General features: G+C 50.2%; 347 protein-coding genes and 12 non-coding genes across 359 annotated transcripts; 169 read left to right on the forward strand and 190 right to left on the reverse strand.

The window, feature by feature from the left end:
• Positions 1 to 170: 170 nt before the first annotated feature.
• AFUA_5G07970 (ATP-binding cassette glutathione S-conjugate transporter YCF1) lies at positions 171 to 6,217 on the forward strand (the record flags this gene model as incomplete). Its single annotated transcript, XM_748746.2, has 9 exons — positions 171 to 464; positions 544 to 3,366; positions 3,419 to 3,522; positions 3,575 to 3,620; positions 3,674 to 4,458; positions 4,513 to 4,667; positions 4,730 to 4,798; positions 4,884 to 4,975; positions 5,043 to 6,217. 9 exons carry the CDS (start codon positions 171 to 173, stop codon positions 5,295 to 5,297), a joined length of 4,623 nt encoding a protein of 1,540 aa, XP_753839.1. The 3' UTR covers positions 5,298 to 6,217.
• Positions 6,218 to 18,606: 12,389 nt separating this feature from the next.
• Positions 18,607 to 20,379, forward strand: AFUA_5G07980 (uncharacterized protein; the record flags this gene model as incomplete). Its single annotated transcript, XM_748745.1, has 3 exons — positions 18,607 to 18,812; positions 18,895 to 19,550; positions 19,607 to 20,379. 3 exons carry the CDS (start codon positions 18,607 to 18,609, stop codon positions 20,377 to 20,379), a joined length of 1,635 nt encoding a protein of 544 aa, XP_753838.1.
• An 825-nt stretch (positions 20,380 to 21,204) lies between these two features.
• On the reverse strand, positions 21,205 to 21,453 carry AFUA_5G07990 (uncharacterized protein; the record flags this gene model as incomplete). Its single annotated transcript, XM_748744.1, has 1 exon — positions 21,205 to 21,453. One exon carries the CDS (start codon positions 21,451 to 21,453, stop codon positions 21,205 to 21,207), a length of 249 nt encoding a protein of 82 aa, XP_753837.1.
• Positions 21,454 to 21,566: 113 nt separating this feature from the next.
• On the forward strand, positions 21,567 to 25,995 carry AFUA_5G08000 (uncharacterized protein). The gene is made up of 6 exons (XM_077804792.1): positions 21,567 to 22,221; positions 22,286 to 22,465; positions 22,518 to 23,478; positions 23,618 to 24,622; positions 24,683 to 25,036; positions 25,109 to 25,995. Exons 1-6 carry the CDS (start codon positions 21,712 to 21,714, stop codon positions 25,753 to 25,755), a joined length of 3,657 nt encoding a protein of 1,218 aa, XP_077660930.1. The 5' UTR covers positions 21,567 to 21,711; the 3' UTR covers positions 25,756 to 25,995.
• A 151-nt stretch (positions 25,996 to 26,146) lies between these two features.
• Positions 26,147 to 29,062, forward strand: AFUA_5G08010 (putative protein N-terminal asparagine amidohydrolase). The gene is made up of 3 exons (XM_748742.2): positions 26,147 to 26,560; positions 26,668 to 28,895; positions 29,017 to 29,062. The coding sequence occupies exons 1-2, from the start codon at positions 26,410 to 26,412 to the stop codon at positions 27,567 to 27,569; spliced, it is 1,053 nt and encodes a 350-aa protein (XP_753835.1). The 5' UTR covers positions 26,147 to 26,409; the 3' UTR covers positions 27,570 to 28,895; positions 29,017 to 29,062.
• A 381-nt stretch (positions 29,063 to 29,443) lies between these two features.
• AFUA_5G08020 (basic helix-loop-helix domain-containing protein) lies at positions 29,444 to 31,119 on the forward strand (the record flags this gene model as incomplete). The annotated part of the gene is made up of 3 exons (XM_748741.2): positions 29,444 to 30,093; positions 30,154 to 30,715; positions 30,767 to 31,119. The coding sequence occupies exons 2-3, from the start codon at positions 30,178 to 30,180 to the stop codon at positions 31,117 to 31,119; spliced, it is 891 nt and encodes a 296-aa protein (XP_753834.2). The 5' UTR covers positions 29,444 to 30,093; positions 30,154 to 30,177.
• Positions 31,120 to 31,534: 415 nt separating this feature from the next.
• On the reverse strand, positions 31,535 to 33,509 carry AFUA_5G08030 (putative extracellular cellulase CelA/allergen Asp F7-like). The gene is made up of 2 exons (XM_748740.2): positions 32,397 to 33,509; positions 31,535 to 32,334 (listed from the first exon to the last, which is right to left on the reverse strand). Exons 1-2 carry the CDS (start codon positions 33,018 to 33,020, stop codon positions 31,924 to 31,926), a joined length of 1,035 nt encoding a protein of 344 aa, XP_753833.1. The 5' UTR covers positions 33,021 to 33,509; the 3' UTR covers positions 31,535 to 31,923.
• Positions 33,510 to 34,559: 1,050 nt separating this feature from the next.
• On the reverse strand, positions 34,560 to 39,148 carry AFUA_5G08040 (exocyst subunit SEC8). The gene is made up of 9 exons (XM_748739.2): positions 38,447 to 39,148; positions 38,177 to 38,350; positions 37,136 to 38,124; positions 36,955 to 37,071; positions 36,459 to 36,899; positions 36,265 to 36,400; positions 36,063 to 36,208; positions 35,909 to 36,016; positions 34,560 to 35,846 (listed from the first exon to the last, which is right to left on the reverse strand). Exons 1-9 carry the CDS (start codon positions 38,853 to 38,855, stop codon positions 34,869 to 34,871), a joined length of 3,498 nt encoding a protein of 1,165 aa, XP_753832.1. The 5' UTR covers positions 38,856 to 39,148; the 3' UTR covers positions 34,560 to 34,868.
• Positions 39,149 to 39,205: 57 nt separating this feature from the next.
• ampp (aminopeptidase P) lies at positions 39,206 to 42,208 on the reverse strand. Its single transcript, XM_748738.2, has 10 exons — positions 41,725 to 42,208; positions 41,593 to 41,652; positions 41,338 to 41,503; positions 41,216 to 41,277; positions 40,934 to 41,155; positions 40,824 to 40,869; positions 39,940 to 40,774; positions 39,796 to 39,880; positions 39,704 to 39,748; positions 39,206 to 39,650 (listed from the first exon to the last, which is right to left on the reverse strand). Exons 1-10 carry the CDS (start codon positions 41,918 to 41,920, stop codon positions 39,403 to 39,405), a joined length of 1,965 nt encoding a protein of 654 aa, XP_753831.1. The 5' UTR covers positions 41,921 to 42,208; the 3' UTR covers positions 39,206 to 39,402.
• A 616-nt stretch (positions 42,209 to 42,824) lies between these two features.
• Positions 42,825 to 46,070, forward strand: AFUA_5G08060 (putative importin 13; the record flags this gene model as incomplete). The annotated part of the gene is made up of 4 exons (XM_748737.1): positions 42,825 to 42,887; positions 42,936 to 43,126; positions 43,180 to 43,663; positions 43,731 to 46,070. The coding sequence occupies 4 exons, from the start codon at positions 42,825 to 42,827 to the stop codon at positions 46,068 to 46,070; spliced, it is 3,078 nt and encodes a 1,025-aa protein (XP_753830.1).
• Positions 46,071 to 46,755: 685 nt separating this feature from the next.
• AFUA_5G08070 (uncharacterized protein) lies at positions 46,756 to 48,021 on the forward strand (the record flags this gene model as incomplete). Its single annotated transcript, XM_748736.1, has 1 exon — positions 46,756 to 48,021. The coding sequence occupies one exon, from the start codon at positions 46,756 to 46,758 to the stop codon at positions 48,019 to 48,021; it is 1,266 nt and encodes a 421-aa protein (XP_753829.1).
• Positions 48,022 to 48,186: 165 nt separating this feature from the next.
• AFUA_5G08080 (seipin co-factor family protein) lies at positions 48,187 to 48,840 on the reverse strand (the record flags this gene model as incomplete). Its single annotated transcript, XM_748735.1, has 1 exon — positions 48,187 to 48,840. One exon carries the CDS (start codon positions 48,838 to 48,840, stop codon positions 48,187 to 48,189), a length of 654 nt encoding a protein of 217 aa, XP_753828.1.
• Positions 48,841 to 49,538: 698 nt separating this feature from the next.
• Positions 49,539 to 50,586, reverse strand: pyroA (pyridoxal 5'-phosphate synthase subunit PdxS; the record flags this gene model as incomplete). The annotated part of the gene is made up of 3 exons (XM_748734.1): positions 49,539 to 50,168; positions 50,228 to 50,410; positions 50,473 to 50,586. 3 exons carry the CDS (start codon positions 50,584 to 50,586, stop codon positions 49,539 to 49,541), a joined length of 927 nt encoding a protein of 308 aa, XP_753827.1.
• A 576-nt stretch (positions 50,587 to 51,162) lies between these two features.
• AFUA_5G08100 (uncharacterized protein) lies at positions 51,163 to 52,225 on the forward strand (the record flags this gene model as incomplete). Its single annotated transcript, XM_748733.2, has 2 exons — positions 51,163 to 52,005; positions 52,073 to 52,225. The coding sequence occupies exons 1-2, from the start codon at positions 51,496 to 51,498 to the stop codon at positions 52,223 to 52,225; spliced, it is 663 nt and encodes a 220-aa protein (XP_753826.2). The 5' UTR covers positions 51,163 to 51,495.
• A 210-nt stretch (positions 52,226 to 52,435) lies between these two features.
• On the reverse strand, positions 52,436 to 54,115 carry AFUA_5G08110 (origin recognition complex subunit 2; the record flags this gene model as incomplete). The annotated part of the gene is made up of 1 exon (XM_748732.1): positions 52,436 to 54,115. The coding sequence occupies one exon, from the start codon at positions 54,113 to 54,115 to the stop codon at positions 52,436 to 52,438; it is 1,680 nt and encodes a 559-aa protein (XP_753825.1).
• Positions 54,116 to 54,670: 555 nt separating this feature from the next.
• argJ (bifunctional ornithine acetyltransferase/N-acetylglutamate synthase) lies at positions 54,671 to 56,170 on the forward strand (the record flags this gene model as incomplete). The annotated part of the gene is made up of 2 exons (XM_748731.1): positions 54,671 to 55,152; positions 55,252 to 56,170. 2 exons carry the CDS (start codon positions 54,671 to 54,673, stop codon positions 56,168 to 56,170), a joined length of 1,401 nt encoding a protein of 466 aa, XP_753824.1.
• A 390-nt stretch (positions 56,171 to 56,560) lies between these two features.
• Positions 56,561 to 58,562, reverse strand: AFUA_5G08130 (translocon subunit SEC61; the record flags this gene model as incomplete). Its single annotated transcript, XM_748730.2, has 5 exons — positions 58,275 to 58,562; positions 58,082 to 58,182; positions 57,851 to 58,018; positions 56,703 to 57,778; positions 56,561 to 56,642 (listed from the first exon to the last, which is right to left on the reverse strand). Exons 1-5 carry the CDS (start codon positions 58,282 to 58,284, stop codon positions 56,561 to 56,563), a joined length of 1,437 nt encoding a protein of 478 aa, XP_753823.1. The 5' UTR covers positions 58,285 to 58,562.
• A 405-nt stretch (positions 58,563 to 58,967) lies between these two features.
• On the reverse strand, positions 58,968 to 60,479 carry AFUA_5G08140 (uncharacterized protein; the record flags this gene model as incomplete). Its single annotated transcript, XM_748729.1, has 1 exon — positions 58,968 to 60,479. One exon carries the CDS (start codon positions 60,477 to 60,479, stop codon positions 58,968 to 58,970), a length of 1,512 nt encoding a protein of 503 aa, XP_753822.1.
• An 808-nt stretch (positions 60,480 to 61,287) lies between these two features.
• Positions 61,288 to 67,619, forward strand: AFUA_5G08150 (putative ABC bile acid transporter). The gene is made up of 4 exons (XM_748728.2): positions 61,288 to 61,521; positions 61,591 to 63,062; positions 63,120 to 65,642; positions 65,716 to 67,619. Exons 2-4 carry the CDS (start codon positions 62,745 to 62,747, stop codon positions 67,456 to 67,458), a joined length of 4,584 nt encoding a protein of 1,527 aa, XP_753821.1. The 5' UTR covers positions 61,288 to 61,521; positions 61,591 to 62,744; the 3' UTR covers positions 67,459 to 67,619.
• Positions 67,620 to 67,706: 87 nt separating this feature from the next.
• On the forward strand, positions 67,707 to 68,667 carry AFUA_5G08160 (putative cyclin; the record flags this gene model as incomplete). The annotated part of the gene is made up of 2 exons (XM_748727.1): positions 67,707 to 67,967; positions 68,026 to 68,667. 2 exons carry the CDS (start codon positions 67,707 to 67,709, stop codon positions 68,665 to 68,667), a joined length of 903 nt encoding a protein of 300 aa, XP_753820.1.
• Positions 68,668 to 69,081: 414 nt separating this feature from the next.
• On the forward strand, positions 69,082 to 70,458 carry atg3 (ATG3/ATG10 family protein; the record flags this gene model as incomplete). The annotated part of the gene is made up of 2 exons (XM_748726.2): positions 69,082 to 69,866; positions 69,921 to 70,458. The coding sequence occupies exons 1-2, from the start codon at positions 69,343 to 69,345 to the stop codon at positions 70,456 to 70,458; spliced, it is 1,062 nt and encodes a 353-aa protein (XP_753819.1). The 5' UTR covers positions 69,082 to 69,342.
• A 403-nt stretch (positions 70,459 to 70,861) lies between these two features.
• AFUA_5G08180 (putative cell wall protein) lies at positions 70,862 to 71,822 on the reverse strand (the record flags this gene model as incomplete). The annotated part of the gene is made up of 2 exons (XM_748725.1): positions 70,862 to 71,677; positions 71,736 to 71,822. 2 exons carry the CDS (start codon positions 71,820 to 71,822, stop codon positions 70,862 to 70,864), a joined length of 903 nt encoding a protein of 300 aa, XP_753818.1.
• An 804-nt stretch (positions 71,823 to 72,626) lies between these two features.
• On the reverse strand, positions 72,627 to 73,940 carry AFUA_5G08190 (uncharacterized protein; the record flags this gene model as incomplete). Its single annotated transcript, XM_748724.1, has 1 exon — positions 72,627 to 73,940. The coding sequence occupies one exon, from the start codon at positions 73,938 to 73,940 to the stop codon at positions 72,627 to 72,629; it is 1,314 nt and encodes a 437-aa protein (XP_753817.1).
• Positions 73,941 to 75,045: 1,105 nt separating this feature from the next.
• AFUA_5G08200 (uncharacterized protein) lies at positions 75,046 to 76,796 on the reverse strand. Its single transcript, XM_748723.2, has one exon. It carries the CDS (start codon positions 76,299 to 76,301, stop codon positions 75,513 to 75,515), a length of 789 nt encoding a protein of 262 aa, XP_753816.1. The 5' UTR covers positions 76,302 to 76,796; the 3' UTR covers positions 75,046 to 75,512.
• A 152-nt stretch (positions 76,797 to 76,948) lies between these two features.
• On the reverse strand, positions 76,949 to 78,837 carry AFUA_5G08210 (dolichyl-phosphate beta-glucosyltransferase). The gene is made up of 3 exons (XM_748722.2): positions 78,383 to 78,837; positions 77,501 to 78,304; positions 76,949 to 77,438 (listed from the first exon to the last, which is right to left on the reverse strand). The coding sequence occupies exons 1-3, from the start codon at positions 78,497 to 78,499 to the stop codon at positions 77,094 to 77,096; spliced, it is 1,266 nt and encodes a 421-aa protein (XP_753815.1). The 5' UTR covers positions 78,500 to 78,837; the 3' UTR covers positions 76,949 to 77,093.
• Positions 78,838 to 78,903: 66 nt separating this feature from the next.
• AFUA_5G08220 (uncharacterized protein) lies at positions 78,904 to 83,156 on the reverse strand. Its single transcript, XM_077804793.1, has 4 exons — positions 82,656 to 83,156; positions 82,122 to 82,410; positions 79,926 to 82,035; positions 78,904 to 79,871 (listed from the first exon to the last, which is right to left on the reverse strand). Exons 2-4 carry the CDS (start codon positions 82,268 to 82,270, stop codon positions 79,719 to 79,721), a joined length of 2,412 nt encoding a protein of 803 aa, XP_077660931.1. The 5' UTR covers positions 82,271 to 82,410; positions 82,656 to 83,156; the 3' UTR covers positions 78,904 to 79,718.
• A 2,480-nt stretch (positions 83,157 to 85,636) lies between these two features.
• On the reverse strand, positions 85,637 to 87,112 carry AFUA_5G08230 (C3HC4 finger protein; the record flags this gene model as incomplete). The annotated part of the gene is made up of 2 exons (XM_748720.1): positions 85,637 to 86,883; positions 86,938 to 87,112. The coding sequence occupies 2 exons, from the start codon at positions 87,110 to 87,112 to the stop codon at positions 85,637 to 85,639; spliced, it is 1,422 nt and encodes a 473-aa protein (XP_753813.1).
• A 2,025-nt stretch (positions 87,113 to 89,137) lies between these two features.
• Positions 89,138 to 90,239, forward strand: AFUA_5G08235 (putative NUDIX family hydrolase; the record flags this gene model as incomplete). The annotated part of the gene is made up of 3 exons (XM_001481455.2): positions 89,138 to 89,187; positions 89,246 to 89,654; positions 89,727 to 90,239. The coding sequence occupies 3 exons, from the start codon at positions 89,138 to 89,140 to the stop codon at positions 90,237 to 90,239; spliced, it is 972 nt and encodes a 323-aa protein (XP_001481505.2).
• Positions 90,240 to 90,400: 161 nt separating this feature from the next.
• Positions 90,401 to 91,443, reverse strand: AFUA_5G08240 (MutT/nudix family protein; the record flags this gene model as incomplete). Its single annotated transcript, XM_748719.1, has 4 exons — positions 90,401 to 90,639; positions 90,737 to 90,977; positions 91,172 to 91,264; positions 91,387 to 91,443. 4 exons carry the CDS (start codon positions 91,441 to 91,443, stop codon positions 90,401 to 90,403), a joined length of 630 nt encoding a protein of 209 aa, XP_753812.1.
• A 210-nt stretch (positions 91,444 to 91,653) lies between these two features.
• Positions 91,654 to 94,510, forward strand: AFUA_5G08250 (uncharacterized protein). The gene has a single exon (XM_748718.2). It carries the CDS (start codon positions 92,322 to 92,324, stop codon positions 94,053 to 94,055), a length of 1,734 nt encoding a protein of 577 aa, XP_753811.1. The 5' UTR covers positions 91,654 to 92,321; the 3' UTR covers positions 94,056 to 94,510.
• A 2-nt stretch (positions 94,511 to 94,512) lies between these two features.
• AFUA_5G08260 (uncharacterized protein) lies at positions 94,513 to 96,810 on the reverse strand (the record flags this gene model as incomplete). The annotated part of the gene is made up of 2 exons (XM_748717.1): positions 94,513 to 95,027; positions 96,678 to 96,810. 2 exons carry the CDS (start codon positions 96,808 to 96,810, stop codon positions 94,513 to 94,515), a joined length of 648 nt encoding a protein of 215 aa, XP_753810.1.
• A 1,195-nt stretch (positions 96,811 to 98,005) lies between these two features.
• Positions 98,006 to 98,121, reverse strand: AFUA_5G08265. Its single transcript, XR_013344517.1, has one exon. It is a non-coding gene; the product is annotated as a ribosomal RNA (ribosomal RNA).
• AFUA_5G08270 (HAD family hydrolase) lies at positions 98,066 to 100,928 on the reverse strand. Its single transcript, XM_748716.2, has 2 exons — positions 100,364 to 100,928; positions 98,066 to 100,287 (listed from the first exon to the last, which is right to left on the reverse strand). Exons 1-2 carry the CDS (start codon positions 100,370 to 100,372, stop codon positions 99,562 to 99,564), a joined length of 735 nt encoding a protein of 244 aa, XP_753809.1. The 5' UTR covers positions 100,373 to 100,928; the 3' UTR covers positions 98,066 to 99,561.
• A 1,212-nt stretch (positions 100,929 to 102,140) lies between these two features.
• Positions 102,141 to 103,820, forward strand: AFUA_5G08280 (initiator tRNA phosphoribosyl transferase family protein; the record flags this gene model as incomplete). The annotated part of the gene is made up of 5 exons (XM_748715.1): positions 102,141 to 102,496; positions 102,578 to 102,612; positions 102,669 to 102,841; positions 102,911 to 103,577; positions 103,666 to 103,820. 5 exons carry the CDS (start codon positions 102,141 to 102,143, stop codon positions 103,818 to 103,820), a joined length of 1,386 nt encoding a protein of 461 aa, XP_753808.1.
• Positions 103,821 to 103,889: 69 nt separating this feature from the next.
• On the reverse strand, positions 103,890 to 104,830 carry AFUA_5G08290 (aldo/keto reductase family protein; the record flags this gene model as incomplete). Its single annotated transcript, XM_748714.1, has 2 exons — positions 103,890 to 104,225; positions 104,315 to 104,830. 2 exons carry the CDS (start codon positions 104,828 to 104,830, stop codon positions 103,890 to 103,892), a joined length of 852 nt encoding a protein of 283 aa, XP_753807.1.
• Positions 104,831 to 106,363: 1,533 nt separating this feature from the next.
• On the forward strand, positions 106,364 to 109,012 carry AFUA_5G08300 (alpha-actinin, sarcomeric (f-actin cross linking protein); the record flags this gene model as incomplete). The annotated part of the gene is made up of 5 exons (XM_748713.2): positions 106,364 to 106,628; positions 106,690 to 106,821; positions 106,990 to 107,056; positions 107,128 to 108,735; positions 108,806 to 109,012. The coding sequence occupies exons 2-5, from the start codon at positions 106,766 to 106,768 to the stop codon at positions 109,010 to 109,012; spliced, it is 1,938 nt and encodes a 645-aa protein (XP_753806.1). The 5' UTR covers positions 106,364 to 106,628; positions 106,690 to 106,765.
• Positions 109,013 to 109,623: 611 nt separating this feature from the next.
• On the forward strand, positions 109,624 to 111,369 carry AFUA_5G08310 (putative RNA binding protein; the record flags this gene model as incomplete). Its single annotated transcript, XM_748712.2, has 4 exons — positions 109,624 to 109,791; positions 109,874 to 109,936; positions 110,019 to 110,617; positions 110,662 to 111,369. Exons 3-4 carry the CDS (start codon positions 110,321 to 110,323, stop codon positions 111,367 to 111,369), a joined length of 1,005 nt encoding a protein of 334 aa, XP_753805.1. The 5' UTR covers positions 109,624 to 109,791; positions 109,874 to 109,936; positions 110,019 to 110,320.
• Positions 111,370 to 111,764: 395 nt separating this feature from the next.
• On the reverse strand, positions 111,765 to 113,573 carry AFUA_5G08320 (WD40 repeat domain-containing protein; the record flags this gene model as incomplete). Its single annotated transcript, XM_748711.2, has 4 exons — positions 113,064 to 113,573; positions 112,897 to 113,010; positions 111,962 to 112,843; positions 111,765 to 111,901 (listed from the first exon to the last, which is right to left on the reverse strand). The coding sequence occupies exons 1-4, from the start codon at positions 113,071 to 113,073 to the stop codon at positions 111,765 to 111,767; spliced, it is 1,143 nt and encodes a 380-aa protein (XP_753804.1). The 5' UTR covers positions 113,074 to 113,573.
• A 286-nt stretch (positions 113,574 to 113,859) lies between these two features.
• tV(UAC)1 lies at positions 113,860 to 113,932 on the forward strand. Its single transcript has one exon. It is a non-coding gene (tRNA).
• Positions 113,933 to 113,995: 63 nt separating this feature from the next.
• AFUA_5G08330 (RNA-binding protein) lies at positions 113,996 to 118,184 on the reverse strand. Its single transcript, XM_748710.2, has one exon. The coding sequence runs from the start codon at positions 117,146 to 117,148 to the stop codon at positions 115,298 to 115,300; it is 1,851 nt and encodes a 616-aa protein (XP_753803.1). The 5' UTR covers positions 117,149 to 118,184; the 3' UTR covers positions 113,996 to 115,297.
• Positions 118,185 to 118,737: 553 nt separating this feature from the next.
• AFUA_5G08340 (uncharacterized protein) lies at positions 118,738 to 120,255 on the reverse strand (the record flags this gene model as incomplete). The annotated part of the gene is made up of 1 exon (XM_077804794.1): positions 118,738 to 120,255. One exon carries the CDS (start codon positions 120,253 to 120,255, stop codon positions 118,738 to 118,740), a length of 1,518 nt encoding a protein of 505 aa, XP_077660932.1.
• Positions 120,256 to 122,022: 1,767 nt separating this feature from the next.
• Positions 122,023 to 123,142, reverse strand: AFUA_5G08350 (mitochondrial 37S ribosomal protein bS16m). Its single transcript, XM_748708.2, has 3 exons — positions 122,992 to 123,142; positions 122,650 to 122,845; positions 122,023 to 122,588 (listed from the first exon to the last, which is right to left on the reverse strand). Exons 1-3 carry the CDS (start codon positions 123,066 to 123,068, stop codon positions 122,547 to 122,549), a joined length of 315 nt encoding a protein of 104 aa, XP_753801.1. The 5' UTR covers positions 123,069 to 123,142; the 3' UTR covers positions 122,023 to 122,546.
• A 468-nt stretch (positions 123,143 to 123,610) lies between these two features.
• On the forward strand, positions 123,611 to 124,462 carry AFUA_5G08360 (NADHX epimerase; the record flags this gene model as incomplete). The annotated part of the gene is made up of 4 exons (XM_748707.1): positions 123,611 to 123,689; positions 123,749 to 123,814; positions 123,876 to 123,970; positions 124,031 to 124,462. The coding sequence occupies 4 exons, from the start codon at positions 123,611 to 123,613 to the stop codon at positions 124,460 to 124,462; spliced, it is 672 nt and encodes a 223-aa protein (XP_753800.1).
• Positions 124,463 to 124,755: 293 nt separating this feature from the next.
• AFUA_5G08370 (WD repeat PLAP family protein) lies at positions 124,756 to 127,284 on the reverse strand (the record flags this gene model as incomplete). The annotated part of the gene is made up of 3 exons (XM_748706.1): positions 124,756 to 126,626; positions 126,678 to 127,131; positions 127,237 to 127,284. The coding sequence occupies 3 exons, from the start codon at positions 127,282 to 127,284 to the stop codon at positions 124,756 to 124,758; spliced, it is 2,373 nt and encodes a 790-aa protein (XP_753799.1).
• Positions 127,285 to 127,525: 241 nt separating this feature from the next.
• On the forward strand, positions 127,526 to 129,703 carry AFUA_5G08380 (mitochondrial 37S ribosomal protein mS45). The gene is made up of 2 exons (XM_748705.2): positions 127,526 to 128,546; positions 128,789 to 129,703. The coding sequence occupies exons 1-2, from the start codon at positions 128,088 to 128,090 to the stop codon at positions 129,470 to 129,472; spliced, it is 1,143 nt and encodes a 380-aa protein (XP_753798.1). The 5' UTR covers positions 127,526 to 128,087; the 3' UTR covers positions 129,473 to 129,703.
• Positions 129,704 to 129,761: 58 nt separating this feature from the next.
• On the reverse strand, positions 129,762 to 133,676 carry ssk1 (response regulator). The gene is made up of 3 exons (XM_077804795.1): positions 131,488 to 133,676; positions 130,762 to 131,420; positions 129,762 to 130,695 (listed from the first exon to the last, which is right to left on the reverse strand). The coding sequence occupies exons 1-3, from the start codon at positions 133,058 to 133,060 to the stop codon at positions 130,255 to 130,257; spliced, it is 2,673 nt and encodes an 890-aa protein (XP_077660933.1). The 5' UTR covers positions 133,061 to 133,676; the 3' UTR covers positions 129,762 to 130,254.
• A 403-nt stretch (positions 133,677 to 134,079) lies between these two features.
• Positions 134,080 to 135,318, reverse strand: AFUA_5G08410 (PQ-loop repeat-containing protein; the record flags this gene model as incomplete). The annotated part of the gene is made up of 8 exons (XM_748703.1): positions 134,080 to 134,317; positions 134,381 to 134,429; positions 134,479 to 134,535; positions 134,632 to 134,701; positions 134,781 to 134,871; positions 134,926 to 135,034; positions 135,067 to 135,101; positions 135,137 to 135,318. The coding sequence occupies 8 exons, from the start codon at positions 135,316 to 135,318 to the stop codon at positions 134,080 to 134,082; spliced, it is 831 nt and encodes a 276-aa protein (XP_753796.1).
• Positions 135,319 to 136,047: 729 nt separating this feature from the next.
• sho1 (osmosensor SHO1) lies at positions 136,048 to 139,722 on the reverse strand. Its single transcript, XM_748702.2, has 5 exons — positions 138,344 to 139,722; positions 137,802 to 138,168; positions 137,575 to 137,730; positions 137,402 to 137,524; positions 136,048 to 137,334 (listed from the first exon to the last, which is right to left on the reverse strand). Exons 2-5 carry the CDS (start codon positions 137,937 to 137,939, stop codon positions 136,816 to 136,818), a joined length of 936 nt encoding a protein of 311 aa, XP_753795.1. The 5' UTR covers positions 137,940 to 138,168; positions 138,344 to 139,722; the 3' UTR covers positions 136,048 to 136,815.
• Positions 139,723 to 142,518: 2,796 nt separating this feature from the next.
• On the reverse strand, positions 142,519 to 143,279 carry AFUA_5G08430 (putative nuclear distribution protein RO10; the record flags this gene model as incomplete). Its single annotated transcript, XM_748701.1, has 2 exons — positions 142,519 to 142,925; positions 142,979 to 143,279. 2 exons carry the CDS (start codon positions 143,277 to 143,279, stop codon positions 142,519 to 142,521), a joined length of 708 nt encoding a protein of 235 aa, XP_753794.1.
• Positions 143,280 to 143,523: 244 nt separating this feature from the next.
• AFUA_5G08440 (uncharacterized protein) lies at positions 143,524 to 144,445 on the reverse strand (the record flags this gene model as incomplete). Its single annotated transcript, XM_748700.1, has 2 exons — positions 143,524 to 144,252; positions 144,314 to 144,445. The coding sequence occupies 2 exons, from the start codon at positions 144,443 to 144,445 to the stop codon at positions 143,524 to 143,526; spliced, it is 861 nt and encodes a 286-aa protein (XP_753793.1).
• A 1,076-nt stretch (positions 144,446 to 145,521) lies between these two features.
• Positions 145,522 to 149,356, reverse strand: AFUA_5G08450 (ubiquitin-associated-like domain-containing protein). Its single transcript, XM_077804796.1, has 7 exons — positions 149,014 to 149,356; positions 148,884 to 148,952; positions 148,786 to 148,819; positions 148,574 to 148,720; positions 147,281 to 148,516; positions 146,781 to 147,229; positions 145,522 to 146,728 (listed from the first exon to the last, which is right to left on the reverse strand). Exons 1-7 carry the CDS (start codon positions 149,098 to 149,100, stop codon positions 146,408 to 146,410), a joined length of 2,343 nt encoding a protein of 780 aa, XP_077660934.1. The 5' UTR covers positions 149,101 to 149,356; the 3' UTR covers positions 145,522 to 146,407.
• Positions 149,357 to 149,788: 432 nt separating this feature from the next.
• On the forward strand, positions 149,789 to 151,111 carry AFUA_5G08460 (SET domain protein; the record flags this gene model as incomplete). The annotated part of the gene is made up of 1 exon (XM_748698.1): positions 149,789 to 151,111. The coding sequence occupies one exon, from the start codon at positions 149,789 to 149,791 to the stop codon at positions 151,109 to 151,111; it is 1,323 nt and encodes a 440-aa protein (XP_753791.1).
• A 546-nt stretch (positions 151,112 to 151,657) lies between these two features.
• AFUA_5G08470 (uncharacterized protein) lies at positions 151,658 to 154,103 on the forward strand. Its single transcript, XM_077804797.1, has 7 exons — positions 151,658 to 151,849; positions 151,915 to 151,985; positions 152,057 to 152,204; positions 152,280 to 152,315; positions 152,377 to 153,423; positions 153,501 to 153,780; positions 153,863 to 154,103. The coding sequence occupies exons 1-7, from the start codon at positions 151,709 to 151,711 to the stop codon at positions 153,988 to 153,990; spliced, it is 1,851 nt and encodes a 616-aa protein (XP_077660935.1). The 5' UTR covers positions 151,658 to 151,708; the 3' UTR covers positions 153,991 to 154,103.
• A 268-nt stretch (positions 154,104 to 154,371) lies between these two features.
• Positions 154,372 to 156,310, reverse strand: AFUA_5G08480 (putative serine/threonine protein kinase; the record flags this gene model as incomplete). The annotated part of the gene is made up of 2 exons (XM_748696.1): positions 154,372 to 155,726; positions 155,809 to 156,310. 2 exons carry the CDS (start codon positions 156,308 to 156,310, stop codon positions 154,372 to 154,374), a joined length of 1,857 nt encoding a protein of 618 aa, XP_753789.1.
• Positions 156,311 to 157,243: 933 nt separating this feature from the next.
• AFUA_5G08490 (uncharacterized protein) lies at positions 157,244 to 158,120 on the reverse strand (the record flags this gene model as incomplete). The annotated part of the gene is made up of 3 exons (XM_748695.1): positions 157,244 to 157,650; positions 157,786 to 157,956; positions 158,048 to 158,120. The coding sequence occupies 3 exons, from the start codon at positions 158,118 to 158,120 to the stop codon at positions 157,244 to 157,246; spliced, it is 651 nt and encodes a 216-aa protein (XP_753788.1).
• A 328-nt stretch (positions 158,121 to 158,448) lies between these two features.
• Positions 158,449 to 160,219, forward strand: AFUA_5G08500 (spermidine synthase; the record flags this gene model as incomplete). Its single annotated transcript, XM_748694.1, has 3 exons — positions 158,449 to 159,395; positions 159,459 to 159,765; positions 159,824 to 160,219. 3 exons carry the CDS (start codon positions 158,449 to 158,451, stop codon positions 160,217 to 160,219), a joined length of 1,650 nt encoding a protein of 549 aa, XP_753787.1.
• A 501-nt stretch (positions 160,220 to 160,720) lies between these two features.
• On the reverse strand, positions 160,721 to 162,906 carry AFUA_5G08510 (dynein family protein; the record flags this gene model as incomplete). Its single annotated transcript, XM_748693.2, has 6 exons — positions 162,473 to 162,906; positions 162,221 to 162,382; positions 161,755 to 162,128; positions 161,604 to 161,697; positions 160,926 to 161,548; positions 160,721 to 160,864 (listed from the first exon to the last, which is right to left on the reverse strand). Exons 1-6 carry the CDS (start codon positions 162,591 to 162,593, stop codon positions 160,721 to 160,723), a joined length of 1,518 nt encoding a protein of 505 aa, XP_753786.2. The 5' UTR covers positions 162,594 to 162,906.
• Positions 162,907 to 162,973: 67 nt separating this feature from the next.
• AFUA_5G08520 (IST3 family RNA-binding protein) lies at positions 162,974 to 164,033 on the forward strand (the record flags this gene model as incomplete). The annotated part of the gene is made up of 2 exons (XM_077804798.1): positions 162,974 to 163,132; positions 163,196 to 164,033. Exons 1-2 carry the CDS (start codon positions 163,077 to 163,079, stop codon positions 164,031 to 164,033), a joined length of 894 nt encoding a protein of 297 aa, XP_077660936.1. The 5' UTR covers positions 162,974 to 163,076.
• A 296-nt stretch (positions 164,034 to 164,329) lies between these two features.
• On the reverse strand, positions 164,330 to 165,450 carry AFUA_5G08530 (phosphatidylinositol-3,5-bisphosphate binding protein HSV2; the record flags this gene model as incomplete). The annotated part of the gene is made up of 4 exons (XM_748691.1): positions 164,330 to 164,401; positions 164,620 to 164,898; positions 164,958 to 165,314; positions 165,382 to 165,450. 4 exons carry the CDS (start codon positions 165,448 to 165,450, stop codon positions 164,330 to 164,332), a joined length of 777 nt encoding a protein of 258 aa, XP_753784.1.
• Positions 165,451 to 167,152: 1,702 nt separating this feature from the next.
• aspA (uncharacterized protein) lies at positions 167,153 to 168,937 on the forward strand (the record flags this gene model as incomplete). Its single annotated transcript, XM_077804799.1, has 6 exons — positions 167,153 to 167,396; positions 167,563 to 167,632; positions 167,699 to 167,815; positions 167,876 to 167,963; positions 168,015 to 168,617; positions 168,688 to 168,937. Exons 1-6 carry the CDS (start codon positions 167,376 to 167,378, stop codon positions 168,935 to 168,937), a joined length of 1,149 nt encoding a protein of 382 aa, XP_077660937.1. The 5' UTR covers positions 167,153 to 167,375.
• Positions 168,938 to 170,189: 1,252 nt separating this feature from the next.
• On the reverse strand, positions 170,190 to 174,775 carry rom2 (putative Rho guanyl nucleotide exchange factor (Rom2); the record flags this gene model as incomplete). The annotated part of the gene is made up of 4 exons (XM_748689.2): positions 171,329 to 174,775; positions 170,827 to 171,257; positions 170,332 to 170,763; positions 170,190 to 170,273 (listed from the first exon to the last, which is right to left on the reverse strand). The coding sequence occupies exons 1-4, from the start codon at positions 173,979 to 173,981 to the stop codon at positions 170,190 to 170,192; spliced, it is 3,600 nt and encodes a 1,199-aa protein (XP_753782.1). The 5' UTR covers positions 173,982 to 174,775.
• An 8-nt stretch (positions 174,776 to 174,783) lies between these two features.
• On the forward strand, positions 174,784 to 176,352 carry AFUA_5G08560 (V-type proton ATPase proteolipid subunit). The gene is made up of 9 exons (XM_077804800.1): positions 174,784 to 175,018; positions 175,076 to 175,132; positions 175,206 to 175,223; positions 175,281 to 175,293; positions 175,359 to 175,441; positions 175,511 to 175,623; positions 175,682 to 175,766; positions 175,823 to 175,908; positions 175,963 to 176,352. Exons 2-9 carry the CDS (start codon positions 175,085 to 175,087, stop codon positions 176,000 to 176,002), a joined length of 486 nt encoding a protein of 161 aa, XP_077660938.1. The 5' UTR covers positions 174,784 to 175,018; positions 175,076 to 175,084; the 3' UTR covers positions 176,003 to 176,352.
• An 87-nt stretch (positions 176,353 to 176,439) lies between these two features.
• On the forward strand, positions 176,440 to 178,166 carry pkaC2 (cAMP-dependent protein kinase; the record flags this gene model as incomplete). Its single annotated transcript, XM_748687.2, has 4 exons — positions 176,440 to 176,978; positions 177,044 to 177,136; positions 177,207 to 177,331; positions 177,447 to 178,166. Exons 1-4 carry the CDS (start codon positions 176,726 to 176,728, stop codon positions 178,164 to 178,166), a joined length of 1,191 nt encoding a protein of 396 aa, XP_753780.1. The 5' UTR covers positions 176,440 to 176,725.
• Positions 178,167 to 179,196: 1,030 nt separating this feature from the next.
• Positions 179,197 to 181,322, reverse strand: och1 (glycosyltransferase family 32 protein). The gene is made up of 2 exons (XM_077804801.1): positions 179,493 to 181,322; positions 179,197 to 179,419 (listed from the first exon to the last, which is right to left on the reverse strand). Exons 1-2 carry the CDS (start codon positions 180,541 to 180,543, stop codon positions 179,391 to 179,393), a joined length of 1,080 nt encoding a protein of 359 aa, XP_077660939.1. The 5' UTR covers positions 180,544 to 181,322; the 3' UTR covers positions 179,197 to 179,390.
• Positions 181,323 to 184,016: 2,694 nt separating this feature from the next.
• AFUA_5G08590 (glycoside hydrolase family 43 protein) lies at positions 184,017 to 185,978 on the forward strand. The gene has a single exon (XM_077804802.1). The coding sequence runs from the start codon at positions 185,361 to 185,363 to the stop codon at positions 185,925 to 185,927; it is 567 nt and encodes a 188-aa protein (XP_077659918.1). The 5' UTR covers positions 184,017 to 185,360; the 3' UTR covers positions 185,928 to 185,978.
• Positions 185,979 to 186,365: 387 nt separating this feature from the next.
• On the forward strand, positions 186,366 to 187,964 carry AFUA_5G08600 (homoserine O-acetyltransferase family protein; the record flags this gene model as incomplete). Its single annotated transcript, XM_748684.1, has 1 exon — positions 186,366 to 187,964. One exon carries the CDS (start codon positions 186,366 to 186,368, stop codon positions 187,962 to 187,964), a length of 1,599 nt encoding a protein of 532 aa, XP_753777.1.
• A 1,561-nt stretch (positions 187,965 to 189,525) lies between these two features.
• On the forward strand, positions 189,526 to 191,469 carry AFUA_5G08610 (tRNA threonylcarbamoyladenosine dehydratase). Its single transcript, XM_748683.2, has 3 exons — positions 189,526 to 189,910; positions 189,973 to 190,075; positions 190,139 to 191,469. The coding sequence occupies exons 1-3, from the start codon at positions 189,728 to 189,730 to the stop codon at positions 191,392 to 191,394; spliced, it is 1,542 nt and encodes a 513-aa protein (XP_753776.1). The 5' UTR covers positions 189,526 to 189,727; the 3' UTR covers positions 191,395 to 191,469.
• Positions 191,470 to 191,647: 178 nt separating this feature from the next.
• On the forward strand, positions 191,648 to 193,253 carry AFUA_5G08620 (putative serine/threonine-protein phosphatase; the record flags this gene model as incomplete). The annotated part of the gene is made up of 3 exons (XM_748682.2): positions 191,648 to 192,406; positions 192,463 to 192,953; positions 193,011 to 193,253. Exons 1-3 carry the CDS (start codon positions 191,848 to 191,850, stop codon positions 193,251 to 193,253), a joined length of 1,293 nt encoding a protein of 430 aa, XP_753775.1. The 5' UTR covers positions 191,648 to 191,847.
• Positions 193,254 to 193,421: 168 nt separating this feature from the next.
• Positions 193,422 to 195,446, reverse strand: AFUA_5G08630 (LCCL domain-containing protein; the record flags this gene model as incomplete). The annotated part of the gene is made up of 2 exons (XM_748681.1): positions 193,422 to 194,871; positions 194,923 to 195,446. 2 exons carry the CDS (start codon positions 195,444 to 195,446, stop codon positions 193,422 to 193,424), a joined length of 1,974 nt encoding a protein of 657 aa, XP_753774.1.
• A 147-nt stretch (positions 195,447 to 195,593) lies between these two features.
• Positions 195,594 to 197,214, reverse strand: AFUA_5G08640 (MARVEL domain-containing protein). The gene is made up of 5 exons (XM_748680.3): positions 196,701 to 197,214; positions 196,482 to 196,641; positions 196,224 to 196,414; positions 196,120 to 196,169; positions 195,594 to 196,065 (listed from the first exon to the last, which is right to left on the reverse strand). The coding sequence occupies exons 1-5, from the start codon at positions 196,761 to 196,763 to the stop codon at positions 196,032 to 196,034; spliced, it is 498 nt and encodes a 165-aa protein (XP_753773.2). The 5' UTR covers positions 196,764 to 197,214; the 3' UTR covers positions 195,594 to 196,031.
• Positions 197,215 to 197,888: 674 nt separating this feature from the next.
• AFUA_5G08650 (uncharacterized protein) lies at positions 197,889 to 198,772 on the reverse strand (the record flags this gene model as incomplete). Its single annotated transcript, XM_748679.1, has 2 exons — positions 197,889 to 198,583; positions 198,643 to 198,772. 2 exons carry the CDS (start codon positions 198,770 to 198,772, stop codon positions 197,889 to 197,891), a joined length of 825 nt encoding a protein of 274 aa, XP_753772.1.
• A 610-nt stretch (positions 198,773 to 199,382) lies between these two features.
• Positions 199,383 to 200,859, reverse strand: AFUA_5G08660 (non-structural maintenance of chromosomes element 4 family protein; the record flags this gene model as incomplete). The annotated part of the gene is made up of 3 exons (XM_748678.1): positions 199,383 to 199,567; positions 199,628 to 200,473; positions 200,547 to 200,859. 3 exons carry the CDS (start codon positions 200,857 to 200,859, stop codon positions 199,383 to 199,385), a joined length of 1,344 nt encoding a protein of 447 aa, XP_753771.1.
• Positions 200,860 to 201,266: 407 nt separating this feature from the next.
• Positions 201,267 to 204,454, forward strand: AFUA_5G08670 (phosphatidylinositol 3-kinase VPS34). Its single transcript, XM_748677.2, has 2 exons — positions 201,267 to 201,456; positions 201,521 to 204,454. The coding sequence occupies exons 1-2, from the start codon at positions 201,398 to 201,400 to the stop codon at positions 204,156 to 204,158; spliced, it is 2,697 nt and encodes an 898-aa protein (XP_753770.1). The 5' UTR covers positions 201,267 to 201,397; the 3' UTR covers positions 204,159 to 204,454.
• A 312-nt stretch (positions 204,455 to 204,766) lies between these two features.
• Positions 204,767 to 206,022, forward strand: AFUA_5G08680 (putative GTPase MTG1; the record flags this gene model as incomplete). The annotated part of the gene is made up of 2 exons (XM_748676.2): positions 204,767 to 205,208; positions 205,273 to 206,022. The coding sequence occupies exons 1-2, from the start codon at positions 204,942 to 204,944 to the stop codon at positions 206,020 to 206,022; spliced, it is 1,017 nt and encodes a 338-aa protein (XP_753769.1). The 5' UTR covers positions 204,767 to 204,941.
• A 226-nt stretch (positions 206,023 to 206,248) lies between these two features.
• On the reverse strand, positions 206,249 to 206,980 carry isy1 (pre-mRNA-splicing factor ISY1; the record flags this gene model as incomplete). The annotated part of the gene is made up of 1 exon (XM_748675.1): positions 206,249 to 206,980. One exon carries the CDS (start codon positions 206,978 to 206,980, stop codon positions 206,249 to 206,251), a length of 732 nt encoding a protein of 243 aa, XP_753768.1.
• A 263-nt stretch (positions 206,981 to 207,243) lies between these two features.
• Positions 207,244 to 215,351, reverse strand: AFUA_5G08700 (type II myosin). Its single transcript, XM_748674.2, has 5 exons — positions 214,624 to 215,351; positions 214,421 to 214,564; positions 214,177 to 214,361; positions 208,126 to 214,120; positions 207,244 to 208,066 (listed from the first exon to the last, which is right to left on the reverse strand). Exons 1-5 carry the CDS (start codon positions 215,074 to 215,076, stop codon positions 207,626 to 207,628), a joined length of 7,218 nt encoding a protein of 2,405 aa, XP_753767.1. The 5' UTR covers positions 215,077 to 215,351; the 3' UTR covers positions 207,244 to 207,625.
• A 147-nt stretch (positions 215,352 to 215,498) lies between these two features.
• On the forward strand, positions 215,499 to 221,101 carry AFUA_5G08712 (uncharacterized protein). The gene is made up of 7 exons (XM_001481456.2): positions 215,499 to 215,680; positions 215,743 to 216,560; positions 216,611 to 218,593; positions 218,704 to 219,437; positions 219,487 to 219,724; positions 219,978 to 220,228; positions 220,302 to 221,101. The coding sequence occupies exons 2-6, from the start codon at positions 215,798 to 215,800 to the stop codon at positions 220,175 to 220,177; spliced, it is 3,918 nt and encodes a 1,305-aa protein (XP_001481506.1). The 5' UTR covers positions 215,499 to 215,680; positions 215,743 to 215,797; the 3' UTR covers positions 220,178 to 220,228; positions 220,302 to 221,101.
• Positions 221,102 to 223,146: 2,045 nt separating this feature from the next.
• On the reverse strand, positions 223,147 to 224,531 carry AFUA_5G08730 (uncharacterized protein). Its single transcript, XM_077804803.1, has 2 exons — positions 223,366 to 224,531; positions 223,147 to 223,303 (listed from the first exon to the last, which is right to left on the reverse strand). Exon 1 carries the CDS (start codon positions 223,746 to 223,748, stop codon positions 223,392 to 223,394), a length of 357 nt encoding a protein of 118 aa, XP_077659917.1. The 5' UTR covers positions 223,749 to 224,531; the 3' UTR covers positions 223,147 to 223,303; positions 223,366 to 223,391.
• A 1,325-nt stretch (positions 224,532 to 225,856) lies between these two features.
• pfa5 (DHHC family palmitoyltransferase) lies at positions 225,857 to 227,793 on the forward strand. Its single transcript, XM_748670.3, has 5 exons — positions 225,857 to 226,266; positions 226,330 to 226,834; positions 226,892 to 227,015; positions 227,075 to 227,115; positions 227,167 to 227,793. Exons 1-5 carry the CDS (start codon positions 226,152 to 226,154, stop codon positions 227,711 to 227,713), a joined length of 1,332 nt encoding a protein of 443 aa, XP_753763.2. The 5' UTR covers positions 225,857 to 226,151; the 3' UTR covers positions 227,714 to 227,793.
• Positions 227,794 to 231,072: 3,279 nt separating this feature from the next.
• Positions 231,073 to 233,952, forward strand: AFUA_5G08750 (uncharacterized protein; the record flags this gene model as incomplete). Its single annotated transcript, XM_077804804.1, has 2 exons — positions 231,073 to 233,694; positions 233,753 to 233,952. Exons 1-2 carry the CDS (start codon positions 231,870 to 231,872, stop codon positions 233,950 to 233,952), a joined length of 2,025 nt encoding a protein of 674 aa, XP_077660940.1. The 5' UTR covers positions 231,073 to 231,869.
• Positions 233,953 to 234,326: 374 nt separating this feature from the next.
• Positions 234,327 to 235,438, reverse strand: AFUA_5G08760 (uncharacterized protein; the record flags this gene model as incomplete). The annotated part of the gene is made up of 2 exons (XM_748668.1): positions 234,327 to 234,488; positions 235,133 to 235,438. The coding sequence occupies 2 exons, from the start codon at positions 235,436 to 235,438 to the stop codon at positions 234,327 to 234,329; spliced, it is 468 nt and encodes a 155-aa protein (XP_753761.1).
• Positions 235,439 to 243,365: 7,927 nt separating this feature from the next.
• AFUA_5G08770 (uncharacterized protein) lies at positions 243,366 to 248,340 on the forward strand (the record flags this gene model as incomplete). Its single annotated transcript, XM_748667.2, has 6 exons — positions 243,366 to 243,420; positions 243,480 to 243,680; positions 243,753 to 243,937; positions 244,064 to 246,034; positions 246,084 to 247,142; positions 247,556 to 248,340. Exons 5-6 carry the CDS (start codon positions 246,098 to 246,100, stop codon positions 248,338 to 248,340), a joined length of 1,830 nt encoding a protein of 609 aa, XP_753760.1. The 5' UTR covers positions 243,366 to 243,420; positions 243,480 to 243,680; positions 243,753 to 243,937; positions 244,064 to 246,034; positions 246,084 to 246,097.
• Positions 248,341 to 249,815: 1,475 nt separating this feature from the next.
• On the forward strand, positions 249,816 to 253,452 carry bgt3 (uncharacterized protein). Its single transcript, XM_077804805.1, has 4 exons — positions 249,816 to 250,197; positions 250,517 to 251,082; positions 251,176 to 252,706; positions 252,774 to 253,452. The coding sequence occupies exons 2-4, from the start codon at positions 250,785 to 250,787 to the stop codon at positions 252,916 to 252,918; spliced, it is 1,974 nt and encodes a 657-aa protein (XP_077660941.1). The 5' UTR covers positions 249,816 to 250,197; positions 250,517 to 250,784; the 3' UTR covers positions 252,919 to 253,452.
• A 66-nt stretch (positions 253,453 to 253,518) lies between these two features.
• Positions 253,519 to 254,473, reverse strand: AFUA_5G08790 (SRR1 family protein; the record flags this gene model as incomplete). Its single annotated transcript, XM_748665.1, has 2 exons — positions 253,519 to 253,862; positions 253,948 to 254,473. 2 exons carry the CDS (start codon positions 254,471 to 254,473, stop codon positions 253,519 to 253,521), a joined length of 870 nt encoding a protein of 289 aa, XP_753758.1.
• A 250-nt stretch (positions 254,474 to 254,723) lies between these two features.
• On the forward strand, positions 254,724 to 256,466 carry AFUA_5G08800 (copper acquisition factor BIM1-like domain-containing protein; the record flags this gene model as incomplete). The annotated part of the gene is made up of 2 exons (XM_077804806.1): positions 254,724 to 255,820; positions 255,910 to 256,466. The coding sequence occupies exons 1-2, from the start codon at positions 255,610 to 255,612 to the stop codon at positions 256,464 to 256,466; spliced, it is 768 nt and encodes a 255-aa protein (XP_077660942.1). The 5' UTR covers positions 254,724 to 255,609.
• Positions 256,467 to 256,740: 274 nt separating this feature from the next.
• On the reverse strand, positions 256,741 to 258,156 carry AFUA_5G08810 (alpha/beta fold hydrolase; the record flags this gene model as incomplete). The annotated part of the gene is made up of 2 exons (XM_748663.2): positions 258,058 to 258,156; positions 256,741 to 257,987 (listed from the first exon to the last, which is right to left on the reverse strand). The coding sequence occupies exon 2, from the start codon at positions 257,929 to 257,931 to the stop codon at positions 256,741 to 256,743; it is 1,191 nt and encodes a 396-aa protein (XP_753756.1). The 5' UTR covers positions 257,932 to 257,987; positions 258,058 to 258,156.
• Positions 258,157 to 258,306: 150 nt separating this feature from the next.
• AFUA_5G08820 (uncharacterized protein) lies at positions 258,307 to 264,098 on the forward strand. Its single transcript, XM_077804807.1, has 2 exons — positions 258,307 to 258,985; positions 259,058 to 264,098. The coding sequence occupies exons 1-2, from the start codon at positions 258,950 to 258,952 to the stop codon at positions 263,066 to 263,068; spliced, it is 4,047 nt and encodes a 1,348-aa protein (XP_077660943.1). The 5' UTR covers positions 258,307 to 258,949; the 3' UTR covers positions 263,069 to 264,098.
• Positions 264,099 to 265,324: 1,226 nt separating this feature from the next.
• hexA (putative Woronin body protein HexA) lies at positions 265,325 to 267,993 on the forward strand (the record flags this gene model as incomplete). The annotated part of the gene is made up of 4 exons (XM_748661.3): positions 265,325 to 265,345; positions 265,637 to 265,998; positions 266,216 to 266,380; positions 266,648 to 267,993. The coding sequence occupies 4 exons, from the start codon at positions 265,325 to 265,327 to the stop codon at positions 267,711 to 267,713; spliced, it is 1,614 nt and encodes a 537-aa protein (XP_753754.2). The 3' UTR covers positions 267,714 to 267,993.
• Positions 267,994 to 268,041: 48 nt separating this feature from the next.
• On the reverse strand, positions 268,042 to 271,548 carry AFUA_5G08840 (uncharacterized protein). Its single transcript, XM_077804808.1, has 4 exons — positions 270,540 to 271,548; positions 270,035 to 270,319; positions 269,710 to 269,966; positions 268,042 to 269,658 (listed from the first exon to the last, which is right to left on the reverse strand). Exons 1-4 carry the CDS (start codon positions 271,148 to 271,150, stop codon positions 268,976 to 268,978), a joined length of 1,836 nt encoding a protein of 611 aa, XP_077660944.1. The 5' UTR covers positions 271,151 to 271,548; the 3' UTR covers positions 268,042 to 268,975.
• A 1,968-nt stretch (positions 271,549 to 273,516) lies between these two features.
• On the forward strand, positions 273,517 to 275,278 carry AFUA_5G08850 (uncharacterized protein; the record flags this gene model as incomplete). The annotated part of the gene is made up of 2 exons (XM_748659.1): positions 273,517 to 274,318; positions 274,386 to 275,278. 2 exons carry the CDS (start codon positions 273,517 to 273,519, stop codon positions 275,276 to 275,278), a joined length of 1,695 nt encoding a protein of 564 aa, XP_753752.1.
• Positions 275,279 to 275,561: 283 nt separating this feature from the next.
• On the reverse strand, positions 275,562 to 276,276 carry AFUA_5G08860 (uncharacterized protein; the record flags this gene model as incomplete). The annotated part of the gene is made up of 2 exons (XM_748658.1): positions 275,562 to 275,814; positions 276,161 to 276,276. The coding sequence occupies 2 exons, from the start codon at positions 276,274 to 276,276 to the stop codon at positions 275,562 to 275,564; spliced, it is 369 nt and encodes a 122-aa protein (XP_753751.1).
• A 575-nt stretch (positions 276,277 to 276,851) lies between these two features.
• Positions 276,852 to 277,724, forward strand: AFUA_5G08870 (MARVEL domain-containing protein; the record flags this gene model as incomplete). Its single annotated transcript, XM_748657.2, has 1 exon — positions 276,852 to 277,724. The coding sequence occupies one exon, from the start codon at positions 276,852 to 276,854 to the stop codon at positions 277,509 to 277,511; it is 660 nt and encodes a 219-aa protein (XP_753750.1). The 3' UTR covers positions 277,512 to 277,724.
• A 119-nt stretch (positions 277,725 to 277,843) lies between these two features.
• On the reverse strand, positions 277,844 to 279,530 carry AFUA_5G08880 (GATA-like domain-containing protein; the record flags this gene model as incomplete). The annotated part of the gene is made up of 4 exons (XM_077804809.1): positions 277,844 to 278,544; positions 278,634 to 279,126; positions 279,187 to 279,353; positions 279,416 to 279,530. 4 exons carry the CDS (start codon positions 279,528 to 279,530, stop codon positions 277,844 to 277,846), a joined length of 1,476 nt encoding a protein of 491 aa, XP_077660945.1.
• A 1,409-nt stretch (positions 279,531 to 280,939) lies between these two features.
• lysF (homoaconitase LysF) lies at positions 280,940 to 283,621 on the forward strand (the record flags this gene model as incomplete). Its single annotated transcript, XM_748655.2, has 5 exons — positions 280,940 to 281,059; positions 281,122 to 282,658; positions 282,716 to 283,018; positions 283,070 to 283,168; positions 283,233 to 283,621. The coding sequence occupies exons 1-5, from the start codon at positions 281,054 to 281,056 to the stop codon at positions 283,619 to 283,621; spliced, it is 2,334 nt and encodes a 777-aa protein (XP_753748.1). The 5' UTR covers positions 280,940 to 281,053.
• A 641-nt stretch (positions 283,622 to 284,262) lies between these two features.
• AFUA_5G08900 (uncharacterized protein) lies at positions 284,263 to 286,423 on the reverse strand (the record flags this gene model as incomplete). The annotated part of the gene is made up of 4 exons (XM_077804810.1): positions 285,138 to 286,423; positions 285,006 to 285,075; positions 284,504 to 284,929; positions 284,263 to 284,443 (listed from the first exon to the last, which is right to left on the reverse strand). The coding sequence occupies exons 1-4, from the start codon at positions 285,547 to 285,549 to the stop codon at positions 284,263 to 284,265; spliced, it is 1,089 nt and encodes a 362-aa protein (XP_077660946.1). The 5' UTR covers positions 285,550 to 286,423.
• A 1,115-nt stretch (positions 286,424 to 287,538) lies between these two features.
• mccA (acetyl/propionyl/methylcrotonyl-CoA carboxylase subunit alpha) lies at positions 287,539 to 289,970 on the reverse strand (the record flags this gene model as incomplete). Its single annotated transcript, XM_748653.1, has 4 exons — positions 287,539 to 289,360; positions 289,411 to 289,508; positions 289,565 to 289,763; positions 289,819 to 289,970. 4 exons carry the CDS (start codon positions 289,968 to 289,970, stop codon positions 287,539 to 287,541), a joined length of 2,271 nt encoding a protein of 756 aa, XP_753746.1.
• A 568-nt stretch (positions 289,971 to 290,538) lies between these two features.
• On the forward strand, positions 290,539 to 291,679 carry AFUA_5G08920 (uncharacterized protein; the record flags this gene model as incomplete). The annotated part of the gene is made up of 2 exons (XM_748652.1): positions 290,539 to 290,616; positions 290,699 to 291,679. The coding sequence occupies 2 exons, from the start codon at positions 290,539 to 290,541 to the stop codon at positions 291,677 to 291,679; spliced, it is 1,059 nt and encodes a 352-aa protein (XP_753745.1).
• A 113-nt stretch (positions 291,680 to 291,792) lies between these two features.
• On the reverse strand, positions 291,793 to 293,509 carry AFUA_5G08930 (isovaleryl-CoA dehydrogenase; the record flags this gene model as incomplete). The annotated part of the gene is made up of 6 exons (XM_748651.1): positions 291,793 to 292,204; positions 292,271 to 292,548; positions 292,614 to 292,849; positions 292,916 to 293,010; positions 293,065 to 293,152; positions 293,230 to 293,509. The coding sequence occupies 6 exons, from the start codon at positions 293,507 to 293,509 to the stop codon at positions 291,793 to 291,795; spliced, it is 1,389 nt and encodes a 462-aa protein (XP_753744.1).
• A 15-nt stretch (positions 293,510 to 293,524) lies between these two features.
• AFUA_5G08940 (putative 3-methylcrotonyl-CoA carboxylase, beta subunit (MccB)) lies at positions 293,525 to 295,627 on the forward strand (the record flags this gene model as incomplete). The annotated part of the gene is made up of 2 exons (XM_748650.2): positions 293,525 to 295,260; positions 295,333 to 295,627. Exons 1-2 carry the CDS (start codon positions 293,819 to 293,821, stop codon positions 295,625 to 295,627), a joined length of 1,737 nt encoding a protein of 578 aa, XP_753743.1. The 5' UTR covers positions 293,525 to 293,818.
• A 177-nt stretch (positions 295,628 to 295,804) lies between these two features.
• Positions 295,805 to 299,281, reverse strand: AFUA_5G08950 (uncharacterized protein). The gene is made up of 9 exons (XM_077804811.1): positions 297,675 to 299,281; positions 297,552 to 297,605; positions 297,441 to 297,472; positions 297,333 to 297,359; positions 297,139 to 297,218; positions 297,066 to 297,088; positions 296,954 to 296,982; positions 296,890 to 296,899; positions 295,805 to 296,762 (listed from the first exon to the last, which is right to left on the reverse strand). Exons 2-9 carry the CDS (start codon positions 297,560 to 297,562, stop codon positions 296,342 to 296,344), a joined length of 633 nt encoding a protein of 210 aa, XP_077660947.1. The 5' UTR covers positions 297,563 to 297,605; positions 297,675 to 299,281; the 3' UTR covers positions 295,805 to 296,341.
• A 269-nt stretch (positions 299,282 to 299,550) lies between these two features.
• AFUA_5G08960 (sterol esterase) lies at positions 299,551 to 301,908 on the reverse strand. Its single transcript, XM_748648.2, has 2 exons — positions 301,587 to 301,908; positions 299,551 to 301,491 (listed from the first exon to the last, which is right to left on the reverse strand). The coding sequence occupies exons 1-2, from the start codon at positions 301,696 to 301,698 to the stop codon at positions 300,200 to 300,202; spliced, it is 1,404 nt and encodes a 467-aa protein (XP_753741.1). The 5' UTR covers positions 301,699 to 301,908; the 3' UTR covers positions 299,551 to 300,199.
• A 53-nt stretch (positions 301,909 to 301,961) lies between these two features.
• AFUA_5G08965 (PET191 family protein) lies at positions 301,962 to 302,581 on the forward strand (the record flags this gene model as incomplete). Its single annotated transcript, XM_001481457.2, has 3 exons — positions 301,962 to 302,061; positions 302,189 to 302,330; positions 302,395 to 302,581. The coding sequence occupies exons 1-3, from the start codon at positions 302,037 to 302,039 to the stop codon at positions 302,579 to 302,581; spliced, it is 354 nt and encodes a 117-aa protein (XP_001481507.1). The 5' UTR covers positions 301,962 to 302,036.
• Positions 302,582 to 302,830: 249 nt separating this feature from the next.
• Positions 302,831 to 304,524, reverse strand: AFUA_5G08970 (dolichyl-diphosphooligosaccharide-protein glycotransferase; the record flags this gene model as incomplete). The annotated part of the gene is made up of 4 exons (XM_077804812.1): positions 304,253 to 304,524; positions 304,091 to 304,195; positions 303,315 to 304,024; positions 302,831 to 303,256 (listed from the first exon to the last, which is right to left on the reverse strand). The coding sequence occupies exons 1-4, from the start codon at positions 304,392 to 304,394 to the stop codon at positions 302,831 to 302,833; spliced, it is 1,383 nt and encodes a 460-aa protein (XP_077660948.1). The 5' UTR covers positions 304,395 to 304,524.
• Positions 304,525 to 304,535: 11 nt separating this feature from the next.
• AFUA_5G08980 (NADH:ubiquinone oxidoreductase subunit NDUFA3) lies at positions 304,536 to 305,631 on the forward strand. The gene is made up of 2 exons (XM_748646.2): positions 304,536 to 305,031; positions 305,134 to 305,631. The coding sequence occupies exons 1-2, from the start codon at positions 304,848 to 304,850 to the stop codon at positions 305,178 to 305,180; spliced, it is 231 nt and encodes a 76-aa protein (XP_753739.1). The 5' UTR covers positions 304,536 to 304,847; the 3' UTR covers positions 305,181 to 305,631.
• A 1,103-nt stretch (positions 305,632 to 306,734) lies between these two features.
• On the reverse strand, positions 306,735 to 307,747 carry AFUA_5G08990 (putative transcription factor RfeG; the record flags this gene model as incomplete). Its single annotated transcript, XM_748645.1, has 3 exons — positions 306,735 to 307,361; positions 307,456 to 307,500; positions 307,601 to 307,747. 3 exons carry the CDS (start codon positions 307,745 to 307,747, stop codon positions 306,735 to 306,737), a joined length of 819 nt encoding a protein of 272 aa, XP_753738.1.
• A 2,106-nt stretch (positions 307,748 to 309,853) lies between these two features.
• On the forward strand, positions 309,854 to 313,551 carry AFUA_5G09000 (DNA-directed DNA polymerase eta). Its single transcript, XM_748644.2, has one exon. The coding sequence runs from the start codon at positions 311,224 to 311,226 to the stop codon at positions 313,240 to 313,242; it is 2,019 nt and encodes a 672-aa protein (XP_753737.1). The 5' UTR covers positions 309,854 to 311,223; the 3' UTR covers positions 313,243 to 313,551.
• Positions 313,552 to 313,805: 254 nt separating this feature from the next.
• Positions 313,806 to 317,342, forward strand: AFUA_5G09010 (uncharacterized protein). The gene is made up of 4 exons (XM_748643.2): positions 313,806 to 315,272; positions 315,327 to 315,411; positions 315,466 to 316,057; positions 316,149 to 317,342. The coding sequence occupies exons 1-4, from the start codon at positions 314,381 to 314,383 to the stop codon at positions 316,407 to 316,409; spliced, it is 1,830 nt and encodes a 609-aa protein (XP_753736.1). The 5' UTR covers positions 313,806 to 314,380; the 3' UTR covers positions 316,410 to 317,342.
• Positions 317,343 to 321,134: 3,792 nt separating this feature from the next.
• wsc3 (WSC domain-containing protein) lies at positions 321,135 to 324,050 on the forward strand. Its single transcript, XM_748642.2, has 5 exons — positions 321,135 to 321,644; positions 321,743 to 322,191; positions 322,251 to 322,528; positions 322,626 to 323,174; positions 323,235 to 324,050. Exons 2-5 carry the CDS (start codon positions 322,086 to 322,088, stop codon positions 323,250 to 323,252), a joined length of 951 nt encoding a protein of 316 aa, XP_753735.2. The 5' UTR covers positions 321,135 to 321,644; positions 321,743 to 322,085; the 3' UTR covers positions 323,253 to 324,050.
• A 128-nt stretch (positions 324,051 to 324,178) lies between these two features.
• On the reverse strand, positions 324,179 to 325,768 carry AFUA_5G09030 (F-box domain and ankyrin repeat protein; the record flags this gene model as incomplete). Its single annotated transcript, XM_748641.1, has 1 exon — positions 324,179 to 325,768. One exon carries the CDS (start codon positions 325,766 to 325,768, stop codon positions 324,179 to 324,181), a length of 1,590 nt encoding a protein of 529 aa, XP_753734.1.
• A 605-nt stretch (positions 325,769 to 326,373) lies between these two features.
• AFUA_5G09040 (uncharacterized protein) lies at positions 326,374 to 326,679 on the reverse strand (the record flags this gene model as incomplete). The annotated part of the gene is made up of 1 exon (XM_748640.1): positions 326,374 to 326,679. One exon carries the CDS (start codon positions 326,677 to 326,679, stop codon positions 326,374 to 326,376), a length of 306 nt encoding a protein of 101 aa, XP_753733.1.
• Positions 326,680 to 327,003: 324 nt separating this feature from the next.
• AFUA_5G09050 (heme-dependent oxidative N-demethylase family protein) lies at positions 327,004 to 328,969 on the forward strand (the record flags this gene model as incomplete). The annotated part of the gene is made up of 3 exons (XM_748639.2): positions 327,004 to 327,866; positions 327,962 to 328,427; positions 328,489 to 328,969. Exons 1-3 carry the CDS (start codon positions 327,332 to 327,334, stop codon positions 328,967 to 328,969), a joined length of 1,482 nt encoding a protein of 493 aa, XP_753732.2. The 5' UTR covers positions 327,004 to 327,331.
• Positions 328,970 to 329,499: 530 nt separating this feature from the next.
• AFUA_5G09060 (PRP38 family protein) lies at positions 329,500 to 330,282 on the reverse strand (the record flags this gene model as incomplete). Its single annotated transcript, XM_748638.1, has 1 exon — positions 329,500 to 330,282. The coding sequence occupies one exon, from the start codon at positions 330,280 to 330,282 to the stop codon at positions 329,500 to 329,502; it is 783 nt and encodes a 260-aa protein (XP_753731.1).
• A 161-nt stretch (positions 330,283 to 330,443) lies between these two features.
• AFUA_5G09070 (uncharacterized protein) lies at positions 330,444 to 331,874 on the forward strand. Its single transcript, XM_748637.2, has one exon. The coding sequence runs from the start codon at positions 330,641 to 330,643 to the stop codon at positions 331,703 to 331,705; it is 1,065 nt and encodes a 354-aa protein (XP_753730.1). The 5' UTR covers positions 330,444 to 330,640; the 3' UTR covers positions 331,706 to 331,874.
• Positions 331,875 to 331,879: 5 nt separating this feature from the next.
• AFUA_5G09080 (WD40 repeat domain-containing protein) lies at positions 331,880 to 334,535 on the reverse strand. The gene is made up of 3 exons (XM_748636.2): positions 334,176 to 334,535; positions 332,469 to 334,113; positions 331,880 to 332,378 (listed from the first exon to the last, which is right to left on the reverse strand). Exons 1-3 carry the CDS (start codon positions 334,213 to 334,215, stop codon positions 332,156 to 332,158), a joined length of 1,908 nt encoding a protein of 635 aa, XP_753729.2. The 5' UTR covers positions 334,216 to 334,535; the 3' UTR covers positions 331,880 to 332,155.
• Positions 334,536 to 335,446: 911 nt separating this feature from the next.
• Positions 335,447 to 339,267, forward strand: AFUA_5G09090 (uncharacterized protein). The gene is made up of 5 exons (XM_077804813.1): positions 335,447 to 335,892; positions 335,964 to 336,322; positions 336,375 to 338,389; positions 338,452 to 338,545; positions 338,604 to 339,267. The coding sequence occupies exons 1-5, from the start codon at positions 335,509 to 335,511 to the stop codon at positions 339,055 to 339,057; spliced, it is 3,306 nt and encodes a 1,101-aa protein (XP_077660949.1). The 5' UTR covers positions 335,447 to 335,508; the 3' UTR covers positions 339,058 to 339,267.
• Positions 339,268 to 339,489: 222 nt separating this feature from the next.
• mpkC (mitogen-activated protein kinase mpkC) lies at positions 339,490 to 342,914 on the forward strand. The gene is made up of 9 exons (XM_748634.3): positions 339,490 to 340,387; positions 340,475 to 340,522; positions 340,614 to 340,743; positions 340,795 to 340,838; positions 340,916 to 341,015; positions 341,070 to 341,426; positions 341,484 to 341,565; positions 341,631 to 341,814; positions 341,873 to 342,914. Exons 1-9 carry the CDS (start codon positions 340,332 to 340,334, stop codon positions 342,006 to 342,008), a joined length of 1,137 nt encoding a protein of 378 aa, XP_753727.2. The 5' UTR covers positions 339,490 to 340,331; the 3' UTR covers positions 342,009 to 342,914.
• Positions 342,915 to 343,067: 153 nt separating this feature from the next.
• Positions 343,068 to 345,013, reverse strand: AFUA_5G09120 (putative neutral amino acid permease; the record flags this gene model as incomplete). The annotated part of the gene is made up of 3 exons (XM_748633.2): positions 344,448 to 345,013; positions 343,958 to 344,396; positions 343,068 to 343,866 (listed from the first exon to the last, which is right to left on the reverse strand). The coding sequence occupies exons 1-3, from the start codon at positions 344,638 to 344,640 to the stop codon at positions 343,068 to 343,070; spliced, it is 1,431 nt and encodes a 476-aa protein (XP_753726.1). The 5' UTR covers positions 344,641 to 345,013.
• Positions 345,014 to 345,173: 160 nt separating this feature from the next.
• Positions 345,174 to 346,585, reverse strand: AFUA_5G09130 (polysaccharide deacetylase family protein). Its single transcript, XM_748632.2, has 3 exons — positions 346,161 to 346,585; positions 345,824 to 346,100; positions 345,174 to 345,770 (listed from the first exon to the last, which is right to left on the reverse strand). The coding sequence occupies exons 1-3, from the start codon at positions 346,264 to 346,266 to the stop codon at positions 345,227 to 345,229; spliced, it is 927 nt and encodes a 308-aa protein (XP_753725.1). The 5' UTR covers positions 346,267 to 346,585; the 3' UTR covers positions 345,174 to 345,226.
• Positions 346,586 to 346,676: 91 nt separating this feature from the next.
• On the forward strand, positions 346,677 to 348,570 carry AFUA_5G09140 (putative amidase; the record flags this gene model as incomplete). Its single annotated transcript, XM_748631.2, has 3 exons — positions 346,677 to 346,886; positions 346,944 to 347,566; positions 347,621 to 348,570. Exons 1-3 carry the CDS (start codon positions 346,858 to 346,860, stop codon positions 348,568 to 348,570), a joined length of 1,602 nt encoding a protein of 533 aa, XP_753724.1. The 5' UTR covers positions 346,677 to 346,857.
• An 88-nt stretch (positions 348,571 to 348,658) lies between these two features.
• On the reverse strand, positions 348,659 to 349,746 carry AFUA_5G09150 (SDR family NAD(P)-dependent oxidoreductase; the record flags this gene model as incomplete). The annotated part of the gene is made up of 3 exons (XM_748630.2): positions 349,553 to 349,746; positions 349,023 to 349,478; positions 348,659 to 348,954 (listed from the first exon to the last, which is right to left on the reverse strand). The coding sequence occupies exons 1-3, from the start codon at positions 349,608 to 349,610 to the stop codon at positions 348,659 to 348,661; spliced, it is 810 nt and encodes a 269-aa protein (XP_753723.2). The 5' UTR covers positions 349,611 to 349,746.
• Positions 349,747 to 349,911: 165 nt separating this feature from the next.
• On the forward strand, positions 349,912 to 352,914 carry AFUA_5G09170 (C2H2-type zinc finger protein; the record flags this gene model as incomplete). Its single annotated transcript, XM_077804814.1, has 6 exons — positions 349,912 to 350,185; positions 350,279 to 350,713; positions 350,767 to 351,054; positions 351,105 to 352,149; positions 352,212 to 352,627; positions 352,688 to 352,914. The coding sequence occupies exons 1-6, from the start codon at positions 350,056 to 350,058 to the stop codon at positions 352,912 to 352,914; spliced, it is 2,541 nt and encodes an 846-aa protein (XP_077660950.1). The 5' UTR covers positions 349,912 to 350,055.
• Positions 352,915 to 353,536: 622 nt separating this feature from the next.
• Positions 353,537 to 354,513, reverse strand: AFUA_5G09180 (ferritin-like domain-containing protein; the record flags this gene model as incomplete). Its single annotated transcript, XM_748628.1, has 2 exons — positions 353,537 to 354,332; positions 354,383 to 354,513. The coding sequence occupies 2 exons, from the start codon at positions 354,511 to 354,513 to the stop codon at positions 353,537 to 353,539; spliced, it is 927 nt and encodes a 308-aa protein (XP_753721.1).
• An 854-nt stretch (positions 354,514 to 355,367) lies between these two features.
• Positions 355,368 to 360,466, reverse strand: AFUA_5G09190 (uncharacterized protein; the record flags this gene model as incomplete). Its single annotated transcript, XM_077804815.1, has 2 exons — positions 355,368 to 360,324; positions 360,402 to 360,466. The coding sequence occupies 2 exons, from the start codon at positions 360,464 to 360,466 to the stop codon at positions 355,368 to 355,370; spliced, it is 5,022 nt and encodes a 1,673-aa protein (XP_077660951.1).
• A 1,923-nt stretch (positions 360,467 to 362,389) lies between these two features.
• AFUA_5G09200 (uncharacterized protein) lies at positions 362,390 to 363,677 on the forward strand (the record flags this gene model as incomplete). Its single annotated transcript, XM_077804816.1, has 3 exons — positions 362,390 to 362,455; positions 362,608 to 362,734; positions 362,808 to 363,677. The coding sequence occupies 3 exons, from the start codon at positions 362,390 to 362,392 to the stop codon at positions 363,284 to 363,286; spliced, it is 672 nt and encodes a 223-aa protein (XP_077660952.1). The 3' UTR covers positions 363,287 to 363,677.
• Positions 363,678 to 364,619: 942 nt separating this feature from the next.
• Positions 364,620 to 367,181, reverse strand: alp2 (S8 family peptidase). Its single transcript, XM_748625.2, has 3 exons — positions 365,968 to 367,181; positions 364,962 to 365,900; positions 364,620 to 364,893 (listed from the first exon to the last, which is right to left on the reverse strand). The coding sequence occupies exons 1-3, from the start codon at positions 366,334 to 366,336 to the stop codon at positions 364,714 to 364,716; spliced, it is 1,488 nt and encodes a 495-aa protein (XP_753718.1). The 5' UTR covers positions 366,337 to 367,181; the 3' UTR covers positions 364,620 to 364,713.
• Positions 367,182 to 367,800: 619 nt separating this feature from the next.
• AFUA_5G09220 (Beige/BEACH domain protein) lies at positions 367,801 to 375,745 on the forward strand (the record flags this gene model as incomplete). Its single annotated transcript, XM_748624.1, has 7 exons — positions 367,801 to 370,300; positions 370,362 to 370,723; positions 370,786 to 374,569; positions 374,624 to 374,778; positions 374,836 to 375,420; positions 375,496 to 375,660; positions 375,716 to 375,745. The coding sequence occupies 7 exons, from the start codon at positions 367,801 to 367,803 to the stop codon at positions 375,743 to 375,745; spliced, it is 7,581 nt and encodes a 2,526-aa protein (XP_753717.1).
• Positions 375,746 to 376,598: 853 nt separating this feature from the next.
• On the forward strand, positions 376,599 to 377,938 carry AFUA_5G09230 (sedoheptulose-7-phosphate:D-glyceraldehyde-3-phosphate transaldolase TAL1; the record flags this gene model as incomplete). Its single annotated transcript, XM_748623.1, has 7 exons — positions 376,599 to 376,637; positions 376,717 to 376,735; positions 376,798 to 376,809; positions 376,872 to 376,990; positions 377,047 to 377,211; positions 377,266 to 377,649; positions 377,702 to 377,938. The coding sequence occupies 7 exons, from the start codon at positions 376,599 to 376,601 to the stop codon at positions 377,936 to 377,938; spliced, it is 975 nt and encodes a 324-aa protein (XP_753716.1).
• An 888-nt stretch (positions 377,939 to 378,826) lies between these two features.
• On the forward strand, positions 378,827 to 380,388 carry sod1 (superoxide dismutase SOD1). The gene is made up of 5 exons (XM_077804817.1): positions 378,827 to 379,042; positions 379,494 to 379,673; positions 379,727 to 379,878; positions 379,944 to 380,040; positions 380,107 to 380,388. The coding sequence occupies exons 1-5, from the start codon at positions 379,030 to 379,032 to the stop codon at positions 380,127 to 380,129; spliced, it is 465 nt and encodes a 154-aa protein (XP_077660953.1). The 5' UTR covers positions 378,827 to 379,029; the 3' UTR covers positions 380,130 to 380,388.
• A 30-nt stretch (positions 380,389 to 380,418) lies between these two features.
• AFUA_5G09250 (putative transcription factor (Snd1/p100)) lies at positions 380,419 to 383,887 on the forward strand (the record flags this gene model as incomplete). The annotated part of the gene is made up of 2 exons (XM_748621.2): positions 380,419 to 380,844; positions 381,060 to 383,887. 2 exons carry the CDS (start codon positions 380,419 to 380,421, stop codon positions 383,574 to 383,576), a joined length of 2,943 nt encoding a protein of 980 aa, XP_753714.1. The 3' UTR covers positions 383,577 to 383,887.
• Positions 383,888 to 384,340: 453 nt separating this feature from the next.
• AFUA_5G09260 (SEC14 family lipid-binding protein) lies at positions 384,341 to 385,890 on the forward strand (the record flags this gene model as incomplete). The annotated part of the gene is made up of 4 exons (XM_748620.1): positions 384,341 to 384,609; positions 384,659 to 384,800; positions 384,888 to 385,268; positions 385,330 to 385,890. The coding sequence occupies 4 exons, from the start codon at positions 384,341 to 384,343 to the stop codon at positions 385,888 to 385,890; spliced, it is 1,353 nt and encodes a 450-aa protein (XP_753713.1).
• Positions 385,891 to 386,286: 396 nt separating this feature from the next.
• AFUA_5G09270 (uncharacterized protein) lies at positions 386,287 to 389,285 on the reverse strand (the record flags this gene model as incomplete). The annotated part of the gene is made up of 3 exons (XM_748619.1): positions 386,287 to 386,328; positions 386,409 to 388,665; positions 388,726 to 389,285. 3 exons carry the CDS (start codon positions 389,283 to 389,285, stop codon positions 386,287 to 386,289), a joined length of 2,859 nt encoding a protein of 952 aa, XP_753712.1.
• A 172-nt stretch (positions 389,286 to 389,457) lies between these two features.
• Positions 389,458 to 391,154, reverse strand: AFUA_5G09280 (DUF1479 domain-containing protein). Its single transcript, XM_077804818.1, has 2 exons — positions 390,771 to 391,154; positions 389,458 to 390,713 (listed from the first exon to the last, which is right to left on the reverse strand). The coding sequence occupies exons 1-2, from the start codon at positions 391,038 to 391,040 to the stop codon at positions 389,544 to 389,546; spliced, it is 1,440 nt and encodes a 479-aa protein (XP_077660954.1). The 5' UTR covers positions 391,041 to 391,154; the 3' UTR covers positions 389,458 to 389,543.
• Positions 391,155 to 391,297: 143 nt separating this feature from the next.
• AFUA_5G09290 (uncharacterized protein) lies at positions 391,298 to 392,848 on the forward strand. The gene is made up of 3 exons (XM_077804819.1): positions 391,298 to 391,654; positions 391,711 to 391,961; positions 392,027 to 392,848. The coding sequence occupies exons 1-3, from the start codon at positions 391,519 to 391,521 to the stop codon at positions 392,690 to 392,692; spliced, it is 1,053 nt and encodes a 350-aa protein (XP_077660955.1). The 5' UTR covers positions 391,298 to 391,518; the 3' UTR covers positions 392,693 to 392,848.
• Positions 392,849 to 392,903: 55 nt separating this feature from the next.
• AFUA_5G09300 (uncharacterized protein) lies at positions 392,904 to 395,458 on the forward strand. Its single transcript, XM_077804820.1, has 5 exons — positions 392,904 to 393,204; positions 393,276 to 393,358; positions 393,428 to 393,782; positions 393,840 to 394,068; positions 394,122 to 395,458. The coding sequence occupies exons 1-5, from the start codon at positions 393,140 to 393,142 to the stop codon at positions 394,911 to 394,913; spliced, it is 1,524 nt and encodes a 507-aa protein (XP_077660956.1). The 5' UTR covers positions 392,904 to 393,139; the 3' UTR covers positions 394,914 to 395,458.
• Positions 395,459 to 395,784: 326 nt separating this feature from the next.
• On the reverse strand, positions 395,785 to 396,824 carry AFUA_5G09310 (Bax inhibitor-1 family protein; the record flags this gene model as incomplete). The annotated part of the gene is made up of 3 exons (XM_748615.3): positions 396,571 to 396,824; positions 396,447 to 396,517; positions 395,785 to 396,379 (listed from the first exon to the last, which is right to left on the reverse strand). The coding sequence occupies exons 1-3, from the start codon at positions 396,715 to 396,717 to the stop codon at positions 395,785 to 395,787; spliced, it is 813 nt and encodes a 270-aa protein (XP_753708.2). The 5' UTR covers positions 396,718 to 396,824.
• A 120-nt stretch (positions 396,825 to 396,944) lies between these two features.
• AFUA_5G09320 (SPX and EXS domain-containing protein) lies at positions 396,945 to 400,870 on the reverse strand. Its single transcript, XM_748614.3, has 7 exons — positions 400,452 to 400,870; positions 400,329 to 400,383; positions 398,717 to 400,249; positions 398,507 to 398,650; positions 398,285 to 398,458; positions 398,147 to 398,236; positions 396,945 to 398,096 (listed from the first exon to the last, which is right to left on the reverse strand). The coding sequence occupies exons 1-7, from the start codon at positions 400,463 to 400,465 to the stop codon at positions 397,116 to 397,118; spliced, it is 2,991 nt and encodes a 996-aa protein (XP_753707.2). The 5' UTR covers positions 400,466 to 400,870; the 3' UTR covers positions 396,945 to 397,115.
• A 942-nt stretch (positions 400,871 to 401,812) lies between these two features.
• cipC (DUF3759 domain-containing protein) lies at positions 401,813 to 402,405 on the reverse strand (the record flags this gene model as incomplete). Its single annotated transcript, XM_748613.1, has 3 exons — positions 401,813 to 402,057; positions 402,119 to 402,250; positions 402,390 to 402,405. 3 exons carry the CDS (start codon positions 402,403 to 402,405, stop codon positions 401,813 to 401,815), a joined length of 393 nt encoding a protein of 130 aa, XP_753706.1.
• Positions 402,406 to 404,548: 2,143 nt separating this feature from the next.
• AFUA_5G09340 (alpha/beta hydrolase) lies at positions 404,549 to 405,349 on the forward strand (the record flags this gene model as incomplete). The annotated part of the gene is made up of 1 exon (XM_748612.1): positions 404,549 to 405,349. The coding sequence occupies one exon, from the start codon at positions 404,549 to 404,551 to the stop codon at positions 405,347 to 405,349; it is 801 nt and encodes a 266-aa protein (XP_753705.1).
• A 69-nt stretch (positions 405,350 to 405,418) lies between these two features.
• On the reverse strand, positions 405,419 to 407,445 carry AFUA_5G09350 (uncharacterized protein; the record flags this gene model as incomplete). Its single annotated transcript, XM_748611.1, has 3 exons — positions 405,419 to 406,814; positions 406,865 to 407,000; positions 407,073 to 407,445. The coding sequence occupies 3 exons, from the start codon at positions 407,443 to 407,445 to the stop codon at positions 405,419 to 405,421; spliced, it is 1,905 nt and encodes a 634-aa protein (XP_753704.1).
• A 662-nt stretch (positions 407,446 to 408,107) lies between these two features.
• Positions 408,108 to 410,020, reverse strand: AFUA_5G09360 (serine/threonine-protein phosphatase 2B catalytic subunit; the record flags this gene model as incomplete). The annotated part of the gene is made up of 5 exons (XM_748610.1): positions 408,108 to 408,171; positions 408,223 to 409,127; positions 409,186 to 409,443; positions 409,498 to 409,829; positions 409,903 to 410,020. 5 exons carry the CDS (start codon positions 410,018 to 410,020, stop codon positions 408,108 to 408,110), a joined length of 1,677 nt encoding a protein of 558 aa, XP_753703.1.
• Positions 410,021 to 410,969: 949 nt separating this feature from the next.
• Positions 410,970 to 411,587, forward strand: AFUA_5G09370 (uncharacterized protein; the record flags this gene model as incomplete). The annotated part of the gene is made up of 2 exons (XM_748609.1): positions 410,970 to 410,985; positions 411,061 to 411,587. The coding sequence occupies 2 exons, from the start codon at positions 410,970 to 410,972 to the stop codon at positions 411,585 to 411,587; spliced, it is 543 nt and encodes a 180-aa protein (XP_753702.1).
• Positions 411,588 to 412,360: 773 nt separating this feature from the next.
• Positions 412,361 to 413,395, forward strand: AFUA_5G09380 (Voldacs domain-containing protein; the record flags this gene model as incomplete). The annotated part of the gene is made up of 2 exons (XM_748608.1): positions 412,361 to 412,680; positions 412,750 to 413,395. 2 exons carry the CDS (start codon positions 412,361 to 412,363, stop codon positions 413,393 to 413,395), a joined length of 966 nt encoding a protein of 321 aa, XP_753701.1.
• Positions 413,396 to 413,675: 280 nt separating this feature from the next.
• Positions 413,676 to 417,098, reverse strand: AFUA_5G09390 (uncharacterized protein). The gene has a single exon (XM_748607.2). It carries the CDS (start codon positions 416,322 to 416,324, stop codon positions 413,766 to 413,768), a length of 2,559 nt encoding a protein of 852 aa, XP_753700.1. The 5' UTR covers positions 416,325 to 417,098; the 3' UTR covers positions 413,676 to 413,765.
• Positions 417,099 to 417,257: 159 nt separating this feature from the next.
• Positions 417,258 to 419,038, forward strand: AFUA_5G09400 (putative carbonyl reductase). Its single transcript, XM_748606.2, has 4 exons — positions 417,258 to 417,650; positions 417,715 to 418,181; positions 418,255 to 418,638; positions 418,693 to 419,038. Exons 2-4 carry the CDS (start codon positions 417,929 to 417,931, stop codon positions 418,938 to 418,940), a joined length of 885 nt encoding a protein of 294 aa, XP_753699.1. The 5' UTR covers positions 417,258 to 417,650; positions 417,715 to 417,928; the 3' UTR covers positions 418,941 to 419,038.
• A 260-nt stretch (positions 419,039 to 419,298) lies between these two features.
• Positions 419,299 to 421,497, reverse strand: AFUA_5G09410 (uncharacterized protein; the record flags this gene model as incomplete). The annotated part of the gene is made up of 2 exons (XM_748605.1): positions 419,299 to 419,507; positions 420,729 to 421,497. 2 exons carry the CDS (start codon positions 421,495 to 421,497, stop codon positions 419,299 to 419,301), a joined length of 978 nt encoding a protein of 325 aa, XP_753698.1.
• Positions 421,498 to 422,051: 554 nt separating this feature from the next.
• AFUA_5G09420 (putative clock controled protein (Ccg-8)) lies at positions 422,052 to 423,584 on the reverse strand (the record flags this gene model as incomplete). The annotated part of the gene is made up of 1 exon (XM_748604.1): positions 422,052 to 423,584. The coding sequence occupies one exon, from the start codon at positions 423,582 to 423,584 to the stop codon at positions 422,052 to 422,054; it is 1,533 nt and encodes a 510-aa protein (XP_753697.1).
• A 1,050-nt stretch (positions 423,585 to 424,634) lies between these two features.
• On the reverse strand, positions 424,635 to 428,591 carry AFUA_5G09430 (RNA dependent RNA polymerase; the record flags this gene model as incomplete). Its single annotated transcript, XM_748603.1, has 1 exon — positions 424,635 to 428,591. The coding sequence occupies one exon, from the start codon at positions 428,589 to 428,591 to the stop codon at positions 424,635 to 424,637; it is 3,957 nt and encodes a 1,318-aa protein (XP_753696.1).
• A 940-nt stretch (positions 428,592 to 429,531) lies between these two features.
• On the reverse strand, positions 429,532 to 431,738 carry AFUA_5G09440 (putative amino acid permease; the record flags this gene model as incomplete). The annotated part of the gene is made up of 2 exons (XM_748602.2): positions 431,184 to 431,738; positions 429,532 to 430,837 (listed from the first exon to the last, which is right to left on the reverse strand). The coding sequence occupies exons 1-2, from the start codon at positions 431,429 to 431,431 to the stop codon at positions 429,532 to 429,534; spliced, it is 1,554 nt and encodes a 517-aa protein (XP_753695.2). The 5' UTR covers positions 431,432 to 431,738.
• On the reverse strand, positions 431,739 to 433,414 carry AFUA_5G09450 (aromatic alcohol reductase; the record flags this gene model as incomplete). The annotated part of the gene is made up of 4 exons (XM_748601.2): positions 431,739 to 432,514; positions 432,572 to 432,937; positions 432,971 to 433,255; positions 433,328 to 433,414. The coding sequence occupies 4 exons, from the start codon at positions 433,412 to 433,414 to the stop codon at positions 432,134 to 432,136; spliced, it is 1,119 nt and encodes a 372-aa protein (XP_753694.1). The 3' UTR covers positions 431,739 to 432,133.
• Positions 433,415 to 435,690: 2,276 nt separating this feature from the next.
• On the forward strand, positions 435,691 to 442,303 carry AFUA_5G09460 (putative ABC transporter; the record flags this gene model as incomplete). Its single annotated transcript, XM_748600.2, has 3 exons — positions 435,691 to 438,135; positions 438,195 to 442,213; positions 442,274 to 442,303. Exons 1-3 carry the CDS (start codon positions 437,757 to 437,759, stop codon positions 442,301 to 442,303), a joined length of 4,428 nt encoding a protein of 1,475 aa, XP_753693.2. The 5' UTR covers positions 435,691 to 437,756.
• Positions 442,304 to 442,541: 238 nt separating this feature from the next.
• On the reverse strand, positions 442,542 to 444,687 carry AFUA_5G09470 (putative MFS allantoate transporter; the record flags this gene model as incomplete). Its single annotated transcript, XM_748599.2, has 9 exons — positions 444,339 to 444,687; positions 444,130 to 444,277; positions 444,041 to 444,071; positions 443,703 to 443,969; positions 443,430 to 443,647; positions 443,291 to 443,379; positions 442,988 to 443,228; positions 442,831 to 442,924; positions 442,542 to 442,758 (listed from the first exon to the last, which is right to left on the reverse strand). The coding sequence occupies exons 1-9, from the start codon at positions 444,606 to 444,608 to the stop codon at positions 442,542 to 442,544; spliced, it is 1,575 nt and encodes a 524-aa protein (XP_753692.1). The 5' UTR covers positions 444,609 to 444,687.
• A 114-nt stretch (positions 444,688 to 444,801) lies between these two features.
• On the reverse strand, positions 444,802 to 450,904 carry AFUA_5G09480 (putative ABC transporter). The gene is made up of 3 exons (XM_748598.2): positions 450,478 to 450,904; positions 449,935 to 450,421; positions 444,802 to 449,882 (listed from the first exon to the last, which is right to left on the reverse strand). Exons 1-3 carry the CDS (start codon positions 450,603 to 450,605, stop codon positions 445,683 to 445,685), a joined length of 4,815 nt encoding a protein of 1,604 aa, XP_753691.1. The 5' UTR covers positions 450,606 to 450,904; the 3' UTR covers positions 444,802 to 445,682.
• Positions 450,905 to 450,948: 44 nt separating this feature from the next.
• AFUA_5G09490 (mitochondrial 54S ribosomal protein bL19m) lies at positions 450,949 to 452,424 on the reverse strand. The gene is made up of 3 exons (XM_077804821.1): positions 452,111 to 452,424; positions 451,670 to 452,051; positions 450,949 to 451,580 (listed from the first exon to the last, which is right to left on the reverse strand). Exons 1-3 carry the CDS (start codon positions 452,304 to 452,306, stop codon positions 451,469 to 451,471), a joined length of 690 nt encoding a protein of 229 aa, XP_077660957.1. The 5' UTR covers positions 452,307 to 452,424; the 3' UTR covers positions 450,949 to 451,468.
• A 15-nt stretch (positions 452,425 to 452,439) lies between these two features.
• AFUA_5G09500 (uncharacterized protein) lies at positions 452,440 to 453,754 on the forward strand (the record flags this gene model as incomplete). The annotated part of the gene is made up of 2 exons (XM_748596.2): positions 452,440 to 452,695; positions 452,766 to 453,754. Exons 1-2 carry the CDS (start codon positions 452,593 to 452,595, stop codon positions 453,752 to 453,754), a joined length of 1,092 nt encoding a protein of 363 aa, XP_753689.1. The 5' UTR covers positions 452,440 to 452,592.
• Positions 453,755 to 454,010: 256 nt separating this feature from the next.
• AFUA_5G09510 (uncharacterized protein) lies at positions 454,011 to 455,923 on the reverse strand (the record flags this gene model as incomplete). The annotated part of the gene is made up of 4 exons (XM_748595.1): positions 454,011 to 454,100; positions 454,216 to 454,881; positions 454,936 to 455,324; positions 455,383 to 455,923. The coding sequence occupies 4 exons, from the start codon at positions 455,921 to 455,923 to the stop codon at positions 454,011 to 454,013; spliced, it is 1,686 nt and encodes a 561-aa protein (XP_753688.1).
• A 1,688-nt stretch (positions 455,924 to 457,611) lies between these two features.
• On the forward strand, positions 457,612 to 460,871 carry AFUA_5G09520 (Hid1 family protein; the record flags this gene model as incomplete). Its single annotated transcript, XM_748594.2, has 6 exons — positions 457,612 to 457,886; positions 457,958 to 458,590; positions 459,077 to 459,430; positions 459,482 to 459,725; positions 459,785 to 460,293; positions 460,359 to 460,871. Exons 1-6 carry the CDS (start codon positions 457,791 to 457,793, stop codon positions 460,869 to 460,871), a joined length of 2,349 nt encoding a protein of 782 aa, XP_753687.1. The 5' UTR covers positions 457,612 to 457,790.
• A 1,221-nt stretch (positions 460,872 to 462,092) lies between these two features.
• AFUA_5G09530 (uncharacterized protein) lies at positions 462,093 to 462,653 on the forward strand (the record flags this gene model as incomplete). The annotated part of the gene is made up of 1 exon (XM_748593.1): positions 462,093 to 462,653. One exon carries the CDS (start codon positions 462,093 to 462,095, stop codon positions 462,651 to 462,653), a length of 561 nt encoding a protein of 186 aa, XP_753686.1.
• Positions 462,654 to 463,004: 351 nt separating this feature from the next.
• On the forward strand, positions 463,005 to 464,636 carry AFUA_5G09540 (H3 histone acetyltransferase RTT109; the record flags this gene model as incomplete). The annotated part of the gene is made up of 1 exon (XM_748592.1): positions 463,005 to 464,636. One exon carries the CDS (start codon positions 463,005 to 463,007, stop codon positions 464,634 to 464,636), a length of 1,632 nt encoding a protein of 543 aa, XP_753685.1.
• Positions 464,637 to 465,334: 698 nt separating this feature from the next.
• On the forward strand, positions 465,335 to 467,091 carry AFUA_5G09550 (putative ceramide glucosyltransferase; the record flags this gene model as incomplete). Its single annotated transcript, XM_748591.1, has 2 exons — positions 465,335 to 465,424; positions 465,517 to 467,091. 2 exons carry the CDS (start codon positions 465,335 to 465,337, stop codon positions 467,089 to 467,091), a joined length of 1,665 nt encoding a protein of 554 aa, XP_753684.1.
• Positions 467,092 to 467,262: 171 nt separating this feature from the next.
• AFUA_5G09560 (ankyrin repeat domain-containing protein) lies at positions 467,263 to 468,393 on the reverse strand (the record flags this gene model as incomplete). Its single annotated transcript, XM_748590.2, has 3 exons — positions 468,210 to 468,393; positions 467,788 to 468,130; positions 467,263 to 467,708 (listed from the first exon to the last, which is right to left on the reverse strand). The coding sequence occupies exons 2-3, from the start codon at positions 468,014 to 468,016 to the stop codon at positions 467,263 to 467,265; spliced, it is 675 nt and encodes a 224-aa protein (XP_753683.1). The 5' UTR covers positions 468,017 to 468,130; positions 468,210 to 468,393.
• Positions 468,394 to 468,597: 204 nt separating this feature from the next.
• AFUA_5G09570 (WW domain-containing protein) lies at positions 468,598 to 469,781 on the reverse strand. Its single transcript, XM_748589.2, has one exon. The coding sequence runs from the start codon at positions 469,673 to 469,675 to the stop codon at positions 468,797 to 468,799; it is 879 nt and encodes a 292-aa protein (XP_753682.1). The 5' UTR covers positions 469,676 to 469,781; the 3' UTR covers positions 468,598 to 468,796.
• Positions 469,782 to 470,987: 1,206 nt separating this feature from the next.
• Positions 470,988 to 474,030, forward strand: rodA (hydrophobin family protein). The gene is made up of 3 exons (XM_748588.2): positions 470,988 to 473,395; positions 473,451 to 473,539; positions 473,587 to 474,030. Exons 1-3 carry the CDS (start codon positions 473,062 to 473,064, stop codon positions 473,641 to 473,643), a joined length of 480 nt encoding a protein of 159 aa, XP_753681.1. The 5' UTR covers positions 470,988 to 473,061; the 3' UTR covers positions 473,644 to 474,030.
• Positions 474,031 to 474,317: 287 nt separating this feature from the next.
• On the reverse strand, positions 474,318 to 475,716 carry AFUA_5G09590 (uncharacterized protein). The gene has a single exon (XM_748587.2). It carries the CDS (start codon positions 475,509 to 475,511, stop codon positions 474,588 to 474,590), a length of 924 nt encoding a protein of 307 aa, XP_753680.1. The 5' UTR covers positions 475,512 to 475,716; the 3' UTR covers positions 474,318 to 474,587.
• A 667-nt stretch (positions 475,717 to 476,383) lies between these two features.
• Positions 476,384 to 477,533, reverse strand: AFUA_5G09600 (NAD(P)H-dependent flavin oxidoreductase; the record flags this gene model as incomplete). The annotated part of the gene is made up of 3 exons (XM_748586.1): positions 476,384 to 476,530; positions 476,608 to 477,336; positions 477,402 to 477,533. The coding sequence occupies 3 exons, from the start codon at positions 477,531 to 477,533 to the stop codon at positions 476,384 to 476,386; spliced, it is 1,008 nt and encodes a 335-aa protein (XP_753679.1).
• Positions 477,534 to 478,281: 748 nt separating this feature from the next.
• Positions 478,282 to 480,772, reverse strand: AFUA_5G09610 (cysteine--tRNA ligase; the record flags this gene model as incomplete). The annotated part of the gene is made up of 2 exons (XM_748585.1): positions 478,282 to 480,408; positions 480,473 to 480,772. 2 exons carry the CDS (start codon positions 480,770 to 480,772, stop codon positions 478,282 to 478,284), a joined length of 2,427 nt encoding a protein of 808 aa, XP_753678.1.
• A 538-nt stretch (positions 480,773 to 481,310) lies between these two features.
• Positions 481,311 to 482,819, forward strand: trm61 (tRNA 1-methyladenosine methyltransferase subunit GCD14; the record flags this gene model as incomplete). The annotated part of the gene is made up of 1 exon (XM_748584.1): positions 481,311 to 482,819. One exon carries the CDS (start codon positions 481,311 to 481,313, stop codon positions 482,817 to 482,819), a length of 1,509 nt encoding a protein of 502 aa, XP_753677.1.
• Positions 482,820 to 483,153: 334 nt separating this feature from the next.
• Positions 483,154 to 486,707, reverse strand: AFUA_5G09630 (UBA/TS-N domain protein; the record flags this gene model as incomplete). Its single annotated transcript, XM_748583.2, has 3 exons — positions 486,096 to 486,707; positions 483,309 to 486,003; positions 483,154 to 483,255 (listed from the first exon to the last, which is right to left on the reverse strand). Exons 2-3 carry the CDS (start codon positions 485,913 to 485,915, stop codon positions 483,154 to 483,156), a joined length of 2,709 nt encoding a protein of 902 aa, XP_753676.1. The 5' UTR covers positions 485,916 to 486,003; positions 486,096 to 486,707.
• Positions 486,708 to 489,598: 2,891 nt separating this feature from the next.
• AFUA_5G09640 (URC4/urg3 family protein) lies at positions 489,599 to 491,837 on the forward strand (the record flags this gene model as incomplete). The annotated part of the gene is made up of 4 exons (XM_748582.2): positions 489,599 to 490,479; positions 490,550 to 491,039; positions 491,101 to 491,693; positions 491,754 to 491,837. Exons 1-4 carry the CDS (start codon positions 490,141 to 490,143, stop codon positions 491,835 to 491,837), a joined length of 1,506 nt encoding a protein of 501 aa, XP_753675.1. The 5' UTR covers positions 489,599 to 490,140.
• A 938-nt stretch (positions 491,838 to 492,775) lies between these two features.
• Positions 492,776 to 493,855, forward strand: AFUA_5G09650 (Rag GTPase GTR1; the record flags this gene model as incomplete). The annotated part of the gene is made up of 2 exons (XM_748581.1): positions 492,776 to 492,969; positions 493,039 to 493,855. 2 exons carry the CDS (start codon positions 492,776 to 492,778, stop codon positions 493,853 to 493,855), a joined length of 1,011 nt encoding a protein of 336 aa, XP_753674.1.
• Positions 493,856 to 494,393: 538 nt separating this feature from the next.
• Positions 494,394 to 496,431, reverse strand: AFUA_5G09660 (AP-1 complex subunit mu; the record flags this gene model as incomplete). The annotated part of the gene is made up of 6 exons (XM_748580.2): positions 496,156 to 496,431; positions 495,956 to 496,084; positions 495,535 to 495,764; positions 494,974 to 495,463; positions 494,541 to 494,912; positions 494,394 to 494,474 (listed from the first exon to the last, which is right to left on the reverse strand). The coding sequence occupies exons 1-6, from the start codon at positions 496,192 to 496,194 to the stop codon at positions 494,394 to 494,396; spliced, it is 1,341 nt and encodes a 446-aa protein (XP_753673.1). The 5' UTR covers positions 496,195 to 496,431.
• Positions 496,432 to 496,607: 176 nt separating this feature from the next.
• On the reverse strand, positions 496,608 to 498,084 carry AFUA_5G09670 (mitochondrial 54S ribosomal protein mL57). The gene is made up of 3 exons (XM_748579.2): positions 497,608 to 498,084; positions 497,303 to 497,535; positions 496,608 to 497,213 (listed from the first exon to the last, which is right to left on the reverse strand). Exons 1-3 carry the CDS (start codon positions 497,996 to 497,998, stop codon positions 497,058 to 497,060), a joined length of 780 nt encoding a protein of 259 aa, XP_753672.1. The 5' UTR covers positions 497,999 to 498,084; the 3' UTR covers positions 496,608 to 497,057.
• A 3,264-nt stretch (positions 498,085 to 501,348) lies between these two features.
• AFUA_5G09680 (uncharacterized protein) lies at positions 501,349 to 502,407 on the reverse strand. The gene is made up of 3 exons (XM_077804822.1): positions 502,251 to 502,407; positions 502,100 to 502,190; positions 501,349 to 501,922 (listed from the first exon to the last, which is right to left on the reverse strand). The coding sequence occupies exons 1-3, from the start codon at positions 502,288 to 502,290 to the stop codon at positions 501,487 to 501,489; spliced, it is 567 nt and encodes a 188-aa protein (XP_077660958.1). The 5' UTR covers positions 502,291 to 502,407; the 3' UTR covers positions 501,349 to 501,486.
• A 21-nt stretch (positions 502,408 to 502,428) lies between these two features.
• AFUA_5G09690 (uncharacterized protein) lies at positions 502,429 to 505,358 on the reverse strand (the record flags this gene model as incomplete). Its single annotated transcript, XM_748577.1, has 2 exons — positions 502,429 to 502,587; positions 505,266 to 505,358. The coding sequence occupies 2 exons, from the start codon at positions 505,356 to 505,358 to the stop codon at positions 502,429 to 502,431; spliced, it is 252 nt and encodes an 83-aa protein (XP_753670.1).
• Positions 505,359 to 505,942: 584 nt separating this feature from the next.
• AFUA_5G09700 (DUF5321 domain-containing protein) lies at positions 505,943 to 506,651 on the reverse strand (the record flags this gene model as incomplete). The annotated part of the gene is made up of 2 exons (XM_748576.1): positions 505,943 to 506,148; positions 506,213 to 506,651. 2 exons carry the CDS (start codon positions 506,649 to 506,651, stop codon positions 505,943 to 505,945), a joined length of 645 nt encoding a protein of 214 aa, XP_753669.1.
• Positions 506,652 to 506,848: 197 nt separating this feature from the next.
• AFUA_5G09710 (C50 family peptidase) lies at positions 506,849 to 513,351 on the forward strand (the record flags this gene model as incomplete). Its single annotated transcript, XM_748575.2, has 2 exons — positions 506,849 to 511,645; positions 511,700 to 513,351. The coding sequence occupies exons 1-2, from the start codon at positions 506,935 to 506,937 to the stop codon at positions 513,349 to 513,351; spliced, it is 6,363 nt and encodes a 2,120-aa protein (XP_753668.1). The 5' UTR covers positions 506,849 to 506,934.
• A 433-nt stretch (positions 513,352 to 513,784) lies between these two features.
• Positions 513,785 to 515,933, reverse strand: AFUA_5G09720 (uncharacterized protein). The gene is made up of 5 exons (XM_077804823.1): positions 515,591 to 515,933; positions 515,509 to 515,539; positions 515,321 to 515,458; positions 514,963 to 515,266; positions 513,785 to 514,917 (listed from the first exon to the last, which is right to left on the reverse strand). Exons 1-5 carry the CDS (start codon positions 515,710 to 515,712, stop codon positions 513,905 to 513,907), a joined length of 1,608 nt encoding a protein of 535 aa, XP_077660959.1. The 5' UTR covers positions 515,713 to 515,933; the 3' UTR covers positions 513,785 to 513,904.
• Positions 515,934 to 518,054: 2,121 nt separating this feature from the next.
• AFUA_5G09730 (uncharacterized protein) lies at positions 518,055 to 518,962 on the forward strand. Its single transcript, XM_748573.2, has 2 exons — positions 518,055 to 518,458; positions 518,509 to 518,962. Exons 1-2 carry the CDS (start codon positions 518,245 to 518,247, stop codon positions 518,832 to 518,834), a joined length of 540 nt encoding a protein of 179 aa, XP_753666.1. The 5' UTR covers positions 518,055 to 518,244; the 3' UTR covers positions 518,835 to 518,962.
• A 3-nt stretch (positions 518,963 to 518,965) lies between these two features.
• AFUA_5G09740 (uncharacterized protein) lies at positions 518,966 to 522,555 on the reverse strand. The gene is made up of 7 exons (XM_077804824.1): positions 522,145 to 522,555; positions 521,497 to 522,078; positions 521,301 to 521,431; positions 521,082 to 521,252; positions 520,671 to 521,009; positions 519,749 to 520,612; positions 518,966 to 519,633 (listed from the first exon to the last, which is right to left on the reverse strand). Exons 1-6 carry the CDS (start codon positions 522,259 to 522,261, stop codon positions 520,111 to 520,113), a joined length of 1,842 nt encoding a protein of 613 aa, XP_077660960.1. The 5' UTR covers positions 522,262 to 522,555; the 3' UTR covers positions 518,966 to 519,633; positions 519,749 to 520,110.
• A 262-nt stretch (positions 522,556 to 522,817) lies between these two features.
• azgA (NCS2 family permease) lies at positions 522,818 to 525,521 on the reverse strand. Its single transcript, XM_077804825.1, has 4 exons — positions 524,807 to 525,521; positions 523,814 to 524,734; positions 523,658 to 523,762; positions 522,818 to 523,602 (listed from the first exon to the last, which is right to left on the reverse strand). The coding sequence occupies exons 1-4, from the start codon at positions 524,894 to 524,896 to the stop codon at positions 522,979 to 522,981; spliced, it is 1,740 nt and encodes a 579-aa protein (XP_077660961.1). The 5' UTR covers positions 524,897 to 525,521; the 3' UTR covers positions 522,818 to 522,978.
• A 537-nt stretch (positions 525,522 to 526,058) lies between these two features.
• On the forward strand, positions 526,059 to 526,391 carry AFUA_5G09770 (uncharacterized protein; the record flags this gene model as incomplete). The annotated part of the gene is made up of 1 exon (XM_748570.1): positions 526,059 to 526,391. One exon carries the CDS (start codon positions 526,059 to 526,061, stop codon positions 526,389 to 526,391), a length of 333 nt encoding a protein of 110 aa, XP_753663.1.
• Positions 526,392 to 526,704: 313 nt separating this feature from the next.
• On the reverse strand, positions 526,705 to 528,925 carry AFUA_5G09780 (MFS transporter; the record flags this gene model as incomplete). Its single annotated transcript, XM_748569.1, has 4 exons — positions 526,705 to 526,832; positions 527,144 to 527,376; positions 527,430 to 528,548; positions 528,606 to 528,925. 4 exons carry the CDS (start codon positions 528,923 to 528,925, stop codon positions 526,705 to 526,707), a joined length of 1,800 nt encoding a protein of 599 aa, XP_753662.1.
• A 752-nt stretch (positions 528,926 to 529,677) lies between these two features.
• Positions 529,678 to 530,829, forward strand: AFUA_5G09790 (serine hydrolase domain-containing protein; the record flags this gene model as incomplete). The annotated part of the gene is made up of 1 exon (XM_748568.1): positions 529,678 to 530,829. One exon carries the CDS (start codon positions 529,678 to 529,680, stop codon positions 530,827 to 530,829), a length of 1,152 nt encoding a protein of 383 aa, XP_753661.1.
• A 214-nt stretch (positions 530,830 to 531,043) lies between these two features.
• On the reverse strand, positions 531,044 to 533,052 carry AFUA_5G09800 (alpha/beta hydrolase). Its single transcript, XM_748567.2, has 2 exons — positions 531,166 to 533,052; positions 531,044 to 531,112 (listed from the first exon to the last, which is right to left on the reverse strand). The coding sequence occupies exon 1, from the start codon at positions 532,565 to 532,567 to the stop codon at positions 531,533 to 531,535; it is 1,035 nt and encodes a 344-aa protein (XP_753660.1). The 5' UTR covers positions 532,568 to 533,052; the 3' UTR covers positions 531,044 to 531,112; positions 531,166 to 531,532.
• Positions 533,053 to 533,611: 559 nt separating this feature from the next.
• AFUA_5G09810 (uncharacterized protein) lies at positions 533,612 to 535,461 on the forward strand (the record flags this gene model as incomplete). Its single annotated transcript, XM_748566.2, has 2 exons — positions 533,612 to 534,078; positions 534,130 to 535,461. The coding sequence occupies 2 exons, from the start codon at positions 533,612 to 533,614 to the stop codon at positions 534,950 to 534,952; spliced, it is 1,290 nt and encodes a 429-aa protein (XP_753659.1). The 3' UTR covers positions 534,953 to 535,461.
• On the forward strand, positions 535,445 to 535,516 carry tM(CAU)4. Its single transcript has one exon. It is a non-coding gene (tRNA).
• Positions 535,517 to 537,558: 2,042 nt separating this feature from the next.
• On the reverse strand, positions 537,559 to 537,630 carry tM(CAU)6. Its single transcript has one exon. It is a non-coding gene (tRNA).
• A 372-nt stretch (positions 537,631 to 538,002) lies between these two features.
• Positions 538,003 to 538,074, reverse strand: tM(CAU)5. Its single transcript has one exon. It is a non-coding gene (tRNA).
• Positions 538,075 to 538,292: 218 nt separating this feature from the next.
• AFUA_5G09820 (transposase) lies at positions 538,293 to 540,169 on the forward strand (the record flags this gene model as incomplete). Its single annotated transcript, XM_077804826.1, has 4 exons — positions 538,293 to 538,884; positions 539,011 to 539,952; positions 540,072 to 540,091; positions 540,125 to 540,169. 4 exons carry the CDS (start codon positions 538,293 to 538,295, stop codon positions 540,167 to 540,169), a joined length of 1,599 nt encoding a protein of 532 aa, XP_077660962.1.
• Positions 540,170 to 541,162: 993 nt separating this feature from the next.
• AFUA_5G09830 (cation diffusion facilitator family transporter) lies at positions 541,163 to 543,399 on the forward strand. The gene is made up of 2 exons (XM_748564.2): positions 541,163 to 542,278; positions 542,368 to 543,399. The coding sequence occupies exons 1-2, from the start codon at positions 541,441 to 541,443 to the stop codon at positions 543,006 to 543,008; spliced, it is 1,479 nt and encodes a 492-aa protein (XP_753657.2). The 5' UTR covers positions 541,163 to 541,440; the 3' UTR covers positions 543,009 to 543,399.
• Positions 543,400 to 543,632: 233 nt separating this feature from the next.
• On the forward strand, positions 543,633 to 545,966 carry xkiA (xylulokinase). The gene is made up of 2 exons (XM_748563.2): positions 543,633 to 544,604; positions 544,670 to 545,966. Exons 1-2 carry the CDS (start codon positions 544,104 to 544,106, stop codon positions 545,888 to 545,890), a joined length of 1,722 nt encoding a protein of 573 aa, XP_753656.1. The 5' UTR covers positions 543,633 to 544,103; the 3' UTR covers positions 545,891 to 545,966.
• Positions 545,967 to 546,105: 139 nt separating this feature from the next.
• On the forward strand, positions 546,106 to 550,117 carry AFUA_5G09850 (Ran GTPase-binding protein LOS1; the record flags this gene model as incomplete). Its single annotated transcript, XM_077804827.1, has 5 exons — positions 546,106 to 546,654; positions 546,869 to 548,441; positions 548,491 to 549,513; positions 549,571 to 550,025; positions 550,091 to 550,117. Exons 1-5 carry the CDS (start codon positions 546,643 to 546,645, stop codon positions 550,115 to 550,117), a joined length of 3,090 nt encoding a protein of 1,029 aa, XP_077660963.1. The 5' UTR covers positions 546,106 to 546,642.
• Positions 550,118 to 551,062: 945 nt separating this feature from the next.
• AFUA_5G09860 (S-formylglutathione hydrolase) lies at positions 551,063 to 552,390 on the reverse strand (the record flags this gene model as incomplete). The annotated part of the gene is made up of 4 exons (XM_748561.2): positions 551,887 to 552,390; positions 551,583 to 551,803; positions 551,325 to 551,516; positions 551,063 to 551,248 (listed from the first exon to the last, which is right to left on the reverse strand). Exons 1-4 carry the CDS (start codon positions 552,149 to 552,151, stop codon positions 551,063 to 551,065), a joined length of 864 nt encoding a protein of 287 aa, XP_753654.1. The 5' UTR covers positions 552,152 to 552,390.
• Positions 552,391 to 553,843: 1,453 nt separating this feature from the next.
• On the reverse strand, positions 553,844 to 554,589 carry AFUA_5G09870 (uncharacterized protein; the record flags this gene model as incomplete). The annotated part of the gene is made up of 2 exons (XM_748560.1): positions 553,844 to 554,057; positions 554,243 to 554,589. 2 exons carry the CDS (start codon positions 554,587 to 554,589, stop codon positions 553,844 to 553,846), a joined length of 561 nt encoding a protein of 186 aa, XP_753653.1.
• Positions 554,590 to 556,845: 2,256 nt separating this feature from the next.
• On the forward strand, positions 556,846 to 556,916 carry tH(GUG)2. Its single transcript has one exon. It is a non-coding gene (tRNA).
• A 2,221-nt stretch (positions 556,917 to 559,137) lies between these two features.
• AFUA_5G09880 (uncharacterized protein) lies at positions 559,138 to 559,293 on the forward strand (the record flags this gene model as incomplete). The annotated part of the gene is made up of 1 exon (XM_748559.1): positions 559,138 to 559,293. One exon carries the CDS (start codon positions 559,138 to 559,140, stop codon positions 559,291 to 559,293), a length of 156 nt encoding a protein of 51 aa, XP_753652.1.
• A 163-nt stretch (positions 559,294 to 559,456) lies between these two features.
• On the reverse strand, positions 559,457 to 561,195 carry AFUA_5G09890 (Zn(II)2Cys6 transcription factor). The gene is made up of 2 exons (XM_748558.2): positions 560,884 to 561,195; positions 559,457 to 560,792 (listed from the first exon to the last, which is right to left on the reverse strand). Exons 1-2 carry the CDS (start codon positions 560,974 to 560,976, stop codon positions 559,638 to 559,640), a joined length of 1,248 nt encoding a protein of 415 aa, XP_753651.1. The 5' UTR covers positions 560,977 to 561,195; the 3' UTR covers positions 559,457 to 559,637.
• Positions 561,196 to 561,235: 40 nt separating this feature from the next.
• Positions 561,236 to 561,307, reverse strand: tG(UCC)2. Its single transcript has one exon. It is a non-coding gene (tRNA).
• Positions 561,308 to 561,827: 520 nt separating this feature from the next.
• On the forward strand, positions 561,828 to 562,786 carry AFUA_5G09900 (RTA1 domain-containing protein; the record flags this gene model as incomplete). Its single annotated transcript, XM_748557.1, has 2 exons — positions 561,828 to 562,014; positions 562,074 to 562,786. The coding sequence occupies 2 exons, from the start codon at positions 561,828 to 561,830 to the stop codon at positions 562,784 to 562,786; spliced, it is 900 nt and encodes a 299-aa protein (XP_753650.1).
• Positions 562,787 to 562,929: 143 nt separating this feature from the next.
• On the reverse strand, positions 562,930 to 564,023 carry AFUA_5G09910 (nitroreductase family protein; the record flags this gene model as incomplete). The annotated part of the gene is made up of 3 exons (XM_748556.2): positions 563,347 to 564,023; positions 563,185 to 563,299; positions 562,930 to 563,132 (listed from the first exon to the last, which is right to left on the reverse strand). Exons 1-3 carry the CDS (start codon positions 563,680 to 563,682, stop codon positions 562,930 to 562,932), a joined length of 654 nt encoding a protein of 217 aa, XP_753649.1. The 5' UTR covers positions 563,683 to 564,023.
• A 452-nt stretch (positions 564,024 to 564,475) lies between these two features.
• Positions 564,476 to 564,546, reverse strand: tH(GUG)3. Its single transcript has one exon. It is a non-coding gene (tRNA).
• On the reverse strand, positions 564,525 to 566,269 carry AFUA_5G09920 (M20 family metallopeptidase). Its single transcript, XM_748555.2, has 3 exons — positions 565,482 to 566,269; positions 565,127 to 565,437; positions 564,525 to 565,082 (listed from the first exon to the last, which is right to left on the reverse strand). Exons 1-3 carry the CDS (start codon positions 566,015 to 566,017, stop codon positions 564,895 to 564,897), a joined length of 1,035 nt encoding a protein of 344 aa, XP_753648.1. The 5' UTR covers positions 566,018 to 566,269; the 3' UTR covers positions 564,525 to 564,894.
• A 103-nt stretch (positions 566,270 to 566,372) lies between these two features.
• Positions 566,373 to 567,275, forward strand: AFUA_5G09930 (DUF3632 domain-containing protein; the record flags this gene model as incomplete). Its single annotated transcript, XM_748554.1, has 3 exons — positions 566,373 to 566,690; positions 566,735 to 566,798; positions 566,848 to 567,275. 3 exons carry the CDS (start codon positions 566,373 to 566,375, stop codon positions 567,273 to 567,275), a joined length of 810 nt encoding a protein of 269 aa, XP_753647.1.
• Positions 567,276 to 567,673: 398 nt separating this feature from the next.
• AFUA_5G09940 (MFS transporter) lies at positions 567,674 to 569,218 on the forward strand (the record flags this gene model as incomplete). The annotated part of the gene is made up of 1 exon (XM_748553.1): positions 567,674 to 569,218. One exon carries the CDS (start codon positions 567,674 to 567,676, stop codon positions 569,216 to 569,218), a length of 1,545 nt encoding a protein of 514 aa, XP_753646.1.
• Positions 569,219 to 569,449: 231 nt separating this feature from the next.
• tL(AAG)5 lies at positions 569,450 to 569,562 on the reverse strand. The gene is made up of 2 exons: positions 569,524 to 569,562; positions 569,450 to 569,495 (listed from the first exon to the last, which is right to left on the reverse strand). It is a non-coding gene (tRNA).
• Positions 569,533 to 571,951, forward strand: AFUA_5G09950 (uncharacterized protein; the record flags this gene model as incomplete). Its single annotated transcript, XM_077804828.1, has 3 exons — positions 569,533 to 570,827; positions 570,887 to 571,482; positions 571,552 to 571,951. Exons 1-3 carry the CDS (start codon positions 570,531 to 570,533, stop codon positions 571,949 to 571,951), a joined length of 1,293 nt encoding a protein of 430 aa, XP_077660964.1. The 5' UTR covers positions 569,533 to 570,530.
• Positions 571,952 to 572,000: 49 nt separating this feature from the next.
• On the reverse strand, positions 572,001 to 573,398 carry AFUA_5G09960 (putative GPI anchored protein; the record flags this gene model as incomplete). The annotated part of the gene is made up of 2 exons (XM_748551.2): positions 572,504 to 573,398; positions 572,001 to 572,424 (listed from the first exon to the last, which is right to left on the reverse strand). The coding sequence occupies exons 1-2, from the start codon at positions 572,983 to 572,985 to the stop codon at positions 572,001 to 572,003; spliced, it is 906 nt and encodes a 301-aa protein (XP_753644.1). The 5' UTR covers positions 572,986 to 573,398.
• A 191-nt stretch (positions 573,399 to 573,589) lies between these two features.
• On the forward strand, positions 573,590 to 575,467 carry AFUA_5G09970 (oleate hydratase; the record flags this gene model as incomplete). The annotated part of the gene is made up of 2 exons (XM_748550.2): positions 573,590 to 574,344; positions 574,402 to 575,467. 2 exons carry the CDS (start codon positions 573,590 to 573,592, stop codon positions 575,465 to 575,467), a joined length of 1,821 nt encoding a protein of 606 aa, XP_753643.2.
• A 266-nt stretch (positions 575,468 to 575,733) lies between these two features.
• AFUA_5G09980 (putative acyl-CoA dehydrogenase) lies at positions 575,734 to 577,776 on the forward strand (the record flags this gene model as incomplete). Its single annotated transcript, XM_748549.2, has 3 exons — positions 575,734 to 575,851; positions 575,905 to 576,121; positions 576,168 to 577,776. 3 exons carry the CDS (start codon positions 575,734 to 575,736, stop codon positions 577,774 to 577,776), a joined length of 1,944 nt encoding a protein of 647 aa, XP_753642.2.
• Positions 577,777 to 577,843: 67 nt separating this feature from the next.
• On the reverse strand, positions 577,844 to 580,106 carry AFUA_5G09990 (transcription factor domain-containing protein; the record flags this gene model as incomplete). The annotated part of the gene is made up of 4 exons (XM_077804829.1): positions 579,625 to 580,106; positions 579,514 to 579,578; positions 578,807 to 579,470; positions 577,844 to 578,749 (listed from the first exon to the last, which is right to left on the reverse strand). Exons 1-4 carry the CDS (start codon positions 579,667 to 579,669, stop codon positions 577,844 to 577,846), a joined length of 1,680 nt encoding a protein of 559 aa, XP_077660965.1. The 5' UTR covers positions 579,670 to 580,106.
• A 2,734-nt stretch (positions 580,107 to 582,840) lies between these two features.
• On the forward strand, positions 582,841 to 583,641 carry AFUA_5G10010 (GPI anchored serine-threonine rich family protein; the record flags this gene model as incomplete). The annotated part of the gene is made up of 1 exon (XM_748547.1): positions 582,841 to 583,641. One exon carries the CDS (start codon positions 582,841 to 582,843, stop codon positions 583,639 to 583,641), a length of 801 nt encoding a protein of 266 aa, XP_753640.1.
• A 349-nt stretch (positions 583,642 to 583,990) lies between these two features.
• Positions 583,991 to 584,569, forward strand: AFUA_5G10020 (putative sensor histidine kinase/response regulator; the record flags this gene model as incomplete). Its single annotated transcript, XM_748546.1, has 2 exons — positions 583,991 to 584,210; positions 584,256 to 584,569. 2 exons carry the CDS (start codon positions 583,991 to 583,993, stop codon positions 584,567 to 584,569), a joined length of 534 nt encoding a protein of 177 aa, XP_753639.1.
• A 1,710-nt stretch (positions 584,570 to 586,279) lies between these two features.
• On the forward strand, positions 586,280 to 588,758 carry AFUA_5G10040 (Zn(II)2Cys6 transcription factor; the record flags this gene model as incomplete). The annotated part of the gene is made up of 7 exons (XM_077804830.1): positions 586,280 to 586,611; positions 586,681 to 586,991; positions 587,043 to 587,350; positions 587,397 to 587,477; positions 587,526 to 588,130; positions 588,178 to 588,360; positions 588,407 to 588,758. The coding sequence occupies exons 1-7, from the start codon at positions 586,466 to 586,468 to the stop codon at positions 588,756 to 588,758; spliced, it is 1,986 nt and encodes a 661-aa protein (XP_077660966.1). The 5' UTR covers positions 586,280 to 586,465.
• Positions 588,759 to 588,838: 80 nt separating this feature from the next.
• On the reverse strand, positions 588,839 to 590,701 carry AFUA_5G10050 (cytochrome P450; the record flags this gene model as incomplete). The annotated part of the gene is made up of 3 exons (XM_748544.2): positions 590,487 to 590,701; positions 589,597 to 590,433; positions 588,839 to 589,527 (listed from the first exon to the last, which is right to left on the reverse strand). The coding sequence occupies exons 1-3, from the start codon at positions 590,617 to 590,619 to the stop codon at positions 588,839 to 588,841; spliced, it is 1,659 nt and encodes a 552-aa protein (XP_753637.1). The 5' UTR covers positions 590,620 to 590,701.
• Positions 590,702 to 590,964: 263 nt separating this feature from the next.
• On the forward strand, positions 590,965 to 592,667 carry AFUA_5G10060 (putative cytochrome b5 reductase). The gene is made up of 2 exons (XM_748543.2): positions 590,965 to 591,181; positions 591,229 to 592,667. Exons 1-2 carry the CDS (start codon positions 591,103 to 591,105, stop codon positions 592,563 to 592,565), a joined length of 1,416 nt encoding a protein of 471 aa, XP_753636.1. The 5' UTR covers positions 590,965 to 591,102; the 3' UTR covers positions 592,566 to 592,667.
• Positions 592,668 to 592,987: 320 nt separating this feature from the next.
• Positions 592,988 to 595,373, forward strand: AFUA_5G10070 (uncharacterized protein). The gene is made up of 3 exons (XM_077804831.1): positions 592,988 to 593,492; positions 593,543 to 594,178; positions 594,229 to 595,373. Exons 1-3 carry the CDS (start codon positions 593,408 to 593,410, stop codon positions 595,326 to 595,328), a joined length of 1,821 nt encoding a protein of 606 aa, XP_077660967.1. The 5' UTR covers positions 592,988 to 593,407; the 3' UTR covers positions 595,329 to 595,373.
• An 858-nt stretch (positions 595,374 to 596,231) lies between these two features.
• AFUA_5G10080 (uncharacterized protein) lies at positions 596,232 to 597,064 on the forward strand (the record flags this gene model as incomplete). The annotated part of the gene is made up of 2 exons (XM_748541.1): positions 596,232 to 596,238; positions 596,298 to 597,064. 2 exons carry the CDS (start codon positions 596,232 to 596,234, stop codon positions 597,062 to 597,064), a joined length of 774 nt encoding a protein of 257 aa, XP_753634.1.
• Positions 597,065 to 598,090: 1,026 nt separating this feature from the next.
• Positions 598,091 to 598,643, forward strand: AFUA_5G10090 (VOC family protein; the record flags this gene model as incomplete). The annotated part of the gene is made up of 1 exon (XM_748540.2): positions 598,091 to 598,643. One exon carries the CDS (start codon positions 598,091 to 598,093, stop codon positions 598,589 to 598,591), a length of 501 nt encoding a protein of 166 aa, XP_753633.1. The 3' UTR covers positions 598,592 to 598,643.
• A 1,473-nt stretch (positions 598,644 to 600,116) lies between these two features.
• AFUA_5G10100 (uncharacterized protein) lies at positions 600,117 to 600,472 on the forward strand (the record flags this gene model as incomplete). The annotated part of the gene is made up of 2 exons (XM_748539.1): positions 600,117 to 600,229; positions 600,310 to 600,472. 2 exons carry the CDS (start codon positions 600,117 to 600,119, stop codon positions 600,470 to 600,472), a joined length of 276 nt encoding a protein of 91 aa, XP_753632.1.
• A 176-nt stretch (positions 600,473 to 600,648) lies between these two features.
• On the forward strand, positions 600,649 to 601,200 carry AFUA_5G10110 (uncharacterized protein; the record flags this gene model as incomplete). The annotated part of the gene is made up of 2 exons (XM_748538.1): positions 600,649 to 600,922; positions 600,986 to 601,200. 2 exons carry the CDS (start codon positions 600,649 to 600,651, stop codon positions 601,198 to 601,200), a joined length of 489 nt encoding a protein of 162 aa, XP_753631.1.
• Positions 601,201 to 602,047: 847 nt separating this feature from the next.
• On the forward strand, positions 602,048 to 606,510 carry AFUA_5G10120 (non-ribosomal peptide synthetase). The gene is made up of 2 exons (XM_748537.2): positions 602,048 to 602,367; positions 602,444 to 606,510. The coding sequence occupies exon 2, from the start codon at positions 602,624 to 602,626 to the stop codon at positions 606,446 to 606,448; it is 3,825 nt and encodes a 1,274-aa protein (XP_753630.1). The 5' UTR covers positions 602,048 to 602,367; positions 602,444 to 602,623; the 3' UTR covers positions 606,449 to 606,510.
• Positions 606,511 to 607,097: 587 nt separating this feature from the next.
• AFUA_5G10130 (putative bZIP transcription factor) lies at positions 607,098 to 607,907 on the forward strand (the record flags this gene model as incomplete). The annotated part of the gene is made up of 2 exons (XM_748536.2): positions 607,098 to 607,373; positions 607,410 to 607,907. 2 exons carry the CDS (start codon positions 607,098 to 607,100, stop codon positions 607,905 to 607,907), a joined length of 774 nt encoding a protein of 257 aa, XP_753629.2.
• A 1,983-nt stretch (positions 607,908 to 609,890) lies between these two features.
• Positions 609,891 to 610,650, reverse strand: AFUA_5G10140 (putative MFS multidrug transporter; the record flags this gene model as incomplete). Its single annotated transcript, XM_748534.1, has 2 exons — positions 609,891 to 610,490; positions 610,546 to 610,650. 2 exons carry the CDS (start codon positions 610,648 to 610,650, stop codon positions 609,891 to 609,893), a joined length of 705 nt encoding a protein of 234 aa, XP_753627.1.
• A 1,015-nt stretch (positions 610,651 to 611,665) lies between these two features.
• Positions 611,666 to 612,698, forward strand: AFUA_5G10150 (uncharacterized protein). The gene is made up of 2 exons (XM_748533.2): positions 611,666 to 611,929; positions 611,979 to 612,698. The coding sequence occupies exons 1-2, from the start codon at positions 611,924 to 611,926 to the stop codon at positions 612,576 to 612,578; spliced, it is 606 nt and encodes a 201-aa protein (XP_753626.2). The 5' UTR covers positions 611,666 to 611,923; the 3' UTR covers positions 612,579 to 612,698.
• Positions 612,699 to 613,198: 500 nt separating this feature from the next.
• On the reverse strand, positions 613,199 to 614,190 carry AFUA_5G10160 (NmrA-like family protein; the record flags this gene model as incomplete). Its single annotated transcript, XM_748532.1, has 2 exons — positions 613,199 to 613,864; positions 613,939 to 614,190. 2 exons carry the CDS (start codon positions 614,188 to 614,190, stop codon positions 613,199 to 613,201), a joined length of 918 nt encoding a protein of 305 aa, XP_753625.1.
• A 217-nt stretch (positions 614,191 to 614,407) lies between these two features.
• Positions 614,408 to 615,731, reverse strand: AFUA_5G10170 (polysaccharide lyase family 1 protein; the record flags this gene model as incomplete). The annotated part of the gene is made up of 4 exons (XM_748531.1): positions 614,408 to 615,013; positions 615,070 to 615,150; positions 615,205 to 615,544; positions 615,598 to 615,731. 4 exons carry the CDS (start codon positions 615,729 to 615,731, stop codon positions 614,408 to 614,410), a joined length of 1,161 nt encoding a protein of 386 aa, XP_753624.1.
• Positions 615,732 to 616,366: 635 nt separating this feature from the next.
• On the forward strand, positions 616,367 to 617,968 carry AFUA_5G10180 (putative salicylate hydroxylase; the record flags this gene model as incomplete). Its single annotated transcript, XM_748529.2, has 6 exons — positions 616,367 to 616,573; positions 616,632 to 616,819; positions 616,863 to 617,026; positions 617,077 to 617,392; positions 617,443 to 617,524; positions 617,570 to 617,968. The coding sequence occupies 6 exons, from the start codon at positions 616,367 to 616,369 to the stop codon at positions 617,966 to 617,968; spliced, it is 1,356 nt and encodes a 451-aa protein (XP_753622.2).
• A 24-nt stretch (positions 617,969 to 617,992) lies between these two features.
• AFUA_5G10190 (uncharacterized protein) lies at positions 617,993 to 619,500 on the reverse strand (the record flags this gene model as incomplete). Its single annotated transcript, XM_748528.2, has 2 exons — positions 618,372 to 619,500; positions 617,993 to 618,314 (listed from the first exon to the last, which is right to left on the reverse strand). The coding sequence occupies exons 1-2, from the start codon at positions 619,010 to 619,012 to the stop codon at positions 617,993 to 617,995; spliced, it is 963 nt and encodes a 320-aa protein (XP_753621.2). The 5' UTR covers positions 619,013 to 619,500.
• Positions 619,501 to 619,865: 365 nt separating this feature from the next.
• On the reverse strand, positions 619,866 to 621,017 carry AFUA_5G10200 (uncharacterized protein; the record flags this gene model as incomplete). The annotated part of the gene is made up of 1 exon (XM_748527.1): positions 619,866 to 621,017. One exon carries the CDS (start codon positions 621,015 to 621,017, stop codon positions 619,866 to 619,868), a length of 1,152 nt encoding a protein of 383 aa, XP_753620.1.
• A 152-nt stretch (positions 621,018 to 621,169) lies between these two features.
• AFUA_5G10210 (uncharacterized protein) lies at positions 621,170 to 622,024 on the reverse strand (the record flags this gene model as incomplete). Its single annotated transcript, XM_748526.1, has 1 exon — positions 621,170 to 622,024. One exon carries the CDS (start codon positions 622,022 to 622,024, stop codon positions 621,170 to 621,172), a length of 855 nt encoding a protein of 284 aa, XP_753619.1.
• Positions 622,025 to 622,093: 69 nt separating this feature from the next.
• AFUA_5G10220 (zinc-binding alcohol dehydrogenase family protein) lies at positions 622,094 to 623,533 on the forward strand (the record flags this gene model as incomplete). Its single annotated transcript, XM_748525.2, has 3 exons — positions 622,094 to 622,271; positions 622,337 to 622,545; positions 622,596 to 623,533. Exons 2-3 carry the CDS (start codon positions 622,431 to 622,433, stop codon positions 623,531 to 623,533), a joined length of 1,053 nt encoding a protein of 350 aa, XP_753618.1. The 5' UTR covers positions 622,094 to 622,271; positions 622,337 to 622,430.
• A 2,078-nt stretch (positions 623,534 to 625,611) lies between these two features.
• AFUA_5G10240 (EGFR-like transmembrane domain-containing protein) lies at positions 625,612 to 626,529 on the forward strand (the record flags this gene model as incomplete). The annotated part of the gene is made up of 1 exon (XM_748524.1): positions 625,612 to 626,529. The coding sequence occupies one exon, from the start codon at positions 625,612 to 625,614 to the stop codon at positions 626,527 to 626,529; it is 918 nt and encodes a 305-aa protein (XP_753617.1).
• A 199-nt stretch (positions 626,530 to 626,728) lies between these two features.
• On the reverse strand, positions 626,729 to 627,623 carry AFUA_5G10250 (LITAF-like zinc ribbon domain-containing protein; the record flags this gene model as incomplete). Its single annotated transcript, XM_748522.1, has 4 exons — positions 626,729 to 626,891; positions 626,959 to 627,274; positions 627,349 to 627,384; positions 627,506 to 627,623. The coding sequence occupies 4 exons, from the start codon at positions 627,621 to 627,623 to the stop codon at positions 626,729 to 626,731; spliced, it is 633 nt and encodes a 210-aa protein (XP_753615.1).
• A 2,933-nt stretch (positions 627,624 to 630,556) lies between these two features.
• AFUA_5G10270 (Hsp20/alpha crystallin family protein) lies at positions 630,557 to 631,162 on the forward strand (the record flags this gene model as incomplete). Its single annotated transcript, XM_748521.1, has 1 exon — positions 630,557 to 631,162. One exon carries the CDS (start codon positions 630,557 to 630,559, stop codon positions 631,160 to 631,162), a length of 606 nt encoding a protein of 201 aa, XP_753614.1.
• Positions 631,163 to 636,049: 4,887 nt separating this feature from the next.
• AFUA_5G10280 (NAD(P)-dependent oxidoreductase) lies at positions 636,050 to 637,469 on the forward strand (the record flags this gene model as incomplete). The annotated part of the gene is made up of 3 exons (XM_748520.1): positions 636,050 to 636,305; positions 636,368 to 636,861; positions 636,912 to 637,469. The coding sequence occupies 3 exons, from the start codon at positions 636,050 to 636,052 to the stop codon at positions 637,467 to 637,469; spliced, it is 1,308 nt and encodes a 435-aa protein (XP_753613.1).
• A 261-nt stretch (positions 637,470 to 637,730) lies between these two features.
• Positions 637,731 to 638,712, forward strand: AFUA_5G10290 (class II fructose-bisphosphate aldolase; the record flags this gene model as incomplete). Its single annotated transcript, XM_748519.2, has 1 exon — positions 637,731 to 638,712. The coding sequence occupies one exon, from the start codon at positions 637,731 to 637,733 to the stop codon at positions 638,583 to 638,585; it is 855 nt and encodes a 284-aa protein (XP_753612.1). The 3' UTR covers positions 638,586 to 638,712.
• Positions 638,713 to 639,645: 933 nt separating this feature from the next.
• On the forward strand, positions 639,646 to 640,403 carry AFUA_5G10300 (uncharacterized protein; the record flags this gene model as incomplete). Its single annotated transcript, XM_748518.2, has 1 exon — positions 639,646 to 640,403. The coding sequence occupies exon 1, from the start codon at positions 639,735 to 639,737 to the stop codon at positions 640,401 to 640,403; it is 669 nt and encodes a 222-aa protein (XP_753611.1). The 5' UTR covers positions 639,646 to 639,734.
• Positions 640,404 to 640,669: 266 nt separating this feature from the next.
• Positions 640,670 to 642,097, reverse strand: AFUA_5G10310 (Zn(II)2Cys6 transcription factor domain-containing protein; the record flags this gene model as incomplete). The annotated part of the gene is made up of 1 exon (XM_748517.1): positions 640,670 to 642,097. One exon carries the CDS (start codon positions 642,095 to 642,097, stop codon positions 640,670 to 640,672), a length of 1,428 nt encoding a protein of 475 aa, XP_753610.1.
• Positions 642,098 to 642,318: 221 nt separating this feature from the next.
• AFUA_5G10320 (putative toxin biosynthesis protein (GliH)) lies at positions 642,319 to 643,621 on the reverse strand (the record flags this gene model as incomplete). The annotated part of the gene is made up of 4 exons (XM_748516.1): positions 642,319 to 642,416; positions 642,504 to 642,765; positions 642,800 to 643,104; positions 643,246 to 643,621. 4 exons carry the CDS (start codon positions 643,619 to 643,621, stop codon positions 642,319 to 642,321), a joined length of 1,041 nt encoding a protein of 346 aa, XP_753609.1.
• A 676-nt stretch (positions 643,622 to 644,297) lies between these two features.
• On the forward strand, positions 644,298 to 646,024 carry AFUA_5G10340 (putative MFS transporter; the record flags this gene model as incomplete). The annotated part of the gene is made up of 2 exons (XM_748515.1): positions 644,298 to 645,729; positions 645,786 to 646,024. The coding sequence occupies 2 exons, from the start codon at positions 644,298 to 644,300 to the stop codon at positions 646,022 to 646,024; spliced, it is 1,671 nt and encodes a 556-aa protein (XP_753608.1).
• A 299-nt stretch (positions 646,025 to 646,323) lies between these two features.
• On the reverse strand, positions 646,324 to 646,687 carry AFUA_5G10350 (uncharacterized protein; the record flags this gene model as incomplete). The annotated part of the gene is made up of 2 exons (XM_748514.1): positions 646,324 to 646,421; positions 646,564 to 646,687. 2 exons carry the CDS (start codon positions 646,685 to 646,687, stop codon positions 646,324 to 646,326), a joined length of 222 nt encoding a protein of 73 aa, XP_753607.1.
• Positions 646,688 to 651,945: 5,258 nt separating this feature from the next.
• On the reverse strand, positions 651,946 to 653,908 carry AFUA_5G10360 (gelsolin family protein). The gene is made up of 2 exons (XM_748513.2): positions 653,492 to 653,908; positions 651,946 to 653,415 (listed from the first exon to the last, which is right to left on the reverse strand). The coding sequence occupies exon 2, from the start codon at positions 653,266 to 653,268 to the stop codon at positions 652,069 to 652,071; it is 1,200 nt and encodes a 399-aa protein (XP_753606.1). The 5' UTR covers positions 653,269 to 653,415; positions 653,492 to 653,908; the 3' UTR covers positions 651,946 to 652,068.
• tA(CGC)1 lies at positions 653,896 to 653,967 on the reverse strand. The gene has a single exon. It is a non-coding gene (tRNA).
• Positions 653,968 to 654,145: 178 nt separating this feature from the next.
• sdh2 (succinate dehydrogenase iron-sulfur protein subunit SDH2) lies at positions 654,146 to 655,597 on the reverse strand. Its single transcript, XM_748512.2, has 3 exons — positions 654,951 to 655,597; positions 654,737 to 654,888; positions 654,146 to 654,682 (listed from the first exon to the last, which is right to left on the reverse strand). The coding sequence occupies exons 1-3, from the start codon at positions 655,372 to 655,374 to the stop codon at positions 654,359 to 654,361; spliced, it is 900 nt and encodes a 299-aa protein (XP_753605.1). The 5' UTR covers positions 655,375 to 655,597; the 3' UTR covers positions 654,146 to 654,358.
• A 2,061-nt stretch (positions 655,598 to 657,658) lies between these two features.
• AFUA_5G10380 (polysaccharide lyase family 1 protein) lies at positions 657,659 to 659,506 on the forward strand (the record flags this gene model as incomplete). The annotated part of the gene is made up of 4 exons (XM_748511.2): positions 657,659 to 658,396; positions 658,460 to 658,826; positions 658,882 to 659,115; positions 659,168 to 659,506. The coding sequence occupies exons 1-4, from the start codon at positions 658,194 to 658,196 to the stop codon at positions 659,504 to 659,506; spliced, it is 1,143 nt and encodes a 380-aa protein (XP_753604.1). The 5' UTR covers positions 657,659 to 658,193.
• AFUA_5G10390 (uncharacterized protein) lies at positions 659,147 to 659,962 on the reverse strand (the record flags this gene model as incomplete). Its single annotated transcript, XM_077804832.1, has 4 exons — positions 659,147 to 659,451; positions 659,544 to 659,574; positions 659,656 to 659,715; positions 659,804 to 659,962. 4 exons carry the CDS (start codon positions 659,960 to 659,962, stop codon positions 659,147 to 659,149), a joined length of 555 nt encoding a protein of 184 aa, XP_077660968.1.
• A 1,131-nt stretch (positions 659,963 to 661,093) lies between these two features.
• Positions 661,094 to 662,232, reverse strand: AFUA_5G10400 (putative sexual development protein (LsdA); the record flags this gene model as incomplete). Its single annotated transcript, XM_748509.1, has 2 exons — positions 661,094 to 661,801; positions 661,858 to 662,232. 2 exons carry the CDS (start codon positions 662,230 to 662,232, stop codon positions 661,094 to 661,096), a joined length of 1,083 nt encoding a protein of 360 aa, XP_753602.1.
• A 1,462-nt stretch (positions 662,233 to 663,694) lies between these two features.
• AFUA_5G10420 (putative nitrate reductase) lies at positions 663,695 to 667,432 on the reverse strand. Its single transcript, XM_748508.2, has 6 exons — positions 667,149 to 667,432; positions 665,691 to 667,082; positions 665,464 to 665,627; positions 665,020 to 665,408; positions 664,847 to 664,970; positions 663,695 to 664,792 (listed from the first exon to the last, which is right to left on the reverse strand). The coding sequence occupies exons 1-6, from the start codon at positions 667,386 to 667,388 to the stop codon at positions 664,021 to 664,023; spliced, it is 3,081 nt and encodes a 1,026-aa protein (XP_753601.1). The 5' UTR covers positions 667,389 to 667,432; the 3' UTR covers positions 663,695 to 664,020.
• A 338-nt stretch (positions 667,433 to 667,770) lies between these two features.
• AFUA_5G10430 (MFS transporter) lies at positions 667,771 to 669,573 on the reverse strand (the record flags this gene model as incomplete). The annotated part of the gene is made up of 3 exons (XM_748507.2): positions 667,771 to 668,466; positions 668,519 to 669,268; positions 669,319 to 669,573. The coding sequence occupies 3 exons, from the start codon at positions 669,571 to 669,573 to the stop codon at positions 667,813 to 667,815; spliced, it is 1,659 nt and encodes a 552-aa protein (XP_753600.1). The 3' UTR covers positions 667,771 to 667,812.
• Positions 669,574 to 669,725: 152 nt separating this feature from the next.
• On the reverse strand, positions 669,726 to 670,018 carry AFUA_5G10440 (uncharacterized protein; the record flags this gene model as incomplete). Its single annotated transcript, XM_748506.1, has 2 exons — positions 669,726 to 669,776; positions 669,836 to 670,018. The coding sequence occupies 2 exons, from the start codon at positions 670,016 to 670,018 to the stop codon at positions 669,726 to 669,728; spliced, it is 234 nt and encodes a 77-aa protein (XP_753599.1).
• A 265-nt stretch (positions 670,019 to 670,283) lies between these two features.
• On the reverse strand, positions 670,284 to 674,211 carry AFUA_5G10455 (uncharacterized protein). The gene is made up of 6 exons (XM_077804833.1): positions 673,700 to 674,211; positions 673,617 to 673,649; positions 672,191 to 673,568; positions 671,010 to 672,139; positions 670,597 to 670,956; positions 670,284 to 670,546 (listed from the first exon to the last, which is right to left on the reverse strand). Exons 1-6 carry the CDS (start codon positions 673,864 to 673,866, stop codon positions 670,420 to 670,422), a joined length of 3,195 nt encoding a protein of 1,064 aa, XP_077660969.1. The 5' UTR covers positions 673,867 to 674,211; the 3' UTR covers positions 670,284 to 670,419.
• Positions 674,212 to 674,868: 657 nt separating this feature from the next.
• Positions 674,869 to 675,765, forward strand: AFUA_5G10470 (RlpA-like double-psi beta-barrel domain-containing protein; the record flags this gene model as incomplete). Its single annotated transcript, XM_748503.1, has 3 exons — positions 674,869 to 675,233; positions 675,309 to 675,553; positions 675,632 to 675,765. The coding sequence occupies 3 exons, from the start codon at positions 674,869 to 674,871 to the stop codon at positions 675,763 to 675,765; spliced, it is 744 nt and encodes a 247-aa protein (XP_753596.1).
• A 110-nt stretch (positions 675,766 to 675,875) lies between these two features.
• On the reverse strand, positions 675,876 to 677,512 carry uba4 (HesA/MoeB/ThiF family protein; the record flags this gene model as incomplete). Its single annotated transcript, XM_748502.1, has 3 exons — positions 675,876 to 676,896; positions 676,962 to 677,175; positions 677,266 to 677,512. 3 exons carry the CDS (start codon positions 677,510 to 677,512, stop codon positions 675,876 to 675,878), a joined length of 1,482 nt encoding a protein of 493 aa, XP_753595.1.
• Positions 677,513 to 677,815: 303 nt separating this feature from the next.
• AFUA_5G10490 (putative amidase) lies at positions 677,816 to 679,876 on the reverse strand (the record flags this gene model as incomplete). Its single annotated transcript, XM_748501.1, has 5 exons — positions 677,816 to 678,820; positions 678,883 to 679,148; positions 679,200 to 679,267; positions 679,325 to 679,446; positions 679,502 to 679,876. 5 exons carry the CDS (start codon positions 679,874 to 679,876, stop codon positions 677,816 to 677,818), a joined length of 1,836 nt encoding a protein of 611 aa, XP_753594.1.
• A 1,645-nt stretch (positions 679,877 to 681,521) lies between these two features.
• Positions 681,522 to 686,988, forward strand: AFUA_5G10510 (putative ABC transporter). The gene is made up of 3 exons (XM_748500.2): positions 681,522 to 682,448; positions 682,504 to 685,680; positions 685,730 to 686,988. Exons 1-3 carry the CDS (start codon positions 682,164 to 682,166, stop codon positions 686,747 to 686,749), a joined length of 4,482 nt encoding a protein of 1,493 aa, XP_753593.1. The 5' UTR covers positions 681,522 to 682,163; the 3' UTR covers positions 686,750 to 686,988.
• tK(CUU)5 lies at positions 686,974 to 687,046 on the reverse strand. Its single transcript has one exon. It is a non-coding gene (tRNA).
• A 319-nt stretch (positions 687,047 to 687,365) lies between these two features.
• AFUA_5G10520 (alpha-1,2-mannosidase family protein) lies at positions 687,366 to 690,534 on the forward strand (the record flags this gene model as incomplete). The annotated part of the gene is given in 6 exon segments (XM_748499.2): positions 687,366 to 688,057; positions 688,139 to 688,750; positions 688,779 to 689,184; positions 689,234 to 690,000; positions 690,021 to 690,062; positions 690,078 to 690,534. 6 exon segments carry the CDS (start codon positions 687,888 to 687,890, stop codon positions 690,532 to 690,534), a joined length of 2,454 nt encoding a protein of 817 aa, XP_753592.1. The 5' UTR covers positions 687,366 to 687,887.
• Positions 690,535 to 690,633: 99 nt separating this feature from the next.
• On the reverse strand, positions 690,634 to 690,764 carry tL(UAA)1. The gene is made up of 2 exons: positions 690,728 to 690,764; positions 690,634 to 690,677 (listed from the first exon to the last, which is right to left on the reverse strand). It is a non-coding gene (tRNA).
• Positions 690,765 to 693,638: 2,874 nt separating this feature from the next.
• On the forward strand, positions 693,639 to 695,396 carry rhgB (putative extracellular rhamnogalacturonase; the record flags this gene model as incomplete). Its single annotated transcript, XM_748498.1, has 4 exons — positions 693,639 to 694,274; positions 694,343 to 694,381; positions 694,435 to 694,636; positions 694,708 to 695,396. 4 exons carry the CDS (start codon positions 693,639 to 693,641, stop codon positions 695,394 to 695,396), a joined length of 1,566 nt encoding a protein of 521 aa, XP_753591.1.
• Positions 695,397 to 696,383: 987 nt separating this feature from the next.
• AFUA_5G10540 (1,4-alpha-glucan branching enzyme GLC3) lies at positions 696,384 to 699,011 on the forward strand (the record flags this gene model as incomplete). Its single annotated transcript, XM_748497.1, has 7 exons — positions 696,384 to 696,438; positions 696,494 to 696,618; positions 696,733 to 696,832; positions 696,887 to 696,999; positions 697,056 to 697,747; positions 697,800 to 698,135; positions 698,189 to 699,011. The coding sequence occupies 7 exons, from the start codon at positions 696,384 to 696,386 to the stop codon at positions 699,009 to 699,011; spliced, it is 2,244 nt and encodes a 747-aa protein (XP_753590.1).
• A 353-nt stretch (positions 699,012 to 699,364) lies between these two features.
• On the reverse strand, positions 699,365 to 702,386 carry AFUA_5G10550 (F1F0 ATP synthase subunit beta). Its single transcript, XM_748496.2, has 7 exons — positions 701,736 to 702,386; positions 701,483 to 701,652; positions 701,259 to 701,344; positions 701,148 to 701,190; positions 700,724 to 701,040; positions 699,811 to 700,660; positions 699,365 to 699,749 (listed from the first exon to the last, which is right to left on the reverse strand). Exons 1-7 carry the CDS (start codon positions 701,744 to 701,746, stop codon positions 699,667 to 699,669), a joined length of 1,560 nt encoding a protein of 519 aa, XP_753589.1. The 5' UTR covers positions 701,747 to 702,386; the 3' UTR covers positions 699,365 to 699,666.
• A 331-nt stretch (positions 702,387 to 702,717) lies between these two features.
• AFUA_5G10560 (cytochrome c oxidase subunit IV family protein) lies at positions 702,718 to 703,906 on the reverse strand. Its single transcript, XM_748495.2, has 3 exons — positions 703,432 to 703,906; positions 703,165 to 703,358; positions 702,718 to 703,072 (listed from the first exon to the last, which is right to left on the reverse strand). Exons 1-3 carry the CDS (start codon positions 703,739 to 703,741, stop codon positions 702,986 to 702,988), a joined length of 591 nt encoding a protein of 196 aa, XP_753588.1. The 5' UTR covers positions 703,742 to 703,906; the 3' UTR covers positions 702,718 to 702,985.
• A 121-nt stretch (positions 703,907 to 704,027) lies between these two features.
• Positions 704,028 to 705,867, reverse strand: AFUA_5G10570 (actin-binding ADF family protein). Its single transcript, XM_748494.2, has 6 exons — positions 705,448 to 705,867; positions 705,285 to 705,385; positions 705,203 to 705,213; positions 704,848 to 705,105; positions 704,739 to 704,787; positions 704,028 to 704,675 (listed from the first exon to the last, which is right to left on the reverse strand). The coding sequence occupies exons 2-6, from the start codon at positions 705,288 to 705,290 to the stop codon at positions 704,535 to 704,537; spliced, it is 465 nt and encodes a 154-aa protein (XP_753587.1). The 5' UTR covers positions 705,291 to 705,385; positions 705,448 to 705,867; the 3' UTR covers positions 704,028 to 704,534.
• A 300-nt stretch (positions 705,868 to 706,167) lies between these two features.
• Positions 706,168 to 708,945, reverse strand: AFUA_5G10580 (SH3 domain protein). Its single transcript, XM_748493.2, has 4 exons — positions 708,918 to 708,945; positions 708,356 to 708,857; positions 708,219 to 708,302; positions 706,168 to 708,155 (listed from the first exon to the last, which is right to left on the reverse strand). The coding sequence occupies exons 2-4, from the start codon at positions 708,448 to 708,450 to the stop codon at positions 706,757 to 706,759; spliced, it is 1,578 nt and encodes a 525-aa protein (XP_753586.2). The 5' UTR covers positions 708,451 to 708,857; positions 708,918 to 708,945; the 3' UTR covers positions 706,168 to 706,756.
• A 1,721-nt stretch (positions 708,946 to 710,666) lies between these two features.
• AFUA_5G10590 (putative stress response RCI peptide) lies at positions 710,667 to 711,221 on the forward strand (the record flags this gene model as incomplete). Its single annotated transcript, XM_748492.1, has 2 exons — positions 710,667 to 710,724; positions 710,788 to 711,221. The coding sequence occupies 2 exons, from the start codon at positions 710,667 to 710,669 to the stop codon at positions 711,219 to 711,221; spliced, it is 492 nt and encodes a 163-aa protein (XP_753585.1).
• A 336-nt stretch (positions 711,222 to 711,557) lies between these two features.
• she9 (putative mitochondrion biogenesis protein (She9)) lies at positions 711,558 to 713,335 on the forward strand (the record flags this gene model as incomplete). The annotated part of the gene is made up of 2 exons (XM_748491.2): positions 711,558 to 712,320; positions 712,389 to 713,335. Exons 1-2 carry the CDS (start codon positions 711,759 to 711,761, stop codon positions 713,333 to 713,335), a joined length of 1,509 nt encoding a protein of 502 aa, XP_753584.1. The 5' UTR covers positions 711,558 to 711,758.
• A 232-nt stretch (positions 713,336 to 713,567) lies between these two features.
• Positions 713,568 to 715,182, reverse strand: rip1 (ubiquinol--cytochrome-c reductase catalytic subunit RIP1; the record flags this gene model as incomplete). The annotated part of the gene is made up of 4 exons (XM_748490.2): positions 713,568 to 714,167; positions 714,242 to 714,392; positions 714,471 to 714,559; positions 714,708 to 715,182. 4 exons carry the CDS (start codon positions 715,180 to 715,182, stop codon positions 713,986 to 713,988), a joined length of 897 nt encoding a protein of 298 aa, XP_753583.1. The 3' UTR covers positions 713,568 to 713,985.
• Positions 715,183 to 715,225: 43 nt separating this feature from the next.
• nctC (histone-fold domain-containing protein) lies at positions 715,226 to 716,450 on the reverse strand. Its single transcript, XM_748489.2, has 4 exons — positions 716,207 to 716,450; positions 716,067 to 716,152; positions 715,895 to 715,985; positions 715,226 to 715,843 (listed from the first exon to the last, which is right to left on the reverse strand). The coding sequence occupies exons 1-4, from the start codon at positions 716,289 to 716,291 to the stop codon at positions 715,533 to 715,535; spliced, it is 573 nt and encodes a 190-aa protein (XP_753582.1). The 5' UTR covers positions 716,292 to 716,450; the 3' UTR covers positions 715,226 to 715,532.
• A 98-nt stretch (positions 716,451 to 716,548) lies between these two features.
• AFUA_5G10630 (chloride channel protein) lies at positions 716,549 to 720,147 on the forward strand. Its single transcript, XM_748488.2, has 7 exons — positions 716,549 to 717,295; positions 717,353 to 717,420; positions 717,473 to 717,832; positions 717,889 to 717,966; positions 718,023 to 718,348; positions 718,398 to 718,752; positions 718,803 to 720,147. Exons 1-7 carry the CDS (start codon positions 716,818 to 716,820, stop codon positions 719,694 to 719,696), a joined length of 2,559 nt encoding a protein of 852 aa, XP_753581.1. The 5' UTR covers positions 716,549 to 716,817; the 3' UTR covers positions 719,697 to 720,147.
• Positions 720,148 to 720,900: 753 nt separating this feature from the next.
• Positions 720,901 to 722,809, forward strand: AFUA_5G10640 (tyrosine--tRNA ligase TYS1; the record flags this gene model as incomplete). The annotated part of the gene is made up of 7 exons (XM_748487.2): positions 720,901 to 721,420; positions 721,491 to 721,529; positions 721,584 to 721,976; positions 722,025 to 722,089; positions 722,140 to 722,206; positions 722,257 to 722,498; positions 722,561 to 722,809. Exons 1-7 carry the CDS (start codon positions 721,300 to 721,302, stop codon positions 722,807 to 722,809), a joined length of 1,176 nt encoding a protein of 391 aa, XP_753580.1. The 5' UTR covers positions 720,901 to 721,299.
• A 475-nt stretch (positions 722,810 to 723,284) lies between these two features.
• AFUA_5G10650 (pyridoxamine-phosphate oxidase PDX3) lies at positions 723,285 to 724,655 on the reverse strand (the record flags this gene model as incomplete). The annotated part of the gene is made up of 3 exons (XM_748486.1): positions 723,285 to 724,330; positions 724,404 to 724,498; positions 724,558 to 724,655. 3 exons carry the CDS (start codon positions 724,653 to 724,655, stop codon positions 723,285 to 723,287), a joined length of 1,239 nt encoding a protein of 412 aa, XP_753579.1.
• A 714-nt stretch (positions 724,656 to 725,369) lies between these two features.
• AFUA_5G10660 (pentatricopeptide repeat protein) lies at positions 725,370 to 729,188 on the reverse strand (the record flags this gene model as incomplete). Its single annotated transcript, XM_748485.1, has 1 exon — positions 725,370 to 729,188. One exon carries the CDS (start codon positions 729,186 to 729,188, stop codon positions 725,370 to 725,372), a length of 3,819 nt encoding a protein of 1,272 aa, XP_753578.1.
• A 3,612-nt stretch (positions 729,189 to 732,800) lies between these two features.
• AFUA_5G10670 (sterol desaturase family protein) lies at positions 732,801 to 734,298 on the forward strand. Its single transcript, XM_748484.2, has one exon. The coding sequence runs from the start codon at positions 733,029 to 733,031 to the stop codon at positions 734,073 to 734,075; it is 1,047 nt and encodes a 348-aa protein (XP_753577.1). The 5' UTR covers positions 732,801 to 733,028; the 3' UTR covers positions 734,076 to 734,298.
• Positions 734,299 to 734,368: 70 nt separating this feature from the next.
• erg8 (phosphomevalonate kinase) lies at positions 734,369 to 736,825 on the forward strand. Its single transcript, XM_748483.2, has 3 exons — positions 734,369 to 734,670; positions 734,754 to 735,200; positions 735,255 to 736,825. Exons 2-3 carry the CDS (start codon positions 734,851 to 734,853, stop codon positions 736,357 to 736,359), a joined length of 1,455 nt encoding a protein of 484 aa, XP_753576.1. The 5' UTR covers positions 734,369 to 734,670; positions 734,754 to 734,850; the 3' UTR covers positions 736,360 to 736,825.
• Positions 736,826 to 736,880: 55 nt separating this feature from the next.
• Positions 736,881 to 738,926, reverse strand: AFUA_5G10690 (putative MFS monosaccharide transporter). Its single transcript, XM_748482.2, has 5 exons — positions 738,620 to 738,926; positions 738,461 to 738,568; positions 737,861 to 738,401; positions 737,422 to 737,808; positions 736,881 to 737,351 (listed from the first exon to the last, which is right to left on the reverse strand). Exons 1-5 carry the CDS (start codon positions 738,714 to 738,716, stop codon positions 736,886 to 736,888), a joined length of 1,599 nt encoding a protein of 532 aa, XP_753575.1. The 5' UTR covers positions 738,717 to 738,926; the 3' UTR covers positions 736,881 to 736,885.
• Positions 738,927 to 739,491: 565 nt separating this feature from the next.
• Positions 739,492 to 741,436, reverse strand: AFUA_5G10710 (uncharacterized protein; the record flags this gene model as incomplete). Its single annotated transcript, XM_748481.2, has 3 exons — positions 739,492 to 740,056; positions 740,203 to 741,179; positions 741,277 to 741,436. 3 exons carry the CDS (start codon positions 741,434 to 741,436, stop codon positions 739,865 to 739,867), a joined length of 1,329 nt encoding a protein of 442 aa, XP_753574.1. The 3' UTR covers positions 739,492 to 739,864.
• Positions 741,437 to 744,830: 3,394 nt separating this feature from the next.
• Positions 744,831 to 745,779, forward strand: AFUA_5G10730 (uncharacterized protein; the record flags this gene model as incomplete). The annotated part of the gene is made up of 3 exons (XM_748480.2): positions 744,831 to 745,392; positions 745,477 to 745,560; positions 745,622 to 745,779. The coding sequence occupies 3 exons, from the start codon at positions 744,831 to 744,833 to the stop codon at positions 745,777 to 745,779; spliced, it is 804 nt and encodes a 267-aa protein (XP_753573.2).
• Positions 745,780 to 746,662: 883 nt separating this feature from the next.
• On the reverse strand, positions 746,663 to 747,481 carry AFUA_5G10740 (proteasome maturation protein; the record flags this gene model as incomplete). The annotated part of the gene is made up of 3 exons (XM_077804834.1): positions 747,310 to 747,481; positions 746,790 to 747,222; positions 746,663 to 746,730 (listed from the first exon to the last, which is right to left on the reverse strand). Exons 1-3 carry the CDS (start codon positions 747,310 to 747,312, stop codon positions 746,663 to 746,665), a joined length of 504 nt encoding a protein of 167 aa, XP_077660970.1. The 5' UTR covers positions 747,313 to 747,481.
• Positions 747,482 to 747,691: 210 nt separating this feature from the next.
• On the forward strand, positions 747,692 to 748,411 carry AFUA_5G10750 (mitochondrial 37S ribosomal protein uS12m; the record flags this gene model as incomplete). The annotated part of the gene is made up of 3 exons (XM_748478.1): positions 747,692 to 748,106; positions 748,176 to 748,276; positions 748,346 to 748,411. 3 exons carry the CDS (start codon positions 747,692 to 747,694, stop codon positions 748,409 to 748,411), a joined length of 582 nt encoding a protein of 193 aa, XP_753571.1.
• Positions 748,412 to 749,002: 591 nt separating this feature from the next.
• Positions 749,003 to 751,214, reverse strand: mnt1 (glycosyltransferase family 15 protein; the record flags this gene model as incomplete). Its single annotated transcript, XM_748477.2, has 4 exons — positions 750,328 to 751,214; positions 749,465 to 750,265; positions 749,120 to 749,408; positions 749,003 to 749,067 (listed from the first exon to the last, which is right to left on the reverse strand). The coding sequence occupies exons 1-4, from the start codon at positions 750,373 to 750,375 to the stop codon at positions 749,003 to 749,005; spliced, it is 1,203 nt and encodes a 400-aa protein (XP_753570.1). The 5' UTR covers positions 750,376 to 751,214.
• Positions 751,215 to 751,361: 147 nt separating this feature from the next.
• AFUA_5G10770 (deadenylation-dependent mRNA-decapping factor PAT1) lies at positions 751,362 to 755,446 on the forward strand. Its single transcript, XM_077804835.1, has 3 exons — positions 751,362 to 751,598; positions 751,690 to 753,888; positions 753,967 to 755,446. The coding sequence occupies exons 1-3, from the start codon at positions 751,459 to 751,461 to the stop codon at positions 754,088 to 754,090; spliced, it is 2,463 nt and encodes an 820-aa protein (XP_077660971.1). The 5' UTR covers positions 751,362 to 751,458; the 3' UTR covers positions 754,091 to 755,446.
• Positions 755,447 to 755,656: 210 nt separating this feature from the next.
• On the forward strand, positions 755,657 to 757,352 carry uge5 (NAD-dependent epimerase/dehydratase family protein). The gene is made up of 4 exons (XM_748475.2): positions 755,657 to 755,844; positions 755,932 to 756,166; positions 756,234 to 756,690; positions 756,759 to 757,352. The coding sequence occupies exons 1-4, from the start codon at positions 755,816 to 755,818 to the stop codon at positions 757,151 to 757,153; spliced, it is 1,116 nt and encodes a 371-aa protein (XP_753568.1). The 5' UTR covers positions 755,657 to 755,815; the 3' UTR covers positions 757,154 to 757,352.
• Positions 757,353 to 757,451: 99 nt separating this feature from the next.
• AFUA_5G10790 (putative oxidoreductase) lies at positions 757,452 to 758,818 on the reverse strand (the record flags this gene model as incomplete). Its single annotated transcript, XM_748474.1, has 2 exons — positions 757,452 to 758,582; positions 758,642 to 758,818. The coding sequence occupies 2 exons, from the start codon at positions 758,816 to 758,818 to the stop codon at positions 757,452 to 757,454; spliced, it is 1,308 nt and encodes a 435-aa protein (XP_753567.1).
• A 243-nt stretch (positions 758,819 to 759,061) lies between these two features.
• AFUA_5G10800 (putative G-patch domain protein) lies at positions 759,062 to 759,835 on the forward strand (the record flags this gene model as incomplete). The annotated part of the gene is made up of 1 exon (XM_748473.1): positions 759,062 to 759,835. One exon carries the CDS (start codon positions 759,062 to 759,064, stop codon positions 759,833 to 759,835), a length of 774 nt encoding a protein of 257 aa, XP_753566.1.
• Positions 759,836 to 760,129: 294 nt separating this feature from the next.
• AFUA_5G10810 (Sec1 family protein) lies at positions 760,130 to 762,460 on the reverse strand (the record flags this gene model as incomplete). The annotated part of the gene is made up of 5 exons (XM_748472.1): positions 760,130 to 761,252; positions 761,357 to 761,743; positions 761,851 to 762,076; positions 762,132 to 762,278; positions 762,340 to 762,460. The coding sequence occupies 5 exons, from the start codon at positions 762,458 to 762,460 to the stop codon at positions 760,130 to 760,132; spliced, it is 2,004 nt and encodes a 667-aa protein (XP_753565.1).
• Positions 762,461 to 762,885: 425 nt separating this feature from the next.
• Positions 762,886 to 766,027, forward strand: AFUA_5G10820 (ATP-dependent RNA helicase SUV3). The gene is made up of 3 exons (XM_077804836.1): positions 762,886 to 763,412; positions 763,492 to 764,600; positions 764,653 to 766,027. The coding sequence occupies exons 1-3, from the start codon at positions 763,242 to 763,244 to the stop codon at positions 765,701 to 765,703; spliced, it is 2,331 nt and encodes a 776-aa protein (XP_077660972.1). The 5' UTR covers positions 762,886 to 763,241; the 3' UTR covers positions 765,704 to 766,027.
• Positions 766,028 to 766,103: 76 nt separating this feature from the next.
• Positions 766,104 to 770,230, forward strand: AFUA_5G10830 (uncharacterized protein). Its single transcript, XM_077804837.1, has 2 exons — positions 766,104 to 766,375; positions 766,438 to 770,230. Exon 2 carries the CDS (start codon positions 766,486 to 766,488, stop codon positions 770,014 to 770,016), a length of 3,531 nt encoding a protein of 1,176 aa, XP_077660973.1. The 5' UTR covers positions 766,104 to 766,375; positions 766,438 to 766,485; the 3' UTR covers positions 770,017 to 770,230.
• Positions 770,231 to 770,393: 163 nt separating this feature from the next.
• On the forward strand, positions 770,394 to 774,551 carry AFUA_5G10840 (NPA1/URB1 family protein). The gene is made up of 5 exons (XM_748469.3): positions 770,394 to 770,747; positions 770,813 to 772,594; positions 772,646 to 773,445; positions 773,494 to 773,820; positions 773,869 to 774,551. Exons 1-5 carry the CDS (start codon positions 770,600 to 770,602, stop codon positions 774,184 to 774,186), a joined length of 3,375 nt encoding a protein of 1,124 aa, XP_753562.2. The 5' UTR covers positions 770,394 to 770,599; the 3' UTR covers positions 774,187 to 774,551.
• An 81-nt stretch (positions 774,552 to 774,632) lies between these two features.
• On the forward strand, positions 774,633 to 778,176 carry AFUA_5G10850 (uncharacterized protein). The gene is made up of 3 exons (XM_748467.3): positions 774,633 to 775,188; positions 775,274 to 775,401; positions 775,466 to 778,176. Exons 1-3 carry the CDS (start codon positions 775,091 to 775,093, stop codon positions 777,550 to 777,552), a joined length of 2,313 nt encoding a protein of 770 aa, XP_753560.2. The 5' UTR covers positions 774,633 to 775,090; the 3' UTR covers positions 777,553 to 778,176.
• A 609-nt stretch (positions 778,177 to 778,785) lies between these two features.
• Positions 778,786 to 779,596, forward strand: AFUA_5G10870 (uncharacterized protein; the record flags this gene model as incomplete). The annotated part of the gene is made up of 2 exons (XM_748466.2): positions 778,786 to 778,833; positions 778,892 to 779,596. The coding sequence occupies 2 exons, from the start codon at positions 778,786 to 778,788 to the stop codon at positions 779,594 to 779,596; spliced, it is 753 nt and encodes a 250-aa protein (XP_753559.2).
• A 104-nt stretch (positions 779,597 to 779,700) lies between these two features.
• AFUA_5G10880 (putative SNF2 family helicase) lies at positions 779,701 to 784,099 on the reverse strand (the record flags this gene model as incomplete). The annotated part of the gene is made up of 13 exons (XM_748465.3): positions 779,701 to 780,211; positions 780,269 to 780,445; positions 780,507 to 781,426; positions 781,486 to 781,681; positions 781,738 to 781,825; positions 781,882 to 781,981; positions 782,037 to 782,170; positions 782,248 to 782,367; positions 782,424 to 782,508; positions 782,564 to 782,648; positions 782,696 to 782,716; positions 782,767 to 783,496; positions 783,546 to 784,099. The coding sequence occupies 13 exons, from the start codon at positions 784,097 to 784,099 to the stop codon at positions 779,918 to 779,920; spliced, it is 3,504 nt and encodes a 1,167-aa protein (XP_753558.2). The 3' UTR covers positions 779,701 to 779,917.
• Positions 784,100 to 784,896: 797 nt separating this feature from the next.
• On the reverse strand, positions 784,897 to 788,380 carry AFUA_5G10890 (MCM DNA helicase complex subunit MCM6). The gene is made up of 4 exons (XM_077804838.1): positions 786,568 to 788,380; positions 786,364 to 786,499; positions 785,325 to 786,302; positions 784,897 to 785,256 (listed from the first exon to the last, which is right to left on the reverse strand). The coding sequence occupies exons 1-4, from the start codon at positions 788,205 to 788,207 to the stop codon at positions 785,137 to 785,139; spliced, it is 2,874 nt and encodes a 957-aa protein (XP_077660974.1). The 5' UTR covers positions 788,208 to 788,380; the 3' UTR covers positions 784,897 to 785,136.
• Positions 788,381 to 788,521: 141 nt separating this feature from the next.
• AFUA_5G10910 (uncharacterized protein) lies at positions 788,522 to 791,240 on the forward strand. The gene is made up of 3 exons (XM_748463.2): positions 788,522 to 789,144; positions 789,219 to 789,553; positions 789,688 to 791,240. Exons 1-3 carry the CDS (start codon positions 789,057 to 789,059, stop codon positions 790,852 to 790,854), a joined length of 1,590 nt encoding a protein of 529 aa, XP_753556.2. The 5' UTR covers positions 788,522 to 789,056; the 3' UTR covers positions 790,855 to 791,240.
• Positions 791,241 to 792,470: 1,230 nt separating this feature from the next.
• On the forward strand, positions 792,471 to 797,221 carry AFUA_5G10920 (uncharacterized protein). Its single transcript, XM_077804839.1, has 6 exons — positions 792,471 to 793,342; positions 793,421 to 793,883; positions 793,950 to 794,567; positions 794,641 to 794,967; positions 795,025 to 795,423; positions 795,494 to 797,221. Exons 1-6 carry the CDS (start codon positions 793,292 to 793,294, stop codon positions 796,330 to 796,332), a joined length of 2,697 nt encoding a protein of 898 aa, XP_077660975.1. The 5' UTR covers positions 792,471 to 793,291; the 3' UTR covers positions 796,333 to 797,221.
• A 571-nt stretch (positions 797,222 to 797,792) lies between these two features.
• AFUA_5G10930 (polysaccharide lyase family 20 protein) lies at positions 797,793 to 798,891 on the forward strand (the record flags this gene model as incomplete). Its single annotated transcript, XM_748461.1, has 2 exons — positions 797,793 to 797,840; positions 798,061 to 798,891. 2 exons carry the CDS (start codon positions 797,793 to 797,795, stop codon positions 798,889 to 798,891), a joined length of 879 nt encoding a protein of 292 aa, XP_753554.1.
• Positions 798,892 to 800,670: 1,779 nt separating this feature from the next.
• Positions 800,671 to 803,935, forward strand: AFUA_5G10940 (DUF3405 domain-containing protein; the record flags this gene model as incomplete). Its single annotated transcript, XM_748460.3, has 6 exons — positions 800,671 to 800,790; positions 800,851 to 800,903; positions 801,002 to 801,228; positions 801,290 to 801,836; positions 801,889 to 802,726; positions 802,783 to 803,935. The coding sequence occupies 6 exons, from the start codon at positions 800,671 to 800,673 to the stop codon at positions 802,909 to 802,911; spliced, it is 1,914 nt and encodes a 637-aa protein (XP_753553.2). The 3' UTR covers positions 802,912 to 803,935.
• Positions 803,936 to 804,393: 458 nt separating this feature from the next.
• On the reverse strand, positions 804,394 to 806,063 carry AFUA_5G10950 (uncharacterized protein). Its single transcript, XM_748459.2, has one exon. It carries the CDS (start codon positions 806,013 to 806,015, stop codon positions 805,005 to 805,007), a length of 1,011 nt encoding a protein of 336 aa, XP_753552.1. The 5' UTR covers positions 806,016 to 806,063; the 3' UTR covers positions 804,394 to 805,004.
• Positions 806,064 to 809,211: 3,148 nt separating this feature from the next.
• AFUA_5G10960 (DUF3405 domain-containing protein) lies at positions 809,212 to 811,576 on the reverse strand (the record flags this gene model as incomplete). Its single annotated transcript, XM_748458.2, has 6 exons — positions 811,126 to 811,576; positions 810,797 to 811,053; positions 810,448 to 810,737; positions 810,188 to 810,390; positions 809,547 to 810,088; positions 809,212 to 809,478 (listed from the first exon to the last, which is right to left on the reverse strand). The coding sequence occupies exons 1-6, from the start codon at positions 811,229 to 811,231 to the stop codon at positions 809,212 to 809,214; spliced, it is 1,665 nt and encodes a 554-aa protein (XP_753551.1). The 5' UTR covers positions 811,232 to 811,576.
• Positions 811,577 to 812,362: 786 nt separating this feature from the next.
• Positions 812,363 to 814,105, reverse strand: AFUA_5G10980 (uncharacterized protein; the record flags this gene model as incomplete). Its single annotated transcript, XM_748457.2, has 3 exons — positions 812,363 to 813,681; positions 813,737 to 813,857; positions 813,917 to 814,105. 3 exons carry the CDS (start codon positions 814,103 to 814,105, stop codon positions 812,984 to 812,986), a joined length of 1,008 nt encoding a protein of 335 aa, XP_753550.1. The 3' UTR covers positions 812,363 to 812,983.
• A 445-nt stretch (positions 814,106 to 814,550) lies between these two features.
• Positions 814,551 to 816,144, reverse strand: AFUA_5G10990 (uncharacterized protein). The gene is made up of 2 exons (XM_748456.2): positions 815,304 to 816,144; positions 814,551 to 815,246 (listed from the first exon to the last, which is right to left on the reverse strand). Exons 1-2 carry the CDS (start codon positions 815,821 to 815,823, stop codon positions 814,993 to 814,995), a joined length of 774 nt encoding a protein of 257 aa, XP_753549.1. The 5' UTR covers positions 815,824 to 816,144; the 3' UTR covers positions 814,551 to 814,992.
• Positions 816,145 to 816,189: 45 nt separating this feature from the next.
• On the reverse strand, positions 816,190 to 817,653 carry lea1 (U2 snRNP complex subunit LEA1). The gene is made up of 4 exons (XM_748455.2): positions 817,420 to 817,653; positions 817,293 to 817,333; positions 816,955 to 817,215; positions 816,190 to 816,862 (listed from the first exon to the last, which is right to left on the reverse strand). The coding sequence occupies exons 1-4, from the start codon at positions 817,496 to 817,498 to the stop codon at positions 816,482 to 816,484; spliced, it is 762 nt and encodes a 253-aa protein (XP_753548.1). The 5' UTR covers positions 817,499 to 817,653; the 3' UTR covers positions 816,190 to 816,481.
• A 100-nt stretch (positions 817,654 to 817,753) lies between these two features.
• Positions 817,754 to 821,155, reverse strand: AFUA_5G11010 (putative nucleoside diphosphatase (Ynd1)). The gene is made up of 4 exons (XM_748454.2): positions 820,425 to 821,155; positions 820,315 to 820,349; positions 820,135 to 820,261; positions 817,754 to 820,061 (listed from the first exon to the last, which is right to left on the reverse strand). Exons 1-4 carry the CDS (start codon positions 820,432 to 820,434, stop codon positions 818,092 to 818,094), a joined length of 2,142 nt encoding a protein of 713 aa, XP_753547.2. The 5' UTR covers positions 820,435 to 821,155; the 3' UTR covers positions 817,754 to 818,091.
• Positions 821,156 to 821,766: 611 nt separating this feature from the next.
• AFUA_5G11020 (ammonium transporter) lies at positions 821,767 to 823,740 on the reverse strand (the record flags this gene model as incomplete). The annotated part of the gene is made up of 5 exons (XM_748453.2): positions 823,419 to 823,740; positions 823,125 to 823,339; positions 822,896 to 823,028; positions 822,521 to 822,841; positions 821,767 to 822,468 (listed from the first exon to the last, which is right to left on the reverse strand). Exons 1-5 carry the CDS (start codon positions 823,425 to 823,427, stop codon positions 821,767 to 821,769), a joined length of 1,380 nt encoding a protein of 459 aa, XP_753546.1. The 5' UTR covers positions 823,428 to 823,740.
• Positions 823,741 to 824,440: 700 nt separating this feature from the next.
• On the reverse strand, positions 824,441 to 827,825 carry AFUA_5G11030 (lysophospholipid acyltransferase family protein). Its single transcript, XM_748452.2, has 7 exons — positions 827,026 to 827,825; positions 826,743 to 826,961; positions 826,437 to 826,692; positions 825,702 to 826,380; positions 825,341 to 825,652; positions 825,029 to 825,285; positions 824,441 to 824,963 (listed from the first exon to the last, which is right to left on the reverse strand). The coding sequence occupies exons 1-7, from the start codon at positions 827,561 to 827,563 to the stop codon at positions 824,798 to 824,800; spliced, it is 2,427 nt and encodes an 808-aa protein (XP_753545.2). The 5' UTR covers positions 827,564 to 827,825; the 3' UTR covers positions 824,441 to 824,797.
• A 163-nt stretch (positions 827,826 to 827,988) lies between these two features.
• Positions 827,989 to 829,666, forward strand: AFUA_5G11040 (pantoate--beta-alanine ligase PAN6). Its single transcript, XM_748451.2, has 2 exons — positions 827,989 to 828,240; positions 828,310 to 829,666. The coding sequence occupies exons 1-2, from the start codon at positions 828,213 to 828,215 to the stop codon at positions 829,362 to 829,364; spliced, it is 1,083 nt and encodes a 360-aa protein (XP_753544.2). The 5' UTR covers positions 827,989 to 828,212; the 3' UTR covers positions 829,365 to 829,666.
• Positions 829,667 to 829,890: 224 nt separating this feature from the next.
• dbp7 (putative ATP-dependent RNA helicase) lies at positions 829,891 to 832,167 on the forward strand (the record flags this gene model as incomplete). The annotated part of the gene is made up of 1 exon (XM_748450.1): positions 829,891 to 832,167. The coding sequence occupies one exon, from the start codon at positions 829,891 to 829,893 to the stop codon at positions 832,165 to 832,167; it is 2,277 nt and encodes a 758-aa protein (XP_753543.1).
• Positions 832,168 to 832,206: 39 nt separating this feature from the next.
• On the reverse strand, positions 832,207 to 833,735 carry AFUA_5G11060 (WD40 repeat domain-containing protein; the record flags this gene model as incomplete). Its single annotated transcript, XM_077804840.1, has 2 exons — positions 833,367 to 833,735; positions 832,207 to 833,314 (listed from the first exon to the last, which is right to left on the reverse strand). The coding sequence occupies exons 1-2, from the start codon at positions 833,630 to 833,632 to the stop codon at positions 832,207 to 832,209; spliced, it is 1,374 nt and encodes a 457-aa protein (XP_077660976.1). The 5' UTR covers positions 833,633 to 833,735.
• A 189-nt stretch (positions 833,736 to 833,924) lies between these two features.
• On the reverse strand, positions 833,925 to 836,764 carry AFUA_5G11070 (Zn(II)2Cys6 transcription factor). The gene is made up of 5 exons (XM_748448.2): positions 836,744 to 836,764; positions 835,634 to 836,665; positions 834,893 to 835,584; positions 834,671 to 834,835; positions 833,925 to 834,618 (listed from the first exon to the last, which is right to left on the reverse strand). The coding sequence occupies exons 2-5, from the start codon at positions 836,492 to 836,494 to the stop codon at positions 834,228 to 834,230; spliced, it is 2,109 nt and encodes a 702-aa protein (XP_753541.1). The 5' UTR covers positions 836,495 to 836,665; positions 836,744 to 836,764; the 3' UTR covers positions 833,925 to 834,227.
• A 221-nt stretch (positions 836,765 to 836,985) lies between these two features.
• AFUA_5G11080 (putative MFS multidrug transporter) lies at positions 836,986 to 839,652 on the reverse strand. The gene is made up of 3 exons (XM_748447.2): positions 839,470 to 839,652; positions 837,369 to 839,402; positions 836,986 to 837,317 (listed from the first exon to the last, which is right to left on the reverse strand). The coding sequence occupies exons 2-3, from the start codon at positions 839,128 to 839,130 to the stop codon at positions 837,193 to 837,195; spliced, it is 1,887 nt and encodes a 628-aa protein (XP_753540.1). The 5' UTR covers positions 839,131 to 839,402; positions 839,470 to 839,652; the 3' UTR covers positions 836,986 to 837,192.
• A 650-nt stretch (positions 839,653 to 840,302) lies between these two features.
• Positions 840,303 to 841,268, forward strand: AFUA_5G11090 (type 1 glutamine amidotransferase; the record flags this gene model as incomplete). Its single annotated transcript, XM_748446.1, has 4 exons — positions 840,303 to 840,543; positions 840,679 to 840,755; positions 840,788 to 840,904; positions 840,972 to 841,268. 4 exons carry the CDS (start codon positions 840,303 to 840,305, stop codon positions 841,266 to 841,268), a joined length of 732 nt encoding a protein of 243 aa, XP_753539.1.
• Positions 841,269 to 841,309: 41 nt separating this feature from the next.
• On the reverse strand, positions 841,310 to 842,460 carry AFUA_5G11100 (OPI10 family protein). The gene has a single exon (XM_748445.2). The coding sequence runs from the start codon at positions 842,205 to 842,207 to the stop codon at positions 841,482 to 841,484; it is 726 nt and encodes a 241-aa protein (XP_753538.1). The 5' UTR covers positions 842,208 to 842,460; the 3' UTR covers positions 841,310 to 841,481.
• A 183-nt stretch (positions 842,461 to 842,643) lies between these two features.
• Positions 842,644 to 843,661, forward strand: AFUA_5G11110 (thiamine pyrophosphokinase-related protein; the record flags this gene model as incomplete). The annotated part of the gene is made up of 2 exons (XM_748444.1): positions 842,644 to 842,684; positions 842,734 to 843,661. 2 exons carry the CDS (start codon positions 842,644 to 842,646, stop codon positions 843,659 to 843,661), a joined length of 969 nt encoding a protein of 322 aa, XP_753537.1.
• A 223-nt stretch (positions 843,662 to 843,884) lies between these two features.
• On the reverse strand, positions 843,885 to 844,413 carry AFUA_5G11120 (DNA-directed RNA polymerase core subunit RPB8; the record flags this gene model as incomplete). Its single annotated transcript, XM_748443.1, has 2 exons — positions 843,885 to 843,990; positions 844,082 to 844,413. The coding sequence occupies 2 exons, from the start codon at positions 844,411 to 844,413 to the stop codon at positions 843,885 to 843,887; spliced, it is 438 nt and encodes a 145-aa protein (XP_753536.1).
• A 303-nt stretch (positions 844,414 to 844,716) lies between these two features.
• On the forward strand, positions 844,717 to 846,428 carry AFUA_5G11130 (elongator complex protein 4; the record flags this gene model as incomplete). The annotated part of the gene is made up of 2 exons (XM_748442.2): positions 844,717 to 845,188; positions 845,259 to 846,428. 2 exons carry the CDS (start codon positions 844,717 to 844,719, stop codon positions 845,966 to 845,968), a joined length of 1,182 nt encoding a protein of 393 aa, XP_753535.1. The 3' UTR covers positions 845,969 to 846,428.
• A 125-nt stretch (positions 846,429 to 846,553) lies between these two features.
• Positions 846,554 to 847,853, forward strand: AFUA_5G11140 (tRNA splicing endonuclease subunit SEN34; the record flags this gene model as incomplete). The annotated part of the gene is made up of 2 exons (XM_748441.2): positions 846,554 to 846,663; positions 846,882 to 847,853. The coding sequence occupies exon 2, from the start codon at positions 846,921 to 846,923 to the stop codon at positions 847,851 to 847,853; it is 933 nt and encodes a 310-aa protein (XP_753534.1). The 5' UTR covers positions 846,554 to 846,663; positions 846,882 to 846,920.
• An 858-nt stretch (positions 847,854 to 848,711) lies between these two features.
• AFUA_5G11150 (RNase P/RNase MRP complex subunit) lies at positions 848,712 to 849,555 on the reverse strand (the record flags this gene model as incomplete). Its single annotated transcript, XM_077804841.1, has 2 exons — positions 848,976 to 849,555; positions 848,712 to 848,905 (listed from the first exon to the last, which is right to left on the reverse strand). The coding sequence occupies exons 1-2, from the start codon at positions 849,490 to 849,492 to the stop codon at positions 848,712 to 848,714; spliced, it is 711 nt and encodes a 236-aa protein (XP_077660977.1). The 5' UTR covers positions 849,493 to 849,555.
• A 506-nt stretch (positions 849,556 to 850,061) lies between these two features.
• AFUA_5G11160 (putative oxidoreductase, 2OG-Fe(II) oxygenase family) lies at positions 850,062 to 851,545 on the forward strand. The gene is made up of 2 exons (XM_748439.2): positions 850,062 to 850,624; positions 850,679 to 851,545. The coding sequence occupies exons 1-2, from the start codon at positions 850,259 to 850,261 to the stop codon at positions 851,381 to 851,383; spliced, it is 1,071 nt and encodes a 356-aa protein (XP_753532.1). The 5' UTR covers positions 850,062 to 850,258; the 3' UTR covers positions 851,384 to 851,545.
• A 437-nt stretch (positions 851,546 to 851,982) lies between these two features.
• AFUA_5G11170 (putative nucleosome remodeling complex ATPase subunit (Snf2h)) lies at positions 851,983 to 855,146 on the forward strand (the record flags this gene model as incomplete). Its single annotated transcript, XM_748438.1, has 5 exons — positions 851,983 to 852,473; positions 852,527 to 853,057; positions 853,112 to 853,592; positions 853,642 to 854,694; positions 854,742 to 855,146. The coding sequence occupies 5 exons, from the start codon at positions 851,983 to 851,985 to the stop codon at positions 855,144 to 855,146; spliced, it is 2,961 nt and encodes a 986-aa protein (XP_753531.1).
• Positions 855,147 to 856,742: 1,596 nt separating this feature from the next.
• On the reverse strand, positions 856,743 to 856,934 carry AFUA_5G11180 (uncharacterized protein; the record flags this gene model as incomplete). Its single annotated transcript, XM_748437.1, has 1 exon — positions 856,743 to 856,934. One exon carries the CDS (start codon positions 856,932 to 856,934, stop codon positions 856,743 to 856,745), a length of 192 nt encoding a protein of 63 aa, XP_753530.1.
• Positions 856,935 to 858,893: 1,959 nt separating this feature from the next.
• On the reverse strand, positions 858,894 to 860,814 carry AFUA_5G11190 (uncharacterized protein; the record flags this gene model as incomplete). The annotated part of the gene is made up of 4 exons (XM_748436.2): positions 860,612 to 860,814; positions 859,968 to 860,552; positions 859,030 to 859,836; positions 858,894 to 858,978 (listed from the first exon to the last, which is right to left on the reverse strand). Exons 2-4 carry the CDS (start codon positions 860,132 to 860,134, stop codon positions 858,894 to 858,896), a joined length of 1,059 nt encoding a protein of 352 aa, XP_753529.1. The 5' UTR covers positions 860,135 to 860,552; positions 860,612 to 860,814.
• Positions 860,815 to 863,843: 3,029 nt separating this feature from the next.
• AFUA_5G11200 (GMF family protein) lies at positions 863,844 to 864,206 on the reverse strand (the record flags this gene model as incomplete). Its single annotated transcript, XM_748435.1, has 1 exon — positions 863,844 to 864,206. The coding sequence occupies one exon, from the start codon at positions 864,204 to 864,206 to the stop codon at positions 863,844 to 863,846; it is 363 nt and encodes a 120-aa protein (XP_753528.1).
• A 629-nt stretch (positions 864,207 to 864,835) lies between these two features.
• On the forward strand, positions 864,836 to 866,058 carry AFUA_5G11210 (flavin adenine dinucleotide pyrophosphatase; the record flags this gene model as incomplete). Its single annotated transcript, XM_748434.1, has 3 exons — positions 864,836 to 865,045; positions 865,177 to 865,343; positions 865,440 to 866,058. 3 exons carry the CDS (start codon positions 864,836 to 864,838, stop codon positions 866,056 to 866,058), a joined length of 996 nt encoding a protein of 331 aa, XP_753527.1.
• Positions 866,059 to 869,478: 3,420 nt separating this feature from the next.
• Positions 869,479 to 872,046, reverse strand: rasA (Ras family protein). The gene is made up of 6 exons (XM_748433.2): positions 871,884 to 872,046; positions 871,518 to 871,728; positions 871,116 to 871,194; positions 870,845 to 870,959; positions 870,497 to 870,772; positions 869,479 to 870,424 (listed from the first exon to the last, which is right to left on the reverse strand). Exons 3-6 carry the CDS (start codon positions 871,125 to 871,127, stop codon positions 870,186 to 870,188), a joined length of 642 nt encoding a protein of 213 aa, XP_753526.1. The 5' UTR covers positions 871,128 to 871,194; positions 871,518 to 871,728; positions 871,884 to 872,046; the 3' UTR covers positions 869,479 to 870,185.
• Positions 872,047 to 875,164: 3,118 nt separating this feature from the next.
• AFUA_5G11240 (SDR family oxidoreductase) lies at positions 875,165 to 876,781 on the reverse strand. Its single transcript, XM_077804842.1, has 5 exons — positions 876,122 to 876,781; positions 875,751 to 876,060; positions 875,640 to 875,695; positions 875,481 to 875,589; positions 875,165 to 875,413 (listed from the first exon to the last, which is right to left on the reverse strand). Exons 1-5 carry the CDS (start codon positions 876,547 to 876,549, stop codon positions 875,381 to 875,383), a joined length of 936 nt encoding a protein of 311 aa, XP_077660978.1. The 5' UTR covers positions 876,550 to 876,781; the 3' UTR covers positions 875,165 to 875,380.
• A 3,214-nt stretch (positions 876,782 to 879,995) lies between these two features.
• Positions 879,996 to 880,851, forward strand: AFUA_5G11245 (PTH11-like integral membrane protein; the record flags this gene model as incomplete). Its single annotated transcript, XM_001481458.1, has 3 exons — positions 879,996 to 880,333; positions 880,383 to 880,450; positions 880,502 to 880,851. 3 exons carry the CDS (start codon positions 879,996 to 879,998, stop codon positions 880,849 to 880,851), a joined length of 756 nt encoding a protein of 251 aa, XP_001481508.1.
• A 759-nt stretch (positions 880,852 to 881,610) lies between these two features.
• AFUA_5G11250 (CapA family protein) lies at positions 881,611 to 882,837 on the forward strand (the record flags this gene model as incomplete). Its single annotated transcript, XM_001481459.1, has 1 exon — positions 881,611 to 882,837. One exon carries the CDS (start codon positions 881,611 to 881,613, stop codon positions 882,835 to 882,837), a length of 1,227 nt encoding a protein of 408 aa, XP_001481509.1.
• A 456-nt stretch (positions 882,838 to 883,293) lies between these two features.
• On the reverse strand, positions 883,294 to 886,521 carry sreA (siderophore transcription factor SreA; the record flags this gene model as incomplete). The annotated part of the gene is made up of 4 exons (XM_748430.2): positions 885,951 to 886,521; positions 884,758 to 885,616; positions 884,165 to 884,685; positions 883,294 to 884,102 (listed from the first exon to the last, which is right to left on the reverse strand). Exons 2-4 carry the CDS (start codon positions 885,066 to 885,068, stop codon positions 883,294 to 883,296), a joined length of 1,641 nt encoding a protein of 546 aa, XP_753523.1. The 5' UTR covers positions 885,069 to 885,616; positions 885,951 to 886,521.
• A 162-nt stretch (positions 886,522 to 886,683) lies between these two features.
• Positions 886,684 to 888,614, reverse strand: AFUA_5G11270 (TVP15 family protein). The gene is made up of 4 exons (XM_748429.2): positions 888,187 to 888,614; positions 887,990 to 888,105; positions 887,831 to 887,920; positions 886,684 to 887,766 (listed from the first exon to the last, which is right to left on the reverse strand). The coding sequence occupies exons 1-4, from the start codon at positions 888,204 to 888,206 to the stop codon at positions 887,594 to 887,596; spliced, it is 399 nt and encodes a 132-aa protein (XP_753522.1). The 5' UTR covers positions 888,207 to 888,614; the 3' UTR covers positions 886,684 to 887,593.
• A 675-nt stretch (positions 888,615 to 889,289) lies between these two features.
• AFUA_5G11280 (uncharacterized protein) lies at positions 889,290 to 890,337 on the reverse strand (the record flags this gene model as incomplete). The annotated part of the gene is made up of 2 exons (XM_748428.1): positions 889,290 to 889,603; positions 889,662 to 890,337. 2 exons carry the CDS (start codon positions 890,335 to 890,337, stop codon positions 889,290 to 889,292), a joined length of 990 nt encoding a protein of 329 aa, XP_753521.1.
• Positions 890,338 to 890,653: 316 nt separating this feature from the next.
• AFUA_5G11290 (FAD-dependent oxidoreductase) lies at positions 890,654 to 891,990 on the reverse strand (the record flags this gene model as incomplete). The annotated part of the gene is made up of 5 exons (XM_748427.1): positions 890,654 to 891,373; positions 891,437 to 891,540; positions 891,592 to 891,695; positions 891,754 to 891,891; positions 891,962 to 891,990. 5 exons carry the CDS (start codon positions 891,988 to 891,990, stop codon positions 890,654 to 890,656), a joined length of 1,095 nt encoding a protein of 364 aa, XP_753520.1.
• A 677-nt stretch (positions 891,991 to 892,667) lies between these two features.
• Positions 892,668 to 895,376, forward strand: AFUA_5G11300 (OTU domain-containing protein). Its single transcript, XM_748426.2, has 3 exons — positions 892,668 to 893,288; positions 893,381 to 893,829; positions 893,900 to 895,376. Exons 1-3 carry the CDS (start codon positions 892,766 to 892,768, stop codon positions 894,512 to 894,514), a joined length of 1,587 nt encoding a protein of 528 aa, XP_753519.1. The 5' UTR covers positions 892,668 to 892,765; the 3' UTR covers positions 894,515 to 895,376.
• Positions 895,377 to 895,411: 35 nt separating this feature from the next.
• Positions 895,412 to 899,896, reverse strand: AFUA_5G11310 (MHYT domain-containing protein). Its single transcript, XM_748425.3, has 4 exons — positions 898,312 to 899,896; positions 897,693 to 898,257; positions 897,450 to 897,635; positions 895,412 to 897,366 (listed from the first exon to the last, which is right to left on the reverse strand). Exons 1-4 carry the CDS (start codon positions 898,464 to 898,466, stop codon positions 895,924 to 895,926), a joined length of 2,349 nt encoding a protein of 782 aa, XP_753518.2. The 5' UTR covers positions 898,467 to 899,896; the 3' UTR covers positions 895,412 to 895,923.
• A 1,147-nt stretch (positions 899,897 to 901,043) lies between these two features.
• Positions 901,044 to 903,660, reverse strand: aspf29 (thioredoxin family protein). Its single transcript, XM_748424.2, has 2 exons — positions 902,532 to 903,660; positions 901,044 to 902,452 (listed from the first exon to the last, which is right to left on the reverse strand). The coding sequence occupies exons 1-2, from the start codon at positions 902,558 to 902,560 to the stop codon at positions 902,149 to 902,151; spliced, it is 333 nt and encodes a 110-aa protein (XP_753517.1). The 5' UTR covers positions 902,561 to 903,660; the 3' UTR covers positions 901,044 to 902,148.
• A 363-nt stretch (positions 903,661 to 904,023) lies between these two features.
• On the reverse strand, positions 904,024 to 907,676 carry AFUA_5G11330 (uncharacterized protein). The gene has a single exon (XM_748423.2). It carries the CDS (start codon positions 906,975 to 906,977, stop codon positions 904,605 to 904,607), a length of 2,373 nt encoding a protein of 790 aa, XP_753516.1. The 5' UTR covers positions 906,978 to 907,676; the 3' UTR covers positions 904,024 to 904,604.
• Positions 907,677 to 913,288: 5,612 nt separating this feature from the next.
• On the reverse strand, positions 913,289 to 915,698 carry AFUA_5G11340 (translation initiation factor eIF2B subunit alpha; the record flags this gene model as incomplete). The annotated part of the gene is made up of 2 exons (XM_748422.3): positions 913,289 to 915,482; positions 915,538 to 915,698. The coding sequence occupies 2 exons, from the start codon at positions 915,696 to 915,698 to the stop codon at positions 914,447 to 914,449; spliced, it is 1,197 nt and encodes a 398-aa protein (XP_753515.3). The 3' UTR covers positions 913,289 to 914,446.
• Positions 915,699 to 915,707: 9 nt separating this feature from the next.
• On the forward strand, positions 915,708 to 917,475 carry nuf2 (kinetochore-associated Ndc80 complex subunit NUF2; the record flags this gene model as incomplete). The annotated part of the gene is made up of 4 exons (XM_748421.3): positions 915,708 to 916,012; positions 916,066 to 916,326; positions 916,394 to 917,308; positions 917,362 to 917,475. Exons 1-4 carry the CDS (start codon positions 915,911 to 915,913, stop codon positions 917,473 to 917,475), a joined length of 1,392 nt encoding a protein of 463 aa, XP_753514.2. The 5' UTR covers positions 915,708 to 915,910.
• A 154-nt stretch (positions 917,476 to 917,629) lies between these two features.
• AFUA_5G11355 (uncharacterized protein) lies at positions 917,630 to 918,301 on the reverse strand (the record flags this gene model as incomplete). Its single annotated transcript, XM_001481460.1, has 1 exon — positions 917,630 to 918,301. The coding sequence occupies one exon, from the start codon at positions 918,299 to 918,301 to the stop codon at positions 917,630 to 917,632; it is 672 nt and encodes a 223-aa protein (XP_001481510.1).
• A 218-nt stretch (positions 918,302 to 918,519) lies between these two features.
• On the forward strand, positions 918,520 to 921,581 carry AFUA_5G11360 (AP-3 complex subunit beta). Its single transcript, XM_748420.2, has 3 exons — positions 918,520 to 918,680; positions 918,739 to 918,896; positions 918,965 to 921,581. Exons 1-3 carry the CDS (start codon positions 918,641 to 918,643, stop codon positions 921,296 to 921,298), a joined length of 2,532 nt encoding a protein of 843 aa, XP_753513.1. The 5' UTR covers positions 918,520 to 918,640; the 3' UTR covers positions 921,299 to 921,581.
• Positions 921,582 to 922,048: 467 nt separating this feature from the next.
• Positions 922,049 to 923,132, forward strand: AFUA_5G11370 (serine/threonine-protein phosphatase; the record flags this gene model as incomplete). The annotated part of the gene is made up of 2 exons (XM_748419.1): positions 922,049 to 922,358; positions 922,420 to 923,132. 2 exons carry the CDS (start codon positions 922,049 to 922,051, stop codon positions 923,130 to 923,132), a joined length of 1,023 nt encoding a protein of 340 aa, XP_753512.1.
• A 348-nt stretch (positions 923,133 to 923,480) lies between these two features.
• AFUA_5G11380 (rho GDP-dissociation inhibitor) lies at positions 923,481 to 924,324 on the reverse strand (the record flags this gene model as incomplete). Its single annotated transcript, XM_748418.1, has 4 exons — positions 923,481 to 923,611; positions 923,666 to 923,714; positions 923,777 to 924,099; positions 924,234 to 924,324. The coding sequence occupies 4 exons, from the start codon at positions 924,322 to 924,324 to the stop codon at positions 923,481 to 923,483; spliced, it is 594 nt and encodes a 197-aa protein (XP_753511.1).
• A 1,446-nt stretch (positions 924,325 to 925,770) lies between these two features.
• AFUA_5G11390 (KilA-N domain-containing protein) lies at positions 925,771 to 928,553 on the forward strand. Its single transcript, XM_748417.2, has 5 exons — positions 925,771 to 926,269; positions 926,401 to 926,609; positions 926,679 to 926,841; positions 926,900 to 927,746; positions 927,800 to 928,553. Exons 1-5 carry the CDS (start codon positions 926,209 to 926,211, stop codon positions 927,822 to 927,824), a joined length of 1,305 nt encoding a protein of 434 aa, XP_753510.2. The 5' UTR covers positions 925,771 to 926,208; the 3' UTR covers positions 927,825 to 928,553.
• Positions 928,554 to 928,667: 114 nt separating this feature from the next.
• On the forward strand, positions 928,668 to 930,790 carry AFUA_5G11400 (cleavage polyadenylation factor subunit CLP1). The gene is made up of 3 exons (XM_077804843.1): positions 928,668 to 928,956; positions 929,050 to 929,812; positions 929,868 to 930,790. Exons 1-3 carry the CDS (start codon positions 928,819 to 928,821, stop codon positions 930,644 to 930,646), a joined length of 1,680 nt encoding a protein of 559 aa, XP_077660979.1. The 5' UTR covers positions 928,668 to 928,818; the 3' UTR covers positions 930,647 to 930,790.
• Positions 930,791 to 931,082: 292 nt separating this feature from the next.
• On the forward strand, positions 931,083 to 931,916 carry AFUA_5G11410 (chitin deacetylase CDA4; the record flags this gene model as incomplete). Its single annotated transcript, XM_748415.2, has 1 exon — positions 931,083 to 931,916. The coding sequence occupies one exon, from the start codon at positions 931,083 to 931,085 to the stop codon at positions 931,863 to 931,865; it is 783 nt and encodes a 260-aa protein (XP_753508.1). The 3' UTR covers positions 931,866 to 931,916.
• A 151-nt stretch (positions 931,917 to 932,067) lies between these two features.
• Positions 932,068 to 936,003, reverse strand: AFUA_5G11420 (uncharacterized protein; the record flags this gene model as incomplete). The annotated part of the gene is made up of 2 exons (XM_748414.2): positions 935,177 to 936,003; positions 932,068 to 935,081 (listed from the first exon to the last, which is right to left on the reverse strand). The coding sequence occupies exon 2, from the start codon at positions 934,360 to 934,362 to the stop codon at positions 932,068 to 932,070; it is 2,295 nt and encodes a 764-aa protein (XP_753507.1). The 5' UTR covers positions 934,363 to 935,081; positions 935,177 to 936,003.
• Positions 936,004 to 936,092: 89 nt separating this feature from the next.
• AFUA_5G11430 (quinone oxidoreductase family protein) lies at positions 936,093 to 937,522 on the forward strand (the record flags this gene model as incomplete). Its single annotated transcript, XM_748413.2, has 2 exons — positions 936,093 to 937,244; positions 937,300 to 937,522. The coding sequence occupies exons 1-2, from the start codon at positions 936,319 to 936,321 to the stop codon at positions 937,520 to 937,522; spliced, it is 1,149 nt and encodes a 382-aa protein (XP_753506.1). The 5' UTR covers positions 936,093 to 936,318.
• Positions 937,523 to 937,646: 124 nt separating this feature from the next.
• Positions 937,647 to 939,393, reverse strand: AFUA_5G11440 (uncharacterized protein; the record flags this gene model as incomplete). The annotated part of the gene is made up of 4 exons (XM_077804844.1): positions 937,647 to 938,547; positions 938,605 to 938,853; positions 938,982 to 939,067; positions 939,130 to 939,393. The coding sequence occupies 4 exons, from the start codon at positions 939,391 to 939,393 to the stop codon at positions 937,647 to 937,649; spliced, it is 1,500 nt and encodes a 499-aa protein (XP_077660980.1).
• A 1,361-nt stretch (positions 939,394 to 940,754) lies between these two features.
• On the forward strand, positions 940,755 to 942,746 carry AFUA_5G11450 (inositol polyphosphate multikinase). The gene is made up of 2 exons (XM_077804845.1): positions 940,755 to 941,142; positions 941,308 to 942,746. The coding sequence occupies exons 1-2, from the start codon at positions 941,054 to 941,056 to the stop codon at positions 942,533 to 942,535; spliced, it is 1,317 nt and encodes a 438-aa protein (XP_077660981.1). The 5' UTR covers positions 940,755 to 941,053; the 3' UTR covers positions 942,536 to 942,746.
• Positions 942,747 to 944,129: 1,383 nt separating this feature from the next.
• Positions 944,130 to 945,249, reverse strand: AFUA_5G11460 (putative TFIID and and SAGA complex TAF10 subunit; the record flags this gene model as incomplete). The annotated part of the gene is made up of 2 exons (XM_748410.2): positions 944,692 to 945,249; positions 944,130 to 944,585 (listed from the first exon to the last, which is right to left on the reverse strand). The coding sequence occupies exons 1-2, from the start codon at positions 945,088 to 945,090 to the stop codon at positions 944,130 to 944,132; spliced, it is 855 nt and encodes a 284-aa protein (XP_753503.1). The 5' UTR covers positions 945,091 to 945,249.
• A 5-nt stretch (positions 945,250 to 945,254) lies between these two features.
• On the reverse strand, positions 945,255 to 948,478 carry AFUA_5G11470 (uncharacterized protein). Its single transcript, XM_077804846.1, has 4 exons — positions 948,296 to 948,478; positions 947,668 to 948,149; positions 946,946 to 947,599; positions 945,255 to 946,889 (listed from the first exon to the last, which is right to left on the reverse strand). Exons 1-4 carry the CDS (start codon positions 948,384 to 948,386, stop codon positions 945,618 to 945,620), a joined length of 2,499 nt encoding a protein of 832 aa, XP_077660982.1. The 5' UTR covers positions 948,387 to 948,478; the 3' UTR covers positions 945,255 to 945,617.
• Positions 948,479 to 948,972: 494 nt separating this feature from the next.
• AFUA_5G11480 (uncharacterized protein) lies at positions 948,973 to 949,214 on the forward strand (the record flags this gene model as incomplete). Its single annotated transcript, XM_748408.1, has 2 exons — positions 948,973 to 949,073; positions 949,169 to 949,214. The coding sequence occupies 2 exons, from the start codon at positions 948,973 to 948,975 to the stop codon at positions 949,212 to 949,214; spliced, it is 147 nt and encodes a 48-aa protein (XP_753501.1).
• Positions 949,215 to 949,593: 379 nt separating this feature from the next.
• Positions 949,594 to 951,441, forward strand: AFUA_5G11500 (uncharacterized protein; the record flags this gene model as incomplete). The annotated part of the gene is made up of 1 exon (XM_748407.2): positions 949,594 to 951,441. One exon carries the CDS (start codon positions 949,594 to 949,596, stop codon positions 951,331 to 951,333), a length of 1,740 nt encoding a protein of 579 aa, XP_753500.1. The 3' UTR covers positions 951,334 to 951,441.
• A 701-nt stretch (positions 951,442 to 952,142) lies between these two features.
• On the forward strand, positions 952,143 to 954,478 carry AFUA_5G11510 (uncharacterized protein; the record flags this gene model as incomplete). Its single annotated transcript, XM_748406.1, has 2 exons — positions 952,143 to 953,872; positions 954,067 to 954,478. The coding sequence occupies 2 exons, from the start codon at positions 952,143 to 952,145 to the stop codon at positions 954,476 to 954,478; spliced, it is 2,142 nt and encodes a 713-aa protein (XP_753499.1).
• Positions 954,479 to 955,597: 1,119 nt separating this feature from the next.
• AFUA_5G11520 (putative serine/threonine protein kinase (Nrc-2)) lies at positions 955,598 to 958,387 on the forward strand (the record flags this gene model as incomplete). The annotated part of the gene is made up of 5 exons (XM_748405.1): positions 955,598 to 955,821; positions 955,944 to 957,094; positions 957,188 to 957,361; positions 957,415 to 957,540; positions 957,609 to 958,387. 5 exons carry the CDS (start codon positions 955,598 to 955,600, stop codon positions 958,385 to 958,387), a joined length of 2,454 nt encoding a protein of 817 aa, XP_753498.1.
• Positions 958,388 to 959,270: 883 nt separating this feature from the next.
• Positions 959,271 to 959,911, reverse strand: AFUA_5G11530 (uncharacterized protein; the record flags this gene model as incomplete). Its single annotated transcript, XM_748404.1, has 2 exons — positions 959,271 to 959,500; positions 959,647 to 959,911. The coding sequence occupies 2 exons, from the start codon at positions 959,909 to 959,911 to the stop codon at positions 959,271 to 959,273; spliced, it is 495 nt and encodes a 164-aa protein (XP_753497.1).
• A 401-nt stretch (positions 959,912 to 960,312) lies between these two features.
• Positions 960,313 to 961,609, reverse strand: AFUA_5G11540 (mitochondrial 37S ribosomal protein uS5m; the record flags this gene model as incomplete). The annotated part of the gene is made up of 2 exons (XM_748403.1): positions 960,313 to 960,530; positions 960,589 to 961,609. 2 exons carry the CDS (start codon positions 961,607 to 961,609, stop codon positions 960,313 to 960,315), a joined length of 1,239 nt encoding a protein of 412 aa, XP_753496.1.
• A 155-nt stretch (positions 961,610 to 961,764) lies between these two features.
• AFUA_5G11550 (tRNA (uracil(54)-C(5))-methyltransferase) lies at positions 961,765 to 963,673 on the forward strand. The gene has a single exon (XM_748402.2). The coding sequence runs from the start codon at positions 961,883 to 961,885 to the stop codon at positions 963,617 to 963,619; it is 1,737 nt and encodes a 578-aa protein (XP_753495.1). The 5' UTR covers positions 961,765 to 961,882; the 3' UTR covers positions 963,620 to 963,673.
• A 48-nt stretch (positions 963,674 to 963,721) lies between these two features.
• AFUA_5G11560 (actin-related protein 3) lies at positions 963,722 to 965,715 on the reverse strand. The gene is made up of 4 exons (XM_748401.2): positions 965,465 to 965,715; positions 965,376 to 965,398; positions 964,950 to 965,311; positions 963,722 to 964,870 (listed from the first exon to the last, which is right to left on the reverse strand). Exons 1-4 carry the CDS (start codon positions 965,497 to 965,499, stop codon positions 963,971 to 963,973), a joined length of 1,320 nt encoding a protein of 439 aa, XP_753494.1. The 5' UTR covers positions 965,500 to 965,715; the 3' UTR covers positions 963,722 to 963,970.
• A 137-nt stretch (positions 965,716 to 965,852) lies between these two features.
• AFUA_5G11570 (threonine aspartase 1) lies at positions 965,853 to 968,681 on the forward strand. Its single transcript, XM_077804847.1, has 5 exons — positions 965,853 to 966,718; positions 966,793 to 966,992; positions 967,087 to 968,085; positions 968,153 to 968,262; positions 968,328 to 968,681. The coding sequence occupies exons 1-5, from the start codon at positions 966,612 to 966,614 to the stop codon at positions 968,436 to 968,438; spliced, it is 1,527 nt and encodes a 508-aa protein (XP_077660983.1). The 5' UTR covers positions 965,853 to 966,611; the 3' UTR covers positions 968,439 to 968,681.
• A 394-nt stretch (positions 968,682 to 969,075) lies between these two features.
• Positions 969,076 to 970,301, reverse strand: AFUA_5G11580 (TFIIH/NER complex subunit TFB4; the record flags this gene model as incomplete). The annotated part of the gene is made up of 2 exons (XM_748399.1): positions 969,076 to 970,193; positions 970,256 to 970,301. The coding sequence occupies 2 exons, from the start codon at positions 970,299 to 970,301 to the stop codon at positions 969,076 to 969,078; spliced, it is 1,164 nt and encodes a 387-aa protein (XP_753492.1).
• Positions 970,302 to 971,093: 792 nt separating this feature from the next.
• On the reverse strand, positions 971,094 to 974,877 carry AFUA_5G11590 (glycerophosphocholine phosphodiesterase; the record flags this gene model as incomplete). The annotated part of the gene is made up of 4 exons (XM_748398.1): positions 971,094 to 971,333; positions 971,392 to 971,792; positions 971,851 to 974,673; positions 974,742 to 974,877. 4 exons carry the CDS (start codon positions 974,875 to 974,877, stop codon positions 971,094 to 971,096), a joined length of 3,600 nt encoding a protein of 1,199 aa, XP_753491.1.
• Positions 974,878 to 975,175: the final 298 nt, after the last annotated feature.

The following is a 975,175-nucleotide window of genomic DNA, read 5'->3' on the forward strand; positions in this document are numbered from 1 at the left end:
AGTTCTTATCGCTTCGAATTATTCTCCTTGCGCCTCAGAGAAAACCCGCCAGTCTCGTATTTGGAATCACTGGCATTTCTGGGTTCTTAATCTCAGTTAATTCCCTCTCCTTCCCCGTTGCCAGACGGTTAAGGGATCTTTGGAGTTGGGTCGTTTGCCCGGACACCAAGATGCTTGATGGCAACCCCCAGGTAATCCTAGGGAATTCCCATTCCGCACCACTGTCATCGTCTTTGGGCTCTCCTTTCAGTTCCTCAAAAAAACTTCAGCCTTTTTGTGGTGATGTCGAGGGCTGGGGTCCTATAAGCAAATACAGATTCGATCTAACACCATGTTTTCTGGATTTTGGAGTAGCCCTGGTTGCAGCATGGGGCTTGCTTATGGGAGCAGGTGCCATTTGGTTCCTATTGAAGAAGCGTGCGCCTCAGCCTGTGTCGAAGAATTGGCATTTCTATGCTAAACTAGTAAGCTCTTCTGTTCAGATTAGGTGTTTCGACCGTCCCAGCCCGATCATTATCTAACATACGCATTCCTCGCTCATAGATTGTGCTTGGCGCCCTGATCTTCACGACTGCTCTACAAGCCGCAATCCAAGCCGAGTCCGCTCCTCGTCTCTTTTTGGCTGATTTTCGCTTCTGGAGTTCCATTCTGGTGATCGCTTCTCTCGGTGTTATATTTGCGGTTCAATATTATGAACACTGGCGCAGCAGACAGCCGAATGGAGTTGTCCTGTTCTACTGGCTCTTCTTTACCATCGCTTATGGTGTCAAATTGCGATCGCTGGTCTCGCAAAAGGCGTATCAGGATCAACTTCCGTACTTTGTTTGCATCAACGTCAGCCTTGGTCTGGCGCTGTTGGAATTCGGACTCGAATACCTGGTGCCGAAAAAACAGAGTGCGTACGATGCCTTGGGTGACGAGGATGAATGTCCATACGAGTATGCGGATATCTTTGCCGTCCTCACCTTCAGCTGGATGACACCGTTGATGAAGTTTGGTTACAAGAACTATCTTACTCAGGATGATCTGTGGAATCTGCGGCAGCGCGACACCACGCGCGTCACAGGAGCCATTCTGGAGGAAAAGTGGGCGGAAGAGCTGAGAAAGTCGAAGCCTTCTCTGTGGCTGGCGTTGATGAAATCGTTCGGTAGCCCTTACCTGCGCGGCGCAATCATCAAGTGTGGAAGCGATGTACTTGCCTTTGTTCAGCCGCAACTCCTGCGTCTTCTAATAAGATTCATAAAGTCATATGGGACTGATGAACCTCAACCCGTGATCAGTGGTGTGGCCATCGCGCTGGCGATGTTTTTGGTCTCGGTAACACAGACCATTTGTCTGCACCAATACTTCCAAAGGGCGTTCGATACTGGTATGCGCGTCAAGTCAGCCTTGACTGCCATGATCTACACCAAGTCTCTCAGACTTTCGAGCGAAGGGCGTGCATCCAAGACCACAGGTGATATTGTCAACCATATGGCTGTCGACCAGCAACGCTTGTCTGACCTGACCCAGTTCGGCATGCAACTTTGGTCCGCTCCTTTTCAAATCGTTCTTTGCATGCTGTCCCTCTACCAATTGGTCGGTTTAAGCATGTTTGCAGGTATCGGGGTGATGATCCTCATGATCCCGTTGAACGGTGTAATTGCCCGAATGATGAAAAAGCTTCAGATCGTACAGATGAAGAACAAGGATTCCAGATCACGACTGATGACTGAGATCCTGAACAATATCAAGAGCATAAAGCTTTATGCTTGGAATACAGCATTCATGAACAAACTCAGCCACATTAGAAACGACTTGGAGCTGAACACTCTTCGCAAGATCGGGGCAACTCAGTCGATTGCTAACTTTACCTGGCAGTCCACCCCGTTCCTAGTCTCGTGCTCTACATTCACTGTTTATGTCTTGATAAGTGATCATCCTTTGACTACAGATGTGGTGTTCCCAGCCTTGACTCTGTTCAACCTGCTCACGTTCCCGCTCTCAATCCTGCCTATGGTTATCACGTCCATCATCGAAGCGTCCGTGGCTGTGAGGCGTCTGACAGACTACTTTACCGCGGAAGAACTACAAACTGATGCGGTCACCTTCGAGGAGCCAGTGACCCATGCTGGTGACGAGTCCGTCCGTATTCGCGATGCGGCGTTTACCTGGAACAGATACCAAGGCGAAAATGTTATTGAGAACATTGACTTTAGCGCTCGTAAAGGGGAACTCAGTTGCATTGTTGGTAGAGTTGGTGCTGGTAAATCTTCTTTCCTTCTGTCGATGCTGGGTGACCTCTGGAAGACCGAAGGCGAGGTTGTTGTTCGAGGCCGTATCGCTTATGTAGCGCAACAACCATGGGTGATGAATGCCAGCGTCCGTGAAAATATTGTTTTCGGGCATCGGTGGGATCCTCAGTTCTATGAACTCACAGTCGAGGCTTGCGCTCTGGTTGATGACTTCCGCAATTTGCCCGATGGAGATCAAACTGAGGTCGGTGAGAGGGGTATCTCCCTCTCGGGTGGTCAAAAGGCTCGCTTGACACTTGCGCGGGCGGTATACGCTCGTGCAGATATCTACTTGCTCGATGATGTGCTTTCAGCGGTCGATCAGCACGTCGGTCGTCACCTCATCAACAAGGTACTTGGTCGGAATGGTCTTCTCAGCGGCAAGACCAGGATCCTGGCCACCAACGCCATTCCTGTATTAAAAGAGGCCGACTTTATTGCCCTCCTAAGAAATAAGACCTTGATCGAGAAGGGAACCTACGAACAGTTGATGGCTATGAAGGGCGAGGTGTCCAATCTCGTACGCGCAACCATGAACGAATCGGAGGACGAAGCTTCCAGCAGTGACGACCATGATCTGGCTAGTCCTGAAGGCTCGGAAACCACCACTGTCCTTGAGAATGCGGAGTCAGAGCCATCAGATACGGAAGCTGAGCAGCAAATAGGATCACTTCTCCCCCTGAGATCCGGCGCTGACACTACGCGGCGGAGATCCAGCACTGTCACGCTACGGCGTGCCAGTACGGCGAGCTGGCACGGTGTTCGGCGTAAGCTTGGGGACGAAGAGAACGTCCTGAAGAGTAAGCAGACGCAGGAAACTTCGCAGCAGGGTAAAGTTAAGTGGAGCGTTTACGGAGAATATGCCAAGAACAGCAATATTATCGCCGTCTGCTTCTACCTGCTCACGCTTCTGGGAGCGCAGACGGCGCAGGTTGCCGGTAATTTTTGGCTAAAGAAGTGGTCTGACGCCAGCGAAGTGCAGGCTCAACCGAAGGTCGCCAAGTTCATTGGTATTTACCTTGCTTGGGGTCTCGGGTCTTCCATCTTAGTTATCCTTCAAAATCTGATTCTCTGGATTTTTTGCTCGATTGAGGTATGGCCTGAATCGTATCACAAGGTTAAGAACTACATTAATACGACAGCAGGCTTCTCGCAAACTGCATGAACGCATGGCATTCTCTATTTTCCGCTCTCCTATGAGCTTTTTCGAGACTACTCCATCTGGCCGGATTCTGAATCGATTCTCCAGGTAGGCTGCAGTTTTATGATTTGATGATCTGAAGGCTTACGATGTCGGTTAGTGATGTGTATCGGATTGACGAGGTCCTTGCTCGTACTTTCAACATGGTATGTGAAAAACTGGCCCTCTAGCAATTGGTTGCTGCTGACGTCAAAGCTAGCTGTTCAATAACTCGGCAAAGGCGATCTTTACGATGATTGTGATTGCTACGTCGACTCCTGCCTTCATTTTGATGATTTTCCCTCTAGGCTATGTTTACCTGCGGTACCAGAAGTACTACCTGCGAACCTCTCGTGAATTGAAGCGGCTGGACAGCGTTACTAGGAGCCCGATCTATGCTCACTTCCAGGAGTCGCTCGGCGGTATCTCCACCATTCGCGGCTACCGACAGGAGAACCGGTTTGCTCTTGAAAATGAATGGCGCATGGATGCGAATCTTCGCGCTTACTTTCCATCCATCAGTGCCAACAGATGGTTGGCTGTTCGCTTGGAATTTATCGGTTCTGTTATTATCCTGGCTTCCGCGGTGCTTGCCATCATCTCAGTCGCCAGTGGCAGTGGCTTATCTGCGGGCATGGTCGGTTTGGCCATGTCCTATGCTTTACAAATCACTCAGTCCTTGAACTGGATCGTTCGACAAACTGTCGAAGTCGAAACCAACATTGTGTCTGTTGAGCGGGTTCTTGAGTACGCGAACCTGCCCAGCGAGGCCCCGGATGTTATCTTCAAGAACCGCCCAGCTATCGGATGGCCCGCTCAGGGGGCGGTGACATTCAAGGACTATAGCACGCGGTACCGTCCTGGACTTGATCTAGTGCTCAAGGATATCAACCTGGACATTAAACCTCATGAAAAAATAGGCGTTGTTGGCCGTACAGGTGCAGGAAAGAGTTCGTTGACTCTGGCGCTCTTCCGGATCATCGAAGCCGCTGGTGGCAGCATCAGGTGAGAATAACTGCCCGATCTAGTTGTCTTTGCAATTTCTAACGTCTTTTTTAGTATCGATGGCCTTGATATTTCTACTATTGGGCTATCTGACTTGCGGGGACGTCTCGCCATTATTCCCCAGGATCCTGCCATGTTTGAGGGCACTCTTCGTGACAATCTGGACCCCCGGCATGTGCATGATGACACGGAGCTATGGAGTGTCCTTGGTACGTTGGGCCTGACTCGCTGCATGCCCAAGCATTGATTGACTGACACCGTAACTGCGTAGAACATGCCAGACTCAAGGAGCACGTCGCTCAAATGGACGGTCAACTGGACGCCATGATTCAGGAAGGAGGTAAAGTTCACTTTTGCCACCACCATGCCTCCCCTTATGACCTTGTTATAATCAAAAGCCCGAGCTCTAACGTGATTTTTGACAGGATCTAATCTTAGCCAGGGCCAGCGCCAGCTGGTATCTGTGGCGCGGGCGTTGCTGACACCGAGCAATATCCTTGTACTTGACGAAGCAACGGTAAGTGGCCGTTGACTACACCGTTTCTTCCTGTATTTGAAGAAAGTTTACTGACGACTTAAAACAGGCCGCAGTCGACGTGGAGACGGATGCACTGCTCCAACGTACCCTGCGCAGCAGCGTCTTCCAGGAACGCACAATCATCACGATTGCGCACCGTATCAATACGATTATTGACTCTGATCGAATCGTGGTCTTGGACAAGGGGCGAGTCGCAGAGTTTGACACGCCCGCAAACCTGATCAAGCGTGGCGGCAAATTTTATGAGCTGGTCAAGGAAGCTGGTTTGCTTGAAAGCGATGGAGCAGCGCTTGTGCAGTAATCTAATTTCCACCTAAAGAGGAAGCTGATATTGTGACTGGCTGGGGGAACCGGATCGATGCTCCCAGCCCGGGCCGATCCCTTTTTTGTCCAAGACTCCTGTAAGGAAGACGAAAAATCTGTTTCCCTAAGTCTCTTACCTGGTGCGTGGAAAGCGCCCTGTTTCAGCGAGTGTACATACCGGTACTCTGCAGGTGCATGGCGAACTCGAGGACACAGCTCTCGGTCGTTACAGCCAGCCGTCGTTGCAGCTTTGATCTGTAACAAAGTCCGTGCGCATTGACTGAGGGGTCTTCTTGGAGACCTTAAGGTGATCGATCACCGATCTGGAGGCGCTACGATAAAATCCTGATTACAGTTGGTCTTAGTGCCAATTTTGGCTCCGGAGGTGGCAGTGGTCTGGCCTGGAGGCGACCAGGATAGAGTCGATGAGGTGAGGGGTTATGATTCCGTGTTTTGCAACGTTCTTACAGAATATAGTCAAACTGTGTACAGAGTATCTATAGGTGTGAGTAGAGAGATTGCCTTCGGTCTGCATATAGTCACATAAAAGTTGTTTGTTCCGGGGTGCACGTACTCGGAGTAGCGGTGTAGGGAAGCAGCTGGGAGGGACCATGCAGGAAATGCAACTAAACTGGCACGTAATGGTGTCGTCTGGGACGAGAGTGAGGAATAAGTGTTGCGTTCGACGCTCACAGCAACAAATCACTCGTTTCTTGAAGCTGTATTACAGGTTCACAACCCACAGTCATCCAAGGAGCGAACCACACCACCAACTTGAGTACCCCGCCAAAGCAGGCGAGATCCACCCAATAGTAGCGCACACCAGGGTTTCCTTGAAAACATACAGAGACCCATGAGACCGGATTAGCCCCATATTGAATTCTGAAATATTCATTTCGAAACGACATAGCTCGATCTGTATTGAGGAAAAAAAAAAGTGTGGAGAAACAAAACTTAACCAACTGGCGTAGAAGGGTCAATGGAACTCGCGAGGCTCAAGGCCATGCTTGGGCCGTTCACGGTTGCTTAGTCCATACGAAGGTATCTTCAAGGCGTGCGGTCTGAGTGGACGGAAGCATGGATAGACTTCAACGATTTGTCATCCCCTTGCGTCGTTAGACTGCTGTTCTTTGCCCAGCATGTTCCGACGTCGACATCGACGTCTATCAAAATTAACTAAGGAGGACCGAGCACTAGTTATCTCATTTCTCGCGTGGCGGACAGCCGGATCATTGCTCGACATATCCCGTAGACTAACTAGTCCGTATCTACCATCTGTATGACTATGAATGATACCACAGCGGGACTCCCAACACCGACGCTAAGTGGCAGAGCCCGGATCCATCTACGAAAAACTTGCTTGGATAGTACTTGAAATTACAGCTATCTTTGTTTAGTAGTGTAGAAGTAGGAAGATTGAGCGAAGGGCCCCGCTTAGATAGAATTCAGATTCAGATCTTGCAGGGAAGCCCGGCCGTCCCGTCCGTCCGTCTCAGAACCTGGTTTTCGGGTTGAGATTGTTCGCTGATCGACCTGTTGGCGGTATACTACTCTCAGTGACTTACAGTGGATGGTGGTAAACCTTCCTCTGGGTATGACTGACGGGTTATTACACATTTGGTGAGATAGTGACAGACATCGTATACTCTCTTCTTCCCGGAGAATAGCATTGAATTGACATCGGCAACATCTGACATCCTGTCCTCCACCCCATAAGCAACTCTGTACTTTCTAAATCCCCGAATGGCATGGCACAAATGGGACCAGCCGCAACGCTCAGGCCGTTTCGGTTCCCATGCGATTTAGACAGTCCTGAGGTCGCCAATGAGACGTATCCCAAATCGTAAACTTCCCTGGCGGCCGTGGTCGAAGATCGCCAAGCATCATCCTTGCGTTGATGCTCGCATAGTCGAGTCGATCCATCACCGATTCCATAACTGCAGGGCTTATACAACAGAAGAGTTAAATGATTGTGCAATGGCTGAGAGCTGTACGACACTGGCATTGATAAAAGGTGGATCTCCCCATGATTCTACCAGTGACATGCATATATAGTTGATGGGTCCATGACAGCTGGCAATGAGCGATTTGTCCGGTGCGGGTTCCAGCTACCGGAATCAGTTTGGGTGTTGCCAGCTGCTCTTGCAAGACGTTACCTGTCTCGGCGGACATGAAACTTAAGCGATTCGCGGCTCAGGAGAAATGAAGATAGAGATAAAGTTGTCTCAATCTTCAGAAACTTCAGGAACCTCAAAGCATAATTTGGTGGGGGATTTCATCGTGGTGTTGATCTGAGCATCGCATTGAAGGTTCTTGTTCAGCAGACTTTCCTACTCTGCACGTCGATCATTCCAATGAGGAGAGAAACAGAATCGCATTGATACTCTCAAACAGGTTATATCTCCGTGCCAGCAGTGCCGGAACTCGTTCCCCAGGATGCTGTTCCTGGAATCCCTCAGCCATTTTCCTGTACAGGACTTTTGTCTCTGATCCACTTGCTTAGCCTTCTAATCCGAGTACAGGAATTTAGTACAGTAATAGATATGAGGGTTAGTTGAGGAAACTGAAATGTACTTATCTGAAATTAGATCCTCTGCTAAAAGTAGTTCTTTCACTTCATCTAATAATGTGTTAAGTCTAGGTAATATTGGTTGATAGCTTAACTCAAATCGGATTTGTGTCTTAACTTGATCATCGCCACTGAAGAGCGCACCTTTCCTATGAGTTTGTTATTCAGTGTGTTGTCGAGCTTATGGAGAAAGAGCCCGCCTTCTCTACAAGAGCTCCAGTGCCAGCCACATTATCCGACTGCTTGGTTAGCTACATTGTTGCGCAGGATGGATGTGTATTTATGACTTGGCTCTCACGTACAATGTAACTGAGAGCATCAATCAAGAGAGTCGAGCCATTTGTCGAACATGTCCGTCTAAACGGTTACCTTCTTTGCATATGCGACCCAACAGTGAATATGGCTTCGCTTGGGACTCTCCTGCCTCCACAAAACCTATCAACTTTTACAACTCTTCTTCTCCTCGCAGATGGAGTTTACGTTAGTCAGGCCTTGCATCTTTATCATTCCTTGGTAAACTTCCCACAAGGTGCCTAAGGAACCCCCTCAGCAACTACAAGGTTATGATTTCTCTTTGAAAACCCATGCCTATCAACTCAACTATGAGTTCATCCAGAGGCCTGCCTAGGCTGCCGTTCTCGTCACGTAGTGTAAGACCACTTTAGCACCACAGGATTCTGTGTTCTTTTTCTCAGAATACAGAACGTCGGGACCAATCTATGTTGAAAGAAGAAACGAATGGATACGCAGATGCTTTGTCAGAATAGATCAAACCCATATGGGGCCGAGTGTTCGCTATGTAGTCTCACCAGAACGTTGAACGGTTCTGAACCAGACGCTCTGCAGAAAATATCTACCCATGGAAGTCGGCTATGCATAGTATTTGTGTCGTAGGGGTGCTCGAGTTAGCCATGGGGCTGCTCCGCAGACACTGCTGGGAAAATTGTAATTGACAAGGCCGAATGCGCCAAAACAATGCATGCCTGGCAACGTCAAACTGGCTATGCATTTTGGCCACAGTAATCGACATAAGATGGGGGATGCCAGTCAAGCGGTGGTGCAACGCCTGAGGAGCGCCTATACATCGATCCCTAGTGAGGCAAAGGCTGTAGAGACCCTTGAGAAAATGCGCAAGCGGCTAGATCGTGCAGGTGAAATGTCGTCGTAGATAGCATCAGTAGCAGTCATCTGTAGTGTCTATCTTCAAAAGTCCTCATATTCTAGCGTCAGTTTGGTATCTACTATTGTTAACAAGTGATTGATAGATTTATGTGGACCCGTGGTACCTACTCTGCACTCCATTTGAACAGGGTGACCCTTACTCTATATAGCTTTCCGGATTCCCCCTAACGCTCCATCTAGACTTCTCTGCAATCGGCACATTCCATGGAAAAATTGTGGCAAACCATCCTGATATGAATGCATGCATGTCCCACATCCCCGAGTATCAGCTTGCTGCTTCTTGGCCAGTTGACGAGCAGAAACACGGATGCATTAAGTAAGTTAGCCCGAGCCTACTGCAGGATGCTGATTCTGTGCGGTTAGGTCTATACTTAAGTCGTGATTCGGCGGGGGACAGGCGACAGGCGTTAATTGGTAGTTTCGGATGCTGTGTACAAGTTTCGCAGTATTGGATACTAGGCGCTGCCAAGGTCTGGTGCGCGTAGACGAACTATTTACTATGGTTAATGTGGTGTAACGGAAGGCTCATTCCTGTCATGCGTATGTATATGTAATCCACCTGATAATGTTGTGCTGCTTAATGGGTTCATCCGAAGGAATCGATATTAGGGAATACTACTGGTGCATCTAATGTTGATCATCTCAGATTCCCATCTCCACAGGTTTGAAGGGTGGGGAGTTGACAACTGGCGGTTGCCATTAATATGTACAGAGTAGTATAGTTCGCCAGACTATACTAGTGGTTCCACGGTTCAGCTGGCCTTCCGGCCATACCCGCAACTTCGATCGCCGGCGTACCATGGTCCATACATGCCAGAGGTGTACAGCAGAACTGATACGTAAAATCATAGTGAAATAGCTTACCTATGCGAGTCTTGTGTTCCACTTTATACTCTACTTCCTCTAGTACTGCGATCTTGGGTACTCCCGGATCGTTGACGATGATCCTCCACAGAATATATTAGAGACCATATATATTATGATGGAATGGACGTTGGATGTTGAACTTTGCAGCATTCCACCGAAACTCTAGAATAACTAATGTACGGAGTAGATCATGGACCAGTTGAGTCATGACCACGCTTATTTCATCTCATACTTGAATCCAGTCGGAAAACATGTCATATGTATGCTATTTATTATTGTTCATAATCTGCAGTAAGGTACAATACCCCATATCGGCGGTTACTCTGACTACGCACCGGAATCATGTCGCACAACAGACGCCCTAAACCCCATCGGTGGCTCGCATGCTCAATTCTGCAGAGGCTCGGCCCGGTCGTATGGGTGATGATGGGTCCCTTTTGGGATATATCTACCACCACCAGGATGATGGCAGTTGGCTGCACACCCGCAAACCAGGTTTCTCGTGCGATCAAATGTTGGAAACAATGGTCATTGATATTTAGAAACAGGTTTTCCTGTGTCAAGATAATATCGGTTTAGCAAAGTATTTCAATATGGAGTGCCGTCATGAAAACTGTAGACGAACAAGCCATTGTGAGACAGGTTGGACTTGAGCCCTCTATCCGATGTGGTGATGGCGCACTGCACATGCTCCATCTGGCTGTCCTAGGCTTGCAGCGGCTTTATTTGAATCGGACCTGCTGCGAGTACGTATGTCTCGCTTCCAGTTCTCGCAGCGTCTTCAGGTCCATGAAGCCAGCCACTATGCCAGAGCCGGGCTGCCAGTATTTGTCAACCCTCTGCAAGCCTCGAACCTACGGAGATGCACCACAAAACATGGTTTTGGCCATTTATTTCCCGCTGTTAGAGAACTAGTGAGAAGATGAGGTAGCGTGCGGCTGAAATGGCTGGGGTCTCGTCGCTTTGCAAGGGAGGTCATCCCATCTACCTGGCACTTGGATCCCTGTTCCTGACACCAGGAATGAAACTGATGCAGGGGAAAGGAGTGAGGTAAGTAATTACGAAGTACAGAGATAGAATTACATTGCACAGGCAGTACTTTTGCGCCGAATTCAAGGGAATATACGGGGACAGTTTGCGAAATAAGTGCTGCTAGCGTAACCCAAGGAAAAGGAAAGAGGACCGGTTCCCCAGGCTGTGGACAAGAAATCGCGGCTGGTACTCCAATGATTGCGCATGTCCGTCATACTAGTGTCAGTGTGTGAGTATCAGGTGGACGTTGCGGAGTCTGGACTCCTGGAGGATTGACATCGCCTATCGTATTTGGTGTTGATGACAAGCGTTGGCGACGTTCGGACCGCCCTCCCCGGGCCGTGCCCTGCTGATATCCACTTTACCCGCTATTCCATTGGATTGTGGGTTTTTTGACTATCTGTTTTCCGGTACTTACGCCTGATCGACGGTGCAATCAAGTTTTTGATGCTATGAAACCTCTGTAACCAAATTCCTTGGCATTCTGCAATGAACTCAAGAATCGACCCAAAAGGATAAACCGCTAGTGACAGAACAGACAATGATTGACGACCTCAGCTTCCAAGGCAGACAGGCAACTCTTTTGAGATTCCCTTTTATGGAAAATGGACAATGTCGCTACTGTCGTTAATGTCTACGATTGCCCAATACGGAGCATCTTAAGAATGTTACATTGGCCAGTTGACACTGACAGTAAACCGTCCTTGACACTATTGCACAAAGTACTATTGATGACGAAACCCCCAGCCCAAAGGTCTTCCAGGTCTTCCACCATCTTTGATTAGCTGAGTATCCATCCCCCTTTAGACCAACTGCCCAGGCAGTCCAACGTGACCCATTTCCGGGCCCCTCTCTCAAACTCCACTTAATCACTCCATCCTGTTCCTAGAAGTCGCGGAGACTTTTAATCCATACACCACCATCTGGCTTTTTGCGATGACGCAATAGGGCTTTGCTGCATCATTGATATCTGCATGGGAACTTCTTGATTTACACCAAGCATCCGATAATAGAACAATAGTGTAGAGCTACTATTTCCACCGTAAATTGCGCCTGTATTCTTGGCTTGCTCCTTTTTTTCGTTTTTTTTTTCGTTTTTTTTTTGGGCACTCTTCAGCACCTTGCAAAGATTCCCAACAGTAGTAAGCTTGAACCAAGTGAACCACTCCCCCAGTCACTTAGCTTGACCCAATAACCCGTTTACTCCGTAGCCTGAGGGCTCACCAGGAGCCACCCTCGAAATAATTCGGTTAGGGCGGAACGTCATTGGCTCTTTTAATTATCTCCTCCGTAAATAGGTACGATCCACGGCCGGCGCGGGATCTGCCCGTCGGCCTTATCACAGGTACTGGGCCGGTGGATCGGGAAATTTCACTCATCCTTCTCGTGTAAATCCACCAAGGACGGTAGAGGCTGTTAACGTGGTCGCAATCCCGTGGAGTTCTTGGACATTGAAGTTGAATTAGTCTCCCCCTGTGCCCATTGTTTGGGAAGCCACTCGCGCCTTCTGATTGCAGACGGGGTGCTGGAGGCAACAGGATCCGAAGGCTTGCGTACGTTACCCTTTATGGTAACGGCAGCTCCCGACGGTGGGAGCCACGCCCACATCGTTCAGGAACTAGAGATAATAGCGCCTTGCTGATGATAATAAGGAGGCCCAGACAAGGGTTAAGTGGCCGTTAATCAATCGAATGAGGCCCCCAGTCTCGCGTTTTGATGCACGTTGATCTCCTAGATCAAGGCTCATGGTGAAAGTACCCCACCATTCCTGATATACGAAGGTCTAATGTCCAAAACTGGATCGTTTCTTCAGTTTCATCCTGTGTATAGGTTACCAGCTAATTATGATCCATATGTTGGACTCGAGTGAGCATTCTTGGTACTCTGCGTTCTTCCAGCTCCGCGGCAAGCGCGCGTTCCCTGCCAGATACCATGGCCTATAGACTCTGTACTGTACTACTGATGTCACTGTGACCGATGTGGAGTTTCCCAGAGAAATAACGTTGGTTGGACTATCTTGGGAATAAAGAAAAAGTCTAACGTCCGCCTGACAACTGCCACTGTCATATCAGCTTACCATGGATGGAGGGTTGACTCTGCTCCATTGTACATGCACCCGGTCATGCGTGATCACAATTTTTCACCAACATTCCCCATGAGTCGTGGTAATGAACGTGGCGGTGAGCCTTTTCCACAATGCCTTACATCATGTATATCATACAGTTATATTGCACACCGTTCTCGTGTTCAACGTCTGTCGCTTGGCCACGTTGACAGTTGACACCGCCAGATGCATGGAGATAATGCCATCGGTCGGTCATGCCAACTGGCGAGCAGTTCGAACCTGAAGAGATCGTGCATTGTTTGTCATCAATTGTTCCTGAATCTCAGTTCATCAATATGCGATATTTGTCTCATAATCTAGTTCCGGATCCACTGGTCTAGACTCCGAACCCTGTCCATTAACCAAACTCAGGAGTCTGGCAGGTAGGTCAGTCAGGGGCTTGGTCAGCTGCTTGCTTGGCTGACAAGTTACTCATGAGATGTACTGCGTACTATTTGTGGAATACGTAGTACTTTATGATGGCCCTCGTATATAGAATCCCACGGCTGAAAGAAAAAGAAAGAAAAACGAGTAGGGGAATTGGTAGTCATCAATCTATTCGAAGCAGCCGAGTTATGTTCTTTGATTAGGGATAGAGTCCTTATGCACGATTCTGTTTGAGACTTATTATTATTCCCAGATCGAAATATATCTCTGTGTCATAAACTTGATCGATAAGATCTCATCAGCGAGTTCTGCGGTTTGAGATGATAGTGGAGAGTCGCTAAATGCTCCTTGATGGTCCTGTTGAATATTAGGTAGCTTACTAAATATATTTCCGAGGGATAGTAAGGTAGCATTCGCCCTTTTGCTCTTGACCAGGGGGGTAATCCCTGAGGTTCTACTGGACCTAATCCATGTTCTAGCTGAACATCACTGTCTTACTTCTGATGCCCAAATACCAAATACAAAGCTTTCGAGCTGCAACCATTTTCGTTTGTGCCTTTGAAGATCATTTTGAGTGTTTGAGAGTCATACTGGGCTGTCATACCGGGGACGGCCACTAGCAATATAGCCAAGGATAGACTATAAGAGTTACCATGTCAGCGGGTGCCTGAAAAGCCTGGGCTACCCAAATTACTGACACGCCATGACTACTATTGTCTACCATGACTACGCTTCTAGCGGCCTAGTGCTTTGTTACTAAGTACTGTCCTCGAACTACTTACTAGTGTGAGCATCATGACAAATTGTCCCCAATTAGGAAGCCGTATCTGGGCTTGGCTAAGGATCGGAATTTATTGCTCCCTGGGGTTTACTTTACCTTCCTTCTGGATCCCGGGTTGAATGAAAGCTGACTGAGTGACAGGCAGTGACGTTGACAATTCGCTCTCGACCAGGATTGGTGCTAAAATCGAGCCCATTGTCTCCCAGATCGTCGCGAATAGATGGCGGATGAAATTGCATTGGCTGTGGTGAGGTCAGTGGCAGATAACCTGACACAGCAGACGAACGTCAACGCTGCCGCCATCAGACATCAAAAGTCCGAGGCCTTGGTCTTCTTGCTATTGGTTTTCCATTGTCTCTGCTACCATAGTACCGAGTACGGAGCAGGCTTTTCAACTGTCAAGTAATCGTGACCAATTGACCGGGCTCTATTAAACTATTGCATAATTTGGTGGAGATGGAGGATGCCACACCCTGTCAAAGAAAAGGAAAATGTGCCAGTGTTAAAATCCAGCTTTCAAACTGCTCCTCCGCTCTGATTTGTCGACTCCAATCTCATATTGAATCTAGTGTTTTCTTTTCTTTCTTTGCATTAGTCAGTAGTTTGTGGAAGGCGCATAACTGGCGTAAATGGAATCACCCCTTTTCATGATTCAGATTTCAAAAGCCATTGACCCTTGTAGTCCGTGGCTTAAAACAGTAACATCCTTCATCTGAACCTCCAATAATAACTTTTCGAACCTTCACGGTCAGAATACCATACAAAGTCGAAACTCTAAGCGCTAAAAGCCTTCAACCGAATTGGATTCTGGATTTTCCCCTTCCCAGGATGTCGGGTTATGCACAAGCCTCTTTCTCCGCCATCTCCCCTCCGACCTCTGGAGAAACCGCCCAAAAAGCTTCTCAAGCTCCCTGATTGGCTCTAAGCCCCTCGACTAGCGTTCGGGGCACAATTCGATAAGATCCGTCCATGATCAGGGCGGCCCGGGGCCTCCCCCTTGGTCAGTCGTAATCTCTCCCCAAAACCAAATCCAAATCCATCATAGTCTGTTCCTTAGCTTAGGTACTTTGATTCGTTTGCCGACTCGCAATCGTGTCTCCTTTTGGGAGCAATGGAATCTACCTATAGGATAAAGTCCGTCGAATTAGCAGAAGTCTTTTTACCCTTGTCGGTACCACAGCAATCCTGTTCAAGATGATGCTATTATGCTTAATGTGTGTGCAGAAGTACGATGAGAGAACCGGGAGTGTCAATCGCGGAAACAACTAGAAGCTTGAACCCGAGTTTACATCCTCGATGAGGAACACACTAGTCGACAAGGGGATCTCGCTGGTGGTGCTGGCGGTGAATACAGAATACGGAGTATTTACCGAGACTGTGCGTACGTCGCCCCATAGGTAGTCTTCAGGATGAGAGACGCAAAATGTGGCTAGTCATCAATGGAACTGTGGCGGTGACTCGGAGTCTCCGAGATCTTCAAGGCTGAGAACAACGGATTTTGTGTATCAGGTACGCTCAGGTGCAGTCGATGTAGCCAGAGAGTACGGTACGAGGTACTTGATCGTCGCTGGTACGCTGCAATTGTACTTATGCACGCAGAGGGGCAGTACATAGTGTGCGGAAGATACATGGATAGATACAGAGGCTTTGGATGCTAATACTTACTGCTTGGGGCTAGATTGCAAAGCACCTGGTCCAAGCGTGTGCGATGTGGGACGGGGATGAAAGGAAAGCCGCCCTGAAGTTTGATTCTGAAGACAAATTGGAAACGCCAGTGGCCTGTGCACGGTATCTTCCTTCTTCAGGGTAAAAGTCTGTTTACAAATCCCGGCTGCGGTTCTGGTAGGTAGATACTTTTCTGGTTGATCTATGGAGTCATGTCGTACAATATGCAAATCAACCGGGGAAACTAATGGAGAATAGTGGAAGCATTGGCTGAGGTTCCTGTTAGTTTGAGGACTCCACGTACTGTAATCTGTAGTAGAGGGGACTGGACGGAGGAAAATGGATAGGTATGGTAAGAAATGCGCTGAAGAAGACTAGGTAGACATAAGTACTGAGCAAGAGACTAGGCGGGACCGGGATTCGATATCCATACCACGGCGCTCAGTACCGGGAAATTGTCAACTAATTTGATCCACAGGCAACACCCATGAAAGCACGACAAAGCATAGATTAGTATGAGTTACCACTGCATGGAAAGCAGCAATCCCCGGTATTTGGGAATAACAAACGATGTCTGCTGGGAAACAACTGGTTGCAAAGACCGTCTCTACCTGAACGACGAGGAGGGGGGCCACTGCGAATGGCGTCCTAGGGAATCCATTCCCGGGCCTAAGTGGCTGTAGGAGTCCTGAGACTAACCACAAACTAGTCGATCTGTAGTAAAGCAACACCCAATTCTGCTTATTCCGGCTTTGGTACTCTTGACATTATTGTAATAAAAGCGTAGAGGACTCATAGGGACGACTAATTATACTGACAGACTGACCAATATGGGGTTTTTTTGGTCGATTCCTCCCACTCTGTAGGAATCATTCTGTTGTGTATGTTGTGCATTTGATGGCCATCGGGCAAGCACTTTACATATCAGATTTGACCTTAGGTGTCTAATCTAGAAACCAGCGTTCCAGGGCTCTGGCTGTGGAGCAAGTATCGGTAAGCCACGGTGCTTTTGGCAGGCATCCTCCGAAGAAAGCCTACCTACTAATGGAGCAGATGGCTTGGGAAGTGGTTGAAACGATCTACAACGATGGGTAAAGATGAGGAAAATGTCCACGCTAATAATGGCTGCAGAAAAAAGGAATAATGTCGATGAATATGTAGGAAATAAATCCATATGACAACTATAGTAATTTACATGAAATAATCAAAAGAAGTACGGATACCGCCCTACTGCTGCATGTCCTTGCCTGAGAGATGCAGCCCACAGCTCTGGACCGGTGCTTTTTAGCAGCCGTAGAGACTATCTTGCGTTTCGAGTTTGATGCGCTTCAAGGATCATCCATGTTGGCGGGTCATTCCACTAAGTCGGAGACTCAGATAGCCAAATCGGGTTGGCCCTTCGATTCGACGGCAGCTTGACTATGAGAGGGGCCCAACAAAATAAGATAATATATTATTATTATCATCATTATTATTTTAAAAAGAAAAAAAAATAAGAAAATAATAAATTGAAAAAAAAAGTCCCAGATGGCGCTTCTAGTTCTATATTCGATCGCTATCATCATCCATACCCAGAGGCACAGGCAATTCCGATCTCTCATCGCCAGCACTGAAAAACTGCCATTTCCCCCATCTTAAAGCTCCAATTCTTCTTCTTCTCATCTACTTCCTCTCTCCTTCAGGATCTCGAATGTTCCCTTGAGCTATTGGGTAACTTCTCATCTGTCAGTCACTGATTGTCTCTTCTATTACTTGACTTTGTGTCACCATCCTCGTTTACCGTACATATCCCCGGAGCAGAAAACAAAGGAAAGGACCAAGTAGTTTTGATCTAATTCCAACACTGTTGCAGCTTGTCACACATACCCATCTGTGTGCGAAATCGGTTGCCAGCATCCATCTTGCAGCATCTCCCACCTTCTCGGGCCGATCTTGATTGTTTGCTTTCAAACCCCGTTGGGTGTTTGATCTCCGTTCTCGTCTGGGTGCATCCTGTGAGTAGCATGCCGTCACTTGTCACGCATACTACCCCCTCTCGACTCTGTTTGATGGGCGTTGATCTGCCTCGAATGGATCATCTGCCTTCAGAAGCAAACTACAGTAGATGGCGGGGCTATGGACTCGAACCGTCGTGTTGGCTTTCGCTTCCGGCTTTGAGGTTCTTGTCTCAATTTTGGGCCCTTCTCATTGCTGTATCTTGTTGTCCTTTGAGCATTTTGACGTGCTGCACCTTTCCAAATGTCAAACCAAAGCTAATCAGCGGCCTTTGCCTGCCGTGGCTTTACCAGACCTGGATCTCTGCAGCCTCATCACCATCTCGGATCACCTGGTTCTGATCCCGTTGGAAGAAAGAACAAAGACCTTCGAGATAATATATATTGCCGCCATCGCAGGTGTATACTCGATCCAAACTCCACGGCATTTTCATGTGTTAAGCACCATCCTACCTCTCAGCGATTCGGTAACCGTACTGCCTGAAAAATATTCAGCTCGAGAGTGTCCAAACGATACACCTGCTCAACAAAACCTGCCGTACCTTTGTCAACATCAACCTCTCAAATTTAAACAATGGTGTTCAGCGCACCTGCTCCAGGGGTGGGCCCCAGTAAAAGGCCAGCGTCATGCATGCAGGACGATGTCAACGGCTGGGATAATGTCCCGGTAAGTGGTACCGGCATTGGAAAGTCATATATGGAGCTGACCCATCTCCTATGTAGCCCATGGGTCTATCCGTGCGTTCATCGATCAACATCCCTTACGCCCACTACGCCATGATCTATCTCGACAACATGGGCAGACTGAAGGTGACGGAATCTCCGTCTATCCAGGAGCAGAATGGAACTGTCTTCACACCAGAAGTCCGTGAAAGATTTTTGGAAATCCTTGGTGCCAAGATCGGGTACCAGCGCCCCATGGTTCGAAGTATGTAAACCCTCCGCGCACAAGTACAATATTCTTGCTGATCTCATCTGAACAGGGCTGTCAGGTGCCAGTGCTACACCATACAGTTATGATCCTCAACAGCCGCTTGGTCACTTGCCCTACCGTCAAACCAAGCGGCGCAGAAATTCCCCAGCCGACTCTATGTACGGTGTACCGCCATCTGTCCAGTTCCCAGGCCCCGTTGAGGAAACACCCTCTTGTGGATCAGTGGACATGGTCGGGCTCGAGATCGGTGATACTCCTAAAGTCCTCGACTACTATGAGAGATCCTTGAAACACTTCCAGCAGCTTAACTGCCGTCAGATTGCAAAGGCATTCATTAAGTTCATTGAGCCAAGAAAGCAAGTCAAGCACCCCTATAATGGAGGTAAACCCCCCGCAGGAGCCCCTCCTGGTAAGAAGGGCGACCCAGAGAAGACAAAGCCAGAATGGTGGCCCGCCGATGTGGTTCACAAGGAGCCTGACCATCTTCGAAAGGATCGTACGTGTACCCCTCCAGAAGGTTTCCTGTGTCACGTAACTTTGCTGACAGATGTAGAACGCCTGTCTCTGTTGATTCATATCATCCGCAAGCTTGGAAGATTCGGTATCACTACAGATCAATTGCAGGAGATCGCCCACGACTGCAAGCGGCAGCTCAGAGGACCTCACAGACTCCAAATCCTGGACGAGGTCTTCAGAGTGAGAAGGATGGAAGAACGCTATGAAAGAGGAGAAGTTGGTAGGCAGCATCTTCTTTTCATGAAATTCATTTTAACAGCTGTTGACGAGCCTCAGATGCCAACACGATTGTATATGTTGTCAACCGAGAGTCGAACCCGAAAGAGAAGGATGCTGACTCCAACGTGGATCTGGACCAGAAGCATGAGCAAGAAGACGATAATGCGGATGAGGCACTTCCCATTCACCACTCTGAGGTGAACTCAACCAGCCTGATGTCGAGCTCAGTCGAACACATGGGCATGGCGGCACCAAGTCGCCCAATGAATATTGGGGATGAGAGGAACCAGTTGTTTCCTTTACCGGAGTCGTTGAGCTTCGGTGAGGCACCGCGAGATGATCGGACCTTCTTTCCCACAACCTCTGAGTATACCGAAGATTATGCATCACAGCAGATGCTTAGAACCCCTGCAACAACGGCGCTTGTCAGCCCCAATGAGCCACCTGCCGCTTTCGATTATATGACACAGGCACCCATCACCTCCTCTGCTCCGGAGCAGATTTCCCACCACCGCCAAGCTACCCTGCCCATGCAGCACTCGGCCAGCTTCGACCCCTGGACGCCTTCGTTCCGACACAATCTCTTCAACCCAGTGGAGTATGGTACTGCACCCAGTCATGCCATGTCTCAGACTACTATGTCATATCAACTTCCCATGACGCCGACGTCTCACCCCCAGGAAATGCCTCATATGACTCATAACCTGCCGAACCTGCCTCAAGACAGACCTTTAAGCATGGATAGCATGAGCATGAGAGGCCCTTCTTTCCGCACAGGGTCTTTGAGTCATCCTCGCGAACCATTACAGCAAACTCCTCATTCTAGCTGACGTGGCAATCCTGACATATGGACTCACAATAGACCACATGCATGATCTTCAATGATTGATCTTCGACCACTGTTTTGACCCTCCTGCAGCCTTGGAGTTTCGGTTCACTGATTATTTTCCGACTTTGTTGTTGATAATGCGGACTTAGCCATGCGGCTTGTCCCACGTCAAGTAATTGTCAGGACACTCCGTGTTTGTTCTGGCAGGTACTATCGACGACTATCCCAATTCTTCTTCGTTCAGTATATATATTCGTTGGTTGTTGCATGTCTGACCATGTCTTTTTCCTTATACATACGTTCAAAAATTCTGTTGGAGATGGCATGAGATGCAAATATGGGTAACGTTCTTGTGTTTGTTTATTTCACTTCTTTTTCCTTTCCTTTTCTTTTTTTTATAATCATGATTTGGATATTGGCAGCGAGGCGCTTGTGGCGAATCTCGTTCTCTTTGGATGCCGATCGGCTGATGGGAGGTAACGAGGCATGAGGGTGTCCCAATATAACAGCGATTGCTTTCTGTATTAATTTCTCATTCAGAATACAATGATCACTATATTTGACTTTCAACCTTTGAAAGTGGGAGTATTCAGAGAAAGGAGTAGTTTGGATAATGAACCTAAACGCGCGGCAAAGTGGCGCTAGCCCTATTCAGTTGGCGTGAGTGGACGCCCGCCGCGGCTGTGAGCCTCCAGGGAGCTGCATGAGCGACGGCAACAAAGAACCAATATCGCCTATTAGCACCGGTCCACGACGCCAAACAAGCAACAATGAACTGAGGAGTTGACAGAAGGTATTTCACTGGGCATCAAGTTTCCGTACCTGTTCATCCAGCGGGTTCCGCCGCGGTTCGATGGCCGTTGGCACGGAAGTCATATCTGCTCACGCCGCAAAGTCGAAGTGTTCGGCCATCGGCGACCTCTGCGACAACTCCAGCTTTCAACAACGGCTGCTCAGCGACCTCATTTCCTTTTCTTGAACGCGCCGAGGCCGTAAAATTGAGATACAAAGGTATTGCGCCATGGCTTTTCCTGGCTTGGAGTCCGATATGCGTGAGCACTTTGAGTTCTGGCATTATCTTCCATCTCTGTTGTCTTGCTTCGCAGTTGACATTTTATTTCCATTAGCTTCTCAAACTAACTGCGTGGTTACGCCCTCCAACCTATTACTGGAGGTCAGCCATTTTAGGATCCTCGATTCACCAGCTTCCTTTCCTTAGCCCATCAATCAACCTCCACCTCCGAATAAGACCACAAACGAACAGACTTCAACTTGGCGTTCTTGGTGAAAAGGCGCTGAGATTGCCATCGTCTTTCATCATACTTTACCCGGGATGGCAGGCCCAGCGAACCCATTCGCTGTCCTCGCCCAGAAAGATGGAACAACGGCCCCGCCGGGTCGAGGGCGCGGTGGATCATACAGTCGGGCTACTCCCTACCAGTCCAAATCATCCAACGCGCGTGGCCGAGGCCGAGGAGCCTCGTCGGCAATGAGATCTCTCCGTGGTCACGGGCGAGGCGCCGGCTTCGCGACCAACACCTGGCGTAAACCGGACTCAAACGCAACTCCCGCAGGAGCCGCCGCATCGCCTTTCTCCCAGTTAAAGCAGAGCCAACCCTCTTCTCCATTTGGTGGACAGCAAAAGAAAGCGGTATTTTCTGGTGTCGCAAATAGCTCGCCTGGTACATTTGGGGTGCCTTCTGGATTTGCTGGGAACACGGTCGATCCAAGCAGAGACCCTCGAGTACAATTTCCTTCAAAGGGAACGGATGGCGAGGATAGCTCTGCTGTGCCAGTGGAGGACATGGCTGTTTTGAACAGTTACAATGAACGATACGAAAAAGTAAGATATCTCTCCGCACTGGATTGTCAGCGATGGCCAGAAATTCCAGACTGACAGCTTGCAGCTCAAGCTTGATAGGGCGAAGCAAAGGGAACAGGCAATCAGGAAAGGGCAGATGGCGGATCCCAATCAACCTACCTCACTGAATCAAGCCATTACACCCGTCGGTACCTGTACGAGTATGTGTCCCGAGTTTGAGCGGGTTGAGCGCATTGTCCAGAAGATGGTGGACAAAAGCGAAAAGGTATAGACAGATGACTGCGTATGGTGCTTATCCGAGAACTGACTGTCCATAGTTTCTTCATCCTGCGACAAACACATTGCAGAATATGGAAACGAAAATGCTCAAACGCTTTAGAAGATCAGCCGCTGGCTATGACGAACAGCTTCCTTCCGATATTCGCACACCAAAGGCACTCCTTCAGTCAACCAACTATCTGATCCGACATATCCTTGGCGGTCCTGAGCCTCTTGGCTTGATTCACAAGTTTGTCTGGGATCGGACACGATCGATTCGTAACGATTTCTCCGTCCAGCAGCTCACCCAGGAGGAGGACGTGAAGATAGCAGTCACATGCCTGGAGAGAATTGCCCGGTTCCACATTGTGTCTCTTCACCTACTCTCTAGTCCTGCGAACGAAGAGCCCTTTGACCGCCACCAGGAACGAGAACAACTCAACAATACCATGTTGTCGCTGATGTACTATTACGACGACAATCGAGGCCGCATCACGTTTCCCAACGAGGACGAGTTCCGGGCCTATTACATTATCTTCTCCATTCACGACCAGCGGCCGGATTTAGAAGCCCGTGTGCAAAAATGGCCTGCAGAGCTACGCAGTTCGCCTCGGGTTCAAGTCGCCCTTGAATTGTTCGCCGCTGCTGGCAACACTTGGGAGTATCAAGGCACCCTGGATGCCAAACGACCCAACGCCATTGCACAGGGATTCTACGAACGCTTCTTCAACTTGGTTGATTCTCCAGCTGTCTCGTATCTGATGGCCTGTGTTGCCGAAACCTATTTCAACCACATGCGCCAAACGGCTATCCGTTCGATATGGAAAGGATATTGTCGTTATCCCGCTTCTCAACAGCACAAGAATGAGGAGTGGACCGTTGACGAACTGACCAATGTCTTACACTTTGATGATGAGAGCCAAACAATTGAATTCTGTGAAGAGCAAGATCTACAATTTGCTGAAAATGCTCATGGTAATCTTTATCTCAACTGGGGCAACCGTCCGGTTGACTCGATTGGTACGTGTGCTCTCGACAACACTATCGCATTCTTTCCTTCGTTCACTGCTCTGTTTCGCCCCATCGGATTACGGCAATCATACTATAGGCTTCTCAATATCGGCCATATCTGACTTCGACTGACACATTGAATCCGTAGCCTTCCAGCCTTCTTCCGAACACTCATTCTCAGAAAAGTATGTCGAGTCGAAGCGAGCAGGCAGAAGCATGGTTGCGATCATACTCGGCTTGAATATAAAAGAAGCGGCAACTCTAGGAATGATCGACAGCTCTTATCTGCCCCAGCGCTCACTGGCACTACCAGCCCCCAAGCCAGAAGCACCCACAGACGATGATGCCCTCTTTGTGAGTGACGACGACAATGAATTGCGACCTCCAGCCATCCAAACGAACGGTAATGTCTCGCAGGGTGGTGTCTTTACGGAGTCTCCCGCATCGGCTTCAAGCCTGCACAACGCATTCACAGAACTTTCGCAGAGTACAACAAACGCAGAAGCGGCACCTACGCAAAGCAGCCCGACTTCTTCGATTGCACAAATGACCAATATAACCCAAACTTCCGGGCCGGCCAAGACCTTTTCTTCCTTGTTCTCTGGCACTAGTTCAGCCGGTGACGCAACGGCGCACACAGTTGCGCCTCATAACCCATTTGCCAGCATATCATCGCCGTTTATGCCATTCAAGACGCCGGTGACCGAGCAGACGGCTCCGACTTTGCCTGCTGTATCCAGTAGCCATCAACCAACCTCAATCTTTTCGACAGGAACATACAGTCTTACGCCAGGGAAGCCCGACACAGCCCCTGCATCCGCTACGTCTCAGCTTAAAGCCCCAAACGTCTTCCAACCCTATACAACACCTTCAGCGTCACCGTTCGGCCTTCCCCAGACACCATCAATATCCAGACCTGATCAGGTTCCTGGCCCGACTGCTGCTCAGCCGTCGATAAACATATTCAATACTGGCAAGCCATCCTCTGCTCCGCAGATTTCCAGCTCTGTCTTCAGTCTCACTGGTCAGAATGCTCTCCTCGGAAAATCGGAAGCTGAAAATCGTCAACCAAGTCTCTTCAATTCTGCGAAGACAACATCCGCACCATCTCCGTTTGCGCAAGCAAGTAATTTGTTCGCTCCAGCGAAAGACGGTACGTTTTTCTGTCCTACAGCATCGTTGTCAGTATAGAATCATTTAACAAGCCCGACAGATTCACCGGCGACTAACCATCGTGTTCAATCTACCGACGTTTTCTCCTTTGCAAAGCCTGTGGAGATAAAGGCACCTGAGCAGAAACCAGTCGATGTGATTGGTGGTTTGTCAAGTCCACAGAAAGAGGCAGTTCTGGAACAGAATTCACCAGCAGACGAGGTTTTGGTTCCTCGTGTGGAGGATATCGCTGAGCGACAGCAGACTCGGTCAATATGGACAAAGACTAGCTCACCTGCACCCATTAGCGCCACATCGTCCCCTCCTGCAGAACCTAACATAGTGGGTACTGTTCAAGAAGATGGTTGCGCTCGCGTCTCTCCTGAGCTGACTGAAAAGGAAGACCTAAACTCAGGTGAGTTGCACTTTTGGCCACAACCATTTGATGTTCTTTTTATCTGAGAGTCTATCTGACATATACTTACAGAAGATGAACGTCGCCTTGCATGGCTAGATACCCTGAAAGAAGCGGCCGATAAAAGGCGGCAAACTCTCTCGACAAGTCGCAAGCGCATTCTTCACGAAGAAGATGAACAAGAACTAAAACAGAGCGAGCCAAAGGCACCAAAAATAACCCAACCCGAAGCTCCTACTCCACGCAAAGTGTCTATGGCACTGTCTTCAATTAAACCTCTTCCCAAACTTCCCATACTGGAACAGATTGAGGCCATGACAGCTCGAAAGTCTGCAAAGAAGGAGGAACCAGAAGTCCCAAAGCCTCGCCAAGTTGACGAAGATGAACTCCTCCTTTCCGCTGCCCGAATTGCCGCAGAGTCACTTAGGAGCGGGCCGAGGCTTCTCGACCATTGGTCGACATACCCTGAGCCTCGAAGCTCCGTTTTCAGCCCGCGTAGCAGCTTCTCATCTTCTCACTCTTTCTCCCGAAGTCAGTCGCCGAGTTCATACCAGGTCAACGGATACGATGTTGCTCTTGCCCCAGATAGAGACTTGGGACTTGGACGTACCCTGTCTCGAACGGAACAGAGAATTCGTCTTACCGGGGGTAAGGGCCTAGCATATAAGCCGCTGAATTTTACACCGGAAAAGGGAAGTAAAGGAGTCAGCAAGAAATAGATGTTGTTCTCAGAGCTCACCACTCCGGCGTGAAAACGTCCGCTCCACCGTACGGCGGTCTTCTGTTTTGTTGTATTCTTTTTGTCAGCTATCATCTCGATTGCATTATGCGACGGCGTTTCTGCGGATTCTGGTCTTTTGTTAAGGGATGTATGTGCTACATTTGGAGTTTAGCAATCGGGCGCTGGAAGTGTGTGTCATACATAATTTCATTATAAGAATACCCTACATTTCGCAACCAAAATCTTGTTCATGCACCGAGAAACATAGACCTGAATGGACTAGATAGAGTGACGATCCCTAGGGGACTCTGCTGATGCCTCAGGTATCTTTGAGTCACATGATCTCAGATTTGCTTTCCAATGGGAAGATGTATTGTCTTTCGAATCCTGTAATTGAGAACTTCCCAAATGAAATATATCTAGGTTATCTTGCTGACTTGACTGCCCAGAAATACACCAGTCAAGGCGACAACTCTGCACAATTCTTTCAATCATCAAGGTCCACAGAATTTTTCATGTTGGACTACTCCAACGGCGTTTCGCCTCTTCCTCCTTGACCAGGCATCTTACTACCACCTCGGCTGTGGAAAGAGCCAGGAAAGCAATCACTCTCTCATGCTTAGCACAGGTATCTAGACTCCAACATAGAGGAATGCGAATTGCCACATTACAATTCGCCCCTAAGGTGGGCGACGTGGAGGGCAACATCAAACGGACCAACGAATTGCTGAACAGCGGCTATGCGACTGGGATCGAGAGCCTGAAGCCTGACCTCCTGGTATTGCCGGAACTGGCTCTGACGGGTGAGTACCAGTACCTTGGAAGAGGGAGTAGTGGATCTCTACCTCAGGTTTTGTGGTGTGGTGCCCCTATCCCGATCGGTAGATGGTGACATGTTCTTGTTGGCTAGGGTACAATTTCCCCTCGCTAGAAGCCATTCGGCCGTACCTTGAGCCGGCTGGGAAGGGCGTATCAGCTGCGTGGGCACGCGAGACGGCTACGCGTCTCAGGTGTAAGGTCTGCGTGGGGTATCCCGAGATTGAAGTAACTGCAGACGAGGAGAGTAGCGCACAACCGCAGGAGAAGTACTATAATTCTTTGCTTGTTGTGAGTGAAGAGGGGGAGGTGTTGGTAAATTACCGCAAGACGTTTCTCTTCTTCACGGATGAGACGTGGGCGTCCGAAGGCTCGGCAGACCGAGGCTTCCATGAGCTTGTCTTTAACAATTGTTCCGCTGAGCAAGGATATGTGCTGTCGTCTAGGGTGGCTACTTCGTTTGGAATATGTATGGATATCAACCCGTACAAGTTTGAGGCGCCGTTCACGGCTTGGGAGTTTGCGAATCGGGTCCTCGACTCCAAGTCGCAGCTAGTGATTCTGTCGATGGCCTGGACGACGTTTATGAGTCGGGAGGAGCTGGATGCGCTGGCTGATAAGCCGGATTTGGATACGTTTAATTACTGGATACAGAGATTTTGGCCTTTAGTCAGGCAGAAGATGCGGCACGATGTTGATTTGGGAGCTGATGGCCATGACGCCGAAGGCGCAAAAGAAAAGAAGATTGTCATTGTGTTTGGCAATAGGTGTGGAGAAGAGGGATCGGTGCGCTATGCGGGGACGAGCGCGATTATTGCTATTACGCAGCGCCCGGGGTTGGTGCAGGAGGGCGATACTTCTGGAGAGGAGTTACCGTTCGATGTGAAGATCCTTTGTTGGGATATACTGGGTGCGACGACAGAGGGTATCTGCTTTGCTGATACTACAGCTGATCCGAAGACGGTGTTTGGATTGGTTAAGAGGTCGCAGGCGTGAGAGTGGCAGCCTCTTTTACTATACAATCTGGGGCATTTGCCAGTGTACCTGATGAGACATCTACTGTTGAACATTGGCGAGAAAGACTTTCACATTGGTAAAACGCTTTCGACTCTGATGTGCTCGATTTGTTGGAATACTTCATACGATATCAAAACTGTCGAATTCTACACACTAATCTCTGCATATCTGAATCTCTTCGATGTGAAGCTGTTCGAGGAGTCGATAGGGTTAACCATGCCACAACCGGCAGCAATCATGTGAACAGTTGATAATCATTCTGCTGACTCCATGTGACTTTGGAAGGCACCATTCCTAGACCACGAATATGAGAATCTACTGCTCTCGCAGACCCATCCAGGCAAGTATGCGCGAGAGATTCATCTATGCCGATCCCTTGAGTGAACAGATTAATGCTACCTACCGATGCAAGACTGGCATCCATACCCTACTTGGACGGACCCGGATGGCGGCGATGACGGCCTATCTCATGACCAATTGATCCCCAATCTATCAGACGGTCTGTCATCAAGCCAAGCAAGGGAGGCGTATTAGATCAATGCAACCTTCAGAGGGAAACTAAAGCAATATGGTCTTGGAAAGTAAGCTTGAAGGCTTTTTGATCGACACTGCGGAAGGCACCATCCTCTTCAAGTGGGAAAGTTTGGTTGTAATCTGGATGTGCATGTGACACGAAAGGTCAGATGGAGTCGTATTTGAGGCAAACCGAAAACTGATTAGTATTTGCAGAAGGGCATAACTGAACTAGCATGGGCCACAGATATCAGTGTGAAGCAAGTTCAGATTGTGTGTATCTGAGGATCTGCAACTACGCAGCGTCAGTCGAGGCCCGAGAGACAGAGACTACCAGAGATATGGCATGGCATGCATCAGCGTACATCCCGCTACTGGACGACGCCATCTCCAGATGGACCGTGCTCCCTACCAGGACCCTAAAGGAGGGTCGGCCCGACCGGGATGAGCACTGAAGGAGTGAAGGTACTAAGGGTATGAATTGTATCTGTCTTTCAGACCAGTAGCGGCCGTTGAAAGTAGCCGCGAGTCAGTGCATTCACTAAATCTGGTGGATGAGACATGGTATCCACCATGTGCCCGTCATGTTGCTCAAATAACCAGGAAACTTCTGTACAATACGGGGTAGTAGCAATAACTTTTTAAGTATCTTGTTGGAATAAACCAATTAAAGAACTGAATGTGACTGTTATGTTGATTTGGTCAAAAGCAGCCAAAGACTCAAGGGTCACACGTGACCTCGGGTCAACCCTCCTCCGGCAACCGCCCAGGGTAATCCATGCAACCAATCAGGTATGAGAATACGGAGTTTGGCAGAAGAGGGGGCACGGGATTGGAGCACATGACATCCAAGAAGGAAGAGGGAGGGTTGTAAAAGAGATAACTAATGGGAGAGATATTGATTGCCAGATAGGAATTGACTCCCTTTGCTGATAATGAAAGGAATTTCCGGTGGCGACAACGAAAGACCATCCTGATGGTTGTTGGACGACCAAAGTCAGGTGACTCTTCTACGCTTCTGGTCGTTACGCCATACCGGACCAACGCCGCAGTCCTGCTCCCATTACTTGTCCCTCGCCACGTGAGCGCTTCTCTCTACTACTCGACTCTACTCCTCCAATATCCCTTCTTTCTATTGTAAAAGCCGCCACTTCTTTCTGTTTGTTTTGTATTCCGGTCCGTCCGTTGTCTTTACATTGGACGTTTTCATATTGAGTCTTTCCTCGCGATCAAATTCGATTATTGGTCTTCGCGATCGAACTACGATATACCTACCTTCTGTTGTTCCCCGTGGCAGGTGACTTGCTGTCAGGTGATAGACAGACCATCCCAAGGTACAGTGAGTTCACTCCTTCTATTTGCGACTATCCATCATTGCATCGTCCTTCTGCCATACTCCACTGTTTCAGAAGTTTCAATAAGGCCTTAGACGCATCTTAACATGCCCCTCTCTGGACCTCAGCCTCGTCCGCCGGGAGCCGGATGAGGTTGATTTTGTGATGCTATCCTCTCTTCCCCTGTTACCTCGGTCGCAGAGCCATCATGACGCGTTTCTGATGTCGATGTCGACTGTGCGACCATGAGGGTTGTTTTGTGATTGATGGTTTGCGCATCAACTATCTTCGGCTTATATTGATGGAATTAATACAATTGTGTATTACATGTTCCTGGATTTGATAGTCATCCAATGTCTGTTTTGATGCTATGGTGCGGAGACCAGCGCGTGCAACCTCACGCGTCTTAGTATATTCACCTGTTGTCAGCTCATCAATGTCGTTCCCTTTGGTGGATGTTCACTCACGAGAAAATCTCTCCTTTATTCTTTCTCATAGCACTGCATTATTGTTTTCCCCTGACTATTGCACCCATTGCTTTTACTGGCTTGCCGACTCACAAACCTAAACCGCAGGGAAGTTCCTTATGCTACACCTTCTTTGGTAGCTGTTTGAGGAGACTTATCTTGAATCAATACGTCTGCTCTGTCTAAAGAGTGGGTTTTGGTCACCTGATGCACACTATCATGGCGGATGCTGACTGGGCCAAACTGCAGGGTGACCACACCACGTTCTACATCATGTCTGACCAATCGTTGGGTGCCTCGGATAGCAATATCACAAACAAGCGCAAGCGCGAGGGTGATGACAGCGCGGGCCCGGATCCCCAGCGCCTGAACCGCTCTTCCAATGGAAGTAGTGGCAGCATACCTGGCGCGGATGCTCAGAACAATTTCGCACACAGCTCTCTTACTTCCTATGATGCGCACGGTCTCCCTACCTCTACTTCGGAGCTCAATATTGACCAGCAAATCCTCCAACATGTCGGACCACAGAACGGTATTTCTGATGAGAACGCTTTGACTGCCAAAGCCGCTTTGGCTGCACACAATCCTCAAAACAAATATCCGCCTCCCCCCGAACCTTCTTTCGACGCCAATAATCTTGCCCACGGGTTGACGTTCGGCGACGATATGGGTCAGGCTATGGGCCCTACTCATGGACACAATTCGACCGCCGCAGCTGTCTACGCTGCACGCGAAGCCCAGAGTATGAATCAAAAACCGTCCGTTGGTTCTCCTGAGTGGCACCAAATTCGCAAGAACAATCACAAAGAGGGTAAGCTGCGGCAACTGTTTTGTGGGGCGATTCAAGCTAACTCGATTTCAGTGGAACGTCGGCGTCGTGAAGCTATCAACGAGGGTATTAATCAGCTAGCGCGTCTGGTCCCCAACTGTGACAAGAACAAAGGCGCTATCCTACAGCGTACAATCGAGTACATCTGCCAGCTGCATGATGAGAAGAAAACGATGAGTGAACGATGGGAGCAAAATAACATGACTACAAGTCATGCTATCAACGAGATCAGCGCCCAGAATTCCAAGTTGAAATTAGAAGTTAACCGCCGTGGAGATATCGCCCAGAAGTGGCTTCAGCGCTGTCGCGACGCAGGTCTCGAGTTCGACGACTACAACGATGCTGAAGAGCTCGAGCCCCTTGAGGTCGACCAGGGTCAGGTCTGACAGCCGAGTTGCACTTCTGGATAGATGACTTTCCCTTTACTTCTCTATCTCATTGTCATAAATGTGCTACGATCTGTTCTTGTTCGGAGGCTGAGATTCCAACATACCCGCTCTTTGTCCCTGTTAGCTCGTCTTCACATTCATTCCATTCTAAGAGGCCCTGCGAGAAGCCGTGATTTGGGCGTGGTTGCAGGTGCTGCTGTGTTGATCTTTTTCTGATGTCTTGCATCAAGTCACCACCTCTGGAAGAAGACAGGCGTCCAATGATCTACAACCTTAATTTGTCCAGCCTGGAGTCGTTTTCCCGGCGCTTCCTGATTTTTCGATTCAGTCGTCTGCCTTCTTCCGCGTGTCTTTTACTTCTATGTGTTACTTGTTGAATCTTAAGGGTCGGCGAAACCAGGTTGGGAATGGAGCGTACGATATTGCGTTATGGGAATTGCAATTCGATCTCTCAGATTTACACAAGGCCATTTCGTAGTTCGATCTTGTTCTCCGAAAGTGAACAAGAACGTTGTCCATGGAAGATTCGGCTTCCTCGTCATCGACAAGCTTAGCATATGAGGCAATCTTAAGGCAATCTTAAGGCAATCTTACCAGACACAGCCATGAGGAAGTTGGTCTCCTGAAGGGAATCAAAACGTCAATATGTCTGAACTGGCCAAAAATCTACGGAGAAGAAAAGCTAAATGCACATAATGAGATGCAGACAGGGTACTTTCCCAAAACAAACTGCTCTCCGCGACAACTGAGGGTACAACAAGCCTACTCGCACCATCCCAACGCCATTATCTACTCTGTGCTCTACAGATTCGACTTAGCGGTAACAGAGGACCCAGAGCTGGTCCCGACATTTGTCACCGTCAGGGTAGCGCCGGACTGGCCGGTAACCCTCACGTCCACGGTATCCTTTCCAAACCCACTGCTCTTCTCGAAGAAGTTGTAGGAGGTTCTCGTGGTCCCCTGCCAGGTCTTCCCGCCGTCGGTGCTAACCTCGAGCTTCGCGACGGGCTCGTTGGCGTTCATGACCTGCATGGAGAACCAGTAGGGCGAGGTTCCCTCCTTGTTCTTGAGGACGAGGGGCGTGGTAATCCCGCAGGGGACGAAGGACCAGGTGATGGGGATGATGCCCTTGGAGACGTCTGCTAGCTGGGTGAAGGCGTTCTGGAAGAGGTCGAGGTGGTCTTGTTCGCATTCGGGGCATTGGTCGACGATCTGGATGGGTGGCGTTAGCTGGGGTATATATGATATGATCCGCACGAAAAGAGGAGACGTACCATTGCTTTGATGGTTTTACCGTTGGGTCCTGTCACGGAGACGCAGGCACCGCATTCCGCGGCGTTGTTCCATGCGGCGCCTGAGTAGGCAGTTCCGAAGAGTCCAGAGGGAAGCGTGTACCCGGTGAACGAGCAGGTTCCGCCGGAGACGTTGCCGCCGTAGAAGGTGGCTTTGCCGGAGTGGGTGGTGCTGCTGGAGGAAGATGCAGTCGTGGCCGCCTTGTTAACGGTCTCGGGAGCGGCTGTTGTAGGCTCAGCAGGAGCTGCCGAAACGGTGTCTTGTTCCTGGGTAGCGGGAGAAGAGGGCAGTGCAGATGTCGTTGACAACGAAGAGGAAGAAGAGGAGGAGGAAGAGGAAGCATTGGGATCCTCATCAGCCTGGGGCTTCTTGACAGGGACTATCTCATCTACAGTGGGCCAAGGGGACTGAGATTGAGTCTCTGGGAGCTCCACCGGGAGATTTATGGTCGGAGTTGCTTCATGGGTTGTTGGGACGTGGGAGACGGCCTTGTTGTACTTAGCACGACAGCGACCTTTAACGCCCCTGGCCATAGGGCTTGCAGAGACCGATGAGGCCGCGACCAGAGCGGCAACGCCTAGAGCGGTGAGACGCTGATATAGCATTGTTCGATGTTGTTATGCCTTGAAAGCGCTGAAGCTAGAAAGGAAGAAAAGAGTGCAATGTCTGTGCTGGACTGCGATTTAGGTGCAAAGGATTGACTGGAGACTCTGCTCCTGTTGCAAGCAATGAATGGAGACCTGGGCTCAGATCGAAAAAACGAATGTAGTTGCTGTTCCAGACAGAAAACTGAAAGATCGATTTGAAGAGCAGTGCGAAGAAAGAGAGCAAGGAAAAGAGAGGAGTTAAAAGGGTATATCGATCGAAAAGGAAAATGAGGGACAGGAGTGTCCTCCCCCGTGGGCTGAATGGCTGGCCATTGCCTGACCGCGAAAGGGACCCGATTGTGAAACAATAATTTAAAGCAATATAATAAGATGAACAATTCTAGATGAATGTAGGCATTAGCGCAAAACGTGTAATGAAACAAAAGCCCTAGGACGTCCAGGCGTTTGTCGGCTTAAAAGCCACCGCGTGCTAACGGAATGGATCGTAAAGTCTGAAACGTCCGGTGTGGATTGCACGCAACTACGGAGTAAACTTCCCGGGCTTGCTACGGGTCTGCGATCTGGAACCTAGCCGATGGACTCAAAGCAGGGGAATGGTCTGTTCGTTTGCCTGAGTGCATCGAACGAAGGGCTCCACAGGCTTTGACTCTTAGCTCTGGCCCTGGAGATTAAACGGCGGGCCAAGCCTATCGCAGACAACTAACACAAATTGGTGGACGGTAGAAATACGGTAGCAGCAGGACAATTCAATGGCTCGAGACCTCCATGTGATACAGTTCATCTGGCGAATCCTCGGGGGCAAACAACCAATACTGGTGTTCCATCGATTTGAATCTCCTATCCCGTTTTAGAGAAGAGACCAGATTGTGTCCGAAACATCATCCATGTGCACGAAACTTCACTGGTTTGCAACAGATTGAATGGGTTGTCTGTACCAGGACTCCTCAAGAGACCAAGCGGCCTACCCTGCGACAAGTATCTCATCGGATACATTCTGCGTTGCGAAGGCACCCTTTGTCTACGGAAACAGACGTACTCCGTAAACTGATCTCGCAAATCCGGCGTATTGATTGAACATGAGCCTCGACCATAGACAGCAGTGCTCAAAGAGCATGAGCTTCTCCAACCATCATTCGTAGCATCTACAAAACGATAAGAGTCTCAGGATATCACAGTATACTAGCGGTTGACTTGGAGAAGGCCCATTCTAGGAGCCGCAGTGTAGCTGGATCAAATTTGGTTTGGCCTGCCCGCAATGTTCTTCAAGTCAAAGTGACAAAGTACTGACAGAGACTACATGCATTTTTGTATACAGAGTACAATTGGATTCCTTCTTGATTCTGATGTTGCCATTCTCTCTAAATCGATCCCTTGTGTCTTGCGCTAGTGGCTGCAATATGCTCATTGAGGACATACTACGGAGTATACATACCACTACTAGCTAATCTAGGCTGGATTATACTTCAGCCTAGTGATGGATATTAAATCTCTAGTCTCAATCCTCATTCTCATGCTAGCTGTTGCAACCTGTGTGACGTTCCTCATCCACAGTTCCAGACTACTAGACAGATCAGGACCAACCCTCGCGCACATAGTGAGCTGATTGCATGTGCAGATCTTCTTACAATCAAAAAATGTTTATTCCAGCAATGAAGAGATAGTCCTCAGCTGGCCTAACTGGTGCATAATACCTGTGTCCATAAAATATGTATGACGCGACAGTTTCCGTAAGATGTTTTCCGCTGCGTCTGTGGGCGTCGCTACCAGGAGGAATGATACAGAAAAGGGTATAGATCAGTAAGAGGACAATAGTTGGCAAATAAGTCTGATCAGAATATCCAACAATCATTTGGAATCCCACATGATTTCGTTCAATTTCAGCAGCGCATCGGCGCTGGCTTTCTTCGCAGCCATGAAATCTTCCCGATTTTCGGCTCCGCGAGGTCCTCTGAGAATTTCCGAGAAGCAAAGGTCAATAAGGACCTTGAGCTCATCGTATGTGAGCGGTTCGCCATTGCCTGCCGCTAATGCCTTGTCGCCCTGCGCAGCGAACAGCTCCTTTTCATCTTTGGCGTACTCCAATGTCTTTTCCGCACCATCCAAGAACCAGTCAAGGAATTTGGCACTTCGCGGAAGTGCAACGACCTTGTCGGGATTCCCTGGTTCCTCTGGTGTGGAATCCTGGGCTTTATCTGCTGTCGGGTCAATAATAATATTCTTGAGGTTCTGCTGTAAAACGAGGACGTCAAGTTGCAGCCGCAAGGCTCCGTTCTCATTCATGGCTCCAATATGACGAGTAGATGAGACAAATGCTTGATCAATAAATCGAGCAAGACCCGAGGTGATGAACCAGTGTTCAGCGGGACCGAGATATGACGAAATGTTCGTATCGAAGGCGATCAGGTCATTGTTCAGCTCGAGAATCGTGGGAGATGCGGCTGTCGGCTGATTTACAAGGATATGCCACCAATTCAAGTTCGAGTTCGGTGATGGTGTTGTGGGTTCCGAATCGCGGTTGCTCGGGGGATTGGGGCCAGTCATTGTACGGGTCAACATGTGAATGACGCCGCATCGGATGTCAATGTGAAGAGCAAAGAGCGCGGTCGAGGCCAGATTACGCAGCGATTGAAGAGTGGTGTCAAACGCGTTGGCCATTTCATGATTCAGGGGCAGATACACTGGCTGACTGATGCTGTCACGCCTCGATTTCATGGCCCCAATCAGGGTCCACCGACGAGGAGTTGCTCTAGCCTCAGGTTGTGGCTGCTTTGACTCCGAGGCTGTGATTCGGCGCAGCTTGGCAAGGTGGCTTGCAAGCCATTGCTAAAAGAGTCAGCCAAGCTTCGAAAGGCAATGGTCCGTACTGAGTTTGTGATAAATATTACCATGCTATTGTAGAGAAGCGACAGTGCGACGACTGTCTTGGGATCGGATATAATGTCGTACGGCTCTAACGATACCTCGTCTGTACGTTTGAGCAGAAGCTCAATTTCCTAGAATAATCAGTTGAAGACCGACAGAAGAGGGGAGAGTATCCACCTTAACGATGAGTTCCTTCTTAGCGTCTTCTGGCCTCTCCCAGAGATCACGAACTGTATCATGAATATCACCAGATTCGGCAAATTCTGCTGCGGCCTTGAGGCGGACTTGACCGTGATTGCGAGGCGAGACCTTCGTGACAATAGCTGGACAGATATATGAGCCATTGGACTATAACTTGGAACGTAGTGGGCCTTCTAACCTTTGTACCACCCACAACACTTGTCATAGTAGGTCACAATCTGGCTAATTAGAAGTTGTGTGAAGGCCTGATCATGCGGAATGCTGGACAGCATTTTACTAAACTCCCATATGATTGACATGAATTTGACAGTGCCCTGTTTATTTGAGATTAGGAAAGGTCAACATGGACGATATGATGACGCAGGTACTTGCCTTGAAGACTGGCCGAGGGGAGGATTTTGACCATTGAGGATCTTCCGTGAACGCGTCTGGGGCGATGAAACTAAGACTACAGAGATCTGTGACTGTCTCATCCAGTTGGGGAAGAAATACGTTGACGAGAAAGTCATCCAAAAAGGACGTCAAAGTGCTCAGGGCAATGTCCGCATCCACAGGCACTATGTCCTTCAATCGTTGTATGAAGGATAAGGATGGCGGAAGAAGAAGACTCATGTTGAACACGCTGGGTTCAATGAGTATCTTATGACCGGTTCCAGAATTTCCTTGCCCATTTCGTGAGCTGTCTGTCGTCGTGAATTTCTGCCTGGTTTTCGATACTAAACCAGGAACCGACGTCTTGAGGATCTCATCCAGCTCGTCTTGTTCCGCTTGCATTTCCGTGTTTTGCTCAGTTTCGGAAAGTTTGAACAGTTTCTGTGAAGTGTCAAAAATCGTCGGCCATGGCTAGACATGTGGCAAGCAGACGCACCTTGTTCCTATCCCTATGACCAGCATGAATTTGACGTTTAGCATCGGCTTCTTCTTCTCTAAATCTAAAGGAGGACTCTCCATCGGTGGCCAGGTAATCGTGCAACAGGGAACGAATCTATAGAAACTGTGAGATAGACTGCATTGAGAAGGCGTAAGCCGAACCTAGGGGGGCCACTGACCTCACTCTGATAGAGCTTCCACAACTCTTTGAAACCACCTGTAAGTGAACTGTTTTTGGGAATGCCCTCGCGCTCCACAATTCCAGCAATGGCATCGTGGAGGACACGATGACCTTCAGCAATAGCTTCAAATTTGGCATATAGAGTCCATAAGAACTCCGTCAAAACATGTCCGCGTTTTTCAATGGCCTCTGTTGGCAGACTAGTCTTGCCATCCCGGGATGAGAGGCCCCGGCCCAAATTCGGATGACGCGCGTCGACTTCTGCATTTGTTTTATCGACTACTGCAAATAGCTCAACTGGAAGCCGCTGCTCAATGCGGTCGACCGCTATGTCCAAATGGCCCATCTTGTTCAGCGCCTCAATTAAAAGTCGGATATAATAAAACGTGTCAGCCTCCGGGTTTCGGGACGCGTCCTCTACCAGTGGTGTGGTGGCGTCCAGCTTCCCAAGAAAGGCGTAGACAGGTTTTTCCCAGGTTGCTACTCCAGTCCAGCTAGAGGCGTTTGCGGTGCCAACTTCTCCCTCTTGCGCTGGTGGTTTCCACCGATTCGAGCAATAGGGGGATTTGAGGTACAGGTGATCATGCAACTCTTCTATCAGGATATCAGTCAGAGATATCTCTTGGTTCGCAAAGTAGGCGCGTATGTCTGCCAGTGCTCCGATATTCTCTAGCTCGGAGCGCCGTAACAATCGGAAGGCATCGTGAAGCACCTCAACAGCACCAAGGAATCGCTTGTCGGATATTCGGGACTCTAGCTTTTCAGGCAGAGATTGTATTTCTTGGATTTGACTTAAAAGCTGGATTAAGTCGTCGTATTTCTGGGAAGACGTCGCTAGTCCCTTCAACTCGGGCTTCGTATAGAGTAATCCAGCCTTGGCGTCCTCCAGCGCATGTTTTAGATTTCGGACTCGATTCTGCGAGCTTTGTATATTGGATTGGATCTTGTGGTATGTACCAATGGAACTGTTAAATCCCTGGTGATGCTCTGACCACTATGTTCAGTATTGGTTTGACAATAATCTGATGGGATGACCCACCGTTGACGACAGACTTTAAAGTTTTCTGAATCTGCTGGTTCATATTGAGGAAATCAGGCTCGCGATCTGCCTTGCCCAATGTACTCGTGTCCATCAACTGCAATGCCACCTGCACCGGTACACAATCGTCGGAAGCTACGAAGCCCCAGTCGCGTTGGATCGCCTGAAGGATATCTGGAATAAAGAAACGTCAACCATCCAGATCCACCATGCAGACAAGTCCCGTCCATTTGAGTAGGTAAAAGGAAAAGGATGAATGGACCAGCAAACCTTCCATAGCTTGAGATCCCGCGCCACTGCTCATGGGTTTGGCACCCTCAGCACCACTCCTCTCGACGCTGCTGCTGGCCACCCAGCTGGTCTCCCCCCGTCCTCGGCCATCCCGCGAGCCCGGCGGCCTCCTTTCGGAGTCTGTGTCCCGTGTGCGCGATCGCGACGAAGAGTTCTGGCGGTCATCCTCCCATCTCTCTCGGCGCCGCTCCGGTGAGGCTGAAGGTGAAGGTTCTTGCGAGGATTCGTTATAGAAACCACCATATCCACCCGGACGACGATCTCTCCCCCCTGAATAACCATTGACAGCTAAGTTGCTGTTGCTGCTCCCGTATCCGCCATCACTCCGATCGTATCGATTACTTTCGGGATATCCGTATCCGTCGGCGTAACCGTTTCTGCCGTTCATAACAGGGGATTTATCGGGAGAGAGGTAGGAGTGCTAGTTTCCGAGAGATGGTGGATCAAAAAGGCGACGACGGGAATAGATTCGCGGAGCCGTCAATTGGTCTCTCGATTCTTGGTACTGTCGCAGGATATCAAACGGTGGGGAAAGCAGTCATGATCGTTCTTAAAACTGCTAATCCGAAATCTATAAGAAGGGCATGAGATTGAAGTATTCAGCAATGGAAGTTAACAGGTTATTGTCCAGACAATCGCAACAAAAGCGCAAAATACGGAATGTGATTGTTTGAAGAGGCCCAAGGTCTGGGTCCGCAGCTCACAAGTTGCATCCACCTGATTTCCCCACACAAGCTTCCCAGCATCAAAAAGCCACATCTGGGAATGGCTACAAACATCCACTTGAAAAAGGTAGCTACCTACGTTCATCATTCTTTCATCATGCTAATAAAAAACAGGCATTATGATGTAGCTCTATGTGATGAATAGAATGAATTCTAAAAACGAGCTGCTATTAAAAGCCACGTGGGCTATATTTTGAGATCAGCTCGGATCTATTTAGTGATAGGTGCAGTCTCTCTCTGAAGCCAGCTTCGAGTGAACTCATCATTCTCAAAGAAATGATGCGTTTTATCCCAGACCTCTGCGTGATAGTCGTTCACCCATTTGAGCTCGAGATCGCTGAGCAGGGATGGTTCAATCAAGTTGCGGCCAATGGGAGCCATTGTGACATGTTCGAAGCCCAACCATGGCTTGTCACCGAATTTATGCGTTGTTTGTACCTCCCGCGCCATAATGACATCTGAAGATATGCTGTTAGCTTCCTTACAATCTGCCTGAGAGATAGAGACTCACTCTCAATTCGAATGCCGAACTTGCCGTCCTCGTAGAATCCGGGTTCTATGACAATTAGTTCCGAGCCACAATGACGAGTATGAATGACCTACCGTCTGAGATGACGTTTCCGGGGGCGATGGGGACTTCAGTGTACTGTACGCGCGTGCCAATCCCGATAGGGCCTTCGTGCACATTCTGCCAAGATATCAGAGGTGTTTGATAAGCAGCGAACGCGGAGTTTTTTTTGCACTAACCAGGTATGAGCCAACACCATGGCCTGTGCCATGAAGATAATCCAGTCCTTCTTTCCACAAATACTGTCTGGCAAGAGCATCGAGTGCAAAGCCACTAGTGCCCTTGGGGAATACAGCAGTATCGATGGCAATCAGACCCTTGAGGACCAGGGTAAAAGCCTTCTTCTCAAGCTCGGTGGGTTTTCCAAAATGAAAAGTTCTCGTGACGTCCGTGGTTCCATCTAGATACTGAGCCCCAGAGTCACAAAGATAGATAGCATCCGGGTCAATGATGGAGCAAGTGCCTTTCTCTGGCTTGTAGTGGATAACAGCGCCATTAGGTCCAGTTGAAGAAATAGTGTCGAAGGAAAGGCCAGCGAAGAGATCGTGCTTGGTTCTGATTTGCTCCAACTTATCTGCGGCATCAACTTCGTCAAGAACAGTCTTTTTGTTAACCAGCTCGTTTTCAAGCCACGCAAAGTATTCGATCAACGCGGCACCGTCTCGGATATGGCAGGCCCTCATACCCGCAAGCTCTACTTCATTCTTGATAGCTTTAGCGTCGGCAATAGGACTCCGGGTCTCCTCCACATGCTCCTCGCCTCCCAAGCTGAGGCTAAGTGCCCATGATGCTTTGTTGGACAGAAGAAACTTTGAGGCTGTTTCCCCAGCTTCTTTCCTTCTTGCTTCACTGAGTGCCTTAGCGTCTGCAAAGATAGAGTTATATGGCTTGATCACGACGTCCTGACCGAGATGAGCTACAACTTCTGGGGTGATCTTGTCATCGTCGATGTAAAGCTCGGCCTTTGTAGGGGTAATAATGGCGTATGCGAAGAACACTGGATTGTAAGGAATGCTATCATCTCTTAGTTGAACGTAGTCAAATTTGAGTGGGTGATGCTTACTCGCTTCCTCTCAGGTTAAAGAGCCAGGCAATTTCATCCAGCATAGCTAGGCTCCTTGTTAGCCATCAATACTGCAGTTGGTTTCAGGCTGGAGGGTCGGGTGGCGGTACATATAACGAATCCAGCTGTCTTCTTCTTCTCCAACTCCTTGCGCAAATCCGCAATCTTCTCCTGGAATGTCTTTCCCGAGAACTTATCCGGATGAACCCTGACCTTCTCTCGTGGGGGTGCCGGTCTGTCTTTGCCCCAAACCAGGTCGACCAGGTTCTGCGAAATACCGACCAGCGATGAGCCGTTCCTCTTTAAAGTTTCTTCAAGACTCCGTGCACCCGCTATATCGTTTCAGTAATGATAAATTTCATATATGATATATGGCATCGCTTGTCACTCACAAGCCGTGATCAGAGCTGGATCTACTCCAACGACTTTGCCCCCTTGGGCCTGTTCGGTGGTCCTAAACCAAAGGGTCAATTTCCATTCCAGGGTTCAATGAATCATTCTTCAAGATACTTACCATTCTTGCCAAGTGGGAACATTCTCAACTCCTCTCTTTAGCAGCTCCCAGTTGCTATCGAGTTGCTTGGAAGCCTGATTGAAGTATCGTCCGTCCGTCGACAGTGCAGCCTTGGTCATGGACACGATGGCCGTTCCTGCAGATCCGGAGAAGCCAGAGATGAACTCTATGAATATGGTTGTAAGTTCAGGGTTGTCCCGCAGTCATCATATGAACAAGCAGCTACATAAAGGAAGGTTCACGGGTAGATCTAACCTCGGCGGCCGTCACAGGGAGCGATGTATTCCGACTGGTGGCTGTCTTCCGATGGAACGACTTAAGCAGCAAAGGATGAGTGAGGTTCTTATTCGTACCATGGACGACAAGAGGGGCTATGTGATATCATACTATATACATCGATCTTGTGTTCCTGCATCAACTGCCTCAACCTCGCTAGGCGCTTGGTGGTATTCACGGTCTCCATATCGGCGGCGTAGCGTGCGACAGCGGTGGAGAAAAGCTTTGGTCGAGAGATTGGTAGTAGACGGGTTGATCCAAGAGCTGATAGCTTGCAAAGACGAATTGGAGAGCGGAAACCGAGCATCGACAGGCAAAGGTCAGGAATGTCAAATGCAGTTGCCCGAGATTCTCAGAAGCGATCTGGATGACGCACGACAGCAAATGTTGTACGAAAATGCGGGGGTTCAGGAAGGAGGAAAGGTTGGGAGACGAGACGGAAGTTTTGGAGTTCGCGTGTACACTGCACAAGGGCCGAGACTACCGGACTGACATGAAAATGAAATATGTGACCAGCAAGATAAGCTAGTCTACACAGTAGTGGAGTTTTGAGATAGGCTGGAGATTGTGAGATTGTTCTCCGTACTCCATACCTAGTTAGTAATAATGTGGTATTCCACTTTCAACTACGGATGTGGGACTCCGTACAGAGTACAGAGCCCCGATGTTGTTTGCAAATTTTGATACGTTTGTAATTTACAGCATTTCCGGGAGCAACCTACCTACCTATAAGTGCCGGGTACCACGCAGTAAGGCTCAGCAGGTCTGTAGAGTTACCTTGATAATCCATTTATCCAAAGCCGTCTATTCCGTCATCTGGAATAAGTACCTTCGGCCCCATCAGGCAAGAAGACTAGACACGGAGCATGGTTGTGTATAAGTAGTACCAACGTGGTGCTGTCTGATATCCCCTCACGGCTGGATAGAAACATTAGCGGTTAAGACTTGGAATAGGCACCTTGAAATAATCATCCAGGTCACATGCTCGGAACATTCACTGTTTTCTTTACGTAGATTTGTATCTTCCTACCCCTCTTGAAAACCCACAAACACAGCTATTTTCCCTCTAATTCTTTCCCCTCCATCCATCCCACTTTCTCACCGCCTAACATTTTTGTGATAGTAGTATCAACACGTGACTCTCCTTTATCATTTCGTCAAACAATCTATACCAGGACTGCTTTCTTAAGAGGGCCATCAGAGTTCTGGTCATGTCTGCGGGCATTCAAGGCCTTGCTCCAGATGTGCAGCACATCTTGAATGAGGCAAGAGAGGTGAGTTCAATTCTTGATTCTTGTCACATTAAATACTAACCCGTCAAGCTTGTCTCTCAACTGTACAGTCCAGAAAATGCGGGCAATCCAGCTGAGATCAAGTTTATCCAGGAGCGTTTGCAGTCGCTTCAGAAAGGTCCTGAGGCATGGTTGATTGCTAATGATCTGCTCAGTGCTAATAGCACTGATATGAGATTTTTTGGCGCCTTGACTTTCACCGTCAAAATCAACCTTGACTGGTATGTGACTCATTGGAATGTCTATGGAGTCCAGCTTTCTGACATTGTTGCAGGCAGAAACTCAACCAGCATGATGTTGAAGAGCTTCTTGGTCGGTTGGTTGGCCACTATGCTGTACTTGTCAACTCAGGCGAGCGCCCTCTCGTCATTCGAAAGCTGGCCACAACCTTGGGAACCATCTTCCTGAAGCCGGGTGCTCCTTGGACTCGGGCTATCTGGAACGTAGCTGCTTCCTTAGCAGGCAGCAAGTATGTCCCTGAGAACCAAGCTCGGTCTGTTGATTTGCTTGATTCTATCTTACCGGCAATGTCTCAAGCTCAGATCGTTGCATTGCTCTATTTTTGCAACGTATTGGGAGAGGACCTCAATAAATGGAGTCCTGAGTTCCGCGACGGGGTCGATATTCGTCGCGCGGCTGAAAATATTCAGGATGCATTCGCTGTTGTGGAATTTGTTCTGCATCATTTTCTCATGCAGGACGCTTCCCAGGACTCCTATGACCCTGCTCCGGGAATTGAAGCTCTCAACGCGTACAGCGTAAGTTCGCCTTGGGCTTGCATTTCTCATCATCTATCTTCGTGGTTATCTAACACTTATGTTCTAGTCATGGATGTCCGTGCAAGGTGGAAACTTGTTTCGAGACACGATTTCGGCCCCCCAGCTAACATCAGCCACAAACCATGTCGTCCAATGTCTAAAAGTTCCTGGGTTGTCGAAAACTGCAGCTCAGGTTATTGTCGAAATGATGGATTGGAGGGATAATATATTTGATCAAGATCACCTCAATGCTATCCTCTCGTTCATCATAAGTGATATTGGCACCGCCCATATCAAGTCGCTTCTGGATGGCGATTTCGAAGCTGAGAATATGACATTCTTGGAGCTCCTACTGGCATTCTCGACTCTGAAACAGAGAGAGATTTTGACTCAGCCATTGAACCCTCAATACAGTCAGGTTCTTACCTTAATTCACGCCCTGTTGAAAGCCCCCGGTTATGCTGCAGTGGATGACTTGGCATCGCCGCTTGCCATCGAGTGGTGGACTGAAGTCGCCGATGATTTCCAGGAGATTATCGCTGATTCAGATAATCATTCTAACTTTGAGCCTGCGAAGCAAAATCTCGCCCGTGCTGCTCTGGACTGCTTCGAGAAGCTCAAGTATCCGACTCCAGAGGAGCTGCAAGAGTGGAGAGATGATGATCGCAGTGAATTCAGTTCGTTTCGTCGTGACGCTTGCGACTTTATTCTAGCCGTATATCCCATTCTGGGTGTGGATCTAGTTCGAGTGTTTCAAGAACGCACAAGGACTTCTCTCGCAGAACAGAATTGGAGAACGTTTGAGGCCGCAGTCTTCTGTATTGCTCAGCTTTCAGAGGCCGTGGATGACAACCAGCATGCGGATGATTGTTTGAACGCAATCTTCTTTTGCGACGAGTTTGCTCATCTCTGCAGGGGTGAAGGAATATCGATCTCAGACAAAGCTCGCCAAACGCTGGTGGATATGCTAGGACGATACCAGTCTTACTTCGAGCGTACCCATGCTTTACTCCCACTGGTGCTTACTTTTCTGTTTGCATCTCTTGACGTCGCATCCTGTGCGCCAACTGCTTCCAAGTCTATCTCTCATCTCTGCAGATCGTGCCGTAATGCTTTGACTTCTCAGCTCCCAGCATTCCTGGATCAATTCGATCAATTTCGTCACAAAGCGACCGCCACAGTCATGACGATGGAGAAAGTCCTGGAGGGTATCGCTGCCATCATTCAAGCGTTGCCTACAGATGAGGGTAAAGCACAGGTTCTTGAGAGGATCTTAGATTATCTCCGTCAACAGGCCATAGTGGCAAGGGATGAGGCCGCGCGTGACTTGTCTGATGCCGCGTATAGCCGCTCTCTGTTAGTGTTACGCTGCATCGCAAGTATTGGTAAAGGTCTCAGGACAGAAACCGAAATCGTTTTGGAGTCTAGCGACAGCAGCAATGGCGACTCCCACTCACTTACCTTTTGGAATTCCGGTCGAGGAGCTAATGCTCAGAGTTTGATTATTCAATCCATGCAGCTCCTAATGACCGAAGTTCCCAGGGATGCGAGCACGATTGAGGCTGCCTGTGATATACTGAAGGCTGGCTTCACTGAGAAAGCAGGTCCATATGTCTTCCCGCCGATGGTGACTGTCAGTTTCGTCAAAAGCATTCCTTTGGGCAGCGCGGGTACAGATATGGTCATGGGTACTGCCTCTGCGTTTCTAGCGTCTCACAGTGCACACCCAGAGCATATCCGAGAGGAGACCGTCGCTTTGATTGTCCACGTGTACGAAAGCATATGCCGGATGCAGGAGATGCCAGGATTTTTCGACCCCGAAGTTGCAAACAGTGGCATTGATTTCCTCACTCGCCTAGTCCCGAAGTACTATTCCGTCCTCTTCGCGCTTACTTCTGCGCCGCCACCCTCCGGCGAAAGTGGCACATCGCGGCGTTCTGTGCTGCAGACGATTCTAGACTTTACTCTACAGTCTTTGCAAGGTCCAGAACCACTTCCTCTCCGCTCTGCCTCGCAGTTCTGGGTGAGCGTGTTGAGCTTGACGACCGATCCCAGTGAGGCAGACCCCGTCCAGGTTGTCATCAACGAGTATCTGCCGTCGCTTTGTCGCGTTCTGATCCTCCAGCTTGCGGGCCGCTGCGCTCGCTCGGATATCGAGCACCTCTGCGATGTTCTCAGAAAAGTTATCTTCAGACACCAAGGCCAAGCTCGCCTCCATCTTTCAGCGGCTCTTTCCTCAGTGGATATCGACGTCTCCCACGAAGGGCAAGGCCATGTTTCTCCCCAGGAGAAAGAGCGGTTGGTTTCGTCACTCATAGCCGCTAGAGGTCTCAGAGCGCACACGAACCAGCTTGCACGTGGCTTTTGGATCAAATGTCGTGGAGCAGGCTTTGACTACATTGGATAATGACAATAGGGGTGCACATCTGGTCGAGATCATTTCGGAAAGAATACCGACTGAATAATTCTACGGAGTACTCGCAACTGTCTGTCGAGCATTCGAATACAAAGCGAGGCTTGTTTGGTCTTTTGTCGTTGGTGAGCGGGTTTCTAATTATGGTAACAGTAGGTCAGTGAGTACGCCGCAAGGAATCCATCGACAAGTGGCTCGTTAGTCTCGCTGTGGCTATGGGATTCGTGGATCTTTGATCAGGGGATAAACAGACACATCTGCAGTGGAACAGCTAACACCTACAAAGTCCACTCAGTCTGCTGGTATTGGTGAATGCATCTGCTGTTCCTCCTCATGTGGGTCGAGATGGACAGCACAGCGCAGACTCCAGCCACTGGGGCGGTGCAAATACATGTCCTAGCTTGTTGGGCTGTTAGCAGTTTACTAGTAGATAATTAGGCCGACAAAATTGATTCGTCCGCGTTTCATACTTTCCAGGGACAGTAAACTATCCCAGACTTCATCGGCCTGATCGTTTCAACCAAATGGCACTCCCCGGCTGATAGAGCGGGAATAAGACACTCGGAAGAATAACTGCCACTGGCGCTTAGTTGTTGCTTATCAACAAACATTTCATTTCTCGAGGCATCGCTGTGTCTACGGAATTCGAGGAACAAGAGAACAGCGATAATAATACAATATGCCTCATATCGCAAACACACCCGAGTCTATGCTGTCCCGCTCGGATTCACTAGATCCAGCCACGACATGTAGAGGCGTGACCTCAAATGGCCGACCATGTCGCCGTGCCCTAGCTGCCTCTACAGGGCCGCAAAAAGGCACAGCCTCGGCTTCCATGTACTGCTGGCAGCACAAAGATCAAGCAGCAGTGTCGAATGACCCAGGATCGACACGCCCCTCACGACACCCACGGCCGAAGCCGCGAACAAGCATTGACACTCTGATAGACCGGCTGGGCGTTCTGGAGATCAACGACCCACAAGCGAAACCAGCGCCGCACCGACGCCGCAAGCCAAAAAAGCGGACTGTATGTTGCTGCTTTGAGATCGCGGAAGACATCGAGAACGAGCAGCCTCCGAGGCCTGTGACAGTAAGCTCGACCGCAGATACCCGTCCGTCGCGGCCGATGCAGCAGGTCCCGTCCACCTCTAATCCAGGACGACCCAAACCGCCGGGCCAGAAACCATCATCACAATCGACTTTACTCTCGCCTCGGCCGACTTCCCACAGACCATCGCTGCAAAGTAGCCCCGCGTCTTCCTCGTCACATACGACGGCGCTCCTCGCATGGATTCCTCCAACACTAACCCCGCAAACAACATCTGCCCTGCTCACGGAGTTGGCGAAGCCCATCTCCGAAGCAGATGAACCGGGCTACATATACATGTTTTGGGTGACGCCGTCGAGCTCCACGTCATCGCCGCCTCCCGCGGAAGTCGCCAGATCGCTTGTTCCGGATGCCCATAGACCAGGGCACGGTCGCCGCGTCAGCGACGCACTCAAGACAGCGCGCGATATGAATGCGCTAGCCTCTAAACCGACCAGCCAGGCATCTGGTACTATCCGCCTGAAGATTGGCCGGACGAGTAACGTGCAGCGCCGTCTGAATGAATGGTCGAGACAGTGTTCGCATCATTTGACTCTGATCCGTTACTACCCGTATACACCCTCGACGCCGTCGCCGGCTGGATTGCAGTCTGGAGGAAATCAGGAAAATGGCTCCGCCGCTCTAAAGCCAGGGAGAAAAGTCCCTCATGTCCATCGCGTGGAACGACTGATCCACCTCGAGCTGGGAGATGTCAGGGTTCGGGACATGGGACGATGCCAGGAGTGTGGGAAAGAGCATCGGGAGTGGTTCGAGGTTCCAGCCGATAAACAAGCGCTGAAACGGGTGGATGAGTGTATCAGGAGATGGGTGGAATGGGCGGAGAGGCAGGGGCTGTGATGGCGTTTGCTGTGACTGCTGGATTCAATGACATGGTGGTAATATTCCAATTTTCTATCAAGCATTAGCCCAATCAAATGATATCCAGCATGGCACAAACATACGAGAACTAAGCAACAATTTAGCCGTAAGACAAACAGCCCTGCACTCCCATAGAATAGATCTTCAAGCTGATTCCTCCTTGACCTTCGCCGCTTCGTATTGATTGAATCCATTCACACTTTCCCGTGCACGATCCTTCTCTCCATCCCCATCTTCGCTCAAGTACTGCCTCAGCAACCACCTGCCAACCACAAACGTCACCCACCCCCACCCCCACAGAAACAGACCCGTGATGGTCGTCGCAACCAGGACAGGCCCCAGCACCAACAGTGCAAAACAGCTAAACACCACCACCGCTATACCACCCGCAATTGTAGCCCCGATTAAAAAGATTATGACCGGAATACACGAGCACACAAACTGGCAGAGGAAGAAGGTCGTGAGCAACGGATGCGTGAGCGCAGTCTCAAGGATCATTACGCGGAGATGTGAAGGGAGGATGTAGGTGTCGAGGAAGGAGAGGATGGAGAAAAGGACGACGAGAACGGACGAAATGATCGGATTCATATTGTTGGCCTCATATTCCCCGCTTATCGTGAAAGTATTCGGTAAAAGATTGTGTGGGTTTGGCGTTGGAGCTGAGGCTGTATGCTGTTGTTTTCCATTCTCCAGCTGTTCTTGCTTGGGCTGTTTTTCCTGAGTGTGTGGTTTGAGGTGCTCCTCGTCATCAAATTGGGAATCTGGTCGAGATGCAAGATCCACAATTGGGTCCGCCATGATGAAATTCTGTCTGCCGAAGGCTCTTGTTCTTCATTTCACGGTTTCGATGTCGTTCGCGTCGAATGATGACGGAGAGCTGAGAGTCCTAGGATTGCCTATTTAGGTTAGATTGTCTTATGGCGCTGTCAGGGTGTGTATTCAAGTTCGGCGTTTGAAATAAACGTGTGTATCTTACCGGTGTGACATTCTTTTGAAGTCGCCGATCGTAACTCCGTAGGATGTGTACCTTGACGTCTATCTAAGGCACCCAGCATGAGTGCCGTCAACTGGGTAGTGGTCTCAGAATTTGTAATTGAAATATCAGATATAAATTATCTTCGCAATATAAGTATATTACTTGGTGATACTACTCGCCGCGTCTTCAAGCAGATTAGCACCACCAGTAGCAGCATCCACATGATCGACAGCCAAAACAAGTGTTAGTGGGGAAGGGTAAAATGTCGTGTGCACTGGACGTTGACATGACCAATTTTTAGTTTTTGGTCTTCATGGAAGAGATCGTCATTGAATAGAGTAGTTCTTCTTCAATCCTGCGAGTGTCTACATAATGAAGGACAAATGCACAGAACACCCTAACAAGAATGAACCTGAAAGTCTTGAATGCAAAATGCATCAAAGAACGCTATATCAACTTTTCCAACGCCCATATCATGACAAGAACATAAGAAGAATCACAAGTAGAGATAGTAGTGCAATTACCATCCTCTCTTGGCCAATCGGTCGGCCTCGGGCATCTGAGAGACATTGATACCAACCATGGCCTCACCCAGACCCTCGCTGACTTCAGCGAGGACCTTGGGGTCCTTGTAGTGAGTCACGGCCTGGACAATAGCCTTGGCGCGCTTCTTCGCATCACCAGACTTGAAAATACCAGAGCCGACGAACACTCCGTCGCAGCCCAGCTGCATCATGAGTGCGGCATCAGCGGGAGTGGCAACACCGCCGGCGGCGAAGTTGACAACGGGAAGACGGCCCTTCTCGGCGGTCTCGCGCAGAAGCTCATAAGGGACCTCAAGCTCACGAGCGTAGGCACGCAGCTCAATCTCGGGGTCGGTGGAATTCTGGAGGATGGAGCGGGCGCGGGCGATCTGGGAGTTGACCGTGCGCATGTGCTTGACGGCTTCAACAACATCTCCGGTACCGGCCTCACCCTTGGTACGGATCATAGCGGCACCCTCGGCGATCCGACGAAGGGCCTCGCCCAGGTTGCGGCAACCACAGACGAAAGGAACCTTGTAGTCGTGCTTCTTCACGTGGTAGACATCATCGGCAGGGGTAAGGACTTCGGACTCGTCGATGTAGTCAACGCCAATGGCTTCGAGGATCTAACAATTACACATGTTAGCTGCAATGCAGGCTTTCCACGGGAGAAAGGCAGCCTTACCTGGCACTCAACGAAGTGTCCGATACGAGCTTTGGCCATGACAGGAATGGTAACAGCAGCCATGATCTCCTTGATCATGCTGGGGTCAGACATGCGGGCAACGCCACCCTGGGCTCTGATGTCGGCGGGGACTCTCTCCAGGGCCATCACGGCAGCGGCACCGGCCTCCTCCGCAATGCGGGCCTGTTGTAGAAGTCATGTTAGCGTCAAAGGGCTGGAAGTATCCTGATGACAATCGCTCATACCTGCTCCGCGTTGACGACGTCCATAATCACACCACCCTTCAGCATCTGAGCCAAGCCGGCCTTCACAGTGAAGCTGTTGGAGGCGGAGGCGCCATTGGTACCGTTGGAAGCCATTCTGTGTATTTAGAAGGGAATGGTGGTACTAAGAGAAGTGAAAGAATGAGTATAGAAATAGATACGAGACACAGTAGAAAAGAGAGGTGGGGGGGAAGTCCCAGCAAAACCCAGTTCTTAAGAAGACCGAAGACGGGCCCTGTAAGTGTGAGTCAAGATAACTACTAACCTCGACCGTTGCGCCCTTTGTCGCCTCCGAAGAACCAAAAATTCCGTATCGATCACCCACATTTTCATGTCCCCGCCGAATTATGTCTTCGTTCCATCCGGCCGCGGCTTTGAAAACCAATCACAGCGCTTGTGCCCCTCCATCTCCCCAGTAAGTTTCCAGCATAAATCTGCCAATCTGCAAAAACGCCGCTTTGTGGGCGGTTTCCCGCGGACTTGGGCCTACAACCGTCAGGAACAGCTGGAAACGCCAAGGATTGGCTTTTACGAAAAACTCTCTCGCCATTGTATTTGTGGTAATATCAGATGGTCTCGAACTGACCTTACATTACCTTAGTAATCCAGCATCTGATGTCCCTATCAGGTGCAATGTTGAGTAGGAGTGATGAGACCCAACAACCATGATACCAGGGGACTAAAGCTTAGTCCTTCGGGCTTCATAGTGGTCCTGAATGACGAGAAATGACTGCTACGGAAGATATGGGCATTATATTCGTTGCATGATAGCTACCTTCCCCTTGGGATGCGAATGTCATTCATCGATCAACAGCTCACGCCGTCCTTCTCTCATTAGTAAACATGGCATCTCACAGTAACATCCTCTTCTGAGATCGTGAAATTGATGCAATACTGCTGGTCAGACAGACAAGTAATAAGCATCAACCCCTGAAGATCTAAGTAGAGTCGCCTCATCTCCGAATACCGTTAGCTAGAAGCTGACCGCCCATTGACGTCACAACAATGTCTCTCCCTCTCCGCATGCCAACGCGAACACTCATTTTATTCAACAAGGATCCTGACTCCCAACCCATCTGTACGGTATACACATCTAGACCATCAATCCGTCATAACTGTACAACTTCACCTCACAGAGACGAAAACATGGCATCCGGTCTTCTAAGCGGTTTCGCTCGAACCTCCACCGTCCTCGGTGTCGGTCTCGGCCTGTCCCTCACCCTACACCCCTTGTCCCCGTTCCGTGCTTCCCCAATGCAATGTCAATACTCCGCGCCCTACTACAGAGTCGACTCGCAAACCAGCTCGGAATCCGGCTGGACACTCGACCGCAATGACCCGGCCATTGCCAAACAGGGGCGGACCGGCCCCCGCACGGCGTCCGGTATCCTGACCGCTTCCAATATGCGCCAGGTGAGCTTGGGCAGTGTGCTTGGGCTTGTAGTGGGGGTGGGATTGAGGGCGTTTTCGAGAGCATTGGTCGTGCTGCTCGGAATGGGGATTGTTCTAGTTGAGGTATGCGGATCCTGCAGACATTGTGTTACTGGTGTTGTAGATGGTGCTAACAGGAGGCGGGATGTAGTGGGCAGCTTCGAAAGGGTACAATATCCTCCCTGTTCGGACGATACAGAAGTATGTCAAGTCGGTGGATGTGCAGAAGGCTGTGACGCAGCATATGCCGTTCAAGATGAGTTTCGGGGCCACGATGGCACTGGCTGCGTTTGCGCAGTTCTAAATGCAAGGACAAACATATCGGACAACCGAAGTTTTCTTGACCGGACACGCGTTGTGTAAAATACTCAGGAACAGAAAATTAGACCGCTTGGTGTTTGAGCAGAGCCTTCGAAATGGGCTTCATCAGTTATGTCCCTCAATTGTGATATACAGTGCTATACAGGGTATCATGAGTTATGCAAGGACACCACATTATATCTTATCTCATCCATCACCCTAATACCAGGTCTTCCAGGAGCCCCTCCATTTCTTCTCGCGACAAGGGTACTCCTAGTATTTCCATTCCGCCCGAGTCCATCCGCGATGTGATCATCTGATGGTCATGGAATTCCTTTAACAGTGTTCGGAACATCATCTCGGACGATGCAATGAACTCCTCGGCAGCCTTCTGGTAGAGCATGCGGAATTCAATGCCCATCTCATCGTTGACCCCGTTTTCTCTTCCTGCATGGCCGTTCATCTCATCATCCGAATTGTGATCTTCGTCCATCATACACAGCAGTTCAGTGAGAAGCAATCGATAGAGATTCCGCGCGTTCTCCGGAAGACTCTTCAACACGAAGCCAACACCATCTTTACCGCCAATTCGACGGCCCTTGCGCCCAAGCAGGTTGTGAACCTCTTCCACAACATCAAACTCGGTATCGAAAGCGGCAAATGTTGTGCAGTCGTGGAAAACGAAATTGAAATGATCTCGAAGGCTGATATCCCACATCAGCAAAAAATTCGGAGTGTCTGCGGTGGCAAGCAAATGGATCTTTGGGGTCGCAGCCAACCGCGCAAGGAGGGCTTGGTTCGTTGCCCGGCGGAGGAGAGGGGCGTCGATCGCATTGATCAGCACGGTGATTGGTTTCTGAGATGGTCGAGACTTGAGGCTAGACTGCAACAATTCTAATACCTCTAGTGGCTGGGACCCCATTTTCGATGGAATGTCTGCACCCAGAACAGCGGTCACAATGGTGGCGAAGATAGACCTAATTGACAGGTTCGCAGTATGACCGTTCACGACGACTACAGAGGGAGGCGAGGCGCCGTGTCTCTGGTAGAGCCAGTCTGCAAAATTATTAAGAAGCTGACGCTTCGAGCCGTAACCGTAGAGGCAGATGTTGAAGCCTTGATTGAACTCAAAATCCCACTGCGGAAAGGACCGACAATGCAGGTCCAGCAGAAAGTTCTTCTCCTTCTGGCAAGGGTCCGTATATCCGGCCAACTTCTCGAAATACTCCTCGTGCGTCAGGAGATTCATTTTATTGAGCGTGTTATTTGACGTTCGCGGAGGGCCGGCTCTATTCTGGAAGAAATACCGCTCATGTGCCGGCAATTCTCCCTCGGGAGTAGGTGAGCGCTTGTTTTTTGCACCTTTCGGCCTCCCTGCACGACGTTTCGGCGTCGCCGCTGTCTTGCCATCGGCTGCCTCTTTCGTGGTGCCTTCGACTGTTGCGATGACACCGTCGCTATCCTCTATAGCAGTCTCAGGCGCGTCGCCCTCATCTTCCAGAATCTCCTCTGCTAAACGGTCAGCCCCGTCCCAGATCTCATCTTCATCCTGCTCCAACAACAAGCGAGCGCTTTTCTTCTTCGCAGATCGGTCGGCATTTCGTGCTCGGTTTGGCGTAGAAAAAGCCGTCGCTTTTGTGGGTGTTGAGAAGAGAGCTTTTGCCTTTGATCTATGCGTAGGAGTTTTCAGGCCCGATTCCTTGAGTGCTGCGGGAGTTGGTGAGCTTGGTTTCTGCGGTGTTGACTTGATCCGTTTCGAGGGCGTCATGTCGGGGGATCGGTTCGCGTCCGCATTTTCATTTGTAGAGCTATTGATGACTGCGGTTGTTCTCTGCCTCTTCGGCGCCGAGGCACGACGCTCGCCATCGTCCGAATCTGGTTGCTTTCGTTTCATTTAGTAAGAAGTGTACGCATCCCCTGCAAAAGACAAACGGAGATCAAGTACCATTCAAGCGCAGCAAAGGCTTCGATTGATCCGAGAAAGGGAGAACCAAAGGCCAGGAAGCAAGGGATAGATCGCAGATGTAGAGGTATGTTGAGCTTGAATAATGAGTTTTGTGTCTTTGGGCGCGTCTGGAACGCGACAAAACGAAGCCAGCAGCGGGGACTGTTTCTCCGACTCCCGCGATATCGGATCTCCCTCGTCAACAGTAAATCTAAGAGGAGATTACCTCACAATCTTGCTGGGACTAGGGTTTCTGACCTGTTCAGAGCTTAACAGGGGCTGCTTCTGTTATCTATCTCGGCATTGGAGTCGATACTAGCTGGACACGCAAAACTTTGACGTTCCAATTACCTGAGTCACTTGTGAGTCATTTTTGGCCTCCGATACTACGGAGTATATCTTCCCGCATCTCCATTCATCATACTCCCATTAAACAGCAATTGAGTGGAGTTGCGCTTTCCGGAACTGTTGCTGATACGTTTAAGGCGGTTTTTGAAGATATTCATGGTTTCTCCGGCTCAGCCCGCGGCCGCAATGGCTGCTTTCGCCAGAATGGCGAAGGGCCAAGTGCGCAACTACTCTGCCCCTCTGGACATGGCCATTCCCGCCTCCAAGCAGAAGTACATCCCGTCCTCTGGATCCTATCCAAAGGGATTCCTCGTCTCCGGTACCCATGTTGGTGTCAAGGCCTCCAACACCAAGTTCCCGGACCTGGCATTGATCTCCTCCGAAACCCCATGCTCTGCTGCTGCTGTTTTCACCACCAACAAGTTCCAAGCGGCACCTGTTCAAGTCAGCAAGAAGACCCTTGAGAGCCGCCAGGGACAAGGCATCCGATCGGTGGTCATCAACTCTGGCTGCGCCAATGCAGTCACCGGTAAGGGAGGTCTGGAGGATGCAGTGAACATGGGCAAGAAGGTGGACGAGTGCAACGGACTCAGCGAGCCCAGCACAATCGTCATGAGCACTGGCGTTATTGGACAACGGTACATTCCTCTTCCTCTTCCACAGCCCCCCCCCGGCGCCCGCACACACACACACACACACACAAAGCTATGAAAGCCTGACTAGTCATGACTTGCCAGACTTCCTATCTCCAAGATCCTCAACAAAATCCCCACGGCACACGAGAACCTCGCATCCACGCACGACGCCTGGCTCACCACCGCCCGCGCCATCTGTACAACAGACACCTTTCCCAAGCTGCTCTCGCGAACCTTCGCCCTCCCCTCGTCCCCCGGCCGCACCTACAGCCTCGCCGGCATGACCAAAGGCGCCGGCATGATCCACCCGAACATGGCCACCCTCCTCGGCGTCCTCTGCACCGACGCCCCCATCGACCCCTCGGCCCTGCAGTCCCTCCTCACGCATGCTGTCTCGCGCTCCTTCAACTCCATCTCCGTCGACGGCGACACAAGCACAAACGACACGGTCGCCATCCTTGCCAACGGCGCCGCCGGCGGTGCCCCCATCAGTTCCCCCGCCTCGGACGACTACACCGCCATGCAGGAAATCCTCACCTCGTTCGCGCAGTCGCTCTCGCAGCTCGTCGTCCGCGACGGCGAAGGCGCCACCAAGTTCGTCACCGTCCGCGTCCAGAACTCCCCGGACTACGAGTCCGCCCGTCTCATCGCGTCCACCATCGCTCGGTCCCCGCTCGTCAAGACCGCCCTCTACGGCCGCGACGCAAACTGGGGCCGTATCCTCTGCGCAATCGGGTACACGCAGGGCGTGGCCCCGGGAACAGTCGTCCCTGAGCGTACGAGCGTCAGCTTCAAGCCTGTGGATGGGAGTCCTGTGCTCAAGCTGCTAGTTAACGGTGAGCCGGAACAAGTCGATGAGGAACGCGCCAGTGTCATTCTTCAGGAGGAGGATCTGGAGATTGTCGTTGACTTGGGTGGTGGTGAGAAGGGTGAGCAGGGTCTAGGTGGTGAAGAGGCTGTCTACTGGTTCTGCGATTTCAGCCACGAGTACGTGACTATCAATGGGGATTATAGGACTTGATTGAGCCAAAGGACATGTACCGCGGCACGAGTTATTGTGATACATTCGTATATATACCCCACTATTCAACAACCCAGACCGTTCTCTGCTAATTTCCCATGCCTCTTATATGTAAATGTCTAAGTAGCCAGATCTCTTTTATTTTCTAAATATGGTTACAAACTGAATGGAACGCTATGTACAGTTGTGGCTCTCTTACTTGACGGAAAAAAGTCCCAGGATGCAAGAACTCCCAACTCTGACAGCAATACAATCATCCATGCAATTTCCTGATATTTCCGTCGTAGATTCCAGCCACAACAGCGCATCCATCCAGAAATCAACAATGAATCAATGGAAAATCGATAAAAATTCAGATTCCTTTCTCATGCTTAGCAAGGCAGCCCCTGCTTAGTTACCGGGAACAAGGCCCTTGAGGCCCGACCCGATATCGCCTTCACGAGCAGCAATTTCAAAGTAGCCGTAGATGATACTAGATAGCGATTGCGTTAGTGACAGAATTACAACAATGATTGGCAATGGATCTACTCACGTCACGGCAAGGAGGATACCAGTACCGCTGCCAAGGGCGCCGAGCAGGTCGGAGGTGACGGAGAGGGCACCAATGCAGGCACCACCAAAGGCGGCAGCAGTAGGAATGATTCTCTTAAGCTCCTTATACATGCTCTGTTCGCGGTGGCCGGCCATTACAAGACCCTGGTCCTTCAGCTGCTTGGCGACATCGCGAGGGGCAGAGCCAGAGACCTCAATCCAGGTCTTGGAGAAGAGGGCGCAGGCAACCAGCATGAAAGTGATGTATACAGCCGTGTGAATGGGGTCAAGGAGAGCCTCCTTGAAGTTGAGGGGAGGGGACATGTAGTAAGCGATACCCGAAGCAGCGTGAAGCTGGGCAGAGCCATCGCGGGGTTCCCAAACACCAAGGAGTCTGACGAGGAGGTTGTCGGAGAAACGCGAGTACAGCATCTGGCTAACGAGGAAGATGTTGGAGCACAGAGCAGACTGCAGCATGATGGGCATGTTGGAGGTGTAGAACAGGCGGACGGGGTAGGAGCCACGCATGCCACGCTGGCGGGAGGACTTGACGGGGATCTCAACACGGAAGCCCTGGAGGTAGATGACAGCAGCGAAGACGAGAAGAGTAGCCAGCAGGTTCATGATATTAGGCAAATTCTGACGGTAGAAAGCTTCGCGCAGAGCACGCTGTTTGTCGGGCCAGGTCAAGAGCAGGTGGAAGAGAGCAATGATGGCACCCTCAAACTCGGGGCCACGGCCAGTGTTGATGGTAGTGGGGGAGAAGGCCTTCCAGACGATCGATTCGCAGATGTTGGTGGCAATGAACAGCGAGATGCCGCTTCCAAGACCGTATCCCTTCTGGAGCAGCTCATCCAGGAGGATGACAACCAGACCCGCGACAACAAGCTGAACGATCAACAGAACACAAATGCCAGCACCAAGGTCACTGGGCTGGCCGTAGAGTCCAGTCAACACGTAGACACAAGCCTGGCCGAAGGACAGGATGATGGCGAAAAGCTTCTGGGCGGTCTGGTAAAGTTCGCGATCGGTCTTGAGGTCAAGGTTGACATCGATGAGGTGCGTTCCAGCGAGGAGCTATGACAGTGACCAATTGGTCAGCTGCTGGACTGTTTCCGAGCATCAGAAGCAAAGGCAACTGGAACATACCTGGAAAACCATGCCAGAGGAGATGATAGGGGTGATACCCAGCTCCATCAGGGTACCACGGTTACTGGCCAGCATCATACGCAGCCAGTACAGGGGATCCGAGGTGTCGGATGAGACAATGCCGTAAAGAGGCATCTGACTCATGACCAAGAAGATCAACAATGTTAACTGCCACAGACAGTCAGCGATTCAGTTCCCCGTTCGCGGCTCCATCCCAAAGAGCAAACATACCCCCGTCCACATCAACTTCTGGTTGAAGGGCACCTTGGTCTCGGGAGCTGCCACCTCCGGCAGGAGGGGCGTGAAGGGCTTGATTAGATCAAGAAATCGAACTACATGTCAAACACCAGTCAATATGGATCAATTGGCCTGAAAACGAGAGCTATCGCGATAGGCAATGCGATCGTGTGCAGAGACAACTCACGTCCGCTCATGGTGGCTATCGACCTCTCCTGTCACCAAAACAATAATGAGGTGGAGAAAAGAAAAGTGAAAATGAAGCTGGAGCTATGAAGCCAGCTGAAGGAGCGAAAGGTATTTGAAAAAGAATTACCTACGAAGAAGGAGAAGAGAAAAGAAGAAGGGAGGGGGAAACACTGGAATTATTACACACAAGGAGGGAAGAGGTCAGGTCGAGGAGGTTTGGTTTGGGGCAGAGAGCACTAAGACCAAGACAGTAGACGCCTCGCTGGCCACTTTACTGTCTCCAGCCACGCTAACCCCGTTGAGGCCACCTGGTCTTCCCCGTCAATACCACTCCACATATCTAATTCATGGCGAGGAAATGTCGATGTTACTACGTACTATGCTGATACGCAGATGAATCATTGTAGATGCATTAACCTGCAGTTCATGGATTCAACTTGACGTTGAGGGATATGCCACACCGTTCACTTGGAATCCCTCATAAGCCCAACTCAAGCCACATACATTTCGTCACTTAAGGTCCTTTGACTGGTATCTTTCTAGTGCGCTCGCTAACTTTTGATGTGCTGTTTCCCTCATCAAGGGGTTCGATTGAAGTAGTATATGTGTATCAACCAGATTAGTGGCATAGAAGGGGTGGGATATCCAGATATCCTAGCTCGCAAACTCCATGACACAGTCTGGCGCTAAATCAAGATCCAACAAGACTCAGACAATCATCAACAACCAGTTCGAGCTCGCTCAGCCGTAGCTTTAAGCCCCTATTCTCCTCCTTAATGACGCCGAGGACGCCCCACGCCTCGGAGGCGGGAATCCCATGGCAGATATTACATTTAGACGTGGACGTGTGACCCATCCACGAACTAGTGATACCCGTAGAGGCAAGTCCCTTCAGCACGCGATCGTACGTAGACTGACGCACCGGTGGCGCCTGAGCCGGTTTCAACTCTTTTGCGCTCGGCTGTATAGGGGTCGACGTAGGGACAGATAGAGCAATTTGAGATATGTTCGGCGACGGTGGGATCGTTGACGTCGGGGATTCGAGGCCATCCCGGCGAGAGAAGATACTTTCTGCGAGACTTTCGTCGCCAGAGTCGAAGCCTGAATCGCTCGTATAAGTGCCATTGCTGGCTCGCTTCAAACTGCGTTTTGGTGTCTGCAATTCAGCCCCGACGTCGGAAAGGCTCTCTTCATCGCTCGACCGAACCAGCATCACGCTGCGACGACGCGCGTCGTCTTCTCGCCGGCGCAGTTGTCTTTCCTGCTCGAGCTCCTCAGCCATTGCCTTCATGGCCTTCTCCTGCTGGAGGACTTTCTCCGCCATACCATCGAGCTGGACCTTCAGGTGTCCAACCCGTGTTCGAGTCTCCTCCAGTTCTTCCTGCTTTTCGTTCTTGTCCGCCAGGGCTTCGTGCAGGGCAAAAGTCCTTTCCTTGTAGGCTGCCTGCAGCCGTCTAAGGAGGTTATCGGCGTTGGTTCGTAAGGCACTGAACGCTTCTTGTCCGTCGAGGTCCAGTGACTCTGGTGGGAACAAGGCAGCAGTTATGTCCATATTAAGAATCTCATCATCTGCGGGTTCGGGGAGCTGCGGTCGGCCCTCTCCCTGGCGCTTGAATGCAAAGAAGTTGAACGGATTCGTCGATGTAACTTGTTTGAGTGGCGAAGAGGCCCGCTTTGATGCACGATTCAAAAATGCTCCAGAGGGTGCCAATCCCAGGGCATCCTGGTGCGCCGACTGGGGCACCATGGTCAAATTCACCGGCTCCGACTTGCCCTGAAACCAACCCGACAAGAGTCTCGCGCCTACTTCGAGTGTCTTTCTAGTAGAATTCTCCAACGCCGAACTCGAGGACCTGTCTCCGTCGACTAAGTCTTCGTATGTTTTGGGCTGGTCTGCAAAGAGCTGCTTGACCGAGAGGTGGGGTTGCCGGCGAATAATCTCAGTGTTTGCCCGACGGTGAGAAGGCGTATGTGCAGAGGTAAGACGGTTTCTCTCCGGCAGTGGGGTTAATGTATCGGTGATCTGTGATGACAGGTTTGGCAGAGTGTCCACCGCGTTGTCGTGGGAGGGCGGTATATCTTTGTCGGGCTGGCGGCGGTTATCCTGAGCAACAGAAGAAGTTGGAATTGAGGTAGGTTCGAGGTTGTCAGTGGCGACAGCAGTCGAGCCTGGCATCGATGAGTGATCACAGTTCTGGAGCATTGTGGAGGTCAAGTTTTGACTGGCCACTGGTCACTGGGTGATAGGGAATATGACCAGGAATGGTACAGGTATGCAAGCGTTTGCACCACTTGGACAACGGCTGGAATGCCACGTCGATAATTGCTTGTTCAGTCCAATGATACACGGTTACCCACGTCAACCATTGAAGCAGAAAAGAGAAATAACGACGGACAGATTCGACTACGGAGTACTCTGTACTCAAGCCCGTCACATATGGCCGAGAACTCTGCGTAAAGGCGGGGAGATGTCGGTAAAACGGTACAGCAAAGATAATATGAGCCACCTAGAGAACCTGAACGCTCAGATTCAAGGGAAACGAGTCAATGCAGCCTTAAGGAAACTCAGAAAAAGAAGGTAGCCAGAGTAATTAGTCTAGGCTGGAGGATAGGCGATGATCACAACGCCAAGCGATAGGAATCAGGAGAACACACGTGCTCCCTGTGAGGTCCAAGAGGAGACTAGACAATCAGAGGAAGAGCTAGTATCGATAAACGATAGTTTAGATAACTGTAGCCTTTCGAAGTACGGAGTAGTCTTTTTGACGTCGAATCTGTTAGATTACTGAAACATCCAGTAGTCGTTTTGTCTCTTGTTGAGCATGCAAGTGTGCGGCTATTTTGATGCCACTTCCCCCCTAAATTTTGACAGCGACCGCGGATTTCGCGAGGCTGGGGGATTTAGCGCCGATGGAGAATAACAATTAAGAGATGAAAATAAACCTCAGACTTGCCCAGAATTGCCCTCCGCAGATCACCGAAAATGCGGTGGCTGGGGAAGGGAACAGCTTCCCTCCTGCTCCACAAGATAACCTATTGACTCCCAGATTTATTTGACCCTTTATCTCAAGCCGCGTGGACTGAGCCACTTTTTTTGCCTCTTCCAGGACATATCGTTTTACGTTGAGCGTATGACGACCACCTTTTTTGTCGTTGATGGGACGATGTGGCGACGTAATGAATATTACCATATAGTCAATGTCGTAAATGAGACGATGGCTGGTACTCTTCTTCATGGCTCAGATGTGCGCCTTATCCACGCTGGGAGCCGAGATTGTCCAAAAAACGTACTGACGATGTCACATACTCTGCAGTTTCGCTCATTTTGATAGAGGCTGGGCATTTCTATGATAACCATGGATAATGGATGTCATCTTTGGAGATCCATGGGTGCCACTTAGTGGTTCCCCTGGCACTAAATTACTGCCGCTCTCAGCAGATGCGAAGCTTGGTCGTTGATCCATCTTTCCGCATTTCTCGGATAGGCCATGGTTCAGTCGCGAAATTTAACTGATTTCCCCAGTATCGCGCTTCTGTGGATGCTCAATGCTTGATGATCACGCGCCATAATCATTCCCAGGACGCCCTGTAAGGTTTCCACAAAATCCCCATTTTAAAGCGGTCACCAACACCAGGATTACATTGCTCCTTCTTTGCTTCTCTGCTACTTGTGGGCTGGGACTTGAGCAGTCTGTCTTGCCGATAGAAGCATCTTCCTGTCGGAAATTTGAGGGAGCTCTTAGGTGCATTACAAGCAGAGGTCTTCTACATGACAGCTCGTTGCTTTCCATCTTTACTTACATGTATAAAGCAACTTAATCTCTCGTCCCATTCTTGTCGCGGATTGAAGACTCTGCGTTACTTCGAGTACGATCAATTTCCTAGTGATACCCCGAAGTCCAGAGGTTCCTGTCCGAGCCCTCTCCGAGAGGCCGCCAGTTCTGAAACGATATACCCTCGTGTCAGTAACCGGAAAATGAAAGGCAGCTGACCATGCAAAGGGAGAGGCTTAATATAGTGCTGTATGTGCAATAACTGATGAGTACACACGAGGCCGCATTCCTGTGAGTGGCGCTGTAAGTTTCCACGCGCAACCGGGTCAAACTGGTGTGATGACCTTGTTGACCAGGCGGCGCGCTATCGCGACTGCGAGTTGCGACAGCTATTCGATGGGGATAGCTGTGGCATACTCAGGAGGCCAAATTAGAGTCAAGGTTCCTCGGGTTGCGTCCTTGTTTGCTTCCCTGGGTCGTGTCAATCATGACGATATACGATGCATATGCAGCCCAGATGGGCGATCTGCATTCTTAACATGTCATACCCTCATTTAACGGTTAATTCTCAGTTCAATTCCCCATTCAACATGTTTGATAAAGGTTGTCTGTATGTAGGCAACGGTGGCGTTTGTTCCTGACGAGAATCGAAGCTGCACTTCGCATCAATGAATGGCTAGGCAAAGAGTACCGTCATGCAAACACTGGCAGCATTCTGTCTGATAGCTGACATCAGCAGCACCGCTCTGGTTATTCTCCTGACGGTTCCTGCTATTCGAACCTTACTCGAGTCTGCAGTGAGGCGCTTTCATGGATTGAACCGGTATCTTTGCGAATTCTACGTCGACCAGGATGGAGAAGCGAACAGAGCGTCGATTGCCGCGACCAAGAAGAAGTTTGAGAGGATGTTCATTACTGTCGCTGTCATCGGCGGGGGTATAACAGCTTCAACGCGGGCAGTTGTGCTTGGAGCAATGTTTTCCTTCAACATTTGGGCACAGATCGTTCACTGGGTGAGTAACTTCTGTCTATGTCCACGTATGCTCGTTTCTAATGACCATCGTCGCTAGATCCTTCAACTCGTTCAATCAACTGCCCTTGTCATGGAAAATTCGCCCACAACTCGGTACTCTTTAGGATGGAAGCAAGCACTCAGTGCTTCAGTCACCATCACTAGCCTTGCATGGGAGCTGTTCGCAAGACACAAGACTGGCCTTTTGGATGATTTCCACTCTTATATAATAGGTGTTGAAATTGGTGCAGCGACACTGATCGTGATCATAAGCCTCTCGCTGCCTCGACGTCCGGATGTATACCGACATGGAACCCTGGTTGATAGAGAGCTTACTACGTCCTTTCTTGGACGCATGACGTTCAGTTGGGCTAGTCACCTTATTCAACAGATTTCTCGCAAAAGCGGCGAAGACATTGGCAATCTGCCGGAGTTGGATTTCGACACTCGAGCAGAAAACCTTCAAGGATCTTTCGTACAATCACACGCTAAGGCTGCATGCCATGGAAAGAGCAGGACACCCTTATGGAAAGTTCTTGTGTTTTCGAATCGCCGACATCTCCTGTTCCAACTTGCTCTTTCAGTCCCGGCGAGCTTCCTTGCGTTCGGGCCCCATCTTTCCCTTCTTCGAATTCTTCAGATTCTCGAGAAACGCTCTGGGGCGAACGAAGATGCTACTGCAGATCTTTGGTTCTGGGCGTTGGCATTGGGGATATGTACAAGTCTATCTGCGTGGCTTGAGGCTTGGATTGGTTGGATTGCTTCTAATAAGATTGCTATTAGAGTGTACGAACAGCTCTCTGCTGTCATGTTCCACAAGGCCTTGCACTCGATAGCACCGAGTCAGGACGATGTGAAGGGCAGCGGGGAAGAAGACTGTGCTCAAGGTACACAAGTTGCTGTGAATCTTGTCGCTGTGGATGTGCCACGAATCGCTGGAATTGCAACTTTCCTCTACAGCTTTGTTCTAGCGCCGATGAAACTTGGAGCCGCCTGTGGGCTCCTGCAGCACGTCCTTGGCTGGAAGAGCCTCTTGGCGGGAATAACTACTTTAGCCCTCCTCATGCTTCTGAATCATGCCTGTATGGCTAGATATACTCTGGCAGGGAAAAATCTGATGGCCTGTCGTGACCGCAAAATCATCGCTTTGACGGAGGCCCTTCGTGGTATACGACAGATTAAGTTCTCTGCGGCCGAGGATAGGTGGGAAGAACAGCTGAACCAACTCAGGGATGCAGAATTGCTTGCCCAGGCGACCAGCTTTCGGTGGAATGTGACATGTTTCTCCCTTTGGGTTCTGGCCCCGATCCTTCTATCGGTAGCATCTCTCTCCGTCTACACTATCAGCCATGGAGAGCTTACGGCATCTGTTGCCTTTACCGCGATTTCTGCTCTTACTTCGATCGAGAATGCTTTGTCTACTCTTCCAGAGCTGATTACAAACGCAACGGATGCCTTGATCAGCATGAAGCGCATTGCTAACTTTCTGGACGCCCCTGAAAGAAACTCCTCTACAGTACTACTATCGCCCAGCATCCGCTTCGACAATGCCACAGTCGCCTGGCCAGATAGTACTCAAACCAGCGATGTTTCGCCAGGAACACGCTTTGTGCTGCGGAACTTGACTGTCCACTTTCCTGAACATGGATTGAGCCTTGTGTGTGGCCGAACGGGCTCTGGCAAAAGCTTGTTGCTTTCTGCGATACTTGGCGAATGCGAAATTCTGGAAGGTATAGTCAAAAGGCCATCAATTAGAAGCATGTACAAGCGTCCTGGACCCGGAGAAGATTGGATAATAGACTCTGCCACAGCTTATGTTGCTCAGACTCCGTGGGTAGAAGCAGCTACGATCCGCCAGAACATCTTGTTCGGAATGCCGTTCAATGGGGAACGGTATAAAAAAGTTCTCTTCGCATGTGCTTTAGTCCGAGATCTGCAAATGCTGGAAGGTGGTGACCTCACTGAAGTCGGACCCAATGGAGTGAATCTGAGTGGCGGCCAGAAAGCACGCATCTCTCTAGCTCGTGCTCTTTACAGCCGCGCGGGCATCATAATCATGGACGACATCTTCAGTGCAGTTGATGTTCACACCGCGCAACATCTGTATGAGCATGCTCTAACCGGCGAACTTGCAACTCGCCGCACTAGGATCCTCGTCACGCATCATGTGCGACTCTGTCTACCGCGGGTGGACTACGTGGCCTATTTAGACAGCGGGAATCTCATATTCGCTGCATCTTTGACTCAGATGCGACACAGCAGCGTACTCGAGGAGCTTCTCCGCAGTCAGTTCGACGTGGATAATACAGCAGCTGTGTATGAGATTCCCGAAGCATCGGCGTCCCAGGACCGTTTGGCATGCTTCAACGAAAGATGTCAAAGCTGCCCGGCAGATCTTCGGTTAGCACAGCATCCAATTGTTTCTAAACGTCCGAGAAATTTCATCGAGGAGGAATCCCTTGAAAAGGGGGCCATTCCCTTGAGCGTCTTTCGTCGATACATCCAGAAATGCGGCGGACTGCGGGCATGGGTCGTGCTGGCTCTCTGCTTTGCCACATATACTGGCCTGGCGCTCGGAAAAGTAAGCTTCCCCTGATGATATATTGATCTGGATTTAAATACTTTTTTGAAACGTTGATTTGACCTTTCAATAGGGCCGGTGGCTGGGCTTATGGAGTGGGCAAAGAAGTTCACTGTTGGCCTCGTCTGGGGTATCACCTGAGCTACAGCTCTACCTAGGAGTATACATCGCTCTGTCGGTCATTGTTTGGATAGTAGGCTCATTGAGGTCCTACCTTGCACTCACCGCATCGCTTCAAGCTTCGCGATGCCTTTTCAGCCAAGTATTGCACGTTGTCTTCCGAGCACCACTTCGTTGGCTGGACACTGTGCCGTTAGGCCGTATTTTGAACCGATTTACGGCGGACTTCAACATGATTGACTCACGTCTGGGGTTCGATATAACGCTTCTGTTAGGTGAGGGCATGCAAGCGCTAGGCGCCGTCATTGCTGGAATACTAGTCAGTCCTGTCATCATCGTTTCCTCTGGAATTGTAGCGTGGGTGTGCGGCTGGTACGCGAGCCAGTATCTGACCGCGGCACGACAATTGAAACGTCTTGAAAGTATAAGCCGAAGCCCCATCTATGAGCTGCTTTCTTCCTCACTTAGCGGGCTCTGGACGATCCGTTCCTATCAAAGGGTTGATTCATTCATCAATAGAATGCATGGACTGATCGATCGACATGCTCGTGTCTATTGGAATCTTTGCCTCTTGAATCATTGGCTGAATCTCCGTGTCAGCATGAGCGGTGCTCTGTTTACGACTGCAGCGGCTATGACGTTCACTCTCCTGCAAGATCTGAAAGCGTCATCAACCGGTTTCGCGATCAGTTTTATCATTCAGCTGAGCGCAGCGCTTGCCATGGCGATCAGAATGTATGTCATGTTCGACTTGGACATGAATTGCGTGGAAAGAGTGTTGGAGTACTCTGAGATCAAGACAGAACGATACGATGGCCAAGATGCCCCGGCTGCATGGCCGTCCAAAGGCCGTTTGCAAGTCGAAAATCTATCGGTGGCCTACGCGCCTAACCACCCATTGGTTCTCCGCGGTGTAAGCTTTGCAGCCGAGCCTAATGAACGAATCGGGATAGTAGGTCGCACCGGAGCGGGCAAGTCGTCGCTGGCGTTGGCTCTATTTCGGTTTCTCGAAGCTCAGGAAGGGCGCATTCTCATCGATGACGTCGACATCAGCCAGATCAAGCTCCATCATCTGCGTCCTCGAATGGGTATTATCCCGCAAGATCCGACACTGTTTGCCGGCACGATCCGGTCCAACCTCGATCCTTTCCACGAGCATGATGACAGCGATTTGCTTGCTGTTTTGGATCGCGTTCAATGGTTAGCACAATATGGTAGCACGTCCTCGACGGAGAGAGAAACAGCGGCTAAAGCGCCCAGCTGGCAGTCATCATCTCCGGAATCTTTGCAAGAAAAGACACACATGTCTCCCCTCGACACTCGTGTCGCCGAGGGAGGATCGAACCTTTCGCAGGGCCAGCGGCAACTGCTCTGCCTAGCTCGTGCCATGCTTACTGCACCCAAGATCCTTGTGCTGGATGAAGCCACATCGGCCGTAGATACTGCTACTGACAAGGTGATCCAGAAGTCTATCCGCTCCGGCTTTGGGCAAGGGTCAACAACGATGCTTGTGATTGCGCATCGTATCAGTACCGTCGCTGACTTTGATCGGATTCTGGTGCTCGACGCAGGTAAAGTGGTAGAATTCGCTTCTCCACGGGCTCTCATGCAGCTAAAGAACGGGGTATTCCGGCGAATGGTGGAAGAGGATGGAGAGAGCGAGCATCTAAAACGGGTGATATTTCGCAATGTCTGAACGTAATGCACACTTACATAGTTATCTACATTGTAGCAGTCTCCTAGTTGATATAGAACCATTTGATCTCTGGAAAAATAAAAGTTTAAGGTGATGCGACCATTAAGTGTTTTGGGAGGACAGGCTGTAAACTGCGCGAGCGAGCTCCATTGTCATTGAATCTTCTCCGCAGTGAGTCCGCAGTCCGCACCTGTTTTCGCTTTACAATCATCTCACAAAGAACCACCACCACAAAGACCAAGCACAGCATGGCACCCCCAGCTGTAACCGCATTGCAGCATCTCTCCAATGCCCTCGCAACTCCCGAGCAATTATCTAGCTCCTCGTCGTCCATTGATGGCGTCACTCCCGACCTAGAGGCATCTCTCCGATTTGCGGGCGCGCAGCTTACCCACGCAGCTGGCATCCTGCTACGTCTGTCGCAGGACATCATTGCGCAGGCCATCGTGACTTATACTCGCTTTTGGATCGGCCCTGAAGGGGGAAGCATGCGTATTTATTCAGTGAAGGTTTGTCCGCTAAGGTTCAATTGCTGTATCCTCGTAGCTAACTAGATTCACTCTCCAGGACGTCTCCGCCGCAGCTCTGTATCTGACCGCGAAGCTTTCATTCCAGCCAACCTCACCTCGATCGGTCCTCAACGTCTACAACTTCCTCTTGTCCAAAGACGCGTCTCCACTATGGTTCGTCAATCCTAGAGGGGTAACAGATAAGCCCGCCCCGGAAACGTACGTTCTCTCCGAAGGAGGCTACCAGAGGCAGCGCGCCGTCCTCCTCCGAATCGAATCGGTCATTCTTCGCACACTGGGCTTCAACACACATGTCGCCCTACCGCATACAGTCGCCCTGACGTACCTGCAGACCCTCGGCGTTTCTTCATCAGATGTAGCCCGGAGGGTATTCGAGCACTTGAATGGGTCTCTGTTGTCGCCGCAATTACTCTACGTCACACACCAACCGAATGCGCTTGCTGTCGCGGCCATATACCTCGCTGCTCGGGAAAAGGGCGTAAAGCTGGTGGATGGGGAGTGGTGGGAGGTCTTTGACGTCGATCGGGAGGAGCTGGGGTTCTTGGTTGTGGCTATGGGGAGCTTGGAAGGATTTGCAAGGGCGGAGCTCGACAAATGGAAGACGCGGACGGTGCCGATGAATGTGGAGGAATTAGAAGCTGAGATTGAACGACGCAGGATGATGGAGGAGGGCGAGTGAGGTCCTGAAACGACAGCTCTGACATCGTGTCAGGGTTTATCCAACTCGATCAATAGAGGATCAGCTGCCGTGAGGGTCACAGTACGCACGAACTTCTGAAAGCCCCAGGCAGACAAGCTGATTGCTGTATCATCCGGACCTTGCGTGGGTTTGCCGTCGCTGGATTCTAGGATATCTCAAGGACAACCTCTTGACAGTATCGGAGCTCAAATCTACGGCGTCGCTCTTGGTGATGTGTACCTTGAGAGGCCTCTTATTGAGTGCGCGGGCAACTTTGGCTCGTTGTTGTACCCTGGTGGGATACGGGGACTGAATCCATACAAGCATTATTTGGCTAAATATCTAAAGACATGATTGCGTCACTATCAGTGTCATGTCAGTCAGGTGATCATTCGACCGGCCACCTTGAGTATAGCTAGCTATAGGCCTTCAGATTACTATTGAGACAAACTCTTATCATTCTCGTGATTTCTGTTTGGTGGTGGTTGTGACGCTGCCTAAGCCACATGATGTAGCCCCGCGTGAGGAACAGTAATAGCTCCTCTCCGCCACTTCTGTTGATCATCCAATCTTCAACCAAACACTACTTGAATTCAACACACGCTATCCATACAAACTCCAAGAACATCAGCTCCAAAGCTTCAAACAAATATCAGCACACAGTCAAGGTCAACGATGAACATCCTCCACTCCACCTTATCAACCTGGCGGGATCGCCTGGCCCCTGTCTCCCGCACCTCCACCTTCCGCACCACCGGCCAAATCACCCCAGAGGAGTTCGTGTTGGCAGGCGACTACCTCGTCTACAAGTTCCCGACATGGTCCTGGGCCGATGCCTCCTCCCCCGCCAAGCGAGTCTCGTACCTACCCCCTGGAAAGCAGTTCCTAGTCACCCGCGGGGTCCCCTGCCACCGACGGCTGAACGAGAACTTCGCCGGCGACGCAGGCCACGAGGACGAGATCGTCCGGGATATGTTGTCCGGTGCGGACGCGGACGACGACGACGGGTGGCTGCGTACAGGCGGGGGCCGCGATCTGGCCGAGAAGCAGGCGGAGCGGATAAAGGATGTGAGGACGGTGGATGAATCGGGGAATATGGGCGAGCAAGAGGACGACGAAGAGGATATCCCGGATATGGAGGACGATGATGATGACGAGGAGGCGATTATCCGGGAGCCGGCGGGGAAGTCGACGACGCAGTACGTCTCATTCCGTTTATGTAAAACCGTGTTTCACTGACATGTCGAGAAAAGGCCAACACGCACTTATAATCTCTACATCACATACTCGAACTTCTACCGCACCCCGCGCCTCTACCTGTCCGGCTACCTTTCTCCCTCCGAACCCCTGCCCCCGCACCTCATGATGGAGGACATCGTCGGCGACTACAAGGACAAGACCGTGACGCTGGAAGACTTCCCCTGGTTCGACGGCGGCGTCAAAATGGCCTCCGTGCACCCCTGCCGCCACGCATCCGTCATGAAGACCCTCCTCGACCGCGCCGACGCTGCCCTCAAGATACGCCGCGATAAGCTCAAGCAGGCTCATTCGGCGGATCAGGCGAACAGGATCAACTCCGAGCGTGGGCTGGAGGGCTTGGTGGACGAGACGCGGGGCTTATCGCTGAATGAGCAGCAGGGGCATGCCGCCGGTGGAGATGAATGGGAGGTGCTGCAGCATGATGAGGAAGACCAGGTTGCTATCCGGGTTGATCAGTACCTGGTTGTGTTTTTGAAATTTATCGCTAGTGTAACGCCCGGGATTGAGCATGACTTTACCATGGGTGTATAAATACATGTTCTGCTTTTTCTGGGGGTTGTTTGGCGTTAGCGAGGTTTTTTTTTTTTTTTTTTGGCTTCGATTCTATGAAGATATGACGCAAATCCTAATAATTCTTTATTTCTCACTTTGGGATCACCCACTGCAGAATACACGCAAAGACAATACTGAATCTGAGAGATACTTGGATTATACTATACTCTACTCCTTGACGGCAACGTGTAGAAATAAAGATCATAACACAACCGATGTACCCCTGACAATGCCGACAGAGATAAAATGGCCGATAGGAAGAATTTTGAACAGGAACAGAAGCAAAAAGAAAAGGTCGGAGCAGAGTATAAGAGACACGCTGTGTCCCTGTGGAAGCCATTATACATTAGGACGCCTCCATGCACTTGTTCATCATGGCCGTTCAACTGCAGGTACAGGAATGATCAGCGGGGGGAGCTGGCGCTGGTGGAGGGGGGGCAGCGACAGGAGCTTCAGGGACAGAAGCAGGAGGCGCCGGAGGAGGAGCTGAGGCAGGAACTTCAGAAGTCTGCGCAGGAGGTGCCGAAGGAGGAGCCGGGGCAGAGGGAGTAGAAGCAGGAGGAGCAGGGGCAGGAGGAGCAGGGGCAGGAGGAGTAGGAGTAGGAGGGGCAGAAGGAGGAGCAGAAGAAGGAGGAGCAGAAGAAGGAGGAGCCGGAGGAGCGCAAGTAGGGGTATGAGCCGGAGGGGTCGAGGTAGGCGTCTCTACAGTAGGCGTAGGCGGACTAGGCTCAGGAACAGGTGTAGTCTCGGGGTGCTTGGAGTGAGCCTCCTCATAATCATGGTGAAAGGCTTTTCCAAAGGTAGCGCTGGGGCCGTCGGGGATACCAAACGTGGCGAAGTTGCCTGCGTCAGTACTGGTGCTGAAACCCGACTGCGAGCCATCGTCACCATCGCCCACATCGCGGTCCTCATCGTTGCTCGTAGAGAAGAAATCGTTTTGGTTGAAGCTGGGTCCGTCGGGGATGCCCGCGTTCATGAAAGATGCGGCGCCGGTGTTGCTGCTTGAGCTCGCGCTCGGGCTAGAGGATGAGCCATCGTTATCCTCATCCTCGTCGCAGTCCTCATCGCGCTGTTCATCGCTGCTTGTGGAGAAGAAGTCGCCTTGGTTGAAGCTGGGTCCATCGGGGATGCCGGCGCCCACGACGGAGGCAGCATCGGTGTTGCTGTGAGTGACCTGCCTTTTGTCCAGGCTTGCGACCTAACCCTTTCTTAGTAGGGTAGGAAGCTGGAAGAGAGTCAAAAAGGGGTCATCTTACATCAGCAATGGGAGCAGAGAGAACAGCAGTAGGGCCAACCGCGAGCAGAAGGCACAGCAGCGCTGGGAGCGTTTTGACGTTATGCATCTTTGTCTTGTCAATGGAAAGAATGTAATGAGAGAAAGTACCGAAGAAGCAAAAGAATGTGGTTCTGATGGATAAATGAGTGGCTGCTCTCAATGAGCGAAAAGGTCAAAGAATGGATGATAGATAGACGATATCATAGCATGGGACAGGAGGTCTTATATATTTTCTTTCATTCTCTGTGCAAGTGAGTTCGATGCCTTCACCAAGCGGTTTCACATCCTTCATAGCCAGCCACCGAGATCCGAGCACTTGACATGTAAGGCATTAAGGTGAAGACTATTCTTAGTCCGATGATAGCTAGGAGAATAAGATGAGGGGTGTTCGGGGTATCCTCCAGGTTTGCACTGCATAGGCAGATGTAACGAAGATACATGGAAGGGCAAAGGGATGAGACAACGGGGAATCGTGGCTTGATACGCCCATTCGGGGGTGATGCCATGCAAGGGTGGCCGACTTATTTAGATACGCCCATAACAAGTCAAACGCCAGTGCCCGGAACTTCTTTGAACAGTGCTGCCTGGTAGATAAGGTTTGTTACACATCGCGAAGTCAGATTGCCGACGCAAACTTGAGGAGATGAGGATAAGACATTATCTCAATATCATCGTTCTGGTTTGCCAAAACGGGGAAGAGAAGTACAGGCCCCCGACATGACTCGGGTTTATATATCACATTGCATATGACCTCCTCAACAATCACTGATAATGTGCGTCGAACAACAGGTGTATCATCGTAAAGTAAATGAAAAAGGGCTCAAATTGAACAACGCGAGAGAAAAGATATGCAAATGGAGTTGTGCACGCCTCAAACTTTTCTAAAGTCCGACACTCCGAACGCAGTGCCGAAATTGGTCGTGTTCTTGAATTTCAACTCAGGAACGGACTCGGTAGGGTCTGCATCTGCTATCTTCTCGTCGTCCGGATCGGCATCAGAGGAGCGACCAATGGCTCGCCTGGCCTGATCGAGGAGTTTCAAATCCAGCTCCTGTAGGAACTCGCTGTCATGCTCCTCTTCATTCAGCAGGGATAACGGCCCCTTGAGGGCCGGATCATCAGGTAAGTCCGGAAAGTAGGAGTCGGAGTTTTCCGCAGGCTGTCCAACCATCGCCGCCCTAGGAGCAAAGGGCTCGTCTTCCTTGCCCTGGACTTGGGGGATCGCGTCACCGTTAACTGAGGCCTGCTCTGTGTCCGCATCGGCATCGATGAGCACCATGGGAGTGTGCCCAGCATCCCTAACCAAATTTACGTCGGGTGGCCCAAGCTCGGACAGTTTCAGCTTCAAGCTGTTCTTACGTTCCGAAGACAATTTCGAGCGGTCGGGAGACTCTGGAGATACATCCATTGGCGAAGGGGATGGTGGTGTCATCACGCGGGCGACGACATCGGGCGGTAGCGCTGAAGATTTGAGAGTAATGCCATCTAGCTTGCTGTCAAGCTTCTCGATTGGGACGGGTATACTCATACACGAGGAGAGTTCGGCTGCACGAGCCTTGGGGGATAAGGCCGCATCTAAGGACGACGCAGTGAGTGGCATATGCGCTCCTTGCTCGGTGATCGACGCGAGGTGGTCCTGACCATCGGTCTTCTCCACACTGTGAAAAACCCTTGTCGGCCGAGCCGTAGGGCTAGGCCCCTCCCACACCTGAGCACTTATATAATCGTGATTGCGGTGGCGCTCATTAGATAGATTAGGGGACAATGGACCACCGAAGGGATGCAAAGAGAACTTGACAAGGGTGTCAGGAGTCGAATGGTTATTGTTCAGGGTATCTTTGCTCTTCAACAAGGCCTCTAATTCTGATATTCTTAGTTTTAGTAGCTCCCTCTCCTTCTCCCACAATTGCCGTTCCTCTGCGAAAAGTGCCCGCTCATTCTCAAAGCTCGCCCTTTGGCGATGGAGAAGCGTTCGGGCCTGCTCCAGATAATCGGTACTTAAAGCCGAGTAAGAGAACCGATCGCTTTCAGCTTTGCCAAGCACCCGCCTGTGATCGAATGTCGAGGCGGGGTTACTGGTCGAGACCGACTGTGCACGGCGGATGGGGGTTGCCGTTGGCGAAAATCGAACCTCCTTGTAGAGGCTCCCATGCCCATTGGGAATCTTTGCAGTTGTTGATCGCATGGCGGCGGTAGCCAGACCGCTTCACATGAAACAATTGCAGGTTCGTCTTCCAGTTAGGAAAAGGCTTTCTTGTCCGAAGGGATGAAGAGGTGGAGAAAAGGAGAAAGAAGCAAGGGAACTTCAAAGACAATAAAACTAGCACAGGAGAGACTGAGCACTCAATCTCCACGAAAATATGCTAATAATCAGCGGGTTCTCAATGATACGTGAGGATTATTGACCTGGCGTCCTCTCAAAATGGAAAACAGCATCGCCAGGGCAGATCTCCTACGCATGAAAACTAAAGGAAAAACACATGCAGGGATCCACCAACGAGGTACAGACGAGAAGGGGCAAGGGGGTCGCCAGGCGACAGAGTCGTCCTGTACGGCGTTGAGTTGTTAATTTTCGACCGACAACTAGCGTATGAAGCGGTGCCTGAAAGCGCGGACAAATATGTAGGGTCTCCTGAGGCACAGCGTGGCCCCATAGAAACAGCACCGATAGCGTTGTCAACTGCCTCGGAGTGTGGAGGTCGGATGTTGGGTTGCTTGGAACCAGCCAAACGTCGGAGAACAAGTGGACGAGGATAATCTTTCACCACAGCGATAGTAGTTCAGCGCATCCTGTTGCCGGAAAAGGAGCTGTTGATAAACGATCGCAGACTGGAGCATTTATCAGTTTTCAGAAAGCGGGTCGTCGATGGATGTCCCACATTTGTGCGGGGGAATAGTGTGAGATGTACCAGACTAGCACCTCAGTCTCCTACTGTCCGTTATGAGAGTGTGATCTCAGTGCTCTCTCTGTCGAGCTCAGTGCCAGCACGGAGATGTATATCGACAAAGGATGGAGAAAGCAAGACACAACGATAGTTATATCTCCAAGTGGATGCCAATCACAATGGTATGTATCAGGATCTTGGGGAATCTACAAAATGTGAGGTGGTAGGGGAAAGTGGGCGATCACGGGAGACACGATGACGTTATGCCATACACAACCCGTCCAACAGATGGTCGATTTTCCTTGTTCTTGTGTCTGTGTAAAGATTCTAAATGATCATTTTTCTTGAATGATCATCCGAACCCTCCCGTAGTCAGGGTCCGAGTGGTACTTGGAGGTGAGGTTGGGTCGGCCGATCATGCCATAAGCTCAAGCAGTTTGTGCGGCATGCGGATTTCTGTAATATAAGTATTAGTATAGCATTATTATAAGTACAGGGAGCGGATATCTATCCAATCGGTCTATAGTCTATGTGAGGTGAGTATGCCCAGCCACAAAAAACTCCTCCGTGCCAAATCCGTCAAAATGAAAGCAACCCGTCCACATGAGAAACAAGAAACATTCCACAAAAGCAAACCAGCGCCATGCATTTCCTAATGCGCCAGAAAAATCCCGCTAGCTCCAACTGATTGACCCCACGCCAGCCGGAGATCGGACAAGATTCAATGTCGGCTTTTGCAGCGCATAACATCGGGACGTCATCCTGCAACAGTCCCTGGTAGTTCGTAGACTGTAAAATGAACGGTGGCATATGCTGCAAAATCTCAGGGCTCTCCCGGTGAGGAAGAACAAAGAAACGATTTCCAAGATCCGTCAGAGAGAAGGCCGACTCTGCGACGACCGACTCCCCCTCCTCAACAATCTCTGCGCCTCATCCATAACATGCCGATGACTTGATGGCAACGGAAAGAAATGCAGATCCTTCCTCAGCGCCCCAAACACCGTCGCCAGATAGAGGACCCCACGAGCCGATAGCTCGCGCCCACCCACCGAAGCTGACGGATAGTAGAACCTCGGATCCAGATAAAAGAAGACACTGGACCACTGCGGCAGCTTCTCCATGAGCAGGCGTCCAGCGCGCTCGTAGTCCTTCAGCATGCGCTTCGGTACCCCCGTCTGCGAATGCACAAAGAAGCAGATTTCGAAGCCGACGCTACGGATGCGGCTGCGCGCCGTCGCGCTGAGGGTATCCAGGAACGCGCCGAGACGGTCCAGATCAAATGAGTTCAGGAAAAACAGGGTGTAGCGCGAGTAGAGAAAATCCTCTGCTTCGTCGTGGATCTGGCGGTTGACAGATAGTAGATTGCGTGCTGTGCCATCCTGCCCTACCCAGCTGGGACACATGGAGAGGGCGCGGAACTGTCCGCGTGAGGTAAAGGTGTTGCCGCGATCGTTGACGACGATCAGCGGACGGTCTGTGTATTCATTGGGGACTGCGAGGGCATATTCGTAGATCTTCAGACGCAGCTCCGGAGGTAGTCGCAGGAAAGTCGACTGCGACTGTTTCGGAGTTGTATTCCGTGTCCTAGTTTGTGCAGGTTTCGATGTAGAAGCTATAATTTCGAGCATATCGAAGTGATCGAGATTGTAGCTAGATATCATGGAACGAGACGAGTGTGTAAGGAGTCTAGGGAACTAGCTCTTTATCTTTAGAAACACCCCAATGTTGAAGAGCTTCCAGTACCATCAGACAATTCACAAATAGATAAAAACAAAATGACTTCAAAATTCAACACCTCATCCAATGTCTCTCCAAGGGTATAAGATAAAATTTTGCAGGAGAAAATCGCAGACAAATTCTGCGCGGATCCAATCACATGGAATATATGAATCAGAGCATGCCAAGCTGACATGCACCGATGGACTGACAATCGAGTCAGTATTCGGCAAAATATATATCTAAAAAAAGGAGAAAAGAGAAAAACATCATGCCACTATCCAGCATCCAATCAGTCCAACCTTTGCCGTCATTGTATCTCCATCAAAACGTGGACTATCAAGGATCTGCCTCACTTTCTACAGCTTTGCTCGGACCGACCGACGTCAGGGTGGGAAAATCCTGCCGAAAATTTTGACTCTCCCTGCCATTTCGAGGCCCTATCCCGAGGGTCTAGAAGGGAAAAGAGAAAACTCAATTGGTTATGGGTCTTTTGGTTCATCGGGATCTTCCACTGCTCGGCTCTCCGAAATTGGGTGGCAAGACGGGGACACTCGGGATCAGTCGCCGCCGTTTGAGAGTGATCTAGACTTATAAATATAAAACCCCTTGGGGCTTGCTTTTTTCTCACTGTGGAATATACCTCTCTGGGCTGGCCTTGACGAAGTAATTAGATGCTAAGATGCAGCAATCAATGTATAGACCCAAGTACAACAAATAGAATCCCCTCGTCTCTATCATGTCCGTTTGTAGACCCCCAATGTCCATGCAGCCCGGAGGACAGCCAGACCCCAAGCCATACCGATGCTATCGCGGACGACATTCAGCTTGCTCCCCTTGACCTCTCTCCATCCCACGGGCACCTCTGCAACCGGGATATTCGAGAATTCAGCCAGCATTAGCATCTCGACGTCGAAAATCCATCCTTCCGAGTGCATATAGGGGATGATATAAGGCAGCGAGGCCCTGGAGAATAACTTGAATCCACACTGGGTGTCTTTGATGGTCGCTGTTTTGGGAGGCGTCATAAGCCACAGGATCAGATGGAACGAATGCATCAGGAAATTACGTAGTTTCGAACGCTGTGATTAGTGACCGACGTCAGCCTTGCCCAGTTCAAACTGACAGGAACTACAAATCGTACCTTGACAACAGCCTCACTGCCAACCATGTGCGCTCGCGAACCCACTGCTACTCCACGCCCGTCCGAGTCCTCAATGTCCCGACAAGCAGTAACCAGCTTCCCCAGGTCTTCAAAATTGCTCGCCCCATCGGCATCCGCGAACACCACGTACTGACCGCGGACATGCCGCATGCCATGTGTAACCGCCCCGCCCTTTCCCCGATTCTCGGCCAGAGTGACTACCCGGATCGTGCCGGGTGGAATATGGACCCCCTCGTGGGGCGTCGGCGTCCAAGGACCAGCATACCCCTTAGGATGCAACGAAAGCTGGTGGTCGCGGGCAAAAGCAAACGCGACCTCCTCCGTCTTATCCTTGGACCCATCGGAGACAATGATAATCTCCCAGCCCTTCTCAGGTGGAACCTTGCCGCTAGGCGTGACCATTGTCGTGGCATGCCCGTTCGCATAGCCGTTGGTCGGTTTCCGCTGTCGGACCGCGTCTCCGGCCTTCTCGTTCGAGGCAGATGATGCCGCAAGTGTCCCGTACATCCTCTCCAGGTAGTTGACCGCCTCCTCCAGCATGCCGGCCAGACGGTCCTCCTCGTTGTATGCAGGGACCACCAAGGACATGAATAGCTCCGCCTTCTCCATATGTGAATGGTCAAAGATCCGACCGGGACGTTTCTGCCGGTCGAGGGCGTCCTGCCAGCAGGGCAATTGTTCGGGTTGGGTGACTGCTCCATCCTCGGAAAGGGTGCGGTATCGCTTCTCCTCAGGTAATGGTTTTCGCGGTTCGGGTGCGACGAGGTAAAGGACAACGTAGAACTTGCACGGGAATATGTCAGTAATCCTCAACAACAAACATTAGGATAGGACGAACGAAAGTCGAGAGTGAGAGCATACAAGAACGAATGACCCCAGAAGGGTCGCGGATATGGCAGCCAGGAGGACGGAAAGAGGCACGCTGGCTAGCAGCTTTGTGCAATGGACGCACGTCCCAATCCACGATTCCCCAGCCATAATGGATATGTTAGACGCGTTTGTAAGTGAATAAATATGTTGCAATGATAATCACAGTAGCAGAAGACGAGCTCAGAAGCTGGAGATTCAGATCAAGACGATCCCTGGTTGGTCGGCCATGCGACACGGAGCCTGTCTGGTCAGTAATGCTTGCATTGATCGTTGAAGTCGCTACAGACAATGGCCATCATGCGTGGAATGCCATAAAATTGGGGGCGGAGGACCGGATAGCCAACTTGTCCTTTTGGTTTTGGGTTTAGTGAGTAGTAGATAGGTGGTTGCTTAATCCGATCCTCTGGATCCTTTTTACATAGGTGGTCCTTGACAAGCCGCGATGCTTCAACCCCACAACAGCCGACGGGCACTTACGTATACGGCCACGCACCATCTACTACCACGTACACGGAGATAGGTAACTAATGGGGATTTTACATGTCTGGTTTGGGCATCATATCATTGGTGGACAATCATTCATGCGAACCATGCTCAATTGCAAAAGGTTATTTCTCATTTTCAGGCATCTTAACGGTATGTATTTCATAGGCTCCAATGAGCAGGTACGGCTCGATAATGATAATCATCATATCATGGAGATACGGACAAGAGTGAAGGCGTCTTGGGGGAGAGGAACATCATTTCAACAGTGACAACTCAACAAAGCTGTCAAGTCCAACAGAAGTTCATACAAGAGGCGATCGTAGGATCCAAGAGGAACCCAATTGAGCACAGAATAGATGGAAGCAGAAATAGCCATCTGGAAATACCACGTGATCGGTAAGAATGCTCCTTCGGCAAGGAGACACCTCTGGAAGTATCATTCTGGGGCAGAGTAGGAATATGGAAGAGTCCAAGATGGAGTCTCAGCGAAGATGCCATCTTAGAAAATTGAATGTTCATGAATTGCATTTGAGACGACAAGAGGGGTATTGGCAGTGGTTGCTTCCCACAAGCGCGATCTGGCAGATCAGCCCAGTGATCACATTTTCTAAGCGCTCCTGGCAAGTTCGTCTTGCGCGGGCTGTCGTCGGGAAATTGCGTGACAAGTTGTGTTACCATTCTCCATTCAATTGCTTGGTCTCAATGTACAGCCAGTGATGACACGCCTTATTCCTTGGGTGGTATTGTCGCATTCCTGGCTCGGACAACTCTAAAATTGACGGTCCTGAATTTCGATGGAAGAAATTGTATTACGACTTAGGGCAAGAGAGAAGCTGAACCCTCAAGTGTCAGGCATTTCCAAATCATGGGGCCCCGGCTGCGGCGCTGCGGCTTTGAAGGGATTGTGCTGCTCCGCAAGTTTCTCAAGTCGAAGCGCAAAGGGTGTCACCGAAAACTTTCGGGAGACCTGGTCGTATATCATCCAACGCTGGAACTGTACCTTGTTAGCATTTCTAACCGCTCATTCGCCGTGATTCTTCAGACATACCGTCGCCAGCTTCATTCCCAGCCAAAGGCACCTGTACATCCTGGAAACATTCAGAGACGGTAGCTCAATGAAACGCCCCTCATCTTCAATGAGAGAATCCTCAAAAAAACGAGGTGGGAAATAATGCTGACTCCAGATTTGACCACGTATGAAAAAGTCCTCCGGCAATTGCTTTCTCTCTTCCACCGTAGGGAAATGGGGACCTTCGAAAATTTGAATGTCTACGTCATCGCGAATCATGGTATTGAGAAAGATGGCGATTTTTCTCCACGGAACGAAAGCTTCGATATACTCCATGCTGCTTCTGCCGTTAAGTGCTAGGCACCAAAGGAAGGCCATCGAGATATGCACTGTGGGATAAACGTTCTTGTTTCCGATCTGGTCAAGAAGGACAGACAATGTTTGAAACGTCAGGCACGACGCGTAAAGACTTAGTGGCGAATACCTTCGACCATCTGGGGATGCCATTGACCCATCCGCTGTCAGAGGGACGTCACAAGCGGAAGTCGAGGTTTTTGCAGGCGTCGGTTGGGTCTCCAAAGCAGGCCTCCCATGATGGGTTTCCCGCGGGTGGAACTTGGCGGGTAAGGCGGCGTCAGGGTGATTGTATTCGAATATGGCTGCGAAATTGCACGACGACATATAGACACCTTGCATCTTAAAGGCGGCCCCCATTCGGCCGACATGAGTTTCCAAGTGTGTCAAGAATTCCTCCGCTGATCTGGAGAACTGAGGTGATGGGTTGCGATAGAAGAGATAGCCATGAGCCAAAACAAAAGCCGCAATGAGCGGATAGTGGTGATGAGCTTTTGGCGCATTCAGAAGAGGATTAAACAATGATGGTATGCTTTCCCTTGTGCTTGGAAAAGAATGCACACTGACTAAAGACTTCGTATAGTAGAACAGCTGCTGGACTACATCCGGACGAGCGAGGACGGCGAGGTGATGCTGTATCCTGCCAACATCAGGATTCTTATCCGCCGCCTTGTTGTACCAATATCTGGCGACGCCAGCCCAGATCTCGCGGTCTCGCACGTCCACCTCTTCTACTGCCATTCTGTATCGCGCCAAGTCTCCCAGGCATTCGATCCACGTGTCTTCAAATGCGCGGACACTTTCGAATAGCAGAGTCATCATCGAGTAAGCCATGTAAATGAAAGTCAGCATATGCTCCAAGGAGTCAGGAAGCCGGTGGCGTAGTAGTTCGAGGAAGGAATGGATCCCATAACGCCACATACGAGCCGGCATGGCATATTTCTCTGCTAGCCTTTTGAGTACAGGACTCGCGGACGGATGTTGTGATGCTAGAAAGAAGTCGTGATGCTCGTTCAGCAGCGTTCGATGCAAGGCAATCAGGGCCTGCCATTGGACTGGGGACAGCGGAGTCTTCGACTCGGACTGTTGCTTGTCGATTTCAATGCATTTCTTCTCCACCATGACTAGCCCGGCGTAGATTCCGCGCACTTCATTGATCAATTGCTCTTCTGTTATAGGATGAGTTTCTGGCTGTAGGAAGATCCCATGTGATGCTGTACCTCCGGCTACCGCAGAGTCACCTCCAGCGGATTTCTGATCAAAGCTCAATCCTTCCACGGGTTCTGCTGGTTGCCCCTTGGGCCGCGCAGCGAGTTTCTCTTGCCTGACACTTGGCTGAAGTGTCGATACACTTCCATGCTGAACATCGCTTCCACGCATCTGTTGCGCATTGGGTTGCGACACCATTTGTCGCCACCTCCCGGCAAGGTCGTCAGCGGAGCTTGCTGAAAATCTAGGCAGTCGCGTATCGCTCTCAGGCGGACTACTTTTGTGATTTCCGATTTCGCCTGCTATCCGACTGCCGGAGGGGCCTAGCATGTGGGCCGAACGTCGTTGTCGGGTCTTTAATTTCTGCTGGTGACATTTTACGAAGTGAGGTGACGCAGCCTCCATACTCCCTCCTGCAGCGAAGCCTAGATTGCTCAGATCCTCCGAGTCTGAGTTTTCTGGAACAGCCCCCGCTGAATAAGGTCTCTTTACGGAGACCGAGGGGCTGACGGAGTGACGAGCCATATGGGTGATCGGATATACCACAGGGGACCCATCATCGTCAGGCAGTCGACCGATTGATTTTCTAATTAACGCGGTCAGTAGATGAAACTCAAACGGACAAATATATCGTGGAAGAGGAATAATGGAGTGACCGACGGAAATACTTACTTGGGAAAGTCGCCGGTCTGATTTGCGATCTTCGGGGAATCAGTCGCTTGGGCACCCAATTGGTCCGCCGCGTGGTCCTTTGTACTGCAATGGATGTCAGGATGCTCTGGAACAATGCCCGATTGCTGGTAAATAAATCCGTTGCTCATTATTCTCAAAGGATTTTAGAGTCAATATGGAGCATGTCATCTGATTGAATTCTCCCCATCTGCATCAGCTGATATGATCCACATCCCAGCTTAGAAGAGGGTTCCCGGATGAGACGGAGGTTGGTGAGAGGGGCACAAATCTATGGTGTTCAATCAATGAGTGAGTACAAGGCAGCAAGGTGCACAGACACGCCAAGGGAACAAACACAAGAGATGACGGAAGACAGGCAGAGCATGAAAATTCACTCTCAAAAGACAACAAAGATGAAATACAAAATGGAATATGAAACCAAAACAAAATTATATTGGTCAAAAGGATCAGGTGCATTCACGATGCCAGGCGGGAAACAATACAGGGAAAGATGACAGTGATGACGACACTTACTTGAGGAAGCTATTGAAGCAAACGCCAGCTTATTTATAGCTCTTGATCCAGACAAGGTTGAGCGCAACGGACAATAATGATGATTCTAGATAGATGCCAGGTAGGCAGGCAAAGGCAACATAAACTAACAGGCTCCAGTGAGCCAGACAACTAGATAGGTAGGTAGGTACCTATTGTGCCTTGCTTCTTGCTCCTGCTGACCTTGACTCCGGAGCTTGAGTTAGGAACACCGGGGCTACCCTGGTAGCTAGGCAGGTTTGCTGCCAAAGCTGGTTTGTGAATGAAGCCAAGGCAAGTCAAGGATGTAAGTTGTCGGATGACCGAGGAAAGGTGACTGTGAAGGATGGGGATGCTGTTAATAATAATTATGGAACTAACCACAGGAAATAAGCAGAATTGAATTCCGTCTCAATGAAAGGTCGCTTTGGCCTTGATAGAGAATGTCTATCTAGTTCATCATAAGAATACAGACGAGACAAATATTTAATGAATTAAGCCTTGATATTGGCGGATAACTCGCCGAGTTATTGCTACTTTGCCATGAATTTTTAGAGATCGACCTGGTTGCCTGACCGTCATGAACCTTATAAAACGGTCTACAATATTACTGCGGCCAAGCGTCTCTTGCCATTTTATTCTAGGACATAAATGATCTACTTGGATAATTAATCAGTCAATACTATGAAAAGTTGGAATGAAAATGCTTATATTCTTCTCTTTCCCCAATGTTGAAGGGCAAAACAATGGGCATACCTGTTACGGAGTAGGGTAGCCTAAAATGCTGACGATCCACCAAGGAATTTTCTCGAATATCAAAACATGAGCTAGACGAAAGACAACATTACAAATGCAGTTCACCATTTATCTCCGCCATATGGAAGGCAACGATCCACTTTACTCTGATCATCCACTTCCTTTGGCCTTGCACGTTATCTCCCCTAACATACCATCAAAGATGGCACTGGAGACCAGGCTTGGAGTAACTCGACTTCCATCAAGGCCCAGTTTCTGCCTTTCACCGATGGTACTGGTGAGGATCACACCCTTGGAGAGTGGTTTGATTTCCAACAGCACAAGAACGATGCGGTTATGCGCAACTTGAAGCAGCATTTCATGGTCCAGTGATTAGTACTCGCCACATCGCCTTAACAGAAATACAAGACTGATTCAAATCCACCTGTAGCTTGGTCATTTTGCCTTGTTTTACCCACATTCTAGACCTTATTCATAGACCTTTGTGCAATGCTATCCGTATTTATTTCCGATTAGTTGACGGTCATCCTGAAGGACCGCAACAAAGATAGGTAGGTATACAGCGCCTTCTTTAATAAGGCAATATCAGGCAGCTGGGGCATACAGATGGAAGGTCCTTGTCTGTCGAGAATGAAGAAGCCTGACCCACGATCAACACACCACGTGCAACGCGCTCAGGCCCAGTGTCCGGAAACAGAAAACAGGCAGATTGAGGCTTTTCTGTCCATTCCCTTGGGACGCTAACAGCTGGAACCCAGAGACAGTGACGGATATATATATGTACGGGTTTGCAATGTTGACACCCGATTTAGGAAGCGTCTGTATACCAGGTAGTACGGACAACAACAACAACAACAACAAGAGGCAAACAGGAAACCGAAGGTACCTAGGATATGTCCTCCGACAAATCATAGTTATACAGGAGCACTGTGCACCTAGGGATGAATGTTTGTTCGCCAGGAATGGTTAGGTGCGGTGAACAAGCTACTTACTTTATTCAATGGTTGCCTTGCCTGTGCGACAGCAAGATTGCGGCCCATTGCCCCCTTTCATTGTAGCTATTTGTACCTGGCAATAGTGGCGACAGCCGATCGAGTTAAACCAATGGCATTGCATTTCAACCTCACGAACCCCCTTCAAATGAACGGTCTGAATTCACCGTATTAGAGTACGAGATACCTTAATGCAATCGAGCAGCTTCGACCCATGTCAAGACGGTTGTTGCCCGGGTAAAACCGCCATGCAACCAACCATGCTTCCTGTGCACTTTCCAGTGACCTGAGCGGGTGAAGTGCTCGGATGCCTTTAAGGCACATAGCATTAGCTTACCAGTTGACAGTTTCGATCAGTTCAAATAGGAAAATGCGACACTATCCAGTGTCATGGCGCAACCATGTCTGAGCTTGAAGATTACATCAGAGGTTTAGGGATTGTGGTCATATAAATGGCCAGTCTTCACGCGCATGTTTGTCTGTTACTTTGCGTCATCTGATGAGGCAATGGCCCTGCGAGGTTCTAGTAGTCTTTCTATCTCCGTGTAGTGGCTGCCTCTGCTATGATCATGAGATGCCTATTATTAGGCTACCACCATCATCCCGTCATCGTTTAGTCGCCTATCTACGGAATATGGTATGATTGATCGAAGTGACCGCGGAACGGGTATAGTCATCATCAGCATAGCCGAGAATGTTCGTCTCAGGTTTATTTCTCTTCATTACACAGTTCAGTGTCATCACTGATGACGGTGACTCATGCACAGAACAAAATGATGCATTATTAACCGAATTCGTCTACCATGGGTAGAAGTAGATTATTATGACTCCGCTCAAGCAACAAGAAAATATCGAAGGGTTGAGCATGCCTCCCGACGAAACTCCTGGATCGGTAAATGCACTGATATCATCATATACGGTGTTAGAGGGACCATGCAACGAAGTCTGAGAGTGAAGAACTGTCGCGAAGTTATTGCAAACCACTCGCTGAATATCTTGGTGCTCTAGAGGATGTTCCATGAACTCTGATAGCTTGTGGGGGCATAAAGTCGAATCGAAGATGCCACCTTTTAGCGACGCTTCTGTTCTGCTATTCTAATGCGTGGCTTTTCGGGGGAGTGCACTTTAATGTTCTCGCTAACGGCAGAGTAAAGCGATCTGAGGATAGCCAAGGCAGCAGCCGGACGAAGACGTAAGTAGGAAGTAAGACCAGGCATATTGGAGTCGCGTGGGGTGTCAGGACAAGTAGATTCGCATCTGGACAACAATAACGTTAGCGCTATCCCCTCTCCGAATCCGAGGCCGTACCTTGGATTTGACGACTCCACGACACATAGGGCAAAGGGGTCGCCCCTTGACCCGAGCTTGATCGAGTTGACTGGACGGTATGTGCTGCTCAGCGCACCAGCGGCAGAGTATCGCGTGACCACATGGAATTGTCACGGTGTCCACGAGTTGACTCATACAGATCTTGCATTCGAGATTGACGGTCAAATCTTTGTCTTCTTTGGGTTCGGGACGACCGTCCGTCGTGTCATCGAGGCCTTTGGGAGTTGATGACCCACGATCACCGATGCCATCGTCATCCAGTGAGTGCTGTCGGTGACTTCCATGGACGACACTACCAGTGCGCATACTGCTTGTGTATGCTTGCAGCTCTGCCAATCGTTGGATCCGGACATGATCTTCTGGCGTGAGATACGTGAGGTAATGTGGTGCTCCGATTGCCATCCCAGGACTAGAGCTTGTGGCAGTCGCCACGGCCGGCACTCTGGGCACTTGAGATGTCGAGAGGCGACGTGGGAGTTGCGGATTCGTCTCACCAGCAGGGCGCGTGCGTCGGCGTGCTGTGTGGCCGACAGATGTTGCCTGCTGCTGCCCCTGCACTGCGCTTGCGGTGGAAGAGGAGTTCTGCGTCCGATGGTGCCGTCTGGGCTGGTTGGTCACTGGTGAAATGGTCCATTGCGGGAATGGCATGTAGGGATTGGGACGGGCGTACGATGGTGGAGAATAAGCAGGCCTATATCGCACACCTCCGTAATGCTGATTCTCTAAAGGCGCGGGAGTATTAGCCGTATCTGGCGGTATCATTTGGTAGGCTGATGCTGTCACATTGTGTGGACCAGGGGGCTGCACGTTGGATCTTTGCTGCACTGCGACCTGGTGACTATTCTGGAACAACGATCCCGGTGGTTGAACAGGAGCCGTCCGTATATGAGAATAATTGTGTCTGTTGAAATCGGCGACGTATTGCGGATCCCAGTAACGCAGGCTGGCTTCTTGGTGGCTTCGATTGTGGTCGGTCAAATCTCCCCACAGGGCATTCTGGCCTGCTATAACTTCCCCGTGGGTATGTTGGATCCCTGTATCCAGCCCAGTTCTTGTGTCCTGGGAACTGGGTGGCGGTAAGGCGAGGTCTCCATCGTGTATCAAAGCAAGGTATTCATCAGCAAGTGAAGTTGCAAACGGATTGGTACTCGAATCTTCAAATTATTTAGCCTAATACATTGGCCCCAACAGAGGCAACGAGTACTCACTTTGACCGTCGAAATGAGGATTCGTGGAAGCGTCAACGGCGCCTGATGCGTTATTTTGTGTGATGACTTGCGGGTCGAGAGTTCCATGGCTGCTGGGATCCCGCATGTTTGAGAACGCTGAAGGCGCCATATTGCTAGAGTCCCCGAAAGCGAAACGAGGTGAATGCACATCCATGCTTGAAGAAATCAATTGATAGCCTGAGTCGCGGGTGTACTGCGTTGCGGGTTGATAGGTCAGTAGCGTTTCGCTCAGGAGCTGCAAATGGTTTAGAATCCTCGTGATCCCCTGATGGATGGTGTGCAGTTCCTCTCGAAGATTATCGATGTTATCGTGGCGAGATTTTCTGCGATAGGAAGATCTTGTCGGCTCTAGGGAGACGGAAGGAGGAAGGGTGGAAGAGATATCGAAAGACAGACTGCGTGCGTTGGCACTTCCAAGATAAGCCTCAGCAGGGTATTCTGGTTGACTGTGAATGAAAGCCTGCCAGCCGGGCCGGCTAGGTGAAGAGTGAAAACTCCAGTATTCTAAATCACAAGAGCTCAAGCCAGTGAGTAATTGCTCTAGTGAATGAAGTAAATCAGGCAATAAATACACTAAACAAATATGGTCAAGCGACTATAAGCGAAGCTGCACGTATAACCAAACGCAAAGAACTCAAGGAATTAGTGCATGAACGGGCTGACGAGCTTGGGTATGGGGGGAAAGAGAAGACGGACCCTGGCACTTCCAACAGTACCTTGTAGAAGCAGTTGTGGTATGCCTCGGTGTGTTGCTGGCATTTGCAGATGACAAGATCCTCCCATAAGAAGCACTCGGATGTACGTCCAGACACGAGCAGCAGACAGGTGAGCTCAGGTGGAGACAGCCGATGGCATGCTTATGGATACAACTGGGATTGTTTGATAGAGGAACCCAGGCTAACATGATTCAAAGTAGTTATAGATGATGTGCAGATGGGGACAGATAGCCTTATTCAACCAGATTCTGGCGTCCTACTGTGACAATGTCAATATTAGTCACAATACAGAAGGCGGACACGTCCCCAGTGTCTTGTTAAATAAAGTGAGAAACATTCGATCATTCGCCTAAGCCCAAGGATATCAATTGGCTGGAAATCATCTTGTGGAGCAGTCTTAAACGGAGCTCGGAATCAGGACCCTTCAAGGCCGGCAAGGCCCTAGGAAGGGGGAAAGAAGAAAGCAATAAGGAGGACGGGGGTGAGGGAATAGAAAGAAGAGTGAAAAAAGAGCCAAGGAGTCCCAAGAGGTAACAGAAGTTTTGCCCTAATACTGCAGCCAGCCAAGTGAGGACTAATAATGGTTGAACAACATGCAATAGCAGGGCAGGGTCTCCCGGAGTTATTCGATACAGGCCCGTGGATGTTGCCTGAGCAGAATCCTTGATAGTAATAGTAGCCAGGCAGGCGCCAAACGGAGCTAAAGTACAACCGCAACCCACAAAGGATCTTTGACGTTTGGGCAACGTTGACGAAATCGAGACCGTACCGACCGTCCAGCGAAGTCGGGAAGATGCGCCAAAAGTTGGGTCTGCACTGCGCCGCATCCAGAGAGGGACTGGGGAGGGGAGAGAGGGAAAGAGAACCTTCAGTATTAATAACGGATGATGAGGGGGAAGGCGAGCAAGGAATGGACAGAATCATAAACAGGACATGTTCAAAGCCGTCCAATGATCAAACCCGCCAACTGTGGCGGGTGGCAGGGAATTGGAAGCGAGAGGAGCTCCATAAAGCAACGAAGCTCCTTTGGCGGATGTCACCATCTATCTGACCCCGCAGGATGATTGATCAGAGAGAGTTGTATGGCTGATCTTACTCCATAGACACGTAAACTAGATATCCGGAATCTGGTATGTATGTAGGTGGATTATTAGCCGAGAAAGCGACGAGTAATGATCAATTGATTGACCCATCCGAGTTATCCGTGAGCTTAGTGCTACATATTGGAGTCAGAATCACTTCAAGGGGGATCTAAAAAATGAAATGATGATGATAAGACTAGACGGAAAAAAGAACTTGTAAGGAAGCTGCTACGGAGCAAGAGGAAGCGAATACAGGGAGTAAATTCCCGCAGCAATCCATCGACGTCATTCTCGCTCCCTCCCATTTCTCCACTGAACTCTATCATCTCATCCTGCTCGGATGTTTTTCCCACGGTTTCCAGGCGCGAGACAGTTCATGTGATGATCTGTTATCTTTTTGAGATTCCTTGGATCACACTGTTCATATTTTGGTAAGCAGACTCGCTTCTCACGAGTCCTTGATAAGCACACGCAATTCATGAGGAACAGGCTGTGGCTGTCCGTGCGGCATCTGCATCCAACCGGCTTCTCCAATCCCATCGTACCCTCGGTCACAATTAAGCCAATGTCCAGCTTCACCATACCATTTGATGTGGGTAATGGATCTGGGTCTGTGCCAGTCACCTCTCTTAATGATTTGAGCAAGGACGATCTCCTATGTTTTCCAGCCTTTCAGATCTGGCTTTCCACCCTTCAGCGATCGTTACAGCGACAACACAACCCGTCCCATGAGTTCAGCCACAACCCCTACGTTTTACGGAAAATCAATGTTCAATCTGTTGATTACTTCAAGGGCGGCAGATTGGGGTTCGTTAAGCTCAAAGCAGACGTTTCCAATGGACATGGGGAAACACTCCCGGGAACGGTCTTTCTGAGAGGTGGTAGTGTGGGAATGTTGGTAGGAATGATAACATGTCATATCTATACGATACGAATCAGATTACTGACCATCGTGCTACTTGTGCGATAGATGATTCTCCAGCCCGACGATGTGCCTTCATCGAACGAGGATGAGAAGCGGGCGATTCTGACCATTCAACCTCGAATCCCAGCTGGCTCTCTAGCTTTCCCCGAGATCCCAGCCGGTATGATTGATGATAGTGGAACATTCGCCGGAGCAGCTGCAAAAGAGATAGAAGAGGAAACAGGATTGACAATACCCCAAGGCGAACTTGTCGATATGACCTCTTTGGCGCTGCAATCGATTTCGGAGCCAAAGGACGGAGAGTATCTCCAAAGGGCAGTTTATCCGTCACCGGGAGGGAGCGATGAGTTCATCCCCTTGTTTTTGTGCCAAAAGAGAATGCCGCGCAAAGAGATCGAGAGTCTACAGGGACGGCTGACGGGTTTACGCCAGCATGGGGAGAAGATCACATTGAAGGTTGTGCCGTTGAAAGACCTTTGGAAAGAGGCATTGCGAGACGGCAAGACACTTGCTGCATGGGCACTATATAACGGCCTGAAGCAGGATGGGAAGATTTAAGAACGGCCCAACATTGTAGCCAAAAGCCGATAGCAAGATGGGCACCAGCAGTGTCTGCTTCGTAGATTATTGAGATGTATCTATCGACACGAGTCGATTCTCGATCTTGTCTATATACAGGACGCAGCGACATACGTCAAAGCGGTGAATGAAGCGCACAATCAAAGCTTCAGCTTCTTCGCCAGTTCGATGCCCTCTGCTAATGTTCCCACGCGGGCATCAATGGCATATCCCTCAGCTTCGAGTCTCTTCAACTCGGAAAACAATGTACTCAAGGGCAGTGTGAAGCATTCGATAAACTCATTGTCCTCGAGTTGCGGTTTCGGATCCTGATTTTCAGGAAGTGACAGATCCACACGCACATGAACCATGTTCAGATTAGTGTTACACATCCCCGGATCTGTGATGCCCTCAATCAGTGTCTTGCACCACGCCTCAGAGGGTTGGACCGGGGCTTGATCACGGAAAATTGCGTGTAGTATCAATGCATCACTCACCATTAAACATGAGAGTGCTTGTCTGCTCTGCTACTCCCACATAACCAGTCTCTTCCTTGAGCTCGCGCACCGCACATTCCTCAACGGTCTCACCGGCGTCAATAAGACCCGCTGGGACTTCAATGACCACTTTGTCAATAGGCGGCCTGTACTGCTTTTGCAGAAGCAATTCCGGGCCAGTTGGCTTGTCAATGATGGTCACGATTCCCACGCCATCGACCTCGCAGCCCGGTGGCCGAGTCTAATCCAGTCAGTGCTTCCACGTAACACTACGCAAATTTTCTCGGCCATGGAGTAAGTCTTGCTGCGGAAATAAGGATAGGAACGTTAGAAGCCTTCTGCTGAGTCGCAATGCAGACTAGCAGTGGCATGATAGTGTCATAGCACCCTGGATGTACAGGAGCTGCCCCGAGCAAGTAAAAGAGATAAACTCACCTGTCTCTCTGCCGACTCCCAAGTCCTTTCCACACCATTTGGATCAGTGTACGTGGTCAGGACCAGCCTGGTCCATTTGGCGTTACTGTTTTCCTATCAAGCGGATCAGCCATACTTCGTGTTTACACCACCAAGTAATTCCGGTAGAATAGAAGAGGGTGGCGCGAACATTGCGCCATAACTTGTACGCCGCTCCAGAAACATCAATTGCATACCAATGGAGCTCGTGATAAGAGCTTTGACTTGGCGTACTTGAGATCGGATCCGGACATATTTTGGTCTTGGGGAACGTAAGGTAGTGATGCCAGTTGCTGCAGTTATAGTATATCAGGCTAAGAAGAGAAGAGGCAATTCCTCGTCCTTTCAGATGTGATGTATAACGAGTGATTTGAGCGGTCAGGCTTTCCACTGATGCCTGAAGCTGTTTATGTTCAATTTCGATGGAGCATGAAAGTATGAAGTATGGGGAAGCTGCTGCGAATGCCTTGGCCAAAAAGGAGGGGCCCAGACTAAGCCACTTTCAGATCAAGATAGGGCCAACCCTGGGATCTTATCTCATTCAAAGCATGAAGACGAACTGCCTCAAATACTGTGCTTCCGACAACCGCAGATTGATATCTTTGATCTAGACCTGAAATCCATTTCGGCTCCCTGGGATTCTTTAATCCACTTCTGCCGTACTAGTATATTGCTACCAGCGTGGTAGCAGACAGGCCTACCTAGGCTAGACTGCTTCAAGAGACCAACAACCAGCCCCATCAACACCTGTGAAGACGACAAAGCGCGACGAAGCGTAGAATAGAGTGGAGGATAAACGTCCGAGACATCAATAGGCCAACAGCTGGTTCCCTTCTTGGTTGTTCCATCGTTTGACCAACTCTACACCGTCTTTCCACTGGTTTGTGTCAATTTCCCTCGCAAGGCTGACTCGACCCAGATTGGCCCCCAACTTGGGCTATGGATCAGCGCGCATGGTGGGGATGTCAGCACAATGCGGCTGGATATCAAGATACTAGTATGCACTGGCCCTGATGCTAGCATGTACTCCGTAGGGGCTCACAACCCCTGCAAACATATAATAGGATTGTTCTTTGGGAAGAGCTACCCAGCAAACTCACGAGCATTTTAGTCGATCCATGTGACGTTCGACATGCACCGACCGAAACCATGTTCCAGACTCAGAGAAGAGGATGTTTTAGAAGAGCAAAAGCAGCCATTCGTTGAGAAATCACTACACCAGGATGAGAAAGATGGACCAGATTTTGACGCGGCGAGCGCTACAAGATCTGGATGCATTGCCACCGTATCGACGGGCGTCATCCTCTCCCTAGTTTGCTTGATATCTGGTATTTACCTCCTCAGAACCAACCAGGCAACACTGGGCGCTTCGGCGTCTATCTCTACTTTTGGAAGAGAAGCCATGGCCCTAGCGATCAACGTAATACTAACACTCTGCACTGATGGTATGATGTTCGTGCATTCCGTCTCGTTACGATGGGCCTTGTATCGCGAGGGACGCCTGGAGTTCAACACCAATATCCGTCTCTTCACCAGCTCCAAAAGATTCGGCCCGAACAAAAGGTACATCAACCTAGTGGCCCTAACTTGCCTTGTGCTATCATACGCTTCTTCATCCGTTCTGCTACTATCTGACCAAGCCATGATACTATCTAAGAATGAAGACCAATCTCCATTATTAATTAACGACACAGCTCTAGTATCCTTGGGCCTAGGTCTCGCCGGCCAGGCCATCGTCGCCGTATGGTGCCTAGTGCCCAGCTACAAGTCGATACCGACCTGGAGCTCCAACCCGCTCAACACCGCGTCGGCCGTGGTGCAGGGTGGTGGTCTCGCTCACCGTCCTGAGAGATGTATGCTATCAGTCCACCAGAGACAAATGTCGAGCCAAGAGACATACCCTATGAATCGACAAGGAAATATATTCCAATTACAGGCCATGGTACGATATATTCTCGTTCTACTGTGGTCACTCGCTCTTTTGGCCGTCGCGTGGCCCATCGCCATCGCCATTGTCTCCATGTTCATTGGCAACGCCAGTGCTGCTGGCCAGGCGTCTGAACCGTTATGCTGGAGAGTTGGATTTAAATGGGATAAAGACGCTCTTGCATGCTCTCGGAACTATGTGACGCTGTCTATATCGCCATATGCGAATGACCACAATCCTGGTTCCGCAGCCTTCTCGTACGGTGCCGAGGCTGTACTTTGTGTTCTCTTCGTCTGTCTTATCCAGGCTAGTCAGACCATCGCATTGCACTGTTTAGAGCTGCTCGTCAACCTGTCCAGAGATGAAGGCATTTGGCGACAAGCGTATAGTGAAACAGGGGAGGCCCCAGGGACACAGTTGACCGTGAATCCGTTCCGTGCAGCTGTATCGAGTTGGGAGAACGCTGTTCTATTCATTGCCAAAACAGTGCTGCATTGGATAATTGGTCAGAGCCTGATCCCTTCCGTTGCCATGGAAGACTCCAAAGACACCGACTTCGCCAAAGACATCGAATCATGGGCCTCCATCCCTGTCCAAGACCTGTCCGCTCATGTCCAGAAGCTGCCGTTCAAACGCGGATTCCAGTTTGATATGGTATACTCGCGGTTGATTATATACGCCATACTAGCCGTCCTCGTGGCTACGTTCGCAACATACCTGGCTCTAAGGCGACGGAAAGGCTGTCAGCCTGCCGCGCTGGGACATCTGCCGACTCTCGTAGATCTCATCGATGATTGGAAGACAGACCAGGAAGGCCGGATGTGGTGGGGGGATAAGGCTCCCGAACTAGAGGCCGGTCAGGTGCGGCACGCCGGAACATGCTGGGATAAGATGCTTCTTGGCCCGATATGTACTACTGCTAGATATGCCGGTGGTTAACCTGAAGCAGTCATTTCGGCGTCGATTCAACAGGTCAGGTCCGAGGAAGATGTATGGCTAAGGTAGCTATAACCTAGAGAGGGCAGAAGCAATTTCCCATTTAGCCATCAGGACTGACACGTACATGATTGAAAGCCATGCTACACCATAGTAGGAAGGTCACCATTGTGCTTTATTTGCTAACGGAGTAGATTGCCCGATTCTCCTACACGAATCATATCTAGCTCCTATATATGCCTCCGATAGAGGTCAGGTTTGAGGGTATTCAAATGATTGAAGGTTATTGAATATTCGGCCAAGAGCGGCATCAAAGGGGCTATAGAAGTAGCAGGGCGACGAGTATTCGAGCAAACTGCTCCATCTCTATTGCTTCCTCGATTTTCCAGGGGCCATACCTGTGCATGTAGGCAAACCCAGCATGCGCGATACTCCCGTGACCTCCATTGAGATACCGCAGTCAACCCTGGTCGTACCGAAAGACCGAGATATAAATATCAGTCGCGTCCTGAGACACAAGGACTCTCGTATCATTTCCTGGTGTATCATTTCCTGGTGTGCCGATGTCCTGCTTCACCCATGCCACCATCTGCGCGACCTCCTGCATATCAACTGCTGGGGAATGATTCTCCCGCTGCGATTGTTTACACTCGATGAGTGCCAAAATCCGACGACTGAAGATATCCTCCATCTGGTCATCAGTATATGCGACGAATTGCCTTTGCCGTCTCCGTGTGCTGAAGTCTGCCGTCAGCTTGGACCTATCAGCCGTCCACTGGCGTCCAGACTGAGGAACCAGATCTGCAATGGCTTGCAAAAAGGAAACGATAGAGGTGTTGACACTGGCTTCGGTAGATCTGTTCTCAGCTTCATTTCGAATCACCTGCTGTTGTTGAATAGCGGGAACCCTGAACAGTTCTTCGTTTCTTCCCCAAGGTAGATTCAGAACCGGCTGCGTCTTCCTTGCGGTGACATCTAAGATATAGTCACTTGTCGAAATATAATACCACTAGACCAAAAAGGTGTCCAGACATTAGTCCTATCAGTCTAGGGTCTTATATTTTTTTAACAGAAGTCATTAATCATTTTGGAAGATACCTTGAAGGTAAAGACGGGATGGTTGATAGCTGATGCCTGCTAGGAAGAGAATCAAAGAACAAAAGAGGAGGGGGAGTTGATATCAAAAGAACCAGCCCCCGCCCTCATCTCCCATCCTAAGCAGATATATTTTATGTCTCTCCTTGGTAGATACACAGAGTAGTACTTCTACAACATTCACTCTCGAGCTTTGTTATTGAGGCCGGGTGGGTATACTTTGAACGGGAGGAACCCACTTGTGGTTGGCCGTTGAACTCGAAAGATCAAAAACATCCTTATTTCTACTTCTGCTCAGGCCAGTGGAAGAACTCCTATCTACAACTTCACGAGCACAGTGAAGGGATCAAAGAGATTCACCTGGATCACCAGAGAACATAGAGCTGATATGCTAGGCAAAGAAGAACGAGAATTTGGAAAGGCGCGAAATTCCATCTAGGCTCAGAAAATAAGACTGGGGAGGCGATGATCAGTGAAGAAAGCAGTAGTAGATACTTGCAACCATAATAGGTACCTGAATTACAGCCCTTTTTAAAGATGACCCTGTCGTTTCATTGCTGGTAAAGCTTGATTTGGTCAAGATTCAAGATTGTGGTTGGCGGGATACATCTGAGAGATGGCTTTACAATTCACCCCAGTGTCTATATATAAAATCTTCCCCTCTGATCTCGAAATTGGTACCATAGGATAGCTCTCTTCCCAGTTATTATGTTAATACTAATATTTTTCTGGATATATCATGTTTTAGGCATTAAGTCAAGCTAAACATAGTGCTTTGCTTTACCTTTGTAACTTTGTTCTATTGTGCATCCTTGGAGATTTTATATACAAGTGGGTCCTGGATGCTTAGCATCCGTTAGTTATCAGGGAACCACAAGACTAACAAGGTTTCTGTGACTGTGAGGTGACTTTAAGTGGGTCTGATACTATGATAATAGTCCGAGAGATAATCCTTACCTTGCTGATACTTCACCATCTTTAGGTATCTCAGTAATGGGGTCCCTGCAAGAGGAGGATCTTTAATGAGTAAATACTCACTCACTATACTCCATTTCCCATCTTAACATAGCTAGAGAGGTTGGGAGATTTGTCGTCATTATTATCCACATCACCTAATTTTAGCCCTGCGTTCTGTTTCTTTCCTTTGTCTTCACCCACATTTCACCCATCTACTATTCACCACCCACAACTGGCAGTCAACCACAAGTCTTTAAGTATTAACTTCTTCAATCCCCAATCATACCTTCTTACTAAGCTTCTTTTCATAATGGCAGGAGATGTGACACGCGAGCAAGTAACATGGCTATACGAGGTCGTTACTGGAGGAAAGGACAAGCCCTTCGTCTCAAATGAGCCCGGTTCAGAAGGAGATGTTTTGGCATCATATCTTTCAGGACATGGGATTACTCTCATTCCTTGGGAAATTGAAACAAGCTCTGTGGATTCTCCTTCAGTAACATCGGTCCCGTTTATCCCATTGTCTCGTTCAATATTGCACAAGTACCAGCCTCAAGCAGATATCCCATTCACTGACTACATTTCGCCAGCAGATAGGAGCGACACCGAGGACAGCCGGTGGTGGTCTGCTCGAATCTGTTCTCGTGAAGCGGTCCGGCTCTTCTACAAGTGGGCTCTCGCCTGGCGAGGTCTCCCGCGCCGGCATACAGGTTTAATGGGTCTCTGCGGAGTACACACCATAACGTAAGTACGATGCATTTTGATTTACTCCCTGATGGTCGGTTTCTAAGGGTTCAACAATTGATGCATTGTAACTTCTAGGGTCTCTAATCCTTTCTTGCGTTGCTGCCCAACAAAGGGATGACATCCACGCCAGTGGTGGTTACTGGAACATCTGCTTTTCCGTTGAACCTGAGAAGCAAAATACCTCACAACTTCCCCATATTACTGTGGCGGCTTCCCAGCCAGTGAGTGCTAGAGACAACTCCATTTTGTACGGGGAGCTCGCCATAATCCTTTCTGTTATGAACGGTCGTGCTAAACAGCCAAAAACAGAGAATGAGGAGGAGATGAAGAATATATTTGATATGAACATGAAAGAGCTTGAGGAAACTTCCAGGAAAAGTCCAGCATTTCCAAACGAGCAGAAATTTCCGCTTCTTCTCTCTTCATTCGTGGGCCCACAGCATGCAAGAGTACTCTGTGCTTCCATGAACCAGAGGCAGCTGATACTTCGGATGTCGAAGCTTTATAGCTTCGAAAGGAAGGCAGAAGCTCCACTCGAACTGTTCACGTCCTGGCTTTTTTCGCGCCCCGCGGTGGAAACTTAACTGTGTTGAGCGCCTCCAGCTCCAGCGTCAGGGCCGACACAAATCCAGACGAGCGAGGAGGATGTCCCTCAGGAGCTGTCGGATTAGCAGAGCATTCTCTCCCCATCGATAGTTTCTGCCGATTCTTCAGACTCTGGACTAGTGGGAACTGAGCAAGAATCTCAATGTAGGCATGGTTTCCAGACTCTTTGCTAATACACGGCAGAGTCGCCGACGGCGAGAACTCTGGTCATGCCTGATCAATGACACTACACTGACATTGAAATTGCGATTTATTGGATTAATTCCAGAATTTTTCAACTATGGTCAATATTGCTGCGCAGGAAGGAGGATTCTGGCTCAATAAAGTACTTGCTATGAATTTGCAACCCGCTTCGAAGAACCAACAGCACAAATAAAGTTTTTGATGCTTTCGATCCAGAGACCTCCCAAGACTACATAGTACATACGGTATGACCGCATGACAGAGACACTGTACTGGACCCTAGTATATTGCTTTCGACTAGTAGTAAGTGAGTATGCTGAAGATAACGCAGCAAGGATACTTGCAACAAGTTAAAAAAGCAAAAATACATACAACAGCCGGGATTCGCTGGTGGTCACCCACCCAACTACTAACCGGCCGGCGTGTGGCTTAAGTACGGCTGAGCGGACGGGAAGCCCTGTTTTCCACACCCTATGGTCGTATGTACTTGGTCTGCTTCTGCAATCGATTATGAGCAACTCATCTCACGCATAAAACTCTTATAGCGGCACAATCTCATCTCAACGGTTTATTTATCCTCCTGTCAATTTGTGTTTCTCACAAACTTTGCCTCTGGGAAGGGCTAGCAATGGAGGCAAGGATGGAAGCCACTGACATCAGGATAGCCTTGTGAAGTAGAGGAGGCAAAGAACCACGGCCTCCAATGCAATGCGGGGTAAGATAATAATCAACATGTCCACACATGAAAAACTCCTCTGTCTTGCCTTGGATTCAAGCGGCATCTGTCTAGACTTATCCCCCTTGCGTGTAAGATGCATATCCTCTGGGAATAGACAACTAGGCGAGGCTTTGTGGATGCTGTCCAGTGTAAAAGTACATTTACAAGTCTCTGTTATTTATCCATGCTAGCCTGTAGATAACTTGCAGGACTTGGGGCGCAGTATGCACCTGTTGTCCTTCGTTGTGCTTCTGAGAGACAGCAGTGCTCACTCTGTGAGGTCGCTTCCGCCGATCTTTCAGTTTTAACCGTGAACCAGTTAAGGCCCTCATAATAGGAATCAAGGTCCATGCAAGACCTCATGCAAGCGCTGTGCGCAATAGCTCGAATGGCGCACAGTCACAGTCATGTGTTCTACCACCCATCGAAATTGACTGCGATGCCTGGATACATGTCGAAGCTCAGCTGACTACTCCTGGATAGGTCAAAGAATGCACATCTTCTTGGGTCACATATGGGTTTCCTTGCATAGCATATGATTCTGATTTCAAAATGCCAACCATGTATCTACAGGCATCTGAACATGGTGCGCCATAGTACACGTGCTCAAATGGGTCTTTTGCAAAAATGACTCTAATTTGAAATAATTAGCGGCTGGTCCTCGCTGCTAAATGCCATCTACAGCGGGTTCGCCCCTCGAACGGAAGCGTAGACGAGGGCTCGTCGGTGTAGCAGGACTACAATCTACAACATGAGCCATCAGCAGAGCCCATACTCGACTCCAAAAGATCAGAGAGTTTGAAAGACTCAGATAATCGACTTTAGGCCTCTATTGTGCAAATACAGACATCATAAACCGAAAGGCATCTTCTCTGTGTCCCTGAAAACCCGTCTATGCTTAAATGTCGAGTCCGATGCACGAGTGCCGGCCGAGTCAGAAATTTGGGGTATTCGAATAAAGTGTAAACATCAGACCCATGGCGGAAGAGCTATGCCCATGCGCCCGAGTCCAATCGAAAGGAGAGATGCAGTCTTGCAAGAGGGGTCCTGACCGCCGGTTCGAGCAAGAAAGCTTCTCTTAAAATGAAAAGGCGAAAGAAAGGAACCCAATCCAGTGGCTCCCTAACGACCAGGCGTTTGCTGTCATAACTTCGTGTGGGAAAAAAAAGAAATTGAGTTGGATGAAGAAGATCTAAAATGGTTTTAGAGTTTTTCGATCTCCTCAAGGCAATTTTTGAACTCGCTCCAGTCCTTCATGATCACCTTGGCACCGAGTTCCTCCAGACGCTGGGACATCTCAAGCTTCTTTTCATCACCAGGGTAGCTGCCGACGTAGCCAATGACAGGAATACCGGCGCGGATGGCACTCAAAGCACCAGACTTGCTGTCCTCAATGGCAACCACTTCTTCAGGCTTCTTCTTGCACACCTCAAGGGCATGTAGGTAGATAGCAGGATCAGGCTTGGAAGTGGGCTTGGGAAGGGAGCTAGCAGCGCTGAAGATGAGGTTGTCATCGAAGTATTTGTCCTGTCCAACCTTCTTGATGGAGGCTTTGACACGGCGGAGGGCGGAGGAGGAGACGACAGCAAGGTCATACTTCTTGGACTCGAAGATCTCCTTCAGCTGCTCGTTGGCACCAGCGCAAGGCTGTGCCTTTTCGTTGAGCTTGCCGATGACCTCATCCTCTTCTTTTATGACGTACTCCTCAAGCTCTTCCTTGGACATCTCGAACTTGTACTTGGCTTGAAGAGAAATCATCATCCCGCGGAAGTTCTGACCAACGAAGTCCTGAATCAGCTGCGCGCCGGTGTAGCGATCAGGGATGTTGCGCTTCTCAAGAATCTCGTTAGCAAGATCCGCGCATGCTTCGAAGGCCAGCTCTTCTGACAGGACAAGTGTGTTGTCACAGTCAAAGAAAATTCCCGTAATCTGCAGCAATGGTATCGTGGTCAGCAACTCTGTCGATCCATGATTTCATGCAAGGTAGGGAAAACAGATGACTAACCTTAGGCATGGTGATAGCTGAGCTTAGAGTCTCTGTGTTCTAGAAGTTGTGAGGAATTGTGTCAAGATGTGGTGAGTTGAGGTTTTGCAAGAAGTCTGCTAGAGGAGAGATGAAGGGAGAGGAAGTGGGTAAAAGTAGCCGTAAAGAAAGGCAAATATGGGAGCTGTTTGGGTTAAGCGGAAAGGGAACGAATCGTTGGAGTGGATTGGACCGGGATAAAGTAGGACGCAAGTGGCAAACATCAACGGGCTGCGCGCATTCCTTAAGTACCTAGTTTTGGGAAGAACGTTTGAAGGACAGTGAATACTAAGCTGGGAAGGGAGTGAACCCCCCATTCAATACACCGGCAGATTCCAAAGGGCTTGAAATCAACAGAAACCTATGCCCGTGTTCAAAGTATTCACCTATCAGAGCTCGATTTTCCACATATGATTCTCTCCGGGCTGGAGCGGGACTGGTGGGGTTCCTGAGACCTGAGGTCATTCCATGACGTTACTTTGGCTGCTGCGAATAATAATATGGCGGCCAGTCCTGATAGCGCCGAGGGACGGGGGACTATCGTGGGCTTTGGTCACTGGGCCAGGACGCTAGAGGCGGTCTGCTAAGCCTATCGAAGCAAGCACCCGCTGCCATTCTCGTTTCAGTAACGCTCAGTTTCTTCGTTTCCCCTCTACCTAACTTGATTTAATCCAATGATGCCTGTGGATGGAAAGGCACGGAAAGCCACTGAGCCGAATCGAATATGTAGATCGAGTCCGCGTTGCCTCAGATACATCGCCTAAGGCTATTCAGACTTTCGTGGCTTGCCAAAGTGGGGCTTTCCAAACCCGTTGTTCCCCTCTTTTTTTTATGTCCTTTTCGATGGCTTTCGAACAGTTCCGCGATGAGGTCTGATATTCAATATTGTACCATTTCATGTCACCAAAAGGATTTCTAGTATGAATACAATTGGGAAAATGATGAAAAGACCAAGTTTGGAATTTCACTATTAAGAGTGCTTCTATCTGCAGGCGTGTAACTGGGGGTGCCTCACAAACATACATGATTCATGCGAGGGGCTCAAATCGGTCAAGATATCCCAGGGTCAAAGATCCAAGCACTGCACTCTACTGGGAGATGAAGGTTAAGAGAGTGTGGCCGGTTATACCTAAGGAAAGTTCATCTACAAAAGCTGCTGATATTGGTCTTCTGTTATGCTTTACTTCGTTTGGTCTGGCCGTGCTGAAATAACTCTGGCCTTCCCATGCCTGTTATTATTGTAACTTGCATGCCCCGCAGTCCTGAGAATTTAATCATTCAACAGATTGAATTGGTAGCACACGGTCCTGCTTATTACATAGGTACTTGGGCCCCTAAGCTACAAAATAGTAGGTAAGCCCAAGGTACCCAAGATACGTTAATACTTAAGGTAGGTAGGTACCTAGGTAGGTATTATCATTGTTCTGGTGTGGTATATACACGACAAGTCATTCGAGCAGTCGGGCAAAAGAAAGAATTAGCCTCTTGACTTGGCGAAAATTCCTTCGATGCTGATTGGCTCATACCTGCCCAGCTAACTTACATCCAATCAGTCTGGTTAGGCTCGTCCTCTTCTAACGCACCAGGGAATTGATGTGGGACGTACCTCTCATGCAGTACAAATCCAGCTTTTCTTGTTATGCTCTGAAATATTATCCTGGGACCTCATTATTGGTGCTCCTTGCCATTTATCAAAGCCCTACGCTTTGTTTCATCCTGCAAGTTTCTGTCTGCATTTCGCTTCCCGGAAATAGAGTCAATGTCAGAGAACACGGGAGGTCGTTCCGACCAATTTCCTGTGTCCGTCTCATCGCTTCACTTCCCTTCTGCAGCACAATCAATTTCTCAGACTTTGTCGTCACTGCGTCGATCAGCGCTGTCTATTTCCAACCGGCTTCGTTCGATTGAATCCGATGCTGCCTTCGTTGCAGAGGTTGCCGAGCACTACAGATTGCCTCTAGTTGCTAACGAAAGATGTGGGAGTTGGTACATTTCGCCGGACATCAAAGCTGGTAGTGCCTATTTCAAGAGCACGGACGGCCATACCGGTCAGTGGGATTTTAGTTTCCGTAGACTGAATCTACAAATATTGCCACTTGCTCGGCAACATGGGGGGTGAGTGAGCATTAGCTATCATTATTATCGCCCCGCTGATGCTTGGACTGATGTTGACTAAACTGCCAATAATCACTGCAGATGTATTATTGTGGATTCAACACGTCGGGGTAAATGTAAGTTTGCTTCTGAATTTCCTGTTCGGTGCGCAGCCTGGTCTTACCGGGCGCAGTGATGCCTGATGCCTTGTCTAAGACTGTACCAATATGGTGCGCCGTCATGAATCGTGCGCTTTTCCCATCCGATGCTGCATATCATGCAGTACAGCTTCCGCCGAATTATCTCGGCGCCTCGGAGGAGTCGCAGATTGAACGCCGAATTGATGGTTTCGTGAAATCGCTCAAGGTACTCTTTTCCGTCTACCATCACTGTACTCTTTTAAGCCCAGCAACTTTAGATTGACTGAAGGTCCAGGATCTCAAACTGGATCTGGATGATCTCAGGCAGCAACTTGGAAAGCCTATTCGGGTGGCATGGGCCAATCGGTCCTATTTTTATCCTACCGATCTGCACAAAAAACCCGACTACAACCTTTTCGTTCTCTGCTCTGCGTCCAAACGTGTTCACGGAGCAGAAGTTTCGGAAGGTGGCTACATTCAAGGCGCAGGGGATGACAGCGAGGGCTGGGCCCAGGGGTTGACTCCGCCAGTCTTCTGGGCCCACAAAGCGATTCTTCTGAAGACGCCCGAGGAGGATTTGCCCGAACTGGTCGAAGAACTGGTGAAAGAGCATCGAGATCAGGATACTGCTGAACAAGCCACATTGGTTGCGCCTACTCGGAACCTTTATATCAGTCAGACGAACGCCAGTATTAACGACTGTGGTCTCTATGACCTCGTAATCGATTGCAATGGCAGACCTGAGGCCTCAGAAGGAGACCCAAAGCGCCTCAACCTTGGATGTAGGTTGTCAAAACTGGGAAGCCGCGACTTGAGACAAGAGCTCGATAAGGTTCGAGCTTTTGTCAGTTCTCAGCTCGCCACCGATCCTTCCCGATCACTCCTAGTTACCTGTGAAACTGGTAAAGATCTCTCCGCTGGTGCTCTGCTTGCTATCATGTGTCTATTCTACAATGATGATGGTATGCCACCCTTCCGCACATTTTCTTGTCTTCCCTATTGCTTTCATCACCTCGTTTCTCATTCTTTCCTTTTTCTAACGGTTCTTAGGATCGTTCACAACATGCCCGGCGAGGCGATCAATAGACAAGCAATTCATACGACAACGTCTTGCCTGGATACTGTCATCAAAACATGATGTGAACCCGTCGCGTCCTACGCTTCAATCGGTCAATGCATTTCTAATGGAACGGCCGGACTATTAAGACTAACAGATTGCATCTTATCATTAAACCCGGGTGTGGAACGCTACATATCATACAGGATCATTCTATTTACTCATTTTCGACGGCCTCAACAATAGCACCAGCGCTTCCTTGATCAAGGCCATTCAATACCGCCAGATCCTCCTCACCAATCTCAAAATCGAATACATTGGCATTAGCCACAATCCGCTCAGGCGTGTCGCTCTTGGGCAACGGAACCCATCCTTTTTGCAGCGCGTAGCGTATCAAAATCTGTGCCGTCGTCCTTTCGTACTTCTTGGCCACGTCGACCAGCGTTGGGTCGTTGGCTTTATAGTTTCGCACGAGCGGGGAATATGCTTCAACGACAATGCCATTTCTCTTGCAATATGCTTCAATGACTCGCTGTTGGCACCAGGGATGAAGCTAAAGGGCGCATAAGGTCAGTGTACCTCAGGTTCTGGCCATAACGAATCTGAATCTACTTGAAAGGGCTTCTCGACCATAGAGCTTACCTCAATCTGGTTTACGTGCGGCGGCCAGACCTTGGCATATGCCTTCATCTCCTCGATGTGCTTCACCCCAAAGTTGCTCACACCGATGCTCCTCGTCTTGCCTTCCTCCAGAAGCCTCTCCAAGGCCTGCCAGAGCTCTTTCCGACCGGCCGAACCAGAGCTTGAGCTGTGGATGAGGAACAAATCCACATATCCATCCCGACCGCCAATCTTCTCGACGCTTTCTAGTAGCTTCTGATACGTAGCTTCGGGGGACCCGGCTGGGCTCAGGATTTTCGTAGTAACGAAGACGTCACTGCGAGGGATGCCGCACTTGCGGAGAGCTTCCCCGACCTCCTTCTCGTTGCCATAAAACTGGGCTGTATCAATGTGACGGTATCCTGCTTCAAGGGCTCTCAGTGATGACTGAACACATTGGCCGGTGGGAGAGCGGTAGACACCGAACCCAAGGCGGGGGATTTTGACGTCGGAATTGGGAAGAGGCAGTAAGTCCGTGATGGTGAGTTTTGAAGACATTGTGTTTGTGTCTCGACAGGAGTCAATTGATGATAGAGACGGAGAAACTTTGCTCGAATATATTCAGTTTCTGAAGCTTATAAGTTGGCCAGAAGAGTGACTCAATGGCATGGACATGGAGCGGGGAGAGGAAGATTTGGTAGGCGCTGATGGTCGGTGTCCAGCCCCTCCAACTTGCCCCGCCCCGTCGGTCTTGGTGCAAATGATATCATTTCCTAGGCTTCTCAGGTGATTACCCATTATTTATTACTGCCAGTTGAACTAGGCATTTCTGCTTGCAGGCTTAAATTATTTTCCCTAGAGTGACTGTATCCTCATCTTTCTAAGGTACACATCACCTCGAGATATGAAACTTTGTCCTTCAGAAGGCACCCTAAGCCCTAATACATTTTGAGCTAGAAAGGTACGGTGTCCAGACTCCACCCTGTCATATACATGTATCTATGCGAATCTTTGTAACTGCATCAATCAAGACGGCCACATAATTGAAGAATGTGGCATCAATGCTTTGGGTCTTTCCCTGTAAAGAGTAAAGTCACGCTGCAATTCTCCAGATGTCCTGTCTCCATTCTATCCAGATAGTACTTCGATGAGGTCTCGTTACGGCTCATTAGGACCAAGTGGATTTTGAGAACAAGCATACTGCCATATCCTGGGTCGTGTTTGCTTGGATCGCGGATGAGAGGTATTAAGGTCTCCCGTGTAAAGGGCACACCTTTTAAGTTTCGTAACATGTTAGCAAACATTGACATCAGGGTTTTCTATATATCATACAGCTCACCTATGAAAGAGGTGAAATTTAAACTGATCTGCTCAATATCAATCAATGATGTAACGAGAGAAACAAAGTAAGGAACCTCGAGAGACTATAGGGATACTCAGGAGATAATAATATAGGAGGGGGATGGCAATGGGTGAGTAAGAATGATAACAAGGAAAAGAAGACACAAAGACGCTATATAAATGCCTTGTGGACTAGTTAATTCACGGATATTCAATACTCACTTCTATCAACACAGCTTGTGTAAAGATCCATAGTATACTCACAGGAAACTCTGTACAAACAGGTTACTATGATGATTTTAGAAGTAAGATTTGAATGGGACTACCTCCAGAGGATACAGTATTATGTGGTCAATCACAATGATATAGAATGAATCACTATACTGCTTGATATGAAATATGATTGAGATAATAGTAATAAACACTGTTCACCATTTGGCACCTAGTTTGAATCTTCACACATGCTAATCATTTATTGGAGGTAACAAATAGGGATCTCAGAGGTAACTGACTTGGCCTGAGGAGCCTGTCAACCAATTACTAACCACCTAAAAATTCAAATTCTACTGCAAGGATATCCATGATTAACTAAGCCCTCCAGAATGCTCAGGTCAAGATTTTTGAGTAGCCTGGATGCGTGGTGCAGTAGTTCAGAACCCATAAACGGTAAGGAACCTTGGAATTTTCTACCATGGTGGTTGCTGTGGGGCCCGAGGGGATGGGTTTGTTGACAGTCAAGTATATGGATACATAATCCTCCGGGTTGCAGTCAGGAGGTTGCAGACACGAGCCTCTGGAGAACCGAGGGCGGTCTTTAGTCTTCTATTATACTGACTATCCGATTGTTTCTCAAAGGTTCTCATCTCAGTCAAAGCTTCTATCTAGGCTGCTCTGATCTCCATCGATGCCGAATCCAGCCACCTTCAAATTGGTCTGTGGTGAAGATCTTGCCCTTTCCATCCCAGGCTAGTTTATCGGGGAGCGGGTATCCCTCCTACAGGTTAGGTACCTTTAGGTACTTCCCCAATCTATTTTTCAATTCATGAACGTTCGTTCTTAACACTGACAAGCTCAAGGACGGACAAAGAAAAATAAGAATCTCTCATTAGAACCGACAGCCCTGGATGTACTTGATTCTTTCTATCACTCATCATGTTGACGGTTGAAAAGTCCTGGGTTAATGTACAGCAGAAAACTTTTACTAAATGGTTGGTATATTCCTCCGATTACCCCCTCACTGGTCAATTGTTATTGTTTGAAAGTTTGTGGTGCCCCTCGTTTGCCATATAATTTCTTCGTGATCGCAATCTGTCGACTTTCCTATGCTCTATTTCGGCGTCAAACTTGCCCTGGCTGACACTCTCCTGTCCCTGTAGGCTTAATGATAAGATCAAGGTTCGAGGCATCTTGATTGATGACCTTGTGACCGACCTCTCCGATGGTGTGAGTGTTCTCCTACCTCCGGATAGTCGATTAGCCTGAGAATCCAGATATTGATCGGTCAACTCACCTAGGTCATCCTCATCCATCTCCTCGAAATCCTCGGCGGAGAATCCCTCGGCCGTTATGCTTCCAAGCCCAAGCTTCGCGTGCAAAAATTCGAGAATGTCAACAAGAGTCTCGACTTCATCAGAGGGAGGCGGATCCAGATGACGAATATCGGAGCGGAGGATATTGTTGATGGCAATCGGAAGATTATCCTGGGTTTGATATGGACGCTCATCCTGAGATTCACTATCAGCGACATCAACGCGGAGGGCATGACTGCTAAGGAGGGTCTTCTGCTTTGGTGTCAGAGAAAGACCGCTTGCTACGAGGGTGTAGAAGTCCGCGACTTCTCGACCAGTTGGAATGACGGTCTTGCTTTCTGTGCTCTCCTCGATATCCACCGACCAGATCTGATCGATTTCGACGCCCTGGACAAGAAGGATCACCGGGGGAACATGAAGCTAGCGTTCGATATTGCGACAAATGAAATCGGTATCCCTGATTTGCTCGATGTGGATGACGTCTGTGACGTTGCAAAACCCGACGAACGGTCGCTGATGACTTATATCGCCTACTGGTTCCATGCCTTCTCCCAGCTGGAAAGGGTGGAAAATGCGGGTCGGCGAGTTGAGAAATTCATCAACAATATGCACGGTGCCTGGGAGATGCAGAACTCATACGAACGGAGGATGAAAGAACTCTTGCGTCTAATTAGAGCCCAGCGAGAGGCTTGGAAGAATGCATCGTTCGAGGGAACTTACAAAGATGCTAAGGAACAAGCTCGCCAGTTCTCCTTATACAAAAGAAATGAGAAACGACGATGGGTCGCCGAGAAATCAGACCTTGCTGCTCTACTGGGCAATATCAAGACCAAACTCAGCACCTATCGGCTTCGTCCGTACGATCCGCCCGAAGAGCTACGCCTCGAAGTCTGTGACAACGAATGGGAGCTATTGACTCGTGATGAGCATGAGCGAAGCCAGCTCATCAACGAGACCATTCGGGACATCAAGAACGCTCTACGTCGATCCTTCGCGGACAAGGCCAATGACTTTGCACTCACACTGAAAACCTTGTCCCTTGCTATTTCTGGTCTTGACGGCGATGTAGAGGACCAATTAGAGCATGTCAAGAGACTCAATGACAATCTTCCTCCACTCGACGCTTTCTTAGAGACCATTGCGGAACTTGACGAACAGTGCGTCGAAGCGAACATTGAGGAAAACGACTTCACAACATATACGCTAGATGAACTTTCTTACGAGCTGAGCTTAGTCAAATCAAGTATCTCCAAGAAGCTGGCGTTCCTCGAGAACCAGCTAGTTGCCCGCAATATGACCAACCTGACTCCCATCCAATTGGAAGAGTTCGAATCTGTTTTTAGACATTTTGACCGTGATTCATCGAATACACTCCATGAGCTCGAGTTCTCTGCGGCACTCGCCAGTCTTGGACTTGTATACGACGAGGAAGAAATGCACCAGGTCTACGTCGAAACTTGCGGGCCGGCCAGGCTAGCGCAGAATGCCGGCGTCAGCTTCGAACAGTTCATCCACTTCATGGTCAGCGTGACGGAAGACCAGCATACTGCGGAGCAGGTCTTTCAGAGCTTCCGCGAAGTTGCGGACGGCAAGGTATGTTCCCCACAACCTGAGCGGTTTCGCAGCCGTTACTAAGAATCGTTGCTAACTGATCAATTTGCAGCCTTATGTCACAGAACTCGACCTCCGCCACTCGCTCATTCCGGATGAAGTCATTGAGCACCTTGTTCAAACAATGCCGCTACATCAAGGTCCAGATCTTCTAGAAGATCGAGACCTTCCCAAGTATGACTATATTAGCTTCATGGAAAAGATGATGGAGCATAACAACAAGAGCAAAGATACCTCCTCTGTCAACGGCGACAACTAAATTGGATGCATAGCGATTTCCGTTTCAGATTGCCTTTACATTTTGCCTTCAATCCCTTTACTTGATTTTTCCTCGTGGGTTGCTACTGGAGTTTGGCGGAGCGAAAAGGGGTCTTGGTCTTCCGATGAGCGACAGTCTCAACCATGCATAACAGGACTTGAAGCATTGAATTTTCGTTTGTGTCTAACTTGCTTTGCATGATCGTTATTATCCGCCGTCGTGCATTCTGCGTTTTCGCGTTCTTGTCTGAGCTGGTGCACGATTCTTGCCATGTATACCACCATTCAAGTCTCTCTTCCGATGCTTAACCGGCTTGGATCAAGTCTAAGTTTCGTAAAATAGCATCTGGTGTCCGTCGACTGAAACATTCGAAAGCAGCGCTCCCACAGAAGTAGGATCAGCGTAATAAATTTGCTCCAATCCTCAAATATTATGATCGTATTGTTTTTCCGTTTCTGCTCTTCACTCTTTGAGGCTGAAAACACTCGATTCACCCTTGACTTGGGTTATTGGTTGATCTCATCCATGCTGTGGAGATCTCAACTTTGTGCATTGTAGTCCTCAGAATCACATGACCTAGGCTTATTTCTGGTCTCAGTCGCCAGCTCAACCTTCTGATGCAACAACCAACAATCTCTCCTCAGAATCAATTCACAAACATCTGTCACCTATTGCTTCCAGCATATTATCCAACCTCTATTGTCCAGCTTTTCATAGCCTGATCTTCCTCCGTGTCCAAGATGGACCGTAGTCTTGATGAGATCATTGCCGAGCGCCCTGTAAGGCCTCCAGCACTCTTTTTCAGCTTGCACTCACTGAAGAAGCTTCACTTGTTTACTAACATGTAAAATCATATAGCAGAAACAAAACAGAGGTCGCCGTCCTCCCCAAGGTCAAGGTCGTCGCCGAGATGGCGTGAAAAAGGTCCGTCCATATATCGTCTGACAAACAAACTCTCGCTCTCACCAGATCAGCTGTGCTAACCTCCTACTTTTCGAGCTTCTAGGTCCTCCCTCCTCTTCTCCTTTCGAACCTCCCTATCGCAACATGATCAGTACAGATATCGTTGGTCTTGTCGTCCTGTCTTACACGGCCTCAAGGCACGCGAAAGAAGCCGCAGATTAATGGAGCCGTTTCCAGACTGCATATTATGATTTCCAGCTGACCTTGTCTCTCTTTTTGCGTCACAACAGTCCTACAGAGAAGAACGAGTTGACTTGGATCTGTAATTCACCCCGCACAAATCACAATTTTCAGTTCGCGTTTGCTGATAGGGTCGCACTTACAGTGATTGGGTCCACGACAGATATGACGACGACAGAGACAGTGCGTTTTGAACCTGGCTTCGTGGCGATTGTCACGGGGGATTTTCTTTTCATTCCGCTCGTTTGTTTTAACACAGGTTTCTTTCAGCACGCCCTGCTCGTGGTTCCCGACGTCCACGCGGTGACCGTTACTCCCCATCGCCCGATCGGTATGTCTGGCTTGGATTTACTGCTGAAGCCCTTTGTGGTCATGGCGGCTAACTCCTGCAGCAGCGCACCCGCCGGAGCAAAGATTCGTGTTGAGAACCTTCACTACGACATTACAGAGAGCGATCTGGAGGTAAATGCCGATCAAAGAGCATATGACACCTCGTGTTTGATCAGTTAGCTGATGAGTTTTCGTTTCAGGATCTGTTTAATCGGATCGGACCTGTCTCAAATCTATCTCTCGTCTATGACCGGGCTGGACGCTCCGAAGGCGTTGCCTATGTTACCTACAACCGTGCGAACGATGCGAGAACGGCGATAGCAGAATTCGATGGCGCAAATGCCAAAGGACAGCCTATCCGTTTGACACTAGTCGCCTCTGGCCCCGGAAGACGGGGCCGCAACCCATTTGATAATGTCGAACGGCCCAAGGGAAGTCTTTTCGATCGCATCGAGCGGCCTCGCGATGCCCGAAGCTTAAGCCCTGGAAGTGAGAATGGTGATGTGGAAGGCGGAGCACGTCGTCGCCGGGGCCGTCGCTCTGGAGGAGGCGCAGGCCATCGCCGTAGCGATGTCTCGAAACCTGCCCCCGAGCACATTGACCGGTACGTGCCTGGACAGCGATCACCAGTCAGACGAAGCACCAATGGCAGACGGCAGGGGGAGCGGCGAGATGATAGAAATCGAGGCGAGGGCCGCCGGAACCCTAACGCCAGACCTAAGAAGACGCAGGAAGAGCTTGATCAAGAGATGGATGATTACTGGGGAGGCGCAAATGCGGGTGCTGGTGCTGCCGACAAAGAGGTCGTGCAGGATGAGCCTCAGCAGATCGCCCCAGCTACATCCGCTGCGGCTGGTGATGATGACGTTGACATGATTGAATAGGACATTACCTACATTACAGTGGAATATGGAGGGTGTTTTTGGCACTGTATTCCATTTTCTTGCTCTTATGTATTTCTCAGCTCAAACCAGATTGGAACATCTTGTGCGCAGTTGTTCTTTGACACTGGGCGTGTAATATGAGACAATTGATTTCGCATATATCATGCGGTACTGTTACATTATCTCGATAGGCGACTCAGCACTGCATTGCAAAAGGTAGATGTTCGGGCGGTCCCGGTTATATGCTGGTTATAAACTGGACATGTGGCGAGCATAGGAGTCGCGAGACCCAGGTGAGTCGATCGATAGTCAGTATTGAACACTGACCTCGTCTCGTGGGAGTAAGGTTCACTGTAGGCAGGGAAACTATTCCATAGTTGCAGTAACCTGTGGGCCTACCGCCACAGCCCATAAGGCTCCCTGCATGCCTTCCAGAGCTTAATTGTTCCATCTTCACTTCCTGTGCCGTACAGCTTGCCGTCGGGAGAAAAACTGACTGACCAGATTGGGCCGTGATGACCCTTTTGGACCTCTAAGGTAGCAGGTTAGCGTGGCCATACGTCTTAGAAATAGAAGTTTCTTATACACGTACCGAGCTCTTCTTCGGTGCGTAGATCGTACACTCGAGCCCAGGTATCGTCAGCACTGCCGGTGACCAATCGGCCAGTATCATTGTTCACAGCGGCGCTGGCGACCTCGTATCGAAAGTCCATCTTCTTCAAAAGCCGCCCGGGGGTGACACCATCGAAGAGGTAGACACTCTTTCCGGCCGCGACAGTTAGGATGCCGGGGTCATTGGGTCGAGTGGCGAGGGTGTTGAGTTCGCAGCTACCTATCGTGCCTTCGACAGCGTACTCGATGACAGGATGGCGAGAACGAAGATCCCACCAGCGGACCTTCCGATCCTCTGCGGCTGTTGTGAGGATGTTGTAGTCTTGATTCCAGACGATAGATTTGATTGTGCCTCCGTGTGCGCCAGGCCCAATCTCATAGCTTGTGATTGGACTAGCCCCATTGCCGTTCTCCCCGGGCGACGGGGACGTTGGTGAGGAACTGTTACTACCACCGCTGCGTGTCAGATCAAAAATACGTAGCTTTTTCTCGAAGCCTCCAGTGGCTAGAATTTGAGGGGACGATTGAATCGGGAATGCCACCGCCCGACAGATGTGTGAATGCTGGAGCGTGTGCAAGCATTCACCAGTATGAGTATCCCACACCTTCCTGGGTTTAGTGTCAGCAGCCCCGTCAATGTTACCGCGGTACGAGAAATCATAAAACATACGCGGAGAAATCTGCAGCCGCAGTTGCTGCAATGTTCGCGTCCGTCGAAAGACGAGCTTGCCATACAGCTCCCTTGTGGCCAAGGAAAGTGCCAATCCTGAGTTATACGTCTTAGCCAGGCAATTGGTAACGATGGAAACGATAACCACTAACCAATCACCAGTAATGCCATCGCGGAGCATCGGGTTGTTGTCTGAGAGAAATTTAGCCCAGTCGGGAGGCAGACATTGAAGAGGAAACGGTTACCTTTGCAAGCAGAAATTAGATAGTACTGATCGTCCTCTACAAGGGAGGAGAAGTTCAGATGAGGCACTGGACGAGAGTGTCCATGGCAGGTCAAGGGCACAACTTTAGGGATATCTATTATTCGTCAACACATAGGTGAAGAAAACTCTCTGAAATAAGCGGTTTACCTGACGCCATAGTAAAAGTCTGAATGGGCCAACATATAACAAATCCGTGTCTGTTCACCTAGTGGTTGATTGGTTGTTTGCTTTCAAACTCAGTCGGCCGTGAAGATTGTGGTTGATCAGTGCTTGGACATAGGCTTAAAACTGCCTATCAACGATCAAAACATGAATTGATAGGTGATAGAAGGCTTTGGAGAGACGTCAGGGATCGGTATAGGTAATGATACAGGAAAGATTCGTCAATTTCATCAAATCATCAATATAGATAGGCGGGGTAATCGTGACGAGGCAATCGGGAGAGAATGAAAAGTTATAAAAAGGTTGTTTGGCAGCGTTCCCAACCGTAAACAGAAGTAGATTAAGTACTTGATCAGATCCGTCAACGGGAAGCAAACAAAGGAAAGACTCCGACTCCAAAGAGACGCACGACAGGAGTCTTGAGGATACTGAGTTAAGCAAGTAAGTCTTCCCTGTCCTGATAGCTCTGTTCGTTGATACTCCAAATTATCGGAGTTTCGTTCAAAATCTCCGATTACTCACGCTAGACTGAAAGCAGTGAAGATGACTGACACGTGACGTGTATAGTTCTACTTGTGAGCTTGGATAAATATTACTGCTGTCCTCTCAATCCCCATCTAGCACCCGAAAGAATTTATGAGCATGCCGGTAACTCTAGTCTGTTACAGGAAGCAATAGGTTAAGTTCTCCACGGTTTTGTCCTAGCCATTGAATGGTCCTTCTTAGACTCGTTCGTTACACTGTTCTACAAGTATATTAAGTGACGGTTATTTCAACAATGGGCCGGTTGGCGTAGTGGTTATCGCGTTTCGTTTACACCGAAAAGGTCGCCGGTTCGAACCCGGCACTGGTCATTTTTTGCATGTTTCTGATAGACACTGGAGTTTGGGAATGTGGCAAAGGACATAGTGCACAAGTTCTCGTCTACAATTTTTTTTCATTCAGTATAGCAAGTAAGTAAGAAAGTAATCCACCAGAAAGCAAGATCGGAACTGCCAGACACAGTACACTGTTCCTCGGCATGCCTTTCATGCCTTTGGTGTAGCAACATCACTTGAGAAGCAAAAAAAAAAAAATTAAAAGTGGTGACCCCATGGGAATAAAGGAACATGCAATTGATCATAGCCACAATAGAGCAATCCGCTAGAAACCAGGGGCAACGACAATGATAAGTACCGATCACGCCTCCCCAAAGAGCTTGAGGAACAGATAAAAGAACCCAGAAGTGTATCTTGATGGATGTATAACCGTGTAGAGCCAACGCCTCACGAATGGTTCATCTTTTGGCCATATATCCTTGCGGGAGCCAGCCATAATGGTCTTGCAAATCATACGACTCTTTTGCCGCAGACTGGCGAGCAACGTAGTCGGAAATTCCTCGTGCGAAACCCACCTTTCCGTTCTGATTCTTTCTTTCTTTCTTTCTTTCTTTTTTTTTTTTTTTTTTTTTCCTTTTTCCATTTCCCAGGCTGTCCTTCATCCATTTCTGAAAATCGACGCAAGTTGCAAGTCAACCGTATATCCGAGCAAAGAAGGGTAGCATGACCACCAGGGCAAGAAGAGAAGAGTCAAAAATAAGAGGCTCCACCCACGCGAGACGAGGAAGTGGCAATCCTCACGAAGGTAAAAGAATGGCCGTAAGAAGAACCGATGCAAGAGGGAATCATGAACGCAGGACAAGACCACTTGACTAAGACCACTTGAGTAGAACACTGTTTGTCTCCCATGGTGAGGCGGAGAAATGAAGTGTCCCGAAATTGGAGCACAATTAAAAGTAAGGGCAGAAAGAAAGTCCAAGGAGAAGAGAGTGCGATGAAGACGAGAAACAGAAAAAAAAAGGCTGGGTATGTGAAATGACTCGACTAACAAAATCAGATGACCTGAGCAAATGCGAATCCCCAACAGTTTTGCCGGGATCTTGATACACAAACAGCATAGAGCCGAAGAGGAGTACAGCCTCACCAAGGGAAAGACATTAGAAAAGCGCCCACAATACCATGCTATGAAAAACAAAGAACAAAAAACCGGACGGGAGATGTTAAAAGCAAGCAGTCAAGGCCAGAATACCGTAGTCCTTACTCCCAGGAGGTAAAGCGGGAGCCCTCCGAATGCTGATCTAGCTCATGAAAATCCAGGACTCCCAATGCGCCAGACTTGAAAACCCTCAATTGTCATCAAACATGTCGGACATTAATTCCAGAGAAGAAAACGGGATCCGTCTACCGACCCAGCATGTAGTCAGGATAGAAAGAATTGAAGCCTCCCACGTTTGATCCGGTAGAAGTGCCGCCTACACCCCCCGTGAGGGGCGGAGTCGGGGACATCAACGAATTCATGTTGTTTCCTCTGATCCCCAAACCAGAGTTTGAGTTAAACGACCCGTTGGTGGGCATAGGTGCGTGGGGATTCCCTGGCAGGTGCATGGCCCCATTGTTTCTCAAAGCCATGGGCATCGCCAGTCCCGGCGGCGCAGCAAGCCCAGGCGGTGGACCGCTTACCGTCGAGAACATATGACTGTGGATGCCGCCGAGACTGCTACCACCAGGAATCGAGCCTTGCGCGGAAAGGTGATTGGACGCGTTCATGCTACCCGGCTGACCGGAGCGGACACCCAATGGGTTCTTGGAGAAACTCAGGCGAATCCCGGTCTTGGTACTGTTGGAAAGCTTATATCCATAAAGCTCATTGAGCGCTTTACTAGCCATGGCCACTTCGTCGAATTCAACGAAACACATGGGGCCGTTTTGCTTGTTCCGGAAGCACAGGCGCTTGTATCCGCGTTGTTTGGAGAAGAGAGCCTTCAGCTCCTCTTCGGAGGTGTCTGGAGGAAGGTTACCCACATAGAGGGTATTGCAGGGTGGGTTCAAGTCGTTCGGATTCGCCGCGGGAAGACTATGACGAGGAGTATGCTGACTACCATAAGGGTATCCATGACCTCCCATCATAGTGTTACCGTTGATTGCCTGAGGAAAGGCGGAGGAAGGCGTCGGGACCCCCATGCGCCCTGAGCCGCCAGGCGCATAGTTGTGCAGAGGCGGCGAGGTCATGTTGGTGGACAGAGAGAGGTTGCCGAATCGGTTGGTGGGATACTGAGGATTCGTCGAACGTCGAGGCAGGGTGGCCGAAGAAGAATGACCGTTCTCGGCGTAGCCAACGGGATCCTTGAGTAGCTCACCCGTATCTTCGTCCGGATCCTGGTCGATCATCGACTTACCACTAACGCGCGGAAGGTCATGAACGCCATTGCCGATCGGGGACTGGGGAGAAAATATGCTTTGAAGGCGAGACCCTGACTCTGAGTTCGAGGTCAGTGCGTCGCCGTTCGACTGCAGGGACGAATTTGGCGCTGCTAGCTTTTCAAGGCTTTGAAATGTGCCGTTAAAACGAGAAGACCGCGCGAGGTGGCCATTACCCAACATATTTCGAGTCGCGGTGTGATCAATCGTATTGCGCCTCTGGGGGTTCAACGCTGACGGAACCGGTCCATGGTAGAGCTCAACGATCATGTTGGCATCATTCTGCGAGTTTGGCTTGCCATCCAGTAGAGCGCAGGCTTCTTCGGCTGCAGCTGTCGTATTGAAGCGCGCGATGGCGGTCAGGTATCCGTGATCCTCTGGGAGCTCAACAGGAAAGAAATCCGCGTCCACGAAATCTTTCGCAAAAAGCAACATACTACGCAGCGCTTCGCGACTCGTGTTCCGAGGCAACTTTCGCATCACAATTGCGCCGCCAGTATTACCATTTGCCGGTCGGGCGAAGCCGTTCAGGGTCTGAGTTGACCGATCGGAATCAGTCAAACGCATGTTGCCAGGAGCGACACTATCGAAAGGCAAGGAGGGACCGAGCGGAGAGAATGGATAAGAAAACGAGCCGCCTAGAGGGTTCGATGTTTGCGAGGCAGTGGGAGAATACACGTCGGTCGACATCGCATTCTGGGCCGTCGAGGGCGGCTGGGAGGAAGAAAGCGACTGCTGTGGAGGCGACGCGCCCGACGAGACGGAAGGCGTGCGCTGAGCGGTGCTGTAAGAACCTGGACTCGTACGAGTAGACTGACTCGAACCGGCACTCATGCCTCGAGGACCAGTAAAGTCACAATACAGGTGTGCGATGATAACAATGTATTCGCAGAGTTGATGATGGAAACAGTCGCGGGGTGTCTAGAAAAGGAGGGAAGATATGTCTGCCGGAGCGAGCAAGAATATTGCGATACAATGCAAGAGTGTCAAAATGGTTCAGTTCGATGAGGATGGCGCGCCAAAATATGAAGAATAAACGGATGCACGAGATGTGGTTTCTTTATGCCCTCATCAAGAAACGCGACCGACTCTTCAAAAGGAGCGCGATTAGGTCTGTGGCAGCTTGGCGGCGAAGGAGGCAATTATGAAAACGGGGGACCGAGGGAAGTTGTATGAGGATGAGTCGCACAATAGATTGATACGTGATAAAATTGACAAGGATCGATTAACTAAGAGAGGAATGAGTAATCGAGAAAAAGTAACAGGAATAATGAGGTGGTGTTTGGTGGCGATGAGGTGAAGGAAGAGGAAAGGAGGGAAGATGGATGGGCGAGGTAGATCGGACGAGAAGACGAGAACGGAAGAGTACAGGTGGAATAGTAGTGTAGTGGAGTGCAGTACTGAGAGAGCAGATAGATGAAAGAGGTTTTTTTGGGGGGGGGGGGGTCGAGGGGGAAAGGCGGTGGTTTGATACAGTAATTGTATGGGCAGTACCAAGCACAGAGAGAGTGGAACTGGCTTTGGGGAGATACGACGGTAGGTAAGGGAGGTGTGGAAGGGAAAGTTTGGAATTCCACTTTTGAGGGGGGTTGTGTAAAAGGAGGACGGAGGCGGAGGAGGATTATTGTCTATGGCAGTAGTCTAGTCTAGCCGGCTGGTACTGACCCAGATAAGACGACTGCCGACCGAAGAATGATCCAAGGGACACGCGAATGACAGCAGAAGAAGAAGATGGTGGTTGTGGTGATATTCATTAATCTAAATGTACGAAAAACAGAGTAAAGGGAAAAAAGAAAAGAAAAAGAGCGCCTTGAAGGATGAATAATCATGAAACTATCACATTGATTGGGATGAACGATTACGAGTGCCTAGAGTGTCTAAGGTAGTTAAAGTCCAGAACTGGTGCTGAGAGACAACTACACCGAACCGCCAATAGACGCATGAATCCCTCTAGAATTCCCTCTAGAATTCTGGTACCTACAGTAGCACCGATAGACTTCGTTGCGAGATTCGTTGAAAAGATACCTACCTAAAATACAAGGTAGACCGTCGCTCAGTCGCAGTAGGCGGTGCATCGTGTGGCCCACGGATCGAGTCTGGTTCTGTTCCAGGAGTCGAAAAGACTAAGAGAGTCGAAGCTCGAAAACTAACTAACGTAATCGGTAAGCGAGCGGATCACGCAACCGAGCGGATCACCATACCATAGAATTTGGCCGCGGCCGAAATTGGAGGCTATTTTGAACCCCTAAAACATGATTTTATTACTAAATCTAGTTATTCTTGCGCTGCGGACATTGCAATCGCCTATGGCCTAGAATATGGCAGTCACTGCAGCGTGGGGGTGCCCGTTGAGGGCGTTGTTCTGTATCTACTACCTGCTCTGGAGGGATAGTTGGGATAGCTTCAGCAGCCTGATCCCTGCGTTAAATGATCTCCTGCCCTTCCTGGATAGATAATCCCACTGCAGTTTCTATCTGCCGCCTAGATCGCTTCTGCTTTTGAAGGTGCTTTTCATGTGCAGCACGTAGATCATGATTTTCCTTTGCAAGAAGGGCAGCGTTATTCATTGCCATCTCACACCCCTTAATAATCTGACCTAGCACAGCCTTTGTAGGGGTAGGAGGGCTGTATGTACGCTCCCTAAGTAGCTTCTTAAGTGTAGTTTCCTGCTTCTTCAGCTGCTTGAGATTGTAAGGTGTTTTTAGGACAGAATTAGTTGATCGGCTGCCTGGTGGTGTAGGTGTTCTAAGCTGGATATTAAGCTGACTGAGCACCCGATCTGGATTCAGTGGTATTAATCCAGTTGCTGAAAAGCCACTTTTAATATTATCTGCTGAAAAGATTGCCGTACGAGCTTGTGGATAGGCCTCAAGGAAATCAAACTTGTCAATATGGTTGAAACCAAGCCGCATCTTATCCTCAATCAAGCGGCCATACGCACGCTTAAGAGGAGAGAAACAGCCAACATCTAGAGGCTGGAGGAGATGTGATGAATGTGCAGGCATGCAGATTGGAATGATATCATTCTCAGTGCAGATTTGATCAAACTGTGGTGTTAGATGGCTCCCATGGCCATCAAGAATTAATAGTCGATATCTACCAGTTGTACGACTGGTAGTAGCAGGAATAAAGACTTTTTGAAGCCATCGTAATCCAATCTGATCAGTCGTCCATCCATTCTCACTGACCTCGATCCGCCAGTCTGCTGGTAAGGCTGTATCTTGATACCAGCCCTCAATAAGGACCTTTCCCTTGAAGATAATGCATGGTGGAAGCACCCAGCCAGTAGAGTTAATACACTCTATAGAGGTAACCCATTCGCGGTTCCCTGGCTGGATAAGGAAGGGCCGACTAAGCATCTCAGCTCTTGTAACTACCTTAGCAGTAGCTACTAAGCCCATTGCAAAGCCAGTTTCATTAAAGTTGTAGATATCTTCCAGTGTAATCCCATGCTGCATTATTGTGATCTGGACACGATTGAACCATTCCAGGATAATCTTTGGGTCTTCACATTTAGCACGCTGGTGGTTATAGCGCCTAGAGAATCGGGTTTTGATCTCATCATGCCGATTAATGAAGTTATATACCCATTTCTCTCCAACAGTCTGGGTAGGAGTTAAACCACGCTGCGCAAGCAGGATATTCGCCATTTCTCGTACATGGGACGGTCGGGGAGCCGCTCCACGTTGATCCATAGATAGAATCCATCTAATAAGTGAATCCTCTTCATTCTGAGTCATTTTATGGCCATTTGCGCGTAATTCAGCTCGAAAAGTATGCCCCTTTAGGCGCCGCTGGAGGGTAGTATAAGGCACATTATAGACACGCGCAGCTTCACGAATATTGAGAATTTCCTTATTTTTCAAAGCTGATACTGCAAGTAGGACCCTTCCCTCCTGCTCAACTGAATTTTTTGAGTTTATACGCGCTTTTGGTGGCATAGTGGCTGGCTGAGCACTGCAGCTTTTGAAATAGAAGTCAAAACACGTTTGGTGATCCGCTCGGTTGCGTGATCCGCTCGCTTACCGATTACGTTACCCTACTTCACAGTCTGAGTCAGTACTCGGTATTAAGTCTAAGGTACTCCGTACCTAGGATTGAGGGTGGATCGGGTCTGATGTTGAAAGGAACGAATGACATTGAGGGGTCCTCTGATTGCCTCCATAATTCGCCCAGAGTACGTGAGCCAGTCAGGAACTGTGGATGGTGGAAGTGACTCAGCTAGACCCAACTCAGTCAAAGCGCGACCCAGCAAGTTAAATTTGACACGACGCGCTGCGCATGGCCCATGAGCGTCGGTCATCTTTTTGAGCCTGAGGGTCTGGACTGACCTGACGAGCACGGGAGTACAAAAGCAGATATTCAAACCACAACTAAGTTTTGATAAACTCCGTGGAATATCAGAGTGATGAGGGACATACCGAGAACAGCGAGAATGGTTGGGTGTCTTAGCTAATCCACCGCGAATGGTCCGGATGCGTACAACTAGATACTAGTAGTATCTACCCCGTAAGATAGGCTTACTTAGGGTCCGTCCTAGTCCAGGGGAGGCCGCAGGGGCAGTGCGTGTTCCGTTAGTTGCAGAGGTCGTGCATAAAGGTGGAGCCTTTTGAATTATCAATTTATCATCTCCTCTGCCTGTTGCTTTAACTATCTTGTTAACATGAAGTAACTACTTCGTACTGCCCCTCTCCCTCCTTGTTCAAAATCAATGACGAAGTGCCTTGCACGTGTCATTTGAAGGACAAGAGCACTGCACGGTGGTTATATCCAAGTCATCTCTTTAGGAACACACCACAGTATTTATCAGAGTTTGCTATTACTCGCATGAACTATGACGGACGGTGATGGAATGATTTCATAACCTGATCGCTTTACACATGATCACCTTACCAAGGTAGGAAAGCTGTTGTCGTCTTTTGATAACTCTGGATGTCCTCGGTCAGGCATCCATGGATTGGTCTCATACCTATCGTCTCCCGCCTCCCAAATAGGTTCGGAGCTCAAAAATTCCACATCATGTGCATTATAGTGAACCAGCAGATATGGAAGCAACTGACAACATAAACTCATCATGAACTCTGATCAACTATGACTCCGCAGAATTATGTAGATGTCCACTCCAAGCATGACCCCCGGACCCCGCTGGCTCTTGATGGTTTTGTCTACAAAGGCATTCATGGCGAATGTGGCTTGTCCTGGACTTATGAAAAGCCCAAACTCTGATGTTGATCATCCAGTCTAGTCCTTCACAACCACCAATCATCATCTTAGCCCTTTGTCGCTACTTACACGGCGTGTCCTTGTCTCTCTAGGAGGGCGACTATCTATCTCATAGGGATTGGCTGTAAGGAGAAGGTGAATTCCTGGGGTAATTTGTTAGTGTTCCCTGGCTTGCATGCAATTTGGAGGCTTGAACTCATTCGCTCAAGACTTTCCATTATTTAACAATACTTCGATGCTCAATCGAAAGCTTCACTGACAAGGATATACCTGTCATCGATGACAACAATAACGAACAACCGGCTATGCCTGCCGAAAGACCGTTTGTCCCCTCAATTCAAAGCGTGACACATTCTTGTCAGCCTCTTGAATGTTCAGGACACCAGTCAGTTGACGTACGACTTCCTTGGCGTCCAGCGAGGAAACGACACCATAGCGCTTGGTCTTTCCTAGTCGCGTCAGAAATGAGGGCAATGTTGACATCTCATTCTCAACTGCCTTCTAGGCTTCTACGGACCATTCATCGGCGTCAATGAAGAATGAGGCATAAAATAGGGGAATCTCTTTTAAAAAAGAGGATCGTGTCTGAGAGAAGGGTAGCTCTAGGGGCGGAAGCGTAGTAGGCTTGGAAAGGACCGTTTGGGCATTTTGACATTCTGACGGCCAGATCACTCGCAGACTACCTAGGCCTCGTAGTTGAGATCATCGTCTAGCGGGAGTAATTCAAACCTCAGGCACCATTGAAGGTACCCTAACCCCAACCATTGCATCAACCGATCGATTTATTCGTCGCATATTAACCGAAGCCACATCTCAATCCGCATAAAGTACAAAGAATGGGTTCAACCCAAGTATATTCCAAAAAAAGACAATTCTCGTAAACGCCGTTTTGAATGCCAGAAAGAGAGTAAATCGCTATCCCAACCAGACGAATCGAAGTATTCTCGATCTAAACAGAGCCGTCTCAACGGATTGAGCTCTCAAGCCTAATAAAACACGAAGAGCATACTCATTCTTTTTGGGCATTAGACTTGGGTTGAACAAGACCAGCCTAACATCGATGTCCCAGTCAGCAAAGAGCTTCGATTTTCTGAAGCTTGCCCACCACGTACCAAATTCAATAAACGCCATACACTTTCGCTGGGCTGTGCGCCAACACCAAGCCAGTACTTTGCCCGTGAGCGATCAAGAGAGACCTCTTTGAATGGCTTTGCGCGCCGAGCTTCCTCTTCGGATAGATTCGTAGGCCGCTGCGGGATAGGATTGTAGGTGCCAATGACTTCAAGGGGTTTCGAGTCTCGAGCCGACCTTCAGTTAAAACAGATAATTAGCACTTTTCTAAACAGTCACTGGGTTGGCGATTGTCCGTCAATCTCAATCTAGATGCTGATGGCAGGCAGTAGAACAATTCAAGAGAAAAGAAAAATTGAAGCACCAAAAGGAAAGAGGCATACCGAGCATGTGCAACAACAATGTTGTAAAATGGCTGGTGCCTATTGCCGAAGCGAGAAAGACGTATTCTGACAACCATTTTTACTATTCTGAATCGATGACCTTCGTAACCAGCAAGCAACGCTGAATCAAAGCACTGCACTTTATTTGATGCACTACTAACAGAAGTTCAGATTGATTTACGGAGGATGTATTATTCCGGAACTTACTGAAAAGGACTAGTGTGGGTAGTGGAGAACAAACATCGCAATGATGCAATGCAGCTGACAGACATGTAGTTATCTCTCTACTAAGTATACGAACGTGTAGTTCTTTAGTGGTGGTGTGTCTATCTTACTATACCACACCATAGACAAATATACAGTTCCATCTTGTGCCTCATCTCTTCTACTCTGAGCTTCTAGCTACCATAACCTATTACAAATTTACTTAATCTCTCGCGTTGTATGTTCCGCTCTGTTTTTACAAAACGATATCTCCCCATAGCAGTTCGAAAGTACAGTAGGACCGCCAGGATGTCGTTGAAGGTAGGTAGCATTTCCCTCCAAGCTATGCTACCCAACTCATTTTATATACCAGGCTATCTCAGCCAAAGATGCTGCTTCCCTCGATAAGGACTTGATGGAGATGGGTGGATGGTCCTTGGACCAATTGATGGAACTCGCGGGGCTGTCCGTTTCGCAGGCAGGCATGTGGTCAAGTCATGGAGCATTACAAGCACAAAATAAGAATAACCAGAGGCTAACACACTTGCGATAGTCTACCGTCTTCATCCTCCCAGCGCCGGCAAGAATGTCCTCGTCGTCTGTGGGCCAGGAAACAACGGTACGCTTCCATCCCGTCCACAACCAAGACCTCTACGGCTGATGCTGACGCACTTCAAAAGGTGGCGACGGCCTAGTAGCCGCGCGCCATCTGGCACAGTACGGTTATACACCCTCAGTCTACTATCCCAAAGAAGGGAAGAATGAGCTCTACCAGGCAAACCCACCCCGGAACCCCCTCCCAGAAAACCAAGACTAATTATCTGGCAACCAACAGCGCCTCAAAACCCAGCTACACAACCTATCCGTCCCTTTCGTTCCAGACTTCACTGAGGCTCTCAAATCCGCTGACTTCCTCGTCGACGCCATCTTCGGGTTCTCCTTCGGGGGTCCCCTCCGGGAACCGTTCCCATCCATCATCTCTCAGATCGAGTCGTCGTCCGTCCCGGTGCTGAGCGTCGATGCACCCAGTTCTTGGGACATTCAGAGTGGTCCACCCAAGGAGGGTCCGGGATCCAAATTTATGCCCAAGGCGCTGATCAGTCTCACGGCCCCAAAGCCATGCGTGAAATATTACCGCGGCAGGCACTTTGTCGGTGGCCGTTTCTTGACCAAGAGTATCGTTGAGAAGTACGGATTGAATTGTCCTGATTATCCCGGCATCGACCAGATTGTGGAAGTTGGCGTTGATGCTGAAGGGCGGCTATAATGGCTGCGCTGCGCTTATGAATTGAAATGATACGGGTTTTCCCTAGTCATCAATCCTACGTCGGTGTCTTCATTGAGCGCCACCTTATTTACAATGTGTATGGAGATTTGCATGATATAAATGCGCGCTCTTAATTGAATGTCATTCAACAAGTCTATAAGTCGATTCGAGCTGGCGTGGCATTTGCGTAGCCTCAAATAATCAGTCTTCTGCCTTGAAGTCGCAAAACAAAATGCTTCCAATCGCCATGTCGCTCCGCAGAGCCTTCAAACCGTGTTGTGGTTTGTCGTAATCTACGACATTGCCTCTCTAATCTCCCTAATGACACCCTTGACCCGAGGCTCTTTTCCGCTGCCCGAGCCTGACACCTTCTCCAGGATGTCCTTCACATCATAAATCTCCCTTGCAGCACTCTTGACTTCCTCTCCTAGTGCCTTGATAAGAGTTCCTAGGGCGACAAGGGCACGATACACTGCTTCTGAATCTTTCTCGCTCGCAATTAGCTTCACCAGTTCCCCAACGAGCACCAGACCCCGCTCAGACGATTCTGGAGCCAATTCTCTCCCTCCAGATGTAAAGTAAACCGAGAAGTTGATGTAAAGCGTGGCCACCGCTATGGTGAGATTACGGTTCGGTGCTGCTCCGCAGTTGCTCAACGCAGAATTGACGACCGCCACAATCTGGTCGAATCTATTCACAGCCAATTGACGACCGGCGTCGGTCTCGAAAAGATTCGCCAGCATTCGGATAGACAACATCGCATTGTTTACATTCAACGGGGGATCAAATATACCACCTGCCTGAATCCCAGAAACAAGATCTTTTCCACCGTAGTCTGCAGTGGCAACCAGGGGTGTTGCAGCAGCGAGCAAGCGGAGCAGGTCCAAGCCAGGCAGTCTGCTGGTGGCAGGCCACGTGGTTGCAACTCTAAACAATGATCTCAGCCCAGCGTCCACTATGGGCGATGATTTTAGGGCAACGGAAGACTCCAGCTGACCGCACAGCGAAACGACAGTGTCCAACTCAGGAGGACTGAGGGATAAGTCTTTTGACCCCGAGGATGCGAGCTGGTTATTTAATTCCTGGAGTTTTTTGGCAATGATTTTGAGATTAGCTGTCTTGATGGAGAGATATGTCTTCTGCGGAAGGACTTTAGGGCGTGATTCAGGTAAAGCAGGCGTAGGGTCTACCGCTGTCGCTATGGCATCTCCAGGGCGATAACGCCTCTCCTGGCCCCAGGGATCGGCGCCGGTGGGCGCAGGTTCTTGAACAGGTTGTCCAAGGGTTGTGCCCTGTGTGTTCTGGACGATGAACTGCGCGACTTGGTCTAGGTAACTCATAGGCAGCTCGTTATCTTGGATAAATTTCGTGGCCGCTTCGTACGGGTTCTGCGAAATATTGTATGGAAGCTTGAGGGGAGGCTTCCCATCCTCGACATCCACGTCGAAGACATAGTCGTAATCTTGTCCCATATATGCGATCTTCCTCCCACTGCTGGCAGCAGAATCAACAACCGTACCGACAGCAATCCATTCTTGCGAAGCAGCGGACCACGTGTGGGCTGTAACGCTACCATCTGCTTCGCGAACCATCTGTACCTGACCTTCCTTCGTGCCGGACTTCTGTTTAAGAAATTCAGGGCCTGGAAGCTTCTCTTTGTTGATCTTTCCGACTTGCTGTTCAGGTATTGCGGATTCCTTGACGGCTTTATCAAACTGCTGAACCACCTCCGGGCTTGCCACTCGCTCTTCGTTTCGGCTGAAGATCCGTGTGACACGGTCACTGGCACCCGTAACAATATCGCCATTCTCTCTACAGGCAGCAACGCCCCACACTGAGATTGCGGGGTGGGTAATTGTCTGCACACACTGTGTGCCATTCCATATCCTTACTGTTCGATCTTCTCCGGAACTGACCAGCTCGCCTGTCGGCAAGACATCCAAAGAATATATGAAGCTCTCGTGACCAAGAAGCTCGGAAATCAGCTCCCCTTGTAAGGTAAACAATCGAATGATTCCGTCATTGCTTGCGGAAGCGAAGTGTGCGCCTGAGGGATGTGAAGCAGGAAGCTTACACAGAGCTCTAACGACATCACGAGAATCTTTAATGCTCCTGACAAGATCCCCTGATGTATTGAAGATTCGTATAATCTTGTCGGCACAGCCTGGTCAAAGTATGAGCAAACTATATCTTTATCTGGAAGCGATAGACGCACCGGTAATGACCGTGTCTTTATCATAGGCCAGAACAGCCCAGACACTGCCTTGGTGACCCTCCATGACCACATCACATTCCCATTTACCGACTCTCCACAGCCTCGCGGTCGAGTCCCAACTGCCGCTTATTACCCAGCCTCCCTCTGGGCACACGTCCAATGCACAGACGTTGTGACCATGGCCCAGGAGCATTGCGTCAGCATTGTCGTCTGGAGTTTTCCCGGGTTGTCTTGCTTCTATTATCGTATCCTGGCCGCCAGAGAGTACGAGACCTTCAGGAAATTCGGATGTTGGTGGGTAGTATGCCACAGCGTTGACGAAGGCCGAGCCGTGGGAGGATACGGTGGAATCATAAACAGGCGGCGGGGTAGATACCAGCTTCCACAACCGAACGGTCGCATCTCGAGAAGCCGAAATTACTACATTTGGATTCGGATAGGCCACGGCGCGAACCTGAAAATGAGAGTCAAGGAAAGAGTTAGCAGTCGAAGAACATGGGGATTAATCGCCCTTTGTGGTGACCGGAGTGGCAGGAGTCATTGTTGGGGATGTTCTTACATCATCGCCGTGGCCCTCCAAACAAGCGGAGATCTTGAAGTCAGGCATACATAAAAGCTGCTACCGCAGGGCTCTGTAGAAAGAAGACAACAATCGAGATAGGAAAAAAATTGATGAGAAAGTTCTCTTCCGAGGTAAGGAGACCGTAAAATCAATAGTCCTCCTGTTAGTAGATACTCAGCCCATGGTAACCAACAACAGCAGCGGTGCGGAGAACAGCATGCATCATATCATGTGGGCGGTGAAAGGGTACATGTGACAAGAACATACTAGAATTATTGTCGATTCAGGGGTAGGACTTCAACATCACAGCTTTAGTTCACTATAATACATCGTCGTTAGATACACTACAGTAGCCATTTAAAGCTTGTCTAGGTAGTTACAACTATGAAAAGAACACTTGTCGTTGGTCAATGAATCTACTTGCCGTAGTAGGCGCGGAACATCTGCACATAGACTGAGTAGCTCCTGTGACTGAACAGAACTTATGGAGAAGGTCAAATACATGTGCATTTACTTACAGCTCTATATAAGAATTAAGCCTGACTACGGAGTAGGGAGTACTCTGTACATCATGAGATATATCAGAGGACGGGCGCGATGTTAGGTATATCACGTGACTGGACACGGACCACATCGTGAGAGCGGAAAAGTTTCTTTCGAAATGCCCGGCTGTCCTTCTCCCACTATCACAAACACCAGTGCTGTACTTCACCACCACTCGCGGCTGGCATTTTTAATACTATAGACGCTCAATTGGCCGTGTGCAAGCTGTATAAGCTCATACCAGCGTGATCCCTGGCTTTGTCCTAGAGAAACAATACTTCCCTCTACCTGAGGCCTGAGTGAAAATGCCTCCCCGAATACAAAACCAGCTGGTCTCGGGCTCTCTCCTCCCTTACCTCTCCTCTACTTCCTCGACCTCTTCAACCTCTTCCACATGTATCTCCAAGCTCTCACAAACATGCTCCTCTCGTCCCTTCTGCTCCTCGCCCGCTGCTCAGACCAGGCTGCGGAATGAGATGTTCGCGTGGATCAACGGCGAAGGTGCTCAATTGAAACAACACACGCCAGGGCGAACGAATTACATTACTCGCCTCAAGGGCAATGCCGGTAATCGGCCCTTTCCTCTGAACCCTAATTTCGTCAGTGAGCCCATACTCAGCGAGGAGCTGCGCAATGAGATCCACCGGCGCGTTGTGGACAAAAAGCAGAGTGTGCGTGCAGTCAGTGTCGACCTCGGTGTGGATATGCGACGAGTAGCAGCCGTGGTTCGATTAGTAGAATTAGAGAAGCGATGGAAACAACAGGTATGCATGTTTTCATTTCTTTCTGCTCTGTTTCAGATCTGCCGGCTATTTCCTGTGTTACGATGGCATTGTACAATGATGAGAACAACAAAAAATTCGATTAGTCTTTATGAGCCCGAGCTTAACCTGCTTGGGAATGCTTACAACTCCCACATCTGATTTGTGCCATTGCCTCGTTTTCTGTCGAGAATTTCGCGTCTCTGCAGCCTTGGATTGCTCTAACACGATGCTTGAAAATTCAGGGAAAATCGCTAGCATTGCCATACGCTCGTGCAGTCCACGAGATGGTCCCAACCACCCCCCTCCGCAATGACCTGAACATTCGACCCCACGAGTCCATTAACGATCTCCCCGTCCACCGCCTCACCGATCCCCAGATCTTCTACCCCGTCTCCGAGTCCCGGCAATTCACCCGTGTTGACGCCGGTCGCGTGTTCTCCGCCGCTCCCGCCCTGCCACACAAAGAAGCCGAGCGCGCCGTGGCCCACCCCGACGAGGCTATAAGCAAGATCACGCAGGACCCAGCCCGCATTGAGCGCGTCGGTAAGGGCGACGACGAGCAGCAGGTCCTCCAGCCCGCGGACGTGCGCATCCCGCACCCGCACCTGGTTTCCCACGAGCGCCAGGTGAAGTCGAACCCCAACGAGTTCCGCGAGAACATGAAGCTCTACCGCGAGCGGCTCCAGCAGGAGGAGGCGATCGAGCAGGAACGCAAGAGACTCGCCAAGGAGCGCGCCGAGCAGCGGCTTGTCCGCGTGCAGCCTGAGGGCTCGCGGTTCGAGTTCCGCATCAAGGATGTCGTTGTCAGTCGCGAGACGACGGGCACGGATGGTCGTGGTGCCCAGGCGCCCGGTCGGAGATACGGTGTGCCTACATACGACCGCAAGAAGGGACAGATCAAGATCCCTACTCGCGTGGAGGTCTAAGCCCACTCTTTCTGACCCTGTTGATTTATATTCTGACGAGGAAAATCTCGTTCTGCTTCTGCGTTCATGAGCTGCTCTTGGTCAAGGAAATGATGTACTGTATAAATATCTCGTGAAGGGTTTGTGGAGCATTAGCATTGTACTTATATTCTGCCATGTTTTGACAATATCAATACCAACCATGAGCTCCGAGTCCAAATCACAAGGGTACCTATGTGTACTTTCGCGTCAATCGACATTGCAAATGTCGACATCAACTACTTTAGTTACAGCTGAATGATGCAGTGCACATACTGGTAGAAACGTATGCAACTAGTCTCATTAGACAATAGCATTGGAACGATTGCCAGTACCAGGATGTCAATCCAGTAGGGGCCCTAGGCTAACAAATACCAAAGAATGCGGGAGACAATGCCGGGATGCATGGATTCACAAAACAACAAACACAGGACAAGACATCTCCTTTCGTATGTGAGAGCATGTCGCTAAAGTAGTGATAGTATATACAATTGATTGATGCCGCTCAACAAAGGAGAGGTTTGTGGTAAACACTGGAAATGGACGAATCAATAATGTGCGGGCATCACGTATGATAGAAGGACTCGAAGAGTAATGGCTATGCTGGGTATCCAACGTAAGATGCAGAAAAGCGGGACGTGTAAGAGACAGGAGGGAGGGAACAATGAGTAATGTCAAACAAAGGAACTCTCCTCATACAAATCATGTGAGTATAATGACATCAAAGGGAGATATTGGGCCTGATTTGCAGAAAGTGCAACTGGCTACGTAGCATCCAGAGCTTGCTGCTCCTCGTCACCAGGAGGCTCAGTTGGGTCACCCACATGCACGGAGGTAAGAGGGCTGGCTGGTGAATCTAGAGTCTCGTTGCCCTCACCACTACCACTTCCGGGAGGTTCCTCAGGAAGGATATCCACGGGCTTGGTCAATTCGGGAACGGTTGATTTGCGTTTACCCGCACCAGGGCCTGTGGCAAACGCCCGGGCCGTCGCGTTGACTGCTGCAGATGACGGGGAGGTCGAGGTTCTACTGGACACACCATTAGCGCCCGCCTGCAGAGGGCTGGTGAAACCTCCATCGGTGGGAGAAGATGACTGGGGTTCGTCGGCAAATCCTCGCCATTTCCGCCAGCCTTCGAAGTCAATCAGAGCTTGCATGCAGCCCCATTCTGTCACCTTTTGTTCCAACCAAGGAAATCCAACAGGCTAACAAAAGGGAGAAAGTCAGCCATCCACCCGGACCAGGATGCATGTAGCGTCGGAATGACATACCTTGGTCAGAAAGTCATTGCAGCCGGCAGCCAGAGCCTCATGCCGATCGCTCTGCAAACTACTGGCGGTCAGAGCGACAATGATAACGGGACTCTTGAACAGAGACAAGTCATGAAGAGTATCCTCCTCAGACAGCGAAACCTCCGATGATGCTTGGTTAACCTCCGGCGATAAAGAACTGGCACTCGATCGTCCCGAGGCCGTCTTGGTGAAGACACCGATCCCGTTTAGGCGCTCAAGTCTCCGGATCTCCTTGGTCGCATCTAACCCGTTCATGACGGGGAGTTGGATGTCCATCAGGACCAAGTGAAACCCACCCTCGCGCCATTTCCTCACCGCCTCTTCACCGTTCGCAGCGCACTTCCAACGGACGCTGAGGCGTTTCATGAAGGCTTCCAGGAGCTTCTGGTTGATGATATTGTCTTCGACGATGAGGACATTGATGGGAGGTACCGTGCCTTCAATAAGGCCACCAAAGGCAGCGTTTGGCGATTGGCCGTTGCCGGCCTTCTTCGGTTTCGTGGGACGAGGGCGCGGCGAGGCAACACGCGCTGGCGGCGTGTGCGTCTTGGTCTGGGGCGACTCGGGAGGAGGACCAGGTGGCGTAGGGACCTGGGGCGCTGCTACGGGAGGCTGAGGACACGAGGCCATATTCGAGTCTACATCTAGTCAGTAAGGAATGGGCTCTTAACGGCACGAAGAATAACAGTGAGAGTCCGCGCATACCTTTTGGATTTGGCGCTGTGCCAAGCATTGTGGGTGAGTTAGTAGTATGTCGAGTGAGTGGTGGCCGGCGGGAATGTCGGTTCGCTCTATTGCCTGGTGAGGGTAGCGGAGGCGCCATACCCGTGGTGAGAATAGAGATTGAGGGGCCCGTATGGTGGGCGTTCACACTCGTAGATGAGGCCGACGGATGAGTGGGGGGGGTCGGGGCATTTGGATTCGCAGGCATGAGCGGAAAGTACTCGCCATGCTCTCCCGGTTCCGAATGGTGATAATATACCGGGTGACGGGGGGACGGCTTCGGCGTCCGCCGTTGAGGGATATCTATGACCAACGCTTCGTCCACCGTCTGACCACCAGGAAAATAAGTGTCAAGGACCACGCCTAACGGTTCCTCGGGACTCAATATCCGCTCGGGCGTAGACTGTCGGTTGGAACCTTCTCGAGGAGAAATGCGGATCATGATATCAGGTGAATCAAATGTTCTCCCTAAAGAGTTGGCGTACTTCATGATAACTTGATCGCGCAGCTCGTCAACAAGCGAATCTTCCATGGTCGGTACCAGGGTGGCCGAGCCCCCTGGCCGTTTGACCCAGACTTTTCGAGGAATCATATCAGCGTTGACTGTGGAAGGGTGACCGCTGCCCTGGCCGAGGTTCTGAGAAGGCCCGAAACCCAGAAGACCACTGATCAAGTGTTGATGTGAGGCTGGAAGAAGCGACTGACGGCGGAACCCCAAGGGGGGCCGCTTCGGAAACGGGGACGACGACGAAGGGCCCACGAAATGAAATGCAGATTCTCCAGAAGAGTCCTCGGCGACAGCACCCAAGGACGGAGTCAATTGAGATTCGACTAGTGGCACGCTGGAATTTTCTCGGACTGGTCGATATGCTGCTTGAAGCGAGCTTGCGCCAGTGGGTCCTGGCAGAGAAGGCGAAAGGGGAAGAGGGGTCGCCGACGGTGAATGTAGCGAGTCGTCGCCAGCGGGAGTCTGTGGTGTAGAGGGCTTATTGGCAAGTTCTGTGGTCAAGCTGTACTGAGGATCGGAGTCGTTGGAGTCATTCCGGATACGTTGGTATCCGTATTCGCCTCTTTGATCCCCCTCCCGCGATTGTAACTTCCCCTTGTCTTTTTCCTCGGTCAGTTGCTTGTGCCGAAGGGTCCTCGTGAATGTCGGAGACTGCTGAATTGAACCGTTCTGCGATCCTTCTTGACGTGAGTTTGCGCCCGATCGGTCGAAGTGGGTGAAGTACTGTTCGCAGCCTGCTGAGGAACCAGTAGCAGGACCAGGAATCTCGTCGGGGGAACTGGGATGGTCGAGGGGTATGGAGGAAATTATGCTGTAGGCACGGGATTTGGCATCACCCTCTCCTTCGTTAGAGGTCAAAAGATGAGGAGGCAGAGAACAGGAAAGGTCGGAGGTTGAGTTGGGGTCGACAAGCGGATCCGCCCCGACGGCCGCCTTTTTCTGAGCGTTAACGGGTTTCTGGTTCTGTTTCGGAGAGGTCGTAGCCGTGGTCGATGATCGGCGCAGAAGCTTCGATTTGAGCAGTTGCGACAGGCGGCGGTCAGGCATGATGAGGATCCACCACAGTGCTTGACTGATAGCACAGCTATCAGATAATATTGCCTTTGAAAAAGATATGAAAGTAATAATGAGAGACAGGTAGAAAGAAAAGAAACGAGGCGGCAACCGAGAGAGACTAGAGAACACAGACGACAACAAGGAAAAGGAAAAACAAAAGAGAAAAAATGAAAAGAGCACTGCACTGTCACCTCATTCTCTGCAGTCGTACAATATATTGCGTTCTATCGAAGCAGCAGCAGTACCAGCAGCTCAGCGGTCTGGAAGGCAGTTGAAGGAAGGAGAACTGAAGAGCGACCGGATTCTCTTTCCTCTTCTCTTTTCTTTTTCTTCTTTTTCAGTTCTTCATATTCGATCGGTGGAACCGACCACCCCAGGAGCTGAGATGCTTGGGGAATTGTGAGTCCGGATGAGGGGAAAGGAGATGGTTGGAGAGGCAGAAAAAGTAAGTGAATTAAAAGGGAGCTTGTATGGAGTACTACTACTAGAACATATAGATGCAGGCAAGAAACAAGTGAATCAATTCTTGCTAAGGATGATCTTCCGGAAGAGGCGGGAAAGTTGGAGAATCAAAAAGACAGAAACAAGTAGATACGATTTATCTAGACTACCTAATGTCCCTTGTATGACTCTCTACGAACAGGGATCTGGTGATATGACCACTGAAAAAAAACATGACGGACAGGAGAGAGAACGCTTGGACCATACCTACCCTATTGTTATCCAACGGTTTACAGACTAAGAAGTGAAAAGATGTACAAAATCACGGTACTAATTCAGTTGATTTGATGAGCTCAATGAAAATTGGCTGAATCGCTTGCTTTTTGACGAACGCCGATCTTCCTTGACCTTTGAGGTAGGCATTGACCTGAACCTCGGTCTACATATTTATCTGATTTCTTGATGCATGGAGTAGTAATGGGCAATTTCCAATGTCTTTGTATGTTCTCTATTTCTATAGCTCACTAGATGGCGCTCTCTGAAAAAACATTTCCACCCAGTCAAACCTTCTAATTCAATTCAGGCTGCTCTACAACCTCGGCTGAAACTTGCCGTTGGTCCACAGCAATCTGACTCTCATTATCGCCAGGCCTCTTCTCAGCATCATTCACCCAGTCAGTCTCATTCCCGCGCATATTCAGCATCTCATCAATGCTGACGCCAGCAGCTTTGGCTTCTTTTCGCAGTTTCCGGTAGCGAAAGCGCCAGACGATATGGCTCGCGTAGATGCCGACTTCCAGGACGACCCTATCGCCTCACTGTCACTACTGATGCATACCGGTCACTGCTCCTACACGGTTGAAAACTCACACTATGATGTACATGACCCCTCCGAGGATATCAAATGTGCCCTGCGCAGCTTCGAGCAGTCAGTATCCATCCTCTGTTTTGACGAATAAGCAGCATACCTAATGCAAAAAGAGAAAAGAGTCCTCCCAAAGTATCAATGGCCAAAAAGAACCAATCTGGGACGGGTTAGTCGAAGCGTGCACATACCCAAAACTTTTGGACCCTTACTAAAACCAATCACTCGCCCGTCTCGCTTCCATAGCTCGAAATACGGCGGTAGAAGCCCCGAAGCCAGCAGAACAGCCGCAACGACGCCAACGACGACATCTGGCCAGGTGACACCTTTATTGTAGGGTATCTACACAATGGTAAGGATCTGTTCCAGTGAAGCAGCCTTAACAGGTGCATCAAGCAGACATACTCGCAATGTGAGAATCAGCAACGCCTCAAGACCACCGAACAGTGCTGCTGTGCCAATTACCAAGGAGATTGCCTTGGCTTGGCTATAGTTGCTAAGGGAGAAGGTCAGCCCAGGTCCATATCAGGAGGTGAAAGGCGGTACCTACTGATTATAATATAAGACCTGGCCCCAGCTGACTAGCGAAAAGAAGCCGAATATCTGCGGCTGTATTTGCAGCGGTATATTCACTTTCTGCAGTACAAAAGTCAGCATTTCTAGTCCCTACCAATCAGGAGATCACTTGTACCTGGAGAATCAAGTATGCTCCCATGGGCACTGCGCCTATACTCCGAGGATCAGCCATCGAGCTCCGGAACGACGCAGAATTCAAGTGCAGCGTACAAGAAGCCCATAGAAACATCATAGACGGTGGCAGGCCGTCTGTCTTCTTCTGTCGCCAATTATACCATATTTGCGGGATCAGCTGAATGCACCAGAGAACCGTTCCGATAGTTCCTAGAATGTTGGACGCCACAGTGACATGCTCCGTGTCAGCCATACTTGTATAGAGTCGGGTTTCAGTGACTATAAATCCGGCCACTCCAACAACTTGTCCACCAGGTACTGAGAGGGTTTTTTAATCCTTTTGAAAACAAAAAAGCAGTAGACCCAAGGATAAGATATTTGAAACAATGATCGTTCTTCTACCCAAAAAACAAAATCAGAAACTGATTGAGTCCGTGCAGCCTTGTAGTAGAAGAACAAATCCAGTGACGGCGTCAATGCAGATCAATGCACAACAAAGCAAGCACCACTATGCCCTGTGCTAGATTGCTCTTGACTATTGTTCGGTTCTGCACCGGAAGCTTGGTGGAAGACAAGAAAATAGATAAGCAGACAAGCCCAGGACACCAAGGATGGTCGACTCAAGCATTTTCATGAGTTTCCCAACTCTTCTTGAGAACCGTCAAGCATCGAGATCTCCCCAATGCCGTCTTCCATGACTGCACACCAGACATAGTTTAATGCCCGTTTGCCTGGCAGCAAGTGTGATTCTGGCTTGCGGGCAAGCCATCTCATTGGGGGATCCAGCAATGGAGAACTGGAGATTGGTCTTCGGGACTAAGACTAGACAGGTAAACCACTGGAGAAGACGACACCCAAACCCACCGCCTAGGGGCTAGACAGTGCGCCTTGGCCTTGCAAGTCTGACTACTGACTCTGAGCTGTGAGCGCGTCCAGTGGACGAAGAAGAGAGGCCGAGTCAGCTCGTTCCTGAGTGGAAGGACTTCTCTGGTTGCCAGATGGTGGGGCCTCGATCTAGATGCGCCCAAACGGTACCTGTCTTTACAAGAGAAGAATAGATAGAGACGTCCCACGACCTCATCCTGAGAAACATTTTGGCCAACATCGTTTCCTGCTTGCTCTTGTTGTTTGAAGCAGTGGAAGTCTCGAGCTCCTATTTCACACTGAACGAAAATTATGGGAAATTCTCCGATACTGGACGCAACCGTCCCGCGCACGTGGCACCTACTGAGCACGATCTCGAAATAGACGACATTGGGACTAGGATCCACAGCATTGCGATCTTGAACTTATCGGACATAACCGCACTCACTAGAGATGATCCAGCTCGAATGGCTATATATTGCTTCTTCACTACAAATGAATACTTTCGATATCTCTCTAACAGCAGGTGGAGGGCCGAAAGAAATAAACGAGGAACTACACATCGAACCATTGGGAACACATCCGAGGCATGACAAATGGAAGACAGAACCATAAATGATAAGCGCGCAAATGCCCGCTGAATGGTGATAGAGATGGAGATAAAACAGCAGACTGAAAGAACGCATCACTTAGAATGGGATGCCACATTTAAAGCAGAATCCAAAAGAAACCATCAGACATAACATGATCTTTTCGCGGAACCAGATCTCAGGCCGAGTGATCCTACTCGAAGGGTATCAAATACGAAAGCTTTTGCGACAGAATGGCGACAAAAGTAGGAATGACCAGAAGAACAAGAAAGGGGGAAAAGTGCACTCCAACCGAATCACAGCAGAATAAGGTAATTCGATGGAGCAATACCGGTCTCTCCGTTGGATTTTCTGGCCTGCCACCATCTGCCGCTGACATCCGACACTTCCAAGATTTCATGTTTGCTGAAACTAATTTCGTTGGCATCTTCAGGATTGGCATCGTAGGAATATATCGCTTTTGCCTTGTACGGGTATTCTGTTGGCGGCGGGACTTCGTCCTGACCGCTGTTGTTCCCAGCAACGTTGCTGGCAGACGGGTTGCCAAACCGAGCCTGGGACGAGCTGCGGTTTTCTGAGCCGGGACCACCACCAGGATAACCTGACACTGGAGACGACGTTTCGAAGCCGTTGAGTTGGGCAGAAGTGTACATCTGGGGTGCGCTTGTCGACATCGTGTCTGGGCGAGGACCATAAGCCGTAGACATGGGTCGGTTACCGTATGCGCCGCTGCTTTCCTTGTTGAGGGCGAACGAATCGATAAAGCCGCGATGCGTAGCCTGAGGCGACGATCCAAAGTAGAATATCCACACGACCTGTTTAAGGTTAGCTTAGTATGAGAGAATGCTGCGTCCGCTAGAAGGTCAACCATGATTGACTTACAATGACCATGGACATGAGGATGAACCCGGCAGCTGCAGCTTGCGACGAGGATTCATCTGCGTAGACCAGAGAATTGACCGCCAAAGTGGTCAGCACTAAGCCTGTTGAAAGATAGCCCACAACCTGTTACCCATCAGCGCCGAGAATCCCACAACGAAGGGAGTGAAACATACTGCTACCCCATAGACGAGACCGGTGTCCGAACCAAAAACGATGGTGACACCCATAATACAACAAAACATGTAGGCGACCGCCCACCACGAGTAATTAGGATAATCTGTCTTGATATCTGAGATGATTGATGCGATACATGCGATCAACCACGCGAGCTAAAAGATTGAGAATGCGATTAGTCACGAGCTACCTATGTCCACAATAACCCGCATTAGGGACGACATACAATTGAGATGGAGACGGTCGCGAGCGCAAATGGGTCGCCTAAAATATTGCTTGCCCGAAACTTCGCCATTCTTCTCCGGGGCTCCGTATATGGACTCGGTTTATGAAAGGACGGAGAATGCTCAGAATAAGCCACCATGAACGATATTCGCTATATACACAGTCGTCGAAGCGGTTGGAGAATTCGATTCTTGTTCGATTCGACCCAATCGTAATGTAACGAGATATCACGCGCGGCAAGGCAAACGTAGGCCTATGTTCTGATCCTTTATTACTCTCGTGAAATTGAGATGGTATATGTCACTATCAACTGAAATTGATGGTTGATTTAGGTGCAGAGAGGTATTTGAATGCAGAAAAGAATGAGTCTGGGCACACAGTCAGTCACAACTCGCAACACAAATGGAAATGTAAATGCGCAAAAGAAAAAGAACATATAGATACAATTGCTAGTAAGTAACAGAACATTGTAATAAAGGCAGTAGGAATCGGAGCAACGACAAGGGAGTGAGGAAATGAAGATGAGGTGACGTGTAATCGTACCTTGCGACACGATCAGGTCAAAGCGAGTGTATGTCTTACGATGACGAAAACTGATGCAGATATCGGCTTGGGAAAATTGATTGAGTCAAATCGATAGTTAAAGATCAATCGAATCTAGCATAAGGCTGGTGGTATGAAACTGAAAGCAAGCGAGAACCCCTTGCAGAGACGCGGAGGAACAATAACAGCACCTGGCTGTAGGGAACGAAGGTGGTGATTGAAACGTTAGTGGGAGGAAAGGAAGAAAAATCGAAGACAATAGAAGTATCAAGGTGAGGAACGAGTGTAAATCGACGGGTGTAGACCAATCGATGGGGAGGTGAAAGAAGAAAGAGGTAAAAAGAAGAAACAAAGAATCGAGGACAGTATGAAGTTTGAGAAAAGATTGGTTAACACTAGTACCTCTCTAAGAATGATAGAATAAGAAGATGATGATGAAGATGGAGAAGAGAGAGCCTTGACCCAGTGTCCGGTCGGGAAAAGGAGAGTTGGATCAGTGAGTGGACTAGTCTATCTATGGTAGCACATTCTCCGTAGTGGGAACCAAGTGGGTGAGAGACATGTAGTGAACTCAGGCCAACACGAAAGAAGTAGGTAGAAATAACTGACCAACTGCTTGTCTTTATGGGATCTAGATAGACCATACAAGCCCTGGGAGCCTTGCAAGATAGCCACGGACCTCGTCGGGTCAGATTAAAACCTAGGATTACCAGCTACCTTGCTTTGGGATCATAGTTCCTATGGAGTCACAGTACATGAGGTAGGTACAAAAGGACAGCCCTGTACGGACGGTAGGTAGTATCATCCCCAGGACCCATGCTGCTTGTGGGCCATGCTAATGTCTTCCACAAGGCAAACAGACGGACTCGTACTCTTGAAAATTGATATTTGACTTTGATCTCAGTGGTCTGGTCCTTTTTTTCTTTCATTTACGGAGTACATAGGGATTATTAGTATCATTTCCCCCTGGCAGGTCCGACAACTGAACAGGATGAGAAAACATGATTGGAAGATGGGCGAATTTAACGGAGCACTAAGAGGGGCAGCTGGGGTAGGTGGAATAAGTGGATGTAACAAGACTGACCAATGCTCATTGTTTCTGTGGTTATTATTAGCGCACGTTCGGCAATGATCCTTTGTGATTTCCTTGTGTCATGGCGATGTTGTGCTTATCCTTGTCTGCTGGGTTTTGTCGTCAAGAGTTCTCCAGGCAAACAATGAATGCATGTATGGAGTACTCCATACCCCTGCGACATTTGAACTCACAGTCAACAGGCTCACAGACCTAAATTGAAACCAACGATGTTGAGTCGGAGCCATAGGCCCAGTAATGAATCAATGAGATCTTGGAATTTGAAATTTAGGAATGCACCAAAAATCGCACCATGCACATAATAATGGGTCCTTGTACTTAGCGACCCAGCTACGCAAAAAGTTTCAAAAGCCGAAAAGAAGAGTAAAAGAACCATTCCAGTTTCGGCCTCAACAGTTGCATTTTTTTCAACTGATTTGAGCATACTTTGAAGGTTCTAGACCTTTTTCTTTAATGGTGAGGCTGACGCATGTGGCACAGTGGTATGCATTCAGTGGCTTGACATAGCAGCGAAATGAGGATTAGCATCTGTTAATCTACGAAACATGCGCATCGCGAATTGAATTAATCTTCCCTAGACCCATATTAATTTCCAGGAAATTTGGGTTTGACATTAGATAGCATCATCTTGGTGGAGCAGACCACCTGAGATTTCAGCATGATCGTCGTCTTCCTACTGCATGTTCTAGATCCTTCAAGGGAAGTCTGTGCATGGTTTGGGGTGCCGGGCAGTCCGGGCAGTCCGGGCAGCACGGCTCATTGGTACTATTAATCCAACTTCAAGAATCGCTGTGAAGGTGTGCTTGTTGATGCTCGCAGACAAGATGATTACGCAACCCAGCAATAAACCGCCTGGAGTCGTCAGCGGAACCCGTAAGCAACCTTGTTCATTGGTTATCGAAACGCGATCACTGGTATCTCACTCACTTTGGACGATTCGTCTCTAGTCATTGTTCTTCGATCTTTTGCCTGGAAAGCATAAACTCCTCGAGTTCTTTCCCGACCTTGCAAAGGCAAGCTATCGAATGCTGATATTTGACATTCGAGCGAGCGCGACCAACGGTCGTGGACTCGGAGCACCAGCAGAAAAGGATGAAAAGCGGCGATCCCCGCGAACCATTTGGTTTGAACTTTTCGTGAAACATCTGTCTTCCGTGGAAAAGCATTTGTTTGAATGTACGCTTGTATATCGCTCTCGTGATCTTTTCGATCGGAGGCGACAGTCGGGTTATGTCAAGCAGTGTTTCCAGAGGTTCAAATCCAAGGTTGAGGCATGTCACTTTCAATTAGTGCAAGAGCGCCATCGCAGCAACGACTAACAGATCCGTGATCTCTCTGGGCGCTCTAGGAGCTGCAATGGAAGGGCCAATGTGGTATTCTTGGTCGGCACCGAGATGTCGCATGGTCGTGAAGCCGTTGGCTACATCATCTGGGCCTCTGGTGTAGATGTACATCATCATTTGCCGGCATTTGAAAGGGGTCATACACCGTGATTAAAGCCTTTGCGCCGGCAACACGATTTCGCTTCTCACGCCAGGAGTCATAAACCTGTCCAGTTCTCTCTACATATCCAGGTCCTCACCCTGCGCTGGTACCTATAACCCCAAAGAGACATTGCCTTTGTTCAGATTGAGCAGTTTTTGCTTTGTACGATGATTCGTTTCCCCGCTCTCTCGTTCAATACATCATTGGTTATAAGATTAAGCACGCGCTCGGTGCCGAATTGCGTGGTCGTGTATTCCCTAGCGTTTTGGTAGAACACATTGCTGGCACCGATGAAAGCGATAATCCATCCTGATCTCTTTTGGTACTCCTTGAATTCTGCGAGGACATTGGAGAACCGTCCGGCTCGCACGGGAGTCGCTCAGGACCAGAGCAACCCTGCTATGCACTTTGAACGATAGAGCAGCAGAGCGTGCTCTATTCACAAAGAATATGTACTTAGGGTCAAGAATGCTCATATGGGAGACCCGCCCGTACCTAATATAGTCGCACACACTGCACTATCCCTAGTATAAAGGTTCAATGTATATAGGTGTGATCCTGTTGGTCAGATCCATGAGGACCTGGTCATGATGGCCTTTTTGGCTACCTGGGGGTAGGTGGCTGGACGCCCCCCTTTACACCTAGTATAGTATAATTTAAACTTCTTATAGAGGTAAGCAGATATACAACTAAAGCTATAATTCTTAAACTACATACTAGGTGACTCAGCCAGGTAAGCCTAACTAGTAGATATCGAGGTATATTATAGATGATTAAATAGTTCCAACGCCTTACCATAAGGTACAATGGGGATTCCCCATGGAACCATGGAATCACCTGGCCCAGAACATGCTTATACATATACTGTTATCTCTCTGGGCTGCGAGTCTCATGACAGAATTATCCTTAAACATGCTGCATGCATAATTGCATATATATTACTGCTACTTTTATACTGATATTAGAGATTATTTTCCTCTGATGACTTAACCATAGAATATTAAATTACTGTAGTATGCCAACTAGTAGGGAAAGTAATATCATCTGGTGCCGCCAAAGCAACTATCGTTTACTCTATACTTCGTACTATACTTAGGTAGAAGATTCGTGGAGGTAGTGGCGAAAGGTAATACATGCAGTGAACAAGGAAAAAATCCACAAGATCCGAGACTTCAAAACCGCAGGATGCGACAAGCACGGCTCTATCACTGACTACAGCACAAGACGTAGCAAAGCAAAACTGAAAGCAGAGACCAGTTAGCTCAAACTTTCAGACTACCGGTTGAACAGTGGCATTTGGCCTCGTTCCCTTTACCAAAGCATCAGCAACATTTCATCTCATGTCTCTAGGAGATCGGGCTCCATATTCTCAGCGAACATGTCAGTGTGTTTGATCACAGTATGAGTAACTAAAATGGACCAGCAGAAGAATGCAGATTGTTCGACGGGTGGCCTTAATCTATCCACCTGAGCTCCGGATGCTGAATTATACAAGCCAACGAGCATGAGACATACAGAATCCAACCAACAAACAACAGAATGGTATCATAGAAGGCAAAACACAAGCCGCAAGAAGGCACGGCACACACAATCAGCTTCAAATCTCTCTCGCTCTTCTCTCCCTCACCACCTCCTCCCTTTTCACCTCCCGCTCCACATCCTCCAGCCGTCCCTCCCATTCAGCCCAGCACTCGCCGCTCCCCACCAGCCCAACCTCATACCAGCGCTGCAACACCCGCGCTGTCCGGACGCGGAGCTCAGATATCTCCCTCGCCTGTTCCTCCTGGGTACGAGCCAATTGATCCAGACGCGGCTGCAGCTGGACGAGAGACGCCGACGCTTGGGCGTCCGGGACAGGCAGGTCATTTAACGAAGTGAGTCTGGACGCGGTCTCCGGGAATGCGGAAGCGTACGAGAGGACAATCGAGGCGAGGTTCTGCATTGTCAGGTTCTCCGGGACGGATTGCGAAGGTGTAGGACGGAAGAGGTCGGGGAAGCGATCATCTGAATTCTGTCAGTTTTGGTTCGTCTGCAAGGTACAGGAAAGGAATGCTTACGGAGCTGTAGAACATCTCGTACAGCGGGGATAGTCCTGCTGAGATTCTCAAGATCTTTTTCTAGACGGAGGAGGCGCCGCGAGACCGTGTCGTCGAGGGAGGCGGGTTTGGCGGGCGCGGTGGGAGTGCCCGTCCAGCTTGTGTCGCCTGTGAGGAGGTAGGTGAGTCGTTGGAGGCGAGCTTCCAGAAGCTCAATTGTGGTCCCGGCTATCGAGTCATTTTCGAGAGCCATTCTACAAAAAGCAGGTGACAATTTTGATGTTTGGGATATGTGTTTTCGTCCCTGGAGCTCATGCGCCATGATGGAGTAACGGGTCTGGGGATGCAAACAAATCATACAAGCAAGGCGGGGATTAGGTTATGCCAGCTGGGTTTACCTATTGTTATCTGCCTTGGCTGTTGTACACTATCTATCAAACTCAATAAATGTTTACGCACTTTTGGGCCATTGTGGTTTAATGTACTGTTAATATCGACAGGGAATAATCAAGACAAAGCCAAACAACGCAACACCGAACTAGACAGTGAAACGATTGCAGAGTCCTTCATGGACCGTAGATTGTAGCAGGCATCGCGCGCAGTCCCTTCGCGTCAAGTCGACTGACTATGGAGTTAACGAACTTGATATAGCCCTCCTGAGTCGTCCCACACTCTCTGAATGAGTCATGAGCCACCTTGAGAGGGAAAGCAGTGGAAGCCGGTCCGAAAAGTTTCAGTTCATCCTGCAGCAGGTACTCCATACTGTGGCAGATCCGCTTCGAGAGAGTGAGAACTTGGGTTTGCTGGTATTCCACACTGCAGAACTTTGCGGGTATACAAGGCTCCACATTACTGCTGAAAGTCGCCCTGAGCTTGTCAATCTCCTTGAGACAAACGATATGAATAGCCCAGAGGTGGGTCAACACATTCGCTATGGTAACGCTTGGAAACCAGAGAGTGTGGCCTGTGATGCCCGGATCAATCAGCTGTGCTGCTTGTTCTCCTTCGGACGATTTCTCGTATGTGCCCCCTTCTTCGCGCTCCACCATTTGCTCCCATTGCTCGAGTCGATTGACCCACTCCACAAAAGCGAAGCAGACTTCGGTGGCATTCTCAGCTGAGCCGTCGCCTGGGTTGACCATGAGTTGGTCAACCGCGTGCAAGTAATTCGGGATTATTGCAACTTCGCTCAAAAAGTCCTGCATGAGCGATGTGTTAGAAAATGCAAAGGGTATAGATGTCCATTGCTTCTCAGCAAGAAAGGTTGGCTCGCGAAAGCGGAATGCGTCGATGACCTTAACGTGCGTCAGACATCTGTTAATTTCAATCGAGACACTGGTCATCAATCATACTAACCAGGAGAGGTCGGAACCCTACGAAGAGCTTGTGCAGCAACCCGGCCTGATAATGATTAGGTCCATGAGCTTTCATCAATTGACCCACGCCTTTGATGTGGGTTGAAATCCCCGGTCCCATTCCTGGAAACATGGCCTATATATGAATAACTTCCTGATTAGTACCGATCCGGTAGCCTTCTGGAATAAAGTATTTCACCTCAGCTAAGCTCAAACACATGATTGAGGCGGCTAGTTCTGCATTGAATGGCTGGCTTTCCGCCGCCAACTGCCTTCTCAATGCACAAATCGCCGCAGAATAAGCCGTTGTAGCGTCCAGACTAGAGACTTTCTGAGGATATCTATGAAAAGTAATGGTAAAAGCCAGCGCCTTCAGTGAGAGGAAGAATATGCTTTTTTGATTCGAGGTATTGGCAAGTCGCGGGAGAACCTCAACCCAGGAGCCGCAGACCCGTGAGCAGCTACTGTTCTTCGAATCGTAGGACAGAAAAGGAAGCTCATCTTTTGGAACGTAGTTTTCGACCACAATAGAGGTCAACTCTTCAGGTGAAGCTGAAATGATATCCGGAATCTCTGTAGTAGCGAAACTATCCTGAGCAGTGACATCGTGCGAGATCCGCCGCGGAGGGGTGCTCCTGACTAGCTCTTGGAGAGAACGCGACCAGCCAGTAACTCCGTTCCGCGAGATCTGGTTTTGATGCGATGCCTCAGTTGAAGATATGCTCTGCTGGACGAACGTCCACTCCTGCGGGTAACCTGGACACTTGCGCCCAGTAAGTGTGCATTGGCTGCATTCCGGGTGCTTCCCATCACACTAAGAGATGAGAGTTATAGCATTTGTCTGAATCTATCAAGAGATCATGCGATATCTTACCCCTAATTTCCTCTGTCTACAGTTTCCGCATACCGACTTCTTCTTGACTTTCATGACGTTATCCACCGACCGAGGACATCACTAGGACAGATAGGGTTCTGTCGATCAGTAACCAACACCTTTAGTCATAATTGTATTAATGAAACGAGATGAACCTTGAGACATTTGTTACTCTGCATAGAGTGTGGTCGGACTCCCACATGGCACTCCGCATGCGCCATGGGGGATGCATGACCCCATGGATGCCCAGTTAGCCACCCACTAACCGTATTTAGTTAAGAGAGTTTATCAATTGAGTTGGCAGTCCAAACCGTTTCTGAATTCGAATATTGTCACAACAGTCCTTCTTGGTTACCGGAAGAAAGACGCACAGTCTCCGAGCGTCTTGTCATGTAAAGCTTACATGGATTTAAGAGGGGCCGGCGCTTGTGCGGGGCTCACTCCGGGAAATGACTACTATAATCTGTATAAACACAAGTGCTACAGCATGCTCATGACTTATGAACACCTAGAGCATCATTCCATTCACGAACTTTCGAGCGTGCTTCCGTCTGCTACCAGACCAGGCGAGAAAAGAGCCCTGAAAGCTTCACAAGTTCTCCGGATATCAACTTGGTCGGAACCGTAATGGCCATCATCGACATCGATGGCGTAACCTTCCTCACAGACCCCATGCTATTCCCAGCAGGGCGGAATAGGACATAGGATTCGCCGCACTCAAGAACACTGCGTCATTGGCTCTAGGCTTAGAGAAGCTCACGCTGATCGACGCCATGTAGCTCAGCCACGAGCACAACCCAGATAATCTCGATGAGTTGGGCCATCGCGTTCTTGACTCATAACTACTACCAGGCTGCTGCAGGCGCTGAAATCTGATGTCCTCGTACCAGTGCACCGAGAGTCTTGAGGGCACTTTAGTCAGCTTCGAAAGGACCTCACGCAGGCCTTTGAAGCTGCGGGTGTACAGCATATGTCGTGCTGGTTCACTCCGGGCCAAAAAAAGGTTTCGTAGGACTGTTATTTCCATGTACATACCAATTTGGACTAAACACAAGGCAACAGTGTGCTCTAGTAACAATACCGTAGACTGACTCCTTGATTTATCGAACAAATAGATCTGTTTCATCAGTCATGATTCGCCACAGTTGGAAATAAGTCTATCCCATGGAGAGTGGTACTCTTCTTTTAGGCGTGTTCATTGATCAGCTCATCTTCTTGCTCTCATCTATGTTGAGTCATAGTTCGAGATGGTTGCGCAGCCCCTGCTGTGCTCAGTAAACCCGGTCTACCTCTTTCCTGCATCTCCTGGCTAGATTCCATCTCATCATCGAAGGACGGAATCTCATAGTCGAATACGTTCACTTTTCTACTGACAGACGGATCAGAAGTCGCCAGTTGGTGGTCTTGTCCCTCGAGATGAGACGGAGACTCGAGTTCACCAGAGGCAGCGTTTGCATTTGAAATTTGCCCCTCCATAGAATCTCCAACGGCTGCTTCATCAAACTCCGCTTCGAATGCTTGATTATCCACATCCACAAAGGTCTACACTCTGGTCAGCCAAAGATTCCACACACCATCATTAGGGTTGCATTACTTGAAGTTCGGCTGGCAGCGGCTGAGCCTGAACGCTTATCGCGTTAGAATTTGCATAGACGAGAAGGACATTTTTGGACTCTTCACGAGCAGCGTGAAGCACTTCGATCTCTCGAACTTTGCGCGCAGTATACCCCACGACATCGGCCGCGCTTGCTGCAGCCTTCCCATCTCGATTGGTCTCTGCTCGTCGGGCCTTTGCATCGTCAGTAGAGAAGCTTATTCGCCACCATTGCCACCGATCTCCTGCGCTCGGCTGTAGATCTGTCGCTTGCTCAGAGTTGTGGGATGTGACGGGTCTGAGGACATAAGTAATATGTGGCTCCGTACACACGCCGCGCAACGTGTACCGATGTTGTGGTGGCTCTGTAGGTGATTCCGAAGGTTCAGTGAGGAACTTGGAGTAGTTTCGAAGCGTTTTAACAGCTTTCTGTCTCCTGTTCTGCAAATCTGCAATGTACATTGTCAGCTTATACAATGAAACCAAACTTGTACACTTACCTTTCAGCTTGTCTTCGATCTTGCTTGAGAGATCTCTCAACTCTGCGGCCAATCTTTGCGCCTCGGCGTTTGCTGCTTCCGGTGTCAAAGCCAAGTCACCTCTTCCATTGGCAAGACTCTTGGGCAAAGTGAAAGATGCAGCAACAGCGGCTTTTTCTAGTATCTCCCTAGATCCAAGCCCTCTATGAAAGACCGATTTCGAGACAGAGAAGCGATTCATCAACGCCTCTAACTTGTTAATCTCTTCGTAAACTTGAAGCCGTCGCGCACGGAAATCACGCGCTAGGTCCTTGCAAGTGGCGAGGTACCGATCCGGGTAGAAGACCGCTGGTATCTTCACATCCACAGATTTCGCTGAGTCAGAGCTATCCAATTTGATCATCAAAACTTCAGCCACATGTTCCAGCCATACGTCATCTAGCTCTTCCCCTGGTCTGTCGGACCAGATGGTCCGATCTAGCACATCGTAGAGAGTTTGACCGTGATCGGGCTCCACGAACGGGTCAAGGATAAAGAACTCTTTTTGGATTGGCGTGTCATACACTGAAAGGGGACATTTGAATGCGTTTGACGAGAACACTGTTGCCAATTGGTTTCCAGGGTCCGCTCTGACGGCGGCTTCCTGCCATTTCTCCAAGAATTGACTGATGCCGCTTTCGGAGTCGTAAGATACCATACTTTTCAGGCTTGAAAGAGCATCGACACTACCGAATGCGCGATTTGTCGCATCTAGAAAAGCAACAAGTCTTTGAGTTTCGTAAAGGATGTCGTCCCAGGCCGTGTCACCGTCTTGCGCATCTTGCATTGTGACTATTTTAGGTAAATTGATCGGCTGGCCGTTCCACCACTGCGGGTCATGACCGTACTTCGGGAGGACCTTATTTCGTAGAAGAAGAGCCTCCCGCGCCAAAGGGATTGAATGCAAAATAGTCAACAGCCCACCCAGGTACAGATTATCCTGGGATGGGCGAAGGAACGCCGGTTCATCTGCTACTCTTCTGCGGTCCGCTGGGTCTGGGCTGATGATTATCTCTTGCGCACTCGAATTGAAAAGAGTCATTGCCCATGCGCCTTCATCATAGTGATCCCGCGTGGCTTTGCCGAAATTCGATTGATTTGAGCTGGTGATCCCCATCTCTTGATGGCCCAGGTTCTGGTTCAATGACATAGCCACTGCTTCCTGAAGTTCACGCTCCTCCTGTTCAGCAAGTGTCATACCTGTTGCCTCCGCTACATCTGAGAATCCACCGTGTCAGCAAAGAGGCGCAGAGCGTCCATAGTGAAGCACCCTACCTGCAGCGCCGTGAGCAGGACCCGTTTTATGCCCTTGATACTGTGTGGTCTGTGCTTGTTCACACAAATTCGACATCGACGGGGGGCGCGAAGGAGGTACGCCAGAGGATATTCCGACAACAGGGTCTGACTGTTCAATCTGGAAGGCTGTGAGCCAGGACTGTTAACATGGTCGCTATGCTAGTATCCGGTGGTCGCTGGTATGGACATACAGGGTACTCTCTCGTCATGTTGAAAACTACCTGCCTATAGCGTAGCAAGTCCGAGGTCAGTCTCAGTCTCATAAAGCCTAATCATCTCCAAAAGTCACCTCTAATTGGGGCGGAGTCGGATCTTCAAAATATGCGTTGATAGCTTTATTCGAGTTGAGGTCATTGGCCTGCAGAGCGCCTGATGTCAGCATACAACCTATATAAAGATGGCCTATGATATCTGCTCACCTTCAGAAATCGTATTGCATGCTCCCGCGATGTGCTTGTGAAGTTCACAAAGTTCGTGATAGCTTCCTCTGACGGTTCGGAGGCCATGCCGTACCTCGCACACAGAAATTGAAGATGATTGCAGACGAAATATCAGCGACGAGAGCAACCAGATTATAGTCAACAGCAATCAAGATCAGAAAAGAAACGAGGGCTCAATCAAGGAGCTGGTAAGTGAGGAGTTGTCTGTTTGGAACCTCTGGATGCCTCCAGTTAAGCTTCCCCACCACATGACATCCGTCAGCCAAGCCCACTGCCATTGTCATCTTGAGGAGGCCTGAATTTACATGAAAGAACAATTCACACAGCGAACTCTCTTTTGTATCAAGAAACAAGGGAAATCCCAGTATAATAGAAGAAACGATCAAAGAATCGTTCAATTTTAGGAAATTCCATAAAAGAAACTTGGACTGGACCGCAATGATAAGAATTTGCACAAAGGAGGTTCATTTAACAGTCTGTGGACGTAAAGGGTACTCAAAGAACACTTTGAATGAAAGATGTTTCAAATGTCACAATTCCAAGGTTCATACTCAAAGCTTTATTTTGCTTGTAATACTATACGACATGGGAACTGACATTTAATCCCTTGTGCTTTCCTCCTCAACGCTCGCTAAACATCTTCATTGTTGATACTGAAACCGACAACTTGCAGTCAACAACATCAGATCTCGTTTTCTTTCTGCAATTTGCTACCAATTTCAATTTCAAGGCTTCAGGTAAGCAACAAGGCACAATGACAGCGAAGAGACGAGCGCCCGACGACTCTGTGGAGGATCTGACAGAACGACCTGAGCCCGAAACGTCCAAGAAAGTACGATTCCAGCTTCCTCAGAATGAGGAAAGCCTTCCTGAGAAAGACGTTCCAGCTACAAATACAGACAACGAGCTGATGGCAAGAAGGCGTTTAATGCGTGTGAACGAGCTGGTTCACGATATTCTGGCTGCTATGTACTACGACATCCATCTGCTCTGCTGGCTCCGCAATCACCTCATGCAGAACCGTATCAAACGCTATCCGGACCTACATTTCTACAAAAACCAGCATCAAGAAGCAACCTGGCTATTAGACAGAGCTATTCGCCAGGAAATGCTTGCGAAGGTAGGCCTTCACGATTGGACTTACACATCGAAGCAGGAAGCAGACCGTGTTGGCCAATTCATTCGAAGATTTAATTGGAGGTTGTTGGCCATTTGTGCACTCTCAGAAGCCTTCCGGTTGGCATTTCATAACGAAAATCAACAGGTCTGGGCAGCTTTGATGCTCAAGATCAGAGAAAACTGGACCAGCATTGACGTGTTTGCGCAGTCGCGAGGCTTGGACTGGCAAGGCCAGCTATTGAAACATGCGGACAAACAGATACCGGGGCTCCAGTACGCCCTGATCCCAAGGATCGATGTAGCTTATGACCACTTTCATCATATGGTTATTGCAAATGGCTCTATTCGAAAGCCTGTGTACGAAGGGCACAACCAGATCAACATCAGCCACGGGAATAAATTCAATCCCAGCTACTTCAAAGACAAGAAAGACCCCACAATTCGCATTCATGATCGCGACGGACCTTGCGACCTTTGTTATGCAGAGCGCGGATGCAACTGCAAAATACCTCGCCCCACTCTTGCAATGTGTTTTGTTGAACTTGTTGACTACCCTCAAAGGGGGATTGGGGTAAGGGCTCTGGCCAGATTCAAGAAGGGAGACATACTCGACGAGTATGTCGGAGAGCTTCGGCCTTTAGACTACACGGATGACCGTGTATACGGTCTTCTGCACGAATCCAAGATGACTGAAGGTCATCCCCTCGCTCTGATATCGGCGAAACAGCATGGGAATTGGACTCGGTACCTCAATCACTCTTGCAAACCGTCGACGACGTTTCTCAAGATGACTGTCGGCAAGAGAACCATTATGGCTGTCCAGGCAGTTAGGGATATCGACATTTTCGAGGAGATTACTGTTGATTATGGCACAGGCTACTGGAAGAATAGAAAGTGTCTTTGTGGGGAACCTGGTTGTTGCTCGCAGGCGGCCACCGAAGAGGAGACTGACGCTTGAGTTCTCATCAAATTTTCTCGTTAGCGCATTGATGTTGTACTTTACAGCACTTGTCATGTTTGGATGATTGCGATTAATATCCAAGTATGCATAAGAGGTTTTGTACCCAATGGTCAAGATGGTGGGATGGTATTAATTTACTGCCTCGGCTAGCCTCGGACCCCTTAAGAGATCTCGATGCTTTCAGTAACGTAGTAGTGTAAGCCTAGTGACCCTAGCTTACTCCACTAGGACGAAGCCATTATGCTACCCATAGTAAACTAGTCCACTAGAAACAAAGTACTCTCTAGTCGATCACTAGTTGTCAACAAGAGGTCATGCTTTCCTCGGGAATAGTGACGACCTCTCCTCATCAACCCCGCATTTGCTTGCAGCCGACAAGTGCGGGGGAAGCATTAACGGAGCTTCGCCCACTATATGACACCAAACAGCCAGGCACACCCTCTCAAGTCTCAATCATTGAAGCACAGTATCTCGCTAGCTCTCAGAACATACCTGAAGGAAGGGGTTGTATACAGGATAGCTGAGGGCGCGATTGACAGTTACCTCGGATCCTATACTCGTCTCAGCTCTCAGGAGTTATGAGCTATCGATAGCATGTGCATGTTTACCGTGTGTCGCGCGGGGATTATCCCTCGTCAGAATTGGTGTATCGGCGTCTCCTTGAGGGCTCTCCAGAAAGTGCCTTCAGCACGACGAGGGCTGCTCACTCAAAGCTATGCTTGTGGACCAAGAGAGGTGAGTACCCGTTATGGTATTAGTAACGGCTATCTGAAGCAGGCTGACATTACGCCGATATTAAGCCGCCTTTGATTGACTCTACTGTTGGTGACCACTTCGCGAGTATTGTCAGCCAATATGGCGATAGGGAAGCGTACGTGACTAAATCTTGCGCATCGATCCTGCTAGACTTGAGCAACATGGCTGACTCTCATGCACTTAAAGCGTCATATCAAAACATCAGAATTACAGATTGACCTACGCCTCACTCGATGCCAAAAGTAATGCCCTTGCGCGAGGACTGGAATCAGTGGGTGTGCGGAAAGGGGACCGTGTCGGCGTCATGCTTGGAAATTCTTCCGAGTATGCCATTGTATGTCGTCTGTCTTCTAGGCCTTCCCATGAGCTGCGTTTGTTGCTGGAAATTAATCACACCTGAGTCTCGCAGGCAACCTATGCATTGTTCAAACTCGGAGCCATTTTGGTATGTTTCATCATGAACGGCCGATTCCGATAAAGAGTTGTCCGCTGAACCACACCTTCAGGTACCCCTTAATCCGTCGTTTAATGCAACTCAAGTCATCTCGGCGTTGAGCCACCTTGGAGCCGCCCATTTGATCATCAGTGCCGAGTCCAATTTACCGCGGAAAGAACCCCGGAGCAATGTCCCACTACTCAAGCACCTTGTCCAGGATCTCCACACAGGAAAAGTAGAGTCCGCAGTGGTGCCTTCAGTGAAGAATGTCATTTTTGTTGATAACTCTTCTGGCAGAGTCAAATGGTCGGACTACAAGAGCCTGACGCCTTTCACGTCGGTCATATCAGACAACGTCGCTGATGCGAATCCACTGCCTCCTCAGGATCTCTCGCCTAGTGATGTAGTGAACATCCAATTCACGTCTGGCACCACCGCCATGCCTAAAGCGGCATGCCTGAGCCACCGCTCAATCTTGAACAATGGTTCCCAGATTGGCGATCGAATGCGGTTGACCGCAAAGGACATTGTATGCTGTCCTCCACCATTGTTCCACTGTTTCGGATGCATTTTAGGCTACATGGCAACCGCTACTCATGGCTCAGCCATTGTATTCCCTACGGAATCATTCAACGCCCGTGCCACCTTGAAAGCCGTGCAGGAGGAAAAATGTACAGCACTTTACGGCGTGCCTACCATGTTCCTCGAAGAGCTCGGCCTGCTTCAGGAAGGCGAAGTAGAACACAAAGGGTTTGAGTTTCTTCGGACAGGCATCGCCGCTGGTAGCAGCATTCCAGAAGCGCTCATGAAGAAGCTGCATAAGGTCCTCAATCTCACAGAATTGACCATCTGCTACGGCATGACTGAAACTAGTCCCGTTTCGGCCATGACAGCGACCGATGACCCATTAGACAAGCGGATCAGTACCGTTGGTAGATTAATGCCTCATGTTGAAGCCAAGGTCGTCGATCCAGCGGATCGAAGCAAGATACTCCCCATCAACACCCGAGGCGAGCTTGCTGTGTCTGGGTACTTGCTAATGAAGGAGTACTGGGGTGATCCACACAGGACCGCTGAAGTGATGATCGCAGACCAAGAAGGGAAGATCTGGATGCATGTAAGCCAACCCTATCTAACTGCGTTCTCAGTCTCTAGGCACCATAAGGTTGCAGGGGATCTGACCGAGGACCATAGACTGGCGACGAAGCCTCCATGTCACCGGATGGCTACATCACGATCACGGGCCGTATCAAAGATCTCATCATCCGAGGAGGCGAGAACATTCACCCTCTAGAGATCGAGAACTGTCTCCTTACCTGCCCCGGCGTGGCCGATGTGTCTGTTGTTGGTGTTCCAGACGAGAGGTATGGCGAAGTGGTGGCTGCTTTCATTATTTGCAAAGAGCAGGATCGCAGGACAGTGGCCGAGGACAAGATCAGAGACTGGGTTCGCGAGCGACTGAGTAACCACCTCGGTAAGAATCTTCTATCTTTTCTTTTTAGCGGCAAGACATCCTTCATACCTCAATATGCTAACCAAAACCAACTTGCTAATAGTTCCGAAATATGTTTTTTTCCTTTCACCTTCCGATTCTTTCCCCAAGACTGCGAGCGGCAAAGTTCAGAAGTTCAAGCTGAAGGAGACTGCCATCAAGATTCTGAAAGAGCAGAGCAATGCTAATTAGACGATAGTGAGACACTGAGCTTTTCCTAGAACCTTTTGGGCGATCATTATTTTCCACTAGAGGACTTACAGGAGCATATCTTTCGCATTGAATGTCTTTGTTACCATTTCTCACTCATCTTGACTATCGAAGCGGCTGTCCTGAGCTGAGTAGAACTCGAATAATCTGGATATCATTACAGGTATAGTGACATAATGCTTGAAATCCAACCGTAGCAATCTCTCCGTACTGAGATAAAGCAAGCAGCCATTCTCGAAATATTTCAGCAATTATATGCAGGCGAAGCAAAGTCAGTCCCAAGGCAATATTTAAGTTACATTCAAACAGGGGTGATGAAAAGTCCGCAGAAAGAGGCTTGAATAACACACGCAAGCATCCGCGCTAGATACAGCGCTGGAGGAAACCTTTTTTTGCCGGGGGTAAATGATTGTGAACCTTCCGATAAATTATGCCATCAAATTCCTCAAAGCAATTAGATGGCTTGCCTGGTTCCGGGCAACAACATTCAATCCTCTTGATCCAGCGATCATTCATCACGTCGCAAATGGTAGTCCGTTTCTCTGGGATAGGATGGAGCATCCGTAATATAAGACGCAGAAGAGTTTTTGTGCGAAGATCCGAGAAGAATTTCCCGATTCTAGGATATACATCCCCTGTGACAATTCGGTCCGGCTCGCTTCTCAGGAACTCTTCCCACCATTTGAGAAAACGAGAATACCCGGCATCCTTTTCTTCTGCGGCGCCCCACGGCGTACCGCAGTGAATCACGGCAAGGCAAACGATGGCGCAGGACCATATGTCGGCGAAGCGCGGGTCGTAACTTCCTGGGGATTGAACGACGGTTAGGAGACCATAACATACGGTAGCATAGGGGTTGCAGGGGCACTTACGATCTTCTGCTAGAACTTCCGGTGCAATATATGGCAGGCTACCACAAACACCAGGGCCACATTTGCGAATTTTACCAAATACTTCCCCGCATTCCGCGTCATTTGACCGCAGATCTCGGCGGAGCTCACTGAAGACTTTGGCGCATCCGAAGTCGGTGATTTTTAAGTGACTGTCTTGCGTCAAGAGCAAATTTTCCAGTTTGATATCGCGGTGCGCAATTCCAATGCTATGTAAATATGCAACGCCTTGGAAGAGTTGTTTGAACAGGCACAGCTGACTTTCAAAAGAAAGATATCGTTGTTGCACGATTGTAAACAAGTCCCCTTGACTGCAGTATTCCATAACATGAGACCAACGGCCTGCGTGGGAGCAAAGACGAATAGTCTCCACGACATTAGGATGATGTAAGTTCTTGGCGATGCTGAACTCAAGTTTCACCTTTCTGTCATAAGCTTGCAGGTTCTCCTTGCGACTTCTGCGAAATTCCTTCACCGCATAATATTGCTGCTTTCCGGTCCCTTTCCTGTGCATTAATTTGACAGTAGCCGTGACACCTTTACCAATGACCTTGCTCCGCAAGCCAGGAATGATGCTGGTGTCGACAAATTCGTCACCAAGTTTGCAGCTATCAACTGTGAAAGTCTCGGGAAGAACTGCATCTGCAAGCGCAGACTTGCCTTTTCCATCCACTGGAATTGAAACGTCCGGTATCTCGAGGTGATCAGGGAGTGTGCCCCATGTGCGACATTTAGCGAGTACCAGAGAACTGTCTGAGCGAGAAGCAAGGCAACGGCCTGTCTCCTTAGCTACGCCCGAAGATGATGACTTGAATGATTCGTTTACCCCTTTATTGAAGATGAGTTAGACACTCGCAAGACATAATCTCAAAGTGGCTGCGCAAATTCGCGAGATGAAGATTCTACATACTATTGGTGTCGTTTCTGGTGGACGTGTTGACGGCGGACCGCATATCCGGCTTATGTACGTCATCAACTTTATTGTGTAAACGAGGAAAGAGACATTTGAGTGACATAGAGGCGAGGTAAAGCGGCGCTTGCTTGGGAGCCGGATTGCTAAATGACGAAGATAATGAATGGGCCCGTGGACAGCTGAAGATCGACCGAGGTGGCGTCGAGGATGTGGTCCCTGTCTTCGCAGTCTTCAACGTATCGACGGCCAAAGAGCTTCTTTCCATCCCCGAAGGCCCAGCTTCATTCGAGTTGCATGGCACGTCGTCAGACTGCTTAAAGGCCCGAACTCTGCAATCCAAGCTGTTTGTTTCGGTGCTACGTTCAAAGCGTCCAGTATGGATACCCCCTGCTATGACCTGTTGACTTGGCTCTTCAGAACAAGAGGGGTAATAGCAGCCTGGCTCGTGCCCTTGTTCCACTTCTCTGCCAGAAGGTGAGAAATCCTCAGGCTGAGTCATGCTCTGTACTGTAGTTGCTCAAGAGAAGGAACAAGGAGTAGTAGACTGATGGGGGTATGAAATGAATAAATATATTAAAGTATAATGTAATGAAGATCTGTTTGAATGATCAGGAAAGCGCGAAGGTAACTGCGAGAGAGAGAAAAAGAGGTAGAAGGAGAGGAAGGGAGTAAGATGGATGAGGTGAGGGTGGGCGAAGTCGTGCCGCCGACTCTGAAATGTTATCTCATCATTGCAGCGATACTTGGGGGTCATATTGCTTGCCTAAGGCAGGACATCACGACATCACGACATTATGCTCGCATCTCCTCATCAGAGGTACATGACTAACTATTCGGCATATATTGACCCAATGTGTGAACATAGCGCAATATCGGTCGCTGTCAAGGAAGCGCTCAAGTCGGATATTTTACTACCTGACTCGATGAAGCATGGAGTAGATAGGTTGAGTCAGCGAGGGTAAGGCGCCGTGTATCTTTGTCGAGACGAATTCTTGTCCACTGGTCTGAGCACGATCAACATCCAATAAATCGAGACATTCATAATATGCAAGCAATCAACTGGCTTACCAATTGAGCCTATGGGCAGGTCAGAAAGTCTCAGCATTCTTCCGACTGGCCGACTCCAGGTAACGACAATCAACAGCAATCCCTTAGATGCAATCATAGCATTCCGTGGGAATAGAATATCCATACTATGCATTCATTGAGGCGGCTTTCCTGGCCATCATCGCTGTTCCGGCGGCACCGATACAAGAAGCTGTAAAGTGCTAGAAACGCATTCCATTGCTTGCAGCTTGAATGGCTGCCAGCCTTGCGCCACGCGCACGGATGTGGGAATCACTAAGCCTGGCGATTTCGCTCTTTGGTTGATGGAAACCCCGCCAGAAGGCTCGGACTTCATCGTTCAGAGACGGCAAACACGGTCATTCGTTCAAAAATCCTGTATGCCTGTCTCTCCCTGCAAGCGGGACTTGATATCCCCATCATCAGCCCCCTCAACCATCCACTCAGGCTCTTCGTCGTCAAAGTAACGTTCCTGCTCCTCAGTCTGATCATCATATTCGTCATTCTCGTCAACTTGCGTATAGTCAAAGTCGCAATCTTCCCCTTTCAGAAAGCGCATCGTCATTTCCCAGCGCCAAAGCTTTTCGGCTTCCTCTTTATTTGTGGGTATCTCGTCCGCGTCCTCCGCAATGATTTCACCACTTGGACCACGACTATAGCTGGACATCGCGTTGGGGTTGGGATTATGGAGAGCATCAAGCCTGGCCTCCGAGCGCTGCAAGTCCGCTTGAAGAATACCGGAGAACCCTTTTGCTCTCCCTTCGGCTTCTCTTTCTGCAGGGGTTTGGAACCGGCGTATTAGTCGATCGTATAGCAACGGGTCTACAGGAACTGAATATTAGCATATGAGGCCCCTTGTTCAAAGAAGCCACCAGTCTCTTAAGCAAAACGAGGACAGAGCAAGCGGACCGGCAACCTCGAGATCAGCGGAGAAGTACTCCGGATGCATGTCCAGATAGCGCTTGCGACGGTTTTTCACTCTCATGGCAGGGGATGGTTGCACTGAGCTGGACTTGATGTTCCGCTCTGCGCCGTCTGAATCCATCTCGAATCCAGTACCCTTAGGAAAGTGAGGCATGTCTGGATGCAAATCAACGATCAGTGACTACCATATGTAAGATAGAGAAATCAAGATGACGAAAGAGCCACCAGTAGCTGTTTTGAGACTAACCAGTTCGAGTAATCCCCAAGAAAGCACTGCGGAACGCTGCGGGCGGGCAAATTTCCTGTGTCTCCGCCGTCATCAGTCCAGCAGCGAATAACAGCCCACAGACGGCCAGGCGATGGATATTCGGCATTCTATCTGAAAACAGGTCATGTAAGAGCTATCTACTCCTTTTTGTTTCATATTTGCCATTCTGGTCCTTACACTGGGTCTCTCCCTTTCCTTTTGGGCTACCATCTCCTATCGGTGGTATCTTTGTTCACATCTTTTACTGTTCGAGGTCGAGCGCAATGCTATCATATTTGAAATAGCCAGGGCCTTACTTTGAACCCTTGCAGATAAGCCGCAGCTGATTACATCGATAGTTGGATATAGAGCCGAAACAGACACGTTGAAAGCTCGACATCATGTCTTCTCCCGGAATGTTCCAGCAAGTCAAGCTTGAAAAGCTTCTGCCAGGTGTAGCATTGCTGTTCCTCACTGCTTTCTATTCCCCTGTCTTTCTCTTGACACTGTCTCCGGTTTTTGGCTCTGCGCCTTCCCATATCTTTCACGGGTACGGAGTAGCTGTCAGTGCCGCTGCAGGCTGGTTCTTGAAGGACGTGATCCATCGGCTGTCTGGCCGCAGAGCAGTATATTTGGTCCCCGTTCTCGCATTCTGGGTATCGACCATCCAGTACTTCATGTTTCACCAGAGCTCATCTTTCGGGAATCCAACTGGCCCGCTAATTATTGACATATTTACCTTCTACCCTCTGGTACTCCTTTCTGTGGCTTGCGCCGGGAAACTATTGCAGGCGGGCCTGAACATGAGCCAGCATGGAGACCTTATGACAGAGCATATTCCCCTTCTCGGGTCCTATGTTATCTACTCCGCAGGGGAATATTTTTCAAAAGCGTTTATCTCGAAGTTCATTGGCTTGACCTTCTTCCTGAGCCGTGGCGGCCTTCAATTACTGATTGCGAGCTTGTATTCGGCTACCATCCCATCTAAATGGCTTGTATTAGCGGTTCCATCTATTCTCTTCTCTCTCACGTTTAATGTGCACATGCCCTTCGGCCGCACAACTGCTGCTCTGAACTCTGCTATTCAAGTGGAAGGATATGAACTTCTCGCTAGACAGGATTCTTCAACCGGGTACATATCCGTTTTGGAGAACTTGGAAGATGGCTTCCGAGTGATGCGATGTGATCATAGTCTCCTTGGCGGTCAATGGACAAAGATGCCGCGCAATTACCATCCCGAGGTCAAGGACCCCATTTACGCTGTGTTTGCTATGCTCGAAGCCATCCGTTTGATCGAAACCGACCACGGCGAGGCGCGTCCGGACGCCAACAGCAGGGCTCTTGTCATGTAAGGAGCCCTATCGACGCCAATTTGTGGAGGTAAGGTAGTCAGCTAACTGGACTTTCTTAGTGGACTTGGGGTTGGGACCACCCCCGCTGCGTTGATTACGCACGGCATCGAGACCACAATCGTGGAGATAGATCCGGTTGTGCATAAATTTGCCATGGAATACTTCCACCTACCTTCCAGTCACATTGCAGCTATTGAAGACGCTTCAGTGTTTGTGAAGCGTGCCCAGGAATCCCCAAACCCTGCTCAATACGACTACATTGTCCATGACGTCTTCACCGGCGGGGCGGAGCCAGTCGAGCTCTTCACAATCGAATTCATCAAGGGTCTATATGACCTATTGAAAGAGGATGGTGTTATTGCCATTGTAAGACCCTCCCCTCCGTTACTAACTCCGTCACCTCATGACTGAACGATATCTATAGAACTACGCCGGTGATATCTCACTTTACCCAGCCGCACTCACGGTGCGCACAATTAAGGCAGTCTTCCCGTCGTGCAGGATCTTCCGCGAAGACGCAGCCGCGGATGCCAAGTTCGATTTCACCAACATGGTAATCTTCTGCAAGAAGAGCAACACACCCCTTCGCTTCAGAGATCCAGTCAAAGCCGATTTCCTGGGAAGCAAGTCTCGTCAACACTACCTTGTGCCCAAGCACGAGGTGGACCCAGCCAAATTCGAAAAGGTTGAGAAGGGTGGAAGGCGTGTTCTGGTTGCAAAGGAAACGGGCCGGCTTCATAAGTACCAGGATCGTGGTGCAATTGCCCATTGGGAGATCATGAGAACAGTCATGCCGGATGCGGTATGGGAGAATTGGTAAAATGATTTTTCTCTTCTTTACATAAGTGTATGTGTTACTATTGATCTTCTGAAAAGTCAGTTGCTTGCACAGCTTTGTTGTGAAGAAAAGATTGTCCGACGTATTTCGAAAGCTCCGCTCAGCCTCATTTTCATGAAGTATGCGTCGTAACATAAAGCTGAAAAAAAGTGGGAAAGGCATTGCCAATTTCTTTGCAGCTAGGCGTCACCAAAAAATGTACCTTGCAGATATTCCTCAGACAACCCAACAGTATCACTATTGGTGGTCATATTATGTTGTCATTCGGCCGGATAGAATATAGTTCCACAGATAAAGGGAATACGTGCTAGTCAGATATGTCGCCCAACTTCTTAAGACTCCTAAAATCCATCGTAACGGGCTATTCTGGTATCGAAAACAAAGAGCGTCGCCAAGCCGATATGCTCGATCCTTGGAGTATGTACTGAACGGGAACGATAAAAGTACAATTAAAAAGGACGCTCAACTCAACTCGCCGGTATTTCAAGCCGACGGACTTCCGCGCGGACTCGTTCCAGGTTTCTTGACCAAGCCTGCAAAGAAATTCGCCAGCGCTTGATTGTGTGCCTTTTCATCCCCTGGTGACGAAGCAATTTCTTTTCTCTGGACTCGGTTGGCCTCTCTCTCCTATGAATGATTAGCAAAAAGTTCGAAGCACATCTCCGTTGAGGTTGATTCGGCAGCTTACTTTGAGTTTCCGCAGCATGTCGTCAGCGTCGACCTGAATACCTCCCATGTTGAATTGCACCGGCCCGATGTGCTCATTTACCCGACCGTTATCTTCTAAAGGTGACATTTCAAGATGAGGTACTTGTTTTGTCGCACGATCCTTCTCATCTTCCAGCTTCAACTGCTCAAGGACCTCTAGTTGCTTGGCAAGGAAGCTCTGCATGTCCAGCGTCTCCACTTCAATCTTGTTCGCGCTATTTTGGCTTCCGGGATGCGCTATCGCGGTATTGCGCTTTGGATCTGTGATCGTTTGTTCGAATATTGCCACAGCGCTGGTCCCGTCCTCGGCACCCGTTGCGCTGTCCTCCTGAGGTTGATCGACGGCTCCAGTGAGTGGCTCGGGAGGGTCCTGGATCTCGATGGACCAAGCAGTTGATACACCTTCCATATCAAAACCCTCTCTGATGATTCGAATCTTCCCCCATGAATCCCAATTCGGAGGCACCAAAATCTTGTCCCGATCAATCACATTGTGCTTGAGCGATTGTCGCTTCAGTAACGAATGTATTCCAAGGGACGAATGTATCAAACTCTGCAAGGAGTTTGCGAGGAACGCGGTGGTATATATCAACGATGCGCCATCTGCTAGCCGTTAGCGTAATTTCTCGAAAGAATTTAGGAGAATGGACACTCTCACGTTTCAGAAGAATGGTCCTCATAAACTGAAGAATGAAGTCAAACTCCTCTTCACGCCATCCGTGGTCCTTTTCCAGTTTCTCGATCTTATCCGCCTATTGAAGAGCTATCAGCCCAATCTAGTCCGCTCACCATGGTATAGTACCACATACCCCTTGACAGACCACACACATAGGGATTCCAAGCCCCTCATCCCATTCACCAGGGCCGAGAGGTATCGTCACCGGTCCTCCAGAGCTGGCCAACCCTTGCGCTCCGGAATCCATGCCCCTTTTTCGATCCTTCCATTCCGTCATGATCTCTTCCATTACAATCTTTGTCTCGTCGTCAAGGGAAATGAGAACATGTCGGAGCAAACGAACCCATTCCCGCAATCTGCGAACCCACGTCCAGGGGTCCGACCAGTCGAGCAGGATTACGACTAAAGTTTCTGGGACTGATTGAGGAGTTAAGAGTGGCTTGAGGAGCGGTGCAAAGGATAAGGACGGTTCGGAAAGTAGGTATGCAGAGACCCGAGCCAAGGTATCTGAGGTGGAAACGACTGGTTAGCCATCATCATCACAAAAGCCCAATCGGTGGTAGCAGTGTGGGGTAAAGACTTGAGAAAGGCCGAATCACCTTCCTGGTCGGCGTCCAGGACGTCATGATATGTGTAACCTAACGCGAATTGATTTGCGACTGGCGGTGACCTTCCCCTGCGCTTCTCGCTGATCAAAGTAGGATCCGAAGTGTCCACGGATAGTGTCTCTATAAACTCCCTCTGTGATTCTGGTGTTCCTCCTGAAGTAGATTTGATATATCAGCAAGCAGGTTTATAAACTTCAACTACAACCAAGATGGCAATAGAGAACAAATGAGAAGACTGCGCACCTAATATCAAAAGATTCTTCTCAGGCAAGCGCTTTCCATTTGCGACACTGTCCAGCATGGACGACCAGATGTTTTTCTTTGGGCCATCTTTACTTGACGGTCGACTATTGTTTCCAGACATTATGTCCAAGATCGACCCTGCTCAACCTGTGCTGACCATTCCAAAGCTAATTAAAGTCTTTATCAGAGCTCTGACCTGCTTAACGCGTCGATCTTGAGGCCTTGCGCACAGGGAAGGGAAAGAGGCGGACAGTGTCAGGGGACGCTCAAGGTTGATGCTGTAGCTAGTATTCGTGCCCGCAAATCGACAGATGAATCGAACTTGAGATTAAGTGATATAGTCGACAGGTTAAGTCCAGAAATGACGAGTTCTAATATTAAATGGAAGTTCTCCTTTAAAGCAAAGAAAGTCAAGCCGCTCAGTTGTAAACAATGTTTCGTAATATTATGAGTTTCCCGCTCCGTCTTTGCGGGTGGGACCTTGCGCGGAGCCCACCCGTGATACCATGACCTAGGAGCTTTTTGCGACTATCAAGCTACCTCATTATCTTCATATTTGCCAAAGACTAGAATACAACAGCCTCTCAACTACGAAGTGTCGACTATGAACGCTATTCGTCAAACTCAAGCGCTGAACAAGCGCGAACTTGAAAATGCAGTGTACGTTCGTTATCTTCTGAATCTTACAGGCTTCACATTACTGACGTGATTGAAATTTCGTAGCCCACCTGAAGCTTCCTGGCATGCAGATTATCGGGATACAGCATACATTTACATCGGGGGCCTCCCATTCGATCTCTCAGAAGGCGACATTATAACAATCTTTTCACAGTACGGAGAGCCAGTACATGTGGATCTGATACGGGACAAAGAAACCGGAAAGAGTCGAGGGTTCGCGTTCCTAAAATATGAGGACCAGCGCAGTACAGATTTGGCTGTAGATAATTTGACCGGGGCGACAGTCTTGGGCAGGGTTCTGCGAGTGGACCATGCGAGATACAAGAAACGTGACAACGAAGAAGAGGAGGATAACGTCGCGAAACTGATGGGCGAGACTACTGATCGGAACGCAAGGGTGGAGGATACTGATGACGAAAGAAGACACAAGAAGCGAAGGTCCAGTGATTCCAGAGAGGATGAGGCGCGGAGTCGACCCCTACTCAAGGAAGAGAGAGAGCTTCAGGAGTTGATGATGAACCACGACGACGAGGACCCTATGAAGGAATATCTCATTGAAGAGAAGAAGGAAGAAATCGCACGGGCTCTTGAACGGTTGGATAAGGAGAAGAAGCATTCTCGTAGACGAGATGCAAGTCGGGAGCGATCAAGCCGCCATCACCGCCATCACCGCCATCGTCATCACCATCACCGAGATGGGGATCGATCTCGCTCTCGAGAACGCAGGCATCGCCGTGATCGGTCATTATCCAGGGAAGAGCGTTCCCACAGAGACAGATCATCGTCAAGCAGAGAAAAATCTCACAAGGAGAGATCGCCTGTGCGCTCCCGATCCCCAGTACCGCGAAAGGATCTTGAAAGAGACGATCGTCGACGATCATAGGGATCAAATAATCAATGGCTGCTGCCCCAGTTCGTCCTCTAGTGATTAAAAGAGGAACATGCGAAGCAGGCGTCAGCTTGCAGTAGAACAAACTTCAACCCGCCTTCTCGGACCTCCATATTGGGGACTCAGCACTGCGCAGCTTGCTCAATGCAGAGACGAAATCGGCGTGCTCAACTCTATTATACTGCCCATATTATTCGAATCAAATCGCTGAAACAGGAACACGATCCTGAGGAACGATTAGTTTCAACTATTACATTACCAGGTGCATATCTTCTATATGTGCATCAGTTTCAACCCATGATGTCAATGCAAGGAGAAAGGAGCGGCCTCAGCCGGCCCCAAGATATCGTTTCCAACCCTCTCTCACGCAATGCCGCTTCCCATCATCCCCTTCACGGATCACAAACTTCTCCCATCGCCCATCTCTGCCAGATCCTACCACAAGTATGGTACGATCGTCGGGCCAGCCCAAGACACCCTTTGACGGTCGTGCAAAAGATGTTCCTAAAGGGGGAACGTAAAGTGACCCTGGCGGCGATTCTTCGCCAATCTCGAAAGGGGCACTCGCGAAAGAATATACGTCAGAGAATACTCGCGGGAGCAAGGGAATTTTGCCTAAGATTCCCCATTTGTGGTTTGTCACTTCCTCCGACAGCGAGGAAGGTGACTGGCTTCGGCGGGACTGACCTCGTGGATGGGGGATATCGAACAAATGGAGAGTAGACTTATCCGACGTGACAGCTAATATATTGTTCGAAGGTGAAATCGCAAGTGAGAAGATCACCGCATGGTCAACTCCTCGTCGCAGTTCAGCCATCTTTGTGCAATTGCTCGTAGAAAACACTCGTATCAATGTGCCCTAAACAGTAACAGGTCAATCATGTATAGTTATCGTCACAGAAGGGGCGATTATAGTACCGCTTCACTCGCTGTTGCCAGCACTTCACCGTCGGGACTTAATGCCATGGCACGCAGCGGAGTACTATGAGCAGGTATGATGCTGACATTTCCCGTTTCCAGCTCGACGATCTGCACCTGCCCTGGAGATCTTCCTGGAAAAGCGAGTAACTTCTGCCCTAGGCATGCCAGACCAATGGGATTGTCGGTGGTTTCGAAGACTGAGAGCTTCTGTGGAGGATTGGAAAACGCGAAAATGTGTATACTATTCAATAAAGCGACAACGATTCGCGATTTCGACAAACGGACACCTAGGACGGACGTACGGAACTCGAGTGTTATGACTGCTTTTTGTTTCGCATCGTCCCAAATCACCAACTGCAAAGAGTCTCACGAGTCAGCTTCACCGAAGTATGCAAGCCGTCCAAAATTGAAAGCTGCGCACCTTGTTTTGAGGAAATTTGGGATTTCTTCCTCCACCAACAATAGCCAGGTAGTTTGACTGGCCCAGCATTACCACTACGCCTATTCCAGCATTGAAATCTGCATTGTCGTGAAGAAAAGGAGAGTTAGAAATGGTGCATCTTCAGATGAGGATGGCACGCACCCCGTGATACTTTTAGCTCACATGGATTCGCATTGAAGACTGTGGTTGATCGATCAAAATTTAGCTGTGCTGGTTTTGGGACGCATTCTCTCCAAGGCTATAGATCGCTGGGAGCCAACTCTTACCACAAAAGCCGGTATCCAAGCCAACAGAGAAGCAGCTATTGTCACTATTAAAGCAAGCAGAAAGCGAATATGGCCCCACGGACTCGTCGATAACCTGTCGAGTATCCATAGTGATAGGCAATGATAGGAGCCATGAAGGAGAACCTCTAGGTACTAGGTAATATTCGGGAGGATAGGGATCACTGCCGATGGAACAATATTTGCTACCGCAAGCTGAATGAAAAAAGACAAGAGCAACACCAGGAGAATACTGTCAATTCAAGAATGCCTGGATGTTGAATGAAGCATCTTGGATCGGACCTTGTGATAAGGCCGCGGGGCTCAGACCTCGGAGCAATGACGAAACGTTTCGAGCTCCCCAGACAAATACTGAAGGACCAACAATAGGTAGATACGGTGTACTCTGTAGTGCCTGAGGTATCCGCAGTTGGTGGCTATCATCACATGATTAACTATTGCTAATATTTAAGCAATGTTCTCGCTTGAAATTGGACCATGTACTTAAGCAACTGCCAGTAAGAACAGGGTCTTTGTGCTAGCGTTTGATGTCACATACAATGTCGAGCTCGTCTCATCGCCATTTCTGATAATGAAGCTCTCAACAAGCACCACATGTGTCTTCGCCTCTCCTACATGGCCCGTCGACATCAGTTTTTCTAATCGGGAACTCGACACAAGTGTAACGCTAGGCTACCTCTAAAAATCAGTGCTATTCTGCCATACCGGCCAGGGGTAGAGAAGATGATGTTTGGCTATGGATCCTTCGAAAAGCGTTCCATAACCTGCTTTGACCGGTTGTTCTTAAAATAGACAGATTGTTCATACAGTCGACCCATATCAGCCAGCTTCTGTTGGCAGAAACCCTGTAATGGATTCACAGCTTGCGTCTGTATATAGCTGCTCTCTATAATTAGTCTCAACGAGGTATCCATTGCCTCATCTTAACGTGGTGCCGTGCCCGTATTTGCCTTAGGCAAGAATATCAGGATTCAGACAGTACAGGACAAGGAATTGAAGGTAAGCTGGAACATTTGATACAATAAATTACTACACTGCATAGAGCCAGATAGACCCACCACCACATTAAGTATCAACCCCTGAATTGGCGAATCTTTGAGCGCTTTTGCATCACCCAAGCAGCTAGCTCTTTTTTTACATCACTAGTTGAATAATAAAATGACGTTTTGGAGACAATAAGTTACTATGTGAATGGCTACTGTAGAGAAAGGCACTCTCTAATCATCCACGTCGTTCTCTTCAGCTGGGGTAGTTCTGCGCTTTTAACCTGGAGAAGCAAAAACCCAGATAGGCCTAGTAAATTACCAGTCGAGGTAAGAATAAAACAATCAGGTACCGCACGGGGAGTGTTGCTTAGATTGTTCAGCTGGGGTTGAATTGGTAGGTGTGTACCATACTGTAAGATGCCCTGTATTTGCGTTCCGTGGAAACATCGATACGGTACCTGGACCTTCCCCCCTAAACTAGCTACAGTCAAGTCTCCAACTGGTCTGTTGCTCACTCCATTCGATCTCAGGAGAGACACAACAAGCATCCATCCAACTTTACCTCACTAACTTCCCCGGTTGCTCACTTTGGCTTCATAACCTGAGTTCCTGGAGCTGCCATTCGCTTTCCCCCTCTTTTTCTACAATCTCACCTGGACTCTGTCTTTTTACTCGAGTTCCCTCCCTTATCCCTTAGCCCACCATGTCGTCGGCTCTTAACGCGGTATGTTGTTTGCTTCCCCTTTCTGGCCTCTTTACTGAGGAGAACAATCCCGCCACTTCTCATCCATTTCGCACAATTGTTCCGATTGGGGTCCAGTTCCTACGACTCATAGACCTGTGTCTCTGTTGCCTTACTATGAAGATCATAATCTGACATTCCACATAAGATCCGTCGCAAGAAAAATGTCAAAAAGGGTATCCAGTTCTGCTTGATGGTCTGTGGTGCTAGCGGAACCGGTATGTTTCAAAGTTCGACTACCTGGCCACTGTTCCCCATACTGACCTGGTATCTCCTTTGCACAGGACGTACAACTTTTGTCAACACCCTTTGCGGAAAGAAAGTCCTTGAGAGCAAGGATGCCGACGATGCTGCCAGCGCTCACATTGAGGAGGGTGTTCGTATCAAGCCTGTCACAGTCGGTAAGTTACCATCAGTGCTTAGGTACCCAGAAGAAACAGCACTGATTTCATAATTCAAAGAACTCGAATTAGACGACGAAGGCACCCGGATTTCCCTCACCATCGTTGATACCCCCGGTTTTGGTGACCAGATTGACAATGAAGCCAGGCATGTAGAAACTAGTTCCGCATGTGCGCCTTAAGACTGACTGTTCTTCAGCTTTGGTGAAATCGTCGGATACCTCGAACGCCAATATGACGATATTCTTGCTGAAGAATCGCGAATCAAGCGTAACCCTCGCTTCAGGGACAACCGTGTCCATGTCCTCCTCTACTTTATCACACCCACAGGTCACGGCTTGCGCGAGTTGGATATCGAACTGATGAAACGTCTTTCTCCTCGTGTCAATGTCATCCCCGTTATCGGAAAAGCCGATTCCCTCACCCCTGCCGAACTCGCCGAGTCCAAGAAGCTCATCATGGAGGATATTGAGCACTACCGCATCCCTGTGTACAATTTCCCCTACGATATTGAGGAGGATGATGAAGACACAGTCGAAGAGAACGCTGAGCTGCGTGGGCTTATGCCATTCGCGATTGTCGGCTCTGAAGATTTCGTTGAGATTGATGGACGGAAAGTGCGGGCCCGGCAGTATCCCTGGGGTGTTGTGGAGGTTGAGAATCCCAGACACTCCGACTTCTTGGCTATTAGAAGCGCTCTGCTTCACAGCCATCTCGCAGATTTGAAGGAGATCACCCACGATTTCCTCTACGAGAACTATCGTACCGAGAAGCTGAGCAAGAGCGTGGACGGTGCTGCTGCGTATGTTGCTCCTCGAATCTATTTTGGTTCTGTTCTTATTTTTCTACAAGATACTAATTTTTAATTGCAGTGGTCACGATTCCTCTATGAACCCCGAAGATCTTGCATCTCAATCAGTCCGCCTCAAGGAGGAGCAACTCCGTCGTGAGGAAGAGAAACTTCGCGAGATTGAGCTCAAGGTGCAGCGTGAGATCGCCGAGAAACGCCAGGAACTATTGGCCCGCGAAAGCCAACTCAGGGAGATCGAAGCCCGCATGGCACGTGAGGCCAGCCAGAACCAAATGGCCCTTCAGCCCGAGGCTGCCAACGGAGATGCGTAAATTCCTTATTTCCATTTTTGAAGGCTGTTCTGTCAGAGCGGGATACAGTTTTGCGAGCTCGAACAGTCTGTGCTAACCTAATGGAACTTGTGGCACAGCGGGTTGTAACTGTTCATGGGGTTGACATTGACCGTCTATTCACGTTAATAGCTTCGTCTTGCTGAGGGAGGATACCAAGAAAAATGCAGCGCTTCATTTCTCGATGACCATCACCATTCCCCTATATGATAGAGCGGTATGTAAGACCGAGGGATGGTATCTGGCTGTTGCTTGCTCCCGACATTTGTTTTTGTCTTATTTACTGGCCTTATATTTCTTCTCGTTCCACTGGAGATTTCGGCGATCTTCAGAATCCATGTTGCAATGCCCGGTGTCCGGAATAGCTTTTCTAATCTTTTACAGTTGCTGCTTGTAACGCTGACTCCAATACCTGTCTTTTCTCAGTTCTCCCTTTTCCTTTTTCTTTTGTCAACCGACACCTGTCCCATCTCAGCAGCGTCGCAAGATTCCCTCTGTTGTCATTTCATCCTTTGTGTGCTCTCATAGCTTACGTCTTGTCTCTACTATCATTCTATGTCCAAGTTGAATAGTAGTATATGAGGAAGAAAAAGTACATTCTCTGCGATGTTTTGCGTAGTGGGGTTGCAACCCTTGCACACGTCTTTTTCTAGCGGTCAAATTTCCAGGACGAGCCATCGCCGCCAATCAAGGAAAAGCCAAGAGAAGAAAGGCTGGAGATGGACTGAAATGATTGCTATTCAATGAACCGGAGGTACCAGCGCCAGCTTCCCCGTGATTAACTGAGCTTAAGATCCTCGAGACATCACATCAAGATGTAGAAAGACAACCGGAATCGAACAAAAAGCGTGAGAATTTATATGTAGCAAAGAGAAGATGAAAAGGATATAAGAGCAATGGAAAGGGAACCGAACACAGATGAAGTAAAGAAGCGGTAGAATAAAAAGAAGTAATATTGAAGGGGCAAAAAGCAAGTGGTATTTGCGCTTCATTGTACACAGGGGAAGTAAGCAGATGCTGCCCTGACACACATTAAATGATCAAATCAGCAACACAAAACATTAAGATCTGAGAGCTGGGCGGAATCCCTTGAAGAATTCTAGGGAGTCAACAGCTGCTGAAAAGGAAGAGTCAAATGCCTCGTGTATGATAAGACGACTTTCTACGGGAAACAAAAACATGTAATGGCATCGGACAAGGTTCTCCTTTTGATTGTACCAGCCATTCAAGCGCCTCATTGTTGTTGTTGGGGCTTGTTCCAGAAATCCAGACTGGCAACTACATCCTCGCCTCCTTCGTCTTCGTAGGCGTACAAAATCTGACATGGCATTAGCTATCTATTCAATTGGATGATAGTGTTTGGGATATCAACACACCTCTCTTGTGGAAGAATGCAACATCCGAATGTTCTTTCCAGTCATGATATGTATCAGCTCGCTCGTCTCAATGTGCCGAATTTCGATAAAATTTGGCTCAAAGGCAAGGATATAAGGGTATGATAGAGCAAATGCATTGGGGTTGCCCTCCCATGAGATCTTCCAATCCGGGCGAGCTCGCCACCCGTTTCGGTTGACGAAGAACGAGAAGTCGCTGTAGTTGAGCAAGAATTCTCCGTTCATTCGCTCAATGTGAATCGGCTTCACATTCTCCTTGCGTGCGACAAAATCAAGCGAAGTATCCGCCTGATCCAGAAGGGACTGCGTCTCAGTAGTCTCAAGACTTACTACCTCAAACCCACGAGCGCATCCTACACAAAGAGTCGAGCGGAGGAAATGGATGGACGATGACTCTGCCGGTATGTAGTATTCCTAAAGCGAAGTAATGAGTTAATAGCCCAAATGCAACGCAATAGTGTAGCAGAATATACAAACCTTGAAGGGTTTCAGAGTGTCCTGACCGCTCTGGAACATCTTGCTCACGGCAGACTTCTTCTTGCCCTTTGCCAGGTTGTCCATGGGCTCGTAAACCTTGATAGTCGATGACAGAGCCGATGTCTTGACAGAGCATACTAAATGGCGTCCAAGCCCAATTCCCGCTTTGAAGAAGTTCGCATGACCTTGAATCTTCTTCGGCCGCTTTGCTACTGAATTTTGACCCTCCGCAAGCTCGAGCGCCTCCATCGGATAGGACGAGAGTGTTTTGTTCGCTAGCACTAGAAGTAGTTGGTACTCCTCCAAGGTGTCGATTTGAGTGACTTGGCTAGCATCCAGCACCCGTCTCGGCTTGGCAGACTTATCCTTGGGCCAACGCTCCGAGATAAAAATGCCACTATCAGTGCCATACACCAACTTTCTGCCGCCATCTGCCAAGAACCGTTAGCAAGTCTGCACAAAGTCTACTGCGCAAGAGGATAGTATTGGGAGTGAAACGTACCAACAGGGACAAGGCAGTTCACGCGATTTGCGGAAGTGAAAAAATTTGAACACAAAACTGTCTTGTTGTAGAAGTTACTGTTCCGTTCTCTGAGCTTTCTTTGTTGCTCTTCAACCATCTCGATGAATTTTCTCCTTTGGGTTGGCGACGTGGCATAGAGGGTCTGCTCGTAACCACCCTTGCCTAAATGCCGAAAGGTTATGGGTAGCCCCTCTTTAGTGCTGGGAGGATTGGCGGCAGGCTTGTTGGAGAGCAAGCTGGACGACGGTCTTTTGGGGACTCCAACCTTGGGAATCACTTCGTCCATCTGTGCGATAACCAACAGTTCGAGAGGGATTGGCTTCCGATAGACACGATACTCTTCGCGCTTGTTGACAACTTTGATTCTCACAAGCAATACTGCGTGGTCGAAGAGATACGCAGTTACTTCGGAACTATCTGTTGGAGCTTTCCTGAACGCCATCTTAGTGAGCATTTGACGATTTTCCTCAGTCAACTTCAGGTCAACATAATCGCCGGGGTTAAACTTCAGGGCCGAATTCAGCTGCACGAGGTTGAAATGGTTCTCAGCCCTTCCGCTCTCAGTGTTGACCCGTGACAGAAAATCTTTGATGAGTTTGATGGCTTTGGGAATATCTTCCTTGTCTGGATTATCATCCTTCGTGTTCTTCACAACCTGTTCGAGAAGCAACGGATATCTTGCCAGACGAGTGGTGGGCTTGGTCAAGTAGCCGTTTAATTCCAGCTTCCGTGACTCCTTGAGCCGTTCAGTCTCTTCGACGAATCTTGCAAAAGCAGGATTTGATGCCTTCTCCTTCTCAAACTCATATTTACCGTAGAGCTGGTTGGCACCATACTTGATGAAAGGGTCAAAGTTGGGTACATGCTGAAGGAATATGTCACCAACAGTTTTCACCACAGGACTTTCCTTTTGTCTGGAGTTGAGGGCTTCACACAAAGCACCATTAACTTTCAGAACTTCCAAGCAATTTCCGAACACTGTTCGAATGAATTTCTCACGCCGATGCTCCGGGATGGGGGATTGGTTTGCGTTGCCGGCCGCACGCAATGGTCTCATCCAGAAATCTCTCAGGTACTCCAGATCCTTGACAAAATCACGTTCTGTGTACATGATCTCGAAGATGATTTCCTGGCGCTTCTTTTCGCGATCGTCGATACTGTCAGAAACTTCCTTGGGGACCATATTGATCCAGAGTTTCTGATTATCATTGTCATCATCGCCGTGAAGGCTGGCCTTCGAGGCGGACGTGCGCAGACCTGGTTGCGGCTTGAGATTCAATCTTGCCTGTTGTTCTAGCCTTCTTGGACACGCGATAGAATAGCACAGACTATCGCGCGTGCAGGTGGGAGAGTAACATTCCGTCAAAAGCGTAAAAACTCCATTGACCTCGGAACTCGGCGCCTCTTCTCCCATGGTTTCCTTGAATTGATAGATTTCCCCCTGAGCGTCTCGAAGTCGATGATCGTACGTCACATCGTGGAAAAACTTCTGCGCATCGAGCGCTCGCCCCAGAAGAAGAGCAAGATTACGATCGTTTGTCTTGATGATGTGAGCAATAAGATCCACAGCCTCCGCACCAGAAAACGCATTTTGATAAGACAAGCCGTTCTTCTGCCGTTCTCCAAGCGGGATTCTCTCGCGAAAGACGTCAGCGACCCGTGAGAGCAGGGCGGGGTACACCAGTGGAACTTTGCTCCGGCGGGAATTGTTGGAAACTAAAGTTGTTTGATTACTGGGCCTGTGTGTCATCTGGCTTTGCATGCTCATGGTCCGATCTGGTACGATGGTCGACGCCATAGACATAGCGCGGGAATTTGTTGACCCATCACTTGGCGGTCGCGGTCTTCCGTTCACATGGTGAACGATTGCAGGCTCTTCTTCGAAGTGGCGCGTCGGGGGTTGACTTGGGCCAGATGGCTGCCTCCTTGTAGGAATCACCCGACCTGTCTGCGTGGTGTGAGAATGGTCGCGATCCATGGAGTAGGATGTCAGCGACATTGCGCGTTCATTCGCATGCCTCACTGGCACAACCCGTCCTTGATCGGTTACCGGAGTTGTCGAACTATACGGTTGTTGACGGAAAGCGCTTGCGGAAGTGTGATTGAAACTGCTTAGTGGCGGTTGTTGATACCCCGGCGGGCCACCCATTCGCGCCATTGACCTTGATCTGTATGCATCCGAATTCAGGGCTGGGGGAGGCATAGGCCGACCGTATCCCTTGACATCTGGATACTGTGGGCCAGGAGCGGGTCTCGAATCTAGCCGTTGGGGTTGAGGATAAACATAACGTCCGGGATATGGTCGCGGAGGATTGTGCGAAGATTGTTGAGCCATAGCTGCGGGCCCCGGGTATGCTTGATAGTGTCCGTTCGGAGCTGCCGGCGTGTAACCATTCGGTCCCTGACGAGCGGGCTGCGGGGGTGGCCTTTGCATTTGAGGATGTGGCACATGCGATGACATTGTGTGGGCGCGATCTTGGGAAAACTGGGGCGTCTGCGAGTTCATTGTCTGGGAGCGTCCAGGTGGCGGTGCCCCGCCGAATATCTCTGAGAATGCAGCATCGCGCTGGAAAGAGGACGCATGTCCATAAGGCCTGTAGTTCCGGCCCTGTTGGCCACCGAGATCGGCCATCCTATCCCTTTACGTTATTTTCCGCTTCTACCTCTGACAGTGTCCGGCTGGTGGAAATGAGCCAGACGCGGAGATGTTTCGATACGGTGACGCGAAAGTGGTCGTGTAAAAGGTTCAAGGCGTCAGAAGGTGATCGTCTTAAGTCGTGGAGGAGCAGAGAGTCGGTGTCGTTGGATTAGTCCAAAAGCGACAGTTCGCCGGCCAAGCGAAAAAGAGAGTGAAAATAAACGCAAGCAAGAGAGGGAGAAAAAGATTTGACACCAGGATTCCCTCGGACTCTCATTCCTCAATCCGAGTTTGCCCTGTCACAGATTCGAGCCTAGAAAAGGTCTTGAGTGATGCGTTAACGATCGAAATGCGCTAGGAGCCTTGAGCGCAACCGCAAGCTAGAGGCCCCGCTAATCATAACCTCAGCATTCTCTCTCGGACTAGCCGATCTATCGATGTGAGCCGACTCCTTGGTGGGGGGCAGGATCCAAAAGCACCACACCCTAAACCTGTAGGGATCTCAAGATAGCGAGCGGGAGTGCGTGAGAAAGGAGGGGCGAAGGTGTTAGGGAGGAGCGGTAGTAACAGAAGGGAAGGAAGAGGAGGAGGTAAGAGGTGGTCGTAGTGCGTGCCGTCGTTGATCGATGTTGCAACGATGATAATAGCCAAGAGATATAACAGGGCAATGTATCGACGACGGGGGGAGGTTGATGAAGAACGGGACCGTCTCGAGATGGAAAAGCACGGGGTGTTCAATGTTAGTTGGGTTGAGGAACAGGCACATGTCGCCCTTTACCCAGAGTGGCTAAGCCCTGGGCGGTGGTGGCTCTGCGGCGATACGAATAAGATACATTACACCTTGAACTACGGTGGCCCGCAGCGAACAACTTGGTCAAACCTCAGTGTTGATAGGCACTACAGTTGTTACTTAACCTACTGTCGGCCGTCACGCGCCTAAGGAAGTACATATCGGTCTCTGTCTACTTCTGTTTGCTCTTATTTATCTGGTCGCATTCTTCTTTACACTGGTCTTGAGCTCAAAGCTCTACGTTAGTCCTGTTTTCTTATCCCTTTCGACTCTTCTCTGACAGTTCGTCATCGCAAAGATACCCAATATGGCGGAAAGCGAGCTGGCTCCCAAATTTGCGCCATTTTTCTCCTTTGTAAGTCTTCCACTATACATTTTGTGTTGGAATTGCTTCAATCATAGAAACATCTGCTGACTGGAGATCTCAGGCGGGAATCGCATCTGCAGTGAGTTCACCATAGCTACGAATCCTTCCTCTGCGCTGTACTAACAACCTCTCGAAGATGATTTTCGGGTGTACGTCTTACCTCCATCATGGATGACATGGTATAAGATGGGATTGAGCACTTACAACGTAACAGCAATGGGAGCGGCGTATGGAACGGCAAAGTCTGGGATTGGTATCTCTGGTGTAGGAACGTTTCGGCCAGATTTGATCATGAAGGTTTGCAGTTTTCACCCCGCAAGTTGCGGGGAAATCATTCCAAGTAGATGTTCTAATTCCTTGACATAGTCCTTGATCCCAGTCGTCATGTCGGGTATTATCGCGGTCTACGGTTTGGTCATTGCAGTTCTCATCGCAGGAGACATGGCCCCGCCTCCAACACAGAACATGAGCTTGTACACGTCAGTCACACCATATCAAGCCCACATTGATGATTATGTTATTGATGTCTGAGAGCAGAGGATTCATGCACCTTGCATCCGGATTATCGGTTGGCCTCGCGGGCGTGGCTGCCGGATATACCATCGGGATCGTTGGTGATGCGGTGAGCAACTTAACGACAGTGCTTGTTTCTGGGTTTGATGCTAACATTTTCTTGAGGGTGTTCGTGCTTACATGCAGCAATCCCGAGTCTATGTCGGGATGATTCTTATCCTGATTTTTGGCGAAGTTCTCGGCCTTTATGGGTTTGTCTTCCCGCCTATCGACAACAAAGACATATTTGTGCTAACTGCTGTCAGACTAATTGTCGGTCTCATCCTCAACTCAAAGAGCAAATAGATCCTTCCCCTCCGCGCTTCGAACCGAATCAATGATGTGCTTGCAACTCGAAGTACGTCTAAAGCGACGTGCATAACTGCGCAGGTACCTCATGGTGTTACATAACTGCGTAGCCAAATTCATAAGTTTCTTGGTATGGTAAAGGCGCACCGGGGCTTCCTTGCGGCAAGGGACTATTTCTGCGCGTGTGACCTTTTAGAGGCTTGTCCGTATGACTCCTGAGGGCCTTCTTGTACTAGTGCCTACTTCACATTCCTGGACATGAAGATGTATCCAACAGCTCTGTGTTTGATCTCCAAAAATACCATGGCTATTCGGAGATAGCGTCAGTTGTAGTCATAAAAACCATGCAACAACCGGGATCTGTCCGATCACGCTAGTGGTGCATGCCGAGTCGTTGACAGGCTGCCCCGCCAGTCGGTAACGTCAGAGCCTTAGGTGCTCCGTGGACGCCGCCATGGACCATTGCTGCTTGGTTCCGCGGCCAGAAAAGACGAACTTCAGCAAAAGCTCTTACCTCCCATGAAGGATTGATCAAGGCTTGGCTGGCATAATTGAGCATTTTCACAGGCAGTTTAATGACCGATCTTCCAATTTCTGCCTGCTTTGGCCAGTAGCCTTCGAAATCGCAGTTGTCGTCACAACAACAGCTCCTGTGGCGTTCTTTTTTTACCCCCACATCCATTCCCCGCTGTGCTCGAGACATGATCTCTTGCCATCCCAATGGCTACAGGAAAGGCCGAGCCTTCGACACATAGTGAGATTCCGAGCTCCTCTCCGCCATCGAGAGGGGTGGACACTCCTTTGGAAGACGTTCAGAAGAGAGAAAAGCAGATGGTTGCGTCCTTCCGACCCCCTCACCAGAGATCGGTGAATCCTTTCGTCATTAAAGATCGGCTGGAGGAAAGGCAGCTGGGGATATCAACTCGGACCCTTTGCGTTAATGATTTTACGCTAATCAAAACACTTGGTACTGGTAAGTCTCGACGCAAGTGGCGAGGTCTGCAGTGCGCCATGTTGACACCGCTGGGGTGCATCCAGGTACCTTTGCTCGGGTGTGGCTGGCGAAATTCAAAGACGAAACGATCCGGCGGGACAATGTGTACGCGCTAAAGGTTTTACGCAAAGCAGATGGTGAGGATGCATGTGCAAGCTTCTATCCGCATCTTTGGCCGGGCTGACGGGCGAGATTCTGGGATTATAGTGATCAAGTTGAAGCAAGTGGAGCATGTGCGCAATGAGCGAAAAGCACTTGCTGCGGTTGCCGGTCACCCTTTTATCACGACTCTGATCGCGTCATTTTCCGATGAACAGAGCCTATATATGCTGGTATGCAAGCCACCGCGTCTTGTGAAGAAACGACCTTCCCATGCCCTTTCTTCTGCTGGACCACGTCGCCGTCGTATTTTCATTGGTACCCTCGTCTGACCTTGTTCCTACATAGCTGGACTACTGTCCCGGAGGTGAGATCTTCAGCTATCTTCGGCGTGCGCGGCGATTTAACGAGACTACCTCGAGATTCTATGCCGCCGAGATCACGCTAACGATCGAGTACCTTCATGACGTTGAGGGCATCGTTTACCGTGATCTGAAGCCGGAAAACATCCTCTTGGACGCTGACGGGCATATTAAGCTGGTCGACTTTGGATTCGCAAAGCAGATCAACGATCGCGAGACGTACACGTTATGCGGCACTCCGGAGTACCTAGCTCCTGAGGTCATCCACAACAGCGGTCATGGCCTCGCTGTGGACTGGTGGGCTCTCGGGATCCTCATCTACGAGTTTTTGGTTGGGCAGCCCCCGTTCTGGGATCAGAACCCGATGCGCATCTACGAACAGATTGTCGAGGGTCGCTTGCGTTTTCCTCCAAACATGTCGCCGGCAGCCCAGAACATCATATCATGTCTCTGCAAGACCAATCCGAGTGAGCGGCTTGGCCACATCTCAGGTGGCTCTGCGAGAGTCAAAGCGCACCCCTTCTTTGAGGACATAGATTGGGATGACTTGTTCCACCGGCGCATGAAAGGCCCCATCATCCCGCGAGTTGACCATCCCGCAGATACCGGAAACTTCGAGGACTATCCCGACGTAGACGTGAAGGGTCAGGCCATTTACACCGACGACATGAAAAAGAAATACGAAGCTTTGTTCAGCGATTTCTAAGGCAGTGATTCCAACGGGACACCAGTCCCTTCCCCCTGATACACATTCAACATGAGAATCATTGTAAAACGTCAGGATGTCCGCCACGACCTATCTACGCTTATACGGAACGCTCCTGCCACGACGTTACGAATTCTTGTACTATCGTTTTGCAACAGTTCATAAGGCCTGCAACCGCCCACCAGTCCATACCCACCAATCCATACATCTATATATAAGGAGACAGCGCAGTGCTGCCTTCATTTCTCGACTTATTGATGACACATAATCCGTCCCTTTCTTCTCCGCATGTGTCACGATGTACAACGCAATCTGTCCTCATTGCCTATATAATATACATCTGATGTCTCTCATTGGGACTTTGTGAACTTGCTTTGCGTGTCCATCTGTCGCATCGTCTGGGCTATATTCCTGATTTTTGGAATGTAATACCCACAGGCTCATGGAGGCGGGATGAGTGAAGATCTCAGCAGAAACTGGGCTGGTTGAATATATGGCTACAGCTACTTGCGGCATCCTGTACATGCAAACATTCCTCCAATGGTCTCTGCCATTGAATGCACCGGGGAATACAAGGACAATTCGCCCCTTCCTCTGATCACATAGTCTATTTGATATTCTGTATATGCAACGTATGATCTGTTCATGAATAGTAGAGGAACGACCAGGCAATAAGGTCGCTGACCGGAATGGATCACGGGTGGTCAATGCCATGCTATCACCCAGTCGATTTTCAAAATGGTAAGGAGAGTGCCACCGAATACATCCGCTCTTCTCCTTGTTCTAGATAGAACACATAGGCGGCCCGTAAAAGCGACAGGCAGCGCTGTTGTTTGGACCTGGTTGGAAAAACCCAAGCCACGCTTCTAGGACGAATCCGTACTTTCCAAGGCCGACATGCACGCATCCGAAATGGAATCCATATTAGATCCCACAACGGCGTCGGATTGGGCGCTTTTGAGTGACATCTCATTATTGAGAGTAGGCTCACTAAGGTGCTTTTGATGGAAAGCACTGTGTCCAGATATGATTAGTGGACTTGGTCTTTAGTAGGTATCGAAGTGACACCAGGCCCCGCGCAGGGTAAGTAGGGATCCTGACGCTTCGGTGCGAGATTCGCTCGGGCCAAGGTGCCGGGGTCTAGGTCCGCTTGTCCACAAGCCTGACAAGTCTCAGGTAAGGGTGGTTGCAACCAATGACATGATGATGCCATACAGTCGACGTTTAGAGAGCCGGATCTGTCTTCCATGATCCTGATATATAGAGTCAGCTAAGCTTGTCACTAGTGCAGCAGCATGTTATAAAAAAAAAAAAAACCAAACGTACCACTAAAGTCGTGTTTCACAAACGCCATGGGGTCATCCAGATCGCCCGCTCCCATCTGACCAACACCAGGACTGAAACTGGTAATTGGCAGGACCACGACGTCACCGACCTTTTTATAACCCTGTTGGTTGGTGAAATCCTCGTATGTGACGTTGTGAGTCGACCCCGGTTCGATGCTGAAGTATTCCGGGTTGTTGAAATATCGAAACACCGCGTCCGTCCAGGCAGCGGGTCCAGTGAACTCCACGATAGTCTTATCCATCTTTCCTTCCTTCAGGATTCCCTTTTTCTTCATTCGCAGCGCCTCCTCGGTAATGTATGCGACAATATCGCGGAGGATCGGGTGCCCAGGCTTTGCCTGGATGGTCCACTGACAAAATTGGATCCGGCGCGAATACCAGTCGTGCCAATCAGGCCGGTCGGGGTCGGCCTCTATTCCGATCACGAAACCGACCGTGGCGAGATCCAGCTCCCCAGGCAACCAGTCGACGGCGGGCTTGAGCGCGTAGGTATCGATGTCACTGTAGATGCCTCCACGCGCCAGCAGAATCAAGTACCGAAAGAAATCAGCTTTCAGGACGGGCAGTGGCATCGAATCGTATGCCTCGAACACCTCCGGGACCGAGCCGTAGAGGTACTTGACAAGATGTCGCTGAGTGTCGTCCGGAATCACTTCATGGACAAACCCCGGATGTAGTTCTGTCCAACTTGCTTCAGCGGGCCGAAGGTCTTCAGAAAACCACATGGATGCTGGCGTGTACTTCCAGGTCTGCCAGATGTACGCGGGGAATCTGTTTTCGAGATCGTAGGGGAATTGGTAACGGAGCCGTTCGCGCAAGGGCGCAGTGGGTGGTGGCTTCAACGGCTGCTGTTGTATATCATGTTTCTGATCCGTAAGATGTTCATCTGCTGCTTGACTGGTGTCGTGCGCAGTGGTTTCCGTGTTAAGAACGGCGGGTTCGGCGGAGGGTGAGGAGTGTGCGGATCGAAGGAGGACGACGAATGTAATCAAGACGACGGCCGCTATTAGCGACTTCCTGAAGGTGAGCATTGTTGCGCGCAAAGAAGAATCACAGTAGCGCGGCGGGAGTCGATTGGACAGATGAGTTGTGAAGATAGATCTCGATCTCCTCCACGAAATTCTCCACAGGCTCCGCAAACGATCAATGCAGGAGCTGAGTATTCGGTTAGAGAGGAGAGAACAGATCAACTCAATTCAGTGTCGGCCAGGCATATCTGCGCCTATTATAGGACAGTATGAAATCTTGTGCGAGGGGGCTTGCGCAATGAGAATCGGTACACTCGGAGTCAACGGGAGTGGAAGAGAGTCCCGAAGGGTTTGCCACTCCCAGGGATGAATGAGGTCAGTGACACAAAGAGTTGGATACAATGTACAACTAGGCAGAAGAATATGTGCAGGTCAAGGAAGAAAAAGAAATAAGGGGAAAAGGGAGATGGACTAGAAGAAAGAAAAAAAAGCTTGTGGAGCTGTGTAAGTAGGACAGCCGTTTAAAGATTGGCGGCGTCTGAGTTTTGGCGTGCAATAGGACCGATAAGGATCAGAGGATGACGACGATATGCTCGGGGGTACGCGTATTAGTGTAGCTTATTTGGATTAAGTCTTCCCTTGCACCCCTCCAATTTGTACTTTTATAGCACACAAAACACAGGAATTGAGGAAATACGGACTACACGGCCTTATATGCTCTCTTTTCTGGTCAGACATATAGAGCATTACCGCAATGGGAAGTGGATCGGCTCCCCCGCCAAAATTGCTCCCCTGCCATGACACGATGATGTCGGTCTCCTGGATCGGCAGGAGATAACGTCCTGAAGGAACTTCATGATAAGAAATTGTATAGAAAGGATGAAATTCTGATGAAGGGGTTGTATTTTTGCTTGGGGTCGACGTGAATTTGGTAAGGCGTTGGCCGTTTCCGGCGATGATCAGCTTCCGTAGTTGCTTCGCACAGAGTAGACTCTGTGTCCTCTTCTCTTCAAGATTGCAGGCTCCACCGTCGACGGAGCGTTCTGGATCTTGAGATCGGACTGGACATTTTATGACTCAGATAGTTAGGTTACCTTTCGACCTTTCAGTCAGATTCTGTTCGTTTCTTAACCATCAGGTGGCGCACTGAACTATGCCTCTATGCGATGGTAATGGTGCTGATGGGTACTTCTTGGTTCTCCCAAGCCGCGTCATTACGATCCGATTGACAGGGGAGTAGCTCTGCGCTAAGCTGCAGAAAGACTTGGCTTGTTAGCATGCGTCTAGTTAAGTCCATTTGTTTGCAGGCGATTGGACAAAATACATAGTACTTTATAGAACACGAAAATGTCCTTCAAGTTCTTGAAGTCTGTGGTTGAAATACGACGATCCCCTGTTTCAAGTAGACAATGAATTCTGGTATAGGTTTCAGGCAGGTTTCGAAAGAACAACCTAATCATAACTGCCAGAATCGATTGTACATTCAATTATTCACATGGATGAGCTGCTCTGACTGGAATGCGGGGCCAGCAAACACATATTTAGAAACCCATATGCTGATACGTCATACGAGCAAATGATTATGCGATTCGTACAGCTCCCACTCACCAGGATTCATCAATGAAACGGTGGACACGTACAGCTGGACCGGAATGTGTCATAGGAGGCCAGTGTAACTGTTACCACTAACAACCATGGATTGACCTCTTGACTTAGGAACAATCCAGTCCGGATACTACATCTTAATCAGTAGGAGGTATGTTGGCTACATCATACTGCGGAGTGAGAAGTGCTTTTGCTTTCTAAGAAATCCCTACGTTGATGAATGTGTTCCGCCATCATTCTTCTCGACCAAAGATAATCATCTCCATTACTCCGTCTTATCTTAGATTTGGCGTGGATTGAAAGACTGTGAGATGTACAAGGTAGGTAAGGAAGACAAATAATGATTAATATCAACAACTTCTAGATGTGAACCACAATTGTGAAATGCAAATGTAGGACGGCTTTCTAGGGGATGGAGGAGTGTTAGATGCTTTCTATTTTACCCATAGATGTCTTCCTCCTCAAACAAGTCTGCCGAAGTCTAAAGTATCTTTATACGTAGATGGATGGAAGCCTGTTGCATTTGCATCCATCCAATTTTTCTGTAGCCTTAAAAGCATACTTACCTTTCATCCTCAATACATGATGCTTAGCAACAGCATCCAGACGAATATCAAAACGGCCAGTATACATCTTACCTGGTGACTCTAGAGCAAGTCATTAGGTGTTCAACAGAGAAAAGCTGGCACAGCAGAAGATGGCGACAGCTGCAAGAATGAAAGCTGCGATGGTGCAGGATTCCATCAGCCACCATTAGAGTGGAGAAGCGCAAACTATGGAAGGCGACGCAGGATCGCCGTATTAGTACAGAATTAGCATAGTGAGGTTTCGGCTTCCGTCGGAACATCCGAAAGGCCACCATAAAACGTGGGAATGGCCCAGGGAATTTGTCTTTCATAAAGCTCGGGCTTTCAGGCATTGCAGGACGATATTTGCATATCTCGAACTAAAAAGAATTATAGGAACGTGGACCATTAGACTTATTTGTCTAAAGGTTAGCAAAGCAAGGGGGGAATGTGCTAACCAAGGACACCTTGCTGCCAGGAAATTTGAGTCAGAGCAAAAAGGAGAAAAGACCAACCATAGACCTCTGTGCGATGAATGACTGGAATTGAGCTTACTAGAGGGCATGGAGCATGCTGGACACAGGAATATAACACAGGACTTATGTAAGGTCTTGATTATTATGACAGACTACTACTGGTACTGGAACTACACTAGTTTATGGATTCCCAGGATCATACCTTTGGAGTCTATCCACAAAAGCATCGCGATAAGGCTGATCAGAATCGCCAAGGTCGGCTGCTGTTTACGAGGTCGCTATAGTGGTATTTGTCATTTGGGTCAGCTAGGAATACAGAGTACTAGATGTCGAATTTGAAGGACTCGAGGACATCAAGAAGCAACGATCAAAGGATCCAATTGCAACTATTGGCCATCAATTTCGAAGTATTTTAAGACAGCGTGAAAGTTTGATTGGCTGAAAGTTGCTCATCTGAATTAAAGGCCCACTATCTGATAATCTTTGGCCAATTATACTGCTTGTCCCAATAAATGTAAAGTTGCGCGGAGCAATCTGTGATTGGCTCAAATTGAGCTCCAGTAAGGGGTACCTACCTTAGGTATCTGAGGAGGTTGAGGTACACTAAGCAGGTAGGTACCTCGTTGATTTTTATAACTCCATGTCTCTGCATGTGTTGCGGATTTCTTCATACTTGCAGGCCTCAAAATCTCTTACGTATTAACGATGGGTAGAGGGAATGGTTTCTCGTTAGGTATTTGGATACGAGAATCGGCGTCGACAACTTGAAGTCCGCCTGCAACTTGAGGGAACTTTCGACTTGGAATAGCCAATGCGTCTAGATTTCAACATTTACATGATATATCTGAGCTTGTAGGATATATCGTAAATCCAATTTGATGTTCCTTAGCTTCATGGCAGGAGAAGTCCTGGGACCTGAGAGTTTCGCACTTCGGAAAAAGGTTGAACGACCTACCTTAGTGGATAAGGTAGTGTAGGGTGTACAGGACCCTCTCAGGTATCTTGTGAAAACCACGTGCAAGTTTGAACCACTAGTAATCCATGATTTATATCGCGATTGTGATGAATTTGACTGGGCATTTGTTCTGCGTCTTGATTGGTGGATTGGCCACCTTCTGTTCCGTAGGGGCCTAAATCTAGAACTGAGTATGGAGTAGTCAGTACCTGTAGGTTGGTACCTTGATCGTCCGGTCGGTCCCTGACCAGTTGGCCTTCTTGCATCCTGATTTCTGTGGTGTAGGAAAAACAAAAACTGAATTGAGTTCTGGGTGCTCTGTACCTAGAGGCCTTGTCACAGCCTCAGGAGGCAGCACATGTTCCCCCCCCCCCCCCCACCCCCCGCAAAAAAAGCACCATGGTCTGCCGTTCGGCTTTAGCGCCATAAAATCTCAAGTGGTTCAAATGATCTTCTCTTCCCATGCTTCCCTGACCATCAGATAGAGGAGTATATTTCGTTCAAGCCATGCATCGTTGATATTGTTGCCCGTTGATACTTTTACCGCTCTCTAGAACACATGTATATTCAAGGCTCGTGGGCAGGTCGATCACTGGGAAAGGATGACACGACGCCTCCTTTCCACACTTTCTACCAAGAAGGGTCAGCTCACGTCTTCAGTCTATTCTCTGCAGCCAGAGGATGAGTCACCATCGAAGCCCTGGTCGGCTCTATTTAACCCGAGACCATTAACACGAAAGAAAATCATCATCCTCGGAATAACAGGATTTCTGATAATAGCGATCCTTGTCGTGGTGATAACTGTTCCGATCATCCTCCTGCGTCACCGACAGCATTCTGACCACCCGAGTTATCATGACGAGTCAAACCGACCGATTTACGCCATATACAATTTTCCCGATCCTGGGATTATCCATTTCAACGGCACGTGGTATTCCTATGCAACCAATGCGGCCATAAACAATTCCGAGGTTGCGCACATTCCGGTGGCTACGTCGCAGGACCTTAAGACTTGGACGCGGTTAGATGGTTACGATGCCATGCCTACGTTGGCAGGTTGGGAAATGGGCGTGAATCACTGGGCTCCAGATGTTATTCAACGAGTATGCCACAGGGCCCTAACAATTCTTTGAGGAAGACCGTATCCTGACAGCTTAATTTCAGAATGACGGTAAATTCGTGCTGTATTACTCCGGGGAACTGAAGAACTGGAAGCGCCATCATTGCATAGGGGCCGCAGTCTCAGAGAAAGAAGACCCCCTAGGACCTTACCAGCCCATGTCGGAACCTCTGGCTTGCCCCCGGGAACATGGCGGTGCCATTGACCCGTCGCCGTTTCGAGACACAGACGGAAAACTGTATGTCACGTACAAAAGCGATGGGAATAGCATTGGCCACGGTGGCGACTGTAACAATGGCAAGAAACCCATTGTCAAAGTCCCCATCATGCTTCAGGAGCTCCAAGATGACGGTATCACCCCAGTTGGGGACCCTATTGAAATTCTCAAGAACGAACAGGAAGATGGGCCTCTGGTCGAGGCGCCCAACATCATCCGGACAGACCAGGGCTATTACTACCTTTTCTTCTCTTCCCATTGCTTCACTTCCCCGAAGTACGATGTCAAGTACGCCTACTCGACGTCTTTGAAGGGGCCGTATAAGAGGGCCGCTCGCGCCTTAGTCAGAACGGGGGACTTTGACCTGACGTCTCCGGGAGGGGCTACTGTAGCTCCTGACGGGACATTTATGATATTCCATGCCAATTGTGCACCAAAGAGATGCATGTATGTCACGGGGATAGATATAGGTGCAGACAACTTGATCACACTTAGTGGACTCGCGTGATGCTATGCTGGCCATAGCATTGAAGTAGGTACTGGAGATGATACTTATTTTTTTTATTTATTCATTTATATTACTTTTTCGGCCCATACAAAGAGGTGGATCATAATGTGTGTGTAGTGATGGAATCCATCTTGACCAGAGAATACCTTCCGGCTGGACTTTGAAACTCAGCAAGCGGGAGCAGCGGACCTGCCAAACTGCCGACAGCCAATCAGATATTCAGCAAATGACGCCATTCGTCTCAGCGGTCTGTGGGGATCTGAGGCAGCTCTCCGCCTGCGCAATACGGAAAGTAAATGAAAGCCGCGGGCTCATGAACATTTGAACTCCGGAGGTCAGAACAATGACTTCTCCACACCCGTTCATTTGGATTCAATTTCGCCTCGAGCATTCAGCTATTGCTCGATAGTTGTCTTGCTTTGAGTTAGTCAAAAGAAAATGAGCTCTCTCCGAGGCGTGGCACGCTCAGCTCCTCGTGGTATCCAGGCTATCGGACTGTGGAGACAGAGTGAAAGTGTTGCGGCCAATTTTACTACAGCGAAAAGCCGATTTCAAATCAGCATATCGAATCGTCGCCTATTACGCTCGGCTCCTGCCCGGAAGATACAGACCGTCGCCGCCGAAAACTCTTCATCGCGAGATTCATCGAACCCGGCACTCTCATTTCCTTGTCTCGACGCTCTGGATGCGAAATCGGCGCTGCTATCGGCCCGGTCGATCGAGTCAGGTCCAGAGCCTTCATACACAACCGGACAACATGAGAACTTCCACTGTGAGGAGCCATTGCTACTAGACTGGGGTGGTGTCTTGCCAGAGTTTGACATCGCATACGAAACATGGGGTCAGTTGAACGCGGACAAGAGCAACGCTATTCTATTACATACTGGTCTGTCAGCGTCGAGTCATGCGCACAGTACCGAAGCCAACCCAAAACCGGGATGGTGGGAGAAATTCATCGGTTCTGGCAAGCCGTTGAATACGGATAAGTACTTCGTCATCTGTACAAATGTTATTGGAGGTTGTTATGGGAGCACGGGCCCGTCTTCAATCGATCCGTCCGACGGGAAGAGATACGCGACGCGGTTTCCTATCCTTACCCTGGACGACATGGTCCGAGCGCAGTTCCGTCTATTGGACTCATTGGGTATCCAGAAACTGTACGCCTCTGTTGGCTCTAGCATGGGTGGGATGCAGAGTCTTGCGGCAGGAGTGTTGTTCCCCGAGCGCATCGGAAAGATCGTGAGTATCAGTGGGTGCGCCCGGAGCCACCCGTACAGTATTGCCATGAGACACACTCAGCGCCAGGTGCTGATGATGGACCCGAAATGGAACCGTGGTTTCTACTACGACTCAATCCCACCTCATTCGGGCATGAAACTTGCCAGAGAAATCGCAACAGTCACGTACAGAAGTGGACCTGAATGGGAAAAGCGGTTCGGACGCAAGCGCGCCGACCCCAGCAAACAGCCGGCCTTGTGCCCTGACTTCCTTATTGAGACCTATCTCGATCATGCTGGCGAGAAATTCTGCCTCGAGTACGACCCAAATAGTCTGCTCTACGTCTCCAAAGCCATGGACCTGTTCGACCTCAGCCGGTCGCAGCGGGCAGAGACTGAAAAGCGCAGACGGGAGTTTGAGGCTCGTATCGCCCAAGGCGGCAAGACACTCCGCTACAACGATGCCTCGTGCAGCTTGACATTGCCCGAAAAGCCTTACGAGGAGCAACCATCTACAACCGACTCCGGCTCCTCGGCGGACGAGGCAGTCGCCACTGGCAAACAACCAGATACACCACCCGCCGATCTCGTCGCAGGTCTCGCGCCGTTGAAAAACCACCCCGTCTTGGTCATGGGTGTTGCCAGTGATATCCTCTTCCCCGCGTGGCAGCAACGTGAGATCGCCGAGACTCTTCGCGCGGCTGGAAATAAGAACGTCGAACATATCGAGCTGGGCGAGGATATCTCCTTATTCGGGCATGATACGTTCCTGCTTGACTTAAAAAATATTGGCGGTGCCGTTGAGAGGTTTTTGCGCTAATTAGCGCTTGTACAGTTTATATTTTGTTCAGCGTTGTGCGATTGTTGGCACAGTTCATGGTGAATGACACGATGCATCTGAGCGTACGTTTATTTGGTACTTTATCGGACATGCAATTTATTATTCATGTCCATCACCCTTAAAAAGTCTAGCTATGCAACCTACGATTATCGGTATCACAAATCATAGATAACAGAGAGACAATAACAAAATAATAGCACAGCCCTCAGATTAGCTCTCAGGTTCTCATTGGTTTCCAGGCTTAAGTAGAAGTGTGCGTACACATAAAGTGCCGGATACCATACAACTTTGGCTTTTGGTTCATCCTCGTCATCGGGCTGATATCAGAAAAAGAAAAAAGAAAGACAAATGAATGTGTATTACGGTATAGAAGGGGTTGTCAAAGAACATGAAGCTGTAGGTGTTAGTCTAGATAGTAGTCTTCTAGAGTGCTTGTCACCAAGCCAATTACGGACTCGATGGTAATGATGTTGCGGTATCTATCTGTCCCCCGGCATTTCGAGGAAGACTCCGAAACCAAGTTAATGGACGTAGCTCTGGGTTTGGTAACATAGAATCATTCACTTCTCTTGTTGGCAGTTAGCAGGGCCAAAGCATCAGTAATCTCGGCTGAGACTGCGGATGGAGAAGATATCGATTGAAATTTCTGAGCAGTTATAAAGAAAAAAGTGAGCATGTTTAATGAAAAAACCCCACTGCCGGCCATATCAGATTGAAAACTACCTCAGTAATTTTCTGCCCCTCATCGGTAGGTCCGCTCAACATCGTTTCGTTATCTGCGAAACAGATGGGCAATGACACCTCGGAGTTATGCAAGGTCTGTCGTCATCGGCTCTGGAGTTGGGTCTCGGTAAATCTAGAGTCAAAGAGAGAGGGGAAAAAGAAAGAGAATAGCGAAACAGAGCGGAAGATATACTATGAAGAAGAGAAGGAGAGAAAAAGGGATAAGTGTAGAAACTGTGCGAGTCACAGGAACCCTGGCAGCAAAGACCCTACCTTCTCAAGTATTCTGCAGTAAAAAACAATGCCCAATCCACAACATAAGAGGAAGGCATCATCATCAGAAGGAACGGGTGGGTAGTATGATCGCACTGGCAGAGTCTGCTCTCGAAGTCAATACCACAAGGATGAGACGACGCCAAACTTTCGCTAATCTCTTAGATCTCTGTTCAACTCAGTCACCCACATCTAAAGACCACGTCTTCTTCCATTCGTAGCGCAGGCGTCACGAAGGATGAAGTCCGTGGCCTGGAACATGTTCGGTTCAGTTGTGTCATGAGCGCTCTTGTGATGGTTTTATCGTCATCGAGATAGGAAAGCTGTCCTTCTCAGATCTGTGAAAATACTGTTATACAGCAAGTAATTTTAAATGGCAACCGGAGCGCAACTTACCCATGTGGCTGGATGTGATGGGCATCTTGTGTTGTTGACTGTCGGGAAGACTCTCGAATCCTGATGCATTTTGGAGCCACTAGGATGAGAGCACGTGATCCTACATCATAGTCCCACTTTAAGCTTCGAGAAAGCCCACCGAATGAGCCGACTACATCAATTACCGAGGACATGATTGTATAGTAAATTTCTTCCTTGAGGGATTTGGTGTGTACATCCTAGGTCACTTGCTCATTCTGTCTGTCGAGTGAAGCATTTGTGTTTATTGGAGCGAATTTATCCCGATTGTCGCACTTCTACGTCAATCTGGAAAAACTAAACAGTCAAGCCGGATCTGATATTTGCGTCAAATGTCCTCGTGGCTCCAGCGCCAGGTTGGCCAGCAGCAGGCTCAGCTTGCAGTCACTGCTGTGGTCTCTGGGGCTGCCGTTGCCGGCGCAATCTTAGGCTACCAAGCTTTGAGAAGGAAAGAAGCTGTGCAGCAACTCAAAGCTTCAATCCCTCCAATTGACGAAAGGCATCATGCAGAAAAGGTAATCTTAATGTGTCAAATCAATCCACTGATGGCTTACGCTGATTTCTGTTCGTCCTGAAGCTCACAGAGTACGGTACAGCGGCATCATCAACGCACTTGAATAAAGAGGACGAGCGCAGCGCGGCTCTTGCGCGAAGAGCGCAAGAGGGTGACTATGATGACGGTTTGTTCAGCGTCTAGCGGCCTTCCTGGTAATCACAGGGCTGACTTCACGGCCTTTGGCTAGATCTTATACTCGAACAACTCGCCCGCAACCGCGTATTTCTTACCGACGAAGGCCTAGCGAAACTCCGCTCATCATTCATCATTGTTGTTGGGTGTGGTGGTGTGGGCTCTCATGCTGTCGCATCGCTTGCCCGTTCGGGTGTCGCAAAGATTCGCCTGATTGACTTCGACCAAGTAACACTGTCCTCTTTGAATAGACATGCTCTCGCTACTCTCGCCGATGTGGGCACACCCAAGGTACATTGCATCAGGAAGAGACTGGGACAGATTGTCCCTTGGGTCAAGTTTGACTGTAGGAACGAACTCTTTGGTGGATCCGCTGCTGCAGATCTACTTGCTCCGTGGTCCTGGGATGACAGTGATAAGGGACGGAAGCCAGACTACGTGCTTGACTGCATCGACAATATTACATCAAAAGTTGAACTGCTGCACTATTGTCATTCCAACTCTATCCCCGTGATATCGTCAATGGGAGCAGGATGCAAATCCGATCCCACACGCATTATGGTCGGCGATATCTCACTGAGTACCGATGACCCTCTGTCGCGCAGCACTCGACGACGCCTTAAGCTCCTGGGGGTCAACTCGGGCATTCCTGTCGTGTTCTCGACAGAGAAGCCCGGTCCTGGAAAGGCTAGTCTTTTACCACTTGCTGAAGAAGAATTCGCCAAAGGGCAGGTTGGTGAGCTCGGCGTGCTGCCCGACTTTCGAGTTCGCATTCTCCCCGTGTTGGGGACCATGCCTGCTGTTTTCGGATACACGGTTGCCAATCATGTCATCTGTGATATCTCAGGCTATCCTAATGATTACAATGTCGGCGGAAAAGGCCGGGAAAAGCTCTATGATAGCATAATCGCGTCCCTACAGGGATTGCATGAAAGATTGGCTCGGGCTGAAGCAGGGCAGGATCTTATTGGGCTTCGTATTCCTATCAGCAAAGATGATGTTGGATACCTCGTGGAGGAGATCTGGAGGGGTAGGAGTGCTATTAGCAACCTGACTAACCGGTTGATACTGGTGCCTTGGCAACGACCGGCTCGGGGCTTCTTGCCCGACCCAGAGTGGGAAAAGGAGGGCCAAAAGTTCATTCCGATTGATTTGAAGAATCTCGTTTGCATGACCAAGGAGGAGGGAGCTCGCCATGAGCGGGAGGTCCTCCGAGGAGGAAAGGATGTGACAGAGGTATATGACCCGAAGGTCTTGGAAAAGGTTAAGTGGCATATGGCAGAAGTAGAAGTTCAGGAGAAATTCCGTTAAGGTACCATAAGCTAGCTGGTATAGAAATTGGACTCACGAATCTGACAGTCTATTACTGACTATTTTATGTGTCTGACTGGCCAAAGTCCTTGGACGTTACAACCTGCACCAAGATAAAGATGGATTACATAACCACATAGATCAGGCCCATCTTGCACTAGTGCGTAAAAAGAATAGTCTTTAAGCCATTCACTGGTTACATTTGTTGATTTAGCCTCAGGCTCCATTGCGGGCTCTGTCCCATGCGTGCTAAGAATAAGACAGCCGATGAAGTAGTACGCCAGTTGTCACCAGTGAAACCTTGCTTTCTTCCATCTCCACCATTGATCATACCAGGAGTTCCATGCAGGTCCATGGTTTATTTTTTGGCTTGGTAAACTCGTCTTAGGACATACGAAATCTCCGACCTTGCCTGCAACTGAACCATTTGCGGATTTCATCGCTAAATCGCCGATGCCTGGCGACTCTCCGCCTATGGCGGCTTACGCAGATAGGGAGAGCCTAGAGATCTCCGAAGCCTACTCAGATGATGAATTCCCACCGTCGCCGCCAAGCTACTCTTACAGATTGAACAGGTACACTCGCCCGCTCATTACTTACGTGCGCAACGGATGGCAAACGAGCGCCAAATACACCTCCCTTTCCCTTTCCCCCGACGGGACCGACTCCCCGCGATGGGTGCAGATGATCATGTCTATTGTGACGGCGCCGCGTTTTCGCCGATACGCAATTATATACCTGGTGCTCCTGGTGTCTTGTCTGTCGGGGTGGATGTTTGTACTCTCGCCGCGGCTGGAGGAACACGAGGCGCTTCTACACTCGTTGGACCCGGCGACCAAGGACGACGTGGGGGGTTGGTTTGGTACGAATTCACTGCCGAGATTCGATAGTATTACGCAATTGAGGGATCTGAATGCTTCGTTGTTGCCTGCGGTAAAGGCGCAGACGGACGGACAACCTAGCTCGCGGAGGCTGATTTTCGTCGGGGATGTGCATGGCTGCAAGGATGAGCGTGCGTTCCCTTGACCTCCGTTGTCCTCGTTATGTTGTACTGATTGATGCGGACAGTGGAACTCCTTCTTGACGAAGTCTCCTTTGACCACGAGCGCGACCACCTCATCTTCGCTGGCGACATGATCAACAAGGGTCCTGACAGCCTCGGGGTCGTCGACCTGGTCCGCAAGTACAACGCCTCCTGTGTCCGGGGAAATCACGAAGACCGGGTGCTGCTGCTCCGCCACGACATGGAGGCATCAAATACTCTCTCGCCGGACTCGGACGACGGCATCAGCCCAGACCTTTTCTTCGGGCTGAAAAAGGAGGAGCGCGCGCTCGCGCGGCAGTTGTCCAACGAGCAGGTGCAGTGGCTTGACGCTTGCCCCGTCATTCTGAACGTGGGCCAGATCCCGGAAATGGGACAGGTGGTCGTTGTGCATGGGGGCTTGGTGCCGGGCGTGGAGCTGGACAAGCAGGATCCCTCGAGCGTGATGAACATGCTGACCATCGATCTGGATACGCATGTACCTAGTTCGACACGACACGGGACGCAGTGGACCAAGGTACGCGCTACGCTCCGTTTATTTTTCCCCCGCAGATTGCTAAGCTGACAATGGCAGCTGTTCAATAAACATCAGTCCTTGCTGTACTCTAGTCTGAAGAGTTCCATGCCGGACCCAGAGTCGCAGGTTATGACTGTGATTTATGGCCATGATTCGAAAAACTCCCTGTCCCTCAAGACGTATACCAAGGGCCTGGACTCTGGGTGCGTCAAGGGTGGAAAGTTGACGGCTATGGTTGTCGAAGACGGGGGAAAGCAGAGCATCGTCCAGGTGAGATGTCGCGATCGTCGGAAGGAGTAATTTGGGATACTCATGCATTGTTTGGTGTTTGGGCGTCTACAATTAATCTCGTCAAGCGGTCATGGATATAATACGGATAGATTTTTTCGGCTGGTGCTTATCTTACATTGTCCTCGGACTTGAGCAAGTACAAATATAGACTGAGATCCGCTGGCCATCATGAAAACACTAAGTCGGAGCCGAGCGATTCCAACTCCCATCAACGTCCCAAACGACTGGCTTTGTAAAATCTTCATACCACAGTCCACCCAACGCATTCAATTTTATATACCCGAAGCGGAAATATTCAGGTTCTTCTGCCCGCCGTCTCGTCCAATTGAAGGATTCTACTGACCCATCCCCTGACCGGAAAGCACGGAACCTCTCCACGTCATTGACAAGCACACTGATGCCATCCGCCGCGGAAGTCAAATTCTTCAGGAAAGTGAAGACGATCTCCTGCGCAGATACAACCAGAGGCGTGGAGATCTGCGGAAGCGCACTTCCCAGCTGCGCGCCGTCGAGCAACGCGGCAGGCGTCTGGAGAATACTATCGAACCCCCAGCGGGCGATTCCGTTGATGAACAATCCCACCAGGAGTCCCGAATACAACAGACTTGGCCGCGTCTGCAAGGTCGTCCCGGGGAGAAAGAGCAAGCTGAGGATGTAGTGGTGGATGCGGAGGTTCATGTGTGGCACAACTAGGAGCGCGAGAACGATGGCGGTCAGGACGCCGTAGATGGCAAGCATTTTTGGCAGACGGCCTTCGTTGCGAAAGGCGATGGCCTGGGTGATGACGATACCGCATAGGATGGCGACGATGATGATTAGGGCTGGTACGGCGCCGGGCTGCTGTTGGATATCGTGGGGTGTGAGGCGGGATATGGGGATCTTGTCGAAGGTGTCGGTGTTGAGGGCGCCAACCCAGCAAGGCCCCAGCCAGAGCATGGTCTTATCCCAGTGGGCATCTAGATCTTTTAGGGTGTGCCTGACGCAGAAATAGTACAAGGCGAAGCCGACAAAAGCGCAAGGGAGGAATCTGCCTAGGGCGATGGAGATGAGCTCGTAGTAGTTCGGAGAATAGGGTGGATCGGACGAAAGCGCAACTTGGAAGTAGACGATGAAGAACATCGAAGCGTAGAATGCAGCTGGCGACGTGATGGAAAGTGAGAGCAATGCTGAGACTACCACGGAGAAGGCGAACAGCGACCAACGGATGTCCTGGCAGTCAAGACCCCCGTCGTCTGTGGACTTTTTCCCATCAAAAGTGAAGGACAAAGGAAAATTGGAAGGAAATGCAATGCTTGAGATACCGTTCCTCTCTGAAGATAGAAAGTTGGACTGTTCGCCCGTCCGACGGAGGACCCCGCAGCCGCCTTTGGCATCACTAATGAGTCCCGCATGTAGCGCAGCAGGACAAATGGCAGAGTCCCCGCGATACACACCGTAGTCGCTGCCATTTCCACCGCCGAGCTCCCCACCGATGACCAGAGTCCGGTAATTGATCTCCTGCGGGCCAATGAAGTATGGTTCGAGAAGCATTGCAGCCGAACAAGTCGCAGGGCAGCGGAACGCAAAGGCGCCGTCATCAAACGGACGGCATGCGTCACCGTCTAGACCACAGTTGGTCGCATTTGACCTATATCATCAGCGTGCGTTGTTTTGAGGGTGGAGAATGGCCTTCGTTTACCATAGTCGACTGTGACAGGATAACTTAACGGGCTGCCCGTAACCCGTTACATCCGAGCCGGCAATTGCAGGTTGTAGCGATGCTATGAAAACCACTCCCCAGAAAGCCAGGCAAGACAAAAGCAGCAAGACCTTGCTGATAGTCCTGGGAAAGAATCTCTCTACTAAACGGCCCGGCGCCGTCTGCCAGCGGGGCAGCAAAGGTCTGATCTGATATATGTGAGGGGGCGAAGGCCCCAGTACCCATGACCAGATGGCAGATACGGAACACGAAAATCGCCTTGGAGGTGTGCGATTTTGTTGTTGATGCTCGTAGACTGGCAAGAGTGGCTCCCTCGTGCAGTGTTCCTGACCGGCTCGTGCCGAATCGGCGCTCCCGCGAGCTACCGGCACAAAGTGGCTGGCCTCGAAACTTTCATGGTGGAGAATCTCTAGTGGGTACTCCTGGGTTTCACGAGGGAGTTTCTCGTAGGGAGATGAATTTCCAGAGCTCGAGATCGAGGAGGACTCCTCGCCTGATAGCATCTTTGACTCTGCGATTTCTGCCCATGATAAATTGGGTATTGCGGACGGAGATCAAGTAAGACGGCAAATATGGTGAAGCCGGGCCCACCTTAGTCAGACATACTCGCCCATAGTTAACTACTACGGAGCAACTGCGGGTAGTACTTTGGCCCTAGAAACCGTGCCGTCTTGATTCTTACATTATTCTTTGTGCAATGAAAACAATCAACATGAATGGCCAAGTTATATTAAGCGGTTATATTAAGCGCATATGTCACAGAGAGGATATGACCTTGAAGGAGCAAACACAGTATGTCATCAACATGCCACATGGAATCGTTAACACACAAGAGGGTATCAAATCGGCAGATAACCAAATAAAGATCGTAACTCGTTGCCCACCAGGGTATTTCCCTACATGAGCCTTGATAAAGGGGTACAGCAACTATGTTCAGGGGCCTTAAAAGATTGTAGTCGTCGTAAGTTGGCACTGTAAGGAACGCTGGAGAAAAGGTGTTGAATGTTTGATAGATTGAACCGTCCACGACAGGTCAACGCCCGAGGCAAGGACAAACACTGTCATTGTGATCAGACACCGAGAAACGACTAGACGGCGGAGCGTCCAAAACGACGACGGCCACTGCAGAACATGTTAGAATGCCATAATCTAGATTTGTCGACGCAGTCAACTCACTAATAACCATCAGCGTTGGCGCCCCTGACGCGGAAGGTGAACCAGATGCCCTAGCAGGTGCTGTCAGAATCATAATCAGTAGTTGCAGACTTTATAATACGAACCACAAGAGCGGAGGCGAGCCACACGATGGCGGAGAGGAAGCTGAATGCTTCGGCGGCTTTCCAACGACCACAGGAGTTGGTGCTGTAGGTGTTAAAATGCCAGTGCCAGATACTGCCGCAGTTCAACTTGTGGATGGCATCGACGAGAATGCCGAAAGCGGCGAACCAAGCGAAAGAAATGACAACATCAACTGTAGGTTTTCCTTGTTAGCTGAGAATATATCATAGTGCGCTACAGAGCAAAGAAAGCAGACATACATGGCCAAGAGAAGAAGCCAGACGAGAAAGGTATCAGCCATATTAGACCGAGTAGTATGGATAGGCCGGCAACGACTTCAGTATAGATCCACCGTGCTTGTGGCCATGCATCAATATCCGAGAACTGATGCAGATAGTAGCCGATAACGCCCGCGACGACCTTGAATCCCCGTTGAGTCAGTTGCGCTCCAACTATTTGATCGGTTAGGGGGTGCATACCGCAGCAAAGGCAATTTCTGCGACACGGAGGACAATGGAAACTAGACGCGAAATGACAGGCATTGTGATATGGGAGATTATTGAATTAGATGGTTGTTGAGAAGTTGTGGTTCCCTTTTTGACTACGAATGACCTCGCGGGCTTGTTATTATGAACGATGGTTTGGGGGTAGACAGAGTGAGGACAAATTGTACAGGGTGTTTTGTTTAATAGAAGAGGAAAGGGGAAAAGTAAATAAAAAGGGAGGCAGTGCAGTTTAAAAGCTTCGCCGGCCGGCGCAGTCGTCACACCTGGTGATGATCATCGCAAATACTAGACTTTGTTTGCCCGCCTTTTCCAAGTCCTTCGGCGTCGGCCCTGCCCTCTTTGCCATCATCGCAGGAGCACGACATCATGGTCTCAGAACGATTGGCTGCCTGGGAAATCCTCCGGTCTGCCCAACTTTTCTGGGCACAGACAATCATTGAATCAATCTTGAGCAACTCTAACATCGACTTCAGTAGTGATCGGGGCAGGTTGACCGCTCATCTGGGTGATGATCGGCGTGCCCACTCCAAAGCATCATGCGTTGTCCTCAAACTCAAGTCTGTAACGATCCAACAAGGATAACTGCAAAAATTGCCTGCGTTGAAAGTATGCTTGGACCGTTGTCTATAATTGATAGTGCCACTACTAAGGCTGAGCCCTTCTCCACCAGATCCACGACTAGGCCATATCAGGAAATTCCTTCTCAAAGCATACCAGAGATCTTCTCAGTTTCATTTTTGGGTTTGGGTTAGATGTTGTTCCCATTTATTTCGAGCTCTACTTAAGTCGTCATAAGAGCAATGTCTGTAAAACACCGAGTCCCCTATGCCTCAGGGGTATAACCTGAACCATCCTGGGTGGAAGTTTGTTATTGTCTGGATGACGGAATGAATCCAAGACTCCTTGCTGGCTGACGTCATCCAGAAAACAAAATACAGCAGCCTGGAATTGTCTGACCTTCACCTGACCTTCGCTCTCCCCTCAGCCCTAACGCCGTCGACGTAGCTCTGCCACTACGGAGTCTACCTTGGCATGGGTGATAATAGCGCTAATTCAGTACACGCTGCGCAGCGCCACTCAGATGGTCTATTGATAGATCGACTCAGCTTTCAACAAATCGTTGTAGATTAAAGACAGAAACCAAGAAGCCTACTAATACACTCATGTAGAACCTCGTCGATTATTCTCCAAGAACCATTCCATGACCGTACGAAAACTCCCTTTAGCACCGCTCTCAATAGTATCCCCATGGCACGGAATCAACCGATTGAAATCCCACTGATCGATCCTCCTCATTGACTCCGTAAAAGCCTTCCGATCCGCACTCGACAAGATATACCACGCAAACCGCTTCTGCCACGTCGCTGGTGGCTCAGCCGACATCACGGTGTTGATAATCTTCGCAAAGATCCCCGATGTCGCGCCCTCCTTCGTCCGCGAGTACTGTTCCCGAGCAGGGAGATTAAACATGAGATCCGCCTCGATGAGTGTGCGCGACCGCTTATGTAGGAAGACTAGCTCCCGCGACGGATGTCCGTACACGTACTCGGACTCAAACTCCGCGTCAAATTCCTCCGAGATCTTGCGGGATTCCTTATGCTGGTCCTCTTTTCGGAAGATGTGCGAAAAGGGCGTGTTCTTACACTCTGGATTCGACTGTCGTTTCTCCCAGAGGCCTTCCGGGGCGATGATCTCAGCATCTGGGTATGCTTCTTTCCACGGCGTGAGGTGGATGTGATGCTCGAGATCTAGTGCGGCGATGTATTTCACCTGGCCCATCTGGGAGATCATCTCGCGAACTTGGGGCGTGAGGCTGACCGGAGAGAAGACAGCGAGGGAGCCCGAGGGCAGTTTGACTGTTCAAGCTTGGTCAGCTGCTTGGAGATTGATGATACTGTCTTTTGACAGGCCTCACCTAGTGTTCCCCGCGCGCCAAACTTGAGACGGCCAAACCGTGCGAATGGCAGACTCAGGGTGATGACGTCGGAGGTGACATTTCGGATCACCATCACCTCTTCTGGGTTGGATGGAAATAGTCGAGGCATGGTAGGCGCGTTTTCTTTTGTTTGAGCAGCCGAAAATATATGGCAATTCGGGCCAGACCTCAATTGCACTTTCTATCCCCTGCACACAAGGTCAAGGTAGTAGCTCAACTTCGAAGCAAGATATCACCATCATCTAGAACGGCAAGCTTCTTCTTCAGAAGCTCGTCAGTTGAATCTGGTGAAGTACGAGAATTCTAGCAAATGGTGCATGACATGAGCTGTTTGGAGCTGACAGTTTTTGGTGGGGTAGCAATGACGTCGGTACATCTTCCATCGGAGAATTGATCAGAGCTTGAATCCAGTATTTAGAATAAGCTCAAATAAACCAAGGCTTTTCAGGAATATCAGCCACTGACACACGGTCTTCATTTATATTTGCTCCGTGTTGATGCCACGGGGACTCAGTTACACCTCAGGGTGCAGATCTGGGTTGCCCCACTCCTAGCAGCAATGCCACGAGGTCTAGTCGGGCTATCGTTGGGTCTACATCACAATATTGAATGTGTAGTTGATTTCAGGCAGGTTCAAGATAAGTATAACATCCAAAAGAACAAGGGTATCGCTTCTATACAATAACCACACATTTGGCACGAAAAAGGACAGGTGCCTTTCAACTGTACCAACCACCACCCGTCGACTCTGACGGCTCTTCGGGGCGGTGCTTGATTATAGACTCCTTGATATCATATACATCAATGAGCTGGCGCCACGTTTCAAAATCGAGACTAAAGATAGCCTGGTGTTTCTGGACTCCCTTTCTCTGGGCCTCACTCGGGGCATACGGTTTCGCGGGGTCTAGGGGTCGAGCAGGTTAGCTTCACAAGCCACACAGGAGTAGACCCGCAAGGAACTTACGTAGAGTGGGTAACTGCCGACTGTCGGCTGATATTCCGACAGTCCCATCTCGTACCAAGAAGCTGACATAGAACAAATTCTCCACACTTTGCCCAAACGACCTTGGGTTTATGCAAAAGTGAAAAAGAGGCACTCCTCCGTCATCGGCAACATGATATTTGGCCATGACTTCCTGGATAAGCTCCTCCGTAGGCTCCTCCTCCATCTGTGAGAGTATTCTATCCACAGTATTCTGGCCATGAGTTACCGTTTCCGCAAGCAATTTGTTTATATTGGCGCACATGGTCGTGAGGTTCGACGTCTCCTGCCTGTCGAGGTCCTTCTCCTGGAGATCCTGTGGTCGAACCGCCTCCGATGGGTCAATGCGTTCCCTCGCTCGTCGTTGTGTCACTAGACGACTACGCTTCTGTACCGACAACGGCCCGAGAAGAAAACCAGAAACTGAAGGCCGGGAGTTATGGCGCAGGCAAGCAGCCCGCCCCAGCCAATCCCAGTTCATTGCGTCTCCGGTCTCATCATCGCTCTCATCCAGGTCTGCTTGACTGCGGCCGGAAGGCCGGGGCCGTCGGCGTTGCGTGTTAGATATCGCGACGTCTTTATCACTTGGGCCGCGGCGCATAAACGAAATACACTTGGAGACGAACTCGTCGACATCGATACCCGCGGTCGCGTCTCCCAAGGTGAATTGTGCTGTTTTCTTATACCCCAGATCTGCAGCAGTGACTAGGAGGCGAGAGTCGATGGTCGCATCCGAGGTTTGCTTGACGTTTTGGAAGATCTCATTGGCCTTTTCGATGGTCTCTCGAATTCCGATATTCCCCGCTTGCATGTACTCGTTCCTGCAGTCTGCACCAGTGTCAGAGCATGCGGTTTACTTCATGCTTGTAGTTATATGAGTGCCTAGAAAGAGTAGAATTACCATTTAATTCTCGATGCAACTCTCGAAGTTGCCTGCGAATACGCCTTCTCTCAGTCTCATCCTGATCTGGATCGTAGTACCTCTTATTCTTGTCCGGTCGCTGAGACTGGGATACCTGAGATTGGCTTCCCTGGATGTTGGATGCTCGCTGAGCCAGTCGGCGGCGTTTCGTGCTGGCGCCTGACGATGCCATGGTCTGAGTCTGGTCCCTCTTGCGAGGTCTTGAAGAGTTCTGGCGGTTCTCCTTATCTGACGAGGAATCGGGTGACGAAGATCGACTTTCAGCCTCACGAGCACGCGCAATCCCTGCCATAGTCTTGGGCTAAGATTTGATGACAAACGGCAGACAAAAGAAACGCGGTAGCGATTTGATAGAGCCTAGAGCGGTGAGCGCGACGAGGCTGAAGAGCTGAAATCCACCGTGATGAGACAAAAATTCAATTATACCCAGAGAAAAGTATTTGGCGACAATATTAGCGTGGTATTATCACCGTGGAGCCAACCTGTCTCACCCCGAATCGAGCAGAAATGATGTGGCAGAATACCTTGCCGAGCATCATCATGAATGATATCTGCCCGCGCGACGCGTGCCTGTCCAAAGCGGATAAGAACCATCTACTACATCGATAACAGTCACGTGGTAAGGAAGACTGCTCCCAGTCATTATGCAACAAGCAGCCAATCAGATGTGCTCGCATGATCTTCCCCAGTTAAGCTCCATAGCTAGTTAAGTCACCGACCTTATCTAACCTACATACCTTACTTGAAGACTTTCCGAGCTCCTTGTTACACGGAACTGGCAGGAAAGAGATCAAATTCTGGTGATGAGGGACTTATAGGTCTCTGGACTAATGGAGGCATTCACATTTGCCGTCTCCACGCAGGTGGACTTTCCAATCCATGTCAAGATGTACGTCTAGATTAACGCCTGACGTGCGCCGAACCTAGGAAATACGAAGCTAACCGGTTCAAAGTGGCTCTTTGGAAGGAAAGCAGAAGCAGATTCCACTTTCAGTCCTATACAAGCGACCGGACCTGCGACATATCGGCTCCATCCAGAACCCAACCTCTGATCTATTTGTGACGGTTCAACTATGGTCAGATTCCAAGCAACTGGGTGTACCCATGCAGACTTCGTACAAGTCTTTCAAGTCCGTTCGAGCCTGGAATGAATGGCTGCAGATGCCCATATCCATCAAGGATGCTCCTCTGAGGTGCCAACTGGCTATCACTATCTGGGATCTCTCACCATTTGGCGGCCAAGGTGCAGACGGCCACTATATACCATTCGGCGGAACAACCGTACCCTTGTTCGATGAAGACGGTAAGCTGAAGACGGGGCGGCAAAAGTGCAAAGTGTATCGACACAAAGCAGCAGATGGCTTCTCGTCGACGACTACCCCATCCACTCCACCGCCCAAGCGACGCAAGAACAATGCCTCGGACGCTCTTGGCCCTTCGGTGGATGAAATGGAACTGGAAAGAGTAGAGGTGTTGATCAAGAAACATGAGATGGGGGAGTTACCCCGAATCGACTGGATGGATCAGATGGTCTTCCGCCAACTGGAGAAGTTGAAGCTGAACGCTGAAGAAGCTGCGAGGAAGAGGACGATCCGTCTCAAAGCGGCCAAGAACAAAGCGCCAGAGACACCAGGCGCTGACGGAGTAAATTCTGATGAGGAGGAGATAGATGACGAGAATTTTGTCCTGTATATCGAGTTCCCGCGCTTCGATCATCCGATCGTCTGGACTGACCATCAGTACCCGCCCCCTCCGGTGTCGTCGTATTCTCAAAATGCGTCGGCGAACCCTAATGCCACCCTAAAACCAGTTCCTGAAGTCCGCTTTGGACCAGGAATTGAAGGCGCCGATGGTGACGGTGTGATTCGAATCTACGACCCGGAAGTCGGCCAGACGGGTAACCCCTGTGAGGACAAACACAGAAGGTTGATTCGAAGCCATCGGACCGGCATCATGGACCGTGACCTGAAACCCAACCCTAAGATTCGCGACGAGCTTAACGTCATTGTGTCATATGAGCCCACTCAGGACCTCACAGCAGAAGAAAAAGACCTAGTCTGGCGTTTCCGATATTATCTTACTCGTGAGAAAAGGGCACTCACCAAATTTGTCAAATCGGTCAACTGGCGTGACGCCGGTGAAGCTCAGCAAGCGGTAGAGATCCTTCCTAAGTGGACGGAGATTGATGTTGATGATGCACTGGAGCTCCTCGGACCGACTTTCGATAATACTACTGTTCGTTCCTATGCTGTAGATAGGCTCCGAAAGGCAGACGACGAAGAGCTGCTCTTATACCTTCTGCAGCTGGTACAAGCGCTGAAGTATGAGGAAAATTCTCGGGGCGCCGCGCATGACTCGTCTTTGGCAAACTTCCTCATCACCCGAGCTGCCAACAATTTCAAGCTTGGAAGCTATCTGCATTGGTATCTCATGGTCGAATGTGACGACACTAGCCCCGGCACCCTGTCCACTCAACGCAGACTTTTTGCCCGAGTGGAATACTACTTCATGGCCAAGCTCGAGCAAGTCTCCCCAGAACACAGGAAGACACTACTGCGGCAGGGTGAGCTTGTCGCCGTACTCACGAAGATTGCCAAGGATATCCGCTTCGCTCGGGAGACGCGACCTCTGAAGATCGAAAAGTTGAAGAAGTACTTGAAAGATCCCAAGAATGAGCTCGTCCATATCGATCCTCCACTACCTCTTCCATTGGATCCAGAAGTGTCGGTAACAGGTTGCTTTCCAGAAGAATCTAATGTGTTCAAGTCCTCGTTGTCACCATTGCACATTACCTTCAAGACTTCTGAGGGACGCAAGTATCCCATTCTGTTCAAAGTCGGTGATGACCTCCGGCAAGATCAACTTGTAATCCAGATTATCATCTTGATGGACCGTCTACTGCAGAAGGAGAATCTAGACCTTAAGCTCACCCCTTACCGTATCCTCGCGACAAATGCTACGGCTGGCGCTGTGCAGTTCATACCGTCAACCTCTCTCTCCGCCGTCTCTGCCAAGTACAAGTCAGTCCTTGCTTATCTCCAGGCAAACAACCCCGACGAGAACGAACCTCTTGGTGTCCGCAAAGAGACCATGGATACCTATGTGAAGTCCTGTGCTGGATATTGTGTCATCACCTACCTTCTCGGCGTTGGAGACAGACACTTGGAGAATCTTCTACTTGCACCAGACGGTCACTTTTTCCACGCAGATTTCGGATTCATTTTGGGTCGAGATCCCAAACCCTTCGCTCCCATGATGAAATTGTGCAAGGAAATGGTGGAAGGCATGGGTGGTACAACCTCGCCTCAATACCTCCAGTTCAAGCAGTACTGCTTCACTGCGTACACCACCCTGCGCAAATCGGCGAACCTAATACTCAATTTGTTCAGTCTGATGGTCGACGCCAACATCCCTGACATTCGTGTCGAACCGGACAAGGCTGTATTTAAAGTCAAGGAAAGGTTCCACCTCGAGATGACAGAGGAGGAGGCAATCCGGCATTTCGAGCAACTCATCGGCGACAGCGTCAATGCCATATTTGGTGTGGTCATCGATCGGCTACATGAATTTGTGCAGGGTTGGAGAGCGTAGAGGTACGTTTAGATTGACTTGGACTAGTATCAAATTGTGGTTCCCATTTCTCATGTTAGCATGACATGATCAATGTACTCAGGAGTTACGGACGGATGGCATGAGAATTTTCTGAATGATACCCTGTATAGAAGTTCCGTTCTATACTGATCTTCCTCCACCTTTATATAGATCATTAAGATGGTGAATCCTAAGAATGGCAGTATATTGTTCCCTACGCAGCGTTTTCGTCAACGTTAATCGGAAATACAAGCTCAACATAATCATCGTCCTTTAAATTGACTTTTTGAAAGCCATTCGTGTTGATATCCTCCAATACTATAATGCAAAGCTTCTACAGAATAAATATTGGTCTGGCCAGGTGAACAAGCAAATTTGAAAATCTACCGCTCGCCGCTTTGCCTCTGCGCCGCCAGTCTCTCCGAACATTTCATGTCACAATGTCTCATGGCTAGTATTCCACAAGACACTGAGTTAGTGAATTCATGGAATTTTCGGATTGGTTCAGATATTCTTGGTGTTGGTGTTGGTTGGAAGTCTTATCATTCTTATCATGTTTGAGATAACATACCACCGCCTCTTTCACCGCTTTCACCACCTCTGTCAAGCTGAAAAAAAGCCACCAAGAGGTGCAGATCATCTCAGCATGTCAACAGGGAGAGCAGTGCATTCCTTCTCACACTTTAGTCACCTTTCGCCTCAATAATGTTCAAGACATTATTGCATCAATATCTCTACGGATCACTTCTGCAGATCTACAGTTAAGTGGTCTACTTACTTGTGATGGCAGCCAAATTCATTCCAAGGCAGGCATTTCCCAGCTATGCCTCCATTCCAAGATCGTATTATCTTGGCCATCACAAAGCCGGTTTGAAGAAGATGCAGAACATGCTATCTTCTATTGACTATGTTATTGAATGCCGTGACTACAGAGTACCCATAACGTCTATCAACCCTATGTTTGAAGAGGCTTTGGGAAAGACAAGGCGGTTAGTAGTTTACACCAAGAGGGACCTGGGTGCGGAACCTCGATCATCTGCGCAGCGAACGGTAAGTCCAAGATCGAAGTTTGGCCCATACTTGTCATAATGCTGACGGGTGGTTCTGTATGCAGGCCGAAAAAATTATTAAGAAGTTTGATTCGAGTAGTGCTGTGTTTTTTGTCAGCTCCTCTTCCCGAGCGGATGTCAGCTCGATTCTGGCGCATTTGCGAAATGATGCTGAAGGACCTGATAAGCTCGTCGGCTGTCGCGTGATGGTTGTTGGAATGCCAAATGTCGGCAAGTCCACCCTGATCAACAATCTGCGCAACCAAGGCGTAAAAAGAGCCAAGGCCGTGCAGACAGGTGGCCAGCCTGGTATTACACGGAAGATTGGGACACCAGTTAAAATCATTGAGCGAGACAATGGAGCTCATGTTTATGTTTTGGACACTCCAGGGGTTTTCATGCCCTATGTGCCGGATGCGGAGAAAATGCTGAAGTTAGCTCTCTGTGGTTGCGTGAAAGATTCAGTTATTTCACCAGTCACATTGGCGGACTATCTTTTATATCATATTAATCTGCATAACCCGGGGCAGTACGAGCGCTGGTCCCAGCCCACAAACGAGATATCGCCTCTCCTGGACAGTTTTGCTCGGCAAACTGGTCTCCTCGCTAAAGGGGGTATTCCTAACATCGATCTTGCCGCACTCCATCTCATTCAAAAGTGGCGATCTGGAGAATTAGGACGTTTCATGCTTGATGACCTACAAGCAGAGCAGCGCCGTATCGACGAAGGAATCGAGAACGACGTGGGTATCAGCATATCCCAGGCCTTGAAGGCCGAGCGAATGTCGAGAAAACAGCCTGCCTCTAATTCTTAAACCAACGAATGATATACTCGATTGTACAATAGAACGTATACTGTTGGTATCATTGATTGAGCTTCTTTTGCGCGCCCCTCGAAATGCATAATGTTTTGACCCCGGCATAAATAAGGACCTGATATAAGATGAAAAGGGGACAGACACCAAATAGGAAGACTTAACGCCTGTGGGGAGGAGAAAAACATGAAAATGTCGAGTACAGGACCCGAAAACACCAATCGGCCTAAGAAATTTTGTCCAGCAGTCGGCGTCGCCTCCGGTCCACAAGCTCCTCTTGTACCTCTTCCAGCGTCGGCAACCTCCATTCAACCCCATCGCCAGCGTCGCCGGGAAGCGGCTCCCACCCATCCTCCGCATCACTATCCTTCTGCCCTCGTAGGTACTCGACAGCCTCCTTCTCCTTCTGCCTCTCATACGCAAGTAACGATCCATCCTCTTCATCCAGCCCATACCCAAAGTAATTCGCATCAACCTTCTTCGTAGCAATATCCCCACCTCGCCCTTTTCCTTCCTCCTCCTCCTCTTCTTCGGGCGGCCTCCGCCCCCGCCGCGCCGCAGCCTCAAACATCTCTTTGACACCAGGTAACTCCCTGGCGCGCCCAAAGTACCGATACCCTTTCCCACCACCGGGGATCTCCCGGCCCTCGTCATCATATACCCGTCCCGAACCACGCATATAGTTCGGCCCACCCAGGTTCCGAATCTGCATTTCCCACGCCCATTTTTCGCGCATCAGCTTGTTGATTTCATCGTTCAGGTCGCGGATCTGGTAGTCGGATAGACTGGGCTCTTGAATCCGGGACACCTTGCGGGAGATTTCTTTGAGGACCTGGCCGCGCCATTTCTCGCAGCTGGGGATCGAATCCACAGAGGTGATGGCTTTGGGCCGACGCGTCCGTCCAATGTCGATGATTCCGAGATCCGCGGCTTGTTGTGCCCGGAAGCGGAAGAGCATCGACTGTGCTTTCTCGCTGTTACGTGCCTATTAGGGAAGACATGCGGTTAGCGTGTGGGCTGTATGGTTTAAGACAGGTCGGTCTGTCGCTTTTTCGACCCATAGAATTTATGACGGACTCACCATGACAATGCACTGGACGGGACGAGTTCAACTGAGATGTGGTGTCGAAAGGGAGATGGGGGATGAGAGCCCAACAAAAGTACTCTAATTAGACTTGACAAGCTTGAGCGGAGATGCCGCTCACCTAAGCGAGCGTTAATTATAGGCGCGCGGCTATTCAGGACATTCAGAAAAGAGCGTCTAAGACAATCTATCTTTGTACTATTTGTACTATTGAGGCTGAACTAGTTTCAAGACACGCCATTAAGAAAGGTGAAATTCTCCATAAGTCCCCAATAAATCAAGGTCGATGGTTCCAAAGTGGACGTAACAGACTAATGCAGACAGCCGCCCTTTATCCAAGAGGTAATCAGCAAACGCAGCATGTTAATCATTAGACGCATGAGGTAAGAAAACATATACAAAGAGAGAAATCTCTCGGTAGGTCATCTCCGGGTCCGATCGACACACCGGACTCATTCATAAGTGTCATTTCATGGTCACCTCCCAACAAGCTGTAGCAGGTGCTACATCATAATCCTCTCAGAGGAAACCTTTCGTGTTGCTCGGCATCCTCTGCGGCAAGTCACTCGCCCCGTAGACGCTGCTACCTCTTCTGCTTCCAACATCACTGAATGTCACATGCGGTCTCCCGATCGCACTCCCTCGTTCGGTACGCAGGGGTTTCAACCCGTCCAATTCACGCTCTAACCTCAATGCCTTTTCACGCTCTTCGCGTAGCTCTCTTTCAACTCGACGGATCTGTAGTTGCGCCTCCGAGTCACTTTGCTGAAGCTCCTCAATGTTGCGGAGTAGACGATCAATCTTCTCACGACCCTTGTTGACATCTTCCTCTAGTTGCGCGTTCAGCTTATCACGCCGCTCCAACTGTGACTGAAGATCTTTGACTGTACGGTCGACATTACGCAGTGACCGTTGTTCCGAGCTGTGCTTGTTCTCTTGCTCTTCAAGATGCGTCTCCAACTGTTTGATTTGAGGCGTCAGTATCTTGGGTGACGCATTTCAGTGGGATGAAAACTTACCTCTTTGATCCTCTTGTGGAGGAATCGAACATCCTGACTGCCAGTCGAGTAGCTCTTGGTCTCTAAATCGACACATCGCAACTGCGCCTCCTTGAGTTGTTTCTCTAGCGCAGCCTTATCCTTGAAGAGTTGAGCATTCGCCTCCCTTTCAGCAGTGACTTCTTTCTGCATCTCAGTCACTAGTGCTTCAGCTCGCCTCATCTTGCCAACAGCGGCAGCTGAGACGTCTTCTTGTTGGGCGAGTTTCGACTTCAGCTCTAGGAGCTCGCGGTCCATGCTGGCGGCGCTGCGCATAGACGGACTTTCGCCCTTGGCAAGTTCCTCCAGTCTCTCCGCAGCCTCAGCCAGCCGGGCTTCAAGCATCTTCTTCTCCTTGAACAATGTGTCACGCTCTGCCGTGATGTCATCAAACGAGGTTCGCAGACTTCGGACCTGAGAAAGGAGGGACACAACTCTGCCTTGGGCTTCGTTATGGGCGTTGACAGCCTCATCGCGGGACGTAGTGACATCCTGTAATGTGATTTCCATCCGTGCTTTCTCTTTAGCCCAAGTTGAGCTGTTCAGAACTTCATTATCCCACTTGCTACGGAGATCCTCCAGTTCCTCCCGAAGACGAGCGTTCTCGCTACGAACATTGAGCACCTTCTCTCGTTCCATCTCGAGCTCATTGTTGAGCGTAGAAAATTCCCTTTGGTATTTCAGCCTCGTCTGCTCCATCGAAGTTTCTTTGTCTTCGATATCGATTGCACGCTGATTCCTGTAATCTTCAAGTTCATTTTGCAAGCGCTGTTTCGCTTGAAGCGCTCCTTGTAGCTCGGCTGCTTGATCCTCCATCCTAGCTTCTAGCATCTGAGTCTGTCTTTGCAGATCTTCAACAAGAGCATCCATCTGTTTGCGCTCAGCCATAATCTGCGCACAAGTCTCCTCTGCCTCTTGGGCTTGGGACTTGGCAAACTGTTCCGCGCGAGTGGCTTTAAGGACGGCGATCTCTGCTTGTTCGAGCTTGTTGAAGTAGTCGTCCGCCCGACTCTTATACAGACTCAAGCTGGAGGCGAGATCAGCGGACTTGGATGTTTCCGCATCCAACCGTATCTGCAAGTCGGAGAATTCCTCGAGAAGCTGATTTCGGCTGACGGCATCCTGCTCTCTGGCAACTTTTAACTCTTGCGCTTCGGAGAGTGCGTCTCGAAGTTCCACCTCAAGAGTAGCTTTTGCTCGCTTGAGCTTCTCAAATTGCGCTTTCGCCTCCGTAAAATCAGCCATGGCCTCATTATGGACTTTGAGCAAGGATCTTCGAGACTGTTCCTGAGAATTGATCAGATCGTAGAGCTCCTCGTGCGATTTCGCCTGGACATCACGCAGCGATAGCTCTCCGGAACGGATACTCCTCTCTAGGGCAGAAACCTTCTTTGCGGAATCATCTAGTTGGTCATGGAGGCGGCCATTCTCGCGCTCCAAAAGCTGCATGCGTCTGAGAGACGGGCTCTCATCCTGCCATAGGTCTCGGACGGGTTTGAGTTGTTCAAGTTGATTCTGGAGATGACGGTTCTGCATCTCGCTCATCTGGAGTTTATTCTGAAGCTCTTCAATCTCAGTAGCGAGATCCATGCGTTTCTGGTAGCCGATGGTGTCGACTGTCCGATCTGACCGACCAGAATCCATTGTAGCTTCGTTGAGATTTAATCTCCGGTTAGGTGTTGTTGGCGTAGCGAACTTCTTGACAAGACCGTTTTCTGAATTCTTTCTCAGATGCGTCGGGGTACGATTACCGGCTACCTGATTCTGGTCAATCTCTTCAAGCAATGCACGCTTGGATGAAGAGTAACGGGCGTCCAGCTCCTTCATCTCGTCCTCGTGACGACGCCGCATTTCTGCAAGTTGGCTCTCTGCTCGATTATACTTCTCCTCCATCACTTGAAGTTTGCTTTGAGCTGTATCCAGAAGTTGGGCTAGATTTACTTTCTCAACTAAGTCTGGCTGAACGGACTCCCATGATTCTGGCGGCTTGTCTGACAGAGGCTCCACGAACTTGTGTAGGAGCATCAACTGGCGGTGCAAAGCCTCAATTTCTTTGTGAGCAGTGTCAAGCGATCCCTGAAGCTTTCGTGTGTTTGCCTGAGCCTGAGTTCGCAGCTGTCTCTCTGTCTCCAAGTTCCTGTTTGCTTCGGCAAGTTGTATACCGGCAGTTGAGGCGGCCTTCTCAGCGTTGCGACTGGCCTTATGTTCCCTGTTGACCTCATGATTCAGATCCTCCAGACTCAATGACAGCTTTTCTTTCTGCTTTTCCAACGACGTAATAGAAAGTTGAAGGTCTCCGAGTTGTCGAGTCAGTTTTCTGTTATCTTCTTCCAACTTGGCCTTTTCCCTCTGCAGATTCGTTATGCGGAGACGCTGGCTCTCGCTGGCTTTTGAATTAGATCTGGCAATATCCAGATTTTTCTGTTGGATCTTGGTCAAAAGAGCGCGATTGTCGTTCTCGGAGGCTGTGAGCCTGCCTTTAAGCGTAACCAGCTCTCGTTCGAGGCGTTCCTTGTGCTGGTCATGGCGAATGCGGAAGTTTTCAGACTCAGCAATTGCATTAGTAAGTTCTTGCACTCTCAATGAAAGCCGAGATCGCTCTTCCTCGACATCCTCCAGCTGACGCGCCTTTTCCTCTAGATCCTTTCGGACGCTATCCAGGCGCTCGTTGGCCTGCTTCTTCACATTTCGCTCGATCTCGGCCTCTGCATTCAAGCGGGCACTCTCCACTTTGGTGAACCTATCGCGAAGTTTAATCAGCTCAGTCTGGAGCTCCTTGCGAGACTTCTCCGCAGCTGCTCGCGCTTCAGTCGCACGGCGAAGTGTGTCCTGCTGAATGTACATCTCTTTCTCTATGATGATCTTCGATTCATTCAAAGAGGCGTACTTGTCCCTGAGCTCCGCAAGATTGTGTTCCGCAAGCATTTGGACGTCGTCTCTCGACTGTCGCTCCCGGCTGAGATCAGCCTGTGCCTGAAATAGTTGATTCTTCAGGTCTTGAATCTGCTGCTCAAGCAGTTTCCTACTCTCACCAGCCTCTGCATCTTCGGAAATTTTCTCTTCGAGAAGCTTTTTGACGTCGGCGACCTCACGTTCAAGCTGACTTCTCTCAGACCTCATTGCGTCCGCCTCTGCCTGCAGCTCCCGAAGTCGCTTCTGCATATTATCATGGCGTGCTGACAGGGATGCTTTTTCCGTCTCTAAGTGTTCCTTCTCTTCTTGATGCTTTTTGGTGTCATTTCGCAGAACAGCAATTTCACTTTCTTTTCGCCTGAGCATTTCCTCATATCCAGTAGACGTGGAGGAGAGATCAGAAATCTGTTGTCGGATAGAACGGTTTTCCTCAACCAAGTCCTTGATCTGCTTTTTCGACAGCTCCAGATCTTTAGATGTTCTTGCGAGCTTGATGTCAAGATCCTGGTCTGTTTTGAGTAATTTCGCTTCCAGGTCTTGTATTTTGCGGTCTTTGAGACTCAGGTGACTCTGGAGCATTTTTATTTCCTGGCCTAGCTCCTTAACGCGGGCTTCCTGCTCGGCGACAGAGCTCCGGGCCTCCTCCAATTGACGGTCAAGGACGTCGAGGCGGGACTGTAGATCCCGTTTCTCGGCTTCCAGACGTTCAATGATCTCGCCGGCCTGTTCAAGCTGCGTGATGCGCTGGCTAAGCTGCTCATCAGCCTTTTTCTTTGCGGCTATCAGAGTGTCTAATTGGTCCTCAAGACTCTCCTGGTCCGCAATGGCCCCAGCCAACTTTTCGGTTAACTCGATCTCACGAAGCTGCAGTCTCTTGAAGATCTCCTCTTTGTCAAGAGCCAGAGCTCGTTCGCTTTCAAGTGTGTGTTGGATTTTCTGAATCTCAATCTCAGTACGGCGTCTCTCTTCATCAAGTTTCTGGCGTTCAGCAATGCCCTGCTTTATTTTGGCTTCCAGCTCTTTAATCTTTTCATCCCGTTTCTTGACTTCATTAGCAGTACGTGTCTCTCCTAAGAGAGGCTTCATCCTCGAGAATAGCCGCCACCAGGGATTTCGCTTCATGTCTAGATAGACTTGGAAGTTGTGCTGGATGATTCTCGTAGCCTCCGCCCGGTATAGGCGTTTGTTTGATATCCGCCGCTGGATGAACCCTCTAGCTGCAGATTGGAATTGAGTCATGATAGTCCGGATGAGCTGATCCCGTTGTTCTTCGAGCTCGGCCAAGACACCTGCTCGAAAAAAGACCTTTGTCCGCCCTACACGGTACCAGGCAGGATCTAGACCTAGCTTTTGGAGCATATTATGGGCAACACTCTGTCCATCCATATACCCTTTGGGCATGTTAGGACAGAGAACTTCATATCGCTGTCTGAATTCAATAAACGAGAGGCGATTCGGGAATCCTGTACGAGCAATTCTGATACCTTCGAGGACACCATTGCAGCGAAGCTGGTCTAGGACGAGGGGGGCATTTAGCATCTTGGGACGCTTCTTGTGATTGGGTATTATACAACGAACAAAATGAGGATGAGTCTGGTGGAGTTGGTTCATGAGGCTTGACAGCTGCTCCTTGTGCCGCTGTGCGACGGTGCGGAAAAGACCTTTCTTGACTCTGCTTTTGGGAAGCTCATTATCCTCATCCGGGTCGCCACAGTCGGAAAAGAGGCAGGCGACATGTTTATCTGTCGATCGTGCAAGGAGGCGTGTTACGTTGTCGTTCAGAGGGTCCTTATTTTTCTCAAGCCACCCCTCGGTGTCGTATTCCACCTCTGCAGCATAATGAGTCAGAACAAACCCTTGACTCAAGCGGGAGGCGCGATATTTTGGGGACTTTCGGTCCCAGAGTGAATGCAATTTGTCTGTGAATGAGCGATCTGTGGCCTTCGGCATAACGCTGTCCTCGTCCAAGCATGAGAAGATGCCAATAGGGTTCGTCAACTCGATCAGATCAATGGTAGGCTGCAAGTCTTTGCCAAAGTCGATGAATTGCCATTCGATTTGCTCTCGTGCATACTCTTCCTGCTCAAGGACAAACATGTGATGATTGAAGAACTGCTGCAGCTTCTCGTTAGTGTAGTTGATACACAGCTGCTCGAAGCTGTTGTTCTTGAAAATTTCGAAACCGGCAATATCCAAGACGCCGATGAAGAAGCTATCGTCGCCAGCCATGGTACTGCGATCTAACCGATTGTTGATGCGGTTGACAAGATCCCCGAAACCTCGCTCATAAATACCTTTGGCGAGAGCGTCTAGCGCTAGTCGAACCTGCTCTGGTGTTTGGGCCTTTTCCACCCACTCCCGGCCTGCCTTTACCCTCGGATGGAGCAGCCCTTTTACAAAGGGCTCTGGCTCTATCCCTAGCAACTGGCAAGCCCTCTCGACGCTATTTAATGAGTCGGGGCCCAGGGCAGCTTGGTCTGCACGCAAACTTTCTTTGACAATAGTGATGTTTCCTAGATGGAGGACCGCTGCAACTGTCCGAAGAATACACATCTGGTCCTCTTCAGAGAACTTCATGACGTGAAATGCCTCAATCAGTGAATTCCACTCATCCACGTCTGAGACACCGGCGATGCTATCATTGCCGTCTCTGGTGTACGCAAAATCTTCGATGTGCAAATCTGTCAAGAGCAAGCTTTCCCGCAGTTTCGGGTCGGCGCCTTGCAACAGTTGGTAAAATATGTGATAATTTCTCTCGTGACTATTCGGTTTGACCACTCGAGATTTCTCCAGGAGATACCAATCAATCGAGGCACCTGAAATCTGACCAGAGCGGGTGAATTCAATGCGTATGAATTTTCCAAATCGAGACGAGTTATTGTTTCTGACAGTTTGGGCATTACCAAATGCTTCCAGTATTGGGTTCGCCCTCAATATCTGCTGCGAGAGAGTAGACAATTGCTTAGATCCTGAACGAGCATATGGAGTGTCGGTAGTTGCCACTGCTGCAAGGTACTGAATAACCTTCTTGGTATTCTCGGTTTTACCAGCTCCGGATTCACCTCTACGTTCCAATGTCAGATATTGCAGTGCTCCACAGCTTCATGAGGAGGAATATACGTCACTAGAATGCTTTGGTTCTCGCCCTCTTCAACCAAATTCCGAAAGGCTTCATCAGCCATAGCGAAGATGTGGGGCCGAGTTTCCTCTCTGCTACGGCCCTTGTACATTTTCACGTACTCGTTTGTGTAAATCGGCAATGGACAGTACGGATTGATCGTGACCAAAAACAAACCGGAGTAAGTCTACAGATGACTGGATCAGACCACGGAGCCTTTTTTAGGGATCATTCAGGGCAACTCACATATATCAAATCTGCCTGATATCGTGAGTGCAGGTTATGCACCACAGATGCCTCATTTAAATGCGTGAGTTCTGCCATATCATCGGCTTTGTCAAACTTCGCCGGATTGACCTTATCGACTTGGTCCGCTTCAACCTCTCGTTGCTGTTATGGCGATAAGCTTCATTCTCTTCATGAACCCGATGGACTTCCAGTTGCCATACCTCTCCATCATCACTCTGGACTAACAATTTTCCATCTGCTCTTTCTTCTAACACCAGGCCACGAATAAATGCTTTCTCAGGGTGACGTAACCAGACGTACTTGTTCCCTGAGAAGTCATTATCTCCTTCCAGACCTCGGATCTCATCTGCACCTCGTTGTAGCTCTTCTGATTTGATGAACTCGGGCGCAAAGGTTCCGGATGTCGCATCGTTTCTTAGAGAAGTCGATCTCTGCCGGGTCACGGTTCGTTTGAGACTGGACGGGGACAATTGCGAAATAGACGCCGAGTTTCGGAAATGGCTCCTCGCCTCTTCGAACTTCGAAGGTGACGTTACAATAGCCGACTTTGGCCGCGGACTTCTGGTCTGTGGAGCAGAAGGCAAAGGAGATGGAGTTGACCGACCACAAGGGTTGGCACGCTTCGGTGAGACATTCAACTGAGAAGGTAGCATCTTGTCGTTGATTCAATGGAGCATCATTTGTAAACAGATTGGGACAAGGGCAATGCAATCAAGGTCATAAAAAGGCTTCGGGCATTAGGAGTTGTTTCAAACAAGGTCATTAATCTTCAATGAAAAGGAAAAACCAAAGCATAATATAAAGACAAGACAAAAGAGATCCAGTGTGCTTTGGGAACGAAGAGGTGCAGATGAAGACTCGGTAATGCATGAGTGAACACAGCTTGAACCCAAAGTACCCTGCGCATCTGCATTGTGATGGGGCCCGCTGTTTGTTTACATCCGTCATCCTATGGTTCCTCAGGCTGCGGAGCAGATCGTGCGCTAGTCCCGATATGTCTGTACAATAGTCACGTGGATTTCGCAACACGAAACTCGATCCTCAGTTCTTGCAAAGGCGCTTCTCCCGTCCATGTTGGCCTTCGTTTTTCCCTCATCTCTTACACCACGACCGTCTGCAAATAGACATAGTTATATCTTCATGTGCCATTCATGGCTTGAAACTTTAAAAAGAGTAGTCTTCAGCTCTTAGAATTGGAGTCTTCGATCCACAACTGCTGACATTGATGCAAAGCAAGCTGCATACTATTTATATGATGTGCGATGCCTCAACCCGTGCAGCTAACACAGCCCACGTCTTACTTACTCAGTACACTACAGAATCTTACCAGAATTCGCTTGTGTTGAATAGCCTCAGTTGATTCCTTACCCAAGCATGTCGCAGCATCCCCCAGCGTCCGCAATAGGCGGTCCGCCTCGCACCCAACAATGGCCTCGCTCACATATTTTCCCGTCAACCTCCATGCCATCGTCACTTGCAACCCATCTACCCTTCAGTCAGGATATCTCGTCAGCTCACCAGCCGCAAGACAACGGCAACCAACCCTACAACTATAACGACTTGACCAATATCAATATGACGTCGAGTCTTCCTGGGTTAGGAGGTCCTGTAGCGGGATTCCCTCTACCACCACCACCCTTCCCCTTCATGGGCCAGTTTACACCGTCACAGTTTAACACTCCTTCGTTCCCGCCCATCCAGATGCCTCCGTTGAGATACCCGCCATTGTCGATTCCCGCAGCCAACATCCAAGCGCCGAGTCGCCCCTCGTCGGGTGATCTTCGTTCGCAAGCCAATTCGGTATCCATCAATGATGCTGACTCTCGAGCCGCCAGAACACCGATCACGCGGAAGGATTATGATCGAGAAGAAGGTGAACTTACCGATATGGAGATGACCATGCCCACAAGTTCAGAGAATGCAGGCTTGGCCGAAACCCGAGACGATGCAATACCGTCGACCTTGACGCAGCAAAACGGGTACACGACAGGCACTTGCAACACTACTACTTTGGCTAGGGACAAGGAATCCAGAAGGAGCCCCGCGGCGAAAAGCTGCGACCCGTCCACCCTAGACCTCGAGGAAGGCGAGGCGTCCTCAACTGGATCGCACATATCGGCGAGGGAATCTGAGTCACGTATGCGCTTGGGCTTACTTGTGTTAGATAAATTTACTAATTTTGCACAGCGTATGATCCTCCAGGTTCTGGCAACCCTGACCCATTCATGTCGAACGGTGCTTCCGGCGCTTCATCCCACGAAGATACTTCTTTTTCAGCCACAAAAGATGTTTCTGGGCCGCACGGAAGCGGGAAATTAGTGGCGCAGCTTCGAATTCAAGCGCAGGGCGCGCTTCTGCGCTTAGCACCCCACAACATTCGTTACAGTGAGTTGGTAAGAGAGGGGATCAATCCGGCTGTACTTAGGCAGCTCTACGAGGAAGTTGGAATCAGAGTCCCTACACCACAACTAGAGGGTGTATCTCCAGCTATCAATCCGCCTACCAAACCTGTTGATGTCCCAGGAAAACCGGCTGGTGCCGGTCTTGACTCGGCTTCGAGCAGCAGTGTTGATAATGGACCTGCTCCTGTGGCGTTGGATCGCTCTAAAGGAGAAACAGAAACCCCAGTGGCAGCAGCAGCGGCAAACGCACCTGCCCCTGCTCCTACCTCTACCATCCAGCACAGCACCACTGCGAAACCATTGGAAAGGAAAGAAGTCATTGCGCGTATGCTTGCTGCGAAAGCTGCCAAGACTTCTGGAATGCCCTCAACCCCTCAAACTGACTCTGCAAAAGAAGCGCTATCGTCCGAAAGCTCGGTCTCTGCCCTCGTTGGCAAAGACACGCCTGCGAGTTCTGGGCGTGAAACCCCTCCTAAGGAGAAGGACATACGCACAAGAGAGAAGAATAAGGCGAAAACAGAACTAGCCCGACAGCGAATCGAGCAGCTCAAGAAGCAGGGTTTGGTGAGAAGTCAGCAAAAAGCGCAGATAGATCCCATGCGTCGTGATGAAATACCCCAAAGCAACGGAAACAGCCCGGCCCCGGTGTCTCAAGTATCCAACACCCCAATGATTCAACATCCACTACCTGACAGACCTCCTGACCCAGAATCCACTGTTCCGTCCCGTATCCCTGGACTATTTATGACAGAGTTATCAGAGCCGTCTGGTACACGGGTCCGTGGTTTGGTTATTGATTCGACGCCACAACCCCATGTCAATCAACGCAAGCGTCCAAGAGCGTCTGACTTTGACGAGCCTTCACTTACGCTGAAGGGGTCCCACAACGGAGTGAATCACAGTGCGACAGAGGATAGACTGATCATTGAAGTCAGTGATGATGAATTTTATGGTGATGACGAGAATGAGAAAATGGAGATCGATCCCGCCGGAAAGACGACACTGGAAGGCGGCTCAATAGGCCCTGAAGGTTTGTCCGGAACGGTTCCTTCGTCGGCCGACTTTCTTCCTCAACGCCCTGTTGCGTCAAGTCAAGGAATATCCGCATCTGCTACACCACAAAGTCACAAGAATCTTGATCAAGAGGACCTTCGAAAGAAGGATCTTGAAATTCAGGCAATGCGTCGGCGAATCGCAGAACTTGAGCAACGGAAGAAAGCCAAGTTAGCAGCAAGTCGCACACAATCCCCTCGTCCTTCAGAAGTAGCGGTTTCATCTTCTGCAATCAGCCCAACTTCAGTTGATCAAGAACGCCCAACAAGCAATGTCATCTCAGAGCCTGTGGATCATAAATTGCCTCCTCAATTGGCTCTCTTGAAAGCTGATACCGAAGCCATTCCTTCAGTTCCAGTAAATAATCCGGTTAACTCCGAAAAACTTTCGTCGGAATCGATCGCGCGGATCTCGGCCCTCAAGGATATCGACCACCTCAATGAGATGCGCTCGAAATTGTTGCGTAAGAAGGAAATTGAATCTGGTGTTCCCGCTCTGGAGGTCGAGATTCAAAAGTCTGAAGCTCGGCTTGCTGAAGTCAAGCTAGAAGAGCAAAACCTCCTGCATGACATTGCCAAGGGGAAGGAAGGGAGACAACAACTTCTAGATGAACTGCATAGTCTCGACCTGGAGTTGAAGGGCCTCACTCTAGAAGAGCTGGAAATAGCTCAACGTGCGTTGGATGCGAAGGAACAAGTCCAAGCATCAGATAAAGGTACATCAAATCTGCTGTCCCCGACTCCGTCCTACATCTCTGTCATTGCGGACTTTCCACCGATAATGCTGCGAAAATTGGAGCTTACATGACACATAATCTCATTACAGGTTCAACGCATCTTCAAAGCTGTGAGGCAAGGTATGGTTCCTCGTTGCCAGACATCCCTGCTACCGAGTCGCGAAGTCAAGGCGCGGCATGTCCTGTCGAAGGATCTCCGGGTTCTCGTCTGGCATCTGGGGCGGAACCCTCTGCTACCTCAGATCTGTCTTTGGATGCAGAGAGGTCTGACCACGCTGTGGACCCTGCAAACGATGCAGCCTCTTCTTCACCTTCAGAATCTCTAGGCTCCGCGATGGATGAGTCTGCCGATTCCAGTGAAGATTCTGTGCCAGCTGATCACGAAGAGCCCATGGAATGCGAAACACCCACGCCGGAGCCTAGTCTGCATGCAGCTTTGAGTGGCATCCCAGCGACTGATCGGAAGCCTGTAGAGGATGAGATGACTCCTGACCACGCTCTTTCGGAACAGCAGCGCACTCTCCATGCCCCTGATGCAGGAGATGCAGGGGATGTATTTAACCCCAATGCGGATGAAGTTCAAAAACTCGAAAAGCAATCTTCTCGCGAATCTTCCATCTCCGACGCATACGAGCCACCAGAGCCCGAAGCGGAAAGCAGCCCTTCCGATTCTGTCTATACCCCCCCTTTCAGTCCTGTTTCTCTTGCTTCCGTAAAGTCTGCAGAGGTTTCTCGGTTCGAGAGAGCTGATATGCCGCTAATGGGAAAGGTTCAGGAAGTGGAAGTTCAGCCAGGAACCAGCTCCCCGCATGGGCTCTCGAATGTGCGGACTATCTCTAATTCGGAGAGGAGCACTGCTGACGGCATTGTAGGATGAAACCCAGGAGGAGAAAACTCCCAGATATACTCCCTACGTTAGCCCACTGAGATGGTTCAAGGCTTACCGCTACCACCCTAGATTCACTGAGAATGTCTCGGGCGGCTTTCGATCCCTAACATACAGCCACAACATCGATTCTGAAAAATATCTCTGTCCCTACGAGGCTACTGGCGGTGTCTGCAATGACCGGTCATGCGACCTCCAGCACTTTCGTGACATAACTCTTAGCGGTGCGTCGACATATTTAGACAGAAACATTGCAACATTCCTGATGTCTTAATCCGATTCATAACTTGGGCCCACCTATTTTCCCCATCGTCCCCCCTTTCTTCATTTTCTGATTGTGCTTCGCTTCCCATTCTGATGTCGTCCCTCCTTCCGCTCTCTCATTACTTTCTGCAATTCCCGAACACAGCAAAATATTGTCAGTTTGATTCGAACACGGCGAGGAGATGCTGACACACAGTGTTGTTGATTTGACAGATGACAAGATCCTCGTCCAGATGGGTTCACTTCGAGAGGGCAAAACGCCTGAAGAAAAGGACCAATATATTGCCGGGCTGAAACAAATCATTAATGATATGCGGCGCGACAAGGTGAAAGATTTCAATACCGTGGCCACGGAAATTGCTGCATACCGTAGACGCTTCCTCCAAGATCCATCACGTGTCTTGCCCTTGTAGCAGGATTATGGCACTTGTTCGTCTGATGGAAGAAGTTTTTCTTCTACCAAGGTGAGCTGTGACACTTGTGAATGCAAGTGAAAACCTTCCTGAAAAATCTCCTTCGCCTCACACCTTAAACAAGATATCCTTGTACGACTTTCTGATACCCGTCATTCGCTCGCTCTGTTGCCATCAGAGATTTTTCTTCGTCCACTTATCTATGCATACGCACCACTTGACCTTCTATAACTCCGCTTACGGTGGATGGGATCATTGGTGTTGCCCTCTCATCCATAACAAGGTGTTCTCATTCTTATGCTGTTGATCTGTGCGCATTGGTAGACGCAAAAACAGCATGGAGTTTTGGTAGGATCTCAACCCTATTTTCTCTAGCAGCGGGGCGTAGGCAGTTCGCCCTCCACTTCGACGGTCACTTAAGGCCTCGCGGATTCAGAGTCTGTGGGCCATGAGGATAGTATGCATATCAGCTACTGAGGCTGCAATGGTGCGGACTGATCAACGAGATCCAGATTACTTTCCTTACTCGATGGAGTGCGAAAACGTACAGCTGCCAGTATCGGGTGGTAAGAGATACATAGCGATAGTGAATAATCAAATCATTCAATTTCCATTCCAATCAGAGTATGAGTTCATCTTGGCATCCAATCCATTTTTCCGAAGTGTCCACCACCCGTATCCCGATCTCCGACCAGACTAAAGGGCGGCATATTATAGCGCCTGTCGGGCACAACAAGGCGCAAACGGGCGTTTGCATGGACAACTGAGAGGGACGAGGTTGTCTAATAGATGATGAAATATGAATCCTCAGTGTCGTTAGTAGTGACTGAATGTCATCATAGGGAACCATTTTGACTTGTGTACGGCCCACCAGCACCTGACACCCAAATTGTATTTCCGATCATTTGATTCTAGTATCCTCCATACTCCGGGCTGTGCAGTTCAGCTACTTTTGTAGACTAAACCGAATAGGAACCCCTGTACCTTGTAGTCAACATAACAAATCCTGGAATCCTGAGTCATAATTGAGAGTGTCAGGATCTTTCACGCATTAATGTTTTATGTAGTGGATTCTGAGTCATCTTGTTGTGTCGATTTCCTTCTACATTGGGACCCCGACAGTCTTCTTTGTCCGGGCATGAAGGTAGATTGGCACCTAGGTCAGAACCCTGGTCAGAAAGTGAACAGCGAAGATCAATTCATGAAATAATAACATTGTTATGCGACATTTCCTTAATCTAGTAGGTACTTTGTAACAGTCGGTGCCCTATATGTTGTGTCCAGTTTGATGATCTGGGACTCGGGTTTACGCTGCCACGTGGTGCAGGAGAATATATTAACAGTCAGCAGTAGGACTAGAAGAGTATGGCTCTCACTTCTTCAGCGCGTTATAACGCTCAATGACTGATGATTAATTTAACCATCTCACGTAATAAAGAATCAAATATAGGAGATAGTTGAAGGATCACTTAGTTTATCCAACGGCGCCAAACGTCATATTTAGGGTTGGGGGCTGTCATCTTCAGCGCGCTTTTTTGGACCCCATTTCGGGGAATAGGGGCAAGCAAGGATAAGGTACTCCTGTAATGGCGCGAAGCGGGTATCTATTTACAATATTGAAAATTCGATTAGAACAGCGGTCATGCAATCGAATTGGGGGCAGAGTCTCGAGCCTTGATTGTCCAAAGGTTCGGTGCGGATAGATCCTGGCTTGGGGTCGGAGATACCTTGTGGCTACCAACAGGGAGATGTGTCCGGGTGTTGGTAATTACTAACGCGCGAGCTGACACTGGGGAGATGTATGGAAAATAGTTCTAGAATGTCGTGACATATGGATCATGGGAATTGGCGGGATAAACTACATAGGTGTAAGGCAGTGTATGTTGATCGTCGTTCGTTCAGGGCTGAAACAATTTCTCTTATAATCTGGAGGGAAAACTGTGAATCTAAATCCACTTCAAGACTTGGAGCCATAAACGACAACGGTTAGATCAAGGCAGACTCGGTAAACCCTCACCGTGATTCTGGCAATTGTTTTCGAACAAGTCCGGGGGCAACACAAACACAGCCTGGCCTCGTATCTCTCGCCGAGTCGGAGTAACTCAAGCATGAATCATCGTTGCTGGGCTGACTTTGAAATTTCAAGCCAAAGGATCAAGTTGTAAGATGGAGACCGCTGTTTTACGCAGGGAATAGGGTTGACTGCATATGGATTCCGACACAAAGGGCGGTGGAATCATCGGAGAGCATGATGCATGTCATCCTTGCTGCGATCGACTGCGGCTCAAAATAGTGATTAATAATTATAAGAGTAAGACTGTTAGTCCATAGTACTAATTAACTACGGAGTACTGTCACCAGTGATGTGCCACCGTACTCTTCTTGCCCAGTATTATTCAGCTCGCGACTAATAATGAAATGGCTGGTCTCGATGTGTATACTCCGGAGTACATCACGGCTAGCGTAATTTGGGAGGAGTAGACAACAGATATCAAAAGAAAATCAGTAAAAAAAAGGGAAAAAAAAGGAAAAATTCCGTTTCTGATCTTAAGAGTGAGAACAAATATTCCTATGAATTCCAATGATGGGTTCTGGTTGGACAGAGTATACTTTCAGACTATGGCACGCGATCTTCAGCTAGGCGGCCCCAGGCTACAAGGCTCCCTGGTCCATGCGAATAGCATTCAACTAAACACGAACTATAGATCTTGGAGTCACTGAAGATGGCAGGGAACAATTGATTAGCACAGACTCTAAACTCAGTCAATTTAAAACATCAAAATCAAAAGAACAAATCTAAAGACAATTCCACTGCCGTCAGGCTTCCACCAGGGCTACTATGGACTGCGACCAGCTCAGCTCATTGTAGCCCGCCGATCTAGCATCAACAGTGGTACGATCATCCAAAAAAAAGCGCTGTATCCAAAAGACATTCCAGGTCTATCCAGTCCAAGTATGCAAACCTTCCCAAAAAAAAAAAAAATAACCGTAAACTCCCATGCTCATGTTCGTTTCATGTTTCATATTTCATGATGTTCCGTAACAATGCTTCGCTCACGGTGACAACCAAACCAAAAAGCAATCCAGATACAGTATACAGCAGGCAGGCGCAGCCATCCTGAATCTCTGTAAGCACAACGCATCAGCTTCGGCTTCTCAGTATCGGTACGGCAGCAGAAGTTCTTTACCGAGGTGTTGTGCTGGAGAAGAGTCACTACTTGACAGGCTTGCAACTGCCGCACACAATGTGGTTGCACTCTGTGCATCTCGGCTGGACATTGTATACTTTCGGCCCGTCGCCGCAATTGCAGCAGATGTACATGTAGGTCTGGCTGTAGACTTTGTTCATGTTTGTCGCCCGACCTGAGTGGCCGGCAAAGTAGGTCTCCGGAAGATCCTCGTAAAGCATCGAGGGGCTCTGTAGACTGGCTTGACGACTGATGTGTAGATGCTGTCTGCTGGAGACAGTGACGGCGTGGTAGGAAGACATGTCGTGGCAGCCGGATAGAGAGTCGTTGATGTTAATGTTCAGGGTTTTGTCCATGCCTTCAGTAAACCAGGAGCCAGGCATGATTGGGATGGAAGACACGTTTGAGCGAATGATCCTGACGATGGAGGAGAAGGAATGACAGTTCTGAGAGCCTTGAAGACAGGTCTATATAGTTGAATGCTTGTTGCGTTGAATGATGAAGAATGAAAGAGTGTCCATCATGAGGGATTGGAGCATGTTTAAATAAAAGACAAAGAATGAGATGATGAGAAAGACATGAATCACATCCAACAATGGGCAAGGCAGCTCACAAGGGCACAGTGTGGCTTCTCCCAGGCAAAAGCCCGGGACATTCAAATGCGCCCCAGGTCTGCAGCGAATCAACCTTCATCCTCAAGCATATCATCAGGCAAGCAAGCCAGAGAATAGCTTAGTTGATCCCGCTTGCTAAGAGAAGTTAGAGGCGGGGGCCATTAGGATCCTGGATGGCAGTATATCGGATTGTGGCTTGGCGGCGTGAATAATGGGTCCATCAGTGCCTAGATGCCATCTCAAGAATGACATTGAAGTCATCTCTGAATCAGTTTGAGAATATCTGAGTAGAATGACCGCTAGAATAAGCACTCGCGTTGACTCAGGCCCTCCTTGAGGGTCCACCGTCTATGATGGAAAAGGCGGAATCAGCACGTGGCTTGGACATGTCGCTTTGCCCGAATGCCCTCTGATTTCCGCCCTTTTCACCCTAAGCATTGAACGGTCTTGGGATTTCGTCTGCATTCTTCTTAGCTCATTCTGTATTTTGATTTCTTTTTCTTGACTTGTAGGATAGTCATCCGTCTGTACGGAGTACTCCACGCGTGTGTTGCCTGCTGAAAGGACGTACTAACTGGTAGCGGCTCTCGAGAACGGCTCCACTTTTAGCAAACGTTAGTACCAGCGGATTCAGGCAACGATCCCCCCTGCCTGGTTAGCTTCAGCACGAGGCTCCATCGTGAATTCGTCCTTGCATGATTCGCTGCGAAAATCGTCATTGCAAAAAGGAAAAAAAAGGAATCAAAGAACAGTCATCGTTCCTAAGGCGCTTTCACATTTGGCGCTGACCGTTACTTTTGCTCACTAAATGTACTCGAAAGGTCGTTTCCCCGTAGCATTTGTCGGTCAAATGCTTTTCGGCCCTCTCAAAAGTAAGCACGAACAAGGCTGCATTCCACGTGCTCCTGCTGCCTAAGCCATCATTTGACCATTCAGTCATTAATTGTTGGCGTCTTACAAGGTCCTTCTCTGATGACGTTGAGTAATCTGTATTCTATCTGTCCAACGTGGAAGATGACGGGGAGCAGAGAGTGAGAGGATGATTCATTGCCGACAATCATTAAAAATAGATGGTGATAGTTATGCGTCTCCTCTCTCGCATCATCTCTCCCGTTCCATTCTTTGTTTTTGCGATGATTATTATTAGCAGCAAGGTTTCGTACTGGCTACACTGCGTCTGCTTGGCCCAGGTCAACCGCATTTGATTCAGACATTTGGCCCCATTTCCGGTTCCTGAAGGTATTCCGACTACATCCAGACGAATTCCTTGTCTGCCACCACTCGAGTGACTATCTCCCAGTGAAAGTTCTTTACGATTGTCCCCTTAGTGCAACAGCCATTTGTCTTGACTGGAAACTCATGAAAGTCGATGTCTGCCTATCATGAGAGGTGACGATGCTCGTATCCAGAGATGGCCTGCGAGGTACAGGCAGAATAATTCATGCCTGGAACTGTAATGCTTCCTTTGACAACGATCTGTTCGGCTCAAGGTGCCGCGACAGTGGTCATCAGATAATTTGGAACGTGGGCTGATATGGTCGGTCATGGTAGACCCGGGACTCTGTATACTCAAGCCACAATATAACAGTAAAGTTATTGAATTAACTGTTGCATAATAAAGGTACTGTGGCAGAGGAAGGTGCAGGAGGGGTAGGATATGATGACTCAGCATGACTTCGTCACTTTACGACTTATGATTCCCTTTCCTGTTTATGTTTTCTATCTGTATCTAAGGATCATCACAATCAATCATCAAAATCCATTCGTTAAATCATCAATTTCCTTACCGAACGTTTCAGTACTTAAGACTGGAATCTTTAGACTAGCTGGTTCAGCCATTGTTGACATGGAAGCACATGACTACGTCATGTCTCCTGTTTGTAATGTTTGCACGTGGTGAGCATCAACTATCAGTTCCTGAGGCTGCTTCAACATCATCATAATCCAAATCTAAATCTTTCTTGCATCCAATCCAGTGCATTCATTACAAGATAATATCAATCAGGACTTATGCAACGTATTTGAGACGACTAGTTCCCTGTGTTCATGAGAGTCGATCCGGTTTATGATTGATGCCGGTGCTTCTAGCAGAAATCTCTAACAAGTCTTCCTATCTTATCACCATTCCTCAATGCTCAGGCGATCGCAAAACATTTGTGGAAATAGTTTCAAATGGCTCGTCGCGCCGCGGATAAGCGCGTCAATCTCGCCGTTTCCAGAATCATACCTCCCATCTTGATCGGTGTGTTTGGTTATGCCAGTTATGCTATCACAAAGCCATTATGCGGTTAGCGTCCTCTACCCCAATCATATTAGCCTCAATCCAGCCTAATATGAACCTGAAAAACAGTCGACTATCTCATACATCCTGCCCACCATTATGACCGAAGGTCTCGGAGTGGCGCTGGTGCCGCTATTCTTGCCATTTATTACGTCCTGCTGATTCCTGTGTTGGCCACCTATCTCCGGCTTCTGTATAACGTTGTCTTGAGCCCTGGTTACCTGCCGCGGGGTACAGCATGTACCCAGAACCAGACCGGCAGTGATGGGTCAAAGCACCGTCATCGAAGACATCGCAGGAGGAAAAGCGGACATCATCTGTCCAAAACGACGGAGAAAACGGATAGATCTGACGGAGGCGATGTCGAACGAGGACTTGAGTACAGTGCGAGAGCAAAGGCATACCCTCTAGATGCGGAAGGATTGGAGAGCTTCTACACGAAAGATGTCTTTGTATGTCAACCGGACGGGAGACCAGTGTATTGCTCCACATGCTGTCAGTTCAAGACAGACAGAGCGCACCACTGTCGAGAGGTTGACCGATGTGTCCGCAAGATGGATCACTTTTGCCCGTGGTATGTCGGAATCATACACGGGCTTTTGCAATGGCAAGGAGACTAACATGCCCGAAGGGTTGGCGGTGTAGTCTCGGAGACCTCGTTCAAGTTCTTTATCCAGTTCATCGTTTATACGATGATCTACTGCATATTTGTCCTAATCGTCTTTGCGATATACACTGCCGAGCTCAGACGGGAGGTAAGTGCATGATCTGGCTGACCTAACACGATTCTCAATTAATTCATCATCATTGACAGGCTGGAAGAACCAATGTTCATTGGATTGTCTGTCTCGCGTTGTGAGTACATTCCCTCACAACGACATGTATGTCTTTCTTACCAGCGACTAGGAGTTCTCTTTTTGGGTTCTTTACCTTTGGAGTGGCCATAAGCTCTGTGCAACTTGCCGCGAATAATCTGACAACAATTGAGAACCTCAACCGCCGCTCGGCCGTGTGGACCTTGGCAATACGCGTGCCAAGGCACATCCTCAGCAAACGCTGGGCACCAACCTTCCGTACAATCACATACCCTCTCCCGCCTGTTCCTCCGGCTGAGTCGGAAGTCGCGCGGGAATCCCCAGGCGGAGAACAGCATGTGTTCGCAATTCTACAGACTCTACCAGGGGAAAATCCATTTGACCTTGGAAGTCCGCTCAAGAATATACAGCAGGTAATGGGTTTCTCTCTGCTCGAGTGGCTTCTCCCTATCAAGCAAAGTCCTTGTGCGGACCACAGTAGTAACGAGAGCGCGTTTGCCCTCGGGCCCGTTGTGACGAGGTTGAAGAAAGAGGCTGGGTTAGAAGTTTCCACGGAGTCGGAGTCGGCGGACCCTGTGGGTGCCGCAGAGACACCACAGCATGAACAAAGACGAGGAAAACATAGACGGCGTAACTGAGTAGTTTAATTAATTATCACTTTTTGTCCTCCATGCGAATATGGGTGCCTGACCTTCTTTTGGCTCCTATATCAATATACCTTTTGGCTCAAATTCCTGGATATACTGCCGTAAGAGTGGATCGTGGCACACTATTGAGTATCAATCTTTTTATAAATCATAACATTGGCCAAATGGCAAACTAAACAAGGGGATATATCCCTGACGTCAAAGAGGAGAAAATGTAAACAAGGCGCAAAGGGCGACAACGCCGCTGAACATAGATCTAGAAGTAGTCTACCATCAAAGATAATCACTGCATGAAGGAGCAAAAGCAAACAACGCAGCTAGTGATACAGTCGAGCAGGCGCAAAACAGCTAGACAGAAATCATCTCAATACACTCGCAGAGACAAAACTCTGATCATAAGTCAACATGCCAATAAGCCAAGTGGGCTCAATAGAACCGGCAGCTGGAGCACAGAATATGGCCGCAGAGGGTGCACCGGCCCGAGCTGAGGTCGGGATTATTGTCTCCACCACATGCGCAGCAGATCCACCAGCCTGTCATAGGAGGTCGGGCAAACTGGTGCGGTGTGAGTAATCTCAGCTTATGTGCATACTGCAATCTGGGCTGGATTTGTGGTATCAGGCTAGCGGCGTGATTGTAGCTGCGTCGATGTGGGATTCGCGACGACGGCCCTGGGGTTCGCTGGGCAGGATGTAGAGGAGTTGTGTAGGCTGTATATTCTGGGCGCTGGGTGGGGGAGGGGAGAGTAGCAGTAAGGAGGGAAGAACGAAGTGGAGCAGACATTTTCAACTAGCTTGACCTTGGAGTGATGTATGTACACGAGCTAGATTGTTGATAAGGTTGCAGTGAGGTTGGGTCTTGCAAAGGAGGATGCGCTACTTTCGACAGATTCGACCGCGCTCACGATGAAGAACAGAAACGAACAGTAAAAGGGATGAGCTCTACCTACTATGACTCAATTATATATCCTCCCCGCGCAGCGCCGAAGGCTCGTCCATGAAGCCCATCTTCATTGCCTTGAGGGACAACACCCGGGCCGAAAGCAATGCGCCACAAGTCCTTCCATCGGTGAAGCGATCCGCAAAGCAGGGCACGGAAGAGAATGAAGCAGCTTCTAATGTGTCACCAGCTCCAGCTTGAGCCTGGGGCTAGGCAATTCACGCCCGATGAGTGTGAAAGCGACTACGGTCTGACAATTCCGATATTTCTGTTCTGTCGCAACTTGTTCGTCGAGGAGCTGGGACGCAGTAGCCATTGCACTAGTCACATTGAATACGCTCCAAGGAGGGTGGTGGCTTGAGTAAGGTCACAGCTTGGATAAGGGCAAATCAGGCACCAAGGGGCGGTGCACTCGACGTATAATATCGATTGCATCTTGAAGAAGCTCATACAGAGCTGCACGATTGTGCCCTGTTACCGGCTGCCTTGAGAGGGCATTGTGGCTAAGCAAGGGCTCACGTTGGAGATCATGATCGATTATATGGATCTCCAAACTGTTCGACGAAGGCAGGAGAAGCTGCTTCGAGTTGTCCTACCGTCCTGTACGGTAATGGCTGGAATCTTCGAACATACCCTCAGGGTTCTGACGTACCAGGTCAAGCGTGACTCTTGAAGCGCGCAAGGGGCATGAATAGTCACTTACCAGTGACAGTCCTCGGTAAGATGTGGGAGAAAGACACCCGAGGTAACAGAAAGGGGGGACCGGTGGTTTCGCGGCACGCGGAAGAACATCCGGAGCTGTAGGATCTTTTTGCCAGTGCCTTTATATTGTGGTCACAGCTTCTCCAAGATGTTTTCACTCTCCTAGTCTCATATGGTCCAGTACAATGCCAGTAAATCTCATGATTGAGGAGGATCACAGCCGCAACAAAACACCGACTCGTTTGACCATTCCTGGCGAAACCTTCAGAAAACCGTGAAACCGGGTCGGTCCGCAGTCCTTGAGACGGTCATTATAGTGATAGTGAAGAGCAGAAAAATGCCTCATCCTTGCACCTCTTACTGGCCAATGAGGAGTTGGAAAGACTGGCCAAGTCGATAAAGCGGACAATGGGGATTTTCACCTGGATTAGGGACATCCACGATTAGGTGAGTTACGGCCGTAGTCCATGATTGATCATCTGTTTCAAGGGGTCTGGTGATCCGAATAGTATCCATCTACCCGTCGATGGGAAATATGGCAGTGACGGGGAAAATGAAGCTGCTAGCTCTGAAGCGTTCTGATTGATTGATGAAGGGCACCGGTAATGGGGCAAAGCCGCAGAAGCGCCCAGTTACCCCGGGCCTTGGCTCTGGATCCATCCGGTGGACCGTAGAAGTCTCGTCGAAACCAAAAACTATAGTAGCTTGACTGCCTTGGTTGTGTTTTGCAAGGAATGTTCTCCACTTTTTGGTGGCCTCTGTTGCGATTGTAGCCAATGTAGTGTGAAGTCGTTGGGTTTATGGTTTTCTGGAAGGAAGGACGGACGGGAGAAAGTGTGAAACCGTCGGTTCCGATGAGGTCATCATCGTGCGCCCATTCGAAGGATCGCAGGTGGATACAGTAACTAGTGCTTTAGAACACACTTACTGGGTGATTCGCCAGGGCAATTGGGCGGGAACTTGCCTTCTCTTGACAGCGTGAACTCCAGAAGGTTGCATTCAGAAACTCTCACCGGGACACATTTCCAACCTCAGAAAGGTAACCCTCGAACCTACCCCTCGTAGAGGTAGTGGTTTGAAATAGTCCATGGAGCACTCCATAGAATCAAGCAGTAATGAAGCTTGCGCGTATCACGAGTGGAGGACAGTGGAGCATCAGAGACTCCTTCACAGGTTGAATGAAATTACAGTGACAAAGAGGAAGAATCCTATGACGAAAGTTTTCAAGTAGTATCATCGATGATTTGAGTGGTCGAGAGGAAGAAATTGTGTTGCGAAATGCCTAAGGTAGTTGTAGATAGATAGTAGACGATTGAACTAGGTACCTGAAGTATCCATGTATCTGCATGCCACATGATCCATGGAAGATCTCTAGCGGGAGAACATCCATGGTTGCATAACAGCACTATTTTCTATCATAATATATGAAAACAGTTGGGCATAAGGCTACTTAATTACTCGACATCGGAATAGATACCTAACATCATCCACATCCACAACTGCTTCCTCTTATTGGATCAAGCTGAGGAGCAGCACCTCAGGCAGTGAAGATATCCCCACCTTTTCCGCCACATCCTTGCAAAGAAGAATTAATAATTCATCCTTCATAACAGTAGATACTATTTGATAGATACTACGGATTACCTGGATGGACAACACCAGATGAATTGTTACGGGGATAGACTACGGACTACGGAGTACGGAATAGTGCTAAAGGCACTGCTGACTATGACATAATGGAGATACTGAGTGTTGAAACAGTAATTGTTTACGCTGCTCCATACAGACGATATTGTATCAGGTTATTGCTATCGACTCTCTTCATCTTCATACATGGAGGGGTACTTTCGATGCTATCCACAGTTCTCGGGTTTCCCCTCCATTCGCTTCACCTTTACAGCCTTTCAATCTGCACATACAAATAGACAGCTACATTCCTCCTTCAGGCGAGAATCTCCCTTGCATATACTTTCCACAGTGCATAGTACCTATTGCATGCGTGCTAAGTGCTTGCTCAACGATTCCCCGAATCCCCACACGGCCTGTTTAGCCTCGAGTCTAACAGTCTAGCTACCTTTCTTTGACCTTTTTACGTGACCCATTCCTATTTTTTGCTTTTTGCCCCTCCGCCGCCGCCTCCATCATCATCATCATCATCGTTGTCGTCGTCGTCCGTTGTCGCCATCATCGTCACCAGCTCCATTCTATCGTCTTCAGGTCCCGGCCTTTGGTGCCCGAGACATTTTTCATTTCGATTAGAACATTGTCGAACCAGCTTCGCTGGCCTTCTTCCTGTCTTATTCTCTACCTTTTCTGTATCCACTTGCCTACACAATCGAGCTCCTCAGCCTTTTTTCCCCCCTCACTACTCCCGGTCGCAACCATTACCAACGAATATTTGCTGTATGCTCTTCTTTCATTTCATTACCAATCATCAGCGGCAAATCAGCGGCTTCTTTGATTTGTGACAACCGAATCGAAAAGATAAACACCCCTTTTTAGTGTCATGAACTCTTCAGTGCACTACCGGCCCTTGTCTCCGAGCGGCCAACGCATGGCTGATCCCATGCGTGCCTCGACCGGAACAGTGCCTCTCAGCTCCTCATACGGTCACTTCGACTCCTTCATCGGTCGTCCAGGATACCCAACCTACCCTTCCGATCTCCCATTAGTGACCCCCTTCAGCACTCCATACAACACCCGTGTATCGCACGAACCGAGACTTGAAGTTCAACCGATCTCCTCCACAACATACCGGGACCCTGGTCACTCCACCAAGCTGAGGACTGAGTATGCCATCCGGTCGAGACCGCGGAGCAGTACCACTTCCGCTGCCGAGATGCACCATGCTCCTGTCCGGCTCGATGTTCCATCATCCGGGAAAAGACATTCCCCTGTGATCACATCAAGCTATCGCCGATCTCCGAGTCCTCTGCCAAACCATGAACGGTATATTGTTCCTGCAGTCTCGTCACATCACACTCGGCGTCACAGCCGGCAGTATTCTACAGATTACGCGAGTGATACTGGCCGACTCGAGCCGCATGCCCGAACAACAAGATCTCGGATGGGTCATGGAGCTTACCGTGTTCACGACCACGGTTACCGATCGCGCTATCCAGCTTCTAGAGGCCTCCGCAAGGGAGAAGACATTGATGATTACGATGCTTACTCTTACACCAACCCTCGAGAGCAGTTCGAAAAGGATTCCGTCGCCAGGCTGAAGTACGATTGGGGTGCGTACCGCAGGGAAAGGCCTTTGAGCATGACAGGGATCGAGAACTATCAGCTGCTCCCAAAGAAAGAGGCGCGAGCCTTGGGGCCGCCTCCCTCGCAGAGAGGCTTCGACAAGCTGGATCGCGATACGAGGTCCCGATCGTCAGTTCATGGGTCTGTCGGGAGCGACGTCGACCCGGCGGAATCCCGGAGGATGTCATGGCAGCGAAGACCAGTATCCTTGCACCAGGACTATGACGATGGTTACTCTTCCTACAGGAGTGATCATGAAGGCCGTCGCCATCACCGCAGCCGGCGCCATGATGACGATTCGGCTAGCCGGCAGTCTTACGATGACAGACCCCCTAGGAGGTTGACCAATGCTACAGACCCTACGGCACCATTAACAGGAACGGGGCTGGGAACCGCGGTTCTGGCGACCGGTTATTCTGATGACTTTGATCACGCTCTTACCCCTCAAACTGACCGACATCACTCTCGTGATTATGATGATCATGAACAGGGACACCACAGGCGCCGCCGTCGGTCGCGTAGATCATCAAGACGGAGAACTGAGAGTGATTCTGATGGATACACATCAGACGAAGATCTTAAGAACTACCACCGCGAACCTTCAGCTCGGCGGCAACCCGGTGGTTCCGACTCATCTTCTGGTGGACGCAAAGACCCGGGATCGCAGTATTTGACGGTCGAGAAGGCACATAGGCGCAGGAGCTCACGCTCGCGGCGTCATGGGGAGAATGGCTCCCTAAGAAATGAGACGAGTGGACGCGAATCGGCCAGCAGCCAGGAGGATTTGAAGAAAAGCAAAGATCCGGACGCTCCTCCAAAGGGGATTCTGAAGCCACCTCGAGACAAATTTCCCGAGGAGCCTAACCCTGTCAGGGAGGGAGTGGCACCACTGAAAGATGCCCATAAAAAGGGAATCCCTCCTGGAGCGCGATGGACCAAGATCGATCGGCGATTGGTAAATCCAGCCGCTCTTGAAGCTGGAAACGAGCGTTACGAAGAAAGACCTGATTATGTCATTGTCCTGCGTGTGTTGACCAAGGAGGAGATCCAGAGGTACGCCGCCAGGACGCAGGAGATCCGAGGTATGTGCTGCTCATCGACATGGTATTGAGGCAAATCGAACTAATTGCGAGTCAATAGATGCCCGTTACCAAGAATACCTGAAGGAACGGCGTAGACGCAGAGAAGAGGATCGTCGCCAGGGCCGCAGGACCGACAGCTTATCCAGTGACGATGAGGATGATGACGATGAGCCACGACGTGCTATTGAGGGATCAACCGAGTCAAAGTCTGACCCTAAATCGTCGAGTCAACCAGTGGTAGATGCCGGTAAAGCATAGGCTCTGTTCTTATGGCTTTCTGATCCTGCTGAAAATCCCGGTGTGCTGTTGTCAAGATATGAAGGTTTGTTTCCATGGAGCGACGCCATTTGTGAGACTCTTGCGTTGTGGAGGAATTATTTGTTCTTGACATTTGTCTGAATGCATGAAGCCCACGCAAGAACAGAATGTATCTTGTGAGAAATAGATTTTTCAATGTGTCTCTCTGCCCTGCCTTAAACCTGACCAATACTAGCCCACCAAAAGCAAACATTACCTCGCGCCTGACCGAGCTACGCTTGCCTGAAGGATATCTAGGTCCTCATGACTCCTTCCGCAAACCGGCCATTTCGGAATCAATACAGAATAGCTCACGAGAACCAGCTCAAGGATGGTTACATCATGCAACTGGACAGCTTTACTGACTGGTCTATCCGAGGGCAGTGAGCCTGAGCCCAGTACTCGGTCAATTCGTTTTCGGCCTTGTGGAACATTGGCCGGGCAATTCTGTCTGTGGAGTAGTACAAAGAAGACTCCGTGCTCTCCCTCTTGATAGTCTTTAATGACGGAATTCGACGAGCGTAGACATAATAAATAGATAATTCCTAAAACGTCAAAGAAACCGGGCATGTCACATGGTATTTCTCTTATGGTCCTTCACTACTGCGCATGCAGGAGCGAGATTGCTTGTTTACCTAGTTTGGCGAGGGAGGGGGGATGATTAGGGGGAAGCAGAAGTCCAGTCTCACTCTAAGTCGTGGAAAACAAACAGTGAGGCAATTCTTTTCCCTCCATTTGCCTGAAAAGGGTAGCCGAGGACAGAATGGCGAGTCTGCATATGTCAGTACTCCGTAGTTAGCCCATAGCAGGTATTCGTCCTTCCTACGGAGTAGTAATGGAATATGAATGGTGGAGGAGAGGGGGTGTTCTGGGACGGGAGTCTGGACTGCGCCACATAGAAAGGAAAATACTACATTGGTGTAGGGAGTATCGCCTACAAGAGAGGATCGAGAGTGACTGGTCTAGATAAGGTGCGCGTGCGGACGGTTTCTTGAGACTTGCTTTGAATCTTGACAGGTGAGACAATGCATGATCGAGGACCTATTGATTACTTTCTTGTCTTCGATGATCATTTGGAGTGGCTGCATCCGCAGTTGGAAATATTGGTGCGGGACGTGCCGTTCTTACTGCATTGACTTACTACGGCAGAGTTGCTCTTTGGGGCAGGGGCAACCATCAATCCGATTATGAAGTGCTGACCGAATGAAACGAAGGTACCGACGGCCGACAGAGTAACCTGACCAGTTGCCGCAACTGTCAAGATGAGAGGGAGCTTGTGGGGAGGATCACCGGGGCCAAATAGAGTCAAGACCGATCCTTGTATAATACCTGCGTCAATGCAGTTGTTAGGCGTGATGTGCGATCTATCAAGCCAGGTTTGGATCACGGACTCCGGAGATGGCCATGGTCTGATGGGTGCCAATGTACAAAGATCGTTTTCATCCATGTATGTAACAATTGATAAGCAAGGCTGATTCGTTTGTCGTTGCTGCCATCGTGGTGGCGTCGACCTTCCCTGACAGGGAGTGGTACGTGTCACTTTGGGGTAGCATCCTGGTCTGTGGCTGCTAGTTTACTCTGTAGATACCAGCACAAATTGAGGACGGGAGTGGAGGTCGATCACCGAGATAGACAGGCTAAGAGCTAGTGAGCGATTTTCGGTTCTGTACGGAGTATGGCTGTTTTGATCGCGAAGACTCACGTCCTCAATACCTATGATCATGGGTGCTTTGCTCGGGAGTCTAAAGTACGGGAGCACCATGTACCCACCTAGGTACAAATTGATACCAAGCCGCTAAATATTCAGATGACGACAGGCCTCAAAGAAGATCCCCCAATGAAATGTCAGGAGCCAAACTCGAGTGGAGCGAAGGGTGTTGAGTGCGACTATTACTGATGGATTTACTGCCCAATCTCGACCTTCACTAGACTGAGGCCAGCTGTCATGATAATTGCATTGTGTGTGTGCGCATCCAGTAGACTTGAAAGAAGTTGTCCGTTGGTAGCGACAATAGAGTCGACTCTATGGCGATATGTCTCAGAAAAGTCGTTCCTGAAAGTCAATGGAACAGGGATCATCCCCTTCAACACGCTACGTGGTCAACTTTAATGGACCATGACACAACACCCATTCAGCATGATCCATTCACCGGGCAAATGGGCACTCAAACTGGTAAAGCAGCCGCGAAGCTTTTGGACTACTCACATTCTGGTCTTGACGTTTCAACTGTCGGTGAATATTAAAGTTTATCACTCGATGGAAGCTTTTTTTTCCCCTCTTTCCTTTTTTTTTTTGGCCGTCTTACAGGATATTTTGGTTACTTGCATGATTCTTCGAATTCAGGGACGAAAAGAACCCTGTTTGTGAGGTAGCTCCCTTTTCCCTCCCCACAGGTTGCCCAAATGCGCCTCTATCCGAGGTGATCAATTATGGCCCCTGGTCTAGGCTATCTACGCGAAGGATGCGTAGATTGGAAAAGCAACCCAGCTAACCTATATTCGACATAGTACTCCGTAGTCAACTCTGAGTGGCCTCGGAAGTCCACTGACTAGGGCCGATTATCTGTCGATGGCCCGAAGCTACCTGGTCTAGCGCATTAGGCACTCTTGGAATCTTTCAAGATTCGTATCGGAAATTCTGATTAGATTGGAATTTCGGAATACAGCGGACAAAGGAGACAAGAGGAAGAGCACAACAGTGTCCAACATATTACAAGTCGATCACTTTCAATTACTCCGTAGGCAGTAAACAAAGGACGGTCACTTGGGTCACCTGGGTCTCCTTTGATTCTGAACAATGTCTCATCCGCCTTGGAGGCGCTTCGACTAGATTATTTCCTATTGGTTCTGCCTGGTTCGGTGCATCATAAAATTAGGTGTCGCTTGTACGCTTTGTTTGGCGTGTTTCATGCGTGAGTCTTCGAACCTTTTCTTACAATTGGTGACTTATAACTAAACGATCCCTGTATGTCGATCATGAACGCTTCAATAAAAAAAATTTTTTTCCATACCTCGTTCCCCTCATCCAAGACATCATACCCACTTGGACGCGGTTCGGCGGTTCCATTAACGGTGCATATCAACCAAGGATTCTTCTTGACAGTCGTAAGTTTCAGAAATCCCGTTTCAACAATGGCGCGAGCTAAAAATAAATGAAAATAGAAAGGGGAATGACTCTGTTCCAGCTCTGAACGTCCAAGGCCACTCAAGGTCGGATGGTGGGGCCGTGGTACCGGTGCTGTTATTAGGTAGCTTTGGTCCTTTGGAACCGACCTTAGGCATAACCTTACTAGTACTGTTGAGAGGATATTTAGGTAATAATGAGCTCTCAAAGCTCTAATTATCAATCACATGTCTCTGTAACAGCCGATAATCAACCGATGGGGGGAGGGCAACTGGCTGTCATGATAGGTATGGTTTTTCACTCGGTGCATGGGGATTGAATAAAAACAACTCGAATATCGGCCTCGGGTACTCCGTCCACTGCACAGTCAACGTACTTAAGCCACTGCGGAGATCGGCATCCAATGTCAGATCTGATTGGTGGTGCAATTAGATCAGAGTATGTTGAGAGCTGAAAAACAAAGAATGATCAGACATTTTCTTTCTCTTTGCGCAGTGCTCGGAAGTAAGTACGGTGTACCTGAAGGTACTGTCAGCTTCGGAGAATTTCGCATGGATAATAGTGCCGGCGATATCGTCATTATTGGTCTGAATGGTTAGAATAGCATGTAATAAGCTAATAACAGCGCCAATTATGGAGCACTGAATCTATAAGGAAATATGAAGCAGCCTTTGAACATGCTGTCGGAATCATTCGTTGTCCATTACCACTGACTGACTGAAGGCGCCGAAGGTCTAGTCCTAGGTAGGTATGGATATCTACTGAGTAGACTTTTGTCTGTGTTCCAGGCAAACTCCACTTCAGACCCGGGCCGTGATCTGCTCCAGTCTCCATGCGTCCAGCCTCCATCCAGGTGCGGAGAAATATTGTCGTTGTGGATACCACTGTCCCCTCCCTCTCATCCAATATCCCATTGGTCCGACTGGTTCGTACAACTGACGGAATTAATCGTAGCCTTTTCCTTTTCTTTGTGGTTTTTTGATCTCTGTTTAATGATTTTGTTCTTCATTTCTTTGGTCTCTCTGGTTCATCCTCATTATTGCACCATGCATTCTTTTCTACATATTCACATCTCGTCCTGGTATCTCCTGGATTCGAGAAGGTTCAGGGGATGGGACATTCTTACATAGGAACTTGAGGGAGCCTGTGTCAATAACAAACAAATCATTAAGAACTTGTCTGGAAAAGCATTGCACACTTGGCCTATTCTAGAATTAGCTCACAGAAGTGGCTCTTATTGACAAATACTCAGCCATAGATAGAGAATTCGTTCCTTTCAGCTCATATTAATAATCATATCGATCAATAATGCCAATGGACTATTGACAAATACCCAATGTCTACAAGGTATCCATTTCTTTGTCGCTTTTCAACCTTAAATGAGAGCGGTGGTTCAGATAATGGAGTCAGCAACCGTAGTATCCTTCTGCCAAGATAAGGCCAAGACGATCAAGATTTCTGGTTGTTGTTCGCCTGAGAATCGAATTGCGGTAGTTCATTTCGGGCCTGGCGAGCCGCTGCCAGTTCCTTCCTCCAGTGATTAGGCAGTTAGACAAAACTGGCACGAAACAAGGAATGGCCGTGTACCCGGTATAGCCTGATAGAGGAATGGTCAACGGATAAATAATGGTTCTTCGTTCCCGCGCGGCTGTTGTATGTCTTAGTCGCCGATACCAAGGGCAATGTTGATATTGATACAGAACACGGAAGATTTGAGGGTCTGGCTTGACATCAGAATTGTGCGGGTATTATACGGATCTTATTCTCCAACAAGAGGTAGTAAGACCACAATCGAGGCGTGATGAAATATAGCACTGAAGAGATCTGCGAGAGTCTTCAAGCTTCTAGCATGGTTTCTAGCATCAATGTATGCTACTTTGACATGGCTTGCTAGCATCAGTTTCTGGTTTGGTCCCCTCAAAATGCAAATCAATATCTCTGGGTTTGACTGGAGTTCGCTCTGAGACTTTGCCCTTTCTTTTTGGGGGGGGGGGGGAACCCAGGTGGGATCAGTTTACGGCTGATAGTGCATCGCGGGCTCCATTCAGACGATCATCTCCGAAAATGTCCTAGGTAGTCTACATTTACATGAACTGGCCAACCGGGGAAAGGGGGAAAAAAAAGAAAGAAATTTAATCATCTTTTTCCAAGTGTTTCAGGTTGTACACAGTATTTGACAGAGCTTGTGACTTCCTATTGTCAGGCTGTTTCCGTAGATTACTCTGTTTTGGAGGCAACATTTTTCATGTTGATGAGGCAAAGTCGATCGACGTATTTTTACTGATTGCATCAAATACCTAACTCTCATGGGTTAAAATCTACCTCTAAATAATTTTCTTGGATAGTAGATTGCACCTCACACGTCCAAGGTATAATGGTACCTAGGGACTCCGTACCTAGGTTTGTCAATAACTCCATCCGTTCAGTACTAATCTAACAAATTGTGGAACTTGGATCGGATCATCATCTAAGCTTCAGCGGTCCATCTAGTGCTCCGACGTCCGGAAACCGATCCAGTTCTGGCTTTGAGACATCATTGCTACTAGCTCGTAGCCGTAGCTCCACAGACTCAATGGTTGAAGCCATTGATCCGCCACAGGGATAATCAAAAGATTCCCCGTCGCCGGAGAGGGGTTTGGCTACTCCGTACAATAGTCTCCATCGTTCTGGGCAGTGAGAGGGGCGCCTGGAGCCTTGGATCGTATCTGCACTATTTTGTTTAGCGAGCAAACTTAGCAACCTAGCAACATCGCTATGCCCCGAAACGATTTTTTTAGGATGCAACTCTGGCGCCGTGGATGACTCGATCATTTTTCTTGATTGAGATGCAATCTATTATCTTCAGGAGGAACCTGAAGCTTTGCTTGATATCCTTCCACTTCAAATGGCACCCTAGGCGCCAAGACCACACTTTCTCCGTAACCGCCTGGTTCGATTGTCTTTCGCAGAAGCTCGCCCACTTGCCCCTCTTTCCATTTTTGTCTCTATGCGAGGACTCAAAATTTTTTTTCCATGGCATTGTTCTGGAACTGTTGCAAAGAGAAAGGCCAAATGAGCAATTGTGAGTTCCTGGTCTCAAAGAAAAGTTAGTTACTCCTTCGGGCTTGACATAACAAATGAGAGGTTCGAAAAACTGGTAGTTCCGGGGGTTTACGGGAGCTATGTTAAAGCAACCTGCACCAATCCCACTGGCCTTTGCCAATGGCTACTCCGTATTCTGACGGTTCGAGAGGGATATGAGCACCGTTGAATGCCATCGTACCCAGCGGATCCACTATCGCCGACGCTAAAGCAAACTAGGATGTTCCTTGGTCAAAAGGGTCGAGGACAGTCTCTGAAACGTGTCTGGACAGTTGGAGATTAGAAGACAGTAAGTACTACTCCGTACAGAGCGGTCTATTTGAAACCTACAAATTTGTCTCGTTCAGTAATGTGTGTTAATCTACAGCTGAGCGACATAGCAGTGCGAGGTTACCTAAACGGGGAGCTACGGCTTACGACGACCTCAACTAGCCCCAGTCTAAAAAGTATCCAGCGCTTGGATGGTTCAGCTCCAGCTTGGTTCAGGAAAACATCTAATTTTTCCTAGGTATGTGGGCTCTTGAGCTGATGTTCATTTGCAGTATCTGATTAGCTGTGCTTATTGAAGGTCGGTCCAGAGAGATCTTATAATCTGATCTCTCCTTGTAAATTTGCAAGAGAGAGTTCCAAGCCATGAGGCTCGCTCATATGTGTGTTAGACCTGTAATGCACACAATAGGTAAGATACACTAAAAGACACATATCTATTGGTCCATCTTTTCCGCGGAGACTTTTGATATGTTCAATATATTCGCAATATTATTCATGAAAGCATCAACATTGACAGCCAGCCAAGATAAATACTGGATGGCAAGTCCAACCCTGGCAACCCAGCCTGCAAACGCATTGAAGCTTGAGTGGGACGGCCCTTTTTTCCAATTTTACTCTCATCTACCTTTTAACAGTCGGATATCGGAGTCAATTAAGATCCAGGATAGTGCGCAATAAAATGCCGCTGTTACATTGTGGCTGGAAGCTACTGAGTCCCTATGGCACTAATAATTCCTTTATTCTTACATTCTTGGAAGTTCTGAAGGGTCTAAGGTGGGTAGTCTGACCAACTTGAAAGCACAGAGTACGGAGTTGATGGAGGGGAGGCGTCACAATCATTAGGTCTGGATTGCCAAGCCTTACTAAATATTCAGAAAAATCTGATTGCATGATCGTGCATAGTGGATCCATCTATGGGTCTTTAGACCATCCACAGATAGGCTTTGTTAACGAGTCTTATGTCGTTTCTTGGACGGATAGGAACCAAATCTTGAGTGTGATGGCTCCGCCGCTCCGGCTGTGACGGCCTATGGCAGGACAATCGACTTGACCTGCCGCTGTTTATTTTTTGACCCCCTTTGAACAGCGCTTCTTTGTGCACTTGAAGCGTCATAATGCACAATGCAGGAGGGGTTATTACTGAAAAGCAACAGGATTCAGGAGTCTGCAAATGGACTCAATGGGCAATGATTGACCAGCCACTTTGTGCTTAGGACTTGGGGTTGCACAGTGGTTTGCGATAGTTGTATCCGCTTGGAGGTGAATCATCCGAATGGGCGCCGTTAGGCTGTTTCGAGTTTATTTGAACAGGGCCAGAAAGGCAAACTCGATCACATACTATCCGAACGGAGCTTGGCATGAGAATATTATCTTGAGGTTCCTATTTGATCTCGAATCGGGGAAAGCAATTGACGAAAAAGAAAATTAGCAAAGGAAAAGGAGATACGATAAATTACAAAGCACACCACTATGGCTAATAGTGGATGGACATGGGTAGCTCGGGAGGGGTGGATTTGGCGCCACCCGTGGAAACAAGGCTGACGGCAGCAAGTAAGATCAGTCGACTTCATACATGGAATGTAACCAGATCCAGTTTTACCTAGTTTACTACGGTGAACCCTCCGAAAGTATTAAAATGAGAAAAGAGAGCAGAGAAAAGCCGACTAGATTACGAGAATAACGATAGTAAGTATGATATAAGAGGATCCATCTGAAGTTGCGAACTCGATAGTGTTAGAGATATACAAACTCGGCCGATCAATTTGGTACTGAACGGGCTCATGCATTATAGGGTGGAGTCTGTCAGGGCACGGCGCAGCTCAGTTCGTGCGAAGGAGGGTAAATCCAACACCCAGCACTGTTGACTGGATTATTTGCTATCTAAGTACCCACCCTACACACTGAGATCAGATTATTGTAGAGTAATCTACGGAGTATGATGACTACTGTTTTGCTGGTGACCAGCATAATTGATACTTAAATTACTTACCCCCATATGCTTAATATAACAGGGTGTGACACCTAAACGGGGATCAGGTGTCAGTTTGAACATGGAACACAACATCTACTTCTCTAGGAGACGTGATATAGACAGTCTTCAAAGAACTTAGACTACGCAAGGTATATGACCTAAGTAATATTGTAATTTTTACAGACATGGCAACCTAACCAGACCACTGCAGGTATCACTATCTTTCGCTAGCCAAGCAACTAATTTCCTGAACGGTGCCTCTTGCTTCCGTCGCCAATCTTCATTATTCCAGACCATCCATGACCAACGATCTACTGAGAGCAAATCATCCATCAGAAACTTAAAAGTCTAAACAACTGAAGTGCTTAGTTTAAGTGTGGTGGATATCAGAAATTCGGCGATGCCAAGGATATCTTCAAGCACTCGAGACAAGAGACAGGGCAAAAAAAGAGGATCAATAACCTCTAAAATTTATGAGAAAATGAATGCATAAATAAGAAAAGGAAAGGAAAAAAGAAAAGAAAAGCGAACAAAGAACGAAAGGGAAAAAAACTTTCCAACGTAGGATGGCATTAAAGGAGCCTGCTTCAAGAGTCTTTCCACCCCAAGGAGGGCCGCATTTATCAAGAGTGGTTAATACAACCGGAAGGCAGAAGAGTGGATGCCAACTAACTACATTCATTAAATGGTTAATATTCTACCCAAGTCCAACACTTGTGCCACAGCTTAAATTGTGGGCACACACCTAGCCCAGACACATCCATTATGTTGGTTTACCATCATTTCAAGCAGGTCTTTTAGCCACAAGAGTAGTGGCAGGTCCTAACCACTTAGCTGCATAGCCTCTCTCAGCTCAGTTTAGCCATCTTCTACCCATTCCTATATCATTCTCCCTAGCTTCTGATTTAGTTTATTATTATCCGTAACAATAGAATACTAGTACTAATAATAAATGTGATCATAATACCAAACACAGTGGTCCGTACGTTTGCCCTACTTCCTAGTACTATAAAGGCCCGGAGATTAATGGACCACTGACAGATGCACTTCTCGAGACCGGTTCCTTTCGCGCCCCTCTTCTTCAATTTTTACTCGTACCTTGTGCCTACAGTATATGAAGTCTTGATGTGTACTCTTGAGCACAGTTAACAAGGAAAGGGACGCGAACCAAGGCCAGAAGGAAGCCCGACTCCCCCATTCCTTTATTTGATCCCAGCTATCCCACTGGCGGCTTTCTCCGATGTAAAACTGTCTTGCTTTTTCCCACTTTGTCTGTGTTGCCTCATTAGAGGACTGATTAGACTGAATGAGCAGGAAGTCTGACTCTGTCTACCCTTCTCTTTCTGTTATTACCAATCCTTGTCCTACACTCGTTCGACCTCATCCAGTTTGGGCTCGCTGTGACGTCGATTGAACCGACCACTCATTTGCCTTCCCTCTTCTCTTTCACTTAGAAAAGAGAAGAGAATTACTTAGCCTACATGCAGTGATAATATCAGGTGGGTTTCACTCCTGGGGTTCCTTAGTTTGGCTTCCATCTTGCTTTATTCCTGCAAGCTGCACATCATCATCCACCTCAAACATACTGTCCGGCAAGAACCTAAACAGATTGAGCTCTTGGACAGGTTCCCATCGAGTCATTTGGTTTCCTCGCTTCCTCAATCCCTCGTTTTGCCACATTCTCGCTTCTTTCTACTCCTGCATCCTGCAACAATCCTAGTCAATATTACACCACCTTCCCGCTAGTGACAAGCTCAGTTCTGATATACACTGTTTCCCACCACTCAGCAGCTCTATCTGGCGCTCTCCTAGTCCCCTTCAGCTTTGCTATTTATTTTATTTTATTTTATTTTATTTTATTTTATTTTATTTTATTTTATTTTATTTTATTTTATTTTATTTTATTTTATTTTATTTTATTTTATTTATTTATTTATTTCTTTATTTCTTTATTATTATTATTTTTATTTCCGCCGTTGCTCTTGTCTTTTCTTCATTATTATTACTATTACTATTATTATTGTCATTATCTTCTTCGTCCATCCTGTCCTTTTAGTGTCCTGGTCTTCACTTCGCCTCCATTCCTGATCTGGGGTCGCTCGTGCTGGTGCTGATGACCCGTCTGCCTGCCTGAAGGACGGGCCTCGTGTGCAGCTAAATAACCACCCTGGACCCTCCACATTACCACTGCAACCGTTGACACATTCTGAGAGCTCTTCCTCCCCTCTCATACCCCAGTCCAGAGCCACTCAGCTCCTTCGGGCCACTCCCGTCGTTGTTCAGCCTCCCTTTAGCTTCCGTTCCGTCCCAACTCTGTCTATCTGTGATAGCGTTTCGGAGTTTTTGTTCTTGTTTCTCAAATTAACCTTCACCAAGCTCTCGCCGTTCAGACCCCCAGTCTCCTCTTAGACTCCAGCAGCAACACCTTGAGATCATAAAAGGCCGGCAAAAAAGTAGAGGAAAGAAGCCGATTCTCACCCGAGGCCACTCAAGGTCACTCACGGCCGGCATGGTTCAGACCGAACTAGGTCCTTTACCTGCACCCAGATACAAGGACGAGCCTGTCGACGACCATGTAAGTTCCACTGTTACCTCTCCTTTTACTTTTTCTTTTATGTCTGTCACCTTGTCTTGTTCAAGGACAATCACCGCATCTTTGCCTCCTTGCCAATGTGGGTGCAATAGCGTTGGATTGCAAGCACATACAGCAGGCAGCTGTTTATCTGGATTTTACTTCCACAGTTCGTCTGTTTCTCAATCGTACGGCATCTCTTAGCAGGGCGTTCTTCAATCGCGCGATCACGTTACTGTCTTCCGCAAAACCCATTCCTTTGCCAAGGACGATTTACTCTTGCTACTTTTCTGTCCAGGGCCCTTCTTCTCAAGTTCACTTCCTTTGGCAACCTTTTCCCGAAAACACGAAAATATGGAAGGCCTACCCACAAATCCACCTTTCTCTGCTTGAATGATGTGCAGGCCAATGCTTGGTTGGAAGTCGCGAGTGTCAACCCCCTAAGGTCGTCGCTCATGGATCTCCCAACTGGCTTGTGTCATTAACAATGATCCCATGGGAAGGGTCTCTAGTGCCTGAGAATGCTGCACACAACCCACATACTTAACGGCTTCTCTTCAGGACACAGAGCCTTCCATCACCAGTCATGGATATAATTAAATGCCGCTTATCGCAGCTCATCATGTTATTAACCGCCTCATACACTTTGTAAATTTGTTCTCTGAAGTTTGAACTTGGCTGACCTAGCTGTGATTGGACTTTCAGATCAGGCATTCGGCGATTGGACACTCAGGTCTACATAACTCTCATTTGCAACACCCTCGTTCAGGAAGCCTTGCACAGCCGCCAAAACAGTCACCTGGTTCTCCTCTTCAGCCCACTACTTCTCTGCCTGGTGCACCTAGTGCGCCATACGCGTCCCAAGCTTTGGGGAACAGCATTTTGCAACATCCTACCACTCATTACGCTCAACCGACACACGAACAGAACTACTACTCCTCCAATCCTCCCTACAGCACAGCATCTGCATCCGGTCAGTATTCATCTAGTGGTATGTGACTCTGATGCCAACCGTCTTACCAGGGTATAAAGCACACAGAAATTCCCTTTTACAGCCGCTGACACCCTGCTAGGCCTTCCTGATATCATGGCGTCCACCGCTCAAATGCAGAGGCCATATCCTCCGATTTACCACACTCCACAATCAAGCTCTCCAGCATCAGTCGCTTCTCAAACACATGATCAACATAGCCGGGGGCTTTATGCGCAATCACCGCAAATGGCGCCACAGATGTATGGGTACCAACCATATCCATCTATCAACCCTGTACAGCCTCCTCCATACACAGCGCACACGTCTTCCCAGCAGCACCCCCTCACATCGCAGTCCATGATTCTGCCTCATACAAGCACTGCACAGTTATCTCACCAGCCTCCTCAAGCACCGTCTGTTACTATGGCCTCCAGTCCTATTGCCGTCACAGCATCTCAACAGACGCCACCGCAGAGAGCAGTGATGAGCCCACCGCATTCCGCATCGGCTGGTGGCCCCCTTTCCGCCAATAGTATTCACCATACAACTCCAAGCGTCGGTGCAAGCTCTAGCGCAGCACCGGGCCCAATTCCAGCGACAACTCCTCTCGTAGTGCGACAAGACAGCAATGGAGTACAATGGATCGCGTTTGAGTATTCTCGGGATCGTGTGAAGATGGAATATACAATTCGGTGTGACGTCGAATCTGTCAATGTGGACAATCTTTCCCAAGAGTTCAAGACGGAAAACTGTGTCTATCCTCGTGCTTGCTGCAGCAAGGATCAGTACAAAGGCAATCGGCTTGTTTACGAGACGGAGTGCAACGCCGTTGGCTGGGCTCTTGCTGATTTAAATCCCGCTCTGAGAGGGAAACGTGGACTCATTCAACGAGCCGTCGACAGCTGGAGGAACAGCAACCAGGATCCTCGACTTCGAAGCCGACGTGTGAGGAGGATGGCAAAATTGAACCGGCGCCAGGGGCTCTCTGCGCAACCACCTACTCACATGGCTGCAGCTTCTCCTGTTCCTCAGGACATTTCAGGTGGTCTTGCAGCGCCCAGTCCCCGTCCTGGACTTGGGCCGTTGCCTATGGGACCCCCACAGCTACACCATCACCATGCTCAACCTGAAGGTAGTGGAAGCAATGAGGATGTCAGCGGTATGTTTCACCACATGTGATGTGTTTGAACTTTATTCCATTCTATGACTGTTGGATTTGACAACGGTGTCTATGATCAATGATCATGTAACATTCTTCATGACGCTTTCGTATGGATACCACTGGCTGGGTATTTTTCTCTTTTCCCTTTCTTATTGCGTCTACTTATCTTCAGAAGAAAATTCCCTTCCCTTCTACCTTCTGCATATATTCTTGCCGCCATTGGTATTGTCAAATTTGATGTACTTTTATCTTCTGGAGTGGTTTTCTTCTCTATTTGCAACCCATACCCAATCGCGCTATATTTATTGTGTCACCACGGGTGCTGGATCCCTCTACGTCTGAAACTGTGATGTGCCCTGTGAAGCTGAGCGTAGGCTAATATATATATTGTCATACTATGCATAATATAGGTACCACTGAGTTTTCGAACAGTACCGATCGTCAGCCTGGTGTGGAGGCTCCCCTCACCTCAGGACATACAACCACAGATATCCGCACCGCGCAGGTCTTTCACGGTTATCCTACATTCCCTACATCTGCCAGTGCAGGAGGAGGATCTAGAGGACCATCAATACCCCCTTTGATACGAGATAGCGGACTAGGAAGCCTGGGGAGGCACTCGGCGGTTGCGACTTCAGTCCATAAGACTGAAGTCGAAGACGACGATGACGAACGCAATCCAAGCCACGAAGCACTCTTCGGAGCACTAACTGACGGGATGCGGCGTAAGTTCATACTTGTTGACGACCCGCAAAGGGGTTGTCGCGTCCGTGTAAAGGTTATGCTGGACCAAGTCAACTTGAACGAAATACCCGATTCATACCGGATGTCCAACTCGGTGTATCCCCGGACCTACTTCCCCGTGCAAATGAAACATCCACGTGGCCGCGAGGTTCCTGGAAGAAGATATTTCAAGGATGACCACCAAACAGATGACGATCAAGAGACTGCGACTGTCGGAAGGGTCCTAGTTCCAGTACCCCAAGCAGATGATGGCGGCGAAATCGCCGTTCCTAAGCTGACGAGAGGACGGCACAGGAAGGAGGTTCTGCTTAACGACTTGGGTTACCGAATGAGTTGGAGCCAAAGTCGAGTCTTTGCTGGGCGGCCGTTGTTTCTTCAACGCTCTCGTACGTTGCTGTCCCACTTACCACCATCCTTGCTGTGGCGGACTCATATCCGCTTGTACCAGTGAAGGAATATTTTATAGCTAACTCTATCTCCTTGCCTTCTTTTTTGGGAACAGTTGACGCATACCGGAACAAGATGCGCAGCACCATGCTAGCTGCAGGTCATGACCCCTCCTCCATTCCTCGCCATCTTGAGACTCGGGCCGGAAAGCGAAGGTTCCTCGAGCGCAGGCAGCGACAGGGGACGTCTGCATCTCAACGGAGCGCAGAAGAAGTTGAAGCGTAAATGGAACAGATGTGTGATATGCTTGTTGTGCTAACAGCTTGAGACTACCGCACTTTATGGTTGTTCTATGATGTTTTATGATATGGCCGACTACTTGCTACGATGTGACGACCGTATGAGAATACCGAATTGCCATACTGTCGAGTAGACAGCTGCTTGTCATTGTGATCACAGACGCCCCGGATGGCGGACTTGAGCGTTTTAAAGTCTTCATAACGAAGGAATGAATGGAGTCCATCAACAGGGCAGGCGTTTTGAGATGATATTTGACTTCTGCGATGATTATACAATGACTGTGATGGCCATGAATATTAGGCACCCTATGGATGTGAAAATGAATGCAATGACTGATTCTGTTTCTTCGCTTTTGAGACCTTTTTTTTTTCTTTTTTTTCTATATGCCGTGGCCCGGTTGTTGAAATAGAACATCAAGAGTCGAAGTCTCCCGCATGACACTGACAGAAACAGAAACTGGGACAGTAATGATCACATGCAGTATTTGAGCCAATCAGGATATTCTTCCCTTCACACTAGAGGGAGGGCTCTAAGCCGAAAGTGGAAAAGCGGAAGATATCTTGCCTGGTTGAGATAGATAGGGTTACCTCTGTTCCAAAAACGCCAGTGGTAATAATACACCAGCCGTAGGAGGAAGGTACGTCTCGTCTGTCTCGCATTGGACTGCATCCGCTCATGCGGTTCATTGCATTTGTATCATTGTCAGTGAATCAAGAATGGATTGCGGTCGGCAGTTGGAGGGTTCAAATCCTCTCTGAGCAACAGGAACATTAACCTCTGCTGGATGGCGTCGGATCAATTGACTCGACCTATCTAAATCTCGGTATGGTAGCACATGTCGTGTCGTTCACCTATCAGACATGTATATGTATGTATTTGTCTATGATTTCCATCTTTTGTGAGGTTGTGCTCATTGCATTTCTCGCGCAACGTCAAATAGTTTGGAACTAAAATAGTAATCCATTGAGGTTGCCGGCTGTAGTAAACGAGGTCGAGTTTGACTCAACGTAATTTTCGCTTCTTGAGTTCTCCACGCTGGGGTTTACCGCAACCAGGGTCTTTTGACATTGAGAAGGGAAAAAGGAGTCTCTGAGCATGGACCTTGATCAGCAACGCATTTGCTGGGCTTGAGATCACATCACAATAATTACAAAACTATGGGTAAGCCAGTAAACAATAAAGAGTGAGTGCGTTTCAAATAGGGGAAGAGACATATTTGGAGGGAGTTATTGATGATAAGCACTAAATCAGGTTGTCGGGGCCACCAGCCGACCATCCTCCGCATCAACATCATCGTCTGTGCTTGACTCGGCTGGTGGGAAGTAACATCATAACATACTGTATTCCGCATGCAGTCACTGGGTTTTTTTCCCCTCAAATTGCTTCTTTCATATTCGTAAATCGATCATTCGAAGCAACCTTGTCTTCTTTGTCTGTTTTGTCACTCCTACAGTCTATCAACTCTTAGTGTTGAGGGCATTATTCTACTTCCCGTAGTCTGTATCAACATCGACATCGACATCGACATCGACAGCGACAGCGACGGTTATTGCGATGCTAGTTTAGGCTTCCGTCTTCTGGCGTTTTTTTCCTCGCATGATCAAGCACCATCATTTTCTGGGTGAGTGTTTCTTTGGTACGAATCTTATTGGTGTCTCCCGATTCCCAAAAATATCCTGTCAACGTCGCATTCTTCTGCCATGCTTATTACGGAATGTTCTGCGCCCCGGATCTGTCTAACTAAAGGAATCTTTCGACTTATCGAAAGTTCATGAACCTGCAGTCAATAATCTGCACTCCCAAGTTCCAACCGCTCCATATTTCGCATTTTCACTGTTCTTCTTGCCTGTTCCTGAAATATCATAAGTTCTCCGCTGTCATTGCTTGGAACCGTGGTTCAACTTGGTGGCCTATCCCGCTGATTCAGTAAGTATTATTAGGTGTCCGTCTCCAAAGAAAAAGTTGGCGGCCTGGACCGGATTAATCAAACGTGATCGGTCACTCTACTTAACTTTCTGGCACAGCCCGGTTATTCCATCAATCTACCTCCTTTGCTAATTCCAGAACTAAATATCCCTCCCATTATTGGAAACGAAGCGGACATCGGTCGTTTGTCTTGACCTACAATATCTGCCAATTTGTCTATCGGAAAGTACGGAGGGAAATCTCATACGGACGGGTACGGGTGCGCTAGTTGTGCTTTGAGCCATGTCTGGTCCCAACCGGACTTACAGTTTCGGCGAGGGCGACGATAGTTTAGCACATCCATCTTCCAGAACTCATGCCATGCACTCGCAGTACGACGATGTTTCCCCGATCTCCGACGGAGCCCGTATGAATCCGATGAATGGTCAGGGAATGGACCACGGCCTTGCCTCGGTGCTGGAGGACGGCCGTCAGGGATGGGGTCGAAGTCCAGAACCGTCACCCTCGTTACTTACGGGTTCTTCAGCGACCCCGGGGATGGATAATCTGGGCCCAGGCGCCGTGGGAGGCGGCATTAGCGGTATTGCTCTCAGTGTTGCCAATAGCCACGATCGTTTGAGTGGAGTGGAGGCCCTCATGGGCACAGATGGCCAGGAGGCTAATATTCCTGCAGAGCGAGGGTTAAGCACCACGGGCTCCGATAACCCATACGTCCCTGAGCCGCCGGAGCATCGATATTCGTACGGTTCCAATATCGCTTTGGGGGCAGCCGCTGCCCCCGCTGGACAGTTGACCCCGGGTCAATCCGTTTCGCATCTTAGCTCGACGAATCCATCGCAACGCAACCTCTATGATATCCCATATCAGGATGTAGGGGGTCTGAACGCCGGTCCCTACCAACGGCATTCGGCTTATAGCTCGAACGATCTGCCTGTTGATATCAATCCAGATGAGATCGTCGATGATGGTGATGACGGTTTTGTGCCGGCGCCGAACTCAGGATCTGGTGCTCGCAAGTCTCAGGCCATTCCTGCGGCGGCGGGAGGTGCCGCAGCGGGTGGGGTTTTGGGAAATCTGGGAGGGCTTTTCGGGGGCAAGAGTGCTGCCGATACATCGTACGGACCGGTCCCAGGAGCTGGTCTCGAGGCTGGAGAGAAGGGTCGCTGGGTGAAACCGAAGCCAGGAGGGGGTAACAAGAAGCGCGGATGGATTGTGGGGGCGATCCTGGCTTTCATCATCATTGGGGCCATCGTGGGAGGTGCGGTCGGTGGTACAATAGGCCACAGAGGCAACGAGGAGCCTTCCTCGGCTTCCTCGGCTTCGTCCTCTTCCACACAAACAGCCACCGAAGACACAAGCGTGAATGGGGATCTGGATAAGAATTCTGCCGAGATCAAGGCCCTGATGAACAACAAGAATTTGCACAAAGTCTTCCCCGGTATTGATTACACCCCGTGGGGTGTCCAATACCCTCTGTGTCTCAAGTATCCTCCATCTCAGAACAATGTGACACGGGATATGGCCGTGCTCACGCAACTAACAAACAACGTGCGCCTCTACGGTACGGACTGCAACCAGACGGAAATGGTCCTTCACGCGATCGACAAGCTCGAGATAAAGGATATGAAAATCTGGCTAGGCGTGTGGATCGACAGTAACGAAACGACGTCCCGACGGCAAATAGACCAATTGTACAAGATTATCGACGACGCCAAGGATATTTCCATCTTTAATGGGGCCATTGTTGGTAATGAAGCCCTCTATCGAGCAGGCAGTGACAAGACCTCCGCGCAAACAACCCTCATCAACTACATGCAGGAAGTGAAGGACCACTTTAAAAAGAAGAACATTGATCTGCCGGTCGCAACATCAGATTTAGGTGACAACTGGGACGCAACCTTGGTTCAAGCGGCAGACGTTGTCATGGCGAACGTGCACCCATTCTTCGGAGGCATTCCGGTTGATCAAGCTGCGGCTTGGACGTGGCGATTCTGGCAGGATCACAATGTCGCCTTGACCAAGGGCACCAACAAGAAGCAGATTATATCTGAAGTCGGCTGGCCCAGCGGCGGAGGAAATGATTGCGGGCAGGGTGCTAACTGCCCGAACGACACAGCGGGTGCAGTGGCTGGCGTCGACGAGCTGAACAAGTTCATGGAGGACTGGGTCTGTCAAGCCCTAGATAATGGCACGGATTATTTCTGGTAAAGACCCTAAAACCATCCTCAGCAGTCAACAAGCTTCGAGCACAGCGGCTAACGAGTTCGATAGGTTCGAGGCATTCGACGAGCCATGGAAAATCGTGTACAATACTGGGAAGGAGAATTGGGAAGACAAATGGGGTCTCATGGACTCGGCTCGTAACCTCAAGCCTGGCCTCAAGATACCTGACTGTGGCGGCAAAACGGCCACTTGATGACTATGATGCCCCTTTACTTTTCCCATTTGACGCTCGATTCGATAGCTCTTGGCACCTTTCCCATCCATTTATCCCTGCACATCAACCCTCTCGCAACCCTTTTCCTTCTATTGCTATACATGCTTGACGACGCATATCCTGACGAACCCCTTACAAGTCTTTGGCTTTGGCGTTGGTGCTGCTTTTTTTTTTCTCCTCTTAATTCTGTACGTTTACCCCTGTTAAATATTCTCTCCCTCAGTCGGGTCCAGAGCGCCAATCCCTGGTCGCCGCTGATCTCGCACCATTTTGTGGGAAACTTGTGTCAGTTTGCACATGGACACTCCTTGCTAAGATACACTTGTTAATGATTGGGTGATTGTCTGTATATACCATAGCAGGCCCTCGCTGGGGTTGAATTCGACGCCATTGGACCTGCGGAAAGTTGAGTGTTTTGGGATTGTACGAAATATCACCCGCCACTTTGATAGGGGTAGTAGTCTCGCAGTTCGCGTACTTTTACAATGATGAATAAATCAGTGCTGTCTATGGCTACAGAGGGGTATATACTAGTCTATCAGAGTACCGCGCGCGGAACCCACCGAGTTCGTTCCAGTCTCACTCCTTCTTCAAAAGGTACAAGCGCATATTCCAAAACGCATGCTCATTGATTTCAAACGTAGGAACTCGCACTGACTCCCTGGTGCCGAGATACCGATCCACAACCTCGGACTCGACCCCCTCTAGGGGACCGCCGAAGAGCAACGGCGGATCGGCAGCAAACAACTGCTCAAGATGCGTCCGCTCCGCACCGGGACAGTACAGAAATGATCGACTGGATACCTTTGCGAACCCCTCGGGGTGTTCGAGGACGGTGATCCCGAGAGAGTTGAGGAGCAGCCGGTCGAGCTGGTTGAAGACGGGATCTTGGGCATAGGCGGTGATCGAGGGACAGTATTTATCTAAGAAATGGAAAAATGCACTCTTCAGTCAAATAGTCTTTCCATAAAAGGCGCACGAATTTACTGATCGCAGCAATCGACTTACTTATCAATTCCATCACGCCCACCAATGCAGCGAGCTGATACAGCGACACACTGCGGCGATCTACCCAACCTCCTCGCAGAAACCCACTTGGGCTTCCAAGACCAATACAGACGATGTTCTCTAGCTCAGTCGCGTGGGGAACTGGATCGGAGATCGAACTGGTCCCTTCAAACCTCCTCCGGAGTGTGTCCGCCATCACGCGCCATGTCTCCGATCCCTCCCATCTCTCGCGGTACCCATTGAACTGAGTGTGGAGGTCGCCCAGAGTCAATTGAGAGGGAGCTTCAGCTGGCATCAGCAATGGGGTTGTCGATTGGCCTCCGTCAGCGCTCTGGTTTGGGCGCAGTGCCCGTCGCACGTTTTTGTTGGTGGTAACATGCGTCCAGCCCTCCGCGTCGGTGACTTGCAGGCGTTTCTGCTGCTGGATTCTGGAATCAGATTTTCTAGGGCGTCGTGTATGCGGCATCTTGGTATATCTGTGGTGTCGGGTCGTCTCTGGGAGTATACACTGTGATGTGATGCGCATACGGGGGGGTGATTTTTGTTATCTTTTATCGGGGCGGTTATTGGTGGTGGGGTGGATCGTGGAGCTTATCATGTATCTTATCGGTTATCAAGTTACCGCTCTCCGTAGTAGTAATCTTCTAAAGTCTCATGGAGTCATGAGCTATACGCTGTACCTTACGCAAAGACTAAGAGAATGTGCGCCAGTTTAGTGAAATCATGTCAGCTTGGACTATTGCACAATACAGGATTTGACTGGTGTTCATGTTGAGCAAACGACGAGCTCCAGATGAGCTGTGGGAGCGTGCTACGCTCAAACAAGAACTACTATAATCACTTCAGAGCATTTTAAGTCCAGTCAAAAGATGATAAAATCGAGAAGTCTCAGTCATACTACTCTCGGGTAATCTTGAGTTTTTCAAGCGACGTTACTCACTCGAATTGATGATGTGTATCCATCACAGTGATCGGCCCCTCCTGCTTCACTCACGAAGGATCTTTAAGCGCCCAGCCCCATGATGGCTCCCTCTTCTAGCGTGAAGATAGGGGCGCTTCCACATCCTTTTGCTCCACGAATCATCGGCGCAGAATGGCTTCAACAATCCCTGCCAGGACGTGATGCCACTTGCAGGCCAGCGTCTTGGACGTCCCTTCGATCCAATCCGACGGCGAGATTGGTTGTCCCCTCACGGGCGCACTACTGCCAATTCTCAACAGACCTCTCAAGCGCAGAGGAATGAGGCAGACGCACCGCCAACCTTCAATCTTTTCAACCTGCGGGTGTGGTCACATCAAAGTCTCCTGCATTCTCACTCGTCCAATTTTTATCCCCTTCCTGCGGTCGTCAAGTCAAGATGTGAAATGCTGCTGCAGGCCCTGGCCTTCGGGCCTTATTCGCTCTCTTTCAAAAAGACTTGAACGTCCTCCCTATTTGGTTCATCTGGCTGCTGCTCGCGAAGCTTATTTTCCTTTCCTCTTCGGTGATGATCAGTTTTCTGCGGTTCGGACGGTTGAACTGTTCGCCAACAGCTTGACTTGACTTGCAAACTTCACATCCGAAAAGAGGACGGTTGCTCTTTTTTGTTTGCAGGACTACTTCTGCTGTTACAGCTGACTTCAGTATCCATTGCGGCCTTCTGTGAAGGTCTCACATACATCATGGTGCTTCCATCTTCGGTATCACAATGGGCGGCGCTCATCGCACTGCTGTGCGCTGGACTGGCCAATGCCCACACTGTCATCACATACCCCGGCTACAGAGGAAACAACCTCCACACCAACGGCACTGTCGAACAATCAAACGGTTTGGGGCAAGCTGAAGTTAATGGCTCGGTCATCTTCCCCTACGGCATGGAGTGGATGTATCCTTGTATGCATGACCCGGCTACCATTAGAGAATTCTAAATCGAGTCCGATGAGCGTGTACACAGCTAATGTATAATCGTCTTATTTTTGCAGGCGGAGGTATGCCGACAACCACTAATCGAACGAAATGGCCGGTCGGAGGCGGCGCTATTGCCATCCAACCTGGCTGGTTCCAGGGTCATCAAACCGCCCTCATCTACATCAACCTGGGCCTGGGCACAATCCCTCCGAACATGAGCCATCCGATGGTCCCTCCCTTCCAGATTACAGGTCCGACCAATGACCCTTATCCTGGTACTATCTGCCTGCCACAAGTCCCACTGCCGGCAAACACGAGTGTGAAGCCAGGAGATCACGCTACTATCCAGGTTATCGAGACTGCCAAGCACGGTGCAGCTTTGTACAATGTACGTTCCCCGCTCTTTGCCAGATGGCTGAATCTGACCATGATGCAGTGCGTGGACATTGAATTCGCCGAGCCGTCGGAGGTAGAGGAAGTGACGCGTGACAACTGCTTCAACTCGAGCATCATCAGCTTTGGTGAGGTCTTCACAACAACGTCGCTCACATCAGCAGCGGCTCCCAAGTCGTCGCTGATGAGCGTGCTGCCTGTTTACATGGTAGCATTGCTCAGTTGGGCGATGATGTAAATACCTGTTTTACTTTGGCTTTCGCGGCTCGTTTTGCATTACATACCAGTTTGAGTATACTACCTTATCATGAACTTTGCGAGGCTTCCTATGCACCTCACTCTTTCCTTACGAGCCAGGCATTCTTATCTTACAGGCGCTTAAATCTATGAAGCCCCATGACCGAAGCAGATACCTGTTAATTAACAGTCAAGATACAGCTTCAGACGCCAATTAACCAAAATATTATATACCATGTGTCCACACACACATATTTTACAGGTTCATTACGTGTTCATTCGACACTACGCACTAGGCGTAGAATCGCATTGGAAACCTCCTCTGGGCTCTCCTGTGGCGCCCAATGTCCAACGCCTTCGATCAACCTCAGGAACTTAAAATCGCTGCACACCTCCCCATTTACCATCCTCTCCAACGCCCCTGGTTCCTGGTAGATGCCCCAGTCCATCTCCCCCGACACAAAAGCACAAGGCACCTCGATCTTCTTCCCCGCGAAAGTGTCGAAATCCTGCGTAAACCGGCCATCCGCTGCCGTCCGCACTCGATACCAGTTCAACCCGCCCTGGAACCCCGTCCGCCCGTACTCCGCCACATAGACCTCCAGATCGGAATCCGGTAGCCAGGCCTGCGAAAGCTGCTGGGCGTTCTCCGGCTCGTTTTCCATGTCCAGCGCGATAGCTTCGGGCATGGTAGCGTCCAGCGGCATAATATAGTAGAATGGTAGTTGTAATAGTTCATCTGCTGTCCAGGTCTTCAACGGACGCGGGCAGTTGCGCGCGCACGAGCCACTCTTCAGGTGAAAGTATCCTCGCAGGAACTCGTGGAGTCGACCCGGGGGGAGATTCATCTCGTTGCTTGCAGAAGCGGTGGAGTAGTACCATTTGTAGTGTTTGCGGTTGCGCTGGGCCAGCTCGGCATGGATGCTGTTGCTGGCGGCGGATTCCATGCCACTCCCGCTCCCTGGGGTACCGTGGACATGGTCAGGGTTGGTTGCAGTGTTGAATGGTAGTGAGGGCGTGCCGTTGAACGGATGGCTCAGCAGGAGCACGCTTTCGAAGAAATCTGGGCGAATCAATGCGCACATCGCGGCGGTTACGGCGCCGCAGTCGTGGCCTACGACGCAGCGCACGGAGCGGTACCCCAAGGCGTGGACGAGGATCACCATGTCTCGTGCTAGCGAGGTGAGCGAGAAGGTGGACAGGTCTACCTCATTGTAGCTGCGGGTGTCCCAACCTGTGGTGCGGCCGAATCCGCGCTGGTCGGGGGCGACGGCGTAGTATCCTGCTTCTGCTAGGCGGGGGAGGACCTTACGCCATGAGAAAGCCAGTTCGGGGAAGCCATGGAGAAGCAGGATTAGAGGACGGTTGCGGTCGGGAGAGTAGCCGGCCTCCAGGATGTGGAAGTTGAGGGCGGCGGTGGAGATGAATCGACTGGAGACATTAGGGGGAAGGGGGAGGGATGCCATTATGATTTGTGTTTTCGCTTTGCTTTTGGATGTTGATGGAGAGATAGATTACCTGTCTGCCATGCAATAGTTAGCAAGAGCTTGGGTGCATTAGATGGTATGGATCTATAGAACCCGTAGATCTACATTTCTCCACATTAATGCCGAGTATATATGTTGAGTGTCTCCATAATGATCAGCCACATTGATTACCCGAAAATCAAGACAGAAAATCAAGGCATTAAGGCAGACACAAGTGTTCATTGGTAGCCTTATTTTCAAGGTGCCGACCAGCTGTAAGTTGACGGATGCAACCTCAGGCATCGACACACCCACACCCGCATACATCATCGATGCCTTACAGAAGACGATCAACCCTGTAGCAACTCTGCAGTATGTAAGAAGAGCCTAATTTATCAGTCTTGGGACCTTTATCTCCTCATCAGGACAAGAAAAAGGCTAAAGTAGAGCCGATCCACCAGACAACCCAAAGAAGAAAAAGAACAATCGGCAATGCTCAATCACCCATTGATCTGACTTGGATCGGCCTCCAGTCCATGACGCAAAGTGTGCCCCTTCGATCCGCTCTCTCACAATTTGCTCTGGATCGGCATTATCCCCCTTCTAGGGAGTAGGGACTGGCAACTCCCCTCTATTCATCGTCATTCGGAACTGACTTCTTGATTTTCTATGTTCAGTTTCGCATCAATTTCTCCCTTCCCTTCTTTCACCTTTGTTCCTCTAAGCCGTCTCCCCTAATACATTCTTTGAGGTCATCTTTCGCCCTTTTTTTTCGGCATCCCCCCCTCTCACTGACAACGCAGCACAATACTGCCAGGTTGTCCGAGGCATTTTAAAAGATCACGGACTTTACGGCTGGAAGACCAATATACTGTCGCTGCTCTGCGTGATATACAATAAAGTGCAGTGATAGATAAGGCACGAGGAGGAACCCGTGTCTTTGTCAACATCAGCTTCCATGTCCGCCGTTTGAGGGCGGACGCTACGATATCACGTTCCACTCGCTGGAGGACTCAACATGTTCCGCAGAAAGAGAAGCACGTCTCGTCATCAGGTGAGCTTCGCAATCTAGAAGCATTTCCCAAATTAAAATTGGCCAGAGCTGATTCTCATTGCTGTCCCCTAGCCTCTCTCCACGGTTAACTCACAGTCCGCCCAGTCCGCTGCCACTCATGCCTTCCTTAAATCCCAACCCTCCTCAAGCAGCCTGTCTTCCGCTGCGGCAGCGGCAGCTCTGCGAAGTCTCACACCTACCCCGACGCCCGTCGAAAATGTCCAGACAAAGAGAATGATTCAAAGGCGGGCCTCCGTAACATCGCAGACCAGCATGACAGGTAGCCTCCGTCCAGCCAGCAGGGCAGCCCTTCGCCGCAGCAATAGCTCAAGCTCCATGAGCAACAGAACGTTCCGAGAACAATCTCCGCGCCGACCGGCTACCAGTAACGGCCAAGTGGATGTCGTGCCGCCCCTGCCCTCTATGCCTCCAGGATTCGGAGGCCGGAAAAATCCTGGTCGGCGCTCCGTCAGCCTGGAACCAAGCGTACGGTTCAATTCCTCGCCTACAAATAAGGCGCTGGGTCGCAGTGTGAGTGTCGACAGATCGTTGCGATCGCCATCTAGCCAGTCGCCCGTCCAATCCAAACCATTGTCTACCGTTCCTGAGCTTGAACGCACCAGCAGTCGGAACTCGATCAATTTCTCATATCCGATGAATGGTCGACCAATCTCCCCAACTGTCTCGCGTTCGTTTCCCACACAACATGAGCCCTTGGCTAACGTGTCGCTCAATCATGAGTTGTCACCCGCCACGTCCCCGAGTGCTCGGGTAGCGAAAAGCCAGGAGATGAAGAAGGCAGCTGGGCTCGTTACCGGAAGCCCCGGGAGAACAGCCTCTTCCGTTGGTACCGCTGTCGCAGCTGCACAGGCTGCTGTGGTACCAAAATCCGAGGGAACGGGTCACTCACCTCTGGCTAATCGCTTCGTCAATCATCGAGAAGCGGCCACTCATACACATGCGCAGAGTCAGGCCTTGCGACAAGAATCTTCATATGCGACGGGACCTACTCAGACACCTACCGTGCCGGAAGAAGACCCCGAGGGCGGAGAACGCGCGGGACCTGATGGAATCGGGAGCCGCTTCAATCATCCGCGCGCTGGAAGTGTTTCGCCTATGGACGACTTTATGCCTAATCCTTCGGAGCATTTGGATGCAGCGGAACCATCGATTATCAGAACGCCAGCCACACCAGACGAAAAGGATGCACGCCCTACTTACCCTGTCCAATCCACGGAGTTGAGTGAATCGACAAGGCTAGAGAGTAAGCCACGGCAATCTCCCATCCGTTATTCCAGCAGCAGCCCGGGCAGGTCTGCTCGATTTTCATCTCAACTTGCAGTGACTGGAATTGCTGAGCATCAACCTCCTCCGAGATCCGTTTCACCGGTCAAATCCGCGCTAAAGAATGCGCGGAAAAGCTCATTGTCGCCTGATGGGAGAAATGGAGGTGTTCTCCGTCCAGGTCCGTCAACCAGTGAGCTATCTGACGCTACTTCTGTGGCTTCAGACGATGGCTCCAGACTCGGCTACCGTAGGAAGCCCGTCAAAGTAAGCTTTGACGATGATACTGAAATTGTGGGAATTGCTGCGAGCCCGCCGACCTCACCGGAGGAACTAACTCCCGAGCCCCCTGATAAATTCAGGGCCAGAACTGGATGGGTCGGGGTAGGTAAGCGGAAGACATCTGAACGGGATACCGTGCATCCTGATGAGTTCGATGAGGTTTTGAAGCCCCGACCTGCTCTCCCTTCTTTTGGTAGTATAAGAGGACGCCGAGAGGACGAACCTGAGCCCGCCCAGCCGGACTTCAGTGACAATGAATCTACCGCCTCGTCTGGGTTCGATGCAGTGGTATCCGGCTGGTCTGTCCCAAACGACCATCCTGCTCAAGGCATGTCCCACCCTTCCGTAACAAATCATCCATCTGGCACAGAAGTCGATCGCATTGCCCTCACTAAATCCTCTGAAGGCTCTGGCGACCAAACGAATAGTGCACTTCGACAAGATGGTGACTTAGTTCATGAGCTGGTGTCTCAAGCTTCTCCGGCTCTGAAACCGTCAGTAGCGGATGCAAACTTGATGCGAGGGCAGGAACCATTCATAACTCCAGATGTGGAGTTAGCACTACAGGGCATGGCGGCCCAAACAACCTCACCTGGTGCTGAAAAAGGACGTTCAAGCCTTGAGATATACAGAGTTCCCGGTGGTTTCCCGCGAACCTCGTTAGAACTCGATCCCAAAGCTGCCAGTAAAAGGAAGGGTAAGAGGAGATCACGTGGCAAGTCTATCGACGAATATATGCCAAATGACAAAGAGAGCGGCGACGAGTCAGGTGAAAGTGTTTACAGCGATGCCGAGGAGGGCGTCGATTTTGATGGCTTTGGCTCAATCAATGCTATCGTGGATGCGCGGATAGCGCAAGGCAAAGACGGCCGGCCTGTAGATTTTCTCCTCAACAACGCATTCTCCAAAGATGACACACGCGGATTCGGGGCTATGTCCACCAATGGAGCGGCGAACAAGCTCGAAGTGTCAAGTCAGGCCGATTGCGTAACAACTCCCGCGCAAATGCAACCTGCTTACTCTCCCTCCTCTGCACAAGCAGCGTCTACACGCTCTACTGTTCAGGCGCAGACGACCGCCAAAGACATACACTCGTCCCCACGCCCGACCCAAGCAGAAAGGCCTATGTCAGCCATAGTGTACAGTGATTCAGGGCTTCGTGACGCTGTCGCAAAGGATGGCTCATTACACGGCCTATCAGGCAACGGCAGCTCTGCTTTACATCGAGCCGATACTGAGCGGGCCAAAAAGAGGCCAGTGTCATTCGGGCCGGTCATCCAAAAGGAGATCGACTTAGGCCCTTCTAGCGAGAGACTCATAAACGGCAGAACGCCCTATTTGCCTCAAAGGAGGATGTCCAATGGAAGCGACTCATCTAGCAGTTTCGTAAGGTCCACGCGCCGTGTCAAAAAGGGTGGACAGCATACCATGCGTCGCACCATGCGGGGAGGCCCTCCGATCCGCACCTTGCCACCGTCTCCCGGCCGGGTGTCATCACCCGCCATAGAAAGTCGGCCTCTTTCTTCGGGGTCGGTCACAGGCACCATGCGCACTACATTGCGGAGTGGACCTAAGAACGACAAGACTCCGAGCATCTTCTCTAACAGGTCTGCGAAATTGAAGGTCACCAAGACAGCCACACCTCGTTTCGTATCACGATTCCCAGATTCGGATGATGAAGATGCTGATTTCCGGCAGCGAAAACTTCAACGTCGATACGATAATTCCAGTGACGATGAGCAAGACCGCGTGATGCGCGGTCTACGCCCGGTTCGCGGCATTCCTCGACGGCAGGGAACAAATGACGGCGATTCGACAGAACTGGAAGATAGCTCTGAGAACGAGAGGCCGGCCACCCCTGCACCAGCAGCTGTCTCCAAGAAACCTGATCTTCCTTCGCACGATCCAGGACTTGCTGCAGTGGCCAGGTCCCGTGGAATGACAGAGGCGGAGCTGGATGAGTTCCTCCACCGGCCGGCAAAGGGGCGAGTTTCTGGGATTCTGGGCCGGTTTACTTTGAAGAAATCCAGGCCACCCATGGAACACAGAGCTTCCAAGTCCAACCCGGAGGACCTTGCTCACATGCGGGACGGGAATTTGCTCAATCCCGGTAGGGGAGCAACGGTCACAACAGTTACTGCCAACCACTCCGGGACTTCCCCTTCGAAGCTCACCAAGGGAGGCTTGAAGAAACCGAACGAGAACAGCTGGCCAATGGACTCTGGGCGCAAAGTGTCAGACGCCGCAGCGGATGCTGAAACTGTGGCGGAACAGCACCCAGTAGCGACGGATGCATCTGGAGACGGAAGTGCATCTATTGCCCGCCATAGTGAGCCCTTTGCAGAGGACAGCGCAATTAATATGCAGAGCTCCGAAGCCGCACCTCCGCGCGAGGAACGGCACCCTGGTAACAGCAATGGCAACAATAACGTCAGCGCAAAGGATATCGTCTTCCCACAGGGAGGGCGAAAGAAACGATTTCCTCGTCTTCGAAAGGCATTCGGCATGCGCAGCTAAGGAGAGCCGAATGACACCTATTCGCTTCTTTCACTACATATTAAAGCATAATTGCTTGTAATCTATACAGAATTTAGCAGGTTCTCTCTGAGAAGGCTTCTCTGATAGCTACCTATGCTATGGATTGGTCGAGGTGCCGACCTTTCTCACGTTTCTATGATACTACGAATTACTACGCCTATATAGGAGGGAGCTAGTACTCCCTATTTGCCGTGATTTTCAATACTTTGTTCCAACCTCGCCCTTTCAATCTAAACTGCTGTGATGCCTTTGCTTTTCTCAACCGGCCACACAAGGTGTCGACGAATTGCTATTATAACAACTCCTACATAGGAGCAGGCTTGATTATTTTCCTTTTCCTCCTCTCTTCTTCCTCCGTGTCGTTCTACAGTTTGAGATATATAATATTGATTTTGGCGGGACTTGGGTTCAGGAATATGGATAATATGGGTAATGGACGAAGGGCAAAGGTTAATGGTCTTGATACACCATCTTAGGTTTGAGGAGTTTTGGAAGAAAGGTTATCACTACTGGATAGAAGGAAGACCATGGACATCTGTAACATCTATGATTTATCTATCGGATACATAATGTCATTTTTGAATCGCTATTCACTCTTTCTGATGGGTTGCTGGCCGGTTTCTTCAGGCGTTCATTATGAAGTACTAACAGCACATTAACCGAAGCCTGTGGCCAAAGACGAGCACGCAGTGTGCCCTGTCATCCTTCGTCTGAACGAGCTTTGTTGAGCTGCTGAGTGCTTGCAAAAGTACCCGATGATCAGCTGTGTTGACCCGTGCAACAACCTCGGGATGGAAGCTAGGGGACATGGGAATGAGCTCCTTGTTCTCCACCCATGAGTCCACTTCTCCAGTGATTCCGATCTCGTGCAAGGGCCCACACGGCACCAAAGGGCCAGAAGGCAGCCACGACAGCCACTTGCACCAACCTCTTCCTTTTCCTTCGGTCGGGTATCTATCAAAGACATGGAAATGCATATACAATTGGACAGTCGACGCCAGAGATTGTGTTGAAGCTGTGGAGAGCGACTGTCCAATTTTATTGTTGTTACATACCTTGCTGTCTAACAGTAAGGTGACGAAAAGAAAAGAGATAAAGCTCTGTAAAGCAGATGGCTGGCTGGTGCGTAGTAGTCGAGTAGCCATGAAACCAGAGCAATCACCTTCAAGATCAGAAGCACTAGGGTGGAGCGCCTTAGATCAGGGCTGTTGGTGGTCTTGAGAGGGGAAAGACCACGGCTTCTCCGTGTGATGAGCGGCGGCAAGTGAGATGGGGACGGCCAATGAAACCCCAGCTCCAATGACGAAGCTCCACGATTATCGTCAGCATCAATTGCAGATGGGCCAGAGCGAAGGAAACTACTAGAACACTGTAACTAGTGAGGAACAGTATCTGCTCCATGTTCGCAGTTGATTCTCGCCATCATACTGGCAGAGACAGCCCAATCCTGCTCATTGATTACTCGAGTGGGTGAGGAGAAGAACCGCGCATAAGCCACCACCCAAGGTCGATCGTCCCAGCCCAGTAGCGCCAAGGGATCCAGATTTCCGATTCGACCCGGGGAGAAGTTCACGTTGCCATGGAGATTGGTGTCTTTTTTGAGTTTCAGCTCGGTGTAAGTGCCATGCTGGCCAGCCTCCAGACTTTGTCACCAATTGCATTATCACTATTGATTGGTGTACGGCGAACGAAGAGGAGAACTCGTTGCACAGGCTAGAATGTATCGTCGTCCTGCATGTGAGAGTTCTTCCTTCTGAATGGAAAATAATGCTTTAACAGACCGCTTGATCGTGAGGTGTATTATCTCAAAGCATTGTTGGCCGATATGTTGATGGGGCCGTTCGTGTGCAGCAGGATGACCGGAGTGAGGCCGATGGAGTCCTTCAGAAGTAGCTATATATATCAAGGATCAATGACCTTTGCAGTTAGCACATGCTTTTTTTTTTGGAGCATAAATTGACCCTCAAGAGACCAGAGTCAACGATAATAATAGTGATTTTCTTTCGTACTGTTTGGAGAAAGTGACCATCGCCCGCAACCTCGGATAGATGAAACCCCAGAGGGTATTCTAATCGGGAGGCTGGAACAGACCCAAACGGGCAAAGCGCAGTAAACAAACGCGTGGAAACAAGAAGCAGCAGCATTGGATGGAAGAATTGATGTGATAATTGACGGATTGATGAATTGATTGAATGAATTGATACGATTCTGTTGCCGTATGGGGAAGCTTCCTGGATGTACTCCGTAGAAAGTAAGGTGTTTGTTATGATTAGAGACATTTGCGCGTAGTAGAACGACAGCCTCTCCCTTCCTATTTCAAGCCCCTCATCCTCTTCTCCTTCTTCTTTCTCTTCTCTTCTCTCTTCCATTCCTTCTTCGTTTCCTCTCCAGCATTCTTGAGTTTATCTCACATTTCCCCCCTTCCTGTCAACCACAGATTAGATTAGATCTATCTAATCTTCTATCTAATTCTCACTCCAGCGAGAAAGACTTCTCTTTCAGTAAAGAGTCTTTTCTTGTCTCGCCTTTCGAGTTGTTTCGCAACAGTTCGAAAGGGATTCGAGAAGAGACGCCCAAAGGACAGCCAATCTGGACTTTGACGCTCGCGTCCCCATCCCCTTCAGTGTCTTCCCGTCGTCGTACCGGAGTGACGCTGTTCCTGAGACTACTCTGACTAGAGTAGAGGGAGAAGTCAATCTCGATCGTACTTCGCACGTCGAACGGGAAGATACTCGAACCTCTGCTCCTCTTCCCGACCCTCGTGTCTACGGAAGAGAAGAAGTCGATATCCATATCAGCAAGGACCGTCTCCACGCACCTTCTCGCAAGGGTGACGATTTCCAGGTCATCTACGAAGACCGTGCCCACAAGGATTCTCGCGTTCCTGAGGTAGAACTTTCGCGTGAAAGGTAAGCTTTTTTTTTATTTTTAATTTTAATAATTAATTCCGCGGTTCTCGGAAACTACTTGATTTCTATTTGTTATTTCCCCCCCCCTCCTGTGGCTGCCATTCTTTTTGGAGTGTGATTTGTTTTCTGTTGATTTCCCCCGAATGCCTCGTGCTTCTGCATCAATCTACATTTCCCAGCTGGAAAAGTGGAGAGGGTGAGAGAATCAAGGCAACAGGTGGAAACGCAGCGAAAACAACGCAAAACAAAACAAAAACAAAAACAATACAAGCACCAGAAGAAGCGGTGACGTGCTGAAGGCTGTATCAGCCAAGAAAGTGGCACCACAAGCCCAGACTAGAGCGGATGAGAAAGCGAGCTATCAATTGACGCAAAAAGCTCGGTGCTTTTGCTCAGCCGGGCCTAAATTGATTAGCCGCTCCATCCAATCTATTTACGTGGCACAAAAACATCAAAACAAATGGAGCCGAATCAAAACAAACGCCCCCAAAAAAAGAAAGTGACATCCAATGAGCGGTGTCGGCCCGTTCCCCTTGCCCAATCCCCCCTCTCGTGTCCCCAGTCCATGGTTGTCGTGTCTTCCTATTTCTTGTGTATCATTCTCTCTCGGATAGTACCATCTAACATTCTCCCCCGTTCCCACCCCCAGATACCGTGAATCCACTTCTCGCTACGAACCTTTACCTCCCAAGCCCGTCTACGACCAGGCCCTTGAGTCCCAGCTTGACATCACTGAGCGAGAGTATCGTCGCCGTACCGACCCTACTTACGACGTCAACCTTTCGTACGGTCGTCACCAAGCTCCAGTAGACTCTTACCAAGCCTACCAGCCCCAACAGACTTCCGACGTCTCTCTCCATCGGTCTAAGACCGAGATCGACGTCTCTTACGACAAGGCCTACACCCCTAAGCCTCTCGAAACACGTAAGGGAGACTCCTTCAGCCGCAGCGAGCTTACAGTAGAGTCTGTCCCTTCTCGTCCTTCCTCCGCCTCTTCAATCTCTCAAGTCAAGGTCCTCAAGCCTTACACCGCTATCGACCAACCCCCTGCTCGCAAGATGGGTTACTACGACGACGACGGTAACTACCACTCCTTCCGCCGTGGTGTGGAGCGTGCTGTCGACCGCATCACGCATCCATTCCACCACCACCATCATCACCACGATCGTGAGGAAGTAGTCATCGCTGACGAACGTGGCCCAGTTCGTTACCGTGATGGCGTCCGCGAGGATGTTCGCATCGTCGAGCCCCGCGCAAGCAAGACCACTGCAGAATCCGTCCCCATCCCCTGCCACTTCATCCGCATCGGCGACATCCTGATTCTCCAGGGTCGCCCCTGCCAGGTGATCCGGATCTCCGTCTCCCCTCAGACCGGCCAGCACCGCTACTTGGGTGTCGACCTCTTCACCCGTCAGCTGCAGGAGGAGTCCAGCTTCGTCTCCAACCCCTCCCCCTCGGTTGTCGTTCAGACCATGCTCGGTCCCGTCTACAAGACCTACCGCATTCTGGACCTCCACGAGGATGGCACCATCACCGCCATGACCGAGACCGGTGATGTCAAGCAGGCCCTCCCCGTCGTCACCCAGGGTCAGCTTTTCCGCAAGATTCGCGATGCTTTCTCTGAGGGCCGCGGTAGCGTCCGTGCTCTTGTCATCAACGATGGGGGGCGTGAGCTCGTCGTTGACTACAAGGTCATCCACGGTTCCCGTCTGTAAGCGTCTAAGCCTCTTTCGGCTTAGCCAGCCTTGGTGAACGGAACAGGTTAGTTTATCCGCTTTGTCACTCATACACTATGGTCCTGTGAACCATGGTTGTTGCTTGACCCAGGAGAAATCCCGTCACATGGCGCTGACGTCATTCATTTAGTTACGATTCTCTGTATCTGCTGAGCGAAAACGATTATTTATATGGTATGGCAATTGCTTGTATCTGACATGATGGACTACACGATTGGAATGGCGTCTTGATGAAAAATGAAAAAGAAAATGACAAGCACGACTTCTTTGGTTCATCCTGATTTTCTTGTATTCAGTCATTTGCCAACTTGTAACTACAGCTAGATCATAATGATACTTACATCCCCTTGATCACGCACTTAGAGCAAATTCCGTAGAATTGTACTTACATTATGAACTAACTGTAATTAATGTATCCTTTAATGTCAAGAGCCGTTCCATTGTTAATGCTGGTTCAAGAACACCTTGGCCGTCGTGAAGCTTAATTATGCGATATCACTCTATCAACGATTAGCTATGACTGTCCCACCAGTTGAATCATTCAATTCATATAGTCCACTTAGCAAATCAGAGTAGCATCGACATCAACAATATATACCAGACACAATAAAGCAACCAAGCTTGTCCGTCCATCCATATACTCCTGGCCTGACCGGCCGACACAAAGAAAACCTATGAACAGCAAAGAGTCGATTTTGTACAATCTGCGCCTTCCCCTCTCTGCAAGTGCATAAGAGACTCGTAACCAAAGCAAATAGCAAAAGCGGAAGGGAGAAGAGATATGGAACTGAAAAGAGGTGCGAAGGAAATAAAGAAGAACAAAAGATGAATCAAGGTCACCTGGCCAGGAGCATCTTTACCCTAATTCTGAAGAAAAGAAGAGCAGAAAAGCGTACGCCGAACACATAACCAATGTATCATGGTGGAAAGCATTATCCGAAGCGGAGTGTAAGGAGATGATACAACATGTCACATCGCAGGTAGAGGATCAAAATGCCGGATCACCCAGGGAGAGGAATGTGCTGATGCCATGAAAACGCCGTAAGTCGATCAAGTTGCAAAAAAAAGGGATGATCCTGAAGCCATATTGTACATGCCCACATGCGGAGAGAAGTGACGGACAAGGTTCCGTTTATAACAAAGCCCCAAGTAGAAGTCGGCCAAGAAGAGAGTTACATTTATACTCATAAACACGAATCGAGGACGGCCATCCTCGGGTCAGAAAAGGTTGACGAGGATTGTCACCGTTCCCCGAATTTGCCATATTCCTGTTGCCATTTTAGGAGATGGCGCGTGAGGACATCCATCATTTCGACGCTGCTCAGATCTTTGAACTCCTTCTCCTTGGGACCCTGACCAGATGCTGTTTCGCTATCAACACTTGATGTCCCCGACTCCACTTCGTTGGTATTCGAAACTAATGCAGTCTCGACTTGATCCATCGTGGCCTTTGTGAGAGAGCCATTTGGTTGGTCTCCATTGCCGGGAGGGGTGGAAGTTTCGCCGGCAACAGCCATCTCGACCTGCATCCGGGAGATGAATTCAAGGATTCCGGCAACTCGTCTCTTCATCTCGTTCATGGTTGTCCGTTGAGGGTTCATGTAGCGGGGCCTGCTCGGTTTTCCAGAATCTACATTGTACTGCGCTCCGTTGACTGCCCCCACTCTCGGCGAGTCCCCGCCGATATCGTGTGATTGCCCTCGTCGTGGAGAGTCTGCCCCATTCGTATCTCGGTCCCTCGTATATTGATTACGTCCGACCCTTCCACCACGTCGCGCAGGTGGGCGTCCAGATTTGCGGGTTGACGGACGGGAAGGAGCGGGTTCCGGAGCAGGTGCAGCGGTCTCCGGGCTAGTTTGAGGAGGCTCAGGGTCTTCCGCAGTGGCTTTAGTCGGCGATGCCATCTCACGGTCGGCATCTGCTTCTTGTAAATGTGTTAGAACGAGTAATCCCAAGATAACTTCGGGGCTTTTACCTTCACCATTTCGCCTCTCGAACTTTCCCCTCTTGCGGCTCGCAATCTCCGAGAGGTCTGTTTCGGGTTCTTCTGTTTCTTTGACGGGCTTTTCACGATGACCCCGCGGTGCCACCCTAGAGCTTTTTGTGCCGTTGCCATTTACCTTCGTCTTCAACTCATCTTCTGATGCAGGTTGAGATTCTGTGTTCTCTGGTTTCGAGATAGCGCTTGGTGAAGGGGAACTTGTACGCTGGCGCTTCGTCACCTGTTTGTGACTAGGCGGGGAAAACGGGTCAGCAGCAGCACAAAAAACCAATGTTACTTGGGCCGTCATCAAACTCACGCTTCGCTGTCGCTTCGACTCCGCTTGCCTCGTCGGAGAGCCATGTCCTCTGCAGGGGGCTGAGTATCCTCCTTGCTCTCTTCGATCGCTCGCCGGAGCTGCTCCTCTTCGTCATAAGCCGCATCACGACTATTCATGGTTGATCTGCGTTTAGGGTTGGCAATGGACTCGCTCTGTCGTGAATTAGAGTCTTTCGCCCGTCGCGAATTATCACGGGACGAGTCACGGGAGGTCGCAGGGGACGATTGGACTGGGGCGACTGGGAGGTACTGCGATGAATATTGTCTGTAAGAGTGTAAGCAGGACGGCCATACAGTTGAGACACGATTCCATGTAGAAGCATTGCGGTTGAGGTGCGTGAGTATTTAAAACATTGGCTTAGCCTCGACGGGTAGTAAACAGCCCAACCGCAGCATCCGGGCCATTCCAGGCCGAATGGACTCAGTAAATCAGAGAAGGGGAAATTCTTGAGATAAGAGTAAAAAAGAGGTTTGAAGAAACATACCCGTTGGACTCATTCTTAATTTTGTGGAGATCTTTCCGACACTCCTCACAGAAGTACTCGTCGGGGCTCATCGCTTCATCCATAATTCCCACACAGCCACCGTGTTGCCAAACTTTGCAAGAATCACACTGGATGAACATGCTACCGATATCGTCGGACATCAGGTCCGATGAATCTGTAGAAAGATTCAACGCATGTTGATCCTTGAACCCAACAGTCGGCCCGTTGCGACCGAGAGCCTCCCGCCGAGAGGGAGGCAAGCCTGGGTAGTCTTGCTGCCCACAAAGACATCTAGTAATCTCTTCTTCTTCGTCACCCTCTCCGTCTTCATCCTCATCCTCTTCCTCCCCATTCAATCTCACATGGTCATCATCTCCTCGAGAGCGCTGGCGCTGCCGCGTTTGTGGGTAGTCGTTCCTTGTGGCGCTGTCCGCATCATCAATGGACTGAGACCGTTGGGTTAAAGATCTCTGAGGCGAGGAAATTTTATGGTTCGACCGAGTGCTTCTTTCGCGAGCCAAGGAATTCGACGAGCTGGAGGAGTTTGTATGCTGAAGGATGGCGGGCGAGGGTTGGGAGGTGCGGGCACGAGAAGAGCGACGAGGAGTCATGGTGGAGCACCGTGAAGCAAATGGAGCACAATGATTCTGACAATGGGACGAATCTTATGGATAAGTTAAGTATATAAGAGCCAAGCGAGGCACAATTATGAGCAGAATGCTGCCCATGTGCGAGCAGTCGCACGCGCGTAAGAAGCTGAGATTCGACAGCGACGACTTGTAGGAAAGGCGAGAAAAAGAGAGCGAAGGACCGGCAAGGCAAGGAGTAGGAGCTGGCGATTGAGACACGAGGTTAAAAAAGAACCCAAAAAAGTAGCGTCTGCGAGCCCGAGTCTGAGCTGAGGACTACATAATCTGCAGATTTCTATTTGTGAGGTTGGAGGGGAGGGAGACAAGGGAAGCAGAAGAGTGAGATGGGGGGAGGAGAAAGCGAGTTCGGTAGCAGTAGCAGTAGCAGTAACAATCCTAATCGAAAAAGCGGACCACCGCAAGCGGGCTTCCTTTTTCTCTCCTCTCCAGGCTTTCCCCGCTCACCATCTACCAGATCTCTTTTTGCGCTTTACGAACCTCGAGAGTCAACTAATACAAAGTAATTGCTATCATCATCTTGATGTTGGAATTACATCTCGCCTGTGTTTTTAGACCAGCGTTGCTTGCGATGGTGTATGACTGAGTCCAACTGCTGATCTGGGTCGACAGAGCCGATGATGGCATCGTCCATTCCCCATTTCATTCCGCTACACAGAAAACCCCGCTTATCAATCGTCGACCGCACACAACGTCCAATGCCTGCCTCCTTACTACTTGCCGATACGAATCTAAACAAAGACTAGAATTGGGTCGATTCACTGGGTGAACAAAGAAAACTGTGTTTTCCTACAGTCCGGGTACTTAGAGGTATTGCTCCAAGGAAGCAGTCCTCCATGTCTCCGTGCAGGGAACTTTAGTCCTTACGAGTCATCATACAAGAAAGCCTCGTTTGACCACTACTTATGCTTGTGGCCTCCGAAAGGGCCCGGTGGAATTTGCCCATGGAAGATTGATCCTCATCTTGCTGCTCCAATTCTACGAGAGCATTAGCTTCAGCTGCAGTAGTACTATACCGTGTTCCTGCAGAAATGGTAGGCCCATAAAGTGCATGAGGCTGTGAGCGGACATCACTTAAAGTAGAAAACCAATATATGATCTCTGTTCTTGAGAGCAGTGCACAGTATGATGCCGTGACGATTCACAGCTTGTAGACAATAGCTCTAAATCAACAGCTGGGACTCAATCGTTGAACTTGGCATCCGCTAGAGCATTATTACGCTGCTTAGGCATATGGTGAATGTGGTGTCAAATGATACATTGCAACGATTGAATTGTACTTCCCAACTCATCTTCAGGGAATATCTGTAAAAAATAGAAGATGTCTGAGGTATTTCTTGCGATCAAGACTGTTCGGTCCCGAAAAGGAATAGTAGCTTGTTGCGGCCTCAGGCGCCAAATCGGCGCCTCAGGGCGAGAACCCACGGCTCCAGAAAGAACTATCATGCACGGAGATAGGAGGTTACTGCTCTTATGGTCAGGCCAATTACACCCCTCCATCGTCCATCGTCCTTTTCCTAATTTCTCCCCTATCAATAACTCCTTTTGATTGTGAATACTTTCTTTACTTACTATCCTTCCTTCTGATTTACTTCTTCGCTGAGGTGCTGGGTCTGCAGATCTTCGTGACACCTGGATTTCTACTGGATCTTTCCCGAACCACTTGTCCGGCTATTTCTCCAAAAATTTTGCCTGGGCGTTTGGTGCTGATTAATGGTCACTCGTTTTGTAAGTTGCATCAAGCTTCGTGAACAATACTATCGGGATTTCTCTGGCTTGCTCGTTCCCTGTGGCTTGGTCTTTATCTGACTCTCGAATCCTCTTGATGTTCTTTGGGGTCCTGCCAACAGTGACAACTAACTGACTTGTGGGTGCCAAACTACTTCGGTTTAGGTTCCTCTCCGTTCCCATCCCACCCCCCTCTCTTTCCCTACTCGGTATTCGCAACGCGACCAGCAGAACGTCATATATTCTTGACTGCAGAGATTTTTCTGACTTTTGGGGACGGAGAAGAGGTCGGCAAGCAAGAACAGAAATAGCCGAGAGTCTAAGAGGACCTTCGATACCTAGTTGTGGGGCACGGTGATTCAGGGGACAGGGAACAGGGAAAAAATAGTCCGCCGTTCGGCTGTGGTCGTCGACGGTTACTGAGCTGAGATACCCGCATGACGATGACTGCTACGTTGAGTATGTTCCTCTCATCAAGGATGTCTTCTCTTCTGGACGTCTCATCATGCCGGTCCAGCACCAGGTGGATGGGGAGTTCTTGGAGAGGAGAGAAGACCACTGCCAGCTAGATTCGTTGCTGATTCTGTCCGCCTGCAGATGGGATGTATAACTCAGCTCCAGATACTCCGTCGCCTGTTTATCCGGACCGGCTCATTCGGCCCCTTCCTAAACGGACCCTACGGTCTCGGTTATCGCCCGAGGCCGCCGACTCGATCCTCTACCCTCCCACACCGCCAGCCACCCAACTCTTCTACGGATCCGCTGCGGACCATGGAGAGGTGGTGAATGACAGCAAGGTCTACGTGCAACAGAGTCTAGACGGGGACGCGCATGAGCATATTTCCGAGCGAGAAGCACACCACACCTATGAAAACAGTCTTGATCTAGAGAGCGGTGACGAGGACGGTCCGGTTGTGGTCCGTCGAAGTGCCGGGTTCCGCGGGTCGTCTCTCTCGCCGTCTGCTGCAAGAATTCAACCGCATGCACCTGCTGGCAAGGTAGAAGGATCGCCGATCAAGTCTTCCTCGACAGGTCCCGACGGCTATGATGCCTTCGAGAACACTAACAACAAGAAGAAGCGCAAAATTCCCACCCCCGGCAATCTGGGAAGTCATCATTCCACACTGTCCCCTGAATTCGCGAACATGGGGTTGGCAAGTTCCGCACAGGCGTCGTCAACCACGGTCAACGAAGTAAATAACGTTGGCACGTATTATGGAACCGGCAGCCCCGCGTCTCCTGGACTTGGTGGTATTTCGGGTCCCGGTAGAGGTCGTCTTGGGCGGCATCCATCTCGCAGTGGTCCTTCAAGAAACTCCCTGTCGGCCCATTCTCAGATTGGCTGGCCCACGGCCCGAGCAGCCGGTCGCCGGGATGGCATGTTGTCCACGTCGGCGCCCGCAGGTACGTTCTATCCCTCCTCCCTTGAAATTTAACACACCCCGGTGGTTTTCACTAACTCTGAACTTAGGTGACCCGACAGCAAAATCGGACCAGGGTATCATTTCCGCCGCCATAGCGAACGCCGCGGCGTTTTCCTCTCCCCCACGAGTCCAAGGAGGTACCAGCTTGCTTGAAAACCAACCAACACCAACCAAGACACAATTCACCTTCACCTGTGAGTCTGATTCGTCGAAGGGTATGGCTTTGCAGGCACAAACTCTGTATCCAGCACCGCAACGTTCGTCCGCACCGCTCGCCCCGACAAGCCAACCTCAGCGAGGCATCTCCACACAAGGAACCCAAACAAGCCCAAGTATGGCGGCGCACGGCAATCAGCAACCTCCACATCCTCAGCAACAAGCCCCTAGTACCGAGTCACCCGTTACAGGCAAGAAGAAGAGGCGATCACCGGGAAGCATCTACGCATTGGCAGCACGTCAACGCAAGATTCAACAACAATACGCTAATCTTCACCATCCCCCGAGTTCCGAAGATATCTGGATCTGCGAGTTTTGCGAGTACGAGAGCATTTTTGGTCGGCCACCCGAGGCCTTAATTCGGCAATACGAGATCAAGGATCGTAAAGAGCGGAAGCGACTGGCGGAGAAGAAGAGACTGCTTGAAAAAGCCAAGATGAAAGGCCGCAAGGGCAAAAAGGCCACTAAGAATGCGGCGAAAAGCGCGGCGGCTCACCAGACAGTATATGACCAAGGATACGATCATTCTTCGGTCGCCGGCCATGGAGCTCATGACGACGACTATTTAGGTCATGAGTACGACGATGAACCCATTCCTGTGCCGCCGCCTGCACCGCCCAATTCTTTAAAGACGCCGCAGCCGCCCGGACATCTAGTAAAGCCAACGACTCCCCCGTCGCCTATGCAGGCAAGCATAGATGCGGCAAGTACTCGACCACCCTGACAATGGGCGCGGACGGCATTAAGAGTACAGACCTTTCGCAAGCATCGTCCGACGGATTCCATGTCCAAAGGCTGCTCGGATGGCGTCCGAGTGGTACCTCTACCCTGTGATGAAGGTCACTGTTCATTTCACTTTGTTTCAATTGCTTTTTTCTTTCGTCGAGTATTCCCTCCTTGCCTTTTGTTTTTGCTTAGTTTAAGTTTTAGCCTTGTTCTCTCAGATGTTCTTCCCGCAGGGTTTGCATTTATGAAATCCCCACTCCAATTACATATCTTGATGAACATCACGACAACGTCACGAGCATTGAATCCGGCAGGTAAGCTGCACTTGCATCTGTGTTAGTCATGTTCAGGTCCTTTTTGTCCTGGGGATCACAGCATTCCAGTACGCATGTTGGGGTGCCATGTTCGGTTGAGTTTGGAACGGCAGGATAGTCGGTGGAATTATGGGTTCTCGTATTTTGGTTTTGCAAAGTGACAGCCAGCATGGAAAGGTGCATCTCGGGTCGTTGGTTGGCGCTACAGATTGTTAGTTGTCTAGAATTTGTTAAGTTAGAGCGGCAGGATCAGTCGATCAGCGTCAGAATATTACAATGTGAATATCGTCTGAGGTTGATATGGTACATTTAATTACTCGATTGGACAATGTCCATAAAGATTCACGTCTTGCCTGGACGGCCCAGGATGTCTGATCGTGGTTCAATCTATGAAAAAGAAGTTTGTGCAGAGCCATAAATAGATTAGAGCAGAAACTGTCATCCAGTTGATGCCGTTGGCGCTTCCAATGGCATGAGCTGATGGTAGCAGATCGCTGCCACCACAGCCGCCTAGTTTGTCATGGATCTTGACCTTGCAGCAAGACCCAATAGGACGATAGTCTCACTTCTGTATATTTAACGTTTGAAACAACGGCTTACTGCCGTTAGTCGCATTGAACGATCCTTGTTGCCCGGGGATCAGCTTAGCCGCGCGCGAAGCAAAAAAGCCAGGCGCCGTCATGGTACAGAACAGTCTGTTTCAGGACAGCTCCAGCAAAGTCAATCTGATGGATGGGAAGAGAAGGCTTGGGACAAATGATTGAAACGACAAAGAACGTATTTGTGTCGGCTTTGAAAGAGGGCGTGGATCAGAGCTGTGTGCGCTAGGTATATAAAAGACCAGAGGAGCCGGTGTCAGAACAAGACGAATAACAAGTGGCATTCACACAACACTCTTTCAACTCTTTTTCTTTTCTTCTGGCTAGATTTTACTGATTGTCTCTTTGTCATTTGTCGTTGAAAAGGTTGAGGCGCTGCTAGACCCAGGGTTTCATTCATTATCCGACTGTGGCACCACAGTCTTTGCTCTAGGAAGTCGGCTACCAGGGGACTCTGAGAGACCTTGAAATACTCTGTCATATCTACTCGTTGTGCTGGACGCAATATCCCCTCAGAAAGACTCTCATTTGACTCTACCGCGCATTATAATCTTTCTGCTCGCTCAACTACGACTACATACCGCACTCACAGCCGACACTCCCAAGACCAGCAAAGAACAACCTCACTTGACCCCATATCCCAAATCTACAGACTCTAATGTGGTTCCTCGTCCTCAAGCTCCTCCGCATCGGCGTCAAAGAAGCCAAAAAGCACAAGGCCAAGAAGAACGCGGCCAACACCAGCACAATCGACCCCGAAAACATCAGCCTCGACCGCAACACCAACATGCCTTTCCCCGCCGACTCCACCCCAGCCCGGAACCCCCTCATCACTCTTCTCGAGACCATCCTCCGCTTCATCCAATTCGTCTTCGGCCTCACAGTCATAGGCCTGTACGGGCGGGATCTCCACGACGGAGACAAAGCCGCCGCCCCAGCGAAATGGGTGTACGCGGTCGTCACGGCGTTTCTTGCTGTCATGACAGCAACCGTCTACCTCATCTTGCCGTTTGTGATGAAAGGGCGGACGCCGGTGGCGCGGCGGGCAAGAGTGCAGCTTCCGCTCTTCATCTGGGAGAGTGTGCTTTGTATTCTTTGGTTGACGCTGTTTGGCATCTTTGGGAAGATGTATATTGGGAATTATAGTGAGGGGGATATGGTGACGCGGATGAGGCATGCGGTTTGGGTGGATCTGGTGAATTTGGGGTTGTGGATTGTTACCATGGGGTGGGTTGGGCTGAGGTGGTGGAGGGGGGTGAAGGGGGGACAGGAGGGAGGGGAGAGAGAGATGGAGGATGTTGAGAAGGCTGGTCCTTAGACGTTGAGTTGGTTGGTGATGTTAGAGGGAAGAGATGCTGCTGGCTGGTATTGGAGGTTAGGGCACTGTTGCTTGCTGCATACTAATGGAGAAAAGGTGGTCGATCTCAGGTTACTGACGATACGGGTGATGGGAATGTGAAGATATACAGGCGATAGCTTCATAGATGGAGACATTCATATCCTGAATACACTGACTCAAAACGCCAAACTCATCGAGTGAACTTCAGTCCTCCAGATGCCCAATCCTTGAGTCTCGCCAGTCTAGTAAGCAATTCGTGGTCATAGATACATGATTTCAGGCCGTTAGCAGAGTAAAAGCAGGCGAAGGCGTTAGTCGTGATAGTCCCATTCACTGAGCGTGTCATAATAACACCGGGGCAACTTCACGGGTCCCAAGTTCTCTTCCTCAGGATCAATCTCTTCGTATACGAGCGTCCCATTCCTACGGCGCTCTTCAATCTCGATACCAAGCAGGCTCTCCAGCCGGTTTAGCGGCGAGGGCGTATGATGAAAGAAAGATCTAGGTATTTCTCCCGCGCTGATAAGGAAGCTGCCATTGGACTCTGCCCCGTTGGCGTTGTGCTCGCTTGTCGTCGACACGTCGACGGATGTGGGCGCTGTTGAAGCATTGCCGTTTGAGTTGCTAAAGGTTGACGACTCAAATGTCGTACTAAGGCTGGTTCCCTCGCTACCGAAGGATTCGTGCTGCTGCTGCTGCTGTTTCATTTTCTCGAAGAAGGAGGCCAAAAAGAGCTGTTCCTCCCACATTCTCTTCAGGAAGACAGCTCGGAACTCTGCATGAACGATGGCTCGGGGCCGTGGCTTGTAGTATTCAATATACAGGTAGCGAATGTCGCGGAACTTGTTGGGAATCTGTGACCGGAAGCCCATGGTGAGAGGTGCGGTTTTGTAGGTCGCTGTTCGCGGCCTGAGCTTGAGGAGGAGTTTTAGGTTGGCCAGAAAAATCGGTGGCAGCTCAGGCTGTTCTGCTGGCATGAGTTTTTCAATGTGTTTTGGGATTGGTATAGCTTCTGTGAGTGTCCATTAGAGGTTGAGGCGATAGCTCAACACACGGTGCTCGAGGCATCCAGATAGCCATATGGCCTGAAAGAGGGCTTACCTTTCGGTTCCGGAGATGGGCTGCGAGTAACTTCTCGCTCCGGCAAGTGTATCTCGGGCTCGACATATTCCTCTGTCTTGTCTGTTCTCTCTGTGGGCACTCCATACTGCGGGCTTTGAGTCTGAGTGGACTTGACACCAGACGTCGACTGAGAAAACTTGCGACGGAGGATGACAGGCCGACGCTTCCAGCTCCTTACCGTCTTACCGGCGACAAATTGAGTCTTCCTGTGACTATGGCGAGAAGTAGATGCATCTGTCGCGGAGGTGATAGCTGCTGGAGTTGCGGAGTTTACTGCTTCCCCAGTACTGTCATCATCATTGTCAACTGTTATGAGCCAACGGGTCGTTTTAGGTGTTTCTTTCGGAACGGCATTGGGTTTCTTCAAAATGGACTGCAGAGGCTTTCTATAAGCTGCGTGGTTGTTGAGACGCTCTGGTAACTTCCCCTCGCTCTTGTTCTTCCTCAGAGATGGATTTGTGTTCGATGGAACCTATCTCAAATTTAGCGGGGAGGCCAAAGCGACATGACTTACTCGAAGATGATCACGTACCTCGCTCACTTTTGAAGCGGTAGACTCAGAGATGCGCATAAACAACTTGGCCACAGTCGCGCCAGGAAGAGAGATGCGAAGGCATTCATTGCTCCAGATCCTCCAAAAGAAGTTCGCCAATCGGTGTCCAATGATGCCTTCAAGCGCTGAGGGCTTGACACTGTAGGCTGATCATAGAGATCAGTCACTTTGGGTCAAAGGCGCGATCTAAAGGCGCAAGAAGAAGTACCTTTCCATAAAAGTGTAACGTATTGAACATGCACTGGCATCGAATCATCAAATGAGGACGGGAGAGTCTTTGTAGTCGAAAGCAAGCCCTCAGGAAGTCCATCCATAGTGGACATTGTCCTCTCCGAGACGGAATGGGTAGATGTAGGGTAGTGAAAGAAAGAAGTTCATCTGAGTCTGCCCATAGTCTGAACAATTTGAAGAAGCCTTAGACTACGTCAAAGCAAGTTGAGTATGATGATATCAGACTGCTGTCTCGAAGGCCAGAGAACGAAGACGAATATGAATATGAATATTCACGTTTGTAAACAGGACATCGAGAGGAGGTTGGGACGTCAGGTCAGTCTGTGAATTCCAGCATAAACCAAACAGACTGTTATGAGATTAAAAAACACAAGAGGTGGCAGGGGAATGAAGGTCTTGAGGTGAGGTGAGGATCAGTTAACAGTACAGGACTCAGAATCAACCAAAAACAAACTGCCATCTGCAACTCGCATCTGAGAGTCAGGCACCGACGACTCAGTCAATGACCCGTGGGAAAATTGCTGCAGCGTGATCCTAAGAAAAGGTAGAGTGGAATTCAGTTTGTATATCTGTAAGTCTCCTCACATCTAGGCCTACAATGCGAGACAGCGCTGACAGGATTAGTGGTAGGATTAGTGGTTCTGATCTACATACAGGAACACAACGAGTATCATTCCCTGGAGGAGGTCACGAACAAAACAGAAAGGGCCCAGACGAGAGCAATTAGAGCAGACCTTGTTCTGGAACAAGATTACTGAGAGATGTTCTGATAATCAGTGCGAGATATATGGCTGGGATTGGTATAGATTGACGGGATCTTACAAGAGAGGGCGACAAGCGGGCAGATATAGAAAGAGAGAAATACAAATAAACTCAATTATTCTGATCAGAGATGTTGAACTACTTGACTCTGGCTGGAGTGGTAGAAAAGTGGTGTTAGATCATGATGAACACAAAACAGCGTCAGGAAATGTCATCGGCAGGCCCCAGCTCAAAGAAAGTTCCTGGTTTCTACCCTGCGAGGGATTCGGAGCAGCTCGGATAGAGATCCATCCATTGTTGATATCTGGACCCTTGATTTTAGGAATAGGTAAGGAACATGAGTTAGCTGGGTTCCATCAGGAGGAGATGATGGTGAGGCGAACGGGGATGGGAATTGGACAAGGACAGTGAGACGGCCCAACAAGAAGGAAGCATGCTATAAAGCTAGACAATCATTCGAGGAGGGCGGTAGGTACCTACTTATATTAGGTAGTCTATTCAATCCTGACTGAATGTAGAATCAGCTAAGAATCAGCCAATATCTGGAGGAGTTGGGCTTGGATAACTGTAGGGCATGTGATATGGTTGATACCTGAGGCATCGAGAGAGCCAGGCACCCAGGCACCCAGGCACTCAGACCCCGATCAAGATGGACGAACCATTGAGTGTTGATTATTAAGGTACCCCGGATGCCTGCGTCCGGCATCGGGTGCGATACCGAATAATTGCCGATTTTCTGGTCGTGACTCAATTTTTCCCTTGGGGTGACCATCTACTTGTCTTGGGCCATTTCTGTGATACCCTCTTGTTTTTCTTATTCAATTTTTCATTGTTTCTTTAAATATAGTATACGATGTTTGTATGTTCTCCTGCAATCTCCCCCTGTCTTTCTTTCTATTGTTCAATGACTGACTTCTCAAGAAACGCACCGGATCTTTGCTGCTTCGGTGCAGAGCATCGCGAGTCCCCGTTATCGGTCGACCTTTGATCTCATTATCAACCTCCTCCACCTCCCTGTCTCTATCTCGTCCTCGATCCTTTGCCACTACATCCCTTCGCCGTTACACGGAGGCATCATCCTCCACGACACAAACTTCTCCTTCGTCCTCGAGTTGGCCCGCTCCCGATGCCGCCCCCCGCGTCCCCCAGACCCTGACCGAGAAGATCGTCCAAGCATATTCTCTGGGCCTCGCCGAAGGCCAATACGTAAAGGCTGGAGACTATGTCATGCTTAGCCCTCACCGCTGCATGACCCACGACAACTCATGGCCCACCGCGCTCAAGTTCATGGCAATTGGCGCATCCAAGGTCCACAACCCCGACCAGATTGTGATGACCCTAGACCACGATGTCCAGAACAAGAGCGAGAAGAACCTAAAGAAATACGAATCGATTGAGAAGTTTGCCAAGCAACATGGCATCGACTTCTATCCAGCCGGTCACGGCGTCGGCCATCAGATCATGATTGAGGAGGGATATGCCTTCCCCGGCACCGTCACTGTGGCGAGTGACAGTCACTCCAACATGTACGGTGGAGTTGGTTGTCTTGGTACTCCCATGGTTCGTACCGATGCCGCGACCATCTGGGCTACCGGCCGTACCTGGTGGAAGGTCCCCCCTATCGCAAAGGTGCAGTTCACTGGCACCCTCCCCGAGGGTGTCACTGGAAAGGACGTCATTGTCGCTTTGTCAGGTCTCTTCAACAAAGACGAGGTTCTCAACTACGCCATTGAGTTTACTGGCTCGGAGGAGACCATGAAGAGTCTCTCTGTCGACACCCGTCTGACCATCGCCAACATGACCACCGAATGGGGTGCGCTGACCGGACTGTTCCCCATTGACTCGACCCTGGAGCAATGGCTGAGACACAAGGCCGCTACCGCATCACGGACAGAGACAGCGCGCCGATTCGCCGAGGAGCGTATCAACGAGTTGTTCGCCAACCCCACCGTCGCTGATCGTGGCGCCAGGTACGCCAAATACCTCTACCTGGATCTGTCGACCCTGTCGCCCTACGTTTCCGGACCGAACTCCGTCAAGGTCGCCACCCCCCTTGACGAACTGGAAAAGCACAAGCTGAAGATCGACAAAGCCTACTTGGTGTCCTGCACTAACTCGCGAGCGTCGGATATTGCCGCCGCGGCTAAGGTGTTTAAGGACGCCGTTGCCCGGACGGGTGGGCCTGTGAGGGTCGCGGACGGCGTTGAGTTCTACGTTGCGGCGGCTTCCAAGGCCGAACAGAAGATTGCAGAGGAGGCGGGTGACTGGCAAGCCCTGATGGACGCCGGCGCTATCCCCCTGCCAGCGGGGTGCGCCGTCTGTATTGGTCTGGGCGCCGGTCTTCTCAAGGAGGGCGAAGTTGGAATCTCGGCCAGTAACCGAAACTTCAAAGGCCGCATGGGTTCGCCTGATGCCAAGGCCTACCTTGCCAGTCCTGAAGTGGTTGCGGCCAGTGCACGTATGCCACTCTCTATCGGTGTACCTTACCTGTAAGAATCGGCTAACTCTTGGCTAGTGAACGGTGTTATTAGCGGGCCTGGCATCTACAAGCGCCCCGAAGACTGGACCGGCGTTTCCATCGGCGAAGGTGAAGTTGTCGAGTCCGGCTCTCGCATCGACACCACTTTGGAAGCAATGGAGAAGTTCATTGGACAACTGGATAGCATGATCGACTCGTCGAGCAAGGCCGTGATGCCGGAAGAGTCGACTGGCTCCGGAGCCACTGAAGTCGACATCGTTCCCGGCTTCCCTGAGAAGATTGAGGGTGAAATACTCTTCCTTGATGCTGACAACATCAGCACTGATGGCATCTACCCTGGTAAACCTTCTCAGACAGGCAATACACTGCTTGCGCTAACGAACGTCACAGGCAAATACACATACCAGGACGACGTCACCAAGGACAAGATGGCACAGGTCTGCATGGAGAACTACGACCCTGCCTTCAGCGGCATTGCCCGCGCAGGAGGTTTGTCACCTTCCCTTTTCTCGTCATTTCTTTCGATCCGCAAGAGTCTAACACACATCAACAGACATCTTCGTCTCCGGCTTCAACTTCGGCTGTGGCTCGTCCCGCGAGCAAGCCGCCACCTCCATCCTCGCTAAGCAGCTCCCTCTCGTCGTCGCCGGCAGCATCGGCAACACCTTCAGCCGCAATGCCGTCAACAACGCCCTCCCTCTCCTCGAGATGCCTCGCCTCATCGAGCGCCTGCGCGAAGCCTTTGGCAGCGAAAAGCAACCAACTCGTCGCACGGGCTGGACCTTCACCTGGAACGTGCGCACTTCCCAGGTCACTGTCCAGGAAGGCCCGGGCGGTGAAACCTGGAGCCAGAGCGTACCTGCTTTCCCTCCCAACCTGCAAGACATTATTGCCCAGGGTGGATTGGAGAAGTGGGTGAAGAAGGAGATTAGCAAGGCTTGATCATGTACATGTACGTGTTTGTCAGTGTAAAAGTTCCCCCTGTTTTTTCTTTTACTTTTATGGGTGCATTTGCGTGTTGAGCCTGGACCTGGAGATAGTTGGATGATATGATATCCCTTAGATGTTAGAATAGCCGGCGGAGAATCTTTCCGTCTGAATAGATGCTTCCTTTTTATGCCTTCGAAAACCTATGGTAAAGTAGACCGCCAATTAAAGGTTCTTCCCGTACAATCGGCTGGACCGAACCACCTCCATGTCCCATACTACCCCTGACAATAGAGCAATCCGCTTTGGGGAGTGTAACTCAACGGCTTTGCAGTTGAGACATGACCATTCAAATCACAAATCAGAACACAATTGATAAGTCTAATATGCAAAAGGAAAGAAAACCAGACAATACTTTGTTGTTCGCAGGTAAAGAAACAAAAATGGCATTTTTCGCCTGAAAAGCACTCCCTCTCGAGAGGACGATCAAATGTCTCGTAATACAACAAGATGAGGTATTAGTAGCAACCCAATACCGAAAAAAGTAAATCAAATCAAACCGATTTATAGCGCTTTCAAAACTCCTGTACATCGCTTCGTAAACAACTGTAAGAGAAACAGAGCATCGACATCAGGTGACAAGTCGCACTTCCAATTTAGGTCAGAGTGTATCCACCGTCGACGCGGAGATCCGCACCAGTAATGTACTTGGATGCGTCACTGAGGAGGAAGGTCACGGCGCCCATCAGGTCTTCCGGAGTACCCATCTTTCCAACAGGAATAAGGGAGGTCCACTTGTCCCTCAGATCCGGCCTTTCATCGAGAATTTTGCGGGTCCTAGAGATTGACGTCAGCCTGTCGCTCAAGAAAACTACCAAGTGGAAGAGGGCGGTTTACAGAGCTGTCAGCATGTATTCAGGACTGATGCAGTTAACCCGAATGCCATGAGGGGCCCACTCCACGGCAAGAGAAGCGGCCAGGTGACGCACAGCAGCCTTGGCCGCATTGTAAGGAGCCTGGGGCTGAGGAACATTGACAATGGCGCCGGACATGCTTCCAATCAGAACCATGCTGCCCGGAGCCTTGCGTTCCATGAGATGCTTCGCAACACCAACCGCGAACAAGTATGTTCCATCAACGTTGACACCCCAGAGCTTTTGCATGCGGTCATAAGGGTAGGAGATGGCATCGAAGTTTTCGGTAAAACCAGCGGAAGTGACGAGGTGATCGATGCGGCCGTGCTTCGAGATAACTTCCGCAATTGCTGTATTTACAGAGTCGGGGTTTGCCACGTCGGCGTAGTGAGCTGTAACGTTGGGCATTCTAGAAAAAAGAAAAGTGAAAAGAACGTTAGCGTCTGCTACTGACAAAAATGCCTGGAACCCGCCAATCGACTTACTGTTCCAAGCCCGGATTTTCCTTCTTAAACTGTTCGACGAGCTTCTGAGCCTGGTCTTCAGCTTCCTCTCCTGTGACGCATTAGCTGTCATTTCTGGAATTCAACTGTTGCAATTAATCGCCTGAAACGTACGGTTTAAATCCACAATGGCCAAATCAGAGCCGGACGCAACAAGCGCCTGAGACATGACCAGACCAAGACCACGGGCTCCTCCTGTCACCAAGCTGACCTTGTTTTCTAGGGAGAATTGGGCAAGGGTACGCTTGAAGTGCATTCCTCCACGGCCCTGGACGATCGGAGTACGGGGCATGTCCGCGTCATTGGGGTATTCAATTACAACGCTCTCATCAGTACGCGCGAATCGCCCTTCTACCTCGGATTCTTCGGGGTCTTTCTTTCCGCCTGTTGAGCGAGGAATTGTGTACGAGAGGGGACGGAAGAAGGTGTTAGAGGCGGAACACCGGAGAGGAGCAGCGAATGGAGCAGGATGAGATCTCTGACTGAAGGCTTTCGCGGCCTGTCGAAAGATCGTGGACCTGAACATCGTATATGTGAGAGACGTGCGGATAAGGGATCGTACTTGGCGGGATGTGTCTCCAGGAGAATGGGACACAAAAGGGAGGAGAGACAGAAAGAAAACTAAAGGCGAAAGGCTTGAGAGAAGCAGAGGGAAGTCCGAATAATAAGTACTCTCGCTGGGGGGAAATGTTAATGATAAGACCCAGAAGAAAGACTGGAAATAGAGGTGGTGATCTCCCTTGGGTCAAGGAAGCAGATGGCACTCGGTGAGCTGGTGAACAAAGGCGAGTCCGCGTGTCCAGAAGTTGGCGAAGAAGGAAACCGAATGGAGGAGCTGGGGAATAGAAGTGTAGCTAGGGAGTAGGGGTGGGGGGGGGGGGGTAAGTACGCAGTTAGTCGTGTGTATTAGGTACCACTATTAATTAAAGGTATCTAGGATCTCCTGCTGTGATATATACAAACGTTGGAGCAATTGCGGTAAGTAACTTCAATGGAACACCACAACAGGATATCCGGTGGATTCGACAAGTCAGACAGAAGGAATTGCAAGCGTGACCCGGATGACAGGCGTATGACCCAGGCTAAAACCTCCCATTCGGAGTTTCTTTTTCTGGATCAGTTTTTTCTTCTTCTTTTTTCGGAAAAGTTCTTCTTTTGTTTATAAGTATTTCTGCACGATGTCAGGCGGTGATGAAAAAGAACTTGGCCAGAACCCAACCGCCCATGCAGCGACCTGGACCGAGATCTGCCCCTGCTGTGGGGGCTTCTGCCAGATTTCCAAACCTCTGACCCGTTAGGGATCCCGGCTTCCTTCGCCGCCCTGCCCTTTTACCTTCCGCGTGACTCCAACACGGCCGCTCGATCCTCACAAGGTTCCACCGGCTTGTAGAAGATTCTTTCATCCATCTTCCTGGATTTGTTGTTTTCCTCTGTGTTCTCGCAAGGAATAGCATTTCTATGGAGTGTCTCTGTAGACGTGTCAAGTCGTCCTGTCCAAACATGGTGTTAAGGAAGTAGGAAAGATATTGCGAGTACCTTTGGATATCACGAATCTAACAAAGTAAACATTGTATTTTCTCCGTAGTTGCCCTAATCTTAACAAAAAGTCAATTCAACACTAGTGTGAAGGCTGTTGTCTGAGTGGTAGAAAAAGATTGGTCATGCACGTTATCAATAAACCAAACAGAAACTTCTCATTTGATGCTTATCACAACCGTTCCTTATCAAGGAAAAGTAAGAACATACAGAGTACTTCAAGTACTTCAAGTACTTCAATCGTGGATACTATTGTTGACCTTGGCAAAACCCCTGTTTACTTTGTGGCATCATCCAAATTAAAATCTTTGGGGAAGTGGAGTATGCAGACACAAGTGGATCCGCTACTCCATAGCGGTTCTTCCTCTCCAACTGAACTCGGTTGTAATGCTCAAATCCCAAACTTCCCCGCACATCCCATGTTGAATGGAGCCTCACACTCTCTTTTGATGGGCTTGTCTTTTTTACGTCTTCTGTTACGCCAAATGATTAGGGTTCCCTGAAAAATCTTCTGAACTCTGCATATTATTGGTGACTTTGTGATCCATTGGCTACCTTGTTGGCAGCCATCAGTGCAGACAATTCAAACAATACCTGTCCGTGTAGGATGTTTATTAACCCACTTTGATGCCGGCTCATGATCAAGGCTACAACATATACAGCTCCTGTATTTGACCCTAATGCAAATGTCTACGTCCAAAAGGAAATCTGGCAAACGTATCGACGTACACAGTACAAAGTCTGATCCCAGTGGTGTCATCCGAGTCTCGTCCGAGTTTCAATGCGATATTCGGTGCATCAACTGGAAGTGCCGTCACCTTCCTCTGCGAATTCGACGAGAGGAGTACCGCTCTTGCATTGATCCTGTAAGGACACGTTAGTCATCTACCACTCCTGAAAACAAGACATCAAAACCGCGCAGTTCTGGAAGGAGAAGGGAGAGTGTATTCGAAGCTTGGCATAAGCGTCCGCGCTTCGGTCACAGCTCTCCAAGTCTTCCAAACTCCAAGGATCCTGGTCCGACTTGGCGCCAAACCAACGGGCCGAGATCCAGGCCACCAATGACGAGTGTATCGCCATCGGTCAAGTGACCGACCAATAAACGGGAACAATGCCGGGGTGGGGGGTAAAAACAAAAACACAAGGAAAGAAAAAAAAGAAGTGTCGCATGACCTACCCCTTTTTGATGTACCACTTTGGAGATGGTTCCCTTCTGAGGGCTGCGAATTACTGTTTCCATCTTCATACTCTCAATTACAACCAATGGTTGGTCTTTCTCCACCACATCGCCTGCCTTGACCTCCACGCGCAGCACCTTGCAGGGCATTGGGGCCAAGACACTGTTGGTGACATCCTTCATGCCCAATGCTTTTTCCATCCATTTGGCCCGGGGGATCGTTAGGCGGTATTGATTACCTCGCTGGAACGCGACGACGGAATCCCCGTCTTGTATCACAGTCGTGTCAAGTCGAGTGTGGGGAAAGAAGGATGTGACGACTCTGGATGCGGGATCACTGTGGCTCGTCACTTGCTCGAAAATACGACTGCCAACCTCGATATCAAACACGTTGTTGCCAGTCTGCTTGACACGAACATTGAATTTTGTGCCGTCTTTCCGGGCCGGAGTCATTTCTGCCAATGTCATCTCTCGTACTTGATAGCTCGGGCTGAATCCAACAGCGGACCCTTCAAAGTTTGCCTGCTTTCCGATGGCTGATTCGGAGTTGTGGTGTAGACAAGCCAGCGCCACTTGTGCAAGAACCTCATCCTCAATCGGGTCCTTCACGAACAACTCATCACGGTGCTTTTCAATGTATCCCGTCTCCACCTCGCCCTTGATGAAATCTGGGCTTCTGCAAACGGCTTTGATGAACTCGATGTTGGTGATAGGGCCTGCGACCTCATATTCTTCCAAGGCAGCTGCTAGTTTGCGGATTGCCTCTTCCCGGGTGGCACCGCGAACGATTAGTTTTGCGATCATTGGGTCGTAGTGAGCTGAGACATCATCTCCTGCGACGAAACCTGCATCTATTCTTACGTCTTCTGACGTCGGAGGAGTGCGGACGTGCAGCAGGCGGCCAGAGTCAGGGATAAAACCTTGGTCCGGATTTTCTGCATATATTCTAGCCTCGATGGCATGTCCGCGGTGAGCCATTTCAGCTTCAACTTGGTCCTGAGTCAACGGCAGAGGGGCTCCCTCCGCGACCTTGATCTGCCAGTGAACGAGGTCCTGGCCGGTGACCATCTCTGTCACGGGATGCTCAACTTGCAGTCGAGTGTTCATCTCCATGAAGAAGAATTCGCCGGTGTCATTGTCGAAAATAAACTCGACGGTACCGGCGCCCTCGTAGCCTACGGCCAGCGCGGCAGCTCTCGCCTTGGCCCAGATATCTTTTCTGGTAGCGTCTGGTAGATGGGGTGCTGGAGACTCCTCAAGGATCTTCTGATGCCGTCTTTGTATGCTGCAATCTCTCTCTCCCAAAGCGACACAATTTCCGTACTTATCGGCAAAGATTTGAACTTCGATGTGACGTGGTGTAGTAATGTACTTCTCGACCAAGACGTGGTCATCTCCGAACGAGTTCATGGCTTCTGATTTCGCAGATTGCAATTGAGCCTGGAATTCAGCTTTAGACCTGGCGATACGCATCCCTTTCCCGCCGCCTCCTTTGACCGCTTTAATAAGCACGGGGTACTTAATCTTATCAGCTTCGGCTTCGAGGAAGTTCACGTCTTGATTTGAGCCGTGATAGCCAGGAACGCACGGGACCCCTGCAGCTGTCATGATCTTCTTTGACTGGCTTTCAGGTATTAGCGAAGGCTAAAAGATGGACCTTTCTCATCGGCATACCTCTTGTCTCCCATATCCTCGATTGCTTTCCATGGCGGACCGATGAAGACTAGACCAGCTTCTGTGCATTTCCGTGCAAATTCTGAGTTTTCACTCAACTATAAATAACGATGATAAGTGTACGGCGATCGTTCATACGTGGGCAGACACTTACAAAACCGTAACCAGGATGTATCGCTTGGCAGCCTTCTCTCTTAGCAATCTCGATGATACGGTCACCATCGAGATATGCAGAAACCGAGCCGAGATTAAACGCAAACGGTGAGCTCAACGCATGCTGAGCATATCTGTCGGGATCCGTGTACAGCGTTGTCACTTTGATGCCGTGTTGAGAAGCCGTGCGACCTACCCGCCTATAATCCGGTCAGTGGAGGTTAGAAAAAAAAAAATGAACCATCGTAACCATACAATGCTATCTCTCCTCTATTGGCAATAAGAACCGAGTCCAGTTTCCTCTGTGGCACATGAGTACTGGCGGCAGTGGACGCTGCTCTTCGTGACCGTCGAGCGGCTGTCGGGCCCATGCGGGAAGAAATGCGGAGAAGAGATGAGAGAGCCATAGCGACGAATTGCTGCTAAAGAGCCCTACGTTGAATTTCTGAGCAAACTCTTCAAGACTCTCAGCATAGTTTTCAGATACGAGCGAAAGTAGCTTTGAGGAGCTCGCCGGAGTCTTAAGAAGAATAAGGCCCTGGCTCAGGCTCTTCCGAAGCTATGACAGTTAACATCTCCCCCTTGAGCCGACGCAAAGCGAAACTGCGGGGAAATAGATACACGTGACCTGTACTCCACTCTGCAGTCTATCTCGGCAAGTTCTGCTGGGGCGGAAGTCGATGGGATACAGCGATCAGCCCGAAGACACGACGTCACCATCGACTTTTTCTTATCATTTTCGGTTGTTTCTGTTAAACTTGAGATCAATTGAGATATACAGCTTGTTTGGGCTTGCTAATTGCCAAGAGCATCTTTTCCCTTCGCTCTTGCGAGGCCTATTTGTCTCTGCGAGAAATTTCTGCGCTCCTTAGGTCCTTCCGCTCCCTGGCGGCCTAGTTACACTTTCTCGCAGCGAAGCAGTGCAATTTTATCGCTCTGTGATCCGACTTCGCCAACGTTGACTAGCCTTTCGAAATGTCAGATGACGAATGTCTGGACGAATACGACGATGAAGATGTTTTCTGGATTGAGGAGCCTGATCCAACCGTTGCTGTTAGTCTTTGCGCCCGCTGCAATGTCTGATTAATCAGCGGACGTGTCCTCGATCATACTAACGAGTTGATTAAACTTACAGGATGATTTAGCTGAAGCCGCTACGCACGACGCGTTGTACTTTGATGATCCCTCCCTCGATGTCGAGGACTTTTATAGTGATTGGGACGAATTGTCAGATGATTATTATGATGACGATCCAACCGTTGAAAAGAGGCGACGCATGATGGATATAACGAAGAACAACGGATATTCTGGAGAGTTACTTGGGAATATTCAACGACCAGGATTGCTGGAACAGAAGACATTGGTGCACCGACAACATCGCGGCGGAGTTGTCGCAGAATCACCATCATTCAAGACAGACCAGGCATCGTTTCAAGCAGTAATATGGAAGAGCTCCGATGACAAGAAAAACCCGGTCACCTTGTATGAGCCGGGTGATGGGGAGAAGGTTGCACTGCTAAAGAACTGGCGGGAGGTGTTTCGAAATTCTCATCCTGCCCTACGTCTGCGCAAGCTTGGTCATATCAAGGCGAACAAGGAACATGCTCGCTCCCGATTAATCGGCACCATATCACAAAAAGAAGGTCAAAAGGAAGACAATTCAGACTGCACCTCTGGCGCCTCGCTGGATAATCTTCGCGAAACTGACGCTGCCTCCGACAATAGCCTGGCATCGACTCCTCCGGAGTCTGTGCCATCGATTCCCCTACACAGAATCAGAGCGATGGAATCTATGGCCAGTGTGCCCTTCGTTTCCGAATTGAACGATTTTACGAGCTCTCTTGAAGACCAGGAAATGGACGATATCACCACGAAACAAGGCGACGCCGAACCGACCGATGTTGCGGGCAACGATTCATCGCTTTCTTCCAGGAAGCATCGAAAACGTAAGGCTTCGGACCTTGAGGAAGAGCATCAGCATAACAATACCGATGCTTCCAAGAGGTTAAGGTCAGAAAGCAATGTATTGAACCCAGCTGGCAAAAAAGGAACCGGCGCGACCCCATCACCGGGCGCGGGCAGAAAATCAACCAGGCAGAAGACGAATCAGAAATAAACGGGTACATAAACCGACAAGGCCTAACTGGGGCATACGTATATTCTAGATAATGCAAGTATTAGATGCCAAAGGATATCGGAATTCTTCTTTACTTTCATCTTTCATACAGTCTATGCATACTCCTTGTTGAAAGCGCGCCCGATAACCATCCGTCTGATCTCACTCGTACCGGCTCCAATCTCATAGAGCTTCGCATCCCGGAGCAGCCGCCCAGCAGGGATCTCGTTGATATACCCATTACCACCCATAAGCTGAATAGCATCCAGAGCACACTCGGTGGCTCTCTCGGCAGCGTACAGGATGGCGCCGGCGCAGTCCTGCGTTCGGATTGAAACCTCGCCGGTAGCTGCGGAGTTATCAATATGTCGTGCCGTAGCATAGGTATAGGCTCGCGATGCTGAAAGCTTAGTATACATATCTGCCAGCTTTCCTTGAATAAGCTGGTTGTGAGCAATGGGGGCTCCGAATTGTTTGCGGGTATGGGTATATGGGAGCACGAGATCCAGGGCTGCTTGCATGATTCTATTGAATCCCAATTAGCACTGTCATTTTCAGAACATGAAATGATTCATTGCGAGGGAAGCCTACCCGAGTGGACCAGCACTGAGGACAAGACGCTCGAGATCAAGACCTTCCATTAGGACTCGGACACCCTTGTTCAACTCCCCGAGGAGATTCTCTTTGGGAACGAAGACGTCTTCGAAAACAAGTTCTCCGGTGTTTGATCCACGCATACCCAACTTGTCGAGCTTGCGCGCGCAGGAGAAGCCCTTGAACGTCTTTTCGACGACAAATGCGGAAATGCCCTTGGAGCCCTTTTCCGGCTCTGTTTTGGCATAGACAACAATGTAGTCTGCGTCAGGGCCCTAGGTCGTAGTCAGGGTCAGTGTTAGTGCTCTCAAGAGCTGTTGTAGGTTTGATTACTACTCACGTTTGTGATCCACATCTTCGTCCCGTTCAGCACCCAGCCACCGTCGACTGCTTTAGCAGTCGTCTTCATACTGACCACATCGGAGCCTGCGGAGTGCTCTGACATAGCCAATGCTCCGATCTTCTCGCCAGACAGAAGACCTGGGAGGAACCGAGCCTTCTGTTCTTCAGTACCGTTCAAGGACAGTTGGTTTACGCAGAGCTGCGAATGTGCTGCGTAGGACAAAGCGATACTCCCTGCAGATCAGAGGAGTCAACGTCAAGTTCGAGAGCAAGTTTTGAAGCCGCAGAAAGGGAAAATACCAGAAGCTCTGCTGAGTTCTTCCATCACGATACAGTGCGCTTGATAACCCATTCCCAGTCCACCATACTCCTCATTGGCAGTGACACCAAGAAACCTAGTGAAACCCAGTTAGCTCTTGTATGGCACGAAGATGTCTTGAAGTACTAACCCGGCGTCTCCAAGCTTCCTCCACATCTCCGCCGGGAACTCATTCTGTGAGTCTGTCCGAGCGGCGACCTCCTCGGGTATTTCGCGCCCTTGAATACGAATAAGTATCAGACAAGGGCAGATATAACCTGAGATTCGGATGAAAAAAAAAAGGCTCATTACATACTCGTGAACTCTTGTACTCGCTCTCTCAACTCCAGCAGCTCGTCCTCGGTGGGCGGTACGAATCCCTTGGGATGTTTGGTTGCCAGCGACCTTGATGCGGGAGTGTAGATGAGCGGCGTTCTTATCCTGCAAAGGGTCCTGGACGAAGTCCGAAATAGGGATGCTACGGAAGCCATTTGTGAATGACAATAAACACTCTTCCAGGAGAGATTCGAGAATTCGCAGGCAACGAAAGAGGATGATGAATATTTAGCAAAATTAAAAGCCGAGGATGGTTGCATTTACTTTAGCGATGCGAGGCGGAGAGAAGAGCGGGCTGGAGGCCAGTGGCGGGTAAACGCGGCAATCGTCGCTATTTCTTCTCCGCAGCCGATGAAGCTGGAGTCCGGGGACTTCATCGTCATGCCCTTCTTTTTCTTCCCCATCATCAACCTGCGGTCTTTCCCTTCTCAAAATTACTTCCCACCTTTTTGAGGACATTGTCCTGTTTTCTGAGACCATTCATTTGATTTCAATCAAGGTCATGCCATAGATACCCCCGGACATCGGTTGAACATTAGCATTTCCTTTGCTCCACAGTCATCCCCGCAATGCGTGGCCCATCTCCGCTCCTCCGCGGCTTGTGCTCCAGAGCAACCGCCCTTTCGTATCCTCGACGACTCCCGACCCAAAGACACCTAGTGATAACATACTCCCGTGTCTCATCACGATCTGTGGCCAGCTATACACATCCGCATCATGCCAGCGCCATCTCCGTGCTCCCCACTGCGGTTGACACCACCTCCGATGAATTCCGGGAGAATGCACGACAGATGAAAGAATTGGTGGACCGAATGGCCAGCCTACACAAGACCATTGCACAGGGAGGACCGCAAAAAGCTAAGGAGAAGCACGTCGCTCGGGGAAAGATGCTCCCGCGCGATCGTGTCACGGCGCTCATTGATCCAGGGACGTCCTTCCTGGAGCTTTCACCCTTAGCTGGCCATGACGTCTATCCTGGGGAGGACGTACCCGCTGGAGGCATCATTACAGGGATTGGCCAAGTGGAGGGTGTCACCTGTATGATTGTGGCTAATGACAGCACTGTCAAGGGAGGAACATACTACCCCATTACCGTGAAGAAGCACCTCCGTGCGCAAGCAATTGCCCAGGAGAACAAGCTTCCATGCCTCTACCTTGTCGATTCGGGTGGTGCCAATCTCCCGCACCAGGCAGATGTCTTCCCCGACAAGGAGCATTTCGGACGGATCTTCTTCAACCAGGCCAGAATGAGTTCTCTTGGGATCCCTCAGATCTCGGTGGTCATGGGGCCCTGCACGGCTGGAGGCGCCTATGTCCCTGCCATGAGCGATGAGACGATCATTGTCGAGAACCAGGGGACAATCTTCCTGGCTGGTCCTCCTCTGGTCAAGGCAGCGACGGGTGAAGTCGTCTCCGCGGAAGATCTGGGTGGTGGCCAGCTACACAGCACCATCTCCGGTGTCACGGATTATTTGGCTGTGGACGATGCCCACGCCATTGTCCTCGCCCGGAGATCCGTCGCCAATCTCAACTACCCTAAAACAAGCGTACCTCAGGTCTCCGCAGATACCATCAAGGAGCCTCTGTACGACCCGGCCGAGCTCGACGGCATCGTCGGAACCAATCTCCGCCGGCAGATACCAGCCCGCGAGGTCATTGCCCGTATCGTCGATGGCAGCGAGTTTGCGGAGTTCAAGCGTGACTACGGAACTACCCTTGTGACTGGATTTGCTCGTATCTATGGCCACCAGGTCGGTATCGTCGCGAACAACGGCATTCTATTTTCCGAGTCTTCTCTGAAAGGAGCGCACTTCATTGAACTGTGCGCTCAGCGCAAGATCCCCTTGCTATTCCTTCAGAACATCTCCGGCTTCATGGTCGGAGCAGATGCAGAGAAGGGCGGGATCGCCAAAAACGGTGCCAAACTGGTGACTGCAGTGGCTTGCGCGGACGTCCCCAAGTTTACTGTTGTGTTTGGATCCAGCGCCGGAGCAGGAAACTATGGGATGTGGTAAGCACCCTCGTTATGCTGTAATTATCTCGGAGACAGTGCATTAGGCTAACTCTGCTGCGTCTCTTATAGCGGCCGCGCCTACTCCCCACGATTGATGTTCATGTGGCCCAACGCGAAGATTGGTGTTATGGGGTCCGAACAACTATCTGCCGTCATGGAGGCAGTCGGTAGAACCGCTGATCCGGAACTGAAAGCACGGATCGACCGTGAGTCGGAAGCAATCTTTTCTTCCGCTCGTCTCTGGGACGATGGCGTCATCCCGCCAGCACAAACGAGACATGTTCTGGGCCTGAGTCTTGCAGCTGCTCTTGGTGGCAGAGTAGATGAGGATGCGCAGACTCGTTTTGGCGTTTTCAGAATGTAAACCTATAGCGTAATTCAACAGTCATTACTCATGAATTTCGCTCTGTGTACACTGCATATAGATTCGACTCGACGGAGACCCATGAACACACCGGGTGCCAGTTCTCTCTAAACTTGCATGACAACACCTTGGACCCCTACTCCAGCAACGGACAGGAGGCGAACTGAGACGGAGAGGTCAAGACGGCAAATTCCTCGATTCTTTCTAGAAAATAGGTGGTATACAGGAATAGTAAGAACGTGATACCAAGCTGATGTAATGAAGCCAAGCCGATTCTCCTGGAATCACGGTGAGCCTCTCAGAAGACTAGGGTAGACAAGAACATGAGGAACGTCGATGACAATTGCAAGAACAAGACGGAAGGGACAGTCGAAAGAGAGGTAAAGAAGAAAATCGTAAGGAGATCACTCGACAACTTTTCCAACCTTTTCAAGTCAGGTGGCAACTTGTAACATTGAAAATGACACGTTATAATTGAACATCGTTCTACCGTTGGGAAGGGCATGTAAATGGCGTATAGTGTAGCATGACATGGGGCACATCGTCAGATAATTTGTAAGCAATTGATGGGGTATGTGTGAGTGTGAAGGATGTCGCTCTCAAGACGTATGAGCAGTGATACACAGAGCGGATGGACAGGAATGAACAGGAAATCCGACTTTGGGGGGGCTTCCTGCTGCCGTGGTGGCACTGGTGCTGTTGTCGATTTGAGGTCTATAAGATGACACAAGGGCCCTTTCGTCGTTTCTTTTCTTTCTTCTTATCGTAGCGACCGGTACCTTCACGCTTTCTCGCTGAATTGTCGGAACCGCTGGACGAGTTTCCTTGCATATCTTTTCTGATTATCTGCCGGCAAAGATCAATAAAGACCTCGTTGACATTTGCTCTCCTACGCGCCGAAGTTTCATAGTAGGGAGCATTACCCCAGCTCTGGGAAAGGGCGAATGCTCGAGCTCGCGGAACAGCGCGGTCTTCCTCCAGATCGGATTTGTTGCCCACAATGACAATGGGGACTTTCTCATCATCCTTTATCCGGATAATCTGCTCTCTCAATTCGGACAACTCGTTCAACGATGACATGCTGGTGATGGAGAATACGAGCAGAAAGCCTTGACCCTGCTTCATGTAAAGTTCCCTGGAGAGTGAGAGAAAGATGGTTAGCACCATGTGGCGAGCCGAAGATGGCGTCTATACGATTAACATGCTTGGCTGAGAAAGCAAGCACAGAAACCATCGGAAAAGGAGTGCAGGAGGTGAATTACCTCATAGCCGCTACAGAATCACGTTAGCCAACAAGTCATAATATCCAAGAGCGGGTGGACTTACTGAACTGCTCGGTCCCTGCCGTATCGAGGCTATCGAACAATTCATGTGTCAGTACTCTCAAGCCAGCATCGGTGGCAATTCTCCCAGACAACAAGGTCCTGCGAAAACATACATTTCCAGAATGCATTGCCGGCCCTGGAAAAGTCAGTATTAGAATTCCAGCGCAAAGGTCGAAAGCGACTCACATCGACCTCAATCTGCTTTCGATAGGAGTCTTCAATCGTGGGATCATAGCTTTCAATCCACACATTCTGAACGAATTGAGCTGTGGAAGTCAGATCGCGTGCCTCATGGATGGAGATGCTTGACTCAACGACGCAGTTCTCGCTGCGAGTGAAGAGGGGGGACAAGGGTGAAACGGGAAAAGAAGCGTACGTACCAGTAAGGCAACTTTTTCCCACACCTCCTACAGCGCAGACGACCGACAATCAGTTAGCCGAGAAAGGCCCTGGGGCGCCTTCCGACACGACAGGAGGAATATGCCTACCAGCACCTAGAACCACAATGTGATATTCCCGTCTGGCAATTGAAACATGGTAACATCAGCAACCTGATGCGATCTCCCTCAAATGGGGATGTCTCTGACAGGAGGACTCACTGGGGCCGCATTGAGACTGTACAGACTCTTTCAATAGACAGTCGCCCTTGTAGACTTCGCGCACGATCGTTAGTGCATAGCTCTCACGTCAAAGGAAGGCAATCGAAGGTGTGCCTTATCTACCTGCCAACGCTGTTGCTAATGTGCTTCACAGAGTGGTGTAACCAAGTTCGACCGAGCTTCAGAGAACGTTCGGTAGCGTATGTCAAAGGTCTGCTGCTGGTATCTTCCTTTAAATCGTAGCCAGTCGGGTAATGGTCTGGTCTGATTCCAGGCTCCCACTGGAAGAGCAAGGGCGAAGAGACGCGATCCGTTACATCAGTTTCCGATGCCAATTGCCAACCAATTCCTCCGACCCAGGGTTATATCGAGCCCTTTGAACAAATCACACCCAGAGGTTCGCCGGTTCGATAGTGAGGGACAGGTAGTGATTAGGGAACGATGCGCTCAAAAAAAAAGAGGGAAAAAAAAGGTTAGGGGGAAAAAAAAAAGTTGATGTCAACAGATTGGTTCCAACGTCCGGAGGCTAGGCCAGGCTAGTCTGGTCACTCCTGGTACGACCGAAGAAGAACGGGTGTGGGGAGAGGGGGAGCGATAACGAACGGTTCCGTTTCGGAGGGAGGATTGAGATCGAAGTGGTTACTGGACACGCTGCAGAATGGTCAACATGGCACACAATGCGATTTGATTTCCACGCAAGGAACTCAGAATCCCAACGTGACGACTAGGCGGCGGTGAGAATCTGCGATGGCTGTGTGGAACACCACGGGCGATCCAATATCCGCGATTAAACTCTAAACCTCAAGAAAAAAGCGAACGGCCGAAGAATTCTCTTGGAATTCCGCGAGACTCGATCGGCAACCCCCCGTCTTAATATCATTATTTGGGTCAGCGTCGCAACAAAAAGGTTAAATGGTGATGGAGTTGTGGTTACTGGTGTTTCCAAAGGACCTATCAAAAAGGCGTTAGCGGTGTTGGCGTATGTAATGATGTGTCGCTGAAACCACCAGTGACTGCGGCTTTTTCCCCATGCTCTCCTTGGGTCTGGGGAATTCTAATTCTGGAGAAGAAGAATAACCGGAGTGTCGGTCCTGAGTCCCAGTCATCGACGCTCAGGATAAATGTTCGCAGTCTGATCATAAGCCGGAGGTATTGCATGCTTGGCTGGAACGCTGTCACGAAACGCCTTACACCGTGAGGAAGGGAAACAGACGGCGGCAAGAAAACCATGGGAATGCCAGATTGATCATTACTGATGGAAACTCATCCGTGACGTTCAAATTGACCTTGACAGGGAACCCCTCTGATACACCGGGTGGAGGGAACGTGAGGGAAATGACGGGAGTATAGAGATGAAGGCCTAAGCTGGCTACTTACAGTCGAAGAGAAGCCCAACCCAAAAGAACTCGGCTGAAGTAGGAAAAGAAAAGTCACTCAATGAAATAATCGATATAGATTAGGAGGGCTATTGGTGGCGTCCGGGTTGACAAAAGGCGTCTGCTGGAGTTTCTAGTCGGCCACCAAAAGCGCAGATTCAGTGGATTCAGTATGTACATCCCTCTAAGTATTGTCCGTAGGTCTCTTTGGAACACCATCAAGTTATATTCTTGCCAGAGGATCGAGGGCCATAGAACAAGAATCTCTATTGGGCGCTTCAAAGTTGGAGATCTACATAATGGCACCAGTATTACAGACAGCTTCCATTCAATGGGCATGCCAGGAAAGTCCTTGAAACATCCCCATATTTTCCAGAACTTACCTGTCAACTCGTGTTTCTGAGATCAGATGAGCAGTTTGTCTGTAATTGCGATTATAGGAACCTATCGGCTGGGTCTAGAGCTGCAGACAATTGATGAAGATGATATTGACAAATATGACAACTCAGTCCTCCAGGAACACGTACCTAGGTTTAGGCCAGACGTCGTTACATGGTGTAGCGGTACTGTATATTGCAAAGCTATACTAATGCCTGAGCACTGGTAATCATGGAAGAATCATACGGAAAGAGGGGCAGGGTAGGGGAGCACAAGACTATGCCTCTATCATATGACTGGCACTTGACAGGTCGAATCATGGTTGGGACAGATGTCGATGATAACAGTACATGTGGATAGATCGGAGGTATTCTCGTTATCTGTACTCCGTCGAGATGCAACGTAGTATGCAGGTGCCTGGCATCACTCTGCATCCGTCCATCAAACACAGACAGCGCGATCTGCCAATCATTGTGTCACACATAGGGGAGTCTGCACACAGCCTTAGGCCTTCCTTGAACTCTACTGTGGGATACGTTTGCATTAGGTAGTATGCTAGCCGCTGTAGCCCCGAGACAAATGATACATGGCCTATCTTATGGCTCGCCCGAGTCGGATGTCATGGCACCCTTGATGAGAAAGAACCGCCAAAGCCAAGACCATTCGGAAAGTCTGGCAGCGCAACATACTCCGAAAGTGCTATTCGGAGGTGAGTCCAGCTACGAGTAGATCTATGGTCTATAACTGAACGGAAAGTTGGAGCGAGCTCTGACGTAGTTGTCCAACAGATATCAAGCAACCAACAATCGCTGAATTTGTACTTACGCAGGAAAATAGACGGGAAGACATGACTGTTATAAAGAGGGCGGCGACAGGTTCTGTTGATGCTGTAAGTTATATCAAGCCGTTGGTCGGTTTGGCTGCTCTGTGCCCTTTCTTCCCGCTATATTCTCCCGGACCGTACCGCTCAAGAGCCTCGAAAACGTGTCCAAACACCTGTTGGTCCACGTCTCTTGCCCAGAGGAAATCCAAATGCTCATAGCATGGAATTGACTTGGCCACCGTCCCCCGAGGGAGCTCTCGCAACATCGCCCCGATATCGATCAGACTGTCACTTCCACCATAAAGAAGAACAATCGGGGTCTTGATGTTCCTGGTGGGGTACTTGACCGGTTTGTAAAACCGTTGACTGGCCACAACGCTGAACGGAGCATGAACTTCATCATCGTACATTTGGAAGGTCCTGTGCCGCATGATTTGAAACCAATGCACCACCGACTTTGTGCTAGTGAACGAATAGAGATGCAGGTAACCTGCCAGTTTCTGATACCAACTAATGTTCTTGCCCTCCCAACCGAAAAGAATTGAAAGAGATGTGTCGATTATGCGAACAAAGATGGGCGGGTAGAGAATTGTCTGCCACATAGTGGTGGAACTGAGGATGCTGCGTCTACCAAAGAGGAGAAACAGAAAGTTCGGTGAAGCCTTCATGAGCGAGTCCACGATACGATTCCGCAGTCCCGAAGGGGCCATTGCAGGTGCAAGGGCCACAAAGACGTCTATTTGCTGATTGAGCAACGGATGAATCGACAGAGTCGCAAACGCCTGTGCTGTTCCTTGCGAGAACCCGATGTACGACAAGGACGCCTGTCCTGTCGCATTGAGGATGTAGGTAATGCTGTCAGGGATATCGTAGAACGCAAACTCGTCCATCGAAAAGCCCCAGAACTTGGCGGACAAGGGAGAGTGGTGGATAGACTTCTTGGAATATTTGTTGCCGCGATTGTTTCCAAGCCAGACATCATATCCCCTCTCCACAAGCTGAAAAGGGAGGCATCGTTGAGCATCTGTCAAACACACCCAGACTTCGCTGCACATCAAAAGACCGTGGTGGAGATAGACAACCTTCTTTTCGAGGGTTCCCTCGCCTCGATTGACGAGACGACCCTCCTCGCCTCTGCGATAGGCCAGGCGGTGTAGTCCTATCAGAAAGCCATCTTTTGTCTGCACGATGTGCTCCTCCGCCTCATATCCGAAAATGGCACAAATGTCTGCAAAGTTGGAGGCCTGCGCAACCTGTGCGGCGATCTGCTCCTCCTTACCACGCTTGTATAGTCTCTCTCCCGGGCTCAGAAGATTGAATAAGGCCTTAGAACGATCGTGACAGAATTCGATTATTGGCTCCGCTGCTTCAGGTTAGCCTCTTATGCCTGAACGAGCCTTGAATAGCAATTGGAGGCTGTGGAAACTGAGACCGGGGGCGCCTCCTCAGCATACTTACGCAGCCAGAACATAATAAAATGTATCACCCATTCCAGCAGCACTAGAATCAAGGACGCAAAGAGCGCAAGGTATTCGAACCAAAACAGTCTTCCAATCACTGGAACGGCCATGATGTTATGTTGACCACTTGCTCTGGCAGATATGGATTAATGAAGGGTGCTGGAAGTGGCACTCCACCGACTAACATGATGCGCTGAATCAAGGATTAAACCAGAACACTTCATGATCAATCAATGCTTCGTTCTTTTGGAGATCAACCAAGACCGCGACGTCATGCGGGATCGTGCCGTTCATTTTCATGTGATGCTTAACTAATCCGGGGACTAGCAAGAAGCCAAAGATGGCTAGCCCGCATTTTCACCACTGAGTTTCCGGCGATCTGATACCCGACGGTTTGATTGTGGTTCGTCAGAGTAGTCCATCGACGCGCTTTCTGGGCAACTGCACAATGCCGAGCTCATGCAGAGAATTAAGTGAGTGGTTCTCAGTTTACTTACACCCATTGGGGCGCTTCCACGGAGCACGTTCCACATCCCTTCCACGACCCTCACCTACAATGTAACATATTTGGATGCTAATGAGCCTGGCGACTTTCTCCAGGAGATGCACTGGCGCAATGCTTGCAAGAATCAGATTGCATCATGGTCCAGCGGCACACCCCGCGTGAATGCTTGAGCACTCCCCTCGTCGATGAACTGCCTATGAAATGCCAACAGTTGCGGAAAGGATTCAGCGAGTGCAAGTGGGTGGAACGGATATGCGTGCTTTAATTACATTGGATAGTGCTGACAACGGGCACAATCTAGGCGTGGGTTGATCGACATGCGAAAGCGATTCCGTGGAAATCAGCCTATCTCGGTTTCCAGGGAGCTCGAAGGAGGCAAATCCCAATCCCACCAGCAACTATACGCCGGCAAGCCCGCCTTCGAAACCGTTAAGGAGATCAGCGGGAATGAAGTTCAGATGGACCCTGAGAAGACTAGAGGACTATAAATTTTCAAGCTCGCGGCTCACTAGGCTGGCCAGATGCCTAGATCCGCTGTTCTGAGTTATTGTGCGGCTTTTTATCTCATCTCCTGGCATGGTTTTGGAGTTCCCAGTTGGCGGAATGTCTTGAGATTCCGGATTTCATGTAACACTACTAGCTTATGGCATATGACTGTACATACTTTTGAATTATGGGCTTCCGGCGTAAGTGCACGCTTCATTCCGAAGTATCATTCGTTGAGATTCTATAGAGGATTATTGTGTCTTCTTTGTGTTCAGTGCGGCGGCAGAAGGCGCTGAGTAAAGCCATGCAACAACGAATACTAAGAAGCCAGCGATGACGGACCACAGACCCGCAATCCAGACCCATCCACCGCTGATTTTCCAGCTTCGGGGGTACTCGTTATGAGCGAAATGACGAACGGTCACCTCAAGTTTTTCTTCGATGTTCGTGAGGAACGGGCGCTTGTAGTTCACTCGGAAGGAGAAGATTCCATGCTGATCGGGGGTGGTGAATCGTGTGCTGTAAACTGTACTGTTATCTGTTCGACGGACGGGTTCCAAGTTCAGGCGATGGAAGGGAGACAGCATGGTAAACTCGAGCTGGACGGCATCGCCAGTTGGAACCTCGAAGGGCGCGTAACGATCATAGTTGTATTCGGAAAGTTCAATGCTAAAGACCTGTTGAGAAGGGTGAGCATGCAAATAGGCAATGGAACCTCAGATGGCTGTCACTTACAGTTTCATTCTTTATTCGATAGATCTTAGGGTTCAGCTTCTCGGGAGTGATTTCACCATCTTCAGCCAGATGATGCTCGATCTTTCCGACCTTGAGGACTCCGGTTTCCTTGAATGTCCACGCAGTAAGCTGCTTGGCGAATTCCTGGTTGACCGTCTTCATCTGCTTCCCATCACCAGGAGCCTTGACAGTCGCAGAAAACCACTGATCCTGCAGACTCTCCACGGATCCCAGTAGAGTGAACCGAGCGGAGTTTCTAGCCTGCATGGCCGAGACCAGAGCCAACTGCGAACCCGTAGCTGCAACATCCTCAACTGACGACGCGTCCTCCTTGGGGTTGTAACTATACGCAGTGGCGGGCGCTCGCAGAATAGGCGCAATGAGAGGGTTTGCATCGCCCAGGGTGTGGGGGACGGCTCTGGGAAATGCTACAACGCCCTCGCCATCAAAGAAAGCCTTGGTATCGGACCTCAACTTGCCTGGTCGGTGGAGTAGCAGAACATCATGCTTATCGGAGGCAGAAAGTGTATCGTAGTTGAAGTGATCGACGGTGACAGAGGAACGATCGACAGGGAGATGGAGATCGAGCTCCAATAGCAGCGAGCTGATAGCGCTGGCGGTTGTGGACTTGCCCGACAAGGCGAGGAGGACGTTACCGTCCTTGTTCATGAAATCAATGATATTCTTGGGGGTAAGGGAGGGTCCATAGCCTGGCCAAGAGGTCAATTGAGATGTACAAAGCAGAGCATATGGACATGTCTAAGGGTAACGCTAACCCTTTGACTTGGGAGGCAGGAGAAGCATGTGGTCGTAGACTCGGTCTCCGAGTTCGAACAGGCTGAGCTTGTCATTCTTGGGGGATTCGAAGTCGAGGTTATATCCTCGAGCTACCAATTAATATTAGCATATTAACGTAGAAGTTCAGTAGGTTAGAGCACCTTCTAGGTCAGCCCATAATTTCGAGTATAATTCCTTTTCTGTGGCATCTTCCAAAACAACCAACAGACGACTGCCGGAGCTACTTAATGCACGTACAACTGCCAAGAAGCAGAATGCCAGAAGAGTGAGGCACCACCGCATGGTATATCGAATGCCGCACAGTGGAGCGGGCAATTGGCTGAAAGGGAAGTCACTGCAGTCCGGAGAAAGAGAAGGAATAGATTAAGGAAATGAATCGGTAGAGGAGAGTGTCCTCTGAAGGAGCTTCGTCAGTTCCGTTTAGTTGGAGAGAACGGGCAACGTGTTTGGACCGAGAGTGCCAAGACCTCTTCGCCGCTTTGAACTGCGCAATCGTCGGCCGTCGTCACTCACAACCTCCATTCGACGATATACCCCCTCTCCGTCACGATACCTGCCCCTCTGGCGCGATTTAACCCAGTTTCACAATAATCGGAATCATCGGAAGACTGGATACATGATCTGAGCCGAGCTCTGATCAATTGAATCCTTGATCCAATCCATCTGTCGCGCTCACAACTCTCAATCAAGTCCCGCAAAAATCCTTCTGAACCGTCGACCTTTCGTCTCATAACCATGACTACTCCCCAGTTCTGGTCAACTCCTCTCCGATACCTTCGCTGGGCCTCTCATGAGAAGCCAGCTATCTTCTACTCCTTGGTCGTCGGAGCGACAGGTCCTCTCATGCTGGTCACCCTTCCCCCCATCAGACGGTTCTTCGGTGATGTTGACCCGGAACCCATTCCATTGACCTATCCCCGTAAGGCTCCGATCCTTTTTTTTTTCTTTCTCATGCTCTCCCTGCTCTCTTATCTGTGTCTTGTGCCTCTCGCATGCTAACATATTCATTCCCTAATCCTAGTTCCCCAGGGGCCCCGGAACATCCCACAAGGCTACGATGACGAATAGATATCTCACGGGGAGGACGATCGAAATTGGTTTGACCTGCTGAGATTCTCTGCATTGGGAAATTCGAGTTGCATTAGTATCAGACCTACACTTTGTCGGGCACTGATGGCAGACAATCCATTATCGAGGCTGCGTCAACTGGAAGTGCTATCGGATTATCGTCCTTTATATTGAGCAACCGGCGTAGTGCCCTTCAGGCCATTTACCTATCACCAGATATCTTCATACTCGTGAACCCCCTTGTTGAGCTTGATGGTGCGAGTACAGCAGTGTATTGTACATGAAAATGATTTTAGAGCGCAGACACATCCATTTTCGTTTGAACTTACTTCTCTACATCCCCGCATCTCCGCATCTCCTTGAAATCCCGGCTTCATATTACATGCTTAATCTCGTTCCTCTTAATCACAGCTTTTGCGCGGATGCCGAACAGCAGATCCGTACTTCGCGAAACTTTCTGAAAGAGAGATGCAACTAAAATACTTGAGCTCATAGGATTTACCTGTCGGCAATCTTGTTAAAAGTCAAGCCTCGTCAAACGTGGGGCTGAGAGGACTCATAATCAAATTTGCGTTGGCTGGACCTTCAACACATAGAGTGATTGAATCATCATTAATGAAAACGTAGCTCCGAACACCTCGTACCCTTTCATGTTTTACACCCGATTTGACCAGCCTTAGAGAGGGAATAAAGAGAGTGCCGAGGACAAATGCTTTTAATCAACCTTCAATAGCCTGGGGCAGGGATAGCAAGCAATTGCTTGGTGTCAACAATAATTATCCATTGAATAACCACGAAATGGAATAACGCCATATATGCTCGTATCTACATATAGATCGTGGACAACATCACCAAAACATCCAAGCTCCTAACTGACGCTTTTCTGGATCAGCCAGATGCTCCCATCAGAATCAGGACTGTGGTAAAAGGCCGTTACACTCCTCGATTAAAACGAAAAGCAACCGGAAAGTGCATGAGAAACAGACAACCAGGACACCACCGACCAAGCAAATTGGGGATATTCCTCAGGACAGGAGAGAAGTATATGGAACAAAGTGCTTGATAAACCGCCGATACAATGCAAAGCCAGAAAAGCCACCTTTAGGAACTCGTTGCACAGATCTCTCTTCCAGCCATCCACACCTTTGGTATGTATATGGCAGGCCCGGCATTAGGAGTTGGATGCCATACGCCAGGCAAGGAAAGTATCGGCGAGTAGCGTCGCCTGAGGCGCCAAGTAAAATGTAACGGAAATTCCAAGGCTTATCCATGGCGATGTGTCCCGGACTCTCAAATCATGGCTCCACAAACTTGCAAGTCGGATATGGAGGCTTTTCTCAAAACATCTCCTTCGGCTTGGAATTTCCCAATGGCAAGATAAACAAGGCAGAGACCCCGTAGAACAGCCGGGATTAATATGCGCAGTACTCCAGGATGATTCTGTAGATTCATTATTTTCCAGGGTTGATTTACCCAGGATAGCCAAGGGTTTGTGCGACTCCTTGGAGGTATCATGATATAAGCAGCGAAGAAAAGGCATCAACTTTTGACTCTCTACCGGGTTCGACGCGGGGCCTGGCTCTCTCTTGTTGCCTGTGGCCTGTTGCGATCATACTCCGGGGTATATCTGGGATCCATTCCTATCCGGGGATCGGGAGCTGTTGTGGCAGGATAAGTCATTCCAGAGGTGACCGGGGAATAGTCCGACTCGGTTTCGTAGCCAGGTCCTGTGTAGCGTGGAGCATTACTTCTCCCGTTCTCATAGGGGTAGCCAGTGTTGCTCGTGTAGGTGTATGATGGGTGCATGTCGGCAGACACTGGGGGTTGGCCTGGAGCAGAGTAAGGGACTTGCGGAGGGTAAGGATTCTGTCCTGCCGCAAAAGGCGAATGACTTGAAGGATATGATGATGGAGCTGTGTATGGGGGGCTCTGGGTTGCACCGTACGGGGCCTGAGTGTACGGATCCACATAGGGTTGACTAGGTGGTTGTGGTGGTGACGGGCCTCCTTGCTGGCGCACTTCATGAATAGAAGAAGCTGCGTAAGGCGCTGGGACCACGTTAGGGGCTTGACGAACGTTGTAGTCGTGAATGTAACTACCTCTTGGATAGCCTTGGTCAGCCCGACGCATGACATCTGCTTCCCAGCGAGCGGAGTCCGCTTTGAGATCAGCAATCATCTCCTGAGCGCAACAGTCAGCCTGAATCCATCTATTTCTTCCTTTCTCGGGGCTTTCCACAGATTCGGACTGCGAAGGGGGTTTGCTTTGGACATACAGAAGTCAGATTTCGATAAGCACGGATGAAGTAGCCCTGGCGACCCTGTTCGCAATGAGTCAGTAGGAGAGCAAATGGTAAAGTAGGTTTTGACAGATTTGAACTGCTTGGTTGGTTCTAAGATAGGAGAGACTGGGAAACAGACATTATGGTTTCCGGGTCTTACGAGTGCATCATTTCCAAGGTAACGGCAAATGTCTGCTTGGATGACTTCCCGGCTAATTCCATCACCAGGGATAAAGTACTCGTTCTGACGCTCCGGGCGTCCTTCATATCCATGGCGTCCAGTCATTCTGTTCCAGGGAAAGGTATCCGGTATTAAGTGATTAAATGCAATGGATCCAAGTGGCCACAACGAAGTCCAGGGTAGTACAAGCAAGCAGCCGAGGTATCCGGGAAGTGGGAAGTTGATAAGATGCTCTCTTGGGTTGATTTCAAACGAAACAGCAACAAGTACGGTATTATTAGGCCGCGGCCAGGGAACTCCAAGGTTGATGGTTCAAGGCTTATCCGATAATTCCTTTCCGTCTCGCAAAAAGCACACACCTAATATGCAAGCCTCAAAGACGTGAACCGCTGGTTGCGTGATTATTATCTGGAGAAAGAAGAAATCCAGGGAGTGCGTATTTGTCCTCGGACGGCTGTCAAGGCTGTCTTCCAAGATCCTGAGGCGATTTCCTTTCTTTTCTTTTGTGTCTCTAGTGATCTAGATTCAAGGACCACGACCAAGTCATGCAAGGAAAAAGTCGAAATCCAGGCCGGAATAAATGGATGACCGAGGATCTGGGAGAGAAGGGATCAGGGGGTGAGGTTTTGCGTGAGGTGTCTCTCCGGTTTGGTGGTGGTGAGTTTGATACCAACACTCCAAGAGTTGCAAGGGAATTCCTCGGGCTGGCGGGGGGAAAATTGCCAGATTGCGCACTAGAAAGAACAGAAGGGAAGAAAGAAGAAGAAGGGGAAGAAAAATATCTACGCGAGAGAGAGAAGGGAAATGGACGGGGAGATAAGAGAGGCTAAAGACGCCAGCTCAGCGCACAGAGAGAGAGAGGGGGTGTGGGCATTTGGCACATTCGCAAGGGAAAAACAAGGGCTGGTGGGTTGTGCTTGTGCTCCTTCAATTCGACCAAGGGCGCGGTTGGCTCATTTGGGCTGTTGGGCCGGCGTATTGGGCTGCCTGGCCTTGTCTGGTGCCACGACGACTCCACCTTGTCATTGGTGAGAATTCCGAAAATAAATAATGATCGAGGCGAAAAGAAAGGTGAAAAAAGGATAAACAAATGATGATTACGAACTGACCTACCTACGGAGTAAGCATAATACTTACTAACCAGTTACTGTACGAGACCACCTTACCTCAGTTCCTAAGTCAAGGTACCTACCTACCTACCGAGAGAGGTTTCACATCCGATGACTGTGTTGAGGACTCCCCAAAACCTGCATGGTGACCAATACGGCTTGCAGGAGATCTTCCAGGTCTAGGCAGTCGCGCTTCCTGAAAAATAATTGTTGGATGCCGTCCGTCTGGCCGGTAATGCGTAGGTAAGGCAGGAGGCAAAGTATGAGACTCTTCGGGTCGTCTTATTGACGGCGAAACGGTCTATTGGCCGTCCTTCAATAGTTCAGAATATGAAGAACCTAACTTATGAAAGTAATGCAGATCGAAGCTGTCAGGTTGCACTGAATATCACCTGCTGTCATACTATCTGGCGTTCCAGCCAGTGGATAAACGCAGACGTGGGAAAGTTGAGACTCAAAAAGGCGACACTGAGTTGAAGGTAGATAGAAACGTTCAGAGAATGTATCAACAGTGAGTCGTGACTTCGACGCCCCGTTATGGTACTTAATGCTTTATCCGTCCATTTAATGAAGATAAGGTAGATCCGCCCATATGATCCTTTCCAGTGTTCGCTTATATAGCTGAATCTATTGTTAATCGACCTAGTGACTCATTTCGTAGCTCACACCTCATAGGCGTGCTGATATGCATGTCCAGTTGTTCAGTTTTGGAGTCTACAGTTTCTGGCTGGGGACAACTACTAAAATTACTAGCACCAGTCAGCAACAGAGGGAGAATTGAGCACTCCGTGTACGAAAACAGTGATAGACTGTAGCATGAAGAAATGGTAGAGCAGTCGAAGGAGAGGAGTTGGTGATTGGCCGTTGTCGTAGCGGGCAGGTAATCGGCAGAGTGCAGAGAGTTGGGCAGAAATGCGTGGCGGGCTAGAGGGCTCTTTGGGCATCCCAACCCGCTCATTTGTCGATCCAGTGTCTGGACCCAAGGCTTCAAGTGCGCCAATCTAAGGTAACAATTGTACCCGCACCGGGCCGCTAATCTACCTCTGGTTGTGCTGGGCGCTTTTCTGCCGTTCTTCCATGGATGAATTTCGTCATGTGAGGGAGCGGTACTTATGAGATACTGGGGGCCCCAGTGACAAACCGCCTCACTATGACCGGTGCATGCGAGGTACTCTTAAAAGTTTGAGACCCCTGCCTAACAAGGCCTCTGGTGGTGATCATGATCTCCTGTGGCCAATAGCTTTCCATGTCCATTTCCTCAGTTAAGGTACCTACTTACTACATTTACATCATCGTACTTAAGCACCCTCACTTTTACTTGGTTGGCGGCATGACCAGCTGCTCTTCATGATGATACAACACATTTTTCTCGGCTTTCCAGAATACGCAACATCCTAGCCTCGTCCAGCTTTTCTCCCTCGGTCGTCTTATTCGTAATGTGTCATCTTGAGCCTGATTGCATGATTCACGGCTTTGCTAGGAACCAGGACAGCAGACTCAGAACTTCTGGTAGAGGTCATTTTCGCAACCAAGTATAGAGTTTCATGAGCGAGTTTCCCTTTCCTTGATCCTTAAACTACTGCGTTGATGGTCGCGTGCTGGATGGCGCGGTCATAACTGCCTTGTACCCCCTACCTAAGATCGTCTATTCTTTGGAGGTCATCACCAGACATGGCATCTTCGTGATCCATGCCTTGTGAGCGGTAGAACTGCTGAGACATATATCTGCTGCTCAAATGATATCGCAGCAGGTGTCCTCTCTGTGCTGCATGGTCTCCATCAGTTACTGCACTTATCCTTCGGCCTTGCAGTTGCATGGAACAGAAGTTGCCCAATTGAGACCTACGTGCTTCCTGGGATACCGGTCAGCCGAAACCCTTTGGTCAATAATGTAGTCAATCCAACTGCAGAGTACTCGGACGTGATAAGTTCATAGTGCCCTCCCTTGGGAAGGCGCCTTATTAATTGAGAACAATGATTTTCCACTGTCTTGCTTTGAAGTACTCTTTCGCTACAGAGGTGTGCACAAGTCTTTGTAAATTCACCAAAGCCAAAATAGCATTTAGCAGGTCACATGCCTTCAATCCAATGACGCAGGAAGCATTCAGCTAGAATAATTCACCCTAGCGCACTTGAACCTATAGACCTATTCAAGCCCTCAATGACTGCCTATCTGAGTGAGGACATACCCACAGTTCAACCTTGAGGCATGGCTCTCTCACTCAATCTGAACAGTTGAATTGTCATTCTCGTCCACCTTCAATCGCATCGGAGCTAACTGTTTCGGGTAATGGCGGGGATCTCCGCCAAGACATCCCGAACCCATGTCTTTGGAGTCGACGCGACGTGCGCGAAGAGAACCAATTTTTCCGGACCAACGCATGGTGCATCGACGACGTTACACTCACAAATTCAAGCAAAGCACTTGATACATACAGACTTCGCCATGATTATAATACAGTTTACTTCGACATGTCTCGGTCGTCTCCTGTTCCATCTGCCGCTTTGTCTTCGCCCAGCAGCTCTGTGAAACACCAGTCTCAGTTCACTTATCGCCAACTACAGCTTCTACGTCAGGGCTCGACGGCGACTCCACTGAGGGTAATCGCTCATATCGACCTCGATGCCTTTTATGCACAATGTGAGATGGTACGGCTGGGAACGCCGAAGGAGGCGCCTCTCGCTGTACGGCAATGGGATTCGCTCATCGCGATCAATTATCCCGCTCGATCCTTCGGTATAAGCAGAATGATGTCAGCCAGCGAAGCACAGAAGCATTGTCCGGAGATTGTTCTGCAGCATGTGGCCACGTTTCGCGAGGGCGAGGGCGGGAAGTGGGCTTATAGGAAAGACGCATTTAAGAACATCAGTACAGATAAAGTATGCCTGGATCCTTATCGCGCAGAATCTCGAAAGATCCTGAAAGTGATGAAAGAAGAACTTTCAAGATGGCACGCGGGTCTCGTGGACAGCGAACATGAACCCTACTCTCACTATCAAGTTCAACCTTCTAGCCTCGAAAAGGCCAGTATTGACGAAGTATTTATCGACTTGTCGTCACTCGTCTATGCTTTATTGCTTCAGCGGTACCCGGAACTGCGTATCGAACCGCAAGGTGACGGACGCAGCACTCCGTTGCCTCGCCCCCCGACGACAGCGTTGGAATGGAATACCGAAGACTGCTTGATAGACCTTGATGAGAATGAGACGGAAGTTGATGATCCTGACTGGGATGATATTGCTATGCTCATAGGCTCGGAGATTGTTCGGTCAGTCCGAACAGCTGTCTGGAACAAGCTCAGCTATACCTGTTCCGGGGGGGTCGCCAGAAACAAGATGATGGCCAAGTTGGGAAGCGCTTGTAACAAGCCAAACAAGCAGACAATCGTCAGAAACCGCGCGATCCAGAATTTTCTGGGTAGCTTCAAGTTTACCAAGATCAGAATGCTTGGAGGCAAACTCGGAGACCAGGTGGCTACTCTCTTCGGTACAGAGCAAGTGAGCGATCTGCTACTGGTGCCACTCGAGCAATTTCGTGCTAAGTTTGATGATGCCACTGCCAGCTGGCTCTATGGAATCATTCGTGGTGAAGATAAGAGCGAGGTGAATCCAAGGACACAAATCAAGTCCATGTTATCCGCGAAGTCATTCAGGCCGAGCATCAATTCTGCAGACCAAGCCGAAAAGTGGCTGCGGATCTTCGCAGCCGATATTTACGGTCGCCTTGTTGAGGACGGTGTGCTTGAAAACAGACGCCGTCCGAAAACTATTGCTCTGCATCATAGACAAGGCGGTCAAGTACGCTCTCGCCAACTTCCTATTCCGGGTTCGGCAACAATCGACGAGGGTCTTTTGTTCGAACTTGGTAGAACATTGCTCCGGCAGGTCATAGGTGATGGACGTGCATGGCCATGTGCCAACCTCTCCTTGAGCGTTGGCGGCTTTGAGGATGGTGTCAACAAGAACCAGGCGATAGATAGCTTTTTACTTCGAGGCAAACCGGCGAAAAGTGCCGCTCCAGCTGGGAGAAATCCGGACGCAGCGGAACGGACAGGGTCAGATTATCATGTCGAAAAACGAAGGAAGATCGATAGCAGCGGGATCAGGCGCTTCTTCAATTCACCCTCTGAATTTTCCGCTGAAGCTATCTCCTTAGACTCGGATTCAGCAGAATTTGGTGAGAAAAATGAAGACAGCTGTACAGGTGCACTTCACCACGAGTCATCTTTGCCAGATGCTCAAACGATGGCAACCCCATACGCTTCATATACCTGCCATCGGTGCCAGAAATCAGTCCCAATCGATGAACAGAACGAGCATGAAGATTGGCATTTCGCCAAAGACCTCGAACTTGAAGAAAGACAGATAGCTAGAAAGAATCAGCAGATGCCGCGTCCGAATAATTCGGATACGCTTCAAGCTCGTGGAAGAGGTGATCGCAGTGCTCGCGGAAAGCCAGAGAAGGGACAGACCCGTCTCAATTTTGGATGATGGCTCGATTAGCTCTCGCTCTAACATCTGACAATCTCCCGGTCTGCTAAATAGCGGCCACACTGCCAACAGTGTAGGCGTATCAATCAAGTATTTACAAAAACCCTATGAATGTTTTAAGTGTTACTGATATCAATTTCACACTATTAAGCTTGATTGATGGTGCATGGTCTCTTCCTCGATGAAGCATTCCATGACCTATAAATTACGTTGATGATATAGTAGACCTTTCCATTATTAGCACATGTGATGCCTCACGGCATTCAGGAGATTATTAGTCTCTCCAGTATAACCATCGTGCGTAGGAGCATTATTGAGCTAGCATAGCGCGGGCTCAATTGGCTGTCTATGGCTCAAACATGTTCAGAAAGCTGCAACTTGCACCTGGCCCTGTATTGAGGTGATACATATAACTGAAAAATGGGTCTACCCTATGTCATCACATAAGAATTTTCTCAGTAGAATTATATCAACTAAGATGTTTGCTCTGAGAGGACTGACATGTAGCGAGAGAGCTAGTCCACAGTTGAATATGCGTAAGAAATTACTGAGAGCATGTCACTCTTCAATGAATGCCATCGCCAAGCGAGATACCATAGTTTTCATCTCTCTTATTCGAAACCGCTGAACTAGTACCTGACTTGATTCATAAGTCACTGAACCACGGTTCAAGGGACTATGGACCTATTTTGAATGTCGGCATTTTTAGTTCCTGCTCTTGTTCTATGAAAAATCATCGCGGCTTCAAGTTCTGCGCTGGATTGGTCGTATCTACGTCTCACCGACAATGACTACTGCACGGCATCCTGCACCAATGACATCAACAGTTGGCTGTGTTTCTGGACAGGAACTTGTTCGTTGGCAAGGCTTAATCCATGCATTTTACGTCAAAGCAAGCTACGCTTCCCGTCAGCATTTTCTGGCCCTCGTCAGCTTCTGAAATTCATCATCGAGCAGCTTTGTTCGGTATCTGCCTGCGGTCGTCTGGGACCCGTCAATATTACCTACCCCTCGTGCCGTGCCCCTCACCTAAGATTTCGATGTGTAGAAAAGCACGACACAATTAAACCGTACTGCTTTCATCGCTCAGATTTTCTTTCCCTTCAGTGGACAGTCTTGCATCACTCAGATTTTGGATATGTCCCGACGAGGACGAAACCATGACTACTACGAGGAGCACTTCTACGAAAAAGAGAGCGATACATATCGACGTCCGCAGCGGTCTCGACACAAGCGCTTCGCCCAAGACGATGAATACGATGAATTGAAACATGGAAGTCGAATGTCCCCGCCACTTCCCGTGGACGAGTTGACGCGTCTACACATACAAGAACGGTCAAAGCCCGACTTTATTCATGAGAGCTTTGATCCACCGCGGTACCCTGGCCCTCTCGCTGTGATGCGAGAGAGGGAGGAAAATGAGATGGACATGCTTCCGCCAGAGACATTGAGGGGCTACGAGCTGGACAGGCACGAGCGTCGTGAGCGACCTCGGCATAGGAGAACTGCTAAGGGGGAGGATGTTTATTTTCAGGAGAAATCGCAAAGACAGAGGTATACAAGGGCTGAATATGACGAGGGAGAATTTGAGCTGCAAAGGGAAAGGCCATCAATACCGCGATCCAACTTGGATAGCGATGAGGAACTTGTACGTTTACGTAGCGACAAGAAAGGGAAGAAAGGCTCGCGCGTGAAGCACGCGGATCTTGAGATTGAGCGAGATGAGCTTTATCGCCGTGGGTCTGACGCCAGGTGGGAGCACACCAGGCTTCACAGTGATGTTAGAGAACGCACACCAGCAGCACACTTACGATCCCACCGGCACCGGCAGCCGGATGGAGACGAAGAGGATGCAGAGGATATCATTATCCAAAGAGATGAGCGGAGGGGTCGAAGCGGCAGGTTCAAGGAAAAGGAAAAGATTACCATGCGAGAAAGAGAAATCTCGACGTCTCCGGAGTCGCCAAGTTCGAGAGAGCTTTCGCAGGTCCGGAAGTCTCATGTTACATCTCGTGAACGCATGAGAGATGGTGAGTTTTGACATTTCGCGCTCAAATCAGATGCTTATTTCCCATTTGTCTCAGGTTATGAACTGCCTCGTGCACCACTTGCACCCAGTCCAGATCCTTCTTCTCCAAGTAGCTTCGAGGAGTTGGAGATTCGTCACCGGTAAGCCGATGATCATTCCATTGAAGTTCGAACAACATGCTTACTTTGGTTTAGTACACGGGGACGCCCAAGGAAGGAGAAGATTATTATAGAACGACGCGATGATACTTCACCTCCATCAATACTTTCATCCTCAGAATCAGGCAACAAAAGCGAGGACGAACTTGACATCACTCACGCAAATCTCAAGACCTCAAACAGAAGAGAGGACGTTTTGATTATGGAACGTCAACCCCAACCCCACGAGAGTGATGAAGAGGTCCATGTCTTTGAGGAGGAACAGTACACCCGGCACGATGCGGGAGGGCCTCAGCGACGGAGCACACCTACAGTCACGATTGAAGATAAAGCGATAGTTCGGGCCGATTCAGGAAGTCATGGCAGTGCAGACCAGCAGATGCGACGGGAGCGCCGTGTATCCACACAGCGATCCCGATCCATCAAGGGCCACAGAAGGCTGTCTGACGAGAACATCGACTGCAAAGACGGTCGAATCGGACGGCGATACATTGGCGTAAAAGACAAGCGAGATCGACTCTGGACAGAAATCACCAAGGACCTGGTGGTCAGGGAGGCCATTGAGCGGGCCGGCTATGAATACGAGGAAACGGACTCGTTCTATTACATATTCTCGTATCTTGGATATGTGAGTCTAGGCCCTCTTGTCCAAGCCCACACTTCCTCCTGTAAATTTCGTGGCTGCCTCCAGCCCGGCTGACAGCTCTCCACAATCATAGGACGATATATCGGCTCTTGTCGCACTATCGGAGGACATCCGCCGCGCACGACGCCAACGAATTCAGGAGATCAGGAGGGAGCGAGGCTCCATGCGTATTCCATTTGCACCTGAGCCAGTTACACCCGCTCCCGTGTTACCGGGGAGGCCGCCGTCTCCGCGCCTCCGGACTCGGGATGAGCGGAGACTTAAGAAAGAGCGGGAGCTCATTATTGAAGAAGGACGGTGGAGACCAGGTCCAGCTCCATTGAAGAGATGGTGACGGATCAAGTTCGCACCACCATTGAGACTGATTAGAGTGTTGGTTGGTCAAACGGTCGCCCGACATTCTCAATCCTCTTAAGGTTCTCAGCCTGAAATAGATACCGACGACAGATACCCAGTTTTTATTTTCACTTCCTGTTTGTCAGCTACCTCTCGAAGTTTATTGCTATATCATTCTCCAGATGCTCCTATGACCCTTAGCAGACACATGTTGGTCTGTTGGGTCAGCGAATGCAGGCCCCTGGTCAATCTTGTACTCTGAAACAGCAGTAGGAAGCTGAAGACATGCCCAGCTTGTATCAAGAGTATGCATCAAATGGTATTTGAGCAACTGATGGAATCGACTACCTTATCCACAGCTGACCATCCCACACCCTTCAGAATTTATTTATATGGCAGATGACGTGGATCTCGGGAGTACCGTTAGTGCCATTCGATATGTTCCAAACATGCAGCTAAAGGCACCGAATGACCGATCAACTGTCTCAGAATTGTGGGTACCGGTATTAGTAGTACCCTGGGTACTTCTTTTCATGTATGGTAAATGATCCTCCTCGATGGATGTAACCAAACATGGCACGCGTATTTTGTATTTATGCATTAGCAATTTGATAGTTCAGACTTCCAGGAGTACAGAGTACGGCAATGAGTGTGGCAAAGGGAGAAAGGAACCTCCATAGAGACCCCATTCGTATATCAGGTACGGAGTAGTTTAAGTACGTACGTCGAATAGCGAGCCAGAGGCGTTGATAAGCGATGCATCTGATGTTTGGTGCCTGTTGTCTAAGGCCTGCAGCGAAACGGATGAATATGAAAGCCAAACACAACAAATCCAAGCGGAAAAGCTTATTCAGAGTCCACAACTTCGATGTGTAATTCTGAAGAGTAGTGCACTCCAAATTTAGGGCCAGACACGACATCGAAATTACCCATGACATAAAAGGAGAAGGGAAGACAACGCCACAGAGGTCAAAAACTTGAGTTTCCACAATGGAAATATATCGGCGCAACGGGAATGGCTGCACTGCCACCAAGGCATTAAGTTAGACTAGTGGTCAAGTGCCAACTACAGATGCTACTTATTTTAGTTCTGGCTCAATCCGTTCGCTTCGGCCTGTTGTTGTTCTGTGTTTGATGGAGTTTGGTTTGACTCCCGTTGGAACAATCTGTATAACCTTCTTGGATGAAACTGAAGAAGATATATAAGAACGAACCACTCGAATTCTGCCAGTTTACCTATCTTTTTAAGAAAATCAGTCAGCTGAGAGTTCTTCTGTAAATACTGTGTATACTCAGAGTAGGTAGCTGTACCGAAAAGGTCTAGATAGTGCCTGGACTCATGAAGTAAGGGATCGGCAATGGCAAATCGGCGAATCGAGGGGCATCCATAACTCCACTTTCATTCCTTCAGCCACAATTAAAAAAATGAAGGACGGAGGATCGACTGGGTACTTGAAAGCTAGTGGGAGTGGTGAAAATTACCAATGCAAACGTTTGTGCACTTGATGTTAAGGTAACATTACAGGTCCTGTTGTTGGTAAGGTATCCAGAGACGTTTCTCAACAGTCGTGTACACTGACAAAAGCCACATGATCGTCAACTTCAACGGTGTACAAAGACATGTGTCTTGTCAAACCACCGAGTCAAACCAGATGTGTTGAACAGGCTCAGAAGGCTTTCCGCTGGTGATGGTCAAGTGTTCAGCTGCATTCTCCTCGGTATTCTTGGAAGTAGACTCGAACCTAAGCCGTTGGAAGTCACTGTCGTTATCTACCTACATACTCGGCTTGACAATCCCAAATAGTACCTACAGAGTAGACGTTCCTTGCTCTCATAACCGCCTATCAGTCCCGACAAGCTCAACCTAAGGAAGAGTACGAACGACTGACCGAAACCAGGAACTCAGAGAGAAATTCAGAAGGCGGGGTTCGCGTTCTTATCAAGACCAGATACACCACTAAAACTTCCTTACAGTTGTCGTCACTTGCCTTTGTGCCGCTGGAACGATCAGAAGTAGAGCTTCGATTGTAAGTGCTGCAGACTCCAGTGATGCAACTCTCGATTCGCATAAGTGTGAGATCCTTCGTCTGCAGGATGCCGGAAAGCATGGAACGCATGTTTTATTCTTTGTACATCTTTAGTCTGAGTTGACCTTTCCTACCTTGGGGTGATTCGTGGTACATAGTGCTCTGTAGTCACATACATAGCGCACTTGAGCTGAGAGTAGGTAGCGATCATACAGCTAAGGTGACGTCGTGAGTGGGATTTGTTTGAGTAAGTCCGCGCAACCGTTCCTGAGCGTCTTGGGGGGATGAGATGATGAGAAAAAAAAGACTTTGGAAAGTGTCATTCCAAAATTTCTCCACAATGAGTAGACGAATCCATGAGCAACAGCAACATAAGTTGAATGGTAGGCATATCACAAACATAGCAGAAATATATGTCCAAGTACCTCAGCTGATAGTAATACTATTGACGATGATTGCTGTTGTATTTCGACGGAAAGCATGACACTGAAAGGCAATTGCATACTTTTGGAGTTCCAGATCCAAGGATCGCCGGGTTGCTTCTGGGTTGTCTAAACTTTCACACTACACAGTACATAAGTGTTTTCGTCATCATGATCAACCTCGTGGATGCAGCCCTCATGCGCCAAAGTATAACAGATTTACGTTCCTGTACATCAACCGCTGGCATGAAGTCACTAGTGGAAGAGATATGGGCTCATAAGTCGATCAGGCCTAGGATATATCATTTACAACAACTATGGATTTCCTCAGTGGCCGCTCTTAGGCACCAGCACGGGATGAATTGAGGGGGTACCTTGGTAGGGCAACATGGCCAACCATAAACCCTGTGCCTTAAAAGATGCTTGATTGAAGGTCGGATGCAGGACAAAACATGAGATCCGAGATTACTCCTGTCAAATGCTCTAAGTACAGAATTAATATTCTAGACCATCCATTTGTTTCCCTAATCCAGCAACCCAGTTGCTGGAGTGGCAATCCACTTTTCTAGAAACCTTTTCTTGATATTTGTGCATGGCTGAAAAGTGCTGATTCAGACTTGAGTATCCGCTTATTTTCCAAGCTCACATTCAAATAGATAATGGATCGGCTTCCATTCTCAGGCCTCGTCTGCTCGATTGAGATCGGACATCCCGAAGAATTACCTTGGGAAGGGAACACAGGTACTCCGCATATCAAAATGGTATGTAACGATTTGGAATCAGTATCATCTGCAGACTGTTGGTCCCACAAAATCCAATGAGAGTTTTCACATCGGAGTCCGTGCTCCTTTCTTGGGCGCTGAGTTGCTTGGAAATCGACGGGATGACACGGTAGATCCATTCCCAGTACCATCTGTAAGGTAAATTTTGTAATCAGGTACGAATTATGTATGTAAAAGCAATATGAATAGTGAAATTGCATTTCACAATTTTCAGCCTACATTGCAGAATGCCAAGTAAAATTATTCGTTCAGGGCTCGTACACGTACGGAGCACCTTACGTATGCCTGATTTCTCAAGCTTGTGGTTGGTGAGTGAAATGACGCGGCCGATGGATAAGGTATGTCTCTTAATTGTCTACAGTGCCATACGACTATGTAGTCTGTAAGGAATTGATATTCATGAGTTCTTTCAATCTAGTCAGATAGTGACATGGCTACATCCATGCATGCCGGGAAGGTTATGCCTTCAAAGTACTTAAGCTTCAAACTTGCCTGGTTAACATCTAAGAGATTCCAACCTGATATTCATCTGCCTCCGTAAAAAAAAATCGATTCTCATTAGTAGGTAGGTAAATGGATTTCATCTCCCAGCATATGAAGCAAGAATTGGCCATTATACAATTGTGTACGGCAGCAATGCGAGGCCCATTGCTCCCAGAGTAAGGTACCATCTATAGTTTTTGCTGGGATGCCTTATCTATTGATGTTGCTGAAGCTCGAAACAAACTCACTGACTGATCTTTGATCTGATGTTCTTTTAGAATCATTGAATGAATGTGAAGTACGTTTAGACAAGCACTTTGATAGACAGTGCCTGATGCTCTCTTAGACTCAAAGCAACCTTATTATGACAGGAAACCTAAATGGCATCTGTATCATAGCGCCAGTCCTAGCAAACATTACTGCATTATGAAGGATGAACATACCCATCTCGGAGCATCTACAAAAATCTGCATAATAATCAGACACATCTTGTCGTACGTATTTCTTTGGGAGACAGAATTGCAGCCCCCTTCTCGTAGAAAAAGGCTGTCGCGGACTTTCAGGTCTGGCCAGTAGAGCTCCACTGCCATTCGGGTAGGATGCTATGAGAGGTACTAGGTATGTTGATTCCTCCCATTGATGTCTTTGAATGTATCCTAGATTTTTTTTCTCCAGCACAGAGTTCGAATTGCAAGGTGATCAGCTTGTCTGCTATGGACTATTGTTTCTTTCTATTTGAGCTTCAGGATTGAGTAAAAATAGCAAATTACTGTAGCGAGTGACCAACTTACGCAAGTATTTCTGTCTTCCTGGGATTCATTTTTAGAGGCTGCTCTAAGGCTCTGTGTGGAACCCGTATGGATCCACTTACCCTGTCACAATTTACCTAGGTCATTGTTTTTGTTTACAAGGTAACTATACTTCCTTAGGTAAGGTACCTACAGCATTCCTGTTATTTTACACAGCGATAAAATATATTGACATCTCAATGGTCCAACTTTCTGATATCGTACCACTATGTACGGAGTATTGACATCTACAGAGTATTATTGTTATTATTCTTATCATTATTTTTAAGTTTCGAACTACCTAGTGGACAAAGATCCTGGTCTACAAAGTACTAAATACTTGCTTCCTAAGTTCCCAGTTTCCATTGCAGGATGTAAATTAATTCACCCAACCAACTCGCAACCTTATCATTGTTCGATTCTGTTCGACTCTCTCCCACTGTCAAACCACATCCTCCCTCTGCCTCATCCATCCCGCCCCCTTTCTGATATCTTGTTTCTTTTGACATCCGGGGGTTTCCACTCGCTTCGTCTCTCCCTGTCTCTCGTTCTAGCTCCTCCTACTTTCCCGGTCGCTCGACATTCACTCTCTGGCTCCATGCCTAGGAGCCTCTCATCGGCTTCTGATTCGCCAAATGCCTCATTCTGAGCCCCGTCACAAAAAGCAAGTCTAAGTTCAACTTGAAAATTCTTCTGCTTGGAGGCTCTCCAGCCTCAATTCAGTTACTCTGGTAAGTGACTCCCTGACTGGATTTGCACTTTTATTTATCTCCTAGGTGCCATCAAAACCCTGGCTCATACTGGACCCGCACGACTGAACTACTCTTAGGTACCAGAAGTTATCCATATATCTGCAGGATTGGGGAGGGTCGTTAAATAGCCGACGATTGAATTCTCTGAGGCTATTCACCCACGGAGCAGATGCTCTTAGCGTCTTATAGCTTGCCGTAAACGCTTCGTCGATCTAACGATTATCCTATTCCACCTGCCGACCATAACTACAGGATCCCCTGGGGACAAGCCCAGGTGCACGTCGAGCATAGTAAGGGTGGGATCGTTCATAGGATTGCACGGGTTCAGAAGTTTGCCGAATAAGGGGTGAACACGGACGGCACACAAAAGCAGGGGTGGGAATACTATATCTCCTAATCTACACTTGCCAAGATTTCGCCATGGTTTTCGACTTGAGTTTTCTGCTGTTGGCTTCACTTGCATCGCCAGTTGCTTCCGCTATCACCTACTGCTCTTCCGTGAACACTGGTTCTTCGTACTCTGCCAGTAGGTAGCCCTGACCACCTCTCTCTGCCACCAAGTGATATCTAATCTTCTTCTTACAGACATCAGCATTTATCAGTCGAATGGACTCTGCACGGACACCTGCAACGCTGATTATGCCTTCGCAATCCTCCAGGGGAAACAATGCTGGTGCTCGAACATAGCACCCAACAAAGCTACGAACACCGACATTTCCGATTGTGCCGTAGGATGTCCGGGATATCCGACAGACAGTTGCGGAGATGCCTCTAAGGGCCTGTATGCTTATATTCAAATGTCTTTACATAATCCTTCGGGCACAGCAGCTGCTCCATCCTCGACAGACTCGACAAAGTCCACGGTCAGTAGCCTTTGCCTCGAACTTCGTCCCCACGCGACTCATTTATTGCCAACCGGCCCAATAAGCCATTGAACTCTGGTTGCTAACGTCACTGTAGTCCGACAAATCCAAAACAGAGACCACTGACTCTAAAACAACTACCACAGCACCTACAACTACTCATAATACTGTCTCGATTCAGACCGTTGCTGGTATTGTGAAGACTATAACAGTCCCGGGTACGGAACCAACTGCGACACCGACCTCAGCCTTGTCAGATTCACAAAATGAAGATTCTGGTGTTTCGGGCGGGACTATTGCAGGCGCAGTTGTTGGCGCTGTCGGTGGCTTAGCGGCAATCGTCGCGATTATCTTCTTCGTCCTTGCATCCAAACGTCGCTCGCGAGCCCAGAGCCCCGATGGGAGCGTTTCAAATGTTCTGCTCGACGGGAGGCAAAGCAAGGGCTCTCAGATGAGTTTCGTGAAGGGCATGTTCTCTGATGGGCATAGTCACACATTATCCACCGGATCGACGATAACACCCCAACGTATGCCAACTTTCACTGATAACCGCTTGAAAACGGACGCTGTACTTTACGGGAACGGGCGTCGGGATAGCGACGTGTCGCTCCAGGATAATGAAGACTACTCGCGTCCGGTGCTGCGGGTTAGTATTTCCCTAGTCGCGCACGCCTTGACAAGTTTGGTACTGATACACCTTTCATAGCTAACCAACCCTGATTAAACACGGAATCCGTGCACACGAATTTCTTTGCTTTCTGCATCTTGGAATCTCCTTACCTTGTGAATTCAACTTGTGCGACTCTGCAAAATCAGCGGTCTTATGATACCCAACTCTCACATAATCCTTCTTTTCTTCCTTGCATTTGAAGCATCGTCCTTCCTTCGGTCTTAATGACTGCAAGCTCCGGGGCACACAACTCGTCCATGGCTGCGCGAATCCGAACACCAGTGGAGCATTTGCGAGTTTATGAACGATAGTCAAGTCCTTCCGATTGGAGGAAATTTTTATTTCTCCATGAGATACGATTTTCATTTACAGCCTATGTTCTCTTTTGAGCTTCGCTTTGTTTTGCTACCACTGAACATTGTGTACTTTTGTACATCAGAAACCGCATGGCAGCTGTGTTAATGGTTAGGAGTACATAATGGGTTTCAGACTGCCAGTCTTGATGTTGGTGTCTTCACTAAACCCTCCTCTGCCCGTCTTATTGTTTGAGTGCATTTCTCGTTCATCAGGTCTCACGAATTTCCTTCAGTTCCCTGTCCAAATAGAATTGTGAGCTGGACGAGTACAAAGTAATTGAGACTACAAATTCTCCGGGAGAGATTCATCTGTCATAGGTCTACTGTATTACTCTTTCAATGGGACTAGGCACGCTCATTCCATGCTATGTAATATATATCATTGCAGCAAATCTCTCAGAAGCTTGCAGCTAGCGGATCTGTCTGTTCAAGCAAAAGTAAAACAATGAGGCAGATTAGACTAACCCGAACCAATGCTGTTCAAAGAACCAACAAGCCATGTTCCAACCATTCCCAGTCCAAGACACCTGTAATCAGCAAGCACCGTCTGGCAAGCATAGGCACTGGATAGTACATACCTTCCATACACGTATTTGAACCGAACAAGTCTAAACTCATCACAAACTAGATGGAAGAGGATCTGTTAGCTGCCTTCCGCAACAGATATTTCAAGACAGCAGGCGAATCCAGTGCAAGACGCGCAAGACGCGCAGGGGCCCTACGAACATTGTCTGTCTCGGTGATATCTGCATTGCCCTGCTCGACGAGAATCCTCACGACCTCCAGCCAGCCGGCTTTAGCCGCAAGATGCAGAGGGGCCAAGCCTCCAGGACCCAGCGCGTTGACATCGACTGTACTCCTGGACACTAGCAGATGGACGACGCCCGGCATGCGCTTGCGCAACCAGTAGTGGTCGTTCTGGCTCACCGCATGGTGCAGCTCCGTAAGGCCCCGACGATCGGGGATACCGACCTGGATCCCATGCTCGAGCAGCGCGGTGGCGATTGACAGACATTTTTCCACGATTTCGCGACCAACGTATTCCATTGATCGGTGAGCCGCCCGATGACTGAATTCGAGGGCGGCGTGGAGGACAGTTCTGCCGGCGTGATCCCTAAGGTTGATGTCAATACCGGCTGTGATGAGAATCTCTGCGAGTTCGGCATTGCCTTCGTAGAGGGCGGACCAGAGAGCTGTCTTGCCCCTTGTTGACTGGGAGGAAAGCAGCTCAGGGTACTTTCCAATGAGGAATTGAAGGACATCTGGGTGGTCGGTATTCGTCGCAGCATAATGAATCATGGTTCTGCCATCAGGGTTGATTTGACTAAAATCTGCACCTTTGTCAATGGCGGCTTTGACGCTGTCCAGACTGCAACGACTTGCAAGGCTAGCGAGGGCGGTGATGTCGCCGGCGATGTCAACACCGGCTATGATGAGGATTTTGACGAGTTCCGGGCTGCCTTTATAGATGGCTGACCAGAAAAATGTGCCGGCGGACTGGGAGGAAAGCAGCTCAGGGTACCTTCCAACGAGGAATTGAAGGACATCTGGGTGGTCAGTATTTTTCGCAGCTTGGTGGATCGCCGTCATCCCATAAGTCCTAGTTTGTCCAAAGTCTGCGCCTTTGTCAACGGCGAGTTTGATGACGTCCAGACTGCAACGACCAGCGAGGTCGTGTATGACGCTTACCTGAGTATAGTCAGCTCCAATGCTGATCAGCTTCTTGACCATCTCATTGCTCATTTTTGTTGCGTCACAAACAGGCGAGGCATATGGCGCGCACACGTCGTTCAAAGCAGGGTTAGCACCGTGCTCGAGCAGAAGGTCCACGATTGGCTCGTCATTGGCGCGAACTGCTAGTGAGAGCATGCGACATCCATCCAAGTCATATGCGTTCGGGTCGACACCTGCTTCTAGATAGTTTCTTACCTTGTTGAGTTGACCACGTTTGATGGCTTGGACGAGCGGCTGGGAAGGCACCCCGTGCGTCCGTTTGCGAGTAAGAATACCCTTCCCATCCTCTCGAAATCTGATTCGCTTTTTGTACTCAGCTTCATCAGCGAGGGCATGCTGCCTGGCAGCTCTGGCCAGGGGACGTTGCAATGTACCGTTGAGCCTCCGGGATGTTTGACCGAGACTAGCCACTGATAGAGGATCCAGGTAGTCAGAGATGCCCAGGAGGAGTTCCATAGGTAACTGCTCAAGCTGCGACATTTTGCCTGGGCGTTGTTGTTCGCTTGAAATACGACAATAGAGGTAGTCAACCGCGCTGATTGTACAGACTATCTTTGGATGACTGTAGGAGGGTTGAAGGGTCGAGGGATAGGTTGGTTGGAAAAGATACGGCACATCTGTGGACTTTCGCACTTGCTTTATAGTCTCCCAGTAAGACATCCTAATGTATTCTCTGCTTTCTGCACGACTATTGAGACAATAGCTTTGTGCAAACAATAGAGGGTTCTGAGATACTTGACAAAGGTTCTTAGAGACATTGTTCCTTGATGCATGCTATGGAAGGCCCAGAATGGAAGACCTTCAAGGGAGGTGCAAGACTATCCGTCTCGCAAATTAGATTTCTGGATGGCGAGGATGCAACTCGAGCAATGACCGAAAGAAAGACATTGTCCTTTGATCTTCGAGACAGCCATTGTTCGTTGAACAAAGAGACCGACAATGGCCTTGTACATGTTCCAGGCTCAGAATGGAAGGGAAGCGTGAAACCAACGGAAGGAGGTGTCTCTCAAGAGTGTCAAGGGCTTCGGCAATAGCCGCAGTATGACAATGGTGACCAAAAGTCGACCCTCATTCTTGAAGGTTAGTCAATCGGCCCTTCTTCCGTCATCAATGCATGGGCCGAAAGAGAGAGCGTGTCTCTGCTGTAAATGAATGGATCTGTGAGAAAGTCCAGGCCAGACAAAGGCCAATAGCTCACAAAACCATGTTGGGAAAAAGCGATTGATGATGATGATGATGATGATGTTGATGATGATGATGATGCTGAAGACGAAAGGGCAGAAACAATGCAAACAAAACACATGACCTACCGGGACAGTTTTGCCTGATTGGGAAATGCGGATCGAACTGATGCAAGAAGATGCGTCGAGCGAATACAGTCTGTTATCCATCGATCCGCTGGCCTTCCCCGCTCCCAGCCTCGGATCTTGAGATGTGTGTGTAACTCTATCAACCCTTACAACGGTGACACGGTGACATCATGAATGATATCGAAGAGTTCAAGAGTCGCTATGAGATCCCGACGATCGCTGGCATGTTTTGAGATATTAACAGTAGATGAAAGGAAAACTCGCTGTCTCGTTTTGGCACAATCCTGACGCTGGATGCGAGGAAGCCGAATAGTTCTGCAGCATGCGCAGCGGCATGCTGAAAGCTCAGTTAGTTCCCTGCCCATGCTACAACAGAGCTGAGTGGTCAGCGCTAACGTATCGCAGTACTCTATAAGAAGTCAGATCCGAAGGCTTATTTTAACCAATGCCATGGTCTTATCATGTTGCTCCAGCTTCGTCCTTATCTGATATCTGCTTCTCCGCACCAAACGTAGTAAGTTCAAGCAGGCCACGATAGAGCAATTCTTTGGAAACACGGGAGTCCAGACGAGTCCTGCTTGATCACACTTCTCCTTGATTGCTTTTTCTTGCAGAAGGGCCCCTTGCACATATAATCGCTTCATGAGTCTTGAGGCGGGTTCTGCTCTTGCCGAACAGGCGTAGCCACATCTTGTATGTCCTTTTTCCATTCATATACCGCTTCGCGAAACACATGAGAATGCAGATACTTCGTATGCTCGGTGACTGGCGGTTGTCTGGTCTGGTCGTGATTGCGCTCATTGGACTTCACATCGCCTTCAATCAATCCAGACGCAGGAAAGTCTGGCGGGGAATAAGTCTTCGGAGCCGTAATACGTTAGCTGCTGGAACGCCTCCAAGATCTGTCTCACCCGATAAGAAGCCGGTGATTGGGTCCGCGTCCCAAGTCAACTACGTCGATGTTTTACCACCACAGCGTCGGCAGGCGCTCGCTGCCTTGCCCGAGGGCTCGGCACAGGTGAAAGAGATTGACGAGGCCGGAGTCAGACAACTCATTCTGCCGATGAAAATGGATTACCGAAATTGTCAAGAACAAAGGTATACTCCGACAGGGTTCTCAACAGAGGAGATCAAAAAGTTAGGAGACTTCCCGGACTATGCAGCCCTAAGTGGTGTGCCTCTGCCCCAGCCATACCATAAGTTTGTCATCGACAAGGCCCTACCGAGGCCATATCGTCCGTTCCGGTGGACATACCATCAAACCATGTGTAAGCCTGCCTCACCAGCACCGAACCGTCCACTAGAACACCCCCCACAAGCATATATTTAGGAGCTGACGGTCATCATTTCTCCTTGCGTATAGCATTAACGAAAATGGAAACGGACTGGTGGATTGAGCTCGAATCCACATACAAAACTCGAATCGCGCAACGCAAGGAATTATACGCCAAACACGGCTCATCAGTCCTCGGCTATCTTCCAGGCTCTGAATTAGCTTGCAAGGAATTGATGGAGATGGTCTTGCAGTTTCTGTGCGCCCGGTATCCTCAGTACTTCTCGCTAGAGAGCAAGAGGATATTTAAGAACAAAATCCTCGACACCGAGCAAGACATCAAAGCCAAACATCCTTTGGAGGTCCTCCTCGACAATGTGCCCGAAGACTTTGCAATCATGCTGCGCGATGAGGAGACAGGCTTCTATTTCCTCCGCGCGGCAGTGATCTGCTCTGCTCTGGGTTGGAATGTTGGACTGAAAATAGGACTTCAGCTCCATCAAATCCATGGGCCGATCCCGGACTATAAGGAAAAGATGCAGTTCTCTATGGATCGGTAGGTCCAGAAAATTAAGAGAGTGGCAGGCCCAGGAGGTCACTGACAAGTCCTCCTCTAGGTTCTTCGCCAAAATGCCAACAGACAAACCAATCCAGCGAGGGTCCTGGGGTCTAGAAGTCGGACAGCCTTTGTACATGCCCCCGGGGGATCCTCACGAGAAACTTCGTCTGTCTCAAGACCCTAGCCTGCAGTTGGCCGATTGCAATCTGCGAGTGGATTGGCAAACACTGAGACGTCTGCCTCTGTCGGCAGCAGTCGTCTTCAATTTTAAGGCACTATTCACGCCTGTGTCCGAATTTCGTGATGAACCATGCATACCAGCCTTGGTAGCCAAGATCCTCAAAGAAGGAAAAGAAAATCTCATGAAATATAAGAATACATGGCATGTGGAGCATGTCGTGCTTCCGAAGCTTGAGGAATGGGCTAAGGAGCAGGAGGATAAAGGCCTCGTAGACAAAAATTGGCAAGTGGCTACATTGGACGAGAGCCCTTGGTTCAGGAACTGGGAAGACAAGTGGCATCGCCAGCAAGGTTTTTGATAGTTTGTTTGAAGTGGCCCAAATGATGTTCTTGGTGCTTCTGTAACATCTTTATTATCAATGGATACCAAGTTGCTTCTAGTTATACACATACTTACAACAAACAGAAACGTATCCTACATGATAAGTAGATTCAAGGGTATAATGAATCAAGGATATTCGCCATTTTGCACCGAGTTCATCAACCTGGTGGCGACTTGGCGAGGTTGGTCATAGACTTCTGGACTCAATCAGAGGTCGTCTTATTGCCCAGGAAGCTCCAGCAACACCACATATCGATTTTGCTTCCTTAAAGCTTCGACTGCGACTCTGGATAGCTTCAATAGGCACCTGGCAACGAGGATGCCTTGAGCCGCTTGCCAACGAGACGACGTCCGCACTGTCTAGCTCGCGCCACTCATTGGTGCGAATACGCAGGAGCTGGATACCCAACGGGGTGCGCATCAGTCATACATTGAGGGACAATGGCGGCCAATAATCGTGGAGTGTCAAAACTTTCGAGATGCTGATTATGGCGCCCAGTGACCCGCTCACTCATCCCCAGCGGCCTCGTTAGACCGTGACCCGCTTTTATCGCTGCCTTGGTCGCTCTCCCTATCCATTTCTTCCAGTTCGTCCGCCAGAGGACTGATGCGCTCTTCCAACAAATCCAGATCCTCCAACTGTTGCCGTGCCGGTAACTTCCAAAGACTGGTACCGCACACACGGTCTTTCGTCAGAAGATCGTCGACAAATTGATCCATATATGTAAGCACAAATGTGTCGCGTACTCGTCGCTTCAACTTCCGATAGTCGAGAAGGAGCGGTTCCAGTGTCTTGTAGACGTCGACCGGGTCAAAGGTTAGACGCACGTAGAACGCCGCCAGGGCGCGGAGGTATTTGAAGTCCCCTCGTTGTCCAAGCACACCATTTCGAGCCTGCTCCTCTGCCGTAGCCTCTGTCTCTTCGTCACTGCCCGGATCAGTGTAGTTGAGATATTCCAAGATGATTTCACGCTCGGGGTTAAGTTGCAGCAACTTGAACGCAAGACAGAGAAACGGGGTGGGTTTCTCGGCGACACCATATGTACCACCAATAGATGTCAGTTCGACCGCACGATCGCAAAGCGTTGCCGCGTTTAAACCGAAGCACTGTTCTTTCCAGTAATATGAGTCTGTAATGCGGTCGCGAACGGCTTTCTCGAACAATGTGGCGGGGTTGACACCGCGGACTAGGGGTCCTGAATAGCCACGATTGTCCAGAAGGGTACTCGCATCAGCACGATGGGACGACATGTTGAGAAGAATCGAAAAATCGACTTCAGGGTTGCCCATGAAGAAAAAGACGGAAGTTTGATGAAAAGCAAGAAAACCAGCTGTGGCTGACAGGGCGTGGCGCGGAGGCTGTGCCAAGACGGACTCTTATCGATAGTCGCCCCGACAACCAGCCCAAAGGTAAGCGGAGACGCTGGTGATGCAACATGTCTCAGGTCTGCTATTAGCAGGTTTGGTGGCTTCAAATCGAAGACCTTTTATTAAAAGATGATCTTGATGATTTATGCTATATAAGTTAATTGTGTGTGGTGGTGACTTGTCGTAGTCGTGTGTTGCTAAAATTCATGTGCCGCTGTCTTTCGTGCATCTCAGGAACATAAAACCACATTACCATGCGCACTTCAAGTTACACACAATCATGGTGCTTCTGACCTCCTCGACAGTTTCAGTCATTCTCTCCACCGGCGTGGTCTGCCTATTTACTCTTCTCCTTTTTCTGTCCGGCTACGTCCTTCAGCAGCAGTCTGTCAGAAGTATCCAGAGTGCTCTTCGACCTCCTGGGGTTCCAGACCCAGTCACCGGCCACGGATCAGCAGGGTCGTCGTTTCAAAAACGAGAGCAGAGTACTCTCTCGAATCTGATTCCTGAGGAGCAGCAAAAACATGTCGCCCATCATGCGCAGCCTGGAGCAGGAGGCAACTACGCATATCTGCAACTCCTGTCTTCCCCCAATCCATCTGATATCTGCTCCGCAATCCTCTTCTTCAAACAACTCGCCACAAAGGGCACAGCAATCAATGATCGATTGTTTATGTATCCCCGGGAATGGGATTTGCTGTCATCAGACAAGGTCTCGGACTCCGTCAGAACAGCTCTTTCTCTGCTCCGAGCCGCAAGCATCAAGTACAACGTCTGGCTTCTCCCCATCGACATGACGGCAGTCACCTCTGCAGGCTACGAACCGACAGACACCAAGCTTCTTCGTTTAGGCCAGATCCAGTTCATGCAGTACGACAGCGTACTGTATGTTCGAACACCGGGTCTGTTGCTCGACACTGGCAAGCTAGACGAGATGCTCCTCTCCCGGCCATTGCCCCTAAAATATGACAAGGATCGTCCCGAGTCCTTCAATAATGAAGCATGGATTCCCATGCCTCTTAGGGCGGACCGCGATGCTACTCTTCCGCCAGTGTACCTGATCACAGTCAACAACGTGAAGAACGGGCAGATTGAGGCGCGAGGCCATATCCCTAACGTGGCTCTCCCGGGCTTTGGGGGTCTGGTCACCAGCCCCAGGGGTGTTCACACACTTGAGAATAAGGGTAATGATCCTGCTGATGAGCCAGGGTATGTCTTCTTTGAACAGAATGGGGAAGGTCACGTTCAGTGGGCGCAGAATCCGCTGTTCGGTGCCTGGAGAGCGCAGCAACATGAAGTTTGCGAAGGCGTCGACTTTGATGAAGTCGCTTATGATCATGATTAGCAATGATTTTCTTACGATTATTTTTGTGACCATCTTGCGTGCTCTTGGTTTGGCTCTTGGAAGGAATTGGGGTATATTTACAGTTTGTGGCATCATCCATTGGGAAAGTAGGAACGTACCTACTCATATATATATCTATACACGAATGCAAATACGAAAGATCTTATCATTCGGTACCAATTAGTCCTTATTTTCGTAAGTGTTTGCCAAATTTTAAGATATAATATAAGTAAACACAATTCTAAGACACTTGTGTAGATGCCTGATGTCGTTCGTTGCGCATCATGAACAAAGGTCATCACATGCAATCAATGAATGCCATGATCCGGTTCCCCTTGGGATAGCCTCCACTCATTGGAACATTGACGCTCTGTCCGCCTCAAACGAGGCGCAAACAGAATGGCAGAAATCTGCCGGGATATATTATACATCGCAAGAAAAAAAAGGGAATTATCGAGGAACGTTGATCTCATAGCCTAGCAAAACCTCGGTGGTATTGCCTTCCCAGCCTCTATTACCACTTGTCGAGATCATAAAACGACAAGCCTGATCAATATACAGTTGTGATATAGTCCCGGTGCGGTGCCCAGGGATGATGAGAAAAGGTACCGTGGAATGGCGGCTGACTTGTTCGTGTTTCAAATCGTATAATCGAAGAATATCATGCGACGCACTGGAACAAATGGTCAGCAGATGTCAGGGCAAGGGACAAAGATACTGTATACTGTATTAGCTAACGAGGAAAGATAGAAATACTACTCACCAGACAATATGTCGCCCATTGGGCATCGCTTTGAGCGCTGTCACCGGTCCACTGCCCTGGGGAAATTTGAAGGTCCTCTCAGGCTCTCGTAAACCTTTATGGAGACTGAATTCCTCCACAGTTCCATTTCGACGCCCTGCATAAATATAATTCCCGTCCGGAGACCAGCATGCATTCATGCACCAAGGTGGAGAGTTATAGGGTGTGATCCGAGCAATGGGGTCTGCTTGCCGTCTGTCCCATACTCTGATTGTGCCGTCGATGGATGCGGCAAGGAATGTGTGGTCTGTTACTACACTCGACTCTTGTTGTGTTGATGCAGCAGACTCCTGCGCCTGTGAAGGTGGCTTTAATTCTTCCGCGTGTGGTAGGCCGTTCGTCACTGGTTGCGACGGAGCATTTATACTAGTGTCCAGAGATTCGCTCTTTGGGTTCGTCATGGTAGCGTCTGCACTTGCGTTGCCCTCTGTAGTCCCATTTTGTTGATCCATCACGTCGGGCTCGCCGGGTGCATCTGCATCGGCATCAGCATCCGGAAGAATGCCGTTGGCAAGAGCTTTGCCGAACTCATCATCCTCGTCTATTCCAAACGCGTTTCCCGATGCACCCCCACCTTCACCACCCCCGCCATCTGCATCTCCGAATAATGAATCGGCGGCACCAAAGAGTGAATCTGCTGGGGATCCCGCCTGCAAGTTTGCAGCAGCGCCACCTTCACCTAAATCGTTCGATGTATCCATGAAATTGAAGCTGTCAGTTCCGCTGGCATGATAGTTTGATGAGTAGGTGCCATTCGTCTGAGGTAGCTCTAATGTATCTTTTGGAACAGGGATTGTGGATTCTGGCCGAATCTCGATCGCCGCAATTTGCCCGGCGCTGGCACCGAAGACACGCCGCGTCTGTCCAGTATTCAAATCCCAGTCAAACACTCGCTTGTCCCAACTACCAGATAGCAAGGACTTCTCGTCTGGGGTGAGTTGCAGTACCGAGACGGCCGAAGTATGCTGTTGCAGGAGAGCAATCTCTTTTCCCTCATCATGACGAACTGACTGCAGACGGATACTGCCTGACTCCAACCCCGATAATAGCCATAGGCCTTCGCTATGGCTGGCTAGAGAATAGACTGGTGACACTGCATTGCCATCCATGCACTCCCAATATGTCATCAACACGCCCGCCTTCATTACGCTATCGACGAAGGGATGTCGTTGCGCCACGGTCAGCATCAGTTTGCTGTTGATCGAATCCACCCAATTGAACTTTCGCACATATCCATCAGACCCTCCACTAAACACCCATCGCATGTCGGCTGTCGCTGTTACTGCATTTATGGATGTACTGTGAGGTGCGGCCGTGGTTGGTACTATGTCGTAAGTGGATGCTGTTAGACATTCCGGACGAACTGGAGGGTGAAAGACGGAGGTCAAGTCGGAAATGATGTTTGTGGAGTCAGGGGAGGTCACTGGCATATCGGGATTGGCTTGAGATGCGATACCAGGCCCTTCGGATGCGTGGCTGGTATTCGACGGGCTTTCCGCATCTTGATCGGCCTCGGCGTCTCCATCGGCATCATTATCATTCCCTGCCTCGTCTGCGTCTCTCAGAGCGTCTTCCATTTCATCGTCCGAGCTTCCTTCTTGCGAGCCTATGTCGCCTGGCCATCAGCAACTCTTGCAAGAATGGTGGGATATCGGGCAGGGGGCTCACCTGCAAGATCTCGATCATCGTCGTCCCCAATTGAGGTCATTTTGAGGTCGCAAAACTCCTTGCTCCTGAAATTTTGTGTCGCAAGCACCGAATTTATGAGCAACAGTCTATTCTCAATGCGTCAATCGCTATGCGGTCTGACTGGTTGGGATTGCGATAAGGCGCAGTGATGCCTGTAGGGTCTGGTGGAGGAATTGCTGCGAATTTATGGACTCATGGCTTGATTCGGGCAACAAACCACTTCTCCTGGGATTTGGAGAAAACAATCCAGTAGCCACAGTAGAACCCCTAAAGTCGAAACAAGGCTTTTCGATTCATGCACCACATGAAGCCAGGAACCCTCTCTCCGACAGAATGGGGGATATCAATTTGACCCCAGACGTAGGTCACGTTGATTGCCTACTTCCTGCCTAAGGCCGCAACTTCCTCTCTTGGGTTAGCGTCATGATGGGATATCAGAATCACTAGAAACACTATTCCCGCCCATCGATTACTTTCTATCTCCTCTCTCTCTTAATTTTCTTTTTCTTTGCTTTTCTTTTCTTTCTCTCCCTCTTTCTCTCTTTTTGGTTTTGACCAATTTAACTAAACTAATCAGAAAGAGAGACAATCGATGTGGGCCTGTTAGGGTAGTGAACCATAGCAAGGGCATACAGTGGATTGCAAACGATATGGAACCTTCAACCTGGATAGGCGACTGGTTCCGAATAAATAAGTGTGGGATGGCATATTGCAATTGAGGGGATATTCTGAGTCTACCTATCTTAATATAATTATGCATACAACCTTGCCAAGGGCTGTTGGCATCCAAGCATAGCCTCACAATTCTAACTTGTGCCGGCATAGGAAAGCTTCTCTTTATATGGGACGGTAACCGGTATGGGAATACAGGAAGGCCTGAAAACAAAAGGAAGGTATAGTCCTGGGAAAGATGCTGGGCCATTACTTCACTTCACAGACGTTTGTTCAATACAAAAGAGGAGAAAGAAGATGATGAAGACCCGAAACACCGATAGGGCAGCTTGATTTCGTTTGCTTTTTAGTATTGTTATCCTTGTATAGTCCTATCCTATGCCGTTCCTTCTCGGAGTTGTGTCTAATGAGGACAGTCGCTCCTTCCTCATCTTTGTGAATACAATCTTGATTTCCTCTTCACTTAATTCTCTCTTCCATTGCACGAGAACTTCACTATATTTAACAGCTTACACCCAATACTGTTTGATCCTGGACTCGCCGGATAGCAATTTCTCTAGTCTACTAACCTGCAGACTCATCCAACTCATTCCTGTCCTGCACAGGCTTTTTCTCCTTAAGGCTCACGACTACGACCAAGATGGATTCAGGAGATGAGCATATCACATACTCCTCAGAAGGACTTTCCGAGACTTTGATGGAGCTGTCCATTAGTCATAATACCGAAGCCAAACTAGCTATCAGAGAATATTACCGCAAGCAGGATCATGGACAGAAAGATTCTTGGCTCCAAAAGCCGGAGATACCAACACCTGAAGAGATTCTCCCGTCATCTTCAGACGAAGATTGTGTGGAGCTCATGCCTAACAGGATAGATGGTCCCTGGACCTCGAAAGACTCCTACCTCAGGGCACACTATGAACTCCTTCGAGAGGATGCTGTTGCTCCACTGCGAGATGCTGTGGCTTACTTCCGTAATGACCCGCAGATGGTGGACTCCCAAGCTGTATCGATATACGAGAAGGTCAGCCAGTTTTCATTCTTGCTTCATATCCTTAGGAAAGTCGAATAGCTGCTTACCAGAATCTGGCTTAGGTTTACATGACTGGCATCACCTTCGCCCAAACGGGCATTGCTTTCCGAATCCGATTCTCCACTAACCGATCCGGAAAGAAGATAGTTTGGGAATATTCTAAGCGGTTGATCGCTGGATCAGTTGTCGCACTATCTCCTGCAAGCGACGCTTTCCGAAGCAAGTGTGTCATTGCTGTTGTTGCTGCGAGACCCCTGGAAGGAGTCAAGCAAGAACCTCCGGAGGTTGATATCTTCTTTGCCCAACCTGGGAACGCCAATTTCGATCCTCATCAGGAGTGGATTATGGTAGAAGCGAGAACAGGCTACTACGAGGCTATAAGACATACCATGACTGCTCTCCAGAGACTAAACCGCGAAAGGTCATTGAACGCAACAGGGAAAGTGACTCAGAACTAGCTGATCCCGCGTTAGGTTTCCTCTAGCAGATCACATATGCGGCCTGGATCCCGATGTTAATGCCCCGGATTATGTCAAAGAATTCCCTACTATGGACATCGAGTCAGTTACTACCGACGAAGAAAAAAAGATCAACCTCTTGGAAGGCTGGCCAGAATCACCAACAGGCGATCTCGACCAGTCACAGTGGGCAGCTCTGAAGCATATCCTTACCAAAAAATTAGCGATTATCCAAGGCCCCCCAGGCACAGGGAAGACACACGTTTCTGTGGTTGCGTTGAAAGTTCTGTTGTCTAATATGCATCCTCATGATCCTCCTATCATAGTTTCATCTCAAACAAATCACGCCTTGGATCAACTTCTGCGACACATTTCGGTTTTCGAGAAGGACTATATTCGCTTAGGAGGAAGAAGCAACGACCCCGAAATCAAGAAGCGCACTCTGTTTGCTATCAGGCAAAATGAGCCGGCGATCACAGTCCAGGGCGGTATGTATGGCCCGGCAATGAGGAAACACAAGACTCTGGTGGCTGCAATCGTGGAATTGCTGGAGGCTTTCAGTCAAGCAGACGATGGAACACCTCTGTCTTCAAAGCTCTTTGCGAAGCACGGGCTGCTGAGCGCAGAGCAATGCGATTCCCTCGCAAAGGGAGCTAAGGGTTGGGTCCGTCCTGGTGCTGAAGAAGATACCGATCCTCTAATTGCATGGCTCGGAGACCAAGTGGTAAAATTCCAGGTAACATACACGACTGAGAACTTTGGCTTTGACGAAGACGAGGTAGACCTTGAATATGAACAGCTCAAAGAACTCGAGGCGGAGCAAGGGATTGAAGAGGACGAGCACGAAAATCTGAGAGGACAATTCATCTTTCTGCGCGAAGCGATGTGTGGATTGGTTCCTTCCAGTGTTCCCGAGGCAGCCAATTTGGACCACCTGGGGCACTCTGATATGTGGAAGGTCCCGCTCAAAGCACGTGGAGTGGTTTATGATGCACTACGGAGACAGCTCAAGATGATGCTCTTGGAACAATTTCGAAAGCTCGTCGCTGCCTACACCAAGAATTGCGAAGATCTTCGGATTGGTAAGTGGGAGAGAGACCACCTCATTCTCCGGAAGGCCAGGATCATTGGTATGACTGCGACGGGCCTCAGCAAATATAGGGCCTTGATTTCGAGTGTGAAACCAAAGACAATTCTGATCGAAGAAGCAGCTGAGGTCATTGAGGCCCCGATAGCCGTTGCCTGTCTTGACTCGCTCCAACACATGATACTTGTGGGCGACCACCAACAGCTCAAGGGTCAGTGCGCAGTGCAAGACCTTGAAGGTGAACCTTTTCATTTGGATGTGTCTATGTTCGAACGGCTTGTGAAGAACAAAATTGGGTACGTTACTCTGAGGCGCCAAAGGCGCATGGTGCCGGAAATTCGCCGCCTGTTGGAACCTATATACGGGGAACTGCAAGACCATCAGAGTGTCTTCCGGCGTCCAAAAGTACCGGGAATGGCCGACGTCCGATCTTTCTTCTTCTCGCATAGCTGGCCAGAGAGCAGTGACAGCCTGTCGTCCAAATACAATGTGATGGAGGCAGAAATGATTGTGGGATTCTTTGTTTACCTTGTGCTCAACGGCGTTTCGATCGACAGCATAACCGTTTTGACGTTCTACAATGGCCAGAGGAAGAAAATATTGAAGCTTATGAGGAATCATTCGTACCTCCAGGGTCAGTATGTCAAGGTCGTGACGGTCGATTCATACCAGGGAGAAGAGAATGACATTGTCATTCTCTCCTTGGTGAGAAGCTCAAACGCAAAGAGAATCGGGTTTTTGTCAGTGCAGAACAGAGTCTGCGTAGCCCTCTCCAGAGCAAGGAATGGGTTTTATATCTTCGGAAATGCAAAGCTCCTTTACTCTGCCGATGAGCTCTGGCGGAAAGTGATCACCATCATGGCCAACGAGCTCCCTTACCGAAGCATTGGATTCCAACTACCTTTGATGTGCCAGAAGCACGGCAACACTACCCTCATTCAAGGTTGGTCTCTCTGTTCATACCATAATGGTCTCAAGAATCTATGCTGACTCGGGGTGTTGAAGAGCCTGCGGACTGGGTAAAAACGAATGGTGGGTGCCGACAACCCTGCGAGGAGCCACTGAGTTGTGGACATAAGTGTGTCCTTCAATGCCACAGGTGAGCCATCAGAAGGTTATCACGCCGAGCAGCTCCCACTGACGCAGTGTTTTTCAAGCTTCTCCCATGATCTGGTCCAGTGCGAACAGCGTTGCAACCTCCGAATGCTCTGTGGTCATGTCTGCGACAAACCCTGTTCAGAAAATCACGACTGTTTCTGCAAGTGCGAGTCGAGTCCAACTATTTTATCAGAAGGGGAACCGGCAAATGTGGCAGAGTCTTCGATCGACTATCGACCGAAGGATTTGATGGAGGAGGAACTAAAGCAACAGGCAATCAGAGGCTACCAAGAATTTGCGCAATGGGGAGCTAAGCAGCAAGACATTTTCTTGCTTAGAAAAGCAAACCCCAGAAGCTTGGCCACGATGCAGAGAGAAAAGCAGAATGTTATTCTGGCGAGCGCTTCCAGCTCAACGCGTCATAAGAATGGAAAGAAGAAGGCATCTGCAGTATCTCCTAAAAAGGCTGGGACATCGAAGGCCGTGCCGGAGGGGACGCTTTTGGACGACTGATCTGTCGAACTCAACAGTGCAAGTGGACCATGCTTGTGGCGAGAATTTGAGGGAATCTATCCTCGTGAGTTGCACGATAGTCAGCAGGGGTAGAGGAGAAGGAAGAAGTATGGAGCTGATCCAGCATAGGCTTAGTTTCAGCAATATCATATGGAACATCGAAGATTTTTGAGTGTTCTTTTTTATAGGGTTCAGGAGCAGAGAAACCAAGGACCATCACTTTGGTCTTGATACTTTAGGGCTGGACTGGAGGGAGATATAACGACCATCCATACCCACAACCCACAACAATAATAGTTAGTATGGCGAAATAGCTGCATAGTTGCTCGATTTCTGTAAAAGGTAATAGATACTCGCAGACAACCTAAATCTTGGAGATGGAGTCCACGGAAGCCTTACTGTTCTGACCCACTCTATGGAAAGGAACTGATCCTGTACCGTAACTGAAAGCTGTGTTGTATCTAAGTATCTATCTAATAGATATTATTATCTATTCGAGGGTAAACGGATCAAATGATTATTTCTGATATACACCGTGTCCAGTTGATATGCTGTATCCCTGGTTCTCTGGCTATCCTGCCGTGAGTGTTTGAGAAGTTCAGAAACTAGGTAGTCAGTACTTGCTGGGTACTTAACTACGTACTGCGTAGGCCCACCTAGCTTACTACCTTCCATTTTTTTGTGCCCCCTTCATTTTCTCACTTCATTATTGCCTGGCATCTCAGCCCACCAATTGAAATCCAACGTCCAGGTAATCCCCCATCGCCTTGTCGCCCTCCACTTACCTACCTACCTACCTTACAGTTCTTACCCTTGCCTAGGTATCTATTACTATTATCATTGTCATTTGCTTCCCATGTATCTATCTACGTACTCTGTAGTCCATATGGTCTGCTTCGAACAGTCGAGAATCTCACCCGTCCCTTTCTTGATTCTCACTAGCTCGGTTGCGTTCCCGGAACATTCCTCGGGCATGGATGTGTTTGTCACTTCGTTTACCACTGGTAGTAGCTCCTAGAATTATGCTACGGACCCCCAGCCCTTTCAAGTACTTTTCCTGAATCTTCTGGCTGGCTCGACTTGGTAAACAAGCCAGCCACATAGTCACTCAGATATCTGCACCATCCACACCCCCTCTTTGGACGGCTGATTACCTGGGTTCCCTGCCGCCTCGTCACTCTGATCGGATTATGAAATTCAGACGACTATCATTACTCGCTTCTGATTTCCATCGTCACAGAGGTCACAATACCTGACCGCTCGGCCCTATCCACATGGCTGAGTTTGTCCGTGCGGAGGTCTTGGGTACGAAGTTCGAATACACTACGAGGCATGTTTCTTTTCCACTCGTTGCGCTTGGTCTTGGACCAACGGTCGCTGAGAAGAACAAGTTCGTCGAGCTAACTGCTGTGACCAGATATGTGAACCCGCAGCCCATTGGTATGGGGTCTTTTGGCCTCGTCTGGTAGGTACTTACTGCGGTGGCATTGCCGCTGCTCACTGGCTCTTGAAACTTCTCACTGCGTCTTTGTTACTAATAACGCGTGCACCACTAGCTCGGCTTTCGATCAGATAACACAGCAACCAGTTGCATTGAAGAAGATCATGAAGCCTTTCGACAGTTCGTCTCTGGCGAAGCGTACATATCGGGAAATCAGGTTGCTGAAGTATCTTCGACATGAGAATGTATGGTTCCCTGATTCTGTTGCTGAGAGGAAGATTGACCCGGAATTATAGCTCATTTGCATGCGCGATATTTTTATATCTCCTTTGGAGGACATGTAGGCAACTATTCTCGTGACATCTTCTCCTTGTTTGGCTTTTACTGTCTTTTGCTGGTATACTGATGTCGGGTCAGCTACATAGCTACAGAACTTCTAGGGACTGACCTTGGGCGCCTTTTAAGCATCAAACCTCTTGACAGCAAATTCTCACAATACTTCATCTACCAGATTCTAGTATGAACATCAAAGCTGCGAATGACACCAACATGCCTTGCTAACTGTCAATAGCGAGGCCTCAAATACATTCATTCCGCTAATGTGATCCACCGTGACCTGAAACCAACCAATATTCTCATCAACGAAAACTGCGATTTGAAGATATGCGATTTCGGTCTCGCCCGGCTGCAGGAGCCCCAGATGACCGGCTACGTTGCAACTAGATACTACCGCGCCCAGGAAATCATGCTAACATGGCAGAGATACGGTGTTCAAGTGGACGTGTGGAGTGCGGGCTGTATCCTTGCTGAGATGCTACGGAGGAAGCCGCTTTTTCCTGGGAAGGACCACGTTCACCAGTTCCACCTCATCACAAACATCCTTGGAAATCCTCCTGATGCGGTGATTGAGAAGATCACCAGTAAGAACGTAAGTGCACTTGACTCACCAAGCCAAGATTCCCCTCCCCACTGATTTGGCATCTAGACTGTGAACTTTGTGAAATCTTTGCCGTCACGAGAGCCTCGAGACTTATCGACTGTCGTCCCCAAAGATACTGATTTCGATGGTAAGCACCTTTTGCGGAAGATGAAAAGAATGGCTGGAAACAGATACTGACACACACCTCTATAGCCATTGACCTTCTCAAGAAGATGCTGGTTATTGATCCCGACACGAGAATCTCCGCTCAAGACGCTCTGAGATATCCCTACCTAGCTCCGTATCATGATCCTACCGATGAGCCTGTAGCTTCAGGGCCTTTCGATTGGTCGTTCGACAGCGCAGACTTCCCAAAGGAGACCTGGAAGATAATGATGTCAGTATTTGCGTTCCGTTTACATTGACACTTGATTAATGTGTGGCCATCTTCATAGATATTCCGAGGTCCTTGACTATCTCAACGTCGACAATCCAGCCGACCCAGCGCCGTTTGATCCATCTACTCCCTTTGATCCGAGTGCTCTTGAACGAGAGTTTTCAGAGTTTCTCAGTGATTCGGGCCAAATCTAGTCCAACGCTGCTCGGTTGCGCATCTCAAGACGCTCATTCTGTCTTAGTGGCGAAATGACGAGGTAATGGTATTTGCAGAAGGCTGATCCATGGAACAAGGAGATTGTCAACCCAAGCCTCAAAAATCAGTCATCCAACCACAGGACCGGGACAACATGCAATAATACCTTTACGCCAAGAACAAGATTCTTTCATGATGGGAATTGACATCACAGCGTCGACCCCTCGTTCTTAACGTCCGAGCGAGATATCCTTGCCAGATATTTTCACACTGACAATGAAATTCTGATGATCTTTTTTACTCTTTCACTTGCTTTGTAGAAGGGCCCAACTATTTTACAACATAGGACAAACCTCTCTTTCTCGTGTTTTGTCCCAATACTTCTAACAACTCCCGCCATTTGGCTGGAGGTAGGCCATCAGAACATGGACTTGAGCGGCCTGACTCAACCTCCTCAAGGCTGTGCTGTTTGACATCGCTTGAAGTATTCCATTCTTCCCCACATCAAAGACAACATGTTTCTAAACGCTCAAACCTTCCTGCTCGGCTCTCTCGGTTTTGCGCTATTCACAAATTCAGTCACTCCAGCACCTACACCTGCAAACCACCCTGTTAGATGGCGCATCCATCTCTATCAGAACACCCGCTGCTCAGGAGTAGACACCTTCTACTCGGGCTCGGGCTCGCTAAAATGCGAGAATGAGATCTTGAATGGTGGTGCTTTGGGCTACATCAGTGAGATGCGTCAACCGCCTTGCGAGGTGGTTCTGTACAGCGATGAAAAGTGCAAAAGGTCGATTGGCACTGTTGCAGCAGATAGTCCGAGGAGATGCCAGGCTCCTCATGTTGAAGGCAAGACGGCTGAGATTCGCAGCTTCGAGGTGGTGTGTTAAATGACAACGTGATTCATTACATATTTTGTCTGCATGATGTATGATTTTGATTGCAGTTTAGAAAATGAGATATATATATATATATTTATATATATAAAAACATGAAACATATAACCGGGCAATGGGTATCCCGGAAACCTCCAGCAAGCAATAACACACCGAGAACTACGAGACTGTACCGCTATTGTCCGCGCACGAGAACGCTTGATCAATCCGTCCATTGCGGTAAGCCTCCATGATCTGGACTACTACCCCATACGTGCCTCCGACAGTCATAAAGATCCCCAGGAGAATCATACCCACATGCAGACCGTAGATGACGAGCCGGCCCACGCTTCCCCGCCGGTAGTGCTGGTGACTATAAAGCCACAGCCACCCAGGCAAGCAGATCGCCAGCGGCGAATAGCAGAGACTCCCCACCAACGCAAGGACATACGTGAAGATGGGAATGGCGCTGGCCAGGAGGAATGAGATGGCGGACAGGGTTATAGTGCAACCCAGCCAGGTGCCCCAGTGGACGAGGGTGTTCGCCTGGAGATGCTTCGAGTGGCGCAGGATCCGCACAAAGAGGTACTTTGCGCCAACGTGCACGTACAGCGCGCCGCTGACGATGAGGCCGGGGAGGGCGATGCCGTACGCGACGCGCTTGACAGTCTCGCCCGCGCTGCCGAGCGAGGGCGAGGCAATCCACTTGCCGCACCAGGCGTAGATGACCAGGCTGAAGGCGAGGTAGGAGGTCGTCACGAAGCTCATGCTCAGGTACACGGCTTTGGGGTAGTCTCTTGGTTTGCGCATTTCGGAGATGACGGGGAGGAAGGCGGAGGTTGCGGCGCTAGAGCAGAAGATTGTTGCGGAGGCGGTGATGCCTACGGCGAAGGTGGGATTGCCAATGGCGCGAAAGCCGAGATCGAAGGGCCCGGTTTGGGGGGCTGCGGCCGGTCGATCGCGGGTTGTGACGCCGATTCTGCGAGAGTTGGTCAGTTTGTCTGCCAGTCTGCTGTGTGAATTGGCGACGCTGGGTGCTTTGGGGGGGGGGGGGGGGGAAGGAAGCGTACACGATGATAAACACGGCAGCAAAGACGCTGAAGAACCCAACCCAGGTGAGCCAGCCGACATGGGCGAACTTGCGGACGCTGGCAAAGAGGGCCACGATGGCCGTTGAGACGAGAGACCAGTACACGGTGCACATTGCATGTCGGGATAGGGCATTAAAAGCGGCCGAGACGCCGATGATGCCGGAGGAGGCAACGATCACATAGGCTAGGACGAACATCACGCCTACAATCTCTCGCATGAGCGGACCCCAACGACCTCCGGCTAGGTGAACCATGTCCACGATCGAATGACAGCCGGGATATGAGTTCCGGAAGTTGCCCAGGACAATAGCGCCATAGGCGTTGAGGACGCACCAGCCTACAAGGTTGACGGCCCCAGGGAACGCACCCAGGTCATACATGACCGAGGGAATGGAGAGAATACCGGTAGCAAAGATCACTATTGGGTTTAGTTAGGGCATGCCACTGTGTCAAAGCTGATATAACCTACCCTTGAGGAAGATCACAGCGGCCTGAAGCCAACCGACAGTGCGAAAGTCCACCTGGCCCTCTCCTTTCTTGAAGATCTCAAAGCTATCTTCACCGGACTGGTACTTCTCTGACTGGGAAACCCCAACATCGTCTGCGAATGGTTCAGCAGGTGAGATTTTGAGGCCTTTGGCCTCGGCAGGAGAAGTTGACATGATGTTCGAACCGTCGAAGCTCAGTTAGAGTGATGGTCTGAATCCAGCTTCACCATCTGTATTGCGTGCGGATGTTGGATTTTTATATATACCCCATCAATGCCAGAACTGCTCACATGGATGACCAAACTGGGACAAGAACACGCGATAAGGTTTTCATCTCAGGCCTACAATCATGATATCCCATAGGGCAGAGATAAAAACCATAAAATTCAACCGTCTCAGCATGCTGACCCACACTCCACATGAAGCAAAGATAAGAAGACGGGGAAGGCTAAACCCCAGAGTTGGAGTAACTGTTAGCCAGGACGAGATGGGGTAAGGGGGAGGGACTACGGAGTACCCTTTTGAGGATTACAAGTCGTAACTACTAGTCAGACAGGCATTGGTTCTATTGGAATCTGGGGTATTTTCAGTACCTGTAGCTTAATTTTTCGCAGTTGGAGTAATGGAGAGTGTTGGAGACAACCCATCCAGGGTTAGTACTCAGCCACGCGTGAAGTTGATCCCTGGGATACTTGTTATCTATGTTGGAGAATTATCAGGAATTATCATTTGAATAACTAAAGTAAGCGACTCTACGTAATTATTTCTTGAGAATGGCCCCCGGTTCGGCTGGCATGAGCGCGCCTGCAGGTGGTGGGTTTTCCTTCTTGAAGATATCACAGACCTGCTCCATAGTCACGAATTCCACTCCGTCGTGCTTCTTAAAATGCTCGATAAGTCTCTCATGCATGAGAAGCACAGGTGGCCGCCCAGAAACGTCCGGATGGATTGTGATGGGGAAAATGAATGTATCATATTCCCGGTAGAAGTAGTCAAAGTGATCCCTCCAGATGTCTTCCACATCACGCGGGTTGACGAATCCATGACTGTTCGAGGCTGCTTTGATGAACATCATCGGAGGCAGGTCGTCGATGTACCAGTTTGCAGGGATTTCCACCAGGCCTGTCTCGCGACCAGGAACCAGAGGCTTCATCCACTCTTCTGCTTTCTTGCTGTAGTCTATCTTGGTCCAGGAATCTCCTGTTCGCAGGTAGTATGCTTGGCAGTCTTCGTGGCTCATGCTGTGATCGTACTCGATTCCGTAGTCGAGGAGCAATTGAGCGCCTTCTTTGCTCGTTTCCCACCTGGGCTCTGTATCAGCAGGGAGATATTTGCAAACTGCACGAGAGCAACCTACCACGGGGCAACGCTTCCACGAGGCGGCTTCCCGCAGAACTCAGTCAACATCCGGTAGGTTTTATCCAGGACATCCCGCTGCTGCTCGATCGTCATGTCCTTCGGGTTCTCATGCGAATATCCGTGGAGACCGATCTCATGGCCGGCGTCGCGCACAGCAGCCATGTCTTCGGGGAACGATTCTAACGAGTGGCCTGGGATGAACCATGTCGCTTTGATGCCGTACTTGTCGAAGAATTTCAAAAGACGTCTCGTGCCGACAGTGCCAGCCCAAACACCTGTTCATGGCCGAGTTAGCCATGAGGAACCCGCAAATCCGCGTTGACCGCATGATTCACCTCTGCTGATGTCATTTGTTGAGTCTTCTCCTCCGTAAGAACCGAGCCAGCCGGCAACTGCATCGACATCGACGCCGTAAGTGACGAGAACGCGCTTCTTGCCCATTTCTGCAATTTTGAGCTCGTATCGAGATCCAAACGGTTTTGGTTATTGGAGGTGCAGATGAGAGAGTATAACAAATGCTAAACCGATGTGTAGAGCCACGAGGTCAGGTTCTCCAAGGGTATGAACTGCTGCAAATGGAGGTTTCCCCAGTTAATGTAATGTACTGGTTTCACCGAGCCAGTCTTGGATGTTCGGTTGAGTCTGTGGCTCTCAGGGCAGGTCTTGACACTTATCAGCACTTTTCTTGTGCGGAGATTGGGATGTTCCCCTCACCCGCCAGGTTAGTGGAGCTTACAAGGACTACTTTGATATGGTAATGTTCATTCGACCGTTAATCATGGATAGCTCCAGCCTAGAAGTGGGGTTTCGTAAGGAACGGACTCCAAAAATCTCATCTCCAACATGGATGATAAGGGACCTGTCTGTGCAGTTGGAGTCTTGAAGTTGGAGTACTTGCCAATCCTCCCACGATGGTAGCTATTGAGTGCAAAGCTCAAGAATGAAATTGTGCCACAAATTCTTTTCTTCAATCTTTCCAAGACATCGCGAACCCCTTCCACGCGTCCAAGTTGTGTATATTTGCGGCTCATCATGTCCGTCCTGTTTACCTCGATCTCCCCGTAAGTTCGATCTCAGCGTGGTGGTTCAAAAGGATGGAACTTACGATGCCCATGCAGAGACAACCCTGTGAAGAAGGAGGACGCGCAACTCCTTTTGAACAATCTCGGCCTCTCAGTCAAACCCGATGAAGTGGACGATTTTCGTACTCTACTAGCAGCCGTCCATGACTGTGCAGAGGACGTCGCGAAGCTACCAGATTACCAGCCGGTACCGGATCTATCACGTTATCCACGACAAAACATACGGCGCCCCTCGCCGGAAGAGCAAGTCTTTGGTCAGGCGTGGGCGCATAAGTTCTTGATCAAGGGTAATGCTGACGGAGGTCCACTGGCTGGGAAGACGGTTAGTTTGAAAGACTGCATTGCAGTCGCTGGGGTCCCTCAGCTCCTGGGCAGCGATGTGATTCCATCTTGGACACCCATCACCGATGCCACGGTTGTTACGCGAATCCTGGATGCCGGCGCTGATATTCTAGGTACCTCGACATGCGAAAACTTTTGCCATTCCACCGGCTCCTATACTAGTGCTCAGGGTGTGGTCGAGAATCCTTTTGCAGCTGGTTATTCTGCCGGTGGTAGCACATCTGGCGGGGCGGCTCTGGTGGCCGGTGGCCTGGTGGATATTACAATAGGTGGTGATCAAGGTGGGAGTATCCGAGTGCCTGCGTCTCTCTGTGGCTGTATGATTGCCCCACATCAGACAGTTGAATGGCCTCACTGATATTCTCCCGCAGGCGTTGGTCTGAAGCCTACACATGGCCTGGTTCCGTTTACCGGCATCTCTAGCGGCGATGCGGTGAATGACCATGCCGGACCGCTGGCTCGAAATGTGCAAGATATTGCCGTATGTCTGGATGCTATCAGTGGCTACGACGGAATAGACGACAGATCGCTCGGCAGTCCCAAGCCCGGATCCACAACGTTTTCTAGGACACTTCAAGAAGAACCAACGAGGCTCGACGGCTTCAGGATTGCCCTGCTGAAAGAAGGCTTTGATCACGCGGCTGTCGATCCCGCGGTCAGGGAGTGTGTCAGGATGGCCGCCCAGAGATTCAAAGCGCTCGGTGCCACAGTGGAGGAGGTCTCTCTCCCAGAGCACTTGCAAGGGCCCGCCATCTGGACAATCCAACAGCGCATAGCAGGCTCCATGAACCTCCTGGGACATGCCCACGGAAGAAGAGGCCTGTATCTGACCGAAATGGAGCGTGCAAGGCTCCCGTGGACAAACGAGAGCTATCAGAGAGCGTTCCCCGCGACGAAAAACGTCATCATCAACGGACTGTACCTCAGCTCGCGCTTCCCGGATCTCTATGGTAAGACCATGAACATCGGCCGGAGGCTTCGAGATCTCTACGAGGCGATCTTGGAGCAGTACGATGTGGTAATCATGCCGACTACTCCGGTCGTTGCACCTCGGCACGGGAAGCGTGGCCTGCCGTTGGAGTCGCTGAAGCCCAGCATGGGTCTCACGATAAATACTGCGATCTTTGACGTAACCGGCCAGCCGGCAATGTCTATTCCTGTTGGATTTGCCCCGGCCAGGGACGATGCGAATGTCCAATTGCCGGTCGGGATGCAGATTGTAGGAGGACTGTGGCAGGAGTCGAAAGTCTTGCGAGTCGGTCATGCATGGGAGACCCATTTCAACTGGAAGGAGAATTGTTACAGTGAATGTCTAAACTAGATACGCTCAATTCATTCTGCACTATCTGTCGTTCAAGATATTCGGAATACTTGTGAAGTGTGTCATGCCTTCGGTCCATGCCGGGGGTCTAGTTGATAATATAACCACCATCAACAACCAAAGCATGGCCCTGCACGAAGGAGGCAAAAGTCGAGCATAGAAAGAGAACCGCATCTGCCACCTCTTCTGGCTTGCCCATTCTTTTCATTGGCGCAATATCAACGGCAGGCTGTAAGCGCGCATGTACCTCCTCATTGCCAGTTGTCATCGGGGTCTCAATGACCCCAGGACAGACACAATTCACACGGATGCCGTCCGCAGAATAATCTATTGCATCAGCTCGAGTCATGCCGATAATGGCGGATTTGGAGGCGCAGTATGCAGCTGTTATATTTCAAAGATAGGATTAGCAGAGCTTCCTCCATAGAGCTAAGGGACACAGGAGCGCTTACGAGCCCCAGGACGCGAGACAATCCCCAGCTGACTGGCGATATTGACGATACTCCCTCGTTGCGGCTCACGACTCGGATCATGGCTCGGTAGAGGATCTTGTTTGAGCATCTGCTTCAACTCTGCTCTGGACGACAGCCAGCAGCCCCTGTAATTGATATTGGTGATACGGTCAAAATCCTCTGTGCTTGTCTCTGTCGATCGGCCCGAGTCCCCAAGTATCCCGACGCAGTTCACTGCGTAATCGAGCCGACCGAATGTGCTCACCACTTCATTCATAAAGGCCTCGACGAATTGCTCGTCGGCCATATTCCCTGCTCTCACTACCAGACGGATATTGGGGTGAAGAGAGGAAATAGCGTCTCGCGTCTTCTCTAGAGATGATTCGTTGATGTCTGTGATGGCTACTCGCTCGCATCCTGCAGAGGCAAAAGCTTTTGCAACTGCCGCACCAATCCCTGGGAAGTCTCAGCAACACGGGATTGTCCTTTCTGAAGACTTGCTCGATGTCTTGAAGATAGATAGAATGTACCTGTTCCGCCGGCCCCTGTGATGACTGCAACACCGGGGAATGAATATGCTCGCACCATAGCTGAATTTTCTGAGATAGTGCCTACCTGGCTGAGATGATGGCGTTGAAATCGCTCAATCAAACTCAAGTATCCTGCTGGATAAAATGATGATGATGATGCTGCTGCTTATCGTGTGAGCGGGGTCAGGAAGAGCATACGGATCTATCTGTTGGGGTTGTTGGGGTCATTTTGGCTATCTATTATCTATTTGTCTACCCCGCCCAGCCGTTGGGGTCAGTTACGTACTGACGGTACGGCGTAAAGTACTGTACTCCGTATTCTGTTCCCATTCCCCTCCGACTCTCGCCCAGTCGCACTTTTCCTCTCCGAGTCCAACCTCCAAAAACGCGCAGTCATCTAGTCCACTTGCTCAACCTTGCCGTCTCCAAGTGGAGAGACTTTCCTTCTTTAGTATCAATCTCAGAATTAATTAACTGTATTGTTATGCACCCCAAATGTCTTGATGTTGTCTCAGTCGTCGCAGCCCACAAGCGGCCCTCGCCGCTCGAGCGTTGGAGCAAAGACTCGCGTATGCGTCCACTGTGGTCGGAATTTCAGGAGAACGGAGCATCTCGAGCGGCATATCCGTACTCGTAAGGACCTCTCCGAGCATCTCCAACGAGCGTTCGCTATTTTGTCTATTGGAAACTATACTGTAGACGTGTCTTGCTGATGGCTTTGCTCAGATACCAAAGAGAAGCCGTTTGTCTGTTTCTGTGGGGCGGCTTTTACACGTCGTGACCTCCTCAAGCGGCACACTCGTATCTTGCACCAAGACAATGGCCTCTCTTCACCTAGCTCTCAACCTGAACAGGTAGCCAAGGATCAGGCTCAGCCGGCGGGTGTTCAGGTTCGCAAGCAGGCCGAATCTCATGTTGCCGAAGACCGTCATGATGCACAACCTATGCCGCGGGCAGAGGTTCCTATGCCTGTAACCCCTACTATAGGACAATGGCCCGGTGCCCATCCTGCATCGTATCTGACAGGTGAGCAAAACATGCTCCACGACCGTGGTAACAACACAGGCCTGGAGACGCATCCAGCAGTGGATCATGATGCGGACATTCTTCAAGCGGCACAGCTACTCCTCCCGGGTGCCTATCGAGACAGTCAACCTGTTGGTAGGCAATCAGTCGTCATATTGATCAATCATTGGTTTGCTAATTGCTATTAGCGCAACCATTGCCTTACCTTCCTGAAGAGCTGAACCATTTTCAGGATTTCACCCATTTCCTGGACTCGATCGGCTTGCCGGCGGAGTGGGTTCCCACCGAAGGTGAGATCTCGCAGGTTCACAGTGCAGTTCCAGCCGAAGTCCCCGATTCGGGCCGAGCAACTAGAGACCAACTTAGCTCAAATCGTCGAGGCCAGACGAGGGGGTCCCGCGATGACTCGCCATTCAGATCTTGGCTACCCTCGGTACCGCCAGGAGATCAGAGCCTCGGGACGGTATCCGATCATGGTATGTTGCCTTAGCTGGAAAGGAGCTGTTGAGTCTGACGTACAGTTTAGAACCCCCTCAGACCGCAACGAATTATTCCCCTCTTAAGGTGACTGAAGAACAAAGACTGCGGCTCGCCACCTCTCTAGAGGAGTTCCGTCACTTAATTCCTGACTTTGTTTTGCCGTCGCGGCACACGCTGACGAGATACTTAACCTCGTTCTTTGATGGCTTCCACACTCACCTACCTTTCATACACCTTCCCACACTACGGATCAATGAACGCGCGCCAGAGTTGATATTAGCCTTCTTAACTGTGGGGGCCCAGTATCGGCTGGAGCACCGGAACGCCGAAAGACTTTTCTACGCCTCAAAAGCTATCTTACTTCACAGGCTCTCTAAAGAGGCGCAGCCCTCCACTGGAGGGTCGTACAGCAATGCCATCCAGATGCCGATCTCTACTGTTCCGGGGACGTTTCACCAACAGGCGCCCGCTTCGATTCCTCTTCCTTTAGGCAATGCTCCCGGGTGGAGTGCCTGGAGGCAGATAGAAAACATCCGCACCCTGCTTGTCTTAATGGGATTTGCAAGCTGGGAAGGACCTGAACTCGTTCAGGAAGCGTTTGGTTTACAGCATTTACTAGTAAGGTGTTTGCGGGAATTTGGCTTGACTGAAAACATCGCAGTCACTCCAAGACATTCGCCTATGCATTGGCATGAGTGGGCGGAGGACGAGTCCGTCCGCCGTACTCGGCTTGTCTCGTTCTGCTTTGTGCATGTCCACAGCATCGCGTACAATATCTACCCGGTGCTTCGTAGTAGCGAGGTACACTTACGCTTGCCCTGTTCCACCCAGGAATGGAAAGCCACCACTGCTAGTGAATGGGAGGCCGCGCAAAAGGAGGTTGGCTCGCAGCAATTGTTCTTCCAAGATGCGCTGGCTCTGCTTCTGCAGAAGTCACGAACGCCTGTTATGTTGGATCCGATCCCTTCGCCGTTAGGCAACTACATTCTACTCCATGGCCTTCTACAGCGCATTCATCTGGTCAGCGAACTTTCCATCCCGAATGGAGACCAGTCATTTTCATTGCCCACAGAGGAACTAAATAAACTGGAGTAAGTCTCGCTATGAGCTGAACTGAAATATCACGCCGAATGTCAAACTGAGCATTGCACAGGAGAGCACTTCGTTCCTGGACCTCTGTCTGGCAGCAGGCACCGGAGTCAAGTCTCGATCCCCACAATGAAAATGGACCCATTCCATTCACGTCGAGCTCCCTTTTGGGTTTGGCGTATGTCCGTCTTTCTCTGAATCTAGGGCCCTACCGCCAGTTAGAATCCCGAGACCCGTACGTCATTGCTGCGGCGCTACATCGATCACCGCGGCCGGGACGAAGCTATCGCCTGACGCCTGCGCTGATCTATGCTGCGCACGCATTAAGCATTCCTGTACGCCTGGGGATAGACTATGTTGCACGAAGTCAGGCCTTCTTCTGGAGTGTCCGACATTCTATTGCCAGTCTGGAGTGCGCAGTACTCCTAAGCAAATGGCTACTGTCTCTAGCTGAGGCAGGAAATCAGACATCTCTAAGTGGTATGAGGCGCCACTCTTCGGATACTCTTGTCAGTTACTAACTTGCTAACTTTCATGTAGAAAATGAGAGTCGAATCCTGAATTGGACACGTTGCATAGTCGAAGAAGCCTATGCTTCAATGGACCTAGAAAATGGGGAGACGCCACCAAATCAAGATCCACGAAGCCTTGGATATGCAGTCATCAAGCTGTGGGCCCGCCTTTTCCGGCGAAACACCCAGTGGCCCTTCATCAACGTGATGGGCGAAAGTCTGGAAAGGTACCTGTCCTTGATCAGGCAGGATTGAAGGCCATAGCAGGAGACAAAAGAAGAAGGAAGGAGGATAACTCTGGACCTGCCTCGGAGTGAAACGGAGTGTATCAAATACCCTGATCCGGCACATCCGGGTCTTACTCATTGCGATTGAGCCTGCTTTGTGACGAAGTCAAAAGAACCCCATAGTGGCGATTCGTCATGGACTCGTCCGTATCCGACTAAGCGGTAGGACTCAGATGACAGGACTTGAAGCAGATGTGGCCACTACTACGAGCAAGCAGCAATAGCATCACGATGGAATCACGACAGTTTTGGATACCAGGGGTGATCGGCGCATACGGATCCTGTGTCTGTAGAGTATTCATGGGTACATAGTGAGCTTCTTTTGAGACTTGGTTAAGAGACGTGTATATAAATGTATATAAGAACTCGCGTATCCTTACATATCATCAACGATTAAAGTACTACCCTGTCATTATGCGTTAATGCTCTTAGAATCACTCGACAACGCATTATTGCTGAACAAGTAGCGCACTTTATTAATTACAGCAACGCCATCCCTTCCATCTTATTAGGTGCTGGGGTCCGTGAAGATTTACTTCTTGCCTGCAGGCGGCTTTGGAAACAACACAACATATAGCCCTTTTAGATTTTTACCAGAACCTCCTCTTGCTCGACCCCGTAGAAGTGGCCGTACCAGAAGCGGAGCTAGCCGTGGCGGTGGACGAGGAGGAAGACGAGCTCGTCGAGTTGTTACCAAAGGTAGCGATCAACGGCCCGACGGTAAGATTACCGCAAGGAGGCTGAGGCGCCGAAACGCATCCCTTGAAGTAGCGGCCCAGCTGGCCGGGGCTGGTGCCGTTGGAGAGCACGTAGCTAGGGCTGTACGCGCGCACCAGCGAGGTAACGTTGCTCTGGAAGACGGAGGCCTGCTGGGTCGTCGCGAGGTAGGCGGCGTGGCCGGCATGCTGGGCGGCCAGACGGGCGATCAGGAAGGAGACCTCGGGGGCCTGTGTATAGCCCTCGAGCCCGATAAGGGCGGCGGAGGCATTGGACTCAAACGCCTGGGCGGTCGTCAGGAAGGCCTGGCCGCTGGCGGGAGCGGGGAAGGTGAAGTTGCAGCCAGGTGAGGTGAAGTTGCCGATGCGCTTGCCGAGCTGCTGCGCGGCGCGGACGCCGAGGCGGTTCTGCTGGCCAATACCCTGCAGGTTGGAGACGACGTTTGCGGTGGAGCTGTTCTGCGCCGAGTTGAGGAAGGTCTGGTTGGTTGCGACGGAGGCGTAGTATTGCTGGACCATGTATTCGAGGGCCCAGGCATATTGGACAACCTGGGCGTCGCCAGACTTGGGGGCGCAGTAGCTATTATTGAGGGCGGCGGTGGTGGCCGCGCCGGCCAGCAAGAGGCTGCTCAATGTTGGGAGGATATGCATGGTGAGAGTCAAAGAGTCACTGGGGTTCGTTTGAATGATGCGTCGAGACCGTAGGCGCAGTTGATATACCTTATAGTGGGAACAGAATACAGCTTGTGCCAAGCGTACTCTCGCTGAGTGACTCTCTTATAAGTTCCCTCAGTGGCATAGCCCAAGTCCTTGCAGTCATTATGAACAACGACGACTGTCCAACCGGTCATGAATGCAACCGTATGATGAAATCCGGACTATTCCCGTGTACAATTGAGTTTGTTCAGGCGGGAAATGAATGCCCATAGGGCTGTCTTCCCGGCTCCGTTGCATCATTGACACTGGTCAATAGAAACTTTGTTTCCTCAGAACCAGTCGCAACTCACATCGAGCAATGGTCGAACGGCAACAATTCTTCGACCTAGACCCTGCGAATCGGAATCTTCTGCATGGTACGAACCTGAGGGGTACGCGTCTGTCTGTTGAGATATCCAATCGCTTGGCCACCATGATCTCATGAATGGTGGGCTCCCGTACGGCTCCGAGATTTTAGAGCCGTGATATCATGACCGGACGGCCGAGTCAAAGGGTCATCCCTCATCTTTCGAGATCCAGTAGCATAGTTTCTCACGTTTGCCCGTCCCACATCTAGATTTGCTGCCTAGGATCCCAAGGCATTCCTTTCAGCCGTTAGAGATGAATGTATGGCATTTGTGACGTTCGTCTCTTACTCTTTTGGGTATCGATGATGAACTATTTGCGCTAGTCCCAAAGAAGAACACGTGGATGACTGAGGCATCATTCAACATACTACTCTCCACAGTGCGCTACTAACAAAGGAATTGCAGCATCCTCATAATAATAATATTATTATGCGGTCTTGTCGAATATGAACATGAGGCGTCAGAAGAAGCACCCTGATCGCCACAGGTGCTAGATATTAATACTGAACAGTGCTAAGAATAAGATACCCTCCCAAAAAAAGACATATACGCAACTTTTGGTCCCTGTAGCTGTAACAGGAACCGGAATGATGAAGAAAAAGGAGATGATTAACAAGCAGAATGCAGTTATGTATAGAGCTCTATGAGTCATCAACAAGGCGCTTGTTTTCCCATGCCTTTTTCGCGCCGTCCAAGAGGACCTCTAGATTGCCACTATTCTCGCACATGCTACGGAACAGCCCGTCTTGCTTGTTGATCAGCGTCCAGGGATGATCGTACTCAATGACCCGGCCATGATCAAGCACTAAGACTTTATCATAGTCAATGATGGTTTGCAGGCGGTGTGCAATCGTGATAATGGTGCTCTCTCGCAATTCCCGCAACGTTTCTTGGATCTTGGAATCAGTGTTGTAGTCGATCGATGCAGTCGCTTCATCCATCATCAGAACCTTGGGGTTCTTCAAAAGGGCGCGCGCAAGGCACAGAAGCTGCCTCTGGCCTTGAGACAGATTCGAGCCTGATTCGGAGACTGGAGACTCCAGGTTGCGGAAGATATTCTTATTGTCCTGAACAGAGGCGCCATCCACGTCGGCTCCATGGATCGATAAGAGGTGCGCTTCAGCGACTGACCCAGTGCTGGCTGTAATAGGAGTTGCCGATCCTGACGTTCCCGACCCGATGAGGTGGACACGACGAAGGGCGGTGAAGATTTGTTCATCGCTGAACAGGTGGAACGGATCAAGGTTACTTCGAATAGTCCCTGTGAAAAGAGTTGGATCCTGGGGCACAATCGTAATTGCCTCCCGCAAGTCGCGGAGTCCAATGGTGCCGATGTCTAGTCCATCAATGAGAATCTGACCCTGCTCTGCCTCAAGTCCCCGGAAAAGCGCAAGCGCGAGGGAGCTCTTTCCGGCACCTGTGCGGCCAACGATACCGACCTTTTCTCCGGGCTTGACTGCAAACGACACACTTCGAAGGACAGGGTCAAGGTCAGCCCGATACCGGGTAGTGTAATTTATAAATTCCACGGCGCCTCCAGTGGGCCAGTCGGCCGGCGGCCTCGAATCGACAATTACCGCCTTGGCTTCTTGCTCAACGTCAAGGTACTCTTTCACACGTTCAACCGAGTTCATGTTCTGCTGAACCTCCGAGTACAGGCGAACCAGCCACAGGACGTTCTCGGTGAAAGTAACTGCATACGTGAGCGACAGGCCAGCAGCACCAGCATCAATCTTCCCAATATTGATCAGAACGAAAGTGGCTGTGAAGAATGAAACTAAGGCGCCAGTGATGTCCACACGGAATGCCAGCCAGCGATTTGCAGCCCAGAGGTATATGTGGGGACGGTTGTAGGCATTGATGCGCCGGTGATTGTCGACTATAAACCGCGGGCCATCACCATACGCACGAATGGTGACGATGCCGTTCAAGGTCTCGCCGAACTGCTGGTAAAGAGGGCTTCGCTGTACCGACTCCAATCTCTTCATATCACGAGACGCATTGAGATAAACTGCCCCTAGAGCGAAATAGATCATAGATATGAAGATCGCCGCGATCAGGAAACCAGGAGTTATGACAGAGATCAAAATCACTATCATGATGACGGATGCCAAACAGTGAATCATACCAATAGCGACAGGGGCGACTTCTTGGTCGACAGCTTCTATATCCTTGGAGAACCGGTTCATCAACTGACCCAGTGGGGTTGAATCGAAGAACTTAAACTTGGCATGCATCACGGTTTCTAGAAGGCGCCTGTGAATCCGGGAAGATGCGTTGAGAGAGCCCCAGAAGAGAACACCCTCCCTGAACAGGGAAATTAGGACGTAACCAATTCCTAGAAGTGCGTAGACTCCCAAATAGTAGGAGACGTTGACATCGCCATCGGTCGCTGGACTTCGTTGTACACCGAACTGGGGAACGTAAGAGTTGGAAGTCCGCGGAACGCCCCTAACATTAAATGATGGGAATTTGAGTGTTGTCGCGGCAGCGTAAGTGCCAGCATCAACTGAGCCGTTTGCTTCAACCTGATAGGAATTCGCCCACTGTCTGATCCAAATGTTGGTTGAGACGGATCCCACTTGCTGCAAGCTGAAGACAAGAGCAGCACTTATCCAGTAGGACCAGGGGCCCATCGATCTGAGGTAAAGCTGAATGGTGGGCCACTTGATACTTCCGACAGCTTTTGACTCAGTCAGCTTCGACTGTTCATTGTCCCCTTTCTGATCCTGCGTAGTCGGTTTGCTAGATCCGTTCACCTTCCCGTTTGTCGAGGGTTGTTCCTCCGCGTGTCCGTCGCTCCCGTCAGATGGCATGCGTGATAAACGAGGTGTGCTGGCTCTCGAGGCGGGCCGAGACTTGAAATAGTCTTCGCCAAAAACGCCCGAACTGGCGACATCATCTGGACGACCTTGAGCGGTAATCTTGCCATTGTCGAGGACGACGACAAAATCTGCTTGAGGAACTGTCAGAGCGACGTTGTGAGTTACAAGCACACAGGTTCGGTTCATCATCAGTGGACCTCTGAGAGCCTCTCGGAAAATGTGCTTTGCTGTGTGAGAGTCCACAGCACTGAGACAGTCATCAAGCAATAGATGACGAGCCCTGCTGTAGACAGCGCGAGCCAGTGAGATTCTCTGCTTCTGTCCTCCAGAAAGACTGATACCTTTCTCGCCAACCATGGTTTGATCGCCAGCGTCGAGAATAGACAAGTCACGCTCGAGAGCACAGGCCTTAATAACGGCCCTGTAGCGACTCTCGTCAAAAGGAGAAGCGAACACAATGTTCTCTTTGACCGTGGCATTGACAAGCCATGCTTCTTGTGCACAGTATGCGACACTCTCAATGAGTCCAGTTTGGGGATCAACGGGCAATTCAGCTCGATTGGCTGTTCCGCCCGGTAGACGGACTCTGCCTTCCAGCAGTTTCATTTCGCCCAAAAGTGCCATCAATAAGGATGTCTTTCCAGAACCAGTGGGCCCAGCGATGATATTGAGTTTACCAATATGGAAGGATACGTTCATATTAATCAAACGAAAGGCCTCCCCGTTGTCAGGAGCGTCCCCATGACTGTCCTTCTTGGGTGTGCCCCAGGAAAGAGTAGCGTTCTCCAATGCAATTTTAGGCGTAGTTTCAGGATCTGTGCCTGTGCTCAGTATGCTGTACTTCTCTGTCTCCTCTTCATTGAGATACGTATCCACACGGTCCAAGGAAACTTTTGATTCTTGGACATGAGCAACCATATCCGCCAGCTGATCCAAGGGTACGCGGAGTAAGGAGAACATTGACAAAGCCGGGAAAGCGACCGATGGCGTTAGTTTCTTCTTTTCAACCACCGTATACAAGAAGAATGAGGTGAAGGTGATGAGAATCGGCGTGCCGTACCAAACCGTTGCCGCGAATGACCACAGAATGTAGCGATTCCGTAGCGATTTCAACTCCGCTCTGCGCTTCTCGTCAATAATATCTTGGAAACGCTGTTCCCAAGCGAAATATTTCACAATACGAATGTTCTGAAGCACCTCGTTGGTTGCGTGGATACGTGCATCCGTTCCAGCCAAAATCTGGTTTTGCAACCTAGCGAAGCTTTTGGCAATAAATAGATTTACCGGAAGCATAAGGACCATGAGAACGATCCCAGCGAACGAGCTGAATCCAAGGAGTCGATACAGAAGCGTGACAGCAATGATGATTTGGACTGGAACACTAGCCCAGAGGAAGTGAAGATAGGCGCCCACTTCGCTGACCTTAAAAGAGTCAATGGCCATCAGGTTGATAATGGTGCCGACATTGGCCAACTGAGCCGGATCTGCCTTGGTGGACTCTGCTGGAGCTGGATTCTCAGAGTCCACTGTGGCCTTCTTCTTCTTCTTGCCGCCAAAGGAAAAGATCCGGTTCTTTTTGCTGACCTTCTGAGGTTCTTCCTTCTTTTTTGGTGCATCAGGAGAGGAACCGGCTTTTCGACGCAGAGCTTTAGCATAGATTTCGCCGATAATAATGGCGCGAAGCTTGACGCCTAGCTTACGGCCAATCCAAAGAGCCTGTCCATCAGCGATGCCTTGGATAGCTCCAGAGCTAAAAAGAAGGATTGCATACAGCCAGGCTGCATAGGCGGTGGTTGATCTGGGATCCTCGACATATTCCAGAATAGCTTTGAGGAGAAGGGTCGGCAGATAAGTGAAGAGATTGGAGAATATCGTCCATGCACCCTGTAGCAGGAGCGTACCGTAAAAGTAGCGTCCGAGCCTCCAGACCAACGATCCTTTGGGATGCTTACGGCGAAAGTCCTCCAAAACCGTAGCAGCTTTTTGTGATGTTGTTAAGTTCCAGACGTCGTCTAGTTCAAGCGGCTGCCTGTAACCCTTCCAGATCAGTGGATCCAACCAGGAGAAAGTCACTAGTGACAATAAGCTGGCCGTGGGATGTCTTGGCGGCTCTAAACCATCTTCACGTTGTACCACAACTGCCTTGTTACCTCTGCGTGTGGTCACAGCAATGAGGAAGAGCAGTGTCGACAGTGCAAACTCGACGGCGCTCAATGTCAAAGCGCGTTTCGACGAAGGGTAAATGACGGCCGATCGAAACACAAAAAGGTTGAACAACCATTGCATCCCATAAAGGGCCGCAGTGTGGTTCCACAACCGAGGAGACGATTGCAGCTTCAAAGTTGAAAGAATGAATCGAACCAGCACTAAAAACAGTATATAGCTCCATGAAATCAGCTTCCCCACAGCTGGAAGCATCCCATTGTCGCCCCAGGCGTTGGTGTTCAGTACGATGACAAACGTGATCACTAAGCCCACTAATGCAGCTATTTCCAAAGTTATGATGGCGATTTGTCCTCGCGGACGGTCGAGCTCCAATCGCGTCTGCTCCAGCTGCGTCGCCTTAAATAACATCGGATCGGTTTCTTCTCCGTCATCTCCGTCCTCTTCATCAACTGGTCCGGTACTGGATACACCATTCTCGGCTTCATCGTTCACGAGGACCGTGTAAGCGATTCCCTTCTTTTTCACAACGTAGCGATGGACAACGCGGAGTACGATATACAATAAGGAGAGACCGCATGCTGCTAATGGAAATATAAGTTGCAGATATCTGAATTAACTCAAAATGCGTTAGACCGAAATAATTCTTCGCAAATTGCAGGAACAGGTGAGCGGCTTCAGACATACTTGCGCTGAAAGCAACGGGAAACGTCATCAATGGCCCAGATGGGACCATGGCATTCTGGCAACATTTTTTATTATGGGGAAAAAATTTAAGCAGCAGAAGTAGAACGAGAGCCACGTTGATTCTTCCGCCTCCGATCCAGGTGCTGGAAACGTAGCCCACGGTGGATGACGTCGAAGCGTAAAGAACAAGAAACTTGCCAAAGCTACTCGCGTTACTGACAGCTATCCGACATTGAGATACAGGACGAGCCTGACATTGCCGGAAGTTCTTTCTAAACGGACGAAAGCAAAGATATACAGAGTATTTAGGCAAAAAAGATCAAAAAGAAGGAAATGAATACGAAGAGGTCAAATCAAGGTGGTAGCGGAAGCCGGAAGAATCAAATTCAACAGTATTTACCTTACTAAGTAGTATTCTAAGAGTGATACTAGTCTAATACTAATGCGAGGGTGGGGGGGGCAGGCGGCGAACTGATTGGGACTAGAGCTCTAGACTCCCTACTAAAGCAAGAGGCCGATGCAACCCAGATTGACCTTTTATAAGCAATCCACCAACAATGATCTTGTTGTGCTACTATTTGACTACACATGCGACTCCTCCTCTGAGTGTGAGTCAGGCTGTTAGAGGTCAAGTGAGTCATGTTCAGTTTTAGGAAACACAGAACGCTTGGAGACATCGCTATCATTGTCCAAGGAAGTTGAGTTGTGATTTCTTCGGAGTTGGGTGGATGGTCACCGCTATCTAGGGGCTGCCTAGGAAACGGAGGCTTTATCATCATCATGATGGACAGAGCACGGTGGTACTCCATAGATTACAATCTGAGTCAGGTTCATCAAAATCCTAGGTAAAGAGTATCTCGTGATGCTTGTTTCGCTCCTTGTCCTCTTTGATGATCTAAGGAGAAGAACATCAGTAGTCAAGTAGTCCACACCAGAGCAGGTGATCAACCATCAACATCACTTATCACTTGTTGGTTCCTGCAGCTTCTTCGCTCCCTCATCACACCGACACTGATATATTCTGGAGAAAGTTACACATTTCCAATTACAAGCAGCTGCAGATTAACCGAGATGAGGGCCGGTATCTCCATCGTTTCCGATTCGTGTCGTCAGTTGGGATTCCGACGGAGGGCGTTACTGTCAACGATAGTCGCGCGCTAGCCAGGATTGTCCCAGACTTGAGTACGTGCCGCACGAGTCGGCATGACTCACTTGAAGGTGCGGGCACTCCATGATCCCATCCAACACCAGGATGAGATAAACAAATGTGACATGACCAGATACTTATCTTATTAGCCAGATCTCATAATCATGTCCTAAGAAGAAGGAGCAGTCTCTAACTTCGCGCTTTCTTTGACAGAACATCAACCTAGTTGGAGACCCTTTTTTCCCATTCTGACTGTGTGATGATCTAGCTCTCACATGTGAGATACCAATTATGATAGCGTCAGGCGCAACACCCTAATGGGTCCGCCAAAAGAGATCTGACGTCCAAGTCGATCTATACCTTACAACGTCAATGTCAAGTGTCATAAATGAAGATAAGATTCTGATTGATGTTGTTAAAGCCCTCTGATAATTGGCCACCTAGATAGACATGGCTGCCCACTCTGTGGACCTAGGACAAGAAGTGCTGAGTGTCTTTTGCATACAGTAATTTTTCCTATTCTGGTGTAGCGCCACCCCGGGTTCTTCCGTCATGGATTGCCACCGCGGCACCGTAACCCAAAGAGGAAAGCCATGGCCAAAACCTTAGGCAGCCTTTGATCATTCAGGCGACCATCCTGAGCTGCCCATGTATTCCCTCTTCCGTTCTTTCGTGTCATTCACTACCTAGTATTTGCTTTGTTATTCCCCTCTGACAAGGTGCTAGCCAGCTTACTCTGCCACCTCTTTTCGGCTTACCTGCTTCGCAACACCCTCCTTGACAGAACACCTCCGTCCCTCCAATCGAACCTCGCGAGCCGCTTCCGTTCTTTGTCGCCGCTATGGCGGAGCGTATTTTGATGAACGAATACAAGGCGTTGGCTAAGGAGGATTGGGTAAACATCGAGGTACGCTTACTATATTTATTATATGGATATGTTCAAGTTACGGGATCAGGCTTCGGAGGCTTCGGAGGCCACGAACCTTGAGGATTATCTGATCTACTCCCGGCCTGTATCCTTACAAATAAGTGGCATCTAGTCTGACAAGAACCTGGCAGCTCAATGACGAAGATATCTTCAACTGGAATGTCGGCCTCATCGTACTGAACCCAGACTCTCTGTACTACGGCGGTTACTTCAAGGCGTCCATGAAATTCTCCAAGAACTACCCATACTCCCCACCTGGTGAGCCTTCCCCCCTCTTCTTTTTCCTTGTGTCCATCTTGGACGGCACTGACCTTTACAATTCCTCATGTAGAGTTTCGGTTTCTCCGCCCTCTATACCACCCTAACATCTATCCGGACGGCAAACTCTGTATATCTATCCTGCACGCGCCCGGTGAGGATGAGATGTCAGGCGAGCTGGCTTCGGAACGCTGGTCGCCCGCTCAACGTGTCGAGTCTGTCCTTATCTCAATTTTGTCACTCCTAGATGATGCCGAAGTGTCTTCGCCCGCAAACGTTGATGCCGGCGTCATGCTACGAAAGGACTTCGAATCTTACAAGGCGCTGGTGAGGAAGGATGTTGAGCAATCAAAGATGGACATTCCTGAAGGGTTCGTCATGCCCACTCATGAGTCCTCGATGAAAAGACCAACAGAGAAGCCCGACGATGCAGACTTCTGGGCCGACAGTGAAGTCGACAGCGATGTGTTTGGGGGAAGTGACTCAGATGAGGACTTGGATCTTGACGACCAGGATACCGGCAGTGACGATGAGGAAGACGACCGGGAGTGAAGGTGATGTATCACTGCCGTCCCGATCTTTAGAGGAGGTTTTTGCTTTTTTTAACCTGATCCTTCTGCAAGTCTCATTTCTGTGGCGAAGATCTTATCGGCTTTCTATGCATAGCGCAGGCGCATTGGCGAGCTACAGGCTTTTTTCCTTGATTCGTGGCAATATCTACCATAATCCAGCCATTACAGCTGGTGTTTTTGCTTTCTACTGCAGTTGTACTAACAGTCACTACTGCCGTCTTTGGTTCATTTCCTGATGTCTTCTTTGTTGCAATGGATGTAAGCTACGGATACAGGGAACTTTCCAATAAAATGTTTGCATTTCTACCCATGACAAGACCTCTGAACTCTTCTATTAGCGAATGGTATTTCCCTTCCAAACATTCTAGACGGATATGTTAGATGTTAGCACAGCAGCCCCATTCTACAGCAGGTTTCAATAAATCATAGTCAAGCCTTTCATTCCACTTACCTCAACACCAGGTCACCAAAGACGTTTTCCAACTCGTTCAAGATCACTATCCATGCAGATATCCCTGATCCACCAATCCCATGCTCCTCCTTTTTCATCTTCCATAGGTCACACCACCCAACCCCAGCAAAACACCGTGAAAGTCGCAACACAGCGCATCAGAAATCACATGGAAAAGCCTTGTACCATCTGCTAAATGGTCTTTACAGTTCATCCTGCTCAGTTTCATGTCGTACAGGACTAGTTTCGGGTAAGCAGAATGGATGAGTGGTGTCAATGTGTGTTAAACGCAGCCCAAAAAATGGGCTTCGTTAGCTCCGTCTATCGTCATTGCGATGGTTTCGCATTTGTTTATTTATAAAAATAGAGAAGATGCTACTAGCTGTCTCAAGTGTTCTTATTCGAAGCTCATGGAGCGAGTGATTTGAACATTCTTCGTAGGACAGAGTAATATATATCGCAAAGCGGTAAGCAAACAACCATTTCGCTCAACTACGATGATTCGTCTTTTGCTCGAGGAGTAATCCGGATCAATCACGCACTTCAGGAGAGGATTTGCGTAAATTAGAATAACAAGGGAAGACGGTGCTGATGCCCGCGTGACACGTCCTTGGGTGAGCGATGCTCTCAGACCATTTCACCGACAAGTTTCAAGGGCGAGACCGTCTCAAGTACAAGTGAGTGATGCTAAATCTAAGTGGAATCGCGCATTCTTAAATTGCCAATCTGATAAAGCGTGCAAACAATCTCTACATCAGCTGTCAAAAAGTATGGGTTCTGGACGTGTATACTACGGTAAAAATGAGACTAGATAAAACCACGCGATGCAATCAATGCATCGACAACTGCAAGTAGCCAGAGCAAAAAAAAAAACCTACGCCAGTGTTCCCTCATCAGCGGCCAGTTCCCGAGTCCCCCAAGATGAATACATGCCCTTGAACCATGAGACTCCACATCTATGCAACAGCAGCGTCATGAATCTCGCTGTAGATAGCACCAAGCTCCTCGGTGAGCAACTTCTCGGCCTTGTGAACTAGGCCCTCGAAGCGATCCTTGACGGAGGCATTGACCTTATAGCCGCCACTTGCGATGATGTCGGTGTAGTTGGAAGACCCACCACCGTTCCAGGCAAGGAGCTATAGAAACGCTTAGTTCTTTCTTCTCTTCAAACAAGTAGTGCCGAATCACCGAAGTGGTAACTTACGTTGGGAGTGTCAGACGGGATGTCTGTGAGAGCGCCCTGGGTAGCAATAGCGATAATATCTTTCTTGAGCTTCTTAGGAGTGAGCTCATCTACAGCGAAGGCAGAGTCCTTAGAAGGCTGCAGAGACACAAAGTAAGCCAACAGACCGGCAATGTGGGGAGACGCCATCGAAGTGCCAGATATGGTGTTGACTGCGTGCTTAGAGCCAATCCAAGTGGAGAGGATGTTGAGACCAGGAGCGAAGATATCAGTGCACTTTCCATAGTTGGAGAAGTAGGCACGCTCATCCTGGAGTGTTGAGGCACCAACAGTAATGGGATTCTCGGCAGCTGCTGGAGAGTAGTTGCAGGCATCGGCATTGTCGTTACCGGCAGCAACAGCGAAGTGAAGACCAGCTTCAACACCAGCATTGACAGCAGCTTCAAGCGTCCTGGATTTGCCACCACCAAGACTCATGTTGGCGACACTGCCCTTGAATCCCTTGATCTTACCGTCTTTGGCATCCTTAACTTTCTTGAGATGAGACTTGACAGCCCACTCGACGCCAGCAACAACATCGGACATGGTACCAGAGCCACTTGATCTGAGGACCTTGACGGCGTAGAGGTTGGCCTTCTTAGCGACACCATACTTCCGGCCGGCAATGGTTCCAGAGCAGTGCGTCCCATGACCATTGCCATCAGCGTCCTCATCATCGGTAGGAATGGTCTTGCCCCACTGGGCACGACCTTCGAAATCGACATGGTCGACATTGATGCCAGTGTCAATGGTGTAGGCATCAACGCCCTCACCGCCCTCCGAAGCATACAGGTACTTGTTGAATGTACCAAAGGAGAGGCTGTCACGATGAGAGATACGGGCAAGGCCCCAAGGAGCGCTCTTTTCAACAGTAGGATCCTCCATAGTGTGGACCTCGGAGTCTTTCTCGATATATTCAACCTGGAAAGAGTCCGATTAGCGGTGGCTCCCTGTAGGGACTACATAAGGGTGCTAACAGGCCACTTACATCGGGGTGTTTGCGAACTTGCTCAATAACATCTTCGTGGAAGTGTCCCGAGTAGCCCACAAGTGAGCCAGCAATGTCGAAGGTGTTCTTCAGACCGAGGTAGGCCTCCTCACCGAACCCGAACAGGGAGCGTTTCCTCAATTCGACCCGCTCGTTCTGAGCACTGTGGATGTCCTGCACCCATGAGTGATGAGCAGCCGCGGACTCAGCATTGACGTGCTTTTTGAAAACGACAATGTAGGAGTCAGGAACCTCCTTGGCGTTCATGGACGAGAGAATGGGGGCAGCTCCATTGTGGATGGAGTCAACAACGACAGGGGACGCTGCGACGAGCAACGGGAGTATAGAAAGGCTGAGATAGCCTTTCATGACGCACGACTAGGACAAAAAGTCACGAAACAGATGGAATAATAAGATGAAAGATAGAATAGGTGGTTGAAGTTGGATGAAGGAGGGATGAAGGATGAAGATGAGGATGGGGGAGGTTGAAGGAGAAGAAGAGGAGAACTGCCCTTCTAATGGACTCCTCAGCAGGCAAGGGCAGCAGAGGATGATGCAACCCGGGATACCGTAACTTACGGCAGATGACTAGGAGCACGCAGCCTGACTGGCTGTCGATCAGCCCAGTTTAGCGCGGCGGGTACGACCTGGGGTATGGCTGATGGGCGGTAGGTAACAGAACGGTAATGGTATGAATCATCCGCATCATGGTAGATCCTAGGTTCTCTCATGGTACGTAAAATTCCCCACAACCTGGAAAGATAAGAGCAATAATTACGAACTGCCCTGTATTCGTACCAGCGCGAAGCTGGGCCTGTACTACCTACCTTACATGCTGTAGCCTGTCTGGTACCTTTGGGGCATCGAGTGAGGCGTAGCCGGGTGGAGTCAGAGGGCAAGCTGCCTAGGTACCACTGTGTACTGTGCGGGTATTTACCTCTTAACCTATCATTCCTCATGTGCAAGCAGATATTAAGATGACTCAATGATGATAAGTCGACAAGCTCAACGGCTGGAGATGACGCTGAACAGCAAATGTGATTTTTACACGCCCGCATAAGAACTTATGTAGCCTTAATTGAGTGTTCCCTGTAACTAAATAGGTACCTGAGCTTAGGGACTAGTATACACTGCAGGTACCTGTAGCATATCCTCAGCCATACAAACCACAAAGTTCTGTTCTTGCGGATCAGAGCTTCAGAACAGCAATCTATCCATCGAGTCGCATGCTCCCTTCGAGTGCTCGTCTGACAACTAAAATAGCAGGAAATCAGGTGCCTGTCCTGAGTACGGGAGTGACACCCGCATCTTACATAACAATACCATGGAACTGAACCAACCAAGAAGAAGTAATGATAAGGACTCCATCCTTATCGATATCGATAGGTGTCCAATAATAGCTATCACACAGGAATGGCCACCTTCGTCACCTGATAGTCTCCGCTCCAGGAAGGAAGATTGGACACACAGCCACGAATTTCGGTTTGGTGTTTTTCCCCGCGGTCGTGAGGAGAGAAAGGTTGCTTTGAGTGACATCAGGAATGAGCCAAGTATTAAATTCGATAGTGTGTAAGTCTAGTCCATTCGAAGCAGAAAATTCTTTGAATCAGCAATCTAACAGGAGCTGTCTACCCCTCGTTAGGTTTCACATCATTATCGCTCGGTCACTCGTCTGCTGGCCAGCAGGTCCTAATTTGATTACTCCAGGACGACTTGGTACCAGTACACATACCAATGCAGATCACCTTCACCATAACGCCAAGAGCAGGTTCATGGTGTCTGATGGTTGTTGGCCATCAGGTCGATAGTTGAGGGTAAAGCTTAAGCGGCGAGATGAGCAAGCCTACTTCCAACCTTCCTCCCTTCGCTTCCTCGTCGACGGAACAATCAGCTGCTGTTACCGAATTAGCGCCACTTATTCAAGAGCTCAAAGCTATCTGCGATAATTGCGACAAGCAGACGTTTGCCTCGCAGCAATTTCTTACCGCGACTGAATCTTTGCTACGCCTGCGTCATACCTTCCTTGATAATGATCGTCCAAGAGAAGCCCAGGAGGCCTTTCGACATCTTAATGGCTTCGAGACGTTACTGCAGCTCGTGAAGAAGCTCTCGCATTTGTACGAGCCGACAGAGTTATCCGCCGAAGAGAGAAGATCTCTCTTGACCCTCTATAAAGATGCTCTAGCCGTCCTGGCTGAGAGCTTGAAGGGGAATTTCGGGAATAGACGTTATTTTGCGAGACGGATATCTGGCGGAGGTACAGCAGCTCTGCAGGAAGCACTGGACATAATAGTCCCGAAATTGAGCAGCGCTCAGGGTGACACGGAACAATTTTATGGTGGCATCCTGGCCGCGGCTCTCTGTCAGGAAGCGGTTGCTGATATCTTTACCACACTCAACGCGAAGTTTCAGCCAGTCCAGGAATTGCTTCAGCAGGATGTTAAGGCGGAAGTTGATCGACGCATGGGGAGCTCGGAGACCGTCGAGGTGCCGGAACTTTTGGGGCCGTTTCTGAAAGGGTGGTTGAAGCAATCGGGGTCTTCTCCTTCCGACTACAGAGTTCAGAGGCTAGTTTTGCCCGCCTGTCTGTGTCAGTTGGCTCACCAGTCTCAAAGAAATCTGACAGCGCTACACGCCACTGGGATATTAAGCTCAATACTGCCTATTCTGTTCGGAAGTGACCGCCTAGAATCAGAGAGAATAATTTACCAGGACATGGCTCAACTTCTTTGTGCTCAAGGATTAACTAGTCTGGAGGATGCGGCTACCTTGTATCGACAAGCCCATGGTTGTGCAAGAATACTACGATTTCTTGTCGATGTTCTGAAGTGTTCCAAAGAACCGCCATTGATACAGTTCGACCTGTCACTCCATGGGTATTCCTCCTTGGAGTTTTCGACCCTGGGTCGACCATTTCCTCCCGTTACTTCCTCAGGTTATACTATTGCAGTGTGGGCCCGATTTGATAGATTCGATCCAAGTACACACACTACAATATTTGGCGCCTTTGACGCGAGTCAATCATGTTTTTTACTGGTGTATCTCGAAAGGGACACTCGCAACTTTATTTTACAAACTTCAATCAGAGGAACTCGTCCTAGTGTTCGATTCAAGTCGATGGCTTTCGAACCGAACCGTTGGTATCACATATGTGTGGTGCATAAAAAGCCTAGGCCACCATCGCATTCCCGGGCTTCTTTGTTCATTGACGGCGAATTTGTCGAGCAGTTAAGGATTGACTACCCGTGTGTGCCCGTATCTAATACTCCTAATCGAATGCCACGTGTGCAGGCATTCTTTGGCACCCCCCAAGATTTGGCGATGAAACTCGGAAAGGCTGTCTCCGTATCGCGCTGGTCCCTGGCGAATGCAATCCTCTTTGAGGAAGCCCACAGTGATGATATGGTTGCTGTCTTTTACAACCTAGGCCCTCGATATTTTGGCAATTTCCAAGATTGCCTGGGCTCTTTTCAGACTTATAAGGCCTCTGCAACGCTTAACCTGCGAAACGAGCACCTGCACCCTGGCAAGGAGGAAACATCAGATATCGTTACTGCGATTCGACAAAAAGCAAGCGTTTTGATCCGTGAGGGGTCGATCTTAATTAACATCTCACCCATGTCGGTGTTAGATGATGACGATATTAACAACATTGATGAGTCTCAGCTCATCAAAAGTCTTTCCAGGAAAGCCGTCAAGAATTTGCATCTGTTGACGAAAGCGGGAGGCAATGCAGTAGCTGCCAATGGCGCCGTTCCCTCGTTGAACGACGCTTTGACGCAGGCCCATGGTATGGGTGTTTTGACAGGAGATCCAGTTGTTTCAGTCCCTCATTCACTTGACGATGTCAGTTGGCGCATCGGAGGTTGTGTGGCGGTCCACTTGAGTCTGGTGCATGCTGCAAAAACCCCGGAATGCTTAAGTCTTGCGGTTGAAGCGTTGTACGAAGCTGTACAGGACAATTGGCGAAACAGTGAAGCAATGGAAAGGGAAAATGGGTACGGGATTCTTGCAGCGATACTTCGTGATAAATTTGGGCTGGGGAATAGTTCAGCGACAAGTAGGGCTTCTAGCATCTGCTCCAATCTCGAGGAACGGTGTGCCTTGGGTCTTGACCTTCTTCGATTGACTCTCAAATTCGTTGGATATGATTTCGAGCACCCTAACCGATCGATAATTACAAATCCCCTGGCCTACAGGGTCTTGCTTGTGGATCTCGACATCTGGAGACTAGGGGATTCCGCTCAACTGAGTTTATACTACTCTCAATTCTCCACATTCGCTGGCGAAAGTAACTATCGCCGATTTAATGCAAAACGTCTTTCTCGCATGCGTATGTTCATACCCTTTCCTTTGCCCCTTCTACACATCTTTCCTCGCTGACTGTTGTATAGGCGTCAATAAAAGGTTACTAGAGGCGCTCAAGGGTGACGAATTCACCTCTGAATCCCTAACTCTTCTGGTTTCTGCTTTTCGGTCTCTTCTGGAAAGCTGTCTTTCTGCAGATCTCTTCCGTTCCTTGGCCCTCTTTATCACTTATGCTATTCATAAGACCAGAGAACCGAGCAGACTCCAGAAAAAGAAGAGTTTGCGGTTCACCGACGGCTCTCCACAGATTGCAAGATCGGCGGAGCAAGGGGACTACGTATCAAGCACAAAGATAGCAGTTGAGATGCTACGGATGTACTCCTCTGTCCTCTGCGATTCTCATGACCTTATACCACTCAAAAAATTTGCGCGTTCTGTGACGAACAAGGTATGAGAAAAAGCCTTCCCGCGTTGTGTTTTCATTGGCGGTCCTGACATTTCCTGCCGTAGTGGCTTCTGTATCTCATTTGTGAGGATGACCCTGAAATTGTCGCCCTCGCGACCAAGATCTTGGCTCGTTTGATAGTCATCCACGGCGATGTCTACAGTAAGAAGTTCTCCGAGAAAACTGGAGGCTATATTATCATGCGACATCGTCTGAGAAGCTGGTGGAAGGTACCCGCCATATGGTGTATCTGTCTCAGCATCCTCCTTGGTCTCGATGTCGGCGGTATGAAGCTGGATCAGCCATTCAGCCGGACAGGGCTGATAGAGATCCTATCGTCAAATTCCCAGCCCCGAGTTGCTTTTCCTGAAATCCTCCCCGTACTCATGGAAATGATGCAATTGGGCTTACAAAGTGTAATATCAGGTGATGAGTTATCTTCTGGTGTCCATGGCAAGTCTCTGCAAAAGTCTGAAGTTCGGCTGGAATCTCCTCCCGCGTCATTGACTATACGGGTGACTGAACTGACAAAGCAAATATCTCTCTTGGACGCCGTTGTTGGGTTGTTTGCTGATTTACATCAGAACTCTACCGACTTCAGGGACTTTGCTGCGCAGTCAGATTACGTCCAGTGGTTGCTATATGTGACATTTCCGGTTGTCGTTGGTTCGGACATTCCAAGCACGGACTTTGAACTCAAGTCTCGTGCTGCTAAAACCAATTCTCATGATCATACTCTGCCTGTTCGACCGCGTTCAAGTGGAACAGCAGGATTGCGCACAACAACAGTTGAAGGGTCTAGCAGTCGTGAAAGACAAGCTGGCCCATTGCGACGCGGATCATCTTTCATCCTCGTCTCGTCAGATAGAACCAAGTTCTCGCCTTCATTTGCACGTATACACAAAGCTTTCATACCGTTCGGGTCTCCCCCTGACATGACAGCTACAGACCATCCTCTTGTGCAAGCAATTCTAAGCCTAGTTCTATCCGTGTTCTGCGATCAATTGCTGGAGCGAAAGGATTTTGCTGGACTTGGTTTATACCTCAAGACGCCGACGAGCACTTTGGAGCAACAATCTTATTTCAACTCCTGGATATTGCGGAGCCTCCTTACCAGACTGCGAGATGTTACAATCTCTAAACCGCAAGTTCTTCTGGAACCGCGAGCGCTTTCTAACATGGGACGATTTGCTACCCATATTGGAGAAGCAGTATATGAGGGCTGGTTCATTGACGGTGCAACTCATGCTCTGGAATTTGCGGGCGCAATCCTGGAATATCTCCAGCAGTCGAATGTTTCAAGTCTGAAGAGTGTAAGGCTATGTAGCCAAGCGGTCACAACCATACGATCCACTCTGTTCCGTGTTGTTCTGCTTAAATTATCAGAAGTGGATGACAGAGAGGCCTGTGAGTTCTTGAGTCGTTTGAGCTACTGGCAAGTGGTCCTGCTTTCCGAAGGTGAAGTGCAATCAGATTATCTGCGGCTATTGTGCTACCTCCTCTACACAAAACTGATCAGCCAAGATTGGAACGTTCGCCTTGCTGCAGCGGGCTTGTGGAGAGTCATTCTCGTGCAAAAGCCCGCTGAGATGTCTGCTATTTTAAGTCAGGCGGCCATTCCCTTGCAGAAACGGCTTTCTGATGGCTTTGAAGCCCTTGTAGGTATGGAGGACAAAGCTTTTCTACAGTGGGTCGATGGTCATCAAGATGATCTCAATGCAATGTTTCTCGGGTTGCTGTCCAGGTCATGGGAGACTTTCGTCCAAGAAGAGAGCTCAAATATTGACTCTACAACTCGTGCAAGAGCCTCCAAGCGCCAGGAGAAATTACGACACTGGAATCAATTAGAAAGGCTCAGTGAAGAAGTGACACGTAAACATGAGACAACCTTTCCTCATTGGGTCTCGAACATATCGGCGTCTGAGTTTTTGAAACATCAACGAGCGCTGCAGGATCAGCAGGATAACTCAGTGTTTATGTGGACCGCATTCTCTCATATGACCATGGATCTAAAGCGGTTTGGAGGAGTTCTTGCAGAAGACAAGGATAGGAAATGGCGCCTGGACCAGACAGAAGGACGAAGCCGTATGCGACTTCGCATGGTTCCAGATGAGTCAGGAGAGCGTCAAGATTATCAACCGAAACGGAAAGCATCAGAACCCCCCGCTATCAAAATCGACACCCAGGTGCAACCATCATCCAACGGCAATACAACAGGCTTGACACCTACGGTCTTGGCCGCAGAAAATATGGACGACAATCAGCAAGATGCCCACTCGGACAGTAGAAGTGTCCTGGAAGAGAGCTTCGAGATGATTGATGACCCTAAAGCTGATCTCGAAGACTATGAAGATAAAAACAGAAAGGTTATGCGAAGTCTCCATCGGGGCGACCAGGTCGAAAATGTATGCAATATGTCTCGAATTATTGGCTTGGAAGCATGCGAGGGCCTGTTGATTCTTGGCAAGGATCACATTTATATCTTGGATAATTTCTTTCAAAGGTCCGATGGTGAGATAGTAAACGTTTGGCAAGCACCCCCGGATGAGCGTGATCCCTACGTCCGCATGATTGCCGGCAGAGAGTCCTTTGAGCGTAGGACACAGGAACACGCGACCAGAAGCTGGAAATGGTCTGATTTGGTCAGCGTTTCCAAAAGACGATTCCTTTTCCGTGATGTCGCTCTCGAGGTCTTCTTCACCGACGGTACCAGCTACCTGCTGACGTTGATCTCTTCTCGAGCTCGAGATAATCTATGCAGCCAGCTTGCGAGCAAGGCTCCGCAAGTGACCGGTAGTGCTAGCCACTCGCGGCCAGAAGACGTGTGGAGATTTGAAACCCTTCGAAGCCAGGAGGATGCGCCGCAGTCCCTCGGCTCCAAATTTGCCAGTGTCTTTGGTCATTCGCCTCTGCACCCAGCTACACGGAAATGGATCAAGGGCGAAATATCCAACTTCCATTATCTCATGCTGATCAACACGCTCGCCGGAAGGACGTTTAACGATCTGACACAGTACCCAGTTTTCCCGTGGGTGCTGGCAGATTATACAAGCGAGGAATTGGACTTGACAGACCCCAAAGTTTTTCGTGACTTGTCAAAACCTATGGGGTGCCAGACACTGGAGCGGGAGGCAGAATTCAGGGAGCGGTACAAGGCTTTTGCTGAAATGGGCGACGGGGACGCTCCGCCATTCCATTATGGAACGCACTATTCGTCGGCGATGATTGTCTGCTCGTATCTCATTCGCCTGCAGCCTTTCGTAAAGTCGTATCTCCTCCTCCAGGGTGGGACATTCGATCACGCTGACCGTCTCTTCTATTCCATTGGAAAAGCGTGGGAATCGGCCTCCCGTGGCAATATGTCTGATGTCAGAGAATTGACCCCCGAGTTCTTCTACCTTCCAGAATTTCTCGTCAACTCCAACAAATACGACTTCGGTCTTCTTCAGAACATGACAACAGCTATCGATTCGGTGGAATTGCCGCCGTGGGCTAAGGGCGACCCGAAGATCTTCATCGCAAAGCATCGCGAAGCGCTGGAAAGTTCTTATGTAACTGAAAACCTGCATCATTGGATTGATCTCGTTTTTGGCTGTAAGCAGAAAGGAGAGGCTGCAATTGAGGCGGTCAACGTCTTCCATCATCTTTCGTACCAAGGGGCGAAAGATATTGATAACATCGATGACCCTGTGGAACGGCTGGCCACAATTGGTATCATACACAACTTTGGCCAGACACCGCACCAAATTTTCACTCGACCTCACCCTCCGAGAGAAGATACACGACATAAAGTTCCACGACTCGACCGCCTAGCTGAATCGCTTACACAGCTTCCTCTCTCCCTGCTAGGTAAGTCTTCTGGCCTGTTGCGGTTATGGCCTTGACCGCTTACGATGGATAAAGATATCGGTGAACAGGTTTCGACCTTGTCGATGAAGAATGACCGCTTGCTTTGTGCCGCTCCGCTCAGACTGAATATTCCCCCCAACTATGACAAATATATGGAATGGGGATTTTTTGATGGAAGTGTTCGGTTCTACTCTGCGGACAGCCGGAAGGTAAATATACACATGCTACTCACATAGGCTGTCTCAGGTGTATACTAACAAGCACAGATTCTCGGTCATTTCGAGCATTTGCATATCGGGCAATTGTCCTGTACAATTTTCGCAGACTCTCGAACATTGGTCACCTCGGGCACAGATTGTGTTGTATCGATATGGACATATAACTCAACTGCTAAATCGGTAGACTTGCAACCCGCAGGATCACTTTTTGGACATCGCAATCCCGTCAATGTTCTCGCCGTCTCACGCTCGTTCAGCGCCCTACTTTCTGCCTCTACAGATGGCCAGATTATGCTCTGGGATCTTAATCAGCATACTTTTGTCCGAGAGCTCCCAGCTAGCGGCCCCGTTGACGTAAGTGATGCCCGCAAATTGACAAAACGACCCTGCAGTTTTCGACAAAGGTTGACCTCAGCCCAGTGTGCTCGGATAAATGATGTAACGGGAGAGATTATGGTTTGCCGTGGAAACCGCATCAGTATCTATACACTGAACGGAGCGCTGTTGCTCGAACAAGACGTGTGTGAATCGATTGACGATCGTGTCATGTCCTGCGTGTTCTACGAAGGCGTGGATAACGAGTGGCAAGAACGCGAGCTCATCTTCACAGGTCATAGAAAGGGGGTGGTCAATGTAAGATGCCCTGACTTCTTTTTGAAAACTGTCCTTTCCCTCCCTTCGGGTTGAAGGCTAACATGCAATCTCAAGATATGGAACAAGGTTTCTCGGGATGGTCGTTTTGAGTTGGAACTCATCCGACAACTCCATCACATTGACAACAATCGAGACAATGGAGCCAATATCTCGGCAGGGATCAGCTGCATTTTGACCCTTCCTCACGTGGTGTATACAGGCGATGAAGCTGGAAGAGTGGTAAGTCGTTTGTCAGTCTGTATACTGTAATACAGTATGCTTATCTCTGAACCAGTACGAGTGGAATTGCGTCCAACGCCGTTGAAGATCCTCGCCAAGAGTGAAGAGGTAGTCTACATAATTGCTTGCCACTGCGACCATGTCGTTTTCGCTGTCATCTACCCTTGAGCTGCAAATCGCCTTGACCGGGCTGGCTTACATTGAGGAGGGATGACTGTACCGTATGTATATAGTATCAAAAAGTACGTATAGATAGACGGGAGGCATGCGGCGGCTATTTTGTTTATGAGGGGAAAACAAAAGTTGTTTAACCGTGATTTAGTTTGCCATTAGCTTTCGGTGAAGGAAAAGGGTACCTTACCACCTAGACTATTATTGGAGCATGGCCCATTTGGGAGTATTGAGTGGAGCGACTGAGAGCTATCCGGGCATCGGAGCACTCTGCACCGAGAATTCACCAGGTTCGAGAATGCAGGACAACGGTGAGAGGAGGATAATTTCTGATGACCAGTGATGAAAGAGAGCGCCTGTAGATCGGCTAATTGGCCTGTGTGGAAGAGAGGGAGCACAATATGTGGAACGTAGTATCTAACGAGGTAGGTAGACAGTTATGATAGAAGCCGACCGGTTATATGGGAGGATTCATGTCATCCATGAGGCATACCGTCATAACCCCACCATCCCACCATTATCCAATGCTCCGTTTCCTTAGATTCATCCCTCTTTACCAGCGGAAGTCTCTCGCCCGCCAATTTTGCCCCCCGCGGAGTTAGTAAGTACTTCAACTCACCTTTCGCCACGTCTTCCATCTTCGATCCTCTTCCCTTCTTAAACAATTTACTATCATTCTCTCTTATTTATAACGAACACCTTCACATACAGATTCAATCTCCTCTGTTGTTTGATTAGCTTGTCTGTCTTCCTCACATTACATCACAATGTCTTCCGCTCTCGAACAGCTCAAGGCCACTGGCACCGTAAGTCCAAAGCCAATCATTTCGCGGCCTTTCTTCATCAGCATGGGATTGCTAATCACTAGGTCGACTGTCCATACAGGTTGTTGTCTGCGACTCTGGTAAGCTCTTTCTATCGCGGATAGATGGCTGCAAGAACATAGCTAATGACGCATCTCTCCAGGTGACTTTGCCAGTATGTTTCCTCCGTCCAAGAAATTTTGCTTAGCCGTGGTTCCGATATTAACTACTCTGCAGCCATTGGCAAGTACAAGCCGCAGGATGCTACCACCAACCCTTCCTTGATCCTGGCTGCTTCTAAGAAGCCCGAGTACGCCAGCCTGATCGACGCTGCCGTCCAGAAGGGCAAGAAGGAGGTCTGTACACTGTGAAAAGCCGCGGGATCTTGATCTGTTACTGATCCTCCCGACAGGGCAAGACTCTTGATGAGCAGGTCGACGCTACCCTCGACAACCTTCTCGTTGAGTTCGGCAAGAAGATCCTCGAGATCATCCCCGGCAAGGTCTCCACTGAGGTTGATGCCCGGTTCTCCTTCGACACCCAGGCTTCCGTCGACAAGGCCCTTCACATCGTCAAGGTACGCCAGACCTGACTGAATCAGCAGATAACGAAACATAGCTGACTCGCGCAGCTCTACGAGCAACAAGGCATCTCCAAGGACCGTATTCTTATCAAGATCGCCTCCACCTGGGAGGGTATCAAGGCCGCCCACATCCTGCAGTCTCAGCACGGCATCAACTGCAACCTGACCCTCATGTTCTCCCTTGTCCAGGCCATTGCTGCTGCTGAGGCTGGTGCTTTCCTCATCTCCCCCTTCGTCGGCCGTATCCTGGACTGGTACAAGGCTGCGCACAAGCGCGACTTCAGCCCCGAGGAGGATCCCGGTGTCAAGTCCGTTCAGAGCATTTTCAACTACTACAAGAAGCATGGGTACAAGACCATCGTCATGGGAGCTTCCTTCCGTAACACCGGCGAGATCACGGAGTTGGCTGGCTGTGATTACCTGACCATTTCGGTATGTCATCCGTCGAACATATTTGGCCGGACCAAGACTAACCTAGAGGTAGCCCAACCTACTCGAGGAGTTGTACAACTCGACAGCCTCCGTCCCCAAGAAGCTCGATGCCGCCAGCGCCGCCAGCCTCGACATCCCCAAACGCAGCTACATCAACGACGAGGCTGCCTTCCGCTTCGACTTCAACGAGGAGGCTATGGCCGTTGAGAAGCTGCGTGAAGGTATCTCCAAGTTCGCGGCTGACGCCGTCACCCTCAAGGAGCTCCTCAAGCAGAAGATCCAGGCTTAGATTGGAAACTGCCTTGATCTGCCCTGCTGTTGAATCTTGTTTCTTTTTTGTTAATGTCTTTCTCTGTTAAGATTGGCGGCATGGAAAATTGGCCTCGTAGATATGAACGAATCATTTAATGAATTCTCCACATCATTTGAAAGAAAATGGCAAGCTTTCAGTCTTCTGGTACTTTTTAGTTGCTACGTAGGCTTAATGGAAGGAACATGTTCGAGGATGGTCGGAAAATCGCTGGAGGTGTTCAATCCCCGAGGTACGTCATCTGGAACTGAATCAAACCTCTCCACTCGAGGGAGAGCTGAGAGTATTAGGTGGTTTTCGTACTTATATCCAAGGCTCATTATCACGAATGCCGTACAAACAAACACAATCGAGATACTCCATACTTGAATTATTTTCAGTCATTACTTGGATACTCCGTACAGGGTCGCACAGTTGTTCGTTAGCTTACAAATGATGATCACGGGATTACGGGTTTAGTATGGCAGCCATTCCCGCGGATCTGCCGCTTCTCGCTCAGCTCTGAGGCATCATCTGTATCCGCAGTCGAGACCGAACGGCTTATGAATCGATCTTTACAACGAGCGATATTTGGTACTTGGTACAATACCGTACATACCCAGAGTTCCGAAACTGAGCTGTCTAAACCGTAAATCGTCGACTAAGCCAAGAGTCCCCTGTACATGCTCTTGACACCAGAAATACACAAACAAACGTCATTCCGACGACCCCGCCAACACAGGTGGGGGTAACTCTTCTTCGCTTTTTTGAGAGGCCAACAGCTCCCAAGGGCCCCAATAAGGAGGTGAAGTCGAGGCAGATGGGTCATGGATGGAAAGCAGACGAAAATTGGACCGATTGGAATCCTATCGAATACGGAGTAGAGTACGGAGTAATACCCTGTGAATCCACCCTGTAGACTACTATTTGCATCCTAACCTAGGCAGTTATTAGTAGTAGAAATTACCCCTCGTCCCAAGGTTTGCCTCTTGACTTCTCCTCGTCCTCTCTCCATCGTCATCTTTGCCATCAACTTGCTCGAATCTTTGTTCTAATCATATTCCAACAAGACATAAGTTCAAACCTTCAAAATGGTCAAGGCTGGTAGGTGACTTATGCTTATTTATATTGCCTTTTCGTGTTTTTTATTGGTATCTGCTTGTTGGTGGGATCCACGATCGACCGTGGCCGGGGACCTTGAGTGAGCACATTTGAGCACCTTGCGATCCAGCCTCGCCAGCTTCCTGGCCTATCACCCGTCATCGTTGGATCCCAGCTCTGGGGTAATTAAGCGTACTGGCTGCTGTCGACAGACAATGGATGCGGCTATTTGCTCCTTGCTCTGTCTATGCTTGCTGCCTTGGTCTGGTCCACATGGCTAGTGGGAAAAGGGAAGCTGTGGACGGGCTCTACCTTATCTGAGCCACCAGTATGCAAGGAGTTACGCCCCCAGTCAGTGCAGATGAGCGAACCGAACGAGCTTCTGCCGTTTTCTGGAAGCTTTTTGTACTTTTTGCCGTTCCTACCTTCGCAGGATGACTAACTCTCCCATCAGTTGCTGTCCTCCGTGGTGACTCCAAGATCACCGGCACTGTCACCTTCGAGCAGGCCGACGAGAACTCTCCCACCACCGTCTCTTGGAACATCAAGGGCAACGACCCCAACGCCAAGCGTGGCTTCCATGTCCACCAGTTCGGTGACAACACCAACGGCTGCACCTCCGCTGGTCCTCACTGTATGTCCTCTTCCCAGTGGTCACTCTGAGAACCAGAACTGACCGACCTCCAGTCAACCCCTATGGCAAGACCCATGGAGCTCCTGAGGACTCCGAGCGCCATGTCGGTGACCTTGGTAACTTCGAGACCGATGCTGAGGGTAACGCCGTCGGCTCCAAGCAGGACAAGCTTATTAAGCTGATTGGTGCCGAGAGCGTTCTGGGCGTAAGTTTTTTTTTTTCTGCAGATGGTAATGCATAGAGTTAACAGTGAGCTGACAACAATGTTAGCGGACCTTGGTCGTTCACGCCGGTACCGACGACCTCGGAAGGGGTGGCAACGAGGAGTCCAAGAAGACTGGTAACGCTGGTGCTCGTCCCGCCTGTGGTAAGTGCATCTCGGTCTATGGACACAAAAGGAGGATGTACGTTAACTTGTTGTCTCTTTCGACAGGTGTCATTGGTATCGCCGCTTAAGCGCGAATCAATTTTGATTAGCATAAAAGTGCTTGGATCATCGTCGGACTGGGAATAAGTAACAGAATGATATTTGTTCGAGTACCAGGAGGAAAAGTTCCAAGAAAGGAGTCCGTTCTGAACTCACAGCTGTTCAGATCTTAGCTGCTGAATAGCATTCACGAATTGATGTGCTTTTTAAAGATGAAATAGTTGCCCCAAACATAGCTATTAATTCACTTGTCACTTTGGATGACCCAAGATCTATGTAAAAGGTTATTTCAAAGTCTCCTTTAACGTACTTAGCCGAATGACACCTATCAGTATCGCCAATGGGCCCTGCCCCTGGCTGGAGCCTGGAGACACAGTTAGCGGCTTCCCCCACAGAAAGTCAGGTGGCCCCAAACTGGAAGCTCTCCCTCCTCACGAGTTCACCTTGATCTGGATTTCCCATCAGTCTCTTGTATCTTTGCTTTTTCGTTCTTCTAATTCTGTCTTTCCCAATTTCTTCGAATCAATTGATTGTTGCTGCAACAATCTCTTTTTCTCTTCCCCCGTAAATCTCTTATCGTCCCAGGTCTTCTGTGGCTTCCTCAGTATGCCTCTGGAAGCCCGCGTGAAATCTGTCCTGTCGGGCGACACTGTTGTCCTGTCCCATGTCACGAACCCTGGGCAGGAACGCACACTTAGTCTTGCATATGTCTCAGCTCCTAGACTGAGGAGAGAAGGCGACGAGGTGAGATTTTAGATTTCCGAGATTCAATTGGTCTCGTCGCTTCGTTGCTTTTGGAATCCTGTCTTCCTGTTGTCTGGATAGGTGGCCTCTAATCTCCGCCCATTCCAGCTCCAACACGCCCAATTGGCACATTTCATTCTACACATAGCCCTTCAGAAATGCTTTATTCTCTTTGATTGAACTGCTATCCCGAATTGTCGCTGACTTATCTCTAGTCATACGGCTTCCACTCCCGGGAATTCCTCCGCGAGGTCCTCGTGGGCAAAGTAATTCAGTTCCAGGTCCTCTACACAATTCCTACCGGCGCCAAGCGTGAATACGGCACAATCAAGCTCCCCGGCTTTGACGCCTCCCTGCCTGATATCAGTGTGCAAGAAGGATGGACCCGCGTCCGGGAAGAGGCGGGCAAACGCAGCGACGAATCCGAAGAGACACTCGCATATCTTGAGCGACTCCGCGCTCTGGAAGACCACGCCCGTACTGAAGGCAAGGGTATCTGGGCAGGGGCAGATAAGGGCCGTACAGAGACTAGCTATGAGGTTGACGACGCAAAATCTCTGGTTGATGAGTGGAAGGACAAGCACCTTGAGGCCATTGTCGAGAGAGTCTTGAACGGAGACAGGCTAGTACTGCGCTTGCTTTTGTCTCCCCATGAACATTTGCAGACGGTCGTTGCTGTTGCGGGAATTCGCGCCCCGGCCGCGAAGCGGGTCAATGCGGAGGGCAAGGAGCAGCCTGGTGAACCCTTCGGGGACGAGGCATACCAGTTCGTCGAGGCGCGGCTTCTGCAGCGCAAGGTTCAGGTGTCTCTTCTGGGAGTCACTCCCCAGGGACAACTGATCGCTACTGTCCTCCACCCCAACGGCAACATCGCCAAGTTCCTCCTGGAAGCCGGTCTTGCCCGCTGCTTCGATCACCATTCAACGTTGCTCGGACCCGAAATGGCAGCGTTCCGGCGCGCAGAGAAGGAGGCTAAGGATAACAGGAAAGGCATGTTTGCTGGACTTGTCGCAAAGGGTCCTGCTGGCGGGGCCGCCGGCCAGGATTACATTGTCAGCCGAGTGCTGAACGCAGATACTCTGATCCTCCGGAACAAGGCCGGTGAGGAGAAGAAGATCAGTCTGAGCAGTGTTAGGCAGCCCAAGCCCTCCGATCCTAAGCAGGCACCGTTCCAGGCGGATGCTAAGGAGTTCGTGCGCAAGAGGCTCATTGGCAAGCACGTCAAGGTCACAATCAACGGCAAAAAGCCTGCGACTGAGGGCTACGAGGAGAGAGACGTCGCAACAGTGATGCAGGGCAACACCAACGTCGCTCTCGCGCTGGTGGAGGCTGGTTATGCTTCGGTCATTCGTCACCGCCAGGACGACGAGGATCGCTCTCCTGACTATGACTCCCTGCTTATCGCCGAGGCGGAAGCTCAGAAAGACGGAAAGGGAATGTGGTCCCCTAAGCCCTCTAAGCCCAAGCAGTACCAGGACTACTCCGAGAGCTTACAGAAGGCCAAGATGGAAGTTTCGATTCTGCAACGTCAGAAGCGTGTCCCCGCCATTGTGGACTTCGTCAAATCGGGATCCCGTTTTACCGTTCTCGTGCCCCGTGAGAATGCCAAGTTGACATTGGTCTTGTCCGGTATTCGTGCGCCCCGCTCAGCCCGCAATCCTGGTGAAGCAGGTGAACCGTTTGGCCAGGAAGCCCATGACTTGGCAAACAAGCGGTGCATGCAACGTGATGTCGAGATCGACATTGAAACCATTGACAAGGTCGGTGGCTTCATTGGCACTCTCTACGTCAACAAGGAAGACTTTGCCAAGGTCCTGCTAGAGGAGGGTCTGGCCACGGTCCATACCTACTCCGCCGAGCAGTCCGGTCACGCTACAGAGTACTTGGCAGCTGAGCAGAAGGCAAAGGAGGCCCGGAAGGGTCTGTGGCACGACTGGGATCCAAGCAAGGAGGCCGAGGAAGCTGAAGAGGAAGCTGCCAATGGTAGCAACGGTGCGGAAGGCGAGACTACCGAGCGTCGTAAGGACTACCGGGACGTGATGGTCACCTATGTTGACCCCGCTTCCGGAAAGATCAAGATCCAGCAGATCGGCACAGGCACCTCTGCCCTGACGGAGCTGATGAGCGCCTTCCGTTCTTTCCACTTGAACAAGGCCAACGACACTCCGCTCCCTGGCCCACCCAAGGCCGGTGATTATGTGGCCGCCAAGTTTACTGAGGATGGCGACTGGTATCGTGCCAGAGTGCGTCGCAACGACCGTGAAAAGCAGCAGGCAGAGGTTGTATACATCGACTATGGTAACTCTGAGATCCTCCCATGGTCCCGCCTCCGGCCCCTGAGCCAACCCCAGTTCTCCGTCCAGAAGCTCCGCGCTCAAGCTTCGGATGCCGTGCTCTCCTTCGTCCAGTTCCCCGTCTCCGCCGATTACCTCCAGGATGCCGTCAGCTATCTTGAGGAGCTGACGTATGGTCGGACATTGGTCGCCAATGTCGACTATGTCGCTTCTGATGGAACGATGCACGTTACCTTGTTGGACCCATCCGTATCGAAGAGCCTGGACCAGAGCATCAACGCCGAGATTGTTCGTGAGGGTCTGGCCATGGTTCCTCGGAAGTTGAAGGCCTGGGAGCGTGCAGCCAGCGAGACTCTATCTAACCTGCGTAGCATCGAGGACGAGGCTAAGCAGGAGAGACGCGGAATGTGGGAGTATGGAGACCTCACCGAGGACTAAGTCATAGGCACCCGTCAAGGGGAATGCCTTTCAGCTTGGAACTTGGGAGATGGATCAATTGTACATTTACGGGCAAGGTAAAACGCATCCAAGTTTTTGAAGAAAAAAGAAAAATAAAACAAATTGGCAGATCTGCTTTTGGCCAGTCATATTTGTCTGTATATCTTGATGATATCCCTTAGCATACAGCATAGGATGTCCCTGGAAAGGTTCTAATAAGAATAACCAAAACGAGGCATTTGACAATCATTCGTCCACCTGCTTCACAGCTCGTCGATCTGCTTGCCGATCAATTCGTAGTGTTATTGTTTGGTGCGATAATTAATGACTGCATAACCTGGCCGGTCTTTTTTTATGCTGACATAATCGCTCTTTATGCAGAGCAACAAAACAACTTCTTTTCCGACGAGTTCCAGCAGGGAAAAAGATCTGTTCTCAGCTCTTAAAACCTCATCACTTCTCGCAGTTGGACTTGCGCACTGAATATCGGTACATCACTGGAATTCTACGGTCTTTGGACTGCCGACGCAGTGAGGACTAGCCGATCCAAGAACATCGCCTCTCTTAGAACATCCGGGCTTGCCGCGGAGGGGGGGTAAGACGAAGCGAAGCGCTGTTTACTAGTCAGCACCGAATTCCCCCCACGACTCTTGCTTTCGCATTCTTATATTCGCGCATCTTATCTAATCAGTCTGGGGTAAAGAAAACAAAAAAAAAAGGAGACACCGAGTGGAGTCTTGCACGCAGGACACCCGACTTTCAGAATGCCTTTGTGGCGTACCAAATCCCACCACAGCCAGGCGGAGAGCGATGCCTCGTCGATACAACCGGCCGAATACGGCGAGAACGACCCGGCTGCGTCGGCTTCGCAGGCGGCCGGGACGGCGTGGCTCGTCGGCCACTTGAATCACCTCACGCCGGACCAGGAGGAGAAGCTGAAGGAGTTCAAGGCGCTGTGTGACCGGAATGGGTACTATAAGCCGGAAGGGCAGGGTGAGGGTGGGAAGGCCAGTCATGATGATGCGACTATGCTGTGCGTTTCCTCCTTTTTGAAAAATCGCATGCTGAAGGGTTACAAACAGGCGATTTCTACGCGCGCGTAAGTTCGATGTGGATGGCGCTTGGGGCCAGTTCAAAGATACAGAGGATTGGCGCAAGGAGAATGCCATCGAGGAGCTATATGCGAACATTGAAGTGGACTCGTACGATGCCGCGCGACGGATGGTAAGTCTGGGGACCTAATACGCGCTGTGTTCAATTGAGCCCGTGGATGAACAAACTTACTGACCCTGGTTCGCGGTATGGATATAGTATCCACAATGGACAGGTCGTCGGGACCGGCGCGGTATTCCCATTTACGTGTTCGAGATCAAGCATCTGAACAGCAAGAATATGGCCGCTTATAACTCCACGATGACTGACCCCGCCTCGACGGCCGAGACACATCAGTCCTCGACGGTGCCGCAGCGCCTGCTGCGCCTTTTCGCCCTCTACGAGAATCTTCTCCGCTTCGTCATGCCACTATGCAGTCAGCTCCCGCGCCCTCACCCCGAGACGCCGATCGTCTCGTCAACGAACATCGTCGATGTCAGCGGAGTTGGGCTTAAGCAGTTCTGGAACCTGAAGGGGCACATGCAGGATGCGAGCGTCTTAGCTACAGCGCATTACCCAGAAACTCTGGACCGGATCTTTGTACGTTTTCTTCCTTCGCCCCACGACCTATTGACCCAGCTGTCTAACATCTACCTGCTAGATTATCGGCGCCCCCGCCTTCTTCCCAACCGTCTGGGGCTGGATCAAGCGCTGGTTCGATCCAGTCACGACCTCCAAGATCTTCATCTTATCCGCCGCAGAGGTAAAACCCACCCTCACCTCCTTCATGGACCCCTCCAGCATCCCCAAGCAATATGGCGGCGAACTCGACTGGCAGTGGGGTGATATGCCGAACCTCGACGAGCCCGCACGCGAACTGGTCGGCGCGCTGGAGATCCCTCCTGCCGAAGGCGAGACCAAGCCTTCTTTCACCAAGGGGCCCGTCCTGTTCAAGGGCGACCACGTCGAAATCCTCGGCAAGGTCAACGGCAAGAGCAGACAAAGGACTGTTCCTGTGCCTATGCCTGCCAAGCAAGAAGAGAACACGAACACACCGGATGTAGAACTGGAGGCCAAGATGGCTGCTACGAGCCTAGCGCCAGCCGCATCTTCAACAGAGCAATCTGAGGTTCAGTCGGAGAATGAAAACGAAAAGGTGGCGTTGGACAACGTTGCCGCGGAGAAGGTTGCTAACCCGACTGCTCAGACGGTATCTGCTTAGTACCGTAAACATAAATTTCCCTTTCGGTTTTTCTTCATCTCCTGGTCCGGGCAGGATCAGTCGCTTAATCTTCATTCATCAGGCGTCAATGGGCGATTACATAGACCTATCGCGTTGAACGGGGCATGTCATAGAAAGACGATTGCATCTATTCCTTGTTCGGTCGCATATTGCGGATGTTCATTCGGCATCTTGCATACGTTACTTAGTGTTTGCTAGTTATCGGTTGCGTCAATCGATTAGCGGTATCATCTTCCCAACTCCGCCTCTTCTATCCAGAGTACTTGCATCGGTTAATTCTCTAAGTCTCATCAGGTTATATTAGGTCAACAGCAGTTCAATAAACACAATCATGAAGAGAAGTTGTATAGATTGAGCCTGTTTCTCTATCTTTTTCTAGGCTGCCTTCCACAGCAGATTGGTCTGCTTCCTCCGCACCTGTAGATTGGTCAGTATTTTGAAGGTCATGTGGCGTACACGCGGGGGTAAGTGTGGGCGGAAGGTCAGGGAAACCGTACCATTGGCGCCAAGATAATCACACCTACGCTCAAAGCCAAAACTGTCATGATGAGCTGCAACTTCGAGAATCCCTTGCCGAGGACATCGAATGCCTGGCTGGGAGTGGCCCGCGTGCCAAAGACGTCCCCTCCAAACGCGAAGATCAAGCTTGTACTCTCGAGCAAAGTTGGGCTAGAGAGGACGGCCTTGATGCCTGCGACATCGCGGTTGTGTGAGAGGTACCACTTCCCGTCGAACTCGAGGACGGGGTTGTACTTGAACAGACCCTCCTCGGCCTCGGTGGAGGTTGGGTCCCGTTCAACAGGCCGCCGGGGGTCTAGCACCGGGCGGGGGATGCCAACGATCGAGTTCGAAGCTGGGAGCGTGCAGAGAAGTTGGCGGGTTGTGATGCCTTGTCGGGTTTGCGTGACGGCCATGTGCGAGATGGGTTCGGGGATGATGAAGGCTTGGGAAATCACATGAGGCAGTGGGAGGATGTTACTACCGTGGATGCTAGAGTAGTTCGATGCAGAGCCCAACGGGCCACGGTCGTTGGGAAGGGGCGACTCGTAGAGCTCTGAAACCACCAGCTGATAACCCTTGGCGTCTGACGGGGTTAGTGGATCGCCATAGAAGGAGTAAACGAACCAATTCTCGGAGATGGTAGAAGCAATAGGTTGACTGGTATCAACGCCCTTCTGAGTGCTGCTGTGAAGGATTCTCCCGGAAATGGCGTCCAGTAAGTAGAATGTGGCTGTGTTGTCTTCACCCGCAGCCGTGATCAGAGCCAGGTTCGGGTTCAAGTACTTGTAAAGAACAGACCTGTCGCCCAGAACTTTGCCGATAGACGCAACGGGGTCGTGCGCGGGGCGTGCAATAGCGCGTATGATCTTCTGTCCCTGAGCAGGCAGGAATTCCCAGACAGGCGTTTTGTTGTCAGCGGCACTCCATCCCAGGACACGGCCATCGGCACTGAGAGTCACGAAAAAGCCAGGTTTTTCCAAAGGCTCTACTGGCACACCATCCTCCTTGACGCCGATGGTGATAGGGTTTGAAGGACCATTGATGACGGCGATAGAAGCGATCTTGCCTGAAGCGGGCGTACGCTTGATGACAGCGCCAGATGTCGTGTTCAGGCTCACTGAGCTACCATCGTCGACGTACACAGTGGCGTACCCAGGTTGAGTGAGGATGGCCTTCACGTTCCAGCTGTCTGATTCAGCAGCCTTGACGCTCCAAGAGACAACGCCGTGATTTCCGGTGTCGATGCCATACACTCGTCCATTCTCAGTAGCTACAACGACAGTTTTGCTGAGTCCAAAGCCATCAAGGCTCGAAACTTCGTCGCTGAGAATACTAGTCAGAATACGCTTAGGTAGTTCCTTCAGCCACTCTGGAAGATGTTGCAGGTCTCTGGCGTGGCGCTTAACGCGATGGATATAGGCCTTGTATAAGCTCTCATGCCCCTCAACTTCCAATTCATGAGCGAGATCTTCCTGGTATTCTTCCTCAGCCCAGGAAGCGGCAACCGCTCCATTCAATGCCTCGTACCTCGTCCATTCAGTTTGGCCGTTCCGAATGAGTTGCCAGTCACCCGACGACAAGACTGTTGCGGACCGAACAGCGACGGCGTCCCCCTTAGCGACTACTTCTGATACAGCATGCTGGGCGTGCTCAGTCGTAGGCGCCTGCAGCGGCCATCTGCCCAGGACTCCATGAGAGGCAGATGAGACAATCACAGCCTCCGACTGGGTGATGCGGGTAAAGTAGACATTGGCATCAATGTTACTCGTCGCGAAGGCTGATCTCTCTTGCACACGAGGCAGACTATATGCTTTGGAAACGGTCGCCGAGGTCAGATCGATGTGATACACTTCCGCCCAGGAGCTGGAGTCCGTTTCATAGTGGACAAGGAAATGCGGCAAAGAGTTAAGCTTCTTCGGGGTATGGACTTCAATCGACCTAATTTCCTCGCCGCTCGTATTATCAATGTGGAGTGTATTCACTTGCTTCAGGCCAATCTGGTTGATTTTCAAAGCTTTCTGTGCCTTGTCCGTCCAAATGATGACTGGAGAAGCGGTGTTGGCGCCGACGAAGAGAATCGACTCCGGTCCAGACACGTCACTCTCCGTGTTCAAAATGTGCTGCCGAGTCTGTCGGCCGGTAAGAGGATCCAATGAAGTGATTTTTATTCTGTAGCCCTTGAGCAGGCCCGACTGTAGAGAGATGTAGAAGACCTCGGTTGCGGAGGATGATATTTGGAAGGGAATGTCACCACTGAATTGGGCCAAAGAAAGGCATTAGCGACAGTATATTTCACCGGTCGATCCATCTTACCTATCATCCTTAAACTCCCACTTCACATCCCCAGATTCAGAATCCAGTCTCCGGAGAACACCTGCCTTGTGACCGTACAGTGCGATCGCATCTCGAGCCGATGAAGTCGCGCCGGCATCTTCGAGCTCCAACAGCTCGAGGTCGATCACAGGCTCACCGGCGAACCAATTCTCCCAGATCAATTTTCCGTCCAAAGCACTCCATGAAGAGATATAATCGCCCACTGCGCTGACCATCGCATTCGATCCGTCCGAGGCACGCAGGAACGACTGAACCTGGCCATCGTCCTTCGAGAGCAATGATCGGGAAACGTTCTGTCTCCAAACCAGTGAGCCATCTCTCGGGTTCACTGCACCAAGAAGCAGTTTCTGTGAGAGAGTATAGAGCAGCGAGGCATTAGAGGAGGAGGAAGGCTTGAGGAAGAAAGTCGAGTGTGATGAGGGAGTGCCCAGGAGCGCATGGTGGAAATCGATATGATTGACCTCATCAGGATAAATGGCCACCGTTGAGGGAACGCATGATGTGAGCAGCAAGAGTGCCACCCGTAGCCACATTTTCATAACCTCAGCTCCAAACGGTCATTGGAGGTTCAAGGTAGGCTGTTGGACAGTTAAGGAGTCGGTGGTCGACAGGTATCTGATGGCGGAGATGATGATGCCACTGTTGATTGGTGGTGCGGGCGGTGATGAACACTAAGCTGAGTTCGAGCTACGATGCTACAGACTGTTTATCCCACAACACTGGCAACGAAGAATGAGAAGTCGACGCTCTATATACAGATGAACTGATAAATTACATGGAAGCTTGGAAGTAACCCCTTAAGCTTGGCCAAAACAGGCCTTGTTCGCTGCTTCAACAACTTCCTTCTCTCCCTCGGTCATGTCACCAGTGACTTCCCAAGGCTTTGCGCCCATACCCATGGCTCGCAGGCCATCAGAGTTGACAGAAGACCAGTCCAATGCACCCTTAAAACCTGCCTCACCCGGACCTCCGGCGCCGGGAAAATCCCAAGGTGGTGAATAGGCGAGAGCCGCGTTCCGCTGCTTGAGGAGATAATCCACATTCATCTCGCACATTGGAGTGGCAGGGATATAGAGGACGCTGGAGTCACCATTCCCCTTATGTTCCTTGTCCACGGAATGCAACGAGTCGCAGTGCCAAGCGACATAATCTCCCGGTTCGACCTCTGGAACCGAAACCATGGTGGTGTCTAGTTCAAGGTGAGGATGGGTAACTGGATTGTATTCTTGGCAAGCACCTGGCACGGAACCTGGAAACGTGGCGTCCAGGTTGGGCTGCAATGTCTTCGCATCGAAAAATGGACGCAGAATGGTATAGGCAGTGCTCTGAATGAGCATAGGGCAAACATGCAACGAGCCTTCTCCAGGGCCAGTGTTGGACATCGAAAGCCAGCCCTGGAAGAATCTCAGCATAGAACATGCTCCCGCTCCATTGTACAAATCCATCTTAGCGGAAACTCGGTGCTTCGCATCCCAAGGGTCGTATTCTTCCCATTTGCCCTCCAAGATCTTGGTGTAGACCCGCGAATACTCGGGATCCTCCCAACGCTCGAGTGAACCCCCATCCACATGGGGACCAAGCGAGAATTTACCATCTCCCGGCTGCCTGATACGGAGGCGGTCCGCATATGTCAGAGGATATCTGGTAGATATCCGAGTCGCCGGGTCAGATGAATGCCAGAGACGCTGCAAGAAACGCTGAGTTTCGAGCATGTTCGGATGTGCTCGTGCCTCGGCCTGCGAGGGAGTCCAGTACAGTTCGAAGACAGCGGGTGAATCAGGCGGAAAGGCCTTGACTCGCTCCTTATTCGCAGCGACATACTCTTCAACCCTGTTTTTCCAACCTCGAGCTTCTTTTCGAGGGATCACATTTCGGATCACGACAGATCCGCGGTGCAATATCTCAGCAAGGGCTCTATCCGAGACTCTGCCGGACACAATGTCTGCATATTGTACCGATGGTATAACCTGCTGGCCGTCAGCATCCAGTGAAAATAGATCACAGTGCATTGCGGGATGACGTACATCGCTGCCCTTGACCTTGATCTCATGCACCTCTTTCTCTAGGCTTTCAAGGAGTCTTTTCCAGCTTTGCACTAGAGCCTTCTCATTCTTCTCGAACAGTTTTTGTTTCAGTTCCTTGAACCGTGGAGGCAGTGGTTCCGGTTTGTAGTCAGGTCGCAAGCTTGGAAAAACACTGGAAATGTCCCCGGCGGCCTTGGTCATATTTGATGTTATTGTTGGCGTAGAGGCAGCACGAACGGCCGCTCTAGACACAAGTTTCGACGCCGACATACTGATGAAATGCTTGCTCGTAATAGACTGTTGCACTGTGTTTCATACTTCAACTCGAAACCTTTCCCTGACTTATATATTTTGTTGCCATCCATTTGACAGTATAGATCGGTGGAGAACTGGGCGGGATACCGCAAATGGTAGGCGGCACGCTTTCTGAATACGGCAAGTATCCGCCACGATGCGGAGTATGAGCAAACCGACATGATTAACAGAACATGCTCTTCGGCTTTTTTAATTCAAGGCAAATGGATACGATCCACATTTAATTTACCATGGAAGAAACCAAAAGCCATGCGACAAACTTGAATAAAAAGTAATGTTGTGAAAGTAGGACATCATTATCTGTAAGTCGGCATTCTTCCGGGTTGGAGCAGTCACCCTCGGGCCAATTCAACCCCGCGCATCCCCTCAATCCATAGATTCAAGGTGATACGACAGCAAGGAATCAGCAGGATTCTCCGACAGGGGGCTTGTAATGCTATGGCATTTAAGCGTAGACCTGTCAACCTTGGGAGAAGTCTTCTTCTCAACCAAACTTCACCTTGAACCTTCAACAAACATGGCTTTCTCCGTCAAAGGAAAATCCGCCATTGTAACGGGTGCAGGTTCAGGTAATTCAACCATCTGAGACCCTCACTACATGTATATCTCGCTAAAACCCTCATAGGCATCAACTTATGTTTCGCCAAACTCCTGCTTGAGAATGGGTGCAACGTTCTAATCGCAGACCTGGCCCTTCGACCTGAGGCGCAGGAGGTGGTGAATTATTATTCCAGTCAACCAAGCAGACCCAATCGAGCTGTTTTCCAGAAAACAGATGTCGTCGACTGGGAGCAGCTAGAGAGAATGTTTGAGGTTGCGGTGAGAGAGTTTGGTGATGTCGACATTGTATGTCCAGGTGCTGGAATCTACGAACCGGTAAGTCGTGCACGGCTGGTCTTACCTCCGACTCATATTGTGAGCTGTTTGCTGACGGCTCTCAGCACTGGTCCAATTTCTGGCGACCTCCGGGGGCTCCCGAAAGCCGTGATCCACGAGATGGAGGTCGATACGCTTTGCTAGATATCAATCTGACTCATCCAATCCGCACAACTCAGTTGGCTATATCTCACTTTCTGCGCAATCGAAGTAGCAAAAGACCGAAGCATATCATCCATATTTCCAGTATTGCAGGGCAGAGCCCAGCACTGGCTGCGCCAATATATGTAGCTACGAAACACGCGATCAATGGTCTGGTGCGATCGTTGGCCAAGCTGGACAGCAAATTTGGCATTCGGGTGACTGCTGTTGCCCCGGGAGTCATCAAAACACCACTATGGACGGATCATCCGGAGAAACTGAAGATGGTTGACGACAAAGCCGACGAATGGGTAACCCCGGAGGAGGTGGCTGAGGTGATGCTAGCTCTCATCCAGCAGGACAGTGTCAGCGAAATTATCGGAGACAAATCAGGCCAAGGCACTCAATTCCCTGTGCAAGGGGGAACCATCTTGGAAGTCTCCAAGAGCGTTCGCGCTGTCAGTCCATTCAATGACCCAGGGCCAGCAGGACGACGGGGAAACACTGTGTCGGACATGGCCAAGGTAGAGGATGAGGTATATGATTTGCTTTCGACGGAAGGATGGGGAGCACCAAAGACAAAGCTCTAGTTCTACATCATGTAGCTACAGTGGGGAATATGATGAACACTTTGATAGTTGACAGGAATATGGAGATATGGTATGGAGCACGGAGTCGATCCGCAGATAACCGTGCGATAAGGAGATGATCAGTCAGCCACGCTAAACCCAGATGGGCCGGAATTGTCCTCCGCTTTCTGTCGTAAGTCTGGCTGGGCCTGGCACCATCTCATCTCCAGTCATCATTTCATCCCCGGCCTCCCTGATGTAGCCCCTTCAGAGTTGACCTTCTTATTTTCACATCTTTCACTCGTTTACACTTCTTTCTTGGGACTTCTATTTCCCCCCTCTGCTGGTCTGAGTTGTTATGTTGGACTACTCCCATCGCACCTTCAGTTGGTGATAACGACTTTTAGAACAGCCCTCGTGCCCACTGCCCTTATCAGTTACAAGATCATCTCCACACCCTCACCAAGGATGATGGGAGAGGATACTGTAGTCGGGGTCGGGCCCGGCGATGGACTCCGGAATTCATCGCGACGGTATTGTTGATCTGATACCACTTTATATGTTTTGGGCGGACTTGTTGCTAATCAGTGGCTACTTTGCTTAGACGTGGAGCACGGGGGAAACGACCATCAGGGTTTCAAGGTGATGCCAGTTGGATCAGCTGTGTGATCAACCTTGTCAATACGAGTAAGTTATACTGATTGGGGCATCGGGGTTTCTTATATTTCCGGAGCTGATAGAACCGTGTCTCAACAGTCATCGGTGCCGGCGTTCTGGCGATGCCGCTCGCCATCTCTCGCATGGGAATGGCCCTCGGTATCTGCGTCATTCTCTGGTCTGGAATGACCGCTGGGCTCGGCCTCTACCTTCAGGCTCGATGCGCACAGTACCTCGATCGAGGCAGCTCGTCTTTCTTCGCCCTATCGCAGCTCACATATCCCAATGCCGCCGTTGTTTTTGACGCTGCTATCGCGATCAAATGTTTTGGAGTGGGGGTCAGTTACCTCATCATCATTGGTGACCTGATGCCAGATGTGGTACAAGGCTTCGTTGGTACCACTCCGGCATATGACTTCTTGGTGGACCGGCATTTCTGGGTTACTGCTTTCATGTTCGTTGTCTAGCAACTCCCAAGTTGAGTTGGACCTGTGCTGACCACTCCTCCAAGGCTAATTGTCATCCCTCTCTCTTATCTCCGACGTCTGGACTCACTGAAGTATACGAGTATCGCCGCTCTGGTGTCAATGGGTTACCTGGTCATACTGGTTGTCTATCATTTTGTCAAGGGAGACACAATGGACGAACGAGGCCCCGTTCGTCTGATTCACTGGGCTGGTCCCGTCCCGGCGCTCAGTAGTCTTCCGGTCATCGTCTTTGCATTCACGTGTCATCAGAATGTAGGCCGCCTGCACGGTTTTGACTGCAGACATAGCATGCTGACAGGAAGCAGATGTTCTCTATCTTAAACGAAATTAGCAACAACAGTCACTTCCGTGTGACAGGTGTTGTGCTAGCCAGTATCGGAAGCTCCGCAGCGACCTACATTCTCGTGGCTATCACAGGCTATCTCTCTTTCGGAGACAATGTCGGGGGTAACATTGTGAGCATGTATCCGCCAGGCGTTTGGGCGACCGTTGGACGTGCCGCTATCGTCATGCTTGTCATGTTCTCATATCCGCTTCAATGCCACCCGTGTCGAGCCTCTATTGATGCAGTGCTTCGCTGGAGACCTAAGCCTGCCGCTGGAAACGACAACTTGCCTCACCATCACCCTCTGCTTGGGCCAAGGGGCCACCGGGCTCCCGAGCCCATGAGCGATCTGCGGTTCTCACTCATTACGACGACCATTCTTATCCTAAGCTATATCGTGGCGATGACCGTTTCCTCGCTCGAAGCGGTATTGGCCTACGTTGGTAGCACCGGAAGTACCAGCATCAGCTTCATTCTTCCTGGTCTTTTCTACTACAAAATCTCATCTCCCGACTCACCAACCCATCAGCGACTCATGAAAGAAGATGACGAAGCAGTTGACAACATTCTTTCTGATGACGACAACTCCGACGAAAATGGTATTGAGGGCGGCCAGAACCTTCCACTTACCGACAGCGCAATTCTCCGACTTACCAACCGACACTGGCGCCGTGGCTTGCTGCGGAAGTTGAGCTTAGCGCTCGTGGTATACGGCATCCTTGTCATGATCGTGTGTTTGATTGTGAATACATTCTTCATAGCTTCACAATGAGAACGTCATGTCACTATGTGATGAATATGGTCGCATGCTGTTGTCTCCCTTTCATGATAAACCTGATTCGGATTGTTCCATTGCTTTTCCTCCCGCGTTCACTTCGTCATTTTTTTAGGAGCAGGCGTGTCTGGACAACTTCCCTCGTTTCATAGTGTGACTTGACCGAAACCCCTTCCTTTCTATGTTACCTACTTGTTCACTGCTTGCAACTCTGTCGTGGCGATACCAACCATAGGCGTTGGAAGGCCAGTCTGGATCGGCCTCGCTGATATGTCTGCATTTTTCAAAGGTTCTTACACTTTAGACCATGTTTACCTTTTACTTGATAGATTTAAGTTCATTCCATTGAGCCGTGGAATCATCATACCATGAATGCTTCTTGATCAGGCGAATGGTGTTCGCTTTCATAGTATGATGACAGCTTATTATGTTACCAGGAACTAGTACCAGGAAATTTTTGACCTACTTGTCACTCATGTATCTGTTCACAAATCATTGCTTGAGATTCGGGATATAAGCTGACAATCTAAACGGTACTGCTGTCACAAGTAAGAATTTCCTGGTTCCTATTATGATAGAGATTCAGTCATCGGCTAGAACCCCGACTGGAGCAAAGCAGCAGGAAAAAGGAGTGCAAAGGGGAACACTCATTAATAGAATACGGGATGAAATCATGGTCAAGGGGAGCGAACGAAAATAGTCAAGGTGTGATAGTTAGCCCGGAACGTTGCAGATTAAACCGCCAATAGTGCTGTCATCTTCAATTCGTTATTGCTAGAGCATTGGCGAGATGGAGCATAGGGTGTGTTTGATCATCTGTATATTTGACTGGTGGCCACCGCGCATGATGTATCCATATCGAAATCACTTACTGATTATTCTGGTTGTTCAAAATCCGCAGAATAGCCAGGAACAGGTTGAGGATGTCCAGGTAAAGCGAGATGGCAGCGGCAATCTCCTCCTCAACATGGTAATGGCGCATAACCAGCTGAGTATCGACGAGGATATAAGCTGAGAAGATCAGCGCCGCCAGACCGCCGTAAATCAGCTCCGCCGTGCTGTTGTACGGGAAGAACGCCGACATGAACCCGAAGAGAATCAGGAACCACAGGGCCCCAAAGAGGTAGGGCATCCAGTTCGTGAAGTCGTATTTGGTCTGGCAGGCGAACAGGGTGAGCGCGACGAAGATGCCCAGGGCGAGGATGAGCGCTTGGATGACGATGCGGGCGTCATAGAAGGAGGTCACGACGCTGATGGAGTAGGCTTCTAGCAGGGTGAAGGCGGAAAGGAAGAGGAGGTTGGCCGGATAGCTCTTGCGCTTCCAGTACGTGACGAGCATGAAGCCTAGGGCGCCGAAGACGGAGACCATCATAAGCCAGAAGTTGGACTGGATCCAGAGGCGATAGCTCTCGCTGAAAAAAGAGATGGAGCTCATGATTGTTGTGAGAAGGAGCTGGATGGTCCTGACCGCGGGGATCATTGTTAAAATGCCAGGCGCTGTATGTATCGCTTGCGAAGGGAACTGCTTACAGGATCGCGTAGACCTTGCGAATAAACTGCATACGGATGGGCAGGGTGCCCTCCGCAACGGTGCCGCCAAACTACGGCATACAATCAGCATTGTTATCTATCGGTGAGTTCGGGCTGCACATACCTTGAAGTCGTCGGGGACATTGTCGTCCTCACTGCGAGGCGCATCAGTGCTCGCGGTTGCCTGATAAGATGGCGGGGCCTGAGGGTAGGGTTGATCCTCGAAGGAGTCCCTTTGAGGAGCTGGTTCGTATCTGGCGTTGGCAGCCATTTTGCTGCAAGTACGGAGCTAAAAAAAAATCTCTCTTAGAGGACAAAGATGGGTGAAGACGATGAGGCCTCAAATGGACGAGGATGGGGAGGCGACAGATAGGCTCGATATGATGATGAAAGGCCGGGGAGAGCTTCCAGGCCATGTGACGTCTTCTATCACGTGGTGCCGCCGCAGAATAGAACGAAAAGTCGAGAAGTCGTCGAACATGAAAGAAACAAGAGATTACCAAAGGAAGGCCATAGAACTCATATTATCAGTGATAGTATTATCTTCTATATTCATAAAATCTTGGCATAAACAAATTACGAAAGTCATTAATCGAAATGCTACCGTTGAGACGCCAAATATGTGCAAGAAATCGGTTTATATTCCCGACGAACTCTCCCAATAGTCCATTACTTGGGTGAGATTTGAGCATTTGCATCTGACAAGCGTTCTGACATGGCTTCGTCTGTGTCGGTATCTTGTCTAGAGTCAACCGGATCATCTTCCTCTTCGTCGCTTGTGTCGTCGGTTGTTGTCGGGCCGTGGGTTGCAGAAGCCCCAGTCAGTTGATCTGGACGCTTCCTCCGCTCGAAGTCTTGAGCGTGAGCAGTCGCCATAAGCGAACCAACGCGAGAGAGGCCGCGCGGATGAGTAGTCAGCCCTGGCGGAATTGGCGTTCCCTGTTCAATGTCTGCAGGAGCGGACAGTGGTGTGGTGGCGTGTTGATCCTGAAGTTGCACATCCTCTCCTGGATGGTCCGCTTCGACTTCGGGAGAGGCCACTTCATAGGGTAAAGGGACATCCCTTGATGCTCGGAAAAGAAGGACATTGGTGCAATGTTCGTTTTCCACGCGAAATATCGTCCAGACGCCCCTTCGAAAGATCTCAGACAGGGCGACCATAAAACTCAGTAAAGCTGAGTGTTGCATATCCCTGGCAAAAATAGCATAGTAAATCCAGTTGAAACGTATGATGACATCGGCGACCATTGCGGCGTAGTAGACCCAAACCTTTCGGAATGCCAGAACTTCGCGCAATAGTGGATGCTTGGCATAGGGATTGCCCAAACTCCAGTCCATAATCAAGTCCCAAACTGAGGTATAGACGGCGTTGAGCAAAGCAAAAGTGACAAAGGGAGCCTGGAACCGCGTCATCTTCTCGATACGGTACATGCTCAACGTGGCGTAATAAATGACTCCGAACATGTATTTGCCAAAATTCACGACATGTGGAAATACGTTTTTCGTATCTCCATAACGTCGGAGGCATTGCAACGCTCGCCAAATCGATGGTAAGCACTGGAAGAATCCCAAGAGCCGGGAGTGGGATGAATTGCATTGTGGCGCATTGTTCCAGTGACGTGCGTAAAGGCAGAAGAATAACTCGATGTTCTTTCAAACATTAACAAACTATCTTTTGAAATGCATTGGATAGAACTCACCCCCATAGCGTAAGTTTGCGAGCAATACATATCGCCAAGGAAGAAATCGCGAAACTCAACAGGATATAAACCAGCGAGCAGAAGACGCCACTATTTTTGTCAGCTGAATCTCGTCGAACAATTGTAAAGGTCACTTACGTTTGAATATGCCCACCATTTTCGACTTCTGTGGTATAACACACGCGCGGGCAGGAACAAAATAATCGTTGTGAGGCCGATCAGGACAACAGGCCAATAGACATACATGGAATTTATGGTGAGGAAATTAAGCCACATAAATAAGCCTAGCATGAACATGAAGAAGCAAGGTAGCTATCAAGAGTTAGATAAACCTGAGACATATGAGGCAAGGGATCGTACCTCGGACAACTGGCGCCAATCAAGAGCATGCCGCGTGTCATATTCAAAGACAAAAATGTAGTTTATCTTGGTCTTAGTCCAGATCATGCAGTCGAAGCAGAAGAGGAGGAAATGAAGGACAATAAGAAAGTAACCGCCATATATCTGCTACAGTCAGTTACGCAGTTCATATGTGATGACGTTGCCATCTTATTGCGAGGCGACACTGACCTGAAGTAGATAGCTGGTTTGGACCTGTACACTAGGGTCCGAGTGCTCAAGGTGCCGAGTGGCGTAGATCAACGACTGGACGCCAAACAAGACACCAGCCATTGAAAGAAGACCGGCACGGAACGTGTTTGGAGAATAATCGCCTGACTTGTTGGTCGTATGGCGAAGTTTGGAGATGGTGATTTTGCGATTGCCATGCTCGAGATAGCGAGCATATAGGTCTTCGGTAGCAGCCATCAGGTTCTCTACGACTTCACTTTGAACAAACCATGCTTTGTTAACTCTCTCTGACATATACCTCATCGTCGGGCGTGCGTTGACCAGCTTGTCATATTTCTTGTTGATCTTCCGGAAGGCAGTGCGATTGAGGTAGGCATACGCCTTCAACAGCTCAAGGCCGCGGTAGAACTCTTGGAGTGCATATTTCAGCTTCCGTTTCGCAAACCGATAGGTGACTTCATCGTTCTGTGAGTCCTCTGGCCGGCGCATGAAGTCTCTACGACCCGAGACTGCCTCGGGATTCTGCGCTTGAAGTGCGGCCGGGGAGTTCATCTGCGCCAGCGCTTCGGAATTCTTCCCGATGCGGCCACGCCCCAGCAATGTTTCCTTCAGGTGAAAGGCACTGAGAGCATTCAGTGTGCCGAACCCGTTGGACTGATGCGCTTCATCTTTTTTGGATTTTGATTTGGTGCCCAAAATCTCTTGTATCCGCCTATCTCGCATGATATGCAGCTGTTGTCGGAGGACTTGTAAGCGCTGGGTGGCTTCATCCTCCTTCATCTGGTAGAAAGATTCGATCTTGGCGAGTTCGCCGTCCAGAAACGCAAAAAATTCATCCTCTCGTCGCTCGACCTCTGATACTGGAGTGTCAGCCTCCGCGCGTTTCTCGGGCGGTCCCCAGTCTGGATGCGAGAAGACACGCTTAAGGATTTGAGAAGCCCTGGTAGTGGAAGGCCCTGCCAAATTGTTTCTCAGGCTTCCCTTGCTCCCCGCGAACTTTGCGGCAGGACTTTTACTGGCGGCATCACGAGACAGACTTCGATTGGTGTCGCACCGAGACATCACGGGCGATGGAGTTTTCGGTACACCTCGACGTATTGTGTCTGCTGAGGGCGAATAGGACATATCATCCTTCGGATCGAGTGCTGGGTCAGGGAGCTCTAGAGAGACCAAATCCGAAGCTGCGCCATGTTGTGGGGGTGACGCTATGATGCTGCCGTAACTTCCCAGGACTGCGGAGAAACGCGATCCTGGGACTCGCAAGGGCTGACGTTCATCGCGTTGGCCAGGAGTCGATCTGGACGTCGTCGCATGGGCATCGGCCCGGATCGGGATGGACGGGCTGCGGAATGAGTTGGAAGCTTCGAGTCTCTTGTTGTCTGAGGTTTGACCTGGTGAGGAGCGAAGCGTGCCAGAGGGTGTAATAGTCGGATCACCAGGTCCAATAGCTGTACGTCTGAGAGACGGATGCCGAGGACTTCGATTGGTCTTTTGAATTGCCCGGGCGATGGCTTTGACTTTCTTCTTGCCGGTCTGCTCGGAGAAAAATCAAAGTATCAGCACGAGATCATGCGATTGAGGGATAAAATCCAATGATACACAGACAGCCTACCTTGTAATCCAGGTATTTAGCACGCCATTCAGGAACCAGCTCCTGTTCTAACTCTCTGTTGATTGATTGTCTGTTAGCTCTCCATCTGCTGTGTGGGGTGTATGGAGATCGGGGATCACGAACTTGGCGAACTTCATCCTGGGGAGCAGACGGGATTGTGCATGATCATAAAAGACGGAATGAAGACAGGGGCCTGGATGATCAAACTTAATTGGATCACATTGGGGAGCTTAGGGAAGATCTGCCGAAGGATGAAGGGGACGTTTTTGTCTTCGCCTAGAAATTGCTGCTAGTAGCAGGCGTGCTAGTGATATGGAGATAATCACTTGCAGGCGGCGCGCACTCTGGCTTCGTTCCGATTACGACAGCCGGGAATAGTCTGTCTGGTCGGGGAGAAAAACAGCCATCACACTAAGAAAGGGAGTGACATATGAGATGTCCTAGAATATTGGAACAGAATCACGAGAGTGAGCAGAGCGCCAAAGCCCAAGAGACAAAGAATGAAGATCGGAGGAGCTAGAGAGAGAGAGAGAGAGAGAGAGAGAGAGAGAGAAACCTAGTTTTGCAAAAAATCAAAACTTCAAACTGGATGTAAAAGGCGTCATCGGGGATTCTAGGCTGTTTTGAAGCTGCCAAGAAGAAAGCCGATCCCAAGGAGGATAAGGGAGGCGAGTAGACCACTGACTCTCCAAGGAAACAGGAAAAAAGCATTCAATTGGCGTGAGAGACGGCCATCTCGCAAGTCTAGCAAGTCCAGCTCCTCCTCGTATCTGGCAGCGATTACAGAGAAAGCAGACGATAGGTAGAGAGAACGTACGCTGGTTGGTCAATTACCATAGACAGGCGCACGTGCAGCATGCGACGAGTTCATTTGTGCATCCACTCCGGCTTGCATTTTGCATCAGTTTCAGATGATCTGGTTGGCTGGTCGGAAGTTACTATTACTTGGATGAACAAGTCCCTCGAATGAGGAGCTTATTGATCCATCACATTTCTAGCTGGCTTTCTAGCTCTGTTTTCCCAGATGTTCTCGTCAGAGTGGTTTTTATCCGTTGGATCCGTTGGACCCGTTGGGTTGGCGCTTCAGGAACCACGTCCGAGAACCTATTGGAGTCTCACCTGTTCAATCACCGTAGACATGTGACTGCGTTATACGTGGTCCGGGCACTGCGGAATGGCGTCAAGCTAAAGTTTCAAGTCCACAAAGTGACAAAATACCAATGCACTGTTGAAAGCCTGAAAGCACTGTCTAGGCGGACTCCTACATACCAGATATCTACGCAACGCCGCCAAGACTGGTGGCGTCAGTCAGAGGACATTGAACTGTTGTTTTTCTTTCCGAGTTGCGTCATGGAGTGACACTATCAATGATCTTCGTCTATGAAGGTGTGAGGGCATCGCTTTCGACACAGTTCATGTCCGTCATCCATAATCACTGTTCAAGCCTATGTACATGTTGTCTAGCCGTCCCATACAGCAAGCGTTTACCAACGGTCGACAGGGCGGTCGAAGCGCTCATGAGGTGGGTAGCGGCCTGGGTCGTACTCTGGAGCGCCGTGTCGGTCGACGTAGTGCTCATCATACATGCGTTCAGCATTTTCCTTGGCATGGCGACGAGCGCGTATCTTATCCGCCTCATCAAGTCCCTTTGTTTCGATGAGTTTATCGACCTCCGCACCGACAAACCCTGCCAGGGCCTCCTTGGCGAAAGCGTGGCTGACAGGCTTGCCTAGCAGATTCAGGCGCTATCAGTGCTTGCTAACATACTGAATAGGGCCTGGTATACTTACCCTCCTTGCGCTGGTGATCCTCCCAAGCCTTCATGCCGGCAAACGAAGCAGCTCCAGCAATGAGCTCGTGAGACAGGCTGCTCTCGTGCCTGCGCTCGCCGTACACCTCCCGATGAGCTTCGTCTGATTGCTCTAGATCATGTCATTAGCCTTCGAATACGACGAGCAAAGTCAGGATGAGGGGCAAAGAGAGAACGGGACCCTTTCTAGATCCTAGCAGGAGGGCTTCCCAGAGTCACATGCAAGGTTGGGTAAAAAAGGAACGACTTACCCCAGCCCCAAGCCATTTTGAGTTGATCTGGTGAAATCAAGAAAGAATTTAAGATTCTAAAGGCAGTTGAAAGGTGTTGTGATAGTTAACAATGGGATAGCTCGGGATCACAGAGGGGGAGGCAGTCTGCTCAACTTATATCCCTGCACAGGGCGGGGTTATCAGCTATCTCAGGGAACTCAAAAGGCCTCATTGCCCCTCTCAGGTTATCGTCTCAGCACCTACCGTCCACAGCTCCACTGCTAAGCCTTATGAGGTTGGTCAAGGAGATCGGACGGGTCATCTTGCGCCCCTTTCCTTGAGAGGGGTGTAAAGGATAATACGTAGTACGATGACGGGAATGGAATGGCCGCACCTTTCTCCCAAGTGGTCATGTACTACTAACTCCAGAGGACCGATTCCCGCTGCTACCGTCCCACGATCTTTCGGATTACGTGAATAGTGGTCGCAAGCGCCACAGCGTCTGTCCACTTTTGGAGACTTGCCAGCTGCGGCGTGCGACACGAAGTTGGAGGGGACCCCGTACTCCAGCTAGTGAAGCGATTGCTCCACAAGGACGACGGAGTAGTTTCAGCTAGAAGAATTGCCTCAGATTTTAAGCAGTAGTATTCGCTGTTCGTGACTGTATTATTACGAGCAAGATGGTCTCGGATCTGAACTCGGAGGAAGAATCACCGTCCCACCCCCTCTCTCTCCCATGGCACCAGTCCCCAACTATAGGAGCTTAGAAGGCGTTAGACCAGCGCTAAAATATTGCAGCCTTGAGGATGTTAATACAAGTCGAGACTATTCCATGCCACTGCTGTTATTATGACTTTTCGGCCGGTAGTGAGTTCTTCACTGCCCATGTAGTAATGGATCAGAGTCATCCATTCGACCGTGGATCAACTGGTATATGGGTCTTTCGCTCAGCCGTACTTCAGATGAGCCATAAAATCCACACTACTGTAATTAGCACTTCAGAATCGAATGATTCGCCTGATCGACTCAGCTAGTGATTGCTAGCATCGATTTGCCGAATAGCCGAGTAAAGTGGTGAGACCGCCAAGATCTCTTGTCAAGGCTTGTCTGTCGCCCTGTGGTTATTCGGACCGGTCGTACAGGTTGTACAGTCGTATGAGAATGTGCTTCTGGACCCCTGACAACTTTGCTATCCTCCAATGACCATGTACAGTGCATCAGCATGTCTGCATCAGAGGAGATGTATACCTCCAGTGAGTAGTGAGAGGGTGGAGTGTATCCTTTGAATCCCTCATCGTACAAAATGCCGCTAGTACTTACAGCATGCTCTCCACTTGAAAGCTCCATAATCAAAATCCACTATGAGAGGCTTCTACGTCGCAACGTCCATGTATCACCCCTCACAAGTGGCGGTGTACTATCGTCAGCTCCCTAAGCATCGTGGCTGAAGCTGGATGGACTCAGTGGATCAAGTCGGTGAAAGTGAAACACGAGCTAGATATGTTGTACTGTTTATGGCCCAAGTACCTTCGGATAAAGCGGTACCCCCCTGATTGTCCAATCATCCAACGTGGTCACTGGCTCTGGGCGGGGTACTTCTGTGATACTTTGCGGCTGTCACCTAAGTATCTTTCGGTAAAGAGCAGTGTTGTCACAGGAATGACTGAGCCTGATGGGTCAGGCCTTTGGGCCATCACTTGTGCAGACTTTTCTCCTTGATTCTTTTCATGCTTGTCTCACGATATAGTCCGCTCAATCAAGATGCAGAGGGTTTAATGCGAGACTGGCCAACAGGCTTCACTTAGCTTGCATATGAAGCATCAGCGTTAGAAAGACTCCGAAATGGATTCCTAGTTTCAGGCAGAGGGCAGCGGTGCGGTAGCCTGATCCATAAGGCATCAACTAAGCTTGAGCTCTTGACGTTCTCCGTCACCCGAGTCATTGTCTGAATCTTGCTCCTCGTCGACTACGACTTACTGCATGAACCACCGACAATGAGCCTCTTATTCTGATGTTCAAGAACCTCTGCCATGCTATCCATCACCTTTTCGCCCAATCGAGGATATAGCCCCAACTCCTCCTGCACACAACCCCCACACCGATAAAGCTGCCTTACAGCTACCTATCACTGAAAACAACATCTCACCAACAACCACACCTACCTAGTCCCCCAAGTCACAACCAAAAAAAAAAAAAGGATGACATCCAAAAAACCCCCCTCGCCAGCCGACTTCCCCACCAACCTCACAGTAACCATCACCCCTCCCCAGAGCCCGCCCCGCGCAACCCACCCCGCACCACCAAACATCCTCCTCCTCCTACACGGCCTCGGCGACACAGCCGCAGCCTTCACCTCCTTCGCGCGAGCCCTCAACCTCCCCGAAACAACCATTGTGACGATCCAAGCGCCAACGCCGCTCCCCTTCGACCTGGGCGGCTTCCACTGGGGCGACGACGTCTCCTTCGACCCGGCGACCGGCGCGCTAGATATGGACGCCGGGTTCAAGCGCTCGACGGGCCTGCTCGTCGACGAGGTCATCCAGGGTGTGCTGGTGCGGAAATGCGGATATCGGCCGCGGGAGATCCTGATCCTGGGGTTCGGCCAGGGCGGGATGGCGGCCTTGGTTGCTGCGAGGGAGATGGGCGAGGGGAAGACGCAGGGCGCGAGTGCGAGTGCGAGTGCTGGTGGTGCTGCGGAGGATACGTCTCTGTCCGGGGCGATTTCGATCGGGGCGCCGTATCCCCTGTCTGGAAGTACGGTTGGAGCGAAGAACCGGACGCCGGTGTTGCTGGTGGGTGGGCGGGAGCCGACGGCTGTGAGTGATGGGGCTATACGGCGGACAAAGCAGGTCTTTGAGTTTGTGGAGGTCCATCAGTACGCGCGCAAGGGGGATGGGATGCCGCGGAACCGGGAGGAGATGATGCCCGTGATGCAGTTCTTTGCGCGGCGGTTGCGCAGTTGGCAGGGTGTACCTGAGGGAAGTGTGGAGATTACATGAGTGATATAAATAGTAGAAAATGGTATTGTACAGTACGTTAATCTAGAGATGGGCGTCTATTACGCTGCGTTAATCTAGCTCTTCAAGAGCTTTCCTGGCTTCGTCAATGCTTTGGCGGGCTGTGTTGGCTGGCAAGTCTTCTTCAACCCGTCTTCCTCCCTCCTGCGCAATTGTACGCAGGTGCTGCTCTGTCTCTCGCAGTGCGGTTCGGCCATCCTCCCGGACTTCTTCCTCCCAGAAATTTCTGGCGGCATCCCACTTCTTTTGCTGTCGCCGCAGGGAGTAGATCAATCCCACTGCGGCCATTGTGCCTGTCTCGTAGATTGAGGCAGTGGGGAACGAGATGTATGTCAATGCGGACAAAGCGGTTGTCAGGCTCGTAGTCGATAAGCTAAAGAGCACGAGTCGTTGCGCCAAAGCTTGCAACGACGGCACAGTGGTGTCTAGGAGCTTTGCTCGGCTGTTGGTGATCTGCGTCGGCCAGGGCTCCGCTGGTTGCGCGGGCTTTGCTCGAGTCTCAGTCTTATGTGAGTCTTCTTTCGCAGGCTCAGCGGGCACCTCTTCGATTGAAATGCGTGGTGCTTCAAGCACGCCGGCCTGCTCGAATTTGCCCGCAGTCCAAATCACCTCTTTCTCCGCTCGGCAGAGATACTTCTTCTCCAGGATTTCAGACGTGATCATGCCAACGTCGTCCACTCGCCAGAACAGCTTCCACCACGCGAGGCCTTTCCACGGCTTGCTGGCAAATCCTTCTTCGAGCGAACTCTGAAGCTCGGTGTGAGCCCTCTCCGCCCATGAAGATACAGCTTGGACTAGTTGCTCGCGGACCTCTTCAGGAACTGACTCGATCTCTTGCTCCAAAATCCGCCTGTTTTCCTCCGTCATCACACTCTTCTCCGCGGAATCAACCAGTGCCTCGATCAGAGTCTTCAGGGAGGGGTCCAACGCTCCTGCTTCTGTCCGCAAGGAGGACAGCCAATCCACAACCGGTTGAACACCACTCTGATGCCACCCCCGCTCGTACAGCGACGCGTTCTGGACGGATTCGCGAAATTTAGCCAGGGCGACATCAGCTTTGTCCAGATCCACAAAGCTTATGCGATCGCTAGCTGATTCCGCAGCAGCGCCCGGCAGTGCGATAGCGCCGTAGACCAACTCCGCTTGTTTTTTCAGGTCCGATCGAGCAACCAAGCCGCTGTATGCGAGTAGACCATCTATGCCCCTGCCGCACACAATAGTCCTGTGGACGGGGTAGCGCACTGCATTGTGCCGGCCGGACTGCGAAATCGGTATCGTCACCGTGGGCACGAGGAATGTATCCGCAGAGAGGTGGGCGGGTGAGAACTCCGTCTCGGCGCCGAGCGTAGAGACCAAAATTTCAATATTGCCTTTCTTCAGAATCGGCGAGGGCACCGAGATCGTAGGTAGAAGGTCATTGGGGATCGTCTCCGATACTGCTCCGTATCTGTCAACCTGTCAGCGTCTCACTTGCATGAGTGCAGCGAGGCTTAATACCGGATCAGCAAGCCTCGCGACATATCCGCATCCTCAGAATCTAATACATCCTCCCAGGGTTCCCGAGAACTCAAGGGATCGGCCAGCAGCAGACGGACGAGCCTGCGAGCCGCGGTCGCGTCATTTAAACCTAGCACTGTAGACGAAGCTATCAGTTAGCCACCAGTTCAAACCTCCTCAATACGTTCCACTATCAACGGCAACTAACCAGCTACCCGGATAAGCGGGACCTCCGACTCCAACCCACGCAAGGCAAGCTGTAACCGGCTGATATTGACCTGTTCCGGCGTGGCATCCCTGACCCGATTCAAGGCTTCATACAGCCCCCGGAACCGTTCTGGTACGTTCTTCCGAGAGCTGACCAGAGACGGTGTTGCAAGTTGACGGCGACACACATTCACCGAGGGTATCAAGGGCGATGATGGGAGGTGTTGCTGGTCTCGTCGCGGAGTGAGATTGCCGCGGGGACGCGTTGCCAGGTTTCGTCTCCAGATCGAGCAGGATGGACAGTAGAAGATCAGTCCATTGTCCGAGGGCCGCGATAGGCTCTTCGAAATCGAGCTGCGGAGTTTGGGAGGCATTGGCTCGACGTGAATGGTTTGCTGGTGAGCATTTGGAGAGAGCCGAGTGAGCCGAAGCAAGTCTTCCGTTCCGCAAAAACGGGAATTATCGAGTTGTCTTGGCGGAATGGGAGTTGCCTCCAGAGCAGAACATGGGTTCCCACAAAACCACAGTCTTTTTAGTTTTTAGACAGATAGCCAGGGGTATTTTCGTGGCCTCTCATGAAGAAAATTGCCGATCCGTATTTACGAACCGCTCTACGTCTACCGGATATGTCATCCCAGGGAACGAGTGGAAAGCTTTGGTTGGATAGACAACGGCACAACCTTAGAACCAACAATATCCGCTACCATATACATATAGGCAAAAGAAAACCATGGTGTATCAATTCATCAGCTCGTGTAGTCGAGGCGTCACGGACGCGTCGAGAAATTTGTGCAGAAATTACAGCTAAGTCCCCGTCGCCAGGGTCGCAGTCATCGCTCGACACATTCAACGCATGACAGGTTGAATGCAGAGGGATGCAATTTTGTAAGAGTGTGTTCCTGCGCCCTCGCTGGATTCCGGGTGGTCAAATCCTAGGGCCTTTGATACAAGCACCGGCAAAGCATTGAGCCCCACAAAAGGGACAGATACTCTGCTGGCTAAATAAAAGCACAACATGGACGTGACCGAAGCAATTTTAGGCTTCCCTAGTCTCCCGGGCGGCATCTCTTTGCCGACGAGACCTGCCAGAGCCGGCGGACCTGTGCTTTATTAGGCGATGAGACTTCTTGCCAGGAGAAGGGTTGACTTACATGCTAATTCTCCGGGCGACGGTAGCCAAGCCGGTATCATTGTCTGCCTCCTGTTGCGCACGCTCGAGGGCAGCCCGTCTTTCCTCTTCGCTTCTCTTGATGACCTCCTCGTGAGACGGTGGAAGACGCTCGTTCTGCAAGTCAACCTTGCGAGCGTCCTCAAAGTTGGTAATAGCCTGTTTGATTCCTTCGGCGCCAAGCATCAGGGTACCAGCTGGGAGACGGCCACCAGCAGCTGTCTTGAGTTCCGTAACTCTCTCAGACTCCTCCCGCAACACCTGGAAGACACGCGAGAGACGTCCGATGGCAAGAATCTTGTTCTTGATCGCCCGTCTTTTGAATTCGCTGCTCTCCACGTCCATTGGGAGCGGAGGAGACGGAGCAGAAGGTGACACGGAGGTAGGAGTCTCGTCTTCGAGCTCCTCCTTGGAGCAGGTATTGAGAATGGCGATGAGCATATCGGTGATCTTCTCACCGACGAAAGGAAGCGACCACGTAAACACGTCCATGAAGTTTGGCAACCAGTACGGGTGAGGCGTGCAGTTGAACTGTCGGATATTCATGACGTTGTTCTCGTACTTCAGCACGGCAGCCTTGTTGTTGTAGACATCCAAGTAGTTGGGAGCACTGAAGATAGTCATCACACTTGGAAATCCGGTCGTGCGAGTTTTTCGGTACATGCGATATCCAGCGTCCTGCGCCTCGTGTGCTCGAATGATCGACAATAGGTTGTTCTTTTCAAGGAAAGCGCAAGCCGCGGGGTACGAGAAGAAGTAAGAACAGCCTCGAACACTGTTGTGAACAAAGTAATCTCCCGTTTTTTCTTGTCCGAACTCTTCAAGCGGATCAGCCCACAGGATGTCGCACATCAAACCGTGAGTCGGGGGCTCTCTGAAACGATCAATCTGTAGACTCACATGAGTGAAGGAACTAAAAGGAACATTCAAGCAGCTTTGAACGTACCGATTTGATATCTTCGAGAGTGTGAAGTTCAGGACTTAGGCCACCATGTATACACAGGAATTGCTTGTTCATGACCGCCGCCAGCGGCAACGCGCAGAATGATTCAATGCAGGCCTCATAGATACGCTCGCTGTATTTATGCTTGCACTCCAGCTTGAAGGTGAAGTAATCCGTGAGATGCCTGCATTCGTGGTTGCCTCGGAGCAGCCAAAGGCTGTTCGGGTACCAGATCTTCAGGGCCCAGAGATATAAAACGCACTAGCCGATATCAGCTTCCCCGATCATCAAGCGTCCCAGGAAGTCATCTCTCACCTCAATGCTGAAATAACCTCTGTCGACATAATCACCCAGGAAAAGATACCTCGTCTCGGACGGATCGCCACCGACTTCGAAGAGTTTCATCAAGTCATAGTATTGACCGTGAACGTCGCCACAGACGGTGATCGGCGCATCCATCTCTAGCAGATTAGGTTCAGATCTCAGAATCTGAGTTCCGGCATGTATAATCCATAGCGCCTGCTCCTCTGTAAGACGACCTTCCCGATAGAAATGCTGTTTCAGGAACTGGAGGTTGGGCTTCGAGGGGTCTTCAGGAGACCAGAACATTTCATCCGTGGGAGTACTTAAAGCCGGCGCTTGCACCTCTGGATTCGCAAATTGTTAGAGACGGCGAATGTTCAAATCGAGACTCAGCAGAGTCTCAATCCTAGGCCATACCTTTGATCACTCGTTCCAGCGTGGAGACTTGAGTGCCATCCTCCATGGTGTGTAGGGTGAAGTCGATCTCCGGGACGGGCTTCTTGTCCCTCACCGCGCGCGCCAGTGCTTGATCCATCTTGCGCAGTGTGAACTAAGGAATATTACGTCTTCAAAGAAGCAGGTCTGCGGAAGATTTTCGGTGCGCACGTGGACGTGATCAAGGGTAAGGGGGCAAGCTGGTTGCGCGGAGGCGAGTTTGTGGTGGGGTTAGAAGCGCAGCGGGATTTACACACGAGGTGTAAGACCGGATCGAGGAATTGTCGTGACGTCGGTGATCAAAGGGATCAATCCTCCGGTGGATAATGGTTTATTCTTTTTCCGTAGGGAAGAAGGGGCAAAAGGTTAAGAAGAAAAGCGACAATACTGAGAAATTGTGGATATGGAATGTTAGGACTTCTCTGGATTCAGCCAAGTGTATTGCCTTTTCCTAAAATAGTGTAAGCTGAGGTGACCGTGGGTCGCGTGGTGGAAGAGAGATAAACCTGATAAAGGGAGAAGACAAGATATATATGGACGGAAAGGCAATTCTGTAAGAATATTATTGTGACGGGCTGAGAGAACCTGGCAAACGAAGAGGACAGGTCTCTTCTAAGGTGTTTTTGACCAAGCTGAGGAGGCTCTAATATGGTCTGGGTTGGGGATTGCCCACAATACAAGATAGAATGTTGACCTAGCCAAACTCGTCTGGCGGAGTCAAGCTGGATTTTGCTTCGGTTTACGAGTTCTAGATGATCTTGAATGGTTTCCATTGGCGCTGTGCTACTATCAGAATCAGATACGCTAATTCATATGTTTCATTCGACGTCGCATCGTCGGCCTCTCTTGCGTCCACGTCCACGCAGGTGACTACTTGGGATCCCTGAGGCGAATCCTACTACTGCAATGGTCCCTGAAGTGCGGGGACATCCGTCTGTCGGTTCATCCTCCTTGGACTTCCCCACGCCCACGTTATTTTGCCCATCTAGACTCCAACACGTCTTGCTTGCTATCTCGTTCCGCTCCTAGAGAACTAGATTGCAACAGCCATGTATGAATCATTCCGTAAGTCTCTGAAAGGAATCTTTCTGAGAAATAGCCATCAGGTGTGCTGACGATACTCCGATTTCTCCCATATAGGCCCCCATCCGCTTCTCGCCCAAGTCCCCTTGACGGTCTCCCCTTTCATCAATCTCCCGACCTCGGTTACTCTTCCCTATACCTACAAATCAGTGCCATCAACTCTTCCTCCATCTGTTACCGTTGATCCCAGTAATCCAGACATCAAAGCCCGTTATGTGGTCTCCCCAAGCGGCGAGCATGCGGCGCGCCCCGAAGAAATCCTCGCCTCTTGCAAGTCGCTCGAGGAGCATCTGAACAAAACGCGAATCGAGGCTGAGAACGCGATCAAGAAGTGGGAAGAAGCCATATCGCAACGAGACCTTGCGGAAAAGCGTCGTGTCGCTCCGGGTTGGCTGGACCGAGACGAGAAATTGCTTCAGCCTGTCCATTCGGCACCCGTTCAATCAAAGAATCAGTCAAACTCAAACCACAGCTTACTGGACAGCTCATCCGGCAACCAAAGCTCGTCCGGTTTTCCTGCCATGGTACCTCGTGATGAGGGAGAAGAGTTGGATCGCGCTTTTGGGGGGTTGGATGTGAAATAGGCAACTGTGCTACGCCAGACAGATGGCACCAAACTGAATTCCTGCACTACTCCGAGCGCAAACACATCTGTTCAACGGAGAGTATTCTAGACTTTCCCAGTGCGGACGACGTTTTCACCAAACGAGTACGCCATGTCCACCGGAAGCGCCTCATCGATTGCTGGAACTAGCCGAACTGGGAACTGGCTCACATAAGAAACGGACTATTTAGTTCGGCTGGTTTTGCCCCAGTACGACGTCCTGCGCTTGCACATCGATGTTGAAACAGGATTAGAAGATTACAACCACAGATTAGGCTGACTCGAGCAGCAGTCTCTCTCATTGCCCGCCAGCAACACCATCAGCTGGGTTGAGCGAGCCGCTTGAGTAGGTGAATAATCTATGCACTCTTTCCAAAGCGCGCATGTATGCTAGGGTCTGGTCCCAATGAACCAGAAGTATATCTGGGGATGCGCATCTGGCACTCCCCCGATCTACTCAATATATGCAACTTCGTCAATGTGATGCACCCTTCACATGGTATTTCCTAGATGATAAAGACCCTGACACTCCTCGGGCTCATTTAAGTGTCAAAATTTATCCTATTCTCCTTGTAGAAGCTCGAGTGCGACTTCTGACGTACCTGGGAAGAGCTCTCCGCTATGGCCCTAGCTCCCGCCCGCCCCTCCAGATAGCAATCCCCGACCAACTTTATCTTTCAATAAATTTCCTCCAAACCACACAACAAGTGTATACACCTACAAAAATTCTTCCTACACCTCACTCAAGTAAAGATGGAGCCTCTTCGATCAGCCCCTGAGGCATCGTCATTCGTTCTCCTGGCCGACCACCAATCGCGCACGCCCGCGTCATTCCACTCCGGCCCTCCAGTCCTCCACTACCACAGCAAACAGTGCAAGCTGGTCATCCTCGAACGCGACCTCCTCTCCACACCGGCCCTCAATGCAATCCGCGGCTCAGCCCCGACAGCAAACGGATCTAGCGACCATACTACCACCGCTACCGCGAGCAACAATGTCGCCGCCGCCGACGGACAAGAAGGACAAGAAAACGAGCTTGTCGTGGACGGTGTAGATGTCTGGGTGACATCCGAGTGAGTCTCCCATCATCCCCCCCCCAACACACTCTCTCTTCTAGCTTTTTATACTGACTCAATCGGCAGTAAATTCCTCCTCTACGCCCCCACCGTCGCCGCCGGCGTCTCAATCCCCTACCCTTCCATCTCCCTCCATGCCATTCAGCGCCTGCGCCTTCCCGGAAACCCTGCCGAAGTCCAAGGCCTATACATGCAGATCGCGACCCCCGGCGCCCCTGGGACGAACACCGAGGATGAGGAAGAGGAAAGCATCACGCTGACGATCGTCCCGCCAACGGGTGCAGAGTACGTCGGCGGCGCGACCACCGCTCCCGCCGAGGATGCGATGGACGACCAAGCCGAGAAGGAGGAGACACCGGTGCAGATGATGTATGCGGCTGTATCGTCGTGTTCGAATCTCCACCCCGATCCGATGGAGGAGGACGAGGAAGGAGATGGTGAGGGAGATTCGCTCATGCAGTCTGGTTTCGTGACGATGGGGAGCGCGGATGGGGGCCTGCCGCCGCCGATGGATGGTAGTTCTGGGTGGATCACGGCAGAGAATATGCATGAATATTTTGACGAGGAGGGCAATTGGATCGGTGGGGGTGAGGAGCCGTCGCTGCCGCTTGGGCCTGGGGCGGGGACTGTGAGGCAGCGCGAGGATGAGGGTGTGGAGGATGGTGATGGGCACGGCGAGGATGAGGAGACGAAGTGGAGGAGGACGGATTAGGCGTTGCTGTTATGTGAGATGAACTGTGCTTAGAGGATGCAAGGCTAATTCTCTTTGCAACATATGCGTACTTGCAGACCTGGGTTGGCAAAAGTATTCGTGGTTCTGTTGATGCGATTTCAACTTTGGGGAAATGCCTAATGAGGAAAACGACGAAAAAGACACTATGCTACACGATTGGACCGATCCAAGCTGCACCTATCTGTCTAGCACGGGGATATTATGCAATCCGCAGGAATGCCTAGAGAGCTATCAAGCAAGGGAAAAAAAAAAAAAAAAAAAAAAAAAAAAAAAAAAAAAAACCGAGAACCCGCCGAATAAGATGACCCTGTAAACTCCGTAAGCTGCTAACCAAGCAAAGCACATCCAACTATTCTTTTAAGAAACCGTCTCCATCGTATAAACTCCCAGGAGTTGCAGCGCCAATTCCTAGTCCTATCTTTTTCCCTGTAGGCGTCGTGATGCCCTTTCTGGGCGTTTTTTGGCTGGATTTGTGCGGCGTCTTGTCATCGGTTGTGGCCTGCTGACTGCCTTTATGAACGAATTTCTTTAGGCATGAGGCAGAGTCATTAGACTGGGTTGTCGGAGCTATTGCCTGAGCCTTCCGTTCCGTATCATTGTCTTCCCATATGGTGACTATATTGCCGTTGGACGTGCTCGACGTTTTCTGCACGTCGCATGAGAGATCCCCTTGGTCTTGCTGCTGCAGAAGTGGGTTGTGTAGGACGACAGCACTGCGTTCATTGTGCGGCAAGGGATCCGTAGCAGTGCCAGCACCTTTCCTACTACCATGAGGCATCAAAGAATGAGGGGGATTACTTGAGGAGGCTTGTTGTACTGACGGAGTATCGTTCTCCTCGAGTGGAACGGCAGAGCGAGAACTATTGCTGTACGCCATCGGATTTGGCAGTGTGCGTGGCCCCTTCACTGCCGAACGACGCGGACTGGTTTGCGGTGATGCATTCTCCCGGGATGTGGGCGAGCTTGGATGGATGGGGAGCAGCCAGAGGGGAGCATTCTTTTCGGGAGACGGTGTCTGTGAAAGACAACCATCATTGCTGGACGGTATTGATGTCATGATTTCTGGCAGAGTCTTGTCGCTCCCCGCAGGGCTCAGGAAATCGTCCCCCGAGTCAGCTCTGCTATGCTTCCTTTTCTTGGTTGGGCTTCCGTCAGGAGTAGAGAAGTCGTCCGTGATCCGTGGCCGGGGTCTTTGGAAGCCGTGCGAGTCATTTTTGTTCGCGGAGAAGGTGACAACACTCGGATTCATCGAGGGAATACCGTAGCTGGTTGGACGTGGAACTTGAGCTTCTGGCCTGTGCGCACTCATGTCTTCCAACTCCTCGGGCTCCTCAGCCATTGGCGAGAACGCAGGACGCCCAAAGGTGATGGGAGGGTGGATCGAAATTCGGACGCAGTTCTGACGTCTGTGGCCTTTTCGGTGGCCTTGGGTATTCTTCATGGCGGAGGTCAATGGTAGCTTAGGAGCATTTTCCGGGCGGACCTGAGTAAATATTTCGGGCACATAGAGACTGCTGACCCTCCTTGCGGGTGCTCGAGGGGGGTGGATTGAGATATGTGAGCTCGCCTGATCGCGGTAGAAAGGATCTCCATCCATTCGCCGACTTGCGTACATGGAGTGCCGGTGCAACTGACTGAAGTAAGGCAGCAGCGAGCCGTTGTAGCCCGTGGCATTCAGATGCGGGATCATGTTCGGGTCCAGGTGCGGCATGGAGGTGACCTCCCTTCTGGACTGGTTGGAACAAAGAGATTCACTCCTCCTAGGAGGAGGGCTGACGCGCTCTGTTTGACTAGGACTACGCGTAGTTAAACTGCGGCGAGGCGACGTACGGTTTGGTTCGAGCCTCAGAGAGTCACGAGTAGAAGATGTGTCCGGAAAGATGAATGGTGCAGGATATGCCGAGTTTGATGCTGCGAAACTTCGCCGCTCGAATTCCAAGCGGCCGACATCGTTGGCGCTGAAGGGTGTGAAGGTTGGGCAGGGAGGTAATGCCGGTGAAGTGAAATCACTCTCGATAGCAGTTGAAGTTCTCCGACTGTCGTCCAAGATGGAGCTGTCCGCCGTCTCCAGACTCAGCGATGAGAACCGCATCGAATCGTTCTTTGAAAGGCGGAATCGGTTTGGGGGATACGCCGACGGCGGAGGCGGCACTGGCTGTTCTGGAATGGCACCGGCGGTCTGTGTCGTTATGCTTCCACCTCGTACTCGAGTAAAAGGCAGTTCAAATCCTTCATGATGGTCTTCCATAACGGGGAAGAGGTTGCCCGAACGCTCTCTTCTATGCACTGAAGGCATCACCGTCGACAGTGGTCGGATCGATGGTCCGGCAAGGCTTCGTTCTTCTTCCTTTTCCGGCGTTTGTCTGGGAGTCATCTCTGTCGGTAACTCTAGGGCACCTTCGACTGCCGAGACAGATACATGGTCTCTGGCTTTGTACCTGGGGCCTTTGTCACACGGTCTCTCGGCCGCTGCCTCTGCAAGTGGAGCCAGGGGACCTGGAGGCTGCGGTCTCAGCAGACCTTTCAGCTGCCGGGTTGACTTTGACCGTGAAAGCGAACGACCCAGCGAACGAGCTTTTTCAGCGAGTTGAGAAGAAGCTTCTGAGTCCACTGTAGAGTAAGTGAGACTTTCCCGGCTAGCTAAAACGCCCCATTCAGTTGGCTTTCCGTATGGCAGTTGTCCGTATAGTCTCAGCGCAGAACCCTCCTCGCGAGATAGTGATGTCGCCGTGTCGGCTTCGAATGCTCGTGACTGTCTAGCGTACCGACCCTGACCAAGGTTGACTGCTTTTCGTGAACGACGCTCCCGCCAGGCTTTTATCCAGACGAGTGTTCCCACCACCGCGGAAACGATGAAAAGAGCGGCGCACACAGCAGCCACCGCGATCACGGTGGCCAGCGCCGGCATTGTCAATCGAGTTCGTTCCTTCCGTCAAGTGAGCAGACACTAATGCTGATCCAAGCTCAAGGCTGTCCGGAGCTTTTCATCGCTTGTTTCAGTGACAAAAGCTGCTTGAACCGGTCTGGATCTGATGTCCTTGATTGAAAGGTGAGGCAAGAACCAACACCCCTGTGGGCGACAAATCCGAAAGGCAAAGGAAGCAGATTCAGTACAGGCTGAGAATTGTGGCACCCAGGAGGGATTGTCTGTTTGTTAAGGAGAAATCAAGTCAAAGCAAAGGAATGTGTTGCCGCATTACGGCGGACGCGCGGAATGCTCGCCAATGTACAGGCTGAGGCTCATCTTGCAGTCGGTGCAGATAATAAGCACTTGACTGGATGAGCTTTGAGCTTGAACAGTAAGAACCCAGATCATATCCTGACCCCCAGTGTCATGTTATAATAGGTCCTCCAGAGAGGACAGAGGTTGCGCTGGTTGTTAGGCAAAGAGCCCTATCCATTACGCAGGGCACAACAAGGCCAAAATGCAAAAATTGGACATTCTGAAGCCAGCATAACTCTCCGAGGTGATTGGATGGTATGATCTTGTCAGGAATGATCATCTGTATGTTCCCATACTGTAGCCGCGTGTCGTCTCTCGACTGTAACAGTATGGCCAATGAGAAAACCTCATTGTCTGAGCAAAAAGTATGAGCACTCACAAGATTAGTCAATTCGACAGTCACTTTAGTTCTGACTGTAACCAGTCTATTAGTTAACTAGGAACTGATGATGCAGCGGGCCAAGCATTCCATCCAGTGCGTTGTTGTTGTTGCTGCTTTGACTCTCCTCAGTATCGGAGCGTAGATAAATCACGTGGTTGGGCGGCTGCGCCGAATCGGGGAATCCGACCTCCGACCGGGAGGGGCTTGGGAGCACGGGGAAGAGACCCACAGCATCCACGTCTCCCCCTCAACCTCGCCTGTCCTCATTGTGACCATTGTGGCCTGTTAGCATTCACTGCGGTGGCTATGGAGTCACTGGTGTCCGAAGATCATGGAGCTTCCTTTTACGCCGGAAAGAAGACTGACTTCACAAGTTGAGGGATGATTCTGGCCCCGAGAGGCATTCCCACGGGTTATGTTCAGTCACCCGCGTGGACGTCGTGTCGGGCTGGCTACTCTAGGGCTACATATCGTCATTTGGGTTCAGTCGATCCACAATGGCTAGACACTGTTGGCGCCCTGAACCTGAGCCCCCAATGAGCTGCTGGATATCCCAATTAGTAGCTCCCACTACCGTTGTGACGCATAGAGGTGCCTGGAGAGATAGGGATGCAGCTCGTCGGGCGTCTGTAAGCTCCCGTGTTTGGGTTCTGGAAGGTCTAGCGATTTGATTAATTATGTCGTTTCAAAAAGACTTATCGTCAAGACGGAAGCGCAGCAGTGTTATCCTTGCTGACCCCACCATCCTGTTAAGTACACCGCTTGGTGCTATTTTCATAGCTTGATGCTATCTCCGTAACTTCTGCCCCTCCTATAAAATCGACGGCTGCGATTTTTCTGTTTCTTCGTTCTCCATTCTTTCAAGTCTCTCTCAAGAGGTTGTAACTCATCCCCTCCATCTTTCACAATGGCTTCCAACCCTGTCAACGAGAGAGGTGTTTTTGTCCACGAAAACACATCCGCCCCCGAACATCCAAGCTTGATGCAGATGTTCTCCCTCAAGGGCAAAACCGCCATTGTCACGGGTGCTGCTGCTGGCATTGGTCTCGCCGTGGCTCAGGGCCTGGCTGAAGCAGGTGCCAACGTCGCATTGTGGTGGGGCGCCAATTCTAGCTGTCCTGAGCGGGCGGCTGAGATTGCTGCCAAGTATGGGGTACAGTGTGAGTACTCCTCTGAACTGGCATTGGTTCCGTTTCGACTGGATGTGAAAAAATGGAAATCTAACTTTCACAGCCAAGGCTTACCAGGTCGATGTTACAAACCCCAAGGCTGTCCAGGAGGCTGTTGATCAGACTGTGAAGGACTTCAATGGACGTCTGGACGTCTTCATTGCTAACGCGGGTATCCCCTGGACCAAGGGACCCATGGTTGATGGGCCCCTTGACCACTACTCTAGTGTGGTGGACATTGACCTGAACGGTACCTTTTACTGCGCCAAGTACGCCGCTGCTCACTGGCGGAGGCAGAAGGAAGAGGGAACCGACATCTACGGCAACAAGCTTTCCAACTTCACATATGGGAGCTTTGTGGCCACTGCCTCCATGAGTGGCCACATTGTGAATTTCCCGCAGATGCAGGCCGCCTACAACGCTGCCAAGGCGGCTGTGATCCATCTTTGTAAGTTTGGCTGGCTGGAATGATATTCGTGAAACCGTTGCTCATACAGCCCAGGCAAATCTCTTGCCGTGGAGTGGGTCAAGTTCGCCCGTGCCAACACCGTCTCTCCCGGCTACATCGCTACAGAGATCTCCAACTTCGTGCCTCAGGAGACCAAGGACATCTGGAAGGACAAGATTCCTATGGGTCGTGAAGGTCGTGCTGAAGAGCTGAAGGGTGCCTATCTCTACCTGGCTTCGGATGCTGCCAGTTACACCACCGGTGCTGACCTCGTTGTCGACGGTGGTTACTGCGCACCATAAACTTGGTCAGTTGGGTTTTAGCATTTCCTGACTTTGTGCGGTATTTGAATTGGATAGAGTATATACATATAGACGAATGAACGTGCATATACCATTCCAAGTGGTTCAGGCTATCTGAAGGTATCCGTACTGGCATCAAAGGATAATCCGCACGAGTTCGGATGAGTCGTCATTTGCTCCAAAATCATTGGTCCTGCAAGGACCCTGAGCTACTAATAGTATCCCTTGTAGTAGACCAGCTCCCGCATGATATTTCCGCTCTATTCTAACCATCTGCACTGCGTTAAGCGCGGTAGCCGGTAGGCTTATTGCCTCGCCATACACCGCATGAACAGCTAGCTCACGAACACACGGTTCATCACGCATGACCTATCACCGCCTCGATGCGTCTAACAGTCCGATCCACAAAACGATCTATCGATGCAGACAGCCCTCGCCCGTTGTCGATACGGTGCTGGAGGTCTCGTTCCCACGTTGCTACAGGCGGAGAGGGAGGCTCAAGGATGTACTCGAGCAGTAGAGACGTTTGCGGATCAAAGTATTTGGCTAGAGGGTCGTCGTCGCTGACTGCTTCTAAGGTAGAGTCTGGATCAGTTGAGCTAAGCTCAATCGCTTCCTCGCTTGCAGGATTGGGGTACATGGTCAGCAAGTGTTGTGAGAGAGTTGTGATTTAGTGCTTACATCTTAGCAGTGGGTTCTTCATTGTTTACTTGGATGTAGGCCCATCGCTGATACAAGGGTCTTGGAAGGCAGAGTGACAAGGTGCGTGATACGCTCTTCCAGTGTCGACAGAGCAAGAAAATACATGAGAGTAACAGGCAGATGGCGGGAAAGAGATTGATGAATAATGGGCCGGACATGACTCTGGCTTCGGACAAAGAGAAGAGGTGCTTTCGATGGTGATTAGGAGTTTTGTTTACTCTTCATTTGCAGAAAGTATTGCTGCTGAGGATAATGGCATTCACTTTGCCGTGTATTCTGCTGGTCTACCTACTCATGTAACACTTCAACTCCATGCAGTAATGATACATGAGACTCAAATTCAGACGAGAGATATGGCCATGCAGCTAAACCTTGCCCTTTCGATCTGAGACATAAATTTCAGAACAATGGTAGTTATCTAGCCTGTCTCTGCAGTGCTGCAATTACAAGTGAGACGCCACTTTCTACAAAGGTCTTTCATAGCAGTTATATGGACCACGTAACACACAGCCCCTCACCTATCTTAAAAGAGAATGATTCAAAAGGCTAACTTCACTAGAGAGAACCTGGTTGCTTATTGTTTTGTATACATTGACCCTCCTGCCCTTCTAGCTGGACCTGAACTCCAGAAGAAAGAAACCAGTAACCACGTAGCACATACTATTTCTTTTTTTAGTAAGACACCTACATGACCTCATCAATCTTATCAGAAACATCTTTCAATGATTTTCCCCACCAGACATGACTGCAGCGCCTAATATCTACAGGATAACTGTTTGTCTGATGGTCTAGGGCACGTGCATGTGACAGCATCAACCCCATCGATCAACTGACTTGCCCAATACAAGAAACCAAGAATGCGCACAGCAGCTAAGCTCATGACTACAGCAAGCAGCCTGATTCAAATCAAGTGATGGTGTCACATTTCTTGCATACAATGAAGACATCATCGTCATTGTCTGCAGTATTCACATCTATATATAATGCAGCTTCCGCTGCATCGTATGTACATGGATCCGATCCTAGATTGGCCACTGAAGAATGGATCATAAAATGGGTATACACATATAATGGATGAATGCATACTGCTCAATATGCCAGCTCCAGACCCCGAAGAACAAGAAATGGCAAGTCCCCAAACCAAATTAATGCAACGCAGACTAACATACGGAGCACACAGAACTCCTCCCTGGACGAAGCCCTCCACTGCACAACCTGTAAACTCACCCAACTCCCCCGCGCATCCCTCCTCAACGCCCTCGCCACAGGCCTCTACAATCCCCACCGCGACCCGCCGTTCCTGCACCCGCACACTGCAGAGATAGATGGCGTATCCCCGCGAACGATACCCCCAGCGCCGAAGGTACCAGGATATCGAAGGCTGATGACGCCGGAGCAGCACGAGAGCTACAGTACTGTTTTGGGGGAACTGGCGGAGCGAGAAGCGGGCAGAAGGGAAGAAGGCGAAGGCGAAGGTGAAGGCGGGGCGCTGTTCGCGCGGTACATGCTTGATTTCCATATCCATGTGCATTATCTCTCGCGGCGGGGGCTGTTGACGCTGTGTCGGGATGTGGAGGAGGTTCATGAGATGCGGCGGTGGAGGTGGAGGGTTGCGTTGGTGGATGATGCGCTTGCTGGCGTGGAGTATCCGGGGAAGGGATGTGGAAAGAAGAGAGGGGTAAGGCTGCCGAACGAGAATCCGCATCTTTCGATGTATCAGATGGCGCTGTGGAGGCGGAAGTGGATGGCGCGGCGGCAGCGGGTGGACGAGGTGCGGCTCAAGTGGGCGGCGATTGTCGAGGAAAGACGAAGGCAAAGGGCCGCTGCAGCCAGGACAATCAAAGTGAGGTTGCATTGTTCGCGGGAGGGATATAAGACCTTCATCCGTGAGGTTGAGGTCGAGGGTGGTACGTTTGATCAACGAGGTACAACTTGAATAAGACGAGATTTTGTCCAACAAGCTGCCATTGAAACGCTTTTAGGAAACATTGCCCTACGTACAGAGCATTTGCAGTCAACGCTGGTAGGAAGACCGAACGGGACATACGAATGAATGACACCAACTGCATGCCGGGCCCCGAAGAGAATGAAAGAGACTAAAACACGGCTGAGAAACCAGAACAACGCCGAATCTTGCGTACCTTGTATAACCAAACAAGCTATGCGGATATCAATTGACAAAGAAAACCGATATACGAAAAGTGAAGTCTCGAATCGTCAAAGTGTCAGAAAGGTATACTGCAAAAGAAAAGAGAATCCAGCTCAAAGAGACGAGACGCAAGACGTGTTCGGATAGTACCGGCGGTAGTGAAAATCGTTTCCAGGTGTACTCTGTGCGCCAAGTGCATCCTGGACAGTACCTGCTGTAGCACAATTCTTGGACAAGGCACCATGGCCTCAGTCAATTCGTTACACCTTCTCCTCCGTTCCCCCCATCGTAACATCCTGGGATCCTTCACGTATCGGCTGCTTGACATCGACCGGGTACTGCTCCCGATGGGAGTCAGGCGGTTGCATACCATCCGGTTGCTTGCTGTCCCTCTCTGGGCGTTTCTTGCCCAGTCTTTGGCACCAGAGCTCAGCACTAACGAGGGTATCGTTGACCACACCGCTAACCTGTGCCATCATGTCCAAACCCTCCTGCGCCAGCACCAAAATGCGGTGAGCGCCGAGTGTTGCGTCTGAGCTGGATGCAGAGGAGTCGGGAGGAGGCTTGGACGTCGAGGCGACCTGGAACCGGTGCGGCAGGGAAGTCAGATGGCGACGGACCAGGTTGCGCGCGTTCTCCGGTAGAGCTCCGCCGGCATACTTGGAGACGACATCGACGACCTGTTTCAAGGTCGAGAGGACATCCTCCTTGACAGCCTGGATACGCTGCGACAACAACGAGGCGTCACCCTCGCCGTTCTCCCGTTTAGTGCTATCCCATTCCTTGAGCGCGCCCTGGAGAGCGATGATGGCCTTGCCCAGCCGACCGTTGGCCCACCGCAGCCAAGTCAGGCAGTATTGCAAACTGCGTAGGGACTCCTCGCTCATGGCCACGCCCAGGCCGGAGGTGGAGATCATCAACCGACTCTGCCAGGTGGCCGGACTCTGGCGAGACGATGGCCGGCCGATCTCCTCATAGTTCGGCGACTTGTTGTCGTCATATGGCGGAAGAGGCTCGGAGTGCGACAGATCCGACGAGCTGCGCGTCCGCTGGGAGTCCATGGCGTCGTTGTCGCCTGCGAGCCCCTTCTCCACGTCCACGTCTTGCGGCTGCTGCTTCTCACCACTTACTTTCCGTCTTTTGTTCGCCGGGTCCGAGGAATTGGATTCGCGCCGCTGCAGTGCCCAACGGAGACCGCTCTCCACACCGGTCTTGCGGCCTACGGTTCCGACAGTGTTGGCAACGGGGGAGCCGATGTTGCGCTCGATAAACTCGGCGCCAGACTTGAAACGCGGCGAGTAGGACTTGGACGACGTATATGCAGACATAGACCCGTTGATCGCCGAGGAGATCAGCGGATGGGTAGAGGTAAGCAGAGAGAGGAGGGGTTCCGGTTGGGGCTTGGAGTCGGACGGGACATTGGAGGGATTGTTTTGCGTTGAAGTCCGAGGGGATGAATGTCCGTAATCTGCAACGCAATCAATGATCTTGTCAGCCTGCCATTGACAGCCAAGAGGCGGGGATATATTACCCGCACGGAGCCCCTCAAGCGCCTGAGCTGCCTCTATATCATCCATGGAGAGAACACTGGTGGCCCGACGAGAGCGCTCGTCGGCCACGGAATGATTATCGACGTCCATCATGGAGGATGGAACATGCTGAAGCGAGGAGAAAGCGGTAGCAGGGGCGGAGAGGGGGGAGGAGGCGGATGAAGAGGAGTGGGAGGAGGGCGTTTGCGATGTGGTGGTGGTGGTAGCGGCGTCTCGGCCAGACGATACGAGACGGGCTTCCATGAGAATAGCGCTGTTTGCTGGTGTTATTTTTTATGATCCCAATGGAAGACTGGGGTATCCCGGAGCAGAATTAGTCCTAGATAGCACTACTAGGATCTTCCGAAGTCGGTCCTCCGTATCGACTTGGCAGAGGCACTACAACTATGTAGTAGACTGAACCAGCCGTGGTGTTCGTCCTGGATAGGAATGTGATTGACGATCACAGACACCCCTAATAGTTAAAATGGGAGATAAGAATGGCCAGCAGCCCAGCACAAGCATAGCATGAGTGGGAAATGAGGATTCAGTCGTGGGCGGTGATGGCGCCGAGTGACTGATCAGAATCAGAATCCAAGACTGCTGCTTTTCACGTGAAATGAAGCGAGAGTGGCCCAACAGAGTATGTCCGGTCAAGATTGGGATTCCAAGAAGGAAACTGGACCCGAATTTACTCTCTTGTCAATTATGACTACTCTAACTCCTAAAGCATCCTTAGACTGGACATGCATCGCTTCAGCTGCTCAGCAGCACCGTCTAGTAGCAGGGACAAGCCCATGCCCATCCTAAAATAGGCTGAATCCCTCTCCACAATCTTCACTTTCAGCATGGTTCAGGATCGTCATCGACCCCCCCAAAACGGATCCCTCGACGACAGTCTCGCTGTGATTGATGGATCCTTGCAAGTCCGTCAGCCTGTCCATCACATGCTGGTATTTTCGGTATTATGGACTGCCTCTGATTGAACCTTGCCCCTTGTCTCGAGTTTTGTGCCCCAGCACTTTTTGCTTCTGATCCTCAACGATTCCCGTTTCTGGCAACCGCTGTGACATGTGATCGCGCTGTAATGCCGCCTGACCGCCTTCTAATTCTGGAGAATACTGGCACGTGTTCGTGTTCCTCAAGGCGGTGAGGCAACGAGGCAACAAGGCACGAAGGCATCAATGGTTTATATGAGTTTCTCCGTAGATGCCTAGTTTTTGCATCATGCCCATACCTAAGAGAGTTCCGGAGAGAATCCAAACTTGTGTACACATACCCTAGAGAATGGACAAAATACGTAAAAGTAGTTGATTACTCCACAGAAAGCCCGTCCTCCTCGGCGTCCTCATATGCTCCAGGCATGTGCATCCCATACAGCATGGCTTCCACGGCTTCTTCCCCTTCATATTCGTCTCCATCATCAAGCTCCTCACCAACAGCATCCTTCGCCGTAAGTTGGCTGATCGCCTTGTGATTGACCCGGTAGCAAGCCAAAATTTCATTGGTCACCGACCGGGACGGCAGGTTGCTCGCCTTGATCTGGCAGAGGATCTCACCAAAGGCATGGATTGTGAAACTGGCATGGCTATGCTTCCGGTACGTGTACGAGGCCAACAGCCGAAGCCATTCATTCTTGCTATGTCGCCACATATGGATCATCGGATGGTCGCCAAGGGACGGCGGAGGGATCTTCCGCGCTTCCTCTGCCGCCTGGCGCGCAAGGGGCGAGAAGGAATTCTCCCCTGAAAAAGAGCTGATCCATTGGCTGTAGAGCCTTTCAACCTCCCGCTCGGCATACTTGAACGCAGCGCGGAGCTGCCCGTGCTCGCTTGTCCCTTGCTTCTCGATCTCTGCTTCCCGCTGGGCCTCGTTCCATGGGCGGACGAGATCTTCATCCCGATCATACACGCTGTCGTCCTCCGGAAAGGCTCGCTGCAAGTCTTCAAGCACTGCATGCCGCTCCTTACGAGCTACCTCGAATTTGAGGTAGTCTATGATGCTGGTTTTCTTGGGTTTGCGTCCCGCGTTCTTATACGCGGGGACCTCTCGCGCCTTGGGACTGACCTTCTTCCGGTATTGCTGCCAGGCCTGCTCTGACAGGTGCACCCCTCCTTTGCGGCCATCGACCAGATGGCTAAGCAGACAGGCCAGCTCCTTGGCTCTGGCCGAGTCAATCGACTCGTCGTATGCAATCTTCTCGTGCTCTACGGTGCATCGGCCTAGATTCGAGGTCGTCAGGTTAAAAGTAAAGGCACTCTGAAGAAACTCGTCCGTCGACTGTATGTCCCTCATGGACACCGGATGTTTTGTGAGTCCAAAATGCTCTGGCGGGTACTCCTCTGTAGGCAGGTCGGAATTTTGAAAGCGCTGCACAATGTTCTGGTCCCAGCATATCCACGGCGTATCTCCATCGTAGTCGCCACCAGACAGCATATGTGCCAGTGGAATGTCACCCGTAGTGGGAAAGACGATGACATCCTTGAAGTGCCGAAGCTCCGTTTTCCACACAGCTCGTCGACGCTGGATATCAGAGGGTACGTGCGCAGGGAGACGACCGACCAGAACGTCCACGCCGTCAAGGAGGTTGTCCTCGAATTGGCCCCGGGCATCGCGCCAGTTGTTCGAAAACCCGAAATGCACCTCGTCCTCTTTAAGAACCCCGTACGGGTCTGCAATGCAGAAGGCATAAGTGGAAAGTGGGACTTCGATATGTAACTCATCCACATAGCGGTCAAGCAAGTCTCTCAGACATCTTCCCAGCCGCCTGCGTAGGGGGTAAAAGCTCCGTGGAGCGAACCCAGCTTCGGTAAGCCTGATGATGGCTTCCGCATCGTTAGCAGTCCACTGCTCCAGACGCTTCATCCTCTGGTTTATCCCCGATAAGCCGTCATCGGCCATGGGCTTGATCTTCTGGATAAGGCTACGGCATAATGCAGCGCTGTTAGACTCCAGCACACTGGCAAAGTCTTGAGAAATCGCCCTAATGCCAGCTCGGGTGAGCTCAGCAATGTGTTCCCTGACCTGGCCACCATGCTCGAGGATGGCAAGCAACTGGGTGTTCAGTTCCACCGGGTGCAAGGGTTTGGACCACTTGACCACCTCAAATGTGAGTTTCTCATCATCAACCGGTCCCCGCCACGCCTGGGGATGCGGCTGGATTTTCAACTGGGAGTCTGATATCTGGATCCAGAAATCATCACCCCCTCCAGAAATGCCAGAGTTGTGGCGGTCCACCATCCATAGCCCTTTGGCACCCGCAATCCTTCCCTGGAAAGCGCTAGGGGTGTTTCCAGTAATTCCTAACTGATCACAGATTGCATTAGCTAAAGGTCTAGACATGAGAGCGCAACCATCGTTCATGACTGGACGGTTCGGTACATCTCTGAGGTGCAAGATCTGCCATGGTTTCAAGGTAACTGTAGCATAAGTTTTGGACAGACCTAGGGAGATCCGCTGAAACAACTTGCAGTTGGACTGATTTACATTGGCCTCCAGGGGCATGTGCCAGTCTATCAGCGCTTCTAGACTCATCGGTGTATGATTATCGCTGTCTTGGCCCTGAGGAGCAATGGATGGCACCGTGCCCGGGCTGTGTCCAAAATCGACACCATCGATTGCAAAGAACTCCACTCTGAACCTTGGCTCGGTCGTCTTGACTTTGCGCTTTGTCTTGACATCTTCCACGTAGAAGGGCCGCCATGTCCGCCCTAGGCATCGATGGACATGCTGGGTGAGCCACAGGGCTAGACTCTCACGCAAAAGTGTTGGATGCGAGCTGAAGCGTAAATGGCGTGGCGGCCGTGCCGGCGCAGGCATTGTCAAGCTGAGATATCGATCGGATCCAAAGCGTCGACGAAACCGGCAGGTTCGCTCCGTCTTGAGGGGATTCAACTTGAATTTGAGGATGCCCGGTTCCGACTCACTGCACCAGTCCAGGTCGCCTGAGAGGATGACGACCTCCGAGTGCTTGTCCGTCTTGAATGAACCAGTAACCGCTTCCCATGCTTTACTAGTCGACTTTTCTGGGAGTGGCTTCCCACATCGCTGATTATGGCCTTCAATCCACTTCCAAAACTCACCATATGATTTGAAGGACATGCTGCTCCCAACTAGCATGCGGCCCAAAGGCACACCCCATGCTCTACCAACCCGTTCCAGCTCGTACCGATATCGCAGAGGAATCGACTTTGGAAATGGTTGGTCTAGTGAGAACGGCCCACTGTGCAGAAGCTGTTCCATGATTCGTCCCTCAATTGAATGAGGGGCTTCTTCAGGAGGAGTTTCAGTCATCGGGCCTATATCATCTATGGTCACGTCCAACTCGTGGCTGATCAGATGCCCCACAACTGAATCTTCATACATAGAATCAGAGTCGACCATGGGCTCAGTAACGTCGGTAACCGTCGAGGTGAAGGAAGTATCAAGCTGGCGCCTGGATTCACGGCCAAATGACGTGGCAACACTGGAGAAGGTAAAGCTCAGTCCTGCATGTGCACTCGGCGCCGTGTCGTATCGATGAACATTGTCTGGAGCGGTAAGCTTCTCGAGAAATCGGGATGGTTCTTTGCCTCTATCCAATGCCATAGGGGTCTTAAAGACATGGACGGACTCGTTGACCATTAGCGAGGAACCGGTGTTCCAATTGTCTCTGTCAGTAGCTAGGGGCTGAAGCTCATCTCCATCTACAGCGACGTGATCTTGAACGGTGGGGTTCTTCACAGGCGAGTTGGGCGCGGTGTGATACTCTTCGTCATCCTCCTCTTCTTCAGGGATTCTTCTCTTAGGTGGCCTGAGCACCGTACTTGGTGATATTTGCATACGATTGTCATCCGCACAGACGCGGACCGACCCTCTGCTCAGCAAGTATATTTCGTCATCCACGAGCTTCAACAGATACTCAAGGCGCTCGTTCTTCTCATGCGTAGAGATGACGGTGGCATCCTCGACCATCAATTGATCCCTTCTTGACAAAGCTGAGCGACTCTGCGATATACGGCCCACGCCACTGTGCGTTCTCAAGTGCGACGTTGGGCGAGAATGGACCCATTCCTCGAAATCATTCAAGATCCGGCCAAGGCCAACCTCGCGATTGAAGTAGAGCCGTTTGAGGCCTTTATACGTGCGCCATCGAGGCGTCTGCTCATTGCGACCAACTGACGGCGAATAGATTCGAGGATTGGGGATTTCAAGATGGAACTGTTGATTGAGGATTTCGATCAATTGATATAGCTCTTGCCCGCTCTTGACAGGAGTGCGGGGGATGGCCATGTCTTTGTCCGACGAGAGGTAGCCTCAGCTAAGGAATCCATCCAAGTTGATATAAGCTTGTCAATGGGAAGAATTCGGCGTTGCCTTGACTGTGCTTTTAACGACAGGCAGTTGTCAATCGAATTCAGGCTCACAGAATGGTAAGGAGTCCAATTTTCGTCCTATACTCTGTAATCGAATGGACGAAACAGATGATGGTATGATCCCGAGGGAATGATCATTATCAAGAGAACAAGAAAAGGACAGTCAGTGTCCATCAACTGAGATTGCAGACTCCAGAGCAGAGTGCAGAAAGTACATGGTTAGTTCGATCAATTCTAGTCGACTGCGGGAGTGGGGGGGGGATTAATCGCCTGATACATAAAGCACTACTCGTATAGCTTAATACTCTCTTTGTGTTGACAGCAATAGAAAGTACCTTAAAATTTTCAAGAAGCTTACCTATCATTGCCATCGCCCAATTATCTGACAGTCTGTCCCTTGCTTCATGCAGGAGAACAAAGAGAGTTGACAGTGTCCTATGATTTCCATGATCTATACGAGCGATTGCGCGCCTCTGTCCATTCCCAGCAAATCATGTTTCTCAGACATTGGCGACTTCTGCTGCAGGTTAATCATGAGGTGTCAGAGAAAATACATAATCTAATTTACTTTTTCTTAAATTCAGGAAGCTCGTCTTTGGGAGTTCTCTATATGGACCACGATGTTGTTCTGAGCCTTATTAGCCTCGTGGTTGCCATACATCCGTTACTGTTGCTGGGTAAACAAACAACATGGAGCACGTTGTTTCCGCCAAGCCATATATATACCCGTAATATCAGAGAAGACTGGGAGAGACTAAGACAGCCATTTATCAGACATAGTCGAGAAAGTCGTTAATAATGTGCTATGAATGACGAGAGTTAACATATCGCGCACATGTTTAAGGGTAAAAACAACATCACAACAACCATGCGGCGACGAAACGATTCCATAACCAGTGGTTCTGATCTAATAGCCCTGTGTCTTCCGGTTCTGAAGACTCATGGCGCTCACGAATCGTTGTAGCGGTCCAGAGATCAGCCTCAGCTGGGTTGACGCTCTCGCAGCGGGTTACGACCTTATATCCAATGACAAGGGACAGATAGAGAGGAACAGCGATATAGGAGGTAATCAAAGTCATATAGTCAAATGCTTCTGGATGGGTTGCTAGCTCTGCGACATCCAAGCCTCTCATCAAAGAAAAGAGAATGCAGCTAATCAGAGCGACCCATGACCCGCAAGCGCCGAAAGGAGCTCTAAAGACTAGCGCCGAGTCAGGAACTTTTTGGGCCTTGCGCGCGCGCACAAATGAAATATGTGTGATCAGGATTGAGATCCAAGTGAGAAGGCTGAACATGGTGATTATGTTGACAAAGTACCCGAAAAGAACCTTGGAGTCGTTGTGAATGTTCAGATATGCCAATGATGCTAGAATTGCGCATGTGCCCAACGAATAGACAGGAACACCCTTACGGTCAGTTCTTGATAAGAAGGAAGGGGCTTTTTGTTCCTGAGATAGCCCATGGATGATCTGGGTCGCCATATGAAGGGCTTGGTTAGCAGCTGATAGGACAAACAGCAGAAAACACGCATTGAGAATGTTTGGAAGGGTCGGTAAATGGGCCATTTTGATTGCCACAACAAAAACAGAGACTGTCGTCGGCTTGGAGGCGTTGTTCGCAAATGCCAAGTCTTGGGAGTCGTATGGAATGAGCATGCCGAGCAGCGTTACGCTGACAATGTTGAAAATGAAGATTCGATAGAATGTAAGCTTGATGGCGCGCGCTGCAGCCTTTGGTGTATTCCTGGTTTGCAGCATGGCCATCCCAAGGAGCTCACTACCCAAGTACGCAAATATAGTGGAGGGCATAGTCTTGCTAACGGCTCGTAGCTTTCCCACCAGTTCATGATTGCCATAGGAAGCAAAGGCGCCCGGGTCTCTCCAGTATCTGAAACCCCTTCTATCATGATCTGGCCCGCCCCCGAGTGCAATGACCACCGAGAGCACCGTAAGCGCAAACAAGACCAGGATTTTGAAAGTTGAAAGTGCGAACTCGTATGGTCCAATGAATCGAGCGGCCCAATAGTTGACAGAGCCAATGACTACAAGAAATACCGTAATCCAAATCCCAGGGTTTACATCCTTTGTATCGAGCCAATATGATATCACGAGCGCCGCGGCAGTTAATTGGTTGGGAGTGACGACCAAGTATTTGAGCCAGTAGCTGTTGGAAAGATTGTATCAGTGTCCCAGTTCAACACATAGGAACGGATCATCAGGGAAATCCGTGCCTCCAGCCCAGTGTAAAGCCAACGGCAGGGTCACAGAACCGAACGGCATGATCCACAGCCGTTGATGGCTCAGGAAACCAAGCAGCAACCTCTCCTAGAGCACATAGGGTCAAATAGACAACTATACCCACAGCTGTGTAAGAGATCAGAATCGCGGCAGGCTTGACGGGTCAGCGTCGCGAAACTACGTTATCTCGCTTAGGCGAATACTAACCCCCGCCCTTACACATTGTTAACTGCAGCTCATAGGTGATCTGATCTATGTTAGCTGTGCCTTACTTTGTGAGTGCATTTCCAGCTCCAATCATCAATCCGGTGTTGATAGCCCCGCCGATTGCTAGAGGTACGTGAGCAATGGGCTCGAAGTCTTCTGAACTGTAAGAGAAAGACAAACCTATCATCGTCGTTTGGCGTGGTATCAGGATTCCGAAGACCCGCATTCTGGTGGAGCCAGACTCACTTGGTGCTGCTTCATGGAGACTTAGGATTCGGTTGCGGACCGAGTGCTGTGCATTATCCTGAGACATGTCTGGCTGGCATCGATCATTCGGCCCCGTGTGATCTCAACGAAAAGCAGAGGAGACAGAGACATACTGATAGTACATTGGAAATACAAGTGTTAGTGAGTTCCCAAGTGTTGAAGGTGAACAGAGCTGAAATGAAAACGGAAGGGACTATCGATAGATGCTGCTTTTTCCAGTGCCAATGCCTTGCGGATCAATTGCAATAGCCAGCCTCGAGATATAGAGCTGAGGATTTGTATAGTCAATGCATTATGGATCGTTTCGAAATAATTTCAGAAGTAGGTTTCTTTGGTGAGGGCACCAAATGCGGAAAAAAAAAAGAAAAAAAAAATCTAAGCCTGTGCTGGATGATTGAAGATGGTTGACCTCGAAAAAAAGAGACACCATTCTATGATTTGTTGGACCCGGTAATGAAGTAGAGGTGATGGTATCAATGATTTGTTTCCCGACTTTCCCCTATAGCCAGCGTCTAGAATAGAAAGGGGACAAAAGAATAATAACGACATCAATACAAGTCAAACGCCATCACAGTCTAAAAACCGAAGGGTGAATCACATAAGAGGAGAAACAATGAGGCGAGCCTGAGGACCAGAGCAAAGCCAGTCTGCCCCGGATGACGCAAAATCGTAAATACATGAAACGACCAGGGCACGTCTAGCGTCGCCTTCTGTGGCCGCTGATACTTGTTCGACAAGGAACGGACCGCTATCTGCTCATGTATAGCGAATCGCTCGACTCAGCCCTGGGAAAGATCCGAGTGTACAACGAGTCACTAGACTCCGTCCGTGGGAATTCCCGTTGTTGGGCCCTCGAAATGGTACGGTCTGTGTAGATACCCTTCGCGGTGCCCCTAACGACCGACTCGAGGTAGTCACGGAAGTCGGTTGGTCTGAAATCGGGATAGAGCTCCTTCGCATCCAGGTAGCCCAGATACTTCGCGTATTCCGGGGTGTTGTCGCCGCGAATACCCCAGGACAACTGGTATTCAGCGAGGTATCGAGGAATGAATTTCACAGGGTCAAAGGGATAGGTCTCGCTAGACTGGCGGGCTGCAAGAACTCGAGTGTAGACGGTCTCTTCCGAAACCTACCGAAAACGACCTGTTAGATAGAGATTCTGTGTAAGGGGGCCAACAAAACCTACATAGTTTCTTTGAATCTTCTCCTCACCGATCTCTTCGAGCAAATCGTAAATCTGGTTCTGGGTTACAACTGTGTTGTACGCGAAAACCATCCGGTTCAATGTCCGATCATCCACGATAATTCTGGCAATGTAGCGTCCGATATCTCTCAGATCTGTCAAGGCAGTGCGAGTGTTTCCATCCCCCACAATCTCGTTGTTTGCCGTGGTCATAGCATAGTCTACTCGTCCAGACTCGAGTCTAGGGTACGAAAGCTGGTACCACCAACCAACATCGACAATGGTGTATGGAAGCCAGAGTTGTTTGATGTGATTGTAAACAGTCTCTTTCTGGAGAGTAGAACTGACCGTCAATACCTCTTCAAAAATCTACAGAAAGACAGTCGGGATGGTTGAGCTTACCTCGTCTCTCAACCACATGATGCCGCCAGGCGGGGCCACTGTGATGAATCCGCACGGGACAAATCGCTTGACACCAGCTTTCTTTGCAGCCTTTGCAAGAGGAATCTGGTCTTGCTGTTCGGCGGGACCGACACAGCTAATGACAATATCGATATCTGTAAGTGCTTCGGCGAGCGACTCCTCCGAGCCTCTCAGATCGCATCGACGCACTTGGACACCTCGTTCCTGAAGGGAAACAATGGCAGGTTTTTGGACCGATCGGGGACGAACAAGCGCATAGACTTCCTGTAAGCGATATTGCAGTCAGAATACGTTGTCATCATTTGCCGTGAAGACTTCAACCAGTGGGAGACTCACAAAGATGGGGTTCTCAAGGAGTCCATTTGCGATTGAGCCGCCAGTCTCACCAGCTGCTCCAACCAGCAAGACTCTCGTGCGCGACATGATTGGAATGTGTGTAGTGATTTGAAATTTCGTGCCAGCGGAGGGGTTTGGAGGATTTGCGGTACAGTACGTGGACAGTGGAAGGGTTCAAAGCACGTAAACTGAAGGAAATGCAGATAAAGAGGTTCCAACAGTAGCAGATCGAGGATCAGTCGACGTTATAAAATGGCAGCGTCCCACCCAAGAATGACTACTGCCCACAATATCCAGCCCAGGGTGGGCAGTAGTGGGTCAAAGGTGGATATTCAATTCCCAAAAAGAGGAGCGCTGTATGGGCATGTGTCGTCGAAGGGGGGCTCCAGTGATTCAGCCCGCTGCAATGAGGAGAACCGATCAACCACGTCTCTTCAGGCAGGATTTCCCATGAGTTCGAGGAGATTAGAATTCTATTGTTGTATATGACTACAGATTCTAATCCTTTGACGGTGCTCGGAAGGCCGGATCTTTTCAAGGCGTTTCAACTTCTTCACTCCCACGGGCCGGTGGCTCGGGACTGGAACCTAAAGGGACCCTACGTCATTCTCACCACGGCTTCCCGGACATTGGCAGAGAATCTATCACCAAAGACCCCTCATCATCGAGACACTTCATTACCGTTGGTAGTTTGATGGAGTCGCTTCTTACTGTTGGGAACCATCTCTAGCGCCTGTTAACCAGTCTGCTTTGGTATCTTAGGTGTAGATACCATCTGATCGGAGGACCATGGTGCGTTTGCCAGCTATTTACTGTGCAATAACCGGGCAGGAATCGTTTTGCCTTCCTGAATATGCACATCACGGTAATTGGAAACGACTGTTGCAGATAACAATGCGGGGAGAATTTCATTCAACCTCTCCTTTTTTGCATTCATGTTGCTAGCCCTCTGCGACTTGTTCTTCTTGGTGGTGTTTTACATGGTAATCGCTTCCTGATTCTTTGGTCCATGACTAACCCCCCACGTCACAGATCTTCGGATCTGCATGGCAATATTTCAGCAGTAGCCAAGAACATCGTCCTCACAGCCTTGGCTTGGTGACGACATATGACTATATTACCCTAGGTAGTACATCATTGGTTCATCATCAACGTGCGATAATGGACCTCAACGTTCAGGTGCCATGGGTAGCATGAATCGGTGCCTTTCGAGGCAGATACAGCCCCAAAAATGGTCGGAGGCAAGGAGTACGGAGAAAGTGACGTTCCGAGCACCCAAAACTGGGGCCGACGGATTAAGGCACTCCGTACCTTGTGATAATCAGTTTCAGTCAATGAGAATGTTCAGATCATCCTAATCACCGCGGTTCAGCAGATTATCCCCACACTCTCTGATGGTCCAAAGTCATGATATGACTTGAAGTCTTGAACAGATCGCTTTTCACCTGATTCAATTGAATCATCATATTTCCAATAACTCGGACAGTTTCAGCCACAGAAGCCCTGATCCCATACGTCAGACGAGCGCCAGGGGCTTGAAACGAGCTGGGTCCTGGCAGTGGCAGTGGCGGTGATCGATATTGAGCGCGGGGTACGGAGTACTTGACCTCTCAACGTTTCCCCATGCTGCAACTTCCCAGCACCAACTATGTGAAAGGACAGGGCTTTTTTACCGGCACGATGAATCGTCAGCCTATCTGATAGTCCTTGCCGCAATAACTGTGTACACTGAGTACATCTGAGGTCGATGGGACCCCCTTCATAGTAGCAGTAGAAAGTAATTCCAAGAGGGTGATCACCGCAATTTTCAGTGCGCGCTTCATGTGCAAATGAGAGTGAGACAATCAAGCTCATTGAGGACTCGGCGCCCTCGAAAGGAGAAGCGCAATTGGCTGGTGATTATCTAAATGCTAGAGAATACACTGTGGGCTACCTGCAGCTTAGCCAGGTCAAGCGAACAGCGCGGCACCCATTGTTGTTGTGTCTTTTGTGGGCATCAAGGAGATGATGCCATGTGAGAAGTGGAAAAAAAGTACTGAATAAGGAGAGAGAAGACTACTTATGTCAGGTTTTCTTGCAGACACTGATGATAGTCTACTGCCCTTCAATATTGGCTCTGCACAAAGAATCCTGTTCCTTCCAAGAGTGCAAGCGAATACCTCTTCCTGGACTTTCTACCTAGTTTCTACTAACAATTCCAAGTTCCTACCAGTATTCTACCTGAAGTGTCGAGCATCGAGCAAATCTGCCCCATTGGCTCGATCAGACTAGATCTAGATGGTTGTTTAAAGACAGCAAACCAAATTGAGCCTAACATAATAGCTCGGATGATGTGTATTCAGGCAAATGGGTATTTGGTATTCCTCTTATTTATAATCCATAGACAGGAGCTGACGAGTAGATTCTGACCATCATCGATTACAAAGTAGTCGTCTTCGTAGCAGAATATGCGTCAGAAGTGTAGGGTTTCGTCGCGGGTGATGGTATCCTGTGCGACAACCCAGAGCTGTGCGGACAATGCTTCTACTGCCGTCGCGGACACGAACTCTCTCGTGAGAACTTTATCGTCCTCGATGTGATGGACGGTCGATGGCGGTCTTGCTGGATACGCAGCATACCTCCCCAAGACGGTCATTTGCCTCCACAATCTCTCTTAGCCTGGGCGCCGCACGGGTTGGATAGGGTTGCTTCCCAGACGGCACCACGAGTGCCGATGTTTGGTGCTGGTCCGACAGAGATTGTTCGAGCTCATCTGCTGCGCCGAAACGGCCATGCCATGTTGTTGTTGTTGTTGTTGTCGCCACTCCAGTGGCCAAGGTGCAGCTGTCCTCGTGTCTTAATGTTGGCGATGCACATATCGACCTTCCGCATGACTGGGCCGCTGCATTTGTCACGTTGGACAAGCTGCAAAATGATGATCCGTACTCGTTCAAATTCGTAGGTCAGACGACTCGAAGTTCTATATCCTCGAGGGCTTGATGCCTTGTCCGATAGGGAGACAAGCTGGTAGGTTAAAGCGTCAACAACAAAATGCTCAATGATGAGATGAGGAAATGAGAGTCCTCATTTAGCGGTTTGAACGGGTGCACTGTTGTAATTGATTATCTTGGTCTGTAGTAGAAAACTGCCTTCTGTATCCGAACCATGATGCTACCTATATATGCAAGGAAACGGCAAGGTTTGGGTGTGAGTGTGTTAGTGGCATTGTGAACGAGACTCCAAGGAGTTGCGACAAGCCTCGAGGAAAAGAGTAACCATGGCATTCGACTAGGTATTTCTAGCTCAAAGATAATATTTGATGTGAAGATGGATGGAAGGAGAAAAATGATTCCACCATTGTCTTGCTCCGTTAGACGCTGTACTCCATTTCTCCGTAGATGTTGCTGACTACAGAATATGACCCATGAGCATCATCTGACCAAAATTCAGCGGTCTGAGATGCAATGCAAATCTTCAAGCAAATGGAGATGAGCCATTAGTCTAAGTCTTATGAGCTATATCTCGACAGCTCACTCAATAAGTGCAAAATACCTTTTGTGATTCAGAGACGCTGTACGGAGTGTTGTATCCATGGACTGAATAACATTGAGAGGGAGAAGGTGATAGATCAAGCGACTGCGCCCTTCCCTACACAATAATATTGGCTTGATTCGTTGGCTGGACACCCCTGCCACCTCTTGTCCGTCCACTTCTGAAATTTTCTCGTCGAAACTTCGGGCATTTGTTGTCTATCAAAGGATCAATCAAGTTAATCAGCACGCCTGGCGGGAGTTGCCGACCACTTGGCACATTATCTGTTCAATCACAAACAGTACTATTTGCCGCTTTCGGCTTCCGTACGTCGGAAGAGTTCCATCCTGATCAGAGAAAGTGTTAGCAACGACTAATCGAGTCCCCGACTGTCAATGAGTCAGGAGTCAGCATGCTCTCTCGATCATATTGTTCGTGCGCTTCTCTTAGTCCCAGTGACTAGGATGCCAAGTCTCGGCCTTCCAATGGAGCAGCCTCCGGGCTTTTCGTATGTGGTTCACTTACCGTGGATGGCTTGATACTCCCCCTCCTGCTGCAGTTAGGCTCCTCTCGGGTGTCAATGTGGAGAGCCATAGCCGAATTGCCCTCTGGAGGTAAAGTATGTATCTTTTCCCTGAGGCCTAACATGCTTCTAGTTGAGAGTTCGGTTTGTTCCTTCGCCTTTCCCTGCCCAGGTGCCAAGCGTACCATTAGCAAATATAATCATTTTATCCTCGTTTTCTCATGCACAATGTGTCCGGAGAAATTTGGTCTACCTTAGTACTGTTCTTTTCTTACTCGTACTGTTATCTCCGTCGCCTCTGAATTCCCTCTTCTGTGCTCAACCCTCTCCATATCGTGCCTGGCGCGAAAGCCTGATAAGAACCTTTGTTTCGCGTCCTTGGTGTCGACTGCATCCATGGATGAGAAACCAGCAGTCTCCGAGTCCAGTAATGGCTCGGACGTAGACTCCCTGTCCACTGCTAGTGCTTATGAACAACACCGAGAGCGGCTCCGGGACGCGAATCCACAGGGAGTGACCTCCCATCGGTCAGGCGTCAACGTCAAGGAAGCAGAAGAAGAGTTCTCAGAGCTGAACAGGCAATTCTCTACCATCTCACATCAAGCTCATTGTTTGTCTAAGCAGATTTCACGAGCTTCCAAGCCAACAGGGAAGACGGAAGATGTTGAAAGGTCCGACAGTCCAGCTGACTCGGACGAGCCGTGGGATCTTGAAACCGCTCTGCGTGGTAACCGGGACGCGGAAACAGCAGCTGGAATTAGGAGCAAGCGCATAGGTGATTTCATGAGCGATCTATTGTTCCAGAAGCTCTTTACTCGTACTGACAGCTCGCAGGAGTCATATGGGATAACCTCACTGTCCGAGGAATGGGCGGCGTCAAGACGTATATCAAAACATTCCCGGATGCGATTATTGACTTTTTCAATGTTCCAGAGACGATAATGCACATGCTTGGTTACGGCAAGAAGGGGAAAGAGTTCGAAATCTTGAGGAATTTTCGTGGAGTGCTACAACCGGGAGAGATGGTCCTTGTTCTGGGGCGTCCAGGATCAGGCTGCACTACATTCCTGAAAACGATCACAAACCAGCGTTTTGGCTATACTAGCATAGATGGCGATGTCCTCTATGGTATTTTCGACGCTGACACCTTCGCAAAGAGGTTTCGCGGCGAGGCTGTCTACAATCAAGAGGATGACGTTCATCAGCCTACGCTCACGGTCAAACAGACCTTGGGATTTGCGCTAGACACGAAGACCCCGGGAAAGAGACCTCTGGGGGTTTCTAAGGCCGAGTTCAGAGAGAAAGTCATCAATATGCTACTCAAAATGTTCAACATCGAACATACCGCCAATACCGTGATTGGAAACCAGTTCATCCGTGGCGTCTCAGGAGGAGAGAGACGTCGAGTGAGTATTGCAGAGATGATGATCACATCAGCAACGGTTCTGGCTTGGGATAATAGTACTCGTGGGCTGGATGCTTCGACTGCTCTGGACTTTGCCAAATCCCTGAGAATCATGACAAACATCTACAAGACTACGACGTTCGTCTCTCTTTATCAAGCATCTGAGAATATCTACAAGCAATTCGACAAGGTCCTGGTGATTGACAGCGGTCGTCAAGTCTTCTTCGGTCCTGCCTCTGAGGCAAGATCGTATTTCGAGAGTCTTGGTTTCAAGGAGAGACCTCGGCAGACCACGCCCGACTATTTGACCGGCTGTACAGATCCATTTGAACGGGAATTTAAGGAAGGACGAAGTGAAGACGACGTGCCGTCCACCCCTGACTCACTCGTGGAAGCTTTCAATCGATCATCGTACAGTGAGAGACTCGCCCAGGAAATGGATGCTTATCGAAAGAAGTTGGAACAAGAGAAGCATGTGTACGAAGACTTCGAGATTGCCAATCAGGAAGCGAAGCGCAAATTTACTCCTAAATCTTCGGTCTACTCGATACCCTTCCACTTGCAGATCTGGGCGCTGATGCAACGCCAGTTCCTGATCAAATGGCAAGACAGGTTTGCTCAGACAGTCTCTTGGATTACGTCCACCGGAGTTGCCATCATTCTAGGTACAGTTTGGCTGCGACTGCCGAAAACTAGTGCAGGAGCATTTACCAGGGGTGGTTTACTCTTCATTAGTCTGCTCTTCAACGGATTTCAGGCCTTTTCCGAACTCGTCTCGACGATGATGGGTCGCTCTATCGTCAATAAACACCGGCAATTTACCTTCTATCGGCCAAGTGCTCTGTGGATTGCGCAAATTCTGGTTGATACGACGTTTGCTATTGCACGAATCCTCGTCTTCAGCATTATTGTCTATTTTATGTGCGGCCTGGTCCTCGATGCAGGCGCCTTCTTCACGTTCATCCTGATTATCGTGCTCGGATACCTCTGCATGACTTGCTTCTTCCGTGTCATTGGCTGCATGAGTCCTGACTTTGACTATGCCATGAAGTTTGCGTCTGTGGTGATCACACTGTTTGTTCTGACGTCCGGCTACCTCATACAATGGTCTAGCGAGCAAGAGTGGCTGCGATGGCTGTACTACATCAATCCGTTCGGACTGGGGTTTGCCGCGCTGATGGTGAACGAGTTCAAGGATCTCACCATGACATGCACTGCAGACTCGTTGGTACCGAGTGGCCCCGGCTACGACGACATGGCAAGTCGCGTGTGCACACTTGCTGGTGGTGAGCCAGGCTCGGTCATTATTCCAGGTGCGAGCTACCTAGCAAAGACGTTCAGCTACTTCCCAGGGGATCTATGGCGAAACTTTGGTATCATGGTTGCACTCACCGTTGGTTTCCTGACCCTGAATCTGTACCACGGTGAAACACTGCAGTTTGGGGCTGGAGGCAGGACCGTTACCTTCTACCAAAAGGAGAACAAGGAGCGCAGAGCGTTGAATGGAGCCCTGATGGAGAAGCGAACCAATCGCGAGTCTAAGGATCAATCAGCTGCGAATCTCAAAATTACCTCCAAATCGGTCTTCACCTGGGAAGACGTTTGTTATGACGTTCCTGTGCCCTCGGGTACTCGCCGCCTCCTTCAATCTGTCTACGGGTACGTGCAGCCGGGCAAGCTGACGGCGCTTATGGGAGCTTCCGGAGCCGGCAAAACGACGTTATTGGATGTTCTGGCCTCCAGGAAGAACATTGGCGTGATCAGCGGCAATATTCTGGTGGATGGTGCCCCCCCTCCCGGAAGTTTCTTGCGTACTGTGTCTTACGCGGAGCAGCTGGATATCCATGAGCCCATGCAAACCGTACGAGAGGCATTACGCTTCTCGGCTGACCTTCGCCAGCCTTATGAAACACCACAATCTGAAAAGTACGAGTACGTCGAGGGCATCATCCAACTTCTTGAGCTCGAGGATCTTGCCGATGCGATCATCGGAACTCCGGAGACCGGCCTCTCAGTCGAGGAAAGAAAACGCGTCACTATCGGTGTTGAGCTCGCTGCCAAACCTGAACTTCTTCTTTTTCTGGATGAACCTACAAGTGGCCTCGACAGCCAATCGGCATTCAATATCATTCGGTTTTTAAGGAAACTTGCCGCCGCCGGACAGGCAATTTTGTGTACCATTCACCAACCGAACTCTGCCCTGTTTGAGAACTTCGATCGCCTTCTCCTGCTCCAGAGGGGAGGCGAATGCGTATATTTTGGAGACATTGGAGAAGACTCCCATGTCCTCTTGGACTACTTCCGCCGTAACGGTGCCGACTGTCCACCCGACGCAAACCCGGCCGAATGGATGCTCGATGCCATCGGTGCAGGCCAGACTCGCCGGATTGGAGATCGGGACTGGGGAGAGATTTGGCGCACGTCCTCCGAGTTTGAGCAGGTCAAAAGAGAGATTATTCAAATTAAGGCTCAGCGTGCGGAGGAGGTCCGACAGAGCGGCGGCTCGCAGATAATTGTCAGAGAGTATGCCACACCACTGTGGCACCAGATCAAGGTCGTTTGCAAGCGAACGAACATCGTCTTCTGGCGATCGAGGAACTACGGCTTCACACGACTATTCAACCACGTCGTCATCGCCCTAGTCACCGGCCTCGCATTTCTGAACCTAGACGACTCCCGCGCCTCCCTCCAATACCGAATTTTTGTCATCTTCAACGTAACCGTCCTACCGGCCATCATCCTCCAGCAGGTGGAACCCCGCTTCGAGTTCTCGCGGCTCGTCTTCTTCCGCGAATCCGCCTGCAAATCATACAGCCAGTTCGCATTCGCCCTGTCCATGGTCATTGCCGAGCTCCCCTATAGCATCCTCTGCGCCGTCTGTTTCTTCCTCCCCCTCTACTACATCCCCGGCTTCCAAGCCGCGCCCAGCCGAGCCGGCTACCAATTCCTCATGGTCCTCATCACCGAACTCTTCTCGGTAACCCTGGGCCAGATGATCTCCGCCCTGACGCCAAACAGCTTCATCGCCTCGCAGATCAACCCGCCCATCGTCATCATCTTCTCGCTCTTCTGCGGCGTCGCGATTCCCAGGCCCCAGATGCCCGGCTTCTGGCGCGCCTGGCTGTACCAGCTCGACCCCTTCACCCGCCTCATCAGCGGCATGGTCACCACAGAACTGCACGGCCGCACCGTCTCCTGCTCCCCCAGCGAGTTTAATCGCTTCCAGGCCCCGGAAAATCAGACATGCGGCGAATACATGCTGCCGTTCTTCGAGCGTGGCGGGCTGGGATACCTGGCCGACAACACGACGCAGGCTTGCGAGTACTGTGCGTACAAAATTGGAGATGAGTTCTACAGTGCCTTTTCTATGAGTTTTAATACCAGGTGGCGGGACCTGGGGATCTTCCTTGCCTTTATCGGGTCTAATCTCATCATTTTGTTCTTGGCGGTGAGTTTTATGTCTCCTCGTTGTCGATTACGATACAAGCTGATTTATGATATTTTCTAGTCCCGCTACCTGAATTACAACCGCAGATAACGTTTTAATATGGCGTCTACGAAAGAGGGAGACTAAAAGCGCACGTGCTTCTAATTGAGGCTAGATAACATCGAACATTGCCAACATGCCCATACCGATTTACCAAAGGTCAAAAGTTATTAGATTGCATTCCAGTCCTTAGATCAAATATTGATCCACCGGGGAGCTTAATTCGACTCAGTATATATAGCGGAAACTGCGGGAAAATTCCGAATTAGCCAGACCATCCATCATATAATCAAGGATGAAAAACATACTTGAGATTCTCTCGATCCGTCAAGTCCAGGAACGCAGTAGAGCCCAGGTCTCGTCCCTCAAGTCCACCCTGCATCTGAGATTGTATCCGATCCCGCTTCTTGTTCTCCCATCGGAGAAGAAGGCCAAGAGTGGAGATGAGAACAACCTCAATCAGATGCGAGACGATCATGGACCAGATGCCAAGGGAGTAGGTTGGTCTGCAACAAAGTCAGGATGCAATGGAGCAACGACGACGATGATGATGTTGGAAAATGAAAAAGGCAACGTACTTCTGATCCGTCTTGTAGAAAAACGGACCCGCAATATTCCCAGTGCAGTAGCCCAGAAAGAGGACTGCGTTCGTAACGACCTTCTTTGTGTGTCCTGCATCATGCTATTAGACCATCACGGCTCCGAGGAAGATCGGCAGATAGAATGGGGCAGTACCTGCAGTATTCGCGATCTGCATGCTCAGAATCAAGACAAAGGCTGCGTTGTACGGGCCCGTGAGGTAGTAGCAGATCAGACGGCCGACTTGCTGGTCAAGTGGGACAAAGCGCAGGCCAAAGGCGCCCGCGATATTGGGGAGCAGGAATAAGAGGATGAACACGCAGCGGCGGTTCTCGAAGCGGTCGTTGAGGTAGACGCAGAGAAGGATGGAGAGTGCGATGAGGACGCCGTAGGGAATCTATATGAGAACAGCGTTATTAAGATTCGGTGAATGTGGGCTAAAATCGACAGCACCCATACCTGCATTAGGGTGGTAACCAGGGTTGAAAATCCAAAGCCATGGATGATCAATGTGCCGAAGTTGGAGATGCCGCCATTGGGGATGTTGCCTTGCAAATTAGTGCTGAACTGTGTGAGCAGAGGATACAGTAATACTCACAGACACAGCCTAGCATAAAGAAAATGTAAAGCTTGTAGTCCATAAACGCTTCTAGGACCTGGTATGGCTTGAGATGCTTGTTCTCAACACCTGTCTGGTTCTCTCTCAACCGTTCAACGGCAATTCGCCGTTCCCTGGGGGTAAGACCCGGTGCAGAGACGGGAGAATCTGGAAGGAAAATGAACATGACTATGCCCCAGGCAGAGCAAAGGGCTCCGCTGCAACTCAGTTAGCAAGTTACCATACGGCAGGATCCTAGTACCATGAACTTACATGACGAGGAATTCGTACTTCCAAGATGGAAGCGCACCCTTCAGATTGCCAATCCCATAACCCAACAGGCCTCCAAGCGCGATACCAAAACCATTCGCGGTATACCACAAACCGATCCGGACAGGCTGCTCTTTTCTTGTGTAAAACATGCTGGTAATCAACATAAAGGCAGGGTCGGCACAGGCTTCAGCGGCGCCTCCTAACGCTCGAAGAACAGCAAGCGTGGTGAAGTTATGGCATGCTGCCTGGATCATGAGGAAGACTCCCCTAATATACATGAGTATAATGCTTTTAGGGAAGAAAGGAGAGGAATTGCCCGGTGTGCTTGCTGTACGTACCACATGAAGATGTTGGCGCCCAGGTACTTCCCTTCACACATGAACTGGTTACAATCCTATCCTCCGACATGTCTGTATGGAACACATACCGATTGGCAAACGCTGCAGGAGAAAGTTGGTAGGGAACGCCCAGGCAAGGAAACCAAAGTAGAATAAACTGCTGAGCCAGCTATACTGCGTTCCATGGAGCTTGAGGTCCTCCACGATTCCAAAGATAGCTGCATAGCTCAGGGTTGTCTGAACATTGAAATCACACATCAGTCTAGCCCAATGGAGGATTACTATCACGCCAACATACCTTATCAATGTAGAAAAATGCATAGCAGACGGCAAGGTACGGAAGAATCATCATATCAATCTTCCGCAATACTCTTCTCGCCTCGGCTGGGTCTACCTCTTCATGCAGCTCGTCTGGATCGTTAAACAGAGCCATGGCTGTGTCGCCATCTTTGTGCTTCGCTGTCTTCCATCCTGGTTCGAGCTGAGTATTTTCGCTGTGTATGATGGTAGGGGTCTCTGCAGACTGCATTTTGGAGCCATGCTGTGGCTCGGTAGTTCTATCACCCATATTGCCTTTTCGTTGTTTCTTGCTTGCAAGTCAGCGATGGTACCGATGAACAGCTAAAAATATAGACGTCTCAGAACCTATGTCTGGAGAAGCTGAATCCAGTTGGTATTTGAATGGCATAGTTTGGATGGACCCCAAAGCCAAAGCGGAGACCTCATTGCCCAGATGCTCATATCATGGCCACAGGAGGCGTTGGATAATCGTCCCAAGTGTAGCTTCCACATCAGGAAGTATCAACGCTAAAGCATATCCACCCCACGTTATGCGAGACAAACATTCTACCCTACCCCAGGTTGGAGCTCACAGCCTCGGCCTTGCTCCCGGCATATTTTGCGGGGTTGAAAGCTACAAACCAGTGAGTACTTGGTAGCGGCGTGGGGGTCAACATCGTCATATAGCGGTGTGGATGACCATTGAGCGATTCAGGGGCCTTCGGGGAGAATGCCAGCACCAGCGCAAAGAATTCGTTGGTTGGCTGGATCATTGGTCAAGATCTGAGATATGCGGTGATGGGCAGGGTGACATTCCCGGTGCGGAGTAGTCGAGCAGTCGGGGTAAGACCGAGAACAAGGCGTGGCATCCTCGTCTGGCAGATGATAGGTGGAAATCGTCGAGATTCCGTGGCCGATGCGCCAGTTATGACTCTTTCATTCAGGTTCAGTTGGTCTTGATACGTGCGTTAATAACATGAGGTCGATGGTTTTAGAACTGCCGAGTTGATGAAGGGATGAAGTTTATGGAGACGTGGAGAAAAAAACGATCAGCAGCGGAGGTGGGGGATGGCCTGGGGTCAGGGTACTACCGGCGTGGGGGGTCTTCGGTGGGAGATTGTGATATTGGTCTAGTCATAGACAGCAGAAGAAGGAAAAGATGTGCCCCTGTGCTTCATGCACACTGGCCAAATGCTTCTATGTCCCAGTAGTTCAGGTTCATATATACAGAAATATATTGTAGGAGAATTAAATGATCACAGGAGGGATTGAGAGTAGACGTCCAGGGTTGGTATCAAACACAGATGAAATGAAAGACAAGCAATGAAATAATCAACCGATAGGGCTAATACAAGGTCCGGGTCTATCCAGCATTCTCCTCCCGGATATTATGCTGTCCAACAATGGCGAGGAAGACTTGGTCCAATGTAGTTTGGCTGACAGAGTAATACTGGACGCCTAGATCAGTCTTGCTCTGCTCCAATTTCGAGAATATGGAGCTGACGATGCTCTTGTTGACGGATTGATATCTGGGTCCGGGTCCGAGCTCTTCTTCCTCGGCAATAGGACCCGCAGCATATTCAGTGATTTCCGCCTTTGGAGATGAAGATGCCGCTGTTGCAGGAATACTGAACCTTATCTGCCCATGATAGGTCTTCTGCTCTATCACGGCACCAGGAAAGTTCTTTTGCACCCAATCCCGGATGCGTTCCATAGTTTCGTCCGTAGTGTGCGGTGCCTGTGAATGGACTAGATGGACATGATATTTGTTACCATATCTCTTCCGCAGGTCATCAGTTGTCCCCAGCGCCAGCATACGCTTGGCCATGATTCCTGCCCGAGTTGCCAGTGCATCTGCCTCCTCCATGGAGTGGGTCGTCAGCACAATGGAGCGTCCAGGGACTACAGAAGCCAACGTCTTCCACATCACACGCTTCGAGGCTGCGTCCATGCCGGAGCTAGGTTCATCCAGCAGCAAGACGAGAGGGTTGCCCATTAGAGCAATACCGAGAGAAAGCTTGCGTTTATTACCTCCTGAGAGTTTTGTTGCCATGCGGTGCTGGAAGGGAAGAAGGCCCACAGCACGCATTACTTCCGTGACATTGTGCTTCACATCGGTCACACCACGGATGCGGGCATAGAACTCGAGATGCTCGATGACGGTCATTTGATCCATTGCATCAAACTGTGGACAGACCCCAAGGTGGGAGCGTGCTGCTGCACGGTTCCTCAGAACCGAAATATTGTTCACGAAAATATTTCCTCCATTGTTGGAAGGTACCATATCACCGCGGATGAGAGAGATTGTGGTGGTTTTCCCTGCTCCATTTGGCCCTAAGAGAGCAAAAACTTGAGATTTCGGTACCCCGAATGTCACGTCATCAACCGCGACAGACTTCTTGAATTTCTTCGTCAGGTGCAGAACCCGTAGTCCGTCGGTTGACCCTTCCACTCGTGCTAATTCAGCGGCAACATCTCCATCGACAGTGTTCTTCTCTTCCACGTGGTCCTGCTTGACTTTCCTCCTCATCATGGAAAGCACAGGCCCTCCATCAATCCAAAGCAGCAATCCAAACAGGAAAAAGGATTGACAGATCAGATAGAGGATTGGGCCTCCGTAGAGAGTGATCTCACCCGGGTATGAGGCGATCTCTCGTCCTCGACATAGGATGGAGAACGTATTCAGGGAAGTGAACATTGCTCGAAGAAGATTTCCGGATGGCGCAATGAGTCCGATGGTAAAGTGCGTAATCTCAAGGTACTCATCCACTTTCTGGGTAGGTGCGTATGTCAATACCGACATGTAGGCGATGAAGTAAATCAAGAACAAGACGCACTGTCCGCCAGCTGCAATTGCGAAAGCTGCAAGCTGAGACTTCGAGACGAGGGAAACCACATATGATAGTATGGTTGTGCACAACCCGTAGAGGAAGAAAACGACGAAGAGATATTCGGCATGGTACCATACATCCGACGCGGCCCTGAATATGACTATTGCAAGGACGCTAGATGCGACGACGATACAGAAGTCGAACGTCAGGTATGCTAGCCAGAGCGAGGCGCCTCTCACCCCGTTACTGAAATGCAGCGCTCGGACATTCTTCAAGCGCTCAACGGTGGGATAGAGAGCAAACAAAGCAGGGTATACCGACATAGCAAGTCCAAAATAGACAATCAGCTGGAGTGCCTTCCCAGAATCTGACTGCCATGGAATGTCGAAAAACTGGAAGTGGAAAGAGATGGGCACGTTGGTCAGAAAGTTATCCAGGGCATTCTGAGTGATAGCGGATAACGGGAAGTGACTGTTGTCTCCCTTCCACGCGAATGTAGGCGCAGAATTTGCGTCTCCCAGGTAGAAACCGCCAGGGGTTATGTTGGTATAGTTGTGAGATATATAATCTTCAAACTCCGTGAGACTGTTTACTAGGTGAAATCGAGAGTCGAGATTCAAAGACGTATTCCGAGTCGACCGTATCAAACCAGATAGGGAGCCAATGAAGCTCTCAAGAGCGGAGATAGACAGCCTGTCTCGAGGACCAACCACAAATTCGAAGTTTTCCAGAGACGCCAGTGACTCAAAGCCAGATGCACGATACGCGCTATCACCGGAACAACCTGCCTTCGTAGCACCCTTCAGGAAAAGAGTAACAAGTCCGGCCGCAACGACTGGGATGAGCAAAGCGGCCAAGTATGGGATAGGGTTGCGGCGCAATATTGTGACCCTCTTGCGAAACAAATACCACGACTGAAGGAACATGCTAATGCGTTTTCCAGTCAATAGCCGAAGCCCCTCGCTGTCACTGCTTCCAGGATTCTTTTCAGCGTAATCCGTCCCCTTCAGTGCGATGTTAGGCTCTTCTCGTAGTCTGTCCGAGTCTAACTCTTCTGCAACTGAGAGAAAAACATCTTCGATCGTCGGCCCGCTGACACGATATTCTGTGACACCCTTTTCTTCCAACACTGACATCAGACGAGAAGCTTCCGTAGAATCTTTCGCGGAGTAGACGGTATCATCAAAATGGACCTCTTTTTCAATACTGTCGAACTGCAGACCGGCTACCTTCTCTGAGCCAGGAACGTTGAGCACATGAATTCGGTAACCCGAACCCAATCTATCCTTTAGCTCAACGCTCGAGCCCTGTGCTTTGAGCGAACCCTTGGATAGGATTGTGATGTGATCGGCGAGAAGGTCTGCTTCATCTAGAAAATGAGTAGTCAAAAGAATTGTCCGTGATCCTCTCTCTGCAAGAAGGATGTCCCATATTTTGGCGCGTGCAATTGGATCAATTCCAGATGAGACTTCATCGACAGCGCAAATCGATGAGCCGCCGGTAAGCATCATGGCCAATTGAACTTTTCGTTTCTGGCCCCCTGAGAGCGTCTTCGTGAGCGAGCTCACTTTCTGAGCTAAGTCACAGTCGTTTAGCAATTTGAGAAGTTGCTCAATACTGTCCACTTCTCCGGTACTCTTCAGCCTGTTGAATATCTTTATATGCTCTTTCACTGTAAGCTTATCCCAGAGAACGTTCTTCTGTGGGCAGAGACCAAACCGTCCGCCGGAGTCGCCGTAGTCTACGTCGATACTCCCGGAGGTGATTGTCGTTAGACCGGAGATGGCATCCAGTGTGGTAGATTTGCCCGACCCGTTTGCACCGAGGAGGACCACAATTTCACCTTTTCTGACGTCCATGGAGAGGTCGTTAACGGCCCGTACACTCTGTCGGCTGCTTCCAAACCATGGAGCTACCTTTCGGTAGAACCAGCTCGGCTGATATTCTTTGGTAAATTCATTCAAACGCACAGCGATCGAGCCGCCAGAGGTCACTGTCCTTCGACTCTTGGACTTAGTGCCATAAAGATCTCGCTCGACTACGGCGGCCAGTAGAGGATAGACGATGATTTGAACAATCAGTAAAATCCAGAGGGCTATACCAGGAACTGTCCACGGATTCTCCGGAGCTGCGCGCACAAGGTCCGTAGCGAGACCCTGTCTCTCCCATCGAGCCATGAGAACAAAGAAATAAACAAAGTTCATGGGTGGAAATAGGAGACTGAGAATGACAACAGCACCGTTTGTCGAAGCAGGTGCCAGTTGCGCGATTACTCCCAAAATCAAACAAAGGATAACGACAGTGATACCGCTGAGCTGAGCCTTCCTGAAAAATGAGGCGCCGAATATGGAAAAGGAGGACAACGCGAGACCGGCCAGGATATTGTAGATTATGACTATTCCAGCCGAGGTCTTGCCGTACACCCCAAATTTCAGGATTGCACCGGAGATAATCCATGCTGGGCAATACACGATATCCAAAGCCAGGTGTGCTGCAATGAACCGAGCAGCTTGTGATTGCCAGTGAGAGGTGTTGGGCAACATGCAATCAATCAACTGGCTCATTCCGAGCTCTCTTTCCATCGCTATAAGCCCAGTAAGCTGGTACGTGACACCCACAATTTCAATGAAGATAGCCACAGCAATGATGTCAATGATGGCGCCCATGTAGCGGGTTCGGATCTGTTCCTTTCGTTCCTCTTGGGAAAGGGACGTGAACGGGTATTCCTCAACCTATACAAGGATTAGTCGAGCAGTTCAGAAGCACTACGTTCATTAAGCGTACGTGACTCGGTAGCGCGTTACCGTTGTTGGTTGAGTTGACCTGCGCTATCGCCCAGTCAATCGAATGCTGGAATGGAAGGAGGTAGATCTCCTGATCATTGTCATTTCGGTTGACTTTGATCCCAACACCTAGCGAACCATCCGTGCGAATTGAGTAATTCCAGTATTCGTTTGGCCCTTCCGTGGGAGAAGAGTAAAAGATAGCTGCAGCTATGCATGATGACACTCCACGAAGCGATGTTCGACACAACTCTCGCAGCTCATCCTCCGACGAAAGAATATGTACTTGTTTTGCGCTGGCCTTTGCAGGATCCGCAACTCGGTGGATGACTTGCTCAACATCGCCGCCAGTCAGGCCATTGTGGACGAATACCAACTTGTCTCTATTCCCTGAGACGGCACCGAGCGCAGCTCCTAGCGAACTGAGGGGAGTGGGACTGCCAATACCATACTCTGACGGAGGGATGAAAAGGTTCTTTGCGTAGGATCTACTCCGGTTAGTGATGGCCTTTCATATGAACAAGAGACAACACAGGTGATCTACATGAAAGCAACGAAAATCACTGGCAATACCAGGGCCCTGAGGGTTGTTGTAACTGCTGGGCGCACAAAGACGAGGAGCAGATTCTTGACTGTCAGCGTCCAAATCTGCCTAAGGAAGAGATTCAACATGGTCGCCTGTAGTTCGATAAGTCTTCGGAGCTCATCCTCGATCCCAGGAGAAGTAAGAGTAAGCTTTAAGATCGAAATTGATGAGCCCCGAAGTCATTGCGATTATTATAGAAACATCTTGCGATTAGCGCAAGACGGCAACCAGACTGATGATGTCCAAGCGACCTCGGCGCAAGACGGCGGAGACTGGTGTTTCTTGGATTTCCTGGCACGTCAATCTATGTGCCCGGCACTGCCCCTGCGATCGATTCATTCAACGGCTGTCATTGGACTGGGTGGGCAATGTACCATAACAGATCGCGCCAATCAAGACAGATTGGGTTGGCGCCCAGAAGCCGTCGGAGAAATTCCCCAATACAACATTCAGCCACCTTATAAGCGAAGCCACGAGTTCAAAGATTCTTCACAGGACGCACTTCTAGCTACCATATGGTGTCGTCATACGAGATAGCACTAGTCACTATAGATCTTTTGTCTACATTGCTACAATTGCAAGATTGTTCCGTCTGTCCACTTATCCGGGTAGCATAGTGTTTCATAAATCAGGTTGGACGGTAGGATTGGCGACTCCTTTCCGAGAGACATTGCTGAGGGACAAGCTCGCGGGAACGGGAGAATAGAGTACCGATCACCGATCATGATCTCTCGTTTTTGTAGGACTATTTGGGATTATCTGAAGTTCGATGTACTCCCCAAACAATAGTTTCCATCACCAAGCAGTAGATGCTGATGTGAAATGGCCTGTGTTCCGGACTCAATGTGTGCGCCAAAAACTGTCGATTCCCGAATATCCATGTGCAAGTATAGTAGTATAGTACATTTCGCCAAAATCATAATACAGACAGAATAGGAATTGCTCCAATTCACCGTTTCTGTCTCCGTGCACCGGCTGAACGCTGACCAGTAAGGACCGACTTCTGCCGCAGGTAGTTCGACACAATGTTCTCGACGCTTCCCATATCGTGCTTGGGCTTCCTGTGAATTCGAGAGAGCAAAATTTTAGCTTCACTGCACAGGAGGAACATTCTTCCTGGTGGTGCCGGTCACCAGATGCTAGTACATACCTCATGTAGTACAGTCTTGCTCTTCTCTTCCTCTTCTCCGTCCTCTGTACAATTTCCACACTCTCGACATTTGGACTGAAGACCTTCACGGCCATCTCCACACCAACCCTCGTGAGCTCATTTCGGAGAAGGAAAGAAGTATCAATGCCCCGCAAACGGATGCTAAGACACACACCCGAGAATGGGTCTCCGTTCTTAAATGTCACACGCAGAATGTCGCCCACTTTCACGCTTCGGGGGTTTCGGCGGTAGTCAAACAGAGCCCTACGCTCGCCTGTGGGGTCAAGAGCGGCTAGTTGAGACTCTGTCAATGCTGCGATAGGGTCTTTGCATTTTGCTCGAGGTGACGGGGGTGGTGGGTAGATCTTGAGCTTCTTGCGTCCTGTCTTAGATATTAGACACGATGAAAACGGTGGAAAGCTGGAGAATTGACTCAATTACCAGCATTGGGTTGCAACCGAGCAGGTATTTGTGAAAGAAATGACTTGGGGAGTTTGGAAGGGAGAGGTGCAGGCTCTGGCTTCGGGGAATATGCGGTGCTAATGGAACGGCTGAACTGGGGTCGCAGCAATCCATCTGCCTTCGTAAAAGTCCTCGAGCAGCCCAGCTGCCTCAATATGGGTGAAAAGGTCGCCATCAGTGTAGAAGTTGAGCGTGATGGTCGGCTCCGTGATTGTGATAGAATCTTGGTAAGACCACAATTCTCGCAGGCGGAGGTTGATCCGGTCCGGCAGAATTCCGCCAAGCCTCAAATTGCCTGTTTGGGTCTCACCAAGAGTGCGATATCCGGGGGAATTTTTGTCCAGACAATAAACTCATCACAGCTGTCCGATTGACCTTGGATCCTATTCGGTCATCCAGCACCTTGGTTTGCCATTTTCATAAAAGTACACTATTTTCAATCTTGCTTCAGAGCAGATAAAATGGCGCAAAGCGCCGTTGGCAGGCTCTTCCGCTGCCAGAACAGCAGCTACCTGCGTCAATCCATTGGATCTATTACACAATATCGTACTTATTCGCATAATGGTAAGCATTGGTTTGAATTCAGGAGCAGACAATATCCCACGGTACAAGCACTGACATGATTTGCAATTAGCAATCCCCACCTTCCCTCCGACATCTTCCCCCGAACTAGACCAGGCCCTCAAACGTTTCCGAGAAGAGCTTTTCATACCTTTTGGCTTGAATACCGAGCAGAGGAGGTTAATGTTTCGACGGAAATATGCGGAGAAACTTGAGCAGCAACCAGTAACGATAAATATTGGCGACAACGATGAGCCTTACCAACTTCGGCCCATGGACCCGATGGCCAGACCTCCAAAGAAAGAATTCAAGGACGTTGTCTTGCTCATGAAGACCAGGAAAGACTGGCAGAATCTTGCACCTTTCCTTGGTGGGCTACAGATGTCGAAGAGACCATTGAGCCTCGCGAACTGGGAGTGGACTGTGCGCAAAGCTGGTGAGGCAGACGCAGTCGGCGCCATCCTCGAATGTGCGAAGCAGTCAGAACGGACCGGTCTTCGATTGGACAACATTGGAATCGTCCAGCGCATCTTCTTCGAGCTCCACAGGAAAGCTCAGAAGGGGCAGTTCAAGGATCCCGCAGTTTCCAAGGCGCTTGGCATGGCTAAGCAGTTTGCCGCGCTGATGGAAGCTCCGGAGCATTCCCGGAAGAATGTCCAGAATATAAAAGAAGATCCCAAACGACAACCATTTGTCATCGGTACTCTCCTCGAGCTCAGCGCCGCTCGTGCTGTGAACGAACTGGGAGGCAAGGACGAGTCCGGCGATGTGTATGCCTATGCTCAGCGCCTCATGGCGAACTGGGAGGCAGGCAACTTTTCCCGCGATGTCACGAACTGGTTTACAGTCGATCGCATGCTTCAAGAGAACGTGCCTATCTACAACGGAATTACGCTCGCCCTTCAGGTTGAGGGCGTCGCAAGTGACAAAACTGTGTCGGGTCCTCTGAAGAGACGTCTGAATAACTTGCGTCTATTGATTGCCAACCATAAGGAAATGGCCCCCGAGAATGTCCAGCAAAAGCCGACACTGGGCTATCAGCAAAGCCAGCTCCTGCATTAGCTTTGACTCTGTTCCATCACCATTGACTTCCTCATGATATGTATATTACCACCTTAGAATCTGTTCCAGTACGGAGTATTGTAGTTGCCATTCATCCTATCTTGTGGGACGGCGGTGCTCACCGCAACGAATCAGAAGACTAGCGATCCAACTCGAATACCGCGAGTGGCTCAGTAGCCTACAGTAATAAGGGAAGAAAAAGGGCACACTCGAAGTACATGCACTGCCAATGTCATCACCCGAGATATGTATAGTTTCAAAGAGCCAAAGTGTTGTCTTCTCGTATGCGACCCCGCGACGAAAGATTGGTTCTACCAGAGACAACAGCAGGGCCGGAAACGGTAATCTATTCGGGAGCAGTCAGTGAATGGAATAAAATTCTGAAAGGAAAGGAAAAAAAAAAAAAAAAAAAAAAAAAAAAAAAAAAAAAAAAAAAAAAAAGACGAGAGTATGGCACCCACCTGTCCTTCGAGTGGGCATTCATCGGACACGCCAGTCAAAAGAAGCTCAACAGAGCTCAAGGGGGCGCCAAAATGGCTCGGTCCCGTGAAGCGTCGATAATCAAAGACGTTGGTCTGGGAGACAGCACCTGCGACACCCGCGCCAGTCAGAGCGTACACAACACGAGCACCTAAGAAAATTTTTAGGTCTGCCAATTGCGCTGATGTCAGGCGCGCAGCCGGGTCGGCATCAGCCCGATGGGAGACGCATAACAGGCGAACCCTCTCAAGGGAGAGTTCAGCGGTTGGTCCAATGCTAGCAACCTGATTTAGTAGGCTACGAGAAGGCATGATTCCGGCATCCAGTTTGCGCAGCTGAGACCAGCGGACGATCGACGTCAGGACGCCAGCTTGGGGTTCCATGTGCCTGGCATGGTACTCGGACATGGTGCGTGAAGAAGCAACAATGACGGTAGGCGAAACTCCAACAGTAGCCAATGCAAAATCAACGCCCTCGCCAGCAACAGAGTTGAGTGCGATAGAAGAATTCGAGAAAAGTGCACTCATGATTTGGCACAGTGGGTATGGACGCGAGAGAGAATCGATTGAAAGAACCAGATCGTCTGGATTAAATCGCTGGTTCCGAGGCAAGGAAAAGGTCAATCCCGCGATTCCGGCCGCAAGATTCTGGTTGAAGTTAGCGGTGATTGCAAGGGGAAATGCTCAGATGAGACAACGAACCTCGGGCTGGAATTCAATGAAATCGCCCACGTGAGACTTGGTCGGCCATACAAGAGTCACAGAGGGGGCAGGAGAGTTGGGGTCCCAGTTGGGAACGTCTAAGCCGGTCAGATCTTTCTTTTCCTCAACCAACTCATGCCATACGGCTACCTCCAAGTTTCCCTGAACATCCCCAGGCACTTGGTTCCAGTCCATGTGCTGGCTTCCAACCTTAGCGACCCAAATAACCTGAGAGAGTTGCTTGTTGTTCTTAGCCACCAGGGACAAGTCCAGGGCACCGGCCTCCGCAATTAAAGCATCTGCCTGCGACTTTTCTAGGTGGTCGGAGAGGACTTGAGGTTCGAGGTTGTGAGGGATAATGATAGTCTTGAAGCCATAGAAGGCACCAGCTAGGTATCATCAAGTCAGCTCGATACGTAGTCGGAATAAGAAGCGAAGGGCCCGAACCGAAAATGGCAGCCAGAAGCTCAACCGAATCTGTCAAACACACAGCAACCGATTTGACGCCGAATTCCTGCAGACGACGGCCGATGACATTGATTTCCTGTGTGACTTGGTCCAAAGAATGCTCAACGGCTTTCTTTCCAAGCACCGTATAAATCTTTCCTTGTTTCCCAGAGACTACACCATTCTCTGACACCTCGCCACGCACAGCGGCCTTCCAGATATCACGAAGATCACCTCTCCTTCCACCCGTCCATCTTGGTGCACCAGGGTCCTTGATGTTGAGTCCCGACCTGAGTGGGTATCCGTGTGGAGTCTCTAGGCTTCTATACGCCGCTGATTCTCCGGGTTGACGTACAGGGAAAGCAGTTGACTGCCGAGCAAGTAAGAAAGGATGGATATCGGGATCTTTCGACGTAACAAAAGAGTATACGGTGAAAGAAATAAGAGCGCCTGCGATTAAAGTTGTGTAAATATTCCAGTCAGCCAGAATATCTGAGGCCAAGGCATCCAGCCTCGCCAAGGCTGACGATTCTGAGGCCATTGCGTGAAGTCCTTGAATTCAGAGACTGGTCTATCAAACCAAGAGCTACAAGTCACTTAGAGATTGATGTCGAGACGTCGTAGTACCATTCGGAGATGGATGAACGAAATGACGTGAGGGGGAACTCAGCTTATACTTATGGAGTTACTCAAGATGTGGGGAACGGACCGAGAGCCGCGTCTAGCTATGGAGGTTAGCTGAAAACTTCGCGGCACCGGCGTATGTTGCCTCTGACCACTAAGCGGTCAATCTTGCTATTCTTCAACGTCGCGCCAAAACAATACTCATCCATTTTCCCACCAACATCTAACCCGCAAACAGCTGTTGGACGTATCGGCAGTGATGGTTCAGGTTGACCATTGAGACGCCTGCACAGCCACACGCAAATGTACACATGAATCAAATCCACCTAGTCGAGTTGGTTCAAAGGTAAGTTTTAACGCACACACACTGATCTCTTTTTCTTCAAGGTGAGTCCCTTGTAGTACTCTTGGCGATCATAAGGCGTGTTTTCTGACTTCAGCTAGCGGTATTTCTATTTGTTTTCCGGCAAATATCAATGTCGTCCCAATCCGCCCCATCTACACCCAGAGCTGTATCGGTGCTCGCCCCTGTCCCCGATGCCTCACGGACGCCTGGAAAATGGCGCCATCCCCGTCTCAATGAAGTTGTAAGGCGACAGAATGCTGGAACATTCGGAGATCGCAATATTCGAAAGCTTGTTTGGAATGGGGCCGCCTTGATTGCGACCTGGGTATTCGGAAACACGGTTAAATCATAGTGAGCGATAACCATGTTGGTTCGAGGATAATAACACTTCGATCTTTCTGACCAAGATGCCGCAGTTCGCTTCGTCTACAGAACTTGGGCCAGTACCCCGCTTATCCAGACCTCGCGCTGCATATCGTACAGTTCATTCTTGCGTTGAACATCCTGGTTGCATTATACCCTTTGTTCCGACCGAAAGATGACCTCTCCGATATCCCTCTCACTCCTACACAACGTTCCCTCCTCGGACTCGATCCGTCCGCGACTCCACCGCTTACACCGGGGACTACGTACATTACACCACCGAGGTATCGACTCTCTGCCTCGAGAACAGCGACTCCAGCGAGCAAAGGTGCATCGTCGCCTCTATCCGGTAGTGCCGGTCTTTCAGGGCGTAGACTTTCGTCGGGAGCATCATTTTCACCATCGACAAGTCCGCTACTGTATAAAGCCGTTTCGAATGGCGGCAAGGAGAGCGGGCGACGGCCAAGCTTCGGCTCTTCTTCGACATTCAGTCGCAGCTCGCTTTTCGGGGAGTCTAGCATAGGGCCCGCGAGTCCTTCGCCTGTTGGAGGCAAGCGCGCGAACCTGGGATTGAGCAACAAATGGTTATATGAAAGAAGTAGGCGGCTCTCTGCTAGTAACGGGAGTCTATAATCACGGGCTGATCGGCGTCGGCGCAATCACGAATGAAAGCGATCGTGTACATTGAGCTTATTAGATTGAGCGTTGATTTCACAAATTGCATAGGGTTTAACAGTACTTGAAATTGTTCCATTCGTTCAACAAAACATATTATATACTTGGTGTCATGGTCGCCGGATTGATTTAAACTCTTAATTGTGGCTCTTTAAACTAGCTCGCATCATGGCCGCGCTCCATCTCCGTTGGTCCAAGAGGTAACTTCCCGCTGTGACGGACCCAGCGAACCACAACACCAACATACAATCAACTTACCTGCTTGGCACTTCCATTCAGCGATATATAATATCAAAAGGACCTCCGTGAAAGCGCTTGGACTCTGCATATTGATTCTTCTTCTTTCCTGAACACCCTATGAAGTTATAATACCATCAACCCGCGCCGGTGTCGCTTCGCTATGGGAGCCTCGGAGTCGAAGTTGGTCTTCAAGCAGGGAATCTTCCGTCTGTCAGAGGAGAAGGCTATCCCTGCTGATGATCCTTACTGGTCCAGAGTTTGTCTCTCTTACCATAATTTCTCATCTGATCACTCCTCGCTATCTACTCACTAACTGCTGCTGTGTAGTTCTGGGAGCTCCCAGAGTCGACAGAAGATGTATTCAGCTTATTCACTCCCGCAGATATACGACGGACGCGAGACCATGCATTACCTAACTTTGAGACACTATTGCTTTCAATAACGTCTCGTCTTACCTTTCTGAAGAATCATCCGTCTTTTCCAGATCCCGACCTCGCTCCCGAGAGAGATGTTCTCAACTGTATCCGCATTCTCACGCGCATCCTTCCCTTCATCTATGAGGCTGAGCATTTAGAAGAATGGGAGGATAATTTTTTTTGGGGTCGGCGCAAGAAAAATACTAGAGGAGCTCGACCGGGAGCAGAAGTCCTATTTGACGAATCGCAGGCTGAAGGACGCCAGGAGGAGACGTTGCCTGGAACAAATGACTATGAAGATGTGAAGCCCTTGGCCGAGGAATTGATCGACAACCTGCTGGATCTCTTATTTTATACGGACTTTACGATCCCAAAGCTCGCAACGACTAAGGGTAAGGTATCATACTCGATATGGCAAAGCGGTGTCGGCTGCAATACTTCCATGGGCTCTAGCAAAGAGCTCGAAAGCAACCGGTGCGAGATTTTGCGACTATTGCTTACATTAACTGGAAAGGCGATGTACATGCCGCTGAGTAAGATTCTTGTCCTCGTTATGGGACGCAACGCTGACGACGCGCAGGCCTCCTACCTGTTCAGGGAGTCAAGGCCATTACCTATATTGCAACCTGCCCTGACAAACAAGTTGTCCTCACATTGCTATGCTCATTGCTAAATACTGTATGTACAGTGGTGTATGGTTCCAACTATTGCCTCGTCCTAACCACAGTCTCACGCAGTCTATCAAGTACAATCCTGCGTCATGGAGGGTTCCATATGACCATGTGGTCTGGAAAGATTCCAAGCAGATCTTCGTTATATACTGTCTACAATTTCTTCTTGTTCTTCTACTATATCCTATCCCAGAGGACGGTCGTGGGACACCGCCCAAGAACTATTATCGCCATTACTTTGGTCGGCTGCACCGACCACAAGACTTCCAATTCCTTGTCGATGGCATGACCAGAATCTTGAACCAACCTGTGGGTCTGCCTTCTTCAGCCGGCTATGCTTAGCTCTAATGAAGTGGCAGATGCAAGTTACGAACTCCTACCTTCCAGGTAGCCAGAAATCGATCAAATGGGCTCCGGAAATGCTCATCTTGTTCTGGGAGGCCCTTCAGTGCAACAAGCGATTCAGGTCATTTATCATCGACTCAAGTCGCTCCCATGACTTTGCCATTCTCTGTATCTTTTACGCTATCGAGTACAAAACTGACGCATCCAAGCAAGGCGTTGTGAGAATGTGCATCTTTATTTTACAAACAATGAGCGTGGAACCGAACTTCGGGAAAAGCCTCAACATGAAATTTGAGGCTCAGGAGACGCTACCTCAGAACATACGTATTCCGGGCTTCAGAGGTACCTATGGTGATTACCTCGTGATGGTTTGTCTTTCGCCGAATTCAACATGCGAGACCGTACTAAACGTGTCTTAGTCCATCCATACTTTGCTTACCGCAAGTAAAGGCAAGCTGAACGCTGTCTATCCAGCACTTTTAGCGATCATCAACAACGTGGCTCCTTACTTGGAACATCTTTCACCCGCCACATGCTCCAGACTTCTGCAGCTCTTCTCCTCAATGTCCGCTCCCAGTTTCCTCCTAGCTAACGAAACGAACCATGCCCTCCTAGCCTCAGTGCTTGAATCCATAAACTCAATACTCGAACACCAATTCACCAGTAAGTGTCTCTATGCCTTCACTTTTGTGGCGGCTCAGCTCGCTGACTTACTCCTGCAGAAAACCCGTTTCTAGTATATGCCATTTTAAAATACAGGAAACGTTTCGAAGCTGTCCGAGCCTTCACTCTCGAAAGTGGACAGCAGGAGATCGAACGCCAGAATGAAAGGAGAAAAGCTAAAGCTGCATTTCGCGACTCGTCCTCTAGCCCTACCCTGTCGCAGGCTGAAGAGGATCCTCATGTGTCGTCAGGTGCACGTTCGCCCTTGACTCGTATTCCTGAGGAGAATAGCCCTTTCGCTATTGGCGGCGACGAATCGGATGACCAACATGACGGGCAAGACACGCCGTCGCAGTCATCTCCGTCAGCGCAGAACTCAAGAAGACCGTCGATATCATCAGCTATCGATGAAAGTGTCCCTCTGCAATTACGAGGAATGTCTGAGAAGGCCAGAGGTAAGATGCCTGCTGGGCAGCCATCGTTCTCCCGGCAGAACAGCATCACCAGTCAGAGTAGTATATCCGCCATGTTCTCCACTTCCAGTGGTTTTACGCCGACTGTTGCTTGGGTGAGTGTCTACTCGATGGTGTGCTTGTACTTTAAGGCTAATCGTTCTAACTATCACACATTTAGTTGGAGTCATGGTTACCAGATCTTCCTCTTCACACTATTCTCACTATTATTTCGGGCATTGCTCCTCACATTCCCGATTCGGCTTTCCAAACCACGTCAAACCCGGAAGCTCGGACTTTAATTGCGAATCTTCCCTCTTTTGCAGAGGAGCCCACAATTCAAGGGCTGTTATCAGAACCTCCACCTATTCGGGTACATTCTTTTGAATGGTCAGCCCTATCCTTGGGGTGGTATGAGTCTTTGCTTTGGGGTTTCATCTTCTCCAGTGAGATGGTAGTTGGCACCGCATCTGGAGCCACACCCGGCACTGTTGGCGTGTGGAACGGAACAGGAATCAAACTTTTCAAGGTTCAGGAGGCGGCCGCGCAAGGTCCAAGCTTGCTCGCTCCGAAAGGCGCAGTCGATGCGGTTGGAAGCAACTTGGTGCAGCGCATCGGGAATTTGAGTCTGAGGCGCAGTAATACACAGGATTCGCAGAGTGGCTCGAGACCACCATCTGTCCGAGAAGTATAGAGCATCGGGCCCTTTTGTATTTACTTCTCCCAAGCATCTGGCAGTGTTTGGGATATGTGATGTTATTTTCAGATGCATAGGCTTGCTTCACATTCGAATCATCTGGCGCTCAGGACTTGTAAATTATCAGTCATGCTGGCTGCTGTGTAGTTATCAACCATGGTTTAATCCATACCTGTTCTACGACGGTCAGCCAATAAACTGGTCTCGTCTGATGGCGTGAAGGAGAAATCAAGCCCAGGTAGAGGAATCCGTCTGGCATTTCATTAAGGATAAGAACCCCTGTGTATCCGGATTGTATCTTTGTTGGCTGATGAACATGAATATGGTGATGTTGTACTCCACGTGAGACAGGGATTGGCTCTAATAAACCCTGTCTCACTCGGCATCGAGACTTGGCATTGGGGTGGAAGTTTTCGATCATCATCCTATTCTGAAATATAATCGCGTTCTAGTCTCGTAGAGATTGTTCCTCTCTTAGAACTTTCATGCGACAAAGTATACTTTCCTGGTGTTCGCAAAGGAAAATGACTGTACTACCACGCCCGCTGCTTGTCACGGCATTCGCCGTCATCTTCTCATTGCCGGATATCTCATTCGGGCTTCCGACAGGCCTTCAGAACGTCCTCGATAATACCCATAGAAGTCAGGAGTACGGATATCCTACAGATTTTACCAGGGGCATTGTACCTGTGAGTTCTCAGCCATTGTATCATTTATGCACTTGTTGGATAAATCGAGCTAATCGGGTGCGATTTGCTTTGCTATAAGATTCCAGTTCATTCTCACAAGTAAGTCGAGACGAAATTTTATCAATCTTTAAGAATGGCTCTAATTTCTCTGGGCAGCGACTACTGGAGAGATGTACCTTTCTACACTGGTAAGGCAGCGTTTTGTCACCTAACATTGTATGCATGACTCTTGCCTGACCCCTTCCAAGCTCTCTCACAAGGATGCATCTCAACGGAAGCGGATGTCTGGCTGTACAACGGCACTCTCTACGTGAGTACATAGTTGTCAAGCGATGGATGTCTTCTACTAATATCGAACAGGTCGGTCATGACACGTCTTCTTTAACAGAAGAGAGAACCTTGGAATCATTGTACATTAATCCAATCCTCGATGTTCTCAAGCGCCAGAATCCTCGATCACGCTTTGTGACGTCCCCCACCAACAAGTAAGTTAGCTTCATTGCGTCTGGCTTACGGAGAACTGATGATTATGATCAGTGGCGTCTTCGACACTTCAGTCTCCCAAACGCTTTACCTCTTCATTGATGCAAAGACCGATGGACATGAGACCTTCAAGGCTGTGATTGATGCCTTGGAACCACTACGTAAACATGGTTATTTGACGACTCTGAAGAATAACAGGACCATCACCAATGGGCCCATTACTGTGATTGGCACAGGCAACACGCCTTATGATATGGTTGCGCCTGTCGCAAACCGAGACTACTTTTTTGATGCTCACCTCGAGTCCTTGAACGAGCCTGAGAATGCCGGCATCACAGACCTGATCTCTCCCATCGCGTCTACAAGCTTTGCGCGTGCCATTGGCACAGTTTCGGAGGGCGATTCTGAAGCGATCTTGACAGAGAAGCAGCTTAGTACTCTCCGCTCGCAAATCGCGACCGCAAAGGAAAGGGGCATTGGAGCAAGGTATTGGGAGACGCCCAGCTATCCCATCAGGACCCGTAATTCGGTCTGGAGAACTCTGCTGAAGGAAGGTGTTGCGCTCCTGAATGCCGATGACCTCGAAGCTGCGGCCGGTTATTTCTGAACATTATGATGAGCTTTACTGTCAAGTGTCTAGAACTTCAGCATGTGTGTCTGCATTTGGCGTGATTGCATTTTGCTCACCAATCATTGTTAAGCCATGGATAGAGTGATCCTCAAAGGCGCACTAATTGGATTTGATGGTATACAGTAATAATAAACACTTATCCAATATGATTAAGGAACACGCCCTCGTTTGTAGAATTCATTCTCCCTGTACCAGCCAGAGATCCACGAGAAAAATGGCACGTGACGCGCCCCCTGTGTTGGAACGCGTCTGACGCTGGAATTGAGCACACACGGCCATCTCTTCTCTTGGAATACTTCAACCTCTTAAGAGCTTCTGACGGCTCAAATGTCGAAAGTTGATGTCGACCTGGGAGATTCCTTGGCCAAGGTGCTCCCCACGGGGGTAAAGGTGACGATCCGCCATATCTCATCGGCCCCAAGCCCGTGTGTGGCTCTCTTCGCAGCTCCACCAGGCGAAGAACCCGAGTCGACTTTCTGCGAGAATCATTTCCTCGCAGTCTCCATTAGTCCCAATGAAAACGAGGAGTCGGAAGTGATCATCTTTGGGATCGAAGTGCTGGTCTACGGCACCGCGCATCTGACAACCATTTTCGTCTCCAAAGCCGATTCAACTGGCTACCTGCATCTGCTCAAGAATGCACCCAAGGTCTCACTTCTCAGACTGATTTCAAATGCATTTCTTTCATTTCTTGTGCAGACCCATCAACGGCCAGGGGTTCGGTTGATGGTGTCCCTGTTTGCCCGAGCCCAGAATCAGTACTTGTTTCCTGGGAGCATCGAGAACCCTGAAAAGCATGTCTTGGATGATCGTGGGTTAATCAAGTGGTGGTGTCGAGTCATCGACCCCATTCTACGAGAATATGAGCCTGAGACGGGTTCTCATGAAAAGGCAGTGGATGATCAAACTCAGGAGTCGGCGAAGAGTTCAGCAACAGCCTTCCTGATTGTTCCTGGATGCGACAAGTTCGAGACTCGGGGCTTCTTCCCAATCACAGCGAGGTCTGATGGCAAGGATCGACCGAGATGGTTAAATAGCTACCCTCTCCATCAGCTCTGCGATAACCCCAACGCTCCACCACGGTGTCTCGTCCCTCGCTTCCCAGATGATCCCAAGACACGCTTTCTGATCGACCTGGACGATGAATTGCCAGAGTCGACGGGAGCTGCAGGCTCCAAGGAGAATTCTGGTCATTGGCGAAGCGTGAAGTCTCTTGCGCAGTTTTGGGAGATGATGTCCTTTCGACAGGAATGTTCGGCCGGCCGATTAGTTGGGTTCTTGTGGCTTGTCATTAATCCGCCAGGCCTTGTCAATTCGGTTCAGATGACGAGCTCTCGTGTCGCTTCGCGGGATGTCGAGAATGTTCTTTCTGAATCCGCAAAGACAACCCACGATGCGACCAAGCAAAAGGATGAAGCAGCGTCTGTGTCTTCTCCACCGCACCCTTCCACAAGTGGTCTCCAGACATCACCAATCGCCCTACCCGGTGTCTCGTCTTCCGATACCCATGCCACAGTACAGCAAGCTACGGGACCCAGTGCGTTCTTTTGGCCAGACACAGGCCGGGGACACGCAGTCCTGAGTGAGGAAGACTATAAGGCGGCAATCAACTTTCTCATCGATCAAGACTTTAACACCAAGCATAAGGCTATCGCCAGCACCAAGGCATGGGCCGAGAAAGTCGCCTCGCTCGCTGATCAGCTTTGGGTTGGTCAACGGGTTGAGGGGAGAAATGCTACGACGGAGCCTGGTCAGAAACATACGGACGCTACAACTGTCATTAACACAGCCTTTGTTCGGAAGCGCAAAACGGCTGATGAGGAGAGCGACAAGCCTGGCGAGGTACGAGGTGCGCCAGGGGATTCTGAAGAAGTCAACCCAACTCCCGTCCAGTCGAATCAGGCACCCAGCGTGAACGTGCTCAATGCCAACCTGCTTCGAAAGAAGAAGAAGACATAGGTTCGCATCACTGCGCTCTGCATGGAATGGCGATCTCGGAGTTCGGTGTATCTTTTTTTTTTTTTTTCTTTTTTTTGTCGAGCTGGATGGACAGCGACATGCGTCAGGAGGGTATTGGTTGCTTTGGTGTCATTAGAGCAGCATAAGGAATTATACCCAACAGGATTCGGTTATTTCTGAAGGTGTTAAATCTCCCTTCTGTATCAATTTTAAGTCTACAGTTCAGTTGCAAACGAGTAAAGGTAAATAGCGAGAACAACCCGCCTATTCGTTTTTGAATAAACTTGTGAATACGCAATAGATGATAGTTGCTTGTGTCTGCTCTATGACAATGTGATTATTTCGCTGCCTGGATTGGGGCTGTGAGCTGGTGCGTTTGTTTTCAGGTGTCTTCTCCGCTGCCCAGTCCTGGTCCACAAGATAAAACCTTTGCATCCAAGTGGAATACAAACTCAATTAGCCGGACTATTGACACGACTATGCAAGCATGTATATTCCATGGGGTCATGACAATTTGACTCTATAGCTTGGTAGTACTGTTGTCAATCAGACGATGGGCACGATCGATGCCATCCTAGTGCATCCGGCGACCACTTTCACTTGTCCGTCGAATTTCTCCACCCCCCCGTCTCCCGTAGAATGTCCTCTCTGAACGTCTGCGTCCGCTCTCAGTCGTTTCTTTGTCGTTGTCTTTGCCCATGCTAGACCTTCAGTCGCATTTGAGCCGCTTGAATGTCGGATTGGCCGTCGGACATGGCGAACTTGCGTGGTCGACTGCAGTGGGTTGGGTGTGCTTGATCTGGTATACGACCGTGTTCGCCGTCTGTCTGCTTGGATACTTTCAAATGTATTTGTTTTCCGACTGCCTCTTGCGACATAGACTAATGTGCGGTACGTGGACAGATGGAGGCATTTCTCGCGCAGACCTCGGATATCCTATGCAGCCTCATCCTCCAACGCCCCTCACGTCACCGTGATTCGGCCCGTCAAAGGCCTTGAGCCGTATCTCTACGACTGCCTGGCTGCGACTTTCTATCAAGACTATCCCCATGACAAACTGACCATCTACTTTTGCGTTTCGTCTCGAGCAGATCCCGCTTATCCAACGCTGCGCAAACTTCTGTCGGATTTTCCGCACGCCGACGCGCACATCTACGTCGAAGAAGAGGATCCGTTACTCCAGCCTAACAATGCAGTCAACTACAATCTGGGGCCGAATCCGAAGATCCGCAACATGAGCCGTGCTTACCGAGAGGCCAAGGGGGATATTGTCTGGATCCTGGACTGCAACGTGTGGGTTGGGCGAGGGGTTTGTGGGCGGATGGTGGACAGACTATGCGGGCTTGGGGACACCCCGGGCAGGAAGCACAAGTTCGTACACCACTTGCCCATTGCAGTAGATGTGACAGGAACGAGTGGGTTGAGGGAGGAGCGGCAGGCCCTTCTTCAAGCGTGTGCCCAAGGCGATTCTGCTTCCGAGAGGCGCGACGCTTTTGCCATGATTGAGCAACAGCACCGAGAAGTTGGCTGGCTAGCGACTGGGGGCGGCCGATTAGAGGAGTTGTTTCTGGCGTCCTCGCACGCGAAGATGTATACCGCCATTAACACTGTTCTCATTGCGCCGTGCATTGTTGGGAAATCCAACATGTTTCGCCGGTCTCATTTGGACTATTTGACGAAGCCATCCCCGACGGAAGCGCAGCCACGCCGCCCCGGTATTGATTATTTCTCTGACAATATCTGCGAGGATCATTTGGTCGGTGATCTTCTTTGGAAACAGCAGATACGTGAAGAGAAGGAACTGGGCGAAAGCTGGGGCAAACACGGCATGGTCTTTGGCGACCTGGCGATCCAGCCTGTGGCGAGCATGAGTGTCCGGGGCTATATGGCACGGCGAGTTCGGTGGCTGCGCGTACGCAAGTTCACCGTCCTTCTTGCGACTCTGGTTGAGCCAGGCACAGAATCAATCCTATGTTCTCTGTACGGAGCATGGGGTGTTACCACATCTCTTGCTCAATTCCTGCAGCGCCAAGGATTCGGGTTCGCAGACCACCTGACCTCGTGGACTGCATTCTTCTCGATCTTCTTTCTGAGCATCGCTGCCTGGATATTGGTCGACTGGACATTGTACATCAAGTTACATTCCGCGAAGACCGTCGAGCTGAACGACGACACGCCCTGCTTTGCACAACCTCCCGAACGCCGAAGGACGAGGCGGCCGTTCTCCCACTGGCTTGCGGCATGGTTGGGCCGAGAGATGCTCGCTTTGCCCATCTGGATTTGGGCCTTCTACGGGGGTGTCACTGTTCAATGGCGTGACCGACGATTCCGGGTCGGGCTTAATATGAAGGTCCGGGAAATCAAGGATGGGAAGGGCGTCCAGATAGAAGGTTCCTACTCCAGTCCAGCCTCACGCTTATCATCCAGTGGGCAAGGCAAGGCTCGATGCGACTAACTGTACATTTCATGTTTACATATCACTATAGATAGACTACTAACTAGTTCTAGATACAGAGGAATAAACCTATCATCGTCAAGGTGTAAACTCAGAACTTTTGTCTAATGGTATTCGTAACAAAAGAAATATTTACTCCGAAAAGCAACAAACAGGGCAGGATAGTCGTCATCAATTCTTCTCATCCACATCCATCGTCTCCCCAGACCCCGACCCTGACGCTGACCCTTCAGCACCAACACCAGCGCTAACACTGAGCCCTTCCTCCAAGTCACCAGCCTTATCCGAGCTCAACAACCACTCCACAACCTGCCGACCCTTGGACATCTTCCCAGCACCTTCTTCCTCAGCAGGCACCTCCTTACCCTCCTCCTCGGTCGACCAAGCCGTCCTCTCCGCCAGGAAAATCGCATCCAGCCCCGCATCATTCTTAACACCGATATCCGCACCCGCCTCCACAAGTGCCTTCACACAACCTAGATGAGTGTTCAGCGCAGCCCAGTGCAGAGGCGTGTTGCCCGAGTGATTCCGATGGTTAACCACAGCCGCGATCTGCTCCGCCGAGAGCGGCGCAGCAGATTGCGCGGTTAGAGTTGCCAGGAGATAGTTGAGGATTTCTGCACGCATCGTTAGCCAGGCCATTCATACAACCCAGTAGTCGGGGTCATAGTCGAGTTGAGTCAAGCGTCAACGTACCGGCATTGCCATTCGCAGCGGGGAAATGAAGCAGACAGGACCCCGTGCCACCCTCGGCCTCGGGCTCGGCGTCAATGGCGGAGGCGATGATCCAGGCCTCGGGGCAGTTGTGCTCTTTGCTTTGGGTGGCGAGATCGGCCTTGAGGGCTTCCAGGTCGCCTGCGCGAGCGTCGTAGATGAGGTCGTCGATTGCCTCGAAGGAGAGCTTGACTGGTGTGGATGTCGACATTTTGCACTGTGCTTCCCTTGGTTTGGAGTAACTGCAACTCCTGAGAACTAAATTCCCCTGATGTTGCTATGCTCTATCGGATCTCAGATGCAGGTCAATGCGGTGGTTTGGTATCTGTGATTTGGTTAGTTATCATTATAAAATTTTTCCTTTTTCATATGAAACGATTCTACCGATGGCAGCCGGATGAGACCTTTTTTTTCACCCGGAAGCACAAACAATAAAAGCGTTAAAATCACAAGTGAAGGTTAGGGATAGACAACATAAATACTGATTGATAGAGATCATCTTTCTCGATCAACAGGTCCGATCTGTAGGACAGTCGTGCCCCTCCATCATGCTTGATATATATCGATAAGGTACATTGCGAAGTTCATATACCAGAACGGCTACCACAAACAGACAAAATGTAAATCACTAACCTTAGGATCAAAAGACCTTTATTTCAAAATTTTATATACTTCGCGTTTGCTCAATATCCCGTCTGTATACTCGTTGATCGTTGCAAAAAGAAACTTCGATTTGATGGCACGTGACCAATGGTGGGGAATCTTGGATGGCTCTACCTTATGGTGACTATGGTGCAAGACTATGATCTTTTGGGGCATGAGAAAAAGAAGACCATTGTAGAAGATGAAAAAGCGCTGCTTCTATGCTATACAGTCCCATATAGTACATCTCTCAAAACGCCCCCAACCCATGCACAGAATCAAAAGGTATCTCAAGGTATCTCAAAAGTCTAGCGGCAGTAGTACGAAAGCAACAATACCATTCCTCGCGTCAATCGCGTAGCCATGCCCTCCGTTTCTCCTCTTTCTTCTCTCTTCTCTTCTCCTTGAACATCTTCAATTCCTTCTTGGTGAGTTTCCTAGCACTGCGCTCCGCCCGGAGACTCCGCCCGTCATGGGCATTGGCAGCCGCATCCACATCAAAGAACGCATTCAACTGCCGTCGCGATTTATTCTCATCATTGTAGTTCTCCGGAGTCAGGGTGGCAGGCTGCCACCGGCCCGTGAACCTGTTGAATGCACCAACAGCCTCGTAGGAGCTACTGGGATCCGCCGCAGCACCTCCGAGAGTGGGCTCCTCATACTGCTGCGCGTATGGCGCTGTGGGATCGTAATCACCATGGATCGCCGGGTTGTAACCGCCTACGACCGGGCTTGTGGCCTTTACACCTTCCGCGGCGTCGCTGAAAGGCACCGGTGCCAATGCTGGTGCTGACGCTATTGGTGCATCCGGCACCCGTGGGTTCTCCCATTGCGAAACGCCTGTGAAGCGGTTGTAGAAGTAGTACGCTTGAGCGGTTGCATCCCAGACGGGCTCCCAGCCATCATCCCCATCGGGAGGAGCTTCGTTGGGAAGCGGTGGTGGGAGTGGCTCGTCTGGTAATGGTGGCGCAGAAGCGTCCTCCTCCTTGGTATTCTCTTTATCATTTTGTGGGCGTGTTACTTTTTCTCCGGCATCTTGTGTCTTGCTTTGTGATGTGTCATTTCCATCGACCTTGTTCTGTGTTGATTGTTCTTCCTCATGAATATCCCGTTCGCGAGTCTTGGATTCTCCCTGGTTGTCCACGGGCAGCTCGGATAAGCTGTCCGTGGCGCCTTTCTCTGTGCTGGGGGGACGCTCAAGAGGACTAGATGGAGGGTTCGCGGACATTTTGGAGTCAGTACTGCTTATAGAGCTGAAGAGGACGTCCAGATGCTTGTCAACAGAGATGTGGAGAGGCGTAGGAGAATTACTTGCGCATTACAGAGATTCCGCTGCGGATGATTTAACTCCAACAATCATCATCGATAGCTAGCCATATAGGGACTAGTGCATCTACGCCCTCTGAGGCATCAATGCAAGGCACCAAGGCACCAAGGAGTCCACTGTACTGACTATGTGGTAGGTACACTTATGTTGGGATTAATGGTCAACTCTCTCACCGGTTAAAATGTTTATATGAATGCTATTCTCCTTTTGTGGTCTCTTGTCGTCTGATGTACTTTAATTAGCCTTTTTCACTGATTTTCTCGCCACGGGAATAGAGAATACTGAATAGAGGCTACTTGAACTCGTGTTGGAAGTCTGCTAACGTGAATCAAGACCAACGCGTGAAAGATGCATGCGAGAACTTCTTTAAGATCTGTGGAAAGCTCCAGAAAGTCTTGATTGCTTGGTGCAATAGTCTCGAGCAAGAACCGGTAGTCAGAATGTGCGCATGGCCCAGCCATGGAAGAAAGCTTCGGCATGTCTAAGTTGGTATCGATGGCTTGATCAAAGCTGATTTATAGCAACCTCCATAGCTGAAAAATAGAACCATTTCCGTGCCGATGGCCTATGGTCGCGATATGGGCCGGATAGTGGCGGCAACAACCTGAGAGCACGCCAATGACTCGTTATGCTTGTTTGTGTCCTCACAGCTGGGCAGTCAGCAATTTGAAACACAGCCTCAGCATTCCAGTGAGGGTGAATCACATTAGCAATGTCTAGATCCTGAGTCAGATATTTCGATTATTACCCCCGTTCTGGGTATCATTTGGTCCTGCCTCGGTCAAGGGATAATCAACGAGTTTAAGGTAGGAGGCAGGAATGTGACCGCTTAGATAGCCACGAATGTAGATACTTGGATAGGTCAATGCATCGTACTAAGAGTTATCACATAGATAATAAATCCTGAGTGGATGAGACCTTAGCGATGTCGAGTGTTAGTTTGCGCTGGTCTATGATGAGGTGGTAGTGGAAGGGAGCAAGTCGAGCCTCTAGTCAAATGAAAAGTGAAAAATTTTTCTGCCGTAATAACATTCGGTGGTGAGATTTATGACGATGACTTGTAATATATTCCTCGACGGATCTAGCGGAGACTTAGGTAGCAATAGATTGAGTGGTCTTTCATATAGACAAATAGACAGTAGACTTGTGTCAACCAGAATATGCCTTATAATTCCTACTATACTAGAAACGGAGGTCTAGACGCCTTTTTAGCTTAGTGGTTTTATGGCTGAGAACTTGATATACTCCGTACTGCATGGCTTTTCACTTCCTGGCCCTGTATAAACCAAGAAGGCGCACAATAGGATCAAGGAACAACATATCGTAGCTCATATAGTACCATTGCATTTGTTGTAGCAACTCATTTGTATCCATATTGCTGGATAACAGAAGGATATCTGAAGTTCATCGGTGTGGTGGGTTGTTTCGTTTGTGGATGTGGTCTCGATGTGGGATGCTGAAATATATATATCATAACGTACACAACCACTGTCCCAACATCCACCATCCATTTCAGCAGCAGGTAACATCAAGAATAACAACGGAGTCCCTAAATCTGATCTCTAGCTCCGGGTTTCATCGAAGGCCCGGGACCATGATGTTGAACGAATAACTTCATGTACGAAGGACCCATCTCCTCCATATCGAAGTATACTGCAACTGGCACTCCGGAACGAGACATTGGATAGAGCCAAGCAGCATGGGCGAAACAGTACGACAATGACCAAACATAACAAATACTAGTTCGCGGTGATCATCATTGGAGAGATCACTGTTCTGTACACCTCTTCGATGACTGGAGACTGGAGTATGGCTTACGGCTACACAGTCGAGATGCCTGCTATACATGACTACAACTGATGATCAGGCCATACGGCCAGCTCACATCCATCCAGCACGAGGAGGCTTCTTATTGTTTATTTTGAAAGGACCTCAATTGAGTAATGTGGAGCGCAGGGAGTGTTTCCCTGACAGCAACATGTGGGCTAAAGTGAAAGCGGAAAAAGAACCCAAGCCGATTTCATCACGACTCAGCGACGAGTCTGCGAACGGAGCGAGTTGCATTCGGGAAGACAGGATTACCTCCTAGCTGAGCCATCTGGGAAAAGTACGCATCTACGTGCTCCATATTTCCGATTGAGAACCCCTTGCCTCGTTTGTCGCCAGGAACAAAGCAAAGGAGGAAATCAGCTTTCCCTTGCCCACACGAGCCTGGCTAAAGCTCCCACCAAAGGAAACACAAGGAAAACCGGGCCGAGCTTACATGGGAAAATTTAATCTTGTTTATGACGAGATAGAATGAGACTGGACTGCTAGAGCCATGGGACAGGGTCAGCTACGTCGTAACCCTTGCGATGACTATACACTATCGGCCAGTTGGATGAGATGGAAAGTCCCTTGCAGACCAACAACAGAGCTTTGCAAACCCTATAAGCTCCTGCAACCTTGAATTAAATCAGCAGCACGCACGTTGAAGCCATTGGCAGCTGCATACCGAACGAGAGGCCCTTGAATACTCTCCGATCCCTAGTCGCATAAGGCTTAGCCCTTCCTGTGTTATGGTAGCAGGTGGCCACTCTCTCATCATGCGGGATGCGCCACCGATGGAATGGCTGAAGCGTAGGAATTGGCCGTGTGATACGGAGAGTCAAGAAGAAGAAAGTTGTTTGGAACTCGGTAAGCCTGCGATAGCTCCGTGGCAGGCAATGCAACCCAATGACCAAGCGGGGGCACAGGTGAGTTTACCGCTTGCATGTGTGATCGACGGAGTAGAACCAGGGGAATGAGACAGAAGACGCGGACTATGCGGTCTCAGTCAATGCACGGCCAGTCCCCTGATCGAGGCGTGGCTCAGGAGAGCTTGGTATGCTGGAAGCTGACTTGTTGGTTAAGATCAATCGAATGTTTTGCAGATCCATACCAACCACTGGGGCAGAGAGCTCCAACCCAGGGCTGCGAGATTGCGATAACGCGGTTCTGACTCTTGAGGGACAAATCACGATGGATTCCTTGCATACCACATTCCACTCAGTGATTCAAGCTGGATAGCTACCATGAGAGAGAGCTCAATCAAGGGCGGGTAGAACGAGCATCAACAGGGAGCTCGCTGCCTCCACCGGAGTCTATATAAGGATCTCTTTACTTCACCTATGGCCGTTCTCTTTCCTCTCCATCAACCATCACTCTCGTTGACAAGCTTTTCCTTCGAAGTACAATCTTCTCACCTTTTTCCAAGCCCAAAAATTCGCTCCGAGTCTTCACTCCCTTTTTAAAGCCCCACCGTCACAATGAAGTTCTCTTTGAGCGCTGCTGTCCTCGCTTTCGCCGTCTCCGTGGCCGCCCTTCCTCAGCACGATGTTAACGCTGCTGGCAATGGTGTTGGCAACAAGGGCAACGCCAACGTCCGCTTCCCCGTTCCTGACGACATCACCGTGAAGCAGGCAACCGAGAAGTGTGGTGACCAGGCTCAGCTCTCTTGCTGCAACAAGGCCACCTACGCCGGTGATGTCACCGACATTGACGAGGGCATCCTTGCTGGTACCCTCAAGAACCTCATCGGTGGTGGATCCGGCACCGAGGGCCTTGGTCTCTTCAACCAGTGCTCCAAGCTGGACCTCCAGAGTACGTTAAGCTTAAGCTTCATCAAAGACTGGTCGTCCGTACTGACATATCTTAGTCCCCATCATTGGTATTCCAATCCAGGATCTGGTCAACCAGAAGTGCAAGCAGAACATTGCCTGCTGCCAGAACTCTCCTTCCGATGCCGTAAGTGTTCCTCTATATATTTGTAGTTCTCTACTAACGTCCATCAGAGCGGTTCCCTCATTGGACTGGGTCTTCCTTGCATTGCCCTTGGTTCTATCCTGTAAGCTACTCGTCGCTTCTGCTGTTGGCGCTCTCAGCCAGCATTTGGAGATTCGATATGGCAGCTGGGGTAGGGAACAGGGTCCCGGGAGTCTTTAGATAGGGTACCTGTTGCTGAATTGTGTATCATTAATTGTGCTGTGGCACTCGGAGAAAGAAGATTGCACTGTTTTCCTCAATACCTTCTGTCTGTGGGTAAGCGGCATTTATCGATGCTGGCTTTGTCATACATAATTTAATGCATAGAATTGCCTTTACCTTTCTTTCCTGACAAATCTTTTTTCCGCATGGCAAGCACTGTCTGTGTCATGTCAATTTCCCATGTATCCCACACTGGAAGTGCGCCATTCTTTCCAGCCATTCCCCGCGATCTTCAGTCCACTTTACGACGCGCTGTATTTCGAATCCACTTAATCACTCCATATCTTTCAATTAATCCACTGGAAACTTGTAGTCACGCCTTTCATCAGTATCCACTCTGGCCATTTCAAAGCTCCATGCGCATACTGGTGGAGTTCATTCATATATCATTGAATGCACTTGAAACCACTGACGTAAAAGACTGTGAAGACAGATATTCATTCCTAGCTTGCAGGAATGGTAGTTCAGCAGCATGTTCAACATGTACTGTCTATCGTCTTGCGAATCACTGCGATGGACTTTGCACCTAACTATAAAATGAATTGCAAAATGCTTCAATTGACATGAGATTGTCGCATTGAATGAACCTCCTTCTTTGCCAGCAAGTATACAGGATTAAGTTGTTGAAAGTATGTATATCAATCACACAGGAAAGAAAAGAGATGGAAACAGGAAATAAAGGAACAAGAGGAAACAAAGGAACAAGAAGAGCAAGAATCAAATATCCACAGAAAAGATCGTAGACCCCCAAACCAGGCCGACAACCGCATAAAAAACCCGAAAGAACGAAACAAGACTCCAAACACCGTTACTCGCAAAAAAGAGGCCGAGGCCATCTGGGGTTCATGCTGCTGTCATTGCCAATGCCACCGTCATTGACGCTCCATCTCCTGGCTCCAAGTCGGATGCTGGGGAGCATCGCTGCTCCCATCCGTCTCTCTTTCTTGACGATTGGGGTCAGCTTCTCGAACTCCATGGTGGCTGTTACCGAGGAGCTCAATGAAGTCGAAGACCGGCACGATAAAGCTGTTGCAGGCCGTGGCCGGTGGGGTGATTTGGGTGGTAAAGGCCACTTTAAGCTGTTGATTCGGAGGGTGCTGATGTTGTTGCTTGTGGTTGATTGCAGGAGGTTGATGATGTCGACGAGAGATTTCCTGGAGCTCTGGCGCCAGGTTGAGTTGCGTTTGGCGTCTTGAGATGATTTCTCGGTAGCGTCGTCCTCGAACGATGGTGTGTTGCCCTCGTCATCGTCGCTTTCCTCGGGGATGTTCTCTATCATGCGGCTTTTGACCTCGGGGAGCTTTGCAGTTTTCGGGGGGAGGGCGGGAATCGGTGGTTCTTTTTGATTTTGGTTGTGACAGTCTTGCGTTGTTGTCGGGGTATCGCTGAGATCCATGTGGATGACTCTGACATTGGAGTCTTTGGCAGAGTCTGGGTCTGCGTCTTTGCGCTCGACGGATGTGACAGGAGGTCTCTGTTCCTCGTTCTCGTTCTCCTGGAGCCCGTCATGGTCATTACCGGGCTCTTCAGGGCAAATGGTAGTCTGCGAATCGACTGCTTCAACGATCCGAACCGACATCCTCGCCGAGGACTTGCAGGGCACGGTTCTTGAAGCTGCTGAAGAGGCTTTAGACTCTTCGCTCTCTGGCTGCGCGGCATTTTGCTCTTGACCGGAGCATTTCAGCGGTTTGCGTCGCTGGATACAGGGGAAGATTGACGATATCAAATCCATGCTTGTGATGGGTGCCTCTTCATGGATTCCCAGTACACTTTTTGAAAGTAACCTCCAGACGTGGAATTGGCGCTCAGGTGCAGTCTAGTACAGCTACATCCACCGACATATATAAATGCATCTTGTCGTCTCACGCTGATGGTCGCTATGTCAACAAACAAATTGACCTTCTGCTTGACACTTGAGACAGTATCTCAGCTGATCCCTGTTCCATCAAACTGATAGCTGATTACTTGAACAATTGGAGTTCTGTGCTCGGCGCATAGAGTAGCACTAAGTAAGGACCAGAAACATGTTTGAAATTACGTGACTGTAAGTGAGTTTGGCTCAGTAGAAGGCAATGATCATAATACTGTATGGATGATCTTAATTTTAAGCGATTCCTGAGCTCTAATAGATGCAAAATTAGTGAGGGCTATGACACGACGGATATGGCTATGGAGATCAAGACTGAACCCCTTCTACTCCCATTTGGCCCAACACCTTGAAACACGGCACCTGCTACATCATTCTCTCTCCACAAGTCATATGTGAACTTCAGATAGCCCTCATGCTCATTGTTTACACGTTCCGAGAATGTCACGGTCGAATCTGAGATCAATGCCGGTAATTGTCCGCTCCGCTATGGAAGGGAAGCAAGGGATAAGCTCCCGTGCTTTCTTAAATACATCTGGAGACTCAGATAAATAGGCAAGGGCCCTTACATTCCGCAGGAAAAGGGATGGCTAGACAGGATCACTAAGGAAAGATACGATCCATTGTTCATCTCACTTATATTGCAGATCTACATTCCAGGTACCAATGACAAACATCCATGATCCAACAATCTCAATCCGAATTGCTGACATACAAAACATCACATTAGTCTAATCTCACAGCTTGCTTTGGCCTGTGGTTGCCGTGTACAACGACCTAGACCGATCAATGGCCTGGACAGCCTCTCTCTCAATCCGCTGCAGGAGGTCCGCGCACGTCGGGATATCGTGAATCAGCCCAATGACTTGACCGGCGGTCCATACCTGCGAATTGAACATGTTAGTTTACGGAAACCGCGGCGTAAACAAGGAATGTCAACAGGAAGCGGGTAAGAACTTACACCGTAGTCAATGTCGCCGTTCAGGAACACCTCGCGGCCTCTCTTGCCGCTAACGAAGGGCGCAATCTCGGCAAACTCGCCCGTCTTGCTCTCCCTCTCAATCTTCAGCGCCTCCTCCGACACCTTGTTCTTGAACAGACGGGAGGTGTTCTTCCACCGTCTCATAACCAGGTTGGTGTTGTTCTCGTCCGACGCCACAATGGCCTCCTTGACCTTCTGATGGATGGGCGCCTCAACAGTGCACATGAACCGCGTACCCATGTTGATACCTTCCGCACCGAGCGCCAGCGCTGCTGCAAGACCCTGTCCGTCCGCGAAGCCGCCCGAGGCGATGAACGGCACGTTGAGTTCCTGGCGCGCCCGGCTGAGGAGAATGAAGTTTGTGATGTCATGCTCGCCAACGTGACCGGCGCACTCGAAACCGTCGATGGAGAGGAAGTCTACGCCTAGCTTCACGGCGGACTTGGCGTGGCGGATGGTCGTGCACTTGTGCAGGATGATCGTGTTGGCCTTCTTCAGCTGCGTGATCACGGGGCCGGGGTTATTGCCCGCTGTCTCGACGATCTTGACGCCCTCGTCGATGATTACTTGTGCGTAGGCAGCGTAGTCTGGGGGCACGAGGGCCGGGAGGAGCGTCAGATTCACGCCGAATGGCTTCTTGGTCATGGTTCGGCATCGGCGAATCTCCTTGCGAAGGTCTTCGGGGGTGGGTTGCGTGAGTGCAGTGAGCTTGGGTGTATTAGCGATGGTCTTTTCTTTCAGACTCGGTTGTCTCAAGTGCGTCCTAGACATACAATTCCCAGACCACCTGCGTTGCTAACCGCCGCAGCGAGCTCTGCGTATCCAACCCACTGCATACCTCCCTGTACCACAGGGACTGTAGATCCGTCAGCAACCGGAGTCCCTTCCACCAACTCCAAGTCCATGCAACTCACCGGCAATGCCCAGTTTCCTCGTTAACGCAGTGTTGAAAGGCATCTTGTCGCGGAGACGAGCTAACGGAATGAAACACCACTATCAAGTTTTAGAAATGCGAGAATGATTGGATGCTTCTATGCCAGAAGTCTTTCAGAGAATTTCTAGAAAACAGGAAAGAACCAGCTATTAACATGAGTTGACCGCTTCGCTATGCTAAGACATCGGCTGTTGTGTTGCCCACTGTGAACTGTGTAACCGCGGACCTCCAAGGGAGGGGAGGACGTGTTTTGCCGAGGTCGAAAGGTGTCGCCCCGTGGCGTGTCGGCCAACGATCCCTAATTCGGAGGTATTTCCAGATGGGCCGATGGTGTTTCAGACGTGGACTGTGGAGAAGACCCAGGGCTAGCTAATCTTGATCTTTCAAGAGAGACTTTCTTTTTGATGAGATGATCAAATAATAATAGTAACTCAGCGTTGGTCAGTCCGGTGACTGAGTGGAGCCACCTGAGCTCTCAGCATGTGATCCGGGGATTTTTGTTCGGTGTATAACTTGGATAACCCGCTTCATGGAGCAATGGTACGAAGCTACGGATAGAGGATCCAGTATTTCCAATGACTTGGCTTGATTGCTATAACGATCATCACGGACAGTGTAGATATAGATCTGAACAGAAAGGATCTGCCAGACGGCGAACCAAGAACGCCATTATAATGCATAGATACATCCGAAAGACTGTTTTATGACGCTTCCTCCCTCTATTTGGCGCCCATTTGACTGGCCAGCCAAGTCTCATGTAGCTTCTTCTGTCTCTCCCAGTCCTTTCGAAGTTTCTTCGCACGACTCTTCGTAATCTCCTCCCCGGCAGCATCGCGAGTAGGGATACCATCTTCATCCCAGGCGCTGTACTCGTTGGTCCGGAACATCTCCAGGTGGCTTAGTTTGCCCTTCTCCAGTTTCTTGAGGGCTTCCTTCTCCTTGTTTTCTTTTTCAATCTGCTTCTGGCGCGCCCGCGCGGCCTTTTCCTCCCGAGCCTGGATCAGCTCTCGGGTAACAGGACGGACCAAGGCAGGAAGGTTCTCCCGGTCTTCCAGGTAGATGCCGAGATCGAACAGGTCGATGTCGCGAACGCGATCGCAGAGGGCCAGAATCTCCTTGCCCAGCGACTCAGATGGCTGGATAGAAGACACCTTCGTGCGGAAGTTCGAAAGAAGTTCAGCATAAGGTTTTGCGGATTCAGTCAGGTCCAGCTCTGGCACATCTCCCTTGCTCACAATCTCCGCGACAGTCTCCGGGGTGACTCCCTCCTTAGCCCGCGCAGCCTGGCGGAGCGAGTCACGCATGCTGGAGAGCGGATACAGGAAAGGCTTGGCTTCTTCAGGCACATCGATACCCGACCAGCCAATTTCCGTGCTGTCGGCGGTTGCGCTGCCATTCAACCCGAAGATATTGACCATCGAGGTCACCCACCGGGCGACAGCCTCGACGTCCTTGGGATTGAGTGTAGATTTGTCGGCGCTGTTGTATTTTGAGATCAGCTCTGAAATCGCCGACATCGCTCCCTGCGTATTGAAAGAGTCGCAGAGATGATCGAAAGTAGCTTTCTTCGCGGCCTCCAGAGCAGCAGGGAGAGTGGTGTCGGAGCCCGAGGTCTGGCCTGATAACGTTGCAGGATCCTTCATCTTGATGAAGAAATTGTTGACTTTGTCCTCCCAAGAATTTCCAGCACTGACGAGTTCCTCCGTGATTTCGACGCCGTCCCTCCACCCGCCGAGCAAGAAGACGATTCTGAGACTGCGCGGTGTCCACTCTTTCCTCTCCAGTGCCTCTCGGATTGTTGTGAAGTTCTTAAGCGACTTCGACATCTTTGACCCTTGAATCGATAGATGACCCATATGCAAGAAATAGTTCACCCACTGATCAGTGTGGGGGTGGCCATGGGACCAATAAGCCTCACTCTGCGCCAGCTCGTTGTCATGGTGGGGGAACGCTAGATCAACACCCCCCGAGTGGATATCCATCTGCTTGCCAAGCTTGGCCGAAGCCATCGCAGAGCATTCAATGTGCCAACCCGGCCTGCCCCGACCCCAGGAGCTCGTCCAACTGGGCTCACCCGGCTTCGACGCCTTCCAGAGAGCAAAGTCGGAAGCGGAACGCTTCTCCGTCGTCTTCTTGGTCAATGCGCCTTCTCCCTCCGCGACCAGCTTGTTATCGGATCGGCTCCAGGGCTCAAGCCGGGCATAAGGGTGTCCGGCATTCTCGAAAGCAGTGATATCGAAGTATACTGAGCCGTCGTCCGTAACGTAGCCAAACTTGTTCTCTACAATCTTCTCCACAAAGTCCGCAATCTCAGCGCCATACTCGGTGACCCTAGTCAACTCGTCGGGGTCAAGGACGTTGAGGTCGCGCATGTCCTTCATAAACCTCTCCTCGTACTTCTTCGTCAACTTCGTGAAGATAGAATGATCGTCCGCGTTGATCGAGGACGCCTTGAGCGAATCCAGATACGGGAGGAGAAGGTCCTGAGCATTTGTGTAGAAGGACTCGGCGAACCCCTTGGGGGTAGCGGCCTGGTCGAGGCTTTCCGCCTGCGCGATTACCTTCGCAGCTGATGCCACCGTCTTGATGTGCATCTTAACCTTTGCCTCGTCATCGCCCGCCTTCTCATTACCGGGTAAGGGTCCACCATTCAACACAGTCGCGTAGACCTTCTCCACCTCCTCTTGATACTGCGCCGGGGGCAGTTCGGGGTTCAGTAACGGAAGGTTCTTCTTCAAATAGGCGGTATATGCGTTTCGCGCAATGTCTAGGACTTCGGCGGTGATTGTAGGGTGGGCAGAAACGAATTCGTTGAAGAGATGCTGCTGGCGCGCTCGGAGGATGATCTAGATGTCACTGCATCAGCACAGTTGCTAAGGAGACCAATGGCACATGTAGAGCCTTGCATACCTTGTCATCGACATCTGTAATATTCATGATGAACTTCACATCGAAATGAAAGTAGTCGCGCATGATACGCCGAATGATGTCGGTGCTGACATAGTTCCGGGCATGGCCCAAATGTGCATCATCATAAACAGTCGGCCCACAAGCATACCAGGTCACCTTCTTGCCTTCAGGGTCAATAGGGATGAATGGATTCTTAGATCGCGTCAACGAATTCCAAATCTTCAGAGGTGGTAAGCGAGCTTTGGCCTCGGGATACTCTGTCGGTTGCCGCCATGGCGGCTGCTGGCGCGCGGTGGCCATTGATCTAGAAAAAATCAACAGAGGAGAAAAGAACGACAACCGGGCCTTCGAGGGATTCGCAAAAGAGGAGACCAAGAGTGAGGTACGAGAGAAGGATATGGGCATCAAGAACAGAGGAAAGAAGAGGGAGACGGGGATTTGGTACGACCACCTAAAACGAGGGGGAGGGGTTGAGCAATACCTACCTAATGTTTGACAAGTTACTCCGTACTCCGTTCACCTAACTGGGTGACTCATGGAGGCCTGGGGGCCTGAGGTTGGAATCCGGAACGGATAGGTCCAAGGCATGCAGCCAATCGGAGCCCAGCAGAATCCAGCAGTTGGTCGCCCTGACATCTAGCCCTGAGCCCTAAGCCCCGAGTATCAGCTGTTTCGGGTCTAGACGCATCGGAGATTCTCCAAAGCTTGTCGCCGCTGTAGTATAAGACTTTCAAGATGAGTGACGGATTGCTCCAGGATAGAGATATATCGGTCTAGCTCCTTTCTCAACAACCTCCTTACCCTCATCGCCGCTCCTCTGCGATTGCAGGCAGTCGCAATGGGCTCGCCATTCCTCAACCACCGCCTTCGGTCCGAGTTGGGCGACCTTGCTTTACTACATCTCCGCAGAGACCAGACCATCCCGACTATACTCAAACTAGAAGACGACGAAAACCAGGGTTACAAGGAGGGGAAAGTCACAAACACTCGTTTCGGGTCATTTCCGCACAGCACGCTTATAGACCAACCATGGGGATCGCAAATTGTCGCCTCCGTAGTAGACACAGGGTCCCGGGGTCGCAAGAATCAGTCGTCGAAGAAGCGCAAAGCGGATGACTTGGACACCCCGACATCGAACAAGGACGAGGCGCAATCTTCTCCTGGCACCCCCCGCGCGGCGGCCAGCGGTTTCCTTCATCTTCTATACCCTACACCGGAGTTATGGACCGCGTCGCTCCCGCATCGGACCCAGGTTGTCTACACACCAGACTACAGCTACATTCTGCATCGGCTCTGCGTTCGCCCCGGGAGCACAATTATAGAGGCTGGGGCTGGGAGCGGCTCCTTTACACATGCATCTGTCCGCGCAGTCTTCAACGGATACCCCTCCGAGGCACCCGCAGCTAAGAAAAGAAGGCTGGGCAAGGTCTGCAGTTTCGAGTTCCATGCACAGCGCGCACAACGAATCCGGGAAGAGATCCACGACCACGGCCTGGACGCACTGGTTGAGGTGACACATCGCGATGTTTACGAAGATGGATTTCTCCTCGGGGACCCGAAAACCGGCAAATCGCCCAAAGCCAATGCGATCTTCCTTGATCTGCCGGCGCCATGGCTTGCGCTCAAGCATCTCGTTCGCAGGCCCCCTTCGGGAGCGGAGTCGCCTCTCGATCCCTCTTCGCCGGTATATATATGCACGTTCTCCCCTTGTATCGAGCAAGTGCAACGGACGATCACCACACTTCGTGAGTATTCTTGGCTCTCGATATCAATGGTTGAGGTGAATCACCACCGGATTGATGTCAAACGCGAACGAACCGGATTAGACTGCGAGGGTGTCCGGGGCGCGACAGTCTTCCCCAAGTCGGTGGACGAAGCCGTCGCAAAGATGCGCGCCGTCGAAGAACACTCGAGAAGATTCCGCGAGTCCCTCCTTCAGGAGAGCGACGATGAAGGCACTGCCTCTGACAAACCGGCAGCGACCAAATCAGGAAAGACAGAAGTCGAAGAGAAATCCCTACAAGACATATCGCAGCATTCAGACACCACCGCAGCTCCATCATCAACCCCATCATACGATCTTGGCCGCCTGGTCCATCGCACCGAACCGGACCTGAAAACGCACACATCGTATCTCGTCTTTGCTATTCTACCCCGCGAATGGACAGAGGAAGACGAGCAAAGGTGCCGGCAGGCCTGGCCGGCTCAGAAGACTGGGGGTTCACCGGACGCGGGGAAGCCGAAAGGCAAAAAGCAATTAAAAAGGGAAGCGAAGGAGAAGGAGGTGCAGGAAGAGGCGCAAAAGTCAGAAGACGTCCCTGCGCGGCCCCAAGAAACCCAATCATAGTTTGGAATTGTCGCTATTGTGATATAATCTAGACGTTTGGAATACAAGATGAATGATCAGGACACTTCACGTATGCCATAAAAGCTGGAGGGTATGGAATGTATATATACAATGAGAACCAGTGCATAAGAGCATTGTACCTTGTGGGCGCAGCGCAAGAGTTACGAAGTTCAATCAGAATATGCCAATGCATTCGGGATATAGTATGGATGAGGAAACGGGCTTGGAAGTGTTGAGTGATGTAAAGATGGACAGAACCACAACCTCGTAGGAGCAGACATGAGACATGCATCCTGGAACATCTCAAACTTTCCTAATGATGGATAGTGATGCCTTAAAGGTTGTTCTCTGCCTTGAACTTGTCCCAGGCTTCGTTCAGGACACCAAAAACTGCCCCTGCGATCATACGCTGCTCGGTCGTGGCGTTGGTAGGAATCTAACTCGTCTTAGCTTGTGGTCTCTTCATCAATGCCGCAAAAGACAACATACCTTGTCAGGATGCACTTTGGCAATACCCTTCATGTACTGCACCTTGACTTTATTCGGCAGAATAAGCTCCGACATGTTGACCTTCTTCCAACCTGCTTCAGGCCACAGGACTGTGTCCAGGCTAGCGAGCAACGCGCGAAGGTTGTCCTGCTTCCCGCCCTTCCAGGCGTTCAGCCGTGCATCGACCCTCTCACTGAGGGCAAATTTCTCCTCGTCCGCGCGCTCGGCTGCCTGGTTGGCCGCTCGCAAACGGCTGACAGCCTCGGAGGATCCGCCCGTCGACAGCGAGCCACCTTGGAGGTCGTCCAGAGCCGACGGCTTCTTCGGAGCGGGTGCTGGCGGCCGCTTCGCCGGCGCAGGAGGTTTCTGTGCGGGTTTGCTGATACCAGCGGCTTTTTCGCATCTGTTCCGGCCTTGGATACTAGTACTTCCACCATGGCCGTTCTCGACCGCCTGTCTCCATACCTGAGCGGCATCAGCCCAGCGTTCCAATTGCTCCAAAGCTTCGGCCTTGCGCATCAAGGCTTTGCCATAGAAATCTTTCATTGACTTTGCCGCTTCACCGTTAGCGAGATCAATGGTCTCGGCTTCTCCCTTTGAAGGGCCGATCAGCTCCAGGATGGCGTCCGCATCACTGATGGCCACTTTCGGCTCCCCGACCTTCAAGGCTGTCATTGCACGGTTGCTGCGAATGACGATACTGATGGGATGCTTATCAGGGAGCATAGTGAGGGCAGAGGTGAAGGCATCGTGAGCTGCGGCATAGTCACCTCTTTTGTATGCCTCTGTACCTTTCTCACGATGCCGGTGAGTCGATATCAGACTTTCCTGTGACAATTGTGGAACAATTCGGGCAGGAGCCTTTGGCCGAACAGGAAGAGATTTTGATGGTGCAGGTGGCTTTGAGGATTGTGCTGGAGGTGGAGTGGGCCGCGATCGGTTGCCTGGCGGTAATTGTGCAGAAGAATCGAATAAATCCACATTGGCTTCAGGAGCGGATGGTTGTGCAGCAGGGCGTCTTCGCCGAGCAGGGCTAACATACGCTTGCGCCGTCTGCTCTTCAACCAGGTTTTTGGAGACACGGGACTTGGGATTCAGTGATTCGCTTCTCAACTGCTGCTGCATGAAAGAGGGTTGCGAGGTACGCGCCTCTCCAGCTGGGGAATGTTGGCTCCGTAGTCCATTGCTATTAGTTCGTTGCGAGGGCCTTTCGCTGACTCGAGATTGGTTACGAGACGGCTGGGGAGCAGCCCCAGGTTCAAGGAGAAGAGCCTCAGCTGTTAGGAGCTCGGGCTTCCTGTGGGAGGTTTCAGTAGCCTGATCGCTGTCAGTAGGCTGTGGCCAAGGCTCCTGACGGGCCGAAGCTTCTTTCAGCCACCGAGGCTGTGACTGATCATGATCTGAGTTGAACTCATTAACGACTTGCTGAACCTTTTTGCTCCCCTGTTTCCACAATGAATTCGCTGTCTTCAAGAAATTGTTACCAAAAGTGGCGGCGATTTGTGACGGATCTTTGCTTGTTGATGCTGGGGACCGATTGCTAGCACGGCTTTTCAACTGCTCTTCTTTCATCCAGGAAGGAATGTCACGGTTCTGTCTTGAGGTTCGCTCTCTGCTGTGTTCTTGATGGTCGAACTCACGATCGACGGCTGGTGTCCTACTTTTCGATTTCTGACGGGCTTCTTCATGCGCCTGTGTCAGAAGCAAACTCACAGCGGCTTGGACGTCAGTCCCAGACTCCGTCGCCCGCAGTGCCTGGCTGGCCTTGTCTGCGGGAAAGCCCATGTCTACAAGCTCTGCAATCGCTCGATCGGCACCACTAGACGGCTTGGGGGAAGGCGCATGATGCTCATGGATGGCCGGAGATGAGGGTTTCGGCGACGGCTCGGGTGCCGGGCGAGAGACCTCCGAAACTGGCTTTCCCAGCAAGCCGAGGAAATCATCGTCGTCGGTCTGAGCGGGCTCCGGGGTTGCTGTTGGCTTCGGCTTTAGCTGATTGAGACCAAAAGGATCATCGTCGACTTCGCTGAACGACATTCCAGCGATCTGGTGCTGCTGCTGAGCCGCCGCGGTAGACGCGCTCTGCGCGATCTGCGGCGAGGGGCTCGGGCTCGGGATCGGGAAGTTCGTCGAAGCATCTACCGGCGCAGAGGCGTCGAAAGCAGCAAGAAGATCATCCTCATCGGCGGAGGGAGCTCGTTGCGGTACAGGACTTGGTGTAGATGCAAAGGGATTCTTGCTCCCGGTTTTCTCCAAACTATCCCAGAACTGAGCATTTTGTCCGCCGTATTGTGATTCAAATTTGGACCTATTCTCTGCTTCCTTTCTGGCGCGCTCTTCTTGCAGCCTCTTCTGTTGCTCTAGGAGAGATAGTTTCTTATTCGCACTTGACGAACCAAAGGATACAAGATTTGCAAAGCTGTCGCTGTCCGGAGTCGCCGACTTAGGTGGTGGGTGAGAGGGGCCGGTGGCAGAGAGGGGGGTAGAACGGCCAGAAATGTTATTGCGCGTCACGGCAGGAAACGAGAATCCGGACCCCAGAGGCGGGGCCTTCTGAGTGTTCGTTGAAGAGTTGGATGTCCAACTTAACCCGTTCAGGTCGTCCATTGTGATTTCGTGAAGAGGAATGACAGGTGGAGCTTTGGAGGGGACGGAATTAGGAGTAGGATAGACGTAGAAGCAAGCGTTCCATGATCTGATTTCACCATCGAATGCCACCAGGGCCGGGTGAGCTGATTGGACACGAAGTGAACAGGAGTCTGCCTCGCAGACAGCGTGTTTTCCTACCTTCACCAACTGTCTCCTAAAGTCGCTGTCAATTGTCCCCTGTAGATTGAGATACCCGAAATTGTGGCTGAGGTTAGTGAGGTGGCTGCGCAGCGGTCGATTGTGGCTGAGACAATCACGTAGGTATGATACCGGGCACTTTCTTGTACGGAGTACGGAGTAACTTACTCCGTTGTCTTTGGCGTTACCATGCTGCACCAAATTACCGTGTGTACTACCTTTCCTTACGTATGGCTCAGCAGTCCCTCCTCCGTATTAGCAGATCCTACCTTAGCGAATAGCGACTGATTCGATTTAAACCTTTCAAGAGGGCCTCGATTCACTCTATTATTAATAACAACCTGCGACACAAGATGCTCATCTAAGCTTCCAAGGAAGGTTCTCTCAAAACCCTGGGCCTAGGGCATCGCTTGATGATGAGGTGTGGAGAGTTGTAGACGCCAGCGGTACGGACATACCTACATGGATATTTGATCAGACATGCCATAGGGACTATTGACTAGGACAATGCGATTATGATCAGATCACCAGAGAGGCTGAGAAAAAAAGAAGCCCCATCGCCAACCCCTTTATTTGGCATCGCAAAGTGCTCAATTGCCAGCTCATGGTGCGTTCCAACCTAAAAGCTCAGGTACCATGGTACACCATGATACTATCAGAGTCAGATCTGGCAAAAGGACAGGTGACGCTGGAGACGCTTGACAGGCCAGGTCCCACTTTCAGTTGCCAGTACGCACTAAGGACTATACAGTGCGGGATCAGCAGTACTCCGTACACAGAGTTTGTAATGGTCTCCAGAGTAATGGTGGATCGAATCACAACTTACGGAGGACGGAGAACAGCTCAATTTTTACTCTCAGAGGCATCTCATTGGCTGTCAGGTAGCCAATAGGCGAACGCTAGTGTGGCTCTCTGAGACTGTGAACATTCTTGAGAGAGTACGAAATACAGATTATTGAATGGAGACATTTGTGCAAAGCCGGGAACGGCTTGTGCTGCCAGTTGTCTGTCTGCCACCATCATGTTCCATGCACTGACTACTCCGTACTGCAAAGTACGTCCAGCAGCTTGAAAGAGAGTGGACAACTCCGACACTAAGACTAGAATGGATACCCTGGTGTGATATGGCAGATGTTCCTACATTAGACTCGGTCTGCATGGATCACGCAATTTGATTACCAATGGTTTTATACCGACTTTGACGCGTCCAGAAGCATTTACATGCTTCCATATTGACTCAGCTAATAGAGAGGAGGTTCGCAATTGTTGCCGACAACAGAAAAGCCGTGCCTGGCAGAGTACAAACTATCGTTCTAACATGTTTCATGTTTTCGGGATGGACTTTCGCAGTGTTAGTCAACAATGGCAGGTTGAACTATGGCCAATCAATGGCGGGGGTAACAGACTTAAACAAGAACACCGGCGCGAGGCTGAAGCAAGTCAATCCGGGGTTTTCCCCTTTTCACCAAACACTAAAATCAAGCCCGTCCATTCGGACTCGATTCCCCTCAGCAGTAAGACGGCTGATTTACCTATTTGATATGGAAGGTTCTGACAGCGCTTAGCCTCTGAGGGGTGAATCTGAGCCGACGGAGAAGCAGGTACTGAGAAGCACATGCAAGTCGAAACAACCCCTCAGGCAAAAGCCAAATGAAACTCTTGGGCAATAATTGACAAATAAACTTGAAACCCAGCAGTCCCAGCAGTATGGCCAGGATCGTGTCTCCCGCGCTAATCTTGACGCCGGTGCGTTGAGGTTTAAAGAGGGGCCGTAAAGCGAAGAATAGACCATCTATATTAGTCTGTTAGTCCTGTTAGGCCTTATCACATATCAAAGTGGCCTGCCTTTGTACATGGTCTCTGTCGGATTCTTATTCATAAACCGGATGGTTACAAGGAGAGCTACACCTCACTCAACCTATTCCAGAATTACTTAAACAACATATAAATCGAATAAAGATACAAAATGAATGGTACAATATATGCCGCTATACGGAGTTACTGTGTAGTCCGTTCTCTAGAATTTACAGTCTATGGCCCGCCATCTGAGCTCTCAGTGGGTCTGCTGAACAGTGGGCCTCGGCCGTGAAGTCGAAGCATGATCATCAGGATCAAAGTAAACGCAAGGATATTATTGTTTGCCACTCATCCAGTCTAACGTGTGGAGATGATGAGCTACTCTTGTTGACAATAATGGTAGCAACAAGAAGAATAAAAAGGAAAATGCAAGTATTGATTACTTGGCCCGTAGCCAGTGGCGTCAAGTATTTGTGGGGCTTGCAATTTGCCTATAACAATGGGATTTTTGTCTCTCGGTAGTCAGTCTCTCACGTAGATAGTTAGTTGTTATTTATATGTAGGTCTGCAGGATATACGGAGCTACTGAGGACATGTGTCAAGACTAAGAAGCATAGGGTGCGAGATGGTAACGATGATAACACATCAGCCACCGAAAATGGAAGAGCTGGAAAAATAGTCTAAGGATCCGGACCGGCCAGAAATCTAGATCCGCTTTCCGTACCCTTGGGGCGAAGGGGAAGTGAGAAAAAAGATCCGGACCGGTTTGAATGGCGAATGACTCCTGAATCCTGACCCATATCTAGATAGATAGCCCAAATACGTGCCGTAAATGAATAATAAACCATTCTTCTCGGCCTTGTCCACCTGGCTGTCCGTGCTCGTAACAACCCCCCTTGTTGTCGCTAAACTGTTGTGGGTAAAAGTAAGTGAGATACTCTGCACTAATGGCGGAAGTAGTAAAAGTAACCTAATAAGGTGTACAATGCATACCTTTAATAAATTCTTGCTGTACTACGAGTACTCTGTTGTACTTTGTACAGTACCTTCTACTGAGCGAAACAAGATACTTGTTACACTGTCATCGATAGTTGCTATAAGTACTACTTAGTCACCTTATTCGAGGTCGGTACTCAGAAGTAGCAGGTGGATAGCATATAGCATAATATGGAGTGTAGTAACACTTTCCGCGGGGTTAATTACTCCGGCAATAGTACAATAACTGAGCTACAAATGCATCAATTATCAACATTGGAGTCTGCGTACTTCGGACAGGTAGTAAGATTGAATTCATCTTTCATCTACAAAGTAACGCCAGCGTAAAATTCTGTATCCTTTTGAGTTTCTCCTTACTCCGTAGTATGCACCTTTAACTTGGGTCTTGCGCGGGGCAGAAAAAATCACCCCTCTTCCTGTTGAGAGTCCAAGTGCAAAAGATGAATGAAAAGGATCTCTTTGATCATCAAGAACATTACCTTAAGCTGCCGCGAACTCTGCTGGATGCCTCCTGAGTTCGTCTTTCTGCCCTACTCCCTTGTGCTCTTCTGCGAAATTGCAAAGCTCTCCACCAGTCCACCTCCCGAGTCCCAATTCCCATGGTCGAATACGGTGATTGCACGTTCACAAGTGCTAGTCCTGAATGGTGCTAGATAGAATGATCAATATCGTACCTAAAGTTCTCCGAGTCCCCTTAATCACGCCAAATTCTCGTTCAAAAAAGGTCCAGTTGCCCACCGGCCCCGCTTGATTATTACTAGTATTATCATTTTTACTCCGTATCTATTTGATTTATATTTCTCGGGTCCTCCTGTGCCTTTAATTCATCTCGTTATTATTTTTATTATTATAATTATTTCTATTCCCGTACTAATAATATCTGTTTATTTACTGTTACTTTTTCGAAATTGAATTTTCCTTCCGAGGGGAAAAACAGCGAGGGGCCGCAACTCGTCCACCAACTCTCAGCCAAACCAGCGACAAGCTCTCAAAACAAACGCTGCCTCCGTGTCTCCAGGTATCGGCCGCAGATCATTATTCGATGTGCACTGTCTCCTTTCGCCTTCAGTGAAATTTGGCCGATCTCTGTCTTGCGCTTCTTGCTTTCTCGAAAGTCAACCTCACTCTAGATACTCTCTTGTCTAATTCCTTCCCACCAGTGTTCGCTCCCTCTCTTCTGGAGACACTAGACGACGACTGTCCGGATTCCTCATCGGCCATCGACAACCAACCTCCTGTACCTCTATTCGCCATGGGTCTCTTCAAGCGCAAGGACTCGAAGAACTCCATTCAGAGCGATAAGGATGAGCAGGATTCTTTCGCTTCTGTCAACAGTGCTCGCACCTCGAATGCATCGTTGAGGTCCCCCGGATACAAAGGAAGCGGACTGCCAACTTCGATCCCAGAGCTTCCAATCGCCAGGCCCCCGGATCCGGCATTGGACCCTGCAGCCTACCTTCGAAGCATTCATGCTGTCCGTGAGCGGTCTCGCATCATTTTCGACAAGGCAAAGAAGAATAGATTGAATCACTTCGATGTCGATATGACCAAATTCAAGGCAACAGCTTCATATATTGTGTCAATCATCAAAGTACGCGCCTTCTCTTCGTCCTCTAAACCTTTGGTGCTTGAATCATAGTTAACATTGACCTTTTCCTCAGAGAGACTATGCGCCGGATTATTCGTCCATCCCACCCCACGGTCGCTGGCAGCATTTTGACGTTGGCGGGAGGCCCCGTGTGAATCAATTGCTTCAGTCTTGGCCTAGCACAATCGATGCGCAGGAACGGACACGGCGTCTGATTGACCTTTTCGTGGTCTCCGTCCTTCTTGATGCTGGTGCAGGCACGAAGTGGTCGTACAAATCAAAAGAATCCGGCAAAATTTATTCTCGGAGCGAGGGATTAGCGGTAGCCACTCTGGAGATGTTCAAGAGCGGCTTGTTCAGTAGTGATCCCACGGAACCATGCCAGGTCGACGGTGCGGGCCTAAAGAAGATCACAGTGGAGGTATTGGCTAGAGGAATGCAACATTCTGAACATAATCCACTGGCAGGGCTTGAAGGACGCGCTGGACTGCTGATGAGGCTGTCCGAGGCCCTGAACAACCAGGAGTTCTTTGGCGTAGACGCTCGGCCGGGGAACATGCTCGGTAAGTTTTCCTGCTGTTCAGATCCGTGAGCGAACTATTTGGTAACGTTGTGTGCGTCTAGACTACTTGCTTTCTCATCCATCAACGCTTGCCTCGTCTGTACCCATTGTTCCCATCACCACATTGTGGACGGTCCTCATGGATGGATTCGCGTCAATTTGGCCGCCTTCAAGAACCCAGGTTGATGGGGTTTCTATCGGAGATGCTTGGGTCTGCTCAAGCATGCCCCAATCGCCTCCTGCACAACCCTGGGAAAGCATCGTACCCTTCCATAAACTTACGCAATGGCTTTGCTACTCAATCATGGTACCCATGGCAAAGTTACTGAACATCCACATCGCTGGCAGCGACCTCCTCACTGGACTTCCTGAATATCGAAATGGCGGCCTCCTCATTGATATGGGGTTGTTGGCTCTCAAAGATGCCGACCTCCAGCGCGGCATCGCAGCATACAAACAGAACGCTCAGATCAAGGGCCAGCCAAACGTGGAGGTAGTCCCGCTTTTCGCGGCCGATGATGATGTGGTAGTTGAATGGCGTGCCGTTACCGTCGGCTTCTTGGATGACCTTCTCATGGAAGTGAACAATCAACTGGGATTGAGAGGCGAGGAACAATTGACCCTTGCACAGATGCTCGAAGCGGGCTCATGGAAGGTACGTACCTAGAAGTTGAAGTCTCCCCTGGCAATCAATTTTCTAACGGATTCCGTACAGGGTGGCCGTGAAATAGCAGAGGTCTCCCGACCAAACACCAAAGAACCTCCGATTATGATTCTCTCCGATGGCACGGTGTTCTGAGCACACGCATACATTCGCGACCCTTCCCACACCCGCCAGCTTCTAGTCTCCACAGCTGATGGCTTGCGTAGCCTTGACGACTTCTTGATGACCTGACCAGATGCTTTACGTCTTCTATCCCCCTGACTTGTTTGTGCATACGCACTTCCGTTATGTGTGTATTAGCTTCGGTGAAGCTACCTTACCTATATATATTTCTGCTTCTCGTCTAGATACATTTCTGACCATGTTATGACTATGTTTTGTGTGCCCTTTCTTTTCATGGTGGACATGGGTAAAAGCACTGACGATGTTACGGCCTTTGCCTGGTTTTCCTACTCCGTCTTCATATTGAACTGAATTGGATGCTTCAAGGACCGTTGCAATGAGCAGTTAGGCGCTCAGAATTTTCTGAGATGTTCAGAGAAAAGAACATCATCAGTCTGTCTTGAAATCAACCAGGGTTTTCTTCTCCCGCGCCAATAGGGGCATTCCGTGGAGGTGAAATGTGTAGGTGGGAATCTACATCACTCCACTAGTGATTGGAATCCGATTCAATGATTCAACAGAAAAGAAAAAAAGTTGAGTTCTCTGATCTATAAAGCTAGACGGTAAAGCCCTGAGGAACAGACTGCGCTTTATTCTGTTCTCTGGTCTCTGTAATGTAGTGCACGTGACTAATTCGGATCATCGTTGACCCAAACGAAATGACGCCGACGCAATGACGGAGGCCTGGCTGTCCCCCCATCTCCATCAGCCGATAATCCGAAGACCCATTTGTCTCGTTCATCCCGTACACAAAGTCCAGTTGCACATATGTATATGAGGAGCCTACAGAACCCGCACCTCACACGATAGCGCTGCAGGTTTCCCATTCTTCAAGCAAACTTGATACCCGTGAATTGCGGGGCACTAGTATCAACCTAGTGCAGCGCATCGGAAGAGTCTAAGAATCAAGAATGGATCAACGTAAGAAGAAGAGAAAGGTGCTGTTGATGGGGAAGAGTGGTTCTGGGAAATCATCTATGCGTTCCATCATATTCAGCAACTATGTCGCAAAAGATGTACGGCGGCTTGGGGCTACCATTGATGTGGAGCACAGCCATGTCAAGTTCATGGGGAATTTGACTCTCAATCTCTGGGATTGTGGAGGGTAAGTTGGCGCCTTTCTGAGCTCTTAGAGGTTGGTCAGGTAGCTAATGCACACATCACGAGTCAACAGGCAAGATGCGTTCATGGAGACCTATCTCGCCTCGCAACGAGGGAATATCTTTTCTGACGTCGCGGTCCTGATCTATGTGTTCGACATTGAATCGCGGGAAGTCGAACGCGACCTCGACACATACAACGCCATCATCAGTGCCCTGAAGGAGTACAGTCCCAATGCACATGTTTTCTGCCTAGTGCACAAGATGGATCTCATCCAGGCTGAGCATCGCCAGCGAATCTACGAGGAACGCTCCGCGCTGATCCGGAGCCGCTCGGAACAGTTCGCAATCGATACCTTCGGCAGCAGTATCTGGGATCAGTCTCTCTACAAGGCATGGGCAGGGATCGTCCATAAGCTCATCCCGAACCTTACCGTTATCGAACGGTTTCTCACCGCGTTCGCGAAGAGAATCGATGCAGAGGAGGTCATCCTCTTCGAGCGCTCGACCTTCCTCACCGTGACCTCTGTCTCGTCCGAGATCGGTGACATGAATCCCATCTATGATCGGCACGAGCGCCTCTCAAATATCATGAAGGCTTTCAAGCACTGCGCTGCCCGTAATACGCACACAACACCTGCCACAGCCGGTTTTCTGGTCATGCACACCAAGACCCCGCAGTTCAACGTCTTCCTCGGCCGCTTCACGGACAATACATATATCTTCATGGTTGTCCCGCCAGGCGAAGCAGCGTACAACTGCGCCGTCCTGAACACCATGTTGGCCCGGGAAGGCTTCTCCAAAGCCGCGGCGGCAGGCTACGGGGATGGGTTCCCGCTCCCAGCATCGGACCCTCCAGAAGCGAATATGGCTAATGGTGTCACTGCTTGAGCTAGCACGCTCAATCCGCACGCAGCCAGAGTAGGTCTGTAGCTTCTGATACGGAAAACGGTGATCAAGCCCAAATCTGGCTCATGCCTAAGCGCTGCGAAGCGAACAATACAGCTACACCTGGTATGCCCAAAAGAACTGGGATGACGGCGTTCTGGTTGAGAGTGATGCGTTTTCTTTTCTGTATAAGATACCCAAATCGTGGCATTTCTTTCGTAAGAACAATTGCCAATCTTCCTCGAATTAAAATCACATTTATCGTCGAACATATTTGCATATTGGTATACCTTTTCTCTTTAGCCTCCAGATGAGACCAGTCGAAGGCTTGGCATACGGCCACGCGAGCTCTTGCTCAAATAGGGTTGAACATCATCTGAAACCTGCTGTTTAAAGGGGTAAATAAAATAGTTCGGAGTATAATCATTATTGAGGGTGCAGCAGCTGTACACTGGGAACAGGCTCTACCCGCCACCCGACAACTTGGCCTGGGACAGTAAAGAAAGAAAAATGTCTATTTGAGCTAACACGACGCTTGAGATCATTGAACATCGGGCATACGGACAGCGATATCGCCAGACTGCGTAATGTATCGAACCCAAGGAAGGGAGGGGTATTGCAACTGCAACAAAGGATCAGATCAGCATTTGATCCCTAACCAACAGGGTGCCGAATCAACTGGACATACCTTGGGCTCTGTGATCTTCAGGTACCGCACTTGGATACCACTAGTGGTGAAATAGGGAATTTCGAACTTGACGTTGATGGGCCGCTTGGCTTTACCTTGCCCGGTGCCGCCCATGCTGCCTCCGAAGCCTCCGGTCATGCCTCCGCCGTGCTCGTCGTCGCCCTTGACAGATGGCAGGCCGAGTTCGGCGCGCATGAGGAACTCCTTCCCTCCACCGAATTGCTTGATCTTCCAGATGATCGCTGATTTTTCGGGCGCGTAATGGACGCTTCCGATGTTGGTGCGGAACCGGGGAGAGTCTGCGTCCTCTGGGACGGGGACGAGAATTTCTACATTGTTTGCAGTGCTGCGACGCTTGAATTGTGCTTTGGCCTTTCACAGGGAGTCAGTCCAATGCTCCCATAGGGCGTTTTGAATTCCGTGGAACCCTTACCTTCAACATATATTCAATTCGGGAGCCCGAATGTGATTCAACCAGGCACTCTACCCAGATTAGAGGCTTGACCTGCGTGTTGAGACGGTAGCTCATAAGCTCGAACTCCCCATCCGGCGGAATAAAGCTAATAGTCCGGTCGTTCTCAAATCTGGAAAGTCGGACACACTGATGGAATTTGACATCCTCCATTTCGACCGCCTTTCCTCGTGTAGCGCGGCCAGTCGTTTCGAACATAACCTTGTCGTTGAGACCTAACCGCAGCTCTGGCATACCGCTCAGGTAACACTTCATTTTGATAGCACCCAGGATCTCCGAGCGCAATACGTTTCCGGACGCCGATACCAGGAGATTGAGAGATTCAACAACATCAAGGAAAACTTCGTTCTTGCGATAGCGAATGCCCTCGCTTCGCCAGGAGACGGCATTTGTGACGGCAATAGGCGGTCGGGCTTGAATCTCAAGCTTGTGTGACTCTTGTGTTATATATCTGGGGTGAGGAACAGCACATAATCAGTTTCTGGTCCTATGCAATCCACAACGGCTGACCCAGCCACTCACTCTTGCAGGATCTTGCTCTCTGTTGTCTGCGGGTAGCCAAAGTCCATCATCTCGTCCAGCAGCTCGTAAATGATGACGAAGTTGTCGCGAATACTCTCTTCCTCCAGGACCTTAAAATATTCTGTAAAGACTTCCACAATCTTGTGGAGAAAGAGGAGGATCTCGGTGGCATTGGTATTTCTCTTGGTTAGGGCGAGGATGTAGAGATTGCTGTGACGGATGTAGAGATACTAGAGCGAAGTCACCATGTCTCAGCACTTTTTCACTAGACAATCACAGAAAAGTAACACAGCCATATCCGACACTCCCTGTGTGCCCTCGAGCCAAAGTAGCTGGTTCGAATAGGGGAGGAGGTGCGTTGCGGGGAGCGGCGAAAGCTCCGAAGGCCATGCAGTGCAGGTTTCGCATGGGTCTCACATACATTGATTCCTTCATGGGAGAAACATGGAGGGACGGCGGAGCTTTCTTCTTCGGCTTCGCTAAGGAGTATGGGGAACTTCTCGACTGCGGACATGGGAATGTCTCCACGGTAGTTGCGGGCTAAAAGGGTCTACTCGAGCTTATTAGTTTTGCGTGTTCTAGACCTGTGGAGAAATAAGGATACTAAGGCGCATTGCTCACCTTGCCCTTTAGGTCCAAGAAGAATACGGCGGACGCCATTGTGCAGGCAAAGAGAGTGGTGGATAGGCGATAGTGTCAGGGAATCAGTGGGAACGGGTTTCAACTGAATAGGCCAGCGAGTCCAATATGCCACATTCTGCTCTCAGGGGTCAAAGATTCGTCAAGGGTACGCTTTCAAAGCGCTAAGCTATAAAGGACCAGCCAAGCAGAACAATGAACCCGATGATAGCAAAATTCGAGGGAAAGCGAGGCCAGGAGATCGATGCAAGACAAGATGATGCCCATTTGGGGTCAAAAGTCCAGCCCGTCAACACCTTAATCTTCAGGAACCCAAATCTCAGCCCCACGCCAAGTCCCGAAGAAGCTTAGCGGCGCTCCTTGGGAAAAGGTTTATATTTCGTCTCTACGGACCTTGCTTTTTTTCTCTTTTCTTTTTCCTTCTCTACGCTCCCAATAGACAGTGCAAGGCAGCATAAATTGCTTCATGCGATTTCTGCGGCTATTGTAACATTTTGTTCACAATGGTCTGCAGGCCTCCATAGTTGACTTGCGATACAGAGGTGCGAAGACTAGAATCGTAATGAGGGTTCCATAAGAGCTGGCCGGGTATTTTACTTACTGTTACTCGGGCGGTGTCAGAGGAACCGTACATTCCTTGCAATTTAAATCGATCTTGATGGTTTCCGTGGATGATCTTTCGTATAACGAAGTATATTCGAGGACGAAGAGCTCTGGTATTTGCAGTGATATAACACAAGTCATAATAAAAGTACATACGGTCGAAGAAATAGAGCCCCCATGACATTCAATGACCATCCGAGACGGAGACAGAAAGGAAAACAAAAGGAAACAACGCCCTGATAATGCTCCTGCGGCCATTTCCCAGTAACGAAATCCCGATTTTAAGCTGTCGTCTTAAGACCCAGAGGTTCTAATACCCGCTCTCGTGCCACCTTGTTGGCGACGTGTCCGCCCCTCTCAAGGGCAATAGCACCGATAATTGCATACATGGTATGGGCAAGCACAAGTTCGATTCCAGAGCTGGCGAGGTTGTTTGGCTGGAAGAAATAGCCCGTGTCAGCAGGTACGCGGTCAATCACTTGGAAGGGCGAATATGAGCAAAAACTGTAAGAGGCACCAATCTCACCTTTCGAGGACTCCACCTCAGGACCTTCTGTAACTCATACTTCTGCGCGAGCTCTGCAAGCTTCGGCTTGCTTGTGAGGATGCTCTTCGTGCTGGCCGAGAGGTTCTTTAGGCCTTCCAAGGCCGGGTGGGCAAAGGGCTCGCGACCGAAGGAATCTGGAGTGGTAGAGCTGCTGGCATTTCCGGGGTTCTGCACTAAAGCCAGAGAGGCCTGTAATTGCACAATCCGTTTCCCTATTGCAACAGCAGAATTAGTCTCTTGCGAACTACCGTCTCATCCAACGGATGGGAATCCAGTATGCGCACCCAGGAAGGCCAAACGATCATTGAAGCCTCTTCGTCCTTGATCAAAGCTCTTATGTGTCACAGCCAGCCACTTCACCTCCTCCGAGAGAACCTTGTCGCCATCGGCGCCCAGCATGCGAATGTAGAATTGGTCGAGAGTTTTCGGGTCCGAGTTGACGGGATATTCCCGTCTCTTGGAGTTGAATCGGAGACTAAACGGAGCCTTTGCACTTGGAGGGGTATAGGACCATCGCGGCTTATTGGCAACGTCGGCCGGTGCTTGCTCGGTTGCTGTCGACAAACCGCGCCTGGCGATGACTGTAACACGTCCAGCGGTCGTGCTGGGACAGGCGAAGCGACATGTAGAGCAAAGAGCGGTCCTGGCCGCTCGGACGGATGTCAAAGATGCCATTGTCCCCGCAAAATGAAGTCCCCGGGTTGTGGAAACTGTAAAATGTAGCAATCAACCTGTCCGGTTCTTTTTGTAGCGATAATCCAAGAAAAGTAGGAGTTGCAGATGGAAGAATTCGGAGATGCGGCGCTAGTCCTGAAATGGATAGCGTGGGTAGGGTCAGTAAAGAGTTATCGGATCTTCAGTAAAGAGTTATCGGATCTTCAGTTCAAACCACCCAATGCTATCCCAACTTCCTCGGTGCATTCGTCTTGCTTTGAACTATTGTTATAGAGATATGAAATGATGCACTTAAACACAAGTTCACGAATTTGCGCAGCTTCCTCCTGGACAAGCGCAGCCGTAAATGAGAAGCTAACCTAGTTCGACATCCAAGTAGTAGTCCATAGAACGTACCCCCGTAATTCAGTCAAAAGGGTATTGGCAGCTCAGAAGACGAGTTTGTGATCGCGCCGCCGTTCTCTCATCGCTCAACTCGGCATTTGTGAAGCGCTTGAAAGTACGCTTGATTAGGAAAGCAAGCAGAATGCCGAAGAAATCCTTCACTACGATACTGAGGGTCCACTACTAAACAGTGTGTCTTGCTTCGACAGGCCTCCGTACATGTCCAAGTTTGTTCAATCTCATCTTACAGGTTCAATGGGACCCTTCACGAAGCAAAGTTATGGTTCTCCCATGTGAAATGACTTAGAGATCGTTGCTGACAATTAGGCCCTGGCTCCAAATGTCTAGCTTAGAATAAGATTGACTCAGGAAGTCCAGCTTCATAAGATGGCTCTTTTTGTCCTTAAGAGACTCGCTGTAAGCCAGATCCTGCTTGGAGATGCTTCTATTGCTAGATCACAAAAATAGGTGAAGCCCTTATAAAAAGTATATCATGCCAGCCAGTCAGTGATTCCTCCTGGCTCCTATGCAGTGAAGTATCGGTAGAAAGCGTCAATGTAGGGTAAAAGAGCGGTAAGCATTCAACGGACAAAGAGTAAGGTAGGTACCCAAGTAAGCACTTCAAATTACCCGGCGCATTTGATACGGGTCACACTGCACTCGCAAGTCAAGCAGGACCTTCGGAAGCTGACTCGCAGCCATACGGGAACTAAACGCTCTTCCGGAACATCATTGCTTGGTCACACTGCAAAGCTGGAATAAGCTTGTGACATCCAGCTTGATGAATGAGCTAACATGTCGTGATCTCTGGTGAATTGACTTGCAAGAGGTAAGGTAGTTAGCGGAACTCGTCGACTGGGTTAGGAGATGGCTTCCTGTAAATGGCCCTTTTCGCAGCGGAGTATGAGAACCCGGAACTCAGCCTTCCCACACCAATGCTGTGCGACAAAACCTCACCTTAAGGGCAAATCTTCAGCAATCATCCAACCAGCTATTGCCAACAGATCGGTGTGCTGTCTCTAATTGTAAAATGGTATCAGTGAAGGCAAGGATCCAACTCGCCTCTTGTTGCTGGACAGAGACTGCTTGGTCGCGAGACCATTTTTCTCGCCGGTTTTGCTGAGATTTCTTTCTGACGGGTGTGACCCCAGGGAGAATGGAACTTGTCCACGTGCTCAGATGTAGTGATCTTGCTGTGATTCATGTGTTTTGAGTTGCGCAGTAACTCATTCGTACTCCCAGAACACCACCATTTCCACTTGGGAAGTTGTTACTCTGAGCTTGCTCCGGAGCCTGACAGCGAGATATCGCGATCATCAAGGAATGATGCTAATGATGTATTCTTGTTGAAAAAAAGAGGCCCAGCAGACGGTTTGTTTGCCCCAGACGCTAGATCTAGATAACGATCGATCCTGGCAGGGGCAGACTGGCTCTACATTCTCTTGCCCAGTAGAACTCGATACTAGTATTCTTTAGCCAAGCAGAGTGGCCGATCTCGGGCCTACTCAGACATCTGGATGGGGAACTTCTTCATCGGGGTAAGGTGCTTCCAGAAGCAGTTCCATCGCCCCAGTTTGTTCAATCAGAGCCTCGGTGTTGATCTGATTGATAACGTTTGGCTCAAAATGCGTTACTGCAACAAGCCGCGACGATCCATATCCCCAAATCCGCTGGTGTCACTGCAAAGTCGGGATCTGCATCCTGGGATTGTCATGGTTCGGAGAAGCAAGAGTGCGCTTTGACAATTGCGATGGAGTTGAGCATCTTCTGGTAGCGCCGAAGCTCTGCAGTTGCTCGCCAGCGGAAGCTATGAGGGACGAAGATGATGGAATGTGGGCAAGCTGTCTAACAGATTTGGCTCCCTCGGGCCTTTGCAGAGATAAATGAGGAAGCTTCTAGATTCCCAAGCTCAGATGAAGACAAGCAAGTACATATCCAGTAGAACTTCCGAACTGCCAGATCCAAGCGGCCTCTTCCCGCAAGTCTGATCACCAGCGAGATGGCGGTGTACAACCTAACCTGGTAAGGAGAACACATTCGTAGCCGTCAAGTGGCCGCAGTAGTATGGAGTATTAAAAAGCGAGACTTGCCTGGTTACCGATGATGAGCTTCAGCAATTCTCAAGAGGTCAAAGTCCAGTCGAAGGAAGTTTCGCAACACATGAGCTCTGAGAAAGAATTTCCTCTTCAGTCGTGTCCCGCCCATAGCTTCTTGTTGCCTCTTCAAGCTTCACATAGCCAAGCGGAGATCCATAATCGTCCTCAAAGATGGCCGTTCAGCGAAAACCCGGCAACCCCCTCATTGCGAATTTCGGGCCTTTAGCGAATCGGAGCTTTCGAAATCAACTTGATACCGCTGCGAGGTACTCGATACGAAGCTTTTCAGTTCAAGATCCACCATCACCGACACCGTTTCCGCCCAATCCTCCTCCAAGCCCTGCGTAAGTTCGAGAGTTTTTGAGTCGGCTTGGCTGTCGACCTTAGTCTGGGATGATATACAACAATAGGTAAGCCAACCATGCCTCGAAAACTCCTTTCATAGCACTCCATGCAATGAAGATAAGTAATAGCCCGAGCGGCAAAGGCTGACATGATCTCAAGAACTTCCGAAGCATTTCATTATGATCCCTTGAGCGGAAACGGAAGGTCGCGCGAGGAGGCATTAGGAAGAATCCTTATTTTGACTAGACTTGCATGATGACATGCGAAATCCATAGATTATTTCTTGAGAACGCTTGATCAGAGAGGAAAGATAGAGACTGCATGTTGTAATTCCATATCATTCTGGGCACCTTGGACACCATCACCTGTAATCAAATCAGTCGGCCGGCAAATACATCACCAAACTTCTCATGATCTGAGCCTGCTGATCCCCATTGGTAAAAGGCACAGGCCGGTCATCACCAAGCAGAATGGCTTGTCTCTGAAAAGATCCTACAGCGGTAGTTTCCTCAATATCCCCCCATGTGGTGTATCAGGCATGTAGGGGATAGTAGACCAAGAGAGTATCTCAGATATCAATAATCATTTGAACAATGTCATATATTGTACGAGAAAGCAATTTTTCAGAAAACAACAACTTAAAGGTATGTAACACAATAAAAATCACAGCAAAGCAAGAGTGAGCGCGCTAACCACAGTCAGGCCCACCACAGTCCAGCCAGACTTGATAACCTGCTGATTGGAAATTCCACGGCCAAGATCCCAGACCAAGTGACGCACGCCGTTCAAGCAGTGGTAGACGAAAGGAAAGGCAGCGGTACCCTTGATGAGAACCTTGGCAGCAATGGGAAGAGCGCCAAAAGCGGCAGCGATGGAGGCAGATTCAAGGTGCCAACCGAACAGAGGCGCGGCGAGGTATGCGGTTGCGAAAAGGTACAAGGAGCCAGAAAGAGCAATGCCGGTGATACGGTGAGCGCTAGAGCCAATCCAGGTGATCTGGGGACGGTAGATGGAGAGGTGAGGGGAAACGGGGCGATTCAAGCGCTGTTGGGCGAGGATTTTGGAGGCATCAGCTTGAGATGTGGTGGAAGCAGCGTGTCTGGTCATACGCATCAGTACTAGTCAATTTATCTTCCATTATGTTCGTTCTGTTGTAACGGGTTGAAGGTATATTCAAGATTGTCGCATGACGTAGCAGCCAATGTTGCAACGGAAGTATTGGTGCGGAACAACCCAAAACGCATAATATGAACAACGATATTGTGGGCTGGCTCACCTCTTCTGTACATTCCTTCCCATAGCAACAGCGGCAGGAGAAGCAGAGTTCATCAAAGACCACCGCATGGCGTAGGGCTGCTGGACGGCAACTGCAGGATTGTTAGTGAGCCTCGACAAGCAAATTAAGCAACAGGCTGGGCTGTACATACGCCGCCGCAGCGATTGCTGAGCAACCTTCTGAGAGATCATAGTGAAGGAAAGGGTCTCAATTCAAGATTGCAAATAATCAAACTCAGGCAAGACGCTGGCCGTCGTCGTCGTCGTCTAGGAGAACCTCTCGACCTTGAGGGTCGGACCTTCTCGTAGCGGTTCGGAATCACGGGATAGTCAACCTCGGGCAAGGCTTAAGTCACGGGATTCGGCCACACTGTGCCCAATCCAGCCAATCATTCCGACCGTATTACCACGCGGAAGATTCTTCTTCCATTCCACCATCGCTCGCAGCTTCCGTGCTTCCCTTTTGTTTGCGAATTGCCCATCGTCTTTCTTTCTTTTCCCTCTTCTTCTCAAGGGTCTCAGCCCACGTCATCTACCACCAGGAATGATGTTGACGTGCCAAGCTGAATCTCACTGGTTTCGGCTTTCTGTCGCGACCGCAGAGGTTATTTACGAGATACCTGAGAAGGAGATATTCGTCCCGTCGTTAATCGCCCATTCTTCTCTGCCCATGAGACTAAAGGGTTTCATATCAGGGTTACATAATACTCTCGCGTAGTGTGGATTTGCCTAAATTCTCAGAAAGCATGGAGTAGTGATACTGGCGGCGACCTTCCTACGTCAATTCAGCAGATATATCTACATTATTTAGCGGCTGTATAGCTCGGCTGTGAGAACCGACGATTCGAGCAAGCATCTGGCTGAATTACGGTCATGCTTTTATTTGTCTTGATCTGATGGGATGTTCCACGATGAACGCCCCAAGGCATGTCGCCCCCTAGTATACTTCAACTTTGCTCGGTCAGCGTTACTGCTGGTCAAGCGCCGATTTCGTTCCATGTCATTGCGTTAATCAACGCCAATTGGCAAGTTTCATGGCATGATTAGTTCACCTGGCCTTCAATCTTTAGGTGCTTAATATTCCGCAGCCCTATGAGGTAGATAGACGGGAGACTGCTATCCGACATATGAGGTTAAAGAGACTGATGGTCCCTAGTTCCAGCAAATGTCGCGAATGATGCCACTCCTTTGTTGTCTGAGTGACTGCCATCCGTGATTGTTACCTTTATCTGCGCCTTCTACCCAAGTCCTGGACGTGTAGTTGGCCCTCGGAGCGTACTCTCATCTACGATATGACGTGGACGAGTACATGACCTTCTGTGTCCACCCATGGGCCCTGTTGCTGAAGTCTTTCAGGCTATCTCTGTCCCCATCGTCGTAGGCTATCTGCACAAATTCCAAGAGAGAGCTGGCCGGGATCTCATCGCGTCAGCATCATTTTGGAGGGAAATTCGTTGGGAACAGGATAGGCGCATCCGGGATAATTTATACAGTCCTTCACTGCTCCTCGTACGAGTTGTTTCTTATCGAAGGGAAGAGTTTTATAGTAGCTACAGTGCGGAGGAATGATGGACTAAGGTAGGTTTGTGTGTATCCGAAAAGGGAGACTATTTGGTTTAAGTCATTCAACCATGAAAGACACTGCCGCGAGGTAGATAGTCTACTGTGTAGAGGCTAGACTCACGTGACAGTCCAACATAGGATCATTATGCCGATTACTCAAGTTGGCTGGGGATTCTTCAGCAAACTGCGTGACTTTCCTGTGGAGCAACCGATGTTTGTAGGCCAGTCGGTTTAAAGCTTGCGCGACAAACCCCTCAATAGGTACAACTTCGGACATTTTTGAAGCGATGTTCTTCGGTCCGAAGTCATGCGCGAACTTAGTAGAAAGCTGAGTTGATCGGATAACTTTCCTTTGTTCTGAGTTGTTAGGAGTTGTTTGTCATGAGGGGAAGCTTCGTAGGACCCCATTTTCTATATAATCTACAGGCATTCTCCTCATTTCGATACTCCCGAAACTGAAGGCATCGTAAACTCTCAACGTCCTACTCTAGCCTAGCACCCTTCTCTATTTCCACTGTACATCAACAAGATGACTACAATGCAGACTGGCTTAGATGTTCTCCGTAGTAGAACCATCGTCGACTGCGACACAATGGATGAACAAGGTACATATATCAGACTGCCCCAGTGCGATGCTTAACTCGGTTGCAGAGCAGTCTATTAACAAATAACCAGTTGCCAGAGACTTTGGTCCGTTCCAAGACTGTACTTCAAACCAGGTTGGTTGCACTTGTCATGGTCCATCTTCACAAATTATCAGGAGTATGAGCTGATATGGAAATTTGCAATGAAGGCTATTGCATACGGCGAACTGTCGAAGCCAGAACACCTCGGATTAATCCGCACCTCTATCTCAGACGCGAAAGATCTTTTACCTAGATTCACTGGCGTCACGCTGGAGGAGTTGGCAGTTGAGATTGCGGTAGGTACAGTCTTGCTATAGTACTAAAGGGGCTAAGTAGCTGACAATGATTGTATAGATGGTTAGATTAGCCTTGAAAATAGCTCCTCATATCCGTGGACATGTTCATGTTCAGACGAACCCGTACCACTCTTACTCCACGGAAAGTACAATTGTGAACGCTTTGAGTATGTCAGCAGTTTCTCTGCCGGAATTCCGCTAACGAAGCCATTCCTGCCACAGGAATTGTCCAGCTCTTCCAACACCTGCAACCAGGTTTTGAGCAATCTCGTATCTGCATCAAAATTCCGAGTACATGGGAGGGTATGATGGCTTGCCGAGCTCTTGAGATGGCCGGGGTGCGAACGCTAGCCACGACGCTCTTCACAATGTCCCAGGCCATCTTAGCCGCGGAGGTTGGGTGCACGTATATAGCCCCTTATGTCAACCAATTAAAGGTCCACTTCGAACCAGGGTGAGAATGACATCTCCAGCGAATTGCCTGACTTGATCTGAGCAAGGTTGCACTGACAGATCGCCAGATTCACGGATCCAAACAAGCTCTTGCCTCTTTGCGTTTCTATTCAGAAGCATTACAAGTCCATCAACGCAAAAACAAAGGTCTTGCCAGCTAGCTTGACATCCACAGACGAGATATATGCTCTGGCAGGGGTCGACCATATCACAATCGCGCCATACCTACTGCAACAGCTTTCGCAACCCAGCTCTGTACCTCATACGGAGTCTCTCTTTGACTCTGATGTTCCACCAGCAATCTCTGTGGCGCAAGAGTCATTTGTCAACGACGAATCCGCTTACAGGATTGCCTTCACGCGGGACTTGCATGGAGCAAGCGAAGAGAAACTCACACAGGCAAGTTTGGATGAAGGTTGACACAAACGTGGGAAAGACTGGTTGACTGACACCACTGCAGGCAATCAATATCTTCTGCGACATGCAAGATAAACTTGTGCAGCTCATGAGATTCAACATGGGTTAGATACGAAAGTAAACCTGAGCTGCAAACGAACCGGCCATCGACTGGGAGGCGGAGAATAATAAAGATGGCAAAACCAATTCATACACGTAAATCAACATTTGTACAGGAAAAGTAAAAAAAAAGTCTGTGCAATTATCTGCAGCCTTGAAAATATTTGGGTATCAAAGAAGAAGACAAGAGGAGTAATTTCGACTAGATCAACAAAAAGATGGCACGAACCAGAAGGTTTCAGCTTTTTAGACTCAGCAAAGCTCGTTTTTGCACCATGAGCGTCGCCGCGAAGCTTCATGGAAACAAACTCGACTCTTTGAAGGGCCGGCACTTGTAACGAAGAAAGTGAGGTATTGAGTTTGCGTGGAAGGTCTGCACAATCAATCAGGCTAGAAAAAGTTCAATCTGCGTCGTGCAGCTCCATCCTTTGGTGGCTCCTGGGTTGACACCCCTTCAGCAGGAACGACAGGATCCTTGAATCGGGACTTCTCGACTTGCTGTTTCTGCTCTGGGTCAGGTGTCACTGGATGATTAGATTCCGAGCTTGGGTTCTTCCGATGCCAGAGAGAATCTTCCTCCTCGATCTCGCGAAGAACTGTAGGACGAGAGAACTGTTAGTCCTCATAAAAGCCATCTTAGACGTGGCCATAGATCCACACCTTCTTCCCATTCTCTCTCCTTTGCCTCGTCTCCGGTGCCGAGCAATTTCTCTACATCCACCTTCTCCCCTCTTTGCACTTTCTCAATCACCTCCCGAAGGAGTCGAATCTTCGCGTCAGTTGATCGAGTATATGCATTATATTCGTTCTTCAAAGCAATCATTCGGATGGCTTGCGACCCGATCAAGATGAATATGATAATGTAAAAACTAGCGGGATTCCATTCTTTCGATTTAGTAGGAGAAGTTTCCGCTTTGGCGCGCCGATTTCGAATGAACTTGGGGATCATGGATTGCCATAATGATGGTTGAGCAATCTTTGGCATATGTCCCGAAGTGGAATACTGGCAATATTGCTGTGAAACTTGGAAGCGAAGTCTCCGGAGCGGTCGGGGGCGCGGTAGACCACGGACTATATGGCAAAGACGAGTTGTAGACATGTTGAAGATGTCTGCTAGAATTTATTTTCTTGGCCGCAACACTTGAACTACGAAGTCAAGATCGACCAAAAAGGCCTTTGGGCCGGAGAGTCGGGGAACCGACGGCGCTATGCCTCCGTGGGAGTAGTGTGTTTTGGTTGCTGCGACAACCACCTCTTGAGGCTTGGCCCGATTCTGAGAGACACTGACGGAGTTGACATGAGCTCCGCAGCCTCAATGCGTCTATGACCGTAACTCATGGTCACATCTAACATTACAGGACTTCAACTGACTACAGATCGATATGGCAGTTGCAACACTGCTTCCTGGATCCTCACTGGATGCGGTGAAGCAAGCCGTGCATTCAACCTCAACATGCTGCAATGCCACAGTGTTGTCCCTCCAATCTCTTTTACGCGGTTCAATAAAACCTGTCTCCGACGTCGAGAGCGAACCTACTAAGAAGACGAATCGGACGAAAAAGGCTGTGTCTGCATCCTCGAGACGGAGTAGAGCGACAATCAAAACAAACGTTTCGGCCAAAGGCGCAACAACAATTGCTGCTGTCGAGTATGATGCAGCGCGTTTGTCATGTCAGGAAAAAGTTTCACTGGCGACAGAGATTTTTAATACAACGTTGAAGACACTTGCAGAAGCATCAAAGTCATCCAAACTTCGTGAACCGACTACGTCTCTTCAACCAGCTTCACCAAATCGGGCCGCAAAACTGGCAAGGAGGTCGAAGACACCACAATGTGCAAACACGGATGCAGCCAAAATTGACGGCGGTCTACTCGCGGTTGCTGAGTGTGCTAGTCTGGCACTTGCCTGCTTGAGGAATCTAAAAGTCGAACAGAGCAGCCAGAGTAATAGGGCGCTTAATATCCAACTCGAACAAGGCGCATGTGTCTTAGCAGGAAGATATTTATCTCTAGGACTGAATGACTTGGCCTACAAAGAACTTCGAGGTCTCAAGAGGAGGGTTCAACAATACTTGGATGGCCAGGACACTCGCAAGGACGTAACTGTCGGGCGCAAGGACCAGCGAAGCACAGAGGAGGAATCTGCTAAGGAACGAATGTCCGATCTCATATCATTTAAAAACCTATCTCATGCTCGACCATTGCACAGCTTGATTATTTCCTTTCAGTCCAACGCCCTCCGGCTCATAGCAGCGGAGAAACGGGCCTCGACAGTGCATAAAGTCTTGACTTCCTTGCAATTGACAAATCCAAGCAGCCCAGCGAATCTGATCACTGCGGCGGTTGATTCCCAGGCAATGACACGTGACAAGGCGGCTATGCAGCTTCAGTTGCTATCTAACACGATATTGTCTATGTCCTCCGTAACACAGGGGCCAAATGACAACAACGCCTCCAAAGAATCACTGAAACCGATAACATCGTTGACCCTTCAACTATTATCACTTGAGATACGGTGCATGAGCTGGAAATTGTCTGGTCATGTCTGCGACGATGTGAAAGAAATGTGGGAGCCTCTGGCGCGTTATTTAGTGGCTTTCGTCAACCATTCCAAAGGTATCGAGAAGGCTGACTTTGCTGCAACATACAAAACAATCGTGCGACTGCAGGCAGCTGTCGCTAACTCACAAAAACAACCTTCATCGAAGTTGAGAAACAATCTTTCGGTAGCCCGGATAGCAACCATCCTCGGACAACTTGCTCAAGAATCAGGATGTTTTGAGGAGGCATCAACCCTTTTTACCGAGGCACTCAATCCGCTGAAGGACGAAAATTTGCTTTTATCAGCCACTGTACGATGCAAACTCGCGGCACTTCACTTGCAGGCTTTGAAAAGCTCGATCAAAATGCGTCAATCGAGCGTGTCAATGTCTCTCTCTGAAGTTACTGCAGCCATTGGTACGCCTCTTAGGGGTAATGAGAATGACTTAGATGAGCTGCTAGTCGAAGCAGCGAAGTTGAAGAAGATTGCAATGAGCTGGTTAGGGGAGAATGTGTCCAAGGGACATGACGCTACTGATGAGGAAAAGGAGATTTTGCCGAATATTTATGCATATTTGAACGGATTCGTCAGATTCCTGCGACGATATCTTGGGAAGAAACCTTCTGCAGATGAGGACCGAAGGGACCTTGAGGTATTCTACAAGCGGCTCGGAACTTGTAGGAGCATCGTACTGGCTGCGGTAGATTCAGCTCTCGCAGTTGGTAAATTGTCCGTCATGTCACAGAGTCCTTCATGGGAGTCACTGCTTTCGACATTCTCCGACTGCCAGCGCCTCCTGGTGGCGATCGAATGCACCGCGGAAGGGAAGCAGGAGCTACCGGAGAAGAACGAGAGTGGCATGGGATTTGTGAAACTGTCCAATCTGTTCTGGTCTCGGTATATCAAAGACAAGGAGTCAGGGAAAGACTATCGCGAGCTCATGCATGCTTTGAGACAATCAATCAACCTTCTCGAGAATTGCTCGCCGGCCCAACGAAGAACAGGATTTGCAGCATTAAAGTACGAAAGGCTCGCTCATTTATACCTCGAAGCGAATATGAGCGTCGAATGTGTAGAAGCATTCAGAGCTTCCCTCAACGAGCATATTAGTGCAGGAGTCTTGAAGCAACTCGTATTCGATACTGTTGGTGTGTCTCCGCACCGGGCCTGTCAAGACCCGAAGAGCAGCAGCTTTACTTTCAACCGCATACTTTCTGCATTTTTGAGGACGAATTTGCGTCTCCGGGATTTAAACCATGCCAAGTTTTTCGATTGCCCTACCCTTGAGTCCTTGCAGAGGGGCCTCCTTCTGGAATGGCAGCTCGGTATTTTGAGTGATTTTCCCTCTCAAGCTCATGATGACGAGGGCTTCCGTTCAGCATTTCATACACTCCTCAGTACAGTCTTGGAAGTATACTCTCCTGAATCGCGGCCCATCCGTCGCCTACGGGTCCTCTTGATGGGTTTGCGCTTCTCTTTGGAGCACTCAGGCTCACTAGAACTGCCAACTGTCCGTCTACTTGTCGAGGAAAGCGTCAAATGTCTCGACAACGCTCAAGACATTGGTAGTGATACTGACGTGGAACTATACATGACACACTTGAAGAACTCAGTATGCCTCACCCTAGGTCTTCATGAAGGGGATCTACGCTCAGATGAATTGGATCGGATACTGTGCTCGTGGAATTCAATGATGCGCAACTGTCCAGACAAAGACTCGCTCTCTTCGTGCGTTGACGATGTGGGCTATTACTTTCTTCAGGTCAAAGCCATTGTTGACTACACGGAGATTTACGGGCTCTGGAAACTCCAGCTCGTCGCTCTCGAACTGGTCCTACGCATCACGGAGGTCCAAGGGACTGGGGACTTTTCTGGAGCTGTCATCATATTGTCACGTTTAGTTTCGCAGTACTGTCGCTTAGGACATTGCAAGAAGGCTGAAGCTCTTCTTATGCGCGCGGATCGATATCTGAACGAAAATGAAGTCTCTTGCATGGCAAATCTATCATACCAACTCGCCCGAGTGGAATATTTTCTCGAGAGAGGAGAACTTGAGAAGGCAGCAGGCATTCTTTCGACCTCAAGGCTTCTGTACGAGAAGAATCAGAAGAAGGAGGACCCGAGTAACGGCTCTATCTTATCCAAAATAGGATGGGAAAGATTGGTGGCGGATGCGGTCCTCATGAGTTCGCGGCTTTCGTTCGCCCAAGGCTCGGTGTCGCAGGCTCTTTTCTTTGCTAAATTATGTGTCAGATTGAATTGCAGGATCTGGGCGAAGGTCGAAAGGATATCCCAAAGGAAGCAGCAAAAGTCGCTATCTGCAAGCCGCAGCTCCGATCTTGAGAGTGTTGTTGATGGAGTGGCAAGGCTTAACGTGTCCCAATCAGTCTCAACGACAAATCACACCGTCACTTATTCTCAGGGTGCTGCATTTTGGCCTCATGTCGGCTCACACCATACTGCTCTCTTGAATCTTGCATATTTCTCTGCCCATTATGGTCTATTTCAGGACGCTGTCTACTACGGTGAGCAAGCTCTGAAGATCAACAGGACACTTAATGCGACCGTTCGCTTGATCGCTTCCCAAGCCCAACTGGGCTCTTATTGGATATTTGGCGGGCGTCTCTCTGAAGGTCAAGAGCTTCTAGCAGCTGCAGAACAATTGTCTAAACAATTGGAAAGCAGTGTTGAGCTCGCTTCGCTGCAGATGAGCATTGCCTCCCTTCACAGGTTGCAGGGCAACTACCACGACGAATGGCAGGCTCTTCTGAGGGCAGACCGGATAATGGCCGATGTCACAGCATTGGAAACAACCGAACCACTTCCTCTACAGTCTACCATTTCTGAGCTGGAAGATGGAATGGACAAACTAAAAATTCGGGGAAGTAGCAGGAGAGCACAACCAAGTACAACAACTGCCCGGAGAACTCGTGCGACTACTGTATCCTCAAGGACGGCACCAAAGCCCTTGACCAGCAAACCGGACACAAATGGAGCAATGTCGCAATCTGTCTCGTACCTCAGAAGTGGCATCCTTCAACAGCAGGCAGCATGTTCGCGTGCCCTAAGAGAGTTTGAGAAAGCCTCGCGTCTGTTGACTGACGCGCGGAAGTTTGCTACGTCTCGAAACAGCCAAATATCGTTGCATCTGAAAGAAAGTGAACATCACCTTGCTGAGGCCATACGGCAATTCGCGTCGCATGCGGTCTACTGTGTTCTTCCAGAATCGACAATATCCCTCCCTGCTCTACAATCGCCGAGGAAGGCGACAAACGAGACGACCCCATCCACTAAACAGTCCACTACACGTAAGTCACGAGCGCCTGCTAGAGGAACGCGGTCCAAACATGCGAAAGCAAACGAAGATTTCATCGATATTTTGTCCAAGGCTGGTGATTGTCTGAACAGTGTATTTTCGGCTGCAACGGCTCTGGGATCAACGTTGGACAGTCATATGGCATCCCGGCTGATGAGTCGCATTTCAATGTTGTCGCATACGACCGCGCCTGGGAGTCCAATGCCATGGTCTCAACCGCCAGCGAACGTGAATGGTAGGTGTTTCTCTAATCGTTAGTACTTGTATATATCACTGACTGAATTGTCAGAAATTGGCCGCATCGGCGCCTTTTCGCGCGAGCGAATCGCTATCGGTATTGACAAGCAAATTTCCGATTTCAATGATCCGCTGCTTTGGCCGGCTCAGGGGTCTGCAGCAGAACCAGATGCAGACCTATGCAGCACCTTTACTGAAGAATATATCGATATTCTACCGCCTAACTGGAACGTACTTTCCTTGTCCCTCAGCGCTGACTGCACAGAATTCATTATCTCGCGGCTCCGCAAGGATCACTCGCCCTTCCTCCTTCGACTTCCATTAAAGAGAGGGAATGCCGAAGACGACGAGGATCAGTTCACATTCGAGGACGGAAGACGAGAGATGCAGGAAATTATCAGGTTGGCGAACGAGACTGCACACGCCGCGAAGTTACAGAAGGACCGGCACTCCAAGAAGGAGTGGTGGAGAAACCGCGAAGCTCTCAACCAGCGCTTGCAGAACTTGCTGCAGAACATTGAGAACGTATGGTTCGGTGGTTTCCGGGGGATCTTTTCACCGATGGCTCACGAAGGGGCTGCTCTCTCGCGGTTCGCCACGTCTTTTCAGAACATCCTGGACAAGCACCTCCCTTCGAGACAAAAAGGCGGCCGTTCAGCAACGCCAAGGCTATCACTACATCGCAACGTTTTGGAGCTGTTCGTTGGCGTGAACGACCTAGAAGGCCAGGAAGACCCTGAGGAGACATTGATGGATCTCTTGTACTTTGTGGTCGACATCTTGCAATTCCAGGGGGAACGCAATGCCTATGACGAAATCGACTTCGATATGATGGTGGTCGAGACCCTTGATGCTGTGCGAGGCTACCATGAAGCGGCGCGGCGATTACGAGAAGGACAGCGGCCGCAGCATACTGTCTTAGTCTTAGATAAGGCCCTGCACTTGTTCCCTTGGGAGTCACTTCCATGTCTGGAAGGATTGCCGGTATGTCGTGTGCCGTCCTTGGAATGCCTGCGCGAGCGGATTCTCCAGTCTGAGAGCGTCATCAAACTAAATGGTAGCGAAATGGGATTTGCCATTGACCGTGGAAATGGCACATATATTCTCAACCCTACAGGAGATCTTCAAACGACGCAAGCCACTTTTGAGGCCGACCTTGGCCGGTTGGCTACTTGGACGGGGATCACCAAGCGAGAGCCGACCGAAGAGGAGTTCAAAGATTACTTGGAATCCAAGAGCCTGTTTCTGTATTTTGGCCATGGGAGTGGCGCTCAGTATATCCGTGGAAGGACTATCAAACGACTTGACCGATGTGCAGTTACATTTCTCATGGGATGTAGCAGTGGCACACTGACCGAAGCGGGCGAATACGAGCCATACGGGACTCCGATGAATTACTTGCATGCAGGCTGTCCGGCTCTCGTTGCCACCCTGTGGGATGTGACCGACAAAGATATTGATCGGTTCGCCAAGTCTACGTTCGAGAAATGGGGACTGATTGAAGACCAGAATACCAATGGCGAACAAGCGACACTCCCGAGCAAGGGACGGTCCCGATCGGCAAAAATGAGCAGCAACACGGAATCTTCTGACCCGGTTATGCTGGATGAAGCAGTGTCCAAGTCACGAAGTGCTTGTGTGTTGAAGTACCTGAATGGTGCGGCGCCCGTCATCTATGGCATTCCTTCGGTGTTTCTGGAATAGACCTATACATAAATGTGTTTTGGTGTTGGTATTTGCTAGGCGAAGATGACCTTTTTTTGTGCACTGTCGGAGTTTTGGAACAAGATGAATGATTGATGTCTCAGTGAAGTTGTTATTGGCATTGCGCATTTCCATGTGTATATCTATGAGTTATTACGGACGTAGTGGCTTCTCTATTTGGGTTAGTACGCCAACCACCCCCTCGTGACCCAACATAACAATGTCATTTTCAGTAAGACCGCACTTTCATCATTCGAACTCCACCTCACTGAACTGCAAAATGTCTTTAACAAGGTCAGCAATAAGCGGATTGAATGGAGCTGCTCCGCTGGTGTGTTGTCGCATGACGAGCTGCGTGAGGGAAATCACCCCCTTTAAGACAACCAGTCTACAATATTACATGCATTGTTCGACTACTGATATCCTAAGAGATAATTGACTCGTACATATGTTAGAACCTCTTGTGGCCGCTGGTAGGGCTATTCTCGAACTGCTAGAGTATTCCTGACTACAGACTAGATGAAATAATCGACATGGCAAGCCTGACTGGCGACTATTCATCATTGTAATCATAGAAACTGTTGGAAATCCAGCCATTGACTGCACTATAATCAGCCAGCGGAGTGATTCCATGCAGCGTCTCGAAATGCCTGCGAGGCCCGCATAGCCTTTCCATCGTCGAGTTATAATAGACGCAGCGGCCTTGCAAGAGCGCCGCAATCTGTCGTCCGGCATCGAGACCTTCGAAGTAGGCCCCGTGCAGGAACCCAAAGTAGCTTGGTGACGTGTGCTCTCCTGCAAACCATAGTCTGCCTGTATTGGCGCGCAGATTCTGGTGTTCCTCCAGACCGGTGCTGGCGGGCCAGTTGGAGTAGCTTCCGTATGACCAGGGCTCGGTACTCCAGCGAGGATACATGAATGCAGTCGGCTCTGGAACGTCCTTGTCCGGGAACATCTTGCGCAGCACTGCCATCACCTCGGCTTTGGTCTCCTCGTCGGACTGGTTCTCGACGTGGTAGGAGAACTCGTTGGTGACGGTGACGAAGAGGATGTTGGATCCCGGGAGGAAACCAGGTGTTGACAATGATTGCCAGATGGGATACCATCCACGCAGCTTAGGGTCCGCATACAAGAAGTACTGTGTGTTTGAGGGCCAGAAGGTCTCGTTGAATTGAAGGAAGATCTTGGTGTAAGTGCCCATGGTAAACTTCTGAATTGCCGTCTGCTTCCAGTACGGCAGCTCCGGCGTGAAGGTGACAGCGTCATTTTGCAGCACTCCCAGGGAAAATGTGCACAGGGCATACTGGGCTTGCACACAAGTCCCATCACTGTTGTACACCGTCACCTCTTTGTCGGAATAAGTGATGTTGGTGATTTGCGTGTTCAGACGGAGCCGCGGATCGTTCGCCTTTAGGAATTTCGCAGCCATGCCCTTGATGATGGTGTTGTATCCGCGCTGATCCAATACGAAATTGTCCTCGTCGCTAAAGCCATTCCAGGTCAAGTTACTCCCGGCGTAGCCAAATACCAGAGAGCTCTCGAGTGGTGAATAAGCGTCCTCGAAGTCTGCGCTGTTAATTTCATTCCTGTTGAAGGTGGAAGCAGACTTACCCCAATTCCACCATTCAACAGCCTGCGCCTCCATGTCGGTCTTTTTGGGTTTCCAGCCAGCCAAAGCGAGCCCTGTCTGAGCTGTTTGATCTAGTAAATTTTCCAGTAGAATTGTGCCGGCCGCGGCATTGGCAATTTCGTCGGCGGCGTCAAACTCATCGAAGAGATGCGAGTAGTCGGAATATCCGTTCTCATTGTAAGTGGAGACGTTGTCATAGTCGGAAAATGTATTCTTGAGGTTGAATTCTTTGGCTAGTGTCCAGATAGGGTTCTGTGGCCCATCTGGGGTTCCAATGCCTTGGATCTGTTCAACGTCAGAGTGGTTGGTTGGTTCGACGTAAAACGAGGAATAACATACCCAGTTGGCACCCAGCTCCACAACATAAGGGTCTCCATTTTCGTCCTTGCCAAAATTCGTGTGCCAAGCGCGACCTCCAATTGTGTCACGGTATTCTAGAATGATAAAATCATGGATCGATGCATTGGACAAAGTTTCCTATCACAGTCAGATTTGAATGCACCCAGCCAGGCACAGGTTCAACATACAGCAGCCTTGATCCCTGCCATCCCTGCTCCTCTGCGAGAATTAGCAAATCTGAATATACAAAAGAGATAGGCGAACATTTACAGAATTGCAACTGTAGTTTTCTGGCATTTTCCCTCTTGAGATCGTGGCTGCTGAGCTACGTAAGCCGCGACAGATTGAACCGCGCAGCCTACGATAGCAGCCAAACCCAGGTGAAGATGCATCAGTAGGACAAGGTTAAGGCAAGGTGATGGAGCGCAATGCTTGAAGAAAAGCCTGCGCTGGAATGCGGGTGCATACGGTTTTTATGCCTGACCTGCATCTTCGACTGCAGACTGCAGTTCAGCTCAGAAGCTGCCCCAGACCACTCCATTTCTGCATTAGCTCCAGCTCCTTTGGATAGATACAAGGAGATAAGATGCGCCAATGCAGAAGATCGGCAGGCCCATGCAACGTAATCCACCTGACCATCTCACGGTAGGGGGAGTGCCGCTACACGAGATTTGGAAGGTCTATGCGGAGGCATCGACGAGCTCTGATAAGCAGGATAACCCGCATTTTGGCTGCGACATGAATTCCCGCATAGTTTATCTCGATGAGAGATTGTCCTGTCGTAGGTTAACTGTTGCAAAATTTGGGATAGGGAAAGCTGATGGCTCGTCTAATGCAGCTACTGCTGCAAATGACGAATAGCCTTCGCAAGGTTCAGCTGAACTATTGCCAGGGCACAAAGTACCGTGCCAGGAACTCAGGCTCATCGGGTGGACCTCCTCAAACATGGTTAGAGGCGCCGGTTGGCAAATCAATAATATCAATAATCTCTTGCTAAATTACATAGATGATGGCCATTTTTGTCGCGGGTTGATGCTTTTGGTGTGTTCTTGTATGCCTCACGAGTTCTGGCTGTGTTTGGTTGTCTGATGCTTCCCAGATCCTTTAATCTCGTTGTTTGACAAAAAAGAAACTCTGCAATAGATATAGAACTGCTCACTCGCATATTATCAGCAATCATAAACAACCGTCATTTTATAAGGTAGTCACTCGTGCGATCGGTACCTGCATCCTCATTTCGGCTTGCATCCATTGAAGAACAATGCTCGTCGAAACCTCTCAGAGCAAATGATGACCAGGACTGTGGGAAGATACCTTCTTCAGTAATTCATCGCAAAATCTCTTCGATATTAGTCTATTTCGTCCTGTTCTGCATCGAAAATGGAGTAGTGCTCCACGGGACGAGCTCCCTTGCAAGGCTTGGAGGAGCAATGTGCACAAAGCCGCGGCCAGGCTTGCAATAGAGCTCGTCTAGGAACTAGATATGTTCCTCTCTAGAATGCAAGTATCCATCGCTGCAGTTGGAGAAACATTCCCTCTAGAATAGTGTTGTATTGAGATGATTGAAACAGATGTGCAAACTACATGAATATTGTCCATGTGATAACACATATGTAGATGATACAGAGGCGTAGACAAGAAATAATTGATGAATATGATGGCTTTATATATGAGCGGCTACTAAGTCAGGTGAGGTATAAGAGCATAGGTAATTGGCAAGGCTGGCGCATCGCTTTCATGTTCCTGCCTCTCTTTGGTCTATGTCATTCCCCTTAAATGATTAATATTAACTAAGACGATTGTCAGTGCGGAACGAAACAATCAACACATCAGACATGCGGAAGCAAAGCCATTTCCCAAGTTGCCTCCTCGTTTCCTGATGTTGAAGCTTATTCCTCATCGTCTGTAGGGGAGCCGTCAAGGCAGCGGCGGTCCTACTCTCATAATGGCAATCGGCAGGGCTATTGTTTTGTCACTGTGAAGTTGATGAGAGACACTTAAGTTGATCACAAACATTCTCCTCTACTGTACCATATCTCTGTGTCCCTGACGATGTCTGATGCGCAAGGTGCCTTAACGTCAGAAACGAACAGACTGAGGAACTCCGTACTAGATGTATCTTACTGCCATCCACAACTGCAAGCTGACTACTCCCAATAAATAGAGAAGACTGCGTTGTTATTCTCAGCTAGTCCAGCGAGATTGATTCCTTCCACAACGCGTCAGGCAGATCTGTGGGATCCAATGGATGGCAATCCACATGCGCCGCGCAGAACTCGGACATCACCTCTTCTGAAAAAATCGATTCGCAGTCTCAAGGAATATTTATAGGGCTATCTTTCTATAATAGCGAATGCGCTCGGTTGAGTCTGCGGGGCGTTTGGAGTACGTGAAGCTACAGGGTGGCCGAAGACAAGACATACATAGTATAGTCCTCAGATTATTGGATTAGGATCTCCCCTTTATGCATGAACGCTACGAACACTCATCACTAAGGCAATGAGAAGGCTAAGACATACCACAAGGCTGAAGCCAAGGCCAGAATCGCAACAAAACTAACCCTGCAGCCAGACGGTGAAGCGAGACGCCCAGGGTCGACAGGCGACAGCGTATCGCTGCAGCTTTAGTGCTGTCACAGCCACCACTTCGCTTACAATTATAAGATGAAGTATCCACTTCCTCCTTCTCCTCTTTTTTGCGTTTTGTTAAAGTAAAGACTCACAATGGGTGATTGGGGAGATGCGGAAGTGGATATAGCGACTGTGGTTGAAAGTGGTATGTTCTTTAACCGCCGGATCTAATTCATTGTACTAATGTTAAAGCATCAATAGACGAGAATGAGAATGCCTGGATATCACGACAGGCAAATCTATGGCAGGAATTGGAGAACTACCAACGTCAACCACCTGCGATAGTTCTATTGTATGTCTTCTCCTGCTTTGACCAGCATAATCTCACGCCCGGAAAACAGATACGCCAATTACCCCGAGGGAAGCATCGACGACTCGCCTGTTCTAAGACAGAAAAATCCAAATGTCTTTTTCCCTCCCGAATTCTTCCCCGTCATCAGGGCAGACCTGAACGGGACTTTTTTCTGCGACTATGATATCGACGGCGACGGAAACGTCACCAAGCATAGTCTGTCCAACCCCCTGCCCTCGAGCTCAAGCCCATACTGATCCATATAGTATCATGGGCCTGCTTCAAGATCAAGCACGTCGTCAAACCAGGCCTTTACACTTGGATCCAAACGGCCGTCTTCGTCCAATGGCACCCGCAAGCAAACCGGCAGCTCGTCTTCTTCCTGAACCTACCAGACGTCATGGCACAGTATCTCGCCGTGCATCGGCCCTCCCCGGCCCAACGCGGGAATCCATTCATCTGGCACACGCTTTTCGCACAAGGCGTGGTGGAAGAATACGATTCGTCAATCTGGTCTCTGCGTCATCTCGTCCGGCCGATCGAGAAGGTAGCCATTTACCCATCCGGCCAATGTTCTGATTCCCAAAGCTGAGAGGCAACCTAGGCCCGCAACGCACCAAAACCGCCCGAGCTTAACTTCCCCAACCTCCACGACATCGCCCGACACATCTTCCACGCGAACGAGACCCTCGCGGTCGCAACGCACACGCTACAATCCCTAATCGACGAGCAGGCGCGCTTCCGCGCCGAGCATCCAGCCTTGACAGGCGAAAACAAGGGCAGCTGGATCCACACCGCGCAGCGGGCGCACTTCGTCGCAAAACAGCTGCATTCGCTCCTGACGCGGTCGCAATCGCTGAGTGAGCGGTTGCGCAACGAGATAAATCTGGCGTTTAATCTTGTTTCGCAGAAGGATGGTGCGATGATGAAGACGGTGGCGATTGTGAGTATGGTTTATTTGCCGGGGACGTTTATATCGGTATGTTCAATGCAAGCCTCGTCGAACTTTGGTGGCGGACAATGGCTGATATTTGAGGATGTAGGGTCTGTTCGGGACGAATTTCTTCGATTTGTCGAATGATGGTGGGGCGAAGTCGTGGATCATGTCAGGGAATTTCTGGCTGTATTGGGTTATCACGGTGCCACTGACATTGGCGACGGTGTTGGTCTGGGCCTCATGGCATTATTTCCCGCACTATTACCCACGTATATCTCTTAAGCCGCTGAAGGGCGCTGACTCGGTTGCCTGATGGCTTTTTTTATGACTGGTGAAATGATGATAACGATCAACATGTTGGTGTGGCTTGTATGCTAAACACGCTCTGGTTGATGGAAGAATTAATCGACTTATGTTGCGAATTCGCGTGACAAAGCTGATAAAGGTTCTGGTTCTGGTTCCATATGAGCAATTCTAACTCTCCAACGCTGACGAGGGACACATCTGATGCTTGCTAATGTACAGAAAGCTGGGTGCCGAATGTCCAAAGCTTGGTAAGTGGGACTAACAGAGTAAGAATCAGGGACCTCTTCGTCCATGTTGTGGCTGAAGCCTAAGCCGCCGTCGAGCGTAGCACAGCACTATGGCAGAAGCCGTGCAGACTGGCCACATCAACGGCAAAAATCAAAAGTGCTCGAGACCTCATATCGTCATAATCCAAGATCGTCCACTGGACGCATCTAAATCGCTCACGCCTGTCATGGTGTCGCACGCGCGGCCGCCTGTGCGATCCCCATGTCAGACGCCTGAGAGCTCAATCCGACGAAATGGGAGCACTAGATATGTAGAGAGGCCTTGCACAAGCTGAATCAAGCTAACACAGTCTGGATCTATTTCACGACTTGACCTGAATAACGCAGAGCCGATAACCTCACATGTCGGAACCCTCGCCGTCCGAGATTTCAATAGTGTCGGCCATGGGGAACGGAAACTCGTCCGATGGCTCATTTTCCGGTCGCTTTCCGAAGTCAGCAAATAACGAATCTGTTTCAGTCGGTAGATGAAGGCCATGGATGATAGCCCGCGTGCGGACCCTATCCAGAGCAGCTTTGCTCGAGCTCCATCGACGAGATGCAGCTTTCGCGGCTATGCTGAGGTTAATGAACGCATCACGGTTTTCGGGTACATCCAGCCGTTCAAGCAAGACGAGTAGGGCTATGTTGATCGGCTGGCTGGTGCCTTGTGGCATCCGTTCAACACCCCATGCGGAACGATGAAGGCGCATCAGCTGAGAGATGCTCCTTGCAGATGACAAGCAGGCCTCCTGGTGGCTCTTTGGCATCATGTGAAATAGCCGGTGGTCCGATTGACCATTCTGCCCAGTGTTGCATAAACGTTCATAGACGGTTATAATGAGCGCATGCTGGTACATGCTACAAATAGTCAGCCTCCCCCACTCCCAAACGTACGCGTCGGGGACGAGAAGCTTACTGAAGACATAATACATGCGGAACCTCAATAGCGTCCCTTTTCTTCAGGCAGGGCGGTAGTTCGCTTTGCCACTCTCGCAGTCGTCGTTGCAATTCGTCGGTCTTTTCCGTCTCTGACGAGCTGACTTCCCCGTGAAAATGGGGGTAGGTAATATCGTAGGCGATTTCATTCAGACTGCAGAGGGCTCGGAACGTACACAGTGTATGCGCTTGCAATTTCTCGGACTCCGTGGGATATGGTACCCACAGGTCGGTGTCCGGGTCATGGGTGATGGGCGGCAGGCGTATCTTTCGGGGCGGCTTGATCAAAGACGCCTTCCTACTCGATACGGCATGGGTCCTGGATCCAGGGACTGGTCAGTCGTCCCTGGTTCTAGCCGTCCGGCACCGGTAAAAGACAGGCATTGCGTACATCGCGATGTTGGACAAACCCCAAATTGTTACATTGGCCGCTCGGACTAAGTCGAGCGCCTCACCGTCAACATCCTTGGGAGGTGTGATGCTCGGAAAGAGGTCCTGAACGGCGTACGCCAGTTGGCTCTGATGAATCCAGCCATGTCGATCTTTCCTGGTCATGGAAGCGCTGGGGTATTTCAGCAGAGGCCTACACTGGCAAGCGAGTGAAACATACCATATCCATAAAACCCCCAGCCCTTGGGCAGTCGCAAGGGTGATTCTACCTTCTTCCTTATCTAGCAATCGTTTGGCCTCGTTGTAGAAGCGCGCACCCTGGGCATCTGACTCCAAGCTATCCGAGTATGCCTGTCACCAGTCAGCAGCAAACCCAAGAGCGTCGACCCAAGACTCGTCGAACTGAGACTACATACACACGCATCGGCCAGGATGGCATTCACCAAAAAGGGCGAACAAAATTTCGAGTCCAACGACCCCGACTGCATGTCCCGCAGAAACAACTCTCGATCGATCCAGTAATAGAACGGATGAACCCACGTAAACCACAACGAAATCAAATGCGATACAAACTCGTCATCCGCGGTGACAGTCGTCCACGGGGCCGCCGGCACACGGAACAAGGGCTCTACGAAAGCCCTCTGCGCGTCGAGAATACGCCGCCACGACCGCGACCCCATTGGCTCAAACCGTTGTATCTCATTGCATACTTCGATGAGCTCCGGTGTCTGCTCCAGCTCGGACTTCAGCTGCGTATCTATGTAGAGTTGGATTTCGGACGGGGAGGCGTTGCTGCGGATGAGGTTGAGGAGTTGAATGGTGCGCCGAGTGCCGCTCTCGCGGAGGGTGCTGACGAGCTGAATCAGGAGCTCCTCCTTCTCTTCGAGCTGGTTGACCTTGCGCTTTAGGGCGCCGCGGCGGCGTTTATCGGCGCTGGCGTCGAAGGTACATTCAACGTTGTCCTTGATACAGTTGGTGCATGGGGAGATTCCTGAGCACTAAACTGGCTTAGCACAACGCCGTAATCCTCTCCGGAGTCAGGGGGGGAGCTGACAGCCACACACCTTGAGCTTGCGCGTTTTACAGGCCGAGCACGCTGTACCGACATTTTTCCGCTTTTGCTGAGCTTCATTTGTACCAGAGCCACCAGGAGGGGCTGGAAACGGTTTGGACTCGGCCATGGGTGGGGTGTTGCTGTGGACTCAGGCCATTCTGGGTAGCTGGATCATGGAAGAACCGATAAGTGAGAAGAAGAGGGAAAGATCTGTTAGATTAAGGAGAGGGCAATCGGGATTTATTGCTAACATGACGGAAGGGGCCAAAAGTGAAGGGAGACTTGATGTGATCAACCCCGACGTATGGAAGTAGACCTGTAACAAACAAACCCCGAATGCCCGTGACGGAGCTGGTTTTAATTACGCCATTCCCGGCCTGGTTCCAAGGCAAATAGCTCCATTGATTGGTGGAGAATCTGGTATGCTTCCCCACAACCTTGTATTTTGTAATCACCCACTGGATACTTCTTGTGGTATGAAATTTAAAGTGATACCTTATATAGTGGTATACTTTATTACTTACTTGGTAGCTGTCATTAGCTTCTGGTTCTGTGAAGTTTAAATTTTATAGTCTGACAGGAAAATAGATGGAATATCTCTAGATGCCGAAGTCCCGTCCCGGCCTTGTCTCCGACACCTTGCAGGTAGCCGTAATCATATGCCAAAAGAATGTACCCATACCATGCTACTAGGACCCCAAAAGTTGAAATGGATTTTCTCTGTATCGAAAGTATTTTCGGTTTTTAATGAACTAATATGGCATCCGAGTCATCAGCTCGAGATGCGAATTACCTAGGCGTGGTGTGAAAACTACATTATAGTGTGCTATACCAAGTCTATACATTAAAGGCTTTTGTTTCCTACACCCACTTGACTCTTCTCTCCCTCCGGCCGGTCATGCGAAGAGACAGATCCCCCAGGCACGACTCCCATATCCACCGATTCCTCCTCGTCCTCGCGCCAAAAGTCCTTCTTGCCCCGAGCGGCCCGTCGCAGCCAGGGAGGGAGAAATCCTCCGGGGACTTTATACGACCAGGGGTCCGACTCGTCCTTGTTCGGGGGCACCACCCGACCGACGGAGCCCTTCTCAATGAGCCAGGCTGTGGTATTGATGAGGACGTAACTCAGAATACCGGCTATCAGACCATAGGCGATGGAGTAGGTGAAGGGCATGATGGCGATGGTCAGGAAGGCGGGAATGGCGTCGCCGTAGTAGCGCCAGTTGATCTCGGCGGCTGCCTTGCACATCAGGGCGCCAACAATCACCAGCGTGCAGCCAGTAGCCCAAGGAGGGATAGAGGCGAAGATGGGGGCGAAGAAGACGGCGATAAAGAAGCAGATACCTGTTACGCAGGAGGTAAGACCCGTCTTTCCGCCCTCGGAGATACCAGCACCACTTTCGACAAAGGCGGTCACGGGGGGCGAGCCAAAGAGAGAACCGATAGAGATACTGATCGCGTCGACCATCTGAGATCGTTGTTAGATTGATCGAAAATTACTCTGAAGAGGAGTGAAAACATACATAAGCCAGGGCACTACCCTCAAAATCCTGAGTGCGTTCATCGATGGTTCCAGCAAACCGGGCCATGGAGTACAGAGTACCGGTTGTGTCAAGAATATCAACATACTACACACAGGTCAGTAAAGGATGGCGCATAACTTCAGAACGCGGACGTACCAGGAACGTGATAAAGGCCAGTCCAAACTGCCCGCCGTGGCCTGAGAGACTCCATTCCTGAGCAACCAGAGTATGCTTGATGGGATGGAAGGTCACGACCTGCTTGAAGAAATCAAACATGCTGTCACCGAGCTCCGTATGAGGGAAGTAGGTGACCGGCGTGGGCCGCGGCCAGGAAATGATCGAAACCAGCAAGATACCAATGATCACAGCACCTTTGATCCGATACAGCATCAACAGCGCAGTGAAAACACCGCCGCAAAATATGCCCACCCACATCGTCGGGTTACGCATCTTGGCATCGCTGGGACACATGCCAGTTGTGGGATCACGCAGAGAAGAAATGCAGCCTGCCAATTCCAACGGGGTCTCGGTAGACCCTGTTACCAAGCCAATGCCTGCACTGTAACTCAATCCAATAAGAGTGAGGTATAGACCGATACCCGTGCCCGTGGCGAGCTTGATCGCGGCTGGCAATGCACGCGCCAGCCATTGGCGGATACCAAGCAGAGTCAAGCCCAAGAACACGAAACCCTCGACAAAGACAGCGGTAAGAGCAAGACTATACGGGATCATGCCGGAGCCGTGGTAACCCACGACAGTGTAAGCGAAATAGGCATTGAGGCCCATACCGGGGGCCAGGGCGACAGGCAAGTTGGAGAAAAGACCCATGCAGAAAGTAGACAATGCGGCAATGGCAGCCGTAGCAGTGACGAGATCGCGCTTGACTTCCTGGACACAGAGCAGGTATTCGGTGTTGCTGTTACAGAGATCGGCCTGGTTCTCGGGGGGACACACACAAGTGCCGCCCGATTCGGAGGTGATGTTGGAATTGACACTGATGATATAGGCCATAGCGAAGAAGGTAGCGAGACCAGCGCGAATTTCGGTGAAGAAGTAGCTGCCTTTGCGTTCTTTGGGCTGTCTCACTGGTAAGCTTTCTTCTGGGCTGTTCACCTAACCCTCCGCAAGTAGAGGTAGAAGTATACTGACATGTCCTGAATTCTCCAGGCGAAACCATCGCCCAACCGGGCTCTGAGCCACCCAGAGATTGATTCTGTCGACCGCCTGAGTGATCCCCATTATGCGACAGTAAATAAGAAAGAAAAAAAGGAGAAAGAGGCACCAGCCTGAAGCCAGACAGTTAGTCACGGAGGGAAAAACCCGTACACAGATTGGAGACACGAAGCGACTTTTATTTCAGTTCCCTTCGTGACATGCATGGCCAACCACGCGACCGATAAGAAAAACGGAGAAAAAAACGGAGAAAAAAATGGAGAAAAAAATGGAGAAAAAAATTCGCCAACGGAAAATTCTGATTCGATCAATGGCTTATCTCTGAGGTTCAGAGCTTGGCAGTCCTTGGCAATCCGTGGTTTTGTCTAGTGGGAGGTCTTTTGTTCTGTGTGGTAATTGCCGATCGGGACGCTTGGATTCGGCGGGTCGAATCAGAAAGCCTGCAGCACATTGGTTGACGGATATCTCGGGGTCTTGATGGCGTTGATGGCGAAAAAATATGTGGGAATAGAAGGACTTGAGTGTCCTCCGTATGACTGCACAATAACGCAACAAGGAGCTTGGTAAATGGTCAAGGTATCCAGCGGACATCACCGAGGAAATTGTCGTGCTCGACTGACGTCTGAGTGATGATAAGATCGTTGTCCTCGTATCGCTCCGATCTCCTATCTCAAGGATGCTGGGGTTATCAGCAATTGATAAGGATTCACTTTACGGAGTACAGTAACAGCTCACCGTTGATCATAACAAAACATGGTCGACTATCATCAAGACTCTTCAGACAGACACGGTACTGGTCGTGGCCTCATTGATGCCTTAATGTTTGTGCTGTTTGTTCTGTTTACCCACGTGATGTCACTGATTGCCTATATTTAGACGCCGAGATGTTCGTCCACCTGTTTGCAATCAGGCATAACGGAGCTAGTGCCGCGTAGTTAGCTAACTAATGCAACTGTTCTCTTGACAGATTCGACAATGAGCGGGGGATGGGATATCAGCTGAGGCGAGCAAATCGCCCCTATCATCTCCATCAACCAACAGCTCTCCCTGTATCATCTGCGTTGTCGCAGCTTTGAAAGTCTAGAAACACAAAACAAGGCATCCGGTGGATGGCCCTACCTGAGCGACAATGGCATGAAATCATCATATTCGTCGTGCCGCTACAGTTCATAACCAGAGCCCCAACGGGATGAGTCAGCTCTGACAGGCGCATTATCCGCTCCACGTCATGCGAGGCAAGAATACGGGCAAGCAGCGCCGATCCATCAAGAAGCAACAGACTGTCGCAGAACTCAAGCACCTTTTCGATGCTCCAGGACGTGGATCTGTGATGCCGCGTCAGGTGCTCTGGGGCGACCTGTGTCTGACTGCGTTCCCCCATGAGCTCAACTCCGAGTCCACGGCCCCCATGCATCGGTATATACTACTTTCAATTATTCGCATCCCCTTGCCTCTAACACTGGAGTCACAACGTTCTTTGACATTAGTGAAGCGCTGTTTCCGCCGCAGTTCTGTACTAAGTTCAACATTATACAGTCGATTGGGGTCAACTACATTCTAACAGACGAAGCATATGAGCGACAGCATCGCCAGCCAATCCTTGCAGCATCGTTGACCATCGGCATGCAGATCTGCATAGCACCTTAGCTATATCTGCGTCTTACGTTGACTTCATCCAGCGGAAATTCGCAAGATAGTACAAAACTCTTCACCGCGTCTCCGTGGCCCATGCTTTGGTCAACACCAAACTGTCGGGCCCCTTCTCCGTTTCTGACAGCGCCATAGCTGCTGTGGTCAGCCTCGCAATCTACCAGCAAGTACATCATCAGCCTGCAACGGGGACTGGTCCATCTTCATGGGCTCTATCACATGACTCACCTGCGCGGTGGAATTGTCAGGCTGATCCAAAAGAATCGTGCGCTGGCACTGAAGCCGTTGAGGTATGTGAACTTGCTTGCTCTCAACTTACCTTCTCTTTGCCTCATTTTGGCATTCTTCGCTTCTGGATGAAGTTGTGCGTCTAAGTCTTTCGGACTCTGATTCGCTATCTCCTATAGAATTCTTTTTCTAAGGGGGATGTTGGTGTGGATCCAATACCGTTTCTTGTGCCTTGCAGATCCATGGATGGCTGAGTTGGTCAGCTGTGGTTAGTCTATTAGCAAATCAATGTCCAATCGCTTCGTTTGCTCTGTTTATTTATATCTTCTCGCTGGTTGTTGTAGATGCTGAGCTCCTCGTCCAGCTACCTGTACATTGATCACCCTCTTGCAAAGTTGCAATCAATTAAGTTATCTCCTCTGCTCAGAAACTAACCCGATTTCTCTTCAAACACAACTGGCGATGGAGCAAACCTGCTCCGCCGCCTTAGCCTGGGACCAAGCTTGATAAAAGCCAGCGGAATTGGAATCATAATGAGCGCCAAGCATCCCAATAACGTTCCTGCCCATTGCACTCCGAGGTTCGTAAAGAGCTGGCGAGAAAAGAGTGGGAAACCAGCGCCGACAGCTGATCGAAGGATGGTGTTGGCAGCGAAGACCGATGCCGCACTGGGTACACATCAACACAAACGACCCACACGCAACGACAGGTAAGTACTCACAATTGCAGGTACGAGTCGATCAGATAGTTAAAGCACTGCAGGAAGATGACATAGATTCCGAATCCGGTGAATACCCCAGAAGCCGTGGGTGCCATCCAGTGGATCGAGCGTGTCCACCCGGTCCAGCCGTACCAGAACAAGCCGATGGTGAAGGCGATACCGCCGACGATGGCTGGTGGTAGTCGCCACTCTGGAATGGGAATGTCGTTGTTATTGTGCAGTTTGTGCGCATAATACTTGGCGCCGATCAAGGAGTAGACTCCGCCAGCGAACTCGCCCAAGATCAGGCCGATGAATGGGAGGCCACCTACGCCCAGATTCATCCGGTGGGTGCGTTGGAACACGACCGGGTAGGCTCCGAGCAGCGCATACAGGATCCCATATATGAAAGACATGTAGATTGTGATGAGGAACACGATGGGCTCGGTCAGAAGCATGCGAATCGGTCGGCTGAAGTTGTTTGTGATCAGATCATTCAGGTCAAGCTCCACCTCGTCCTGCTTTGCATGGATCCCCCAGTTGTGTGTCTGGCGCCTCAGCATTGCTGCTTTCTCCATCAGCACCACCGGAGCGTATGTCTCCTTGTAGAAGAAGATCAGGAGGACGACACCAAAGAACCCCATGATGGCGGAAATGTACATGGTCCATCGCCAACCCAGGTAACTCATTGTTATGAAGCCGCCGGTGAAGGGGGATGCGAAGGGGCCGACGAAGACGGCCATTGCAAACATGGCAATCGCTATTCCTCTCTGGCTGTTGTTGTACATGTCGGCAAAGGCAGCCGGCACAATGGCAAAGGGACTGGCGGCGAACAGCCCAGCAAAGAAGCGGGTGATGAAGAGGGTCTGCGTGTCTTTTGCTGTTGCAGTCCCAATCGTGAAGATACTATATCCGATCATTCCTATCGTGATCGGCCACCGTCGCCCGATCAGCTCCGAGGCAGGGGCCCATATTGTTGGTCCTGCCGAGAACCCAAGGACATACAGAGTGACCCCTAATGTGGCAACTTCTATGCTGATGCTGAACTTCTCCGCAATGGCGCCGATGGCGGATGAGAATATGGCGCTGGCAAACGATGCGGTGAAAGTGATGTAAGCTAGGATGACGGACAGGAGCACCCTTTGGCAAACAGCCGTCAGCATCGCATTCCGACTTGACAGTCTCATGCCAACTCACTTTTTAGACATCGACCAGTTTTGCGGGTGCATGGGGTCATCGACTCCGATGAATCCAACAACATATTTCTCTGGATCAGGTAGTAGGGGTGGATAGTCCTTCCCATCGCCAAATGGCAGCCATTCTTCTCGGGGCGCTGGCCCTGCAGAGGAGCCGACCGTGGATCTATGTGTCAGACGAAGGCTCTCTACTCGAGCGAGGTCGATGTTCGTCTGACGCCGGCTGACAGGCTCCGAGCGGATATCCTCGAAGGTGGGAGCCTCTTCCAGGTCGAAGCTTGCGGGTGAGAGGCTACTGGCTCTTTCAGGAGGAGATGGCATTTTGTACAGCTGTGCAGCTTGCAATTATGTGCAGAATCCTGTACTTAGAAGGTCCACATCGCGATCAAGATGTTTCGGTTACTCGGAGACTTGATGTCATCGACCCGGAGCTTCCGTGGTTGAGTACAGCGGCTCGCAAAGGTTTACCTATACTTCAGCAATCAATTAAAATATACATGATTGAATCGACTTTTGTTTCAGATGTTGCTTGTGAAGAGATCAAGTGCCCGAAAGTGGTTGTGATGTTTCAGGATACATGATGTCGTCCAAGTCGACCTCGGATGTTGCAGCATCATGAACAAGCCTGTTGGTATAGTCTATGAAGGCTGGTGCTAGCTCGCTAACTCGCCAACAAGGCTACAATTTGTTTCCGTGGCTACAATTTTCTCCAGCTGTTTCTCCGTGTGCTTCATTTCTATCGGCCTCTCGGTCCAAGCTGGTCTCATCAGCAAGGATCGAATGCCATGCTTCATGAGCCATCAATCAAATCCGATTCTGCTAATATAAGTAATTTTATAGGAGAAATCATTTTCAAAATCAACACCTCTATATCGGAGTATTAGGTATTCCATTATAAGAATCTAGTGGCAAGATGCTATAACCGAGGTTACTCTTATATCAGCGATGTTTATAGCGGGGGCTTACTGTATCTGCTTGCTAAGGAACTGAACAACTCTACCCCGTGGTGAGATTTCTCTGCTTCATCTCATCCTTCATTTCAACACCAACATCTGCCTCGAAGCCAAATCGCAATGGCACAAGTCCAAGGCACTTGCCATCCGGCCTTCTCTCCTCTCATAGCCCTCTTTGAGGAGCACCTCGCTTCCGGCGAGGAACTTGGTGCCGACATCTGCGTCAACATCAACGGCGAGACCGTTGTCGAGCTCTGGGGCGGCTACGCAGACAATGCACGCACAAAGCCCTGGACCAGAGGCACCATCACCCCCGTCTGGTCCGTCACCAAGATCGTCACTGCTCTCGCCGCGCTCACCCTCGTCGACCGCGGCCAGCTCGACCCCTACGCCAAAGTCGCCCAGTACTGGCCCGAGTTCGCCGCGCACGGTAAGCAGGACATCGAAGTCCGCCATGTGCTCAGCCATACTGCCGGCCTACCCGCCTGGGATCCGCCCCTGTCCCGCGAAGAATACTACAACACGCCCCTGGCCACGCAGAAACTCATCCAGCAACAACCCTGGTGGACGCCCGGCTCCGCCTCGGGATACCACCTCTCGACCCAGGGCTTCCTACTCGGCGAGCTCGTGCGCCGCGTCTCAGGCAAGTCGCTGACGCAGTTCATCGCCGACGAGCTTGCGGCCCCGCTCGGCGCAGATTTCCAGCTCGGCGTCGCGGAGAAGGACTGGCCGCGCACGGCGGATATCGTACCCCCGCCTGCAGCACCGTTTCCTGCCCTCGATCCGCAGAGTATCGCTATGCGCGCATTCCGCGGAACCCCCGCCGACGCCACGGCGAGTATGACGCCTGAGTTCCGCCGCGCGGAGCAAGGCGCGTCGGGTGGATTTGGCAACGCGCGAGCGATCAACAAGATTGCCTCGATGGTGACACTGGGCGGGAGTGTAAACGGGAAGCGCTTCCTCTCGCCGCAGACGATCGATCTGATCTTCCAGGAGCAGGTCAGCGGCGTGGATCTGGTGCTGGGGAGCTTTCTCCGGTTTGGGATTGGCATGGGCTTGCCGACGCCGGAGAATAAGGCGTTGGAGTGGATGCCGCAGGGGAAAGTGTGCTTCTGGGGAGGCTGGGGTGGCTCAATTGCGATTATGGATCTCGATCGTAAGGTGACGGTTACTTATACGTTGAATAAGATGGGAGCTGGGACGCTGGGGAATCCACGAACTGAGAAGTATGTCAGGGCTGTGTATGCGGCGCTGGATGCGTACAAGCCATGATGATTGCCTCTATCTCCTGGAGGTGGATATAGTCTGATCTAGAGCACATATCGTACAGAAGGTATCTATCTACCGCTGAGTGCTTACGTTCGCGTCCTCCTCCACATTCTCAATAAAATCATGGTTCGACAAGACTCCCACCATCCCGTCTGGAACCTCAGCCCTGCATGACCTTGTCAGCGTGAATCGGTGTCTCCAGGACAGATAGACGAACGTGAAGCCCTTGACCAGTTCAAAGTCCGGTTTGATGCTGCCGCCGCTCGAGGTTATGTTGTCTTTCACCCTGGGTTATCAGGTTGTCAGCGCATGGCATCGCTAGCATGAAGCGACACTTACTGTTTAATTTGATCGTCGGTCGCACTTGAATTTAGCGTTATCTATATTACCGTGACTGTTCGAGGATTGATTCGCTCGGAGGAGTTGTGCGACTTGCCATAACAGCAGGCATTTTGATGGGCTGTAGTCTGTAGATGGCGGATTGGTTTTCTGGAAAGACAACTAGATGTTGGGATGTCCTGTCTGAATTGCCAGAAAAAGTCCATTCCTTGTCGACTCTATATAGATGATGAATGTTATGATCTAAAACTGGATCTGACAATGATATCACTCCGCAGGATGGCCCGTTTCCCCCGCCAATGAAACAGATCTCCCTTCATTCCATCATACCACACGCTTCATCTAGATGATCACCCCAGCCCCACAGTCATCGATCGAGAAGCTTCAGAATCTCCTCCGCTATCCGTCGATACCCCGTCATCAGCCCCTCGTCATCCTCCCCGGGCTGCATCGCCAGTAGCCTCGCATGCTGCCCGAGCGCCTCGGAGCACTGCCACGTGTGATTCTTGCCTGCAGTCACATCCAGCGCGATTGCTGCCCCGTCACGCCGTGCATGGGCCACAAAATCTTCAATGTCGTACAGGAATACCAGCTCCTCTGCCCCGGCTGAGACCCACGTGCGGTCGGGGAGAATCTCCTTCCACGAACCGCGCGCTGCCACGTCGACTGCGAAGTTGCCGTACACTTCGGCAATGTCGGCGGGCGTGTCCCGCATCACCTGCTCGCAGCATTTGTCTAGCGAGCGTTTGAAGAGCCGCTCCTCCCAGTGGAGCGCCAGCGTGCGTGGGTGGGACGTGTATAGATTCAACCAGGGGCTGACCAGGATTGCTCCGGCGGGTCGGTCTCGATGGTGATCGGCGCTGCGTCCATCGTTGGCCCTCGGATAGCGCTGGTGAAGGCCTGTCAGTAGAGACATGATCAGATGCCCCCCGGCGGAATCGCCGATCACCACGATCTTGGATGCGTCCACACCTAGCTCCTTGTTGATCCAGTCGTAGGCGGCAATTGCTTCGTCGCGCTGTTTCGGGAATGTCGCTGCCGGGGCGAGGGTGTAGTCCAGGGAGAAGATGGCGACCGTGAGCCCATGCCGTTGGAGAAGCTCCGCCATGAAGAGGTGTTCTGGCGCTCCGGCAGACGGGTGGAAACTCACATATCCACCGCCGTGGCAGTGGAAGAGCACCAGATCCGCATCGCGGGGGTGGGTCGCTTCTGCTGATAGTCCACGACAAAGCCAGAAGCCGCAGAAGTCTGCTCTACGTACGCTCTGGTAGATCTGGCGTTTGAGATGCCCGTACCGGTTCGAGGTGAATAGGTTCTGGCCGGTTCGATCGGCAACGTTGTCCCAGAGCGATCCGGGTGTGTTATTTCCCAGGCTACGAGGAAATTGACACCGTATGAACATTGAATAACACAAAACACACAGTTAAGGATTGGTTTTGATGGATACACACCAGGTCATGACATGCCGGAAGACGTGTTCCCTCAGGGGGGGCGGATGATAAGTAGACCAGGTCACCCAACGCCGCAAGAGAGTAGTCAAGACAGTCCATGGCAGTCGAAAACAAACCGTCACGGCAATTTGAAGATATTCAGCAATGGTGAGTTTCTTGACTGGATTAGGTTCTGGGAATGACTCCATTGTCGAATATGTTTTCTTGCGAAAGTTCGAACCCATTCAAGAGAATGGTACTGCATTCAATGCTGCCATAATTCTTTATATAGCCTGATATCAACCGGAGTGTTTGCATTCAGGCTGAAATCCGTAGATCTGTTCAGCGACGGTTCGAGAAGCATTTAGCTCGCTCCATATGTATAACCACCTTTAGAACGGACTGGGTTCCGACACCGTTTTGGAATGCGTGTTTTAGTGTATGAAGCACATACCTGGGTTTCTTTTCCATATGGATCAATGCGATATACCGAGTAATCCGATCAGTCCTCAAGACCACGGCGGGTCATCGCTCTATGACGCTCGCAACTTATGGCTGGTTGTTGAATTCGTTCCTATTAGTTCGTCGAACCGATGCAGAACAAGAAGCGTCGGGGGTTAGCGCTGTCTGTATTGAGACACCAATATCTAGAGCTGCTCAAGGGAGGATGCCATGATTTTTGACATGGTAATCACCAGCACAATTCGCCTGGGGTAGAAGTCTCATGGGACGGCCAACAAATGTACCATTTACGGCTTCTAGGACAATAGGCTAGCCATTGATTGTTTATCTAGCCGATCTGGCAAATCGATCACCATGTGAATCGCGAAGGATGTGCACTGACCGTGTTCCTTTGCGACCGTAGATTGTGATTGTTCCCGCTGCCTCGGTATAGAGCATTAGAGCTTGGAGATCTATTGCGGCAGACTGCAGACAAGAACACCGGAAAACCAAACATTGGCTGTTGATCCGTTATTCCTCCGCATTATTTCGCAAGGATTGCCGATTCAGGAAATATGTGGTGTGAATCATGCCGCCGTCAGCCGAGCTCCGAAATCAGTTATAAATATGTCAATGTCGACGTTCTAATACGTTCTACTCGCATGCTGGTCGTCTTATGTACCAAAACGTCAATTGCGCGCAAGATGACAGCCAAGCTGGTCCTTCCCCTGCTCAGCGTGTTCGCGCTGTACGCCATCTTCTACTTCGCCGAAATCAATGGCTTGAATCATCTGGCACAGGGAGCCATCACTGCAAAGACGCTGCCAGGCACCAATGAGCCTCTGCGGACTATCTACACGGGTATTGAGCCGGTGGATAATGTGCTGGCTGCGTTGACCACCTTTTTCTGGCCTGCCACGGATGGCAGTAATCCTACGCTGACGTTGCATTCCATCGCCTTCTCTGGCACCTTTGGTGCTGCCTGGACGCTCGTAACTCTGGAGTCCTGGAGACACGGAAATGCCTGGACGGTTGCTGCATTGTCTGTGAACCTCAGTCGCATCTATAACACAAGAAGCTGACAAGAAGGCAGTCCCACGATGTTCGGCCTCCTAGCGCAGGTACTCACCTTTGCCTTCGCCACGCCCCTGTACTGCGCTTTTCAGCTACGCAACTCCGTCACGGCGCGCAAGCCCAATGCTGAGAATATTCGCATTCCTCGCGCAGTTCTAAACGCCATTCCTCTGGTCTTTATCCTTGGTTTTATGGTTCCTACGTTGTTGATGATCCTGCCTGTTTCCGAGCACGTCACCGTCGACATGAAGCAAATCTTCATTGCCTCCTGGCACCCCTGGCCAGCATACGTCGCAATTGCTCTCACCATAATCAACTTTGTCTTCGGTCCCGATGTGAGCAACGATGGGTCGGTTGAAGGGGAGCGAGCGAATCTCCGGTCGCTCCGATTCGTGTATGCCTTTGCATTCGCCAACGCTGCGTTGACCCATCTCATCTCGTGGATCATGTCTCTGGCTACTGTACTTACACCCGTCATCTTTGAGAAGCGGCTGTTGGCAGTTTTGCATCCGTTCAAGGTGTTCCAGATTGCCTTGCCCTGGTCAAAGCCAGTATTGCAAGTGAGCGATATCGGGGAGGGAGTACATGTGTTCCTGCGCTGGGATTATCTGATCGGCTCCGCGGGCGTGCTGTTTTGGGCCTTGAGCCTGTATAACGCTGCTCATCGGGTCGTTTATGGTAAGGTTAGATGGCTCGATCTGCTAAAGAAGGCTGTGTTGTTGGTGACTCTGGTCGGGCCAGTCGGGGCTGCGGTCGAGTTGATGTGGGAGCGCGATGAGTTGATCATCCATGAGACCGGAGGGATCAAGAGGGTGGCTTCGCGAGAAAAGAAATCTTCTTGAATGTACTTTGTGTTCTGTGGTGGGTTTTTGGACGGTCCGCTCGCCTGTGATGCTCATGAGGTTCATGTTTCGGTTGGACCAAGATATAGTCGACAAAATTCAGTAAAAAGACTTGCAGAATTGTGACTTTTGTCCTTCTCTTAAATCATGTCTGCGGGTTGATAAGGCAGCTTGCTGCTGTGATGTCGTCGGCGCCCTGTTGTGATAATCGCAACATGCGCGTGCATGAATATTTGAGGAATCGGTTTCTAGTCAAAGGCAGTCACTTCGTGCCACTCCAACAGGGAATCAATTTTTTTTTTTTTTTTTTTTAGAAGATGATATAAGAAGCGGAAGAGGCTGCTTATCCTTGACACCAATTTTATCTACCCTCTCGGGTCGATTCAATTGAAGCGATCATTCCATACTCCTCTTGCTCTACTTTAATCTGCCGTTTTATATCCTGCCTCTGGTTTATAGAATAATTTACAACATTTGCTTCCATCAATCCCAAGCATGTTAGCTCAGGGGAAGAGCGCCGGGCTCATAACCCGGAGGTCCCTGGATCGAAACCAGGACATGCTATCTGTTTTCTTTTTTGATTTTCTTCCGTTCTAATTTGTATGCTTTTTGGTAACCAGTCCGATACGGTAAAAGTATCTATCGTGAGACCGAAATGACTTGTCTTATCCGTCATGTTTCCCCAAGCCATTTTCACCCGAGAAGAGCATGGCAAGCAATAGCCCATACTCCGTACTAGGCACGAAGTACACAAAAAGTTGGCAACTGGTCGACAGACTTAGGCCATTCATCATCCTCTGTATCCCACAAAGCACAAAGTTTCGGGTAGTCCCCACTCGACTAACTGACTCATGTTTCCGCGACTAAGCAATGTAAATGAGAACCTGCTTCCAACACCAACTCAATGTTGATATCAGCCAATTGAACGCAGGAAGCTGCATAGTTCTTCTCTTAAGACTATTGTTCACCTATGCCTTTCTGCTTCAGCCTTCTCAATTCTTCCACCTTCTAGATGCTAAAAGGCTCACGTGCTAAGGGACATCAAATTGCCCATGTACTTGGCGGTTTCGCCAGATATCTCTTAACTTTTCTCAAGACAGGCGAGAAATGTTGAGCGAAGCTGGAATTCGCGCTTTGGAAGGCCAAATCGGTACCGCCGTACGCAAGGACTAGAAGCATCATGAGGACCTTCATAATTTATTGCAGCAATTCCAATCCTTTCTACACAGTTACAATGGTCTAAAGAGCGATTGCGAGGAGGGAAACGCAAACCGAGAGAAATGGAAGAAGGACAGGTGATAAACACCTTCGTGACAGCATGAAGACGTTCCTCTTCTTACAGTAACCTTGCAGGAACGTAACTCCTTCGTCTGTGCTGGTCGATGGTGACGGATACCTGGTAGGTAGTTAGACTCTGGTGAAGCCTCCGTAGAGTGACCGTATCAAGTTCAATGAGCATCTGATCGAGGCAGGCAGCGAAGGAGGAGCCACTACTGTTCAACTGATGAGCGAGCCCACTAGAAGTCTTTTTCACGGACGACTCCCTGACCAAGCAGGTCAATGCCCACAGTACTAGTGATGTCGACCCAACCTGTCTCGCCGTAATGAGATACATGATGCGGCAGCCGCCATGTCCCAGGGGTGCCAGATGGTGCTCTCTAGAGTGCTATTTGGGCCATAGGCGCTAGAAGGAAGAGTGCAAGTGCACCAAGTAGCCTAAGTTCGGCCGTGATACCCACGCTATGGACACTACAGCTGCCCATTGGCTCGCGCCAGTCCAAAATGACGACCAAAGCGAAACGACACCTAGTGAGGCAAACTATGGGATGAAAATAATGGAGTTTGAAAAGATTGTCAACTCTCCGGGCGAAGGAGACGAAGTCGGTCCTAATTGGAACAACCACCTACTATAACCTCTGGATTTTGGTTCACAAAGATCTGCCTCTGTCGCCAGAAAAATCATCTGTGATAAGCAGACGACAAACCGCATAGGGGCTCGATGCAGATTGATCTATACTAGTCACCAACTGAACCTTGTAAGCAGTTGAAATGACACGAAAGAGAGAAATCGCCTTGGTCCTACATGGGCTCCGCTCACTGACAAAAGACAGCTGGTCCACTGACACTCCAGGTTCTCGATGCTCCAGCTGGTAACATTAGACAGTCATGGTCTCTACAACGCTAGTCATGCTTGCCTCCAGAAAGATTGCTGATATGTTCATATGGAACGAATGGGGGCTTCCTTGCACTAGTGGTGTTAGACATTTGATACCTTCGATCCCATCAGCTGGCTGCAACGTGATCGGCCTTCTTTGATCAGGGCGCAAACGATGCCGAATGGCATGCGACTAGGATTTCGTGTCCCCGAGGAGTATCACTATGCAAGCTTTGCGAGATTCAATGGTCGTCCACGACAGCATTGTTATGAAGCTAATCGTGCGGGAGTCTGTGGGCAAGATGACTATAAGGGCTTTAGTCTACGGACTATTTCTTAATTCGTATATTCCCTAAACAGAGCCACCGCATTTACCTTGGTATGAGCCTATTTAGACCTAAATCGGCAAAAAAAAAAATGGGTAGTTATGAAAGTGGAAAAAGAAAACGGATAGCATGTCCTGGTTTCGATCCAGGGACCTCCGGGTTATGAGCCCGGCGCTCTTCCCCTGAGCTAACATGCTTGGGATTAAGATAATTTGATTGTTTTTGTCTACATGAGCCAAGTAGAACAACCATCTTCATTTTCAGGCTTGTGGATTATCAGAAATACCAACTGGTCATTACGAATTGCTCATTGCCTATAAGAATGCGGGAGGTACAATCCGAGACACTTTTCAGGAGATTGTTCAGCAATGGGCAGGAACGTCAAAGATTGAGGTCTATTACACTACTGTCTGCCTTAGTATAGTCATAACACAACGGGTAGGTCTCTGGTGCTTTTTTAATTATCAGAGTAATTCTTAACCTGAGTGAAGAAGAGACGCACATGAATGAAAAGGGGAAAAAAGGAATCATGGGGCCAGATGGGCGTGGCCGGCGGAAAAAGAATCAGATAGCATGTCCTGGTTTCGATCCAGGGACCTCCGGGTTATGAGCCCGGCGCTCTTCCCCTGAGCTAACATGCTGGCTTGTCTTGGCATCTTTGGATTTTTTTGAATCCAAGTATGAAAGGCAGTCAATCTTCATGAACTTCACCCTCTCTCAGTGAGAGAGAAACTTGTATCCGTGACTAGCCCACCCACACCGCTTCCCGCTGTGGGTGAGCTACACCGTAATCACCAATTTCACCGTAATCACCAATTTTCGATATTTTGACCTTTCGAAGCTATTCCCACCACCCAACATGCCTAAATCTATTAAATTTAATGAATCTGACCTCCTTAAGGCCTGCGAAGCCGCTCAGGCCCAAAATAAACCGAATATCTCCAAGATTGCGCGTGAATATGGCGTTCCTTATTCAACACTACGTGATCGCATCAAAAAGGGCAGACAGGCTCGTACAGCTCGGAAACCAGTGAATAAAGCACTTGATGGGTACCAGGAGGAAGCCTTAATACAGTGGATAGTCTGGATGCGAGATCATAACATGCCAGTGACACCTAAGCTACTAGAAGAGTTTGCAAATCAGTCACTTCAACGCGCTGGTGAAGCTAGACAGGTTAGTAGGGTATGGGCATATCGCTTTGAAAAACGACTCCCAGAACACCTCAATCTGGGCCCTGTGAAGCAAAAGATGAAGGAATCAAAGCGTATCAAGGCTGAGGATGCTGGTTTACTAGCGAATTGGTATAATCAGCTTGCCAATGTGGTTAAAGATACACCACCACGATTGGTATACAACTTTGATGAATGTGGCTTCCGACCTGGCGAAGGCAAGGCAAGGAATGTGATTGGATTAAAAGGTTCTTGCCTTGATCTTGCTGAATCTGAGAAGGGTGAGAATATAACAACTATCGAATGTATTGCTGCAGATGGTTGGCAGATGGATCCATGGTTTATCTTTAAAGGCAAGCTCCTACTCTTTTAGACCATTCTTTTCTGACCTTTCTTGCTTCCTAAAGGCAACGGGATCTTCATGGAATGTTGGTTTAACGAGAGCGAGGCCCTACCACCAAATACAACGATAGCTACGCAAGCTAATGGCTGGATATCAGATGAACTAGCCCATCAATGGCTTCAAAGCTTTATCAAGGCAACAAATGAGCGTACAAAGAGAGGAGAGAAACGAATACTTATATTTGATGGTCATGGCTCCCATCTTACTGTTGATTTCTTACAGACATGCGAAGATAATGGGGTTATTCCCTTTGGATTCCTTCCTCATACAACACACCTTTGCCAGCCACTGGATGGCAAGCCATTCTTGAGCTATAAGCAACACTTCCGACGTATAAATAATGAGCTATCTTACTGGGCTGGTGAGCCAGTAGGGAAGTCAGAATTCTTACGGGTGATTGGACCTGTACGGGAGAAAGCCTTCAACCAACGAATTATCCGTGAGGCCTTCAAAGATCGTGGTATCTGGCCTGTTGATGGTAGTAAGATAGTCGACAATCTTGCTATCCAGGCATGGGAACAAATTCCAGATGTCTACGCGCCTGATCTTGATGCATGCCTTAGAGGGACACCCTCTCCACCACCTATCTCCTCATCTAGTGTGGATATCACCCCTCCAAGGACGATTCAGGCCCTTAAGAAGAATCAGGCAAAGCTATCTAAGCATAAAGATCTGCTTACACCAAAGCTACAGCGGAATCTTGAATGGATATTTGAACATAATCAAATTGCTGCTGAGCATCTGGCTATAGCGAATGAAACAATCAATCGAATCAGGGCTGCGCAAGCCCCCCTACGGCGCCAACACACTAAGCGACATGTTAAGCCACTCAGTCAGGATGGTATACTAAAAGTACGTGATGCGAATCGATCAATTGCTTCAAGGAAGGCCAAAGATGCTGCTGCACAAGAGAGGCGTTTACAAAGGCAGTGGGAGAAAGTGCATGGTAAACCCCCACCACCAGCACCTACACAAGAGAATCTGGTATCAAATGGATCAGCAGGGGCAGCAGATGAAAATAGTGATGTTTTTTTCTTAGATAGTCAGCCAATGTGTTGAGAATAGCTTCAAAATATCGAAAATTGGTGATTACGGTGAAATTGGTGATTACGGTGTAGCTCACCCACAGCGGGAAGCGGTGTGGGTGGGCTAGTCACGGATAGCTTCCTACGGTACGATTGCAATTCGTACTTCACTCCTAAATATAGACATGGAGGCGATTCCGCGAGTGTCAGACCAGTAAATAGTTTAAAAAATTGGTCCTCGGATCATTGAGGCCTAGTCCTATGGCAACAAGGTGTTTTGAATATGAAGCAGTCGCAAACCATAACTCGTCACTGGGTTGCGACTCTATCAAATGTCTTCAATATGAGTGGAGGAACCCTCTTGAACATTCGTGCGAGTTCAAACTCAATTCCACAAGTCTCGGGGCCCCTCCGAATGAGGGACCTGAGCTGACGTGGTAGATGACTCGTAAGGCATAATGATCAACTCATCAAAAGCACAGCACTCTCTGCACCGTTTCAGAAAGGAAAATCCCAAGTTACTCCGTAGTTTGCGTAGGAGTCCAACAAGCCACAGCTCTCTCTAACTAATTAGCAGAGACCAATGAGGCGTAAGATGATTACGCATTCGATTATACACCATTCAATTCGACACAGGACATGTGTGGACGATTCTTGGCAGAGAGCGAACGCGCACGCATTCTGGGATGTGGAAACTTGCAGATTCACAAGTCCAGATTGATGGCTTGGCCTTATGAAGTTGCTTGTTCCAGATTGGCAACCGCAGTTTTGAAGAAGAGTTGGCGATATTGGCAGAGCAACGCCAAGCATCCGGACTGTAGCTCCACTGGGCTGATATCATTGTGCTCCTGCTGTTTATTTTCCATGACGATGTTGAGCATCAGCGCTGTCACATACAATTGAAGGACAATAGTGCAGCTCTTGAGAGTTAGCAAATAGAAGCATTCCTTGACTAACATCCTAAGCTATAATAATAAAATGTAGGATTATTATTCACCCCTAAGTTACTCGGGCATGGAAGCAGTAGATAGATACAGCAAACACCCAGGCAGATCCGCCGTCGGAGGGAGAACCGCCCGCTTTGAGCCGATGGGCCAGTCAAGTCAGCCTGTCAGCACATGTCGGCTTTGGCTCAGCCGGATGCTAACTAGGAGGCTGCGATTCAAACCATTCTTGAATCTCATTTTTCCCGCTGTGTATATCTCTACAGAATAACATGAACTAGACAAAATTATCCATCAATTATTTTGGAGATACCCCCTCCCAGACATGGGTACAGCCAAGAAGAACACAGTGTCCTGAGCTACCGCAACCTTCGAATCGAACCCCAGCTAATTTGCTGCCTCTAATTTGTCGTGTGCCTTAGACAGTTAAACTTAACTTCCCCGGGGAGTACGTGCGTCGCCCTGATGCCGCTGACGCAGCCCCTGCGGTGCAGGGCCGGTCGTCCATCACCACCACCACCATCAACTTTTGTCCGCCGCCCCGTATTCAGTGGACGGTCTGGGATCATTTCCACTCCTGGTGCGCGTCTCTTACCCCTGAAGCGAGTCTTTTGCACATCAACGATCCTTCAGCGCCATAAGAGTCCCCTCTCCTCCAATGCTCGCGTCCGCTCCCTTCCACGTCGTTCATTAACACCATTCGCAAAGACAATATCTACCCCGAACCTCATAACCACTTCATTCATGGCTACTCAAACCAGAGAACACGGTGGCCATGGGGGTCATTCTCACCATCACCATCATCATCACGGAAATGTTTACCTCACCTCTGCGAACAAAAGCGACGCTGGAGTCCGAATCACGCGGATTGGCCTGGTTGCCAATCTCGCTATGGCAATTGGGAAATTCATTGGCGGCTATGTCTTCCATTCGCAAGCTCTGATTGCCGATGCCTATCATGCCCTTACCGATCTTGTATCCGACTTTCTTACACTAGGAACCGTCGCGTGGTCTTTGAAGCCCCCTACAGAGAGGTTTCCCAACGGTTACGGGAAAATTGAAAGCATTGGTGCACTGGGCGTGAGTGGACTCCTGCTTTGTGGGGGCGTGTTTATGGGCCTGAATTCAGGACAAGTTCTCCTGGATCAGTTCTTTCCCGAGGCTGCAGAGGCGATCGCTCACTCCGGAGTTTTGGGTCATGGCCACTCGCATGCTCACGGGGTCCAGGCCCTTGGGCCGAATATCAATGCGGCATGGCTTGCAGGGGGTTCGATTATTGTGAAAGAGTGGCTCTACCGTGCCAGTGAGTACCCACGTCCCGAATTCCAAATTCCAATTTCTGCCTCCGTTACTGTGGTTATCAGCTAACCGCTGCGGGGTTGCTATTTCTAGCGATGAAAATTGCAAATGAACGCAAATCTTCTGTGCTCGCGTCCAATGCCGTACATCACCGCATCGACTCTCTCACTAGCATCGTCGCCCTGTTCACGATCGGCGGTTCTTACATGTTCCAAGACGCGTCTTGGCTTGATCCCGTCGGTGGCCTTCTCATTTCCTTGATGGTGATTAAGGCTGGGTGGGCCAATACTACAACATCCCTACTCGAACTAGCAGATACTACGGTTGATGACGACATCAAAGACTCCGTGCGCAATGCAGCATCCAAGATCCTAGCCAAACTCGAAGATCCACACGCGATTCAGATCCGGGACGTTCAGGGTATGAAATCTGGACAAAACTACCTCATGGAGATTGAATTAGCGGTGCCGGGGGCTTGGTCGCTCAGTCGATCTCGCGAGATTGAGGAGACCGTTCGACATGCCGTCGGGGCCGGTGTGCGCGGGGTCAAGCGGCTCAAGGTCCGATTTGTCCCTTCCGAACTGGAGCATCTGGACTTTACGGAGGAGTTTATCGCTCCAGAGGTCATCAGACAAAGTAGCCCCGAGCCGCAGGAGGGCGATATTGATGCGGTACATGAGGCGCATGCGCACGACCATCAACACAAGGGAAATGAGAACCGCAAGACCCGTTAAGCAAAAGCGCTTGCATCTTTCCTCCTACTAAAAGATCTGAAAATGGGCCACATATTCGCCATGTTAAGTTTGCACTTTTCGCTTCCACTTGACCTCCACCGAATAGCATATGATACCCCGGAGGCAAAGACAAATAGAAGACCATCCATGTATGCTGAGGATGAGCATTAGACATTTGAACTGGATAGACGCGATCAGCTCGGGGAACAACGGGACCAGGAACGTGATCTTGGGGAGAGGAGATTTTATCGACAGTCTACAAACGATACTTTATTTTTGGCCTATCTGGTTCCTAGAGGTGCTGTGGGGTATAACTTAAAGACTGGCACTCCTGAAGACTTTTAAAAACAATTACCCGGCAGTCAAATCTATCAATCATTCTTCTGCCTTTCTTGAGTGTGGAATGATCATCTGATCCCTGTTTCCATCTTAGTAGATGCCTTCTTTATATTCTCGTAATTCTGCCCAGCTCTAGAACTTGGAGCTTCTCTGTACTCTGTACTGTAGCGAGAGAGTGAGAGACTGATCTCGATATTAACCGGGGAATTTTCCGGCGGTGGGGATCCCTCACATGCTCCCGCCGGGAGTTGTGCTTCTCGGGTGTTTACATCACGCCGGCATCATAATGTGGTGGGCATAGCTGCCCTGAGGAAGTATTCTGTTTGTCTAGAGATTGCAATGTCGTTGGACGAAATGAATTATTTTCTGGATATAAGTACCTATACCTAAATATTGCCTGGTAAATTATGGTCTATCTCACCCAATGTAAAAGGGTGGGTGGGGGACCAGGAGGTTAAAAACCATTTCCCCCAGGAACCATCTTTTCCTTATCCTGAAATTGCCCGAGAAAGGGATAAATTGGTGAGAGACAGCTTCCACCTGACATTTTGCCAATTGACCATCAGTCTCGCCTTAAACCCTTCTTATTGTCTTCGGATCTTCTTCTATTCCTATTTCTTTAATAATACGCCCCATTTTGTTTCATTCTTTTTCCTCACCCTACCTTCGTCTGTGTTGTCACCGGCTTTCTTATCCGTATCGACGTCATCTTATCTCCCCGCGGGGTTAGATTCTCAGTCATTCAACTCTCATATCATGACTTCTCAGGGCCCTCTATACATTGGGTTCGACCTCTCCACACAGCAGCTGAAAGGCCTGGTGGTCAACTCAGAGCTGAAGGTGGTGCATATCTCGAAATTCGACTTCGATGCCGATTCCCACGGGTTCTCGATCAAAAAGGGCGTGCTCACCAACGAGGCGGAGCATGAGGTCTTCGCACCCGTTGCGCTGTGGCTGCAAGCCCTGGATGGCGTGTTGAACGGTCTGCGCAAACAAGGGCTAGATTTTAGCCGTGTCAAGGGAATCAGCGGCGCCGGACAGCAGCATGGTAGCGTTTACTGGGGCGAGAATGCGGAGAGCCTCCTCAAATCGCTGGATTCAAGCAAGTCGCTGGAGGAACAGCTGAGTGGAGCTTTTTCGCACCCCTTTAGCCCGAACTGGCAGGATGCTAGCACTCAGAAGGAGTGTGATGAGTTTGACGCTTTCTTGGGAGGCCCGGAGCAGTTGGCTGAGGCGACGGGTAGCAAGGCGCATCATGTAAGTTGGTCATGTACCGTGTCTTCTGTCCAATAGGGCATGCTGACGGTTGTTTACTGGCCCAGAGATTCACCGGTCCTCAGATTCTCCGAATGCAGAGGAAATATCCCGAGGTTTACAAAAAGACGGCCAGAATCTCGCTTGTGTCATCGTTTCTTGCGTCCTTGCTCTTGGGCCACATTGCACCCATGGACATCTCGGACGTCTGCGGCATGAACCTGTGGGATATCAAGAAGGGTGCTTACAATGAGAAACTCCTTGGACTTTGTGCAGGACCATTTGGCGTAGAGGACCTCAAGCGGAAGCTAGGTGCCGTCCCGGAAGATGGAGGTCTACGCCTTGGAAAGATCAATCGCTATTTCGTTGAGCGGTATGGGTTCAGCTCAGACTGTGAGATCCTTCCTTCGACTGGCGATAACCCGGCTACTATCCTTGCTCTGCCCTTGCGGCCGTCCGATGCTATGGTGTCTCTGGGAACTTCCACTACTTTCCTCATGTCTACTCCAAACTACAAGCCAGACCCCGCAACGCATTTCTTCAACCACCCCACCACCCCTGGACTCTACATGTTCATGCTTTGCTACAAGAACGGTGGCCTTGCACGAGAACATGTTCGTGATGCAATCAATGAGAAATCAGGCAGCGGCGCGTCCCAGTCGTGGGAGAGCTTCGACAAGATCATGCTTGAGACGCCCCCAATGGGCCAGAAGACCGAATCCGGCCCCATGAAGATGGGCCTGTTTTTCCCTAGACCAGAAATCGTGCCAAATGTCCGGTCCGGGCAATGGCGTTTCACCTACGATCCAGCTAGCGATGCACTGACTGAGACCGAAGACGGATGGAATACGCCGTCAGACGAAGCGCGGGCCATTGTGGAGAGTCAGATGCTGTCGCTTCGCTTGCGGTCCCGAGGGCTTACCCAGAGCCCTGGAGACGGACTGCCTCCTCAGCCACGTCGCGTCTACCTCGTTGGAGGAGGTTCGAAGAACAAAGCTATTGCAAAGGTAGCTGGAGAGATCCTGGGAGGAAGTGATGGAGTTTACAAACTGGATGTCGGAGACAATGCCTGCGCTTTGGGCGCAGCATACAAGGCTGTGTGGGCTATTGAGAGAAAGCCCGGACAGACCTTTGAAGACCTGATTGGTCAACGGTGGAGAGAGGAAGAGTTCATTGAAAAGATTGCGGATGGATACCAAAAGGGAGTTTTCGAGAAGTATGGCAAGGCTGTTGAGGGATTTGAGAAAATGGAACAGCAGGTGTTGAAACAGGAGGCAGCCAGGAAATAGATCTACAGTACATATAATGACTACGATGAGAGGATAATTCGAATGAGACTAGTGCATGTGAACACATTCAGAACATAAAAAACATAAAACCAAGTGTCTGCACTACGTAGTAACATGAGAGATAGCATATGAGATATTTAAAGGATGCTGCCCAGTTGATGCCGATTATGCCTGAATGTGCGGGCATCAAGGGCCACTTCGGGCGAGGCACGTCGCCCCTTGCCCTTTCTGGGTCACACCCGTTCAGCTTGACGTCCACACAAGAAATGATTCATCACAACAATTGTTAATTTCTTTCCCCTCCATCAGCGTCACTGTCATCGAGCTCTGAGGCTAGGCTAATCCTTCGACCTCTTGTACCCGCTCTTTCATTGTCACACTTTATCATTGTATGCATATCAGCATATTAAGTCCTAGTCAAGAGCTCGTGTGAGTGAAGGCCCGATCTCCACTGAAAGAAATTTTTTGTCCTTATCCATTTTACCCGAATAAGAACTGGGGCTTTTGACAAGCTAAGGCACCCACAGGCAAAGCCCCCTTGGAAACACCGCCCAATTATTAGTATTATCATTTTTGATGCTGGAACTAAACCTACTATGCATAGTTCGATAGCCTACTGACCCTCTGTGCTATGACTCTCCACCGCCGTTGATTTTGATCCCGACAAAACCACTCTTTCTTGAATCACTGCTATTTTCGCTGTCTCGCTTTCAGAGTCCTCCCGACTCCGAAGGTAGCCCGGCTGGTCGAAGATGGAAGAGCAGGTGAGAAATCTCATGCCAACCCTTGTGGCTTCTGAGTCCGTTTTCACAAAAGGAGGGAGAAAATGAAAAAAAAAAAAAAAAAAAAAAAAAAAATGGCCACCCCACCATCCTTCCCCTCGCGTGCCCCTCCGGAACCTCCCCAATGTCTACGTATTCCAAAAACAACGATGATTCTATCGGACGAAACGAGCCTAACAGTGTACTCCCTAAATAGGTAGCAAATGCAATTGAAATCGCCTCGAATCCGTCCGCAGACCCAGCCCTTAAGACGCAAGCCTTCGATTTCGTGAATCAGCTTCGCTCCGACCCGTCGGGATGGCAGGTCTGCCTTTCACTGTTCACACAAACTCCCCAGCGCTCGGGTATCGTGAGGCATGTGGCTCTGGAAGTGGTCAATAGCGCTGCACAGGGCGGTTTGATAGACTTGCAGGCCCTAGCGTATGTCAAGGATGGCTTGTTGGCGTATCTCCGGCAGGTCTATGGACAGGACGCAGGAGCATCCGACCCGCCGAACATCCAGAACAAAATCGCTCAAACCATCACCTTTCTCTTCTCTGCACTCTACGCCAGCGGGTGGGAATCATTCTTCGATGATCTCCTCGGCTTGACCCAGAAAAGCCCCTCGAGCACGACGCGCGACAACGCATCCGGAATTATCTTCTACCTTCGGGTTATTAACTCGATCCACGACGAGATTGGCGATGTTTTGGTCTCGCGGTCCCGCAATGAACAGGACAAGGCGAATGCGCTCAAGGACCTCATTCGGCAGAGGGATATGCAGAAGATCACCAGCTCATGGCAACAGATTTTGTCGGAATGGCGGGACGGCAACGATGTTATTGTGGAGATGTGCTTGAAGGCTGTCGGCAGCTGGGTCAGCTGGATTGATATCGGTCTTGTGGTGAACCAGACAATGCTTGATCTTTTGTTCCAGCAGCTGGGCCGGGCGCAGAAAGAGGATTTGAGACAAGGAGAAGAGAAGGTGCGGGATGCGGCGGTCGATGTCTTCACGGAGATCATCGGCAAGAAGATGAAACCGGAGGACAAGATCGACATGATTATCTTCTTGAATCTCGATACTATTGTTTCTCAACTCTCGAATAGCCCCCCTCTGCACGGAAATAGGTTCACCTTCAAATATGACACGGATCTGGCGGAAACCGTCGCCAAGTTAGTCAATATCACCGTCATTGATATTGTACGGGCATTGGAACAGGAAGGTGTGTCGACCGAGTGCAAGGAGAAAGCCAATGGGCTGCTTCAGGCTTTCCTGCCACATATCCTGAGATATTTCTCCGATGAATATGATGAAGTCTGCTCAACCGTCATTCCGTGCGTTAGCGACCTCTTGACCTATCTAAGAAGAATCGCCAAAGTCAACCCTGCCCTTGCTTCTCAGCATTCTTCGATCCTCCTTCCGATCCTAAAGGCTATCATTGCCAAGATGCGATACGACGAGACCTCCTCATGGGGCGAGGAAGATGAGCAGACGGACGAGGCAGAATTCCAAGAACTTCGCAAGAGACTTGGTATCCTCCAGCAAATGATTGCTTCGATCAATGAACAGCTGTACATGGAAGTTGTGTCGGAGATGGTAGCAACTACTTTTGAGAACCTGCGGCAGTCGGGCTCCCAAATGGACTGGCGTGACCTAGATCTTGCCTTGCATGAAATGTTCTTGTTTGGAGATCTCGCCGTCAAGGCCGGAAGTCTCTACACCAAGGGTAACCCCAACAACCAGGCTGCCGAAAGGCTCATCGAAATGATGCTGAGGATGGTCGAGTCCGGTAGGTACATCAAGTAGATAATCTCGCTACTCTCGCTAATGACGTTTAGACATTCGTTCATTCACCCATCCGGCAACGCAATTACAGTATACGGAAATCTGTGTGCGCTATAGCTCATTCTTTCATCACCATACCCATCTGATTCCAGGTGTGTTGGAGAACTTCCTTCAACTGGTTCACCACCCCATCAAGAAGGTGAAGACTCGTTCTTGGTACCTTTTCCAGCGATTGGTCAAGCAACTCAGACAGTACGTTGGCAACGTCGCGCAAACCGTTGTGGAAGCTCTGGGCGACCTTCTCGTAATTCGCGCCGAACTGCCTTCGGAGGTATCTGAAGGTGATGAGATGTCCTCGGAGGACCACGAATTAGCCGACGCCATCTTCAATAGCCAGCTGTATCTTTTCGAAGCCGTCGGTATCATCTGTTCGACTCCCACCATCTCACCGGATAAACAGGTCCTCTATGTGCAGGCGGTGCTCAATCCTATATTCCTCGACATGGAAAAGAATCTTGAGGCGGCGAAATCACAGGATGAACGAGCCATTCTGCAGATTCATCATGATATCATGGCGCTGGGAACCCTTGCCCGCGGATTTTCAGACTGGATGCCTGGAACGAACACGCCCGCTACCCTACCTGCACCCGAAGTCTCAGCAGCGTTCAATCAGGTGGCAGAAGCTACGCTGGTGGCCTTGGAGTCCCTTAAGTCCTCATTCAATGTTCGGACAGCGGCCCGATTTGCGTTCTCGAGGCTCATCGGTGTCCTCGGTTCTCGAATTCTGCCACAGTTGCCAAGGTGGATTGACGGCCTTCTTACTCAGACTTCTTCGCGCGATGAGATGGCCCTGTTCCTACGTCTCCTAGACCAGGTTATTTTCGGATTCAAGGGCGAAATCTTTTCCATCCTTGACACACTACTCACCCCCTTCCTGCAACGAGTGTTCTCCGGAATCGCCGATCCCACAACGGGCACGGATGATGAGATTCAACTGGCCGAGCTGAAACGGGAATACCTGAACTTCTTGCTGGCCGTTCTGAACAATGACTTGGGTGCTGTCATCATCAGTGAACGTGAGTCTCAGAATCAACAGTCAATCCTTGTTTCAGTGTAAGCTAACCCTGTTCCAGGAAATCAACCCATTTTTGAGACTGTCATCTCCACGATTGAGCATTTCTCCAAAGATATCGATGACTTTACCACAGCGAAGATGGCTTTCTCTGTTCTTTCGAAGATGAGCAGCTCGTGGGGCGGTCCGGATGTGATCGCGGAAGCTTCCAACGGGACCCCTCCATCGCAGGCTCCGCTGCCTGGTTTTGGCCAGTTCATGATTACAAGATTCTCGCCGTTATGCTGGGCGCTGCCGTCCACACCTTCTTTCAACTCCAAGGATGCGCAGGCCAAGCAGGTTCTTGCCGAAGCGGGCGGGTTACAGCGTACGATATATGCCAAAACCGGCATGGAGTACCTGACGTATCTCCGTGACCGTGAACTGCCCGGCATGGGTATGGGTGGAGAATTGATTGAAGAGTTTGTGGGTGCTTTGAGCCGGCTGGACTTGAAGGGGTTCCGGCAATTCTTTCCGGTATGTCTTTCCAACTTCCATATTCTCTCAATCTGAGTATAATACCTGACATTCGACTGGTACAGTCTTTCATCCAGCGATTGAGCGCATGATATGGTTATGATTTTACCTCGGACGTGGTCATCTCTATTTCTTTTCAGCTTTCTATTCACCCCATACTCTTCAGCATTCCTCAGAGTCATTTCACTTCCTTTTAGATTCCCCCACAGTTTGGTTTGATGACGGATGTTCTCATGTGGTCCTTTGAAACACTGATTGGTCTGTCCCCCGCCACGCGCTTCCTTTCCACTGTCATGACTTCACTACACCACCGGTACAGAAAAGTGTATAGTTGGTGAGGCATTCGTTTGCATGAATTAGGCGTTGATATACAGCGTTTTTTGTCATCTCGATTCATTTGGAAGCGACGAGTTGGACAAAAAGGAGACGACCTTGCTACTGAGGCAGAGGCAATGCAGACAACGGAGAGAGTCGGATGGTCAGGGTGACCACTGCTGGTACGAGGTGAGGACCTGGGTTTTGGCTGGGTTTTGGCTACGTGGGACGGCGGTCTCAGATGAGTTGTACGACTGGGGCATACTTGCCAGGTGGAGTTGTCGGTATCTTGCGAGCAGTCGACTCGTTTCAACAGTTTCATGGCCGATTGCTGATGGTCAGTGGACGATGGATACCCATCAATGAGGGTTTACGTATGTACGGTCTTGACAACGTAACGATAAATCATGAAAAAAAATATGAGATACAATATCAAGAACATGATTTGGATTATCCATTATCTCTGTGCACAGTCGGTAGTAGATACTGCGCATTGGAGGAGATCATTGCTCTTTGCAAGTTGATGGTGCCAGCCAGACCGCTAGCCTCTATATATGTGACTTTGGTGCCCGACGCTCACTTTGACAGTCATCATTATCAGAAGACGCCAGATACATGTACAAATAGGCAGACAGCGACAGCAGCCTCCGAAACAAAGTCCTCGGATAGCTTTGCATGCTTCACTGAACCAGACAATCAACAAATTTTCGAGGGGAAACCCACTAAGCAAAGAGATACTTGGCCGCATGCTCGACATGGTCATCCGCGAACGTCGCCATGGTATAGTAACTATGGTCATAATCAGGCTGGTAGCGGATATTGACGCCCTCGACGCCAGCTTCCTTGGCAGCCTTCTCGAAGTTCTCCGGGAGAAGCTGGCCCTGCTTGTAGAAATTATCGCCGGTACCCTGAGGCAATCTGTCAGTCTTTTTCTCTCCCCCCAGTCCTCCTCCAAAGTCAAACAGCGAAAGCAAGAAGACTAACCACGTCAATGAGGACATCCAACCGCCCCTTCCACTTCTTCACCAGCTCGGTGGCATCGTGCTCCGCCCATTTCGCTTTCTGGTCTTCGCCGAAGTAGCCCGCGAACGCTTTCTGGCCCCAGGGGCAGTTGATGGGGTTTGCGATGGGCGCAAAGGCAGAGACGGATTTGTATTTGCCGGGGTTACGGAGGTACTGTTTCAGCGCGGGCACTTTTTGTCAGTCCAGCCACTCTCGAACATCGCTCTGGACAGAACTTACCAGCGTCAGCGCCCCGTGTCCACCCATGCTGTGACCCGTGATGCTGACCCTACTCGAATCAAGCTGTGGAAACGCCGCAAAGACCGTCTTGGGGAGTTCCTCGGTGACGTAGGTGTACATGTTGTACCCCTTGTTGTAAGGAGCCTTTGTCGCGTCGACGTAGAAGCCGGCGCCGGTGCCGAAGTCCCACGAGTCATTCTCGCCTTCGATGTCCAGGCCGCCTGTTTCGATCATTTTGTTCAATATTAGTGTTATTCTTGGCCAGTGCCCGGGGGGGGGGCTAGGGGTTGGGGCTGTAACGTACGGGGACTGGTGTCTGGGTAGAGTACCGCAATGCCTTTCTTGCTGGCGCCGTGCTGGAAGAAGCCCTTCTCGGAGCAGTTGTCGGCTGTGCAGGTGAGGCCGGACAGGTAGATGAGGACGGGGATCTTCTGGGAGGGGTCCTGGAAGGCCTGGGGGGGCAGGTAGAGGTTGAAGTTCATCTCGCATTTTGTGGAGGCGGCGGCATGGCTCAGCTTGAGCAGCTTGCCGCCAAACGAGGCAATTGTGGCTTTTGTGGTGACGGACATGATTGTGTGACCTTGTTCTCGGACGGAGTTGTCAAGCTACAAAGATCGTAGTGGAATGACGAGATGGAGCGGATGGTATTTGTGACGGAGGGTGGGGGAGGGGAATGAGGGGAACGAGGGGATCGGTGAGGGGCAGTATTGAAAGATTTTGAAAGATTTTGAATTATCGTACCACTAGGCGCAAAGCCAGATTCATATTGCTCAAGAGGCAGCGACGTCTTCAGCATTCCTGTCTTCTCCCCACCCCCTCCTCAACGTCAGATGGAGATACCCTATGTACAGAGTAGATAAGTACTGCCTACCTAGAAAGCTTCCTCCAATCAATGGTCTGATCTCCTCTTAGCAGGAAATAATACCCAGCCCCCTGTGGATCCTGCATTCCGCGGAAAACATTGCCCTTTCGGGACATGAACCTCTCATTAAGGATAGATGTGAGAACTCTTATTACTGAGTAAAGAGCGTTACATTACTATCAATTCTCTAGATGTCAAGAAATTGGCTGAGTAAGTCTACTGAGGTGCAGATTAACCTCAGCCCCCACAACGGATCCTTGAGGAAATCTAGGAAATAGTATGCCCTATACCACCGGATAATGGCGGAGAGATCGAGAGCGTTACCAACTATTCTAGCCACGCCTAACCAAAACAGACGTTAGTATCAAAAGAATACAGGGGGCTGGCGAAACGTACTGGTTCACATACCGTATGCCTTGCGGTACACTAAGACACTTCGTAGATGTGCTGTCCGACATCTTGCAGTCTATTTCGAAAGACTGGCCACTGTGGGTATCGAAGTCCTTAAGACGCTGTACGCAGACAGCACATGGCTTATGATCTTCTCGTCACAAAGCCTGATTGTATGACCGAGTCTAGGGGCCCAATTTCGCCACCTCTCATACATCAGTATGCGGGCCTCCATGTTGACTTTTGGGGTGTTGCTGGTCAGGATCGTTCAGGACATCAAACATCCACCTTGCTGAGAAAGATCACTCCGCCGTATGTGATAATGAAAGCATGCTTATTGTGGCATTTGATGCAGAGCTGCATTTCTTAAGGCTCATCAAGATTGAGTCCTTGATCGATAGCCCGGAATGATGGCAGTGCTGTGGTGGAAATAAAGCCCATTCTCGCCCTGCAAGCCCGGCCACCTTTGCAGTTGGCACACGCCGGTTGTTGCATTAGGCAAAGTAGCTCATTTGAGTGCCTCTCCTCTGAAGCCAGTGTCCAGGTCTTGGCTAGTCTCAACGATTTGTCATGTTCCGCAATCTGCTGAAGATTCGCTGAAGCTACTGAAGAACGTTAAAAGGTTTTCGTTTCTTCACCAATAACGATCTCCAGTCCCCCATGCAAAGGGCGTGTCAGGAAGAAGCACTACGATGGTACTTCGCATCTGCCGGGGAATAGCCCAAGCAGGCAGGAGATCTGGCTCCCGACAGAAGCGTATGAATTGGTTCATGTTCAGCGGCGTTATCTCCATGGATTCGTTTGACCTTGTAAGAGAACTGTGTTTCCAGATAGTTGATGACCTGGACGCTGAGGGGTCTGCAAACATCGATATGTGAGAATCCTCCGCGACCGGACCGAATAGATGTATCTCGGCCGTATAGAAGCTGGTGACCTTTGCCGATGACACACGGGTCACAGGTAAGCTATGCCTCCAGAGCTAGATAGCTCGCCAGCCTGCCGCAATCGTTCAAATGTTTGATAGATTCATGGCCGGTGGTGCAGAGATGGAACGAACATTCTGCACCTTTGCCGTGCCAAATACAATTGGCGCATGCGTCGGCATATAAGGAGTGACGTTTCCCTTCAAAGTCGATAACATCCGGAGGAGCAACACAAAAACGAAAAGCACTTCGACCACCAGCACAAGCGGAACACGGTTCTCCAACTTCGTCACTACGACGCTGCAAGAAAGGCAGCGCGACTGTGCTGCGTGCGAGATCCTTCGAGAGAACCTTTTCGTTTTAGTGGCCCAAGTGATCTCTATGCACTGGGTCAAGCAACATTACACATGGCTTCTGGGTGCGCATTAGCTTGTAGTCAATCTCTTTCTCAGCAGCGCAGGCACCACTGAAGATCGAACCCTCACCCTTTTCGATGGTGGCCTCGGTGCGTGCGATACAGGGACGGAAGATAGTAGACGACTTCGAGTTTGTGGCGCGGATGCGGGCGCTTGGAGACACTGGTAGAAGTAATGGGCCGGAAGAAGAGCAGCATGCGCAGGAGGCGGCCTAACGACAGAAGCACCTTATTGGCCTTCTTTTTTATTGCCTTTTGCTCCTTCTGGCGCAGGGCACGGGGTTGGTCATCACATTTCGGTACTTCCAGTCGGAAGCAGCGCCCATTGTTGATAATCACTTGCTGCGATACGTCTTCAGGTATTGACTTGTAGCCATCGTTGCCATGAGGCGACTGTGGCAACATGTTAGCTTTCATGTCGAGGAAATGTGCCTAGAGGTGTACTCACCAGATAATGATGATGGCTGTGGTGGTAACGAAAGACCACTGATACATTGCAGGGATTCATAAGCGACAGAGTCCAACCAGCTGGGCACAGTAATCGCAACCTGTCTACTCGGAAACAGAACCTTCACATCGTTTTCTTGAAAGAGTCTGGCTTGGAGGAGACCATTGCTCCTTAGAAAGGCACTTTCTAGTCAGTTCCTCGGCGTCTCACGTAGTCCCACAACCATTTCAAAACGAAAAATCAGCGCCCCTTAACTAGTTCTTAACTAGTCGGCTAACTCGTTCGATATCTCCCTGGTACGTAAGGAACCATAAGCAAGACCAGCCTGGTCAAATCGCAGTGTATATTCACCGGCCCGGCCCCATTATGTTCCATTTGCTGCAGTGATGTCTGGTACGTTTGGCTTGCGTGTGGAGAAACGGGTTCTGTATAGAGTCTTAGCCAGGAACCATGGAATGTTACTTGTCAGATCGTCGAAATCCTTCCCATCAACTAGATCTGCTATCTCCTCCTCGACCATGGCAAAATTCCAACTCCTGTTTGCACCCTCAGTGTAGTAGCTTTTGTCTAGCTGGGTAGCTCCGCTATAGGGCTGCTGCTTGAACTGGACAACATGCTTTGGATTGGGGTAAAGCAAAGCTTTCACGGACTTCAAAGCCATTAATGGTTTTGGAAGAGGCAGAAATAGAACTCTGTGGCAGATGCGGAGATGAATGAGGCTGGCATCTCATGGCAGCGATATATCAATGTCGTCCTCCATTCTCATGCAGCCTTTATAACGGTGGCAGATGAGTGATTCAAACCTTGCTTTCTATGCTGAGTCAAGTGTAGCATTCGGACGAGAGCACATTTGCGAGCGACTTGGAAAGAGAACGCTGAATGAGATTTGCCCAGCCGAACTATATGGCTAATGGTGATGAATGCGTAACAGAGTAAGAGCGAGATCCTCAGGTGGCGAGAAGTTGAAAGCTATATATATGATGTCGACATACGATAGACAGGAAGGATCAGTGAAAAGCTATGATTTGAAAGAAGTGAATGCAGCAGCTTCGATGTGAATACTTTGGATCAGAAGCAGTGGGCAGAGATGCGGAGTATAATTGAAGTGATGTATAGTCGATAGTATAGGAAAGAGGAAAGAGTGTGCAGGGAAGAAGCCTGCTTAAATAATACTTGAAACAAAGGCCTAACCCAAGTGTCTGATTATATTTCTGTAGCTATTTGTTTGCCATTGACTTTCATGAAAGCAGTGTTTGCCACTACATAAAGGTAAAACAGTCCATGATACAAGACAATGGCATGACTGTTCTATCGGACAGATCAGATGCTAATACTCAAACTGAGACACGCAAAGATACACCTTTTGATCATTCCTGATTCTTTACAACGCTCTCCACCACAATATCCACACGAAATATGGCGATTCATTGGTGTTCCACCTATTCCATCTTCATGTCTGGCACAGCATATCCCGTCTAACATGATACTAGACCAATAGTAGGTGTGCAGGATAACGACAAATTTCAGGTGCATACTCTACCGCTTGCGCGGGGACTTTTCTCCCAGGTTTCTGCCTATGCATCTATCACTGTCCTGCCGCTTGCCACTGCAACCAGCACGGCCTCAGAGTATATGTGGTCCGTCGACGTATGCGTTCTGGGTCCCAGGTGATGGAGCGATGCTGCAAAGGCTAGAAAGATATATCAAGCGCTGTTTCTTCCGTAAGTGTCACGGGAGATATCTAAAGGGCACTGCGACTGTCCTTTCCGGCTCTATTGCAATGACCTTCGTCCGGACACTGTCCTGGTTGATGCGAATCTTGTCATTGCTGGAGTTATCGATTGGGAGTCTGCCCACGCTGCGGCTGTTGAGTTCATGTGTAGTTCTTTGTCTGAATCCCCGAGGCTATAATTTCCATAGAGAGTCCATTTGACTTTAGACTGTATAGATCTTCCTTGCTACTGGCAAAGCTATATATTTGATGTAATTACTGGAAGTACTTTGATTAAATGTTTTCGATCCATTGACAGCAATTGAAGATCGACTTCATCTGCTGACTGCAGAAGAGCAGGACCCTATTTATGGTTGTGATGGAGAAAATGAAGGCGTCTGAAGCTAACTTGGAGTGTCATTATAGCATTGATGAACTTGTTTTATCACCCTGTATGCTCATATTCAGTATCTAGTGAATTATAGATCACTTTTGGGACGAAACCGATATCAAAGGTGCTATGGTCTAGGGGTAGGACGCCACGTTGTGGCCGTGTCAGCCCCGGTTCGATTCCGGGTAGCGCCAATATCTTATCTTTTTTCTTTTTCCAGCATCAGTGCTTCATTCTACCTTATTGTGGAGTAATCTTTTTATGAACAGGACTCCCATGGGGAGGACCAGATCAGCTACATCGTTGTCGCTTGGACTTCACTGGTGCAGTGTTACAGTCCAATTTCAACAAGGTGGAAAAATAGGATTCGCAAAATGCAGAGGAGTCAAGGAATGTACTTCACTATTTGGACGCCGTATAAGAGCACACCAGGGTCAACACAACCGTATCGGGTTGAGAAGCTAAATGCCGCACTCAGGTTCCTAAGAATTCCAGGCGCAAGTAATGCGTAGGACCCGAACCAAGACTAGACAAGGGTTAATAAGACTAGCTATCCCCGAGCTTATACTAGCTTGCGTGGTTTCCTACCTTGACCAATCAGACCCCAATGTAGCTACTAATGTACTCTTGATATAAGTGATTTTGGCGACAGGTGTTGAACTAAATGGACAAGGATCTCAGTGTCCGGATAAGCCTAAGGAGAGGTGAATTCACCCCTTTTCCTCCCCAGTCTCTCTGGGTGAGATTTTCGTCTCTTTAGGCTCTGCACTGCCCACCACAACGTGCTCCAACAGGAAGCATCCTGCTATGCATAAGAATGCAATCCACTATAGTCGCTGCATTGGACGTCGACGCAGATGTGTTTGTGGATATATGGCGGAGACTAAAAGGCCTTCTTGGATCTTCACCAGAGAATGAACGTACACCGCAGAGAGAGAGTGATCATGTTGACAGCGTCACAGAACGCTGGAGACTGCTCGCTCAATACCAAGCAGATATACCACGCTGCTCGGTCAGTCATAGCCATCTCATTTGTATCTAAATACTAAACAGTTTCCCTCTCCAGCTAGGTTGCATCTACAAACTGGTGCTGGAGTATGATTGTTCTTACACCGACTTTGCTTGCATCTGTACCAGGCTTGAGGTGATCAGTCAGGATGTGAGCTTTATGTCCTGCTATAACCAGTGTCCTCTTAATCCTGATCAGCGATGTAAGTTGTAACTGTTGTACCAACAAAATCAAGTTTTGACATGGTGTGTCTTAACGATATGAGCTAGGGACGCCGGGTCGGTTGCTTGATTTCTGCGACTTAGTCGGGGTTCAGCCAGCCCTTCCGGACTACATGAGCCAATACACTGAGTTACATAGGAGGCAACCGGTCGCAGAAAGGGCCTTCTCCTGGGAGTCGGGGGCGACTGGGCAGGTGAGCGCCCTTACAGTGTCTGATACTGCAACTGCAATCTACGCGTCGGCTTCAGATGTAGAGGACTTCTCTACGATGACGGTCGGCGCTATACAAACAGTCTTCATAACCAAAACAGCAACAGGCTTTGCCACAAGTCAGACCTCCAGTGTTAGTACATATTTGCCAACCGCAACATCTGAACCGGTGGATCCGGGTGTCCAATCGACCGGTCTCTCGACGGGAGCAAAAGCGGGAATTGGGGTTGCGATACCCTTGGCAGTGATTTTCATAGCTTCTATCCTGCTATGGTACATACGGCGCAGAAAGAGGAATGGGGGAGACAGCGAAGGACATGGTGGAGCCCAACTGCCAACAACTGTATCGCCAACTTCACCTGTCGTCAATAACTTGCCTTTTGAGAAAGACGGGAACGCTATCAGTGAGCTCGATGGCCAGCAGAAATTGGAGGCTGACTCAAATACCAAGACACCCATTTTCGAGTTGGATGCGAACATGGCCAGTCCTGAAAAGGACTCAGGAGAGCAAAAGCAAGTGGTTATTCACTGACGGCAGTCCAAGCCTTCCCACGACCTTGGTCGACCACGAAGAGATGAGCGGACCAGCGAATACGTGTGGGTTCGATATTCCAGTAGAGTCCGAAGAAGGAATTCCGTCTCAGGCCTACGAAGTTATCACGATGATGATCCAGCCTTGTAATGGTGTCAACCTTACTATCACTTGCCTCCACAACAACAGTATCCATGCCGTTCGTGGGAACTACTTTCATGTCGGGAAAAGCTTCTGAGTTCTTTTCCTTTAGAGAGCAATAATTCAATATGAGGAATAAGGTCATTGCCCGCTACCCGTATTACTCTGGCCCTTACTTTCAAGTATACAGGGATAGCACAGCACTAGACGACTTTGATATTAGTCTTCGGCTGCAGATGCAGGGAATGGGGTGCGGCTCGACGCAATCCAGTAGCTCCCTTTCCTAATCACCTACTTTGGTATGATCAGTCTTGACGGCGCCACGGCCATTCTGTGCCATGCGTTCAGCAGTAATCTTGAGTGGGCGTCGGTAGCCGAGGATGATGAGGCCGACAGGGTTCTACATCTGGATGAACAAGATGGTGAGCCGGTTCAAGTGGGCTTGGACAATCTGTGAGGTTTTGTCAGGTGGTAAACTGAGCTGATGCATGCAGAAACAAGGTTGACTGACTTCGTCTGATGATCATTTTGCGATTGGGGCGCCCTGGGATGGACAATTACGACGGGACCGTATTCAACGGCAAATATGGCGATAGCGCCGTTGGCTTAGCAGATCTGCTCGGCGAGTTTTCTTCCATTCTTTTCGGTATTGATTCGATACTGGAGTCGAGGACGATGGTTAAAGTGTGGATTGAACCTTAGAGTTGGACCCAGGATGACTCAAACAGGGTATTATTGGGTGCCTGTACGATCCAGAGGTAGAGCAAACATATGATTAATGGCAGCCAGAGGAGCAATGACCTATGAAAGCTCAGCAATCACAGGCTGTCTTTTCCCGAAAATACACTCTATCGGCCACCCGATCCTGCTCCGATGCTGCTCTGGCAACGAAGCCCGGATCCCCGCCAGAACATGCTCATCCCAGCCCTTCATCAGCCACGACGACTGCATATACTTGAGAAGAATAGCCCAGTAGGCCAGGACCGTCAGCGCGAGCGGATCCTTCGCCTCAAGCCGCCCGATAAACCCTTCCGGACGCCGATACAACCACCCGATGACCAAATGCATCAGATTCACCCCGTGCTTGCCAGCAGCTCTCATTCGATATACCTCGTCAAAGGTCTCTTGCAGACCCTCCAGAGCAGAGTCGTACATCTCTTTGATCACTTCGTCATCCGTCTCCGCACGGATCAACAGCTGGACATCCCGGATCCGCCCTTTATGACGCTCCAGCTCCTCCGCCAGCTCATCGCTAACCTCGGCTGCCCCCTCCAGCTCCTCGGGCGCCAACACCCCCGAAAAAATCTCTGCGCGCCTCGACTCCAAAATCGATCTCACCCCGCGCATGAGAACAAGCCACTCCGCCTGCCCTGTCTCGCTGAAAACGAGGAACTCACCTGTGCGCGGACCATGCGCAAAGTACACGAAGCAGATCAGCACCGCTGAGATGTAGATGTACTGGCAATTGTCTTCGTTCAGGCTGGCCAGCACGGTGGTCACGGAGCGGACACCGAAGGTGAAGTGGGCATCTGCCTGGTTCCGGTACTGGGCGCGCAGAGCCGGGTGCTGGTGCGCCAGGTGTAGAGCCGAGAGCGCAAGGATGAGATGCAGGATGGATGGAAAGACGAAGCCCCATTGTGGGACGTGGACGTCCCAAAGGTGTTTGGGGTCTTGTCCGTCGGTTAATGTGCTGGCCATGGCGGTGACGTAGTGATGGAAAAGGTGCAGGTCTGCGAGGGAGATGCTCTCCAGAGGGGGAGGGGGAGTCGGACCCGGGTTAGATGACTGTATGCTCGTGGTGTCTGGGGTTGATGGGTCTATCTGGATTTCGTATTTGGACTGTCTGAAGCGATATTGTCCACGCGAAGGTCGTGATGGTGCAGTCGACTCGGTGGCATAATCACAGATGACTGCATGCTGGCGACAGTTGGTGCAGGTCGGCTTTTTCTCATCGCACTGCTTGCATGTCACTTTCTTGGCCATAGTTGGAGAAGCTGGGTTGGATTCAAAGACTGGCACTGGCAGCTTAAATGAAGTTATCACTCACTTTGACTCGTCGCTTTTTACAGGTCTTGCACCCTAGCCGAGATTTCTGATGGGTTCTACGCGCGCGAATCCGACGGCCTTGCTCAGTTTCCATCCTGCAAGTGGTGATACTATAGGATGAGATGGAATGAACACTTCGTATTCGTTTGCCTTTGTCCCCTTTAGGCACCAGAAAACTTTGCCGAGATACGACAAATCTGGGTTCTCCTCTTAGCCAGGACAACAGTAGATCATAAACTAGATCTGGACACAATTGCAAATATGTATGTCAGTTAGATTTCAGTAGGGTTAATGGTGCCTGTCAACAAGGACAAAAAGCGGCAAAAAGGGAAGAGAAAATGAAAAAGAAATGATGCGTTAGCTGGGAGTCGAACCCAGATCTATTGCTTGGAAGGCAACAATGCTAACCGCTACACCACTAACGCTGTGGATGAAAAAATAGGCCAAATGAAAATATATATTGCAGAAGCAAAATGGTTGACAATTGCCACTGCTCTTCTTTGCAACTACTACATACCATGACATAGTTACTCAATTGGGCCAGGACATAATTTGGACATTTCACAGCCGTTATATGATTGATGGCCAACTGGTCTGCGTGAGGTATGAACAACATCAGTATAGCCTTGGAGACCGCAATGGACCAGAAGCTGCGTGATGAGATTGTCCATGCAATCTCCCACCCAGTGACAGCGAAAGTGCTTTCAATTACAAGGCTACAAGCAAGGCTTGCTAATTTTAGGTGATCTGCTGCTGTTTGGGTCCCATGTTGAAAGTTTCAGGACAAGCTCAGAAAAGACCCACTCGTACTCGTTCAAAAATTTCCCGAAAGGGTAATTTGATCCACCATCTATAGAGACAGCAATGCAGTATATGAGGCCACCATGGTCGTCGTAGCTCTTTTCTTTCTCCTGATCGCTTTCAATTCTCACCGATCAAGCCAGCATGGACTTCACATTCCACAATGGAACCAATGGCTCGTCGCCATGGGTCGAATTCTACCCCTACACCCCCTCGGCCACAGCAGGATACACCTTCATGTCCATCTTCGGCATGGCAACAGTCGCGCACATCATTCTCATGTTCCCATACCGCGCAGCCTACTTCATCCCCCTCGTGCTGGGAGGAATCTGTCCGTTCCCCCGTCTCATCCCCATCCCACGATACCAAATACACCGCTGACTTCTCCAGGCGAAACCTTCGGCTACTACGGCCGCGCATGGTCCCACAAAGAAGGCAGAACTGCAATCGGCCCCTGGGCCCTCCAGGAGATGCTCATCCTTTGCGCACCGCCCTTCGTCGCAGCAAGCATCTACATGGTCCTCGGACGGATCATCTGCGCCTTCGACGCAGAGCACCACTCCAGCATCCGGACCAAGTGGCTGACAACCATCTTCGTCCTCAACGATGTGGTCTGCTTCCTGACGCAGCTTGCTGGCGCAGGGGTGCAGATTACCGGTGATCCGCACGTCATGGCGATTGGTAAGAAGGCCGTCCTAGCGGGATTGATCTTTGCGCTGGTAGTGTTTGGGGTGTTTGTGTGGGTGGCGGCGGCGTTCCATCGGAGGTTGGATGCGGAGCCGACGGCTGTGGTAAGGGAGTGTCCGCGGCTGCGGTGGAAGAAGTATATGTGGGTGATTTATGTCTCGTGTGGGATGTTGATGGTGAGGAATCTGGTGAGGACGGTCCAGTTTGGGTCGCGGAAAGGGTCTGCACTGAACACGGAAGAGGCGTTTATATATGTCTTTGATGCGGCGTTGATGGCTGGGTCGATTTTGGTATTGATAGTTTGGCATCCGGGGAGGTTGGTGCGGAGGGCTCAGAAGGCGACCAAGGCGAGTCAGATGTGTGTGCAGATGGAGGATGCGCCTGATATCCCATTGACGGGATATAGAGAGGGTTAGTCGACTGCATTCGGTGGACTGTTGTTGTATATGCCAGGGACAATCGCTTCAATGTGACCTTGTGTGGATGAATGAACTCGGAAGTACTGGATTCAACGCTATGGATATCTCTATATACACTCTAGGCTAAACATGCAAACCGTCTACTTTCCAAAAACCTTGAAGCGGTCCTCAATGGGCAAGAAGGTCTTCTCACCAGCGTCGCCGGTAGGAGTACCAAAGACGAGCTGGGCATCCAGCTTCCACGAGGCAGGGATGTTCCAGGTCTTCTGCACCTGCTCGTCGATCAGAGGGCTGTAGTGCTGGAGATTGGCACCGAGGCCTTCGGAGCAGAGGGCAGTCCAGACTATTCAGTGTCAGTGACATGCTATCTGTTGATAATGGCAAAGAAAACCTACCGAGGTACTGCGACATGGCATTCGACTCGAGAGCAAAAGGATCGAACTTGTCGGCATAGATGGCGAACTTCTCCTTGATAGGCGCGAGAGAGTCGAAGTCAACAAAGAAGAGAACCTAGACCGTCAGTACAGACCATCATGAAAGGGAGAAAATCAGCCTACAGTTCCATAGCCCGCGCGGAATCCGTTCAGCTTAGGCTTGGTGTGGTTCTCAAACATCTCCTTGGGAACCTTGCCGGCAGCCACGAGGCCCTCCATGATGTTAATGGCAATGTCCCAGAGCTTCTGGTGCTCCTCCTTGAGCAGGAGGACCACACGGGAGGTCTGAGTGTTGAAGGAGCTGGGGACGTGCAGGACGGCATCCTGAACGATGCGCTCAATGGCCTCGTCGGAAATAGGGCTCTCGGCCTTGAGGCTGTAGTTTGTGCGCCGGGCCTTGACCAGCTCCAGCAGAGTGGTGGTGGCGGGGTTCTTGAATTCGGGTTGAGTCGAGCCCATTTTGTCTGGATGTATAGAGGTGAATCTGAATTATCTGGAGATGTTGATGACTTGATCGATGGTGATTGATTTCTCCTCTGTCTGTATGGAGTAGGGAAGAGGGTATTTATGTTCCCCAGCACGCACAGGCACCGTCATATTTCTACAAACTTCTACCTGTGGAGATTCCCAGTATGCATCAAAGGAGAATAGATTAAAAATCGGTTGATCTGAAAAATGTCCACTGAATTCCGTCATGAGTGGCCAATTAGAATGCACATGCATAGTTTTGACTATAGGCATTTTTTTATTTATTAAGCGGATATACGGAGTACGGAGGCCCAAATTAGCGACGTTAGTAACTTAGATCCATTAAGCTCCACACCGGAACTTACTAACAGTGCTGACCAAATGCTTATAAATGAAATACATGCCTAGAAATGGTAGGATGCAGTGCAGTTTGTTATCATGCCATATTACTTTGGTACTCAGTATCCCTTGATTAAGCTAAGTCAAAAAATAAATAGATGAATAAAAAAGAAAAATAAATAAAAATAAGAATAAAAATAAAAGAAAAGAAAAACCAAGCATTTGTTAGTTAACTAACGAGTTAATAGTCTGATACTGATATACTCCTGCACAAGCGTAAGCTCCAGTTGCACAACACCTGACCTACTTACCAACTGATTACCTGTCAATAGGAGAGATGCCTCATCTTGGAAGGGAGTTATGGCAAGGGCACCTAGTCACCAGAGGACAAGTAGATAAGAAAGAAAGTAATCCAAACAGGGCTGAAAAAAAAGAGTCAGATTACTGGTGCTGCCCGGAATCGAACCGGGGCTGGCACGGCCACAACGTGACGTCCTACCACTAGACCACAGCACCGAATTTTTGATTTTGCAAATCTTTTTTGCTACATAAGCAATATTCATTCAATATTTGGTCTAGGACCCTCAAATTAGGTCTGTACATTCCCGGCATTTTTGTCCAGTGGAAAACTGGCGCTTCATCGACGATGTAATGATAGATGATGGGTTTCGCCTTGCTGAATTTTTTGGGTGTTGTGTTGTTATAGTTTTCCTACTACATTGCCCACGAATACTTATATATACTCTGGTAGGAGATAACTTTCAGGAGAGCAATGGCGATATAAGCCAATACACCGACATACCGGTAGCGCCAAATGACAGCGCTATCTGCATGGAAATGCTATCGATGCAATGACTGACTTGATTACGCTTTCAATAAGTGTCTGATTAACTTTTTATACGCCCTGACACCCTCTAGCAGCTCGTCAACTTTGATCTGCTCATTCTCTCCATGGGCCACGAGGATTGAACCAGGCCCGTATAGGTACTTTTTATGGTCTCCCTTGAAACGAGGCACATCAGTTCCATATGACACTGGGGCTGTTTCAAACCCTGTAATCCGTCAGCAGGATTCGGACAAAGGTATGGTTGACAACCTTCGACATCATGATCAAGCAATGTCTCCGGATACTCGAACTTGAACTCCAGTCTGACATGTGGATGCTTCGCAACAACCTCCGACACAATCTTCTTACATTCGGCCATATCAGTCGCCACACGGACGGCGCATAGTGCTGTGCTCGAAGCCGGGACAATGTTATAGCTCACTCCTCCCTCAATCTTGCCGATATTGAACGTCGACGGGCCCAGTAACGATGACTCGGGGAATTTAGTACACAAGAACTCATTCAAAACTCCAACCACAGCGGCATTGGCGCTGATGCCATGATGGGGATACCCGGAATGACTGCACCATTAGCCTCAGCAGATAGAGCATCAGAGCAGACATACCAAGCCTTCCCCTCGCCAACCAACTCAAACACCAAATGTCCCTTATGCCCGACAACCAGTTTTCCCTCGGTCGGCTCTCCAAACACCACGCCCTCAAACTTCAAATCGTGATCGTTGGCCGCAATCATCCCAGGACCGCCCTTCTCCTCGCCCACAACAAACAACAAACCAACTTCACCTTCCCTAACCGCCCCCTCCGCACGCAGCTCCTCAAGCGCACAGATCTGCGCAGCCATGGGACCCTTGTCGTCGCATGCGCCGCGGCCGTAGATAGTCGAGCCCTCAACGCGCAGTGGGATATGCGGCGGGACGGTATCCATGTGTGCGGTGAGACAGGCTCGTACCCTGCGCGAGGAGCCTAAGTATGCGTAGACATTCTCGCGGGTCGAGCCTGGGGCGATGGAGAGGCGTTCGACGGTGTAGCCGAGGGTGGAGAGGTGGTTGTCGAGCCAGCGGGCGATGTCTTGTTCATGGTCGCTGGTGCTGGGGACCTGGATGAGGGATTGAAGGAGGGACACCACAGGAGCTTCTGGCATTTTTAGCTACTCCAGTACCTATTGATTATTGCTGCTCAACATGAAGTGTGTCTGTTATGGTGGAAGAAAAGGTTGATGCGGGGAGGACATTGCGCGCGGGGAGATTTCGTCATTGCATGAGACAGGCTCAGGATTAACATCATAATGTTCCATGGTCCGATAAAAGGCATGCAGTAGCGAAGCAAAAAGGAAAAGATGGACACTCGTGGCTGAAACGCGTAATATGCTTGGTGGATGGCTTCCTGCCGTCGCCTGTTGATTTACCCCGCCATTAATTGCTGATCTCCTGTATTTATTATCTGGCTTCAGGACCTCCTCACGGCAAATAAATAAGATCAACTGTACACTTCTCATCATGGCGTCTCTTTCTCTCGAATATCGAGCTGAACACAGTTCCCCTGAGCTGCATGTTTTTAACATCCTCAATGACTACCTTCAGCCTTCTAGCACAACCCCTCCCAGTGAGGCCGCGCAATCCATCCACGCCTTGACACCAAAGGCAGCTTCAACACAAGAAGACAGCTCTGATCTGGAGGGGTTCCTTTGGTCCACATGGGGGAGTATCATCAAAGTCGCCAAACAAATTCCTTACAATCACCCCTCGCAAGACCGACTCGTTGACTTGATCCACGCTCTGACCAAGTTACCGCCGAGAACGGTATCAATCTGGGGTGTAAGTGTCTTCGTCCCCTGAAGCAAAGTATACTGACTGTTCAGTCCGAAAATTGCCTATGGGAAGACCTGCCCATGCTCGGACCAACCCTGCGAGAATCCTGGAATGGTACGTACCCTTCTCTCTGATAATAGTGGCATCATACTAACAGACCAAGCGGCCCCCACGTATACAAAAGCCAGCGACCAAGAAATCACCGAATGGATCAACCTACAAGCCTTCACCGCGCGGCTGTGCAAAAGCGACCGATCCCTTTCTCTTCTTGGCGTCTGGAGTCTGCGGTCGGGATTGGAACGGGAGCTATCGGACGAGGAACTCGACGGGGAAGTGGCTGCAGCAGCGATGTGGATGGTGTATGGTGGTGAGAACCTGTTCAGTCAACTGACACACGAGGTACCAGACCAGGAGACGGAGCGCATGATGAGGCCTGGGCCGCTGTTTAGCGGACTGGGACAGTTGAGCCCGGAGAGGTGGCAGTTCTGGAAGCTGCGGTTTGAGGACTTGAGTGAGCAGATCCAAGTCACTGATGAGACAAAGCAGGTAATTCGGCTGGCCAGGGAGAAGATGGAGAGGGTTCAGCAGTAGTCTTCTTTGAGTGGTAAGTTACCAGGCCCAGGTCGCGTTCATGTCAGCACTGGCTCTCGAGTGCGAGATAAACTTGATCTAATTGTTTCAAATCCAGTACAAGGCGGTACTCGTGTTTCAGCCCAACGGCATACAAGCGTCGTGAGGAGAGACTACTCCGTATAATTCCATTAGATGGTCTAGAAACTATCTACTCCGTATACATTGCTTACACAATATGACACGAGGTTCCATGATGCAATCGCGGAAATCCCCCGCTGTGGGCCATCACCCCGGAATTACGGATTAGAAATTTTTCTTTGATTATCTCACATCATTTTTACTGCATGTACATACAGCAAACCCTTATCAATCATTGATATAGATGAGATGGAGTTTCGATTTTCATTCTATTGTCAATGGAGCATTGCTTGGACCCAGAGCCAAAAATGAGTGACACCGAGATAGAGGGCGGCCTTGATCTCCAGCAAACACGGTCGGGCTGGTCCATCGCCGAAAGCCTCTCCCCGGTACGGGAAACGGTCTTCATCTTCGTGATATGCATGGCCCAATTCATGACCCAGGCCGGGCTGGGTAGCCAACTGGCCCCGCTGACCATCATCGGGGACTCCTTCCACATCACCGACAACGGCATCCTCAGCTGGTTCGTCGCGGGCTACTCCCTGACAGTGGGCACCTTCATCCTCTTCTTCGGCCGCTGCGGCGACTGCTTCGGCTACCACACCATGTTCGTGATCGGCTTTGTCTGGTTCGGCATCTGGTCCATGGTCGCCGGCGTCAGCGTCTACAGCAACTCCGTGCTGTTCATCTTCGCGCGCACCGCGCAGGGCCTCGGACCCGCGATGCTCCTCCCGAACGGGCTGGCGATTCTGGGAGCGACGTACCGGCCCGGCCCGAAGAAGGACATGATCTTTGCCATCTTCGGCGCAACGGCCCCCAACGGCGCCATCATCGGGGCCGTCTTCGCCGCGCTCTTCAGCCAGCTCGCCTGGTGGCCGTGGACGTTCTGGTCGACTGCGATTGTCTGCCTAGTCCTGGCGGCGCTGGGATGGGCCGTGATCCCGCGTATCCACCACGAGCGCGAGAAGCACGGCATGACTCTGGTCGAATGGATGCAGGAGCTGGACATCGTGGGGGCGTGTCTGGGGGTGGGGGGGCTGATTCTCGTGAACGTGGCGTGGAACCAGGCGCCCATCGTCGGCTGGCCGACGGCGTATGTGTACGTGCTGCTGATTATCGGGCTGGTTCTGCTCGGGTTTTTCTTCGGGTGGGAGCTGCGCGTCGCGCGCAAACCGCTCATCCCGCTCCAGGCGTTGACGCTGGACGTGTCCTTCGTGCTGGGCTGTGTCGCATGCGGCTGGGCCAGCTTCGGCATCTGGACGTACTACCTCTGGCTGTTCCTGGAGCATGTCCGCGGCGAGACCCCGTTGATGGCCGCGGCGCAGTTTGTGCCGCCGGGGGTCTCGGGCTTGCTCGCGTCGTTCACGACCGGGTATTTAATGAGTCGGATCCGGCCGGGGTGGATCATGTTATTTGCCATGGTGGCGTTCACGCTGGGGAATATCTTTGTTGCGATTGCGCCGGTGCATCAGACCTACTGGGCGCTGACTTTTGTTTCGTTGGTGGTCACGCCGTGGGGCATGGACATGTCTTTCCCCGCGAGCACAGTGCTGCTGTCGAACGCGGTGGAGCGCCGGCATCAGGGGATTGCGGCTTCCTTGGTCACGACGGTGGTCAACTATAGTATCTCGCTGGGACTGGGGTTTGCGGGGACGGTCGAGGTACATGTCAACCATGGCGGAAAGACGTTCCATGATAGACTGCTGGGATATCGCGGCGCGCTGTACATGGGGATTGGACTGGGAGGGCTGGGAGTGGCCGTGAGTGTGATCTATCTGGTCAAGAGTATCCTGAAAAAGGAGCCTCAGGGAGAAGAAAAGTAAATAGCTTATACCTTAGATATAGATGCAACATTAATCCTAGTGTAATAAACCCATCGCGATACACATACACTCATATCCAAGGCCCGCCCCCCTATGATCCGAGTCAGGCAGCAGATATCCCTTGCATAGGCGTGACTAGACTCAGGGACAGGCTTATTTTAACTGAGGGACTAAATCCATAAAAAATAGCGAACTGTATGGTTGCGTAAGGTAACGTAGAAAAAAAATAAATGACAAGAGTGGGATTCGAACCCACGCCATCATACGATGATGAGGAAACTCGGAGAGTTTGATATTAAGGTAGACCTTAACCTCACGCCTTGGACCAACTCGGCCATCTTGCCTTGATTACTTGAATGATGCTTATTGAAATATATAGGTTTAGCCAGTCGCTGGAAATTAACCATCCTACACTGTAGGAGCATCAGAACCGTCATACGGAGTAGTTGACCTGATTCTGATGGTGACACTGCAGACGCTTATCATTTCATCTGCCACCATACTTTTCCTCGCGGTTCTAGTCTTCGACAGTATAGATCTCGTCGCGGACATCAAGTGATCAAGTCAACCCGGTTGTCTCCCTCTGCCACATGCGCAGAAAATACTTCGTTATTCAACAATATTGAAAACGCAGCCGATTGGCATGCCCACTGACAATGCGCAAGAGAGACATGCCGTGCAACCGAGCTCATCTACTGTCGCATAAGTGATCAGCACCCCGGATACCGGATATTGGACTAGTCATACCCCGCATGGATCATCAGCCTTACCCAGTACCTCCGTGAGCTGTTCATCTGACTCTGAACGAGCCAATTTGAGGATATTCATGTCGATCATCTAAATTTCGGGTCGTTGGTCCCGTCATACGATATCGGAGCGTTCGATCCGAGTCTGAGTCTGTCTTTTGCATCATCTGGAGGATGCAGCCTCGGTACCTGGATGATGGTCGAAATACCAGGTCCTGGACATAGCTGTTCTATCAAGTTATGAATACATGATTCTATAAGCATAAGGACGACGATCGATCTACCCCGCAATCATCTACTGTTCATCTTGCCGTGGCAGTGTTCATCATCATGTGAAGATAGAACCTAGTTCAACCGAGAGGTTCAGATCCTGAGCGTCCAGAAGTGACCTGGCAACCTTGGATCGTATCCGATGAGACATGGCTGAGATAGAGCTGATTGAATGGATAACCTACATTTGCATGTGCCGGTACAGCATGTATAAATCAGCTAGCCCTTCATGAGCAGAGTTATCAGCCGGAGCAACACAGTCATCATTCATCATCCATCATCCATCATCCCTCGCCATGGATAAACTCCAGCTCACTCTTCACGCACTCCAGCATCAAAGCATTCATTTCCTCAAACTATACGCTCAGCACCCCTGGCTCTACACCGCAGCATGCCTCACAGCCTACCTCACTCTCACCCTATCCCTCCGCTTCCAACGCCTCCGCAGCATCCAAGCGAAATACCACAAGTACTCAACCCGGGCATCCTTCGCCAGCATGACCGACCACGACGCCTGGGCGATTCAGAAGCGAATCCTCCAGCTCGAGTTCCCATTCACCGCGCTGAAAGCCCTGCAGTTTGCTCTCTTCCGCGTACTCCCCCCCAAAGCTTTCCCCGCCGCTGTATCGATCTAATACTAACTGAGGTGTAGACCTATGGCATCCCCACCATCTCCACCCTCCTCCTGCACACCTCCCAATTCTCCAACCCATCCACCAGCTTCAAGCGCTACGCCGACACCGGCGTCCTCATCGGCGAATTCATGGGCTTCGAGCCCACCTCCGACCGGGCAATCACCGCCCTCGCGCGCACGAAGCTCCTGCACTCAGGCTACCGCGCCAGCGGCAAGATCCTGGAGTCCGACATGCTGTACACGCTTAGCCTGTTTGCGCTGGAGCCGGTGCGGTTCGTGGAGCGGTACGAGTGGCGGGGGTTGAGCGCGCTGGAGAAATGCGCGGTGGGCACGTACTGGAAGAGTGTGGGGGATGCGCTGGGGATTAGCTATGCGGCGCTCCCTAGTGGGCAGCCGGGGGAGGGGGGGTTCCGGGATGGATTGCAGTGGTTGGAGGAGATAAGGGCTTGGAGCGAGCGGTATGAGGCGGAGAAGATGAAGGCTGCGAAGGCGAATCGGGTGGTGGCGGATAAGACGATGGATGTGTTGGTTTATGGGATGCCTGGGTGGGTGAGGGGCCTGGGGGTGAGTGTTGCGACTTGTGTGATGGATGAGCGGTTGAGGGAGGCTATGATGTTGGTCTTATTCCCTTCTACTGAGGCTGGATGACGCTGATGCTGATGCTGATGATGCTCTGCTGGTAGGTATGATGCGCCGCCGCGGGTGATCAAAGCGGTGTTTAACGCTGCGGTGGTGATCCGGCGGTTGTACCTGCGGTATCTTGCTCTCCCGCGGCCGTACTTGATGCGTCGCGATGTGTTTACGGAGAAGCCGAATGAGTATGGTCGACACCATGTGCAGGTGTGGAACGGGATGCCGTACTATGTGCGGCCGACTCTGTGGAACCGATGGGGTCCGTTGGCATGGGTGCAGCGGCTGATGGGATTGCCATTGCCTGGCGACGACGGAGACAGGTTCTATCCGCGGGGATACTACACGCCCGATGTTGGGCCCAAGTACTTTGAGGGCAAGGGACGGAAGAGCCTGGAGGAGATCAAGGAGAAGTTGAGGATGCAGAGGACCGGCGAGTCGCCCTTTCATTAAGCTATAGCATTAGTAGTGGTATGTATAGTTCGTGTCAATGCAACCGTTCTCAGAGATATATCATCAAAAGTCCAGTTCCCAGCACGATAGACAGAGTCAACGCGGTCTCCCATCCAAATCTGCGGGTTGCATTGGCAGCATTGAGATCACCTCCCGGCCCTCCAATGACCCCGTTGACCGAAATGCCAACCCCCCCGTTACCGCCACTGCCCGAATTGCCGTTACTGCGGCCATCATCCCCCGACACGATCGTCGGTATGCTGGCCGCCGTCACATCCGTCGGGGTCACCGGATTCGTCGCACTGGCAGGTGTATAGAAGCTCATTGTCGCCGACAGCCGCGTAAACGAGCTCGAAGCGTCCGAGCTGTCCGTCGCTTTCACCGAGACAATCGTCGAGGTAGTGGTGACCGTCGATGTGCGAATCGAAGCCGTCGACGGGATATAGTACGTGTAAAACGTCACCCAGTACGTCCTGTTTCAGTCAGTCACTTATCCCCCCCCCCTTTATTTTATTTTATTTTATTTTATTTTAAGCGGCGAAGGGGTCATACCAGGTCACTGTCCATGAATACCATCTGTACTTTACCGCGGTATAGGTCGTCGTATCGTACGTCGTGGTATACTCTTTCTCCGTGTAATAGTTCACGGTGTCCTCCTTGGAGCAATCCCCATTGGGACAGCAGCCCAGTTTCCCGTTGACGGTCATGCATCGCTCGCCGGAGGGACAGTACCCCTGGACGCCGCAGCAGTCTGCGCCACGGGGCATGCACCCGGTTCCGCAGCAACTCTCGCCAGAGTTGCAGAAGTAGCTGCCGCAGCAGACGTCGCTGAGGGACCAGACGCAGAGCCCATTCTCGCAGCAGATATTGGTGGAGCAGGTTGATGGACAAGTCCAGCGCTTGGCCAGCGGATCGGATACGATGTCCGTTGTGAGTTCGGAGACGAGGGTGTTGTTGTTGGGAATGCGGACTGGGTGGAGGGGATTCAGGGCGAGTGCCCCAGACACGACGAGGAGTATGGACAATGGCCTCATTTTGGCTGCAAGGGTATGTCCGTTGCAGAGCAGAAGAGAAACTGCGGAGAAAGGGCTGAGAATGGGAGCTAGGGTTGTTATTCATGTTTATAGGCGGTTGAGCCTCAGCGGTCTAGTTGCAGCCATGCAGATTGTTTGATGGACATCCAGCCTCTTGCATGTAAACGCTCAGCTGATTGGCTCTACGGATCAGCTATACGAGATCCTTCAGGGTCAAGTAGCACAATGATCACGCTGGACCAATGGTAATTCGCTGAAGATCGTATTTAAGGTGCAGCTAGACGGTGGAGACAACAGATCGGCAGTGCAAGGCTGTCGGGTAGACATTCAAATGTCGAAATAGCATCAGAGAGCAATTCTCGGGAGCTAAGGTAGAATTTGTAGTCATAGATACTATAGATACTTTAAGTTAGACTGCATCTGCTGTTGAATTGCTTCATGGCGTGCTATCCAGGACTAACCCTATATTAGTCTACCTATATCCAAGCGTTCAGCTCTATGCACCAAGCAAAGCAAGCGACAATATGTATACCACAATACCACAACTCTAACCTATTATGGTAATATTAATGGCCTTTTCGGCTAGAACCATGAGTGTTGCATCATGACAGTGGCTTTTGATTTCCGCATTCGGCCGTGGAGCCAGAGCCGCGGTATGACGACACAAGTCAGGCCACAAGGAGAACTCAGATCATACAACGCAAATTTGCTGTCTAATGGCTCACTGATCAACTCTTGCCTTCACAGAATCATCCCAACCGGATACAAAATGTCCGGTCCTTCGTCACGAGCGACGTCTCTGTTCTCCTCATACCCATCCACCCCGGTCCCTAGTATGGTCTCTCGCGACCCCGATTCCCTCGATGCCTGGATTCTGGGGAGCGGGATTGCCTCGTTAACCGCGGCCGTACACCTCATCCGAGAAGCCAAGGTGCCTCCGTCACGAATCCACATCCTCGAAACACTGAGCGAGCCAGGCGCGGGATCAGTGAGTAAGGGCGACGCCGAGTCGGGCTACCACTTTCGCGCGGAATGTATGCCTCAGTTCTGCGGCAATCGAATGGAGGAATTACTCGCGCTGGTGCCGTCGGAGCGGCCCGGGAAAACCGTCTGGGACGATATCCGGGAGTACTTTGAAGAACATGTGTCGAAGAAGGCCTCGCGGACGAGGTTCCTGGCTCGGCAGAAGAACGGTCTGGAGCGGATCGGACGACGGAGACTCCATCTGGGGGTCAAGGATCGGATGGATCTGTTCCGGCTGTCGTCCAGGGCGGAGGATGGGCTGGGCCGGTCCCGCATTCAAGACCATTTCTCCGAGGGGTTCTTCAGGACGGAGTACTGGCTGGTGCCGTCGACGCTGTAGGTTCTGCATGGATTCCCAAAGGAGTCAGGATGTTGACTACGATACCACGCTAGGTTTGGTTTCCGGCCCTGTCACAGTGCCGTCGAGTTCCGCCGTCTCATCCAGCATTTCCCGCATGATATCCAGACGCATCATCCTCACCCCCTGGACCGACTCCGCTTCAACCTGCATGAGTCTGTTGTCGCCCCGGTGGCGCGCTTCCTACAGGCACAGGGGGTTGACTTTCGCTTCAACACGACCACGACTGATATCATCGTCGAGCCCGCACAGGAGCCTACTCGCGTGACAACCCTGCGGACCGTATACAAACGCGAGCGCGAGGTCACCATTGATCTGGGCCCGCAAGATATCATAATTGTTTCTTTGGGATCTGTCTTGTCCGGTGCTTCCTACGGGTCAAACACAAAGCCGCCCTCGCTAGAGATGATGGAGATCGAGAAAGACCTCGACGACAACTGGCTGCTGTGGCTGGAGCTGGCAAGCAAGCATCCCAAATTCGGCAACGCATACAACTTTTGTACGCGACTGCGGGAGTCCCGGGTGGCATACTTTACCGTCACCGCCAAGAATCCCGCTGTGTTCGAGAAGATGCTCGCGATCATCGGCGATGACCCTGCAACGGGCTCGTTAGTCACTCTGAGAGATAGCAACTGGCTGATCACGTTGAATATGCCCCGGCAACCGCTGTTCCCGGATCAACCGGACGGAGTGCGAGTCTTCTGGGGCTATGCTCTTGAGCCAGAGAACCACGGGGATTTCGTCAAGAAACAGATGCTCTCCTGCTCAGGCGAGGAAATGCTGACGGAGGTTCTGCATCAGCTGGATCTCCCCGTCGACGAAATCCTGCCTCAGACCATCACCGTGCCATGTGTGATGCCGCGATTGACGGCCGTCTTACTCCCGAGGAGTAACGGGGACCGGCCGCAGGTGGTTCCCCCCGGAATGTCCAACATGGGCCTCATCGGGCAGTTTGTCGATATCCCCGACGAGATGGTCACCATGGACTATATGGTGCGAGGAGCGCAGATGGCAGTGCACCAGCTGATGGGGCTGGAGAGGGAGATGAAGAAGTCGAAGAAGGGATCTACGGTGAGTTTGCTGGGGTTTCCGAAGGACTAGTAAGTCTCCAGAATGTAGGTCTCCACAATGCATAGTATAATTCGCTAGGCCAGAAATAAGCCGTATACAACAGTATCGCATGAGACAGTGGATCTCCTGATGGTCAGTCCTAATTCCTTGTGATTGGACCGGGCCAAGTGCGGTTACCGAGTGTCAGATGCCTCGGTCCGTTGGTGATACTTAAGTTAAGCCTTTAGTCCCCGCAGCATCCCCAGACACTCTTTCTGTAACCAATTTCCCTGCATTGCGACAAGCCATTGATAGACATGATGGATCCAGCAACTTCATCGCAGCCTGCCACTGCGGACCGGGGCTCCTTCACCACGCCGGAGCCGCTGCAAAATACATATACAACCGATGCCAATCTCCATCGGCTGCTTTCATGTGAGTGATGTGATTCTGCAACAGATGAGAAATACAAACTGCTGACGTCCAAGGGTACCTTCCATCATCGACCTATCAATCCATTCAGTCCAACCTCACGCAGCTCGGCGAGGAAGCCATCTCGCCTCAAATCCGCGAATGGAGCGCCGACGCCGAGCGCCACCAGCCGTACGTCAAGGGATATAACGTCTGGGGCCAGCGATACGACTATGACCGGTTGGTCACGAGCGAGGGCTGGAAGCAGCTGAGCCGATGGGGAGCTCGACATGGGTACTGGCGCTGTGTCTTGTCTTACGTGCAGGACTAACGAAAGCAGGGTGGTGGCATTAGGCTACGATCCGAGCTACGGCGCCTCCCGCCGTCTCGTCCAATATACCGTCAATTATCTGTACGGGCCTTCGTCAGGGCTGACCTCCTGCCCCGTCGCCATGACCGACGGCGCCGCACTGATCCTCTCCCAGCAACTCCAGCAACACGCCTTCCCGGAAGACCATCCTTTCCGGGTCGTCTTCAACCGTCTCACCTCCCGCAACGAAGACTTTTGGACCTCAGGCCAATGGATGACCGAACGCGCCGGCGGCAGCGACGTCCAAAACACCGAAACGTGGGCCACCCACGACCCTGTCCCGGCCTCCTCCACAGCCAGCAACAACAATATCACCAACAACAACCCGCTCGGCACCCTCGGAGAAGGCGAGTACAGCATCAGCGGCTTCAAATTCTTCTCCTCCGCAACCGACGCCAACGTCACCCTCCTCCTCGCCAAGACCGCCCCCTCGGGAAAACTCAGCACCTTCCTCGCGCCCCTCCGGCGCACCATCACCGGCCCCAACCAAGCCCCCCGCGAAGTCACCAACGGGGTCCGCATCCACCGCCTCAAGAACAAGCTCGGGACCAAGGAGCTCCCCACCGCCGAGCTGGAGCTGCGGGATATGCGCGCGCACCTCGTCGGGCCGCGCGACAAGGGCGTCGCGACGATCGCGCCGCTGCTGAACGTGACCCGCACGCACACCTTCATCGGCTCGCTGGGTGCGTGGCGCCGGGCGCTGAGCATCGCCCGGGCGTTCTCCCGCGCGCGCAGCACGGTCGGCGAGCCGCTGTGGTTGATTCCGATGCATCTACGCTTGCTGGCGGAGGTGGAGGTGCGGCAGCGGGCGGCGATGCAGCTGGGGTTCTTCACGGTGGCCGTGATGGGTGTGGTTGAGAACCCCGGGGACCCTGGAGCAGCCGTGCCGGCGCATGTGCCCAACGGGGCTGACGCGACCGTGGTCTTCCGGGCGTTGACGGCTGTGTCCAAGGCGGTGATCAGCAAGATGGCGATTGTGGGGATCCAGGAGTGCCAGGAGGCGATGGGAGGGGTCGGGTATATGGATGAGCCGGACGAGCCCGAGTTCAATGTCTCGCGGCTGCTGCGAAATACCGCGGTCAATAGCATCTGGGAGGGGACGACGAATGTGCTGGCGAGTGAGATGGTCCGGTTTCTGCTGGCGAGGGAGAACTTCGCGGTGTTTGCTGCGTGGGTGGAGCGGGTGTTGGGCATGATCCGGGGGGAGAGGGTGGCGCACGCACTGGGGATGGCCTGGACGGCGTTCAAGGGCAAGGCGGCCCGGGAGGTGGCATCGGTTCTGGCGGATGGTCGGCGAGTCATGTTCACCCTGGCGTGGATTCTGATGGGGGCCTTGCTGGCGCTGGATGCCGAGCGCGATGGGGATGCGGTGGCGGCCGAGGTGGCTCGTCGGTGGGTTCTGGCCGGCGAAGGAGGCGTCGGCGACACGGTGCACAGGGATATTGTGAAGCCGTACGCGGCCGAGGCAGACGCGGACGAGAAAGATCATGCGAGATGGGACTGCCGGATTGTCTGGGGCCAGGAATTGCCTGCGATCCAGGTGGCCGGCCATCGTTCTCTGAAGACGAACAAGCTGTAGTTAGCATGCTGTTTGTTATTAGTGATACCTCATGGCACAATCATCATAATCATATATGTACAGTCCATCAAATATCCAACAACCAGGACCCGCTCCAGTCAAACCCAGACCCCTCCCAGTTCTGGTCCAAGATGTCCATATACCCGTCAAACGGCATCACGTCGTGCTTTGCCGTCTCCAGAGTCGAGACCGGACGAGCAACCATCCTCTCCCCCTGGATCACCCCCCACTGCCGACACAGGCGTCGGTCAATCCCATTGAAGAAATCCACCAACCCAGGGCCCAGACTCGGCACATTTCCCTCAAACAAGGGCTGCCGCCGCACCTGCTCCGTCAGCCGGTCCAACGCCCGGATCGGGCCCACCGCCGAGCGCCAGCGCTTCGACAGCGTCTGCAGACAGAGCTTGATCGTGGACAGCTCATACTCGGCGGTTTCCTTCAGCGGCTCGTATCGGTACGCCGAAAGCAGCGATAGCCCCGCGCTGAGCCCGTACAGGGCGAAGATCGGACCGAGATACTGCAGTTGGTCCTTCTGGTGGAAAGTCTCGAAGAGACCGGCGATGCCGGACGCGGCGACGAGCGATGCCGCCGAGGGGACGCTGTTGGGGGTGGGCGAGCGGTGCAGGATGATCAGAATGGCGAGGTAGACGACGAGCAGCTGGTTGACTTCGAACTCGTGCGTCGAGGAGAGCGGGTCGGGCGGTGCGGCGGCGCGGAGCGACGGGAGGGCCTGGTTGATCCAGCGGTAGAGAGCGTTTTCGAGCTGGCTGCGGCGGTCCAGGGACAGGGTCTGGCGGAGACAGCCTTCGACGGTGTCGCCGAGCAGGAGACAGATGGTCGTGTACGCCACGAAGAGCTGGGCCTTGTCGTTCTGGATGTCAAAGTCGTCCACGCGGGGCGGGAGGACGTCGCTGTCGCGGAGGTTGATGGTCCGCGGGCGGCCGGTCCCCGCGGAGATGATGTTATCGCGGACCTTTGCGGTCAGTCAGTGCACGGCTTTTCAGTGTCGGCGGATGGGATCTGTCCATACGACCAATGCCCACCAGAGCCTCCTGCGCAGCCCCCGGTCCTTTGCATGCGCGGCCGGCTCCTTGTGCAGTCCGATCTGAAAGGCCATGGCGCCGGCCGTGCGGATCCAGAAGCCGCTCGTGTCCGTCGAGACCTTCTCCGGTCCGACGGGGTTGTACCAGTGCAGCAGGCACGCTGACACAATGGAAATCAGCGAATTGTTGCCGCTGCCGAAGAAGTAGAGCAGCTTCGCCTTGCGGTAGAAGTCTTTGCTCGAGACGTCCGCGGACGGCGCCGACACTCGACTCCCCGCGAGCAAGACGGCCTGCAACAGCAGCGGCGAGGGAGTCTCCGCGGTTAACCACTGTGGGTCGATGATCGGCGTCCATGGCGCACAGTACCGCATGAAGCAGTCGATGAGGTGCCGCTGGACGGGCTTCGGCGGGAGATCAAATACTCGCTGGTGCTGGAACAGCTGCATGTCCTCGTGATTGTCGGTGTCGAGGGCATCGTGGCCGGACTGGACCAGGGTCTCGTCAAAGGGGACACTGCCGCTGAGATACTCGCTGCGGCCGCTGTAGCTCTTCTCAGCGGAGAGGGCAGCGGCGGGCCTGTATGCGGTGCGCGGGTCCTCCCGGGAGGGGGACAGGCTGTTGGTGATTCTCTTCCGTTTGCGGGTGAACGGGCTGCTGGGTCAGTAGAGGACGATCTGACAATGGAGAGGCTTACAGGCACTCGGCCTTTGCTTTGACGCAGTTGCTACATGGCTGCTGTTTCTCCAGATCGCATTTCACCTGCTGCGGTTAACAGGTGCACGGAATGATTGGGCATCCTCCATACCTTTCTCTTGTGACAGATAATGCATGCTCTGATGACGGCGGGCATATTCCATATCTCGTCCACCCGATTCTTCGTATGTCAATCAGTTGATATCATTGAAGGACCGAAAATGAGGTCCAGGTAACCGGCGATTGCCGAGGAAACAAGTGGGCCGAACAAGGCACCAATCAAAATGCAGGATCATTCTAAGTCTGTTCAGTATCATGTTGATAGAAATGTTGATAGAAATAAGGATCACTGATATTGTTCTGGGATAGACCGCAAGAGGTGATGATCGTTATACTGTGTAGTTCCAAGCTTGTTCCTCATGCCGTAATCCTCCGGGTGCTGCATATGCCAGGCATCTCAGACAAGTACCTAGGACTCGTAGTCTAGTACTCTAGTGCAAATATAGGGTTCTCTTTTGATGCATATAGTCATGATTCCGGTTACCAAATTGAAGGAGAGACTGTAGAGGATACTGTTTGCATTGCATCAAAGTCCCTGTTGTTTTTATATAGTGCTGGACTCGATGCCCAGTCGCTGTGCACCTCCGCTAAAACTCTTCAACGAGCAAATAGGTTATAGGCTAAGAGGTTGTCATGCGACGTTTACATCTAGAATGTGAAGACCACCTCCTTGATCTATAGACTAATGCGGACTGCACAACAGCTTATAAGGAGACATCACTCTGGGCTCTGACATACTGACCAGGTAGCCTGATGCTATCCAACCAGGGATGTGTCGGACACCATGATGCAATGGCATATACTTGATCGTAGTAATCAGACTGCATCTTCTTGTCCTACCTTGTCTAACCAATCTGATCACCAGCAAGCGATCTGCCAATCTGCAGTTTGCAAGCGTCCTCGACTCACTGGCAGGTTCCTTGTTCTTGCTACTATAGTGGAACTACTTCAGGTGTGTCGTGCATCACCCGTCCCTGTGCCTAGATGCCTTGTCTAACTAGTTGTCTAGTTGTTCCTCACGGTGTTGATGTAAATTGTCTTCCTGGGGGGGTCATGCTACTAGAATCGACAGCGATGGACGCAAAAGTCAGAGACTAGTCTTTGCTGAAGGAGTAAGTGTAAACTAGCGATGTACAGTAACTACCTGGTTACTATAAGTCCTACACTTAGATGCCGCATTTCTCTACAAATCTCGCCATCTTAGTTAGTATTTCGTATTGGCCGCCGCCATAGCAGTAAGCTTTCACATATAGATAGATGAGATTCGAGTTCTACTTTCTTCATATCATTGCACGATTTTCTTTCCATCTAGTGCTTGGTATGTGCTATCCTCTTCCTGCACGGTGGTCATGCACCCCTACTCTCTCTGTGAGGAACTACGTAACTCTTTATATAGAGCAGCTGAAGGAAGCCTCGAGTATTACCATCAAGTCTCGTAGTCCTGCCTCTGCCTGATGCAGCTGACGACATTAAGCTGGAATAACTCCAACAAAGCCTATCTTGCCATAGTATCCCAACAATCACTGCCTTCCGTACGTCTTCGAGCATGATCTAATGTTGCTTTCGAGTTATCTTCCCTCCATGAATTTTGAGAACGTGATCTGTTTTTTCCAGGATTACTGAGTAGAAGAACTGACTACTCAGGCCAGTCTGGGGTCATACCACTCTGAAGGATGGCAGCAAGAATGTTTCCACCGCGCCTTGCATCCATATGGAATTGACCTGTAGAGATATTGCCATATCCTCTCGACATGGCACCATCCATTCATCCTGTCTGTACCTTTTCGTGCAGTAATTCCAAAGGGGGTAAGCGTCGATAAATGTCTTCAACCCGCTTCAACGATGAAGGGGCCGTCCCCGAGCCACCCGTGTCTCGATTTCCGTCCTTGTCAAGGCTTGAAGTTTACTGTGAACCAGGGAACAGAGTGGAAAGCTGACGGTGGACTGTGCCTAAAAGGCCGATATCCGGCTGATTACCAACGTGCCAAGCCACCACAAAGGGCCATTCTAGGGGTCTAGAGCCTTGACTGTGCGGGTTTGTGCTTTTACAATGTCAGAAGGAGAGTGGGTTATGCTGGGTTCACCCTGACCAGGTTCCGTGAAGGGTTCAGTGTTTTGTCACGGTCCTAGGGATTTGCTGCGGTTTCATCGGTGGGGGATAAAATCTGATCTCTGGAGGCTGCGAGAGGCCGAGGCTCCAACGCAGCCCGCAAGACACATTGCTCGATCGTTGCCTGTCCTGGCGCCCCATTTAGCAAGAGAAGCCGAGCATTGACCGACGAGCAGATTAAGAATCATATTAATAGCTTCTTTTCCTGGCTTTGCTGGCGGATGCATCCAGACTGGGCGGCTTACCTACCTGTTGCTGGGTCCGGTCCACTTGATCCCTTGGACTATTGGACTAAGTCTGAGTTTTTCGCCGTGTTTCCTCCGGGTTTTAGTGCAAAAACAGGACCAACGTTCTTGACAGCATTCACGGCTAATTGGCTCGTCTGCGGCGCCTGAGATGTAACCTCATTTCCCGGAAGACTGGCGGACTGGCGCCGGATTGGCCGGTAAATGACCAGAGGGGAGTCGGTTTGCCAAGTAGGATGTGACATGGACTGGACGTTGTCGTGCTCCTGAATCCTGCCCGTGGAAGAGGTTCAGATGTTTATATGTGGTGAGAGAGTACTCCGTCTGGCCAACATCCTTACGGTGTAGTCACCTCCACAAGGCTAGACTACCGTTAATAACAGCTGATCTGGTGGTCTCCGACGGCGATATCCTAGTCTAAATCTTTCGAGTCTGGTGCGCGCGGCGCCGGCTCCAACTCAGCTCATTTCATCCATTCATCAAGAATTAGTCCATCTCGCTAGACACTTCAGGGGATAGTGCCAAAGAGGCCCAAGAGTCCAATTTCCACCATTTCCCTGATAGCCATTCGGACGAGCCCAAAATTCCCGCTAACGCACTGGGGCTGACGCGATTTCGGGCCAAAACATCAGTCGCATCGACAAGAGCCGCAACATCCACCACTAGACAGAGCCTAACAGCCATGTCGCTTCAGCCTGGCTCAGGTCCAGGAGGGCATAGCCTCCCTCATAAGAGGACGAGTTCGCCTTCGGTGGTGGTTTGAGTTTTTCTTCTTTCTCGTCGTCCGGTTGTCCTTCGCTCGTTCCCCGATCGTATATAGATCGTCCATTCTTTTGCAGCAGCCATATTGCCCGCAGTCCACAGTTTACTCTAGCAGCACCATCTTACAGTCCTTCCTTCGGTTACGAATAAAATGCGTCTCTCCATTGCGTCTGTCGTCTCCTGCCTGGCGGCTCTCGCCATGGCCGCGACCAAGCCCGACTACACCCAGGACCCCACGGGAAATGCCATCCTCAAGCCCGGCCTGAACGAATTGGTCCCGGCTGGCAAGCCGTACACAATCACATGGGATCCCACTACCACCGGGCCGGTCTCGCTGGTGCTCCTGCGCGGTCCCAGCACCAATGTGGTGCCCATTGAGACGCTGGCCGACAGCATCCCCAACTCCGGCAGCTTTTCCTGGACTCCCAGCACCTCGCTCGAGCCCGACACCACCCACTACGGTCTGCTACTCGTGGTCGAAGGCACCGGCCAGTACCAGTACTCGACCCAGTTTGGTATCTCCAACCCTGGCTACACTGGCTCGACTTCCCAGTCGTCTTCGACCAGCCCGACCGCCACCGAGACCAAGTCTTCTTCCGCGACGGAGTCCTCTTCTTCGAAGTCCTCGACCACTGGCAAGCCCGAGACGACGACGACTACTCCTCCTACGACTACCGCGATTTCTGGCTCGGCCAGTGCCGACTCCACCACTACCGCCTCGGAGACCCCCGCCACTACCCTCGTCACCCAGAGCAGCACCGCCAACGTGCCCACCTCGACTGTGGTCGTATCTGTTCCTAACAGCTCTGCCGGCTCTTCGTCGGGTGCCTCTGGCTCTCCCAGCCAATCCAGCACCCCGTCCCCCTCGCCCACTCTCTCGAGCGGAGGAGACCGCAAGGCGATCAGCCTGGGAGCGGTTGTAGTGGGAGCGTTCGCCGTGATGGCTTTCTAAGTCGATGGGACCACAGCCCGAGTGGTGCTATGTATGTAGCTAATAGCTAATGACTGTTTTACCTGAATATACCCCCCCCCCCTGGATATGAAATACAAGTATACTATGTTATGGTTGACTATAGACCCTGGGTATGAAACACGGTATCGTCGTGGTGGCTGCAGTGACGTCGCCGCTGCAAATCATTATCATCCATAGTCCCAATTTCTTGATTTCTTTTCGTCGTTTCATATATCGAATTTTTGGTCGCGATGAAGGTAGATGATGTGCCAGACTGACCCCAGCAGCAGACGATATGGACCCGTCACAATGCCCTCGCTCAGCATCTACCGCATAGCAAGTGGCGGACATGCTGCCTACTGGCGTCGCCATCCGCAACCACCGCGACGAAGCCATCTTCGCCAACCACCGCTTCCGCAACCTCATGACCAAGCGCGACCTGCGCTCCTTTGACTGCTGGCCACAATCCGTCCATCCCGACGAATACGACCGCCTCGCGACCGCCTACCACGACGCCTCCCGTGCCCAGCAGCCCCTCTGCATCCAGTACCGCACCCGCGACGATGACTGTCCCTGACGGCTACTCACCCCTCGGCCCGATGGGCTTCGACGAGCGCGCCCTCTTCGGCCTCACCAGCGCCGGCGGCGCCATCTACACTATCGCCGACATCACCCAGGAAAAGACCGCCGAGCTTTCCCAGCGGCAAATCGCCGAGGAAGTTCAGCAGCGCAAGACCCAGCAGGAGCGGTTCATCGACATGATCAGCCACGAAGTACGGAACCCGCTCTCCGCCATCCTGCACTGCACCGAGGACATTCTCAACGCGGTGCACCGGATCCGGGACGGGGCAGAGCACGCCGGAGGAGACGCATGCGACGATTGTCAGTCGGCGGCTGTGTCATCAGCACGGGGGCGAGATCGGGATGAGTTCCAAGGAAGACGAGGGCAGCACGTTTGGGTTCGTCTTTGCCGTCCGGAAAAGCGAAGGCGTGGAGAGGCGTCTTACCAGCCCGACGGCTGAGCAGGACCAGGCCTGCCGGAGGATCCTGTCGCTGGGCGACGAGATGACCGACGAGAACCACCAGATGACCCCGCCCGCCATCCCGGAGGACCCCGAGGTGACTTGTATCGAGGAGATCAATCCCGCCTGCGAAGACGGGAGAAGGACCACACGGCCAAAATAGCACAGACACTAAGAGTTCCACTGCACATACACCAGAAAAACGAGATAGTCAACACAGATGGATGAGCTGACTGACAAGATCGAGTAGCTGGCTTTCAAAGGATCGGAGTAGGTCCCAGTAGCAATTGTATATATTGATACCAGGCGTTGGCCGTCTGCAATGAGGGTTTGTGAATCTCCTCATAGTTAGTTCTTCCTGTTTGGATACACTGTTATCTTCTGGTCTCACATAACCATATATATATATATATATATATATGCGGCTATACCTGATCCTACTCTCCTTGTTTTTTATAGCCATACCCCTGCATCCAGAAAGAATGGAAGATCCGCCCAGACCAGATGGCTCCTTACAGCAATGAAACAACCATCTCCCAGAGCAGCCCGTAGCATCGTATGCTTATTGCAGGCATCCACTTGCTACGGATTTGGCCCAAATTTCACTTAACACCACCCGGCGATGGCCAACAGTCCGGGTTTTTAGTGCAAACATTGAAACTGGGACACAGTACGGTACAGCGCATCATCTTCTATTGAGCCTAACTATACCAAGGACACAGACAGAAATACCGCACCCAAAGACTGCCAGAACCATATACTGAGAGTCCCTCAGAGCTGGTAGCTTACGAACCTCGTTCGACGTTCTGAGCTGAGGCTCGATGGTACCTCATTCGTGTACAGATAGGCACGGCATAACGGAGAGTCGTTATTAGCCCTGTCGTGAAGTCGAGTAATATCAGAACGTGGTGAGTAGGTAGTGTGTGTGACCAGCTATACACAATCATTGACTTAGAAGGACTGCGCCGTGGCGAAGATTATTATACGAAGGAACTAGACTCAGGTCTTTCTATCAAGTCGCCAAACAGAAAGTGGTTCTGAATGTGATTCTCATTCTATCTCGTTTGTCTCGACCGCTTTAAGCATCTTGACCTATCTTACAAGTTATTGACTGCGAAGCCTCATATTCATCATTCGGCACCCAGCCTATGATGTCCACAACTAGAGCATTCCGCATATGATCTATTGCATCGTCCGCTTTTTCTGCTGTGCATCTAAAAGAGAGTATCACAGTATATTCTGTCGGATGTATTGCATGTAATTCTACGATGAGGAGCATGAGCATTGGGGCTTTCTCATGAGAAGGGTCGTATATAACATGGCTTATATCAGTTTAGCACTCCCATGCAGCTAGGAACCTGCGTCAAATTCCAATCTTAAACAAATAACCTCAAGCACTCAATGAACAAACCACTGACGACTTTCCGGAGCTTTACAATATGCCCTAGGTTGATCCCTCTCTCTGCTGTTTCCCCAGGTACATTCGCAATGAATCTGGGCTTTGACATCAGGGCGAAGCCGTGCGAGAGGTCAGACTATACACAGCCCTCAGCAGAGAAGCAAAATAAAACCGAGGAAGATCGTCATCCCATTCACACAAGATGTCAATCTCATTGGGTTTCTAATCACCGAGTGGGCCCTAATTCTCAGTGCAGCTCCAAGCAGTCTGTTGATGCCTCAGGCGGCATTCTTCTACCTCGGCAAGGGATTTCCGGCCTGACTCCATGACAGCAGCACAACCACTCGGCAGCCAAAGGCTCATAGCCTCTGGTACGGAATCTAGATGATATCGAGTCTCGAACATGTCTGGCCGTCGCAATCGTTCTGCAGTTGCATGCCAAGCATGCCGTCGTCGCAAAGTCCGGTGCACCGTTACTGTCACCGGCATTCCGTGCATCAATTGTTCCCAGGATGGGCTGGAGTGCACAGTGGTGCAACGACGAGGGACGTATGTACATCCTTAGGGCACTAAGTGAAATAATATCATGCAAAAAGGGCTATTTCCTGACTGTCACAGCCAGCAGACAAGGAATCAACCATTGCGCGAGATTCGCGCGTTTCCTCATCCGAGATCCAGCCCGAGGCGGAACGACAGGACATCCCAAGTCGGTTCCGGTGAGACGGTCGGTGGCCGTACGGTTTCGAATCTCGCCAGGGACATGTCGCAGTCCGGACGGGCTGTCTCAGAGCCAACGGCTGCGACAGGAACTACGACCCCGTATTCCGAGCAAAGCCGGATCGAAGACGAAGAGCGCAGTGCGGCGGACTTTGCCACGGCTTCGCTGGCGCCCCGGGATGCCGAAGCAAATGATATGCCTATATACACTGGTCTGCTTGCTTGCATGACCCAATGTATTCGGAGACAGCTAACTGTAGTAGGCGAATCTTTGGGATTCTCTGCGGTTTTGGATGTTTTAGCCACACATGCGGTCCCCAGACATGTCTTCCGGCCATCGTCGCATCCTAGTCTGACCGCTCAAGATGTCGAGTATCTCAAGTTCAAAGGATGCTTGACATTGCCATCCAGTGATATATGTCGCGAGCTTCTTCGTGCTTATTTCCACCACGTGCATCCTATTCTACCGGTGGTGGATGCTGCGCAGGTGTTGAAGTTTGAGCAGCAGCATGACCGACCAGCCGAATGGAATTTGCTGCTTTTGTGGAGCATCTTTTTTGTGGCAGTCAATGTCAGTATCTCCCCACGGGAACCACATCATCTCGCTCACTGATCAGTTTATTCCTGCCGAGACTTGCACAGTCGCCGGATACTCTTCCCGGAAAGAGATGAAGGAGGCCATGTACTCCCGTGCAAAGGTACTCTCTATCAATCTCTTCAGGTTCCTATACTTATGACCTTGACAGTGTATGTATAATAATGGGGGCGATGATAAAATCACGCAGATGCAATCTGCCCTGCTACTCGGATTCTGGCACTCGGAGATGAACAACCACGCCCAGCCCTGGTACTGGACGGGCATTGCAATCAACCTCGGCCAGATCATGGGTCTCCATCGCGATCCTGACGCAGTCAAGTTTAATCCATCCATTACAGGCCGTCGGCGAGCTTTATGGCGGCGCCTATGGTGGTCATGTTTCTTTCGAGACCGCTGGCTCGGCCTCGCCCTCGGGCGTCCGCTGAGGATCAACCTGCTCGATTGTGATCTTCCGATGCCCTCAACCGCGGATGTGATGAGTGACTTATCCGAGGTGTCGCCGTCGGTGGCAAGTCTGTTCATCCCGGAGGACCTGGCGCAGTTAAGTGAGTATTGGATTCTCCTGCTGCGCTTGTCCAAGATCCTGGGGGATGTTCTGACCCTGAGCTACCAGCCAAAAAGGCCGAACCCTACTATTGAGCAAGTTGAAGCAATAGAGTCGGAGCTTCTAACTCTCGAGATTCCGCACGAGTGTGCCTCTGACCAGACCGAGTGCGCACGGTTTGCCGTCTACCACTTGCAGTTACATTATCAGTATGTCGACCTCTTCATACTCATTACCGCAGACTAACAACGCGAAGAGCATTCCTGATTACGTTCTATCGCCCTTTCACAAACCGACTGCCGGAAGGCGTGCCTTCAATCAATCAGACAATATATCAGTCGGCGGTACGCGCCAAAGTCGACGCTGCTGCACTGCAGACAAACACCATCCTCGACGCTTTGGCCCGCGAGAAACTTCTCAACTTTGCTGGCCCAATGACGTGAGTTCCCTCGCTACCGTGCAATGCTGTTTCTAATCGGATGCAGTCCACCTCTCCTCGTCCCCGCCATGCACATCCACCTACTCAACTGCAAATCGGACGATCCTCTCACGCGGCAGCTCAGTCTCAACAAGCTTGACTTTTGCATGTTGATCCTCAAGGTCATGCAAGATGTACACACGGCCGCGTCGTACTACCGGGGCATATTCTCCGAGGCGATCCGGCATCTGTCGTCCACGACGAGCAAGCCAACCGGGCAGGGGCCGGTTGTGGTCGAGACGCCGGCGTCTCTCCCCGGCGAACCGACAATGGAGACGCTGCTGAGCGGCGATTTCCTCGACGGACTGATGGACGAGGCCTCGTTTTTCAACTTCTGGGAACCGCTCAGTAATATGTGATCTGTCGATTCAAGTACAAAGTCTATAGTCTATATACAGTTCTCAGACAGCCCGCATATGCGTTCAAATGGCCGGGATAGCTACGCATCCGACTTGTACGGCCACTTAACCCTCCTCTCCGCCCGCACATACAGATTATTCGGCCGGATCAACTGGAACATCGGATCATACTCAATGGGGCCATCCCCCTCCCGCGTAAACTTATACCGATAGATCAGCTTGGGCAGGAAGACCTTGATCTCCTGCAGCGCGAAATTGAACCCGATGCACATGCGCGGCCCCGTCCCAAACGGGATATACGCCGCCTTGTGCCGCTGCTTCACCTCGTCCGTGTCCCATCGGTCGGGGTTGAAGCGCGCGGGGTTATCCCAGATGGCCGGGTTGTTGTGGATGTGATGCAGGGCGGGGATGACGACTGCGTCTTGGGGGATTTTGTATCCGCCTGGCAGGATCAGGTCGAGCTTTGCGGTGCGGCCGGGCTGGAAGGAGGGGTTGTGCCGGCGCTGCGTTTCCTTGATGTATTTGTCCAGGAAGGTCAGTTGATCGGTAAAGTCGGCGGTGATTTCCGTGGTATCGTCGAAGCCGTGGTCGACCAGTTCCTGCAGCAGACGGTCCTGCATGCCGGGGTAGGTGACCAGGCCGTAGATAAGCCAGGAGAGGAGCGAGCTGGTGGTCGTGAAGCCGGCGCCGGTGGCTACGACGAGGGCCCAGACGAGGCTGGACTTGGGCAGTTTCTCGCCTTTGTTGTCGGTGGCGCGGAGAGCATAGTCTGTTTGCTGTTTAACGGGGGTACTCCCCTTTTGAGGCGCAGGGCTGGGGTTTTGGTTCGTCTACTCACCAACCATGTTCGCCGCTCGCAGTGCAGCATCCTGCAAGGGCAGATCCTCGACGCCTCCCCGCTGCGCCTTCTGCACCGACTCCTCGACCAGCTGCTCGATGCGCGCCTTCGTGTCCCTCAGACGCTTGGGATCCCCAAACGGCAGGCTAGCGTACCAGTCCCCCTTGGACGTGACCTTCTTATTCAGCGACAGGACCTCGGCGATCAAGTGCACCATCTCGTGGATCGGCGCATCCGCCGAAGAAAAGTGCTCAAAGTCCAGGCCTAATGTCAACTTACCCACCGCCTGCGACCCCAGCTTCAGCATGTACTGGTACACGTTCCAGGCCTCGCCCTGCGCATCGAGCTGGTCGAAGATGGTGCAGGCATCCTCAACGGTCTTCTGCATGGTGGGCGCGTAGTGCCGGACGGCCTTGGGCCCTAATGCCGGCGGGAGGAACTTGTGCGCAACCCGCCATTCGGGGGTGTCAGTGTCGCCGAGGAACACGCCAGCGGCGGGTGTCTTGAGCGAGTACAGCGGGTGCGCCTCGTTGATTTTCTTGGTGAAAAAGTCGGATTCGTTGAAGACGATGGCCGAGAGGATGGGGTCGTTGGTCTGGTAGACTGTGCGGCCGAGAGTGTTGGTCTTGATTAGGGGACCGTACTGCTCAAAGAGACGCTGGTGGTTGCCCAGGTGGTCTGGGAATATCTGGAAGAAGTTGCCGAAGAAGGGGAGCCCCTTGGGGGAGGGGGCGTTCCGGACAGCATGGCCGTCGATGGTGATGGCGACGGGAGTTGTGGCTGAGGTGATTTCGTGGAGATCGGTGAGGGATACGTCTTGTCTAGAGAATTCGATTCCTGGGGATTGGGTAAGTTAGTGCTGTCAGTTGGGACTCTGAGATGAGACTCACCACTCGGTTCGACAATGGCGAAATGAGACGCAATCAGGTTTCGCAGGCCCTCGAGATCATTGATGCCGTCAAGCGAGATTGTTCTCGCCGATGAGATCGATTCCCCGAGAAGATAGAACTGTTGTGATGCCATTTCGATAGCTCATTTAGGTCTGGTCGTTCAATGACAGGCATACGAGACGTGTCTCGATGCTGCTGACAGCTTATATACAAGTATGTGACAGCCGGGCATAGAATTACTCACGCAAAAGCTGCGACAGCGTCTGTATACTCGGCCGGCATGCCGCGGACGCATATAGATAATAGAACCGGCATTCCGATTGGCTATATTACCTCGGTATTTATCACATCGTTCCGCTGATCTGCGCGGTCTTAGTTCCCCGGTGCCGACAGCTACGCTCTCGTTCGACGCCCAATAGGATAAATAGGATAGCACTAAGGTAGGAGATAGAGAAAGCAAAGTAATATGCTGCCGAATAGCCGTTGCCGAAGTGGACGAGGCGAATGCCGAGCAATGCGATATAATGTACACGACTATATCATTCCTCGCAGCCCGTCTAGGGCCTATTGAGTGCTTGAAGCGAAGAGTTCTTCTTTTCGCACATTGCAGACATTCATGATGACTGAATTTACCGTCGCAGACGTCGCAGGTCATAAGACCCGTGATGATCTCTGGGTGATCATCCACGGCAAAGGTACGTCCAGGACCTATCTGCTCTGTCAGCAGTGCTAACTTTCCCAGTTTACGATCTCACCAAGTACATTCGGGATCATCCAGGCGGCGCAGATGTGCTGCTGGATGTTGCCGGTACCGATGCCACCGCCGCGTACGAGGACGTCGGACACTCGGAGGATGCGGACGATATCATGCAGACGTATCTGGTGGGCACGTTAAAAGATGCGACTCGGTTTGTTCGCAAGTCCGCTGTGCGTGTTATTCAGCCGACCTCCGTGCCAGTAGCGAAAGACAACAGCTCGTCTCGGGTTGGCAAAGTTGCTGCTGCCGGCTCAGTGGCTGGTCTGCTCAGCTTGCTATACTACGTGCCTCCCCGTCATGGATCATTGCAACTCCCACACGCCCTCTACCAACTGCAGGCATATCTCCCTAGTCTGCACCGCCTGCTGCCGTCCTCCATGACCGGCATGCGCCTGCCACAGGGGGGCTTCGCCAATGGATTCGCAGCCGCAGCCCTACTCTCCGCGATCATCACCGGCATCGTGGGGATGCAAGTGTCGAAACTGACCAAGATCGACTCCGGCTTTACTCGATACCCCCCTCGTATCAAGAGCAAGCCGAGTCCCAAGGCGGATCCTCACAGCATTCCCGGCTTCCTCAACCCCAAGGACTACAAGACGCTCCCTCTGGTGCAGAAAGCCCTCCTCGCGCCCAACGTCTACCGATTCGTCTTCCAACTGCCATCAGCCACAGATATCGTCGGCCTCCCGGTCGGCCAGCACGTCGCCATAAAAGCCACCGTCGATGGCCAAACCGTCACACGATCCTACACGCCAACCTCCAACAACCTCGACCGCGGCTACCTCGAGCTCGTCATCAAATGCTACCCGGACGGCCTTCTGACCGGCCAGTACCTCGCCAACCTGCAAGTCGGCGACAAAGTGCACTTCCGCGGCCCCAAAGGCGCAATGAAGTACCAGCGCAACCTGTGCAAGAAAATCGGCATGATCGCCGGCGGCACAGGCATCACCCCCATGTATCAGCTGATCCGGGCAATCTGCGAGGACGACAAAGATACCACCGAGATCAGCCTGGTGTATGCCAACCGCAGCGAGGGGGATATTCTGTTGCGCGAGGAGCTGGAGGCGTTTGCGCGCAGGTACCCGAAGCAGTTTCAGGTGTACTATATGCTCGATGTTCCGCCGGAGAACTGGACGTATGGCAAGGGGTATGTGACGCCTGCGGTGATGGCCGCGAGGCTGCCTAAGCCGGCGGCTGATACGAAGATCTTCCTGTGTGGGCCGCCAGGGATGATCAATGCGGCGAAGAAGGGGCTTGTCTCGCTGGGCTTCGAGGCGCCGGGCGCTGTGGGCAAGATGACTGATCAGATTTTTTGTTTCTAGTTTATCTGTTGATGGCTGTCTGCATGTGTATAACAGAGGATAGATAGTTTGTCTTGTCTTTTCAGTATTCAGCATCAGAACTTGGTCATTATTCACGGTCCTACGCCGAGCTTACTGTATCATGATAACATAACCAAGTCTGTAGGACTACGACTACTTTTGCAGGCACTGCTCAATTCATTCATTCACTTGAGAAGTAGAACCAAAGCAGAGCTGAAGATACATTCTACGCCTAATATCTGTCATGACATACGCCGAGTGCCGACATGCATCCAAGGATTCTGTGCAATCTGCATGGGTTAGTTCTAAATGACTTCCAGAACATCGGAAAAGCGGCAAAGCATTTTGTTTTATTCACAAAGTGGATATGATGAGGAGACAATATATGGCTCATTGCCACGATGTCATTCAGGAGCTGTGTTTCGTCAAGCTTCCGGCCCGATAGACAGCATCGTCATCATCACCATGCGGCATGCCGAGTACCGCGGCAATATAACCAATCGGGTTGAGAGCTCATGTCAGGGCAAGTATTCATTGGATCGTACAACCGGTAGGAAGAGAGCATCCTATTGCTATCCTCCCAGGATGCGTTCATCAGGGGCTGCATTGTCTCGACGGTGTAGATCCCGCGGCAGCGGATAGCTCTCACTGTGCAGAATGGATACCGTCCGGTTGGCCATTCGTGAATTGTGGCCGTCATTCGGCATGTCGGAAGATCTGCCGGGAGATATGCCTCGAGGCCGCTGGATCCGGACATAAATGCTAGACATTCGTACGTCTGTAACTCCCCTTCTCATATATTCGAACATTCGTCCTCACCCCTGCGCATTTTCACAGCAACAATGCATTCGACGTGGCAGCCCCCAACGAATTATCGGCAACGCCCTGTCGCCATTCTCGGTGCAGGCGTGCTCGGTCGTAGACTTGGTATGTCTTCTATGAGGTGAAATGTCCAAGATTGAACTAACTTGTACCAGCATGCGTCTGGGCCTCAGCAGGTTACAATGTCCATGTCCGCGATCCGAGTCCCCAACAGCGCGAAGACTGCCTCGCCTACGTCAGGGATAACGTGGCCGCATACGCCGAGAGCACAGGACAGAAGCCAGGAACAGTCGGGACTACCGAAAGCCTCGAGGAAGCAGTGGATAATGCCTGGCTGGTCATCGAGGCCGTGCCGGAGAAGATCCAGCTCAAGATCGATGCGTTTGCTGAACTCGATGCCCGCGCGCCGAGTGACTGTATCCTCGCGTCGAACTCGTCGTCGTACAAGTCTTCGGAGATGCTTGAGAAGGTGTCAGAGGCGACGAAATCCCGGATCCTGAATATGCACTACTACATGCCGCCGCAGTGCATGATAGTCGAGCTCATGACGGATGGGCACACCGCGGCCGAGATCTTCCCGTTTATGGTTGAGCGGTCCAAGGAGGCGGCGACGGTCCCGTATGTTGCTCGAAAGGAGTCGACTGGGTTTATCTTCAATCGTCTGTGGGCAGCTGTCAAGCGGGAGGTGCTGACGATGCTGGCGGAGGGGGTGTCGGTACCGGAGGAGATTGACTCGATGTGGAAGGAGATGTTTGTCAAGGGAGGAGTCTTGCCTTGCAGGACCATGGACGGTACGTATGCCCTTTTTTTGTTTCTCGCAGCCGTGTCTAAGTCGGATTAGCTGTCGGCCTTGATACCGTCGCGTTTATTGAAGGCCATTACATTGCCGAGCGAGGTCTTTCGCCCGAGAAGACCGTCGACTTCCTCAAGGAGAACTACCTCGACAAGGGCAAGCTCGGCAACAAGTGTGCAAATGGTGGTCTCTATCCTGCAGCATCGCCCTCGGCAAATACCACTGTCCAACCCAAGATCATCGCCCTCGATGTCGGCCTGTCTGCAGCAACCCCTGGTTTCACCGCAGGCCAGATTGTGGAATTCTCGGACGACGGCAAGCTTCAGCGAGTACTTGTCAAGGACCAAGCCCTGCCAGACGGCTTGGCTATTGACTCCGCCGCGAAACGCATGTTCTGGACCAACATGGGTGTACCAGGCAAGGACGACGGGGCCGTCTACTCTGCCAACCTGGACGGCTCAGATATAAAGACGCTGGTTGCACCGGGCACAACCAACACCCCCAAACAGCTCGCACTGGATCAGTCCGCTCGGAAGGTTTACTTCTCTGACCGGGAAGGACTCCGCGTATTCCGATGCAACTACGACGGAAGTGATCTTGAGATCATCGTCCGAACGGGTGATTACCACCGACCAGGAGACATGCAAGACGCTACAAAGTGGTGTGTCGGCATTGCGGTTTCCCCTCGGTTCGGCAAGTTCTACTGGACCCAGAAGGGAGTTTCAAAGAGCAGCACGGGCAGGATCTTCTGCGCGGATATTGACATGCCACCGGGCCAGACTGCGGCAAAACGAAATGATATCCGTTGTCTCTTAGAGGGTCTGCCCGAACCCATTGACCTAGAGGTAGACGAGGAATCAGGCAGATTGTACTGGACCGATCGCGGTGAGCTTCCGTTTGGCAACTCATTGAACCGGGTCCCGCTGAAGGAGACCGGTTCGGAGGTCGAACGGACTGGCCATCTGGGATACGAGGTTCTCACACGGAATCTGAACGAGGCAATCGGTTTGAAACTGGATCTGGGACGTGGTCATATCTATTTGACCGATCTTGGGGGCAGCGTTTACCGGACCGATGGGGATGGGAAGCAGAAGGTGAAGTTGTATTCCGACGAGAGCCGTGCTTTTACTGGAATTGCTTTACTGTAGACATTGCCATACTATCCGTAAATATAAGTTCGATAGAAGGACTGACTGCTGTTCACATTTTTGAGTTATATCCCTATATGAGTCAACATGTACACCGAATCATTCTGGTGCTCTACCCTATACGTGCGTGCTTACTATCCTTAAGCAAACATATGCTACTCGGCTGAATTCTCCAAGCCATAAGCTACAAGCCTTCAGAGCCCTGATGCCTGGAATGAGCATAAATGAACACGAAAGAGCCGTTTTTAGTCCGCTTGTTCCAGTATAGTTCTCCAGCGGAGATTCTAGCCTCCAATAGTAACAAATAACAGATATCAGTATTCAGCCACCAGTTGCAGCCTACTTCAATTGCCATTAGACAACAACAAGAGTACATAAGTCTCGTGCGACCCGATTCTAACCCCGGCAAACGCAACACTTTGATCATCATGGTAGTTACTTCTCTAGAAACACTGCCAGTTGAGCTCCTGAGCCAGATCAGCAGCTATTTATCCCCCCTGCGCTGCGGACAATATCCCCACAGCGTAAGCCAGAAGCACCTCTCCAGCTCAGTCGCACATGTAGGCGGCTCCGTGATGTCTGCCAACCGCTTCTATTCCAGTGCTATTACCATTCTTCCAAGTCCCTGCTGACATCGCTTCTCTCCTTCCTCCGGACACTAGATGCGCGCCCTGACCTCGCAAAATGCGTGACTAGTCTGGACTTCAATGGGCAAGGCCAAGCGGATGCCCTCAGCGACGGAGATCAACAGCTGCTGGGGAACTGCATCGCCAAGTTTGGTCTGCCCCTGTTGCTAGATGACTGGCAAGACTGTCTGGGCGTGGAAAGACGCCCACTTGCGGCAGAACTTGTCGTCGCGTCGTGTCCGAATATTGAGGCTCTCAGGCTGCCCATGAACCCAGAATGGCTGGTGAGCGTGCTCGACTCGCTGCCGAAGGACTTTTGTCTATGCGAAGTTGAGGAAGCTAGATGTCTGGCTTTATGTTTGGCTTTACTATATCAGCGGTGACCACTATGGTATTGGGTACCGGAAGATTAGCGGGCTGTTGCATGCGTCACCGAACCTGGAGCATCTGTCTCTTCCCTCCATTGAGGCGTTTTATCCCGGCGAGGCGGGAGTGCCTATCCTGGAGAAGGTGAGGTACCTTGATCTCGGTGACAGCGCGCCGTCGCCGTATTTTCTTAAGCGTGTTCTTGAAGCCTGTCCGAATCTCGAAAGATTCGAGCTGCATTGGATTGTTTCGGATGGATACGACGAAGACTCCGAAGAGTGGTCGCCTCTGGATAGACGACGGGCCTTGCAACGCGTTCAAAGCTCTGTTCGCGAGATCATCTTCGAGGCTACCATTGAGTTCCGGGACGATGACAATCTTGAAGAAGGCGTTCCGACGCTGCGCGATTTTTCGCGCCTGGAGATCCTCAAAGTCAATGACATCGCTCTGCAAGCGCTGTACAAAGTCTGGACGCACCCTAACCGCCACGGAACTGTGGAGCAATTCGTATACCAGGTGTTTCCGTCTACGATTAAGGAGCTTACTCCCTGGGGTCCCGATGCCTCTTGGATCGAGGCCGTTCGCCCTCTCTCTCGAGAGGCTGTTGGCGAGCAGTATCCCCTCCATCCAAGCACTGCAGCCGCCAGAACATCCCCAACACACTCGCTACAACCATGGCTTCGGACCTGGGATCTGTGCATGGCGGTAGAAGAAGATGCCTTCACTATGCAACAACCTCGTTGACCTGTGGTAGTAGACTGTATGTATTTCAGCCTTGGTTTCCGTTTTCATCCGCTGAGCGGACCGTCGATGCTGGAATAGAGCCCTTCAGTCTAGGGAAGGAAAATGTAGTGGATACTCCAGTAATGCATGTTGTAGCACAAGGACTATTACAGCCTGATATGTCTGATTATCAACAAGATGACCTGCGCCTACGGAAATATCGTCCGTAGCTGGCAGGAATCACCAGCATGCTTAACCTGTCTCACATTATCAATCCAAGGTTCATGACAATGGCCTTGATTAACACGGCAATCACTCACGCAGGAGGTGTACTTATGGTTGTCAAGGACGTTCAGAGACAATTACACTGTGTACCTGGCCGCCCTAAAGAATAGCATTAAGTTCCTGTAGATAGAGCTCAATGCAATCCCAGATGATGCCAATCCTCAGCCCAAAAGGAGAATTTGTACGCATTGGTGCGAGATCAATGGAGCACTAGTGTATTAGTACCGAATCTCGCGGTGCACTGAAATCCTGATCTGTGTAGCACTCACCAGCAGCATGTGTATCACTGTTGTGTTTACGGAAGTCCAACGTGCTAGAAATCCGTTACCAACTTTTCCCGGTCAATAACCATTTGACTGTAGTGAACTAGAGCCACTGTACCAAGCCCCGGAGCCAGGCATCCATACCACTATTGTGGGGTATTTACTATCCGCTTGGTGATGGATAACCCTCCAACCAATCTTCTGGGATCTTTGCATAGTACGCACTGCGCAGGTAGTCCTCCAGAGGGCGCCAGCACCAATCATTGCTTCACGAATCCATTTGCATGAAGGAGACAAGCAGCTTGCAGCCTGTTTTCTGCCTAGTGCAGGCCTTTCCTTCCATTGGAGGAGCCAAACAAGTCCACTCAAATAAGATTTCTTGGACCTCGTATCCCACGCCAGGTTTGATGTCGTCAAACCTATAAAGCAACGGTCGAGTTCCCTCATTCATGTCTCATACACTTCCTAAATCCTGGAATCTAAACCTCCCATCTAGATCATGCCTCTCTCACAAATAACCCCATGCCTCTGGTTCGACGGCCAAGCCGAAGAAGCCGCCAGATTCTACGTCTCCATCTTCCCCAACTCCAAGATCACAGCAATCCAGCGCTACACCGAAGCTGGAAAAGAGTACCACGGGCGAGAGGCAGGCAGCGTTATGGTTGTTGAATTCGAATTGAACGGACAGACTTTTACAGGATTGAATGGCGGCCCCCAGTTCAAATTCACGGGGGCGATCTCCTTCCAAGTCGACTGTGAGGATCAGGACGAGGTCGACCACTACTGGAACCACTTGAAAGACGGGGGCGATGAAACGAAACAGCAATGCGGATGGGTGACCGATAAGTTTGGGCTTACGTGGCAGATTATCCCAAGACGGCTGAAGGAGATGTTGAGTGATTCGGATTTGGAGCGGAAATCGCGCGTGACGAACGAGATGATCAAGATGAAGAAATTGGACGCCGGGCTTCTTGAGAAGGCTTATGAGGGGGCATTATAATACTCATCCCAGATAGGAGCTGTAAGTGATTGATACAGCTGTGCAGCACTATTTAATGAGTCTGCTTGCTACACTATGCATCAAGACACGCCACATAACAGACCTCTTCTCCAATGCTTCCTGGCTCATGTGGCCTATGCTATTAGTTAGAGCAGCAGTCGAGGACTCCACGCTTTAAACTTACTAAGAGTGTGTAGAGTGTAACCATAGGATGAGGTCTGCCATAGAAGCCCTGAGTTTCTGCCTTACCATACTGGGCCTAAGCTCGATAATAGACCCATAAACGAAGAAGCATATCGTCCAGATACCCTTCTAACCCAATGGTATTACGGAGGTTTCTTTATCTCAGGTAGTCTCAGTCTCATGGCGACTGTTATGCTTCGTTTCCCATCCTGGCGCTCATCCCAGTCTGTTAATTGTTCCCTGTGGCTACACTGAACGGCAATGGATCGTCCAAATTTCGGACTTCGATACTTGAAAAGACTGAGGTACTATCAAAAAGATTCCAGGCTTCCCTGTACCCGATGTTAGTTTTCGTTCCTTGCGTCACAGTGTGCAGTACCTGTATGTGGCCATGGTGTGATGGGATAGTATGGCAATAAACAAGAGGGACAAAAATAAGAAAGTAATCGAAAAGTACTTGGAGTACAGAGGAGGGAGTGAATATGGTGTAGGCGGGTTACTTATGAGTCGACATGTGGCTAGTGTCGGAGTACTATTTAGGTGGTCATTATTACTGGGATGCTTGCACTTTGCAGGGCTACCTTAGTAACCCAACAAACGATGGCTTTTTGTCGATTTGTCCTAGCATTGTGAATAGGCTCAGATGACTTAGCACGAACATCATGAGTACCAGGGCTTGTCAGGGTAATTCGAGACGAGATCTGACCAGCCTGACCGGCTGGGGTATCAGGGACCGAGAAACCGCGGAGAAGCCAGCGACATGATGGAGGTTGGGTTGTTATTCGGAAAGTAATATGTTTTTTTTTTGCATTATACTAATCTCGGCAGGTCCTCTTCGTCAACAGGATGGAAGAATACTCTCGAGCATGCATTCGATGGACTGTACGATATCAAAGTGTATGAAGGTAGCGTATACTACAATGGGACGAGTGCCGTTGACGTAGGGGACACAGTTTCACAGGATGCTTTGTTTATAAATGGTTCGTTCACCCGGTTCTCGGAAAGATCTGATATGGATGAAAATCTGATGCCTAATACTATACCTACAGACTCGTTGCAGACGAGCTCCGAAATACGTCCTTCAGAGCCGAATATTGACCTACCACCCGTACGTCAGCATGCATCAAGACCAGGATGCCGGCTCCTATCGGCCTGTGATCATCTACAATCGGGGCCAAATGGAGAGAGTCATGCGGCAATATCGTGAATTTGTCCTTCTCTACACGGACAACTAGGAGTGGAATTCATTCCTTTCCCTACACAACGCCCGCAGGTACCTGCCTGGCATGCGTCTCAGGTCTGGCAGTTGATTTGTGACTTTGCTACACACCTGAGTGAATGAATGGACGGAACTATATTGTGTTTGGTGGACTCTATGAGAAATGTCAGTTGGAGCCATTGGAGAGGCCTCAGGAATATAATGCAAAGGACCAGGACGTGTAAAGAAGCTGCAAGGTTTCTTATGTTAGCCCCGGTCAAGGCTAAACTCATACTCACTATTTGATTTCAAGTAACTTCTATCCTTCTGTCAATAGATCCCAATCGACTTTGACCATGCTCCGGACAGAGAAATATACCACCAGATTGCTCCAGGCTTTGATCGTATCTGCCACATGGCATCGCACGATTGAGCCTGTAGAGCCTGGGGAACAAAAGGACATTACCAGGTTAGCCATACCGCTGCGAACATGGCCTTGATAATGAGGTCAGGCGAGAGCCTGCATGCCAAATCCGGTGTTAGCTGCCAGGATGAGTCACTGGCGGCTCGGAGAGTGTGGTTAGGGTGTCACTTTATCTTCTGCTCGAAGTAAGGGGAGAAGACGAAAGAGCATCGCTTGCGCAGCCGTGTTAACATTGTATATACCAGTACTTCCATGTCCCTTCGCGCCCCGAACGTCATGCGATGGACCCGTCTTAAGGACGAATGCTTGGAGGTATTGAACACGTCGCCAGCGGCCCTTGCGTCAGACAAGGTTCTGTGGCAGCATATCCAGCTGCAGCATATAACCGAAGAATTTGCGATGCAATTATCCGCAAAAGAGACTTCTCCTGATCGATCACGAGCTGTTCAGACCCAGTTGGCGCATCGTGAGTTCAAACGGCAGCTCGACGAATGGCGTAGAGGCGTTGCCGATGGCTGTTGGGATGGTAAATCCTCCTTTTTCTTCTTACTTCAATCATCATTGAGACTGGTCAGACAATCTGATGCAGAGGCTCTCGAATTTGCGTATCATTTCTCACTCCTATACATAAACGAAGTGGCTTACTGCGCACCGACAAATAATGATGCTACCGACAACCCGCCATCAGTGGTTGCAACTGAGACACACGCAATTCCCGAGTTTCTGGAAAAGACAGATACATCCTTCGAGTTTTCACCTCTCTGGATATGTCGACGCTCCGAGCCCTACCAGCGATGTACCTGATCCGGATAATCTACACATTCATGTTTTGGTCAAACTATACTTTGTAGTAACCAAACTACCGACCCACGATGCACGGTTGCAAGTCGCTCGACTTCAGGTCCCCCAACGTACGTCTCGATCGCGTTATCCAGATGTCGGCTGGATGGGGCTCTTTGTGGCCCGCTACAAAATTATCCACAGTGTTTAGTAAAATGCGGTCGTGGGTTGAAAGCGACGACAACAGTCGACAGAGCCTCTGACGCGGATACTCTGCCTTTCCCTTGCGCCACTCCTCGGTACTGATTTCTCAACTGCCATGCCCCGCGGTATTCCCAACATAGAACAGATGGATGACAATGCTTGCATGGGTCTGGACTGGAGCGAAGTTCCAGACATGGCCTTTGACTTGAGCAACTTGACACGCCAATCTCGCCAGTCCCGATCCCGAATTCCGGCTTTGATCCAGATGCAGTAAAAAGACGATGAGCTATATCCCCACAAAAAATAGGATAGAGGAGTACCTCACCCTGAGTCTTAGCAGACCACTACAGCCCTGCTCCCGGGCGTTCTTATCTCCATGTGTGCCTGAGGCATCCAACTGATAGGAGGTGGATCTCCCCACTGGCCCCTGGGCAAACGAGCCAATGAGATCAGGACTTAGTGGGGCTCAATCATCACATGACTTCTAGTATTTGCATGTGATAATTGAATCTGTCAACAGAAATCCGTGTCGGGCGGTTGTGTTGGTGCGCCTCCAGGGGGTATCCATGCACATCCAATCAGGCAAATTGCCAACTGCCGTCATTCGGATCATCCGCAGCGGTCTCACGAGCAGTTGCCCTTTCGGTCTCTTCCCAGGTCCCCCTCTGGACTCCGTGCCTCCAAGATGATATCATGACACAACTTGATAAGGGATAAGGGCCCAGATAAGATGTGGCTGATGTCTCCAGCTTCCCCGCTGATTGGGTCTAGTGGGGAGTCAACAGTTCCCAGTAGATCCAGCCGATATTCTCAGAGATTCCACTTCCATCCGGCTCTAATTGGTTCTCCCCATAGCTTCCTGAGGCCAGCTTCCCTGTTGATTCTTCATTAAGGTAAGGCACTGAACGCTACTTGGTCTTCCTCAACACAAAAAATTAAATTTGTCCGTTTTGCCTCACTCGTCTGTTCCATCGCCCAATCCAGTCGGTAAGTTTCTCTCATCCCACGTCCTTCTACGCCTCATCGGATGATCATCTAACATTGCCCACTAACGGCTTTCCAGATTTCTCTTTGCTTTTTACTCTCTGCCGCCGGCACCGCGGTGTCAATTCACTCGTTCTTGCTTCTTCTCCACGTTACCGCCTTCCGACCGTCCCACAAATAGTGCTCAACCCCTTGAAACAGCGATCGTCAAAGGTGTCAGGAGAACGGTCTCAGACTGAATTGAAAGCGGACACACTCAATGTCTATCCTCGATACCACAAAAGACCTCTCGGCCCTGTTTACCAAGCAGGTCCGTGCGACCCCCGATGCCCCTGCACTAGAAGATGATTCCACCACATACACCTATGCCGAACTAGATACCGAAGTGGATGCTCTGGCCCAGCGTCTGCGAAGCTATGGGGTCGGACGAGACAGCCTGGTTGGCGTGCTTCTCCCTCGGAGCGCGCATTATGTGATCGCCTGCCTGGCCGCTCTGCGTGCAGGAGGAGCATTCCTTGTTCTCGAGCTGGCTTATCCTCCTGATCTCCTGGCAGACGTCCTGGAAGACGCGAAGCCGGTGGTCGTGGTGACTCACCGCGCCGAAGCAAAGAAGGTCAAAGCCGATGTGCCGTTGATCGCTCTGGACGAGCCCGCGACCCATGCCAACGGACACACCAAGGAACCATCGACTCCTCTGCCAGCTGAGGACGACCTTGATCGACTCGCCTTTGTCTCGTATTCCTCAGGAACTACGGGCAAACCCAAGGGAATTGCCAACCCGCATCGAGCGCCTGTGCTTTCGTATAATCTCCGATTCGGCGTGCAGGATCTGCAGCCCGGTGATCGCGTGGCCTGCAATGTCTTCTTTATCTGGGAGATTCTGCGCCCTCTGTTGCGCGGTGCCACTGTTGTGGCAGTGCCAGACGATGTGAGCTACGACCCGGCAGCCCTGGTTGATCTCCTGGCCGCCAAACGCATCACCGAAACTCTCATGACGCCAACGTTGCTGGCCACCGTACTCGCGCGTCACCACGATCTCGGTGCTCAGTTGCCCCATCTCCGCACATTGTGGTTGAACGGTGAGGTGGTCACGACCGATCTCGCTCGACGGGCCATCAAGGCCCTGCCGTCCACCCGGCTACTGAATTGCTACAGCGCCTGCGAAACACATGAGATTGCGTGCGGCGATATTCGAGAAATGCTCGATGACAATGCCCCATATTGTCCCGTGGGCCCCCCGCTGGATCTGAAGCACACCTATATTCTGGGTGAAGATGGCAAGGCCGTTCCCGAGGGCGAGAGCGGCGAGCTTTTTGTTGGCGGGCCCCTTCTTGCCCGCGGATACCTCAATCTTCCCGACACTACTGCCAAAGCTTTCACAGCGGATCCGTTCGACGCCACCCCCGGTGCGCGCCTGTACCGCACCGGCGACCGTGCTCGCATTCTGCCTTCCGGGCTGCTGGAAATCACCGGTCGTGTAGGTGCAATGATCAAGCTGCGTGGCTATTCGGTGGTTCCTGGGAAGGTCGAAAACGAGATCGTCAAACACTTGGCGGTCAGCCATTGTGCCGTGATCGCCCACGGCGAAGGATTGGATCGGAAGCTGGTGGCGTACATTGTCCGAGACCAGGACAGCACCGACGATCGTCCGGTTGTCCAGATCAACCTCTCCGGTCACAGCCCGGCGGCGCGGCAGACTTTGGCGCCCTACCTGGCTCATTACATGATCCCCGCCCTGTGGGTGGAAATGGATGAGCTGCCGACCCACGAGGTGTCTGGCAAGGTAGACCTGAAACGATTGCCTTCTCCGCCTGCTCCCACTCCGGTGAATGGCAATGGGACCAAGGAGAAGGATCCCATCGGTATTGACCACGTAGCCGCCATCTGGGCCACAACACTGCGAACCCCCAAGGCGTTGCTCAAGCCGACCGACAATTTCTTCGACCTAGGCGGCCACTCTCTTTCCCTGGCGGAATTGGCGTCAAAATTCTCGCGGGAGTTTGGTTTCCGCGTTCCCATCGCGCGTCTGGCCGAGAACTCGACCCTGACCGGTCACCTAGAGACCGTGCGTGCCATCCGAGACGGCCACACCGCTGCGGTGCAGGCTGATCTGCCGGCCGTGCTACGCGCAGACGCAACGTTGGATGAGGACATCCGACCTTCTGGTGATGTGAAGATCCGATCCGTGACGGATGCGCAAACGGTGCTGTTGACCGGCGTGACTGGATTCCTGGGCGCTTTCCTCCTTCACGACCTGCTGGAAACCACATCTGCGCACATCATCTGCTTGGTGCGTTTCAACGAACCCGCCGACGATGATCAGCCGGGCGGTGTGGCCCGTATCCGCCGTAATCTGCTGGATTTGGGTCTTTGGCGCGACTCCATCATGGAACGCGTGGAAATCCTTCCTGGTAACCTGTCCCGCTCGCGCTTTGGTCTGTCTCCCGAGGCCTTTGACGAGCTGGCCGCTCGGGTGGATGTCATCGTCCATGCCGCTGCTACCGTCAACCTGGTGTACCCTTATGCAGCCCTGCGTGGTCCCAATGTCGGAGGAACCCGAGAGATTCTGCGTCTGGCCAGCAAGGGCGGCGCAACAGTCCAGTATGTTTCCACCAATGGTGTTTTGCCCCCGTCTAGTGAAAAGGGATGGCCGGAGGACGCCATGCTGCCTGTGGAAGACGTCCCGAGCAAGCTGCTGGACGGATACGGACAGACCAAGTGGGTGGCCGAGCAGCTGGTCCTGGAGGCCGGTCGCCGCGGATTGCCCGTCAAGATTCACCGTGCGGGCACCATCAGCGGCCACAGCGTCACGGGAGCGGCCAATGCCTGGGATCTGTTGTCGGCACTGATAGTCGAATCTATCAAGCTGGGCTACGCGCCCGACGTCGACGGCTGGAGGGCGGAAATGACCCCGGTGGACTTTGTCAGCAAGGCGATTGTCCACCTGGCCACCCAGACGCAGGCCGGCCAGACGATTTTCCACCTGGGTGATCCGGATCCGGTAGACACGAGACGGGTGTTTGATGCCCTGTCGGAGCTGGGATACCCCACCAAGCGACTCGGATGGGACGAGTGGGTGGCGCTTTGGACGGAGAAACAAGGATCGGTCAAGGGAGGCGATGGCGCATTTACCGTTGATATTCTGCGAAGTGGTATGCCCACGGTGGAATTCCTGCGGGGAATCGTTGTGCTCGACAACGCGGCGACCAAGCCATTCCGCGCCGTGGTCGAACGGCCCAGGGTCGATCGCGCATTGTTAGAGACCTATACTCGTCATTGGTTTGCTCGTGGATGGCTTCCCAAGGCTCCTGCCCGGTTGGCCAAGCCTGTTGCCGCCATCCGGGGTCCTTTGAACGGCCGTGTGGCCGTCATCACCGGCGCGTCATCTGGTATTGGTGCCGCTGTGGCCACCGCCCTCGTTCGCGAAGGATGCCATGTTGCACTGGCGGCTCGCCGTATGGATGCGCTCGAGTCTCTTCAGCGGCGGCTCTCCGGCCAAGGCAGCAAGATTCTCATCCAGCGCACCGACGTCACGGACCGTGCACAGGTGGAGGCATTGATGCAGGCCGCCAGCGAACAGCTGGGTCCGGTCGATATCCTGGTCTCCTGCGCCGGTGTCATGTACTACACGATGATGGCCAACGTCAAGACCGATGAGTGGGAGCGCACGGTCGACGTCAACTGCAAGGGTCTCCTGCACTGCCTGTCCGCGACGGTGCCGGGCATGCTGGCCCGCGGCAGCGGCCACATCGTCGCCATCTCGTCCGACGCCGGACGCAAGGTTTTCCCCGGCCTGGGGGTATACTCGGCCAGCAAGTTCTTCGTGGAGGCGACGCTGCAGTCGCTGCGCTTGGAGACCGCCGGGATGGGGCTGCGTGTGACCGCCGTCCAGCCGGGGAACACTGCCACCGATTTGCTGGGGATGTCGACGGACGCGGAGGCGATCAAAAAGTACGGCGAGCCGTCGGGGGCGAAGATCTTGGACCCGGAGGATGTGGCCAATTCGATTGTATATGCGCTGCGCCAGCCGGCGCATGTGGCGGTGAATGAGGTCTTGATTGAACCAAGAGATGAGCCTATTTAGATATAAAGGTTTATAGCTCAACACTAGCTTTTAGACTAATTGATTTTGTATTACGACCCCGATAGGAAGATTTCGATAGTAGTGCTTGCTGTAGGTAAGAATAAACACAATGCGCTATATGTAAACCGCACATGGCTGCCCCTGTATGCCTAGGGCCATGAGGGTGAAGGACTGCATCTAACGTTATCAGCAGAGGCCTGATTGATGGAAGTAATTGACCAGGTAACGAGACAGACTGATTGAGCCGACAGTCAGTGCAGACTAAAAAGCACAGCCAGAATAATACTACAGCTTTGCTGCAATGAGGCTGGATAAGCGAGGGAAAACTGACAGAAGAACACACATCTCAGACAGTCCCAACAAGCTAACAAGATCATTACATTGACATCGCGCCAATTACAGGGAAAGAGGACACCCCCAGGTCGGGTATAGAGGCATTGCCAAGGCTGTCGTATCTGTCATTGTCGGGAGAGACGCGAGGACATGGTGGTTTGGCTGCTGTGAGGACCGAGGAGCTCCCAGAGACCATTTTCCCGATTCGGCTCGAGCTGAAATACACTGTCTGGCTGTCTGACTCTTTGACTGTCTTGATTTCCTGCTAATCGTGCAGATTACATGATCTTGACACGCACAGTTAGAAATCTAAGCCATGTACACGGACCCAATCACCCTCCATCCGCGGCAAGACATGCCGTACGATCTGCGTCCGCGCGCCCTACAATGGGATGGAGTCATGCATGGCAATTCTGCCTGCGCCCTGCCCCCGAGTATAAACAGCGCCGTGCCATTTCCCGCAGCTCATATGGCCGCCCCGCAGGAGCTGTTGTTGCTCTCGCCGCAAGCCCCGGCCGACCCCGGCTCGAGCCAGGGTTCGCCGAGCGAGCTGGGCGCTGGCGGTTATCCTGATGTGAATACTACTTCTGGTGTGCGTCTAATTCTACTCTACCCCTCTACAGGGTAGGAGGCAAAGCTGATGAACCGCCAGTCCAACTGCCGGCAATCGCAGAACCGCGAGGCGCAGCGCCGATTCCGCGAGCGCCGGGAACAGGAACGCATCCAGCTGCGGAAGCGGATGGAGGAGCTGCGGGCGGAGAACGACGCGCTGAGTCGGATGCTAGCCGAGGAGAAGAATGCAACTCTCAAGCTCGAGGTGGATAATGAGCAGTTAACAAAAGAGCTGGAGACGTTGCGCCGGCGGTGGCAGGATGTGCTACGGTTGATGGCGGATATGGTGCAGCAGGAGGAGGAGGTGGTGCGAGAGGGGGATTCGCCGTCGACTTGGTCTAGTAGCTCATCCTCATGGTCGTCTTCGTCGCGGAAGGAGGTGCAGGGCCTTAGGAGCTCGATTATGATGCAGATGCTGGTCTTGTTGTTTGACGAAAAGGGGGAGTCGCCTTCGCGGACGGCGATGGCTAGAATGGGGGGCGTTGTCTGGGGGTCCAGGGCTATGATTGATTGATTGATTGATGAATATCATGTTGCATGAATGGAGTTTGCTTTCCTCACAAACGATGAATTAATCGAAATGAGTCTAGTTCAAGTGTCCAGTGTACATTGGAGATGTCGAAGATAGGGCCCCGGATTATGGATCGACCACGACCAGTCCGGACCAGGAGATGTGTTCGACTCCTCGAATTGGACACTATAGCTCGTCCATCAGCCATCAATTCCATCGATCCGTTTATGGTCGAGACCAACTTTGTGTGTCTTTTGTCAACACGCTAGTCACGCTGACCGCGTGCAGGAAAATACTCCCAGGCCCACGTCAGCTTGCTGCGTTGATGATCAGACGGATTGGATCGACCAAGGACCGGTCCCTAGGCAGAGATTGACTACAGCAGAGGGGATTGCCCGCCATGAACCCTACAAGGCGGCAACCTCATCCCATCCTCTTTGTGAACGGCCCCTCGCTCGGCCGAAGGGGTGACGCTAAATCCCGCAATACACGGTCAGCTCTGATCCGCTGCCGGATCTCAGAGAAACGCAGTACATACCGACAGGAGGAGGAGGAGGAGGAGTCCAAGCGAGAGCAATTGATTGCTAAACGTCAGGCACGGGACAGGCATTTAGCGGACCAAGGGGTACGTGTCGAACAGCCAGGGATCGGAACCAGGCCCAGGAATCGTCCGAGGCTCAAACTACAGGGTCCAGAATTAGCACACGGTTTGTTCCCTGTGAGTCGCATGAAGTTCCTTACTCTATGCAAGTAAACCAGAATAACCTTGTTACCAAGACACTGACAAGCATCTCGTTTAGCCTCTCCAATGGCAAGTAACTTGGCGATTCATGCTCTGGTCTGGCGAACACTTCGTCACTGATACTTCAGTGTGGAGAGATACTGTGTGTGAATATACTTATATAGAAACTCACTATAGAAAATACACCTGCTAGGTCCTATGCATACAGTAACAACTCTGTCTGAGTCTTAATATTTTGCTATTTCCAAGGATATGATTAATAAAAAAAAACCCTGTACCTGAACTCATTACCTGGAACACCACCTATGAGGTTGATAATACTACTTAATCTAGATGGTTACAAGGACTTGAATTCCTCTAAATCTACTATAAATGGTGCCCATATTTATAATCAATCTTGACCGCTATTTCAGGGCTTTGGAGGTTGAAATTGATGTTGTCAAGTGTAGTGCAAGGGCTTTTGGTTCCAGCGGATTCGTATGGGCAGTGAAGCTCCTGCAGGCAATACAAGACGCCCTGGCTTGACACTACTCCATTTTTCACGGGCTCGCAGGAAACAACTCCCTCCTCTTTGCATGTAGTGATACGTCACACAGTGGCCTGCCGGTCTGGCGGAAGCTTGTCACTTTGCTTGGTATAATGTATATCATTATCTTCCTGGGTTGTATTGACCCTTGAAATTCCTGCCGATAGAAGAAATGCTAGAGCACTGCCAGCTACTGGAAGATACTAGCAGGGTCAGCAAGGTCCGCTTAAGGTGTAGGTGAGAAATTTGAAAAGATTGACTCATAAAGACAGGTGTGATGGCGTTATTGATGCAACAATAATATCGGCCAAACGGTCCGGAAATGCCTGTACAGCAACTTCCCGCACCCGTGAAGTTCCAGCATTAAGAAGCATCTCGATCTGCTTGTCAACCAGTGATGCCTGATGCAGCTGCCTTCGCAGTGCGTTCTGAAAGATAGCGCCTCCTATGCTTTGCATCACCGCACTTCCAAAGTATTGTGTGAAGAGGACAGTCGCTATCCCGACTGGAATGGAGCGAGGTTCGTCCTTCAGTACCAGCTGAATTGTAAGTAAAGGAATTTGGGCGGCAAGTCCACAACCCAGGCCCTGGAGGATCTGATAGCCGATCCATGATGCGGACGTTGAGGACACGGTAAAAGTGGTGTCAAGCCCATTCGCAATGCAGAGAAAGGCAGAACCAAGGAAGAGCCACGGATTATAGTCTCTGAGGTGTTTGGCTATAATACAGCGTCAGAAGCAACTTCCGTAGATACTGAGGACCGGCGTTTATCTAGGATGCCAGAGACAAGGGATCCAAAAACCTGAGTGCAGACCGAAGGCAGGAGCATGACTCCACTGCGAATGGGGTTTCGAGGCGGATGGAAAAATAAGAGCAATGTCACCACCGTCACTGCTCCACCCGGAAGGTTGATCAGAAAGCACCACCTCCAATTGTGTTCAGCCAAAGCGCCTCCGATAATTGGGGCGACGACAGGTCCCAGGGCATAAAGAGAGGTTACCAGGCCAGTGAACAGCGGACGCTGCTGGGGGGTTGTTATCAATGCGATGACTGAGAGACCGCCTGACACTACCCCGGAGCCTCCAGCACCGGCGACTGCTCTTCCGATTATGCACATTTTGGAACTGTTTGCCACACCGCAAATCAGAGATCCTAGAAGGAATACGCAGTAGAACGCGAGGCATGTCCATCGCAGCGACAGCAATGAAGAGAGCTTGCCACTGATCGGTTGAAGAGCGCACATTGTGAGCGGATAGGTAGCTCCGCACCACCCGATATCTGTCGTAGCATGGAAGTGGGTCGATATGGCAGGAATGGCCTTGGAGAATAGCTTGAGTTAGTCAAGTAAACCGACAGGCGTTTGACGAGCTTACGGTAGCGATAATAGAAACATCCAGTGATATCAGAAAGGTGGCTATCATAATTCCGGCCAAGACACTATAGAGCTTCACAGAACCGACCGGCTGCGCTCTGGACATCGCGTCCGGGGATGAAGACATCGTCAATCCAGGCGACCAGGTCTTCTTTCAAACGATTGCATTAGGTTGAGGACAACGAGAGTATTCAAAATGCGCAGCATTTATGCTGTGCGGGATCCCTTAACAGCTACCAAATTAGGTAGTCTGTTGGCATCTACTCCGTAGGCTGAGGCCGGTCCCGGTCCTGACTCCGACTCCGACTCCGCGACAGATCTGCCTGCGTCCGGCTTCCATCACATCAATCATCAGTCTCATCACCCCTGGAAGCCAAGGCTGCCTATCTACAAAGAGCGGAGCAATGCAGCCGAAAGTCCCCTCGAGGCGGCATGCCTGCGTACGATGCATCCAATTGAAAGTGAGATGCGTTCCGGTTGAGAATGGACCATGTCAACGGTGTGCCAGGCTCGACCGATCCTGTGCTTGTCCAGACAGCTCACGAAGGAATACAAGCATCAGGTGAGCTCACTGACTGTGTACACTTGTGTTTGGGTCGGCTGTCCGGTAACCTTTCTCCGCTCCTCGTCAGAAATCGCCGTATCGACATCATCCAACGTCAGGTCAACACCGTTACTGCTCAATTATATCCTGATAAGGTAACATGCTGCACCGCCTTCCCTGCCAGAAGACGATGATCTCAACAGCAGGAGTTGGAATTCGAAGCTCGAACAACGATCTCTACCCGCATAGTAATAAACATGGAGAGAGACATGGATTTACTTCGGGGATTACTGGTCCATATCGCATGGTTTCACTATCATTGGCGCATCTATCATTCCCAGGTGTACATGCTTCTTCAGATGGCCATGGCCATCATTGTTGATTTGGGACTTGACAGATACGACAACTTCAGAATGCGGCGCAGCCCTTCTGATGGAAAAGGGACGGAGGAGTCGCATAAAGGACAAGCGCTCTATCTCACTCCTGACGGACAGCGTGCCTTCTTATGGTGCTATTATCTATGTTCCAAGTGAGACCTTCTAAATTGCGCTACAGAGCTACTGGCTAACAGAACAAGGGCTTCAATCTTCCGGCGACAACTGACCATGGAACACACAGGTTGGGTCGATTATTGTGCTGCTAGCTTTGGGCAAAGGGCGGAGTATCCCTCTGACCAGTCTCTACGAGCACTAATTGAGATCCAATCGCTGGCTCGGCAATCGGAGCTAGAGTTCGATGACCCTATCCATGCGGTGAGCGAGGACGAACTGTTCCAGTCTATGGGTATACTTGAAAATCGAATTGAGCACCCTTCTCGTGCAGGAAAAACAGTGTAATGCCTGTATGTCCAACCGAAACCGGTCACTTTTGCCATTTACTAATCTGACTAGGGTCCCTGCGTTTGGAGCTCAACGCAATTCCTGCCGTTGTTCTCGGACATGTTCTTCGCCGACAAGGAGAGATTCATCGACAGTATTGAGAAAGACCGACTGCTCACCATTGCGCGCTCCGCGTTCAACATTGTGACAGTATTCCTCGCATCGCCGGCTCTGGTCACCCCTAACCTCCCTATGTTCATTTACACAACCATCTGGTACGGCCTTCTTGTTTTATCAAAGTTGAGCTTGCTTTCGGATACCGCAACGGAAAGCAAGGTAGTTTACAACAAAGATGTCAGCAACCTCGGCCTTGCTGCTATGCAGAAAATGGAGACAATGTCACGCGGAGACAACGTTTGGGACAATTGCTGTGCAGTGATTGGATCTATGATCTCATGGTTAGAGAGCAGTCGGGGGCAACCTCAATCAATGCAAGCTCCAGGAAACACTAAGGACGCCGGGGACGCTCATATGTTACCACAACCAACACCCGAAGATGCCCCTCGACCCACAGAGTCTGCAGCGGTGGCCGAAGATTGGGATGCTACAGTGCGGCAGCAGATGTTGCAAGATTTGACCTGGATAGGACTACCAGTGGAGCAGCAGCTTTGAAGCAATGTGACTTTATACTTCTGTCCACCGGATTACGCAGGCTGCATACTGTTTGGGTTAAATTTTGTTTTGCTTCCTGCAAGCGACGTTGAATATCGCCGTAGCTCCTTCATACTCCATGCCTATTCGTCCGGGCTCTGTCGGGCAGTCAGATGAGGGGTGCATAGGAACCTGGCCCTGCACTCGTAACCTCCAGGGCGTGATCAGCTTTTTCCACCGTTGACTATCACAGAGCATTTGGTCAGTCAATTCAGTAGATTTGGATCATCTTGTTTTCTTCTCAGAAACACGGTCAAGCTGTTCCGCACATGTCACTGCCGGCAGTGCCTCAGTTCCAGGTATACCAGCATTGCCTATATCAGCGACTTGAGGCCGTCACACTCACCCACCAAGCGACCCTCGAGTTCACAGCTCATGTCCATTGCCGGCGTCAATGCCAAAGGTGCCGCCGACTCGTTGCGTCTTTACAGGATCCGTCCCCAGCGCACCATGCTCCCCAGTCAGCGAAGTGCATCAGCCTGATAGTGAAGGCAGAGTGCCATGGAGTCAACAGTATAACCAAATATTATCATTATCATTACCATGAACAGACTACAGGTACGAACACAGGGTAACTACAACTAAGAACGACGGTTAACAAACTGACTGTCCTCCTCCAACCACCTCTCGAAATCCTTCAAGCCGGGATGCATCTCCCTCAACCTCGGAATATCAGCCCGGTAGCCATGCGCATACAACCACTCAAACATTGTACGCAGGTCCTTCACGATCCAGAGCACAGCATAGCAAACCAGGCGAAACGTCGTCGGCGCCTCCCGCCCCGTCTTGCGCTTCATCGTCTCCTGCATATGCTCATACGTGAGCACATCCCCCGCCAACGACAGGCACCGGTTCCGATACTCCGCCGGGTTCAGAAACGCCTGCGCCGCGAAATAGCCAATGTCGCTGACGGCGATACACTGCAGCGGCTTCCCCTGCAGGTACGCGTCCCACGCGGTCACGACGAGCCGCCCGATAAAGTCCCGGGTGATGTTGTCGAAGAAGAAGACCGGCCGCAGCACCGTCCAGGACATCTGGGTACCATGCGTCTGCTCGAAGAGATGATGCTCGATGCGGTGCTTGCTGATGAAGTGCGGGATGTTGGTCGCGTTGTCGGTGGATGCGTCCCCGCCGCGGTCGACCGAGGTGTACACGAAGTGCTGGACTTTTTGGGTCAGAGCTTCGTCGATGAGGGCCTTGCCTTGGCGCTCTTCTTTTTCGACGGTTTGGCCTTGGCCCATGGGTAGCTGGCTTGGTGTTAGTCGATCCTGCTCTGAGGGGCTTGGGGGGTGGGAACCGGTGAGGACTCCGTAGTCCGTACCTGCACGCTGAACACGCCCCAGACGGGCTCGGATGATACTTGGTGGGCATTCTTGAAGATTCCCGCCGGGTCGTCCAGGTTGCCCTGCACGACTTTGATCTTGGGGGATTTGTCGGCTAGGTTTCTGGCGGCGCTGGACTGCGGGTTGCGCGTGACGGCCAGGATCTCGATGTCGGCGTCTTCGGCGAGGAGGGCGTTGACCACGGCGCCGCCCTGTTTGCCTGTCGCGCCGGTAACAAGGATAGACTTCATTTTTCTACGTTTAAATGGTGGCTCTGACTGGTGGATGTTCACTAGTTGGCATGCTGTGGTCGGTATTTAAGGTGCTTATGATCGAGTTGTCATTCTGATGTAAGACCCTCCGCGCACCCAAACGCGGATGATGAATCAGCCAGCTCCGTCTATCACTTATACATAATACTAAGAGTAGTAATACAAGAACGAATGTAAATATACTGAAGAAAATCAACTACAGCTTGCCAACACCCGCGTTGGCAACAACCTTGGCAGGCACATCCGCCACAGGATAATGGCCCACCAGGCTGCTCTTGAACGCAGCCGCCTTGGTCTTGACATCCGCATCGGTGCGGTCCTTCCAGGCACCGGATCCCGCCAAGCGGTTCCACTCGCAGATATATCCCAGCTTATCCTGACAGGCGCCGGCCGCAGCCACTGTGGAGGTGGTGTACAGCTTGCCGCCGGCCCGCAGGCTGGTATCGGTCAGCGGCGTGTTGACGTTCTCAAAGTAGTTGCCCTCGAGCAGCACCCAGGTGTTGGTGTCGACGTCAAAGGCATGTCCGCCGACATTCTGGAAGTAGTTGTTCACGCCGTGGAAGAAGATCTGCGACTTGGTGTGGTCGGTTCCCATGTGCGGGGCGCGGCCGGACACGTCGTGCAGCCAGTTGCCTTGGAAGGTGTAGTAGTCCTGCTCGCCGAGGAGGAGTAGAGTCCAGTAGTGCTTGCCATTGCAGCCGGCGGACCAGGAGGTGCGGCCGTCGAATTCGTTGTTGGAGATGGTGACGTGGCCCGCTTTGCCCCAGCCGCTGACGATGAATTGGCGGCCGATGAGGGAGATCTGCCAGTTTCTGTCAGAGTCATCTTTGCCGTGGGGGCAGGAAGACGTAGACGTACCTTGTTGTGGTCGATCCAGACCTTGTCCGCGTTGTCGAGGGTGATGGCATCACCGCCCCAGACGTATTGAGGGTTCAGATTCTGCTTCGATCAGCCTTTGGACAAGGTCAGCTGTCAAGGGATGCAGAGGCTCACCGTAATGTGAATATTCTGGATAATCACGTTCTTGTTGCCGTTGCGCACTCGCAGACCCTTGCCCTTGATGACACCCTTGTTGCCGACACCCACGATGCTCTTGTTCGAGCCCACGTCCAGGGGCGTCAGCGCGGCATTGTCGTACTTGCACGACACCCAGGATCCTCCATCACAGTGATCCTGAATCCAGGCCTGACCCTTGGAGGTTCCGCCGCTGCAGACCGTCGTGGAGGGCATGCTGCAGCATTTGCCCGTGGTGGTGCCCTCGGTGCCGATGAAGTCCCAGGTCCGGTCGATGAGGATCACGCGGGGCTTATCGTCGGTGATCCATTGCACCAGCCTATACAGTTAGTTTGAGAGCAATCGGCGTCAGAAGGGAGCAAGGAGGCGTACTCGTCCAGACTGGAGGGCGCTGCCGGGGTCGCCGAACCACCCCCCGTAGTGCCGGCAGCAAAGCCAGATGGAGAGCCGGTCACCCGGGCATAGGTCTGGAGGGCCAGGAAAAGAGAAAGAACCGCCGTCTTCATGTTGTGTAGGTCTTGCACCCTGCGCTAATTGTCAAGTACGGAGTATATGGAGTACGAACGACGGAGAGACTCCAGTCTTTATAGGCACACATTTTTGCCTATCACGATGGATCCTCCATCACCCCCTTGACGAACAGAGCATGCCGGGATAGGGCAACTCTTCCCAGTTCGGACACGGCCTGTCTCAGAGTGCTCGGAGGAACTGCTCGGAGAGATCCACTCAGGGGCAAGCCAAGACTAAGTCCAGGCTTCTGAAACAAAACAGCCCAGATGATCCACATCCATGGTTCATTGGAGGCTTTACAAGCTTGGACGCATCCGACTGGTCCCTAGGTGAATCAGGGCTTAGCGAGACACTAATCTATCTCATACTACGGCCATATTGACCTTCCCCACTTGAACACAGACAGCCGAATAACAGAAGAGCTCGACATGAACATTTCTCCCACGTGCAGGGGCCAAGATATATATTTGTCTCAAAGTAATAGACAGTCAGCATGTTTGCAATTGAGCTGCACAAAGTCAAGGTATCACAGCTTCATGTATGTGGTGTAGGCCGTATTCGTATGCAATGCCACCGCAGGAATAACCCCTCCGCACGTGGTCCACCGCTCGTGGCTTTGTCTCACGCTCACATGTCCTGTTGTGCTGTCCACGAGCACAAGGTCCTAAAGAATGATCGGCATTCCGCTCAGCATAGCAGAAGAGTAAGGATTACACAGAGCAAATCAATGAAGGTGATAATAGTAGGCGCGGGAATCGGCGGACTGGCCTGTGCCATTGCTTGTCGCCGGCGGAACCTGGACGTGCTGATCCTGGAACAATCGGCGGAAATTGTGCCAGTAAGCATCAGCGCCCCCTGATGACAACACGACTGTTGGGCAGAAAATGACCCGATAGGTTGGTGCTGGCATCCAAGTCCCTCCAAATGGAGCGCGGATCATGCAGGAGCTCGGCCTGTTGTCCCGGATCGAGGAACAGGGCATGAAACTCGAGGTCATGGATCTGCGACGGTACAAGGACGGGAGGATCATCACCTCGATGCCATGCGGTGAATCTATAGTGAAGGAATATGGCGCGCCGTGGATGTATGTATCCCCTGTGATCGCAGTGGCCGGCTGACGGGCGTAGCGTCATCCATCGCGCGGATTATCACCGGATTCTCCTCGACAAGGCGAGAGACCTGGGAGTGGCGATTCGTCTAGGCGCGCTGGTCGAGAAGGTCCTGGTCGACGACACTGCAGTTATTGTGGGTAGTGAGACCATCGCCGGCGACGTGATCATTGGTGCTGATGGTTCGTTTTCCCTCTCCAATTCTCATCTCATGCCCCAGCTTACAAGACAGGCCTCTGGTCCAAAATCCGCGAAGCCGTCCTTGATGAACCCCATCCGCCCGAAGAAACAGGGGACCTGGCCTACCGCGCGACCTTCTCGCGAGCGCAGCTCTTAGCTCTGAACGATCCCGAGGTAAAGGCGCTTTGCGAGAAACAAGGCGTGACCGCGTGGCTTGGGCCTAAGAAACACGCCGTCTTCTACCCCGTTCGCGGCGGACACGAATACAATCTTGTCCTGCTGCAGCCAGATGATCTGCCGCCGGGAGTGCGCACGACGCAGGGGGATGTGGATGAGATGCGGTACGGGTATAGAGAGTGGGATCCAACGTTCGTCTGGTTTCCCCTGGCCTCTAGGGTCGAGCGCTGAAACCGAACAGGCTGGCGAAGATGATCTCCTGTATCCCGGCCGTCCTGAAGTGGAAACTCTGCCATCTTCCTGAGTTGCCGAGGTGGACCAAGGTCTGCTCGAATGATCCCTAGTTGACGACGTGTTAATGTTTCCAGGGCTCTGTTACACTGCTTGGAGATGCGTGTCATCCGACTCTGCCGTATCAAGCGCAGGGGGCCGCCATGGCGGTGGAAGATGGCGCAGTGCTGGGACTGCTACTCCACCACGTAGCATCCTCACCGGACTACAGATCAAAAATCCCACAGGCACTAAAGCTCTACGAAGATCTTCGCAAGCCACGGACCGCCCGGAACGTCCAAGGCGCCATCCGCAACCGACGCGGGTTTCACCTTGAAGACGGCCTCTTACAACGACTGCGTGACCTGGTTCTGAGCTGGTCGGGCCTGACTCGGGGGACAGACTGGATTGGACTGATGTCTTCGCGACAACGAGCTGTTCTTGGATTTGATGTACTGCAGGAGGTAGAGCAAAGGATGCCAGAGCTATCCACCTGATGACACACGATTGACAAAATGATATCACGGCTTCCTTACACCCATAAACCAGTAAATATGCAGAAACGGCCAGACCATCATGCGATTGCCAGACGTAAACTCCCACCCAGAAACATCCAGCTCCGGCTGCCGAAGGAGCGCCCTCAACTCCTCCGGGGTCCTACACCGCAACGTCGACACCAACCCATCGAACGAACAGACCACCGAGAACAGCGGCACCACATATGTGAAGAACAGATGCAAGGGCGAATGCCAGTACTGCTGCAGCGTATGAAAGAACGGATACAGCACCATAACCGGGATATTCAGCAGCGAGGAGAAGTTGCGCTGCGCGAACTCGAAAATACTGCGCAGTCAGCGTCACCACCAGTTCCTCCTCAAATGAAGGGAAAGAGAAACCTACATAAACGAATCCGCCGACTCCACCGCATTCCTCACTACACGTCTCGCGACCGGGTCATCGAAATGATGAAAACACAAGTTAAACACCCGGCACTCCTTCCCCTCGGCGGCAACCCGCCCACAAGACGTCGCATCCCTGCTGTCCGGAATAAATGTTACATGCTCCTGCTTCTTGGCTATAGCGGACCAAGCATCGATCCTCGGGTGCAGATCCGTTAGTACGAAGCGCGCGGGCCGTTTCCCCTGTTCCTGGAGCTGGAGGTTCAAGACGCGCTCCATGGTCGACGTGGGCCCTCCGGCACCCGCGCAGCAATCTACAAACGTGTAGGAAGATGCATCGGGGAGGTTTTCGGTGACGAGCTCGGCGGCTATGCCTGCCGGGGAGGTCCGGCTCAAGGGTGGGATGTGTAGGTTCCAGACGCTGGTGAGGTAGGATTGGATGTAGGCGATGACCCAGTCGGGGCACCAGGGTTGGTCGCCTATTTCAAAGAGGTGGAAACGGGGAGAGAGGACCATTGTAGTTTGTCTATATTGATGGATGGATCGGTAGAGATGAAGACGGGTGAAGGGATCTCGATCAGGGATGGATGATGAAATATTCTGAAAGAGGAATGCTGATTGGTCGGATGGGTCCACATTCATGCTTGCTTATTCCAGCCTGATTGAACCGCTTAGTTATTCCCTTTATGATTGACTAAATGGAGCCGACTGCTCACTTGCCTGAGCAGACTCATCTAGAGACCCAGTCACCAAGAGACTGTGGCAAGTGTAGCCTCCTGAGCATTCCCCTCCATCTGTCCTGCACTTTCTCAATAAGCCATCCAACAATTTCCCTGTCTTGTCGTCCTCGTCTCCTCGGCCATCTCCCAAACGCAATATGTACTTGCCAATGGCGTAGGTAGAACCTTGACAAGGGGATCGATGTACTCGATGTACGTTGCCAACAGACTTGCACTTACGTAGAGTAGGGATGTAGCGGCGCTACTTCGACTGAATGGCAGCCAAAAGGAATCACCCAAGTCATCGACGATCTGGTATCAAGTCTTCCACATGCTTGTGTCGGAGACTCTGTTCTCTTCTTCGGCCTGGAACACGCCCGCTTTGGGCTCGGAGACACACATTCCATGTCTAGTCCTTTTGATGAGCGATAAATCTGCAATTTCGGATTTCTCGGTCTTTGTACATTGCTGGCTGATGACAGCAGCTTGTCGTGATCTGAATTTGCATAGCAATATATGCCAAGGGCTGTACAGTTAAACAAACCAGCAAAACCACGCAATCAATATCAAAGCAAGAACAAACAAACCGGACCAGAGCAAATGAAAGCAGAACTAGAACTAGCACCATCACTGCCTGTGCATGGCCAATTCAACCCCTTTAACAGAACAGCAGTACACCCCGAACCAAAGCCAAACTTGCATGAAGACCCAGCACCGTACCAGTCGACTTACCCGTCATACCTTCTCTTTCTTTCTTTTTCTCCTTCGTCACCCCGTCAATTCTTCACAATTCGCGGGAAACTCACAAGACCAGGCGATCGCAGTCCCACCTCCTCGTCGTCCGGAAGAACACGCGGAAACCCATCAGATATAGGCGACTGAAGCTCCGTCCTCGCATCGAGATAGCCTCCCCGAGATGAAGGCCGAAGCGTCCTAGGCGATCTTTCTGGGGGCTGCCCGGGAAGCCCCACGTACAGAGGCAGCGGGTCGGGACGAGGACGGGTACGCGGTGACATTGGGACGTCAGGGGTTCGAGGTGTAGATCGGTGTGTTGGGAAGGTAAATTTCTCCAACTCGCGTATGATGGATCTGGTGTCGTCTTCGAGGGCGCCATCTCCCGAGTCCGACGCCGAGTCAGACAACCACAAGGTGTAGAAGTCGTCCTCGTCTCCCTCGTCGCCGGCACCGCTAGCATGTCGTTCTGCCTGGGTGGTGAGGATGTCAGCACCGATCACCACGTAGTCTTCTGAGATGGAGGGATTACGTTTTTTGGCGGGGCCAGGACCGCAGTCCTCTTCGTCTGGTTCAACAGCGTTCTGGTCGTCGGCATTGAGCGGAACATCGACAAAGTCGTGCCATAGTTCAGAAGAACTGGTGACTGACGCATTGGCAATGGTGCTGGGCTCAACCGCTGTGCCATTGTTGCTATCAGTCTTGTGGGCGCCATCGAGGTCCAGATCGAGAAAAGCGGCAAAGGCCTCGTTGAAATCGCGCTTTCGGGGCCTAAGAGCCTGCCACTGCATCTTGGTAGTGATGACGGGTCCGGGGTTGTCGATTCCTTCAATTGGCATGTAGTCCGGAGAGTCCGAGATGGCCTGAACAGCTCCTTCAGCTTGGAAGTCAAATTCACACTGCAGACAGTAGACCTCTAGCTGAGCAGAGCACAAGTCGTGTTCGACCTTGGCGTTAGGACAGATCAGCTCGGGTGAATTCGAGCCTGGCTGGGACAATCCGCGCAGCAGATTAATGACCTCGACGCAGCTACGGAAATCGAAGTTGGCGATGTGGCCGCAGCTGGGATAGTGGTGGAAGATATATCGACACATTACAGAAGCGATGGTGATGGTGATGGTGATGGTGATAGTGATGGAATGTCGATGGCATGGTTTGATTCGATGTGCTTTTATACACGCAGCTGAGACACGCATCGAAAGCAAAGCACTTTGCACGGGCTACTGTCGCGATGAGACTCTTCGCTCGGCGAATACAAAGCCCCTGTACTCCGAACTCCTTTGTTGTTTTTGCCCTCCCATCCATCAGCTGGCACAGCGGTCATACCGGTATGAGACCCTAACAAAGACTACTTGACCCGCTCTTTATCCTCTGCCTCTTCCTCTTCCGGCCCCAAATCCGCGTCCAGATCCATCAGATACCGCACCCCCGAATCCAACAACCACCAGGTCATTGTCTCGTGGATGAACCGCAACAAGCCATTCTCCCCCGGCATTGGGCTCTCGGCCTCAGTCGGTCGCCAGCTAACGGCCTCACTGCAGAAGACCACGTCCTCGCCCTCCTCCCAGTACCGGAGCACCCACCGCCCGTCGCACTCTTCCATGTCCACCTCGAATTCAACACGGTCTGGCTTCCGGACGAGAACCCGGTAGACTTTGCAGACAATGTCACCTTCGTTAAAGTCCAGGGATTGGATATAGGACGAGCGAAAGGTCCGACTCAGTTCCCTGGAGCAGGTGGATCGTTGCTTCCAGGCTTTGGGGAAGTGCGAGAAGACAGTTAAATTCCGACGGAGAAGCAGAACAAAGAGAGCGGGGAGATCGGGTGATGGAAGTAGTTGGCGTGGAACGGATCGCGAGGCAAGATTATAGAGCGAGAAGTACTCTTTTGTATAGACGGAAGGTGGAATGGAAAGGATAGAGGAAGAGACCGAACGGGGCAGAGTGCCGGTATGGATGACCGGGTGGATGCGGGAAGCCAGGGAACGATGGGAGACGTAGAAGTAAGCTGAGGTGAGGATGACACTAAGAACCAGGAGGGATAAGAGCGACATTGTGATATTATGATTATGATATGAAGCTACACCATATCGTGTGGATGTGATGGAGGAGGTCAGAGGTGTAGTCAGGCCCGGGAGCATATGTGTCATGGAGCTGTCAGTGGGATCAGGATAGACTTTGGGTGGCCAATATTGCATGACCATGACCGTTCCGGGCAGCCCATCTTACTAAGATCTCTCAATGATGATCTCGGGGAATATGCTGTCTACATGTTCATGTTCAATCAAGCTGACTGCAGCGTCTGACTTTGATGGGTGGGCTTGCGGCCGTTGAAGCTTGAATCAGCCATGTCAGACGTGTCAGATATTCGATCCGCGACCAAATGAGTCAGGGCACGGAGAGTCCTGTCAATCCGAGTTGATCAACTCCCTGTGCCAAGGCTTTCTGACTGTAAGTGAAGGAAAACATCCCTTCGCTGGCAGCGGACAAGGATCATCTGCTGACTGTAGTTGCAGCTCACTTACGAAGGAGGAGAGTATAAATCCCATCAGCATCATGTTGAGGCCATGACACGACGTTGCTTCCAAACAGGCAGACTTCCCCAGCATCATGTCGCAACGAGCCCTTGTTCTCCAGGAAATCGGCCACCGTCTGGTCGAGGTTGACCGTCCCATCCCCCAACCGGGCCCGGGCGAGCTCCTCATCAAACTCACCTCTGTCGGCTGTCGGCCTCACCTCCTCCTCCCTTGCATCGCACAAACTAACGATTGACAGTAAACCCCCACGACCAGAAATCCCGCGATCGCGGTCTCTTCATCACCGCCACGCCCTACATCCCGGCCCACGACCTCGCCGGCGAAATCATCGCCATCGGACCCGACTCCGCTACGGACTTCACCATCGGCGAGCACATCTTCGCGCAGAGCCGCCTCCCGCTCAATCAAGTCCTCAACGACTTCAACGGGCTGCAGCAGTACGCCCTGGTGGACATCAAGTATGCGGCGCGAGTGGCCGACACCGGACTCTCGGACGACGAGGCCGCCACGATCCCCGTCAACGTCGCCACGGGCTTCGTGGTGTTCTTCGCCGAGAGCGGCTTCGGCCTGCCTCTGCCCGACAGCGGCGTCGACTTTGACTATGCATCGCAGAAGCTAGTGGTGATCGGCGCGGCGACCAACTGCGGCCGCTATGCGATCCAATTTGCCAAGTGGCTGGGCTTTGGGGTTATCGTCGCCGTGGCCGGGCTACGGACGGCGGAGGAGCTAAGGGAGCTTGGAGCTACGCATGTGGTGGATCGGCATGCGGACGATGTGCTCAGGCAAGTGCGGGATATCGTGGGCGATGAGCTCGTCTACGCGCTCGATGCGTTCAATTTCGGGCCCAAGCAGGAGCTGGGGGTTGCGGTGCTTTCGGACTCGCGGCGGGGGACGCTGGCCACGCTGGCGCCGGCGGTTGGGGAGCTCGATCGCGCCAAGATTGGAGAGAAGCGGGCGGGATATGAGAGGCGGTTTATCCGGGGTTCCTGTGCCAATCATTCGGATGACTTTACGAAGTTGTTCTGGGAGAGGATTACGGGGTGGTTGAAGGCGGGGGTCATCCGGCCGAGTAGGTTTCGGGTTATTGATGGGTTGGATGCGGATGAGATCAATGCTGCGTTGGACGAGTATCGTGATATGACAGGGATGAAGGTGCAAGTCCATCCTAATGTGTGAGAGCTGCTGAGTTGGAATATGATTATGATTATGCTGTCTCTTGCTACCATGGCAGTCGTGTATGTCTAGCATAGGTCACACTCAAGCCATCCGAGTTCGAGAATCGAGATACTGGACATGCCAATCCAGCATCCAAGCATCAAATGATTGATTTAACTCCCCGGTCACCTTATTTGGAGTCCTCCACTTCGAACGATGCCAACCTCGCCTTTCGTGCCATCCATCTTCGATACGCAAAGAGACAGATGATTCCGACGCCGACGATGAAAACAATGCAGAAGACCAGGACAACCCCGGGGTTCTCGCCCGCCCAGTTGTGGCGCCGTTTGGCAAGGTGGTGGATATGCGACGCGCGGAGTGCGATTGCAGCCATTGTCTGTCTGCCTTTCTTGTCAGTTTGCTTCCTGGCCTGGAGCCCAATCGGCCTACTTACGGGGTTGGCTGGTGTGAAGCTGAGGAAGAGAGACGGGACAATTGACTTTCGGTCACTGAGAGAATGATTCTACCTCGGATGAAGATGTGACCTGGGAGAACAAAAGGCAGTCAATGGGCGAGAGATCAAGAAAGGTCGAGTATCGGGAGCATCGGAAGATGGACCGGTGCAGGGTGAGCAATGACGTGGTGATATCAAGAGTGCAACCTTACCCGGTCTATGAGCAAAGGGACCAAAAAGTTAAACGATAGAGGATCTAACAAGACCATATCCGTGCGGTGTCATCCATCATGGGGACAGTCAGACATGACCACCTCCATCTCAGCTTTGAGATCGATTCTCGTTCCATTGCAGCATCAGCTAGGCTATTCGACATGGACGCTCTATATAGTCCTCTTATCACGATGGAGCTCTATCCGCCAAGCTCCGGCACCCCACAACCCCACGTCGATCTCTCTGATCCATTCTATACTCATTCTCCGTACTCTGTAGTTCGTAGACAGGCAATTACTCTGGATCGGTCAAGATGATTTCCCTCAATGTCAGCAATAGGGCCATGTAAGAGGAATATCAATTGTTGTGTCGAGAGATGTCAACGTTCTCTCTCAATTCGCGCTCTGTGGATCCAGTTCCACTGCGTCACCACTCGATCATACTCATTGTCATATCATCTATTAGGTAGAAGCAGAAGATAGTATGAACTACAGCTCTTGACGTCAGCATTCGTTGGGATGCTCACTGCACTCTGCATGTGCATCTGAAAGGATCAGTACCATAGGCAGAAGAAACGCGCCCTCGTGACTTTGAAACTGAGAACTCGTATTTGGGTCAAGCGACGGATATAAATATCGATCATATGCAGATGCAACTCCCAGATTAATTTCCTAGGATTTCGATCCTCGATAGGCCCCATTCTCGTCTCGATGGGCGGCACTAAGAACGCGCCAAGCATTGGCATTCGCACCGCGAGAAGACCATGAATGTCCTCGCGTTGTGTTGCACTGAATCTCCCCGATCATCCCTTGACTCTTCGCTCACCGTCGCTCATTGTGAGAAAGGGCCATATCAAACGAACCCTCAACACCACAATGCACCCTTCTTCGATATCATCTCCCTCGATTTTAGCCACCAACTCTGCACTGAGCCAGGATGGGATCCACAGCGAAGAAGCTAACCCTGCGCTACGTCCCTGGCCTCGTATTCGGGCCATGAGGCACCAATTAACGCGTCCACAGACACTGATCAACAATCCGCTTGTTAAGAATGGAAATGAATGAGCCGGAGCCCAGGCAAACCGGGTGCCGTCCATTGGCTCTCTGCCTCACCTTGATCCTTCCCAAGTGTTTCTAATTTGCGACATTCTGGACTCCCTCGGTTCCGTAGTGTGCCCAGGTTGCACCACCGGCATGGATCTTCAACCCCTGATGGAGTCAACGATCATCTGTCATCGGTCATGCACCAGTAAGCATCGCCAACGACTCTTGCTGTCATACATTTTATACGAGATCGTGCCCCCTAGCGTCGTGCGGCTCCGATACCACAGACACACGGCCATGCATTTCATTTAAACACGCCGCTCCCCGCTTGAGGAGAATCACCGTCTTGACTCCATCCTCGCAGTGTGCTGTGCGACCTTCACATCACCATGGCACCTCTCTCATCGAGGATATTTCCCGTCGCGATCGGTGCTCTCGCCCTCACACCACTGACCTCCGCGTGGACCCTGACATGGCGCAACTCGACCGCCGGCGCCACCATCATCAATGAGAACAAGGCCGAAAACTGCACGCGCATCTGGCACCAGAAAGGCCTGCCGTTTGCCTGGGATCCAGAGGGGAAATGGTGCATGCACTTCTACAAGGACGCGGCATGCACCCAAATCGCCGGCTACGCCTGTGACGGCAAGGTCTGGCGCCAGGACGCCTCGCGCGATCTCCCCGCCTTTGACGTCTTCCCCATGCCCCCCGAGTCCGTCAGCGTCATTTTCCCGTCGACCTCCTCGACAGCAACCACTCCCACCTCCACCGCCGTAACCACCACAGCATCCCAGTCCCCGTCAGCCACCTCCGCAGCCGCATCGACCGCGCCCACCACATCCCCAACCCCGTCCCCCTCCCCCGCCTCGTCCTCCTCCACCCTCTCCGGGGGCGCCATCGCTGGAATCGTCATCGGCGCCATCGCCGCCGTCGGTCTCATCGCCGCCCTCTTCTTCTTCTTCGGAAGACGCAACCGCAAGCCAGCCCAGCCCGCGGAGCCCGACCCGCGGTCGACCACCCCGCCAACCCCGCAATTCCCGCCGGGTTCGCCACTCGGCCTCGTCTCGACGAACGATACCGCGGCGGCCCCCGCGCCAGCTTACATCGTCCCGAACAAGCGGGAACTCGCCGAGGCGGAGATGTCCCAGGCGTATGCGCATGGGTACGGGCATCCACGGGCGTACGCCGGCGCCAAGTTCGTCGAGTTACCCGGCAACGGGGCGGAGGCGGAACTGAGCAATAGCCGACAGGTGCACGAGATGGATGGAACGAGTGATATCAAGCGGCCGATTTATGAGGCGGCTTGATCGCTTCCGCATGATGTTCTCAGTTGTATATAGTCGCATTCGCATTCGCATTAATGATACCTGGTGTTGGGCTTGCTTAGTTATACCGCGACACGGTCGCATGATTCAATTCAAGCATAGAAGACAAAAAGAAGACCATAACTACATCCTTGGTATCATAAACAAACAAATCCGGAGTACACACAGACCAAACAACAACTCAAGTCCTAACCGCATGATGCACATCCACCCGTCCACTGTTATGCCACGTCGCCAACAGCGCTCCACACTTCCCACAGTAGTGGTTGACATCCTTCAGCGACGACATCAGATAGGGGATACACCCGAGACAGAAGCAGCAGCACAGCACCGCCGCCCATCCACTACATTTATCCCCCATTAGCCCCTATTCTTTCCAGCGCAAGGGCCCGGACGATGTAAAGTACTTACTGCGTGGTATTCCCCGCATGCGCCTCCACGCGTGTCATCTCCCGCTGTCCGCAGACAGGACAATCCACGGGCGTCGGCCCCCGCTGCAGCGCATGCAGCGGTGTCGCGCTGTTGTACCCGCTTGGATGGCCCACTCCCGGCGCGGTGGCGTAGTATCCCGGCGCGGGGGGCTGCGGGAGTGGCTGCGCCTGGGGGTAGTCTTTGGGGAGGGTTGCCGGGGACTGCATGTGTGCGTCCTGGGAGACTGGGACGATAGGCGCGGCCTGTGGCTGGTGGGCTGCTGGGCTGGGGTGTTGATCGTAGGCGGGCACCGGGGCTGATGTCATGATTCTGTGAGTACATGTAGTTTGTGGCGGTATGAGGGGTCAGGCCCGTCAGAGCAGGACGTACTGGAGTTGATTTTTTCCGAGTCCATGGTGGAGGGATCTGATGAAGTGAGTGGTATGTTGCTCAGAGGGGGAGGGAAGTTCTTTTATATGGCAGGGAGGGTCTTGATGTAACTAGGTTCTATCAATCGCCCTCGCCCATGTTCCGGAAGGTCATGGACTCATGGGGCGCTTTTGGATCGCCGTTTGCCTTGTCGTTGTGGCAGAAGATGAGCGTTTGCAATACGAGGCTTGGAGGCTTGGAAGCAGCACTAAGTGAGACTGGTTGGCCAATGTCATCTGCGGACTGGACCTTGGATGGAGGCGTTGCGTTGAGGCTGTACGGGATCGGCAAGGCTGTAACTGTGGGCCAGTAGAGGCGCTTATGTACGGCTGCCTGTTAGTACAAAAGAAAGTATGGAGCACCTAACTGATTATCGAAGTTTTACCCTAGTATGCTCTGTCAAAAGGCACCCGGACACCAATTGTGCCTTAGTCGCAATAATAGTTTAATTTAGCGTAGGAAAAAGTGTCCAACACAGCTATGGATCTTACCATGTGTGGACAGAGTGGTCTTAGCAACTAAGATGAGTCCCTTCGTACAGAAGTGGAATATTCCTTGTCAATCTCGGCTGAGCACAAACGGGCCACAGTAAAAACTTATTATACGAGGGGTTGTCTTGGCTGTCGAGCAGTTTCTTCCTCGTTTGCCAGAATCTTTGACCGTATCTGTCAGACTGTCTGGGTCGAAGTCATACGCACAGGATGCAACAACAGAGATTGAAAGTGTCATGCCATTTTGTGCACTCAGTGACGCATTGAGAGGTTGTCGCTGAGAGGCTGTCGCTGGGGATTGGTAATAGTAATCTGATGGTCAATGGAGCAGTCACAATCATTCAGCCTTGCTGGAGAATTTATCTATCGTTGTGGGTCTCTGAGCACACGAGGCCTGGACCTAAGTTGAAACTCAGTGTAACACGAGCACTATCCGATACTGTGTTGAGAAGTAGAGTGAACTGATACACCAGGAAGAGGCATTGACTCACTTTAGAGCGAATCAGGACGCTCACGCAGGCCATCCTTGGCAGGGAAGAGCCCTATTCAGGCCTTTCGCCAGTTGCATCGGTTATCGAGGGAGCATTCCTTTTTTCAGGGAAGCCTGGCCAACAACCTTAAATACGACGAATTTGACCATTGTAAAAGGACTTGTCGTAGCCAGCGTGGCCCCGGTACCGTGCAAAGGCAGTTTTCTCACTGCATTTGTCAGGAACAGGAGGAAGCCAAGCCATCATCATTGCACAAGCTGCGGAGAAATCACAGATGACAATCCCAATGTTGAGGTTGATCTTCAGACAGGAGACAGCACCAACCGATCTTGATACTAATGTGGACGGGTTCAACGATGGCACAGATATTCAAAGACTGTCTATTCACGACAGAGAGAGGGCAGGTCAGTGAACCGGTATCTGCACAGTCGCGCAAGGGTATTGGATTTGATAAACCAGGAATTGGCGAGAACCTGTGATCTTCTTCCATCGTCTTGTCCGTCTGTATGCTCGACTCAAATCAGATAGAGTCCAGTCCGCATCTCCTTGCAACGGGATCAGGGAACTAGTTGCTAGAGCATGTGTTGGGTAAGTCAAGGTCGATTTTGAGGCAGGTGATCGTGCCTCAAGCGATCAATTTTCATATGGCCCAAGGCCTCAATGCGTTTGCCCTTTGATGACAAGCCCCTTGTGTTGCTCACTGGCATCGTCTTCCCAAAGCTTTTCCATAACTGTGGAGGAGCCATCCCCGATTGTTAAACCGCCATCGTGTACGTCCTTCTGGCCTCTCCAGAAAACTGACTTTGACGAAGCCGACCGTTGTTGTCTCGTTCAGCCTGGCCGTTGCAATCGCCTGCCTGCTAATTCCCAACTGCTACACCACAAAAAGATGCCATGACACATTGACCCAGAGTCAACACATCGGTCACGGTTGACACACGTCGGCGACACGGCCGCTTCCACACCCAGAACTACAGCAGTGGGAATCCTATGACCTCCGTCGTGCGTTGGAGAATCCAAAATTGTGGGCTGCTGTTGACTTTGTTCGAATGTGCGTCACATTGCTTCTGTATCCACCCAGCCCGTGATCCTTCGTTGGCCCTACTCGCGGATTATTGAAGTGCACCTGTTCAAGTGTTGTGCTGCAGCACGTTGGATCATGGATGTCGAAAAATTACCACAGTACGAGGTGAGTGTCAGGCCGTATGGCACCTGAGATTGACACATCTGATGGTTATTCGATTCCTACTTGCGCGATCTCTAGGGCTGAGACAAATAAACAGGATCAAAGTGTCAAGTAGTGAGATCGGCAGAGCAGCATTTCTTTTGTGAAGAAAACAAGGGAAACCATTTTATGTTTACAGCTCGCAGTGCATGTACAGTACACCCTGGTCTTAAAAGGAGAGAGGGAATCTTCGGGAAACTCGGGTTCCTGAGCTTTATAACCATACACTGACTCGGTCAAGTGTCTTCAAATGGCCGGAATGAATATAGGCTGCTGTTATCAAGGTTCTTGTTCTGTATCCCTGTCACACTGATATCATGCTACGTTCAACAGTGGGGAGAAGTTTTCTTCTCCTACAGGGCCATGTAACAATATGTTCCTTTGAACATCAGGCTCAATCTCTACTACGATGTAGATCTTTCTAAGATGTATCATGCTCTATGCTGCATACAGAATGTATAATGGATAGGAGGACAATAAAAGCCAGAAGTGATTCGATGTGGAGCAGGGTCTCATGATCAAAGCATCAATCGCCACATCTACGGAGTAAATCCTCATGATCCATTTTAGCTGCGACTTGCTGGTATGGTTAAATTAAGTTTCGCGGTCGCAGTCCATCACTCAGACAGCTTTAAACATTCGAACCGTATTCCTAATAACAGTCAGATGGTATTCCTGCGAAATAACCCCTGGGGTCATGTAAGAGACGGTGAGTTGATGATGGCATATAACGGCTGGAATCCCATGGAACAGCCATGACTTGTTCAATACCGTCTGTGAACCAAAGACGCCACAGAAGTACCATATCCTGCCCATATTCGCAGTACTCCGTAGATCGATCACGCAGGTACAGCGGCGATGTACCTTCTAGAGGCTTCCGGGGAGGCAAATTCGAGCTCTGACGGTGGAATACAATAATGACGTTTGTACGCTTTCGCAAATATATATACGCAGGACGTGCAATGCTATCTCGAGACGACAAAGTAAAAACCCAAAACCAGACCAACATGTATTCTCGCAAGCTTCTGAACTTCCCTCTGCGACACTTTGCGACGCGCACTCCAATCCTCCGCTCGGCGCGGCCCCACCAGCCATGGCAGACCAGGACAATGTCTTTGATGCAACGGGGCCAAAGACACCCTGGCGCTGGCTTTCCCTCCTTGTCTCGAGCGCTTACCGACCTCGAGTCCTTCCTGAGTCGCCCCGTGGGCAGCCATGATCTACTGGGCCAATATCCTCGGTTTGACGTCCGCGAGACCAAAGACAGTTATCGTCTCGACGGAGAGCTTCCGGGAGTGGACAAGAAAGACATTGATATTGAACTGAGCGACGACAACGTCCTGACCATCAAGGGACGCTCGGAGCGAGAGTCAACATCGGAAGATCCCGACCAATCCTGGTGGTGTTCGGAGCGTTCGGTCGGGGAGTTCAGACGGTCGTTCCGGTTTCCCGACAGTGTCGACCGCGAGGGGATCGATGCGAGTTTGAAGGACGGTGTCCTCTCGATTACCGTCCCGAAAACAGCGGAATCGTCGGTGAGCAAACGTATCGACATTAAGTCAGAGTGATGAAATGCAACGGAGACTTGATTCGCATACCTGGGCTTGATGTATACTCTTGTGGATCTGCTATGGACCACCTGCTTGCTCGGTATGGGCAAGTAGATCTGAGTCTGGAAACAATCTTTGTTCTTTATACTTGGTTCGAATAGAATGCACACAATATTGCATGTGTCAGAGTCCTGATCATCATCCATGACGATTTTTCAACTTCGCCATCTGGCCCATCCTTTGAGCACTCTGCTTCGACTGTGCTTTACGTCTTGTAGCTAAGGCCGGAAACCCTTTCCGTAGCTGAAACAGCAAGCGTAGGAAATATACTTCTGGAGCCGAGTTGCAGCGGACGAGAACCTGGCTTCCTATACCTCGACTGTCGGCTGCCAACGACCTACTGTCTAAGGCACGTGTGGCGTGACTCGACCAGGATGCGAGATTCCTCGCTCTTCGACGATCAAATAACTTACTATTACCTTTGCTGTGTTTGCTTCTCACTCTTCCTCCGGGAGCACCCATTCACGGTTCACACGACTGAGATGGCCCTATCATTTTGTTATACCACGGACACCTAGACGCCATGCCTGGTAGTTTCCCGTACAGCTACATCGGTTGTCTTTGTAAATAAAATTTTCTTGATTTCTGTGTCTCAGGCAGTGATATGTACATTTTGCGTTTCACTATCCTAAATTCTAAGTTTTTCTTATATGTTTCTCGAGAACAACGGCACACGTGAATTGCCGCTGAATTGCCGCCGTACGCTCGTCGGTAACAATCCGTTTGGCTGCTAGGTGACTCGTCATTATCAGGATCCAGGGACAATAGCTAGATCCCCGGTGGGTATTGTTTGGTTGAATCGGTAAACCCTGGTTTCACCTGCACCTCCTCGATTGTGCATCGCGGCATCATCGTACAGACCTCTATAGGAACTATGAAGAAACGGAGGCTTGGGCGTCAAAGCCCCTTTCGAGTGTGACATTGGCGATTAAGACGTTGCCAGAAATATGACGATTTAACCACTCTTTCCATCGACTGGAATCAAGGGTTGTCTCTTATTCTCTTCTCGACTCCGGGGGACGGATCAAGAAGAGAAGCAGGTTGCGAATCTGCAGGAACGTCGCGTCAATCTTGTATAGTCATTCAGCTGTATTGAGTGTGAGCTCCGCCTTCCAGGTCTCATATAAGAGTATCAAGCCAGACGGCATGATCTGTCGCAGAGAGGTCGGCCGACTGTATCAATGCCATCTCGTTCTCTGGTCTCCAAGCATGCCGGGGCTGTATCCATCGCCTTAAATCGGCCTTTTATCCGATACTGGCTGATAGCCGACGAGTTCACAATGATAAAGACGATGACGTGCACAATCACTCCAGTACGGCAGACATCCTTGTTCATATGTAGATGTGGGTATGACCTTCTGTGCATCAGGCAATGGAGTCCTGAATGCTAAAGAGAAATCGGCGGAGGAAAGACACCGCAAAAGGTCGACGCTAGCAGAAGTTCGACCAGCTCTGGTGTTATCGGCGTAGCCCTGATACATCAATGATTTTCTCGCAGGCTCACTGGTCTCTGCGAGCCCGGTAGACTCTCCATTGGCTCCAAACTCCATGTGCCCTCCGAGCTCCTGTCGGATCTTCCTGCGAGTAAACTGTGATGGCCATTGCGTCGTGCGCTCTTCTAATGACCTCTATTAGGTTCTTGATTCTGTTCTTCACCCGATATTGTGGTTTGTTTTTATCAGCGAATACTGACAAACTGCTCTTGTACTCTGGGTTAGCTTGTACAGAATTTTATTTTCGACCAAAAGAGAACTCACCTGGAAGTAACAAATGGCAGGAGACGACCGTGACGAGAGAGTTTTCCATTGCACAGCTCCCTGTGCACGCTGGCACTCGATTGCCAGGGTCGAGTTCCAGTGGACTGTGGTCCTTCGTAAGCCATTCTTGAGTACAGTTCTGGATCCACATTGGCATGACGCTGATTCGCAAGGCGTTGCTCTTAGTGTTGTAGGTTTCCTGGCGGATGGCTGAGGTGAAGCGGATCAGACCAGAGAAGGTCGCTCCCTAGTCGTCTGTCTTGGATTCATATTCATGGTGTACGAAACCAGAAACACCAATGTAGAATTTGATTCCGCATACTCGCAAAAATGGCTGCTTGACCCAATCCTGTCTATCTTCCATAATATGCCGATAGCACCACTGAGGCCTTTCCCGGCCGAGAGCATCGTGTGTAGAACAAAGGAAGAAGATCACAAAAGCGGAAGCGGCATGAAAAAGGTCCGAGGGGTATTGTCCAGTCTGATGTAGTTGCGCTTGACCGTTGAGGAATCGCACCGAGCATCTGCGCAGGTTCAGTTTGCATCCGGTGTGCGCGATTACACCGTGGTCTCGTCTGGACAACTGTCACAGGCCCGCCATTGCAAGTACACTTGCTTGTAGTCTGCTATCATATTCGGTAAACCTATTTCCTCGAGGAACGCATGCAACAGATTCAGCTCATAAAGAGCATGCTCCGCCGGATTGATCGACAATGAGGAAATCGCAATTGAAATGTTGCCCGCCTTGCAGGTAGTGGAAGTGAGGGTAGAATGTATCCGCAACTCTATGCTCATTTTCCGGCATAGAATCCTTGAGACTATCAACAATGCTGTGACCTGGAGACATCAGAGTAAGCCAGATGAACTGATTATATTTTCGGAAATACTCAAAGCATGGAAGCCTCTCACTCCTAAAAGATCAAAATCATGCCCAGAAAAACTTGGTTGTGTAGGAAAAGCCTCGTGAGCCCAAGACGAAGATCACTTTAAAATGATCTCCTCGCGTTGAGGAAATACATAGAGATTCCCTTTTCTCCCGAGCGTCCGTACAATGGACGCTGGCTGATCGGGGTGCAGGTAGCTCAACAGAGCTGTCTAAACAATCTCAAGCCAGAGTTATGCACGCGAACCCGCTTGTTGTATATCATTCTCCGATAATAAGGTAGTGCTTCACCGTCACACTCCGAAGCTTGGTTTTGGCGCACATTTCGAGGGCATTGATGAAGGACTGCATGGCAGCCATTAATGAAGTATACCCATGTTCCCTTCACTTGCATAGCAAAGCGGCAGACCGGCCATTTTTCGAGGTGGTCAAAGTATGACAGACCAACCAGAAATTGGTCGTATTGAGTGGTCTATTGAATGTCAGTGAAGAGGCTTTAAGATGTGCCGAACACAATCCGTCAACGTACCTTGTGTGCCTTTCTGTTTTCAATTATGCCATGGTACAAGCGAAGAGCTTGTTCTGATGCTGTCAGGCATTGTTCAGAAGCTTCGGTAACGAGGTCTCAGATACCCGGATGAGGTCTGGACATGACCTGGTATCGCATTAGTATTTCAATTGCTGTGTTTGAAGAGGTCAACGCACGGAATATGCCATACTCCACGCAGTTCAGTTCCCAGATGACTGGGTCTCTTATGTCAAGCAGTGCGACAAGTTGGCGAAGAACACCGACTGAATTCTCCCTGCATCGATTTGATGCTGGAAAGGCAGCTGCAAATGCTGCGGGGCAAATGTCAAGTGCCGTGTCAGATGGATGTTTGATGAGGGGCCCCAAGAATGGGTTGGCCCAAACACCAAGGAACATACCATACATTTCGGGACCATATTCGAAGGGTGGGTGCCGTGCTGTCCCTGAAATTCTTTGCTGTTGGCATTAGGAGAGCAACATATCAACTCAGAATCGATCTGACCAGTTCAAAAGCAAATTGTGCTTTTGAATCTTTGCACCGCGCTCTCTGCCAGGTGCCTTCTTCTGCTGGTCACTGGTGCTGGTTTTCGGGCGAAGCACTATCTCCAGGAGGCAATAACTGCCATTGCCAAGTTGTTTGCTGGAGAGACGATACCACTGTCGTCGGTTAGCATCAGATTTGTTCGCTCCATCCGACAGACTCACCTAAGTATTCCGTGGGAAGGAAAGCTTTTGCTGGCATTGGTCCTGGTGACCGGCACCTCTTTGAACTCCTTAGGAGGGTGCGATTAACGTGCACCCTGCCACGGCTCGCTCTTGTTGTTCAGCGATGCTGTTTCGTGGGCATTAAAATGCTCCACACCGGCTTAGGCGCATTCTGTTGCCTGTTAGTCGACGACAAGTTTCGAACTGCAAGCTCAACATGCCTTGCATTTGCAACTTTGAGTTTCTCTCAATCCATTTTGAATGGACGACTGAAGTGGTCAAGCGGATTGTGTAAGCGGTGGATTCGCCTTCTTGTTGCGAGTGCCCAGCAACCCATCTAAGAGGGGTGATAGTTAGGCCACTCTGCGAAGCGACTGAGGGAGTAGTAACATGAATTGAAGAAGAGGTATTTCAAAAGTAGATGTGGAGATGACTTTGTTGGACCTCCAAAGTCAAAGGAAGTGACTGAGTGATGAGAAGATGAAGAAGATGAAGAAGATGAAGAAGATGAAGAAGATGAAGAAGATGAAGAAGATGAAGAAGAGGGAGAGAAGGGAGAGAAGGGCCTTATATATCTTCTCGGAAGCCCGAAACGTGAATCAGCTCGCGTGGTCTTCATTATTCTCCCTTACGTGAATATCAGCAATCTGATCGCGTGAATATCGTCTCATTTTGTCATTTCCGTCACTATTCTCTGCCACTTTCTCTGATTCCGTCACTATTCTTTGCCATGATTGTGTGCAAGAGCAGAATCGTGAATAATCCACTCTGCCCTCACCAGTTGAGCCCGATCAGTGTATCTCGGACCAACTCCGAGAGCCGTCATCCATCCCACTCACTCTTCCCCACTGTCTGGGCCTTTCCCCCGCGCTTTATAAACACTCAAACGGGTCGGATTTGCAAGTCGAAGCAATCACAAATTCAATCCTACATTCAGAGTCCATACATACAAAGGTCATCAGATAATCACAATGTCCAAACCTACCATCGGCTTCGTCGGCCTTGGAGCCATGGGCTTCGGCATGGCCACCAACCTTGTGCGCGAAGGATACCCCGTCGTCGGCTTTGACGTCTTCCCAGCCTCGGTGCAGCGCTTCCAGTCTCAGGGCGGAATTCCAGCTTCGTCGCTTCGCGAGTCGGCAGAGGGGAAGGACTTTTACATTTGCATGGTCGCCTCGGCGCCGCAGGTGCAGTCGGTTCTTTTCGGGGACGACGGCGTTGTGCAGTGTACGTTACTCCCCTTACAGGCATCTCAATATGAGGAACAACGCTGATAGCAAGATGAACAGTCCTCCCGAAAAATGCTACTCTCTTTCTCTGCTCCACAGTCCCCGCTTCCTATGCCCAGTCCGTAGCCGCAGAGCTGCAATCGCGCGGCCGTGCGGATATCCGCTTCATCGATTGCCCTGTTTCTGGAGGCGCCAAGCGCGCCGCTGACGGGACGCTGTCCATCATGGCTGGTGCGTCGGAGGAGGCGCTGAACAGCGGACGCGAGATCCTGCAAGTCATGTCCGATCAGAACAAGCTGTATCTGGTCCCCGGCGGCGTCGGGGCCGGGAGCAATATGAAGATGGTGCACCAGGTGCTGGCGGGAATCCATATCCTGGGTGCCAGTGAGGCAATGGGGTTCGCGGCGCAGTTGGGGCTTGATGCAAAGACTACCGCTGAGAAGATTATCGGCTCTGAGGCGTGGACGTGGATGCACGAGAACCGGCTGCAGCGGATGGTGGAGGAGGATTGGAACCCAGGTGCCAGTGCGCTGACGATTATTCTCAAGGATGTGGTAGGTTACCTTCACCGTGTGGTTTTTCTTACAGATACTGACTGCCCTAGGGTATTATCACGACTTCTGCCCGCCAGCACCACTTCCCCACCCCTCTCTGCTCGACTGCCGAGCAAGTGTACCTCTCGGCGCTGCTACAGGGCTACGGTCCCAAAGATGACTCCGCCATGGTCCGCCAGTACTATCCCAAACCGCTCGCGGAGGTGACCTGCACTGCGGAGGATCCCTCTGCGGCCCTCCAGCTCGTCCTCGATCTGATGCTGGGAGTCAACCTTGTGGCAGCCGCCGAGGCTATCGCGTTTGCGCGGTATCTGGACGTCGATCTCGCCATGTTCCACCGACTAGTCAGCGACGCGGCCGGCGCAAGCAAAGTGTTCATCCACAAGGGGCTGGAGATGATCGAGGGACGAATTGGAGACAAGGCGCCGGAAGGGTCGCAGACGCTCGATGAGGCCGTAGCACAGATGGAGAAGGTGGTGCAGAAGGCGAGGGATCTGCATTGCCCGCTGCATCTGGGCAATGCGGCGTTGGAAAAGTTGCTGATGGCACGGAGACACGGACTCGGAGGGGAAGCGAGCACGAGCGTGATCAAGCTGTTTGGCCAGTAATTGTACAGTTGTACTAGAATCTCCCGCTGTAATGCCTTCCATTAATGTCTTCATAACCCCCTGAAATGCGTGGGATGCCAAATGCGCATTGACGTCAGTCGGACCAACTCCGTGTAGCGAGTGGGGGAGCTTCTCCTCCGCAGTAAACATCCTGATATATAAAGGCATATATCCCGTGCACCTAGAATTCTTTGTACTAATCCTTTCGTTGCCCATCTGCCTCTTCATCTACCATCAATCTCTACCAAAATTGCCTCCACAATGGCCTCCAACCGCGCCCTCGCCATCCTCGACCACGCCGCCTCAAACCACTACGGCGTGCCGGCCATGTGCTGCTACAACCTGGAAGGCATCCTGGCCACCGTCCGCGCCGCCGAAGCCAAGCGCTCGCCAGCGATGATCCTCCTCTTCCCCTGGGCCATCCACTACGCCGACGGGCTGCTCGTGCACGCCGCGGCCGAAGCAGCCCGCAAAGCATCCGTGCCCATCGCCGTACACATGGACCACGCGCAAACCCCCGAGATCATCCGCTACGCCGCCGACCTGGGCGGCTTCGACAGCATCATGGTCGACATGAGCCACTACGACAAGGAAGAAAACCTGCGTCTCACGCGGGAACTGGTAGCCTACTGCCACGAGCGGGGGATCGCGACGGAGGCGGAGCCCGGCCGGATCGAGGGCGGGGAGGACGGAGTCGCGGACACGGCTGACCTCGAAGGCCTCCTGACGACTCCTGAGGAGAGCCGCGAGTTCGCGGACACGGGGATTGACTGGCTGGCTCCGGCGTTTGGGAACGTGCATGGCGAGTATGGGCCGCGGGGGATCCGGCTGGAGTATGATCGGTTGAAGAGCATTCAGGAGGCGGTGGGGGATCGGGTCAAGCTTGTGCTGCACGGGGCGGATCCGTTCACGCCGGAGATCTTTGCCCAGTGCATTGAGTGTGGGGTGTCCAAGGTGAATCTCAACAAGGTGTTGAATAATGAGTATGTGCGGGTGCAGCGCGAGAAATCGGGGCGGGCGCCCTTGACGGCTGTGCTGGAGGAGGCAACGAATGAGATGCAGAAGGCTGTTGAACGGTGTATGGATATGCTGGGGTCTACGGGAAAGGCTGCTTAATGCTATCAGGGTCATTATTCATAGACTAGAGACATGTATTTCTTTTCTTCCTACAATACTCACAGGTATTAACCCCACGGTTCCCCGCACTCGGCCGAGGACCGATCGGCAATGCTCCGTCTCTTTAATCTTCTGCTGCTGTCGGGGCAAACGCCGAGTCTCTACACACTTGCACATATTGACCTCTCAATACAGCACTAGACTTGGGGACAGCTATACTGCAAGATGAATCCTTGTAGTAGGGTACAATTGCCAACAGCTTCCCTGCAGTTCCAGACTTCCAATTTGAGAAGTGCCAAGTTTCAAGAGTCACTGAGCACAGAGACTGTTCATATCATTCCACTCTGCTGAAACCATGAGTCCATGACTCCGCGGCCATTGTCTACAGGAAAGGATTTGAGCTGCCCACGTGCCATTCTGCAAAGACGTTCCATTTAGGCTGTGAGTTTAGCGTAACGACTATCTGATAATCTCTGAGACCAGGAGAAGTGTAACCGCCTAGTCATGGCCCGGGAGGACAGAACCTATATACCATCTTCTAGCCCTACAGGGACTGTTTTGGCTGCAGCTCCATCGTACAGTGCAGTTTGCAGACCCTGAATTTCTTGCTTTATTCAATTCATTCATCAATCATCAAATACAATCAGAAAATGCCTCATTCATCTCCCACCTTATAGAAACCCGAGCCCTCTTTCCACTCCTATTCGACGCCATCCCAACAGAATGTAGTGGAGAGCGCGGGACGAGATTCTTCGGCATGCTGGGTATCGACAGTAATAGAAAAGTAGCGGGCTGATGGAAGCAGTTCGGTATGGAATTGCCAGGGAGTATAGTTCGGTCTATATATCGGTCATTCGGTGCTAGAAACTATTTAATGAAGCATACTTTAAATATCACGTTATTCCATTCGCACATATTTTCAAGGCAGAGCGGCTATATTAGTATTCATACTGTATCAAAGCAAAAAGGGAGCAACTAAACAACTAATTAGTCATGCATGATGATCAGTTAACCACCTCTCTCAACCATTCACCTCGATTAGTACACATATCCAGATCATGCATCGCATGACCCACTGTAGGTCAGCATCGACCAAATATCTAAACCCACTCAAGAATAGACCACTCACTATAGACACAGTCAACCACCATGACGACAACCTGCCCCTGCCCAGCCCAAATCAAACACCTCGCCTCCACTCTCCCAACAAAAGGCCCCTTCGACTTCAGCTTCCTCCCCACCCTCCCTCAGCCCCTCGCCGACCTCTGCAGATCCATCGAGGCCTGCCAACACCCCTCCCACAAATCCAACCCAGACCTGAGTCCCCCGCTGGTCGACCTCTCCGACGCGGTGCTCTCCCTCTGCCATGCCGCCTGCACGACCTACCATCTCCTCGATGATGAGCTAGGTTCCACCACCAGTAATGGTAATGGTAACGGTACCACTACCACTACCGCTACTTCTCCTCCTACACAAACAGGAAATGCAAACCCCCCGTTGACATGCACCAAGTCCCCCATGTCGCTGGGCAAGCTCACCCTCCAGGCTGAGGAGGAGACCCTCCTCGCGCGACAGGTTGTCTACGCCGTGCTTGAGCGCCTGAGTACTCTCCTGCGCGGTGTGTATGCTCGTGGCAAGAGCGCAGCAGGTGGTGGTCCGGCGATTGGTGCTACTGCTACTGCTACTGTCGTGATGGACTTGGACTTGGGCATGGCCTTGGGGACGAGACAGGGCCTGTACGGTCGGGAGGGCGACGAACCTGTCAGTCAGTGCTTGTCTAGGGGGTTGGCGCTGTTGGGGAAATTGTTTTCCGAGTGACTACCCAGCAAATCATATAGACGGATGATTATTAACACTGACTTGTGGGATACCATTTCATGAACTCAGGATAGAGACGCTGTTTCAATGCAAGGTTGAGAGTGTGGGAACTGAGGTGGGATATGTTGAGGCCCAAGGTTGACTAAGGATGAAAGAAGTCCAGAAATTAATACTCGCTTCTCTAACATGGGCGTATACCAGAACATAACGATCGTATCGCTGCATGGGTATCTCAAAGCATAAACTCGTTACTGGAATGGAAACGTTCACTCCCACATTTGAACCTGTCCGCGGAGATAGTCCAATCGTTGAAGTGACTCTGCAAGTACCAATTCGGCAGCACGGTAGATGCAGTCCCCCCGGCGCGTGCTAGTGGTCCGTCGCACATCCTGTACTTTGGCGGCAAGCTTCTTCATCCGCATGAGGATAAGCTGCTTGAGGAAGTACTGCTTGGTATCCTCGTCGAGTTCAGTGCTCCCTACATGTAACGGAACGAGGCACACATACGGCCGGCCGTCGGTGCGGTTCCCCGCCGGGGGCAGTTGTGAAGTTTGCGTCCAGGAACTGGCTGTTCGCCGGATGGAGCGCGCGCTTTCCGTGTCAAGTAGAGTCTTCTCCTCAATGATCCAGTCGAGCATCTGGATCACGCGCTCGGTAATCACCGACATGAGGAGTACAGACGAACGATTACTGAGACACGTGGCGCAGCTCAGGACTCGATCGAGAAGACGGCGCTCGTGGCTCTCCACCTCCAGTATTACGTCAATTGAGGGACGAGAGCTCTCAGGAAGCGACTGGCGCAAGAACAAGAGCTGTTGAAGAAGCGCTGTGTAACATTTGGCTCCGCAATCCCCATTCTCACTGCTTGTGTTCGAAGCGTCCACACTGAGAGGGGGTAGCTGGTCGATGCCGGCGACTACATGCTCCGGATGTGATAGACTGGAGGTATTGTAATCGGGCAAGAAAAGGGATAAATCCCCCCATGCATCGGACGGAGAGGCAGTTGGATAGCCCGTATGACAGGAGTCTGAGTGGCTATCTCTGGTGGTCGGATCCTTGCTGAGTGGCGAACCTGCTAACAACGCTTCGAACGATGGTTCAAAAACGCTGCTGATGGAATTGATGTTGTCCGCAGTAATGCCACCGGCCAGCAAGGGTGTATCATCACCGCGGACATCGGCCATGACGAGGTCCTGGCCGTTGACGGTTGAGCTAGTCGCCTCCGTGATTATTGCCCTATATTCATCGCTCCCTAAATTCACTGCGGAATGTAAAGTCCCGTCAAGGGTAGGCCTCTTTCGTGGCCGTCCAGTGCGTCGCTGCGGGCTGTAGATGCATGGTTGGCGATGACGAAGGCAGCGATGGCACGAGGGCTTGTGCTGACTGCACTTGACCTTGGCTTCCTGACATGAATCACACGACTTGCGCAGACGCTCCCAGTTTGCAGTAGCCCCAGCTTGTGTACACAATGGAGACGGAGATGAATGAGTCGAAGACATGATTGAGCGTTGTTGATTGTGGTTGTTTACGAGGTTATCGATGGTGCGATGATTGTCTGAGTGTGGAGCAGCAGATGGGACACAATTACTAAGCATGTCAGGCACCAGTTGGCGGCTTCCGTCAAATAGAAGAGACGTTAACTGGCACTTGATGGTGCCCTGTGAGTGATTCTGTCTTCTGTAAGTCTTTATCATTAATAGGGATCAGCGCCTAGTCTACAGATACTTGCAGGGTTCGACTCTTAGTCCTTCGGCTCATCGACAAGAGCCTCTATAAGATCAACTGTGAATGTCTGAACTCTGAACGACAATAACCACTTTCAATTCAGCGAGTTTACATAATTTGCTACGGTAAAACGTAGTAGCTCCGTAACTATACACAACATAACTAATGATGCTGGCGGGCTGGATACAATTCATGTCGCGCACACACCCGCAAACCCCCCAATGTCCGAGACATAGCCAACAGGCAAAGCGTATATCAAAGTCATCCAGTACGCTGTCCAGACATACCCTAGACCGTGAACAAAACCTTTGTGAGCCATTAGCAGACATGGACGAGATTACGAAGAGAAGAGAAGACGAGAAGACAAGAACCTACTATCATCCCGGATCCCAGCTTTCTTGCCGTAGTGTTTGATTAAATCCTCCGCCGTGATAACAGCAGCATACGCTGGCATCTGCCAGAACATTCCCCAGCCGTAGCGCAGAGACGGGATTAGCAGCGGACACGCGTAGTGCTGGACTCCGGAGACCAAGAATCCCACATACAACTTCGTATACCTGTACATCAGACTCCCTTTCTCCGCACCCAGGGCGCTAGCCACCACCTCGCCAGATCTTGTGAACATGTGCCGGAAGATCTGATGCCAGACTCTCCCCCCAGAAATTCCGAACAGTGTACAAGTCGGCCGGACTGCCGAAGAGGCCTGGCCAGCGATCCGGTGTCGAAAGATACAGCCCAACGCAGAGCAGTGAAGCCTTGCGGTATTCGCTGTCCAGCATAAGGCCATCTCGGATTAATTGAGCCGCGACCAGTAGATGTTGGTGTAGCATGGGCAATGAACCGAAATCAATAGTGGCCGCGCTTGCTTGCTGAGCTGGCCAGAACGCGCAGAACGCATACTTCCGCACCATGTCGGAGATGTAACGGTTCAGAAGGATTCTACCTGCGGTGGTAATCGGGAAATCCCTACCAAACCCTATCAGCAGCTGCAACGGAAAGTACGAAGCCATATATACCACCGAGGTTGGGTTTGCTCCGCGCCTCGTTTGAGATGCTGATCAGCAAAGTTCCAACCCTGTCCGCGCCAACATGACCACAACTCTACACTCCATTTAACCTTGTTCAGAAGTATCGAGCCGCATGGTGTCGAGCTTCGTTGCGGTTTTGCTGTTCTGGTAGTAATCGATTTCGGGGGCTCCGGTTAGGCACATTAGCATCCAGCGTACTGTGATGGAGATCATAAAGATCGCATCCATAAAGAACGCCGGACCGGCCATCCAGTGGGTGAGCACGTAGAGCCACAGAGACGTGAAGGCTGTCATCCCGACGATAACCCGTGTGGGACCCGGAGGTGGAATGGTGGTGAGAATAGCGACAGCCATGAAAGTTGGCGTCAACAGCTTAGTGGCCCAGAAGGGCACTTCTTCACGCGAGGTATATGCATCTTTCATGTTCTGGAGAGTGATCTCCAAGTTGCGTATCAAGTTAACCATCATGTCGCTGACAGTCGTCCTCACGCACTACTTGCTCGCTGGTGGGCAAGAGACTGGGAGTAGAACTTGGCCAAGAAAAGGATTCCTCGTCCAGACTCGTCCCGACAAAATTATACTAATTGGATATATGAAAGTCGAGTATGGCTACGTGGAGTGACATCGCAGCAGATATTAGGGCAAGGAAACTGCCCGATCTCGGGGAGTTTTTAGTCATCACGCATCGGGGCCTTTTTGGTCTTCACTATGGAGAACTGTAGCAGAATGCAGCAAACAATGTTCTTAATAATCATCAAATGGCAAATCCATACCCTGCTGAAGGCCTAAGCAACAGTGATCCCCCTCATGGTGCTGTTGTTCCTACTGTGAAGTATAACCGCTCTTTTACCCGTTTCGGCAATTCCCCCAGCCCTAATCCGCCGTCAAGGACCCGAACATATTCTTTAGAATGGGACCAGTCGATTGTATCAAATGCCCTTGTTTCCTTTCTTGGGTGTAATTTCTAATCTGAAGTTCAACATTCCATGACATTTGTCAGCGTAGTCAACGTCGAGACACGGTATATATCGTCATAATCTCCAGTTATAAGGAGACTCCATTCTGCAACGAGCTATTCCAATTAGTCGATCACCACGAGACTAGGGCATCAGCATATTCTCCAGATTGTACTTTCTCAATAATGACTGACCTTACAAACACGGAGATGCGGCCGTCAGACTCAGACATCCCAAAAGACCCAGTGAAACAAGAGAGTAGCTATTCGGAAAGCGATCAGAGCAAAGATACTCCTCGCAGCCCACGCAATGTCCATGGCTTCCTATGGGTGACAGTCGTTCTAGCCATCTATAGCTCGACATTCCTCTTCGCCCTCGACAACACTATCGTCGCCAACATCCAGCCCGCCATCATCAAATCGCTGAATGGAGTCGACAAGCTGGCCTGGTCGGGCGTAGCATTCGTGATGGCCTCCAGCGCCACCGTCCTCACCTGGCTGCAGATCTTCAACCAGTTCAATATCAAGTGGATGTACATTTTCTCCATTGCCGTGTTCATGGCGGGCTCCGCCATCTGCGGCGCAGCGCAGTCAATGAACATGCTCATCGGGGGCCGTGTGGTCTGCGGCGTGGGCGGCGTGGGTCAGTACGTCGGCGTCATGAATTTCCTGCCTCGCTTGACATCAATGCAAGAACGCCCGATGTACGTCAGTGCAATGGGTCTGACCTGGGGCGCGGGCACCGTGCTCGGTCCCATCATCGGCGGCGCGTTCACCGATAGCTCGGCGGGCTGGAGGTGGTCATTCTACATCAACCTCTGTGTCGGCGGTCTGTTCACCCCTGTGTACATCTTCTTGCTCCCTTCGCTGCATCCGCAGCCCGTGAAAATGTCTGTTATTGAGCGGCTGAGGCGGATGGATCTTCTGGGCTCGCTCATCCTCATGGGTGCGTTTGCGGCGGGAGTCATCGGTGTCAACTTCGCGGGCGCCATGTACCCATGGGACGCACCAGGCATCATCGTCGCCCTTGTTCTCGGCGGCGTGCTGTTTATCATCTTTGGAATCCAGCAAACCGTTTGCATCTTCACCACCGACGAAACTCGCCTCTTCCCCGTCGAACTGGTCTCGTGGCGCAAGCCGCTCCTTACCCTCTTCTTCATCTGCGGCTGCTGCACAGGAGTCTGCGTGACCGTCCCCACGTACATCATCCCCCTGTACTTCCAGTTCACCGCGTCGGACGAGTCCCTTCAGTCAGGTGTCCGGCTACTCCCGTTCGTCTGCCTCCTCGTCTTCAGTTGCGTGGGAGGCGGATTCCTCACCTCCCGTCTGGGATACTACATCCCGTGGTACATCATGGGAGGGGCGTTGTGTCTGATCGGGTCCGCGCTGATGTACACAATCCATCCTCACAGCAGCGCAGGAACCATCTACGGCTACAGTGCGCTGATTGGTCTAGGAGCGGGGATGTACCTCCAAATAGGCCACGCCGTGGCGCAAGCCAAAGTCAAGCCTGAGAAGATCCCAGCCGCCGTCGCTTTTACCACCACCGCGCAGCTGAATGGACTGACGTTTGCGTTGGTCATTTCACAGTGTGTCTTTGTCAATGAGGCTGCGAAGCGTAAGTTTGCGTTCCCCTTTGCATTGTGGGCTGTGCACTTACGGTTCTGTCTCTAGGAATTGCATGGGTACTCCCGCACGAGGCTCGGTCTACTATCATCGATGCTATCTCCGGGACTGGGTCGACGTTTGTACGAGACTTGGACCCGACTATCAAGAGCAGCGTTCTCGCCGCGATTGTGACGGCCATTGATCGGACTTATATTCTATGCATTGTGGCTGGTGCAGTCACCCTGCTGGCGACGTTTGGTATGAAATGGGAGCGGTTGTTTATTGCTGCTACGGCGGCTGCATGAGGGGTTCAAGGTATGATACTTATGTTGGCACCGTCAAGGCAATTTAGTTGGTTTTAATTGCTTTTCTTCCTTGAAGTCCTAGGATCTCAAAGACCGCATGTGGCATTCTATTTAGCGAGAATTCAACTGCCTCTAGAAATTATAGCGTTGCAATACCTCCCTTTTCCTCCTTTGGATCTATGTTGATCCAGCGGAATATAACCCTTCAGGGCCACACCCACTGAGCTCACCACTGAGATGTACTCAATAAACTCAACGTAATATCCTCCATCTAACGATCCTCTTGTACCTTCCAGTCCTCACCTTACTTCTTCGCGTCCATGGCATTTCATCGACATTCGCAGTGTATTAATAAGATTCCAAAGTAGAACATATAGAAGTAGGTGATGATCATGCTCTAGCCAGCTGCTGGTCCTTGGATAGCCACTCAGCCATCCAGCATAGGAACAACCTGCAAGTGATCAGCCAATACACTGCCTGCTGGCAAAATCATGTAGCCTGAAAGTCCTGCTGATAGGCTGAATGACAGCACCTGCAACCAGTCCCAAAGTAATTGATGTGTCTGGAGATACCCCACCACCCAGCCGTGAGCCAGGTACCCTGTTTTGTTTGAAAGATGTACAGCAGCAATGGTAAGCCAAAGGTGATGACCGCGGCACCCATACTGTATGGACCACGCCGTTAGCTTTGATTTGAATGAAAGGACGTTTGCTTACGGTCCGCCAAACTCATATTCCGTCGTCATCCGAGAGAATCGATCTTCGGACTGTTTTCACTAGGAATTGATCGATTCAAAGGCCCAGAGGCAAAAATTGCTCTTAAAAACACCCTCTGGACGTGGACCGTATCATGTAATCACTAATTATATCAATAGTCGCGTCAAAAGTGCCTTGTGTACATTATCTCTTTCGGGATTCGCGTTCGTGCAGAAACTGATTATTTCAAGGTGGACTCTCTCTAGAAAATAGGCGATAGTATATCGATAACCATGTCCCACTCGTTTATATGATCCTTTGCTGCCTGTCTCTAAGCGCCTTTCCTTTCGGTTGGGCCCTAACAAAGTTCTGAAAGGTGGGAGCAAGCGAATCATTTGTCATTCTGCACGGCCAAGTAGACATGCGCGTATAGGCAAGGGAGTTAGCGCTCAAACAAGTATCGATTGGGTTCGAGACAACGTGTCGACATGCGTTACACAGGGCTATGAAACGATTCGATATCCGGCTCTCCGAGTCAGTGATCGCAAGCAATCACTGCCGCTTGGGATATTGGCGGCAAGGTCAGCGCTGCTTACACATAGCCCAATAGTTATTCTATAAGAATGGGTCTGCGCTGGACAGCAAGATCCAATTCTTTAGAGACTTTTAAAGTACTCCAAACTACGCAAGTAGCTGTAAGTAAGTTCCGAATGAATCTTCTCTGCTCGTTTACTGACGCGCTTTGCGCAGTATCCTTCTAACCCGTCCTATCTATCCCACACCGCCACACAGCGTTCTGGCGTCTTCTTTCGCTTCAAAATGTCAACAATCAAGGTATATGTAGCCATATCTGACGACGGCGGTGTTTACAAGCACTGGGCTCTTTTCCTTGATGAGCCCGAAGCAGACGAAACCTTGCTCAATGCCAGGGGGTCCGACGGCAGGTTTCGCTATGAAACGGAGAAGAGAGATGTTCGTCATGACCAAAGCCTGGTGGAGCTGGTCTACCTTTGTTCCGTGGATGTCGCCAAAGCCAACATGATCAGAGATATTGCAAGGTCAATCCCCGTTCATAATGAGATCTCCGGTTGGAATTGCCAAGACTATGTGCTTGATCTCTTGGACGAGTTGGATGTAAGGCGAGTCATGGGCAGTGAAGATGAAGTCTATCGGATGCAGAGGACTTTTATTGCGGGAAAGCAAGAAGGACTGGCATAACGCTCTTATTCGTCTGCCTGTATTGGAGAAGTTGAGTTGAATTCTCCCTGTTTGGTGTGTTCATATTTCATATCGGGCTTGGAAATCGTTCAATAGGGTCGCTGCAACTGAGATACTGAGAAGACAGACTCAGGTATCTCTCCAATAGACGGTGCGAAAGTCTCAAGGGCTTCGCGGTTTCACAATCATGCGCTCCAATGGTTTATCGAAATCTGGGCATAGTTCAGGGGGAAACCGACACTAAGTCGATATCCTGATAGAGCAATTACCCATTGGGAGTGTTATATTAGTTACATCCAAACATCATGTTCTATATGTACTCTGGGCTCTATAGACCAGTGCTTCCTAGGATAAAACATCTCGTGCGCAGACTACGGACTACGGAGGCTTTCACGTATCATGAACAGTTTGGTATACTTATTGTATGAGAAAAACGAAGATCGCCACCGACGAGCTTCATTTACTCGCTGCGATTATATAGAGGGAGCATTAACGGATGCTAGATACTATTTCTGAGTCCAGACGTGTATGCCTAACAAAGTGAGAATATTGTCTAGGAGATCAAAACTTCACTGGAAGCTCTATCTGAGTGTCACGTCGGACGTCGTACATAGCAAGAATGTTAGCTTCTATACAAAACGACCCATAATGACTGCGATTATCTCGACCCCTCAAACTACATGACCGTTGCGTCTCCTGGTCCCCTATTCAGAATGATCCCAATGGTATCTGTGGATGACTGCTCGATTGAGGCCGCACTTCTTCAATGTCTCGTAAGTCTGCAGCGTTCCTGAGCAGCATGAACAGTGCGTGGTCGTCTGAAGGAGAGGAGTGGGGCCTGTATAGGTGACATGGATATGTCGAGACCGCAGGGACCAGGGGCAGTAGCATAGCCCTCGGCGGTGGTCGGAAGGAAGAGAGGCGGTTCGACAAGGGCTACGAGCTTTTTTTTCAGCGCTGACGATGTCGCTGCATAGAGGTACTATGGCTAGCTTATTTAGTTTGTATTGACTATTACCCTTCTAGCTGTTCTTTTCAGTCAAATTCTAGGGCCACCAGGTCTTGGCACTGTTGCACTCTGGGCTTTATATAAGGGTTATGTGCTTTTCTTGTTTTTCGATTTGTTTTTATTTTCCCTTTATGCTGAACAACTCTGAGTTATAGCCAACCACTCTACAAATACTTCGACTAAGCTTATACGTCCTAGTATTAGCTGACTGACAATTGATGCCACTGGCCTTCACTTTCTATTATAGGTTCTTAAATTCCCTCACTGCACAAGATGCCACCTCCAGAGCCACCTCCAGAGTCACCTGAGTTCGACTGGTGGCGTCTCTCACTTCCAGAGCCACCTATATGGTGGCGTGTGTACGCATACTGCAAAGAAATGTCGTCTAAGTTCTCTTTACTAACATCTTTAGTATCTTGCTGGTTCTCGCCGTCTGTTCCTTTCTTCCTCAGATATTACTCATCCAGAGGAAACAAACTTGCTCATTAGTTTGTTTAGCTTGTGATAGATTGTGTTCCCCACTGCCGTTCTGTTCTAATCCAGTGAGACTAACATTGTCCTTTCACCGGACCAAGAAAGCAACCCGGAAGCGCCGTAGGACCTCCCCTGTGTAGGATTGTTGAAATAGCGCAATTAGCGATGCTTTCACGTTTCCTGGATTTTCAAGGGTCTCCGGGGCGCACCGGACCCCACATGCAATGAAAAAAGTTAATAGAGCAGTGATCTAAATGAGCCATCACCGGCGCAAGTCATTCAAGACATTATGACCCCTCCTGCTTCGAGGGGTTCCGGTTTCCCCCAGAACCCGCTGTCTCATCATGGACTGATCCTGATGACTTCGGAAGGAGATGAGTACGAGCGTACCAAGGTGATTTGCGCTCCATCGAGTTGGGGCCAGAAGCTTAGCAGAAAGTGAGAGTGTCAAATTTGAAATTTCTCCCCATCATCCAGCAGAGGTAGAGGCTAGGGCTACGCGACTCAGGTGTCACTGGCACTAAAAAGGATCCGGCCCGTAGCAGATCAACGCCATTGGCGGGGCCTGCTCGTGAACTCTTGGCACGAGCTTCCAGCAATCTTAGTGATATTGAGAGATTGCGTTAGTGGGTTGAGGTAAATAGACCCTAGACTGATAGGATCGTCCGGGCACCCTTTTTAGCCTCATGGTAGTATCTCATCTCAATGTAGTGGAACTGTATATATCCATTATTGTTGTGGCAAGTTGATCCAGGATTCCCTGGTGTTTACCGCTAGCTGATTAGCCTGACTAGGTAGCTTCTCGATGACTCAGTGGTAATCATATAGTCTCAAGAGGGTACCAGGATGTTTTCAAGAATCCTAGAAGGAATCCTTTCAATACTGTGATCGCATCTGCGGTGTTAATTCTTTGCAAGGCGCTGTGATGTTAGTTGTTACCTGCAGCAGCACAAAAGGTACCTTAACATAGTAAGGTTAGGGGACTACCTTCAGGCTAGTGTTGGGAATAACTATCCTGGATTCAAATATTTGATGAGACGACTGTCATTTTGGTGGACTTAGGGAACAATTGGCATCCTTCCCGATTTGGCCAAGAGACCGCGAGAAATATGCCACCTTAGGTGGGTTTAGGTATCAATCTGAGAAATCACCATCGACTATCTGAGGGATTTAATTCAGAGGCCATGTCCGCCGGTGGGCGCATCGTTGTAAATTACTTCTACTATGTAGTAGCAGAGAATATAGCTTGCATTAGGATACTCCGTTGGCCCTATCATCATAGTGAGATTATGAGGTTAGGGCTTAAAGGTCTACACTACGGAGTACATTTACCATAATTAATAATTCTTTCCACTACTCTCTACTTGCTTCGCTTGAAAATTCAATGTTTTTGCCCTGAATCATTAACTACAAATATTCCCTTGCCTGTTGAAATTGGTGTTTCTAATATTCATTGGTCTTATACTACACTTTGAAAAAAGTCATTCAGTACCTGTCCATCCTCCTAAAGTCTTTTCTTTCATAGAAATAAACAATTTTATAGACCGAGAATTTATCGTACAGAGCAGTATGTCTACAGTCATTGTGCTCAGAAAACAGCACAATGTTGTACTAGCAGTTTGGTATAGTAATAGTGGAGCCTAAGAAATACTTTGTAGCATAATGGCAAGGGACAATCTCTGCTACAAAGCAGATGCAAGGCTACCCTCTTAGGTAGCGTATTCTCCAATAGGCCCCCCTTTTCCTCTGGACTGGCACGAAGCGGGAGTATAGGGGTCCACTATTCCCCCGACACCAGTAGTGTTAGTTTTTCAAGGTAACCGACATCGTAGACTACGGTTACTCCGATTGTTCCCCTCTAGCAGACTCGGAATTTCATCCAGAGAACTAGCGATTGCTGTCCGCTTTATCCCAACGATCCGATAGGAGAGAATTGTCGTCCGCCTTAGCTGAGAATAGTGGCGGAAGATGTGATCCTATGTACATTTGTTGTAGCGCCCAAATCAAGGCTTAAATATGGCGTGCCTTGTGTGCATTCGTTTCGTGCCACGAATATTAGTCTAGTCTTTGTAAAAGTAGCCATGCGAAGGAGCAGATCTAAGCCTCACAAGAGAAATGCTTACTGGAATCTTGGTAGGGACGTAATGTCGGGGTTAGCCAATGATATCGCACGCAAGTTGCAAGTTGCCTGGAGCTTTTGCTTGAGTAACCTTGGCTTGTCCGGCCAAATAGTTGTCCCATACATGGAGAAGAAAAGTGTGGCTGTATCAGGCTGGCAGATTCCCTTGCAATTGCTACAATGTACTCCCGGACGAGCTCGGCCGAATGGAAGCGACATGAGACATTACCCGTAACAAGCAGTCGGATGTACTAAATCTGTTGCGTTAGCAGAGAATGCAAAGCCTCGGTTGAAACAGAATATAACCAAACTTACCTTTAACTCGAGGAGATGATCCCAGCAAGCGCAGTTCTGCAATTTGATATAGCCCTGTATGCGAATAGCAACGCAGTTTCTACGACGTATATTCTTTCAAAATAAAATTGAATACTGCAGCTATCGAACATCATTTATACAATGTAACATCTTTGCCGTTTTGGATTAGATACAAGCATGTCTGACCCAGAAAATAAATAAATGCTGGCCGCGACTAATCTCGGACTCGGATAGCTTTCCAAAATGCCGGACTTTCATGACCTTGCACCACATTTGAGATCGGAGTCAGATGAGCAGCTAGGTTAGTCCGAGCCTCTTGGATCTGTCGGGCATAGGATTGGGCAACGTTGAGCCACAGCGCCTTCTCCAGTTTACTCGCCCGCGAGCCCTGCCAGACCCATAGTCTGCTACCAGTGTCGCAGACAAAGACATCATTCTCATCCAAATCTGACGGGGAGATCCGCTGCCCGTCTTTGACGAGGTCGAACGAAATCGCCCCTGTAGCGTCACTGAGGCGGAATAACTTGAGTGATTGAGACTCATCGCTATCCCGATCGCCTCCTGCAGGGAACGAAACAGGCCGCGGTGCCTTGAAAGACGACTGCTGGATATCCTTGCCGCCGAGGAGGTCCACGATGATTTTGGATCGCGACTCCAGCTGGGACAGAACCTCGACGTCGAGATGTTTAGCAAGAGTCATATCATTGACCACCTGAGCGGCTTTTGCCTTCTCCATCGGGCTGCAGCTCTTGCCCTGCCAGACCCAGATTTTCTGGCCCTGATCCAAGACAAACACGTCATGGTCGTCGAGACTCCCCCAGGTCGGCTCCACCTCGTGCACGATGACTGAATCTACTCGCGCAGCACCAGGGTGCATGAAGATCCGAAGCAGGGTGATGGCCTCCGTGGACGACGTCTCCTCTGTCTCGACGTGGTTGAAGCCCGATCGCACGCCCCCAGACCGAACACAGAGCCGGCGGAAAAGCGCCACGAACTCCGGCGAGGGGTGCGCCTGCACCTCGCGATGCTGTGTCGCAGTTCCGCGCAGGAACTCATCGAGCTCGACGGTCATGTACGCGGCCGTGCCCGCCTCGTCCTGCGTGGTCTTGCTCCCCAGCCAGAAGAAGATATCGTGGCACAGCTTCTCCTCGGTCTTGTAGGAGTGCAGGACGATATAGCTGTCGCCGTCGTAGAACTCACCCGTTCGTTCCTTGGGCCAGGGGATGACCTCGAAGTTCTCAATGCGCCAGATGAAGAGGCCGCATTCTTGGCCTACCAGTTCGTTGTTCCAGGCTGGTTCGGATGCGGCTGACTTGTATTTGACGCGGTGGTCAATGTCTGAACCGATCAATTCCACATTGCTGTCTTTGATGTCGTACTCTTTCAGATGAACCAATCCTTCGTGCGGAGGCATTTTCAATACTAGGAATGTAGTTAGAAATTGAGAAGAGGAAAGAAACTATGTGGACGGGTGGTTGGGTTAGGGCCGAGGAGTGAGCGAGGGAGAGGATGATCTGCAGTGATAGTGGAGATCTCCATTAAAAATAGTACTGCTTTCCAACTTATTGTCGTTGGTCCGATGTCAGCTTATAGGTAAAGTCATGTAAAATACGAGTCAAGAAAGTATTCTGACTTACCTGAGAGTACTGGCAGAGGCATGAACGTAATTGTTAAATTAATAAAGGGGAATAAGACTGTGCTGCACTGTACATATACCAGACAAGACATGAAAGATTGATGCATGATGTATATCTATGACTATGCCCATAGTCATTGAGATCAGCTTCAAGGACAGTCATCATGCAGTAAATCAAATCCTTATGGGGCTGAGAGTTTTTAATCCAGTACAGACACGTAAGGGACCCTTTGTTAGCCTGGCTAGTATATATAGGTGTAGATGGCTTGAAGATATTGCACCCCAGGCAACTCAGATACTATTCAACAACCTTTTCTGCACTATAAGCATGATGGCAATGACACCACCCAAAACCAACAAGGAAGAGAAAAAGAGAAGTGGAAGCTGTGGATAGAAAAAATGAAATGGACTATGTGGGAATCGAACCCACGACCTCCCGCATGCGAAGCGGGCGCACTACCACTGTGCTAACAGCCCAGTGATGATATCGCCACCCAAATTTCGCCTCTATAGCGAGAACAGAACCAAAGCCGAGGAATTCCCGATCATGCTCCAGGCTGGATTCACATACACATGGAAAAAACACAGGTGTTGGTCTAAGTGCAAATAGATAGATTGATTTTCATGACTATGGACCATGACTTTTCTATCAATTGCCCCAGAAGAAAACGATTTAAAGATGAATATCGCCACTATATTGCTTGAATCAAATACTCAATTTACACCTATGAAAACATCCGACGTGAATAACCTCGAAATCGAGGGGAAATGTAATGCAACATGACACGAAAGGTGAAAGAAAATATAGACGCACAGGGAAATTGGACAGCACGAGAGAAGCACATTTCTTTTATTGTGGATACATCACCTAATGGGTAGCAAGCATCTTCTTGATCTCAGCAATAGCCCGAGCGGGGTTCAGGCCCTTGGGGCAAGTCCGCGAGCAGTTGAGGATGGTGTGGCAACGGTAGACGCTCATGCTGTTATCGAGAGCGTGCTTACGCTCGGCGGTCTTCTCGTCACGAGAATCGGCCAGCCAACGGTAAGACTGAAGCAGGATGGCAGGACCCAGGTACTCCTCGCTGTTCCACCAGTACGAAGGGCAAGAGGTCGAGCAGCAGGCGCACAAGATGCATTCGTAAAGACCGTCGAGCTTCTTGCGGTCCTCGGGGCTTTGGCGGTTCTCAAGACCCTATTCGCAGATTAGCTGGGGCTCAAGTAATCACAGAATCCGAGAAGTACTCACATCCTCGGTCTTGGTGTCACGCTGCAGGTAAGGCTTGATGGACTTGTATTGCTTGTAGAAGTAGGTCAGATCCGGGACCAAGTCCTTGACGACATAGGTGTGAGGCAACGGGTAGATACGCGACTCCTGCTTGGTGTCGGTGGGAATACGGCCTAACGGGGTGTTAGCAACCACGGTCGATGTCCTGAATCCGTTCCAAATGGGCCAAACATACACAAGCAAGCCAAAGTGTTGACTCCGTCAATGTTCATGGCGCAGCTACCGCAGATACCCTCTCTGCAACTTCTCCGGAAGGTCAAGGTGGGGTCGATCTCGTTCTTGATTCTGATGAGCGCATCCAGCATCATAGGGCCGGTCTTGTTCAGATCCAGGCTGTAGGTCTGCATCTTGGGCTTCTCGGTGGGCTTGTCGGGGTTCCAGCGATAGACATGGAACTTCTTGATTCTCGGAGCCTGGGACGGGCTGGGATCTTGAACATTGGAAGTCCTGGTCTCGGGGGTAACCTTGGCCTCCGCACTGCCAGTGCGACCGACACCAGTAGCGGGATCAACAGTGGCATACGAGCGAGCAAAGACGGCAGGACGGAACAGAGGCCGTGTGGATGCGACGAGGCGCGAGGTCGAACGAAGAGCGGCCATGGTGGGCGGACGAGAGGAAGGTCGTTTCAATCACGCTAGCGCTGACCAGAATGGGGGACGAGCCGAAAGGGATCAATTGAATAGTTGTAAAGTGGCAGTGAGGCAGAGAGGAGATGTAGAGGGAGTAGATATAGCACCAGCCTGCCAGCGGCGACGACGAGATGAGGTTCAAGGAGTCCGGAAGACGGTTCAGACACCGTTGGAGATGTTTTGTCGCTTCTGGGAGCTAAGGTAACCTCGGGTCTGGCGGTCGGCAATTTGCTGACTCAGCCCGTCCCCGCCAATCACACATTCGCTAATTGCAAGCGTCGGGGATACACGGCGAAAGCTCGCTGCCATGCAGAGAAATATAATTCCCTGCTGCCACTCCGTTGTCAACTGGTAGATGCTTCGGTTTCAATTGAGAAGCGAACCTTCCATTACTGTCCATGACTACAGTACTTGATTCTGACGTTAGTTGGATGGACATGATGGACATGATTGAGTGCTAGCTCAGGTCCAAGGGTGAACGGAATTGCCGTCCCGACGAGCGAACGTCATGTGAAATATGCCTAAGGCAGCAAGGCATGAATACTATTCCTCCTTAGGTAGCGACAAACAGCTCATCCCAAAAGTTCAACAAGCTTTGCCAATCACATCCGCCTCAGTCTGTTCTCAAACCACCGATCTGATAGCCCAATCAGAAGAAATATTTCGGTAATCAGACTGCTATCACAGAAACCGATCGGGTCGATTGTTGATCGTTTCTATCAGGCATCCTGGTTTGAGTGAAGATCGAGATGAACATGACATGAACTGATTGGCCTAATATATGCAGCTCTAATGAAATCAGAGCAAATCTGTTGGAGGCCAAGGTCACACCCATCTGTTCTTCTTTTCGACTGTGCCTGTCTGTCCAGCTGCTGTCTATCTGCATTGTCATCGGCTCTCAGTTGTTTCAATGATCAATTGTCCAGTATTCACTTATTTTGCCCCGTGAAATGAGACGTTTGTGCAATTGGTTATTAAGTTACCACTGACAGTCTAGTCTGCTTCAATCTTTGGCAAAATTACCTTCGGCATGTGCTCTTGACTTCTAATAAGCAATTGCCTCGGAGAAGACTCGTGCGTGCTCCGGCCCTCCCACTGAATCACTATAGACAGGAAAATCCATCTTCTGCCGACAAGAGCTTTGCGAACTTACACTGACGCTTATCTTTCTTGAAGCTGAGTAACGTGGCCAATGGGCTTTCGAGGCCGCGGCAAACTACATTTTGCAGTAAGGCAACACCATCGGGGCTTTCCAGACTCTGGATGATATGACCAGATGGACCAGACAGACCTCTCAGCGAGGTTGCTGCGGCGGAGGATTCAAGTATTGGGATGCGGAAATTGCTCTGCTATAGTCTTCAAGTAGAGTACTAACATCTTATGCTGTATGATATATTCCTTGCCCTTCCAAGCAGGGTCGACTAAAGTAGCAGTATAGGACAGGAGCTGGCGTATGGCCTAGATATCAGTAATTCCACAAGCATATCCAACCTGTCGATGAGCATCGCTCTGAGGAAATAAAGAAAATGGTCTTGGCGGTAGGTACGACCTCCGTGGTATGGCAGCTTAATACGCTTGCAATCTGACTAGGGAGTATAGGCTACGCAGGCGCTAGAGTCTGACGACCTTCGGGCAATTTCCTGAAGTAAAGACAACAGCTCCGTACGTCTTATTTGCGCAACTCACACCACGTTGAAGGCAAGGCTAAGGTCGGCATTTCGGATGCTGCCCTATGTGGATCTGCAGAGTATGGGGAAAGGTGTCTGTTTGTACTATATGCAGGGGTGATCATTCTATTCCCTAAGAGGCTATCTCAAACACAGGAGTCATGAACTTATGGCGTCCAGGGGCATCTCCTGAGGGCCCCGACAGAGACACAAGTCATGATAATGGAGACTGACCATGTGGTTGAAGAATCAGACGCGGTGATCCACTGTGGATCGTGTCTCAAAGTTTGACTTTTATCCCAATCACGCGGTCTACACTACAATGAGACTTGAATCTTAAGAACCAGGGTCGATGTCAATCCAATGATCCAAAAAGGAGCCGCCTTGTTTTGGTTTCGTTATTCGTATAGATATAGTGTCGTAAGTCTGAGGTTTTGAATCTCTGGATACAGGTCACACTACACACCCGCCAAGACGGAAAAATTCCTCGAGAAGCGCAACAACATCCGGCAGCTAAGATGTTAGCCGGTTTCCCTGACTCGGTGTAGCAAGGCTAAGAGATTACATATTGCCTTAAGTAGGACTATGAAACACTTTAAACTGGACTCGACACGCTTTGCCCCTACCCTACTTGATGAACTATCCACTATCCACTATGTATTAGACAACGGCTCATAAGCAGTGACTGTACTACCGATGTTTCAGCGGAAATTCCGGCAGACATTTGAATCCTCATACACTGACCTCGTACCCAAGACACTATTCTTGTGGACTATGCAGAGACCTTCTTAGCGCCAGTGGGCTGGGAACTGGTGTTTTACTGGTGCCTTTAGGGCTGGCTTAGTCTGGTACATTTCATGTAACATGTCTCTATTTAGCTTGGCTCTGCATTCTGGATTCGGATAGATGAACCGGATCTGATAATAGGAGTTTGCCTATCTTGAAATCTCCATTTGAAACCATGTCCGGATCCCGGGATGAAGTGTTTCATATATGAAGGCGTCCCCCATGAGGAATGTTTGTTTGACAATCCATTCTTTCCTTTGCTCTTCACTTTAGTCCTTGCTTCATTATTCCATTCATTCATTTATCCATTCATTCATTCTTTCTCATTCTCTCACTATGAGATATACCTCTCTCTTCACCGCCGTCACGGCTGCACTGGCTAGCACCGCCGCGGCCGTTGGCGTCTCCGGAGCCGCCGAGGGTTTTGCAAAGGGCGTAACAGGAGGTGGAAATGCCTCCCCTGTCTATCCTAAAACAAACGATGAGCTGGTCTCATACCTCGGTGACAGCCAGGCCCGCGTCATCGTCCTCACCAAGACGTACTTGACCCAAAGCCCTCACAGGACGAAGATGAACGGGAAAACGCTAACATGCGGCCACAGTTTCGACTTCCGCGGCACTGAAGGAACCACGAGCGGAACCGGCTGCGCTCCCTGGGGCACCAATGCCAAGTGCCAGCTGGCCATCAACCAGAACTCGTGGTGCGACAACTACCAGCCCAACGCCCCCAAGGTCAGCGTCAGCTACGACAACGCCGGCGTGCTCGGCATCACCGTCAACTCGAACAAATCCCTGATCGGCCAGGGCAGCGCCGGTGTCATCAAGGGCAAGGGTCTGCGCATCGTCAGTGGCGCAAAGAACGTCATCATCCAGAACATCGCTATCACGGACATCAACCCCAAGTACGTCTGGGGTGGAGACGCCATCACCATCAACAACGCTGACCTCGTCTGGATCGACCACGTCACCGTAAGTCCTCTCAAACGTGGTCACTTGAGATAAATGCTGATATGGACGGGAATAGACCGCGCGGATCGGTCGCCAGCACATCGTCCTCGGCACCCAGGCCGACAACCGCATCACCATCTCCAACTGCTACATCGACGGTGTCACCGACTACTCGGCCACTTGCAACGGTTACCACTACTGGGGCATCTACCTCGACGGCTCCAACGACATGGTGACCATGAAGGGCAACTACATCTACCACACCAGCGGCCGCTCCCCCAAGGTCCAGGGCAACACTCTGCTGCACGCTGTACGTTCCTTCCCTTCATCCCTAATCACCCCTAACTAATAGAGGAAATCAGGTCAACAACTACTGGTACGACAACGCCGGCCACGCCTTTGAGATCGGCTCCGGCGCCTACGTCGTCGCCGAAGGCAACGTCTTCCAGAACGTCAAGGCCGTCGCCGAGTCCCCCATCTCCGGCAAGCTCTTCTCCTCCCCCGACGCCTCCACCAACAAGGTCTGCTCCTCTTACCTGGGCCACACCTGCCAGATCAACGGCTTCGGAAGCTCCGGCGCCTTCAGCCAGGCTGATACGGACATCCTCTCGAAGTTCAAGGGCAAGAATATTGCTTCCGCCGCTGCCTACAACACCGTTGTTTCCAGCGTTACTGCCAATGCTGGCAACGGTAAGCTGTAGGCACTTGCACATTTCGTTGAGTCCATAACACTCGTACGCAGGAGAGAGGAGGCAGAAGGGGGAGGTATCTGGTAACACCGTTTACTTTTCTTGTACGTAAGTGCCAATAATCATATCAGGCGATCACTGGTGATTCGCCACAGACCTACAACTAATTCAGTTCCTGGAGTCCAACCAAACCACCATGGCCAGTATAGGAAGAGTAGTATCTGTGACCTGAATAAAAACAATCAAACCGGGGTTAGCACTGTAGCCCAAGCCACTGCATCCTTCCAAGAAACGGGCAGTTTGACGCACAAGCACCCCATTGTAGATTCTAGGTTTGCCCCTCCTTGGGAACCCCAGAGCTTTATACAGCTGCGGATTAGGAAACCTGTGCCTGGGTACTGATAGTCCCCTGCCCTCAAACCGAGCCTGTATGATGCACCGGCTAATATAGTCCTGGTCTTTGCACATAGTGGCGAAGCTTTCACACGTAACATAAAGAGCTTCGTACGTGGTATCCTCTTGAATGATTCAGAATGTCATCTCTTATGTTTCCAATGCTGGCTTGGTCTGCGGAGCTTTGGACTTTGCGGATGCTTGTTTTGTGGTATGTTCGATTCATGCGCAGGGTTGCTTTAAGGAGGCAGGAAAATATGACATCGATTCTTATCATAGGACACCCACACACAGCACTACGGAGTAACTGTAGGTAGTCATATCCACGCTGCACATCGCTCCTCACGGACTGAAAGGGAGACTGTGCCGCCGAATCTTCTTTCTCTGCTACACCAAAGTCGTGCCAGAGGATGTGCATCGATCTACCACAGTAGAGGTTACGACTTGGAAAGCTAAGCGTCGAGAAAAGAGCTTGAAAGACTTATTATGACTTGCTCAATACCATGGATCTGGGTTCAAAACGATGTCCAAAACCGAAATTGAATGCCACACACAAAATATCAGAGATTTCACAAGCGGAGCAATATTGTAATAACAACAACCATCGAGAAAGTAGCGAAAGTGGTTCGTGATCTACTGCGGCGGCGTCTTTCTGGACCACAAATATCTCAACCTTCTTCCCCACACATTCGTAGCCCTCTCCTTATGCTCTAACCCTACGCCACTATTAGCAGAAGCGAGATGCCATCCCGTGGCGTACAGTTGGAATCGCCGTAAAAGAGTGCCGAACAGCCCCGGGTCCACAAAGAATTTCGTGGAGGTGGCCACGCCGCCGGTACCGTTGGTCTAACATACACATAGTCTACTGATTACTCGGTCTGTGTACACGTGCACTCTGGAGAGATTGTACTGCCGGCCAACATTGACAGCCGTTCGATGTGGACGGAGGTGACATTCGTTGGATCGTACAACACAACATGAGAGGGAAGCCGAGGAGACAGAAGAAAGAGCTATCTGGTAATCCAGTTGATTTTTCATACCTAAGTACCTACCAGGCAATTTCTGGTGATTTGCCATAGAGCTAAAGCTATTCCGGTTTTCCAAGGTCCCAAACCATCAAGCATAATGGGAGTATAGGATGATGAGAAGACAGGAGCCTTGAACAATAATACTGGAAGAATAAGAACCACAGATCAGAACAAGAACTCAATTGACAATGATCAAGCCAGGTCCAGCCACTGTCGCCCGCGCCACGTCATTCGCATTGCGGAACGGACCACTGCTGTTGGTCACAGCAGCAATGGTCAATCCATTCATCAGGAACTGGTCATACGGGAAAAGGATCTCTGCGACCACTGTCCGGTTTTCGGAGGAGATGATGTTCATTGATTCCACTATTGGTAGATTCTGTTGGTTGATATAGGTCATCCACAAGCGCTGCTCCATGTGTTTTCCAGACCTGAAGGCGACTCGGATGATCTGTGTCCGGTCTTCGGGTGGTGTCAGGATGGCCAAGGGATGAAACCTTTGCAGTGGAATCTCATGGATATTCGGGCAGCTGCCGGGGACGACAAAAGCATTGAGTATGGCGGAGAAAGCAAAATTGAGATCACTGATGGTAAGGAAGGGAGGCTCGCTGGGTATCTTGTCCTGCAGCACGCGGAACCAGCCCTCTTGTTCGCCTTCGTTTCCAACCACCGACGCGATGATTCGAGTTAAGTTGAAGTTGCCCCCTACGGCAAAGCGCTCCGCCACGTCTTGCAGGGTCCCAAGGACAAGATCGGTGAAATTGGCGGCGAGGACGATCGCGGAATCAAAGTCGGAGACAGGGAAGTGGTACTTGCACGGAAGGATGGGCGAAACATTGAAATTTTGAAGGGCCATATTGGCGCTCAACTCATGCAGCTCTTCTTGCTGAAGTCAATTATTAGTCAAGCTCGTTGATTGATGTGTCTACCGACAAGGCTTACCGCGAGAATTGCAGTGAGACTTCGGATGACCATATCCCGGTCTTCATCTTTGTCACCTTCGTCATCGTCACTGGATATCTCGTAGCCCGTCACATTATTGGTGACATTGTGAAGAAGACTGTTGAAGAAAGCCACCTCGAAGTTCTCGTTGAAAGCGATCCATTGTAAGTTGACAATACCCTGTCTGCTGATGTTATTTGGAGGAGGTGTGTTTGGCAGTGTTCCGCGTGCTCTCAGCTCTATTTCTCGGACCTGACCAGGAGAAGGAAAGGGCAGGTTATCTGGCAGCGAGGATTCATTGCGCCCCGGCCGGTGTGGCGCAGCGAGAGTAAGATTCGCGAGGAAGAGCAGAAAGGCAATAAGAAGGAACTTCATGATGACAGTGACGATGCAATTCAGAAGGTTGGACAGTAAGAGAATATGAGACTGATGGCGTAATGTATGGAATGTATATCAGAGATGGAGTGTAAGTTGACAGAGGATGAAGAAGAGGGAGAATTTCAAAGGTGCCAGAGGGGAACTGCCTCCATATAGACAAACAGAAGCCGGCTGTATCGAGCGTCGATGTTCCTTCCCTTGTCTTTGTCTTTTACAGGAAGGCGCAGAGCAACATCAACTGTGTCCTCGTCGTCAATACCCTTGGGGAGGTGGCCTACTAAGGACTAGGCAGAGCTCCTGTGAACGACAGGGTCTACTCTAAAATCCTCATTTATAAGGTGAGTCCCGTCTCTTTCCTTAGTTTGCACGGTCCGATGTGCACAAATTTGGCCCTTGCAAGACGTTAGGTGTATCTAGAGCTACAAAGTAGGATGTTAGCTCACGGAGACGACTGGTGGCTAGGCTAATACTAAGGTACTACTACTGCCGCTGTCATTGCACTTTCCTTCAGAATTTATGATAAAATCTCGATTACAGTGAGCTTTAGATATAAACTACGAATCTGAAAGTGACAGTTCTTCTTCAGCTCATTCCCAGAAGATCGAGTGCCAGTATCCGAATGCCTCATGCGATATAGCTCAGCATCGTTCTGACGACCAATACTGTCTCCGTGTGCCTGACTTCTCGCATCGTAATATATGTCAAGCCCTATTCTTGAGTTATCTGAGTTGACTTCCCAGCTCATGGCATCACTGTGTTGTCATTGTCCTTCAGTTTTCTCTGGAACGGTATCTATTCTAAGACAGCCGAAGGAGTATAACCCCTCCCGCTTTCTTCTTCCTTTCTCTTTCTTCCATGTTTCGTACTTCGTCCACGAACACTCTGACAGACAGCAAATTTCTTCATCTCAGCTCCGAGAACTTTTTTGCCTTTACTCGACCATGGCCAAGGAAAGCTCTAATCTTCTCAAGCACTACCTCAAGCTCGTCAACGAGCTCCGCGAACTCAAGCAAGCAAACGACTCCAAAGAGTTCTCGCTCAAGGAGCGAGTCAGTTCTTTTAAAATGAAAATAACGCCCTCCAAGGCGGACGAGCACTCTGGCTATGGTTTGAAGCGAGTGCCAACTCCTCATCCGCTCATGGCCCGGAATTGAGAAGCATGTCTTCTCACATCTGTCTCTTCTCTCGTCATGCTTTTAGTCCGTCCTGCTGATTCACTTGCTCGATACCAGCAGCTCTGAGCCTGGTTGCTATTGCTATTGCCTTTACGCAATGTTTGTGTCATTGTGACTGAATATAATGCATGATGCTTGTGTTTATCGTCATGTGCTTCAACCGTCTGTATGTCTGTATACTACGCTGGGTCAGTTCAACAACCAGCCAACCAATCGATCGATCAATCAATCAACCCGTCGATACCCCCTTTATAATTCCATACTGCATCGTAAGACAAGAAAAGTAAGACTGAACATATGACGCTGTTGTGTTACGCACTTTCTATCTAGCATGACGACAAATAACCCCGCGGAGCACTTGGAACTAGGAGAGGCCATGAAGGAAACTAGTGTAGACTGCCTATATTTACACCTTACCTGTACTTGATTCTTCCAGATCTATGTCTACTTCACATTCAAATCTGTCCAGTATTCAAAAATTATGCGAACCAAACGTGCTCCGAGCTTTGTTGCTTCAGGGAACCCAAACACCAGAGGACTAGCAACTAGTCAGGTTCAACCCAAAATCCAGTCACCGGGTAATGGGAAGGCGCAAATCCAAAAGCCAATACTAGAAACCAAACAAATTCTTGTCTTCGTCGTATCCCCATTTCTTCAATACTGGCAAGACCGCTTTCTGGATCATAGCCGGCGGACCACACAAAAGCGCAACACTCTTCTCCCCTGGCTCAAAGGCATATTTATGAAGAATCTTCTCGTTCACATGCCCCTTCTCGCCCGTCCAGTCTTCCGCCGGGTGCGAAAGCACGTACGTGATCTGGAACTGGTCCGCATTTTCTGTTGCGTACTTGTCGAGTTCGCCGCGCATCAAGATATCTTCCTCGGACTTGTTGGCATCGATGGCCCTGACCTTGGGTCCTTTCCCCTGTTCTGTCCTCAGAATTCGTGCAATAAGCTGATATCCCGGTGTAATGCCCGATCCTCCCAGAATCAATGTGATGTGATCGAAATGATACGTCTTGTCGTCGACGCGGAATTCGCCGTTCCCGCGGTATCGGATCTCGCCTGCGGGACCTTTTACTTCGACCTCCTCGCCTTCCTGAAGACAGTCAAGAATATTGCTCATTGTGCCGCCTGGTTGTGCAGAACTGGGGAAGTACGTTTTGACGACAAGGTCGAATGTGCCGTCTTCTTCGGACTCCAGGATGGGCCGGGTAGGGGTGTATGGGCGAATGACAAGCCGGTCCTGGAAGTGGAAGCCGATCTGAAGATGCTGGCCTGTTTCCAGGCCGAGCTTCTTGTCTCTAGATGGGAGCTCAAAGGTGTAGCACTTCGTGTCTTCCGATAATGGTCGTTTGCAGAGGAATTTGACCGCGGTCCATCTGCGATCGAGGTGAGCTTTTGATAAACGTGGCTTGAAAGGATAGAGAACGAACTTGTGACGCTTAAGGGCAACCGCGCTCTCCTCTTTTGTTGATTTTGCTTTCTCCTTCGCTTTTTCTTCGGCGTCGTGCTTGATGAACTCTTGCGTCTTCTGGGTGACGGATCCCAGGAGGCACTCTATGCACTATGTTAGCACGTCCGATGGGCGCGAAGAGGGACGGTATACCCTCTAATTTCCGAACAGCATAATCGTCGTGAATACTTTCGAATTCCTTCGACGTGTCTTGATGAACTCGACCGGCGTGGGCCATAATGGGCGCTTTTCCTCCTGGATGCCAGCTCAGGACGCTGGTCGCATCGTATACTTTATCGTTGATAATGATCCAGCAGTCATCATCCGTGGTGTGCTTTTCGATCTCCTCACGGGTGAACTGCTTCTCGGGAACGGCTGCTGATCGCCGGATATCTTCCTTCTGGATGTCGATCGAGGGTTTCATCCACCCGTTGTCGCCCGTCCCAGCTTCGGCGGGGTGACGGAACAGCAGATATGGCTTATTGTTCGTCGGCTCCACGAAGGTTTCCGACTTGACGACATAGTGGCAGTTGTTCATCATGCTGCTTGTGTTCAGCGAGGTATACCTTCGATTTGCTTTCATGGCTCGACACTCACCCTTCGAGATTCCACGTCGGATTTTCCGGCTGGGTGTTCTTGTTCACATCCCAGCAACGGACAGTGATCTGCTCAGCGCGAAGGAGCTGCGTGATGTCGATGTCCACATGCCAGTGCAACCAAGTCCAGAATTTCTTACCATGTCGCAGCGGTGCTTCAGGAAACTGTTCCGTATCAGAAGCGTCAAAAAGCATCACGACCGGTCGCAAACATGGCTCTCGACATACCTTGCGAACGCAATACAGCCAGTTAACTCCACCATCGAGACTAACTTCAACCCTTTGTACCTCGTTGCCTCCTCCATTATACGCATAGCCCATAATTCGATATTTCCTGCCCTTTCTTACTTCCGCGAGGTCTATCCTCTCTCCCTGCGCTGGCCTCGCAATGACCGAGTTCAGCATCTGTTCGTTGCATGCCGTGCTCGGGAGACGATACATGGTCTGCCCTATTTCGTCAAACCGGTCGGTCACAAAGGATGGGACGACCCGGTTATCGAAGATATGGTAATAGGTGTCATTCTCACGGTCGGTCACCCAGATCTTCTCCAGCCACTTCACGCACCGTCCGCCCACGTACCCGGGAATCACCAAGCGCAGTGGGTAGCCATGGTCCGGAGGTATGGGCGAGTCATTCATCTCATAGGCAAGGATCACATCATTGCATGGATCCATGCAGTAATCCAGAGGGATGGAGGTTTCGTATTTTCCTTCGCTGAGAATTTCGGCCCCTCCAAAGTTCACCCAAAGAGGCACGTCCTTGTATTCGTCCATCAGCTGCAGAATATCTGCCATGAGCAGGACGTCTCGCATGAGCACGCCCTTCCAATATGCACAACCTACGGCCGCCGGGCCCCAATTGAACCCTTTGCTGCGCTTGATCAGATTGAGCTCCTTTCTCCGGTTTCCGTCGCACGCCATCACGGCGGGGATGTTGATGCTCTCGAACCTATCCTTCAAATCGTCCATCAACAAGGTCAACGACTTGCCGGCTGAAATCTCCAGTTTGTGGTTCTCCCAGAGGAGGTGCGGCACTGGGCCGTGGCTGCGCACATAGTGTAGGTAATTGGGGGTGATGAGACCTGCGTCGAAGAGCTCGACCAGATCTGGCTCGCCATTCAGCGGATGCTTTCCTGTTAATCGGATCAAGTGGTCCGTCCGAGGAACCCAGTTGTCTGGGGTGAATTGATCGGCTTCATCGATCTCTCCTGGCACAGAGGAACTCCCCGCAGGCGAACGGCCCTTGCCGTCATTCGATTTCAACGACTGCATATACTCCGCCTCTTGCTTCAGATACGCCAGGAGTGCTTGTTGCTCCGGGGTATACTTTGGTTTCTTCGAGTCTTCCTCGTCGCCCTGATCTGGTCCTTCCTGACCTGATTCGACAGGCTTCTTTCCCGAGCCGTCACTCCCACCCTCTTCCTGCTCCTTCTGCTGCTGCTGCTGTTCCCCTACCTTTTCTTGCTGCTCTTTCTTCTTCTTCCCCTTCTCCCCCTCTTCCGTCTCTTTCTTCTTCTCGTTAATCAGCCATGGCTGGCCTTCCTTGATGAACTCCTCCGTCGTGTGCAGCACATATCGCCAATGCTTCGGATGCACATCCGGCCGCCTCAAATGAAAGTCCTACAAAGATAAGCCTCGCTCCATTGCCAACCCCTGACATGGAAAACGGGATATGGATATGCTCACCTCCTGTTGTTGGAAAAAGTCCCTCACAGTTAGCAGTTCCCCCCTCTTGGCCTTGGCTCGCAGCTCCTCCGCCCGTCTCTCAGCCTCCTTCTCGAGCTCATAGCGCCAGTCGTCTCCCTCATGCGTCAGGCCGGGGAAGCGATCATCGCGGTTGCGCACACCGACCCGGTGACTATGCGATTGCGTCCAGTCCGGCTCGTTCAGGATTTCAAGGTCTGTTGCGCCGGTGGGTTTGGGCATGGTTGCTTGACTACTCCGTGCACCAATTACTTGTAAATTCCTGGACGGCTGGGAATGAAGGTTGCCTGTCTACGAGCTGCAATGTATTTAATAATCTAAACTTCCGCGGAGATGTGTTTGAATGGGGATTTTCCATGAGAAGGGGATGACATCACGCAGGGCAATAGAGTTCTGGAGTTGGATACTGCGGTTCCAATGGGCTGGTGGATGGGATTCCAATGACACAACAAAATGCATTTTAGTGTCCCTGTTTATGCGGGATAGCCTAGAGGGATGGTGTTTTAAGACCTGGCCAAGCCTTGCTGCCTCCCCGCTGGAACGAACTAAAGCTGCGGAAATCAAGGCACAGAAGCTGATGCTCTACACTAAAGGAAGCTAATTCCGTTGATGTCATTTGGCGAGGAAATGCTTGATTGATTTCCATTCATCCCACGGCCCTAGTAAACACCGAAGAGACCACCCCAAGACTCGCGACCCCAGTCAGCACCAACCACAGGAAATTCAGGCTGGCGGCACAGGCGCTCCTGAACCGGTTTTCCGGGATGCGGTCCCAAGTAGCTGTCCCCGTCATCTGTCCCTGGGCGCTTTCAAACGACAGACCCCCTAGGTCCGCCGTAACACGACCCAAAAACAACGTCCCGCTAACAGTCACAGCCAGACACATCCCCACCGTCCGAAAAAGCGCGCACATCAGCAGCGCACTCGTAGGGTTGACGCTTCTCTCCTCCTGCTCGCAATAATCCCTTGGCACGGGCGCCGGCCGAAGACACTTTTGCAATCCCGCCATAAGACAGCCGTGCCCTGTGCCGGCCGCGACGAGGACAAGGATCCATCCTGCGGTTGGAGTGGTCGCGTTCAGAGTTACGAGACACCCCGTGCACAGGAGAAGGAGCATCCATCCGACGCGGACCAGCCAGAAGCAGTGGCGCCGTTTGTCCAGGACTGCGATCTTCTGGGTCAAGGTTAGAGTGAGGAGGGCGAGGGCCAGTATCAAGGCGAGGCTGGCAGCGGTTAATGGGAGGGGAAGCACCCGGACGAAGATGAAGTATATGGTGAGGTTTTGGAGATGGTAGAAGAGCTATGCAATTGCAATTAGCGAGGAGTTAGTTCGGAGATGTGGGAGACTTAACCGTGAACCCGTGCAGGAAGCTGCCGGCATACATCATCAGGACGGGAAGAGTGCGGAAATCGTTCCTGTGGAAGAACGGTCGGACGGCCCAGTTCGTTTCATTTACGGCTAGCACAAGCATCGAGGATGCCCCGATAGTGATGGGTGTCAGAACCTGCCAGGCGCTCCAGGCGTAGCTTGTTCCGCCCCAGCTGATCCCTATAAGCAGCGAGCACAGTCCCAGGAGAGTCAGCACGCCGCCTAGCCAGTCCAGCCTGAGAAAGGTCTGCGAGGAGATCCCCCTGTGGCCGCGCAGGTCGATGGCAAAGGGGATGACGAGCATGCCGAGCGCACAGAAGAAGAAGCTTGAGTAGAAGGCGCCGCGCCAGGCGATGTACTCGAACAACAAGCTACCCATGACTAATCCGAGGATGGCGCCCGCCAGGCGGACCCGGGAGACGTAGTTTGAGAAGCGGATGAGGTGTTTGTCGGGGATGTTCTCGGCCAGGCAGAGCAGCGAAACAGATACCACGCCCCCTCCGCCGAGTCCTTGTATGAAACGACCGGCGACTAGCTCGGATAATTGGAGGGAGCCACTGCATACTCCTGTCCCCACTGTTGAAAGGACAGCAGCTGCGACCAGAAGAGGGCCGGGCCCGATGACTTCGGCGAGCATCGAAAAGAAGATCTGTCCCGTGGCACTGGCAAGGAGATAGCATGAGTTGAGCCACAGGTTGCTGCTGAGGGGTTCTCCGAACGTGAGTGATAAACTCTGGCAGTTCGTTAAGAAGGGGGTTCACTGGGTTGGCTTGGATGCCTTACCGGGATGAATGGTACGACCATTGTCGCATCAAATGCGACCAGCATCGTCAAGGTCGATATACAGATCAGAACGAGCCAATCCTTGACTCGGGGCCGCCATTCTCTACTCTCTGGGTTTGCCACTGCCACGGACAGCTCGACCGTGTCAGTATAGGAAAACGCATCGTCATCGTAGCTGCGGAATGTGGTGCCGGACTTGAAGTGGTCTCTGGTGGTGTCCGCAGTGTAGTTTGTGTCAATGGATTCTACACCCATTTGGTGCGGTTGCGCAGATCAAGACATAAATGGCGCCGGTGTCAGTAGACAAGTGTTCTGGAGAATGAGAGAACTGTTCCAAGGGGAATACAGTCGAATGGCAGATTTATCAACGACACATTCGAAAAACGACCCGGTTTCTCCATGATGACTTACTGCAAAGCATGATTAATTCTCCGCAAGGGATGTACTGATGATAGACCCTCGGAGTGGAAAGTGGTGCGCGCTGGTGCTCATATGGTGGAGTCAGGATCATATGTACCAAGAATAGAGCAGGCAGGAGTTTAGACTGGTGTCCAGGTTGAGCCCTTGATTCAAGCTCCAGTGGAGTCGTCGCCCGCATATTCTCCTGCATTCCTGATGTCTTATGCCACTGAGTATTTGACAACGCACGATTTGTCGCTATGGTGCACGGATCGTGCAAGGAGTTCCTAAATGACCTCATTATGTTGTTTATCTCGAGTCTGGAATGTAGGAGGCTCAATGTTCGCCGTTTCAAAGCATCCGTGCAACTGCCAAGTTCAATCGCTATTGCAGTTGGTACTGTTGGAGCCTCAGCGTCCTGTTGGTCAAGGCATGAGCGATGAGCTTATCGAACACGGATCTAATGAGGAAATTGACTTTCCTTTCTCACTTTGCACCTATTGAGAAAGTCAGGAGAGCAGCTGGAAAGATAACTAGCACAACAGAGAACGAGTTGGGTTAGCTTCCCGATCCGCAATCAAGCCATCTATCCAAGAAATTGCGATACGTGACATTAGTGTTCTATGAATGATTATGTACATTCAATAACGAACAGGTCGAGGATTGATACCTCAGATATGTATAAACAAAATGGTAATTCCTTCAGTCGAACTTGTCGCGAGACGGCGGTCTCGAGAGACGCGATTGATCCAGAGACGACTTCGTGCTATGTGCTGTGCTGACAGCATGGAACGAAAAGTCAAGCTCTCCCACGAGAGCCTTCACATTTCTATCAAACCTCTTTTAGCATGTTATCGGCATGGATGATGGCCAACTCACCTCATCAATCTCTCCACGTCTCCAACAATGCATCTGGTCGAAATCTGCAGTACGGAAAACGTGGCGAATCCCGGCTCTGCGATGTGCTTGATGCTGAGAATGTCTTTGTCAAGCGCTTCTAATCTCTTTGTAAAACTGTACGGTCGAGGAGTCTTCAGGTAAGGCGGCAGAGGCTGTCGGTTCGTAATACTCGCAGAGAGAAGGCACAGAACTGAGGTCACTTCGTGAGTTGTGACACGCGCACTAGACACCAGTCTTTTGAAGTCGTGAAGCCAGTCGGAATTCGATGCGTCGGGGTTATCGCTCATCTGCAAGAGAGTGTCTGAGGCATAGCCTAGCAAACTCAGATAATTTACGATACTATTGAGTGTTAGTGGTAACGCACTGGCTAAGGGAGTGAGATGGGGCTGTACTTCTCAACCGATGATATGATAGCCTGGTACCGCTTCTTGGGAAACCGACCTCCGATGGGTACCTCCCATTTCAAAAACTCCGACGATGTGCGCAAGCCATTCAACATCAGCATCTGCTTAGAAAACACTTTGCCTCGTGCTTTTTGCAGCCTTCGCCCTGCTGACGTTTTCAAAGCCAGGTCACCTTCGTCACCCCGCAAACGCGCAGACACCGACTCGTGGATGATGGAATAATAATTCGCCAGTAGATAAAGCGAAGCTCCAAGGCTCTGGCGGAGAACTCCATGCTCGGAGATTGGGAATGGGAAAAACGTCCAGAAAAATGCCACCGCGATACCTGCAGCCACGATGGCCAGACGATATGGAGCAAGAAGATAAATCGGATAATAGGCTTGGCCGTTAGAGGTCGCAGCCTGTTGCCCAACCTTGCGCACCTGAAGTTCATAGCCAATGATCATGGAAGTGGTGATGATGACGATGATCCCAACGATCCGAAATCGGAAAAGCTTGATAGGGACATAAAACCCACAGGCGACAAAGAGCCAGAAGAAGACAATGACACCGGGTGTCTTTTGGCCTGGGATATACCAGGCCAAAAGGGTGAGAGCCATGGCTATCACCGTGCCAACCAGACGAAGCACAAAGCCAAAAATGCTCTGTCCCGCGGTCGGTGACATGCTGATGTTGATCATGATCATGGCCCAGACCAGACGTTGATGAATGAAGAAGGTCTGAGTCTGATGAAGTAGGGCAATCACGTAGATAGTCATAGTAGCGCAAGCCACTCGAAATCCATAAGCCGATTCGGATGAACGCAGCAGCCAGGGTACTACCCTGATTTTGTCACCGATCTTCTGAATGATGGTTTCAGGAGGCAAATGCTCCGGATCCTTCCTATGTCTGTATGCTTCACCAAGCTGAAGAATATGGCTCTGCGTGTGAATATCGCCCAAGTGATCGTCTTCATGAGTATCCTCCGCCTGAAGTATACTACGTAACCACTTCAGTAAACGTTTCGCACCAGGAATGATCAGATGTGATCTTGTCAGCTTTCCACTTTTGACTTTCTCATCAGTGAAATGAATAAAATCTAGTACTGTATGGCCTGTCGCGTAGAGTAGTTGTTCCATCTGATTCGGCATGTCAGCACGGAAATGCGAGGAAGTCGCCTTTGCACCTACATAGAGAAAAAGAAAGAGCTGTCGACGGCTCCTATCGCGACCGACCGAGGATTTGTCTAGGAGGAATTCGTCCAGATCGGGCAAGTCAGAAGAAGGACGCTCGAAGAAATCCGGAGGTAAAGTGATGCCCTTCTCCTCACTCCAGGTCCTCAGAGCGAGGCGTTTTGCCACCTTGAAGTCGCTGAGCTTTCGCTCATAATAAGCCGCGAACCCTGCTTCTCCTGGGGACGGGGGTTTCTCTGCGGATGCTTCCAGATCCGAGGCCCCGTCCAATGGGGCATCTTTCTTTCCGAGAGAGGTTTTGGGTGGTTTTGTCAGTTGCAACGATAAAGAAATGTGTTCCAGGCCGCTATCAATAGTCTCGATAATAGAGGCAAAAGGGTCATGCACAGCCTTCATGATCTCGTTCCATTCGTGTACAACACGACTGCGGATGTTGGTCGCCATGTCCGGTGCGAGTGGGTCGATAGGCTCGTTCCATTTGTTATAATCCGACAGACGCTGAAAAATGTCTACGATGAAGCTAAGACCGACAACCGGAATCATCACCTGGCGTAGATGTCTGAAGATGGCTTGAAGATCGTCAGGACCGAGCTTTCCAATGGCGAACTCGCGCTTCGCGAAGGTCAGGTCCGCGTGCAGTTTACCATGGAGGTCCGTAATCTTCTGGACCGCAGTTCGAATAGCTTCTGCTTCTGGACTATAAACCTTGCCCTTCTTGGAAAATTTCTCGACTGTCTCGTCATATGTCTCGGCCCGTCCAAACATGTCATCGCGCTCCAGACTCTCAAAGTACTTTGTATGAGCCTTGAGACCTGCGCGAAGTCCTCCGATATAGCTTGCCATCTGTTTGAATACAATGTGTCTTGAGGTCACAGGAAAGAGAAAGAGGGAGACACCCGTGCAAAGTCCCAACCCAATTAAACATGCCTCGAACAAGGTCCTTACCAAAGCAATACCTGCGGCCATGGTTGGGAGCCGAGGGGCATATGACGCGGTGATATTGGCAATTATGGAGTAGATGATCACCGGAAACTGGAACTGTTGATAGTGGGCGCGAAACGAGTGCACCAGGTATATCTGGAAAAACAGCAGCACGCCACTCACAGCGGAGGCGGATGAATTGTACTCGTTGGCTGTAGGATCCAAATTAGAGATAGAGGCCGCATCCGCAGCAGACTGTGTGTTCTGTCGTGCTTTAACACTGCAGAACATCATAAGCAAAGCAAAGGCCGTTGCGACGCAGACCGCCAGCACGTCCAGGAGCATCATCTGGATGAATTTTGCCCGTGGCATGATGGCAAATCCGAGAACAGAGATGATGGCGATGAGATAACCTGTAGTGGGGAACCGGGTTGCAATAGAATCGGCTTGAAACCTGTTCGTTATTAGGGCGGTGTAATGTGAACAACTGAGGACATCTTACATGGCTATAGCAATAGCAGGTGGTAGAGCACCTCTAATATCTTGTGAGTTTTCAGCAGGTAGAGTCAGTTTGTCATTACTCACTTCATCATCAAGATTACCGTTCGTCGATCCAGGTCCAAGCTGGACCATCCGCTCTCGATCATGCGGAAAAGGTTCCATTTCTCGTGCTGTTTCTTGTTGTCTGGCTCGTCATTCTGCGAGTACTGTGACGAACTTGTCGACTGGCGCGAGCTAACACGCGAGGCCATGGTAGGATCAAGAGTTCAGTCGCACCCCGCGTTTGTCAATTTGTGGACCGTCAGTCGAGATCTCACTCTCTCAGTAGACTAGGGAGGATCGTCGACATGTCCATGTGATCAACGGATACGTCTCCCGACGTTAGTCAATATACGCTGGAGAAGCTGAGGTCAATTCGAGAGTAGCAACCCACGACTCTCTTGCAGATATCCCTCTGGAGTGACAGGACGTGGATTAAGGTTTTGGTCAGAGCGGGAAACGCAATATCCCCATGTCCGGGGCGGAATCGATGGCCTTTAGTGAGTGGGCCGTGGAGCTTCACAAACGCCTAGGATCTCCAGTCCTGCAGAGAATCGCTTGGCTTCGTCAGAACCTACTTTTCTTTCCAATATGGATAGGCAATCAACATAATCGTACTTTGTCTCAAGTGTCACTAATGATTGAGAGAAATAACCTTTGATCATTAGATAAATGTTAGTCAGTGGTTGACAGTAGTATCCGGGCAACGATGCAAAGAACAAATACTCTCCTCTGTGGGTCACGGCACTCGTGGCTGAGTAGTTTCTCTCCTCGAAAAGTGGAAACAGATGATGTTATCATCTTACATGTCTGCTTGAAGTCCTTATTTTGATGATTTTCTTCAAGTAATGATGAATTGGGACTGCATTCGACTTCTTTTCAGCCTTATCGAGGAGAATTCTCCGATCGGAGGGAGAATGCCAGCCGCATTAAGCAAGGGAACTCGTGAGACAAACAACTGGCAACCACGAGATCTGTCATCAAAACGATCGTGACATTTTATCCGATTTTGAATGTGAATATCGATTATTTATTGAGACCACTATGATGCTCACATTCTCCTGAATGCATACTATGTCGAGATTCTATTACCAATGAAGATGCTTTGAATCCTACAGAAATGCAGCCAATCAATTGGCGTCTCTTTCATTAACCCCTTAATTTTGATCTTCACAGTCCAGAGACACCAAGCGGCTATTGCGACATCCATCACCATGACAGGCTTCGATCTGAAGAACCCCATGAAAGAATCAGTCAACGTCTCGGTCATGTCCACAGACGTGGAGAAACCTCCCCCGCAATTGTGTCAAGATGCTTCACATCTCCCCTTTGCGGCAGTCCCAAAGCGGAAGCCCGTCCCTGTCGGCGCCACAAAGGCTTCTTCGGACGCGCAAGCAGCCATTGCGACGAAAGAACCTAGCGCATATCTCCCCACCAAAGGTGCTTGGTGGAACTTGAACAGGAATTGGCAACAATTCTCGAGAAAGAAGCGCGTGGTCATTGCTGCAATTGCAGTCGCGGTCGTCTGCCTCCTTGCGCTTGTCATCGGCCTTGCTGTGGGATTGACCAGGGGAAAAGGGTGAGTATTTTTGCGCAAACGTCGCATATCACTCGCATTCCATCTCTTCAGATGTATCAACTGACCAAAGCTAAGACACCCAAATCTCCCTCTTCCCACCTCTCATGGTGGTCCCTATTCGGGAGATTTGACCTACTACAACCCTGGCCTCGGCTCCTGCGGCATCACCAGCACAGACTCGGACATGATCTGTGCCGTCTCGCATGTCCTGTTTGATGCTGCTTCCACGGGCTCGAATCCAAATGCGAATCCGCTGTGTGGGCTCGAATTGAGGCTTCGTCGGGGTGAATCGAGCGTTGATGTCAAGATTGTTGATCGATGTATGCCTCTGTCGCTGCCACATCTAATCCCTTCTTAGCTGTGCGATACTATGTGGCCGATCCGCTGACATGATCCAGGCGTTGGATGTAAAGCGAAAGACTTGGACGTTTCCCCCGCTGTGTTTCAGAAACTTGCTGATATGGATCTTGGTCGGGTCACCGTCGAATGGTCGTGGCTGGAAGACTCCCCTGTTGCTTTATTACCGTCATGAGAGATGAGCGTTACTTTACCCATTTTCTTCGTTGCTCTACTTTTGATATACCCATTATGACGGCTGTACATGACTGTATTTTATTCATATTGCTAATCTATGGTTTCTACTCAGTATTCTGGCCAATCGGGATCGATTTGTTCACGCCACGCGCGTAGCCCTCCTTGTATATCACCGACGTATCTCTGTCCACCCCGATCAAGACCCAACTCTTTCAACCTCCGAACTGCGATCTGCGAGTCATTCCCGTGACGACACACAACATATATCGGGTCCGTCGAGTCGGCAGAGGCTAGTTCTCTCGGAAGCCAGAAGGGTAGCGAAGGTTGCGCATTGGCGTCTACATTTGTAGGACTTGACGCTGATGACAAAATGGTCGAGATGGGGATGTTGATGCTGTTCTCCAAACTACAGATATCAAATTGCACCTTCTCTCTCACGTCGATGATCGTGGGCTCCTTGTTAATGCGGCCTCCGTCTTGTGGCACTTCCTTCGGATGTCTCTTTTTAAACTCCAGGGGCGAGATACGTTCCTCTGGGGAAAGTGTCGCTTCCAGGCCCGCAACACCACAAAAGAAGACATAATCAGTAGACCCGTTCTTGAGCGTCTCTAGAGTCACGCTGGCATCGGCAGAGCACACCGCACAATTCGCACGCCGAGCGCGGAGTCTAATGGTTCGAAACAGAGGCGTCGAGTATGCGGAGAATATAAGCAGAGATGGAGGCGATGCGCTCGGATTCACAGCCGGAGAAGTGATGACCTTGATTGCCTCCAGTGCTTGAAGGACCCCCATCGTGCCTACAACCGGGCCCAGAATCCCGCCGTCAGCACAGCTGACAACGCTGTTCGCCGGTGGCGGTTTCGGAAACACGCATCGATAGCATGGTCCTCCGCTCTTGTCTCCGACCGGCCGAGGAGGGTAGTTCAACACCATGAGCTGTCCTTCCGTCCGTAATGCGGAAGCAGAGACTAGAGGCTTCCCAAGCAGCACTGCTGTATCCGAGATCAAATATCGCGTTGCGGGATTGTCCGTGCAATCAAGAACGATATCGTAATCTTTGAAAATACCCGGAGCTTCTTGAGGCGTGAGGTGTGCTCTATACGGTACGTATGTAGGGTGGGGATTCAGCCTGAGACGCGGGAAGCAACCAGTCAGTGCCTGAACAGATTCGATGGGGATCATCATTGTACTGACTCTCGGAGATATTCGATCGCGCTGTCTACTTTGAACGTTCCAACATTCTTGCTTCTATGCAGAACCTGCCGGTGCAGGTTCGAGTTTTCCACAGTGTCTCCGTCGACCAGGCCCAAGGTGCCCACACCCGCTCCAGCAAGGTACAGCGCTGCAGGACATCCCAGTCCACCTGCTCCGACGATGAGGACCCGTGCGGCGCGAAGTTTTAATTGGCCTGCACAAGTGATCAGAAGCATTAGCAACGTCATAATCACCAAGCCGACGCAGAGGATTGTTGTTTTCCTGGGGGGCTCAATGCACATACCTTGCAATCCAAGTTGGGGTACAATCATTTGCCTTCCATAGCGCTTGTATTCCTCGCTGAGCAGCGGCCACTCCCTTGTCTCGTTGGTTTTCCCGTCTTCTGCGGTGATTGTTCTCGTGGTACTTTGAGCCTTGACTTCGGCGGCTTGCTCAGCTATTTCGAGCTCGCGTTTCAGACCTGCAAGCTGGGCCTCGGTGGCAGCGATTTGAGCGCGTAAGGACGCGCATGTCTGCTCTAAATTTTCCATAAAAAGCCAATAACGAATGTATAGATATATCACCTCAAACTCCGGCGCTTTCCCGGCCGTCTCTGAAGTCTAGTCTTGGCGCATCAAATTGAAACCCCGCGAGAGAAGCTAATCTTATCGTGCTGACCAAGAATTACGCTATCCCTTTCTGGGTCATCTCCAATATCCCCACTGCACGTGACCTAAAGCATCCATAATGTCCATTGTTCTTTCTTTTCGATGGTCTGATCTACCGATATTCCTTTTTTGCGAAGCTCTCTATTAAACACAGATAAATATACTGTGTTACTGACCGAAAACTGATTATAACAACATGCTCAGGTCGCTTTTCGGTTCAATATATCTTTGCAGCTTCTTCCTCACCAGCGTCCGCTGTTCGAATGCATAGGCCATGCCTATCAGGCTCTCCTCGCTCCATTTGGGTCCAAGAAAGCTGATTCCAAAGGGGATGCCAGGCGCCTTTTCAACCAAGTTGCCTCGTTTATTGTACTCAATGGGTGTTCCCGCAGGGAAAGACCCAAGAGGAACTGTAATCGCTGGTGCCCCGATGATTGCCGGTATATCGGGAGCGAGAGCCGTTGGAAGAATGACAGCGTCAAGCTTGTGGCGGGACAAGGCACCTGTCAACCCTCCCTCTTCTCCGTAGTACAGGCTCCGCAAGTGCATTGGCCAGAACTCGGGCGAGGTGTTGTTGATACCGCTAGCAAGCGCGAGATCCCAGATGCCTGTATCACGGGATGGATAGTCTTCCAGTGGCGACTGCTGAGTGAATCGCCGGATATCTTCCAGATTGTGAAGGTTGTTCGGGTTGGTCTTCAGTTTCGAGAGATATGAGGCAATATCGCTGATGAAGTCAGCAGCCACAACAGCCTGTGTGATCGAAGTGTTGAGGTACTCGTCGTAGCCTGTGAAGTCCGCATCCTCAACGATTGTCGCACCGGCTTTGGAAATCACGGAGACAGCGGCCTCAAAGGCAGACACTATCGGCTCACTTGACGCGTCCAAAGTGTTGATGACGTTACGAGGTATACCGATTCGTTTCCCTTTCAACCCGGACAACGTGCAAGCGGCGACGTAATTCGGGAGGTGACTGCCAAATGGAGACGCCAGCGTATAGTTGTCATTTTTGTCTGGACCTGCAATTGCTTGAAGAATGATTGCTGCGTCTTTGACAGTCCGGGCCATCGGCCCGATTGTATCCTGGCGCTCGCTTATGGGAATGACCATATACCGTGAGGTAAGGCCGACGGTGGGCTTTATGCCAACAATATTACTATTCTCACTCGGAGATAGAATGCTTCCATTTGTCTAATCAATCCACGAAATTAGCACACGATAGCATAGAGACCATGTAGATGAAAATCATTTACCTCAGTACCTAGGGCTGCAAAGGCAAGGCCCAAGTCAGCTGCGACGCCGCTGCCGCTTGAACTACCGCTGGGATCCTGCTTTGGGTAGTAAGCTGCATATGTCTGGCCTCCCTGAGCGTTCCAGCCGGAGGACCCATTCAGTGACCTGAAATTCGCCCACTCTGACAGGCTCGTCTTGCCGAGGATGATGACGCCTGCTTGTCTGAGCTTCTTTGCAACAGTTGAATCCGCAGCCACCTTGGCGCCAACAAGCGCATAAGAGCCGGCTAGTAATCTTAGTCAGTTTTGAGTTGGAGTGTCACCACATACAAGCTTACCAGCTGTTTCCGTCTTGTCCTCAGTGCCGATGTTGCCTTTGACAAGGATGGGAAGGCCGTGCAACGGTCTGCCAGCTGTCAGTGAACGGTTTTCTCATGAAGGTCCTAACTTCTGTATGCCTCACCCTCGTACCCGTCCATATTTTCTCTCCAAGTCAAGCTGCCGAGCTATGTCCCATGCGTCGGGATTGACCTCGAGGACCATATGAAGTGTCGAGTTGACCTCATTTATCCGCGTCACATACGCCTACTCCCTTTTTATTACTATGAATGTTTGTTTATGGGGGAGGGGATGCACCAACATTGACCAGATCGACACTGGAGAAGCAGCCTTTAGTGAGCCCCTCCTGGAGCTCGGCCGTCGTTGCTTCAATCAGGGAGGGAAATACACATTGACGAGCTGCTGTACCATTCGGCGAACTCTTAGGACTTGATGCAGTGGTCGTCGCATACACAAAGGGCGCCAGAAACCATTTGCTTAAGTGTAACATGGCTGTGGAAATATAGGCTAGCACAACCCCGAATGCTGCGGTAGACAATACTGCTGCGATCAGGCACACATTTCCTTTCCGCTTACTTATGTACTCTGCGGAGATCATCTTCCAGGTTGTGCCGACGGCCGAGTCGGGCAGACAATTGGGGCTATGTGTCGCTTGTCCTACTGCAAGGAGTGTCATGCATCTGTTATCGTTGAGTCAGAATGTCCCACCCATTCGATGCGGCAGTTTAGAACTCAACTGCAGTGATAATAAGTTTCAATCGCCGACGAGACACCTCGAAGAACAGAGGCCCTCTACGAACTTGATGTCTCTCCAATTTTGAAATATGCGACAATCCTGGTTCTGGGCAATTATCACACTAAACTTTTGAAGAACTGCTGTTTTCTGCACACATACTGGTGCCCACGCCTTCATCCAGCCGAGCGACAATCCAGCTTCCTATTGCATGGATCTGGCCACAGCTCAAAAGAATCAATCAATCCTGTGTAATTTGAAACAGGTTTAAACTACGTCTCTGGAAGAAAAGAAGCTGGCGATCCATCTCCCTGACTCACAGATTGTATCCACTTTAGGCCCAGCTAGGAAGGTGGTATAGGACCCCGCTCCGTATGATAAGACCAGTTTCATGGACCTTTCTGTCTCGGCCGACGACTGCGTTCGCGAGATTGCTCTGAATCATGACTTGGATCTTGTTTTTCTTCGTCTGGCTTGCAGCTTCGCGCAATCTCGGTTCCGACGAAATGAAAGCCACTGACTCGTGGCTCCGAGACCAACGCCGTATACACGAAGTTTGTTGGGGACAGCAATGCGCTTGAACAACAGAAACGTGCAGAGGTCATCTTATCTCGCCAATCTAGTTCAATGGACAGGTTTCTAGCCCGAATAGCCGATGGCGACTAGGGTGAATAGATGCCGGGGTCGCGGATGCGTGGCTGAGCCAGCCCAAATGAGACATATGGTCGTCGCCATGCAGGCAGCAACGCTAACGAGACTTGGCATCAGTCACCAGTGAACAAGAAATTCTCTATAGCGACAACCTTGACTGTTGCATAGACGCGAAGCCGAGAGGGATGAACTGTCACACTCTGGTACTGGAATATCTGAGGAGCATATAACCGATTGAGTTTGTGCTGCTGAACTGCTACCAGGACAAGAGCACAGCTACGAAGAGTAAGCGATTCCGGTTATTTGTCTGTAGGAATTCTTGCCGGGTCCACCTCTTGGTGTTCTGATCTCAGCTGTCTGTTCTCTCTTTGCTCGTGGGTCGCTTCTTTGTTTCGGATGCAAGCTAGGTACTGGGACTTCCTCGTATTTACCCTTTCCTGTCAGCCAGTGAGGGATCCTTTGAGAAAGAACAGTACGGTGAAGATCAGTCCACCGGGGATGAGCTGAATAGCGACCAGGCCATCTCATTGCTTTTTACTGATCAATTTGTGCAGAGAAACCCGGTAGTCAAGGCAGTATGCGAACGTCTCTGCTCCGCCAGAACTTCCCGAAAGAGACCAGAGGGGATTTCTGTCCACCCGGGCCGGTTGCTTTCTCTGCACCACGCTACTAACAGCTATAAACTACAGAAGCAGCGATCGAGATGATGCCTATTTTGCAAGAGTACCAGCTAAGCATTCATCATGATGTTACAGGTGCCCTATATTCAAGCTTACATCTGGATTATTAGCCCTAAGCAGATAGGTTCCTATATAGCTAACAGAACTTGTGCGCTTTCTCTTTTATTTAAGGACTGTTTATGAAGTATAAGTAAGTATACTCTATATAAGGTAGTTAACTAGAGGCACGATGCTGACAAATTGCCTCGTATTCCAAGCCCATTAATAATGAGGAGCAGCTTTCCGGATTTCGAATGAGATCTATCGAGATCAGTTACTTACAGCCTGTGGATCATCCCGAGATGTTCGTCTTCTTCAGGATTGCTCGATTGGCAGTGGAAGATTCCAGATGTGCAAAATGTAGGTACCTCCGCCTAAGCTTCATCAGCGTAATGCAGGGTGTGGACTAGTTCAGCCAGATACAGGCTAACCCAATATTCTTCTTTAGTAGAAATGCCTGAGCTTAAATCCTTTAGTCGGGTTTGGAACACCACAGACGTCGTATCAAATAGACATGGAGAAAAGACTGTCGTCTGCAGATACAGGGGACGCCTTTGAGTTACGTCTGCCTACAATTACAAATATGCTGACACCAGCTAGTTATTATCTGCATACTCCTTCATCAGAAATTTGAACGAGAATGCAAATCTGTGATTTCTTACCCTTGGCGCTGAGACGAAGAACATGTCCTAATCCGGTGCCCGACAATCAGATCTTGCAGAAATCCTGATGCCTGGAATGGCCCGGTCAGGTCTTGACTCATTACGAGTAGCCATCTTGGCAGTTCCTTGGTTCATATTTGACTTTTCCGACTCGATATCTCTGCAAATTCTCGGAATGAAATCGTTGGTCTCACGCCAATGCCTTTGTCGACCCTCATCCCCTCCGTAGGGGCATCAGCGATCTTGCTCCTATCCATCCCTCATGTTCGTCAGCTTCTCGCCGACTATGGAAGCAAGAAAGCATACAGATTAATCAAATCAAGCAACAATGATGAGTTGATCACCAGCGGCAAGTCGCCACGATCAGTCTGGCAGCGCATCACTGTAGTTGTGGTGGCAGTAGCAGCCACAATTGCGGCAGTCTGGTCGTGCTTCAGCAGACAACCAGTGCTTGCGTCAAATGTCCTTCATTTCGCGACGTGGGTAAGACGCGCCGCTCCCGAGCGCTTTCGAGCTCTAGAGATGACGATATTTGCAGCTCACGATCCTTGTCCAAGAATTGGTCCTCATAAGCCGTCAAAATCCAGAAGCCAGGTATCGCCTAGGCTACTACAGCGCCTTGGCTAGTCTGGCCGTAGGCATCTGCCTGGCCTGGCCATATGCGTTGTCGTTGCACAGCAACCCTGACTTCAACCTGACTTCCCGAGATGCATCGAGTATTGTTCAACTGGTCGCCGCGCTCGTTCTAGTCTTCGTGAACCTCGCCTTCCCAAGAGGGCCTACCCTCTACCGCAATGGCCGTCCAGTCGATTCTCAGAAATCTGTCTCGTTCCTAAACCGATACACCTTCTCCTGGGCGTATAGAACCCTTTCCATCGCGGCAAAGAATAAACGACTCAACATTGATGACCTCCCAGTTATTGGAGACGAAGTTCGTGCAAAGACGCTCTCCAGCTCCTTCTTTGCAGTCAGCGCAGCCTCGGCGCAATGGAGGAGGTGGCTTAAGCTGTACTGGGCAGAGATCACCTTTCAGGTAATCCTGCAGCTCGTCGCCAATGCGGTCAACTTCCTCCCTCACTTCCTCCTCCTTACCATCCTTCGCCTCTTTGAGGACCGTGATGCGGGAGCAAGCAACCAGTTGCAACTATGGTTGGCTGCCCTAGGTCTTGGGCTATCGATGGTGGTCACCTCATGGTCCATATCCCTGAGAGACTTTGTAGCTGATATGAAGCTTTCTCTGCCGATCAATGAACAGCTGCTCGCGGTCATATCCAAGAAAGCCATGAGCTTGAAGGATGTCGTGATCTCCGCCGACGATAGCGAGAATGAGGATGCTGCGAGCGACAAAGACGACGATGATGCCGATGACGATGCTCCACCCAGGACAAAACATTCTGTCCTCAATCTCCTCGGCGTAGACGTGGAAAGAGTCTCCGAGTTCGTCGCCTACAGCCATCTGCTTCTCGACTGCGTGCTTGAGCTTAGCATCGCCATCGTCTTCCTCGTATACCTGATGGGATGGAAACCCATCGCGGCTGGCTGCGCTATCCCTGTCCTTCTTATACCTTTCTACTACCATTTAACGAATCGGTACAGTGAACAGGAACAAGCCCTCATGGACCGCCGGGACGACAAATCTTCGAATCTGACGGTCATGATGCGCGGCATACGGCAGATCAAGTTCAGCGCGCTGGAAACACAATGGTACGACAAGATCCTGGGATTGCGCGAAAAAGAGCTGCGTAACCAGTACACTGTCTTCCAACTCGACGTCTTCCTGACTGCCATCTGGACGCTCGGCCCGCTGTGCATGAGCTGTCTCTCCATCGCGACGCATATCTACCTGAATGGCTCAATTGCCGTCTCAGTTGCGTTCACCGCGCTGTCGCTCTTTGAAAATCTACAGAGCGTGCTCAGCATGTTCCCGGAGATGTTTACCGAACTACTGGATGCCAGGGTCAGCCTTCGGAGAATCGAGGGCTTCCTAGATCTGGAAGAACACGAGGACAAGAGGGTGCGGGGTGACGCTATATCATTTCGCGACGCAACCATTGCATGGCCGTCAGCTGGGTCAGAAGACGCAACAGGGCAGTTCCAGCTCACGGGTCTCAATCTGGACCTCCCTCCACGTGAGCTCTCAGTTATTTCCGGACGGAGTGGTGCTGGCAAGTCACTACTCCTTCAAGCACTCATTGGCGAAGCCGACATCGTAAAGGGGACTGCAATCTTCCCTCACTCATCAGCCACCAATCGGCCAGCTGGCGAGGAAAACTGGATAGTGGATGGTCTGGTTGCCTATGTTTCCCAGGATCCATGGATTGAGAACGCAACGATCCGGGATGCCATCTTGTTTGGGCTGCCGTTTAACCCCGAGCGCTATGACAAGGTCATTCACGCCTGCGCGCTCTCGCATGATCTTCAGTCGTTTCCTGACGGCGATAGAACGGATATTGGTGCTAATGGGATCAATCTGAGCGGGGGGCAGAAGTGGCGTCTGGCGTTGGCGAGGGCGCTGTATAGTCGTGCGAGTATTCTCGTTTTGGATGATATCTTTAGTGCGGTTGATTCGAATGTTGGACGGCATCTCTATGACCATGCTTTGACTGGCAGTCTTGCGAAAGAGCGAACTAGGGTCCTGGCCACTCACCATGTTCGATTGTGTCTTGGAGGAGCTGCGTACCTGGTGAGGCTGGAGAATGGCAGAGTTGTGCAAGCAGGGCATCCATCCAGTCTTCTGCAAGACGAAACTCCCGACCAAAGACTCGATGACAGCACATCAGACCCGTCGGATAGCACACCTACGACATTGAAGCCTGTTCAGCGAACAAACGCTACTCCGCGTTCAGATGGCCAGCCCAAAAAGTACTACGAGGAAGAGAAGCGAGAGCGTGGTGTGGTCAGGGCCGAGGTGTACAAGGCTTATATGAAAGCCTCCGGGGGCTACTCTCGCTGGATTCTCGTCGCCGTCCTTTGCATCTTAACGCTGATCCTGAACCTGGCAGCTCCGTACTGGGTTTCAATTTGGACCAGAGCATACAATGAAAGTCCTCCGCGGTCGATCCTCACACAGTCTGGTGATCATCCAGATTTCAGGACTGGTGGGCTGCATCTGGACCATCGCCTTGTCTACTATAGCTCGATTTACTTCGCCTTGGCATTTGCATCGTGGATCCTGGACATCATCAGGATCCAGACGATCCTCCGCGGCTCCATTAGAGCTTCCAAGGTGATGTTCGAACAGTTCGCCCAGACCATCCTCCGGGCCCCTCTCCGATTCCTCGATATGACACCAGTTGGGCAGATCCTGAACCGGTTCACGTCGGATTTCGGTACCTTCGACTCGAACCTTGCTCTGGATCTCTCGTATCTCCTGCATAGCGGCATCATGATCCTCGGAGTCATTGCCGCGGCTTCGGTCACTTCTCCTCTTATCGTCGGCCTTGGCCTGCTGACTCTCTTGGCATCATGGACAGTCGCTTTCTTCTTCGTGACCGGCGCCCGCGAGGCAAAACGGCTAGAAAGTACCGCTCGATCGCCCATCTTCGAGCTGGTCGGGTCTCTTCTGACTGGGCTGCCTACCATCCGTGCATTCGGCAGGGAGAACGCGTACCTGAAGCGCATGTACGATCTGATTGACATCCACTGCCAGGCCCTCTGGCACAAGCGGTTATTCTCCTGCTGGATGGCGTTTTGGATGAGCATGGTTGGAGCAATTGTACCTCCCCCCTCCTCTATCACACCACTGCTAGTGCTAACCATCTAAGTTCGTCGCCTCCGTGACCATCACCTTCGTCACCATCCGCACCCTCGACGCCCCCCTCGCCGGATTCGCCCTCAGCTTCGCCCTGGAACTCTCCGAGCACATCTCTTGGTTCCTCTCGCAGTACGCCAAACTCGAACTAGACGCCAACGCCGCCGAGCGCATAGTCGAGTACACGCAGCTCGACCAGGAACCCCAATCCGGCATTCCCGTACCCGCCTCCTGGCCGCCCGCCGGCGAGATCCAGGTGACCGATCTCTGCGTGGCCTACGGGCCCGACCTCCCGCCCGTCCTGCAGGGCCTCACCTTCACCCTGCGCGCCGGCGAGCGAGTCGGGATCGTGGGCCGAACAGGCGCAGGCAAATCCTCGCTCGCCCTGGCGCTCCTCCGCTGCCTGGACGCGCGGTCCGGATCCATCCACATCGACGGGACCGATCTCGCCCAGGTGCGGCTACACGATCTCCGCTCGCGCGTGGGCATCATCCCGCAGGACCCGGTTGTGTTTGCTGGCACGGTGCGCGAGGTTCTGGACCCGTTCGGCCAGCATGATGATCGCGAGTTGCTTGACGCTCTGGCTGAAGTTGGGCTGCTCCGGTCAGAAGACTATGCTCCGGGGGATTACAAGGACGGGTTCTCCCTCGATGCAACTATCATCGAAGGAGGACGAAACCTCTCGCAGGGCCAAAAGCAGCTCCTCTGTCTTGCGCGTGCGCTGGTCTCGCGGCCGAAGATCCTGATCATGGACGAGGCGACGGCGTCCATCGATATGGAGTCGGACATTCGGATCCAGCGCACGCTGCGGCAGGTGATTCGTGGGTGTACGTTGCTGGTTATTGCGCATCGACTGTCGACGATTGCGGACTTTGATAAAATTATTGTTCTGGATGGGGGGAGAGTGGTGGAGATGGGGCCACCGGGCGAGCTGATGATGATTGAGAATGGGATTTTCCGGGGGTTAGTGCAGGAGAGTGGAGAGAGGGCGGTGATTGAGGGGATGATTCATGGCAATACTAGAGAACTCTGACTTCGTTGACTGCATCATTCGATGAGCACTGGCGGAGACTATGTACAACCATGAGGGATGTATGCGGATTCACTCGGTAGTTGCTTGGATGGCATCATACAAAACTATGACTGTACTGGTTGCCTTAAGGAGAAAAACTGATACAATATCAATACAGACAGTCAATAAACCGTTTATTTCACTCATTGTGGTAAAAATGAAGAATAAAGAAGAAGAAAAAAAGAAGCCGAACGCGGGGGTCGAACCCGCAACCTTGAGATTAAGAGTCTCACGCTCTACCGATTGAGCTAGCCCGGCGAGCTGACATTTGCCGATGCTTCTAGAGCCTTATGACGCCGACTCTACTGCACAACCAATCAGTGTTGTTTGCCTAGCATGTGGGCTGATCATTTGCTCTGGGCGCAGCTTAGTGCTGAGCCTAAGGGACGGAGTAAAGTACTTGTCCTAGGGTGCGGCACGCCGATTTTCTGGGCTCCCGCATGTGCGCACCCGGGCTTGTGACTGGAGTGACTGATGCTTATATCCATGGTTGAGTTGGCCATGTGTCGGGTCAGGGGCATTATGATACGGACTGAAGAAATGCTGCATTCCTTGCAGCATTTTTCAAGGATGGGCAGATGAGCCCTGGTATATTGATCCGATGCACTATTGAGAAATGTATATTGTGATTGGTCATTCATTGCTTGCCAGATAGTAGTCAAGAATCCATGTCCGATCCCTTACTTCGGGTCTATCTGTTTTCTGGTCTAGTTAGGGACGCAGGATGGAGACTAAAAGAGTCCCTGCAGCTAGTCGATCGACTTTTCGAGTCGCGCCTCTAGTGCTGACCACACTCTTTGCCTGACTGTCGCATGTGTCGAGCCCTCATGCCTCCACTGGTCGACTGACCCTGCTCTGGATGTCCACCATCCGTCCTTTCATTCAATGCTTACTGTTGTAGCAGTACAACCCTGTAGCGGTCTACTCCGCCATCAATTGAGGGGAACCCTGTCACTCGTTTGTCTTGCTATATGTTTAGAGCCGTGATCCATGGTCGTGTGGTGGACTATGCATTCGCTGGAGTAGATTGATTGTTCTTAGATTTATACCAGAGACGCCAACAGACGGACACAGAGGCAAGACTACCTCCATCGTATTCATGAAACAGCGTACTGACTCTCCCCCCGCCAGGCCTCATCGTCGCTCACTTATCCTATCGGCAATAGCAGCCGCGTTACTAACGATGCCCTGTCTGAGTGTCCTCCTAGTCGTAGCCCTGTTACATCCCGCCGTCAAAGCCACCGACCTAACATCCTACGTGAACCTCTTGTACGTAAACCCCCCCCCCCCCCCCCGCCTTCCTTCCCGGCCCTGACTCTGGTTTTCCCTTCTGTGCTAATGCAGCCACAGCACCGGCACCCAAAATGGCGGGAACAACTTCCCCGGCGTCGCCCGCCCCTTCGGCATGGTCAAACTCGGCCCGGACTTGCTCAACCCGGGCACAGACGCCTACTCAGGCTACCTGCCCACCGGCGCTTTCTCGGGCTTCAGCATGATGCACGAGCAAGGCACCGGCGGCGCCCCCAAGTACGGGACTGTCGCGCAGTTACCGCTCGTCGGCGACGTCCCCGACCCGCTGTCGAATAGGACGGTGGCGCGGGCCGGCGCCGACGAGGCTGAGGTCGGATACTACCGCGCGCGCACGACGGACGGCGTGGCTGTTGAATTGGCTGCTACCGCGCGCGCGGGCATGTATCGGTATACGTTCCCGGCCGGGAAGACAGGGAATGTGCTGGTGGATGTGTCGCATGTTCTGCCGTCGTTTCGGGGGCAGGGGCTGGGTCAGAGGTATAAGGGGGGGAATTTGAGGATTTTTGCCGATGGCCATTATGAGGGGCATGGAGTGTATGATAATGGGTGGAATCGGGCCCCGGATTGGGCTATTTACTTTTGTTGGTTGCGAATTTTTTTTGTGTCAGTGTTGTGCTTGGGGGAAATTTTGCTGACGGTGGTGAATTCCAGGTGGGTACTTTGATGCGGAGCCGGTCAGCAACGCGACGTATATTGGGACGGATGCGCAGGGTAGTGTCAGGCAGGAGAGCGGCTCCGCGTCTTCGACTTCGGCGTCGACGCGGGTTGGAGGACTCTTCGCCTTCCAGGACGAGGTGGTGACGTCTCGGGTTGGAATCTCGTGGATCTCCACGCAGAAAGCCTGCAAGCACGTCCAGGATGAAATCCCCCCGGGGACAGCGTTCACCGCTGTAGTTGACGCCACCAAGGCTGAATGGAACACCACCGTCTTGTCCAAGGTGACCACTACCAACACCAACAACACCAGCCTCGAGCTGCTGTACACCTCGCTGTACTTTATGCACTTGATTCCGACAAACCAGACAGGCGAGAATCCCAGCTGGACATCCTCAGAGCCCTACTACCAGGATATCTTCACGTACTGGGTACTCCTCCCTTTCCCCTTTCCATGCAACACCAAACTGACGAAGCAAGGACCTCTTCCGCTGCTCCGAAGCTCTCATGCAAGTCCTGCAGCCCACCGCCTACGAAGAGCAGATCCGCTCCCTGATCGACATCTGGCGGTTCGAAGGCTACCTGCCGGACGCCCGCTCCTCCAACTACAACGGCCGCACCCAGGGCGGCTCCAACGCAGACAACATCCTGGCCGACGCCTACGTCAAGGGCGTCCGCGGCGCCGTCAACTGGGAAGACGGGTACAAAGCCCTGGTGCAAGACGCCGAGGTCGCGCCCCCCAACGACCCCATCGACCCGATGGCGCCGGATTCATCCACAAAAGAAGGCCGCGGCGCGCTCCCCGACTGGTTAGCTCTGGGGTTCATCACGCCAAAGTACACCCGGGCCGTGACGCGCGCGGTGGAATACGCCTGCAATGACTTCGCGGTGTACCAGGTGGCGTCAGGACTACAGAAGCAGGCCGACGCGGAGAAATACCTCAACCGCTCGCGCAACTGGCGCAACCACTGGAATCCGGAGCAGACGTCGCTGGGGTTCTCGGGGTTTGTGGTCCCGCGAAGTACCTCCGGATTTCTGGAGACGGATCCTCTAGCGGACAGCGGGTACTGGGGGGATCCGTACTACGAGGCGAGCTCGTGGGCGTACTCGTGGGCGAGTGTGCATGATATGAAGGAGATGGTTGAGCGCATGGGAGGCGAGCAAACGGTTGTCGATCGGCTAAATACCATGTTTACGGAGGGGGCGAGCGGGTCCAATGGGATGATTTTCGATCCTACGAATGAGCCGTAAGTCCTCATCTTCTCAGAAGCTTCTTGATCCAGGCAGGAAAAAAAAAAAAAAAAAAGGGGTGCTGACAAGTTAGCATGTTCAACATCCCATACCTATACAATTACGTCAACCGACAGGATCTCTCCGTCGCGCAATCTCGCAAAGTCGCCAAGAAGTACTTCAATACCGGCGTCGCAGGTCTACCGGGGAACAGCGACGCTGGAGCGATGCAGACATGGCTGCTCTGGAATATGATCGGGCTGTATCCGATTACAGGGCAGACGACGTTCCTCATCCACTCACCGTGGTTTGAGTCTCTGACGATCGATCTAGGGGGGGGGAAGCAGCTGCGTGTCACGGCAACCGGGGGTGACGGCAACGGGGACAGCAAGATTTATGTGCAAAGTCTCAAGGTTAATGGGAACCCGTGGCGGAAGAACTGGCTGACATGGCATGATGTCTTTGAGAATGGAGGGACGCTGGAGTTTGAGCTGGGGGAGAGCCCGAGTGGCTGGTTCACGGGTGAGCTGCCTCCCAGCCCTGCGTCGTAACCTGCAGGCCGGGCGAGGACAGTTATTTTCATGATCATAAATAGATATAGGAGAGCAGGTGCAATAAGATAGTGCGGCTGTAACTGCTCGCAAAAAAGATGGTAAGAGTGGGGTTCGAACCCACGCGACTTTCGTCAAGTGAATTTGAGCGGCCTGTACAGCTTATGTAAAAGCTGTGGTACAGCACGCAGCACTTAAGTCACTCGCCTTAACCACTCGGCCATCTTACCTCTTTAGTCATGGGTCTATTCTTAGATTTGCTTTATCTGACTTACTTGTCTTAAGTACCTGTCTCCGCACTTAGCTAGTGGATAGCGAAAGGGAGGGAGGGTGAGCATACATTCACTTCACTGCTTGATTCGTGAAAAATCTCCGCATCTCAACAAATCAGTGAATGCTGAGGCGGTGCACCCGCCAAACTCGCTGAAGTGGATGAAAGAGGATTGTCTGTGGCCGTGTGACTGGTAGACTTGTGAGGTATCTTTGAAGAAGAACGGTTCATTATGGATACTCTCAGATCCCCTGCGGAGACCAAAGAAGAGCAGAAGCATGGCTGCATACGGAATACACTGTTCCAGGCAAGCGGACTGCAATTTCTGTTACAAGGGGTCGACGTGAGGAAGGTTAGGTCGAAGTCATATCCGTCTCACATTATTGAAGATTGCCAAATGCTTCGAGAACGGGGGAAGGGCACATATACAGTGCCGTTTCCCTCTCCAAGGAGAATAAACGCGGTTTCTAACAGCACTGCCTATGTGTACGACGTCATGGAGCGCTTTTATCTCCGCTTGGGAACCCTTGATGAACACTCTGACGTCCTCCCGCAGCTGTCAGCACAGCTACACGACCTGATCAAGCGGATGGTGCTTGTGGCATGCTGAGCGTGTACTATAATGTGTGATATAGCGCATATCGATATGAAAAAGCTCTAGATCCTCGCGACTAGGCAGTAGTTATAGGAACATGCTACCGTCTGTTATGGTAGACGGTGAGGCCTGGTAACGCAATGTATTCGGTGAGATCTCTCTAGATACTTGGTGAGGTGGAAGTACCACCAGTCACCACGTTGTACAACATACTGCCTCCGCTGAAAAATAAAATCAAATAAAATAAACAGCGTCCTCACTGTAGACCTTGCGCAGCCTATTATCATGACAGTCTAATAACATGCTAGACAGGCATGGCAACCTATTTTGCAGCTTTCTTGCCACGGAGCTGCTCAGGCACAGGCTCAGACTGATCACTGTCTGCACTTCTGCGCTTTTCCGCAGTAGATGACGGTAGTTTCTTGGACCATGAACCGTCATCCGAGATATAGGCACGACCAGGAAGAACTTTGAGTCCTCGGCAACATTTATATTAGTTGGGTTGATAGAAATATGTCGTCTGCATCGCGTTTTCAAGGTACTGATTGTCGCACCATGTAGCCAGTCAACCAAGTTGTTCACTTTAAATATGGCCTTGAGAGTAGATGGTGATGTCGCTTAGACCACCTGTTGATCCCCTTTTCATCCTTCAGAGTTAACCCGAAAAACCGAACAGGATGCTGGGTGATCCGTTCTCTCAGATATGACATACGCATTGGGATGTCTTTCTCCAGGTCGTGCAAGCTCAACTTGGACTATGATTCCATCCTTATCATCCCTGAGGTAGAAACCCCGAATTCGCAGCCAAATAACCGAATGAATGGGTAACCAAAGGCCGTATATCTGCCGCTGTTCTTTATCGCGGTGGCTAGACCACTAATGCTGCCCTTTATAAATGCGCCTGTTCAGAAGGCTCGCCTGTGTCTGTATCTCGAGCTCTGTTGGTTCTCCATGAGCAGGATCATGCTGAGCTGCAATCATCTGCTTCTGGTAGTATTACCGACACACTCGGACACCTGGAAGACATCAATCGGAGCCTTCCCTCTCAAGTTGCACCGCAAGGCATTGTTACAGAACGTAATAATCTTACCATTGCTGCAATAAAGAGTACTTCTTCCAAGTGTGATATGGGGGTAGCAACAAATATACAGATATCTGGAGGGAGGATAGGTTGAGGATCTGGGGGTTAAGGAAAGCAAGAGTAGGTGTTGCATCTCATGTGCTTGTTGTTTATATAGGGCAAGCAGCCTGTGGTGGCTGGATAACAAGCTCATCGACGGAAGACAGTGAAATGGCGCCACTCGGTATCTTTGGCATTATTGATCCAGTGCTTGAAACTCTCAAAGCCATGTTCCCTCCATTGAGACGGGTGAAAGAAAAAGAACAGAATAGCAAGAAAGCAGCTGCCCATGAAAGCAACACCATGTGCGACTTCATGACTTCAGACTACATTTTGCTCCTGATCACGACCATCTATGTTGTTTGCATGGCGGTCTTTGATGGTATATAGTCACAATGTTGCAAAGCCTGCTGGAAAGGCTGCATAGCCTGAAGTGGTCAACCCGCTCGACAAGAACACCAACAATCCAATTCAATTTAATTCGGTTGGACGGCTGTTTCACTACGCAGGTGCTCCACAGTCTGAAACAAGTACGCATATATGACCCGGAAATGCCGTAATCCCTCCACCCCAAGGAGAACTCACAGAATGACACAGATATATGAAGCCACGTACGTAGGAAACGCCAATCGCAGCAACAAATAAATGAGTGTCTCAACTGATCAGTGAGTTTGCCTGCGAGCCACCCACCATCCTCTGCTGTCGTTCCTAGTCACCTCCTGCTTCTTCCCTGTGTGTTCCTTCGTTGGCTTGGTACGCGTGTCAGCCCGTTCGGAGGTATTCCGTGTAGACCTAAGCTTCGCCAATTGATCGGTGGAGAAACCGTCCAGAGGGAGAAGCCTTCCAGAAGAATAAATTGGAGGTATCTATTCGTTAGACAAAACCACAGCAAGCCTCATTCTCAATATATCCACTCGTCCCCTGAGTTTCACCATTAAGATGTGGAGATTACCCAGGAGGCGTCGTCCAGGTAGAGCTCCGACTCTGGAGTCGAGACAGCTTCAGACAAGTCGGCTTGATAACTGTATTTTAGCCCTCCCGAGATACTCCTCCGGCCGTGGCTGCCACTTATGCTTTCACATTCCTTTCGTTTTGCTTTTGGAAAGCTCTGAGTGACAATGCGTCTTCACGCCTTTACTTTGCTCTCTCTTCTAGGGCTGGTACCTAGCTTTGCTGCTGCATCACTTTCCGGCTCTGTCGGACCCCTGACCTCGGCGTCTGCAAAGGCGGCCAAGAAGACATGCAATGTGCTCGACTATGGAGCAAAAGCAGACAAGAAGACCGATCTGGGACCACCTCTCGCGGCAGCATTTGCGGCCTGTAAGTCGGGTGGACTGGTGTATATCCCCGCCGGGGACTATGCCATGTCCACCTGGGTCAAGCTGGCAAATGGTAAAGCATGGGCGCTGCAAATCGACGGAGTCATCTACCGGACCGGCACGGATGGTGGCAACATGATCATGATCGAGCATACCAGCGACTTTGAGCTCTACAGCAGTACGTCGTCGGGTGCCATGCAGGGCCTGGGATATGAGTTTCACGCCTCCAACAACTGGAGTGGGCCTCGTCTACTTCGACTGTGGGATGTCTCGGACTTCTCGGTTCATGACTTGATTCTCGTCGATTCCCCCTCCTTTCACTTCTCTATCGACACTTGCTCCAATGGGGAGGTCTATAATATGGCGATCCGTGGTGGAAACCATGGTGGACTGGACGGTGTCGATGTGTGGAGCACCAACATCTGGATCCATGATGTGAGGATTGGCTTCCGTTCCGGGATACGATCAGGATACTTTGGATCACAAAGCTGATTGATCAATAGCTCGAGGTGACGAACAAGGACGAATGTGTAACGGTCAAGGTATGACTGGACATAAATCCTCAAGTATATTTGGTGCTAACGCAAGACTTAAGAGTCCCGCAAAGAACATCCTCGTGGAGAACATCTACTGTAACCTGAGCGGTGGTTGCGCCATGGGCTCCCTTGGGGCAGACACGGATATCAGCGACATCACCTACAAGAACATCTACACCTGGAACTCAAACCAGATGATGATGATCAAGAGCAATGGTGGCAGCGGCACTGTTTCGAATGTCGTTTTTGAGAATTTCATCGGTAAGCAGCAAGCACTTCCCTTGTCATTCAGCATACAGGCAGGCTGACCGAGGGCGTCAAAACGGCCATAGGTCACGGCAACGCTTATTCGTTGGACATCGACAGCTTCTGGAGCAGCATGAGCGCAGTGTCAGGAGATGGTGTCACACTGAACAACATTACGATCAAGAATTGGAAGGGAACCGAGGCGAACGGCGCACAACGCGGGCCCATCAAGATCATCTGTCCTGATAAAGTGCCCTGTTACAACATCCTTATTGAAGACTTTGCCATGTGGACCGAGACCGGCAGCAAGCAGTGGTACTCGTGCCAAAGTGCCTATGGTTCGGGATTCTGCCTAAAGTCAGGATCTCATCACACCTCTTACGCAGTGACCACGACCACCGTCAGCAGTGCTCCGTCAGGCTATTCAGCGGCGAAGATGGCTTCGGATTTGTCGACTGATTCCGGCAGCACCAAGTCAATTCCGATCCCGACCATTCCCACGTCTTTCTATCCGGGTGCAACTCCTTACAGCGCTTTGATGTCTAAGCAGTCTACTAAAGCCGCCAAGGCACGCGCAGTTGACATGAGCGTGGAGACGCCTGCAGCCGCATCCCGTTCAGAGCAAGTGGTGCAGGGCGCTCCACAGGAAACCGGTCAGTCAGCTCCTGAGAGTGCTGGTCCTGTGCCTTCGGGTAATCCTGGTCCAGTGCCCACAGGCGGCAGTCGACCATCGAGACACCGTCATGGTCACCACCACTTCGGGAGCGCAATATAATTTCTGCCTCGAAACTGGTATTGTACCATCGCATCTTGAGCTCGATGATACGATTCGAGCTTCATGCAGTTTTCCGAGATTTTTGTAACATTCTAATCGAATACCGGACAAGCTCCGGGTTCAGTTCTGTTCGACAAATTTCCATTAGCTTGACACAATTTCATTCTACATGATCAGCTAAGCTGTCAACTACTCAAATCTGGAAGATGAAAAAACATCCAAGTCACTGAAGTCGCTGCGCGTCTGCGAGACGTCACTAAGCGATTTGTTGCCACTCCTGTCTCATAGGGGCATCCGTGATCTTTTGGGGCGGGGTCACGCTTCAATTCGAGTAGTGGCTCATAAAGCAACATTTTTAGCATCAGATCGTACCGGGGATAATATAGCTGAGCTTCCGTCGCTTTTTCAAATCATGCCTTTCTCGATGCGGGCACTACCATAGTCTCATGGAAGGGTCTGGTCCGGCGGTTCGAGCTGCAAAGTGGAGAGCTCCAGACCGGCCCGCAAGGCACAGAAAGGGGAGGTTGTGTGTTGCAACAGCTTGCTCCACCTTAGTGATCGAATCAATTGCATCAACCCTAATCAGTCAGTGGCAATTGACTTTAAAACGCATTAGGCAGGGGTCGTCCAAGCGTTGAGAGTAAGGAAAATTGGGCCCGGTCAGTAGAGAAAGGAAAAAGGTTGAGAAAGGTGATGTCACAGTGTTGGGAGCTTTGGCCTTCGATCTCTGCCTTAGGCTAGCCTATCTAGATGCTCCTCCCCCGCAATGGGCTTGGGCTTGCTGAGGGACAAAAGCAGGTTTCCCTCCTCCCGGTCCCTTGCAATCGTTACATTTTGTAGAAAGAAAAATCTCTTCATCTCGTGTTACCGTCTTTTTCTGCATATTTTTAACCTGGACGTTGTGGTTGAGCTGAGTATATCCTCCGTCAACTTTCTTGCGACGCTCCATCATCCGCAGAGAGCTTATCGCCGCTATCTTCTGGAACCATGGCTTCAACTGAAGCTTCAAACATCGCTCAGTCCGCGCCTCCAGATGGCACAGGTCAGAGGACTCGACATTCAGCTCATATATCTTCCAGGCAACTGAGATTTCACAGGTGTTATCCAATTGGATCCTTGGCTTGAACCTTTCCGCGACGCTCTACGACACAGATTCGGGTTGGTCGAAAACTGGATCAAGACAATCAACGAAAACGAGGGTGGTCTAGATAAGTTTAGCAAGGTTAGTATACTTCATATCTCCTCTAGTCGAGTAGTTTGATGTATGGCGTTGAAAATTTACATTCTCATGGTGGAACTGATATCTGAGCTAACAAAACTGCCTTGCCGACCATAGGGCTACGAGAAGTTTGGATTCAACGTCAATGCCAATGGAGACATCACATATCGGGAGTGGGCTCCCAATGCTGTGCGAGCTTACTTGGTCGGTGATTTCAGTACGTCACACGCTATAGTCTAGCGATCGTTGGAGCGCGTACTGATTTGAACAGACAATTGGGATGTAGCAGCACACCCCATGGCAAAAGACAACTTTGGCGTATGGGAAATCACAGTGCCGTCGAAGGATGGCATGCCAGCCATTCCGCATGATAGCAAGGTCAAGGTAATTGCTCGTGATGAGCACAACCCGGAACCCTGTGTTGCTTACATATCGTCTAGATTGCGATGGACATTCCCAGTGGAGAGCGAATCTACCGTATACCTGCGTGGATCAAGCGTGTGGTCCAGGACCTCGAAGTGTCCCCCATTTATGAGTCCGTGTTCTGGAATCCTCCCGAGTCTGAACAGTACAAATTCAAACATTCCCGCCCGAGGAAACCAGAGAGCCTCCGCATCTATGAGGCCCATGTGGGTATCTCATCCCCCGAGACCCGGGTTGCGACATACAAAGAGTTTACGAAGAACATGCTGCCTCGGATAAAGTACTTGGGGTACAATGCGATCCAGCTCATGGCCATAATGGAACATGCCTACTACGCCAGTTTCGGATACCAGGTCAACAACTTCTTCGCAGCGAGCAGTCGTTACGGCACCCCTGACGAGCTGAAGGAGCTTATTGATACAGCACATAGTATGGGCTTGACAGTGCTTCTTGACGTTGTCCACAGCCATGCGTCAAAAAATGTCGATGATGGACTGAACATGTTTGATGGAACAGACCACCTTTATTTCCATGAAGGAGGAAAGGGCCGACATGACCTGTGGGACAGTCGGTTGTTCAACTACGGCCACCACGAGGTCCTGCGCTTCCTTCTGAGCAACCTTCGTTTCTGGATGGAAGAATACGGCTTCGATGGCTTCCGTTTCGACGGAGTCACAAGTATGCTTTATGTACACCATGGTATAGGAACGTGAGTAGACCATGACTTCACATACTTGACTCATCCATTAACTTTCATCAAGCGGGTTTTCGGGCGGGTACCACGAATACTTTGGCCCTTCTGTTGACGACGAGGGTGTGATGTACCTCACTCTCGCCAATGAGATGCTCCATACTTTGTATCCCAACTGCATCACCGTGGCAGAAGACGTCTCCGGAATGCCGGCTCTCTGTTTACCTCACTCCCTCGGCGGCATTGGGTTCGATTACCGCCTTGCAATGGCCATCCCAGACATGTACATCAAACTCCTGAAGGAAAAATCCGACAATGAGTGGGAAATGGGTAATCTCGCCTTCACCCTAACCAACAGACGTCACGGCGAGAAGACAATCGCCTATGCAGAAAGCCATGATCAAGCGTTAGTCCCCTCCCGAGATCTGCAATGTCGTCCGTAGCAACTAACTTCTTCAGCCTGGTCGGCGATAAAACGCTCATGATGTGGCTCTGCGACAAGGAAATGTACACCCACATGTCCGTACTGACCGAGTTCACCCCCACCATCGAACGAGGCATGGCCCTGCACAAGATGATCCGACTGGTCACCCACGGTCTGGGAGGAGAGGGCTACCTCAACTTCGAAGGTAACGAGTTCGGTCACCCAGAATGGCTCGACTTTCCCCGAGCCGGAAACAACAATTCCTTCTGGTATGCCCGCCGCCAACTCAACCTCACCGAAGACCATCTCCTCCGCTACAAGTTCCTCAACGAGTTCGACCGCAGCATGCAGTTGACCGAGGAGAAGTACGGCTGGCTGCACTCTCCACAAGCCTACGTGAGCCTCAAGCACGAGATCGACAAGGTCCTCGCCTTCGAGCGCGCAGGTCTGCTCTGGATCTTCAACTTCCACCCTACAGAAAGCTTCACCGACTACCGTGTCGGCGTCGAGCAAGCAGGTACCTACCGCATCGTCCTAGACACTGATGATCCAGAATTTGGCGGCTTCGGTCGTAATCTCAAGGAGACCCGCTTCTTCACCACCGATATGCCCTGGAACGGGCGGAGTAATTACCTGCAGGTCTATCTTCCTACCCGAACAGCGCTGGTATGTACTCCATCCACCTTCCCCTTCGTTGGCGATTTAAGAGCTAACAAGAAGCTTCAATGCAGGTCTTCGCCCTGGAAGAAACACTGTAGTCATCTTAATGGATTCATGCCACGTTTGGGTCGCGGTCAATGCGAGTCATTACATATTGATATCAAATATGTTGCGCTACCTAATAATTTACCTCAATAACCTATTGATGTATTTGCACAATGCAATGTATATATTGTCCGTACTTTACGAATCGTATTGTCTTGCAACCGATAGATATTGTGGTTCATGACTGGGAATACCAGCAACATGCTCAATGCTCCAGTGAGCTCGAACTCTCGTCATGTCGTGCCGAAAAGCTGGAAATCTGTGACTGACTTGATTATATCTGCACCAAGTCTTGTCTCTTTTTCCATCTACCATTACTTGACCGCATCATCGCAAGAAGCAACGTCGTACAGAAACAAGGATTCATACAAATTACTCGAAGTACTCGAAGTACTCTGATAGATCATGGCTACGATTGCAAGGACTCGACTACGCGAAGACTTTTTCAATCCAACAAAAGAAATGGTACAATTGTCCCAGCCCAGTGGGTATTCAGGCTGGCTGTGGTCATTTTAAACTTACTTACATGAGCACGTAGTGTAACACAAGCCTGGAAGTTTCCATCCAGACTTACAAGGGTAGATGCAAGTGCTCCTTTTCCTTTTTCATGGAAACTTTCTTTCTTTCGAATCCCTTTCCTTAATTCGAGTACTGTACACGCATCGAAAGAAAACGGAACACTGAAGAAAGAGATTCCATGTCTAACAACCATAAAAAGAAAAGGGCGCTTTAAAAAACAATATTACATTTAGGCCTTGCCCTCGAGCTCAGCCAGGATCTTCTCACCCTTGGCGCGGGCAGACTCGAAGTCACCAACCATGTAGAAGGCAGCTAAAAAATGTCATTAGCACTTTATTTCGAATTATAGACGATAGATCATGTTCAAACTTACCCTCAGGAAGATCATCACCTTCACCGTTGATGATGGCCTTGAAACTGCGGATGGTGTCCTTGAGGTCGACCAGCTTACCCTCGATACCAGTGAAGACCTGGGCGACAGTGAAAGGCTGGCTCAGGAAACGCTGGAGCTTACGAGCACGCTCGACGGTGAGCTTGTCAGCTTCAGAAAGTTCGTCCATACCCAAAATGGCAATGATATCCTGGAGGGACTTGTACTCCTGGAGCATCTGCTGGACACGGGTAGCGACGGCGTAGTGCTCCTCACCGACGATACGGGGGTCGAGCATACGAGACTTGGAGTCGAGAGGGTCGACAGCAGGGTAGATACCCAACTCAGAGATACCACGGGACAAGACAGTGGTGGCGTCCAAGTGAGCGAAGGTGGTGGCGGGGGCAGGGTCAGTCAGATCGTCAGCGGGCACGTAGACGGCCTGGACGGAGGTAATAGAACCCTTCTTGGTGGTGGTGATACGCTCCTGCATACCACCCATGTCGACGGCCAGGGTGGGCTGGTAACCGACGGCAGAGGGGATACGACCGAGAAGGGCAGACACCTCAGAACCGGCCTGGGTGAAACGGAAAATGTTGTCAATGAAGAGCAGCACGTCCTGACCCTCCTCGTCACGGAAGTACTCGGCAATGGTCAGACCGGTAAGGGCGACACGGGCACGGGCACCGGGGGGCTCGTTCATCTGTCCGAACACCAGTGCGACCTTGGATTCACCCTCGAGCTGAATGACACCAGTCTCCTGCATTTCGTGGTACAGATCGTTACCCTCACGAGTACGCTCACCAACACCAGTGAAGACGGAGTAACCACCGTGGGCCTTGGCAATGTTGTTCTACATGGTTTGCGTTAGTGAAAAGATCGAGCGAAAACTAGGTGAGCATGTGGAACGACTCACAATCAATTCCTGGATGAAGACAGTCTTGCCGACACCGGCACCACCGAAGAGACCAATCTTACCACCACGGGCGTAGGGGGCGAGAAGGTCGACGACCTTGATACCAGTGACCAGAATCTCGGCGGAGGTCGACTGCTCGGTGAACTCGGGGGCCTCGGCGTGGATAGGAGCGAACTTGGTGGCCTTGATAGGACCACGCTCGTCAATGGGGTCACCAGTGACGTTGACGATACGGCCAAGGGTGCCAGGGCCGACGGGGATCTTGATGGGAGCACCAGTGTCGCGGGCAGGAGCACCACGGGTCAGACCCTCGGTACCTGAAAGCGGGAGACATGTCAGTCGATTCGATGGAAAGGCAGCGCCGATATCGCCAAGAACAATCTAGATGTCACGCCGGCGATGAGCAGAGAGGGCGAGAGCTTACCATCCATAGCAATGGTACGGACGACATTCTCACCCAAGTGTTGCTGTTACTCGGTTAGCCAAGGCACGATAGATGTCATCGAGGGTTCGATATCAGGTATCAAATACATACAGAGACCTCAAGGACGAGCTTCTGGCCGTTGTTCTCGGTCTCAATGGCGTTGAGAATGGCAGGGAGGTTGTCACCGTCGAACTTCACTGTAGTCTAGAGTCAGATATCGTGTTTTGAAATTGCTATTGACCCCATTTTGATGGCTGTTGAGATGGGTTTGACGCCAGGAAAAGATTTTCGCGGAGACTGCTAGCAGGGTTTTCAACGGGGATATTCGCACGTACCGTCGACGACGGCACCAATGACCTGGTGAATCTTTCCGACGGAACCAGCCTCAGAGCTGGCGAACCTGGCCAGGGAAGGAAGGCCATTGTATCTGACGGGCTGGATTGCGCGACGAGCGACGGGGGAAGGTCGGGCAAAAGCAGCCCTCCCGAAGGTCCGGGCAAGACCGCTAAATCATCCAAAAAAATCGAGGTTAGCGGGCGAAAAAATGGGGAAAAAGGCGATTCAGCAAGAATTGGCGGTGCAACAAACCTCTTGAACATTTTGATGGTGTTTAAGAGCGAAAATGGGGTTTTAGAGGTCAAAGGGACAAGAAGATGGGGAGAGGGAAGAAAGAGGGAAGGGAAGGGAAGAGGTTGAGGTTGAGGTGGACACGGGCGACTGTGTCCGGCTTAGCCTTTCCGGGGCGGTTTTGCCGACGATCCCGTGATGTACCGAGCAGTGGGCAAGAAAACCCATTGCGCAACGAGCCTCATTTCCTTGAAAATAAGAAAGGCATCACTATTGCAAATATCATCTTTCTTTCATCTTGAATGTCCCACGGTCTGACGCTGTGTTCTCCTGGCCATCGAGCCCAACTTGCCGGGGTTTCCACATCTCCATGCTTGCCCTGTTGTGGTCACCTAGGGGAATTCGCACACACAAACGGAAGACTTCTTGGCGCCCGGATGCAGGGAGCTTTGGATACCTGTACAGCTGTACCTCTCCGACACCAGCCCCATCAAAATTGGATACTCGTTTACAATATGATGCATGTAGCTTATTCCCAAATCAACAACATCTCATGACTTATTCAACTCCCTAAAATGAACCGCTTAATTCACTTCATCCTCTTTCATCTGCCTTTTAATACGGTTGCTCCGAGAACCGTCTCCGCTCCTCTCCTCGGACGAACGCTGTTATGGAAATTTCTGACGTGTTCGTGTAATCGGCTTGTACTGCGTATTACCCATACTAAATAGCAACGGCCAATATTGTACTCAATATAGAAAAAACGAACTGGGAACTTCCTGCAAATCCAACTACAGGGAGCTATCGTTTAGCATACGCTGCGTTACCATTGGCCAACACGGAGACAGGCCCATTGCCAATATACAGCCTTTCGATCGTATCTCCGCTGAAGCAGCTCTCGAAGCCGTAAGGATAGGCACAGCTTTAGAGAATTGCCAATTGGATGAGCGTATTGTGGTGTATAGGTAAGTCTCTCTAAGGGCGAATTCTACATCATCAATACCAGTAACAACGTAGGAAGACAATGCAACAAATGATCTATGGCTACAAAGGAGATACATTGATTATTGCACAGTACGAGATACACAAGGTTTTTCGGAAGTCGAATTGTCAAGATTGGAAGACAAGGGCGAAGTCAAAATTGTCCAGTGGATCTAAGCACGCAGCCAAGGTCAACAGAAAGGACGAGGGGACAGGCACTCAACTCTAGCACTGCCTACCCAGCGTGTCTGAATGCCGCACCTGTTCCTCCCAGATACTTATCCCCCAATTTACTTCTCGGCAGGAGGGCTCTGAATGAAGCCCTTGCCCTCGTAGCCCTCACTGCTGACACCGTAGAGAGGGTTGATTTTCTCACGCTGTTGTAAAACCATGTCAATAAATATTTAACCACACAAGAGTTCAAAAAGCTTCCACGAAGAGGCTTCCCATAACAGCTATAGATACGTACCTTAGCGTACTCGTTGGTGGCTTCCTGCCACTCCTTGGTCATGGTCTTAGGCTTGGGCTTGGCGAACAGATGGATCACGTAGAAGAGAGCGAGGGAGACCAGGGTCAGCTGAGCGACCTTAAAGAAAATACGCAGGCTCTCGCCCTTGGGAGGAACCGCGCGGGGGCCGTGAGGACCGAAAGCAATCCAGTAGGCTAGAGTCTCTGATCAGCTAAAATTCTGGCCACTGGGGAATGTCTGGCATCCGGGCCAAAGAGAGGTACATACCAGCCTTCTTCTCCTGCAAAGTCATCTGGTGCCAGTCAACCTTCATACGATCCCTCAGCTGCATCCACAGTTCGGCCTGCTCCTGGGGAGGCATGGCCTCCCAGCGCTTCTCGATACCGGCGAGTGTGGGATTCGAGATGGCATGCTCGGAAGAGGCGCGGGTCTGCTGGGAAGCAATCGACTTCTGCTGAGGCTGAGGACGAGCGTTCAGACAAGCAATTGGGCTAGGAACAGTGCGGTAGGAGCGAGTGGCCGTGGTGGGCATGACAGAGCTGCGAGCAGCAGCCCGAGAAACGGACCGGAGGAACATTATTTCTGTAAGGGCGCAAAGACGATGAAAAACGTGTCAATTGAGTAGAGGATACTCTCCGGAACAAAAGAGCGTCAATTCCCCGGGTTGGAGGCTGGTTGAGGCTGGTCAGCGGATGGAGGAGAAGACAGACGACGTTTGACTGTGGTTTGAGGTGGAAAGTCGAGTTTCCGAACGACAAGCTTAGTCCGTTTTGGCGGCGCTCTGATTGGTCGACAGCCACGCCTGTCTTCAGACAACCCGGCCGTTCCCTCATCAAAGACATCATAAGTTTATTGAGGTTGCACAACCCTTCGCCAAAGATTCTTTCATTTTTCAGTACCTAAGACTGCCTTATCCGCTATAATGGAAATATCCGATTCTAAATGGGCGACTTGCCGTTTTGGCTCATCCTCACAATTACTCATATCTACAACGGCAACCCCTGGGAAATGAAAGAGGGATGATTTTGTGGAGGTGATATCGTGTATTCTACTCTACAAAGAACCGTCGAAATCACACCCCATAGCAAGGCAGCAATATTCTGTACAGGCAAACGCTGACTCATGAAAGAAAGAAAATCCCCCTCCCAATCGTTTTCTTCACGATGACAATCGCAATAAGATGGTACGGTCACTATAGAGGCAGTCAAGTCGTAACAATCTCATATTGAAACTATGTGTGTGTGAGTGTGCTGAGAGGGGCCATCGAGTCGGTCGCTTGGAGGTACTCTCAACCCTTAGATGAGATTAGGGCGATAATTAGCACGCACACACACTAGGTCAACTGGCCCGGTCCCAGCCGGTGCCGTCGTCTATTTACCGGCCTTACCACCGCTGGCCTCGGCCAGAACAGTCTTCCACTCAATGTCGCCCTTGTCGTCAGCGTGGATGGAGGTGTGGATGTTGAGAGCGTTCTTCAAGTTCTCCCGTGTGCTGGCGTAGATCATGGACCACTAGAACGGTGACCGTCAGAATGTAGAACTTTGACAGAAAGTAAGAGAAGACTCAAGTCATACCAGAGTAGGTGTGTCTGAGGGAACCCAGGAGATGAAAACAATCTTGCTTCTACAGATTCGGTCAGCCACAGAAGCCCACCTTATTTCAGAGCGAAGCAAGCAATCGTACCTCTTTCCCTCACCGCCACCGAGATCGTACTCGACATCGTAGACTGCATAACGAGGAGCGGGATTACCCTTGCTATCCTTGGCAGCCTCGAGCCTGCTACGGAAGACCTCGTAGTCCTCTTCTTGCGAGACCTCGTCGATGACAACCTCCTTCTTGTTATCGGCGATCTTGAAGATAATGAACTTGGTCTTGTTGGCCTTGTTGCCGCTCATGCGGAAATCGTTGAATGCAGTAATGCACTCATCTGCGATAGAGACACTATAGCAGAAAAGGCGGCCGTCAGTATGAATACGCAATCGGTTTGGCTAGTGCCGAGCCGCCGTAAGAAGCGCAAAAGGTATAAACGTCAACATACCCGGATGCGAGCTGCGAGGCAAGAAATACCATTAGTAAGTGTACCCCTACGGAGAGGAGTAGACGGAATAATTATGACATACCGACATGGTTGCCTGTGTGATATAAACCCCGAGGCTGATTTAGAAGATGATAGGCTGTATTCGCACGCGATGTTAGGGATCCCCCTTGAATGTTGTTGATACTTTGAGATTTGCCAATCAGTCAATGCTCACCTACACTGAAAAGGGTCTCGAGATATGTTACCAATACTGGCAGTTTGCGGCAAAAGGGGGGTGGGTGAAATAATAGAGGGTGGAGGATTGCGAAACGGAGATGGAGATAGAGGGGCTTTCCTGTTGTGCTTGCGTTGTTGATGTGATGGTGGGGGTGGATTTCTGCACGTGACCTGCAGTCGCACCACAAGCACAGCCCGTCCTTTTCTTGTTCTCCCCCTGAATGGATGACTTGCTTTCTCCTTTTTCGCTAGCTTGTCGGAATATCAGAGGTACTGTATATAGATAGCGTCTGGGAAGCCGTGGGGCTGCGAGGTCGATTATATACACACTTGTTTTCTTCTGATCGACGTCTTCAATTAACTTACTGTACCCATTACTTTGCTGCCTGTATGTTACAAATTAAAATATATATTTCTTATAGACATATGATATAGAAGGTCTGAACGGCTGTATACAGCCAGGCAACATAGTTATCGCGTTTACTATCTTTAGGAAAACGTTGCCATATTATGACTACGCGGGTCTGCCTACATCATAGCTCCGTATTATCATTCACTGATGGAACTCAACCATGGGACCCGAGGACGACTAGCCCCTAGCGAGCCATCTAACGCCGAGTGATTTCCACAGTAAGCTTACGGCTGTGATCTCTGTCTCACACTCGAAGACAGCTTCCCTATATTTCCGGAACTCAGCTCTGACCGGAGTTAGTATGATGAGCAAATCTTGAGCCTAGGGTAACTGTAAGTTTTATGAGTATGGATGGATTAGATAAATTGGAGGATTAGACGCGAAAAGGGCTCTAATTTATGTACATCCATCAATATGTATGAGAACGATCGTGCTCAACTCACAGCTGCCTGATCTTGCGACAAGTCTGACAGGAGCCAGGAGGGAACGTAAACTACCATAGAATAGAAAGGCATCAAGGCCCAAACAAGAAGTGGCTCACAGGCGTAAAATGGGGTATATCAATATGAACCGTTAGAAGTCGTCTCACAAACATCCGACGAGCCGCGTCGCGACCACAGAAGATGATGGTCCAGTAGCTGCGTTGTATGCTCGCGACAGCGAAGGAAATGAGTGAGTTTTCGGACAGGAGAAGTCATCATGTCTTTGGCGCATCAAATTGACAGGACGGACGGCGTAGAGCCATAACTAATAGGATACCCCTACTTCTCCATATTGGAGAACTCTATCGCTCCTATCCTGCCAACGGGTGCGATGCTGATGAGAGAAGGACAAGGATGCTGTGTCATGGAAGCATAAGACCTCCGGAAGGTGCAAAGAATCGTAAGGGTGTGACAATCTTCGAGTTACAAAGTCAGGTTGGAGGATCACGAAACATCTTCATCCTGCCCGCCTTCGATGATCTTTCGCCAATGCTGTGGAAGGCAGACACATACCAGCGGGAATGCCTTGATATCCCCAGTAGGCGATGGAGAGGCAGCCAATCTCTGTGATCCATTAGATACACCACTGTCCCGCTGCTTGCGGTGTCTGGCGTCATAGTCTTCTGCAGTTTCTGGCACGCGAATGCCGGTCGCCCATCCGTCGTCCCAGATACCGATCACCTTCAACATCTCTCCGCGTTCCAAGGCAAACTCATCCCCTGCCCGAGGCTGATAGGCCCAGAGGACAGCTACCTTATCACCCGGGTGTATGTCATCAGATGAGTAATAATCTTGGAACGAAGACAATTGCTCCGACTGTCCACTCGCAACGCCTTCGGGTGAAGAGAATTGGCCAACAGTTCCTGAGCGAGGTGAGGTGTCACTATAAGCGCCAGCAAGGGCGGAGTTGCTGGAGAGAGATCCATGGCGTCTTCCAGTGACCGGCGGAATCCTCTTTAACATTGCGCCCGGGCTCGCCCCGTAACCTTCTGAGTCGGACGTATCACTGTGCTTGGTGCTTCCAAAGCGAGCGGCAGAGTTACGAGAGCGTGTGGGAGACAAGCTTGGGACCTCGCGCAGAGCAGACATCCTGGCCACCCGTCCGCCTGGCACGGAGGGTAAGCCTTGCTGATTTTTATCCTGTTGCATCGCTGGAATCCCTCTCCGTTGCGGATTGGGCTTATTGAGAGCACTATAATCCCGTGACTGCCGTCTGCGCCGTACACAAAAGAGGACCAAAAAGATAAGAGCTGCCAGGAGGGCGGCTCCCGCAACAGATCCGATGACGATACCTGCGATTTGCCCTCCCGATAGACCGTCATGAGCACCTGCATCTGCTGTCAAGTTGGAGGTTGAGGTGAATATTGGTCGCAGGGTTACAGTTGGGGTGGGAATCGTAACGCCTTCGCAGCGGCTCGCGGCGTCCGCATTGACACAGCATGAATCAGTTGAGTTGGGTGAACTGGCTCCACAATATCCACATAGTCCGATCAAATTCGACCTATAGCCGCACTCCTGGGGTTCGTTATCCGCGCCGGAAATGCAAGTACCAGTGAGTGAGTCGGCAGGCAAGGAGCATATGGTAAAGTCTGACCGAATTTGACTCATATAATTACTGCCTGTTGTCCGGCAAAGGTCAGCATTGACGACGATTTCCGCCTCGCTCGTGGCCATCAAGGCGCAAGTGTCGGCGCAAAGCGGCCTTGACTGCTGGTCAGAAAGATTGCAGTGGGTCTTTGAGCTTTGAACGAGTCCGCTGCATATTGTACTGGTAGTATAGCGGGCATAGTAGTTATTCGCGCGGGTGAGATTGACTCCCTGGCATCCCAGATAGTCGATATACCTAAATATGATCATGACGTTTAGTCGAAGGTATGAGTGACCCTGGTCGGAGTTAAGCACTCACTTTTGCTTGACATACGAGCTATTCACGTAGTTGCTCAATTCTCGATCAAAATCGTCCAGATTCGAAACATATTGCATGAAAGGACTACCAGAAGGTCAGCACGCAGCGAGCAGGTGGATCCATGGGACATGGCCTACAAATCGGTGTAGAGACTCGAGCTGGTTGATATGGATGAGCTATTGAATGCAGGGCACTGCGTGGACCCCGATAGAGAGATGCAGGTGCCTGCCATCTCGTTCCTGACCCCACAGGAAAACCTCGAAAGAATGACAATGGAACTTGCGGAGCACGGATGTAGACGGTTGCGAATTTAGATGCGTTATCAAGCGAAGTAACCAAACTCGGTTCTCATGGTGGTGTCTCTCCTCCGAAATGATTATCGCAACTCAATTGGCGGAAATTGCGAATGGCACAGAGACGAGAAACACAACGCGTCAACCTAGAGGAATGGACGGCAAAGAGTATTGCCAATGATGAATGGCGACGGACAATGGTGCAAAAGTGAAGGCGAACGAGTGACTTGAATTCCGAGGAAAATAAGGACTAAGGCGTCCGCGAAAAAAGATGTACCAAAGATGGGTTAGAACGAGTCAGAGAGACAATGGGCCCGGAAAGAAAACAACTGGGAGAGTATCGGCCCTAAGGATAAGTAGCGTCAGAAAGAGAAAGTAACAAATGGCTGGGCGCTCCGAAACGGACGTGGAGAAAGAGAGGATGGGCTTATTTCAATTCTAGTAACATAAAATATCTGAAAGCGAGCACTTCGTAGCACAGATTACAGAAAAGCTTTTCAAAGTTTCAAGGGTCAAAGTAAGGTCTTGAACCCCAAGTCGACTCGATTATCACAGATTCGCAGCCGGCAGAGGGCAGTCTGCATCCAGGCGCGGTGCAGAAGAAGAATAATAAAAGGGGGTAACGGCCGCTTAGCCAGTAGGTAGATAGATAGTCAGGCACGGCACAATAGCTTAGGTACTTCTCTTGCGCATTGCCGGTCACTTTAGCCTCGAAAGTACGTGATAGGTAATTAAACAGACTCCACTAAAACGAGGCTAGAATTCAACTGACCTTGGCGATTTGCGGTTTGCGGTGCCGGAAGCTGTTAGAATCCAGATGTGAGAAATGATAACTGAGAATAAGGGTCGAGATCCACTGGTGCTAATCTTAAAAAGTGCAAAAGAAAAGTACCTTAAGGCTGGTACCTTACCTTAGGAAGCGAGTACAACAGGCGGACTGCTCGAGTGCGACAGTGGTAGATAAATACTCCGTACTAGGTCAAAGGCAGGTACAATGAAGCTTCGATGCTGTCAATTGACGTGGCAGCCTTCGGGCTTGGGAGGCCATCTGCGATCAAGCCAGCTCACATCATCCATTGCTGTAATTTCGTTGTCAACCTTTACGTTATCTCAATTTTGACAGAGAGATCATATTTTGATGTTTCCTGTTAAGTTGTTCGACTTCGATTCGTTGTGGAACACGGGAGAACCCACCGACCCAGCATTCCTTGAATGAGCTTCGTCCCTTACTGATCAAGGTCGAACTAATAAGATTTAACTTTTTTTTTACCGGAGTGTCGGTTTGAAGAGAGTGAAGCAGGGAGAACTATGAGTATGAGCGTGAGGCAGAGATCTCTTGACAATTGGAGTCATCTCTCCATGTTTTTCAATCTAACCTTTTTGCCAGCGAGTTCTCCTTTTAATGTATATTGAGTTGTCAGTGCTTGGCTCATCCGTATCTCAAGTCGCTCGGGTATACATCTAGGGCTCGGCTGTGAAGCTACATCACAATGTCGGCCATGCAAATCTTCATGATGTGGATCACGGGGGTCTCTTGGTGCGATAGAGCAGATCCAGATCAGACATAGAACGATTCAATTTGTCTCGAGGACCGATTGACCTCCGCTCTACTTAACTGTCCATATGCTCTTTGCGCTTTGTCGCATTTCTTGTCCGTAACAAGTTATTTGAGTTTATATATATCGCAACAAGCAAAGACTGCATGAATTTATGTTGTGTAGGGGTCTCCAAGCTGGCTTTTCGGAGTCCCTAGAAGATGGCCAAGGTGAAATGGTCTCCATGCGATATTAGAGATGCCTAGAATGACTCGACTATCTAGTAAGTTTACCTTAGGAATGCTGTTGGCTGGATCTGACCACCAGGCTCATGTCCCACCAGAGATCCGAAGCCTGAAAATTATGGCAGTGTCCCTCAAAATCAAGTGACATGGACCGACGTCATATGACTGAGGCAGGCTCCCATCCTACTTATCATTGTGAGAACCATCCGTCATCGTCACATTTATCCCAGCCTCATATCTGTAAAACTGCTCATTCTTTGTGGCATTTTGCTGCTTTGTGTAGACACGTTGGCAAATTCTTCATCCATCCGAGACTGGTGTACAGTCAGACACTTCGTTTAGTTAAGACTCCTATTTCCCGCTTCGAACGCAATCATGTGCGGTTCAGACATTTTTCTTGGGATTCTCGCAATTTTCTTCCCACCAGTTGCAGGTGAGAGGTTCATTTTGATGTGGTTTCCATGCATATTTGGCACCAACTAACATATCGTCTCAGTGTGGATCAAAGTAGGCATCTGCACAGCCGACTCGATCATCAACCTTGCACTTTGCTGCCTAGGCTATGTTCCCGGTCTTCTACACGCATGGTACATCATACTCAAGTACCCCGAACCAGACTATGATGATCCGAACTACGAGCCCATTCCTGGCCATGCCGGCCGGAGACAGGACACTGAAAGTGGTCGTGTGACATACTACTACGTCTCTCATCAGCCCATCCAGCATCCATCCCAGAGAAGTTATGGCACTGTTACACCGCAAAATCAACCAGCGCCGAGTCCTGCTCCTAAACCTCAGCAGCAAGCTCCCAAGCCGCATCATGAGGAAGGACAGGGAGGAAGCAGTGACCATGCTCAGGGTGACTCCCGGCCACCACCAACCTATGCCGAAGCTGTCAAGGGAGACCACAAGGTGCAGACGCATGATTGAATGCCTTTGAATTTTTACGGCAGCAGCTTATTGTCTGAACGGTGGACCGTTCTTGTCGAGGGCTCTGTTTCATCTAACCTGCAAGGCATCTACTGCGTCTGAGTAAGATGGATATGCTTTAATATCATGCTCATGAGGATTAACGAATAAGGGTTGTTATGTTATGAATTGATACCACGTTGAAACGAGACGTTAACAGGAAGGAAAGCAATATGTTACATTGTTGTTTATTTTACACAGCCCACTTCGCTTGCACAGTTTATTCTGGAGAGGACACAGGTCGCTACACTCAAGTACATGTATTTCTTATAATTGTACCATTCACCATAATATTTTAAAGTCCCTAGAGGTATATCAACTGCGATATCATTTGTGGTGCAAGGTACTAGCGACAGATCGGAGAGGAGAGGGCTGCCTTTCCCGCATGTTCTCCGTTCCGCCTTTTGTTCCGAACCAAGGTCAGCTCAAAGACATTGAGTTTCCACCACAACAATCCAACAGGAACTTGCTTGGATTCAAGGTTACTATTAATTGGCCATGCAGCCCATGCCACTGCTTCTGAGGCAGTCGCTTAGGTCATCTGCCAATTTTGCGAGGACTTCGCTCCCAATACGGCCACAGTTTCTACCCGCCGCTGGGCCGAACCTTCAACCTGCACGAGAGATACAGCGGAGCTTCTCGGTCTGTGTACGATGCCAGTTCAGGTCGCAATCGCCGTTATATTCATCTCCTGAGAAAGACACATCAAAAGACGACGCAGCTACTCAGCAGTCAAAAGATGGAAGTTCAACGCTGACGCCCGGCGATGAATCGGCAAAGGTAGAGCCGGATGCAGAAACCCAACGGCCTTCTCCGGCTGCGGGAGAGCAGGACACTTTACAAGGGTTCTATCAAGATGCGAAGAACGAACCGAAACGTGAATCAGCAGAGAAGAAGGGACTACCTTCGTACCTGGAAGAACGCCGGTCACAATTGTCCAAACAATTTACCGAGATGATGGATAACCTCCAATCCAACATTTTCGTGGCTGGCCAGCGATTGAACGATTTGACAGGCTACTCCGCCATTGAGGCACTCAAGAAAGATATACAATTGCAAGGTGGGTTTCGAAAATGATTGGAACCTCGATATTCCTCCTCCCTGATCATTAATTATTCGGACGAACAGAGGAACGACTCCGAGAAGCCCGTCAACGGGTCCGAGAAGCGAAAAATGCCTACGCAGCAGCCATAAACCGACGTTCTGCCTCGCAACGCGAAGTCAACGAGCTCCTCCAGCGGAAACACGCCTGGTCTGCCGCTGACCTAGAGAGATTTACTCACCTTTACCGCAACGATCACACCAACGAAGTGGCTGAGATGGAGACACAGGAAGCCCTGTCGGCCGCAGAGCGCGAGTCCGAAGAGGCAGCGGCGCAATTGAGCAAGAGCATCCTCTCCCGCTATCACGAGGAACAAGTCTGGTCGGATAAGATTCGCCGAATGAGTACGTGGGGTACTTGGGGCTTGATGGGTGTTAACGTTCTCCTCTTTCTTGTCTTCCAAATTGCTGTCGAGCCATGGCGTCGCAAACGACTCGTGAAGGGCTTCGAAGAGAAAGTCATTGAGGCTATCGAGAAGGAGAAAGCCATCAACCACATCGAGATATTGAAACCTCAGCCTGCTCTTACATCCACATCGCCCTCGTCCAAGGAGGAAGCAGCGGAGCCAACACCTACTTCAACCGCTGCTGGAGACACTCCAACCACCGATGAAAGCACCCCAGCTGCTACGGATGAAACTATCACATCCGAACCTGTTGTCTGGGACTCCGATCCTATACCCACCTTCGTTACAAATATAACCGCTGAAATCGCAACAGAAACGACAGAGGACAGCGCTCCCAAGAGCGCAACGATCAATGGCGTTGAGCCCCGCAAATCTCAACTCTCCCGCATTCTTCCTCCACTTCCTCCTCCTACCTCCCTCGACTCATGGCGACACACCCTCAATGAACTATTCAGTGATCGCAGTATGGTCATTACACAGCGGGATTTGACCACTGTCGCTCTTCAGAGCGCTGCTGCGGGTGCAGCGATCATGGGTCTAGTGATTGCTTTGATTCGGCCCCGGTGATTGGCCTTTTACATATACGTCCAAGCCCTCGTCACTAGTTTATATGGGACAACGACTTGTATCTTGAGCATTGTACAGAAATGGAATAGAGGATAGATAGACCAAGTAGGGAAATTCAACTTGTATATTACTATGCAGCCGGCGCAGTCAGGTTGAGTTGCCGAGTCTGACTTGGCGAAGTACTTTGAGAATACCTTAGCAGTAGAGATTACCAGATCCAATGAACAAAAAAGACAAAGGAGATTGAACGATGAATATGCGTAAACTGACTATGACATACATGTACTCGAACCAACGCTCAACAGATCTACATCTGAAGTCCACCACCTCTCACTGCAGATCAACTTCCAACTGCTTCATCAGCTGCCACGAGTAAGAGGAACGGACAACTCGCTTTTGACCCGCATGCGCGTGAGGCAAGGTCTCAGAACGAGGAAAGTCTATACTGAAACACAAGAATTCCACAGACAAGTGAGTGATACAGGGGGGCCTGAGCAGCGCATGTTGAAAGATGGTACAAGAGCTCATTTTTGGGTCCATATTAAAACATGGTCTCTGACGCAACAAAGCTAACCGTCTAGAGCACAAACACTCCCCTCCGTCTTCGTCTCTCTTTGATCTAGAACATCTAGCGACTTACGAAGAGATTTTTAACCAATGACAAGGGTACTCTCGTCAGGGAAGCTGTACTGGGGAACCTCGAGGTTCAAAGGGGCAGGACCCTTCCGGATACGGCCGGAGATATCATAGTGGGAACCGTGGCAGGGGCAGAACCAGCCGCCGAAGTCACCGGATTCACCAATGGGGACACAGCCAAGGTGAGTGCAGACACCTTCACGATGGAGCAATTCGCTATCAGTAACCGTTCAAAAGCATAGAGCAAAATCAGATGGCGTGACGACATACCAAGCATGACCAGCCACTCAGGCTTTTGGACACGGTCCTCATCGGGCTGAGGATCACGGAGAGTCTTCCAGTCAATCTGCTGAGCCTCCTGAATTTCGTCCTGAGTACGGTGACGGATGAAAACGGGCTTTCCACGCCACTTGATAATGACCTGTGGATTGGTAGGTCAGTATGGGTTTTCGGAGTAGCGAAGTGTGCGTGATGCTTGGCGAATAAACGGGACACGTACGTTCTTGCCCTCGGGGATCGAATCGAGACCGATTTCAACCTTGGCCTGAGCCAGGACATCGGCGGAGGCGGACATGTTCACGAGGAAGTCTGAAGGGAAAAATTGCATATCAGCAACCTGCTCCACGTGATACCAAATGACCCCAATCGCCGAATCGCCCGCGATTGTATTCCGAAGCGACTTTCAATCCTTTCGTTCAAATCCATCACTTGTGGTGAATTGCCTGATATCACCTACCCTGAACAGTAGCCTTGGCACCAACAGCAGATCCGAGACCGAGGGCTCCGGCCATGAAGTAGGAGAAAACCTGGTTCGAGCGAGGGGGCTTGTTGGAAGCGTATTTGCTGAAACTGGGAATCTTCAGGGTCGACTGGTACTCGTGGGAGTTGCCGAAAGGGCTATCGAAGGAGGAGGACTTGGAGGCCTCAGACAGTCCTCTCCGTTGCTGGCAGGAGGCGACAGCAGCGCGGGTGGTGGGCAGCTGCTGGCGGGCGCAAGCGCGCAGCAGAGTGCTTGAGGCGGAGGAAAGCGACATGATGAGACTATCAATCGCAATGATTGCGGGGAGGTGGGTGGAGGGGAGGAGAGTTGAGGGGGGAAGAGAGCAATTGAATGATACGACGGGAGGAATTCGATGAGGTTGAACGGAGGCCCGGCATACGGGTCGAAAGAGCTTTCTACGACAAGCGATCGGAATCACGGGGCGCCTCATTGGCTGGGGCCCACGACAATTCCGGCCGCCAAACATTCTTCTTGCAGCTGCCATCTTTAGGTCTACCTTGAATGCTGCTCTTCCAGACTCTATCTATTATATAATAAAATTGGTCTTTTCAAGATGATTTCATCATAATTTTCATATGTTCTCGCTATGCTAACCCAAGGTATAAATGATTCACGCGTCAAGAAAGCAACTGACCAACAGGGATTTTTGCCCTCGATCCGTATCCGTTCCGTGCATAACCAAACCCAAACATGCGATCCTCGATGATAATACCCAAACCCAAAGACATAAACACGTCTATCGAGTAGCTCAAATTATACAAGGACTTGCGCCTGATTCGATCATTGGTCTACCATTTCGACATCACGGTCGTTTTCTCCTGTTTGCGCCTCGACAGTGCGATCAACCATCAACGTACTGAGAGACGGAGCTCGAGGGCTTATAGAAGGCTTATCCGCTTTCTGTTGACCACCCTCGCCGTTTTCTTTGATCATCGAAGGCATTGTGCCGTTCAATGTGCGCTGTCCTTTCTCGAAAGCGGCGTCTTTGTTGGCTTCTTTTTCTTTCTTCTCTTTGAATTGTTTATAGGTAGTTGTTTTGGGTATCACGTCGGCAAGAAACTCCAGATTATCGATTCGAGAAACGGCGGTAGCTGTCATTCGTCAGCGATCTGCTCGCTTCAATGCTATGATTCGCAACGGACCTAGATCCTTGTATTGGATAACCTTACGCGGTTTTCGTTCAGATTTAACGACGTTATGCCCTTGTTGCGCGAGGTATTGGATGAACATTTCCTATGTAGATTGTAGGACAGAATTAGCGAATCTTGCTCAACACGAAGCTTAGAATCCCGAGAGCCAAAAGGGGAGGCAAACTGTAGCTTTTGCGACTACGAACGTAGCATTTCCGGAGCATTGTACGATATCCTCATCGAGATGAATGATTTTCTTTATTCGTGTAACTGTGGCATGTAAGCCCCTGGAATAGATTCGACAAAGCTCTGGTTCACACGCACTAGGTAGAGCGCTCTGGCCGGTTATCTCATCTCTGGAGGTTTGTGCTGTTGCTGGTGCTGGTGCGGGCTTGTCTTTCGGAGACATAGCGGGCTCGGTTCGGGATTTGGTCGTATATTGCGGATGTTTCAAAGCTGGTCAGATCAAGATAATTATACGTGTTGAAAAGACTTGTTAAGTACTATTGTCTGGATCGGAGAGGAATATGGTGTGGGTTGGAAGGCCGAGAAATTACTGCTACACCGCGTGCGGGTAGAAATCAAGAGCGCGCGGCGTGTAGATGTTCTCCGCAAATGATGTAGAATATGCTTGCATGTGCTTTGACTACAAGGACAGGGTCGAATCAAGCACGTTGACTCCTATATAACACTTCTCACCAGCCGACTCGCTGAAAAAGAAAAGGAAATTTATTATCTTACATGACTGTGTGCTACACCTCGATCGACAAAGGAAACCCATCGCCTTCTGATCCTTATCGCCAATCTGAAAGCGGGAGGTTCTCTCACGTGGGCGGGCGGCATATCTGCCATGGAACATTGTCATTGCAATATAAACAGCTCCCCAGCATCACGTCCACGCTGACTATGCTCTTACCGCAAAAGAGAATTGTGGTATGAGCTCGATGCCTGGCTCGTCGACCGCTCCGCGCTCACCCTCAGTCCTGTCTGAGCGTCGGAGTTGGAGATTATCAGGCTTATCTGTCACCTCGCCTGTTGACCCTAGCCCACCCGACGACAATGGCCATCCGAACGCGATTACCGATGAGATCAGGGAAATAAAGCGATATGAGGATTTTACAACGATTGATTGGGTCCAAGATGCTATACAGGAACAAGCGCGACGAAGGGCGAAGCGACGAGATGGGTCTGGGTTCTGGGATCAGGAAGGCACATTTGGTTGGAGGCGCAAAGTGAGCGAGTCTTATCACGCTGGGCAAGCTTGGCTCGTCATTACAATTGTCGGCGCCGCTATCGGATTGATCTCGGCTGTATTGAACATCATCACTGAGTGGCTGTCGGATATCAAGTTGGGTCATTGTACGACTGCGTTTTACCTCAATGAACAGTTCTGCTGCTGGGGTGCTGAAGGAGGTATGCATATCGCTTATGCTCTATATTCATGGTGGAGCTAACGTATATCTTCACTAGGCTGTCCCGAATGGAAACCATGGACTTCCTTTTGGCTTATCAACTACTTTGTATACTTCTTTTTCGCGGTATGTTGGAACCTTACCTGGTCCTTTCGGATCAATGGCTAAGAAAGTATAGACTTTGTTCGCATTTATCGCCGCCACTTTGGTTAAAGTATTCGCCCCTTACGCCGCAGGGTCCGGTATATCAGAAATTAAATGCATTATTGCTGGATTCGTGATGAAAGGCTTCTTAGGTGGTTGGACACTATTGATCAAGTCCATCGCGCTTCCATTGGCCATTGCGTCTGGTCTTTCAGTGGGAAAAGAAGGTCCCAGTGTACATTTTGCCGTCTGTACAGGGAATGTCATCTCGCGCCTTTTTAGCAAGTATAAGCTGAACGCATCGAAAACGAGAGAAGTCCTGACGGCAACTGCTGCTGCTGGTGTGGCAGTGGCATTTGGCAGTCCAATTGGGGGGGTACTATTCTCTCTAGAGGTTGGTGATTTTGAGGCGCATGTGTTCGGAGGGTTATGCTGATACGCTGGCTGCAGGAAATGGCATCTTACTTTCCACTCAAGACTCTCTGGCGAAGTTATTTCTGCGCTTTGGTCGCAACTGGTGTGTTGGCGGTAGGGACGCCAGGTTCTGTTTCTGTCTGTTCGTCAGCCGCTGATCCAGGCCACAGATGATGAATCCCTTCAGGACCGGACAACTCGTCATGTTTCAGGTGCAGTATGATCGCACGTGGCATTTTTTCGAACTAATATTTTTCGTACTTCTTGGGATATTTGGTGGTTTGTACGGCGCCTTTGTGATCAAGTGGAATCTTCGAGTCCAGGCGTTCAGGAAGAAATATCTTTCGCAATACCCCATTGTCGAATCAGTCATCTTAGCGGGCTTGACCGCATTCATTTGCTATCCGAACATGTTTCTGAAAATCAACATGACCGAGATGATGGAGATTTTGTTCCGTGAGTGCGAGGGAGGGCATGATTATCACGGACTTTGCGAGTATGCCGTTTGCCCGACAACTAGAGAAGACAGCTGCTAATGATTGTAGGTCCAAGAATCGATGGACTATGGTTGCATCCCTAGTGATTGCTACGATTTTACGAGTTCTTTTGGTCATCATTTCTTACGGTTGTAAAGTTCCGGCCGGCATTTTCGTCCCGTCAATGGCCATTGGAGCGTCCTTTGGTCGCTTGGTAGGGATTCTTGTCCAGGCCTTGCACGAGGCTTTCCCTAATTCCGCCTTCTTTGCCTCTTGCAAACCAGATGTTCCATGTATCACTCCCGGAACATATGCGTTCCTTGGCGCTGGGGCCGCTCTGAGTGGGATTATGCACCTCACAATATCTGTGGTTGTCATCATGTTTGAACTTACCGGGGCCCTTACTTACATTCTACCCACCATGGTGAGTCAATCAGGACTGGGTGCAATCATCAAAGAGACTAACATTGGTAGATCGTGGTGGGTGTCACCAAAGCTGTTAGTGATTGCTTTGGCAGCGGAGGAATTGCAGACCGAATGATCTGGTCCAACGGCTTCCCGTTCCTAGACAATAAAGAAGAGCATGTCTTCAATGTGCCTGTCTCGCAGGCCATGACGCCTGATCCTGTCTCGCTTCCTGCAGCAGACTTCCCCGTGCGTGAAGCCGAGCATCTTCTGAATGACAACAAATTTCAAGGGTTCCCCATCGTTGAGGATCGTTCAAGTAAGGTCTTGATCGGGTACATCGGCCGCACTGAACTCCGATACGCGATTGACCGGGCGAAGTCGGAGGGTATATTGGCCCCTAATGCTCGCTGTGTATTCACGAAGGAAGCAGCCGAAGCCGCAGTGGCGCGCAGGGCATCTGTTTCGAGAAATCAGTTGGTGCCCAATACCTTTGATGCAATTCAAACTAGTTTAGGGGCGCCTTTCGTGGATTTCAGCCGATACGTTGACCATACACCGCTAACCGTGCATCCCCGCCTGGCACTCGAGACTGTCATGGAGATCTTCAAGAAGATGGGACCGAGGGTGATCTTGGTTGAGCATCGTGGTCGGGTCACGGGGCTTGTCACTGTCAAGGATTGCCTGAAATATCAGTTCAAGGTGGAGGCTGAGGAGCAAGCTCTCGCATCAACCCATACGGCGGCGGACCTTCCACTTGGAGCCCATCTTAACGGGCGCCCAAGCGATAGCCTAGAAGAAAATGTATGGCGCTTCCTGCAACGTGTGGGCTCGATGCTGCCACGGTGGCCACGCCTTAACCGCGACAACGGGCCAGTGGCTTTAGACAACCGGGGACCAACTACGGCCCTGAGAGGAACCGAGGAGGACGATGCTTTTGTGGAATTGACGGAGAGACATTGACATATGAGATACCTTTCGATGTAATATATTCACCTCAAATAGACTACGGGATCAGGCATCCTAGCATCCTAGGGAATAGCTTCATTGTACTTGACACTCAAGCTCTATCCTTACATGCAACCCAGTCCATGCTCAGACCTGTTTGCTTAGATGCATGAGGCTCATGAATCCCTCATCCCGACCAAAATACACCCACCACCCATCATCGCAGCCCCCAACCACCACAGCCCACTCACCTTCTCCCGAAAGACAATCATACCCAGCAACGCCGTGATGAGAAAGTTTGCCGACGTGTTAGTGATGGACACTTTGGTCGTGGAGGGAGACGCGGTCAACGCTCTCGTAAAGAGGGCCCACATGATAATGTTACACAGGACATTGAGTCCCAGACAAACCTTTACAAAGTCAAACAAATCCTTCAAAACGCAGGAAAGGTAGGGGAGACGTACACCTCGAACCAACAATTCAAGAAACGTATTTTGATCCCCTGCGCCGAAGAGATGCGAGATACTCCTGGTGAACGCTGTGGTTTGCTCATCGGTTGTTCTGACTCCTATCAGCGAATGATCTGCTTCAAAATGCGAGTTGCCATTAGAAGAACTTGGGGACATACAGTTTAGCGAAAAGGCCGTTGAGGGCTGCGAAAGTGCCGCTGGCTAATGCTAGGATAATCCAGCGGGATTGAACAGGTGGTTGTGTCATGACTCCGGCTTCTTATTCGTAATGGAAGAATTGGAGTTACCTCCAAGATGTGTCTTGATTGCGAATTCCAACTGATGTCCAGTTGCTTTCTCTTGGTAGAATTGAGGAAAGTAGATATTGATGTTGATGACCCTGAATGCGTACTCTCACGTGATAGGGGTGATTACCTGAACCTAGCTCGTAAGTATGGGATTAATGGGGGAGGTACATGATAAACAGCTATATTTGGATTTAATCTGGCATGAGTTCCACCGGCAACAGGTCTAATGAGAAGCAGCTTGTCAGAAATCAAGCCTTAAGGGCTACAGATGTACGGCTCCATGAGACTCGCCTTCCCGCTATCGGCTACTACATTGAATGCTCAAGGCTCTTTATTAAGCGATTGACCTGCTGATGTGACTAGATGCGCCTTGTCCGAAATATCCTGCTGCCACATGTGCATATAGAGGAAGGAGATATCCCAGGGCTCGGCGACCGTCCACAAGTGGAGTCTCGAGATCTACAGATGTTCAAGGTTTTTTGTACAATAACGGATGAAAAGAGTCAGCAAGATCGGAGCATTCCGAGTGTTCCGAGTGAAGAACAGAGACGGCAGGACGATCGGACTCCTTGGTGTCCCAGCTCCATGCAGGTTCCGTCAGCATACAGTCGTCGAGTCCGCTTTCATTCGTCCATCTCACTTTCTGAATCCGCGGACATGGCTGTTGGTGAGACATTGGATCCTGGCTGACCGCCCTGTCACATACAACATTATTTCAAGCGGGAAAACACCCGGCCCGGAGATGGCGGGGATTTTTGTATTTATCCATGGGTATACGGACTGACTCACCTAAGCAGAGTGCACTATATAGCGACCGCGGTTTCCGTCGTCAAGTTTTTGAAGTCATATTCTTGCTTAACCATGGCAGAAATGAACGCGGCCGAGAGGTTCGCCCTCATCAAGGAGAACCTTCAAGAGATTCTGAACCCGGATATCATTGAGGGCATTCTCGCGGAGGGGCGCAACCCAAAGATCTACTGGGGTACTACACAACATTTTTTTTTTCATGCGATTTATGGGCAATTGCTAAAATCTTCTTTTCCAATTGATAGGAACGAGTCCCACTGGCAAACCTCACTGCGGATACTTTGGTACGATGTCGTTCTCAATGCAATGGAAAGCCCATCGCTAACCCCGCAATCTAGTACCCGCTGTCAAAATCGCACAGTTTCTGGCTGCCGGTTGCGATGTGACGATCCTGATTGCTGATATCCATGGTTTCCTCGATAACCTCAAGGCGCCGATTGAGCTTGTCGAATACCGCGCGAAATACTATGAGTACACAATCAGAGCGATGCTCCAGGCTGTGGGCGTGTCGACGGAGAAGTTGCGCTTCGTCCTCGGTAGCTCTTACCAGAAGAGCCCCGAATACGTGATGGATGTGTACAAACTGTGCTCGCTAGTATCGGAGCATGACGCGAAGAAGGCTGGCGCTGAAGTCGTCAAGCAATCCAACAACAGCCCCCTCAGTGGCCTTCTCTACCCCATCCTTCAGGTGCTGGATGAGCAGCACCTGGACTGCGATGTTCAGTTTGGAGGTGCGCTTCCTCGGCTATGACAATCTGCACAGGAACTAATTTGAGTAGGAGTTGATCAGCGCAAATTGTTCGCTGCATCCACCGAATGGCAGCCTAAGCTGGGTTACAGAAAGGTCAGCACAGCATTGTCGTATGGCTGATGATTATGCTTACGTACTTCTAGCGCGCACATTTGCTGAACCCCATGGTTCCTGGTCTTACCGGTGGTAAGATGAGCTCGAGTGAAGAAGGTACTGTCAATTGTCTGTACCATTACGGACGACTTACTGATCCCCCGTAGAGAGCAAGATTGATCTTCTCGAGGCCGCCGATACTGTGAGAAAGAAGATCCGCAAGGCCCAGGCTGCTCCCAAGGAAGTCGAAAACAACGGTGTTCTGTCCTTTGCAGAATTCGTCCTGCTTCCTGCTTCCGCCCTGAAGACTGGCCGCCCAGAATTCCGCGTCAGCCGTGAGCGAGACGGCCTGGAGCCTCTCGTCTACCACGATATCAAGCAGATGCAAGAAGATTACAAGAACGATATTGTATGTACAGGAGCAATCTGCAGCGCAAGGGGTTATCTGGCCCGGTACTGACTTCTCTACAGTTGACACCGCAATTGCTCAAGCCCGCTGTGGCAGAGGCTCTCGTTGAGCTTATGGCCCCTATCATCACCGCTTTTGAGGCCTCCAAAGAATGGCAGGAGATCACATTGAAAGCATACCCTCCTCCGGAAAAGAAGAAGAAGGAGAAGAAGCAAAAGGATAAAGGAAACCGCTACCCTGGGGCTAAGACTGCTGAGACAGCCGAGCTCCCGCTCCGGGAAATTGGAGTCCAAGAACCTACAGCAGATTAAATTCAATAGAGTTAGATACATGAATGACACGACGAACACTTCTCCTGACGTACTCCTCAATCCTTTCAGTTAGATCTGTACTCATTTTAGTGGTCAGGGTAACCCTATATCACCGCTCACAGCAGGAATATACCCCCATAATCCGATGTACCTAAAGATCAAGGTTTGGGTTGACATTCCGTGACGTTGAGCGATGCGCAACTTCTTTCTCTACACGCTGCCCTTGGTGAATTGGAAGTGACAACACCAAATCCTGATGTCATTCTCAAGCTGCATGCGTCGTGGCGGGACTTAAAGTGAATGAAGTGAATGACTTGAAAGGAATGAGTAGTGCCAATGGGAAGCTGATCCTACGCCATTTAGTCTAATAATTGTTGACTGAAGCCGAAAGGATCTGTGCCTGGTATTGATTGAATAAGTCTTAACAATAGGTTGCAGTTCACTTAGCTTGATATCAAACGGTCTATTGTAAGGTCTATGGCGAAAGTCGTTGAATCTGCCATTGGAACGACGAGTCATCATCTGATTCCTTCACTCTCACATATCGGAAGCGATCATGCAACCGACTGCGTCGGCCTTGCCAAAACTCCACCGACTCGGGTACCAGTCGCACACCACCCCAGAACGGCGGAAGAGGGATCTTCTCTACTCCCGCGAACCGCGCCTCCATCTCCTGCACCCGCTTCTCAAGCAGAGCCCTCCCATCATCAATGTCCGTCTCGTCAATGTCGGCCGGAATCTCAGGACATCCAGACGTGGGTGTCGAGCCCTGAACGTGCGCTGCGGCCGCAACGCTCTTCCGTCGCCGGTCAACCAGTGTCTCGGGCTCCGCCGACCACAGCACCTTACTCTGCCAGCTCGCCCACGCCCCGATCTGACTGCCGCGTTCTCTCGTATTCCAATACAACTCGCTCTCCTCGCGGCTGAGCGGCTCCACCAGCCCCTCGATACGAACTTGGCGCTCCAGCGCCGACCAGCAGAACGTCAGCGCAGCCCACCGATTGCCCCCCTGCACATCCTGGAGCAGACTCTCGTCCTCGTCGGGACGGGGCATCGCACCGGGGAAATCACCGCCGCCCGCATTCACACCAAACACCTGCCCGCCTTTGCCCTCCCGGCTGCCCCAGTTACTGTACACCACCCAGCCCCGCTCGTCCAGTTCTTTGAGGTAGACAACGCGCGCGCTGACCCGCCCAGAAGGCAGCGACGCCGTGGCCAACGTACACGTTTCCGGTGCCGAGGACGGCGACAGCCGCGGGTCACGGAACCAGGTGTGGAATTGGTGGAGCGGGTTGGACGGGTGCATCTGGGAGACTGTTAGGGGCGGGTTGCTCACAAACTGGTGTGCGCGGGCCGGATGGGCGACAATCTCGGCCTCGATCGTGGAGTCCGGGGTTGAGACATCTGAGCGAAGTTGCTCGGCGATGTGCTCGGGGACATTGGGGGCGGGTGACGAGGGGTCTTTGGTCTCGGTGGCTGTGACTTTGAGGTCGGGGGTTGCTTCGATGTCGCCGGGTGCGACTGTGCAGGTGTTAGGAACAGATCATTGCGTTTTTCTTTTTCTTGTGAAGGGGCGAGAGGTCGGGAAACGTACAGATTAGCTTCTTTGGCCGTCGGGAGCTCATTGCGTGCTCGTCGGCTGTTGGATTCCCCGCACTCATACTGTGAAGATACCACGCTTGGTGGTGGCTATAATGGCTTGTTGCCAGACGAATGCGATGGAGAGAGCACTGAGTGCGTAAACATACGCGACCCGTAAGCATAGACTGTGTAGCTGCGTGAGCCTAGCGAAGGGTGATGACTTCTGACGATTAATGGTGGGGGAGTTTTGAGCGTCGTCCGCCATCAATGCGGGTAGTCGACATCGGAAATCTACGGCCGGAAACTATTGGTCCTTCTGAGTACTCAATTATTGCAATAATACAAGGAGCGCTGTTTCCGAGTCGCCTGATCAATGTTGACTGATCAATCAATCACGATCGCATCATTGACCAAGACTCTCCAAGTGCACTCAGCCAGGAGGAATTTGTCTCGTACATAACGGTAGCTCCATGATGTCATTATCACCAGAACCGAAATCGGGCTTGCGAGGTGTCTACAATCTGGATGCTGCAAATCTCATTCACAAGGTACTTGAATTTGGACCTGATTGTGTTTCTTGAACAGCAGGTAGTCCTTAAGATAAGGAGTAGAGAGTGGTCTATAAGACAAAGGAAATATGGACAAAGAAAGAAAAAAAAAAAAAAGAAAAGACCAACGGTGTATGGTATACATGCAACAAAATAAACCCAGTTTTGACCAACGCCTTCCCCTCGCTGAATGCATAACATTGTAAATGAGTCCTGAGACCTGGTAGTCAAGTATCAGAAACCGATGCTACCTTCCCGAATGCCTATACAAAGGCCGTCGGGCTGGAGATCGTCAGAAGACAGGGAATCCAGCCCTGGCAATTTAGAGATACATTAGAACGAGTACTTTTTTTGACCTTGTCAATATAAGATGTGTTCCAAACTGGTTGAAACGGAGAAGGGAAGGCAGCATCATCGGATGAAGACCCTGTTTAGATGGCAGCAACTGGCGCACCACCTCCAACCAGGTCAAGGATCTTGCTGGCTACAGCAGTAGGATAGCCACGAGACAGCATCTCCTGGACAACGCGGGAGGCTCCCTCGCGGTCTTCAGACGCCAAAAATGCACGAGTCATCGCCTCATAGGTGCTGGGCTCCCGTTTGTCGATGCCAACGCTGTCATAGACCGCCTTGGCCTTGGCGACGTTGCCTGCAGCAGCCCACCCGTGAATAAGAGTGTTAGCAATGTAAGCAGTCATCTCCACACGGCGATCGGCCATGTCCTTGACTATGGCTTCGGTTTGAGCAACCTGATGATTGGCCACCATGGCCTCTAGCAGAGCCTGGTAGAGGCATGGCTGCAGGCGCACCTTGTGGTTTGATACAACCGACTGAAAAACATCCAAGGCAGCATCAAGATCGTGCATCACGCATCCCTTGGCATGGATAAGGGATGCATAGTGTACGGCTTCGGGCTGTTGTCCGGAGGCCTTGATAGTTTCCAGCACCTTCTCAGCAGCAGGCATGTCCACGGGCTCCAGGGACGCAAAAGCGTCAATGAGCAGTTTGTATGTGTGCATGGTGGGCTGGATGTTGCGACTTTGCATGCGCTGGTAGTAGGCCAGTACCTTGCTGCGGTCGCGCTTGGTATTGAGGAAGTACTGGATCATAGAGTTATAAGGAGCGGGTCGCGGCTTGTAGTTGGGCATCGACTCCATCTCCTCGAACATCTCCTCGGCAAAACGCTCATCACTAACACGGCAGAGAGCATTGACGATCGTTCCGTATGTGACACTGGTGGGGCGGATGCCGTTGGCACGCATCTCGGCGAAATATAGAAGGCAGTCGTCGATCCGGCGCGCTTTACCAAGTTTGCCAATAAGCGCATTATACAAAAATGATGTTGGCTCAACTCCTTCGGCAATAGCACGGTGGAAGATCTTCAGAGCCTCGGTTGCTTCATCAAACGTCTTGGTGGATTCCTTGAGTGTAGTGATGTAGAGGCCAAAGGTATTTGCAGATGGTGCCGAACCCAGCTCCAGGAGTTCGTTGTGGTACTTGGCCGCAAGGCTGCGGTCTCCGAGAGTCAAACACGAGGCAACCATGGCGTCAAGGATGGAAATCCAGCCATACTTGACAGCATGGTACTGCGGCAGCAGAGGAACATCACGACGAGCCATGCTTAGAATCTCCTGCACTAGGTCGGCACGGCCAACCTTCGTAGCAGCATTAATGAGCTTGGCATAGGTGATATAGCGAGGATGGCGACCAAGGCGACGCATGTTCCGAAGCCGAGTTAAAGCCTCATTCAGATGTGACTCTGCGCGACCGCTTGCACTCCCCAGCTCCTCGGCAATAATAGAAGATCCACGGAAGTCGGTAGCATATGCATATGGATCGAAAGAGTCATCGCTAGATACGGGCGTCATAGACGAAACTTCCGAAACAGGAGAGTGATGACCGGAAAGGAAAGACGATGGAGAGGACGTCATGCTAAGATGGTCCTGCCATCTCTTCACCATGTCAGGCCGGCTGTTGAACAGCTTGGCGACGGCTTGATCGACCAAGGCAGTAGTGTGAGTATCCAGTGGGAGTCTCGTGGCCAGAGCGATGTCAAGCATGTGGGAGAAGCGAATGGGGTGAGCGACATCAAAGGCCATGGAGTTGTTGTTGAGAAGCATACCAGCTTGAACCTGCAGTGCGAGCGCCAGATCGGGAGCAGCAAGCTGAGAGATACCTAAAGGTCCAAGGCTGGCAACAGCATGTTCAGCAAGGGGAGAGACGAGACCACCATTCTCAGTCATAGACCAAATGAGGTTCATGGCAGCCTGTGGGGAGAGAACAGCAGCAGTCTGCATGAGGACACGGCCGATAAGGTGAAGGCTTTCATTAATTTGTTCACGGATGGAATTCAGTACGGCGGCGTTGTTGGCAGAGGAGTTGCGAATCCGGGCAAACATATTGCGGGCTTCAAGAAGGGCTTCGTCAACCTGGCCACTCTTGGCCAGGGCTACTGCGTACATAACCGTCGGCTGAACCATATCCGGAGTTGCCTGACCCACGGTGCTTAGCATCAGCCACAGGGGTCGAGCCTCTGACACATTGCCTTGCCGCACATGCAACGCCAGCATCGCAATGGCGGGGCCCTGACGCACAATCGGGTCTGAGGGGAGGCGTCCGTACGCTTCGGAGGCGGTGTTGAGATCACCGGCATCCGCCGCAGTGACGCAAATGCGGGCCATGGCATGATCCAAAGCATCACCGCGTAGCTGCTCCTTGGCGTGCTTCAATGCCTTTGCATGTTCACCTGACTTGAGACAGTACTGCACGAGACCATCCTGCACAATTACGGACTCAACCGCCTCCTGGCGAGCTTCACGGTTTTCAGTGACTTCATCAAACGATGCACGGATGCGCTCAAGGAATCGCAAGGCATTCTCTTCCTTTCCGGCTGCAAGATAAGCCCTGACCACAGCAGCGTACACTTGACCGTCCAAACGCTGAACAATGCTGAATGTTCCATTATCGTCAGAAATCGCGAGATCCTTGTATTCATTATAGCACTCCACAGCACTGGTCAGATCGCCGGTAGACGCAAAGGCATCGATCATCGACGGAAAGATAGACGCATGTGGCGTCACCTTATGTGACTCCATGTGGGCATAGATACGGATCATATCCTCCACTTGGCCTTCTTTCGCACATGCTGTGATAAGATAGCGGTACATATCGAGGGAAAAGACCAGATCTGAGTGACGAGTAGTGGCGGTGTTGAACAATTTGACAGCAATAGCGAGAGAGTGGTCCTCAGCGAGCAGATCGCGCTCCAACTGACTCGAGTGCAGCATAAACTTGCCAGGCTCTTCCATGCCTCCATAGCGAAGGCGTTCCTGCTCCAATGACTCTTTGGCCTTGATCGTCTCATGAGAGCGGACCACAAAAAGCTCGACCAGTGTGCGATAGGTGTCTTCATCGGGAATGACCCTGCGGCGAAGCATGTCTGAATAGACATCGAGTGCTTTGGGAATGGCATGTGAAACGTCGGTGTGAAGGCGGACGGCAGATTCCAACAAGGCATTGTATGCCCCAACGGTTGGAGTGAGGCCATCTCTTAGAAGCGATTCGAAAGCAGCAGGGATCTCTGCGTACTTTTTGCCCGAGGCTAATTGGACAATCTGGTCGGAAACGAATCGAGACTGCTCAGCGGTCGCATCGGAGACGGCGGCCACCTCAGGTGGTAGATCAGGGAATGCCTCAGTACCCTCATCCTTTGCTTCCGACGCCTCCTCAGCCTGTGCCTGTTCCTCCTGAATCTGGATTTCTCGTGCTACAGCCTCCTCGACTTGAGCGCTGATTTCGGCATTGGCTGAGGCCTTACTGACGCGTGGCGAGTCGTGCAAACCGGGCTGAGAGTCTGTAGCCTTCTCCCCCACCTTCACCCTCGCTGATTCTTCATCTCCAGTAGGCTTCCAGCCAATTCGTCTCTTGAATTGAAACTGTTTCCAGTCACTGTCATCACCAGTCTGCTGAGCGTGCTGCCACGCCGCATAGTATGCCGCTAACCCAAAGTCTCCAGACCCAGAACCGCCCTGACTGGCTTTGGCACCAGCACCCGAGGAACTTGATGGCTGGAAAACATTTTGTAATTGACTTGTCCGAGTGAATTTGGCGGGTTGACTGGCAAGCTGATTGAAAGTTGCCGACGACGCGTACGATGACTGCGACGCCGCAACTACCGACTGAGCATAGCCATGGGTGAAGGCTTTGGTGAAACTCTGACGCGCGAGGTGAGTGAACGGCTTGAACACCATTTATCTTGCGGGAGACCTCTTCAACGGGAAGAGGTGATGCTGTATATTGATTAGTCACACTGTTTTATTAAATTTTCTTCCCGCCAGGTACCGAATTATCAAATCCAGCATACCTTGCAATCAAAATAGTAGAAATGATGCAGGTTCATTTGACGACTTAAGGTCGCCAAAAGAACGCGCGTAATAAAGGTGAGAGGGACCTCAAACGGCGAAGCGAGGTACTAGCTGTTTAATGGTGAAAAATGTGAGAACCTGATCCCCAGAGGAACGAAAGAGTATTTGAGAAAAGGCAAAGATGATGTCCCAAAGACTAATCCACAAATGGATTAGTGCAGATCCAGAGGGACTAAGCTGTTCGGGAAGAAATGTTCTTTATGGGGCAAAAGGGTTCAGTGCTCAGTGTCCACTTGTTCACAAGTTCCGAAAGAATTCCACAAGGCTTGATTAGGACCTTTTGATGTCAGGCAATGCAATTAGCAGAAGAATTGCCCTGTTCAAATAATATGTAAGAATGTGGTGGTGGGAGACAGGGGGAAATAATTGATGATGACATCTGGCTGATTGCGTCCTGATAAGATCCTCAAAACAACGAAGGGGGAAATGCACGTCGGAGCACAGTAAACGTCAGCGGAGGAAGCCTTCCAGAAACTGTCCAAAATCGTTGCCTAAGGTTTGAACTTTTCTACGATGAGATGATCAGGTGGTGGCTTTCGTTCCCGGGTCAAGGGACCCATTGTCCAATCGAAGAACCGAGAGAGTGAATTCTCGCTGGGGCTGGAGGGAAAAACAGGAGGTATTTTTCACCCGTCCCTGATTCTTTGGTGGATTGCCGGAATTGTCTGGCTGTTTTGACAGGGGCGCAGCAGCCGTGACTCACCCGTCATTCCGACTTATTTTCTTGAAGCGCTTCGTTGGCTCCGTCGGGGATGCCATAACGCCGAGCGCCGATTAATGATAGTCCGTCCAAGGTCATTTAATTCCTTTAAGAAAATGACAAGTCGGTGCCTGTAAAGCATGCTTGTAGTCTCTACAGGATGGTTTTTTTTTTTTTTTACATGGATTATATGGTATATGATAATGCAACTCAAGGTGGCGTAGCAGTGCAATACAAAGAAAAGCAACACAAATATCGGCCCAGCATCAAAAGAGACGACCTACAGAGTACTCTGTACTCCGGTACCGAGTAGACTACGGAGTAGACTGGGCGGATTGAACGGAACCCCGAGTTGTGTCTGGTTCTGGCCGGAGGCAGTCGGTGTCGTGCTTTGTTCAGGCCGACAACTTTTCATCACTGGCACTGTGTGTGTACGGAGTAGATCGGTTTACAATCTAAACATACAAGGGGAGTTCTAGAGTCCGAGTGTGCCTGGCAACTTTTGACCCGGTGTTTCACTGCCGTGTTGTGCATGACATTCCTGCAGTGGCATCCATGAGGTAGAGTCATGCTTGCCTCAGTCTTTTTCGATGCCATTGCTTGTTCGTTCTTTGGACTACTTATGTAGAATCCAAATCTTGCATACGGAGTAAGTCTGACAACTGTGCATGGCTTTTCATCCAGAAACTATGGCCTTTTCACGATGTGTATCGCCGCTTTATAGGAATTAATCGACCTTACTCATTTCGTCAAAGCGCCATCCAACATCTGACTTCTTTTGAGACGAGCTCAGCGCATATACTATAATTACAAGGAGCAGAAGCAGAGCATTAAGGATAAGGAAAAAAGAGATAAGAGGCTTTCCTCTTCCTTCTTGAGATGTCGTTCTTCAACATGTCTAGAGACTTCAATATCGTGTTGATATATTTCGATCAGACTGCCTACAGGCTTATTTAGTTCCTATGACCCTAAGCAAAACAAAGGAGGCTGATATTGACTAGAACAGCTTCGATCAGCAGTCCGACCCCAAGGTTGAAGATGGTCTTGCTAATACTACTAAGGGCCATATCTATCTTGTGAAGCAGAAATTTTCAAGAAGTAATATCCTGCTGAATGAAAGATCTAACTCAACTATCATAAGATTCCCAATTTACAACAATACTCCAAGTCTCCAACTGCCAGACTATGGTAAGTAAGAATTCAAGAAATAAGAATCAATCTAATAGTAATAGCTTATATATACTATACTACTGATGAGTACGAGCTTTGATTTAGGAGTTAAGCCTTAGCTACTAGTGAATATTAACGATCTCCTCTTTAGTACTTATCATCTTATAGCTATCTATAGGTATAATTTATTATAGTATAATATCAGCAGCAGCTTAGTGTACTCTAAAAGATGCCTGTCCTAGAATGCTTATCAAGTCTTCTGGATATATATGGACTAATAATATGCTGAAACAGAAAGATGTTAAACTCTATGTAGCAAAGCACCTAGAGATTCCAAGTTATCAGTTGCTTCTCGTGTAAGTTAGGTATAGGGCCCAGGGGCAAGCGAAATTAGGATGTCCTGCTACTCCTGTAGGTCTCAGTTTTTACCCTATCGTCAGAATTACTGTGGTAACCCTTCTTCTGGATGAGATTATTCTACAATGCCAGCGTTGGCATCGTCTTTGTGACATGCCCACTCGGCGCAAATACCGCCGAGTAAAGCTGCGAGAGACCTTAGATTTGGCTGTGGCCTTCAAAATCCTCCGATCGATTCTAAAAACCCCTTAAATATGGGCGGTACGTTCGCCATATAGAGCTGAACCGATTTCCATCAGTAGTTTATGGAATCGTGCAGTTATTACACATTAAATCCCCCTCAGCGGCCCCTCCAGCCAAAAGAGAGCGCGTATGGATACCTAGTCTAAGCGAAGACAAATGCTATCGTATTCGTTATCGATGTAGCAGAGTTTGTGCTTGTGAAAAGCCCACTTCAGGCCGACGGAAAAAGTGGTGGACTCTCAAGTGAACAATTCCAGCGCCACACCAGTCGCAGGGCAACAGCAAACTGCTTGCCAGTGACTCGCCAGGGAATGAGTTGCAACAAAGGAAGACCGAATTGTCCACCTCCTCGTTCATGTGCAACTGATAGTCTAGAAGAGAACATAGATATCTTACCGAATGTAAGATCATGCGTGAGGAACCAGTCCCAATTAGGCATGCAACGCGACGGGGGTCCCCAACTAAGTCTTAACCAGGGTATATCTGATTACCACAGACCAGCAGGCAGTTTTTCTGGGTGGGCAAAACTGTCTGTTGGGGTACTCTAACCGAGATCGACTTCGTGATCGTCGATCTGTACGACTGTACGATCTGTATCACGTCGAGGTCTATGGATCCGTATATAGGGGGAACTGTATTTACAGTCCTTGAAATCTGTAATTTGAATGCAGTAATAATATTGAGATCAAGACCCGACAGCAACTGACCATGTAGAAGAGAAATAATACCTACTGAACATGTCGAGAGTAGAAACGTCTTTTTCAGACATAAGATCCATTAACACCTCCTGTCTAAAGGCCCCAGGTCTCTGAGTTTTCGTGCGGGGAAGAGTGTCTCCCAACAAACAGTAAGAACAAGTCTAAATCGACATCATGCGCAGGTCGCGTGTGGTTCGGCAAGGCCCCAATGATCCCAAAAAGCCAAAGGTTGCGAGCTCCAGCCCCTGTTCATTGAGGATGCGAGGATCTGCACAACCGTCATTAGTAGAACCGCGGGGCTAGTTTCTTATACCGGGGTTTTTCATGAACCCCATTATTCACATGCGTGAGCATCAACAATGATCTTCTGGTCTTCAAACCATGATGCCACAGAAGTTGAAGCATAAAATAGAGGCCATTCCCCGGCCAACTCCCTCCCTCTTGGATGGAGTATTATTTGCAGGCAGATAATAGAGGGGCCGAAATCAAGAGGCCAACATGGCAACCGCAATGCGCAATCCCAAGGACTCGATGAAATCTACATGGCGCACTGATAAAGAGCAGTGGACTGTGTTCCATTGGTTCTATGAGGTGCTTGGCATACATCCTACTGCCCTTGACCAAGACGTCCCGGTACACGACAAAGACGAGAAGGTGCCTTTCATGACCGAATGGCAAACTAACCGCTGGGTCCTTGTCCACGCCTTCATACCATTTGCCATTCACTGGGCCTATGTCGTCTATACAGGTCGCAACATAACCCCAGTCGCCGCTTTCATTTTCTACAGCACGGCGTTCAAGGCGATTGGCATTCATGAATTGCATATCCTCCGTCGCCTCGGCCACCGACTTGGGTTCTTCGACGGCGACAAGCATGAGCGAGACGGTGTGCCTGACGTTGGTGTCGCAAAAGTCGTTCAGTCGCTACTTTCGACGTCCACCTTCCGTCCGATGTTCACAGTCTTCCTGAGCTACCAGACCAACCTACCACCTTCTTCTATCAACTGGCTTTGGCTACCACTTGAAATTGGTCTTTATGGCATCGTTCTGGACTTTTGGTTCTATTGGTACCACCGTCTCATGCACGATATCGGCAGCCTCTGGAAATACCACCGTACTCATCACCTCACCAAGCACCCGAATCCACTTTTGACGCTTTATGCGGATAGTGAGCAGGAGTTCTTCGACATTGCGGGCATTCCTGTAATGACCTATTTCAGCCTCAAGCTCATGGGCCTCCCTATGGGCTTCTATGAGTGGTGGTTTTGCCACCAGTATGTGGTATTTTCGGAGCTTGCCGGGCACAGCGGGGTCCGCCTTCATACATTCACACCATCGACACTGACTTGGCTTCTGAGGCTTGTCAATGCGGATTTGGTTATCGAGGATCATGATCTTCACCACCGCTATGGATGGAAGAGTAGTTACAATTATGGCAAGCAGACCCGCCTTTGGGACCGCATCTTCGGCACATGCCGTGAGCGCGTCGAATCCAGACCAGACAATATTGACTACAACAATAAAGTTACGCTGCCTCTGTGGTGAGCGACAGCCTCACGCCGAGCAGTTCCTGGTCTTTATGATGTCAGGCCCTTGTTGTCTTGCTGAACAGCTTTTAAATTCCATTGTGGTACGAAGGCGTCGGTGGTCAAAATTATTGGAAACCGGCGTGGCCTTGAAAAGGACTACAACTGTTTAAGACATACTTGATTATCTAGACTGTATATAACGTACCTTGTGCTTATTATTCAACACTCTGAGTCCTGACCTTATCTAAATTGTGTGGTCGAATAATGCCTGTACCCTCAGCCACAATTAGCCACAGTCCCCACTAGCCACGGCTGTTAAACTCCCATATGGAATCAGCAAAACATTGGGACGACGGCGGGCAATGATAAGCATGATGCATATCGCTAAGGATATCCAGTTAATCTAAAACCCCCAGGCACAGGCAATATACTTCATTGTCCTGTCCAATCTCACTGACTTGTCCTATGATCATTTTTGAAGTTCTTTGCTTCGTCTAGCCCCCAAAGTAGTTAGGCGGGGCTACTGAGATCCGCCCCTCGATTTGGAGCTCTTGATTGAAGTGTCAACTCAACTTCTAATTACACACTGCGCAAAACTTTCTGTCAGACATGTGCGTCCGATTTGATAGTGTCTCGTACATGTGTGCGGAGCAATTGGCTTGCTTGCAGAAATGCTGACGCCATGTTACTCTAGCTCCCATCAAACCCCTGATACCGGACCACCACATTAACATCTCGGTCTAATTCCCTCATCGACTCTCCAACTCTGACGCCGAGCTTCTGATTATACCATGCTCCCTCTTCCACCAGCGGTAACGGCCTTGTCCGCGCCGGGCAAGGTCCTCCTCACTGGGGGTTATCTGGTCCTGGACCGCAGCTACACTGGGACTGTGTTCGCCCTTGACGCCAGAATCCATGTCATTGTTCAGCAATTGAGACGGAACCATCGGCGGGAAGCCGCCTCGGGATCCGCGCATGGCCGGTCGGACACACCTCAGGCGGAAGGCAATGTTCATGGAGACAAGGAAGACGAAGGCACGATCGTCGTACACTCCCCACAGTTCGTGGATGCGGTATGGGAGTATAGCATACAAAGATGCGAGGACGGTGGAGGAGTCCTAGTGAAACAGAGAAATGATGGGTAAAGCAACAATATTATAGTATCAGTAAATTGCCCAGGAGCTGACCCATCCAGGCCACGCAACCTGTTTGTCGAGACCTCTCTGAACTTCGCCTTGACTTACATCAGCTATGTGGCCGACTCGAAGGATTTCGGGTCATTATCGATTACTATCCTCGCCGACAACGATTACTACTCCGAGACGGCCTTCTCCAAGGCTTCGGGACTCCGGTCGTCAAGCAGATTCGTGGACTTTGGTGTTCGCCTTCAGGAGGCACACAAGACAGGCCTGGGCTCTTCAGCCGCCTTGGTCACTGCCCTGGTGTCGTCTCTCGTCATCCACCGTACTATGCAACCCGACGATCTCGGTCCAGGCCGCGACAAGCTTCACAATCTGGCCCAGGCGGCCCACTGCGCTGCGCAGGGTAAAGTCGGGTCCGGCTTCGATGTTGCAGCTGCCATTTACGGCTCCTGTCTCTACAGACGCTTCTCCCCCTCGATTCTCGAATCAGTGGGTGACGCTGGTTCTCCAGGCTTCGAAGAGCGGTTGTTCCGGATCGTAGAGGACGCCGACCCCCAGCATCCGTGGGACACCGAATGTCTAGACTTCGGCATGAAGCTCCCCCGCGGAATGCAAATGGTCCTCTGTGACGTCGAATGTGGTTCGCAGACTCCATCCATGGTGAGAAAGGTTTTGGAGTGGCGGAAACAGAATCAGAAGGAAGCCGATATGCTCTGGGGCGCTCTGCAATCGAACAACGAGAGACTTCGCCTGGAACTCAGACGCTTGGCACAGAGCCCGGACGAACATACTCTCAGTGACTTTGAAAATGTCCGCACCTATATTCAGCGCTCGCGTAACCACATCCGTTCCATGACTCAAAAGTCGGATGTCCCAATCGAGCCGCGCGTCCAAACCGAGCTACTTGACGCTCTGTCCGAGCTGGAGGGTGTCATCGGTGGTGTGGTTCCAGGAGCAGGGGGCTACGACGCCATTGTGCTCCTCATCCAAGACAATCCGGATGTGATCACCAGATTGAAAGCCTTCTTTGAGACTTGGGAGAGCAAAGCGGAGGACGATTTCGGTGGCAAGATTGGGAAAGTCAGGCTTCTTGGCGTCCGCCATGGATCAGAGGGAGTCAAGAACGAGATGCTCGAGCAATATGCGGGCTGGGTGTAGGAGTAAGATTTCTGCGCACGCCTTGAGAGATGACTACAAGACCGACTCTACATCTGATCATGTTATTCTCGGTTCGAATGTTAGTGATGGATGATGATGATGGCATGACAATAGCATAGCATGAGCGTGACCACGATGGTATTACTCAAGCGTCAGGCAAAAATTTCAATTGAATGTTTCATATTATCGCCTGAACCCCCTAATAATAAGACTCAACTGACACTGTGCAGCGAGCAGACTAGCACAATTAGCAGTCGAGACACATATAGTCTTCGTTCTTTTATAGTAGCAGCAAGCTGCTCGAAGATAAAGATCTTAACAGCAAGGAAATTTCTTTTTGTCATGACTATCTATCTGACAGGGGTTGAGCTCTATGGTATTCTGTACCTTCTTTCTCAACACTGATATCAAATGCTCAAGAAATGCTGTTAGTACACCTCAAACCTCAGTGACAGGACGCCAGATTCATCAAATATATGATTAACCATGTCATTCCAAGAAAACAGCCCCGACCATACCAGCCGGTTTATAGCTGAGTAGGCTGGAAAGACGAGAACTCCGCCGTCGCGGCCGGATCCCTCTCCATAACTCTCTCCTCAGTCTTCTCATTGTCGTCCAGGATTCCATACTCCGCCGCCTTGGCCTCGATCTCCTCGTCCGTAAGCCGCGGCAGCTCCTTCGCGGCACGCACGTAGTTTATTTTCTCCACATAACCCTTGGCGAAAATCAGATCGATTTCTTCGAGACTCCGACCTGAGGTTTCGGGGTAGAAGAACCAGATGACCGGAATAAAAAAGGCGTTCCAGGCCGCGAAGAAGAGGTACGTGCCCCAGCCGATGTGCTCGATCATCACGGGGGTGATCATGACGACGGTGAAGTTGAAGAGCCAGTTGTTGCAGGTTGAGATGGCGTTTGCCTTTGCGCGGGTTCTGAGAGGGGAGAGTTCGGCTGGGTAGAGCCAGGGGAGGGGGAGCCACGTTGCGCCGAAGAAACTTGATGTGGAATTAGTGCAAAGTTGGGAAGTTTCAGGGTGGGGGAAAGGAGCTGGGATTGCTGACGTACCACATGTACAGGAAGAGGCCGAAGACTGCGCCCTTGGCCGTCTGCGCGTCGCCAGGGATCAGGCACGCGAAGACGATGATCATCGCAACGCATTGGCCGAAACTCCCACCAATGAAGAGCTTGCGCCGGCCGATCTTTTCAATGAAGAACCAGGAGAATGTGGCAAAAATCGCGTAGCAGATCATGTTGACGCCGCCGATGAGCAGAGCGAAGTCGTGCGATTGGCCGATTGAGTCTTCCAAGAGGACTGGCAGGTAGTAGATGACTGCATTACAACCAGAGATTTGCTGGAAAACCTGCGAGGACGAGCCAACAATCATCCGACGGAAGTGCTGCGACGGTCCTCCGGTGAAGAGGTCCCTGAAACTGGCTTTTTGGGCACCGGATCTGAGGCGCACGTCAGCTATGAGAATATGATGTGCAAAGTAGGGGAACGTACGCTCGGACCGAGTCTACAATCAACTGCTTCTCCAGCTGTGTATGACGATCGCTTATCTCCGTACCGGCAAGCGCTGCCAGGACCTTCTCGCCGTCCGCGATACGATTCTGCGCAATCAAGTACCGTGGCGAGTCGGGTAGATACAGCATGCCCACGATAATCACGATGCCAAAAATAATCTGGAAGGCGATCGGGAACCGCCAGACCAGGTCCGGTGGCCCGTAGTGTGCGCCAAAGTCGATCCAGTAGGCGATCATGGTTCCAATAGCAATAATGCCTCCCTCAATGCAGATCAGCAGACCTCGATTGCTCGTTTTGGAACATTCGGCTTGATACGTCGGAATGGTCGATGTATTCATTCCATTGCCGACTCCCGTGATGACACGGCCGAAGATGAACTGGAGCAGAGGAAGTGAGCCCGGGAATGATGTGACTTGGATAATCACTCCAACGATCATCACCGATGCACCGCAGATGACCATTTTTCGGCGTCCGAGGATCTCGCCAAAGATCAAGGCAAAGATAGCGCCGAGAAGACAACCTATTAATGGTGAACTGGGTTAGGCTCCGCTGTACATAGCGGCGCAGATCAGTACTAACCGACTTCATAAACAGCCGTCACGGTCGCTTGCATGGTGTTGTCGTCTTTAGTTGCTGTAAAGACATTGTTGAATGCTGGGTCGGAGATGATGCCAGACATCACACCCTCTGCCAGTATCTCTGTTAGCACGGATTAATCAATCAGCCCGAGTTACTTACGATCGTATCCGAACAATAAGAATCCCATGGTCGCAATGGTTGACACAGTCCAGGACAGTTTCCGTCCGGACATACCAGCAAAAGTGGGCGGCGCCATGGTGACGAATCGGTAATCATTCGAGTCGAAGACAGTGAGACTTGAATTCGTGTAAACATTTTTGAGTCCCTGCGCGAGGCAGACCCATAGAAATAGTTACCTGGCATATGGATAAGAACTATGAAGTCAGAGTGGCCATTGTTCACTTAGTTAAAGTGAGTAAGTCCATAGAGTTCGATACTGAGTTTCCCCATTCGGTAGTTGAAAGCAAGGCTAAGGGCTCCCAAGACCTGCATAGACTCTCTTTATCCTTGGTTGTGGGCCAGTCTTCAAAAGAGAAGTAATTGGTCAAGTTCTTCATTCTCCTCCGCTCATTTGCACCCTCGCCTCTGTTGATCTTATCTTTGGCACTTTTGTCTGTCATGAATATCAGCTTGTGAGAACATAAGAGCTGAAGCCGATCATGGATCCCTCACATACTCTACTCGACTGCTTCTGTTCAGCACTCGAATTGAGCCTCAGCAGAATGAGATTTCAGTGTAACTGCTGTTTGGATAATACTGCTCATGATGTATTGATGATGTCCATTCGAGGATGGGAACCTGAATTCTTCAGAGATGGGATAGTGTTTGGTTCGAATGGTGAAACAAGAGAAAGTGATGTAATTAATACCCACCGCACGCTAGCCTTTAGTACCCATAAACATGCAAAGACCTGTCGATGACCCATGATTTCCGAGCTTGGTTGCGCAAACTCAATTCCTCGGTGAGCTTGTCCTGTTCTTGGTATTGGAGATCTTTACGGTCATTATTAATTCCGATATTTCATCATATCGTTCGTTAAACTGACTTACTTGATCAGAGATTCTGAAGGCATACTGGAGGCATATATGAACCATACATGAGGCAGACTTGAGGCAAGAGTGAACTGGTCACCTGCAACACAAGTATACAGGCGAGGAAAAAAAATTGAAATGAGAATGAAATTCGTTTAGTCTCCGAGGTCCAGATTTCAACATGGGGCAGATCGACGCCATTCCAGCAGGAAATGACGGGAAAGTGAGCGCAACTTGTCGCCTTGTCCAGCACTGAACAGGTCTCCCAGAGCCCGCTGCAGATACAAACGATGAGCTTCCGATCTGAGAACCCTGTGAACTGCTGGGGGAGTCAGGTCCCAGCGCGGCGAGTGGAGAAGATCCAAGTCAATCATCAACGATCATAATCAATAGTCGACGCTGGGGCATTCGGGAAAAGCAATGAGTAAACCGGCAAATCCTCTTCGCAATATGTGGGCAACGTTGTGTTTCCTTCACTGGCATAGCACGAGCGAAGCGTCAAGGGGACCAGTCGTTCAAAAGGTTCTCTAGCGGGCCGGCCATTGATGAAAACATGCACGTGAAACTATATTTAAAGAATCAGATTAAAACCAGCTCATACCAGGTTTGTTGACATAAAGAAACAGTTTGTCACCACAGAAATAGAAAGCAGGGCAGTCGTTAAGGTGAAGAAGGATGTGGAAAGTGTAGTTTTGATCAGGGGAGTCTTACCTGAAAGAAATGTGACACCATCACACTCCGAATTTTGGTGTCGTAGTGCATGTATCTGAAATCTGGAGCACCTCTGTGCGATATGCACTTTGGCATATCTAGCTCGAAGTCGAAGCCCATTGTTTCGGAAGGAGGAAAAGCATCGCCGTCTGGAGTGTCGGAGTTTGTAGAAGATAAAGGGACTCTTGTCGATGTTGCTTCAAAGATGTTGAGCTCCTCTTCAGAGACTTCTTCTTGCTGGGGGTGCACATCCGGCCTGTGGCCGCTATTCTCATATATGAGTAGCTTTTTATAAGGAGCCTTACCGGCCTGTGTTCCGTCCCGCATGAAATACCTGACATCCTCAACCAGAAAGACCTGAAGTTTGCGGAACTTGGTGTTGTTGTATCCTTTGTACTTGAATGAGCCGGGAAGGTGATCTTCTAAAGCGATGCCTTTCCTCCGGAGGTGAATGTCCGCATGCAAAACGCGGTCAACATGCAAAGCCCAATTGCCGCCCACGGAGTCTTCGACGTACGCATTGGTAGGACAGCGAACAGCGTCGACCTCAATCGATTTGTACATTCCCCGGAGCATGGAGTGACACGTTACGCTTGCTTTAAGATGATAACGGACTATGGTTCCCTCAATGAATGTGGATTCGGGGAGACCGGAATGCAGTATCATTTCGAAATCATAAGAGTACTTTCCAGGCATGAAGCACTCGGGGTTAAGACCTGGAACGGTTTTTGGGGAACGCAGACGGAGCTTGTCAAAAATTTCTGGAAGCTTGTTGAACTTCTTCTTCGGCCCTTCAACTTCCGTGACAGCTGCAGTGAGTTTCTCAGGCTCTTTCGCTTCGAAAGCAAATTGTGCTTTTGAATCTTTCTTCGAATTAAAAAGTGTCAAAGCACAATTGACAACACTTCCCATTTCGCGAACTCCTGTCCAAGAATTGACGTTAGTCAACATAGCCGCCATGGGGTATAAGGGAGTAGCTAATGCCAGTCCTTACGATTTGGCCATCTGATATACGAAAACCCATCCAGGGTCACCACGACCTGTTTGATTTTCAGCGGCCTTTTGACAATCAACGTGCAGCGGCCCCGAAGCACAACAGGTCTGTTGCCCGTGGCCTCGGGAAGGAAAAGGCAGGCTCAGTCAGTTCCAACACAATAGCCAGCTTCCTCTTCTCGTCCAAGTCGCGAAGGATCTGAGTCACGACAGTAGAGGTGTCATTGTGGAACCAGTACATATCAATTGCTGACTCCATCTTGCTGTCGAAGGGGTGGAAGAACAAAATGAAGCCGCTCGTAATGTGAGCTCTTGAAGTTCCCTCAAGCCAGGAATCCTCGAAGTCTTAAAGTGGTGGTTGTAAGCCTTGAACACTTGATCGACGTCAGTGTTGCTTCCAATCATCCTCCGATTCAGAGTAAACTTCAAAATATCAAACGACAGTCGGCGATTGTAAAACTTACCCTGTACTGCGTAACAGAGAGCTTGATACCATGGAAAGACTACCCGGGAGAGTCTAATTGGGATGATCGATTGGCAGAGCTGTGGGAATATTGCTTTGTAGTACTGAGGAGCGTGTAGAAAGAAAGGAGGAAGGCATGCCTCTACTGAAAAAATGAAACGAGAAAATGAGAAGATTATTTGTGTTCAGGTGATATCGCATCGCTTGTTTTGATAATCGCAAATCATGAGCCAGTGCTGGCATAAACAAGTAAAAACTCTCTTTTGTACCTAGATGAATGATGTCGCTATGAGGTGCATTGTGAAAGAAACCATGTGAACACCCCATTCGCCTATATATTTAGTAGACTATAGCTAATACATCTTACAAAGGATATGAAACTCTACTATGGTACATAATCACATGGAGGTTATACAAGAAATCAGCTGTAGTGATAAGGGCTATCTAGCTCTCCCCAGGTGCGGGAAAGGCCGGCAAGCCTGCCGAATTGTGGGGTATTTAGCGCTAGCCGCTCGGACCACATGGTATTTAGACGAAAAGCTCTTATCTTTATGTCAGCTGAGTAAAGGAGTTTTCTCCATAACTCCTTGTCCTTGTGACCGAAGGGTGGACCTTGATAATAGGACTGCAATCATAGAACTTTGGTGGCAGGCTTTGGCGGACCAAGGCATTCAGAGCTCCTTAATTTATGAGAACTTTTTTTGTACCGTTTCGGTGGTTAGACAGTTAGCTGCAAACTAAGGGGTTCAGAAGAGCAATCTTCGCTTGAGCCTCAAGCATTTCTGCCAGAGCTGTTTTGCTTCAAGTCCTAGACTTCGTAACGATGCAAATATTGTTTGTCCAGGCTGCTGTGATCCTCGCTTCCGCATGATTGCCTGCAATATCTATGAGTGTTATGTTCCTATGTATCAGGACTGTCTCTCTGCAGTAACTAATGGCTTGGTAGTCATCTTGACATACTCATGGTTGCGATGCAGTCAAGGTTATCCCGGGACACCAATTGACCACAACGAAGTATTCAACCCACAAGAGCCTCGAGAGAAGTGCTACTAGGTAAAAATATATACTTGCTCTATGTGAATAGATGCTAAGACCTTCTATGGTGAATGTCACCATTTTTGAAGAAGTGACGGATAGAGCTCTTGAAACTATTGAACAAGCAGATATGAGCGAAATCGACATACAAAGCACCGAAACTACAACTCGTCGCATAATTGCAAGTGATATTTATTTCTCAGATCTTCGACAACCTACATGACATTTTCGTCTAGATTTTATCGAAAGTCTCCAACCGCGTTCTGCATATCTAGAGGCCACGCGAGTAACGGACACTACTGCTTACAAGCAACATACCGGGCCTTGATAGTCCTTACAGTCTCCTGGTTTAATGAGTTATATGCCTTGGTAACGTGGTACATTGACATTCCTGAAATTGGGAGCTAACTTCGGAGAAGCAATAAGCCAGAAATTCGCTTCTTAGCAACAATATAATTGCAGTTAGAGTCCTCTCCCCAAAAAAAACCAACAACTGGGAGACATAGCTTCAAGATGGCCATTCTCAAGGTGCATGATACTTGAAATTTCGAACAGCTCAGAGAACAAACCATAATCGTCTCGACCACACGGACAATAAAAGAAGGGACAGCTAATATCTCATCAAGATCTGTCCTTGCGTATTGCCAATACAACAGGCTATAACCCAGTAGTTTGCTCTCTATAGAGACATTCGAAGCTGGAGAATCACAAGCCATAGTAGGATAGTTCAAGCGACATCCCATTAATTATTGCCATCCATCCCCGGTTACATCCATGTCGCAAAGGGAGCAGGTTTACGCCCCATATATATTGCACTTAATTGTGCACTACAGCTCCTTATGCATGCCTGAGTTTCATGAGCTCCCTCACTCATCAATTACAGTGGCTGATATAGGTGCTGTACTAGGCACAGGAGGCATTGTAGGCATAGTGAGAGAGGGCCTTGGTGCTCTATGCATATCCATGCACGCTTACGCCAGGTCGCAATTGGTATACAGAAGCGAATGATGGAGGCATACGGAGTAGTTCTCAGGCAAAGAGGCTTCGCAGAGTCCTGTAGAGCCTCAGTCGAAAGGTCTACTCAGATGGAAATACTATCCGGTCGTCTCCATCAGAAATCAATTGTGGAGATACCCGTGGGTCGCCCTATCCGAATGACGGCTTTACTCCGACAAAGTTGAGGGGTTCTTATGCAATGCAAGGATTGCGAGGCAAGCCTAGGCAAGTGCAAACACTTCTAAGTTACTCTGCGTATATCTACTCGTTACCTTGCTAGCATGAGTCTCGAGTTCCGGGAGCAGATCACATTAGTTCTCCGCATGCGACCATGATCAGCGGCGAAGACGGGATTCCACCTGCACGCAAAAAGACGAAGTAATTGGTTGTCTGTAACGACAAAACGGAATAATAAAAATAGGCTCGTTGGTTAGAAAAGTTGAAGATTCATTTCGCTCTTCAAACTCCTGTGGCGCACTCTGCATTGTAACTTAGTGATAATTTGTTTGAGATTTGACTGTCGTTACCGACTCTGGGAAACATCCGTCAGCCTCTCTGTTTTAGGGAGTTTCAGAGGCAAATTGCGGCTGCGACCGTGGGCCAGACCAACAATCAAACCATGAGCCAAAGCACCAACTCCTAGTTGAACAAGAGATTTGGCTACCTATCACCCAGTTGTCCTGGTGCTATCAATTCCTCTAACCATCTTTGCGTGCTCTAGTTTGCTTTCCCCTCCTCATCCTTGCCTGACTCGTCACTCCTGTTACTGAGACCACTACCAAGTAGTCCTCCAACTCCTACGACTCCACTTCTGTGATTCCTCCTTTACGTCTCCTCCTTTACGCAAGTGCTCTGTTGCACCACCATAATCTCGTTGCTTTATCTATCTATTGATCTCTGGTTCTTCTATCTCTGTATTTTTCAGTTGCGATTTCTTGAATGTATTCGTCGGTTGCCTCCTTCCCACACCTCGTTTAAAGCGACTCTCTCGCCAGACGTTCCCCCCTTCAAGGACCCTGTCCCAAGTCCGCGGAAGGCACATCCAATCGTTTCTCACTTCTTCTTTTTGACGTTGCTCTTCTCTCACTTCTACTTTAATCCCACGATTCGATTGTGAGCTGCGATTTGAAACGCACTCGAGATGTCTTCTAACGACCCTCACCCTCCGCCATCGGACATTGCATCACCGGGGATCAAGGACGAAGCTGCCTCTGTAACGCTCGGATCCCCTCAAGAACCGCAGCAACAATCGCAAACTCCCGCAGGTTCTTTTTCGGAACCTGTCGAAAATGCCGCTGTTCCTGCTACCCAGAGCGGGGCCGTGAACACCCAGAAATATGATAATGCGGACAGCACCCAAGCCGCTGGTGTCCACGATAGCAGTACACCGATTGTGGCCGCCGAGCAGAGCATCCGTGACACTTTTGCAACAAATGACAAGCCCCAAGATACCACAGGGTTAGAGTCAACTGATACGCCAGTGCCCGAGCCATTACCAGACGCTTCAGACGCCGCCGCGAAGGAAGTGGAGGGTTCCGCCCCGTCGTTGACCATCACACTCCTTTTAACAACAGGTTCTCGTCATCCTTTCGAGATCGATGGGAAATATCTACAAAAGCGGGGTATCAACGTCGAGAGTAACGATCCGTTTGCTATGAGTGTATACACACTGAAGGAACTGATTTGGAAGGAATGGAGACAAGGTAGGAGCGGAGCTGTCGGCATCCACTGCGCAACGCAGATTAAGAAGGCCGGACCGTGTGCTGATGATTTTACGTGTTTGACAGATTGGGAGTCGCAACCGACCTCTCCAAGCTCAATCCGACTGATTTCCTTTGGCAAGTTGCTAGACGACAAGTCCCCTTTATCAGGTAGGCGACGAACTCTACGTGAACATTGCTCTAGACTTTCGGCTGATGTTGTGCGTCTCAGACTGCAAGTTCAACAAAGACGCACCCAACGTGGTACATATGACAGTCAAGCCTCAAGAAATTGTCGACGAAGAAGACGCCAAGGCAGCCAAAGCTCCGTATAGCCGGGAACGCGAGGCCAGTGAACGCAGTCCTGGATGTCGTTGTATCATCCAATGATTGCTTTAAGCCTCCACACCATTAAAGGAGGGTGATGTGCCTTCCACGACAATTGGTGATCCCCATATCTGTGCTTCTTGTTCATATCTGCTTGTCTATCTTTCGATCATTTCCGTCTCTTTTGATACATGGTATCGAATTGTCATATTGGCTGACCATACGCAAGGGCTGGCGTCATGGATAATCGCGATTGTGCTCTAACATCTGGTTTCTGCGGTTTTTTTCCAGTTCCACCTCTCTGTTTCGCATCATATGTACAGGCTTCGATTGCGTCTTGTCTCTCATCATCCGTGTCCCTATATACCCCTTCTTTCCCATCTTGCCGTATATTTCGTCTCTAGTCTCGTTCTTAGCTGACAACAAGGTCATGGCCTTTGGTTTACTCTTGTCCGGTTACCAATTCTCCTTTGTGGTGGCTTTCTCTTGGCATTGCCCAGACTACCCCAAGTACTTCTTTCGCTCAAGTGTCTTCCCAAACCGTTACGGTGGGTGCTGCTGGCAGTTGTCCTCTGACATTGGTATCAATCTGGCGAAATCCAGACTGCCTCATTCTCACAATTCAGAGAGCAATGTATAGTCTGATCATCGCTCAAGGACATAGTTTTCTTTTTTCGTTAGGTCACCCTGAGGGCCAGGTTGGAAATCGAAATGATGTACAGAATTCAGGTGGACATAAATGATCATGAACGTTGTTTTCTGAAGTTTACCAGCAATTTCCCAATCATGTAGGATACAGACCCTTACTGTAGCTTTCCAGGAAAATTTGCCGGACACCACAGAAAAACAAGTCTAGGAATCCTTAAGGTCTTTATTGACACTGTATCAGAAAACGTAACGACTCATGCGAAAATTAAGCAGAAGGCAGAACAAGCTGACACCCCAATCAGAACTCCACCCGGAGTCTTTTCTCCATCTCGTCATGGAAGGAAGGTGGTTCCCGGAACTCGTCTCCTGTATCAAAAGTATCAGCCTCGTCATTCCAGCAGCAGGTATGCAGACATTCAACCAACCTTGGAAAATATCCTCCCAGTCAATCTCCGTATCCCGTCCCCCAAGAACCAGAATGTCCTCGTGCACATTACCACCTTTGTTTCCGCCCAACACAGCAGGCCGGAAAGTACCGTCCCGCACGATCTTGAGCTCCATGCCGCGCCGCACAGGCTCCGCGATCCCGTATGCGCGGCGGAGCGTCTCCATCTTCATGGCATCCTGAGTCTGACGCCAGGCGAGCAGGCGGGCTTCAAGGGGGTGTGTCGATGAGGGGACGGCGGTTTGGTTGCTAGAGGGGGGTCCCACCGGTGCTGGGAGGGTGATTTTGTCGCGGAGGGTGTCGGGGAGACCAGGAGCGGATGGGGCGCCTTTTGATGGACGAGCGGTGGGGTTTCTGGTGGTTGTGTTGGAGGCCTGGGTAGCATAGTTTGCTGGGGGTGCTATGCGGAGAGACTGTGAGTGCGTTAGTGACGGCTGTTCGAGGAATTGCAAGCTTGATTATGTAGTACTGATCATGGCGATTGAAAGAACATGACCTACCATTTCGGCGTCGGTGATGGTGGAATGGTGGATTAAAGGCTGACAAGCTTAAATTCAGAGATTTATAATAATGGAGATTCTTTGTCTATGCAGATGGAAGTTATATGACGAAGGTGATGAAGTCAAGGTGATAGCTGAGTAGGTTGGTATCGTAGGTAGCTCGAGCATTACGATAGTCACTAGGTAGCCTGCGGTGCCAAGGCTTCAACCACATAGCGCGTCCAGCTCCTCCGGGCCCGCAGAGGAACCATCTCGGCAGCCAGCTTATGGGATATTTATCACGTGATATTCTCGAGAAATTATCCCGGACTCTGTATCAACGCCGCGATACCTGAGTCGAAGGGGATGTCCAACTTTTAACCAGACACACACGACCGCCACAATGCCGCCATTCATCTCCTCCCTCGCTCTCCGCACCCTCCGTACCTTAGTCCAGCGTCCTTCTCTCATAGCCATTCCGGCAGTCTCGAGGCCAATTCTCTCCCGGTTTCAACCTGTCCTCCGCACGCCCACCGCCATCACCGCAGCAAGAGCCGCAGGCGCGGGCCCTATCACCCGGCATTTCTCCACTTCCCCTTTCCGCCAGGCAACTTACAATCAAGTCCGTCGTGGATGCCGTGTATCGCAGCGAGCACGCCGCTCGCGATCACCTGCGCTTGTTGGTAGAGCCCAGATGAAGGGTGTCTGCCTGAAGACGGGTATTACGAAGCCCAAGAAGCCCAACTCCGGTGAGAGGAAGACTGCAAGAGTACGGTTGAGCAGTGGGAAGGTAGTGACGGCGTATATTCCTGGTGAAGGTGGGACCCTCCCGAGTGTCAATTGTCATCGTGATAGGCGATTGTGCTAATAGCGGTTGCGGTGTGTAGGTCACAATGTTCAGCAGCACAGTGTGGTTCTCGTCCGTGGAGGTCGAGCCCAGGATTGTCCCGGTGTTAAGTACCATTTGGTGCGGGGAGCGATGGATCTGGTATGTGTCTGCCGCGCGGTGTCTTGAATGTAGCGGTCTTTTGGTCCGTTGCTAATGCTTGGTTTACAGGGTGGCGTTGCGAGTCGGTTGACGAGCAGATCGAAATATGGAACTAAGAAGCCCAAGAAGGATTAGAAGCTCAGAAATCGGTTCTGTAGCAACTGTCCATTGCGCTAGAGGGATACCGATTCACACACTGTACAATTTGTTCCAGAACTAATATTTTAACAATTGGTCTGGTTGCCGTCTTTTTTCGGTGTTTTTGTCGTTGGACAGCTATGTACATTTTATGATGCGGTTTGCTAGATGGGCTGATATCTTCTCCTCTGACATGTTATCAGAAAGCCCATAACACAAATGATTTTCCTTTTGTACCCTCCTATGCTTCATAGAACATATACTAAACCAAACAAGCGCAGTCCATAACCAGAGCAGCGAGTAGGGAGTTTGGCAGTCAAATGTAAGAAAATCTGAATGGCGCAGAACATGAAGAAGGCCAAGTCGAAGGCAACTATCAATCGGTCAAATTGACGCCAGCGTTGCCGATGAGCTTTAAGGGCACCGCCAGGTGGCAGGTACTCATCATTAGGATGATGGTATCAAGTCACAGATAAATTTGAATAGATGATAGGCGGTACGAACGATGCGCACTCGGAAAAGGAAGAGCGACCCGACAATAGAACTCACTATAATGAGGACCAGACAGACTTTACCCAGGACGGCTAGTCAACTCTGTTCTTCAGCCCCCTCTGGCTTCTCCATATCATTGATCTGGAACCACCGGGATGTGCCTGAACATATTGAGATTAATGCAAGTCTCAAGAAGGCGGTAAGTGAACTTACAGGAATATCCCTTCCAATCGAAATTCTCACTAGGATTACAGTGGCATTTCAGGTCCAGCCTCATCTGCTCACTGGTCGGGCAATGTGTGAATGGAATGTGGTAGTAAGCAATCTCGTTGAAAAAATGAATCTCTTCCTTCTTGAGCATGATGCCGGCCGCAATGGAATGAACTGGGGCGTCTCCCCATCGCTCATAGAAGAAGCCGCCGTCGTGGTCAAGAGCATCGAAATAGTCAAGATACTGCTTCGATCTCAACCACTCTAAGCTTCCAATCTCAAAGTTGGACCACTGGGTAAGATGATCAGTCAGCAGCAGCAGCCGGACTTCTAATGAGGGAAACTCACAAAGTGACATTTGTTGTATGTCTTTCCTCCATCATCACTCAAGAAACCCATCGCATTTCCTTCTGCAATATGCTCTGGGTGATTGCCCATGAACTTCTTGACGCTATCCCATAGACTGGGGATGGTGTCGTAATATTCATACAAACTAAGGACGAAACTGTACTTCTTGTTCTGTTCCTTCATAAGCTTGAATGGGTCGAAGCTGATGTCGCAATAAAGCTCAATGCTGGGTTCCACGCGCCAGTAGTACTCGTAGTTCAGCATCAGTGGATGGCGGAAGAAGAAACCGGACTCGTAGCGGCACATGTGGCGGTAGCTCTCGGAGTCACCATAGATGATCTTCTTCTGTCCCATTTCCTCTCGGACTTTCTTGGCTTTTTCTTGATCAATCCAATCGGGGTACGACCAGTGTTCCTTTGGAATTTCACCATAGAATGTTTTTCCAGACACCAGGGATGTGGTGACCTTCTTAAAAGTGTCGTCAAATGGCTTGTCGTTGAGAAAGACCCAATCATAATGGTAATTACGGTTGAAGCGATCCTCGACCTGCCGGATCGATTTCGCAATATCCCAGACATCGGAATTGCGAGCCAGCGTGACGAATGTCGCATTCACTCGGCCAACTGGCGCAGTATTCGCGCTTCCCGGTGTCTCCTTCACCGGCGGTTTTGGTGGCGCGTCATTGTGCGCTTTATCAGATTGTGAGATGGTATCTTTGTAATTCGCGGGACTCAACTTCGATCCGATATTTTCGGGGATGGGAATCGAACTGCGAGAGATTAAGAAAAATACTGCCAACCCCTGATACTGGGTCAGTGGCACTGGGAGAGGGCACAGGGGGGAAAATTCCAAGGACGACGAACCACCGCAGCAAAGAGCAAGTAGCGCATATATTTCGGTCCCGAAGACATGATGGATCTCTCACTCTGCTAGAGGGCAGCAGGCTCCTGGTGAGCAAAATGTTGACAATCAAAGGATGATGTTGCCTCCGGACGCTCGTATAACGGATGGGCGAAGGTGACCTTGATCAACAAGAACGAAACGAGTGACGAGAAAAGAACAGAAAAGGCACGGCCAGAGATACTAAAGAAATTGCGATCAGGCCTAGAGAAGTTGATAAACTGGTCTTTGTGACGTCAAAACCGACAGATTTGGTGCGATGCCAAGGAGGATTAAAGGATTAAGGATCAAAAGGGGATGTGGAACAATGACATCCACGTTGACTTGGCCTTGAGAGACCGGGCCAAGCCAGTCTCAAGTCAGAAATTGTCGTGATTGATTAATCAGTGTGAAATGGGCTATAGAAAATGTTATGCCTGAAGCGACGCCAGTGGAAGCTATTTAGAAGGTATCCACGAATGCCAGGCCACGCAACATAATTTAATGCAACTGTTCTCAGCCACCCAATTAGGCCATGCGCAATTTCGTGAAGAATTTCGTGAAGGACCAATTTTGCCAACAGGACGGGAAAGAACCGAGTTCATACCAGAGTTGTTACACGATTAAGATTAGCTTCAACAAGATGGACGAGGCATCTAGACATGTCTTTTTATCCATTCTTTATGGGGTTGACAGACGTTAGTATGCGACGATCCGTTCTGCTTTGGAGATCAGATTGGGGCTGGAGTCGACCAAGTTGTATCATCTTAGACATCATTGAAAGCTGGTGCATTTCAGTTTCAGAATAAACACTGTTTGTATTTGGAAGGTCTACTAATACGTTGCACTTGTACACGCTGATTACTTGACCTTGTGTCTCAATACCCTTTCGTTTGCATGAAGGAATCTCTCCGCATTGTATGAAATGTGTCCTGTGGCGGTGTGCTGTGACGACTGTCTGCCTCAGGCAGTAATTCCACTAACCACTAACCCAATTCGACTAGCGGGTGATATCAGACGGGCACCAAACTTAACTTCATCCCACTACGAGAATGCCGTGGTAGATCTTGCCATCCCCTCTGTCTACCCTGTCCCCGTCCAATCTCCAGCCGAAGATGTCGTTCTTCGGCTTTGATACTACCCTACCGAGGGACCGACCTCCTGCAGGGGAAAAAAGGGGGTTTTTCGAAGCTCCTGATCCCTTTGCCGAAGTTGCCCGTGCTGGGGCAGGACGCTTAGACGACGATGATGATGCGTGAGTCGCTTTCGTCTTCTTTGGACTTTGAGTCGCCGCCATATGAGTGAAAATATAATGCTAACTAGAGGTTGCCTATCGGTGTTTACAGCATCGATTTTGAGGACACTTACGATGGTCTAGGGGATCAGCTGGACGACGATCAAGATGCCTTTAACGAGGACACGTTCGGCGACGTTGGCACAGGCTCAGTCGGCAAGGACTTCGACTTTTTCGGGCAGACAGCAAAGGTTGCGGATGCTATCGGGGAGGAGCAAGTTCGTTTCAATTTACAACACTCGGGTGCTCCTAGTGGGAGCTCGGCGAAAGAGATCGCTGCTCAGCCTCCAGCAACCAGCGTCTCATCAGACAAACCCAAACGTACTGGATATGAGAAATACCAGGACCCGGGGTATATCCCTGACCTGCAAGCCAAATCCAGCGTCTGGGGCTTGCAAAAGAAGCCAGAGCCTGCTCATGAGCCTGTTCACGAGCCTGCATCGCAAACCAAGAAAATGTTAAGCTTGGAGGAGGTCGAAGCTCAGTTACGTAGTCGCGGTATTGCGTCGGTCCAGCCCCCGGTCTCAATGCCGATGCCGATGCCCGATCTTTCGCATCTTCAACGGACCCAACAGCTGCCAAACGGTCCCGAAGCCTTTTCACAGCTGCCGCCCGAGTTTCTCCAGGCCCAGTTCCCCAAAGATGTACCGCCAGCACATCTTCTGCACCATCCCTCCATGGTGCCAGAGCCATATTCTCTACCACCCAGTGCGCCAAATGTGCCATTGCATCTCCTGCATAATGCCAATGTCCTTCCCCAACATATGGCACCTCCGCAGCGTCAGGCGATCCCCCCACGAGTGCAGCAGCCTCCACCACAGCATCCGCCACCGCAGGCTATAAAGGGAGCAAATACCGGCCTGCCTTTGATCACCAACCCTCAGCAGCTGATGCAGTTGACAGAGGAACAACGCATGGCATATTTAATGGAGGATGCGAAGCGGGCAAAGCGCAATCACAAGATATTCCTCTTGTCAAAGGGTAATGGGCTGATGACTCCCCAAGACAAGAACTTCATCACGCGGATTCAATTGCAACAGCTGGTGGCGGCCGCAGGTAATGTTGCGGATACGGACTTGGAGGCTGTCTTAGCGGAGGACTTTTACTACCAGGTTTACAGCCAGATTCGTGGTGCGCCTCGGCAGCATCCGCATCAGCCTCTTGGCCACTTTGCGCAGACCTACCTGCTTCAGACTGGTAACCGCCTTGGTGGCCATGGTCGAAGGAATCTCCAGAGTGCCGACAACCATATGCAAAGGATGCAGCAGCAGGTTCAGCGTGCAGTTGAAGCGGCGAAAGCGAAACCGAAGAACAAGCAGTTGATCATCGAGGGCAGTCTGGGCAAGATCTCTTTCAGCAATGCCAAAGCGCCGAAGCCAATACTCAACATCAAGCGCCCCGAGACCTCAGACGGAGCCAAGGCCGCCAAGAAGCAACCAACGGACCTGAGCCCCAGCGATCGGAAGTCTATACTGATGAATATTGAAAATGTGTACAGTACCTTGATGGAGATGGAAGATATGGAGCGTACCATGCCTCCTCTGCCTGACGAGAATGACGCTGAAGCCATCCAGAAGCACTTGGAATGGCGCCAGAAGATCCGTTCCTTGAACCAAAAGTTGTGGCAAGAACTGAAGGTTATGGAGCCTATTGTTCCTAACACTGACACTCCACATCCATTTATTGCTTTCCTGTCTTATCCCAAGGGCAAGAAGGCTATTCCACGCATTTTCCGTCACATTGACCAAGAACAGCGAGTCACAATCCTTACAATGATCGTTGTCCACTTGGACACCTTGGATGTGGTTCGAAGCGCACAGCCTATTCCAGGCGAGAACCAGCCTTCGCTCGCGGTTAGAGAAGCCATTGACCTGTTCTCTCAGGCCGTTATGCCCAGCCTCCTGGGATATGTGAACGAGGCGCCGTTCAACATCATTATTGGTCTTCTGGGTCTTGTGATTGCGCAGACTCACGTGCAGCTAGTGGCCAGGACTCGCATTGGTTTGGGAATATTGACTATGTTGCTCAGCCGTGCAGAAATTGTAAAGGAGGCTGGGCAGGCCGCGGAACGTGACTGGCAACAATGGGTTGAGAAATTCAACGTCCTGTTCGACACACTCGAGCCAATCTTTGGCGATATTTTCCCCGCCTCGATTAACGCTGGCGACGATATGTATGTATGGCAGTTTTTGGCAGCGGTTGGCATCGGAGCGAGCCCTGAGCAGCAGCAACGCTTGGTCATCGCAGTGAAGTGAGTTTTATCTCTCAACGCCTTGTTGTTTGCCATAAGGTTTGTACGACCTGCCAGACGGATGCTAACATGTTGTAGGGATCGTGTGATGGAAACAGTGACATACAGCAAGACGCTCCCCGCCGATATGGCCAGCCAACGATTAGGAAACGTCAACCTATTTATGCGTGCCATTGGACTTGATGTCGAACTTCTCGGCTAAATCGATACTATATAATGAACGATTTTTCTGCTTTGCCATAGTGGTGCGTGCTACAGAGCGGGAGAAGACTCCACTCCACGCACAGCGCGTCCTGTCTGATTGGCATTCATGTTAATTCCAAATGATGACATTGCCTAGTGCATGTTATGGACTTCATTCATGACATTGCAGATGCTGTGTCATAGAGCCTGTCACCCAAAGCGCAGGAGTAGATGACAGCCGAGCAGGGACACGAGTTTCTTGGCTCTACATAGCCCTTACGATTCTACAATTCTCCTACTTTTGCTTCAAGTGGGTGTCCAAAACGCACATTTCTGAAGGGACTTTCCGCGCTCATGTATCTTTTGCGGCTCTGGAAAAAGGGATTTACAACTCAATGTACTCTTATTGATGCTCATTTCTCTACGGAGTGCCGCATATCTTGCGCCTCCTGGTGCCATATCTTGCCTTCGGCGCTACACAACTTTTAGTACATCAACACCAGATACTGACCTTATTAGATACAATTTCGTAAAAGGGTGACATTGATGACGGAATACTGCGCTGAACTCCATGCGTTTGCCAGACACGTGTAACATGCATCGTTGTACTATTTAAGGATCTTCAGACTGAAATTTTTGTCGTCAGGAACATGGCCATCTTAGTGGACAGCAGACCAGGGGGATTTTGCGCATGCATCATTCTTTTAAATGGGTCTGGAGATTAGACCCTTTGATCGTCTGCTTAGAATGGTCGAAGGTGCGAAATTGGCCCACCTTCAAGCGGAACTGGACCCGCGTCCAATGCAGTTCCGAAGTTCATTGTCCAACAGACAACAGCTGGCAAGCTACGAACAGTGACACCGGTTGCCTGGTAGGTAGATCTCAATATCTAAGCCGGTTGTCACAACGGATTTCTCTCGGATTGCCCGCGAACTCAGCGACGACTGCAAGCAACATGCCGAATTGCTTGGCTGCTCCCACCGAAATACCCTTCTTGCAAGCGTGCAAGCCAAGACGGTTCCAGATACTCTGTTTCTAAGTGTCCACTTTGCACATACCATCCCGAAGATGGGTGTTAATGAGCCGAATGGATGCCTAGATGCTTGGCCGAATGCAAGCCGTTGACCAACTTCGGTTGAAAGTGGTCAATTGGTGACTGTTGCATATGGTTACTGAGAAAGAGGCATTCGCATCCTGCCCGGTTGGCGGAGTACGTATACATCACACCAGTGGAGTTAATTACAGGGCCGATCGTGCCATCGTGGCGTTGCGTTCCTCTCTAGCTGGGTTTGACTGTGCCGCCAGACTATGTTGATCAACTATCGAATGAAAATCATTCGATGATTCTTATGCGCAACATGGCATACAGACTCAGGCGCTGTCATGTCAGACCCAGAGAATAGTCTAACGGATGAAGAAAAGAATGCATAAAATGTAGTATTAGATAGCAACTACCGCGTATTGGATAAAAAAGAGCCAGGCTGTCCGCGTAGTGGTTCAGTGATAATCTATCTGGGTTTGGGAGTGCCCCTCCACAGTCCGCAGTTCCCCCCCCCCACCCAGATAATAAGCTGGTCCTCCCCTTAAATCTCCATCTGCCCCTCCCCCGTCGGGCTGGCTTCCCCTGCTTCTTTCTGCTCTTCTGCTTCCTTTTATTTCATCTCATCCCTTCAGTTCTGCGACTGTCATCTTTTATAGTCTGTTTATTCTTATCCCGGTCAATTGAACCTCTGTCGTCGTCATAATGTCTGCTGGTTCAGTTCTTGTTACGGGGTAAGTAACAGCCAAGATAGCTCACCTGATTCCCCCACTATGCACGAGTCCGGATTGCTAAGTCCGTACCTTTGCGTCTATCCACAGTGGCACTGGCTACATTGGCTCCTTCACCACACTCGCTTTGCTCGAGGCCGGCTACAAGGTCGTCGTTACTGACAACCTGTACAACTCGTCCGTAGAAGCTCTGAATCGGATTGAGTTGATCTGCGGCAAGAAGGCCGAGTTCGTTCAGCTAGATGTCACTGATGAGGCTGGCTTCGACAAGGTCTTCGAGGCCCACCCCGACATTGACAGTGTCATTCACTTTGCTGCTTTGAAGGTATATCTTCTGTTTCTTTCTAAGCGTGTATAGCGATCAATTACTCACGCATGGCCATCTGTTTCAGGCCGTTGGCGAGTCCGGTGAAAGACCATTGGACTACTACATGGTCAACGTCTACGGCACTCTCTGCCTCCTTCGCTCCATGGTCCGCCACAATGTCACCAACATTGTCTTCTCCAGCTCTGCCACCGTCTACGGTGATGCTACCCGCTTCCCCAACATGATCCCCATCCCCGAGGAGTGCCCTCTGGGCCCCACCAACCCCTACGGAAACACCAAGTTCGCCGTTGAGACCGCCATCACCGACGTCATCAACGCTCAGCGCAACAATGCCACCAAAGCTGGAAAGGCGGATGAGGCCGAGAAGTGGAACGCGGCCCTCCTTCGCTACTTCAACCCCGCTGGTGCTCACCCCAGTGGCATCATGGGTGAGGACCCTCAGGGTGTCCCTTACAACCTTCTCCCTCTTCTTGCTCAAGTCGCTACCGGCAAGCGTGAGAAGCTGCTCGTTTTTGGTGACGGTATGTGCTCACACAATTTCGACAACAAGGCAGTGAAGGACTAGAGGAATATGCTAACGCAAGCTTAGACTATGCCTCTCACGATGGAACCGCTATCCGTGACTACATCCACATTCTCGATCTCGCCGACGGCCACCTCAAGGCCCTCAACTACCTGCGTGCCAACAACCCCGGCGTCCGCGCCTGGAACTTGGGTACCGGCAAGGGCAGCACCGTCTATGAGATGATTCGCGCCTTCTCCGCTGCCGTTGGCCGCGACCTTCCTTATGAGGTTGCCCCCCGTCGTGCTGGTGACGTTCTCAACCTCACCTCCAACCCTACTCGCGCCAACAAAGAGCTTGGCTGGAAGGCCCAGCGTACCCTCGAGCAGGCCTGCGAGGACCTCTGGCGCTGGACCAAGAACAACCCCCAGGGCTACCGTCAACAGCCCCCCGCTGAGCTGCTGGAACAGCTCAAGAAGTAAATAATCATTGCGAAAGAAAATAAGGGTCTAAAAGGCTCTCTGTGAGCGAGAAAGACTGGAAAAAAGTTCACGAGCGCATTGGTTTAGACTTACGAGGCATTGTAGACTGAAAGAGACGAATTTCCTTTTCTTGGTGGCATCTTTATTATATCCCTTCGATTTAGGTACATATTACAGAAATAATTGGGTTTGTTCCATCAATCTTATTTTCTACTCCCGTACACACAAAAAGGTAGAAAAGGCGGAATTGCAAGGTAATCCAATACACATTGCTTTAACTGAGGGGTTTCAAGATATTCTATTGATTTACTTTCCGGCTCTTTCTGGATCCAGAGGTCTGCTCCTTCGCGACACCAGCTCCCGATGCTGATGAGCCCTTTGTATTTTCCTGCCTTGCGTTCTTGTCGTTGTCTGTGACCTTCTCCTTAGCCTTAGTCTGAGCACGCCTGAGTGCACCCTCCTTCTCCTTCGCTTCAATTTGCTTCTCGCTAAACTCCCAGAGTTTCTTCGCGAGCTCCTCATCCTTGACATCCTTCCGGGAGTAATCAACCTCCCGACATTCCTTCACCATCCACCCGCCGGCACCACGGCCATAGCGCGCCTCCATGGCCGCATACAAAATGCTCTGCGCACCTTGCTGAGGAGACTTGAGGACAAGCCACCATAGTGGCCAGGTGATAAGGTAGATAAGCAGACCCCAAAGCGAGCCACCCGTCAGCCAGCGACGGGTTCCCGGAGTTCGACTGAGGCCCGGGTCAACGACGATAACGCGGGTACCGTTTGGATATTTGTCGGGACGTTGATATGAGTTGAAGTGTCTCTGGAAGGAGTTTGCGAAGATCATCAGAGCGAGTTTGCTCAGGCCGAATAGGCTGGCTTCCTTCTCCGTGGATGCCTGCTTCTGCGGCTTTCCGTTCTTCTTCGCCGCTGTTGGCCCGGCCGGCTTAGAACCGCTGGTTGCTGCCTCTAATTGCTTCATGTCCAGTTTCGCGCCAATGTAGCTCGAGCATGTGGTGAAAATGACCCGCACGTCTCGGTGAGCAGGCTGCGCTTTGAGAGCCGGGCTCAGAATGCTCAGCAGGTGGAAGTTACCCAGGTAATTGACCTGCCACTCCTCATTCAGACCATCTGTTGTCAGTTGCCCCCGGCTGGAAGCAGGCAGAGCGGCGCTAGCACACAAGATGACCATGTCGAGACGTCGGGGGGGATAGTTGTCGATCCACTTGGTCGCAAAGGTCCGGATAGAATGTAAGGAGGAGAGGTCGACTTGTTCGGCGAAGATGAGTTGGTTGCCTGTTGACTTGCGCAGGTCTTCGATGTAATCGATCAGGAAGATGTCGGAAGGGGAGTGGTGGGTGAGGAGGATGATCTGGGCGCCGCGTAATGCAAGCTCATAGGCAACGCTGGCGCCAATGCCTGATGTCCCTCCCTAGAGCATTGTATCAGTTAAAATACTGGATGAAAGGGAAGCGATCATGGTAAATTCACAGTTATCATGATAATTTTCGAGTGCATTACCCGCTCTGAGCCATTCCGAGCTCCCCCAAAGTAGTACTTGAGGGCAGCTACGAGCAGCACCCATGGCGCAATCTTGAGCACTGTGTAGGCATATGGAATTGAGTCTATACCCTCTCTTATCCCCTGAACAATAATGGGGATGGGCATTGTGTAACCAGGTGAAAAAATGAGCGAATGGCTAAAAAAAAAAAAAAAAACAAAATGAAAGAGTGAAAGAGTGAACAGGTTCAGGAATGCAATCCCGCTGAAACACTCAAAAGAGCAGCCGGAGCTGCGTCAGAAGTCAGATAGCGGCCGATCTCCCGCCACCACCACCATCTTAAGATTACCAACATTTTCCCCTCACGAGTCACAGCACCATTTCAATGACACCAAGCTCCCTGACAAAGTATGTCCCACAACAACGATGAGGATTACTTTCTTCCCCTGGAAGACCAGCGCGTTTTCGGCGCCGGAATCCGTCGCAAGCGCGTACAGTTCGTCCGCTCCTCAGAACATGAACTTAACACTACAACCACAACCACCACAACCAGAACCACAACCCCATCCACAACCTCCGGCTTAAGTCCCGCCGACAAATACCTTTCAATCGTCCTACCGAAAGAAAAATTACACACCCAAACAACAGAACCCGCCACCACGCGCAACGAAACAGTTTCCGCGCCGCCTTCGCCCGAAGCCGTACCCGCTCCGGTCCAACGGTGCGAGGTATGCAATCTCCCGCTTGACGGGTCGAAGGCAGGTACAGATGAGGAAGGGTCTGCTCGGCCACACGAAGCATCGCTCGCCCATCAGCTGTGTCTATCTCACTCGCATCCACCGTCTCATCTTGACCGTTCCCGTCACGGACTCCGATATTTGTCCGCTTATGGCTGGGATCCGGACAGTAGACTGGGTCTCGGGGCTCCTGGGCGTGAGGGAATCAGGGAACCCCTCAAGGGGAGATTGAAGGTTGATACTGTCGGGCTAGGGGCTGAGGTTGAGCCGAGTGCGAAGGGGAAGAAGAGGGTAGCTGCTGCTGCTGCTGTTCCGTCCAAGGTGCAGAGGTTGAATGCGAAGCAAGTACGAAAGGGTCATTTTGATGCGAAGAGGAGAGGGGAGATGTTGCGGGAGATCTTCTATCAGAAAGATGATGTGCAACGATACCTGAGTGGAGATGCATAGGTTGGTTTGGTATATGTGATAGGACTGGGGTTCGTGCTTCTTTTTTATACGGATAGGATCTGATTTCTACTATGTGATACCCGATTGATGATTAGAATTAGCGCAGATAGTACATTACACGGCTACTTACTTTGGAAAGCATTATCATACAAGTCAGCTGAAGACGAAGATCGAAGGTATGTTCATTCAGCGCCAGAAACACAGTATGAAATGGTATCACAGCAGCGCTAAATGGGATGGAAAGGAGAATGCCAATTGCAGTGATCAGGTTATAGCAGAAGCTCCAGAGAAACATTACCGGAAGAAGTGCAATCGCTTCTTTTCCTTCTCTTTCTTTTCCTTTTGAGGCTTGGAGCTGGCTGGCGGCGTTCCGCTGGGGGTCTTCTGCGCGTTGGGTCCTAGTGACATGGCATGCATAGCGGCTGTAGGCACTGGAGGGTTGAGGTTGGGAGGTGGTGCTTTCTTGGCTGCAGGCTGTTGTTGCACCGGTGCAGGCGGAGGAGGATCTTTCTCAAACAGATGAGCAGGCGCTGTGGGTTTGGGCCGTTCTGCAGGAATGTCTAGGCGTCTTCGATCTGCACTCAGATCGCTGACTTGCCGTAAGAACAAGCTTGGCGTTAGCATGTGGGATGTGGCCAAGTATACGTCTTTCCCAAACGTCTGCGATGCTTCATAGCAGGCGCGCGACTCCCCATATGTAGCTCCGCCGGCCATAAACAAAATAATCCGTTGCCGTGGCTGCTCGGCAGAACCGCGGGTCCTCGCCCACGTTGGTTTGGCGCTTCGTAGAGACGCTTGCGCCAGAGCATCCTGCTGTGCCATGCCATCTGCTGTGGTGTGAGGCCGGGTAAAGGGGAACAGTGCAGGATCCAATGTGCCCCGGACCTGTTCTTCTAGCAGCAACTTGACATTCAGCTCATATCGAGAAAGGCTGGCTTCGTCTATCTCGGTGACAGCCGGAGCTTTCCTGGGGAATAACGGCTGAACAGGTTGCTTTTCGTCCTTCAGTGGCTTCTCCACCCTGATTCCAAGTAGATCAAGATTGGAAATAACTTCTCCGTCCTGTGGTGTTAGTTGGGCATGTGCGATGAGCTTCCGGATATCACCCGCCAAAATACCTCCCCTATACATGATGTAGAGGAGCAAGAGTCTCAGTCTGTCCGTGCGCACAACCGCATCGTCATCGAGGAGCTGAACAAGCTGTGCAGCCAGGTTCTTTGCCTTCTTATAGTTTTCGTCTAGACCAGTCGCAAGGCATTGCTCAACTGAACTGACTTCCAAAAGCTTATGGTCTTGAAAGAATTTCATGCACTCTTCTGCCATATTGAGATGAAGTGTGTATGCATCTCGACCTTTCTGGAACTCCGTTAGGCCCGCAAGCATGTCCTTGATCGTGTTCACGTTGACTTTGTCATTACTATAGTATGAGGTCAGTATCAGTCCAATTCCTCCAGCTCACCCTCAGGGACAATGAATTATTGAAGAAGCCATAATTCAGGAAGAGAATCAGATGTCACTTACTCTTCCGCGAACTGAGGATGGGCTTCCCTAAATTTCGCAAAGTCTCGACCCAGCTTCTCCAGCACATCTTTCATGTGCTGATGCCGATATTCAACCCAAACATTGTCCTCTTCATTGATCTCCATGTCCTTTTTCTGTCCGCCGCCACTGCCAGTGTTGATAACAGTGGTGTAGGTGACCTTATCCCCGTCTTTGATGGGTAGCAAATCATGCACCATTGATTGGTAGGTAAATTCGTGGATGAGAGGGGCAACCATATCCATAGAGCGGTCTGCCAGCAAAAGAACACCGCGAGGTCTCGGCGAAGGAGGAGGAAAGTCTCTCTGAGATTGAGCGAACTGGTCCAATTCGTTCTGAATGAATCGAGCGAGGTGGGAACACAAGACGCTGGCTTCGTGGGTAGGGGTTCTGGGCCGGTAGTATCGGATTATCGGGTATTCTCCTAAACTCACACACAGTGATACAACCTCGACAACAGTCAGTGTAGTTCTCACAAGAATTTAAGATGTCGAGTCACCTTCTGCGCCAGATCTTGCAAGTGTCCTCGAATCAGGTGATTGCAGCCAGGGTGGAACAAAATGGGAAAGCTCCAGGGATCTCGGAAGGTAACCAGACGCGATTCTCTTGGAAAGAAGTCTATGTTCATGACCCGGAAATCGGCAATCTGCTCGCGCGCCATCTGAGACCTGTCCAGCCTGGCGCGCTGCTGTGGATCGAGGGCTGCAGACAATGTTAGATTACACTGTCGAGTCTCCGATCAGAACAAATGACTGACCTGATGTCCAGACCAACCATGCTCGCCTGTATCTTTTCCGTTCAAAATCGGCCATTAGGCAGTCGACGATATGTGTTTGAGGTGACAGGATATACAGCGCATCCATATCGGGATTGGGCGGTCGCCTATGCTCGATCTGCTCGACATCTTGAGGAAAAGGACTATTAGCCGATGCGAACTCAAGTTAAAGCACCTTGTATAGGCTTACTGGTGACATTGAGGTTAAGAATATCGTCATCATTGGTCGCGTTGTATATCAACTTCCTGCTAGTCTCGTCCACAACCAAGACTTTCCACTGTAAGTAGCAACCGTCAGCTCCGTCATACATTCTAGTATACAGTGGAGAGGGCTAATCGCACTTCATTGCCTCCGGCATGGCGGATTGTATTAAGGATAACTGGAATACAGTTAGTAACAGAAAGACACGTACTTGACCTTAATGATATCGATTATGGTACTGACCATCGCGCTGGATGTTGATAATTGAAGAGCCCATCCTGGCTCGCTGGCAGCCTTAGCTGTACAGTCGGGCTGGCGTTTTGCCGGCTCTAGGCGTAGTGATTGCAGCTTGCTGCAGCAATCTGGAATGTCAGGGGGGAATTGAAACAAATGACAATCACACGAGAAACAAATAGGAGCCAAAGTCAAATGAATTACTTAAAAGCGAGGTCTATCTTTCTGAAACGTATCATCAGTTGACTTCAGGAACCCCCTCAGTGTCCCCACTTATCCGTCATCGCTCTAAAGCGGCAAGCTTAGAATTGCTGGTAGATGAAATGAAACCCGCGGTGGATCGCCAATGCGGTGTGGCGGTGGGTTCTTGCGACTGGAGTTTTGGACAGTATCAAATTACTTCTTCTCGATAAGCCCATCCGATAAAAAAAGATGTCGTTTACAAGTATTCTCATAGTTTGCTTGTGATCAGTGTTACCATACCCTTGTCTCATAACCCATTGAAGACATTTCGCCTACCGTTCTTTCAATCTTACCCCTTTATGTACGATCCGCGACGACTCAGGTGCGACGCTACCTAGCTTCTCAGCCAGTCCGCGAACTTTGATTTTGAACAACTTCTGTCGCGTCTAATATCTTTTTGGGCGGCTCAAGGAATGCAGTCATGGACCAGCAGAGGCAGCCGCTGCCTTTTCTGTGCCTTGCGGCCTGTATTTCGTCCCATGCAGCGATCCTTCTCCACGAGCCCCATCTTGGAGAAGACTAGAAAGTCTCAGAAAGCTAAGCAAGAAAAAGCCGAGGCAGTAGAGAAGTCTTCAAAGAAGAATGTAACAGATCCTAACATACACCTTCACTCGTACTCTTTCATTGTTGACAAGGTTGCTGATTCGTTTGTTTGCCATACAGTCTTGGAAAAAGAAGGCACTGGCCCGTAGACCTCTGAGTCAACCCTTTATCATTCGCGACTTCGCCTCCATCGTCGAGTCCGAGCTAGCAGATTTCAAACAGAGCTTAAAAGAGTCATCCGATCCGGCCTTGGCAGGATGGGAAAGATTCGAGCGTTATGTTCTGAATGCCTGCAAGCTGGAAGACCGGTCGAGCCAGAAAGTTTTTGGCCCTCTACGCCATGTCAAAACCACACTTCAGAAAGCCTATCTCAGCTCCGGTATATCGGGTCTGAGGAGTGAGCTGAGGTATCTTATGCACGCCGAAGAGATTACTGAAAAGTATTCTGCTCCCCTTCTGGAACAACAAAAGAAGGTTGCGGACTTGCGCTATCCGGCAGAATGGTACCCTCAAGCTCGAGCGCTGCAACGGACAATCCACTTGCATGTTGGACCGACGAATTCTGGGAAGACTTATCATGCGTTACAACGGCTTCAAGCTTCCAAAAATGGCTTCTACGCCGGGCCGCTTAGACTCCTTGCCCAAGAGGTGTATCATCGATTTCAAGCGAGCGGGATCCCCTGTAGCCTTGTGACCGGGGATGATGTTAAAATACCGGAAGGGCAAACTCCGTCCATTGTCAGCAACACAGTTGAAATGGTCAATCTAGGACAGCCGTATGACGTTGGAGTCATCGACGAGATTCAGATGCTCGCGGACCCTAAACGTGGCTGGGCGTGGACTCGTGCTGTCCTTGGTGCGCGGGCCAAGGAACTTCACCTTTGTGGCGAAACAAGAGCCGTGCCCTTGGTTCGAGAGCTTGCGGCTCTCACAGGTGATAGACTCGAGATCCATCGGTACAAACGATTGAATCCACTCAAAGTCATGGATCAGAGTATTAGAGGCGATTTGAAGAATCTTCAGAAAGGAGATTGCCTAGTTGCTTTCTCCCGCGTCGGGATCCACGCACTGAAAGCAGATATTGAGAAAGTTACAGGCAGACGAGCAGCGATTGTGTATGGGAGCTTGCCAGCAGAGATTCGTACGCAGCAGGCCAAACTCTTCAATGACCCCGACAACGATTATGATTTCCTGGTTGCGAGTGATGCTATTGGTATGGGGCTAAACTTGTAAGCAATGATTTTCACGCTATTTTATGGGACTTTGCTAACCACGATACAGGAGTATTAAGCGCATTATCTTCGAGACCCTAGTTAAAAGGGTCCCGGGGGGATTAGTGAGGCTGTCAGTTCCCGAGATCAAGCAAATTGGAGGTCGGGCTGGCCGTTATCGCCCGGCTGTGCAGCAAGACAAGAAAGATAACAACGACTCTGACTCAAATATTGGCTTGGTGACATGCCTGGAGGAAGTCGATTTGCCATATATTCGCGAGGCAATGGAGACTGAACCACCACCGCTTACGGCTGCCGGCATTTTCCCTCCTGATCCTGTGTTCCAAAAGTTCTCCGCCTATTTCCCGCGGGATGTTCCTTTTGAGTACCTTATCAAGCGTCTGCTGGAAGTCTGTGAAGTCAATCCTCTGTTTTTCCTGTGTGACCCTCGCGGTCAACTTGAGAATGCGGAAATCATAGACAGTGTGGTTGGCCTACCTATAGAAGATCAAGTGACTTTTATGGCTGCGCCCATGTACACCCGGGATAGAAAATCACGCAGCGTTGCTTGCGCGTTTGCCGAATGTGTTGCAGAGCATTCAGGTGGCAGACTGCTTGATATCCCTGACCTGAATCTGGAAATCCTCGAGGAACCGGTGTCTGGAAACAAGGACTATCTGCATGAGCTAGAAGGCCTACACAGATCGGTCATCCTATATTCTTGGTTAAGCTACCGATTTGGGGGTATATTCACGGATCGCACTCTCGCAGCTCATGTCAAGGAGATGGTGGAAGAGAGGATGGTCAGGGCGCTTACTGAATTCTCTGCCAACAAGAAGCTAAGGAAAGATGCATCACTGCGCCGACAGATCGCTTTGCAGAAGCAGATTGCGGAGCAGAAACGGGTTCTTGCTGAAGCAAACATTGAAGGATTCGAATATGGAGTGGACGGAGAACGTGTCCCAGTTGATGTCTCTGCGGAGGATGGTTCTCTGGAGCAAGAGGGTCAAGAGAGTTATGATCCATTTGGAGACGGCCAGGAAGGGGACACAATTCCTGTTGATGTATCTGCTGAGGATAGTCCTCTGGAGAGAGCAGCCCCTGCTGCGCGTGGGGTTTGAAGGCACACTCATCATTCATAGACAGGCACACTCAAGCGACTTCGGTCGCTGTGGTTGACCTACATGGCATATGCGGAAGCAAATACGACAAGCTAGAAGTTTCAACTATACATTAGACCTAATGTACATCATCATTTTTATATAGAGTCCAACTTATGAGTCGCTACTCCGCCCCTCATTGATCCTAGTGTTATATATATTTCCAAAAGAGAACGAGAACTTTCCGTTGTTGCATTCCAGTATCTTAGAAAGAAGAGGATGCATTGCAATCATTTCGATCTGTACACCGTCCGATATATTTAGATCTCTTACGCACATGCATAGGAGGTACGAAAGTAGGATGTAGGATCTCAAGCGGTATTGTGGTCGCCAATAATCGTTGTGGCTTATCTTATCGGTGGCGAGAACTCCGAACACGCCACAACGATTTTCCGCGACGGTGAGCTTGCTTCAATCTTTAAATTGTCGCCGAGGACATTAAGAAGGCAGCTTTGTTGCCCGAGGGTGTTTGGCGCTCTCTCGCACGTGAGACGCTATCAATATTATATCTTGTTTATTCGATACTTCTTTTCACGAGTTCAGGTTTTCGCTTTTGGTGGTTTCGCTCTCCATTGCAGGTTATGGACGACCTCGAGTCCCTGGAGCTCTTTTCGCTCGTTTCGCGAATCACGGGTGAGCTCCAGAATCACTTAGGCGTCAGTGACAAGACACTCGCTGAGTTTGTGATCGATCAGCATCTATCATGTGGTTCGTTCGACGAGTTCAAGGGGAAGTTGGAGGCGATGGGTGCGGAGTTCCCGCAGAGCTTGATGGAGAGTATCGATCGCCTGGTTCTTACGATGCACCCAAAATACAAGTCGAAGAAAGCAAACGTGACCCAGGAGAAGACGGAAGCGGAGGGGGATATGGATGTCCTTGATGCTCTGGAGAAGAAGGCCCGGGTCTTCAAGGGACTTGCTGTTCCTGATAAGCAACCACAATGGGATGAAGACGACAACATTCGAAGCCAGGATGTCGATGAGCGTGATGCAAAGGCCGGGGCTATGGATGACACATTTGAAATGCTAGAAGGACTAGCAGGAAAGGCTCGGGAAGATAAAGGTCGGTCGACACGAGAGGAGCGGACGAGCAGGAAGCGAAGCAGAAGCCCGGATTACGATGACTTTGGTCGGGGCCGTAGGCGCGAAGCCAATTACCGTTCGCGGTCGCGATCGCGCAGCCCTGACTACAGTAAAAGACATGACGAGGTGGACGAATTTGGTCGGTCAACGAGCAAATATGGTGTCAGGGACGACAAGTATCGTAACGGACGCAGCGAGCGACGGAGGCGCCGTGATCGGGACGAAGATGACGACTATTTCCGCAAGCCTCCGCCAGTCGAGTTGGACGAACAGCCCATCCTCTACAAGATCTATGACGGGCGTGTAACTGGTGTCAAAGACTTTGGTGCCTTTGTGAATCTCTTGGGGGTAAAGGGCAAAGTCGACGGTTTGGTACACGTTTCTGCAATGCAGGAAGGGGCACGGGTTAATCACCCCTCTGACTTGGTGTCCAGGGGACAGCCGGTTAAGGTCAAAGTCATCAGTATACAAGGTTCGCGCATTGGTCTTTCTATGAAGGAAGTGGATCAAGTTACTGGCCTTGATCTCGTCCCTCAGAAGCGCCTCGCATCGGGTGCCAACATGGAGCGCCTCGAAGGTGTTTCGGGCAAGGACAGATACGGAAATTTGAGTTCAGAAGTGCCAGGCATAGAAGATTCAAACGGGAAGCCGATGAGAAACCGGAAACGATTGACTTCTCCTGAAAGATGGGAAATCAAACAGCTTATTGCATCCGGTGCTGTTTCTGCAGCCGACTATCCTGATCTTGACGAAGAGTACCATGCCACGTTGACCGGAGAGGGTACATTCGAGGAAGAAGAAGATATTGATATTGAGGTCCGAGACGAAGAACCTCCCTTCCTGGCTGGCCAGACGAAGATGTCCCTGGAGCTCTCTCCCATCAGAGTCGTCAAGGCTCCCGACGGCTCCCTTAACCGTGCTGCAATGGCAGGTACCAACTTGGCCAAAGAACGGAGAGAACTACGTCAGCAAGAAGCTCAAGATAAGGCTGCGGAACAAGCGGCCGAGATTGATCTCAGCGCACAATGGCAAGATCCTATGGCTGCGCCAGACCAGCGGAAATTTGCAGCTGACCTACGGAGTGCTCAACCTAAGTCCGACGATGCGGTGCCCGAGTGGAAAAGAGTCACTATGGGCAAAAATCAGTCCTTTGGCAAGAGAACGAATATGTCAATTAAGCAGCAGCGAGAGAGTCTCCCAGTTTTTAAGTTCCGCCAACAACTACTCGACGCTGTTCGCGATAATCAATTGTTGATTGTTGTCGGGGACACTGGGTCAGGAAAAACAACCCAAGTGACACAGTACCTGGCGGAGGCTGGGTACGCGAACAACGGTATGATCGGATGCACACAACCACGACGTGTGGCGGCCATGTCTGTCGCCAAACGTGTGGCGGAGGAAGTTGGCTGCAGGCTAGGTGCAGAGGTCGGGTATACGATTCGCTTCGAAGACTGCACGAGTCCGGAAACGAAGATCAAGTACATGACCGACGGAATGCTCCAAAGAGAGGTCTTACTCGACCCTGACCTGAAGAGATATTCTGTGATCATGTTGGACGAAGCCCACGAACGGACGATCGCTACTGACGTTCTTTTTGGGCTACTGAAGAAGACAATCAAAAGACGGCCCGACCTCAGACTCATTGTTACTTCAGCCACTCTGGATGCCGAAAAGTTCTCCGAATACTTCAACAAGTGTCCGATCTTCTCGATTCCCGGTCGTACCTATCCCGTCGAGATCATGTATTCGAAAGAGCCCGAGCCTGATTACTTGGATGCGGCTCTCATCACTGTCATGCAGATTCATTTGACAGAACCACCTGGAGATATTCTTCTGTTTTTGACCGGACAGGAGGAGATCGACACCGCGTGTGAGATATTGTATGAACGAATGAAAGCCTTAGGCAAGGGTGTCCCTGAGTTGATCATTCTTCCGGTCTATTCTGCCCTTCCTAGTGAGATGCAGAGCAGGATCTTCGAACCAGCACCTCCCGGCGGAAGGAAAGTGGTCATTGCGACAAACATTGCCGAAACATCTATTACGATAGATAATATATATTATGTCATTGATCCGGGCTTTGTGAAGCAGAATGCCTACGATCCCAAACTTGGTATGGATTCTCTTGTGGTCACCCCGATCTCTCAGGCGCAAGCCAAACAACGTGCTGGCCGTGCGGGAAGAACTGGACCAGGAAAGTGTTACCGTTTGTACACTGAAGCGGCTTATCAATCGGAAATGCTTCCAACGACAATCCCTGAAATCCAACGTCAAAACCTGTCGCATACCATTCTCATGCTCAAGGCAATGGGAATCAATGACTTGCTACACTTCGACTTCATGGACCCACCGCCGACAAATACCATGCTTACAGCTTTGGAGGAGCTCTATGCGCTTTCGGCTCTGGATGACGAAGGTCTTTTGACCAGGCTGGGTCGTAAGATGGCCGACTTCCCTATGGAGCCGGCTCTCGCCAAGGTTCTTATTGCGTCTGTAGACATGGGATGCTCAGAAGAAATGCTGAGTATTGTTGCTATGCTCTCGATTCAATCAGTGTTCTATCGACCAAAAGAGAAGCAGCAACAAGCAGACCAAAAGAAGGCCAAGTTCCACGATCCACATGGTGATCATTTGACACTGCTCAATGTCTACAACGGCTGGAAAAACTCCAAATTTAATAATGCGTGGTGTTACGAGAACTTTATTCAGGCACGTCAAATACGCCGCGCACAAGATGTACGCCAGCAGCTACTGGGCATCATGGAGCGATATCACCATAAGATCGTGTCATGCGGTAGGGACACGAAGAAAGTGAGGCAGGCGTTGTGTACTGGATTCTTTCGAAATGCAGCCCGGAAAGATCCTCAAGAGGGCTACAAGACATTGGTTGAAGGAACACCAGTCTACATGCATCCCAGCTCGGCTCTGTTCGGCAAGCCGGCCGAGCATGTTATCTACCATACCCTGGTGCTTACCACAAAGGAATATATGCACTGCACTACCGCCATTGAGCCAAAATGGCTGGTCGAGGCAGCACCCACCTTCTTTAAGGTCGCGCCCACTGATCGCCTTTCGAAGCGCAAGAAGGCGGAGCGTATCCAACCCTTGCACAACCGCTTTGCAGGAGAGGATGATTGGCGTCTTTCTGCGCAACGGCGCCAGGGAAGGGGTGGTGGTGGAGGTACTTGGGGTTAAAAGTCCCATGTTTCTATACATTGCGGTTAGATATTTGTCATTTTACAATCAAGAATACCCCGTTCAATTTTTTTACTTTTGTTGCATCGTTGCTGCTTGTTACTACGAGATGGGTTTAGCTCTCCATAGACGTACCCCCACGAATGAATTAAGATTCCAGAGTCAGACATATCAACGTCGTAACTTGAGGTTTTCTACAGGAAGCAAAGTAGACCATATTTTATTGCTTTGGGAAATGAGAGAGCGGCATAAAATTGTAGACACACACCGCCTTCCATTTATGTAAAATAATGCACTCCGTGAAGCATTCAAAATCTGGAAGTGGTTGTTGTCTGCCATGTCAATAATAACGAGGTTTCTTTGTTCTCCATGCATTTAAATCATTCCGCCTACAAAAGATACGGGATGGCTCGTCCTTCGGGTCAAAAATAAGTTGGTGTGAAATCACCCCGGAGTTTGATCACGATTTCACAGCCGCCACCTTAACAACCAATCAGACGCCGCAAAACTCTGATAAGATTGCTTCGAATCTTCAATTTTATTTCATTCATCACTGCAAAGACTGGCAAACAATACATGGAAAATGTCGCACGTTGACCATCAGTCTCCCCGGTCAAAGAGAAGAAAGATCGATCATGGAGATGAGACGGAAAATGTTGTGCCGATAACTTCTCATACACAGCTTCGTTCCCTCCTGGCTTTCCAACAGAACGTTGCTGAATCCAAGCATGGTAAGTACTCAGGAGCGCAGTTACTTGGTTTTAGTTGTAGATATGGGCACTCACAAGAAGTACAGGCATCAGACAATTCAAGGACTTTCTCACATCCATCGGTCAGACCGAGAAGGAGGGTGAAAAGGCCAAGAAGTTTCGAATTCTAAAGGCCTATTGTGATACGCAAATCTCTCGTAACGGGGCGGGAGATGAGGCCATCTGCTTTCCTGACCTTATTCAAACATGGAGCTTTGCGGATAGTAGCAATAACGAGTCCCTGTTGACTGTTGTCCCGTCCGTGCTAGCTATTTTTCTCAAAACGATTTCCACTCAACTAGATCTTCGAGACTTCGGTTTGGCCCTGTGCAAGCATCTAATGCACAAAGATCAGCTGAGACTCTTTAATCGTGGTCTAACTGCACTTAAGACCAAGGAACATCTGATCTCGCCATGTCTTCGTCTTCTTACGGAGATTGTCAGTTTCGACGGCGGTGCGGTGGCCCGACATGTCTACATGGCACGGTACATCACATTCAAACGCCTCGATGTCTTTTTGACACCGAATAAGGCCCAATTAGAGGAGGCCGACGAATCGCACAAATCTACATTGCGAAGAAATGCGCAAAAATATGTTCTTGCAAATCTTAGAGTTCAACATGTGAATGCGAAGACTGATTTAGTTGAGCAACACAAGGTGATCAAAGCATTCCTGGAGTTTGTTAGGAAGGATCCACGAGATGTTGTTCTGGAAATTATCAAATCTATCGACAGGGATATCATTCAGGATACCACTCTTCCGCGAAGTGCAAAAACGAAGTTCTTCAGTCGATGGAACCTCGAGCGACTTGTAACGCTGTATGGTTACGACCGCGAATCCGAGGAGCCAAACCCGGCTGGGATCTCCATTGCAGACGAGGTTCACAAAATCCTTATGAATATTTGTACAGATCCTGCTCTGGGCGTCTTGTTACCAGAAACAGGCTGGTACCCAAATGGAACTGACCCCGAGACCTTACCGACTGAGGATGACTCTTCCATTGAATTGGGATTGGACTCCGCTTTGTACGTGGATAAATACAAGGAATCAGTGCCTGTCCGCAACAGCACTCTGTCTTATCTCATTCAAGCGCTTCGTCCGGATATGGACCGCCTGCAGATCGAGTTATTGATTGCCATCTTTAAGAAGACGCCGGAACTTGTCGCCGATTACTTCACGAAGAAGACAATGTTCATTTCTGACCCAAAACCCACGTCCTCCTGGATGGCCGAGTCAGCTCTTCTCTATTCAATTGTCAGTCTTCCAATCCCGTTAAATTGTGGTTGGAATGACAAGCTCCCTACTTTGCCGCCGCCTGTTTCGGTTGTCATCGAGAACATTCTTCCCCGTCCGCTTACCCAGAAAATTATGACTCGCTGCTTGAACCTCAACGCGGAGATTGTAACACTGTTCGCTGTTCGAATCCTGACGATCGCGTTCAATAAGCTACGGGCTGCTTTGAAGATATTCAACGTTGACCACGGATCCAGCCAGCCATTTTGGACACAAGCTGCGGGAAAATTAGTTGCAGAGTTTTGTCGTCGGTGCCCGGTGGTCAAAGATGTTGTAGTCTTGTTCAGAAGAACGAGCAAAGAGGACTTGCAGCAACAGGAGGCCGTTAGTGAGCTTCTGGCTTGCTACTACGAAATCGTCCCTGATGCTGCTTTTGACGAGAACTTTGACGTTTCCCTTGTTCTGGTTGATATATTGGAACGGCTAGAGAGTTCCAATCTACAAGCAGAGGATGGCGAGTCACTTCTGAGCCAACTGCAAAATGTCCTTAAAATCGCACAGTTGTCGGCTTCCATGCGATGGTGGCAACAACCAGGTAAGCAGCGGCGGCAACGTCATTTGAAGGTCCTACATTAACAGCACCCAGGATCTATGCAATATTCAGCCTTTACATCCATTCTCAAAGTGCTTATCAAAACCTCGGACAAAGAATCCTCTAAGGAAATCGAGAATTTGTTGACAACGGTTCTGAAAGAGAACTCGATCATCCGAAATTCCTCCGCCTTCTCCTCCCTCCGGTCTAGCTTCGATGCTACCGAGTCGGAAAGCATCGGTTATCAATTGGCATTTTTTGATAATTGCGCATGCAGAATCGCGAAGAAGCCAGTCCATTACGATGATTTACTCGCATCTCTGACTGAAGGCGAGAATCAACCGACTAGCCTTATCGTTGCTGCTATCACCGAACAATGGCCATTTGTTGCCAAGAATGGGAATGCAGCCGCAGAACTTGCTGTATGCACGTGGATTGCTAGGGTGTTCGGTAGATTGAAGCAGGCAGGAGACGACCCAAAGACTCTGAAGGCCGCTCGAGATAACGTTTTACAAACAATCGTGAGCAAGCAAATTAAATCAACGCTCAAGAAAGTCCTAAAAGACACTGATGAGACTACCGATAAAGATGGCATGCCTCAGGATGGAGTGAGTCGCTCGGAGCCCAATGGTACGAAAGACAAAGCGGCGCAGGTGGATTTGAGGGAGATCTTTGGCACTCTTCCGACTGAAAGCAAAACCCATAATGAGCTTCACAAATGGGAGAAAGAAGAGCTCGAGATCGCGGTGGAACAGGGTCGCATCTCTGATTTGGTGCTGTGCTTGTGCTCGGAACATGAGGAAATTCGGAGACAAGCATTTGCTAACCTGCATCGATTCATGGCAAAGCTTAGGGTATGTTTCTCATGCACAATTAACGAGGAATGACTAACAAGATCTCAGGAGTCCAAATATGCTGAATGGCGATCAGTGTACATCCTGACTGGCGAGTTGCTCGAAACCGTGAGACTGACGGGATTCGAAAGTCCCGTACCGTGGATAGTTGGGGAATGTGCTACCTGCTGTCTCTCCGTGCTCACAAACCCAATGCACAAACTTTATGGCAAGGTCAATAAGTTTCTCCAGAAGGCACCATCTTGGGAGGTTGGAAAGATCCCGTCGTATTGGATTGACAAGGTTTTGTTACATGAACCTGAGTTGGACGATGGTTACTTTGAGGAAACTAGTTGGCTTTTGGATCTGCTCATAAAGGGCCTTCGCACTGAGCGGGTAAGCGAACATCTCTTGTAAGCATAATACCGAGACTGACTCCTACAGGATATGGACATCTACCGTCGCGCAAATGTGTTCGAGCGCGTGCTCTCATTCTATGACTCACCTACTGTGGGAGTCTCTGCCAAAAGGAAGATTTTGCATCTCCTGTACCGGTCGACACAGGTCGGGGGCAGTACAACCTTAGTTACCAGGGCAGGCGTTGTCAGTTGGATTCAAACCCAGCTCCCGGTAGTGAATGCTAAAGAGGCTGCTACCTTTGCAGCTATGGCCGATACCTTGCATCTAACAGCGGACCAGGACCGAGTCACGAAATGGAGTGACGGGGCAGTGGCTCAGGTTATTGAACATATAGCAGGATAGGGGTTCTTGGGTTCAGGAGAGCTTTATTGGTCCCTCAGTTGCATCCCCTCGATATTGTCTCTCACAATCGCGAATTGACGGGGTCCTCTGGTGTATTGTGAGCGAACCGATATGACTCATGTCTTGAAGAAAAACAATTCATCATTCACTATTCCTGCATGTATATGTAGACACCTTACAATACTTCTGCAGTTCTCCTGCTTGGCATAGTTTCGGCTTGAATGTCTCGCTCGCATACTAGGCTGTACATCATATAGTACGATGGTTAAGTATCTTTTAAAAAGCAAACATAGTAATTGAGAGCAAGTTTACTCAACTCTTTACCATAGCTTTGAGAGATTTTTGGAAGTGGGGAAATTGCCTTGTCAAACTGTGAGAGCTGAGCTGAGCTGGTTGATATACGCTGGCCGCTTTTACCCCTTTGGGCAGTGCAGACTGGGACGAAACGTTTTGCGGCCGAACGACTTTCTCCATCCCGACCTCATCTTCTCCGCCCGCAACATCGATTGCTCTCTATCGTTCCCCTTGACTAAAGTCTTCCCGTTGACATTGACAGTGTGATCATATTATCTACTATCCAGATTATTCTTTGAACTTGCCTTGTCGAAGCAATTCCAAAACAAAACCATCCTTGTTACCCCTCATCTCTTCCCAACCACACTTTAATCCTTCACCGATTTCACCTCCGCCTGCCACCTTGCCACTGGCAAGTGGCCTAGCTTTTGAGTTGACCTTTTATCCTTCAAAACCACCTTTCAGTCGATTGAAAGCGTCTTCACTCAACGATCTATCCTTGGCCCACAAGACTAATTCCTGTTGGCGACGCTCATGCCTTTGAAGGTGTGAACCAATGAGCACGCGGTAACAATCTGATCACCATATCACCCACACACTGCCATTCCTTATGGCGCGACGTTACCAGATTGATGAGCTGCTATGGCTGCGCTCATCGCCTCTGGTCACTAAGCCTTCAAATCTACCACCGGTAGAAGAATGGATGGGGTATGAAAAATATCGCTCGCTTTCAGTGACCATACTTATCTCGCTCGCTGGCTCTCATGACACTGACAATTCTACTCATTATCAGTCCGATCCCTGACCCAACAACGCAACGAAAAACTACAAATTCTAGAGACCCCACGAACCCAAACGAAACAACGCCTAGGAGATCAAGCCTATTCGAGAATCGCCATATCTCGAGAAACTCAAATTCTGGTAAATGACGCCATTGTCCACTTTTCATATGCAGAGACTAGCTAACCCGGGGCTGTTGTTGAAGAGGATATTGTTCTCGGGCCTCCCAAAACTGCTTTTGCATCTGCATCTCGCACACCGGGTAGCAAAAGCTCGGTAGATTTCACGGACCGTTCCTCCCGTCAGGTCGAGTCTGATGAGGCATCGAACGAGCGCTTCAACCTGCGAGACAAGTTCTTCAAGGACAGGGAGACCGGAGATAGAGACTTTGATCGCCGTGATGGTAAACCAACGCCGTTCAACGGTCGCCGTGGGGAAAGAGAAGAATGGAACAACGGACGGCCGCGTCGTACCTTTGGCCAAGAGGATCAAGACAGAAAGCCCAGACGCAATGTAGAATTTGACCGTTGGAACCGTGATCAAAGGGAGCAGAATCCTGATCGAGGAGTGACCGAGAAAGAAGCTCAATTTACCCCTCGGAAAGATGGTACGCCGGGTCGAGCCAGGCATGAAGGAAGCTGGTTTCGCAATGACAACGTCCAAGACGGACCAGAGACAGAAGACGAGAAACTTTCAGTGCGGAACAGAGATTGGCGTCGAGATAGACATGGTGCAGATCGCGACTGGAATCGGGGAGCCAAATTTGAACAGGATCCTGAGTGGATGGACACGAATGACAGAGACGAGTCGCGTAAGGTGCATACGCAAGAAGATTTTGAGCGATGGAAAGAGCGAATGAAGGCTGGCTCTTCGCAAGCACAACTGGAGGAGAAGAAAGAAGCTCCCTCCGAATCGGTTGCCAGCAGACCAGCACAGCCTGCGCAACCCGAACACCGACCCACGGATGGCGAAATATTCAGAAGCAACGGGGCGACTCTCCAGTCAGATTCAGCGATGGAGCGTTTCTTTGGACTCCTAGGTGATGCAAAACCCGCTCAGGAGGTCATAACACCCGCCTCCATCGAAACACCTAGCAAGAAAGAGCCAGCACCTGGAAAGCCTGGAAAGTCGTCTCGATTCGCCGGTTTGTTTAGTCCGCCTCCAGGAAGCCCAGCGAAGGAATCGGAGCACCAATTTGGAACCAAATCACCAGCTCCCCAACCTTCGACCAATGATGCGGATCAGGAAGGGTTCCAGCGCCTCTTACAAATGCTTGGAGGAAGCAAATCGCGCAACGCGACACCCCAAATCGACAGCGCGCAGGCTCCTCGCCCAACCGTGGCGCAAGTCGATTCAGCTCTGAATGCTCTCTCTTCTCCTTCCAAGGACTCAGTGAGACGGCCAGAAACCATGGCAGTGCCGGATACCCATCCTCACAGCACGGTTCCCTCAATTCCAGAAAACATGCACGCACACGACTCCCTTTTCAAGGACCCTCAGCCTCGTGACAGAGAGCATCTTCTTCGTTTAATGCAACAGGTCAGGGTGAGCCCGGTCGCTCCACAATCTCACGGACTACAGGGTCAACCTCAAAGTGCCGGTCCAGCTCCTGGTGTAATGAACGTGCCGGAAGTATTGTCCCGCCCCCCGGGCATCCCGACTGCTCAGAAAGGACACAATTTCTTGGATGACCCCGCTATTGCCAACATGCAAAGACCAGATGCTGATCAGCTTCGGAGAAGACCTGCCAATGGACCGCCTATGGGTTACTTTGATGAGGTCCCATTTCCCCAAGGCGGTCATATGCCAATCACCCCTGGTGGCTCCAGGCCTCCTCAAGGGCAGGGCCATCCTGGCATGGGTATTCAGCGACCACCGGGCTTTGAGCATCTTCCACCTCCGGGATGGAATGGTCCTCAGATGCCTCCGCAGCAGGGTGGCGGCCCCAGCCCCTTGGTTCCTCCTCCCGGCATTCCAACCCCAACACGAGGTGTCAACCCGAACTTCATGATGCCACCTATGCATGGCAACGTTCCGCCTCCCAATGAACGCCAGCCTTTCCCACGCGGTGCGGGCCCCCTTCCACCAGGGATGATGCCCCCTCCTGGATACATGAACGTCCCCCCGCCATCCGCTTTCCCACCTATGCCACATAATAGTGACGCTCTCCTGGGACTTGGTCATGGCCAGGGCCCTTTTGAGGGTAATCCTGGTCCACAAGGACCTCCCCCATCCTCCAGACATCTTTTGGACATGTTTGGCCAAGTTGGTGGCCCAGGGCAGTTCCGGTAAACGAGTACGACGCCGACCAACCATGCCTTAAGCGTGCCCAGACTGGAGTTCCTGAGAAGCCATGATACCCCTTTGCTGGAGCATTTTGAGTTGGTTTTGTTGGTTTGTCTGCAATTTCCTAGCTAACTCATGCTGTTCTTTAACCCTGTTTCACTCTTATGCCTCGCAAAGGGGGACCTATGGTCTCACTGGAATGGCTTTGCTCCAGTGCTGTGAGGATATTGTTCAAGTATGATTTATGACGAGACGACCGTCCTCCCGACTTCAGTCTCTTGAGGATTGTATGTGTCATGGCAATAGTGATCGTGATTGTGATCTACTCATCCTGGTTAGCTTATGAATCTCGATCAACTACATGGACGGTCAGATCTATCCGGATTTTGCGATCTAGGAAACTGCGTAATATCTATTTTTAAGTATGAATATGTCCTTGAGACTGGGTAACTCGTCGCTGTCGGTAGTATCTTTTGCAAGTTGTCGGGTCCCTAGTCAAGGACGAACCACCAAGAAGCAAGTGTGTAGCAACATGTCTCCATGCTTGAACCCGCTAACCTTCTGCCTTCTATGACACTGGATTGCCTGCAATCTGTTTGTCACTAAAGCTATCAAAAAAGTACTTTCAACCCTTCAATTCGCCCTATACCTCGGACAAATTGGACATATTGTGTGAAGTGCTGCGCTCTATCCTGAGGTGACGGACATCGTTACTCCACCCTCTTCTCTCTATACTCATCCTGTCAGTTATGCTCACAAGCTCACCTCCTTTCGTCTTGTAAATCAGCCTGGGATTTCTTCTTTGTCTCCTCACCGTCAAAGTACATACCTCAGGCAGCATTCTGGCTTGAGGACCGGACGTTAGATCGTCCACTTCATCCACACTGATTGAACACGCAAGCGCTCTGTTCTCGAATTTTAACCAGCGTTTATCTGCTCTTTACTTCTATCATGCCATGTACGGCCCTATAGAACAGTCTTCTCTCGAGTCGGGTAGGTCGCAGCTAGGGTATCTCCCGAACCTTTTCAGGCCCGCACACAGCCATCGACTAGAGCAGTCACCTCTCCTCAACCCCGCAAGATTTCGACACAAAGTACTCTATTCTTTCTTCTTTGAGGCTTAAGATCCTGGTGAATGACAATGTACACTTCTTTTACGCCATGGAACTTCGTCGTTATCGAGGAGCTTTCCCGCAAACAGCACTAACTTGCCGTTTCTTGCAGTCACCCACGCACACAATGATGGACGAAATAGATTTTGAGCTTTGCTTGGATGTAGATCAGGTCGTGAGTCAATGATGTATTCATAGTTTAAGAGTATACTTCTAACAAGCAAATGACACAGGCCACTGCCTTCTACCGTGAGAAGAGAAAACGGTACTCCATACACAGTAATATCACCAACTCCATAAACAACACGACGCCACGAATCCGGACACACAACGAGCTTGGAGACAGCACTGCAGATGAGAGCATGATTACTATTGTTCCACCGGCGAAGCGAGCGAGGATATCGCAATCAGACGTTCCGTTCCAGACAGAATCCACGAACACAAGTTACCAGAGCACAGGGCCGCTGCTAGATTCTAGTCAGTTTCTCAATCATCATACAGATTTCTTCAACTTTAAGAGAAATCAAGGAGGGCCTGTCAATGCAAATGACGTCTTGCCTGCTGTGCCTCGCCGAGCTATGAGCGAAGAGATGGACATAGACATGATGTATATGGGGAGTGAAACGGAGGCAGAGGCTGAGACAGGGTCACCTCCTGGGAGGTTCCACGATCAGTGTCGGATTCATTCGTTTGGTACTTGGTCAAATCCGTCTCTTAGGGGAGGGCTTGGAAGCTTCTCTTCGCGAGTCAACAATTCGCCTAGCATGTTCGCCATCTACGAGGATGCGATGGATATGGAGATCGAGGGTGTCTTCTGTGGAGAGGAATGGTATTACTCTCCTGACGAAGACAAGGAAAATGTTGAGAATGGCAATGAGCAGGGTAGTATTCTGCAGGAGATGGATTCGAACTCTGTGGCGGTCCATCGACGGGGCTGATGAATTCATGAGTTACTAAGTGCACTATATCTTACGTGGAAGGCAATTGTTGCCATAACTAGTGATATTGTTTGAAAAACCATTATGTTAGATATAGGAGAACTAAGGTAATAATCGAAATTCATATGCTTGCAATATGCGGAATCCTTTGATAACTAAATAACACCGATAAATACCGCCGAAACAACAAGCGAATAATATCCCATAAGCGCATTCTGTTCATTTTGGAGTATTGCGTCTCGAGTACTGAGAATTAAGTCAATGAAGTGCCACTGCCTGTATCCCGTTCTTTGCCCTTGGGTCCTTTACTCTTGGAACGTTTCACGTCGCCTTGCTGGCTGCCTTTGCTTGGTCGCCTTTGTCGGCTTGTTCCCCTTTGGGGCTTATCTCGACTCTGATGCCACCGTTTTCTTGCACCTCGACTTCCGCGAACATTTTAAGAAGGTCAATAATCTTGTCTCGTTTCTGCAGTGCTTCTTCACCAATGGCTTTGTTGATATTGACCGACTTCTTCGTTTGTAGTTGAAGGATGTAGTCATCAATCGTGTTCTGGACAATGATTTTGACAACCTCCACCACTTTCTCTTGTCCTATTCTGTACAGTCGACAGAACGCCTGAGATAATTACCAGTTAGAACGCGTATTCTCGGTTGTCCGTAAACAAATGCGTACCTGCTGCTGCACGGCTTCGTTCCACCAGAGATCCACAAGGATACATTTATTTGCCATGGACATGTCAATCCCTGTACCGCCGGCCATGAGGCTTGCAATCATGACTTTCACTTCTTGCTTCTCCCTGAACTCATTCATACTCAAGTCGCGAGCCCCAACTGACATCTTCCCCGTCAACTATCTTGATGTTAGTGCGCCATGAAGACCTCATTGAAAGTTGAAATTGCAAGGCACTTACACGACAGTGCGCCCAGCCTTCCTTGGCACATATCGAGGAAAAAATGCGAACGAAGTCAAGAAATTGCGTGAAAACGACAACTTTGGCATCTGGATCTTCTCGAACCCAATTAGCTACTAAATCCCGAACCTTATCAACCTTAGCACCAGGCATTCCCCCTTGAGCGGCTGAAATCCAATCCAGCTCCTCATCTTCATTCTGCTGTTTATCACCCGTGTACTTCATTCGTGATCGTTGTGTTGCGGTTGCGAACATCGGACTTCCAAACAATTTGCTTGACTTTTTCTGAGATGATGTTTTGGTCCTTCTAGTGTTGTTCTGAGTCAAACTGGAAGTGACCGACGGCTCATCGAGTACGATACGTTCGGCAGTGCCGCAATATGCGGCCTCCGCGATAGGGTTGTTGCATGTTTGACATACTGGCTTCCCATCCGCAGAAGTGAGACTGTTTTTGAGAATGAAATAGCACTCTTCGCAATACAGGTGCATGCAGCTGGTGATGATTGGACCTATCGGAGTTAACTCGCAGTGTGGGCAGCTGGTTCTTCTCAGGCGTTCATCCCATTGTCCATTCTCGTGGAGCTCCGTAGTAAACTTGTGAAATTGTTTGACAAGCTCTTCTCTGTCCCCGTTAAGCTCATTCCTCGACTGGCTCAGATCTTCGTTATCTGGCGGTGCGGCGGGCAGGGAAACTCCTTTCTTCAAAGTCATAAACCATTTTATTATCTGGGCTGAAGGATGGTCAGGGTCTCTTGTTTCTCTTGCAATTTCGACAAGATCCCTCATAAGAGACGAGTTCAACAGCCCCTTGACAAGATTTTGAGTCGTGAGTAAGTGACTAGAGATCATTCTGAATTTCAAGATCATAGTGAGAAAGCACCGACACTGTGAGAGATACGGATTCGTGACATCGCTGAGACCTTCACCAAGGGGTTGGTTAAATTATGCACCGGCAAAGCAACAGGTTAATAACACGTACCATTGATATTTGCAATGAATTGCTCGAGAACCTCGTCGTAAATTCTTCTTTCTACATCACAGAAATCTACCTTGATGACTGACTCTCCGATATCAGGTAACTTGATGATAGGCAACGAGAAGAGTCGACTGGAATGCGTCCGAAGGAGGATATATGTTCGACATAGATTCCGAAGGCGCTGCTGGGCTTCATCACCCTGTCACATAATTGTTAAGAGGTCAATAGAGTAGCAATGAGGGATCATTTATATACCACGCAATAGCGTTTCACGAACTGACTGTAATCATTCGTGTCTGGATACTCCAGGAAATCGAAGTGCGGATAGAACTCAGTGATGAAGCTGTAGTCGTCCTATTAGCACTCTGGTATCTCGATATAAGAAGCAGGAGTACTTGCTTAGGCACGGGCGTTCCACTCAAGATCCATTTGTGATGGCCAGTGAGAGCACGGACGGCGATTGACGTCGAGGCAAGATGGTTCTTGATCGCATGTCCCTCTGAGTAGACAAAGTCAGTTATAAATGAAAGCTTAGCATTTTTTTAGATGCTTACCATCAAGAATAATCCTCAAGAACTTAATCTGATGCAATGGCCCGATCTCTTTGGCGTAGAGTTCTTCCCACATCTCAACAATCTCCTTTTGATCGAGAACCTCCCCCCTGCGGTTTAACTGTGGATACGAGCGTCTGACCTCGTCGTATGTCGTAATTCTGATCACCAGATGAGTTTGACCATCTGGGAAGCGTGCCGCAGGATAACTTACATGACACTGAACTTCTGCAGACTTTGAATAATGTCGATGCTACGCATTCTGCTCTGAGCACAGTATATAAGGACGTCACCAACAGCGTCCTTCTCACAATGCTTGACGACTTGGCACTCCCTGTTCATATTATCAGAATACATTTTATGAAACAAAACAGCACCGACAGGTCATACCAGTGCCCGACAAGGTGAGGTGGAACGACGATCAATGTTTTGACAGGTTCGTCTGGATTAACGCATCTTCCATCAACAATATTGGCTAGAGCGCAACAGTTAACATTTGCCATGCACGGAATTTGGCAAATGTTACTTACCTAGAGCCTGAATAGTTTTGCCATAACCCATAACATCGCAAAGAAAGCCCCCATAGGGCGGACCACCTGAATTCTCCCGATCACGCTGTTGACATTAGTCGTCTTTCTCAATCAACCATAGCATTTGCTTACCATCCACGCTACACCGAGAAGCTATGTCACATGTTAATTTGGTTCATTAAGCATGCTGAAAGTGTTCAAACCTGATGATGGAAGAGACTAGTCTTCATGCCCTTTATCCTCCACCCGCCCTTGCCATCAGGCCTTGCTTTATGCCTGAACTTTGTGGTTGCCTCGAGGATTGCTTGCCTGTCGGACTTGGCCTGATCCTGATCGGCAGAAGGGATGCTAGCAACAAGTTCAGCGAGGGCACTTTTCTTGTTTTTGGAATTGGATATTGGAATCGCCGGAAGTCCAGCATTGGCTTGAGCGTCTGCAATAACATCGGAATTGAGAAATGCGTTTAGGTCAAATTCCGGATCAAACAAATGTTTCTTGCTAACGTTACTGCTAGCTGGAATATCTTCCTCGCTGTCGTCTGCTTTCCGCTTTCGAGAGCGTTTCTTTCCGGAACCCTTGTTTCTCGTTACACGGCCTAAGGCACTTTCGAGACCTAATTGCATACTTCTGCGTCTTTCTGCGGCAGAGACCCTATTCTTTTGCTTTCGTGGGCCTTTTGAAGGTCGGTTTGCAGACGGCATATCCGACCGCCTACCAGTGTCTCCAGGTAATGATTCAAGTGACGAGTTGAGCAGTTCATCATCAAATAAATCCGGAAAAGTCTCGAGGGTCTGTTCTGCCTCCTCCAGAGCCTTCCGGCTAGCAATTCTCTCCCTGCGCCGAGCGTCTTTCTGCTTTGCTTTTTCATAATGTACTGTGTCCTCGAGAGTCGGGCTCTCAAGGGTACTATACCATGTCTCGATGATATCAAACCTACCACTGTCAGTCAAGTGGGTGTCTAAACCGCTATCATGTGGCCTACCCTGTGGAATCTTCTTCCTGGACCTCAGGCCATTCAGACGCGACATTTTCGTCAACCGATCCCTGAATCCCTGTAACTGCAGCCGCGTCAGGAGCCTCAGAGGATTTCGACGATGATGCCACCACAGGCTGTGGCTCATCCCGATTCATCAGATTCTCAACGACCGTCACACCACTTGGATATTTAGTCGATACCTTGTCTTGCTCCTGGGACATGGCTGTAGGGCCATTGCCTTCGCTCACACTCCCATTCTGGGAAGCTACGAATTGTCGAATTTGCTCAATCTCATTATGATCAAGGGTATTGTCCGCCGGCTGGCTCATAAAAAGTTGATTGTCGAAATATGCAGATGCTGTGCAAGCTGTTGATGGTACAGTAGTCGAGGGAGGTGCTGCCGTATCGTTTGGGCTGGAAGTCGTTGGGACAATTTTCCGTAAAGCTAAAACGCTTCGGGCATAGAGGGCTTTCGATGCAGTTTGCTGTCGACGTGCATCTATATCCTTTAACTGAGAAAGGTCGATATCTAATTCAGATGGCCCTGGTTCTCGCAACATATTGTCACTGCTTTGTGGGGGATCGAGATCCATTGGTTGCGGGTATGAAGAGGAGAGTCACAACGTAAGCTATTGGGAATAGACAACTGAGATAACCAAGGAGGACTGATGATCAGACGTTACAAAATGGTTTCAACGGCTCTCCTTCTGCGGCAGTTGGAGAAGGTAGGTTCGGAGGAGACAGTCTTTCGTAAGAGGGAATAACGGGACCCGAGAGGAAGTGTAGCGGAAAGATAGTCTGCTCAGATATTGGAAAGCACGGAAGGAAGATAGAAGTATGTGAGGAACATATAAGAATGGAAGAAGATAGAAGACGGGGAAGATGAACGCCTAAAGTTAGGCTTGTATAGCCTGGAGGCTAGGAAGACGAGGTCAGTGCGAAATGAAAACTGAGCATAAGGGTGAGAAGTGAGTGACAGGAGATGAGACGAGAGAATTGAGAGATATACTTCAGGACCAAGCGAGATCTAAGCAGATAACTGGTTTCAACTTAATCTGAGTTGAAGAAGGTGATGGGGTAAGTACCAGACTAGGAATCTGAAAGAAAGAGAAGCAAGGTATAAGCTCTAGATGTGCTGGGAGCGCTAGGTCGGATCAAGGCAAATTGTGAGGTCAAGGTGACAGCTGGAAGTAGAGGTGTCTATAGAGAACGACTTGAGAAAAACGAATTCGTAGAAACGTCCCGAAAGGGAGATTAAGGGAAGATAAGGCAGTTGGTATGTGATGACAGGCCTCAACAAAGAAGCGAGCCTGCTTAATAGAACGGATGTGATCTATTACCCGAGAGCATGTAGAATGGCAGATTTGAACCCGATGTAGTATTGGGGAAATGATAATAACCAACCCAGTAGAGCCCATACGCCTTAGCCATCAATCTAATACCGAATATCAACAGCAATCCCAGCCGAAAGTGAGAGAAAATTGAATCGTGGAGAAAACAAACAGGTATCATCCCTCATGACCATTTGCTCCATAAGTATGCCCGCCATATATATGACAATCCTTGACCCTGAAACCGAAGAAGAGAACACTACCGCTTAAGCCTCCTCGTAGGCACAGTTAGGATGCAGCACATAGACGGTCCGTTGAACCTGTTCTTGCGGATCCCCATCAGCATCCACCAGACCCTCTCCTCGGATTGGCATGAGGATATTTTCCTGTTGTGTCGAAGATAGTCAGTAAAACAAGCAGTGACAAAGACACTTGCTGTCGGTGAAGAACGAACCTTGACCATTCTTTTCAAAACTTTTCCAGCCAGGTCACGCTCACGCTGTAGGTCTTCCTCGCTGTTTAACTCAGACTCAATTTGCTCCAGGTACCAGACAATCAGATCTTCTTGCTCGACACCTTCGCCCGACCTCGATTCGTCCTCACTCACGCGGCGAACAAACAGATTCAGGATCTTCATGTACTTGTCATACGTGATCTTCGTCTTCTGACGCGGTCGTGCTTCCGCATGGTCACGCATGGGACTGTCACCTTCCCTATCCCGATCAGCCATCTCGTGATCCTCTTCACCAGCGCCTGCATTCGCATGAGTGCCTTCGTCGTCGTCAACTTCAACATCATCCTTCTCGACGGTGACGATGCTCTGGCGTAGGAGGTCATAGGCCTCCCGTACAAAGCTCGGTACGATCTCCTCTACACAGTTGGCCTTGGCGACAGCCTCGGAGAGACGAATCAAAGACTCGAGCTGACGGACTGTGATCCGATATGAAGAGCGGCCAATGCCTCCTTGAGCGTCGTTTGCTCGCAGCTCTTTGTACTTCTCAACAAGCAAAGCCTTAGCTTCTTCAGTGAACACGGGTCTGAAGGTTCGCGCAAACCGAATGTAGCGCTGCAATTGTTCCGTGCTCAATTCTGGCTGGACGGCCTCATCACGGTTCATGTGCACGTTGACGATGTGGTCAGCCAAATTACGGTCCACCGTTTCGTTCGGCTCATCTCGAATCACAAAGAACAAGTCGAATCTGCTCATGATAGGAGCACTGAAGTTGAGATTTGCGCGCAATGTAGCCTTCGGGTTATAACGACCACCAACAGGATTAGCAGCTGCAAGAATCGATGCACGAGCATTAAGTGTAGTATGAATGCCCGCTTTGGCAATAGAGATAGTTTGTTGTTCCATCGCTTCGTGGATAGCAACTTGATCGCTGATGTCCATCTTGTCAAACTCGTCGATAGCACAGATACCCCCTCCGTTCTGTCGTGTGTCATTGAGTTAGCATGAAAAATAGTGTGTGGACAGCGCGGGCGCGACGTACAGCAAGCATCAGAGCACCGGCTTCAATAGTGAATTCACCAGTCTCGGCATCTTTGACGACAGATGCGGTCAGACCGGCTGCAGATGATGCCTTGCCGCTAGTATAAACAGCGCGAGGATGCAAAGAACAGATATACCTGGAACGAAGAAGGTTAGGGTCGTCTTAAATGGCACATTGATTGTGTTGGCAGGGTTGAAAGCATACTTTAAGAACTGACTCTTGCTTGTCGAGGGATCACCAACAATGCAGATATTAATATCACCACGCAATTGCATGTTCTCCTGCTCCGTATGTTTGCTGACACCTCCAATCAATTGGAGAAGCAACCCCTTCTTGATCTGCCGGTGACCGTAGATCATAGGGGCGATTGAATCTACCAATCGAGAGTAGATATACTCTGAGTGGACCAGATTCTTCAAGTCCTGCACTTCGTATGGGGTGAAACTCTGAAGGAGAGCCTCCTGGGCTTTGTCCTCGTCGACTTCCGGTTCATTGTTTTGGTTCAATGAAGCCAGGATGTTGTGGGATTGGCCATTCAACTGCTGGTTTGATTGCTGGCCAGGAGTTGTGGTGTCAGGGGTGACCATACAGGCAAGGAACGCCAGTCGATAAGTCAAGTCTCTGACACCCAGTGACTTGAGACCAGTGACACCTCCTCCACCGACATCGCCACTCCGGAAAGCACCGTTATCGCGAACAGCCTCCGGTCGTACACCTGGAAGTCCCAGTTGACTGACATCAGGAATTACAATCAGCGTCCCGGTGAAGATGCAACGTTCACCGGCCTTGGCGCGGTCGACCATCTCGCCACGCAAGATCACATCCATGGTGCGGGGCATGCTCCCAGTTGGAATTTCGTGTGATGACTCCTGTAGTTTCACCTTTTGCCAGTCGACGAATGTGCTCTTCCCAATATCGAGGCGCCATCCAGAGCGGTTCATGCATATGTCGTTCGGGCACTGTGTTGGCTCGGTGTATCGGAAAGTCTGTTCCACATTCGAGACAACAGATTTGCACTGCTCACAAACGAAGGTCCCAAGAGAGAGCTCAGGCCGAATCTCAGATGTTCGAGTAACGGTACCAGAAATTGAGAGCAGCTTTCCAATTTGGGCGGTACGGAGTTGGCGCAGTCTAGAAACCAAAGGCAGGTTGTAGAATGCCAACGAAAACAGCTTGTCAGTCTGCTGATGGCGGGTTTTCTCGCGCATATTCCGCTCCAAGTCAGGGTTTTCGGTCACGCTTGCATTGGCGGCCATCATGGATGAGCTAGCCTGGGAGGAGGCACTGCTGGCTTGACGATGAGAAACGAAGTATTCGGGTTCATATTTCGCAATTAAATTGTGAAGGGCCCTTGTTAGGAAGGGTTGGAATCGAAAGTATTGGTTGGCAATCGCATCCGCCAGAATCTGGTTATTGAGAGAAGTCAAGTGGGTAAAGTCGACATAGAGGGTAGAAAGCTCGAATTTCTTCATGCCGTGGATTTGTGCGATATAATATTTGTCACTCAGTATCTCCGACGACGGTGGAGGCGCCGACAATGACGGTTCCTCCACATAGGTCTCAAGCAGTTCTTCAAAGGCCTGCTGTACTTTCTCTCCGGCCAAGTCGACCACCGGAGGAGGCCCAGGAAGATAGGGATTTCGAAGTCGACTTACAGTCGACCGGCTAGGGTTCACGACCTGGTCATCGGGGAAGCCGCCATGTATCTCGCTCAACGGGCCATTACTTTCGGATGGCGGTTGTGGCCGAGAGCTGGGGAGGTGATCTGAATGGAGCCTATTGTCACGGGAGCCAGCTGTCGACCCCAATTCAGATTGAAGTACGGCGTCAAAGAGGGAAGACATTTTGGGCGAGGGCGGACGGCCAGAACAAGGCCGCTATGGATAGGACAATTGCACAAATCGAGGAACACTGTTATTCGATTGAATAGTAATTTAGTAACAGGACTTTTTCAGTATCGTGACGTTGAGCAAGGCGTTCGATGAAAGCGTTGATAGCCTCAGTAATAATCCCCTCGGAGTCTTAACTTTCTTCTTTCAGAGATACGCGTCTAAGACGCGACGCGCAGCGGAGAAACGATAATGCGATATCGACGCGTAAAGTGGTTTTGATTGCTTATATCAGCAGTTGTGCACGGATCTCTGACACAGGAGACTTATCTGTTGCCTATTCGGGTAAAAGGTCCTGACGGAGATTCGGCCACAACCGTGGCGGAACCCAGCAGTTGGCATCCTTCGGCCAATAGTGCATCAGGACACTAGTCATTTCGGCTTTTGACGTTCTGATGAGCCAATCGAAATGTCGTCTCACAATCAACTTGACTTTTCGGGGTTGGACTATCGGGGCTCTTGGTCGACCCTAGTCCCCTCTTATGACCCACTGCCCTGCTGGTCTTTCAACTCCTCCTAGTCTCCTCGTCCATCATAAGAATGGGCAAGTCGGGGTCGATACTTATCGTCGGGAGCTGATCATCGTCAGGTCGTCCCTATCCTTGACGACGACTTGATCGCAAAGCTTATCACATTGCCTGGATTCTCGGAAGCTGTGGTTATGGGTTGACATCTTTCAACATTATTGTTTCGTGCTGACGGTATCCCGGCGAATCGCACAACCCGCTATGCAGTCATAACATAATCGTTGCTTGTTAAGTACGTCAGTCATCAAAAGAGTCTACTGCCATATGCTAGCTCGTGATGGCTGCACCCAGGCACGCTCTGCCCAATCTGTCGCAGTTTGCACCTCTAGCTGGAGTAATTGACACCTCTTGCGAAAGCCAGCCAAGTCAGTGCACCCTCCATCTACCGATTTTGCTCGAAGTCTTCTGAGCTTGCTGACCCTTGCTTTGCTGTTGACAGTTTGCCCCAAAGATGGGTCACAACCTTCTACGAAATCGAAGAGGCGGAGGCGTCTCTCGACCACAGATGATCAGCCTGCGAAAGACAGGATATTCTTTTTTGTCGATTCGAATTCTTCATCGCGAGAAAAGCGGGCGTATGTAATGCGCCACCATGTCCAGGAAAAGCGAAGGCAGCGCAAACATTTACACTCCCACAACTCAGATGATAGAAGGAATAATCGACCCCTCCGGTATCTTCCATGGAAGCAGAAGACGAACGAAAAGGACAACCTAGATGGGACTGATGCAGTTGGAGGAACTGAAAGTGAGACGGTGTCTCACAGTAACGCCTTGGTACGTGGTTATCACCTTGAGTTGATTGAGCGGATCGTGCGTGATATACAATGTTCCCATTCTAGGAATTCTCTGCATGATATGTGTATTGGTCTTTGCAAACTGAAACGAGGACGCTAACGTGGGACATCTAGATTCAGACACGCTTTCCCATGCCTAGACCTGTAGTCAGTGCGTCTAAAACACCACTTCTTCCATCGCCTATTACCCCACTTGATGCATCCAGTCGAGACCCTTTCCACAGTCTACCGATAGTCTGCTCAAATGAAGACCTTGAGCTGATTGATTGTTGGACAAACAAACTCACATACTGGTCTGGTCAAAATAAGTACATTAAGGACCAGATTTTCCGCTCTGCCATGGTTCACCCATTACCTTTTCAAGCCGTCGTGCTTGCCTATTGTTCCCGCTGGAAAGCCCATATCCACAATTTGACGGATAGCCGACAAGTTCAAACTCATGTTGGACAAGCCACGCGAAACATAGAAATGATTAGAAAAGGGTTGATGGATATTGACAGAGACAATCTCGCCATGGCATTAACCGGATTGTCTCTGCAAGAAGAAAGATTCGGTAGCCAGCAAAAGGCCCGAGAATATGCTGATCAGGCTGTCCAGATTCTTCGATCCCAGGGCGGGGCTCTCAGAGGTGTTCAGGTATTTTTGCATTATGTGCTATATGTCGCAATATCTCCACATCCAACTGTTGACAAAGTCAGTCAACGGTGGCTGGTCACGTTTCTTCGCGCGGCTGAGGAAATGATGCATAAACACTCATCAGCTGCGTGCTTGTCGTCTGTTCCCCTGCGACGGGAGGCATTTCAAATGGATGGCATATTGTTCCCTTTGCTCTCCAGCGGGCCACGCCCATCACAAGTGCCGCACACTTCGCGCCTATACGTGGTGCGGGATACGCCCAGCCAGGAGATCTGCCGTACTGCAGCACTCATCTATATTACAACAACTTTATGGGATTTCCAAGACTCGCCGAGTAAATTGAATCGCTTCCTCAACCATGTTATCACGGTTGTGAAGCAACATCAGCTCGACCGTCATCCTGCATGCGAGACTCTGTTGTGGGTCTTATTGGAAGAAGGATACGATGCAGATATGAGGGATCCCGAACGAGCATGGTCTACCGGCGAGCTATTGAAGACACACAAGCAACTTCGGCCAGACCTACAATTCCAGTTCAATGAGATATTACTGAGCCTATTAATGCTCACGCCTCCCGTGCGCGGTATTGATGCTTTCGAGGAGGAGCTCAACGCCGTTACACCTCAAATTGTGGAGCAGCTTTGAGACGCTGCACGGGACTTGTTGACAGAGCAGTTAGTCTTTGGTGATCTGGCCTATACCATTTTCCTAGTATATACTTTTCTAGATATGAAGTTTTCCTTGCCTGGGGAATGTGGGCTCCGGCTTGCAGGCAGCCGTGCTCATCCCATTTTGCCAATTTAACGACTTGAAGAATTGTTCAGACTGTCTTTCCCTTTTACACTTTAATTCTATGTATTTTCATATGGTGCAAGCTATATTCACAAGCCAGTGCTGCGGCGCCACATACCTATGTTTCTAACCCGACAATGCAAAGGTTTGCTCGAAGAGGTAAGGTACTAAGGTACTCCCTACAATGTGCAAGTCTCGAGAATCTCCGAACAGCGCTGCATGAAGTAACGAATTTCGCATGCCACACGTTGATCCTTGGGTTATCTCGTAGGCGTAGTACTTCTACATTGCGCGAGCCACAGATACAGAAGAGGGGGGAGTATCAATTGGTGTAAGCGTCATCGACTTCTGATCAGTTCTGCAGATTGTAGATTATACATCTATCCAGGCATTCTACCGAGTGTTCCATTTGGCTGTGACTAATCTCCGCAGATCGTGCTGCAGAACGAACCATGGGTGGTTAGGTGGAGAAATCTTGTGAACCAAAGACCAAAGATGACCAGAGTACAGCTGTACCAGGTGAAGATTCTCCGAGGCTGATGGTCATGCAGGTTTTGCGGCAGGTCTCGATGGGGTGCATGAAGATCGTTATTACCTTGCGAAAGGTTCCCTTGGAATATGCAGAGGGTGTTTCCAGGAAACTTTGATCTGTGCTCTATACGGAGAACAAAACTTGATTCCAAATCTGGGATAAGAATCGAAGATTAGTTGCCACAAATCACACAGCATAATGTACGGACTACGGAATATGCAGTAGGCTACGAGTATATGTAAGTGAACTGTGGCTGGTGAGACTAAATGCAAGTCCCTCAGTACTCGGAGTAGGTGGGTTAGCTGGGTTCAGACATTACTAGGTTTGCCGCTTTTGGACATCACGATACTTACCCGTACCATCCTGCATGATACATCCTGATCCCTCCAGTTCTGCCAAGGTACTGAAACAATATTGATGATGATATGGTCATGACGTGAAACCAGTCCCGCCGCTCATCATATGATTCGATCTGTCAAGATCATACCTTGTCTTTGAGATTGAAAGCGGTAATTGACTTTGCCCCTTGAATGCGGGGAGACGATCGAAATGGCTGTGGTACTTCGCAATTATGTACAGAGTAGCATTTGTTCCTGAACAGTGACGTACAGCGAGGTACAATACACCCGACCTAGGAAGGTTTAAGGAGCTGAGTTGGTGGTTGCAAAAATTTGCCACAGATTGAATTCATCACGACGCAAGTGGGGCGCAATTCCCAGATCTAGTGGAGCCAGGTCATCAGCCTGGGCAGACATTGGCCAATGTACGGATTACATGCGCCAGTTTTGTCGACCAAGCTGATAGAAGTACTAGCGCTAGTGAAGTACAATCAGAAAGCACTATTGGAGCTAATTTGGTTAGTGAACCACATTGCGACTGAGAAACTTGCTGCTCAAAAGCTCAAGGATATGCGAAGAAAAAGCAAGGCACTTACAAGGGCGGATAGAGTCGTATTGCAATCTCACTATTAGACAGGACGGAGCGATGTGTGGACCTGATAGATAAATTATGCCATGCTAGGTGGCTGCAAGCTGTAAGGTTTCGGTTTCAGCTAGTGAGCTAGCGAGTGTAAACAAAGCCCCATGCTCTTGGAGCTGAGTTTGTCTTATCGTCATCATCGATTCGTCCCACCGTCCCAAAGACAATGAAGCTCAGAAACTGGGATTTGGTGCGGATCTACCTTAAAATTATCTCGTGCTTTCGCCACAAAGGAGTTTCACTGCATTTAACTTCGGCTTTTTGCTCCTCGCTATTTTGGCAGTGCACACTATTGAAACCCGGAAGATTCCAAATTTCTTCATCAATTGGCGTGCATGGCATGTGCAAGTTGAATACTCCGAGCTTTTGAGTGATCCGACGTCCTTTTCTTTTTCCGACCCGATTAAACTTCGCGACGAGGGCTCCGACGTCAAGCTGCTGCTCTCGCCCCTCGTGCCCTTTGAGATTTGGGTTCCTTGGTCTTTCGACTGTTGCTTGACCTTTATCTACTAGTTCTAATTTCTTTTCCACGGGCCTTTAGCCCGAGAGTCTTTCGTTTCCCTTACCCCCCCCCCTTTCTCCCCTCCTTTCTTCTACTGCCTTTCTCTGTTAGTTCTCGCTGGGTGGCTCGATCCTTCTGCACAGCAAGCTCGTCGCTCCTTATTGTATCCTAGCTGCTTGAAACCTTCAGCTCCCGACTTTTTGACCGCTAAAAGCACAAACTAGGTCGGCTCGGCAATTCCTCCCCTAAGCGCTGGGGAGTGAGTCGACAGAGTCAAAATGGCCTCCTACGGCGATATGGCCGGCCTGCACCAACTGCCGCGCCGTGCGGTAAGTACCAGGAGCTGCGATGGACTGCGATGGCAATCCACCTTGAATTTTAGCAGAACACTGACGAGCGCCCTCTAGGATGAGGACCCCCAAAATGCATCCAACTCGGCTTCTAGCTTGGTGTCCACTTTGGTTCCTGCACTAGTGGTAGCTGGCATTATGGTCTTGGTCTTCGTGATTCTGCGGCGAAGTGAACGTCGCATGTACATGCCCCGAACCTATCTCGGCTTTTTGCGCCCTGAGGAACGCAGTCCCCCCGTCGGCACTGGCCTGTGGAATTGGATTATCGATATGTACAAGTTACCCGACGAATACGTTTTGCAACATCATTCTATGGACGCCTATCTTCTGCTTCGCTTCCTGAAGTTGATCTCGGTCATTTGCTTTGTCGGCTGCTTGATAACCTGGCCCATATTGTTTCCTGTCAATGCCACAGGTGGAGCTCACAAAGAGCAATTGGATATCTTGACCATGTCCAACATTGCACAGGACAATAACGCTCGCTACTATGCCCACGCCTTCGTTGCTTGGATCTTCGTCGGTCAGTAAACACTGCGCAATAGTGTTTCACTCACTCTCTTGTTCTTGAGGTCTGATTGACTGGCAGGATTTGTGTTCATGACTGTCACCCGCGAGGGCATTTTCTACATCAATCTGCGCCAGGCGTATTCCCTCTCTCCCGCCTACGCCAGCCGACTCTCATCGCGAACGGTTCTTTTCACAGCCGTGACTGACGACTATCTCAACCGTGACAAGATTCGGAAAATGTTCGGCATTGAAAAGGTGAAGAACGTTTGGATCGCTACCGACGTCAAGGAGCTAGAGGATAAGGTCAAGGAACGGGATGCTGCCGCCATGAAATTGGAAGCCGCCGAAACGAAACTGATTAAGCTTGCAAATGCTGCGCGAGCCAAGGCCATGAAGAAAGAGGGAAATGCCGAGGATGATGCTGTGCCACTTGAGAACTTGTCTGACGAGCCAGATGACGAATCGGGCTCTGTGGCAGCTCGCTGGGTCAAGCCTTCGGAGAGACCCACGCACCGCCTGAAATTCCTTATCGGAAAGAAAGTCGATACGATAAACTGGGCCAGGTCAGAGATTGAGCGGCTTAGCCCGGAAATCGAAGAGCTCCAGGCTAAGCATCGTGCAGGTGATGCCAAGCTGGTTTCATCTGTCTTTGTCGAATTCTACACTCAAGCGGACGCGCAACTTGCGTTCCAGTCGGGTATGTCAGGCGTCGGATTTTGATTCCACGAACGTTTAGGTGATCATCAAGGCTAACTAGCAGATGTGGTCAGTCGCTCATAATCTACCTCTGCACATGGCCCCTCGTTACATTGGTCTAGACCCTACACAGGTCATCTGGTCGAACTTGCGTATCAAATGGTGGGAGCGCATCATCCGTTACTCTGCCACAATTGGACTTGTCTGCGCTCTCATCATCTTCTGGGCTATCCCAGTCGCGGTTGTTGGTTCTATCTCGAACATCGATTCTCTAACTGACAAGGTCCCCTTTCTTAAATTCATCGACCATGTCCCCAGCTGGATCAAGGGTGTCATCACTGGTCTTTTGCCTACTGTTTTGATGTCTGTGCTCATGGCCCTATTGCCCATTTTCCTGCGATGTAAGCCGAGTCTTCCCCAAGCCAACGTGACAGAGCTATACTGATGGTGCGTTGCAGTGATGGCCAAGCTCGGTGGCGCCCCCAGCGCGGCGGCTGTTGAGCTGACTACACAGAATTTCTACTTTGCTTTTCAGGTCGTTCAAGTCTTCCTGGTTGTGACCTTAGCTTCCTCGGCGGCAAGCGTGGTCACCAAGATCATCCAGGACCCTACTTCCGCCCCCCAGCTCCTCGCAACGAGAATCCCCAAGGTTTCCAACTTCTACATTTCCTATATAGTTCTGCAGGGTCTTTCTTTCAGTTCCGGTGCCCTGCTTCAGATCACCGGCCTGATCTTGGGCAAGATTCTGGGCAAATTGCTGGACACTACCCCGCGGAAGATGTACAACCGCTGGTCGTCCCTCGCTGGTTTGGGCTGGGGAACTGTTTATCCTCCCTTGACCCTCCTTGCAGTCATCGGTAAGGCTTCGTACTTATTGGTAATCATATTAGTACCCTGCAGCTAACGATGTCGTCCCATTGGGAATAGCTGTCACCTACTCGTGTATCGCTCCGCTGGTGCTTGGTTTCGCGACCATTGGTCTGTACTTGTTCTATTTCGCCTACCGGTACAATATGCTCTACGTGTCAAATGCCGATATAGACACTCAGGGCAAGGCTTACGCTCGTGCCCTGCAACACATTACTGTGGGCTGTTATTTGCTTGTGGTCTGCTTGATCGGCTTATTTGCCATCGGAACTGCGGCCAACCGGATGGCACTGGGCCCCTTGATCTTGATGATTATCTTCCTTGTCTTGATGATTCTTTACCACATTTCTTTACATAACGCTCTCTCTCCTTTGATTAACTATCTTCCCAAGAACCTGGAGGCTGAGGAGCAGAGTCTTCTTGCCTCCAACCCAATCAAGCACGGCGATACTGTTGGCGAACACCCGGACGACATTACCGCGACGAACGCAGGGAAGAATGGGGATGGCGGTTTCCCGGATGTTGACGCTGCCGAGAAAGGCCTGACCACCACCCCTGCCACCCCCGAGAAGAAACCTAATCTGATCGTGAAGTGGTTCCGTCCCGACAAATACGATGGATACTGGCAACTGCGGCGCCTTGTCCCTGAGGCTCATGAGACTACACAGTACCCGCCAGAAGTTGAACGCGACGCCTACTTCCACCCAGCGATTACCTCTCAGCCTCCACTTCTGTGGATTCCTCGTGATAAACTCGGGGTGAGCAAACAGGAGGTCAAGCATACAGCACGAGTTATTCCCATCACGGACGAGGATGCTTGGCTGGACGATAAGAACAAGATCCACTGGGACGTTGACAAGGGCGTTCCTCCCATCTTTGAGGAGAAAATTTACTACTAAGACGATGGGTTTCTACTCCCGAACTCCTTTTGCCGAGCCATCATTCTACAAAATGTTCGACGTGGAATGAAGTTATTGTTGTAATGCGGAAGTCGTCTCGTCCTACTGCTTAAATACCCCATTGGCTACGACCTGATTCAAAAGTCACCAGCCTAGCACCAATTCTTTGGGAACAAATATATAATCAATATATAATCTAATTTTTTTTTTTTTTTTTTTTGGAGTGGATCCCTCTGGTGGACACAGACATCTGATAGTTTCCTCTTGACTTTTTGACGTTGTCTATGATCCTTGGATAGCCTTGATGTCATTTGACTGCTTCAAGTAGGAATGCTATGATATTGTGATTCCTGACCGCGTTATCTGAGCCCAATAGTAACTTGAGCCTTTGAAGTGATCATAATCAGGAGCTTCGGCAAAATCACGGGTTTCCTCGGGCCAAATAGTTGTTTTCATCTATTGCAATTGGCATCGATTCACTTGAGTCCTGACCAACCATCCGAGGAGCAACTCCCACACGGCTGCGTACCAATCCCAGCATGTCACGAATGGACCAGAACATCCATACGCACAGCAGTTCAACGGATATCTCTCGTCGCTCTGCAGAACAGACTCGCTCATCAAGGTGTGGCTTGGAATTGAGCGTGCAAGAGGACAGGAGAGGATAATCATGATCAGTCCTGCTAGAGCGATAGTAATTGTAGACGACATCAGGAAATGTCTTTATGATGTTTAACGAATCAGTCGTACACAGATGATGGTGTTAGGGTGTTTGTCCCGCCATGTGTATGAGTAAATATAAATAAATGGCCACGGGGCCCATAGATCAGGAACTTGTTGACAACTCACGCATATCACCCCAGTACGGCAAGCCATAGGGACAAATCCGAAATAACGACTTCAGGAGTTTATGTAGACCGCCAGTAATTCCGCCTAACTTAGAATTACATGCCTGTACCATTTAGTATTTTATTATATAGGATTTTAAATGATTTAAATTATTTAAGAATTCAAATCATTCAAAATCCTTAGTATATAGTGATTTAAATAATACACCTAAGGGTAGAGAAACTGAAATCTAAAAACACTTTAGTGCTTATTGCTGGCAGAAAACCATGAAAGGCTGTTTATCCCCATGACCTAAAGTCGTTATTTCGGATTTGTCCCAATGGCTTGCCGTACCCCAGTCAAATATACCAAAAAAGAAGTATTTCCGCGCAAGGATCTCAGCCGCGATATATTAAGTCGAAGTCGAAGTCGAAGTCTCCGCAGATCACCACCGGACCGGCAATCCGGTGATTGTTTGCCTTGAACTGTTGCTTCATCCTGTTCTCTGCTTCGGTCGGGGTTTCTCAGAATGGACCAGCCCCAGATCATATATGTTTTGCACCTCTTTCACATTCGATTATTTATTCTTCTTTCGCCTCAACATTCGGCTGCAACTCTTCAATGCCACGGTGATGTGGTCTGAAACACCGATGGTTTCCTCCATGACGATTGCCGGTGAAGTCGGCAAATCGGCGACGGCAAGCTAGCAGTGACGGGGGGCCATTTTCCATTTTCGGCAGACGTTGGTCCAGCCTACGCTGTTGCTAGCTCAAGAGGGTCCTGCAGTGTCATGCTTAGTTGTGATGACAAAAAGATTAGGATAACGCCTGCAGATGCGATGTAACCCTGATCTCACGATGCCTTGGCTGGTTCAGGAGTCATCCCAAGGGGTATATATAGACCTGCGATTCGAGCGGCTTTTGTCTTCGAAGCAACAGAATAAGGCAACTGTCCCATTCCTTCAAAATGATCAAACCCTCTATCCTCGGGGCACTGGCCCTGCTCAGCTGCGCCCTCCCCAGCAACGCCACACAGATCTTCCGCAACACCGGCACCCTGGCGGGCTGGGACTCGGTCAACCACGAACACTCCGGTACTGTACAGCAGGTCAGCAACGTCGTGTACGAGGGCTCCACCGCTCTCAAGATGACCCAGGTCTACGACGCGAGCTACACAGGCCGCTACCACTCCGAGGTCGTCAAGAACAACGTGTACAAGCGCGGCGACACGGGGTTCTACGGCTTCGCGTTCCGCCTACAGGAGGACTGGCAGTTCTCCCCAGCGCAGTCGTACAACATCGCGCAGTTCATCGCGGATTTCTCCAACACGGGCTGCGACGACTACATGCCCTCGAGCATGGTGTGGCTGGTCGGAAACCAGCTCTACTCGCGCGTCAAGCAGGGGAGCGTCTGCGCGCAGAAGACCAAGACGTTTAGTAACCTTGCCACGGTTACCGCGGGCGTGTGGCACAAGGTGATTATCCAGGCGAGTTGGAAGTCGGATGGCACGGGATTCTATAAGATGTGGTTTGATGGGGTCAAGGTGCTGGATCAACATGATATCGCGACGACGGTGGATGACAACCGCCCGTTCCAGTTCCGGGTTGGGCTGTATGCGAATGGATGGCATGATGACAAGGGCATGAAGGGGACGCAGGGGACAAGACAAATCTGGTATGATGAGATAGCAGCAGGGACGACTTTTGCCGATGCGGATCCCGCGCAGTGGTAGGCATCACCGAGTCTCAAGATGGTGTTTTGATAAAACTCGAGGTGAACAGAATCCAGATACGAAAAAAATATTCGCAGACAGATCGATGATGGTGACTGAATGTATGGGGAGATGCTTCCAAGTCCTAAATGGCTGCTAATTAATCCGCGTTTGCGGCAAGCTATGAGACGACCGTGTCGCAGCTAGACAACTTAGTTAACATTGGCTTGACCCTTTCCACTAATTCAAGGCAAAACTCCACTTCGTGTGCAGTAGCTGCATCACGGACAAGAATAGTCTGAACCCTGTACTAGGCCCACACAGTAGACTATGGAGTGTCTGTGTCCACTCATTAGTCCATACTAGAGCCATCTCCATCCCACGTGTGTTTGTGAAAGCTTACCTTTGAGCCCTGCTTCGAGACACGGCAGAGTTGACCCCATCATCTATCTCCCCTGAGTCTCTGCAAGATGCAAGTTGCGATCATATGTTTATTTCAGATCCTATATGCGTATGGATTCCTAATTGTCAACACCGTCGCTTCTCTGCCATCTTTCCCCATCAATGATACCATGCTAGATAGACGCAAATTGCTAAGTGAAGGATGCCTCTGTCTGAGACCATGGCGGAATGAGTTAGGACCAGAGCTGGTGTGTTCCAGCTGGGTGGTTTATTGGTGTACTGTGTATCATAGTACTCTGTAGATCATTCCACTTGACGCGCACCGCACCCCATTGGCTCTGTGCTGATTGGCTGTTCATAGTGCGACAGGGTCCCATGTCATATTACTCTGTACAATTGCTTCCATCTTAGCCTACCATACCTATACTCCGTAGAGAGGTAAACTCCGAGAGGAAGGGTTGACTCTGATAATCGATGCAGATTAAACTCAAGGAGAATAGGTGAAGTCAAACAGTTCTCCTGAATTGCTTTAATGGTGTCTGACTATCTGACTGAACTTGTGAAGAATTTCAATTTCCGAGATACCGCACCTAGTAGATATGCGGGTCAAATCCACAGCTACGTAATGGTGTGAAGATCATGAAGATCTTGTTAGGTGTGATTCATGCCGAACAGTAGGGAATTGGATGTCGTTGAGGAATCTTTTTTTGTTTGGGTTCCCGTTCCTGCCGTTTATCCATCAACCCAGGGTCGAAAAGTGGGCCGGCATTCCACCACTTTTCGATCTCCTCCTCCTCCTTTGCGCTCCTCCGCGCTCCTCCAGTGTAGGCCATATGCATAGATTCTGGCAATTCTACAGATCTATCGCCCAAAAAATGAGGTTCACAGTCATTTTGCATATACCGGAGCACAGTCACAAGCCTCGATAAGGCTCGATTCTCAACGTTGAAAGTCAGTAAAGTGGGATTTCACTGACAGGAGGATAAACTTTGGTCATCCGCGGAATGCGTGGAATGTGTAGATGCTTGCGCGCCACTGACCCACAAAAGATCTTGCCTGTGGGAATCGAGGAAGGTCCTGATCAAGTTATCGACCAGAAGGGTTCGAAGTCCCTGTCGCCAACATGACGAGTTCAGCATGGCGATTCCTCTCCCTAATCTCAGCGAGGGGCTCAGCTCAGGGTCTCTTCTACCATAGTGAGTAATTCTGCTAAGCATTGCGGACCCAGGCCCCGTTCCTGATCAACGTCGTTATTGGATTGCTGGGTTGCTCAGTATGAGACATTCCCTCATGGACTGCTACCTTGGTAACAATGTATGCTCATCTGTCTGAAGCAGTTGGTCTTAGATGATCCTCCGGCGTATTGGTTAAATGCACCTCGTCCTCCTCTCCCCAACCATGCAGGCAATCAACAAGATGTTGGTGCATCGGTCTGCGCGCCATGGCCTCTTAACGGTCGTCTTTTTCACGCTCTTGATGACAGTGTGGTCATTGAACCTGGATTTTCTGATGCCAAATGTAAGTCATGCGTTTGCCTAACCCGAAGTAGAGGACTTATCGTGAATTCTTGGGAAGCAGAGACACAAGACCGCCCAAGAGAGGTATCTCGAGGAAGAAAAGCGTTATCCTAGGTGTGCTTAAGTTCCCACCAGTGGGTAAAACCGGCAACTAACGTGAGCTTCTTCACTGTGCATAGTGTATTCAGCCATGTCGTCTCCACATTGGACAGGCTAGCCGTCCCTCCGAGTCATGACGACCGTACCATCCTCGAAGATCCTCGTTTCGAGGAGCAAGGCAGCAAGATTCCCAGGATATACCGACCATACCCAGACTATGGCAGTCAAGAATGGCAGAGCACGCATCGGAGTCCGTTTGTTCCATGCGAGGGACCACGTGGGAAGCTCCTGAATGAGAGTTTGGATGACCAGGTCGGCGTCTACGTCGGCATTCCACATGGTAGGTTTTCTCTGTGTTTTTGGAGGTTTGGCCGCACTGAGAATGCTGACTTGCGGGCCAGAGTTCCCATCCCCTATGTTTGGAAGTCACGAGGCCGTTGGGTTCAATGGTCAGGTATCCTTTGATCGCTACACTAGATATGGTGCTTATGGCTTCGGAGAGGAGGAAAGCCATGTTTCCAACTGGATCAAGCCATCCAAGGTCAAGTGGAGCGAAGTGGATTGGTCAGACCTGCAGTGCCGGTGCCATGATCGCAATGCCGCCAGATACTCTCAGAAGAATGAGAGTCCCTCCAAAGAAAAACAGCACATTGCGCCTGAGTCACGAACTGCTGTCCTAATTCGGACGTATATCGGAAAGAAGTATACCGAGAATGATCTTCAGGCCATCCGTTCAATGATCACTGAGCTGTCGCTACAATCAGGAGGGGAATATGCTGTCTTCTTGCTCCTTCACGTCAAAAACCCACACCTCCCCATTGACCAGGTTGAGGTACACCAGAAGGTCCTGAAAGACAATATCCCTGAAGAATTCTGGAACATGACCATTCTCTGGAACGAGCCGATGGTCGCGGCTCGGTATCCAAATCTCGATCGCAATGTCGTCGAGTACGTTTAAATAGCAACTGCCTGACTGATCGAGTCCAGCTGACGGTTGTAGTGTCCATCATGCGCAATGGCTGTCCGTTCAAAATTTTGCCCTGCAACATCCCGAGTTCGACTTTGTGTGGAACTGGGAGGTCGATGCTCGGTTTACGGGCCATCACTATGAATACGCCAATAAGGTAGCCGAGTTTGGCCGGAAGCAGCCACGACGGGGGATGTGGGAGCGCAATGCTCGCTTTTATATTCCGGCAGTTCATGGTGACTATGACAGTGCTTTCCGAAAGTTTGTGGAGCAGATCGAAGACGAAGCGGTCTGGGGCCCCTTACCCATCGGTCCAATCTCTATGAGGGACACCGAGTTCGTTGGTCCCTCGCCGCCGGTCTCCTCGCCGCGCCAGGACTCCTATGCTTGGGGAGTCGGCGAGGAGGCTGATTACATTGGCTTTCTTCCAATATTCCACCCCATCGGTACAGACTGGGTCATCCGAAATGAGGTATCTGGGTATATAGGAAACGATACTCCCCGCCGAGCCTCGTTGATTACACATTCCCGGCTCTCAAGGAAATTGTTGCTCGCCATGGATGCAGAGAACCTTGCTGGTCGGCATATGGGCTCGGAAATGTTCCCAGTCACCGTCGCACTGCATCATGGCCTCAAAGCGGTTACTGCTCCGCACCCGATCTACTCGGACAAGAACATGCCTGCGGAAAGCGTGGATAAATGGTTCAACTCTGGTGTCAATGGAAGAGCTGGAAGCACAAAGAACAGCCCCTTTTCCTGGGGCCGGGAAGCCCGCTTCAGGGACATCTCGTGGTACTACCGTGCCAATCTCTCCGGACGGCTGTACTGGAACTTTCTGGGATGGAGCAAGGAGGGGACTGGAGGGAAGCTGGTAAGATCTATGCGTCAGCTATGATCATAGGCAGTCATGCTAATTATGCATTAAAGTATGAAACCTTACATGGCCGAGTCTGTCTTCCATCGATACTCTTTCATCCTGTTAAGGATGTTCGACCTGACGCAGATAACACTCACTATAAGTTTGACTACGAGTTGGGATACGTTGCTGTTCCATGATACCTCTTCCTTCGTTTTGTCGTCTGCTTTGTTGATTCTCTGTATACATAGACTTGTTTTACTACAATTCTCATTAGCCTGATCAAAGTGCCGCTTTGTCGGCCCAGCCAGTGGAGTTTGGAGTCTGTGATCACATATCTTTGAGTCCGTCGTGCTTTCGTTTGTTGTTTGGGATAGAGATCAGGCACTTGATGTGTCTCTGGGCGATGCTTGGTATATATCTATTGAGATCCATTGGGTTCGACCTCAATTGCTTCCAAAGCTAGGTAGTTGTCTTTTCACGTCAATTCATGGGAACAGTGCGACGATCGGTGGCCGTTTTCCCTGCCCTTGTTAGTCCACAAGCCTGTAGAAAGACCAGGAATTCAAACTCTATATGCTCAGCGAGGTTAGTGCGAGGTACTCCTAGGCAGTTAGTTGTCCGAATCACACTCTCACGTTCAATGAACCAGGTGTCCAAGCCAAAACCGTCTCCAATCCAGCCATGAATTAGGGAATCTGCAATACCTATATATGTTTACTTACCGCGTACGGAGCACTGCTGTATCATCTCAATACCAAGCGTATTAGACGTATAAAACACATGTGTAATTCCAATCTCAAATGTGATCTATCACAACTCGCAGTACATATCCCAAGAACACGGACCCCGACAGCCTAGGTACCTACCTGATAGGTATATTACGCTTACAGTATCTACCGCGTGCGGAGTACTGAGTCGCCACCTACTGAATTCAGCGACTTCCATCAGTTTCTGGAGTAGGTTTTCTAGGGAGTGTCCCGCTGTCCCCTTAACAGTAGTTGAAATTCCCGTCCTTAGTACAGAACCCAACTTCTAGCGGGAGCACCTTACACCCTTTTGTTTTACAACTTTTACAACTGAAGTGACGTAGTTGACAGCACAGGCGTGGTCTGATCGATTCTCGCAGTATCCAGCGACGTATCTACCTTACTTTACACCGTGGTGCACCAAACCCCATCAGACGACACGATTTGTTTTTTTGCTTGAACAGCAGAAAAGACCACTTGATCTGCACTCTCGCCTTGGGCTTGAGACAAGAAAAAAAAATCAATATGGGGTGTCAGCAACAGTGATAGCCTGACATTTTCAAGTTCAAGACTAGTCTACGGTACCATTTACCCAAAACGGACCTCTTACACGACGCCGCGTCGTCGGGAGGGACTCCCCCCAGCCCTTAGGATCTGGTAATCCTTTAGGTATTTCTGGTAATTATGATAGATTACCTTTCGCTCCTTACTTTGTATTAGCGTCGGTAGTGGCCGGTTCGTTACTCCAATCAGGATACGGAGATGGCAAATGACATGGATGAGGTGGGGTGCTCATTACGGTATTCCGCATGATTTTGGGGCGGTTACTGCGTTGTCATTCGTGCAAGACTATTAACAGGGGTGGGAGACGGGTAAGGAAAGATGCAGTATGGGACAGGGGGGAGGGGGGACACTGTTTCTTCACCTGCTTGCCACTGATGGATTTGGTGGATGGTGCGGCTTGCAGCTGCTCGATTTGAGTTCTTCGTTTTTCAGTGTCATGGTTTGAAGCGTTGGGTTCTAAGGTGGTCCTGGATTGCTGACTGGTACAACCGGGAGCACAAACGTTATAGTCGACCTTGGGTCACGTTTGAAGATGACCTGTTGGAAGTTATTTGAATTATCAGTCTCGAATAAATATTGTAATATATACTGCATATGACCTTTGTTATCATGGCCTTGATGAGATCGGAATAAGTCAGAAACGCCTGTGTCACAACGCCATGCCAGTCTGACGTTGTTAGATAGTTCGTAGACAGACAAGAAAAAAGAACCCATAACCGAGAATGGAACGAAATAAATAGAGGGAATGGAGTGGCTCGAGGCAAAGATAGCCGCTGCAAAGAAATAAATCGCAAGTAGTGAGCAAGCCAACCAAAAACATAGCCATGCTATTCTCGCTCCTAATGATAATGATGGTATTGATGGCCAAATAATGCACTGCCCATGATGATAATAGTAACGCTGCACGACGCTAAACCCAATGAAAGTTTGATTGGTAGTTCTCATAGAACGTTGTATGGTAGGTGATGACCGTGGTTGACCTAGACTCTGAGCCGACTGGCGCGGAAGGCCTTGATATCGATAGATTCCACTGAAACGGCCGAAGCGTCGTCAACTTCGATTTCGTGGGTGCATGAAGCCTGTGGTTTACCGCCCTCAGGTTCGGCAGCCGTCTTCGTAGGTGAAACCGTGACACTTTCCTTCTTCATGTCTTCTTGTAAAGACTCCTCAGGTTGCTCTGCCTTCAGATTTCGCGCTTCTTCGGTTGCTAATTCGAGTAATGACCGAAAAGTCTCCACAACGCTTTTCAACTCCGCCGAGCAATCTCCATAGCGCAGGAACTGGTAAGCCGCTGTCTCGCAATGGCTGTGTGCCAGCTCGAGCTGTCTATCCACCACATCAAAAACCGATTCCTTCGGAGGAATGCGGCTAGAGGAAGCCTCCGCGGGAGGAGGACCTCTGGTTCGCATGCTGCGAATATTGATCAGTATGTCGGCATCAGAACTGTCAGCCTGGCCCAGAAGATTCCTCCTCGCGTCTGGCTTGCCCATGCGCGGTCGGAGCCCACCCAGGGAGATCTGTGACATCTTGCCTCGTCGCATATTGTTCCGTGCGGTCCCGATATTCCGTACCATCGCCTCCAGCGACTTTTGCGTGTGGCCGTCATAGTGGATGACCACGTTGTGTCGAATGCTGACAAAGTCCGCAGTCTCCTCGGCCGAGTTAATGGACGGAGTGCCGTCCGCATTGCGTTTTCGAGGATTCCCAACAAATCTAATCTGGGTTATCGAGGCTTCCGCTGCAGTGCTGGGTGTTCCCTGGGTTGGTTCGACCGAGGTACCACGTTTCTGGGACAAAGGGAAGTTGTCATCGGTGTGTATGGAGCAGACGGAGCTGTTCTTGCGTCGCCGAGACCTCACCGGGGCGTATTTCTTGTAAGCCTCGGTGTACTCGGCATGTTTCGCAGCGGTATAGGCAGCCAGTTTTGAAACTTGATCGATCCAAGCCGGCAGGTTGTCGCACATGTATGTGAAGGCTCCTAAAGCATCCATTGTCGGAGCTATGGCTGTATGCTACGTCGAACACAATTGGGAAATTTGAAAAAAAAAAAAAAAAAAAAAAAAGGTTGAGAAGAGGAACGAAGGTGATCAATTGCCTCCAATCCTATTTAGAAATGGTATTCAAATAATCGTGCCGTCGTGAGTCGTGAGGTTCGATAGACTAGTGGCGAGTACCGTTGACCGCGGTCGGAACCTGCTGGTTCCTCAGGATCCTCCCATGAGGCGGAGAAAATGATCATCAAACAGTGAAAATCGGGGCGAGATAGTAATGAGTGTCTTGCTGCCTTTTGAGATTATCAAATATCGTCCTCAATGTAGGAACTGAAAGGCCGCAAATCGTATGGCAGGATAGAAAACGGCAAATAGCTGAGGGATGGCCGTCATGCAGCAAAGTTGACGGTTGGAGGTCAAAAAAAGAGGTATGGGGAGGATGAGAAAGAAACAGGGAGAATGAGACGGGTCGGGCCAGAATTATGGAGTTGAGTGAGCGGGAGGAGACTGAGTCGAGGTAACGTTACAGGTGTATTACAGACGGGTTACCAAAAGGTAGGTACCTTAGGTAGAGGCAGAGGCTGAACAAACGACCGTCAAGGACTCCAGGTACAAAACACAGTTTGATAGATGCCAATAGGTACCCCGGGCAGGTGACCAGTACTTTGTCATTCCCCGAGAGTGAAGCCCGACACTTGGCGTGGGTCGATGCCTGCAGGAAGCCGCATTTGTTGTTATCTTACAAGTTACGCTACAGCAGGATTACAGGGATATACATTACGTTACCGCCGCATGAGCGACTGCCATTCTCCGAGGACTGTCCTACAGAATCGACAGCACAATAAATCTACTCCGTAGGACATGGGCTAAGAATAAGTGCCCATACCCGATGGAAAATCCCCTGCTAGTCTTCCTTGGCGGGCTGTTCTGACGTCTAAGATTATTAGGGCTGCCCTTCAGTGACGATGCCTCGGAGTGCTGCTAGGTACCTAATGTTATTACTTACCATCGCAGTATCTTTCACTGTCTCCACGAACTCAGTAGCAACAAATACATACAATGCATGTTTTTGCTGGCTCCTCGACTATCCAGAATACCCCTCCAACGCCCATTTTAGTTGGACTAACGCAAGCCCAGGACACTGCTGACGTTTGACGCTTGTCAGACTTGCGGTGAACCGTCCGCTCGTGGATGGAAGGTCTGCATGCAATTTTGATATGCAAGGCAGCGGTTCGTCTATCACAAGCTGCTGACTGCCAATCAGTGCTCAACACCTTGTCCGTCTGCCGTCCGGAAGGATCCTGGAGAGTGAAGCGTGAACAAGATGGTGAAATTATTGCTTTGTTTCTCGGCCCTGATTGATGATTTGGGTCCTAAGAGTTGGCACTTCCACGAAGTATGATATGCGTGGAGGGGTGGATGATCAGAGTGCGCATTGCCTGATGGAGTGAATGGATGCCATACATGCGTGATTTAGATTCAGGCTGGAAGTTTTTTGCTTTGTCTGCTCCACATCAAAATACTAGAGTTTCCAATTGCATCAGATAAATGGGTTCAGTCCAAGTAGGCAAAATCAAGCAGCTCCTCGTATGAGGTACTCCGTGTTGACTTGAGGGCAGAATGCATTTGCAGAATCAGAGAAGGCACAGAATTCTGAGCAATTGAGAGTATGAGACAACCATATAATTATTATCATTGACCGTTAAGATAACATAAATCAAGTGTCTGATCCGCATCATCACAGTGATAGCGGCGAACTATTCCCAAGCAAGCCATGACACGTAACGGTTTCCGGACATAACAGGGATAGATGCAACCGATGCAGTAGTCACTCTGAGAAATCAAGAATCAACATCTGATCGACGAGTGCCAATCTGTCGAGTTGCATCTCTCCTCAACGCCGGACTGCTGCCGAGCCGACCTGCGGACATGAGTGGACATCCTGCCACTGAGCTGGAACTTTAACAAGCCGAGATGTCAAACAGCTGACCAATTTCTTGTCTCGTTGTCTTATGATGCAATTCCACATTACTCACTGATGGGATTTAACACCTGGGGGAGCTACTACTTCAAAAGGAAGAGGAGGGGAGTAGTATAGTAGGTAGAGCCTATGGCCCTATTAGGTGCTTAAGCTATTTAATTGAATTATATAGCCCTTATAAAAAGTTATATCAAACTAGATATCAGCTACTTTATACTAATTGATATAGTAACTTCCTACTAGTTATATAATCATAAGGACCATCCACATACTCCTTTTATATTTAGTCACTGTGGCCCTAGCTAGATTCCTCCCTTAGTATATTCTTACCATCCAAACCTAGGTCATAGGCTTCTTAAGGCTCCTAGTCCATGACAAAGATCTAGTATGAACTATTACTTCTGTATAATCGATATGAATGTTCCTATACAAAGCCGTACTGATGGTCACATTAGCCTGTAAACATTAGTGCTATGGCCCCTAATCAGGCATATGTCCTTTAATGCTTAGTGGGTTAGGATGGGATAAGGAAAGGCTACAGGCAATTGAGATGCTCCAGGCATTACTATTAGTGTAGCTTGGATAGACATTGTTCACAGTTGTATCTATTGTACATCTGTATATCTTAGTTTGAGTTTTGATCATTGAAGTAAGCCTCTGGGGGGATGTACGATCCACATCGCTGGAGATCCTTGCTTTCGCTACTGTAGTAATTACTCCACGCAATGACGTGGCTCAACCGACCTAGACAACGACCTCGTACCGCATAGCCATCTTCTGCCTCCTTAGACTTTGACAATTGAGGCTTCTGTCCCGAGGATTTCCGTTTCCGAGTGACCTTGCACGACCGAAGTCACTGAACATGACACGCACGTCCTCGTTTCAAACCTGTTCAGTGCGCGCTCGTCAAGATACTCAATGCCAACGTCGCTTAATCGGATCTTGTTCGGTCAATCTCGTTCTTGAAGGAGCGCTCATCCTCCTTCAAGGCCTTGCCGCCCCACGCCATAAGGAGATATGCACTCTCATGCATGTCACCTCGTGAAGTTGACTAACTGAAAGAAGTCGCACTGTCTAGAAGACTGTATCTGGATTCAAGGAACTAGGCTACTTGGCCAATGATTATGTACTCACGTTAGATGCTTTCTTTGCATGGGCGAGAGATACCTAGCGCTTGATGCTATCTTTGTTCATCCACGTACAGCAGCTTGCAGGTTAATGTTGACTGATAATAATATGGTCAGTTAGGATTTTTGACCATTCAGTACGTCTCCTAGTGCTGTATTTAGACCGGAACAGCCATCTCGCGACCTTTCCTTGGCGCAGTGTTCTTAATGGTATGGAGAAACATATTTGGAAGGCAAAGTCTGCCGTACAAATCCTCTCGCTGGAGAGCGGTGTTAGGTCTTCATCTAACAAGAAACAATATCGTGCAAGGACTTTCCAGATCGCCGTTGTCAAACCAGTTACGTCCCTGAGGGTCTTGGTGCTAAACGTAGACCGTTAGAGCGCGCTGTGCACCACTGGAGATTTAGTCTGGAAGCACTCACATAGCTGCCGTCTGTATATTGATGGGGATCAACCACATAGCCCAGCCATCTTCGGTACAGATCCTCGGCCGTCTGCGTATTGAACATGTACGACGTCCGGAAAAGAATGTGATCATATTCGTGGTTCCAATTCCAAATGCTGTCGGGGCCGCCATTCATTTTCTCGGGGGACCCTTTGTTCACAATCCTGTTCAGTTCTTTGGGTGTCCATTTCCCGTCAGAATAGATAGGATGGGGCACTTGAACAGCTTTCAATCCATGCCACAAGGCAAATGACGGAGCCGTCATCTCCGATGCAAGGCCTATTCCTTGCCCAACCTGTGCGGAGTGTATAGCATCCATCAAAGTTTTAGAGTACCGGCCCATCGTAATTGGCGCAGCGCGGCGAGGGTCTCTCTCCGATAGATTCCAGATCATGGTAGGGTAGGTCCACTTAGTGTCGATCGGATCAAATATGGGTAGGAATAACATAAGATCGGCTTCCTCACCCACACCCCACTCATAATGGTCATCGCGAGGGTGTGCTACTGGTGGCCTTGGTCCTATAGGAGTTAGTTTCGAATCAAGAGGCGTAGGTCCCCAAATGCTTTCCTTATCCTTCATCGAACTTTCTACCATTTTCATAAATTCTTCCCATGTACCATGCGCCCCTGGGATATAGAAATAAGCGTTGCGTTCCCAGAGATATTTTCTAGGTTGATTTCTGGAGAAATCCGCGGCCTTCTCAAAGAAATGGTACGAATGACCGGAGATCCTGGAGTCCATTTCCAACTGCCAGTAATAGTCAAAATCTGAGAAGACCTGGGAGAAAATTTGTAAAGGCTGTAGATGCTGATATTGGGGCCTCAAAGAGGTCAGTATGGTAACTTTCAACTCGCATTATGGCGTCGCAAGAACATACCTATGCTCTTCTATGGCTGGATACCAGGATTCCAAAGTATGATCGTTGAAAAGGATAGTCATGTCGTGAAACTCCTTGGGCATATACTTTTCCTTCAGTCGCTGAGCATTATCGTCCCCATTTACCGCGTATATCGGTATGTTGTTGTCCTTCACATGTGTCAGGATAAAAACTTGGTACTCCGACCCTGTATGCAATGAAAGCTCCATCACCGGTGACCGCACATAATGCTTCATGTTCTCGGTCCAAGGCATGTCATGCCACGCTCGCAAAATGACTGCGGACCTCGGCTTGAATTGCGGGAGGGATTGGTCTAGTCTGCTGTATCGGGAAGAGTCTCGTGAGAAACTGAAGTCAAAGGCAGAGAGTGCATGCTCAAGGACTGTTGAGCCGACTCGTATCTGTCAGAGTTCCTTTCAAAGCATTCCTCTTGCAGGGTTCTCCAATTCACTTTTTTCCAGTCCACAGGGGGCAGTGGTCTGGCGCCTTGTAACTGAGAATCCGTCCCGGAATAGCCGTATGCACCAAAGCGGGTGTATCGATCCATACATGAAAATCCATCGAGACCTAGCGCGTCATAGGATCCATACATCGGGAATGGAAAGTCTAACATCTGTCAGCGTAAGTTGCTAAGATATGCGGGAGCTCTTGCCTTTGGGGAGCCCCGGATAAGCCAACACCATGTCTTCGGGGTTTGCACGATCGAGATTTCGATCTCTGGGACCTCGGCACGCACGCTGCCTTCCTTTCCAAATACTCCGTGCTCCGTAAATCTTTGGGTCATTGCGCCGGGCCGCTTTTAGCGAGGTCGATGATGGATTATGTAACGTGTGATCCTCTGGGTGAGCCTTTTTCCCACTTGAAAGAACTCGCATTCCTTCTAGTAATGGCGAATCTGAGAAAGGAACAATCTCGGGGCTACACAACGGAACGCGACCCCTCTATTTGCTCTGTCAGTTATGGAAGGCACATTTGCCCCCATCGGCCACTATTCGCGATACAGGGGGTCCCTGAGGGACTTAGATAACCTCACTGCATGGTGACGAGGACTTTCTGAAGGAGATCACTGGACACTGACGCCCTTATCAGGGAAGTACTGAAATCGAATAATGCAGTTACCCCGATTGAACATCTACTCCGTAGAGTGAAGCCTTCAGTTAGTAAAGGCCGTAGAGATTGAAGTGGAGTTCAATCTCCCGCTGTGTTCGAGTCTCCGGTAACTTGTGTATTTCTCAGACCAGAGGTGGAGCAGCATTTCTCATCAGATGTCGACAACCTTGCAGTAATAATCTCAAACCCATGTTCTTAGATACCTTTGCAGGCCAACTTCTGACCTTATGCCACGGCACGGAATCTCCACGTCAGAAATTGCCATCGGGGAGAATTAGACCTATCGTCCGAAAGTGTCCGAAGAGTTGACAACGACCCAAGGGCTCAACTAGATTGATATTTATATTGATTCGAGAAGACATTGTGTCCTGGATCAAGACTTGCTATTATAAAGATAAATACTTACACTGTTGATTGCATGTCCCAGCTTCTCTAGAGCATCGTCCGCTGTGCACGGCACTGACGGATATGTTTCTTTATTATAGACGGGTGGACATGTTGGCTGTTAATTTTCCCTTCAGGGGCATTTGGAGGCCCCCATGTGCTCCCTTCCATGGTCGCAGTAAACCAATTCGTAGCAGCTTAAGTGTAGACAAAAGTGCCTATGAAACCGTGTCGAGCAACGATTCCGAGCAGATTACCTACCCCCCCTTTAATGCAGTGGGAACGGCGAGGTTGTTAATGAAGCTTTCACTGCCGATCTGCAAATTTTCTGAACCGCGAGGGCAATGAAATGACAGCCGCCGCCGCCGACTGTAATTCAGCTGATATCATCCAGCAATACTTATCTCGCCTCCAATGAACTGGGGACTTGTCGCTAAATAGGCATATTTCAGGTTCCTGGTCCTAGTTCCTGCTGGTCAAGTGCAGTCCTTGTCAACGCAACAGCACGATCGGCAGGCATTATGTCTTGTGAACTTCAAAACGTTGACAGGAGCTTGCAGATCTAATCACAGCAAATATGTTGACAACCGGAGTACAGCGCAGGAAAGGGGATATGTGATTGATTGGGGCGGCAACCATGACGTTTTCTCTAGAGGAGAATGTCACTCATCCATTCGATCGTAGTCCTTCAGCAGCTCGATTGCCAACTTCTTTTCAGGTATTAAGAAATCAACTCTGCCAGCCTTCCTCGACCACTTGAAGTAAATCGGCCCATCCCGGCCCGCCAAGTTATCAAACACCATAAAGAACTCACTCTGATCCTGCGATTCCACAGGCCTAGGTTTTGCTGCACTTGACAGTCTTTCTTGTTCTGTAGAGTGCCTCAGGTCCATTGCTGAAAGTTTTCTTGTAGGCCTGATGGAAGAATACCAACGTCGGATGTGTTCCTACTCATAGGCAGCCTGTGAATCCAATTTGCCCACAGCCGCAAAAGCAACACCTTGCAGACCTTCACCAAGTATGAGAACAGGGAGTACTATTTTCACAGCCCCCTCTTCCACACATCCACCCAATTGTCAAGTGCTTGCTTGGCAGCTTGGAGGGATTGAATCGCAGCGTGCCACTTGGTCTCGGCGTCCTCCAGCTTCTGCTGCAGTTCTCTGCTGAGAACCGCATGCACTGACAAATGGGCGGCCTCTTCCAGATTGTTCATCAGGAAGGAGGGTAAAGGCTGCGACCCCGGAGCTGTGGCGGGGGACCTGGCAGCAGCGGGCGCCACGACGGGTGCTGGAGTCGTGTTGCGAACTGCCGCCTGCTCAACGACTTCAACATCACGCTCCACCTTTGGCTTCCGCCCCCGTCGGGTTCGCTTCCGCGGAGGGTTAGACGCATCCACGGAGCCGGTCCCTTCGACGCTCACTGCGGCTGCGGGTTCCGATTCGGTCGCGCCCGAAGACGCTTCCTCCTCGCATTCGACAAACTTACGTTTGCGAAGTCCGCCCGGGGCCTGCCTCTTTGCAATAGAGACACCAGCTTCGAATCCGGCGGGACGAGGGGCGGACTCCGTCAACACCTCCTCGTTTTTACCCTTCAACCGGATCCGAAGAGGTCTCTTCGCTGGTGGGAGAGTCTGGTCCTCCGCGCCCACCGAGGCAGAAGGGTCACTGTCATTGCCAGCGTCATCCGTGACACCGACGTGTGCCTCTGCTTCCTTCTTCCGTTTCCGGGAGGGTACGTCGCCTTGAAACAATTAGCTCGTCGCGATCAAGAGAGACTAGAAGAGAAGGAGACTTACTGTCATCGTCATCGATCACCTGACGGTGCGTGCAACGTATTTTCGACTTCTTGCAGTTGGCACACGCCGGTGTCATTTTTTTGCCATCGGCGGCCAAAGGCGCCGATGGCTGGATGCGCCGCTAGAGGATCAGTAGCATGAAGAAGCACCCAAGGAGCAGAGAATGAGCCAGGTACTAACCTTGCGGCTGCGGGAGGGCTGCTTGCCACCCTCGACGCTGGGGGCCCTCTCGCTCCCAGCGGCTTCCTCAGCCTCGGACTGGGGATTGGCGAGGGGCTCGCCGGTATGGGACGCCTTCTCACTGTGGATGTTTGCCGTGTCAACCTCAAGCTTGATCCTGGCACAGTCGAGACACATGCTAGTCACCATGCCAACGAAACCCTTCGCGCAAGGGGCCCTGCACTTGACACAGAGCGCGTCTGCTTGCTCAGAAATTGTGGTGGTCTCTGAAGCTGACCCGTGCTAGCTGAAATACTGCCAACAGATCCAAGAGATCAACCCGTATCTCACCGATGTTATGTATGAGCTGCGTAGACAACTTATGTTAGCGAGCTGAAAAGACGCAAGGACATCAGAGAAATGGGTTCTTTACCAGAGATGTAACAAGCGAAGCTTGTAAGTATTGGAATGATATAATTGATTTTGAGAGCCGTGGTAACAGCTAAACAGCAGGTTATGGAGGAATGATGGTGTTGATGGCGGAGAGAAGAAGAAAGGGAGAGAGAGAGATGGGAGGAGGGTGCTTGAATACTCAAGTGACGCTAACAGACAAGCAAGAGAGTGAATGTAACTGAGATAAATATGGTGAGTTGACGCTTGCTGGAGAGGAATGTTCCATCTAAACCCAGCACCAAGCTCTACACTGAGAGGGCAGCAGGCAAGGCTGGGAGACTCACTTCACAGCTCTGTGGAATATCGCCTCATCTAAGCCTAAGAAAGATAATACATGCTCTTATCGACAGGACATTCAGGGCATATCGGGGCCAGACCCGGAACTGGATTGTCTAGATTGTGAGCATGGAGCGGCTGAGAGAACTGAACCTGCTGAAGCTCTTTGATATTCACTCGTCTGCTTTAGATCTATTAAAAAGGAAGCATACCAGAACAATGACGCCTGTCTATCTGATCAGCCACAGTACAAAGACGAAGAAAGAGAAAATTACAGCCTATAGAATCGCTCAATATATCATGGATAAACTTGAAGCAACGTATTGATCCGCTTCCCTTCGCTCCGCAACTAGACCGAATACTTTTGTCTACGGCCATAGCTCAGTCTCCTCCCATCTAGCGTCATCACTAGTCCCGCCAACAAGAGTCCAATTCCACCGTTGTGGCTTCTCGTAGTCTGACAGATCCAGCCGCTCTACCTCATTAGCGCGAATGACAACCACGCGAAAGTTCCCACGAGCAACAGGATCATGCAGATCATTTAGCTTCTGACCAAGCTTGAGCTCGGGATTAGTGGGTACTTGCGATCTCGGCGTTCCAGGCGGAGGATTCTTGAACGAGCCTATACAGCATCAGCCTTCAAATATGCCTTACCAAGCACAAGAGACGAAGAACCAACCTCTAAGAACAGGCGTATGGTTCGCAAAATAAGTCGTCACCTGCCTTTCCCAACTCCACTCCTTCTCCTTCCCCTCATACCCATCACAAACCCTCAACCCCTTCCTAATCTCCTCCCTGGCCTTTTGCTCCTGCTCCCCGCCGGACGGATCCCCAATCACAAACGCCTCTCCTCTCACCCTCCACTGATTACCCACATCCTTCAACCAGAATACCGCCTCGACCACATTCCCCGACGCCTCCAGCTGCCCGATCTTCTCCATCCGCGCATCCGTCGTAAACGAAATCATCTCGCTCTCGTACACGGGCGGGTTGGGCCGCTCGTTCTGCGAGTCTAGGGCCTTGAGCGCGCTAGAGTGTAGTTCTGTATTTGGGAACCAGCCTCGGAAACCGCAGGTGCGGGTGCGAGGGACGGTTTGGCCCTTTGCGTCGAGGGCGACAGTGGTAACGTTGAATTCGGAGGTGGAGGACTTGGAGAGGTGGGATTGGAAGGTTGAGAGCCAGGGAGCACGGGGTGGCATTTCGACTTGTGGCAATGGGTTTGATGAGGCACTGGCAATTGAAGTAGCGGATGAGGATGTGGATGTAGACTGGCGTCGTAGTTGGAGGGCTAGGGAGGAGAGACGTTTGCTATAGATGTTTGGAGCCAGGGCGTTTGGTGCGGACTGCGGGGTTGGATGTGTCGATTAATGGGAGGTATTATGGTTTTTGCCTTGCAGAGTGATGGGGAGCTAGCAAGCAGGTCAGTCAATTGGAGAAGCTATCCAGCACTGAAGCGTCAAGTCATGTCATCTGGCAGAACGATTCTCAACGACTGATACACGATTATTGATGACGTTGTGGCCAATATGTAACAAAAAGCACGTGTTGTTATCTTATCAGATCGAGAGCTTGGCATCAATCAAGATCCTCCTCATTTCATTTACAGTACATACCACGGCTGATGCGAGTCAACTAGTCGCTTATCATTATGCCACACAGGCCTGAGGTGGACCAATCTAGTGTGTTCGACTTAAAGAGCCTTTCTTTTTTTTGCTGCCGAGGAACACACATAAATAACTCCCGAGTAAAAGAGAACCCACTGAAACCCACACATGTGCCTCATGCAGAACCTTCAAGAACATATTCAAGTACAGAATTCCCGTCATAGAACAAGTGAAATTCAACGCCAGTCCGCATTCACGTCTGCATCTGATTCTCGTCTTCGCTGTCCTCACCAGCATCGAGAGCGCCTCCGGGTATCCGCCCTTCATTCAGTTCCTTCTCCAGTCTAGTGATCTCCTGGAGACTTCTCGCCTCACGGATCATCTTTTCGACCCGCTTCCTCTCCTTCTCGGTCAGCTTGACCCTAACAGCTTTGTCTGCCGGTGCTCGCTCAGCGCCGCCAGACGGTACATCAAAGGTACGAGATTTGATGCCCATAATCTTCGACGCGAGAGCTGTGGGTTCTTCGGCTGTACCAAATAGCTCCTTCGCCTTTGCCCGCTCCGCGTCTTTCACTTTCTGGTAGTCGAGGAATCGGACACTTGGTATCCGCCAGATCACCCAGTATCGATAGTGCTACAGATATCAGCAACTCTTGATTGCCGGACGCGTTGTAGCATTCATTGAATTCTAAAACGGAACACGCGACGGAATACAGGACAGCTCACCTCTTTCCTTGTAACAGGGTTCTCCAGTAACACCAGATGAGTCAGGCGTGTCAGGTTTCGGAGGGGGTCCAAGTCCGCCAATTCGGCCATATTGTTTGCTGTGAGGACCAGCGTCGTCAGGTTGGGGATTGTGGAAGCTATCGTGGGCTGAATATGTTTCACCCGATTGCGCGCAAGAAGGAGGGTGTGAAGACGAGGAAAGAAGGGGAAATTCCCCAGGGAGGAGATATCGTTATCCGTAAAGTCGATCGCATCTTGGTCCTATTGCCTATAAGCCGTCTGCACCGCTAGCCAACGAATCGAGAGGTGGCAGGCTCAACGTTTCGAACCGAACATACTTTTGCAATACCCAGGTTTTCAATGGTGGGAATCTTGTGCCCTGCATAGTCCAAAAAAAATGGATATCAATCCAGCTCATTCAAAAGTGTAGTATCTGTCCTTTTCAGGCCAAAGTGCAAAACCCACCTCGAAGGTCTAGCTCGCGATCTTTGAGCGGATTGATGTAGGAAAGGGAATTCTGGATAAGTTCGACAGTCAATCGCATTGCGGCGGTAGATTATTATTGCTGCTTCTCTATTGGGGTATCATGCACGCAAGTAATGCGCGGGCTTGAACAAAAGGGAAGATAATAATTGAGACGACAACAAAGCAGTTGAAATATATCGTAGAAAGCGGAGATTGAAGCCGAAGCTCTCTAGCGCATGGCTGAATTATTGAAGCCGCATTACCTCAAGATTTTGCCGGGCGGTGAGTTTGACCAACTGAGCTTTCTAATGAAGCACGTGATGTTACAGTGCTTGGTTGAATCAAGAAATATCCAGTATTTTAGCTTATTATCGACGTGCTATATAGATGTTTTCGAGTCTATGATACATGAAACCTCATTAAAAGCATAAGCCAAATTCATTCCAGAGAACGGCTTGCATGAAAAATGTCGGAACAAAAGCAGCAGCTATGTACTCCGGAGTACAAGATCATAATATAGAATGACAGAAATTAAAAAGTAATTCCACCTCCGAACCGAATCGAAGAGTGACAGCGAAATGCAGATCACCGAGGGGGAGTTTTCGGATGCAGAGACGACGATGGAAACCGTACCGTAACGCCAAACGATATGCAGATTAAACAGTATGATCATTAGTCTTGATCTAGGGGAGTCACATTGGGTGATCTGTGAGATCTTGTCGGACTGCCTGCCCTAGAGCGACGGCCGTTTGTGGTTGGGCCGAGTGCAACTGGAGCCAGGTGGTCCCTACTCTCCGTCCTGACGACCAATCCGGCCCGATCCATGGCATTGACGCCAGAGTCGGCGGTGATTCCCAACCCGATGGTCGATGTGGACGAATTGTCCAAAGCAAATTTGAAACTAGGAGTGGTTGGGCCGCTCCAGGTTGTTGTTCGCTTCGGAGGCATGAAGCTACTCGAATCCGTGTCCGAGGAGTGTCTCCTGTCCAGAGACCCACGTCCGGAGCCTACCAACCCCAGGTCATACTCATGGGCACCGTCTTCAAGAACGCGCTCGTATGAATGTGAGCTGCCGCCGAAGAATGGTAGTTTGCCAGGGAAGGTTCTTCGTTTTTTAGGGTAGCTCGGATGAGGCGCACCTCCGCGTTTGAAGAGATTCTTGAACATGTGGTAACCTCTCAGTCGACGACTCCGACCGCAGAGGAAGAATGCAGCCATTGCAACAATAACGAGGAAAAGTAGGAACCCCGGAACCCTGCGCGAGGAATCGCCATCAAAGAGCGCATCGTGCCAATTCGCAACGTGAAGCGACTCATTGCTGGGAAATAACTCGACACTAGGATATTGGAAGTCATTGGGAACACCTGGGACATTGCTGCCAAAGCCAACTGGGAGCGTTTCTTGAGCTTCTTGAACCTCCACTGGAACCTCAGAGCATGCATAGAGCACCATTTTACCCAGTGTCCAGCTAACTTCGGTGGAGTGAATCTTGTGAACCGCTTGAAAAGGATCAAGAAATCCTTTCTCCTTGCCATGGGAGAGAACTTCCTTAGTTCCGTTGTGACCTGAACCAGTAGTGTCCTCGAGACCCACGCGAGGGATACCGATGCCGTTGTGCAGCATATTGATGATCCATGAAGCCTTGAAGCAGACCTCGGAAGCTGATTCCCGATCGACCTTCTTTCCCCACGACTGTTTTTGTATACCCTGGTCGATGGCTTCCCAATCTTGTGTACAGAATTGTTGTACCCGCTGTTGATAAGTATTGAAATCGTACGTCTTGTCCTTGTGCGCCATTTCAAAGATCTCATGCGTCGTATGCCAGTACTCACTGATACCGATGAAATGATTCACATCAAAGTCAATAGCAGGGACATGCACCCCGTGAAGAAGACAAGGTTCATCCGAACAGGGTGCATCCTTGTCCAAGAGCGGGTATGTCTGTCGCAAGCATTCGTCGAATCGCCCAGTTCCCAGCAGAGATAACTCCGAGGTGTCGCCGGTCCGCAGAGGTTTGCCGTCAATTGTGGTTCGAAGCCCATTGGGGAGACAGGGGTCGGGAAGCTCCTTCGCGGTTCCGGCTGCGGTTTGTAGGGCCTCCAAATAACGTCTCCGAGCTTCGTGCACGCCAAATTCAAGCCAGGATGTCACAAACACCCGATGCTCCTGGGTAGAGCCGTCAATGTTTCGTAGCCGAAGGAGAGTCAGGTCATTCGCATGTTTCTCGGTTTCGGTTATATTTGGCGCAAAGGCAATCTGCGCGGATGCACCACCCATATCCAAGAACCCATAAGTATGATGGCCCTTGCCATGGTCATGACCCTTTGGTTCATCGAAGCTGCCCAGCAAATAATTGGTCGCGATCCATCCGTAGAGGGCCTCTGTCACCCCCGGGATTACCTGAATGTGCACGCCGCAATCAGGAAGCAGAAAATCATAGTTCTTGCTGGCGTAGGAGCAGATCTGTTGTAAAAGAAGCTCGCGCTCATGATTGGGTAAGAGTCGCATCCCAGCAGTGGCTAGTAAAAAGATCGGGGTATCCTTTATCTGATCGGCGGGGACGATCTTGCGTGCATGATCGAGAAGTTCCGCAAGATGCTCGGGGCCGACTACCTCGGGTCTGTCGGCGAACGATGACACGCCTATAACAATGCGATTGTCAGCCAGAACTCCGAAGGGAAGATGCAGCCAGACATGTCCTCTGATATCACCTACCAGGGTGTATCTTTTTCGTCCATTCAGATTTAGTCTTGATCTCCGGTAATGTTTTCAGCTCATCACTTTTAGCGTGCTTGCGAGCGATGGCGGGGTCCAACCACCGATAGACGTGCACTCGAGTCCCCTGTCTCAGTTGTTAGTAGGGAAGCAACGGCCATTCGCAGTGATGACGCGTACAGATGATCCCGCATCCAGGACGATGCCATAATGCCCTAATGCGACACGGTAGTCAGCTGCCATTCAACAGCGAGGAACAAAGTAAGCTGAAAAGGGTAGTGGCGCCATACATTTGCCCATCGGAACGGGGAGGAAAAGTGGATATTATGATTATATGTCAAGCATTGCCGCCAGGTTGGCGACCTTTTAACAGTGAACGTTCGAGAAGCGACAACACTCAGTTGTGAACAGGCGTCGAAGTGAAGCAATGCGACAGCATGCAACAGTAAGCTACACCTGGGGAAAGCGATGGACGACGGAGAAGGCGGGGAAACAGGGGAAGAAAAAGCCAAAACTTAGTTTGGATCAAACGAATGGCCTTGCTTGAGCAAGATAAAAACAACAGAACAAGAGGAGAAGACGACGATGACGACGCCTCGAAGGAAGACGACAAAGATGTGTACAGGGTCGGTCTGGTGGGGAGAGGGAGAAAAAAGGGCCAGAAGAAAGTCCAGGGTAACGTTAAGACGGGAACGGATGGCGACACAACGCGACCACTCCCGTCGCCGATCGCCAACGGGACCGTACACCGGAATACCACTAGCCCTTATTAGAAGTGGTCTGGAACCATCTGGATATCAGGATTTCAGGATACTGACAGTGGGCATAGATTGCACACATCCCAACCCGGATATGCATTCCATAATCTCTGAGCTATAGGCAACAGAATACAATATCATAAGGAACAAATCTCTACTGGACCCTGTAACTAGTCTTTTCGAGAATACGGAGATCTCAAATGATGATACGTACTCCAGGCGCAGCCTCAGACGTTCACAGAATCACGTTCCCATCCCCCACCCCCCTTTAACTGAAAATAGTTTTGAAAAGTGAGCTAAAGAGCACTAGACTTACGCATTGCGGGCGGATTGACGTAAGCTCCCCCCACTTTACTGATTTTGCCCGTCGCGTCATTGGCGGAACTTGACAACTTTATCTCCCGTAGTGAGACTGGCTGATAGCCTGATCGTCGACCCTGAGACCTCAAGTGTCATCCCTCCACGATTAGGATTCATCTATGCTGCACTGACTACGTTTTCCAGAAGGCTCATGGATATGTTAGCTTCAAGGTGGTCTTGCAAATTGCCCCGTCTGAGTTATAGCGGGTTATTCATGGCAGCCGCTTCAGTCATGAATCCCTGCAGATGGCAGTATGCAGTTGCATAGTCCAACGTTCTCTGTTCAGGAACATGTCAAACTCCGAATTGACTCTACCTAGCCTACGTACTCAATGGGATGCATTCCTCTCCACTCATCCCTCCCTGAGCCTGTGGTCCCAAGGATAGCCCTCCCGATAACACCCACTACCAACTCCACTGATAGGGTCATGTACACTTCAAAATCCCCAACCTCATTGGACTCCACCTAAACGAATAAAGCTAAGATCTCATTGCAAGAAACGGATAATCTAACCTACATTGCTTTCCCCGCGTGAGTTTCATCCGTCGAAACTGATGACTGGTTCGAAACCCCGATAATGGTTGGGGTTGTCACCGGAAAGGAGTTGTTGTGCACTAAGCTCCAGTCTCCAATCTGTTCGTCAAAAAGCTGCGCCTGGTCAAGTCCCATCATTTCGGATTCTTCATCGACTCGCAAGTTCATTCCCGGGATGAATTTGAGAATGTATAGCAAGACGCAGGAGACCACGAACGAGTAACCCGAGATGGCGCAGATTTCAGCCAGTTGGTAGCCAACTTGGATTCCATTTCCGTCGATCGCTCCACTTGAGAAGGTGAAACCATCAAGTGACGAGATATCCTCAGTTGCAAACAGACCCGTCAGGAACGCGCCGACGATGCCACCCACACCATGGAGCTTGAATACATCCATGCCCTCGTCAATTTTCAGCCAGTCGTTGATATTCTGCATGAGCGAGCACACAATGCCGGTGATGAACCCAATACACGCTGCTAGCCAAACGGACACGAACCCGGCGGCCGGGGTGATGCCCACCAGACCAGCAATGGCTCCTTCGCAGGCTCCAACTACGGAGAATTTCCGCTTGTGTTTGATGTAATCAACAATAGTCCATCCTAAGATGCCTGTGCTCGCTGCTGTATTAGTGTTGAAGACGACCATCATAGAACGCACACTAGCATTGAGAGTTGAACCGCCCTGTGACTGGTTAGCGATGCGCCCTTTCAAGGCGGACTATTGTTGACCGTACATTGAATCCCAGCCACCCGCAGCAGATCAGGACGGTCCCGATGAAGACCAAAGTCGTGTTATGAGGTTTGCACAACGAAACCATGCCATGATCCTTTCGCTTTCCCAACACCATTGCGTAGGCCAGGGCAGCCCAGCCGGAAGCAATGTGAACAGGGCCACCACCGGCGAAATCTAAAGCTGGAAGATTATAAAGCCAGCCGTGGCTGCTCCATGTCCACCGCGCCAACGGGCAGTAGACGAGTGTGGCCCAGAAGAAGCTGAATATCAACGATGGCAGGATATTTCCACGTTCAAAGGCCCCACCGATGACAATCATCACCTGCCCTAGTCAGCGTACGGGTCTCATTTGTCGCAAGTGTGCAGAGGCTCTCACCGTGCAGGCGCAGAAAAGCAGCTGGTACAGGCAAAACACAATTTCAGGAAGTACTGCAGAACCCGGGGACGGTGCAACAAGGACATCCCTCATTCCAAAGTTCTTGAGAGTACCAATGAATGGGCCACCGTCCCTGGAGTAAGTAAGAGAGTAACCCCAGAACATCCATTGAAACGTCGTTCTACTCATGCTCAGTATCATCGAAGTAGTATGGTCTCAGGGAACATACACTGCAAGGACCATCCAGGACTGGAAAAGCAGAGCCAAGGCAGATTTCCGGCGTGCTAAACCACTGTAAAGTAGACCGATTCCAGGCAAGATAAGCCAGACAACAAAGCTGCAGGCCACGATATAAACGTAGTGATACTCGAATCCGGCATACTGTGCATTCACATCAACTTTGGTCGGATCACCCCCTTTGGGTGTCGAGGCATTATAGACTGGCTATCGACCGTGAGATGTCGTCAGTCATGTTCGATTCACAGCGCAAAACTGCTTCAGGAAGATTTGTACATTAACATACCTCACTCATACTGCAGGGTGTTCGTCGCGCAGCTACGCTTTCGACTCTCTCTTTCGGCTCACAATCAAACAGCCATACGGTGATCCGTAGGGATCAGCGGCCCTTCAAAAAGACTCTCCCGCATTTATCTACTCTTCTTTCTCGAACTCTTGGCGGTTTGCAACCACTAAAGCAGGCTCCATCATGGCAATGATACGCGCAGAGCAATCTTGAAATCCATCGGAAAGAATTTCCTCACCACAGCACACGAACGCTTATCTATTCGCGCCAAGATCGAGGACGCCATCTTAGACTCCATAATCACGAAAATGGCGCTTGGGTAACTGGTGAGCATGGCACTGGTCTCCCTTTTGTTGCCGTTGCCAAGGAGCAACGAAGCCAAACTCCCGGAGGACACTGATAAGGCGTAAGGCTGCAGCTGATGCTCTTATCACCCCGGATCTTTCATCTCTCTAGGGTTTAGAGCTATATCGGCCTGCTTGTAATGGGAAATGCAATGCGTAAGGGCGGATGGCAATCATTGGTGGTAGATAACGAACTTAATCTGGGGGTTGCAGAATATGATAACAATGTATGGAGCAGACTGGGGCTTTGGTCCGATTTTTGCCACAGGGCCGTCCTGTACTCTAGTCCTGACATGAGCCACATTAATCAGATGTTTCATTGCTGTCGAATCGCTGATAATATCTCTGCATATCAGTAGCAGAGAGATGTAGCAGCCCAATTTTGTGTAACTGCACCATCTAACCAACTCTGGCAAAAGTGAGGAAGCAGGACATACATCTCAATGAATCCATAAGGAGTGAGAGGTAAATCATGTTGGTGCATAGTATACCTGCGGGTATGGGAACCTAGGAAGGTAATGCAAAGAAATGAGGGGGTTTCTGAGCAAGGGATAGTTGCTGGGGAAATATGATCTATATTGAGAGCCAGCCCCCACTGACCTCCTAATACCATAAGCAGTAAAAATGTAAACGACTCCTGGCCCTGCCATCCAATCTGAGGCAGCCGAAGCTGACCCCAGAGAACGCTCCGAAATGTGAATATGGCTCAGTGATACCTTGAAGAAGGTCATACATAATACAGGCTCTTGGAGGGGCAGACGCGGGGACAAACTCCAGCATTGTCACAGTTGGAGAGCGATTTTGAAAGCTAGTAAGATGGTCTTTCCGGGAACGAGATACATTAAACGTATATGTACAACCAATAGTTACAATGTAGAGTGTATGCATACAGTGAGTAAAAGATGCGAAATTGGAGGCAAAATGGGTACAACAACCCTATGCTGTAAGGAGGGGTATTAGTAAGAAAAAAAATAAAAAAAAAACGATCAAGGGAACGTCATGCGGCAAAAGACCAAAATAAATATTCATAAGCCATCAGAGTTTCGACGGCGTAATAACATTTCTACGCATCGTTCGTGTTGAAACATCAACGTTATTCGTCGGATCAGGGCTTGCTGCACCCTCGAATAATTTGCGGCCGACAGTGTCGGTCATTGTTAGAACGCGTGATGAGACCGTGGCTCCGTCCCGACGGTTTTTGCTACATCAGTGTCAGAGAAAACTAGCAAGAAACTGTAGGAGAACGGGGAAGGTTAGTTCACTCACCCTTCGCGTCTTGACTGTGCAATCAACTCGGTGAATTCCCATAGACGGCCGCGGGGTAAGAGTTTGCCTGTTGCCGAGTTTCGCTCTAGGGTCCATTCAGGGGCAAGTTTGATCTTAGGACCTGTGCGAGACTCTTTGCTCTTCGCGACAAGGATGATTCCTTCTTCGGCGAAACGTTGATAAGAATTCTTGAGCGTTTCTTTGTTCACAGCCTCAAAGTAAGAGAGATCTCCCTGGTGGTACAGAGTTTTTCCAAGCTACAGGGGGTATTAGATATCATCATGGACGAAGCTGTCTTCAAAAAACACTTACGATCTGTGCACTATCTTGCGCCTTCTTTTGATCGATCCAAACGTCCTTTGGCCCATCCAGAGGCGGAGTAAGCCCCATGAGGGACACTGCGCCAAGCCAGGCCGCCTCAATGAAAGGCCAAATAAGGAAACAGTAGAAGTCGTAGTTCTCTCTTCCCCGCTGACGCTCAGCATCACTAAGTTCAACAAATAGTGGCTTCCCGGAGGAATCTCTGGAGACCGTAATGACTTCATCCTTTTCTAGCCCTCGCAGTGTTTTCTCCAGGTTAGTTGTCAAACCCTCGGGAGGGAAAATGAATTCACCGCGGAACAGCTGCAGCGAGTCAGTACCTATGTGCCCTTTGTAATCACGATAAACATACCTGTGATAGGAATGAGACCTGTCTCAGAAGATCTTCGAACGAAATACGTTGATGTGCAGGACCACCGCCCTGTTTGACCCTTGTGTACATAGCTGCAGAGACAAGTGCTTCCGTTATGAACAAATGGATTGTCATGTTGCGGTAGAATGAGAGCTGGAAGCGGTCTATAGCATAAAAGGTAGGCTCAGCCAAACCGGTTACCTCGCCCACGAGTTTGGGGCCCAGGACTTCCAGAGCACGATCTACAACAAGTTCAGTGGGAGATCGATAGAAATGAGCAACACGTCCTCCTTTCGCTCGGACCCGTTGGCAGAGCCATTCGACACGGCGTACCAGCTCTCCCTTGCCAACACCACGACCACGGAGAGTCAATAAAACGGTGCCAACAAGAGCCGTTGGCATCATCACGGACACATTGTTAATATCAGAGAGAACTCGGTACCCCAGCGTTCTCAGAATGCGTCCTCTTTCTGCGTAGCTGAGTTTCTGACCAGACTTTGCGTCGATCTGGTTGGGCAACCGACTCAGTTGCTGCGTGATGAATTCTCGCAGACTCCATGGCTCATGGAACCGAACATCGACCCGACCCAACTTCAATGACAGAACAGAAGACGACGAAAGAAGGTCAGCCAAGTTTTCTTTTCGCTTCGGCTGGCCAAGGAGTTCGCTAATGTAGGACCTAATTAATGTGTCAGAAGAATGTGACAGGGAACCATACGTTCTGGGGTGCCATACTCGGTCTCGATGACCTTGTCATACTGCGTGCTCACGGGACAAATAATGGTGTCTTCAACCCGTCCTGATAGCAGGCTGTCCACAATGAAATTCAGGATACCGAATTTTGGTGACAAGAGCTTGCCCGTCCGTGACCGTCCCCCTTCAATGAAGCATTCGAAATTAAACCCTTTCTGCAAAAGCGTATCGATATATGCCTGAACAACAGTATGATACAGTGGGTCGTTCCCGAAGCTTCTCCTGATCCACATAGCGCCTGAAATGGTTAGCTGTGATGGTACAAAATTGGCGTGATAATGACTGTACCTGCATGTTGTAGAAAAGGGCCGAGTAACGGAATGTTGAGATTGTCGCCGGCCACGACGATCGGCAAGCCAATTCCCAGACGATAGCAGATAAGCTGCAGCGACACGTAGTCTACATGAGACTTGTGGCAGGGCAAAAAGACGATAGATTGCTTCTTCTTCGCTGCTTCTTGGGCAACCGATCGCAAGCGCAGAACTTCCTCGCTGGATACATGGATTCCTGAACAGAAAGATTAACAATCTGCAGTCGTCACAAAGATTAAAATCTTGGGAGACATCCTTACCCTGATGATAGGCCCGTGTAAGAAGTTGGGTGCAAAGATAATATGCCCCCCGGATGAATGTCTTACTCTCCATCTTGCAGATCATGTTGTCCATCATTGTGTCAACAACCTCCTTCAAATTGCTCTCAATCTCAGCCCGGCGCTGCTTTTTCTTCTTCGATACGGGGCCCTGGCCCATCTGTAGAAGCCCTTCCTTTTCCTCCACCGCAAGGCGCATTTCTGCTAATTCCTTGACCTTCGCTTGCAGAATTGGACTGGCAAGGATGCTGGACTTGATTCGTTCCGAGAACCCGGGGTAAAATATAGGCTGTCCGATCACATCGTTGTATGCGCGCCACCCTGTTCCCGACATGTAGAGACTAACTTCCCGCAAGAAGTCAAAAGGATTCTCACGAAAGCGCGCCATATGAGAAACGAGGTTGCGCTCCGTAATTGGGCCATCCTGAGGTCCCCCAGTGTATCCACTTGGATGAATTGTTACCTTATCACCAACTATCTCCAGGTCGGGGGCCTCCATGGGCGCCTTTTCCACCGGCATCGTCAATCGGAGCTAGAAGCGATTGCTGCGGGGAAAGGGAAGTAAAGGAGTGTGATCGAAGAAGCGAAACGCCAGTCCAAATCGCATCTAATCGGGAACGAGAGCACGCAGGAGATTAGATAAGTCGTCGTCCGTCCGTTGATTGTTAACAAGCATCCAGAGCCATGACTGAGCCTGGATAGTTATACCCCAGCCAGCTCTCCGTCTTCCCAACAAAAGCCACTGCTGGACTCTCAGACTCTTGGGTTACTTTCCCCAGAATACCTCGGATATTAGTCATGTAAACTATGTCGTACCATCATTACCTTTCCGGTAAGGTACGTAGGAGTACGCTATACGCTACGGGTCTGTAATACACAACACTAAGCCCGATAAGGTAAGCAACAGGGAAAAAAACGAGCTAAAAGGCTCCAAATGATGAGGTCAACGCAGCAGCCACCAGCACGACAATCGAACACAGCAGGCATTCAAGCAATCAGAGAGCATGACTGTGCTTGTCATGGCCTCATCCCACTCTGGAAGCTTCGTTATATGAACGTCAGGCTGTTTAGTTGGTGCCTGAACTGTCGTTGCTGCTCCACAGCGGGATTCACCTACTGCACAACCCTGGAGTCCCTGATCCACTGACCATCATAAATACAGCGCAGCCATGTCGCGTTGGCTGAGGGCTTTCTCGAGTATGATACCCTTGTTTCTGTAACCGGAGAAGCGTGATGCACTTTCTGACTTTTGCTTGTCTTTGATAGCTACAACATCGTTGTTCAATTCCACAATGGCTTCTCGCCAGCACTCGTTCGAGGTGTTCCGCGATGTAGCCCCCCTCCGGAAGATGCGCCGACAACTGCTGCTGTCGAACAGGACTGTAGGCCTCGTTCCCACAATGGGAGCTCTGCACGAAGGTCATCTCTCGTTGATGCGACAGGCAGCAGCGGATAACACCGACGTCTTTGTCAGTATCTACGTTAACCCAACTCAATTCGGAGTCAATGAAGATCTAGCCAGCTACCCTCGTACATGGGACAGTGACGTGGCGAAAATTGAACAATTGAACGAAGAATTGTCTCGCCAGGGTGAGAAGTATGGTCGTGTCACGGCTATCCTAGCGCCTACATCTAAGGTCATGTATCCTACATTGCCGCCATCATCCGAGGTAGACGGTGACGGCTCGTTTGTCACAATCACGCCCATTTCAAAGAAGCTCGAAGGTGCTTCCCGTCCCGTCTTCTTTCGCGGAGTTGCCACAGTTTGCATGAAGCTCTTCAATATTGTCTGCGCCGACCGCGCATACTTTGGGCAGAAAGACGTCCAACAAACAGTCGTGATCAAGCGGATGGTGAAGGACTTCCATATCCCGACGGAGATCAAAATCGGTGCTACAGTTCGCGAAAATGATGGACTAGCAATGAGTTCGAGAAATGTTTACCTGGGGTCCAGACGACGTGCCGTTGGTCTTGTTCTCTACAACGCCTTGAAAGCAGCTGAAGACGCATACCTGTCTGGCAAAAATAACCGCAACGAAATTTTGGATGCCGCCAATCGCATGACGCAGAAGGTACTCGGCGAGCAGCAGGCTTTGAAGCCCACAGAAAGGGCACTTTACGAGGTTGATTATATCTCCCTTGCGGATCCTGACACTTTGGATGAATTGGAGGTTGTTGATCCCTCGAGAGGTGCCATCTTGAGTGGTGCAATCAAAATGGCTCCTCTAGAGGTGTCAAATCCCGGTGAAGATTGCGGACTTGGTGATGGGAAGGTACCTGTTCGGCTGATTGACAATCTGATCTTGACGCCCCGGGTTTGACCATTCACAAACATCAATCCTTATACCTTGATGAGACCATATTGGTCCTTCCTACATCACACATCGGTCGGGAAATAAAAAAATGTTTGCATATGCCCCGGCGGCAGGCCTTGTATTAAGCAAAAGAATTAGCACATAATTAGCCAAAGAAACATTTACATCTGAAACTCATAAGGCTATTCCCATTGATTGCACATCCAGCCAAGCCTGACTGTTTGGAGACATCGTCCTCAATTACATGCACACATTCAGAAATCGGGAACTCTAGCCCATTGTTTCGAAATTAGGCGCTGAGTATTGCAATCTAGCTGCCATTATATAATTTATGTACAAGTAGACGGCAACATTAGCATCCTCGAGCAAATCGTCCTGCCAAATCAGGAAACTAGGGCAGCCTGTCAGGGCTCGGAAGTAATTCGGCCCGAGAAAATTTCCTTGTGCAGTAAAGTCTTTTCCCGTATATCCAAAGCAAGACGACAATGACTGATAACAAGCGGCTGTGCATTCCAGCCCAACAAATTTCCTCATGGCGGACGACAGCTTACTTTTGAACTTCTCCCTCGGTGATAACAATATCATCCAACCGGAAACGAAGCTCAAGGGCGGAACATGGCGGGACCGGCTCAGCGCAAAGAAAATCGCCAAGCACCATGCCAAAGGCCCCAGGACAGCCGGCGATGAAGACAGCGCACCTAGAGCCCCGCGCAATCCCAATAGAATCGAAGTACCATCGTCGCGGCCGACCAAGAGACAGAGGACGGACGGAGGCGATAGCGGAAAGCAACAGTCGCACGGGCATCCGCATTCCAATCAACCCCGCCAATTCATTTCGTCGCTGTTCACGAAAAATCCGGAACCGCAGAAAGCTGAAGAAGTGAAGGAAGAAGGGCACGTCGAGAACGCTAAACCGACAAACGCGCCGCTCATCGATGGACTAGACACATTTACAAATCTAGGGCTGTCGCCGAATCTGGCCGCGCATCTTCTTACGAAGCTGGAGCTGAAGGCTCCAACAGCTATTCAGAAGGCGTCTATTTCACAACTTCTGAAGGAAGAGGGCGATGCTTTTATCCAAGCGGAGACTGGATCTGGAAAGACGCTGGCGTATCTTCTTCCCTTGGTGCAGAGGATCATGGCTCTTTCGAAGCCTGGCGCGCAGACGGACGCAACGGGCCAGCCTATCGTACACCGCGACAGCGGCTTGTTCGCTATTGTTTTAGCCCCTACTCGCGAGCTTTGTAAGCAGATCTCTGTTGTGCTGGAAAATCTGCTGCGCTGTGCGCATTGGATTGTGGCGGGTACTGTCATTGGTGGTGAGAAGAAGAAGTCCGAGAAGGCCAGACTTCGGAAAGGGCTCAATATCCTTGTGGCTACGCCTGGACGGCTGGCGGATCATCTGGATAATACGCAGGCATTGGACGTAAGCAACGTGCGGTGGCTAGTGCTTGACGAAGGTGACCGATTGATGGAGCTGGGTTTTGAGGAGGAGATTCAGGGGATAGTGAAGAAACTGGATGCGCGACAGCGTCCCAGTCGCATACCTGGCATTCCTGCACGGAGAACGACAATTCTTTGTTCTGCTACGCTAAAAATGAGCGTACAGAAGCTTGGTGAAATCAGCTTGAAAGATGCAGTCCACATCAAAGCGGACCCAGAGGACGAGGATGAGAAAGCCAGGAGGAGCAAAGCGGAAGAATCCGCCTATCGGGTGCCAGCCCAGCTCAAACAATCATACGCTGTCGTTGCGGCAAAGCTGCGCCTAGTCACACTCACTGCTTTCTTCAAACGCACTTTTATGAGGAAGGGATCGGTCATGAAGGCTATCATTTTTGTCTCCTGTGCTGACTCAGTCGACTTCCACTTTGAAGTATTTACGCGGAAACAAGTAAAGGAGGATGGCGGCGAGCCTAGCGATACAGATAAATCAGAAGAGAAACCCCCATCGTCGCCTCATGGTACCATAGCACCTGCCACAGCTTTTTCGAATCCGTCAAATCCGGTGACTTTGTTCCGACTCCACGGCTCCCTACCTCAAAATGTCCGAACTTCTACTCTTGGAGCATTTGCGAAGAACAAGGAAGCATCTGTCCTGATCTGTACCGACGTGGCCTCTCGTGGATTGGATCTGCCAAATGTCGATCTGGTCGTGGAGTACGATCCAGCATTCAGCGCGGAAGACCACTTGCACCGCATTGGACGTACAGCTCGTGTGGGCCGTGACGGTCGGGCATTGATCTTCCTTCAGCCTGGATGCGAGGAGAATTATGTAGAAGTTCTCAAGAGGGGCTATCGCGACGGCGGAAAGGCGCTTACTCGTGCAGACGCCAACGAGATTCTCAAGCGCGGATTTGGCGGCAACGTGGAGAGCGGAAACAAGGACTGGGAGACAAAAGCGACGGATTGGCAGTGCGAGGTAGAACGGTGGGCACTGGAGAACCCGGAATACCTCGAGATGGCTCGGAGAGCCTTCCAATCGCACATCCGTGCATACGCCACACACATCGCAGCTGAGCGGAGCATGTTCAACATCAAAGAGCTCCATCTGGGACATCTCGCCAAGGCATTTGCATTGCGTGACCGCCCCAGCAAAATCAATGTACCCGGTTTACGACAAGGAAAGGAAGAGACGAAGAAAGACTTCAAGGCTGAGAGGAACTCGGCCGCAGGAAAGAAGAGGAAGGCTGGTGGTGCAGATCTTGCGGACGATATACCGTCTGCCAATAACACGGCAACGGCGGCCCAAAAGATGAGGGCTAAGATGAAAGAACATATGGCTGGTGCAAACGAGTTCAACCTTGCCTAGTCTGTGCTTCGGATGTATATAGAAGAGCGGTGACTCATTTCAGTAGATATCCCATAATGAAATCTTACCATCTTTTGACCCAGCAGCCAACCAGTGGGTAGTTTGCACCTTTCTGTTTCTCTGATGCTGCACAGCTGCGAGGGTATAGGCATTGTCCCCTCGTGTTGTAACTTGTTGATGGCTGTCGTGTGAATTGTCTTCGACTCCTCCGGCGCCGGAGTCGTCCATAGTCGAATCACTTGATTGTGCTACAGTTGGGACCTCCGCGAGCCCAATGGTGTAACACCCCTCTTTATGCCATTTCAGCACTGCAAGTTCCTTCATGGTCTTGCACGAGTACACTCGAATCCTACTATCCCAACCCGCCGTCGCAAAGATCTTTCCATCAGATCTGATGCGGAGACCCTGCTGGCCGGCATGTTTTGTATTAACCGTCTTCAATACAGCCTCCTCCGGTCGATTCGTCGATTGGTGACTACACTCACTCAAGCGCGGAATAGGATGCTTCACCAGCAACGCGTCAGCAGAAGAGGAAAGGAAATAATTCCCTTGAGGGAAGACGTCAATAGACAAGACTGGTTGGCTATGAGGTCGACAGGCATAGAGCTTCTCCCACTTCCAGGAAGCGGTAGTCCCCTGTAAGATGTCTTGCTCTTTAACAAGCCCTCGGCGGGCAAAAAGCATGACGTGCCCATCTTCGTACGCCGATGCAACATACAGGTCCCCAGACGGTCCCGTAAACAAATGAACAGCCATGACCATCCCTGTATCCGTAGTCGTATCGGCGGGAATCGTGCACACTCGCCTCTCGAGCGGAAGATGGAACAGATCGATAGCGCCTGAGTTCAGGGCGTTAGGAACTGCTATCAGCGCAGGCGACCGGGGCGCCTCCTGCGGCGTAGCGTCTGCGGATTCTTCCACCACGTTGGCGCCCTGACTGCTATCTGCACACTTGCTCTCTTTTAAAAAGAGCGGCGAAAACGCACAGAAGTTCAGCGCGTTCACGGGAAGAGAATGCACGAGCCAGGGCTGGCTGGCGGTGTTTGCCTGAGGTCCCTGACCAATCTCGACGGGCAGAGTTTTTTGAAGGACTTCTTCGTCCTGGCGGCGGAATCTCCACACTCGCAGTTTATGATCTCGTCCGTGTCTGGGACATCTAGTTAGCAATCGTTTGATACCAGATGTAAGCGCAAACATACGTATATACGTCTGTTGCTGCTTTCGCAGCGGAAGTAGAACCCTTTACTTCAAGAATTGCTCCTTCGTGCGCTTTCCAAGCGGCCACTGGACGTTTCATCACCAAGTCCCAGACAATTACCCATCCATCCGCGTCGGCTGAAATTAGCCGCAAATTCTGGTTGTACAGATGCAGCGCATGGATTGGGGCTGCATGTCCGCGAAGGATATAAATGGGTGTTGCTGGAGGTCGGGCAGCCTGGTTAGTGACCTCGCTTGGCTCGCTCATTTGTTTGTTAGAAAGCACAAAATTGTCAAGTCAAGTGATTACAGGCCAGAATTTTTGTAAATTTGATGCTCTCTATCAGCCCTGGATTCTAGTGCGTTGATGGAGAAAGAATAGAAAGACGCGAAGTTCTACGGAACAAGCAAGTCTTGGCACTCTCTCATCACCAGCTTCCAAGGGAATAGAGAAGAGTGCAGAAGCGAGCATTTACAACTAATTAGGACGACCCGTCGAGAACAAGCAGACTAGTTGAATACACCAGTACTATGAGTAGGCTGTTTGCCAGATGCTCACATCAACCTAGAAGAAGAGTTAGGAATTCATTTTGTTTATCTCGTTTATACAGGAAAACAGGAAGCCGCAAATATACACATCCAGAACGCTAGTATACAACGAGCAAAATATGTGCATCATGACATCGACCACATCCTGAGAAGAGATTCAATTGTATCCACCAGCATTGAGAAAAGCATATCAAAGTCAAAAAATCGTGGAGAAGCCTTCGTGGTATCAACGTGAGAAACGCCCAGCGCCCGAATCGAGATAAACCTCCAGAAAGAAATGCCAAAACTCCGTCCGGTCAATCGACGTATCTAAATCAGAACATATCATACGAAAATTCATGTATAGGATGATGAGGCGCAACATAGTATTCCTGGTAAGGATGATTCTCCATTGAAAAATCGGCATAAGCCATGATCGGATTGATGGCACCAGGTGGGCATCGTAAGTCGGCCGTATCGGACGTATGCAAAGGGTTGTGACCATCAAAAAGTGAGATGGTCTCGGTGGAAACAGATGGGACTTCTTGTTGATGAGGGATTTGCCATCCCCAGGTTTGCTGGAGATCATTCCGGATATGATCAGCGCGCCACCCAGTCTCCTTGACAATCCTGTCAAGAAGCTTTATCACTTCTTCCTGAGCCTCCTTCGTCACCAGACATTCCGCTGCAACAGCTAGAAATTGAATGGACAAGCCAGCAAGGCCGCTGCTCAAAGTCAGTCAAAAATATTCCTCGGCCACCCGGGACGAGTCCATACCGATCTTTGATGTGAGCTACAATGCCACAGATATCGTGCGCATGAAGCTGCTGCATATGCTCCATTTCTGGGCTGAATTCAGACTGCGAGAGACGAAGTCTGGCCAGCATCAACCGTGACACATGGTAGAATAATCGAGCGACGATAGCGGATCGCTTGATCAACCTTTTGGAAATGGGTCAGTAAATATGTCTGTCGAGGGATAGAACTCAGCAGACCTACCAGATCTCAGGGAATTGTGATTTGGACCTGGTTTGCCACGGATGAAGATAGCCGACAGGCATCATGGACCGTGGTGCGGCTTTCGCCCACTGATCACACCAATCGTTGTATGTATTCCACTCGTCCTGGAAGTTATTTGGCGAACTATTCGAGATCTCAGAATGAGATACAGAGGACCGGAAATTTGCGATCTTGGCACAAATATAAACCATGCGATGGGTCCACATTTCTTCGTTGCCCGCGATGCTGGGTTCCGCTGGGTTCATTGGCATCTTTACACCCCAGGTATCAGGATCCCAGGCCAAAGCCCAATTGTAGCGCATACAAATGAGCAGCTCCATGCCAACATTGAGCCAAAAGCAAGCACCGCCCAAGCCTGGAGATCTTGCATCCCAGTGACATTCCTTAATGAGTGCTCTTGCCCCTGCAATATGATTCATGTCTAGAACCGAGCGGGAGCTCATTAATTCGTACACATTGAGAACGACAGCGGTTGTAGCACACAGTGCAGAGTCACGATCCGGATCTTGCAAGGAGTGGAGTAGGTCTCGGGAAGCTATGTCATGAAAGTACGTCGCCTTCTCTTCGCCATATGCAGGATTGACGAGATTCAGATGTCGAGCGCCGCATGCCATAAACGCTTTCAGAAGCATGGGCTCCTCCAATGCGTGAAATGGCAGTATTTCAGTAAACTGGTCAAGTCAGAAGCAAGAACGTGATGGCTTATAACATGGGCCTTACATGCTTGACTGCAGCCATAGAATCCATCCATAGACCCACCTCCTCGACGAAGACCCGCAACAGCAAGATGTCGTCGGGGTCGTTGAGATATACACGGTCACTTGAGTCCTTTACTCCAACTTTTGCTGACTTGAATGGGGCGTATGAAGCACTCTGATCGGGCAAGACGGAATAATCCGCTGAGAGCGCATTGCCGGTGAAGTTACCGCTTTGGCCAGGCAGCGAATCTTGAGTGATTCCAAAAAGGGAAGACATGCTGTCCATCGAAGAAAGAGGTATCGGGGGGCTTGTCTGAGAAGGATACTCTGACGGCAAGGCCAATTCCAAAGGAGGCTCCATTCCCGGAGGGGGATATCTCTCGGCTCCGCCCACATACTCCGAGGCGATAACTCTGGACTCATCCCGAAAACTGACGGATGCTCCAGGAGGACGAGGAATACAGTGTGGAGGTGCCACAGTCTGTGTATCAATGAAATTCAACCGAACGCCACGTCTGCATATTCTCCCAGATTTGCGACAGTTCTGGCACCGGTGGGAAGTCTCGTCGCATTTCAGATGGCGCTCGCGACATGTGAGGCAGCCCGTCCGGACGCGCTTGGGTTTGCCGCCGACGATTCTTTTCCGTCTTTTGCTCAATACACGGGGTGTGCTCGCCGGCGAATTCGTCGATGTTGGCACCTCACTCTCCTCGAAAAGGCTGGTATCCGGCGCATCGTCTTGGGGCGCTTGGTCGGCCAGTAGTTCATGGTCAGCGGTGTTTGAGTCGATGGTATCACTGATCGCATTCCCCTCCCGAGAGACTGGGTCAGTCGAGATATCCCGCTTCGATTGTGGAAAGGCAGTGTTGCCGACAGAAGCCATGTCAAGTCACGCTAAGTCGATCGAGCACTTCCTTCACTGACCAGGAGCCGTCCCCGAGCAGACCAGAACGAGAATAAAAAAACCTTATATATCACCTCCATAGGATCCATACCTGGACCATTGTGTTGTAGCCGCTGTGCTGCAGTCTCCAACGTTGTGCAGTCTCGTAGTCTAACGCAGCAAAACTGTTAGCTTGTGATAATCACCGTCGGAATTATGGCAGTCTAATCCTCTGGGATCTTGTCTTACAGAATACAGAGCCGAAAAACCACTGAGCAGTTTGTGTAGAGCGAATCAGGGCACACTGCTGCTTTTGGACGAAGGTGTTGAAGCGAAGAATGTGCGGGGAATGTGAGATTTGGTGACTAACCATGGGGGCCACTTGCTTTACCCCAAGATGATCCCGAAGGTTATCTGATTAGGACGACCACGAAGCTCTAAGCTACAGAGTGGAATAAGTTTTATCACTGAGACGCCATGATTCACCATAGTTATTTGCCATTGATACTTTTTACGCATTGAACACTTTATGCTCGAATCCAGCCTGGGATCCCAATTACCATTTAATAGGAGCGCGTCATGCACACATTTCTTCCCCCATTGCGTCTGGACTTCCTGGAAAAGCCATATTCTGTATAGAAAGATTAAAGAAATACTTACAAGTCTTTGAAAAGACCAAGCCAAGCTCTAATGGCTGACTAGGATGAGGCCTTGGTACCTAACCTAGGCAAGCGAATACGGATGTGCATCATGAACATGATCGCTCCCCAGATGGCTGCGGAAAAGAAGGTCACACGCAGAGCTGCAGCATATGCCTCAATAACTGGGTTACAATTAGTAGGCGTGTCTCACACGGGGTGTTGAAAACACTAACCTTGCTGCTGATGCATTGGATCCAGGTTAGCAATAGCTTGAACCGATTTGCGAGCGAGAAGAATGACGCTTTCTTTATCGGGAGAGGTCACCAGTTCGTCGAGCTGATACACAAGTGTATTCTGGAATATCCAGCTGCTCGTCGCCACACCCATGACTGACCCCAGGTTTCTAAAGAGGCCCAGAGTTGTCGTAGCTACAGCCTGCTCTTCCTGTGCGCTTGTAGCCAGTACGGATACCATGAGAGTGGGAAAGGAGAAACCCTGGCCGAGACTAGACAGGGAGACACAAATCATCGCGATCAAGTCAGGAGTGTCTTTACCAATCAAAGCCGCAGCACAGCCTCCGATCAAGAGGAAGAGGCCGCCAACGAGCATTGTGGGCTTGAGACGCTTGGTCCAAGTGATCAAGAAGCCGGTCGACACGCTAGAAACTGTGACAGCGAGAGTAGCAGCGACCAATCTGAGACCAGAATCGGTAGGACTTGCCAATTTGACCGCCTGGAAATACAGCGGAGCATTGAAGATCATGGTGTTGATCGAGATTGACCCAAAGAAATTTCCGAAAATGATGCTTGCACGAGGTTGCTTTGACAGAAGTGAGATTGGCATCACAGCCCGTTCAACGTTCCGTTCATATCGCACAAAGACCATGGCTAGAACAATTGATAAGGCTAGCGACGATATAATGAGGGGGTGAGTCCATGCGAACACATTACCACCTAGGTTGAGACCCAAGATCAAAGCCGTCACCGTAACCACAAGGATGAAGGACCCTGTCAAATCGATGCTCTTGATCAATTGAGGCACGCTCATCCGATCCGCTTTGGCTCTCTTCAGCCCTAGGTCTGCTGGCGTTGTCCAAGCTGCGACGATGAAGTAAACGAAGATGAACGGCAGCTGCACGAGGAACGCACCTCTCCACCCAACATGATCACACAGGAAGCCGCCAAAAGCAAGCCCAAGGCAGCCCCCAACTCCGAGGACGAGATTGATATAGGACTGATACAACCCTCGGTACTCGATACGTACAAGGTCACTAGACAAGATCATCCCCATCGAGAAAACACCACCAGCTCCGAGCCCACAGACAGCACGAGCAGCGATGAAACTTCCGATACTTTGCGCGGCCGCACACCATGCTGTGGTCACGAAGAAAACAGCAATGGCAAAGAGATAGACTGGTTTTCGGCCGAACGTATCCGAGATGCGCCCAAAAAGCGGAAGGAAGGCAGTCGAAGTCAAAAGAAAAGCAGTCGAGAGCCAAGATGCAGAGTTCGAGGCGTGAAAGTGCGACGTGATGACGGGGTGGCTAGAGGCCATTAAGGTCGAGTCAAAGAATCCGATCACATAACCCAATAGAATCCCAGAGAAAATGAGCCAGAAGCGCATGGGCGACACGCCAATAAATCGGGAGGCATAATCATCTTTTCGACGCGCTGAGCAGTGTTCTGGGTCTGCGGAAGCCCCTTTATCCGCGATAGGGGCAGGAGGAATATGCTCGAGGCTCGGTTCGATATCAGGACCTTGAGGTAACGAACTGACTCTGGCGAGGTTGAGAAGAGCTTCCTCATCCTCTGCTGGGAAAGCAGTCGATGTCGAGCCCGCATCGGCGCTTTCGTCTAACGCTGAATAACTCCCGGCATCTGAGTACAAACGTAGGTGTGAAGATTTTGTCTTGAGCAGAGGAGTGTCTTCATCAATGTCAGGGCGCTCTCGCTGTGGAGGCGGTGATGTTCCGCCTGGGCCTTGAGCGACGGTCATCTCTAGGAGGGTCTGTATAGAGAAATAAATGTCAAGAGTAGTGAGTTCGGAGGCAAAACGGGTAGAGTAGATCAAAGTTTTTCTGCCTCTGTTATAAGCCGACCGCCGAGTTCAAGAACCTCAGCATGGCACTGAGTCAAAATGCTGCAGGACTCCAACACTGAGAACTTGCAGTCTTATACTTAGTCAATCAAGCATGAGTCTAGCAAGGCACGCTAATGCGCAGGTAAGGTAGTTTTGGGGTATCTCTAGGCGGGTATTTGAAATGACTCCTACTCCACAGATGTGAACCGTGATGAAAGATAAGAAGGCAGATTAACTGTCTGGAAAGTCTTTCACCTTTATGACTCAGTGTATTTGTTCAACTGGTTCCCGTGCTCGACTCCAAAATTGAAGAATTGTGTACGGAGCACGGAGTACTCTTTGATAGTTATCGGTTGGATTGATATGGAGAGCCTTGTGGATAAGGCGCCACAGTTTTGCTTACTCAGTTACCCCTCCCCTCCCCTTTAAAATTTCCGTCTCCCATAATCCAATCAGAAAACCCCAACCTACACAATCAAAATGTGACTTGATTGCCGATTGGCCCAAAATGAGTCATCCGACCATAGAATTTGCAATTGCATCTGCACCCGCCGCTGATCCTGGTAGTTTTCGCAGCAACTCAATTCCGAATTGAACTGTTTGTCTGTGCTTCTTGTTCAACATGATTGCTGGGATGACCCGATCTCGACGAATCTTGTCCCCGTCTTGGGCAGGCCGATGCCTATCCCCCGCCATGGTGAGGCACATAGCTCCAATGCCAATCTCAATTGCCTTTGGGGTTGATTGACAGACTCGGGTCCGGACATGGTCAACTCCAAAAATGCACTACGGAGTATTTCATAACAACATCGATGCCATAGTCTTGGGGAATGACGAGGCAACTTTCCAAGTCAGGAAGGCGGTGTTCTCTGATAAGGGAGTGAGGGAACCGTCAATAGATGCCTTTGCGCAGTTTATAGATTTGTCATTTCATCATTACAAATGTATATAAACCGTGCTTGATAGACCTGGAAAAGCGTATATTTTTTTTTTGGGCATTTTGACATTTATTAAATCTATACATCGCTGAGTCGGGATTCAAAAAGCATACTATATTTAATTCGAATCTCCCCTTTCCTAGAGCAACAATGCCTTCACCACTACGAATCGCCGTCCTCGAATGCGACGCCCCGCCAGCAGATTCAAATGCAAGATACGGCGGTTATCATGGTGTCTTCTCGCTGCTCCTCAAAGAAAGCGCGAGAGCACTTGGGCAGCCAGACAGGTTGGACCCTGAAACGGGCCTCGATATTTCTCGCTGGGATGTGGTATACGCGCAAGAGTACCCCAGGTTAGAGGATGTCGATGCAATCCTCTTGACCGGATCTAGTAAGTAGCCGCATCTCCATACGCCTGGCCTTGGTCCTTAGTTCTACGTTTGCAATTCTATTAGCGGATGGACCATTTGAGTCCCGCGGTTTTTTTTTTTTTTTTTTTTTTTCCATCTCTAACTCATTCTTGCAGAGTACAACTCTTTTGACGACGACCCTTGGATTCTGAAATTGGTCGAATATACAAAACAGGCTATAGACGATCAGCGTGTAAAGATTCTGGGAATCTGCTATGGCATCAGATCATCGGACGCGCGCTCGGAGCCAAGGTTGGCCGAAATGACGCGGGATGGGAGATTGCGGTATGCGACGTGGATCTGACGGAGCAGGGAAAGAAGTTGTTTGGAAAGGATAAGCTGGTATGTCATTTATTTCTATAAGGCAGAGCACCATGAGAGCAAATGTACGCAGTACTGACAGTGACAGCAAATTCAACAAATGCATCGAGACATCGTATTCGACTACCCACCGAACGTCGTTCCACTTGGATCTTCCCCTCGCTGCGCCGTACAGGGGATGTATAGGCCGGGGCATTTCATCACTGTTCAGGGCCACCCGGAATTCAAACAAGATATTGTGTCGGAGATTGTCAAGTTACGGATGTCAATGGGTGCCTTCTCCAAAGAACAAGGCGAGGATGCACTGGCTCGAGCAGGGAAGGATCATGATGGCATTGCTATTGGCGTTGCTTTCCTGAAGTTTTTGCTGGGAGACATTCAATAGATTACGCAGCGTGAGTAACAGCTGTACATAAAATTGAGTATGCCAGATTATAGACGTTTTTTTGATATTGGATCACTACATGCGGATCTGATGGTCTATTTCATTGCTTCACAACTTCACAGGTATGATCAAACATGCTCTTCATGCTCAAATCACCATGAAATGAAGCTATGTTGCCCACAAACTTCTCACATATCCGTATCCATCCTTGGATCACCCACTAGCTCCAGGATCCTCACGCTCCAAAAAGGTTGGATCCATATCTACCCTTCGCTCAAACTTCGCCCACCAATCCTGAAAGCTTTTCAATGACACAACCTCCTGACCCTTATTATTGGGGTCAGAAGACGCAAAGCTCGCCAGGAAATTAAACGCATTGCCAATAATGCGCTGCGCCAGGACCTTCGTTGTAATACCCTTCTGCTGCCGCTGCTCCGGCGACTGACGCACAAGATCCGTCGACGTCCCCGAGGGTGCGGTCTCTGCTTCGAGCGCCGCTACCTGCGGTGCAACAGTCTGGACCGGCTCGATCGAAATACCCAGCGTTACCATGCCGTTTGCTGGCGCACCACCAGCGGCAGCACCGGTGCTTTCATCTAGCATCTCATCCTGCTCTTCGGCTTCTGAGCGGCGGGGCGGTGTTGGTGAGGAGCCGCCTTGGACTTTGAAGACTGCGGAAGGTTTCTCGTTGGCTAATGCGCCAATGAACCGGAACGGTGGGCCATTGGGTGAAGGGGTGGATTCGGGTAATTGGATGTAGATTGCTGCGGCGGTGTCTTGCGGGAGGACCGTGCCCGGCAAGAAGAATACGACGATTTCTGTGAAGGGAGGGTTGAGGGGGAAAGTGAAGGCGAATTTCGTGGCCTGGCCGTTGGGCTGTGCATCTACCGCGACAATGTCTGTGAGGCAGGGCCGGCCGGGGACAATGACGGAAAACATGGCGGGGTAGGGAACGATTGCCAGATTATATATGATGCTGGCGTAGGAGATTCATGTAGAAGGGTATCAGAAGTGATAATTAATGGTACGTAGCCGTGTCAAGCCACCAGCTCAAGAAGGATATGCGGCATCCTGATTGAGCTCTAAGCTCCAGCAACGGAGCTATCGAGAAATCCCTGGCGCATTCGATGATGGAACCTCCGAGAAAGACTGCAAGTGACGAAATGCCCTTATCGATAAGGGTTGTGGCTTAGCGTGCCGCATGGACGGAGAACAACAAGGCGGACATGAGTAGATTAGGGGAGTACTGTGTAGATGCTCTCAGCCTGACTCTGGCAAGTTTGTATATAACCTCGGATATTTTCATTGTTGTCAAAGAGTGTACATAGTTTCTGCTTTTATTTTATCTTACATATTATATTATTATACAGCCACAATGGGAAAGTCCTATCTCGAATTGGTCAACGAATGCGACAAGTATTACATCTTTGCTCACCCCTTCTTCAATTGTTCTAATTCTTGACAGATTCCCCTACTACGAGAATGATCCGACACTCTATGCAGCCCACTTGAAGAATTTCCACGCCTTCAAAGTAAGCGGGTGTGATGCTGTGCTCGGGTACATCCTCAATTCGGTGGTGGAAAAGTTCTACTGGCCGGAGGATTGCTGGTCGGTTGACTCTACAGATCGAACAGTCACACTCGTTACCCCTCCTAATGCGACAGCCGACCAGCGGAGCCAACTGGTCGCAGAAACCCTCCGGGAAGTAGTCAAGAGGGGAACCTTTGACATATTGAAAGGATGGCGCAACGAGCTCTACCCTGTTTACGGCCCAGGCGGAGAGTTCCTGTTGGAAATGGAACGAAGCGCAAGTCCACTCTTCGGCATCGTTTCATATGGTGTTCACTGCACTTGCTACGTTGAAGACGAGCATGGACTACGCATCTGGGTCCCGAGGCGGTCCCGGACGAAGCAAACGTACCCTGGAATGCTGGACAACTCCGTGGCGGGCGGAATGAGCACCAAAGAGAATCCGTTTGAGTGTTTGGTCCGCGAGGCGATGGAAGAGGCGTCTCTTCCCGAGGATGTGGTCAGGCAAAACGCCCGCTCCGTTGGATGTGTCACGTATGTCTATGTTCGAGGAGCGCGGGCTGGAGGCGAAACCGACCTGCTGCAGCCTGAGGTTGAATACGTTTACGATATCAAGCTCAACGCTGACGTTATTCCGAGACCCTGCGATTCAGAGGTCGAGGAGTTCAACCTATACACTATCGAGGAGACCAAGAAGGCACTGGCAAATGGCGAATTCAAGCCCAATTGCGCTGTTGTATTGATCGATTTCTTCATCAGACATGGGATCCTGACACCCGAAAATGAGCCCGATTACCTGGAGATTGTCGCAAGGATTCACCGCCGCCTGGAGTACCCAACAGTGTCGCACGCCGGGAGGTAGTTTATAATGCTGCCGGAAGTTGCACGAGCTAGAGACGAACAGGTAGGGATGTTTGTGTCATGTTAAGTTCTTCTGTTTCATGTAATATACCCAATCATCCAATCGAACGCCGACGCTGCAACCCAAAATGAAGAATGCAAAATACAACTTTTCTGCCAAGCTTAGAAGCGAAATTGCTCGCAAGGTTTTGGAGACACAGGTTGATGGAAGGGGGTCTTCTCGTTTATTTCTTCAGGAGCAGATACACGTAATCGATGCGGAGAGGAGCCAGCTTCTTGTAGGGCCCTTCGAGGTAAAGCAGCAGTCCGCCAAAGGAGACAAAAACAGCCCTGTATGCGCAAATCGTCAGTAAATGCGTGGTGCACGAAAGGTCGATCCCCCGGTCAAAACACAGGGCATGGGGCCGGAATCAAGCCTTACATGTTGCCCTGGGTCGCTGCCTCCTCGAACCGATAGACCTTGCCGTGGCAGACATAGTCATAGTCATTCGCCAAAGTCTGCTCACCGGCTCCTACTTCTCTCCAGCTGGCCTTCGCCCCTGTAGCCTCCTTGCCATCCAGGGAAAGTGTTGAAGCAAGTGCCATGGAAACCGACTCGCCAACCGCGCAGGGGTACAGCTCACTGTTGATATCGAGAGTAAATGTGGTCACGGAATCGGAAGAGGTGCAGGACAGACGAGAAACGCGATCATATTTTTGCGAATTGATCGCAGTGATCGTGAAGGTATCATCGAAAAGGAGCGGATCCGACATGTTTGCGACCGAGCGATCTGAGAGAGACTTGACGAGAAATTGTTACGAAGGCGTGCGTAAAGAGCAAATATATCAACACAGCTCTTGTATTGATGGATAACGAGAAGCCACAAGATCGTGTGAATGTCGATTGTCAAGGAACTAGCGAAGCGGTCTTGGGATCGGAGAGAATTGAACAGCAGCTTTTTTTTTGTTCAACTTTTTAGCGTACCGCCGCTTTAGTTTCCTTCCAGAAGCTGCCCCGCAACAAATTCTCAAAAGAGCTTCGAGCTCCCAAAAAATCAACAACAACCATTGCACAAAATGTCCTTTCGCAAGCGCAATATAGGCTTGTCGGGAACCGTCGATCGCACGCCTATTGCCAATACGTCTGCGCAGGCGCCGCAAGCCACCACTACTACAGAATCGCATCCTGGTATCCGTCCCTCCCCCGACGATGGGCGACCAACTACTTCAACAGGCACACGATCGCTCGATAACCTTCTGGCGGGACACGGAGGGCTTCCTATTGGGAAAATACTTCTAATTGAAGAGAATGGGACTACAGATTTTGCGGGTGCACTGCTACGATATTATGCTGCTGAAGGTGTGGTGCAAGACCAAAAGGTTCACGTCATTGGAATGCCGGAACAATGGGGTAGAAGTCTCCCAGGCTTAATAGGTCCCGCAGACATGCTGGACGAGAAATCCGATAAGAAAAAGAGCGAGCGCATGAAGATTGCTTGGCGGTATGAGCGTTTGGGAGAATTCGGTGCTGGAGTCGCAGGATCACGAGGTATGCATCGTCAACAAATGCGCCTCAGCATCCAAATCTTGCTTGATGAAATTGTGCTGACAAAAAGTAGCTCCTGCTGTTTCAGGAGAACAAAGCCCAACAGCTGCTGATATGAACAAGCAAGAGGCGTTCTGTCACGCCTTTGATCTCACAAAGCGTCTCACCCACCCTTCCATATCGAACTTGACATATATACCCCTCACGCCGTCGAATGAACCCTTGTTCATCTCGATTTACAAACGTCTTCAGACGGCAATTGCTTCGAGTCACCCCAGCACAGTCCATCGTGTCGTCATTCCATCCTTACTCAACCCTACGATATATCCATCCGAAGTCAGCCAGCCAGACCATGTTCTGCCCTTTCTCCATGCATTGAGGGCATTGATGAATACCCAGGGTCACCGCATCACGGCAATGATCACAGTCCCTTTGTCTCTCTTCCCGCGCTCGTCAGGACTGGTGCGATGGATGGAGATAATCAGCGACGGAGTCATTGAACTTTGTCCTTTCCCCCATTCGGCCGATGCCCTCGCAACATCTGGGGCTGCGACATCACAGGAGGAGCCACCACAAGGCATGCTCAAGACTCATAAGTTGCCAGTGCTTCACGAGCGTGGCGGGGGAAGTGATCAGAACGTAGGACAAGACTGGGCCTTTACCCTTAGCAGACGAAGGTTTGAAATCAAGCCTTTTAGCCTACCACCTGCTGAAGGAGACAAAGAGGCGCAAGATGCAGCGGGACCCGGCGGGATGCCGAAGAAAGCGGACCTTGAGTTCTGATCGCATGCCCACAGAGCTGGAAGACTACACTAGCAGATCTTGTTCCCTATTCCTCATGGTCTGACTGCACCAACATATTGTCCAACTCAATCTGTTCGGACATAGAGGAGCCAGTGTTGACCATAGTTCGAAGATAATGCCTGTCATAGGCATCGAGTCCAGGTCTAACGGAGACCCTCGGAAAATAGGAGCCAAGGCGACTCCGGCGAATCGCAGAGATACTGAGCCACCCTTCTATAGTCAGCGCTGGGGTGATAAGAAACAATTGTAAAAGCAGTGCCTACCTAGAAATAGGAAGAAGGGCGCGAAGAAGACCAAGAAGAGCAACATTAAAAGGGTCATCGTGGCAGTGACTACTAGACCGTCAAATATCAATCAAAGATCTGTCCACTGATAGTCACCAAAGAAACATAGTTTTTTGGCCGTGTATATACTCTGTCTGAGATCAGTCAGAAAGTAGTAGTCTTTGATGGATCCGGTCCGTTTCCGCTGCCGAAATAGCATGCCCGAATAGGATTAGCTTCGTTTCTAGTAGGGTACATTTTTCTTCAGCAGCACCTCCACCTCACCCACTACTTTTGTGCTCTTCTTTTTCTCACTCGCAATCTACAGCTTTGGGTGACATTCATAGCTCTGGCTCTCGCAGGACGATATCCAGAGCAGGTCACTCCTCTAGTATTGGAATTCGTCTGATGGTAAGTCAAACGCCTTTTTTCTTTGTCTTTCATGTACCCTCACATGATTATACAACTACTATAATCTGTCAATCCCCTGAAGCTCATTTATTTATCTCAAAAATTTCGAGCACATGTGATTGAGAAACGTATCGAGAATGATTTAGCTACCCTTGAGCTCTTCGCACTGCGCTTATCTCTTTTAAAGCGGAAGGCTAACGTCGACACCGTCGCAATAGTGATTGATCTAAGCAATTGTGCTATTGTTATCGTCAAGAATGGATACTCAGCCTTCCCTCCCTATTCCGATCTCGTATATCTCGGGTAGTTACTATCTTTTCTCAATTGATGCTGTCACGTATTTGAGACGCGAACATCACATCTGTGGTGTCTTGATCGGTACACTGCCACAAATCCCGCAACAAAATGTCTTCCTGGGCTTGCCGCTAGAGCTGATGCCTGAAGAGGCCAGGCTTCTGGTGGAGAAAGGTGTAGCTTGCATTGTAGACGAGGTAAATTTCCAGCAGGATGGAATGAAATCTATCATGGAGGCAGACCGGCAGAGGTACCTGCAAGATATAGAAAACCAGGGTCTCCAAGCAATGCAACTTCAAAATAGCCGAAAGGAGCAGAGAAGGGAGGAAGTGTTGAAGAATCTAGATGAGAAGAAGGCAGCCAAGGCAAAGAGAGCTGCTACAAAACAGGTCTCCGCAGACGGCGTGCAAGACATGCCAGGCTCTGAGTTCTTTGCGGGTGACGATAAACAAACGGATTCCACCCAGACATCACGCCGAGCCTCAATTGCAATCCAACCACAAAACGCCATGGGGATCACTCCCGCTACATCCGAGGATCTTCTACCTTCTGATCTGCCTGCTACGCAGCTTCTACCACTTCCAGAAGTGCCCTCATCGTACCCCTTGTTTGCCCATCTACACGCGGAGGGCTATTATCTGTCACCAGGTCTCCGATTCGGCTGCCAGTACCTTGCATATCCTGGTGATCCTCTGCGATTCCATTCTCACTTTTTGGTTGTGTCCGCCGAATGGGATGAGGAGATTGATCTGATGGATATCATCGTCGGTGGGCGACTAGGGACTGGTGTCAAGAAGGGCTTTCTGTTAGGAGGAGCTGAGGAAAAGGATGGAGACTCGAGCAACGAAGCAGGGAGTAACGTGCGGACCTTCAGCATTGAATGGGCGGGAATGTGAGGCTGGATTGCTGGTGCTTTACCAAACCCCACGTTTCAACGCACATGGGCGAGCGGGCCATACGTCTTGTGGCCTAGCGGCACGCTCATGCTACCCTCGTCCAGTGTCCTCTCCATGATAGCGCTTCAGTTCTGGATGTAAAGTGACCTGTAATCTGTCACTTCGAAGAAAGAAAGGTCGGTCAGGCTGCGCTACTCGATGAAGTTGAAAATCTGCGATATCAGGGCCAGCACGCCATAACGGCTTGTGACTGATCAGTACCAAGGACTGACCTCAGAACATGACAGACAGGCTCACCAAGTATATGCCTTGCGCACATTCCGGTCGTCTACTGAGTTAATGGAGAAGATAAGGATGAAGAGCATTCAGATATCAGAGATATAGCCGGCTGACAAGGAAATGAGGAATCATGCGAGGGTTATGGGTTGAGAATCGGTGATATCCAGATAGGCCATGCAAACACCGCAGTGGACCCACGATTCTTCGGAAATTGCATAGTGTTGGAGTATGAATGGAAGAGTTGGCCCGGGTGAGCCGCAACAGTCTGTACATGTGCCCCATTAACAGTCGACGGGAAAACACACAGACCTGCCGTTCCGGTTCTCTCATCAAAACAAAACTATGTCTGGGAATTCCGCGGAACATGGAGCTCTCGAGCCCTGATCCCACCCTGGCCATCTTTCGTAGCAGATGTCGGTGGTCAGATGCTCTATTTGCCTAGATGGAGGGTTTCCCAGCAGACGACCGCTTGGTAGCATATTCAGTGTCATCCCCTTTATTGTGAAAGACATGAGACCGGATCATGGCTATTAGGAGCATGATTCGTCATTGACACTGTGCTATCGAAACCCGGTGCTCCTAGATGTAGTCCACATTTCGCCATTTGAATTTCTTGTTGGCCCGATCGACTGGGCGATTCTCGAATTGGCTACCGTGTAGCTCAAACGTAAGTGCCTTCTTGGCCGTATCACCATACGACATGGCGGTGTCCTCATCATCTGCCGACGGCAAAGGGACAGTGAAGCGGAAGATGGTCTGCTCTTTGGGTATAGCTTCGTGGCGCAAATTAGCCAAAGCTCTCCTTCTCCGGCCGTATAAAGGGATTTGTGAAAGGATACTCACTCTTTACCTCATCCTTCTTTGTGACAATCATAAATGTGAACTTTGTGTCCCTCGCCACGATTCCCTTCACACCTACCCTCCCTGGGCACCGACTCCGAACAACCTCCACCTCAGCACCATGAAAATCTGCAGTAACCAGCTTGCTCCCATGCGACTGTGGCGTGATGGGAACCTTTCGAACTCGTAGGTCCAAGATCTCTTGCATATAGCCAACCCATAATTTGTGAAGCTCCTGAAAGATGGAATATTTGCATTCCTCTTTGGGAAGATCGTAGAGGCCCGAGATGCGCTTTTCGCGCGCGGAGAGGGGCTTTGGTTTCTGTTTGCGCAAGAAGTATTCCTTTTTGCGGACACGGTGCATGCGACGTCTTTCTCGGTTGTCCGCAGGTGTGGGGGAGGTCGGTCTGAGGTAGAGGGGTTTTTGTTTGACCCGCTCTGTGAATAGCTGTTCTGCTGTGTCTGGTGAGTGGGCGCGTGCAAGAAGCTCGCGAGCTATGTGAGGCTTCGGTGTGGTCATTGTGCAGGAATAGCTCTTTCCGATGACCGGACCTGAGTTCAGAAAAGTTGAATGAGGATTATGGGATGTGGTGATAACGATGGAGGAGTATTTCAACTGTCCATGCGGAAGACCTCTTTATCACGTGACCTATATGGGTTATAGATAGCGCTTCATGCTCACACTCTGCAGACCTGACAACTGCATCTTGTTAAGTTGGTCAGTCAATATTAGACGCTAGGTCTTATAGAGCACATAAATGTGGCATGTATGAATATTTGCCTAATGGCGGCATACATTACTATTCCGATATTACTAGACTACACTTTATCTTCAATAGGCTCTCCAGAGGCCCAAAAGCTCGAGTTAAATCTTCCAAGGAAACATACTTCGGCACCATAACCATGCATTCAAGTTCAATCCGCATAACTGGAGGCCCTTTGCTCAACTACATTCGATGCCAAGTGCATAGGATGCCTCAGCAGGCGATAGACTGCGCAACTCAAGAGGCGGAGTTCTATATGACTTTCGGAGAAGATGGCCACTCTGACCACTCAGCTGATAAAGTCGAAATCTCAGGCTCAATCACAATCACGAATTGTCAGTTAGGTTGTGAGCTCCGCACTCTGTTGGCCCTCGGCTGCAACTCTCTTCCCCGCATGGGGGCCACAGGGCACTTGACTCGCGTGCTGATATGAAGAATGAGCCGGAGGCCGTTCCTCGTTTACATTCGCTCTCCAGAGTTTAGTGCAAGTATTAGAGACTATCCTTTGTGTACAACTTCAACATGATTGACGACACGAACGATTTCCCCGGGCTGCCACCTTTCCCAAGTGATATACCAACCGCTCCCCTGCTCCGTCTATCTCTCCAGAAGCTGCTTGCGCGTGAGGCGTACGAGGTCCAGAGGCTGGTGCAAGCATGCGAAGACCTAGGATTCTTCTACCTCGATCTGGGAGGCTGCGAAGAGGGCCGTGGCCTCCTCAATGGTGCAGACAAGCTGTTCCAAACAGGCGAGAACCTACTGAATCTTAGCCTGGAGGAGAAACTCCAATATGACTTTAGCAGCCTTAACTCCTACCACGGTTATAAAGCACAGGGTGCAGCGGTCGTCGATCGTCAAGGGAATCTTGACCGGAACGAGTTTTACAATGTCTGATCTGAGCCGTCCCAAGGAACTGAATGCCAGAGCTCACAAGTCAACTAGGTCTCAAAGAACGACATCCTAGGCATGACCCCACAGCTACCAGCCCCAGCAATCCTCCATCAAGCTCGTCCAACTCTCGAATCATTCATCCGCGCCTCCCACTCAATTGTCACGCTGATCCTCATCCTCCTAAACGACAGTCTAGGCCTCCCGCCGGCGACTCTACCAAATCTCCACCGTCTCAACGCCCTCAGCGGCGACCAAGTCCGCTTCATCAAATCGCCACCCCAGCCGGCGGACGACAGACGCACCGCCTTAGGAGAACACACCGACTTCGGCAGCATCACGATCCTCTTCAACCGGCTCGGCGGGCTGCAAGTTTTTCCACCCGGTGCAGACGCGCAATGGGTCTACGTGCGGCCTCTCCCTGGGCACGCGATCGTCAACCTGGGCGACGCAATGGTCAAGTTCACAAATGGGCTGTTCCGCTCGAACATCCACCGTGTGGTGGCGCCGCCGGGCCAGCAGGCTGATTGGACCCGGTATAGTCTTGTCTACTTCTCGCGGCCAGAGGATGATGTACTTCTCAAGCGGTTGGAAGGGTCGGATCGGATTCCGGAGCTGAAAGAAGGGGATGTCGAGGAAGAAGTTAATAGCAAGGATTGGATTATCCGGCGTGCGTTGGGGAAGAGGGTCGATTTGGGGGAGGTTGACTTTGAGAAGTCAGCAGGGACGGAGCAGTTGAGTCGGAGGACCAAGGTGTAATGGCGTTCTATTCTGGGTTTATGAAGAGAATGCGCAGGATACTTAGTTATAATAAGGGGACAGGAGGATATGCTATGTGCTTTCTAACCCTTCTCATTATATCACTGAGAAAAAAACATGGATGACTTCATCTACAAGCACACTATCGTGTATAGCCCTCGGATCATCTCCAAGTGAAGTATACACAAGTGCTTCAATTCAAATAACACATTGAAGCCAAAAAGCTCTCACACGCCTTGTTGGCTACAGATCTAGCAAATTCACCGAGAACTGCAAAGCATCTGTTTCAGATCGCTTCCCCACAGAACAACTACCCCAGGTTTTCATACTTCTGATTCACCAGTCAGCTGAGATCAAAGTTACAAGTGAGGTATGTCCTAAGAACGGTGGTTCTTTTACCCCTGGAGAGTAACACTCAGTATGGTCGTCACTCACATTCGTTTCAGGAGATCTCAAACTGTGAAGCATAGTTATTTCTCTACTCCATACCTTTAGAAGCTGTTCGCGGTTCTTCTCCCTCATGGCTATCATCAGGTTTTCAACTTACTCACATACTAAGCCCCCTCATCTACGCTTCATCTCCCTCCTACTATACAAAGATGCATTTCAACATGGGCAATAGCGTCTCTCAAGCGTCAGATACCAGTCGAAGCTCGCAGTCTGGGTCTTTGTCTTCCGCATTGAGCACACCTCGATCATGGAGTATCTCGCCGCCGACATCACCCAACTATTCCGAGGGGCCGGAAAGCATTGGTGAAAATAACGCCGGTGAGACTCGTTGTGCTGCTGACACTGCAATCTATGCTTCGCTAGACCGAGAGCGTCTCGAAAAGACAGAGAGACAGGGCCGTTCTCGATTCTTCGGCATCCCCTGCTCAACAGAACCCCAGCTTGACCTATCCGCATTCAGCAGGAAACAGGACATTCTCCAGAACATCCTAACGAGGCGAATCACATTTCTGCTCTCGCACGAGGACATCATACTCCCTCTCCTTGGCGGCGCAAAGTCATTTGAGAAGTTGGCAAACAGAAACATTTCCGCACCTGGTAAGATAGTCGAATATGAAATTCTCGGTGCACAGCCCAGAGGGTAAGTTGACTGCAGCAGCTCCCGTCTTCATTTTTAAGCTGACGCTAGTACAGTCTCAGAGCAGAGTTAAAGCCATACCAGCTTGTAGGTCTGTCTTTCTTGGTATATCTGTGCCGCAATGGCGTCGGTGGTATTCTTGCCGACGAAATGGGTCTAGGCAAGACGCTTCAGACTTTGAGCCTCTTCCAATTTTTGAAAGAAAGAGATGGTGGATATTCAAACAGAAATTCGCCCTTTCTTGTCGTGTGTCCGCTAAGCATCCAGGAAACATGGTTGAGGGAAATCGAAAAGTGGGCTCCCAGCCTTCGAGCAGTGAAATACCATGGCACCTTCGAGCAACGGGACAACGTGAAGAAGATGGTGTCTGCCCAGAAAAAGCCCAGCATTCTCAGAGTTCCGACAGACATTGTGGACATTGTGATCACAACATACGAGACCTTGATCTCGGAGATCAACTGGTTCTCAAGGGTCTTCGTTTGGAGAGGCGTTGTCCTTGACGAGGGCCACAGGATTAAGAACAGTCGTTCGAAGAGATCGTTGGTCCTTAATCGCATCAAAGCAGAGATGAAGCTCGTGCTCTCCGGGTAAGTTGCAGCCCTTTCTATAAACTGAACGCTGCTAATTTGCCGCGTTCACAGCACCCCGATACAGAATGACTTGAGCGAACTGTGGTCGATATTCCATTGGCTCTACCCTGAGATCTTTGTGCAAGACACCGAGAAGCTCTTTCAGGAGGCCTTCTCCGTTAGCGACGGAAAATTCGACCCTGCATTTCTTGAATGTATCAAAAATTTCCTAAGGCTGATCATGATCCGAAGAACCAAGGATTCGCCCGGAGTTGGATTAGATATTCCGCCAAAAACGGAAACTGTCCTTTCAGTGCCTCTATCGCCTGCACAGCGCTCTTTGTATATGAGAATCCTCACAGGTGCGGAGATCTGTCAGTTGCCCTTGGATGCGACTACCTCGCACATTCAACTAGATGGCCTCTTGTCTGAACAACCAGCTGTTGGCAACACATGTTCTAAGACAGTCAATTCAATGTCTGAGGGTTCTACAGAGACGCCTGGGCCTGGAAAGTACCGCATCACGGGAAATATTCTCATGGAGCTAAGAAAAGTCAGTCCTCATGTTTCCGTCCCATTTGCGCATTACTGACATTAGGCAGTGCTGCATTCATCCTTATCTTTTTGCCGACGCGATTCCCAGTCCGTATGAATTGGGAGAGCACCTTATACATCAATCTGGCAAATTCTTAGTTCTGAAGAAGCTTCTTCAATATTACGTGACGACCGAGACGAAAGTCATTGTTTTCTCAAACTTTGATCAATGTCTCAACCTATGCGAGGACCTAGTCATGATGCTCCAAGGCAGCAACCGAGCCTTCGAATACGCCCGGCTCGACGGGAGAACCACTGGGCCATGGCGCAAGGTCATGGTGCACCTTTTCCAGAATGACCCGAGATACAAGGTTTTCCTGGTTTCGATTAGAGCGGGCGGGGAAGGGCTTAATTTGACCAGCTCCTCTGTGGTTGTATTCTTGGATGAGGATTGGAACCCTCAAGTGATGCGACAGGCCGAGGCACGAGTGCATCGAATTGGACAGACCCGGCCGGTCGTTATTTATAAGCTCCGTTCCGCAGGCACAGTCGAAGAGCAGATGAGCCGTCGGCTCGTCAAAAAAGCCTACGTCGCAGACAGAGTGACCGAGAACATACCCGCTCATTGCCCCGGGAATGATTACCTTGAGATGCTCAAGGCTGAAGAGGCGAGCATGTCTCAGAACTCGACGGATACATTTGGCTTGCCGTCGCCTGTTTTCATGGATCAGACGTTCTTGTCCCAGCAACAAATTGATACAAACGAATTGTCCCAGTGGGACATGAGCACCATTCTGGCCAAGTGTTCAAGTACCCAAAAGGACGGAGGGCTCTCCCCTTGTCTGACCGTTGAGCAAGAACAACTCTGGCTCGAGAAGGCCGACAGAGTCAGAACAAATTTTTTCAACGGGGTGACGATTGATACAAGCGGACGCCATCATACAGTATATGCTGAAGAAGAGAGCAGCAATCTTCTCCGCTCTAATCGTCGCATTGGTAAGGAAAGGACGGTCATGATCGATGGCTATGCAGTGAGCAAGGAAAGCCTGAGGGCCTCTGGTGAAGAACCGACGTCCACTAATGAGTGTGCCTCACCCACAAACAAATTTACCCATCAAATAGTGAGTGAAGAACCGAATCAAGAACATCGCATGCTAATACATTTCAGACGTGCTTCATATGTCATAAGTCCAATGCGGACAACTGTGGCATATGCCCTCGCGCTTTTCACCCTGCTTGCCTTGAGAGCGTGATTGATGAAGAACATCCGAGTTCTGGAACTCTAGTTTGCCCCCATCATTATTGCTGGAAATGTCACAAGAATGCATCAGAAGCAGGACGCCTTTTGTTTTGCTGCAGGCGATGCGTGAGGGCATTCTGCGACGAATGCTTCTACTGGGACACCACCACCTTCGTCGGAGCCAACCCCGCGTATGAGGCGCTGGGGTACTTTTCCAAAAATGCCTTCTACATTGACTGTCTCATCTGCAGGTGCGACGAAAAACGCAAGCATGCACCAGAAACCGAAGGCTACCCGGGAAAGCGAAGGAAGGTGGCAGGAGGGAAAAGCTGATGCAGGGGACTTTTGCTACTAGCACGTCATACAAAACGTTTCTGAGATTACCCAGCCCCCGAATGCAGAAGACAGTGTTTAAAACGTGGCGTTGATGCCCAAACTACCATACCTTGACGAAATGGTACTTCTGTTTGCCCGCTGCAAGTCGTCGAACGAATATCACTGTTACCGTCTTGATCTCTTGAGACTCAACTCCACTTTGTACATTTTAATCAACCCAAACCAAATGTATGCTAATGCCCATTAATTAGCCTTCAGTTGCACGGTGTACTCTGTAGTGGCAACAGTAATCCCAGCAACCAAAATACGGCAACAAAGGAGGTCCGTCAACCTACCATAACCCTCCGAACCAGGAGTAACTCTCCGAGTCTTCTGATCAAACACCGAGCAACAGGCTGTATTATGCCATAAAGTTTATTTCGTTCCAGAAATGGGTTGATACAGAATTACTCCGTAGTCGTCGAGGCTACAAAGGCCACTAGAATCTTGAACTGGCACTAGTTGTGGGAAACACCGGAACGCTACATTGAGCGGATTCGATCCTATTTGTTCCCACTGTGCTGGGATACAAGAGGCGGAAAGCTGAGAGTAGAATAGTGGATGAGAACAAATATGGCGCTGGATGAGGGGTAAGTAGTTGCCCCCCTGCTGTCAATGGCAGTCGAAGGATACGCAGAAAAGTGGCTTGGCTATGCTTGGAGTCGCCCCAGGTCCAACTCAATTACCTGACAGGACACTCTTCGTCCAGTTTTGTGGTGAAAGTTGAAGGTCTCCTGTAAAGAGAAATTCAAGAACGCACTTTCTGACCAATAGCATTGACCTTATTACATAAGATCAGCCCCGAAAATATGAGACCAGCTCTCTACTACTCCATATACAAGTCTCTAAGAAGGGAATATCTAGATCGCTATTTGCAAAGCGTGCGTCTCTCTACGGTCATGAATCAGGGTCAGTGCCCTACCCCCTGACTTTCCCTAGAACAGGACAGGTGGCAAAACATGCCCAGCATTAATACGGCTACAAAAAGGGGAAAACACATGTTGATGAAAAAAGCGTAAAATATAAACCTCTTCATTGCAGAGCAATACAACAGCCGGGATCTATCCTCACTGGTTGCCTCGCCTGCGCGTACATAGAATACCCGTATGTGGCTCAGGCTTGTATTTCCGGTAAGGCTTTCCGTATCGAACAGAATTCTGGTACACTCAGCGGGGCAAACGGACCGAGCCGCCAGGGTGGGTAAAGTGCAAATACACCCATGGTACAGTCAATTGACTGGGTACGACATGCTTTCATCAAGTTCACATTGTCATGTATCAAGCTCATTTATTGCCAATGCCAGAGGAAGCAAAGATTCATAGTCAAGTTAATCACTCACCATGTTTCTCATTGGGTCTGATCTCTGGATTCATTTGTATCATACGATGCAAGCTTATCCCACTTGAAGCACGCGTCCGACATAATTTGATACGGATATTTGGCAAGCAGGTTCAGCTACTCTGTGGCACTCCAAAGCTAAAGTTACACCCTCTGTCGACTAGGAGTTCAGTCCACCAGGAGTAACCTTAAAACTCCTGTAAAACGTATCTAGCATTAGTTGTCAACACCGAGCGGACCTTGACCGCTCGACGTCGACGGATAAGGGGCAAAATCAGCGGCAGTTGAGAATAAACCAAGTTTGGCCGGAGGCTCGAGCTTCAAACTAAACGGCTGGTTCTGTAGGCTTGCTGTTGCTTGCTTTAATCCCGGGATGTAATGATTTTCAATCAGTCCAATGTCAACCATTACATCTTCTAAACTATAGCTGGACTAGTTCCAACGGCTTTGGAGCTTATCCCAGAACACAGGATGCGACGAGCCAGGCTAGCCGACTTGCGAGGATCATACCATCTTTCATCTCAGACCCAGCAGATCCGGCGAGCTCGCATAGCCACATGGGCAAACGCAAATGCCGGCGTTGTGATAGATAACAAAAGGGAATCTGACAGATAGAACTACTCCGTACCTCTACCACAGTCGATCCATATTCAGCATATCATTCAAAAGGGGTCCAATTGTGCTTCCTTACCTCGCGATCGCCGCCTCGGTTCCGACGTCCCCTACGGAGTACTTCAGAGCTCGAAAGTTCAAATACCCAAAAATGAGGACCAGACTGGCTGACCGGAAACTCCGGCCATTCCCGTCCTTCAACGAATTTCTTGGCACGTAAATCACTCCCTTAGCGTTGGAACTTGGTTCGACACTTATAGTAAGGATCGACTCAATGCCAATAGGATTTTCCTGATAGACAATGCTGCTGATAACGAACACATCGGTTCTACGGTATGGCGGGTCCATTGGTTGGAAAAGTGCAGCCATGGTTACATGTATACAAATTTGGTATAAAATTGATGTCCAGACCCTAAGATGGTAAGATAGGACACATTCCCAGGATACATCCATACGGAGTATCAATACGGATTTCCTAGGCTCCGGTTGGCACTGTACGGAGTACTCCGTAAGTACTTCAAGAAAAAGAAAAGAATAATAAATAAGAATAACAATCTAATATAATAATTCTCCGGGCCCGACAAACTCACCGGAATCCGTAATTTCCATCCAGCCAAACCTTGGACCTCAATGGACCCCTCATCAGAGGAACTAATTCAAAGAAAGGCTGGGACGGTAGCATTTACGGCCTGAATAGGCCTAAGTCAAAGTAGAGGAATCTTGTTTTCCCGCCACAACCAATAAACCCAGTGAGATCTAGCGCTGATTGCATGACATGGCCCGAATGCTGCGTTTTCTGGTCTTAATGTGGGACGCTACTGACTCGTGTGAACTCTGTTATAGTGCTTTCGCATGCGAAGTACTCCGTAGGTGTCAGGTATCTGTTTATAATATTAATATTGCATCGGTTACAGACGAGAATATTGGATAAATGAAGGTATTGTCGGCAGTACGCCGTCCCCCACCTGCATACCCATATTGTCAAGCCAACTGCTGCTTTCAATATCTAAAAGGTATCGTAGGATCCACTGTTTGACCGTTCATTAAACCACTTCCAGCTACAGACTCAAAAGTGGACCTTTGGAAAATCTTGAAAAATCTTTTGGCCATTGGGAATCAAGATCCATCGGCCGTCGGGTCCACAGCACTTAACCAGCGCACTAGGACCGGCGGTTAGTCCACTGATTGCGAAGAATCAAAACTCAGTTTGCTGTTTTATGCTATTGGGGTCAACAATAGTATATCAATGATACCCACAGTCGGCACAGATCAATCCATGACAGGCGATTTTTAACTTCAAAGCCCGGCGAGTAGTCATTAACGCGGGCTGGCCTGAGGCTCTCCCTAACGATGACAGTGGAAAGTCTGAAACTCTATCAGTCCTTCAAACGACAATCCATCCCAAATAAGGACAGGATGACTGAAGGTGTCTGTTGGTCAGTAACTTGCCATTAACCACTAGAGTTCTATCGACTTTAATATTATCTCTGTGGTGGGTGACCTTAAGCACGCCCATACACTACGCTGCGATACCCAAGGTTGAAGCTGAAGGTGGTAATGCGAGGAGCGTGTTTCTGTCTTCACTAACAGTAAAAAATTTGTAGATGGGTTCAACAGGAAGCTAGTATGAGGCAAATATCCCTTTAGTGCCCTGGATCATCAGACGGAATCTGTTATGACGTGGTAAAGAGAAATGCGTGAAAGCCCATATCGCAATCGCTGATAGATAAAGCGGAAAATGCAAAGCGATTTTCGTTACGTGGTAGCGCTCATGTTTGCTAGTCGTTCCTCCACCCGCCTTAAATTCTCTGGGTCTAGCTCCGGTTTATTTTTTTTCGGCCTGATCAATTGTCAGAGTAAATTTCGAGATATCCGGCATTCATGAACATACGGGTCTCGTATAGTCTCCGATCCCTTCTCCTGGCCGCAATTCGAGCAGGTCGTCTCCCGAGATCGATACGGCGTAGAACATATGTGACAAGTGTAGTGCACCCTTTGTCGTGGTTTCTTCCAGGTTCGTGCAGGCGGTTCTGGCGGAGGTTCTGCATCTCCAGGATAGCCGTCCGGGTATTTATGCGGTTTGGACCTAGCCTTTATCAGCTGATTATTATCAAGTTGTTGAACTATGCTCGCATACGGTTCTCGAGGGCATTTCTTGCATCGTACGTGTCTGCAAGTAGGGCATTCCGTCACGTCTTTGTTAGGAAACATAGTATTACAACGATGACAAGTTCGCCGGACTCTCTGCCGAATCGGTTTGAGGACGAGGTCTTGGCCACCAGTGCGAGAAGGAATGGCGAGTTGTGATTCCTTGCTCATGTGTCGAGGTGGCTCATGTCCTTGCGCTGCGCGGATAGCCTCGAGAGCATTTTGCGCCTGATCCTTGGGTTTGGTGGAGGTGTGGCGCGGACACTTGGTGCACCGAATATGCTGGCAATTGACGCACACCTTGTCGGGCCCAAAGGTAGTTTCGCATCGATGACAAGTGCGACGAACTCTCATACGAATCGGCTTGGCAACGCGCTGGACAGTCATGTCGCTCGACGATCTCCACTCTCCAGACTCAAGCGTCAGCCCATACTTGGCGAAAAGGGCGCGAGCCTTCTCTTCTTGGATGGCGCTCCAGTGCGTAACCACGGTCGGCTGAGTAGTTGGTTTGGCAGTGGGCTTCTGCGCTGGGGCGGGGGTAGGCCTGGGACTGCAACTTGATTAATATATAGTGGTAAAGTATCATGACAAATATGTCTGGCAAAGACGGGAAGGAGTGACGAAAAAGAGTATCTAGCTGATGCCGAAGAATGTGCTGAAAAACTTTAAAAAGTAACTCACGAGGCAACTTGGCTCGGTTCTGGTCGTTCAGTAATCTCCTGCATATTTGATATCGAACTCCTTGCAGTTGGACCTCTTTTTAAGATCGTTTTCATGCGCTTCAAATACTTGCTGAAACCATCCTGCCTACCCTCATCAGGTCGGCTAGGGTCGTTCTGACTGGACATCTTCGCTGTATCCTCTTATGAAATTTCCAGGTTGGATCCGTAGCTGATTGATCCGTGGCGTCGGGCGTGATAGAAGTCTAGCGACCGGCCTTCTCCAATATAGCATCAATTGTCTCCGTTAAACCCCTTCTCATATCATTTCAAGCGCAAAAAAATGGCGATGTATGGCGACGAAATATTGATTGACTGGAACGCGTGAGATCGAAAAGGGGGGTCGAATTGAAGAAATGGTGAACCACAGGTATGGCAGGTCTCACGAGACGTACCGAATCCAAAGGCCTGGGAGACCCGACGAGACGGTGACGGTGGAAATGAACGCAGGGACTGCACGAACAATGGGAAATAATAATACGTGAGACGGGCAGGGAAGGAAACTGTGGGTGATTGGCTGAGTAGTGGTCAGTGCACTCAGACTCAACTGCAACAGGAGTCAGTCTGACAATCGGTCGGGTCGAAAAAGATGGAAGTCTTGATGACCTGTCAAATGTCTAGTTCTTGGATTGCATTGGTTTCATCGTGGTGACGATCGATGCGAAGACTGTGGGTGTGGTGGTTTGTATATGCGGCATTGACAGCGACCGACCCCAGGAAAACCAGGAAGGCAAGAACAACACTAATAATAAAATAGGGGAAATGGGGTCTTGAGCTCAAAAGAAAAATCAAGCCCAGATGAAATTTATTTTTGACAATGACTGGGAGAATGAAGATAATACTCCGTACTCATCTACCTACCCATTTTGGTACTTAGCATAGGAACAAACTTTCTGGGGGAACCGAACGAGCAAGAGGGGTGGGTATTGGTGGATACCTTACTGTAATCTTACGACTTCATGCAATCTATGTGCCCTTGTACCCTACAATATACATTTAGGTAGTGCTGTATGGCAAATGGAATCACGTAGGTAGGTATTGTACTATTCTATCAAAAGCAAAATATTATACAAACAGGCTTAATTCATCCGCGACAAAGTTTTATAGATACCAAAGGACAAATCATGGACTCCATGGAACGAAATGGGGAGTTACCATGTTTGCTGCCGACTAGCCGAGACGCTAAATATGAATTGGTTATGTTTGTCCTGGGCTGTTGGCTCTCGACAATCCTGAGTAAATCGAATAATACGCGCAATTGACCATACGAAATACGCCCCAATTGATGACGACTTAAAGCACCAGGTTGGGGCCTCGTCCGAGGTGGAGCTTGGATGGATTAGGCACTCTTCCCGTTCTGGAATTTTGCTGGAACCCACAGGCGTCTCGCCTGGTGTGTCTTGATGTCATTATACTTTGTAGGGAGTGTTTCAGGCTGCAGTGCAATTCCGTCACTTGTGGCTGTCAAATGGCCGTGTGGTATGACAGTTCTGGACATCATTCCACCGATTCCTCTAACAATCCATTCCAGTGCAATGTAGTCCGCGTCGTGGCGAGATATGGGAAATTTTAGCTGCCTGGAAACCGTTGTCCCGGGTCACCTTACGCACCTCTCTACATGGTATTGGTAAACGGCTATATGTCCGTCCAGAGTCTTTACTGTATTGTCCGTTTGGAGTGCGGAGTAATTCTATGCAGTATGTTGCCTACAGCAAAAGTCCATCAGTAATAAACCAGGCTTGACAGTTCGAAGGAAATGTTTCAAGTAGGATCTTAAGTAATACCTTACTCATTGAGGGACCTCGGATCATGATTTCCTTTGATAAAACAGGAAAGATTTGGCATGAGCTAAAGTAGTCCAGCTCGGATGATTTACCCAGGTAGTACGGAGTACTCCGTAAACATTGAAACCATACGAGTTACATACTCCGTATCTAGGTATGAAGAAACTCCAGTAGTACAAGCGCCAACCCTAAATAATAAAACAAGACGGTTGTTCTCCCCTAATAATTAGGTACCCATAAATAATGGCAACAATGGCGCCCTGGCGAGTCTGCAGATCCCCTGGAGCCCCTTGCTAGTGTGCCAACTAGATACATAAGTTTTGACAACAAATTGTATAATTCACTAATTTTGCATATATCATTGCGGTCATTACTATTGTTCTGGTATGAGCAAAGATACAACTTTAATAATGAACAGCATAGAACCATCCCGCGTATGCCAGCAGCACTGCCTAGACGCTCTACTGCAGCAATATCATAAGGGCTGGACTAACCCCTCAAAAGCACGCCGCTGTAATTGGCGACGCAGTAGTCCGAGGGATTGCCAGAAACGCGGCCAGCTGGTTTTGGATCGCCACTTTGATGCAATGACCGAGAGGGTAAATGGACATGCATGAAATCTCCAACGGCTTCCAGCATGCGCCGACCTGCAGATTCGCGCTTTAGGAATCCTGGTGGTGGTCCCTAGACCACATGTTGGGTGTTTGGGATGCTTCTAATGCTCCTTATGGCAGGGATGGCGCGACTATCAATCTGCAGATTGGTGGGTTGTCTCAGGGAGACTTCTACGTATGGTGGGACGTGACGTTGTGCGTTCTGCATGAGTCTGGATGACGATGATGATGATGATTTGCCCTCAGTGATGAATATTGCATGGCCTGATCGATAGTGGATCAATTGCTATTTCAGCCACTTCTCTCCAAGGCGAGATCTTTACAAAGGTAGTCTCTGTGCCATACCAATGTAATATTATGTACGGAGCACCACACACCACCCTATATATATGTATCACTAATTGAACAGGTGGAGTACTGGACTTTGCAGAGCAAGACGCGGTGGTCAGTGCCTCCGAAACCCACCGACCCACCCACTTGGTGCCTTTAAACCTGCACCACTACGGAGATGCCCATTGTCGCTACAAGCCGCCAGCTACCACTAAGAACACTACGGAGTAAATAACTGCTCAAGCAACCAGGTCTTGGGATTGGGGACGTGGACCCAATCACACTCCCTTGACCCTGTCTAACTGGACAGGGACAGTTGATTCCAGACAGATGATGGAATGACGGCCAAACGGACCGTGGTGGTTGCCAGCACCAGCAGGCCCAGCAGTAATGCAGTGGCACAGCAGCACAAGTTCACAACAGTCCAACAGATCCAAATCATCCGATAATATGTTAGAATCTCTTATCTGCCTTGCCTGTTTGGTCCTCTTCGTCTGGCCGAGAATTCTCCAGTGCGGATTTGCCGTAATTGCGCAGTAAGACAGGAATCTGTATCAAGGTTTTGCCGGTTGTTTCGAATATAACCACGATCGATGAAACGCCTCTACGGATGCTTTGTTATCGATGGGCTCGATCTGCGATCCTACGGAGCAGATGACAAATCCCATTGCTCTAATTAATGACTTCTGTGAGTTGCTCCGTTAAAAATAGGATCCATGTCACATGCTTCTACCCACTGTCGCCGTAAGAGAAACTTGAAGCACATGCGATATGAGTTAGATAAGCTGCACGGTAGCAGTTGCAAGAATACACTGAAACTCATTGATTCGACGGTATCTGGAGGAAAGGAATATTAAGTAGCCGCTGCGTGGGTAATGGTGTATCGCCGGTATGTTGTTGCAGCTTCGCAGATTTGGAGGATCCTGGTCAACAGGGATAATCGCTCCGGAAAAAATAAATCCAACTCAATCGGGCATCCACGCAATACTAACACGTATGGGGATGGGAGCAGGCCCGGTACGATCATTACGTCGCATCCATCTTCCCAGGACGCAGTCGAACATCACAGCGGCTGTAGTACTTTGCCATACCACCCGTTCTACAGTTCGATTAGTCCGATCCCTGAAGCTTCGACTCGATGGAAAGTATATCATCCTCATCCTGGACTTCAATCACACGGTTGACTTCTGCCGTATTGCGCATCAATTCCACAGCGCCGGCATATGTCATTCTCATGGACGGATTGCAATTTTCGGGAAGGTAGTAGAGGAGGACGTAAGGGACTGTCAGGCGACCGGAACCCTGGTGAGATGAGAAAAAGTTAGTTTCGAGCACACGAACATTCTTTGAACAGGACTTGAGGGGTGGTGCATCGGAGCCTCCAGCACAGATGCCACCTACCAGGGTCAAGGGATAGCTCAGAAGAATGAAGCGTGGGGAAGATTCAGGGAGCTCGTCTGCCAGATCCTGCATTTTCGAGTAGACTTCGCCATCTTCGGCTCGGATCTCCTGTGTCTTGGAATCGATGATGTCTGCCAGACTGATTGTCAACTCTTGCCTTTTGTGAAAGTTCGCATCTTAAAAATGGGGTCCAGTGTGCCTTGCGTCGGCAAGTAGCGTATGGCTTGTCGTCTAGGGCCAGGAAGTGGGTGTCCTACAAATGACCGCCTGCGGATCTTTCGCCCTGGAGGTTCCCAAGCGGAACTTGCGCAGTTTTTCTTTTGTCTCTGGCGAGAAAGAATATAGTCGCGATTCAGACTAGGAGAGATACATTATGGTCAGCAGGTCTGCAGGAAGGCAAGATGCGGGGCAGATGCAGAATCACCATGTCACTGAGAAAATAGAAAGTAAGACAGTCAAACAATACAGATAAAGCCGGGAAGATGTTCAAGCGTCTTCCTGATGAGGCGGGGAGACTGTATAAGGCTGAAAAGCTGATGACCGAAAGAAAGACACTCCCTGTTTGCAAGTGATAATGGAGAACGCGGGAGTGCGATGATCGGAGATTCCCCACCTCGCTCCCTCTCATCCTTCATAAACGTCTTCAGTGTCCCGCGGTCTGAACTCTCCCCAACCCGCAAACTCCCCCGCGTTTTCCCTCCATGTTAAATCGTCTCAATCAGCTTTCTCGCCACATATCCCGGCCATTGCTCAGTACCAGTTCTCTCTCTCCGGTCGCCTCGCGAGCCTCATTCTCTCCCTTATCTAGCAAACCGTCTTCCATCATGGCATCATCCGTGGTGCCCAATCCATCTAAGACTATCCACACGGCGGCATGTCTGATCATTGGTGATGAAGTCCTTGGTGGAAAGGTGATACCTCCTCATATATGTCTGTTCTGCAGACATTGGAGCACAGGATCAGCAGACAATCCTGCAAAGAAGTCCCATGGGTCGGAGTCGTGGAAATAGAGCTAACAGCTTTCTGATGTCAACAACTCCAGACCATCGACACCAATTCGGCCTTCTTCGCTAAATACTGCTTCTCGCTTGGTATTCAACTCAAGCGGGTTGAAGTCATTGCCGATGATGAGGACGAGATCATTGAAGCCGTGCGGCGGATGAGCAACAACTACGACTTCGTTGTGACCAGCGGAGGCATTGGGCCAACGTCCGTACACGCCCTCACCTACACATCCCTGACAACTCCCTCGTGTTATATTGCAAGTGTTCAAAGCTAACTTCTGCACCGCGTGTCCCTCCAAAGCCACGATGACATTACATACGAATCGATAGCCAAGGCCTTCAACCTGCCACTGAAACTTCACACCCGCGCCTTCGAGCGCATGAAGAGACTCTCCAAGCCTCACCCCATGCAGCCTCACTTCGATTGGGACACCCCGTCGCCCGGCCTCACTGCGAAGCTCCGGATGGTCTACCTCCCGTACGACGAGAACCTCCCCGCGGAATCACAAGCCCTCTTCGTTGCAGACGACATGTGGGTGCCCATCGCCGTCGTCAACGGTAACGTGCATATCCTCCCCGGTGTGCCCCGCTTGTTCGAGCGCCTCCTCGAGCACCTCAAGCCCGTTTTGCTCCCCCGGTTAGCCAACCCGGAGGGCAAAGGTATCTACCGCTACCTCTTCAGCACCCCGCTCCCTGAGAGTGCTGTCGCGCCGTACCTGACGGACCTTGCGGCCCGGGCCAGTGTGCACGGCGTCAAAGTCGGCAGCTACCCTCGTTGGGGCAACAAGCGCAACACCGTCACTCTTGTCGGAAAAGACAAGGCTTTCATGGATTCGGTGATTGCGGAGGTCGAGGAGAACGTTCAGGGCAAGAAGGTATCTCGGGAGGATGAGCTGGACCCTCCCTCTGAGTCGGAGTAGAGTTCTACAGACTCCCTTTGCAGCTTCACAGGAAGATATTTTGCGTGTACAATCTTTGACTGATAGATAAATTTTGCATATGTAGCAAATAACATTGGACTGGTTCCTAGAAAGGAAAAAAGTGACTGACCTTGATGGTAAAGTTTAAGATGTCAAACCACATGATCCCGTCTCACTTGGCTAGGCTCACCTAAGCCAATATACGCCTGCGCAAAATATCTCCAAACATTGGCCCAGCGACTTCCAGGCAGAGCAATTGCTCTTATAGTAGTGGAATATCACACCGTCACCTAGTGCAACTACAGCAGTTCGGATGAATTGCACATTCAATCGGCATCTAGATCTTAGCATTCCGGTCTAAACACATCTGCTAGCACCAACCAGCACGGAGACGGCACTCATCGCTGTGAATGCAACTCTGCTCATCGATTTGTATGTAAGGACGGTATCGAACACGGGGAAATGACTCATATGCTGCGCCCATCGTTATTCTTCGTCTCGACCCTGGACAAAGCGCGTTCATGGCAGAAGGAACAATCAATCCTCTCCGGGTTCTTGGCCAGGTATCTGAGCCGCCTGGGGTTGTTGACGTCACTTGGGCGATTTTGCTCTGAGGATGGATTTAGCTTGGTTTTGAGGGGTTCCGGATGTGTTAGTGCTAAGCAGGTGGGACAGTTTTGATGCGCTCACTCGTAATATTTTGCCTGAGATTCTCCGATTTAGTGTCTGTCGTTGTATGTGTCGAAGCTGCATGGGTACGATGTGTTGCAGACAGCAGAGCTGATCAGGTATCTTCGGACTGATGATAGGTAGTTCTCAATGCTAGACGTCCAGGCCTGGTGAAGTAGATACCAAGTCTTACGTATGTTGTAGCTTGGGATTTTTGTCTGATGGCTATGTGTGCTGCGCCTCTTGGTTCAGGCCCTTGATAATCTAAGAAGTCTTAGGCAGGCAAGATAGAGCAACGACGAGAAAATAATCGCAATTAGGAATACTCAAACAACAAATCAAGCAAAGAAACTTGACACATAGTTCGGGGTTGTTGCAATTTTGCCAACAAACAGTTCGTGGGTAAATTGAAGCACGCATCATCCAATCCGTGTGTCTGGGGAATGAATTGAAGTCAAGCCTTGCGCTTGTACATTTCAAGCGAAGATAATAGATGAGCCGAGCCTTGAAGGATTGACGAAATCGCTCCATGCAACCTAAGAGTCATGATTGTACCATTAGCGCATTCCTGCTGGACGCCTGAATCTCCCTCTGTAGGATGTGGTCTCGACATGGTCCATGAATCCTCTCAAGTCGCAAGCAAGTTCGTCCACACGCGCGCGGGCCGGGGCCGAAACCGCACGCTCCGTTGAGTCCCTTCAGGAAAGTCGATTCTTTGCATGATGGTCACAGTCGAACATCCCCCGCCTTTGTCGCCGGGGATGTTGCACTGTGGTGGGTTGGGGGAGGGCTTGGTTTACCGGCCATCAACGGGAGATGGGAGAGGATGACAGACCTTGGTTCTTTCCTCGATGTCGCGGGCACCGAGGCTGCTGTCGTTTTGGCAGGGGCTAGCGACGAACTCGGGATTGACATCGAGGATTTGCGCCATGACTTCCTGGAAGGTCAGTCTGCGAGCTTAGGGCAAACTTATGGCTGTGACGCTACCTAGATGGTCCCCTTGGAGTTGATCTCTGGCTTGTTCGGATGAAGAGTTCCTATCAATTCCATTGGGACGATGATGTAACCTCTGATTGGAGAATTGCGGACCACAAGAGCGCCCTGCGCAGCAATGTAATCAGCCTTGAGCGTCTTTGGTGTCTTGACTCTCAGACCTGGGACAGAAGGCTGTTGAAGCCGCGGCAATAATAATCCTTGGTGACTTCATATTGATTGAGAATGTTTCGACGAGAGAAGCTGATGTGGATGAGTGCAGGACAGGAACGTTCAGGTGGACATGTCGTCCAATTACAGATTTTGCAAGAGCTTCAGGCAGGGCACTTGGCCACTCTCTTTCTAATGTCCTGGAGCATTGGGCCACAGGAGGGATCAGGCCCTCCGAGATGGGCTTCCCTTGTGACACCTTCATGGTTGTGCTTTCGACACGGCGCAGGGGTGGGATATTGGAGTGGATCATGGAGCAGCGGTCAGAGCTCTATCAAACATAATACGCAGCCCCGTTGAGCTGAAGGTGGAGGCGAAAGAAACCCAGACTTCGAATGCTCTGAAGAACCTGATTGACTAGCCATAAAGGAAGCACTTCGTGCAGGGCTTTACTGCTTCAAAGAGCTTCCAGCTCTTACACTGCCCTAAACAATCCATAACAGACAGTGATACCTGCAACCCTTCACCATCATACAGATCCGCTGCTGGATAGGCCCTGCTCAATTTCTTCCCGGGATTGATCAGTCACTGTTGCAGCAACCTTGACTGAGAGCTGACCATTGAGCCAAGGCAATGTTTGCTTGACCTGGTTGACGAACAAAGTAAGCATCATTGACTGGACAATGCGATGGCCCTGGTAAACTTACTTTGAAGTGCCACCAGATCTGTTTCTCGTTCTCTACTATCGGTCCCTTGACCAGCTAGAATGGGTTCCATTCCTCTCCGGTGGATCGCATCAGCTGCTCCTACAATGCTGCTGCGTGGCGTGCAATGACAACGTATGGTACATCCAGCCGAGCTGTAGATACCTGGGAGCGTATGTGGAGGATATTTTTGCTGAAGTTTGCCCGTGTGGACTTCGACTCCGGGACCAAGGGTTGGGGGAATCAGTGGGATGATAGGGTGGGTGGGCAGCAGTTTGATACCGATAACTATAATATCATTGTTGAGGTTGAGTCATATTAGTTTTTGTTTGGTTGGGTAGATCGAATAGGCTCATGCTGTATATGAGGGGTTGACTGGATAGTATTCACTCTAACTGAAGCAAACGAAAGACAGTTTTCCACGTCAGTAACGTATTCATGGCTACTTCTCTGTCAGCTTTCCACACTTTTGGCTAGTATCAAGTAATCAAACTAAGAGCCTTGGTAGTAAACTCGAGACTACAGCCCCTTGATATGACACCGCATTGCACAGTAAGAATCTCTTGGCTATTTTAGTTTCAAATCTAATTCTGCTATCTCTGAGCGCATGGCTGGCGGGCTGCTGTGGCGTAATGCAGGTCCATAGTATTGTGCAAGAGATCCTGGATGGGGAGGCTGTCGCTTTTTGCACTGCCATGTAGGAGCACGAGCTGAATGCGATGGGGACGCTGTGATTGATGAAGCTGGAGGTTACGGAGTAGGAGGGCGGGGACGAGTACACAGGGCGTCATGTCAGATGACCACAGTCTTGGAGAATGGTAAATCTAACCAATAGGAAAATAACCGGCCCTCGCTCTACAATACGATGTAGGCCTTTTTTTCCGGACGCGAGAAAAGAAAAAGTAGTCGGCAAGGATATATGCAAGAATTAAGGATAGAAAACACGCCTTCAAGGAAAAATAAGAGAAAGAGCATCCATGTAGAATCACAGGCCAAAAAACAGAAGGAAAGGTTAAAGTCGTAGTCCTCCTGAAGAAGTGCTTGTTCGCTGCATATGGTTCAATATTAGAATAGAATTGGACGCCAGGGACGCCGGGGAAATCTGAGGACGGATCTGATGAAGAAGAATTAGGTAACGAAGACACGAAATAGACAGCGCCGGACGTCCTGATGGCCATATAAGAAACGGAAACAAAAGAAGCGGCAATGCTGCGCGAGTGAGAACCAAGATGTGACCCATGACAATAGCATGTACCTATATAAATGCACAATCTATTGACAGGCTCATCCCTCATTGTGCCAAGGGAACGGGTATTCATCAAGAGAACAATCTTTCACAAAAAAAAAAGACTAAACAGAGAAACAAAGGGGGAATCGAACGGTCATGGAGACGATGACAACCTCATGCTGAGAGCGAACATCACCTGATAGCGAGCCTTGTACAGTACGAAGTCACAGATGCAGGTGTATGGCCACACCGCAGTCTCGGCTTTCGTCTCCTGAAGCCAAGCATAGCGCTCTCTCTCTCTATTATCCTTCAAAGTCTGATTTGGCGACTCCTTTCCTATTGACCTGCGCGCCTGATAACCGTGTAAAGCAACGTCGACCCAATTACATAATAACGCATTTTCCACAGCAGCCAGCGTTGTCGCCGGGCTCGCTCACATCCATCTTGCCTTCAGGGGCACGGGTGCCTGCGGCACCAGAACCGGACGGATATGACGACATCTCCTTGTTGTAACGACGAATTTCGCGCACGAGGTCATAGAAAGCGTTCTCAACGTTGATGCGGGATTTTGCCGACGTTTCAATGAACTTGCAACCGAATTGCCTGGCCAGAGCCTCGCCCTCTGCATAGCAGATGGCCTAATAAGAATATTGCCAAGGTTGAGAAAGGGAAAATCTTCGGGAGGTTCGCCTACCTTGTTGAGAGACGGCTCGTTCCTTCTCCAAATCGCACTTGTTACCGACCACGATAATAGGGAAGTAATCCTTGTCTTTCACACGCAGGATTTGTTGTTGGAAAGTCATAATCTCTTCAAAGGACTGCCGAGACGTAATCGAGTAGACCAGGAGGAAGCCTTCGCCAGTCCGCATGTATTGTTCACGCATCGCCGAGTACTCCTCCTGCCCGGCAGTATCTAAGACATCCAACAAAGCGACCTCATCGTCGATGACACACTGCTTCCGGTAGGAGTCTATACAATAGGAAAAGAGATATCTTGGTAAGTACTCAAGCCGTCAATGACTGCGCCCAAGGAGCCACCTACCTTCAATTGTTGGGTCGTATTCATCGACGAAGTGACTCTGAATCAGTTGGATTGTTAAGCATGACTTTCCGACACCACCACCACCGACAACAACTAGCTTGTACTCTCTAAGGAACTGGTATAGAAAAGCTGTCAGTCATCTGTGACACATCTCATTGCTTGGGAGCCTGTGGCGATCGGAGGTGAGATGCGCAGGATGAAGGCGATGTGGTGATGTTGAGAGGGAAAAGGGGCGGGGAGCGACACAAGGATTTTCGAATGATCGGCGTACCTTTGAAGCCATCACGGCGAAGTCTAGGTTGAGGTGACCTGGAAAGGATGGAAGGGGAAAAAGAGAGCAACGATCGAAGCTATCCCAACAGCAGCAGTGTCAGCGGGTCGAAAAAGTAGCAGCACAAGTTTCTTTTGCAAAAAGGGTCAAGAGTCGGGACCCAGCTTTTCGGGAGTTCCGCGTAGAACGAAGACGCCTGGAGAACAGTCCACAGCAACGGCGGGTCCAGTACTCTAGAAGCGACTAAGCCAAGCTTAAAGGCGCCAAATGGGTTTGGGAAAGAGGTGGATTTAAGAGGTTTAGGGGTTTGTGCAGTCTGCAATCTGCAGCACAGAATCGGGAGGGAATTGGAGATGGCGAACCAATTTGCGCGCCAGCTCTCCGAACGGTGACGCTACCTACTAATATCTAGGCAAAGTTTCTCTCTACTCTGTTGACTAACAGAGTCGAGATGATGATGGAAAGTGTCCTGTGTGGGCTTAGAAGGAGGACCAGTGGAGATTTGGATAGGGTGGTTAAAGGGGAGTCAAGGTGAGAAGGAAGATGTGGGGATAAGATAGGGGAGGGAGACCGAAAAAGAAAGAATCCAGAAATTCGTGATGGAAGGCAAAAACTGTTTCCTTGGACTGTCTTGTCAGATTGTTCCCCCAGTCAATTGTATAAGGGTTAGAAAGGATATGAAGGAAATGGCATTTTTAAAAAAAATGGGGAAAAGCAGGAAATAAAGCAGTCTGCAAGTGTAACTCTGTACGGAGTAGTAGTACCTACCTCTCTTTTTGACTTCCGTTCTGTAAAGGTGTGAGTGAGACCAGGGAGAGGATTGGATGATTGGTGGTTGTGGATGGAGGTGTCTACCCAAGTAGCAAATGGGTCATCAAATCAATAATGGGTGGTCGTAACAGTACTAGGCGATATTGATATGAACCCAACTATAATAACAAAAAAAAAAAAAAAAAAAAAAAAAAATCAGTAATAAACAATAACAATAACAACTTGCGTCCTTTAAAAGGGGTTGATTTGGTCACATCTGGGTCATTCGGACTCTCGGAGGGATGAGCGTGGTATTAAGTGGGTTGGCCGTGTCTGTAACGACGTATGGAGTAAGGTATCGAGTGTCCACAGTATCATCCGATAGATGGCCACCTAACAAAATAGCAATCAGCATACTCCAGTAGTTTGCTGATGCCGCAACCAAAGCAACTCCTGGCCGCTTCCCCGTACCGTTGTGATGGATGAGAACTCAATCACAATTCCCAACCACAGCATCAAGCTGGAGCTGTCAAAAAGACGTTGCAGATGATGAAATGCTCCATGCCAACGCAGACAGGAGCAATCGAAAGCTCGATATAGCTATCAGTACTCTGTACACTTACCGCCACAAATATCTCCAGCCGTCTAAGCTCCATCAATCAGTAAATAGATAATCAACGCCGCAGACATTGACTGGATTCTTTCAGTCCAAGGTGCTTATTAACCAAATGACTGACTAACTACACTACTCTTACTGACTATCTAGACTAAGTTTGATGCCTCCTACTTATCTACAGGCTAGGAAAGCAGGGAAGTGAGGAGAGCAATTTTCCCTCGTCATTTTCAAGCTCGTCTCGTTCTAGAAGTATGGCGTTCACAAGTCCCTTAAATGAACTGTCAGCAGCCACGCCTATCAATAATGCGATTGTCTAGCCATGGAATTTGTTTGGCTTTCTCGGGCCCATGGTTCACTTCATGAACTCCCCCTGTCGGGTATCACAAATGGAACGAGTCAACGACCACCCCGAGATCATTGCATCGGTAGTGTACCGTCGAGCATTACGGACATTCAGAAATATTTGATTGAGGACGTGAATCTAGAAAATCAATTGCAATCGTCACTCAATTGCTCAATTGGTTGCGTCTGTTGCAGTGAAAAGCAAGGTGCCTGGCTGAGAGTCTTAGACATCCCAAGTAATTCATCCCAGGCCGATTGAAAACCCGCGAATGAGATCATCGTTCCTGAGCGTTTGGAGAAAAACCGTCAAACTCAGCCTTAACCTCAGGCACAACAGCCTGTATGTTTCACCACCTCGTGTCCCTGAATGAACACATAACGCCGTTCAGTTATTAAACCTGTCCGCGCCTAGTCTCTTAGTCGCAAGTCACAAATCAATCTAGATTAAGGGAGCGAGCCAGTTAGACCAATAATGATAAGAGACCAGCCCGATATCTTGGGAAGAGTTTTCCCCACACCTCCACTTCTCTTAGGCCCATCGCTAGTTCCCTACGAATATGGTATCTTGGGTCTGTGGTCTGACTGTCCGAAGCTGACGTTGGACTCTAGTGGTAAAAGGTGGTATCATGGAAAGCCCAGATGGCTCTGCGATTAATCACATTTGACGGTGTCTGATCGGGGCACTCGAATTCTGTGATTCAAACCATAGATGCAGCAATTCGAGGCTACAATGAAGTCACCCACGACTAAAGGGGAATTTCCTCGTTTTCTTCAAAGTCAGCGTCACTTCAGTAGTTCGCATACCGTTGCATCATCGCGCATTCAAACACAAGTCGCAATGCCAATCAATCTATTTGGGGTATCGGGAGTTTAACGACTTTGGAGGTGACCGGTAACAAGTGTCTACCAGTCACGAAATCTCCTAGCTGCTCGTTTTCTACTACAATGGCTGAGATAAGACAAGTCACCTTGAAAGAGAACCGGTAGATGCTGATCTCCAAGGCTATAACCCTCCTCTCCAACAGTTGGTAATGCACAGAAATCATCACCATAAAGCAAATGATCCGTAAAATCCGGGCCTACCAACAACGTCCGATAATATGCTAGAATTTCTTGACCCAAATCTCTAATTCGCCAGTATGACCATTGAACTAAGGCAGGTCGGAATGCCTAATATATAATGGTTCCCACTAGGGATAACCATCAGTTTGAGGTAAAGCGTCTGGAAATTGGACTGTGCGTGGCCTTTCGTTTCAGCGGTTGTGAGGATAATATAGCAGCTCCACAGCGTCAGTCATCACAGGAAATATCAGTTTCCTTGCCTCAACCATTTCTGGTTGAGCCACTCGTCTTGAGAAAGCGATCCATGTGTTGCATGCAATAAATTGCCTGATTCTTAAACAAATTAGATAAGGATCGCACGTTGGATAACAAGTTTTTCTTCCATCGAACTGAATCGCAAACCAGTCATTGCATCCTTGTATCATGAGCATTACTTCGGCTCATCCTTGTACTCTACAAGGATATGCTTAAAGATAATGACATTTGGTGGGCACTTTCACCTTCCTTGATTCATACATCTGGCTCTCGCTAGTTGTGTACTGTCAACTGGCAACTGGCATTGGAAGATGGTAATCGTATCAATGAATGCGCTTAGAAAGCTTTTAGAAGCACTGAAAACTGTCCGATGATCTAGCAAGCTCATCATTCTACCGGGCAGAATGCAAAGTAGGAGGTCGAAATCAGGGAGGTAGTTGCAGTGCTTGACTGCATCACTCAACAAGTACTCCAAGACGTATAGGAAGCACCAGAGCAATACGCGCCATTTAGACAGCCCTCGGACGATAGCCCTTTAGAACTTACACGACGTAATATGATATCAGCATGAAGCAGCAGAATCTAGTAATCATCCTTGCAATTCCCGCTGGTAAATCTCACGCTATGGACGAGGGTAAACTGGGGAACTGGCATATAACTCGGCCCGATACCTAAAATCCGCGAACCGCACTCCTACTTTGTAATGGTAGTCTGTCCATGCACAGGGACTATTATCTTACTAATCGAGACGAGGTGATCGACACACCTCCATATTCCAAAGGGTAAATGTACATTCTTCCACTCTGCTCATTCTCATCAAGATTTGAGCCAAGGTCTGAGAGTATCCGTGGTCGCCGGCGGAGCTTATTCAGATGTCGCCTAATAATACATCAGTGTAAGTTTTCCAGACATGCGGGTTTGTTCTATGGGCTTCTGGGATGGTGGATGTACCAAGGTACGGAATTGTTTTGTGCCCATGGACCGAGATTGAGCACGCTTTCCTATTTAAGGTAGGGACCAAATCCAAGAACGCTCGTCATGGAACAAGGATGACTAAAGAGGATCACTACCCTATTTGAAAGAGTACTAAAGTTGCTATGCCGTCAAGTTTTTCTGGCAGTATGTAATTGAATCTGTGATGTACATGACTGTATATGATGCGCAATCTATCTTGACTGGATTGATGGCCTGGGAAGCCAGTAGTATCTTGCTCTAAATGTTGGTCTAACCCCGCTTTTCTCTAGTTCTTGCGGTATAGATGGCCAGGGGATGCCTAAATTGGGCGGGTCAGCTATGTCCTATAACAGCCAGAGATTCATGAGCGTATGAATGAAACCCACCTGGTGACTTGGGAAAATCAGAGTGTCGGCAATTACGACATTTTCTCGCCGACCCGCAGCGAAGACGATGACTTCAGCAACGTCATCCGGCGTAAGGGGTTCGCATCCACTTAATACACGTTAGCTCAGCTCTCAATATGTGCAGCGGAAAATTCGTACGCATAGACTGCATCAGCCTTGGCCTTGTCACCGTAGAACCGCACAATTGAGAATTCCTGCGGAAGGCTCGATGTTAGCTCGGTTCCTATCTCTTAGATCCAGGCACCTTACCGTCTCAACTTGACCGGGATCGATCTCGATGATGCGGATTCTCGTATCAATAAGCTCCTTCCTCAGGGCATCGGTAAACGACTTGACCGCAGCCTTAGTAGAACAGTAGATACTACCACCAGGGTAGGCTTCGCGACCGGCGATACTGCCAATGTTGATGATGTCTCCACGACCACCATCGGAGCGCTTCTTGAAGATGGGAAGAATGGCTTGAGTCATGTTGATCAATCCAGTGACGTTGGTGGAAAACATGACGTTGATATCCTCAGGGTCAATTTCGGGGGCTTTGGCTACACCCTTGACCAGACCACTATTTCCATTCTAAGTACCTTGTCTAAAGCAGTGCGATAGCGAGAAACTCCAAGACTTACGCATTGTTGACCAGCACATCAATATCTTGAAACTCCGCTGGAAGGGACGGGACGAAGTTCTTGACCTCTTCCGGATTGCTGACGTCCAGCTTCACTGGCAGCACCTTGACACCATCACCGACCTCCTCCTTGATCTCCTCGGCCAGCTGCTTCAGAGAGTCAAGTCGTCGCGCAGTCACGATCAGCTTCAGGGCCTTCGGCGACGTCCGGGCAAACTCCTTAGCGGTACTCCTGCCGATTCCGGACGATGCGCCAGTAATCACAATTGTCTTGCCTTCAAGGCGCTTTGCCATTGCGGTTGCCATTGTGCGTTTTATAAGAGTCGCCTGAGATGCAGGGGTGAAATTGCTCGTTCTAGCCGAAGGGGTGAATGCGGACAAATAAGAAAAAGATCGGAGGAAGCTTATTGATTTGCTGATATGCTTCATAAATGAATTCAGCTTGCTGGAAGAAGATTGGAGATCAAGAAGGAATAGAAATATAAAAGAAGGACAGAGAATTGATGCCTGTATTATGACTCTTTCGTCCAGATAACGAGCTGAAAGTCGGCATCACCTCATCTGCGGGGAAGCTGAATGATTGGCGGGGCTATTGTCTGCCTTGGATTTTCCGCCAGTTGTCTGTCGGCTGAAGGTTTGGCCGATCGGATTTGCCCCGACTTTGGTCAAACTAAGTCCAGCATGCAAAAGGAGTGTATGAGCTTGATCTAATTCTGCATCGGAGCGGAGTATTTGAGCTTCAAGTAATGACTTCTTTGTATGCTGACAGGCCTCATCAGCTCAGAAAATATTAGGGACAGCATTTTGAAGCAGTGCTTTGAGTAGGGAAATACATGATAAACAAGCTGTTGCGGAGCCATCTCATCAGTTTTGCTGCATTCTTCAGTCTTTCTTAGGGATGTAGAACACACGGAATGAAATAACCTACCTTCGATGAAGCTCGTTTGGTGACGTGGAACCTGGTGACAACGGACTGCGCAGGATCAAAGTGCGCAGGGCTTGAATTTCGGTTAACGCAGCTGGTGTTGTCAAAGCCATTTTCAATTTACCACCGAGATTACTGCCTCTCAACTATCTGACACTTGTTCTCTTCTCATGCGAATATCTAGGGTTAGAGCTTCTCTCCTACCCCGCGGGAGGGTTCGCGCGGGGTCAAGGGATATGTCGAAGACGCAGTAGACTAGACATACCTCTGACAATCTCCACTCTTGACTACATTATCATGAAGATCACCAATGTGTTTTAATCTTCGAGCGTTGGATTTCCGCATCTGTTTGCTGACCCCCGATAAGAGTTCAACAGTGCTTCAACGGTATTTCTGCGCCCCAGGAACTTGCACGCTCGAGTACGTCGCTGGACATGGAACTGCTTCAATAACCTCACTTTGAAACCTAATTCCAGGTCCTCGGAATCATCCAATGCCATTGTAAACCGTTAATTGTCTACATACGGCTTGATCTCGCCGTTTCCTCAGACTACGAATTCAGTTGGGGACCGCGAATGTCTTGAAGATACCGATACCCCGATTATTGCTCAATGAGATATCCAAAATCGATCGACTTGCAGGTGCATATTGGTAGCCGTCATCGAAAGCTAAAGCTGTTGAATATCCTTTGATTGCAGCTGGCACGGACAGCCATGTCACGCTTCCTACAAGGTGGTGTTTGGGAGACCTCGTTCCGAACATGATAGCGTACTCCGTATATCAGATCAGACTGTCATCGACTCATGGTGATACTAAGTAGACTACGATCACTTCTCTGGAACGCATATGAGACACTTGGAGGCTGGTCTATCCGCACTGGATCATGATTAAGCAATGACAGTTGGACTGACCACAACCTGACTTAGCTCTCGGGGATGATGATTTCCTTTTCTCCCCATGTGCCAAGACCCCGAAAAGCGCCATCACAGTCCGGGCTGTCGATCACTGCAAGTCATGTTGATCTAATTTTACTAATCAGCGCAAGCTCCACGCCTGCAGGCATACTACGATATGAATGAGCCGAGGATTGATCTCTGCTTGTCATTAATGATCCTGGCCGAGTTATAGATTGCCTATTAATGGGCCACGATTGCTCGTGCTGATGTCTCATTTAGATATCCTACGAAAAGAAAAATGCACCCTTGTCCACTTCGGATGACATTCGCCAACTAAACCCACAAAGATCCACTGTCTAGCGGTGATTGACAGACTCGCTTCAAGGAGACATTTCCTAAAGAGGATAATGAGGTGGCAATGCCATTTCTTAACTTCAACAAAATCTTCCTCATACAGGCCCTAGCACTGAGGGTGTTCTGGATTGAGATGCCTAATACACTGATGCTCTTACAGACCCCCTATCTCTTATCAATCACTGCATGGAGTTACTAAGGTAGTAAATCATCGGATGATCCGACCAGTGGCGTTGTCAGTTTGACTAGTACGTCGCTTAGCTTTCGATGTGCCTGTTACTCTTTCCACTTGAAGAATCATCCCCGCTTCATGTCCAAGGAGGGCAACGAACCCACTAGTCCATTGTGACAACGTGATAGCGCCGACACTGAACAGGGTCTTGATTCGATTATGCAGTCGTGCTGCATGCGCATTATTTTCTTCTTCACAGAGTGATGGATGACGCTTTGACTAAAGACTACCAAGTCCCACATTCTACTGTAATAGCGCAGCTGTTTACTACCAATGGAGATCCATCATCCTGCGGCACTGTGCTCCACGGTGAAAAATTATACAAGACGGCTGTCAACTTTTGTGGTCCATAGCAGTTGATTCGTTGACCCTAATTCATATTCCATACGAGTCCCCGAGCCAGGCACCACGGATGACACATGTTGCTACAGTCCATTACTCGACGCTCCACTATCGCGCACTCCGTGGAGACCATGCAACTCTGGGTTGAAGATCAGCAGCACTAAAGCCTTCGAGGGCAATGCGAGCATATGGCAAGCATTTCCCGGCTCGTGCGCTTGGAGATTTGGAAGTGATCCTACAACACTATTGAGCTCTGTACCGTACCTCTGGTTCACGTGGGTGGGGAAAACAGTGCCTAAGAAAGAGGTCGTACAGCAAAATAAAATAATACCTTAGCCTATGCCATACTCGATGTCGTTTATGAGTACAAACGAACTCATGTTCCTTGACACCTTCCTCACACATTGGGTCTAGTTGACCTGGCCGTTCTTTACCATTCAACCGGGTTTCCCAAGTGAAAGTGCTATTCAGCCTATGCAAGAAATCTGGTTGATCTTGTCTGGCTTGCAGAAGGCCGGATATTATCAACGATCTTCCCCAATCGCGCATTACACTCTTTTCGCAGCATTCAAGCGACACGCTCATTTGACATCACACTCTTTTCACAGTTCCGAGATGCACGGGCTGTTAGGACATTTCATACTATCTCGCGATGAGGACGATGGAGCATCACGGGGACAACAGGCAGTGGTGGTAACAGGAGTATTGACAGGACTGGCGATTCTAATAGTTGCGATGCGGCTGTTCGCGCGGATCGGCTTGATGAAGCTGAGAGGTCGCGAAGACTACGCGATTGTTGTGGCCCTGGTTAGTGAAGATTTGGCCTTCCGATTGCAATCTACCACTGACTGGGATTGTTAAAAGGTCTTTTCCATCGTCTACTTTGCATTGGTTGCTGCCCGTAAGACATTCCTGTTGTATCTCCTACTTGGAAAAAACACAATCTTCTAATTTTCTCCCACAGAGGCTCATTTCGGTCTTGGAATACTTTCCAATAAACTTCCTACTGCTACACTGAAACAGCAGCTCAAGGTGGGTGCTGTCAGTTCGATAGGTCCGTCAATGCGATAGTTGACAGTATCTCGTATAGCGACTCTGGATAGCGATTCCATTCTACAACGCGAGTATGGCTTTCAGCAAATTTTCCATTCTGTTTCAATACTTGCGCATCTTCCCTAGCCGCCGGTTTCGATTTGCTTGCCACACCGTGATGGGTATCGTCGCATTGTACTCGACATGGGCTATTGTCAGCGCATTCGTGAACTGCATTCCTGTAGCGAGGTTCTGGGACCGCGATATTCCCGGCTCCTGCCTCAGTTTCGAAGCTGTCTGGTTCTTTAACGCGTCCATGAACATCGCTACCGATCTGACCCTACTTATCATGCCGATGCCGCTCATTTCTCAACTCCAACTTCCCCGCATGCAGAAAATTGCACTCATGGCTGTCTTTGCTGTGGGTTTACTGTGAGTCCGCCCTGTACGGAACAGTCTGATGGTTGCTTACATTCAATAGGGTTGTTATCACCAGTATCCTTCGTCTGTCGAGTCTGCGAGCAGTTGCTCAAAACCCAGACACGTCATGTAAGCCTGCTTCCCATGTTCATGACAAAGCTATCTCTAACCGTAGAACAGACAGCAACGTAGGCGCCGCATACTGGACCGCCGCCGAATGCAATGTCGCCATCATATGTGCTTGTCTCCCCTTCCTTCGACCCCTTATCAGCCGTATTTTCCCCAGACTACTGTCCACCAAGAGCTACAACAAATACACAGGACAGCCCACGATGGGTACAGCCAACCGGACACGGAGGACCCAACTCTACTCGCAAGACCGGGACTATGGCCTATACACCATCGATATCGAAGCGACTGATATGAAACGAGGATCTACTGGAGGCATTGAGGTCACGACAGAGATGACGGTACAGGAGTTGTCGCAGCACGATGAGTCGACGAGTCAGCGACGGCTAGTGATGCAATAATATCTTTATGCCGTGATGTTTGTTCAGGTTTTTTTTTTTTTTTTTCTTCCAAATGCTCACCGATCTACTTCATTTACTCAGCCTGATTTCTTCGACGTACATATATGATATATCCCTGTTCTCTTTCTCGTCTCATCTACCAGACGTTGACTTTACCTTGACTTTTTTCCTATCATGATGACAATAATGAAAAGCGTGGAGCCCAGAGTCTCTCGCGTCTCCAGATCCATGACAAAAGCCGTTCCGAACTTTGTTCTTTACTAAGGATTATCATTCACAACCTTCGGATCTGACACGTGACTCCGATCATGGTATGTCTGTCAGCTGTACCTTGCCAGCTTCTTCATTATCGAACTAGCAAGGATGATCCTTGCACGAATTAAACTACAGCAAAAGAACGACCAGCCATCTGAAGCTCAATCCAGCCACAATGCACTAAATCACGCTATCACCAACTCTGATAGCAAGGATACTACATCAGTGTGTTCATCGAATGGAAACAGTCAGTCAATCTGAGGCAACACCACTAGCGATCCATGCTGCTAGGCCCTGTCAATTAATCACATTCACACTGGGCGAACCTAGATATCAGAGCATAGTGGTGTCACGCAGCACTGAATCACTGCCATCATGTCATGAACTCCCTCAAATGCCGAAGATTTAAACTGAAGATCTGAGTGGCTTCGGATCGGCCCGCCAGGTCGATGTCATGATGACCCGACCACCTTCTACAAGCACAATGGCCACCAACACACTCACATGCACTCAGGATCCAATTCTCTCTCAACAGTACCAGCACAGGGAGAGTCCATCGACATGCCAAGCGCCCTCCGCACCTTCACCCTCAACTTCGTCGGCGACGTCATGCTCGGCCGCCTCGTTGATCAACTCTGGCCCCAGCATGTCGACAACGCCCACGAACGCCGCGTCGTCTCCTACTTCATCGAGCGCTACCCCTACCTAAGCAAGTACACCCATCGCGACCCCTGGGGCTCCGCGCTACCGCTCTTCCACAACTCCGACCTCAACCTCATTAACCTCGAAACCTCAGCAACAACCACCAACGACCCCTGGCCCAGCAAGGCCTTTAACTACCGCATGCACCCCGCGAACGCCGCCGCCCTGCGCGAAGCCCGCATCGACTACGCCACCCTCGCAAACAACCACACCCTCGACTTCGGCACCGACGGCCTAGTCGAGACGGTCTGGACAATGAAGGAGTCCAAGATTGCGTTTGCGGGAGCCGGCGAAACAACAGACGAGAGCCGGCGGCCGGCAGTCCTGCGTCTTCCACGCTGCGCAGAAGCACACGCACAGGATAGCCACGAGCAATCTTCCAAATCGTACAGCGTGCACGTCTACGCGGCCTCGGACCACCCGCGCGACTGGGCCGTCGTGCCCACCTTCCATCTAATCGACTACTCGGCGCGAACACGAGAGCACCTGCGCACGCTGCTAACATCACCTCCAGCATCCACCGACACGCCCGAGAAACCCGCGCTCAAGATCTTCTCCGTCCACTGGGGTCCAAATTATACGTGGCAGCCGGCAGAGAAGATCCGCTCGCTGGCGCATTTCCTAATCGACGAGTGCGGCGTGGACATTGTGCATGGCCACTCCTCGCACCATGTGCAGGGTGTCGAGCGGTACCGGCGGAAACTCATCATCTATGGGTGTGGGGACTTTGTGGATGATTATGCGTTGAACGAGGAGTATCGGAATGACCTTGGGGCTGTGTGGAGGGTTTGTGTGAGGGAGGAGCAGGATGAGGAAGAGGCCGACCCGGAGAGTTGCAGGTTGGTGTTGGATCGATTGGAGATCTTTCCCACCCGTTGCGATCGTTTTCAGGTGACGTTGTTGGATCCGGATGATGATGATCATCTCTGGGTGAAGAGGAAGATTACCCAGTTGAGCGAGGATATGGGGACCAAAGTGCGTAGGGATTTAGGGAGGGAGCATCAGGTCGTAGTGGACTTGAGAGATTAGTAGATAAGAGAGTTCATCATCTACAGAGTCAAGCAGGGGGTTCGTAACCGAAGACGAGTAGGATACAAACAAGTTATATCATCAGGGGTTAAGCCCGTTATTGTCTTGATAAGAATTAAGGAGATTACCGAGATCTATCTAAATAGCACAATAACAGTGAGTTGTCGTCTGTAGTAGACTAGCGGAGATCATGAGATTGGAAGGAGGAAAAAGGGTGAGCAAATGGAACGACAAACGCCTCCGCTGAGGTTGCTCCAACAGGTCGCAGGAAAGAAGGTGACGATAGAGTAAGCTATGGGCTTTTCCGGAATTGCACAACTCCTGTATCTCTGGTTCAAACATACTGAAATGGTATCTTGCCAACAAGGTAAATCTTTGCGCCGGGAGTAAGAGAGACAAAAAAAGGCAAAGGGTACAAAGGATAGTCATGTGAGATGATAGTGAAGGGACTGCGCATCACGCTCCCAGTTCCGCCAACTCTCGCTCTTTAGCTCGAAGCATTTCACGCATCTCCTCCGCCTCACGCTGCAGTTTCGCTCGGCGGTCTTCTTTGAGGCTTTCAAGTTCAGACACGCCAGGCAATGGCTGCGACGGCGGATGAGGCGGCAAAGGTGTCGCTTTGTGGTGTTGCTGCTGACGGCTGAGAGCAGCGAGCGACGGGTCTAGGCGGGATTCGTCGTGCGGGCCTGAGTGGTTTAGAAGAGTGGAAATCGAGCTGAGACGGCCGGGGGGGGAAGGATTGGCAGTTGATATGATGGGGGGAAGTTGGTTGGAACCTGATTCCAACGTCGTCGGAACCGAGGCAGTATCGGTGGATGATGTGGTCTCCGCAAGAGTTCGCTTCTTCGCACTGCCGGAAGTGCTGGGTGAGATAGAACGTCGGCCGAACTGTGGAATGGGAGAGTGACTAGGTGCGCTCAGCCGTTCAGGCTCCAGGAGTCTCGGAGGGGGGGGGTGATGCGGCAACGAGAGACTCCCGGTAGCACTGAAGTGAGTGAAATCCACAGGCGGTGGGGCAACGGCATAATGTCGCTGGTGGTTAGCCTGCAATGTTGGATCCGAACTCAAGTATCGGTAGTGGTCATCATGGCTGTGAGCCAATACCGCCGGAGATGCCTCCGGCGACGCAGACGAACCGTTGGACGAGTAGGTAGCTCCACTAGGAGATTGGTCTCTCAAGGCAGGCACAACACGTTTTCGTCGTTTAATGATGGACTTTTTCATCGTGGTGGGTCGGTAGCAACCATGCAATTTATAGTAGAGTCCTAATAAAAAAACGGATGTTAGTATATTGGCTTATCACAAGACTGGGGGAGAGTCGACGTACCACAAGCATTACAAATTGGATGTCCATTTTCGTCCCGTCGCCAAAGTGGAGTCACAGTGGTCCCACAGTTTTGACAGGAGACCAGCATGTTTCCTCCTTCGACCGTTGCGCCATTCTTTCCCGCATCGTTTTCGGTTTCAGCGAGAGGTCGGTCGGACCCTGAATTTGTAGCTCTCCACGAGTGGATGGGAACCGTGCCTCGAGCAGCAGACTTGTAAACTCGGTTGTTGTAGGCAGGGCAACCATCGCATCCCTCGGCTCCGCCAGTCCCATTGCAATTCCCTCCACCAGGACAGGAACCACCTCCTGAGTTAGACTGACAGTGACCCTGTGAAGCCGATTCGCTCTGAGCAATTCCATGGCCAGTTTGTTGCCCGCCCGCTTCGGAGCCCGGTTCCATCCGATTGCGCTTGGTCGGCCGAGCCACGTTCCTCGCTTTCAAGTATAGGCCGCATGCATTGCAAATCATCGCCCCTGTCGGTGATCGTCGCCATAGAGGAGTGCTTTTCGTCCCACAATTACTAAAAAAAAAATAAGAGTCAATACAATGAACCTGAAAGAAGAATGATTGAGGAGTATCAAGATATACGGACCTGCACGAATGTCCCAAGAACGATGTGTCTTTCTGGGCCTTTGGCGATGTCGAGGTCTTCTCAGCTGGAGGAGCAGTTCTTTGTTGTTCAGGCCAACGTTGTCCATTCATTGACGTTTTCATTTGATGCCGAACAGGCGCTGTTACCTTCTCATCCCGATGACGATCCGTGGTGTGTTCCCGGCCAGCTTGGGCCGAAGATATCAGCTGCTGGGCAGCGTCCAGGTCCTCCGCTGAAGCGTGCCGCGCAACGACATCGTGGTTCCGGGGAAGCGATCGTACTGAGTCCATCTGAGGAACTGAAGCAAGCATCGCCACTATCAACCCTCACCCGGCTATAGACCTGTCTCTGGACGAGAATCAGTCTCCAAGGCGGCGTTTCTCGGTCACAATCGAGGCAAACGGGGTAGCTGTGTTGTGGATGGAGCGTCGCACCACCGTCGAAAGCGTAATGTATGGTATCACAAGTCAAGCGTCGCTCAGAACAACCGTACAAGGAAGAGGTACAAGGATGCCCCCTAAAGCAAAAAAAGCAAAGTTGTAGTGGAAAGAGGCTGCAGCTAGTGCAACTCAAACCCAACAGAGCGGTGCAGGGGAGTCGACTAGTGGTCGATCCTTGACTACTGCTGGAAATGCGCGCAGGTGTCTCAAAAAAGTTGAGCGATCAAAAGAAGAAAGGTCGGCCAGAGTCAATACTTCTGATTATCAATAACTGATCCGCCACGAAGGGGTCCGCTTTGTTGGCGAATCCGAATGACAGGTCCAGGTGGCGATCCAGTCGGGTATGCCAAGTGGTCTGACCGTGTCAGATGGCCGTTCAGATAAAGGGTACAAAAAGTGGTCCGAAACCGGAAAGAGAGCTTGACGCGAAGAAACGATTAGAAACGACGAAAAATAAATAAACAGATAATTCTCAGGTGCAGCAGCCGAGTGGTTGGGAGAAGAGGGAGAAAGAAGATAGGATCGGCGACGAGGTGATCCACTCCGAGCAATGGAATGTCACCGGGGAAGAGTGACAGGTAGGAAGCTGCGAGTTTGGGGTATGCAGAGATGGTGACTAAAAAGAGATAAAGGGGAGGGCAAAGAGGAGACTAGCAAAAATGAGAAGTTGGGAAAGCTAGGAAAATCTTGAGATGCAGATAGATTGATGAGATCGATAGACTGATTTGATTGATTAGCCGGGGAAGTACGTACTTTGTAACGCAGATCAAATGATTGATTGATTGATAGAGGAAAAAAGGGACGGAAGGGAAAAAGTGGGTATTGCCCAGGCGGTCACGATGATGATGGAATGCTAGTAAGTAGAAGCTTTGGAGTTGACGGATTTGATGGAGAGGATGATGACAAGATGGTTGAGATGATGACGACGATGATGATGATGGTGATGGTGATGATGATGATGACGGATAATAACAATAATGACTCTTAGATGATCGTGAAAGACGACAGTTTGTCTGGTGCTGTTGCTATTGCAGCTGCTGCCTGAGGCTGTCCTTATCAGTTATCGATCTCCCAGGGGGATCTACCAACACCTGGGGACGTGACAGATCCTGTTGTGCTGCAAGTTGTCCAAATATCCAAGTAGTTGGGATTCCTCAAGAAAGCAACTGTTGAGTCCAGATGTTCGGTTTCCTCCTTCGACTTTTCTCTGCTCACTGGAGTGACGGTTCCTGATGTTTTCTTTTTCTCACTCAATTTTGCGATGTCGTTTCTTTTGCTCATTGTGTCTACTTTTCCTCCCCCCAGATCGAATCATCTGGACCCCACCGATGCCTATTCTGATCTAGTCTTATGGGTCTCCCAAGAATACGCCTTCCCCTTTTAGTAAGTGGCGTATATGTGATTGAATAAGCCTGTTTGTTCTTGCTACTATTGGTGAATGCCGTTCTGTCCCTCCCGTCAGCTTCTTTATAATGATACTGATTGGCTGTAGATGTATTTCTATCTCTTCGTCGGGTTTCTAATCTATCACATCAGCTCCACCCTCTGGGATTATTCTTACCTAACCTAATCTATCGTCTCGGCATATCGTAGTCGAGGCATTCAGGGTCTGCCGTCAGCATCGACCTTGGAACAATATCATTCATCACATGTGAAACAGCAATCATAAAACGTTTTCTCTACCTGCTTTTTTCATGGGTTTTTTTTAAAGCATGCAGGTCTGCGAGCCAAGCTAGACTGAAAGAGATTCTGTTGAGATTAAAGATACTATGCACACACCATGGGCCCACCAAATACTTCGAATATGGTATGCTAGGACTATAGCGAGACACGGCTTAGACATGCGGGTTCATTATGATATTCGCCAACACCTAGGAAATGCGCGCGGGCGACTAGATCAAGACTGTCCCGCAAACTTCCGCACGATTTAATGTTGGTCAAAGATTCGCGTTGGTGTTTGACAGGTACCCTTGCCTCGAGTATTGTCTCTTGCCAAACACGGGCGTGCGCTAGCACAGCTTTTGCACATGACAACTGATATTCAACCATATATTATCTACATATGTAATACAGGGTCCACAAGAAAAGGTATCTGTCCGCAAAGGACAATTCAAACGGAATTCAAGAGCTCCAAAGGAGACAACATCAAGACTGTTTCAGACCAGCGTTTCCACTCATCGTGAGATGGGTATACTGGTTCAACCACATCACTAAAATCGCAAGGCGATTATATATCATCACACTCATCGATCATCGTCAAGTGCATTATAGGGACATCGTTCTCGGAATGCCGCAAGCTTTCAATCTTGCGGCCTTGGAGTACGGTTCCTGGAGGACCAGAGATAACAGCAATCACGCAGAATCCAGGAGATCAGGTGTTCCAGGTTCCGCAAAGCTTAGACCTGTTCCGCACCCCAGCCCTGGTCGGCCTCACGCATGTTGGAGGGAGGTTCGATGGAAGGAATGAAGTCTAGGACAATGTATCCCAGACCGACAAACCCAACGATAGAACCGGCAATGTACCGCAGTACGTGGCCGTGCAGCAGGATCGATCCAACGAAGACGTAGACTGAGAATTCTTGTCAGAAAGCTACCAAAAAGAATTGCCAAGCCAAGAAAGCTCTGGAACTCACAGACACCTCGTCCCAGGAACGAGAAGAGGAAAGACGCATAGCGATAGACGTAATCCGGAACAGTGGGCATCAATTCCAGACCGCCGACGACTAAGAGACCACCGTGTCAGCAACCGATTACTCTCCTCTGGTATCCAGTCATATTGTCTGGGAACTTACCGAGACCGAAGATGATCACGTAGGCACCAACAATTACGGAACCTAGCGATGCAGGGAAGAATTGAGCAATACCACCAAGGATCATAATCACGCCAATGGCGATGTTGACGATCCGGCTGGAGGATGTCAGTCACAGATTCAGAAATCGGCTCGTCATGACGCCAGTGTATCAGGCTCAGCAGAGTACAGTGACATACAAGATGTTAGAGAAGTCCATTTTGAATGATGTTTGCACGAATTATGTCCGTCGGGCACGAGTACTTGGGTTTTCGAGGAGATATAATGATTCAAATCGGGAATTGCGAGGTCGAGGCACGAAGCTGTAGCGATGTGCGCTCAAGTGAACGGCAGCGTTGAAAGCTTCGTCTGCTTGCTTGTGAATTCACCAGTGCTGCTGAGCGGTGAAACTGTTCGAATGTCGTAGCCTGCGCCGTTGAAAAGCAGTTGCCTAAGGTGGAAAACAAATACAAATCGTTGATCGCGTAATGTATCTCCGACTTCTGAATAATTGCAGTGGTCGAGTAAGACTCGTCAAAAGGACACGGAGAGGATCGAAAGGAGGAGAGGTTGGGAAACCACGGAGATGAGCAACGGATGGGGCTTTGGAGCTTCTTGGTTCCAGTTGGAGTCGCAACCAGCGGATCCGCCAAACCTTTGACGATGGCTGACTCACCCGCAGCTGCCAGCCACTGACTGCGGCCAAGCCAACTTCACGTGACAGAGCATGGACTGCCCCACAACTGCTACAAGAGCTATAAGATCAACTAGCAAAGCCTCCAAAGGGTTTACAAATCAAATAAAAGCTGTCAGATAGTAGATTTTGAAGTTGCAGATCCAAACTTATAGTGATTCCGTACTGAGCAGAATAAGAATCGTTATCTGGTATTGAAGTGAGGAACGCAGCGCCTCATTACTGTGGAGACTGGAGAACATAGTTTCGATCTCATTTCATGGCAACCGCCCACTCCTCACCTAGTGTCTTGCTTCCTCAACACCGGTCATGGAATCTTCTCCAGTACAGGAACATTGCCCTATCCTGGAGAATCAAACAATGTCCTCAACATGAAACGATCAACCAGCAGGGTCAAACATAGAAGCACTCCGCTTGCGAAACCAATGGATGAACGATATCTCTCCCACGGTGTGGTTTTCTTGAATTGCTAAGCTGGAAATTGACCGCATTCCATTCATTTTGACGTTGCAGTCCCTGATCAACTGGAAGGCTGAAACACATATTGGAGTCCCAAGCGATCAATTGCTTAAATGCGCTCAATGTGGCCCAAGCTCCTCATATGCGAAATCAAACTTCCTGCACCTCTTGCTGCTTCTTATCCAACCGCACATGGGACAATCCGTTTGCGAGTCTGCTCATCCTCATTGGGTCTCGATTCAGGCTTTCATAGATCGCTTCGAGATCTGTACCAATACCAAGCTCCTCCGCCGTCTTGAGACTACGCGCATCCAAGAAGGGGGCCATGGAAGGCCAAACGCATTGTACGTTGTTAAGAAAGATATCGACACCAAGGTCACCCAGTCCTTTGATCCCCTTGATCAAATCTCTGGTCCTTTTGCGGTCGTTCCCAGCTTTTTTCAGAAGATTATTAAGGTCGCCGTCTAGACCGTGGTGAACATACTGACAGAACCAGACTGATCTCAAGGAAGGGATGCGTACCGTACTGTCCATTGACGAAGTCCGCCAAATCGCCCAGGTTTGTAGCACCTTGCTCTCGATACCGATTATACCCCCCATCCTTTAGCACCATCGTCCGTTCCTCCCAACTACTTTCCCCCAGCTTTTTGATGTCATGATAACCTTCGTCAATGAGCTCGGTCACCGCACGCTGCGAAAGATCATGCGAAATCGGCCGCGACTTCAACATCGCGTCAAGCACCATCGCAAGCACCGTCTCCGGAGACGCAATGAGCGGCCCCTTCGCAAGGGAAGTGCCCTCTAGTGGCTGCCGGCCAAACTCCTCGATAATCTTGTGCACTTTTGGTGATTCCGAGGGTTTAGCATGCTCCTCATCTTCGAATTGCCCTTCAGCACCCTCCAAACCGTCTTCTTCATCATGTTTTTGGTTTTGTTTTGCGGCCGTTTTCACCCCTAGGCCTTGTTTGCCTTTGTTGTCCTTATTCCATCCCTTGCTGTTGAGGTTAGGATCCGCTTTGTTCTCATTTTTAGAGCTAGATTCTTCACTGGCTGACTTCGATACTTTGTTTGGAGGCTGCTCTGAGTCGTCGCGATCCGATGTCTCGTGTATTTTTTGGTCTCGCTTGCGCTTTTCGGCGGCTGGGACTGGGCTGCCGTCGGTTTCGTAATCTTCTACAGCGGGAGACTTGTACTTCATTGTGTTGCGATTTCCTCTTTCAAAAGAGCAGTATATTTCGCTAGGCCAACAAACTGTTCAAAAGCCAGCCAAATCGAACGTTGTATCTCTCTAGAGAGGTACTCGGCGCGATTTTTAATTTGACAATGGAAAATACTGGGATGTGCCGGCAGTGTGACGTCGACATGATGGTAACTGGACGGCCCGCTTTTTGATCTGTCGCAGCACATTGGATAAATATACTTCTTTTTTTTTACCGCTGAAAATAACACTTCAGTAATCACTCTTTGTAGTTATTTGCACTTATATACACTGTTGCAGCTGAAGTTGTCCATAATCATAACTTCGCTTTTCTCTTCCGCTGCAAGACGTCATCAACCAATCTAACCGCCTCCGCTGCGCAGCCATATGAGGCTTGATATCCAAATCCTCCATGGCCATAGTTGTGCACGACTGATACCCCGTCGATCTTCTCCGCTTCAATACGAGTGCCGCCTTCTCTGAGAGGTCGCAGTCCGACTCCGTGCCGGATAATGTCCAGTCCTTCAATTCCCTGACCCTCTTTAACGAGCTGCGGGCACAGATCAACTGCGCGCTTCATAATCCGAACTGCTAGGTTGGGGTCGGGCAATGGATCCCACTGGTTCTTCTGATATGAGCCGCCGATGATTGTTCCACCCCCAGCGGCTCGAGTCATCATGTAGACCAGCTCGTCTTCACCATCATCGCATCCAGAGATGGAAAACATGGCTCCGGGATCGTTGCGGACCACGACGATCTGGCCGCGAGCCGGATATAGCTTCTCATCACATACTCCGCCCAGCTTTTTAGACGAGAGACCAGTGCAATTCACCACCACGTCGGCCTTCTTGCCGGAGTGGTGGGCGCTTGCAGCTTCCGTAACGTGCTTGAAGACGGCTCTTTTGAATACCACCCCGTTCTTTCGGCATTGCCCAACAAGCCAAGGGAGGTAGACGGCGGTGTTGATACAGACTGAGGTGAATTTCTGCGCGTTATCGATACCAGGGGCCAGCTGGTCGGCCGGAATGCTTTTAAACTAAGAGCATCGTCAGCCGGGCTCGTCATCAGTCTAAGGGTCTTCCTGGAAGACCAAACTCACGTCGGGAACAACATCTTTGTACCACGGATTAGGCTGCACTAGCTCGGAGAACCATTGGCCAGTAGGCGATCCTTGGTCTTTGACTCGGTTGTACACAATTGTGTCTAGAACGGTCAGTTTGGATGCATTACTTCGTTAAGCGCTGAAGGGTATACTTTGAAAATGGATCCCAGCCTCTGGGTGTTTCTCTGTCAGCTCCTTCAAAGCCAGCCATGTCTCTCGTTCCCACCTCTCATGAGGACTCCCGGCTTTTCCCACACTTCCAAGCGATCAATCAGCGGAGGACTCCAAACTTAGCTGAAAAAAAGAACACCTACGGGAGATAGTTGGCTCCAGCCCATGGAGAACAGTATTCGATATCGTAGTCTCCAGGCATATGCTTGGCAACTACAGTGATGCTGTTGGACGCATTTTGAGAAAGGAGATACGCAGTAGTGAGCCCTGACACTCCGGCTCTGTTCACTTGTTGTCAGCATGAGATCTCCACTAATTCCAGGTTCCCTGGAATCCGCCAAATCGGCATACCCCAGAATCACAATGGTATTCGTAGCCATTGTATCTTCTCGCTCGGGAGAGCCAGTGATATCAGCAACCGTAGAGAAGCAGCAGAAGATTGACAATAGATGTAAGGATTCCAGGAAGAATGGGACAATGAGTCAAAAGATATACTCCTCTCCCAAGTGGGGTCTCCGCACTTGCTTCCCGCGGGAAGTGTCTCAGATATCAGACAATGCGAGAGAGAACTGATTAGATAAGAGATTGTTGCCTCGCGGCGTAATTTATCGGTGTATTGTTTCGGCATTGTATGAGCGGGTATTGTTCTTTACCTATCTTGGACGCGGAAGTCCAGGCGCTCGTCCAATCAGTGCTTTTACAATTTAAGAATTTTTGATCTTTTGTGTTGCTTCAACATCCATTCCAATCATTTCAGCCTCCATTCCTCATTGACTGCTCTGATTATACAACATCTGAGGAAATAGATTAATTCATGGATCTGTTAGCTGCCTAGACTTAAGTCCATAGGTTGAATAAGCACTTCGCTGGAATCGCCGAATCAAACAATCAAAGTCTTGACTTTTTCATTGTATTCGCGAATACAGCGCATTTCGTCATTGAGAAGATTTTACGTGTCAGCCACCAATCATCGGGCGTTGCAGAGACTCACCGCCTCGACCTCGGCCAGGGAGTCTGTTCCACTTCTGCCACTTTCGTTACGTTTTCCTCCGCAAGTCCGGCCAAAAAGTCTCGCCGCGCGTGTGTTGTATACCAGGGCTACCTTCGCCCTGTGACTATTGCTTCACTATTTTCCTTTGTTTTCTTAACCCACAAATGGGTCATTGTCATCTCTTCACTTGCGTCCATATTCTAGATGATATAGTCAGTTCATCTCCTGCTCTCCTTTTCTCCTCCCTCCTTTCTCTCCTCCTCCTCCTCAATTCTTCTCCTGCCACCATTATCTTTCTCTCCCTACCACTCCCGTACTTCGATCTACAGCATCAAATAACTATGGCGCAAGTGATTGCACCAATGTCTCCTCTACATCATCTGCCAAGCCCTTCTCAGGGACAGTCCTTGGTTAGACAGACTACAAGCAACATACAGCGTAAACAATCCAAGTTTCCCTCCAACAATTCGTCCCCAAAACCAGCGGAATCAAACAACCCAGCTCCAAAGAAACAGGATCCAAGAGACAAGTCCACAGAAGAATCGATATCAGCCGACTCCGATGGCGGGGAATTAGCACCGAGGCGGTCGACAGCAAAGATTCGAAGCAAAGAAGCAGTAACACAAAGCCTTGAAATTCCGTGTCTCAGTGAGCTAGGACTCTACGCTTTCCCTACAAAGGGTGATGGTAATTTCTCCCTCCATTGAGTTCACTGGTCTTTAATTCTGAGATATGCTGGCATTCTACAATCGTTCCATACTAACACTTTCCGTTCCCAGGCAACTGTCTGTACTACGCCCTGTCCGATCAATTGTACGGGAGCCCGGACCATGCCGATCAGATTCGTCTTCAGCTTGCGGACCATATTGCTGCTCACCGAGATTACTTTATAAACTTCATAGTGGCTTCTGGTGGAGAGCGGAGAGCTCCTAGACGAGCAGCTGCATCCAGATATTCTTCGTCGTCCAGATATTCTTCTTCCTCTTCTTCCTCTTCTTCGTCGGCAAGTCCGGCACCTCCCACGTCTGAGGACATCGAACGCAGCTTCGAGTCGAAATTGGAGGGCTGTCGAAAGAATGGCACATGGGGTGGCTCCGAAGACATTCAAGCATTTTGCCAGTCATTCAAAGTCGACGTTCGCGTCTATAGCACGAAAGGTATTCAGACCTTTCGAGATGTTTATGCTCGGGGCAGTGAGGAGAGGGCAACTCTCCATGTCGCTTTTCACGTAAGTCTAATGCTTGTATCGGTCGCCTAATGTCGCTCTCGAAAGTTCGACTAACCTTCTCGCTGTGCAGGACTTCAACCACTACTCTTCAGTGCGGCATGTGGATGGCCCTCATACTGGACTGCCACGTATCCCGAAAGATTTAAAGTCGGATACTCGGTCTTTAAACACCTCGCCACCTTCCTACGCTGGCACGAAGCGCTCCGCTGATGAAAGTGAGGATGAAGACGCTCGCCCGGCTGTTCGCCGCAAGAAAGTCAGAGTTGGGGCATCAGAGAGCAAATTGACCATGAAGTTACGCAGTCGGTCTTCCTCGCGGGCCTTGTCTCCTCTTGTGCGCACAGACCGCTCCGCCGAGGAGGCTGCTCATGAGGATCCTCGCCCTGCCCTTGGAGCAAAGCGCCCCGCTGATGAGGCTGCGAATAAGGATTCTCACTCTATCCTTGGATCGAAGCGCTCCGCTGACGACAGCGAAGACGAAGATCCTCGCCCGGCTGTTCGCCGCAAGAAAGTCCGACTTGGGGCATCGGAGAACAAATTGACGATGAAGCTCCGCAGCCGGTCCTCCTCGCGAGCCTTGTCTCCTTCACCTGCTAGCATGAAGCGCTCCGCTGATGGAACTGTGGAGGAGGACCCGCGCCCTACCCTTCGAAGGCGGAGACTTCGCAATCGCATTAGCACCTAATAAAACAAGGCAGCTACAGTCATGAGGTGCTATCGGAGCTGTCTCTTTCCACCAAGATTGGGTACGTCATCGGTTTTGTTCAAGGTGGACAATCATTTCTCCCGGCTGTTCGACCGTGACAGTCTGCATAAGCGGTGCTTTCCGTGTAGGATATCCTTCATCTACACTGCGCCCACAAAAACAAATAAGTGTCATGGGCCCATTCCGGTCGGCGCATGACCTCTATTACGATATGAAATCCGTGATTCTCCGAGATCACGGTTACTGAGAGGGCTCATTGCTCGGTACCCACACACGAAGTTACGACATTCCACATCACTGCCTTTCTCTTGCCTTTTTACTCATTCGCATTGGGGAGCAGGTTGGATCATTGCTGGTTGCTTTGAGCATAAGGTTCGCGCGTGCTACTTAGCACTGGGCGGTTATTCTCGTTATTTGAGTGGCATTTTTTTGATGGTCTGGTCATCGTCGTTGTCAACTCTGGTGGCTTTCAGTTTCGCTAGGGTTTTACTGCATCAGTACATGATACCCCCCATGGCAAGGCGTTTCTGCATTTCTCTTTGCTTTTCTTTGCACTGGGTGTTAACATCTTTGCATTCGATGCTGACATAACAATCTGGCTTTGCTTGAGCGAATCTTGTCGGCTCATCAACCTATTAGAATCAAGGCATTTGAGGGTGCCTGGCGCACTCCTCCTTCAGATGGCTCGATGTTCTTTTGCCTCTCTTGTAACGAAATCGACGTTCATTCGACTTGTTTTAAACGGTATATGCTCGACCGGTAACCTGGGCTCAGAATGTGTGCCATACCTAAGGCTGAGAAACTTAGAAGTTTCCATGTAGAAATCCGTTTTGTATAACACCACTGATAACATTCCCTTTCGGCATATCAAAGCTCAAGTATTCTTCTCACATATGAGGATTCGACTTCATTAAGAATCAAACATAATCCATATTATACATGCAGGCTTGTACCGGTTTGCCTTCTAAGGTATCACGATGTACTGTACAGAACGAAGGAAAAGTGAAGGGCCTCGTCACCAACCATTCTGACAAGATTGCACAAGAGATATTTATATATCTACCCCCATGACTCGATATATCTGACCACGAATAGAATGCCTTCTCATGACTGCTGTAGTACACCCTCAGATGTTCGTCATCTGAGCCATGCTCGAGATTCGTGGGTCAATGGACTTGTACTGGACGCGTCCGCACCGAGAAGCATCAACGATGCGAATTCTCCTTGGGTGAGGGCGTGGGCGATCCGCTGGTGATGGCATCGGTCCCCGTTTGCTCGCCAAATCAAAGGCAGGATTGTTTCTTGGCGCGAGTGACGAGCCAGTATGCCTGTGCTCATTCGAAGGACTAAGAGTTTAAAGTCGCTTGTGGCTGACTGGACCCTGTATCTCAGCCAACTGTCGAGTGTTGTTGGAATGTGTCTGGCCTCAGCCGTATCTTAGGGGAGTAGCAAAGATGGTAGAGCTCGTCCACATATGTGCCGGAGGCCGAGTCGCCGGCCAATATGGTAGTCTGTGAGGCATGCTGACCCAGGGCGGGCTCGGTTGACAATTCTGTGAATTTTGTGATGTCCACTTTCACTTCCTTGCGGACAGTAATTTCTCCGAACGGCGAATGCTCCATAAGAGTTTCCTGGGACGTTGCGCTCATTTTATCGCTGGGCTGTTTGCGGGACGGCCAGAAGCGACGAAGAGCACGAACAGAGGGTGCAATTTCGGGGTCGGTGGTTGAACTGGAGCGGGCGTTGGAATAATAGAGCTCTTGACTCAGCTCTTTTGCGAATCCATCGCCTCCCGTGAAACCATCGTTCACTTGCTGCTGCGCTTTGAAAAGACGCAGAGGCGTGAAGGTAAAGTCAGGGTTGGAGATTTGGGTGTCCAGCGTGCCGACAACGCAGAATGGAAGAATGATACAATTGTTTCCGTCGGAATGCCGTGAAGGACGACACGGGGCAATAAGAGGGCGTGCCGAGAATCTAGATGCTGAATTGATATCAGGTGGCATGACAGACGAAAGGTCCCTCATCGCTTGTATCAGCTGTTGGCGAAATGCGTCAACGTCCCTGTATCCGCGCGCTGTCTCCGACGTCAGCCAGTTCAGGCACGTTGAAACGGTCCACCCTTCCATATGTGACAACGATTCCAGATGAGCAATCTGGAGACGTTTCAGTGGCAGTGATGCGGACGGTAACGGGTTGCTGACGCCTTTGGCAGTGAGCACTTCAAAATTGTCATGCACGGTGGGACGCATAACAAACGAGACCAAATGAACTCCTGGTTCAAAATTTCGACCGGAGATGGAATAGTCTCGCATATCCCTGAGATGAGCGGCCAAAGTCATGGACGGTATATGGACACGGCGAGATAGCACGGGGATGACGTTCTCAATTGATGTAAATCGAAGCCCTGATGCTGCTAGGCGGGCAGCTTCGTGCTTACTCAATTGCCGGACAGTGAACATCATTTGGCCCTTATTGGCACTGAGCCGCGAGTATCCCATCGCTCGAGAAAAGCGCGAGACTGGTGTCGTAGTGGTCAGAATGTCATCATACAGGACGCCCATGTCCTGAAGAGGCTGTCGCAGTTCGTCGGCCAGGTCCTGAGCGGTTACACAGAAGTGTTGTTTGAAGAAGCCGTCAAAATCGCCTTGCATCTCCGTGTCTCCGTCGGTCGCTCCACCTTGCGGGCTGAACTGCTGTTCCGCAGCTTTCTCGGACTCGATTCGACTTCTCAGAAAGGGAACAACATCCTTCACGAGTTTCCAGTTTCGACTTGCACGGAATGCCCAGAGGAAGGCTGAATGCGTTCTTGTAAGATCGTCGTCGTTAAAAGTCTACCAAGTAGCAAGAAGGTTAGCATTGCCTGAACGGTCCAGTAGGATAATGTGTTTAGGGTCCTAATCCGTTGACAACGTACCTTTCCGCGATACCGATCGACGATTTTCCTACTCGGAAGACCTGCATGCGGAGTCACCATGACTCTACCGGCTGGGTCGAAGAAGGCACAACTCAAGACCACTTGGCGCGCCTTTGCTCTCGATCGTCTACGGTCGCCGCCGGCCAAGATGGCACATGCTGATAGAACTGAGCAGGAAACACATGCCTTATCGCATGACCTCGTTAGCTTGCTTGCCGCCGATGATGAAGGGAGACAACGTACCAGGACCGCACATATAATGACAGTTTGGCTGCGTGAAAGTTGGCCGCCTTGCTCGACAGATGGATCATGTTCTTTGTAAGATGTACCAACTGCGGCAGTCCAGTGCATACCAGAGACAGCGATAGCAAGTAGACAGCCACAGATTCCCCGTCTCCACCAACTGCTCGTCCATGTAGCCCTCCACCGAAAGAAGATTCCCAAGGCAACAGTACTGGCAAAGACGGCAATGACTGCGGCACCGACTACGTGTGCGACCTTGTAGCTGCATCGGTAATTGGCGATGCCAAGCTGGCCGATGTAGTGCATTCCGCACACGGAGCTGCCCGTTAGGACACCTCCCAAAGTGATACGAAGATAGCCAGCCTTTTCACTGGTTCCTATCGCGTAGAAAGCTGTAAGTAGGACGACCACGGGAAGGATGAATGAAACCCCTGTAAAAGTCACGCTATACACAATCTGGATCTGAGCTGCACCATCACCAAGGACGATTGCTCTATTGCCAATGAAATGCATGCACCAGATGCCGATGCCGCCCATGGTTACTGAGGAGGTGAGCAGAATGTACCTGTAATTGTTCGTCAACCAGGTGAAACTGTACATCGAACAGTAGTCATTATACCAGTTATATAAGCCGGACTTCGAAGTCCGTCGGTGAAGAAGTTCGAGGGTAGTCGCACACCCCATCGTGCTGACAACGTAGGAGAGAAAGATGTAGCCTGCCAGATAAGATACGGCAACGGGCAGTCCGTCAGGGTGATCATCTGAACCCGCCATCGTCAAGGTCTACCAAGATTGAAACTGGCTCAGCTCGATCACGACCTCATGAACCGATGCGGGAGTTCTCAGCGCATCTCAGTCCGTAACGATGCTCAGGGCATGGCTAGAAGGAAGAACAAGGAACGACTGAGGGAGTGGGTAAAGAATGAACAAAGCTGGCAGTGACAAATCACCAAGCTTCAAAAGTGCCCATTCCAAACAGCAAGTGCTGTGGCGTGAGAAAAACTGGGAAGGAGGGACGAGTATCTATATAGGGCTTCTCATGATAAAGGGCGTTCTTATGACAATCACGAAGCCCAATCTGTTTGCTACAAGCCGCACCGCTCCAAATATGGCCGGACCAGTACCACAAGGGGCCAACGGGACTACTCATTGGTAGGTACTCAGAAGATATCGAGAGCCGATCGAAGTAAAGTGGAGCTCGTCAGCTGGTGATTCCCGAGGACCAGAAAAGCTCCGAAAACTGGATCAACAGATCGGATCGTACTAGTATGTAGTTGGCTAACGAGGGAACGATGGGGAACAAACTTCGATCTTAGTGAGTTAGTGCTGACTCCAGGCCTGGCTAACGACCAGGAAGTTCATTCTTATTGGCCAGGCTCATATTAAACAATCAATTGTTGGCAGCAGAAGGCTAGGGCCAGGAAGAGCAAGGTCTCCAGGCTGCCTCGGGTCGGAGTTTTTGGCCAAGATCACAGACGTCGGGGACCCGCTGTAATCAAAGTTCAGCTGCGCCATGACTAGGTTTCGGGCCCTTGAATTAATGGTATGGATTTTGACTGTATGTGCACAGAGGAACAATGTGTGTAGTTTAAGACCTTCGTTCGGATGGAGGTATCTTGGCTGGATACCACTTTTGGTTGTTGACTTCATTTGAGAGTTATCGCGAGCCAGATCGGTCGATGCTCTTGCATTCCACCCATGGAAAACTTCCATCCCAGGTCCCATGGCTCAGGGACGCCAACGGACCTTTCGCGAAACCAGTCAAAACAGTAATGGCCAACAGGGTGGAGACCGAATGACTCGACGGACGATATGCTAAGTCTGTACGAGCAAATCTAGCGGGTTGCTAAGTTTGCTTCGTTATCAGACAGTTGTAGCAACTAGTCATTCTAACGAGTAGCAAAGTCGTCTCATGGTCTGGACTTCTGCGAAGACTGGAGTATACAAACAAGTCTATGACCTTTTAGAACCAGAAGTCGAATAGCTCGTGCAAAGCCAGGAACTAGAATCGAGAAGCCAGTGTCAAAAAACTTCAGTGTGGGGCCAGGGGCCTCCGGCGAAAGATTTCCAAGCATGTTGCCGGCAGGCGGTCCCAGTCATGTGCAGCTGTGAATGAATGAAAGGCCAGGTTGAAGAATGTGGACGAGACTAAAGCTGATCCCAGACCACGGATTGAGTGTTACTGAAGTGAAGTGTCCCGGGTGATTGATCTCTGGGCGAACTGGAACCTGCACGAGCAAGAGAGAGATCCCAACGTACGCTAGTCCATAAGAGGTCTAGCTCATATCAATAATTATCAAATCAGGTACATTTGGCTCCTTGACACCTGAGGCCTTGGCTGTTCGACCTCCTCATATCCATGTCCGATTATCTTGCCTGAACATTTACACTGTTGTTCTTGAAAGCAAATCATCAAACTCTAATCATATTCCTAGTCTTGTCTTTTTTTTTATCTCATCTTCTAGGTTAGGGAGTTGGGGTTCCCACTTTCCAAGTGGACCACGGACCACGTATCATCTCCACCCGATCTCGCAAATCGAGATTGCTAGAAACCCAAATATTTACAATGTCTCGCCAAACCCAACATTTACGATTTCCACTTTTGTCGGTTTTAACCGAGAGTATCATCCACCTTGCACGTGGCCGTCAAAAATAGCATGCTTAACCTGTTCCGTAGTATACGGTGGTCCACCTGAAGCGTGGAGTCTCCTGTCAACTGGACGGCTTCTGCTCATACATAGTGAGTGATATCTTGCTCCACTATTGAAATCTTACTTTTACAGGCGTCACCGATCTCCGATTCCTCGTGTTTGCTGGTCGTGGAATCTTGGGTTATGGGTTCCCGCCCATTACGGATTGGTTGTATGTGCGCTGACGGAGCGAAGTATACCATATCATAATATGAAACTTAGCGAGATGTCATTGTGGGGTCTATACAAGCCCACTTATTGTCTACATACGAGGTCTGATGGCCAGGGCCTGGCCGCCAGGCCCTGGCTGTGGCGCTGATATCGCAACAGAAACTATACATTTTTGCAGATGAGGAAGACACTTGAGCACTCTAGAACCCCAAGGGCTTTGCAGAGCAACCAGGTTATTCTGATTTCTGAATGCACACAATAGCTTCAGTTGTGGAAATCTCCCAAGGCCGATCCTATAGCAAGAAATGAACACTTACGCTCTGAATAGGCACCGCTCACCGATAAACTATAATGACACTGCGTGTAGCATTGTCAGCAGGTATCTCTGAATCGTTGTCTAGGAGATGATGCGCGCAAATTCAAAGTCTTCCGGTGGCGTCGAGCAAAGAGAGTCCGTCTCAGCTGACCGGATTGGTTCGAATCGGATAGAACAGTAGCTGCAATAGGAGTGCCAAGTCAAGCTCCCTTGCAGGCGGTCGAGGAAATGGACTTTCTTTGAGCTATATGTATACCCCAACACAGACCCGCATATCCTCATCAATATGGGCGGCCGCATACAACAGTGAGAGAACCCCCAATGAAGCTTGGTAGCATGTCTAGATTGTCGTCCTCAATACCTTGTTGCAGAAGGACTCGCGTGTCTGGTGATAACAACGTCCTGCTAGAGGCTCAACTGTAATGACGTCCTCAAGGGTCCTTTCACATAGGTGGCCATATAAATCTGTAGATAGACACTGTTGTTTTGTTGCAATTGGAATCGGTACATTATTATGATGTCTACATTCACACTAAAGCTGTTACTATATCATGGCCACTATGCCACTTTGCTTGATCATTGATATCCATCTTGCTCAAATGGAACCCAGTAGCACTTAGATGGGTCCCTCTTATGATGTGGATAACAGTGCGCAAGCTATGCTCGCTTATGTCAAACGTTAAATATATATGTATGTCTCATTTTTGTTACCACCGGGGTTCTGCTTTAAGCTTGAGGGCATAACATTAAGTGCTTAACCAACTGAGGCATTGCACAAATGGTTAATCTTCTATTCCGGTGAAGAGTGACAGTACTTCTGGGATAAGTCATTATCTATAGCTTCAGCGCAGAATCTCATCTGGTCATGCCTCTGCAAGCTATCATTGCTGTGTTTGCTGGTTAGGGCTATACATAATCCTAGGTGATTGTTCTTATGAAGGCTAAGATACGCCTCATCTCCTATATTAATAGGTTTTGATGTAGTTTCAGTTTTCCTTGAACAACCACAGCAGCTTTGAGAAGGGCTCAGGTTGGTCACACGTAGATAGCTGTGCCAAGTCAGGTTCAACAGGCAAGGTTATCAGATTGAAATATCAATGAGCAGCAGAAGAACAGGCCCAGGATGATAGCTTGAGCATGTAGTTATGATTCATTCTGTTCGACTTGCCTCATCCTCGGATGGCGAGTACGTACAGAGCCAACAGATCCAAATGAAGATTTCTATGAAAGTTCCTTCATGGTTAATGTATTTACATACAAGACCTCGTCAAAAATGGGCCTAAGCAACGTGCGCTTTGATAGCAGCCTCAAGGGCCGGAGGGTTGGCACCAACAACTTCGTTAACCTTCTGGCCGTCCTTGAAGAACATGAAAGTGGGCATAGCACGGACACCCAGCTCAGCAGCAACCTCAGAGAGTTCGTCAACGTCGATCTCGTAAAACTTAGCGTTCTTGAACTCTTCAGAGGTGCTGAGGCGCTGGAAGACGGGAGAGATAGCCTTGCAAGGGCCACACCAGGTCGCGGAGCAGTCAACAATGACTGGGCCCGAGCCCTCTTGGACCTTCTCCTTGAAGACCTTGGCGCTGGAGTTGGCGTCAGTAGTCTGATATCAAGCAGAATTATGTAAAGAAAAAGCTATATCAGAGCAGCGAGAGAACGTACTCAGTAATCTTCTCGACGTTGTGAGACATTGTGGATGTAGGTGAAAACCGAGAGATTGGAGTGGAAGAAAAAGCTCGTTGGCTGATCGAGGAGAGGTGATTGGCGGCGGGGCTACGCGTGAGGGACGACTGATGCCTAAATGTCGAAGCGACGGCGACTTTGCTTGCCGATCTGAGTGATGTAGATATGGTCCTGACGGAGGAGAGAGTAGGAGGAAGACGGAGAGAGGTCACAGTGACTGATTTAAGCACTATGGATGGTCAGGTAATGGTTAACTTCGAGTTGAGGGGCTCAAAGAGGGGCACAAATAGGGATTTTGTAGTGGTGGAATGACGAGCAGCCTCCCAATGACGTGAGTGACACTGAGGCTGAATAATCAAGAATATCCTCGGCGACTAATGCGGCGGAAATGTCTCGGGGGCTATGGAAGGAACGAGATGGTGGTGGCTCAAAATCACCTACTTGTGAATGACCCAAATCCCTGAAGCTACGGCGTATTGATAATAACAGATCAACTGAGGATAGTGCACCTTTGCAGTATAGTCACAATAATCGATTGGCGGCTGGTGGCGTGTACAACCTCAGGTACCTGCTGGATGTTAGGCTGATGAGGTGAGGAAACGAGTTCTGGGCTTCCAGGTCGCCGGAAACAAGGCTTAAAGCGGCGCCCCTGGATGACGTGATTCCGTTGCTTATGAATTGGAAACGGTCTGGATTAGACGTCAGCCTCAGGCATCAAGGCTCTCGCTCTGGTCTCAACTACCTGCCTAACACACAGCTGTGTACTTCATAGTATCCGTGACTTCGCCCACCCCGAGCACTTTCCGCTGTCGGTGAGTTACACCGTAATCACCAATTTCACTGTAATCGCCAAATTTTCTTTTATATTTTGACCTCTTGAAGCTAATCCCGCCAGCTAACCTGCCTAAATCTGTTAAACTCACTAGGATTGACCTTCTTAATACCTGCAAAGCAGCTCAGGCCTAAGAACAACTAAATATCTCAAAGATTACACGTGAATATGGTGTTCCTTATTCAATACTATGATATATCCACGTTAGAAAAGGCAGACAGCCTTGCATAGCTTAGAAATTAATTAATAAAATACTTAAGGAGTATTAAAAGAAAGCCTTAGTAGAACGGATAGTGGTATCTAGTATTAGTTAAATCAAAGCCGCGCGAGCCCTCTATGGTTTTGTTATACTAAGTAGCATGTTAAGCAACTTAGCAAGAATCAAATATAAAGCATACTCAATATTTAAATTAATTCATTGCTTTGAGGAAAGCCAAAGAAGCTGCTGTACAAGATATAAGAGAAGCATTTGTAAAGGCAGTGGGAGAAAGTATATGGCATTACCCCCACTCCCAGCACCTACATAAGATAATTTGGTACTAAATACATCAGCAGGGGGTCAGCCTATGTGGTAGTAATAAAGCTTTAAAATAACAAAAATTGGTGATTACGGTGAAATTGGTGATTACGGTGTAGCTCACCGACAGCAGGAAGCGCTGGGGGTGAGCGAAGTCGCGGATACTGCAAAATATAGCAGACGCATGATATTCTGAGGTGGTCTCTGTTGTCTTGTAATATTAGGTGACGGCGGACAATTAGACGTAAAACCGAACAGTGTATATGCAATGAGGAATAACCTGGGGTATGAATTGACTTCTGCATCTTCAAATTTATCTAGAATCACAAATCCCAAACTCACGAGGACAATGTTCGTTTGCAATCGAGGCGCATCCAATTAATTCGCACTCCTTGGGGGTATCAACAAACAAAGTATCTAACTCAACCCTCCACTAAGCCTGTAAGGCTGCCACGGCCAAGTCAAGTGTTGGCAAAAATAAGGACTACTGGGGTATGGGGGAATATCTATACAAAAGAAAGACAAAGGAAAGGTAAGGAGCGGCAAGAGTATGTACTCATGAACGTATTAAACACTCAATATAGTAGATAGATCCAGAAAATAGGGCATACCGGGCAATTGCTTGACCTTTCTGCGAGCTCATTGATTGACGCTGCTTCGTTGTTTCATTGTGAAGCTCTCAAGGCCCAGGCCTGGACATGACTCAACATGCCTGTCCACAACCCTCATCATGCATGTATTCATGTTCGGATGGGTGTTCTTCGATAGGACTGACTTCCTCGTCCGCAGATATGGGGGACAGTGACTGGATCGACCTTAGCAGAAGGCCCTCGTTTGACTTGGGCCGAATTGTTGGATTCACGACAACGGGCCTCCTGGCAATTTCTGAATGCCAGGTTCCATCTTGCGACGCGCGGACGTTGGAATCCTTCTCTTGATTGTCAAGGACACTGCTGCTTGGTCCTTCAGTGTCATCATGGTCGCTTTCGAATCGAACAAAGTGCTCTTTTTGAGGCATTGCGTCGTCCTTGACCGAGTCCTCGTGCCCTTCTTCGGTGTGGTTATGTGACAAACTGGTGCTGCGATGGATAAGATTGCTCCTCCTCTGGGAAATACGACGCAGAAATTGCCCTGACATCCACGATCCCTCGGAATCAATTGACGCTAGCGACTGTGATAATGGGACATTGTCCGCACCATCCTCTAGACTTTCATCACCCCACGAGCGATGGGGGATCTTGCTCGCGTCCTGGAGGTCAGATTCTGAGCCAGGAATTGGATAGTGAGATTCCACATGCAGATTAAGCGTGTCATTTTCTTTCCCAAATTGATCGGAGGGCTCCTCCGGAATTTCAGGGGATTGAAGGCGCGAATCCGGCGGAGACAAAGGCTCGTCGCCGAAGTGTTCAGTGAATTTGGACTGAGAGCGTTTAATGACGCCAGATCGAAGGAACGGTTTTGGAGGAGAGTACGGCGGGGGCCCCGATGACTGAGTTGGCACTTTGAAAAAAGATTCATGAGATGTATTGGATAATTCTGAAGACTGGTCTTGAAAACGTTCGCGATATCTACGCTTGAGACGAGAGCTGCTGCGTCGAAACAATGAAGCCAAAGCACCACCCCGTGTACTGCTATGGTCGGACAGACGTCTTTCGGATTCAACAGTCCTTGAAACATCCGATGTGGATTCTCGAGCAACGCCATATACCTGGGAGGAAGTGGGACTGCTCAGTCCACGCCTGGATGGAGACGGCGACAGGGTGGTGTGTGACATTCCCATGTCGTGCGACTGGGTAAAACTCGGACGCTCAGCTAACTTGAGTTTTGTAACAGAGCTGTCATCGAGGTTGCCAACGACATGGACACTCTCAAAAGATGTATGGCGACTTCGCTCCTTGGAAGCATCCCGCAACCAGGAGCCAGCGGTGTCGCCAGAAAGAAAAATTTTTGTCTCATCATTCTTGCACATAGTCCCAGTATCATCAGGCGTAGATTCCGCATTCTTCCCGACAATGGCCTGGCCTCGGTTGATAGCTGACGGTCCTTGGGCGTGAGAGTGCTGGCGTTGAGACTCATCTTCCTGCTCCTCTTCCCTCCGCTGGCGTTCTGCGCGACGTTGCAATCTGCGACGTAGCCTTTTTTGTTCTTCAATCCTTTGCTTCTCCTTTCGGCGACGATCTCTCTCAAGCAGCTCACGCAATGCACTTGCATCAAGACTATCAGCCAATGCGTCCACGCGCTGCTTCGAGTACAGTTCCTCTTCCGAAATGGAAAAATTGAGGGCGTTCTCCTTGCGGCCTGGTACCTCGGCTGATTTCTGACTTCTGGCAGCCGAGCTACGCGGCGCTTCCACATATCGAATGATGGGACGAGGGGTCCAGGCAGCTAAACTGTTGACCTTGAAGGTATAAGATTCGGAGCAATCGGATACAGACGAGGCAGCGGAATCGCGCACAGGTAAACTAAGATCAGAGAGATGGCGGTCGGACCGTCGGCTATGAGTTCTAGGAGCTCGTCGTGTCTCGACAGATACTCTCTCACCTGGCAGTGTACCGGGTCGCCAAGGTATGTCAATGGGGCTTGAGGCCATTAGCCGGATCTCTTGCTCCCGTGCAATTTCGTATGCCTTCCGCTTGCTCAGTTTCTTCTTCAGGACCGCGGGGCCCTTATCGTTCTGCTTAGACTTCAAAAGCGAGCCGTTGCGAGAGAGAGAAGATTGCTGGTTGTGATCAGCACCAGGATGAGAGATATACGGCTCTGGAGCTTGGTCTATTTTGGAGGGTAACTTCGGCAGCATCTTGACGGAGTAGGATGGCTCACGGTCAAACGTTGATGGGTATAACGGTTGGACTGCTCCTTGACTGGATTCATCTCGGAAGGAACTCGAGGCATCTTCGATAGGCTGTGAATGGCGGTTTTTTTGACGTTTTGATTGTTTACGATACGGCTTTCTGCTCACCGAGGAGTCGACGAAGGTGGAGCCATTTTCGTAAGACGCTTTCAGATTTGCGGCATCCGGTGCACCTAGCTGGATCGTATGCCGCTTGTTCTTGCGACCAAAAGGCCATATCGCCATGGTGCCGGATCAGCTAAGTCCCTGTTCCCCCGTTGGCGATTCAAAGGTTGGTGGATTTTGTGTGGGATACGGGAATGTTGCATATAAGTGAACTCATTTGGAATCATGGGACGGGGGAGACACGCGATCAACAGGCGAAGGAGATATCGTAGGGACGAGTATTGACAAACGACATCAACTGGCAGGTAAACAAGTCTACATCGGTGGTCGACTGATATTTAGCTTCTCGAGAGTGGCTGTTCGTCACGAGGTAAAATATTGAGACATCCACGAAGGTCGGAAGGGAAAAAATGAGGAAAAATGGATAGTCCGGCGTAAGGAGTCAGGTGCTGTCTCAAATGGAGCAAACGGATTTCAAGTCTATCCGCAGAGGAGAGGAAGCCTTCCTCAAGATGATGTACGAGGAACTTGGAGAGCTATATCAGCGCTGTCGTCACGTCTGTCAGGAGGCAACTTAAACGGGCAAACAGGTGATCCGCCGAATGGAGACGACGCCACATGGAGTTGCAAGGAAGTAAGAAGTTCAAATCAAGGTAGAGTTGTTGAGAGTCAAATCAGATACACAACGACAGAAGGGAAAAGAAACGTCTATCGATAGTTAGTGCTATGTGAGATGGTCTGAAAGAAAAAGAGAAGAGAGAAAAAGGAGGTTCATGGGCTGTATTGCTGGGGAGTGCAGGGTGTGTACTCCGTAAACCGTTATCTACTATTACTACTATGGTAGGAGTCTAATGGTAGTTGGGGGGCCGAGACAAACAAACGACCCTTTTTGTTCGTAGACCCGGAGGATCGACTTAGCTGGTTAGTGGTTACACCAACGGCAGAGGATCACTTGAACCAGAGAAGGAGTTTAGGTATTAAAATTGTTATTATCGGTATGTACCATTAATTTCTGTCGGCATCAGGTGGTGACTGATCCAGGTATTGGTTTCTGTTCTATCTCGATGATGACTGAGATATGCCTACTGAGTTTTGATGCATCTATCCGACTAGGTCCCTTCCTTTTTTTTGGTTTAATTCGTTTTCCTTCTCTGGATTATTGAAGAACTCCAAAGACGTCCAAGTCAATGAGTCAATTACCGTTGGATAAAAGAAGAAAGACAATCATTAAAAATTTCTTCAATGTGGGGAAATCCACTGCCAGAACGACCACATGGACATTGGCATCGACGCCCAAGACCCCATTCTGATTGTGACATTGGGCTTGCTTGGACTAAAAGAGTAATGGTTGGTAAGGTGCCTGCCTTAGGTACCTTTAGTACACCATCAAACTGAGGTAACCGAGGAATTACCTCGTCTGATTTATTATTCTGTAGTAGTGTGATTGAATCTATCGACACTACGGAGTAATCAAAAGGTCATATCACCGCAGATCAAAGTCTATCTACGCTACATCTACAGAGCATTCGATATTAATGTATCAATTCATCTCAGTCAAACCTCCCGTCCTGAACAGGCTGTTTTATAACTTGTAATCTGTATGCGTTGTACCGACTCCACATTGAAGGGACATTTCGAGGTTATTCTTAGAAACAACCTCCAAAGATTGATACATGATGGTTGTTACCTTACTGATTAGGGCCGTAAGAATTGAGGATAACGTGTAAGATACTTGTAATCTCTCAAAATTTCGTTGTTAACATTAAGACTCCGTAGAAGTCAAGGATTAGTTAATATCCTCCGCCAAGGTAAGCACTCAACGCAAAGAGACGCCACATGAAGCTTTGTGCCTCAGATTCACTTGAAAACAGCATTATGACCTTTGGAAAATACAAAATAGCATCTAAATTGCTGATCTCGGTGTAGATCGACTCGTGTTAGGATCCTGGCGTTGATGAAGAGTGTTGTCATGGCCAACTACTCTCTCTGGTTAAGTGTAGAGTGGTATTACTTCCCTTCTACGGAGTATCATCGCGAGGATAAGACAAAGCATCTAATACAGAGTAATTTAGGTACTCGACATAGGCATGATTCGCCTGTATGAGACGAATGACGATCGACAACGTTGCTGAAAGGAATGACGATTGTATCAACGGCCCACAGCGAGGAGTGATTCTTGGCATATCTATCTTCTATTCTGACAGGGAAGTGGCTGCCTCCAGCAAGCCTTCTGGGAAAGGTTTCCTTGTCCTTAGTAGGCTGATCGGCTTCTATGTTGCTCTTCGCAACCAACGAAGGGCTAGCGACGCCAGCTTCAAGTACATCTTCTGAGTAACTAGGCATTCATCAATGTGATACCTCAGTTACATTCAGTTGTGGATCATACAGCAGACGGTGTGAAATACAAATATACAAGCATAACATAAGAGGTGAATTTAGAATCTACTCCGTACGAAGTTACTTCACTGATGTTCTTCGGATTCAATATTATGGATGGATGGAAGCAGCCATCCTGGTCAGTCATAGCCTGGTCCAATAAAGGCCGGAAGTTATTTGCGTAACTTTCTTCGCCATAGATCACCCAGAGAAGTTGGTCATTGGGTTGTTCAAGTCTCAAGGCTAGGTATTTGGCTGGAGTACTCCGTAGACATTTTCGTTCAGATATGACAAATGGCAGCCAATTAGAACAGGGTTTGAATCAGGCCGGTGGAAAATTTTCAGCCACGAAATTGGCACTTAACTTTGTGGCTTAAGATAGTCCAGTCAACAGAGTATGGAGTAAAAATTGGGTTGAGCAGTCTAAAAAAACAAAGTCGCAATTGAAGTAACTAATCATAAATTAATAACAGGGCTTGCTGCAAAGTAAGGTACATGCCATTGTCAGAGCAGGCTGCAGAAAATCTACTCAACTACCTATGTAATTAATGTTCACCTCTACTCGCTTGACGTCTTCAAATTCGTCTGTGTACGGACTTCCGTCTTGGAGACAAGAGCTCCACTTTATGTCAGATTCGAAATTAATATCCCGTAATACGGAGTACCTCGATGGGTTTGCTCAAGGCGGGCCCTTGCAGCTCTGGTCAAGCATCATCAATACCTTCCTGCTCCAGAGGCTCGAAACTCCAGACACTGAAATCACACACAATCCGCCAAAATTGAGATCAAGTGTCTCTAAAAATCATAATAATGTGCGGTCCTAGTAATATTCTTGGCAGAGTACCTCAAAAAGGTACCACAATTCATTTGAACCCTGCCTTCAACTGCCTTCGCTCACCAATTGCAATGTCTCAGAAGCCGTCCAGAACCCATGTGTATCGCCGGGTCTAGACACCTTCTAGCGCCCGATTCTTAAACAAATGAAATGAGTGGAGATGGACTCTATGTTTGTGTTCACTCCTTGGACATCATGAGGGATCATACAGCAACAGCAATTTCATTTTCTGTCTCTTCCGCAAAATTTCCGAGTCAAGTCCTCAGATACGCTCCACCTACCACAGAACTTACAATTAGATATCCAGCCATGATCTTACCGTAGAATCCTTATCGTCGGATGTGCCAGATGTTCAAAGAAATGGAAGACTCAAAAAAGCTTGGGTATTGACGTACGTTCTCCAATCGTCCTGCGACTCCTGACACTCTGTAGGGTAGCAGTAATCTACCTATCATTCGTGCTTGCCAAGTCAGAAAATTCTTGATTGCTACTACCACATCGTAGATGTGGATCTCTTGCCTTCTCAGTTTATTTCGCGAGTTTGTGAATCTATACGGTACACCCCAGCGGTCCGGTATGGCTGTCACCTGTGAGCGCAGTGACGGTACCTTACTCTGTGCCAAGTCCATCCACAATGTAGAGATACATCAAAAATATGTTATTAATTACGAGGACCAAATTTCCTACCTAATGTCTCCAAACTATTTCTCAGATAGTGCCTATCAATGACGGTATACGTGCCGCCTATACTAGACTGCCAGTAAATGAGAAAAGGCCTGCAGCCCAAAACGCCGGCCACCCGCAAACGTCGAGGAAGTTGGATCAAAGCCGAAAGGGACCACGTTTTGGTGCAGAATCTTGCTGAGGTAAATGCTCCAATGGTGTGCGGGCAGTCCTGCAACTTTGCAGTCACGTCGCATCGGGGAACGCAAGAGATGTCTACGTTGTGAAAGAGATGCTGGAAAGTCGGGAAACCGACAACAGGATGCTGGCTGCAGGAATGCATTGTCAGAGCATATGTACACATGCACCAATAGGTTCCTGGCATCGTCTGAATAACCATCTATGATCGAGCCATAATTCAAAGTATCAGAATAAAGATCTCACTTCAGCGACAAGGCCAGCTTGACGCATGTACCTACTCCGTAAATATTGGAAGTAAGTGAGCCTCCCAGGCCGGACAACCTTAAAGCCATGACGCCAGCAGCAAACCATAAGGTACATATACATCACTGACAGCAGGAGACAAAATTGACTGATAACGGCTGCGCTAAGCATCTAAAACAGAATCATGAATCCAGCAACAACCCCACACGTGGCACTTCAAATGCCGTTCAGAAAATTTAAAGGACCGAGAGCCACTTGGGCTTCGATTGACAGGGATATACAACCACGATGACGACACTAGGTAGACAGCTATGATCTCGTAGTATCGACGGATGCACTGCTAGGTGGCCCGCTTCCTCAGTCGATTTGGTTCACGCTCCAAGACACGATACCGACGGCTCACATGGCGACTGATAAGTTTTCGAATTGACCAGGGTTCCTCGGGATACCTTCGACCGCTAGTTGGATTAAACTTGGAAGAGGACTCTCGTTTTCGTTCTGTTTCTGAGTAGTCCACTTGTTGTGGGAGACGGAACGGAGTTGTCAACGACTCAGCGCTCATGGTTTGTCAGGACTGCTCGGCTGCACTTAGTGGGCTTGTGGTTCAAGGGTAGGTGCTCTTTAGAATGTACACCGAGCGAACGGTCGGACTTCAGTATCCTTGAAAACCGTTGGTTTGAGATCTTGCAGACTGACGGAGCTTGTCTGTAGCTGCGTGAGCTCTGTTGGGATTATTTTGGTTCGCTTGACATAACAGAACGGGGTGTTACTCGACAATACCTTATATTGCCGACAGTTAAGACAAGCGTCTGCAAATGACGCGTCCATGGGCGATATTGAGAAAGCTAAGCACCAGTGGGACACTCAAATTAATTGATTTCATTCAAACTCTCGTTACAGATAACTACCACACTGACGCCCTGCCCTAGTGAGTTGATGAGGATGATTCTATCACCTAAGTGCTCGAGGCTCCAACTGTAAGTCAAAATCTATTACGATAGGATTTTCGGAATCCAACTTCAATTTCTGAACGATTCGCTTTGACTTTTGACGAGGAAGCAAACCCGTCATGTCGAGTCGGGGACATCGGAGTCGCGACTGTGTGGAGGGGTGACGGAGGGAAAGATCAATACCACAACCAATAAGAGGCTCAAAAAGGTTTCACCCTAGCACGAAAAAGGCTTTTGATGGGCACGTGCTCGCTCCACCAAGCGGGGCAATAGACCCTCTGTCACAGTTTCTACTTTCTAGAAGGATAAATCTTCCCTGGCGCTGACAGTCAAGTGACACTCATCAAGGCTTGGGTGTCAGAAGACACTGGGGGATTGAGTAAACCGTTTAGATTGGCCCGAGGTCTTCAGACCTCTGCGATCTAAACAGCGCAAAGCCTCAGGCTTCGACAATTTGTCAGGATGGTTGATCACGGCACTACTTAGGGCAGTTTGACTATACAGATGCCAGATTGGGTGGCAAAAGCCCCGCCAATCAATGCGATTGGCTATCTGCACAATCCCGATGTGATATGGGTTAAGAAGACAAAATCATCAGTAGTGTGACCTGGCTCAAAAGACCAGTCAATAAGATGTTAGTATCCATCCATGTTGGCTTCCAATCAACTCATACTCATTACTTCACCGCATCACTCTTGTTGGCGTCTACTCACATCGCTCAATGGGATCAATGGAAGCATGGCTTCGACTTGGGGACTAGATAGAGCATATCAGAGGAGGCGTGACTGTCAGGCTACACTCGCCCAGGCTGAGATTTCTACATACATAAGTAGGCGCCACTCTGCGGCAGATCATTGCATCATATTCGTTCAACCCAAATAAATATCCCTAGTCAACTCATCTTCCCAATTGGGCACAGTCGACCCTGTAAGGACTGTGGACAGTTGGTACTGTAGCCCGACTAGATGCGAGCCCTTCTCACAATAGATAGTCAGCCACAGTAGTTACCCAGGCGTCATTATTTATTGCTTTCACAACACTTCAAAGACCCGATAACTCCACCTGGCTATTCACTTCCGAAAATCCTGCAGGGATTTCCTTTTTGTTCCGAAGAAAACGGATCGCTGCCTGTACTACTAATTGGCTCACTTTGGGTCTAGACTCCTGAAAGTTGTACGTGACTCGCATATAAGTGCAAAGACAACTCCATTCCACCCATTTCTGATCCAACTCCTTAACCTCGATGTACAGGCCTTATCATTGACTTCCAGTCTGACTCTGCATAACCTACATTGAACCATGGCTTTCCTGTGGCTATTCGTAGCGTTCGGTTACCTCCTACTCTATGCCTTTGCCTCGCTACAAGCGCTTCCCGTACAGACGACACAGCTCAACCGCATTGTGGGCTGAAATACCGGCCAAATCTCGCGAGGTATAATGAATTTAAGTATATGACGACCAATTCTGGCAACTTTCTTCAAACCCTGGTTATAAAAGCAGCCTCTTTACTTGTCTTCGCCATCCAACTGAGCAAATTCGAGGAGGTATACCCTTGGCACCATGCCACTGCCGGTCGTTCACAGTGAGATCGCACAGAGATCATAATGGCGTCGAGGAGCATCCACATCTACAGCACTCCGTTGAGAACTTGTGATAGAGAGGATGTTGTTGGTGAATCGCACAACTCGCTCGACACTCGTTTATGAGAATATGTATATATGACTTGATGATTATATGAGCTTACGAAAGAATTTGATGGCCGTGATGACGGTTGTGTTGTAGGGATGCCACCTTTGTTTCTAGGGCAGATGGAGTTCTCGGAGTCTGTTGCGATGGAATGTGACGGCTCATAACAGGTAGTATGGCTGATATGAGATCTCATGTTTCGGAGCTCGAGAGAACTTTGCAAGGATCCCATCCATGGCTTTTTGTTATAATTGATCTTTCCGGTCTTCCAAAGCATTGCCATCTGCGTTGTTTTGGCATAGAAGGTCCTGAGAGCAATGGTATGGGGTCTGCTTGATAGATTATAGTGACTACCGCTTGCCTCCCTACCTTAGTCGGTCGACCTTCACAGATTGAACCATGCAGGCAACAGGGGTCATGCTCTGATGCTTTACATACAGGCCAAATCACCGCGGGCCAGCGTACAGTGGACCTGCCAACAATATCGCAGAATATTTCCATGCGCTCTTTCTAGTGGATCAGTTGAGTTCTATTGAGAGATTTGTACGCTGCAAAAACTTTTCGTCCCAGCCGCATAAACGCCTCGCGCCTCTAACGATCATCATTTCCAAGATGGGTAATAGAGCGAAACAAAATTAAAACCATATCTTAATCAGTTCTTCGCTAACCGCGCTCGGTGTTAACACGCCGCTATCCGTGATCAAGGCGGAAATCAGATGCGGCGGTGTGAAGTCGACCACATCAGAACGGCCCCCGCCTTTCGAGCCCGGATTCGCCTCCAGAGAGTCAACTTCTGTTGTTTTCTGTGATTCGGCCGATTGTTGCTTGGCTTCATCTGCGATATCTTCCTCCGTCTTGAAGTTGATAACATGTTGCTCGATAGGAAGGTCATACTGTCCAAGAGGGTAAGATCGGACAAACTTGTGGCTCTCGGCAACCACGTAGAAGGGTTTTCCCATTGCCTTTGCAAGAAGACCAATCTGATATGTTCCCATCCGCGAGACAATTCCTCCATTCTCGACCACACCTTCGGCACCTACAATCACCATGTCGGCTTTGCCAAGAGAGTATGCCACTGCCGACTCAGAAATTGTGGCCACAGGTACACCCTTGGCCCTGAGCGCGCGTACTGTCTCCATACCCTCTGGCTCGGCACGAGTGTTCTCCACATCTCCATTGGCCGACGAAAGGACGTAGATGACACGGAAACGGACAGCAGAGGGCCCGCCCTTCTCGTCGGCTGCCTTCTGTAACAAAGAAGCGACGACTCTCGATCCACCGTTTGTAAGAACTGTACATCCGTCCCGAATAAACCCTCTACCGAACGCAGCAATTTTGTCTCGACTTTCCTTGGCTCGCCGAATGAATAACCGACCGTTGGACAATAGATGCGCCCTGATCGCGTTGAAGTCTCCCGCCGGTCCCAGCTGTCCAGGCCTTTGTAGAGTCGTAATCAGATATCTTTGGAATAGATCGGTTCCGGCCGAAAGACCGATAGGGTTAGGGATCGACTTCTTCAAGTGTGCGGTGGATTTCTCCAGCAGATCGAGAGTCTCTGATATCGTGGATGAGGGCGAGTGGGTGAGCAGTAGGACCAAAGCCTCAATAGCGGCGATGGGCATGGTCAGGTCTGGATCAGAGCGTAATAATTCATTGTATGTTGCGACAATGCTGCCAGCCAGAGGTCAATTATTAGAATATCTCGACTCCTGTGCAAGATGCTTACTCGAACGGTTTCGATGGTTCTGACATGGCTGGTGCGCTGGTCGCCATAGCGCTTTCCCTTGCTGGCAGCCGATATATATTGGTCAGGCACAGACAGAGCTGTCTTCGATTTGCGCAGCGTCTTTCATGAAATCTACAGTCCACTGAGCTGGAAAGAGTCATTAAAAGAGACGCGGAGTGGATGTTTGCAGTGTTTGCACAATTTGCCCCTCACAACTGGCCCTAGTCCGCTTCCGGTTGCCATGTGAGTGCGTTGCAGTAAACAGTCATCACAACATTAAAGCCCGACAGACAGGCAACTCACCGCATCGTCTGTTCCGTCCATTTCATTCTGCTTGCTTGAGTGTCCACATTCAAAGGGAATTTGTGACGGAATGGCATATAATCATCGAATGAGCCAACAGTTTCATGGCACCCAGCAACATCACAATCGGGGTCGCAAGAAAGAAGATGAAAATGATGCGTTGATGCGCCTGGTTAGTATAAACCAGTCTTGCGTTGATCATACAAGATGCTGACTGTGCTATAGCCTGATAAGGAAATCGCAGGTTGCATCAACGATATCGGGATTCCTTTCACAGCTGCCGACTTGATCAAGCCGAATCCTCAACAGATCCAGATGGTGTTCGAATGGTTCGCAGAGCTTCTCATGAATACGACCAAGGAGACAGTAGAGCCAGCAATGCGCGCCGCAGCAGAAGATATATGCGGTGACTATCCCGACATTGTCCCATTAGAGACTCGCAATCTCATGGGTTTCTTCATCAGCCTGCGAAGGCTGATGATGGAGGTATGTCGAATGAGTGTGTGATGATCGCATGGCAGAGATACTAACTCATTTTCTTATTGTCAAATAGTGTGGTGTAAATGACTTCACTTTCACAGATCTGACCAAGCCTACGCATGATCGACTGGTCAAAATATTCTCCTATCTCATCAACTTTGTCAGATTCCGGGAGTCGCAGACCCAAGTCATTGATGAGCATTTCAACAAAACAGAAAAGACAAAGGCACGCATCGATACACTGTTTATGGAAAATCAAGAGATGGAGCAACGTCTTGAAGAGATGCGCCGGAGTTTGAAAGCCAATGAAGCACAAGTTAAGGAAAAGGTCAGAAGAAACGACGAGCTGAAAGCGCGACTTCTGGAATTGCGGCGAAATCAGGAAAGGATTGCTGAGACCCTTGAGCGGGTCAAGGCGGATAAAGCTCGACGACAAGCACAATTGGAAGAGAAGACAGAGAGAAGCGTACGCACCAGACAGGAAGTCGAAAAGCTCCGCCCCTATGCGATGCAGAGTCCGGTGTCGCTACAGTCTGCCTTGACCGAGCTCTCTGAAAACCTGCTTCGAGAGAAGGCTCAAATCGATGCCATGGAGAAAAGAGCAAGAGCACTGCAGACCTCTTCTGACACATTTACCGTCGTTGGAAATGACGTCCAGGCCTGCATCAAGCTGCTCGAAGATATATCTGTTGAACTACAAAAGGAGGAAGAGGAAGAATCGCGAGCGTCAAGAAACAAAGAAGCTATCTCCGAGAGGGGGAACAACGTCAGGGAGGTGGAGCAGACCGAGAAACTGCTGCAGCGGCAGCTCGCGCGGTGGAACGAAAGGATTGAAGCCCTCCGAAAGAATGCCCAAGAAAAAGCAGAGGTCGCTCAAGCCCGGATGGATGAGCTTCGCGATGTCCAGAAGAAGCTTCGTGAAGAGCGAGCGGAGAAGCAGCGTGATATGGAGAGACGACGAATTAGGATTGAGCAGACCGAGAAAAAGGTAAGACTCCGTGCCCGGCAGCATGTGGTTCTCTTATGCTAACGGTCATCTAGATGGCCGACCTTAAGGAAAATATTGAAAACGAGATTCAAAGTGCCCATGAGGAATACTTGAAGCTGGAATCGCATATCAAGCTGTACATTACCGAAATGGAGAAGTGTCTTTGAGTCGCAAGGTCTGGGGTTTATGGTACAGGAGTTAAGGCTTGGTTCTAGGATACCCCGTGGGTTGAGGCTTATGCTTTGGGATCAAGGTCCATGCGTTCTTATTGGAGTTTTGTTCTTTCAGCTCGTGTATATGGGCGTTGTATTTTTCGGTTGTCTAGCTATCCAGAGGTTCTGCGATCGTGCGATTGCTGTCATCGAACTCAAACCATCGCTGAATAATTCGCTTCACAGGCACGCTTCGACCACTCCAGATACCTTCTCCTTCTTTCCTTCGAGTAGCGCCATTGAGTAACGGTACTTCTACATACCACAAAGCCTCACCGCATTCGATGTCAACAGACTCTGGGACACCTCCACATTCACAGAGGACCAAGTCCATGGCTTCTTTGTTGCACATTTCCACTGCATTTGCGAGTGTCCGCGACAATCCCTGGGCGGAAAACTCCGAACTTGGGAGATGCAGTGCTATAGGATTCAGCACGGCCATTAAAGGCCGCGTACTTTTGTGACGATGACTGGTCGGTGTCTCGTCTAAGCGAGCGGGGGAGGATAGCACGGAGATAAAAGCACGGAAATGCTCCAGAGTTGGGCAGAAAGCAAGTTGGATCCCGCTTGATCTAGAGAGCATCCTGAGAGACTTTGTAAGCAGCGCGGGTTTCTCGCCTGTGCCTCGAGCATGACTCGAGACATCCTCGTAGAGTTGTTCTAGAAATGTTTCTCTCGTTGAGCATATGACTAGCATGGTCGTATCCGCAACATTGTTGAGAAGATGTTGCAGGAAATCCGTCACTCGATCACAGAAATATATGCGACGACTTGGCTTCATCGCGACGCACAAGGTAATCAAGCAGTCACAAGTATTAAGTCAAACATTGTCAAGAACCCCTAGTAACAAGTCCTATCCAGCCATGTCTATTATAACTCTTCGTTTCAGTCGTGCGGCCTTCGTGGTAGAGATAGAATTGAGATGATCTTGGATGGCGGGGAGTAGCTTTCGCTTGCATCACCCGTAGGCCTGTGTTGATAGCCAAGTCACCCGCACTTCTGCCACTGATCTTCATGAAACCTTCCCCTCCCCTCTATCCACAAGCTTCACGAATCAAAATCTTAATTTGATCCTTCCGCGTGCGCCCGCGAGGGCCCTGCGGATTTTGATATCTACAACATGGAGACGATCTCCAGGATTTCCTCTATGCTGGAAACAGGTAACATTCTCTCCGACGTTATCTTCCGCCCTCCATTACTGATCGTTGTCTGGAACAGCTCGAGAACTAACCATGGAGGCAGCTCAGTCGGCAGCTTTTACGAGAGGGTCGAGTACAGGCTTTGTGTCGCGCAATCACAGTACTTCTCACACTAAGAAGCTCCTGGAGAGTCGCAATGACCGTGAGGTCCTGGATGGCATGCGAAAGGTGATTGCTGTACGTATTGGTCATTCAATCGAGCTGTTACTTGGGCTAACTATGTGTCTCTCTGCGTGACTTACTAGTTGATGTATTCGTCCGAGCCTTCCCTTCCGTTCTTCTCATATGTCGTCAAGAACGTCGCAAACACGAATATCGAAGTGAAGAAATTGGTTTACATATACCTGGTTCATCATGCGGAGACCGAGCCAGACCTTGCGCTTCTGTCAATCAACACGATCCAAAAATCGCTTACAGATCAAAATCCTCAAGTGCGAGCAATGGCTTTGCGTACAATGTCTGGGATCAGAGTGCCGGTCATCAGCCAGATCGTCTCGCTTGCGATCAAACGAGGTTGTGGTGACATGAGCCCGCATGTCCGTAAAGCTGCCGCATTAGCCATACCTAAGTGTTATCGCCTTGACCCAAATACGCTACCTCAGCTGGTCGGCTATTTGTCTACTTTACTAGGTGACACTCAGTACTTTGTTGCTGGGCCCGCTGTGGCCGCATTTCTCGAGATTTGTCCCGATCGGATTGATCTCATTCATAAGCACTATCGGAGCTTGGTCAAGAAGCTTGTGGATATGGATGAATGGGGCCAGCTAGCGACGTTGCGTCTTTTGACGTTTTACGCGCGAAAATGCTTCCCCCGGAAGACTCAGAAGATGAAGAGCGCAGTCTCCAGAGGATTCTACGACGACGAACAAGGTGGTGAAACTCAGGGTGATGGCGAGGAATACGAGATGCCTGTGATAGACCCCGATTTGGAGCTTCTATTCCGGTCTTGCAGGTTGCTTTTACATAACCGCAATTCCGCCGTTATCGTCAGCGTTGTCCGTTGCTTCTTATATCTTGCGCCACCCGAGTATCTTGCTGCTGCTGTCGGTCCTTTGGTTGCTCTTCTTCGAAGCCCTCAGGATATACAACACATTGCACTTTATAACATTGTTGTCGTCTCCTTGAAACACCCAAAGTTGTTCACCAAATACGTGTCTCACTTCTTCGTGCATGCTTCGGATCCGCCTCACATATGGCGTCTGAAGCTCGAAGTCCTTACAATTCTTTTCCCACATTGTGGTTCGCATATCAAGGGTGTGATCATTCACGAGCTGGAACATTTCTCAAACGGTGCGGATGAAGACCTTGTCCGTGAGAGTGTTCGCGCCCTTGGGCGTTGCGCGCAGAATGACCCCAGCACTGCGAAATATTGCTTAGTTGTTCTACTCCGTCAGATAACCAGCCTTGATGAGACTCTAGTATCAGAGTCTTTGACCGTGATTAGGCATCTCATTCAACAAGACCCGGCTTCTCATGAACAAACAGTTATCCGGCTTGTGAAGCATCTCGGTTCGTCCAGTAGCCCAGAGGCAAGAGCGACCATAATATGGCTTGTTGGAGAATTCGCGGGAGTAGATCCCAAGAGGAATATTGCACCAGATGTTCTGCGAATTTTGGTACAAAAATTCGCCGATGAGCCAGAGCCTGTGAAACAACAGATTGTTCTGTTAGGTGCCAAGGTATATCTCCACCATCTGCTACGAAATCCTCCAAAGCAGCCTACAGAGGATCCGTCGGTATCGGAACCCAAAATCAACCAGGAACATAACGAGTGGGCGGATGACGCCGCTAAGGAATCAGAAGTCAACGACAACAATAAAGAAGATCAGCGAAAAGAAGAACCGAAAGAGGACCAAATTACTCTCCTTTGGCGATATATTCTCCTTCTTGCTCGATACGATTCCTCCTACGACCTTCGTGACCGGGCCAGAATGTTAAAAGCGCTCTTGGCCAACCCCTCTTCCACCGAGCTCGCGAATCTCATCCTGCTCGCACCTAAGCCTGTTCCACATGCCCCAAGCCCATCGGAAACGCGGAAGGAATTACTTCTGGGCTCATCCACTCTTATCGTGGGGCCCGACGCAGGTCCTTTTGGGCTGAGTGGCTATCACAATCTTCCTGACTGGGTTGAACTCGGACAAGAGCCGGATCCCAGCCTGCGAGAATCAGAGATGAAGCCGGATGTGACCGAAAGAGCGACTATGACTGCAGGCGAAAAGCTTGACCGGGCTCTGATGGAACACGAGAGCAGGGTTGCAGCCATGAAACGGCAACAAAACGGCCACGTGAGAGCAGGTGCTTCCGCGGCGAAGACTAAAACGCTTGATCAGTGGCTAGAGGAGGAGTCGGAGACGGAGGAAGAGGAGACAGATTCCGGAGAAGAAGTGACAGACTCCGAGGAAGAGGAGACTGAAGAAGAGACGGATGATGAAGACGAAGAGGGAGACGAGGATGAGGGGGAGGATGAAGAGGATGAGGGAGACGAAGAAGACGTAGAAAGCGCTTCGGATGATCAGCAGGAAGCCCAACAGCTTTTGTCGCATGATGAACCCGGGGCTCCTGGATCACGCGGCTTCTAGTGTGTTGTCCATATCTGGCATGGCATTGGCTTTGGAGTAGCCTCTTGGAAGTTTTCGATTGATGATCTATGTATGTATGGCACGATACCGCACTCTGACATACAATCCGATGATTGGATAGAATAAAAATATACCACTCTGGATGGTGCCCTACGTGCGCTATGGCATGGATCCTCAGTTGCTGGTTGCACAGAGTCAGGGCAAGGCATTCAGGCACGAGAATCTCACGTGGCAGACTAAGCTTCCCTGGGACATGGTGGTTGCCTTGAAGCAAGCGGTATCCTGGGGCAGAATGAATATTGACTCCGTGCGTTGACGGTTGAAGGGGTCTGGAGCAGTTGCGGATCATTGATGATTAGTAACGGTGCTATACGTGCTTAGATCTCTTCAGTGAGGAGCTAACTAGATTGACGCTAAGTGATCGATGGAAACCCAGGAGTGCTTCCATATAACCAACTGAACTCCCTACTCCTCGTCCATCGCGAGTCCAGTCAGTGCCGCACACACTCTCTTGGTCTGTCGGCCATGATGACAGCGGTTGCAAGAACACTTCAGACAACCCCCTTTTCGAATCCGCACTCATAGTGTCTTCTCTCTCATCTGTTTGTCTTTCTCTCGCTGGCTGGGATTATATCCAACCTTATCTGAAAAGTTTGGCACGTTGTCCATTCCTTATCTTTCCTTTCTCTATCACTACTTGTCTCGGAGAGCGATCCTTGGGGGACTCGCTCAAAAGCCAATTCAGCCGCAATGCCAGGATTACCGGGTAGGTTTGATTTCGTGCGCCTCGTTTTCACCCTCCTGCAAGAAGCTTATCATTTGACAGCTAGCATCGACCTGGACGAGTGCATCGAGCGGCTCTATAGGAAAGAGTTGTTGGCGGATACCGTGATTGAAGCAATATGCGCCAAGGCTAAAGAGCTGCTGATGAAGGAGAGCAATGTGGTGCACATAAGAGCTCCGGTTACTGTTGTCGGAGATATCCACGGGCAGTTCTTCGACATGATTGAGATCTTCAAGATCGGGGGGTTTTGTCCTAATACAAATTATTTGTTTCTGGGTTAGTTTCAACGGGTTATCGCGTTTTGAGGAGATACAGCGCTGATGGTTTCGTTGTGTAGGCGACTACGTGGATCGCGGTCTGTTCAGCGTCGAGACGATATCCCTTCTCGTTTGCCTGAAGCTACGATACCCCCAACGCGTTCATCTCATTCGTGGTAACCACGAATCGCGCGGTGTCACCCAGTCCTACGGTTTCTACACGGAGTGCGCGCGGAAATACGGCAACGCCAACGTGTGGCACTACTTCACCGACATGTTTGACTTTCTCACCCTGAGTGTAGTCATCAACGATCAGATCTTCTGCGTGCACGGTGGCCTTTCCCCCTCAATCCACTCGATAGACCAGATCAAGATTATCGATCGATTTCGGGAGATTCCTCACGAGGGTCCCATGGCCGATCTGGTCTGGTCCGACCCCGATACCGAACGCGACGAGTTCTCGCTATCACCCAGAGGAGCCGGTTACACATTCGGTGCGCAGGTCGTTCGAAAATTCCTCGAGGTGAATAGCATGTCGCATATTTTGCGAGCGCATCAGCTGTGCCAGGAAGGGTATCAGGTTCTCTATGACGACCGTCTGAGTACGGTGTGGAGTGCTCCTAACTACTGCTACCGATGCGGGAACCTCGCCAGTGTCCTTGAAGTAAGTGACACGGGGGAGAGATACTTCAACATCTTCGATGCCGCGCCAGAGAACGAGATCCACCGCGGAGAACAACAAGCGCAACAGAACAAGGACGGCCAGAGTCCTGTGATTGATTACTTTTTGTGATACCCTTTTATTTCTGTAGTAGTTTCTTCTTTTGCACGCAGTACTTCCCGATGCAGAGCCTGGCGTCTGGCACCGAAAGAGCATTTATAGATGGCATTGATATGACGTAACAAGATGGTTCAAGATGAGACATATACCAAACGTGGAATCATTCGTCACTTAGGTTTCTTTCAATTGGTTATATAAGACTTTTGTCGTTCTGACAAAAACGCAATTCCTGTGGTAGATTTGACTGTCCAGATAATTCTGACAAGGAGATTCGTCCAACGCATGCAAAAGTTCCAAATATGCTGATAATGGTATAATCAAAGACGAGACATTATATCATCGATACCGTCAGAAAGGAGCCTACCAATCCTTTGCAATGTCGAACGACCATTCGAATTGGAGATGGGTCTGGTTGTCGTCATCAACGAACTTGGAGATAGCGTTGTAGTGTCCTCTGGCGAGCATTCCCGAGGGAGCCTCTTCGGGGTTGACTGTAATCAATGAGAACCAAGCCTTCAGATGCACTTAAAGATGGAGTGACTTACACTTCTTCTCGTAGATTGGTTTGTCCGTGGTGCTCGGGGCATAGCTTCCCTGAGACGCTAGGTTAAACGACGCACGCAGCAGGTCACGCTTCCTGAATCAATAATACTCACCAGCATCTCCTCGTCCTTGCTGACTCTGATTCCCTTGCGCTTCACCACCTGCAGATACTTGAGACCGCTCAGGACCTCGTGGTGCACCTCGAACTTGCACTTGATGCGGAAGGTCGCTCCCTCCTTGATCGTAAATGGCTTGTCCTTGAGCGCCTCGAGGGCGCCGGGCGCGGACAGCTCAATCACCACGTCGGGGCGGCCCTCGACCTCCAAGGACAGGGACCTGATGATGCATTTTCTGGGGTCGTTGGGATCACCGATCGGTTTGCCGGTGTTGAGGCCGAGGGAGGCCTTCCAGCGGTTCAGGGATTCGTCATTCTGGTCTGGCCGGGTGTGGAATATCAGTAATCAGCTTGCAGTAGGCGGGCTTGCGGTAAGGGGCTGACTGGTAACCCCGAGTGGAGGGAAGAATTGCCAGCATGACTGGCATAGGGAAGTCTAAGGAGCCTCGACATACCGAGTTTTGTGTATTCTTCAATTGTCTTCTTCTCTCCTACCTTGAAGCCCTCGGTCTTCGAGGCAACGAGATCATCGTCGTGTTCAGTCATTGTGAGTGTAGCTGTTGTTTGTTGACGGCTTCTTTTTTGGCGGGGTACCTGAACCAAGGATGGTGGCACCAGAGAAGGGGGCAGGGATAAGAGCGGGAGGGTATCTATATATATATATATGCAACGTATACCGGACAGAGGTCGGAGAGAAGAGATACAAATCTAAAAGAATGCAAGAGAAGGAACCCAAGAGTATACGGAGGACTCAAGATTAGTAGTTATTCTGGCCAAAGGACTGGGCGGGGATCGCTTCTGTTAGTCTGATACGGTCTGGTGGGGGGCATAGGCAGAGATACCAATTGCTTCAAGATCATGAGAAGGGCGGTGAGGATGAGGTCTAGAATCTAGTCTAAGATCATAATCATCACTCAGGGATAGACAAGTGGACTTATGAGATGACCCAAGTAAGGTATACAATCTCTGGAACCATGTTTTGTGCCATTGTGATGGGGGATCGAGATGCGATCATAATGATCGCTCACCTTCTGTATATGCCTCTTGGGACTTACTCTTGCTGGCCGTTGCAGTTCAAAGGCAGCAGCAGGCTGGCCCAGTGGAGTCCTATGCAAAATAAAGCTACGTAGGCTACGGAGCAGAGAGGTGCACCCACTAAGTGACAGCACTGTATATGCGAACAATTCGATAGACCTTGCAGTAAGGTAGTTCGCAATGCCTACCTAGAAGACACTACAGCTTCTAGCCAGGGGAAGAAATGGATCCTGGCCTTGGGTCAATGAAACTATATCACCGATGACACTCTGGTTGTGTTGTGTTCAAGCCTCAAGGCTTAAATAACAATGAAGCGGTGTGTCTTTAGTGGATCGCTTCTTCCGCCTCCTCTGGGTCCTTCTCGGCTTCACAGCCTGCGTTGACTCGCGTGACTCGAGTGTTCAAGTAGGTGGTGGTCGTTCGAAGAGTAGACTCGAGACACATTGGTGCATTCGAGACAACGATATTTTCATGGGATGTTAGCAATTAGCCATTAGTACAGATGCCTCGAGGAGTGCATGGCTGTTTCAATCAATTGGATAGACGCGTTGTTGATGTGTTGAAAATCATCAAGATACTCCATCAACAGCCGTTTCATGCGAGAAGAGTTACCTCAGCTTGGGAGTCAAGGAAGGGGTCACCATGAGGCGGACGAGGATGCTTCCTTCACCCATAGAAGAAGATGCAGCAGAAGCATACTCTGTAAACAGGACGGATCTCAGCTGAGGCACCCAGGCATTAATACCGTCGCAGTCTACCACCTGTCACATACTCGTAATCAAATACCGGGGGATGTCCCAAGTCCACTACCATCTTTCTGCTTTTGGCAGCTCATGTGATTTTTTCCCGCTCCAATTGGCCAATAACTTGTTGCCAAGAGTGATGCGATACTGTTGAATCAATGATACGGTAAGGACAGCGTAAGTAGCCCCAGCCCAAGACCCAGCAGAACGCCCGGCTTCTTATTTTGCGTTCCCCCCTGCTTTGCTCATACCTTTTTTATCTTTTATCAACTTTCAGGCCGTATTTTTGATCGCGATTTGAACTTATCTCCTGGCTCGTCGCGGATCTGTCTGTGTACCCTCCCCCCGCGCGAGAGAGCTTATCATCCCCCAAAAATCAAACCATAAAATCATCTGCGTGTGGTGCCATCACACCTCACAGTTGTGTGTGCGCACCCTTCTGTGGTGACGTCTAGATCCTCAGGAGTGAACCTCTTCGGAGAGCGACCGCAGAACGCGCCTGCAACGTGGCCGCCGCTTTGGCGTCGCATCTCGCAATCCTTCCCTGCGCGCAAGAGTTAATCTGTCTACCATCTGGAAATTTACGTCCATAATTCGCAGGCGCAGTCACATCCTTCAATTTTACCAACTAGACTCATATTAGCCATACATCATGGTGCGATCTCTGCCAAAGAGGAACAACCCGTTGGTCCTCCCGGACCAATCCCCTTCGTGTAAGTTGAAACTTCACCATTCTATTTTCCGCATCCTCGGCTCCAAAATCGCTCTCGATGCTTCGACCAGGAGACGCTGTACGCCATGAGCATTGCGCAGGGCTAACCCGTTCCTTCCGGAGGGAGAACAGATGAGGAACTCCTGGCGCTCCGCCGTCTAGGAAAAACAAACCTCGCTGTCAAGCCTACGCAGATTGGAACGTCCAACGCAACCAAGCCTGAGAATCTCGGCCCCTTTGAATATGCCCATCTGCGCGCGAAACTTCCAAAAGACCTGAAAGGCTCCGAGATTTTCGCGTCGCATGCCCCTCAGCAGCACCCAGAGACCTACTTTCTCATGGTGAGTGAAACCGCTTCGCCCTTTGTTCATGGTCACAGTCACCGATTCTGATTGCTTTCATTCCATCAGCGACGAAGCAAGGATGGGTATGTCAGCGCTACTGGAATGTTCAAGATCGCTTTCCCGTGGGCGAAGTTGGAGGAAGAGAAGGCTGAACGGGAATACTTGAAGACTCGGGAGGGCACCAGCGAGGATGAGATCGCCGGCAATATTTGGGTCAGCCCCTTACTAGGTAAGCACGCCTGGAGATCACCAGCTCCTCTAAGTAAATTCCCTCTGATGGTCCATAGCGTTGGAGTTGGCCAAGGAATATCAGATGTACGATTGGGTTCGCGCTCTGCTGGATCCCACGGAGATCCCTCAAACGCCAAAGAAGCAGATCACACCTCCTCCAAAGTTTGAACTCCCGCCCATTGAAGCTCCGACCCAGCTCTCTGCCCCATCGCAGCGTACGAGAAGGGGCCGGTCTGCTTCGCCGAGCAAGAGAGCCACCCTCTCCCCTCGCAAACCGAGGAAGACTCGCGCAGCCAAGGAGGCGAGTGTGGAGGAGGCCAGTGCAGCTAGCGCTAGTCTTCAGAACGCTTTGGACATGACCGCGTCTAACGCTGATGCTGGATCAGCCAATGGAACTGTCGAGTCTAGTGTGGAGGAACATGTTGAAGAGAAAGTAGTCACCGTCACAGGAGACACGACCAAGCCGGCTTCCAGGAAGAAGGTCGCCGCCATTCCTGAAGAGAATGAGGTCGAAGAAGAAAAAGTTAAGGTTGACGTCAAGACGACTGCCGACACCGTGGATGACGTTCGAACCACCCAGACGACGATCTCGGTCGAGATGCCTGTTAGCCTTCCCGAGGCACCTTCTGCGGAGGACACCGAGAAGATGATTGCCAAGGCCAAGGAAATGGTCGCAGAAGCGATCAAGGTCCAGACCACCGAAGGTGAACAGCCGGAGGCCTCGTCACCTAAGGGCGCCAAAAAGCGCAAGACCGACATGCTCAGCGAAGATGAGGAGGATGAGGAGACCAGAGCAGCCTCAGCCCTGCGCGCCAAGAGGGCAAAGGTCCTGGAAGAGAAGCTGAAGCGGGAGCGTGTGAGGAACCGTGCCTTGGTCGGCGTTACGGCTGTCTTTGCACTTGCGTAAGTATCTGAGACCCACTGATGTAGGGTTCTGTTCTGACGGTATACGCCAGGGCTTCCATTCCCTACTTCTTCTAGGAAATCTAGTCCCGGCTCTTCCCTGGTCTTCGAGGGCCAGGAGCAGAGTATGATTACCCGTATGAATCATGCTGTATCGAGTTCAAGTATTCCGGAAATTGTCCAACGCCATCCCCACCCGTCACCACACTCTACCTTGGTGGAAGGATTGTCCGATGATGCCCCAGACTGAAGAGAAGCGTCTAATCTCTCATGCCGAATCTCCTCCCCTCACATGCCTGTTCCTCTGCGAATTTGCCCTTTTGGCCTTTTCCTGCATTTTCCTCCAATGAACCCCTTCCCATTGCCATTTCTATATCTCATCCCGGTGATTTTTGATGTACTGTATTGATATTCTATCGGTTTTTCTAATAACTGCCCTTTCGATGCAAAGGGAAATATTCCTGTCCATAGGTCTTGCGGGTATCTGCAGCTTTACTCTGCCAATGGTGTTTGGTTGGGACATTGAAGGCGAGGAGCTTTGCATCTCTATTCCTTCTTCTTCTTCTTCTTCTTCTTCTGCGTTTCTCTCCCCTTGTTCTCCGCTTGGTTCTTGGATACCTGGTCTATGGCACCCCGTCTCCGTTACTTCTTCGAAGACCCCTCCTCACTGTTGGACACTAGAGAAGTAATGCATGCAGTATGATTTGAATGATTGACTCTGGCAGTCTTCTAAGACACTGTAGGTTTCTAGTCGTAGTGTGCGAGCACATCTAGAAAGATAGCGTGCCATATTTTATTTTCTGAGCCCTTGGATGTGTTGAATCAAATGTCTTTACTCCGTATTCTGGTAGCAATGGTATTCACGCATCAATTTATTTATATTGATGTCGAAGGATAATACGGATTGATCCGCATTGCAAACATTCAAAACATCACCGCAGTTCATGGAGCTCCAGCACCACTTCTTGACCCTTGAGCTTCACATTCGGTCAGAAAAACAAAGACAAATATTTGTGTCAAGCTTGTGAAAACCGAGTGCCCGCCTACTTATCTCTGCAGTAACAGCGATGCAATGTCGCTCCCCGGTTTAGAGCTCTCGCAGACCTCATCAGAGAGGGAGTTTGTCCCCGCACCACCAACACAGATTACCTTGTCCAAGGGCTCAGAATGGAGATTTGAGGTTGCATTTGGAACAGCGATACGAGTCAAGGTCGGTAATAGAGATGAAAGCGGCTTGACTGCTGTCTTTCTCCCCGAAGACGCACTGCAATGGCTAATACAACGTTTAACTTACTTGCTGTAGCTATTGGCCGGCACCGCAGAGCTTTTCGGCACAGAACTTGCTGCATCGCAAACATATACCTTCTCCGGGACGAAAGCGGCGATCTACACCTGGCACGGCTGCACGCTCGAGGTCAGCGCCGGCGATACGATATCGACGATAGATGGACTAGGATCGGGTGGTCTGAACGGCGAGGGGGCGCGTGGCTATGGCGCGGGCGGCTGCCAGAGCGAGTATACGGCCGAGGAGACGCCGATGGTCGAGTATGCGAATGTGCATTTCGCGCTGGAGGCGATGCGCCAGGAAGCCAAGGCGACGGGCAAGGACGGGCCGCGGGTGCTGATTCTGGGGCCCGAGAACGCGGGGAAGACGAGCGTGGCGAAGATTCTGACGGCATATGCGACTAAGGTCGGGAGGCAGCCGATCGTGGTCAATTTGGATCCGGCGGAGGGGATGCTCAGCGTCCCAGGGACGCTAACGGCGACGGCGTTCCGGACGATGATGAATGTTGAGGAGGGGTGGGGAAGTAGTCCCATGTCGGGGCCGAGTGCGGTGCCTGTGAAGCTGCCGTTAGTTTACTTCTATCCGTTGCAGAATCCGCTTGAGGCTGAGGGTGCCGTCTATCGGCCTATAGTGTCGCGGCTGGCGCTGAGTGTGACGGGGCGAATGGCTGAGGATGAGGACACGCGCGAGACGGGCATCATCGTCGATACGCCGGGCATTTTGAGCGCTGGCAAGCCGGGTAGTCTTGAGATTATCAACCATATCGTGACGGAGTTTGCAAGTAAGGCTCCCTTCCTGTCTGCTTCCGTCGCTGGGTATGAGACTGACCTGCATAGTTACGACTATCCTGGTTATAGGCTCCGAACGGCTTTATAGCACCATGATGAAGAACTACGACAACAAGCCGACTTCTAGTGCGTCTGCCGCAGCGTCGGATGAGCGGATCACCGTTGTGAAGCTCTCCAAGTCTGGTGGCTGCGTGGACCGCGACGCAGCGTTTATGAAGTCCGTTCGTGAGTCGCAGATTCGAACATACTTCTTCGGCAATCCAATTCCTTCCACGGCATCGGCGGCGCTCTCGATGTCTGCGTCTTCGACGACAAATATTACACTCTCTCCCCATGCCCAACAGCTCGATTTCGACTCCTTGGCCGTTTACAACTACACAATTGCCTCTTCAGATGAAGACGAGGACGAATACGATCCGTCTCAATTTGGTGCCAGTGATACATTCCTTCCCGGGGGACGCAATGACGCCGAGGGTCCAGAGACCAAGCATGCCGAGGAGACATCGTTTACTTCCTCCGTGCCAGGCTTGGGGGGGTCATCGGGCGACGATGCAGCATCAGGCAGCTCGGCTGTACCCCTGAAAAAAGTTCTACCTCCTGCACCGAACACGCTCGCCAATTCCCTGCTCGCAGTTACGCACACCGCGCCGAACGCCAGTCCGGCAGAGATCCGCGATGCCAGCATCATGGGATTCCTCTACGTGGCCGATGTAGATAGCGAGAAGGGCAAGATTCGGGTACTGGCTCCGATCGGTGGGCGAGTACCGCCAAGGGCCATTGTCTGGGGTAAGAAGTGGCCTGGAGAGGTGGTTGGGTTGGTGGGATAGTACATGCATGGCAGAAGCGATATATAGCGATTTCAATGATTCAAAGGTTGTTCAAATTGGAGTTAGGTTGGGTGTAATGCGAACTGGACCGGGATATTGTATATACAGAGTTAATATGTTTTAATTTGATCTGCTTCACTATGCATTTGAACTAGCAGTCGACTAAACTTCTCCATACTGCCGAGCCTGGTGATAAACATAATCTGGACTTCAAGATCTTGTATAATGTTTCCAATAGCTTATTGCGACCTCAGCAAGTTTAACCACCTTATAACTATCCCTATAGTTAACTCCTATGATTATTTACATGATTAACTCAAAAAACACTACTCCCTGCTCATGTGGCTGTTGACGCGTACAACTGCACAGCGAAACAACCACCATCCCCAAAACCTCGAACTCACCAGTCACCACCTCCCACAAGTGACACAACACCATGCTCTACAGCTGCTACCGCCGCCGCCGAAAACTCAAGCGTCTCGTCATAATGCTCCTCCCCATCCTCCTAACCGCCCTTTTCCTCTCCCCCCTGTATCTGATCTACAAACCGCCAAGCCTCCTCATCCGCTACCTCCAACACCGCTACCCAGACGTCCTCTTCCACGTCCCGCGCCCCAGCCACAAGAAGCTCGTGGCGCTGACCATCGACGATGCCCCCTCGCAATATACACCGCAGATAGCAGCAACGCTAAAGGCGCACAGCGCATCCGCGACGTTCTTTGTGATTGGGTCGCAGATGGACGGGGACGGGCGTGAGGCCGTGCTTGCGGACCTGGTGCGCGCGGGACACGAGCTGGGGAACCATGCTATGCGGGATGAGCCGTCGCGTGCGCTGAGCGATGAGGAGCTCTCGGCGCAGATTGCGGAGGTGCAGGCACGGATAAGTCGGGTGTATGCGCGGGCTGGGGTCGAGGAACCGCGGGTTAGGTGGTTTCGGCCGGGAAGTGGGTTTTTCAGTGAGAGGATGAGGAGGTTGGTGGGGGGAATGGGGCTACGGATTGCACTGGGGAGTGTGTATCCGCATGATCCGCAGGTCCCGTATGCGTGGATGAATGCGGCGCATATCCTGAGTATGGTGCGGCCGGGGAGTGTGATTATCTGCCATGATCGGAGGAGTTGGACGGTGCCGATGCTCGGCAGGGTTTTGCCGGAGTTGAGGAAAAGGGGGTATCGGGTTGTGACGCTGAGTGAGTTGGTAAAGGATGCGGAGAACTCATAAGGCGAGGCTAGAGGCTACGAGACTACAGGCTACAGAGGCAAGTTTGATCTGGTGCGTTGCATTGCATACCCTTGTTTGTTGATACATGTCTATAAAATACCCATACTCATACCCATACCCATACCCATATTACCGTACATTGTGATAATGCAAAGAATAAGGCTGATCGCCAGCGATAGCCTGTCATCGTGATTGTTCACCCTCACTCCCACCTCCTCCACTCGAGCAAGGTCTTCCGCAGCTCAGCGTCACAGTCATATCCCTTGCTCTCCTCCTCCAATAACTCCTCTCGCCGTTCTCGAATGTGCTGCTCAACGTCGTAGCGCTTCAGCGCGATCAGCTTCAGGTACGCCAGATCGTTTCGCTGCACGGCGTCGCGGAACTTGGCCCGGATCCGGGGCGAGTACAGCTGGCAGCTGGCTTCCCGGCATCGAGTCGGTGCATCCCCTGGTGCGAGCCGCATCCTGGTCAAGAATTGCCGCGCGATGGGCTTATTCGCCTTGACCAGCGGCCACACCACGTCGTCGTAGCAATCCTCACACACCGTGAACTCGGGCAGCTGCGGCATATAGTACCACGTACCAAGAACCGGCCGATCCCGGCGACAGTCTCGTAGTACGACCTTGCGACGAGCGTAAGCCAGGAACGCAGTCATGTCGGGCCGTGGTGAGCGTTCGAGCTCGGCACGATTTGCAGCAATGTCCAGCAGGTCAATGTATTGGACGAACCGCGGACTGTCCGCCACGAAATCACAGACCTGTTCCTGCATGGTGGCGCTTCTTGTGAACGTCTCGCGGTGTTGCGGCATAAGAATGCGCAGATTGCGAATACACGCGGCGCAGACGTTGAACTTTGGCAGGTACATGCCTGTTTCTGGGTCAATGATTCGGTACCAGAACTGATCGCTGATGATGCGTCCCGTGCATGGCTTGCTTCCTGGCGGTGGCCGGGTAATCTGCTGGAGCATGTCCAAATTTTCATATTGCTTCTTGATGGTCTGCATCCAGGCGAGTCGAGTCCACGGCTCGCTCATCGAGCATCGAACCATCTGACCACGTGGAACCGGTAAACTAGGGATGAACAGATCCTGGAATCGTGAATTACGCATCTGTTTCGTGCACGAAGGGCAGATGTCGAGATGTTCCAACCCTTTAATGGTATACCAGTCCTGGTACCCGGTCACAGGGACAGACCGTGGACAAGGCAGAAGGCAGGGGCCAGCTTCTTCCGGGGAAGGTTGGCGAACCACTGCTTTGGAAGGACTCTGCCGTCTTGAGGATCTTGATTTCTCGCGCTCTTGCCCATGCTCCTGCTCGCCATAAAATGATACTGTCCGTTTCGTCGTCGACTGAGATGATACAGGAGGCACTGGTTCCGACGTCGCAGTACGGAGTGAAGCAGGAAACGGATCGACTTCATCTGAGCGGGGAGCAGCCGGCGCCGGCTTCGCTGGGGTGGACAAAGCCCTAGAACGAGTTCCGCGAGAAGTAGCTCCTGGCACTGTCTCAGGAGGTGCATTGCACCGACAAGCTCGAGGAGGCTCGGAGGACGACGGTTCGGTGGGGCCCGTAGGACGACCAAGAGGCAGTTCGCTTGGTTGACTAGAACTTCCAGACTCGCGAACTTTCTGTCGCTGTCTCAATTTTTCTTCCAACCTTTCAGCCAAACCTGATCTCGTAGGAGGGACCATGGAAGGGACAGCATGAGCTCCCTTGCTTGTCTGCGAAGGCGGCTCCTGGTGCGCGTTTCCAGGATCCATCGGGGCCTTGTTTGCTGCCGATGCAGAGACGTACCCGGCTGATGAGCGCGGTTGTTGAGTCTCGCCGGGGGACTGTCGACGCCCATCCCTCACGCTACCGGAGCGTTTTGGGACTGCGGCAGAAGTAGTCTTCTCTACAGGCATCCCCAGGGAACCTTGTCCGTTCCTTACAGGCACAGAGACACGCTCGGGGTTGCGAGTAGGGATTTGAGTGGTCGCTTTCACATCAATGCTCGTCTTCCCTGTTCTACTTTGGGGTTTGGGAATGGTCTGACTCGGCTCCGTTCCTTGGCGGCTGCTGCTGGTGTCCTGGAAGATCCTGGGCGGCTGACGATCCTCCTTCCTTGGCTTGGTTTGAGGCCTGGTCTCCTTGACCGGCAAGGTGACAGGCACCGTTGGAGCCGTCAAGTGGAATTCCTGGGAATCATCAGCGACGCGAATAAGTGGATCCTGTACGAATCTTTCAGGTGGCGTGGCTGGTCCTGCGCTGTCATCTGAGGAACTGATTTCACGGCTGCACTCATCCAGGCCATACTGCTTAGGCTTTGCAGACTCGGAAATGGGCGCATCCAGGATGACAGGGTATTGGTCAATGGTTCCTCGGGCACGGACTCCTTCCACCCCAGGCTTTTCTCCTAGTATGGACATCCCGTGGAGCTCCCGGGAGAGCGAGATGGCTTCGTCCTCCACCATGGGAGGCGGCGGCCATTGGGACCGCTTGCGCCCAAATCGAGGCATGTTGGCCGCGATGAGTCCAAGGTAGATGTGTGGTGACTTCCAAGGGAGTAACAGGGCAGACAAAACTTTCTCTCAGAGGAGCTGAACGGGCAAAGGCTATCTTGTGGCAGTGACACGGCTGATTAGATACCCTTTCCTGGTGGCGGTTTGCATGGTATGGCTCTCGATTCTCAGACTCACTCGGGGTTGTGGAGGCGTCGGAGAGGTTGAACAGAGAGATGTGTCCACAGGTGGAATGCCAGGCTAGAAATGTGAGCGAACACAAAAATCAGAATGTTATTCAGGAAGGTCCGCGGGACGCTGTCGGCTGTAGTGTACAAAACTATGATACAAGGAAAATTATGAAGATAAACTTTTCGTCGCTGGTCTATGAGAACAAAGAGAATCAACAAGAGCCAGCGGCAGAGAGCTTGGTATATAAATATCGTAAAGGGCCTAGTTGGGCAGTGTGTTTCATCTTGGCGGCCCTATCAGAGCACAGACTCAGGAGTTGGGCGTTAATAGGCAGCGAATCGAACTTCCATGTACAGATGTCCGGCCGAGCTTGATGTCCGACTGTGAAAATGAGTGGCGATGCTTCGAACATGTCAACGCTCAACAGGCACCGAAATATGATGGTACATGATCGGGAAGGCTAGTGGTAGACGCATGCTGTAGGTTTGCAAACGCCTGCGTCGGCGGACAGGGACACACTTGACAACGAATCTGGATCAACATTACTGTCGAGGTTCTTGTTAGACGGACGAATCATGATCTCCTGGCGCAGGAAGGGCTGTAGCGGAGAGAGCCTTGCAGATATGAAAATGCCACTTACTGCAGGAGATTGACAGACATGACAGTTGTTCATAGACACTGCATCCATTCCACGCGAGCAGAAAATGTCAGGCGCAGGGTGATCACTCAGCCTCTTTTCAGTGCCGTCATCGACGATTGTTGGCCACTGAAGAATGGATCGTTAATCAATCCTGGATGAGGAAAAGACCAAGCATATGATGCCGATATTTCGTTGGACTTGCTCAGTCCATTGTCGAATGTGCCCTGCAAAGTGACGACGTTTGTGTTACCTCTCGTCAGAAGATTGGGTAGCAAACCATAGCACTCTTGTCAATATGGGAAAGGATGAGTCACTATTGAAAAGGTAATTTGATGTAAAATAAGTATGCTGATTCTGAAGATGACGGGAAGTCATGGAGGGAAGAAACGTGGATTGCATCAATGAGTTTGTTGGCAGTGAGTAGCTGTGGGGGGACCTCCAACACAACAATCGCTCTGAGTCAGACTCTTTTGAATAACTCATCTGTCTCCATCTTTCAGCTAGGACGATCTTTTTTGCCTCTCTCTGAGTGTGTTAATATTGTTTCTTTGGTAGTTTCATTAGTTTCATTCTCATCAAGACCGAAATCAAACTGTATGCCACTACTCCGTAGTTGCTTGGTCAATATGAAGATGTATCTTGTATCTTGTGCATGGTAGGCTCCTCTAAGCTACTCCTATGCTTCTCCAGCCCATTCCCTCCTTCACCTTGCGAATCAATGAGTAGTGCAGTCTTTCTTTTTCCCCTGCTTGAACCCTTGGGATAAGAGGAAGGGAGGAAATTTTCAAATCCGATCAACTCGGATAACAGCCGATGGCGTCATTCCCGACGGAAGGTGATGAGAACCAGAAGGTGGAGAGGACAACTTGAACATGAGTCAAGATTGTTGCTTGATAATGGTTAGAAAGTGGCTGTTGGGGTCATGAATAGTATAGCTTCAAGGCCAGACCGGGTCAAAGTCCGAGGTTATCGCCCATTGCGAATACTTCGATGGTGGGGGAACTGCGGGGAATGTTTGTATCGGATAACCAGAGCAATAGCAGTCGCGATGACAAATGCCCTTCGTTAGGATGGAGATAGATCGTCAAAGAAGGTTCCTGTAGCTCAGACTTACTAGCCTCACTATCCTCTCCTCCCATCGAATGCATCTCTCCCGCACCTTCGTCCCCCGCCTCAGTAATTCCCTTGCGGCCACATCTCCCGCACTCGTCCGTCTCTCTGGCGTTCGTTGTCATCTCCAACCGTCATTTCGGCCGACAGCCTCACTCAGAAGTTCATCCCAACCACACACCATGTCCATTCCAACCACTATGAAGGCCGTCCTGATCGAGAAGACTGGCGGTCCCGAGGTCCTCGACTTCAAAACTGACCATCCTGTGCCCACCCCGCAAGAGGGCCAATTACTCGTCAAGAACAACATCTCCGGAATCAATTACATCGACACCTATTTCCGTACAGGGCTCTACCCCGCCCCAAAGCCTGAAGTTCTGGGTCGCGAAGGCGCCGGCACCGTCGTCGCCCTGGGGCCCGGACCAAACCACTACAACTTCCAGGTGGGTGACCGCGTCGCCTGGCTCAGCACTGGCGGATATGCGGAGTACACTGCCGTCCCTGCGGCCAAGGCAGTCAAAATCCCCGACGGCATTTCGGATGAGGATGTTATGGCTTCGTTCCTGAGCGGACTGACTGTCTTGTCGCTGGCGAAGGAGACCTACGCCGTGCAGAAGGGCGACTGGGTTCTTCTGCATGCTGCCGCTGGTGGTGCCGGCTTTCTCATGACGCAGATCCTCAAGTCGATCGGCGCGCATGTCATCGGCACTGCTGGTGGTCCTGAGAAGGTCGAGCTGGTTAAGGGCCTTGGTGCGGATCATGTTATTGACTACCGCAGTGAAGAGGGGAAGGACTGGGTGAAGCAGGTGAAGGAGATCACTGGCGGCCGGGGTGTGGATGTCGTCTATGATTCCGTCGGAAAGGATACCTGGGAAGGAAGTCTGGAGGTGGTCAAGAGGAAGGGTACTATCGTCTGGTTTGGGAATGCCAGCGGCCCCGTCCCTCCTCTGCCTTTGAAGTAAGTTTTGCCTTCATGTTTTTTTCTGGTTTGGACATGGACTGACCCTGGATAGTAAACTCTCCCCCAAGTGTGTCAAGGTTGCCCGTCCTCAACTTTTTGGCTACATTGAGACTCGCGAAGAATTCGAATTCTATGTCAATGAGCTCTTCCACCTGCTCCAGTCTGGCCAGCTCAAGGTCAGAATTCACAAGGTTTACCCGCTTGAGCAGGTTCAACAGGCGCATATCGACCTTGAGGGGAGGAAGACTACGGGAAAGTCTCTCTTGAAGCCATGATCTACTTAACCAATCAGAAGCATGAATTTACGTGTGCATATGTTCGAAAGGTATCGATTTTCTGGTTAGGATCCATCGAATTGTATGCTACTGCTATGCAAGAAACACAGGTCATATCACCGCCTCAACAGCTTGGTCCCTCTGTTTCCTTTCTCTTTGAATCCTTACCCTCCTCATCGAATGTCTCGTCAGCTTCACGATCGTCTCCCACCCGTAAATCCTTCGGTTTCTTCCAACCTATCATCAAGTCATTGGCTAGAACGGTGTAAATAGAACAGTAGGCTGTGGAAATCTCGTCGAAGTAATGAAATCCACAGTTAAGTTCCCAAACCGCCGTTATGACCTTCATTCCAGGATAGCAAAACTTTAGCAAAGTCTCTTCAAGGAAGAAGTCAAACTCCAATGCGGGTGCACCGCCTTTTTCCCATTGAAGTCTCTCCTCAGGGCTGAGATCAATGTCAGGTTTGCCGGGGTCGCGGTAGGCCTTTGCCAGCATTCTTCCAACGGGGTGGAGATCTGGAGCGTGCACCTGGTAGAACTCCTTAGTCTCACCGTCTGGAAAAATGATGGCGGTGACTTCAAAGCCATCGATGTCTTGGACCCGCATCGCCCGCAGTGCGTCTTCGTTTGCAAGCTCTTGGAACTGGACAACCTGTCTATCAATACCAGCGCCTGCCAGAGCGAACTTGACAACTTTACGGGCGATCCCATTGGTCATACGCACGGTATCGTCCTTGCTGTTGTTCCACTGGTTGTTTTCAACGTAGAGATCAAAAAAGACGCCGCCGAAGAGGGTAGAGCAAGCGGTATTGAAGTCTCCTGGTCCTTTGGATGTGAACTGCTGGTTTTTCCAGAGCTCTTTGCCGGCAATGTCGCAGGATTTCCTGGCTTCCTCGATGTTCGCTTTGTACTCTGGGGCTACGTCGTGGTAGAGGATGTACGTGAGAAAGTTCCATATCGTGACTGTGGCCAGCTTGACCATGTCCTCGGTTTCGGGGTTGAAGTAGTACGGGAAGTAGGAGGTCCTGTTCAGCCGTCAGTTTCATTATGGCGTCGCAGCATGTGTCGCCACGGAGGCTTACAGATACCCCTTGACCACAGCGTTGAAGTCAATCTGTAAGTTCAATTGCTCCTGCGCGATGCTTGTTTGGGCTCTGGCCAGGAGGACCCCCTCACTGTCCATCTCCTTGAGATTACGTTGGTCTGTACCCGTGAACATCTTCGCACTGATATCGACGCCTCCATATTGCAGGTACTTTAGAAAGACATCGCGTCTGTCACTTTCAATGCGCCGCTTCTTCTGGAACCGTAGAATCGCATCTTCCATTCGACTACGGATGTTAGATGCAGATTACGAGACCTAGCTGCGAGAGGAGCTTACTGAATGATAGGCCGCGAGCTTGATAGGGTTCAACGCTTGTCAGCCTACTGGTCTCCTGGTGTGGCAGTAGTCACATACACATCGTATATCTCTCGCCCCTCTGCATACTCCTGGGGTGTTATGGGGGCGTCCACGTAGTACTCTTCAAACCCTGTTGGCTTGTTCTGCAGAGTGCAAGTGTCAGTTTCACCCGTAATGTCATTCCAGTCAGTGGCAAAGGTCCTACTCTGCTGCGTTTGATTTTCGACCTGGAGGTCTTCTTCTTTTTCTTCTTTGACTCTACCACATTAACAGGCATAGACTCTAATTCCTGTTGAATGCCATCTACTTCTGATGTCGGTGGTGTCATTTCAATTGGCTTGCTTGTCTGATGTTCTGGAGAAGTAGCCATATTTGGCTGCTCAGGTTCTGGGTCGTTGACCTGCTCCAGAGGTCGAAGAGGCAGCTCGTGAGAAGTGTTCGAGGCAATTTCTGGAGACCCCATTGTCATGAGAGGTCTGGATGCGATCGTCTGCTAATAAGATAGAAGGGATGATTAGATCAAGCTGATACAGAGGTGAAAGAAAGATAGACGACGGCGATGGGAAGTAGATAATGATGGAGAGAGGGAGAGAGAAGGGGGGGGGAGGATTCAATTCACTGATACTTGGTAGGGAGAAGGAAATGAAAGCAATGCCTCCAACAGTCCAACTACTTCTCTGGCTGTTTGATCAATGCGATTCACCGACAAACAGAGCACACCTCCAGCTTCTTCATTGTTCGACTGTGGTGCCTGAAGCAGCCTTCCGAGGATAATGTGTAAGTCATCTAAAAGGTTCAAGCTACGATAACTGAGATAATCCAGTCCATGATCTTACAACGATCAATATGGGAAGCCAAGCAAGTGAGAGTATCAAAATAGGCAAATGTGATACCATCCAGAAGATCCAACCACGACCGCGCCGTCACATGTGTCTCATTCCCTTGTTAGACTGGCAATTATTTCAGTCAATTAGACGTCTAAACGGCGCATGTTGCATGCTTTCAAATTCTTAGCCTTGGAATACAATTCTATAAGAACCCCTCCTCTCCATTACTGAATGGGCGACATCAAGTGAATTAGATTCTGGTTCCTTTTTCACCTACCATATTAAAGGTAGGGACAGCCCCTTTATCTTAACTGACTATTACCTGGCGCCTCTGAAGCCTTGTTAGGATTTTTTAGGCTTTAAAAAATTGTAGCAAATGTGGTTGAGCAAATCAGCTGGTATTTTAATGAGCCCTTCGCTACAACTCCGGAAAATTAATCATTGACATGCTTGGTGTACAGGTGTGAAAGACTCGTGATGATGATTATTTACTCCTGCTAGACTGGGGGCGCACATCTGACTTGTATTGTTCGAGTGGTAACATTATCACCTTGATCAACCACACTGGTAGTGTGTGCTAGAAAGACGACAAAGCCAGTTAGAGAGTTATTGTTGGCATGAGAAGCCTAACCATTCCATATTAGATGCATATTCTAAGAACAACGGCTCCATAACTAGAAGCACACTCTATTCTTTCCCTGATAAGGCTGTAAAAACCCACGACATCTAGTATAACGATAAAGAGCGACTTAGGGCTCAAGCCTTGTGTATATTGAATTGCTCGATGGGCCAGGACAACGCTTCACCTCAGCCAAAAGCGGCAGATACGATGCCATCCCATGAACAAGCAGTCCTCGGCCCGCGTTGAGCCGGCAATCTCAGCCGCCGATCACGTCGTGTCAAAACAGGCCGTTGTTCGAACCCAAGACACTACTCCGTACTCCGTAAGGCGATAAGAACGCCATCAGACTATTGGAGCGGTACTGATTACTCCTTATTCTGAATAATTTCTTAGGCATTTATTTCCGACCCCCTTGTGCCAGTCATGCCGATCATGATAGCATTTCAACTGTAGACGGAAGTACAACTTGCCTTGTCTCTCCTTTTCCTCGCTCCTTAACCCTGCCATCTCTTTCACTACACTCTACCTACGACTTCATTTCTTTCACCTTTGACTACTTCCCATATCTCTATCGTGGCCTCGACACCTCCTGTCAAAAGCATTTCCGGAAAGAGCAATGAATGAGATTTAGCGGCGCTCCGTTGTGCATTAGCATATGATTATTCTCTCTCGCGGACAACATGCCATCGTCTTCGAGGTCCGATAGTTTGAAAACAGCCAAACTCGACACTGACAGCTTTGTCGACTTCGATCACGCCGCTGCTGGACAGTAAGTATCTATCCGCTCTCGGCTCACCTTCCTCGCCCACGTCATCATATCTCAGCCTCTCGAGCGGCTGTATTATCCTGCATTGAGCATCCAATCATTGTCAGCGCAGTACGCTTCGTGCGCATATACAGGGTCGCATGACTGGTCTAACACCTTTCACTACAGTGACGGTGTGCGTTGCACTACCTCCGGTTCCTTCATTGCGAAACCTTGCACTCCCCAAGAAGTTGCATTCTACGAATCTAGCGCCTTTCACCCCGCCTTTCGAGACTTCATTCCCACTTACATCGGAACCTTATCGTCTGCCGACCAGCAAGGCCCCTTAGCGCTCACTGCTGCTGCTCAACAGAGTGGAGCTATTGTTCTACCCACCGCGGACGACTCATCATCATCCGCCACGCCGACCACCGCGGAGGCTCCGCAGCTTGGTTTACAAGCGGGATTAGGATCGAACGGCACAACTGAAAACAAACCTTGGGTTCCCTCTGGCGGAAAAAAGCTTGAAACGGGGCTGTCCATAGTCCTAGAGAATATCGCCTCCGGGTTCAAACGCCCAAATGTCCTGGATGTGAAACTTGGCGCGCGACTGTGGGCTGATGACGCGCCTCCCGCTAAGCGCGCCAAGCTGGAGGCTGTGGCCAAGGAGACAACCAGCGGTAGTCTCGGATTTCGTATTGCCGGGATGAAGATTTGGACCGGTGCTCATGGGGAGACGGACGAGGGCAGCAAGACAAATCCATACGCCACCAAGCATGAGGGGTCCGAGGGTGCCAGGGGTAAAATCGTTGAAAAAGACGGCTATAAACGCTATGACAAGTGGTACGGACGGTCTTTCAACGAGAAGAATGTGAAGGAAGGCTTTGAGACGTTCCTCGCCGGCGCAAAGGCTGGCCCTGTTGATCGGTCCAAACTAATCGCCAAGAGACTTGCGGACGAGCTGAGGCGTGTGCAGTCGATCCTGGAGTCGGAGGAGAGCAGGATGTATTCATCGAGTGTTCTCATTGTCTACGAAGGTGACCCAGAGGCGATGGAACAAGCACTAGAAGAAGAAAAGAAACCCAGGGACAGATCACCGGAAGAGGCCGATGAAGAGGACGAGGATTTTGACTTCGCTCTGCAGGGAGATGGCTCCTTCGAAGTCGTCAACCTGCGGGTTGGACAAGAGGGAATCCCGCAGCAGGCAATCAATATGAACCTCGGTCCAGAGACGGCACAATTAGGAGAAATAGACTTTGAAGACGAGGAGGAAGAGGATGACCCTCCCAAGGTGCACGACCTCCGCCTCATTGACTTTGCGCACGCCAGTTGGACGCCCGGTCAGGGCCCGGACGAAAACGTCCTCATGGGAGTCCGGAGCTTGATCAGGCTACTCGATGAGCTTGCTGTGGAATAAGCACGTCAAATAAAATTCAGGAACAGGGGGTCTTTACATCCAACGGTCGCTGGCGGCTTCTGGATCGGAAGAAGATATTTTAGCTATTGGCTCTGTTTAATGCTACCAATATACGAGGATAGCTTGCTTGGGGAGAGACTTATAAGAGTTAGCAACACGGTGAATAGCTATTAATAGATCCAAAAGAATAATAGCTACATTTTTTCTGAAGTTCAGACCTATCCGTAATAATTTTTGGTATCTTGAGCATCCAAGTATATTCGCTTACATAATCAACTATCCAAAAAGCATTGATTTGCGACTCTCAGCTTGCGGAGTCTCGGACTTGTTGAGCAGCGTGTATCGACAAGATGTTTCCCACTCGTGCTCTGCTGGGACGATCTGTATGGAAAGGTAAGACTTCCAGGACTGTCTGTTTCTAATTCATATGTCTCGAAGGAAGGGAAAAAAGGCTAATCCCGTTACCATCACCGCAGGCCCGAACATTGTGCCGTACGTTATCTCCATACCCTAGCTTGAATATGATCGTACCCTAGAATCGCAGAAACAGCTCCAAATGAGCTCGATTGCTGCTATTGTACTAGCTGACGCTCATCATTTCTGGCCAGTCTCCCTCTCCCGCGAAAACTCCCACCTCCTCCCGGTACACCCCCGATCAAGACACAGAAGCGCGGAGCCACAATCCTGCCTAATTTCGTCGGTTTGCGGTTCGCAGTGCACAATGGGAAGACGTATCAGGATATTCTGATTACGGAGGATATGGTGGGGAGGAAGCTGGGCGAGTTTGTTCCGTATGTTGATGCCTGTTCATTGAGAGATGTCCCAACAGTTACACAGAAGCAGACGCAGAAGCTGACCGTTGGCATTTGGCAGTACCCGCAAGCGGTTCACGTACAAGCAGTCCAAGAACAAATAGGTGATTCTGATGGGGGTATGGGGTTTCCGTTCGATGGTTTTTTGTTGCTGCTTTTTCGAGAGCTGGCGCTTACGGCGAGCAACATTATGGCACGGGAGCGTGATTGGTACTGCTTTGGCGGAGTGTTCCAAATGACCAAGACAGGGAATCTCTACTGCGAAGGTAACAGATCTCGCTCGCCTGCCGTAGCGGTATCGTCTCCCTGTCGAGGCTCTTCCGTCTTCTACTGGCGGGAAGTGTCCTTCTACCCATATCTGTGTTGTAAAAATAGCGGTTACTGTGTCGGAGTTATTTAGGTTTTGCGAAAGTCAATATTTTCATTTTATTCTGGATATCAGAGTTGTATACTTTTTGAGTTTTAACACCGATGAATATGTGTGTCCCATTCAGCCTTCCAAGAACGCCTGCGAGCAAAGTTTAGAAAAGGAAACTTCTTTTCGACATATAAGCAACCCCCAATGCAGGATATCCGTCGTCCTCGACCCGATATGTACGCCAAATGAAATTGAAAAATCTGCCTTCCCAGAGAGAGCCACCATAATCCCTCTCGCCAAGACTGCGTAGCAATATAACGTAAAAATTTCTCGTAAGTCATCCAGATCTCGTGGATAACATCCGGTTGCATGCTGGCTGTCTTGACCAGCACAGATGTGTTCCGTCATCAGGACCCAGCCTTCTCTACCGGTAAAACTCCCCTCTCTTGACGCTGACTCCATACTCTGCAACAGCCATGCCCAAGTCTTCCATGGTGAGCACCGTCCGACCTTGCCCAGAGCCACCGGAGCCACCACCGCCAAAACCAGGACGCTGAATGCCCAGATGTGTGTTCGCTTTGCCTTTGCCTGCGTCGCCGCCACCAACGCCTGCTGCGCCGCCTGCTGCGCCGGCTCCAGCACCGCCGGGCATATTCAAACCGGAGGCAGCGTTCAGACTGCCCATGGGGTTGCTGGCTGATGTACTGTTCGAGGCTCGGATACGGGCGTACTGATATGAGTCCGCCGCGATATCAGCAATGAATTTCTGTGTTGCGAGAGCGAGGAGTCGGGCGAGATGTGGGGGCGTTTGGTTCGGTCCGTTTCCTGGAGGTGGGAGGCCGGCGAGCGTGAGATAGTGAGCTGTTACCGCGTCTGGGATCTATACCTTGTTAGATTGCCTGAAGATTGTACGTCTTGCGACACGTTTACGATACAAAAGGCGGTCAAAAGTAAGGCAAGAGGAAAATGACAAATGTAAGACCTACAATAGGCGCATAATCATCCATCTTGCCCAGAAACTCGCGCAAACTCGTCTCTTTCTTCGAAGGCGCCACTGCCGCTGCTATAGCGTCGACAGATGTAGGCATTGCATCTTGAACAGGGTTCCCTATCGTATTATCTCCATCGCTTGCGCCTGCAGCGTTGGTAATGCCACCAGGGTTCATATCAATATCCTGCTCGATGGAGGCGTCAAGGGCTTCGACATCCGTCGTATTGGGCTCCTCTTTCGGTACAACCGGGGGTTCAGAAGTACCTGATAACTCTCCTGGTACTGTTGCCTGTGTTGATGATGATGGAAGCTCTTGTGAACCGATCTGGGATGAAGGTGGTGGTTGCGACGACGGCGGCGCTGAAGGCTGTGATGGAGTTGATGAATCGGCCATCGTTGACAGATCACTTATTGGTGACTGAGCAAGAGAGACGGAACTGAACGGGCGGGTAAAGTAGACCCCTGTTGGACGAATAGGAGAACTCGGGGGACAATGTTTCGCTGGGAGGTCTGTTTTGTCTAGGGTGTGCACAACGAATCGACATGTGTTGGTGATGCACAGGCGGAGATCTGTCCGTGTTCGGCCCGACGACAATTAGACTATGCGCTCTGCTGCATGAGCTGGAAAAGCAACGATTCGAGTTGACTTCATAAAATTTTTATAAATAAGCTCAATTTAAAATGGCAAAATGGTAATCATCTTAGATACAGAGTCATTTTACATATGTACGATTAGAGGCCTGAATTTTACTCTTACAGACCGAACCAGACCCAAACCGTGCTATTACACAACGCAGCAAGGAGCATCCTGAACCAGAAGTCAAAAGGGACATATCGCCATTCAAATGGTAGAACCACAGCGCCTTCCGACCGGTCCTTGGGACGGGCCGGATTAATATCTTTGTAGGAAGAATGGCCAGTTTACTGCCCCATGTGCATGTTGGGATCGACGTTACCTGGTTGATGTTGAGGTTGGCCAAATTGAGCCCCGTGGACTTCCTGGCCCAGTGTCTGCATCAGGTTCTGTTCTGCGGTTTGATCGAACGTAGAATGGCTGCCAGTATCCGGAAGGCTGGGAGAAGCAGACATTGCCTCGTGCCCGTGTCCGAGCGGAACGGGCTGTGAATGTGCGCCAGCGAGGGCCATCATGCCTTTGATACCTTCCACATGAGCCTTATCTTCTTCGCCTTGCTTCTTCTGCCTCTCCCGTGCTTCGCGTTTAGCGGCCTGCGCAGGAGCGCGAGTCTTGAGTTCACCGGTAACGAACTTCAGGTAATAAGGAACTTCGATACCACTCTTGAGGAAAAAGAGTTTCAGGTTGCGCGCCTTGTCTTTCAGCTGCACTTGATTCCGGTCCTTCAGGGCTTCGCTGATAGTACCCCCGGGGCCAAACATCGCAAGAATTTGACTCCAGTGCGGCCCCTTAACGCGATCCAGTCCAGCCATCAAAGCGTTTTCTTCTTCGGTAGTCCAGGGGCGGCGCTGGCTTGGTAGGCCAGATTTGCGACTGCTTGGAGAAGATTTCGCCGAAGCCGCCATGCGAGCACGCTCATAGAGCACTTGAGTGGGTTGTGATTGTGAGTAGTGAGGAATTCCAGGCATATATCCATGATTTGATTGACCACCGTTGGCTCTCCCTGGCACGGAGACGGAACCACCAGGGTTATATTGTTGAAAGTTTGCCTGCAGAGGGCTTTGCTGGAATGTGAGCTGTCCGGGTTGCTGCTGATACCCTGGCGGGGTTGGACTATGCTGGTAATGCTGCTGATGTGGGTTTTGTTGAGGTGGCAGCTGGCCTGTGGGCTGAGCAGCAGTATACCCATGAGGTGGCTGGCCCCCATGTTGAGAACTCTGCTGTGACATTTGCTGTTGCTGTAGGTGGTGCTGAGGTTGCTGCTGAGGCTGCTGAATGTGGTTGTGATGTTGTTGCTGTTGCTGGGCTTGTCCTGGTTGCTGTTGCTGCTGCTGCTGTTGCTGCTGGGACTGCTGTTGTTGAGAGCGTCTCAATCCATGGCCCTGCAATGCGATCTGGGCCGCACGTGCCGCACGGGCTACCAAGTCTCCATGCATATTCTTGTCAACCGGAACTTCAGGCGCTTGCGAAGAAACAGAGAATTGGCCTTGGTGGGGTGCACTGGGCGGATCCTGTGAATCACCACTCGATGAAGATGGCTGTCTTCCCTTATTCGATTTCTTCGTCTGATCAGCATTAGCAAGGCAAGGATAGATAGGGGTCACAGAAAACAAACCTGTTGATGGCAGATAGCATCGAAATTCTTCGTAATGTACGAGCTCAGGTCTCGAAGAAAATCTTCCCAGTGGTACTTATCGGGCAAAGCTTTCATTGCTTCTTCGTTGTTGATATCGTTCAAAAGAATATCCCGACGTGAGCCGGCACGTTTCACGAAATCAGCCTCACTAGGTGCTAGCTGACGAGTTCCTGGCCGTCGGTCAAGTAACCGCTGCTCCAGATCATCCGGAAACAGGTCATATAGCAACTCGGTCCTTGTTCTCTCAGTGTTATTCATGGAGGCTATGAACGCTTGGGTCTTGAGCTCCAGAAACAGAGCCCCTTGCACTTTCAACAGGCGGCCCCCTTCGGGGACGAAAACGTCCAGAAAATGCTCATTCAGTTCAGCAAATCCGATTTCTTGCGTGCCAAAGATGCTTGAAACAAATGAGGCCAGGTTTGCTTTTCTGATGATGTCAACTTGCGAAGGTTCCGTGAGACCAAGTTCAGTCGGTGACAGGAAAGATTCCTTAGAGGAATACACTTTCTTTGTATGATCAAAAAGAGATCTCATGGTCGCATAAGCTTGTCCGTTTTCTGACTCCGGCTCTGCCACAAACGAGGTAATGTCCTGATAGGTGGATTTGGCCAGAAGAGAGAGAATTTGAGTAGACTGAACCGCACATGTGTCAGGGCTGATGTCTAGAGGATCCATATAAGATATTAAGAAGTATTTCTTACCAGATTGTCCAATATAGGCAAGCTCTGGATCTTCAAGTGGGAGTTTGCCTTCACATAAACTAGACCCTTAGGCGCTGGCTGATCCGCAGGGGTAGCCGGTGTCGTTGTCGCAGTAGTTAATTGTTGCTGGCCCATTGCGCATTGTTCCTCGACCCGTTCAGCATGGTTCATTATACTAGAGATGACAGATGCCATATCATCAAGTTCCGGATTTGTCGCTGGCGCAGCGGGATCTCCCGCGGAGCTGACCGTCCGAGTCTGCTCGGCATTCTGGCGTTCCACAGTATCTACAATCCCAGAACCGAGAGCGGATACTAATTCTTCTTCGATCTGATGTCCAGGGGCATGATCGGTCAACTCCGTCGTTTGAGTTGGTAGGGGAAGCCCTTCCGACTCGGCCTCGATGCGCCGTTTCTTTGAAGCTCGAGGGGAAAGGGGGCCATCCTCGTCCTCCTCGCGCGGGTGAGACGCCTTCAAGGAAGCTGCAAATGAATCAGAGTCAGAGCCGAACTTCAAACCTTAAACAAAATGTAATTTCATTCAAAGAAAAGAAGGAATGACAATGACCTCGTATGCCATGTTGGACGGGGAAGATCAAGGTCCGCAATAAGCCACAGGGAACACTTACCATTGTCCTCGACCTTGAGGACAGGGGACGCAGGAAGCTCAGAAGAGACGTAATCGTCAGACGAGGGACCTGAACCTCGCGTGTTTACCATATTGGACAAGGCAAGGTCCTAAGAAGATACTATCTTGACTTCCAAGAGCAGAAATAAGGGCTTAGGGGTAGGGCGCAGGTGTAGGGCTTGGGGAGAATGTGAGACGGACGGGACGGCGTGATAGATTTTTCGCCGGTAGCCGGAAGCGGTCAGGAGGGACGAATCAGATGGGCGAAACTGTGAATGCTTCTACTTTGTGGGTGTATTCTGTCTGTTCAATTATTAACTATTCGTTCGATAAGGTAGACTACTATGGAGTACTATTTTTCAACCGTCAAGGCAAATTGATCTCAGTTACAAATCTAGATTCCTCTTGCTTGACGAACAGGCGGCAAGAACAGACTAAAAATGCTAACTTGGAGTTCTGCCTCGACGCCTGAGGATTGAAACCAACCAGTTCGGCAACCTCTTCAGAGAAGATTAACGAATCTAGCTCTTTGATTTCATTGGCATACTTTATACTTGGCTTCCTTAAGAACTTGACTTGCAATTGACAATTAAATATGTCCACTGCAAGCTTTAGGCAACGGTACCAGAGTAGAACCTCTTACGGTTACTTTGGCTCGAATGCTACCTACCATTACCGATGCTCGCGTCATTGACCCTGATGAAGCAGACTGACGTGCTACTTTGGTCTCCAAAATCTACAGAAAAATCCAGTGTCTTACCTACAAAGCTGAGTGAGAGGTATTCACCTCGGCTTCATCGAGAGCCAAAACTGAGTTCAATCGAGCATCGACTGCTGAAGAAGGCGATTTCTCTCTTGCGCTTCGATTTTGTAGACTGAAACGGGAAGGGTACGCGCCTTTTGAGAATCATCTTACCTGAAGCCTTTTGACCATGGAACAGAGAAGGATGCCCGGTGGGACAACCACGCATGTAACTTCACCAAGCACTCTGTCTATATTAATACAACTCCAGTATTGATGCAATGATATTCATTTCGTCACATCCGTACCATCACTGTCGGATACCAACGGTCGTGATTGGTGGTCTAGACATCTTTGCGATGCTTTCCTTCGGTACTTTAAAATTGGACAGGATGCTTGCAATTCTCCTGTCAACTGACTTATACGCTGAAGAAGCGACTATGTCTTATTCTACTACCACAAGCTTGACTGGATAAGATCATCTGGAACGTCTCCTGTCAAGCTCATACTGCGCCGCGTCTTGCAATTCTAAACCCCTACCATTTGATCAGATCGTAATGTTGATCTCGCACGAACGCTTCCTGGCCCTGGCAGCAGTGGCAGCTTTGCAATTTCCTGCCTTGATTGCGGCCCAAGCCCTCAAGGAGCAAGTCTGGGCGGTTTTCGCATATACCCTTCACGGGGATAGCATCCCGAACGCTCTGCCTCGCCCGAGAGCGTTAACTCCGTTCGGAGCAAGTGAATTGTATGCCGCGGGGTCCGCATTTCGAGACCGATACGTTGCCATACATAGCAACGGGAGTGGCGTGGGAACAAGAATATCGAACCTGTCTCCGTACGCACTAGAAGCCGAGGAGGTCTCCGTTCTTTCACGGACCGATCAGCCAGCCGTGGCATCGGCCCAAGCCTTCTTTCAGGGCCTGTATCCGCCTCTCGGCCAGGTTTACGATGGGGAATTCTATGACCCTACTTTCGTGCTCGCTAATGGGTCTCTGTCTCGTGCTCCCCTGAACGGATACCAGTATCCTCAAGTGATCACGGTGGGCTTAGCAGATCCCCGATCGATCATTGTGGACGGCCAGTTTGAATGTACTCTACATGAAGTTGCCGACCTGGAGTACAAATTCAGCCCTGAGGTGCAAGAACTTACGCAAGAGTCGGAGACATTCTACAGCCGCTTGTACAACCAATCCTTGAGAGGAGTATATGATCTCTCCTCGGCCAATTATGCCAACGCCTTCTTCATATCGGAGTTCCTTGAATACGAGTTATTGCACAACAAAACATTGTTGTCCCATTTGAAGCGAGAGGATATCGAACGTGCGCGATGGTATGCAGACCGCTATATGTACGCAACGAACGGCAACGTATCCTCGTCGAAACTCAGTGTATCCAATGACATACGCACAATTGCAGGGAGAACCCTGGCGTCGCATGTTTTGGAAGCTTTTGACACCAACATTCAATACCGGGGAGCTAACAGCAAGATGAACCTTGTTTTTGGTGGCTCGGAACCCGCTGTGGCTCTTGCTTCGCTCATGCAGCTCGCGTCGTCGAGCCAGGAGAACTTCTACTCTCGTCCAGACCTCGGAGCGTCCCTCATCTTCGAATTGTTTAGCCTCGAAGCTGGAGCAGCTCCGACATACCCGGACCAGTCCCAGCTCTACGTGCGATTTCTCCTGCGTAACGGAACAGGCACCTCCGCCGAATTCCGGTCCTACCCATTTTTTGGGCATGGTCCAAGTAATGATGCGATCCCATACTCCGAGTTCCGCGCGCAGATGGAAAAGTTTGCTCTTGGTTCCACTCAGCAGTGGTGCCTCGAATGCGGATCGTCGGCTGTGTTCTGTTCCGGAGCGATGGGCAAGGCTAAGAAGACATCGACCTCCGGCAACAGGTTAAGTCCCGCTATTGCTGGCGTGATTGGAGCTGTGGTTACAATCGTCGCTCTAGCACTGGCTGCTATACTCATTTTCCTAGTGCGGGGGTTCCGTATGAAACGCATGCGCAGATCAAGTGCTGGAGGGTTCAAGGGTAATAGCAAGATGGCAAGCGATGCTGACCTTACTGCCAAAGATTCTACGCGTGAGGACGTTAAGCCAGCAGAGAGCCCAGATAGTGAGCCATTTAGGGCTGGAGGAGCAGTTGTCTGTGGTCATGAGCGGACTGGAAGCTGGGAAATGAGGCCGACTCCTGCTCAGAATCGGACGACTGCATCTCCTTTCGAAGTCGAACATGACGATACCTGGAATACTCACAGCGCCCTTAAGCCAGTCCAGGCTCGGGAACATGTTTGAAATAGATCGCTAGGCCCTTGTTGCGCCAGTTGAGCTGAGCTGTCCGCTGCACTCTCCATTCCTAATAAAATAGCCATGTGAGATCTACTATTCTAGATGATAATTTCCTACCTGGTGATAATACAACCCAAGTACTTCACATCAGTGATCTAAGTGTGCTCCTTCCCTTTCCAAAGCACTTGCTCACTGACCTGGCAAGGTCTATTGCACCTTCTAGATTCGTTCGATTATACATCCAGAGTGAGTTTCTTCGACACATAGCCCAACAAGGACATCACAACATCAAAGGAGAACTCTCTCCCATCTTGTCTTCCCATACTGCTTTGACACGTCTCATTTTGTTGATCTTTTTCTTTGGACGTCCCCTAAGTACAATTTGCCCAAGACGGAAAATGAGATATGACATCCCAACCTTGCTGGCAATGAGCCAGAATATGCACATAGACCTTGGTCGATTCAGTGCCCAGGCCCTAGGCTGTATGTGCCTCTACAGTCATCATTCGAGCACAATAAGCTCGGTAATGCTAACGGTTTAATGTCATCCAGATAACTTGTTCCGGCAACACAAATCAGACAGAAGTGTTTTATCTGAATGTCCAGTCAACGGGTCAAGGAATGTGTCAAATAGATCGCGTCAAAGTCAAGGAACCCACTCAACCTCGGGGCCTCGTTTACGCCACCCTAGTCGCCAACCGAGTGATCCTCCGCAAGGAGCTCTGGCTCAAGCTGATGTGGGATTCGCGAGATTTCTCAAGGAGCATGAGTCACCTAAACATCAACGTGTCACTGCTGGTGGTCGAATCGTTCCAATGGATTCTCAGCGCTCTGCACCTCAGAAGAAATTGTCCGCGATTTACCAAACCAAAGATGATCGAGGTACATTGTCTACTCCGACAACCGGGAAAGGCAAGTCCAAGGCCAAAGACAAGAGCCAACAGCCCGAGGATATTGACCCTCATGCTGGTGCCGACTCGTCATCTCCGCAACTCCAGGGAATACTGGCGACGCACGCGAGATTGTCAAGTATAAGTATGAATGACAAATCGGAGCCGCGGATCTCAGCTTCGACGTTGAATCCGACTGTAGCGCCGACTGCACTATGCTCTTCGATGATTTCGCAGCCCAGTGCGGCATTACCACTGATGAGCCAACAATACTTCCAATTTGAACCACAAATTCAGGAGCTTCATGCACCAGCGCCGCAGAATTATGCTATATATGGTCTTGCGGGGTATCCGTTCGTCTTCCCTCCTTCTTTGCAAGGGTCGAGCGCATCGAATGTCATTCCTTTCATGTCGTCCGCATCGCAGGTGCAGTCCTCCGGCCTGGTTACGCAATCCGATATAGCTCCATGCAGCAGTATGATCGGTGGTTACTCCACCATCAGCCAACCTTCGTCAATTCTGGACTCGTTTGTTCCGAACCATGCAGCGCAGGGATATCATCAAGTCGGCGGTCAAATGGCAGCCTTCTATCAGCCACTCTTTTCAATGGGCTCTTTCCTGGAATCCTCACTGCGCAAATCTTTGAGTCAGATCTCGATCGATTATGCAGCCCTGTCAACTCAGCTTACGAGTCTCGATAGATACATGGCTATGCATACTTGGGATATGGATCCCTGTGCAAAAAAGTCCTTGGTTGAACAGCGAAAGAGCTTGGTGCGAGAGTTAGATGTGGTGCGGTCGTACAAAGAACAATTGGAAGCAACCCTTGGGGTCTCAAACGAGCCTGGGAATCAGAAGGAAAAGGGGCTTGGTGTCGCAACCCAACCGAACAATTGTTTGTCTCAGAGCGTGAAGGCCAATCAATTCCATCTGGAAATGCCCCCTTCTGCTTCACAATATACGATACCTGGATTTTCTATGCTATCACCGGTCAGTGCGGTGCCATCAGTTCTCCCGGTCGATCAGCCTGTGGACCCGTATCTTCAGTGGCAGGCCGGTGAGAATGTCCGAAGTCTGGGCAATTATTCTGAATTTCAAAATTTATCCTCAGGATGGACTGCTTCGATGGCGTCTAGGCTATCTCAACGAGATCGGAAATCTAACTCGGGATCGGAGTTGGCCAGAGGCAATACACCAGCTAGAGATCTCGTTGGCGGTAGGGCGAGAGAAGATAAATTAGGCGTCAATGACGGCTACACGGCCTTTACGAAACCGTCATCCTCTGGACTTTGTGGTACAGAGCGTATAACTGGAGATGCCACACGAAAGGTTGATGCCATCAACGAACTTATTCAAGAACCGTCACGAGTCTCAATGCAGTCGACGTTGCTGGACAGCCATAGTTACAGTTTGAAAAAAGTAGAAGTCCAGTCCTACCTTCATAAGAAATCGTCCACAGAGTTGATCAAGGGCGCCGGGACTTATAGGCCAGTTGTACCACCGGTCAGAAGACTTTGGGCATCTGAAATGCCAATCCAACGAGCACCTATTCGGCGTGATGAGATGTCTTTCAAGACCGATGACGATGCTGATAGCAAGTCATCGTCGTCCTATACATCGACCACGGATTCATGGGCTACTGGTCGTAGCGAGGAGTACGCGTTTCTCTGTGCCTGCCACGCTTAGTTCAAGGTTATTATCGCTGACGAAACCAGCCAGCGTTCGGTAGGTGAGGACTCGTTCCACGGTCAACAGAGCGAGAACGATTTGGAAACGCATCAAGAGAGGTAAGGGCTCCTCTATATCAGTAGGGACAGTTGAGCTAAACCATGTGAACTCGTTGCCATAGTCGACGCTCTCCCAACCTCGCTGCCGCAATAAACAAGATGCACATTGCACAACTTTCGAATTCTAGTGCGTCACATTCAAAAAGTTCACAGTCGCATAGCACAAGCGCATATGGACCCCGCCCTTCTACTTCAGCGACTAATATGACTGATTTGAGTGAAGAAACGAGCTCTGTCAACGCAAAGCAGGCGAACCCCCAACTACTCACGCAGTACTTGAACAAGGATCACGGCCTGCTTGTTCAGAAAACTACGGCATTGGCAGTGTCTCAAAATGTGAATGCCCATGCGTTCCTCGCTGGTGTCGAAGGCATGCTGAACAGACCGTATCTGAGCGATATCAATCATGGTGACGACAAGATGCAGGCCCTGGCCCAGCACGCAAAGCTGGGAAAATTTGACAAGCATATGTGATGGGGTTTATGGCCCGTAGTATTTACCAGGAGAACAAGCGAGTACATCTGCGATCACCAAGTCGGCTGTTCTGGCCGGCCATAGCCTCCACAGGTGTTCGGAAGGTCAGACTCCAATTGAGTGGTCTTTGATCATAGTATAATCAGTTTCTGCATAGTTTAGGATGGCTTCTTGAGCAGGCTCATTGGATTAGCCCAAGAGGGTACCGGCTCTTGAAGCTAGTAACATCACTTCGCGACAGGACGTCTGGTGTACTTAGCACCATAGCTTCCAGGCAGGAGTTTAGCACTCTTTTATACATGATAGTTTGTTAGTTGATCGAGAGTTTCCTGCAAGCCCAAGTCGAAGCGAAAGCAAAGTTCTGCGTGATCAGTGAGTATCCTCAAGTTTTCAGGCAGTTCATTCATAATGCATCGTCAGTACGCATTCCGCTACTTGATTGCACATTCCAAGGTAGAATCACCGAGACTGCTCTGATGGAATGCGGTCTAGGATGTCCTGGTGCCCCCAAAAGGTTCTCCACTGTTTAGGACGAGAAACCGGGGCTCCTTGCATGGTAAGAAACGGCAGAAGATCCACCGAAGAGTATTGTGATTTGAGTCTCGACTTCTCCCTAGTACATCCCCCCCACATAACGACAGTGACACAGTGATACCTAAGTGTAGTCGGTCCTAGACTCGTAGGGACCGGTCTTTCGACACTTTCATCTCGAGATTGGCAACTTCGACAATAGATCGGTAGATATTTTCTTTTCCGTCCATACTATATTCCGTAAGAAAGAGTGAAGCAGAGACAAGATGTGGCCAATGTGACGAAGAGTGTGCCTGTCCATCTACGTGTCTTACCTCAGTCCAAATGGTCCACTGGAATGGAAAACTTAATCTTTTGCTGAATTGGGTTGAATCGGTGACCAAGAGGCGAACAGCATTGAGGAGTTTAATTGGGGTAGTGGCTGAGTGGCGGCAACATCCAGGAAGAAGATACATAGCCTGGTAGTGGATGTCTGGATGGTTGGATATGTCGAATGGATCGCTCAGATTTGGAGTTTGGATAATTCCACTGTCGCTTCCATAGTGGTCGCACCGACGCTTATTACGGAGTAGAGGCATCAGCTATCAGATGATTCTCTTCTATTATTCTTCCATCAAACTTCGATCAACCGGCTATCCATACGCCATAGTCAAGGTAGTCGGGTCGCTAACAAGTTCACCTTCTCCAACGCCTTTGACTAAGCCTGGAATCACTCCACGTCTCCACTTCCGTTTCCCTCTCTCTTGTTCTCTCTCTCCCTCTCCTACTCTCCTCATCCCTCAGCCCCCTTCTGTCCCATCCCATCCTCCTCGGTAGATTTGAGGAATCTCTCTGTTGTCTCTCGTTTGAAAAGTATTTCTATATATCATTTAGGGACATTTCGTCATCTCAGTCCCACCCATGCGAGTCGTCCCAGCAGCCTCTCTTGTTCCAGGGTGCACGTCCCTCTAAAGCGAGTTTTCTGGGCATCTTCAACCAAACAACAGCTCTGTACCGCCAACGTTGTCCCCGCGGTTTCCAGTCCGTTGCAGGCCGCCCTCGCCCTCCCACACGGCTCGCCCTTCGTCTATCCTCCTGTGCCGCATTTCATCTTCCTCGCTTACTCGGACAAATCCTTGGATCTCCTCGCTTTTTCGATAGTAAGGTACAGTAGACGTTCGGTGGTATCTTCAATCTCTCTATCCACCGGCATGACGCAGCTTTTCGCTTCTAGTCCGTCCGGTGTGACGAATGAGAAACGTGGAAACTTTCCCGGTCTATCCCTGGCTTCCAAAAAACACAATGAGTCGAGCCATCTCCCGACAAGGATAAAGAATTTCTTCCGTATCAATAGTTCTAGCAGCAATGTCACTCCTCATACAGGCAGCGATCGAGAACGAGACCGAGACGCCAGCCCCTCCACCGGCGCCAAGGCAGAGGCGAAGTCGACATTCAGACAATCCCGTTTCCTACCTACTATCGGTCGCAATCGCTCAACCACCGTCGCGAGTGAAGGCAATCCGCTCGATGAAGGTGTCTCTCCTACGGCTACTGCCAATCCATATTTCGTTCACCAAGGTCAGCCTTCCCTGCAGCATCGCAACGACGGTTCGTTCCCCTCTTCCCCTCCCGACACCCCTGAACTGCAGGTGGATGGTGTCTCTGCTGCTGAGCAGGCGACGACCGCCAACAGGGAGGAATTAGCGCGGAAGCTTCGCCGGGTTGCGTCCGCACCAAATGCACAAGGCCTTTTCACGCAAGGCCAATCCGATGCACGTCCTCAGACAGCGGAGATGGGTAAAGAACCTCTACTTGAACAATCGGGGGCCACTCAGTCTCAAGTTAGCCTGGTAGGAGGCTCTGGAGATAGTGACGTTAGTACACTTGCCGTACCCAAATTGGGCCCTAACAGCAAGATCCCGAGTCCCGGTCAAATTCGCAACTCGGCTGCCTTTCGCAGGACGTATAGTTCGAATTCGATTAAGGTCCGGAATGTGGAGGTTGGCCCTAGCAGTTTCGACAAGATCAAGTTGATTGGCAAGGGAGATGTAGGCAAGGTCTACCTTGTTCGTGAGAAGAAGACGAGTCGCTTGTACGCGATGAAAGGTAATGTTCCGCAATTCTGCCGTTCATGCGATGCCATCCGATTGTTTGCTTTGGACTTGCTGGGAAAACACATACTAATTGTACCTGAAATAGTTTTGAGTAAAAAGGAGATGATCAAGAGAAACAAGATCAAGCGGGCACTGGCCGAGCAGGAGATCCTTGCTACGAGCAACCATCCGTTCATTGTAACTCTGTACCACTCTTTTCAGTCTGAGGATTACCTCTACTTGTGTATGGAGTACTGCAGCGGCGGTGAATTCTTTCGAGGTGTGCAACCCAGTGCAATTGGAAGAGCGTATTACTGATCACATACTGCGCAGCACTTCAAACACGCCCAGGAAAGTGTATATCGGAGGATGCTGCCCGTTTCTATGCCGCAGAAGTCACTGCCGCTCTAGAATATCTCCATCTCATGGGATTCATCTATCGCGATCTAAAACCAGAAAGTGAGTTCTTTTCCAAAATTCAATGCGATATCAGTGGCCGCTCCTTGCTAATGACGGTATCTTGGTAGACATTCTTCTTCACCAGTCCGGCCACATCATGCTGTCAGACTTTGATCTGTCCAAACAATCTGGACCGGGCGGGGCCCCTACTATGATTCCTGCGCGCAGCGGCAACTCTGCCACGTCATTACCCACCATTGACACCAAGTCATGTATTGCTGACTTTCGAACAAACTCGTTTGTTGGCACCGAGGAGTACATTGCCCCGGAGGTCATCAAGGGTTGCGGACATACCAGCGCGGTCGATTGGTGGACTCTAGGCATCTTGATCTATGAGATGCTTTACGGGACCACGCCCTTCAAAGGCAAGAATAGGAATGCAACGTTTGGAAACATCCTAAGGGACGAAGTGCAATTCCCTGAGCATGCTGGGGTGCAGCAGATCTCGAAGTACGTCTGCCGTCGAGTCTTGCTCTTATTAGTCCGCACTGACATTTTCATCCGCAGTTTATGCAAGTCCCTGATTCGCAAGTTGCTGATCAAGGACGAAACCAAGCGTCTTGGCGCTCGAGCTGGGGCATCGGATGTCAAGACTCATCCTTTCTTCCGACAGACGCAATGGGCGCTCATCCGCCATATGAAACCGCCCATGATTCCACACCAGAGTCGCGGAACGGACACGGCGAATTTCCGTAATGTCAAGGAGAGCGCAAGTGTCGATATTGGCGGGACCTCGAAGCCCAAGGGCGTCCCTCTAGAATCTGGTCTTGCCACTCCCAACGGGGAGGTGGCTGATCCCTTCGAGGAGTTCAATAGTGTTACGCTTCATCATGATGGAGACTTTTAGCTGGTTGATCTATGAGCTCGCAACGACATCTCTACGCTTTTTTTTTGCGCCTCCTGCGACAAAACAAGACCGCCTAGCGGCGCTTTCAGACCTCTGACGTGCGGTTACTTTCATGATCATGACGGCATGAAGATTTGTGTTCGAACGTTGATATTGTGTTGCACGTATTACTTGGAGTTTGGCGTGTTTAGAACTATTCCACTGGCTTTATTCTTACATTCTGCTTTGGCAAGGGCGATTGTGGACTTTCTTTCGGTTTTCCAGGACAGTGCGAGTCCTGTCTTCGGATATTCTATGCTTTGTGGGCGATTTTCGGCTTTGTCATATTCTTTTCGATTCCACGACGCGAGAGTTCCATCTTCTCTTTCCTTTACTGTCACTATTGCAGAAGACGGCGTTTTTCATTTCCGGTTATATTAGCGGACCTGTTCTGATCCATCCCGTCATTGGAGGTCAGCATCGAGTGTACTAATTACTCGGGCGTGGATTATTTGACTATCTTGCGTTCATGTATCTGCTCTTCCTGCAAAAACGAGGGTTGTGACTATCCATAGGAGGAGCTGGACTGGCCTCACAACATGGAGTACCCAAGCGGTCACTGAATGGATTCTAGCATTTATTGATTCCAGAAGATTAACAGCAATAGAAGTCTGGGTAGATCCTGTGATCCATATTTGTGATCTTAAATATATTACGCAGTAAATACATGATGTGGTTTCGTTCACCTATACTAGTTAATAGAAATCCTGCGGGGACCCAAAGACCCAAACAAACAATCCTACCCAAGTCAAACAAACAGCAGCAGACCACCACTTCTCGAGCACTCAATCCTAAGTCTCGACATCAGGCAGGTCCGAAAACCAGAACATCCAGAATCCCAATATCAGCTCTCTTTATCCGCTAGGAACAGAACCACCACACCCTCGCAAGTTGACATGTTCTCCTTCGACGATGACCCCGCCTCCGCCGCCAGCCGCAACTGCTCATCCTCCTCCCCAATAACAACCGAAAACCCTCTCTTGCGCGCGTCAAACCCCCTCGTCTCGGATCTCGAGCAGGAAGTCCTGGATGAGTATACCCGGCTCCTGGGGAATGTGAACAAGGTACGCAGGCCTTCCGTCTACGCTTACGCCTCGTCCCCAATGCACGAATGGCCACTAGCTAGCTAGCTACGTGCTACAAGTCTGGACGCGTAATACTAACAATGATGGGGGGGAAAAGTTATCAGATAAACTGGCCGGGCTAGCGGGGGATCCGACCTCGTTGACCCTTGATGGATTGAGGCTGCTGGAGCGCAAGACTGCGACGGTGTGTACGCTGCTCAAGGCGAGTGTGTATAGTATTGTGTTGCAGCAGCAGATGATCAATGAGAGTGAGGAACAGCAGCATCAGGAGCAACAACAGCAACAGCAGTACGAGGACGGGCAAGATGAGCGGCTCCAGGGGCAAGGGATGGGGTATGAGGGGGATGTCAGTTTTACGGGAAGGTATACATGACTGACCAAATAGGATGTGCATGGACATGGGCTTGGGTTTGCATGGGGTGCATGGACTGCATTTGTTTACCCTGTATTTTGATTTTTCCCTGGGTGCGTTATGGCGGATATGTTCGTTTCATAGATTGGGTGGGTTGAGGACGGAGTTTAGTTTCATGGATAGACTAGTTTTGATACTATGGCAGTGGCTTGGTACAAGTACATGGTAAGAAGACATGGAGAGTAAAGGAAGTCCAAAACAATTATATACACCGCCGTAACGCAGCAAGCATTGAGTGAGAATGCCGCTCAAATTGTGTCCATAATCATACAGCCGACTCTATGCATGATAAAGACCCGTCAAAATGTCCCTCTGTGTCACAAACCAGTAGAAAGACAGCAGTCAAGGGTGAAGATAGTGGTGCATCAAATGATATTGCAGGAGATAGATTAGGCTCTTCCCGAGTAGTAGACTTTGCGCACATCGACCAACTTCTTGCCCCGGGCCCGAGCGATGTCTTCCGGGTTGCGCTGGCTCATCAGAGCCTCGTAGGCGGCTTTGACTGTGTTCATGGGATTCCTTGAGCGGGTCACACGAGCCGCAAGGTCATGGATGCCACATGCACGGCACATTTCAAAGATCAGATGCTGGCAACGGAGACCGAATCCTAGTACGGCAAATGTCAGCTACTGTCTGCTAATGATACAGAAAGGTAAAAGTCTTACCTGGAGGGCGGGTCATCAATTTCAACTCAACAGCTCCCACCTTGCCCTCGACATCCCCGAAGATGGTCCGGTCCTCGTAACGAAGAATGGGCTGCATGTTTCTAATAGCTCTGTATCTGGACTGCGTCTGAGCATCGGCCGGTTCTTCTGATTTGGCTTCGCCAATTCCGAGCAAACCGTTACCATTACCAGCAATCGACAAGCAGTACTGACGACGGACCTTACCCAAGCGGGTCTGGTTGACAACCGCGTGGGAAACGAGCGTCTTTGTCCTCAGATCCTGAATCTCCTTCTGTGAATATCCGGTAGTCAAAAGGAGCTGCTTCAATGCATCTGTAACCTCCTCTGACTCTCTGGCCCTCGGGTCTGTCTCCTTGAAGAAATTGATCTCCTTCCGCTCCCCACTGATGGACTCTCCAGGAGCAAGCAAATCGGGAACCAAAGCACTGTGGGGATTCAACTCGTTCTCCTCCTTGCCATGGGTCATACGGACAGTCTCCGCAAACCGTACCCAGTCGGCCGCGGTCGGATCTCTGGGAAGTTCTGCAAGGAAACGGCCAAAATCCTCTGCAAAGTCGCTCTCGCTTTTCAGTTCGGCATTGTAATCGGTATTGGTCACGGGCGCCCGGACGTGCTTGTCTACCCCAGGTTCGATGGTCGAGAAATCATCCAGATAGTGAAGTTTCATCGGGTCCCGACGAATGGCAAACTGTTCGGCCAGATCCTTGGGATCGATTGCCGCCTCACCGGCTTCAATCGCGGCCATCTGCTCGGGTGTATACTCCTCCTGCAGCCGTGCTTTCTCTTCCTCTGTGTAGGGCTTGAAATCCTCCGGTTTAAGTGACCGGGAGATCTCCTCCAAGGTCTTCAAATTATCGGCCTTGACATTGGGAAATTTCGGCTTCCGGTTGGCGAGCTGCGCTGGGGAAGGATGGAATTGACGGCGAGGCACGCGAGGGACCGCGGAGGCAGGCCGAGAGAAGCTGCAAAACAGACATCTAACTGGTCGGGCGACACTCATTGTGACGGAATGCAGCTCCCCAGCAAGGAACGAGGGGATGTCGCGGAATTGGCGCTATAGATGGGCCGCGTGATGGAGTAAGTGAGAGATGGCAGAAGGGAACAATCGACGGGATGGTGAAATTCTCAGCGGAGAGCCTCCAGCCAATCCGCGTCCGCCCTTTCCGCAACACTTCATTTCCTCCACCATTTTTTGTGGTACCTCTCCATCCCAGTGTACAATCTTACAGCTCTTGACGGATTACCTCGGTTTCTGTTCACGAGTTCTGACTTAATGTTCGCTGTGAGATCAGTTTTCTCACTGTCTTTTAAGAGCTGCCTTTTTACTACGCATCCTCGTCGTCTTGCGCATTCCCAGAAAGCTTTCTTCGCTCATATCTTGCCGCATCGCAATGCGCCATCGCCCATAAAAGCCATGCAGAGTCCTAGCAGAAAACCTCAGACAGACGCGAAGCGGCGCAAGAAGGGCAGAGCCGATCGCACGAAGAATTCGGGATTTGATGAAGTCCTTCAGACCGACATTGATAACCTTCTTCGGAGGCATAAGCCTGAGGCAGAAAACGATGCTTCCACTCCATCACCTGCATTACCCGAGCTCTTCACGGAGATCGAAGTGACAGTGTCAGATATATCTTCCACTGGAGATGGCCTCGCACTCTCGGAAAACAAGGATCATGTCTACGTCGTCCCCTTCACTGTCCCAGGCGACAAGGTGCTTGTCAAGGTTGTCCGGCATCATGAGCCGTTATCCCACAGTGTGACAGACTTTATCAAGGTGCTTGAGCCAGGGCCGCAGCGCAACGATGCCGCGATCGGGTGCGGGTACTTTGGCAAGTGCTCCGGATGTCAGCTGCAGATGATGTCTTACGAAGACCAACTGGCGCACAAGAAGCGTATTGTTGAAAAAGCTTATGCCAACTTCTCGGGGCTCATTCCAGAGCTGATTCCTGCCGTTGAGGACACCTTCCCTTCGCCTTTGCAATACGGATACCGGACCAAGTTGACACCACACTTTACAGCTCCCGGGGGCCACAGCGCAGCCAAAAGAAGGAAGTCCGGTGAGGTTCCAACCGAAGTCCCCCCAATCGGATTCACATATAAGAACCGGCGCATGGATATGGACATTGAGGATTGTCCGCTGGGGACAGACATTGTTCGGCGAGGCCTCAGGAGCGAGAGAAAGAGGGTAGCCGAGAACCTCCACAAATATACTAAGAAGGGTGCAACGCTTCTGATGCGCGAGTCTACCAGGCGCATCCCGAAGGACTCAGCCGAGGCAGAGGCCGGCGCCGTACAGAAAGAGGGCGATAACCCACCAGAATCAGAGTCCGGCGATGTCATTCGCATAGAGCGCGATAACTACATCGAAGAGAAGCGATGCGTGACCGACAACAATGCTACCTCGGTCGAATACATCGACGACTACATCTTCACCAACAAAGCTGGCGCTTTCTTCCAGAACAACAACTCCATCCTCTCTGGTTTCACAGAGTACATCCGTCAACACGCGTTCCCCAAAGGCAACGAACAAGATCCCAAGCCGATCAAGTACCTCCTCGACGCCTACTCCGGCTCCGGTCTCTTTACCATCACCCTATCTCCTCTCTTCAAATCAAGCCTCGGTGTGGATGTAGCGGCCGACTCGATCGCGTCCGCCCGCGAGAACGCCCGCGCCAACAACCTCCCCAATACCGGATTTGCCGCCGCAGACGCCGCAACCCTCTTCAAGAACGTCCCATATCCGCCCGAACAAACTCTACTCGTCATCGACCCACCGCGTAAAGGATGCAGCGATGATTTCCTCCGTCAACTGCTGACCTATGGTCCCCGGCGGGTTGTATATGTCAGCTGCAACGTGCATACTCAGGCGCGCGATGTGGCGGTCATGGTTCAGGGGGACATGAACTCGAGATATGAGATTGAGAGTATTCGAGGATTCGACTTCTTCCCGCAGACGGGACATGTGGAGGGAGTCGCGATATTAAATAAGGTGCCGGTCACTTCATCCTAGCATCTTCTGTACCATTTAAAAGTAAATTAAATGTCAGCGAAGCTTTACACATCCATGCTCACGGTTTAGGCGGCGTTAAGGTGCGAAACTAAAAGATCAAGCGGGTTTCGAGTGACATTGGCCCTATTTGCATATATGTACATTGTGGTGGTTGTTTACATTGCCATTCGGCTGTCAGACTTCAGTGCACGCAGCGTCCTTGTCGGCCCTCAACGTCCTGAATCTGTAAAGGCAGCTCGAGTCAAGGAGAATGATCTAAATTTTCGTGAAAGACGAATAACTATAGACATGGACCGACACAGGGCTAGCAGACACAAGTTTCAAGTAATTAAAATCCGTTGTTGATTTACCTTAGGTGCTTCCGGGACCACCCAGGAGGGCAAATCGGCGGACAATGCTGGGACCAATCTCATCATACTCTGCCTTGGTGTGGCAGTAGCTCCGGAACTCAGGAGTCTGTCCCAGCAGACTACCACCAAACCAAGGGCCGTGTCTCTGTCTCTTGTGTGTCACAACAGCCACGTCCAAACCACCGCTCTTAGCACCACCGCTGCGAGCTTCCGAGGCGCGAATACGCGCATCTACCAGGTGTCGGATGTCGCGCTGTAAACGACGGCCAAAGTCCTTGTACAAGGTCGATCCACCGGACAGGACGATATTCTTGTAGAGACCTCTCCGGACATCGATGGGCGAGGACTGAATAACGCCGTCAACGACTTGCGGCAAGGGAGTCAGGAAGTCAGAAGAGTAAATTTCAGGGTTGAAGAAGATCTCGGGGGCAAGGAAGCGTTCGTAGCCGACGTCAATTGTCACGCTCCGGCCATTAGGGGAGGTCACGGTATGCTTGAGGAACCGATCGGGCTCGCGGTCATAGCGGGCAAACTCCTTGACGATGTCAGGGCACACATAACAGTACTCCTCCTTGACCCGCTCTGCCGTCTTTAAGCTGCTATCCGGCTCGCCTCGGTCGCGCAGTAAGCTCTGTACGAAGTAGGTAATGTCTCGTCCAGCGATTGGGATACTCTTGATGGATGACCCGATGACGTAGCCTTCCGCAACAGGAATGACATGGGTCACACCATCACCAGAGTCAATGACCGTTCCAGTAAGGGATCGATCGGTCACTTTAGAGGACGTCCATGAAGCAGCGAGGGCAAGCACCGCTTGAACGGCAATGTAAAGACCAGCACAGTTGAACGACTCGAACATGATCTCTGCGGTGTTTTCGCGGTTCTCGGGGGGATTCAGGGGCTGAAACGAAGCAAATATCAGTATGATTTCGTTAAGGTCACAACGATATAATGGAGTCCATCAGGTCTCATGAGCATACCGGTTCAGTAAGCAGGAAGTAGTGATCTTCAGGCTCGACGCGCAGGTACTTAAAGATCGAATTGGACCAGATACGTTCCATAGCATCCCAGTTCTCGATCTGACCGTGGCGAATCGGGTAGTTGATGCCGTAGCCAGGTCCATTGGCAGCCGCCAGAGCTTCATCACCGATGAAAAAATCCAAATCTTCAGTTCCACGCTTTGCTGACAAGTTCGAGCTTGACCCAGAGCCTGCCCCCAGAAATGATGGCTTATTCGCAACAGGTGGTCGGCCACTCCCAGAACTGCCCGCGCTTCCCGCGCCTACCTTGCTGGCAATAGCAGTAGGGAAGACGAACGAAGGTGAATCGTTGCCGGCGAAACCTAAGATTGTGTCAGCCTAATGCTTGGTGAATGCCGGGCAGTCAGGAGTCGGATTGACACTCACCAAGTTTGGAGTAACCGGTACCGCTGAGCACCAGAAGATACCAACATTAGCCAAAATACAAAAAGAATATAGTAGTTACATCAACATACTTGTCCATGACAACGGCCGGAGTCTGGGACGCCATGACGGATTGAAATGTCCCCTATTGACAGGCCACGATAGGACGAAGCGGGACTGCTGAAGTCGGGCCGAAGCCTGATATATCAGAAATTGAAGAAGAGATCGATTGAGCAGTTAGTTGAGTAAAGGGGGAGACCTGTAGGAAGCACCGAGGAATAACAGTGGTGGAGGAAGATGAGGATGAGGGGGAGGTGAAGGCGGGCAGTAACAGTACTACTAGGTAGGTGCCTCGTGTATGGAGCAAACCAACTATGGAGATCCAAATACGTAGTTGCCAAGCCATGTCATGTGCTCTCCCCAAATCTCATAGTTGCCGGGCTATCTGTTATTGCACTGAAGATGTAGCAATACTCCGTACCCAGTGTTTATTAACTGTGGATAAAATCAATGATGATAGTACAGAGCATTGTATATCAGTGTAATCAGGCATCAAGGCGGTGACAGAAGACACGTGAGGTTCCTGCTGCTGTCTCAGAAGATATGCTTCTTCCGAAAAGGGAAGGCACTCTAGCTTCTCTCCAGCTTTAATCGATGGATTTTGTACGTCGTCCACCCCGGTTCGCTGCTTGTTCCCTCATGAATCTCCTATTCATTCCTATTCTCTCTCCATATCTATTCTTTCAACTTCTGGCTTTGGAATCTGCTCCTCATGTGTCCTCATACCAGTGTCCACTCGTTTGTCATAGCCTTATCCCATCAGTTTCCCTCATCTTTGATATACCTCACTCCTACTCATTCCTCTGATCGCAAGAAACCTCTTTTTGTATTATTGCTTTCTCTCTTTTGGGTTAAACCTTTCCCTCATCCTCATAACAAGAAAGGAAAACGGAAGGGAACCGAAGTGGTGGAAGTCCTGCTCTACTACTTTGCTCGTTAGCTTGCTCTTGCTCGGTGCCCAGTGTTCAGTGCTCTGCGTTGAGATGTTAGCGACTCGACTGCGGTGAATATCAATCGCGCTACCACTTCCTGTCTGTTTTTGTTTGGGTCACAACTCGCGTCTGCACTGCTGTCTTCTGACCTCAACATCTATCCACTGTCACAACAGCTGGTTCTAGCTGGCCGCAGATATTGGATACTCCCCTCTTCTATCCTCAATTGAAGTCTCTCATCTTCAATATGAGTCAACCACAGAGAGGTGGAGGTATCTCTGCCATCTTCGTCCATGTAGGGGCGGGATATCACGGCCATGGAAACGAGAGAGCCCACCTTCAGGTATGCGAAAAGTAAGTCTTCCAGCCACCTGCGAATCCATGATCTACGTCGTTCACGTATCAGCTTTTGGTCTGACTGCCAGTAGCGCTTGTAAAGCCGCAATGGGCATTTTAAAAAGCGGTGGATCAGCTCTGGATGCTGTTGAGATGGCCATCATTGTAATGGAGGATGACGAGATTACAAATGCTGGCTATGGAAGCAACCTGACGATTGAAGGAGCTGTCGAATGTGATGCTACTATTGTCGACCACCATGGCAGGAGCGGCGCAGCTGGAGCCGTCTCGCGTAAGTTTCTCTTCTTCTCAGCTTCACAATAGCCTTTGGATTGTCCGCCTATCCCAATTAAGGCCCTATTACTAATGTCTTTTGCTCACTTCAGAGGTGAAAAACCCGATATCTCTAGCGCGAATGCTACTTGAAACCTCTGCAAAGCCTTTAACTTGCCACAGAGTGCCTCCAAGCTTCCTCGTTGGTGAGGGTGCAACGGACTTTGCTTATGAGCAAGGATTGGTCATACTGCCTCCTGACGGGCTCATATCGCGCTTTTCGAAAGAGAGATGGCACCGCTGGCTGCAGGATCTCGAGGCTGCTGAACTAGTCGAAAGAAAACGGGATCCTTCACGTTTCCGCATGGAAGAAGATAGAGCATCCTTCCTTCGTCGGCCAATGCTGAATCGTAATCCAGCCCGCCTCATTGACAATACGCGTTTACGCCCACATCTACCCAGCTCTCCCTTCACCGGAGTCGACTTGCTGAACCCCCTTCCTCGTCTCCAGGCTCTTGGAAGCAGACAAACCATAGCTCCTGCACCACCAGCTATGCCTTCGAACCAAGGACACGGCATGGGTCCTGCAATTGGACAACCTATGGCTGTGGCAGGTGGACAAAGTATGGCTTCTGCACCTGAGCAAGGTATGGCTGCCTCGGCCAACACCCATGCAGATGGTGCGACTTTCCGCGCGTGCCCTACAAAAGCACCTTGTGCACCTGACACTTCGACGACTGCTCACCCGGGCGCTGCAGACGAGGATGAAGATATGATCAGCGATACAGTCGGGGCCATAGCTGTAGACTGTTATGGCAATATTGCGGCAGGTTCTTCGTCTGGCGGGATTGGCGCGAAGCATCGCGGTCGAATTGGGCCTGCTGCGCTGGTGGGCATCGGCACCTATGTGATTCCTGTGGATCCCAGCGATCCCGAACAAGTATCAGTCGCTTCAGTTACATCGGGCACAGGCGAGCACATTGCTACAACTATGGCTGCGCAGACGTCAGCTGCAAGACTCTATTACTGTCAAAAGAAGTGTAAGGACGGTACTTTCGAAAGTGTATCCGAAGACGAAGCTATGAATGCAATCATAGCCACTGAGTTCATGGGTGAGTTATTGTATTCCATATTCCTTACGACCATTGATAGAGAATAAACCGTTTACAATTTGCGCAGAGCATCCAGGCGTGAAAGCAAGCCCTTGTGGAGGCGCTATCGGAATCTTGACTGTCAAGAAGTCGAAGGATGGGATTTTCTTCTACTTTGGTCATAATTCTGATTCTTTTGTAAGTACTCTGTATGGGTTTGGTCTTCTGGAGAACCTGTACACTGAACTCGCATTATCTTCTAGGCTCTCGCTTCCATGAGTAGTGAGGATAGGAAACCGCTGTCTGTGATGTCTCGCAACCAGGGAAATTCGACTATTGCTCAAGGTGGCCGCGCCTATCGGGCCAGAAGATAAGGTATATGATTGACGGCTCTCATGACCGGCAGCCAGGTTCGCGCTGCTGAATCGAATGCATGACTGACCTGCGCTTCGTAGCCCCGAGAATGGATCAGAGCATCACTGGCGTAAGACTATCTTTTACAGAAATGAGTCCCCTTGATGCTGCACTCGAATGCCGACTGCAAAAATTGCCCCTCTAGTTCGCCGGATCAAATGTGTGAAATTACACTCCAAGTCTTGTCGGAAAACCAGAAACAAGTGAGTTGGCCGTCTAGGATTGTCACACGGTTGCCTTTGGACCTCTAACTTCTCGCATAGCCGTTCGAAGAGTCGCTATTTGCATATCACACCTATGAGGGGGACTCTTACTGCCGTTAGAATGCTCCCTCTGCAATTTTCTTTGCGCTGGTGTTCTTTCAGGTTGTAATATGGCCAACTTTGGTGAATTGGAGTCTTCATTGGCGATCCGCGCAATTCCTGGCATGTGCCCAAGACTGGAATCTCCTCTCTGTACCACTTTCATGGCCGACAGACCTTTGAAATAGGCAGCATAATGCAAAGCAAGAGCTTCGAGCAAATAGCCCAACATATGCAGTCTAGAGAACTGACCTTACCTGGTAGTAAATGGTCGCACTTCGAATGTTGGAGGTTTTCAAGGGCCCGGTGTAGGTGTAGGTGTAGGTGTGGGAGTTGCCGTCGCAGATGCACCATTGGTGCGAGCCTTCTTCTTCTTCTTCTTCCGAGCGACAACCGCCGGCTTGGCACCGTAGTCACCCATCTCGAGATGGGTACCACAAGTAAGGCAGTCGCCGTTTTCAGGAGGTTCGCAGAAGATACTCAGGCAGATTGAGCAGACAAAGCCGATATCGACGACACGGCGATGGCAGAAGCAAGCGGCACGGAAGTCGACGTCGACGCGCGTTGGTATGACCAAGTGTCTCCGAGAGCGTTGGTCAGGAAGGAATGCCATCATCAAGTACTGTAGTAGGCCCCGAGGCTCGGAGAGCGACATGTAAACTCCCTTGGTGGCATCGGACGCCTGCTGCAGGAACACCGCATCGCCGCTCAGCTTGCACACATCGATGGGGATATGGAGCCGCTGGCAGGCAAAGATACAGTTCATGATCGGGATGTACTGATGTGCCGAATCCGTCGAACCGCTCACGGAGATGATCAGAATTCGCGACTGCAGACCCTCGGCCCCAGTATCCGCCCCGGCCCTACCAGCCCCGGAGCTGCCAGCTTCAACCGCCCCCGGTGGTCCAGCAGCGGTTCCTCCATGCGCGTCCGCCCACGCAATCGATCGCCGGTTGATATGGCTGAGAGCCAGTGTCAGCGCCCCCGCCATCATCGTCGAGGTGGTGGCCGCGACGTCCGCGCCGCTGGTCGAGTCCATGAGTTCTCGCAGGTTGCGGGTGACTTGTTCCTCGACGATCCGGAAGGGGCGGTACTTGTTCACCTGGGCCGCAGCAAATCCTGCTCCTGCTCCGGCGCCGGACCCGTTCATGGCAACATCGCCGTCTTCATCCCTCCCTGTCTTGCTGGTGCTCTTTCCATTGTCCTCTTTGGTCTCGCACGGGTACAGCCATGTCGCCTTTTGGCTGTGCGATGCGACGACCGCGACTTCGTTGGCGTAGTTGCAGGCCAAATGGGCGTTGACGAAGACAAGGATGTTGGCTATGGCGGTGGAGAGCGGGAGGGAGTCTTCCAGGAGGGCCCAAGCATGGGGGTTTGTGTCGAGGACGATGGTCAGCAGGGAGGGGGCGGGGTCTTTACATTCGAGTCAGTCGTTCAAGTAAAGTAGATATTTCCATCTCTTGCGGCGATCTTACCGCTGGCACTTGTTTCGTAGTGCTCCGTCGCATCTACGGCGTTCATTTTTCTGCGTCGAGTCGGGAGGTAGGTTGAGGGAGGTAACGATGTAAGGGCGTTGAGGAAGGTCCGTTCGAATGATAACTGGGTCAATCACTGCATGGTGAGGGTAGACAAGGTCGGATAGTGGCTGGTTGGCCAGTCCTTGAGCTCAGGTCGAACCAACTGATGCTTGTCTTCCGTCCCAAAGACCGAAGGTGGACACCGCTAGAAAGGGAATAGGTCCTGTCTAGTTCGTATGCCGCAGCGGGAGATCCAGGGTGCAGAATATTGTCAGTTTTTTTATGGTGACCTGCTGGTGATGAGAATTAGATGAATGAAAAGGGCCAGTCACGTGGAATCAACCAGTTCGATGTTACTCTACCACCTTCATCCTGTCACAAAGTGGTGTAGACAGGTTGATTTTTGAGCCAAGAAAGAAAGATACTCCATTTTGAGGTGGGAATCCGTAGTTGACCTTCACATTTCTGAATGTTCAGGATTCTACTATTATCATTAAGTTCTCTCTCACACCCCCATTCTGCAACAGGTTCTACCACGGTCTAGAGACTGACATCATCAAAAACACGAAATGCAAGATACACACTTTCCATCACCTAGCGACTCTTCAAGTGACAGTAGGCGGTTGACGCTTTGTAGAGGCACACATGGAAATGCGAAATCGACCATTCAGATATGTACAGATGTAGACAAGATTATCGCAGATGATGGAAGTAAGTGTAGCCCGGATTACTTTGCCCTGACACCAAGGCAAAAGTCGCACGTGATGATTGCAATGTTTGAACAAACATTAAAGGCTCACTGTGAATTGAGTACAGCCTGCTGTTTCACATGGAGGTGGTCATCCTTCTGTTCGGTTTGTTCAAGAACAGGTATCTGGATAGACTCCTTCAGTGCCTCACGATTGGGTTCAGCCAGCGGGCTTGGCTGCGCAGATGGGGCCGGAGTGTCGCTTTTAGCTTGATGTTCCGTGAGGCCCTTACGAATGGCGAGAACGGAGTCGACGATCACAGCATCGATTCCCTCGGCGACTTGGAGCTATTCGGAGTTTTAGCACAGATCGAGAAGCCGCGCGTGGGTAGCATTGAAACCTTACCTTGACGTTTGCTGGCTCATTATTCAGCGTTCCGTAAGATACGCAAACAAGACCAGACTCCTTCACGACGCGAACCAGACGCGGACACAGTACCAGTGGCTCAGCCTGGGACACGACGCCCAGCAAGCTCCAGCGAGAAGCAAACCGAATAGCTTCCTGCAGACTGCTGGCTCGGATGTCGCTCACTGGAGACGCGCCAGAGTCGGTCAAGAAGAGCACAGGGATGGAAGGCTGCTTGAAAGCGATCAATAGACAGATATCGGGGTTGAAGCTGGAAAAAATCATGTTGCGCCCCTGGCCGTGATCGTACGCCATCTTGAGAACCGTATCCACGAAGGAATTCAGCTCGACGGCGTAAGTATCCATCTCCTCCTCCTCGCTCTCGAAGAGCATGGGGTATTCTGGCGATCTTGGTCAGATCGTCTCGTAACTGTTCTTCAGGGGGTTACAAAAACTCACTGAGTTCAATATTGAATCCAACCGACTTCGGCAGCTTCTTGAACAGCTCCTCCAACGTTGCAAATGGAGCTTGGATGTGATTGCCACGGGTGTTGCCTTTGAACCCCTTCTTCTTGAAATCCCGCGTGTGTTTGATTCGCTCATTCAGCTCTGCAGCGTCATATTCGAAGTCGCCAACGGACATTGATCGGGGACGGAAGCTGGGACTGCCCATCTTCTTTCCGGTAGCGTCAGGCGACTGATATGGTGAGGTGGACCGGCGGGACACGCCGCTCTCACCAAGCTGAAGGAATTGCTCAAGTGTCAGAGTATGAACGGGGGCATCAATACCCGTTTCGCTGACAAGAAAATCATGATAAATGACAGGGACATGGTCTTTCGTGAGCTGGACATCAAACTCGACGTAGGAAGCTCCCAAATTGGCAGCCGCTATGAACGACGGTAAAGTGTTTTCTCCTAACTGTAAGGATCTGCGACTGGCCAAATTCTTTCCTAAACCGCGGTGTCCGATGACCATGGTCGAGCTCATGCTCTTGTAATATGTCCTGTTGCCAGTTATTGACATATTTGGATGCTTAAAAGGCGTAATAATAAGGAAGTTGAATGTCACGGAGCCAATGACTTCCAAGGTATTGGCAGCCATGATGGGAACTGTGGAGTCTCCTTTGAGATTGATACGGTGTGACCCAATTGTCGGCTTGACGCTTGAAAGCAGAGCAACGCCGCGTCCTACAATCTGATCCTTTGAGCCAGCATATGTGGGGATAAGATCAAACAGAAGCCTGACCTTGCTTGGGTCTGCGGCATGGAAGACGATTGGTTCGGTAGAAATGTTATCTTGAACCGGAAGATCAATAATCTCGGGCTCTCCTTCAGCTCCATTGGCGGATACGACGATGGACAGGGCCGTATCCAATTGAGTAGAATGAGCGTTAACCATAGGAATACGGTCAAGATTCACTGCTTCCATGTGCTTTCGCATGTCCATGGTGCCCAAGCTGACCAGAATCATGGCCTTGTCGGTGAGATACCGATGTCCAAAAGTCTTGATAGGTTCAGTGCTCCGCGGCGTAGGACTCCCGCGGGGGCTAACATTAGATCGTCTCTCGGTAAGGGAAGATTGTGAAGGCGGGGATGATTGGACAGGAGCCACTGAAGGAACGGGAATCGCAGGCTCAGCTTCCGTTACATCCGGTTCGGGCGTCACTTGTGCCAGACGCCTCGCAATATCAAGATGACCTCTCAATGCGGCATGTTCCTTGGCACTCCAGCCCGACGAGTCGAGTCTCTCAAGGTTGGCGCCAGCTTCAATGAGCAGGTCCACAACGCTTAGGGACCCATCGACACACGCAACGAAGAGCGGCGTCCACGAATAAGTATTTTCAGCAAGCTCAGTGTCCGCCTTCTGATCGTCAGTGCCCTCAAGTAGTATCTTTGCGCACGCATCGTGACCAAACCGAGCGGCCACATGCAACGCAGTTTCGCCCTGCTCATCCTGGTAGTTGATGTCAACACCAGCATCCACAAGGAGTTGCACTATATCGACGAAATTTGCCTTGGTGGCTAATGCCAAGACTGCGCTGGATTTTGACACGTGCTTCCGTATGGAGGCTTTCTCCTCGGAAGCACCCTGCCAGTTCTCTGCCTCCAATAGCGTCCGCGTCGTCAGCGGGTGACCACCAACAACACTCAAGTGCAAGGGAGCCCAGCCATCGTTATCCTGCCACTGCGGCGCATCAATGCCTTCACGAACATCAAACATATCCCAAGCTTGCAGATGTTCAATGATGACCTCGCATACCACTTTAAACCCATACTGTGCACCATAATGCAGAGGGGTGCGTCCAGAAAGGTCTTTGGCTAGCAATGCGCCGCGCTGATGGGGCTGGAGTTCGTCCAGAATAAATTGCAAAAGTGAAACTGAAGGATCGTCTCTGCCCAGAATCTGGGGATGATTCGCCTCTTTTACCACTGGTCGCGGTGGCTGCATGGTCGGAAGAGCAGCGGGGGTGATGTAATGAGAGGTTTCCAGAGAAAAATCAAGCACCATCGAGGCGGACGACTCTGAGTCAGTAGACGACTGCGCCCGTCCGATAGAAATGACCAGACGATGAATACAGTTGCGCTTATTAATGTCGTCCTCCTCGTCGAGCGAGTCAATTCGGCCAAGAAGGACTGAAATGCATGCTTTGGAACGATAGTAAATGGACCGCTGAAGAAGACTTTTTAAGACCTTGGGATAGACGGCTTCTCCGATATCATCCGCAGCTTTCTTCAGCGTCTCCATTAGTTCCAGGAGAACATGTGTGTCATCCTTGCGCAATGCCTCGTCCACTTCAGCCAGCACGCTTGGGGGCAGATTGAGATTGGGACGCGAAGGTCCTTTCTTCAAGGAAAGCGAGGATCTCGTGGAGCTTGCATCGTCGATGGCCTTCTGGTCTCCAAGCACGGAGAGCCAATCGTTGATTGTCTTCAATGACTCAGTGACTCCTGCGTTCGAGGCGAAAGGCAACGGATCCACTTTAGTCTCCAGGTACGTCTGTTGTGCTTGGACGCCGACCTTCTTATCAAGCTTCTTGGTAATTTTGACAAATCCACGACGGTTCACTTCGCCGAACCACTGCAACTTGCGCAGTTGACCACGCAGTTCGAGCAATGCCGCCAGGAGATCCTCCACATCTTCTGAATCAAGCTCATGCCCTTTATGCAGCGAATGGCCGTATCGCTCTTCCAGCAACTTCAACCGACGGGAAAAGTCCGCAAATTTTTTCTTGTAGAAGTAATCAACATCCTCGAGATTTCGATCGAGGGAGTAGAAGAATTCTGGAAGACATCTTCACCTTAGCAGGTCGTTTCGCCATGGGGCGTATGGCAAGGAGACAGAAACCCACCCGCAAGATCCGCTTCACAGCCAGCTTTCACCTCCTCTGCCGCGGACTTGATCAGTTTCTTCAAGGCCTTGTACCTGATGTACGAAGTGCTCCATTCGGGCACGACATTTCGAGGTAAGTTACGCCCAAACTTCATGTTGAAAGGCTGCAATCGTAACCTCTAAGTAAGCCAAAAGCGTGCTTCGTCTGCTCGGAGCAATTGAGGATTCTCTCGACCGCGCGCAGGAGCCGATTTATTAGTTCAGGAGGATAAGAAATAAAAAAAAAGGAGTGTGAGGAAGGATAGCGAGCAATCGGAACCTTCAAATAAACGAGCAAAGAGAAGTAAGGAAAAGGGTATTGGAAGGTCTCGACAATAGCTCCATCTGTCAGTTTGTGGGAAGGACTATGCGTTATGTATGAATGCTGTCTTAAAGAAGTGGAAGATGGAAGAC

The sequence above is a fragment of the Aspergillus fumigatus genome, chromosome 5 (assembly GCF_000002655.1).
Source record: "Aspergillus fumigatus Af293 chromosome 5, whole genome shotgun sequence".
NCBI classification, from domain to species: Eukaryota; Fungi; Ascomycota; class Eurotiomycetes; order Eurotiales; family Aspergillaceae; genus Aspergillus; species Aspergillus fumigatus.

Excerpts from the sequence above, each read along its gene's own strand:
- AFUA_5G08000 (XM_077804792.1), top strand. The coding sequence starts at position 21,712 with ATGGCAGGCCCAGCGAACCCATTCGCTGTCCTCGCCCAGAAAGATGGA. Across the intron at positions 22,222-22,285 it reads ACAATGAACGATACGAAAAA|CTCAAGCTTGATAGGGCGAA; the intron begins GTAAGATATCTC and ends GACAGCTTGCAG. Across the intron at positions 22,466-22,517 it reads TGGTGGACAAAAGCGAAAAG|TTTCTTCATCCTGCGACAAA; the intron begins GTATAGACAGAT and ends GACTGTCCATAG.
- AFUA_5G08010 (XM_748742.2), top strand. The coding sequence starts at position 26,410 with ATGCGAATTGCCACATTACAATTCGCCCCTAAGGTGGGCGACGTGGAG. Across the intron at positions 26,561-26,667 it reads GCCGGAACTGGCTCTGACGG|GGTACAATTTCCCCTCGCTA; the intron begins GTGAGTACCAGT and ends CTTGTTGGCTAG.
- AFUA_5G08030 (XM_748740.2), bottom strand. The coding sequence starts at position 33,020 with ATGCTATATCAGCGTCTCACCGCTCTAGGCGTTGCCGCTCTGGTCGCG. Across the intron at positions 32,335-32,396 it reads GTAAAACCATCAAAGCAATG|ATCGTCGACCAATGCCCCGA; the intron begins GTACGTCTCCTC and ends CCACCCATCCAG.
- AFUA_5G08040 (XM_748739.2), bottom strand. The coding sequence starts at position 38,855 with ATGAACGGCAGAAACGGTTACGCCGACGGATACGGATATCCCGAAAGT. Across the intron at positions 36,900-36,954 it reads GTCATAGGGATAGGAACAAG|AAACTGTTCAAACTTTCCGA; the intron begins GTGCGTCTGCTT and ends GACACTTCACAG. Across the intron at positions 36,017-36,062 it reads AGAAGGAACTCATCGTTAAG|GAAATTGAGCTTCTGCTCAA; the intron begins GTGGATACTCTC and ends TGATTATTCTAG.
- ampp (XM_748738.2), bottom strand. The coding sequence starts at position 41,920 with ATGCTCGGTTTCCGCTCTCCAATTCGTCTTTGCAAGCTATCAGCTCTT. Across the intron at positions 40,870-40,933 it reads GACAGCTGGATTCGTTATAT|CTATGCTGGATGAAATTGCC; the intron begins GTACCGCCACCC and ends CAAGGAGCCTAG. Across the intron at positions 40,775-40,823 it reads TTTAACCTGAGAGGAAGCGA|CATTCCTTACAATCCAGTGT; the intron begins GTAAGCATCACC and ends AAGAGATGATAG.
- AFUA_5G08150 (XM_748728.2), top strand. The coding sequence starts at position 62,745 with ATGCAAACACTGGCAGCATTCTGTCTGATAGCTGACATCAGCAGCACC. Across the intron at positions 63,063-63,119 it reads GGGCACAGATCGTTCACTGG|ATCCTTCAACTCGTTCAATC; the intron begins GTGAGTAACTTC and ends CATCGTCGCTAG. Across the intron at positions 65,643-65,715 it reads CTGGCCTGGCGCTCGGAAAA|GGCCGGTGGCTGGGCTTATG; the intron begins GTAAGCTTCCCC and ends ACCTTTCAATAG.
- AFUA_5G08200 (XM_748723.2), bottom strand. The coding sequence starts at position 76,301 with ATGATATCTAGCTACAATCTCGATCACTTCGATATGCTCGAAATTATA.
- AFUA_5G08210 (XM_748722.2), bottom strand. The coding sequence starts at position 78,499 with ATGGCTGGGGAATCGTGGATTGGGACGTGCGTCCATTGCACAAAGCTG. Across the intron at positions 78,305-78,382 it reads TTCTGGGGTCATTCGTTCTT|TTCTACGTTGTCCTTTACCT; the intron begins GTATGCTCTCAC and ends TTCCCGTGCAAG. Across the intron at positions 77,439-77,500 it reads GCAGTGAGGCTGTTGTCAAG|CGTTCGAAACTACGTAATTT; the intron begins GTACGATTTGTA and ends CACTAATCACAG.
- AFUA_5G08220 (XM_077804793.1), bottom strand. The coding sequence starts at position 82,270 with ATGAGCAACGGATTTATTTACCAGCAATCGGGCATTGTTCCAGAGCAT. Across the intron at positions 82,036-82,121 it reads CAGACCGGCGACTTTCCCAA|AAAATCAATCGGTCGACTGC; the intron begins GTAAGTATTTCC and ends CGCGTTAATTAG. Across the intron at positions 79,872-79,925 it reads TGGGAATGAAGCTGGCGACG|TTCCAGCGTTGGATGATATA; the intron begins GTATGTCTGAAG and ends AACAAGGTACAG.
- AFUA_5G08250 (XM_748718.2), top strand. The coding sequence starts at position 92,322 with ATGCACCGACCGAAACCATGTTCCAGACTCAGAGAAGAGGATGTTTTA.
- AFUA_5G08330 (XM_748710.2), bottom strand. The coding sequence starts at position 117,148 with ATGAGTGCCGGTTCGAGTCAGTCTACTCGTACGAGTCCAGGTTCTTAC.
- AFUA_5G08350 (XM_748708.2), bottom strand. The coding sequence starts at position 123,068 with ATGGTTGTCAGAATACGTCTTTCTCGCTTCGGCAATAGGCACCAGCCA. Across the intron at positions 122,846-122,991 it reads ATTGTTGTTGCACATGCTCG|GTCGGCTCGAGACTCGAAAC; the intron begins GTATGCCTCTTT and ends TTTTAACTGAAG. Across the intron at positions 122,589-122,649 it reads TATGGCGTTTATTGAATTTG|GCTGGTCTTGTTCAACCCAA; the intron begins GTACGTGGTGGG and ends CATCGATGTTAG.
- AFUA_5G08380 (XM_748705.2), top strand. The coding sequence starts at position 128,088 with ATGCCTCCCCGAATACAAAACCAGCTGGTCTCGGGCTCTCTCCTCCCT. Across the intron at positions 128,547-128,788 it reads AGAAGCGATGGAAACAACAG|GGAAAATCGCTAGCATTGCC; the intron begins GTATGCATGTTT and ends TTGAAAATTCAG.
- ssk1 (XM_077804795.1), bottom strand. The coding sequence starts at position 133,060 with ATGCCTGACCGCCGCCTGTCGCAACTGCTCAAATCGAAGCTTCTGCGC. Across the intron at positions 131,421-131,487 it reads CACAGCGCCAAATCCAAAAG|ACTCGAATATGGCCTCGTGT; the intron begins GTATGCGCGGAC and ends GACTAGATGTAG. Across the intron at positions 130,696-130,761 it reads GCAATGACTTTCTGACCAAG|CCTGTTGGATTTCCTTGGTT; the intron begins GTATGTCATTCC and ends CCCTTTTGTTAG.
- sho1 (XM_748702.2), bottom strand. The coding sequence starts at position 137,939 with ATGGTGGCTTATTCTGAGCATTCTCCGTCCTTTCATAAACCGAGTCCA. Across the intron at positions 137,731-137,801 it reads CGACCGTCTCCATCTCAATT|CTCGCGTGGTTGATCGCATG; the intron begins GTATGTCGTCCC and ends TCAATCTTTTAG. Across the intron at positions 137,335-137,401 it reads TCCTCATGTCCATGGTCATT|GTCGTGTGGATATTCTACTT; the intron begins GTAAGTCAATCA and ends AACCTTAAACAG.
- AFUA_5G08450 (XM_077804796.1), bottom strand. The coding sequence starts at position 149,100 with ATGGCCTCCGAACCGTCAGAGGAAGCTATCACGAACTTTGTGAACTTC. Across the intron at positions 148,721-148,785 it reads ACATGACGAGAGAGTACCCT|CCTTCCAGATTGAACAGTCA; the intron begins GTATGTCCATAC and ends CCTGGCTCACAG. Across the intron at positions 147,230-147,280 it reads GATCGAAGACAAGCTGAAAG|ATTTGCAGAACAGGAGACAG; the intron begins GTAAGTGTACAA and ends TGTACATTGCAG.
- AFUA_5G08470 (XM_077804797.1), top strand. The coding sequence starts at position 151,709 with ATGTGCATGTTTACCGTGTGTCGCGCGGGGATTATCCCTCGTCAGAAT. Across the intron at positions 151,850-151,914 it reads ATGCTTGTGGACCAAGAGAG|CCGCCTTTGATTGACTCTAC; the intron begins GTGAGTACCCGT and ends GCCGATATTAAG. Across the intron at positions 153,781-153,862 it reads GCGACTGAGTAACCACCTCG|TTCCGAAATATGTTTTTTTC; the intron begins GTAAGAATCTTC and ends ACTTGCTAATAG.
- AFUA_5G08560 (XM_077804800.1), top strand. The coding sequence starts at position 175,085 with ATGGCGGAAAGCGAGCTGGCTCCCAAATTTGCGCCATTTTTCTCCTTT. Across the intron at positions 175,767-175,822 it reads TCGGGATCGTTGGTGATGCG|GGTGTTCGTGCTTACATGCA; the intron begins GTGAGCAACTTA and ends CATTTTCTTGAG. Across the intron at positions 175,909-175,962 it reads GAAGTTCTCGGCCTTTATGG|ACTAATTGTCGGTCTCATCC; the intron begins GTTTGTCTTCCC and ends AACTGCTGTCAG.
- och1 (XM_077804801.1), bottom strand. The coding sequence starts at position 180,543 with ATGCTCACCTTCAGGAAGTCGCTAATAGCGGCCGTCGTCTTGATTACA. Across the intron at positions 179,420-179,492 it reads TGTGAAACACGACTTTAGTG|GATCATGGAAGACAGATCCG; the intron begins GTACGTTTGGTT and ends TCTATATATCAG.
- AFUA_5G08590 (XM_077804802.1), top strand. The coding sequence starts at position 185,361 with ATGTCGGAACCTCTGGCTTGCCCCCGGGAACATGGCGGTGCCATTGAC.
- AFUA_5G08610 (XM_748683.2), top strand. The coding sequence starts at position 189,728 with ATGTCCTCGTGGCTCCAGCGCCAGGTTGGCCAGCAGCAGGCTCAGCTT. Across the intron at positions 189,911-189,972 it reads AAAGGCATCATGCAGAAAAG|CTCACAGAGTACGGTACAGC; the intron begins GTAATCTTAATG and ends TTCGTCCTGAAG. Across the intron at positions 190,076-190,138 it reads AGAGGGTGACTATGATGACG|ATCTTATACTCGAACAACTC; the intron begins GTTTGTTCAGCG and ends GCCTTTGGCTAG.
- AFUA_5G08640 (XM_748680.3), bottom strand. The coding sequence starts at position 196,763 with ATGCCTGTCATTTCGCGTCTAGTTTCCATTGTCCTCCGTGTCGCAGAA. Across the intron at positions 196,415-196,481 it reads TGGCTTCTTCTCTTGGCCAT|TTGATGTTGTCATTTCTTTC; the intron begins GTATGTCTGCTT and ends GAAAACCTACAG. Across the intron at positions 196,170-196,223 it reads GGCTCGCCTCCGCTCTTGTG|GGCATCTGGTTCACCTTCCG; the intron begins GTTCGTATTATA and ends AGCACCTGCTAG.
- AFUA_5G08670 (XM_748677.2), top strand. The coding sequence starts at position 201,398 with ATGGAGGCATTCACATTTGCCGTCTCCACGCAGGTGGACTTTCCAATC. Across the intron at positions 201,457-201,520 it reads TTTCCAATCCATGTCAAGAT|TGGCTCTTTGGAAGGAAAGC; the intron begins GTACGTCTAGAT and ends ACCGGTTCAAAG.
- AFUA_5G08700 (XM_748674.2), bottom strand. The coding sequence starts at position 215,076 with ATGCTACCTTCTCAGTTGAATGTCTCACCGAAGCGTGCCAACCCTTGT. Across the intron at positions 214,565-214,623 it reads TCCAGAGTGATGATGGAGAG|CAACGAGAGGTTGAAGCGGA; the intron begins GTATGGCAACTG and ends TCGCCATAACAG. Across the intron at positions 208,067-208,125 it reads TCCACAAGAGGATCAAAGAG|TTGGAGACGCATCTTGAAGA; the intron begins GTAAGTTTTCAT and ends CAAATCAAACAG.
- AFUA_5G08712 (XM_001481456.2), top strand. The coding sequence starts at position 215,798 with ATGTCGCAGCATCCCCCAGCGTCCGCAATAGGCGGTCCGCCTCGCACC. Across the intron at positions 216,561-216,610 it reads GGCGAGGGAATCTGAGTCAC|CGTATGATCCTCCAGGTTCT; the intron begins GTATGCGCTTGG and ends AATTTTGCACAG. Across the intron at positions 219,438-219,486 it reads CCCCGCATGGGCTCTCGAAT|GATGAAACCCAGGAGGAGAA; the intron begins GTGCGGACTATC and ends ACGGCATTGTAG.
- AFUA_5G08730 (XM_077804803.1), bottom strand. The coding sequence starts at position 223,748 with ATGCCTGGCTCCTGGTTTACTGAAGGCATGGACAAAACCCTGAACATT.
- pfa5 (XM_748670.3), top strand. The coding sequence starts at position 226,152 with ATGGCTCGTCGCGCCGCGGATAAGCGCGTCAATCTCGCCGTTTCCAGA. Across the intron at positions 226,835-226,891 it reads ATGGATCACTTTTGCCCGTG|GGTTGGCGGTGTAGTCTCGG; the intron begins GTATGTCGGAAT and ends ACATGCCCGAAG. Across the intron at positions 227,016-227,074 it reads CTGCCGAGCTCAGACGGGAG|GCTGGAAGAACCAATGTTCA; the intron begins GTAAGTGCATGA and ends CATCATTGACAG.
- bgt3 (XM_077804805.1), top strand. The coding sequence starts at position 250,785 with ATGTCTGGTCCCAACCGGACTTACAGTTTCGGCGAGGGCGACGATAGT. Across the intron at positions 251,083-251,175 it reads CGTGGGAGGCGGCATTAGCG|AGCGAGGGTTAAGCACCACG; the intron begins GTATTGCTCTCA and ends ATATTCCTGCAG. Across the intron at positions 252,707-252,773 it reads AATGGCACGGATTATTTCTG|GTTCGAGGCATTCGACGAGC; the intron begins GTAAAGACCCTA and ends CGAGTTCGATAG.
- AFUA_5G08820 (XM_077804807.1), top strand. The coding sequence starts at position 258,950 with ATGTTCCGCAGAAAGAGAAGCACGTCTCGTCATCAG. Across the intron at positions 258,986-259,057 it reads GAAGCACGTCTCGTCATCAG|CCTCTCTCCACGGTTAACTC; the intron begins GTGAGCTTCGCA and ends GCTGTCCCCTAG.
- AFUA_5G08840 (XM_077804808.1), bottom strand. The coding sequence starts at position 271,150 with ATGACTCCTCGTCGCTCTTCTCGTGCCCGCACCTCCCAACCCTCGCCC. Across the intron at positions 270,320-270,539 it reads ATTAAGAATGAGTCCAACGG|ACAATATTCATCGCAGTACC; the intron begins GTATGTTTCTTC and ends ACACTCTTACAG. Across the intron at positions 269,967-270,034 it reads AGTCGAAGCGACAGCGAAGC|TCACAAACAGGTGACGAAGC; the intron begins GTGAGTTTGATG and ends TTCCCCGCCTAG.
- AFUA_5G08950 (XM_077804811.1), bottom strand. Across the intron at positions 297,219-297,332 it reads GGGAAAAAGTTGCCTTACTG|CTCAATTCGTTCAGAATGTG; the intron begins GTACGTACGCTT and ends TGACTTCCACAG. Across the intron at positions 297,089-297,138 it reads GAAAGCAGATTGAGGTCGAT|GGCCGGCAATGCATTCTGGA; the intron begins GTGAGTCGCTTT and ends TGACTTTTCCAG.
- AFUA_5G08960 (XM_748648.2), bottom strand. The coding sequence starts at position 301,698 with ATGGCCGTTCCAGTGATTGGAAGACTGTTTTGGTTCGAATACCTTGCG. Across the intron at positions 301,492-301,586 it reads TTTTATTATGTTCTGGCTGC|CGGAGCCAATAATCGAATTC; the intron begins GTAAGTATGCTG and ends AACCTGAAGCAG.
- AFUA_5G08980 (XM_748646.2), top strand. The coding sequence starts at position 304,848 with ATGACTACTCCCCAGTTCTGGTCAACTCCTCTCCGATACCTTCGCTGG. Across the intron at positions 305,032-305,133 it reads CATTCCATTGACCTATCCCC|TTCCCCAGGGGCCCCGGAAC; the intron begins GTAAGGCTCCGA and ends CCCTAATCCTAG.
- AFUA_5G09000 (XM_748644.2), top strand. The coding sequence starts at position 311,224 with ATGTCTCGGTCGTCTCCTGTTCCATCTGCCGCTTTGTCTTCGCCCAGC.
- AFUA_5G09010 (XM_748643.2), top strand. The coding sequence starts at position 314,381 with ATGTCCCGACGAGGACGAAACCATGACTACTACGAGGAGCACTTCTAC. Across the intron at positions 315,412-315,465 it reads GAGTTGGAGATTCGTCACCG|TACACGGGGACGCCCAAGGA; the intron begins GTAAGCCGATGA and ends ACTTTGGTTTAG. Across the intron at positions 316,058-316,148 it reads TATTCTCGTATCTTGGATAT|GACGATATATCGGCTCTTGT; the intron begins GTGAGTCTAGGC and ends CCACAATCATAG.
- wsc3 (XM_748642.2), top strand. The coding sequence starts at position 322,086 with ATGGTTTTCGACTTGAGTTTTCTGCTGTTGGCTTCACTTGCATCGCCA. Across the intron at positions 322,192-322,250 it reads TGGTTCTTCGTACTCTGCCA|ACATCAGCATTTATCAGTCG; the intron begins GTAGGTAGCCCT and ends TTCTTCTTACAG. Across the intron at positions 322,529-322,625 it reads CAGACTCGACAAAGTCCACG|TCCGACAAATCCAAAACAGA; the intron begins GTCAGTAGCCTT and ends ACGTCACTGTAG.
- AFUA_5G09070 (XM_748637.2), top strand. The coding sequence starts at position 330,641 with ATGGTGCTTCTGACCTCCTCGACAGTTTCAGTCATTCTCTCCACCGGC.
- AFUA_5G09080 (XM_748636.2), bottom strand. The coding sequence starts at position 334,215 with ATGACCTCAATTGGGGACGACGATGATCGAGATCTTGCAG. Across the intron at positions 334,114-334,175 it reads CGATGATCGAGATCTTGCAG|GCTCGCAAGAAGGAAGCTCG; the intron begins GTGAGCCCCCTG and ends CAGGCGACATAG. Across the intron at positions 332,379-332,468 it reads AATGGGCGACATATTGTCTG|TGCGTCGCATGATATTCTTC; the intron begins GTGAGTAGTATT and ends CATTTGTTCCAG.
- AFUA_5G09090 (XM_077804813.1), top strand. The coding sequence starts at position 335,509 with ATGGATTCAGGAGATGAGCATATCACATACTCCTCAGAAGGACTTTCC. Across the intron at positions 335,893-335,963 it reads CTGTATCGATATACGAGAAG|GTTTACATGACTGGCATCAC; the intron begins GTCAGCCAGTTT and ends AATCTGGCTTAG. Across the intron at positions 338,390-338,451 it reads CAACACTACCCTCATTCAAG|AGCCTGCGGACTGGGTAAAA; the intron begins GTTGGTCTCTCT and ends GGGGTGTTGAAG.
- mpkC (XM_748634.3), top strand. The coding sequence starts at position 340,332 with ATGGCTGAGTTTGTCCGTGCGGAGGTCTTGGGTACGAAGTTCGAATAC. Across the intron at positions 340,388-340,474 it reads AAGTTCGAATACACTACGAG|ATATGTGAACCCGCAGCCCA; the intron begins GCATGTTTCTTT and ends TGCTGTGACCAG. Across the intron at positions 341,016-341,069 it reads ACTTCATCTACCAGATTCTA|CGAGGCCTCAAATACATTCA; the intron begins GTATGAACATCA and ends AACTGTCAATAG.
- AFUA_5G09130 (XM_748632.2), bottom strand. The coding sequence starts at position 346,266 with ATGGGCAAGAAGCGCGTTCTCGTCACTTACGGCGTCGATGTCGATGCA. Across the intron at positions 346,101-346,160 it reads AACAAATGACATCAGCAGAG|GTGTTTGGGCTGGCACTGTC; the intron begins GTGAATCATGCG and ends GGCCATGAACAG. Across the intron at positions 345,771-345,823 it reads CGTGGAAGCGTTGCCCCGTG|GTGGGAAACGAGCAAAGAAG; the intron begins GTAGGTTGCTCT and ends TACAGAGCCCAG.
- alp2 (XM_748625.2), bottom strand. The coding sequence starts at position 366,336 with ATGAAAGGCTATCTCAGCCTTTCTATACTCCCGTTGCTCGTCGCAGCG. Across the intron at positions 365,901-365,967 it reads AAGTTCGCAAACACCCCGAT|GTTGAATATATCGAGAAAGA; the intron begins GTAAGTGGCCTG and ends GACTCTTTCCAG. Across the intron at positions 364,894-364,961 it reads TCCCGTCTGACACTCCCAAC|CTCCTTGCCTGGAACGGTGG; the intron begins GTAAGTTACCAC and ends GCGTTTCTATAG.
- sod1 (XM_077804817.1), top strand. Across the intron at positions 379,879-379,943 it reads GTGCCGAGAGCGTTCTGGGC|CGGACCTTGGTCGTTCACGC; the intron begins GTAAGTTTTTTT and ends CAACAATGTTAG. Across the intron at positions 380,041-380,106 it reads TGGTGCTCGTCCCGCCTGTG|GTGTCATTGGTATCGCCGCT; the intron begins GTAAGTGCATCT and ends CTCTTTCGACAG.
- AFUA_5G09280 (XM_077804818.1), bottom strand. The coding sequence starts at position 391,040 with ATGTCGGCGTCGAAACTTGTGTCTAGAGCGGCCGTTCGTGCTGCCTCT. Across the intron at positions 390,714-390,770 it reads TCAAGGTCAAGGGCAGCGAT|GTTATACCATCGGTACAATA; the intron begins GTACGTCATCCC and ends GACGGCCAGCAG.
- AFUA_5G09290 (XM_077804819.1), top strand. The coding sequence starts at position 391,519 with ATGCTATGGCATTTAAGCGTAGACCTGTCAACCTTGGGAGAAGTCTTC. Across the intron at positions 391,655-391,710 it reads TGTAACGGGTGCAGGTTCAG|GCATCAACTTATGTTTCGCC; the intron begins GTAATTCAACCA and ends AAACCCTCATAG. Across the intron at positions 391,962-392,026 it reads GTGCTGGAATCTACGAACCG|CACTGGTCCAATTTCTGGCG; the intron begins GTAAGTCGTGCA and ends GACGGCTCTCAG.
- AFUA_5G09300 (XM_077804820.1), top strand. The coding sequence starts at position 393,140 with ATGATGGGAGAGGATACTGTAGTCGGGGTCGGGCCCGGCGATGGACTC. Across the intron at positions 393,359-393,427 it reads GATCAACCTTGTCAATACGA|TCATCGGTGCCGGCGTTCTG; the intron begins GTAAGTTATACT and ends GTGTCTCAACAG. Across the intron at positions 394,069-394,121 it reads CATTCACGTGTCATCAGAAT|ATGTTCTCTATCTTAAACGA; the intron begins GTAGGCCGCCTG and ends GACAGGAAGCAG.
- AFUA_5G09320 (XM_748614.3), bottom strand. Across the intron at positions 400,250-400,328 it reads CTAAATACCTGGATTACAAG|ACCGGCAAGAAGAAAGTCAA; the intron begins GTAGGCTGTCTG and ends TTCTCCGAGCAG. Across the intron at positions 398,459-398,506 it reads ATTGGCGCCAGTTGTCCGAG|CTACCTTGCTTCTTCATGTT; the intron begins GTACGATCCCTT and ends AACTCTTGATAG.
- AFUA_5G09390 (XM_748607.2), bottom strand. The coding sequence starts at position 416,324 with ATGCCGGCGCTGGCCACCGTGATCGCGGTGGCTGCTGTGTGCGCCGCT.
- AFUA_5G09400 (XM_748606.2), top strand. The coding sequence starts at position 417,929 with ATGGCTTCCAACCCTGTCAACGAGAGAGGTGTTTTTGTCCACGAAAAC. Across the intron at positions 418,182-418,254 it reads TGCCAAGTATGGGGTACAGT|CCAAGGCTTACCAGGTCGAT; the intron begins GTGAGTACTCCT and ends TAACTTTCACAG. Across the intron at positions 418,639-418,692 it reads GGCGGCTGTGATCCATCTTT|GCAAATCTCTTGCCGTGGAG; the intron begins GTAAGTTTGGCT and ends CATACAGCCCAG.
- AFUA_5G09480 (XM_748598.2), bottom strand. The coding sequence starts at position 450,605 with ATGTTGAATCTCTTCCTTAGGCAGATTTGGACGCTGACAGTCAAGAAT. Across the intron at positions 450,422-450,477 it reads GTGATTTTCGTTGCTTTCAT|ATCCTACGCAAAGAACCTTT; the intron begins GTAGATCACCTG and ends TAACCGGAGTAG. Across the intron at positions 449,883-449,934 it reads GTAACGCGCTACCGAGTCAC|GTTGAGGAATACCCGTTCAC; the intron begins GTACGCTTAATG and ends ATCCTTGTATAG.
- AFUA_5G09490 (XM_077804821.1), bottom strand. The coding sequence starts at position 452,306 with ATGGCGACCTTTTCACCCATATTGAGGCAGCTGGGCTGCTCGAGGACT. Across the intron at positions 452,052-452,110 it reads TCGGTTGCAACCCAATGCTG|GACGCAAGAAGCTCAAGATC; the intron begins GTAATTGAGTCA and ends TATCTAAGACAG. Across the intron at positions 451,581-451,669 it reads GCAAGACTGTACTACATGAG|GAAGCCCAAGCACGATATGG; the intron begins GTATGTACTAGC and ends TCGAATTCACAG.
- AFUA_5G09570 (XM_748589.2), bottom strand. The coding sequence starts at position 469,675 with ATGTCCGCGAACCCTCCATCTAGTCCTCTTGAGCGTCCCCCCAGCACA.
- rodA (XM_748588.2), top strand. The coding sequence starts at position 473,062 with ATGAAGTTCTCTTTGAGCGCTGCTGTCCTCGCTTTCGCCGTCTCCGTG. Across the intron at positions 473,396-473,450 it reads CTCCAAGCTGGACCTCCAGA|TCCCCATCATTGGTATTCCA; the intron begins GTACGTTAAGCT and ends GACATATCTTAG. Across the intron at positions 473,540-473,586 it reads AGAACTCTCCTTCCGATGCC|AGCGGTTCCCTCATTGGACT; the intron begins GTAAGTGTTCCT and ends AACGTCCATCAG.
- AFUA_5G09590 (XM_748587.2), bottom strand. The coding sequence starts at position 475,511 with ATGGATTTGATATCGTCAATCTTCCCCTGTATCCAGCGACGCAAACCG.
- AFUA_5G09670 (XM_748579.2), bottom strand. The coding sequence starts at position 497,998 with ATGGCATCTTTGACATCCGTCCGAGCGGCCAGGACCGCTCTTTGCTCT. Across the intron at positions 497,536-497,607 it reads TGATCGTTTGGCCTTCCTGG|GGAAACGGATTGTGCAATTA; the intron begins GTGCGCATACTG and ends CTGTTGCAATAG. Across the intron at positions 497,214-497,302 it reads TGAGGTGGAGTCCTCGAAAG|CCAAACAACCTCGCCAGCTC; the intron begins GTGAGATTGGTG and ends TATTTCTTCCAG.
- AFUA_5G09680 (XM_077804822.1), bottom strand. The coding sequence starts at position 502,290 with ATGATCTCTCAGAAGGTTGCTCAGCAATCGCTGCGGCGGC. Across the intron at positions 502,191-502,250 it reads TCAGCAATCGCTGCGGCGGC|TTGCCGTCCAGCAGCCCTAC; the intron begins GTATGTACAGCC and ends ACAATCCTGCAG. Across the intron at positions 501,923-502,099 it reads GGAAGGAATGTACAGAAGAG|ACACGCTGCTTCCACCACAT; the intron begins GTGAGCCAGCCC and ends GCGTATGACCAG.
- AFUA_5G09720 (XM_077804823.1), bottom strand. The coding sequence starts at position 515,712 with ATGCATCTTCACCTGGGTTTGGCTGCTATCGTAGGCTGCGCGGTTCAA. Across the intron at positions 515,267-515,320 it reads TGGAGCTGGGTGCCAACTGG|ATCCAAGGCATTGGAACCCC; the intron begins GTATGTTATTCC and ends GACGTTGAACAG. Across the intron at positions 514,918-514,962 it reads TGTTGAATGGTGGAATTGGG|ACTTCGAGGACGCTTATTCA; the intron begins GTAAGTCTGCTT and ends TTAACAGCGCAG.
- AFUA_5G09730 (XM_748573.2), top strand. The coding sequence starts at position 518,245 with ATGTCTTCTCCTGCTTTGACCAGCATAATCTCACGCCCGGAAAACAGA. Across the intron at positions 518,459-518,508 it reads CGGAAACGTCACCAAGCATA|TATCATGGGCCTGCTTCAAG; the intron begins GTCTGTCCAACC and ends TGATCCATATAG.
- AFUA_5G09740 (XM_077804824.1), bottom strand. The coding sequence starts at position 522,261 with ATGGCCGAGTCCAAACCGTTTCCAGCCCCTCCTGGTGGCTCTGGTACA. Across the intron at positions 521,432-521,496 it reads CCATCCTGGCCGATGCGTGT|GCATACTCGGATAGCTTGGA; the intron begins GTATGTAGTCTC and ends GACTGGTGACAG. Across the intron at positions 521,253-521,300 it reads CTGGGGGTTTTATGGATATG|CGCTTCCATGACCAGGAAAG; the intron begins GTATGTTTCACT and ends GAAATACCCCAG.
- azgA (XM_077804825.1), bottom strand. The coding sequence starts at position 524,896 with ATGGGGATCACTCAGGCGGTCGACAGAATCAATCTCTGGGTGGCTCAG. Across the intron at positions 524,735-524,806 it reads GCCTGGAGAATTCAGGACAT|CCCAAAGAACGCAAAGGCAG; the intron begins GTCAGTATACTT and ends CCAGTGAGACAG. Across the intron at positions 523,603-523,657 it reads AGGGTAGTGCCCTGGCTTAT|ATGGTCGACGCGATCAGTAT; the intron begins GTATGTTTTCAC and ends CAACGATCTCAG.
- AFUA_5G09800 (XM_748567.2), bottom strand. The coding sequence starts at position 532,567 with ATGTTCATACGGTGTCAATTTCCTCGTAGCCTGGGAAATAACACACCC.
- AFUA_5G09830 (XM_748564.2), top strand. The coding sequence starts at position 541,441 with ATGCCGCTGACGCAGCCCCTGCGGTGCAGGGCCGGTCGTCCATCACCA. Across the intron at positions 542,279-542,367 it reads AGAGTGGCTCTACCGTGCCA|CGATGAAAATTGCAAATGAA; the intron begins GTGAGTACCCAC and ends TGCTATTTCTAG.
- xkiA (XM_748563.2), top strand. The coding sequence starts at position 544,104 with ATGACTTCTCAGGGCCCTCTATACATTGGGTTCGACCTCTCCACACAG. Across the intron at positions 544,605-544,669 it reads CGGGTAGCAAGGCGCATCAT|AGATTCACCGGTCCTCAGAT; the intron begins GTAAGTTGGTCA and ends TTACTGGCCCAG.
- AFUA_5G09890 (XM_748558.2), bottom strand. The coding sequence starts at position 560,976 with ATGGAAACTGAGCAAGGCCGTCGGATTCGCGCGCGTAGAACCCATCAG. Across the intron at positions 560,793-560,883 it reads GTAAAAAGCGACGAGTCAAA|TGCGATGAGAAAAAGCCGAC; the intron begins GTGAGTGATAAC and ends ACATGCAAGCAG.
- AFUA_5G09920 (XM_748555.2), bottom strand. The coding sequence starts at position 566,017 with ATGCCAGAAGCTCCTGTGGTGTCCCTCCTTCAATCCCTCATCCAGGTC. Across the intron at positions 565,438-565,481 it reads GTTGGCGAGGGGAAGGCTTG|TCATTCCGGGTATCCCCATC; the intron begins GTATGTCTGCTC and ends CTAATGGTGCAG. Across the intron at positions 565,083-565,126 it reads GCTTGATCATGATGTCGAAG|GGTTTGAAACAGCCCCAGTG; the intron begins GTTGTCAACCAT and ends GACGGATTACAG.
- AFUA_5G10060 (XM_748543.2), top strand. The coding sequence starts at position 591,103 with ATGATGACTGAATTTACCGTCGCAGACGTCGCAGGTCATAAGACCCGT. Across the intron at positions 591,182-591,228 it reads GGTGATCATCCACGGCAAAG|TTTACGATCTCACCAAGTAC; the intron begins GTACGTCCAGGA and ends TAACTTTCCCAG.
- AFUA_5G10070 (XM_077804831.1), top strand. The coding sequence starts at position 593,408 with ATGCATTCGACGTGGCAGCCCCCAACGAATTATCGGCAACGCCCTGTC. Across the intron at positions 593,493-593,542 it reads CGTGCTCGGTCGTAGACTTG|CATGCGTCTGGGCCTCAGCA; the intron begins GTATGTCTTCTA and ends AACTTGTACCAG. Across the intron at positions 594,179-594,228 it reads GCCTTGCAGGACCATGGACG|CTGTCGGCCTTGATACCGTC; the intron begins GTACGTATGCCC and ends AAGTCGGATTAG.
- AFUA_5G10120 (XM_748537.2), top strand. The coding sequence starts at position 602,624 with ATGTCTATCCTCGATACCACAAAAGACCTCTCGGCCCTGTTTACCAAG.
- AFUA_5G10360 (XM_748513.2), bottom strand. The coding sequence starts at position 653,268 with ATGCCTCCGCACGAAGGATTGGTTCATCTGAAAGAGTACGACATCAAA.
- sdh2 (XM_748512.2), bottom strand. The coding sequence starts at position 655,374 with ATGGCCGCTCTTCGTTCGACCTCGCGCCTCGTCGCATCCACACGGCCT. Across the intron at positions 654,889-654,950 it reads CAACACTTTGGCTTGCTTGT|GCCGTATTCCCACCGACACC; the intron begins GTATGTTTGGCC and ends ACACCCCGTTAG. Across the intron at positions 654,683-654,736 it reads GTGACACCAAGACCGAGGAT|GGTCTTGAGAACCGCCAAAG; the intron begins GTGAGTACTTCT and ends ATCTGCGAATAG.
- AFUA_5G10420 (XM_748508.2), bottom strand. The coding sequence starts at position 667,388 with ATGCCCAAACCCACCGGCGCAACAGACCTTGAAATCCTGAACGAGCCG. Across the intron at positions 665,628-665,690 it reads GGCTGTATTGCGTTCGCAAG|TTTCCTGAAGCACCGCTGCG; the intron begins GTATGTCGAGAG and ends GATACGGAACAG. Across the intron at positions 665,409-665,463 it reads CCGACGTGGAATCTCGAAGG|CATGATGAACAACTGCCACT; the intron begins GTGAGTGTCGAG and ends GAACACAAGCAG.
- AFUA_5G10455 (XM_077804833.1), bottom strand. The coding sequence starts at position 673,866 with ATGGCCTCGCGTGTTAGCTCGCGCCAGTCGACAAGTTCGTCACAGTAC. Across the intron at positions 673,650-673,699 it reads ACGGTAATCTTGATGATGAA|AGGTGCTCTACCACCTGCTA; the intron begins GTGAGTAATGAC and ends ACAAGATATTAG. Across the intron at positions 673,569-673,616 it reads CCTGCTATTGCTATAGCCAT|GTTTCAAGCCGATTCTATTG; the intron begins GTAAGATGTCCT and ends AATAACGAACAG.
- AFUA_5G10510 (XM_748500.2), top strand. The coding sequence starts at position 682,164 with ATGCCTTTGTCGACCCTCATCCCCTCCGTAGGGGCATCAGCGATCTTG. Across the intron at positions 682,449-682,503 it reads TCCTTCATTTCGCGACGTGG|CTCACGATCCTTGTCCAAGA; the intron begins GTAAGACGCGCC and ends CGATATTTGCAG. Across the intron at positions 685,681-685,729 it reads TGAGCATGGTTGGAGCAATT|TTCGTCGCCTCCGTGACCAT; the intron begins GTACCTCCCCCC and ends TAACCATCTAAG.
- AFUA_5G10550 (XM_748496.2), bottom strand. Across the intron at positions 701,191-701,258 it reads AGCTCGTCCTTGAGGTCTCT|CAACACTTGGGTGAGAATGT; the intron begins GTATGTATTTGA and ends ACCGAGTAACAG. Across the intron at positions 699,750-699,810 it reads AGGTGATGATCTTCCTGAGG|CTGCCTTCTACATGGTTGGT; the intron begins GTAAGTTTGAAC and ends GACATTTTTTAG.
- AFUA_5G10560 (XM_748495.2), bottom strand. The coding sequence starts at position 703,741 with ATGTTCCTCCGGTCCGTTTCTCGGGCTGCTGCTCGCAGCTCTGTCATG. Across the intron at positions 703,359-703,431 it reads TTTGCAGGAGAAGAAGGCTG|CCTACTGGATTGCTTTCGGT; the intron begins GTATGTACCTCT and ends CAGAGACTCTAG. Across the intron at positions 703,073-703,164 it reads CCACCAACGAGTACGCTAAG|CGTGAGAAAATCAACCCTCT; the intron begins GTACGTATCTAT and ends GTTTTACAACAG.
- AFUA_5G10570 (XM_748494.2), bottom strand. Across the intron at positions 704,788-704,847 it reads GGTGGCGGTGAGGGAAAGAG|AAGCAAGATTGTTTTCATCT; the intron begins GTACGATTGCTT and ends CCGAATCTGTAG. Across the intron at positions 704,676-704,738 it reads CCTCAGACACACCTACTCTG|TGGTCCATGATCTACGCCAG; the intron begins GTATGACTTGAG and ends TCACCGTTCTAG.
- AFUA_5G10580 (XM_748493.2), bottom strand. The coding sequence starts at position 708,450 with ATGGCAGGCACCTGCATCTCTCTATCGGGGTCCACGCAGTGCCCTGCA. Across the intron at positions 708,303-708,355 it reads TCGAGTCTCTACACCGATTT|TCCTTTCATGCAATATGTTT; the intron begins GTAGGCCATGTC and ends ACCTTCTGGTAG. Across the intron at positions 708,156-708,218 it reads AGCTCGTATGTCAAGCAAAA|GTATATCGACTATCTGGGAT; the intron begins GTGAGTGCTTAA and ends GATCATATTTAG.
- nctC (XM_748489.2), bottom strand. The coding sequence starts at position 716,291 with ATGTCTCCGAAAGACAAGCCCGCACCAGCACCAGCAACAGCACAAACC. Across the intron at positions 716,153-716,206 it reads CGGCCAGAGCGCTCTACCTA|TTACACGAATAAAGAAAATC; the intron begins GTGCGTGTGAAC and ends TACATGCCACAG. Across the intron at positions 715,844-715,894 it reads TATCCAATACAAGGATCTAG|CTACCGCCGTTTCTCGAATC; the intron begins GTCCGTTGCGAA and ends GACGAATGACAG.
- AFUA_5G10630 (XM_748488.2), top strand. The coding sequence starts at position 716,818 with ATGAGCTCGATGCCTGGCTCGTCGACCGCTCCGCGCTCACCCTCAGTC. Across the intron at positions 717,296-717,352 it reads CTGCTGGGGTGCTGAAGGAG|GCTGTCCCGAATGGAAACCA; the intron begins GTATGCATATCG and ends TATCTTCACTAG. Across the intron at positions 717,967-718,022 it reads TCGCAACTGGTGTGTTGGCG|ATGATGAATCCCTTCAGGAC; the intron begins GTAGGGACGCCA and ends TCCAGGCCACAG.
- AFUA_5G10670 (XM_748484.2), top strand. The coding sequence starts at position 733,029 with ATGGCAACCGCAATGCGCAATCCCAAGGACTCGATGAAATCTACATGG.
- erg8 (XM_748483.2), top strand. The coding sequence starts at position 734,851 with ATGCTCCCTCTTCCACCAGCGGTAACGGCCTTGTCCGCGCCGGGCAAG. Across the intron at positions 735,201-735,254 it reads GTGAAACAGAGAAATGATGG|GCCACGCAACCTGTTTGTCG; the intron begins GTAAAGCAACAA and ends TGACCCATCCAG.
- AFUA_5G10690 (XM_748482.2), bottom strand. The coding sequence starts at position 738,716 with ATGGCGCCGCCCACTTTTGCTGGTATGTCCGGACGGAAACTGTCCTGG. Across the intron at positions 738,402-738,460 it reads GACGGCTGTTTATGAAGTCG|GTTGTCTTCTCGGCGCTATC; the intron begins GTTAGTACTGAT and ends CACCATTAATAG. Across the intron at positions 737,352-737,421 it reads GGCCTCTTCCTGTACATGTG|TTTCTTCGGCGCAACGTGGC; the intron begins GTACGTCAGCAA and ends TTCCACATCAAG.
- AFUA_5G10770 (XM_077804835.1), top strand. The coding sequence starts at position 751,459 with ATGTCGTTCTTCGGCTTTGATACTACCCTACCGAGGGACCGACCTCCT. Across the intron at positions 751,599-751,689 it reads TTAGACGACGATGATGATGC|CATCGATTTTGAGGACACTT; the intron begins GTGAGTCGCTTT and ends CGGTGTTTACAG. Across the intron at positions 753,889-753,966 it reads CGCTTGGTCATCGCAGTGAA|GGATCGTGTGATGGAAACAG; the intron begins GTGAGTTTTATC and ends AACATGTTGTAG.
- uge5 (XM_748475.2), top strand. The coding sequence starts at position 755,816 with ATGTCTGCTGGTTCAGTTCTTGTTACGGG. Across the intron at positions 755,845-755,931 it reads GGTTCAGTTCTTGTTACGGG|TGGCACTGGCTACATTGGCT; the intron begins GTAAGTAACAGC and ends GTCTATCCACAG. Across the intron at positions 756,691-756,758 it reads GCTGCTCGTTTTTGGTGACG|ACTATGCCTCTCACGATGGA; the intron begins GTATGTGCTCAC and ends ACGCAAGCTTAG.
- AFUA_5G10820 (XM_077804836.1), top strand. The coding sequence starts at position 763,242 with ATGCAGTCATGGACCAGCAGAGGCAGCCGCTGCCTTTTCTGTGCCTTG. Across the intron at positions 763,413-763,491 it reads AGAAGTCTTCAAAGAAGAAT|TCTTGGAAAAAGAAGGCACT; the intron begins GTAACAGATCCT and ends TTTGCCATACAG. Across the intron at positions 764,601-764,652 it reads ATTGGTATGGGGCTAAACTT|GAGTATTAAGCGCATTATCT; the intron begins GTAAGCAATGAT and ends ACCACGATACAG.
- AFUA_5G10830 (XM_077804837.1), top strand. The coding sequence starts at position 766,486 with ATGGGTGCGGAGTTCCCGCAGAGCTTGATGGAGAGTATCGATCGCCTG.
- AFUA_5G10840 (XM_748469.3), top strand. The coding sequence starts at position 770,600 with ATGTCGCACGTTGACCATCAGTCTCCCCGGTCAAAGAGAAGAAAGATC. Across the intron at positions 772,595-772,645 it reads GCGATGGTGGCAACAACCAG|GATCTATGCAATATTCAGCC; the intron begins GTAAGCAGCGGC and ends AACAGCACCCAG. Across the intron at positions 773,446-773,493 it reads GATTCATGGCAAAGCTTAGG|GAGTCCAAATATGCTGAATG; the intron begins GTATGTTTCTCA and ends ACAAGATCTCAG.
- AFUA_5G10850 (XM_748467.3), top strand. The coding sequence starts at position 775,091 with ATGGCGCGACGTTACCAGATTGATGAGCTGCTATGGCTGCGCTCATCG. Across the intron at positions 775,189-775,273 it reads CCGGTAGAAGAATGGATGGG|TCCGATCCCTGACCCAACAA; the intron begins GTATGAAAAATA and ends ACTCATTATCAG. Across the intron at positions 775,402-775,465 it reads CTCGAGAAACTCAAATTCTG|AGGATATTGTTCTCGGGCCT; the intron begins GTAAATGACGCC and ends CTGTTGTTGAAG.
- AFUA_5G10890 (XM_077804838.1), bottom strand. The coding sequence starts at position 788,207 with ATGTCTTCCCTCTTTGACGCCGTACTTCAATCTGAATTGGGGTCGACA. Across the intron at positions 786,500-786,567 it reads AGCAAGAGTCAGTTCTTAAA|GTATATCTGTTCTTTGCATC; the intron begins GTATGCTTTCAA and ends TCTTCGTTCCAG. Across the intron at positions 785,257-785,324 it reads TTTTGAAAAGAATGGTCAAG|GAAAATATCCTCATGCCAAT; the intron begins GTTCGTTCTTCA and ends TCGACACAACAG.
- AFUA_5G10910 (XM_748463.2), top strand. The coding sequence starts at position 789,057 with ATGGCTGCACCCAGGCACGCTCTGCCCAATCTGTCGCAGTTTGCACCT. Across the intron at positions 789,145-789,218 it reads CTCTTGCGAAAGCCAGCCAA|TTTGCCCCAAAGATGGGTCA; the intron begins GTCAGTGCACCC and ends TGCTGTTGACAG. Across the intron at positions 789,554-789,687 it reads TGTCTCACAGTAACGCCTTG|ATTCAGACACGCTTTCCCAT; the intron begins GTACGTGGTTAT and ends TGGGACATCTAG.
- AFUA_5G10920 (XM_077804839.1), top strand. The coding sequence starts at position 793,292 with ATGGCCTCCTACGGCGATATGGCCGGCCTGCACCAACTGCCGCGCCGT. Across the intron at positions 793,343-793,420 it reads ACCAACTGCCGCGCCGTGCG|GATGAGGACCCCCAAAATGC; the intron begins GTAAGTACCAGG and ends AGCGCCCTCTAG. Across the intron at positions 794,968-795,024 it reads ATTGCCCATTTTCCTGCGAT|TGATGGCCAAGCTCGGTGGC; the intron begins GTAAGCCGAGTC and ends GGTGCGTTGCAG.
- AFUA_5G10950 (XM_748459.2), bottom strand. The coding sequence starts at position 806,015 with ATGGATGCTTTAGGAGCCTTCACATACATGTGCGACAACCTGCCGGCT.
- AFUA_5G10990 (XM_748456.2), bottom strand. The coding sequence starts at position 815,823 with ATGCCACCCCGTGCTCCCTGGCTCTCAACCTTCCAATCCCACCTCTCC. Across the intron at positions 815,247-815,303 it reads CCATACGCCTGTTCTTAGAG|GCTCGTTCAAGAATCCTCCG; the intron begins GTTGGTTCTTCG and ends GATGCTGTATAG.
- lea1 (XM_748455.2), bottom strand. The coding sequence starts at position 817,498 with ATGCGATTGACTGTCGAACTTATCCAGAATTCCCTTTCCTACATCAAT. Across the intron at positions 817,334-817,419 it reads TCGCGAGCTAGACCTTCGAG|GGCACAAGATTCCCACCATT; the intron begins GTGGGTTTTGCA and ends TGGACTATGCAG. Across the intron at positions 817,216-817,292 it reads AAAACCTGGGTATTGCAAAA|GACCAAGATGCGATCGACTT; the intron begins GTATGTTCGGTT and ends TATAGGCAATAG.
- AFUA_5G11010 (XM_748454.2), bottom strand. Across the intron at positions 820,262-820,314 it reads TCCTGGATGCGGGATCATCT|GGGACTCGAGTGCACGTCTA; the intron begins GTACGCGTCATC and ends CAACTGAGACAG. Across the intron at positions 820,062-820,134 it reads GACGAAAAAGATACACCCTG|GCGTGTCATCGTTCGCCGAC; the intron begins GTAGGTGATATC and ends GCATTGTTATAG.
- AFUA_5G11030 (XM_748452.2), bottom strand. The coding sequence starts at position 827,563 with ATGCCGGTGGAAAAGGCGCCCATGGAGGCCCCCGACCTGGAGATAGTT. Across the intron at positions 826,962-827,025 it reads TACACGGGCCTATCATCAGG|GAATCCATGTATCCAGCGAG; the intron begins GTAAGGATGTCT and ends CTTTCTGTTCAG. Across the intron at positions 825,286-825,340 it reads CGCAAGATAGTGCACAGATC|CTTGGAAAAACTCTGTACCA; the intron begins GTAAGTGTTTTT and ends TACCCCCTGTAG.
- AFUA_5G11040 (XM_748451.2), top strand. The coding sequence starts at position 828,213 with ATGTCGCGTTGGCTGAGGGCTTTCTCGA. Across the intron at positions 828,241-828,309 it reads TTGGCTGAGGGCTTTCTCGA|CTACAACATCGTTGTTCAAT; the intron begins GTATGATACCCT and ends TGTCTTTGATAG.
- AFUA_5G11070 (XM_748448.2), bottom strand. The coding sequence starts at position 836,494 with ATGGCTTCTGTCGGCAACACTGCCTTTCCACAATCGAAGCGGGATATC. Across the intron at positions 835,585-835,633 it reads CTATGGCTGCAGTCAAGCAT|TTTACTGAAATACTGCCATT; the intron begins GTAAGGCCCATG and ends TGACTTGACCAG. Across the intron at positions 834,836-834,892 it reads TCACAATTCCCTGAGATCTG|GTTGATCAAGCGATCCGCTA; the intron begins GTAGGTCTGCTG and ends CATTTCCAAAAG.
- AFUA_5G11080 (XM_748447.2), bottom strand. The coding sequence starts at position 839,130 with ATGACCGTCGCTCAAGGCCCAGGCGGAACATCACCGCCTCCACAGCGA. Across the intron at positions 837,318-837,368 it reads TCCAATGCATCAGCAGCAAG|TTATTGAGGCATATGCTGCA; the intron begins GTTAGTGTTTTC and ends ATTGTAACCCAG.
- AFUA_5G11100 (XM_748445.2), bottom strand. The coding sequence starts at position 842,207 with ATGTTTTCCGTCATTGTCCCCGGCCGGCCCTGCCTCACAGACATTGTC.
- AFUA_5G11160 (XM_748439.2), top strand. The coding sequence starts at position 850,259 with ATGATTGACGACACGAACGATTTCCCCGGGCTGCCACCTTTCCCAAGT. Across the intron at positions 850,625-850,678 it reads ACCGGAACGAGTTTTACAAT|GTCTCAAAGAACGACATCCT; the intron begins GTCTGATCTGAG and ends CAAGTCAACTAG.
- rasA (XM_748433.2), bottom strand. Across the intron at positions 870,773-870,844 it reads ATACGACCCAACAATTGAAG|ACTCCTACCGGAAGCAGTGT; the intron begins GTAGGTGGCTCC and ends CCTATTGTATAG. Across the intron at positions 870,425-870,496 it reads ACGAGCCGTCTCTCAACAAG|AGGGCGAGGCTCTGGCCAGG; the intron begins GTAGGCGAACCT and ends TCTGCTATGCAG.
- AFUA_5G11240 (XM_077804842.1), bottom strand. The coding sequence starts at position 876,549 with ATGAAGCATATCAGCAAATCAATAAGCTTCCTCCGATCTTTTTCTTAT. Across the intron at positions 876,061-876,121 it reads GATGTGCTGGTCAACAATGC|TGGTCTGGTCAAGGGTGTAG; the intron begins GTAAGTCTTGGA and ends GAATGGAAATAG. Across the intron at positions 875,696-875,750 it reads ATCCCGGTCAAGTTGAGACG|GAATTCTCAATTGTGCGGTT; the intron begins GTAAGGTGCCTG and ends AGCCTTCCGCAG.
- AFUA_5G11270 (XM_748429.2), bottom strand. The coding sequence starts at position 888,206 with ATGGACTTCTCTAACATCTT. Across the intron at positions 888,106-888,186 it reads ATGGACTTCTCTAACATCTT|CCGGATCGTCAACATCGCCA; the intron begins GTATGTCACTGT and ends GACATCCTCCAG. Across the intron at positions 887,767-887,830 it reads GTTCCTGGGACGAGGTGTCT|TCTACGTCTTCGTTGGATCG; the intron begins GTGAGTTCCAGA and ends AAGAATTCTCAG.
- AFUA_5G11300 (XM_748426.2), top strand. The coding sequence starts at position 892,766 with ATGGGTCATTGTCATCTCTTCACTTGCGTCCATATTCTAGATGATATA. Across the intron at positions 893,289-893,380 it reads TTTCCCTACAAAGGGTGATG|GCAACTGTCTGTACTACGCC; the intron begins GTAATTTCTCCC and ends TTCCGTTCCCAG. Across the intron at positions 893,830-893,899 it reads CTCTCCATGTCGCTTTTCAC|GACTTCAACCACTACTCTTC; the intron begins GTAAGTCTAATG and ends CTCGCTGTGCAG.
- AFUA_5G11310 (XM_748425.3), bottom strand. The coding sequence starts at position 898,466 with ATGGCGGGTTCAGATGATCACCCTGACGGACTGCCCGTTGCCGTATCT. Across the intron at positions 897,636-897,692 it reads TCATTATATGTGCGGTCCTG|GCATGTGTTTCCTGCTCAGT; the intron begins GTACGTTGTCTC and ends TCATGCGATAAG. Across the intron at positions 897,367-897,449 it reads TCGATCGGTATCGCGGAAAG|ACTTTTAACGACGACGATCT; the intron begins GTACGTTGTCAA and ends GCTACTTGGTAG.
- aspf29 (XM_748424.2), bottom strand. The coding sequence starts at position 902,560 with ATGTCTCACAACGTCGAGAAGATTACTGA. Across the intron at positions 902,453-902,531 it reads AACGTCGAGAAGATTACTGA|CGCCAAGGTCTTCAAGGAGA; the intron begins GTACGTTCTCTC and ends CGCCAACTCCAG.
- AFUA_5G11330 (XM_748423.2), bottom strand. The coding sequence starts at position 906,977 with ATGGCGATATGGCCTTTTGGTCGCAAGAACAAGCGGCATACGATCCAG.
- AFUA_5G11360 (XM_748420.2), top strand. The coding sequence starts at position 918,641 with ATGGAGACGATCTCCAGGATTTCCTCTATGCTGGAAACAG. Across the intron at positions 918,681-918,738 it reads TTCCTCTATGCTGGAAACAG|CTCGAGAACTAACCATGGAG; the intron begins GTAACATTCTCT and ends TGTCTGGAACAG. Across the intron at positions 918,897-918,964 it reads GCATGCGAAAGGTGATTGCT|TTGATGTATTCGTCCGAGCC; the intron begins GTACGTATTGGT and ends GTGACTTACTAG.
- AFUA_5G11390 (XM_748417.2), top strand. The coding sequence starts at position 926,209 with ATGGTGCGATCTCTGCCAAAGAGGAACAACCCGTTGGTCCTCCCGGAC. Across the intron at positions 926,270-926,400 it reads CCCGGACCAATCCCCTTCGT|ATGAGGAACTCCTGGCGCTC; the intron begins GTAAGTTGAAAC and ends GAGGGAGAACAG. Across the intron at positions 926,610-926,678 it reads CAGAGACCTACTTTCTCATG|CGACGAAGCAAGGATGGGTA; the intron begins GTGAGTGAAACC and ends TCATTCCATCAG.
- AFUA_5G11400 (XM_077804843.1), top strand. The coding sequence starts at position 928,819 with ATGTCGCTCCCCGGTTTAGAGCTCTCGCAGACCTCATCAGAGAGGGAG. Across the intron at positions 928,957-929,049 it reads GAACAGCGATACGAGTCAAG|CTATTGGCCGGCACCGCAGA; the intron begins GTCGGTAATAGA and ends TACTTGCTGTAG. Across the intron at positions 929,813-929,867 it reads TATCGTGACGGAGTTTGCAA|TTACGACTATCCTGGTTATA; the intron begins GTAAGGCTCCCT and ends TGACCTGCATAG.
- AFUA_5G11450 (XM_077804845.1), top strand. The coding sequence starts at position 941,054 with ATGCCATCGTCTTCGAGGTCCGATAGTTTGAAAACAGCCAAACTCGAC. Across the intron at positions 941,143-941,307 it reads GATCACGCCGCTGCTGGACA|TGACGGTGTGCGTTGCACTA; the intron begins GTAAGTATCTAT and ends CTTTCACTACAG.
- AFUA_5G11470 (XM_077804846.1), bottom strand. The coding sequence starts at position 948,386 with ATGGTAAACACGCGAGGTTCAGGTCCCTCGTCTGACGATTACGTCTCT. Across the intron at positions 948,150-948,295 it reads CCTCAAGGTCGAGGACAATG|CTTCCTTGAAGGCGTCTCAC; the intron begins GTAAGTGTTCCC and ends ATTCATTTGCAG. Across the intron at positions 947,600-947,667 it reads TGCCTATATTGGACAATCTG|TCTACTCAAATTCTCTCTCT; the intron begins GTAAGAAATACT and ends TGTGCGGTTCAG.
- AFUA_5G11550 (XM_748402.2), top strand. The coding sequence starts at position 961,883 with ATGTTCGCTGTGAGATCAGTTTTCTCACTGTCTTTTAAGAGCTGCCTT.
- AFUA_5G11560 (XM_748401.2), bottom strand. The coding sequence starts at position 965,499 with ATGGCGTCCCAGACTCCGGCCGTTGTCATGGACAA. Across the intron at positions 965,312-965,375 it reads TACCGGTTACTCCAAACTTG|GTTTCGCCGGCAACGATTCA; the intron begins GTGAGTGTCAAT and ends ACACAATCTTAG. Across the intron at positions 964,871-964,949 it reads ACTTCCTGCTTACTGAACCG|CCCCTGAATCCCCCCGAGAA; the intron begins GTATGCTCATGA and ends GCTTCGTTTCAG.
- AFUA_5G11570 (XM_077804847.1), top strand. The coding sequence starts at position 966,612 with ATGAGTCAACCACAGAGAGGTGGAGGTATCTCTGCCATCTTCGTCCAT. Across the intron at positions 966,719-966,792 it reads CACCTTCAGGTATGCGAAAA|CGCTTGTAAAGCCGCAATGG; the intron begins GTAAGTCTTCCA and ends GACTGCCAGTAG. Across the intron at positions 968,086-968,152 it reads CATAGCCACTGAGTTCATGG|AGCATCCAGGCGTGAAAGCA; the intron begins GTGAGTTATTGT and ends CAATTTGCGCAG.